The sequence below is a fragment of the Heloderma suspectum genome, chromosome 9 (genome assembly GCF_057233095.1).
Source record: "Heloderma suspectum isolate Gila_16-S chromosome 9, 16-S_ref, whole genome shotgun sequence".
In the NCBI taxonomy this organism is placed as follows: Eukaryota; Metazoa; Chordata; class Lepidosauria; order Squamata; family Helodermatidae; genus Heloderma; species Heloderma suspectum.
Window position 1 is genome coordinate 10859240 of NC_139466.1, and position 1153433 is coordinate 12012672.

Here is a 1153433-nt window from a genome sequence, read left to right on the forward strand (position 1 = left end):
CATTTAGGAATGGCACAATGACATACAGGAAACATGTGCACTTAGGGAAGGATGTGTCAATGTTTGGGATTTTAAAACTGGAAATAAATTTTCACCCTTAAGTCAGAAGCCACCAGTGTCAGGAGGTCGCCCCTGCTGCCTTCTGAAATCCTCAGGTAGCCAGAATCAACACGCAGACAATAGGGCTCTTTTCCAAGGCTTTATTCCCATTCAGACTAATGATGCTTACAGATGCTAATTGCTTGCTCCTACGAGTGAGACTTAAGAGAGCTGCCTACTCAGGGGTTCTAGCCTTAGGAATCAGTTGATCTCCATTTGGAGGGTAAGGTGGGAAACCTCTGAACTTATGGGCTAGGAGGAGAGAGTCCACCCCTTTCCCATGGGGCATTGGGGCACCACTGTTGCCATCATGCCAAGTGGGCTGAGCGCCTCCTCTCAGCGCCTGCCATCCCCCGCTTGACGCTGCACCGGTGCCTAGTGTCCAGAAACTGCTGTTGAGCCTCCCTCTCCCTGCCCGGGTCACTATCACTCTCAGGAATGTGTACCGGGAGGGGCTCTCCCCCCGGGTGCGCCTCTGAACAGCACGCGGGTTCCTCTCCCATGGTTTCTATCTCTTCCTCAGAATCAGAACTGCTTTGGGGCTCTCTGGGCTCCGATCCAACCCTGACAGCCAGTCACAACAGGGTTGTCTTTAGCACATGCATGTCACCTTTCAGAATAATGGTGGATACTACTAACTCACCTTGAAGAATAAGAATGTGCAGTTTTTGTCCCATACATGGACAATGATAATATGTCAGTATTGGGATTCAATTGCCACTCCTAATCATGGCCAAAACTCCATATTGCTCTGCCCTTAAAGACCTGTTGTGGATCTGGAAAAAGAGTCCTCAAATGAAGAAGCCTCAAGCATGAATAGCTCAGAGGAGATGGATCCACTCCTTGGGGCTCCTTGAGTTGATCCATCAGTACCAGATTCCACACCCTGTCCCCTGAATCCCAAAGTGGTACCTTTGCCATCAGACTCTGGTGAATGAACCTCAGACTCATTGGAGGTTCAGGAAAGTCCTTAACAACATCCCCCAAATGAATCCCTATAACTCAGAACCATGCTTCCTAGAAGAAGTTGCATAGAAATACATTGCTCCTTTAACTGGCCAGATGCAGCACTCGCAGGGTGTGGCTTCAGCAGAGAGTCTGTAGACCAGATTATAAATCTCTGCCAGTACTAAGGCAACACTTCTTCTAGCTCAGCTGTAGGATGTTGCTCATAGTCCTGACCTCTAGCTGCTTAACTTTGAAACCACACCTTCATTCTTGACCAGGGTCCTGACCCAGCCTGAGTACCAGGTTGACTCTGGGACCCCATCTCTGCTTTCCTCCATCTTGCTTGGGCCATTGCCTCCTCCTGGTGGGGAAACTGTGATAGATCAGGAAAAGATATTTTATGTCCACATTACACGTTTCTCCCTCCCTTCTTCCCTGTCTCCTCAAAAACAACTGAACACAAAATCCCAAATTCTGCACACAGGCAAAACCCTTTGTAAAACAAATTATGCAACTATGCAGATTGCTAAATGCTCCAATTAAGTATTTGCAAATTCACCCAGTTTGCATAATCCATTTCAGGGTTTTTGCTGTGGTAGAACCAGGCTTGCAAAAGAAAGATTTAGAGAACCACAAAAGGTACAGATTCCATGTACAGAAGTCATGTCCCTCTGAACACCAGATGCTAGGGTCAATCATCTTGATGTCTTGGTCTTCCCCTTGCTATGGTGATCTTCCTGGGAGAAAGTGGGTGCAACCTCCCTTTGGTCCTTGGTTCTCTGCCCATATGCCTATGTCCTTCCCCTTGCCCCTGAACTAACAAAGTTAGAGCAGTGTTCTTACTTGGAAGGAGGGAGGGATAATGCTCCTTCTGTGGCCCATAGCTTGGACCAGTCTTCGCCCCACTTTTGTCTGTCCATCTGTCTATTTTGTTATAATTGGGTGAGAGGAGAGAGAACAGAAAGGCATCATGTGACCAGGAGCAACATTTGACCAAATCACAGCAGACAAATATTGGGTCATCTTCACACTGACGCAGGAATCAGGTCCCAGTCTGTCAAGGTGGGGATTCAGATTTCCCAGCTCAGCCAAAGGAAAAAACTGCTTGTAAGCTTCCCCAAGGCATTTAGATGGCCCCTCTTGGATGCAGAATTCTGGAATAGAAGGACCCTTGAGTCTGCTCTAGCTGGGCTATTCATAATTTCATATATATCAGTGACCGTTATGAAAATCACACAATCCATCTCTGGCCATGCTGCTCACTGGATAGCTTTTCTCGCCCCCTCCTCCTGGTTTACATCTGCAAAACCAACATTTTTTTTCTTCTACTACTGCCTCTGAGCAAAGGGCAGCACCCTAATCCATAGTGACATATGCAGTGATCACAATTGACTGATTAGTCTCTCTCCAGCTCTTCATTTCTAGAGATGCTGCATTTAATTAGCTCAACGGTATTTAATGCTGCCAACTGGTCACCTTTCTGTCAGATCTCCAGAAGTCATCTTGTGTTGTCTTTCCCACTTTTCTTTTGGTGCTCCCCCCCCCCGCCCTTTTCAGCCTGCATTCTGCAAGTAAGGTTATTAGTGTCACCTCCCTCCTGTGCAGTACACAAGTGGAGAGCTGAACTCTGACAAAAAGAGGGGAAGCAAAACAAGATTGCCAAACACTATTTTATGCATTAGGGGAAAGTGAGAGTCCAATCAATTCATATTTAAAATTCAGATCATTAGTAAGAATATTCTAGGGAAAGAACAGTCTCGGGGATTGTAAGTGATGTCAGAGCAGCTGGTGTTAGAACTACTAGCAGGGCTGAAATAATAGTAGTAGTAGTAGTAGTAGTAATAATAATAATAATAATAATAATAATAAATGTATACTACCCAATAGCCAAAGCTCTCTGGGCAGCTCACAACAATTCACACACAGGAAAAAAACAAAATACGAAATACAACATTGAAACATTATACAACATTACAACACTATCATAAAACATAGTCTAAACTTGTTGAACATACAACATTGAAAAAACAGTTTAGAGCACAATCCTATGGCCACTAGTCAGTGGCTAGACAGTCATAGGATTGGTCGGTTCCCAGAGAACCAACCCCCACCCCTCCCACGCTGGATTGGCCCCACACTCAGAGCAGATTGGCCCCACACTCCACACTCATCAGAACAGTGATGAGTGGGGAAAACAGGATGTTCCCGGAGGTAGGCTGGGGTGGGTAGGTTGGAAGTTCTGGTACAGCTCCGAGGTCCTGCAGCTCGACAGCTGAAATTGGCTGTCTAGCCATGAAAGTAGGGCAGGGGGAGTGCGGAGGAGATCTGTTCCTCCCCACTCCTACCACCCTGCATTGGATAGGTGGTCGCCCCCGGGTTTGGAGACAACTGTTGATCCCAATAGGATTGCTTCCTTACATAGCTAAAAACCATTTCAGTACATTTCAATAACAGACCTCTTCAAGACAGCTGACATAAGTGCCCCAACATATGCCATTAAATGCCTGGGAGAAGAGGGCAGTCTTAACCAGGCACCAAAAAGATGACAGTGTTGGTGCCAGGCGGGCCTCAGTGGGGAGCTCATTCCATAGTTGGGGGCCACCACTGAGAAGGCCCTCTCCCTTGTTGCCACCTTCCAAGACTCCCTCAGAGGAGGCACTGGAGGAAGGCCCCTGATCTTGATCATAGTGACTGGGTAGGTTCATGTCACAGGAGACACATTCTGTCAGGTACTGTGGTCCCAAGCTGTGTAAAGGACCAGAAGTCATACTTCTTTGGATTTTGTACTTGCATCCATTTCATTTGTTTCTCCTCCCACATTCCTGTTAGATTCAAGAGCTAGTCACCATGTGAGATGGGATAGCAACTGAACAATAGTGAGTTCTGTTCCAGCAACTAATCTGGGATCAAACTATCATTTGGCTCTTTCCCTGCCAGCACTGCCTCCATGAGGAGCCATTCCATCTAGCTGCAGCAGAAGGAGAAATGAGACAGTGAGGACCACTCCATCAGCCTAGTCAGGACCAACTTCCATTTGGCTAGATAGCCTCTCTTATCTGTACCACCATCAAACCAGTTCCGGGAAATGCTAACAGGTTTCTTTGCATTAGAACTTTGTCATCCTTATATTATTATGACAGCCAGCATGGTGCGGTGGTTGGACTGTTGACCTGGGATGGGAGAGACCTGTGTTCAAGTCCCCACTTGGCCATCTTTCTCACTGGGTGATTTTGGGTCATTCTCTGACTCTCAGCCTATCCTACCTCTCAAGTTTGTTGTGAGGGGGAAATGGAAAGGATGAGGAGGACCATGTATATCACCTTGGTCTCCTTGGAAGAAAAGGCAGGATATCAATGTAATAAGCAAACAAATAAATAATTCCAAAAAGTTCTGTGCAAGACAATTAATTGGTGTTGTTTGAAAATGAACCATTGCTCAGAGTTTGAAGCTCTTCTCTTTTACTACTTTAAATATGACATTTGGGAGGTGTGTGAACATACACTTTCACTAACTAGAGCTCTTAAGTTTCATTAATGCTTTTGCTCACAAAAGGGGAGATGAAGCAATGCACTTATGATCCCCCCCTCACTCGAAAAGAAGAAGGGTCCGCCTCTTATGTCACCCTCTTATGCAGGTGAAAGGTTACCCAGCCAAGCATTGATGCTAGCCTATTAAAGCAGATTGCAGGTATTTTATTACCCATAAACTTGCAATTGTTATGGTCAAAAGAACCCAACTGTCTTTTGAGAATGTTAAGCACAGCATCGCCTCCAGAAACAAATCCTGAATGGCTGGCTTCTCCCCGCATTTTATGATCTAAAAATATCACAGGATAACATGTTGCCAACAGCAATCAACAAGGAGGCACTGATTCATAGCAGCTAGGGTCCTGGCAGGCATACACTCTCATTCAGAAACTCCAGGAAGTACAATAAGATATGCATGCAACCTATGTGCATGCAGGCTGTTAGAAAAGACACCATCTACGCATGGATAGGGATGCTCTCTCACACTGAGGAGAACTGGTGCGGTCCAGTTCACACGGCGCTCCATGGCTGCATCCAGAGCAGATTTTTGGACTGCTCCGTGTGTTTTGGGTCGCTGTGTCATTGTGAAAGAGAGAGATGTTGCCAGTGGAGGCTGGCACCATGGATAGCTCCTTTAGAGTTCTGACTGGTTCTGACTGAAACCCAAAGCAGATTTACTGCCCCATTGACATTGGAGCCACCAGCCTCCTGGCTGTTGAATCTCTTTCAGTCCATGCTCCGAGTTCAATTTTGGAGCAGCTGTTAGGGGCTGCATTTCAGCTGTAGGCAGGGCGAGGGGCCAAAGGGGTATGGTCAAAACACACAACCCCCCTCCCCCACCACACATATTTTAGGTTGAAGCTCTTACAGCCAGGCACTAAGCCTTAGAAGAGGCATTTCTACCTTTTAGAAGGGGGGGGGGCTCGCAAAACCTGTGAAACCACCGAACAACTGGTGATTAGGGAAAAGGGGGTGGGACTAACAGATAAACATGTAAAAGAGAAGGGGGGAACCCTCTTTCTCTACATGAAAATGGCTGCAAGTTTATTGTATGCACAAAAGTGGAAGAATGAAACAATATCAACGGTGAGTGAGTGGATCATGAAAATGATGGAGCTGGCAGAGATGGCAAAACTTACTATTATAATTAAAGACGGGTCAACAACTAAATTTATGTTAGATTGGAATAGGGATGTCAGAGAATTCTGCCACGGACTCCCCCTCCCTCGTGGAATCCCCCCGGGATGGAGCTTACCTGGCAGCGGATGCGGTTCCGGCAGCGGATGTGGTGGCGGTGGCGACTCCTCTGGCTGGTCTCTTGGCCACTGCTGGGCTGCTGAGGCTGCAATGGCAGCCATTGTAGCAGCCGCCATTTGCATGGCTGCTTTAGTGTGATAGGCTATGTAAATACTTACGTAGCCTATCATGGCAAAGAGCAGGGGCACAAATGGCGGCGTAGTAGGGGCCGCCATTTGCGTGGCTGCCTTTTTTGTGATAGGCTGCGTAATTACTTACGTAGCCTATCATGGCTGGCAGATTTGCTGCAAAGCAGAGCAGGCTGGGGAGGATTCCGGGGTGGGGGAACGGAGCGCCTCCCCCCCCCCACTGCGGATGGCCCCAGCGGAACCAGGTAAGTGTTTCGTACGCCCCTAGATTGGAAACCTTTTATAGAATTTGTACAAGAAATAGAGAAAAATGATATCTATGTATGTGGATTTTGAACTTTGAGATGGTTGATTCTCTTTTTTCTGTTGTTAAAACTAGAAGAACGGAGATAATGTCTGTGAACTCAATGTACAATATACCACTAAGACAAGAACTAGAGAATAATAATAATAAGCATTTCTTGTGTAAGGGGAGCCAAAGGTAGATATCTTACAATCTTAAGACATATTTTAGTATACTGAACAACAACAATTGTTGTTGTGTTTCTGTTATTGTTATGTTTTGTTTTTCTTTTTTAAAAAAAAATTTAAAAAGACTCATCGTGAAAAGGGGGTGAGGCCAGGGGAAAGGTGTGTGGCCAACTGGGGAATTCTTGGAGGCCACATTGGGACCCCAAGAAAGCCAGATTTGGCCCCTGGGCCTGAAATTCCCCATCCCTGGTGTATGAATATTCTGCAAACTGTAAAGTTCAGATGGTACAAGTAGTGCACCTTGAGTTTTCCTGAAATGTCAGGGTCAATTCTGGTGGTATTGTTTTTCCTGTCTCCAGTCCCCAAACCCAAGTTCAAGCTTCACACATCACTTATGAGGAGCAGATGTACATATATCTACGTTTATGTCTATATCTATATCTATCTAGATCTATTCTATTCTGTTCTGTTCTTTTCTCTCTTATATGAGCCACTTGAGGTTGTCGAGCAAGAAAATTGCAATGGCTGTATTATCTTAGAAACATATAGAGTTGCCTTAAACTGAGCCAGTCCATTGGTCCTTCTGTCCCAATAAATAATACACTGGCAGCAGCTCTCCACAGTTCCAGAGAGGAGTCTTTCCAGCCCTACCTGGAGATGCTGTGGATTGAATCTTCTCCCTGCAAAGTATACTCATTACCACTGAGCCAGTAGAGCTCCACCCACCATTAGTTCCCCCTGGCCTGGCCTGGCTATAAATGCTTCCAGGTCAAGAATCAGCCAGATTCTGTCCTTCCCCTTTTGCAAGCACCTGCATGTCATAGCTCCTAACTATCCCCCAGTCTCTCTATGACTGTAGCCTCCCCAGCCTGATTTAAGCTTCCTCCAAGTTCCACCAGCTCAGTTCTTTCTGAACTCCAGTCCCATTCTCCTGGGGATCATACCTCCAGTGCCCTGCATGCTTCTGATGCCCCAGTGCTGACACCTTGGAACAAAATCTGGAAAACTTATTTTTGGAGCAGCGTATGAACATCCCTTCCCATTAATCAGCTACAAGGTGAACTCTTAACTGGAAAAGACAGGTGGACAAGCCAAGCAGAAAAAAGAAACTGAGCAGCGATACACCAGGGGAAGGAAAAATAAACTATGAAATAAGGCAAATGTTCAGAACCGCCTAAAGAAATGGCTCTCCTGACAGAGATTTATATTTAAAAGATTGCTGATAAAGTGAGAGCTTCTGGATGAATGAGCAAATAATTGGACACACTCTGTGTGTGAGTAGATGTGTATCACGCTGGCTTCAGATCAGCTATACATCAAGTGGCGCTGTCTCTCTTTTGAGAGGGATACTGAAATTGATCTAAAAGTGAGGGGGGAAATGAATAAATCAATGGTCTCTGGAAACCAATAGGAAATGCTCACTTCTATTGCATTCTCAGAGTGTTGATGGAATTCACAGATGCTCCAAATGGCATTGTTAGGTTCATCAGAACAGAATCACAATGGATGTAGATGATTGCTTCCTCTTGGGGTCTTGCAAAAGAGGTACCAAGAGTTACCACCTCATATAAGCAACCAAACTACCTCAGGGTACCCCTCTTTATCCTGAGGTAGCTTAGGCATCTCTATCATCCTGTAGAGGGAACTACACTATATAACAAGTGGAAATGTTTAAGAACATAAGAAGAGTCCTGCTGGATCAGAACAAGGGTCCATCTAGTCCAGCATTCTGTCCATAAAGTGGCCAAAAAGCTGCCGATCTGGAACCCACAAGCAGGACATGAGCACAACAGCACACTCCCACCTATGTTCCCCAGCAACTGGTGTACATAAGCTCATACCTCTGGGTCTGGATGTAGCACATAGCCATCAGGACTAGTAGCCACTGATAGCCTTTTCCTCCAGGAATTTGTCCAACCACCTTTTAAAGCCATCCAAATTGGTGGCCATCACTACACCCTGTGGTAGCACATTCCATAGTTTAACTATGGGCTGTGTGAAGAAGTCCTTTCTTTTGTCTGTCCTGATCCCACCAGTTTAGTACAATACCGGGACTGTTCCCTTCTATCGTTGACCACACTTATGTAGGTAAACATGCATCTATACACATGTACTGAAATGATACAGATCTTGGACAGGGGTGTATAGGCAGATGGTATACTGGACTAGCCCCTTCGTGGATCACTGCCTTGTTGTGGCGAAGGGGCTTGCATAACTCAGTGAAGCCATAAGCTATGCCATGCAGGCCCACCCAAGATGGACAGGTCATGGCGGAGAGTTCTGACAAAATGTGGTCCACTGGAGAAGGAAATGGCAACCCACTCCAGTATTCTTGCCACGAAAACCCCATGGAACGTATCACAAGGCTAAAAGACGCCGGAAGATGAGCCCCTCAGGTCAGAAGGTGTCCAATATACTACTGGGGAAGAGCAGAGGGAATTTCCAAGTAGCACCAGAAAGCGTGAAGCGGCTGGGCCAAAGCCAAAAGGACACTCAGCTGTGGATGTGTCTGGTGGTGAAAAGAAAATGCGATGCTCTAAAGAACAATATTGTTTAGGAACCTGAAATGTAAGATCAATGAATCAAGGTAAGCTGGAGGTGGTCAGACATGAAATGGCAAGATTGAACATCGACATCTTGGGAATCAACTAACTAAAATGGACAAGCATGGGTGAATTTAATTCAGGTGACCATTATATCTACTACTGTGGACAAGAATCCCTTAGAAGAAATGGAGTAGCACTCATAGCCAATAAAAGGGTGGGAAAAGCAGTACTGGGGTACAATCACAAAAATGATAGAATGATCTCAGTATGAATCCAAGGCAAACCATTCAACATCACAGTAATTCAAGTCTATGCTCCAACCACTGATGCCAAAGAAGCTGAGGTTGATTGGTTCTATGAAGACCTACAACACCGTCAAGAACTAACACCAAAAAAAGATGTCCTTTTCATCATAGAGGTTTGGAATGCTAAAGTAGGAAGTCAGGAAATCACTGGGATAACAGGCAGGCATGGCCCTGGTGTATAAAATGAAGCAGGACAAAGGCTAATAGATTTTTGCCAAGAGAACACGCTGATCATAGCAAACACTCTTTTCCAACAGCACAAGAGGCAACTCTACACATGGACATCACCAGGTGGTCAATATTGAAATCAGATTGATTATGTACTTTGCAGCCAAAGATGGAGAAGCTCCATACAGTCAGTAAAAACAAGACGTGGAGCTGACTGTGGCTCAGATCATGAGCTGCTTCTTGCAAAATTTCGGCTGAAATTGAAGAACGTAGGGAAAACCACTAACCATTCAGGTATGACCTAAATCATATCCCTTATGAATTGAATATACAGTGGAGGTGAGGAATAGATTTAAGAGATTAGACCTGATAGACAGAGTGCCTGAGGAACTATGGACGGAGACTGTAACATTGTTCAGGAGGCAGCAACGAAATCCATATCAAAGAAAAAGAACTGCAAGAAAGCCAAGTGGCTGTCTGATGAGGCTTTACAAGTAGCTGAGGAAAGAAGGGAAGCAAAAAGCAAGGGAGAAAGGGGAAGATATACACAACTGAATGCAGAGTTCCAGAGAATAGCAAGGAGAGACAAGAAGGCCTTCTTAAATTAACAATGCAAAGAAATTGAGGAAAACAATAGAATGGGAAAGACTAGAGATCTCTTCAAGAAAATTGGAGATCTCAAGGGAACGTTTTGTGCAAAGACGGGCATGATAAAGGACAAAGAAGGCAGGGACCTAACAGAAGCAGATGAGATTAAGAAGAGGTGGCAAGAATACACAGAAGAACTATACAGGAAAGATCTGAATGTCCCTGATAGCCATGATAGTGCGGTCACTGAACTTGAGCCGGACATCCTCGAGAGTGAAGTCAAGTGGGCCTTAGGAAGCATTACTAACAACAAAGCTAGTGGAGATGACAGTCTTCCAGCTGAACTATTTAAAATCTTAAAAGATTATGCTGCTAAAGTGCTGCACTCAAGATGCCAACAAATTTGGAAAACTCAACAGTGGCCACAACACTGGAAAAGGTCAGTTTACATTCCAATTCCAAACAAAGGCAATGCCAAAGAATGTTCAAACTACCGTACAATTGTGCTCATTTCACATGCCTGCAAGGTTAGGCTCAAAATCCTACAAGCTAGGCTATAGCAGTATGTGAACCGAAAACTACCGGAAGTACAAGCTGGGTTTAGAAGAGGCAGAGGAACTAGAGATCAAATCGCCAACAAAATTGGGAAAGGAGTACGACAAGGCTGTATATTGTCACCCTGCTTATTTAACTTACATGCAGAGTACATCATGAGAAACGCCGGGTTGGATGAATCACAGGTCAGATTTAAGATTGCTAGGAGAATTATCAACAACCTCAGATACGCAGACGATACCACCCTAATGGCAGAAAGCGAAGAGGTTCTAAAGAGCCTCTTGTTGAGGGTGAAAGTGGAAAATAAAAAGCTGGTTTGAAACTCAACATTAAAAAAACTAAGATCATGGCATCTGGCCCCATCACTTCCTGGCATATAGAAGGGGAAGAAATAGAAGCAGTGACAGATTTTATTTTCTTGGGCTCCAAGATCACAGCAGACAGTGACTGTAGCCATGAAATTAAAAGATGCTTGCTCCTTGGGAGGAAAGCTCTGGCAAACCTAGACAGCATAGTAAGAAGCAGAGACATCACCTTGCTGACAAAGATTCATATAATCAAAGCTATGGTTTTTCCAGTAGTAACGTATGGCTGTGAGAGCTGGAATATAAGGAAGGCTGAGCGCCGAAGAATTGATGCTTTCAAACTGTGGTGCTGGAGAAGACTCTTATGAGTCCCCTGGACTGCAAGGAGGTCAAATCAGTCCACCCTAAAGGAAATCAACCCTGACTGCTCATTGGAAGGACAGATACTGAAGCTGTAGCTCAAATATTTTGGCCACCTAACGTGAAGAGAAAACTCTCTGGAAAGGACCCTGATGCTGGGAAAGATTGAAGGCAAAAGGAGAAGGGGACAGCAGAGGATGAGATGGCTAGATAGCATCACCGATGCAATGAATATGAACTTGAGCACACTCCGGGAGAGAGTGGAGGACAGGAAGGCCTGGCGTGCTATGGTCCATGGGGTCACAAAGAGTCGGACACAACTTATCGACTGAACAATAACAATACTGGACTACATAGAAATGGGGAAATAGTTGAAGAACACAGTTAATGCATAAGGCTAAAAAATATGTTTTGTTTTGTTTTCCAAAATAATTACAGAAAGATAGGATTAGTTTGATCGCCACCGTTAGCCTTGGAGTGGCAGCTTACTCCCTTAGGATTCCTAGCAGCAGCAGCGAGAGAGAAAGAGAATATGGAGCTGAGGAAATATGGTTTGCCAAACAGGAAGCAGCTAGGGTGCTATGGTGATGGTGGGACAGTATTTGGAGGCCTATTTGCAGTGGACAAGACTCAAGTTTCAATGATTCATAGTTGGCCAGAGGAGGGGCAGAATGGATAGATTCAGAATGACATCAGGAGAAAGAGTGAAGGTTTACGATTGCATGGATCACCCCAAATCCCCATTTATCCATAAAGCACAGGAAGAGAACTTCAGGTTTCACACAAGTCCACATACTCCAAAGGGAGAAATCTGTGCTGTGCAATAGGATTGTGTCCTGTGAGATGTACACTGAAGTAACATGTGCAGTGAGAACAGGACGAGGCTTCAAGTTTGCTTGGCAATGCTAGGAGAAGAGAGAATCACTCTGGGACTACCAACAGTCCCACACTAAGTGGACTTTTAAACTGACCAAAACAAAATTCTTCAAGTTAGAAAATGGTCAAAAATCTATAATAATAAGAGATGCTAAAATGTCATTTTGCAAATACCTTGTTATGGCACTAATTGGCTGGCTTTAAAACATGTGTGAACTTGTTCCTTCTCTTCTCCATACACTGTTTGGCCCTGTGTCATTGGGGAAATTTACACTATAAAATATGTGTTTTATTATAGATCAGCTCACTCACTCATCCTTTTATCTATGTTAACAATAACTTTCTTTCCTTTGCCACTATAAATTAAATTTGCAGCTCCATGTTTAGTTTTCTAAATGCTGTTTTAAGTGGCATTGTTTACTTAAGTTTGTTTTACCAGGAAACATTCCCTATCCACCCCCTCACACTTTTATGGTGGCAACCATTTTGAAACAGAAAATAACTGCCCCCACCCCGCCTCAAGTCAAATTGTGAGTCTGCTGGTAATCCTTCCTAAAATTATCAGGAGGTAGGAGAGAGTGAATTTTCAAGAATACTAAATATAGCCTTGGAAGTGAGGGTTTCTAAATCTGGAGAAAAATGTCCAGATTTATCCCTTCTCAACATTCCTCTTTCCCCTTTGGATAACTTCCAGTCTGAAGAAGAACCATGGGAAATGGGAAATGCCTGCTCCTTTGTGATGTTCTGTCCATTCCTAATAAAAAATATATATTACCCTACTGTGACTTCTGGATTTTCTTTTTCCTAATGGGCCATCTCAGCTACCAGTAATTTTTATATAGCTCCATTATATCGCTCCAATGGAAAACCAACTCATGAACCAAGATTAGCAGAGCTGGCCAAAAGATATTCTAACCATGACTATTTGCTCTTTGGAACATGGGTGGAATAAGCAAGATTTCTCTTCTGAAAATTATTACTCTCCAACTGAACTCAAGAGGAACACAGCAAAAGCAACCTCCGAATTGCCTGAGGGTTCTCAATAGGAGCTCTCCAAGGTCCTGCAAAATTGGATCTCTCCCCACTATCCGAATCTTGCACCTGAAATCTAGTGCATGATACCTGCTGACCAATGCTGGATGGCTCCTGTTCCAGGCAAGCCCCATTCACATTATGCTCAGTACCCCTGGGCTCTTAGCTTGGCTGGTGACAAACAGGCTCTCTGTTCTGTGCGCCTTTCAATACCTTTTAATTTGAGCATTTTGGCCCCCTACCAGCCATGTTGGAGAGATCCTTTATTTCTTTTCAGGTTCACTGTTCCTTCTTCACTTGGGTGCTTATCACAGAGTCTACAGCTGGTAGGCATCTGTCAGCTAAGGGTCTGAGTACACACTGTGTGTGCACTTGAAAAACACAATGCAATTTGAATCACCACACAGAACTTTTCCAGCTTTCAACATGATTGATGGGGACTGATGTCTGTGGGTCTATTTTCTTTTCTTTCTGTTTTACTTTGCACAAACAACTTTCTTAGAGGTGGTTAATATTTAACATACACTGTCTCCCTGGGGCATGACCTTGCTGCCCATGGGCACCAAGGTACCCATAGACACCTCTGTCAGTGTCCATCAGCTGCCTGTCCCTCCTGATTTTTCTAAATTTTAAACATAAAAAATAATAATAATAAACAGGGAGGCTGTCAGGCTTCAAAGCAAAATGCCAACCTACAGCACCATCTTTATTTCCAAGTCTGAATTCAAGCCTGTGTGCTTTGAAGCCCATGCTTATTGTATTAGATTTACAGGTGTACACTTTAGCAAAATGTTTGGGTGTACACCTAGATAACCATGTGGCAGACAAAATTAAGCACCTTTAAGTCCCATTGATCTCACTGAGGGAGTGAAGTACATATAAGATTTCTGGAGAGGCCTTTTGTTAGAGGTCTCTGCCTTCAGAGGCATCTTTGGTGGTGACCCGAGAGAGGACTTTTTTGGTGGCTACTCCCAGGCTGTGGAACTCCCTCCCCAGGGATGCTAGGTTTGCTCCCTCTCTGCTGTCCTTCCACTGGCAGGCAAAGACCACTTCATTTAAGAAGGTCTTTAGCCTGTAAGTGGGCATGTTGGGTTGGGTGCTGTTTTTAATACATTTTTCCCTGTAATTCTTACCAATTTTTTGTGTGTTTTAATGTATTGTTTTATTATTGTAATGAATGTTAATTGTTTATGTAAGCCACCTTGAATGTTTTTTGTTGTTTTTGTTTTGATAGAAAGATGGGGTATAAATAAAATAAATAAATACTTAAACTTTCTCCCACTGAAATCAGTGGGGCTAAAAAATGCTTAACTGTGGCTGGACTGAGCCCATGGTATGCAACATGGCCCCAGGCATTCTTGTGGTTTCACTTTTCAATTATTTAAAACTTTAACACAACTATGCCATTTAACCATTCCTCTTAATTGCCAAGTGTTTGAAACCATCATTAACAGTATTTCATATATATACACATGGGGCCGCACAAAGATTTTGTTGCCATTTTTATAAACATAATTCCAAAGGCAATTAAGAGTTTTGCTGTCATTGCTTAAAATGGTGTGGTTTTCATTAAAGATTCATGTAATGGGGCAAAAAATAGGAAGAAAAATCCTCCAGTTCCTGCCCAACAATACTGCTTTTATTCCTGCTGACAAGTTTTGAAACATATGACTTATTTTTTTTAGCCTGACAGATGACTTCCAAAAGCCACCCTTAATACAAAGCATTGTTGAAGTGGAGGGCTTCCACTCACAATTTTCTAGCAATAATAATAATAATAATAATAATAATAATAATAATAAAACATTAGGGTGAATTGGACCTTCAGATATTTTGAGTGATTGTTTCTTTGAAATATTTTCTCATAAAACAGACATTGGGTCCTTGGAGAATCCCTGGACTACAATATATACAGAGTTTGGGTTTTTTCAGATAATGTCTGTCTGTCTCACTTCTGCCTCAATGATTAAATTCTTAAGGTTGAGCTTGTCTATGTACTACAATAAGCTTCAAAGTCCCCTAAAAATCAGGTGTACTACTGGCAATTACTTAAAGGACCACCTTCTTCTGAGTGCACCTGCAAGAGAATTAAGATCTTAATTGACCAGGAAGAAGGTTGGCACCTTATTTGTGGAATACCCTTACCTGGAGAAGGGTAGACCTTTTCTGCCAAATGTTCAAACCAGGTTATGCACCTTTCATTTTAGCTTTTAGTGAAAAGAAGTCTGATAGGGATTTTGATACTGAATAGCTAAATTGCTGTTTTATCTGGTGTTTCATGCTGCTTTCATGCTTTTCTAATTGACTCCTATTAGTATTTTGGTGTATTTATAAACTGTGGTATTTAAATCGATTCTCTTTGGGGTTTTATGGTTTTATTGTCAGCCACTTTGAGAACTGGGTTACATTAAAAAGTGGATTACAATATTTCTGAAATGAGGAAATAGAACATCTCCCCACCAGGATCACCACCACCATCACCACCCTCTCTCTCTCTCTCTCTCTCTCTCTCTCACTCACACACACACACACATCATTTCTTCTAGGATACTGATTTTCAAAATATTCTCTCCTCAGGAAACACTTTCCCCATTCATCTGTCTCCTGGGGAACCCCAGTTAATGGCTAAGCCCAACAGATTGAGAATGTCCCCTGGAATTCAGCCAACTGAATTCCCTGTAACTGCACTTTGCAAAGAAAGATTGGTAAAGGGCATGTAAACCATCATTTGGATCTTCTTAATAAGGAATCCCTGAAAAGCTTTCAAGGAAAAGGGCAACCAAAATGATCAACAACAAAAGTTAACGTAGCCAGGTTGACTAAAACAAAAATGCCAAAATCCGTATCACCGTAATTCCTTTTATTGGGCTGACTCAAAGGTCACAAAATACTGCTCAGGCTTTTGAGTACTCTGTAGTCATTCAAATAACAAATGAGATCTAACAGCAGTAGGAAATAAAATCTTAGTTAAAGAGCACAGTGCAGTAAAATTAATCAAATGCAGTCTGGAATAAATCAGTCTTTAAAATCCTAAAATCCTAAAAAAAAGAAAAAAAAATCCTCCTGAAGGCCAGCAAAGAGGGGGCTATACACACTTTATGGGGGAGAGCATTCCAAAGGTGTGGGGACACCACAGAAAAAGCTCTGCCCTTTTTTAAACCGCTGCCTACTTCCCTGATTTTCTTACCAACTTGTTGAGTGCTAATGGGAGAGTGACTGCAAGGCAGGTGCCAACAAAGGCATAAAGCATCTTGACTGAAAATACATATGGACAAAGGTTCATAATAACTCTGCTCTGCAGATCATCTAGGACAGCCTTTCTAAACCTGAGCTCCTCCAGATGTTTTGGGCTATAACTTCCATCCTTCCTGACCAGGCTAGCTGGGGCTGATTGGAGTTGTAGTCCAAAGTTATGGAAGGCTGAGCTAGGAGGAGAAAGCTGAGATCACTCTTTTAAAACTTCACCAAGTGCCTCCAGGTGTCCCCCCACCTCCACCATCTGTTCAGAGAGGAATCACGCTTTTAGGCTTTACCCCCTGAGTCTCAGGGTCTACAATTCATGAGATCTGGCAACCCGGTTGCATAAATACCAAGATCCTGATCTTCCTTGGCGAAAGCTGTAACACATGACTTCTGCATCTCAGCCCTGAACTCATAAAAACATAAGAAGAGCCATGCTGGATCAGATCAAGGGTCCATCAAGTCCAGCATTCTGTTCACACAGTGGCCAACCAGCTGTCAACCAGGAACCCACAAGCAGGAAATGAGCACAACAGTGCCCCCCACCCATGTTCCCCAGCAACTGGCGTAGGTTCCAACATAGGTTCCAACTCCAATGATAGGTTCCAACAGGATCTTACTGCTGGTCGCCAGGACCGCGGGGTTCTGGTGTACACACGGCCAGCCCCACCAGCAGCAGAAATATAGCGCTTCTGGGGGCAAGCCCCCAAGCAGCTATAAATGCAAGTTTCTGGTATGTGTGACCTTCCCCTTCCAGGCAACTGCATTTCCGCTCATTTGGGGGCTTGCCCCCGGAAGCGCTATATTGCCGCCAGTGGTAAGCTCCTGTTGAATCCTACCCCAAATGGCCTCAGAGACTCCAGCGACTGACCTCAGAGAAACATACATGTCAGGCATGGATTCGTAAAACCTACGAACTATGCTGGACCACACCAAAGGTTTATTTAGCCCAGTATCTGTGTTCCCCACAGAGGCCTACTAGATGCCTCTGGAAACCGTAAGGACATGAAGGCAAGAGCTCTCTCCCACTGTTGCTTCCCAGCAACTGATTTTCAGTGCCATATTCCCTCTAAACCAGAGGCCGTCACATTCTGTGGCTGTGAATTCCATAAGGTAATCCTTTGCTCTGTGATATATTTTTGCATCTATTCTGCTTCCACTGCCAATCAACATCATTGAATCCAAGTTCCCACAGTCCCATTTTGGCATCTGGTACACTTTTGCCTATGGCCAATATCTGAAGCACTAACTAGGAAATAATGGGTAAGATCCAGACTTTTAGTCATACTTAGGAGCAGACTACAGCTGGTGTCAAGGATAAGCATGGTTGGATACCTGCCGAGAGCCCACACCCCAGAAGGGGCCCACTGACAAAAGCCCCTTGGAGCTTCTCTTTCTCTTCACCATTGTAACCAGTTTGTTCACCTGGCTCTCATCCTGGCCCTGACAACAGTGGTGGTGAGAAGGAGAAGCAGTAGGTGCTGATGCCTATTTACTCACTGGCTCTCTGCCTGTCAAGCAAGCAAGTGGCAGCAATGATGAGAAAGAAGATGAGATTTAAGAAGTAATAGCAGCTGGTGACAGTGATGGTGAGAAGATAGACTCACTGAGGGAGGGGGGCCACTGAGGCTGCCTTGCCCCAAAATCTGGAACCAGCACTGAGTGGACCCATTAAAATTAATGGAACTTAAGTTAGTTGTACTAACTTAAGCCCCATTGATTTTAATGGGTCTACTCTAAGTAAGACTAAAATCTGGATCCAATGCAGTGAGTCTTCCATCAAAGCAGGACTCCGATGGATACCTCTGATGGTATATAAAATCCATCTTTCAGATGTACCTGAGATGCAAAGTGTAGGTTTAAAAAAAAAAAACCCAAAGTTTTTGTAATGTTTTGTTCATCTCTTGTGGTATCTACTGCATTGCTGTGAATAAATCTTCACCAACTGCTCCATAAAAAACAAAGGAATGGGGATGAACTCTCTCTTCTGTCTGAGAACATTATGGTAAAAAAAAGGACATTCTTTACCCCATATTAAAACTGTCATTCTCTGAGAAGACAGAGCACTAGAAACTGGCTGTCCTTAGATCAGGTCTAGGCACTACATTTTGTAAAGGGTTATTGCAGACACCACCAAAAGAAAGAAAGAAAGAAAGAAAGAAAGAAAGAAAGAAAGAATAATAAATTAGAGACAAGAATAAAGAGAGACACTAAAGAGCCTATGGCACCATCTTAAAAAGAACATAATATTCAGAGATATTTCATTTTCTAGTCTCTATTTGCCATCGATAATCCAGAAAAAGCAATATAAAGGAAACAAATGAAATGTAATTTTCAAGCTAATTACGCCAGATGCATCCAGCCCTTTGTCATCTTTAGTTTTATATTCTGCCTTTAAAATATAAAGAGCCAATAGTATTAAAATGAACAATTTACATCGCCTTTATTTTTCCTCCCCACTTTGCACTTGGTACTGCATGGCATAGCAGTTCCCAGAAAGCATTTAAGCTTGAGTAATGATTCAAACATTGGCAAAGAAGACAAGCCAACGTCCTTGGAATCCAAGGATGGTGGAGCATGGAAAAAGATAGCTATAGTGATAATGGAGCTGAGCCTGCATGAAGAGACACATAGACCATGGAGTACCTCTGCGGGACATTACAGAGGTAATGGTAGGGATGCTGGAGAAATTTGAGACAGACTAAAATGAATCCAACTGTGGAATCCACTGTGGACCGGCCCCCTCAGGGTGCACGGAGGCTGTGGACTTTTGGATCTTTCTTTTTTTAGTTGCCTGAAATTTGCAAAAATTTATTTGTAGGAAACTACTCAAGTTTCTGCTGAGACATATGCCACCCTGGAAAATATACCCAGGGAAAAGTTGAATGGACAACATGCTAAATATTATGTATAATGTAAACAACGTAAATTGTTGTGAACCCTCTTATGGAATTACTTGCATATTTTTTCTGCTTAATGGAAAAAAAATGAATCCATCTGTGAACAGATGCTGGAAAGAAGGACACTGCACAATCCACAAAACACACACAGGATGGATTTAACAAAATCCCTAAGTAATGGGCTCTTCCTATTTAATTCAAATGGGCTTTGGCAGGAGAATTTTCTGGAGGATTGTGCCTATTGTCACTTGGCTACATGATCTGAAGGAGTGGTGAGGCAGTAAGGCCTGTCAATTGGCTCACCTGGGACTAACTCTTTTCCGGAATTGCTTTCATCAAAGGCCATCCCACCTAGTCATTATTGCCATGCCCCTGCTGTAGGAATCTTCTATCATGGAAGAACTAGAGTTCCTGGAGACAAACTGCACTGAGGACCAGCCCATGCCAGGAGACTAGGAGGCAGACCAGAGGAGCCTGGGCCTTCAGAGGAGATGACTGTGGCTGCATCCCCACAGATGGAGGGGAAGTCCATCTCCGAGATGGAGGCTGAGTGACCACCTAGCCCCCAAGCATGGTGGCATCTCCGTAGGCAGGCCAGAACAATTGCTGTGAGGTGTGCCCAGTTGCAGAGAAAGGCTCCTTGTGAATAAAGGGCTCCTTGTGAGCAGGGAGAACTTATTCTAGCTTCTTCCAACTTCTGCATCTAGCATCTAGCTTTGGAAGATCCAGCTTATAAACCTGACTTCTGAGCAGGGAAGGCTTCTGGAACCATGTCTTTGCACCAGTTCTGGTCTCTGATCTCCGTGCCTCTGACTACTGCCACTGGACTTCCCATGAGTAGATCTTGAATTGCCTAGTGACTTTACATTTGGAATCTCCATTACCTGGTGCTGTACTCTTCACTTGAACTTAGCTCACCTAGATCTTGGATTGTTCAGTGACTTTGCATATGTACTCATCCTTGTTTTGGTGCTGTGCTGTTGGCTTGAACCCTGCTGGCTTGACCCCAGACTGCCTCTAATTCTGTGTTAGAACATCCTCCAGCCATGATCCCCCACCCACCCTACCCCCATAAGCAGAACATTTATGTTAAAATGGCAACCACCAACAAGGGCAACATGTTTTCCCCAGAATGGTCCTCAGGATGGTGTAACATCATGGCATAGGCTGCAACCAGGGTACTGTGGTAAGTTAAACATAGTGGTTGGCAGAAGACAGGAGCTAAGAGAAAGGGTTTTGTGCCCCCTTCCCTCCAAGTCCCACCCCCAATTAAAAAGGGTAGAGGTTGTTTCATACACATACACATAGAGATAGACACTCTGTTTTACCTTACTCCCCTTACAAAATTTAGGCCAAAATTTTGAATATTTAAAAGTTTGGTCCAGGTCTAGTCGGCACCTGATTTTGCTTGTTCTCCTCTTCTTTCTCTATGTTGCCCTCCCCTTTTGGTCTCTAGATTATAAGAAATTATTTTCAACTGTACATTGCCTTGAATGCACAGGAACATAGGGAGCAGGACCAGTGTGTACAACTCTAAGCCCTATACCCATGCTTTGTTCAGGTGTAATGCCTGAACAGGACTTAAATTGCCTTAACAGGGGTGACTAAAACACTGCACAAAAGACATCACAGGGATGGGTGAGAATTTCATTTCAGTTCATTTTTGATAAGAATTGACTGTAATTCACGAATTCCTTCATATCTGAAATAGAAAAAAATAAAATTTGACGGCAAGAAAAAAATTAAGCTGACAGATTGTGTGTGTATATATGTGTGTGAGTGTGCGTGTGTGTATGTGTGTGTGTATTCTTTCTAGGATCTAGGAGGAGGGCAAGAAAGATGATCAGGAGACTGGAAATAAAGCTCTGTGAGGAGAGACTGAAAGAAATGGGCATGTTTAGCCTTGAGAAGAGAAGACTGAGGGGAGATAGGATAGCACTCTTCCAGTACTTGAAAAGTTGTCACAGCGAGGAAGGCCAGGATCACTTCTCAATAATCCCAGAGTGCAGGACACGGAATAATGGGCTCAAGTTCCAGGAAGCCAGATTCCGGCTGAACATCAGGAAAAACTTCCTGACTGTTAGAGCAATACGACAATGGAACCAATTACCTAAGGAGGTGGTGGGCTCTCCCACACTGGAGGCATTCAAGATGAAATGGGACTAGGGATGGGTGGATTCCCTACCTGTCGGTCCATGGGGAATCCGCCCGCAGGGGGGAGGCAATCCGTTCCTCCCCCTGGAATCCTCTTCGGCTGGCTCCACTCCACAGCAATTCTGTGGAGTTGCCAACCGGCTCTGAAGCACCAGTGATACAGTCGCCATGCCGTATCACTGGCTAAAGGCGATTGACTGTGGACGTAAATGGCTGCATTTAGCTTAAACTAAGACGTTTATGGCTGCAAATAGTGTCCTGGATGACATATGCATCCCTGCTTTTTTTTCACGCTATAGGCTACGCAAATATTTGCATAGCCTATCGTGTAAAAAAAAAGCAGGGATGCAAATGGCATCCAGGACACTATTTGCAGCCATAAACGTCTTAGTTTAAGCTAAATGCAGCCATTTATGGCTGCATTTACCTTAAACTAAGACCTTTACAGTCGTAAATGGCATCCTGGACACCATTTGCCTCTGCAGTCAATCCCTTTCAGCCAGCGATATGACATGGCGGCCATATCGCTGGTGCTCCGGAGCCGGAGGAGCCGGCCGAAGAGGATTTCACAGGGAGGTGGAGGTAAGTCTTCTGTTCTGCCATGGACTCTGGGGGGCCAGATTCTTTAGACCCCTCATTGGGGTCTGTGGCAGATTTCTCCGCCAACCCTAAATGGGACAGCCATCTGTCAGGGATGCTTTGACTTGGATTCCTGCATTGAGCAGGGGGGGTGGACTTGATGGTCTTATAGGCCCCTTCCAACCTTACTATTCTATGATTCCTGATCTACTTATGTTCATTCAGAATGTCAGACTCTGATCTTAAGATCTTTGTTGAGGGATATCATCATCTATACAGCATTTGCACGTATGTATCTGAGCCCGGGGTATATTTTCCTGGTGTCACAATATGTATTTTTGTTCAAATTTACTCATTAACAGTTCTGCTAGTTCAAAGCAATATCCCTTTGCTGTACCAGGACATTGGGAAGGGATCCCTGCTAAATTATTTAGGCACTATTTTTGCCAGGCAAAAATAGACAATTAGTATTAGAGGTCAAACCATCACCATCACGGTTCATCATTTACAACCTCTGCACATACATCCCTGTTTTGGTTTAGGGATGGACAAATCTGTCTGTTTCAATTTCTCACAGTTTCACATTTTTTCCAAAAATAAGTTTGGTTTGTCCGTTTGGTTTGTCCTGAGATGTAAGAATTTTTCCAATCTTAAGTTCTCAGCTTCCTGAATGCTGATTTGGTTTTGGTTTTTAAAGTTTGCATGAAAATCCATACACATTTTTGTGTGCATTTCTCCTGATACATGTATTTTTGTAAGCAATTTTGCCTAATATACACATTTTTGGCAAGTAATGTTACTTATATAATTTGTTTTGAATGCTATTTTCAGCAACGTATGCATTTTTGTGCACCTGTCCCTAATTCACATATTTTGGTATGCATTTTTGAATTATTATTGGAGAATTCTGTTGCAAAATTAGTAGAAGTGCAAATTTCTAAGGATATTGAGTCAAACGTGTGAAATTAGGTAAGTTCAATGGAACAAAATGAATTTTCCCCCATCCTGAATATTGAAGCAATGCCCAGAGCAGCTGCCAGTATGATTTCTTGCCCTGACCTTATTCATCATAACAACCTTCCTGCCATGTCTTTATTCAGAACTAAAGAGAAAATCTGAAATCCCAGAACAGTTCTGGAGCCAGAATACAGTTGCACTCATTTTTATCTTTAGTTTTACATGGGGACTTGATGAAGAAACAAACAAAAAACACCGGACGCTTTTCTTTATCAACTCTACTTAATAATTCAAGCAGTTCACAACCTCCCATTTTCTATTTCTCTTCGATGGATTTATTAAAAGTGTCCATCAAGCCTCTCAAGATGTATTTGCAAAAGATATGAAATCACATGCCAATGTAATTGAAAGCGACACACAACGTCAAACCTGAGAACTCCCCTGTGGGGAATCCACCATCCCAACCTGCTCCGGAAAATGAACAGATGTGCCTTCCAGCAAGAATAACATATTTAAAACAACAAAAAATAAGTCCAGGCATTTGGTGTGTTCTAGTGCTGTCTGAGCTTTAAGGCAAGCAAGCCAAGTGTGAACAGTTTCCAGTAAAATCTCAGGTAATACTGTAGCTACACTAGAGATCATCACTCTAGTTGTCTGAATTCCACGGCCATGACAAAGCCCCATAGATGGAAACCCTTCCAAAGTGAATGGGAGATGTATAGAGTTGGTTCCAAAATCCTCGGTAGTGTGATACCTTTCTTAGCCCCATGTAAAATGTTACGAAAGAGTGAGCAAGCCAGGAATCTTCATCAAGATGGATGTTAAACAAAACAAAACAAAAAAGGGAGAGTGGAGAGACAGAAATAGCTGTCATGATATGAGACATATGAGACCCATGCCCTTATCTGAGATTCATTCCCCATGTGATTAGAATTGGAGAAGGAGGAGAAGTGCAGGGCCATGTTCCCTGGTCCAAAATATACCCACACATAATTAATGGAGACTTTGTGTTTTGACCATATTATGCCTCTGCTTTGTCAGGTGCATTGGCTCCCAGTTCATTTCTGGGCCCCATTTAAAGTGCTGCTTTTAACCTTTAAAGCCTCAAATGGCTCAGGACCAGGTTACCGGAAAGCCCCCTCCCGCATGGGGCGGATATTCAGATTTTGTTAAATCCCTTCCGTCTCTGTTCCACAGATTGTCAGACGCCTTTTGTTCTGTCATCTGCTCATTGACGGAATTGGATTTTTTTGGCCATAATTTAGTTCCACTTGTGCTAATTTGCACTTTCACTAATACATATTAATTAATGCACATTAGCACTAATTCCTCCCTTCCCTGAACACTAATCTAAAATAAGTATTGGCTGCAGTGCTTCCAGGATCAGGGCCTTCAGTGTTGCACTTGGAAGAGTTGGGCTGCATAGCCTTAAGAAATCTCAGTAGCTGCCTGGATGAGTGCAACAGCTATTTTGACCTTCTCCATGCTTGAAAGTATCATGTTGGCATGCTCTTGCCCTAGACCTTGCCTCTAGAGTCAGTCTCCCTTTCTTGCCCTGACCGACAACTCCCGTTTCACCCAGAGGACCACAAATCAGAGCCACCCAGCACTGGCAAGAACAAAACACATGCTGAGTCTTGTCACTGGCAAAACATTTCTGAGGGCTACCCGAATTCAGCAGGTTACTTTCTCCCTGGGTTGTCCTGCACCTGATCAAGACCCTCTGAATCAGTGTTCTTCACTGCAAGACCCAAAAGCCACTGACAATTCCAAATCACTTCTCTGCCCCCCCCCCTCTCTCATTCATTCATCTCTCTTTGTGGACTAACTGCTCACTCTTAGCAAGGGCTCTCTAGCTGTGTCTTGTTTGAAGAGCAAGCATGAATGATAGAATTTGGTCACACTGAGTATGTTTGTTTATTCCTGAGACATGTTATCATTCAGTGAATGTTATGATGATGCATAGTTTGGAACATTGATCCTCTTTTCCATTATAACTTAAACAAAAAGATAACTAATTGTATTGTAGTAGTTGTTGTTGTTAGTAGTAGTAGTAGTAATTACATTTCTATACCACCCCATAGCCAAAGCTTTCTGGAAGGTTTACAAAAGTTAAAAAATTAAAATACAATATACAAAGTTTAAAAAGCATTTACATAAAACCATACAGACAATATATACAAACAATATATAACGAAAAAAACAACTTTGAACTAAAAACATTTTTTTTAAAAAATCCAATAATAAAATAACACAGCTTAAAACAACACAGCTTAAAAACAGTTAGGGATGTACGAAACTCCCCTTACCTGGCTCCGCTGAGTTCCGCTGGGGGGCGGGAGCTCCGTCCCTCCCCCTGGAATCCTGGCTGGCCGGCTCCATTCCGCAGGGATTCCGCAGAGCCGCCGGCCAGCTCTGCCAGCAGCCAGACATCCGGCCGCTGGCTAGCAGGGATGCAAACGGCGGCGGCTGTAGCCGCCGCTGTTTGCATCCCTGTAGTCAGCCGTGATAGGCTATGTAAAGACTTACGTAGCCTATCATGTCTGGCTTAAAAACACACACACGCGCGCGCATACGCAAATGGTGGCGGCTACAGCCGCCGCCATTTGTGTTCCTTATTTTTGGCCGCCTTAGTCTACGTAAATATTTACGTAGACTAAGACGGCGAAAATAAGGGGAACGCAAATAGCGTAGTGGACGCTATTTGCATTCCCCCTTATTTTCGCCATCTTAGTCTACGTAAATATTTATGTAGACTAAGGCGGCCAAAAACAAGGAACGCAAATGGTGGCGGCCGTAGCCGCCACCATTTGCGTATGCGCGCGCGTGTGTGTGTGTTTTTTAAGCCAGACATGATAGGCTACGTAAGTCTTTACGTAGCCTATCACGTCTTGTAAAAAAAAAAAAAAAACCCCGACAAGACTGCAAATTGGAAGACCAGCCGCCGCCGCCATCGCCGCTGCCGCCAAAGCAGCCGCCGCGGCCGCCGCGGCACGGAAGATCCGCCCCAGGTAAGTCTCGTCCCAGGGGGGATCCGCGGGGGGGCAGGGGGGTGGCATGCTGTTCCGCCACAGATTTCAGGCGGCCAAATGCACTGGCATTCGGCCTCACTGAGATCCGAGCCGGAATTCTCTGCCATCCCTAAAAACAGTACACAAAAGTCAGCAAAAGGAACAAGAGTTCTGAACAGGGAAGTCCTGCCAGAATGACAGAGTCTGTTGTTGTTGTACAGTCATTAAGTTGTCTCCGACTCTTTGTGACTCCATGGACCATAGCACGCCACGCCTTCCTGTCCTCTGCTCTCTCCCGGAATGTGCTCAAGTCCATATTCATTGCATCGGTGATGCTATCTAGCCATCTCATCCTCTACCATCCCCTTCTCCTTTTGCCTTCAATCTTTCCCAGCATCAGGGTCTTTTCCAGTGAGTTTTCTCTTCGCATTAGGTGGCCAAAATATTTGAGCTTCAGCTTCAGTATCTGTCCTTCCAATCAGCACTCAGGGTTGATTTCCTTTAGAATGGACTGATTTGACCTCCTTGCAGTCCAGGGGACTCGTAAGAGTCTTCTCCAGCACCACAGTTCGAACGCATCAATTCTTCGGCGCTCAGCCTTCCTTATAGTCCAGCTCTCACAGCCATACGTTGCTACTGGGAAAACCATAGCTCTGATTATACGAACCTTTGTTGGCAAGGTGATGTCTCTGCTTCTTACTATGCTGTCTAGGTTTGCCATAGCTTTCCTCCCAAGGAGCAAGCGTCTTTTAATTTCATGGCTACAGTCACCGTCTGCGGTGATCTTGGAGCCCAAGAAAATAAAATCTGTCACTGCTTCCATTTCTTCCCTTTCTATATGCCAGGACGTGATGGGGCCAGATGCCATGATCTTCGTTTTTTTAATGTTGAGTTTCAAACCAGCTTTTGCACTCTCCACTTTCACCCTCAACTAGGGATGTATGAAACTCACTTACCTTTCCTCCATCCCTCCGCACAGAATCCTCAACGGGGGAGAGGCGATCCGGTCCTCCCCCCAGAATCCTTGACGGCCAGCTCCACTCCGCAGCCAGGCCGTGGAGCAGCCGGCCAGGGCCATCTGCAGCTGGATTTCCAGCCGCAAACAGCCTGGTGTGGATGCAAATGGCGGCCGCCGTAGCGGCTGCCATTTGCATCCAGCTAGACAGCCATGATAGGCTACATAAGAATTTACGTAGCCTATCACGGCTAATGTCCAAAAAAAAAAAATGCAGCGTACGCAAATGGCAGCGGCTACGGTGGCCGCCATTTGTGTTCCCTATTTTTCGCCGACTTATCTTACATAAATATTTATGTAAGATAAAATGGCGAAAAAAAGGGGAACGCAAATAGCATAGTGGACGCTATTTGCATTCCCCTTTTTTTCGCCATTTTATCTTACGTAAATATTTATGTAAGATAAGTCAGCGAAAAATAGGGAACGCAAATGGTGGCCGCCGTAGCCGCCGCCATTTGCGTACGCTGCGTGTGTTGTTGTTTTTTTGGATGTTAGCCATGATAGGCTATGTAAATTCTTACATAGCCTATCACGGTCCAAGGATGGCAATGGTGGCGGCAGCCAGAGCCACCACCGCCACATCCACCCCAGGTAAGTGCCATCTCGGGGGGATTCCATGGGGGGGCAGGGGGCAGGACGCCATTCCACCACGGATTCCGGGGGGGCGGATTCTAAAGAATCCGGCCTCACTGGAATCCGTGGTGGAATTCTCCGCCATCCCTACCCTCAATAAGACGCTCTTTAGATCCTCTTCATTTTCTGCCATGAGGGTGGTATCGTCTGTGTATCTGAGGTTGTTGGTAATTCTCCCAGCAATCTTAATTCCAACCTGTGATTCCCTGGTGTTTCTCATGAGATAGAGTCTGTAATGTCTGCTTAAAAACCTTCAACGAGGTCAGCAGGTGCATTTCAACAGGTAAGTCATTCCACAACTGAGAAGTGGCAAAGGAGAAGGTCCTCTTGCGTGTGGCTGCCAGTGTCACATTAGGCAGCCACAGCAGAGAGCCTTCAGAGGACCTTAGGTGGCAGACTGAGATGTAGGAGAGAAGGCACTCCCTAAGGTCCCTTGGACCTAGACCATGTAAGGCCTTAAAGGTAAGAACCAACACTGTATATTTTGCTCGGACACAAATTGGCAGCCAGTGTAAAGATGTTAAAACCGGAGTAATATGGTCTCCACAGGATATCCCAGACACCAACCTGGCTGCCATAGTTCGTACCAGCTGAACTTTCTGAACTAAATACACAGGAAGCTTCAAGTACAGCACATGACATTACAGAAATCAAGCCTAGAGGTTATCAGCATGTGTAGCACCATTACCAGGTCCACATGTTCCAGGAATGGGCATAGCTGGCGTATCAGCCACAGTTGATAACAGGCACTTCTCATCATTGCCTCCACCTGGGGTGCCAGGAGCAGGGTTGGGTCAAGAAGCACCCCCAAGCTATGAACTTGCTTCTTCAGGGGGAGTGCAACCCCATCCAGAACTGGCTGACATTCCTCAATACCTGAATTAGGACCCTTCATGATTAGCACTTCTGTTTTGCCTGGGGATGTACGAATCCCACTCACCCGTCTGGTCCGGGGCATCCGCAGTGGGGGAGAGATGCTCCGTCCCTCCCCGCAGAATCCTCCCCGGCCGGCTCCACTCCATGGCAACTCCACAGAGCCTCCAGCCAGGGCCGGCCGCAGCCGGAATTCCAGCTGCTGTTGGGCTGCTGCAGCCACAAATGGCTGCCAAGCTGTGGTAGGCTACATAAGTATTATCCATCAGCCTTCAGGGGAGGACCATTTTAGATGCTCCACCACCCCTGTGGAGGCAGGTAGTAGCCATGCTACCAGCCCTGACTAGCTGTAGTAGTTATGTTGTATATACATATATTTTTTAAAAAAATACAGGGACATTTTTAAATTCTATAATATAAATTTATTACATGTTCTATAGATTTCCCTGAAGGACATACATGTGGACTGAAACACATTGGGATGACTCGTTTTTGTGGAATAAACATTTCTTTTGCTTACCCCATTGCTTTTTGGCATGCTTTAGCAGTGGGCCAGCTGCTGTGATCTGGACTACTGGAGGAGGCTTCAGGGCTGGGGAGTCAGGTAACCTATTGCTTGTCAGCTGTAAGGTAGCTGGGTGGTGGCATACAGGAGAACACAGGAGCAATCAGCCAATTAGCTATGGCCAGGGAAGAGCTCAGGAGGCAAAAAGTGACACAACTGGCTAGCCATACAGGCCCCGGAGAGGAAACTCAATGTGCACTGGGAGATTTTGCAGCATTGAGCAGAGCAGCCTCTCAGTGATGAGAAAAAGGTTCATCCCAATTCATGGACCAAGTAAGCCTGCTGGAATTTGCCTGCCTGGGGACTTGCTGACTGACTGACGGGTCTTGCTTGAACAACGTGAAGAGGAGTGGGGAGAAAAGGCCCCCAAAGGCCTCCAGCCAAGTCTGGTTCAGTTTCACCACTTGACCAGGGCGAGGGGAGGGAGAGAGCTGCTCCATGGCCCAGGAAAGGCTCCCAGGCGGCCTCAGTGGCAGTGCCTGGAGCCAAAAGGCTCCTGTTTGGAAAACAGTGGAGATCGCTGCTCTGAATTCACCTAAGATGTCACTCTCAGCAAAATTTGGTGGCAGCTCTGTCTCACAACAGTCCATATTGTTTCTAAATTATGTATCTGTCTTCCTACCCAGCTGTCTCAATATGCTGTTACTGTGGTTGGGTTTTGGCTTGCTCATCGAACTGGTGATCTACAAACAGATGTTCCAAATGAAACGGGAAACCCGCTGCCTTTGACAAGTATTATCCCCATGCCAGCTGGCAGGAAGAGAATGACATTACCTGCCGAAAGAAAGGAATTGTGTTTGACATGCCCTTCATTTCAATGAGCAACACGGCACTTCTGGCCAAACTTATCATCTGGTCCATCAAATGTTATTTGACAGGCCTAGACATCTGACTGCTATGATGGTGAGTGGCTGGCTATGTTTACATGTCATAATGAGCAGAAGTATGGTGACATGGAGTGAGCAAGGAAACAGAATCCGAGCACTGGAAACAGCCAGGAAACAAATTATTTCAATTATTCACCAAGTTCTACATACTACATTGGCCTTCTTACTGGCAAGAAATGCTTGTTCTATTACACCAGTTGCAATGGGGAATATGATCACAATTGCAATGGTGCAAATATTATTATTATTATTACTTAATAGCAAAAAGTCATACTGTTATGATTGGCAGGAAGCGTTTGCAAAGGTTTCTTAGATTTCAATGTCTCCTGGGATTGACATGACACATTTCTAGCCTGCCATCACCTAAACCAGGGGTGGGGGACATCATGTCCCCACCCCATCCCTAATGTGTCCCTCCCCCAACTCCACTGCCCCACTGAATTTGGATGTTTATAATGTGTCCATAGCATCTATGGAGCATCAAAATTGCCAAATGAAGCTTGCTTGCAAGCTAATTTTGACTCATTTGGTATGCCATAGCTGCAAGCAACAGACAATTAAATATTAAAATATTAATGTAGCCAAAGGGCAGATTTCCAACCACCTCCACACATGTTTTATGTAACCCAATAGTTCCACCTTTGCAAACTTTCATGATATAGTGAAAACAATGCTAAGTGCTGATTTATTCCAAATAGTTGTCTAGCCATGTGTAGCCATTTCCAGCATTAAGCACCTGTGTTGTGAATGAAGTAAGCATATGTGAGTTCATCGTGCATGTCTATCTTGGTTATGGGAGAGACCATAACTCAGTGCTTCACATATAGAAAAAAGAGTTGTCCATGGGGGGGGGGGATAGTGTGCAGAAGGGGTCTGGGGGTAAAAATGGTCCCTGCACCTCCTGCAGGTGCCCACCTCTGCTTTAAAGCAACTTCCAGAATGGCTGAAAACAAAAACAAATAATAAAAATAATCAATTTTGGTCACAATCCTATTGGGATAGTTGGCCGCCTCTGAACTCGAAGGCGGCCAACTATCCAGTGCAGGGTGAGCAGAGCACAGAGGGGATCTTTTCCTCCGTAGGGAGGGGGAGCTAGACGACACATCAGAAATGTCGTAACAACACTTCTGTGGTCTCCTCCCCTCCCTGCTCCTGGGAACTCCCCCTTTTCACCTGCTCCGCACTGCAGTTACAACTGTGGAGATGGGGAAGAACCGTTCTGCCTACAAGAGGGTGTGGGAGGGGGAGGGGAGCAAGGCTTCTGGGAACCAAGCTTCCCAGAAACCAAAAAACCCTATGGATGTCTGGACACTGTCTAGTGACCACAGGATTCCTCTCCCAAAGCAGCTATTAAAAAACAGCAGTAAGAGAAGGCCAACAATAAAGTCAGCACCAAGAAACCAGCAATAATAGGATAAAAACCACATTCAAATATTATCGATTTAAAATTTGGAAGAATGAAACAGCCTTTACCAGGTGCCTAAAGGTGAATAAAATTGGTGTCAGGCAAGAGTATGTAGGAAAAGTCATATACAATCAGGGTGCCATCTCTGTGAACAACAACTGAGGTTCAATAACTACAAAATAGCCTTTCACAATGACATGATGTTGTCTTTAAAAATGCAACCAATAGACCTACTTTGCTTCTCCAAGAAATGTCGATTTTTGAAAAGGTACGTTTGTGCCCACTGAGATACTTCAGCACACTACATACAAAAATTGATTTCCTTAAAAAGAAAGAAAGAACGAAAGAAGGAAAGAAAGAAAGAAAGAAAGAGGAAAAGAAAAGAAGAATATAATTTTGTGCAATTTGGAATTGGATTTTAAGAACACCTGAATCTCAAGCAGGTTTTGAGGATGTGGCATCAGTGCTTTTGTTCTTTCACATCTATATGCATCTCCACTGTCAATTCTCACATTTTTGAAGGATGACAGATGGAAGGAATGGGGGGGGGGATGGGTGACATTGCAATTCTTCGCTGTTAGATCTTGCAATGTTCTGTCCCATTTCAGCCGTTTTTATACGGTCCCTTATAGTGAGAGGGAAGTAAAAAGATGACATTATAACGACATACAAGGGCAATTAAAACATATGCCATGAGCTAACAATCACATCAGTGTTGCCATCTATCAAATAAGGGAGAAACCAGCCTTGATGATTTGATCAAAACCAGGATTTTCACAGATCAGATTTTCCCCAGCACCACAACAGATGTCCCCAGGAGAAGCTGTCTCAGGTGTGCAATGGGAGAATTCCTGCAACATTGCCCAAGTAACTAATGCACACCTGATGACATGTGTACAACATTTCAGGTTTCTATGTGCTGTAGAAGTACCTTAACAATTGTGATACTCAGCAGAGAAGCCCAGACATCGTTCTCTATTGTATATATACAGATGAAGAGAATGGCCATCATTTGGATTTTATTTATTTATAAAACCTCACTTTTCCACCTTTCACCCCCAACAAGGTACCCCACGGCAGTTCAATTCTTTCTTCTAAAAAAAAAAAAAAAATCACTTGTAATTAAGAACAACAACAACAAAAAATACAGAGGAACTAATTTCCAGGTTAGCTGAAATCTAGCCATACAGCAGAGCTCAACCCAAATCGAATGCTTGGCAAAATGAAAAGGTCTTGGCAACTCACCCAAACAGCAATCATGGGAGAGCCAAACAAAAACAAGGCTCTCTAGGGAGGGAGTTCCACAACCTGGGTGCTGTTACTGAAAAGACCCTGCCTCATGTCCCAATCAATCATCCTTTCAATGGCAATCTGCCATGGAGCAAGGCCTCATATGACTAACACAGTGAATGGATTGGCTTTTGTAGAGGGAAGGTTACACCCCACCCCACGGGGTCCTTGTAGAGGATGGAGGCCAGGCCATCCTCTGTCAGGGGTGAGCAGATCCTGCCCCTCTGCAATTTCATCTCAAAAAAGACCGGTGCTTCTCTGCTCCAAATGTGAGAGTGGCTTATATTGGAGAACTTAAATGGCTGCATGTGAGGACCACCACTCGAGCCGAAGCTAAACTGCCCCCTTGTGCCAGTGACTGGATTAAGGGCCAGGTTTCACCCTCTTTTAGCCATGTTCTGCAGACATCTACAGAACTCAATGGAAACGTCCAAGAACTGTCTGCATTCCACCACCACCAGCACCCCAGCCTCTGAGCTCATTTTCTCAGTGTGACACTAGTGTGTGAAACTAGAGAGAAGCATGGATGTTCCATCAACTCCCCTTCACAGTGACTTCCTTGTTCCTCTCTCATGCTAGAATGAGCCTAGTACTGCTAGAAACTGAGTGAGTGAGCGAGCAGGAAGTGCAGGGCAGCTATATGAAAAAGGCTATAAGGCTGCTTTCTGCAGGTACCTGTAGCTGTTGGTTCTGTTAGCAGCTGCTACAGTTACCTGGAGGCCTTTGAACTATGGCTGTTCCATTGCTGGGAAATCTGGTTCTTTTTGGGCTCAAGTTCTGCAGCATGTATGACTCGCTTTGTGTTCAGGGAGCTGCTGGCTGTTCTCTGAACTCTGGAGGCCTTTGCGCACTTTTAAGGTTCTGCAATCTGCCCAAATTCCTGTGCAATTTGCACAAATTATAGACAAATATGTGCAAAATGCTGCCAAACTTATGCAAATTATGCAAATTCAGCCGTAATTTGTGCAAATTGTTCGGATATTTGTGCAAATTGTTCGGATATTTGTGCAAATTGCAGAACCTCCCCCCACCCCCACATGCAAAATTCCTGGAAAATCCACAAACTGGCCTGAGATCGAGTCAGGTACCACAGTGGGAACCGAAACAAAATGGGGGGGGGGAGGGCTATCCTAGGAAAACTCATCAAACTTCACCCCCCAAGCAGATTTCTCTGACATCCCTACATACAGTGGCTGGTTCATGGGCTGCTTTGTGAGCCAGACTACAGATCTTCACCTTTTGCAAAAACTTGGGGAAGAAGAACCAAAAAATTAGTTATTTTTCAAAGTGAATTCTTTATTTTTGCTTGCATCGCTTCTTCTTAGGTGGTAAAATGCTGACCTAGGGCAGTAGCCATATGCTCAGCAAAAGCAAGTATAGAGTCAAAAATAACTCAGAGGAACTAGAGATTTGACTTACTATGTATATTTTTTCCCCAAACTGCAAACTCAAGCAGCTTCTCTTATCCTCCCAGATGTGATTGCCTCCTCTTGCTGCAAACGGTTCAAATGTCAAACACTTCCCAGCCAGCATAGGCCTTTCTAGTTTGAGGCCCTTAAACATAATCCTTGACTGAAATGCTCCAATCTTTTGGGAGGATGAAAAGTGGGGCCAAAACCTGGGAATCTAGATGCTTACTGGATGCCTGATAGTGCAGTTCTTCCCTGCTTACAATACTAAGGGACAGGCAAATGGCAAAAGACTGAGAATTTATTCTGGAGCAGAAGAAGGACAGGGAAGAAGAAGCCTTGGGCAACTAAATCAGTTTTGCTAACCAGATCACAACATTATGGGCACATCACACACGTGCTACGCTTTTCTCTGCATGGAGGAATTGTCAGGATTGACATCAGAAACATCTATACTTAATAATAAGCAAGCTGCAATAGGACTTACTTCTGAACAGACTTGCACAGGATTACACCAGCAATGTTCTTTTAGAGAAACGTTGGGAAATATTTCAAATGGATATAAGTTCCTGTTAGTGCAACTGTGTGATTTATTGTAAACAATGATAACATACCAAGAAGTAACAGAGAAGATGGGAGGAAAAGCCTGCATTGTTTGGGGTGGGGATATCGGTGTTCCAAGTAAGAAACATGCTAAACATTTTCATCCAAAACTAAAATAAAAATGGGGATTGGAAATCAGAAGCTGAGTGTTTGATGGCATCATTGAACACAAGAGGATTGTTAATTCAACAACGGTACTAACTTCTATGAAAGCAGGGAACTGTCACTGACCCGACCGCCAGTTAATTTCTGGACACCATTCCAAGTGCTGGTCATGACCTATAATCCCTAAATGGCTTAGGAACAGAGTACCTGCAGAGCCACCTTCTCCAGTATTCAAGGGTGTTCTGATCTTCAGGAGAGGCCAACCTCTGTCATGCCAACCTCTGAAGGATGTTTGGTGGGGACTCGAGAGGGGGGAAGCTTTCCAATGGCTGTGCCCAAGCTCTCGAACGCCCTCCCTAGGGCGGTCTCTCTAGCCTCCTCCTGATCTTCCACTAGAGGCAAAGACCTTCTTATTTAAACAGACCTTTAGTCTGTGAACTGAGTTGTTCTGTTTTCTGCTTCCATATGGGGATCAGGGCACACTACGCACCACATCTTTGGTCTTTGGAAGCCTCCGAACTCAGAGACTTGTAAGAATCCAAAGGGCAGGAAGAATGGTGGAGGCAACATTTGCCTGCCCATGCTATGATCCAGGATTTCTTTGTTAAATCAGCATTTGAGCCTGTCTAGCAAGGGCATTCCAGTGCGGGAGGGATGGAGGTTGGAGACACCTCAGGATATCTCATATCATGGCTGCTCTGGTCTCCTCCCTTCCCTTCCCCTCCCCCTCCCTCCCTCCTGAACACCCCCCCCCCAGTTGATTTTCTGACCTTGGAGAACAGCCAGCACAGTTCTTTCCACGCTGGCTGTGAGTGCGTGGGGGAGGGAGGTCGGATCTCTGACTCTGCCTTCCAAAGTCATAGCAATGTCTACGGCCATGGAAGGGGAAATCTGACCTGTCCTATGGTCCCTGAGACACTCTCCCAGGAACCATAAGATTGCTCTCTTAACTGTTTTTTACTAGATTGATTTTATCAGCTCTTCTTCCATTTTATGTATTATTATTATTATTATTATTATTATTATTATTATTATTATTTTATAACTATCTTCATTGTGTATATATTGCTGTAAGCCACCTTGGGTACTGAATGCAGAAAGGTGGGGCATAAATTGAAGTACAAAATAAGTTGTTTTGTCTAGACCTGATCTTCATGACTCATGAGAGCCTACAGTGGAGTTACACCATCAGCACTACCACCATTCTATTTTTATTGTTTTCTGACATACAAAAGGTTTCTTTTTATGAGACATGAGGAGGAGAAAGGCATGATGAAGGAGAGGAGGGAGGAAGTTTACAACAGGCAGGAGGAAACCAGAAAGAGGGAGGGAGGGAGCCAGATCATTCTATAGGCACGGATTCTTACCTAACCAAAACGGCACCACCCATGCAAAAGATGGAGGTATCAGAAGGTCAGGCAAACTCCAAGTTTCACAGAAGTACACAAATATATTTAGGGGGGAAACTTAAGGGGAGGGGGCCACTCAAATACAACGTGATGAGGACTGACCATGCTCAGTGGGCATGGAATATTGGCTAATGGTTGAGGTGAGGGAAGTGGAAAACTGCAGAAATTGAACAGAGTATCCTGGGCAATGCCATAGCTGGAATCTGAACAAGAGCATGCTACACTGAAACATTTTGTTGTGGGGTGTGTGTAAGAAGAAAAAGGAGCAGGAGAAGAAGCAACAGTCCACCATTACAGGTTGGAGTCTTAGGTAGATACTAGATCTGAAAAGGTTGGAAGCAACTAGTGTAAATGAAAGATTAATTGGGATATTTTAAAAGGATTTCAGGAAGAAAAAGAAGAAGAAGAAGAAGAAGAAGAAGAAGAAGAAGAAGAAGACCCCTCTCCATTGCTAAAACAGCTGCTTGCTGTTTCAGAACTCCACCTGGGACAATACAAGTCAGTGAGTAGTTCAATGTTTCCCAAATTCAGCACTGGATATGATAGTGATGTCACTCTTATGATGTCTGCCTAAAATACAGTTTCCGTGCATGGCAAGATAGGGTCTGCTGACAAACATGAAGTTAACAGACTATGCACTAAATTGATTTAGTGCATAGTCTGTTTACTATGTTTAATTTACTGAAAGAACTGGGCATGTTTAGCCTTGAGAAGAGAAGACTGAGGGGAGATATGATAGCGCTCTTCAAGTACTTGAAAGGTTGTCACAGAGAAGAAGGCCAGGATCTCTTCTCCCGTCATCCCAGAGTGCAGGACACGGAATAATGGGCTCAAGTTACAGGAAGCCAGATTCCGGCTGAACATCAGGAAAAACTTCCTGAGTGTCAGAGCAATACGGCAATGGAACCAATTACCTGGGGAGGTGGTGGGCTCTCCCACACTGGAGGCATTCAAGACGAGGCTGGACAGCCATTTGTCAGGGATGCTCTGACTTGGATTCCTGCATTGAGCAGGGGGTTGGACTCGATGGCCTTGTAGGCCCCTTCCAACCCTACTATTCTATGATTCTATGATTCTATGATTCTATGATTTACTTCAGAAAAAAGTGGTGTGTGTGTAGTAATGGAAACAGCAGATCCTGTAGGAAATCAAGCAACATAACCTAAGGGAAATGTTGGCAGAAAAAGGAAAGACACCACCCTCTGCCTTCCATTATATGCGCTTGAGTTTAGCAATAAAGGGAAATTTAATTTAAAAGGGTTATTTAAAGTGGGACAGCGCCCCCAAGTGGTTCACTGACGAACAGATATTGGATGAAAAACTCAGCTAGGAAAAAAATTGAATATATAATACATAATAGGATAATTATTTAGGTTTAGTGATCTTGAATTTCAGAGTATCTTCTTTTTGCAAAAGACAACACACTAAAAGCATCTAAGAACAATGAAGAAACATAATAACAGCCAAGTAAGGTTTTTATCCACCTTCATGGATCACTGCCTTGTTGTGGCGAAGGGGCTTGCATAACTCAGAGAAGCCATAAGCTATGCCATGCAGGGCCACCCAGGACAGACAGGTCATGGTGGAGAGTTCTGACAAAATGTGGTCCACTGGAGAGGGAAATGGCAACCCACTCCAGTATTCTTGCCAAGAAAACCCCATGGAACGAATCACAAGGCTAAAAGAGATGACGCCGGAGGATGAGCCCCTCAGGTCAGAAGGTGTCCAATATATTACTGGGGAAGAGCAGAGGGAATTTCCAAGTAGCGCCAGAAAGAGTGACGCGGCTGGGCCAAAGCCGAAAGGACACTCAGCTGTGGATGTGTCTTGTGGTGAAAAGAAAGTCCGATGCTGTAAAGAACAATATTGTTTAGGAACCTGGAATGTCAGATCAATTAATCAAGGTAAGCTGGAGGTGGTCAAACATGAGATGGCAAGATTGAACATCGACATCTTGGGAATCAGCGAACTCAAATGGACAAGCGTGGGCGAATTTAATTCAGGTGACCATTATATCTATTACTGCGGGCAAGAAACCCTTAGAAGAAATGGGAGTAGCATTCATAGTCAACAAAAGGGTGGAAAAAGCAGTACTGGGGTACAATCTCAAAAACGATAGAATGATCTCAGTACGAATCGAAGGCAAACCATTCAACATCACAGTAATTCAAGTCTACTCCCCAACCACTGAGGCCGAAGCAGCTGAGGTTGATCGATTCTATGAAGACCTACAACAGGGGGTTGGACTCGATGGCCTTCTGAGCCCGTTCCAACCCTACTATTCTATGATTCTATGATTCTATGACCTTCTAGAACTAACACACAAAAAAAGATGTCCTTTTCATTATAGGGGATTGGAATGCTAAAGTAGGAAGTCAAGAAATAACCAGGATAACAGGCAAGCATGGCATTGGTGTACAAAATGAAGCAGGACAAAGGCTAATAGAGTTTTGCCAAGAGAACACGCTGATCACAGCAAACACTCTTTTCCAACAGCACAAGAGGCGACTCTACACATGGACATCACCAGATGGTCAATATCAAAATCAGATTGATTATGTGCTTTGCAGCCAAAGATGGAGAAGTTCCATACAGTCAGTAAAAACAAGACCTGGAGCTGACTGTGGCTCAGATCATGAGCTTCTTCTTGCAAAATTTCAGCAAGAAGGGGAAAGTATCCAACAACCCCCCGCCCACCCCTGGGATGGGACTTACCTCGTACGAATGTCCCTCATGGCGGCGGGTCCCAGCGGCGGTGCGGCAGCGGTGCGGCGGCGGCCGGTCTTCCGACCAGCTGCCGCCGCCACCATTTCCAAGTTAAAAAAAAAAAAGCGTGATAGGCTACATAAAGATTTACGTAGCCTATCACAGCTAGATTTTCAAAGTGAGCCGTGATAGGCTACGTAAATCTTTATGTAGACTATCACGGCTGACTTTGGGGGGGGGAAAAAGCGCGTACGCAAATGGCGGCGCCCATGGGTGCCGCCTTTTGCGTTCCTTATTTGGGCACGGGTAGTCTACGTAAGGATTTATGTAGACTACGGCGAAAATAAGGGCAACGCTATTTTCACTGTAGTCTAGGTAAATCTTTACGTAGACTACCCGTGCCCAAATAAGGAACGCATTTGCGTATCTGCTTTTTTTTTTTTTAAGTCAGCCATGATAGGCTACGTAAAGATTTACGTAGCCTATCACAGCTGACTTTGGAAATCTAGCCATGATAGGCTACGTAAATCTTTACGTAGCCTATCACATTGTTGTTGTTGTTTTTTACTTTACTTTTTTCTTTCGTGGCCGGAGAGGTGGGGCGTTCCCCCCCGGCCAGAATTTCGGCGGCGAGGGACAGGGTGCCTCCCCACCCGCCAAGAATTTCGTGGGGAGAAATGGAGCACCTCCCCCCCCACCGAAAAAAGCTGCGGGTCCAGGTAAGGGACTTTCGTCCATCCCTACAAATCACCAACATTCGCTGGATCATGGAGAAAGCAAGAGAATTCCAGAAAAAGTCTATTTCTGCTTTATTGACTATGCTAAGGCCTTTGATTGTGTAGATCACAACAAACTGTGGCAAATTCTTAAAGAGATGGGGGTACCAGACCACCTTACCTGTCTCCTGAGAAACCTGTACGAGGGTCAAGAAGCAACAGTAAGAACCAGACATGGAACAACCGATTGGTTCAAAATTGGGAAAGGAGTATGACAAGGCTGTATATTGTCACCCTGTTATTTAACTTACATACAGAGTACATCATGAGAAACGCCAGGTTGGATGAATCACAGTTTGGAAGTTCAAGATTGCCGGGAGAATTATCAACAACCTCAGATACACAGACGATACCACCCTCATGGCAGAAAGCAAAGGGGATCTAAGCAGCCTCTTGTTGAGGGTGAAAGAGGAGAGTGCAAAAGCTGGTTTGAAACTCAACATTAAAAAAACTAAGATCATGGCATCTGGCCCCATCACTTCCTGGCATATAGAAGAGGAAGAAATGGAAGCAGTGACAGATTTTATTTTCTTGAGCTCCAAGATCACCGCAGACGGTGACTGTAGCCATGAAATTTAAAGATGCTTGCTCCTTGGGAGGAAAGCTATGGCAAACCTAGACAGCATAGTAAGAAGCAGAGACATCACCTTGCCGACAAAGGTTCGTATAATCAAAGCTATGGTTTTCTCAGTAGTAACGTAAGGCTGTGAGAGCTGGATTATAAGGAAGGCTGGGCACCGAAGAATTGATGCTTTCAAAGTGTGGTGCTGGAGAAGACTCTTACGAGAAGACTGAGGGGAGATATGATAGCGCTCTTCAAGTACTTGAAAGGTTGTCACAGAGAGGAAGGCCAGGATCTCTTCTTGATCATCCCAGAGTGCAGGACACGGAATAATTGCCTCAAGTTACAGGAAGCCAGATTCCAGCTGAACATCAGGAAAAACTTCCTGACTGTTAGAGCAATACGACAATGGAACCAATTACCTAAGGAGGTGGTGGGCTCTCCCACACTGGAGGTGTTCAAGACGAGGCTGGACAGCCATCTGTCAGGGATGCTCTGACTTGGATTCCTGCATTGAGCAGGGGGTTGGACTCGATGGCCTTGTAGGCCCCTTCCAACCCTACTATTCTATGATTCTATTATTCTATGAGTCCCCTGGACTGCAAGGAGGTCAAATCAGTCAATCCTAAAGAAATCAACGCTGACTGCTCATTGGAAGGACAGATACTGAAGCCGAAGCTCAAATATTTTGGCCACCTAATGCAAAGAGAAAACTCACTGGAAAGACTCTGATGCTGGGAAAGATTGAAGGCAAAAGGAGAAGGGGACAGCAGAGGATGAGATGGCTAGATAGCATCACTGATGCAATGAATATGGACTTGAGCACACTCTGGGAGAGAGCAGAGGACAGGAAGGCCTGGTGTGCTATGGTCCATGGAGTCACGAAGAGTCGGACATGACTTAACAACTGAACAACAAAAAGGTTTTTATCATGAGAGCATTCAGCAGGGGTGTTGAACACCTTCATTCTGAGAGCCAAATTCAATTTCAGAGATGCCCTCAGGAGTCGCATTGCAATGGTGGATGGGACAGAAGGCAAAAGTGGCAGGGCCAAAATTCCAGCATATTGTAGCTTAAAGCTCTTACTGTCAGAAACTAAGCCTTAGGAGAGGCATTTTAACTGGTGCTGACAGAAAAGAATTTGCTTTCAAAAAGAAATTCAGAGGAGGAGAAATTTTGGAGAAATTCTCATGGGTTGGGTTTGGGGTTCTTTTGCCTCCTTATTTGTGACGTGACTGAGGAGTGTGCATGAGTGTCCTCTCTGTCATTGTACAGTAATCTCTGAAGCAGCCTGTAGCCTCCTTGGCTTTCTGCACTTCAGTTAAAGCCATTGTGAGGAAGACATCATGAGGCAATTCCTCCCATGGGGCTTTTTCAGTTCAGAAAGTGCAGGTGGCCTGGGAGGCTGCAGAGCAATGGAAAGATGTGTAACAGAGAGAGAAAACACACTCATCCCCCTTGGGCCCCTCGCAGTGATTAGGGAGGCTCAAAAAGACCAGCAAAAGAAATGCAAAATTTGGCCTCAAAAAAGTGGAAGCCTCAACACAGTTGATGCTGCTGCCACCTACAGAAGCAGTGCAAAAAACCAAAAACCCAAAGGAAAAAAGAAAGAAGTTGTGCAACCCCTGCCAATAGTGAGCCCTGTGAAAAACTGTGGGAGAATTTCTCCTCCCCCAGGAGAAATTCAGTGAAATTGTCCCCCTAGTTTCTCTGCCAACAAATGAACTGGAGAATTTTGAGAGGCCATTTTCACACAGCTCTAATCTCAACCATTCAGAAGGATGTGTGTGTGTGGGAGAGAGAGAGAGAGAGAGAGAGAGATTGGTGGTTGGAAGGGAAGGGGTGAAGTCAGGGAAAGGGGGTGTGGTCATCTGGCAAATCTCAGGGGACCAGATCAGGACTGGGTTTGGATCATGAGCTTGAGGTTCAAACCCGCTGGCATAGATCTTAAGCATGTGTTTTTTTTTTATATTGACAATTAAATATTAAAATATTAATGTAGCGAAAGGGCAGATTTCCACCCACTTCCACACATTTTTTATGGAACCCAATAGTTTCACCTTTGCAAACTTTCATGACATAGTGAAAACAACGCTAAATGCTGATTTATTCCAAATAGTTGTCTAGCCATGTGTAGCCATTTTCAAATCCAGCATTAAGCACCTAAGACAGCATTCCAATGGCCCCTCAGACAGAGTCTGGGGGCCCATAGGAGAGTTCGGATTCCTGGATCTGAGTTCAGAGACAGCATTGCAACCTTGGAGCTCCGCTCCCCCTCGCAGCCAGTGCAGAGAGAACAGTACCGGCTGCCTCTCCGAGGTCACAAAGGTGACCTTGGAGAGGAAGGAAAGGGGGGTGCCAGTGGGCAGGGAGGGAAGGCCGGTATAGATGGCCTCCACAGACCTCCCCAGCCTCCTTTCCTCCTGCTTCACAGAGCCAAGCTAGATGGGCAAAAAAGCCCAGCTAGCTGAAATGCAGAGTGGCAGGAACATGGAGGCAAAGATCGCCTCTGCCACTCCTCCCATTCTGCATTGAAACCCAGAGGCTTATGGCCATCTGGATAGGACTGAGCCCTGAGGTGTGAATATAGCAGGCATTTGCGCAGTCATAGTCCATGTGAAGCAGGCATTTGTGAGTTCAAAGTGCATGTGAAGCAGGCATTTGTGAGTTCAAAGTGCATGTGCTATGAGGGAGAACATAACTCAATAATCTGCATGTAGAAAGTCCCCGTATTATGGTTTTAGTTTTAGAGGTGTACAAAACACCACTTACCTTGTTCCGCTGGGATCCGTGGGGGAGGGGAGGCGATCCGGTCCTCCCTCCGGAATCCTCAATGCGGGGGGAGGCGATCCGGTCCTCCCCCCTGGAATCCTTCCTGGCCGGCTCCACTCCACAGCAAGGCCGCAGAGCTGCCGGCCAGGGCCGTCCACAGCCGGTCTTCCAGCCACTGCCGGGCTGCTGCGGCCGCGAATGGCGGCCGTCGTAGCGGCCACCATTTGTGTCCTTGCATTAGGCCGTGATAGGCTATGTAAGTATTTACGTAGCCTATCACAGCAAAAGGCAGGGACGCAAATGGCGTAGCAGCCGCCATTTGCGTCCCTGCCTTTTGCTGTGATAGGCTACGTAGATACTTACATAGCCTATCATGGCTTGGCAGGGATGCAAATGGTGACCGGCATAGCGGCCGCCATTTGTGGCCACAGCCCGGCAGCGCCGGAAGACAACCCGGAGCCAGGTATGTCCATTCCAGGGGGGATTTCAGGGGGTGGCGGGGGGGGTAGTCCATTCCACCACAGACTCACTGGAGTCCATGGCGGAATTCTCCAACATCCCTACTTTGTTTGAGCTATCTGATTATCGTTCAACATGGTGTGAGCCTTTGGCTGCCCGTTCACTCCCTATAGCAAATAAAAACGCTTTAAGCAAAGTGTGCGCCTAGGATAGTTTGGTGAGTTGCAATCCAGGTCTAGTACTAACAGTAATTATAGGACAGGAATCTTTGAATCCATGTCTTACTTTTATTGATACAGATATACAGTCCCAGTTAAATACAAGTAGTAAAGTATTTAAAAGCAACTGAAGTTGTCTCTCCTAAGTATTTCTTGCTGATACAAAAGAGAGCATTGCTGAGTCCATTTTGCTTCCCAAGACTTCTCTATAGAGTTGTCTTGTCTGGTGGTATTACAGGCAAGGAGCTTCGATAGAGTGGCTGGGTGACCAGCCAGATGGGCGATTAATAAATTTAATAATAAATAAATAAATATCAAAGGAGCTCTCTGACTCCCAAATCAGACCGTAGTTATACAGTTTCTAAAATATTACCTCCCTGCCTCTATGAAAATACTAATGGCTACTTCATAAATCTAGGTTCACGATCTTGACTTCTAAAAGGATCCTTCACAATCAAAACACACATAGAAAACCTTAAACTCGACTTCCGGTAAGGAGCCATGTCGTTCTGGCAGTGACTTGCAGGGCTCTGCAGGTTGCTTCTTTCCAACAGCTGTGAAAAGGTTGAGAAACTTCCCCCCCCCCCCGGAAAATAAAGGGGAAGCCTGCAGTACCACCCGGATTAAATCTTAGAACAGCTGCCTTTGCAGAGGATGCAAAGGGGCTCAAAACTAAGGTCAGTCGCCGGAGATAAACACCTACTGAAACACTGTTTTGAAACTCTTAATTAAGAGAATATAAGGAGGGAGTGCTCCAGTCTTAGATAGTATTTGGAAACTTAAACTACCAGCAAGCACTACTTGCACAGCAAAAAGCGAAAGTATGGCAGTTGTATAAATCTAACCTGAATTGAAAGCAAGGAGTTGCAGACTTTTACAAAGTGAATTTAACTCAAGAGTTTCTTTCAAAAGAAAAAAGAAAGAATACTAAGAATCTTTGCATTTTGAATAAGTATTACAATCTAATTAACTTTCTATTTCTTTAAATCATTGTTTGACGATTTTAATGTTTGAATTTATATGGCTGAAAGCTATGTTTTTGCCCAGTTCCCTTTATCTTCTGCATGACCTTGAGAAAACCATGAAGCCAAAACAAATAAATCTTTGGCAGAAAGCTTCGAATAGGCTGGAACAATAACAACAACAAGGTTTACTAATTAAACCTAAGTGCATTTTTCCTAGACATCTATATATCGGGCTTTTTAATGTTTATACCTTACACAATATTTTTTGTTCATTAATTCATAAGTGAAAATTTTAAGTTCACTTTAACCCTGAATAACTTTGATGTTGTTGTTTTTTCCATCTCTCACAGAACGCTTTTCATCTTTAGTGATGAGTTATAATTCAGCATTTTCATTTCCAGTATTATCTAAACTGCTTTGCCAATTACATTTTGATAACAATTACCTAAAGTTCATTGCTAATTCACTTTATATCTTTTTTTTATTGGTAAGTTGCCTTATTATTTATTTAATTCTCTGGATTCCTAATGACCTTTTATGCAACATGCTTAATTGCCTGAGACTTGCAGTTCCAAGACAAGACAGCTTTGCGGGGTGGGGGGGGTATAGTTACTTTCTTCAGTAATCATTTTGAGCACATTAAAGACTGTGTCACGAACTTTTTGTAGCAGATCCATGTCACCAGGTTCAGTAGCATCTCCGTTATGTGTGTGTGTGTGTGTGTGTGTGTTTTATGAGAATTAGGTAGTAAGTAAGTGATGGGAAAGAGTTCTACTGGAGACCTTACAGAACCACTGTCAATGAAAATAGGTAATACTGAGCTAGATGGATAAATAGTCTGATCTGGTATAAGGCCACTTAACATAAGAACATAAGAGGAGCCCTGCTGGAACAGACCAAGGGTCCATCTAGTCCAACATTCTGTTCACACAGTGGCCAACCAGCTGTTCACGGGAAACCAATGAGTAGGACATGAGTGCAATAGCACCCTCCTGCCCATGTTCCCCAGAAACTGGTGTACATAGGCATACTGCCTCTGATACTGGAGGCAGCATAGAGGCATCAGGGCTACTAGCCATAGATAACCTCCTCCTCCAGGAATTTCTCAACCTCTTTTAAAGCCATCCAAATCGGTAGCATCACTATGCCTTGTGGTAGTGAACACAGCTTCCAGCGTTCCTAGTTTAATATGTAAATAGCGGGCATGCTCTATACAAACGTAAGGCACATTTACATCCTTTTGATTTCACTGTAAGAGATTTAAGCAAGGGCTTAAGTTTCCCACTGAAATAAATGGGACAAAAAGACTGCAATCTTATGCACACTTACTCGGGAGTGAGCCCTACTGAACAGAGGCTTAGCCTACACATGCATCGGAATGAAGAGGCAGAATCTTGGGTTGGTAGAATGGACTGCACCACTTTAAGTTACAGGTGTGTGTGCGGGGGGAGGGGTGCGCCAGTTTTGAATGCGCCTCCACAGTGCCAGCTCCAGGGTTTGGACGGCCCTTGGCCAAGACACCCACAGTGGGCCCCTTCCCTCAGTAAGTCTGCCTTCTCACTGTCATGGTCACCAGCTGCTACTGCTCTTCATCCACTTTCTGCCACTTGCTTGCTGGACAGGCAGACAGCCAGTGAGCAAGCAGGCAATGCATCTGCTGCCCCTCCTTCTCACCACCACCATTGCCTGGGCCAGAGCAAGAGGCAGGTGAACAAGCAGGTTGCAATGGTAGAGAGGAGGAGCAACTCCAGGGGTCTCTTGTCAGTGAGCCCCTGCTAAGGTGTGGCCCCTGGGATGGTGCCCAACCATGCCTACCCTTGATGCCAACTCTGCTCCCCCATGCAGAAATTTCCTGCAAGTAAAAAACAAACAAAAAAAGCAAACAAAAACCTCTACCACATCAGGAAGAATGCTGATCAGTCCATCTGTTCCCTGCTGTGCTAGCTTTTTCTTTGCAGGGAGATTTTACCTAGGGGAGCATTTAAAAATGTGATCTTCTGCCTCCTGACTGAAGTTATACAGCCTAGTCTAGACTACTACATTAAGTGTTTTATTGCCTTACTCTGATTGTGTAGACCTGGATTCAAGTGGGATTTATTCCTGAGCAATCGTGGTCAGGAATTGATCGCACACTACTCAGCTTGAGCTAGATCAAGCCCAGTACCTGAATACAAAACTCCCATGGTCAGAGGGGGGAATAGAGCTCATGGAACTTCTTCTTCCTTCTTTTTTTTAATGTTCAGTGAAAAGAGGAATTACAATTGACAGAGCAAGTAGGTAATAAAGCGGGTTGTCTCTCTGTTTTCTGACATGTCACCAAGGACCCAGATGTGAAAGAAGCTTTCATTGTTTTTGTGCTCTCCTTGGGTATTTGCACCTTCCTGGATGAAATAAATTAAGCATGAAATTAACTAATTACACTGCTTTCATGCTCCATATAAAAACAGCTTTGAAAAGCCACCACTGACCTTCAGCCCACTTCTGCACTTACCTTCAATTTCCTTTGTTGTTGTTGTTGTTGTTGTTCAAAAGAAGAGTGAAGGTTGGTGCCAGCAGTGGGATGAATATTGTACTGGCTTATTTCTGGTTGACCAATTCACCCTCCCTGGTATTCTTGCAGAAAATGCTGTAGAAGGTGAACCTTGATAAGAATATAGGAAGAGCCCTGCTGGATAGACCAAAGCCCTATATAATCCACCATGCTCTTCTCCCCACTGGCCAACCAGATGCCTATGGGAAGCCAATAAGGGCAGCACAGAAGCAATACCTCTCCTGCTGTTTTTCCCTGGCAAATGGTATACAGAGACATGCTATCTCTGATCCTGGCGGTAGCATATAGCTATCATAACTAGTAGCCATCAATAGCCTCATCATCCATAAATTTGCCTAATCTTCTTTTAAAGCAATTTAATTTGGTGGCTATCACCACATATAGGGCAGTCAATTCTCTAAGTTGCATTGTGTGAAGGACTGCCCTTCTTGTGCCCTGAACCTCTGGCAATTCAGCTTCATCAGATGCCACAGGGTTCCAGTGTTACGAGAGGGAGGGGAAACTTATTTCTATCCCATTTCTCACAGCATAGATAATTATATATATCTAAGGAAGTATGGATTTTGTAACAATCCATTTCGTAAATTGCCAGGTGCCTTTTGTTTCATTGTCTGCTCACTGATGGAATTAGATCCTTTCCCAATGTCTCGAATTTGTGCAAATTCGCACTTGTGTTAATGCGCAAATCCCTCCCCCCCGCCCATGTGCAACGCCCCCAGTATATTTTGATGGTTTAGCCTATGGGGGAAATCCACATTTTCAGCCAGTGTTTTGTTTTGAAATTATTTTTCTATGATTTGCATGAAATTCTGGGAAGTAAAAAAAAAAAAAGTCCACAAGTCAGTGTAGTTCAGTGTATGGATATATACTGCATATGATGCAGTGCTGGTCGAAGACATCTTTCTGTCTTGAGTCAAAGAACAAGATGGCCACCACTCTCTTCCATGGAGTTGATGGGACTGGTAACTGAATCTTACTTCAATCCTGATGAAAGGACAACATTCTCCACCTGAGGGTGGTAGGCCAGGTTAGGGGGCTCAGGAAGGATGGCGGGGGGGGGGGGTGCTGCCCCTGCCTCACCCCTCAGCGTCCACCTCACTCTGCCTAATGGTACGACCACCCTGGCATGGTGATCTTGTCCAGAGGTACTGGTAGCATGCCAATTTAAACAGCCCATTTTGTTGCAAGTGAAACAGCTTGGAAATGATTACCTTTATTTTAATAATATCTAAAAAGCCTGACCAAAATTCACCGAAGCCATTAGAACTGTCTGAGGAAATCTATGCTGGGAAGGAGGGGAGAAAAATTCTTAGCAAGATTTCTCCTGGGGATTTTCTACATCTCTAAAATTAATTTAAATTAAGTGCATTCAAGAAAATCAGTACAATGCCTAAATGTTTTCTTAAGGTCAAAATATAGGCTCTCGTAATAGAGAGTATTAAGTTATTTTGGCACACATTACTTCAAACCGAGCCAATGGTCCAATAAATATCTGTGCAGTAAGTGTAGGGGAGTGGAAAAACCAAACAAAACCCACCTGAGACTTATTGAGAAAAATTAACATGAGTTTGACTTCAGAAAGGAATTCATGCTAATTTTGTTTCCTTTTACAGGTTTCCACTTGGGCAATAGAGACAAATGTCTACCATAAAGTCATTAATGATATTGCCATCTTTATTAGTGTATTTTTACCAATGGAGACAAGATGTTATTCTTTCTAATCTCAAATATAAAGTTTAATAGGATCATTCCAGACACGTCTCCTCTGGTAGCTCTTTTATTACATTTGCTGCAGATGATGCAATACTCAATTATCTGCCATGTTATTGCTGCTACAGCCTCTGCTTTAGAAGCCAAAACCACCATTTACTGGAATAAGCTGATTTTATTATTCATATCATCTTTAACATGGCTTAAAAGATATTCATGACCATAGATGTTGCTGCCACGTTCATTGGTTCACCATGAAAAGCGGCAACATTGTATAAATAACTACAGAAATGCACAGGTGTCTTCCCATAGATGATTCTATAGATGATACCAACATACCTATCTACCAGCATAGTGTTATGTAGGTGATCTGCACTTCCGAGCACCACAGTCCAAATGTTCAGGATTCCAGTCTCCATGCTTACTGCCGCTAATCTGATCCAGAACAGTAGCTGCTGTTATGCTAGAAGAGCATGAGTAACTCTAAAACATGACCTAGGAAATGCCTTTAAAGTACATCCTTTTGTTCTCAAACTGCATCACCATTACTGCTTGGAACAACATCTGGCAAGTCCTTCAAGCTTCATTTGCATTGGGTCGTCTAGTGTCCATAAAGATCTGGGTCTTAGGGAAGGGCTTTAGATACAGCAAAAAAATGCAGTAGAACACTCCCCAGGAGTTATATAATGTCAGCCAATGTTGGTAGAATGCTAACAATTATGCTGGTAATGGCGCACAATACCAGCTTAGCAAAAAACTGTTTTCAGCATGGTATTTTCTACTGTTGCCTCTACCAGATGGAAGCATTCTGAGGATCAGACACACATTTTATTTTTTTTTATCTACAATATTTATATACTGCTTCCACATCAAAGGTTTTGGAGTGGTGAACAAGATAAAATAATAAAACCCCATAATTAAAGCAATTAAAACATTTTAAAAGAACAGATTCTGAACTTAATAAACCACAGCTGGTCACTCAGGGAAGGCCTCTCGAAATAGCAATGTCTTCAGGAGGCGCCAAAAACAACACAGCGTTGGCACCTGCCTGACCTCCAAAGGCAGGGAATTCCAAAGAAAGAGGCCCACCACGCTGAAGGCTCTTTTCCTGGTGGACTCCAACAGGAGCAAGCCCTCCAATGACCTCAGTGACCGGGCAGGTTGGTAAAAAAGAAGCCCTCTGCTGATGGTAAAATGTCGACCCAAGGTAGCCCTTGTACTTATAGAGATCCAGCTGGGGAACCAGTTTGCTTTCAAGCTATGATCTCTTCTGCAGGAGGCATTTAAGTAGAGGCTGGACAGCCATCTCACAGGCATGCTGCAGCTGCAACCTGCACTCCAGATCCTGCATTGAACTGTGGGTTGGACCAGTGGAGGCTGGTGGCTCCATTTTGGTGGGTCTGTGAATCCATTCTGGGTTTCAGTCAGAACCAGCCAGAACTCTAAAGGAGCTATCCAAGATGCCTAACTTACTTTGTGGCTAGGGTTCAGCACCTTGGATATCTATGCTGATATGAGCTTCTTTGGGCACTTAAGTAACCAGATAGAGCCATGGCTCCTGTTGGTTTCCTTGGTTGAGGCAAAGCTGCCGTTCACCAGGCACAGGGACTTCTCGGTAGTGGCACTATGTGGCATGCTCTACTTCTTGTGGAATGTTCTCCTTGAGACTCACACTATTGGCTCTGTTCTAGTCTTCAGAATACAGAATTCTTTGTTTCACCAGGCCTTTGGAGATGGTGGTTTTACTCATCTTCTGCCTTTTCATAGCTAATCAGATTTATTTATTGAGTGTATTTTATGTAGTTGTATATTATTGTTATGTCCTTTGCAGCCAAAGATGGAGAAGCTCCATACAGTCAGTAAAAACAAGACCTGGAGCTGACTGTGGCTCAGATCATGAGCTGCTTCTTGCAAAATTTCGTCTTAAATTGAAGAACGTTGGGAAAACCACTAAACCGTTCAGATATGACCTAAATCATATCCCTGATGAATATACAGTGGAGGTGAGGAATAGATTTCAGGGATTAGACCTGATAGACAGAGTGCCTGAGGAACTATGGACGGAGGTCCGTAACATTGTTCAGGAGGCAGCAACGAAATCCATCCCAAAGAAAAAGAAATGCAAGAAAGCAAAGTGGCTGTCTGATGAGGCTTTACAAGTAGCTCACGAAAGAAGGGAAGCGAAAAGCAAGGGAGAAAGGGGAAGATATACCCAACTGAATGCAGAGTTCCAGAGAATAGCAAGGAGAGACAAGAAGGCCTTCTTAAATGAACAATGCAAAGAAATCGAGGAAAACAACAGAATGGGAAAGACTAGAGATCTCTTCAAGAAAATTGGAGATCTCAAGGGAACGTTTTGTGCAAAGACGGGCATGATAAAGGACAAAGAAGGCAGGGACCTAACAGAAGCAGATGAGATTAAGAAGAGGTGGCAAGAATACACAGAAGAACTATACAGGAAAGATCTGAATGTCCCTGATAGCCATGATAGTGCGGTCACTGAACTTGAGCCGGACATCCTAGAGAGTGAAGTCAAGTGGGCCTTAGGAAGCATTATGGCTGTGAGAGCTGGACTATAAGGAAGGCTGAGCGCCGAAGAATTGATGCTTTCGAACTGTGGTGCTGGAGAAGACTCTTACGAGTCCCCTGGACTGCAAGGAGGTCAAATCAGTCCATCCTAAAGGAAATCAACCCTGAGTGCTCATTGGAAGGACAGATAATGAAGCTGAAGCTCCAATATTTTGGCCACCTAATGCGAAGAGAAAACTCCCTGGAAAAGACCCTGATGCTGGGAAAGACTGAAGGCAAAAGGAGAAGGGGACGGCAGAGGATGAGATGGCTAGATAGCATCACGGATGCAATGAATATGAACTTGAGCACGCTCCGGGAGAGAGCGCAGGACAGGAAGGCCTGGCGTGCTATGGTCCATGGGGTCACGAAGAGTCGGACACGACTGAACGACTGAACAACAACAACAATATTATTGTTGTTATTGTTATTATTTGTTATCTATCTTGTATACCTAAAAGTATACAAAGGTGGGTTATATAGTCGTTAGAATGAAAGAATAAAATAAATCAACCAACATTGTAATTTATGAACCTCTACGCAGGGAATATTTGGCTGCAGGAGTAAAAAAGCAGGCTTTGAGTTCAATGCAGGTCTATACAGAAGTCCCAGAATAGAAGAAAAGGAAGGGGGGGGGGGAACTGAAGATAAAGCCAGGGATATACATTAGGAATAAAAGTGACTTATGAAATTAGACTGACAGGCAAGGGAATTGTATTGATGTGTCTGTTTTCACATCTTGTCCTTCTTAGACAGTTGCATTAAACTCCCGTCCAAATTTTCAGCTTAAATCAGGCATATGCAGGTGGTGAAATAGCTCTTTTCTTGATCTGTCCTACAATAAAAGGAAGGCTTTCCCTACATCATAGAAAATCTCTTACTCATAAAATAGCTACTGAAAGGGGGGAGGATTATTATTATTTTTCCATATGATAATCTGTATGTATGAGTTCATATTGGTTGGTTTTTTGAGGAATATGTCTCTGGATGGCAGGCTTTGAATGCAGTCTGACTCTCTAATGAAGCACAAAAGTGGCTGGATGGCGCAACTTGGCTTCTTTAAGTACTAGGGCCCCAAGACGTAATTTGGTAGGTCAATCAACTAAAGCTTTAGTTGATTATTCAGCATGGGACCATTTTAATTGGCAAAGTTGATAGTTAAAGCATAGAGGAGGCAGCGGGTGTGTGTGTTTAGGTGTTTTGACTCTAGTGTTACTGTAATGCAGCAGGGGGAGGGGAGATCCAAAATCCTTTGGTTGGTGTTAATGAAGGTATTCCCTGACCATGGATTTTGGATTTTTTTTAGGGATATACGAATTGTGTACCTTCAGTGCCACTTGACTTCCACAGTTTGCGGCCAGTGCTCCGTTCTGCCGTTCACAAGCCCCCGGAATTCTCCTCTTTCTTTTCCGCTCTGAAAACTACGAAGATAAATCCGTACCGAAAACCGTAATTCCGGTGCCCAGCCGTCTCCATAACTTCCGTAAGAATCACTATTTTTCGTAAATATTTACATATTTTTTAAAAAATTGAAATCCTGGTCCTGGAGCGGCATGGTCATTTTAAAAGGTTTTTTCTTTCTTTAAAACAGCGTTGCTTTCAATAAAGAGTTCATCGCTCAGGCACACCTAAGACAGCCTTCTTTTGGGAAGCCCCTAGGAAGTGGAAGTGTTTTGGCTGAAAGTAAATGGAGACGGAGGATTTCGATGTAAAAAGAACACCCACAAACAAGGCGGTGAGCACAATTCATTTTCTAAAAAAACTTACGTATTTATTATTGGATTATACTATACTCTGTTTTTATTTACGAAAATTTCGCAACTCTTTGCAGACGACGAAAAAAAAGCCGCATGACTGCTGGCTCCGCAGGGCCTCATGGTGCCGTTCTGCAGAGGATTCCGTGGCACAGACTGAAGGGAATTCGATCCCATTTCAGTCCGTGGTGGAATTCTCTGACATCCCTATTTTTTTTTCTCTATGGACCACCATGGCTTACTTTGTTTGGGATGCAACCTTTTGGTCTCTGGGAGGGTGTAGGGTAGATTGGATCTCCCTATCTGAGTGTCAGACTCATGGCTTGGTGTCAGATTCATGGCACAGGGAAATCTGGCCCTTTTGGGGCTCACCGGATTTCCCCAGTGCCCCCAACTTAGCTTGCATTTGCTAGCCAAGCTGCAGGCTTCTCCCCAAAATCTTTTATCTCTTTTTTTTCTCCTTTCGTAAATCACAATTTGCACAAACTGCAGCAGCAATTTGCATAATTTGCACAAATTCCAGCTGTAACCTGAACTAATTGCAGCCATAATTTGCGCAAATCGCAATTTACAGGGGGAGGGGGGATAACCCTCGGAAAATCCACAAGCTGGCCCGACTTGATGTGATCCAGTGGAGCCAGCTCACGGGGAGATGAGCCGCTGTCTGGGGGGCGGGGGACTGCTAAAATCTCCGTGAACTCCACACACTACCCCCCCTCAGATGGATTCCTCTGACATCCCTACTCTTGGCTGACCACGGATTCCTCTGACATCCCTACTTTCGGCTGACCATTCCTCAGAAACCCCCACTCCCACAGAAGACACAAGGCAACCTGAGCAGTCCCATTGCAGGGATACCTCACCCGAGGTCCCAAAGAACCCCTTCAACTCCATCTTGAGCCTTACTGTGCTTCCTGACTCTTCTCCCTCATCCCACAACTCCCATAGCACTAGCAGTGATGGACCAGATGAGATGCTCAGAGTCGTTATTGGGGTGCCTGTTTGGTTACCAGAAGACCTTTTTGCCCAAGATTTACTTAGGGGGGCCTAATCAGGAGCAAGGGTCTACTCATGAGGAGGAAAACCCAGCTGCAGCCACTAAAGAAGCAGACCCACCTCCAACTACCGAATGGGGGACAGGCAGTATATTGTAAATCCTCAGTCTTTCCACAAATGTTTACTGGGCTCTCATTGAACTTCTTGCTCCAGTTGTGTGCTCAGGACACTGAGGTGGAGAAAGAGGAGGGGGCAGTCTTTGGATGTCCCCTCCTGACCCTGGCAGAACCCCGAGGCACTTGCCTCTCTGATGTTGGAGCTCAGGACGTGTGTTGTGGGCTGATCAAGGGAAGTTTTGGATCCCCGAGTTCAAAGATCTCTCAAATCCCCAGACCTACACCAAATTTGACATGGGTGATATGTACACCAGTCCTAGGTTTGGCATAGATAATTTCCTTCCCATTGGTTCCACTAGGAAAGAAATTGTCAAAACAACAACAACAACCCAAAAAGGTGAAGAAAGAAAGCACTCAAACACCTCCCCTTCCATACTGCTGGCACCAGCTCAGCAGGGCTTTGCATAATGTGGTTCCTCTGCTTTCTCATCTTCTTGGCTCTACCAGTAAGATTGTTCTGCCCATGAGTAATAAAAAGGTGACTGTAGAAGTGAGGGGAAAAACACTCTGATCTCTGCCAAAACAGAGTGGAACAAGGGTCTGAGTGATGTTGCACCCTATCACTCCCAGGAAAAAAAACAAAAACACCATGGCAAGAAAAAGACCAACTTGGCCTCAGCAGTGGCCATACAGCAAGAAACTACAGAGTGCTTGCTTCTTTCCCCCTTGCCTCCCTGAAAGAATTCTGGTGTCTGCCATTAGCCAGAGGGACTGTTTTGTTTTAATTTATTTTAAGCAGCCTTGGAGTTTTATTTAATTTGATTAAAATGTCTAAACCATTTCTTCATCCGCAAGGGATCATTGCAGATATATCCAACCTTTCTTCCTTTATGCAACTCAAGGGATCCCCAACTCCATGCGGATCCCAAGTAGTCTCCAATCTGGGCAATGACCAGACTCACACGCCTCACTGGCTTCAGCAAGGTTGCTGAATCATGTACCTTCAAGACCATGCCCTGGGACCAGAGATCTTCTGATAGAAATTCACAGTATAATCTTTAATAAATAAAATAAAACAAATTGAAAAATTAAAGTTGATCTTCCCTTGTCACAAGTAGCTAGCTTCTGCTCATTAGATTGACAGCTCATTTACATATGTCCAAAATACATCTGTATTCATAGTTTGATACGTAAATATTATTTACCAGACTTGATGTATTAATCCGCTAAAAGGCAGTAATTAATCAACTAAAACGTTCTTCAGGCAGTTGTCTGCCCTATTAAGAACAGCTTCTTCAAGGAAGCAAACGTTCCTCTATTCAGAAAGTCATAGGAGGATGGCATTAATGTATTTATTATTTATTTAAAGTGTTTTTATCCTGCTCCTCAGTCAAAAAGGCTCCTGGACCAGCTTACGTACAATCAATAAAACAAGACATTCCCTGCCCACAGGCTTTTAATCTAAAAAGACAACAACATGAAAGGGGAAAGAGACAGGGAGGGAAGAGGGGAAAAAAACAATATAGTATTCCACCACAGCTGGTGGAATGGCTCCGGTTTCCCTCTCACCTAGTTCTTCTCCAGTCTGCCAGAATGGCTAATGGTGGTGACATTTATTGATGCCAACATTTTATGATGAAATTGCCTATCCAGCCATTCCAACCAAGCTGATAGTAGATGATTTACTCCACATTTATTCAGTATGTTTAAGAGTTCAAAGGGCCTCATATGCATCACAACTCAGGAATCCTTGTAACAACTCTGTAATGTAGCTAGTTATTATCCATATATTGCAGATGAGAAGGTGAGAATAGTGGCCTGGCTTAGCTAATACCATCTAGCTAGTCCAAGGATCTTTCCAAACTGGACATTAAAATGGCAAATGCAGCTCAGTGCAAAATGATGCAAACTAGGGCCAAAAATCCTAACTTCACACATATGCTGATGGCATCTGAGCCAGTAGTGACTGACCAGGAACAGGGGTTCTGAGATTGTGACAGAGAGCCTGATGAAAATCCAGTGTGTGTCTGCTGTTAGAAAGGCAAATCCCATGTTGAGGATCATTAGGAAAGGACTCGGAAGAAAAACTAATATTGCAATACCTTCATACAAATCTATGGTTCGACCACAACTGGAATACTTTGTACAGTTCTGGTCACTGCATCTCAAAAAAGGATATGATAGAGCTGGGAAAGATGCAGAAAGGGGCAACCAAAATTATCGAGGGGCTGGGGGAAAGGTTATAATGTTTGGGAATTTTAGCTTAGAGAACAGGTGAGTAAGGAGGGACATGACAGAGGTGTATAAAATTAAGTGAAAGAAGTGGATAGAAAGAAGTTCTTTCTCCTTCTGTCATAATAGTAGAGCCAGGGATCATCCAAGGAAGCAGAATGGAGGTGGCGGGGGGGGGGGAATTCAGGACAGATAAAAGGAAGTACTTCTTCACCCAGCACAAAGATAAATTGTACAATTCACTACCACAAGATGTATTGATGGTTGCCAACTTGCAGAGCTTTAAAAGGGGATTAGACAAATTCATGGAGGATAAGGCTATCAGTGGCTACTAGTCATGATGGCTATACAATACTTCCAGAATCAGAGGCAGTACACCTCTTTATATCCATGTCCTGCTTCTGAGATTCCCGTAGGCATCTGGTTGGCCAATGTGTGGGAACAGAACGCTGGATTTGGTCTGATCAAATAGGGCTCTTCTTAAGATCTTATGGTTTGGACCCACGGCTTGCTGCCTATGCTACTGTTACTCAAGGCAGTTAAATAGAGCTATCTAGTTTTCTGGAAGACTTGGGGCTTCTTCACATGGTGCTTTTATCCTGCTGTTGAGATTGTTTACTCACAGAGGTTTGCAGGTCCTTTAGGGGATGTTGTTAACCTCCAGGGCATCTCCCGCACTAAATGACCTTTATTCCATTTTTTAAAAGATCGGAGATAATGAGTTATCAAATTACAGTGTTTGATTTCTGCTTGAGTTTCCTCATGAAAAAGGAAAAGCCGCAATAAGAGGAGCTAGACGACAGCGCAATCTAGCCGCTGTATAATGAAACATACGGAAGGCACAAATAAGGGGGGAAAGGAGGGGGAAATGGGGTGGGGAGGAAGTGTATGTAAAGGGAGTCCATTGTGATCCTGCATTTAAAATGGAAACAGAAAACCCCATTTTAAATGAAGGATTTTAGGCTGGTATAGAGATGCTCTTGCACTGCAGTTACATGCCTTCGCTGGTGAATGGTTTCATTTTTTCTTAAGTACTTCTTGCTCACTCTTCTGTGTTCCTCACCTGCCCTTTGTCAATACCTTCTAGTGTCTTTGATGTCAGCATCGCAGGACCTCCTGACCCTTCTAATCCTCTTTCTACTTCCAGGTGATGTGGTTCTTAATCGAATGATGTGCTGCAATTGATTCTCCAGCAGCTCCAACTCTGCCTGCATGCTACAGATTCAATAAAGAGGACGACAACGCTCTCCTACATTCTCTCTACTGCAGAAAGTTTCCTTTTAAGCTTAAATGAAAAATGATGACAAATAGAATTGCTTTTTGACCTGAAGATGCTCTCTGTGTAAGGGCTCTGAGTAAAACCAAAAGTAGCCAGGTGCTATCAAGCCAACTAAAATTTTCTTGCAAAATGCCACAAAGCTCCAACAGTGATGAGACTAAGATGGGCCCTTAAAGAGATGGTCTGAAGGACTTAGGTAGAGTCAAAAAGCTGCCACCACTAGGGATGTATGAAAGTGACTTACCTTTCACAGATTATGTTGATGGGGGAGGGAGGCGTTCCGTCCCTCCCCCCGGAATCCTCAACGGGGGGGCAGGCGATCCGTTCCTCCCCCCCGGAATCCTCGATGGCCGGCTGTGCTCTGCGTTAGTTCCGCGGAGCAGCCGGCCAGGCCCAGCCCAGCCCAGAGCCATCCGCAGCCGGATTTCCAGCCATGGAGGGCTCTGGGGAAAAAAAACAACAACCACGGCCACCGCCATTTGCGTTCCTTATTTTTGGCCGTCTGAATCTACGTAAATATTTACATAGACTATGACGGCGAAAATAAAGGGGAACGCAAATAGCGTAGCGGGCGCTATTTGCGTCCCTTTTTTATTCACCGTTTCAAAATCTTTTTTCTACGTAATTCTTTAAGTAGGCTAAAATGGTGAATAAAAAAGGGACGCAAATAGCGCCCGCTATGCTATTTGCGTTCCCCTTTATTTTCGCCGTCATAGTCTACGTAAAGATTTACGTAGCCTATCACGTCATGTTTTGTTGTTTTTTTAACCCAGCCATGATAGGCTACGTAAATCTTTACGTAGCCTATCACGTCTTTTTTTTTTTTTTAACAAGACTGGAAATGGCGGCGGCGGCAGCCGGTCGGAAGACCAGCCGCAGCCGCCGCAGCCGGAGCCGCCGCCACCTGGAAGATCCGCCCCAGGTAAGTCTCGTCCAGGGGGGATCTGTGGGGGGGCGGGGGGGGCAGGCCGTTCCGCCATGGAGTTCGGGGGGCCGAATGCACTGGCATTCAGCCTCACCGAGATCCGTGGCGGAATTCTCTGCCATCCCTAGCCACCACTGCAGACAGGAGTAAGCACCAATAAGCTATCTCTCCTAATACTAAACTCAGATAAGTACTGACAGCATTGTAGCCAAATCCAGCCACTGAGAAACAAGAGGGTATCAGCATTTGTGGGGGAACACAAAGGTTTGCAGGAAAACACAGCATCTTAAAAACAAAACAAAAAACTAGAAGAGCCCAGTACTACCCCAACCCACCTGCCATCCTGCCAAAAAAAAACCCCAACCCATTGAAGACTGAGCATGCTCAGTGCATACTGAATGTTAACTATTGGTTGGAAAAGAAAATGTAGACTGGGCAATGCGTGAGAATGCCCCACTTGAGCTTCTTAGAACATGACTATTCCTGTTAGGAGGTGAATACACTTTTCGTTGTAGATAAATGCAAAGAAAGCATGAAAGGTAATGTCTTCATCTTCACCCAGAAAGAAAGGAAGGTCTGCATGCTGCAGATCATAGAATTATAGGGTTGGAAGGGGCCTACAGGACCACTGAGTCCAACCCTCTGCTCAATGCAGGAAGCCTGATTCCCAGGCGGTCTCCTATCCAAGTATTAACCAGGGCTGACCCTGCTTAGCTTCCAAGATCATACAAGATCAGGCACATCCAGGAGGTGGTGGGATTCACAGAAATTTGGAAAGCATTTAGAAAATGTGGATACTCAAGCAACAAATGTTTAATAAGTATGGGGAGCATCTCAAAGTGCTCACGCTGGTGGGGCCTGCTTTTCAGCATGTATTGATTAGTAACAATAGATGCTTCAGTTAACAGAGTAGGTAATATAATCACACCCTTTAAGTGCAAACCTGGAAGCAAAGCATGGCCATCCATAAATAAAGCGGTAGGTTGTATACACTCGGAGGACTTCCTAGATACGCTGAAGCATGCACAGCATGTGAAGCATGTAAATTAAAATACACAAAACATGCATAGCATTGCGTCATTAATTGCTAGACTTACGCAGCCTGTCTGGTGGTGGTGGTGGTGGTGGTATTATTATTATTATTATTCTTTTAGTTTAACCTCACTTCTAAATTCCAAGGAAACAATAACTACCTTGCAGAACTATCATGAACCACTCTCTCTATCATGAACCACTCAACTATCGTGAACCACAACTGGCAATATATGGGGATAATGGCTTGTACTGACAATGGCAAGGCAATTTAAAAAAAAAAAAAAACAATGTGTGAAAACCTAAGGAAGGTGTTTGTTTTTTTAAAAAGCAACAACAAAAATGCATCAAATTGACCTGAATTAGGAAGAGCTGCTGTCTTTTGTTTTGTGTGTGTATGTGGGGGGGGGATGACACTCTTGGCCAGTCATAGATATGCTAAAACTCTGAATTTCTCTATTGCTTTCCATGGGTAGCTCTCACTTCCACCCTCAGGAGACCGCAAAATGGCAGTCAGTATGAATCCAGATGTTCCCCTTCCAGACAATGAGATGAGTTACTCTAGATTTGCTGATCTCTGTGCCCTCCACATTCACAGGGCTGGTTTGGGTTTTGGTCATTTTTGCTTGTTTTGTGCATTTTAATTTACAAACGCACATGCTTCAGCATATCTAGGAAGTCCTCTGAGTTTGTAAAAGTTACTACTTTATTTGTGGCTGGCTAGGGGATGCTGGGAGCTGTAGGACTTTTTTTCTCTCTCTAAACATGCATCGGATTGTGCCCTAAGTCTACGGTTGAGGTCAATTGAACCACGGAATGCTGGAAGTGTCCCTTTAGAAAAGCAAACATAGGAGAGGCAGGAGGGAACTGACGTGCTGGAGCCACTGAAAGCTTATCCTACACTGGAAGTGAGCATTAGCACTGGATGATGTGGACCATGAGATTTAAAAACTCTCACCTTCCCAGCTATATAGCAATAAAAGTATTCGGGTTAAAAGCTGGCAGGCAAGCCCTTTAGCACTATATAACACAGTAAGAAAAAGTTTCAGGTGTGGGCAGAGGAAGGTGTCCTTTCCTCATTTTGTCCTTCTAAATTTTAGGACCTAAAAGTTCCCTGCCACCTCTGAACCCCCAAACAGCACTACAAGGCTCCTTTCCTCCAAGGTGGGCTTGAGCCATGAACAGAATCACACTTATTGGGGCTAGGGGTGCACCGCCTTTATTTATTTATTTATTATTTTGTGGAGCCCCACCTCCCTAACGGAAGCTGAAATATGCAGTAGAAAGCCTTGAGATACAATAGTTTTCCATGAGTTAGTCAGCCAGGTCCCTGGCCTTATTATTAGGGGGCAGGGAGTGATGACAGATTAATCTCATTTTCCCTCAGCCATTGTCAGCAGCTATTTGTTTTAGTGAACCTTCTAAATTACTGTAAAACTTGTAATAGCTATTTTAGAAAATAATTGTGGGAAAAAAATATTAACATCCGAAAGCCAAGTGTATATTGACTCGCCTTCTCATATTTCATTTTAATAAAGTTAATACCATTATTAAGAAAGCAATTAAAGCAACAACTTATATTGGGGAGCCATCTTGTGGTAAAACCTAAAAACTGCATTGGAAGGTCTTCATGGATTTGCAATAGAGATAGGAGGGATGCATGGATAAATCCATGTTTCTGATTCCAGCTTGAAAGAGCATCTATACACCAGCCTAAAATCCTGCATTTAAAATGAGGCTTTCTGCTGCCATTTTAAATGCAAGATCACGTCTCCCTTTTTCACGTGCTTCCTTTTCCTCTTCCCCTTTCCCCCTCCTTCTCCCCACATCTGAGTCTTCCATATCTCTCACTGATCTTGTTCCTCTGCTTGCTGCTTTTTCTCTTTTCACGGAGGGAACTCAAGCAGAACACAACGGGCTAATTTGATAGCTGTGATCTATTTAAAAACGGAACAACGGGCATTTAGTGCAGGAAACGCCATGGAGGTTCAGGGTGTCATCTAAAGAGCTCGCAAACTTCTGTGACTGAGCCATCTCAATAGTAGGACTAAAGCTCTGTGTGAAGGAGCTCAAAGATTCTACCATATGTGAGGCAAGCACACAATGTGGACGTAGGACTATGTAGGGATGTCAGAGAATTCCACGACGGATCTCAGTGAGGCCGAATGCCAGTGCATTCAGCCCCGCGGAAGAGCCTGCCACCACCCCCCGCGGATCCCCCCCAGGATGAGACTTACCTGGGGCGGATGTTCCGGATGGCAGTGGCTCCAGCTGCAGCTTCGGCGGTGGCAGCGGCGGCTGCTGGTCTTCCGACCAGCTGCCACCACCGCCATTTGCAGTCTGGACTTTTTCTTTTTTTTGCCCCATAGACGTGATAGGCTACGTAAAGACTTACGTAGCTTATCACATCTGGGTTTTAAAAAAAAATGCGTACACAAATGGCAGTGGCTACGGCCGCTGCCATTTGCATTCCTTCTTTTTCGCCGTCTTAGTCTACGTCAATATTTACGTAAACTAAGACAAAGAAAAGAAAGGGGAACGCAAATAGCGCCCACTCTGCTATTTGCGTTCCCCTTTCTTTTCTTCGTCTTAGTCCATGTAAATATTGACGTAGACTAAGACGGCGAAAAAGAAGGAACGCAAATGGCCATAGCCACCGCCATTTGCATACGCATTTTTTTGTTTTTATTTTTACTCCGGGCCCTCCGCAGCCGGACGTCCGGCTGCGGACAGCCCTGGCCTGGGCCTGGCCAGCTGCTCCGCGGAGCTGCCGCTGAGCACAGCCGGCCGTTGAGGATTCCGGGGGGGAGGACCGGATCGCCTCCCCCCCCTTTGAGGATTCCGGGCGGAGGGACGGAACGCCTCCCCCACACACACCATGAACAGAATCCGCGAAAAGGTAAGTGACTTTCGTACATCCCTAGGACTATGCCACTCTGCCTGTATAGTGGATAGAGTAATAATCTGGGTAAACGTAGACCTGGTTTGCACGATTACAGTGTCTTTAATAAGCCACAGTGGCTTGTTAACCACCCTAAAATAGTCCATGGGTTCTGGGTTGCTTATTACCCACAGCAACAAGCCACCCTGGCCTGTTTCGCATGACATGACAAGCCACGCTGCCATGGGTAATTTTGCTAACCACCCGGCACGTGCGGCGGAAGAAATAAGCCACTGTGGCTTATTTCCCAAGTCGCAATTGTGCATAGTCTGTGTTCTTCTGCTATATAGATCGATCCATCAGGAATGCTTAGATATGGAGGCATCTTCTTTATACACCATGATCTTCAGATCCCTCTGTGCCACCGATGTGTGCGCAGTATACACGAAACATCTCCTGCACAACCATCATCAAGGCAAATGGTGCTGCATGAGAATGTATCTTTGCTCTTGGCAACTGCTGATCAAGTAAACTTTATTGATCAGCTTGGGAAAGCTGTTTGCTATTTAGGCTGCAATCCTATACACGTATCTATCCCTTCGAATTCAATGGCCTCGTGGCTGCTTAGACTTGCATAGGATTGCATTGTTAATCTTTTGATGCGGTGCCTGGACAGCCTTATTCTGAACGGATTTCAGTGATACCTGAACAACTACAGGCTTTAGGGGGCAATTCTAAGCATGTTTAGACAGAAAAAAAGGCCTGCAACTCCCAGCATGCCCCAGCCAGCCATGCTGAGAGTTGTAGGCCTTTTCTCTGTCTAAACATGCATAGGATTTTGCCTTTAATTATTTCAGTGGGGTTAATTTCCCAATTAATGAGGACTGTGTACTTTTGACTGAGAAATGAAAATTGTTCATTTACTCCTCCTAAACTGCTGTCCCCACTGCCACATGTCCCTGAAGGAAAATTCTGAGGTGAGAAGGCATAGCGTCCATGTGAGTGAATTAGAGAGAAGGGAAACATAATGTATTTTAACTAGAAAGTAGCCTTCACTCAGAATACACTACTGAGCCACTACATAAATCCTACAACCCACATTTTACACCAAAGATGGCTGCCACAAGCCATAGAAAAGCAGGTTTTAAAACCATTTGAAATAAGAAACAGTACATAAAATGCAGCTTTGTTGAGCCTGGAAAGAGTAAATTGTTAGCCTGATGATGTTTCCACAAGAAAGGAAGACAATTATTGCCTCTTCGCCTAATAAATAAGAGCTGCTGCTATTTGCAACAACGCAGCTTTTGTGTAGATTTTATTCAACCATTTTATTGAATATGGATTTAAACAAATGTATGAGTCACTTCAATCCACAGGGAGGACATAGATATGTATGTGTATTTATCAGCTATTTCTGAACCACCAAAAACTAGGTTGCTACTTTGCCGTTTCTGAGAAATTCCCCGTACTAAGCATCAAGTTTTCTTTCTTTTGATCAGATAAACCTAACTAACTAACACCACCTTTTCGGAGTATGTGTAAGCTACTTCATGCTACGTAAACCATGTACTACGTCTTTGAGAACTTTCTGTTGTTGAGAAGCAGCGTTGTAAACAAACGTCGCTATTTTATTTTGGGGGCTTTGAGCGCGAGTTTGTTGAACGTCTCGGAAGGTGCCTCGGGGCCGATGGGATTGTTCATTTCCCCATGAAACCCCTCATTTAAAGAAAAAAAATCTCCTCCCCAATATTTTAATTATGTATGCATTAACGCCTGCGTTCATCGACTAGGAAGATTCCTTCCCGGGACACCGCCCAGGCATCGCCTCACACGGCGCCCAGCGCTCCCTCAGCCGCTTTTTAAACCCGCGACCTCCACCCGCCCCCTAATCCTGCTCGCCCTCCCTTTCGATTGGGCGACCGCTCTCGACGTTTCATTGGGCGGAGCGGCCGCCAATTCACGAGAGCGCCGAAAGGAAGGATTATCATCGGCGGCGGCGGCGGCCCCAACCTAAGCGTCCCGTTGGCGGGACGGCGCGCGCCTGCGCGGACGAGTAAGCGGGCCGGCGCCGCCTCGCGAGCCAGGGGTGGCGGTTGGGGCGGCTCGGAAGGCGTCCGGCCCGCGCGGGTTGGGGCGCTCTCGCGAGAGCGCGAGGGGGGCGGGGGAACGGCCGGGGCGCGCGCGCCAGTGCGCAGGCGCGCCGTCCCCCTCCCCCCCTTTCTCCAACCCCTCCCACACCCATTCGTCGCCTTCCCGCCGCCGCCGCCGCCGCCTTGGGGCCCCGCCGCATCACGTGACGGCGCCAGGGCTTTAATGTTTACATTTGAAGCGGGCGGCCCGCGGCGGCGCCCCTCCCCCGCTCCCGGCCCCGCGCGCCGCCGCTGCTCCTCCGGCCGCCGCCTCCTCCGCCGCCCTCCCGGCCTCCGCGGCCTCCGCCTCCTGCTCCGCCGCCCGGCGACCGTTTCGCTTTCATTTCCGGGGGGCGACGACGGGCGCCGGCAGCGGCGACGACGACGACGGCGACCAGCCGTGAGGAGGAGGCGAAGAAGGAGCCGCCTCGCCCCGCGCTCGGCCTCGGCCGCCGCCGCCACGCGCCGCTGAGGGAAGCGGAGGGCGGCCCCAAGAAAGGCAGCGGGGCGGGCCGCCTGGGCCGCGGGCCCGCCGCCGCCGCTCCTGCCGCCGCCGCCGACATGGAGGAGCAGTTGGTGGTGGAGGTGCGCGGCTCCAACGGGGCCTTCTACAAGGTAACGGCAGCGCGGCCCGCCTCGCGCGCGCGCGGGGCCTGCAGCGCCAAGCGCGTGGAAGGCACCCCCCCGCCGCCGCCTCCATTCGCGCCCTCTGCCTCCCCCCCCCCCCGCCGCCCACATCAGCGGTGTGTAAAAGTAGGAGGAGGCCCCTGCTGGTCCCTCCAAATAACCGGGCACCTCAGGAATGCGGGGTTGGTCGGGGCTTGAGAAGAGTTCTCGCCGCCGCCATCCCCCCCCGGGGGGGCGAGTTTTTATGGGCTGCCTGATGAGGAGTGAGGTGGGGATGCAAGATAGGGTGGATGTATGTATACGCGCGCACACGCGCGTGTATTTAGTGGAGACACGCTGAAATCCGATTTGGATGGGGTTTGAGGGGAGTTCTTGCTCCCCCCCCGGGGGGGAGGGTCGGTTGTGGGGTGCCTCCTTAGGCGCGAGGTGTGGGCGCAAAATAGGTATGTGCCCATATATACACACATACACACGTATTTTAGAGTAGCCATGCTGAAATCAGATTTGGATGGGGTTTGAGGGGAGTTCTCGCCCCCCCCCCCGGTGGGGTCGGTTGTGGGGTGCCTCCTTAGGCGGGAGGTGTGGGCGCAAAATAGGTGTGTGCCCATATATACACACACACATACACACGTATTTAGAGTAGCCATGCTGAAATCAGATTTGGATGGGGTTTGAGGGGAGTTCTCTCCCCCCCGGGGTGAGGGTCGGTTGTGGGGTGCCTCCTTAGGCGGGAGGTGTGGGCGCAAAATAGGTGTGTGCCCATATACAGTCACACATGCACACATATTTAGAGTAGCCATGCTGAAATCCGATTTGGATGGGGTTTGAAAAGAGTCTTCACTCCTGGGCGAGAGGGCATTGTGGGGTGCCTGGTTAGGAGCAAGGTGGGGGTGCAAGATGGGGTGTATTTACATATCTACACACGCACGCGTGTATTACACTGAGGTCAGTGGGGTGACTCTACTCTTGATACCAATGGGCCTGCGCTAAACAGGACTAAGTCTGGATAAAATCCAATGTTTCCTCAATCCACAACCCCTTCCAAGAGCCTTTTCTGTTGTGTGTGTGAGTACATTGGTATACACGTGCAGACAGAGTTGTAGATGTTTAATAACTATAGATAACTATATATACCTTAAGACTAAAACATGCCCTGTAAATATAATGTTGATAATGATCATTGCTTTCTCTCTCATCTTTCATAATATGGACACTGGGAAAGGTTCTTGGAAGGGGTTGTGGATTGAGAAAATACTGAATTGGGGAATTGTTATTGGAATCTGGCTGTAGTGGGAGGAAGGTCTAGTTTTGAGGGAGAAGCTTTAAAGAAGAATGGGGTACATCGCAAAGGTGGGCAACAGTTTCATCCTTTTCACCACTAGCTATGGTGGTATGGCTAATGGGAGTTATAGGAACACACATCTGGAGGACCGCAAGTTGTCCACACCAGGATTAGGGCGGGTCTTTTCTTGGACTATCAAGATTCACATCCAGGGAGCCCTAAAAGGGATCTTGCTTTCTCTGAAAAATGGAATCTGGAGGGGAAACAGGAGGGATAGAGTAACTTCTTAAAAGACCTGAAGGAAAAGTTCAGGTTGAGGAAGGGCTGTCCTCCTGCATCAGCTGGAGAAACACAATCGGAGAATTGGATACTAGTAGAAAAATTGGAAAGAGTTTGGCTTTAAATGGTGAAGTGGTCTGTCTCCATTTTTCTCTGCAGCAAAATGCATCCAGATAATTTGCCAGACTTTTGCTCTTCTAAAGTAGGGTCACTGAGCACATGAACTGGATAGTGTAAAGTAACACTATCACTTGCATCTGTGGTTTAAGCTATAGACTTACACTGGGCCTAGCTTGTCTTCTGCTAAGGTACCTGGTAGTTAACTTCAAGCTATTAACTTTCTGCAACAGGGTTCTAGCTTGCAGTCCTCTTTTCTGGAGATTCTTTCATATTTGTTTCCACAAATTATTAACCAAATTATTTAGAGGACCCCCCTCCCCCCATTTGGGATATATTTTGAGATCTGTGTTGGTGGTTCTTGTGATGCGGCCATACTATCATATTGGAATACTAGGTTTGTTACATTTGATAGGGCAGGAATTGGGTTAATGTTGATGAAATGGGCACTGGTTATTGCGAATCCAATATAATTTGCAGATAAGTAAGTAATATAATTTTGATTTGTCTTTTGAACCTAAATTTTCAAAGAAACAAGACTTACATGGACTTAATTATATAGCTATTGTGGTGGAAATTGTACTAGTAATCCTAACTTTCAAGCTGGTAGGGCTACCTAGCTTTTCAGAAGACCAAATTGCAGTGCTTAAAATAGTTTGCCACTATTACTGTTCACATTGTTGTGATGCATAGAAGACATCCTTTAGGGCTATAATATATTCATTACTTGGGCATTGCATCACTCACTTGCTCTCTCCTTGTTCTTAAGTAGCGCCTGGGCAACTTCTTTCAAACCTTGACCAGAAAACTTAATACCTAGCCTCCAAAATGATCTCTTAAGGGTGCAATTCTATGCATGTTTAGACAGAGAAAAGGCCTACAACTCCCTAAGACTATAAACCCAATGCAGCTGGCCAGACTCAAGTTCAGATGGAAGCTGCCTGTCACAAATACCTGATGGAATTTTGCATCTAAAGGATGAAAAAAGAAACAAGAAAGAGAATTCAGTTAATTTCTACAGAAATTAGCCACTTGATGTTTCCAAACATGTCAGTTTCCAAACATCAAGATGGTTGTCATGTTAATTAGACAGTTGCCATTAGCGATCAGCAGAAGTTGCTGATATAACTTATTTCATCTTGTGAAATTAACACAAGCTAATGTTTGGTAGAAAAGGCAATGTGGTTCCATTTTGTATTTCTATCAGTTTTAACTACACCATTATTACTATTATGTGAAAGTTCATCCCATTGAGTTCAGTGAAACTTTCAAATTAGCATGTTTAACATTGGGGCTTGAAGAAGCTACTTGTTTGCTGCATACAGCATGGCCCATTCTCCAGTATGTTACACTCATTCAAGGGCTTGGAAAAGCTGATTAATTTGAAAGGTGTCTATTCTTAAGTAATAAAGACTGAAAATTATGACTACTAAAAGCAAAAAAAGTGTTATAGACAAGGGAATTAAGAATCAATAGTTTATTTTCTGGATATTTGAATATTTTCTGGGGTGCCTGGATAGAAAATCGACGAGAACAATAATGTACCATTTTTTTAAAAAAAAAATGTTTTGCTGTAAAACATATCAGCAATACCTTCTTCATTTCATGCCTATCTTTTGGTAGTACACTTGTGCATTTTTCCTGTTCTTCTCCCATACTTGTTTTATGCACACAACCCATCTTACTTAACATGCTTAAGGTGTGCATAAATCCTTGTCATGGCCATCACCTACAATGTTGTTGCCAGTTCAGTACATTTAGAATGAATGTTCAAGAGTTTCCACATTATGGTACCATTAAGGAAAAACTGTGTAGTTCTCTAATAATACACTGCCTGATGTTAAGTCTCATGTCTCTTTTGCAGGCATTTGTGAAGGATGTCCATGAAGATTCAATAACAGTTGCGTTTGAGAATAAGTACGTATGATCCTAATACTTATTTACAAAACTGTGGAAGATGTATTTATGAATTGCATGTAATCTAAGAATGTAGTGTGTGGGTCCAGGATGGACTTCAATAACCTTATATTTAAAACTTGATTTTGATCATCTTGTAGCCTTGTAGCTGCGTATGGTGAAGGTGGTTGCCTGACACTGCTGATTTCCTTTGTGACATGGAGGCACCCGGGTCATCGGCAGTGTGGGTTGCAAATGCATGGTGTAATTTCTCCCTTGCACACAGGAACTATCCTTGTTGTTAAAAGCATGGCAACACTGAGGTGCTGCATACACAGTGGACTTCTCTGCTTTGTAGCCATAGCCTAAAAGCATTGTGCATAAATGTGGCTTGCCTCTTGAATATACTTGTTCCAAGTGAGGGGCAAGGTGTCCTAATACTGTAGAATAATTTATATCCTGAAGAAAATCTTAGAGTTCCACATAGGATGATGAATTAAAACAAGCAGCAGGTCTGTTAAAGATTAATCCATTTCAGCGCTTACATTATTGCAAACTATTTTTTGCACCTTAAGTGGTTCAAACAGCAGTCCCATTGGATGGGTTACATTAATACACTTGTAAATTCAAATTGCAGCTTTAGTTCTTCCTTTAGAAAAGCTACCCAGCTGAACACTTGTTAATTTTCTTGAAGTTGCGTCTACATCTGTGCTGTCTATGGTGGACAATTCTTACTTGCCCAAGTGATTATTGAAATCTGAAATTTCCACGTGGTGCACTTAGTGGTATTCTGCTTCTAACTCATTATCTTAAGCCAGTTTATGTGTAATGCTAAACCACTACAGTAGTGGTTAAAATATTACTTTTGTCATTTTGTATGTCTTGAAACAGGGTTTGGGGGGAGGAGCTTCCACAGTTAAAGGCATTAAGCCAGAGGCGCAAAATGCAAATTAGTCCTTTATATTAAGTTGAGAGGACCACACCACTACTTGAAACATAAATCATTTTGTTAATTCAGTCATGCTTCAGGATTAGACAAAATCCAATAAGTGACCTGTGTCACAAACTTCACAACTCTTATCAGAGACTGGTGAGAAATAGACAAACTTGCTGATATTTCTCCTTTATTTCTTCCCAGATCTCTCTGCAACGCATCTGTTACCCTTACTCCTCCCTCCCATCACAAAGGACATTTCTTCTTTCTCCCTCTGGAATTCTACTTCTCATAATTCCCTTCTTTTCAGTTTCCTCACATTAATGGCTTTTCAGCACCCTGATTACCTCTTCTTTTTTTTGCTATATATCCCCAAAACTCAGGATCAAGGGGAAGGAGGAACAACTGACACAACCATTCTCCTGTCTCTAGTATAGCCAAGGTTAGGTGGATTATACATGTTCATGCAAAGCGAGTGGAATCAGTTGAAAACAATGAGTGCTTGAAATTCTTCTTGGGATCCGCAAATAGCTAGTGAATGGGCTACAGTTAGCCTGCAGGCCTTAAATTTACAGGTTTGCATTAAACATTGTCTCTGAAAAATGAAGATAATCTGGGCACATTTAATAAATTGGCATTCTCTTATTTAAAAAAATTAGTCCTGCTTTGTTGAGTATTCCAGAATTACATTGCTTGTCCTCATTTCCCACTCTTTCCAGCTTAGTTAGTACATAAAATAGGTTCATTTAAGGAAACCTTGTAAACAAGCCTACAGAAGTTACTAGCATACAAAAAGTTTGAGTAGTCTGCTGGGGTTTGGTAGAAGAAGGACAGAGAGAGCTCTGTCCCTCCCCTAGCAGCCTGATGTGCTTCTATGCTGGGTGCAGAAGAAGGGGCTCCCCCCCCCCACAGCACCCCACTTGGTCTCTTTGCTGAGTGCAGAGAATGAATGGAGTGTTCCATCTCTTCCCCACCATCCTACACACACAAACAAGCCATGGGCTGTTGGGGACAAGCGTGAGAGAGCAGACGTGCTGCCGCTTCTGTTATTATTTGGTAACCCATTACCACCTCCTTTGTAGGTTGCTGAGCACAACATGCAAACCCAGACTGTTGGGGTGGGGGGAGCTAAACAACCCAGTGGTTAACTAAAAAACAAACCATGAATTTAACCCATGGGCTGTTGTGTTGTGTGAAACAGATCAAAGTGTATGTTTGGCTTATCCCAGTTCATATGGTTAGGTTCCAGGTAACTAATCACTGGCCACCAGTCTTTCCTGAAGTTGCCTGCTTTTACCTCCCTTACCTCAGTTACTTTTTAATACCTTAGGCTTTTATTATGTATTTTAGCTGGCAGCCAGAGAGACAGATTCCGTTCCATGATGTCAGGTTTCCTCCACCTACGGGGTACAATAAAGATATAAATGAAAGTGATGAAGTCGAGGTAAGAACTGTTTTAATCCATGTTTTTAAGTGAAGGAGAAACAGTAATAAGGTTGGCTTTTTTAGAAAAATAGCAACAATAGTACTTTGGATGCTATCTTTCTGATTTTCCCGAAGATTCTTATACAACATAAAATCATAGTTTAAGAAGAAACATGAAGGCACTGAAACATATTAACATACTAACTTTAGAACACCGAAACCCTCTTCTCATATTCCTAGAGATGTAAAACGTCTGGAAATTATGAGGTGGGGGGTGGGTATTTTATTTTCAAAGGAAATGGAACTTGGGGAAATCGAAATATATGGAATCCTTAATTTTATTTATTTATTTATTTATTAAATTTATTAATCGCCCATCTGACTGGTCACCCAGCCACTCTGGGCGATGTACAACCCACCATAAACAATTTAAAACAATAAAATTTTACCATAAATTTTTTTTAAAAAAATACCCTAACCCACCCCAAATGCCTGCCTGAACAACCACGTTTTTAATGCACGACGGAAGCTCATTAAAGAGGGGGCATGACGGAGTTCCCTAGGGAGGGAGTTCCACAGAGTGGGGGCCACCACAGAGAAGGCCCTCTCCCTCGTCCCCACCAGTCTAGCTGTCCTGGCTGATGGGACAGAGAGAAGGCCATCCGAGGCTGATCTTGTTAAGCGGCCTGTCTGGTGTTGCTGGAGGCGCTCCTTAAGATAGGCTGGGCCGGAACCATATAGGGTTTTAAAGGTCAAAACCAACACCTTGAATTTGGCCCGGAAAACAACTGGTAACCAGTGCAACTCCTTCAGCACTGGAGTGATGTGATCTCGCCGGCGGCTGCCTTTAATCAGGCGAGCTGCCGCGTTCTGTACCAGCTGCAGTTTCCGAACCGTCTTCAAGGGTAACCCCACGTAGAGCGCATTACAGTAGTCTAAATGAGAGGAGACCAGGGCATGTACTACCGATGGGAGCAGATGGTCGGGAAGGTAGGGGCGCAGCCGCCGTATCAGATGGAGTTGATACAGCGCTGTCCGGCTCACAGCTGACACCTGAGCCTCCATGGACAGCTGGGAGTCCAAAATGACCCCCAGGCTGCGGACCTGGTCTTTCAAGGGTAGCTGTACCCCATTCAACACCAGGTCAACATCCCCCAGCCTCCTCTTGTCTCCCACCAAAAGTACCTCGGTCTTGTCAGGGTTGAGCTTCAGCTTATTCCTCCCCATCCAGCCACATTTGGACAGGGATTCTACGGCCAACCTTGGTGAAGATTTGAATGAGAGGTAGAGCTGAGTGTCATCCGCATATTGATGACACTGCACCCCAAACCTCCTGATGATAGCCCCCAGTGGCTTCACATAGATGTTAAATAGCATCGGGGAGAGGATGGAACCCTGTGGCACCCCACAAGTAAGTGGCCACGGGTCCGAAACCTCCTCTCCCAGTGCTACCCTCTGGTACCTGCCAGAGAGGAAGGACTGGAACCACCGCAATACAGTGTTTCCAATGCCCAACCCCTCCAGGCGGTCCAGGAGGATACCGTGGTCAACGGTATCAAAAGCCGCTGAGAGGTCGAGGAGAACAAGGAAGGAGCATTCACCCCTATCCAGAAGCATTCACCCCTATTTCTGATCATTTCTAAACGTACTCCTTTAAGGTTGCAATCCTATGGCTCCTAGTATTTGGATCTCCCTCTTGAAGGACAGAGAGCAAGGCCCACCCTCCAAAAGGGAGATTTGACCTTATAAGCCTCTTTGAGGTTGGCCAAAGGTCCACAGCTGGTGCTCCTCCAACATCGGAGAGGGCAAAAAGGAGGTGTGCTGGGAAAGTCTGTGGATCCACAGGATTCAAAGCCCTCCCATTCCCCCGACACACACCTGGGATAAGGGGGAACTGCACCAGCCCTGTAGCTGGCATGGTTGATTTCCTTCCCACTAGTAGGGAAGGAAACATGTTTTAAAGAGTTCCCTAGACAGGAAACCAAAAAAGGGCTGGGAGCAACCTTCCTTTCACCTGCCAGCATGAGCCAGCAAGATAAAGGAAAAGGCGGTCCCTCTGCTGCACCTAAGGTACTTAAACACACCTTGGTTTTTCCCAGTGCAGAAAATAAATTTTAAAACCATTTTGTTTGCAGTATACAAAAGGATGTTTTTATTAATTGGTCTTAGAAACAGTCTCCTCTCCATGGTTAGCATTATACAGAAACAGGTGAAACGATACAAACAGATCTGCAACTGGGTGACTAAGATGACTGCACACACAGTCAATGCTGGGGATGACTGTACACACCATGAGCAACAATACCCTTCTAAAACCATTTCCAGCTCTTTTAATGATAAATAATCTAACCTAAAATGTCATACTTTTAAGGGAGTATCAATCTGCAGTATATAGAGATTGTAATTACTTACCACTGGAAATTAGAGATCTGTAGTCAACTGGGAAAAGTTACTTATAACTTTGAAACATCCCAATTTAACTACTGATGTATTCATTGTTACTAATTTTACATGCATTTTGAGACATAGAAAACTTCCCATGGAAATAGAAAGCATTGAGAAAATGTCCATTTCACAAAATGGTCTGCCCCACATCACTGGTGTGGTTCCTCCCAGGTGAAGTGCAGGGTGGCCTCTGAACTGCCTGGCTGTGTTGGATGCAGCTATAACTTAGAGAAGCAGGTTAAAACAGATGGCTAAGAGAGGTGCTCCTAGGTATCCGTGCCTAGTGGTGTGCATTTTTTGTTATTCCTGTGCTGCTTTTGTAGTAGCTACTATGTAATTCTACATAAATTTCACAAAATAGTGCTTGAGGGTTCTGGGCAGATAGTAAACCACACAAGTTATTATACAAGAAACAAGGGTTTGGGAATAAATACTTGGAAGAGTGTAATGAAAATGTCAGGTTTAGAGTTTGGGGCAAGCCCTGGACATTTAATACATCAGAGTAAATATGGTACTAGGAGTCTGTAGTAGGATGGAGGCATGTGAATAATAAGATCTTTTAAACTCCTGAATTCCAATATAGTGGTGGCGTTATTATGGAGTAATTCCTCTTCACTAGATGACAATATCTTTATTGCATATCAGTGCAACATTCTACACTATTGTTTTGTTTAGGTTTATTCCAGGGCTAATGAAAAGGAACCATGTTGCTGGTGGCTGGCGAAAGTGAGAATGATAAAGGGTGAGGTAGGAATATATACATATATATATATATATATTAATATTCTGGTTTTGAAGTGATAAGCGTAGCTCCTGGATTTTAAGTTCTTCTGCGCTTCCCTTTTCAAGTACTGCTTACCTGTTGGATTTTTTTTTTTTACTAGAATCCAAATATATTACATTTTGAAGCAAAAAAAATGCAGTTTCTCCCAAAAGTGAGGAACAAGCCCCTTCATATGTAAGATAGAGTATAGTCTTAGCATATTATCACTTCTCAGTTAAACAGTGTCTTGGATGATTTTGTTCTTTTTTATTAGTTTTATGTAATAGAATACGCAGCTTGTGACGCTACCTACAATGAAATTGTCACAATTGAGCGTTTAAGATCTGTGAATCCCAACAAACCTGCAACAAAGGATACTTTTCATAAGATCAAACTTGATGTGCCAGAAGATTTAAGGCAAATGTGAGTACAGAGCTCTTTTATTTAAAAAAACAACAACTGATCTTTGTTTTTTAAACCTAAGACTAATGAAAATATTTGCCTCACTTCGTAGATTTGTTTTTAATATTTTCCAGTAGAACGTGCATGACCTGTACATGATTGCTTACAAATATGTTGCAATTTAAGTGGTTCATGAAAGTCGTAGAAAGCCATTGTGTATAGCAGCATGACATTTAATTAAAGCATTTCATTTTTGGCAAGGTAATCATGGATATGAACGGTTAAGGTGCTAAATTGTGTGTCTGCCACTGTTTAATTGCCTATACATGCACAAACCAGATAATGACCTAGTTAAAACCAGATGAAAATACATGAACATAAATATAACTGAACTGTTTCAGTGTTACTGTGAAAAAAATCACAATGCAGGTGGTCCTGACATGACTTTGAGCCCTTTTTGCTAAATGGTGTGGTATTTCATTCTTGTTTACTGTTGAGACTAGGTCAGCTGAGAAACAGCTGGGCAATACATGCACATCCAACAGGACTTGTTATGGCTGATTCGCATATGTCAGATATTTCATAAACACTAACATTTCAGGTGTGCTAAAGAATCTGCTCACAAGGACTTCAAAAAGGCAGTTGGGGCATTCTCTGTAACATATGATTCTGAAGCCCATCAGCTTATCATTTTGGTAAGTACGGTTGCATTGGAAAGTATTCAAAGGGTCTGTGCTGGATATGAAACTGATCAAAGATCTTTTTCCACCCACTTATCTAGTCAATCAACGAAGTAACAACAAAACGTGCAAATATGCTCATTGATATGCACTTTCGAAGTCTTCGCACCAAGTTATCATTGATAATGAGAAATGAAGAAGCAAGCAAACAACTAGAGGTACTTAACATTATAACAATTTCCACAGAGGTAGCTCTGTAGTCTACTGGGAGCAAAAAGAAGAAAAACCCACAATTTTGCAACATCTTAAAGGCCAACAAATCTATCATGGCATAACCTTTTGTGCACTGGAGTTTATTGGTCTTTAAGGTGCTGCAAGACTCTGTTTTAGTTAGTTTAGTTAGGACTATATATGTGAATTGTCCAAATCTGGAAAACTCCTTAAGTATAACTTATTCTCCAGATAATCTCTGTGGGGTCTCTTTTGGGGTAAGGATTTTGTTGAATGATTTCTCCATAGCTACAAAGAAATGACCTATGGCAAAGACAGCGGAGAGTGACTCTTAAGGCAGTACAAGCACGTTACTCACTTTAGCTTATTAGCCCACTTTCTCTCAAAGCAGTGGGTAACACTTTTATATCTAATTCACAGTTACAATAACCTTTAAATTGAGTCAGTAGTTTCCATTTTACTGATTGGAAATTGATATTGGCTGACTTGCCCAAGAATAACCATTGAGTCCATATAATATGAATTCAACTCAGTATTTGGAATAAACTGTGTCAGTAAGAAGCATTCACTAAGAGTGGTGACTATCCTAAATTGGCAACAGATGATATGCATATAATTGCTTTCCTAGGTTAATGGAAATTTTATTTGGTACTTCTAAGGGATGTCCAAGTGTGCAAGAGTGAGCAACTTGTCAGCTATCTACACTCTCCCCGTCACTGGTTATGTACTCATAATCAAGTTCTGTTTCTAACTAAGAATGATTTTTTTCAGAGTTCAAGGCAGCTTGCTTCACGATTTCATGAACAGTTTGTTGTACGCGAAGATCTAATGGGTCTGGCCATTGGTACTCATGGTGCTAATATTCAGCAAGCCAGGAAAGTACCAGGTGTGACAGCTATTGATCTTGATGAAGACACTTGTACATTCCATATTTATGGGGAGGTGAGTTGCATCTGCAGTGTCGCATTTTATAAAACTTCTCTTATTCTGCAACACTTTAGCCATTTTATTTTATTTTTTCTGAAGGATCAAGATGCAGTGAAAAAGGCAAGAAGTTACCTTGAATTTGCTGAAGATGTCATCCAAGTCCCAAGAAACTTAGTAGGTACGTCAGCGTGGGGTATGATTTTGAAGCTTGAATCACTTATGCTTATTCCCTTAGAAACAAATAGAAGTGGACACTTCTTCAGCATGGACAAGCTTTTTTGAAAATCCAGTTTTGGTGTATTTTTTTTTTCCATTTAACCTGGCTTAAAATGAGATCCTAGCTAAATACAAACATTTTAAAGTTTACACTTAGCTCTTAAAACTGATTACATTTGCCTTTTAAAACTTAAAATGAGCTACAGCTATTGGGCGATTTAGAAATGTAATAAATAAAGAACACTGAATCATGACTATATGTCAAACAGATTGGAGGTAAAGGCTGCTTTTCTAAGTTAAAAGAACCATGGGGGGAAATACCTGGCTTCTGAGATTAAGCATTATAAATGATAGAAGAAGTCATGTATTGTATTTATTAATTGTGAGCCTCTTATTGGATCCAGGATGTAACAGGTCATCAGAGGCACTAGATCCAAGAGATACCATTCTGTATATTGCCAGGAACATCTGTGAAGCACATATGGTTGATATTGTTGTAGTTCTATTTTATGTTCTCCAATTACCTGAGTTATGCAGCAGGTTCAGTTCTCAAATTATGAATACCTCACTGTATTTACTTTGATGGAGCCGTAGTGAATGGCGGTGCTTCACAATTATAATCTACTTAATTTATGTTTAAACATTGCTATAAGTATAAAACCTGCTGATTGTAGTTTCTGTTCTAATGTTAAAAATACCTATAAATCTTTTTGACAAGTCAGATGCCTAACACTAGTTCTGTGCAGATTACTCCTTACTATATTAGTGCCAGTCCTTACTCTCATTCTTGACAGGTTTGTTCACTTTTGTAGATTGCTAGGTAAAGAATTTTAAACCAAGTTTATGAAATACTTGCTTCCTACAAGTACAAATTTTGCCTCTAAATATAGGAATAGATACTTTAAAATTCTGGGCACCCTAAAAATCAATTCCAAATTTTCATTTAAAGGCCTATAAAGTGAGGGCAGGGATAAGAGTCCAGTGTATGGATGAAACTTTGAAGTGGTTGCAAACTGACTTGCTTCTTTTTTTCCTTAAGCTTCCACTTATCTGAGTGAAACCCTAAAGAGTGGATATTCTGTATGTTCTTTTTATAGGAAAAGTTATAGGAAAAAATGGAAAACTCATTCAGGAGATTGTGGATAAATCAGGTGTTGTGAGAGTGAGAATTGAGGCTGAAAATGATAAAAATATTCCACAAGAAGAGGTATGTGAAGTAAAAGACACTGGACTGTATGCTGATGTTTCATATTTAGCTGGAAAAAAATGTGCATTTTTCTTGGTCATTGTATATTTTTCTTATATACTCCTAGGTTTTCAGTGACTGTCTTGAGCTTATTGTAATCCTGTCTAAGTGTGTCCAGTGTAATTTAAATAAGGACAGTACTTCAAACAACCTTTATTTCTAGGGAGATTATAACAAACCACACATTTTAGTATAAAATATAATCATTTTTTTTTATAATCCAGTGAAGTAGACCACTATTTTCATTTTATAGTAGGAGAACTGAAACTGAGAAGGGTCTTTTCCCAAGGCTGCACAGCGAGTCCATGACAGAGGGAGAACTTAAACCCAGATGCATGTCTAACACTAGCCACTCGACTACATTGCATGATAAGAATTCAAAGCAGTTGGCATACTGTATTGCATTTGGGCAGTATATATACTAATGGTGAACTAATTCTCTGAGCATGGATCCCAACGTAGCCAGAAGGAGAGGGGGCAACCCCAGGGTTTGCAGAAATACAAATGAACCTTTAGAGAGCCCCCAAAGTAGCTTACGTATTCAGTGGGCAAGGAATGGGGTGTGGGGTATGGGGAGCGACTGCAACACTTTGTTGCAAGTCACACTTGTAGTATCTAATTTTAGGGGTTGCCTCGTTCAATGGGTCATAATGCAGAATGGCTTTTTCTAACTTTATGAAAGTAGGCAGCTAAAGCATAAATGTTGGAGTTGCATTTCCATTTGAAGAACCTAACATGTTTGTTCCACTGTTTCAATTTTGAAGTTAGTTTAGTTTGGTTGATTTATATCCTGCTTCATCACATGGGCTCAAAGCTTTTACCAGCATTTTTTTTCTAAAAGTCAGTAGTTCTATTTTAAAGGGGCTCACAGTCCTAAGGAAATAAAATGACAGTGAAAACCAGAGGTGTGGAACCTCAGGCCCAGGGGCCAAATCTGGCCCTCTGGAGTTCCTTAGAAGGCCACATTCCTCTCCCTGGCCCCACTCCCTTCTCTCCAGCCTCTGTTGGTTTGTTGGTTTCCCAGCTATTGTGCAGTTTTTTTCCCATTCTGAAAGGTTGTAATGCCTCTCCTAAGGCTTAGTTACTGGCAGGAAGAGCTTTAAGCTAAAATATGCTAGTATTTCTGGTATTTAGTTCGTTTTTTGCCCCTGCCCCTTTTGCTTTCAGCCCCACCCACCACGGATGCAGCCCCAAGAGCTTCTCCGAATTATAATTCAACCCTTGGGGTGAAAGAGGTTCTGCGCCCATGGTGTAAACAATCCACCAGAATACCGATACTTCACGATATACAAGTCCAGAGGACTGCCATTTGTAGGAAGCCATATGCTAAAAGCTTATTTCTTGAATATGTTCTGCATAGTGGAACGGGATGGGTGAAGAGCAGAGCTCAGTTCTGTGTATGGTGTTGGTATCTCTGGAACTCTGCCCTAAACTGAAAAAGTAGCATTCATCCTTAACGACAAGTTTCTTGCCAGTTACCCTTTGTCATCTCTTGGCAAGCATGTGAATTTGTTTTTAGTTACTGTGAAGCATCTGTTCTGTTGAAGTAAGCTAGACACATTAGACCAATATAGAACCTCTTTGGAGCTGTGACTGCTGAGTTGTGTGCAGTTTGTATGACAGCCTGTCAGGAGTTCAATAAACCACCTACTTTTGCTGTCTGGGACTATAAAAAGGTGATGGGGAGGATGTCAAGTGTGCGGGTCGTAGGCCGGGTCAGAAGTTGTGGAGGCCGTGTTGACTCCATTTGACACGGAAAATGTCTCACCTTTTATGTTGGCAGCATGGCTGTGACCCAGAATTCCATGGGTGCCTTCCTTTGCAATTACCTGCTTGTATAGTGCCTGGAAAACCAGAAAGGAACGGCTACAGAGAGGTACCCATGTACTCCAGGTTCAAAGCTGTGCCACCAATATTATCTGTAAATTTGGCCTATGCCTATTTGCAGTTTCCAAATGCAACTTTAAAAGGTGGATTGGGTGTTTTTGCCCTGTCAAGTCTTGAGTTGAAGGTTCTGTGTTAACTCCTGTGTCTATTTAATGACATCACTAACACGTGCATTCCTTACGCTGCAGGTGTTAGTTGTGTCATCAACTGTAGCAGGGAGAAAGCAAAAACCTGAACTCAAAACTTGGCAGGTAAGAAACGTTTACTTTCCTTCACTTTTCTTTTAAAGCTATATATGCCGTTGGGAGAACTTGATTGACTATAATCAACATATTTGTGATTAGGTGAACCAGGTAACGTCTGCCACTATCCATACTCAGGTGGCAGGCTGCTTATTTTATGTACTCTGCTCTAAAACCAGTCACAAATAGAAGAAGCAAGTATGCCAAGGAAGGTTTTAAGCTTAATCCTAAAACTGATATTGTCAGATGAGTTCTATTAGTTTACCCCTGCAAACATAATATCCTTACCACATGAAAGCCACTTAAGTAGCATCTGCATGGTGGCTACTATGATGGGAATCAGTCTCTGTGCAGAACTGTTTAAACCTTTCTATAGATAGATTTTGGACCTTACCAGCATGCAACAACATTGTGTTTCTAAGCTGCATAACAGCAATATTTCCACATTGCAAGATGATACCTGAAAGGTCACCCTACCATGGTTACAGGTACATGTAACAAAGATAGATCTTAAGAAAGGCCAGCTGTTCCTATTGGATGATCTGGAGGGGATCAGAAATTTGATTTATAGTACTTAAGAACATTTCTTTTAGTTGTTTGACTAATGGAATTACAATTGGTATCTATTATGTCATTGCATTAGTTGTATCACTGAAGACCTCTAATTCTAAAACTGCTTTCTAGGGGATGGTCCCGTTTGTCTTTGTGGGAACCAAGGACAGCATCACAAATGCAACTGTTCTTTTGGATTATCACCTCAATTATTTAAAGGTGAGAATCATACTAAATTGCCTTTTGGGAGACGGGCAATACAGACTGAAAGATAAATTTTATAACTGTTTTTTATAGTTTTCAACTTTATTTCAAATTCTGCAATTTAAATCTTTACATAGAGTATACAATTCTTAACTAAATACTGATTATTGGATATTTTATCACCAGCGTATTTCTTAAACCAGTTTTGGGGGAAATAATTAGTTTTGAGTCAACCTCTTCAAGATGCATACCTTACCAAGATGCTGAGCAGGATTAGTCAAAATAGCAGGAACACCTCGCTGTATCTCATTTCTCTTTCTATAGGAAGTGGATCAACTACGTTTGGAGAGATTGCAAATTGATGAACAGCTTCGACAGATTGGGGCCACTTCTAGACCACTACCAAACCGCACAGATAAAGAAAAAGGATATATGACTGATGATGGCCCAGGCCTTGGAAGAGGTAGCCGACCCTACAGAAACAGAGGGCACAGTAGGCGTGGTCCGGGCTATGCTTCAGGTAGGTAGCTTGGAATGTTCAAACTTCAGTTCTGATGTGCTGTGTAGCCACCTTTATTGAGAATGCTGACTTCTGCAGCTCTAGTAAAGCAAGCAGTAAATGAGATTCAATATGTCTGAAAATGTGAATGAGCTGCAGGTATGGGGAAAAATAAAGATACCTTAATTATCTGTTTTGCTTAGTTGATACATTTTTTAAAAAAAATCACCCTTTCTCCAAGGTGTTCAGGCTGGTTTATATGGTTCCTCTTCCCTCCCCAGTCCCCTCAAACAACCCTATGCGGTAGGTTAGGCTGGTGACTCAAGGTCACCTAGTAAGTGTCATGTCTCAGCCCAGTTTTGAACTCTGGTCTCCCGAGTTCGGCATTCCCGTTTGTTTGTTTATTTGTTTGTTTGTTTACTTAAAACATTTCTTGGCTGCCTTTCAGGGCAGAAGCCCTCCCAAGGCAGCTTACAGCAATAAAATACGTAAAAACTGTTAAAATATTAAAAGCGATAAAAACATTAAAACAATAAAAACAGCACTAAAAGACAACAATAAAACAGCAACAATGATAACAGCAGTAACAGCAACAATAGCAGTCAAATCAAGAGAAGGCCACAGTAAAATAATACATTTTTAAGGCCTTCTTAAAAGCCTGCAATGACGAGGCATGTCATACCTCGAATGGCAACTTGTTCCAAAGGTGTGGTGCCACTGCAGAGAAGGCCCTCTCACATGTGATCACCCATCTGGCTCATGGGTGGGCAAATGAGAAGGGCCTCTCTTTCTGATCTTAAAGTGCGGGCAGGCTGATACAAGTGAAGGCAGTCCTTCAAGTAGCTTGGTCCCAAACCATTTAAGGCTTTAAAGGTCAAAACCAGCACTTAGAATTGGGCTCAGAAACACACCGATAACCAGTGCAGCTGGAGCAGTATAGGCATGTGATTGAATCGCCTTGCCCCCACCAGTACTCAGGTGGCCACAATCTGCATGAGCTGGAGTTTCTGAACCATCTTCAAAGGCAGCCCCACATATAGCTTATTACAGTACTCCAGCCTGGATGTCAGTAGTGCGTGGATAACTGAGGCAAGGTCCATCCTCTCCAGATAGGGCCGCCTAAACTGGTAAAAAGCACTCCTGGACACAGCAGCCACCTGGGCTTCCCCAGGTAGCTCAGAGTCGAGGAGGACGCCCAGACTGCGAACTTGGTCTTTTAGGGGGAGTGCGACCCCATCTAAGACGAGTTGTAAACCACCATCTGAGGTTTATTACACTATTCTGGCTACACTGTCTGTTTGCCTGTCATCTTGTTCCTAGCCATTTATGTAAAACCAAACTGTTGTGAATATAGTTCAGTCTATATATTATACCATCACCTGAAAGTCACTTGGAAGTAGTCTCACATGGTAGGTGCTGTGATAGGATCAATCCACCTGGCAAAACATTCATTCCCTACAATACCATCATTGTGGAACAGCCACCATGCACTTACAATAAATGTCTTGATTACATATTATGTTTGAAGTTCCATGCAATCTTGAAAAACCAGATCACAGAATGATTTTTTTTCTGATTTGAGTCGAGCTGATAACTTTTCTGAAACAGATAAACTGCTCAAAATAATCCAAACAAAAATCCAATAAAACTTTACCCTCTTCACTAAGTTGTACTACGGCAAGAATCAGAAATTCAGTCTTTAGAAAGACTAAACTGGTAGTTCTTTCAGTTGGTTGGTTTTTCTAAAATATGAAAATAGACTGTGGTATGTCTTGGTTTTTTTAAACTCTTGATAGGAACTAATTCTGAAGCATCAAATGCTTCTGAAACAGAGTCCGATCACAGAGATGAGCTTAGCGATTGGTCGTTAGCCCCGGCAGAAGACGAACGTGACAGCTACCTTCGCAGAGGAGATGGGCGAAGGCGTGGCGGAGGTTCACGTGGTCAAGGAGGAAGAGGTCGGGGAGGTTTCAAAGGTAAGCTGTATGATAATATCAAAATGGCAAATAAGCTCTTAGGGCTCTTATGTATGCGCACTATACAGTTGGTGTATGTCTGAAATTGAGGTTTGGAGCCTGTTGGCTTGCCAAGAACATTGTGACAAAAAACCCCTAAGAGCTGAATTGGAGGCCAAAACCATATTTCATATGTAATGAGGAATGCAGATTTCTAAGTAACCATTGGTAGAGGCAAAGTGGCAACTGACATTTCCAGAAGCGGGGAGAATATAGAGGAGAAGGACAAACCAGTGAGGGGAGTTTCCTACTCACAAAGAAGCCACCAAAAGATAACAAAAGGCAAAACAATAAAATAACATTATATGCTGTTTAATGAAGAATGGCCATACTAGCTGGGGATGATGGAAGTTGTCAAACACATCTAGCAGGCACCAGGTTTGGATTGGTTGATCTGTTCTAAATCGTTTAGTGATAAATACCATGTATGCCATAACATAACATTCCCGTCCTTTATGGCAGCCTAGGTGAGAGTTGTTGATTTGAGCTATAAGGTATGAATGAAGGGCAACATTTATAAGTAACTAATACTGGGTTTTGAATTATTTTATTAATATGGATATACCACCCAATATTTTAGTTCTTGGGGCAACTTACAGTAACAATGAAAAATTTAAATACACAATTATAAACCATGAAAACAAGGTTATTATTATACGACTCTAGAAAATAACTCTTGCATTATCTTCCCTGCCTGCAAAAGTTGATCCAATAGGATATCGCTCATACAGCCCATAAAAAACACATTTGCCAGTATCCCAGAGAGTGACACATGCATATTTTTGTACATTATACGTGATTTTAAATTTTAACATGTGCAGGAAATGATGAACAATCGAGGACTGATAACCGTCAACGTAATTCAAGAGATACTAAAGGGAGAACAACGGATGGGTCACTTCAGGTAATTGTTGTTCGTATGGTATTGTTCTTTGTACCATGGTGCAGTGCAGCCATCTGTGCCATAGCTATGTGCACATAAATTAGATTTGTTTTTCCTGCAGCCACTTGTGCCCAAGTCAGCTTCATTAACTATTACTTAGAATTTTAAACTACCTCATTTCCCAAGGCTTTAGAACAGTTAACTTTAAAAAACCCTAAATTAACTGCTTTTGTAAATTACCCCCCCCTCCACAAACCTTACTTAACCACAACTACTATTATGCTTGCCCATATAATATTGGCTTGCATCCTTTTTGAAAGACAGTTTTCAGGCTTTGTTGAATTTATAAAGGAAGGGAGTTCTGCAAAATTACTAATACCTAGGATACATACATATATGCAGTTTTATGTTGAAGAAAATATTTACCTTTATACAAGTCTTCATGCCGGAATACTGTATTAAAAATAGCTGAGTTGATTTGTTCTTAAGTGTACCCTTCATTTAGAATGTATTTTATTTGGAAAAGGAAAGCATTTTTTTAGAAATGACCTGTCCAGCAGCTGTTTAAGTGTTCCCTCTTACACTGTCAAAGGCGTATGCTTTATATAACTGTAACTTGTTTCAGATCAGAATTGACTGCAATAATGAAAGGAGTGTCCACACTAAAACATTACAGAATACCTCCAGTGAAGGTAACCGGCTGCGCACGGGTAAAGATCGTAACCAGAAGAAAGAGAAGTCAGACAGTGGAGATGGTCAGCAACCGTTGGTGAATGGAGTACCCTAAACTGCATAGTTTGAGAAGTCATATTTCCTAAACTGTTTCAGTAAATCCTATTCCACGTTAGAGAAACTTGTTAGGCCAAAGACAAATAGTAGGCAAGATGGCGCAGGGCATGAAATGAATATAAAAAGTTCTGTTAGCCTTTTTTAACATCAGCAGTATGCAGTTTTTTTCAAAATAAGACGTTATACTTGCATTAAAATATCTTGAACTTCTGAAAAATTGCTTTCAAGTACATATTGCACTTCAAACAATGAGAGAGTCCTTTTGTTTGTTTTAAAAATACTGAACTGTGCATTGGTATTTCTGTTCAGTTGTACCATTTTAACGCATCTGGTCAAAATCACTGCTAAATTTCAATTTTCAGAATAAATAGTGTTTGCGGTAATCAAATTGGGCTTCTGTTTTCAATCTATTAAAAGTTCCTCATTTTAAAAATAAAAAAGCTACGTTTTATGTCCTGTGTCAGTTCACATTTTGGTTCACTTTTTCAGTATTTTAGTGAACCTGGATATATGTGTAATGTAACTAAATTGTCATTTTCATTAGCAAAAAGTTGTATGATCTGTGCCTTTTTTATATCTTGGCAGGTAGGAATACTATATTTGGATGCAGAAATCAGGGAAGATGAGTTGGAAACACTAAATGTACAATATATGTAGCAAACCTTCTCCAACAATTAGTACTTTATTAGAAGAATGCATGCTTTCCATAATTTTTTCCTTGCATAAACATCAAGTTAGGCAGTTTATAAAAATAGGAAACTTACTTTGCACTGAAGATAATGGCAGATCGTGTTACTGAGATGGTGTTTTTTGTTTGTTTTTCCTTTTTAGACAGGACAAAAGAAGTTTTTTAAATGCATATTTCCATTTGTGATAAACTAAAACAATTCATGGTTACCGAGGGAACAAATTGTAACTTGCTCATAAGCTAATAGTGTGTGCCTGCTGTTTGGCCAGAGGACCAATTTAAAAGAATAGCTTTCTTTTCAGTTCCCCTACAGTTTTTGGTATTTAAATTTGGAACTTATCTCAGATGAGATAGGAAAATGTATGCGACTCCTAGTAAAATTCAGGGATAGTGTAGTTTGACAGCATTGGAAATAGAACCGCCTTACAAGGTCTCATTCACCAGTAGATTCAAAACATGTAACTGAAGTTGGTGCAAAGTTTAGTTGCCCATAATAGGGGATGGTGGATGCTTTCTATTCCTGATCATGAATGAAATTTACTTGCAAAAAAAAGTGCAGTAGGACCTTCTTTTTAAGCTATTCTATTTTTTATTAAATTTACTCCAGTGGGAGTGTTGCTGATTATGTACAGAGTTGTACAAACCTGGCCCCTGTCTGTGTTGTGTGTTTTTTGTTTCTCTGCTTTTCTCATGTTATTTTTTCCTTGCATACAAGCAAGCATATAAAAATGGCAACAAGCTGCACACAACTTAACAAATATAAAAAAGTCTTAAATATTGCCAAACATTAAATGTTGATTTCTAGTTATTTATTTTTGGGGGAATGTATAGTATTTGAAAACTGAAATTGGTACCTTGCACACATCATCTGTAAGCTGTTTGGTTTAAAATACTGTAGATAATTAACCAAGGTAGAATGACCTTGTAATGTAACTGCTCTTGGGCAATATTCTCTGTACATATTAGCTACAACAGATTGGATTTTATGTTGACATTTGTTTGGTTATAGTGCAATATATTTTGTATGCAAGCAGTTTCAATAAAGATGGATCTTCCTCTGCTAATGGATGTTGATGCAATCTTTATAAATGATTGCTTTAAACAAATCAACTTAAAGAAGCAAGAACCTATTTTTTCTGTGTTAAATTGGAAAAATTGTTTACTCCAGATGTGTGAAAGCTGAAACATTTTCAGTTTCAAGAATTTGGCTGGTAATGTACCGTTACTGGTCGAAACGTACATGTTTAGCAATTATATGCACTAATTTTACACTCAAGGCTGACTTCAGTAAGGTGCTAACTAGATTGACTTAACTAAAACTGTAATAGGTTAATCACATTTTCAAATGACATTTTGCAGTATTTTTGTGCTTTAAATGTGTATCCCTTTCAATTCAAAAATCCACTGTTTTTAAGTATTCGTACATTTAAAAAAAATTGTAAATCAAAATGTAAGACTCATTTTGAGAATCATGCGTGTTACAAAGGTTGAAAGTGCAGCAAATGTCTGATGTCTGGGTTCACTTCCTTATTGGTAACTTCACATATGGTCTAATAAATTACAATTATTTTGAAAAAAATAAAGTTTTTTTAAAGAGTGAAAGGTATTTGTGAATGGCCACAAAGTTCACATACGATATGGTTAGACACCTCCCCCCGAACTTAAAAATGCAAGAATAACTAGGTTTGGTTGTTTAGGGTTTTTTTTCTCTCCCTAGCATTGTTTGAGAAGGAAGGGCAAGAATGAAGAGGAAAACTGGAGCTTAAATTTCCATGAGCAAGGCTGATTCTGAAACAAATAAAACCAAATACCGTAATGCCAATTTGTCCAAGGTGGGAGCATGAGCTCAGAATACCTACATTTATTTACTTGGTAAACATGCCCTTCACAAGTTTGTACCTTCCCCCTTATAAGGACTCCTTCCTGTTGGCTTTAACAAAAGATTAAAGGAATGCTTAGGAGAAAGTTCTCGGTTTGTACCATTGCTCCAAGAAAGAATTAATAACTAGACTAGCAATGGGAGAACCAGGGATGCTCAAGCTCACTGAAATTTTCCCAATTTTACTTCAAAGCTCAGTTCGGCTCACTCCCATTCTTGTTTGCAAGCTATTTTTTTTGGTTTGAACAGGAGAAGTTGTGTGTTCTTAAAGTCATACATTTCGCAAACAGAAGTTTGGGAAATTGCAACCACTTTCAGCGAACATGCACTCCTGTTCACATTTGGGGTTGTGAATGGGGCATATTTGAGTGATTTGTGAACTGAAACAAAATTCTCATACATCCCCGCTGTAGACTGACTAGTTTCTACCTGATATTACTTCTGCCGTGAGGATGCGGGAAACTGTATATCCCTGAAAACACTTGCTCTCCTTGTCAAACTAATCTTAAGTCCTGCATTGAGGGGCTGGAGAAGAGACTTAAGATGCAAAGTGCTCACACTCCTTATGAATCTGCTCCTAAGTGTTGGTGTGACAGATCATTGCAATTTATTATGGATGCACCCATGGGGGTTTTTTTGTTACACCCATGTTTCTTTGAAGGCAGATTTATTTTAGAATTGCCTTTTGTCCATAGAGTCATTGTGTAACACTTTCCCTGGACTGTTCTCTTTACTAAGCTCCATGTTTTCTTCAGATAATGCCTTGACCATGATTCTCTGGATTTTGTTCACCAGCTGAAGAGTAATTCTTATAAATAAACGTTTCCTGAAGAGCTGCTACTGCATATTCCCAATTCTCCAAAATAGGAATCATAGAGATCATTGTGAAAACTATACTGAATAAGAGTTAAGAGTTGGAGATGCAGGTTTCATCCTTCCTGCAGCTTTGAAATCCAGTGTTAAATCAAGAGCTATAATTTGGACCCCATTGACACTTTCTATAAATGTCTTCTGCATGTTTAGGCTCCAGTTTGCTTTTTAGTAGGGTATGTATTTTGCAAAGCACTAGAACAGAACCATAAGGTGGTATTTTTCCTGCAATGTTCTGGAGTCCTGTGTTAACCTGTCCAACAGCAGCCATTTGTTGGGACTCTGCAAAACAGGGGGTTTATGTATTAGCAAAAGGTCTGCAACCCAATAATGGCCAAATTGTTTTGATCTCTGGTTGTCAAGCTTGCTATTGCAGAAAATTGGTTCTCTTCCTGTGGAAGGAGACCCCCATCATGAGTTAACTCCTCCCATTGCCTAGGACAGGCAAGGAACATGTGGCCAGACTTTTTGCCTTGGTCCTGGCCTCTGGTTCCTTCCAGCCAGTTTATTCCTTGCCTCTGCCAAGACAGGTGGTTCTAGTTTCTCTTTTGACAAACTAATCAGGCCCCATCCTATGCTCTTGTCCTATTCTCTATGCCTACAATTTTAACTTCTCCCAGTTTTTCTGTTCTCCGCTTTTAAGAAATGAGAGAGAGCTTTTGTTTGTTTTTCCCTTCTCTTGGCTTTTTCTTATTTTGTGCCTAAGATGGGTCCAATAAACAAGAAAAGCTCCAAATCTGGAAAGGGAAAAAGAAAGGTCAGTAACTTAAGAGTTGTCCAGACTGAAACTGCTGCCCATAAAGCACCGCACCTGCTTGAATTAGAAGAGTTGTTGGTCACTGCTGCTTCAGATGGTGAGGGTTCTATCCCAGGAGGCCTGTAGTGTCCTGGCAAAGCTTTTCCCTGTGCCCCGCTGACACGCACCTTTACAGCAACCAACCCTTGTGCAGTGTAGCAAATGGAGGCCAATCATGGCAGATTCCCCCTGCAGTGGGAAGATAAGGGATTGCACGTCCTCAGTTTCCGGCTCACCTGAGACTGATCCAGATATCAACCCAGAGAACTTTGCCAGGCATATGAGCAATTCTGGGCATCCTCAGAGTAGGAAAAGGCTGTGTTTTGCCCATCAGTTTCCTCCAAAAATCACTTTCATTTTTCCAGGCCTGCCTGGGATGTGCCTGATCTCGTCTGATCTTGGAAGCTAAGCAGGGTCAGCCCTGGTTAGTACTTGGATGGGAGACCACCTGGGAATCGGGCTTCCTGCATTGAGCAGGGGGTTGGACTCGATGGCCTTGTAGGCCCCTTCCAACCCTATGATTCTATGGCACTGCTGGGGGGAAATCAGGATACAGCAGGCCCCTTGAGATGTCTGGACCTCTTCCTCAAGGCAAATGGCCAAGAAGTCCCCATCCAACCAAGATCAGGGGAAGGCCCATAGCTCAATGGTAGAGCACACACTTTGCATGCAAAAAGTCCTGGGTTCAATTTGTGTACCTCCAAATAGGGCTGGGAAAGACCTTCCCTGCCTGACTTCCTGGAAAGCCACTGCCAGTTAGTGTAGATAATCCTGAGCTGGATGGACGAATGGTCTGAACTGTTGTATTTTTAAGGCCTTTGGCTCACCACTAAAGGGAAATACTTGTAAGATGAAAGGTTTCACATGAGCATCTTTCAGATTCTGTTTGGTTAGATGCAGCAGCACAGAAGAGGAATGGTCTGATCTGGGTTCAGTGGAAGAACCTTCACCTCCAAAGCAGGAAGGACTGCAGCATGGTACAAAGGTATTCTTTACCACAGAGAGTTATGGAAGAACTTAAGATGCCCTTTATTGATGCTCCTGTTGCAAGCTTACTCTAGTGAGCCATGAGGTTGGGAATGCCCCTCTTAAAGAATCTGGAGGAAAGTGCATTGAAGCAGCATTAACACACATGAGGCTTGGTGCTTAGGGCTTCCTCCACGGCATCTTTTTTTCTTTCTGTAGGGCTTGTTTCAGCTAATTGTAAGGTCCCTTTTATGTTCTGGAAAACAAGTTAAAGCTAAATGGAATGCCCACCTTTGTTCTCTAGGGTTATCCTTCTTTGGATAGAGGATATTAACAATACGGAATTGGATAGTTTCACACTACAGAGTTTTGTTAAAACTATGTAAGACGTACACGTAAAACTTACGTAAGACGTTTATCTTTCATACCACATGGGATTCCACGATTTATATGGCATGTTCCATTGCTCTGGCTACAGCGACAAGATGTTCACTCTTGGTTAGAACACTGCAACATGGATGCTTATTCTGAAGGAAACCTAGATACTTCCCTTTGTAGGGCCCCCCACCTGTTTGGAGAAGAGGCTCCTAAGAATATCTTAGTGGAAACTAAAAACAAGAAGGCTATGCCCACTTCTTCAAAGAATGACAAAAGGAAACCTAATAGGGCGCCTTCTTCCTTTGTACCTTCAGGTCCCTGTTCAACCCTTTATTTTGGCTTTGTAGCTATAAGTTCTCAAAGCCTACCTAGTCCTGAACCAGATTCAATCCTCTACTCAGGGCAGAGCAAGACCCTCCCGGTTCTCCAAGACCTCTCTCCAACTGTTTTCTTCCAGTGTGTGTGGGAGGAAGGCTACATTTACTTCACACATGGAACTGGACAGCACCAGACACCTGGACTCTAAACACTATTCAACACTAATATTTTCTGGAGTTTCATTCCACCCCCAGAAGCAGGGTTCTTCCTCCCCCTTCTTCTCGATCTGTCCACAACCAGTGGCTAATGCCAACAGCAATTGCTTCAAGCGATAGGGGCCCTAGGACCTGTTTTCCCCCTGCCCCTCCAAACAACCATCAAGGAGGCTCTACACCAGAGGGATTTCCTATCTTCAATAGACTTCACATAGGCATACCTCCATGTGCCCATAGCTGTACAGCACAGGAAATGTCTTCACTTTGCTTACATGGGGTACCTCTACCAATACAGGGCAATGCCCTCCAGACTGGCATCAGGACCAAGAATCTTCTCCAAGCCCATGCTGGCAGTGGTGGCTCACCTCTGACTCAAGGTCATCCACATCTACCGTTATCGGGGCAGCCTTGTTCTTAGGTCCCAACTGCTGACAAAGGCCTGTTCAGATAGACAGATCACACTCCTAGCTCCAGGACCAGAGGTCTTAATAAAATTTAAAAAGAGCCACCTTGAACCCGCCCAAGTCAATCGGGAGCAGCTCTAGACAACTCCAGTGGCATAACACATTTAGCTCCAGACAGAACCTCCATTCTCAGTCAGGTAGCAAAGGCCCTCCTTCAAACCACTCAACAGACCTGATGCTTCTACCCCAAGCCATTGGGCCTCACAGTTTCCTCCCTAGGGATCCTGCCATAGGCCAAGTTGCACTCCAGACCCATTCAGTGGCTCCTCCCATTTCAAACAGAAATCATTCACAGGCACCACATCAGGATCACCATAACTGTCAGAATAACCCTGCTCTGGTGGAAAGCACCACGAAACATAAAAAGGCACACCCATTCAAGAGCAACGTCACATAATTGTGATGACAGATGCCGCCGCCACCACCCCCGGGGGTGGGGGGTCATTGCCAGAGCCAGGATCTACAGCCTCCTAAAGTCAAGCACCGCAGTATAAATTGCTTGGAGCTCTGAGCAATTCACCTCTCCATCAAACACTTCACTCAAGACATAAACCCACCCATTTTTAGTCAGAACAGACAACCCGATGTCCTTAAGCCTTAAATTGTCAGGGAGGAACAAAATCAAAATCCCTGGAAAAGGAGGCCTCCTCCTTCCTCCTCTGGGCAGAGCACAACATCCCATCCATTATTGCAGAGCACTTTCAGGGCCTAACCCTAACCTGAAGCTTAATCCTAACCCCCACATGAATCTCCCCATCCACGTGGTATACTCAAAGACAGTATGCAAGCTGTCCTGGGTGACCACCAGTCTGTCTAGCAAAGCTAGGTATTATCCAGGTCTCTGCTCCTTTACAGGGACCCAGGTCTTACCAGCCCTAACCTGAGGCTTAACCCTAACCCTCATGTAACACTGAAACATCTCCCCATTGGTACGGTATACTTAAACACAGTATGTGGGGTGTCGTGGTTGACCACTCAGTCTGTTTGCCAAAGCTAGGCTTTATCCAGGCCCCTGTTCCTGCAAAGGGACCCAGGTCTTACAAGCCCAAACCCTAACCTGAGGCTTAACCCTAGGCTTAACCCTTAGATAGCATGGTAAACAAAGAAAAGAGACTATGTGGCTACAAGAATTACAGTTAATAATTATTGTCGAGTTTTCTGTCTGTGTTCCTGCAGTTTCTGTTAGTTTTGTTGAAGTGTCTACACTTTTTAATTTAATTTTATTATTACTAAAAACAACAACAACAATAACCCTCTTCATAATTCCTTAAGCTGGTGTGGTGTGAAATGAAAAATTGCAAAAGAAGTCAGGGTGCAACCTTGCAGTCAAGATGTATTCTGACTGAGTCACAAGGTGTCACCTTCACCTACAAGTCCTATGTAAAAGCCGCACATTGTAAAACTGTCAGCTTGTTTTCCTGAGCTTGCCCTGCAGGAGGGGATGGGGGAAGCTGAGATTTCATGGCTTCCCTTTCAGCTTCTTAACAGTTTTGTGCTTCCTAACCTATTGGCATAAGGAGTTCTTCCATCTTTTCCTAATGGAGTTGCCTGTATTTTTGCAGGTGATAATACACTCTTCTTTTTTTCCAGCTGACTATCACCAATAGTGTTTTTACTGTTTTATGTCTCTTGCATATCCCTGGCTACTTCATTTTACGTGTGTGTGGCATTTCCATGATCTCTGGTCATGTTAATGTATAATGATGTCTTATTGCCAAATGAGAGTCCTTAAAGACATGTGCAATCAATAATAAATCTGTTTTGTCTATAAGGTGTCACAAGACTTATTGCTGAAACAGATCAACACTGGCACACCTCTGGAAGTCATTACCAAATCAGTAAGTCACAATGGAGATCCCCATAGTGATGAATACTGCACAGATTCCTTGAGTAACCTTATATACTGAGCACTTCACAATGACTACAAATACTGAGGTGTACTTACTTGAGTTGGGACAAGACTCTTGAGTGTGTCAAAGGCTAGAAACTGTGGACACAGGATTGGTTGAAGCAAGAAGGAGGGAAAGTGAATTTTATCTTACTGTAGTTTAAAAAAAAATATTCCCTTTTTCCTCAGAACCCTCCATTAAGGTAAGTTTTCCTTCTTCCCCATCCATGTCTCTGTAGATCATGTGAATTAGAATTTCCTTAACTCATTAATATCGAGATCCCCCAGCCCAATATAACATAAGCAGAAATTGTTCTGTTCCCCAGTTCTGCAGTAATGAGCTGAAATGCCACCTTTCTGGCTGCCTAAAAATCAACCAGGATTCACTGGTTAAATGCAGAGCTGCAGGGTTTTAGTCCACTTAATCAGATTAATCAATTAAACATTGATTAAAGTTGTGATCATAAACATCAGCTAAAAGCTGGCTGCAGGGGCCTCAGAAAACAATGTATGTGCAGCTCCCCCATGGAGATGGAAGTACAACAGCCTTCATCAACCTTTTGCTCACCAAACATTTTGGACTTCTACTTCCACCATTCCCAGCCATTGTGGCCAATGCTTTGTTTGTCTGGGAGTTGTAGTCCAAAACATTTGGAGGGTACCAGGTTGGAGACTACTGAGATACAACAACAGGATGACACACCACCAAAAGTCCCCTGGCAAAGTCCCCTGGCCTGCCCTGGGAAAGTAGTGGTGTTTTGCCGGCACAGGGAGAGGCAGGGCCTGTTGAGGGTGGGCATGGAGATGCTACATCCTAAGCTCTGTCATTTCTCTGAAAATCCCCAGGAACTGGTGTGACTATGCTATGCCAGCCCTGGGGGAACGGTATAGTGAATCCCACCCCCCACAATCAATGGTAAGAAAAAAAGAAAAGCCTGCCCAATTCTGCGTTGTCCACAACAGAATAGTTGCTGTTTGGAAGTTGGTCTGTTGGTGGAGCTGTTGCTGCTGTAAATGCAGGTAGGATTGCTCTTAAAAAGATGAAAATAAAGAATCATTTAAAAACCATCAACAGGGCAGCAGATATGTATTTTTAATGTTACTTTTAAAAGTTACAAGGATCGAGGAGAGACTGAAAGAACTGGGCATGTTTAGCCTTGAGAAGAGAAGACTGAGGGGAGATATGATAGGGCTCTTGAGGTACTTGAAAGGCTGTCCCAGAGAGGAAGGCCAGGATCTCTTCTCCATCATCCCAGAGTGCAGGACACAGAATCATGGGCTCAAGTGACAGGAAGCCAGATTCCGGCTGAATGTCAGGAAAAATGTCCTGACTGTTAGAGCAATATGACAATGGAACCAATGACCTAGGGAGGTGGTGGGCTCTCCCACACTGGAGGCATTCAAGATGAAGCTGGACAGCCACCTGTCAGGGATGCTTTGACTCGGAGTCCTGCATTGAGCAGGGCGTTTGACTCGATGGTCTTATTGGCCCCTTCCAACTCTACTATTCTATGCTTCTATGACTGTAAAGACTTGCAAGTGGTAGGCACCTTAAAAGATGGATCCCTTCCTCCCCTTCTCTCATGCACATGAGGAAATACCTCCTCTAAAGTGGTGGCGGCGGCAGCAACTTGTGTCTGTTACCTATAAACAAGGGACGTACTGTTTTTCCTTGAAGTTTGTTTACCTCTGTGCAAATTATGTAAATTTAATTGATCCATTCATACAAATGAATGGACTAAGACTTTTTTAAATAGTTACCAGCCATAGATAAAGTATGTCTTGATACTTGTTGGTTGCCCACATTTTTATCCCATCCTTCCTCCAATGAGTGTGGCTTACCCCACACCTTCATGATAAATGTATGAGGTAGGCTATGCTCAGACAGTGACTTGCCTATGGTCATTCAGTGAACTTCATGGCTGAGTGGGGATGTGAATTATGATATCCCCAGCAAAGTCTAGGCTATAGGCTTTAGGAAGTGTCACCAACTTCCTAAAGTTCAAACTAAACTTCCTTTCACATCATAAAATGGTATTTGGATGAAAATAGGTGCCCTTCAGATGTTTTGGATGTCAACTCCTATCATTCCTGCACATTGGCCATGCTGGTGGGGGCTGATAGGAGTTGTAGTCTAAACTCTGGAGAGCACCTGGTTGAGCTGAAGGGCCGCTCTAAACACTAGATCCATTCACCACCATCCATCCTTTATCCAAAGACCTTTCTATGATGTGAAAGGAAGTTTAGTTTGACCTTTAGGAAGTGGAGAAGGTTGCTAGGCTCAGAGAGCAGCAAGTTGAGGACTTGACAAGTGTGAATCCACAACATGCGTTGATCCATGGTGTGTGCGTCTTCTAATATTTGTGGAATTAGACTGTGCTTCTTTGTGTCAACCAGCCCCTGCCTGAATTCCATTCTTGTTGCAAGCAAAAGTCATCCAAAAACAACAGTTATTTAGTTGTTGTTATTTTCCTTCCCTAATGGACAGATATACAGGTTGTTGGTGTTTGTTTGTTGTTGCAGGAATGATACAGATGATATCTGTGATGCAGATTTTAACAAAATGCTTGTGTGTGTTGCATCATGCTATCAGCCCAAGTGAGTATTGCAAAGAATAGTTTTTAAACATAAGGTACTGAGCAATTTTGGCAGTGGAGAAGAAAATGAATAGAATTGTTCAGGAAAATCTGGCTGTGCTGTAATGCCACCTGCTTCCAAAACTGAAGTTGTTGTTCTTGTTTTTCTAATGGGATTGCCAGGAACTACTAGACAGTTTCAAAACTGCTCTAGCTGTGTGTGTGTACACATAGACACACATCCATCCACATCACAGGTGGACAAACTGCAATTCTGATCTCTAGATTACCACTCTCTATCACCATCCTCCACTCCTTCCCCCCATCTTCCCTCGCTACTGCTGCCACCACGGTTTTTAACAGACCATAGCTCAGTGGCAGAGCACACGTTTTGCATGCAGAAGGTCCCTGGTTCAATCCCGAGCATCTCCAAGTAGAACTGGGAAAGACCCAAGCTCTCAAAATCTGCTCTCCATACACCAGGGCTGCGGAACCTCTTTCAGCCTGATGGCCCAATTCAAATTTGGAGAACCTCTCATGTGCCGCAATTCTGTGGTGGGACCAAAACAACAACCACAACCCCCACACCATATTGTACCTTAAAGCTCTTACTGTCAGTAACTAAGCCATAAGAGAGGCATTTCAACTTTTTAGAATGGGGAAAAAGCTTAACAGAGGCCAGGAAACCATCAAATGATCAGGGGGTAGAGCCAGGAGAAGGAAGCCATCTGGGGATTCCCAGAGGTCCAGATTTGGCCCCCAGGCCAGAGGTTCCCCACCCCTACAAGACATAGTACTGACCTAGATGGGCCAATGGTTCCATTTAGCATAAGGTAGATTTCTATCAAAGTTGGTCTAGCCCACGCTGAGTGTTAAACTAGACCATACAGTAAATGTGTGAATGCATTTAACATCTCATTTCTGTTATTTCAATAGCAGCCATGGGATGGGAGATCGGGGCCATAGCACACAAGAGGGTGGGATTAACTCTTCTTTCCATCCCACAGTGTCCATGAAAATCATTCTCTTCTGGGAGGGAAGTTTCCTTGGGTGCCAGTCAAAGCTTCCCTCCTGGGTTTGAAGAGAGTGTGTGTGTGTGTGGGCGGGCGGGCTTGGGATTTCGGAAGGATCTGTGGCAGCGGGGGAGGGGGAAGCTCGATGAACTTCCCTTGATTCTGCTCCTAAGACTTCAGGCCACTTTCTACTGTGGAGCCTGACTCGATCTGCATTGAGTCAGACCAGTTTGCAGAATTTCTGTATGTTTTTAAGTTGTGCAAATTACTGCTGAAGTTTGCATACTTTTTGCAAAATAGGCAAATTGTGCAAATTTATTTATTTATTTAAAACATTTGTATCCTGCCCTATGTCATTAAGCTCTCAGGGCAGCGTACAGACTAAATCAATTTAAACAATGTAAAATAATAAACAATTTAAATAGCTAAAATATATATTAAATCATTAAGCTAGGTAATATCAGTTTAAAATCTAAAACAATAAAACAGTTAAAACGGTGTGAAAACTCAGGGAATCCAATTAGTGCTCAAAGGCTTTGGTAAAAAGCCATATTTTAACTTGATGCCAAAATGAAACCAGTGTCTGCACCAATCAGGCCTCCAAGGGGAGTGCAGTCCACAACTGGGGTACCACAGCAGAGAAGGCCCTCTCCCACATCCCACCGTAGTGTATGTCTCACACTGGTGAGATACAGAGGAGGGCGCCTCCAACAGATCTCAATCCTTGGGTGGGCATGTATAGGGGGAGGTGCTCCCTCAAATATTGAGATCCCAAGCCACTTAGGGCTTGAAATGTCTTCACTGGCACCTTGAATTCTGACCGGAACATGTAGGCAGCCAGTAGAATTCCTTTAAGATTAGTGCTATGTGATCTTTACATGATGCTCCAATCAACAGTCTAGCTGCTGCATTTTGCACTAGTGGCAATTTCCAAGTCATCTTCAAGGGCAGCCCCACGTAAAGTGTATTGCAGCAGTCTCATCGGGAAGTTACCAGAGCGTACACTACTGTGCCTAGGTTATCCTTGTCCAGGAAAGGCCATAGCTGGTGGATCAGCTGAAGCTGACCCCAAGTACTCCGGGCCATGGAGTCTACCTGGGGCTCCAGTGACAGGGATGGATATAGGAGTACTCCCAAGCTACGCACCTACTCCTTCATGGGGAGTGCAACCCCATCCAGGACAGGTCGCTTACTCAATTCCCAGACTTGGGAACCACCAGTCCACAGAGCTTCCATCTTGTCAGGATTCACCTTCAGCTTATTGGCCCTCATCCAACCCATCACAGCCTCCAGGCACTGGTCCAGCTCGTTCACCACCCGACTTGACTCCAACAACAAGGAGAAGTAGAGCTGAGCATCTTCAGTGTACTGGTGACACCCCACCCCAAAACTCCTAATGGCCTCACCCAATGGCTTCATATAGATGTTGAACAGCATGGGGGATAAAATAGAACCCTGTGGCACCCCACAGATTAATAGCCATGGGGTAGAACAGGAATCCCCCAATACCACTGTCTGGAATCAGCCCCACAGGTAGGAGCGGAACCACTGTAGCACAGTGCCGCTAACTCCCACCCCGCAGAGCTGATCCAGTAAGATACTGTGATCAATGGTATCAAAAGTCACTGAGAGATCCAGGAAGATCAACGAGGTAGCACTCCCCCCACCCCCATCTTTCACCCAGAGTAGGTCATCAGTCAGAGCAACCGAGGCTGTTCTAGTGCTGTACTGTGGCCTGAATCCAGACTGAAATCAGTCCAGATAATCAGTTTGCTCCAAAAATGTATGAAGCTGTCCAGCCACCACACGCTCAAACACCTTGACCCAAAAGAGGATATTAGCTATGGGGTGATAGTTCTCACACACCTCTGGGTCCAGGGAGGGCCTCTTCAGGAGTGGGCACACTACAGCCTCTTTCAAAGCAGCAGGAACCACCCCCTGACAACCACCCCCTGACAGAGTGAAGCATTTATCACTCCCTGGACCCACCCAGCCAATCCACCCCTGCTAGATCATATTAGCCAAGATGGGCAAAGGTCACGCCTACATGTGGTGGGACAGACTGATTCAGGCATCTTAGCCACATCATCAGGCTGCAACAACTGAAACTGATCCTAGGAAACACAACCAGATGGAGCACTGGACACCTCCCCAGACTCTGCGATAACTGTGGCGTCAAATTCTGAGTGAATACGAGCAACTTTCTCCTCTAAATGCCTAGCAAATTTATTACAGCAAATGACCGAGGGTTCCAGTCCCAGTTTCTTTGAGCCCAAGCCAGATCCCAACAGGCTCTTCACCACTTGGGACAATTCTGCTGGGCAACATTTCAAGGATAAAATAATAGAGGTGTAAAAAGGTTTTGTTGTTTTTTTGTTTGCCATCCTCACGGCCGCATAATAGGCACAATGAAGAGTCTTTGCTAATCTTCAATCATACTTGCTCTGAGACCTGTGTCACCTTCACACTAACCATTGTCCGGCCTGTCTCATTGCCTGTAGATCTTCTGTAAACCAAGGTGAATTATGGGCTCCACAGCACTGGAATGGGCGTGTAGGAGTGATTGTATCGATGGCCTTTCCCATCTCACCATTCCATAGTGAGTCCAAGGCCTCAACTGAATCTCCAGCCCTATCAGCCGGAACATCTGAGCTTCGGCCATTGGGTGGTATAGAAATGAAATGAAATGAAATACATACATACATACATACATACATACATCCCCCAGAGCATTCAGGAATCCATTAGATTCCATAGATCTCTGGTGGCAGACCATCTTAAACAGTCCTCCACCCCTGCGGGGAGGATCTGTTACCACCAAACCAAACTTCACAAGGAAATGATCTGACCATGACAACAGGTTGTTAACCGCCGCCCCCCGCCCCCGATGATCCCTCATCCACCCAACAACAAAAAACAGGTCCAAGGTATGTCCTGCCACATGTGTCGGGCAGTGATGTACTGAGACAGCCCATGGTTGTTATGGTTGCTATGAAGTCCCGAGCAGGCCCTGTCAGGATAGCCTCACCATGGATGTCGAAGTCCCCCAGAACAACAGTCCTAGGATTCTCCAGCGCCACCTCTGAGACCACCTCAGCCAGCTCAGGCAGGGAAACTCAGGCAGCGGGGTAGGTGGTACACCAGCAGCATACCTGTTCTGTCTCTTTGGCCCAACGCAAGGTACAGACCCTCAAAACTGGTGCTAGGATAGATGGGCTTCCTTGTGAGGAAGATGCAATCTTGATGGATGATGGTAACTCCTCCCTCTGCCCCCGACCCTCCGATTTAGATTGGTGCTGCACTGAGTACCCAGGTGGACAAAGCTGACACAGATCCACCTTGTCCAATTCATCCACCCAGGTCTCAGTAATACACACCAGGTCAGCCCCTTCATCCACAATCAAGTCATGGGTAGTAATTGTTTTGTTATGGACTGACCCGGCATTCAAAAGCAGCACCAATAGATCAGAGGGTGGGCTGATAGGACAACCTAGATTTTGAAGTATGGGGGAAGGACCAAAAGATGGGACAGATTTCAAATACCTGTCCCAACTTTCCCTTACCTGACATGTCCACCCCCATCCCAACACCATACCTCCCTCTGCCTGAGATTACTCCAATAGGGGCACCCCATACCTCCCCCCTTCCCTGGGATTCACCTGAGCACATGTACAACTTTAAACAAATATGTAAAAGTAATAACAAAAGGCCAGTACAGCCAGACAAACAAACCAGGCCAGTAAAACCAGCTGTAGCAACAACCTAAAATTAAAATAGGCCTACTCTACCTCCCCCCTCCAGCACTGCACATTTCTACACTCCCATAAGCCTGTCATCCAGGCTATGCCTAGCCTCTCACCCTAGCAAGTTACACAAAATCACACAAATTGCAGCTACAATTTGCACAAATCTCTATTTGCACAAATTATGGCCACGACAAAACACACATATGAAAAGTTCCCTGAGTTCAGAGAAAACTTGCAGCTCAGTCCCCAAATGCAAGCTGAGTTGGGCATGCCACGGAACTCTGTCGAGCAGAAAGAGAGACAGATTTCCTGGTGACAGATATCCCTAGTGTGGGGGTAATTTTCATCAGGACCATGACATAGGGTAAGAGAGTTAACCCCATACCCCACCCACCCCCCCCAGCGGCAGCTACTTAAATAACTATTTGAGTTGGGCATGCCACGGAACTCTGTCGAGCAGAAAGAGAGGTGGATTTCCTGGTGACAGACATCCCTAGTGTCGGGGTAATTTTCATCAGGACCATGACATAGGGTAAGAGAGTTAACCCCATACCCCACCCACCCAGCGGCAGCTACTTAAATAAAAATCAGATATTGTTAAATGCATAGATGCTATGATTCTAGGATTCCAGGATTTTACCACATTGTCTAGTCCAGTCCAGCTATAACTGGGGACGTTCTTTTGGAGAAAAGGACAGAAAAAGAGTCGTGCTGATGCAGACCACAGATCTATATGAACTATCCCTGGCTTAGAGGCTGAGCAGGGATTTTTAACCTGATCTCCATCCCTGTACGGCCAACTGCTATATCACACTGGCACTTGCATTTATTACATTTGTAACCCACCTTTCTTCCATGATAAGGTAGTGTACGGGAGCATGTCATCCACACCCTGACCACACCTGTCAGCAAGGCAGCTGCGTTATGACCATGCTCTGAGACTCCTCCTATGGAAGGAAGGCATGTACTGTAACTTCCATGGATTCCTGAAGGGGATAAGGTCCACCTGCGCTCTGCACGCAGGCATGCATTTTCCCACCACCCTGTAGCTGGAATTAGCATCGGGTGGCCAGGGAAGGATGTTTTTTCCTCCCGTCGCAACAGTGCCTCCCAAGTGAATGCAGGGCTTTCCTTTCCTTCCAAGGAATTAATTGGCAGCCATTGACTTAAGGGAGAATATAAAGCAGTGCAATTAAGGATGCCAGTTGTGGGTGGAGGGAGGTGACCTGCTCTCAGATCCAGATGACTGCAGCCACTAAAAAAACCAGCCTGTACCTGTCTGGGTTCTATCTCCACCACTGGATAGAATATTGGAAAATGACCATATGTATAATATCATTGGTTTATTGCGGGGGTAGAAACATGGTCCCCATGGCCAACAGTGTGCCCCTAGACACACTGGCCAAGATGCCCTACCCCTCTCACATATTTATTTTATTAACATATTTTCTTACCAGCAGCTGGGATTGCTTTGAAAAAGGCTTCTGTTGGTGCTGAAAACTGTGGATTCAAAGGAGCTGTTAAGTGTGTTGGCACTCAGACCCAACCTCCATCTTGTACTCAGACTTTTAGGCAGATTACATGTCCTTGGCCATGCCTCCCATGTCAGCCATTTTGTGGTGGTGCTCAGGGCAGTTTTTCAAATTGCCAAATGTGTCCACAGCCCCAGAAATATTGCCTATCCCTGTTTTATTGGTATGCCATCTTTCCACATCCAAAATGGCTTGCAGCAACATCAGGAGAGCCTTCAAAGAAGATAAGAATACACGATAAAATGCCACATTTCCAAACAAAGCTGTGCAGGTCTGAGGCCTACAGAGGCAAGGAAAAAGGTCAGGCCTAGAGGCCTGGAGGGGTTTTTTTTTTTGGGGGGGTATCCCTGAGAGGAGTATTCATTTCCCCAGCTAAGTTTCAGTTTCATTTCCCCAGTTAAGTTTCATTTCTTCGGGTTTGAAACAGTACTTTTGGTTTTGAGGGAGGAAGGTATATAAAGACAGCAAAAGATCCAGTAAGAGCAGAGTTGGGGAGACCAGAGCCTGAAGAGGGAGCAGGAAGAAACAGCCTGGAAATGTCTAAGGACAGCTAGAGTAAAGAAACTTGTGTTTTGCAACTTTTATTTTCTCTTAAGTCCTTTTGTATCACTCAGCTCTGTTGTGTAAATATCTTTAGTTGTGATTTGCTTCCTTTAATTTACCAGTGAACTGTTATATTAAATCCCAGGTGTCTGGAGTGTCAATCACCCCAGGCCTACAGCCTAAACCCCACATTATTGGGAAGGGGAAGTTTAGAAGAAGGAAGATGGGACTCTTAAGGAGGCAAAAGATCCTTGAGGGGATACAGGTCATAAGGGAAACCCTGTCAAAAGCATTAACAGATTCATTTTAAAAAATCACATCAGCAAAATGGCAGCAGACCTAAAATCAACATTACAGGTGGCCCATCAAAATATCTCATGATAGTATATTCAGTATTGCCCTAAGGTAGAACAGTCCTCTGAGCACTCATACTAAAGCCTAACAGTAACAATCCTAATACAGAATCCATCCCTTGGGTCTCAGCTATGAAGGTGGTTCAAGTGCAGCCACTCTTTCTTCCTCCCTCTTCCCATGAAGAGGGAGAGACCACTGGTCCGTGGGAGTGTACGTGCTTTCCATGCAGAAGGCGCTGGTCTCAATCTTGGCATTTCCCGTTAAAAGCAATCGGGTAGCAGGTGATGGGAAAAGCCCAGAGAGCCAGTGCTAATTAGTGTACTGGGTCAGAACAGGCTTGCAAGATCTACTCCATTGTTGGTTTGGGTTTTTTACTAGAACTCTGAGGTCCACCAACTGGAGCCAGGTGCAAAATAGTGGCTCAAGTAGGAAGACATATGCCAAGAATTAAGGAACAGGATGCCTCTGAAGAATTTGTGGTTGGTACTAGAACCAAGCTTACAAGTCTTTTCATGTGCATAAATCCATCCTAGTCTCTTCACCTGCCCCCCCCCCCCACACACACATACCTCCAAAGTGTTCTCTTTCAGCAAACTAATTTAGGGAGCAATCCTATGGCCCCTAGACTGTCGAGGCGGGGGGATAGAATATTTTGGATTCCTGGATCCAAGGCCAGAGACAGTGCTTTGACCTCAGAACAGGAGTCCAAGCTTCCTTCCCACTCCCCCTCACAACTGGCACAGAGAGAACCACGGTGGTTGCCTCTGCGAGCTCACAAGTGCAAGCTAAGATAGGAGGGAAATGGTAATGTGGGTGGGGAAGAGAGGAGACTGAGGTAGCTGACTTATGAAGACTCTTCTGGCCACCCCAGTCTCCTTCCTTCCCCTTCTGCAGGGCCCCAGCTAGATGGGCGAAATCACCCATCCAGTGTAAATGCAGGGCAAGAGGAGTGCAGAGGTGTCTGCACTCCTCCCGGCCTGCATAGGATGCCCATCAGCCTCCAAGTTTGGAGGCTGATGGGCATCTGGATAGGACTGCACTCTTCATGTAGGGAAAAGCTTTTTAATTGTTACACAACTGGGAGTCAGAATACAGGATGGCCATTTGTCCTGTTTTACAGTCTTCTGTTGGAAAGACTACCAGAGGACTGTCCTGTATTTGAAAGCATCCTGTGTTGGAGGGGCTGCCCAGTCCAATTCCAGTTTAAAGATAAAGAGCCAAAACTGTTGCCCATCAACATTTAGCACCTGAACACACAGCTCGCCTGGTCAGTCTTCCTGACAATGGTGAGATGTACTGCATTTCTATTTAAATTATAATTATTTATAAATATGCATCTGTACATATAAATTAGCATATGCAAATTTTATGCAAATCAGTGTCCTCTCTTTGTCCTCTTTTTTTCCACCCCATAAGCGGCCACCCTACAGAAACTCATGCCAATCCACCACTGCAAGGTAGATCACATTCTACATTCTGCCCACCCCCGGGCTAGAAGGACATGTCTAAACTGACATAAAGTACCTTCTTATGTAAGCCTCACCAAAGATCACAGCTGCTCCTTCCAAGCCCAATCTCTCAGCCAGGAGTGGTGAGCCTCATACGCTCCCTGACACATCTGTGGCCTTTTCATGAAGCAGCAGCATCCCAGTCTTCTAGGCAGCCAAGTTTCTTTGTCCCTCATGGTTCTTACTTTGCAGTGGCTCTGGTCTGGGTGGAATCCTTTGTCAGGTGGGGCAGAAGTGAGTGAGCGTGTGTCTTGGGTGGAGGGGGGAGTGTTGGCTGGAGTTATTGGGTATGTGCATTGCTCCTTCCGGACCAGTGCGTGCACAAGTGGACAGTTACACGTGAGCATAAAAGAGGTGGGCTCAGAAAGCAGATCAATGGGTGTCATGACCCAGAAGTGCAGCAGTGACATGGACTTTGAGACTGAAGACACTGTGGTGTTGAGAGGAAACTCCAGGTCTGAGCACCACTGCAGAGCTTCTAGAAACCCCTGAGTTTTCAGAGACCCCTCAGCACCAGTACCCTCTTCTACAATAGCCCCACATTTCAGGGAACCAATGCGGCAACTCCAGCAGCGGGCCAGGCATGAACTCTTGGAGAGATGGAGGAGTGCTAGGCTATAGGACAGAGGCCTGTACCTTTAAGGCTTCCATTATGTAGGAAAAAGTGGAGCCTGGGACTGTAGCATAAAAGGTGTCAGTTTGGTCTCCAAGTTCTCCTAGGTGCTGCAACTTCTGGCCTGCTTTGCCTTAACTCCATGCTGCCTGTGGATTGCTGTGTGGTCTGGAACAAGACAGTAGGGTTCCAATAATTTTAGCTGCTTCCTTGAATTGCCAGACTCCCCTTTTAATTGGTCTAAGCCTTTCAGGTTTCGGAAGGCCAACTCAAGATGTTTCAAACAAAACTGACATGGCTCCCGGTGAGTCAAGGACAAAGGTAGAAGCGATATCTGAAAAGGTGGTGAACTTCTTCAATCCAGTGAGTAAGTGTTACGGTGGCATTACCTTTTATCCCCCGCCCCATAGGCCAGTGGATTTGAAATGCTGAACTCATTACTGCAGAACTCCACTGAAAGATCAATTGGCTGGGCAACACTGGGGTTGCTATTTTAACTGGCCAAGGCAGGCCAGAAAAAGGAGCTTTGCTCTTCCTCCTGCAGTGTGGCCAACTGCTGACAGAGTCCAAGGATGTAGGCATTCAGGCAGGCAGGCCAATTGAAAGGGTTTTGCTCTCTCCTTCTGCTGAGCCGGAGTGGGCAATTTCTGGCTCTCCCAATGTTTTGGCCTACAACTCCCATCAGCCCTAACCAGTATAGCCAATAGTGAGGGAGAATTGGAGTTGAAGGCTAAAACATCTGGAAGGTCAAAAGTTGCCCACCACTGTTGCTGAGTTGTTGTCTGCTGAAGGAGTTCAAGCGGGGTGGACACTGCTTTATTTGTGAATGAATGATCTATTTATTACATGTATATATACTGCTCAATTGACAGATGCCCTCAGGGCAGTTTACAATCATCAACACTTCATCAAACAAAAATAAAATAACAAGCAACACAATAAATAGAGCAAAGAAAATATCAAAATATTTAAATGTTTAAATATTTTTTAAAAAGTAAAATAAAGAGCCAGCTTAACCATCAGACCATCAAATTGGAAATTAAATGCCTGATGGAGGGCGAAGGTCTTCACCTGGCATCTAAATGTATACAGTGAGGACCCAAGGTGGATTTCCCTTGGAAGGGCATTCCACAGACCAGGGGCAGGGAGTGCTACAAAATAGGCTGTTTCCCCAATAGCTGCCAATCACACCATTGTGGGCAGTGTGTCACCCAGAGAAGAAGCTTAGGTGCTCTCAATAGTTTGTGTATGCCCAGTGGTATTCATTCTCATTCATTCATTCTCTCTCTGTCTCTCTCTCTGTCTCTCTCTCTCTCTCTCTCTCTCTCACACACACACACACACACACACACGTACACGATAAAAGCAATTTGCGGTACATGGTGTAGGGCTGATCCTCAGGTGACAGTAGTTATTGCAAAGCCCCATTAATGGCACAGAGATTGCCACGTGATTCTTCTGCTCCCTGACCACAGGGCTGACAAGAAGAGCAAAGCAAGAAGTAGACCTCAATCTGGCAGTCATTTATTGTGTGAAGGCTGTCCAACATCTTTCAACTATGTGCCTTGCTCAGGGGCAAATGGCCTCCCTATCTATGTCTTATTCTGGTACTTCAGTTCCTACAGCTCAATCGAAAATGTATCTTCAAAATCATTAGCTTGAGGCCTGATCCTCCCGGTACTTTCCTGTTCTGCCCCCGCCCCCCATTTCCCCTGCGTACTGTTGATGCATAAGTGAAAAGGTGCTCTCAACAGATTTCTGGGGAAATAGGAGCACCAGAGAAGCAGCATTCATGGAGGACTTTGCATAGCATCCAAGGCCTCAAGTCTTTCCTTGAGCAAGTGTGTGTGTGTGTGTGTGTGATCCATGTTGGAATTGAGATCTTACTTGTTTGTGTTTGCTCCATTTCCCAAAGCATGTCGACCCAAAGAAAATCAAGCTGTGGTCCCTTGCCAAGCTGGAGAGTATATCAACAACAACACGTTGTGCCTAAAACATAAGTGCTGCATCTCTTCCAAAAAGCATGCTCAATTGGACTGCTACACTCCACTCAAAGACCGTAAGTGGCGTTCAGCCTCTTGGCACCTTGCATCATCTGCAGGGATACATATTCTTTCATATGCCTCATAGAATCATAGAATAGTGGGGTTGGAAGGGGTCTGCAAGACCATCGAGTCCTCAGCTTTGAGGCTACTACCTTCAGCCAAGACTTTGATCATGCTTTTATCAGGTAGTGCAATATAGTACAGTGAATGGCCTACATGCAGTTAAAATTTGATTGTTTTTCTGCCATTACACCAACTTGTATTTTTCAGTACATACTAGCAAGTTTCTTCTTTGGCCAGCATGATCAAACTATTTCAAATCAGGACCAGCTCAGGCAATCCTCTCACTGGGTAGAGGCTATGTGTTGCAGGGTGGCCAGTTATGCATTACCCAGAAAGAGGCCACCAATTTGCAGATGCCAATGTACATGTGTAAATGCAAGTTTAGAAATAATTACTAAAAGTTAAATCGAAATACACTATGTCTCACTGTATTGGGAAAGGCTGTGACCAGGTGACGTGTGTTCCTGCTGCTCAGTCTGTTGTCCAGGTGCTGTTAACTGTTACTGGGCAACTTCAAGACCCTCCTCTTCCTTCTTATGGTTCTTCAACTTTAAACCAGACTTGGACTGGGCAGCCCATGACTGGACACCATCCAATAGAGGGCTATCCTGTGTAAAGTACGACACAGCCATCATAGGGTTGTAGAATAGAAGATTATACCCTTTCTTCCATTGGCTGCACCTGTCTAGTCCATCTAGCCATCCACAGTTTAGCATGGTGTCTGTACTTGTACTATGTGAGTAGGCCTGAATTTCATGGTCTACCTCTGGACAGTACGTTTGGGACATCGGTCATGCCATTCAGGCCTACATGTGCTGGATTTTCTGTGCGTAGGCCCCATGGATGGTGTTACATTTCCAGTCTGAGCCTAGCAGCTGAAAGTTCCTGGGGCCAAGCATCCCAAGGTGGTCAGCACAAACAGGGATCAGGCAAAAGGTCTCAGCAGTCCAGGTCACAGGCAAACACATTCAAGGCAACACAGCAGACAAGGAGCAGGCAGAAGGGTATTCAGAGTTAAGTCCAGAAGCACTCACACCAGAAATCAGTCAAGACAGCATTCAGGAGTCAAGGGAAGGTGGATCCAGGAAGGTCTGATCAATGATATTTCCAGCAACTCTCCCAGATGTGCACTGCTGTTTTTATGCAAAGGCTGTCAGAAGCCCAAGCTTGAGCTGTTACTGACTGCAGCTGAAAAGGTTTTCTTTATGAGCAAGCCTTCTGTGTGTGTTTAGACCTTTTCTCACAAGGAGGCCTCTGACTTGGTCTAGCACTCCTCCTGAGTCCCTGTCTTTCCAGGCAGCGTCTCTCCAGAGGGCTTGGGAGTTTTTGTGTCTCCACTTCTGAGGCAGAATCCTCGTCCTCCACAGGTGATACCTTCATGGTGGTCACTCCTGGAGGCCCAGATCCCTCTTGGTCTGCTGGGAGATCCTGAGCACTGGTGGTGGCAGGTGGTTCCTGGTGCTCCAGCTACTCCTCCTCCGAGGAGTCTTCTAATGGGGGCATGGCCGGAGGAGTAGCATGGCCACTTACGCATCACCCCAAAGGAGGACACAAAAGAGCACACAGATTCACATTAATTAATTTTTACACATAGACACAAATGTAGAAATACTGTAATGTAAATATGAATACAGTCCAACTCATCATAGTTGGGAAGACTGACTAGGTGGCCTGCCTGCCTTTCAGTCTGCTGTTCAGGTGCTTAACTGTTGATGGACAGCATCAAGGCCCCAGCCAGCTCTCCCTTTTTGTTGTACTTAATCTTGAAACTGGACATAGGCTGAGCAGCTCTTCAAACAGAAGATGCTTTCAAATGAGGACCTCCTTCTGAGAGCTCTTCAGATAGAGGGCTGTCCTCTATAAAGGCCACCCTAGGCAGAAGAGGTGTTCTCAGGGCAGGGGGAAAGCATAATCTCATCTCCCCGCCATATGTATAGCCTCTACCCAGCAAGAACCATCCCTTAGATCATGAAGCTTTCCATATTCTCTTGAGGTACCAGATAGAATAGGGACCATGGTGGCTTAGTGGTTAAGATGCTGAACTGCAGACTGGAAGGTCGGCAGGTCAGCAGTTCGAGACCCGAGTGCTGCGTGATGGAGTGAGCTCCCGTCTTCAGTCCCAGCTCCTGCCAACCTAGCAGTTTGAAAGCAACAAATTGCAAGTAGATAAATAGGTACCGCCTCGGCGGGAAAGATAACAGCATTCTGTGCACCTCGGTGTTCAGTCATGCCGGCCACATGACCACGGAAGCGTCTTCAGACAGCGCTGGCTCTTCGGCTTAGAAACGGGGATGAGCACCGCACCCTAGAGTCGGACACGACTCGTTGGGGACACCTTTACCTTTTTTTACCAGATAGAATGCTGGTGTTCACACTTACTTGGAGCCTGAAGGAGCCATGGGTTAGGGGCCATATCCAGTGCTGGTTCCAGGCTTGTGAGGGCCCCTTAGGCAAGGCACCCCCAATGGGCCCATTCCCTCAGTGAGTCTACCTTCTCACTGCTATTGTCAGCAGGTGCTATTGCTTCTCCTCTTTCTTATCATTGCTACCACTTGCTTGCTTGACAGGCAGGGAAGCAATGAGCATGTAGGGAGTGGCATCTGCTGCTGCTCCTTCTCACCACCACTGTTGTGTGGGCCAGAGCAAGAGGCAGTTGAACAAGCAGGTTGTAATGGTGAAGAGGAGGAGGAGCTCCAGGGAGTTCTTGTCACTAGGACCCTGCTGGGGTGTGGGCTCTTGGCAATTGCCCAACCATGCTTGCACTTTATGCCGGCCCTTGCCATCGCTCAGTGACAGATCGTGTGCCTTGAATGTAGGAGGTCTATGTTCAATTCCCCACATATCCACCCCAAAGGATCTCAAGTAACAGGGCTTTGTCTGAAACCCTGGAGAGTTGACATTACTGGGCTAGATGGACCAATGATCATCTAACCCAGCATAAGGCACCACCCTATTTTCTTCCTATGGTCCTATCATCATCACCATCACTCACCCAAAGAGTGGCAGGCAGGTAAACATGAAGCCAGTGACTGTAGGGTAAGGTCCACATTTAAATATCCAACAGGGTAAAACGGGTGTCCTAAACATCTCAGTGGAGCAGGCCGTTCATGAGCTTCCTTGGAAGGAAGCTTCACTGTGAAAGGGCTGTCACTCAGTAGGTAGTGTGCATGTTTCGTGTGCAAAAGATTGCAGGTTGAATCCCCAGCATCTCCAGGTAGTGCGCTGTTGAAGAATTCGGCCCAGTTTCTTTGCAGGGGGCCGAGAGCATTTTGGCGAGGTGGAGCAAAAATCCTCCCTCCCGAAGATAGGACTACCAGATGGGGTGGGCTTACTTTTTAAATATTAGGTGCCTGATGGTTTTGTTTTTAACAGGAAAAAAAAGCTTTGCCACAACTTAAAGCAACGGCCCGGCTGCCTTTCAGCAGCATAGTGGTGCTCCCTTTGAAATTTGGAATTATTTCATGATGTAGCATCTTTATCATTTGGATACAATGGCCCATGAGAAACAGAATGATAAACCAAAAAGGCTTTGGGTATGTCATCGTTCACCCCTCTCCACCCCAAAGTTCTTCGAATTTGCCTGCCCCTAAACTTTGCCAGTTAAGAAGGATCTCAGCTAGCTGTATTGGGAAAGACGTCTGTCTGAGAGCTTGGAATGCTCTCGCCAGTCAGAATGAATAGTACTTGACTACTAATGGTCAGTTTTATTATATATCAATACAGATGAATACTATATCCCTCCTTGTCTTGGAATCCATCTTTAAATCACTGTTTAAAGTGATTTAAAGAGGCTCATTTTGTATTCTTCTCTATAGCTTCTTTTCCATCACGTTATCTGTCTGTAGAGCAATTAGATACTCAGATGCTTCACAACGGCACTCAAATTCTTCACCATGTGCAACATATGTTGATAGACAACGTGTGCTTATGGCGCACAGAGCGCCCACTGCGCGCATTCAGTTGACAAAATGCAAATGCTTTTCAGGCAGCTTAGACTCTGGGTTCTCGCATTTTCCTAGGACAGCCTCTGGTTACCTCCTGCAATGGGGTAACTGGCACTTTGCCTTGTTCAACTGGTAGGTTCTTAACTTCACCAAACAAAGCCTCCACCTCACTTCCTGCTCTGCCGGGAGAGAGAAAGCAGATGTAGCAGTTGCTCTGCCTATAGATGCGTCCCCCGCTATAACATGTACTGTAGAATTGCTCGGTCAGGATCCTGCCAGTTACCTTTTTCTGATATGTTTATAAAGCCAAACTCACTATTTAGGCTGTAGGTCAGATACTTATGCTGATCGAACTGTAACAGGCCCCCAACAGGTCCTGCGGATGTTTGGCGTTGGAATTGGAGGAGTGATGATCCTTGCAGCTCTTCCATTTTGCTGTTTTATAGTAGAGAGGAGGTAAGAAATGGGTTCTCCCGTGCAAAAACGTAGCTCAGAGGTAGGGCTGAAAATGGCCGCAGTGGGGATGTACAGATTTTGTTACATCTGCTACATCTGTGTTTTCGCGGATGGTCAGGCGTCTTTCATTCTATCATCAGCTCATTGATGGAAACAGATTTTTTTTTTTACACCTGTATGAGAATTTCCTTCTCCTTTGCAAATCATGCAGCCATGCCCTTTTCCAATCCCAAACACAAACGTGAGCAGGGACGCAAGTCTCGGAAAATATACGCAATTTTCTGAACTTGTGTTTGCATTTGAAAGTGTGCCTTTGGGCAAAGTCACTTGAGCGAATCCCTTCAAAAAGTTTTTAAAAAAAAAAAAACAAAAAAACTTGGTCCACAGGTCTTCAGAATCCTCACAACTCAGAAAAAGTGGGTCCTTTGCAGAACCCACAGGCTGGATTATAGACATCCAAACCAATTTGAATAGTTGCAGATTTCTCTGACGTCCCTAGTCTTCAGCACACATTTCACAAATTACAATTCCCAACTAAAATCTATTGCCGGAGAAGGCAGGGCTCAGAGCACCGGCTTTGCATGCAGAAGGTCCAAGGTTCAATTAGGGGCAGTCACCTCAGGCAGCAGATGCTGGGTGGCGGCAGAAAGGTGTTTGGGGAGATAGCTGTGAGAGATTGCACCAGCTGCACTTGTTGCTGATGTGTTTCCATGCCCAATTCAAAATGCTGTTTGTTTTTTTTCAACCTTTAAAGCTAGTGTGGGGTAGTGGTTAGAGTGTTGGACTGGGATTGGGGAGATCCAGGTTCTAGTCCCCACTTGGCCATGGAAGTTCACAGAGTGACTTTGGGCCAGTCACAGACTCTCAGCTCAACCTACCTCACAGGGTTGTTGTTGTGAGGTTAAATGGAGAAGAGGAGGATTATGTACACTGCCTTGGGTTCCTTCAGGAGGAAAAAATGTGGCATATAAATGCAATAAATACATAAATAAAGGTTTGGGACCAAGTTACTTGAAGGACCGCCTTCACCCATACCAGCTGCACGCACTTTAAGATCAGAAAGAGAGGCCCTTCTCGTTTGCCCACCCATGAGAGCAGTCAGGTAGGTGATCACACGGGTGAGAGCCTTCCCTGCCATGGCCCCACACCCTTGGAATAAGCTGCCATTGGAGGTCCACCATGATCCGTCACTGCAGGCTTTTAAGAAAGCCTTGAAAACAAATTATTTTACCATGGCCTTCTCTTCATATGACTGCTATTGTTGCTGTTACTGCTGTTAACACTGTTGCTGGTTTTATTGTTGGTTTTTATTGTTGTTTTTATTGTGTTTGTTTTTATCGCTTTTAATATTATAACTTCTTATGTATTTTATTGCTGTAAGCTGCCTTGGGAGGGCTTCTGCCCTGAAAGGCGGCCAAGAAATGTTTTAAATAAGCAAACAAATAAATAAATGTGCCACACAGCCTGCCCTGTCCCCTGTAAGGTGGCCTGCTGCCTTCAGGTGCAGTGGAGGAAGCTGCCTCATCGTTAGTGTCAAAGAACGATTCAACTGCTAGTAAAGTCAGCATTGGTACAGGAACTGGAGGAAGCGCCATGTTGTTCTTTGTCTCAGGCAGCAAAATGTCTTGAGCCATCCCTGGGTTCAATCCCCAGCCTCTCTAGTTTTAAAAAGCTCAGGTAGTACGTAGTAGGAAAGACTCCTGTCCACTTGAGAAGCAGCAGAAATGCTGGCAGTCAGAGTAGGCAACACTGGGTGGGTGGACAAATAGTCTGACCTAGTATAAGGTAGTTTCCAATGTTTGTATGTTCCTAGGTGGGGATAATGGAAATGGTTGGGGCTGCTGCACAGTTAAAAGTAAAATGTAAAGTAGAAAGCTATGCAAATATGCTTTATTCCAAAATAACAACAACAGCAGCAGCAGCAACAGGATTGAAATACCAAAACATCTCACATCCATTTCATTTCATTTCATTTCATTTCATTCCATTCCATTCCATTCCATTCCATTTATTATATTTCTATACCGCTGTCAGGACTGATTCTGAGCGCAGGGAGATAATTAGCAGCTCTGATTCAGAAGAGGAATAGCCAGAACAAAGGGATGCATTTTCCCAAGCCAGTTCAGATATGGGTAGGCATCCTTCTCAGGTTACTAACTCCCAGATGGCCAGGCCTGAAGCCCCCCCCCTTTGCCCCCTCTGTGAGAAGCTGGGAGGAGGATGAGGAGAGTGGGGTCTGTGACGTAAGAGATGCCAGACTGCGGCGCAGAGCTAAGAGGGAAACGTCAGGGGCGGAGCTCAGATGGTGGACCAGGTTAGCGATGTGTGAGAGGCGATGTAGGGAAGCATCACTGCAAAGGCGGGACATCCCTCCCTAAATCTAGCCAGCAAGCCTCACTTCCAACTGCAGGCAAATGTTCAAGTGTTCCCCTTTGAATCCCCTGGAGGCACTCCTTTGTAGCCTGAGAGTCTTTGAGGATTTGCATCTGTAATGAACCTGTGAATAATGAATTAAAGGTGTGAGACTGAAGCCTCTCCTTTTGTGTGTTTGTGAGTGCTTAAGGAAAGAGGGGGCCAAGGGAATCATGACAACCGCCCCATAGCCGAAGCTTTTTGGGCAGTTCACAAAAATTAAAAACCATTAAAATACATTATGTAAAATATAAGAACCATTCACATAATGGCATGAAACAAGTAACACACAACAACAACAACAACGTATATCTAAAACAATTTAAAATAACCAGTCAGAGACAATCACGAGACTCATTATACGCTGCCAAATAGAAGAGGGCAGTTTTAATCCCTAGCACCAAAAAGATGACAATGTTGGCTCCAGGCAGGCCTCATCAGGGACATTATTCCATAAATGGGGACCCACCACCAAAACGGCCCTCTTCCATCCGAACACCATAAATAACCCATTGCTTCAAAAAGTGGGCCAGACCAGAAGGGTCTTCTTGGTATATTTCAGGAAGATGCCGAAGTTTGTATTTTGAAGGAGAAAAGTTCCATATCTAGTGGGAAATGTCCTATGCTTTCTGTCGCATAGATCCCTAGGAGCAAGGGGCAGTCTGTGAGCCCTCAGGAAACAAAAGGCTGTGTTGAATCATGTACTACTATATCAAGAGCCCAGGGGATGGGGCATTATAGAGACCAGGGGTGTTGAACCTCTTTCAGCCTGAGGGCCAAATTCAATTTCAGAGAAGTTCTTGGGGGATGCATTCCTGTGGTGGGCGGAGTCAAAAGCAAACCGGGTAGGGGCCAAAATTTCAGCATATTTTAGCTTAAAGCTTTTGCTGCCAATAACTAAGCCTTAGGAGAGGCATTGAAGCCATGTAGAATTGGAAAAACCATGCAAATGCTGGGACACCACCAAACAATTGGCAGCCAGGAGATAGGGGGTAGGGTCAGGGGAAGGGGAAGTTACCATCTGAGGAACCCAAAAGGACTGGATTTGGCCCATGGATCTGTGGTTCAACACTCCTGATATAAAGTAAATATTTACATTATTTTAAGTGGCTTTTATACTGGCAAAGATCCAAGGAACTACTCTAGGCCTATTGAAGGGCTTGGGTCTGTCCAGTGCAAATTTTCTTTTATGACTTTTCTTTGAACTGTGATCTTTGTGCCATATCACAACAGTAGGGAGGGCAGAAGAATCTGCAATGGAATCAGATGAGTTTCGATTTCTATGAGTCCGACCTATGGATTCTGCAGCAGATGAGCTTTTCCCAAGTTGCACAAATTCTGTCAACTTGTACATTTTGTTTGTTTGTTTGGTTTGACTTCCCAGAATTTTACACAAATGTAGTCATACAAAAATATGTTAAAAAACCCCATCAGCCAAAAATGTGCATTTCCCTCATAGGCTAAAGCATGAAAATTAGGGATGGTACGGGTGCCCAATTCAGTCCGGAAATCCAACAGACCTGCTACTGCCCACACCCCCGAGCCCCGCTTGCCGAGTGCCTGCCCCTGCTCGCCCCATGCCCGTGCTCGGCGAATGGCCTGCACTCACCCCAGCAGCCTTGTCGAGCTTCGCGGTCACTATTTTCTGAGAAATAAAATGGCGGTCGCACAAATGCGCAAATTTGCGCACACGCGAAAATGCACATTTTTGTGAATGCACATATTTGCGTATGCACAAAAGTGCATATTTTATGAAAAATGCACATTTTCATACACACACTAATGTATGCCTTCACAAAAATGCGCATTTCACATGTGAGAATATGCACATTCGCAAAAATGCACCTTTGTGCACATACAAAAACATGCGCATTTTTGCAATCGCCATTTTATTTTACTTTTGAAATGGTGACCACAGAGCTTGACGAGGCTGCTGGGGTGAGTCCAGGCTGCTTGCCAAGAGCGGGAGGGGCTCGAGTGCAGTCTGGGGACTGGCAAGCAGGGGCAGGAGCTGGGCAGGAGTCTGGAGAATCCAGACGGGGGTGAGTTCTCACATCCCTAATGAAAATGTACATTTAGGGTGATTTGTGGATTTTCACAAGTGCAAATATACACAAATGTGAATTTGTGCAAATTTTGGAATTTGGGGAAAAATCTGATTCTGTCGATGAGCAGACAATGGAATGAGAGACACCTGACAACCCACAAAATGCAGACAAAGTGGATTTTACAAAAACTGTACATCCCTACACAAAAGTAATTTGCCATAAGGCCTGGGAAGAGAAGAGATCTGTGATTCGATCAACTTGAATCCTGGACTCCCGTAAGTGGGAGAAATTAGTCTGCATAGTTATTTGGATCCGAGGCCTTACATTTAAAAACTCAGTGGCCTGTGTGCTATTGTGCTATGGCAAGGACAACGGACTGTAGCTCGGTGTAGAGCAATGTTTTGTATGCTGAAGGCCCTAAATCCAGACCTTGGCAATCTCCAGTTTAAAAAAAAAAAAGGATCAGGCAGCAGGTAACTGGAAAGACATTTCTCTCCCTGAGACCCTTGGAGACCACCTTCCGGATACAGTAGGCAATAAAAGTTGGCCATGTGTCCTATTTACAGAAGATAGTCCTCTATTTGAAAGGCTGCCTGTAGACCATCCTGTTTGAGGGCCTGTCCTGTCCGCATTATCATTTAGTACCAGGACAGCAGACTGAACAGGCTCACAGGTCACCTGACCACAGTCTTCCACACAATGTTGAGATGTGCTGCATTTCTACTTAAATTAAAACAATTATTTCTAAAGTTGCATTGATGTGTGTAAATTAGCATATGTAAATTTTATGCAAATTGGGTGTCCTTTATTGTCCTCTTTTGGGGCAATTCATAAGTGGACACCCTAAGTGGGCTTAATTATATCAACGAGGGCTAAGGCAGCTTCTTACGTTCCAATACAAACTTTTAGCACAAAGTTCCTTGGCTATCAAATTGTTTACCACGAAAGGAAATTGCCCTGTTTGTACATATGGAACCACACCCCCGCTCATTCTTTAACTCGGCTTGCCAGATGGTTATTTCTTGAACGTTTCCCCACACGGACCTCCTGCTGCGTGAATCTTCGCATTTACAACTTTCTCTGCTCTCGGCACCCAATGTTTAAACTGTGTATAGTCAAGCAGAGCAGTTGGCAAGTCTCCAATCTGGAGCCAAGAATTAGTAAGGAATTGTCTGCTGAGTCCCAGAAAACAAATTTGTTTGGAGAGGATTCATATCAATGTCAAAGTGATTGGGTGGTGAGGAAAGGGTTTGGAGTGGTCAGACAGTTGCTATTACAAGAATACTGCTGGATTTTTCTTTTTTAAAAATGCCATAATTAACTAGATGAGAAATCATTTTAATTTCTAGTATATCCTATTTGAAATTTTTGAATGCATCAAAAGAAGTGAAAATGGTAAGATGGTGCTGTCTTTTCTAGTTTCAAGACAGTGCCTGTTTCGGTATAGGGTTCCAATATGTTCTTTCAGCACATCTGCAGGGGAATGTAATATATTTGGAAATTACAATGTCTGCATACAGATTTGTTTTGTTTTTTCCCACTTTCAGGTGTCTTGCACAAGTAAAGAATTCCACATCTGTCTTAGCATAAAGCACAAGGGCTTGACTACCAGAGTCCTGAGGATGGGCGGCTTGCACAGCTGGGGGGGGAGCAGGGAGGCTCACTGAGTGGGTCTGGGCAGCATGAGGAGGAGGGGCACAGCTCATCGAGCTCCCCTGTGCCCCGGACAGAGATGAGTCCATCCATCCCTAATTGGTGTGCAGCCTGTTCTGGCCCCCAGCAGGTGATGACATAGTCTAGGTTCCAGACTGTTCCCTACAGATAGAAGGGGGCTGGAAGAATGGCCTGCGCATTTGGGACTGGTTGGTGGTAAAGGTTTCAACCCACAGCAGTGGCTGCTTTCACTGATTTATGGTGTTCTCTGGCTCTGTGGAAGTTGTGAAACAGGCCCAGTTCTAAGCTCTTCCCTACAGAAGGAGGGGGCAGAAGGTGCTGAAGCTGATAAAGATGCTCACCCTGGGAAGCATCCCTTCCCATGATCTGCAGATAGGGATGCTGGAGAAATCCGCAACAGAACCAAATGACTTCGGATTTTGATGAATCTGACCAGTGGATTCCACAGTGGGCCAGCTCTTCCCCTGTTGGGCAGATTTCCTGGACTTGTGGACTGGTTTTCTAACTTTCCTGATTTTGTACAAATTTCAACATAGAAAAATATGCAAAAAATCAAAAAAGGAGCCCAAACTGTGCATTTCTCCCATAACCTAAAGCATGAAAATGCACGGGGGGGGGGGGAATTTGTGCATTTTGAGAGAATTTGCGCATTTTTGCACATGTGCATTTGTGCAACTTCAGAAACTAGAAAAAAAACAATTCTGTGGATGGGAGGGTGATGGAACAAAAGGTGCCTGACAATCCATGAAACGCAGATGGAGCAGATTTTTCACAGTCCATACATCCCTAGCTGCAGAGTCAACAATCAGTTTCCATTCCACTGTACCCATGAAGTGACTGTGGACTGATGTGTATCATGGCATCAGTAATTCATGGGGTTCTCATATTTTTTATTCAGTTAAAATACCCCTCCCCTGAAGGGCTTCAGCTTCACAAAGCAATGTACAAACGAGAGCAGCATTGCTAAGCATACAGAGTACAGCTGAGAAGCTGTTGAGAAATTCAGAGCTAATGATGAACCTCAGTTAAAGGTAGCATTGAAGAGAGAGGTCTTTAAAGCTTGCTTTGATGCATGGACAGAAGGGGCCAGGCACAAGTCAACAGGAAGGGAATCCCACAGTTTTGAAGCCACCATTGAGAAGGCCCTATTCCTTGCACCCACCAACCTAACTGAGCTTTTGGGCTGACTGTAAAATCCAATGTAATTCAGCAAGTCATTATTAGGAAGTAGGTTAAACTATCTGTCCCAATTATAATCAAGCCTGTGTAGGCTGCATACTGAAAATAGAACTCTCCAACCATGTATGCATTATGCAAGCTAAGGAAATACGCATCTGTTTATTGCATTGGAGTAGGCAACTTGTTTGTTCCTGTGGTGTGCATTTGGGGATGGGTGGTAGGTCAGGGGCCATATCTGTGAGGCTGCATGCAAACACTACAGGTACACATACAATCATGGACACACACGCACACACACATGGTCGGACACTGCCCCCATGTGTGCACGCACACCTTCACACATGCACACCCGCTCCCGCCCCCCAATGACAGCGTGCAAGGCTGGGGAGGTTTTGCCCCTCTTTGCACTGAGACTGTGCCTCCTCCTCTCCTGATTCTTCCAGTTCTGCAGCAAAAGAGGGCACAAAGGGGAGAACTCCTCACACAACTTCTTTCCCTGGAGAACTGAACTCCTGCCAGCCCACCAAACAGCAGCAGTCGCAGGGCAGGGAGGAGAGCAGGGAAAATTGTGGGCAGGACATCTGTGGTGAGCCACACAGGTGACCTCTAAGGACCACCTGCAACCCATGGGCCAAGGGTTGTCCACCCTTGTTCTGATCCATCATTCTGCCCACTACTTCACCTTTTGGTGCAGAGGGAACGTAGTCCCAGAGTGCAGCGCACGCTTTGCATGCAGAAGGCCCCAGGATTGAAACCTTAGTTAAAGTACATAATAATTAAATAGGTGATTTTATTATTAACATTGATATACCACCTTAGATTCTAAAAAGTCATCAAGGTGGTGTACAATAATTTAAAGCAAAAACTTAAAAGAATAAAAATGAGAACATTAAAAACAGTAAACAGCATCAAAACATTAAAGCTACATATTTCAGAAGGCTTATGTTGGGGTGATGGGAAGAAACTGTTTCTGGGATTGAGGAGAGCTGCTGCAAGTTAGAGTAGAAAATCTTCGCCTCAATGGACAAATAATCTGACCCATGATAGAAGGTAGCTTCTTGGCCCCCAACCCCCACAACCGCCATTTACTGCATCAGGAGTTTACCAGGGAAAACAACATGTTCTCTCTCTCTGTCTCTCTCTCTCTCTCTCTTTCTCTGTCTGTCTTTTTAATGGTGTTGCAGCCCCTGTGTCAATCCTTTGCGGAGAGCCCCCAAAGAAGAGGAGACAGAAGAAAAGAGTGATGAGAGCGATGAAAGTGGTGAAAGCAGCGATAGCTAGTCTGTGGATTTAGTTCAAGATGATGTTGAGAAATATAAGAGCAAGAAGAAAAGGGACAACTAACCCATTCATTACTACTTGCCTAATTCTTTTGGAGTTATTTAGTATGTGTATGTGTGTGTGCGTGTGTGTGTGTTACTAGTTTTAAACATTTATATTCTGCCTTTCCATTTTTCAGTGCTGAACATAAAACTGTAATGGATGTTTTTAATAGCAAAGATATAAAAACCAAGTTCAGCAACAGTCAATCATCAAAAGTAAAGGAGGGAGTAAAAATCCCATAGGGGAAATGTCCAGGAGAAAAGAGAGATTTAACCAAATTTATTGGTTTCAGCAGGCAGGGGGCGGGGTGTTCCTTGACTGAAAAGGCCCTGAAAAGGTGTGGGACATATGGAGCAGAGCCTCCATTGAGGGTCTCAGTGAATAGGTAGGTCACCTGAGGGATTACAGTCCTTTAGATCAGGGGGTGGCCAAAAAGTAGAGCTCCAGATGTTTTGGACTTCGGCTCCCAGCATTAGTGACCCTTGGCCATGCTGGCAGGGACTTCTGGGAGTTGAAGTCCAAACCACCTGTAGATCTACCTTCTTCCCATCTGCCCTGCTTTAAATAACTTGATCTCAAACCAGTTTGGGCCTTGAAAGTCATCACCAACACTTTCAACTGGGCCTAGAAACAGGTAACAAATATAAGGTTTCAGGATTGGTGTAATGTGCCCATTGTGGTGGGTTGTTGTTGTTGTTCGGTCGTTCAGTCATGTCCAGCTCTTTGTGACCCCATGGACCATAGCACACCAGGCCTTCCTGTCCTCCGCTCTCTCCCGGAGCGTGCTCAAGTCCATATTGTGGTGGGCACCTGTCAATAACTGTGCTGCCATATTTGGGATTGGTTGAAGTCCAAACATTTTTCAAAGGCAGCCCAGATAGATTTTTATACCTCACAGTGAGGGTCCTCCACCCATGTAACGGGGCCTCTGGTTCAGTTCTCCATCTGCTTTGGAAAACTGTATGCAAACCAATGACCCCAATCATCGCTCTGTCCACATCTGATTTAAAAACAAAAACAAAACCCACCCCTGAGTTACTGACTACTAGTGGGTTAATTGTTTAATTGCCCTCATTAATTCCTGCAGTACAGGTTGACAGCAAAGACATCTGAATTTTTCCAGCATTTTTTCCCCTTTTCCTTTCTTAATTTAGATCATATGCTCCAATTCCCCCTATTTTCCAGGGATTGTCCCAATTTTCTGGAACCTGCCCCTAATAAATCTCTGTTTGTGTCTCAGCCCTCTTGTGGTGATCCCTTCTTAACATCTTGATAGTAGGGTGGCCATGTTTATTTGACGACAGTCCTCTCTTTGAAGGGCTGCCCAGTCTATTTCCTGTATAAAGATAAAAACTGTCAGAAGGAAGAGTTGCCCATCCTTGAAGTTGCCCATCAACTAGGGATGTCAGAGAATTCTGCGATGGATCTCGGTGAGGCAGAATGCCAGTGCATTTGGCCCCCCAAAATCCATCGTGGAATGGCCTGCCACCCCCCCGCCCCCCGCGGATCCCCCACGGGACGAGACTTACCTGAGGTGGATGTTCCGGATGGCGGCGGCTCCAGTGGCGGCTTCAGCGGTGGCAGCGGTGGCGGCTGGTCTTCCGACCGGTTGCCGCTGGTGCCATTTGCAGTCTGGTCTTTTTCTTTTTTTTTCCTCCATAGACTTGATAGGCTATGTAAAGACTTACATAGCCTATCACGTCTGGGTTTAAAAAAAAAAAAAATGGTGGCTACGCTATTTGCGTTCCCCTTTCTTTTCTTTGTCTTAGTCTACGTAAATATTGACGTAGACTAAGACGAAGAAAAATAAGGAACGCAAATGGCGGCGGCCATAGCCGCTGCCATTTGCGTACATGGTTGTGTGTGTTTTACCCAGAGCCCTCCGCAGCTGGAAATCCGGCTGCTGACAGCCCTGGCCTGGGCCTGGCCGGCTGCTCCGCGGAGCCGCCGCGGAGCACAGCCGGCCGTCAAGGATTCCGAGGGGGAGGACCGGATCGCCTCCCCCCCGTCGATTCCGGGGGGAGGGACAGAACGCCTCCCCCCCCATGAACAGAATCCACGAAAAGGTAAGTGACTTTCGTACATCCCTACCATCAACAAACAGCACCTGGACAACCGACTGAGCAAAACAGATAGGTCACCTGGTCACAGTCTTCCACACTACAGAGAGATGCACCATATTTCTATTTAAATTATAATTATTTCTAAAGTTGTATGTATACTCTCTCTCTCTCTCTCTCTCTCTCTCTCTCACACACACACACACACACACACACACTTTATGCAAGTTGTTGTCCTCTTTTTTGATGATGGATGTCCTCTTTTCTGGTGATTCACCAGTCCCGTCCCCCCCTTGATAGTCTGAGCAACTCAAGTTGTCATTCTTCAGGGTCTGACTTGCTTCCCAGGGTCTCTAGAAATTAACTCCAAGATGCATCTAGTCTCCAATGCATTTACATATAAATGCAGGCTCACAAACATTATGGTGTCGTGTAGTGCACAGCCATCCATTTCAGAGGCTGGGGAGATTAATTTTGAACTGTCGATAGGATGCACATACATACACACGCGCACACAGATCCAGATGATCCTGATGAAGATCACTTTTTCCTCCGTGCATGCTCACTATAAGATTTGTCTGAAGATAGCTGCAGGAGGGAGCAAAAAGCCTCTCTCCACCCCTCCTCCAGTGATCCTGATAGAGATTGCTGTTCCCTTGCTGGCAGCAGGAAAAGAATGATCTGTCTGAAGATTGCTTGGGGTGGGGGGATGGAGAGAAGGCACGGTACAATCGGTGGGAAATCCGTGGCAAAGGGTGTCAGGGCACCTGTTGGGGTCTGCACTTAAGGCCTTGGAGGGCTGCCAGTTGTGCACCCCCTGATGTAAACCTTTTATTGTTTTTTTTACTTCTTAAATGCTCAGAGGGAATGTCAGATAAATAAGCAAGGGAGGGGCCATGGCAACTTTGAGTACACACTTCTCATGCAGAAGGTCCCAGATGCAATCCCTGTAATCTTCAGTTTAAAAGGATCTGAACAGAAGACTGTTACCTGACACTCTGGAGGGAATACTGCCAGTCAGAGTAGACAGCACTGGGCTGGATGGGACCAGCAGTCAGCCATGGCATAAGGCCGTTTCATATGGTCACAGGTAAGCATCTTCAAGGCGCTGTGCCACAAGACTCTATGTGGTGTATTAGCCAGAGGTAAGAACCTTTCTGTGAACTCTTTGGGGGAAAATCCTAGCTGTCTTTTAAATGAACAGCCACAAGATGGTGGTGTAAGCAAACCATCTTCATGGTTTTGCTTTTCCCCTGTAAGATGCCGTCTTGAGCAGTTGTGATCAGTGTGGCTCCATTGTGAAGCCTTTTTTAAAAAATCATTTTTGTTCTTTTATCTCATGGCTTATCAGTCCTTACGGAGGCAGATCCTGGACCGTAAAGCAGCTCAATAAGGAAGGGTGTGTATGATGGGTGGTGACAACAAAGCCTATGCAGTTCTGCAAGGGCATTCTGGGTAGCCTCTGTTTCTGACTCTGAGAAATGGGTCAGCACAATCCTCTGCTGCCTTGTCTCTTCAAAGCATCAAATAAAAGAGAGCAGGGCGTGGCCAGCTGCCTAACCATGATAGCAAAGTGAAACAAGCCCATTCTATCTTATAGCAGGGGCACTTGATTCTAAGCTTGGGCCCAGTGGATCAGTCTTGGGAGCACCTAATTCCACAACAGCCAGGAGGCTAAGGAGCCACTGACCCACAGCCTGGGTCAGTGGCTGTGAGGTTACAGTTCCACATAAGTGCCATCATTTATTTATGGCGCAATCCTATCCAGATAGGCGAACTCGGAGGCGACCGCCTATCCAATGCAGGGCAGGAGAAGCAGGGAGGGGATTGTTCCCTCAGCGCTTCTCCTGCCCTGCTTTTTCAGCTAGGCGGTGGATTGAGGCTGTCCAGCTGCAGGAGGGCTGAGAGGGGAAAGAGGCTGCTGTACGACACATTGGATGTGTCGTACAGGCATTTCTGCCCAGAACACCCCGGACCGCCCCCAGACACACCCCTTTTTGGCCGCTCTGCATTCCTCTTGCGAGCACAGAGGATGGGGCTGTTCCGTGCTTCCTCAGAGGCAGTGCAGAAGTGGGGGGAAGTCAGTTCTCCCGGAACCTACCTCAGAGCACGGGCTCCGAGGTCAGTTCCCGGAAAACAAGATATCCTATGGCTGTCTAGCGGCCTTAGGATTGCTCCTGTATTCTCATTTCTACATTGCCCTTCAGGTGAAATGATTTTGGGGGTGGTGAACGTGTGTGTATACCAGGGCTGGCATCAAGGCTTGGTGTGGTCGGGCACCTGCCAAGGGCCCATAACCTATCAGGGGGCCTACTAACAAGAGCCCCCTAGACCTGCTCCTCCTCTTCCTCATTGCAACCTCCTTCTTCACCCTCATTTCACCTTGGCCCAGACAACTGTGATGGTGAGAAGGAGGAGGAGTGGATGCCACTGTCTTCTTGCTTCCTGGCTCTCAGCCTGTCAGGAGCATTGATGAATAAGAGAATGAGGGGCAACAGAAGTTGGCCACAATGCTAGACCAACTGAGGGAGGCAGGGGCACTGAGGGTGTCTTCCTAAGGGCTCTTCAAAACCTGGAGGCAGCACTGGTGTACACACTCATCGTCATCATCATCACCATCACCATCATCAACAACAACAACAACAATGTACTAGAGAGCCCCTAATAATAAGGGAACACAACCCAACCAGCATTAAAAGCATAATGAACTCCTGTTGAATTCAGCATATGTGCAGCTTTCCAGTTAAATTAAGCTTGCCCAGCAAATGCTGATTTTACCGTTAAATTCTAACTGGGTGCTATTTATTTATTGTTGCGGGTTTTTTTTTCCCTCATTCCAGCTGTGGAATGAGCTCCCTAGAGAGGTTCCCCTGGCACCTGCATTGTACTCCTTCCGGCACCAGGTGAAGACCTTTTTATTCTCCCAGTATTTTAGCATTTTAGCTTCCTAGTCTTTTGGCTTTGGTATTTTAAATCTGTATTTTAAATCTTTGCATTGCTGCTAGGTTTTATTCTGGGTATACCATTATATGATGGTTTTAAGCTTTCATATTGTATATAGTTTTGTGCTGCGCTTTGTGGTTTTAATTTTTGTGAACCACCCAGAGAGCTTTGGCTATTGGGCAGTAGAGAAATGAAATGAAATAAAAATAAATAAATAAATTATACCGCGCTTCATCATTGTGTGCTGTCCCAGGCTGAGAATTGTGCCTACCACCAGTGGATCACCAGTTACAGGCAAGCCCAGCCCTTTTTTTCTCAGCTAAGTTGTCCAAGTGGCTCCCAAATTTAAGGCATCCTGCATCCTACAGCAATGAAGGGGCCACGGTGGCTTAGTGGTTAAGACGCTGAACTGCAGACCGGAAGGTTGGCAGGACAGCAGTTCGAGACCCGAGTGCTGCGTGACGGAGTGAGCTCCTGTCTTCAGTCCCAACTCCTGCCAACCTAGCAGTTTGAAAGCAACAAATTGCAAGTAGATAAATAGGTACCGCCTCGGTGGGAAAGGTAACAGTGTTCCGTGCACCTCGGTGTTCAGTCATGCTGGCCACATGACCACGGAAGCGTCTTCAGACAGCGCTGGCTCTTCGGCTTAGAAACGGGGATGAGCACCGCACCCTAGAGTCAGACACGACTGGTTGGGGACACCTTTACCTTTTTTTTTACAGCAATGAAACACAATGAACCATTTCTTCATGATGGATATTAACAGATGCGAGGCCATTTTGTTGCTGTCATAAATAAACGATCGACAGATAATTATTTGGGTTTTTTATATATACTTGAGATGTTTTAACCATGCAGGTAAAATCTGTGGTATGTTCTGAAGTATCGTATATTTATATTTTGAATGTTTACAGTATAACGGTTCAACCCTATTGGGTTTCTGAGGCTTCTGAGATTCCTATGCCCTGCCAAGCTTCTGCCAGCAGGCCAGGGTGGGAAGAGCAACAGAGGCGATTTTTGCCTCTCTGTCCCCCTTTTCAATTTTCCACTAGATGGGCCTCTCAGCCCATCTAATGGAGTTGTGCTGGTGGGGCAGGGCATGCCCAGGGCTGGAAAAGCCAAAGGATATAGTGAATCCTAGCCCCTCCTCCCCATTCCCCATGCACCATCACACCCTCTTCTTCCTCTCCCCATTGTTGTCCAAGGTCATGACACTGACCCCGGAAGAGGAGTGGCCACACAGCTTTCTGCAGCAGCTGGGAAGGGGGCAGGGGTGATGATCTGAGTGGCATCCCTAGTATCCTATGCCCTCTGTCTAGGAGCCATAGGATTGCACCCTAAAATAATAATGTAATTCCAAAGCACATTTAAGCAATTCAAAGTAGTATTTTAAAATATGGAAACATCAGCAATAGCATGGTGTGTATATAGTGTGTGTGTGCGCACACATGCGTATTGCACATGCATGTGTGTGTGTGAGTCCTCTATTTGAAGGTCTCCTCTGTCTGAGGACCTGTCCTGTCCATTTCCAGTTTAAAGATAAAGAACCATCAGAACTGTTGCCTATCACCAATTAGCACCTGGAGAGCAGACTGACCAGGTGGGCTCACAAGTCCCTTGGTCACTGTTTTCCACACGATGTGGTGGGGTGGTGGTGGTGTTACTGTATTTTTACTTAAATTAATCAATTCTAAATATGCGTATAAACTTACACCTCGGCATATGCACGTTTTATGCAAATTGATGTCCTCCCTTGTCCTCTTTTTTTGGTAGGCATAACTGGCCGCCCAAATTAATGCATGTATCCCCCCAAACACACACGCACACACACATTGGTTCGGATCCAAAGGTTCTATTTGTCCAATCTTTGGACCTAACCTTATAGATCTTTTTTTTTTTTTTTTACAGCACATTAATCTACATATCTACTCAGAGGTAAGTAGCACTGTGTTTAATGGCGCTTACTCCCAAAGAAGTACAGCGATATAGCAAAGGCTCTCTGGGCATATATAGGATTGCAGACTAAAGAGCATTCAAAGCAACTTTACATACATTGTTTCAATAATGTTTGATCTGAAACAGCTGCTCAGACGTGAACTTCACCTTGGCAGCTGTGGGTAAGTGGCTGTTTCGATCTAATCTACCTCATGGATTTATTGTGATGCTAAAAATGCTGTTCTGAGCTCCTTGGAGAGAAGAGGGGGGACACACATGTGGTCAAATTGTCCTATGTCAGTCCTGTTGTGACCTTGTGATTACGGCTGTCTTGTGACCTTGTGATTATGGCTGATTACGAAGCAAGAGAGCTTCATGCTGCTTAACCACATCACTCAGCCTGATAAATAGGTGACCCACAACCACAAGGAACATTGTTAACTGTAGCATGGGAGAACCACGACTATCAATTTGGCAGTCTCTTCAAGAATAACTCTTTGACTTGTAACTGTATAATATTCTTTTCTCATGTCTGGATTCTTGGAAAGGTCATCTGTGTCTCTCTGTGGTAGAGGTTTGGCAACCTAGGCTTTAGGTCAAGAGTTCATTTTGCCATGAACTGAGGATATGTTATACATGCATCTCAAGTTTCTTTTCTTTTAGTTTGCATTTAAAAAATACATGAACATAGGAAACTGCTTTTACAAGCCTGTTTCTCCATCAAACCCAGTATTGTCTACACAGCAGCTCTCCTAGGCCCAGGTCTTTCTCATTACCTATATTATTTATAGACCACTCTACATCTAAAAAATTCTGGAAGGGTGAATGATAATAATAGCAAAATTCAAAATATTTACAGTTCAGTGAATATATATATATACACACACACACACACACACACCACCCTTTGTTCTCAAATCATGTTGTTTTAAAATGCATTAAATGCATAGCTCTATTGGGTTGCTGCCCACTAGACAGAAACCCTGAGATCAGAAACTTCTGAGGTTCCTGTGTTCTGCCAGGCTGCTGCTGGCAGGGTGGAAGGAGTGACCAAGCTGATTTTCACCTCTCCATCTTCCTTTTTTAAAAAAATTATCATCTAGAAGGGTTAATGTTGCACTGGTGGGGATGGGCCTGTGGCTGGAGTGACCACAGGATACAGTGGATCCTGGCCTCTCCCCTCCCCTCCCCATCCACTGACTTGCCCCCTTTTTCCTCTCCCCATCCTCATCCAAGATCATGACTCCGACCTCAGAAGAGGAGCCACCACAGAGCTTTCTGCAGTGGCTAGGAGTGGGGCAGGGGTGAAGATCCAAGGGGGGATTTTCACCTCTGATTTGTAGTTCTGTCTGTGGCCTTGTGGGTGAAAACCCCCAATATCCTATGGCCCCTCAGGCCATGTCTAGGAGCCATAGGATTGCATGCTAAATAAATTAAATGTGCCTGATTTTGGAACCTAAGCAGGTTCAGCCCTGGTTAGTACTTGGATGGGAGACCGCCTGGGAATCAGGTTTCCTGCACTGAGCAGGGGGTTGGACTCGACGGTTTTGTAGGCCCCTTCCAACCCTGTGATTTTGTGTTTCTCAGAAAATACAAAGATACAAACAACAATTATACCAATGGAAGTGTGGCTGGGCTTTCAATCAGGTAAAGCTTGTTTAAATAAAAAGGTCTTTCGCAGTCACCAAAAACAGACCAACAGTGGTATATACCAAATGTCAGTTGGAAAGGAATTCCACAGAGTGGGAGCTAACACACCAAACCTCTTCTTCAAATCGTCTCTTACTGAATTCCAGGCCCATGCAGAACCACCCTGGAGTGCCTCATCCAATGACATCGGTGACTGGCATGATGTTAGGGGGGAAGGCACTCTCTCAGGTATCCTGATCCCAAGAGAACTTCGCTATTGGGTGGTACAGAAATAAATAAGTAAGTAAGTAAGTTTTGTAGGTCTTTATACACCATCAACAAAGCCTTAAACCTGGCTTGGATGCAAATAGGCCACCAGTGCTGACTGTATGTGTGTGTGAGAGACAGTGTGTGTAAAACCAGAAGTTCTACCACAGACATAAAGTCTCTCCTGACTATTCCTGCCTAGTTATATTTTCAAAATACATAATTATTTTGTTTTTTTGTTTTGTAGTTGTAATTAGAGATGCTGGAAAAATTTGAGATGGATTAAAAAGGATTAAAGCCCCACACTGCTGCAAGCAAGTATTAGTAGCAAAGTCTGTCTACATTAAGGCTTTGAGAGTTCATAGTTGTTGCCACTCTGGATAGACTGAGATGACCTTTGCCAGTACTCAGTCTTGTCGACCTGACACATACTTGTCAAATACGAAAGAACTGGACATTACTGTTTTCCTAACAAAACATTATCCATTCCCCAAACCACACTACAGCATTCACAAAATGTCAACCATAGTTTTGCTTCCCATGCTTCAGCCTGGTGAATGGGATTAAGTTCTGGTTCACACAGACGTGTCCATCTCTTGATTAAGAACATAAGAACATAAGACGATCCATGCTAGATCAGAACAAGGTTCCATCTAGTCCAGCATTCTGTTCACACAGTGGCCCACCATCTGTCGAATGGGAACCCAGAAGCAGGGGATGAGCACAACAGTACCCTTCCACCCGTGATTACTAGTAGGTATGCTGGAGAAATTTGAGACAGATTAAAATGAGCTCGGATTTCTAAGAATTTGACCTGGAGAATCTACTGCAGAGCGCACCCTTCAGGCCATGTGGAGTCCGTGGACTTCCCGGATGATTTTTTTACTTTCCCGAAATGTACACATATAAATCTGTAGAAAAATATGTAAGTTTCTGCTGAGGAAACGTTGAATGGAATGGGGGAGAATAGACTAAATGTCACGTACTGAGGTAAATTATGTAAATACTTAGGTAAATACGTAAATATTTATGTATATTTCCACATGATGGGGGAAAAAAAAATTTGCATCCGTCTGTGGGCAGATGACAGAATGAAAGGAGCCTGACAATCCGCGAAACACAGACCATCATCTTCATTTATTGTGTTGCCCAATTCTCATTTATGAGCGCTGCTGTTTGGGTATGGGAAGCAGTGGAGGCTGGTGGGTCTGTTTGTGGTGGGGCTGGGAATCCATGCTGGGTTTCAGTCAGAACCATCCAGAATTATCCAAAGGGCTGAACCTATTTGGGGGATAGGGTTCAGCACCTTGTATAGCCCCTTTAGAGTCCTGGCTGAAACTCACAATGGATTTACAGCCCCACCACAATCAGAGCCTCCAGCCTCCACTGATGGGAAGGGATCATAGAGAAGGCATGTCTTGCATGCAGAAGGTCCCAGCTTCAGTCCCTGGCATCTCCAGTTAAAACATGTTCAGATGGGTGGCAATAGGAATGACCTCTGCTTGAGACACTGGATAGCCACTGCCACTGTAGAGGAGATCGTCCCTGGGTTACATTGACAAATAGTCTGATCTGGTATAAGGCATATGGCTACATTACTATACTCCTGATACACATGTTGAAGAGCACACATGAAAAGCACACAGCTACGCACCTGGCAACTTCTTCAAAATTTGTGAGAGGGATTTGGGATTCAACCTGTTCTGGAAGGGATTGTGCTCGCTCTTGGGGATCAGGTCCATAGTTTGGGAGTGCTCCTTGGTGCTACGCTGCCCCTAGGTCTTCAGGTGGCAGCTGTGGCAAGGAGTGTGTTTGCACAATTACGCTTGGTGTGCCAACTGCGACCCTTCCTGAATGGGTCTGGCTTGGCAACAGTGATCCATGCCTTGGTTACATCACGTTTAGACTACTGCAATGTGTCGTATGTGGGGCTATCCTTGAAGAGTGTCCAGAAGCTTCCATTGGTGGAACATGCGGAAGCTAGGCCACTAATGGATGCATAGTATCAGGACCATATTGCATGTCCTGAAAGAACTGCACGGCTTGCCAAATGCTTTCCAGTCTCATTTCAATCTTAACCTTCAAGGCCCTAAATGGCTTAAGACCTGGCTATCTAAGCAACCACCTGGCTTGCTATGAACCTGCCCAAGTATTAAGATCTGCAGGAGAGACCCTTTTGAGGTCACCATGACCCACAGAGGCCTGTTTGTCAGGCAGACATGAAAGGGCTTTCTCCTGTGTTGCCCCCAAACTATGGAATGTGCTCCCTCAAGAACTGAGATTGCCCCCCCCCCCCCGGCCTTTAAAAATGTTGTAAAGACTAACCTTCTCAGTTTGGCCTTTCAAAATGTGTAGTTTTAATGTCTTTACTGTTTGAATGCTCTTGTTTTTATAGGTTTAAAGTTTAATTGATTAAATTGCTGTACACCGCCTTGATGGCTTTTTAGCAGATAAGGCAATCTATAAAGGTTAACGATAGACAGCCTGGCAACTTAGCCAGCAGCAAACAAACATTGCTCCCCCTTGACAGGAGAGAGGAGGAGAAGAGAAATATGGCTGAAGAAGTCCTCTCCGCTCTCTGTCTGAGGCCTTGGCAGGTAGTCTGGATGGCAACCAGAGGAGGACAGGCCCCTGACTGGCCACACAAGCAAAAACAATGACACACAGCTATTTTCTGGAAGTTTTATGTCTGAAGAGTAAACTCCAACCTACATGAAGTCTATATCTTCCATATTCGTGTCCTTCACCATGGCTGTTAGATTAATCATCACACACACACACCCTACAAAGTAAAAGGATACGAACCACATGGAAAAGCACCAAAGAAATATTGAAGTTAAAAGCGAGTTCTTTGTCTCTAACTAAAAAAATACTAATAAAATCGTAGCTCAGGAGGAGAGAGTTTTTGAAATGGCAGCTTGAGCTAGGCAGTGGTGTCATCCAGTTTCGATCCCGCTGCCTTGTCTGTTCTTTGCCAACAACTGCTAGCAACCATTTGCCCACCCTCCCTGCTGTTGAACTATATCAAGATTAGATGCAGGGAGATGAGCAGGCTTACAGCTTCATCTGTTGGCACCACAGGAATGTAGAAGCAAAACAGCATGGCAATCGGGTTGGAAGAAACTTCAGAAATCATCATCTGTGGGGGGGGGGGTTGGGTTGTGTGCATTTTTTAAAAAAGGCCCTACCTTGAAATAGCTAGCTTATAGAGAAAGGAAAATGGGAGGAAGAAGAGAAAAAGGATTTTCCCACTGAGAGTGAAGGGGGGGAATCTTCCTCCAGACAAAACACATGAGAGGAATGTACGTATCTCATTTCTCTAACCTTCCAAACAAGATAGGATGAAAATGAACCACCTTGTTTATGTTCTTACAAATTAACAACTATTTGCTGTGTGTGTGTGTGTGTGTGTGTGTGTGTTCATCTTGTATTAGTACTAGGGCTGCCATTTGTTGAAAGGAATTTTAATCTATTAATCATATTAGTTTTAGCCAATTAATAAATTAATCTCTCAATTACTTCTGCATATGAGTAAAACAATATTTCTGAAGCCAAAAGCCTATTTTCTTTGAGATGATGAGCACATGTGTCATAGTAGGCACCATCTTAGAAGAGGCATTCCCTTTTCTGTGACACGGAAGGAGGAATGGCTCTTCTAAGAAGGAGCATATGAAGCTGGCTTGTACTGATCCATGGGTCCATCTAGCTCAGTATTGTCTAGAATGATTGGTGGCAGTTCTCCAAAGATTCAAACAGGGTTCTTTTCCACTCCTATCTGGAGATGCCACGGATTGAATCTGGGACATTTTGCATGCAAAGTATAGGCTGTACCACTCAGCTAGAGTCCATCATCCATAGGAAGCTGCTTTGTACCTTGTCAGATCATTGTTCCATCTAGCTTAGTATTGGCTACACTGACTGGCAGCAGCTCTTCAGGGTTTCAGGCTGTAGTTTTCCCCAGCCCTACTTGGTGGTGCTAGGGATTGAACCTGGGACTTTTTGCATGAAAAGCATATGCTCTAACACTCAACTATGGCCCTTCCCCTTGCCACCTGTAGTGTGTGTGTGTGTGTGTGTGTGTGTGTATATATATATATATATATATATATATATATGCATGCACCTGAATTAAAATTGGTGCCCAGTATAATTTAACCGTTGAACTGAGTAAACATCACAACTTTAATTAATACAGGCACATGATGGCTGAAGCCAAGGTATTAAGAGGTGCTTCACTAGCAAAGAGATGTTTAAGGTAAGGCACAACAAGCTACTGTGCCAGGATAACAGTGTGCACTCATGCACATCTGTTCAATGGTAATCTGGAAGAATTCACCAATGTGGGTTAGGCAACAAAAACAGATGAGTTGTGGTGATGGATCAAAACACAGGAATAGGCAGAAATGAAGAATTATGTGGGCAGACAATGGTAGCCAATAGTCTTAAGCCAACAAAAACATCAGACTCAGTGAGGAATCTCAACACATTCCAGAATCCATTCCCGGCTTCCATTTTGGAGTCCTGAACTTTTTCTGTGCATACCTGGTGAGGCCCAAGATGACTCCCAAGAGGTGTTGAGATCACGTACCACTTAACAAGCAGTCCAGAATGCGCATAACAAACAATCATTATTTCTGTGACCAAACAGTTCCAGTGTAGCCATACTCATCCATATTGCCAATAACACTCATAAAGAACCCTCTAACCACATATTTACCCAAGAAGCCAAATAGCTTGAAAGGAGAGGTTATGGTCTGTTGGTTAAACAATACATGCTGTTAGGCCCTTCTGAAGAGAACCGCCTCAAAAGAGTTACTCTGCTGATCAGTAGTGACAAGTTCTTGGAGGCTGTTATGCCACTATGATCCTCAAGGGTCTCACATACCTACTTGCCTTGTACTGAGTCAAGCCACTGGTTCTCTGCCTTGGTACTATATACTTGGAGAGCCAGCAGCATCTTTCCAAGGTACCAAGAAAGAGTTTCCTGTCACCTGCTACCTGCTCCTTTTCAATCTGGAGATGCCAGGGATTGAACCTGGAACCTTCTGCAGACAGTATATTTGCTCTAGCTATGGCCCCTCCCCTCTGGTGGCCAAACTAGTGGTTATCTGGCCTGCAAACATGATAGGTATGGTTGGGTCAGGTGTGGTTAAGGCAACTGCATGGACAGTTCATTATACTCTGGGGGACTGGGAGGGAAACTGCAAGGAATTGGGTGGGGGGTCACACTGACCCCTATGTAGGAGAGAGGGACATGTAGTACCAGGTGTGCAAGCACTACACCTTCACAGGTCTTAAAACAGAACTGAGAAAGGAGGAGGAGGAGGAATACATTTCTGACAGAACAAGTTGAGCTTGGACATTCTTGTAAAAGATTGGCCCATGCGTAGAAGGTCCATCCCCGGTGGAGAAATAGGCATTACTCTTTTCTGTTATACCTTTCCATTGCTTCCCAGACCAAAGGTGGTGCATGACAACATTAACAAATCAATTATCAAAGAACCCTAAATTCCCCCCTAAAATCACAGCACTTAAAAAAAAAATTTCAAAATATCAAATCACAATTTAAAAACTTCCAGATCAAAAGTTTCTAAGCCACCATTGTTAGATCCTCGCTTGGGCAAATCTCCCAAGAAAGAAACTTGGCTCCTAAAGAACAGAGAGGTCTATTCTTTATTCTTATAGAATAGTTAGGTCTAATCATTGACCCAAAAGCAGGTGTGGGCAGACCTATGTTTGTGGAATCGACTTTGTTTTTTGCTAGAAGCCCAAGAACCACTAATCAGAGCCAAGTGCAGAAGGCATACAATTACAATGGAAGGACTTTGTTTTGAGTACAGCACCAGAACTGAATGGAGCTCACAGTCCTTCCAAACGAACATCCATTCCTGATTACCCCAAGCTTTCCCCATCTGAGCTGTATAATTTAGGGTGGGGCAGGGTGAGTCATTTTGCTGCTGCTATTGTTAAACAACTGAGAATCAGAAATCCTTCCTTATATACCACAGATACCCCCAAAAACTATCTGCTCACCCTCTCTAAAAAGGATAGAAATATTCATCTTGCTTGGAGGCCTGTAATGTCAGCCCCTTTTGAGGTTGTGCTAGTTGAGTCTTCTGCAACCTTGAGAAGAAACTGCCAGGGACTTTAGCTGTTCACTTGATTATTGGCTTGCTTCAAGAGGCAACATGGTTATTTGCTTCGAGTAGGGTTTGATCCAACTTTCAACCAACATGATGTTTTTTAAAAGGAAATTGTCCATGTGGATGTAACAGCTACAAAGCCCTACCCAGGCCAGAAAATACAGAGTTAAGTCTACAGCTTACATTCCGACCATGAAGTGCCAAAGCTTTTACAACACTGAGGATACAAAGGATTTCCCCCCCTACCATCTGCTGTAATTTAAAACTATAGTTAAGGGGTATACAGGTAGTTTCATCCATAACTCTTTGAATCTCCCTTATTTTATGGGCTTCTGCCAGGACTCTTACTGTTACTTTAATGGAGTCTTTTGTAGTTTAATTTTATCTCTATATGAAGCTAGGCACTCACTCACAGGTAGACTTGCTGGTAATATTGCTTCCTTGTGAGTCATTAGTTGTTTCATATGAGCTGGATATACGATTTACTCATTTTTACTCAACTATAAAAGACTCTGGAAAATTCCCAGCCAGACGGGTTATCTGGCCTCCTGAAGGCACGGCAGCGTGATTTCAGGAAATAAATAGAATGCATGGATCACACAAACTCTTTGCCCTTCATAGTTTCTAAAAGCTTCATAAACATCCCCTTAAAAATCAGCTTCTGCAGCATTTGGCGTTACTTTATTGTGACGGCTTTCTTCCCCCTCCCTAAATGATTTCAACCTGCCTTGTTATCAAATTCTGAGGATTTTTTTTTAAAAAAATAATTGTGGAAGGGTATTTTTTTGAGGGAAGATATTGTCTCAAGTTTCTAGCTTTCTTGATCAGAGGAGGGAGAAATGCACATATAAGGCCGAGGACATGTGTGAGTACCCATCACTCTTGACACCAGCCAGGTGTCAAGACCTCACCAATGTTAACGCCTGCTCTGCGCTTTGGATTTATATGGTGGCAGTAGGCCACCATTTTAACTTTGTATAATAATCGGGGAGGTCCAATGAATTGACGGACATGTTTAGGGATGCTCCCTCAATTCCTTTCCCCCAGATTTCTCCCTGGATTTGGGGTGTTTCAAATTTCCTGATCTTGTTTCTTAAGCAGCCCTGATGCATTCAGATGTCTCCATTGTTCTGGGTTTTGTCTCTCTTTTTTAAAAATGTTGCATGAGCAGTGTCCTGTAGCTTTTGATTCCTCCCAGTCCCAGTCATGACTCCCCAGCCCAGTGCCCTCCTCATTATCAATTTTCCTGTCATAGAATCATAGAATAGTAGGGTTGGAAGGGCCCTACAAGACCATTGAGTCCAATCGCCTGCTGTATGCAGGAATCCAAGTCAGAGCATCCCTGACAGATGGCTGTCCAGCCTCAGTCTTGAATGCCTCCAGTGTGGGAGAGCCCACCACCTCCCTAGGGAATTGGCTCCATTGTCGTATTGCTCAAACAGTCAGAAAGTTTTTCCTGATCCTCAGCTGGAATCTGGCTTCCTGTCACTTGAGCCTATTATTCCATGTCCTGCATTCTGGGATGATCGAGAAGAGATCCTGGGCTTCCTCTCTGTGACAACCTTTCAAGTACTGGAAGAGCGCTATCCTGTCTCCCCTCAGTCTGCTCTTCTCAAGGCTAAACATGCCCAGTTCTTTCAGTCCCTCCTCATAGGACTTTGTTTCCAGTCCCCTAATCATATTCGTTGCCCTTCTCTGAACCCTCTCCAGTTTGGGTTGCTTCTTTTTGGGGGGGAGGGATGTATGTAAGTTGCTTCCCCCTCCCCCATGTTTTATCAGTGCATATGAGTTCATTGGAAACAGGGGTCAGGGGCAGAACCATACAAATGAGCTGAAAGAAGAGAAACCTGGGGCAAACTTCCCATGATCCAATGTCCAAAATGACCATAGAAATTCTTGTAGTTAAACCAAAATCCAAGTGGAGTGGAATACAGCCCAGTGTGAACAAGAAAGGACTGCAATGGGGTGTGGGAGTATGTTACTCCTCTCATAGGAACATAAGAAGAGCCATGCTGGACCAGAACAAGGGTCCATCTAGTCCAGCATTCTATTCACACAGTGGCCCTCCCATCCATGTTCCCCAGCAACTGCTGTACATAGGCTCACGGCCTCTGATACTGGAGATAGCATATAGCCATCATGACTAGTAGCCCCAGATAACCTTATCCTCCATGAATTTGTATAATCCCATTTTGAAACCATCCCAGATGGTGGCCATCACTACATCTTGTGGTTGCAAATTCCATAGTTTAACTATGTGCTGCAGGAAGAAGTCCTCCCTTTTGTCTGTCCCGAAACACTCACCAATCAGCTTCAGGGGATCACCCTGCTGGGATCTAGCGTTATGAGAGAGGGAGAAAAACCTCTCCCTGTTCCTATTCCCAACACCATGCATAATGTTATACACCTCTACCATGTCTCCCCTTACTCACCATTTTTCTGTCCCTAGGCATATCACAGTTTTGTAAATTCATAGACTTCAAAATGAATGACCCTCCCAAAATAATAATAATAAAAAATAGGACTGTTTGAAGCTGCCTTATACTGTCATAGTATTTGCCCATCTAGCCCAATATAATTTACTCTAGTGGTTAGCAGCTTTCCAGGGGCCCTTTCAGAGAACTTTCACACCACCCACTACCATATTGTTTTAACTGGAGATACCAAAGATTGAACCTGGGACTCTCTGCATTCCAATAATGTTATTTTACCACTGAGCTTTGGCCCTCCAAAATGTGGAGGCTGGCTATTAGAATCAAGGTACTGCTGACTTTTATACAGGTATCTGGACACATTGTGGCCTCTTGATTAGCCAGGTGCAGGATTGCTTAGCATGCTTACCTTTAGGGTGAGTTACAAATGTCTGCAAAAAGACATTTGTTTTGCCAACTACACGCAACCGGCTCACCATGGTCAGGTAGCCAATGTGCACAAGAATCCCAAACGGGCACCATACACCCAACCATTATTGTCTGGGCCAACATTTGCAAGGCAGTCATCAAATATCATTCACATATGTGATTTATGTTCAATTTGATTCAATCATCAGTGTATACAATAAGCAGTAGTTGTTACAAATTATCATAGTAAAGCACCCAGATATCCAGTCCATAAAAGATGTTCTATAGCAGTATTATTTAAAACAAATGAACCTCCCCACATTTAACAACATTTCTTTTTCCAAGAAGAACACATCTTAAATAGGGATGTGTGAATTAGGGATGTCAGAGAATTCCGCCACGGATCTCGGTGAGGCCAAATTAGGGATGTCAGAGAATTCCCCCATGAATGCCAGTGCATTCGGCCCCCCGAAATCGGTGGCGGAACGGACTGCCCCCCCCCCCGGCCCCCCAGGACGAGACTTACCTGGGGCAGATCTTCCGGGCGGTGGCGGCTCCAGCGGTGGCTCCGGTGGTGGCTCCAGCGGCAGTTCAGCGGTAGCGGCAGCTGTGGCAGCCGGTCTTCTGACCGGCTGCCGCCACCGCCATTTCCAGTTAAAAGAAAAACGGCGGAAATAAGGGGAACGCAAATAGCGTAGTGTCCGCTACGCTATTTACGTTCCCCTTATTTTCACCGTCTTAGTCTATGTAAATTTTGACGTAGACTAAGACATGCCAAAATAACGAACGCAAATGGCGGTGGCCGTGGCCGCCGCCATTTGCGTATGCGCGTTGTTGTTGTTGTTTTTTAAGTCAGACATGATAGGCTATGTAAACATTTACGTAGCCTATCACGGCTGACTGCAGGGACGCAAACAGCGGCGGCTACGGTCGCCGCCATTTGCATCCCTGCTAGCCAGCAGCCGGATGTCTGGCTGCTAGCGGAGCCAGCTGGCGGCTCCGCAGAATCTCTGCGGAGTGGAGCCAGCCAGCCAGGATTCCGGGGGGAGGGACGGAATGCCTCCCCCCCACCATCAACATTATTCGCAAACAGGTAAGTGACTTTTGTACATCCCTAGCGAATGCCAGTGCATTCAGCCCCCCGAAATCTGTGGCGGAATGGCCCGCCACCCCCCCACCCCCCTGTGGATCCCCCCCGGGACAAGACTTACCTGGGGCGGATGTTCCGGGCAGTGGTGGCTCCGGCAGCAGCTCCGGCGGCGGTGGGTGGTCTTCAGACCGGCTGCCACCACTGCCATTTGCAGTCAGGAGGTTCGGGTTTGTTTGTTTTTACAGAGACATGATAGGCTACATAAAGACTTATGTAGCCTATCACAACCCGGTTAAAAAAAAAAAACGCGTACGCAAACGGCGGCGGCTATGGCCGCCACCATTTGCGTTCCTTATTTTTCACCGTCTTAGTCTACATAAATATTTACGTAGACTATTACTGCAAAAATAAAGGGGAACGCAAATAGCGTAGTGGGTGCTATTTGCATCCCTTTTTGATTCGCCGTTTTAGCCTATATAAATATTTACGTAGGCTAAAACGGCGAATCAAAAAGGGATGCAAATAGGGCCCCTACGCTATTTGCGTTCCCCTTTATTTTCACTGTTAATAGTCTACGTAAATATTTACGTAGACTAAGACGGTGAAAAATAAGGAACGCAAATGGCAGCGGCCGCAGCCACCGCCATTTGCGTATACGTTTGTGTTTTTTTTTACCCAGAGCCCTCCTCCGGAAATCCAGCTGTGGACGGCTCTAGCCTGGGCCTGGCCGGCTGCTCTGCGGAGCCACTGCGGAGCACAGCCGGCCGTTGAGGATTCCGGGGGGGAGGACCGGATCGCCTCCCCCCCCACACACCATGAACATAATCCGCGGAAAGGTAAGTGACTTTCGTACATCCCTAGTGCGAATCGGCAAAACTCGAGCTTGCTGAAGTTCTCCAAAATCCATCTTAAACTTCATTCTGCCTTAAACCGCATCAGATTGTAAGTTTTGTTTCTTCCTTTTTGCATGAGAATCTGTGCATATTTTTCCAAAAGTACGCATCAATTGTGTACATTTTCGAAATGTATACATTCTTCTCCCATTGACTAAGGTGTATTTGTGAACTTTAAAAAAAAAGTATGCATGCTGTTGAATGCATTTGTATTAGGTTTATGAATCACATTGCAAGCTAGGAAATATACAGACTTTGACCACAGGTGGCATCCGTGTCCATGTTCAGTCCGGAAGGTGTGAACTAGAGGTGTACAGACTGTGTAAAATTCTCTCTGTCTCTGTTTTGCAAATTATCAGGCGCCTTTTGTTCCATCGTCTGCTCACAGACAGATGCAAATTGTTTTCGTCATACAGGAAAATACACAAATAATTATGTAAGAAGTTTCGTAACAATTTACATAATTTATCTTAGTACGTAACATTTAGCATATTCTCCCCTATTCCATTCAACTTGTCCTCATCAGAAACCTGTGTACTTTCCTATGAATAAATATGCATATATTTTGGGAAAGTAAAACAAGCAAATAAAAAAATCCAAAGTCCACAGGCTCTGTGCAGCCTGTGGGGGTTGCTCTGCAGAGGATTCCACCAGTTGGATTCTTAGAAATCTGAGCTCTTTTTAGTGCATCTCGAATTTCTCCAGCATCCCTAGTATGAACTGGGTAAATCCTGCTCAAAATAAAACGGAAATGAATTTCTCATACATCCCTATTCTTAGCTTAGGGCTGCTACAGTGAAAGAGGCTACTATTATGCTACATACAGTATTTGCACGGTAGGATATTTTGTTGTTGTTGTAATCAGTCCCTATTGCCAGAGTCATACCATCATATGGAGCTGCTTCATATCAAGTCAGACCATAGGTCCATCTAGTCCAGCATTGTCTGCTCTGACTGGCAGCAGCTGTCAGACAGAGCTCTTTCCAATCACCTACCACCTGATCCTTTTCACCTGTGATGCTAGAGATTGAATCCAAGACTTTATACTTGCAAGGCATATGTGCTACCACAAAACGATTGCCCCTCCTCAAAATATCATATAAGAACTTTGTCCTACATAAAAGCATATATGGGGCAATACAATCATGGCCTTCCATGCTTTCCACCACACAGATACAAAATGTCCCACAGATATATTTTGGTAATGCCCCATCAAGTGCTCAGTTGGCACAGATGGAGAATGTGAAGCCATGAAGGTGCTTTGCAAACATCCAGAGGTTGAGCCATGGAAATAACCTTCAAAAATGTGCACCTCTTTAATGTGCCAAAGATAGGGAGAAAAGACTGGAGTCTGGATCTCTTCCATATCCTTCTGAATATAATAACCCCTTAATTTACTGTTAATGGTTTTCTGTGCACATCTTAAATCTATCTTTATTAGGTTTTGCAGATCCAGCCCCAAAAAGCTGTAGTTTACAGTTGCATTTGGATGGCTAGCTGTTAACATTACTGTCTTTTAGTTGCTCTAAGTAACATTTGTTGGGTAATCTACTAGTGTCCATCTGTTCTAATTTAACTCAATAGATGATGAAAGCCAGGTAGATATGCATTCCAAATGGCATTAATCCACGTTCTGCTCTAGCCTGAGCTGTCAGTAGACCTGATGGAACACACAAAAGAGACCTTAGCAATTAGTTGGGGAAGGAGATGGATCTCCATCTGTTTTATATCAGTTAACCCTCATATTTTAGGATGAGCCATCTCTGTATAGATGGGTGTGTGTGTGGGGGTCATATTCCCTCCTCCTATTGAGAATCCCCAAATAGTCTGAACATACCTCAAGACCCCCAGATATGCAACACAATAGGAATTTAGCAAACCAGTTTTGGCAGAACCCAGATATTTAAAAGTGTGTGTAGATGGACTCACTCAACTTTTCATGAACAACTCAGTTCCCCCAAGTAATTGTAGGACCAGCACCTTTAATTTTAGTTTATAAGTTTATGATGTATACAACACACTTAATTTGGATGGCATCTCATTTTATCTCTGGCAGAAAGAAACAAAGACTCAAACCCAAGGCCACAAATGACAAAAGATACTATTTAGGGCCCAGATGGCTACATAAAATAAATAGCCATTTCCTCCATAGAAGCACAAGCAATTTGGCTGTGTGGAACTGCATTTCCAGCCGAGATCCTTGAAACAGATGTCGAGATTGCTTGTGCCTGGAAACTTTTTTAGTGAAAAGCAAGATGTTCAGGTAGAAAGAATGTACAATAACAGACACCCTCTGATTTTTGGTATCCATGCAGGGGATGTGAGTATTTACAACAAAAATGCGACCTTCCTGATGCTCAGCACACAAACAATTCTCTTTGGGCATTGTAGGCAAGCTACAATTTTGAAAGCTTCTGTGGTGTTTCTCTTTGTATCTGTTTTCTGCCTGTTGGGGAAGAAAGATATTTTTTCTTCTTCTCTAAGACAAACCTAACCAAAATCTTTACAACGTCAAATATGGGGAAATATGGGTCACCATCAGTTTGGAGGCATGAATGGTCACCACCCTTTCTTTCTTTCTTTCTTTCTTTCTTTCTTTCTTTCTTTCTTGTTCTTTCTCTGCTTTACACCAAAATTGCCCCCAAAGCAGCATATAAAATATTAATACAAAGATATATTGGATGTTAAAGAAGCATGGGTAGGTGGTGATATGGCAAAGAGGTGAGGAAGGGGTTCTTGTTTTTGTTTTGCATTCAGTGTTGCTCTTGTAATCGCCTGCTTGTGCATTTTTAATCAAAGCCAATTGCTGAATGTTTGTAAAACATGCAGTTGCTGTTCTGTGAGATTGTGTTGCCCCGGCCATGGGCTTCAACCTCTTAATTTAGAGGTGCCAAGATAGTGATAAATCAGATCCATAGGTTTACTTACAAGGAGTACTTTATTGAGTAACTTGCAGCACACAAACGTACCCAATGGTTGGATCAGACAGCTTCTCTGAACCCAGAGCCATGGGGTACAATGGGTTTTATACCATATATGTTAGCAATGAGGCAGCATAACAGCAGCAAGCATCCCCTAGTGTTCATTCCCAGCATGGGACTAATAGCATTTGGTTCTCAACACAACCACTTGCAGCTCAGCATAAACAAACTTTGCTTCTCAGGCACATCTTGATAAGGCCTTCTGGCTCATTAGTGTGGAATGTATCGGCCTTTGACTCATCTTCACATGCTCAGAGGCTTACTAGCAAGGGAATTGCACCAATAATGGACTTAAGCGAGCATTATGGATCTCTAGTCCCCTCTAACACTGTAGGTGACTTGATTATGCTCCTGGGGCCAATACATTCCACCCCCAGATGATCAAAGGACGAGAGCAGTCTACGCGTTATCTCTTCCTACCCAGAGGGTCGGATCTTCTTTACCCTGCTGTTTGATCACTAGTGGGTTGACATCTACTTGAATATATACTTAAAAATGTGACAGCCATATGATCAAGCATACAAAGCTATAAAGCTGCTAATAACAGTCAGAATTATTGCAACCACTCGCTTCCACACACACCCCGATTCCTTGAAACCAATCTAAAATTGGGTCAAAGAGGGACTCCCCTTCTAGGTGATGTATTTTCTCACTTTGCACTTGTTGTTGTTCAGTTGTTCAGTCGTGTCCGACTCTTCGTGACCCCATGGACCATAGCACGCCAGGCCTTCCTGTCCTGCGCACTCTCCCGGAGTGTGCTCAGGTTCATATTCATTGCATCCGTGATGCTATCTAGCCATCTCATCCTCTGCCGTCCCCTTCTCCTTTTGCCTTCAGTCTTTCCCAGCATCAGGGTCTTTTCCAGAGAGTTTTCTCTTCGCATTAGGTGGCCAAAATATTTGAGCTTCAGTTTCAGTATCTGTCCTTCCAATGAGCACTCAGGGTTGATTTCCTTTAGGATGGACTGATTTGATCTCCTTGCAGTGCAGGGGACTCGTAAGAGTCTTCTCCAGCACCACAGTTCGAAAGCATCGATTCTTCGGCGCTCAGCCTTCCTTATAGTCCAGCTCTCACAGCCATACATTACTACTGGGAAAACCATAGCTTTGATTAGACGGACCTTTGTCGGCAAGGTGATGTCTCTGCTTCTTACTATGCTGTCTAGGTTTGCCATAGCTTTCCTCCCCAGGAGCAAGTGTCTTTTAATTTCATGGCTACAGTCACCGTCTGCGGTGATCTTGGAGCCCAAGAAAGTAAAATCTCTCACTGCTTCCATTTCTTCCCCTTCTATATGCCAGGAAGTGATGGGGCCAGATGCCATGATCTTCGTTTTTTTAATGTTGAGTTTCAAACCAGCTTTTGCACTCTCCTCTTTCACCCTCAACAAGAGGCTCTTGAGATCCTCTTTGCTTTCTGCCATTAGGGTGATATCATCTGCATATCAGAGGTTGTTGATAATTCTCCCAGCAATCTTAATTCCGACCTCTGATTCATCCAACCTGGCATTTCTCATGATGTACTCTGCATATAAGTTAAATAAGCAGGGTGACAATATGCAGCCTTGTCGTACTCCTTTCCCAATTTTGAACCACTCGGTTGTTCCATGTCCGGTTCTTACTGTTGCTTCTTGACAGGTTTCTCAGGAGACAGGTAAGGTGGTCTGGTACTCCCATCACTTTCAGAATTTGCCACAGTTTGTTGTGATCCACACAATCAAAGGCTTTAGCGTAGTCAATGAAGCAGAAATAGACGTTTTTCTGGAATTCTCTTGCTTTCTCCATGATGCAGCGAATGTTGGCGATTTGATCTCTAGTTCCTCTGCCTCTTCGAAACCCAGCTTGTACTTCTGGTAGTTCTTGGTTCGCATACTGCTGAAGCCTAGCTTGTAGGATTTTGAGCATCACCTTGCTGGCATGTGAAATGAGCACAATTGTGCGGTAGTTTGAACACTCTTTGGCATTGCCCTTCTTTGGAATTGAAATGTAAACTGACCTTTTCCAGTCTTGTGGCCATTGCTGAGTGTTCCAAATTTGTTGGCATATTGAATGCAGCACTTTAACAGCATCATCTTTTAGGATTTTAAATAGCTCAGCTGGAATACTGTCATCTCCACTAGCTTTGTTGTTACTAATGCTTCCTAAGGCCCACTTGACTTCACTCTCGAGGATGTCCGGCTCAAGTTCAGTGACCGCACTATCATGGCTATCAAGGACATTCAGATCTTTCCTGTATAGTTCTTCTGTGTATTCTTGCCACCTCTTCTTAATCTCATCTGCTTCTGTGAGGTCCCTGCCTTCTTTGTCCTTTATCATGCCTGTCTTTGCACAAAACGTTCCCTTGAGATCTCCAATTTTCTTGAAGAGATCTCTAGTCTTTCCCATTCTGTTGTTTTCCTCAATTTCCTTGCATTGTTCATTTAAGAAGGGCTTCTTGTCTCTCCTTGCTATTCTCTGGAACTCTGTATTCAGTTGGATATATCTTCCCCTTTCTCCCTTGCTTTTTGCTTCCCTTCTTTCCTCAGCTACTTGTAAAGCCTCATCAGACAGCCACTTGGCTTTCTTGCATTTCTTTTTCTTTGGGATGGATTTCGTTGCTGCCTCCTGAACAATGTTACGGACCTCCGTCCATAGTTCCTCAGGCACTCTGTCTATCAGGTCTAATCCCTGAAATCTATTCCTCACCTCCACTATATATTCATAAGGGATATGATTTAGATCATACCTGAATGGTTTAGTGGTTTTCCCTATGTTCTTCAATTTCAGCCAAAATTTTGCAAGAAGCAGCTCATGATCTGAGCCACAGTCAGCTCCAGTTCTTGTTTTTACTGACTGTATGGAGCTTCTCCATCTTTGGCTGCAAAGAACATAATCAATCTGATTTCGATATTGACCATCTGGTGATGTCTATATGTAGAGTCGTCTCTTGTGCTGTTGGAAAAGAGTGTTTGCTATGATCAGCGTGTTCTCTTGGCAAAACTCTATTAGCTTTTGTCCTGCTTCATTTTGTACACCAAGGCCATGCCTGCCTGTTATCCCGGTGATTTCTTGACTTCCTACTTTAGCATTCCAGTCCCCTATGATGAAGAGGACATCTTTTTTTGGTGTTAGTTCTAGAAGGTGTTGTAGGTCTTCATAGAACCGATCAACCTCAGCTTCTTCGGCATCAGTGGTTGGGGCATAGACTTGAATTACTGTGATGTTGAATGGTTTGCCTTGGATTCGTACTGAGATCATTCTGTCATTTTTGAGATTGTACCCCAGTACTGCTTTTCCCACCCTTTTGTTGACTATGAGTGCTACTCCATTTCTTCTAAGGGATTCTTGGCCACAATAGTAGATATGATGGTCACCTGAATTAAATTCGCCCATTCCTGTCCATTTTAGTTCGCTGATTCCCAAGATGTCGATGTTCAATCTTGCCATCTCATGTTTGACCACCTCCAGCTTACCTTGATTCATTGATCTAACATTCCAGGTTCCTACCTGTTTTGAAAACTCAATGAGAGAAGTTTCACCAAATACTGCCATTCCTGGCAAAGCCTGGGGAAACATGGTGGAACTAGCACTGCCAGGTGCTGAAGAAGATCTTAGTCAACCCCCCCCCCTGCTGCTGGATGGAGGGACCATAGCACAACTGCAGAGTACCTGCTCCGCGTGCAGAAGGTCTGTGGTTCAACACCTGGCATCTCCAGTTCAAGGGCCCAGGTAGCAGCGGATGTGAAAGATCATCTGCCTGAGACCCTGAAGAGCCAGTTAAAGTAGATTAGCCTTCCCCAACCTGGTGCCCTCCAGATACTGGCTGGTAATGATGGGAATTGTAGGTTGGGGAAGATGGGAGTAGATGATACTGAACTAAACAGACAAATAGTCTAACCTAACCTAGGGATGCTGGAGAAATTCTACATGGACTAAAATGAGCTTGGATTTCTAAAAATCTGACCTGCAGAATCTGCTGCAGACTGACCTGCTCAGGCCATGTGGAGTCCGTGGACCTCCAGATCTTTTTTTCTTTTTCTTTTTTACTTTCTCAAAATGTACACATTTTGTGTACATTGTAATAGGCCGCTTAACAAGATCAGCCTCGGATGGCCTTCTCTCTGTCCCATCAGCCAGGACAGCTAGACTGGTGGGGACGAGGGAGATGGTCTTTTCTGTGGTGGCCCCCACTCTGTGGAACTCCCTCCCTAGGGAACTCCACCATGCCCCCTCTTTAATGAGCTTCCGTCGTGCATTAAAAACATGGTTCTTCAGGCAGGTATTTGGGGTGGGTTAAGGTATTTTAGAAAATGTTTTTATTGTAGAATTTATTGTTTTAAACTGTTTTATTATAAGCTGTACATCGCCCAGAGTGGCTGGGTGACCAGCCAGATGGGCAATTAATAAATTTAATAATAAATAAATAATTTAATAATAAATACACATATTTATTTGTAGGAAAATCTGCAACTTTCTGCTGAGGAAAAGTTGAATGGAATGGGGGACATTACACTAAATATTATGTTGTTGTTGTTGTTCAGTCGTTAAGTCGTGTCCGGCTCTTCGTGACCCCATGGACCACAGCACGCCAGGCCTTCCTGTCCTCAAGTATTATGTACTAAGGGAAATTATGTACATGGCTGCGAACCCTCTTATGAAATTATTTGCATATTTTTCCGCATGATGAAACAAAGTTCACATCAGTCTGTGAGCGGATGATGGAACAAAAGGCACCTGACAATCCCTGAAACACAGAAGGAGTTGATTTTGAACAATCCAGACATCCCTAACCTAGGTAATTTCTTATGTTCTAAAGTTCTAGGCCGGGGTTGACAGCATGAGGCTTGCAGGCTGCCCCCGCTGCTGTTAGAACTATGAGCCCCCCCGCACTGTGCAGTCACCAGGCAGAGACCCGATCTTTAAGTCAATAGTCCTTTGATATGCTACCAGCTAGTCTTTCAGACAATACAGACTCAGTACTTGCCCAAAACTGTCTTGGGCCTAATTAACTTAATCCTGAGTTCTCTAATAGAGAAGGACTTCAGTGGAGTAAGAGAGTTGCTGCCAAATTTAACGGGAGGTGACTTACACAGAGCTTGAACGGCTTCCTCAGTCTCTCCCTCAGGGAGGGTCCTCCCTCCGTTGATTTCGGTGAGTGGTTAATCTGGCAGAGCATCTCAGTTCCCTCATATGCTCCGCCCTCTTTGAGCGAGGGTGGGCTCTTGTGCCTGCCAAGTCTCCCCCCCCCCCGGTGAGTTGCTGCTTTCCCACAAAAGAGAGAAGCAGTATCTGTGCCTGGCCCAACTGGTTATTATCATGACCTTGGGAAGATTCTTCCCTGACTCCTGGAGCTTCCTGGGGAATTTCCTCCTCAGCTCTCTGACCCAGCTCCTTTCCTCCTAACTCCACCTCTGAATCTGATTCAGAATCTTCAGATCCCACAGAGAGCCTGGGCCCAGTCCTGACATCTGGCACCCAATTTGCCTACCCCTGTTCTAGGCTTATGAGCTGGGCTCTATGGTGTCTCTGCCTAATGATGAGGATTTCTTCCCAGAGTCTCCCCACAGCAACAATCAACCAAGCAGTGCAAATTACAGGCACTGATGTATATAACTGTATCCATCACACACGTATCTATTTTGCTGGACGTATCCTTGGGAATTTTCATTTGGGAATCCACACTAGATTCCTGAGTGTACTCTTGACAAAACAGACACTTGCATAACCTTCACACATGATGATGCCTACTGGCAGTCGCCCTTATTCAGAAAACGTCACGTCTGTAACCCTCAGCATGGAACAAAATGGGTTGGATGAACCCCTTTCTTCCCTCCATAATTTTGACTGATGGCAGCTGCTCACTCAGCCAAATGTTACTTTCATGTGTCATGTCGTTTTCTTAGTGCAGTTGCTTTGCATGAATCAATTATTCCATCAAAGCCACTGTTACTACTGCAAACTAGCCTGTATTAACTTGGATGTCTTTTGTGTCTTCAGAAGAGCACCCTTTGTTTGATTTACAGCCAGGAAATCTAAAGGAACATCTGAGATGAGAGAGACAGAGAGAGAACGAGCCACAACCACACTAACACTGGTGCACTTGGGGATTCCATTCATCCTGGAAAGGGAAGGAAACTGGAATAGGCATGAAGCAAACATATTCAATAAAGGTAAGCTGATAAAAACACTAGCAAATAAAGTCAAGAAACAAGCAAATTCTCTCTGGTGCTTACAGCTGTTAGTCAATGGAATTGCCCTTCGAAACAGATGGCAAAAATAGGTGGTGGGGGGGAATGCTCCTTCTCCTCTAGGCATACCTTTGCAAATCACCACAGGGAAAGGTTGTGTGGGGCTGCCCTTGAGGCTGCTGTGGAAGCTGGAACTAGTGTAGAACACAGCAGCTTGGCTGTTGTCAGGAGCTGCCCCTTTCCCACGTGTAACTCCTTTGCTGAGGGAGCTGCGCTCACTGCCTATTCGCTACCAGGCCAGGTTTAAGGTATTAGTACTAGCACACAAAGCCCTAAACAACTTGGGACCAGGAGACCCGAGGGAGTGCCTTCTTTGTTTCCAACCTGCCCAGTCACTGAGGTCATCAGAGGGCATGTCCCTGGTGGTTCCACATGGACCCATGGCCTGTCTGGAGTCCACCAGGAAAAGAGCCTTCAGTGTGGTGGCCCCCTTCCTGTGGAACTCCCTGCCTTTGGAGGCCAGGCAGGCACCAATGTCGTGTTGCTTTTGGCACCTCCTAAAGACATTGCTATTTCAAGAGGCCTTTCCTGAGTGACCAGCCACTGTTTATTAAGTTCAGAATCTTTCTTTTAAAATGTTTTAATATGTTTTATTCTTTTATCTTTGTTGTTCACCACTCTGATTTCTTCTGATGTGGAGCAGTGCATAAATATTGTAAATAAGTAAGTAAACATGAGTCATTGCAGAATCTAACCCAGAGTAAAAAGAAAAAGAAAAAAAAGTTAAGTGACTTCCTAATGCTAGATCCAGGATTCTTTTCCTTCTCAAAAAAGGAAGCAGGTTAATATTAGTCATGTTTATAATGAGTTGCCCCTGGTATCACTGTGGTGTTGAAATGTGGACCAGCCCCATGGTTATCCATATTTGTCTGTTGTAACTGTCTTAGGGCACCTTCAAGACTATTGTATTAAGTGGACTAGTGCAAACTCAAAACTGTTTGCTTTTAAAAGGTGCTAGAGGACTCCGGTGTTCATGAAGCAATATACATTTGTGCAACAGAACTGACACCCACCAGATATCATAATGGGTCAGCCATGGGCATTTCATGTTCTCCATGACAAAGGTTAAGTTGCCACATGAAGGTAATCCATAATCTGTGCTCAGAATCCCCTCTGGCTCCTGCAGAATGACAATGTATACACACCTAGCACACACAGTATAGATCTATATGCTAGTGACTATGACATTCTGGAGCAAAGTTCACGAAGCCATCTTATTAGCACAACTGCTTCAGCAAACAGTGACACAGCTTTGGTAATGCAAGTATCTATTTTATTTTTAAAAAGTTACGAACAGGTGGACTATAGGGTTGTCTTACAAAATTAAGAATGAATGAAATCAGGTGGGGGAGAGGGAGGTAGTTTTTCAGTTTACAAAGCATTAGATCATTCAAGTTTTGCATTTACTAATTTTCCAGATTATGCTTTTCACCAGTAAAAGGTACAGTACATTGGTCACATGCAGGTTTAATTTTAGGGACTTTTCAGGCATATTAGGGCTGTTAGCAGTGTCCATGCATAAGATTACATTTGCACTCCTGGAAAGTATTTCTCTCTCAACAAACGGCTGTGTTCATGTACCCTGTGCAATTGCTCGGGGGGGGGGGGAGCAAGGCCTCCCACTGTGCAACAAGGAGAAAGGAGCATCTGAATAAGAGACTATTCTTTCAGAACCATATTTCTCTCCCCCACTTCCATTCAACAAAGGAATGAATACTCTGGGATGATTTGGAAGATACCTGAAAATGGTCATTGTTTGAAGAGCCCCATGCTACAGCACTTGAACCTTCAGTGTGGTGGCCTCCTTTCTGTGGAACTCTCTGCCCCTGGAGATCAGGCGGGCATCAACACTATGTCATTTCCGGCACCTCCTGAAAACAGCACTGTTCCAGGAGGCATTCCTTAATTGACCAGCCACAGTTTCTATTGGCATTCTGGGTTTTTTTTTTTTTTGTTTTTAAGCAAGATTTTAAAGTGATTTTTAATCTTTTTATTCATTTAGTTTTATCTTTTGTGTTCATTGCTCTGAAATCTGTTTTAGATATGGAGCAGTATACAAATATTGTAAATAAATAAATAAAATGGTTGTAGCATGGTCTGGCCTGCAGATCAGGTGAGCCATCCAACCAAAGCCCATCTGCTACTTGCTTTTGCAGTCTCAGCTGGGCAGTGACAAAGGTTTATTGAGCCCTTTGTGAAGGGCTGGCATTAGCAGGTCAGCACTGTTTGGAATCTGCCATGGTCTACACCTAAGCAAGGGGTGGGCACTGCCACCCCCACCGCTCCTTGACCCTGTTAGGGGGATGTATGAGAAATTTGTTGCAGTTTGGGGTTTTCTTATCAGGATTTACCTACTTTGCACCTTCCCGAATGAACATAGACTCAGACACAATCTGCAGTCAAAGTTCATACTTTTCTGAACTTGCAGTGTGATTTGTGGACACACACATTGTGTTCTCCCTCAAGCGTACACTTGGAAGATGTGCACCCTTTTTTTCAAATGTATGCATTTTTCCAGGCACAAGTATGCTGTAATCAATGGGAGAAGAGTGTGTATATGTCAAGTATGCAGACAATTGATGTGTACAGTTGGGAAAATACACACAAAAACATGCATGGATTTTCATGCGAAAAAAAACAAGCGCTCGCAATCTGATACAGGCTCAAGTTGGAACGAGCTTTGAGATGAAACCTGGAGAACTTTGGCAAGCTCAAGTTTGGCTGATATGCACATCCCAAGCCCTGCTACACCTATCAAGAAGCAGATTGGCGAGTACGAATCCATCAAGCAGTTGTCCAGGAACAGGCAGCCGAGTCAGACCGACAGCAGCATCTTAAGGAGGGATGGCAAGGGCACCCAGTTGGGGCTTAAAGCCCAGGGAGAAATCGCCAGCTCAGACCCCTGAATGCCAGTCCACAGACCCCAGTGCCTGCCCATGAATGCCTGTAACGTTGCAGACATTTGCATAAATGGGAGCGGATGCCTGTGCTGCTGAGCACCTTGCAAACTGCACAGCAGCTCACCCACGCTGCTTGCCTGGGTCAGGTGAGTGCTGGGGATTCAGCAAGTGCTGCAGGGGGCAGGCACAGGGTGGTCTGTCCATCACTAGTGGGGAAAATATTTGTTTGTTTATGACATTTGAATGCTGCCTCATAACAAAGTTATCTGGGTCGTGTTCAATAAACAAACAGAAAAATAATTCTAATACAAAATAAAACCATAGGATGAAAAACATTAGACCACAAAACAAGTCACACTACACACACACCCATTAAACACACCAATTTTAAAACAGAGGTTTTATTTAAAAGGCCTAGGTGAAAAGAAAAGTCTTCACCTGGTGCCAAAAAGACCACAGGGATGATACCAGGCAAAGATCTTTGGGAACCCTGTTCTACTAGTGGGGTGCCACTACCAAAAAGACCCTCTTCCCTTGGTAGTTGCCCATCTCACTTCTCTTTTCCAGCTGCAACTGGTTGTAGTCTTGTAGCCCACCTCTACTTAATTAACTCCACTTTTTAAAATAGGAAGCTGACTTATAGGAACCACTCAGACCATCTAACCCATGAGTGTTGAGCCTCTTTCAGACTGAAGGTGGAAATCTAATTCAGAGAAGCTCTCAGGAGCTGCATTCCAGTGGCATGGGGGGGGGACTGTACAGAAGCTGGGACACCAACAAATGATCAGAGTTCAGAGGGAAAAGGGTTGTCCTGCTCTAGATCATACCTTGGCTGTTTGCAAGCAAGGACAGGGATCGATGCGATAGAGTGGTCAAGTTGGCAAGCAAAGGGTCAAGCACACAGGTTTCAGTCCAAGGAGGTTTAAGCTAAGGCAGGAGTGGTCAAAATCCAGGCAGTAGTCAGAACACAGGCAGGCAGTTGGGCAACAAGGATCAGGCAGCAGCAGGAGTAGTCAGGATAACCAGCAAGAGATCAAACACAGTAAATCATTAGGTACATTACACCATCCAGAAGCAGGGTTGTTGAGCAGTCTGAAAGGTCACAAAACAGAGCATCAGTCACAGGGTATGGTTCAGGAGACAAGGTACACAGCAGAGGCTGGAAGGACCAAGTTGCTCCAACACTGGCTGGGTTTCCATTAGGGCTGTTCAGGGCCCCCCCAATCCGACTCGGAAGCCACTTTGTGGCTTCCGAGGCAGGCCTGATTTGGCTTGGGCAGATTCGGGGGGGGGGGTAACCCGACTCGGCCCCAAACCAGGATTCAGATGTCGAATCCCACTTCGGTGGGCCTTGACGTCCCCACACAAACCCCCTTACCTTGATGCTGCTGCCTCCTTCTCCGCTGTCATCCTCACTGCCTCTGCTGCCGCCGCCACCAACTGCTGAGGCCTGGAAGCACATGGCGACTCTCACTGCAAGGAGTCACGATTTTTAAAATGGCAACATCGTGGAACTTCCTGGAGGTTCGGGCCTCGGGCCAAAGCGGTGCCCAGCCCTATGTTCCAGTGAAGGCTTTAAGCCCAAAGCCAGCCAGACCCCACCCAGAGCTCAGCTGCAGAGCTGCAATCAGAGCTCCCTTTCCAGAGCCTACTCCCAAGGAGCCCCTTTCTCCTGAGGAGACCTCTTCTGGAGGCGAGCACTCCTTCACACAGGAGCCCTGCTGGCCTGTCGCTTGAGGCTATGATGCTCCTGGGGATGAGAGGATGGCTCAGCCCCTGCCTCAGAGGCGAAGTACCTCTCTCCTGACAGGGTGGCCCGGCAGCCACTTCCACCGAGGGTTCAGGCTCCTGTGGGTCTGGTGGCAGTCTCTGGTCTGGGGTACCCTGGGCTTCTGGGACCTCTAGCTCCTCTTCTGAGGAGGACTTCTCCATTCGGGGCATGACAAGGGTGGAGCCAGTGGCAACTGGTGGCTCCATTTTGGGTGGGGGGTGTATCCAGTCTGGGTTTCAGTCAGAACCACCCAGAACTCTAAGAGAACTATCCAAGGTGCTGAATTCTATCACCGGAATAGGTTCAGCACCTTGGATGTCTCCTTTAGAGTCCTGGCTGGTTCTGGCTGAAACCCAGAATAGATTCACAGCCCCAATGAAATCCACTGGGTGGGACCTGGGGAAGGGATATGACCTGCTCAGAAAACCACCTGCTACCTGATCCTTTTCAAATGACAGATGTTAAGGAGTGGACCCAGGACTTACAAGCAGGAAGTGTTTTATTTATTTATTTATTTATTTCTATACCGCCCAATAGCTGAAGCTCTCTGTCTCTGAGCTACTGTTCCACTCCTAGGGACTTGAGACAGCAATGCTTCTGATTTGATTTTAAAAATGGCCTTATTCCAGTTTAACACCAGGGAAAAAAAAGTTTGGGCTTGTTAGCAGGGTGTTTTGTTTGTCTTTAGGGGAAGGGCAATTTCCCATGGGAAAGGAAAATTCCTCCTGTAAGGACAGATAAAAGAGCTGAACATCTTGTTGATGCAGCAGAACAGATGGAAATGGTGCATCTTTTCTCTCCTCCTCAGGAGAAGCTGAATCCTCGTGTACAATATTGAATATGGGTATGAATAAATAACAGGCAAAAAGATATTTTGGTTGTGACAGAGGTTATGGAAATTATTTTTTTCCCATGACAACATGGGGGGTGGGGATAACGCAAGTTGCATTTATTCATCAACGCTAACAAATTCCTCCAGAGGCCTTTGCCTGTGCAGCAGCAGCTCCGGAAATTGTGAGCTGGTGCACATGTTGGCACAATTTAAGAACACAACAACAACAACAATAACAACAGGCTTCTCTGAGCCCAAAGGGTCCTTGATTTAAAACATAAAGAATAAAAAGGATTTAAAAAAAGGATGGACTTCATCCCTCAGGTGGAAAAAGGTTCCCTTGAAAGGTTCCCTACATCAAACACCCTTGATATAGACAGCCCCAGGTTCAAGCCCCAGCACCCCTGGTTAGTAGGTGATGGGGGTGACCCTTCTTTGCCTGGTGCCCTGGAGAGCTCCTGTAAATTAGAGTTGCCAAACTGGGCTCCATGGGCCAATAATCAGTCCTTTATCCTTTTGTGTGTCTGCGTGAATTGTTCCTGCTTCCAGTCAACAGATGGGGCAGTTTGGGGAGTCAGTGGACACATTTGGAATTTTGAAAGAGTGTCATGGGCACTCTCACAAAATGGCTGCCACTGGGGCTTGCTCATTCACAAAATAGCTACTGTAGTGTAGTTTTTGTAACTATGGTTACAAAGCATTCAGTACCAAGAAGGCAAAGTGAGGAGACTAAAAGTAAAGTAACTTGCCAAAGAACCTAAATACAAGGCAGAGGTGAGGTCTGAGCTCCAAAAAACAAAATCACTCTTTTGAACCCAAATAAAGATGGCATTGGAGGGGAGCACTTCCTTTTGTAGTATACCAGTTTTCTGTTATTCTTTATTAGCAGTAGTACTACTAGTAGTAGTATTCAAAAAGTCTTAAAGCAAAAATCAGATGGGATAGGGAACCTGACAGGTATCAAGAGAGGTGTCTGGGGACACATTGGTGCTCATATTGGAGAGCCCAGCCATAGATCCATCATGGCTAGTCAACCTATTGTCCATGAATTTGACCACTCCCCTTTTAATGCCACTAATCCTGCATCCAGTGTTAGGTGAAATGGCTCTGCTATATTAAGAATATAAGAAGAGCCGTGCTGGATCAGACCAAGGGTCCATCTAGTCCAGCATTCTGTTTGGACAATCAGGAACCCACAAGCAGGGCATGAATGCAACAGCACCCTCCCACCCATGTTCCCCAGCAACTGGTGTATTGGTGTACATTCTTTGTAGGTCTGCAAAGGCTTCTGTGTAGAATTCCTCCCCAGTCTACTCAGTGTTTCTTCTCCCAGCTTGTGAGACTTCATTGTGAAAAGTCAATGAGGAATTTATAACGAGCAAGCGGAGGGAACTTATCAAACTGGAATCACCACCACACACACACAGAGCCCTCCTATGTGAATGTATCCTATACTCTTACAAGCCCTTTCAATACTCAGTGTCCTTGTGTTCCACCGCTTCCCTGGCTGTTGCATTTATTATTTCTTCATTTATTATACACCAATGTGGGTAGCAAAATATATGGGGGGGAAACTAGGGGACAGGGAAGAGATGTGGGGGCTGCGACAGTTTTCACAGCAGTGTCTTGACAGCCTTCCAGCACACTCTGACTTATCGAGATCCAAACTCTTGCAGCTGGTGCATATTTTAATGCCAAGCGACTGGCACCATTGAAGTTGGAACACATTGTCTCTCAGTGCCCAGTGCTTGCACATTTATTTGCTATGTTGCTTTGTGTAACTACATTTGTTGTTGTTATTTTGCAATCTAAGTTATATTTCAATGTAGAGTTTTTTTCCCCCACAGGTTTTTTCTCTCTCTCTTGCCTGTTTCACACAGAGGAGAACGTGGCTCACCTTTTTTTTTTTGCCAAGCAGCAGTCCATCTGATAAAGTTAAGAAGAAAAACAACACAGAGGGAGAGGGGTGAAAAAAACACCATGCTAATTTACTGCCCTAAAATAGTCAATTAGAGACTTGCCAAACTGTCTGGCAGCAGTTCCAAGCCCTTTGAAATGCCAACCCTCGAATGAAAGACGGAGGAGAAAATATTGCTGGCTCTTTCCAAGAATTGGCCCAAATAGCAACTGGGATGTAAATTTGCCAGCCGGGGCTACTTCTGCCGATAGCGGAAATAAATGCCTCTTGTTTGTCAGAAATTGGGTTCAGTTTTCCCAACGATGCTATCATTTCCCATGCTGCACTAGTCTCATGAGAGAGTTCCAAAACTGTTGAACTTTAGTTCCATGTTACTGGCTTTCCTGTAAGCAGAAGCAAAAACAGTTTGCAAGGATATACCGCAAAGTAATAATGCATCAGCTGGGAAATTCAAAACACATGCCTCTGTCACATTTAAAATGAGTCCAAATCTCCCATTGAAAGGATGTGTTTACATCTAAGAAACTTTGAAAAAACTTACAGTCAGAATCCACAGCTAGAGTAAGATAGACTGATCCCACCAAAGTCTGTCAAGGTCAACAAATGTTATGTATTTGTGTGTGGTGTGTCAGGGTTGTTGGTCTTGGAGGCAAATGAATAGTTGGGCAGATGGTTCAGCAAGCAGAATGGAGAGGTGGACATTTTACCAGCAGCTGAGTCTGCAACTGAGCAACAATTTTGCTTAGATGGCGGGGTCAGACCAGAACCAGTAGTTTTGTAGGCCTGTTGGCTCTTGGGGTCACCTGTTCCCTGCTGGGCTGGTTACTGCAATAGCACCGCACGGTAATTTATAGTGGCGGCATTGCAGCACAGCGGAGATCTCAGGTGCTTCCTAACAAGGCTTTTATTGTGCAATCGCCCTGCCTTGAACATGGAATTTTATGGAGGGTTCATAGAATCCTAGAATACTAGGGTTGGAAGGGGCCTATAAGACCATTGAGTCCAACCCCCAGCTCAGTGCAGGAACCCAAGTCAAACCATCCCTGACAGATGGCTGTCCAGCCTCGTCTTGAATGCCTCCAGTGTGGGAGAGCCCACCACCTCCCTAGGGAATTGGTTCCATTGTCATATTGCTCTAACAGTCAGGATGTTTTTCCTGATGTTCAGCCGGAATCTGGCTTCCTGTCACTTGAGCCCATTATTCTGTGTCCTGCACTCTGGGATGATCGAGAAGAAGTCCTGGTTCAGATGATGTCTTCCATTCATAGCAATGCCTTTTGACTGACAGCACTAGGAGCTGTCCATCTGGAAGCACCCCAAAACAGTTACAAACAGCTCCTGAGGGGCAGGGAGCAAAATGCCTACCAAGATGCTAATCCCAGGTCAAGATTCTCAGTACTTTACAGGCAGGGATGTACAAGAATTTCATTACTGTTCAGAGATCATGAGAATGTGTCCCAAACATGGGCAGGAGCACTTTTTTCCCCCAATACATGTTGGCAAATTCCTAAATTTGCAATCACATTTCAAATAAATGCATAGTTTTTAAAAATGTGCACTTTGAAATGTGCATTAAAAGACACACACATTTTCACACTTTAGTCAATGTGGGTAGCGTATGTACTTTTCATGTTTGAAATGCCCAGTTTTCCCATTTGAAAGAGCCAAAAAGCAGGTCAGAAACGAGAATGGGTCAAAATGAAGTTCAAAGTGACTTTAGAACTCATGCAAGCTTGAAAATGGTTGGTTCTCCCATTCCTATTTACAGGTGGCCCATGAGTCATATAAACATATCTGGAGCCAGGCTGCTGTGCCCTCTGCCCTGTCTGCAGATGTATGGAGCACAAAGTCAGGATATTGGATAATCTGAAAAAAAAAAACATCTTCAAGCTTAGAGCTGTGCGCAAATGGCCTCTCAAAATTCTCCAGCCTATTTGTGGGCAGAGAAATTAGGAGGACCATTTCACTGAATTTCTCCTAGGGGAGGAGAAATTCTCCAACAGTTTCTCACAGATAGGGCAGACTATTGGCAGGGATTCTAGAACAGGTCCTTTCTTTTTTTCCTAAGGGTTTTTTGGTTTATTGCATTGTTTCTGTAGGTGGCAACAGCATCAACTGTGTTGAAGCTTCCACCTTTTCTGAAGCAGAAGTTTGAATTTCTTTTGGTGGTATTTCTGAGCTTCCCTAATCACTGTGAGGGGGCCGAGGGGGCTCTGTGTGTTTTCTCTCTCTGTTACACATCTTTCCATGCCTCTGCAGCCTCCCAGGCCACCTGCACTTTCTGAACTGAAAAAGCCTCATGGGAGGAGTTGCCTCATGATGTCTTCCTTAGGATGGCTTTAACTGAAGTGTGGGAATAGGGATGGACGAAAGGGACTTACCTCGTCCCGCAGCTTGCTTCGCGGTGGGGGGGAGGCGCTTCGGTTCTCCCCTGAAGTTCAGGCGAGGGGGGGGAGGCACCCTGCCTCACCCGGCCGAAATTCAGGCCAGGGGGGAGGCGCCCCATCCCTCGCCACCAAAATTCAGGCCGGGTAGGAGCGCCCCGTCTACCTGGCCGTGAAAAAAAAAAGTAAAACACACACACACACACACCCATGATAGGCTATGTAACAATTTACATAACCTATCACGGCTAGATTTCCAAAGTCAGCCATGATAGGCTATGTAAATTGTCATGTAGCCTATCACGGGTGACTTTGGGGAAAAAAAAAAAAAAGCGCGTACGCAAATGGCGGCTCCCATGGGGACCGCCATTTGCGTTCCTTATTTTGGCACGTCTAGTCTACGTAAAGATTTACGTAGACTACGGCGAAAGTAAGGGCAACGCAAATAGTGTTCCCTTATTTTCGCCGTAGTCTACGTAAACGCTTACGTAGACTAGATGTGCCAAACTAAGGAATGCAAATGGCGGCGCCCCATGGGTGCCGCCATTTGCGTACGTGCCTTTTTTTTTTCTTCAAAGTCACCCGTGATAGGCTACGTGACGATTTACGTAGCCTATCACGGCTGACTTTGGAAATCTAGCCATGATAGGCTACGTAAATCGTTACTTAGCCTATCACGGCTGTGTGTTGTTGTTTTTTACTTTACTTTTTTTTTTTTGCAATGGTGGCGGCGGCAGCCGGTCGGGAGACCGGCCGCTGCCCCTGCCCCCGACGAAATGCCGCCGAACCACCGCCGGGACCCGCCGCCGAGAGGGACATTCTCCAAAGGTAAGTCCCATCCCAGGGGGGCGGCGGAGAATTTCCCCAACACTTTTGGGGGGCCGAATGCGTTGGCACTCGGCCTCCCGAAGATTCGTGGAGAAATTCTCCGCCAACCCTATGTGGGAAGCTGAGGAGGCTACAGGCTTCCATAGAGACTATTGTACAATGAAAGACAGGACAATCTCACACACCCCGTGGCCACCTCATAAGTAAGAATAGATAAGCACAAGAAACCCAAACCCAGCTCATGAGAATTTCTCCAAAATTTCTCCTCCTTTGATTTTCTTTTCGAAAGCAATTTCCCTTCTGTCAAATTGAATGAGGATGGTTGAAAAAAATGAGGGAGAAATTTTCGGCACAGCACCATTCAAAATATGGTCATCCAAAAGAGTAAGATAATTTTATCCCAGGGCAAATGCCCATAGACCAGGGGTGGAGAACCTCAGAAGCAGGGTCCAAGTCTGGCCCACCTGGAGTCTCAAATTCGCTCCCTGAGGTTCCCCACATGACCACTGCCCCTTCCCCTGGCCCCACTCCTTTCCCCTGAGCACCGATCAGTTGGTGGTTTTCCTGGCTCTGATGTAGTTTCCCCCCACCCCATTCTAAATGGTTGAAACGCCTCTCCTAAGGCTTAGACACTAGCAGTAAGGGCTTTAAGCTACAATATGCCTGTATTTTTGGTCCTTCCCCTTTGCCTGTGGCCCCATTGGAATACACCCCTCCTCCCAAGAGCTTCTCTGAAATGGAATTTGGCCCTCGGACCGAAAGAGATTCAACACCCCTGCCATAGGCCAAGCAGAGAAGTCAACAGTCCTGCTAAACCATGACACAGTTTCAGACCCAACTCCTGCATCTGTAGAGTGCTGTGAATAATTAGTATGTTTTACTTGCTATTATACTTTTAGGAGAAATGTGATGGACAGTGATATCGAGAGCATTCTGTGCAAAAGAGGCAACAAGGGAGTGAAGATGAGAAGTTGCTGGAGACAAATCTGGCCATTCTAACTCATCACTTAGTTACATCCAAGCTGGATTATTGCAGTGTGCTCCGCATGGAGCTATCTTTGAAGGGTTGTTGGAAGGCTCAGATGGTCCAGAATGCAGCTACAAGGATATTGGTAGGCACTTGCCCATGGGATCATATTACACCAATCTTTCAACAGCTGCACTGTTACTAATCTTCTGGTCACAAGTCAAAAAGTTGGTGATTACTTTTAAAGCCCTAAATGGCTTAGGCCCAGGATACCTTTGGGACCACCTTCTACCCAATCAACTGGTCTGCTCCTCAAGATCAGACAGAGAGGCCCTTCTGTGTCCTGTCTAGGGTAGAAAAGCAGAGAAGGAAGCATGTTTGAGAGGGATGAATGAGAGTGCCTTCTTAGTGGCTGCACCCAGAGTCTGGAACACTTTGCTCCTCCCTTTGATTGCACCCCTCCCTTTGATTGCATCCCTTTTATTGAACCCAGATTCTGGAACATTTTGCCCCTCCCAATTATTACAAAAGACTTTTGTTGTATTGACCAGTAATGTTTTTTGTTCTGGTTTTAACTGCTGACCTTGTTTCCTTGGTTTATTGTTTAAACTGGAGTGGGGGGGGGGTATTTTTGCAAAACTGTATTTTTTAAATGGTGTAAACCATCTTGAGTGGTGATTTTGCATCAGAATGACAGGACAAAAATTGTGTAAGATAAACATTAAATACATAAAATAAAATTTAAAAAATGCAAGGTTTAGCAAGTGAGAGAGAATGAGATGAATGAGATATTTTGGCATGAGTGTGATGCAGTTGTGCATCTTGTAAGGCAGGGGTGAGCAGACAGTAGATCTCCAGATGTTTGGGACTTCAAATCCCAACATTCCTGACCATAGGTCATGCTGCAGGTGCTTCTGGGAGTAGAAGTCCAAAACATCTGCAGATTTACCTTCTGCCCAAGCCTGTTGTTAGATGACTTTCCTCAACTTGATGCCCTCCAGATGTGTTGGACTACAATCCTCAGCCACCATGGCTGTAATCCAACACATCTGGAGGGCACCAGGTTGGGGAAGAATGTTGAAGGGTCAAGTATAGCCCTCAGATACCCTTGCAAATAACCTTAGTTTGAGTATTTGAAAAGTGTAAGGATGCATGTATTCTTTTGACCACTTTCCTCCAACTTTGGTTCTCGTACTTTAAAAACATCAAATAGAGGGGCAGAGGGGGAGATTTGGGAAGTGTCCTGGAGTGATTGGAATATTTCTACAATGCTGTAGATATTCAATTACTTTAATACCAGCAGCAAACATTCTGAGATTAAAAGTAATAATGAGGCATTGCATAGGGGAACAGATGATGTCTGTGTTGCAGAATCCATTACACACTTGGGTTTCAATGTGATTGATTTTATGTAACCATGATATGCACTTGTAAAAGTAGATTATTTCTGTCCATTGATCCTATCAGGACCAAGCATTTAATGTCAACACTGCATTTTAACATAATAATTTAAGCCAAAACAAAATCAATATTATTAATTACGGGGGCAGGGTCTGGTAGAATGGCTTGCGATTCATAAGTTGCTCGCTTATGAGATTCCCATTCTGGTCCATGGGACTGCTCCAGAGTAAATAGTCTGTGAATTGCAGCTGTCATTTTTTAAAAGGGTTTGGATACATGTTTATTGTATTTTCCCCTTTTTTATGGTTTGCTTTAAGACATTTACTACCAATGATTTGGAGATTCATGTGGATTTTTTTAAAAGAATTAGTGAATGTTTATTAATGTTAGGAAAGAAGGCTATGTTAAACAGTCTGTAACATATGTTAATCATTAATATGTTCATAGTTAATAGTTATTATGTTCAGCCAGCCCTGTACATCTTGGATAACTGGCCAAGCTACCAGCCATGCAGTTGGGCTTGTAGGGTACTTGTCAACACCTCTGTTTATGCCATCCTAGGAAAGAAGCAAAACAGAAGGTTTATCAAGCCCCTGATGGACCACCATACATGGCTAGTGAGCTACATTCTGCTTGGTGGGTCAAAAGAAGTGATGGATTAACTCTCTTTGCATCAACTGGGAAATAACTCAGCAAACTGAGACTTTTTTTTTAAGGAGAAATTCTAAACCAAGAAAGTATTCTTGAGAATATTTCTTGAAAGAAATATTTACTTTATTCTAGCATTTATAGGTCACCCTATAACAAAATGTTATCCAAATGGCTTGGAGTGTAAGATAATTCAAGCTAAAAATTCATTGAAAGTAAAATAAAAAAGTAACAACAACAACAAAAAAACACAGCCTAAAACACAAGGAGCAAAGTCTAGAATAGATTTAAAAGTCCTGGAGGATATTTTTTTGTTAAAAAGGTCTTTATCCACCTCATGCTGAAAAGGTAATAGTGGGGAGCCTCTCTGGGGAAAGTGTTCCACAGGTGGGGCGCCACCACTGAAAAGACTCTTCCTTAATAATCACCTTCTGCACTTCACCTGGCAGGAGCTCCTAGAGAAGAGCCTTTGAAGAAGATATTACATGGGAAGAGCAGATCCCCTTTTGGCTACATTACTAGTCTCAAGTTGTATAGGCCTGTTCACTAAATAGCAATCTAGGGCTGTCTAGCGGTGAGGGTGGCTCAGTTATTTCATTTCGGTTTTGTGGATGGCAGTCCTCAGAGGTGGTGCCCATGTATTGGCTGCACAGAGGGCACCTGACCTGTCCTTTTGCTTACTACCTCCAGACAGGTTAGGGTTGGACACATGTCATCATAGGCCTATATTGTTTTTTATAAGAGTCACTGTCTCTTTAAGACAAAGAGGAAGGAAAAACAAGTCCTTACTTGTTTTAGCCTCTGCTGGGTTAGATTAAGCGTCCCCAATCTCTTTGGGTCAGTGGGCACATTTGGAATTGTGAGAGAGCATCATGGGTGCTCTCACAAAATGGTTGCCATGGAGTACTTAAAAAGGTAAAGGTGTCCCCAACGAGTCGTGTCCGACTCTAGGGTGCGGTGCTCATCCCCGTTTCTAAGCCAAAGAGCCAGCGCTGTCCGAAGACGCTTCCGTGGTCATGTGGCCGGCATGACTGAACACCGAGGTGCACAGAACGCTGTTACCTTTCCCGCCGAAGCGGTACCTATTTATCTACTTGCAATTTGTTGCTTTCAAACTGCTAGGTTGACAGGAGCTGGGACTGAAGACGGGAGCTCACTCCGTCACACAGCACTCGGGTCTTGAACTGCTGTCCTGCCGACTTTCTGGTCTGCAGTTCAGCATCTTAACCACTAAGGCACCGTGGCCACTGCCATGGGGTACTTACCCATACATAAAATGGTGGGCATGGCCAGTCATAGAATTGCCATTTTGTACTTATCAAATGAATCACTCCTCCTATTTAGGAGCAGACTTGAAATGCAGAGGATGCCCTGCTTGAGCGTTCCCGGCCGACATCTGGTTGGCCATCATGTGAACAAAATGCTGGACTAGATGGGCTCTTGGTCTGATCCAGCAGGGCTCTTCTTATGTTCTTAAAGAATCATAGAATAGTAGGGTTGGAAGGGGCCTATAAGACCATCAAGTCCAACCCCCCCCATCGAGTCACGCAACACTAATTTCCAAGAAGTCAATGGGCAACATTAAAAGAAAAGTATCTTGCCCAAGAACTGAAGCATAAGGCAGAGATAGGGTCTAAGCTCCAAACCCCAGAACTATTCTTTTGAACCCAAATAAAAGTGGTGCTGGAGGGAAGTACTTTCCTTTACAGTATGCCAGCCTCACAGTTATTTTTTTTAATAAAACATCTGAAGTAGTACAATAAAAATCAGAAGGGGGTGGGAGACTGGTGGGCACCAAGAGAGGGTGTCTGCAGCACATTGGTGTTCATGGGCACCACGTTGGAGATCCCAGACTTAGATCTAGACACATGTTCTGGCTGGCCCATTCACGGTTCAATTTTGATGACTGGGAGGCAAGTCCTGCTCCTTGTGATGGACTAGAATCTTGGGGAGGACATTCTCCCCATGCTCCTTGGGGTGCCTCAGCAAATCCACTTGCCTGCATCCTTCTGGACCTTTTGCTAGTTTAGGGCCCCCGCTGCTTTCTTTGTGGTGCTTAAATGAAGCTGACACCTATGCCAGGCCATTGCCACACTCATACCATCTGCACCACCACCCTTCCAGCTTGTCTACTTTTACTTCTGGCCATTGAAGTCAGAATATGGAGTTGCCACCACCATGGCATCACTCCTGACAATCTTATTCTACTTAAGGGCACAACTCTATGCCAGACAAATGTCCATCACCTCCAAGTATTCCCTAGCCAGCAGGGGATTGTGCCTTAAGTCACTTTCAGAATGGCACTCATCAAACCTAAAGGAAATGGTTCCAACTGAATCCAGCCAAAGTCACCAAGAAATGAAAAGACTGCCTTTTTGTACTCATACTCTTTATCGAATGAATCACTCCTCCTATTTAGGAGCAGACTTGAAATGCAGGAGATCTTACAATCACAGTCTTTTCCATTTGCTTTTCCTAATCTTCTTTCTCCTCCATGCCAATTAATCCTAACAAAGAACTGACAACCTCTTGTCATTCTTTTCTTCCCCCCACTTCCCCACCCAGCATCCTCTCTCAGCATTGCCAAAATGTTGAGCTTCGTCAGACTCAAATTGATCATTTTGAGTGACAGTAGGTTATAATCTTATAATAATCTCACTGCAGGATCCATCAGAGAAATGAGCCTAGTTGAGAGGTCGGGGGGAGGGGGAGGGACTTAATTATAAGATACATCTTTGCTATCAGAAAAGAATACTAGTGATTCTCTTTTTTATTTGCAGAAGAAGATGATTAATCATTTCCTTCCTGCTGTTGAGAAAAGCAGGAGAAGCTGTAGAAGCAGAGAACTCTGGCCTCTACATCCAGTGGTTTAGTCCAGCTTCCCCCAATCTGTTGCCCTCCAGATGTATTGGGTGATAACTCCCAGCATTCCTGAACACTGGCTGTAGTGGCTGGGGATGATGGGAATTGCAGCCTAAAACATATGGAGTGTACCAGTTTGGGATAGGCTGGTCTAGTCTGTGTTTTGTTTGAAGTAAAAACATTTCCCTTTAGTCATGGTGGGTCTTGCTGCATTTTTCAGCAGTAGTGTTTTTGTTCAAGCAGTTTCAGCATAGCGCTTGGATTCAAGCATATGCACTGCTTTCAGGCAGTATTTTATTTGGTACAGTATTAGCTGTTGAGTATTATTGTTGAGTATTAGCTCAAGCAGTCAGGGGTGATCTAGCTTGAAAGATAAGTTCAAATAAAGTCAGAGTTCGTTGATTTGTATTGCACAAGCCTTACGTTTTTCCCTGGTTTTTCCAGGTGACATATAATTAGTTGAAGCACCAGAGGAAAGGTCTCAGACAGTTTCTCATGTCCCCATAAGACAATAGGTGGACCTTAGGATCCTGCCTCATACTTAAACCAGTATTATCTTCTCTGACTGGCAGCTGCTGTCCTGGACCTCAGGTAGAGGTCACTCTCTATCCTACTATTGGAGATGCTTTTTAAACAAGAAATGCAGGGTATTGAATCTGGTGCCTGCTACCAATGGGAGGGAAATCAATCAATGAAAAGATCCACCAGGTCAAGGAAAAAGGAAAAAAGATACCCAAGTTCCTCTGCTCCTCCCACCCTGGCTGGAGTCAACCAGCAGGGCTTTGGAAGTGATGGATCATCTCCCATTACGCGCGCGTAACACACTTAGCATTGTTCTGTAAGTTTCAACCTGCACATTAGTTCAGGAGGTGCTGATCTGGTCAGTCCATTTCAGAATTTGCCAGGATCAAATTCCTAAGCATCCTTAGGCAAGGACACATGGAAGGCCCTCTTCAACCTCAGCAGATGGAGAGCTGGTCCTTTGGGTATCATGGTTCTAAGCTGCTTAGGGCCTTTGATTTGTTTTGCTATTTGAATAAGAAAGGCACACATTTCTGATGGAGTACATATTTGTTTGTTTTTTTATTTGATTTGTACCCCTCCTTTCTGCCAAGAAAAATTTGTGCTCCAGACAGCTTACAATCATAAATAAAACTTGATTAAAACAAGAATAAAACAAATGTCGTAAAACACAACTAAAAACACAACAATAACAGAATAAAAACAACATTCAGCCCAACAGACCCGCTTACATGCCAAAGGCCTACTTGAATTAAAAGGTCTTTTCCTGCTGGTGGGAGGACAGCAGAGATGTATATTTACATGTCTAAGAGTGTATATAAAATTGCAAGGGGCTAGAGAAAACGTTTTTTAAAGAATACTTCAGCTCAACCTGTGATAGTCAGAAGAAAATGTGAAGGCCCATGCTGCATGCATATTCTGTCAGCTGGAGCATATGCAAGTAAGTATCCCATGCAGGGTCAATTCAAAGTGCAATGAGGCAGATTGATAAAAACATGGAGGTCTTTTGAAATAAACTCCTGGACCCTGTGTCCACGACAATGGAAGGAGAAGCAAAGGGAGGCTTATCCAGATTTTTTCAAGGAATCAGCTGTGGTGCACTTTGGTCCACGCAGGGCTCCATGAGTGAGTGCAGTCCCGTATAAGTTGCTACACAGAACATACTTCTGGGTGGGGTGGGGGGATTGGAGTAAACCTCATCACTAAACATCAAGTGCTCTATCATGCTATTGCTCAATTATGCAATAGCACAAATGCATGATGGAGGCATAGACACATGAAAGAAATCACCCATCCAGAAAGGAAGAAGTAAAAAAAAAATATATCACACCTACAAAGGGTTTTTCAATGACATTAGGTCACGATCACGCATTTGTCCAGCAATAGCTATGCCCCTGAATAGTGGCATTGTGAGGTAGTGAGATAGGGGATATAGGTACTGATGGACAAATGTGAGATAGTGACATACTGAGATAGCGAGATAGGGGGGAGGTGTAGGTACTGCTGACAAAAGTGCTATTTTGGTTTAACACTTAAAATTTTTAAAAGAAGTTGCAGGCTGCCCAGAATACACTTATACTTTGCAGGGATGGCCACTAGAGTTTAGTGGTAGGCAAAGTGAAGTAAACTTAAACACTATGAGGTAGTGCAGAACTCTGATGGCCAGCCCCCAAATGGCGAAAACAGTGGGGAAACACAGGCAGGGAAAAAACTGAGGAAACACCCCTTGACTGGGGTCAGTGAGGTGAAAGACACACTCCTGGGCAGGGCTATCATGCTGAAGTAAATGCGGGGGGAGGCACACCATAGCAGAAGCACAGACAAGCCAAATTAAGGAAAACAATTGGACTAAAAGTAGTCTCAGAAGAACCAGTTTTTCGGCACAAAAACTCCAGAATGGCTGTGAGATGGTCACGACACCATGTATCCCTAATGACATCCAACGTAGCCAGCTCACAGTAAGTTGCTCATGGAGACACCCCCCATGTCATCTGTTTTCTCTGTATAAGTAAGGAAAAGAATATGGCATTTTCATGGGACTCTAAAAATGTAACCAGAAAATTACAGCGTCTTTCTTTAATAGGCTTATCTTACAATTTTACTGCGATAGGTACAAAGACATGTGTATAAATAATGGCCATATTCTGTGGGGTGCCCTTCTCTAAAGGAATTAGGCTTGGTGTGCCTGTGTGTTTTTCCCCTGGGAATCTGCTGATCAAACTGCATGGTTTGACTGTCAATCTCAGAGACTTCTTGTTATGGCATCCAGAGGCATGAATCCACATCTATGGGTGAAAGTAAATGAATGCACTCAAAGAGGCAGTTGGGGTGGGGGCAAAACAGGATACCTTCCTCTGACATGGCTGTGATCCTAGTGTCTGGCTCAGAGTTGCTCTCCAACTGGTTCATCTTTTCCTTGAAAAGTCAATGGAAGTCACTGACAAGTTAAGAAAGTCCATGTACCATGATTAGAAGACACAGTTGCTGTCAGGGGCAGGTCTTGTCCCTATTCAGCGTAAGGATGGAAGAATCTGAACATTTTGGTCTCTCTCAAGTTTCTCATTTTTCCAATCTTAAGTTTGGTCCATCCTGAACTTTGGAGGGGAAAAAAAGGCATTTGGATGAAGATATGTATGTGTTTTTGAGTTCATTGTTCCTAATACATACATTTTATAACAAGTTTGCCTAATATACATTTTTCACAAGCAATTTTCCTAACATAATGCATTTTGAACATTATTTTCACTAATATACACATTTTATATGCACTTCCCCCTATTATATGCATTTTCTACCCATTTTTTTGGAGAACTCCAATGCAACCTTTGGAGACGTGTGGATTTCAAAGGATTACTGAGTTTTGGTTCATGTATTGGTTCAAATGCATGACATAAGTTCTCATTAAAATGCAAACCAAACAAATTTCTACCCCATTGCTAATTTGCCATTGTCACTGAATGCATGCAGGGTCCAACTCTCACAAAGGGAAGCTGTCTGAGGCAGCTCTCTATACATTTTCAAGGTTCTCATATGGAACGGAGGTAACTTTACCTCCCCACTGCGTTCATGTCACCATGGAAAGCAACAAAGAAAAGTCACTTTGTGGTGAGTTTTCCATGGTGTTGTGGTGATATGACCTGTCCCAGCAAACAGTGAAGATAATGTGGAGAACATGACAGCTGTACCTGATGAGAAATTTGAAGAAGGATGGAAATGGTAACATTCTCCTCTCTGCTTGGTGGCATAGACAGACAACTTAAGAACATAGGGTAAAATCCAACACAAGTCCTACTTAGAGTAGGGAGTGAGGGCTCCTTCCCATTGTGAACATAGGAAATGGACTTATATTGACAGGCCATTCATCCACCCTGCTCAATATTGTCTACACCAGCCTTCCCCAGCTTGGTGCCTCCCCCCAGATGTGTGGCACTGCAATTCCCATCTTGACTATGCTGTCTGGGAATGATAGGACCTGCTGTCCAACACATCTGGAAAGCACCAGATATATACTGAGTTGTAGCAGCTCTCTAGGGCAGGGGTAAGCAATGCAGCACGCGCCAAGACCCCCAACAGCACCTGCCAAGTTCCCATTGCACTCCTCCCCACTCATCTTTCTCAGCCTCAAACTGTATTTCCCTCCCCATTACACACACACACACACACACACACACACATACACACACCCTGCCTATCTCACCTCTGCATTGCCAAAGCCCTAGGTTGGAAGCAGACAGTCAGCAGATCAGGTTCCAATTTGCCAACTTCCCGTTTCCTCCTTAGGGCTTCATCAGTTCCTAGCTGAGGTAGGCAGTGGGGGTGAGATCATGGTTTGAGGCTGGGGAAAGTGTGTGTGTGTGTGTGTGCATGTGTGTGTATGGGGGGGTAGTATGGGAGGTGAAAAAAGAGCTTGTAGGCGGGGGGGTGAAAAGGAAAGTGGTGATAGGTGTCAGAAACTGGGGAGAGAAAGAAGAAGGGGGTAAGAAAAGAGGGAATCCTGAAAGTAAATACATTCAGGCCAAAATGACAAATGTGCCCACAGGTCCAAACAAATAAATAAATTGCAAACATGCCCACAGGGCTGAAAAAGGTTACCACTCCTGCTCTAGGGCTTCAAAAAGGTTCTTTCCTAGCCCTACCTGGAGTTATCTGGGATTGAGACATGTGCTATATCTATTGATTTTAATGATATTTTCCCTATCTGATTTTATGTTTTGATCATTGTTTAGTATTTTATTTTGAATTTTACTGTTGTGCCACCCTGAGCACCATTTGGTACGAAGTCAGGACACAGATCTAAAATGATGATGATGAGGAGGAGGAGGAGTTATGGTCTACCTATCAAGAGGTGACATGCAAACTGTGATATGTTCCATTTATACATGCACACACACTTCTGAAATTCTGCTCTGAAATACCAACGGTTTGAAATTTGTGTCCATAGTAGTTTGATCTTTCTACCCATTCATAACGTTGTCATGATTAACACCTCGCTCTTTATTGGTGAAGCCTGGGGTCCCTGAAATGATTCCAGTGAAGCCGTTGTCAGCAGATTATCCCCACCTCCCTTCTCTGAAATTTGGTTCATCGTCTCCTCCCTCCTTGTCTTTTCTGCCCAGCACAGCACCTCTCTGGTTATGAAAGCACAGAGGGCAGTCAAGTTGTGATTCTCCTGCTGAACCCAGAAATGAAGTGGGCTGTCCCTGTCTCTGTTCTAAGTGAGAGAAGTTTATCTGAATCCGTTAAGTAGACTCCTTTTGAAATGTGAGGTGCCTTTATGTTGGCGATGAAGCAATTGCTTCTGTTCCCTCTTCAGAGGCATCCTGCTCACTGTCTGAGCGCTCTATGCAGAAACCTTTGGAGAACAATTATTTGCTATCTTAAGGTATCATAACATACCCTGGATACAATAACCAGGAAACTCATACAAAAAACTAAAATAAAAAACACATCCCAAGTGCCTCCTTTTTTTCCCCCCTTGGTGCATCTTGCACTCTCTTTTCTGCTCTCCTCATCTTAGCGCTGTATGCCTTGATTGCTTTGTTCATCGATGCCACACATGCAGGGCTCTAAACTTGAACTGCTCTCCTGTACCTCATGCCTTGCATTCAGGAAGGTGTCAGATTCAGTCCTTGGCCAGGAAAGGCTCCTCTCTGAAACCCTAGAGACCCACTGACAGTTAGTAAGGGTGGTCACTTCTGATTCTGAAGAGGAAATGCATCACCAAAAAGAGAGGACACGGAATCATGGGCTCAAGTGACAGGAAGCCAGATTCAGTCAGGAAAAACGTCCTGACTGTTTGAGCAATACGACAATGGAACCAACGACCTAGGGAGGCGGTGGGCTGTCCCACACTGGAGGCCTTCAAGACGAGGCTGGACAGCCACCTGTCAGGGATGCTCTGACTTGGATTCCTGCATTGAACAGGGGGCTGGATTCGATGGTCTTGTAGGCCCCTTCCAACCCTACTCTTCTATGATTCTATGACACACATTTGCATATAATTTGTAGGCAAAGCAGCAGCTTTATTCCTGGTGTGCCAATGTTCTATTCACAGAGCTTTTAAATTTTATTTTTAAATATTCAAAGGTGGTATTCCACACCTACATTAGGAAATGGTACAGCTGAGTGTACCACTACATTCTGCTGTTGAAAACACTCTCTGGAAAAAAACACTGAACCAGAGGGGATATGAAAATGCCACCTGTAGTTTGTGAACTGTGATGTCTTCCTGTAGTTTGTGATGGATGCGCCTGATCTTGGAAGCCAAGCAGGGTCGGCCCTGGGTAGTACTTGGATGGGAGACCACCTGGGAATCAGGCTTCCTGCATTGAGCAGGAGGTTGGACTTGATGGTCTTGTAGGCCCCTTCCAACCCTATGATGCTATGATGATTCTATGACTCCTTCGCATGTGCATGTAATTACTAGGGGTGTTTATGGAACCTGTCTCGACTGGATTCCTACCTCAGATTTCACAGTTCCATTTTTCTGGAATAGTTTCCTCATGGAGGAAAAGTCTATCAGTGACTACTAGTCATGACGGCTATATGCTAGGTTTCAGAGGCTCTGCGCCTCTCAGTTCAGTACCAGTTGCTGGGGGGTAACAATGGGAGAAGGCTACTACTTTCATATCCGACTTACACACTTCCCGAAGGCCTTGGGTTGGCCACTATGGGAAATGGGATGTTGGCCTGGATCCACCTTGGGTCCTGATCCTGCAGAGCTAATCTTATATCGTTATGTTTATGGGCCTCTGAGTACCAGATGCTAGGAATAAACTATGTGGCGTGGCCATAACCTGCTTGTGAGCTTCTGGATGCATCAAGAGATGTTGGACTAGATCAGGGATGGGCAACTTGTAGGCCAAAACAGGCTGGAAGGCCACAACTCCCATCATCCCTTACCATTGGCTATGCTAGCTGCGACTGATGAGATTGTAGGCCAAAATGTCTGGACAGCGCCACCAGTTGTCCACCCCTGGACTAGACAGACCTCAGTCTGATGCATGACGGGAATCCTTATGTTCTTAGTATTGGCTATGCTAGTGAGCCATCCTATGGTGAGAATGGCAAGTGTACCAGAAGTGTACTGAATCCCACACCACATCTGTTTAGTGCAAGGAGGATGAGTGATCTCACTGGGCATTTTAAACATAAAGCTACTTAGCTTTTTTCAGTAGTGATCTCTCATTTGGGTTGGATTTTGTGCTAATTGTTAGCAAAGTTTCACAGTTAAATACCACCGATTGATTGGACCTAACATAGCGGTTCTAAAAATCTTGGAAACTCACAGTAATTAAGAACATCCAGCTTCCCCCACATCTGTCAGAGCCCACTTTTAAATATGTTAGTCACACATTGCTGAGGAAACAGAGCAGTAGTTGCATGGCAAATTCTTAATTAAAACAAGAAGTCATTACTTCTGTCACACCTTTCAAGAGAGGCTCTCCCAGCAAATCCCATTAGATGTGCTAATGAATTTGCACTCCTTACAACTCTGTGGGACATGGGAGCAAAATGGCTTACTGTGACAGACATCAGGCATGAAATACAATGCTCAAGGCAGGAATCACTGATGTGGAATCAGGGGCAGCTGTCATGGCTCCATCAGAAGATCCCTCTGAGGAGGAAGAGTTAGAAACACCAATGGAAGATGATGGCCAAGCCCTACCCACTGAGGTCCAAGCCCCTGGGGAAGAGGGGGAGCCTGTCTCAGAGGAGGAGGCTGAGTGCCACCAAGTCCCAGAGAGTATCGGCACCAGAGGAGGTGGGCCTAAGTCAGAGAACATTGATGAAGGGCCAGGCTGCAGAAGAGATCTACTCAGGAGCAGAGGTGCTCCTCATGAGAAGAGGGCCCTCCTCATGGGGAGAGCTCTGTGCAATTAAAGTGAATGACTGCAGGTGAGACTCTGGCAGCTCCAGGATTAAAAAAAAAAGCCCAGTAGAAGCTTAGAGAAGCTGCTGGAAATAACATCTGTGTTTTACCCTAGCTCTGGTCTGCCCTTCTGTCTCTGGACCACGCTTTCCCTCTCTTGACGTGACCTTGGTCTGGATTTGACTACTCTCTTTGACAAAGCCTCTTTTATCTGTACTGCCTGGCTTGCTTGTTGCTATTCCGGATCTGACTTGGACTGTTTGTAGACTCTGGCTCCACTTGCCTTTCTGTTGTACCTCCACCCACTGATTTGCCAGCCCCCAGCCCCACCTGAGGACCAGGGAGAATAAAACCCCAGCGCTAGCATGAGGCAGAGTGAGACAGCCACTTCAGGGGGCAGGTGTTGGGTGGTGGTGAGCTGTTGAGGGAGAGTGCTGTGTGGGTCACACAGCCTGCCCTATGCCCCCTTAGTTAGCCCTGCTTCCCTCAGGGAGACATTGTCCCCTTGCTCATGTGGAAATAATATCCAGTTGCCTGTCTAGTAAGGTTATGTACATAAAAGGAGGAGGAGCCATCTTGTCCTTTGCTTCAGACAGCAACATGTCTTGGGCCAGCCCTGTGTGGCCTCACTGTAGTGCTAGGCAAACATTCCTGAGGCGGGTAACTGGGGGGTGGGGGGAGAGAGGGAGAGAGAGAGAGAAACCATTAAAGAGGTACTTCCCCCCTGTAGGTGTTTGTCTAACCTCCAAAAGCTTTCATCAACAGGTCTCTAAAAAAGGCCTCAGTATCCATGTAGCTTTCATACCAGGTAGTTTGCATCTCCCATTTTATCGAGCTGTTATTGGCAGTATTTGCATCCCTCTCTTGTGTACATGGAGGTGTGTGGGGTTTTTTAATTGATGCGGTCCAGCCCATGGCAGTTTGAACAGCCTTTCCCCAAACAGTCAATTTAATTCCTAACAAGAAAGCCTTTTATTTAAAACCCTATAAGTGATATAAATGGAGACTTTTTTTCCCCTATGTCTTTGCCTTGCAGCTGAGACTATGTAAAGCACACCTTGATTGGAAGCCTTAATCAAAGCTGAGTTGTGGAATTTTCTTTTCTTCCTAGACAGGGATCTCTCTGGTGTATTTAACCTTTCAAATGTCTCTTGAGGTTTGCCCTTCAGGATGCTCATTTGCTTGGCCCGAAATTCCCGGTGCCGAATAGCAGGTTCCAGTGACCTTATGCTAGGTGAACTTTAGGAAGGTAAAAGTCAGTCAAATAAAGCAAAAAGTTTTGAATGATGGTATTCAAATATATTTATTTTTCTTAACTGTCCAGCAAAAGTCAAGCTTCTTGTTTAATTATTCAACATTTAATGAGCTAAGAGGAGAAGATGTTTTGCCTACTTATAAGTCAGGGAAGTGAGGGCCAGGCCATTGTCAGGTACAATGGGGTTCAAACTGGGAGCTTTGTGCATCTCAGGCTGAGTCAAAAGTTTTTCATGGAATGTTTTCACTGGACCTCTGGGGTGTCAGCTTCTGGATCTATGTGTAGGGATGCTGGAGAAATTTGAGACAGATTAAAATGAGCTCGGATTTCTAAGAATCTGACCTGTGGAGTGCCCTCCTCAGGCTGTGTAGAGTCTGTGGACTTCCAGGGGATTTTTTTTACTTTCCCAAAATTACACATGGAAATCCATAGAAAAATACATAAGTTTCTGCTGAGGAAACATTGAATGGAATGGGGGACAATACACTAAATGTTACATACTGAGGTAAATTAAGTAAATACATACGTAAATATTTACGTAATTATTTCCGTATTTTTCCACATGACAAAAAATAAATATTCTCATCCGTCTGTGGGCGGATAATGGAGCGAAAGGTGCCTGACAGATGGAGCAGATTTTTTACACAGTCTGTACATCCCTGTCTCTGTGCAGCTGCCCCGTGTGGTGAACCACAGAACTGCAGGTGGCAGCCTTCTCACTGAAGGGCTTTCTGGACTGACTCCACCCATCCAGGTAGCCATTGGATGCTGTTCCACGTGGCCTTTGTGTGAGCAGTAACATTTTTCTGAGTGTGTTCTGGGATCCTTACTTATTCTTCACTACTGTGCTGTCTGGCTGGCCTTTTGGACTTTGCTTGTTCTTCAGTTTTGACAACTGGCTTAACCAATGGCAGGAATGTTGAACCTCTTTCCACCTGAGGGCCCAATTGTGCCTTGGAGAAACTCTCACTGGCCACATTCCAGAGGTGGGAGGAGCTGAAGGCAAAATGAGCAGGGCCAAAAATAACAGCATCTTTTAGTGTAAAGCCCTTACTGACAAAAACTAAACATTAAGAGAGGAATTTTGACTTTTTAGGATAGGGAAAAAACATACAAAAGCTGAGAAACCACCAAACAACCACTAGTTGTGGGACAGAGGGTGGGGTCATCTGAGAGGTGGTCATGATTTTGCCCCTGGTGTAGACAATATGGAGCTAGATGGTCTGACTCGATATAAGTCATAGCTCCCTATGTTCAGGAAAGTTTGGCAGCACCATTTTGGGCAGCGGGCAATCTATTTATATTGTTCCATAGGACTTAAAGGGAGTCAGAGGAACAGAGTTGCCTGCGGTTCTGCATTGCTAGAGTTCCAGGGTTCCATTTCCTTGTAACAAAGTGACACACGTGCGCGCGCGCACACACACTCACACGTAAAATCCAGCAACTCACTTTTATATGCCTTTGATGGTGCTCCCCGGCTTTTTGACTGTTTATAGCCATGCTTATTTTGTAAGAGTTAGAACTAGTAAAGTGATAGGCAGCGATGGGAGAAGGAAGGCAAGGGAGGGAGGAAAAAGCAGCTCACAAATGCTACAAGGATACTGTCAAAGGATACAAGCAAATCTGGAATAACAGGAAATAAATGCTCAATGACAAAAGTCTGAAAGCCAAAAGCTGAATCGTTCTTTGATTCCCTGGGTTGTCTTTTTTGGAGTGTGGGGTGGGGGAAAGTATTTATACAGCATAACGCCCCCCCCCCAAAAAAAAGTCTCCTGGGGAGAGGAAGGGATGGCCAAAGTATTTTAATGAGAACCCCACTGTTTCTATGGAGATCTGGAATCTGACAGCCATGTACTACAGCACGCTCTAAAAGGCAGAGTGTGTATGTTGGTGGAATCACAGCCTTGGAAAGAACATGCAGTCATTATGTATTTTCTCACCCATCGAGGCAATGTCCCTTTTCCTCCTTGGAAACCAAGCCATACTCTAACCCTTCCCACCCCCATCCCCAATTCTTCAGGTTATTAATTTGCAACTACATTAATATGCTCTTCAGGGAGTATATCATGGGTGTCAAACCCATTTTGGCCAGAGGGCCAAATAGCATCCCAGGGAAGCTCTCAGGGCTGCATTCCAGTCATGGGCAGAGCCAAAACAGTGGGGCCAAAATATCAAAAATGCCAGTTTATTTTAGTTTAAAGCTGTTACTGCCAGTAACTTAGCCTTAGGAAAGGCATTTCAACCTTTTAGAAGGGGGAACGAAGTGGGCAAAGCTGGGGAACCACTAAATGATTAGCAGTCATGGGAAAATGGGTGGAGCATGGAGAATGGGGCGTGGTCATCTGGGGATCCATGGAGGGCCAGATTTGACCCCCAAGTGGGCCAGATTTGACCCCCAAGTGGGCCAGATTTGACCTGTGGGCAGGAGATTCAATATCCCTGGTGTAGACATGTCAGAATCATCCCACCTTTCAGGGTCTCCACTGCTCCATTTCATTTGGTTTGTCCACTGTCAGAATGGCCTCCATCAGCAACTCTTCCACCTGGCTCCATCTGGAGGAAAAGTGATGTAGCAGCTCACTTGGGGCCAAGTGCCACGTCCACGTGGCTCTTTCGTTCCTTCCCAAAACGTCCCTTCCATCCATGGCCATTCCACTTGGCTGCATCAAAGGAAGAGGTGAGACAGTGAGACCCCTTCTATTGGCTCAGTTAAGAGGACCACTGCCCATTTGGCTCTTCATCTCCCAGAACTACCTGCATCGATGACCATTCCACCTGGTCATTATGTAACTGCACAAAAAAGTACCTGAATGTTGCTCTCCCCTCCCACTCCTCTTCTCTCTCTCTCTCCCTCTCTCTCTCTCTCTCTCTCTCTCTTAGATTCTAAGCCATTATTTTAAATTGTAAACTGCAGAAAGGTAGTATATACATGTCATCAATAAATCCAGAGCCTCCGGGTCTGCCTGCCAGCTGGAAATTCTCCAATGGTTTCTCACAGGTAGGGCTCACCATTGGCAGAGGATTTATTTATTTATTTATTACATTTATATCCTGCCTTTTTCCTCCTTAAGGAACCCAAGGCAGCATACGTAGTCTTCTTCCTCCTCATCCATTTTATCCTCACAACAACAACCCTGTGAGGTGGGTTGAGCTGAGAGTTTGTGACTGGCCCAAAGTCACCCAGTGAGCTTCCATGGCTGAGTGGGGACTAGAACCCAGATCTCCCGGCTCCCAGTCCAACGCTTTAGCTGCTACACCGCACTGAGGTTGTAGCACAGCTTCTTCCTTTTCCTCCCAGAGTTTTTGGGTTTTGTGGGTTGCCGCTGCAAGTGGCAATGCCATCAACTGTGTTGGTAGCCTGGCCTCCATTTTGCAACCTCCACAATGTCCCATACCTAGCATCATTCTGGGAAATTGTGTGGAGGAGCAGAAAAGATGGCTCCAACAAAAACAAGGAGGGTGAATAGAACTTGGAGAAAATTCTGGGCTTTTATTTCTAGCCTAGGTGGGTAAGGAAAGCAACGTTCCAGAACCCTTCTGAAAAGTTTTGGCTCAGCTCTAGGTGTCATTATGCAGAGTTTAGGACCTTCCCCGAGGTCTTTCACACATTACCTTTCCTAGCGGTGGATGTGGATACATTTTGTCTCTAATGCAGATGCTTAATACCAATACTTCCCTGAAAGCCCTGTAGCAAATGTGAGTGGGGCAGTATTGTGTCCAGCTCCAGGGACTGGGTAGAGCTAGTGCTGTGCCAAAATCCATCCTCCAGTTTCCTGAAAGTTGTCTTCCCCCATGCCATGAAGGAGGTTTCCATTTTTCAGCCTCATTCTCAGGATGTTTTATCATTTATTTTGAATGTATGTAGGTGATGTCTCCATCAGTGTGAGGTGGATGAAGCTGTTGCATTTGTTTATTATTTATTTATTTATTTATTTATTTATTTATTCTATTACACATCTCTCTCCATTGCTCTGCAGCCTCCCAAGCTGCCTGCACTTCCTGATTTGAAAAAAAAACCTATGGGAGAAATTACATCATGATGTCTTCCCTGGGCTTTCATTGGAGTGCAGGAAGCCAAGGGGGCTACAAACTGCGGGAAAGATGATGGTACAATGAAAGAAAGGACACTCACACACACTCCTTGGCCACCTCATAACTAAGGTTAGCACAAGAACCCCAAATCCAATCCATCAGAATTTCTCTGACATTTTCTTCTCCTTTGAATTTCTTTTCTAAAGCAATTTTGTTTTCTATCGAATTGAATGAAAATGGTTGGGGGGGAAATGTGAGAGAAATTTTGGGCACAGCATTACTTCAAGCAGAGGATTGTCCTTTGTAAAGTGGGACACAAGGCCATCTTATTGGGAAATACAGTTTGAGAGTATTTAGAGTCCTCTCCTAGCCCTCTTCTACCCTTCCAGAACTACAATTCCCAAGGTTCTCTGGAGAAAGAGAGAATGGCCATTAAACCAGGAGCACACGTGTACTGGGCCTTGCAGAGGAAGCCATCTCTCTTTTCACTTTTATTTACATTTGGGGCAGACTTGTGCTATAATGTCCTTGACTTAGGGAGGCTCAGCATTCCACAGTCTGAGAATCCCTTTGTCCTAAGACCATCTTCTGTAGCTTCCAGGTATCGTTAAGACCTCCATTTTTTCCCACATTGCCATATTAGTTTTGATAACCATGCAGAGACAGATGGCTGTGCATCGGCTTTCCAAAGTGAAGGAATAATTTCCCCAGCAATAGCTGGTGTAATGAGAGAGCCACATTAAGCCGAAGATGAGGGCGAAATCGGAGCATCTGTCAGTCCTTGCCTGCCAGCTTGGAGATGCTGCCGACGAACTGATATTTCACAAATAAAAGTTGAGACTATTATAGATTTGTGACACAAAAAAATGGATGGTGTTGGATAACAATGCTGCGGCAGATGTCACACAAAGTCCTCGCTTGAAGAGGGGGCATTTTTCTCTTTATTCCCCCCGCCTTTTCATTTAATTTCATTTTTTTATTTTTTTATTTTACTACTGCTCCATGCCTTCTTGGAAGCCATCCTTGCTCTGCACAGCTTGTGTGGAGTATGCTCATTATACCATTTTATCTTTGAGAGAAACAATGAGATGGGGGGGAAATTGTAGCTAATGATTGCCCTGTTATTATGTTTCTGAACTAATAGCAATGGTCAAGAGTTTGACTTTTATTTCATTCCTTTAGAGGCCCACTTCATGTCATAGCCTCAGGGATGTGGTGGCCACTGTCCTGTGTCTGTCTGCCTGACACCACTGCCACACTGCTCCTGGTAGCATTTGCAACTTCAGCCCTTACGGTTAAGGCAGATAACAAGACTGCATTCCCTAACATGGGGGTGCAGAACCTCAGGGCTCCAGGCCAAATCTGGCCATCTGAGATCCCAATCCAGCCCTTTGGGGTTCCCAGATGGCCAACAGTGGAGGCTGGTGGTTCCAATGTCAGTGGGGCAGTGAATCCAAATTCAGTCAGGTTTCAGTCTAGGGATGTACGGATCCCGTTACCTTGCATCCGTGGGGGGGTCCGCCGGGGGGGGGAGGCGATCCTTTCCTCCCCCCAGAATCCTCAACGGTGGGGGAGGCGATCCGTTCCACCCCCCCCCCCCGGAATCCGAGCTGGCTGGCTCAGTTCTGGCTCCTATCTGTGTGGAACATAGGGATGTCAGAGAATTTCTCCACGAATCTTGGGGAGGCCGAATGCCAGCGCATTCGGCCCCCCGAAATCGGTGATGAAACGGTGTGCCCCCCGCCCCCCCCAGGACGGGACTTACCTTGGGCCAATCTTCCTGGCGGCGGTGGCTCCGGCGGCGGTGCGGCGGCGGCCGGTCTTCTGACCAGCTGCCACTGCCGCCGTTACCAGTAAAAAAAACAAAAAAACAAAAAAAGTGATAGGCTACATAAAGATTTACGTAGCCTATCACGGCTAGATTTTAAAAAAATACCGTGATAGGCTACGTAAATGTTTATGTATCATATCATAGCTGATTTAAAAGGAAAAAAAAAAACGTGTGTACGCAAATGGCAGCACCCATGGGCGCCGCCATTTGCATTCCTTATTTTGACACGTCTTAGTCTACGTAAACATTTACTTAGACTAAGACGGCAAAAATAAGGGGAACGCAAATAGCGTAGACACTACGCTATTTGCGTTCCTCTTATTTTCGCCGTAGTCTACGTAAATGTTTACGTAGACCAAGACGTGTCAAAATAAGGAACGCAAATGGTGGCGCCCATGGGCGCCGCCATTTGCATATACGCATGTTTTTTTTTCGTTTTAAATCAGCCGTGATAGGCTACGTAAACATTTACGTAGCCTATCACGGCTGACTGCAGGGATGCAAACGGCGGCAGCTACGGCCGCCACCATTTGCACACCCAGCTGGCCAGGATTCGGGGGGGGGAGGGACGGGGACCTCCCCCCCTGGCCAGAAATTCAGGGGGAGGGAAGGAGCACCTCCCCCAACCGTGAATCAATTTTGTAAGAAGGTAAGTGACTTTCGTACATCCCTAGTGGAACAGTACTCTCCGGACGCAAATGGCGTCAACTACACCATTTGCATCCCCGTTTCTTCTCATGATAGGCTATGCCTCTCTATTTACATAGATACTTATGTAGCCTATCATGAAAAACCAGGGACACAAATGGTGTCCACTACGCCATTTGCGTCCCTGTTTTTTCACGTGATAGGCTACGTAAGTGTCTACGTAAATAGAGACGTGTAGCCTATTGCAAGGAAAAATGGAGACGTAAACGACATAGTGGATGTCATTTGCGTCCGATCACTTACTTCCGGGTTCCGCACAGATGATGGAATGGAACCGGCCAAGGGCGGATATTCAGTCCGGAGAGCACAGGTAAGTGCATTCGTTCTGCTGCAAACTTCAGGGGGCCGAATTCACTGGAATTCGGCCTCATTGGAGTCCGCAGCGGATTCTGTGGACATCCCTAGTCAGAACCAGCCAAAACACTAAAGGAACTATCCAAGGTGCTGAACCCTGTCCCTGTTTGGGTATGCCTGCAGCTATACAAGTGGCCTGTATGAGAAGCTTTGCCCTGCTCCTAAATTTGCCCCTGACTTCTGAAGAGCTTAGGGGCAAGCTGTCCTCTTGCCCTTGCTAATGCACCACCACATAATGAAAGCCATAAGCTATCATCTACACAAGGACATTTTTACCTTCATGGACTTTGGCCAGTCAATTGACTGGGATGCCGGCCTTAGTTAAGGCCAAACTAGACATGCTGGTAAAGGGTTAACAAGGGCAGGAGGCAGTGGAGGCTGGTGGCTCTGATTTTGGTGGGGCTATAAATCCATTCAGGGTTTTAGCCAGAACCAGCCAGAACTACAAAAGAGCAATCAAAGGTGCTGAACCTATTCTGGGGATAGGGCTCAGCACCTCAATCACTCCTTTAGTGTTCTGCCTGGTTCTGATCGAAACCCAGGATGGATTCAGAGCCCCACTGAAATCAGACCCAGCTGCCTCCATTGATGGTGACACCTCCTTCCCTGGTCCTGGCTCCTTTCATTTGGTGGTTTTCTGGCTTTTGTGCAGGTGTTTTCAACCATTTGAAAAGGATACAGTGCCTCTGCTAAGGCTTAGTTAATGGCAATAAGATGTTTAAGCTGAACTATGCTGGTGCTCTGGCCCTTGTTCTTTTGCCTTCAGCCACTCCCCTTTTGCTTTTAGCCACACCCACCACTGGAATGTGGCCCCTCGGAGCTTCTCTGAAATTGATTTAGGCTCTTGAGCTGAAAGAGGTTCAACACCCTAACCCAACTAGACACTGAACTCCCAATGTGTTGCTGGGCACAATTCGAAGGGCTGGTTTTGACGTGTAAAGCCCTATATGGCTTGGGACCAGGAGACTGAGTGGCCCACCTTCTCCCCTATGAACTTCAAATTATGCTTGGTCTACCCATACAGTTAAATGAGGTGGTATAGTCCTGAGGTTGCAGAATGGCTTGTACCACTTCAGACTGTGGGGGAATCACATATACTGTATGAATGCTTCTCCTGGGTTAAAAACATAATCCCTGTATTTTAGGATTAGGACAAAAGGCAGTGGTCTGCACTAACATTTCTAAATGGCTTGCAATTTATTTATTTCTTTACATGTAATGACAGTTCGTGAATGTTTTGAGAGATTAAAAATTAGGACTCCCACTTTCAGTCTGGAGTTTAGCTCTGAATACCAGTTTCTTAGGGTCCATAGCAAGAGATGGTTGTTGCCTGTATGCCCTGTTAGTGTACTTCCTGGGGCTTTTGACCATGGTAGGAAGCAGGGGGCTTTTGTACTTGTACTTTTGTACTTCCTGGGGCTTTTGACCATGGTAGGAAGCAGGGGGGGTTGTACTTGTACTTTTGTACTTCCTGGGGCTTTTGACCATGGTAGGAAGCAGGGAAGCTTGGCTTGGTGGACTCTTGATCTCATAATAATACTAGAACTAGAGCTGTGCACAAATGGCCTCTCAAAACTCTCCAGTTTATTTGTGGGCAGAGAAATTGCAGGGTCAATTTTACCAAATTTCTCCTAGGGGAGGAGAAATTCTCCAACAGTTTCCCACAGATAGGGTGCACTATCGGCAGGGGTTGTAGCACAGGTCCTTTCTTTTTTTCGTAAGGGTTTTTGGTTTACTGCACTGCTTCTGTAGGTGGCAACAGCATCAGCAGCGTTGGGGCTTCCACTTTTCTGAGGCAGAATTTTTGAATTTATTTTGGTGGTATTTTTGAGCTTACCTAATCACTGTGAGGGGGCCGGGGGGGGGGGCTGTGTGTGTTTTCACTCTCTAGAACACATCTTTCCATTGCACTGCAGCCTCCCAGGCCACCTGCACTTTCTGAACTGAAAAAGTTCCATGGGAGAAATTGCCTCATGATGTTTTCCTTATGATGGCTTTAACTGAAGTGCAGGAAGCCAAGAAGGCTGCAGGTTGTCACAGAGATTACTGTCAAATAACAGACAGGACTCATACTCACACTTTGGCCACCTCCCAAGTAAGGCAAACCCAAGAACCCCAAACCCAACCCATTAGAATTTTCTCTGGAATTTCTCCTCCTTTGAATTTCTTTTTGAAAGCAATTTCTTTTCTATCAAATTGAATGAGAATGGTCAAAAAAATGTGGGAGAACATTTTGGCACAGCACTAACTAGAATCCAGTGGCTCCATCCCATGAAGCCAATTGGTGGGAGATTCAGGACAGGTAAAAGGAAGGATGCCTTCACACAGCATGTAGTGAAACTATGGAATTCACTGCCACAGGATGTAGTGATGGCCATTTGGATGGCTTTAAAAGGGGGTTAGACAAATTCATGGATGATAAGGATATCCATGGCTACGTCTCCTGATGGCTATATGCTACCTCCAGTATCAGAGGTAGTATGCCTATGCACACCTGTTGCTAGGGAACATGGGCAGGAGGGTGCTATTGCACTCATGTCCTGCTTGTGAGTTTCCTGTGGAAACTATTTGCTATTTGCGTTGCCCTTATTTTCGCCGTAGTCTACGTAAACGTTTATGTAGACTACAGCGACCAAATAAGGAACGGGAATGGCGGCTCCCTATGGGGGCCGCCATTATCCGTACACACTTTTTTTTTTTTTTAAAGTCACCCGTGATAGGCTACGTGACGATTGACGTAGCCTATCATGGCTGACTTTGCAAATCTAGCCGTGATAGGCTACGTGAATCGTCACGTAGCCTATCAGGGGGCGTTTTTTGTTTTTTTTTCTTTTATTGCAATGGCGGCGGTGGCAGCCGGTCGAAAGACCGGCTGCCGCTCCCGCCCTGCTCAAACACCCGCCGAACCGCCAGCCGGACCCGCCGCCGGGAGGGACATTCGGCGAAGGTAAGTCCCGTCCCGGGGGGGGGTGCGGGGGCGGGGGGGTGCGGAGGATTTCTCCCCGAAACTTGTTCGGGGGGCCGAACACGTTGGCGCTCGGCCCCCCGAAGTTTCGGGGAGGAATTCTCCGCCAACCCTAAGCATGGCTCTTCTCATATTCAGACCTCAGGTACTCAAGAAAGTTCATTGGAGTGAGGCGTTATTGCAAGTAAATCTCTGAGTCTATGTGTGATATTGTACATTACCACAAACAGCAATTTTTCCCCTTTAACAACAAGCATAATATACAATTGCAGCATCTGTACCCTCTTGAGGGAATAACTTTATATTAATATAATGACGGGCCATTTGTACACTGGCAGCTTTAACTACACTGGCCCCTTCATGGATCACTGCCTTGTTGTGGTGAAGGGGCTTGCGTAACTCAGTGAAGCCATAAGCTATGCTGTGCAGGGCCACCCAAGATGGACAGGTCATGGCAGAGAGTTCTGACAAAATGTGGTCCACTGGAGAAGGAAATGGCAACCCACTCCAGTATTCTTGCCAAGAAAACCCCATGGAACATATCACAAGGCTAAAAGATATGACGCCGGAAGATGAGCCCCTCAGGTCAGAAGGTGTCCAATATACTACTGGGGAAGAGCAGAGGGAATTTCCAAGTAGTGCCAGAAAGAGTGAAGCGGCTGGGCCAAAGCCGAAAGGACACTCAGCTGTGGATGTATCTGGTGGTGAAAAGAAAGTCCGATGCTATAAAGAACAATATTGTTTAGGAACCTGGAATGTCAGATCAATGAATCAAGGTAAGCTGGAGGTGGTCAAACATGAGATGGCAAGATTGAACATCGACATCTTGGGAATCAGCGAACTCAAATGGACAGGCATGGGCGAACTTAATTCAGGTGACCATTATATCTACTACTGTGGGCAAGAATCCTTTAGAAGAAATGGAGTAGCACTCATAGACAACAAAAGGGTGGGAAAAGCACTACTGGGGTACAATCTCAAAAACGATAGAATGATCTCAGTACGAATCGAAGGCAAACCATTCAACATCACAGTAATTCAAGTCGATGCCCCAACCACTGATACTGAAGAAGCTGAGGTTGATCGGTTCTATGAAGACCTACAACACCTTCTAGAACTAACACCCAAAAAAGATGTCCTCTTCATCATAGGGGATTGGAATGCTAAAGTAGGAAGTCAAGAAATCACCAGGATAACAGGCAAGCATGGCCTTGGTGTACAAAATGAAGCAGGACAAAGGCTAATAGAGCTTTGCCTAGGAATGTCAGAGAATTCCGCCACGGATCTTGGGGAGGCCGAATGCCAGTGCATTCGGCCCCCTGAAATCGGTGGCGGAACAGCCTGCCCCCCCCGCCCCCCCGGGATGAGACTTACCTGGGGTGGATCTTCCGGGCGGCGGCGGCTCCGGCGGCAGCTCCGGCGGTGGTTCGGTGGCGGCGGCTGCGGCGACCGGTCTTCCGACCGGCTGCCGCCGCCGCCATTTAGAGTTAAAAAAAAAAAAAAGACATCATAGGCTACGTAAAGATTTACATAGCCTATCATGGCTAGATTTAAAAAAAAACCTGTGATAGGCTACATAAATGTTTAGGTAGCCTATCACGTCTGACATTTAAAAAAAAAAAAAAACGCGCATACGCAAATGGTGGTGGCCACAGCCGCCACCATTTGTGTTCCTTATTTTGGCACGTCTTAGTCTACGTCAAGATTTACATAGACTAAGACGGTGAAAATAAGAGGAACGCAAATAGTGTAGCATCCGCTACGCTATTTGCGTTCCCCTTATTTTCGCCGTCTTAGTCTACATAAATCTTGCGTACATTTGCGTACGCGCGTTGTTGTTGTTTTTTTTTTAAGTCAGACGTGATAGGCTACCTAAACATTTATGTAGCCTATCACGGCTGACCTTAGGGACGCAAACAGCGGCAGCTACGGCCGCCGCCATTTGCGTCCCTGCTAGCCAGCGGCCGGATGTCCGGCTGCTGGCGGAGCCGGCCGGCAGCTCCGCAGAATCCCTGCGGAGCGGAGCCGGCCGGCCAGGATTCCGGGGGGAGGGACGGAATGCCTCCCCCCCATCAATATAATCCGCGAACAGGTAAGTGACTTTCGTACATCCCTAGCCAAAAGATCACGCTGATCTAGGGATGGTGGAGAATTTCTCCCTGAAACTTCGGGGGGCCGAGCACCAACGTGTTCGGCCCCCCGAACACGTTTCGGGGAGAAATCCTCCGCCCCCCGCCCCCCGCCCCGCCCCGGGATGGGACTTACCTTCGCCGAATGTCCCTCCCGGCGGTGGGTCCGGCCGGCGGTTCGGCGGGTGTTCGAGCGGGGCGGGAGCGGCAGCTGGTCTTTTGACCAGCTGCCGCCGCCGCCATTGCAATAAAAGAAAAAGAAAAAAAATGCCCCCTGATAGGCTACGTGACGATTAACATAGCCTATCACGGCTAGATTTGCAAAGTCAGCTGTGATAGGCTACGTCAATCGTCACGTAGCCTATCACGGGTGACTTTAAAAAAAAAAAGCGCGTATGGATAATGGCGGCCCCCAAAGGGAGCCGCCATTCCCGTTCCTTATTTGGTCGCTGTAACCTATGTAAAGATTTACGTAGACTACAGCGACCAAATAAGGGACGCGAATGGCGGCTCCCTATGGGGGCCGCCATTCGCGTACGCGCTTTTTTTTTTTTTTTTAAAGTCACCCGTGATAGGCTACGTGACGATTGACGTAGCCTATCATGGCTGACTTTGCAGATCTAGCCGTGATAGGCTATGTTAATCATCACGTAGCCTATCAGGGGGCTTTTTTTTTTTTTTTTAACTTTCGCATTCGTGGCTGGGCGAGGCGGGAAGCCTCCTCCCTGGCCTGAATTTCGGCCGGGGCGAGGCGGGAAGCATCCCCCCCCGGCCTGAACTTAGCAGGGGGAGCAGTGAAGCGCCTCCCCCCCACCGCGAACATCCTTCGAGGACAGGTAAGGGACTTTCGTCCACCCCTATGCTGATCATAGCAAACAGTCTTTTCCAACAGCACAAGAGGCGACTCTACACATGGACATCACCAGGTGGTCAATATTGAAATCAGATTGATTATGTCCTTTGCAGCCAAAGATGGAGAAGCTCTATACAGTCAGTAAAAACAAGACCTGGAGCTGACTGTGGCTCAGATCATGAGCTGCTTCTTGCAAAATTTTGGCTTAAAATGAAGAATGTAGGGAGAACCACCAAACCATTCAGGTATGACCTAAATCATATCCCTGATGAATATACAGTGGAGGTGAGGAATAGATTTCAGGGATTAGACCTGATAGACAGAGTGCCTGAGGAACTATGGACGGAGGTCCGTAACATTGTTCAGGAGGCAGCAACGAAATCCATCCCAAAGAAAAAGAAATGCAAGAAAGCCAAGTGGCTGTCTGATGAGGCTTTACAAGTAGCTGAGGAAAGAAGGGAAGCGAAAAGCAAGGGAGAAGGTGGAAGATATACCCAACTGAATGCAGATTTCCAGAGCATAGCAAGGAAAGACAGAAGGCCTTCTTAAATGAACAATGCAAAGAAATCAAAGAAAATAATAGAATGGGAAAGACTAGAGATCTCTTCAAGAAAATTGGAGATCTCAAGGGAATGTTTTGTGCAAAGATGGGCATGATAAAGGACAAAGAAGGCAGGGACCTAACAGATGCAGATGAGATTAAGAAGAGGTGGAAAGAATACACAGAAGAACTATACAGGAAAGATCTGAATGTCCCTGATAGCCATGATAGTGCGGTCACTGAACTTGAGCCGGACATCCTCGAGAGTGAAGTCAAGTGGGCCTTAGGAAGCATTACTAACAACAAAGCTAGTGGAGATGACAGTATTCCAGCTGAGCTATTTAAGATCCTAAAAGATGATGCTGTTAAAGTGCTGCACTCAATATGCCAACAAATTTGGAACAATCAACAGTGGCCACAAGACTGGAAAAGGTCAGTTTATATTCCAGTTACAAAGAAGGGCAATGCCAAAGAGTGTTCAAACTACCGCACAATTGCACTCATTTCACATGCCAGCAAGGCTAGGCTCAAAATCCTACAAGCTAGGCTTCAGCAGCGTGTGAACCGAAAACTACCGGAAGTACAAGCTGGGTTTCGAAGAGGCAGAGGAACTAGAGATCAAATCGCCAACATTCGCTGCATCATGGAGAAAGCAAGAGAATTCCAGAAAAATGCCTACTTCTGCTTCATTGACTACGCTAAAGCCTTTGATTGTGTGGATCACAACAAACTGTGGCAAATTCTTAAAGAGATGGGAGTACCAGACCACCTTACCTGTCTCCTGAGAAACCTGTATGAGGGTCAAGAAGCAACAGTAAGAACCGGACACAGAACAACCGATTGGTTCAAAATTGGGAAAGGAGTACGACAAGGCTGTATATTGTCACCCTGCTTATTTAATTTATATGCAGAGTATATCATGAGAAACGCCGGGTTGGATGAATCACAGGTCGGAATTAAGATTGCCGGGGAATTATTGACAACCTCAGATATGCAGACAATACCACCCTAATGGCAGGAACCGACAAGGATCTAAAGAGCCTCTTGTTGAGGGTGAAAGTAGAGAGTGCAAATGCTGGTTTGAAACTCAACATTAAAAAAATCATGGCATCTGGCCCCATCACTTCCTGGCATATGGAAGGGGAAGAAATGGAAGCAGTGACAGATTTTATTTTCTTGGGCTCCAAGATCACCGCAGACGGTGACTGTAGCCATGAAATTAAAAGACGCTTGCTCCTTGGGAGGAAAGCTATGGCAAACCTAGACAGCATAGTAAGAAGCAGAGACATCACCTTGCCGACAAAGGTTCGTATAATCAAAGCTATGATTTTCCCAGTAGCAATGTATGGCTGTGAGAGCTGGACTATAAGGAAGGCTGAGCGCCGAAGAATTGATGCTTTCAAACTGTGGTGCTGGAGAAGACTCTTATGAGTCCCCTGCACTGCAAGGAGGTCAAATCAGTCCATCCTAAAGGAAATCAACCCTGAGTGCTCATTGGAAGGACAGATACTGAAGCTGAAGCTCAAATATTTTGGCCACCTAATGCGAAGAGAAAACTCCCTGGAAAAGACCCTGATGCTGGGAAAGATTGAAGGCAAAAGGAGACGGGGACAGCAGAGGATGAGATGGCTAGATAGCATCACCGATGCAATGAATATGGACTTGAGCACACTCCGGGAGAAAGCGGAGGACAGGAAGGCCTGGCGTGCTATGGTCCATGTTACAAAGTAGCTCTCTGTTGAGTGAACAGTATTTGTTCCGTTTTGAGACACAGCCAAGAAGCCAGGAGTCTTTATCCCGGCCTCAGCAAAGGTGGGAGAAAGGCACAGGACAGGAGTGACATCAAGAGCATCACACAAGACTAGAACAGGCAATTCAGTTTCTGATGGACTTCTTACAATGCATTCCCCAAAGGCAAAGGTGGGGGTCAAAATTCAGCAAAACAAGAATGTGCTGGATAGCAAGAGTGATATCTGGTAAATTACCTAGCCAACCACCTGCAATATGCTCCCATTGTTGAACTCCAGCCTTGACACCTGTCTTTAAGACAGCCATTAACATGTAAAGTCAACTTTTGTTAAAAGAGTAAGAGATAGTAAGTAGGAGTTTTGTTTCTGGCAAGTACAGCCATCATCCTCAAGCACCCTCTTTTGTTATACAGGATGGAAGGTCAACTCAGTCTTTAACCCATAGCAAGCAGCACCATTTCCAGTGCCTATGAGCAGTGTCTGGCTCATCAAGGTTGTGATGTCACTGCCTTTCTCTGAGCTGTATAAGAAGTCTCAGGTTGGGGCAGTCCCAAGACCCCCTCTTCCCGGGGGGCGGGGGGGGGCATGCTGCTGAAATCACTAGGTGCCTCAGCCCTCCAGGGACCAGGTTATGGAGTCACACTGCTTCTGAAATCACTCAGAGTCTCTCCTCCCAGAGGAAAGGCTCCATGCTGAAATTGCTGAAACCACTAAGCTCCTTCCTTGCCAGAGCAAGGTGCCACCAGTGGGTGCTTTGCCTCCCTTAGTCAAGGTTGTCTGCTTTCCTTTTTCGTCACCTGAGGCCAGGAATTGCAATGCACACTAGTTCCTGTCTGCAGGAAAGGGCTTCAGCCCAGGGAAAAGTATAATTGTTTTTAGAAGGCCTTACTACAAACTGTAACCTCCACCCCCTCTTTCCTTTCTCTCTCTCTCTCTCTCTCTCTCTCTCTCTCTCTCTCTATCTGTGTGTGTGTGCACATACACACACTTTGGGCCTCAGGAAGACTTCTTCTCACAGTCTTGAAAACTACTTCTAGGCCTGGAGCTCAGCTTCACCAAGAATGCAGTGAATTTCCCCACCAAAGCATAACTTGGCGATGGCTGGAGCATCCCCAATTGGTCTTAAGTGTTAAATCCATTTGTTCAGCTAATTCCCCCAAAACTAGCTTGCATATCTGAATCTTTGTAAACCTCAATAAATGTGCCATTGTGGCCTTATCCTCTCCAACAGTGTCTGAGTGTGAATTTCTTTGGGTGGAAATCACCTTCTTAGCCATAGACACTCTATTTCCAATGTCTGAAGATTCCTTATAAATGAGGGTGTGAATCTTGTTAGAATGTGTGAAAGTTTGTACATGGGTCTAACTAGAGTGCATCACATCACATTTGGCACGCTAGTCCTAAATTTTAAATGGTTGTTTCCTTCTTTAAGTATCTTATACTAAGCATACGTACAAGTTGCAGGTTTCGTTCTTCTTTCTTTTCTTTTTTGTAAAAACAACAACACAGCACACACACAAAACAAAAACCCAAACAACACAGTGACAGATTAATATGCTTTCTGTATATCACTTGCGAAAGCACATGTTTTAGAATCTACAGGTGAATGTAAGCTGGAGAATCAGTCAAATTCACATCGATAGATCTGGACTCTTCATTTTCCTTTTTGTTTGTTTTAGAGATCTGGCTTCCTTTGGCACATGTGTGTCTTGATTCGTTGGTATATCTACTCCAATGCCATCTGTTAGGGTGGCTGTATGCCCATTTGCAAGGTGTGATGCCAAATTCAGCAGGACATAGGTTCCAATGCAGCATAGATTTAGTGAGACGCTCCACAGACGGCTCTCCTGATGGAAAACAGCACCAAATTATGCCCATGTGCTTCATTATATGGGATAGCATCTGTTTATGCTATCAACAGCCACGTTTATCCTATTTTCTTTATCTTGTTGCAGGAATGGCAAGTTACAAACCCATCATAATCCCCTCCAAAGTTGGTGAGTCCTTTTGATGGATGCTTATGTTTGAAACTGGGAGTGTTTAGCTGCCTCTTTCGGATTAGCGTTTGGTGCCTGACTCTCATGAAAGAGACAGCACAAAATATTAAACAGCATCTCTTCAGTGGGCCTTAAGCAACCTTGCATCCATCTGATCACCTGATGTCCAAAACGATATTTGTTTCTCAGGTACATGGTACACATTGCACAGAATTCCATTCTTTAAAAAATTATACCTGAAATGATATTAGCAAAGTTGAAAGACAGAGTAAAGGAAGGGTGGCAGGGGGGAACCACTCAGCCTTTTCCCCCTCTAGAAAACTTCAGCTCAAAATCATACATCCCAATCTGATTTTTCATTTACCAAAGGGAGGATATTAGGACCGATGTAACTGAACAACTTTTCATCTAGATTCAGGCTACCCATGATAAAGTTGAACTGAAATTTGTGCAATCCAAACCACAGTGCCATCTAACAGTTTTTTGCTCTTTAAGATTAAAACAGTGAAAGCATGGCAGTAAAGCCCTCTTCCATTAACTTTGAAAACAAGGTGCTATCTCCAACATTTTTTTTTTTTTAAAAAGTGATCTCTTCTTTATTGTTAATCACTTGCTTTATATTCATTCATTCATTATACTCAAATACTTTGAGTTTAAACTCACAGACAGGAACAGTGAAAGCATGGCACTAAAGCCCTCTTCCATTAAATTTGAAAACAAGATGCTATCTCTAACTTTTTATATACGTGTGTGTGTGTGTGTGTGTGTGTATATATATATATATATATATATATATATATATAAATGTGATCTCCTTTTTGTTGTTAATTACTTACTTTTCATTCATTCATTCATTCATTCATTCTCCTCAAATACTTTGAGATTAAACTCCCATTCAGGAGAGCTTCAGACAACCCTTCGTTTTCGTTTTCTCTTTCTTGCTTCCTTTTCCCCCCTAAAACAAACAAACAAACAAACAAACAAACAAAAAAGCTCAAAGTTAGATTAAGCCTTGTTGTTGTTCAGTCGTTCAGTCATGTCTGACTCTTCGTGACCCCATGGACCATAGCACGCCAGGCCTTCCTGTCCTGCGCTCTCTCCCGGAGTGTGCTCAAGTTCATATTCATTGCATCAGTGATGCTATCTAGCCATCTCATCCTCTGTCATCCCCTTCTCCTTTTGCCTTCAGTCTTTCCCAGCATCAGGGTCTTTTCCAGAGAGTTTTCTCTTCGCATTAGGTGACCAAAATATTTCAGCTTCAGCTTCAGTATCTGTCCTTCCAATGAGCACTCAGGGTTGATTTCCTTTAGGATTGACTGATTTGACCTCCTTGCAGTGCAGGGGACTAGTAATAGTCTTCTCCAGCACCACAGTTCGAAAGCATCAATTCTTTGGCGCTCAGCCTTCCTTATAGTCCAGCTCTCACAGCCATACGTTGCTACTGGGAAAACCATAGCTTTGATTAGATGGACCTTTGTCGGCAAGGTGATGTCTCTGCTTCTTACTATGCTGTCTAGGTTGGCCATAGCTTTCCTCCCAAGGAGCAAGCGTCTTTTAATTTCATGGCTACAGTCACCGTCTGCGGTGATCTTGGAGCCCAAGAAAGTAAAATCTCTCACTGCTTCCATTTCTTCCCCTTCTATATGCCAGGAAGTGATGGGGCCAGATGCCATGATCTTAGTTTTTTTAATGTTGAGTTTCAAACCAGCTTTTGCACTCTCCTCTTTCACCCTCAACAAGAGGCTCTTGAGATCCTCTTTGCTTTCTGCCATTAGGGTGGTATCGTCTGCATATCGGAGGTTGTTGATAATTCTCCCGGCAATCTTAATTCCGACCTGTGATTCATCCAACCCGGCGTTTCTCATGATGTACTCTGCATTAAGCCTAGATCCTGCTTAACGAGCTACTCCATGCTAACTTTTTCATGCCAAAGAATTCTTCTTTCTCAGTGGTATGTACATACCATGTAAATTATAGAATATTTCAGATATTCTCCAGAGATAGTGAGACCCGTACTCTAGTCATTCCCATATCCTACAGAAAACAGTATTTTCTGAGACATAGGTAGCCAGATTCCCTTGATTTTATATATATATATATATATATATATATATGTATGTGTGTGTGTATATATACACATACACACACACATACACACACACACACACACTTAAATTCCATCCATTTGATGTTATTATGTGGAAGATTTAAGATGAGCTTCTCATAAAGGATCTTGTGTGATGTACTGTAATAATAGCTCCTTTAATACTGATAGGGAAATATGGAAACATTTTCTTTTGGAAGAAGGCCTCTTGGTTTTCCCACACAATCAGTATTCATAACACTGGCATGAGATGTAGTCCTATCCAAAGTTGCCTAATTGGTGGTTTCAGGTACCAGCCCTCCATTTATGTCCTGTAAGGTAAATAAATGCTAATATTTGTAGATTTGCTTCTAAAGAAGAGCAGTTTCTTAAATGAGTTTGAAAGCCAAAGTCCAGGGAATTTCCAGAATTGAAAAGGCACAAAAGCTATCTGTTGAAGCTCATCGATTGAAAAGAAGTCAACCTTCACAGGTCAAATCACAGTGAATAAGATGCTAGATGCAGAAATCCAGGCAAGGATGTGGTGTGAATGGAGAGGATCTGACAAATTCTATAATTCCTGAATAAGGAATTCTATAATTCCATACATATTCCTGAATAAGAGGAGTCATTTTACATGGAAAAGTCCACATGTTAAGCAAGTGCGTTAAAGGCACAGATCAGTTGCATCACAGAAAGGTATATGGATCATTCCGCGTCTTGAGCAAGTGAGCCAAACAATATACTTTAGTGGAAGGAACAGAAACCTCAAGCAACAAGTAGCAAAAGCAAAAACAAGAAATACGGTAGCTTGTGGATGGCAAAAATTGTTTCAATGATTCAGACTGAAAGCAAGATTAAATTACCCATTCATTACGTGTTCCCAAAGGGAAATCTTGGGACTCTATCTCCATGATTCAGCTTTCTCTATCTAGCCTTATCAGGTTTCTTGAAACCTGCCCCCAAGGAATAGAGAGACTCAAGATAAAATGGGTGGGGGACCTTTCTTGATACTAACTACTGGCGATCTCAGGCTTGAACCAGAAACCTGACATTGCCTACCCATGCAACAGACCAAAATGATAGGATTCTGAGGTGGGAGGCCTTTGCTCCATGGCTAGAGCATGTGCCTTGCATGTGAAAGGTCCCAGGTTCAATTCCTAGTATCTCCAGCTAAAAGGATCTGGTAGCAGTTGATCAGTGGAGGCTGGTGGCTCCAATGTCAGTGGGATGGTGAATCCACTCTGGGTTTCAATCAGAATCAGTCAGAACTCTAAAGGACCTATCCAAAGTGCTCCACACCTTCGATAGCTCCTTTAGGGCACAATCCTATGCATGTTTAGACAGAAAAAAGGCCTACAACTCCCAGCATTGCTGGCTGGGAAATGCTGGGAGTTGTAGGCCTTTTTTCTGTCTAAAGATGCGTAGGATTGCACCCGTAGAGTTCTGACTGAAACCTGGAGCAGGTTCACCACCCCACTGACATCGGAGCCACCAGTCTCCACTGAGCAGTCTATTCAAGTCAAGCTGTTGGGGGCTGGGTAGGATACATCAGCCAGAGAGGAGGAGCTGCAGGGAGCCGCTCCACCCCTCCCTGCTAGAAAGAACACGCAGCTCCAACTGACAGTTCCCTGGGACTCCAGACTCTGGCCAAATCCATTGGCTGAAGCACCAAGGGCCCCTGGGGGGTGCACCTCCTGCCTCCCAGGATGAACATCAGCGCAGGGGGGAGACCAACCTGGTCCTATACATCAGTCATTGGTGTATTTGCTCTCCTTCCCCTCCTTCCTCCCACTCCCTTTTCTTTTTGTGTCGTGTCTTTTAGGTTGTAAGCCCGAGGGCAGGGACTGTCTTAATATTCATCTTTGTAAGCCACTCTGGGAGCCTTTTTTGGCTGAAGAGTGGGGTGGAAAAAAAACCTAAATAAATAAAAATAAATAAATATCTCTCTTTGGTTCCCTGGGCCCTATTCACAAGTACATCGAGAATCAGAATGTCCACATTTTCTCCTGCCTTGTAACGAATGAGATCATTGGCTGGTCTAACCCAGAATTTTCTACTCTGTAGTGATGGCCACCAATTTGGATGGCTTTAAAAGGGGGTTAAACAAATTCTTGGAGGAGAAGGCCATAAGTGGCTACTAGTCCTGATGCCTCTATGCTACCTCCAGTAATCAGAGGCAGTATTCCTATGTACATCAATTGCTGGGGAACATGGGTGGGAGGGTGCTGTTGGACACATGTCCTGCTTGCGGGTTTCCCATGGGCAGCTGGTTGACCACTCTGTGAACAGAATGCTGGACTAGAGAGACCCTTGGTCTGATCCAGCATGACTCTTCTTATGTTCTTATGATAGGGTCTCCATCTTCTTCCTCATCACCTGCCAGGGACTGAACATGGGGCCCTTTTACATGCAAATCTGGTGTCCCACTACTGATCTATGGATGATCCTGATGAACATATGAAGCTGCCTTGTATTGCATCAGACTATTTGTCCATCTTGCCCAACACTGCCTACTCTGACTGGCAGCTGCCATCTAAGGTCTCCAGAGCAGGCCTTTATGATCAGGGGGTCTCCCCCCATGATGATGTTCATCCTGGGAGGCAGGAGGTGCAGCCCCCCAGTGGCCCTTGGTTCTCTATCCGGAAGGCCCACCTTCATCTTAGCACCTGGGGTACAGAGGGTGATGTGGCAAGAGTCTGGATCTGAGGTGTGGTATGGGAGCTCATCTGGGGCCCTAGACGAGTGACCAGGCAAGTTGGACTGTTTCATAGGATCTTCAGGCATGAAGGGTCTTCCTGCAGGGATCCCAAGCCCCTTCCTCTGATGAGTTTCTCCCAGGGTTCAGATTTGACCAGCTCCCGGCATATAACATGGTTGCTGATTACTGTCAGGAATTTCTTCACATTAGGCAACTGGTAACTCCTAAAGCAATCATCTTTTTTAACTTAATGATCCTGGATTCCTGCATAAAGACCTTCTTAAGCAATTGTATACAGTTGCAAAGTTATGTATAGCATGTAACTGGAAGTCTCCAAAGCAACCAACTAAAGAGCAGTGGGTTGACAGAATTTGGTAGACTGTGAGTATGTATAACCTTACTCAGCAAGTGCAATGAGCAAGGAATCCTAACTTGAAGAACAATATTATGGCATCATGGTTTCCATTTATTTCCTGTGCTGAAGCTCTTCAAACTTTTGATAACATTCCAGCCAGGTACAGTTGCTTATATATATATTCTTCTGATTAATACACGCATACACACAAAATGACACACACTCGCACACATTCCTTTCATATGTTGTATAACTTGTATTTTTACTTTCATTAGGTACTGAACTCCTACTTAGGCTGTTTTACCGTAGATGTTCCATAAGCATATCAGTTAAGAACATAAGAACATAAGAAGAGCCCTGCTGGATCAGACTAAGGGTGCATCTAGTCCAGCATTCTGTTCCCACAGTGGCCAACCAGCTGTGGATTGGGAACCCACAAGCAGGACACAAGTGCAACAGCACCCTCCCACCCATGTTCCCCAGCAACTGGGGTACATAGGCATACTGCCTCCAATACTAGTCAGTTATAGAAGACTCGGCTTTAGAAACTAAGTTTTATAATTAGTGAATTCCTTTGTTTCTTTAGTAATTTTGATTTATTGTTACGTACGCTCTTCTTTTTGTTGCTTTTATTTTATTAACTTTATTTCAAAATAAAATACAGTTTCATGATAAAAACAAAACAAATCACTAACACAGAGATACACACACACACATGCTCACTCAGGTCCCTGACAGATGGGAAGAAAGGCATAGGAAATAAAGAACAAATAGGAACAAGTGCAGTTACTTGCTTTGTTAGAACATATGCTTAGTATCAGTTAAAGACAACTCGATTCCGAAAAATTCAGCATCAAGCAGAGCCTAATTGTTTGGGCCCTAAAAATAATTGGCAAGTTGTATTTGCATCATTATCCACACTTTAAAGTTCAGTGTTCATGCCAATTCATTAAGCATTAAACCTCTCCTTTTATTATTTGTGATCGCATTTGCATATCATGAATAATTAGGAATAATATTTGAAGGAAAGGAGCAGTAGGCTTTATTAATCAAGGAGGGAGGGGGAAATAGCACTAAAAAAAAATCCCAATGAAATTTTATAGGAGGAACAGAACCATCATCAACAACAAAAAGATTATTTGCCCAATACACCACTAATTTTAATAGTATACTTAATCAGCACTGCTCTGTAAACTTTCTCTCAGTGTCACATGGCTTTTTTTAGGGGGAAAAAACCCAAACAGGGCTGGTCCTACTGTGGAGCAAAGTACAGCAGAGAGAAAGGAAAAGAAATAGAGCATTAGTGATTGTAGTTACTGGGCTGCAAAGTAAGGGGAACCCAAAGGACCACTTACTAGTTAGTCATTGGAAAAATAGGAACACAGGAAGTGGCCTTATACTGAGTCAAACCATTGGCCCATCTAGCCCAGTATTGTTGACGCTAAATTGCAGCTGCTCTCCAGGGTTCCAGGCATGAGATTTTTCCAACCCTACTTGGAGATGGCTGGGGATTGAACCTGGGACTTACTGTAAGCAAAGTATGTGCTGTACCACTGAGCTATGTCTCAGAAGATGTGCCCTAAATACTGTGGGCACAGGCTACCCTCAGGTCTCCCTGCCTTTGTTTGCAAATCCAAAATGGGGCAAAAGCCTGAAGTCACATAGGGTGCAATCCTATGCATGTTTAGATGGAAAGAAGTCCTAAAATTCCCAGCATTCCACAGCCAGCATGAGGGATGCTGGAGAAATCCTTGATGAACCTGAATGACATTGGATTCCTGAGAATCTGACCTGTGGAACTGCAGCAGACCGGATCTCCCTGCTGGTGTGGCTTGTGGATTTTGGTATAATTTGTTTTCTCTTTAAAAATGGCAAGGCATGCAAATTGCAGCTGCAATTTGCATGTCTTGGGAAAATTGCAGCCGTAATTAGCATATTTACACAATTTGCGGCCATAAAGTGCTGAGTAATGCATAAATTGTGGCCGTAATTTACTCATAGCTAAGCACTTTATGGCTGCAAATTGCATAGAATAGGGTAATTACAAATTGAGTCTGCAATTTGCATATCTTGCCATTTTTAGAGAGAGAAAAAATAAAGCTGACTTCCATAAGCTGAACTGGGGGCTCCAGGGAAATCCATCAAGCCCCAAGAGGGCTGGATTTTCCTGTGACGGACATCCCCCGGACTGGACATTGGAGGATTCACACATCACAGCCAGCTATGCTGGTGCTGTGGGACTCTTCTGGGTGGAAAATTCTGGGTGCTGTGGGACTTTTTTCTTCTAAACATGCATAGGATTGCACCCCTAGGCATTCTTGAGTATGAAGTTATCCAGGGACAGCCAATGGATGATACATCCAAATGTGGTCATGACAGAAGTGATACCCGCAGCAATGATTAGGGACCATGGAGCCACCACAGTGTGGTTCAAAGATAGAATCTGAATGGAGAGTCCAAGAAACAGGGCTTCTCCTTAGATTCTGACTATGCTGAAGAAAATAACAAACACAGAGAGAGGCAAGGACAGTAGGGAAAGGAGATGAGGGATGGAACTAGCTAACCCCCTCCCCAAAGGTTTTAAAAGGGATCTAAAGTGGTTGCACTTGACTCAAGACCTTTGGTAGCAGCTTTCCAACCAGTGGTTTAGTGCAACTGGGGCTCAGAAAGATGCAGCAACATCACTTTATGATTAGCTGGGATGCTGACATCACCTGTCACACACACCCTCAGAATTCCCTGTTCCCTCTGAGCTTAGCTGCAATCCTCACAGTAGCAGGGGGGATGAATTTTCCCAGCAACAGTGCTGTTGTACGCTATCCCATGCACACAGATATAGCTATGGCTCAACACAGCCACCTGCATTTTTCAACTCTCCTTGGGGGTGTGGCTATGGGGACTATGATGTCGGGTGCCTGCACTTCAACATAGAATCATACAATCATAGAACAGTAGGGTTGGAAGGGGCCTACAAGACCATGGAGTCCAACCCCCTGCTCAGTGCAGGAATCCAAGTCAGAGCATCCCTGACAGGTGGCTGTCCAGCCTCCTCTTGAATGCCTCCAGTGGGGGACAGCCCACCACCTCCCTAGGTCATTGGTTCCATTGTTGTATTGCTCAAACAGTCAGGAAGTTGCAGCACCATTCTACGCACTCTTAAGTTCCCTGCTTGACCACTACCATTGCAGTTCAACCTAGGGATGCACGGATTTTGTCAAATCTGTTCCATCTGTGTTTTGTGGATTGTCAGGTATCTTTTGTTCTGTCATCCACTCATGGATGGAATTGGATTTTTCTCAATTTCCCGAACTTGCATTCATGCTGCAAAGTGTACACTTGTGCAAAGGTGCACTTCTGAAAATGTGCAAATCCCCCCCTTGTGCATTTTCATCTTTTTTTAATGACTACGTTTGTGAACAATTCCAAACGTAAAACAAAAACAAAAACCAGTCTGCAAGTCCACATGACTCAGAAAAGCCAATCATAGAAACCCAAGCTCATCTGAATCCATTGCAGATTTCTCTGGCATCACTACTTCAAACTGACAATGCATGCACAGGTTGCAATCTCCCGCAAGACACCAAATATGGAAGTAGGGTGCTCACAGCTTGTACAGCATTGTGTACAGAACCCAACTTTAGATTCGACAGGCATTTTACCAGGATGTAAAGTTTTCTCTCTAGGCATAGAAGGCAAACAGATTTCTCTAGGCAAATGCGGCAGCAAAGTGGTTTGGAGCAATACATTGGGGACTTTGGCCCTGGGAACATAGGATAGCCCACTGCGCCCGTTCCTGGAGATGTCTGATCTGGCCATGGTGACACATGCCTTAGTTACATCCCGTTTGGATTACTGCAATGCACTCTGCATGGGGCTGCCTATGAAGAGTGTTCGGAAACTGCAGTTGGTCCAAAGAGCTGCTGCCAGACTGTTGACTGGGGCTGGCTACAGGGAGCATACAACTCCCTTGTTAAGCAGCTTCACTGGCTTCCAGTCTGTTTCAGGGCACAATTCAAAGTGCTGGCTATGACCTATAAAGCCCTATATTGCTCTGGTCCAGGTTATCTGAAAGACCGTATCCTCTCTTATGAACCTCCCCATGTCCTGAGATCCTCTGGGGAGGCCCTTCTCTCAGTCCTACCATTGTCACAGGCATGTTTGGTGGGAACTCAGGAGAGGGCCTTCTCAGTGGCTGCCCCACAGCTGTGGAATACCCTTCCCAGAGAGGCTAGGATGGCTCCCTCCTTGATGTGTTTCCAGAGGCAGGCTAAAGCATTCTTGTTCTAGCAGGCCTTTGGGACATAGTTGGAACCTGGGGGCAAGCTGCTAAAATTGCTGTTTAAAATGCTGTTTTAATGTTTTTAATATAATTTCAATTGTATTGTTGTTTAATTATATTTTAACTTTTGTATATTTTCATATGTTTTAATTGCATATGTTTTAATGTTTGTAAGCTGCCTTGTGTCCCAGTACTGGGGAAAAGGCAGGGTAATAATAATAATAATAATAATAATAATAATAATAATAGGCACCAGTCGAACAGGGGATCATGTAAGGAAAGGGTCATGGGAAACAATCTTGGAGGTCAAGTGAACCTCTAGTTAATCTTAGAGCTAAGCAAAGCCCCAGAAGCATGAGAGAGGGTTAATGAAATAGAAAGGAAAAATGGTGGCCAAACTCAAGGGCAGTTCTAGCTTTCAGAACAAAAAGTACAAGGGACTCAGTGACTCTGAGGCTGGACTCAGGATGGGGCAGAACAAAGGGAACAATAGTTTGACTGAGAGGAATGCAAAAAAATGTTCAGAGAGGCTCCTTGCTATTTGATTAAGTTAAAGCTTTCTATCTATACATTGCAAGAGCCATACAGTGGATGGGAACAAGCTACCAACATACACAACAAAAAAGTATCAAAAGGGGTGCCCAGGTGGTAACTAAACCTGTTGACCTGTCTGGTGGGTGCAGTGCTTCAAGATTATTTCTCACCAGGGCTTTGGATTGGGAAATTTAAGGTACTTTTCTGGGTTAACTAGCTGGGTAGTAACTTGGCAAACAGCTAGCTATTCACCATGAGAGCAACTCCCTTTAATCTAATAAATGGTGGAAGCACATATGTAATTATTCTGGCCGTGCTGCAGGCACCCAGGGCATTAATGTCATTCCTGGCAGCTTTCCATGCCTGCCTCTTTCAGAACAAAACAGATTGTTGAACTAAGATGTTAGGGTACTGTCGCTGAAAATGGAAGGCATAGCTACACATCTATGGAGAGTCAGCACACCTCAGCTCCTCTGTAACAGTACAATGGATGCTATTTGAGAGACCTAAGTCCAAAGCTCCTATGGCACTAGTCATTGAGTTCTTTGGATCCTGGTCCATTGGTTCCTATTTCTGCAAAGCAAGATACCTGTTGCAGATGTATTCATCCAAGGAGAGGGATCAAGTTGACAGATGAGAAAAGTCATATCTGACTCTTGGAGGGGCTAGAGTCAGGGGTCAGTATTGTCAGGCTCCTGTCAAGGCTGTGCATGAGCAATGGGCCCACTGCTGACCACCAGAACTCCCTGATTCACTTACCCTTGCCAGCCACTGTGTTCCTGTGGTCCAGGGAGAAGAACCCCAACAAACAATAGTAGTGAACAGAAGGAAGAGCAGCTCCAATTCCCTACTCACTCATTGTCTGCCCTTGCTCTCTGGACAGTGGTGGGGATTGGGTCCAGAGGCAGAGAGCAAGAGTGAGAGAGAGCAAGTGCACCATTGCATGGAGGAGAGGGGCCCTCTAAGGGCATCTTGCCCAAAGGCAACCCCCAAACCTGGAGCCAGTAACAATTCTTGCCAAAATTCAGGGATGAATTTAGTGCTTTGCATTCACGGCATTATTCCTTTTATCCCAAAGAAGGAAAATAATTATAATAATCCTCTGCACTTCGTGCAGGGCTGACATCAAAGCTAGGCATAGTTAGGCACCTGCCAAGGACCTATACCCAGCAGGGACCCATTGGAATTGCCCTTCCTTTTTACCATTGGAGTTGCCCATTGGAGGTGCCCCTCCTTTTTACCATTGGAGGTGCCCACTGCAGCAGATGCCACTGCCTACTTGCTCCCTGGCTCTCTGCTTCTCAAGCAAGCAAGTGGCAGCAGTGAGGAGGAAGAGGAGGAAGATCCAGAGCAGCTGGTGACAATGGTGGTGAGAAGGTTGACTCACTGAGGGAGCAGATCCATTGAGGGTGTCTTGCCCGAGGGCCCTCCAAAAACCTAGAGCCAACACCAAATTGGTGATCTGAAAATGAAAAACTGCTATGAAGCAATTTTATCCCAGTTCATTTTATGACTGACAACTTATGAACGATGGCTAATAATGATAAATGTATTGGTGATCAAACAATGCCTTCCCTCAGACATCCAGAATTACCTCTCTGTAATCAGCTTTGAGTGCCATCATTTTATTAAAATCAATTTCCATATCTTTATGAGCATGGATTTTGCTTTGCTCTTGTGTTTCCCTTTGGCCTAGAGTTCTGTAATTAAGGCCTGTAACTTTGCCTCATTTTCAAGAATTACTGTGCTGCAAAGGAGGAATGATCAAAAGTGCAATAATATTTATTTTGGGCAAGGAAAAGTGTCATTACCAGCATTTAAGTTCAAGACACTGCAAAAAAATAAAATCAAGTATAAGCATGCCATTCAAGGTTAATACAATAATTACAGTGATTCAGCAATAATTATTAAAGGGATCACTAGTTGCAGGCAGAAAGAAAGAGAGAGAGAGAGAGAGAGAGAGAGAGAAAGAAAGAAGAAAGAAAGAAAGAAAGAAAGAAAGAAAGAAAATACGTGGGATAATACAGAGAACATCAATGATTTTTAGGAACTGTGCTGCTGGATTTATTTATTTATTTATGTACAAATCTTCATCAACATGGCCAAGTGTTTTTTGCCTATGTTAATAGGAAACACAGGGTTGTATCCAACAGGTTACATCCAATGTTAGTCTAACATAGATCCCATTCATTTCAATGGGCCTACTTTAAGTGGGACTAACATTGGATCCAACCCACTGGTAGGATTAGTCCTTGCTTGGTCATTTTTTCTTGGGGGTCGGGAGGGGGCAGCACTGCCCCTAGCTACAGTTTCACCTGGACTGGAAAGTGTGGGAAGTTCCCAGTGTTAGTCCTACATAGAGTAGACCCATTTAAATGAATGGGACTTAAGTTAGACATGATTAACTTAAGTCCCTTTCAGATCAATTGGTCTAATCTAAGCAAGACTAATACTGGATGTTACGCTATGTATTTACCTTAAGTGCATCAATACACAAAAGGACAGCCATGAAACTAAAGGTCTGCTGTGTCCAGGATTCTGTTCCCCACAGTGGCCACTGGCCAGTCAGATGCTCCTCTGGGAAGTCCCCAAGCAGGTCTTGAAGGCAATAGCCCTCTTGCACAGTTACTCCCTATCAATGGCTGTTCAGAAGATAGAAGGCTGGTCACATCCACATCCTCAAAAGAGAGGACAGAAGATGACAGATTTGCATACATTCTGCATATGCTAATTTATATGTATAGATGCAAGCTTGGAAACAATTGCTATAATTTAAATAGAAATACAATTCATCTCACCATAGCAGGCAAGATGGTGACCAGGTGACCTGTGTGCCTCCTGCTCAATCTGCTGCAGGTGCTAAATCGTATTGATGGGCAACACGAAGGCCCCCAGTCTCCTGGCTTCTTATAGTTCCTTATCTTTAAACTGGACATAGGCTGAGCAGCTCTTCGAATAGAGGATGCCTTCAAATGAGGTCTGCCTCTGTAAAACAGGACATGTGGTGCAGGAGACAAGGTGCTTCTCTTCCTGGTTCTGTCACTCAGCTTCATCCCACACACGGGGCAGGGGCACGGTGGTTAGAGCAGCCTTCCCTAACATGGTGCCCTCCAGTTCTGTAGGACTACGACTCCCAGCATCCCTCATCCAGCTTGAGAGTCGCTATCTCTCAGCCCAGAACAAAAATAGCCTCAAAAATAAAGAAGTGTGCCCTTAACTTGCAGCCCCACTGATCAAGGGTTTCCCTTGCTGAGTAACAAGGGCACCAATTAACTCAAAAAAGCTTTACTTAATTAGTCTACTTATTTACATGAATTACAGATTGGCAGCCATAATTTTAAAAGGTATGTCTATTTCTCCAGGTTGTGACCTGGCAACATGAATTGTGACTGCTTGAGCAGAAAGCTGTGCAGTTGGGGCCGGGGGGCGGTAATGGTATTGCTCTTGGGGAGGAAAGCTGTGGCACACCTAGACAGCATAGTAAGAAGCAGAGACATCACCTTGCCGACAAAGGTCCGTCTAATCAAAGCTATGGTTTCCCCAGTAGTAATGTATGGCTGTGAGAGCTGGACTATAAGGAAGGCTGAGCGCCGAAGAATTGATGCTTTCGAACTGTGGTGCTGGAGAAGACTCTTACGAGTCCCCTGGACTGCAAGGAGGTCAAATCAGTCCATCCTAAAGGAAAGCAACCCTGAGTGCTCATTGGAAGGACAGATACTGAAGCTGAAGCTCAAATATTTTGGCCACCTAATGCGAAGAGAAAACTCTCTGGAAAAGACGCTGATGCTGGGAAAGATTGAAGGCAAAAGGAGAAGGGGACGGCAGAGGATGAGACGGCTAGATAGCATCACCGATGCAACGAATATGAACTTGAGCACACTCCAGGAGAGAGCGGAGGACAGGAAGGCCTGGCGTGCTATGGTCCGTGGGGTCACGAAATGGAAGAAGAAATGGAAGAAGAAATGGAAGAAGAAATGGAAGAAGAAATGGAAGCAGTGACAGATTATACTTTCTTGGGCTCCAAGATCACCGCAGACAGTGACTGTAGCCATGAAATTAAAAGACGCTTGCTCCTTGGGAGGAAAGCTATGGCAAACCTAGACAGCATAGTAAGAAGCAGAGACATCGCCTTGCCGACAAAGGTCCGTCTAATCAAAGCTATGGTTTCCCCAGTAGTAATGTATGGCTGTGAGAGCTGGACTATAAGGAAGGCTGAGCGCCGAAGAATTGATGCTTTCGAACTGTGGTGCTGGAGAAGACTCTTACGAGTCCCCTGGACTGCAAGGAGGTCAAATCAGTCCATCCTAAAGGAAATCAACCCTGAGTGCTCATTGGAATGACAGATACTGAAACTGAAGCTCAAATATTTTGGCCACCTAATGCGAAGAGAAAACTCTCTGGAAAAGACCCTGATGCTGGGAAAGACTGAAGGCAAAAGGAGAAGGGGATGGCAGAGGATGAGATGGCTAGATAGCATCACCGATGCAATGAATATGAACTTGAGCACGCTTCGGGAGAGAGCGCAGGACAGGAAGGCCTGGCGTGCTATGGTTCATGGGGTCACGAAGAGTTGGACACAACTGAATGACTGAACAACAACAAGCCCCTCCCTATCCATCAGCTCCTTTGTGATTACAGTGAAGAAAATGGCAGATTTGTACGAAAGTTTGAGAGATACAACGTAGGGACAACAGAGGAAGCTTCTTAGACTGAGTCAGACCATGGGTCCAAATAGCTCAGAATAGTCTATACTAGGAGTGGGGGACTTCAGGCCTGTGGGCCAAATCGGCTCCTCTTTGGGTCCAAGTCCTGCCCTCTGGAGTTCCACAGAAGGCCACGCCCCATTCCCCTGACCCCACCCCCTTTCCCCCAACCACCAATTGTTCAGTGGTTCCCCAACATTGGTGAAATATCCCCCATTCTAAAAGGTTGAAATGCCTTTCCTAAGATTTAGTTACTGGCAGAAAAAGCTTTTAGCTACACTATGCTGGTACATTTTTTTGCATTTTGACCACCTGTCTTCTGCCATTTGCTTTTGGTCCAACCCGCGCCCCCCCTCCCAGCGCTTCTCTGATTTGGCCCTTGAGCTTAAAGAGGTTCAGCATCCCTGAACTACACCAATTGGCAGCAGCTCTCTGGGGTTTTCCGTCAGGCATCTTTCCCAGCCCTACCAGGAGCTGCCAGGGATTAGGGGTGGGTGAAGTGGTCAGTTTCTGTTTCTCGCCCATTCAATTGTTTTTAAAGCTCATTTTCTTTCTCATCTGAATATTTTATTTGGGTATTTATTTATTATATTTATACCCCACCTTTTTTCCTCTTGCAAGGAACCCAAGGAGGCCTACATGGCCCTCCTCCTCTCCATTTTATCCTCACAACAACCCTGTGAGGTAGGTCAGGCTGAGAGTCAGCATCTGAGCTTCATGGCTGAATGGGGACTAGAACCCAGGCCTCCTAAGTCCCAGCCCAACCACTCTAACCACTACACCACATTGACTCTCAGTGAAGGACATTTGTGAATTTTGGTATATTCTAACCAAAAAATGAACTGAAACAAAAGCCTCAGCCATCTGCACTGGGGAAATTCAATAGGTATAACCTTTCCCAGCATGGAGAGGACCATGTTGTACCTGCTTGCTATATAGTTGTTAGAGATAAGGACCCTGTCAGAAAAAAAGAGACAACCCTGGTTCAGCGCTAACCCACGGTTTAAGCCTCTATGCATTCAAACCTCTGAGCCTGGATGGACAAATCTATCACTTTCACATTCTCCTATATCTGGATTGTTTAAATCTAAAGTTCTTTTCGTTCCAAGGTTGCAAATTTTGGAGAATTTTTATCAAAACTGAACTGAAACATAATTCCCACCCATCTCTCTACCAGGGATCAAGCCTTCCGCCTTTGGCATACAAGCCTGTGCTCTACCATTGAGCTATGGCTCAAACTGAAGGGCCAACTTTAGCATGAAGCAACATCCAGGCAACATGAAGTCATCCAGGGTCAGTCTCAATGCCTGGCATCCTTGGGCAACCACCAGGGCCCCAGCTGCCTGGCAAGGCCCACACATGAATTAGCATATGCAAATTCCATGGAAATAAGTGTCTTCTCTTCTTTTTTTGGTGTGCATATCCTCTGTTTTGGCAATTCACAAGCAGCCACAGTAAGCCCCAGGGCCCACTGAAAGCAGTGGGGACCCCCCAAAGGGGAACCACCAGCAGCAGTTCTCAAGGTAACTCTCTATTTTTCATTTAAACAGGTCATCAGACCTCCATGACAGACACACCAAACTAACACATAGTTTGGGCCTAGAGATGAGGATTTTGTTCACTTCACTCTTGATAAGAATTTACCAAAATCTACACATTTCTTCATGGAAAGAACTTGAGATTTAAGAATAATCAGATGTGAGAGAGCGAAACTGATAGATTCACCCATCCCTCTATTTAGGCCTGGCTTCCCATGACAAAGCAATCGCTTTCGAATAGAAAAGAAGATTCAAGGAGACCCACATGGTTCCTTCAGGTTAAATGCAGTGTGTGTTTCTTAGTCATTTGGGGGGGGGGAGCAGACTTGGGGATTACAAAGCATCTTTTAATTTCAGCATGGAAGCTCTTGCAGACTTCCAAGCAAAGATGATGAATTGCAAAAATTCCCAAACTTATTCCCAGCGGACTGTCAGTTTGCACTTTTAAAAGCAACCCTTGAATGATTTACTGGCGCTGGTAATAGCTCGCAGCTGCAGTGAAGGAAATCCCGTCGCTGTTTTGCAAATTTATTTTGCTTCATATGCCTTTCTTTCCTCAAAATATGTCCCTCATTTGGTCATTATTGCTGGGCCAGTTCCCAAACAAAACGACGTCTGTTCACTTGCCATCCACTGTGCTTAGTACATTATTTCCTCTAGGTCATCCATCCATTTTTCCCCTTCTTTCCCATGCACCCCATCGCTTTGCTTTTAAAATTAATGCCTTTGTAATTGCATAACCTTTTCTTCTTCCATGTGTAGAGGGACACTTCACCAAGAGTCGACGATATCAAGGGAACTGCAGTATAGATACAAAAGTGGTTATTTCTCTCTATAATGTATAAAACATGTGTCCAAACACATACGAAATCAATATTGGACGAAGCAAACTGCAGCCAAGATGTAATTTTTTATGTTTGTAGAGAGACCGAAGTGCCTGGGGATGTATTAACCCTGGAATGCAGTCAAGTGGTATATTTTGGAATTATAGAAGCTGTTGCCCCAAACATGGCCCAGCCAAAGTTCATTTAGCAATAATTGCAGGATCAGAGTAGTTAAGACCATGCAGAGTGGTAGCATTGAATTCTGAAACCCTGACATTCCATATTTGCATTGACAACAGCCTAAACAAGTCAGTGTGGTATAGTGGTTAGAATATTGGCCCGGGACTAATGAGGCTCGAGCTCTAGTCCCCACTTGGCCATGAAACTCGCTGGGTGACTTTGGTCTAACCTACCTCATAAGGTTGTTGTGAGGATAATATAGAAAGGAGGAGGGCTCCTTGGAGGAAAGGTGGGACAGAAATGTAACAAGTAAATATAAATAAATAAATAAGGTGGCAAAAAGCTAGAAACGTGGTGGTTGGACACACTATTATATTTTCATTCTAGGCTTCTTCTAGATCATGAAGACCCATCCCATCCTCCCACAGCAAGAATCCTGTGAGATAAGCTGAGAAGTGAGTGACCGATCCAAGATCAACTACTGAGTTTCATGATGGAGTGGGAATTGGAACCTGGGTCTACCTGGTTCAGATCTAGTGCCTAGTCCACCACACCCACACTGACTTTTGCAAAAGACAAGTGTTAAAACAAGCGGGATCTGCAGTAGAACATTGCAGTGGGGATGATTCCTGTTCAGGTTGCCAGCCAGCCATACCCTTCTTGAGGATATTCCATTTCATATCCCCAGTATCAGTGGCCACTGAGTATACTCAGTCCTCACTGGGCTGTTTTTTTGAGGGGGGGAATCCCCCTCCCCTTTGAGTTTCTTCTCCTAAAGACTTCCTTTACTTCCGCAAAACATGGGGTTTTCCCCAAGCCTGCTGATATCTTCCTCTTGTGTATGGATGATGCCATTTTGGCTACACAAAGATCAGCACTCATGGAACAAGTTTGCTCTTAATATATGGGATTTAATTTAAAAAACCCATTCTGCATATGAAAATTGGGCTTAGCTTTTATTTAGTGCTTAATAAATATTTAGAACTGGACACAGTCAAGTTTTGTCCAAGTTTTGTGTGTATGAATCGACAACAACTCTAACCACATCGCATGAAGCACAAAATTGAATAAATGTGAGCATAAATATTCTGTGGTTAAGCCACACTTGCCTATATGGATTCCTTTGTGATTCTAATAGTTCAGGATCTATATTTTTAATTGGATGTTGTAGGAAAATGAGATCCCCAGCCCCAATGAGGGGTCTAAGCTGAAATCATTTTAAAACCAGCAGTAATGAAGATACAACATGAACTTCTTTTTTTTCCTTCTATACAAACTCAACAATGCATGGGGTGAATTTAAGGTCAGCTTTTTGAGTGAGTCATCAGTACTTCTTCTTTTTCACACACACACACACACACACACACACACCAGCAAGTGTAAGATGGAGATACATGCAAGATTATGTGCTCATATCTTTGGTTGAACTTTAATGGAAAAACGGTACTCCTGTCAGCCAGCATCATACATAATAATGTTAATGCCACAACAAGCAGGTTGTGGTTTATTGCTTCAATTTCTTATATAGTGGCAAGAGAATTAAGAAGATCGATGCTTTAAGATGGTAGAGCTGAGTCAAATTAGGAATGAGAGGGTGAAGGGTGGCGGGGCTGGCAGGGGTGGGGGAGAAAAAGCACTTCTTGGAGGAAGCCAGAATCAGTCAGAAAGTTGTTGCATTTTAGCATCAGGCTATGGGTGCCTCAGTCCAGGTTAGGAGAACCATGCATGGACATGTGTCTACCATGTGCTGGATCAGCAACTACAGGCATAAAACATATGCAGATGTCTGTCTGAAATGCACCACTTCCCAATTCATGTTCTGATGCAACTAGTCTTGCATAGATGCCACTTTCATGTGCAATTGGGCATTCATGTGTTGCCAATTTAATGGCATAGTTATGCTAATGTGGCACCTACTTCATCTGTCTGTCTGTCTGTCTGTATATCTATCATCTGTCTGTCTGTCTGTCATCTATCTATCTATCTATCTATCTATGGATCACTGCCTTGTTGTGGCGAAGGGGCTTGCGTAACTCAGTGAAGCCATAAGCTATGCCGTGCAGGGCCACCCAAGACGGACAGGTCATGGCAGAGAGTTCTGACAAAATGTGGTCCACTGGAGAAGGAAATGGCAACCCACTCCAGTATTCTTGCCAAGAAAACCCCATGGAATGTATCACAAGGCTAAAAGACATGACGCCGGAAGATGAGACCCTCAGGTCAGAAGGTGTCCAATATACTACTGGGGAAGAGCAGAGGGTATTTCCAAGTAGCGCCAGAAAGAATGAAGCGTCTGGGCCAAAGCCGAAAGGACACTCAGCTGTGGATGTGTCTGGTGGTGAAAAGAAAATTCGATGCTGTAAAGAACAATATTGTTTAGGAACCTGGAATGTCAGATCAATGAATCAAGGTAAGCTGGAGGTGGTCAAACATGAGATGGCAAGATTGAACATCGACATCTTGGGAATCAGCGAACTCAAATGGACAGGCATGGGCAAATTTAATTCAAGTGACCATCATATCTACTGTTGTGGGCAAGAATCCCTTAGAAGAAATGGAGTAGCACTCATAGTCAACAAAAGGGTGGGAAAAGCAGTACTGGGGTACAATCTCAAAAACGATAGAATGATCTCAGTACGAATCCAAGGCAAACCATTCAACATCACAGTAATTCAAGTCTATGCGCCAACCACTGAGGCCGAAGAAGCTGAGGTTGATCGATTCTATGAAGACCTACAACACCTTCTAGAACTAACACCCAAAAAAGATGTCCTCTTCATCATAGGGGATTGGAATGCTAAAGTAGGAAGTCAAGAAATCACTGGGATAACAGGCAAGCATGGCCTTGGTGTACAAAATGAAGCAGGACAAAAGCTAATAGAGTTTTGCCAAGAGAACACGCTGATCATAGCAAACACTCTTTTCCAACAGCACAAGAGACGACTCTACACATGGACATCACCAGATGGTCAATATCGAAATCAGATTGATTATGTCCTTTGCAGCCAAAGATGGAGAAGCTCCATACAGTCAGTAAAAACAAGACCTGGAGCTGACTGTGGCTCAGATCAGGAGGTGCTTCTTGCAAAATTTCGGCTGAAATTGAAGAACATAGGGAAAACCACTAAACCATTCAGGTATGACCTAAATCATATCCCTGATGAATATACAGTGGAGGTGAGGAATAGATTTCAGGGATTAGACCTGATAGACAGAGTGCCTGAGGAACTATGGACGGAGGTCCGTAACATTGTTCAGGAGGCAGCAACGAAATCCATCCCAAAGAAAAATAAATGCAAGAAAGCCAAGTGGCTGTCTGATGAGGCTTTAGAAGTAGCTGAGGAAAGAAGGGAAGCGAAAAGCAAGGGAGAAAGGGGAAGATATACCCAACTGAATGCAGAGTTCCAGAGAATCGCAAGGAGAGACAAGAAGGCCTTCTTAAATGAACAATGCAAAGAAATCGAGGAAAACAACAGAATGGGAAAGACTAGAGATCTCTTCAAGAAAATCGGAGATCTCAAGGGAACGTTTTGTGCAAAGACGGGCATGATAAAGGACAAAGAAGGCAGGGACCTAACAGAAGCAGATGAGATTAAGAAGAGGTGGCAAGAATACACAGAAGAACTATACAGGAAAGATCTGAATGTCCCTGATAGCCATGATAGTGCGGTCACTGAACTTGAGCCGGACATCCTCGAGAGTGAAGTCAAGTGGGCCTTAGGAAGCATTAGTAACAGCAAAGCTAGCGGAGATGACAGTATTCCAGCTGAGCTATTTAAAATCCTAAAAGATGATGCTGTTAAAGTGCTGCATTCAATATGCCAACAAATTTGGAACACTCAACAATGGCCGCAAGACTGGAAAAGATCAGTTTACATTCCAATTCCGAAGAAGGGCAATGCCAAAGAGTGTTCAAACTACCGCACAATTGCACTCATGTCACATGCCAGCAAGGTGATGCTCAAAATCCTACAAGCTAGGCTTCAGCAGTATGCGAACCGAGAACTACCGGAAGTACAAGCTGGGTTTAGAAGAGGCAGAGGAACTAGAGAGCAAATCACCAACATTCGCTGCATCATGGAGAAAGCAAGGGAATTCCAGAAAAATGTCTATTTCTGCTTCATTGACTACGCTAAAGCCTTTGATTGTGTGGATCACAATAAACTGTGGCAAATTCTTAAAGTGATGGGAGTACCAGACCACCTTACCTGTCTCCTGAGAAACCTGTACGAGGGTCAAGAAGCAACAGTAAGAACCAGACATGGAACAACTGAGTGGTTCAAAATTGGGAAAGGAGTATGACAAGGCTGCATATTTGTCACCCTGCTTATTTAACTTATATGCAGAGTACATCATGAGAAATGCTGGGTTGGATGAATCAGAGGTCGGAATTAAGATTGCTGGGAGAATTATCAACAACCTCCGATATGCAGACGATACCACCCTAATGGCAGAAAGCGAAGAGAATCTCAAGAGCCTCTTGTTGAGGGTGAAAGAGGAGAGTGCAAAAGCTGGTTTGAAACTCAACATTAAGAAAACTAAGATCATGGCACCTGGCCCTATCACTTCCTGGCATATAGAAGGGGAAGAAATGGAAGCAGTGAGAGATTTTACTTTCTTGGGCTCCAAGATCACTGCAGACTGTGACTGTAGCCATGAAATTAAAAGACGCTTGCTCCTTGGGAGGAAAGCTATGGCCAACCTAGACAGCATAGTAAGAAGCAGAGACATCACCTTGCTGACAAAGGTCCATCGAATCAAAGCTATGGTTTTCCCAGTAGTAATGTATGGCTGTGAGAGCTGGACTATAAGGAAGGCTGAGCGCCAAAGAATCGATGCTTTCGAACTGTGGTGCTGGAGAAGACTCTTAGGAGTCCCCTGGACTGCAAGGAGGTCAAATCAGTCCATCCTAAAGGAAAGCAACCCTGAGTGCTCATTGGAAGGACAGATACTGAAGCTGAAGCTGAAATATTTTGGCCACCTAATGTGAAGAGAAAACTCTCTGGAAAAGACCCTGATGCTGGGAAAGACTGAAGGCAAAAGGAGAAGGGGACGGCAGAGGATGAGATGGCTAGATAGCATCACCGATGCAATGAATATGAACTTGCGCGCGCTCCGGGAGAGAGCGCAGGACAGGAAGGCCTGGCTTGCTATGGTCCATGGGGTCATGAAGAGTCGGACACAACTGAACGACTGAACAAAATCATTGTTAGGTACCTTGGAAGTTGTTTTACCGAAAGATGAGATACAATTGAAATAAATACATAAATAAACATACAATTGCAGAGTCCAAGACTGAAAATCAAAGCCCTTTACTGAGCAATCCTATGTATCTCTACTCAGACATTAGCCCTAATATGTTGAAAGGGCCTTACACCCTAGGAAGTATGTTTAGGATTGCTTCTTTCTTTCTTTCTTTCTTTCTTTCTTTCTTTCTTTCTTCCTTCCTTCCTTCCTTCCTTCCTTCCTTCCTTCCTTCCTTCCTTCTCTCTCTCTCTCTCTCTCTCTCTCTTTCTCTCTCTTGCACACACATGCAGGGCAAATACAGACGAAGAAAAACAGAGAGGTTCTGCAAAGTTCACAGCCACTTTTAATTCTACTGAGAAGATGAGAAAGGTAGGCAGAGTCATTTGGAGGGGCTCTTACTGAAGCTTCTTGGAAAATGACACTACCATTGACTAGAATATATCAAGTACAAAAGAGACATATAATGGGAGAAAAGCAGTTATGCGCCTCGGCCCTGAAATGTAGCATTACATCCATCCTGAGAGGTAATCAGTCTTGTTTTCGTTACTGTGGGGTGTGATCACTCCTCCTTAGCATGATAGAAATGTCGGAGACTGGCATCTTGGCTGGGCTTCTCTTCAGAATCTGCCTCCATGGTTCCATCAAAGCTCAGAAAGCATTTGATGATATTAGCTAAGCCTCTAGGTCAGCTTCCCCTCCAACCTGGGGCTCTCCAGATGTTTAGACTACAACTCCCAGCATCTCCCAGTGAGCCATGCTCCAGCCACATCTGGAGAGCCCCAGGGTGGGGAAGGCAGCTCTAAGTAATGACTGCAGGCCAGCTTAATTGGAATGAATTCATAGTTCTTTGCATGATAAGGAGTGAAAAAGGTTCCAGTCCCAGTTGCTACTGGCACCTAAAAATTGGTGTTGAGGCCTGAGTTGCTGTAAAGGCTGGGACACAGGTTGTGCTACTATCTGTGGGAGCTGGCTGATACCTCCTTCTTGTAATATTTCTGTCCCTAATTGCAGTATGGGGACGTAGGAGAAATTTGTTTCAGTTTTCAACTCATTCAGAAATACCCTGTTTGCAACCCTGAACGAGTATGTGAATGGGAGTATGTGTTCTCTGAAAATGTTCATGAATTCCTGAACTTGTGTTTGCATCCACAAAATGTGCACTTGAAAAATGCGCAACTTTCTCGAAGTGCACAACTTTCTCAAAGGGTGCAATTTCCTCAAAATGTGCAACTTTTCCTATTTGAACGAACAACAACAACAAAAAGTCAGAAATGATAACAGAAGTGAGCCAATCCAAGCTCTGAAGTAAAGTTTGGAGAATTTCAGCCTACTCAAGCATCCATGGTTCTCCTAGCCCCATTGCAGCCACCAGAAACCACTCACTGGAGGAAGGGGCCCATCAAAGGCAATGACGTCCCAGGATAGTTGACTCCTGACATCTTTCAGTGAAACAAGGATGTTTTGAGAGGAAGTGATCAAAACAGACCAGCAACAACTAGGGATGGATGGACTCACCCGTGCCCAGCTTCATAGGGTACTTGCTAAGCCACCACCACCACCTTGCCCTTGTTTGCTGTGCAACACGAGCTTCTGGACAGACCAGCAAGTGCCCGACAAAGCTGCGGGGCCATATGCCCTCCTAGCGAGCCACCATTTGGCGCAACAGCGGTGGCTTGGGTTCTTGCAGGAAGGTGATGTTGCATAATTGGCAGCCATAAAGGCGCCATTTCCATGACATTATAGGCACGAATGCTCCAATTATGTAACATTACCTTCCTGAAAGAGCCCATTTTGTTGTGCAAAATGACAGCTCACTATGAGGGCGGACGGCTACTGGATGCTTACCGAGGCACAGGGCGCTCGACTCGTGGGTCTGTGAGTGCCCCGCAGCTCGGCAAGCAGGGTCCGTGAGGGCGAGCGAGGCAGGGGGGGTGGGAGAGAACCAAGAAACAAAACAAAACTACCAGAGAACCTACTAGAGAACCTTAAGAAACAAAACAAAAGTGGAATTGCCAGGAAATGAACACAGGATCTTCTGCATGCAAGGTATGTGCTGTACCACTGTAGCACTGTAATTCAGAATTAAATGAGAATTTCCCCATAGGTGGCTTAGGTGACTATGAGAAGTTGTAATTTTCCTAATACTGCCAGCTCTATTTTTGCTCACTGCAAATGAGTTTTCTGAACTGTAGCCTTAGAAAGGCCTCTCCCAACCTGGTGTCCTGCAGATGTGTTGGACTGGAATTCCCATCATCTCCAGTGATGGAAATGATGATGGGAATTGCAGTCCAACCCATCTGGAGGGCACCAGTTTGGGAAGGTTGACTCAGACATTAGTCTGGGGCAATGTTGTGGCTAGAAATCTGCAAATGTTCTGTTGATTAAAGCAGGAGAAGGTTAATCCAAAGACCTGGAAAGAGCCTAGGACGTTAGCAGAATACTGTTCCCTGAGACTACATTTTCTTCTGGTGTGGTCCATTAGAGACAAGCAATCAAGTTGCCCAGTTCTGTTTAATTTGGTAACAATCATGAGTATATTTTTACACGTGATTAATGTTTGGTTAGAAATTACCACTAGAGCTTGAAAATTCACACAGGCTGTTTTCCTTTTTAGTGGAAGGGAGGTGCATTTTTATTTATACAGCTGTGTCTCTCCCCTTTATGCTTTCCCTATTTGATTCATTGGCTTTTTTTAAAAAAAGAAGTCCTGCAAAGGCCAAAATCCAGAAACTCACAAGTATTCTTTGATGAGTTCCAAGCATGCCCAGGAAACCACTACAGGATGGACTTGGAGTAACTGCTTTATGGCTTGCGGCTATATAGACTGTTCCTATGAATGTTTACTCAGAGGTAAGTTCCACTGAGTTCAGTTCTAAGTGTACATAAGATAGCAGAAAGCATTGAGTAGGGGTTTGGACTCGATGATCTTGTAGGCCCCTTCCAACCCTTCTATTCTATGATTCTATGATCTCTCTTTGGGGTGGTTAGACTGTTTGACAAGCACCAAGGAGACTGAGGTTCAAATCCCTGCTGAGCCTAAAATTCACTAGCAGACCTTGGGCCAGTCATCAACTCTCAGTCTAACCTACCTCACAGGGTTGTTGTGCAGATGAAATGAGGGTAGAGAGCAATGTAGGATTTGTCCTGGTTTCCTTGGACAAAGAGCTTTTCTACATGAGGCATTTATGCTGTGTTTGCCATTCCTTACTCGTGGTTGTTTATGGGTTCTTTAGACAATGTTGTGACCCTCCATTTTCCCTTCTGTTTTTTAAGAACACTTTCACAGGATATTTTAGAGTGGGGAAAATGAAAAAATTTGTGAAAATGAAACAAAGCAAATTTCCTCAATTGTGTAATTCCATTATACAGCTTCATCATAGTACCACCTAGATGTTATGAAGCTGAAAAGCAGGAAAGGCGAAGCTCTTTGTGTATGGCTAGGATCTAAATTCTGTGACAAAACCAAAAGTTTTGTCACAGATACAGTAATTAACAGTCTCATGGGGGAATGCTGGAGAAATCTGTTTGGGGGTGGAGTTCAATGAGTTTTCTTAGGCTCAGCCCCCCCCCCCCAGATTTCAGTTTGGTCCCACCGCAGCACCCAGCTCGATCTGCAACAAATCCGGCCGCTTCATGGATGTTCTGGGAGTTTTGCACATTTTGTTTTGGAAGGTTCTGCAATTTGTGCAGATTTATGAGCAATTTGTGCAAATTGTGGCAAATTATGCAAATTACAACTGAATTTGCACAAATTCAGCTGTAATTTGTGCTAATTGCTTAGAAATTTCACAAGTTGCAGAACCTTCCTCCCCCACCCCCACCCCCAAAATGTGCAAAAACTTTACTGGAGTTTAGGGAACTCTGCACCATGGCTGGCAGACATAAAGTGAGTTGTACATGCCACAAAACTTGGTCAAACCAAAAAAGAGCCGGATTTCCCAATGACAGACATCCCTAGTTGGAATGAGCTTCAAGGTGGAATCCGAAGACCCTGAATAAGCTCAGGTTTTGCTGATGTACACATCCCTACTGCACAGAGGTTAGGGGATGGGCCACAAGGCCTGATCCTGCTCTCTCCTCCATGCATTCACTCGACACAGGGAGGGAGCAAGTGAAAAAAAGATCACACTTGCTAAAACCAAAGTGCTTTTGCCATCCCCACATATCCGCTGGTTGTCTTGGCTAGAAAATAGGAACTCCTGGTTAGATTCATGTATTACCTTTGTTCTTGATCCCACCCACCCCTCAGCCCCACATGCTGCATAACATAACTTTGTCACGATGCATTGGCATGAGACAATAGCCAGACCCATGACCTGAATTGGCAGGCTTCCTTCCTGTCTCTGCCTGTTGGAAGTGCAGCTAAGCGGCCTTTTGTGAGCAATTTAATTACTTTGGAGGGGGGCAGATGCTGAAAATAAAATATGGCACACATACCTGGGCCAACGACACACTGGTACGATTCATTATTAAAATGTGTCATGCCAGCTCAGTTAATAGCAACTTCCCAATCACCTGAGTTGTGTGAGCAGGATCCAAACAATTTGTCTCCATTCTGTCTAGGTCAGTAGAATGGTTTTTGTACCTGTAAGCAAGCAAGTCAGCTCCTTGGTATTTTAATGAGGGAAGGAGAAGGGAAAGAAAAGAAAGAAAATGTTCAGAGCAGACATCTTCTGCGAGTACGGTGCATTATATAGATCTGGCTGTCTTGGGGCTGGCTTAATCACACAGAGGAAGTTGGAAATGGTCCAGGGAGCCAAATTTGTGGGGGGACCTGCTTCAGTACCTGATCCTACCTGTGCTTACTTAGAGGGAAGTCCCAGCAGATTCACCTGAACGTTTCTTTCAGGCAAGCGCGCATAGGATGGCAACCACAAAAAAGGAGCCACTATCTCTGCCAAGGGTGTTGAACCTCTTTCAGCATGAGGGCCAAATTCATTTTCAGAGAAGCTTTCTGCAGATGCATTCTAGTGGTGGGCGTGGCTGAAGGAAAAAGGGGTGTGGCCAGAAGACCAGCATATATTAGCTTAAAGCTCTTACTGACAGTAACTCAGCCATAGGAGAGGAGTTTTAACCTTTTAGAATGGGGGAAAACATGCAAAAGCTGGGAAATCAGTGGTCAGGGGAAAGGGGTGGGGCTTGGTGAAAGGCGTGGTCATCCAGGCAATCTTGAAGGATTTGGCCCCCAAGTGTGCTGGACTTGGCTGATGGACCTAAGGTAGTTTAGTCCACTAATTGTAGTTTGGCAAAGTTCTGAGAATCCTCCCTTAGAGATCCTTAACTCTGGTCATGGGATTACAATTCCCAGGACATCCTGGGGAGACCAGATCACTGTTAAGCTAGTTTAAATATCCAGTCTAGAAATGTCTTCAAAATGGTAGTTAAAATTGAGGTTAAGTGACTCCCAGTTGCTACATTTTATCGATCTTTCACAATGACTTATTTTTATTTGTAATCTATTGAACTTCCATTTGTGGGAAACAATTCTTTCTGAAGATACTCCTGATCATCAGTGGAAGTGTGATTAATCTATTTATTCATTGTCGAAAGAGACAGACAGCCATTAGTGTATAGTCTTTTTATTTATTTTAGATTTCAATAAAAATGGAAGGAGGCAATGTACATTGCTCCATTAGACAATCAGAGTCTTCTAACTATTCTTGGTTGTTGTTGCTGTTGTTGTTTTAATCTGTTTATTTTAAGTTGGCATTTATTTCTATAGCCTGAAAAACAGGCAAATGGAATTGGGAACAATGCATGAAATCCGTTGTTGTGCAGTTAGGGAAAATGTCAATTTTAGCCTCATCTGACAAAAGTGAGAAGACGACAATTGCGTTTTACAGGCAATTAGTGGAACTTCTGGAGTTCCCGCATCCATTCTGCTTTAGCAGTGTACTGTCAGAATCACAGAAGGTTTAATGCTATCACTAAAAGGCCATAAAATCAAATCTTGTGACGTCTGAAATGCAAACTCTTTGGAAAGCTGCTACACTAATGAGCTCATTCTGCTAAACTTCATTAAAGTGGCCCATGGTTGCAAACATAGTCTTCTTTGTAGTTATGTACATGTAGGGTAAAGATCCAAGCATTCATAAATTCAATAGGCAGTGGTCAGTTTTAATTATGCAACTCTGCATCTGGATGTATTGTGGTGGTGGTGGTTTTTAGATAACAACAATAATATGAAATGCCCATTACTTTATAGCCAAAGGTTCCCTTACTCTAGAGGAAGCTCTTTTCTTCCGAGGAAGGGAATCTTCAGTTCCAACCCATTATTATGGCAGGCAGGAGTCAGGACATATGTGAAGGAGTGTGTGTGTGTGTATGATTTATTTGAAACATTTAGGACACAATCCTATGGCCGCTAGTCAGGATTGGTTGGTTTCCAGGAACTGACCTTGGAGCCCATACTCTGAGGATGGTTCCCGGAGAACCACCTCTCCCCTGTCACCTCGTAGGAGGCACAGATTGTTCCCAGTCTCTGTGCTCAGAAGAGCAGCATGGAGTGGGGCAAAAGGGGAGTTCCCAGGGGCATGGAGTGCATAATCACCAGTATGGCACTTCCTATGCATTGTCTGGCCTTCCCGCCCCTCTCTCCAATGTCCCACAGCTAGACAGCCAAAATCGGCCATCTAGCTGTGAATGCAGGATGGCTGGAGTGTGGAGGAGATGATGCCCTCCACACTCCTCCTGCTGTGCATTGGATAGGTGGTCACCTCTGAGTTTGGTGGCAGCTGCCTCTCCACATAGGATTGCTCCCTTAAGAACTTAAGAACATAAGAAGAGCCCTGCTGGATCAGGCCAAGGCTCCATCTAATCCAGCATTCTGTTCACACAGTGGCCAAACAGCTGCCTATGGGAAATTTATATATTCCACAAGGTCTGCAAGGCAACTTACAATCTAAAATAAAATAAGCAAAGCCCAAACTATATGTGACAATGTTTACGTGGTTTGAACTTGGGTGGCTGATTATTATTTTTAACCAATAGCTAGTGCAGGGTGGGGGGACAGATTGGGAAGGTGGCATGGGGGGGGATTTCACTGTCTGCCCATTCCCAATTGAAATCTCTCTCTCTCTCTCTCTCTCTCTCTCACACACACACACACACACACACACCAACCTCCCCTTGAAAATGGGAAGAATTTTCCCATTGATGTGAATACTGGATCTCTGCTTAAAAGTTTTGTAGTGACTTTGATGTTACTTATTACATTTTTCTAGTTCCTTCTGTCTTCTAAGGACCTTGGGTAGCATACATGCCTGCTCCCTCTTTTCATCCTGATGACAACCTTGTGAGGTTGGTTAAACCAAGATATAGCCCGTGACCACAGTGAGCTTTAAGGTTCATTAGATATTTGAATTCAGGCCTCCCCAAAGTCCAACACTCCACCCACTCCATGAATCTGGTTCACTCTGCATGTAAAATAAAAGGAGGGCATATCTATGCTACAGAGGAGACTTAACCTTTCTCAACTCCCAGGATTCTTGAATGGTATAAAACTAATTCAAGTTTGTTGTGTCAATAGGCTCACAGAATGCTTGATGTTCTCAGATGTTACAAAGTCAATTGAATGGTGTAGTTAGCAGGGCAATGAACCATGTTACATCTGCATATGTTTAAAATAAATTAAGATACAGGGGGGAAAATGCAGTAGCCCTCTTGACCTGTGAGAGAGATGTCAAGCCAGTGCCAAGGGGGTGAGTTAATAATGCCACGCAAGAATTTATCCTTTCCATTTAAGTCTCCCTGTTAGTTTAAAGTGTCATTTTAATAACAAATCATAAAGTATGTTTTGCCAAGACTGGATGCAACTCATATGCCTGCTGTTGGGTTCATTATGTCAGCCTGTCCTTCTTGTGTCTTCCTCTAATTACATTTTACATTCTATAGAGCAGTGTTTTGTCTGGTGGGATGTTTGTTCACTCACTGTAACAATTAAGATAGGGGCATCGCAGCTGACTTTGCATTTAGTGAAGGAGGTAGAAACAATATAAATGACTGAAAGGGAAAAATGAAAGCTTCTCTCTTTTCCAGACCTGGAGAAAGAAAGAGAGAGAAAGAGAGGGTGGGGGATTCTCCTTTGATTATTTTAAAACAAAAAAATATAATGTGTTAATCAGACTTCAGCAATGAGAAAGTGGAGTTGTCACTAACATTTTGCTGAAAGGAAAATAAGAAATAAATGTAAGGATTCCTTCTTATGCAAACCATCTGAAAAATTTTGAGGGGAGCCCAAAGTTGCATTTCAAAGAAGGCTAGTGAAATCTCTCAAGGGGAGTTTTGCCCACCCCTAAGGCAAACACATTGCATCCACATTTGGGGAAGAAATCTGGCTCAGTGGTAGAGCACTTGCAGAAAGTCACAGGTTCAATCCCTGGTATTTCCAGTTAAGGGTACACTTCTATGCATGTTTAAACAGAAAACAAAGCCTGTAACTACCAGCATGCCCCAGCCAGCATCACTGCCACTTGGGTTCCTTGCAAGTAGAAAAAAAAAAAAAAAGGCTGGGTATAAATGTAATAAATAATAATAGTTAAGCTATGATCATAGAATCATAGAATAGTAGGGTTGGAAGGGGCCTATAAGGCCATCGAGTCCAACCCCCTGCTCAATGCAGGATGAAATCCGGTATCACAAGATGTGGCGATGGTCACCAACTTAGCTTTAAAACAAGATCAGATAAATTCATGGAGGATATCAGTGGCTTTTATCAGTGTAAAAGAGGACACATGACCATCCTAATCAAAGAAGTGCTGCCCTGGTTAAAGGAGACATCAGGACCAGAGGTCTACTGAGTGGAGGCTGGTGACTCTGATGCCAGTGGGGCTGTGAATCTGCTCTGGGTTTCAGTCAGAACCAGTCAGAACTCTAAAGGAGCTATCCAAGGTGCTGAATTCCAAAATAGGTTCAGCACCATGGATTTCTCCTTTAGCCTCCACTGCATGCCACCTTGGATTCCTTGGGACCAGGGGAAGACAGGATATAAAAGTAATAATTAATTAATGAGTGCTGGAGTGTATGACATTTTCTAAACAAGCAAGCAATCTCTTGGTGCTATGAGAGTGTGGCCTAGTAGTTCATGCACACAGTCGATGAGGTGGTAAAAGGGTTCCTGGACAGTATCACTTAAAAATGTTGGTCAGGGGGGATAAGGAAGAGTACATGGTTCCCTGCACTCAATAAAAAATAATTGCCTGCTCATGGAAAAACAGGTATATCAGTGAGTGGTCTAGGCTGCTTATTCCCCCCCCCCTTCTCTTTGACATCTACTTTCTTATGTATAAATTGTCCTACAAGTCTAGCACCACACCTTGCCAGCCAAAAGCAAGTTTGTAAGAAAACTCTAAAGAACACTTCACTCCTTATATGAAAGCTAGTTGTTGCTCATGGTGTGATTATTATGGAGTATCTGAAACTGAACGGTGAAGGTTGTTCCTTGAATGCAAATTCTGAGAACAGAGCCTCCAGCGGGGTCTCCCAGGTGCTCTCACCAAGCCTGGCTTCGCAGTTCTTAATGCAGTTTCTCCGAAGGAGGTTTCATTATTCTAAGGAAGGTCAAATTCCATCGAGGCTTGATTAAGTTAAAGTGGAATAACAATGAGGACTAGCATAATTCTGTACAAGTTTTCTGACTTTTCAAGCATAGTTACGTGATAGCCAGAAGGCCAAATGTAACAGACAGCATGGTAGGCTGGGTTCTTTATTACTTTGACCCGCAGTATTTGAGTCAACAGAGTGGAAGACCTTCTGAATGTGGTTCAGCTGGATACTTCAAGCCAGTCACAATACCAGGATATGGTCGTTGAAAACACAGCACAGTTAAGCAGTGGAAAACCCAGTGGTAGCAATACTAGGTTTCGCATCCATTGCATGAGAAACAGAGAACAGGAGAAACCTATAGCATATTTGTGATGCCTGTTTTTAGTTACTAATATACATGAAAAGCATTGTGGAAAGAAATGTTAGTAACATAGGAAGCTGCCTTATAGCAGGGCAGGCTATTTCTCCATCCAGCCCAGCACTGTATGCTGACTAGAAGTGGTTTTCCATCATCTCTAGCAGAGGTTCTTCTCCTCACCTATTAACCAATTCTTTTTACTTTGAGATGCTAGGTTTGAACCTGGGCCCATCAATTTGCAAAGCATGTGCTCCACCACTGTGCTATGGTCTCTCCTATAGCAGGCAGCAATACCACTGGTCCTGCCTCAGATTCCCAGAGAACAATTGCATGGGCCTCTGCAGGCCTTCACACCCCTTCCAGTTCAGGTAAACCTACAGCTCCATACCCTCTGCCTCTCCTTTTATCCACATGCAAACCATTCTGGCTTTCTCCTAGGGATGGATAGGCTCACCTCTATCTGCCTTTGCTGGGTGCTCGCCTAGCTGCCTTCAGCCCCTGCTCGCCACGCAGGCTGTGGGGCTGCCCATCCTTTTAGTGAGCCGCCATTTTATGTAAAATGGCAGCTTAGAGTTTTCTGGATATGTAATGGCAGCTGTAAAGGGGCCATTTACACAACATTACAAGCCAAACATTTGGGGTACAGTGTATCATGGTACTAAACCCTGTCCTTCCTTTCCCTCCAGTCATATGGAGGCACTGGAAGTTCAGAATGTGTCTTCAGCCAATGATGGATTGCATAAGGGTGTACAAGCTGAAACTGAAGCCAGACAGGATGGGAATATTGTGAGTTGGGAATATGGTCGGTCTTGAAGTTAGATAAAACTGTATTAGATAAAACTGTCAGGTCTCAGGTTTCTGGGTTAGATGTGCTTTTGAATTCAGTGTTACTCCTGGATGCCCAGTAGAGTGGCCACTTACGCATCACCAAAAAAGAGGACAAAAGAGGACACAGATTTGCATAACATGTACATGTGCTAATTTACACAAATAAATGCAAATTTAGAAACAATTATAATTTCAGTAGAAATAGAGTTTCATAGTAGGGAAGCCTGTGATCAGGTGACCTGGGTGCCTGCCTTTGCAATCTGATGTCCAGATCCTAACTGTAGATGGGCAACTTCAAGTCCTCTTCATGCCCTCCCTTCTTCTGGTTCTTTATTTTTAACCTGCACTTGGACAGGACAGCCCCTCAAAGAGAGGATGCCTTCAAATCAAGGAAAGTGCTCTGCCAGCACTTCAAATTGAGGACTGTCCTCTCTAAAAGAGGACACATGGCTTGTATTGCAGTTGTGCCCTTTCCTCCAGTGAGGAAAGTCATAGGAAGGTGGGGAGGATGAAGGCTCCATTAATATTTTGTTCTTAAAATTTTCAGTATTGGCTTCTGCTGTGCTTATGGGGTTGACTCTTATTTAAAGACATGGGTCTGCTACCATCACCTCTAGATTCAGCCTTGAGATTCAGTCATAAGATTTGTTAGGTGCTGCTTTGGCCAAGTTCACCAATAGGGATGTATGAGAAATTTGTTTCAGTTTGCTTTTGATCAGGATTTACCCTGTTTGCCTCTTCTGGACTGAACACAGACTCGGATGCAAGCTGTAGTCAACATCTATACATTTGAAGCTTGCAATGTGATTTGCAGATGGGGAAAAAAAGTGTTTCTGTGTACATTTGGAAAATGTACATGAAAAAATGTGCATGTTTGAAAAAAGCACACTTTAATACACTTTAATAAATGGGAGAAGAATGCATACATTTCAAAGATGCACACAATCGATGCATGCATTTGTGGGAGAAAGCACACAAAAAAACACATGGATTGGCCACATTTATTTACTACAACAGCACTGGATCAGTGCCATTGCACCATATATTATAATACTGCACTGTTGGACAGGGATGTGTGAATCAGCAAAACTTGTGCTTGCAGAGTTCTCCAAATTCCAGCTCAGAACTTGTTCCAATCGAGTCTGTATCAGAGTGCCAGCTTTGTTCATTTCTTTTCCCATGCAAATCCATGCATATTTCTGTGTGCATTTTTCCAAATGTATGCATCAATTGTGCACATCTTTGAAATGTATGCATTGTTCTCCCATTGATTAAAGTATATTTGTGCACATTTTTCAAAAGTACACATTTGTTCATGCACGTATTTCAAATGTATACATGATTCAGGGCCTGCAAATCACATTGCAAGCTTGGGAATGTACGGACCAACTGCAGCTTGCATTCCAGTCTGGGTTCAGTCCGGAAGGTGGGAATTGGGCAAATCCTGATCAAAACCAAACTGAAACAAATTTCTCATACATCCCTATCCACCCCCATCTCCCCCCTCCACCACCACCCACACATCTGGGTTCTGGCGCAGGGCCTGGGTCAGGGTGTTGGATATTATAAACCAAGGCAGAAACGTTAACTTATTGCACCTTGTAAAGTCTGTCTCAAGCTTCAGAAAGAAACAATGTTCCAATCTGAGGCTTTTAACGAAACATTTCCCACATCCCCACCCCAAGGCAACAGACTTTTAAAGGATGGGTCAGTTTTCAAGATGAGTCATATGGGGGTTAGAAAAGGCTAACCAAAGGACAATCAAATCACGCCTGCTGCTCTAGCTGCATGCATGGAGAGATAACAATTTTGCTTTGGAAATAAAGACTGAATTTTCCTCTGATCCAAAAGGCAGCACTAAAAATCAAATCAAATTATGGAGGCCTTCACAAATGCTTTATTCTATCCTAAATCCTCCTCACTCTCCTCATCCCCCCCCCAAAAAAAGTTCCACAAGCCACGAGCTGGTGTTTCGTTGCCTATAAATCTGCTTTTCCCCTATTCTGAATTCCTCCAGACCTTTCTCAGTAGCACTGTGCACCATTTTGAGCAAAAGCAGAATTTCTCCAGGTGCCACCATGGCAGTATAACTTACAGTGCACGCAATCTAGCTTTCAGCAATCCTAGAGTACTGTTTTGCCCTGTAGCAGTAACTGAATAGAGTGTTACACTCACTCCACTTCTCTGAGTGGAGAGACGTTTCAGGGTTTTAACACTTTCCTGGGTTCAGTTTCCTTTGGAAAGAGGTCACTGGAGGCTTACAGCATTTGGGAATATTTGTGTTTATTTTTTTAAAAATACAGGTTGAGCGTTGGTGGCGGCAGACAGCTTAAAACAGCTTTCCCCAACCTGGTGCCCTCCAGATGTGTTGGACTACAACTCCTATAATCCCCAGGCAGCATGGCCATTAGCTCTTTCTCTGTCTGTCTTTCAGTCTACCTTCCCTCAAAATGTTTCTATCACTTTCCACTCACAACTGAACTACCCCTTCCCTCTGGCAAGGGGTGTGCAGTAAGGCTGAGCCATCTTCTCCAGTTACCTCCTAGCCTTCTCGCACTATTCTACAGCTAGTTTCCCCTGACAAAACTATTAAGGGAGTCTCCTACAGAGAACTTCTGGTTCCATTAACCTTTCCTGTTCAAACCCACAATCTTACAACTCTGTACGGGAGAGGTTCACAGACACCCTCTGAACACATACACATATCTGTGGAAAGAAAGTGTGAGGAGCCATAGTATGGTCCATCAATGAGCAGACGACAGAATGAAATGTACCTGACAATCCACAAAACGCAGACAGAATGGATTTTACAAAATCCATACATCCCTAATTTTGAAGGCATCCTCTGTCTAAAAGGCTGTCCAGTCTATGTCTGGTTTAAAGATAAAGAACCATCAGAAGGGAGAGCTGGGCCTTGAAGCTGCCCATCTTACAAACACTGCTATTGGAGCTTTTTCTGTTGAAGAGCAGGGTAAAAATCCTCAAATAAATAAACAAACAAACAAACAATCCTGAGTTCAGGTTGCCCCTTGGCATGGCACAAAATGGGATTTGAACTCACAGCCCTACTAACCCTCTCCAGGCCAAAATGCCCTGCTTACCACAGAGAGCCAGACTTTCCCAAGCACAGAGCTGCCAAACTAGATACAAACAGTGTGAGATCCATATTCTTAAACCCGGGTCACTGCTACAACATGGAAAGTGGGGGTAGGGGCTGATTTAAGGAACAAATGAGGTACAAAGGTAAGAGGAGATGAACCCTCCTTCCATGCTGTCTTTCAGTATCAATTTCCCCACAAGCCAGTCTCCAATACCAGGTGGGGAGAACAGGAGGTAAGCCATGGAAGTTTACTTTTCACCTATGAACCCCGTTCCCCCCCTTAAATCAGACTTTCCCCCACCCTACCCTGTGCGCGCGCACACACAAACACACTTTCTATTTGATTGCTGCTAATCTGGATTGACTGCTGTTTCATCTAGCTTGACCCTTATTGTATTAAAGGTATATTTTTTAAAGAATAAAATAATCTTTCTTTCCATTTCAGTTTGAATGTATCCAAGAGAGCACCTTTGGACTTTGGTGAAGATTGCATTCATACCCAACACATACACACACACACACACACACACACACACCAACCACATGCACCGTGACATCTGAAATGGCACCCCGTCCAGTGGAAGCTGAAGCGTGCATTGATTTATATGTTTGTTTGAAACTTATATATCCTGCCTTTCACTGGATGACAACCTCAAGGTAGTTTACAATACAGAAGACCAAGACACAGCAAAAATATCAGCAACAACAAGAAACAGCTGATAAAATAGGGAATTAAAATTATGGAGCTACCTGTGGTGAAGTGGAGGGGTTGTGGGATTATAGTAAGCATCAACAAATGAGGAATATATGTGTGTGTGTGTGTGTGTGTGTGTGCGCGCGCGCATGCATGCATGCCCTATTCAGGCGTTCTGTACCCAAACAGAGTAAACATGTGAGGAGAGGGGCAGCTCCAGTCCTGTCCCTCTCCTTGTGCATTTCCGTCACCCTGTACTCATGGAGGGTGACAGTATGAAGAGGAGAGCCTCCTGTAACTATGGATTTTCCACCATCCTGGCTCATGTGGAGAGTCTCCAGGGATTCAGTAGGCTTCTCCTCTTCAGACTGTCACCCTCCATGAGTGCAGGGCAACAGGAAAATATGAGGAGGGGGGTGGGATAGGGCTGGAGCACTCCCATATGTGTTTGTTCTATTCAGGTACAGAATACCTGAATGGGGAGGGGGGAGAAAGAGGGGGAGGGGGGAGAGAGAGGGAAGGAGGGAGATGTAAGGCCTATAGAGTATAGGAAAAAATATATAAGAAGTTCTATTTTGAATATTAGGAAAAAGAAGGGAGATAAACATGCTGTTTCAACTGGCTATGGAAATGACAGTATGTCAGTATGCTTGGGTTTCTTTTCTGGGATAGGATTAGACACTGGTGTACTGAGAGGGAGTTGGAGATAGGGATGTGCGAAGAAGTGTTCTTCATGTTCAAACAGATTCTCCAAACATCGGCTTGCCACTTCTCTCCCCTCAATTTGTACTTGCAGTTGCAATCTTTGTTCGTCTTGCAGAAATATGAAAGTTGCGCATAGAAATCTCAAATTTGAGCAAATTTCCAAAGTTGCACACATTTCCTCCATACACTGAAGTGCAAAATGGCACATTTTTAAAGTTGCATAATTGCAAACATTGTTTTCATCAAAATGTGTGTGTGTTTTTCAAACGGAAGCTCATGTTTGAGAATTTGCAAACACATTCTCCTGCTTGCCCTTGCATTCGGGGTTGTGAACAGGGCATGCTCAGATGTTTTGTGAGCAGAAACTAAGTTCTCATACATCCCTAGTTGGAGGCAGTTGGAGGATAAGTTAGGGGTCAGTTGGAAGCTGAAGAACAGGGGAGAAGTCCTAGAAGAGTGAGGAGAGGAGTACTCTCTTAACCTTACTGTCATATCTATATATCAACATGCACGTGCACACTGTAAAGTTTCTGACTTGCTGTTTAGGGGAAAAAGTAACACAAGAGGATTAGCTACCATAATATAAGACAGTGTTTTGTCTCTTTTGTTTTGATTATGTACTTGGCTTGGTTGACTTTGTGCAGAAGGATATAAAGTTGTTACTGCTCATTAGAAAAAACACAGCACTTTAAATATATTGTTGCTTATCCAATGTGGCTTAGACAATTTTAATGCCCGCATTTAATTCTCATGGTTTTCCAGTGACAACCAAGTTATCTTTGTACACTTCAAGGCACAGGGTTATGCAAGGGGATTCTTCAAGTGGTGGGATTATGAGGCATCATTCCCATAGACATCCTGGCCTGCCCCTGGAAGCAAATATGGCCATGTTGAGAGGTTGCAGAATGCTTTGCATTTGTTCCAGGTGGCTGTGAGGCTTCTTTCAAAGTTTTAAAATGGTGAGTGGGGAACCTTTCCACTCATATAAATAATGCAAGCCAAGCCTTCCCACTGCAACAAGAACAACACCAAAACCTTCAGCAAAATTCACCCACCCCTCATCTTCCAGGACTTTCTATTTTCACTCCTCCCTCTGCAATTGACAAAACGTAACTCAGTGGAAATATCAGTTCAGCACCTATTAAAAGCTATGAGATGCACCGGAAGACAGACTTTGTCCAGCATATAGAAGTTAGTACACAAGGTACCACTGGAGAAGAAGCTCCATAATTTGGGTCCCACCACCAAAAAAGCCAGCTGTCTTTCATACCCACCTTCTTAGCAGCCACTGTGTCATAGTAATTAGGGAGCCAACCTGGCTAGGACTGGGGATACCCTGGTTCAAATGCTCACTTAGCCACGAAGCTCACTAAGAGACCTTGGGCTGAGTTGCTGCCCATCTAACCTGCCTTACAGGGTTGTTGTGTGAATAAAATCAGGGCAAGCCACCAATGTGTTGAGCTCCTTAGAGGAAAGGTGAGAAATAAATGTAATGGATAAAAATAAGAATAATTCAGTTGGTAGGCAAGTTCCTATGGGAGAAAGTGATCCTTTAGGTCAGTGGTCCAACACTCAGGCCCATGGGCCAAATCTGACCCACCTGAAGTCCAAATATGGCCCTTCAGGGTTCTCCAGATGGCCACACCCCTTCCCCTGGCCACACCACTTCCCTCCAACCATCAATCATTAGCATTTTCAAGCTTTTGTGTGGGTTTTCCTCCATTCTAAAAGGTTGAAATTATTGCTCTGTGCCATGGCAATTGTGCCATGGGGTTCCGCAGGGCTCTATTTTATCCCCCATGCTGTTTAACATCTACATGAAACCGCTGGGGGAGGTTATCCGGAGGTGTGGGCTGAGGTGCCATCAATATGCGGATGACACCCAGCTCTACCTCTCTTTCTCATCAAAACCAGGTGAGGCAGTGGCTGTTCTGAATCAGTGCCTGGGCACGGTAATGGACTGGATGAGGGCTAATAAACTGAAACTCAATCCAGACAAGACGGAGGTACTGGTAGTGGGTGGTTCGTCTGCTCGGCTAGGTGATATTCAACCTGTTCTGGAGGGGGTTGCACTCCCCCTAAAGGATCAGGTTCGTAGTTTGGGGGTGCTCTTGGATCCAGAATTGTCACTTGAGGCACAGGTGAACTCAGTGGCACGGAGCACCTTTTATCAGCTTAGGCTGGTATACCAACTATGCCCTTATCTGGACAGAGATAGCCTAGCTACAGTTATCCATGCTCTGATAACTTCTCGTCTGGATTACTGCAATGCGTTATACGTGGGGCTGCCTTTGAAAACGGTCCGGAAACTTCAGCTGGTCCAAAATAGGGCAGCAAGATTGTTAACAGGGACTGGCCTGCGAGCTCATATTACGCCAGTACTTTTCCAGCTGCACTGGCTGCCAGTCCATTTCCGGGCCCAATTCAAAGTGCTGGTGTTAACATTCAAAGCCCTTAATGGCTTGGGGCCAGGTTACCTGAAGGATCGCCTCCTCCCATATGTGCCTGCCCGGACCTTAAGGTCATCATCAGAGGCCCTTCTCCATGAGCCCCTGCCAAAGGAAGTGAGGCGGGTGGCTACTAGGAGGAGGGCTTTTTCTGTTGTGGCACCCCGGCTCTGGAATGAGCTCCCTCGTGAGGTTCGCCTGGTGCCTACGTTGTACTCCTTTCGGTGCCAGGTGAAGACCTTTTTATTTTCCCAGCCATTTTAGCTTTCTAAATTTTTATCTTTGCTGTTTTAAATCTGTGTTTTAAACTCCTGCACTGCTGCTAGGTTTTATTGTGGTTTTATTGTGGTTGTATTGTTATATTGTGTTTTAATGTTCCATATATTTTAAATTGTTTTATTGTGTGTTGTTTGGTTTTAGTTTTTGTGAACCGCCCAGAGAGCTTCGGCTATTGGGCAGTATAGAAATAAATAAATAAATAAATAAATAAATAAATAAATTGAAATGCCTCTCCTAAGGACCAGTTACTGATAATAAGAGAGCAATCCTATGTCCCCTAGACAGCATCTGGGGGAGACAGAATTTTCAGTTTCCCAGCTCTGAGCTCGTAGACAGTGCTACAAGCTCAGAGCAGGGAAACTGTGCTCCCCATCCCTCCCCTTGTAGCCAGTGTGGACAGAGCCGTGGTGGCTGCCCCTCATGCCTGTTCATGCTGGTAACATGGAACACAGAAAGGGTGAAAAACGGGCATTTCCGGGGGCAGGGAGGGGAGGAGACCACAGAAGCTGTTTTAGACAGCTTCCTATGGGGCCTCCAGCCCCATTCCTGCCCCCTCCCCAAAGCTGTGCTTAGACGCCCAAAATCGGGCATCTAAGGCAAACAGCAAAGCAGCCGGAGCATGGAGGGAATCCTCTCCCCCGTGCTTCAGTGTCCCTGCATTGGATAGATGGTTGCCTCCACTTTCAGAGGAGATTGGAGGCAACCGTCTATCTCGATAAGATTGCTCCCTAAGAGTTTTAAGCTACAATATGCTGGGATTCCTGCCCCTCCCACTTTTGCCTTTGGGCCAGCCCACTTTGCCTTTGCCCCTCCCACCACTGGAATGTGGCCCCTGACAATGTCTCTGAAATGGCATTCATCCCTCGGGCAGAAAGTGGTTCTGCATGTCTGCTTTCGTTACTACTTGTGCACACAGGAGCGATGACTGGGAGCCCTCCTCTATTTTCAAAATGTAACATCGGACCTAGACATTTACAAGTGCTATCGATGATTGGCCTAGTTATTCAGCATGTACCAAGAGGTGGCAGTTAATTAGGTCATTGATGAATGAGAGTGTGACTTAGCAATGAATTGATGCAAACAGCGATGTTAAAATGGCAATGAATTAAAAGCCAAGCTACATGAATAAAATTCAATCTGAGGGGGAAATCTAATGAATTAAAATGTCAGGATAAGGGGCCTTTCAGAATTAGAATTCAATGTGCAAGATCACTTAATCATTTTCATAATTATCATAAGGCGGGCGGGCAAGGCGGAGGTCAGCAAAGCCGATGGCAAGCCGTTTCTAGGCGTTGGCAGATAATGCAGAGGTCCAAATTAATATGTTGGTTAATCGTGGTTTGCCTGCACTAAATTGGCCATTGATAAAATTAATTATTGGGTTTAAGTGAAATTAAATAAGGCATAACTGCTATCAAATGGCAAGGTGGCTGTCCATCCCATGGCATGGGTAGTCATTTTTCAGCGATAGTCCTCGATAACATATTTCAAAGTAGAATGTCACCATCTGGTGCAATGTTTTGGAGAAGACAAAGAAATAGACATTTCTTGGGGTTGGTTTACCATTTTGTGCATGGCCATCTCACTGAGAGTTGACTTGCCGTAGCTTCTGGCCTCTGCATGATAGCCCATGGCTTGGACAGAGAATTCCCTAAGACCCCTCCAACTCCTATCCCAACCTCTGGGTGGGTGGTGATGTGTCAAAATGTAACGTCAGTTTACATTTCTTGGAATGCAAAGACTATAGTCCTCTTCTCACACTTCAGTCCACATGTTCCTGTAATATAGGTCCCATCCTTGATTTCTGCTCATGGTGGGGGGAGGGGAATATGAGTACAAGGTCTACCTGTGTTCAGCTGTATCCATGTAGGGTCTGTACTTGTGATGGGGGAACCCTGGCTGCACACAGAGTTGTATGTGTATAAGGCCGGTTCTCACATTCCATGTCAATGAGCAGTGAATCAGGACGGGATTAGCGGATGCACACAGGTAGGTTTGGGACCAGTGCTTGCTGTCCTGCTTTCATAAGAAGAAATAAGTGAAATACTCTCACATTGGGTTGGATCCAGCCTTAATCATGCTTGGAGCAGACCCGTTGTCATCAGCGGGACTTAAGTTAGCAAAAAGCAAAAACTTTTTTGTTCTGGCAGGCCTTTGGGGATAGATAGTCTGGACCTGTGAGAATATGATGGATTGACACTGTTGTTTATATTGTTGTTGGCTTTTTTAAATTCTAAAATTGTATACAATTTTAATACTATTGATTTAATTATATTTTTTTATTTTTGTATACTTCTATTTATATATTTTAACTGTAGAAGTTTTTAATGTAGTAAAACTGCCTTGAGTCCCAGTATTGGGGAAAAGGCAGGATATAAATACATATAATAATAATTAATAACAACAACAACAACAACAACAGTCATGAGTTAACCAAGTCTGGATCTAACACACTATTGTTGTTGTTGTCGTTGTTATCATCATCATTATTATTATGACTAAATAATGGATGTTATTTTTTTTCTCAGCACGTACTGCATATAGAGGAAGTAGGACAGATATAAAATTCTCAAACAATACAGATGTCATTTTATAATGTAATATATACCTTCACTCCAGGAAACTGCAGTGGTGTATATAGCTCAAATCATCCACTTTATCCTCACAACAGCCCTGTGAGGTTGGTTCTGCTGAGAGATAATAACTACCACCAGTGAACTTTGTGTATGGGTTTGAACCTCAGGTCGACTCAGCCCTCCATCCTTCTGAGGTCGGTAAAATGAGTACCTACCCAGCTTGCTGGGGGAAAGGTAGTCACGACTGGGGAAGGCAATGACAAACCACCCCACTATACAGTCTGCCAGGAAAACGCTGAGGAAAAACGGCGTCCCTCTCAGTAATGGGGTCAGTAATGACTCGGTGCTTTCACAAGAGGAACCTTTCCTTTCCTTTCTTTAGTCCTAATCCAACATTCTCACCACTATACTACATACACTGGCTCTCAAAAAACAAAACAAAAAGTCACATTTTCCTTAGTTTTGATTCGATATTCAGTGGCATTCATGAAATGTATCAGTAAAGCTAGGAATGTCTACTTCATTCAGGTAATGATTATTATATTTTATTATTTTTAAAAATTATTATTATTTTAAGGGAACAATTCTATGTATTTTTCGACAGAAAGACAAAAAAGAAAAAAAGAAAAACACCATACAACTCCCAGCATGTCCCAACCAGCCCTGCTGGCTGGAGTATGCTGGGAGTTGTACTTTTTTCCTGTCTGAACATGCATAGGATAGCACCCTAAATGCATTAATTTGTATAGCAGCTTGAAATATAGTCACCACTTTCCAAAAGGGAAAACACAGAAGCCCTGAACCAAGGCAGCTCAAAATCCATTGTGAAATTCCAGCTGAACTTAAAGTCTGGCCATTCAAACACTTTACAACTGCACAGATCTTTTCTTAACCCTTTTTGTAAATAAATAGTACAGGCCATGCCATACAGTAGCTTTTTTTTTCTAATCCACAAATTCAAAAGGACTTAACTAAAGTCATGGAGAATAAGGCTAGCAGTGGCTACTAGTCTTAATGGCTATGTTCTACCTCAAGTATCAGAGGCGGTGAGCCTATGTACACCAGTTGCTGGGGAACAGAGTGAAAGGGTGCTATCACACTCAGGTCCTGCTTATGGATTTCCCATAGGCAGCTGATTGGCCACCGTGGAAAGAGAATGGTGGACTAAATAGGATTTTGGTCTGAACCATCATGGTTATTCTTATTACATGTAAACTGATGTGTAAGTTTTATTGTAAGGTTTGTTGACTGGCTCAGTCAGTAAATAAACTGAGTGACTGATTTGTGTTTTTTAAGAGCTGGTAGTCCCATGGTCAAATATTTTGACCACCTAATGTGAAGAGAAAACTCTCTGGAAAAGACCCTGATGCTGGGAAAGACTGCAGGCAAAAGGAGAAGGGGACGGCAGAGGATGAGATGGCTAGATAGCATCACCGATGCAATGAATATGAATTTGAGCACACTCCGGGAGAGAGCGCAGGACAGGAAGGCCTGGGGTGCTATGGTCCATGGGGTCACGAAGAGTCGGACACGACTGAATGACTCAACAACAACAACAAGTCCCATGGTATCATGAGGCCTAACCCCAAAATGACACAAGGACCTAAGATGGCCATAATCCTCTTTTACAGAGTATAGTCCTCTGTTTGTAGGGTTGCCAGAGGACCGTCCTCTCTTATAAGTCTTTCTCTATTTGAAAGGTTGTCCTATCCAATTCTGGTTTAAAGATAAAGGACCATACAAATGATTGCCCATCAAAGGTTAGACAAGAGACCGAACTGTTAGGCACAGAGTTCTCCTGGTCACTGTCTTCCATGCTGTGGTGAGATAAACTATATTTCTCCTTAAATTATAGTAATTCTTTCTAAATTTGCATCTACACATTTCAATTAGCATATGGAATTCTATGCAAATTGGTGTCTTCTCTTGACCTCTTTTTTGGCGATTCATAAATGGCCACCCAACCCACAGCGTCACTTTCCCCAACCAATTGATTTCAGGCTTTCAAATTCTGGAGACCCAGCAGTTTTCAATACTGGCCTAGATGAGCCATTGTTCTCACTCAGGATAAGGCAGCTTCATACATGCATAGCCCTACTCTAAGACCAGTATAATAGTCCTGGACCCAGGCCCCTAGTGCCCAAAGCAGAGCTGAAGTGATCTTACTTTCTGAAATGTATTCCAGTGAAACATTTCTCAGTTCTCAGCCAAAGCACCCAGGGATTGTTTGTCAGTCCCATGGAGAAAAGCCAGATGGATAAGATATGGGAGGCAGAGATGCAGAGGACATGGCTAGAACAAACCAGGTGGAAAAAAGAAGAGCTTCTTAAGTATGGCAATAAATCTAAATAAATAAAAGAGGTCTGCCGTGAGGCATTGGGGGTAGCTGTTTTTGCTGAGCTAGGTTGGAAAGAAGCCCAGAGAGTCTGCCAAGGCAAGGGAACAGCTGTGAAATGCTAAGGTGTGGATATTTAGCTGTAATCTGCTCGAGCCCTGCATATAATATGATATAATGCACTGTCCACTGTGCACTCAGCAAGCGGTCAGGACACCCTGCATTGTCTTGATGCTCCCCTTTGTGATGAATCACTTTAAAATAATAATAATAATAATAATAACAACAACAACAACAACAACAACAACAACTCACTGAAGTAAACCCATGGGTGCCCATTGTGATTTTCGTGTGTCCTTATCAGAAACCACAAGAAAACGATTATTGCTTGGTAGAGTCGGCTTGCTAAAACAAAGACTTCTTGGCATCGTACATCTTGCTTGTTCAGTCTGGTTCAGTTTGGGTTCCCCTTGCTTGCTTATAGAAGGACATTTTGGTTACTGGTTGTCTTTTCCTTTCTAGATGCACCATATTAGAATTGCTGGATTGCCACAGAACATCCAAGTCATTAAGTCAGAAATGGCCCACCTACCATGGTTGATCATCAGGAGTTTGAGGAATATTTAGTATTTGCTTCCAGGCTGAACATGCAGACACACACCTATCTTTGTAAGGGAGTTGCTCCAGGACTACAAGGGGATCATGGCCTTCTCTGAACCTTTTCCAGCTGTACAATATGCTTTTTGAGATGCAGTGACCAGAATTGTACACAGTATTCCAGGATTGGTCACACTATAGATTTGTATAATGGCAATAAGAAATTGCAGTTTCACTTTTTATCCCTTTTCTAATGATCCCTAAAACAGAATTTGCCTTTCCTCCCGCACCCCCTTTCACAGCTGTCCTTGGTTAAGGACCTTGTCTGAGGCTTGGAAAAGATTACCACAATGGACACATTCCCTCTGTGCTACTGTTTCTGCTGTGGTGGTGGTGGTGGTGGTGGTGATGATGTCAGGACTCTGGAATCTTTTTGCATGCAAGCCTGTGCCTGAACTCTCTCCACTGTGAAACTGCACAGCAGACATTCTGGTGACAACAGTCCATTACAGCTAAGCAACTGTGTTACATCTAGCTGTAAAAAAAGGGAAAATCAATTTATCTCATGATCCAAAGCACAGCAATAAAGATTATAATAATTCCCTCTTAAAATGGAGGTCTGGCCTTAAAACTCGCTCTGTAACAGTGCCTCGGTGGGGTTTCCCCTCTGTCTCTTTTTCATCTGAGTCCAGATTGATTTTGTTCCATTTACAAGTGAAAGGTATTCTTTCTCAACTGCCAACCTTCCTCCCTTCCCCACCCCCTGCCCAAACCTGGCATCTGGCTGTCAAGCTAACTCCCCACTCCCTCCCTCCCTCCCTCTCTCTCTCTCTCTCTCTATATATATATATATATATATATACTCCCCCATCATCACCAGTTAAAAAGTGTGCACAAGCCAAATGATCCCCCCAAAATGCACAACTGAAAGCTCAGAAGGGTGCACTTGTTGGTTTGAGGATGTAATTTGGAGAAATGGGATTGCACAGGTGTAAGGCGAGGGCATAATTTGGGCCACAGGATCTTTATTGTTGGTTGTGGCTCATGTCATGAGTAATGAAGGAGCTCAGTTAGACCCATCAGAGAGGCACATTAAGGTGGGGAAAAATAACATCCTTGTCTTGTGTTCAGGGCCGGTTTTGTTCTGGGATCCCAGAGAGCCAATAAATAGAGAAGCCCACAGTGTGATTCTTTTTACAGAACACAACCACATCTCAACCAAATTGGCACCAGCAATAAATTTAATATTTTTGCTTGTTTAGGGGTATTTCCCCCTCAAAAAAAAAAAAAAAAAACACCCTTGCCCTTCAATTCTTTGGATCCCCTTGTCATAAAACCTGCAGGTTTTTCCTCTATATACATTTTTTTAGGTAAGAAATTGATTGTGTGTTTTTTTGATGCTACGTTTTGAAGCATTATAAGACAGCTAAGCAGAGGCTGACCAGAAAAGTCTAATTGGCTCCCTAAAGGTCTCCTTCTTCCAATACTGCTTTTGTAATAAATCCAAAATATCACTTCTTAAGATAACCCAAGACCTTTTGTGTAATCACGCAGGATTATTTTAGAACATTAAATCAGACATAATTGCACAGTTCCATTTGCACATCATTTTAAGGTGTATATATATATATATATATATATATTAGACAGTCATGTATAAGGAGAAATTTATGGCTGCTCTCAGAATATCCCCTCTTAATGGTGCAGGAGAATTAATGAGGTCATTTTAAGAGAGAGAGAAAGAGCATGAATATAGACGGAACTACTAGTCTATTTAATGTCCACCTTTAATTTTAAAACAAATTTAACCTATGTAGGCTCAGATGTATTGGCTTCACGATTAAAGGGGAATAAAATATCTGCTCCCTTCTCCGAATGAACATAAAAACAGACTTGCTGAGTCTGAATAATCCAGCCTATAAAATCCAGTGTAACAGTGCCCAGATGGGAACCTCAGTTGGATGTAAGGAGCCAAGAGAGTGTTGTTCTCCCAACCCTCACTCCAGCAGTTCAGTGTCTTGAGGAATTGTCAGGCTGTTTCAGGCTGACTGTTTAGTCTTTCCTTCTTGTTCTCACCTTTGCCATCATTCTTGCTACTTCTGGTGGCAGTGAATTTCATCTGTCAGCCAGTGTGTGTGTGTGTGTGTGTGTAAATACTTACCTTCCATTTTAGTCCTGCTGCTAGAGTTGCTGGCAGCCTGGAGTTAAAGCAAATTCTTGTGAATTCGGGGGTGGGGGGATTTTCCCACTCATTTTAGGTGCCCAGTGGAATAGGAGCTGGGAGATCACTGGGTGACTTTGGGCCAGTCACAGACTCTCAGCCCAACCCACCTCACAGGGTTGTTGTTGTGAGGATAAAATGGAGAGGAGGAGGGTCGTGTAAGCCACCTTGGGTTCCTTGCAATACAATATAAATGCAATAAATAAATGCAATAAATAAATAAATAAATATAAATGCAATACATACATACATACATACATACATAAATTGTAACAGGTCAAACCTTTGGTCCACCCAGCCTGGTATTGTGTCGGTTTCCTGTTAGTGGCTCGCCAGGGGTCTTGGGCAGAGAACGCTCTTCCCCAACTCTGCCACCTTTTCACCTACTAGGAATTGAACCTGGGATGTTGCTCATGCAAATCATCTGCTCCACCACCAGGATTCCTCTGTTACAGGAGAGAGGGGTAGTCCTGTATGGGACTTCTTCACACCCTACTTCTTGAGACATGTGCTGGTGGGGCTTCAACTTCAACCCAGTCCTTCTGGACTTGGAACAAGCTGGAAACTGCAGAAGCCATGCCAGTGATAGGGGAGGGCTTTCTTCTCAAGAGAGAGTTCTCTTGTACCTGGGGTCTTCCCAATCACTTGCTACCTGGTCCTTTTAAACTGGAGAGGCTGGAGGGTTGAACCTAGGGATGTAAGAAAGTCACTTACCTTTTTGAAGGGTGACATTCGTGGTGGGGGGGAGGCGCTCCATCCCTCCCCCCAAAATTCTGGCCGGGGGGGGAGGTGCTCCATCCCTCCCCCCCCGAATCCTGGCCGGCTGGCTCTGCTCTGCAGGGATTCTGCGGAGCCGCCAGCCAGCTCTGCCAGCAGCCAGACATCCGGCCGGCGGCTCTTACATAAACTATGTAAATGTTTACATAGCCTATCACGGCTGATTTAAAAGGGAAAAAAACGCGCGTACGCAAATGGTGGCGCCCATGGGCACCACCATTTGCGTTCCTTATTTTGGAATGTCTTAGTCTATGTAAACATTTACGTAGACTAAGACAGCGAAAAGACGGTGAAAATTTGCGGGGTGGTGGGGCAGTGGGGCTTCGTTCCGCCACGGATTTCGGTGGGCCGAATGCACTGGCATTCGGTCTCACTGAAATCCATGGCGGAATCCTCTGACATCCCTATGGATATCTCAAGATTTCTAGAAGGGTCTGGACCTTTCCTGAAACCACTAGACCAGGGATAGGACCATAGGAAGCTGCCTTATACTGAGCCAGACCATTGGTCCATCTAGCCCCGCATTGTTCACACTGAATGACAGCAGTGGCCCTCCAGGGTTTCAGGCAGGATTTTTTCCTTGCCCTACCTGGAGAAGCTGGGGATTGAACCTGGGACCTCCTGCATACAAAGTATGTGCTCTACTCCACTGAGCTATGTTGAACCTCAGGCCCATGGGCAAAATCTGGCCCACCTGGGGTCCCTATCCAGCCCTCTAAGGGTCTCCAGTTGGCCACAATCCCTTCACTTGGCCACACTTCTTCTCCCCCAACCCAGCTTTTGCACGCCCCACCCCCCCCAATAGTTTGAAATGGCTCTTCTAAGATTTACTTACAGGCAGTAAGAGCTAAGAATGTCAGGGAAATCTGCAATGGAATTTAATGAGTTCAGATTTCTATGGATCCAACCCACAGATTCTGCAACGGAGTGGCTTTTCCTGAGTTGGACAGAATCTGTGGACTTGCAGATCTTTTTTCTTTCTTTTTTTTACTTTCTGGAATTTTACACAAATTTAGTCATAAAACATATGTAAAATTAAAAAAAAATCACTGGCCGAAAATGCACCTTTCCTCCATAAGCTAAAGCATGAAAATGTGCATGGGGAGGGGGGAGATTTGCACATATTGGGTGGATTTGCATGCTTTTGCAAGTGCAAATTTGCACAAATGCGAATTTGTGGGAATTGGGGGGAAAGAAATTCCAACAATGAGCTGACAATGGAATGAAAGGCACCAGACAATCCATGAAACTCAGATGGAATGGGTTTTACAAAGTCCATATATCCCTAGTAAAAGCATTAAGCTAAAATGTGCTGATATTTTTGGTACTTTGACCCACCTCTTTACCTTTGGCTCCACCTCCCACTGGAGTGTGACCCACAAGAGCTTCTCCAAAACTGAATTTGGCTCTCAGGCTGAAAGGAGTTCACCCCTCACCCCTGGTCTAGTCCTTGGTAACCATCAGAAACATGTCAGGATCTCAAGATCTCTTGTATGACTCTGTTGTAGTATAGAAAAAGCCATGCAATTACCAACCATCGAGCATTCTAGCTCAGCTTTCTTTCCACACCTGAAAGATATTCTCCAAATATTTACCAAGGACAGACCCATTTTTCTGGGACTTATCCCTAATCAATCAATGTCCCTTATTCACATTTTGGCAGTCTAATTTGTTATTCTTCAGGGTTTGACTCACTTCCCAGGATCTCTAGAAATTAACATTTCTGCCTGGACTCTAAGATCATCTTCAGTGGTCCTTCTACAGGAGCTCCTGCCAAAGGAAGTGAGGCGGGTAGCTACCAGGAAGAGGGCCTTTTCTGCTGTGGCCCCCTCAGCTGTGGAATGAGCTCTGTAGAGAGTAGGGATGGCGGAGAAATCTGTCACTGACTCCAGTGAGGCTGGAGAATCCGGCCCCCTGGAGTCGGTGGTGGAACGGACTACCCCCGGCACCACCCTGCGGAATCTCCCTGGGACGGACTCTACCTGGTCATCAGCAGGTCTGGTCCGTCCAGCTGCCCTCCGCCATCCGCTGCTGCTTCTCTTCGGACACAAATGGCTTCCAGTGTAGCAGACGCCATTTGCGTCCCTGCCTTTTGCCATGATAGGCTATGTAAAACTCTGGCTGGGGAGCTGAGAATTTTGAATAATGTTCTCATTGGGAAGGAAGGATTTCTGCTTACCTTTTTAAGTGTAGACAGTGGCTGAGGAGTAGACAGACAGACACACACACACACACACACACTTTAAAAACACCCCCTGCATTTTGAGCAGCCCAGGACTCTATAGAGAAGCTTCTCCAGCCCAGCAGCTCTTTCTGAACTCCCATGAGACCACGTGACCTTGCCCTCTCCTATACACATTCAGGAAGTGCTCCCAGGCGTGAGAAGCTTGTTTGCAAAGCCAGAGTAAATGGGGATTTTAGAAGTTTAGAAAAGCTCTGTTCTTCCTTGCAACAGATAAGAGTATTTCTAAAGCTCAGAAAGTTCCATTTGTTCTTGTTTGCCCAGGACCCTTTGAAAAGAAGCTTCTGCAAGTTGGGAGTTCTTCCTGAATGCCTATTGGAGAGGGTATGGTCACATAAGTCTCATAGGAGTTCAAGAAGTGCTGCCAGGCTGGAGAAGTCTCATCCTGGGGGCATTTTTCAAGGACACCTCCCCCAACAAACTAAAATAGAAAGAAAATCCTTCAGCCACCTCCCAAACTGAAAAAAAAGTATGTAGAAAGCCAGTCCCCCTCCCCAAGGTGAAAATTATTTGAAATTATCCCCCTCCTGGTGAAAGAGGCAGGAAAAAAACCACAGTGTCTCTTTCGTAGGGAGAGAGAAAAATCCTGAAAATAGGCAGTAGGATTCAGCACAGCACTATTTTTAATAAGATGTACTGTCATGTTTTATCATACAGATGCAGATTGGAAACCGTTGTATGATTCCCTCCAGCTTTCTCTGCCTGTCTCAGGGAAAGCCTTCAGAAGTCTCAACATTCAGAACTTGGCTCCTTTTCATATGATGAGTGTAACATGTAGCCAGACTCTTGGGTGTGTGTCAGAGAGGAAAAGTACACATCTAATCCTCTAGCATGCAAAGAGAATCACTAGCCAAATGAATGCTTGAACCAGCACTCCAGGTTGAAGGCTTAACATTTTTCTGCATTAAAGCTTTGTCTGTCCAAAGAACGGTACATTTTTTGTGAGTGAGCATCTAAAATATGAGAGCTGCCATAGGGTAGCAAGCGGTTTCTCTCTAGGAGTATATCTTCATAGAGCTGGGTAAATCTAGTTATTATGGGAATCTAGCCCATAAGTCCACTTCAGAGGACAGAGCCTGAAAGTACATCAAAGAGTCTTCCCTTGTACTTATGACCACAGGATGCACTCCGATCAAGTATTCAATAAAAGTGAAGTCAAGCATTTGAAAGCTTCCGATCCACAGGGGCCAGAGATCCCAGGCGTAGCAACAGTGTCCAAGCAGAACCTGCAGTTGTGAAACCACTTAAAGAGCTCTGGGAAAGCTAACAATTAGATCCCGTAGGAACAGGAACAGAAGCTGTTTCATCGGCAGCGACAGGAGCTGAATCAGGATAGCAATGAGTGTTCCAGAGAAGAGAATCTTTCAAGACATCGTCGTGTTAATGCTCCAGTACCCAGTATCACAAAACCATTTCTGGAACTTCACCTCTCAATGAGGATGTGGTAGGATTACCTTAAGAGATTATGTCTTACTGTTTTTATTGATTACATTTATACCCTAGCTTTCCTCAATAGATCTCAAGGTGACGTATTTACAGTTCTCAGGAAGTCTACTGTACAGGCACCAATCTGTTTAGCACCTGTTTAGCACCAGCAACATTGCTACATCTTTCACCTTCAGTCAGGGATGTAGGGATTGTTTAAAATCCATTCCATCTGTGTTTTGTGGGTTGTCAGGTGCCTTTCGTTCTGTCATCCACCCATCGACAGAATTTGATTTTTTTAGTTCCCGAATTTGCACAAATCCACATGTGCGAAAATGCACAAATTCCTACAAAATTCGCAAATCTCCCCAAATGCACATTTTCACGCTTTAGCCTATGGGAAAAATGCACATTTTCAGCTTTGTGTGTGTGTGTGTTTTAAGAATGCATATTTTTCTATAACAAAATTTGTACAAAATTCCTGAAGGTTAGAAAACCAGTCCACAGCTGAGGAATCCTCCCCAGAGGGGGAAAGCCAGTCTGCTGCAGAATCCACAGGTTGGATTCATAAACATCTGAACACATTTGGTTCCTCTGTGGATTTCTCTGACATCCTTACTTTCAGTGCATAGCTGGGTCCATATCAGGTTTGCCACCATATATTTACTTTGGAGACTCTCTAAATCAGAGGTGCAGAACCTCAGCCCTTTGGGCCAAAACTGGCCCTCTGGGGATCCCAATCCAGCCCTCTGGAGTTCCCTAGATGGCCACACCCCTTCCCCTGGCCCCACCCCTTTTCCACCAACCACTGTTTTTTCAGCAGTTTCCTGGTTTTTGTGCAACATTTTCTCCATTCTAAAAGGTTGAAATGCCTCTCCTAAGGCTGAGTTCCTGGCAGTGAGAGCTTGATGCTAAAATATGCTGGTATTTTTATATTTTGGCCCTGGCCCTTTTTGCCTTTTGCTTCACCTCTTTTCCCTTAGGCCCTGTCCACAACTGAAATGTGGCCCCTGAGAGCATCTGCTAAATGCTATTCAGCCCTCAGGCTAGTAGAAATATATCAGCCTTGTTCTAAACAAACAGCTGATCACAGGGTGAAATGCCTCCTGGACTGCACCACGTCAGAGTGCAAGCAGGAGCAATTGTGTGACTGAATGCTGTCATCAGAGTGAAGGGAGGCTAATGCAAGTCACCCTTTAATCATGGTGCAACTGATTTCCATCTAAGAATCCCCTCCTCTCAGTTTGCTCTTTGCTGCAGTTTGTATTGCATTTTAATTGGATGGGATTTTAATTGCTGTGAGCTGATATGGCAATTTTTGGCAGAACAGTAGAATCCTATGTGCTAATGCTGAATCAGTCATTCAAGAGAGCTTCAGCTATTGGGTGATATATAAATGGAATACATAAAATAAATCAGTGCCTTTGCTTATGTAGCCAAACAGGACACACATACACACACACACACACACACACACACACAGAAATGGTATCAGCTAGGGCTGTGCACGGACCCCCCCCCCCTTCACTTTGGATGTGACTTCAGACCTTCCAGGTTGCCGGATCTCTCTCAAATTGATACATTTGGTGCCTCCTCCTCCTCCCCCCATCTCCATGTGATCTTTCATAAGTTGATACATTTTGGAGACGGCCTGTCTGGGCTGCTCAGAAGGCATAAGAAGAGCTATGAATCTCTGAGGCAGACGAGGTGCCTCGTCAACGAGCTGCTTTACCTCAGGGGTGCCTCATTGCTATTCTGATCTGCTTCTGATCTCAATGAGGCACCTCCGAATCAGCCTGCTTCACCTCAATTTTGAGCTTTGGACCAAAGCAGTGCACAGCCCTAGTATCAGCAGATTGGGGTAACCTCATAGTTTGAAGAAATATAAATCCTCCTGGGTGGGGGGAAACCCCTTAACAGCCATTAATAGTTCAGGTTTAGATTATTTGAAGGACCGCGTACATCCATATGGACTGACCTAAACCCTAATGTCAGCTTCAGAGGCCCTGTTTACTGGTCTGCCATGAATGTCAATCAGACTGGTGAGCACTAGGAATGCAGTCTTTTGCTAGCAGCTCCACAACTGTGGAATTCCCTCCCACAGAATAATTGTTTGGCCTCCTCTCTTATAATGGACCCCAAAGTCCTCTTTATAAAAATAACTCCACCAATACTTTTATTGGTTTTATTGTTGACCATCTATGCTTTTTACCTGATGTGATAAAAAATAATCAGCTGTTTCTCATAGTATTGGCAGGCTCTAGAAACAGCTGTCTTGGTACATAGTTTGTGCATACAAAAACACCCAGTTTTACCCCATGTTGAGCTATTTTTTTCTAGAATACTTCTCAGGCTCAATCTACATGTGTCAAGAATAGGGATGTTGATGGAATCCATCTGAGGGTAAAGTTTGCTGAGCTTTTTTGCAGCTCGGCCCCCCAGACTTCAAGTTGCTTACCTGTGAGCTGTCCCGACTCAATGCAGTTTTAGGATTGTGGGGTTGTTGTTGTTTTTCTTAAAGCGACATTTATACAAATTGCAGCTGAAATTTGCATAACCTGTGCAAATTGTGGCCACGGTATGCTTAATTTGCATGAATTGTGCAAATTACAGCCAAAATTTGGCCAAATTACACACATTGTGTCTGCAATTTGTGTAAATGTTGCTTTAAGAAGAAGAAAACTATTGTGCAAGTCACACAATTTGCGCAAGTTACACAATTTGCGCCAGTTACACAGGTTACAATTACACAATTTGTGGAAGTTACATAAGTTGCAATTTGCACAAGTTACAAAAATTGTGCATGTTACACAAATTGCACCTGCAATTTGTGTAAATGTTGCGTTAAGGAAAAAAATGTTGCGTTAAGGGGAAAAAAATGTTACATTAAGGGGAAAAAAAATCTGAGAAAAGTTCCCGGATTCTGGGAAAAAGCTTGCAGCTCGGCTCACAACTACAAACTGAACCAGGAGCACTGGGGCAATCCAGTGGGATTAAAAAGGGTAGATTTCCCCACAACAGCCATCCCTAAAGAAATCACATGGTACAGCCTTTGGTGGATTGTACCATTTCAGACTGCAGGTGATTATTCATATGCCTGACCTTGTGATGTTCCCCCAGAATTATGTGTGTTTAATCTCTGTATGTAGAAAAACTGCCATGTCAAGGTAAAGAATTCTATCCTAGACTTCTGATTTTGTACAAGTCCAACACACCACAATGCATCAGTGGAGGCTGGTGTCTCCGATATCAGTTGAGTGGTGAATCCGCTCTGGGTTTCAGTCAGAACCAGTCAGAACTCTAAAGAAGCAATTTGTATGCTCCTTTAGAGTTCTGACTGGTTCTGTCTGAAACCCAGAGCTAATTCACCACCCCACTGACATTGGCATCACCAACCTCCTCTACAATGCATCCAACACTCCCAACAGCTCTCTACTGTGGCAACATTACAGATAAATGTGGGAATCGGGCCTCAGTTTCTGTCTCAAACTCATTATACTAATTTCCACTCTATAAACACTGAATTAGTGTCCCCTCCTCCTCTCTCTTTGGTGCTTGAGACAGCTTATGATGTTATAAATGTAAAACTAAATAGAGATAAAAAAAATTCACAATAGCATGAATTAAAACCTAATTGCAAGTGCTCAATCTCATTTAAATTTTATTTCAAACATTCAAAGACAGAAGCAAAAGAACGTAACAAGATAGGACCAGTTTGGGTGCCAGAACAGAACTAATAAAAAGAGTTCATGGTTATGTAGAACTCTGATATTTTCCCAAATTGCACTGACACCTAGTTAGTTTCTGGGCTCAATTTAAAAGTCTGGTTCAGTCCTTTAAATCTCTAAATGGTCTGTGGCCAGGATATATTAAGGGTGATCTGCTCCTGTAGGGTTGTATCTAATGTTAGTTCTACTTAGAGGAGATCTATTGATATGAATGAGACTTAAGATAGACTAATATTGGATACAAGCCATAGGAACCTACCTGTACAACGAAGTCGTCTTTGCAGGTACTGCTTTGTATTCCACCACTATCTGAAATGTAGTGTGTGGTTACAGGGTACAGGACCTCCTCTGTGCTGGCACCTATATTGTGGAACTCCTTCCTTGTGTCCTCTTTGCTGATCTTCAAGTGCCAACAAGACAACACTCTTTCAGAATATGGGGGGGGGGGAGTTCAAACCTTTTCAGATCTGTATCATTATTGTGTCATTATTTTGTTACGGTTTCTGTTACTTTTTAAGGTCGCTTTTTATCTGAAATTGTATGCATTTTGGCTTTGTTTTGATTTGGCTGTTTGCTCTCAGCTGACTACCAACTTCACAGGACAAACAGGCAGGATATAAATATCTGTTTGTTTGTTTTCATTTGTACATTATATATTTAGCTTCTTTTTTAGATCCAGGGCATTCTGGCTTTTCTGGGGTGTTTTTGCAAGAAAATATGGAAGAAGAACAGCAGAGAAGGCTGCAAATTAGGGATGTACTAAAGTCACTTACCTTTAACGAAATTTGATTCGCGGTGGGGGGGAGGCGCTCCGTCCCTCCCCCTGAAATTCTGGCTGGGGGGGGAGGCGCTCCGTCCCTCCCCCCCAAAATTCTGGCCGGGGGGGAGGTGCTCTGTCCCTCCACCCCCGAATCCTGGCTGGCCGGGCCCGCAAATGGCGGCGGCCGAAGCCGCCGCCATTTGCGTCCCTGCAGTCAGCCGTGATAGGCTACGTAAATGTTTACGTAGCCTATCACGGCTGAGTAAAAAAAAAAAAAAAAGCGCCTATGCAAATGGCGGCACCCATGGGCGCCGCCATTTGCGTTCCTTATTTTGGCACGTCTTAGTCTACGTAAACATTTACGTAGACTACGGCGAAAATAACGGGAATGCAAATAGCGTAGCGTCTACGCTATTTGCGTTCCCCTTATTTTCGCCGTAGTCTACATAATGTTTACGTAGACTAAGACATGCCAAAATAAGGAACGCAAATGGCGGCGCCCATGGGCGCCGCCATTTGCGTACGCGCTTCTTTTTTTTTACTCAGCCGTGATAGGCTACGTAAACATTTACGTAGCCTATCACAGTGTTTTTTAAAATTTAGCCGTGATAGGCTACGTAAATCTTTATGTAGCCTATCACATTTTTTTGTTTGTTTGCTTTTTTGTTTTTTAAAAACTTGGAAATGGCAGTGGCGGCAGCCGGTCAGAAGACTGGCCACCGCCGCGCAGCTGCTGGAGCCGCCCCGGAGCCGCCGCCGCCAGGAAGATTGGCCGAAGTTAAGTCCCATCCGGGTTGGGGGGTGGCAGACTGTTTCGCCACCGATTTCGGGGGGTCGAATGCACTGGCATTCGGCCTCCCTGAGATTCGTGGCGAAATTCTCTGACATCCCTACTGCAAATAATAATTCACATACACACACACACACCTTACAGTGCAATCCTAACCACCTTGGATGGCTATCCAAGACAGGTTAGGATGGCACAATGGTTCCTCTCCTCTGACATTAGGGGCTCCACCACATGGGGAGGGACATCCACAGATGGAACCCGTAGCATGCCCATGGAAAGCTCCACAGCTATAGATCTACCACAGGTCGTGTTCCAGCAGTAGACCCCAAACCAGGGGCAGGGTGGAGGTGGCTTTGGATCCATTGGATTTAATGACTCTCAGTTCCTCTGAGACACCTCAGAATCAGCACCACACACATCTATGCCAGTCTGGAGCCGGTGTAGCTAGTTCCCCCAGTGGTTTCAGTGGGGGGGGGAAGTAAATTCCAAAAAAATATGATTTGCCACGTACAAGGACTTTGTAAAGCAGTCCCCAGCACCTGTCCTGGCTGTCACTACTTTATTTTCACACACACACACACCAGGGGTGGGCAACTTGCAGTCCTCCAGATGTTTTGGCCAACAACAACTCCCGTCATCTCTCACCACTGGCAGTGCTGGCTACGGTTGATGGAAGTTGCAGTCCAGCAACATTTGGAGGGACACACGTTGCCCACCTCTTACATACTGGAACAAACATGAAGGTTGGGTCAGTATGTTTTGTGGAATGCCTATAACTCCGTGAAAACACAGATGCTTTGCACATAGACAGCTCCAGGTTCAATATCCAGCAGCAGCTCCAAGTTGGATGGAGAAAGATCTCTGTAAAAACCCTGGAGAGCCAATGCCAATCACTAAAAACAATATTGAGCTGGGTAGATGAAAGGTCTGACACGGATTCAATATAAGGCAGTTTCTTGTGTTCCTATGTTGCGCCTTCACATGGAACGGGTCGTGTGGCTCAGTGGTAGAGCACATGCTTTGCCCACTGAAGGTCCCAGATTTGATCCCCAGCATTTCCCCTGGAAAAACTCCTACCTGAAACCCGCTGCTGCCAGTCAATGTTGACAGTACTGGGCTAGACAGATGCATGGTCTAACTCAGTATAAGGCAGCTTCCTACGTACCTATGTTAGTCCTGTTATTTCAACAGAACAAGACTGGTTTCAAATCTTTACACCCAAGGCTTATCATTGTTTGAATCTTCCCAAAACTCTGTCACTACACTGGATAACTCCATAGCTTTTTAGCAGATGCATAAGCTCCGTTAGATAGGAGTTGCCATCGAAATACATATGCTCAGGGGATTATCCGATAAATGCATTTCCTTTTCACTTCCTATATATGATTATGTGCCTGCATTACATTTTCTGACCACTGGCTCTTTGGATTTAAAACAAATCTGAACTAAAAAGAGAGCCTGATGTTTTCCTTGGTCTTGGTGTTGATTTAACAGCAAACTAAATGCTGTTTTATGTTGCTCTGTGTGGTACTCCTTTATATTATCCATCATGAAACTATACGACCATAAGTCAGAGAGGCACCAGCAAAACTTAGCATGTACTGCTCATAAGGAAATAATGTACCCTGGTGAGGGGGAAGTATCAAAGCATATGCAAACATTTCCACAGGTGGGGAGCGCCCATGAAAATAATGAAATGAGCAAAACTCCTACCAAAACATACAATAAAATCCTGGCGCAATTATGTGGCACTAAAAACAGTGTCTGTTTATTCTTTGTTGTCGGTGCTGCTGCTGCTGCTGTTGCCTTTACAAATGTATCTGTGCATGCAAAGTTTTCTCTTGGTAGAAAATATAATTGTCCTATAATTGATATGGTAATGAACCATGTTTGGGGCTTGTGTTTGGGGCAGAGGGGGGAAAGGAGATCACTGGACGTAGCAGAGTCAAATTGTGACAATGTGTTATGATTATGAACAGTTCAAAATATACCTCAGCAGCTGCATTGTATGTGATGCCGTGCTACACTCTGTGTAGTGCCTTAGCGTTCATGTGCAGACACTTCCGTGCATGTGCACCGGAGGCAAGGCAGATGATTGTGCTAAAATCTGTAATGGACAGTTCAAAATATTTCTCTGCAGCTGCAGTGCACAAAGTGGCAAACGGTGCACTGCATGGTACATTACTGTTCATGCACAGGTATGTGTGCTAGAAACAAAAGGCATCCATCTCCTTCCCCCTCCCCACTCAGACATTTCAATTTCTAGAGTAGGCATTGGGACCGTCTGGCTAACGGGCTGAATCCAGCTCATCTAGCCCATGAAGACTTCTGGAGAGGCCCCTCCCACTTCCCAAAGCCCCTCCCTGAATCACCACCCCCTTAGAGAATGGAGCAGGAGTGGGAGAGTGCCTCCTGGATAGCCTCAGACTCAACTCAAGGAGTTATGCTCGAGGCTGAAGATTAGTTGGCTTTGCTCACCCAATCAGGATGGGGGGGGGAGCAAAGCTGACTGCCAATTGAGCCAGTGCTGGCTCAGGGATTTACACACACACACACACACACACACACACACACCCCTACCTTCCAGGATCCAGAAACCTTCCCAAATTAACCTTCCTCACCCAGTGTGCCATGATAGGGATTAGAATGCTGCCCTCCTCATCTGATATGCCTGGATCAGCTGAGGAGGGGGTGTGGGAAGGGGGTGTGAGCTGGGGGAGTGTGCATGTGTGAACTGTGTGTGTGTGTGTGAAGGTGTATGCAAATGTGTGTGGAAGGGGGTACGCAGGCAGGCAGTGACTTCACCCACTTTCAGGGATGGCCTATGATGCCCTCGGCCAGGGTCAAATTTTCTGAGACATCTGTGGGGGAGAATAGGGAAGAAAAAAGGGATAGTGATTGATCAGGGACAGGTACCAGAAAACAGGACATCTTCCTGGTAAACTGGGACAGATGAAGTGTACGTTCTCATTCAACCCGTGCATATCCTCCTGGTAACAGGATGGACAACTGTGGTCTTACTGAAACAGCACCATTGGCATATTTCTGCCGCAATGTCAAACTCTTGACAAGGGAGAGAGATCCAATTTTTTCAAAGTACTTAACTTCCAGCAATACAGAGATAGAGAGAAACAGAGAAACAGAGACATAGAGAGACCCCACTGTTTATACTGTCTTTTCTTCCGCTGCTGCTTCTGGAGAACAATACTAGGATTGTACTTAACTGGAAGAAAAACAATATTATAGAAAAACATGACTGATAATAATTTGGTCAAGAAGGGCCCCATTGCTGTTTCTCCAACAAACAGTAATTATTTCATAGGTCTTGTTGTAAGCATCACCCTATCTCCGGTGAAGGCAAAAGGTGAGCATGAATATGAATGCAGCAGGAAATCAGTATATCAGCGGTAGGAGCAGGAATTGATTAATGAATACAATGAAATTTTTAATACTAGGAAATTGTCAGTGTATTGTCATAAATACAGCTCCATAACGGGATCAGATTTCAGAATTCCCTCCCCTGCTCCTATGTGGTAAGAAGTCAGAGAATTAAAAGTCAAGCAGCAAGATACTTTGAAAGTCAATCAAAATTAATTAAGAAATTATAAATTTGGTCAATAATGTAACAAGAAGTCTTGTAATGATCTCGGTTATTCTGTTTAAGCACAAAAAAGATCATCAGTTGTGTTTCCCATCCAGTGATAAGATCTTTGCCAATTAACTTAAGTCTTAATTAACTCTCTAAGGTGCTGAACTTTAGGTGTCTCATATAGCGTGCTTTAACATTCTAATTCCTTGTCGCAACAGTGTGTGTGATTACTTGATTTAGTGTTATTATTTCATTAGAGTTGCATTTATACTTACCATGCCATTTTTAATTTTAGAGGAAAAAAACGACACCCACAATATTACATTAAAACTAATGCTAGGTATTAAAAGGGAAGAAAATCTCAATGGGCTTAAATCTAGTTGAATAAAAAACAGTAATTCTAGATTAAAAATGTGCTGGGTTGGGCATGATCCATGACAGTTAAGCACATTTAGAGCATTTGCTGCACTATCTCCCACTGAAATCAACAAGGGCAAAAAGCACCAGTGGTTGGATCATGCTCCTCGTCTTAATCCCCACTGAAGCAACAAACAGAGCTTTGGCTTCGTTACTTAAATTTAAAAACCATCAACTTATCCTTTTTCTATCCTGTCATTCTCCACCTTCTCTCTCTGAGCTGCTTTGCTGCACTGGACAGGAAAGGTGCCTTCATAAACCAGAGAGGAAGAGGACAGAAGACTATTTCTCACACCCATTTTGGTTTGAGGCCTGTTTTTCTTTTCTGTCAAATGGGGAATGTGTGCATCTCAGATGAGGAAAGTGGAGTTCAGGAAACCTCAACAAGCTCCAGCAGCCCTGGTTCTCCCCTCCCTAGGACGGATAGCCCTTCAAACACAGGACTGTCCTCTGTCATGTAGGATACATGGCCACCCTAGGACAGAGGATCAGCAGAGGATCAGCAAGAAGGTGATAAATGGACGGGGGGGGGGCAGACATATTTGGAATGTGCTCCTGTAAGACACGACAGTGAAAGCAGTGGTTTAGTAAGGTGATAGTGAGGAGACAAACGTAAGGATAAGAAAGGGGGTTTGATACTCTTTCAGCTTAAAGCCCAAATTCCATTTAGAAGAAGCTCTCAGGGCTGCATTCCAGTGGTGGGCAGGGCCTAAGGCAAAAGGGGCAGGGGCAAAAAAACAAAACAAAAGTATACTAGCATATCGTAGCTTAAAGCTCTTACTGCCAAGTAACCAAGCCTTAGGAGAGATAGTTCAACCGTTTAGAATGGGGCGGGGAAACTGTGCAAACACTGGGAAACCACCAAACGATTGGCAGTCAGGGAAGAGGTGGCGAGGCCAGGGGAAGGGGACATGGCCATTGGTGGAACCCCAGGTGGGCCAGATTAGAACCCCAGGTGGGCCAGATTTGGCCTGGAGGCCTGGAGTCCAACACCCCTGGGCTAAAACCATAAGAAGAGACCAATTGTGATGTAGCAGAGTGCCAGACTAGGGAGTCTCAGGTTCAAACCCCTCCCTCCATGAAACTCACCCAGTGACCTTGACCCAGTACCTCTCTCTCTCTCTCTCTCTCTCTGTAGCTTATCTCACAGTGTTTTTGTTGGACATAGAGGATAATTTGAACCCATTTGAGGAAAGGTGGAATAGCAATGTAATAAATAGTGCTGTGCCGAAAATTTATCCCACATTTTTTGACCATTCTCATTCAATTTGATAGAAGAGAAATTGCTTTCGAAAAAGAATTCAATGGTGAAGAAATTTTGGAGAAATTCTCATGGGTTGGGCTTGGTTTTCTGGGGCTGACCTTACTTAGGAAGGGGCCAAGGAGCGAGCACAAGTCCTGCTTTTCGTTGTACAATCATCGCTCTGGCCGCTTGTAGCCTCCTCAACTTCCTATACTTCAATTAAAGCCCAATTTAAGGCACCACGAGGTAAGTCCTCCCATGGGCTTTTTTAGATCAGGACGTGCAGGCAGCCTGGGAGGCTAGCTGTCATTAGGTAAGCTCAAAAACAACACAAAAATAAATGATAAAATATCCTGAATGAGACAGAACAATGGAGGCTCCTTTTATGGGGGGAGAAAACTTTCAGGACATTGGAGGACAGATCTGGGCAGAGCACTAACACCACCTCATCCGTGCAGCTGGACACAACACCACCCCCACATGCATTGCGGTGGATGCAAACTGGGGGCCAGCCTGCCAAGACAGTTGGTGCTATTGCAGAACAACAACCCCCAAAAAAACCCTTACCAAAAAAGAAAGAAGCTGTGCTACAAGCCCTGCCAATAGGGAGCCTTACCTGGGAGAAACTGTTGAGAATTTCTCCTCCCACTGGAGAAATTCGGTGAACTTGTCTTTCAAATTTCTCTGCCCACATGTAAGGTGGAGAATTTCAACAGGCCATCTGCATGGCAGAAAGTGAAGAGGATCTAAACAGCCTCTTGTTGAGGGTGAAAGAGGAGAGTGCAAAAGCTGGTTTGAAACTTACTCAACATTAAAAAAAAAAACTAAGATCATGGCATCTGGCCCCATCACTTCCTGGCATATGGAAGGGGAAGAAATGGAAGCAGTGACAGATTTTATTTTCTTGGGCTCCAAGATCACCGCAGACGGTGACTGTAGCCATGAAATTAAAAGACGCTTGCTCCTTGGGAGGAAAGCTATGGCACACCTAGGCAGCATAGTAAGAAGCAGAGACATCACCTTGCCGACAAAGGTCCATCTAATCAAGCTATGGTTTTCCCAGTAGTAACGTATGGCTGTGAGAGCTGGACTATAAGGAAGGCTGAGCGCCGAAGAATTGATGCTTTCGAACTGTGGTGCTGGAGAAGACTCTTACGAGTCCCCTGGACTGCAAGGAGGTCAAATCAGTCACTCCTAAAGGAAATCAACCCTGAGTGCTCATTGGAAGGACAGATACTGAAGCTGAAGCTCAACTATTTTGGCCACCTAATGCGAAGAGAAAACTCTCTGGAAAAGACCCTGATGCTGGGAAAGACTGAAGGCAAATGGAGAAGGGGATGGCAGAGGATGAGATGGCTAGATAGCATCACTGATGCAATGAATATGGACTTCAGCACACTCCGGGAGAGAGCACAGGTCAGGAAGGCCTGGCGTGCTGTGGTCCATGGAGTCACAAAGAGTCGGACACGACTGAATGACTGAACAACAACAACAACTAGTAATAAATAAGTAATAATAAATAGTAATAGCCCTGCCCAGTCTTTGGGAATTACAAATACACAACTCCAGGAAATTCTGGGGTAGAAAAATGGAGTCTTCCACACTGTCGCAAACACAGCTTACCTGCTAAATGTATAAGCATTTAATGGAACTGTTCTGCTCCCTTTCTACATTTTTACAGTGGCATCAAAATATTATACAGTGGGAGCTGCAATTAAAGTCACCCGATCTCTTAGCATAATTTTCCCTTGCATTAATTCTTAGCAAACCAAGTTATGGGTGTAATATTCTTCTCGGTACCAGTTTTCATAAAGTGAACGATGGTGCCTCAGTATAGTAATAAAGAACATTTTTACTTAAGAGAGTGCAGCATTTTTATTTTTATTTTATAAAAAGCACATTATGTTGCTGGAGGTTTTAATTGTAGTGAGGAAAGGAAAAGAGAATGCGGCATTTGTCCCTTTAAATTATAGTTTGCATGTTTCTATGCCCCCTCACTTAATCTCTCTAAACAGGTAATTTACTGGCTTTCGGAAAAGCACCCATGTGCAAGGAAATGTTAGTGTACTCCAGGGATGAATTCAAGATTGATTGAAGTCTAACTCTATGCACTGTGCTAAGCTCTGTTTTACATGCACCTAAATCTACAATGATTTCCAGACAAATAGGAAGAAAGGAGAGCATTTCACCCTGCATAATCTTAGATCTGGGCCTATTCATGCAGTGGAAGAGAATAGGAAAGAGAGAATATTTAAAACTGTGATCACTATCTGCAATTTGAAGTGGAATGCTCCGTTCTTGCACCACGGAATTAACATCTCATTCTGCTTCTTGTATAGGTTGTTGTTGTTGTTCAGTCGTTCAGTCGTGTCCGACTCTTCGTGACCCCATGGACCATAGCACGCCAGGCCTTCCTGTCCTGCGCTCTCTCCCGGAGCATGCTCAAGTTCATATTCATTGCATCCGTGATGCTATCTAGCCATCTCATCCTCTGCCGTCCCCTTCTCCTTTTGCCTTCAGTCTTTCCCAGCATCAGGGTCTTTTCCAGGGAGTTTTCTCTTCGCATTAGGTGGCCAAAATATTGGAGCTTCAGCTTCATTATCTGTCCTTCCAATGAGCAGTCAGGGTTGATTTCCTTTAGGATGGACTGATTTGACCTCCTTGCAGTCCAGGGGACTCGTAAGAGTCTTCTCCAGCACCACAGTTCGAAAGCATCAATTCTTCGGCGCTCAGCCTTCCTTATAGTCCAGCTCTCACAGCCATACATTACTACTGGGAAAACCATAGCTTTGATTAGACGGACCTTTGTCGGCAAGGTGATGTCTCTGCTTCTTACTATGCTGTCTAGGTTGGCCATAGCTTTCCTCCCAAGGAGCAAGCGTCTTTTAATTTCATGGCTACAGTCACCGTCTGCGGTGATCTTGGAGCCCAAGAAAGTAAAATCTGTCACTGCTTCCATTTCTTCCCCTTCTATATGCCAGGAAGTGATAGGGCCAGATGACATGATCTTAGTTTTTTTAATGTTGAGTTTCAAACCAGCTTTTGCACTCTCCTCTTTCACCCTCAACAAGAGGCTCTTGAGATCCTCTTCGCTTTCTGCCATTAGGGTGGTATCGTCTGCATATCGGAGGTTGTTGATAATTCTCCCGGCAATCTTAATTCCGACCTCTGATTCATCCAACCCGGCATTTCTCATGACTTGTATAGGTTAGGGATGTGTGAATCAGCAAAACCCGAGCTTGTGAGGGTTCTCCAAATTCCACTTTGAAGCTTGTTCTGATTCTGAATTGAGTCCCTATCAGATCATGAGCTTTGTTTTGTGTGTGTGTGGGGGGGGGGATGCATGAAAATTCATGCATATTTGTGTGCATATTTCCCCAAATGTACGCATCAGTTGAGTATGCATTGTCTTCCATTATTTAACACATGTTTACATGCACTTTTCAAAACTACACATTTTTTCATGCACATTTTTCAAATGTACACATCTTTGAATGCAGTTTTTTGTTCCATAAATCACATAGTGAGCTCGGAAATGTACAGACTTTCATTGCAGAGTGCATTTGAGTCCACATTCAGTTCCATGAGGTGCAAACTGGGCAAATTCTAGTCAAAAGCAAAAGAAAGCTAATTTTGCATACATCCCTAGTCTAGGCAAGGACTCCACTTTACTTGGTCACTCTTATTCTGGTTTGTTTTTTTGTCTGGTTTGTCTGGTTTGGAGGTGTGGGAGGATTTTTTTCCTGGCTGAACACTCTCCCACAAGGGCAAAGACAAAAAAAAAAAAAAACACAACCCCCTCACACACGTAAGCCCCCAAGTGAACTATAAAAAGGCTCCATGTTTTGTACCAATCCCTCTAAGTTTCTGACTGGGTCTGCCTGCCAAAAAGCAAAATCACATACCATAAGGCTGTTCACAGTCTGCATTAACAGGGATGGGGATTCTATGGTTGAGTGTGTGTGTGCATAATACTTGTCACTGAGAAGCTAGTTGTCTATCTTTACATCCCCCCCACCGTTTAGAACTTGTGAGGGTGGAGAGGTTGGGAGCAAGGCTACTACTTATCCCCCCATACATTGTTCGAATGGAGACTACAGTTGTTTGCCATTCTGGCTTGGAGGGCAAGTGCAAACTATGGCTTGCCACTTCAGATGCAACAGTAAACTATGGTTTGCCCAAGAAGGAGACAAATGGGGAAGAGGGAGGAGAAGGAAGGAACATGTGAGCCAGAGGTTTGTTCATGTGATGTGAAACCATAATGTTAGCTATGAACCGAGATATAGTCTTCTGTCCTCTCCCTCTCTGGTTCATGAAGGCACCGTTTCCTGTCCAGTGCAGCAGAACAGTTCAGAGAGAGGGTGGGGGGAGAAACAGGCCAATGTGCCAACACATGGCATGGGGACATTTTAGAAGATGCAGAATGGAGAAAAGGCATGAAGAATCAGCAGAACTACATCTGAGGAAATATTATCAGCTTACAGTTTGAAAAAGGACTGCCATAAAAGTAAATGCAGAGCAAACCAATTTCTCTCATGACCTGTTTGCCTCATTCCCATTTTGGTTTGAGTCCTGTTTTTCTTTTCGGTCAAATGGGGAAAGTGTACATTTCAGATGGGGAAAATCTGTATTTCCCTACCCATTTTTCAATAGTGTGCACCTTCCCCCATTGACTGAAGCATGAAACTGCGTAATTTTTGGAAAATGCAGATTTTAAAGTATGCACTTTTAAACACACACACACACTTTTTTTGAATCTGATTGCAAGTTCTGATTGGTGAATTGAAACAAAATCTGCATACATCTTTAATGTGGTCCAAGTCCAGTCTAAAAATACAGAAGTGTAAGAAGGGAGACAAAGGGCCCACCATCTAGTCACAGTCTTCACCGGTTAGGGTGAAATGTATTGCATTTCTGTTTAAGCTATAGTAATTGTTTCTGAATTTGCATCTTTACATATCTATTGGCCTGTGAACATTGTATGCAACTTTGTGCCATCTTTTGTCTGCTTTTGTTGGTGACACATTTCCTCTTTTCTGGCAATCTGAAAGTGGCCACCCCTTTCTGTCACACAAGGGGATCCTCCACCCAAATCTTCTGGTGCCAGCCGCTTATCCTTCTCACTGGAAACCCTTCTGAGTCATTAAGTAATGATGAAAGACTCCAATAAAAATAACTGGGCTAATGATATAAGCATTTATCATTTTATGGAGGCCAAATATTTCCCAGATGAATTATATGCCCCTTATTACGATCAATATTTTAGTAATATCAATATTTTTAGTGAGATGTTACTTTTATCTATACCATTGCTGAGTAATGAGTTATCACATCCTGAACATGGCAAATGAGTGGTGCCAGGATTCATTGTAATTATGCCATCTTTTCTTTTCTTTCCCCCCTCCAAAGACATAACATTGGAATCACACCCACAGATGTAACAAGAATTGTGTGTGATTGTTCCCCTTGTAGGAGATGACTTATGCCTATGGGTGTCTGAGTTGCTATGCAGTTGGAGCATATTTATGCATTATTTAGATTTATACCCCACCCTTTGAATACATTATCAGGATGGTGTGCAATAAAATATTTAAAACACCATGAAAATAAAAATACATCAAATTAAGGTAAAAAGAGCAAATTTATGAAAGCAGCATTAAAACCATCCAAGGGAAACAGTTCAACAAAACACCTGGAAGGTAATTGCCTGACCCCAGAAAAACATCAGAGTGACCACTGGGTGAGCCTCTTTGAGGAGAGTATGCCAGGATGGCCACCACTGAAAAGGCCCTTTCCTTGGTACCCACCCAGAGGAGGACCTTTGATGGGGATCTCAAAGTATAGGCAAGCACATGTGGGGACAGATGCTTTTTCAAGTACCGTAGCCCCAAGCTGTGAAGGGCTTTAAAGGTCAAGACCAGCATTCTGAATTTGGCACAGAAATGGACTAGGTGCGTTTGGCCAAGTGCCATCATCATGTGCTCAGTCATATCTGCCTAATCATCCCCTCCACAACAGATGCCCCAATATAAAGAGTAGAATCAGGAAGCAAAAGTATGGATACAGAAGGAATGCTAAAGATGGGGCTGACAAAAGATACTTGGAGGGTCTGAGTAGAGATGGAGCAAGTTATCTACACCCCCCACCACCACCACCCAACCTGCTACCCTAAGAAAATTCCTATGGCAAAGTAAGGAATGGACCCAGCCTTTCAGGGGTTAGAATAGCCCTTAATTTGATACAGCAAAGCCTTCAAGCAAACTTACCAGCTGTCATTGTTGGACCCATCGTGCCCACCCTGTCTGAGTGTGGGACTCCTAGGCATGGCCCCTGCCATGGTGCACCTTCTAAGGGAGGGGTTTGTCCACTCCACTCCCCTAAGGGGGGGCTGCCTGCCCCACAGCAGGGGGGAAGGGGGCAGACATATAGCTCTGTCCTGTGGCCTCCTAATCTCCCCAGGCTTCAAACTGTATCAACTGCAAAGATACATGCTGGTTAGGGAAGCCTTATCCCTAGTAGCTGAAGATGTAACTGCAGGCTTCGAAGATATGGACACATTTAAATTAATTAATCCATCTAAAAAGAAAATAGTCCCAAGGTGCACACCCCCTAAGGTCCATATGGCACCAAATTAATATGGGCACCAAATTTCAGGTGCCTCAGTTTCACGGTCTTGGAACGGTGGTGCTGATGAACAGGCAGGCAGGCAGGCAGGCAAGTGGGCAGGCAGATGGATGGATGGACAGACAGATAGACACACCTTCTCTATTACTACTACTACTACTACTACTACTACAGATTTATCCTTCACTGCCTCCAGGGAGTTCACAATGGCTGGTCCTGACAAACCTCTGCATGCCTCTTTTGCAGTCTCAAAGCACCCACCAAAACTAGGTTTATAACCCACCCAGACCAGGTAGGCCACCCATCCATTGGTGATGGACTGTGTTAGGTGTGACGGGTCACACTCACAAATAGCATAGACCTCTTCTGACCTTGCAGCAGATTGGTAGGAGAGGGGGCGCTTTTAAGCATTCTGCCTCTACCACCGCCTCCTCTACCACCAAGCTAAATTATTTGCTTCTACAGTCCCTCTGCTCCAAGCCGGCCTTTGGCCAGAGGGAAAATCCCAGGTGTGCCTTCTTTGCTTGATTCTTTTAACAGGCCTCTAGTTAATGTGTGAAACAATTTCTCCAGACATGGCTATCAGCATTCTCAATCCTTTCAAAGGTCTCTGGCAGACTTCCCAGAAAAGCAAGACAGGGGTCATTGAAACCAGTTGCCAGGAAGGCGGATGGATAATGCTCATTCCAGCTATTTCTTCAGGATCCTACTTCTCCTTCTATGAACTAAAACACACCAGAAAGTTTACCTCTTTAAAGAAAAGGAGTCATCACTCTGTGTGTGTGTGTGTGTGTGTGTGTGTGTCTGTCAGAAAGGCTTTCGATGGCTCACAGACCATCTGAATGGTGACCTCAGAGTCAGGTTATGCTGAAAGTAATTCATCATACAGTATGCATCCATCTTTGCAACTGGTTTTGCCTTAGCAGCTATTCTGCTGCTGGTATGGCCTCCTCTTGGATTGGGTCCATACCCACCTTGCAATATGGATGTCTTTGACACTGGAGGACAAAAAACATATTGAAACCATTGTGAAGAATGAAACCCACATTCATTCCAATGTTGTCTCCAGTGGGCTATTGCCAACACAATGTATTTCCTGCCTGGTGCTTCAGAAGGTAGGTTGCAAGGACTTCAGAAGGCAGGTATGCAATGACAGACCTCCCCAACCTGTTGGCCTATAGATGGGTTTATGGGATGAATTATGAGATCTCAAGTCCAATACATCTGGAGTGCACCAGGTTGTGGAAGACTTACTTATTGTGATAAAGCTGAAGCCATTGAACAGCCATCTCAAAATATGTGATAGCCACCCCCATCCCCACCCCAAAAAGCAATAGGAGATGACCTCTGGCATTTCCATCTTCATATATCCAGCTCTCGTTCGACTATTACACACCACTGCCACGATCAGCCATGCACACAGTGTTTTGTTTGTTTTTTCTTGAGAGATATGTTAAGTGGGGGAAATGCCTAATGTAAGGCATATCTCCAGTAGAAATAAAGTCTGGCAAAACCTGCTGAACATTGTCAGTGGGCACTCTTACAATAAGGATAATGCCAAATCCTTCACTCCACCCCAGTCCTCTGATTCATCTGGATCAGTCAATTGCCTTGCTCCAAATACCATTGCTATTGGAGGTCCAGCTAGCTGGGACATGAGACAGAGCCTTCTCAGTGGCAGCCCCCAAGTTGTGGACTTTCCTTCCTCAGGAGGCCTGATTGGCCCCTCTTTCATGTCTTTCCTGCAAGTTGCAAAGCATTTATTTTTAAAAAATCACCAATGGTTTTATTTGATCTTTGGATTTATTTCTTTTTTATGCCCTGCTATTGTGAGAATCTTTTCATTGGCTCTTCTTTTTTAGCTTTCTGTTTTTTTACTGGTATGTTTATTCTGCTCTTATTTATGATTGTGAGCTACCTTGTGGGCCCAAAAGGCAGGTTAGATATAGATATAGATATAGATATAGATATAGATATAGAGAGTTGTTATACATCAATATTTTGTGTAAGGGCAGGCTGCTTCAAAGGGAGGCAACACAAGAACTGATCAGTCCTGGTGGATATGGATTGCCCGAGAACAACTTGGCCTTCAGGCACACAACAATTTGTCCAGACTGAAGGGCCAGGCCAGAATCTAAGGCTTTATAGAACTAGGCAGAATGTGACTGGACCCCTTGTGTCACCTGTGAAGCTACCTTATATTGAGCCAGCCCATTGGTCGATCCAACTCAGTATCATCTACAGCAGTGGTAGGGAATGTCTGGCCAGCATAGCTAATGGAGAAGGATGGTGGGAGTTGCAGTCCATCAACATCATGAGGGTCACATGTTCTCCATCCCTGATCTACATCAGGGGTGGGCAGAAGGTAGAGCTCCAGATGTTTTGGACTTCAACTCCCATAAGCCCCTGCCAGGATGCCCAATGGTCAGAAATGCTGGGAGTTAAAGTCCTAAACACTTCTACCTACATATCTAGAGGGCACCAGGTTGGAGGACACTGGTCTACACTGACTGGTAGCAGCTCTCCAGGGCTTCAGGCAGGATTTCCCCCCCAACTCTACCTGGAGGTGCCTGGATTGAACCAGGGACTTTCTGTGTGAAAAGTAGGTGTTCTATCACTAAACTACAACCCCTCAGGAGAAAATTGGAAGACAGACCTTCCTGGAGCAGCATCGGGAAACAGCTGGATGCTATATGGCCATGGGGGACCCAGTTAGGGGGTCCATCTAGCCCGGTATTGTCAGCACTGACTGGCAGTGGCTCTTCTGGGTTTCAGGCAGGATTTTTTTTTCCAGCCCTACCTGGAGATGCCAGGAATCGAACCTGGGCAACCTGCATGCAAAACATGTGTTCTACCACTGAGCTACACCCCACAACTTCACCTAAGCTGATTTCGAGGCTGCAGTACCACTCTTTCACCAGGAGTATCAGTGATGCCAAAGAGCAGAAGAGCAAGCTGGCTGGCAGTGGCAGCTTCCTGTGCTGACAAGTTTTGACAGTGGTACAAGGACCAAGGCACCTGGGTCAGTGTCCTGTAACTGTGACTGCTGCTGTGAGCTTTTCTACACGAGGCTGTTAATCCACCGTATCTACACGAGGAGCATTTCCTTTCCTGCTTTTCCACTACACACCTTCTAGGTGGCATTGTGCTGTAGTGGAATAAGACTATTACACAGGTTGAAAAATATGTTTCCCTTTGCTTTTGCAAATAATATTCCATTTTCCTTGCTCTAAAAAAAAGCCCATGTACATGCTCTTAAAAAGCAGAAGCAAACCTGGAGGGTCACAACATCATCTAAAGAACCTGTAAAAAACTGTGAGTAAGGAATTTCAAGTGCACAATAAGTACTTTTCTAGAAAAGCTTTGTGTGGCTCCAATTTCTTACTTGCAGGGCCAAGGAGCTGTCCAGCAGGTCAGAGATCAAGGTGTGCCAGACAGCAGAGGAGCTGTCCAGCAAAGGCACTGAAGTATAAGATGTTGCTTCAGCAATGGATAGCCCCAAACTAACCCAAGAAGGGATGGGACAAGCCTATGCCCCATCCCTTCTTGGCCCCTCAGACACCAGTCCGTGGACCACCAAGCTTGCCCGACTCAGCGTGTGCCAAGTCAGGCAAGCTCGCAGCATCCTGCCACACCACAAGCCCCCATTTTGTGGAGAATTGTGGGTAAGCTATATACTTGAACACAGTTTTCCACTGTGCTGTCAATGTCACTGTGTGACATTGCAGGTGTAAATGGCCTAATTAGACCATTTACACCTGCAGTGTTGTGTAAATGGCCCTATTTATGACTGCCATTATGTGCAAAATCGCACTTACGTATGTAGCTTTCCCACGATTTTCTTCAAAATGCCATTTTCTGGGTGCCTGCAGACTGTCCGGAGGCTTGCCCAGCATGCTGAACAGGGTTGGGTAGCCAGCAGGAATCCGGTGAGCAGGGAGCGAGGCAGTGGAGGATGAGTTCAGCCAATCCTAGTACCAGGGCCATTTCAGCATCAAACGGGGACGGAGTGGGGGGAACAGACTCTAACAACAACAGCTTGATCTTATTCATTTTCTTTTCTTTATAAATACATGCTAGACATAGAATATTCTTACCCATTCCTTCATTAAAAAAAATAAAGAATCGCAGAGGCTTGCATTTCTGCAAAAGGCATTAGTGAATATCATTACAGACTTCACTGGAGATGAGCTAGCACTGCAGCAACTGAGTGGTAATCACTGCAAAATGTATCTGAGTTGGCGTGTGTGTTTAATGTAGAAAATAAGGACCCCCACAAGAAAGAGGCCATATTGGGTTGTCTGGAGATGTTTTGTGATTAAAAGGGAACAAAGACAAGTAATGTTACGAAGCCCTTTTGCACCCTCCCAGGGTTTGTGTGCACTTGTGAATGGCTGGGACATAGCTTCATGGATGAAAGAGGATAAGGAGAGACTTCAGTGAATGGTGGATTTACATTTGCATTTAAACTGGGATGTCCTGTTTGTTTCTGCCCTTCTATCATGGTGTGTTCCAGCCAATGAAACATTTGAAGACAGGGATGTCAGAGGAAGCTGCAGTGCATTCAAATGGGTTCAGATTTCTATGAATCCGACGTTTGGATTCTGGTGCAGACTGGCCTTTTCCAAGTTGTGCAGATTCCAAGGGCTTACAGACTGCTATTTCTACCTTTGGGGGTGATTTGTATAAATGCGCACTTGCGCTAATGCGCACTTGCGCTAATGCGCACTTGCACAAGTGGAACAAAATTCTCTCACATCCCTCATACATCTTGATTCCATCAGTGAGCAGAAGATGGAATAAAAGATGCTGGACAATCTGCGAAATGCAGATGGAACAGATTTAACAAAGCGCACACATCCCTTCCTAGAAGAACCTGTCTGTTTCAATGGGAGAGCTAAGTAACTGCTGGTCAGGTCCTAAGCATGTCTACTCAGATTTAAGTCCCATTGGATTCAGTGAGATGGCCTTCCTAGCAGTTGTGTAATAGAGCCAGAGCTCTCGGGGTCCAAGTGCACAACGGTGACATCATCTGCCACCATCACCCCCCTCTGGCTTTCTTGTTCCCTCTTACCTTAGCTGCAGTCCTCATAGTAGCTGTGGGAAAGTGGATTTTCCCAGCAACAACATCTTGCTGTGAGTTATCCCTGTTGTAATCCCTGTTGTATTTTGGGGTGGCTCATTCCTGAATGGGCAATTAAGGCAATAATTGTTTGTTTGTTTATTTACAGACTGTACTTTTAAACTGCTCACTAACCAAAGTTGTCTGGGTGGTATACAATACATGAAAAACGTATGGTACAAATATTCAAACAAATTATAAAAACCGTGCAGAATTGCACAGAGATAAAACCAGCAGCAAAGAATAAAACCATGAAATTATCAAATCAGACTAAAGCCAGCAGAATAGAGTAGTAAAAGCACTAAAAGCAGTTGTTAAAATGCCTGAGAAAACAAAAAGATCTTCATCTACCACTGAAAAGACCATAACGTAGGGTACCACCACTGGAAAGACCCTCTCTCTTGTAGCCACCCACCTTGCCTCATTAGGTGGGGGAATTTCTGAGGAGGCCTCAGAAAATGATCTCAATGTCCAGGTAGATAAATATGGCAGGAGATGTTCCTTCAGGTAACCTGCCCCCAAGACATTTACGGCTTTAGAGGTTAAAACCAGCAAACATTCTGCTTCTGGTGGAGATGAAAATCTATCTATCTATCTATCTATCTATCTATCTATCATCATCATCATCATCATCATCATCATCTCTCTATCTACCATCTATCTATCTGCCTATCATATATGTATGCATCTATCTACATACATGAAATTATTTGTAGCCCTCCTTTAAGGATGGATCCCTCTCAAACTATAGAACTGGCTTGTTGATATGGATTGTTTTAGATATTTGTTGTTGTTGTTGTTGCTGTTGTTGATGCTTTCTGTTCTATGTCTTTACATGAGTAGTCTTTATAGTTTATATAATGTATTTTAATGGTTTTTAATTCTTTTGTGAACCGCCCAGAGAGTTTGGTTTATGGGACAGTATAGAAATATAATAAATGGAATGGAATGGATCAAGACAGTTACCTGCACTTTTGGACTCTCCTCAGGGGTGTGGCCATAGGAACTGTCATGATGAGACCCCACACTTCAGGCCTGACCATGACACCACTGTTCCCTAGGTGTGCTTAGGTATAGCCTGAATGTGGGAGTAAGCCATGGTGAACACTGCGGGACTCACCTCTGAGTAAACATGTGTAGGCTCAAGCTTGCAGTGGAAAGGCAAGTGGAGGAAGTGAGCACCAAAGGACACAGCTCTGACTCTATGGCCTTATCCCTGAGCTCTGCAAGTCCCAGTAGTAGTGAATAGGGGTATCTGGGCTGTAGGCATGGGAAGAACGGCACTCTAGACACAGGGTTTAACCACAACAGTTTACTGGTAAATTAAAGCAAACAAATCGCAACTAAAGGTATTTACACAATAGAGCTAAATGATACAAAAAGCATTTAAGAGAAAATAAAAGTTGCAAAATGCAAGTTGCTTTACCCTACCTGTACTTAGACTTCCCCAGGCTGCTTCTTCCTGCTTCCTCTTCATGCTCTGGTCTCCCTGACTCTGCTCTTACTGGCTCTGGTCTTGCTGACTCTCTCTTTTTATACCCTCCTCTCACCCAAACCCAAAAGTACTGCTTCAAACCTGAAGAAGTGAAACTTAACTGGGGAAATGAGACTACTCCTCTCAGCGATACCCCCTCCCAAAAGGAAAACCCAGGCATCTAACCCTGACCCTTTTTCCTTGCCTCTGTAGGCCTCAAACCTTCACAGCCTGTGTTGTGGGTGGTCCCTTCTGTGTCATTCTTCCTTTCCCACTTATCAGCTAGCAGGCTAGGAGAAGCAGGCAGATGGGTCAAATGCCCCCTACTTGCCTGTCCCATTCATTATCAAGCAGCTCCCCAGATCACCTTCATCCCGGTTGTCTTCTCTGTTCCTGCTTCTGAGGGATATGATTGTCCTTTTGGCCTTGTAGATGGAAGGAACCAGGCAGCCATTACGCAGGTTTCCACAGTGCTGAGGCCTTTCTGATCTGGCCATGAATATATTGGACCACTTTGCCACAGGAGAGTGGAACTCCTAAGGTGGCCATGCATCCTATTTTACACAGGGCCATCCTCTGTTTGAAGGACTGTCCTGTCAAATTTCAGTTTAAAGATAAAGAACTGTAAGAACTGTTGCCCATCAACAGTTAGCAGCACCAGGACAGTAGACTGAACAGGCAGACATGGAGGTGATCTGGATACAGTTTTCTGCACTATGGTGAGATTCAAGGTATTTCTGTTTAAATGATAATAATAATTTCTACATTTGTACCTACACATGTAAATTAGTGTGCATTTTTATGCAAATTTTCTTCCATTTCTGCCCTCTTTTTTGATGATGCATTTCCTCTTTGGGACAATTCATAAATGGACACCCTTCTCCTGACCACCCCCTTATTCTGGAGTGGGGGGAGTCATTTTGGTCACATGGAAAGGAAAGATTCCTCCTGTGCAAGCACCGAGTCATTGCTGACTCCTAGAGGGATGCTGCTTTTGCTGGCGTTTTCATGGCAGACTGTAGCGGGGTGGTTTGCCATTGCCTTCCCCAGTCATTACTACCTCTCCCCCAGCAAGCTGGGTACTCATTTTCCCGACCTCGGAAGGATGGAGTCGACCTGAGCCGGCTACCTGGGACCCGGCTTCTGCTGGGATCGAACTCAGGTCGTGGGGAGAGTTTTGGTTGCAATACTCTGTGCCACACATCACATAGTTCTGTATTTATTGTACAGCATTTGTCAAATGCAAACATAAAAACAAATAAAAAGTATCAAAAAAATCTGTCCAGTGTGGCGTGATTCATAAAATATCACGATGATGATATAAAAAAATCATGTCACATGATACTGGGCAACTATTTTATTTTATTTTATTTTATTTTAGGGATTTCTATTCTGGACGCGCTTGTCTTGCTGGAACTGCAACTCCATAATGTAAGCCTTCTTTCTTCGAGACCTTTCCCCCCTCTGTGTTTTTATAAAACAGCCAAGGGAATCCAAAAGAGCGAAACGCCAATAGTGAGTGTGTCCCACTTTGCAAGGAAATAGAAGTGTTGTTAGAGGAAATTATGAGACTTGGCAAGCCGCACCGAGACAGATAAAATGGCAGAAAGACTGTGCAGGAGTGTGTGTGGGTGTGTGTGTGTGTGTGTGTGAGAGAGAGAGAGAGTCTGTCTTAAACATACCATCTGCAAGTTGAAATGCCTGTTGGTTTCCCAGGAGGAGTCCCACCCATGAAGGGCTGACGCGATGGCACCTTTGTGGGATTAATGGCCCAGTTGTGTGCATTCTTTCCTAAACCACAGTTTAATTTTACATTGGCCTTACACTGAGCTCTTTCTTAGTCAGTAGGATTGAGTCAACTTGTGTTTAACATCAGGCTCATCTTAACATTTACATTACTAAACCGTGGATTAAATAATGTGCTACACATTACATAAGAAGATTTACTTTCTTGTTTATACAGTGGTGAATGGGGGGGGAAATCGACATGAAATTGGGGGGGGGCAGTCATTGGCTTACACAGAAGCATAGGCTACAGTAGTTTTAGGGATTTGGGTTGTTTGTTTTTTAGAATGAATTAGTGTCCCTTTCATAAGGGAGATTTTTTTTTATATATATATATATATGTGTGTGTGTGTGTGTGTGTGTGTGTGTGTATAGATATACACACACACACACACATGCACGTCAATGTTTTCAGTAAGTATCAGGAAGCTGCCTTATACCAAATTCAGCTCACTGGGTACAATCTAACATAAGTCTTACTTAAAGTAGACCCATTGAAATGAATGGGTTTTAAGTTAGTCATGATTAACTGAAATCCCATTCATTGCAATGGATCTACTCTATGTAGGACTTATGTTGGATATATCCATCGGCATATCTAAGTCAGTACTGCCTACATCATCCTTCCCATTCTGATGCCCTCCAGATATGCTGGACTACGATTCCTATCATTCTCAGTCACCATGGCCAGGTTGGGAAAGGCTGGTCTCTCTGAGGGTTTCAGGCAGGAGTCTTTCTGAGCCCTACTTGGAGATGCTGGGGATTGAACCTGGGAACTCCTGTATGCAAAGCATCTATTCTGTCACTGAGCTATGGTCCTATGTGATGGCATAGCAACTTCCCAGGACATTATATGGGGGGAAAGGGGACAGTCATCTTTTTTTTTTTTTCTGTACAGTGCCCCATGGACAATGCTACATTGTCAAGTAGTGTCTTCTAAGGGCATTGACACCGCCATTTTCAAAGTGAGTGGCAAATGTGTTGTTGGCAGGCACTCAGCCAATTAGCAGCGTTGTTTTTAATGTATACAAAAAAGGGCTGAAAGGAAACACACACATACCTCAGACCACCTCATAATAATATTTGCAACTACTGCTACCCCCCCTTGAATGTTCACCCCACCCTACACACAAATATTCACCATCACCCAATCTTCAGGAAGGCTTACACACACACACACCCCGTTCCATGATCCCTGAATGCAGTACACTTCAGCTGGGCCAGATGTTTGGCCCAGATTTAGGATCTACAGTGCAGATTATAACTTCAGCATCCCTGGCATGATGCTGTTTTTAAATACCTCTGTTTAAATACCTCCTAGGGCAGACTGTTCCACTGTTAAGCAGCTCTTACCATTAAAAAGTTTCTCTATATATTTAGCTGAAATTTGCTTCCCAGCGATTTTCACCTATTGGCTCTAGTCCCACCTTCTGGAGCAATAGAGGACAAGTTTGCTCCATTTTCTGCATGAAAGTTGTCCTGATATTTGAAGACCACTGTAATGTCTCCCTGCAACCTTCTCTTTTCAAAGCTAAATGTATCCATTTCCTTCCTTCCTTCCTTCCTTCCTTCCTTCCTTCCTTCTCTCTCTCTCTCTCTCTCTTTCTTATGATACCTCTCCCATCCTTGCCTCTGATAACATGGTGGAGACTTCCTTTCCTGTCCTCTTTGTGGTAAGTGTTGTATTTGATATTTTAAACCTATGGAAAACCTTGATGCTGACCCTTTAGTGATACCCAAAACTTTTAATCTGCATCAATAGTTTTCAATATAACACTTTTCTCCATAGAAGTTGTTTTTGGAACTCTTATACAGGAATACAAATCAGAGCCATTTACTCTGTAATTTCAAAATCCAAGTTGCCCCCCACACACACACACTTTCTGTTGATTCAGCTTAATTCCTTCTCCTGGCCTCACCTTCTCATACAGCTTTTATTGAGCTGGGGGCTCCAGTTGGATGCCCAAGCATTACTAGTTTAATTCCCAATAGCAGCATGACTCAGGCTCTTGTCAACCCACATGTTTTTTTTCAATTCCAATGTAACCATTCCCACACCTCTACCTCCCTTCCAAAAGTACATTGACAGAGGAAACGTTTGTGTGATGTAATGACTCCTGAAGATGACCTTCGCCACCAAAAGCTTCATGTTCTCCAGATTCTGGTCAATCTCAAATCTCGCCACATGGGGGCACATCCAGAAGAAATGCTCACCCATGGAAATTCAAATGACAGGTAAAAGTCACACCACGGAAGACTTAACTTGTCATGTATAGACATTGGAATCTGGCTTCAGACAGAACAGAATGGGAGTTAAAGGACATCACACAGCACCAGATTAATTCGTTTTGATGCCCCAATACAAACATTATAACCGTTCCCTCTCTGTAACATTACGTTGAGCTAATTATTGGGAGAACAGAACTCTGGCTTCATAGGAAGTGGTCCTATATCAAGTCAAACCAATGTATTGTTTAAATGTCCTGAAAGTGGATCTCCAGGGTTTCAGACAAGAGTTTTTCCCAGCCATATCTGAGGATAAAATGGAGAGGAGCAGGACCGTGTAAGCTGCTTTGGGTTCCTTGCAAGAGGCGGGGCGGGGGGGGGGGAGGTGGGATATAAAAGTAATAATATAAAAAAACCCACATTATTGATTGATTGATTGATTGATTGCATTTATACCCCACCTTTTTTCCCTTGCAAGGAACCCGAGGCGGCTTACGTTATCCTCCTCCTCTCCATTTTATCCTCACAACAACAACCCTGTGAGGTGGGTTGGGCTGAGAGTCTGTGACTGGCCCAAAGTCACCCAGTGAGCTTCCATGGCCGAGTGGGGACTAGAACCAGGATCTCCCAGTCTTGCCGCTACACCACACTGGCTCTCATATCTTGCCCTCTAGGAAGGACACTTTTGGCATTTCCGGGTTCAGCAATTTGAAACCAGAATTGCTGACCCAGAACGTATCACTTAGTTTGATTTCTCTTAGTTTAGGACTCAGCCGAGACCTAGGTTTTTCCTCTGTCAAGACAAGAGTGGCTGTCAAATTAGCATAGCCAAAGCATGTATTACTGTCAGTTACTGCTGTTGAGAAGTGTTGCTGTGATTATCTTGTATATACATTTCAACTTTGCATAGAAATGTCAGAGATCTTCTGCTACATTTTGCATTTCATGGTGTTCTTGCCCCACTAATTCCAACCCGCCCACCCCATCCATCCTTGCAAGCGTATTTCCCAAATTAACCTCTGTCCGTTGCTGCTTCATTATTATAATATTGATTTAATTATTTCTTAGATGCCTTTCTCAAAAAGGACTCAGGGGGACATACAACAAAATCATTATACATTTGATGAAGGGTTCTTCTGCCGCATTAAAGCTGCAATCCTGTACCCACTTAGGTGGAAATCAGCCCCATTGAACTCGATGGGACTCACTTTCAAGGAGATGTGCAATCCTATGTATGTTTAGACAGAAAAAAAATGTCCCACAAGACCTAGTATTCCCCAGCCAGTCATGCTGGGAGTTGTAGGACTTTTTCTGTCTCAACATGCATAGGACTGCATCCTAAACTTATGAGAGCGCAATCCAGTGCATGCTCACTCTGAAGTAAATCCCACCACGTTCAACAGAGCTTACTCAATAGTAAGTGTCCATAGGATTGCAGCCTTACAATGCCACCCTGCGCATGTTTAGTCAGGAGGAAGGCCCATGGCATCAGTGCGGCTTACTCCCTAGAAAGGATGCTTAAGACTGCAGCTTTGGAAATGTGCCCTGAGAACCCCTAGGGACCACTCTGGCGCAACCCGATCCTATGCGCGCCAACTGCTTATTGTGTCCAATGGGGCTTCCTTCAGGCATTTATAACGCTCACAGAGGTCTACTCAGAATCAAGCCCCGTTGAGTTCAATGAGACGTATTCCCAGGTAAAGATCGCGGGAGCAGAGGCTCGTATCCAGTGGCTTGCACCCAACAGCCGCCTCCCTTCTGCCCCATTCATTTCAATGGGTCTACTCTGAGGAGGACGAACCTCGGCTGCAGCCCAGAGCCTCTCCAAGGCTCCCCTCGCCCTTTGGTTGTTCGTTGCCGTCGTGGCGGCTGACCCGACTCGTTAAAGCGGAAGCCACGCGTGCGTGTGAACGGGGAACCCAGAGCGCGCCGCCCTCGGAGGCGGCCCCTCCCGGCCGCCCTTTGCTGGCCCTTCCGAGAGGAGGAGGAAAGCCCGGCAGCCTCAGCCAGAGCCCACCCGGGACGCGTGTCTGTGGTACGTGTGAGCGCGCCGCCGCGCGCTAGGGCTCGAGAGGCGCTCATCCTCTCGCTCCGAGTCTTGGCTTCTGCTCGCTCCTCCCACTGTGGGGGGTGTTGAAGCCGCCGCCGCCGCTTCTGCCTCTCCCAGGCAGGCAGGCAGGCAGGCGGGCGGGCGGGCAGGCAGGCAGGCGGGCGGGCTCCCGGAGGCAGCCGCGGCCGAAGCCAGCAGAAGCCAGCGGGAGGAGCAGCGAGCGGCGGCCGCCGCCTTCCCCTCCCCGCCTCCCCTCCCCGCCTCCCCAGCCGCGGCGTCTGGCGCACAAGCCCAGCAGCCGGCTGCGGAAGGGGGCGACAGCCCGGCTCGTTCTCCGGATGCGGCTCTAGCCTGCCCTGCCCCGGCGGCTTCTCCTAGCCGGGCTGGGGGGAGGCGGACCCGGGGAGGGCGGGCAAGCCAGCGGCGCTCGGGGCCCGCCGCCTCTCCTCGGGAGCGCAATGGATCTATTCGACTTCTTCAGGGACTGGGACTTGGAGCAGCAGTGGTAGGCGCGCTCGCCCCCCCCCCCCCGCGCTTGAATCTCATCACCCCGTCGCGACGGCTTCGTTGATTTCACGTTGATTGACGGACGGGCGGATGGATGGATGGATGGATGGATGGACTGTAAAAGGGAGGGATCTTTAGGAAGGCTTTTGTTGCATCTTTCTCCCCCCCCCCACTCCCCTTTCTCTTCTAAGGCTCTTGCCATCATTCTCTATTTATTTATTTATTTATTTTCAAATCCAGAATCAGGCGCCGCTGGCGGGGTTGTTCCGGCGGTGCGGTCGGGGCAAGCCCTTGCCGGAGGATGCTCGAACTTGGAAGTGGTCCACTGGCAGAGCAGGCAGTCAGTGTCGGCTTTGCCTCTCCTCCTTCGCCACCCCCCTCCCTGCCCCTTCCCAACCCAATCCGACTCCCCCCCCCCCGGCGCCCTGATGGGGGTTTGTTCAGGAACCTTTGAATCCCCCCCACACACACACACACACGCACACATCGACACTCATGCGTTCTTGAACCCATGGGTTAAGTTGCAAGGGGGAGCGTGTGTCTTGGCAACCAAAGCAATAACAACACAAAATTTGGGAGGGGGGTGAAAGAGAAATTATCCAAGAAAACCTCTCTCCCCTCCCTCGCCCCCTTTCCTTCACACGCACCTTCTTTTCATTTCGGCTTTCTTCAGTGAGCAGTTTCGTGGTGTCAGAGGGAAGAATTTTGTCTCCCCTTATTTCGAAAACTGTCTGCAATTGTCTCCCCTTTTCTCTCCACCCCACCCGCGCTTCGCAACTGAACGGTGCGTTTTTTCTTTCCTGTTGTCCTAGCCACGCTCTGAGATGTCGTTATTTTAACTTAAAAGTCTTGGACGTAACACGGAAGGGTTCCCACTGTTCTACTTTAATTTCAAATGCATTATTATCATTATTCTTATAAGCAAAGAAGCGTTATCTGTTTTGGGAAAAGAAGGTGCTTTCACAAATATTGTGAACTTGCTGCAACCCCCCTCCCTCCCCTGCACACAATCAAACTTGAGTTTGGGGGGGAAATTTTAAACGTTGGTGTTAGTGTTCGTACAGCATGAGTAGCACAGAAGTTGTGACTTGATTCTGTATTTAACTTGGAAAACAGGGATGCTTTGTTGCCCATAAATATTTGGAGTATGATTTGCCAGTGTCTGGACTGGGTTTACATTTTGCTTTGCCAAGCTAACAAGTGAGTTCTAATTTGTAGTTTGCTGTAGATTTGGCGCGCGGGGGGGGGGGGGATAAACAGTAACCGGATGAGGTCCATTTGTGGTAGGCTGCAGTTTGCTAACAAGGCAAGCAAAGTTAATATACATAAATCATATTTTGCAAGCTTGATCTCCAAACGCCTTGAAAATGTAGGCAAAATATGGCATGTTTTGCAGAGGGAGCCCAGTTTAGTTTGTTGGCATGTTAAGCAATGCAAGTTGAAATAATAATAATAATAATAATAATAATAATAGTATAATAGTATAAGTATATTAAGCTAGTCACTGTCAGTTTACCAAACATACCGTAGCTGCCTGGGTTGGAAGTCCCAAATACCTGTCACATTTTATTTATTTTATTTTACAACAATTGAGAATCAGTCCTTGGGACCATAAATTACCGAGTATCACTATTAATCTGCAAGCAGGCATTGCAGATCTTGTGAAGTGTTTTATCAGCTCTGTGTAAACCATCACATTATGTCGCTTAATAACCACGCTGTTGTTACTTAAAAGTAATAATCACAATAAAATTAGTGCTCAATTAAATATGCTGCTCCACAGTATCTTTACCCTGCCAAACTAATTTATTTTTGCAGACAGCTGATAACCGCTGTATTGCTACTCAAACAGTATTTGCATACAATTTGCCTAATTTATGGTGTGGGTAACAACATTAATTTAATAGAAGCTGTTACAACTGAGCGTGGAGGTGTCGTTTGAAAAACGAAGCATGTTGCGATGTTTACAGAGTCCAACATTGGTTATGATTATGTATTTTTAGCTGTTCAGGATAGCAATTGTTGAAATTATGTCTTCCAAGAAAAGGGAAACCATTGACATCTCTCTCTCCCTCTTTCTTCTCTCTCTCTCTCTCTCTCTCTCTCTCTCAGGCTGTGGGTTTTTTGTTTTTTTGGTGGGGTGGACAAATAGTAAAATATTTCCTCTTTTTCTGCAATCTCCATTAGCTTCTTTTCTTGAAGTGTTACTGTTTTTTAAAAAGGTGTCCAATGCTTTTGGGTTGCGGGGGGTGGGGGAATTTAGTCCCTTCCAACAATTGTATGTGTTTCTCAGCATGGAGTGTCTCCATAAATTCCTTGGTTTGCGTGCTGTTAAGAAGTGAACACACAGATTCAGTGGTTTGGGATCTGTAGCACTGAGTATACACACTCAGTGGGGTCTGTGTGAATTTGTGTTTTTATCCATAAAATCACTACTTCTATTGGCGAGAAGAATTTTCTGGCATGTGTACATACTGAAACACCGAGTGTGCGACTCAATCCCCAAGCAATCCACACTCTCATATAATTGATACTATTTATAATGTATACCATTAAACCTTTTTTAAAAAATACCCCTTATTTTTATATGCTGTGTACATGCTTCTGCCTGCTTCTTGTGAATTAGCTATCTGCAGAAAGAACATGTTTATATCCCAAAGTCAGAAGGAAATCATGCAATGGTAACCCTATTTTTTAACCTGATGGCTGTTGGTAATCCATTCAGAACCATGCAGCAATATGTCCCATAGACTACATTGGCCCTTAACTCCCAAGTACACATACACTGGGTTGCACCCAATTCTGTCGTGTGTCAAGTGCTAGCTGTTTTATTTGTATCTAGCCTAGGTAGCCTTAAGCTATGGTTAGCTGCTTCACCGTAACAGGCTTGTGCAAATCTCTGGTAAATGACCTCTTCCCATGTTTTAGAGCACTAAGTGTGACATGAAAAAAAGAGGTTTCTGGAATAAAAACAAAAGGCCCTGGGGTGAATGAATGTGTTCAGTTTAGGCAATGCATCCAACACACACACACAAATATTATTTTTATCATTATTTATTAGATTTCTATACTGCCCTGCTGTAGCCAAAGCTTTCTGGGTGGTTTACAAAGGTTAAAGATATAAAGAAGATGGGAAGGTAATATGGAGATGGACATGAAATTATAAATGTGTGCCTTAGTAGAAATGTAGATTGTAAGCTGCTTGGGGGCAGATCGCTAGTGGAGTTTGCTTCCTTGGTGCTATTTTACTCTGGAAAGTGGCATATTGAGACGCATAATAATAATAATAATAATAGCAGCAGCAGCATTTGGAGTGGAAGATCAACAGCTATACGATCAATGCCTTTGTATCACCTGCACAAGAGTAATTCATTTACATCCCTGTTATTTTTTCCTGATATCAGCAAATGAACCCCAAAGTAAAACTCTGTTTATGTATTTATTCATGACATCTTGTTTCATACCAAAGGAACTCAGGTTGGCATAGTCAGGTTTCTTCCTATGTTATCCTCACAATATCCTTATTAGTTGGTACATTAGGCTAAGAGATAGTGATGGGCTCAGGGCTATCTGGGTACATCATGGCCAAGATCCACACTCTGTCCATGATTGCACCACACTGGCGCTACTAGAAAATGACCAGCATGAATAGTAACAAGGCCCTTTATTCATTCAAGGTTTAATCACCTTATTTATTATTACTGCCTATTATTTATGCAATGTTGCAATGTAGGTGGTGTTTTACAGCATTAGCCAAATAGATCCCTGTCCCAAGATACTTACAAGGTGAAATTTTATTATGGTTGGGGGTGAAGATTTGGGGGCAGGGAGGGTTAACCCAAAACTTTACAAAAGAGGTGGATTTTGAGCTGGGGGTTGAAGGGAGAGAGCGAGAGAGAAAGAGGTGCCACCATGTAGGCATTCAGGAAGGGAGTTCCAGGTGTAAAGGGCAGCAAGGGAGAATGGGTCGAACCATTTAAGAGAGCAGAAGACCTTTGAGTAGTTATAGGTGATAGAGTTGGAGGAGAGACATTCCAAGGTAGAGATTAATAGAGGTATATTTATTAACATAATGTGTCACAGGCTATGTTTTTAGGCGTCTACCTAAAATGTATCATGTGACTGCAACAAAGTTATACGGGTAGACTTTGGGAGTCATCCTTCACTATTGAACGTACGATTGTGGCAAACCTAGGTTTGCCTCTGTGTGTAATGTGTGAAATGCCCTACATATCTATTGTAATAGCTAGATCTCAGGTTTAGATGAAAAGAGAGAGAAAATCAAATAGTTAAGTTACTTTGATACATAACTAATATGATACAACTGGAGAAGGGAAAACCCCATTGTATGCATGCATGTATCTATCTATTTGTTTATGTATTGCATTTTTATCCCACCCTTCCTCTAAGTAACTCAAGGAAACATGCATGGTCTCTCCCCTCCATTTTATCCTCACAACAACCTTCTGAGGTAGGCTAGGCTGAGAGATTGACTGGTCTATGGTCATCTAGTGAGCTTCATGGATCGGAGAGGATTTGAACCATAGTCCTAGTCTGGTACTATCATTTCACCACAAAAACCAATGAGCATTTTTAAAAACACAGTATCAAATTTCTTTTAATTTTGTCTTTCTCCACCCCCCCACCTCCTAACCCACCCTCCAAATTTCCTGGGAAAACTAAGTCAGTGAAAGATTGAGAAATGCAGGGGTATGTACTGAGGTGATAAAATCTAAGCCAAGGTGTAAATAGTAACAAACACTTTTTGTTAATACTTTTGGTTAACATTTTTGGTGGTGGCTCCCCATTTATGGAATAATCTCCCTGACAAGGCCTGCCTGGCACCAACATTGTCATCTTTTGGGTGCCAGGTTAAAACTGCCTTCTCTCAGGCATTTGGCAGCATAGAATGAGTCTCTTGATTGTCTCCGGCTGATTGTTTTAAATTGTTTCAGATATATGTTGTTGTAGTTGTGTGTTATTTGTTTTAAGTCATTATGCGAATGGTTTTTATATTTATATAATGTATTTTAATGGTTTTTAATTTTTGTGAATCGCCCAGAGAGCTTCAGCTATGGGGCGATATAGAAATATAATGAATGAATGAATGAATGAATGAATGAATGAATGAACAAACAGGCACGTTAAACATCATAGCCTTCCCTCCATTTGTTTATTCTCATGTTTAGAGTGGGGGGGAAAGTGTAGAAGGACAGATGGGGAGATTTGCTGCAGCATAGTGGTTAAGCATGAGCTGGGAGATTCCGGGTTCAAATTGCAATGTGTACATGGTTCACTGGATAGCTTTAGCCTAGGGATGTAAGAACTCACCCTAGTTCAGGTTCTCCAGGCACTCATCGAAGCAGAGTCCCTGCCCGCATCCCCCCGAACCTGCGCTCGAGCCACCCACGAGTTCGGTGAATTCCCCAGTGCTCACCGCAAACCCGTTCGGTGAGCGCCGCCACTTTTGCACCTTCAGTTTCTGCATAAAACAGGAAGTTAATAAGATGCGCATATTCAAATATGTGCAGTTTGGAGCTGGGAAAGCTAAATAAGTGCAATATGAGAGGGATTATACCTCTAATATTGCGCATATTTAGCTTTCCCAGCTCCAAACTGCGCATATTTGAATATGTGCATCTTTTTAACTTCCTGTTTTATGCAGAAATCAAAGGCGTGAAAATGGCGGTGCTCACCGAACGGGTTCGCAGTGGGTACTGGGGAGCGCAAGCGGGAATGAGCAGGGGGCAAACAAGGACAGTGTCTCGGTGGGCGCAGTTTGGGGGTCGCGGGTGGGGGTTGCTCGATGAATTCCCAAACCCTGAACTGTGCTTGCGACATCCCTACCTTAGCCAAGCCATTACCGTCCTGCCACAGCTCTGCATCTGCTGTATATTGTATTATTATAGGTATACAAATGCTGGCTGTCTTACAGCATTGTCATAAGGTTTGCCAAGCCCAACATCTGTTATCTAACTGATACAGCACAATCCTAGGCATGCTAACTTGGGAATAAGTCCAATGGTGTTTGATGGCTGTTACTCTCGGGTAGCAGTGTGCCTAGGATTCCAGCATAAGTATTATTGCTAGAGCATGGAGAGTTGTGCAGAGTAAATTCAGGGCCCAAAATTGGCAGGTGTGTTGTTAGGGCTGTGGCCCTCTTAGTGTTAAAATGAATCAAGTTCTATCTTGAAAGGACGCGAGCAACCAAGCTTCAGAGGCATTTAAAAGAGAGAGAGAGAGAGAGAGAGAGAGAGGTTGATTTACATTAGCCATCAACAGTAGCCCAATTACATCAAACCGAGAAAACGGCCTTTATACAAGAAGCTTAAACTCACTAAATGGTTACATAAATAGAAAGGTCAAAGGTCCCTTGTGGCTGATGGGGCTGAGAATGGGCCATCTGTAGGCCAGGTCTCTTTCGCTCTCCATCTCTCTGTGTGTGTGTCTCCTACATGAATGTAAACCACACTGCCTGCTCCCACCAGGGGGGTTTAGTCAAATATATTTCCTCATTTGGGCGTGGAGAACCCTGCTTCTTGCACCAGACAAAGGTGAAGTGTTTTGGTTGCAGCCTCTGCACACTTCTCTGGTGTTCCTCTGCTCTCTGTTTTCCCCTCATGTGCTGCTGTGGGACACTTTTCAGTTCCTCCGCTTTATTGTCCCAAGGTCTTAAATTGCTTGTTACATAACTGTCTGACCCTGAAAGCTGGAACAAGGTGATGATTGCGATGGGCACTTGTCAAATGGAGTAGATACACCCCCTTTTCTTGTGGTAAGAGTAGGAGGAAATTGAAATATTGAATGGAATATATGTTAACAACAGCAACAAAATCCTGTCTCCTTTCCCTTCAGTTGTCTTTTAGAAAGTTAAAGTGTGTTTATTTGGGGATTTGTATTATGGACATCCCCAAAGTAATTATTAGAAGGGTTTTCAGTTTCCTGCTGGATTTTTTTTTCAAAATAAAGAAATGACTTGCCAGGCTTCTGGTATGTGGTAGAGGGATTAGGGTCTGTCAAAATAAGTCTGAGTAAAAAAATACAGTCCGAGTTGAGGATTGGGAAGGAGTGGGTGGGATAAGCCCCACAATTGATTACACCATAACATATTAAATTCTTCCTGGTCTTACACAGGATTGCAAAGAATGTTAAACCAGAGTGGAACCTGGTGTTTTGTAAACAGACGGCCGTGCACACTGCTGATGAGTCAAAATGGCACAGTCAGTGCAATGAACACTGAGTTGTTTTGCTAATGAGTAATCCAAGAATGTTATGCCTTTTAAAAATAGAGAAATCCCAAAGGACAAAAAGCAAGCACTGGGCAAAAGATCGAGCTATCAAGAAGTGTTGTGCTATCGGGGAGGGATGGGCAGGCGGGGGAGAGAATCCAGAATTTTTTGACAGATTAATGTAGATATTGGCTGTGTTGTGCACATATAAATCCCCATGGAAATCAACCACATTTGAATGTATGGACATGAGTGTCGGATTGCAGGGGAGGGCTTCATATGCTCTCATGAACAAAGTACGTGCTCGGGAGCATCCCTGGTCTAGATGAACCAACGGTCTGACTCCGTATATAAGGCAGCTCCAGGTGTAATCTATATTGTGCTTGGCTGGGTTTTAATATTTTAGGTCAGGGCTTGCCAATAGGTGTATCCATGGTGGTCACTCTGTCTCCAGATAGAAGTCCGTGGGCTGGGGGTGTATTTTGTTAGGCAAGTTGCACTCCTCTGTAAGCGCGCATGCTCTGTAATGAAGTCAGGGCTGGCTATTTTGTCCCTGCTGTTTTTGTCTCCAGTCCCATCCACCAATGGAATGTAGCCCCCAAGAATAGCTCCGAAATTGAATTTGGCCCTTGCCAAATTCAACATCCCTGCATTAAAGGACCTCAGGCAGAAGGGACTGCCTCAGAGCCACTGTCACTCTCTCTCCCTTCCCTCCAAACCCACTTTTCATGGCCTATAACTTAGGGTGCAATCCTAGGCCTGTTTAGACAGAAAGACGTCCTATAACTTCCAGCATTCCCTAGCCAGCCATGCTGTAGGACTTCTTTCTGTCTAAACAGGCCTAGGATTGCACCCTTCATCTTCATTCCCAACTGTACCCAGTAATTCTAACCCACATTCTTCCCTTATCCCTCCCTCCCTCATTTTCATCTGAGATTGTAAGCTCCTTGGAGACAGACATCTGTCTTCCTTGCCTCTGCAATGGTGCCATGCATGATGGGGCTGCATAAATCCTAAATAATAATATCTGCAACAAAAAGTTCAGTGTGGAGTGCTGGGTTCTATCCAGCCAGCCTACTATCTCCTCTTCCAGATTACTCCATTCCACCCTCCTTCAACAGTCAGTAAACATCCCATGGCCACTGAGCATGCTCAGACCTCTCTAGGCAGTTTTGAGGTCTCCCCACCCCCCACTAAAGTTGTTGTCTTTTCTAAATATTTTTTGTACTTCTGCAAACTCTGGCATTCCTGCCAGCTTGCTGATACCTCCCTCTAATGCGTAGGTGATGTCTTTTTGACTAGAAAAGGATCTGCACTTAGAGAATGAATTATCATTAGTTGCGGTACTTCTCAGTAAATAGGACAATGATAAAAAGCACAAGATACATCAGCCTTTCTCTACCTGGTGCCATCCATATGCTTTGGACTACAACTCCTATCAGCCCCAACCAACATGACACATGGTCAGGAATTCTAGGAGTTGTCCAAAACATCTGGAGAGCACCAGGCTGAGGAAGGCTGAGTTAGCATGTACACACCCAGCTTTCATTCTTGCTTGTCTGGAGATGAGACTTACAACAGGTGACCAAACAAAGGGCTGCTTACTTACATGCCTGCTCCTCCAGCATTGTGAAGTGGTACAGTCCCAAGAAGTCTGTACCACTTTTTCATTTGCTACTTTCTGAATGTGTAGATGCTTGGCATGCTTCCAGATGAGACATTTGGAATGTCTCATTCATGGAATTTTGTGGGAAAGTCCAGACATGATCATCTTTCATTTGTAACCATTTGTGTTTTTCTACCACTTCTTCCATCTTTTATTCTTCCCACAAAAAAATTCCATTCAGGAAGATAAGATGGAATAGCAGCATCGTGTCTTTCGATGGGTAGTGCTAGGTGCCATCTCTGTGGAAGCACACAGGGATCCCAGTGAAGTGGGCAGCTTACCGAAGAAGTAAGTGTGCTCTCAGATGTTTGCTTGGCCAGGATCCAAAAACAGTTATTTCTAGAGCAAGACACCCACACTTACTAAGCATTCATAGTAGGGAATAAGCTATATTGATCTGAATGGCTTTACCTCTGCTTAAGATTGTAATGCGAGTTACTTTACTGGATTGGCCAGCTTGCTTTAAATGCATCTCTCAACTGAATGCTGGTTGTATCATTAGAAGTTGTCTGAAGTGGACTTCAAATCCCTGCTGACAAGGAATTTGTTTTTCTCTCCCCCCTCCCTTTTTTATGTCATCCTTTTATCTCTAGATATCTCCATTAGTCTGTAGATAATTAGGGTCAGAGAGTTCGTGGCCAAGAGACACTAGAACAATTTAAACAACTCTTTTGATTACTAAGCACCATTAGCCAGCCATCTTTGAAAAGTAAAAGCTTTCAAGTTGTACTTCTTAAAAAAAACAAAAACAAAACCCTTCTGGACAATGGAAATGGTAGCTATTTTTAAGGAAAAGTTTGCTTGTACTGAGTGAAGAGAACACAGCCCTTCCATCCCCTCTGTTGCTTTTGGAGGCAAAGGAGGCAAGCTATTGTCTCAGTCAGTGGAGGGGACCTTCCAGTCACAAGGCCAGGATTTTTTTTTTTTAAGGAAGGCTGTTGCCATGTCGGCCCGTGTCTGGCTGCAGCAAAACAGGAAGCTCAAAGAAAAAGAAGGAATCAGGTTCCAAATAAACAACAAGAAAAGGGAAAAGAGCAGCTCACCAATGAGGAAAGTTACAATAACCAAAGCTGATAGATGATACATTAAAACCGAGGATGTTCTATCAATAGCTGCTGCTGCAGTGGTTAGAAGCAGAGCTCTGTGCAAACGGCCTCTCAAAATTCTCTGCCTTATTTGTGGGCAGAGAAATTTTGGAGACAATTTGACTGATTTTCTCCAGGGGGAGGAGAAATTCTCAGCAGTTTCTCCCAGGTAGGCAGTGATGTAGTGCAGGCAGGGCTCACAGGGACGCAGCCCCGACACTTTTTCATTAGCAAGGTCTCTGATGTCATCTGCTACCCTCCTCAGAATTCTCTTTTCCCTCTGAGCTTAGCTGCGATCCCCACTGTAGCTATGGGGGGAATGAATTTTCCAAGCAAAAATATATTGTTCCATGTTGGAATGCAAAGTCTTTGGGATGACTTGGTCTGGAATGGGCAAGTGAGACCTATTCACTTTACCAAAGACATGCTTCTGGTGGAGCGGAAAACTCCTAGAACTGGTTTGTTGATATGGATCCACACAGCTGCCTGAAATTTTTGGACTGCCCAGGGAGACTGTCACAATGAGCTCCTGCATTTCCAAATCTACCACTACACCACTGTGTGTGTGTGTGTGTGTGTTTCAATCCAGCTGGGTGTGTGGATGTTTCTGTTGGAGGGGGAGGGGGGAGATATAATGAAGGAGCTTAGGGAAGGCTAATGGGTAATGTTGGGGTGCTAAGGGAGTGTGCAAGGGAGCTGTTTAAATTAGAAGGGATCTGACCATGAGGGCTGAGTTGAGAAGGTGAACCTTTCACAGAATATCATATTTTGAAAACCTAAAATGTTTGTGAGTGAGTGAAAAAGATTTTAACACCCCTGCATTTTTTTTCTCGGACGTCCAATGGAAATACCCCTGCCTTACTCTCAGCTGCACTGTTTTTGGATCCCAGTTGAAGGCTGTATATCTTACAAGGTTGTATAATCTTAGAAGGGGGCGTGGCTGTGAGGGGGTGTGGCTGTGGCTGTGGCTGTCATGACGGGACCCTGCACTTCTGAATTTGCCACTACACTACTGCAGGTAGGGCTCCCCATTGGCAGGCTGGTAGCACAGCTTCTTTCTTTTGGGAGTAAGGGTTTTGGGGTTTTTCATACTTCAACAGCATCAACTGTGTTGGCAGGCTGGCCCCCAATTTGCGTCCACCACAATGCAGGTGTGTGTGTGCGTGTGCGTGTGCGTGTGTGTGGGGGTGTCTCTAGCTCCATGGATGAGGTGGAGTTTATGCTCTGCCAAAATCTGTCTTCCAATTTCCTGAAAGTTTTCTTCCCCCATGAAAGGGACTTCCATTATTCTGCCTCATTCAGGATGCATTATAGTTTATTTCTGTCATGCTTTGGGCTTGCCTAATCACAGCCAGCCTCCCAGGCTGCCTGCACGTCCTGATCTGCAAAAACCCTATGGAAGAATTACCTCATGATGCCTTAAACTGGGCTTTAACTGAACTGTAGGAAGCTGAGGAGACTACAGACCACCAGAGAGATGATTGTACAATGAAAGACAGGACACTATTGCTCACTCCTCGGACACCTCCTAAGTAAGGTAAACCCAAGAAACCCAAACCCAGCCCATGAGAATTTCTCTGAAATTTCTTCACCATATAATTTCTTTTTGAAAGCAATTTGTCTTCTATCAAATTGAATGACAACGGTAGAAAAAATGTAGGAGAAAATTTTGGCACAACTCTAGTTAGAAGAGAACTGAGTCAAAACACATTGACCTCATCCATTCAGGATTCTCGTCCAGTGGAGCATGAGACTGAAGGCAAAGGGGATGGGGCTAAGAGCAAAAGGGGCAGTGGTAAAATTGCCAGCCCACTTTAGTGGAAAGCTCTTCTGGCTGGTAACTATGTTTTAGGAGAGGCATTTCAACCTTTAGGAATGGAGAAAAACAAACATGCAAAAGCCAGGAAATCACTGAATGATGATAGGTGGCTGGCAAAGAGGGTGTGACCATCTGGGGAATGGGGTGTGGCCAGGAAAGAGGGTGTGGCCATCTGAGGAACCAGATGGCTACACTGGATGGCCAGTGTTGGATTTGGACCCAGGTGGGCCAGGTTTAACACCCCTGCTTCAATGGAAGATGGCTTTAAAATGGGATTTGGCAAATTCATAGAAGATAGGTCTACCAAAAGCCTATTAGTCACGATGGTTATACAGAATCTCCAAGTTCAGAGTCAGTATGCCAATCAACAACAGTTGCTGAGAAGCAACAAGAAGAGTTGGCTATGGCATTCCTGCCCTGGTTATAGGCTTCCCAGAAGCATGTGGTTGGATAACTGTGGGAAACAGGATGCTGAACTAAATGGACTCATCTTGGTCTGATACAGCTAGGGTGCACTTAAGAGATACAAAGTAGGTGCTGTCGCTGAGCTCAGGGAATGTGTTACGTCCTACATAAGACCCTGCCTCTAATGGTCCCTGCCCACTTCCATGATAATGATGCACAGCTTGCCACTGTTCTGATATTATTTATTTATTTATTTATTATTTATTTATTGCATTTATATCCCGCCTTTTTCCTCTTGCAAGGAACCCAAGGCGGCTTACATTATCCTCCTCCTCTCCATTTTATCCTCACAACAACAACCCTGTGAGGTGGGTTGGGCTGAGAGTCTGTGACTGGCCCAGAGTCACTGAGTGAGTTTCCATGGCCAAGTGGGGACTAGAACCCGGCTCTCCTGGCTCCCAGTCCGTCACTCTCACCACTACACTACACTGGCTCTCAGTGTAGTATTCCATGCTCCTGGATCCCTAAGATACTTCAACAGTACTCAAAAGGGTATGAATGTTACAGATGGGTGAGGATTTAGTCTCAATTTGGTTTTGGTAAGAATTTTCCAACATACCCAAAGTTCTCCCCTTTGGGACAAAAATAACTTGAAATGGGGGGGGGGATCAAATGTGGGAAAAACCTAAACTGACAGATTCATCCATCCACACCCAAAACTTTGAGTGCTTGGGTCTTAAGGGTCTACATATTCAAGTACGATAATGCTGAATTTCGGATAGGCTCATTTTTCTGACAAGCTCCTCATCTTTAACAACCATATGGCAGACAGGTACATCGTGGTCCTTTCCACGCTTGGAATAGCTGTACCTATTGAATTTGGCCAGTACAGATGGGTGAGACTTTCACTAAGCTCATTTCTTTTTTTAAGAACAACTTGCCAAAATTTGCAAAGTTCTTCGTATTCAAGAGGAAAAGAACCTGAGATTTTAAAAATTCAAATGCAGGAGAAAGCGGAACTGAGAGATTTGCCCATCCCTCATTAGTGTCTTTAAAATGCAGTGTGACAACTGGTCTTGGGACCCTCTGGGCCTTTTGGTTAAGGCAGCATGATCTCAAGTGATTATAATATAGATCATCAATTGATGTGCTCATGGGTACAGAAGGGGGAAAAGGACAGGGGTGTGCTAAGGTTTCTGTAGGTGTTTAGCTGTTTGTTGTGAATCTTCTGCAAAGGAGGGGGTGATAAACTTATTCCAGGGGGTCTTAGGAAGCCAGAGTGAATTTTAAATGTAGATTAGGAGAAAACGTTGACAGCCGAACCAGCATTACCTCAGCTGATGAATTTATAAGGATACTGGTCAATGATTTTAACCAACAGCTATGTATGGCAGAATCCTAATGGGATCTGTCTGTTAAGATTATATAAAAGAGAGTGTTTGATTTATTTCATAGAGTATTCCCCCACCCCTTCTTCTCCTTCTTCTAAAGCTCCACTTTAACTTCATACAAATAATGCATTAGTCACACCGGATAAAATGGCATATTGAATAAAGTTGTGATTTTGTCTGCCTCTCATAATCTGATTTAGCAAAGGATTAAATCTGTTTGAGTAGTTTATTCATATCATAAAAAGAGATTGTTGGCTGAATGTAATCTTTTACATCTGCCACTTTCGATCTCATTAGGAAAGACAGTAATGCAAAGCCCTTCATTTCTTTATAATGTATTTCCCCCTCATCTCCTGACGTTTGTGAGGATATATTTTTGCTCCTCTGTATATTTGTGTGCTAGATTAAGGGCAGGATTAACCATCAAGTTAAAGGCTGAAGTTAAGAAACATCTGGCTATCGAGGTTTGGGGAGATGGAAGCCTCAACTATGAAAATGAAGGAAGGAATGTTTTGCCTTCACTCCCTACTTGTTGGCTTCCTGGGTACATCTGGCTAGTCACTGTGGCAGCAGTATCCTGGACTAGATGAGACTAGAAGGGCTTTTGGTCTGTTCTAGCAGGGCTGTTCTTATACTCTGCTTACATCCGTAATTTGTTCTTGTTTGCCAAAAGACATGGCAGAAGCTAAGATGGACACACCTATTCTTTGCTCTTTCCACAGTGTCTGCCTGCCTCCAACACCTTGATTGCTCAATTTCATATGTTATTTTTTTTCCTAGCATGAAATAAAGACTATTCATCATGAAAACTTGGCAACATATCCCATTATGGCCTGTCCCCGCCCCACCCCTTTCCCTTTTAAAAAAAAGCTTCCATACAAATCCTTCCTTCACTTAGCAATATAGGATAAACACAGGTGACATTTACCAATAACATACCCTGGGATGCATGTGACATGGGTTGCCTGGATTGTCCTGCCAAAGGTGCAAGGAAATCTAAGTGCATTTCTGCACCTCATCAGAAATTCAGGGAAGTAATAGGCTTTTCTCAGTGCGGGCTGGTGGCTTTGATGTCAGTGGAGCTGTGAATCCACTCTGGGTTTCAGTCAGAACTCTAAAGGAGCTAACCAAGGTGCTGAACCCAATCTCCAAAATGTGTTCAGCACCTTGGATAGCTCCTTTAGAGTTCTGACTAGTTCTGACTGTAACCGAAGGTGGATTCAGAGCCCCTTGGACATTGGAGCCACCAGCCTCCACTGATTTTTCCACTCCACTTGGTAGGCCTCCATACATGGAGGCTCCATTTGTACTGTCATGGCAAATAGTCGTCAACAGACCTATCCTCCATGGATTTGTCTAATCCCTTTAAAATACGAACTAAGTTAGTGGCCATCTCCTCACCTTGTGGCAGAGAAGTCCACAGGTTACTTATGATTAGGGCTGTGCAGGGACCCCCAGATCCGACTTGGAAACTGCTTCACAGCTTCCAAGTTGGGCCCAATCCAGCTCGGTCAGATCTGGGGGGGGGACCCACTTCAGCCCCGAACTCAAAGTGGGTTCCCCCCCCCGATGCCCCCACACAACCCCTCAGCTCCTTACCTGGGCCACCGCCACCTCTGCTGTTGCTGCTGCTGCCGCTGCCGCAGCACCCACCACCGCTGTGCTGCCGTCCACTGCTGCTGCCTCCGCCACTACCCACCACCACCTCCTGAGGCCTGGACGTGCAGCGACTGGTCTTTTTCCAGGGGGTCACCATTTTAAAAATGGCGACTCCCTGGAATAAGACCAGTGGCCATGTGTCCAGGCCTCAGGTGGCAGCGGGCGGCAGCAGCAGCAGCAGCAGAGGAGGAGGCAGCGGCCCAGGTAAGGAGCTGGAGTCACCGGGGGGGCTGGGCCGGGGGCTGAAGCTCATTGAGCCGCTGACCTGTTCTGGGCCACTTTGTGCCCCTTCCGCTTTGCCTTGGAAGGGGCACAAAGTGTCCCGAAGCCGCCTGCTTCGACTCAGGGTTCAGGCCTCGGGCTGAAGCGGTGCACAGCCCTACTCATAATTTGCTGTGCTTGTCTTACATCTGCTGTCAATTGGTTTCACTGGGTGACCTTATTCATTGGGTGAATTAGGCGAAGAGGGAAAATATCTCTGTGTGTCCATTCTATTCGTACAGATCATAGGGTTGGGTCCAGGATCTTCCATCTACTGAAGGCACTCAATTTATGGGACCCCCTTTCCCTCCCTAGAAGCCTCATGTGGCGCAGAGTGGTAGGCAGCAGTATTGCAACCGAAACTCTCCCCACGACCTGAGTTCAATCCCAGCAGAAGCTGGGTCTCGGGTAGCCGGCTCAGGTCGACTCAGCCTTCCATCCTTCCGAGGTCGGTAAAATGAGTACCCAGCTTGCTGGGGGAAAGGTAGTCACGACTGGGGAAGGCAATGGCAAACCACCCCGCTATAGTCTGCCATGAAAACGCCAGCGAAAGCGGCGTCCCTCTAGGAGCCAGCAATGACTCGGTGCTTGCACAGGAGGAATCTTTCTTTCCCTCCCTGCACCACAGCAGGGTGCTTGACCCCCTGTATGTATTTTCAGGGGGCTGGAAAAACTGTCATGGGGAGGAGGTGGTGAGGAAGTCTGCTTCTGCCAGTCCAAATGTACATGCCTAAATCTGGATCCTGTCCATAGTGATTTTAATTAGAACCTAGAAATCTATCCAGTTTGCGAAAGCATCAAGGACGTTAGTAACATTATACACACACACACACACATCATATCAATATTATTTGTATGCCCTCTTTTCTGTTGTCTGTTTTGTAAAAGTCCACACCAAGAGTCCACATTTACAATGGCTACTATGTATATGGCAGGGAGCTTTCCAAACACACACACACACACACACACACACACACCAAAGAGCATCCCTTTATTTTGGCCCAAGTAGCTCAACTGTGTGTGTGCGTGTGTGTGTGCGTGTCTGAATGCACAGGGACAAAGCATTCCTTGTTTGTGCCTTTAAGGAAAACTGTTTAGCAGAGGCTAAAAAACCACCCTGAACAGGCACGGCAAGAAGTTTATCAGTGCATGACCTATAAAGTCCTTAAAGTGATCTGTGGATGGAGGCTGCACAGTAAGTCTGCTTCTTGTCTCAGTAAATGGTCTGTCTAAAGTGGCTGCACACAGCAATCGGAGGATGAGTAGATCACTAAGAAAGATCAGGCTGAAGTCCCTGGGGATGATAAGTCCAGTGCAGCAAGCAGCCATGCTCCTTGGTGACATGGTTCTTGCCATCTCTCTTAATAAGAGAGCTTATTATGGAGAGCCTGATCAGGCTTATATTATTTGTCTGAGCAAAATGTAATTTCCAGTTAAACAAGGTGGAGTTCAGTTTAATAGTCTGGGAAAGGTATTGTGTTGGCCTCCGTAAGAGAGTCAACTTGTCCCATTAATAGCCATCTTCACTGGAGAGTGTGTCTGAATGAATACCAATAATATTTGGTTCTGAGTAGGGCAGATGTTAAACATATCTCATGCGCATGAGCTGCATGACCAATTGACTTGCAGACACGTTGATTACCGCATATAATGTGCATATATCCATCCACCTGTGCACAAAACCAAACGTTCTGAAGAAAAACAAAGAACACGCTTCCTTGGTCAGGCTAATCCCAAGGTAGTTGTGAAGGTTTGAGGCCTACAGAGGCAAGGGGGGTGGGGGTGGGGAAGGTCAGGCTTGGAGGCTTGGTTTCCTTGCTTTTCTGTTGGGAGGGGGTATTCCTGAGAGAAGTAGTTTCATTTCCCCAATTGAGTTTCATTTCTTCAGGTTTGAAGCAGTACTTTTGGTTTTGAGGGAGGAGGGTATAAAAAGAGATTGAGAGAGCCAGTAGGAGAGTCAGGGAGACCAGAGCCTGAAGAGGGAGCAGGAAGAGGAAGCAGGAAGAAGCAGCCTGGAGAAATCCAAGTACAGCTATTGTAGAGGAACTTGCATTTTGCAACTTTTATTTTCTCTTAAGGCCTTTTGTATCACTCAGCTCTATTGCGCAAATACCTATAGCTGTGATTGCTTGCTTTAAATTTACCAGTAAACTGTTGTGGCTAAAACCCCAGGTGTCTGGAGTGTCAATCACCCCACACCTACAGCCTAAACCCCACATTACTGGAAAGAGGAAGGTAAAAGAAGGAAGGTGGGACTCTTAAGGAGGCAAGAGATCCTTATGGAGTTCCTCAGGGGGCCCAGGCCATAAGGGGAACGCTGACAGTAGTCCAGCTGGCCTTCAAGGAACTATGCAGAACTGCAGCCTCTTCAGAAGTGGGGAGAAAGGCTAGTCATGCATTTTCTGGGTTAACTCCTATGAGAGATGAAGCAAAGGCTAGCAATGATTCTGTCCTCTGAGAGAGATCCACTCACTTTATAATTCTTCTTTCCTGTACTCTTCTCAAAGTGTGTGGGTGGAGGAAGGGAGAGTAACATCACGGGGATAGGTAAACGAGAGTTATTCGGGATTGGCACGATTCTCCAAACACTGGCTTGCCACTTGTCTTGTGCCTGATTCCTGTTTGCATTTGCGATTGCTGCTCATACTGTGCTAATGGTAAAATTGCACAAATTGAGCAGCGATTGAACATGGAATTTGAACAATTTTCTCCTGTTCAATTTGTGCAAATTTCTCAAATCTATGCAAATTTTCTAAATTCCCCCCATAGACTAAAGCGTGGTAAATTTGTGCAAATTACAGACTTTGAATAAATTTAGAAAATGTGCATACATTTGAGAAATTTAGGAAATTTAGAAAATTTGTGTAAATTTAGGAAATTTGCACAAATTGAATGCGAGCATAGGTTCAGCGATTTATGAACATATTCTACAGATGTGTGCTCACACTCACTTTTGAAGTCACGAACAGGGCATGCTCGCATGTCCTGCAAGGAAAAACAAAATGCTTATAGATCCCTAGTAGTGTAGGACAAGGCCTTCCACCAGGTTAGATTATTTGTCTACCTAGCCAGTAGCCTTCTCTGACTAGTAGCAGCTCAGAGATTTTTTTCCCATGCAAAGGACTAGCCAGACCTGTTGAGCTTCACCAACTGTAGCTCAATGGTAGAGCACAGACGTTGCATGCAGAAAGTCCCTAGTTTGCTCCTGGCCATCTCCAGTTAAAAGGTTCAGGTAGCAGGTGATCGGAAAGATTTTTCTCTGCCTGAGACCCTGGGGCAGTACTGAGTCAGTGCAAGGTAACATCATATGTGCAACATCTTGAATCATTTCTGTATCCACCTTCTTCAAGCATAGGAAGACAGGAAGCGGCCTTATACCAAATCAGACCAGTGGAGGCTGGTGGCCCCAATTTTCCTGGGGCTGGAAATACATTCTGGGTTTTAGTCAGAACCAGGCAGTACTATAAAGAAGCTATCCAAGGTTCTGAACCTATTTGGGAGATAGGATTCAGCACCTTGGATATCTCCTTTAGAGTTCTGGCCGGTTCTGGCTGAAACCCAGAATGGAATCACAGCCCCACTGAAATCGGAGCCACCAGCCTCCACTGGGTCAGGCTATTTGTCCATTTAGCCCAGTATCTCCATTCTGGCTGGCTGCAGCTCTCCAAACTTTCAGACAGGAGTCCAGGAGCAGGGATGGGTGAATGAGCGATATTCATGATCGCTAGGATTCTCCAAACATAATCTCACCTCTTGTCTCCTGCCTGATTCCCATTCGCATTTGCGATTGCTGCTTGCTCTGTGTGAATGGGAAAATTGCTCAAATCAAGCAGCGATTGGGAGGGAGATTTGCACAAATTTCCCCAAATGTGCACAACTCTCCTCCATAGACTAAAGCGAGGCTGATTCAGTCTACATGGAAATTTGTGCGAATTAGGACATTTGCACAAAATCCAACTGGGAAAGTTGCACACATCTCACGTGAGCACATGTTCGACAATTTGCAAACATTTTGTGGCAGAGGTGTACTCATGGTCACGATCGCGTTTGGGGCTTTGAACAGGGCATGTTCGCAAGAACATGCTCATACATCCCTGTCCAGGAAGGCTTCAGCTCCGTGGTAGAGCACAGACTCTACAGACAGAAGGACAGAAGGTTCAATCCCTGGCATCTTCTGTTAAAAGGAACTGGGAGCAGGTGATTGATGGGAAGGACCTCCCTCCGCCTGAAATCCTGGAGAGCTGCTGCCACTCAAAGTAGGCTATACTGGGTTAGATAGAGTCTAGTGCACATTGTTCCTTAAAGTACACACTGATTCCCCACCTCCCAAATATGGTCCATATTTATGGAACTTGCCAGTGCTTTTAAGCCTGATGGTATGTCCTCCAAAGAAACAGTGCTTCTCAAACCTACTGATTACACAACACTGAGCTCATTTATTTATAGTGATGCCAGTGAGCTATGATGCTTTACGAAATATATCAGGACAAGTACTTGCCCCACAGAGCTTACAATCTAGTATTCGAGAGATGGCAGACAACAGGGGAAGGGAAGGGAAGAAGAGGAAGGGATAAAGAGGAAAATAATCTTGCATGAGCACACTAATTATATCTAATGGGAATGAGCTCTGTAATTATAAATTCTATTTGTTTATGTTTATGTTAGCATAAGTCTGACTGTTAGCATACGTTTCAACTGCGTTAGAGTTATTGAAATTAAAAAATTAAGGCTGCAATCCTAAACACACTTACCAGCAAGCAGGCCCCAATGAATGCAGTAGGGTGTACTTCCAAAGAAATATGCATAAGATTGTACTGTGACTCTTGAACAACCCTCTAAAAAGTAGGCTGGTATTAATATCCCCATATTATAGCCTGGAATGGAAGTATGAGCCTTGCCAAAGGCCAAGGGCTTGATTTCAGGCTCATGCTCTTTGCCACTACACTGCACTGTCTCAGTTGTATCACAGTGTTGGACTAAACAGTGTCCTTATCTCAGTTTGTGAATTCAAGTTTTAATTGACTTGCAGCTGACTTTGTGCATATCTCATGTGTTCATCTCACTGATTGTGGAGAAGCTCTGGGGTTTTGATCGAGTTGCTTTGATCTTCGGGATGTGGCTGATGCAGCGTGTGCTGCCGCTCGTTCAGACCTTGCAAAAAATGAACACAGGACAAAAATAGCTTTGCCCTTGATGGCTCTCATGGCCCCCTGGCCACCTGTCCCAGAGAAAAGAGGAAGCTGGAGTGGTTTAAAACAGATGTGAAACCTTGCCGTTGTTCTCTTGCAAGTTCAACCCACAGGTGCAAAGTGCTTGGCTGAAGAAAGGCGTGATGTGAAAGGAGTGTTTGCAGTATGGCTGTCAGTTGTGGGATGAGCTGGGCTTCCTCCATGCAATGCAACTGAAAAAAGACAGCTGTGCACACTAGCAATTCGAATGAGTCCCCCCCCTCGCTTTTTAACATTGTAAAAGTACAGTATGAGCATTCATGTCGTGCTGCACCCAATCCTTGAATGCCAAAAAAGTTTGGCCCATATTTGGGGGACGGGAAGACAAATGAGGCAATGAAACAGCTTCCCTCTTTTGCATTTTTTGGAGATTGGGGTGCAGTTCCCTCCCACCCACCAAGGTCTCTCACAATGGGTCATTGTAAATGGCAACCATTCCCTCCCACTCCATTACCCCACAAAATAACTGAAATGCTCCTTATTTTGCAGCAGTCAGGGCTTTGAAAAGGGAGGTGGGATTTTCCCTAGCAATTAATAATTTGTCTTGTTGTTGTTGTTGTTGTTGTTTTATTAATTGTTTTTTAAAGGAAACATTTTTTTAAGGGCAAACATGCTCCAGAAATTGAGGGGGAGATAGGGATGTACGAAATCCCCCTTACCTGGCTCCGCCGGGTTCCGCTAAGGGGGGGGGGAGGCGCTCCATCCCTCTCCCCGGAATCCTGGCTGGCCAGCTCCACTCCACGGGGATTCCACGGAGCCACCAGCCGGCTCCGCCAGCAGCTGGACATCCGGCCGCTGGCTAGCAGGGACACAAATGGCGGCGGCTGGAGCCGCCGCTGTTTGCTTCCCTGTAGTCAGCCGTGATAGGCTACATAAATCTGTATGTAGCCTATCACGTCTGACTTAAAAAAAACAAACAACAACGTGCATACACAAATGGCGGTGGCTACGGCTGCTGCCATTTGCGTTCCTTATTTTTGGCCGTCTTGGTCTACGTAAATATTTACGTAGACTAAGACGGCGAAAATAAGGGCAACACAAATAGCGTAGTTGTGGGTTTTTTTAAGTCAGACGTGATAGGCTACATAAAGATTTACGTAGCCTATCACATCACTTTTTTTAAAAAAAAAAAACCTAGCCATGATAGGCTACGTAAAGATTTGCCATTTGTGTCACTGCTATCACATCTTTTTTTTCCTTTTTTGTTTACAACTCTGGAAATGGCGGCGGCAGCCGGTCGGAAGACCAGCCTCCGCCACCGCCACCAAAGCCGCCACCGGAGCCCCCAGCGCCCGGAAGATCCGCCCCAGGAAAGTCTCATCCCGGGGGGGATCTGCGGGGGGGGGCGGGGGGCAGGCTGTTCCGCCACGGAGTTCGGGGGGCTGAATGCACTGGCATTCAGCCTTACCGAGATCCGTGGTGGAATTCTCTGCCATCCCTAGGGGGAGGTAGGTTTTCTTGTTGACACTGTGGTGGCCAATAGGGCTAAAGATAAATGTGTGTTGTTTGCATTTTAATGTGAACTTACCCAATTTTGCACTTCCAAACCAACACATGAACTGAAACTCAGTTATCCTTCAAAATTTGCACTTCTCTGAATTTCACAATGGAGTTATCCACATATATACTTTAATGAGTACACAAATGTGTATCTTAGGAGAAACTGCACTCAAAAATAGGGTTGATAGTGAAAATAATAGTAAAATGCATTATATTCGGGCGGGGAGGGTGTATATTAGGCAAAATTGGGGAAAATGCAAGTATTCAGAAAAATGTGCACAAAAATGTGCATGAATTTTCATGGAAACTTAAAAAAAAAAACAACCCTCAAGGTTCAGGATGAACAGAATTTTAAATTGGAAAGATGAGAAACTGTGAGAAACCAGAGTTGACATTTTCATCCATCCCTGTTATAGGCTGTCCAATCACCACTGTGCACAGCTGGGCTTCTGCTTCACCCACTAGAGAAAAGGTACACTTGGATTAAATGTGTGTGTGAGGGAGCAGCTGACAGAGTGTTTGGATTTCTTTGCATCATTACCCTTTTCATTCTTATATTTCCTCTCTTTTTTTCCCTTTTGGGTGAATACAGGTTAGAATACAACATTCATTTTCAGAGGATTGCAAGATCATTTTCCATGCTTTTTTATGCTAGGCATATGCTTTCTGAAGATACAATCACATGTCAAACACACAAAGTTTCTCATATATAAGTTTCACGTATATATCCATCTCCCTCTCCCCCTCCCTCCCTCCCTCCCCCCCCCTCTCTCCCCCCACCCCCATATATAGTTTTGAGGGACATTATAAGAACTCCTGGCTCGGGAAAAAGATCTGTAGGGCTTTCCTCTTTTCTTCCCCCTTGTTTCTGTGTTTGCTAATGTACTGTTTGTTCTAGAGTCACAGCGAGTGGGAGTTAAAGCTTATAAACGCACCGCTTGGCTCTTTAAAAAGGCATTTAGTGTACAATTACGGCTGTTTACTTTCTTGTAATTGTATTTCAAGGTTTCTCAGGGCTCACCAAGATGGGTCTCTGCAACCTTGGAAGGCTGTATCACTTTAACCCCGCCCCCAAAGAACTAATTATAGTTTATTAGACAGATTTGAAGAAAATGCAGTGTTTTCTATGCTTTTTCACACATGGCTATGATAACGATTTGCATGGGATCTGACTCTTGCTGGATCAAGAGAGACTGAGGTGTCCTTTATATATTCAAGGTGTTATGTGGTAACTCGATTTTACTGACTTCATCCAGTTGCTCTGCTGTAATGTTGAAAGGTACAACACCTTCTGGGTGGTGCCAATCCAGCAAGACCATCTCCGGCAAATGGTGCCTGGCAAGGATCAGGAGTCAGAACTGAGAGGGAGGTGTTTACCTGGTTGACTTTCCCCACAAGATATACAGTCTTTAAAAGTTTTTATTTATTTATTTAAAATATTTATAAGCTGCCTTTTAGGGTAAACTCTCCCAAGGCAGCATTCAACAAAACTTAAAACTGTAAAACAATAATATGAAGAATAAAAAAAAATGATAAAATGAGATTAATCAGTAAATCCAGACAGTATCATATACACAATGGCCTTGGTAGAATCCTAACTCAATTATAGGCCAATGTACACAGGTGAATCTTTAGGGCCCAGTTGAAGGCCTGTCATGATGGGGCCTGGTGGACATCAGTTGGAACAGTGATCCACAAGTGGGACCCACTACTGAGAAGGCTCAATCCGTCATGCCCACCAGCCTAACTGCTCTTACAGCAAGGCACGTAAGTAAGGCCTCTGATGGTCGTCTCACAGTCCAGGCAAGTTGGTGTGCATAAAGGTGATCCTTCAAGTAACCTGCTGCACCCAAACCATTTAGGGCTTTAAAGGCTAATACCATTATGCTAATAAATTGTGCTTCCAGCCAGAGTGCTCCACAGCCAGGGCACCACCACAGAGAAGGCCCTGTCCTAGTGGCCACCCATACAGATGCAGTTAGGTGGTTTTAGACAGTGGATTTCATGGTGTTACGGTCATTCTTTAAATGGTAATGTCCACAAGTAACCTGTGTTATAGTGGAGGGGAAGGGAGTGAAAAATGAAGATTGGATACAGTAAATGATTTAGAACAGCATTTCCCAAACTGGTGTCCTCCAGTTTGGTTATGGACTTCAGAGGTTTTTGACTTCTGAAGTTTTGCACTTCAACTCCCATCAGCCCCATCCAGCATGGTCAATGGTCAGGGATTCTGGGAGTTATAGTCCAAACATCTGGAGGGCACCAGGTTGGGCAAGCATGCAACGTTTCAATTTGTTGAAATTCTCCAAATTCAGGATTCCTTGAAGCTCATTTTGCTGTGTTTGCTTTCCCAAACATGAATGTCTTTTTTTTCTTTTTCATTTGGGAAAAATGTGCATTTTCAATCAGGAAAAAAAGTGTATTTTAAAAGTGAGCATTTTTCCCAATGGAAAAAGATGCATTTTAAAAAAATGTGCATTTTTCTCAATTGAAGAAGTGCATTTCCCCCCATAGGCTAAAGAGTGGGGAGGAGGATTTGCGCTTGTGCACAATTGCACATTTTTGGAAGGGTGCACTTACACAAATGCACACTTGTGAATGTGAATGCAACAGCAAATTATGAAAATTTCCTTAGAATTGCATTCCTGCTCACCTTGGAATTCGGGCTTGTGAATGGGACATGTTCATGATTTGGGAACAGGAACAAAATTCTTGTTCATCCCTAGTTAGGAAGGCTGATTTAGAATACCTTGAGTGCAAAGATCGAAATGGCTGAGTGAAAAGGAAACATGTAAATGTACACACCAAATTTCTTTATTCTCGACTCAATTTATTAATGTTGTTTTTTAGCTGAATGGGCCCAAACAATTGTTTGAAATAACAAAGGAGCTTGAAGTATTCTAATTATTTGCTCAACGGCAGATAACACTGGGAATTGTTTCACATTCTGTACATGAATCTTTGATACAGACTGGGATAGGTTTCATTTGTTTAGAACAGATTAAGCCAATCTGTGGAGAGAACAGAAAATCTCTACCCATTTCCACTGAAGAGTGAAGTCTGAATGTACAGCCGGCAATGGGTGTGCTCTCTCCAAAGCCTCTGAGAGCTGTTTCTCAGTCTAGTGTAAACAATTTATTGTTAGGGTCCTGGAATATTTGCATTTTAATTAAAGACAATTTTAATTAAACACAAAACTTTAATAGGAAAAGTAGGATTTAAGCCTGTGGTTGCACTCACATACCGAGGGGGGCAATTCTGAGGGGAACCTACATTGTATGTAAATCTAGCTGGTGTGTAATTTAAGCCAAGAAGGAAAAGGATACGTGTCTTCCTGAAAGAAACAATCTGTCTACCAAAGAACAACATTTCCGTTCTGGAAACAGCTAGCTGGAAAAAGGGATGCGGTGTCTAGAAAGGAGGATTCACTTAGCAGACACATGCCACAGCAACACAATTTTCAGTGAAAAGTACTGATACGATCTTCTGTAAAAGCTTCAAAATATGGAAGTTCTAAGAATACTGGCCAACATCTGTTGGTAACAGATAATGTCCGAGAGCCAATGTGGTGTAGAGATAGAGATTAGCATATTAGACTAAGACCAAGGAGGTGTCACACGATATAGTGATGGCTGCCAACTGGATTGGCTTTAAAATGGGATCATACAAGTTTATGGAGGATAAGGCTATCAATGGCTACTAGTCATGATGGCTATGCATTGCCTCCCATATCAGTATGCCTCTGAATACCAGTTGTTGGGAAACATGAGCAGAAGGTGGCTTTCGACTCGTATCCTGCTTGTAGACTTCCCAGAGGCATCTGAACAAGGAGGTCTCTTATGTTCTTATGAGTAAGTGGGGGCAGGAGCCATGTACACTGCCCTAAATGCCTTGAAGAAAGAGGCTAGGCTGAAAATGTAGCAAATAACAGAATATGAAGGCAGTCTTGGTTGTACCACTGCATATGGCAGATTATGCAGGGCTGTCTTCTGTTACTCTTACCATGAGAATAGGAACTATTTTCACCATGAGAAGCCAGTGTGGTGTAGTGGTTAGAGTGTTGGACCAGGACTTAGGAGATCTGGGTTCTAGTCCCTACTTGTCCATGAAGCTCGTTGGGTGACTTTGGGCCAGTCACTGACTCTCAGCCTAACCTACCTCACAGGGTTGTTGTGAGGATAAAATTGAGAGGAGGAGGACCATGTGAGACACCTTGGGTTTCTTGCAAGAGGGAAAAAAGGGATATAAATGTAATAAATAAATTCAATAAATAGAGCTGGGCTGAAAGAGTGGCCCAAGGATACCAACTGAGCTTCATGGCTAAGTGGAACTGTATCTCTCTTAGTTCAACATTCTCTCACAGGCCTGAATAACACTGTGATCCACCAAGCCCAGTACAACCCACTAGCCATATCCTGCCTCTCTTTGGGTGCTTTCCAACCTTTCTGTTTTTCAGTTATTGTCCCGTCTAACTTGGCTTTAGCACCCAGGGGAACCGATCTGAAGCAGCTGCCCTTAAAGGAAGGGTGAGGCAGCGTCAGGTCCAATGAAGCAGAGTCAAATCCAGCTATGGAGGATGTCAGGGTCTTTCAGGACCCTGGACAGATCTATGCTGGCTGGAACTCACTCAGGAAGATCTGTGGTCTCAGCAGCACAGAGAGGCCTTCTGAAGACTAGCAGGTCTGGACCTGCTGTTACCTCTTCCCCTCTGAGAAGCTGTCTCCTTCTTAAAGGGCCATTGTCTAGTTCTGCAGCCACTGCTCCCTATAGCATGAAGGTGGTGAGAACTGCATTGGAGGGTGGCCGTCTGAGGAGTCTGGTAAAGCCATATTCTCTGGCCTGGAAGGTCCCAGAGTTGCAGATAATAGGTTACTTGATGAATCCTCCTCTCTGTCTAAGTCCTCCTCTGAGCCAGAGGGGGTGGAATTGAGGCCAGAGAAGATATCAGTCCTGGGCTGAGCAGACTTAATGGGTTGCAAGCCACTTATTTAATTAATTTCACCTGATCTGCTGAAATCTGTGGCTTCACACAGGGCCTAACACTGCCCCACCCCCACCTCATCACTGTACTACAGTCAGGACTTGCTTTTAGCCCATTTGACTGCAGGGATGGCCAAAGACATCTTGCAGCTGGGGGTGAAGGACATGCGGAAGCTGACTGCATGGACAGTGAAATCTTACTTCAGCACTGAAGATGAGGCAGCATCCTCTACTTCACCAGAGGTCAGCAGGCTGGCTTAGAGGGTGCAAGGCAGGCCATGTGGCACACACAGCTCTGTCCTCCAACAGAGGGAAACAGCCAAGGGGCTGCGGCTGCTTCCCCCACCATACCACCACCCATCATTTGCCATCTGAGGTGACCACCTCATTCTGCCTACTTGTAGGACCAGTCCTGCTTGAACATTGCATAAGCCCCATACCAGCTACTTGGTCAGGGCTTAACTCTATGGCAAGGATCAGTCCTGTGTCACATCTGAGCCAAAGCTGCACAATTCCAAAAGGATGTGACTCAAAGAGTGTAATTTTCCCCTTGTGGTCAACAACAAGTAGTTTCTTTTCTCTCCTACCACCGCTCTCCAGGTATGGCTTTTATGACTTGTATGTGCTTATGCATGCATTGCATATTGTAAGGGAATTACATGATGTTCCCTTTCCATCTTCCCCTGACATTAGCTTCATGCATTTCCAGCCAAGTGGCAGGTAGCTTGCCTTACCTTCTGCTCTGATAGTTCTGTTTGGGCACTGGTGGTGCTTTCCCTCTTCTTTCTGGCACACCAAGGTGACAAGATTGCCCCTTGCCCTGTCTCCCTGAAAGAGTCAGGAAAGAGAAGGAGCAGGCCCCACTTAAAAGTAGGGATGCTGGAGAAATTCAAAATGGATTAAAATGAGCTCGGATTTCTAAGAATCTGACCTGCAGAATCTGCTGTGGAGCGCCCCCCTCAGGCCATGCGGAGTCCGTGGACTTTCAGATTTATTTTTTACTTTCCCAAAAAGTACTCATATAAATCCATAGAAAAACACATTAGTTTCTGCTGAGGAAATATTGAATGGAATGGGGGACAATACGCTAAATGCTATGTACTGAGGTAAATTATGTAAATACTTACGTAAATACTTACGTAAATATTTACACAATTATTTCCGTATTTTTCCACATGACAGAAGAAAAATATTTGCATCCGTCTCTGGGTGGATGATGGAACAAAAGGCACCTGACAATCCACGGATTTTACACAGTCCATACATCCCTACTTAAAAGGCACCCAAAGGAGCAGCATCAGTGGGACAGTCTGACTGAAGAGATTACCTCCAGGCAGTTCTCTATCGCTCTCTTTCCCCTCCCTGCCCCCTCACACTATAAACCTGCAAGTTACTGGACCACGCACAAATAGAGGCTGACTCCTTATTACTGAATACTGTGTAAAACATTCAGCCTGCATTAAGATTTGTGTATCTTGGATTAAAACAAAGGAAACTCAGTCCTCCATGTAAGTCCTTGAGCGCCATGCTTCTTGTCAGTGAAGACTTTCTTATTAATGTTTTTTGGGTGGATGGTGGGTGGTAGTGGGGAAGTGGAGGAATCTTCATAGATTCAGCTGTATTGGGAAGCCTATAGAATCATGATAAAAAAAAAGCAAAGTGCTCTGATACAACTGCTAGGGGTAGGGGTAGCCATTGGACAGGTGAAAAATAGGTTTCGTCTGACCAATCAAATGTTGCTCAAAAATACTCCAAAGTAGCTATCCAAGGTGCTGAACCTATTTTGGGGATGGGGCTCATCACCTTGGATAGCTCCTTTAGCATTCTGGCTGGTTCTGGCTGAAACCCAGAATGGATTCACAGCCCACCGAAATCGGCTGGCAGCAGGTTAGGCATAAGGGGACTATTGGACCTTCTCTCTTGCTCTGTGCCTAGAACCAGTAAACATGTCTTGTATTGAGTCAGACCATTGGTTCATCTAGTCCAATATAGTCTACTCTGACTGGCAATGGTCCTCCACTGTCTCCAGATGGTCTTCCTCTTGCTAGCTGAGCCTTTAATTGCAGATGCCATGGATTGAACATGGGATTGTCTGCATGAAAAAACCTATGTTCCACCAGTGAATTATAGCCCTTTTCATCCTTTGAACACTAGTGATAGGAGAAGACTGGAGGACTGTGACATTGTGTTACCACAGCTAGCAGGGGGATTGTGCAAGAGCCAATGAACAGGGAGCAGTCTGGGTAGTGAGAACATTGAATTTCAGTCACAGTTCTCCTGTAAGGCCCTCCTTTCCAACTGGCACCATCAAACTTGGTAGGCCTTCTGCATATTTTGAAACCTCCTGGCCTACAGTTATTTAATCAACATGGAAACATCTGATATCTTTTTAGATATACACTCAATGTTCATTTTTTAATTTTGGAGGGAAAAGAATACACTCAAATTTATATTGATTGTGTTGCTAATTCTGCCTTCCAACATCGCCAGGGAGCCAGCAGGTAGCTGAATTGTATTTAACTGGTTTTATTGTGATGTGACTAAGATGGATGTGACATGGTCTTCCATTATTCGATGGAGAGTGTGGCTAATGAAGCCATTAGCTGAGCTAAGGCGAGTGGAGAAAAATAGGGAAATTACCATTATTCTGAAGCCATTAAGTTGTAATCTGCCACTTTCTCTCCTTACTCAAAAAGGCATCTTCTTTTGAAGGCCTCCCCGACTGTCCTTTAAAGATTCATTAATTCATTAACTTTCCAAAGGAGATGAGGGGAAACACAATTGAAATTTTAATCAGCGTGGCATGTCGTATTATTAACATTTTGAACGTATCTGCCTCCGCTGTTGGACGGCATCAGGTTAAGGTTAAATAAACTACATTACAGCCAATAATATTCTGTTTCATACCATAAAACATAAAACGCAGAGGACAGAAATTGGTTTCATGGATAAATTGAATTACAATTCAGGGCTAGCATTGTGAAGTCTGTTGTTCAAATTTACATTCTTTTCCAGCAAATGTGAATACCAACACAATGTGTTAATGCTCTCTTCTTCTTCTTCTTCTTCTTCTTCTTCTTCTTCTTCTTCTCCTTCTCCTTCTCCTTCTCCTTCTCCTTCTCTTTCTCCTTCTCCTTCTCCTTCTCCTTCTCCTTCTTCCATGCCTGATTTAGGGTTGGCATAAATGTGGTTGCTATGTGGAAGCAACTTTAAATTATTCCATGTGGTGTTGAAATTTTAACATCTCAACAACAACAACTTAGTCAATCGACCAGTCAAATATTAGTCAGCTTTGAATAGTGATAAAGAACAAAGAGAATTATGCTAAGTACTAAACCATTATATTTTTAAAAAAATTAAGAAGGTGAAGAAGAATAGAGGGAGGGGCTCAGCAATAGAGCACACATGAGGGATGTTTGAGGAACCCACTTGAGGGGGGGTCAAGCTCAATAGGTTTTCTGGGCTTGGCCCTCAAACTTTAGCCTGTCTTCCACTAATGGGCCTGACTCAGTTTGCAGCAAGACAGGCCAGTTAGTGGATTTTCCATAGGTTTTTAATTTGCACAAATTTGCATAATTTGCACAAGTTGCACAAGGCATGGCTGCCATTTGTGCAAATTACACAAATTTCAGCTGCAATGTGCTCAAATCTTTATTTGCATAAATTGCGGCCTGATGCCACCCATCTGCCGAAAAATGAAAAAGCCCTCAGAGTTCAAGGAAAACCTGCAGCTTGGCTTGCAAATACAACCCAAGCTGGGCAGGCAGTAGAAGGCTGTTGAGCCCCCAAAGGGCTAGATTTCCAAGCGATGGACATTCCTAGGTGCATGCAGAATGTTGTAAGTGCAATCCCTTGCATCTCCTGGTAGTGATGGGAGAAACTCCTATCTGAATTCCCAGAGCAGGGGGAAATGAAAAAGTACTGTGAGTCTTTTCATAGACCTCAACTCTCATTTGCTGTGGATTGTTTGTCTTTGTCATCAGCTCAGCATACTGGCAGGTTGGGTTTGAGCTATGACTTTTGGACTTCTTTCTGCTTGGACGCATGCACTATGGAGTTACCAGTGTGAGAGTGGTGGCACAGAACTCCCTGCATGTCTGGGTTTACTCTTCTGTTGATCTTGATAAGCCTCAACCATGTAGCCCAGAGTTATCAACAAAAGATTCAAAATTGGACTCTCTATGGGTGTGGTTTTGTTTAGGCCTTTCAAGAATTTATCCCTTGATTGCCTGATGGGGTCATTCCAGAAATCATTCCCATTTCTTGTCTGGGTTTTGAACCCCATGTATGGATTGCCTGGGTTAGGTACTCCAGGAATCCCAAGTCCCTTCCCTTGTGTTCAGAATCATGGAGATGGCAACGGGTTAACCATGTTGATGAGAATCTCAGTCACAGTGGTAGAGTTTAGCTTTGGACTGTTCTGTAATTACATAGAGCCTATAGCTACTGACCATCAGCTACATGATTTCTGAAGGGTGTAACCATTAAGCTTTTGCCGTGGGATTTCCTGCAATAAAGAAATGTCACTGATGTGGGTGTCTGGTGTCAGATATAAAGATGGGGGAGAATTCTGCCACAGACCCCAATGACGCCGGATTCCAAGAATCCGGTCCCACTGGGGCCAATGGCGGAACGGGACAATCACCTCCGCCTCCTCCCGGAATCCGTCCGGGTCGGATCTGTCTCTGCGTCGATCCTGCAGAGCCGGCCGCCTGCCCAGCATCGCTGGCGAATGTCGATACGGCCGGCAGCCATTGCGTAGCCTATCACATCAATATTTGTGTAGCCTATCATTTAGGCTAATCTACCAGCTTTATGGCCACAAATGGCACCCACTATGCCATTTTCATCGGAGACTGACTTAGCACAGCGATACGGCACGGCAACAGCTGCTGGCCATATCGACATTCGCCAGCGATGAGGAGCTGGTGGCCGGCTCCGCAGGATCAATGCGGAGCCAGCCTGGATGGATGGATTCCAGGTGGAGGGATGGATCGCCTCCCCCCGCGGGCGGATTCCCCTCTGGAATGACAGGGAATCTGCCCATCCCTAGTCAGATAGCCTGAGAGTGTATGCTGGGGGGGGGGGGGTCGGGAAACCTGACGCAGGAATGCAGAACCTCAGACCTGGGGGCCAAGTCTTGTCCTCCTGGTGTCTGAAGCCAGACCTCTGGGTTTCCCCAGATGTCCCTGCCCCCTTCTCTTGGCCCCACCCCATTTCCCCCAAACACCAATCATTTGCTGGTTTCCCAGCTTTTGTGCAGTCTCGCCCCCACGCCCCATTCTAAAAGGTTGAAATGCCTCTCCCAAGGGACAATAGGCTTGTGTTTTTCATATTTTGGCCCCACCCCTTTGCATTTGGCTCCACCCACTAATGGAAAGTGGTCCCCAAGAGCTTCTCCAAAATGGAATTTGGCCCTCAGGCTGGAAGAGGTTCAGCACCCTGTCTCAGAGAGTCACTGCTGCTTTGTGTAGAACATGGTGCGGAGAAGATAGATAGGGAGACATTTTTCTCCCTGTCTCAGAATACTAGAATCCAATGAGGTCATCCCATGAAGCTGATTGGTGGGAGATTCAGGACAGATAAAAGGAAGGACTTCTTCGCACAGTATAGATTTAAACTATGGAATTTGCTACCACAGGATGTAGTGAGGGCCACCAATTTGGATGGCTTTAAAGAGGGGGTTGGACAAATTCCTGGAGGAAAAGGTGATCAGTGGCTACTAGTCCTGATGGCTAAGTGCTACTGTTGCAGAACCCAGAGTCAGAGAGACCACGGAGTGAAGGAAAAAGAGATTCTTTATTTAACGCGCGGGCTTAAGGCTGGAATCGTTTCCAAAGAGCCAGAAGCCCCGATTTACATTAGCACATTGGTTTTATAGACATTGTGACACATATGAAACGGCTCCTCCTCCCCCTCCCGCATGGGGTTGCAATCCTCAACATTTCTTCTCTTAGCACTATTGTTTATAATACAAGAACTGGGTTATAGGGTAGCCATGATAAGGAGAGAACAGAAGAGAACAGCAGAGAACAAGATATACAATTGTATGACCTTTGACAAGATAAGGAATTCCTGTGTCTCATCAGCTTACAACAATATATTCAAGGGAGAAAGAGCTCAGCAAGAACATGAAGCATGAGACTGCATGAGGCTACTTAGTCTGATCCCCGATATGGCTGCTACATTCCCCCCTTAAATGCATAATTTCATTACAATTATAGCATTTCTGATAACTATACAAAGCTTTTTGTGACATACATATTACTTAGCCTCTTGTTGGGCTATTAGAGCATAGAGGGCAGCAGTTTTACTAGCTGAGACATAAAACAGATTGGTTAAACAGCGCATAAGACAAGGAACGCAGAGACATAACAGAACTTTTATGAACAATACTGGTAGAATTAGGATGAACAATGCTTTTAAGCCAGCTAAGATCTGGAAGCCAAAGGGTCAACTAATTGAGCTAAGTGTTTTGTCTTATTGTTTTGTTAGCTACTATATTGTGCAGCTTGTTGATCTGTTCATCTACAGCATTGCCATTATTAGTTAAGTTAAAACAACAGAGCTTTTGGTGTGTCTCACAACTTAAATGATGAAGAAGGAAGAGGTAATCTATACCAGCTCTATTTTCTAGAACTGCACCTCTTAGATCACGCAACTTTTTATTTAACAATGACAATGCTTGTGAGGTGGCATTTATGCTTTTGGCTAAGCTGCAAGCTAACCGGTTGATTTCTAGACCATCAGCCAAGGCTAAACCTGGAACCTTAACCAGTGACATTGCTAAGGCCAATTTTTCTGAGTCAGAATATAACTGCACATGACTATTACAATTTTTAGTTAGTTGGAGTGCTCGAGGCTGCCATTGACGGATTTTTTCAGGCTACAGGGGAAGAATTGGCACCAGTTCAATTGGCGGCTGAGGCAACATGGGTGGTTATCAGACAAGTTGGCAGGAATGAATGACCAAGTGCGGGAATTACATGTCTAAAACCATCCATGAGGCAAAAGTATGTGGGCATCATTAAAAGATATGTTTTGAATTTTATTACAGTGGAAGGGGGCCAGGGATAGCTTTGTATTTTCTGGAAAAAATTTTGACAATTAAGCATTTGTGCACACGTAGCATTTGTTTCAGCAACGATGGGGGTGCGTAGAGTGAACTCTGTAGGGGGTAGGATCTTTGCAACCACGCCCCAATTAGCATTTTGGGAATAAGTTAAACTTACACCATAAACTCTTAACATGGTATCTTTTTGAATTTTCTCAGGATGTCTACAGACAGGTATTAGGCAAGAGCCAATAAGCCTGTTTGCAGGTATACCTCTTGGCAAACAAAAATGTTTTACTCTCGTGATGTTAGCCAGGTGAAGCCAGTAATTATCAGCAAATCACTGGGACAAACTTCTTTTTCCAGGGGCAGACCCCCCTTTTTGCACCTTATTAAGGAGACACAATGCAACACTACTAACACTACAACACGCATGTTTGATCTTCTTTGGGATCTGACCGTACGCTGGGCAGCTATTCACCTGGCAAGCTGCAGTAGGGTCTAGTCCCCTTCTTCAATTCTCCAGTTGCAGGTCTGACCGTACGCAGGGGGACAGTTTCCCGGTGTGTCCACAGTAAGGTCTAGCCTGAGTCTTCTTACTGCTTTTTCAGAATGATTTTTAAAGGATTTTCAGGATTTCTGTTTATAGTCTACTCTCCCCCTCTCGCTCTCTTGACTCGTGTCCAGTGTATCCAGGGTTTAACTCCAGCTGCTTTCATAGCTGTGGGGGTGGAAAGTATGACAGTTCTGAGTTCTTTCCATCTGGGAGTCAAAGGGTTATTTTTTCCTCTTTAACTCATACTTTAACTCTTGGTTGGAAAGGATGAGCTTCTGTGATGGGAATGGCTTATTTTTTTTTAAGACAAAGCGGCGCTGGGCTTGAAGAACTTTGCTCAGTGTTTGGACTTCTTGTTTAAGGCTAACGTTTGCTTGCTTTTGATGCTGCTCCAGTGTCAATTATGAAGTCAATGTCATTGCCCCTCACAGTCAATGTCACGGCCCTTCTCAAGCTGTCTCCCTCTTCGCCTATTCTGGCCCCTTTGGTTTTCTCCTTTGTGTATTTGATTTATTTTATTTGGGCATTCATGCCACTAATGTCCATCTTGTCCACACTGGGCACACTGGTTCTTTTTTAAAGAATCTTCTGCCTCTGCCGGGTCTTCTTTTTTTTTTTTTTCGTTTACGTCTTCTTGGGCCTCTGGGTCAAGGGGGGTGTACTGGCGATAGGCATTTGAAAGATGCTCCAAGTACGCTCTGGGGCCTCGGTGGCACCTTGCAGCACTTTAGACACTTTGGTCATATTAATTGACTTTTTCATACCTGCTTTCATGGCTTCTAACAGCAGGGTTTGATACTGGGTGAGGCGCTCTAGCTGCACTTGTGTTTTGGGATTCCAGCGAGGGGGGGTTACTTACAAGGAGACTTTATTGGGTAACTTACAGCACACAGGCGTACTTAATGGCTGGATCAGACAGCTTCTCTGAACCACGAGCTATTGGGCTAAATGGGTTTTTATACCATACATGTTACCCATGAGGCAGCACAACACTAGCAAGCATTTTCAGCATAGGCTAGAAGTGTTTGGTTCTCAGGCACAGCTTCCTGTAAACAACTTCGCTTCCCAAAGTGCTTGATAACACTTTTTATTTATTAGTATGGGAAGACAAATTTTTTCTCTTTCTTTTGCTTTCTTTTTCTTTGCTGATCTGCCTGTATTGCAGATCATGTTTCAAACTTTTTATATAAAACTTTCTGCTCCATGCACCAGCCTTGTCTCTTTATTTGTCTTTTTCAAGTTAAACTTACTTAAACTTTTCTGCCTTACACTTGTCTCACTGACACACATTTGGGATAGGCTCTTCTTCTCCTTCTAGTTACATTTTCTTCATTTTAAAGAACTATTACATTATTGTGGCTACTTTACCCCAGGTAATAAGCTCCAGGCACAATCAGCTGCTTTTAATTTACCCTGGGGGCAACTATGGCCACGCTTCTTTTTTATAAATGTTTTTTCTTTGCCTTTTGCCTTTTCTTTTTCTCTTCTCTATCTGTCTTCTACTTTCTCTATTCTTTCTTTTCTACTTGCTTTTGTCTTTTCTCTTCGTTATCCATTGGGAACCACACTTAGTATCATTTGGAGTTGCAACTAACACTAATCTGCAAATATCACATATATTTTATGATATTTAAGAAATCATAAAATATACACAAACTTTTTCTGCAATTTAACACAATGAATGGAAAACACTTCTTTCATGGTAAGGCATGATGGAGCAGATCCAGCAATCATACTGGTCTTCTGGCTGAAAGCTCAGGGCTCATTAAAATCAAGGGACGGGCATACCCACACACGCAGAGTTCTAGGTCACCATTTTTGCATTGGCAACTCTATGCTGCATGAGTTCTGGCAGAAGGAAATCTAAAAGTTATAGATCAAACTCAGCCTGCTGTACACTGAGCTGACTACAAACACAGACACATGGTCCACAGCGATGAGAGTTCAAGTTTATCAAAAGCTTCACAGCACTGTCCATGGCAAGTCTTTGACAATTTAAAATTTTAGTTCATGTGCAGAGTGTCTCTAAAAAGCCTAGATGATGATGGAGGCAAACAGTGAAGGCTCTGGGCAATGAAGATGCGATGTTTTCAGCAAAGGCTCTCCACTTTTGCATGAGTTTAAAAAGGGAAAGTGTGGCCCTACACCCCTTTTGACAGACAAGGGCCTTTAACTTTTTAGCAAGGCCTCTGTCTAAACAGAGCGGCACAGCTCAGCTCTCTAGCCGTGACACTTTAACCTGGGCAACTCCTCTGTAAATTTTATTTTACTTCTGTCAGGTTCTCTCACAGACATTTTAAAAACTTACTCTTTTTTTTTTCTCTTCTAACCTGGTACACGAAAGCACTGAAACACTGAGTGCCGAAACTCAGGACGCTGGGGGGTGATGGGCATCGCTTTATACTTGCATTTTTCAGGCAGCCATTAATCTTTGGGAAGGCGGTGGGGTGATTTGCAGGACTTCAAAGGCAAGCTTCTCAGTTTGTTTGTATTTGTAAATCCCAAGCTCAAAACAGGACACGATGAGGTACAGGGCAGCTAAATTCTTGCTTTGGCACGGGCAACAAATAACTCAGGTCAGCTTTCTTCGCTGGGGTCTCAAACAGGAAAACAGTCTTAATTTAAAGTTGTAACATCACTGACAGCGTCAGCCAGCCAGCTACACAGATCTCATTGTTTTTTAAGACAGTTGCTCCAATATCTTCTTTTCTTCTCAATCAGGTTGGGTCTCCCAGCTTACACAGTTTATTGCAGCTTCCAGGAGCATGGCAGTAGCGTGATTTTGGCTTGGCCAGGAACATGCTGTCTGGTTTCTCGGTCTCTTTAGCACACACACTTAGGCAGTGTAACACTGGACACTCAAATCAGTGAGATTTCTTCATTGCAGGGAATCCCACGGCAAAAACTTAATGGTTACGCTCTTCAGAAATCATATCGCTGATGGTCAGTAGCTACAGGCTCTATGCAATTTTAACACAGTTCAAAGCTAAACACGGTTACCTTGACAGAGATCTTCAACGTGGTCTTTCCACTTTATTCTGCTTTGGGACAGTCTTATGGCACACTTTTCACTCGAAGAGGGGTCTAGCCTGTGCTCTGGGGGCTGATTCTTCACCTTTATTTTCTATTTTTCCTTCATCTTCTGGGTCTTCATTTTCAGTTTCCATTTCTTAGGGATTTCATCTCAATTAGGCGAGGTGATGATGTTGCACAACTCAGAACGTTGTGGGCAATTTTCCTGCCCCCCCCCTCTCGGCGCGCTAGGCTAACAGCTACGTCTTCGGCCTCACACTCTCACGCTCCCACGCTTTGTTAAAAGCCAGACTGTCCTGCAACATTTTTCTAATTAACAGCCTCAGATCTTTTTTTTTTTCCTCTCAGCTCGACCTTGAGCTTTTTGCTGTTTTCTCTCTCTATTCTGAATCTTTTTTTAAAAAAACCTTTTTCCTTCTTTGTTTGACATACATCTCAAGGGGGTGCAAGGTTTGCTTCCCCCACCACCCATAGCCTCCCTCCTAAATTGAAGACAGACACAATTAGGGAATGGGAATTGGTCAGTGAGTAAGGGGTCTCACTGGCCGACACAAGAGGATTTTTTACATCACGCACTTTGCTACTGGCCTGGGCACCCGGACGGTCAACGGTATGCTTCAGAAACCGCAGTAGCCACTCACACAATCATTAATCTCTCCACTACATCCATATGTCCCTGCCACCCACTTTTCCCACTTTTTACCAGAGCGGAAAACGGCTTCCCCAGCTTCCTCAGCTTCCTACTGAGTACTGGCGTGCTAGGTACTGGCGCCCACTCGGGGGTGTGATCAGGCCCCCCTTCTACCCGCAAGGAGTAGGTTCTTTTGTATACGTATACCACCAACACTGACCTTCTTCATAAGGCGGGGCCCTCTTTTTTTCTGCCCAGTGGCCTTTCTCCCTAAAGGCGGGGCCCTCTTTTTCCCATATACTTGCCTTTCTCCTGAAGGCTTCCAATGTGGGTTTCAACTCAATTGCAGCTGCGATACAGGCAGGGCTCAAGTTCCTTCCTCCGCTTCCCAAGGTTCTCTTGCTGCTCGCTGCCGTTTGGGCGATCCCGGTGCAGGCTTTCTCCCATTCACTCGACAAAAAGGTCGGTGGCGCCAAGAAAGGGAGGCATGCGCCGAGCTCGTCTTCCCGGTGCGGCGATCAAGAGCAGGCAACTGCCACCTGTCTGGCTCAGAGCCTGCCACATCCGAGTCACGGCACCATTTATGTTGCAGAACCCAGAGTCAGAGAGACCACGGAGTGAAGGAAAAAGAGATTCTTTATTTAACGCGCGGGCTTAAGGCTGGAATCGTTTCCAAAGAGCCAGAAGCCCCGATTTACATTAGCACATTGGTTTTATAGACATTGTGACACATATGAAACGGCTCCTCCTCCCCCTCCCGCATGGGGTTGCAATCCTCAACATTTCTTCTCTTAGCACTATTGTTTATAATACAAGAACTGGGTTATAGGGTAGCCATGATAAGGAGAGAACAGAAGAGAACAGCAGAGAACAAGATATACAATTGTATGACCTTTGACAAGATAAGGAATTCCTGTGTCTCATCAGCTTACAACAATATATTCAAGGGAGAAAGAGCTCAGCAAGAACATGAAGCATGAGACTGCATGAGGCTACTTAGTCTGATCCCCGATATGGCTGCTACACTACTAGGGATGGCAGAGAATTCCACCATGGATTCCAGTGAGGCTGGATTCTTCAGAATCTGGCGCCCCAGAATCCGTGGCAGAACGGCCTCCTGCCCCCCCACGGAATCCCCCTGGGATGGCACTTACCTGGGGCGGATGCGGCGGCTCCGGCGGTGGCGGCTCTGGCGGATGGTCTCCTGTCCGGCCGCGGCCGGGCTGCTGCCACCACCATTGCCATCCTTGCAGCCGTGATAGGCTACATAAGAATTTACATAGCCTATCACGGCTAACCCCCCCCCCCCAAATGCAGCGTACGCAAATGGTGGCAGCTATGGCGGCCGCCATTTGCGTTCCCTATTTTTCGGCGATGTATCTTACGTAAATATTTAAAATTAAAAATTTTGGGGGCGTAGCCATGATAGGCTACGTAAATTCTTATGTAGCCTATCACGGCTGCCTGGCTGGACGCAAATGGCGGCCACTATGGCGGCCGCCATTTGCATCCACAGCAGCCTGTCCGCGGCCGGAAATCCGGCTGTGGACGGCCCTGGCCGGCTGCTCCGCGGCCTGGCTGCGGAGCGGAGCTGGCCATCGAGGATTCCGGGGGGGAGGAGCAGATTGCCTCCCCCCCCATCGAGGATTCCGGGGGGAGGGACAGAGTGCCTCCCCCCACACTGAGAAAGTTTCCTCGAAAAGGTGAGTTTCGTACATCCCTAAGTGCTACCTCTAGTACCAGAGGCAGTGAGCCTATGTACATCAGTTGCTGGGGAACATGGGTGGGAGGGTGCTGTTGTGCTCATGCCCTGCTTGTGGGTTCCTGGTCAACAGCTGGTTGGCCACTGTGTGAACAGAATGCTGGACTAGATGGACCCTTGGTCTGATCCAGCACGGCTCTTCTTATGTTTTTATGTTCTTAACATACTGAGTTAGGTGGGCCAGTGGTTTGAGTTGGTATATGACAGCTTCATATGTTCAGCCCAGTCCCTCCTAGGAGCTTTGCAGGAGTGCAAGATCACAAATGAAACAGACTGTGTGGCGACTCCTGAGTTTTGAGCATTTGTGAATGGTATCCGTGCCCTAGTTCTCACTCAGGTGACAAGCCCGTGTCAGGCCTGTACTATGTCAGACAGCAGGTTGGGGCTCATATGGCTGAGAGCTGCTTCACACCACACACAAATCCCTGTGCATAGAAAGCTAGCATGTCAGGGAGAAGACAGTGCTCTTTCCCTTCTCCCTAGCGGGCTAGTTTTCTGTGGGGAAAGATTTGTTTTGTCTGGAGGAGCATTTAATTTTGTGAGCCCTCACCTGCACTGTAAACTGGTACAACCAAGACACAGGTGTACCACCTCAGCAAGAACTAGGTGTGTGTGTGTGTGTGTGTGTGTGTTGGCTTCCTGCTGAATAGCATGACTCCCTTCCTGTTCTGTGGAGCTTGCAGTGTAGTAGGATAAGATCTCATGGTCTCATGGATGAATTGGGAGGGGAGGGAGTAGAAGCATTTGGGAAACAGTTGTAGACTGTGCCATTCCTGCTACTCCCAGCAAGACTACTCCTTCTCTAAGGCCTTTCTCACCCCAAGTAGGAAACACCTTCCCCACACACAATCACACTGCCAGTGCCACCAGGACCTTTAAGACTCAGGTCCAACCCTCTACTCTGTCCTTGAGCTATGATGACATGCCTGTTTACATTTTCACCTGTATGGTTTCCTTTATTACCTTCTCCTTATGTAGCCAAGAGCAGAAGGTGCAGGATTTGGTTAAACAAAAAATGTTATTAATTACAGCAAATAAGTTGTTGAACCATAAATAAGCAATTCTTAATGGTACTATTAATGTATGTTCTCTCATACACCATACACCAAATCACACTCTCAAATCAAATACTTCAGTCACCACGGACCTCTGTCTCTCCATTCTGAAATCTTAACACATCAATTATCTATCTCTGATCCCTATCAAACCATATCCCTGTCTCTGCTCTAAACCCTGTCTGACTCAGACAAGCACAGCACCCAGCTTTTATATCTCTCTCACACACACACACTTCAAACACCCTTCACTCACTGAGCCAATAATCACACGTATGCAAATCTACCATTCCTGCCACATCCCAAGGGATGTGCGAACTCACCCCCATTCAGGTTCTCCAGGGGCCCGCCCAGCCAATCCCTGGGCTATGCTCAAGCCCCTCCTGTGCTTGGTGAGCGGCCCACACTGGCCCCGGCAGCCTCATCAAGCTCCATGGTCACCATTTTTTGAAAAATAAAATTGTGATTGCAAAAATGTGCATGTTTGCATATCTGTGAAAGTGAGCATTTTCATTTTATTTTTCAAAAAATGGTGACCACAGAGCTTGATGAGGCCACCGGGGTGAGTGTGGGTCACTTGCGGAATGTGGGCAAGGGGGCAAGCAGGGACAGGGGCTTGGAGAGCAGGGATCGGGGTGCGGGCGGGTGTGAGTGTTTCTGCCAGATTCCAGGATGGAATTGGGAGCCCACACCATCCCTACTCATCCTGTTAGCATTCTAGAGATATCCACCATAAACCAGAAGTATATCAGGAATACATAACTATAACCACAGGTTCACTATTTACATGTGTGTGACATTGCACAGGGCCTAGGGCAAGGGTTCAGGAACTCAAGCCTAGGGGTCATATCAGGCCCTTCTGTGGTCCAAATCTGGCCCTCTAAGGTTTCCCAGATGGTCACACCCCTTCCCCCAATCATTTGGTAGTTTCCTGGCTTTTGTGCAGTTTTTTCCCCCATTTTAAAAAAGGTTGAAATGTCTCTCCTAAGTTACTGGCAGTCAGAACTTTAAGGTACAATATGCTGGTTTTCTGGCCCTGAACTTTTTGCCATTGGCCACACCCACCACTGGAATGCAGCCCCAAAGAGCTGCTCTAAAATGGAATTCAGCTCTCAGGCTGTAGGAGGTTCAACACCCCTGGTCTTAGGGGTGTCTGCTCATAAATGAGGGGTGTACAGTGTAACCCTAATCCCTGCAAGACTAAGGAGCAATTAGCCCACTTCTTTCCCACTGACATTCAAAGTCACAACGATGCAGTGAAAAAACATTAGATTGCTGCTTACAAAAGGGCAGTCTTGACCTCATGGCGTATTTGAGTGCGGTCAGCTGGCCAAATCTGTCTGGTCAGCTGACCAATGTCCCAACACTTGGCCTCTATCTTCATGCTCTAGGCACCTACCAAGTTATTGTTTTTTTGCTGCAAAGTATCTGCCCAATAATGTCTGAGGTGGAATGGAATTTGCCCTCCTCCCCGAATCGGAGAGCGAATTCCAATCTTGGAATTCAACCTTGTGGATTTCTCTGCCGATTCTGGGTGGGTAATCAATCAGCGGCTCTAGACGAACACCATGGGTGACTGTAACGCTCACACTTTGAGCCTTTTCTTCCATTCTTCCATCTCTCATGTGCCTTTCACGGTGATACTGTCAGTTTGATATATTGCTTTCCATGTTGAGTTTGTTCCTTAGGTCAGGAAACCTCGGAGTTGCTTGTATCATCGGCGCTGAAAAAGCATGAGTAGCCTTTTGCATCTCAGCTTGGTGTCTTTCAGCAGATGGGGGGGCAGAGGGACTACAACAACAACAAAAACCACCTTCTTTTCTCCTCCTCCAGAGTAAATTATGTTTACCGTGATGCAATTAGAGCAACAAAGGAAGTATAGGAGTAATAGCATTACTAATTATATTGCTTTGCATAAAGAGTGACATCAATATTATCAAGTGCCATTAACAGTCCTTAATGGTGGCACATAGAATAACCTTTGATTTCGAATGGTGTCTGTAAATCTTGCAAAACCATCTCTGTTTCTAAGCCTCTGTGTAGCTTCCTACTTCTTGATAAGAAAGAGAAGGCTGCTGCACTCTGTAGTCTGGACTGTTGCTTATCCTGCAATACCTGCCAATGTTTGATGCCTCCATAGATGTTGCTTTAGTGATGCCACTGGTGTAAGGACCAGGAGCATGGAGCAGGGGAGTTCCTCACTCCATCTGACCAATGATGATCATGATATCGGCCTGCCTTACAGCATTGTTGTAAGGATTTCTCAGATAATTGATTTATGTATTCAGATTTGACTGGAAGCCTCCAAGGTTATGAACAGGAACCCAAAAAACTGCATTATTTGGGGCTCACCTATGGCCCTGTGGTCTGCCCTATGTAGCTACATGTGTCCCAGACTCACAGATATTACCTGACTAACCTTGCCCCCCAAATCAGTGACAAGCGCATGTGTGTAGTTGCCCAAAGCTCATCAGAATCTCTGACTGGCCAAGGCTAGTGGATATGTGAAGGCAGTGTTCATAGTGGTTAGAGTGTCAGGCTAGTACTGAGGAGACCCAGGTTCAAATCCCCACTCAGCCAAGAAGTTCAATGCATCGTCTTGGGCCAACCACTATTGCTTGGTCTAATCTACCTCACAGGATTGTTGTGAGGATAAAATGGTGGGATCAAACCATGTATGCCACCCTGAGCTCCTTGGAGGAAAAGTTTCAAAGATGTCACATGGTTTCATTATAAACAAGATAAGGTCTCTGTCCCTGAGGAGTCTCCAATTAAAGTTTTGATGATGGGGAAGACAACCAAGGAAAGAAGAGGGGCAGGGAAAAGAGACACAAAATAGTAAGGAAAAGAAATTGTAGTGGATGGAGAGGCAGAATACAGAATGTGCATGTCTCAAATACCACACCAATACACATAATCCTGATATGCAATCTGGAGAACTCAGGTGTATGGTCATAAAACGATTCTTCCGTGGAAGGATGCTCAGTGACTTAGTCATTTCTTCTTTGATACAAAAGTGTCCCTTTACTCCTAATTCAAACCTACTTTTATTTCTTTTCATTCAGGGAAAGTCTCATAGTAGGTTTCAAGATCAATTAAACAATAATTAGAAATTGATTGGAGGAATGCATACTCCCGGAGTTTTGCACACTTTTAGCTAATTAAGAGGCTGTGAGGCCAAGTCTCAAGTCTTTTTTTTTAATGAATCGTGTGTGTGTGTGTGTGTGTGTGTATAGAGATAGATAGATAGATAGATAGATAGATGATAGATAGATAGATAGATAGATAGATAGACAGACAGACAGACAGACAGACAGAAAGACAGATTCCTGAAGCAAAACCATACACTGAATGGCCAAATCTTGCCTTTTTGGTCATTCATGTTGGTTGGGAAGGGGCAACCAACATAAAGGGGCAACCAACATATACTTCATCCTGCTTTTCTTGCCAGAATGTAATCCAGATGATGATGGTGGCAAAATGGTTGTGTGGCTTTAATCCACTTTTACCAGGATGCACCCGCACTGCTGGGTCCAAGCTGGAGGGGAGAATGCTTTGAGCAAGTCCAACATCAAAGTGAGAATGGTGGCTTTGTTGGCATGGTGGTTCCTTTCCCCATCTTGGAAACCCAACATCATGCCCCAAAAGAAGACCAGCAGAGCCGACAACGAATAGGGTCTCTTCAATCTCCAAGGCCCTGAAATGCTCTCTGGAACAGCAAAGCCTCAACCTGGCATCAGAAGTGGAGCAACAACTCCCCACCACTAGGAGGGAGCTGACATATGTGAACAACCTTTTTTTTTTAAAAAAGTATAATCTTATGGTTTATTTCTTTGTGGTAGGGGTGCACGAAAGCCACTTACCTGGTCTCGCAGCTTTTCGCGGTGGGGGGGAGGCGCTTTGCTGCTCTCCCCCCAAAGTTCAGGCCGGGAGGGAGGCTTCCCGCCTCGCCCGGCCGAAATTCAGGCCGGGGAGGAGGCTTCCCGCCTTGCCCGGCCGCGAAATAAAAAGTTTTTAAAAAAACGCCCCCGTGATAGGCTACGTGACGATTAACGTAGCCTATCACGGCTAGATCTGCAAAGTCAGCCATGATAGGCTACGTAAATCGTCATGTAGTCTATCACGGGTGACTTAAAAAAAAAAAAGCGCGTACGCAAATGGCGGCCCCCATAGGGATCCGCCATTCGCGTTCCTTATTTGGTCGCTGTAGTCTACGTAAAGATTTACGTAGACTACAGCGAAAATAAGGGCAACGCAAATAGCGTTGAATTTCACCGCTGATTTCAGGGGGCTGAATGCGTTGGCGCTCGGCCCCCCGAAGATTCGGGGAGAAATTCTCTGCCATCCCTAAGCCTAGGTGGAACCTGTCCTGACACAACCCATGTTGCTTGAGGCTTCTCATACAGGGCTGGAACTACAGCACAGACAGTATCACTGAAGCTTTCCTCCTCATTGGCTACTGACTTTGGAAAGTGTATGTGTTTCTTTATTTCAATGTTATCCTTCTTTTCCACCATGGGCAGCTTACATGCTTCTCCCTCCATCCCATCATTTTATCTTCTCAACAACCCTGTGAGGTAGGTTAGGCTGAGAGATGGTGAGTGGTCACCCAAAGTCACCCAGTGCATGTAATGGCTAGAAAGGGCTGTGAACGTGGGTCTTTCTGGTATAAGTCTAACATTCTAGCCAGTGGTTCCCAACCTTGGGTCCCCAGATGTTGTTGGGCTATAACTGCCATCATCCTTGACTATTGGCCATGTCAGCACAGAATGATAGGAGTTCTAGTTCAACAACGTCTGGGAACCCAAGGTTTGGAACCACTGTTCTAGCCACTACAAGCCATGTGGAGAGGGAGCTTTACCCTTTCCCTTTCTTCACTGGAGTGGAGGCCAACCACACAAACTTGGAGGGTTTGCGCATTTCCACTTTTAGGCATGAGTAACATTATTTCTCATGTATGCTGCATGGAAACAATGTGCTGTTGCAATGAGACATCCCTTGCCATACTCCTAAACTCCTTTTGTTCTTTCCTTCACTTTCCGACTCTTCTCCCCACCATTCTTTTTCCTTGTAAAAGAGTTCTCTTCCCCAACACCTTTCTTGTTTAGTTGTTGTTGTTGTTGTTGTTGTTGTTGTTGTCTTTTGCGCCTGATCGCATAAATCCCAATAATGTCTTAATTGATGCTTGCTTGTTCTGGAGCTCTGTTTAAAATGAGTTGCATCCGAGACCAGGATTGGAACCTTCTGTTTCTGCAGAAATGAATAAGCTGCATGGGGTGAATCTTTTTTGCTGCCCCGTTTTCAGAGTATAATTTAGACATCACCTTGGTGGTTTATGGCCATATAATGTGTAGGTGTGTAGGTGGGAGGTTAGATAGATGCAGTTGCAGACGGCTGAAGGCAAGATGGTTGAGTGTGATCTCCAGCTGCGTGTTATTTTAGCTCACAGTTTCGTGCCTCTCTCCTAAGGCATTAGATACTACTAATTCTGCAAAAGCCCAAAGATTTGTTTTACGGAAGAAATTTGGATTTGATTAAGATATTGCTTCCAGACCTAATCCCCCTCTTAAGCAAACCCTGCTTTTGTGTGCATGGCCAGCAATAAATTGCATTTGAGTGGAGCTCTTTACAGAAAGAAGAAAAGAAAAACAAAAAGCGTCTTCGTTTGGGAATTATCCTACGAAAGCAATGTTCACCGTAATGGCACCATACTTAGATTAATTATAGGGAGGCTGGCAAGAACTATTTCATCGTTTGGCAAGGTCAGCACTTTATTTTTTCCTATTAACCCTCCAGTGGCGAAGTTTATAATTTGGTTATTGTTTTATGTCAGGAGTGACCAACTGGCGCCCTGCAACCCTAACCCGGTGGCCTTATCAGATTTCAGATCAAGGTGTGTTAACACTGTTTTGCTCAGAGTATTTCATGGATGTTTTATTGTATTGCTATCTCATGCTTGCTTGGAATTGTAAAGGACCAGTGAGAAATCCATCAGTCTCCTGGTTCCCGGCTCCCCTCTGACAGCTATCACACTCAGCTAGGGATGGCAGAGAATTCCACCATGGATCTCAGTGAGGCCGAATGCCAGTGCATTCGGCCCCCAGAAATCTGTGGCGGAACAGCCTGCCCCCCCGCCCTCCCCACGGATCCCCCCTGGGACGAGACTTACCTGGAGCGGATCTTCCAGGCGGCGGCGGCTCCGGCGGCGGCTTTGGCGGCAGCTGGTCTTCCGACTGGCTGCCGCCGCCGCCATTTGCAGTCTTGTCACTTTGTTGTTGTTTTTTTTACAAGACATGATAGGCTACGTAAAGACTTACGTAGCCTATCATGTCTGGTTTTAAAAAAAATGTGTACGCAAGTGGCGGCGGCTACGGCCGCCGCCATTTGTGTTCCTTATTTTTGGCCATCTTAGTCTACGTAAATATTTACATAGACTAAGACAACGAAAATAAGGGGAATGCAAATAGCATAGCGGATGCTATTTGCGTTCCCCCTTATTTTCGCCGTCTTAGTCTACGTAAATATTTACGTAGACTAAGACGGCCAAAAATAAGGAATGCAAATGGCGGCGTCCATAGCCGCCGCCATTTGCATACACGCATTTTGGTTTTGGTTGTTTTTAAGCCAGATGTGATAGGCTACGTAAGTCTTTACGTAGCCTATCATGGCTGACTACAGGGATGCAAACGGTGGCGGCTACAGCCGCCGCCATTTGCGTCCCTGCTAGCCAGCGGCCGGATGTGGCTCTGCGGAATCCCCGCGGAGCGGAGCCGGCCGGCCAGGATTCTGGGGGGAGGGATGGAGCGCCTCCCCCCCCTTAGCAGAACCCGGCGGAGCCAGGTAAGGGGACTTTCATACATCCCTACACTCAGCTGACAGAGAGGAGCTGTGCCTGGAGGTCAAAGCTGAAACCAAAATGCACCAGAACCAGGAAGACTGTTAATGGCTCAGGCAAAGTCCTGACCCAAACAGGAAGCCTTTTTTTAGCCCTTCCTGTCTAGCAGAGCCCAACAGCTGGCCTGGATGGGCCTGTGAATGGGTCTTCACTGCAGAGAAGACATTCCAAACTGCAGTCCTGATGGCTTGCCACAAAGGATAGCCATACATTGAGCTCTGGGATTCTAGTTCTATCCCAAGGGTGTTGAACCTTAGGTCTGTGGGCCACATCTGGCCCACCTTGGATCCAAATCTGGCCCTCTGGGGTTCCCAAGATGCCTACGTCCTTTCCCCTGGCACCACCCTTTCCCCCAACAACTGATTGTTTCACGGTTTCCTGGCTTTTACAGTCCCCACCGCCCCACCCTTGTAAAAGGTTGAGATGCCTTTCCCAAGGCTTAGGTACTGGCTGTAAGAGTGCTAAGCTAAAATATGAGCCACCTACCATTGGAACGTGCCCCCAAGAGCTTCTCCAAAGTAGAGTTTGGCCATCAGGCTGAAAGAGGTTCAACAATCCTGTTCTAGCCCCTGTGGCTCCTGACATAACCTGAACCTATGAAATCGCTTTATCCCAAATCATACAATTTGTCCATCTATCCCAGTACTATTGACTTATGTCTGATGGTGGCTCTCCAGGGTCTTGGAGAGAGGTTTTCCCCGTGACCAACTAACATTATTTTAACTGGAGATGCCAGGGATTGAACTGGTGATCTTCTGCGCACAAAGCACACTCGCTACCACAGAGCCATGACACCACTTCAAGGGATCTTTTAAGAAGCACGCTATTTCCTCAGCCTCCACCCACAGCACATCACTGACCTCACACCCTCTGAGCGCATGCACTCACTAGCAATGTCGACCTTACTGCCAGGTAATGCCGACATATAGAACTGGACCATCTGTGAAGAGGCCAGGTGATATGTCAAATATTCTTCTGCCCCAAGACTAGTTGCTGAAGAATGGAACGTCCCCCATCCAATAGAGAAGTTGGCTTTCCCTGTTTATATGTGGTTCAAATAAAATTTATCTTTCTAATACCAGTTTCTTTGGATCCAGACTTTTATTTTGAATTACTTGAGTCGTGTGTGTGTGTGTGTGTGTGTTAAACACAAGTTAATAAGGGGCACATGGACACACTTTTATCAAGCTGGCTTGTGGCAAGCAAAAGAGGACAAATGGAAGAACTTGATTTTCCTGCTCATTTTTATCCTCTCCTTTATCCCGCTTAAAAAAAAAAAAAGTTTGCACAGCTAGGCACTATTTTACTTTTTTTCTCCCTCGAGGAGCCTGGGTGAGTGGCTCTGACCAAGGACAAATGATGTCATAAATCAGGACCCAAATCAATGTTGTTATGGGGTTGTAAGACCGGGAAGGCATTATGAGGGCTCCCATGTCTTCCCTGCCTCCGACAGCAGGAGCTAGGGACCGTCCGGGGTACTGTTCCAAACCAAACCTTGTCTGCTCTTTTATGGTGCAATATACCACTGCCTTACCTTGATCATGAGTTATTGCTACCAAGCATCAGTTTTAATTTCCTTTTCACATATACTGTTATGTGACGGAAACAGTAAGAAGTAAGCAATATCAGCAATATCCAAGTTGTGATTCTTGAGAATTTTCTCTAGAAACTACTGGAATCATAACAACCACCCCCAAATCAATAAGGTCTGATTTCAAGAATGCAAATAACTATACAAGATGGTACCCCCTCTCAAATGTTAGTTATTGTGATTGACTTAGCAGAGAAGTCCATAAATGTTACTAGCTTACAAAAAAGGGGTGGAGAGAGAAATGAAAGAATTCCTAGACAGACTACCCTCACATACATGTGGTATGTATCCATTTTAAGTGGTAATCTTCTACTGCTTACCTGGGAGTAAGTCCCATTGAAGTCAGTGGGGTTTACTTTGGACATGTGTAGGATTTCACTGTTAGGCTGCAATCTTATACCCACTTATGTGGGAGTGAGACCATTTGAATTGAATGGGATTTACTTTTATAATAAACGTAGAACTCAATGTCCGCATGCGTAGACATGTATAGGACTGGGCTGCTAAGCATTTGTATGACACTTTTCCAACATGTCTTCAAGGTGGCTTGCAACTGTAGAAAAATATGAGCAATTATCATATAAAATAAAACATAAATATATTTATTTATTCAATTTATAATCCAGCTATATTCAAAATACTCTAGGAGGCGTACGAAGTTAAAAACAATTTAACAAAAAAATCCAGCAATAAAAAAGACACATCATAAAAACAGTATACAAGAGTCAATGAAAAGGAACAAGCATTCTAGAAAGGCAAGGCCGGCTGGCATATTAGAGTCTTTAATTCCTGCTTAAAAACCTTCAAGAGTTCAGCAGGCACATTTCAGCTGGCAGGTCATTCCACAACTGATATGCAACAGAACAATTTTAAAATGCAAATCTAATTCATGAATAATAAAACAACCAAAGAAAAACCCCACTTTGGGAGCGATGCTAAAAAAGACAAAAAGCAGGAAAGGTTGTACAACCGTTTGTCAATCAAATAGTCATCATTCCAGAGGGAAGTCGTTCTACAATCTCGGGGCCACAACTGTAAAAGACTCTGCTTCTAGCAGCTAATATCCATATAGCCTAGACTGATTGAAGCTGAAGTAGGGAGTGGCTTGGTGAATAAAGACGTTGGGGGAGGGGTTGATATACAAAGAGATGAACTGTTGGAGGAGATGGTGGAACGTCTGTAAGTTTTGTTCTCTCCACATTTGAATGTTGCCTGCTCTGAAATGCAAAAGAGGGGAAGCAGTTTTGCCCCCTCTTTTACCTTGCATCCCAACAAAATTTGAGATGAACTTTTCAATATTCAAATACCCAGCCAAAACATCTCCCTGCTGACTTCTAGTAAAAGGAAGGCGTGATGTCACATCACAACATCCAGCGTTTCCTCTCCCCTTTCAAGTAGCAGCCCAAGAACAGGAGTAGAAGCAGGGAAATGTTGCACAGGGTGACATCAGGTCATGTTTTTTGGGAGTCCATGGCAGCCATTTGCCTTTTGCCATGTCTCGTTAAGCCCAAAGCTAAAAAGATTCCACAGGAGGGATTTCTCTCATCCTTTGATTGCCATTGAGTTCCACCAAGAGCAACTTCTGAGGAGAATGGGTGTCACATACCCCTAACTAGAACCTAGTTCACTCATCAGTATCCCATCTCGCCAGCAGCACAAGGAATTCTTAATACCACCACTGGTCATTTTCACAGAGCAGTAATTTCTTCCTGCACAGTGATAGGCATTAGTGTGAACAAGGGATGATTTGTGTGGCTGGAATTGGAGCATAGACATCGCTCCAAACATAAAGCATAAGGGCTGAGGCAAGATGCCTCTTGGAAATATATTTCATTACCCTTTACACTCTTCTTTCTTAATAGAATCACAAGGTGCTGGGACCATCCGGTATGCAAGATTTTATGACAGTGTTTTGCTTCAGGCCCTTAACTTCTTTAGCCGGTCATTACCTGACCAGTAAGGACCTCTAAGCAGGTCATTAATGCCGAAATAATAAACTGCCTCACAAGGCCAGCTAGTACAGAACCCCTTTCATCATTTTTACAGTTACTGTTTTATAGATAAATCAATGGCCGACAATAGGATATTCTAGGTTTTGCTACATAATCTTGAACAACAAACACAACAAAAAGCGGGCAAAGCAAGTATGCAGCAACTTAGTTTCATTTGATGGCAGATCTGATGTTGGAGAAGAGTCGTAGTGATAGAAGAAGACTGAAATGAAGCAAAGTGGTATTTGTCAGGAGTTAATTGGTCTCCCTTCTAAAAGTTGTATCCCGTATTCTAGCTGCCTAGAATATCACTGTAGATAAATTGGCTAAGGAACATAGGAACCTGCCTTATATCTGGTCAGTCTCAGGCACACCACGTTTACCCGTCACCCATCACGTATCCATCAGTCTTACACATCACCTGCTTGGCAATAAAAGGCAATCCTTTGAACTGGAGATGCCGGGGATTACACCTGGGGCCTTCTGCATGCAAATCATGTGCTCTGCCACTGGCACACTAGAAGCTCCCAGCTGGATCAAGCCATGGGCCATTTTCTGTTTCCAGTAGAGGCTCTCCTGGACCCTCTGTTTTGCTCTTTGGGGCACAAGGTGAAGACCTTCTTATTTTTCCAAACAGTTTTTTAGGGTGCTATCCTATCGGGATGGGCGGCCACCTCCAGACTTGGAGGCGACCGCCTATCCAATGCAGGGCAGGAGCAGCACCGAGGAGATCTTCTCCTCCGCACTTCAGCTGCCCTGCATTAATCAGCTCTCTAGCTGTGGGAAGTCGGAATGGGGGGGCAGAGGCCAGACAACACATAGGAAGCATCGGAAAGGCACTTCAACCCTCCCCGCCCTGAGGAATGCCCCGTTTTCACTGCTCCATGCTGCTCTTACGAGCGCGGAGCACAGGGCCAATCCGTGCTGCCTATGAGGCAGCACGGGAGGGGGTGGAGGTTTGTTCTCAGGGAACCAACCTCGGAGCACGGGCTATGAGGTCAGTTCCCAGGAACCGACCTATCCTATGGCCGTCTAGCTGCTGACTAGTGGCCATGGGATTGCGCCCTCAGTTTCTGTTGTTTTACATCTGCTAGTGTATTTTAAACCTTTGCATCACTGCTAGGTTCCATTTACGTGGTTATTATTATTATTATTATGTAATTTTAAACTTTCATATTGTATTGCATCATGTTGTATTTTATAGTTTAAATTGTTGTGAATTGCCCAGAGTGCTTCAGCTATTGGGCAGTATAGAAATGTAATCAATCAATCAATCAACGATAAAATAAATACTCCCTGATGCTGCTTGCATTGATGCTGTCTTACGTTTTACATTGGTTTGTATTGTTTTGATGTTGTAAGCCACTTTATGAGTCTTTGGGGACTTTGCAAGGAACAATGAGATATTGATGATGACGAAGACGATGATGATGATGACAAGCCTCTACCACTCACAGAACACCTGTTTTTCCATCCACATGGAAGGGTCTTGTGTGAGAAAGGTAACCACAAATCCAAATAAGTTCTTCCATTTGTGCAAGGTCTCACACAGGTCTTTGTATGAACTTTTTTTCTAGACCTCTTAGTATTATTTTTGGTCCACTGAAGTTTATATGCTACAGCCTATAGCTATTTCTCAGGCTGATTTCTCAAGCTTTATTTCTCTTGATACATTATGGAGCCTCACTGCAAGAAGTCTTCTACCAGTGTTTGTGCAACAGTTAATGGAAGAATGCAAAGATATTTTCTTCTGCTCTTCATGGTTGTGCGGCTCTGGATCAGTAACCATGTTTACAAGAAAGGATGGCAGGAGGACACAAAAATGGCAACACTTGCCTGTTGTTTGTCCCCGACATCTGGTATTCACAGGAAGACTCTCCCTAGACTAGGGATGTCAGACGAATCTGGTTTGGGGGTAGAGCTTGGCAAGTTTTTGCCAGCTCAGCCCCCCAAACTCTGGCTCGCAGACCCCTGAGCTTGTCCAACTCATTGCCGAAGTTGGGCAAGCTTGCAGTGTTGTGCAAAATCACGGGTATAAATATTTACAAAAATCACAGCCATAAATAGTGCAAATTGCGCAATTCATGGCCATAATTTTGAGCAAATCATGATTTCCATAAATATTTACAACTGCAATTTTGCTCAAATTGCAGCTTGACTTAAAAAAAAGAAGTCGTGAGCTCTTGCAAGGTGCTCGCCCAGGGCAATTTTCCCTGCATGATCTCCAGGGTCGGGCAGCCACCAGGAGTCCATCGAGCAGAAGCAAACAGGACATCAGGGGGTTCACCCATCCCTACTCTAGATTCAGGTGCCAGAGCTAGAAGCTCGAAAGTCATCTTTGCCACACGTTGTCAATTCCCCCACCCCCATACTGAATGTCAAGTGTGCTGAATTTCCTGCATGGATAGCACTTTGTGTAAACCACATATTGATTGCAGTGTGCGATAATCATAGAAATGCAATATGTGCTGGCATTTGTTTTTGTTGTTTGAAGTGAGCCCCAGGGACTCTTCATGTACTACATAATTCCCGTACCCAAGGTAATTCTTACTTCGTGTAAGAATTGCCATGAAACCCATGTGTAGATTGTAATGTCTTGGAAAACCACAGCCGGAGTTAGTCTATGCATCTTCCCACAGGAGTCTTATTTTACAGTCTACTGGCAGGTTTCACAAGAATTCCTATAAGGAAGAGTTCTGGAGAGCTTAAGCAATTGCTCCCTATCGTTTGACATTTTGGCAGGGCATAACGAAGGTATTGCCATATTGTGGATTTTAGCATTTCTCTTTAAGACTGAGTGTGTCAGATAAATACTAAACGAGTGCTGATGTGCAGGTTGTAAATAAGTGAGGTATATGTGTCCAATTCTTCATCCAAAATATGTAAATCATATCCAGTTTTTGAAATCTCTCTTCTTTTTTTGCGATTATTGGAAATCACAGCTGTGTTCTTGTGAGAGCTAGAATATTTCATTATTTTTCATAACTATTATCATCACCATCATCATTATCAGCATCATAATTATTATTTTTTTCTTAATCTTGCAAATATGTCCACAAAAATGCACTAGCACACACACAGATGCACACCTATTAATCTGCATGCCCACTGATGTTAGGGTAAGTCATCTGTGTGACATGGATAACCTGGAAAGAAATACCCCATCATTCTCATTCAATTTATGCAAGCTACCTTTCCAGCATATTGGGACCCTGTTCCTTGTCATGAGGCAAGTGGCTATTTATTTACATTAGAGTTGGGCTATGCATAGCCCCGGAGGCCGCATGCAGTCCCTGTCACCTCCTGGTTCTGCCCCCAACTAAACGCCACTGCCCCTGCTGCTGCCGCACTGCCAAAATTCACAGTGCTGGCAAAAAACAAAAATGCCCTTCCATTTACTGCTACACAGCAGTCAGTAAGTCAAATTTAGCCTGAGAACAAGCTAAATTTGACCTACTTACTGTTCTGTAGCAGTTTGCTGCCGATTTTGGTGGCAAACTGCTGATTCTTTTTGCCACTGCCAGTGTCTCAAACTTGCCCACCCCGATTCACTGGCTTGCTTCTGCTATTGAAAATAATGTTCTTCTGACAATGGGCCAGATCAGATGATACTTTGTCACATATCTACTGCAGTATTCATGGTGGGGAGTGAAAGTATACTATCCATTCCTCTCCATCCAGTGCATTTTTGCCCTGATTCCAACACCATAAGCAATCTATGCTTGAGCATAATGTTCTTCACAGGGCTGGCTCCAGGTTTGAGAGAGCACTCGGCATGGACCCATTATTTATTTGTTTATTTAATAGATATACTGCTGAACATACTTAAAAATATATCTAAGTGGTTCACAGAATACATTATAATATACATTAAAATACATTAAAGATGCTAAACCTTAATAAAAACATTAAAATCAATAAAAACAACACTGTAAATATAAACAAATAGACTGGTCAGCACATTCACTCAGAGAAGGCCTGGGGAAAGACGTGGGTCTTTAATTGGCGCCTATGGTGTCCCCACCATGCTGGTGGGTCCCCCAGTGTTGGTAGGCTGGCAGTCCCGACTTTCCCCTCTGCTTCTTCCTCCTCATCCTCTGGATTTCTGCTGGACACAAGGGGCAGGTGGGGTCTACCAGAGGAGAATGACACACAGTGGTTGGTGGTAGTGGTAGCAACATTCCTTCAATGTATGCTGGGTATCTGCCATTGTAATTATCTATTATGCACTGGAGCAATGTCACATTACTCCAGGACATTGTGGACAATGATAATGGCAGCTGCCTGGCACTCATCAGATTGTTAGAAAAGTTCTCCCAGGGCTATGGGATCCGCAGCAGTGGGGTCAAGCTGCCTGAGGATGCTACTTGTCAATACCGGACCTAGTTCTTAAAGATTTATGTGCATAATATCCAATGTGTGAAGGCTCAGATCGCACAGTCCATTCCTAGATTTTATCTGGATTTCAATCAAGACGACCTGAGCTGACACATGTTGGATTTTATGTGTGTATCTCTTTAAGAAGATAACACCAGTGCATGGACATGGTGTTGGAGGCAGGACAAACACACTGGGTGGATGGGGAGGAGGAAAAGTGGTGGGCATAATCTAGGGATGTTGAAGGAATCTGTCCAGGGGGTGGAGCTTGCTAAGCGTTCATCAGCTTGGCCCCTCGGACTTTGGCTCGTTCCCCCGCAAGCTGGTGTGACTAATTTTTTAAAAAACGTATGTAAATAGAAATGTGTGCAAATTGTGGGATGCAATTATCACGATTTATGCAAAATACACAAAATAATTTGTTTAATTTCTGTAAATTGTGGCCGAAATTTGCGCGCGTCACACAAGTTGCGCAGCACAAATTGCACATGTTTTTATTTACAAAACATTTTTTAAAAGCAAAAAGTTCCTGGATTTCGGGAAAAACCCTGCAGCTTAGCCTGCAAATGCAAGCTGAGTCAGGTGCTCACCAGGAGTCCATCGAGCCTCAAAAGGGCTGGATTCCACAGCGACAGACATCCCTAGCACAATCTCACTATCCACCATGTAGGGCAGGAGTGGTGAAGATCTTTCAGCCTGAGGGCTGAATTCCATTTTGGAGAAGCTCTGCAGGGGGGGAGCATTCCAGCAGTGGAATGGAGTGGGTGGAGCAGTGGAGCAGTCCTCCATTCCAGCAGTGGGTGGAGCATTCCAGCAGTGGGTGGAGCATTCCAGCAGTGGGTGGAGCCAAAGTCAAAAAGGATGCAGGCAAACATACAAAAGAATGCCAGCATATTGTAGCTATTTGCGTTGCCCTTATTTTCGCCGTAGTCTACGTAAATCTTTACGTAGACTACAGCGACCAAATAAGGAACGCGAATGGCGGCTCCCTATGGGGGCCGCCATTAGCCGTACGTGCTTTTTTTTTTTTTTAAAGTCACCCGTGATAGGCTACGTGACGATTAACGTAGCCTATCACGGCTGACTTTGCAAATCTAGCCGTGACAGGCTACGTTAATCGTTACGTAGCCTATCACAGGGGCGTTTTGTTTGTTTTTTACTTTGCTTGTAACGGCAGCGGCGGCAGCCGGTCGAAAGACCAGCTGCCGCCCCCGCCCCTGACGAAGACCTGCCAAACCGCCGCCGGGACCCGCCGCCGGGAGGGACATTCGTGAAAGGTAAGTCCCATCCCAGGAGGGGGCGGGGGGCGGGGGGGCGGAGAAGTTCTCCCCGAATAACCTTCGGAGGACCGAATGCGTTGGCGCTCAGCCCCCCGAAGTTTCGGGGAGAAATTCTCTCCCATCCCTATAGAAAAGTATGTAAAATTAGAAAAACACCAGCTGAAAAGGTACATTTCCCCCATAACTAAAGCATGAAAATGCACATGGGGAGGAGGGTTTGTGCATTTGGGGGGGAATTTGCACACTTGTGCAAATGCAAATTTGTGCAAATATGGGAAATTGGGAAATAATTTTGGTAATGAGTGGATGAAGGTATGAGAGGGACCTGACAATGCATAGAATGGATTTTACAACATTTGTACATTCCTACCCCTGATGTAGGGATAAAGGTATTGCCTAATCTGGCTCAATGGCAAATAAAACCTCTCTCTCTCTCTCTCTCTCTCTCTCTCTCGTGTGTGTGTATATGTATGTATGTATGTATGTATGTGTATAGATATAGATATAGATATATAGATATATAGATAGTTGTGGAATCATTCTTCTTTTGATTCAACCAAGCATTCGCATGGGGGTGTTTTTTTTGGAAAAACCAGTCTTTGTTAGAAAACTCTTTTCTAACTCAACACTATGTTTGTCTAGTGATTATACAAAGGCAGATACAATATTTACAAGCCCTGATAATTCCTGTGCAAATCCTGTGTCTCAAGAAGAACCATAATAACAAAACAAGCAAACTTAATAGTTATCTAAGGGTGACGGAGGCAGCCATCTGGGCTCAGTGGCTCCTTATGTGATTAGGATCTCTGGTGTTTTTGAGAATAATTGCCGGTGACACTGATGAGACAGATTTTATTTACACACTGCCACCACAAAGGTGTTGCTAGCTTTCAAAGTTAACTGGTGGTTTGAGAAGAAGTATCCTCTTGACCCCTTTTAACTCGTACAATCCCGTATTGCGTGAAATATTTCACTTTCAAATGCCTGCGGCATCAACATGACCATTGGGAAGTAGGGGTAGAAATCAGGTGACCACCATTACATTAGTATGGAAACTGATGTGGCCTGCAAATGGAGTTCGCCTCCCTGTTTTATCCAGCCTCCTCTTCAGTTGTTGAAATAATGCTAAGAATGGAGTTATCCGCAGGCATGAAGAAATGGTTAGGTATGGCACTGTGAAAAACTCCCCAAATGCATTACCAGTGTGTGTGTGTGTGGGGGGGGGGGAATTAAGAGAAGAGCAGAGATTGCTTCTTGTTTCTATAGAAACAGGGTAGTGATGAGAAGGGAAGAGGGTTTCTTTCAAGTGTACAGTTTAGGAAGGCTAGCTCAGCAGAGGCCCAGAAACAAAACAAGACACCAGTAAGCTAAGAACTGGTGTTCATCTCCCTACCATAGATTCAGCTTCAGAGAAGGAAGTGGGAAGCAAATAAGCTGGGGAGGGAGACTGCAGGCAGCATGGAAATCCCCTGAGGGCCACACGTGGCCCAAGTCCTGTGGGCTGCCCATATGTGCTATAGAAGGAGGACAATACTACCCTGGTTTGGATTGCTTTGTATTATGTGCACAAGGCTCGGGCTCACGTGCTCCCCTTTCCCATCTCTTCCTCCAGTTCAGCCACAAGGAGGAGGGGATCAGAAGATTTTGCTTCAACTTTTGATTACTCACAGTTTAGTGTTACATCCAAATCCTATACTGTGGTTAATTTTAACTATGATATCCTAAAAGAACCCATCTTTATAAACCATATTTTGAAGTTGACTTGTTTTAGAAAAAACTTAGTGAAGACTAACCAAAGTTTGTTCAGGTTCAGACATAACTCTAAGCTGCAGTTTAAACACAGAAACAAAAGCTTCTAATCTCTGCCTTGTAGTCTCTCCAGAGGAGGAAAAGGGAGGGGGAAGTTGACAAGCCCAAAGCTTGCTCACATAGCACTATACCATAGTTTAGCATTATGTCTAAACACAGGCATTCTTTCAGTTTAGACATCACAACAAACCATGGTCAAGGAAGCTTAAATCTGATTTTGAATAATGTCTGAATTCACAAAACATAGTATGTGGTAGGTCAGCAAACAAGAATCAAAAACTGTGGTTTTGAAGTGGGTTTGCAAAACGTGGTTTGTGGTGACTATTGTTTGGTGTATTGTCTGAATCGACAAGGCACAGTTAACGCTCTTGCAGTGCCTCTAGAGACATCTACATCATGGAGATGAGAGTGAATGTACAAACCCAAGTGCTGAGAGAATGGACAACTAAAGCAGACAAGTATCTCTAAGTTATGGTTTGCCTGTTTGAACTTTTAGAATCTCAAACAATGGTTTGGATTCTAAACCAATGTTTTGCACAAGTGTATAGACTAAATCCACCATCTTGCTATGCATTTCTGATTTTCAGTGAGGGTATTTTTCTCTGAGTGGACCTGGGTTAGGCTCAGTAGACTGGAATCAGTTATCTTGTTGGGGTAGGGAGAGAAATAGCTCCATATCAAGTATATTCCATCCATGAAAGCCAAGGTAGAAGTGGGAGGATAAAAGAATGCCATGGACTATTCTAAATTAGAACCCCTTTCCTTGATATGCTAGATTTCTATGTGCAGGCAGGTGTTCTCTTTTTCTTTTCTTTTCCTTTTTTTACACTAGGAAACATTCAAAGAATCCCAAAATGTGCCCCATTTGGGAGGACTCTACCAGATGCCTCTTAATCAATTTTGAATCAGATCTGGAAGAGAACATGTGTGAAAAATTTGTATACAAAGTGCCTCAGGGGTATCATCCCTTCTTTCCTAGGAAGGGTGGTGGTGGTGATTGTAGTCTAGTCCTTGGTGTGGTATGTATGTGAGGGAGGGCTGTCATGGTGTCAAGGTGCAGTGGTAATCTATGTTTCTGCCATGCTGTGGAATTTTCTATAACATCTCCACACATATTTGCAAAGGCAATGACTTCTGTTTCTGCAGTATTGAAATAATATCACTGTCTCTGTCATCATCATCTAAACTCAAGTGCATGTAACTTCCCTAGTCTACCTCCCACCTCCATCATACTCCCATCTGTGTTTTTCTCCTATGTTGAGTTTAGACTGCAGGCTATACAGATGGGGAAACTGCCTTAACTGTGGTTTGCTCAGTCTAAGGCTCCATTTGTAATGCTAAGCCATTGTGTATGTTACCCATGGTTTGTTGCTTTATTCCTAAATTGTCTTGCAGATGAGCAAACAAACCACAGTTTGTTTTCCCTATTTCTGGTTTGTTTCTCTCCCAGCCTTCAGAACTCTTTCATTTTCCAGCTGCTTTTGCCAGGCACCTCTGTTTTAGGGCAGACAGAAGTGCACACAAGCCATGGATAAGCCATGATTCTGGGTTCAGATATCATGTTTTAATAAAGGCAAACTTTGCAAGCCAACAACAAACCTTGCATTTTATATGTGGTTTACAGCTGGCAACAAACCATTGTTTGTGGGGATGGCTTCGGATAAGCCAGATTTTAAGAAACCACACCACAGTTTAGTATTGGGGTGAACCAGATGTAAAACATAACCATGGTTATGTAGACCATTGTAAATGCAAACTACTTCAACACAAGTTGTCACACCCTGGTTTTGAGCCAATCCTTAATCATGGATTAGGTATTCAAGTTTGATACTTAACCATGGTTAAGAATGGTTGTGTGGTTTTCAGACCTGGCTACTTTCTGACTGGCTTTTTGTTGGAAACAGGATGCTGGAAAAGAGGAAGACTTGGTTTGATCTCACAAGGCTTTTCTGATGTCCCTAAAAAAACCATGGTTAAATCGGTATAAAGCCACTTAGAGTCAACCTTTGAAATCAAGGTTCATATAATGTTGTTAGCTAAAATAGATAGTCCTGCAGCTTGCAAAGCCTTGCCCTGTTTTTGTAATTATAGTTCAGGCTCCACATAAAGTCTAGCGTTAGCCAATGTCTGTAGCACAACAGGCTCAAATTTTCCCAAGGAATATCTAGAAAGTTGGACAGGAGCCACCTTGGTTTCACATTTATTTTGAATGGAAGCAGCAGAAGCCCCCTGTCTATTGGCACCAAAATGGATGAGCTGGCAACGGTCCAACTTGTAGTTTTGAATATTCGAAGGTCTCTTGCTTTCTGTTTTCATAAATACACCCTCTCAATGACAGGGAGACATTTGCCGCAATCTTACTCCACAGTTGTTCGAGCAGAAGGAATCAGTTTGCGAGACGTAAAAAGCCTCGTCAGATCTTGGAGACATCAAGACAAACATAAAAGAAAAGGATTAGAGGATTAGGCGATGCGACTTTTGAAATGTTCCTAACAGATTTAGTAACCTACAGGGTTGTAAACACTGCAACTTACAATGAATGGAACATGGTAACTAACAAAGCTTCAGGAGCAGACAGCAGCTCAGTTCTGCGAGCACTCTTTGGGCGCAATCCTATGCCTGTTTAGACAGAAAATTGTCCTACTTGGAGTTGTAGGTATTTTTTCTCTCTAAACATGCATAGGATTTCACCTTTACAGACTGAAAAACAGTTTGTCACCTCAAACACATTCCCCTGACACACACATACCTCAATGAAGGTTGCTGAAACAGTTCCAGTCAGAATTGTGGCACAGCATTACATTAAACCAGGAGTGCAGAACCTCAGTACCTGAGGCCAATTCCAGTAAACCTGAGTCCTTTCCTGGCCCTCCAGGGTTCGATTGCAAAGTGGCGATTGCAAAAATGCCCCTATTTGCATATGCACGAAAAGGCGCATTTTCACAAGAATGCGCATTTTGCGTATGCAAATATGCACACTCACAAAAATGTGCACTCTCACGCATACACAAATATGCACATTTTTGCAGTCGCCAATTTATTTATTTTTTAAAGGCGACCACGGAGCTCGACAAGGCCGCCAGGGTGAGTATGGGGCACTCGCCACACGCAGGCAGGGGGCAAGCAGGGACAGGGGCTCAGCAAGTGGGCTCGGGGCGCAGGCAGGGGGGTTCTGCCTGATTCCTAGACAGAATTGGGCACCCGCTCCATCCCTATAAACACATTTTTGTATCTCATACTTGGGCTTCTTGTCCTCTTTTTGAAAAGCGACTACAGCAGCTCCTGATCCACATTAGGACTGTTATACAAGGGATTTCAGCTTTGCAACCTATGATTTCCCTCCCAAGCTGCTTTTGCAGTAAGACATGGGCAGGGGGCAAATAGCAGCTCTGTGTGTGTGTGTGTGTGTGTGTGTGTGTGTGAATGAGTACAATTTTCCATAGGAAGATGGCAAGGTGGGAAAGGGTTAACCATCCCTCAAAGATGCTGTGGTGCAAATCTGGATCAGCCCCCCCCCCCCTTGGCTTCTGTTAGTTTTAAAAAAGAAGAGAATCCCAAGGGCAGGGCTACAAGATATGGTCAACGTCACAACCAATTTGACACTGAGACCTACCAAACAAGTTGCTTCACAAGACTAGGGCCAGATCTACACCTTGTGTCATATCATTATGATCCCATCATAGTAACGCTATATCCCTCTTGTGCATTTATACCTCATGGGACACACAGCGACGTTTGTCGCAGTATATTGGATAATGTCGAATAAGAAGCAGGAAATAACACTACAAAAGCAGTATATCGAATGTGTAATGTGCCCCAGCAGTTACCGGCGCACTTCAGTACCGCTATAAAGCAGCAGTGTAGATCTCGCCTAGAATTCCTTTTACTGAACTTATGACAGTGAAATCAGATTCGGCCTGTTGTGTAGACACCGCATACATAGAATTGCTTCCACCTTGTGCTGATATTAAGATGTCCATTTTAAAATCTGAAATTAAAATAGTTATTTCCCAGCCATTCTTCTCTTTCTTTCTTTCTTTCTTTCTGTCCTTCTTTTTTCCACTTGGAACGTCTGCGTGAGGGCAGATCGGCCCAGTGAGTCCTGTGTAATTACAAAGGGTTGAAGAAGGCCTTTGAAGTGACTTCCAGCTCTGTAGTTCTATGATTTACAGCCTATAGGCATCTGTAAACCATTCAAGCCAATGTATCTCCTTCTAAGCCTGCTTAGTCCAATTGATTTTTCTATTGCCTTAGCAAAAGTTGGCATAGGCCGACCAACTTCAGTGGGACTAAGCTCATTAATGTCATTTGTGGAATGAGCTGTGATCTCCCTTAGGAAACCCTGGTTGCTTTAGATGCTTTTGAATGTTTTACTCTATGAATTCTGAAATGGCTCATAGAGGGTGAAATCCAGCATGCGCACTTACTTGGGGAGTAAGCCTTGAGTTCAGTTGGATTTGTTTGTGAATTAAGGTGCGTCAGATTGGGACATTCTATATAAAATGAAAAGATAACTCCCCAGTGATGGAAATAAGAGTTGCCACTGTTGTTTGGGGTTTGTTTGTTTTTAAATGGTTTGATCTAATGATTCTTTTCTTCAGAAATTATGTAGGTGAAGATTTTCCTTGCATGGAGAAAAAGCAACGGGAAATGTTTCACCTTCTGTGCTTCTGCCTGCTAAAGCTGAAGCTAAAACAGGTCTAAACAATGTTGTAACCCGCCATGGCCCAAATGGCCCACAAACCATGCATGATGGGCTTCTGGGTGATTAAAAATCATACCTCTCCTCCCCTGTTTCACAGTCTCAGATGGGAAGCAAAGGAAGATAGAAGAAATAAAAGATTTCTCAAGCTTCTGCTGGTCTGTATTTGGTTTGGCAGGTTAGAAGCTGCCAAGGAAGGAAGAAAGGAGTTGTAGCTACAGTGATAGAGCACATTATAAGGTCCCAGGCTGAAACCTCAACACCTCTAGTTAAATGATTTCAGGTAATAGTAGTAATTAATTTTATATTGACCTTAATAGGTTGGCCAAGTGTCCTACTTTATAGAGGACAGTACTCTATCTGAAAAGATGTCAGAGAACAGTCCTCTCTGACCGTTGGAAGACATGCTCTATTTGAAGAGCTGTCCATTCTAAGTCCAGTTTAAAGATTAATGATCGTAAGACTGTAAGAAGGCCCACCTGGTGCCAACATTGTTATCTTTTCAGTGCCAGGTCAAGACTTCCTTGTTTTCCCAGGTATTTGGCAGCCTGTGGTGAGTTTTAATTGATCCTGGACTTGTTTTATGTTTTGGTTGATTGCTCAAAGTGATATATAGTGTCTGTGCATACTGTCTGTATGTTTTCTTTATGTTTTTAAATTTTGCATATTGTATTTTTAATGTTTTTAACCTTTGTAAACTGCCCAAAGAGCTTTGGCTATGGGCCAATATAGAAATGTAATAATAAATAAAATAAATAAAGGGAAAACAGGCAAGGGGCTTCATGTTGCCCATAGCACCTGGACAGCAGACTGAGCAGGCAGGGACACAGGTCACCTTGTCACGATTATGGTGAGATGTACTATATTTAAATTACAGCAATTATTTATAACTTTGCATCTCTACATGTACATTAGCTTATGTACAACGTATACAAATCTGTGCCATACTTTGACCTCTTTTTTTTTAGTGATGCATGTACTCTATTTTAGTGCTAAGTGGGCAGCCTAACCATAGCTAATACATAATGTTTTTGTTCCATTCCAGAGTTATAGATTTGAAGAATCAAATCTAAAAATTATAAGTTTAAAAGCATTTATTTCAATAAAACTAGGGCTGTGCACTGCTTCAGTCTGAAGCCCGAATAACGAGTCAAAGCAGCTGCTTCTGAGTGCTTCTTCATGATACAAGGCAGAGCAGAATAGCAACGAGGCGCCCCGAAGCGAAGCAGCTTGTATACGAAGCACCTTGTCCAACTCGATGATTCATTCTGAGCAACCCAGACAGCCTGGTGCCAAAAGTATCAACTTGAGAAAGTTCAGCCAGGGGTTGAGGAGGAGGGAGGGGGGAAGGGAGGAGGAAGAGGAGAGAGGGAACTTTGGTGAATGGAAATTCTTGTTGCCAAATCAGGGCTGAACATAACCCAGCAATCTCCAATCAGTGACAGTGGTGGTGGTGTGGACAAGACTGAATAACTGGAGAAAAATGGCTGTGTTTCAGAGACAAAGATCATTCTGGTATTTTTACTTAGGGATGTGAGAACCCACCCCCATCCAGGTTCTCAGGATGCCCCCCCCCCCCAGCCCCTGCTCTGCTTGCTGGACTCTCCACCTCCCGCCGTGATCACCATGTTTTTAAAAAACATGGAAGTCTATGTGCACATAGACTTACACACAAAAAGCACCATGAATCTTGAGTGTATGGGCAATTCACAACACGTTTTCGTAGAGGTCTATGGGTGCACATAGACTTATATGCAAAAAGCACCATGAATCTTGAGTATATGGGCGATTCACAGCATGTTTTGCAAAAAGTGCTGTGATTCACCCAGGCAGGAGGAGGAGGAGGAACCGTGCACACTTCCGCCGCTCACTAGCTGTCTCCTCCTCATGAGCAGGAGATGGCTAGCGGTCTCTGACAGCCGAGCAGACAGGAGGAGGAAGCAGCACAGAGCTGAGATGTATAGCTCTTTGTTTTGCGGGGAAAATATCAAATTTCAGCTGCACCTAGCACAAAAAGTACTGGGCCAAACTGGCAGGTGGGATCCCCTCCATGTTGGCAGAGAGGCCCTGAAGTTTCATGTATTGATCTTGAAAACTGAAAACATTATGGCCATGTGTGTTATGCAAGTCAACGGGAAAACACCTAACCCTGAATCTCACTTCAGATCCAAAACCGAGTCAAAGCAGAGGGGGTCCGAATTGGTCTGAGTTGAAGCGGGGCTGTTTCGGAGGGTCTGAAGTGGCATCCAGAGTGAAGCCAGGGGTCTGTGCACAGCCCTAAATAAAACATTAACTAGTAGGGATTCATGAATCAGCCAGGTTCCAATCTATATCACTCTGGCAGGTGTTCACATATATGCCCATTCATCCCCTTTCCACATTAATCTGTGCATATTTAAATACATACATACATACATATTTTGCTCCAAATCTGCATTTCTAAACATATTTTCCTCTCAAAATATGCATATTTAAATATATTATAATGCATTTATTTTGAGTCAAGAACTACATCAGAATATCAGGAAGTGCAAAAGCCAGTGAGTAAGTACAGGGATGGGTGAGAAATTCATACTGTTCGCATTTTGCTGCAAATTTAATAATTGTGTACTTCTTCAATCTAAACATGAACCAGAATCCAGTTAGACATAGAAATCTGTATTTTGCCAAACTTTGCAATGCAGTTTATTAAAAAAAAAAAGTACAACACATGCATACATTTGAAAAAGTGTGCACAAAAGGTGCACACTTAACCAGTGTGCACAAAAATCCTTGATTCAAGGGAAATGTCACTTGAAATATCATTGGAAAAATTGCTCACAAAAAGACATAACTTTGGAAAAATGTGTACTTTGGGCAACATCCAGCTGTATTGTTCTGCTAGTGCAAATGGTGTTGCATTAGTGGAGACTAGGTTCTGAACTATGCACAAGAGGAGAAACCAACTAAAGTCACATTTGTGCAAGTGGTTGTGCAACCACATGTGCACACATAATGTGCAAGTGATTGTGCAATAGAAAGATTAGTCAGAGCTCTGCTACTTCCATTTGAGTTTGCAGAATGACACCATTGTCAGCACTGGGGCCCACCAGGCAAGATTGCATTTAAATAATTCTGGGGGGAGCATACTTCCCCAGGTGCTTTGCTGGATACCAGGTTATGGAGTAAATGTTTGATCTGCAAGACTGAGACCAATGGCCAAGCAGGGAGTTCCATACAAGCAGGATTAATCTCTATAGGGGCGCATCCCTGGAAAAGGTTTTCAAAATGTTGTTGCCATAATGAACCAGGGATTTGAGATTCTAATTTGAGCATGGAAAATGTAGCTCTGAATTGATCAAATTCAAAAATGTTTCAAGATTTGAAAATAATCTTTTTGTCTCGCCACCAATCCCAGCTCCATCCATCTCAGGTGTATTTTGAGGATCCCCGCAATTCCCTAACTATCTTGGATAAGTGGAGTATCAGAGACAGAATCTCTGAAGCAGATTGCCATGAAACTATTCTGGCTAGCCAACGCCAGGCCTTCTCACCATGGTTTTGTTTTTTCAAAAGAGGACAATATTTACAACAGTATTTCCAGGATTTAACTTTTGTGGCTCACAGGAAGGCTTTTACAGCCCTTCGTTTTCAAACCATGCCAACTGCTTACTTGGTTGGGAAGTACAATGGGATCCCTCTAGCTCAGCAGACCTGTATTTGTGGTTCTGGGGAGGTTGAGGATATAGTACATTATCTTCTGCATTGCCCCTTGTATGAGGAACCCAGGACCCACTTTTTGGGGGGTCTCCTGAAAAGTAGAGCTGGCAGATCTCCTGTGGAAATTATCTGTGATCTATTGGCAGACTATAACAAATGTATTACAATGAGTTTTGCATCTTTTGCAGTAGCAGCTCAAAAAATCCAATGTAATTTTTAATGACATCTGCTGTGAATTGCCAAGGATATCATTTATTATAACATACACCAGTTTGAGCTTGGCCAGTTTGTTCATTTGGTTTTTGTTGTTGTTGTTATATAAACTGTTTTTATTCTCAGCATCAGTTTTTAATGGACTTATTTTAACGTTTGTATGGTTACTTTGTTTTACTGTGGCCTGATCTTAGTATTTTTTTAAAAAACTTTCTTATTTTCTATTTCTATTTTTTGTATAGCCCCCCCGGATTTTGCTTTTAGGTATTCATTATTTGATGCTTTCGCTTTGGGCTTATGTTATATATAACTGTATTGTAACTTATATTTGTAAAGGCCTTTGTGCTATGGACAAATAATAAACAAACAAACATATTGTGTAAGAATGACACCATTGGATACTTCCCCCAAATCCCTATATTTTGAAGAATGTGTACAAATTTTCATGCAGACTAAAGAATATATTGCAATCTGATGTGGAAATGGGAATGAACAAACTTAGCAATGGAAAAATGAGAACTTGCATGAAACCAAACTAGACAGATTCACCCATTCCTAGATAACTTGGTTCCAATCTACACATTCATAGAATAGTATAATAGGGTTCGAAGGGGCCTACAAGGCCATCGAGTCCAACCCCCATCTGGGAGGTGCAGATCAGGTCATTTCATATTGGATTTTGCGAAGACTGAATTCTATAAGCATTCCTATTAACAACAGGTTATCAGTATTCACACAATCTGGGAAAGGTACCAGTCTAGGAAAGACCTTTCTATACCTGAGAAGTTGAAGATCCACTGTTGTTTGGAAGAAAAGACAGTTCTGGGCTAGATGAGCTACCTGTCTGATGATAAGGCATCTGTGTGTGTTCAGGAGCAGAGCTTGAGGCAGTATGCCTATGTGCACCAGTTGCTGGGGAACATAGGTGGGAGGGTGCTGTTGCACTCATGCCCTGCTTGTGGGTTCCTGGTCGACAGCTGATTGGCCGCTGTGTGAACAGAATGCTGGACTAGATGGACCCTTGGTCTGATCCAGCAGGGCTCTTCTTATGTTTTTATGCTACTAAAAAGCTGGCAACCCTAGAACAGGGTCAATACTAAAATTCCTGTTACTTGATCAAGTGATGTTCAAGAAGGAGGATATTACACTTTTGAAATGTACAGGTAAAAGTACATAGTCCAGCAGGAATAAATACCATGGCAAATATTTATTATGGGGTTTGGTTCATCTCTAAAAACAATAACAACAGCAGGAGGAGTGATCAACTGCAATTAATCCCAAGAAAATAAAGCGGGAAGAAGCAATATATCCATGCAAAATGTTGCTCCTCTTTCCTCCGCCTTTAATTTGGTAAGGCAGAGTCATAAACCGTTGTTAAACAGTCAAAAAATTAAATGTTGGTATAATTTATGGCAGTTCCAGGATACATTAGAGTGCACTTTAATTAGCAAATAGCATGTTTATTTTATTTGCTGAGCATATAATTGAGATTGGGAAACTGCATTTTAACTTCCTCTATCACCTTGCTCTCCTCATGCAGTATAGTCTTTAATCACTTCTTTTTGCAGATTTCATTGCAACATCATACAGTTTATGAAATGGTGCAGAGTTAAATATGTTTAACTCGTGCTTTGCTGTCAAGAAAATTATGGTTTATCTTTGGTCTTGATCAGTGGAGCACTGTGTATGGGTAGCAAGTACATTGCCAACCTTTTTTTAAAAAAAAAAGTATTAGGAGATGGAGATGTGACCAGGGATGCTGGAGAAATTCGAGATGGACTAAAATGAGCTCGGATTTCTAAGAATCCGACCTGCAGCATCCGCTGTGGAGTGACATCTCCCTCCCCAGCCATGTGGAATCCATGGACTTCAGATTTATTTATTTTTAACTTTCCCAGAAATTTACGCATCTTTATTCGAAGGAAAATGCACACGTTTCTGCTGAGGAAAAGTGGAATGGAAGGGGGTAGAAGACGCTCAATGTTATGTACTAAGGTAAATGATGTAAATTGTTACGAAACCTCTTACGTCATTATTTGAGCATTTTTCCACATGATGAAAAAAAAAATGCATCTGTCTGTGAGCAGACAATGGGACCAAAGATGCCTAACAATCTGTGAAACACAGATGGAGTGGATTTTACACAGTCCGTACATCCCAAGCTGTGAAAAATGAACAAGTGACGCACTTTTTTATGGTGATAAAGTAGAGATGGGCGGATTCCCTACTTGCCGGTCCATGGGGAATCTGCCCGCAGAGGGAGGCAATCCGTTCCTCCCCCAAGAATCCTCGTGAGCCAGCTCCTCTCCACGGGGATTCCCTGGAGCCGCAGGCCGGCAGCTGGCTCCGTATCGCTGGCCTGGCGAATGGCTACAGCCGCAAGTGACGTGGTGGACGCCACTTGCGGCCGTAAAGCCCTTAGTTTAACCTAATTGCAGCTGTGGCTGCAATTAGGTTAAACGAAGGGCTTTATGGCCACAAATGGCATCCACTACGCCACTCGTGGCTGTAGTCATTCGCCAGGCCAGCGATACAGAGCCGGCCTGTGGCTCTGTGGAATTGCCGCAGAGAGAGGCTGGCTCCGTAGGATTCCGGAGGGAGGCGGAGGTGAGTGGTGCTGCTCATTGGGGTCCACAGCAGATTCCTCCACCATCCCTATGCTAAAGTGATGGGGAAATGTCACTTTCTTAATTTCTGCTACTGATCAAGGCGTGTGAATAGGGCCAGGGTTGGCACCATTGCCCATCAATCCTGGGCAGTTATTGTGACCCTAGAATAACTGTTCCCCAGCTTTTGAGGTCAGTGGACACATTTGGAACTGTGAAAGGGTGTCATGGGTGCTCTCACAAAATGCCTGCCATCGGGAGGGGTTGCCCATTCATAAATGGCTAGCACAGTCTACATGGACAGTCACAAAACACCCAGTTCCCAGGAGGTAAACTGCTGAGTCTAAAAGAAAACTAACTTGCCCAAGAACCTGATTACAAGATAGAGGTGGGGGGGGCATTATTACAGAGCTCCAGGGCCAACAACAACAACACAGGTGGGAGCACCATTAGGGAGGTCTACAAGAGGGGTATTTCAAGAACCTAGTTTCAATGTAGGCTGGAGTTCCAGCACCTTCTCGTATTTTGTATTTTATGTATGTATTGAATGCAAGCTGAATATGAGCCAACAATGTGATGTGGCTGCAAAAAAGGGAAATGCTATTTTGGGCTGCATTAATAGAAGCATAGCTTCCAAATCCCAGGAAGTCCTAGTTCCCCTCTACTCAGCACTTGTTAGGCCTCCTCTGGAGTACTGTGTCCAGTTCTGGGCACCGCACTTTAAGAAGGATGCAGAGAAGCTGGAGCGGGTTCAGAGGTGGGCAACAAGGATCATCAGGGGACTGCAAACAAAGCCCTATGAAGAGAGGCTGAAAGAACTGGGCATGTTTAGCCTTGAGAAGAGAAGACTGAGGGGAGATAAGATTGTGCTCTTCAAGGACTTGAAAGGTTGTCACAGAGAGGAAGGCCAGGATCTCTTCTCGATCATCCCAGTGGGCAGGACACGGAATAATGGGGCCAAGTTACAGGAAGCCAGATTCCAGCTGAACATCAGGAAAAAGTCCTGATGGTTAGAGCAAGACGACAATGGAACCAATTCCCTAGGGAGGTGGTGGGCTCTCCCACACTGGAGGCATTCAAGATGAGGCTGGACAGCCATCTGTCGGGGATGCTCTGACTTGGATTCCTGCATTGAGCAGGGGGTTGGACTCAATGGTCTTGTAGGCCCCTTCCAACCCTACTATTCTATGATTCTATGATTCATTTTTAGCTGTCTTTCATGAATACAGTCTTCCTCCCTTTGGAGGAAGGACAGTACATAAATTATATTAGAGTAGTCTCTAATATAATTAGAGCTTGTGCTGCCTCTTGTTTTCCTCACTTGGGCAAGACTTCTGTTTTCTGAAGGTATCTCTCTTTTCTCGAATAGCTCCCTTAACACTGCTCATTAACCATGCCAGCAACCTCTTGGACTTGGTGCTACCTTTCCTAACCTGTGGCATATATTTTAGCTGGGCTTCTATCATTGTGGGTTTGAGTAACCGCCAAGCATTTTGAAAGGATTTGATCCTCTTGATTCTCCCTTTTAACTTCCTTTTCAGCAGTTCCCTCAGTTAAGAGAAACTTCCTCTTTTGAAGTCAAATGTGACTGTGTTGGACTTCCTGGGCAATTTTCCACTCCAGTATATATTAAATCTGATAGCACTGTGATCACTGTTTCCAAGTGGTTCAACAACATTTACATCTCTAGGTCCTGGGCGACACCACTTAGGATTGAATCCAAGGTCGCCTCCCCTCTGGTCGGTTCCATAACCAACTGTTCTAGGGCACAGTCATTTAGGGCATCGAGAAATTTAACCTCTTTGTCATGGCTGGAACACGCATTTATCCATTCAATGTGGGAGTAATTAAAGTCACCCAGTATTACAACACTTCCTTGCTTGGACACACACACACACCCAATTTCATTTTCCATCTCAAGGTCAGTCTGAGTGTTCTGGTCTGGGGGATGATAGCATGTTCCTAGCACTAAATTAGTTTTGGAGCCTGGTATTGTCACCCACCATGCTTCTGTGGAAGAGCCTACCTCACTAAGGTGTACTAGTCTGCTCGACACTATGCCCTCTTTGATGTACAGGGCAACACCTCCCCCAATACACCCTTGCCTGTCCTTCCTATAGAGCTTATTTCCAGGTTCTCTCCGCTCCACCAGGTTTCTGTAATGCCCACTAAATCCAGGTTTTCCTTTAAAATCAAGCGCTCCAACTCTCCCATTTTGGCTTGGAGGCTTCTAGCATTTGCATAAAAATATGTATACATGGTATCCTTCCCCAGATGCCTCTGGCATGTGCATCTTTTGCTATGGGATGTTGGCCCCTTGGACTGGCTATGTTCTACCATGTACTCCTGGCCTATTTCCTCCCCTTCTACATTTGGGCAATCAAAAATGTTTTTGTCTTCATCCCTTTGGGATGATTTAACCCAGACCAAATGCTTCCCAGCTCCTGTCAGCTTTCCCCCAGGGTTTAGTTTAAAAGCTGCTCTGCCACCCTTTTTATGTTTAGTGTCAGCAGTCTGGTTCCATTTTGGTTCAAGTGCTCTTGTACAGGCCCGGCTTGTCCCAAAATTTTCCCCAGTGCCCAACAAATCTGAACCCCTCCTCCTGGCACCACAATCTCATCCACGCATTGAGAATCCTAAGCTTTGCCTGTCTAGCTGGCCCTGCACATGGAACAGGTAGCATTTCCGAGAAAGCTACCTTGGCGGTCCTCAATTTCAGCCTCCTACCTAGCAACCTAAATTTGGCTTCCAGGACCTCACAACTACATTTCCCCACATAGTTGGTACCGACATGGGCCACGACTCCACCCCAGCACTATCTACTAGGCTCTCCAGATGGCGCGTGATATCTGCAACCTTCGCACCAGGCAGGCATTTCTCCATGTGGTCTACAGTCCCATCACAAACCCAGCTGTCTATGTGTCTAATGACTGAATCTCCCACTACCATAAGCCCCCTCCCCCCAGAGGCACATCCTCAGTTTATTTGTTTGTCTTCTGAGGAATGGGTCCCTTCTAAGGGATCATTTCCCTCTTCCTCAGAATGATGCCCTCCTTTCCTGAGACCCACATTCTCCATGACAGCAGAGCCCCTGTCACGCTGGGAGTGGGACACAGCTAATTGGTCCCTGAAGGTCTCATATACCAACCTCTCTGCCTCTCTTAGCTTCTCCAGGTCAGCAACCTTGGCCTCAAGAGAACACACTTATTCCCTGAGAGCCAGGAGCTCATTACACTGAGCACACACCCACAACATAGCCACCACCACCCTGCTGGCTTTCTACCTTCATAACTGTTTTTTATTATTATTTAGGTGTGTTTTCCCTGTAAAATTTAGTTGTTTCCTGTGAGAAGGTGGGGTAATTATTTATAGTTATTTATTTACATTTACTTACTGTGAGTATGGAATAGGGAGGAAAGAGTCGACTGCCCTGGCTTTCTCGCACAGCTGCTAAACTCACACAGTTGCTTATTCACTATTTTGCTGTTGCTTTGTCACTGGGGCTGAGATACTTCATCACTGGGGCTCCTCACTCTTGGAGTCCAGTCTGGATGCAGCTTGTGCATGCGTAACTGAGTCCAACGAGTCTGCTTTCCCTGAATAGAGTCACACTAGGGATGTGTGAATCAGCAAAATTTGAGTTCACTGAAGTTCTCCAAATTCCATCTTGACATGCATCCCCACTCAAGTCTATATCAGATTGTGAGCATTGTTTTTTTCCTTTCACATGAAAATCCATGCGGACTTTCAGGTGTCTTTCTTTCCAAATGTACACATTAATCGTGCACACCTTTGAAATGTATGCATTCTTCTCCCACTGATTAAAGCATAGTTGTGTGCATTTTATGCACATTTTTCAAATGTACGCATGCTATCAAACCCATGGGGTGGGAGAGTGGCAAATCACACTGTATGCTCGGAAATGTATGGACTTCAACCACTAATTGTGTCTGAGTCTATGTTCAGCTTGGAAGACATGAACTGGTAAATCCTGATCAAAAATGAACTGAAACACATTTCTCATGCATCCCTAGTCACAGCTGATGTTCCGACTGAAGTTGCTAAAAGACACTCCTGGCTTCTGCCATCACCTTTGCTTCCACAGACAGTGACAAATCCAGTTAAGTGTCAGGCGATCCCCAGGTGAGTGGGCCAGGTGAGGCCACTGGGAAATACCATTTTAATTTCCAACAATGCTCCCAATATAGTGTCACTTTGGCACTGTATAGGAAATTAAAATGACATCCCCCATACACAGTGTGGGGTTGGGTGAGGGAGACCTCGTGCTCTTTGGGGTGCCCAGGGCAGGCATTAGCAAGGTCTGGGGAGAGCAATTCATACTAGATCCCTCAAGTTCTCTGCTGTACACATGCAGAGCAAGCAGGATCATGGCCATCATTTACCACAGTGTGCTAGAATGTTCTATAGATCCACTCCTTTATTGCATAAATAAACCAGCAGGATAATAGTCTCGCCCTGTAAAGAGAGAGGGCCTTCACTGAAAACTGCCCGTTGGTCTGAAAATATTTGACATGCTGCTGCTCCAAGTAAAAAGAAAAAGCAAAGATCACTGGAAAATATTGGTTTCCACTTGGCTTCCTGTTCTGTGTTTGTGACCAGACTGAGGGACAGTCAGTCGTGCCATTCCTCTAAGTGGGGGAATTTGTTAGGCAGGCAGTGAATCAAAGCCCATTAATTTAGTTCAATGGGCAATGAATCACACACCCCCTTTTCTGATTGCCTCTATTGTTTCTATAGCTTGTACCCATCAAGGTGGGGGTGGGGGAGAGCAGAAATACATTCCAAGTCATAGAAAAATGTCACAAAATGACAAACGTTGACAGCCTGAAGGCGGAAAGCGTGCTGTTTTGAAAGCACTGTTGACACTTTTCCACATGGCACATGCTGTTTATCTTATATTAGGAAAATGTCCACTGTTATGATGGGTAGAATCATGTCTGTATCTGCATCGGAGGCCTGTAAGAGAGCAAGGACTCCTGGGGTGGGCACCATGCATCTTTGAGTGCTTGCACATCACACACAGAGTCGTTGCACTCCATCCATGGGATCACAGCCAGTGGAGGCTTAGCCACTCACTGTCAAGTGCAATGGGTTGGTTCCCCCACTCCAGGATTGTAGGGTGCTTTATTTTTATGTGTCAATATAGTCATTCATTCATTCATTCATTGGATGTATATCCTACCCTAACGCAAGGCAGCTAACAACAACTTTGTCTTCATTTAAACACTTGTTTTCTGCTTTTCCATTAAAAAACAACAACAAAAACTTTCAACCCAGCTAAGAAGCATTACAATTTCATGCATAATATAACAACCCACAATATATCAAAATCAACAGCAGCTAAGCAGCAACAAACATTAGCAGCAATTAATATTATTCCACACCAGGTATGATCCAAATCCAAAAGCATGCCAGAACAACACATCCTTGGTCAGCACATGCCCCACAGTGCTGGTGCCACCACTGAAAAGGTCCTCTTGCATCTGAACATAGGAACATAAGAAATTGCCTTATAACTGAGTCAGACTATTGGTCCATCTAGGCAGGTATTGTTGACACTGACTGGCAGAGGTTCTCTGGGGTTTCTTACAGTAGGATATTCCCAAGTTGGGGTGTCACCACAGAGAAGGGCCTTTCTAAATGGAATACAAAGAGGATGTAGTGAATTTGGTAATATGTATTGGACCGTGTCCCCGATAAAGTTCACATTGGAGGGGAGGGTACAGATCACATACATGAACCCAGCATGAGAGAAGTGTAGTGGGGAGAAGAAGGAAACGTGGTGGAAAAACAGCATTTCTGTAGTTTGGAACTCTCCAATGCTCGTCCAGGCCACTTTTGATTTCCCAAAATGTCCCATTCTGAGGGAAATTTGTGGGGAGAGGAGGGAAATTGCAGTTGCAGTAAGTACAGCCTATAATATTTTTTTATGGCATATACCATCCCTCCACCTCAAAGTGCCTCTCAGAACACGGTGCTCTGGGAAATCTAAAATGTTATCTATCATTCTGAAGGAGTGTTGAAGAGCCCCAGGAAGTTTAAACTGCTGCCACCCCACAAAAAATCACACCACCCACCCTAATAATGACCTCATTTCACAGGAAATAGGTCCACAAGAATGAGAGGATGACATTTCGCACAGCTCTAGTAGACAAGAGTATCCCTATTTTTATCTGTGAAATGTTAAAATATGTGCTCCATAGCTCCACACCTTCATTTAACTCGGCCTCTCCCAGGTTCCATTTCTTGGTGCAACAGTACAAGATGGCGCTAGAGACAGAATCTTGAGTGTGTCTTCTGTGATTATATATACTTATGAACATATGTGTTGTATGTAGCATCGGCCACAATGCTGTATTTGATAATATTATCTAGGAAGATGGCTGTGTATATCGATACTGATTACAGTTATTAAAATATTCAGAGAGCAACAGATGAGCTTAGTCACAACTTTATGTGAGAAATCTGGCTTTTATGCAAGTTGTTGTTGTGTGTGTGTGTGTTTTAATATACAGTTTTGGAAAACATCCTTTGCAAAACGTGGGCGTCGGAAGCTCTCTCCCCTGCATACAAAGCAGCCAACTTTGTTTCTGTTAGGTTTACAGCTGGATGTTACACGTTTGCTGTAATTAAAGCATATTGTAGAGATAGTGGGGGGAAATGGTGAATCTAAAGATGGGGAGAAAGGCAATGAGTTGGGGGTGGGGAGAGAAGGAAGGAAATATTTTGCTTTACTCATGCACTGTGACATGTTTAAATAATATTTATGAGCCTTGTCTTAAAGATGCCAAAATGCTCTGAGGAATATCGGTGGTATTTAGAGACCAGGCCTGAAGTCCTTTAAATAACTGTTTTTCTGCTATAAAGGGAAGGAGCTTCTTGCGGCGTTCCATAAGGAACGCCGGGAGAATGGCATGAGCCTCTTGAATAATTAATCTGGTTTCTTGGAGCAGTAGCCATGGAAACCCAAGTCGTGCCACGGCTCTGGATTTCGGCCCACTGAAAATCTCAAAACTCACCCAAAAGGGAAGATTTTAAGTCCAGAGAGAGAGAGAGAGAGAGAGAGAGAGAGAGAATTTCTCTTGCTGTCTCTGAGACACCTCTAAGACACCAGACTAACCAAATAAAAGGTGAGTCATAAAATAAATAAAAGGTGATTTTGGGAAACTCACATCCTTGAAGCAAGATGACGCAGAGAGAGAGAGAGAGAGAGAGAGAGAGAATGAGAGAGCTATACATGATACAGTGTCTCAAATGTATTAGATTGGGAGCTGGGATTATAAAACTGCAAAGGTAACTAGCAGGCACTTAAAGGCACCTTTCAAAAAAATCCAGTTGCTATGTCCAGTCATTTTAGGCCTTGCTGAGTGGTGTGTGTTGTGTCTGTGTGTGTGTGCGCGTGCGTGCGTGTATGTGTGTATGCGTCCATCTGCCTCAAAAACATGTCTCTCCAGGATCAATATTGTCATTACCTTGTGTGTGTATGTGGAGGAACTCACCCGGGCTGCAGTGAAAAGCTATCATCCAGTCTCTGTAATACTGTACGTGTAAAGAATAAAAACTACATGGAAGTTATTTATAGACCATAAACCCTCTGGTTTCATAAACCATTTTATGCTATTATTTGTCCAAGTCTCCAGTATCTCCACAGAGTTCATCGAGTGCTCTAAAATCTCTCCTTTTGATTTCCCGGCTGTTTGAACGGGGAAATTAATCAGAGAGTAAAGTAGCAATTTATTAACATAAAAAGAGCCACTTGGCTCAATGAACCTAGTTCTTCCTTTAATTTTTTTCCCCTTATTCTCATTCTCTTTAGCCACTCTACCCTTCCATGTGTGCTCATCTAATTTCTTTTTCTAAAATAATAATAATACATTTTAACATGTACATCATTAATAGGTGTGTACTTAATAATAAGTATCCTCAAAACTTACCTATTTTGGCAATACCAGCGTTTTTGCTATTTCGCTATGTTTCGAGTGTTAAAAATCGGGGGGGGGGAGCATTGCATTTGGGAGCTCAGTTTGTAAAGTTCCGTCCGTCTTACTTAGGGTGCAATCCCTCCCCACCCTTCCCGTGCCTCCTCATAGGCAGTGCAGATCATCCCTGCGCTTCTCACTCAGAAGAGCAGCATGGAGAGGGGTGAAGGGGGCATTCCTAAGAGAGGGATGGGGAGTTTGGAAGTGCCAGGATGACACTTCCCATGTGTCCCCCAAGCTCCCCACCCCGCACTCTGATGCCCAACGGCTAGACAGCCAAAATTGGCCATCTCCCTGCAAATGCAGCGTGGCTGGAGCACAGAGGAGATGATCCCCTCCGTGCTTCTCTCCCCCTGTGTTGGATAGGTGGTAAACTCCACGTTCAGAGGTGGCTGTTTATCCCCATAGGCAAGTAGCACATATACATTCCTATACATTCCCTCCCCTGCCCAGCCAGAGGGCAAGGTGAGGAAGGAAGCATTACCGTCACTCTGAATTGGCTGCATCTGCCCTCAGTGACATTGTCACAGAGCCAAAACTGATGATCTGTTTCATGTGGTGATGTCATCACATTCACTACCTGATCCCTAATTGGCTGGGTGAAAGAGGCCTGATGGAAGATGAACCTGACACTGAAGCACCTGCCCAGAGGGAAAACTAATGTTAGGGGAACAGTAGGATGACCACTTACACTTCGCCAAAAAACAGGAAAAAAGAGAATGCAGATTTGCATAAAATTGGCATATGGCAATTTATACAGATAGATGCAAATTTAGCGGGGGGGGGGACCTTCTATAATTTAAACAGAATGACAACACCTCTCACCATAGCAGTGAAGACTGAAACCAGTTGAGCTGGGTCCTGCGCAGTCTGCTGCCCAGGTGCTGTTGATGGGCAAATTCAAGGTCCTTACTCTTGTCTTTTGGTTCATCTTCATACCAAACATGGACTGGGCAGTCTTTTAAATAGAGGACTGCCCTTTGTAAAGGACATGTGGTGCAACCTAGTGAAGAGGCATGAAAAAGACACATTTGGGGAAGTCTTTAAGGGAACATTCCTGTAAGCCCCGGTTTTCGCACCAAAAACGTTTGCCCGTGAATAGGGATGTACGAAAGTGACTTACCTTTCGCGGATTATGTTGATGGGGGGAGGCGTTCCGTCCCTCCCCCTGGAATCCTGGCTGGGGGGGGAGGTGCTCCGTTCCTCCCCCCAGAATCCTCGAATGGCTGGCTGTGCTCCACGGCAGCTCCACGGAGCAGCCAGCCAGACCCGGCCCGGCCAGGCCAGAGCCGTCCGCAGCCGGATTTCCGGCCGCGGAGGGCTCTGGGTAAAAAAAACAACAACCGCGTACAAAAATGGCGGCGGCTACGGCCACCGCCATTTGCGTTCCTTCTTTTTGGCCATCTTAATCTACATAAATATTTATGTAGACTATGACGGCAAAAATAAAGGGGAACGCAAATAGCGTAGCTGGCGCTACTTGCGTCCCTTTTTCATTCACCGTTTTAGCCTACGTAAATCTTTACGTAGGCTAAAATGGCGAATCAAAAGGGGACGCAAATAGCGCCCGCTACGCTATTTGCGTTCCCCTTGATTTTTGCCGTCATAGTCTACGTAAATATTTACGTACGTTAAGATGGTAAAAAGAAGGAATGCAAATGGCGGTGGCCATAGCCGCCACCATTTGCGTACGCGGTTGTTGTTGTTTTTAAACCCACCCAACCATGATAGGCTACGTAAAGATTTACGTAGCCTATCATGTCTTTTTTTTAAAACCTAGCCATGATAGGCTACGTAAATCTTTACGTAGCCTATCATGTCTGGTTTTTTTTACACAAGCCTGGTAATGGCGGCGGTGGCAGCCGGTCAGAAGATCGGCTGCCGCCGCCGCTGGAGCTGCCGCCGGAGCCGCCGCCGGAGCCGCCCGGAAGATCCGCCCCAGGTGAGTCTCGTCCCGGGGGGATCCGCAGGGGGGGTGGGGGGTGGCAGGCCGTTCCACCACGGAGTTCGGAGGGCCGAATGCACTGGCATTCGGCCTCACCAAGATCCGTGGCGGAATTCTCTGACATCCCTACCCATGAACGTTAATTTCAGACCCACTGAGTCCCACTTACCTTTAACAACGTAACAACAAAATGAGTTCTCAGACCATGTTTTTCACAGCATTCTCTAGCCATTTTCTGGATTAGAGCACACGTCCTTTTAGAAGGCATGGAATAGTTCATTCAATTTAGCATTAAGGCTGAAACCAAAACTCTGATGGCAAAAAGTACCAGTCCCCTGTGTGAAGTCAGGGTAGGCTCAGCAAAGATAGAATCCAGCCAATCAGGGGCAGAGATGGAATAGAATCTAACTGATTGAGTCAGACTGAGGCAATTCAAAAGCGGGACCAGAATCCGGTAGGTTTGAAATAGATGGAGCTTTGGAGAATCTGGTGGGTTGTGGTTTGAGCCTTGCAGAATTGTATGTTTCTTAGCTTGTCAGATTCTAATTCTGATTACCTGTGCAAGCATAGTTTTACTAGCCAGGACATTCTAGCTGGGTAGCAATCCTACTAGCACATAGGATTCATGGGAATTAGGAAAAAAGGAGAGGGCATTTTAGGAATGTCTGACTGAATGCCGCATTATCCTATACATTCACAGGGCAGCTAATAACAACTCTTGGGGTATTTGTAGCAAACAGAGAAAGCATGATTATAGCCCAGCCGTCTTTGTGGATAAACAGCAAGAAAGTGGGAGGAAGCTCATATTGATTGATTCAGGGAGGGGGAGGGATCAGGGAGCTCAATAAACATAATTTCTACAGGGACTGATAACATGAAAGGGAATAAATGTTAAAGACCACCTCTGATTTCATTCTCAGCAGCATACTGTCTGTGTTCTTCAGACGTCTTTTGAAATACCTCCTATGAGCCATTTCATTTTTATCTGCAATTTGCCATTTTTTACTCAAAAGATCAAATCAAAGTGGACATACATAGTTAAGGAAGGGTTTTTCCTTGGCCATTACAGGTCCTTGTTGCATTAATGCTGTTTACACACGCACACTAAACGTATGGATTTGAACAAGAATAGTTTAACGGACGTGGGCGACAGATAGATGGACAGATCGATAAAAGCCCTATGAGGTCATTCTTTTTTCCATGTCGCATCAACACACAAGAGGGAAAAGCAGGGATAACCATGCTGGCTCTGCTCTCTGTCATCATACCCATCCTCCTCCATGGATTGAAAGGGGATAACTTATGAAAGACGGAGCCTTTTCTACATGGGTAGGCTCCCTATGGCATGTAGAAACATGGACAATCAGCCAGGGAAAGCCTTCATGCACTGAAGCCACTCCAGCCAAGGTGCCAGGTGGAGGAATGATCCTCCACCACACACTGTCAGGAAGCTTTGCCTGCCCCACAACTTCCCCTATCGGGGTGGATGCAAACAGGCAAAGCACTTCATGTGCAAGAGGGAGCACTAAGTAAGGTGAATCCCTTGGTTATCACCTATTTGTGATTGGAGGATTACTCTCCTTGCCTCCTCCCCAATTTCCTGGTAACCTCCAGGGGGTGGGTTTGGGGAGGGCCTTGGGGAGGTGATGGAGAGGGGCCCCTCAGAGGAAATCCAACCTTCTGCAGACAAGGAGCTTCCCCGACTAGGCACACAAAGACCTCTGCTTTGATGGATGAATCTGTCCATTTTGCTTTCTCCCTCATCCGGATTTTTCCAGCTCAAGTTTTTTTCCATCCCATTTATGAAGAAATGTGCATCTTTTGGTAAGTTCTTATTTTTAAAAAAGTCAATTGAAATTCTCACCCATCCATAGGGTCAGGTAGTGTCAGCTGCCCAGATCTTTTCCAATGGGGCAAGGAAACCTCTTTGGCTTGTGTAGCTAGTCTCCCTTCAGGTCCTCCCTTTGGCCTGAGTAGGGTGGTGGTATTCACAGGCTATATTCCACACCCCCAGCCTCTGAGGTCCCCAGTTTGAAAGCTGCTACAGCCGTAACTCCTGACAGCTAGCAACTGCGTTGTACAGTTTCTTTTTCAAAAGCTTGCATTTTAGGTGACCGAAGAACTGAGAAAACGCAAACATATTTCTTCCCGGTTAACAGGAGGAAAGCTTGTTTTTGGCATCACGGCACTCACCGTCTGTTTTCATCATCCCTCCAAGATTGTTTAAATGGGGCTAGTGTGAAGCAAGATTAAAGTGGTTTGAGGGACAGCTGGTCTGCCTCTAAATGCATTGTCAGAAGGAAACTTGCAATATATTTTAGGTCTTGATTCCATCAGACTAGCAGAGTGATCAGGTGGACCATTGTAAAGGGCTGAGCAGTGTTTTTCAAACTTTTCAAGCGATGTCCCAAGCAGGTCCTTCTGGGGGACAGTTCTGGGAGCAACTGGCCTGGGTCTCATGGTTGGAGGGAGCCAGTGATGCACTCCGGTTACAGTGTACCATTTGTCAGTGTTGATGCATCTGTAGTACACCCAGTTCTTAATACTGAGGAGATACAGACTGCAAACATTAGGTTGGCCCATGTATACTAGTTTACAGAGGACAGTCCTCTGTGTGAAGGGATGTCAGGGGAGAGTCCTCTGTTGGAAGTCTTCTTGTATTTTATTTATTTATTTATTTATTTTCATTACTATACCACCCAATAGTCAAAGCTCTCTGGGCGGCTCACAGAAATTAAAACCACAAAGCACAGAATAAAGCAAAGTAAAATACAAAAGCATTAAAACCACAATATAACAACACAACCAGAATAAAACCTAGCAGCAATGCAGAGATTTAAAATACAGATTTAAAACCCCAAAGCTAAAAGACTAAGAAGCTAAAATGCTAAAATACTGGGAGAATAAATATTTATTTCTTTGAAGAGCTGTCCAGCCTGGTTTAAAGGGGACATATTGTATTTCTGTTTAAATAGTAGTCATTATTTCTAAATTTGCATAGGGGCATAAACATTAGCATATGCAAATTTTATGTAAACTGGTGTCAACTTTTGTCTGCCTTTTGGGTGAAACATGCTGTGTCTTGTGTGTGTGTGTGTGTGTGTGTGTGTATGTGTGTGTGCGCACACTAATTAACTGGCCACCCTAGCAAACATCCTGGAGTTCATTGAACAGGGGAAATATCTAATCAGTTTAAAATGGATAACAAAATCAATTCACAATAAATCACAATGAATAAACAATGATAACAAAACATAGATGTCCCAATCCCAAACCCCAATTGATTAGGTGCACACTGCCAGTAGACTGATGTTGGGTGGAAATTAGTTTTTTCTACACTGTTTACTGTATCTATTCCTGTTGCTTGTGTGGAAATGTATTGAACTCCAAAGAGCTTGCATTCAGCCTCTCATCATTCAGTGTAAAGTACCTTCTGCATTACAGCCACATATTTGTACACATTTTTCCTAATATGGTATGCCTTTTTGGCCAATATACACATTTTCCCAAGCCATTTTCCTAATATAATGCATATTTGAACAATATTTTCTCTAACATAGATATTTTTCTATGCATTTTTAATTGGAAAAATCCACTGCAAAATTCATAAAGTGTGAATTTTGAAGGATAACTGAGTTTTAGTTTGCATATTGGTTTGCAAGTGCAAATCTAAGTAATTTCTCGTTCAAATGTGAACTGAATGAATTTCTCCCCCATCCCTACTCATAATACTACAACTTGGCATTATCTGAAATTCCTGTGCCCTGCCAGGCTGAAACCAGTAGGCTGGGAGGAGCAGTGGCGGTGATCTTTGCCTCTCAGTCCTCCAGTCTTTGATTATTATTATTTTTCATTCGATCAATGAAAAATTTCAGACAAATTACTCAGAGAAATTAATGGAGGAGGAGAGATCTCCCGATGGCTATTAATCATGATGACTATGGAACCTCCAAGTTGAGAGGTGGTCTACAACTGAAGAACAGATGCTGGGGAGAAACAGCAGGAGAGGGCTATTGCCATCATACTTTGCCTCTGGGCTTCCAAGAAACATTTGTTGACCAGTGTGAGAAGAAGCAGAACACTGGACTAGATGGATGCTAGACTAGATGGACCTTTGGGCTGATTCAGCATGGATCTTCATATGTTCAGATGATGTAGAATTTCTATGGTTTGGGGTTTTCAAAGAACTTCACATGAAATACACGATCACAGTAATCCTTACAACAATGCTGTAAGGCCTTTCCAGTGGTTGCCCCCAATTATAGAATGCATTCTCCCGCAAGACCTGCCTGATGCCAATAAGGTCATCTTTTCGGCACCAGATTAAGACTTTCCTCTATTCCCAGGCACTTGATGGCATTTTATAGGCTCTTTGTTGCATCAGTTGAATTGTGTATGATTGTCACTGATATTTTAATTGTTTTATTTAAAGGGTAGTGGTATTTTAGTGGGTAATTTGTTTTTTAACTGTTTTGCATTTTGTATATTGTAATTTTATTGTAATCCGCCTTGAGTCTTTTTTTAAAAAAAGGCATCTAAGAAATCATCGCCACCATCAATATCACTGTTGGCAATAATGATATTAATTATATTTAATCACCATAATCAACAACAACATCATCAACGTTATTGTTGGACAAATCTGGCCAAGAGGTAGCAGCTTGCCTAAAGGCATGTAGCGAGAAGAAAGTTTTGAACTGTGGGCTTTTATAATGTCCTAGGCTGCCATCCTGACATTAAGCCCAATTTAAGTTAATGGTTACTTCTGAGTAAACATGTATTGGATCTATACATGCCTACTCAGAAGTAAGCCCCAGTGGGTTCAGTTGGAGTTACACCATGTCAGCATGCCTAGGATTGCAGCTTTAATCACTACAGTGCGGTAACCTTCAGAACTCCGAAAGTGGATAGGGAGAAGTTTTTCTCCCTCTCCCATAATACTACAACCCAGAGTCATCCCATGAAGGTGATTGGTGGGAAATTTGGGACAGGTAAAAGGAAGGACTTCTTCACTCAGTGCGTAGTTAGACTATGGAACTTACTACCCCAAGATGTAGCAATGGCCACCAGTTTGAATGGCTTTGAAGGGGGTTAGACAAATTCATCGAAGATAAGGATATCAGTGACTACTAGTCCTGATGGCTCTATGCTTCCTCCAGTATCAGAGGCAGTATACCTATGTACATGACTTGCTGGGGAACACAACTGGTAGGGTGCTATTGCATTTGTGTCTTACTTGGGGGTTTCCTATAGGTAGCTGTTTGGCTACTGTTTAGACAGCAAGCTGGAACCTTGGTCTGATCTAGCAGGACTCATAGAATCACAGAATAGTAGGGTTGGAAGGGGCCTACAAGACCATTGAGTCCAACCCCCTGCTCATTGCAGGAATCCAAGTCAGAGGGGAGGCGACCTTGGATTCAATCCTAAGTGGTGTCGCCCAGGACCTTGTATGAGATGTAAATGTTGTTGAACCAACTATATTCAGTGATCACAGTGCTATCAGATTTAATATATATTTGAGTGGAAAATTGCCCAGGAAATTCAACACAGTCACATTTGACTTCAAAAGAGGAAATTTCTCTAAACTCAGGGAACTGGTGAAAAGGAAGTTAATAGGGGGAGTCAAGAGGATCAAATCCTTTCAAAATGCTTGGCAGTTACTCAAACCCACAATAATAGAAGCCCAGCTAAAATGTATACCACAGGTTAGGAAAGGTAGCACCAAGTCCAGGAGGTCACTGGCATGGTTAATGAGCAGTGTCAAGGGAGCTATTCGAGAAAAGAGAGATACCTTCAGAAAACAGAAGTCTTGCCCAAGTGAGGAAAACAAGAGGCAGCACAAGCTACCTATGACTACTCTAATATAATTTATGTACTGTCCTTCCTCCAAAGGGAGGAAGACTGTATTCTTGAAAGATAGCTAAAAATGAATTATAGAATAGTAGGGTTGGAAGGGGCCTACAAGACCATCGAGTCCAACCCCCTGCTCCATGAAGGAATCCAAGTCAGAGCATCCCTGACAGATGGCTGTCCAGCCTCGTCTTGAATGCCTCCAGTGTGGGAGAGCCCACCACCTCCCTAGGGAATTGGTTCCATTGTCGTCTTGCTCTAACCATCAGGAAGTTTTTCCTGATGTTCAGCCGGAATCTGGCTTCCTGTAACTTGGCCCCATTATTCCGTGTCCTGCACTCTGGGATGATCAAGAAGAGATCCTGGCCTTCCTCTCTGTGACCACCTTTCAAGTCCTTGAAGAGCACTATCATATCTCCCCTCAGACTCATCTTATGTTCTTACATTAGTAGTGTACAAAAGAAGTGAATGCAATTTTCTTTCAATGTTGATGGAGGTGCTGATGTTATTTCTGGCAAGGTTCTTGTGCTAGTTGAAAAGTGGCTCTCTAACAGGAACTCACATTTCTCCAGCTAAGCAGGGAGCTTTGGCATAAGAAAAATGTCTCCATTAATATACGTACATCCTCCCACCCCCTCAAAGTGCTCCAGCATATATAGCTTTTGGAATATGAATCATAAACTCCCAGGGACCCTGTGGGAAGTGGTGTCTGTGTGGTCGGGAGCTTGTGCATTTGTGGGGATGATGTGTGTGTGTGTGTGAGTGTTTGGAAAGGAAAGAGATAAGATAAGATTGACTGTGTAACTTTTACTGCTTCAGGAAAATGATACTCGGGATGGCAGGAAATCACCCTGCTGTTGACATTTGGAGCGAAGAATTTAATTTGCATGTTGGCATGTTACAAAGCTTTGAAATATGGTGCTAAATACCTTCTCGTACAGGTAGCACTGTGTGAATGTACAGCGGGTCACTCCATAATGCATGCAGCTGTTAACATGTGGCCTAACGTAAGCACTGGGATTGTATAGCATTTAGTACTTTGCACAAAAGAAGAGGGGAAAAATAAAGTCAAGGCTCTGGGGCATGCATTTATTTTTCAAGGAAGTTTCCCCAGATTCTTCTTACAAGTGACAAACACAGAGGCACAGACTCAACCCGGTATGTTCTCCTAGCTACCAATCTTGTTAACACTACATAGAAGGCAGAAAGAAAACTGAGAAAAATACATTAACATAGCACAGCTGTGAGATATAAATGGGGCGGGGGCAGAGAGAATGCATCCCAATTCAACAATCCTTAACTTGTATTAGTGTATCATGACAAAACTCCGTTATGAAGCAAATCGAGGCACAACACACATAGTAATAACAGAAGGGAGGGGGTAAAGTTATTTGGTGGACCAATGGAAAAAAAGTCACGAAGAAGTGAGCAAGCTTCCGAGTTCATCAGAACCCTTCATCAGGCTGAATGTTAAGCAATAAAATAAAATTCAGAGGTTGGGAAAGAGAAGAGGAGATTGTAAAACAAGATCAGTCAATCAATTAGTCTTTATATGCTTCAAACCAAAGGTCATTGCAAAACAAGAGAGAATACAGGGGGGAAACCCAAAACAAATCCAGAATAAAGGCTCAGATCAGATAATCTCAACCAGTAATAAATATGCTTATATGCAACTCCATCTAATTTTAAAAGCAGCTGCTGCAAATAACAAAACTGTACATAAGATGTTTGCTCTGATCAGTCAAAAGAATACACATTTTCTCAAAATCTGACATCTTAGGATGAGAAAGAAAACAGGCTAAAAATATATCTCTAGGTGTTCTATACAATGGGTAGTACAACAAATTAAGAGAGATCCTCCAGCCCCACCATTTTTGCAAGATGAAAACGCTCAAGTAAGCCGATTCCATTAGCTTATTATTTAATTATTGCAAGGTGGGCAACCTGTGTCCCTCGAGATATTTTGGCTGACAATTCCCATCATTCCTCGCCACTGGGCATCCTGGGTAGGGCTGATTGGAGTTGTAGGCTGAAACATCTGGATAGCCACAAGCTGCCCAACCCTGTTTTATTGGAAACATCCTTGGGCAGCCCAGTGCTCTGGCAGGACCCACCTCTGATGTTGTCCATAAGGACATAAGAAGAGCCCTGCTGTATCAGACCAAGGGTCCATCTACTCCAACATTCTGTTCACACAGTGGCCAACCAGCTGTCAACCAGGAACCCACAAGCAGGATATGAGTGCAACAGCACCTGCCTGCCCATGTTCCCCAGCAACTGGTGTACATAGCCTCACTGCCTCTGGTACTGGAGGTAGCACATGGCCATCAGGACTAGTAGCCATTGATAGCGTTTTCCTCCAGGAATTTGTACAGCCCTCTCTTTAAAGCCATCCAAATTGGTAGCCATCACTACATCCTGTGGTAGCAAATTCCATAGTTTAAATCTGCACTGTGCAAAGAAGTCCTTCCTTTTTTCTGCCATTGATAGCCTTTTCCTCCAGGAATTTGTCTGTCCCCCTCTTTTATAGGCTCACTGCCTCTGGTTCTGGAGGTAGCACATAGCCCTCAAGCCTAATAGCCATCAATAGACTTCTCCTCCAGGAATTAACCCTAGCATCATATCCCACCTGGAGTTCTGGGAGCCACTGCCCATGTTAAATTTCCCACAATGCTCCAGAACACCCAAAGTGGCATCACTCTGGGCCATTGTGGGAAATTGAAACTGGACTGGAAACCTGCTGATGTAGGAGGGATCCACCTTGCTGATCAGCCCTCCAAATCCAGAACCAGCTGTGCTTCTGAGGAACCCCAACATCCCCCCCAGAAGACAGTTTGGAAGCCACTGAATTAATCAATTAGTCAGAACTCATTAAAAAGCAGAAGATAATCAGCTAAAAAAATTCCTGAGTCACTTAAAAGCCTTAGAGGTGTTGGGAAATTGCTCCCTTCCTCCCTCTCTCCTCCTCCTCCTCCTCCTCTTCCTCCTCCTCCTTCTTCTTTTCCAATCTCAGTTTTTTTTTCTGTCAGAAATGCAGCTCCCTTGCAACTTGTTACTGTCTAAAGAGACTGCTAACGCTGCCACATTTCCTCATTAGCTTCACACAGGATGGATTCCTCCGCATCGCAGCTGATGGAACCTTTATGAGCCTTTTAGCCAAATGACTGATGTTTCCCTCGTTATGTCAGATCTGAGGGCACTGCTGGCATCTCCCTTTATTTGCTGTCTAACACCATCAATAGAGCAGCTGCTGTACACCCATGATCAGCCTGATTATTAAAATGTGCTCAGGAGACTGCTGACACCAATTTCCTTTCATCCAGAGAGAACGACGTACCCTTGGCTCAAATCAGCGCTTGTGTATGAAGAATATTTAGTGCCAGAGTCAGCAGGTGAGATTGCTAAGGCTGGCTTCCTGGGATCTGGATGCGGGCCATTGGGATTAGCATTAAGCTGTTGCAGAGGAGCATGGAGAAAATTATTGTGAGATCCTCTCCATCTTCTATTATAATTCTTTTCTCTACCCCACTTAAAGTGAGAGAGAGAGAGAGAGAGATGAAACCCATCCCTTTATTTCCGTTGATATTTCTGTCTTCCTACACTGGCACTGCTTCTACAGGACATTTATCTGCCAAAGCAGAGATGTGATTTTTGCAGTACAGATTCCAATCGTGGTTGCACATGGTATGCAAATTATTATCAGCAGTTGGCTTAACTGTACATCAAGTTCCTCATTTGAAAAGTACCACGTTTGGTGTCATCTAGATCTCAATCATTGTTGTACATCATATAAACAACTGACTTCATTCTGCAACCATTGCTGCTTTTTTCTCCCATTGGTTTGATAATTTTATTTATTTATTTATTTAAAATATTTGTAGCCCACCCTGTATCATTGAGGTCTCAGGGTGGCATACAGATCAATCATTTTAAACAGTATAAAATAATGAATAATTTACACAGCTAAAAGCACATTAAACCATTAAAGAAGCTAATACCAATTAGAAAATCTAAAACAATAAAACAGTGAAAACAGTGTGCAACTTTAGGGAATTCAATTAGCCCTCAAAGGCTTTGGTGAAAAGCTACGTTTTAACTTGGCACTGAAACGAAACCAGCATCTGAGCCAATCGGGCCACCAAGGGGAGGGCATTCCACAACCGGGGTGCCACAGCAGAGAAGGCCCTCTCCCATATCCCTGCATAGTGTATGTCTCGCACTGGTGGGACGCAGAGGACGGCCCCTCTAAGAGATCCAAATCCTCAGGCAGGCATATATAGGGAGCGGTGCTCCCTCAAATATCAAGGTTCCAAGCTGCTTAGACAATAATATTTGCAAACCTGCTTGGGACACTTAACGACAAACAATGCAGGTTTTGCTCCTGGATGCTCCACTTCCCCCTGCTTGCTATATGCTTCTCTGATCTTCCCTAGTGCCATATGTTTTATTCTTTATAGAACATAAGGCACTGCAGGTCTCAAACTAGACACTCTGGCAACTAGACCCCAAGTGCTGTATTTGCTTTGCCAACATGTCTGATCTCAGACGCTAAGTAGGGTCAGCCCTGGTTAGTACTTGGATGGGAGACCACCCAGGAATCAGGATTCCTGCATTGAGCAGGGGGTTGGACTCGATGGGCTTGTAGGCCCCTTCCAAACCTATGATTCTATTAACATGGTAGCTCATCAGAAGAGGGAGCTGCTGTTTTTGTCTTTCCTGCACCTAAGTCTAGGAATGGGCGGACAGCTTACCTGCCATTCCCGGGGGGGGTTGTCTGCAGGAGGGGGGAGGTGATCTGTTCCTCCCCCTTGGAATCCTGGCCAGCCGATTCCATGGAGCCACCAGCCGGCTCCGAAGAGCCAGTGATACGGCCGCCATTGCCGTATCGCTGGCTGGGCTGATTGACTGCAGACGCAAATGGCATCCACTACACCATTTGCGGCCATAAAGGTCTTAGTTTAAGCTAAATGCAGCCATAAATGGCTGCATTTAGCTTAAACTAAGACCTTTATGGCCGCAAATGGTGTAGTGGATGCCATTTGCGTCTGCAGTCAATCAGCCCAGCCAGCGATACGGCAATGGTGGCCGTATCGCTGGTGCTTCGGAGCCGGCCGATGGGGCAGATCCGGACGGTGAGGATTCCTCCAGGAGGCAGAGGTAAGTCTTCCAATCCTCCACGGACTCCGGAGTTCTTTTGAATCTGGCCTCACTGGGGTCCGTGGAGGATTTCTCCCCCATCTCTACCTAAGTCACACCACTGCAGCTGGCCAGGCAGTGAAACTGCATCTTCAAGCAGGCCAATAAGTTTCCACCTGGAACCTAATCAAATCTCAGACCTCTGGCCTGTCTTCAGTCTGAGCAATTTACGGGTTGAGTGAAGTCCAAGCTGTTCTAAGTCTGTCCGTAGCAGCTTGTGGCTCAGTGATTTGTTGTCATGTTTTGCCTCCAGCCTTGACATAGAATAAGAACAGTATGAGATGGTATACAAAGAACAACCATTACATGCCAGTACGATAGGCAGATTAGCTACAGGCTGCACCTTCACGGTATAGACATCTAATGGAGAGGCTGCCCATTTTTGTTAGGAACCCCTTAATGGTTGCAGTGATGACAAGGGATTACCTAGTTTTTGCTTGCATGCACGCACGCATGCACGCGCGCACACACACACACACCCCGTATAGGGACATAGCAAACTGCCTTATACCAAATCTGACCATTAGCCCATCTAGTTTTGTCTATCCTGACTGGCAGCAGTTGTCCAGGGTTTCAGGAAAGGGTATTTTCCACCCCAGGAAAATACCCAGATGCCAGGGAATGAACCCAGGATCTTCTTCATGCAAAGCATGTGCTCTGCCTCTGAGCAATGCCTTCTCCCCCAAATAATACATGTCTGGTACTGTGAGCTCTATGATGAATGCATGTGAAATGCTTTGCTCTAAATCTAGAACAGTTTGTCTGGGATCTTATCCTTCCCCTTTTGGATGCTGGTTGTTTGTAAATGCTGAGCAAGGCTTATTCAGCTGGTAGCCTGTGGCGAGTAATGGATTACCACTGGGTGACCAAGCATGGAAAAATTAGACCCATTATAGATATGTATGGTACATGGGGCTAAAGTATATGTCTGTGGGTGAGAAAGCTATTATGGACTTACCTATAGAGCTCCTTCTAGTATATCAGTAAAGTTGATCCCTGCTGGAAATGGACCATTTGACTAGATCAGGTTAAAGTCCTTCTTCTTCCCCTGCCTCCATTCTTGCTAATATCTTGGCCATTTTTGACGGGGAAGGAGCTCTCTCTCACCTCCCTGCTTGCTCTAATAACTAGAAATCTTCTGCAAACAATGTAGTTCAGAACCTCAAGGTTGACCTGCCATGTCTCAAAATTGATCGCTAGCTCGGGCTCAGCAGGAAGCTCTTTACTGACAACAAACAGGAATGATTTTGCCATGTTTGCTTCTGGTGCATTTGACAGAACTGTGTGGGCAGATGTTTGCTTGTTTAACCTGGTGCTGAATGCTTTCTCTCACACCCTACATGCCTGTGGCACAACAGGTCACTGCAGTTCTGATGACTGGCTTGGCGCAAAGTGGGAAGAGCTGGAAGTCGATCTTGAGCAATGTAAGGGCTCCCTTGAGCATTTTTGTTCTTCTTCAATGGCATACAATGGTGGTGAGGAGCTCCAGGCCCAGGGGCCAAATCTGGCCCTCCTAGAGTCCAAATCTGGCCCACCAGGGTTCCCCTTCCCCAGGCTCCACAGCTTTTGTCCAAATTCCAATTGTTTTATGCTTTCTGCCTTTTGTACAGTTTTTCCCCCATTCTAAAAGGCTGAAATGCCTCTCCTAAGGCATAGTTAGTGCCAGTAAGAGCTTTAAGCTACAATAGGCTGGTATTTTTGGCCATTTGCCGTTTGTTCTTTGCCTTCTGCCCCACCCACCACTGGAATGGGCCCCATGACAGCTTCTCCAAAATTGAATTCAGTCCTTGGGCTAAAAGAGCTTCCCCAGCCCTGGCATAGAATGTGTGTGCGATCGTTCATGCTCTGCCAAAATGGGTGTGCATCTGTTTCATGAACAGTCCCACCCTCACTGCAAAATGAGACCCCTCCTTCCAGCAACTTGTCACATCCCTTGGTGAAACAGTGTGAACCAGTTTGCAATAGGAAGGTCTCAGGGAAAGAGGGAACACAAACAACTTTCTCAAGCAATAACATGGCCATCTGCCCTACTTTACAGAGGATGGTCCTCTATTTATAGATGACTATTTATTTATAGACTGTCTTTTAAAGAGGGTGGTCCTCAGGACAGATAGAATCATAGAATCATAGAATAGTGGGGTTGGAAGGGGCCTACAAGGCCATCAAGTCCAACCCCCTGCTCAATGCAGGAATCCAAGTCAGAGCATCCCTGATAGATGGCTGCCCAGCCTCATCTTGAACCCCTCCAGTGTGGGAGAGCACACCACCTCCCTAGGTAATTGGTTCCATTGTCATATTGCTCTGAGAGTCAGGAAGTTTTTCCTGATGTTCAGCCAGAATATGGCTTCCTGTAACTTGACCCCATTATTCTGTGTCCTGCACTCTGGGATGATCGAGAAGAGATCCTGGCCTTCCTCTCTGTGACAACCTTTCAAGTACTTGAAGAGTGCTACCATATCTCCCCTCAGTCTTCTCTTCTCAAGGCTAAACTTGCCCAGTTCTTTCAGTCTCTCCTCATAGGGCTTTGTTTCCAGTCCCCTGATCATCTTTGTTTAAAAGATAAAAGGAAGTACTTCTTCACACAGCACATAGTTAAACTATGGAATTCTCTACCACAGGATGTAGTGATGGCCACCAATTTGGATGGCTTTAAAAGGAGGTTGGACAAATTCCTGGAGGAGAAGGCTATCAATGGCTACTAGTCTCGATGGCTATGTGCCACCTCCATTACCAGGGGCTGTGAGGCTGTGTACACCAGTTGCTGGGGGACATGGGCAGGCAGGTGCTGTTGCACTCATGTCCTGCTTGTGGGTTCCTGATCAACAGCTGGTTGGCAACTGTGTGAACAGAATGTTGGACTATATGGACCCTTGGTTTGATCCAGCAGGGCTCTTCTTATGTTCTTATTTGAAGGTGTCTTCTGTTGGAAGTGTTTCCCATCCAAGTCCGGTTTAAAGAATAAACAAAAACAAAATGAAAACAAACAAACCCACCCTTAAGTAGTGAGAACAGGGGTTTGACTTCGTCCATCAACAGCACCTGGAAAATAGACTGTGCCGCAAAGACAGAGGTCACCTGATCACAGATTTCCTCACTATGAGGAGATTCATTGCATTATGTAAATTGCAGTAATTCTTTCTAAAGGTGTGTCTGCACATATAAATTGGCATATGCACATCTGTGTGCTCTTTTCTGGTGATTTATTTCTGCTTTTTTGGGCCATGTGTAAGCGGTGTGAGGCAGGTAGGCTGATGATCCTGAAGATGAGATACTCATCCGAATGCACCTCCCCTTGCAAGCCATGTCTGAACGTGAATGCCATTCTGCTGCATTGCATGACTTTCAATGGATTGTACATTTGGACAGTGCATCCCAATGTGAGGAATGTTGACCTGGTTGCCTTGGCAACAGGAATGAGTTTCCTCTTCCCTTCTGCCTCCCCTCGAAGCAGCAGCAAATTAGAGAAGCAGTAGCTGCAAACAGGTGTGCAAAAAATGTACAAAAGGGTGAAATGCAGGATTTTCCCCACAAAAAAAGATATTTCCCCCTGAAATATCTGAATGTAATGACATAGATAACCCCCTACAAGAGGCCTGACCAACCAAGCCAAAGGTCAGGTGGCCACGTACGCATCACCAAAGTAGAGAAAATGCATCACCAAAACAGAGGACTGAAGAGGATATATATGCAAGTTTGGAAAATGGTATATATACAAATTTGGAAATAATGGTAATAATTTAAATAGAAATGCAATTAATCTCACCGTGGTGGGAAATATGGTGACCTGGTGACTTATGTGCCTGCTCAGTATGCCGTCCAGATGCTAACTGTGGATGGGCAACTTCAAAGCCCTGCTCTCCCTTCTTAGGGTTCTTCAGTTTCATTTGTTTGTTTGTTTTGTTTACAAGATTTATATACCACTGCACATCCAATAAAATATCTGAGCATTGAAAAATAAAAAGACAAAATAATACTAACAACAACAACATTAACAAGAACAGCAATAATAATAATAATAATAATAATAATAATAATAATAATAATAATACAGAAATTATTACTACTGCTACTACTACTTACATGTCTATACTGCCCCATAGCTGAAGCTCTCTGGGTGGTTTACAGAAGTTAAAACATTAAATGCAATAGAAAAAAAGTTTAAAAGCCATTTACATAAAAGGACGCAGACAATATACACAAACAACATGAAACTAAAAATACTTTTGAAATGTCACCCATAACTACAGACACATCCAGGACCGATTAAAACTCACCATGTGCTGCCAAATGCCTGGGTGAGAGGGTGCACAAAAGATAAAGTTGGTGCCAGGTGGACCTCATCGGGGAGTTCATTCCACAGATGAGGGGCCACCACTGAGAAGGCCCTCTCCCTTGTTGCTGCCTTCTGAGTTTCCCTTGGAGGAGGCACTCGGAGGAGGACCTTAGATGTTGAATGTCTAATTAAAACCTTTAAAATCAGATTGCATTAATAAAACTGTGTCAGGGAAGTCTTGTTTAATTAAAATGTCTTCAGTAGGTGCCGAAAGTGAAAAAATGTTGGTGCCTTCCTGGCATCAACTGGCAGGGAGGTCCATAGAGAGGGAGCCAGTGCACTAAAGGCTCTACTCCAAGTGGATTTCAAATGGACTGCAGGTCCATGTGGAGCTACCAGGAGTGTCTCATCTGATGACCTCAGTAACCAGGCAGGTTGGTAAGGGAGAAGGCTCTCTCTCATATTTATACCAGACTTGGACTGGCAGACATGGTTCCCTTAGGGGATGGGGCTTGGCCCCCTAGACCAACCCCCAGATGAATCCCTGCTGTTATCTTCAATCAGAGATAACAGTGGGTATTCTCCTATATGCTCCTCCTCCTCCCAATTGGAGATAATATCTCCTCCTTCCAATTGGAAATATCAGCAGGAATTCATCCGACTGAATAGAACAGTGAGGATGTGGGCAGCATGGGACTCAGCATGGGAGGAGCAGCTTCTCCCTGTAATGAGAGATGCACACTTTGTATTTGCCATAAAGATGTTAGAGGAATCCATACAGGGGGTCAAGTTCACTGAGCTTTCTGCAGCTTGCCCCCCACCCCCGGACCCTGCTGTACTTTTCCATGAGCTAGCCTGACTTGATCTGCGTCATGTCAGGCCAGCTTGCAGATTTTTGCTTTTTTTTCATTAAAATGTCATTTATGCAAGTTGTGGCTGTAATCTGCATAAGTTATGCAAATTTTGGCCCTAATTTGCACAAATTGTGGCCACAAATATGCCCAACTTGCGCAAACTTCAGCTGAAAGTTGCGCAACTTGCAGCCACAGCTTGCACAAATTAGGCATATTTACAGCTGTGATTTGTACAAATGACAGACAAAATTTGCCTAACTTACACAAATTGAGGCCACAAATTGCGTAAATGACGTTTCTACAGGAGACAGAAAAAATGTGAAGGTTTCTGGATTTCAGGAACATGCACCTGGTTCAGGGAAATTCAGTGAGGCAAAAAAGGGCTAAATTTCTCCATGACAGCCATCCCTAATTTGCTAATTAGGCACTTTCAAAGCCCTGGGAAGCCAACAAACATTTACTGCTTGGTTGTATTTGGTATGGGTCCCCAACTGGACAGGCCTCAGCCCTGGGAATGCTGCTTAAAGCACAAGGACAGGGGTTTTGCCTTCATGTCCTGCTTGTGGGTTTACATCTGTTTGGCCATGGTCGGGGGGGAAAGGACACAGGACTAGATAGATCTTTGGTCTTATCCATCAAGGCTCTTCCTATGTCCTTATGCATGGGGCATCAGGAAGGTTATGCAGTCTGGAGTGGGTGAGAATGCTACAAGGGGGAGTCAAAGGAGACGATATGGGGCAGGATGTTGGAGAGCTTTTAAAATAAGGACCAGGAACTTGATGTGGATGCAAAATTAATTGGTACATATGCTTACCCCTCAAATGATTCTTAGACTTTTCTTCTTTGTCTTCCTGGGAATCCACACACACACACGCAAGATCTCACTCACCATGTATCCACCGTAGTCCCTTAGGGTAAGACGTCAACCCTGTGACATTGATAACCGCTATTAAATTCTCAGTGTTGCTAATTAGGTACACAACACCAGAAAGCAGTTAACACTTTTAGTGTCTATCTCAAGTTGGATCCCGAGGGGTGTTTTCTCTTCAAAAGCCTTTCTCCTGAGGGGCCAGGAAAACTAGAAAGGGCCAGCTGAGATTGGCTAAATTAACAAGATGTTGTTTGTGAAGCTTCCATTACTTAGGAATAACAGATCTTGTTTCCTGATCAAAGGTTTGAGTCTGAGAGCCAGGGCAGGGATTTTCCTTTAAAAGAAAAATAAAATTGGAATACTATTTTTCTTCTCCAAATAGTTGGCGTTAAATGTTTTCCTGTGCAAAAGAACACAGCCCAGAAGTAGCTGTGAAATGTTGCTGCTCTCTCGGCTTTGCAAAACCAAAAAAAGAAAGAAACCCAAACAAACTCTACATTGCATGTTATTCTATAGTATTTCCATAGCCCACCTGCTAGTGTAACTAATTAACAGTCGTTCCCATTAATTACATTGATCAGGATCATAAAATAATTTTAAAATTGCTGAACATGATCAGCAGGAATAAAATGGCTTTGCTTTAATCCCTTAATGACAGATTTTTTGTGTGATTAATCAAACAAAGTAGATGTATGTAGTCTTTTTTTTTTTTTCCCCCTAACTCACACATTTATATTTTCCCACTCTTTCTTTCATAGAAATGCAAGTCTGGGCAATTACGCTAAGTTGATGGAAATAGAATGAGTGTTTCATCCAGTGGCTAATTAAGCAATGAGATACAATGAGGTTCTGTGGCAGGCAGGTGCATGTGTGTGTGTGTGTGTGTGTGTGTGTGTGTGTGTTGGGGGGGGGTTGGCTATCATACCTCTGAGGAGACATCAAAGAAAGAAGGTACAATTTGGGGGTGGGGGGTTATTTATGTTTAACATGTTTATACCACCCTTCAATATAAATATTCATACACAATAATACAGCAACAAATATAATGAGATAAAAACATCATTAAAAGCATTAAAGAAAATTTTTAAAAAACAGCAGCAATAAAAATAATCAGTTTAATAATTACAATCCTGGAAAAAACTAATTTTAAAAGCTCTTTGCCAGGTGCTGAAAGGGTAGAAAAGTAGGTCCCACCCAGGTGAGCTTCCCTGGGGAGAGAATTCCATAAATGAGGGGCCATCACTGAGAAGGCCCTGTCCCCATCACTGCCCACCTCACTTGTAACAGTGGATTAGGGTAGCCACTTGTGAATCACCAAAAAGGGGACAAAAGAGGACATCAATTGCATAAGATTTGCATATGCTAATTGATATGCATAGATGCCAATTTAGAAATAATTATTATAATTTAAATAGAAAAGTAGTACTTATCACTATTGTGTGGAAGATGGGTGCCCAGGTGACCTGTGTGCCTTGCTCAGTCATGCTGTCCAAGTGTTGTTGCTCAGGAACTTCAAGGCCTGGCCTTTCTTTCCAGTGGACCTTTCTCCTTAAACCATACTTAGCCTGGAGAGCCCTTCAAATAGAGGATACCTTCAAACAAAGGACAGTCCTCTGAAGCCCTTCAAACAGAGGACTGTTCTCTGTGAAAGAGGACACCTGGCCACCCTACAAGTGGGGGCACAGGCCTCTCAGACTGCCCAGGCTGATGGCAGAGAGGGGAGTAGCCCACTAGCAGTGCAGTCCAGAGCATAGGTTCCACTGCAAGCATGGCCTTCGTGCCAGCACTGTGACCTCAGCTCCACCATGCTCCCCCCAGGGTGCACATCAGGAGTTGGGCTGGTGAAGCTTAATACCACAGTGCCAGGTTGGGTGGCCATGTGTCCTCTTTTGCAGAAGTCTGGCCTTAATTTGAAGGGCTGGCAGAGGACTCTCCTCAGTTTGAAGGCATCCTCTCTTCGAAGGCTGTCCAGTCCAAGCCTAGTTGAAAGAGAAAGAACATTGGGAATTGTTGCCCATACACAGTTAATACCTGGACAGCAGACTGAACCTTACAATCTAGCCAATTTATTATGGCATAGCTTTTTGTGGACTGCAGTCTACTCCGCTGATTCAGTTTCGAGATTAACAGTAAGTCTGACATACTTATATTCATCTTGTTTCATATTAAATAATTTATTCTTGAAGAGGAACTTCATATGTACATTTAAAAACATTAAAAGCACAACACAAATAAAAATAGCCAGTTTATATCAATGTTGATTTCTGTTAGCATGGTTGTTTAAATTGATTTGTATTCATCCTGAGAAAAACAGCATTGTATAGTGCAATCCTGTGCATGTTTACTCAGAAGTAATTCCTAATGTATTGAATGAGGCCTATTCCCAGGGAAGTAAGTGTGGCTTTAAAGTGAAGTTGTATACTGTCACCTCAGAAGTAAGTCCCACTGAATTCAGTGGGTCTTAATCCCATGTACGTGGTTATGAGATTGCAGCCTTAAATTACTGGGGGGGGGGGAACTAGTCTGATGCTGTCCTGCCTTTACCCACTAGGCTCTGTCCTCCAGATTTGATTAGGCTCCACCCCTTACCCTCAGGCTCTTCCCTGGCTTTGTCTTTACTTGCCACCGAAGGGAGAGGCAGAATTTAAAAAATCTAAAGGTGGTGAGTCAAATTAGGCTAGATCATCCTTCCCCAATCTGGTGCCCTGCAGTTGTTTGGGACTTCAATTCCCATCAACCCCAGCCATCATGACCAGTGGTCAGCAATGCTGGGACTTGTACTCCAAAACATTGGGGTAGTATCTAGCTATGTCATTCTATTAACGCAAATGATGATGCACTAGCAGAAACTAGGTTCTGAACTATGTGCAAGAGAAGAATCCAACTAAAGTTATGTTTGCTCAAGTGCAGTAGTGCTAGCAGTAGTGCATTAGGCTTGTGCAACCCCTTGTGCAACCCCTTGTGCAACCCCTTGTGCATAACTCCTGTGCAACCATTGTGCAATCTGTTGTGCAACCCCTTGTGCACACCTCTTGTACAACCCATTGTGCAGCACGTTTACCATTACTCTTGTGCAACCATTGTGCAACTTGTTGTGAAACATGTTGCACATAACTCTTGTGCAACCATTGTGCAACCTGTTGTGAAACATGTTGCAAATGACTTTATGCAAGCCATTGTGCAAGTGTAATGGGCAATTGCTTGCACAGCTGAAAGATTCAGAGGAACCTTGCTAGCACTATTTGAGATTGCGGAATGAAGCCATTGGACACTGTCACCGGAGGGCCCCAGGTAGGAGGCAGCTGGGTGATATAGCCTTCGGTTCATTGCTTTTTGCTTACCAGAAACACTTTCCGATTAATAGAGAGGTAAATCGGCTGTCTTCTGATCACAAAAAAACCAGTTCATGGGCTTCGGTGCTACAAATGCGGCTGTGGATTTTGCACCCTTACCATCACTGGGTTAAAGCCAGGCTCTTCGAAACATAAATAGAGTTTTCACTGACGTGAAGTAACGGATTTTTTTTGGATGTGGTTAGGCTTGGCCAGCAGCTTGCTAAAAACAAAACTAGCCCAGCAGTTAAAGAGATTTGCATGACGTACGAAAACTGTTGTTTCATGAGAACTGCTGGTCTTATCTCAGGTGTACAGCTGCTGTCAGGGTTGCAATGTTTACTGAAGACCTGTCCAGGTGGCAAGCCCTCCCGAGAATGTTTTAGTTAAAATACTGGAAAAGAAAAGGAGTGGCAAGAGACCAAAGTAAAGATGTCCCTGTTGGTGCAGGGATTTTCTTGTAGTAGGCTGCACCAAGCATGCTGATCCGGTTATCTGCTGGTGTGCCAATGTGCACCAGTGGGGGTTGGCAGGGGCCTTGTGTGGCTGAGGGGTAATATGTGTCCCCAAATCAGCAAAAGTGTCCCCCCCAAAAAGCCTTTGAATGAAAGCATCTGAAATATCTGCCTACACTGGAAATGTTTAACCGTCACAACAGTAAGAGATTCTGGGGAATTCAATTAGGAACAGAAGAAGCCCCCTTATACCAGGCAAGGCTTTTTGGCTGGCCTAATTGGGCCCTTGCTGAGGCTCACACCCCAGTGATAGGGGACCCTGCTACCCCTCTGGCCCTACTCCTTTTCTTCCTCACAGCGCATAGTTAAACTAAGAAATCAGCTTCCACAAGCTACAGTGATGGCCACCAGTTTGGATGGCTTTAAAAGGGGATTAAGCAAATTCATTGAGAATAAGGCCATCAATGGCTATTAGTTCTGATGGCTATATGGAACTTTCGGTGTGAGAGGGACTATGTCTATGTACGTCAGTTGCTGGGGAACATGGGCAGGAGGGTGCTGTTGCACTCCTGTCCTACTTGTTGGTTTCTCACAGGCAGCTGGCTGGCCACTATGTGAACAAAATGCTGGACTAGATTTTATTTATTTATTTATTTATTCATTCATTCATTTCATTTCTATACCTCCCAATAGCCGAAGCTCTCTGGGTGGTTCACAAAAATTAAAACCAAGGAGCACACCATAAAACAATATAAAATATATAAAACATTAAAACCACAGTATAACAATACAACCAGAATAAAACCAGAATAAAACCTAGCAGCAGTGCAGGGATTTAAAATACAGATTTAAAACAGCAAAGCGAAAAGTCTAGAAAGCTAAAATGCTAAAATGCCTGGGAAAATAAAAAGGTCTTCACCTGACACTGGAAAGAATACAATGTAGGTGCCAGGCGAACCTCACTAGGGAGCTCATTCCACAGCTGGGGTGCCACAGCAGAGAAAGCCCTCCTCCTAGTAGCCACCCGCCTCGCTTCCTTTGGCAGGGGCTCACAGGGAAGGGCCTTGATCCAGCAGGTCTCTTCTTATGTTCCTTGCTGTGTCTGCCTGTTTACCTGCTCTTCCCCAAGTAAGGATGTGCAAATCAGCAAAACTCAGTGTTGCAGAATTTCTCCAAATTCAGCCTTGAAACCCGTTCTGACTCAAGTCTGCATCAGATTGTGAGTTTTGTTTTTTGTTTTTGTTTTATTTTCACATGAAATTCCATGCATATTTTCCCAAATGTATACATCAGTTGGGCACATCTTTGAAATGTACACATTCTTCTGCCATTGATTAAGAAGTATTTGTGCACATTTTTCAAAAGTGCACATTTCAATGCACATTTTCCCAATGTATGCATGCTGTCAAATGCCCTTTTTGGGGGTGGCAGGGGGGTGTCTGTGAATCACACTGCAAGCTCAGAAATGTATGGACTTCGGCAGCAGATTGCATCCAAGTCCGTATTCAGTGTAGAAGGTGCAAACTGGGTAAAATGAACAAAAATGAACTCTACTCCCAACATGTTGAGCTCTGAAAAGGGCAAGGGAATGGAGTGGTAACTGCCCATCACCTTGCCCTCTCCTTCTGGGTATTGTTGTGGCCTGGGCCCAGAGTGAGAGGGCAAATGAATATGCCATGGCAGCAGTGGTGAGGAAGATGGTGCCAACTCATGGAGGGAAGTCCACCTGGGACATTCTGTATACAAGCCTTGTCCTCTACCAGCGATCTACATGGGCCTTCCCACCTGTGTGTGCTCAGACACTTGAACCTCCTTCAGGCACAGAAGGGGAAAGGGGGCCTGAAACATTGGCCCTCATGATTGGCAGGTAATATGAAGCCTCTTGATTGGCCCAGCCTGGAATAAATGCTAAAAGCCTGGCTTTCTGCCTTTGTCTTGTCAGCAGTAGGGTGGTCACATGCGCATCACCAACAAGGAAAGAGAAGAAAAGGCAAAAGAGGATATGTGTGTAGATGCACAATTAGAAATAATTGCCACTATCATTTGAATACAAATACAATACGTCTCAAACTATTGGGGAAGACTGTGACCAGTCAATCTGGGTGAGTGTGCTCAGTCTGCTGTCTGGGTGATGTCCAGTAGGAGGATGATACTGCACCCATGTGCTGTTTGGGGGCTTCCCATAGGCATCTGGTTGGCCACTGTGGGAACAGAATGATGGACTAGATAGGTGTTTGGTCTAATCCAGCACTGCTTCCCTTCGTAAGTGTTAATGGGCAGCTTCAGTGCCCCTGCTCTTCCTTCTTAGGGTTATTTATCTGCAGACATGGAGTGAGCAGTTCTCCAAATAGAAGACTGTCCTTTGTAAAGTGGGACACTTGGCCAACATGGCAAACAGAGTGGTGACTTCTGTACTTTATGTTCCAGTTACTGACCTCAAGGGATCCGGAGGAAACACATCTTTGGACTCAGGAAGGATAGCCCGTGGCCTCCTCCTCATAACCATAGCTCGGTGGTAGGCCATCTGCTTTGCATGCAGAAGGCCCCAGGTTCAATCCAAAGTATCTCCATCAAAAAGGACCAGGTAGCAGGTGGTGGGAAAGACCTTCTCCTGAGACCCTAGAATGCCACTGTCAGTCTGAGTAGAAGATGCTGTTCTAGATGGACACATAGTCTGACCTGGTATAAAGCAGGTTCCTGTGTTCCTATGACAATTGCCCTCTATCATGGAATGCAGGACTAGGAATCTCTTACAAATAATTCATTGCAGCTTTGCAAAGCTACAGTCCCCAGGGTTGTTTGTAGGAAGCCACAACACTTAAAACTGCTTTAAATCTGTAGTGTAGATGTGTACCACAGAGAGGGAAGTGTCAGTTATTAGCTAAATTACCATTAAGTGGTAGAGCTGTGAAAGCAAAAAGGACTCTAAAACCAAAAGCAGAAGGCAGGCATTGAAACTCAGATAAATTCCAAAATGTACTACAGAACTGCTGCTTAAGAGGATTTGGCATTTATACTGACATCCTTTCTTTTTGCATTTAAAGATGAGCCATTAATTAAAACAGCCAGACTCTTAATTATAATAATCCTTTGCTATCATGTTAATGCGGTGGTTGTTTGCACATGGTGCCCTTCGCTGTTTTGGAAGGGAGGACCAGTGAGGGAAATATCTGAAGAACTAGTTAAGAAGATGAAACTGAATTGTGGTGGTGGTGGGCCCATCTCCCCTGAGAGATGTGAACATTTGCCACAGGGAACAAGAACTTGACTTTACCTGTGGTGTTGACTGGGCCAAGAGGTATCAGAAAAGCTGGCACTGGCAAATTTGGGAGCCTGGACGATTGAGCCAAAGGGGCTGCAATCCTATAAACACTTACTTGGAAGTAAGTCCCATTGTACTCGATAGAATGTACTTATGAGTAAACCTTATAGGATTGCACTGTAATGAGTCAGGGGGTGCTATAGTAATACATACAGTCAGGGCCAGAAATATTGGAACAAGGATAACTGTTTTGGCAGTTGGCCTCTGTACACCACCACATTGAAGTTGAAAGGAAACACACCCAGATCGGAGCGAAGTCAGGACTTTCAGCTGTAATTCAAGGGGTTGGACAAAAGTGGGGCACTAACCATTCAGGAAGTACAGCCAGTGGCATACACACACACCCATTGTTGGGGGCTCATAAATAATGGAACAAACCAACATCATTTCAAACTTAAGGAAAGCCTTTAATACCTGGATGAAAATCCTTTGAACTCAATGACTGCCTGAAGTCTGGAACCCATGGACATGACCAAATGCTGAGTTTCCTCCCTTGAGATGCTTTGCCCGGCCTTTACTGCATCTGTCTTCAGCTGCTGCTTGTTTGTGGGTCTTTCTGCCTTCAGTCTTGTCTTCAGTAAGTGAAAAGCATGCTCTGTTGGGTTGAGATCAGGTCACTGACTTGGCCATTGAAGAACATCCCACTTCTTTGCCTTGAGAAACTCTTGGGTAGCTTTTGCTGTATGTTTTGGGTCATTATCCATCTGCAAGATGAAGCGACATCCTATCAGTTTGGCAGCATTTGGCAGAATCTGAGCAGAAAGTATAGCCCTATACACTTCAGAATTTGTCCTGCTGCTTTTATCAGCAGTCAGATCATCAATAAACACCAGTGACCTGGTTCCATTGGCAGCCATACATGCCCATGCCGTAACACTGCCTCCACCATGTTTGACAGATGTTGTGGTATGCTTTGGATCATGAGCTGTTCCTTTCCTTCTCCATACTTTTCTCTTCCCATCATTCTGGGACAAGTTAATCTTGGTTTCATCAGTCCAAAGAATCTTATTCCAGAACAGGGCAGGCTTTTTTAGGTGTTTGCTGGCAAAGGCTAATCTGGCCTTTCGGTTCTGGAGCGTTACCAGTGGTTTGCACCTTGTTATGAAGCCTCTGCATTTACATTCGTAAAGCCATCTCTGGACTGTAGATGTTGACAATGACATGCCTACCTCTGCAAGAGCATTTGTGACCTGGCTTGATGTGGTGAAAGGGTTCCTCTTCACCCTGAGCAGAATTCTGTGGTCATCCACTTTAGTTGTTTTCCATGGTCTTCCAGGCCTTTTGCTGTTGCTGAGCTTGCCAGTTAATTCCTTCTTTTTCAGGATGTTCCAGACTATTGTGTTGGCCACTCCCACTGTTTTTGCTATCTCTCTGATGGGTTTATGTTGTTTCCTCAGCCTAATGATGGCCTCCTTCACTTGCATGGACACCTCTTTGGACCTCATGTTGGGAGTTCCAGTGAACAGCTACCAAATGCAAATGCAACACTCAGAACCACCTCCAGGCCTTTTATCTGTGTGATTGGTCATGGGGTACCCAGGAAACAGACCACACCTGGCCATGCAGCTGCTTGTCAGCCATTTGTTCCATTACTTATGAGCCCCCAATGATGGGTGTGTGTGTATGCCACTGGCTGTACTTCCCGAATGGTTAGTGCCCCACTTTTGTCCAACCCCTTGAATTACAGCTGGAAGTCCTGACTTCGCTCCCATCTGGGTGTGTTTCCTTTCAACTTCAGTGGTGTACAGAGGCCAACTGCCAAAACAGTTATTCTTGTTCCACTATTTCTGGCCCTGAGTGTATGAGCTTGTTGAGATGCTGTAGGTGGCTTCTTCTTCAAGTGCCTCTTACCTGCAGAAGCTAGATGGCAGTTGGAGATTGTGGCAGTTCTGTAACTGGTAACCCCTCTCATAAATTTAAGGCAGGACTAGCCAGAAGGTAGATCTCCAGATGTTTGGGACCACCTCCCAGAAACCCCTGCCAGCATGGACAATGAGTTGTGATCCAAAACATCTGGAGATCTACTTTATTCCCACCCCTGGTTTCAGTCTACATATGTGTGTGTGTGTGTGTGTGTGTATATATATATATATATATATATATATATATATATATATATATATATTTGCCCGTGCATTTTAAGAACATTTAATGTGCAATCCTATGCATGTTTACATAGAAATAAGTCCTACAACTCCCAGAATTCCTCAGCCATCATGCTGGGAGTTGTAGGACTTTTTTCTGTCTAACCATGCATAGAATTGGACCCTATGTTACTGTTCTTTAAATTTCCATTGGCTGTTTTTTCTTCGACTACTTTATCCTTTTACGGCTTCATTGTCTTATTGCTGTGTATTCTATTTGCTTTTAAACTTTTGTAGTTTGCATGTGATTAAGCTGTGTGGATTTTATTATTGTTTTAGGTTGTACATTGCATTGACAATTGAAAGGCAAGATAATTTTTTTGAAAAAACAATATATAAAGGTTGACTATAGTACTGACAATGGGAGACCCATGGAGCAAACCTGAGCCCCACAAAGCAAAAAACAACCACCCAGACCTGTCTGGTGGTGGCTGACGCTGGGCTTGTTTAATACCCAGTTTTCATTAATGACCTCACTGCAAAAATGTGGATGTAGAAGGTGTGACACACATAGCTGGCTGCAGTGTGTGTGACTATTTGTGCAAAGTACACAATTGTAAAAAGGTGAAAGCCAAAGAAGGTATGGATTGTGGGATACTTCAACTACAGTTTTACAATTGTGAACAAGACCAATTTGAAGACTTTGGTTTTGACCTATATACTCTCCGTTTTTGCACCAGCTTCATTTAACGCAGGGAAATTTTGCCCCACATCAAGCCAATGCCAAATTCATTGTGGTACCACTACATCTTCATAGATGCCTGGATTTAACTTTTTCCATCAGAGCAAGTTAGATGCCAATGAAATGAACTTCAGTTTGTTGTCTAATCATGATAAAAACCTAGTCCTAAGTCCTAAAACTGGCTTAACTAAAATGACTCCATGTAATGGTTGTTGTTGTTATTAGAGGAGGGCAAAAAGTACCCAGGTATTTTGATCTTGGAGCAGAAGCAATAGGTCCTGATAAATGTTTTGCACTGTCTTAGTAACAATGAGCCTTTGTTGAGCTGTCCCACATGGTATCCACTGAAGCTCCATTTAATACCTAATTATCAGTCCATGCAAGAAGAGGACAAGCTGGCTAGACAGATGGAAAGGGCCATTTTAAGAAGGGCTCACAGGGGTAAAAAGACATTGCTGCTACTTGTCTGGTCTAAATCCACTAATCTGATGTTATTATTAGCAATAAGGAGCTGTGGCTGGGATAAAATCTCATTCTTTGTAAATGTCATTTAAATAGGACTCTGATATTTTTCCCCCCAGTCAAGTTGACAGGCTTTAGTCAAATAGCTGAGCACCTTATTTGTAAATGCAGAATGGGTAAGAAAAGAAACGCTTTAGTTCAGCAAGTTCTTAAGATGTCAGCTTACTGGTATTGATTAATCATTCAGCCAGTGGCAGCTGCTTCTTTATTAAAAGCACAACCTCTTCATACGGAAGATATCAGAAGGAGGAAAAATTTGCCGATGATTCACCTTTCCTTGCAGGATGGCAAGGAACTGAACTGGTGCAATATTCTCTAGGCCTTTGCCTTGGAATCAACATGTATCAAAATCCATTAGACGCTTACCATTATTTTTTATGTATTTAAAGCACGAAGAATTAAGCATTGGACACAAATGCCCTCAAGATGGCTTACAAGTAAACAGACAAACAGACCAAAAGACAGGAAAAACAATGATAAAAACCATCATATAGGAAGCACCAGAGGGAGCCAGGGCAGGCAAGGACCCCTGAATCAAATAGCTCCCTGCTCCCTGCAATTACCAAAGACGTTTTGTCTCATACCTTGGAGAGCTACTGCCTTTGATAGGAACTAATAGCCCTACCTTCCATGAATGTGTGTGTGTATATGTGTGTGTGTGTGTATATATGTGTGTGTGTGTGTGTGTGTGTGTGTATATATATATATATATATATATATATATATATATGCATGCCATAGAAGCTAGCAGTAATCTTCACATCTTCCATCAGTGAATACTAGGGATGGACAGACCACCCTGTGTCCACCCTGCATGGTGCTTGCTGAACCCCCAGCACTTACCTGAGGCGAGCAATGCAGGGTGAGCTGTTGGGCGGTTTGCAGGATGCTTGGCAGTGGCGTGCAGGCATCTGCTCCCTCATCGAGCACCATTTCCCCCTCAAATGTCAGCTCACTCTTTTCCCTAAATTTCCCACCTGTGCAAATGGGGGCCTTGAAGGGGCAATGTCCACAACACTGCCCTTTGAAGGCCTCCATTTGGAATCTTACAGAAAAGAATGAGCAGCCATTTGAGTGGGAAATGGTGCTCAATGAGGGAGCAGACGCCTGTGCACTTGTACAACTTGGCAAGGGCAGAGCTGGGCAAGTGCTGAGGTTCACAGAATGGTACTCAGGGCGTAGGGGGGTGAGCTGGTGATTTCTCACCAGGCTTCAAGCCCCAACTGGACGCCTCCACCATCCCTAGTGAATACCATAAATTAGATACGGATTGTATCTAGGACTTCCTTTGGCCTACCATGGACTAACTCCAGGTAATTAGTCAATGCCATTAGTGGAATACACCATGGAATTGTCTCTGTTCAGGAGTTCCCTGTAGCTGTTCTCCTACCTGTTTGATGAAGGACAGGTGTAGTCTGCACCATCTTCAGTTAAATGTATCTCTGGAAGCAGAACTAGAAGGAATATTGCCAGAGACAGACCAATGGTCAGACTGGTATAAATTTCCTGTGTTCCTAATCATATATTGTGCCAGTGTGGTGTAGTGGCTAGAGTGTTGGACTGGGAGCCGGGAGATCTGGGTTCTAGTCCCCACTCAGCCATGGAAGCTCACTGGGTGACTTTGGGCCAGTCACAGACTCTCAGCCCAACCTACCTCACAGGGTTATTGTTGTGAGGATAAAATGGAGAGGAGGAGGATAATGTAAGCCGCCTTGGGTTCCTTGCAAGAGGAAAAAAGGCGGGATATAAATGCAATAAATAATAATAATAATATTGTAGAGTCCTCTTTTGCAGAGGACAGTCCTCTACTTGAAAGTGTCCTCTATTTGAAGGTGTCCTCTGTCTGATGGTGTCCTGTGTTTGAAGGGCTGTCCTTTCCAAAAAAAATTTGCAACCAAAGTGATTTTTGATATTTTTCACCAAATCTGTGTGGTAAATATATTAAGTAAGTGTGTGTGTGTGTGTGTGTGTGTGTGTGTAACTTGGCTGTGTGGAACTCAAGATAGTGGTTGCTAAAGAAATTGCTTCATGTTTTAATATATATCACACAGTGAAAGATTTCCTAATGGAAGGGCCTAGTCTGAAGGCACAGGAGGCAGCCAACTTGCTGAAGCTAAGCAGGTCTGGGTCTGGTCAGTGCTTGGAGGGGAGACCATCTGGGAACCACATGGAGCCACCTTGAGTTCCACAGTGGTAGAAAGGTGGGATATAACTGAAATAAATAAATAAGTAAATGCACGAACATAATTCAAACGGCTAATTCAAGTTGTTGTTGTTCAGTCGTTGTGTCTGACTCTTCGTGACTCCATGGACCATAGCACGCCAGGCCTTCCTGTCCTCCGCTCTCTGCCGGAGTGTGCTCAAGTTCATATTCATTGCATCAGTGATGCTATCTAGCCATTTCATCCTCTGCCGTCCCCTTCTCCTTTTCCTTCAATCTTTCCCAGCATCAGGGTCTTTTCCAGGGAGTTTTCTCTTCACATTAGGTGGCCAAAATATTTGAGCTTCAGTATCTGTCCTTCCAGTGAGCACTCAGGGTTGATTTCCTTTAGGATGGACTGATTTGACCTCCTTGCAGTCCAGGGGACTCCTAAGAGTCTTCTCCAGCACCACAGTTCGAACGCATCAATTCTTCAGCACTCAGCTGAGTCCAGCTCTTACAGCTCTCACATTCTTCAGCGCTCAGCTGAGTCCAGCTCTCACAGCCATACGTTACTACTGGGAAAACCAAATATCAAATTTATCATTATTTATTTATCTTGAAACAACTTTGCCATTCCTCATCTTCAATTAGTAAATTATGTGGTTGAGTTGTTTCTTTAAAAGTATCATATGCTACCCCATTATATGTGCTGATATCTTTGGTGGCACCAACAATGTGTAGTAATAGTAATCTAAGAAAATGTATTTCTGTATCGGAAGGAGATACACCATGCATTCTCCCTAGAGAGGGACAGCCCAAGGCACTGGGGATTGCATACATCAGGGATGCAGAATCTCAGACCCAGGGGCCATATCCAGCCTGCTTGGGGTCCCAATCTGGCCCCTCAGGGTACTGTAGATGGCTACATAACCTTTCCCCTGACCACCAGTCTTATAGTGTCCTGGCTTTTGTGCCATTTTCTCCCATTCTAAAACATCAAAATGCTTCTCTGGTATTTTTGGTGCTTTGGGCCCTCCCCTTTGTCTTTGTCTCTACCCACTACTGGAATGTGGCCCCTGAGAGCTTCTCTGAAGATGAATTTGGCCCTTGGCTGAAAGAGGTTCAGCACCCTGGCATACGTACAATAATCTCTGAGGCAGCCTGTAGCCTCCTTGGCTTCCCATACTTCAATGAAAGCCATCACGAGGAAGACATCATGAGGGAATTCCTCCCATGGGGCTTTTGAAGTTCAGGAAGTGCAGGCGGCCTGGGAGGCTGCAGAGCCATGGGAAGATGTGGAATAGAGAGAGAAAACACACACAGCCCCCTTGCCCCCTTCGCAGTGATTAGGGAAGCTCAAAAATACCACCAAAAGACATTCAAAAATCTGCCTCAAAAAGTGGAAGCCTCAGCACAGCTGATGCTGTTGCCACCTACAGAAGCAGTGCAAGAAACCAAAACCCATAGGGAAAAATTAGGAACCTGTGCTACAAGCCCTGCCAATAGTGAGCCCTATCTGTGAGAAACTCTTGGAGAATTACTCCTCCCCTAGGAGAAATTGGGTGAAATCCCCCCCCCCGCAGTTTCTCTGCCCACAAACAGACTGGAGAATTTTGAGAGGCCCTTTGTGCACAGCTCTAACAATTATTGATTCCTTCCAACTATTGCTGGAACGTGGAGGGGGGGAAATCCCTGACAGGTTTTGTTTGAGGTAACGTCGACCTCAACAGGAAAAAGATCGCCTGAATTATTATAAACTTTAACGATTAATTGTGAAGCTGTCAATTTATTTTCGGGGGTGCCATTATTTTTCTGCAAATCTAGGTATCAGCAGCTTTAATTTGTTGTTGTTGTTGTTCAGTCGTTCAGTCGTGTCCGACTCTTCGTGACCCCATGGACCATAGCACGCCAGGCCTTCCTGTCCTGCGCTCTCTCCTGGAGCGTGCTCAAGTTCATATTCATTGCATCGGTGATGCTATCTAGCCATCTCATCCTCTGCCGTCCCCTTCTCCTTTTGCCTTCAGTCTTTCCCAGCATCAGGGTCTTTTCCAGGGAGTTTTCTCTTCGCATTAGGTGGCCAAAATATTGGAGCTTCAGCTTCATTATCTGTCCTTCCAATGAGCACTCAGGGTTGATTTCCTTTAGGATTGACTGATTTGACCTCCTTGCAGTCCAGGAGACTCGTAAGAGTCTTCTCCAGCACCACAGTTCGAAAGCATCAATTCTTCGGCGCTCAGCCTTCCTTATAGTCCAGCTCTCACAGCCATACATTACTACTGGGAAAACCATAGCTTTGATTAGACGGACCTTTGTCGGCAAGGTGATGTCTCTGCTTCTTACTATGCTGTCTAGGTTGGCCATAGCTTTCCTCCCAAGGAGCAAGCGTCTTTTAATTTCATGGCTACAGTCACCGTCTGCGGTGATCTTGGAGCCCAAGAAAGTAAAATCTGTCACTGCTTCCATTTCTTCCCCTTCTATATGCCAGGAAGTGATGGGGCCAGATGCCATGATCTTCGTTTTTTTAATGTTGAGTTTCAAACCAGCTTTTGCACTCTCCTCTTTCACCCTCAACAAGAGGCTCTTGAGATCCTCTTCGCTTTCTGCCATTAGGGTGGTATCGTCTGCATATCGGAGGTTGTTGATAATTCTCCCAGCAGTCTTAATTCCGACCTCTGATTCATTTCTCACGATGTACTCTGCATATAAGTTAAATAAGCAGGGTGACAATATGCAGCCTTGTCGTACTCCTTTCCCAATTTTGAACCAATCGGTTGTTCCATGTCTGGTTCTTACTGTTGCTTCTTGACCCTCGTACAGGTTTCTCAGGAGACAGGTAAGGTGGTCTGGTACTCCCATCACTTTAAGAATTTGCCACAGTTTGTTGTGATCCACACAATCAAAGGCTTTAGCGTAGTCAATGAAGCAGAAATAGACGTTTTTCTGGAATTCTCTTGCTTTCTCCATGATGCAGCGAATGTTGGCGATTTGATCTCTAGTTCCTCTGCCTCTTCTAAACCCAGCTTGTACTTCCGGTAGTTCTCGGTTCGCATACTGCTGAAGCCTAGCTTGTAGGATTTTGAGCATCACCTTGCTGGCATGTGAAATGAGCGCAATTGTGCGGTAGTTTGAACACTCTTTGGCGTTGCCCTTCTTTGGAATTGGAATGTAAACTGACCTTTTCCAGTCTTGTGGCCACTGTTGAGTGTTCCAGATTTGTTGGCATATTGAATGCAGCACTTTAACAGCATCATCTTTTAGGATTTTAAATAGCTCAGCTGGAATACTGTCATCTCCGCTAGCTTTGTTGTTACTAATGCTTCCTAAGGCCCACTTGACTTCACTCTCTAGGATGTCCGGCTCAAGTTCAGTGACCGCACTATTATGGCTATCAGGGACATTCAGATCTTTCCTGTATAGTTCTTCTGTGTATTCTTGCCACCTCTTCTTAATCTCATCTGCTTCTGTTAGGTCCCTGCCTTCTTTGTCCTTTATCATGCCCGTCTTTGCACAAAACGTTCCCTTGAGATCTCCAATTTTCTTGAAGAGATCTCTAGTCTTTCCCATTCTGTTGTTTTCCTCGATTTCTTTGCATTGTTCATTTAAGAAGGCCTTCTTGTCTCTCCTTGCTATTCTCTGGAACTCTGCATTCAGTTGGGTATATCTTCCCCTTTCTCCCTTGCTTTTCGCTTCCCTTCTTTCGTGAGCTACTTGTAAAGCCTCATCAGACAGCCACTTGGCTTTCTTGCATTTCTTTTTCTTTGGGATGGATTTCGTTGCTGCCTCCTGAACAATGTTATGGACCTCCGTCCATAGTTCCTCAGGCACTCTGTCTATCAGGTCTAATCCCTGAAATCTATTCCTCACCTCCACTGTATATTCATCAGGGATATGATTTAGGTCATACCTGAATGGTTTAGTGGTTTTCCCGACGTTCTTCAATTTAAGCCGAAATTTTTCAAGAAGCAGCTCATGATCTGAGCCACAGTCAGCTCCAGGTCTTGTTTTTACTGACTGTATGGAGCTCCTCCATCTTTGGCTGCAAAGGACATAATCAATCTGATTTCGATATTGACCATCTGGTGACGTCCATGTGTAGAGTCGCCTCTTGTGCTGTTGGAAAAGAGTGTTTGCTATGATCAGCATGTTCTCTTGGCAAAACTCTATTAGCTTTTGTCCTGCTTCATTTTGTACACCAAGGCCATGCCTGCCTGTTATCCCGGTGATTTCTTGACTTTCTACTTTAGCATTCCAATCCCCTATGATGAAGAGGACATCTTTTTTTGATGTTAGTTCTAGAAGGTGTTGTAGGTCTTCATAGAACCGATCAACCTCAGCTTCTTCAGCCTCAGTGGTTGGGGCATAGACTTGAATTACTGTGATGTTGAATGGTTTGCCTTGGATTCATACTGAGATCATTCTATCATTTTTAAGATTGTACCCCAGTACTGCTTTTCCCACCCTTTTGTTGACTATGAGTGCTACTCCATTTCTTCTAAGGGATTCTTGCCCACAACAGTAGATATGATGGTCACCTGAATTAAATTCGCCCATGCCTGTCCATTTTAGTTCGCTGATTCCCAAGATGTCGATGTTCAATCTTGCCATCTCATGTTTGACCACCTCCAGCTTACCTTGATTCATTGATCTGACATTCCAGGTTCCTAAACAATATTGTTCTTTACAGCATTGGATTTTCTTTTCACCACCAGGCACATCCACAGCTGAGTGTCCTTTCGGCTTTGGCCCAGCCACTTCACTCTTTCTGGCGCTACTTGGAAATACCCTCTGCTCTTCCCCAGTAGTATATTGGACAACTTCCGACCTGAGGGGCTCATCTTCCGGCGTCATCTCTTTTAGCCTTGTGATACGTTCCATGTGGTTTTCTTGGCAAGAATACTGGAGTGGGTTGCCATTTCCTTCTCCAGTGGACCACATTTTGTCAGAACTCTCTGCCATGACCTGTCCATCTTGGGTGGCCCTGCACGGCATAGCTTATGGCTTCACTGAGTTACGCAAGCCCCTTCGCCACAACAAGGCAGTGATCCATGAAGGGGACTTTAATTTGAGACTGTTACAAACTCAATCAGATAATAGTTAGGGGCAGAAATGGAGTGAATGAACATTTGTTCTCCATATTAATATATAGATAATTATTTCTAAATTTGCATCTTTAATATAAATTAGCATATGTAAATGTCATGTAGATTTGTGTCATCTTTCATCCTCTTTTGGGGTGATGCATTTACTCTTTTTTGGTGAACCATAGGTGGCCACCCTAAGTGCCAAACTAGAATTGTGAAAGCCCTTAATACTATAGTACATAATTCTAACCTGATTGTTCTATCGATGTGTAGTAATAATTACTTTCTCACTCTCCTGGCAGTGTTGGAATGATGAGCCAGTAATCTCATAACCTAGCTCTATCTGCCTTCCTCCCTGCAGTTGGTCTTCGCTGGTTTTCCTCCATTTGGCTAGTTCACTCTTTTGACTTTCCCTTTTGATCTGAAATACTCCTCCCAACATTTTTAAAATCTGAATTTCCACGACATGTTCCTAAGGAAGAAGGCTCTCCAATGTGTCAAGTGGCCATGTTATATCCCAGCATGCATATTGTAGCTAGTCACTTTCGTAATGTCAAAGGCCCAGGAAATTTAGTCAAAGGGGAAGAAAACCATTGCGGTATTCAAATTGCGCAATTTGCGCAATAAAGTATTGTGATGAAAGAGAAATAGAGATGGAAATGGGGCATTTTAGGCGGCCAGTCATGGAAGACTCGCAACACAGAACTTCCCCAAGGTTGATTTAGGTCAGGTGCAGCAGAACAAGGTGATAGAACCCTGAGGTCATACAGTGGATTGCACCACTTCAGACTGCATACCTGGAATGCCACATTTTGAATTCTCCCCCATGTGGGAAAATATATCCCTGCATGTAGAAACTACCTCAATATGGAGCAAGGTTGGGATAGTTGGATGCAGTGGAGCCTGGTGGCTCTGATGTCAGTGGGGCTGTAAATCCACTCTGGGTTTCAGTCAGAACCAGTCAGAACTCTAAAGGAGCTCTCCAAGGTGCTGAGCCTATTTGGGGGATTGGGTTGCAAACTAGAGAAAATTAATAGTAGCTACACTCAACATTTTCCTTCATGGATATCCACTTCAGTGCAAGACAAAGGATTGGTTCATGCATGCATGTTGACATAACATCAGGTGATGATTTGAATGTGTGACTGAGCCATTGCAGATAGAACACCACAGACAGAACTGCCCATAGTATCAGTTAACATCTTCAGGTACCAGTCATCAAGTGTAGAGAAATCAAGTGATGTATATACAAGTGTGAACCCAGCCACAATGTTGCCAGAATGCTGTCATTTATGAAGAACCCATAGTATTTTGGTGCATATACACCTGTTCAGAAGATACAGCAAGTCACAGCATCCTAGTGTGCTTATTCACAGCTGAATAAACACAAGTATAATGAATATGCTTAGTGTACCTGCAGGATATGCTCTTCTTCTTCTTCTTCTTCTTCTTCTTCTTCTTCTTCTTCTTCTTCTTTTAAATTATATGTATGGAAACTGTTGGAGTATAGGAGCATTTACTTGGGAGCACTTTAGTTCATTAGTTTAATGTACTCAGTTTCCACTGGATCACACCACCTGTCATACCGCATAGGGATTTCTGCATAGGACATATATGGTTGAATATAAAATCACTGTATTTCAACCCTGGTAGACATTTGTACACTGTGTTCAGCCAGAACATAGTTGTAGAATTTTCTTTTAGCAGGCTAACCCAAGGATATTACTGAATTTCAATCTTTAACAAACAATGGGAATTCAGATCAAAAGGACTTTAGGGAATCACTGTGAAGCAAGAGTTCTTGTTGCCCTATATGTTTGAAGAGAAACGGGAGAGCCAATTCTGGGGTCAGTATTAAATACTTTGCATGCTGTGCCAAAATTTGTGGTTTGTTGTGGCCATGCCTCTTCCTTGACATTGATGAAACTTGCCCCTGAGTAAGCAAAGGATGAAATTGGACTGTAGCGTTAGTGGGAGCTTGGTACAGGCCTCTCCAGAGAAGCTTAACCATCAGGAGTATCAACTCAATTCTGTCAAACAGTGTAAGGTATAGTGTAATCTGCAGTACTTGGAAACTCTTGTAAATTGTTGTCAAGTGGTTTCACTCAATGCTAAATATTTACTTTGTAAAGAAGCCTGCCAGCAAGATACCAAAAAGAGAATTTAAATCTCTGTCCATTGCTTATTTATTGCACACAGTTGTGCGATGGCTTATCTTGGCTTTCTATGGCAACACGAACATACAAGTCAGCACCTGCATTTGTGGTTGAGTTCTTAGAAGATCTGTATAATGATGAATGCTTTAAATGCCAAGGACCCAGAGGTAGACAGGCAGACAGACAGACAGACAGACAGCATCGTATAGTATAGTATAGTATAGTATAGTATAGTATAGATGTAGGTAGGGAGAGAGAGAGAGAGAGAGAGAGAGAGAGAGAGATAATATTCTGGTAAAATACTAGAAAACAAAATACATATATTCCACAGCAAATGTGAAAAGCGCACATGCGTGACATTTTAAAATGTGCATGCACAGCAGTTAGGTAAGGACTGCAGCTCACATGCTTAAGAAGGGGCCAAGCATCTCCCAAAATTAATGTACATACAATTCAAATCTGTTGTGGTGTCCATGTGTTGTAACACCCAAGAACAAAATAGATCCTTTGAAATTAGCATTGTGGAGCTATATGGCTATCCTTGAGCTATGAGATTTACAAAGCAGCCACATCATATTAATTGGTTTAATTTTCATATCATGAAAGTGTCTCTCCCCATCCCAGCAAATCTGTCACAACGCTGTAGCAATTTGGTGGGGCCAGGAATGTTAAGGCTTTAATATTATATGTACTTACCTGGGAGCAAATCCTGTTGAATTCAGTGTAGCATACAGCTGCTGACAGGCATGGAATTGTGCTGTAAAGCAGGGGAGGGGAACCCATGGCTCACGGGCCTAATCCAGCCCATGCTGGAGCCCACTCTGGCCTGCAGATCGTTAAGCACCTTCCATGACCCCCCCATGGAGTGCACCAAAGGGTGCCCAGCTTATCTCAGAGCTCGGATTCCCCTGCACCAGTTCCTGTGCCACTCACCCTCTGATCAGGGATGCATGCAGTGCATGAAAGAGCAGCCTGACTCAGCCAGGGCTTGCAGGAGTTGGCTGCAGGTGAGTCCCTTTCTCCATGCAGAGAAAGGCACAGAGCTCCACTCCTCCCTCTGCACAGAGAATACATGCGGTGCGCACGCGCGCGCACACACACACACATATACATATGTATATGTATATAAATAAAGTGGGTAGGTTGGATGATGTCATGGGAGGGGAGGGGCTTCAGGGATGAAGCTCCACCCCTTGATGTCATCTGGCCTGCTAGATTGAAAGTGGTGGTGGGGGGGTAATCTGCCCCCCACAAAAAATGCTTGTCCTTCCCTGCTGTAAAGCAAGTATGACAATTTGCATTTTGCAAAACAAATGCAACGACACAGGTTTTGTTTGGGGAGAGTCATATTTCCTAATTTTCTCTTTCACTCTGTATTACTTTAACACCCAGGAATAAAAACTCCTTCAAAAGGTGAAGAATTGTGTCACAGACCAAGAAATGTTGCTTCCTGAGGCAAAGGATAAGATCGGCTCACCCCCAGCATCCCTCTTCCTCATATTGAATCCATCTGGAGTGGCATTTAGCAGGATACTATTCACCACCACACCTAAGGTGGCATGCTAGTTCAGGAAGCCCAGGAGTGGCAAATGCAGTTCTATCCTGCAACAGATGGGAATGGCTGGAGGACTGAGGAGGAACAGCTAGGGGACTGCTGCTGCTGCCGCCCCTGAGTATTTGCTGCCTGAGGCGGTTGCCTCACTCTGCCTAATGGTAGGGCCAGCCATTGCTTCAAATTTGCCTCCATCAGCCTTAAACATGCTCCAACCCCCTCAGACCAATTCACTAAAGCTTTAGTGGATTGATCTGGTCAAATCTGTAGGGGTGTACAAAACCTCGCTTACCTGCCTCCACTGGGGTCCACAGGTGGGGGGAGGAGATCCATTCCTCCCCCCAGAGTCCTCAACGGAGGGGAGGTGATCTGTTCCTCCCCTCCGGAATCCTGCTCGGACGGCTCCGCTCCATGGCCAGTCCGCGGAGCTGCCGGCCAGGCCAACCCACAGTGGGGCCTCCAGCTGCTGCCAGGCTGCTGCAGACGCAAATGGCATCCTGCATAGGGGGCACCATTTGCATCCCTACACCAGCCCATGATAGGCTGCATATATAGTTACGTGGCCAATCATGGTTAAAGCAGGGACACAAATGGGATCCCCTGCACCATTTTCATTCCCGCTTTAGCCGTGATAGGCTAGGTAAATATATACATATCCTATCACGGGCCAGCATAGGGATGCAAATGGCAGCTGCTACGACGGCTGCCATTTGCAGCCGCAGCAGCTTGGCAACAGCCGGAGCCACCACCATCACTGCCGCCGCCGCTTCATCCACCGCCGGAGCCGCTGCCGCCGCCAGAGCCTCAGCCAGGTAGGCTCCTTTTCACGGGGCTTTCACGGGGTGGTGGGGTGAGTTTCTCTGTTCCGCCACAGATTCCGGGGGGGGGGGCGAATTCACTGGAATTTGGCCTCCCTGGGATTCGTGGTGGAATTCTCTAACATCCCTACAAATCTGAAAACTTATTTGTTAACACTGATAACAACTCACCTTTTCGCAGAATCTTTTGTGGTGGGGGGGGAGGCGCTCCGTCCCTCCCCCCGGAATCCTCGACGGCTGGCAGATTCAGCGGTGGCGGTTCCGGCGGCGGCAGCTCCAGCGGCTGGTCTCCTGGCCGGCCGCAGCCGGGCTGCTGCCGCCGCCATTGCCATCCTTGCAGCCATGATAGGCTATGTAAGAATTTACGTAGCCTATCACGGCTAAGCCCCCCCCCCAAAAAAAACCCCAGTGTACGCAAATGGCAGCGGCTATGGTGGCCGCCATTTGTGTTCCCTATTTTTCGCCGATTTATCTTACGTAAATATTTACGTAAGAAAAAGGGCAAAAAAAAGGGGAACGCAAATAGTGTAGTGGGCGCTATTTGTGTTCCTTTATTTTTCGCCGTTCTAGCCTACGTAAATATTTACATAGGCTAGAATGGCGAAAAATAAAGGAACGCAAATAGTGCCCACTACGTTATTTGCGTTCCCCTTTTTTTCCCCACCATAATTGCCTACGTAAATATTTACGTAGGCTAGAATGGTGAAAAATAGGGAACACAAATGGCGGCCGCAGTAGCTGCCGCCATTTGTGTATGCTGGGTTTGGGGGGGGGTTAGCTGTGATAGGGTACGTAAATTCTTACGTAGCCTATCATGGCTGCAAGGAGGGCAATGGTGGCGGCGGCAGCCCAGCCGGCCAGGAGACCAGCTGCCGGAGCCGCCGCCACCACCACCGCTGCTGGAACCACCGCCGCCGAATCCGCTGCATCCACCCCAGGTAAGTGCTGTCCTGGAGGGATCCCGCGGGGGGGGGGCAAGGGGCAGGAGGCCGTTCCACCACGGATTCCGAGGGGATTCTAAAGAATCCGGCCTCACTGGAATCCGTGGCGGAATTCTCTGCCATCCCTAGATTCTATAAATATTTCTGTGCAGAGATGTTGCCAGGATTAAAAATGTAGTCATCTGCCCTTTCTTCTAATGCTAAGCACATGTGTGGACAGACTGTGGCTACTGAGTGATGAGGGGAAAATACATTGGACATCTTCAAAATGCTCTCTTCTATTTCCATAAAACCAAGGGGCTGAGCCTCTTATTGAGAAACACTGACAATAGCAAGCCCTAGAGATAAAGTGGGATAGGAGCAGGGGCTGGTCGAGATTTCATTCATTCATTTCATATATTTGAGGGGTCCAGCAGATAGCACTTTGAGCAATTTGAGCAATTTTGGCTCTAATTCGTGCAAAATTGGCTGTGATTCATGCAAATTGCTCAGAAATGTGTGCAAATTGTGGAACTTGCCAAAAAAAAGTGTGAAAAACGTTCCCGTAGTTCAGGGAAAAGCCCATAGCTCAGCTCGCAAACACAAATCGAGCCATATATGCTGCAGAACTCCATTGAGTCAGAAAAGGACCTGATTTCCCAGCAATGGACATCCATAACCACCTCGTGAGTGCCAGTCGCATGCTGGGGGAAATGGTATAATTACTCTCGGAAGTGCAACTTCCCGTGCTGTGTGATCCTGGCCAGGGTGGCTTGTTGCTGTGGTTAAGAAGCCACCTAGATCCCATGGGCTGTTGTAGGGTTCTGTCATGGCTTGTTAACCACAGCAACAAGCCACCCTGGCAGGGTTTGCATGACATGGGAAGCCACACTGCCAAGGGTAATTAAGCTAATCCCCCAGCACACAACCGGCACACGTGGTGGGGGAAATAAGCCACTATGGCTTATTTGCCCCAGCATGATCATGTGAACAACGGGCACTTTTATTTATTTGCTCCATCAAGCTCAAGTTAATGTAAGGGACTGAATTTTCACTTGGGGGGTGATGTGTGTGGGGGATAATGCTTTGTTATTGTCATGTCCGCAACTGAACCTATGAGCCTGATTAATGGAAATGGGATTATCTGTGTTTTCCCTCTCCCCATACGTAATTTCACAGCCGGGCCCTGAAGTGGGCGAGAGCTTGAGTTAACTCTCAATGGCCAGTTTTGGGGGTGGGGGGGGGAGAGAGAGAGAGAGAGAGAGAGCGAGAGAGAAGCATTATAAAAAGGTAGGTGTGCGTCTCTGTGTATGTGTCTGTGTGTAACAAAAACAGAAAAATAAGAAAAACAGGAATGTATGCCAGCCTGGCGTAAGGCAGCCTGATGGAGCATAACTGAATTTTAAATTACAGATGCTCCAGGCTCTTACCTGACTTGCCATGGGCAAAGCAGACCCACAAACCATAGCGCTGCACACAGAACTGTCAGTAACAAAAGATTGCTTTGGGAATAACCGAACCCTGTTCACTTCATGAAGCTTTGCCTGTCTCTTGAAAGGAAAGGATATATTACCTGCTGATTTTTCGCTTCTCCCCCCGCCCCCACTGCTTCCTCCTCTCCTTTTTTTCCATCTTTCTTTCTCCATCAAGCTCAAGTTAATGCAAGGGAATGAACTTTCAGTGTGTGTGTGTGTGGGGGGGCAGTGTTCTGCTAATGTCACCTCTGAAGCTATGAGCCTGATGAATAGAAATGAGATGCTCTGTGTATATGTGTTCCCCCCACCACACACACACACAGAAATCAGCCCCATCTGCAGTGCCTTCTTTGGCAGGCAGAATGCCTAGAAGTCTAGCTTCTGCTAGTGTAAATTCACCAATCCAAGCAGACTGAATGGCCTTTGGGAGTCGGGGGCGGGGGGGAACGCTTCGGCAGAATCAACATTCCCAAGCACTCTGGCTTCTGCTCCTCATGTTTTTGTTGGGGAATTTCTGTTTTCATGGAGAAGGATGGATTAAGGGCTGTTTTATTTTCTCAAACAAATACATCTGAACAGATATTGGGGGGGGGGAGTCAGGTGTTTTTTGCCCAGTATTTTCAGTTTATATAGAGGCAATGGTGCATTCTTTTTTGTTGTAAGTTGCCTTGAGTCTATTTTGAAATAGGTGAGTATGCGCAGTCCTATGTATGTTTAGACAGAAAAAAAGTCCTACAACTCCCACCATGCTAGCTGGGAATGCTGGGAGTTGTAGGCTTTTTTCCGGTCCAAATATTAGGGGTGTCTGTTGCTGGGAAATCCAGTTCTTTTTTGGCTCAATGGAGTTCCCTGTCATGTACAACTCATTAAGCATCTATGAGCCAAGCTGCAGGCTGTTCCACAAAATCCAGGAATTTTTTTGCAGTTTTTGCGTGGGGTCGGGGAAGAAAGTGAAGAAATTATATATTATTATCATTATATGGCTATCATTTCTGGGCTGCTTCTCATACAAACAGGAAGCTGCCAAGAGCAAGTTAGACCATTGGTCCATCTTGTTCACACACCAGGAGTGAGAAGAAGGTAGTTCAGGATCTACTGGTAGGTCTATGGGTGGTTTGCTGTGAATCTGCAAGAGTTTAAGACTCCCAACTGTTTAACAATAGCAATGTCCAAATGACTTTTAGCACCTAAATTACGGTGCTGAAATGAAGGGGTGAACAGGCATGGACTTTTGTGTGAAAGGACTGTGAGCTCAGTTAACTTATGGTAATGAAAACAAATCAGGGCTCAGTCCTGGGCCCAGTGCTCTTCAACATTTTTATTAATGACTCGGAGGAGGAGGGGCAGGGAATGCTGATTAAATTTGCAGATGACGCAAAATTGGGCGGGATAGCTAATACTTTGGAAGACAGAAACAAAATTCAAAGTGATCTTGATAGACTGGAGCGCTGGGCAGAAAACAACAGAATGACATTTTAATAGGGATCAATGCCAAGTTCTGCACCTAGGAAAAAGAAACCAAATGCACAGTTACAAGATGGGGAATACGTGGCTCAGCAACACTACAAGTGAGAAGGATCTTGGAATTGTTATAGATCTCAAGCTGAATATGAGCCAACAATGTGATGTGGCTGCAAAAAAAGGCAAATGCTCTTTTGGGCTGCCTTAATAGAAGCATAGCTTCCAAATCCCGGGAAGTACCAGTTCCCCTCTACTCAGCCCTGGTTAGGCCTCATCTGGAGTACTGTGTCCAGTTTGGGCACCACATTTGAAGAAGGATGCAGACAAACTGGAGAGGGTTCAGAGGAGGGCAACAAAGGTGATCAGGGGACTGGAAACAAAGCCCTATGAAGAGAGACTGAAAGAACGGGGCATGTTTAGCCTTGAGAAGAGAAGACTGAGGGGAGATATGATAGCACTCTTCAAGTACTTGAAAGGTTGTCACAGAGAGGAAGGCCAGGATCTCTTCTCAATCATCCCAGAGTGCAGGACCCGGAATAATGGGCTCAAGTTACAGGATGCCAGATTCCGGCTGAACTTCAGGAAAAACTTCCTGACTGTTAGAGCAATATGACAATGGAACCAATTCTGTAGGGAGGTAGTGGACTCTCCCACACTGGAGGCATTCAAGACAAGACTGAACAGCCATCTGTCAGGGATGCTCTGACTTGGATTCCTGCATTGAGCAGGGGGTTGGACTTGATGGCCTTGTAGGCCTCTCCCAACCCTACTATTCTATGATTCTATGAAATCCCCAGGTGTAGTCTCAGAATACACTCAGAGGCACCCTCTTCTTTAATTCTAAGTGTATGTCTTTTGTGCCATGCTCTGCTTGGCTGATATTGGGCTTCTAACAAAAAAGCTAAAGAAGATCATACAAGCCTGAAGTCTTCTTTCCTGCATTGAGCAGGAGGTTGGACTCGATGGCCTTGTAGGCCCCTTCCAACCCTACTAGTCTATGATTCTATGATTCCCATCCTTGGTCTGCATTGACTGGCTATGGCTGTCTGGCATTTGATACAGGGAATCTTTCCCAGTCTGAGTTGGAGATGCCAAGAACTGAACCTGGAACCTTTTGCACGCAAAAGCTCTACCACTAAGCTACAGCCCTCCCCATCTCTTCATATGTTGCCTGAGTCAAAGATGACGTTTGTGCCAGGGGAACTGCTAGGGTGGCCATGTGTCCTCTTTTACAGAGGACAGTCTTCTATTTCAAGGGCTGCCAGAGGACTGCACCATAGTTTGAAGTCATCCTCTATTTGAAGGGCTGTCAATTCTGAGTCCCATTTAAAAATAAAGATTCACCAGAAGGAAGAGCTGAGCCTGGAAGGTGTCCATCAACAGCGCCTGAACAGCAGACTGAGCAAGGCACACAAGTCACCTGGTCGCAGTCTTCCATACTATGGTAAAATATACCATATTTCTATTTAAATTGTAATAGTTATTTCTAAATGTGCATCTATACATATTAATTGGCATATGCACATTTTAGGCAAAGTGGTGTCCTCTTATTGGTGATGCATGCCCTCTTTTTTCGGCAGTTCACAGATGGCCACCCTAGGAGCTCCTTCTGCGTGGCCCAGTTTGGTGCCACTTCAATGGTATATTAAGATCATTGAATGAAATGACACGGTTACTTTCACTCGTTGTTGGGGCCAGTGGTCTAGACATGAGGTGAGCACTAAGTAGGTAAGTAGCTAGAACTGGGTATTATTTTTCAATAAACCATTTAAAAAGAAACCCTGTGAGGAGAGACTGAACCCCAAAGCCCTATGAGGAGAGACTGAAAGAGCTGGGCATGTTTAGCCTTGAGAAGAGAAGTCTGAGGGGAGATAGGATTGCGCTCTTCAAGGACTTGAAAGGTGGTCCCAGGCAGGAAGGCCAGGATCTCTTCTTGATCCTCCCAGAGTGCAGGACACGGAATAATGGGCTCAAGTTACAGGAAGCCAGATTCTGGCTGAACATGTATAATTAATGTAGAATTTTATTGTTTTAAACTGTTTCTATTTTCGTACATCGCCCAGAGTGGCTGGCTGGGTGACCAGCCAGATGGGCGATTAATAAATAAAATAAATAAACAAACAAACAAACATACATCAGGAAAAACTTCCTGACTGTTCGAGCAATATAGCAATGGAACCAATTACCTAGGAAGGTGGTGGGCTCTCCCACATTGGAGGCATTCAAGACAAGGCTGGACAGCCATTTGTCAGGGATGCTCTGGCTTGGATTCCTGCATTGAGCAGGGGGTTGGACTTGATGGTCTTATAGGCCCCTTCCAACTCTACTATGCTATGATTCTATGAAACCCTCTTTATTTCCTGTTCTGCGAGTGGAAACTGATAACTACTTATAAGTAGACATGCTTGAGGAAGCCATTCTTTGCAAATCCCAATATAAATGGACCTGATCCATACTTCCAGGCCAAATGTTCATTTCAGAACTTAATTACCTGCCACCTGTTCCAAATGTTTCAGTGCAATTCATCACACACACAAAAAGCCTCCAAACGCATTTTAATATATATTCATGGAGACAAAATACCTTCAGAAATGTGTACTTTGAGCAAGAGAAAAGGTGTTTAAATTTGATGTGGATTTTTTTTTTTAAGTACAGATTAATGTGGAAACAGGATGGAATGAACTTATAGGTGAACACATGCAAAAGGGACACATACTCGAAACAGACCAATTCATCCATTTCTGCTTACACATTCAATAGGAGTGCACTAATAAGTATTTTGAGTGCAGAAAATACTCCCTTGACTCTCTATTTGTGAGCGAGAGTGAGCCTTGGGCCACTGTTTTGAGCAGGACGGGAAGTATTTAAGGTTATTTTGATAGTTGAAGGTTTACAACATTTGCCAAAACAACCATCTGGAAGGTTTGTGATTCGGAAGTCCCAGGGAAAAAAAAAAGATTTAAAAAGTAACCAAAAAGAAGGGGTGGAGAGGGAGGAGATGACTTATGTTGAGACGAAATGAAACATTTAGATTTTGCCTATCTCTTTTTTTTTTCTGCTTGTGCCTTTAGGGGGCTGTAGTAGGAATGGAATACATAATATATTGAAAAGGAGCAATATATATTCCACTCGTGACTCAATCCTCCTGGCTTCTCAGTTTCTGAATCATCATGTCTTTCCCTCACTGGAGAGATAAATGTGGCATTCTCTTCAACCCATTTAAGACCATTATTCCTTGGTACATAAAACGGGCCAATTAAGACATCCTTTTGTGTATTTGTTCATTTTACGTATGGAGGGAGAGTTAAAAATATCTACTCCTGAAAACATGTCGGAATGTTCCCTGAATACTGAATGTGCTATATTTGCTTCCCCATCTTCTCCCAAGCACTGGAAATGTTGCTGTATACAAAGAGTGGTTTTGTTGTTGTTTATTCCATGTCTGACTTATAAGATTCATGGAGGTGCCGGCACATTTACCAAACCACAATTTATTTCCTCTGGAAGGAGAGAAAGGAACAGCAATAAACAAAGTACCTTGTTGGCTGTGTTCATAACGCCATGCGGAGGCAGGTTCCTTTTTGTATATTGGATGCTGGATGATCTGGTCTCTAGATCTTGCCAAGACTAGGTTCTGGCAGCAGTAGAGAGCTAAGGTGAATGAGGGCTTGTGGACAGGCTTGGCATCAAGGATACGTATGGCCAGGCAGCTGTCAAGAACTCACACTCCAGCATGGGCCCTCTGACCTGAACCGCCTGCAGTTGCTCCTTTCCTTCACCATTGCAACCTGATTGTTCACTTGCCTCTTGCTCTGGCCCAGACAACAATGGTGGTCAGAAGGAGGAGCAGTAGATACCACTGCCTACTTGCTCACTGGCTCCCTGCCTGCCAAGCAAGTAAATGGTATCCATGCTGAGCAAGAGGATGATGAGCAATAGTAGCTGGGCACAATGGCCATGAGAAGGTAGGGGTGTACGAAAGTGACTTACCTTTTAACGACATTGATTTGAGGTGGGGGGGAGGCGCTCCATCCCTCCCCCCCCCGAATCCTGGCCGTCCAGGTCCACAAATGGCGGCGGCCATAGCCGCTGCCGTTTGCGTCCCTGCAGTCAGCCGTGATAGGCTATGTAAATGTTTACGTAGCCTAACACGGCTGATTTAAAAGAAAAAAAATGCGCGTACGCAAATGGTGGCGCCCATGGGCGCCGCCGTTTCTGTTCCTTATTTTGATACGTCTTAGTCTACGTAAACATTTACGTAGACTAAGACGGCAAAGAAAAGGGGAACGCAAATAGCGTAGATTGAAAAGGCAGGCTTGGGGGTACCCTGGCAAGCATGAAGTGGGAATTAAGCAGCTTCCCTTGATGATATGTTCCTCAGATTGGAGAGCAGCAGCAGGCAATGGAGATTACAAAGGGGAAAGCAGTAAGTGGAAACTTCTGACATGGGAACACGTAAAAGAGGGGCAGGCAGCCTTCAGGCTTGCTGGATCTACTTTGCTTTGAGGTGGTTGTTTTGTAATAGAACCCCCAAGATCCACCAAGCAGAGCAAGGTGTAAAAGACGCATGCTTGACATTAAAGAACAAGGTTGTCTTGGCATATTCTGAACCTATGCCTAGGAATCTGTTTTCAGTACCAGAGCTGAACTGAGCTCACAGTCCTTTCACACAGAAGTCCACTCCTGGTTTCTTCATTTCAGCACCCTAGTTTAGGGGCTGAAGGTCATTTTGTTGTTGCTATCGTTAAACAATTGGGAGTTTTAAATTCTTCTTGATCTACTGCAAATCACTCAGAGATTTACCAGTGGATCCCGAACTACCTTCTGCCCACCCCAGACCTAACATGGATATGGGTACCATTATTTGGATATGTTTGAGGGTGTATATTATAAATAACTGAGCATGCCCTATTTTATTTACTTAAGTATGAATTTCTTTATGTATTTGCAAATGCTCAGACTGCCCTTCGCCCAAAGACTTCAAAGCATTTACGATAAAGTAACTCAGAGACAACAATAAAACAAAACTGTCCATGTAAAACAAAAACACTCCAACAAAATAGTAAACTGCTGCCAAACCACAGTGACAACAAGTAGCAACTGAAAGCAGATAGAAACAAAATGGTCTTATAACCCATTTTAGGGAATGCCGAAAATGTATGTATCTATAAGCAGCATCTCCATGCTGCCCTTTATCACATAAGATTCCAGGGAAATGTACAATCAAAATCAGGGTAGGCAACTTGGCACCCTCCAGATGTTTTGGACTACAACTCCCATCAGCCCCAACTAGCATGGCAACCAGTCAGGGAGTTGTAGTACAAAACATCTGGAGGGCACCAAGTTCCTACCCCTGATCTAAATAGTAAATTATCTAAAGACCTCACAATACTATAAACTTAATATCCATCAGTCATAATAGAAGATAGCAATAAAAAATTCAGGTACAGCTCCACTTGCAAAGATGGACTGAGAGGTTATATAAATTAAAATGCCTGGGCAAAAAGATCGGTCTCACAGTGGTGCAAAACAGATGGTAAATTATGTGCCAGGGATATATCTTCAGGAGAAAAGAACAGAGTTTTGTGGCACCTTAAAGGCTAACAAATTTATTCTGGCATAAGCTTTCATGGACTGCATCCCCCTTGATCAGAGGAATGGAATATTATGGAGAGTTTCAGGTTTATATATAGTACATATGGTGGTGGGCAGGAGGTGGGAATTGTAAGCAGAAGAAAATTAAATGCAGGAAGTGCTGACAGTGGCAATCACATTATTAACAGTGGTCATTCACAGCGCAGTTGTTGCTGATAACACAAACATCCTGGCACGAGATAAGCCCATTAACACAAGTAGTGTGATAAAAACAAAAACGCTTTATCCTGATTCAAGCCTCTAGCAATAGAATTAAACCTGTTGATGAATTCTAACTCACAGTCTCTCACTCTACTCTCCCTTTGAAGTTCCTTTGCTCTGCAATGGCCACTTTATGGTCAGTGACAAAGTGTCCTGGGAGGCTGAAGTGTTCTACCACCAGTTTTTGAATATGTCAGATGTCAGATTTATGTCCACTTATACTTTTCCATAGAGAGTGGCCTGTTCGCCCTATGTAAAATGCAGAAGGTATTGCTAACAGAAGATGGTACATCTCACTGTGAAGGTTTGAGGCCTACAGAGGCAAAAGGGGGGGGAGGGTCAGGCTTACAGGCCTGGAGTTTTTTTGTTGGGATGGGGTATCCCTCAGAGGAATAATTTGATTTCCCCGGTTACGTTTCGGTTTCATTTCCCCAGTTGTTTCATTGCTTCAATTTCGAAGTAGTGCTTTTGGTTTTGAGGGAGGAGGGTATAAAAAGAGAGTGAGAGAGCCAGTAAGAACAGAGTTGGGGAGACCAGTGCCTGAAGAGGGAGCAGGAAGAAGCAGCCTGGAGAAGTCTTAAGTGGAGCTAGGATAAAGGAACTTGCATTTTGCAACTTTTATTATTTTTAAGGCCTTTCCACATTATTGGAAAGGGGAAGATAAAAGAAGGAATGTGGGACTGTGGGAGGCAAGAGATCCTTAAGGAGTTGCTCAGTGGGTCAAGGTCATAAGGGGAACCCTGACACTCACATTGGAAGATGAGGAAGTGAATGTGGTGGTTGAAATTGTTCAGTCCTGTAGTAGCATTTCCAGAATAGATGGGGGAAGACATTCCAAAGCTAGGGTACTACCACACAGTCAGCTCTCTCCTTTGTAATTACATAGTGCATTTCTGATGAGGAAGGAACTATGGAACAGGGTCTCAGCAGAAGATCTTAAGTCACTGGCAGGCTCGTAAAGGAAAGAAGCACTTTTTCAAGTTTCTGGATCCCAAGCCGTGTAAGCACCAGCACCTTGAATCAAGCCTGGAAACAGACAGGCAACCAGTGCATTTCTTTTAAGATTGGAATGATGTGAACCACCTAGCAGGACCAGCTGAAATTCTGGCTAGAGCTGGAAGAAAAGGTGTTTAATAGACAGTGGGTGTCAGGGTGTCCACATAGGGTGGCTGGGCATCCTACTTTACTATATGAAGAACTGTCAGAGGACAGTCTTATTTTTGAAAGCATCCTCTCTTTGTTGGGTTGTGCAAGTCCAGTTTAAAGTCGAAGAACCATAAGAAGGGAGAGCTAGTGTTGTGTAGTGGTTAGAGTGTTGGACTGGGACTTAGGAGATCCGAGTTCCAGTCTTCACTTGGCTTTGAAGCTCTCCCTAGATGACTTTGGTCCAATCACTGATTCTCAGCCTAACCTACCTCACAGGGTTGTTGTGAGGATGAATGGAGGAAGAGGACCATGTGAGCTGCTTTGGGTTCCTTTCAAGTAGAAGAAAAGGTGGGGTAGAAATATAATAATTAATTAATTAATTAATTAAAGAAATAAGGGAGAGCAGGAGCTTTGAAGTTGTCCATCAAGAGTTAGCACCTGGGCAGCAGTCTGAGCAGGCACACAGGTCACCTGTTCAGTCTTCCTCATTAGGGTGAGATGTATTGTATTTCTATTTAAATTCTAGTTATTACTTCTTAATATGCATTCATGCATCTACATTAGCACGTGCAAATGTTATGCAAATTGGTGTCCCCTTTTGCCCTCTTCTTTGGTGACGCATTTCCTCTTTTTGGGGGGCCAACCATAAGTGGGCCACCTTATTCATAGATCCAGAGTGGCAATTGAGAAGGGCCTGTTTGCTGAGGAGGCCAAGCTGGTCTTTACATTGATGGAAACTGAAGTATTACTGGAATCAGCCCTCCCTTCTACTTTGTACCTGCTTTAGATACATCATTGAACAGCCCTTTACAAATCACAAACATAATATGCCCAAGGTGGAGTGGGAAGATGTAACCCTATTTCAGTGTCTCAACAATATACCTTCAAAGATGCAGTATTGTGATGCTTTAGCTTCACTCATATGAATACAGAGCTTTTTGTTCATGTTCCTTCTCATGTCATTACGCATTTTTGTTTTGACTTTTCCTGAGTCTTTTTGACAATCAAAGGCAGGAGAAAGGAGCCATCTCATTTGTATTTTATTTTTATTTTTTTAGAAAAGCCTACATGCCATTGATGTAGTAAGATGAAGGGGGAGGGGGGATGAAATTCACATCAGCAATTTCAGCAATATCTCAGACTGATAGGAGCCATTGTTGGCTTAAGTGTTCCTTGGTATAAAATGCCAGTTGTCTATGCCTTGAAGAGAAAATCAGCATGTTCACACAGAATGTCAAACCCTAAAACACAATAACATGTAGTTGCTACTCAAGATTCACTATCAAGAGAGATAAGGGCTGTTGCACTGAATTATGATATGGGGTTTTAAAGTCTTGTTTTGTATTAGAAGGTATTAGGTGACATTCTGCAGTGATAAAACCGTGCACTGCATAATGCACTTTTTCAATGGGAATGGAACACGGTATGAGCCATGCTATATAGTTAATGATATTTCCCCTGCTGTACACTTATATTCAGTGGCTAATATTAAGATACTAGCAAAATGTTTGTCAATATGATGGGTGGGATTGGTATGGAAAGATTATATATTGCAGAAACCCCAGACAGGCAGCGGGGGGGGGGGATTATTTATTCCATTTTTATCCCACCTTTCTTCGAAGGAACTCAATGCGATGCACATGCCACTCCCATTTTGTCTCCACAACAACCCTGCAAGGTAGGTTAGGCTGAGAAATAGCAACTGGCTCAAAGTCATTGAACTGGGATCTCTCCCAGTTGATGACCACTACACCGCACTGCCTCTTCCCATGTTTCTTATCATTCCACACACAGAAGTGTGTTTCCCCTCCCACTTGTTCCATGTCAGTAGGAGTAGGTTTTGCTTCCACTCCAGCATAATCCCCAAGTGGAGCACTTTGGGAGAAAAAAAACATAGGAGTGAATGAAAGCCATCCATTTTCATATGGGAGAAAGCACTTTGGGACCCCTTTGTGGTAGGGATAAACTTAAGAACAAAAGAAGAGCCATGCTAGATCGGACCAAGGATCCACCTAGTCCAGCATTCTGTTCACACAGTGGCCAACCAGCTGCCCATGGGAAACCCACAAGCAGGACAGCAGTGCAACAACAACCTCCCACCCATGTTCCCCAGCAACTGCTGTACATAGGCAGACTGCCTCTGATACTGGAGATAGCACATAGCCATCAGGACTAGTAGCCATTGATAGCCTTCTCCTCCAGGAATTTGTCCAGTCCCCTTTTAAAGCCATCCAAATTGGTGGCCATCACTACGTCTTGTGGTAGCGAATTCCATAGTTTAACTATGTGCTATGTAGTGGCTGACAACTCTTCAGGGTCTCAGGCAGATATCTTAACTATGTGTTGAATGGGAAGTCCTTCCTTTTATCTCTCCTGAATCTCCCACTAATCAGTCTCATGCGATGACTCCACTGGGTTGTAGTATTATTGGAGAAGGAGGAAACTGTTTCTCTATCCACTTTCTGCATACCATGCATCATTTTGTGCACCTCTATCATGTCTCCCCTTACTCGCCTTTTTTCTAAGCTACACAATCCCAGCTGTTGTAACCTTCCCTCAGTAGGGATGGACGAAAGTCACTTACCTGGTCCCGCAGCTTGCTTCGCGGTGGGGGGGAGATGCTCCATCCCTACCCCCGAAATTCTGGGTGGGGGGGAGGCACCTCGTCCCTCCCTGCCAAAATTCTGGCCGGGGGGGAGCGCCCCGCCTCTCCGGCTGCGAAAGTTCTTCTCCTGCCGGGACGCAAATGGTGGCGGCCGTAGCTGCCGCCGTTTACGTCCCTGGCCTGCAGTCAGCCGTGATAGGCTACGTAAATCTTTATGTAGCCTATCACGGCTGACTTTGAAAAAAAAAAAAAAGCGCGTACGCAAATGGCGGCGCCCATGGGCGCCGCCATTTGCTTTCCTTATTTTGGCCTGGGTAGTCTACGTAAATATTTATGTAGACTACGGCGAAAAGAAGGGCAACGCAAATAGCACTGCCCTTATTTTTGCTGTAGTCTACGTAAATGTTTACGTAGACTAAGACGTGCCAAAATAAGGAACGCAAATGGCGGCGCCCATGGGCGCCGCCATTTGCGTATGCGCTTTTTTTTTTTTCAAAGTCAGCTGTGATAGGCTACGTAAAGATTCACGTAGCCTATCATGGTGTTTTTTGAAAATCTAGCCGTGATAGGCTATGTAAATCTTTACGTAGCCTATCACGTTTGTTGTTGTTGTTTTTTTACTTGGAAATGGTGGCGGTGGCAGCCAGTCGGAAGACCGGCCGCCACCGCTGCTGAACCACCGCCGAACCGCCGCCGGGAGCCGCCGCCACCAGGGACATTCGCTGAAGGTAAGTCCCATCCCGGGGGGGGCGGGGGGCGGACCGTTTTTCCACCAATTTCGGGGGGCCGAATGCGTTGGCATTCGGCCTCCCGGAGATTCGTGGAGAAATTCTCCGACATCCCTAGAGTTGCTCCAGCTCCTTGATCATTGTAGCTGCTGTTTCCTGCACTTGCCCCTAATGATACCACTTTCTGGAATGAGGTTTGTCTCATATCTTTATACCATAGAATTTAATGAGAGACATGGAGAATTGACTCAGCAGCTGTCTGCATACACCCCCTCCCCGGCTCCTGGTTGTTGATGCTTTTTTAATATAAGCTTAGAGTGAAACTAGCCCCCTTTGTGCAGAAGTCACATGAACAGGATTACACACAATGATCAAGACGTGGGGCTGCACTACTGACCCCCCCTCCCCGGCTTTGCATGCCTCCCTGATCCTTGATAATCCTTGGACTGAGTGTGGACATCTGTAGAGCGGTGTGTACATGCACGTAGTTCAACACACGTCAGCACTGCACATGATTTCTGGACTCTCATGCGATCAGAAGTTCTGATAACATGGAGGGCACACCCACACGTAGGCAAGCCTATACCAGGGATGCACAGGCACCCAATTCTGTTCAGGAATCTGGTGGAACCCCCCTGCCCACATCCCCAAGCCCCGCTCGCCAAGCCCCTACCCCCGCTTGCCCCCTGCCTGCACTCTTGCACTCACCCTGGCAACCTTGTCGAGCTCCGCAGCTGCCATTTTGTGAAAAATAAAGTGGTGGTCGCAAAAATGCGCATATTCGCATATGCAAAAATGCACATTTTCACTCATACGCAAATATGTGCATTCACAAAATGCTCATTTTTGCAATCACCATTTTATTTTTCAAAAAATGGCAACTGCAGTGCTCAACGAGGCTGCCAGGGTGAGCATGGACTGCTGCCAAGTGCAGGAGGGGCTTGAGCATGGTCCAGGGACCGGCAAGTGGGGGCAGGGTCTGAGTGGGTGCCCGCCCGGAGAACTCACACCAGGGTGAGTTTGCACATCCATACCCTATACAGACACAGCATGCAAAATACCGTTAAGCTACATCCTAAATGTGTTCCTTAAATCTTTTCCAAAGGACAAGATGTCCCACAGAGTTATATAAATAAAACTCCATAAATGTAATATTTAACGAGAGAGAGAAAATACTGGGAGCTGGCTTACAGAAGCTGAAGGGAGCTGCAGTTTGAGATCTTAACTGGTGTGGACTAGAGGAGATTTGAGATGTCAAATATGGTAAGCTCAAAAATGAAAACTGCGAATTCCCCGTTTTTCCTCTCTTAATTGCTGGCGAGGTCATGCAAGAATGTTGTTTCAGTTCGCAAATGACTAAAAAATGCCCCGTTCACAACCCCGAATGCATGTCCTCTGAAAATGTTCACAAATTCCCAAACTTGCATTCACATAAAAAAAGTGCACTTAAAAAAGTGTACTTTTTTAAAAAAATGATTTTTTTTTCACGTTAGTCAGTGGAGGAAAGGTGTACACTTTTGAAAAACGTTCACTTTTCCCATTTGAAATGCACACTCTTCGTGTTCAAACGAACTGGGGAAAAAACAGGTTGCAAATGAGAATGGGAGCAAGCCAGTGCAAGCTTTGAAGTGAGATTTGGAGAGTTTTTGTGAGCTCTATCGTCCCTGGTTCTCCCATCCTTACTACTGGCACTACTACTTGGAGACTGTTGTTCTGTCCAGGGTACAGGTCTCTTGTTTGTATAAATGAAGCACTGAGGTTCCCTCCCCCTGCTTCCCACAGCTCCCTAATATAGGTGACATCCTTGTAACGTCAAGGGCAGAATGGTGAAGGTGCAGAATATCCTACATTTGCTCACTTGTCTAAGTAAGATGAGCATTCCAGGTTCACAGAAATTAAGATGATAACCCACCTGCTCAGGCGGCTGACCGCTTTCCATCTTTTCTCTGGGAAGCCCTTCTTGCCGGGGAAGGCATCTTTTTGCATGCTTTCATTGGGTCCTGCTGGTTGCCAGCAGGGTCCTCTGTGTGCTTGCTGGGCTATTGGTGATAATGAGCTCTGCTGACATGTTTCATGTATCCACTGGGAGAGGCTGTACAAAAGAAGAGAGAGCTCTAACCTGGTGCCTCTGAAAGAAAAATACAGAAGCCAGCCGCTACCATTAGCTCTGAATTTTTTAGCCTTCCAGCATTGAACTGCATGAGTTTGAAGAACAGGGAATGAGATTGGAAGCTGGGTTGCTCATTTTTGCGAGCTTCACCTTGCCTCCAGACTGAGTTGTAAGTTGTAGTGCTCTTAGCCATCTGTGACAGATACGGGCAGGTAGAGTGATCTTTGACCTGCATAAAATAAATCTGAAGAACAAAGGAAAACTTCAGAGAATACAATCCATGCCAAACACAGCTGTAGGCCCATGGAAACAATATGGTGTTAGCAGCCATATATTTGAGTTTCTACTGTTCATTAACACATTGGAATGGCACCACACATCTGAAAAGGAATGTGTGCTCCACTTTACAGCTAGAAAGCTTTGGGTTACAAAGTTTAGGAGCCTTTGCCCTCTTGGAATTCTTTCCAGTTATTTTAGTCTTCTAAACTTTTAATCTTTTTTTAAACTCTTTCTAAGACTTTGGACACAATACATGAGATACGAAATGAATGAAATCAAGTTATCCAGCAGTTTGGTTGAGAGCAAAATGGATAATTCGTAATTTAAGTAAATTGATGCCTATAATATGATTTCAGAGGTAGCTAGGTAGGCACTAAATAATGGACATTTAATGCCACTGTGATTTATCTATATTTTTGACTGCCTCATCCACAAATATTCAGGTGAGTAACAATACAGTGCAACAGCAGAGCAAGCAGGCAAAGCATGAAAACACTCATCTACTTCTCTATTGCAGGGCTTTCCTAAGATATTTTACTGCCTGAGGTGGATCAATAAATGGTGTTTCCCTAATACCCACACACCCAAGTCAGTAGTATCCAAGCCAACCAAGTTATTCTGACACACATGGGAGACAATCCCACAAACACCTCTCCCCATCCCTCACAGTGAAAATATAACGATAATGGATAAAATAACTAACAATTTGCTGCCCTTTCCATGAAGCCCCAGATTTGCTACCTGAGGCTCTGCCTAACCTCACTCTGCCTAATGGTAGAAGGGCTCACATGTAAAAGAGGGGGTGAAAATGCCTCTCCTTGTCATGCCCCCCCTAGAGGAATCTTCCTCAGAGGAAGAGCTGGAGCTCCCAGATTAGTCACTGTCTCCAGACCATGAGAAGCCTGGGCCCTCAGGGGAAATGGCTGCAGGTCCTTCCTGGGGGAAGAGGGGAGGAGACTCTGCCTCTGAGGCAGAAGCTGAACAACCCCCTGGCCCCCAAGAAAATCATCACCTCAAGCAACAGGCCAGTAGGACTCCAGTGAGAAGGAGTGCTCACTTGCAAAGAAGGACTCCTCAGGAGAAAGCAACTCCTCAGGAGTAAGGATGTACAAAAGTCACTTACCTTTTCAACGGGTGACATTTGCGGTGGGGGAGAGGTGCTCCATCCCTCTCCCCGGACATCTGGCCACTGGGCAGCCCGCGCAGGGACGCAAATGGCAGCCAGCATAGCCGCCGCCCTTTGCGTCCCTGTATTTTGCCGTGATAGGCTACGTAAATATTTATGTAGCCTATCACGGCAAAAAAAAGGGAACAAAAATGGCAGTCGCCGTAGCCGCCGCCATTTGCGTTCCTTTTTTTTTTTTTTTGCCGTGATAGGCTACTTAAATACTTATGTAGCCTATCACGGCCTCCACAGGCGTCGGAGGCTGTGATAGGCTAAGTAAGTATTTACATAGCCTATCACGGCTATAACAAAAAAGCGAATGGTGGCTGCAGATGCAGACGCCATTCGCAAAGCAGCGCGAACGGCAGCAGGTAAGTGCTCCGTTTCGCACACCTTTCGTGGGGTGGGGGGGTGGGGGGCTTTGTTCCGCCATGGATTTCAGGGTCCATGGCGGAATTATCTGACATCCCTACTCAGGAGTAGGACTGTGAACAGGGAGCTTTGGTTACTGCAGGTGAGGTCTGGGTGGGGCTCAGCAGACTTTGGGGTTAAAAGTCCTTGCAAGCAGCCATGATAGGCTACGTAAGTATTTACGTAGCCTATCACGGTAAAGGTAGCCACGCAAATGGCAGCCGCTCCGCCATTTGCGTGGCTGCCTTTACCGTGATAGGCTACGTAAATACTTACATAGCCTATTATGGCTGCAAGAACACAAATGGCGGCCACAGCAGCCCGGCCGCAACCGGCTTGGAGATTAGCTGGAGCCGCCACATCCACTCCAGGTAAGTTCGTCCCGGGGGGATTCCATGGGGGGCGGGGGGCGGGAGGCTGTTCCGCCATGGATTCCGGGGGGATGGATTCTAAAGAATCTGGCCTCACTGAAATCCGTGGTGGAATTCTCTGACATCCCTACAGCCAACACAGGACACATGAGTGGTGTGTGTGTGTGTGTGTGTGTGTGTGTGTGTGTGTGTGTGTTTTAGGGGATGGAGTCACATTCCAAGTTTTGTGGGGGGGGGGGACAAAACTCACTGGTGCTCTCTTGGCACCTTGTCTGTGGCTTGCCACCATTTCATTGCTTCTGGAATGATGCTGTGGTAGGGGGTGGGCAACATTTGCTCCAGATTGCTCCTCAGAACCATGCTATATTTCCTGATATAGTGTTGATTTGGGGCATTCTGGGGGCAGCAAAATGGTGGCTAACAGTAACAAGAAGCCAGACACGGCAACAGTGAGTTTCATGTCCCCCTGCCCTCAAAATAGACACACACACCTCTTTGAGGCCTATGCATGTGACCACAAACTTGTGAGACATTTTCACTCCCCAGCAAATCAGCTTTCACATAACACTTCAGAAGAATTTTCAGCCATTGACAAGTTTCCAGGGGGAAGATTATTTGCCAGTCACGGGGCAGCAAATTGGAATGTATTTTTGTGTGTCCTTGAAATTTTATGTAGGCATGCGGTTTGGTTTGGTTTTTTTAAATCATCTCAAAATTGGCCTAAGCCACAGTGGTGGTGACTGGTGAAGGGGCATTTCCTTAGGGTATTTCCAGATCTACACTACAGCAATACGTTTGTTACGAGCTACCAAAAATATCACAAAATGGTGAGCAAGTTCTTGAGATCTCTAGAAATCTTAACCAGGCTGGATGTTGAGCAACTCAGGAGGTGGGGTGGGGTACCACCAGTGTCATCACAGCGGAGGGGTGATGTGTCTCTGATGTGCCTGAGAAGCAGAGTTTGTTTACCTTAAAGTTGCAGGTGGCTGTGCTGAGAACCAAGTGCTGTTAGCTTAGGCTGAGAGTGAACACTCGGGGCGCGTGCTGCTGTTATGCTGCTTATTGCTAACTGTATGGTATAAAACTCATTGTGCGCAATGGCTCATGGTTCAGAGAAGCTGTCTGATCCAACCATTGGGTACGCCTGTGTGCTGAAAATTACCCAGTAAAGTACTCCTTGTAAGTAAACCTTTGAGTCTGATTTATCACTATCTTGGCACTTCTAACCTAAGAGTTCAACATCCATGACTGGGGCGATACACTCCTCTTAGCGATGCTTGAGGAATTCAGTCTTGGCAAACTCCAATGCAAAGGATCTGCACCTCTGGAACTAATGTATGGATCAGAACATAGGTATCCACCAGGTTTCACACTTCTCTGAACGTTATGACACTGTTCTCAGCAGGTCAAATGTATCAAAATACGGTTTAAAATTCCTATTCTGAAAGAGGTCATGCATTTAAATATGCATTTTGAGAGAAAATGCATGCTTAAATACATAAATTGAAAGAAAATAATGCATTCAAATATTACTAAAATACATATTTTGAGACTTTAACACACACACACGAATGCAGAAATGGAATAGAGCAGAATGATGGGTAAAAAAAAAAGTGAAAATTACAGAGACCAGATATAGTTTTGTCCAACCTTACCTCATGCATGTTCACCAGTTGGATGATTTGCATGTGTGAACAGATGATTACAGACATAACTCAACAGACAGAGTTTTTTCCTTATCCTTGAATTGGCTCAAGTGTAATATTTTCCAGAAGAATCAGATTTAGCTCCTAGTGATCCAAATAATCAGCTGTATCAAATGCTGTTGAATGAACCCAGGTCCACTCTGACCAGTGTTAAGGATCACTGCATTATGAAGTCATCTAGTTCATCCTCAAGCCAGACCACTAAAATATAGAAGCACCTTTGGCAGATAGTGATCATCTAGTCTGTTCTCAGACTTCCATTGATGGGAACTTTAAACTAGATCTGTGTGCAAATGGCCTCTCAAAATTCTCCTATTTGTGGGCAGAGAAACGGGGAGGGGGGACAATTTCATCAAATTTCTCCAGAGGGAGGAGAAATTCACCAATAGTTTCTCACAGGTAGGGCTCACTGCTGGCAGGAACTGTAGCACAATTCCCCCCCCCCAAGGTGTGTTGTTGTTGTTTGGAATTGTATCCAGTTCCAGGGAAGGGGTGGAGCTAGTGCTGTGCCAAATTCTAACCTCCATTTTCCTGAAAGTTTTCTTCCCTTATTAAAGATGCTTCCATTTTTCTGCCTTATTCTCCAGGCATTGTATAGCTTATTTTGAATTTATTTTGGTGGTATCTTTTAAGCTTAATCATTGTGAGGTGGCTGGGAGTGCTGTGTGTTTCTTTTCTTTCTGTTACACATCTCTTCATTGCTCTGCAACCTCCTAGGCTTAGGGATGGCGGAGAATTTCTCCCCGAAACTTCGGGGGGCCGAGCGCCAACGTGTTCGGCCCCCCGAACAAGTTTCGGGGAGAAATCCTCCGAACCCCCCCCGCCCCCCGCACCCCCCCCGGGACGGGACTTACCTTCACCGAATGTCCCTCCCGGTGGCGGGTCCGGCCGGCAGTTCGGCGGGTGTTCGAGCGGGGCGGGAGCGGCAGCCGGTCTTTTGACCGGCTGCCGCTGCCGCCATTGCAATCAAAGAAAAAAAAAAAACGCCCCCTGATAGGCTACGTGACGATTCACGTAGCCTATCACGGCTAGATTTGCAAAGTCAGCCGTGATAGGCTACGTTAATCGTCACGTAGCCTATCACGGGTGACTTAAAAAAAAAAAAGCGCGTACGGATAATGGTGGCCCCCATAGGGAGCCGCCATTCCCGTTCCTTATTTGGTCGCCGTAGTCTACGTAAACATTTACGTAGACTACAGCGACTAAATAAGGAACGCGAATGGCGGCTCCCTATGGGGGCCGCCATTCGCGTACGCGCTTTTTTTTTTTTTTTTAAAGTCACCCGTGATAAGCTATGTGACGATTGATGTAGCCTATCACGGCTGACTTTGCAGATCTAGCCGTGATAGGCTACGTGAATCGTCACGTAGCCTATCAGGGGGCGTTTTTTTTAAAAAAAAAAACTTTCGCGTTCACGGCCGGGCGAGGCGGGAAGCCTCCCCCCAGCCTGAATTTCGGCCGGGGCGAGGCGGGAAGCCTCCCCCCCCCCTGGCCGGAACTTCACGGGGGGAGCAGCGAAGCGCCTCCCCCCCACCGTGAACATCCTTCGACGACAGGTAAAGGACTTTCGTCCACCCCTACCTAGGCTGCCTTTGCTTCTTGATCTGAAAAAAAAAAGCCCTGTGGAAGGAATTACTCCTGGGCTTTAACTGAAGTGTGGGAAGCCAAGGAGGCTACAGACTGTGTGAGAGATGAATGTACAGTGTAGGACAGGACACTGGTATACACTCCTCAGCCACCTTCTAAGTAAGGTAGGCACAAGAACCTCAAACCCAACCCATGAGAATTTCACCAAAGTTTTCTTCTCCTTTGAATTTATTTTAGAAAGCAATTTCTTTTCTATTTCAAATTGAATGAAAATGGTTGAGGGAAAAAGTGGGAGAAATTTTCAGCACAGCACTACTTTAAACTCCCCCTGTTAATATGTTCTTGGGAAGTGTGGAAGGGGGAGGGAAGGAAATCCCCTGCAGTCATCTAGTGCACTTTTACAGCTTCATCTCTTCTTCCTTCCTTCTTTATAGGTTAATTTGGCACAGTTCTATTTCCTTCTTTTGCTTTCATCATAATGCATTCAGCATCTGTTTTGCCACTGGAGAGATTCACCCGATATTGACCTTGTGACTTGACATGAACAGAAATCATGAATTAAAATGTTGGAATCATTAAAATAGGGAAATGGTGGATGCAAAACGTGACTCTGCAAGAGTGGAAGATAATGAAATGCAAATTGCTACAACAGCAGCAAGTTACTCCCAGCCAGTGACTCTTCCCCTTGCCTTAGATGTGATAGCAGCTACATTGTATGGAAAGCTAAATTCAGTCTGGGTAGATAATCCGAGGCAGTGGCATTATTGTACTCTCCTATACCCAAACACTTTACTCTCTGTGCCACCATGACAGCTTACAAGGTTTCAGAGTGGCTTCCTTGACTTCTGTTGCACTGAAGCACTGCCATTGCAGATGGCCAGAGAGTGGTACAGCAGCTTCCAGCCCAACAGCAGTCAGGTGACACCAGGAACCAATAGGGCCCTATCTAGCGTTATAAAGCTGATGAATGGCCTAGCTTTTCATTCTGAGCTGCTTTGTGGACACACACTTTCCCAGTGTGTCCTCTTGTCTCCAGGCCACCAGTCCTTTTGTTGTGTTTTATGGTCAGGTGTCTTCTTTGGGCTGGCCAAGGTGAGTGAGGAGACAAATGTCTGGGCAGTGACTAGCTGGTGAAGGAATTGTTCAGTTTGCACATTCAGAACAAAAGATGGCATTATTTATATACTTACTAAAGGGTGTTAATCTTTCCAACAATCAAATTATCTCCAAGTTGGTGCACAAAAGATTAATAGTGCAATCCTATGCATGTCTACTCAGAAGTAAGCCCCACTGTGTTCTGTGTGGCTTACTCTCTGGAAAATGTCCCCAAGACTGCAGCCTAAAAACACAAAACACTATTAAATGGTCATTGTTCCTCTGGCCAATGGCAGAGGCAAGAGGGACGTTCTTCTTGTTTCTGAAGTCCTTGGGCAACTGGCAATTTGAGCAGAGAGTTCTTTCTGGCAGAGAGAGGAGAGCAAACTCCCCACAGCTGCTTATTCTCTGGCCAGCAGTTGGGGCCAGGCTAGTCTTCCCTTGGTATGGACTTGTACGAGGGATAGAGGAGATGCAACCTTCCAGCTGCCCTTTTTCCTCTGGCTGGTAGCAAACTTGGCGATACGGCTCTGGTCCAGCAAACTTCCCCTCACTTTTGTAGACCCAGGGCAACTGCCATACAGCTGAGCTGAAGCTTGTTCCCTGAATTTACCACCCTATTGGAGGATTGGGGTGATAGAATTGGGGTGTGTGTGCATGAATTTTGGGGGTGGGTGGGAAAGAGAAATTTTAGAAATTTCTGGGGAGAGGTGGCCTACTGGGGAAACTTGTGATCATTTCCTCTCCTCCCTCCTTTTACTTGAAATGTAGTTATGTCACCACTGTAAGCTGAATATACTCCTGGCAATTAACAGCACTATGGAATGTACCCTTCGTTCTTGGGGCATCTGACAACTGAGATCTTTGGGGTGCCTCAGACTGTCCCTTGTTTTCCCCCTCCAGTGGAGAACCATCCACCTCCTTGATCCACTGGATTCCACTTGATCCACCGGATTCCCAACCACTATGCATACCTAGCAGCAGAAGGAACAGCTGAGCAAATTGCTTCCTAGATAGAAGCGGTGGAAGAACACACACAGCACCTCATCTCTGCCCTGCATTTCTATACAAATAAAAGCCAAAACATTCAATGGTTATAATAATTATTATAAATGGTAGCAGTTAACACTCTGGTTTTATCCTATTGAAGCATGATCCCTTTCAAAGCAGAAATTCAATAATAAACACATCTTCAGGCTGTGGGTGTTAGCACTTCAACACTTTCAAGTGGAAAAAAATGTTTAATTTACTATAATGAATTGAAACACATGTGTGTGGGGGGAGGGGACAAATATTTAGTTAATTGCCTGAAATCTGTCAGTTTGTATCAGCTGAATTAACTTGATAAACTCGTCTCAGAATTAATTTCCAGATGGTACTTTGTGGATTATTTTAAGAAGAGTCTCTGAATCTTTCAGCCCTATGTATTTATAAGGAAAAGAAAACATTAGGGGGGGGGATTCTCATACCACACTGTACATGATGAAACCTGCATTCCACACTTGTGGTGTTATGGAAACAATGTCACTGGAATACTAAAAGAAAACAGATCAAGCAAACATTCAGTCAACTGTGTAATCCACAATGATATATCACACCGCCCCCCAAAGTTCAAAGGGTAAATAGATGTTAACTATGTATAATTGCATTGCAGTATTGTTCCATTCATCCAGAAGGCCTGAAGGACATTCCCAAAATTGATTTGGATAATTCTATATCTGAATATATGGAAGTGTCATTTATAAAGGGTTATACTGAGACAGGGATGCATGGGGGAGAGTAAATTCAGGCAACAAAGACCAAGAACCCATTCGTACATAAGGAGGGACTATAGTTTAGGGCATAAAGAAAGCACCAGGTTCAATCTCTGCCATCTCCAGATTTAAAACAAAAATATATATTTAATTTTATTTATTATTACATTTATGTCTCACCTCTTTTCCTCTTGAAGAACCCAATGTGGCATGTATAGTCCTCCTCCATTTTATCCTCAGAACAACAACCCTGTGAGGTGGGTTGGTCTAAGAGTCTGTGACTGGCCCAAAGTCACCCAGTGAGCTTCTGTGGCTGAGTGGGGACTAGAACCCGGATCTTCCAACTCCCAGTCCAACTCTCTAACCACTACACCACGCTGGCTCTCAACCATCAGGTAGCAGGTGATATCAAAGACACCTGTGCTGTGCCTGAGACCCCGGAGAGATACTGGAGGCCAGAACAGATGATAGTGGGGTATTTATTTATTTGATTTGTATCCCACCTTTCTACCAAGACAAATGGCACTCAAGGCAGCTTACAATCATAAATGAAACTTGATTAAAACAATAAAAAAATAAATGCATTAAAACACAATTAAAAACAAATGGTCTGTTCTGGCATAAGGCCAGTTCTTATGTTTGTCTGTGTACTTTTTCCAGCAATGTTGCCATGGCCTTAATGGCTGCTTCTACATGGTTTGGACAATGACCATGAAGGCTGTGGCAACGATGCTGTGAAAAGTCGCAAGGCGTGGTCTGAAGGCATGTGAGGCAGCCCTCTTGAAGCTAAGCAGGTCTGGGTCTGGTCAGTACTTGGAGGGGAGACCACCTGGGAACCACATGCAACCACCTTGAGTTCCATGATGGAAGAAAGGTGGGATATAAATGTACTATTTAAAGAAAATAAATAGAAGTGCATACAGGCACATAAGATGACCATGAACATCAAACTCAAAGTCTTCTCATTGCGTTAACCAGAGAGCACCTTACTGAATAATCTCCTTTGGCCTGCTGCTGCACAGTAGCACTTGCATGATGATGATGATGCATTTATATGCTGCCTGATTTGCTAAAAAGCCATCCAAGCGGTGTACATCAATTTAAAACAACAAAACCTTAAAATGAATTTTTTTAAAAATAAGAACATTCAAAACAGCCAGGCATTAAAACTACACAGTTTAAAGGGCTAAATTAAAAAGATGTGTCTTCACACTGTTCCCAAAAGCCAAGGGAGCGGGGGCCAATCGTGGTTCTTGGGGGAGTGCATTCCATGGCTTGCAAACGGCACAGGAGAAAGGCCTTTCACGTGGCTGACAAAATCTCTGCATGCAAGGGTGCCCTCAAGAGGGCCTCTTTGCTCGTCACTCTGTAGTTCTTGCTTTGGCCACAGGTTGGTGGTGGTGTGTAGGTCGAACCCATGCCTGACATTCTTCAGGCACTAAGTTCAGGATGCCCAGTGACAACAGGAGATCCTCTTTCTAGGAAACAGGGAAATGCTTCTCTGGAGTATGTCAGTGTGTGTTGCGAGTGGTATTATGCTACCACTGCTTTTGGCTCCTGCAATAAAAGCACCAAGTGTTAGAGCAGGAGAGCCTGGCTGATGCTTTTCAATCTACCAAATTGCCGTTGGAATTGCAGCTGTCCAGTTCCAAGTAGGTTGATGGAAGAGGTGCGGCATTCTTTTGCAATTTGAAATGCAAGGCGTCTCACATTCCTACCAGCTTTTTTTTAAAAAAAATATTTTGTAGCAGATGCCACTATGCTAAGTGGAAGCAATTAAGGAAGGTTTCTACAGAGATAGAAATAATTTATTGGGAAGTAATTAATCTAGCCCAGAAGTTTCTTGTATAACCAATGAATTAATTTATATTGGAACTTCTAGTGTCTGTTTGTCTAGATATTGGGTCCGTGGATCAATGGGGATCCATCTGCAGCGTACAAAGGCAATATGTACATTTCTCCTTCAATCTATAATTGATGAGCAAAATGAGGAGTAATCCTATTAAACTGTTAACTTTACCTGCATTATTATCTTCGAAGAGTTGTATATTAACGACGCTTGGGCACAGAGCCATCACACTGTGTGAGTGCATCCTCTTGAGTGGAGAGAGTAACTTGTTAGTAAATAGACATGCTTCACAGAGCAATACAAGTGCTGTTCTGCAATAAAATGCCTCATCATTTGATATTGCCGATTCCTGGGGCAGCATCATTCAATTATGACGCGATCTGTATGCACTTGTAAAAGTCCCATGGATTTCAGCAGGAGAGATTTGAGCACATGCTGAACACTTACAGCAAAATTAGTGGGACCAGTAGCCCCATCCTAAGCATTTTGACTTAAAAGTAAATGGCATTGATTGCAGTCAAATTTGCTCTGAGATGCTCAGGTCTAAAGGTGAGCATGTTCCATGGACAACAGACAGGCTGAAAATCAGGAGTCCTAATGCATGCAGAGGGAAAACATGGTGCCATTAAAAGCCATATGGTGATTCACTGGAGGCAACTGCCAAGCAATGGGTGTGTGTGTTTTGGGGGTGTGATACAGATGAACAACTCTGTCAATTTTTGTTTCACTCTGCTTCTCATTTTTCTAATTTTGAGTTCAGTTTGTCCTGAACTTTGAGATTTTTTTTTAAGTTCACATGAAAACCTATACACATTTTTATTTATTTATTTATTTATTTATTGCATTTATACCCCGCCTTTCTCCCTCTCGCAAGGAACTCAAGGCGGCTTACATTATCCTCCTCCTCACCGTTGTATCCTCACAACAACAACCCTGTGAGGTAGGTTGGGCTGAGAGTCTGTGACTGGCCCAAAGTCACCCAGTGAGCTTCCATGGCCAAGTGGGGCCTAGAACCCGGATCTCCCGGCTCCCAGTCCATCACTCTCACCACTACACTACACTGGCTCATTTTTGTGCATGTTTCTTCCAATACATCCATTTTTGTATGCGATCTTGCCTAATATACACATTTTTGCAAGCAATTTTCCTAACATAAAGCATGTTTAACGTTCTTTTCACTGATGTATGCATTTCTGCATGCATTTTCCTGAATATATGCATTTAAAAATAGAGAACTCCACTGCAAAATTTGGAGAAGTGAGAATTTTGATGTGTGTGTGTTTTGCTGAGTTTTTTTTTTTTTTGTTTTTTGTTACAGCTTACCAGTTCAGTGTGATAAGCAATAACTAGAATGTGGGATTTCAACCTTCTTCCACCAGATATATGAAGGGCTCAACTAATGTTAGAATATTTATCAGAATATTTCAGATAAATAGAATATTTATCAATATTTAAACAAAAACATGACTGAGTTTTGCTTTACATATTGGTTTGAAAGTGTGAAATCAACAATGAATTAAAACAATTAAAAACAAAATACAAAACAAAACCCACAGAAACAACATTGCAGACAGTTGAAAATTATTCTGATACTCTGTTTTGATCGAGTTAAAACTTTTTGTCTATTGTTTTTAGATGTATTGTTAGACTTGACTTTTAATTGTGACTTTAAAAAAAATATTGTAAGTCACCTATTAATAGCAGCCTATTAATATAGTTAAAAATAGTCAGAAGCCAGCAATCCAAGCTGGAGAAGAATTCAAGGGCCTTGTAACGTCTGCCTCTTTGAGGTACCAATGCTCTGGACCCAAACCTAGGACGCTTCACCATGAGCATCCCTGTGTACAAGCACATGATCTCATATATTTGACAATAGAAGTCTAGTCATGGGAAAGTAAGAATATGCAGCAGAGCTGATGATAAGGATGCAATTGTTCCCCGTCTCACAGCATATTGTTTCTTGAAATGATTAGTTATCAGTCTGAGTTATCAAGAACTGGTACAAAATAAAGTGTTTATGTGGTTATGCTGCATTGATGTCAACCCTGGGAGCCAGAAAATTCTCCATGAAGCTGGGTAATTGATGTGTAAATCAGAGTCCAATAACTTTGTAATCAGAATGGTCCCACTGAACATATGATGGTTCAACAGCATTGTATGAGGGCAAGCAGGGAAATGAATGGAGTCACCATTAATGCTTATTTATTAAACAAGATAATGGCTGGTGTCAATAACCACAATTTTATTTGAAAGGGACACTGCTAGAAATACATTTCCACACACAACATAGGGCAAGGTGGTGATGCAAAAACGGATCCCTCTTCTTTCTCCAATTATCCATCTATCTCTTCCTTTCTCCCCCCCTCCCCTCCACCCAAAAAAAGCTTGGGAGACTCTTCTAGATGTGTTTTAAAAAGTTAAGAAGGTCTGTTCATCTCTCGAAAGATGACTCGTGTAAATAACCTCCATGGTAGAAATGTTGTTAATAATGTGTACTGGGGGTATCTTTCACCAGCTATTAAATCCCTCCTTGTCAATTTGTATTTCATGTTAGGTAAACTGAAGGATGAAATTGGTGGTGGTGGTGGTGAATTAAAAAGCTACGACAGCTACAATAAACAAACACCATTCCATCATTCATGGAATTCATCCCAACAACAACAACAAAATCCATTTCCCAAATTTCTATATTTAGCTGGATCTGAAATTTAACACATTTCTAAATTTCTAATGAAACTGCCACAGTTCCCTTTCCCTTCTCCTCCCCCAAGCTGATAAATATTCTAACATTTGTTGAGCCCTTCATATATCTGGTGGGGGAAGGTTGAAATCCCACATTCTGGTTATTGCTTATCACACTGAACTGGTAAGCTGTAACAAATTTAAGTACACATGTGTGAAATTCATTAGGGAGTCTTGGCACCAGATAAATTACATCCAGGATAAAGGATGTGGATTAGGAGGCTGTGTCAGATAGGTACCCTGCTGTGACTCTAAGGAGAATCTGAATGCCATGTGGGGGAGGAAGAAGGATGGAATTTCAGCTTCAGTTCTGAATCTCCCTGCTTTTAAAAGATGAACAAAACGGGTTGTTGTTTTGTTAATAATGATAGCTTTCCTCATACCTCTAGTTACCTTTCTCAACCTCTGTATCTTACTATGAAGGACTGAAATCTTCTAAGTGAAAGAAAAGCAGGGATGTTTGAAAAGCAGGGAACAATTTTGTATTGAACACACACACAGCAAAGCTTAATGGGGACTTATGGAGCAAAGCTTAATGGGGAGTTTTGGATCTCTGTGCGAGAGTATGGAACTTTGAAAGAACTGGGAATAGGTAGGAGTTATTATGTCTGCCCCATGTGATATTTTGGGATATCAGTTCTATGGATTAGGGTTACTGTAAAAGCTGAACTGCAGACTGGAAGGTCGGCAGATCAGCAGTTCGAGACCCGAGTGCCGCGTGATGGAGTGAGCTCCCGTCTTCAGTCCCAGCTTCTGCTAACCTAGCAGTTCGAAAGCAAAAAATTGCAAGTAGATAAATAGGTACCGCCTCGGCAGGAAAGGTAACAGCGTTCCGTGCACCTCAGTGTTCAATCATGCCGGCCACATGACCACGGAAGCGTCTTCAGACAGCGCTGGCTCTTCGGCTTAGAAACGGGGGTGAGCACTGCACCCTAGAGTCGGACACGACTGGTTGGGGACACCTTTACCTTTTTTAAAACAAGGCTCCCTGGCCAAATAACTGTGCATTCAAACAGCCTTGAGATGTCTGAAGGTGCCTAAAAACTGGCAAATAATTAGGAGGGAGCCCTTTTAAAGTGGGAGACAGTCAGCTTCTGCACTCCTGGGGTAACAGTTTCCAAGAGGGGTGACGGTGTTAGTTTGTTGCATAAAAAGGCAGAAAGAGCTTTATGGCACCTTAAAAGTGAACACTTCTATTATAGCACAAGTTTTCATGGATGAGTCCACTTCATTGCAGGTCTGGCCCTAACATTTGGCAGAACAAAGTCAGGCAGCTGATGTTGGGTGTCCTGAAAGGACAGCAAATTGTTTAATTTATTATTGTTGTGTTTTTACTGACAGGGAGAGGAAAAAGCATTTGTTGGATATTCTGCTTCAGGTCCCAAAATAACCTGACTAGCTTGTGTACTATGCAGCATGACTTGGGGGAGTGGGGTAGGGATGTTGGAGAAATCTGTTTTGGGGGTGCAGTTCAGTGAGTTTTCCCAGGCTCAACCCCCTCTGGACTTTGTTTCAATTACCACTGTAACACCCAATTCGATCTGCAGTGAGTTGGGCCAGTTCATGGCTTTTCTGGCAATTTTGCACTTTATTTTGGGGGAGGTTCTGCAATTTGTGCACATTCCTGAGCAATGTGCACAAATTATGGCCAAATTTGCCCAAATTACACAAATTGCTCAGGAAAAATGACCCCTCCCCCCAAAAAAAACAATGTGCAAAGAGGTTCCCAGAATTGGGGGAAAGTCCGCAGCTTAGCTCACAGATGAAAAGTAAGTCGTACACCCCATGGAACTCCATCGAGCCAAAAGAAAACCAGATTTCCCAGCAATGGACATTCTTATTGGGGGGTGCCGTTTGTTGTTCCACCTCAGGTGTCATGATTCCCTTAGCCCCCCACCTCACTTCAATGCTCAAACATACACAGATGAGAGACTTCAGTCTACAGCTTTTAATCTATTACTTCACAGGGTCATACAGATGCAAATTCTCAGAGAAATTCTCCATCTACAAAAGAAATGTCTTCAGGGGATCCAAGTGGAATTTACGAGAGTTGCCCGCCGTTTGAAGAGGGAGGTGGTCTCGCTAGCCTAACTTAAGGCAGGGAGGTCCCTCTCTTCTCGTGAGGCCTCTAAGCGCATGCAAGGCCAAACAGGTAGACCATCTAAGTTCCGCCCCTGCCTTCTCTCTCTTTGCTCTGCATCTGCACCTGGCATCTGTTAGATCAACCTCCTGTTCGCTGCCTCTCACGGGGGCGGGGGTGAGGAGGGACCCTCAAGCTCAGCCATCTGTACGTTTGTAGCCTGAGAAGCAGGCCTACTCATGTCTGGACTAGCCTGGGAAAACACCTCCCCCATTTCTGATGGTTCTCCCTCAGGATCTGAACTGCTCTCCTGCTCTCTGCACTCAGAAACACCCCTGGCATCAGGCAACAAAATGTCTTAGGCTGCCCCGATCATATGCAAGTGAACCTGATGTACTGGACCTAGAACCACAAGGCTACCAAGGTGCTGAGCTTTGTGATAAAAAGAAAAAGAAAAGGAAGAAAAGAAAAAGTCTGTTTCCCGCCTCCCAGCTGAGCAGAGCAGAGCAGAGCAAGCTGCTCCAGCTGGTCCAGGGACTACAGAAGCAGGCAAGCTCCCAGAGAGCGAGCGAACAGAGCGAGCGAACAGGGGGAGCAAACAGGAGTTGGCCAGGGGAGTTGCAGTGGTTGAAGAGACAAAGGAGACAAAGGAGACAGAGGCTAAGAGGTAAGTGGGTTGCAGGAAGCCCAGGGCGCTGCCCTTTATCCTTCTGACTGGCTGTGAGCTCACCAGGAGCTTCTGAGAGCTCCAACTGAATTGGAGGGGTGTGGCCTGAGTACTCCCAGCAGCTGACTGGGCGGGAAGCTTCAGTCTGTTTCCCGCCTCCCAGCTGAGCAGAGCAGAGCAGAGCAAGCTGCTCCAGCTCGTCCAGGGACTACAGAAGCAGGCAAGCTCCCAGAGAGCGAGCGAACAGAGCGAGCAAACAGGGGGAGCAAACAGGAGTTGGCCAGGGGAGTTCGGCAGGGGAGGTCAAGGGGGAGGCCCCTAACATTTTTTTTTTATTTTTTTTTACTAACTTTTTTTCATTTATTTGTCTTGTAACACACACTTCCACACCAGTGGGACTCTGCTTTTAACCTCTACTGAGTAGAGGAGCAGGCACAGGCTAGTCTAGAACAATCACAAAGCTAGACACAAAAAGGGAGAAGAGGCTATGGAAGGACAAGACTCTCCAGTGGTGGTGACCTGCAAGGTGTGTGCAATGTTTGTTTTCTTGCCTGAGAACAACATGGCCTACACCTGCAACAAGTGCAAGTTGATCACGCTGCTGGAGGAAAAAGTAAGTGGACTGGAGCGGCGACTGTCAACCCTCCGGGGAATAAGAGAACACGAAGAGTTCTTGGACAGAATGGGGGAACTACAGCAGCAAAGGGCAGACCAGAAGCTTGAAGAGCAACAGCAAGATGAGGCAGTGGGAAATGCTGAGGTGAAGAAAAATGGAGTAGAGGATACTCCTTGGAAAACGGTGACAGTTAGGAGAAGAAGAACTAGACGCCACTCTGCACCAGTGGAAGCGGTGGAGCTGTGGAACCGATTCCAGGTACTTGCAGATGAGACTGGAGGACAGCCTGCAGAGGAAGAATCACAGGGGAACCTGCATGAGAGTGAGCAAGAGGCTGAAGGTCAGTCAAACAGAGGCGATGAAACCCAGGCCTACAAGAAGAAGAAGAGAAGAGTGGTAGTAGTGGGAGACTCCTTGCTGCGTGGGATCGAGACCCAAGTATGTCGCGAAGACCCGTGGACTCGCCAGGTATGTTGTCTCCCGGGAGGACAGATTAGAGACGTGACTGAAAGGTTGCCTGCACTCATAAAGCCCACTGACAGGTATCCCTTTCTTCTCATCCATGTGGGAACAAATGATACCGCCAAGCGGAGCTACGAAGAGATCACGTCAGACTTTGAAGCTTTGGGAAGGAAACTCAAGAACTTTGGGGCCCAGATAGTTTTCTCATCCATCCTTCCAGTAGTTAGAAGAGGGATAGAAAGGGAACGAAAAATACTCCGGGTGAATGACTGGCTACGAAGGTGGTGCCGACGAGAGAGATTTGGATTCTGGGACCACGGGCTATACTTCCTGGAAGATGGGCTGTTGGCTAGGGATGGGTTGCACCTCACAAAGGCTGGGAAGAATGTGTTTGGCCACAGCATGAAGAACTTCATCAGGAGGGCTTTAAACTGAATCCTACGGGGAAGGGAGATGTAATGTTGGGGGTAACAATGGACGTAGGCGCATGCACTGCAATGGAGAGAACAGCGCTGATAGCGCCCAATAATAGTCTTCAGACACATGTAGGAAGAAAGCCAGACTATGAAGCACATGGTCTTCGATGTCTATATACTAATGCCCAGAGTATGGGAAACAAACAGAACGAACTTGAACTCTTAATACAGGAGGGAAATTATGACTTGATAGGTATAACTGAGACTTGGTGGGATGACTCTCATGACTGGAATACAGCAGTTGAAGGATATAACTTGTTCAAAAAGAACAGGAGGAACAGAAAGGGAGGCGGGGTTGCACTGTATGTGAAAAATACATATCTCTGCACAGAAATACAGGAGGAGGAGCTTGGTAGCCCCATCGAGAGCATCTGGGTTGAAATAAATGGAGCAAAGAATAAAAGGAACCTGGTGGTCGGAGTCTACTACCGGCCACCCAATCAAGGAGAAGCCAAGGATGAAACTTTTGAAAAGCAAATAGCCAATGTTTTAAGGAAGCATGATGTAGTAGTAATGGGGGACTTCAATTTCCCCGATATTTGTTGGGAGACAAATTCTGCAAAACATGGCCCCTCCAGGAAATTCCTGACTTGTGTGGCGGATAACTTCCTCCTACAGAAAGTAGAGGAAGGAACTAGAGGATCGGCTATCCTTGACTTGATCCTAACCAACAGAGATGACTTAGTGGATAAAGTAGCAGTTACAGGAACTCTGGGGGAAAGCGACCATGTTGTACTTGAGTTCTTGGTTCTAAGGGAAGCAAAAGCCGAGTGTACTCAAACGCGTACCCTGGATTTTAGGAAAGCTGATTTTAATAAACTCAGAACAATGATCAGTAAGGTCCCATGGCAAGCAATGCTAGCGAGAAAAGGAGTCCAAGATGGGTGGGAACTTTTAAAAAAGGAAATTCTCAAGGCACAATCACAAACAATTCCAACAAGAAGAAAAGGTGGAAGACAACAGAAGAAGCCAATGTGGCTTCACAAAAAGCTTAGGGATGACCTGAAAACAAAAAAGGACACATATAGGAAGTGGAAAGAAGGCCAAGTAACAAAGGAAGAGTACAGGCAGGTAGCACAGAATTGCAGGGATGGCGTCAGGAAGGCTAAAGCGGAGAACGAGGTGAGGTTAGCGAGGGATGCTAAAAACAACAAAAAGGCTTTCTTCAGCTACGTGCATAGTAAAAGGCAGAGGAAAGAAATGGTTGTTCAGCTATTAAATAAGGATGGCAAAATGATAACAGATGACAAAGAAAAGGCAGAGGTGCTCAATTCCTACTTTGGCTCAGTCTTCTCCCAAAAGAGGGTCTATGACCCCCCTGGCAAAGGCGAAGTACAGGCTGAAGGGGCAGGATTGCAGCTTGAGATCGACAGGCATATGGTCAAGGAACACCTCATTACTTTGAATGAGTTCAAATCTCCAGGGCCAGATGAACTGCATCCTAGAGTCATAAAGGAACTGGCAGAAGAGCTCTCAGAACCGCTGTCTATTCTCTTTGAGAAATCATGGAGGACCGGGGAAGTGCCAGATGACTGGAGGAGGGCTAACGTTGTCCCTATCTTCAAAAAGGGTAAAAAGGAGGAACCTGGGAACTACAGACCAGTCAGTCTGACATCAATCCCTGGGAAAATTCTGGAGCAGATCATAAAGCAATCCATCTGGAAGCACCTTGACAACAATGCAGTGATTACTCGAAGCCAACATGGATTTGTCAAAAACAAGTCCTGCCAGACAAATCTGATCTCATTTTTTGATCAAGTCACCTCCCTTGTAGACCGTGGGAATGCTGTAGACATCATATACCTCGACTTCAGCAAAGCTTTCGACAAAGTGCCCCATGATATCCTGATGAGCAAACTAGCTCGAAGTGGGCTAGATGAAACAACGATCATGTGGATCCACAGTTGGCTACAGAATCGGACTCAAAGAGTGCTTATCAATGGGACCTTCTCAAGCTGGGGAGAGGTAACGAGTGGGGTACCGCAGGGCTCAGTCCTGGGCCCAGTGCTCTTCAATATTTTTATTAATGACTTGGAGGAGGAGGTGCAGGGAATGCTGATCAAATTTGCAGATGACACAAAATTGGGAGGGATAGCTAATACTTTGGAAGACAGAAACAAAATTCAAAGTGATCTGGATAGACTGGAGTGCTGGGCAGAAAACAACAGAATGGCATTTAATAGGGACAAATGCCAAGTTCTGCACCTAGGAAAAAGAAACCAAATGCACAGTTACAAGATGGGGGATACGTGGCTCAACCACACTACGAGCGAGAAGGATCTTGGAATTGTCGTCGATCACAAGCTGAATATGAGCCAACAATGTGATGTGGCTGCAAAAAAGGCAAATGCCATTTTGGGCTGCATTCATAGAAGCATCGCTTCCAAATCCCGGGAAGTACTAGTTCCCCTCTACTCAGCACTGGTTAGGCCTCATCTGGAGTACTGTGTCCAGTTCTGGGCACCACACTTTAAGAAGGATGCAGACAAGCTGGAGAGGGTTCAAAGGAGGGCAACAAAGATGATCAGGGGACTGGAAACAAAGCCCTATGAAGAGAGACTGAAAGAACTGGGCATGTTTAGCCTTGAGAAGAGAAGACTGAGGGGAGATATGATAGCGCTCTTCAAGTACTTGAAAGGTTGTCACAGAGAAGAAGGCCAGGATCTCTTCTTGATTATCCCAGAGTGCAGGACACGGAATAATGGGCTCAAGTTACAGGAAGCCAGATTCCGACTGAACATCAGGAAAAACTTCCTGAGTGTCAGAGCAATACGGCAATGGAACCAATTACCTGGGGAGGTGGTGGGCTCTCCCACACTGGAGGCCTTCAAGACGAGGCTGGACAGCCATTTGTCAGGGATGCTCTGACTTGGATTCCTGCATTGAGCAGGGGGTTGGACTCGATGGCCTTGTAGGCCCCTTCCAACCCTACTATTCTATGATTCTATGATTCTATAAAAGAAAAGAAAAGAAGCTAAGGTTTTATCCAGTGTTGTTGCTGTTTATTCAGTCAGTCACTTCCGACTCTTCATGACTTCGTGGACCAGCCCACACCAGAGCTTCCTGTCGGCCGTCGCCACCCCCAGCTCCCCCAAGGTCAAGTCTGTCACCTCCAGAATATCCTCCATCCATCTCGCCCTTGGTCGACCCCTCTTCCTTTTGCCTTCCACTTTCCCTAGCATCAGCATCTTCTCCAGGGTATCCTGTCTTCTCATTATGTGGCCAAAGTACTTCAGTTTTGCCTTTAATATCATTCCCTCAAGTGAGCAGTCTGGCTTTATTTCCTGGAGTATGGACTGGTTTGATCTTCTTGCAGTCCAAGGCACTCTCAGAATCTTCCTCCAGCACCACAGTTCAGAAGCATCTATCTTCCTTCGCTCAGCCTTCCTTATGGTCCATTTCTCGCAGCCATAGGTTACTATGGGGAATACCATTGCTTTAACTATGCAGTGTTGCCCTACTTAAAGTAGACCCATTGAAATGAATGGGACTTTTAACTTAAGTCCCATTTATTTCAATGGGTCTACTCTCAGTAGGACTAACACTGGATACAACCCCTAACCCTTGTAGAATGAGAGATACAAAGCAGTATGTGCAACCAACATTGTTGTCAATTGTTTCATGAGAAATGAGCCCTATTCTGTCTTTCAGTGCTTTTAACCAATGACTGGAGCCACTGCTGTGATTGACATTTAGGGAACCCATGGTATAGAGAACAATGTTTAGTCACACATGTACCTGTTGTCTGGAGAAGGGACTTCCAGACACATTTTGAATCCTTTTATGGTCTTCCCTGGTAGACAAGTGATTATTGAGAAATCCTGGATGTTAGTGTAGCTATGACTGAGAAGTAATGTGTCCACCCAAAAGCAAAGGCGGGAGTTGATGCTATTTCTAATGCAGGTTTAATTTCAAGGGTGAAATGTTATTTTCTTCTGAATTTGTAAATGTTATAGAAATACCCTGGCACTGCAAATGAAAATAAAATCCATCATTAATATACCTGGAGTGGTGATGTCATGGTTGAGAGAGCATGGGTTATATCAGCCCTGCATAGTGGCCCTGAGTTGTTGTTGGAGATGATGTAGAAATCTGCAATGGAATCAAATTACTTCAGATTTTTATGAATCTGATCCATGGGTTCCACAGCGGACTGGCTTTTCCTGAGTTGCACAGATTCCATAGACCTCTGGACCAGTTTGTTTTTTGTTTTGTTTTTTTACTTTCCAGAATTTTATGCAAGTTTAGTTGTAGAAAAATACATAAAATTAAAGGCACTGGTGGAAAATGTGCATTTCCCCAACAGGCAAAAGCATGAAAATGTGTATGTGGGGGAGGATTTATGCGTGGGGGGGGGTGTGCACATTTGCACCACTGTGAACTTGTGTAAATGCAAATTTGAGCAAATGAGAATTTGCAAAAGTCAAGAAATTGGAAAAAAATCTGATTCAACCAGTGACCAGACAATGGGATGAAAGGCACCTGACAATCCACAAAACACAGACAGAATGGATTTCACAAAATATGTATATCCCTAGTTGTTATACCGATATTGCTGGGTGGGGGAACTGAGTAAGATAGAGTAATGCATGACAATCCTGCAATGTAGTCCAGCACTGTTATCTGGTCTCTTGATGTGTTAGGTTTTTTTAGGGAAACACAGTGTGTGGCAGGGGGCGGGGGGAGAGGAGCTGCTAAGTTGAGTATAGCAGCAACCTGTGGAGAGGGGGTGAAGGAGTGGGTAATTGCTTCCCCACTCATGGGAAAAAAATACTCCTATGGGTGGGTTGTTGCTGTTGGTAGAAACCAGGGGAGCACAACCTTTTCAGCCTCGAGGGCTACATCTGGTGAAACAGTGGTTTCAGATGCCGGGGAAATATGTCATCCCCCCCCCTGCAGCCCAGCTTGCCTTCTGATCAGCTGCTTGCTGATCAGCTGGCCTGCTAGGGGAAAGTGGGTGTGGACCTCCCAGCTTCAGGGAAACCCAGGGAGTGGCCAAGGGTTGCATGTGATCCTAGGTCTGCAGGTTGTGCACCCCTGGTATAAACCTTTAAATGGGATATTGGTGTCACAGGCTCAAATCCTTTTTGCTCAAAAAAAGAGTGGCCATTTGGCCTGCACTGGTAACCTTGCTGTAGTTATTATGAGGTATAAATAAGACCACGATGCTCCTCAGCATGTCCAGGAGTGTAATTTCCTACCAGGGTCCATGGGATTTGTTTCCTATGCCACCCAGCCCAATATATTGAACTAGGAGACATGGGAAACTGCAACTCCCATGCACCCTGGCAGGAAAAGAAATTCCCGAGGCTCTCCCCCAAGATAACCAGGTCTCTGATCGTTATGAAAGCTCTGTCTGTGATGATGCATCCACACATGAACGTGTTGTAGATCGACATGCATCTGTGAATTAGCCCTCAGAATGAGTTCCATGGAGCTCCCTGGCAAAGTGCTGCTTGCACAGTTAGAGCTAACAGCACCATGTGGCCATGGGCTGTTCTCTGGAACCCCACCACCACCACCACATTGGTGGAGATGGAGTCAGAATAGGGATGTACGAAAGGGACTTACCTTGTCCCACAGCTTTTTTCACGGTGGGTGGGAGGCGCTTCGCTTCTCCCCCTGAAGTTCAGGCAAGGAGGGGAGGCATCCCGCGTTGCCCGGCCAAAATTCAGGCGGGGGGGAGGCGCCCCGCCTCACCCGTTCGAAATTCAGGCCAGGGAGAAGCGCCCCGTCTCCCCGGCCGCGAAACAAACAAACAAAAAAAAACCCGTGATAGGCTACGTAACGATTAACGTAGCCTATCACGGCTAGATTTCCAAAGTCAGCTGTGATAGGCTACGTTAATCATCATGTAGCCTATCACGGGTGAATTTGGGGGGGGGGAAGCACGTACGCAAATGGCGGCGGCCCATGGGCGCCGCCATTTGCGTTCCTTATTTGGGCCCGGGTAGTCTACGTAAAGATTTATGTAGACTAGACATGCCAAAATAAAGAACGCAAATGGCAGCGCCCATGGTCCGCCGCCATTTGCGTACGCGCTTTTTTTTTTTTTTTCCAAAGTCACCCGTGATAGGCTACATGACGATTAACGTAGCCTATCACGGCTGACTTTGGAAATCTAGCCGTGATAGGCTACGTTAATCGTTACGTAGCCTATCATGGGGTTTTGTTTTGTTTTTACTTTATTTTTTAATGGCGGCGGCGGCAGCCAGTCGGAAGACCGGCCGCTGCCCCCGCCCTCGCCAAACCGCCGCCGAACCACCGCCGGGACCTGCTGCCGAGAGGGACATTCGCAGGAGGTAAGTCCCATCCCGGGGAGGGCAGGGGGAGTGGAGAATTTCACCGCCAAATTCTCAGAAATTCTCCGCCATCCCTAATCAGAGGTTGCTTGCCCAACATTGCAAGAGATCCTGGCAATATATCAGATCTTGAAATCCCTTCCTTCCTGTGATGTTACCAGAATTTTGTTCCAAACTGACAATGAGAAAAAAGGTTGACCTTGCACGTTTTTGACATACTAGAAAAAACAGATTTGAAAGGTTTGCACAAGAGAAAGGAAGATGGGAATAGCCATCCTGATTTTGACTCTCCAACTAAAACTTCCATAAACTGCCTGTGGGAGTTTTTCTACAAATACTTAAATCTCTATTTTGTATCTAGCATGCTGTTGTTTGTGGCATTGTGTTATGCAAATCTTCAGGGGATTTAGCCCTACAGCATAGATAAAAAAAGAAAGAAAGATCATCTTGAGGGGTCTGGTACATAACTTTGAACAATAAAGACAGAAGCATCTCTATTTTATAGACAAAACATAATTATTGATGTGCACTTACCTTGGGTGAGTTCGTTATGTACTTGGAAAATAATGAACTCACCTAGGTATGTAGGTTCAGATGAGAGTTCTTCCTCAGAGTGAACCCTTGTTCCATGTAAATGAGCTTTTGCACATGCAAAAATATCAAATATCAAAGTGCATCTTGGGGGCCGTAGTTGGAAATCATGTAGTGCCTCCTCAGAGCCAGCGCTGTGCTGGCAATGTCAGTGATGAGGGAAGCTGCGAAGGAGATGGTAGGATGACTACAAGGGGGGGGCGCTGCTAGTTCTCCTTCTCACAGAGCCAGAGCAGCAGCAGGGGGGGGGGAGCAGCACTGAATTAGGCAAGGAAAGGGTTAATCCAACCAATGTAGTGCATGTGCAGAAATGGCATTCTTTAGATACAGGCTAGGCATGCTCAGAAGCTTGCAATCACTTCCAAACATAGGAGTGAGTTCGTAAACTGCCGGTTTACGCCAGCAGTTGAATGAACTGCCAGGTTCATTCAAGACATGAGAGTTAAGAATGGCAAAGTTCAACCAGCGAGCAGACTAATTATGAAATTTGATGGCATCCCTAGACGTTGTTGATTTAGAAGCTCAGTGATAACGTATTTACTATTCCTGTCGGGCCGGCATTCGTTTTGGAAACATGGAAATGATGGGTAAATGTATACAGACAAAATATGTGCATTGCTTTCCATTTTCTTAATGAACATGCTTGACTGTGATTAATCTGAATCAACTGTCTGTTAAGTCTTGATGTTGCTCGACAATAGAATTAGAGGCAGTAGGAGCAATAGTTTCCTGAGGGATTTGTTATAACTTCTCTTAGTTATGCATCGTTGCCTTGGTCTGATCATGAGGATGAGAAGCTTGCTTTGATTTTAAAGGAAGTAGGTCCTGCAACAGTACATTGCAGTATTTCATAGAATCATAGAATAGTAGGGTTGGAAGGGGCCTATAAGACCATCAAGTCCAACCCCCTGCTCAGTGCAGGAATCCAAGTCAAAGCATCTCTGACAGATGGCTGTCCAGCCTCATCTTGAAGGCCTCCAGTGTGGGAGAGCCCACCACCTCCCTAGGGTATTGGTTCCATTGTCGTATTGCTCTGACAGTCAGGATGTTTTTCCTGATGTTCAGCCGGAATCTGGCATCCTGTAACATGAGCCTGTTATTCCGTGTCCTGCACTCTGGCATGATGGAGAAGAGATCCTGGCCTTCCTCACCATGACAACCTTTCAAGTACTTGAAGAGCGCTATCATATCTCCCCTCAGTCTTCTCTTCCCAAGGCTCAACATGCCCCGTTCTTTCAGTCTCTCTTTATAGGGCTCTGTTTCCAGTCCCCTGATCATCTTCGTTGCCCTCCTCTGAACCCTCTCCAGCTTGTCTGCATCCTTCTTCAAATGTGGTGCCCAGAACTGGACACAGTACTCCAGATGAGGCCTAACCAGTGCTGAGTAGAGGGGAACTAGTACTTCACACGATTTGGAAGCTATAACATAACGCACCATTTGGCTCTAACTTAGCGCAGCCCAAAATAGCATTTGTCTATTTATATATTTATTATTCATATCTGTGTACTGTCTTATCTGCCTAAAAGCCATCAGTATGGATTGCTCTTGTTCAGGGCTTTTGGGAGGGTCCATAACTTGGAGGGACCATAGCTCAGTGGTAGAGTCCCTGCTTTGCGTGCAGGAGGTCCCAGGTTCAATCCTTGGCATCTCCAGTTATGGTTAGCAAAGACTCCTGCCAGCAAACCCAGAGAGCCACTGTCAGTCAGTGCCAAAAATACTGGGCTAGAGGAACCAATAGTCTGACTCAGCTAGGGATGTAAGAGAAATCCACAACAGAATCAGATAAGTTTGGATTTCTATTTATCCGACCCATGAATTCTGCAGTGGACTGGCGTTTCCTGAGTTGTACACATTCCATGGACTTGCAGACATTTTTTTTTTTTTTAACTTTCCAGAATTTTACGCAAATTTAGTCATAGAAAAATATGTAAAAAAAAAAAAAAAAAACACTGGCCAAAAATGTGCATTCCCCCCATAGGCTAAAGCATGAAAATGCACATTTTAGGGGGATTTGCACATTTGGGGGGTTGCGTATTTTTGCAGGCGCAAATTTGCACAAGTGTGGATTTCTACAAATTAGGAAATTAGAAAAAAAATCAAATTCCGTCAATGAACAGATGACAGAATGAAAGGCACTTGGCAACCTTCAAAACACAGACGGAACGGATTTTTTAAAAAAATCCATTCATCCCCAGAGCAGGGGCAGTGCAGGCACCTGTCTCTGTCCACAAATCCATCAGACGGATGGCACATGCCATCGCACGAACTGCACCCGCCAAGCCCTCCCCCCCAGACTTGCCAGTCCATAGACCATGTTCAAATCCCTCCCGCACTTGGCAAGTGGCCTGCAACTTACCCTGGCCCATCTGCCTCTGCTGCAATAGCCATCTTTTAAAAAAAAAAAAAAAACCATGGTGCTCAGCAGTCTGTGTCCATAGACTTCTACACAGAACAGTGCCGTGAATCTTGAGTAGATGGGCGATTCACAGTGCTGTTTGCATATAAGTCAATGTGTGCACATAGCCTTATATGCAAAAAGCACTGTGAATTCCCCATACACACAAGATTCCCAGTGCTATGGACACAGACTGCCCATCCACACTGTGTTCTTCTCAAGGTGCCATCTCCTTCCTTATAGAGGTTAGCTATCATTACAGATATTTTTGTTTTTGATGCTGCTGCTCTGAATAAATGTATAGAACTACAACTGAACCATTCCTTCAGATTCTTTAACCATGATGTTCGTCTTCTTCCTATTGATCTTTTTCCTTCCATACTCCGATTTATAACGGTTTGGAGTATGGCGTATTTGTCACCTCAGATAATATGACCAAGGTATTGTAACTTTCTTCTTTTGATGGTCTTTACCAATTCTGTTTGTTTGTTTACTCTGTATAGTACGTTCTCATGTGTTACTCGATTAGTGTGCAAGGTTTTTATTTATTTTTTAAAGTTGCTGGTGCACAGCTCGGGGGCGGGGGGAGCGATCCTTTCTATTCTCCTCATCCCAGCTACATGAAGGCAGAAGCTTGACGGGAAGAGACAGGCAAGAGGGAAGCCCCTCTTGCTGCCCTCCTCTCATCAAGCTGCTGCCCCCGCAAAGCTGGCCTGGGATGGGAGAGGGAGAAAGCAGTGATCCTTTCTCTCCCCTTCATCCCAGCTACGTGAAGGCAGTGGCTTGATGGGAGAAGGAAGGCAAGAGGGAAGCCCCTCTCACCATCCTCCTCCTGTCAAGCCAGTGCCTCCACATAGCTGGCCTGGGATGGGAGAAGGAGGCAGGAGCGATCCTCACCCACCCCCACCCCAGTACAAATATAGAGCCCCTTTTATGCAACATGGGGCTCTATATTTTCATAGATTTATTGTTGTGCACAACAGTGGCTGGAAAGGGCCAGTTCTTCAACATTAGTGGCCTCTTCATGTTGTGGAAATGGCCCTTTCCGGCCACCATTGTGCGCCACAATAAATCTATGAAAAAATAGACCCCCATCTTGCGTAAAAGATGGCGGCTCACTTAGAGGAGTGGGCAGCTGCGGCACAGTCCTGGACAGCTTGCCGAGCTCCACAGGGGCTCACGTGGCCTGGCTTGCACGGGCAGGCGGCAGCAGCGGTTGCTCGAGCACCCAACTTGGACTGCAATGAGTTCGTCCATCCCTACCCTAGACTCAGCATAAGGCAGCCTCCTATGTTCCGGTGTTCCTAGGGTTCCAGCCAGTGATGCCCTCTGCCACCATACTCCTTTGCAGTAGTTTCTTTCAGAGAATATGCCCCTCCCCCTGATTTTCTCCCCCCCGCTCCATAATCCAACAGTATTCCTGAGTTGTCCCCACATTTGTTATTTTTTTCTAAATTCTTTTTTTGTACTTTTGCAAACCATGGGGTTCACTCAAGCCTGCCAATACCCCCCCTTTTTTTTTGCGTGGATGGTGTTGTTTTGGCTACATAAGGATTCACACTTGGAGAATGGGTGTACCCTTTTTACATAGGATGTAAACGAGCGGATGTCTGGCTTACATCCCTGATTGTCGGAGTTTTCTTCCTTCTTTCCACTACACTCTGGTAGTTGCTAGAAAGAGATTTGATCAAGTGTTGCCGGGGGTGGGGGCGGTTGTGACATAAATCAGTGCAATTCCAAACATTTATTTAAAATACGTTTAGCTTGCTTTTCAGGGTGCATTGCACTCACAAGGCAGCTTACAGTATCACAAGAACACGAACATACAAATTACAGCTAAACACATACGTGCAGCAGCAGCTAATCATTTTTCAGCACAAAATGCAGACTGGAATAAATGTTTTCGTTTGTTTGTTTGCTTTTAAGCCAGCAGCGATGAGGCCATATGGATCTCCTTGGGGAGGGAGTTTGAAAGATGTGGGGCCATCACTGAGAAAGCCCTATCACTAGTACCTTCCAGGCTAATAATTCTTGCTGTTGGTGTTGTTACTTGCCTAGGAATGACACCCTCTGAAGCCTTTTGCAGATGTATGATGCCAGTTGTGGTTACTGTGTAGCAGAAATGGTGAGGGAAAGGCACTCTGCACATGCTCTGAGCTCCTTCCTCCTTATTACGTCATGTGTTCCAAAGCACTGCAGCAGATTCAGGTTAAACCTTGGCAAACACTGGCCTCGTGAAAGCTTTGAGTCTATCTTGCTGGTTGGAGGCAGGAGAGCTACCACTTTAGAGACAGGGCTGCGGAGGTTTCCTCTGGTGTGCCCTCTCCTCTCTCAGAGGGCCATTTTAGGCTTCCCAGAGTCAGCACTTTGAGCAGCACTGGGAGGCTGGCCCTGCTACCCTTTAAAAGTTCCCACAATGTTCCAGCACAGTGCTAGGTCAGGGGTATTGTGGGAAATTTTAAAAACAAAACAAAAGCAGAACAAGCTGCCTGGTGTTGCTTAGAGAACCAGGCTAGAAAGAAAAAATGGAGGGGGGGGAGGTTTCAACAGAGGACTCTGTGGGGGCCCTGGGGCTCTGGCAGTGCCTCAGGATGCCAGTAGGGTGGCCATGTGTCCTCTTTTATAGGGGACAGTCCTCTATTTGAAGGACTGCCAGAAGAGTGTTCTCTATGTTGAAGGTGTCCACCATTTGAGGGGCTGTCCAGTTTAAAGATAAAGAACCATCAGAAGGAAGAGCTGGGCCTTGGAGTTGCCCATCAACAGCACCTGGACAATAGGCTCAGCAGGTAGGCACACAGGCCACCTGGTCACAGTCTTCTACACTACAGTGAGATGCACCATATTTCTATTTAAATTATAATAATTATTTCTAATTGTGCATATATCTATATAAGCACGTTCACAATTTATACGAGTCGGTGTCGTCTTCTTTCCTCTTTTTCAATTATGCATGTCCTCTTCGGGGGGCAATTCACAAGTGGCCATTCTAGATGCTATTTACTGATGCTGGCTCTGCTTGGAGACTTCTTTGGGAGGAGTGTGGGCTTTACATGAGTACAAATGCTTTGCCTGCAAAAGATCCCGGATCCTAACCCTGGCATCTCCAGGTTAAAAAGGATCTTGGTAGCAGTTGTTGGAAGGACCTCAGCCTGAGACCTTAAGAACACCCCTGTTGCATCTGTCTGTCTAATCCAGCATCAGAGGTAAATCCCACTGTGTAAAATGGACCTTATTCCTAGGTCATCCTGTGCACACCTTTGGGAGCAGATCCCCCTGAAATCAGTGGGACTTATTTCTGAGTACACGTGTAGAATTGGGATGTTAGCCACTTAATCCTCAAACAAAGAAACCACAAGAGAAGGCAGGAAAGTCTCACATTGTGCAGAAAGGAAAGGAAAAGAAAAGTACTTCATCTTGTTTTGCTAGGCTGGGGGAAAAAAAATCCTTGTGCCTGTGTACTCAGTCAGGACATAAAGCATTTGAAATATGATTCCATCTCTCTGCAGGGTTGGCATTGAAAAATTGCATGTTGGCTCCAAAAGATTCTATCCCGCCACCTAGAAATTTGAAGCATTTTTTTTCCAGCCCCGTGATGCCTATCATAGCAAAAAGACTTGTCTGGTGTTTTAGACATTCCACAAAAAAACTAGTTAGTGTTTTCGGAAAGGAGAAAACTCGTTTCAGAAGCAGCCATAACGCCACTGCCCTTGAAGTTAATAATACAGGCCAATTTCCCTGGCCTATACCATTCCAAAATACATGTAGGGGTAATCACTAGTTTGGAAGCACATAGCCATAGGAGATGTGTCACATAGGTTTCCATAGATGCCTGTCGTTTTCAGTCTGTTCTGTGCTGGTTTTTCTGTGGATTTTTTTTTCTTTTTTGGTGGACATAAACCTGTATGACATTTGTGTGTACTTCTTTTTAAAAGTGTGCCTTTGTGTGTATTTTTCAAATTGTATGCATTTTTGTATGTATCCACCCTCTGACAACAGTGTGTTTATGCACATTTTAAAATGTAAGCATTTTTCTTTGCGCACTTTTCAGAAGAGTGTGTTTCTGAAGTGGTTTTTTTGTTCCATGGAACACATTGCAAGTCCTGAAATGTACAGATTTTTTTTGGATGCAAAATGCATCTGGTCTGTGTTGGTTTCTGAGGGCTACAGATTCAGGAAATCTGTTAAAGACACACACAGACAATGCAGGACTGCTTCCCAGAAAACAGTCCCCAGTATTGATTTTGTGGGGTAATGGGCATATGAGAGGACTCTACGAGAGAGCTTCAGCTATTGGGGGGTATAGAAATGAAATGAAATGAATACATACATACATACATACCATCTGAGGAATGGCATATTTGAATTGGGGCCATATGAGAGCCAACGTGACGTGAGGACTATCAAGAACTTATTTCAATGGAAGTTATGTCTAGATTGCCATCTTGAAAGAAGGAGAGAAGGAATTCAGCCTCACCCAGTCCCAACTACCTCAGGCCACTGAAATGTCTCTATATGTCTTTTGGGAGCTCTGAATTTGGCACTTTGGCTGTGTCTGCATACCAGGATAATGCATCTAAGACATGAACAAGACATGAGCCAGGAGTATTGCAGTTTTATGAGGGTCGGTTGGTATTGTTTCTACCATCTTCAGACTCTGATTCAGCCTTGGAATATGTAAACAAGTCAGAGTTTATCTTAGGATAGCAGAGTGTATAAATGGGATAAAGTAAACTTAAATCTGGAACATCCAAACATGCCTAACCAAGGACATACTGAAACTATTCACCATTCTTCATGGAAGTTTTCTGCATTGCTAAAAAAGCTTCCCCTTTTCAGCACTTTTTTTTCCAGCCCTCATTGTGAAAATGCTTTCTTCTTATTAGCGATGTGTGAACACACACCCATCCGGGTTCTCCAGGCACCCGCTCAGCCCCTGCCCCTGCTCACCAGTTCCTGGACTGCATTTGAGCTCTTCCAGTGCTCGGCAAGCACCCTGCACTCACCCTGGCAGCCTCGTCGATCTCTGCATATTTGCAAATCAGATAGATAGATAGATAGATAGATAGATAGATAGATAGATAGATAGATAGATGATAGATAGATAGATGATAGATAGATGATAGATGATAGATAGATAGATAGATAGATAGATAGATAGATAGATAGATAGATGATATAGATAGATGATATAGATAGATAGATAGATGATAGATAGATAGATAGATAGATAGATAGATAGATAGATAGATGATAGATAGATTGATAGATGATAGATAGATGATAGATGATAGATAGATAGATAGATAGATAGATAGATGATTGATAGATAGATAGATAGATAGATAGATAGATAGATGATTGATAGATGATAGATAGATGATAGATAGATAGATGATAGATAGATAGATAGATGATAGATGATAGATAGATAGATGATAGATAGATAGATGATAGATAGATAGATGATAGATGATAGATAGATGATAGATAGATAGATAGATAGATAGATGATAGATAGATGATTGATAGATAGATAGATAGATAGATAGATACAAAAATGTGCATTTTTCCAAATGGGGGTGGGGAGTGAATGTTATGTACAATTCATTTTTCAGGAGAGGATGTCTACCCAACAGAAATAGCTAGTTTTGACCCCCAAAACTAAATCTACTAAACTAAATCTACAAATACCAAGCACTGCCCTAGCTTTAGCTTAAACTTTAATTGTTTCAAATACATTATCCCCAAACTGAGCATTCCTTGTGGTTTTGTTTGCTCTGTTTTGTTTCCATGTGAAAACAAGACTGCATATGTGGTCGCCTCTGGAGATGGATAGTCGCCTCCTGTCTCTGTGGGGCTGGTGGGTTCAAACACAACCTGTCTGCATCCAGAGAACTTTAATTGAGTAGATAAAGAGGTCTGTGTAATTATAACACTGCAGTAGGTATAACAAGAGGCTAAATACATAGCTGTGGTTTTAATTAGACAGCGCTTCAAATTAGTAATTGTGGCTTCGGTGAGAAATCAGTGACTTTATACACTGCAACAACCCCATCACAACGCAGCTCATACCTCATTATATCTCACTGTGTGAATCTTTCAGTACATTGGCATGCTGAGCTGAAAAGGCAAACGTTGTTGATATTTGGTTATCTTCCTGGTGCAGAAAGGCTGGATGGAGATTAAATTAATCTCCAGCAGAGATGTGAGAATATATTGCTCTTTGCTATATTGTTCTTCTAGATTGTGTCTAGAAGGTGAATTTTCTACACATCTGTGCGTGTGTGTGTGCATGTGCATGTGCGCGTGTGCATGCATGTATGTATGCATACAATCAAAGCAATTGTTTTGCACTGTTGCGGACATTGCCCCTTTAAGGCCCCCATTTGCATAGATGGGATACTTATGGAAAAGAACGAGCAGCCATTTGAGTGGCAAATGGTGCTCAACAAGGGAACGGATGCCTGCATACCACTGCCGAGCACCCCGTGAACTGCCCAGCAGCTAGCCCCACACCACTCACCTGGGTCGGGTAAGTGCTGGGGATTTGGCGAGCGCTGCATGGGGTAGGTGCAGGATGGTCCATCTGTCCCTAGTAAGACTTGGCAGGGTATGTCAGGACCTTGGAAAGATCATTATGGCAGGTATGGGCTGCAACTTACTCAAGGAAACCTGTTGTCTCAGCAATATGCAGAGGCCTTCAGAAGGCTGGCAGGTCTGAACATTCTGTTAGCTCTGCCCCCTCTGAGGAGCTGTCTACTTCTTAAAGGGCAATTGTCTGATTCTTCAACTGTGTGTTGAAGGTGTGTCCTCTGAGTCCGAGGAATCTGGTAACGCCATGCCCTCTGGCCTGGAAGGTCCCAGAGTAGTAGGTGATGGGTTACCGGATGAAGGCTCCCACCCACCCACCCCACACACACCAGAGTCCTCCTCTGAGCCAGAGTGGGTATCAAGGCTGGAGAACATGGCATAGGGGGTAGGGCAGTTCCCAAAAGTCCCTATGTGAGATAAATTAAGTGGGCTGCAGTTGGCACACACAGCTGGAAAAGGGGCAAAGTCTGTCTATTTAGCCATGGATATTTGGACTCCCCCCATGGTTCCCTCCAATCCTTGTCCATCATAACTTTGCTAGTATATGTAGAAATATCATATGTACTAGGAATCACATTCCACAGGGAGGTAAATTCCCATTCTGTGTTAAGAGTGTTATCAGTGGCAGAGTATGTGTTTTCTATCTTTGGGATCTGGAGTTTGGAACACACCATCTTCTAGCAAACATATTTTTGGTGACTGTGCATCAGTGACCTTTGCTTGAAAGCAGATATGTCCATTATGAATGGATGCTGACATGTGACTATCTGCTTATGCATGTTCTGTTGTCATGAGCAGCACAGTGTCAGAGAACATTACTACAATGTGATTAATCCTTCTCCATAATAGTTGGATTTGGAGACCAAAATCACTGACTGCAAAGCACATGGTGACCTTATGACACTATGATGTCACAACACATGTTGAGCTTCCCCCTATCTGATTTCACATCTGTAATGTGCTTTGTGACATCACAGTGAGCATATGGTTGGAATTTGATGCTCTGCATCAAATGCGGAGCATCAGATCTCAACAGTCTAAGGAGACACGTCAGGCAAAGTCCTAAAAGAGGCAGTTCATAATGGGAAGCTGGCTTCACAGTCCCTGCTTTCATCTACCCCAATGCATTTTGAAGCACCTCATTTTTGCAAGCTCACAAGATGAACTCTTTATTGGCTCCTTAGACTTGACTCAAAACAGGTAGGAGCAACATGGGTGGAAGACGCCTACTGTTTGTTAAAATGCAGAGGGGAAGAGCTTTACCTGGTAAATCCTACTAATGAACTTCAACTTATCCAAACAAAATATTAATAAATGAATGTGTTGGGTGTAAGACTGAAAGCATTATACCAGGGGCTAGCAACTTGAACCTCTGGACTAAATCCGCCTTATGAATGATACCATCTGCCCCCAAGCAGTTGCCAAACTTGGAGGTAAGAACATGAGATGCATGGTGAGCAGAAGCTATGGCAGTGGGACTTGGCAGCTGGTAAGTTGTGGCCAATGTGTGTGTGTGTGTGTGTGTGTGTGTGTGTGTGGCAGCTACCATTTTACCCCCACAATGCCCCAGGAATGATGTAAGATCTGGTCCATTGTAGAGTATATAAGTTGTCCACTCATGTAAACAGTGTAGCATCCTAGGAGGTCCTGGTGGATGATTGCACGTGGAAGAAAGGGCCATAATTCAGTGGTAGAGCTTAAGGTCCCAGATTAAATTCTTGGCTTCTGCAATTAAAAGAGGCCTCAGGTAGTAGGGAAAGAAAGACATCTTCTCGAAGTGTTAGATATCCACTGTGACTGAGAGTAGAAAATACAAGGGGAACCTACAACAGCATGTTGTTGTGTATCCTTCCTCCTACATTGACAGCTCCTGTTCAGGGTTCCAGCCAGCAGTTCTCCACTCATTCCATTTTTTTTTAATTCTCCAGCTATCATGCTTCATTCTGCAGCTATAGAGCATGCCCAGTCCTGGGGGGGGGGGGGGGGTTGGAGGGGTTGCCCCTGAAGGCTTTTGAAAAATTCAGTGTTCTCTTGAGCCTGCTAATACCGTCTTCTGGTTTCTCAGTAGCCTTCTTTTGACTGCATTCATGGTGGCACTGACCAGCTGAGTTTGCTATTAGAAGGCATGATCAGGCTAGATAACTTAGCGGTCAGTCTCTCCAGTGTGAGTGATTAGAATGTTGGACGAGGCCTGGGGAGGCCTGAGTTAAAATCCCTACTCAGCCGTCCATGAAGCTGTTCCATGAACTTGGGCCAGTCACTATCTCTCAGCCCAACCTACTTCACAGGGTTGTTGTGAGGATAAAATAAGGAGGGGAGCTTCCAGAAAGAAAGATGGGGTATAAATGTAATAAATAAGGCAGTTTATGTATTTGGAATGAAATTAGATAATCTCTAGGTTTAACACATCTTCAGTTTCCTATAAAACAAGATGTTACACTAGGATTGAAGACACATTTTGGTTTCACTCAAGCAAATTTTCTGGTGCAAATGTTTAGAGAGCAGATTTGCAATTTGAAGAGAATTCTGATATATCCTAATTTAACAATGAAGAAGGAAGCCTTGATGTGTAGAAATGAAATTTTAAAATCAAGTTTTCCATTAGTTTTCTCTTCTAAACAAAGGAGCACCAAGGCTTGTCGACACAACCATTAAAAAAAATGCTGATTTACAACTATAGCCTCTGTATCCCATTTATTACATCTCTGTGCTACCTAGAAGGCCAGACTATAATTATGCATATTGATTTGAGCAATTATAGAGTTTGATTTTTATTAATCCTTTTTTTTTACCTACTAGAAAATAGTAAATGCTATATTGCTTATTTACTATATAATTATGTTTTAGTAATGATTTATGTCAGACTGGATTAGGATGGTGTAATTTAATTAAACACGCAAAACAGCAATAAAAGTGTTTTGTTTTGTTTTTTATTAAAATAAAACTCCTGCTAAAATATTCTGGATGCATAAATTTCTCTTATTAAAATGTCTCCCACACATGCAGCCAACACCCCTGCTTCTGTAGATAGATATACTCGGTACAATTTAAACTACTGTAGCTTTGGTGGTGTGTTGTTTTGGAAAGGGGCCATCTTGGTCAATGGCGAAATACATCTTTTTCATTAAGAAGGTCCCAGGTTCAGTATAAGAAGTTGCCTTATAACATGTTGGACGTTTTGTCCATCTCTAGCCCGATGTTGTTTATTTTCATGGGCAGCAGCTCTCTGAGGTTTCAGACAGAGGTATTTTGCATCATCTGCTACCTGATCTTTTAAACTGAAGATTATTGGGATTGAACTGGAACTTTCAGCATGCAAAACGTCAGTGCCAGCTGCAGGATTTTGAGGGCCCTTCGGCAAAACACCCTCCATAGCCCCTCTCCCCCAGTGAGTCTGTCTTCTTACCATTATTGTCAACAGTTGCTTTTGCTCCTCATCCTCTTTCTCATCATGATGACCACTTGCTTGTTCGGCAGGCAGAAAGCCCAAGAGCAAGTAGGCAGTGGAATCTACTCCTCTTCCTTCTCACCACCTCCATTGTCTGGGCCAGAGTGAGTGCTGGGTGAACAAGCAGGTTGTGATGGTGAAGATGAGGAGCAACTCCAGAGGGCTCTTGTCTGTGGGCCCTTGCTGGGGTGTTGGGCTTTGGCAGATGCCGAACCATGCCTACCCTTGACACCAGCCATGCAAAGCACATGCTATAGCACAGAGTGGTGGTCCTGCCACAAACCCCAATATTTTCAGTTAGAAGAATTCTGGTAAAATGGCTGGAAAAGAGTCCTGCCTGAAAACCAGGAGAGCCACAACCGGAGTAGACAATATGAGGCTAGATAGATTCATGGTATGACTCCATATAAACTAGGACTGGGAAGAAATTAGTTCAGTTCTCATTTTAATGTGAACTTACCTAATTTTGCTCTCAATATATAAACTGAAAGTCAGTTATCGTTCAAAATTTACACTCCTCTGAATTTTGCAGTGGAGTTCTCCAGTAAACGGAGTGTACAAAATGCATATTATTAGGGAGAAATGCATATAATTACAGACACAAAAATGCACATATTTGTGAAAAGAACTTTCAAAAATGCATTATATTAGAAAGATTGCATGCAAACATGTGTATATTAGGTGAATTGCATGCATTAGGAGAAATGCCCCCAAAGTGGGGAGGCATACACATTTTCTTCCGAGCATTAAAAATAATCTCAAAGTTTGAAAAAAAAAAAATCTTAAGACTGGAAAAAATGAGACAATTCTGTCCATCCATAGTTTAAGCAGTTCATATGGGTCAATCTGCCATTCTACTCTGCCCATCACTGTAACCGCATCATGGAATATTGCTCCCACATATTAAGAGGATACTGTTGTACTAATTTCATTCCATAATTATTAAAATGCATTTCAGGGCTGATTCTCACTTTATTTTCTGTAATTGGGTCTGCCTGCTTATGTGTGCCAGGTGAGATGGCCCACTTTTGATCTGATAAATATTGGGAACCAATAGGATAGGTGGTGCCAAGACAGAGCCTGGCGAGCAGATTGGTGCATAGCTTGGAAGAACCTGGTGGGTCAGGACAGGGTCCCTTAGCATGGAAGTCACTTTGGAAATGGTTCCTTGCATGTACAGAATTTGAAATAGAAAGTAAGACTACATTAAACATCTGAGCCAGGAGCTGAGAAATATTCCCATGTGGAGGCACCCTTAATGTTATCATTGCCACGGTGCCATGTTGAGCATTATCCACTTAAAACTCAGTAGAAACAGTAGTAAAAAGAATAACAGTTTCTAGAGGGGTTTCCATGTTGCTCTCTGTTGTAGCAAAAACAACAAAGAGTCTTGTGGCACCTTAAAGACTAACAATTGCTTATGGCATAAACGTTTGTGGACAGTAGTCCACTTCAGAAGAATAATGGGCTGTCTCTTTTTTAAAAAATTCCAGTCACTATGAACAAGACCGGAATGCACTTAAGAGAAAAGAATGGGAACGGAGAAATCAAGAAGTCCAGCAGGATGATGATCTTTTTGCGTCTGGCTTTAATCTCTTTGGAGAACCCTACAAGGTAAATAAGCACCGGAAGCAATATTCGGCATTCATTTCATTTGAAACCACAGCCACCCTACAGCCCCAAGCATTAGCAAGACCTCAGGCCCGCAGAGAGGGCATCCTCTTAGTTTCACACACTGCAAAACAAGCTGGCACATAAGCGCATTGATTCACTTAATTGGCTTTGGCGATTGGCGGCCGTCTGGGCTAACATGGTGTCCTTCCATATTTGCATCCATCCAGCACCAGTCATAGTGGTACCACAGTGGAACAGTTCAGGAGCAATTCCCAGAACTGGGCCTTCCAATCAGATGCCATATCCATTTATTGAATATGAAGTTACTGCAAGAGAGACATGCCAGTCAGCCATTGAGGACTTACTCTCACTAAGGTAGCCAACCTGTATCTGGGCTGTACCACTTGAGTCTGCAAGTGTGGGCTCCCTTGACTAAATCCTGCCTCATAAAAAAAAATGTGTTTTTTTCTAAACATAGAATATTAGCATTTTGAGGAGAAAGCTGGGCAAGAACTCTACTCCCTGATATGCTATATTTTTTTTTATGTGCAAGACCTTTCTTTTCTTTTTCTTTTTTCTTTTCCTTTTTTTCTTTTTTTGAGCATTTTGGTGGAGCATTCAATTCTAAGAGCTCCCCCTGCCTGCAGTCTGAAGTGGTACAGCCCAGAAATAGATACTAGGGATGCTTACAGAATTCATTTTCATGCTTACAGAAATGCTTTACAGAAAGCATTTAAATAAAATACTGTAAATTTTATTTACAGAAATAGATACTAGGGATGCTTACAGAATTCATTCAAGAGGCCATTTGCACACAGCTCTATGCTTGAATGCTCGTCCATGTTGAAAACTCCCTGCGGTAAAGTAGAAAACTAAACTTTAGTCTGACACTGTGGTTTTCCATATGCAATTCTATGAGCAAGCATTCAAGCATGTTGTGATCCACTATCCTCATTCTGAAAGGTGTGTCTCTTTGAGGGTGGTACTATGTGTTCTTTATGAAAAACCACCTTGATGTATCATTGTGGAGGAAAACCTGGAAGCATGTGCTATGTCTGGGTAAACTCCAAAGCCAGCCATGCATGGCCTCCAGAGTGCAAATAGGCATTCCACATCTCTCTCTCTCTCATACAATTAAATCCCACATTCTCCTCTGCTCTGTTTCTGTATGTAGAATTCAAACCTTTACATACACAATTGCAATCCAAGAACCTTTGGAGGCTCCCTGTCTTCCCAGGCCTTTGGAAGCATGCTCCATGAACAAAAGATACTTAGGGAGCAATCCTATCGTTGCTAGTCAGCGGCTAGATGGCCATAGGATATGTCGGTTTCCGAGAACCGACTTTCCCCTGCTCTCATGCTGCCGTGCAGGCAGATCAGAACAGCCCCGCACTCTATGCTCAGAAGAGGAGTGTGGAGCAGTGAAAATGGGGCATTCCAGGGTGAGGAAGATGGCAATGCTGGTACGGAACATCCTATGTGTCGTCCAGCAGCTGCTTCCCCCGCTCTGCCTTCCTGCGGCCAGAGCCAAAATCAGCTGTCTAGCCACAAATGCAGGGTGGCTGAAGCACAGAGGGGATGATCCCCTCCATTCTTCTCCTGCCCTGCATTGGACAGGTGGTCTCCTTCGAGTTCGGAGGTGGCTGCCTATCCCCATAAGATTGCCCCCTTAATATCTTGTTATTTTACACTGTAAATGTTGTCAGAGCTAGATAGTTATATGAGCCTTTGCTTAATAATTTGTGGACATATGATGCTTCCTTACACCGAGCCAACCCACTGGTCCACCCTTGTCAGTTCTGGCTGTTTATGGCTCTCTGGAACTTCAGGCACCATTCTTTCCTAGCTCGGCTACCTGTGATCCTGTAATAGTTAATTATGTGGTGGTTTCCTGACTTTTGTGCAGGTTTTCTCCCCAATCTGAAAGGCTGAAATGCCTCTCCTAAGGCTTAGTTCCTGGCAGTAAGAGCTGGAAGCTAAAAGATGCTGGTCTTCTGGTCTCTCCCCTTTTGCCTTCAGCCATGCCCACCACTGGAATGCGGCTCCCGAGAGCTTCTCTGGAAAGGAATTTGGCCCTCAGGCTGAAAGAGGTCCAATACTAGTGCTGTGCCGAAAAATACTTTTTTTCTACCATTCTCATTCTGTTTGATAGAAGAGAAATTGCTTTTGAACAGAAATTCAATGATGAATACATTTCAGAGAAATTCTCATGGGTTGGCTTTGGGTTTCTTGGGCTTACCTTCCGTAGGAGGTGGCCAAGGAGTGAGTGCAAATGTCCTGTTTTTCATTGTACAGTCATCTCTCTGGCACCCTGTAGCCTCCTCAGCTTGCTACCCTTCAATTTAAGCCCAGTTTAGGGCATCATGAGATAATTCCTCCCATAGGGCTTTTTCAGATCAGGACATGCAATCAGCCTGGGAGGCTAGCTGTGATTAGGTAAGCTCAAAAACTAGGGATGGCAGAGAATTCCTCCATGGACTCCTGGAGTCCGTGGCAGAATGGACCAACCCCCATCTGCCACCCTGCGAAGTTCACCCAGACAGACCCTACATGCTGCCAGCCAGGTCTGGCTCCATCAGCCAAGTCCGCAGCCGTCCGCTGCTGGTCTGCGGACGCAAATGGCGTCCAGCATAGCAGATGCCATTTGCATCCCTGCTCTTTTCATGGTAGGCTACATAAAGATTTACATAGCCTATCACGAGAAGAGCAGGGACGCAAATGGCGTAGCGGATGCTATTTGCATCCCTGCTCTTTGCCGTGATAGGCTACATAAAGATTTACATAGCCTATCACGAAAAGAGCAGGGACGCAAATGGCATCCACTACGCTGGATGCCATTTGCACCCGCAGACCGGCAGTGGGCGGAAGTCCGGCTGTGGACGGACCTGGCTGGCAGCTCTGCGGACTCGCCACAGAGCGGAGCCAGCCGGGGAGGATTCCAAGGGGAGGAACGGATCACCTCCCCCCCCCACGGACCCCCAGGTGGACTGGTGAGTGGGGTTCATACACCCCTATCAAAAACACCACAAAAATAAATTATAAAGCATCCTGAATGAGGCAGAACAAGGGAAGCCTCTTTCACGGGGGGAGAAAAAATCAGGAAATTAGAGGACAGATTTTGGCAGAGCACTAACTGCACCTCATCCTTGGAGCTGGACACCACACACTCCCACCCACATTGAAGTGGATGCAAACTGGGGGCCAGCCTGCCAAGGCAGTTGATGCTGCTGCAGCACAAAAAAACCCCAAAACCTTACCAAGAAAGAAAGAAGCATGCTGCAACCACTGCCAGTGAGGAGCCATAACTGGGAGAAACAGTTGAGAATTTCTCCTCTCCTGGGAAATTCAGTGAAATTGTCTCCCAGATTTCTTCACTCACAAGTAAGGTGGAGAATTTCAAGAGGCCATTTGTGCAGAGCTCTATTCAACACCCCTGCTTTAACTGGAGATGGTGGGGTTTGAACCTGGGACTTTCTGGAAAGCATGTGCTCTACCATTGAGCTATGCCCATTTCCCCTAATTAATATCATTTCAGTGTCAGTCCTTAATGGATCATCACTTCAGGGATGTCCTTGCTCTCCCTTCTAACTTCCATGTTGGTCACTGAAGCTTTGCTAGCTTATGCATGACTATTTTTGTCATAGTTTGGCCATTAGAGCAGAAATCGTATGGCCTGATCCTGAGTTATTCCAATCATCCAATTACCCAAGTCCTCTGAGATTCCAACAGCTCTCCGTCATGGTTATCCTGAGTAAATACTCTCTTCTTCATGGGGACTTATGATTGTTGGAATGTCCTTCAGCTCAATTTAATACATTCAGTTAAGATGCTTTCATGTTGACACTGACATGGCTGTGGAATAGTTCAAACTGAGAAATTAAACCTGGTCACTTCACAATGCAGAGTACGCCTTATGGGCCACTGAGAGGATAAGAGAGAGGAAAGGAAGGAGCACCAAATAGAAAGAATAAAAACTACAAAGGGGAGAAAAGAGAAGAGGGAAAGATACCAAAAAGGGAAAAGGGAATATTTTAAAAATACTTCGTATACATATGAGTATGTTTCTGTAGAGGACCCATTATATAACTATAACCAAGTTGATTAGAATCACCTGTATCTCCAGCATGTTAATTGGCCAACTGGACTTTTTACATGGTTTTTTAAGCCAGTTGGCTTGAAAAGGGTGTCCCAGATGGTGTGGAATATAGCCAGTTTATGGTGGAAAGAATTATGCAGAAGTCTTTTTAAAAAGGCACATCTCCTTTTCCAGCACTTTCTTATGTGAAACAAGAAGTCATTTTCTCTTCTGCAGACATCCCTTGTCCTGAAAGACACAAAGAAACAAGTGAATGAAATCACCCGGATGTCACTTGTGAATTGGGTTTTGACATCTAATGGTGGAAACACAAATAATCACCTAGCAATTTAAATTTACCCAAGAAAAAGGATTCTGGTACTTGATTAAACTTCTTTCTTTCTTTTTGAAGGAACAGGGCCAAAAAGCAGGGAGGTGCACATTTTTCAAATGAGCTAGACCTCCGAATGAGTGTGAAATATGCAAGCAGTGAGTCAGAAAACAAACATGTAATTTCTGAAGAATTCCATGACTTAAATTACATTTTCTAATTCTTCAGAAAATAGCAGAGGTGAATCAGAGATTCAGCTAGTTGTTCAGAAGATAGGGAAAGAACAAAAGGAAGAGAGGAAGAGAGGGAGGGTTAAGTTTTTGGAGAAAAGGTACAGAACACTGAATGGTAGACCTCTGCTTTGCATGCAGGAGGTCCTAGGTTCAATACCTAGCATCACCAGACAGGGTTGGTTGGTTGGTGGGTTATTTATTTATTTATTTATTGCATTTATACCCCGCCTTTTTTCCTCTTGCAAGGAACCCAAGGTGGCTTACATTATCCTCCTCCTCCTCACCATTTTATCCTCACAACAACAACCCTGTGAGGTGGGTTGGGCTGTGAGTCTGTGACTGGCCCAAAGTCACCCAGTGAGCTTCCATGACTGAGTGGGGACTAGAACCTGGATCTCCCAGCTCCCAGTCCAACACTCTCACCAGTGTAGGCAGTATTGAACCAATGTTCTGACTCAGTAAATGTCTGCTTCACAGATTAAAATGCAAAATGCCAGGAATAATCTTTTTTAAAGATAAATTAAAACTCATGCCACCTCCTGATCCTAGTCATGTTTAGTGAAATCTGAACTCTCAGTAAGTGAAATTGGACTTTGTTGTGGTTCAGTCGTTAAGTCGTGTCCGACTCTTCGTGACCCCATGGACCATAGCACACCAGGCCTTCCTGTCCTCTGCTCTTTCCTGGAGTGTGCTCAAGTTCATGAAATTGGACTTACTCCCTAGTAAATACATTTTGGATTTCACCCTTGACAGTGTGGTTTAGTGTCAGAGTAGGATCCCAGTTCAAAACATGAAGCTCTTTGGATAACATTGGGCCATTCAACATCCCTCAGCCATCCTACCCCAGGAGGTTGTTGAGATGATTAATGACGGGACCATGCTGGGACCATATCTTGATCTGAGCTCCTTGGAGGAAGAGCAGGAGACAAATGTGACACAATAAATAAAACACTGATACCCACTGCTCTCCATAAATAAAATCAAAGTCTTCCCTGTTGTCCACTTTCTTTAGCCATGATATTGGAATGTCCCTGGACAATCGGTTGTGCCCATCTCCTCTCCTTTGCAGACACTCCGTTGAAGTGAAAAACTTTAAAGCATAACTAGACCCTTTAGATGAGCATTGTCTAAGTGTCTGCAATCTAGCTGGCTCCCTTTGCACAAGTGCGGTCTCAGCAATCCTGCAGGGAGGAATGGAGAGAAGAAGAACAAGTAAGCAAGTGTTTGGCATTTGAATCGTAATTCCTCCTGGTCCCTTACGCACAATGGAATCTCCTTGTTTAAAATTTGGGGGGCCGAGCTGAGGCTAGCTTTGGCTGCTGCCCAAATGGCTCATTGTACAGCTCGGGTTGAAGGAGGCGGGTCAGGCACAAAGAGCTTATTCTTACTTAAACGGAATGCACTTTGGGGCCACTACAAATTACCGACTTAAGCTTTCTTAAAACAAACAAACACATAACACTGTTTCTTGCATACAGAGTGATTCTTAAACTTACACAATTGATTAACTTTCTAAATATTTACTTCAGTACACAGCTCCTTGATTACAACCCTTCAAAGGAAACAAAAAGAAAGAAATGCCTGTATTTTATCCCCCCCTCGTCTTTTCCATAATTTTATGCTCCTTTGGAAGTATGGTAGTGGAAATACACTGGGGATGTTCTCCCTACCACTGGGTAGTATCCAGTGTGATTCCTACACAGAGCAGACCCATTGAAATGAATGGGAGTTACGTTATGACTAACATGAGTCTCATTCATTTCAGTGGGTCTGCTCTACATAGGAATAACATTAGATACTACTAATTGTCCCCCAAGCCAAGAACATTGGGGCTGTCATCCAATGAAACTGATTAACAGTAGATGCAGGACTGAGAAAAGTCCTTTTCACAAAGTGGATGCACTGGGTTAAGGTAGATCCCACAAGATCTGGAGATGAGAATGGGATTAGGTGGCTTTGAAAGGGGATTACCCAAATTCATGGAGGAGGATTCTATGAATGGCTATTGGCACTGGTGCCTATGTGGAAGCTTCAGCTTCAGGCACTGGTATGCAATACCAGTAGTTCGGAAGTAATGGGGCGGGGGGATGCTATTGCCTCCATGCCCTACTTGTTTGTGGGGCTTTCCAGAGAGACCTTGGGTAAAATCCCTACATAAGTTCTACTTAGAGTAGACCCATTGAAATGAGGGAGACTTGAGTTAATCATGACTAACTTAAGCCCTATTCATTTCAGTGGGTCTACTCTAAGGAGGACTTATGTAAGATTTTGCCCTTTGTTGGCTATTGTGGTAAACAGGATGCTGGACTCAATGGGTCTTTGGTCCACTAGGGCTCTTCTTACATTCTTAAAAGACCTGTTCCTATCTCAAAATGCAGTGACTCATCACACCTCTCTCAGCCCAAGGGCCAAATTCCATTTTGCATAAGCTCTTGGGGGCTGCACTTCAGCTGTGGGTAGAGCAGAAAAGGGGGGAGGCCAAAACACCAGCCTATTTTACTTTGAAGGTCTTACTGCTAGTAACTAGGCCTCAGGAGGGGCATTTCAGCCTCTGGAGTGAGGGGAAACTGCACAAAGGCCAGGAAGCCACCAAAGAATTGGTGGCCAGGGGAAAGAGGGTGGGGTCAGAGGAAGGGGTGTGGTCATCTGGAGAATTCCAGAGGGCTGGATTGGGACCCTAGGTGGGACAGATTTGGTCCCCAGGTCTGAGGTTCTGCATCCTTATTTGTGACTCTGGACCCAATGGTCTTACACACACGCACGCGCACACACACACACATACACACACACCTTAGATGGGACTGTGTGTTATTTTACTTCAAACTGTGGTAAACCTGCTGTCTTTGAGGGCCCTCCTGCAATGAATATAAACTTGAGCACACTCCGGGAGAGAGCGGAGGACAGGAAGGCCTTGGCGTTCTATGGTCCATGGGGTCTCGAAGAGTTGGACACGACTGAACGACCGAACAACAACAACAACTGCTCCTTCCATTGAGTGGGACCCCAGACGCCTGCCCTGGAGTCCTGTCCTTATGGCACTGCTGAGCTCAGAGGGTCGTGCCAAGGCCTTTGGAGGGCCAGGGGAGGGCCATAGCTCAGCAGGAATCAGTGGAGGCCAGGGGCTCCATTTTCAGTGGGGCTGTAAATCCATTCTGGGTTTTAGTCAGAACCAGGCAGAACTCTAAAGGAGCTGCCCAAGGTGCTGAACCCTATCCCCCAAATAGTTTCAGTACCTGGGATAGTTCCTTTAGAGTTCTGGCTGGTTCTGACTAAAACCCAGAATGGAATATCATCCCCATCAAGATCGGAACCGCCAGCTGCCACTGGTAGCAGAGGACATGTTTCTCATGCAGAGCAAATGCTCTCCTAGCCAGGCTGGGGAAGATCTCTCCATCTGAGACCTGGGCCTGGGAAAGCTGCTGCTGTTGAAATAACACCATACTGAGCTAGACGGACGAATGTCTGTCTCAGGGCCAAAAAAAAAAAAAGCCATTACTTTAAAGGCATACCTAGCAGTGGCATCTCCCCCCACCCCACCCTTTTTAAAAATTTAGAATGGGTGCAAGGGAGCTAATTTGGTTTGGGACATCAGCATGGTGGGTATAGGGGCTTTGACAATGCTGATTGACCTACTCTAGAGTAAAAAATGAAAAAAGCTGCTAGATACAGAGTTAAAGTAATGGCTGCTTCAGGCCTCAATAGAAGGCATTGCCATGTGTTCTGGCCATTGGTTCTTGGCTCTGGGCAGCAACTAAATTTGGCCAAAGGCCACTTGGAGAAGTCAGTCCAAGGTGATGAATCAACACCCCAATCCCATCCCCACCCCCATGTAGCTTGTCAAGAAGTCCAATTATTATTTTGTTACACTCGGAGCTGGCAGCTTGGGGTGGAAACAGGTCTTGGCCCTGGGGGCCCTCTTTGCTGATCTCTAGTTTATCACATTACCCTTAAATATCAACCCCCCTCTGTAACTCTCCATATGATCCATGAAAAGCCATGTGCTCTCCTGTACTCTGCAGGGTCTTCCTTCACCTCAGAATAGGAGGAGTGGTTTAGGCAGCCCAATCCGAGGTATTTCAAATATAGACACCCCAAGTGGTAACCTAAATTTTCGGAGGTCTAATTTACATGGTTCAAGGGAAATCACCCCCTAAAATTCCTGGTAGACTAGTGCTTCCTGATGAATTACTTAGCAGAGAAGGTTTTTGCAGAACTTACTGAGAGACTGCAACTATTGAATAAATTTAGCTCTGCCTTGTCAGTTACAGTTGCATTGATAGAAATGCTGACAACTGCTCCCCTCATCCCCTAATTTAAGCATCACTAATAATCATAAGAGGGAGGAAACGGAGATCAGATATAGCCCTTAAATATGCAAAGACTCTGCTGCAAAACTCCTTTTCCCCTCTAGATTAGAATCGGAGGTACACTTCACTCTCCCAAAGATTCAGATTTTCTTTATGCACTCCTGGCATTCTATCTGCAACTATGGAATGACACAGTTACTCTTATCTCCCCCTTTTACCCAGTCAGTCAGGAATGGGATCATACTTTGTGAGCAATGGTGATGATGGTTTGGGGATTCCTGTGCCCCATCAGCTGTAGTCCAGGCTCAGTCAAGGAATCACAGTGTGTCCTGAATCCATCCCTTGAGATGATGTCAGTGCACTTAGATGGACAACGAAAGCAGGGATCAGTGTGGCACAAGGCGTAAAAAGTTGGACCCATCCAACATAGTGGCTTAATTGTTCAGGCCACACTTTAGCACCTTCCTTGGTACACAGTGTCATAATAGATAAATGGAGCTTTCATGCTCAGAGGCAGTATGGCACCAAATATTCATTGCTGGAGGACAATAGCAAAGAAGGACTATTGCCTTCATGCCTTGCTGGTCGGCTTCCCAGAAGCATTGGGCTAGCCAATGTGAGAAACAGGATATTGAACTGGATGGACCCTTTAAAATGTCCCCTGGTTCTGAAGCTTCACATTACCCTGAGGATGACTGAGATTCAGATTGGTCACAGGTCACTTCAAAGTGAGCCCTCAACACCCCTTCTATACCTTCCCAACCTGAGAATGTAGTTCTCCCATTATCTGACTCTGAGGATGACTCCCCTGCAGTCTCTCCCTGCCCCTCAGTCATGAAGGAACAGGAGTCTGCAGAAACAGATGCCAGCCCTGTAAGAACTGCAGTCATTTTTCAGAAGGGCTGCAGCCAGTTGAAGACCAAGCTTTGCCAGCCTTCTTAAGTTCCCTGCAGTCTTTTGCTGGGACAACAGCTCCTTATGGGAGAGTACTCCAACCAACACTTCCCACAGGGTGCTATCCAAGGTCCTGATCTGAGTCTTGCCTAGCCTGACATGACGTAGGAGGGGCAGTGAGGTCCGTGTAACAGTCCACTTCCCCTGGGCCTCACACCTAGTCAGGACACCCTTGGCCTGATCCAGCAGGGTTGATCTTGAATAGTGAATAGTGGGATTATTATTTCATATCAGTGCTGATCGATGGGAGCAGAAACTGAAAGGTTGTTGGATTAATGCTTAATAATCTTTTTTATTAAAAAAAATGCAAAGTCAATGGCCCTCATAATCATCACAGCTGAAAAATGTATTTATTAGAGAGATTCTATCATCGTTAGGTGTCCCCAGGCTATTCCAACCTTCTCCAACTGTCCTTTACACATAGTCTAACATTTCCCCTGTGAATTCTCACCTCTCTTTAGGGAATTACTTCTAGATATTGCTCAGATGTAGGCTTGTCCATAAATTGAGCAATAATAACCTCATATTAAAAGGTTATCTGTGTACAAACTCTCAATTTGTCAAATGCACATTTGGAAAAGGGAGGGGAGAGAAGGAGCAGATAGTCTAAAATGTAGAGTAGAAAAACACAGAAGATGAAAACATAATGCCAACAATGAGTCAGAATTTGCTTAATAATTGCTGCACTTTACAGCAAATTACTGTGAATCATTGATTTGCAAAACACATGCTGTGCAGTTCCAGAAAGCAGAGTAGAACAGGCCTTACAAATATAGCTGACAACTGTATTTATATGTTTCTTTGATAAAAAAGATCTTCTAAATGCTCATTTAGAAGGAGGTTGTCAAACAACCAAGCTGGCCTAAGGCCGAAGACCCCCCCAAACCACATTATAAGAATCCATGGCAGTGAAAAAGAAAAGAAAAAAAAGATGCCCTTTATGGTTTTATTTCTGAAATGCAATGCAATAGTCAGCTATTAGATTTGTCTCCACCTTCTTACAGAATAGTCTGCTTGAGAGTCCTGTGGCCCCAGCAATAAGTCCTTCTACATCGGGGGTGCAGAACTTCTTTCATTTTGGAGAGGCATTCCATTGGTGGGTGTGGCCAAAGGCAAAATGGGCAGGGCCCAAAATACCAGCATAGTTTAGGTTAAAGCTCTTACCAATAAGTAAGCCTTGGGAGAGGCATTTCAACCTTTTAGAATGAGAGGGGGGGAAACGATGCAAAAGTCATGAGCCTACCAAATGATAGGTGGTTGGGGGAGCAGGGCATGACTACAGATGGGTGAACTGCCCCATGCCCACCCCACGCACTGCTCGCTGGACCCCCATCACTTACCTACCCCTGTTCAGCATGCTGGGTGAGCCACCAGATGGTCTTCAGGCATCCGGCAAGGAGCATCCACCCCTCGATCCTGCGAGCCACCATTTTGCATAAAAATGGTGGCTTGGCTGTTTATTTCAGTCATCATTGACATAAAATGGCAGCCATAAATAGCGATATTTATGCAAAATTATAGGTGTAAATGGTATGGAGGCAATACCTTTGTGATCAGAGATACCACTCGTATCTCTGAACACAAAGGTACTGCCCCCATACCCAGGCTAAACATGGTAAAGCACTCCTTTGGGGTGTACCTGACTTTTTCCAACTTGGAAATTGCCAGGCCATTTGGTTGCTTGGGACTTGAGCCAAGCTATTATTGTTCTGTAAATTACTTTTCCCATTTTTAAAAGTGCTAGTCAATAAACCTTGGTTTCATCCAGAGTGACGGGTTAAAGTAATCAACTTCTGAGCATTCACCAATAGAGGCTGCCAACTTGGAGTGCCTAGTATGACAAATGCAGACCATGTCGGTGCAAAATTGGCACATAATCTCATAAAATTCTCAATTTAAATTCAGAGCAGAGGCAAAAATTCAAGGCAATGGAGCCCTCCTCTGAATATATCTGGACATTATGAGTTGAGAAAACTCATATTCTAAGCATAATATTGTTTGTCTTCAGCTGCACTGCTACTTACATCTGCCATCACCTTTTAGATAGCCATGCTGAGCAGTGAGATATTTTCTCTCTTAACATTGCCATCTCTTTATATTTTAGACTAACAAAGGTGATGCCCTTGCCAACCGTGTCCAGAATACATTGGGGAATTACGATGAGATGAAGGACTTGCTGACCAACCATTCTAACCAGAGTCACCTTGTAGGCATCCCAAAGAATTCAGTGCCACAGACCCCAGTAGATAAAACTGAGCAGAGCTTTTTCCCAGAACAAAGAAACCGGATGATCCCACCCCATCAGATCACTGGGCACACTTCAGCATCAATGCCTCCCCCTGCTTCCATGTCGTCCAACTCGAGTTTGCTGCATGGTCACCAGAGCAGCAGGAAATCCAGGACTGACTGGTCCCGTGGCAGCCATGGCTCTAACAGTGGTCAGCCAAGTCAAACTGGTAGCCAGCAAAGTAGGACAAAACATAGCTCTTCTCATGAGCCGCCGCAAAGCAGATTTGATGACCTCTATGCCTGTCAGGGTGATCAGCATAAAACCGGAGGAGGTGAAGAAGCCAGCACAACACCATCATCTTCACACTCGAGAAGGCACAATCACTCAAAATCAACAGTTGCAGAACACTCTTATAAAGAAAGCAACCATTCAAAGTCTCCAGTGGATCTTGAGTTTCTGGGCCATGGGCCTGGATCTCCACTCCCTTCCACGTCCTTATTGTCAGCAAACAACAGTCTTTCAACTCCCAACTTCCCTCCAGGACTTCACTGTAAGAGCAGCATGACTCAACAAAAACCTACTGCTTACGTTCGGCCAATGGATGGCCAGGACCAAGTTCCAAATGACTCACCTGAACTGAAACCACCAATAGAAATCGAAGGTGTATATGGAAACCAAACCTTCGGAACTCTGCTGGAAGGAAAGACCACCGGACCTGGTTCAAAGAATAAATTGCCAAAGCTTACCATTCCTCAAGCCAGTGAAGTAAGTCTTATTTTTTCTCCCATTACAGCATTTCTGGATGTCATACTTCTTAAATTTCCTATTAGACTGCCAGTCTCTTAGTCTGACCATATTCTTACATTTTCCAACACTCACCAAAGAAATACAGATGTATGAGAAATTTGTTTCAGTTTGTGTATAGCCAGAATTTACTGTTTCCACCTCCCAAACCCAAATGCGAGCATAATCTTTGGCCAAAGCTATAGAAATTCCCAAGCTTGTGATGCTGTCTACGAGAGGGGGAGGGTGTACATTAGCAAAATATGCATAAAATGCATAAAAAGGTAAAGGTAAAGGTGTCCCCAACCAGTCGTGTCCGACTCTAGGGTGCGGTGCTCATCCCCGTTTCTAAGCCGAAGAGCCAGCGCTGTCCGAAGACGCTTCCGTGGTCATGTGGCCGGCATGACTGAACACCGAGGTGCACGGAATGCTGTTACCTTTCCCGCCGAGGTGGTGCCTATTTATCTACTTGCAAATTCTTGCTTTCGAACTGTTCGGTTGGCAGGAGCTGGGACTGAAGACGGGAGCTCACTCTGTCATGCGGCACTCGGGTCTCGAACTGCTGACCTGCTGACCTTCCAGTCTGCAGTTCAGCGTCTTACTCTTAACCACTAAGCCACCGTGGCCCCATAAAATAACCCATGCATAAAATGCATACTTCTTTTAAAAACATGCAGGGAGAAGACTGCATATTTTGCAATGTGCACCCAAGGACTTTGTGATTTTCACACAAAAAGGAAAGAAAAAAAGCTCACAACTTGATATGGGCATGAGTAGGACCAGGATTTGAGGTGGAACATAGAGAACCTCAGTGAGCTCAAGTTTTGCTCATCTCTACATCACTGAATGGGCACAGTGTAACACAGGAGTTAGGCATGCTTAAGATTCAGGCTACAAAAACAGAAGAGCCTGATATCTATGGGCACCTTACAAAAATTGGGTTTGGTGACTTGTACCTAGGGTCGTTGCAAGCGCCCAACCGGGTCTGGGAGTCCACCCCCCTGCCCGCAACCCCTGGACTGTGCCTGCTGAGCTGCCATCCTTGCTCACCCCCCACTCACACCTGCTTCCACCCTCCCGAACCCACCGTGATCCCATCCAGTGAGTGCCCACCATTTTCCCACCTTTGTTTTCTGCACACAAAAAAGGCAGTCTTGAAAATGTGCATATTTAAATATGCACGGTTTGGGGGCTGGGAAAGCTTAGTAGAGCCTCAGTAATACCTCTAATATTGCACCTACTAAGCTTTCCCGGCCCTCAAACTTCACGTATTTAAAGATGCACATTTTCAAAACCGCCTTTTTTGTGCAGAAAATAAAGGCAGGAAAATGGCTGGCGCTCACCAGATGGGATCGTGTTGAGACCAGGAGGGCGCGAGCAGGCACGAGTGGGGGGCAAGCAAGGACAGAGGCTTGACGGGCATCTGGAGAACCCAAACTGGGGTGTGCATGCACATCCCTACTGGCACCTGGGTTGTAGAAGAGAGCAGGAGGCAGGACCTTCCTTCTCCACATACTGTGACTGCTAGATGTACTGCTACTGGTAGGAGTTTGCTGCTGCCTCCTCTGACTTCCTTAGTCCATGGAGTATTCATAAATAGCAGCCACTCTTTGGAGGAAGGGTTCCCCAGGTAAGCTTGAGCCCAGGTGCCCTTATTAACTACAGTCTGAAAGTAAGGTGGCTTTGGGAAGGGGAGGGGAAAACCATACCAATGAGAACAGGAATTCTCTTCTTACTGGTATACTCAGGTCTCTCTCGTCCCCATGTCCCCCCACTAATCCAGCTTCTAACAAAATATCTCTAACTTCTGAGTTGGGACGTGTGAATCAGCAAAACTTGAGCTCTTTGAATTCTCTGAATTCCATCTCAAAGCTCATTCTGACTTGAGTCCATATCAGATTGCGAGCTTTGGATTTTTTTTTTCTTTTCGCAAGAAAATCTGTGCATATTTTTCCAAATGTACACATCCACTGGGCACATCTTTTAAATGTGTGCATTCTTTTCCCATTGATTAAAGCACATCTGGGCACATTTTTCAAAAGTCTGCATTGTAATGTGCATTGTTCAAAAGCACACATGGTATCGAGCACATTTTGGGGGTGGGTCTGCAAATTACATTGCAAGCTCAGAAATGTATGGACTTCGGCCGGAGATTGCGTCCGAGTCTGTGTTCAGCCCGTAAGTGAGAACCGGGTAAATCCAGATTTTAAAAAAACAAACTGAAACGAATTTCTCATACAGCCCCAACTTCTGAGTTTTGCCAGAACATTTCGCACCCTTGCTTGAAACTCATCGGGCTTAATTGCAATTAATTCTGTGTTGGCTTGTGACTACTGTGTGCATAGAGATCCTCTCCTTTTCCAGAGGTAGGAAATGGCAAATCTCCACTTTCATTTTTCATTGCTGTCAATGGGACCAAAAAAGCCCTGGCTGTGTGTACAAGTTCATTTTGCTGGGCTACAGTCATCAGTTGGAACCAGCCCTAGAAATGGCTAGTAGCAAGGGCCAACACAGTTGTGATTTGGGAGATATGTGAAGCCGCCTTAGTGGCTGGTTTGTTTGTTTGCTTGTTTGCTTGCTTGTTTTTGTTTTGTTTTTGCTAGAAAGTGACATTTAAATTTAAAGATAAACATTGTTATTTGTTTATAAGAACATAAGAAGAGTAGTGCTGGATCGGACAAAGACCTACCTGGTCCACTGTTCTGTTCCTACACTAACCAACCAGATGCTTAAGGGAAGCCCATGAACAGGACATGAATGCAATAGCGCTCCTCTGCTTGTATTCCCCAGCAACTGGTCTACAGAGGCATCCCAGCTACGATTAAGATTTATATTGTACCCTTCAAGCACATTATCGGGGCATCTTACAACAAACAAATGAACAAACAAATAAAACAAAACACTAGGTCCTTGTGGTTGTTTTAACTTTAATGCAGAGAGGTTGTGTGTGTTCCACATTTGACTGGAGCAGCAGCGCTGGGAAAGGGTATGCTTAAGCCTTTTTCCCTGCACTGTTTTCCTGATCTAAATTGCTCCTCAAGAAGCTGCTGAGGGTCATTGTCATCATGATGGTTTTATTATTAGAGCTGGAAACTGGCAGCCAAAATGATCAAGGGGCTGGAGGAACTCCCCATGGGGAAATGTTGCACCATTTTGGGATTTTTAGCTTGGAAAAAGAGTGAGTAATGGGGGACATGAAAGAGGTGTATAACATTATGCATGGTGTCGAGAAAGTGTATAGGGAGGGTTTCCCCCCGCCTCTCATAATACTAGAATCTGAGGTCATCCCATGAAGGTGATCGGTGGGAGATTCAGGACAGATACAAGGAAGGACACCTTTATGCAGCGCAGACCTAAACTATGGAATTTGCTACCACAAGACGTAGTGATGGCCACCGATGTGGATGGCTTTAAAAGGGAGTCAGACAAATTCCTGGAGCACGAGGAGGACAAGGAGGAGGACAAGGACAAGGAGGACGAGGAGGAGGACATCAAGGGCTACTAGTCCTGATGGTTATATGCTACCTCCAGTATCAGAGGCAGTCTGCTTGTGTACACCAGTTGTTGTGGAACATGGGTGGGAGGGTGCTGTTGCACTCATGTACTGCTTGTGGGCTTCCCATGAGACACTTCTGATGCTGGCTTTGGTTCCATCAGAGAAATTGCACTATGGCATGAAAGAGGTGTACATGATAAAGGTGTACAAAATTATGCATGGTATGGAGAAGGTGGATAGAGAGACATTTTTCTCCATCTCTCATAATACTAGAATCTGGGGTCATCCCATGAGGCTGATTAGCGGGAGATTCAGGACAGATAAAAGGAAGGACTTCTTCACATAGTGCATAGTTAAGCTGTGGAATTTGCTTCCACAAGATGTAGTGATGGCCATCAACTAAGACAGCTTTAAAAGTGGACTGGAGAAATTATTGGAAGATAAGGCCATCAATGGCTACTAATGATGGCTTGGTATGCTTCAAGTTTCAGAGGCAGTATCCTGAGAATGCCAGTTGCTGGGGAACATGAGTGGGAAGGCGCTATTGCACTCGTGTCCTGTTTGTCTTTCCCATAGGCACCTGGTTGGCCACTGTGGGAACAGAATGCTGGACTAAATGAGCCTTTGGTTGGTCTGATCCAAAAGGGCTCTTCTTATGTTCTTAATTGACCATAAAATGCAGGGAGAACACAGGTACTTGTCCTCTTCTTTTTTTCCCCATGACATGAAGCTAATAGCATCTTCAGTGGTGAGAGGTCTGTTTAGTCCAGGAAAACATCATGGGGACAAAAGGCTAAACAAACACCCAACTTCCAATGCTACTCCTCTAATCTACACCACATTTCTCTGCAGCTGCTTTAAGTATTTATTTGTTTTGTTTGTTGTATGGGGAGGGTTTTTTGTAAAGGGAGATCTCATCGTGGTTCTTCTGCATCATGTGATTTGGTCATAAGACTGCAATCCAATATGCTGGTAGTAAGTGCCATTGAACTCAATGGGTCTTGCTTCTGAATAGAAACATATAAGACTGCAGTGAAAGTTACTTCTTGTTGTTGTAACATCTGTGATGGTAAATCAGTTCTGATATCGTTGAATGAACTCATTTTTCTTATTTCCTGTTGCAAAAGCAAATGCTTTTTTTTTTTTTTGGTGTACAGCTGCATATCATTTTGGTTAGGAAGGGGAGAACCAGGGATGCTCAAGCTCACTGAAATTCTCTGAACTTTACTTCAAGGCTTGTCTTGCTCCCATTCTTGTTTGTGACTTGGGGGGGTTGTCAAAACAGGGAAAAGTTCACATTTTTAAAAAGTGTGCACTCCCCCCCCCATTGGCTAAAGTGCGAAAATGCAAGTTTTTACAAGTGTGCAGTTTTAAAAGTGTGCACTGAAACGGTGCTTAAATTATTGTTGCAGGGTAAATGAAAACACCATTCATCAGACAGCTGAAGAGCTTTTAGCAATGCGTTATAGCGGTGGGGATGGTGCTTGGAAAGTCATCCTCGCTCTTAGAATAGTGGTGTTACAAGCATGTCCCTGATTTAATCAGGAAAATACTTGGTGATGGGGGAGGTTATGGGACTTACTTCTGAGTAAACATGCATCAGCTCTGGCTGCTTGCATGCCATTGGGTTCCTCAGAGGTTCCCAACTGTGAGCCAGAGCACACTGGTGCGCCAAGAGGAAACGCATGGTGTGCCAAAAGGAATAAATATGTTACATCATTGAAGGCTCCAATGTGAGGCAAATGTACCCACCCATCCAGATGATGCTCCTCACTGTGTCTGCAGCATTGGACTGGGAGCCGGGAGATCCAGGTTCTAGTCTCCATTCGACCATGGAAGCTCACTGGGTGACTTTGGGCCAGTCACAGACTCTCAGCCCAACCTACCTCACAGAGTTGTTGTTGTGAGGATAAAATGGAGAGGAGGAGGATTATGTACGCCGCCTTGGGTTTCTTAAAGAGGAAAAATGGTGGGGTAATAAATAAATAAATAAATAAAATTCCTTCCATTTGACCTTTTGTAGGTATGGGTAGTTCTACTGCATGTCTTTATCAAGGGAGCACTGAACCCTTCAGTCACTCCATTGCAGAGGCCTAGCACAGTTACCTGCCCTCAGGGGAGGCATGCCTAGAACAGAGACTTGCTTGTACTAGGGTGGCCGCTGAAGCATCACCAAAAGAGAGGAAACACATCACCAGTTTGCATAACATTTGGGTGTGCGCGTTTATAAGTCAACGTTTAGAAGGAATAACTGTAAGCTAAATAGAAATACATCTCACCAGAGTGGAGAAGAATGAGTAGGTGACCTCTGTGCCTTGCTCAGACTAATGTCCAGGTGCTAACTGCTGATGGTCAGTTTCAAGGTCCCTGCTCTCCTTCTTTATGGTTCTTTGATGTTAAATCAGACTTGGACTGGATGCCCTTTCAGATAGAGGACACCTTCAAATAGAGGACTGTCTTCTGTAATGTAGGACACCTGGCCACCTTAACTTGTCCAGAAACACAGTGGGTGGGTTTCTCTGAAAGAAAGGAGCTCGTTCTCTTACACACTCCAAAAATCAATCTTTTAGAGATGTACTTAAAAGCTCATTGTAAGAGTGAAGTGTACTTCCTGCCTCAGTAGTTTGGAAAACACTGCATTTTTTTTTTCATGTTGTAAAAGCAAGCTTCTAGTTCTCATGGCTGTGGATGTACGCTTTAAAATATGTAGGGCAGATCTCAGAAGCTCAAGAATCCTCAATGATTAAGTGCTGGAGACAGCGCTCAGCCCTTTTCCCTCCCCAGGGCTCTCGGAAATGGAATATATTCCACAAAATAAACATAATATATTCAGGTCGCATAGTAGGGTTTTCCTGCAGAGGTTTGATTAGTGTCTAGCGTCAAATCTGGCTTTGTCTAGTGTTGTGGATGCTTGGTCTTGAATATGAGCAGCTTGCCAAAGTAAATCTGTATGGCATAAACCTGCTGCCATTATTTTGCTTATAAAAGGTTCTCAATGAGGTGGTGCGTACCTGACACGTACCGCGAAGCAGATTGAAATGCCAGGACTTTCCTATCAGAGTTCCCAAAGTATCTATTTCATAGGTAGTAATATCAAGTATGAGCAATGATACATTCTTAGGGTACTTTACTGCAAAAGGTCAGCTTCTTCTCCCCCACTTTTTTTTTTTGGGGGGGGAGATAATTGTTCTGAGCCAATAATTTGCTTGACTGCTTTAAAGAAGAAGAAAGGGGGGGGAATCCCTTGCCATTATTTATTAACATTCCAGAGGGCAACAAAGACTTATGTGTTTTGCAGGAGAGCTTGGAATAATTTTCTGGGAACAGCATCTGAAAACCGTAAAAAGGCCTATTTATATCAAGTGGAAGCTGAGGGTTACTTGCAGATGGTGTTTTATTAGAAAAATGTATTTGTTAATAAACGTAGCTTTGTACAAGATTGCTTTACAGATGTTTCTGTTTATTTTTACCTTGGGTTAAAAATCTGCTGGAGTAGTCTGTTGCAATTTGTCACCAGTATTGTTTGGCAAGGAAATAATTGCATGCAAAGAAAATAATGAGGCTGCAAAGGCAAATAAATGTGTTCGCGCTCTCTGTCTATTAAAAACTAAAACAAATCCATTAACAAATTTGAATGAGAAGATTTAAGTCAGAGTGCAGCAGAACTTTGAGTGGTGTTTACAGCATGGTGTAAGTGTGGGTTAGTTACAACTTCAGGGCTTGGACCTAAAGAAGTGTGAGCAGAAGGAGAAAATGGATTAGCGATGGTGCGTGAACTTCGTGCAAGCAGTAGAGGAGAGTTTCTTGCAGAACAGCACTATACTGTCTTAGTAAAAAGGTAAAGGTAAAGGTGTCCCCAACCAGTCGTGTCCGACTCTAGGGTGTGGTGCTCATCTCCATTTCTAAGCTGAAGAGCCAGCACTGTCTGAAGACGCTTCCGTGGTCATGTGGCTGGCATGACAGAACACCGAGGTGCACGGAACGCTGTTACCTTTCCCGCCAAAGCGGTACCTATTTATCTACTTGCAATTTCTTGCTTTCAAACTGCTAGGTTGGCAGGACTGGGACTGAAGACGGGAGCTCACTCCGTCATGCAGCACTTGGGTCTTGAACTGCTGTCCTGCCGACCTTCCGGTCTGCAGTTCAGCATCTTAACCACTATGCTTGTGCAAGCAGTAGAGCAGGGGTTGTGAACTTGAGGCCTGGGGGCTGAATCCGGCCATCTTGGGGTGTCAGGAATGAATCTGAGCATGCAGAGATGTCTGGCAGCTCAGAGTCAGAATCAGAATGGGAACAGCTAGGAGGCACCCTCCCCAGTGACCCCAGATACAGCAAGACTTTCTTCCCAAGACCTTGACACACAGGTGGCCCAGCCCCCCATTCCTCCACCATGAGAACCCAGGTTTTGGAGGGGGGGCATGACTTGAGGGATGCTAGGGTCCATCACAGAGCAAAGCCAGAGAGCCAACGTGGCGTAGTGGTGAGAATGTCGGACTGGGAGCCGGGAGATCCGGATTCTAGTCCCCACTCGGCCACGGAAGCTCACTGGGTGACTTTGGGCCAGTCACAGACTCTCAGCCCAACACATCTCACAGGGTTGCTGTTGTGAGGATGAAATGGAGAGGAGGAGGATTATGTACACCACCTTGGGTTCCTTGCAAGAGGAAAAAAGGTGGGGTATAAATGTAATAAATAAATAAAAGCCAGAAAAGTTAGGGGCAGGGCTCAGACACTCCACCAGGTTGGTCACTCGTGGAAGCCAACATAGGAGGGAGCCACCTAGGGGAGGGGCATCTCTGAAAAGTTAGTCTGGCCATGAAGTTCATGCCCAAACTGCTGGCAACTTCTCTAACTTCCACTTCATCTCCTCTATGATATTTGTAGATGGGTGGATTAGCTGGTTCATTGTAGTCTGAGAGTTTCCTAGAATCTGCATTTGAAAAAAAGCTAGTTGTTGACTAATGAAGTAGAGTTAGCCTGAAGCCTTGTTTCCTGGAGTATGTTGATTGAGAAAGGAACAAAGGAACATGACATGGGGTCTCAGACCAGCTCTCTGGGTTTCTCCAGATGGCCACACCACTTTCCCCTGGCTGCCAATCATTTGGTGTTCCCTAGCTTCTTCATGGTTTTTCCCCATTCTAAAAGATTGAAATGCCTCTCTTATGGCTCAGGGACTAGCAGTAATAGCTTCAAGCTACATTATACTGGTTTTTTTTGTTTTTTTAATGGAAATTTGGCCCTATCCATTATTGCCTTTGGCTGAGCCCCCTTTGTCTTCAGCCCCACCCACCACTGAAATGTGACCCCCAAGAGTTTCTCTGAAATAGAATTTGCCCCTCAGGCTGAAATGGAATCCGCCCACAGGGGAGGGGGAAGGCGATCCGTTCCTCCCCCCAGAGTCCTCTTTGGCCGGCTCTGCTCCACAGTGATTCTGCGGAGCCGCCAGCCAGCTCCGAAGCGCCAGCAATATGGCCGCCATGTTGTATCACTGGCTGAAGGGGATTGACTGTGGACACAAATGGCATCCAGCCAGGACGCCATTTGCGTTTTTTTTTCACGCGTGAAATATTTCACACAAATATTTGCATAGCCTATCACGTGAAAAAAGAGGGCCTCAAATGGCGTCCTGGATGCCATTTGCATCCGCAGTCAATCCTCTTCAGCCAGTGATATGGCATGGTGGCCGTATCACTGGCAATCCAGAGCTGGAGGATCTGGCAAAAGAGGATTCCCCGGGGAGGCGGAGGTAATGCCATGGACTCTGGGGGGCTGGATTCTTTAGATTCTGGCCTCATTGGAGTCCATGGAGGAATTCTCCACCATCCCTACAAATGGGTTCCTTACCACTGCACTAGAGGCAAAGTCTTCACATTTCAGTACTACGATACAGAGATGTACGGATTGTATAAAATGTTTTGTGGATTGTCCATGTTTTGTGGATTGTCAGGCGCCTTTCGTTTCACCATCCATCCATCGACAGAGTAGTATTAATTTTGGTTTCTGGATTTGCGCAAATTTGCACTTGGGGAATGCGCAAATCCCCCCCCCCCATGTGCATTTTCACTCTTTATGGAGGAAATGTGCGTTTTTGGCTGCTTTTTAATTTTTCTGTATTTTGCTATGATGAAATCTTTGCAACATTCAGGAAACTTAGAAAAATAGTCTGCCAGTCTGCAGAATCCCCCCAATGGGAAAAGCCAGGCCACTGCAGAATCCATGGGTCAGATTAATAAAAATCTGAAGTCATTTGGTTCCATTGCAGATTTTTCCAACACCCCTAACAATGTATCAGTGTTGGCACACAAACCTTATGCAAGCACTAGATGATGTTTTCTTGTGGTTCAGCACTACAGTATATTAGTGCTGGCTGGTCCATCAAAACTGCAGAAGCACTAGATGAAGACTTCTCCCAGGACAACACTATAATGCATTAGTATTAGGCCATGAACTTTGTCCAAGTGGCAGCAGAAGATTTCTCACAGTGCAGCATAACAGTGTGTCGGGAGTTGCATTACAACATGAGAAGTATGGTCAATAAGTAATATATGTTCACCAACTGTAGCACATAAGCTCTGGTGAGCCATAAAATGCTTTGCAAAGAGCCTTGTACAAATGGGAGAACTTATCTGGGGGACCATTTTTCTCATGTAACATTCTCCCACTAAGTCAAGGCTTTACATTAGCAGAAGGGCACCTTTGGATCAGAGCCACATATCCCAGAATATAGGTCAATTAATGATCTCATGGGGAAGTCTCTTGCATGGGAAAGTCTCTTGCATGGGAAGATGCATCAAAAGTTAGAGCCAAATGATGTGTTATGTTATAGCTTCCAAATCACGTGAAGTACTAGTTCCTCTCTACTCAGCACTGGTTAGGCTTGATCTGGAGTACTGTGTCCAGTTCTGGGCACCACACTTGAAGAAGGATGCAGACAAACTGGAGAGGGTTCAGAGGAGGGCAACGAAGATGATCACGGGACTGGAAACAAAGCCCTATGAGGAGAGACTGAAAGAACTGAGCAGGTTTAGCCTTGAGAAGAGAAGACTGAGGGGAGATATGATAGTGCTCTTCAAGTATGTGAAAGGCTGTCACATAGAGGAAGGCTATGAAGGCTATATAATCTCTTCTCCATTATCCCAGAGTGCAGGACACGGAATAAAGGGCTCAAGTGACAGGAAGCCAGATTCTAGCTGAACATCAGAAAAAATGTCCTGACTGTTAGAGCAATACGACAATGGAACCAATTACCTCGGGAGGTAGTGGGCTCTCCCACACTGGAGGCATTTAAGATGAAGTTGGACAGCCATCTGTCAGGGATGCTTTGATTTAGATTCGTGCATTGAGCAGGAGGTTGGACTCAATGGTCTTATAGGCCCCTTCCAACCATACTGTTCTATGATTCTATGATCCTTAGTTTGGACTTGCATCGCTGTTTTGACTTCAAACAGTTGTGGTGCTGGATCAGGATGGATATGGCAGCATAGGTGATGTGTGTGTGTGTTTTAAAAAAAATCCCTCCCCACACACGCACACATACTCTGTGGTCCTTATGAATGCACACACACACACACACACACACACCAAAAACACACACAAAACTTCTATTTTCATTGGGAAAAGTTTAGGTGTCCATGGAAAAGTTATGCTATTTACATGTCAGAATGTACTTGTTACTAAAATTGTTCTATCCATCTCTCAATCAGGGCTAAGAGCATTTTAAAACAGCAAGCCTGTTAAAATCACACCCCACAAAATTAAGACAAATAGAACTATATGACAGTAACAGTGCTGGCTCCAGGGTTTTGAAGGCCCTTGGACAGGAACCTTAATGGTTCCTCTCCCTCCATGAGCCTACCTTCTCCCCACCATTGTGACTAGTTGCTACTCTTCCTCTGTTTTCCATGTTTGCTACCACTTGCTTGCTTTGCAGACAGGCAAGCTGGGAGCCAGGGAGCAATGTGGCAGTGGCATCTACATATCCTCCTTCTCACCACCACCATTATCTGGGGCAGAGCAAAAGGTGGGTCAGCAAGTAGGTTGCAATGATGACGAGGAGGAGCGACTCCAGGGGGCTCTTGTCAGTGCGCCCCTGCTGGGGTGTGGGCCCTTGTGGCCAGCCCTGGCCACTGAAACTGTCTTGGTCATCAACAAAATGAGATACTGGTAAATGCTAGCGAGAATAAGAGCATCATTCTGGACTTGTCACCAGAACACAGTGAGGGTGGTGCCTGTTGAATTAAGCAGGGGAAGGGAGTTCCAAAGGCAAGGTACCATCATTGGAAATGCCCTACTTTGCATCACCACCCACTGAACTTCAGGTGATATAAATGCTCCGAAGAAGATCTTAATAATAAGACTCATGTGGGAACAGGCAGTCCTTCAAGTAACCTGGGACCAAGTCATTCCAGGCGCTGAAGACCAAAGCTAGTACTTTTAATTGTGCCTGGAAACAAATTGCTAGCCAGCGCAGCGGCCCTTTAAGCATAAGCAAGATGTGCAACTCAGTCTTCAGTCAGAGTTACCCCGCTACATCTAATGCATATCCTTGAACACACAAGAGGCTTAGAGACCACTCTAGCTCCTGATCCACCGGCTGCTGGGCTTAAATCCACAATTGTGATATGCTCTGGTGCATTTAAGGCTTTTGGGGATCAGATGCTTACAAATTATTTCAGATGCACTAACTCAGCAGGCCATCTCTTGCACATTCCACTTGGCTGCTGAGTGCAAATTATGAAGCACACCGATTAAAGAAAAAGATTTATCTGGTCTTTAGGAATTCTGGAGCAATTCAGCCATAAAACACACACACACACACACACACACACCCCTGGGAAATATTTCGATATTGAGTTCTTTAAAGGAGCACATGAGGATCAAACAAGTATTTTGACCACAAGGATGAAGGCCATTTCCCCCTTCTTAAGGCAGGATGTAAGATAGTTTATCTACGACAGAGGCTCTCACACTGTGCTCCAGGGATCTCTGGGATTCCCTTGAAGCTTCTTAGGGGAGTCTCATTTAGAAGATCAGTAATGGTAGACATGCTTCCTTGAAAGACAGTTTGCCCATGCAATACTAATCTTCCCCTGCAATGTGCAGGCCCAAAGGAATGCATTAGAATCAGTTGAACAACATTATAGTGCATCAAAGCACATGCAGTGGTTAATGTTTAAAACTGACAGCAGAAGGTGTTGTTGCTTTACTTACCTGGAAGAACCACTCTTGTTTAAAGAGCCAGCTGACAAGGTAAACAATGCTCTAGTTCTTTAAAATGGGTATCTTCTAGGTCACACTCTTGGGCCTGTCCACTGGGCTGTCTGAACTACGTACCTTAAAACATGTCCCAGAGTCCTATGCAATGTGCATTTATTTATCTCTTTATTACATTTCTGTACCACCCAGTCACTGAAGCTCTCTGGGTGGTTCACAACAGTTAAATCCATGTTCTGGATTCCTCAAGAGACATGTTGATGTTGGAAGGATTTCCTGAAAGCAGTACATTGAAAAACCACTGCTGTCCCATTGATTCCCATGGCCAAGATTGCTCTGTGCATAATGAGGTTAGCGGGGGGGGGGGGGGATAACTTGTCATCATCATACATTAACAGCATTCTGAGCAATCAGTGCACATTCTTATCACTAGAGGGCACCTGATGATGAAAGTCACCTTTGGGTCTTTTCAATCAGTTTTTCAGGTATCTCCAATTCTGTCACAAGGAGCATTCCTTAAATTAAGGGAAGAAATTGTTTAAGCAGTCCCCATTATAATTAGCCAGCCAGCCATAATGGGCTTGCTGCACCAGCCTATAACTGCTTCAGAGGAGCATCACCAAACGTAACAGTATGTCAGTGTAGAAGTGACGGTGATTCCAGGCAGATATCTTAGCACAAGGCAGCCACTTTAGCACAAGGTTTAGGAGATAAAGCAAGTTGAAAGAAAGATGGACAGCGATGTTTGTACTCACACTTAACCTAGACTTTAATTCAAAGAAATGGAAGAACCTCACAAGTAAGTTAAACACAAGAACCCTGAACTCCTCCCATGAGAATTTATTTGAAATGTTCTTCTCCATTGACCATTTTTTCAAAAGCAACTGCTTTTTCTATCAATTTGAATGAGAATGGATGAAAAACATGGCACCAACATGGTTAATTTTTCAGTGCCAGGTTAAAACTGGCCTCTTCTCTCAGGCATTTGGCAGCATAGAATGAGTTTTTAATCAGGTTCTGGATTGTCTTTGGCTGATGTTTTAAAAATTGTTTTTAGATAGATGATGTCTGTGTGTGTGCTATCTGTTCATATGTTTTTACATAAATGTTTTTTGGACTTTGTATAATGCATTTTAATGGTTTTTAATTTTTGTGAACCGCCCAGAGGGGTTTGGGTATGGGGTGATATAGAAATATAATAAACGAATGAATAAAAAAAAACGTGAAAGAATTTTCGGCACCACACTAGCTTACTTATCGCTTGAGGATGTGCTTATGTATGCCCTTGGAACTTTCCAACTCTCCTTAGTTAGGCCTGCCTCATTCTCTCTGGGAACTGTGTCAGTGAGTGTAGGTCATTATGCTTAGTAATATATAGGAAGCAATCAGACCCTCAACATCCACCCAAATGTGCAAAGCTAAAAGTCCCATAATGCTTCTGTCACCACCCACTTAAGCAATGAAAGATGGAGGCTTCTCTTGACATTCCATCTAAGAAAATATTTTGACAGGTTCGGTGTACAGTGAAATGATAAGCTTTTGTTATATGCGTTTCAAATCATCCCCTTATCACAGGATATATTGATTAGCTTAGTACTTCCTCAGCAAGCTATAAAAAAAAGGACCTGCACTCTTTCTGGATTAAAGAGCACAAAAAATTGACAGGTAGATAACCATATTGATTCAACCCGAGCAGTAAATGCAAGGAGCTTTGTATATGACTTATAACATTTTACAGGCACAGTCAGTTTAAGAGGTTTTTATTTTATTTTTTAATTGAATGGAAGGACAAACGGGGGGGGAGAGGCTGAGTTAACTAATTCCTCATTTTACGTCGATTTGCCAAATAACATTACATTATGTCCTCTGTTTGCGGGTGGATCTTTCATTCCATATTTAAGCCTCCCCTTTGCTTTTAAAAACTTCAGAGGATGAAGAATAATGGACTGGAACAAGCATTAGGCTGAAATCCCTTCTCTCGGTTCATATTTCAAATAAAATAAAATAACCGAAGCCAAAACCAAACCCAGAGCCTAGTTGTTCAAGCAGTGTTACAAGGCTTGAGCATGTGGTTCATATTTGTAAATACTGTGTGAAGTATTGCTTTTGCAAGACTTCTTAATGAAGGCCATATGATGGTGCTCATCAAGAGGCTTTTGCTGCAGATGCATCTCTCTTTGTGTAATGCTGCTTGGCTGAGTCCCACTTCGGGGCTCGGGGCTCCAGCTAGCACCACCTGCCACCCAGGCCTTGATGTACCCAGTTGTCAGGACTGAGCAACAGGCAGCATTCGAAGGGGAGTCCGGTGTTATGCCAGTGTTATGACTCCCAGCCTTTAGGCCTTCCAGTGTGCAGCTGAGGGTTCTGATGAGGACAAGGTGCAGGCCACTTCAGGGGTAGAGCAGCCAGTGACTTATTTAGAGCCCTGCTGCCAGAGGACCCAGTCCAGCCATCATTCTCTGGTTCAGAGGATGAGTCCCTGGCACAACCTCCATTAACACAGCCTCACAGAAGTCTCAGGCTACAAAATCTGGTGAGGGCCCTTCAACAGTCCAGTCAGCTCCTCTAGGAGGGGCAGAGCTGACCATATGACAGGTCTTCTCAACCTACATTAGGTTTGGCTTTTGCTCCCTGCTGAGACAACATCTTCCTATTGTTGTAATAGGAAAACGTTCTAGCCAGCAAGACCCACTTGCAGCAATCCACAGTCATATTTTCTTCTTGCCTTCTTCTCACTGCCATTGGATGCTACTAGCTTCCTTGGTAAGCCCCAAGTGACCACAGAATGGGAAAGCCAGGAGTATGGATGTGTGGCACTGGGAATTCCATTCCATTTAAGCCCGATGGGATTCTGCAGCATTTCCCTTCCAGTAAGTGGTGGCGGGCTGTAATGGATTTTTTTTTTTTTCTGATTCCGGAAATGTTTTGCACATTTTTTTTTTCAGGTTCCACCATTTGCAAATTACAATTTGTGCAAATGGTGTTGTAATGTTTTTTATTTTATTTTTTTAATTGGCAATCTTGCACAAGTCCACCTGTTTGCTATCTAGCCCCACAAAGGCATATTCCCCTCTTGTAAATATCCTTGTCAGTTTCATCCTCTTCACACACTACATCACTTAGCCCAGCAAAACCATATTCCCTACTTGTCAGAGAACTTGTCCACTTCATCCTTGGCTTCTGCACTTCCCCAGCAAGGGGGAGGGGAAGTTGACAAGTTCTTTGACAAGTATAGAATATGGCTCTGCTGGGCTAAATGAAGTAGCTGTGGAGAAGATGAAACTGACAAAGATATTTGCAAGAGAGGAATATGCCTCTTAGGGGCTACATAGAGGATAGGGGGACTTGCAATCATGCACACTTGTGCAAGATTGCCAAAAATGTATATTTAAAAAAAATATTACAACACTATTTGTGTAAATTTCAAGATCCCACTCCCCACCTGAAAAATTGTGCAAACTACTGCCCTTAAAAATAGGGGGGAATCCATGCTACAGATCGAGTCAACGCTAGCAGGGGGGAAATGGAACAAAATCCTCAGGGCAAACTGGAAAAATTTTCAGCCCCAAGCAGAATTCTCATACATCCCCAGGAGTCAGTGATGAAGAACACACCAGAGCTAGGAATTCTCTAGTTGCTTAGACAAAGTCTAAACCCAAATCCTTCCAGTCTGGAAGGGCCCAATGGCCAGTGCAGATGGGCAGAATATGAGCATATTTCACTGATGCAGAAGTATTCAAAGCCATGGTTCTGTGGCCTACTGCATGGAACATCAGAATACAGAGCCAAGAGCTTCTAGCTCCAGTCTGGAGTCTCCCAATACCAGTATTTATGAACATAAGAAGAACCATGATGGATCAGGCCAACGGTACATACAGTCCAGCATTCTGTGCACAGACTGGCCAACCAGATACTGATGGGAAGCCAACAAACAAATCATGAGTGCAATAATGTTCCCACGTGTATTGTCTCTGATACTGGAGGTAATATATAGCCATCATGACCATTAGCCATTTTATCCTTATCCTGCATTAATTTGTCTTATCCTCTTCTACAGCTATCCAAGTTGATGGCCAACACTACATCTTTTGGTAACAAATAGATTTTAACTGTCATGTGCTATCAATGGCAGTATTCCAAGATAACATAAGGAGAAGATATGTTCCCTCTCCAAGGAACCTACAGTCTAAATCAGACAGTGGAGGGTGAGAGGGAAGAAAACAGAGAGACAGAAGAGATGATGAGTTGTTGTTGTTCAGTCGTTAAGTCGTGTCCGACTCTTCATGACCCCATGGACCATAGCATGCCAGGCGTAGGCAAGCACATTTTGGTGCATTTAGATTTCTTTCAGTTAGGGCTGAGGACTAAACCCAAACTTTCACAGAAAAACTGGATTTTGACCTGAGGTTTTAAGAGAGAGAGAAAAGAGGTACAATGTAGGTATGGGAGGAGGGAATTCCAATCATTCTGTGGCTATGTACTGCCCTGTTTAGTTTAGCACTGATCTCTCATCAACAGCAAATACCTGAAGGACTGTTACATTCAAGAGGGCAAAAACGAGTGATGGGCAAAATTACCCCAGCTGAATTAATCATTTACTCAGTCGGAGCATAACAAATTCATCCATTTGAGCTTGGACGAGCATTCTCCTTTGATAAGTAATCTTTTTCCATGTATATGAGCTTTTGCATATGCTCAATATCAAGGTGCATCTTGGGAGCTGTAGTTTGAAATCACATCGTGCAATATGACATCATGCATCACCACATTATGTGTCCCCTTTCTGATGGGTTGTTTTCATGTGGCCTGCCTGCGTGATTATGTCATATGATGTTTACTTGCCATCACCAATTGCCAGTAGGAAGATGGACCTGCATAGCCATTGTCCTCCTCTCAGAGCCAGAGCTGCTATGGCAATGATGAGGGAAGCAGCTAATGAAACTGCTTAGAGTAGGTTCTTGAGAGGTCCAGCTGGTAGGATAAGTAGAAATTTAAGGGGGGGGGATGCACTACTTTAATGTGCATGCTCCAAAGCCCACAATAAATTCTGAACGTAATAGTGAATTTGTAATACATTGATCCAGGCTCACTACAAAGGTGAGCATGGCAAACGGACAAGTTTCGACCAACGAGCCTCCTAATTGCGACATCTGGCTGCATCTCTAGCAAAAACATGTGCTCTGCTGCCCCAGAGGGCAGAGCTAGACCTAATTGGCTTACATCAGAGGTAGGTGGGTAGATTTTGGTTAAATATTTAGAAAAACTTCTTGATTGCAAGAGCAGTTTGACAGTGGAAACAAGCACTTATGGGAGTAGTGGGTTCTCCCTCAGTGAAGGTCTTCAAACAGGGACTACAGAGACATCTGTTGTGGATGTTCTAACTCTGAATTTCCTATATCAAGCAGAGGCTGGTCTCTAATACCCATTCCAACTCTATCATTCTATGATATACTAGTTAATTTATGAAGGGGGCTTTGTTTCTGTTTAATCTGGGGGAGCAGTCCAAATACGTGAACCCTCACCCGTAGTCTGAAGAAGTACAGTCCAGAAATCCACCACCTTGCTCTTCCACCGTGCTCTGCATAATGTGGTGATTTACTATTACTTCCCTGGTTCAAATCCCTTAACACACACCACCATCACGTTCCCAAGGTCCTCGTCTGTACCATGATGGCCAGGAGCCTGTTTAGTAGAGATTTAGTATGAACGTTGCCTTGGAGGACTAGAGATATGGCTGCACAAATGGTTTACACTGCTTGCACTCTCATTGATGAGCTAATATTGTTGTTTCAAAAGTGCAAAAATTGGACAAAGACCTTGGGAGAGTATTTCTAGCTTTTTACAACAAGTACTTAAGCATTTCCCCTCTTCTTTTGTCCCTGAACCAAATATGGAAAAACACTTAAAGGCTGCAGGTGAATGCTTCATGTGGGAATATGTTAATAACACTAATAAAAAAGGCAGAAAGAAAGGGGGGAAAGCACACATGGGAAAAGAGAGTTGAATACATACACTGGCAGCTGTCCATGAATTGTAGATACAAGTTATTTAGCTGGCTGACCAATGTGTGAGTGTTAGTAATATTAGGGAAGGGGTTCTGGTTTCTGTAAACTTTAAAAAAAAAAAAACTTGCACTCCGAAACAGTCATTTTTGAAGTGTGTATCAGGCTTGAGCCAAAAGCCCTATGAAGATAACTTTGGGGTGAAAATTGGGTGGTTTGGTGGTGAAAGGGGAAGCCAAATCAGCCTGCCTCCACCTACGTTATTTTGCCACCACCACCCATCTTTTGCCACCGCTGGTTGCATGGGAGTGGTGGTAGTTCTCCTTCTGGTGGCTGCCAGAAACAATTTTCCCAAAAACCTGTATTCTGGGTAGTGATACATGTAGCATTGTTCCAAGGATTTTCTGGGTGGCCACCATTTCTTCTCAGAATTCCTCTTCGAGCAATGCTTTGTCACAACTGAGCATTGTACAATCTGCACAGAGATTAAAAGTGAAAATAGTCCCTGGATGGACATTTACAATCTACGGGACATGACACAAAAGGAAAGGGGGATGGGGAAGGAAGAGAAAAACAAGCAAGCTTAGTCACCAGCCCTTAAAGTTACATAACTGTTCTTATAGTGACCAGCTGGAATGGAGACACTTCAGTGAAGGGAGGAGCCAAGTGGAAGTTGACTTCCCAGGTGAGCCTCCTGTCCCAGCTCTCAGTCTGCTACTATGTCTTTCTTCAGCCTAAGACTGATACCCTGTAGCTACTGCCAGTCTACTCCAAGGGCTTTGGCATGCCATCAGTTAGCTTGTCGTGTGATAACGGAGGGCTGCTGTCCAAGAAATGTATGTCTTAGGCGTCATCGGGTAGTCAAAACTTAAGCCTCTTGGGCAGTCAAAACTGTTGGTTCTTTTTCATTCCTGTAGAGGAAATGCTGCTATTTAGTTTTTAGTTTTTGTTTTTAAACTGAAAAACAAAACTACACAGCATTTAAACAACTCACTCCATAACATTTTAAGAGGAAAACTCTTTGCAGTCAATTGTTAAAATGAACAGAAATTGTAGGGCAATAGCTTAAGGAAAAGACACCTACCTTGTTTCTGTTGATTCCTTGAAACAGGAAACTGCGAGGCAGGGAAAGGGTGGTTATTTCCTCTTTGTTTTAGTTTTTGGGAGGGAGGCCTCTGACTGAGTGGGGAGGCATTTTGGCTTTTCACCTTTCACAGTGAAAAAGCAAGGCCCAACCTTGGCTCCCAGCATGGTTGGGGAAGGAACGTGGCTCAGTTGTAGAACACATCCTTTTGCATGGAGGAAGTCCCAGTTTCAACCCCTGGCACACACCTCCAGTTAAAAGAGAATTGGGAAAGACATCTGCTGAGACCCTGAAGAGTTGTCAGCCACTACATAGCACTTAGTTAAACTATGGAATTTGCTACCACAAGATATAGTGATGGCCACCAATTTGGATGGCTTTAAAAGGGGGTTAGACACATTCCTGGAGGAGAAGGCTACCAATGGCTACTAGTCCTGATGGCTCTATGCTACCTCCAGTATCAGAGGCAGTATGCTTATGTACACCAGTTGCTGGGGCACATACATGGGAGGGTGCTGTTGCACTCCTGTCCTGCTTGTGGGTTTCCCATGGGCAGCTGGTTGGCCACTGTGGGAACAGAATGCTGGACTAGATGGACCCTTGGTCTGATCCAACATGGCTCTTCTTATGTTCTACTGGGCTAGATGGACCAGTGGTCTGATGGAGTATAAGGCAGCTTGTTCCTAGCTGGGTCCTTGGCCAGCTCCACCTGGCTATGGGCAAAATCTAGGGATGGGTGAGAAATTTGTTGGGTTCACATTTTAATGTGAATGTTCCGAATTCAGATTTCCTGCACATGCACACAAAGCAGGATGCGCTTATACGGTGCTATTCACACTTTTCAGAATGTTGTGATGCCCAAATTGACATTCTTTTAAAACATATGCACACAAAATTGTGTATACTAGGAAAAGGTGTGCACAAAAATGTGTTCTATTAAGGGGAATTGCTTGGGAGAAATGCATAGATTTGGGAAAGTGCATACAAACATGTGTATATTTTGAGAAATATGCACATAAATGTGTATGAATTTTCTTGCTTTTTTTTTAGGGGGAATTGCAAACTGCTACAAAAATAGGGCAGAATGAACATAAGGTTGGAAAATTGAGAAACCAACTGGAATCAAACTTGACAGATCCATCCATCCATAGCAAAATCTTGCCCTTTCTGTTTCTTACGTGCTGGTATTGCATGTCTTGGAACAATTGTCAGCAGAGGCAGACATACAATAACATCTGAGCCCAGTTTAATTGCACCATCAGGTTCACCATGTGCACATCTCTCCAAACAGACCTGGATCACTCTTGTGCACTGCATGTGCCAGTGGCTTGAGTATGCTAGTGATGTCACAGGAATCTGTCTCGGGGGTGGAGCTCACCAAGGTTTCATCAGCTCACCCCACCCCTGGACTTCAGCTCACTTCCCTGCAAGCTGGCCTGACTTGATCTGCGTCGAGTCAGGCCAACTCATAGATTTTTGGGTTTGTTTCTTTTTAATAAATAGAAAGTTATGCAAATCGCAGCCACAATCTGTGTGATTTCTGCAGACTCTGGCTGCAGTTTGCCTAAATTGTGGCTGTAATTTGCACAGATTAAGCATATTACAGCTGTAATTGTGACTGCAGTTTGCGCAACCTTTTTATTTTTATTTTTTTTTAAGTTCCCAGATTTGGGGGAAAAACCCACAGCTCAGCTCATGAATGCAAGCCAAGCCAAGCCAGGCGGGCAGAGGGAATCTGTCGTGCCCAAAAAGGGACAGATTTGCAAATGACAGCCATCCCTAAATGATGCAAGTGACTTAATTGCATGTGGTTTCTGTTTTTTGCTTTGTTTTGGTTTAATTGGACAATAGGAATATATAAAGCTGCTTTATCCTGAGTCAGGCTGTCTAGCTCAGAATTGTCTCCAGTGACTGGCAGTGGGTATCCAGGACTTTGACAGAGGCCTTTCCCATCACCTTTTAACCAGAGATGACAGATATTGAAGCTGGAACCTCCTGAATGCAAGACATGTGCAAGCATATGGGTCTTTCTCCCTAAACAATGCCAGAGGTGCAGTCAGGTAATTTTAGATTCTGGCCTTAATAGTCTGGGGTGGGGGGTATCTTTAGATGGCAATTGAATTTACTTCAAAATGTGATAAGCCAGCCCATCTTCGCATTCTGCTGAGTGGGACCCTCGACCTGTTCCTCAAAGTCCCACCTTGATGGCATCATTGATCATGGGCCATCTAGTCCAGAATTGTCTTCTCTGGTGGCTCCCTATCACCTGAGAGAGGGTGGTGGTGTTTTGTTTTGCTTTTCTGCAACCCTGCTACCTGAGATCTGTTTAACTGGAGGTGTAAGGGATTGAACCTGGGACCTGCTGTATAGAAATCATGTGCTCAGTTACTGAGCTCAGAGACCTCCGACTGCTATGACAACCACCACACCACCACTGATTATGTTTTCAAAACATATGCCTTCAGGATACATTGTTGTTGTTCAGTCATTCAGTCATGTCCAACTCTTCGTGACCCCATGGACCATAGCACGCCAGGCCTTCCTGTCCTGCGCTCTCTCCCGGAATGTGCTCAAGTTCATATTCATTGCATCGGTGATGATATCTAGCCATCTCATCCTCTGCCGTCCCTTTCTCCTTTTGCCTTCAGTCTTTCCCAGCATCAGGGTCTTTTCCAGAAAGTTTTCTCTTCGCATTAGGTGGCCAAAATATTTGAGCTTCAGCTTCAGCATCTGTCCTTCCAATGAGCAGTCAGGGTTGATTTCCTTTAGGATTGACTGATTTGACCTTGCAGTCCAGGGGACTCGTAAGAGTCTTCTCCAGCACCACAGTTCGAAAGCATTGATTCTTCGGCACTCAGCCTTCCTTATAGTCCACTTCTCACAGCCATACATTACTACTGGGAAAACCATAGCTTTGATTAGACGGAACTTTGTCGGCAAGGTGATGTCTCTGCTTCTTACTATGCTGTCTAGGTTTGCCATAGCTTTCCTCCCAAGGAGCAAGCGTCTTTTAATTTCATGGCTACAGTCACCGTCTGCAGTGATCTTGGAGCCCAAGAAAGTAAAATCTGTCACTGCTTCCATTTCTTCCCCTTCTATATGCCAGGAAGTGATAGGGCCAGATGCCATGATCTTCGTTTTTTTAATGTTGAGTTTCAAATCAGCTTTTTCACTCTCCTCTTTCACCCTCAACAAGAGGCTCTTTAGATCCTCTTCACTTTCTGCCATTAGGGTGGTATCGTCTGCATATTGGAGGTTGTTGATAATTCTCCCAGCAATCTTAATTCCGACCTGTGATTCATCCAACCCGGCGTTTCTCATGATGTACTCTGCATATAAGTTAAATAAGCAGGGTGACAATATGCAGCCTTGTCGTACTCTTTCCCAATTTTGAACCACTCGGTTGTTCCATGTCTGGTTCTTACTGTTGCTTCTTGACCCTTGTACAGGTTTCTCAGGAGACAGGTAAGGTGGTCTGGTACTCCCATCACTTTAAGAATTTGCCACAGTTTGTTGTGATCCACACAATCAAAGGCTTTAGCGTAGTCAATGAAGCAGAAAGAGACGTTTTTCTGGAATTCTCTTGCTTTCTCCATGATCCAGCGAATGTTGGCGATTTGATCTCTAGTTCCTCTGCCTCTTCAAAACCCAGCTTGTACTTCTGGTAGTTCTCGGTTCGCATACTGCTGAAGCCTAGCTTGTAGGTTTTTGAGCATCACCTTGCTGGCATGTGAAATGAGCACAATTGTGTGGTAGTTTGAATACTCTTTGGCGTTGCCCTTTTTTGGAATTGGAATGTAAACTGACCTTTTCCAGTCTTGCGGCCATTGTCGAGTGTTCCAAATGTGTTGGCATATTGAATGCAGCACTTTAACAGCATCATCTTTTAGGATTTTAAATAGCTCAGCTGGAATACTGTCATCTCCGCTAGCTTTGTTGTTACTAATGCTTCCTAAGGCCCACTTGACTTCACTCTCGAGGATGTCCGGCTCAAGTTCAGTGACCGCACTATCATGGCTATCAGGGACATTCAGATCTTTCCTGTATAGTTCTTCTGTGTATTCTTTCCACCTCTTCTTAATCTCATCTGCTTCTGTTAGGTCCCTGCCTTCTTTGTCCTTTATCATGCCTGTCTTTGCACAAAACGTTCCCTTGAGATCTCCGATTTTCTTGAAGAGATCTCTAGTCTTTCCCATTCTGTTGTTTTCCTCGATTTCTTTGCATTGTTCATTTAAGAAGGCCTTCTTGTCTCTCCTTGCTATTCTCTGGAACTCTGCATTCAGTTGGATATATTTTCCCCTTTCTCCCTTGCTTTTCGCTTCCCTTCTTTCCTCATCTACTTGTAAAGCCTCACCAGACAGCCACTTGGCTTTCTTGCATGTCTTTTTCTTTGGGATGGATTTCGTTGCTGCCTCCTGAACAATGTTACGGACCTCCGTCCATAGTTCCTCAGGCACTCTGTCTATCAGGTCTAATCCCTGAAATCTATTCCTCACCTCCACTGTATATTCATAAGGGATATGATTGCGGTCATACCTGAATGGTTTAGTGGTTTTCCCTACGTTCTTCAATTTCAGCCGAAATTTTGCAAGAAGCACCTCCTGATCTGAGCCACAGTCAGCTCCAGGTCTTGCTTTTACTGACTGTATAGAGCTTCTCCATCTTTGGCTGCAAAGGACATAATCAATCTGATTTCGATACTGACCATCTGGTGAGGTCCATGTGTAGAGTCGTCTCTTGTGCTGTTGGAAAAGAGTGTTTGCTATGATCAGCGTGTTCTCTTGGCAAAACTCTATTAGCTTTTGTCCTGCTTCATTTTGTACACCAAGGCCATGCCTGCCTGTTATCCTGGTGATTTCTTGACTTCCTACTTTAGCATTCCAATCCCCTATGATGAAGAGGACATCTTTTTTTGGTGTTAGTTCTAGAAGGTGTTGTAGATCTTCATAGAACCCATCAACCTCAGCTTCTTCGGCCTCAGTGGTTGGGGCATAGACTTGAATTACTGTGAGGTTGAATGGTTTGCCTTGGATTCGTACTGAGATCATTCTATCATTTTTAAGATTGTACCCCAGTACTGCTTTTCCCACCCTTTTGTTGACTATGAGTGCTACTCCATTTCTTCTAAGGGATTCTTGCCCACAATAGTAGATATGATGGTCACCTGAATTAAATTCGCCCATGCCTGTCCATTTTAGTTCACTGATTCCCAAGATGTCGATGTTCAATCTTGCCATCTCATGTTTGACCACCTCCAGCTTACCTTGATTCATTGATCTGACATTCCAGGTTCCTAAACAATATTGTTCTTTACAGCATCGGATTTTCTTTTCACCACCAGACACATCCACAGCTGAGTGTCCTTTCAGCTTTGGCCCAGCCACTTCACTCTTCTTCTTCTTCTTCTTCTTCTTCTTCTTATTATTATTATTATTATTATTATTTATTTCATTTCTATACCACCCAATAGCCGAAGCTCTCTGGGCGGTTCACAAAAACTAAAATCAAACAACACACAATAAAACAATTTAAAATATATAGAACATTAAAACCACAATATAACAATACAACCACAATAAAACCTAGCAGCAGTACAGGAGTTTAAAATACAGATTTAAAACAGCAAAGCTAAAAATTTAGAAAGCTAAAATGCTAAAATGCCTGGGAAAATAAAAAGGTCTTCACCTGGCGCCGAAAGGAGTACAATGTAGGTGCCAGGCGAACCTCACTAGGGAGCTCATTCCAGAGCCGGGGTGCCACAACAGAAAAAGCCCTCCTCCTATTAGCCACCCGCCTCACTTCCTTTGGCAGGGGCTCACGGAGAAGGGCTGCTGATGATGATCTTAAGGTCCGGGCAGGCACATATGGGAGGAGGCGATCCTTCAGGTAACCTGGCCCCAAGCCGTTAAGGGCTTTGAATGTTAACACCAGCACTTTGAATCGGGCCCGGAAATGGACTGGCAGCCAGTGCAGCTGGAAAAGTACTGGCGTAATATGAGCTCGCAGGCCAGTCCCTGTTAACAATCTTGCTGCCCTATTTTGGACCAGCTGAAGTTTCCGGACTGTTTTCAAAGGCAGCCCCACGTATAACGCATTGCAGTAATCCAGACGAGAAGTTATCAGAGCATGGATAACTGTAGCTAGGCTATCTCTGTCCAGATAAGGGCGTAGTTGGTATACCAGCCTAAGCTGATAAAAAGTGCTCTGTGCCACTGAGTTCACCTGTGCCTCAAGTGACAGTTCTGGATCCAAGAGCACCCCCAAACTACGAACCTGATCCTTTAGGGGGAGTGCAACCCCCTCCAGAACAGGTTGAATATCACCTAGCCGGGCAGACGAACCACCCACTAACAGTACCTCCGTCTTGTCTGGATTGAGTTTCAGTTTATTGGCCCTCATCCAGTCCATTACCGTGCCCAGGCACTGATTCAGAACAGCCACTGCCTCACCTGGTTTTGATGAGAAAGAGAGGTAGAGCTGGGTGTCATCCGCATATTGATGGCACCTCAGCCCACACCTCCGGATAACCTCCCCCAGCGGTTTCATGTAGATGTTAAACAGCATGGGGGATAGAATAGAGCCCTGTGGAACCCCATGGCACAATTGCCATGGCACAGAGCAATAATCCCCCAGCACCACCTTCTGGAATCGGCCATCCAAGTAGGAGCGGAACCACTGTAGTGCAGTGCCTCCAACTCCCAACCCAGACAACCTTTCCAGAAGGATACCATGGTCACTCTTTCCGGCACTACTTGGAAATACCCTCTGCTCCTCCCCAGTAGTATATTGGACAACTTCCAACCTGAGGGGCTCATCTTCCAGTGTCATCTCTTTTAGCCTTGTGATATGTTCCATGGGGTTTTCTTGGCAAGAATACTGGAGTGGGTTGCCATTTCCTTCTCCAGTGGACCACATTTTGTCAGAACTCTCTGCCATGACCTGTCCGTCTTGGGTGGCCCTGCACGGCATAGCTTATGGCTTCACTGAGTTACACAAGCCCCTTCGCCACAACAAGGCAGTGATCCATGAAGGGGTCAGGATACATATCTGCCATGGTAAATATTCCATTTCCCAGTGAATTAATTTGCAAAATACACCCAGGCCAGCCAACAGTTCATTGTGGGGCTTCAACCACCTCCATCTGGAAACTTGCAAAACTGGTTCTTTTTTTTTTCTGCCCTCCCACAGCCTGTTGTTGTATATTCAGAACACTTATCAGCAGAAACACAGCCATTGTCTGCCTCAGAGAGCTTCCATATTGGGAGGGGGAAATCGCATAACATCGCTCCAGTGTATTGTGAATAAAACAAAATGGTGGGCAGCTTCCCAAAGTTAGCCCTCCATGTCTCCAATTGCTGATTTTTCTTTCCACCCACCTCCTCTCCTAGGCTGCTGGCATGGTGACACCAAAGTTGCTTCCCCTTCTGTGGCTACTATGCAGCTCACAGTTCTTTACTATGCAACCCGTACTCCTGCCGACGCTCATAAATAAGGTCAGCCCAAATGTATTTTGGTTACGGCACCTCCTGCTGCTTTCCTTGCTCCAGTTCCTTGGAATAACTCCATGCAATTATGTTCTCCAGATGTGTAAACCCATCGGGTTATATTTCATACGTGCGCAAAGAGTGACACTCAAAGCCATTGGACAAGTAAGCAGTCATGTCTGCTGTTAGCGACTTTCCACCCTTCACTTCACACACGCCTGTGTTTTGAAATGTAAACACTGAGATTGTTATTTTCCTTAATATGCAAAGTAGGGTTTTCTTAATAAAACCAGCATGATGTCCTCTTAATGGAATTGGTGAATTTCCACAACTGTTTGCTTCTTTTAATTTAAAGTAGTGGCTGCACAGCTCTTCTTGATCCAGGACTTTTAAGCCCAGATGCAGCTGGTAGATGTCTAGCCATTTGCCTCGGTACACAAGCAGGGCTTGTTTCCTTGGAAGGAAGAAGGAGGGCATATCTTTGAAATATGAAGACTATGCTATACATTTTTGGCTGCTTACTCCCAGTTGCTGTTGTGATATAGTTTTGTCGCTGTACTTTATGAGTAGTCCACAGCTTTTTAAGAAGTGTTTCCTTCTAAATTAAGCCTCATGTGTATGTGCTTTCCTGCTCTCCCCCTGCCCACTCCTTCCCCCATCTATAGCCCATAATGCAAAGAAAGAGATTTCAAGCATAGGCAGCAATGCTACCCTGAATTCTCGTGAGGTACAATTTTTCACTCTGCAGGTTGCCATTCCGGCATGTGTGTAAAAGCTTTCCTTCCCCTCTCTCGCACACTTTTTTTGCTCCTGTTCATGACGTTGTTCCTTATCTGAGGCTGTTGGGTGCCATTTGTCTTTCCAAGAAAGGCCTTCTTCACTGTAATCCCCAGCCAATCAGGGATCATATAGTGAATATGATGATATCACAGTGCCATATCGCCAATAGAATTTGGCTGCATAACAATATCAGTAAGGGAAAATAAAGCCTTACATTGACAAACCCTGTCTACCCACAATTATATCTCTTGTGTCCTATCTACTGGTGCTCTAAATGTGTGGGGGATGTACTTGCTATCTTCCCCACTAAAATTCCACCTATATAGACTCCATCTATCAAAGAAAATCCACATCTTCATTTTACCTAAATTCATCTATCTATCTATCTATCTATCTATCTATCTATCTATCTATCTATCTATCATCTATCTATCTATCTTGGATAATGTTCTGAAGGTACTGTATCTAAACTGAACTGTGAAAATTAAGTGGGTTTTGGCCTGGTGGCTACCTAGACAGGAAAGTACCTAGCATGGTCTGTAGCTGGGAATGATGGGTATTGTAGTCCAAAACATCTGGAGAGTTCCAGGTTGGGGAAGGCTGCCCTAACAACTTGGTACCTGGGAACTTGATACCACCTTCTCCCATTTGAACATGTAATGTCTGAAGCTTTGGATGTCCTATTTAATGTGCCCTGTATTCAAGGATTAGGCGTGTGGTGATCAGGGAGAGGGCCCTTTCAGGGGTGGCACCCCAATAATGGAATACAGTCCCCAGATATGTTCAGCAGGCACAGCAATGCTTTTATTGTTCAGACAACAGGCGAAGATCTTTTTATTCTTCCAGTGCTTTTTGTAGGCAATCAGTGGCGGAACACTTATTGGTCTGTTCCTCAAATCCCCCACCCCACCATGCAACCTCAGACTTCTGCTCTTGTTGATGCTGTTGTGTAATCTATTTTTGTTGCATTTTTATTATTTTATGAGGATTTTTTTAACTGACAGCCATTCTGAATATGTGAATGGGAAACAGGCAAATATTGTAATTAAATAAATGCAATAGAGGGAGCAATCCTATGGCTGCTAGACAGCAGCTAGATGGCCATAGGATACCTGGTTTTCCAGGAACCAACCTCAGAGCTCATGCTCTGAGGTCGTTTCCCAAAGAACTGACCTCCCCCCAATTCCGTACTGCCTCGGAGGCAGCGCAGAACAGCCCTGTCCTCCGTGCTCACCAGAGGAGCACGGAGCAGCCAAAAAGGGGCGTTCCAGGGCAGGGAGGGTGGAAATGCCTGTACAACACATCCAATGTGTCATATGGCAGCCTCCTCCCCCTCTCAGGCCTCTCACGGCTAGACAGCTGCAATTGGCTGTCTAGCCGAAAATGCAGGGCAGGAGAAACGCGGAGGGAATGATCTCCTTGGTGCTTCTCCTGCCCTGCATTGTATAGGCGGTCACCTCCGAGTTCGGAGGCGGACGCCTATCTGAATAGGATTGCACCCTAACTATATTCTTTGGGTTGAACTAAGCAGCAAGGGATCCACTTTCGGCAAAGTTTTCAGAAACCAATCCATATGCAAATGACGTGGCTACGATGCATTGCAAAATTAACACTCAGGAGATTAAAATGGCATCCAGGCTAGATAGGAGTGAGCATTTATAATGTTCCTCTTGCACAGTTCTACAACTGTCCCAGAAAGCTGCTCTGGAAGGGAATGAATGGAGGGCTTAGCAAATATTGGAGCCACTTCCATCTTCATACATAATAAACATGGCTTCTGTAAATAACTCTTTTTATCTGTCAAACATTGTAGGCACATATGCCACGCTGATTGTCATGGGGATCATAAATAAACAATGGCTCTGTCTGCACGTTGCTTATGTTTGCTTTTAAAACATTCATGCAAGGGGGGTGGGAATAGGAGCAAGCCCATTTCGTTCACAAAATGAAAATTTTGACAATCTGTGTTAAAATATTAACAATACATAGAGGAGGAGGAGGAGGCAGCCTGAAAGCATCAGGTGTTACAGAAGAGGCAACGAAATGCTTTAACTTAAATCAGGGTTGCAGAACCTCAGGCCTCAGGGCAAAATCTGGCTCGCCAAGGGTCCCCCAGAAGCCACGCCCCCTTTCCCTGCCCCAGCCCCCTTTTCCCAACCACCAATTGTTTGATGGTTTCCCAGCATTTGTGCAGTTTATTTCCCATTCTAAAAGCTTGGAGTGTTTCTCCCAGAGGAGGCTGGTGGCTCCAATTTTGGTGGGGCTGTGAATCCATTCTGGGTTTCAGTCAGAACCAGCCAGAACTCTTCCATATTCCTGAAATAGGTTCAGCACTTTAGCAGCTCCTTTAAAGTTCCGGCTGGTTCTGACTGAAACTTGGAATGGATTCTCAGCACTACTGAAATCTGAGCCACCAGCCCCCACTGGCGTCTCTTAAGGCTTCCTTAAGAGCAGGAAGAACTTTAAGCTAAACCATGCTGGGGTGGGGAGGGTTGCATATTTGACTACACCCTTTTGCCTTCAGCTCCACCCACTATTGAAATGCAGCTCCCAACTCACCAAGACCTCCAAAATGGAATTTGGCCCTCTGACTTAAATGATGGTCTACTGTTTTCTGCTGTGTGCCATTTTCTGCTTCCCCCTCTCAGGCAGAACCACTTTGTAAAGCCAACGTAGTCTAGTGAAGCATTCCCCACCCTGAAGCCCTTTTGGACTACAGCTCCCAGCATTCATGCCCAGTGGCCATGCTGGCTGTGGCTGATGGGAGTTGAAGTCCACAACATCTAGAGTGAATAGAATGTTAAGGCTTGGATCAAAGAGTTCCATGTTCAGGTCACTCCTTAGCCATGAAGCTCGATGACCTTGGGCTGGTCACTGTAATTCTGCCAAAGCTGCCTCACAGGATCATTGTTAGGACTAAATAGAGGCAAATCCCTCATGAATGCTCCCCAGAACTCATTAGATGGAGAGTGGGATAGAAATGTATTACCCAGGGTCAACTAAATGTGTTGTGATGTTGTGATTCAGATTCTAGCCTTTTTAGTAAGTAAGTAAGTAAGTAAGTAAAAGCATCAACAAGGGAGAGGGCCTTTTCAATGGTGGCCTCCCTGACTATGTGGAATGAACTCCCCACTGAGGCCTGCCTGGTGTTGACACTGTCATCTTTTCAGTGCCAGGTTAAGATGTCCTCTTGCTCCCAGGCATTTAATGGCATATGGATGGGGCATTTATGCCAGGTGTCTGAACAGGTCTAGTATTTTATTGGAATTATTTTTAGCTGTTCAGATTGTTTTTACATTTTGTATTTTTAAATTCTTATGCTGCATTTTATCTTGTGAATTGTTGTGAACTGCCCAGAGAGCTTCGGCTGTTGGGGGTATAGAAATGAAATGAAGAAGAAGAAGAAGAAGAAGAAGAAGAAGAAGAAGAAGAAGATTCATGTGTGGGGTGGAGGATAGATCTGGATTGGTACTGTGCCAAAGGGATCGAGCCTTTCTTCCCTCCTGCACCTTTTCCCTGTTTGATATGCCCTCCTCCCCAGCTCCTTTTTTGCTGCTATCAGCACCCTGGGGAAAATTAGCTGCGGGGGGGGGGGGGAGATTTTCAATGGGGAAGGCAGTACAGGAGGAAAGGGTTAAAAACCCTTCCCCCTTCCCCATGTCACAGTCCTGATCTGAAGCTTCCCCTAGGGTGTCCTCTGTCCTTTACAGAGGACAGTCATCTATTTCAAGGGTGGTCCTGTCTAATTCCAATTTAAAAATAAAGAACTGTTGCCCATCGACAGTTAGCACCTGGGCAGCAGACTGAACAGGATGGCACAGAAGCCACCTGCTCGCAGTTTTCTGCACAATAGTGGGATATACTGTATTTCTGTTAAAATATTCATAATTGTTTCAAATTTGCATCTATGTTTTCATATGCAAAGTTTGTGCAAATGTGTGACCTATTTTGTCTTTTTTGGGGGGATGAGGCATTTCCTCTTTGGGGGCCATTCATAAGTGGTCACTCCTAGCTGCCTCCTTTTCTCGCTGCCTGATCTGGACCCTTAGACCACATCATTGCCTCTGACCCAGCTGGGCTCTGCCACAATTCAAATTAAGCAAACTGTCAGGTAGGGATGTATAGATTGTATAAAATCCATTCTCTCTGTGTTTCACAGATTGTCAGGTACCTTTCACTCCATCATCCACCCACCGACAAAATCAGATTTTTTTTGTTTCTGAATTTGCACAAATGCACATGCAAAAATGTGCACATTCTCCAAAATGTGCATTTTCACTATTGAGCCTATGGGGAAAATGTACATTTTTTGCTGCTGGTTTTTTTTTTTTTTTAATGTGTATTTTTCTATGGCAAAATTTGCACAAATTTTGGGAAAGTTAGAAAATCAGTCCGCAAGTCTGTGGAATCTGCCCAACAGGGGGAAAGCCAGTCCGCGGGTCAGATTCATGAAAAGCCAAACTGATTTGGTTCCGTTGTGGAGTTCTCCAACATCCCTACTGTCAGGTACATCCCATGGAATTAGACACCACCAAGCCCAATGCTCCATGTAGACATGCAGGCTTCGATATGGAAAGTCTGGACGACTCTTTGTAAACATATATGTTACAAGTGACATGGAAGTGATATGGAAAGCTGGTCATGCCCTGGCATCTGGAGTTTTATTTGCTGCTGGGCTTCCTTCTATTTTAAAAGTAGATCAGATTCAAAGAGGCATCCACTTTGCAAGTTGTCTCCTCAGCCAAGCTAATTGCTTCCAACTAGAAGAGAGCAACATTACTTCTGTTGATGTGGTTGCTTTTAAAAGTACAACAGCCCATGAGTATTTCCTTCTTGCCACCCACCCCCATCTATTCCGCTAAACAATTCTCTGATTTCAGTCTTGCTTCTTTGATGTGGGCCGTTTATGTCACAACCTGATATGGTTAACATTCCCGACATAAGATATGGTTAAATCCATGGCTTTCATCTCTCAAAGAGGAAAAGTGACATTCGGTCTTGTGTCTGTTTAAGAGATATGCTCATTTTTAATTCAGTGCGTTGTTTCCAACTGGCTCTCTCTGCCAACTAGCTGGGGCTTCAGAAACAAACTCAAAGCCACCCTTCTTACTGCCAGAGTCCAATTCAAGCCAGACATTTCCCTAATCATTTTGCATGTCCCTGTATCTGGAGACATTTTTGTTTCATGTAATAAGAAACTAAAAGCAAATACGTTAGAAGTTTTGGATTATAGTCTTGGTGGAGTTGGGGTGGATGGTCCACTATGGATATCCCAGCATTCAGTGCATCTCTTGGGTACTAAACCAGAAGTGTGGATGGTGGATTATCATGTTGTGTGAACCCAGCCATTGTGTATAGGCATTTGCTCTGCTTGCACACCATGGCTGGGTGCAGACAACACGACAACCCATACTCAAGCTTGAGAATGGGTTGAGTGTGGTTTGTCATCAAACTGTGCATTCTTGATGGACCTATTGTGTGAACCCAACTTCACTAACAAACCATGGTTTATTAATCACAAACAACTCACAGTTCACAACCCAACAACAAAACTTTGGTACTCTTCATGGCTTGTTTGTGGTTAACAACCCATGGTTTGTCAGGGTGGCTGGGTTCACACAATGCAACAACCTATGGTTCCACAACAACCCACAATTCAACAACAACCCACACTCAACTCATACTCAGTCTTAAGCATGGATTGTCATGTTGTGGGAACCCAGCTATTGACTTTTAATGGAAATGGATAATCTGGAGTCATTGAGGTGCTCTGTTAGGCAGCCAACCTATGCATCACTGAATCTTCCCAATCGCTAGGCCCAAAAGAGGCTCTGCAGGGTAACACAACGATGTCATCAGCCTTTTCCAAGGGGAAGTTGCCGTCACAGTCCATGCTAATAATCTGTGGTTAATGTGTTGATTAATCAGAGCTAATAATTGTTTGGTGCACCCAGCTTTATTTAACACAGACCCACACTCTCACAGGACTGGCCACCTTAAAATAATAATAATAAAGATTTCATCTTAGCTTTTCCATGGTATTTATGTTGCAGAAAGCTGTTGTGTGTGAGAAGACTGTTTTCTTTTGACATTGTCTGATAAATCCCTGATAAATGGTGCATTTGGAAGCATAAGGAACATACAGGAGCTATCATTGCTCAGCCAGTTTTAAACCGCACCACTAGAAAGAGGATCCCAACATAGACACCTCCTGATAATGACATTTCCATAGGTGCTTAAGTTCAAATTAACTGTTCTAAAAACCCAAATTAGAGTCAAAGATGATGTGAGCCAATTTACTCGGCACAACAATCATGGGCAATGAAAAGTGTTCTGCTAGATTGCTGCTTAAATCGTATCACCGTGGCTGCCTCAGTGGGAGAGCAGTACAGAATAATAATAGCCAGCGGCTAAATGTAATTTAATTATTAGGTTTTTGCATTGGTTAGCTCTTGCATTGTTTAAAAGGGAACGTTTATTTTCTCCTTCCACCAGGTGTATAATGCCTGGGCAGCCTTGGGAATCTTTGTGAAACTATGGCAGGGGGAATAATAAATGGTGGATGTAATGGTTGCACTTAAAATGAGCTGTGCTCTCATTGTTGAGTGTTAAACATGGCCAAAGGGTGGTGAGTCCATGTTCATGGGGGTTGGGAGTGTTTGACATTTTGTCCTCCATTTGTATATTGGAGGTGGGTAGCAGTTGTTGTTGTTCAGTCGTTAAGTCGTGTCCGACTCTTCGTGACCCAATGGACCACAGCACGCCAGGCCTTCCTGTCCTGCGCTGTCTCCCGGAATGTGCTCAAGTTCATATTCATTGCATCGGTGATGCTATCTAGCCATCTCATCCTCTGCTGTCCCCTTCTCCTTTTGCCTTCAATCTTTCCCAGCATCAGGGTCTTTTCCAGGGAGTTTTCTCTTCGCATTAGGTGGCCAAAATATTTGAGCTTCATCTTCAGTATCTGTCCTTCCAATGAGCACTCAGGGCTGATTTCCTTTAGGATTGACCGATTTGACCTCCTTGCAGTCCAGGGGACTTGTAAGAGTCTTCTCCAGCACCACAGTTTGAAAGCATCCATTCTTCAGCACTCAGCCTTCCTTATAGTCCAGCTGTAGCAGCACCAAAAATATAGTGACAAAAGAATAGAGTCTGAGTTGCTGTTGCAATGAATCATTTATGCAATATACTTTGTGTGCAAAGTGTTTTCCTGTGTTGTATCTTTTTGACCGTGCAAGAACCTTGTGGAAAAGGACACTGCAGCATCTACGTTGGGATGGTGCAAATGTGAGCCTGAGATCTGATGAGCACATCTGATGAACTCAGGGCCAGCCCTACCATTAGGCAGAGTGAAGCAGTTATCTCTGACAGCAGATGCTGGGAGAGGGCAGCAAGATGCTGGAGGAGAGAGCTGGGGGTCATGCAGCCTGGCCTGCCCCACCCCCTCAACTAACCTGCCTTCAGATATGGTGAAAGATGCTGTCCCATTGCCAGTGATGAAGCAAGGGTGAACTACCTCTCTAGTCAGCTTTTGTATATGGAACGGGAGGGGGCATTATCATCATCATCACCATCATCATCATTTTCATTTCTATACTGTCCAATAGTTGAAGCTCTCTGGGCAGCTTACAACAATTAAAACATAGTCTTAAAAAAAAGTGTACAAAATTTAAAACATTTAAAACAGCTAAAACCAATTTTAATAAACAATTCCATATTATTATCATACAGATTTCTGGAGTGACTTTAGCCTTTGTAAAGTATTCAGTGGGAGAAACTCCATGGCACTGTGGAACATCATCTTGAATGTGTGTAGATCAGATCACCCTGGATATGTCATGAGAACAGTCCGGAGGTATTCACACTCAGGTTCAGCACCAAACTTATATCACTAATAGGGATGTGCAAATCAGCCAAACTGGAGCTCACAGAAGTTCCCTAAATTCCATCTAAAAGCATGTTCCAACTCAAGTTCCTTTCAGATTGCAAGCTCTGGGTTGTTGTTGTTGTTTTTTCACATGAACATCTGTGCATTTTTCCAAATGCAGGCATCCATTTTGCACATTTTTTTTTAAAATACACACATTCTTCTCCCATTGATTAAAGTGTATTTGTGCCCATTTTTCAAAAGTATGCATTTTTTTATATGTATTTTTCAAATGTATGCATCTTGTTGAATGCATTTTAGGGGGTCTGTGAATCACATTGTAAGTTTGGAAATGTACGGACTTCAACGGCAGATTGCGTTCGAGTCCGTGTTTGACCTGGAAGGTGTGAACTGGATAAAATCATGATCAAAAATGAACTGAAACCAATTTCTCATACATCCCTAATCACTAATAACTTGAGAGGGCAACAACTGTCCTTATTTTGGATTAGGCAATGCAATTTAGCTACATATATCATTTCCTACTACATGGTCCATTTATTTCTCGGCCACATTCAACAACTACTTAGAACTGTTGTTAGGAACATAGGAAGGTGCCTTACATTGAGTTAGGCCATTCATCCCACTAGCCCAGCATGGACGACCCTGACTGGCAGTGCGTCTCCAGCATTTCAGGCAAGATATCAGGATCATCTGCATCCAACGCATGTGCTCTACCACTGAGCTATGATCCCTGCTTTCAACTAGAACATATTTTTCAAAGAAATAAAGCACCAAACTTTGTAATATATTCTCAAGGAAAATGTCAATTAACGATCACCATTTTAAAAAAAGCAATGATGCCATTAGATGTGGAGAAACTCCTCAAAATGTATTATTATGACAAGAGGACCACTCTATTAGTCTGTTGCAGCAGAAGTAACAAGGGCCCCCATCTCACCTTAAACACTAACTCATTTATTCTGACATCAGTTAGATTCCAATTTGTGTGTTGCAAGAGATACATAAAGGCTTTTGACCACCTAGTTATTAAAATGTGCAATTACAAAATCCAGTTTGTAGAGCAGAGAAAAGGCGACATTCCAAAATTCTCCATCTCATTTGAGGACAACAACTTTGGGCTTGAGGACATTTTGACAAACATGAATCTGGGGGCAAATAGTCTTCCAAAGAGAACATTCTCAGAAAGTATGAAAAAATTCAGCTCATACTAAATCAAACAATATTGCTAGTTCATAATGGTGGGTGAAGGAAGTGATGGGTTAAAAGAGGAGGAATGGAAGGAGTTGGGACTAAAGCTGATATGATATTAAAATAAGCTGGTTCCATCTGGTTTGCTGGTGGGAAAATTGGGGGGATGGGATTTCGCCAAATATTCTCCAGCCTGCCCACCCACCCCCTCCAAGTGATTATCCAACAGTTTGGTAGGAGCCAGAAAAGAAAATTATCAAAGCACTTCTCAGAATATTATTTTCTGAAAATATTTTACAGGCTGATCCATGTGTGTGTCTCTGTGTTATGGTGCTTGGATGTTGCATGGTATACACCAGAATTTTATAGGTGGACTGGAAGAATAGCAGTGCTGGCTGTCAACAGAAAAGCAACATGGAAGGAAAAGAAAAATAGGTCAGAGTGACTTGTTTGCTCTTTACACTGCCATGGTTGATTGGGCATTCTCATCAGCCTTTGTTTAAAATCATTTTGGAATTAATTGGCATTCATTAGCATGAGTCTTTGTAGCAGAATCACAGAAACAGTCATTAATGTAGCTAATAAACATAAAAAAGAAAGGGAAAAAGATCCTATTACCAGGTCCCTACAGGCTGTTAACTAACGTTTTGAATAAGAATATATAAACATAAATTAAACATTTTTACAAAGTGCTAAGAATGTGAGGATTTAGCATGGTGTCCTGCAGTAAAGTAACACTTTAAAATGTTCAACGTATGTGGGTGGGGTTGTTTATTTTCCCCAGGTAGGCATTGTCCACAGAGATGACACCTCTGATTGGGTGTGGGTTTCTTGGGAAATGGGTTTTAGATCATTTTTGGAATGCAAGCACGGTCCATTTGCTACAAGCTGAATATTGTGGGTTCTTACTCCTCATCAGCAGTGAGTTGATGACAAGGATTGATCCAGTGTCGCAACAACTCATTGCACATTCCAGACAACCATAATTACTGATTTGTTCTTTGTTTAATACATTGATCAGCTGCTTTTCAACTAAAAAAGCTCTCACTGACTTAGGAAACAGAATGAGAATGCCATATTAAACTTGGTTATTTTTAATCAGTGTAAAATGCAATATTAAAAAAAGATTAACACCCCCAACTAAGATTGAGATAAAAACAGCAGGACGCATCTAAATTGTTAGCGATAAATTAACTGTTGTCTCATGGTGGATGGTCTCAGAACCCAACCAAGGATAATAATCATCACTTCACTGTTACTTGTGGTAATAGGAGGAGGAGGAGTCAAGGTAATTCTGCCAAATATACAGAATGGCCATTTTATGCCAGAGACAACAATCTGCATGCATATTTCCTCCAACCCTGCACATCTTACAGGGGGCGGGTTGGGGTGAGCTAATGACAACCATTAAAGGAATAACACAAGTACAACTTCTGACATCCACACCCTAAGGATCCCTATGTACCCCAAGACTTGTGCTTTAGTCATTAATGTTGTTGTTGTTGTTGTTGTTGTTGTTGTTTTGATTTCCTGCCTTTTTCCCAATACTGGGACTCAAGGCAGCTTTACAACATTGAAAACATTTACAGTTAAAACATATAAATAGAAATATACAGAAGTTAAAATATAATTAAATCATCAATAATATTACAATTGTATAAAATATCAAAATTTTAAAAGCCAGCAACAATATACACAATAGTACCAATCCATCATATTCTCACAGGTCCCGACTATCTATCCCCAAAGGCCTGCTGGAACAAAAAAGTTTTTGCCTGCCTGCGGAAACATACCAAGGAGGGTGCCACTCTCGCCTCCCTGGGATGGGAGTTCCAGAGCCTTGGGGCAGCCACCGAGAAGGCCCTCTCCCGCATTCCCACCAGGAGAGCTTGTGATGGCAGTGGGACTGCAAGGAGAGCCTCCCCTGAAGATCTCAGGGCACATGTAGGCTCATAGAGGAGAATATGGTCTTTCAGATAACCTGGACCCAAGCTGTATAGTCATCATGTGTCCATGGACACAGCAGCAAGAACAGTGCCTTCCTGCTCCTGTTTTTCTCTGGTCAAGAGCTGTAGAATGGTTTACAAAACCATTCCAGAGCTCAGTCATAGAGCATTTGCTTATCAGGACCCCTATGGCTCAGTAGTAGAACTCAAGCAGTGTATGGAGAAGGTCCAGAGTTCATTCCCTGCTATCACCTACAAAAAGGATCTTGAGTAACCAGGCTGAAAAAGACCTCTGCTGGACAACCTAGAGAAACAGTGCCATTCATAATAGACAATACTGTGATAGATGGACCGATGGTCTGACCTTGGATACAGCATCTTCATATGTTCTTCTGTTCTACCACCACTGAAAAGCAGGGCCAGCCTTTCACAAGCCTACTACCAACCCAGACAAGCAGTACATGTTCCACTGGAAGATGCTCGCGAAGCGAACAGTCCCAAATGACTCTAGGACCTGAAGTTTCATGCCCATCTGTGATATGCTGGTGCTGTTCTGAAGTTTTCACTTTGAGCTCTTTTAGTAATGGGGGAACCTCATGACGAAGGTGAAAGAAGAAAGAGCAAAAGCTGGGTTGCAGTTAAACTTCAAAAAAGCCAAGATTATGGCAACCAGCTTGATTGAGAACTGGCAAATAGAGGGAGAAAACGTGGAGGCAGTGACAGACTTTGTCTTTCTAGGTGCAAAGATTACTGCAGACGCTAACTGCAGCCAGGAAATCAGAAGACGTTTACTTCTTGGGAGGACAGCAGTGACAAATCTTGATAAAATAGTGAAGAGCAGAGACATCACACTGACAACAAAGGTCCACATAGTTAAAGCAATGGTATTCCCCATAGTAACCTATGGCTGCGAGAGCTGGACCATAAGGAAGACTGAGCGAAGGAAGATCGATGCTTTTGAACTGTGGTGCTGGAGGAAAATTCTGAAAGTTCCTTGGACTGCAAGAAGATCAAAGCAGTCCATACTCCAGGAAATAAAGCCAGACTGCTCACTTGAGGGAATGATATTAAAGGCAAAACTGAAGTACTTTGGCCACATAATGAGAAGACAGGATACCCTGGAGAAGATGCTAATGCTAGGGAAAGTGGAAGGCAAAAGGAAGAGGGGCCGACCAAGGACAAGATGGATGGATGATATTCTGGAGGTGATGGACTCGACCTTGGGGGAGCTGGGGGTGGCGACGGCCGACAGGAAGCTCTGGCGTGGGCTGGTCCATGAAGTCACGAAGAGTCGGAAGTGACTGACCGAATAAACAACAACAAAAAGTGATGGGAGATGGGGAGAGATTGGAGGTGAGCAAAAGTGAAAGGAGAAGACTGATCTTGGAGAGCAGACAACAGTTTCTAAAGTTTCAGAGTCAGCTAACCACTAAAGGGAAGGAGTCGCAGCCTCTTTCCCTGCACATCACAACTTTTCCTCCTTTAACAGAAATTTTCCTGGACTTCAGGCACCACTGAGAGCTATAGCTGGCAGCCACCTAGGTCACCATGTTCTCCCATAATGCCCTTGCCTTTAATGGTAAGCCCTCCTGCTTCTCAGATCTTTGAAAACTTCAGCTGCTCCCCTAAGAATGTCACCAAAAATGCCTACCCACTTTTGCAACCTGTGGATGGAATTGCGAAAGAAGGAGGGCATTCTTTTCATCCAGCACTACAATATACAAGCCTACCTTTCAGGGTTAATGTAAAGAAGGGATTGGGCAACTTGTGATCTTCCAGATGTTTTGGCCTACAGGCCGTATCGTCCTTTACCACTAGCTAAGTTGAATAGGGCTAATGAGAGTTGTAGGCCAGAAAATCGGGTGGACCACAAATTGCCCACCCTTGGTCTAAGGGTTACTGAAATAATATAGGTGAAGCACTTTGCACATTCATAACTGCTATGTAAATGCTAAGCTGTGGAATGCATTACCAAGAGGGGCCTACTTGGCCCCATCCTTGTTCCTCTTCCAGCAGTTATGGATAACTGGCCATGTTGGAGAGCATTGGGTCTGCACGGCGATTGGATATAGTGTTTAGTGTTACTGCTGATGGGGTGATTATGGATTGACACTAGGGATGTACGGACTCTGTAAAATCTGCTCCAATTGTGTTTCATGGATTGTCAGGTGCCTTTTGTTCCATTGTCCACTCACAGACGGATATGGAAAAAAAGAAATCATCATGCAGAAAAATATGCTAATAATTACATAAGAGGTTTTATAAGAATTGACATAATTTACCTTAGTACGTAACATTTAGTGTATTGTCCCTCATTCCATTCCACTTTTCCTCAGCAGAAACTTATGTATTTTCCCATGAATAAATATGTGTAAATTTTGGGAAAGTTAAAAAAAAAAAATCAGAAAGTCCACGCGGCCTGAGGGAGTCGCTCCACAGTGGATTCTGCAGGTCAGATTCTTAGAAATCAGAGCTCATTTTAGTCTGTCTCGAATTTCTCCAGCATCCCTAATTGGCACACTGCAGATTGTTCTTTCTGCTGTGGTTTCTGTCAGATACCATTACACTCCTTATTTTACTTTTGTTTCCAGTGGTTTAAAATTGTTTTATTTTGGTTTTGTGTTGGTCACCATTTGGGGGATCTTTTTGATGGAAACATAGGGTACAATTATTTTAATAACTAATAAGTAAGGGTATTACATGAAGCAATCCCAGATACATGAGCTTCTCCCCTCTGAAAAATGGGGAAAAAACTATCCATCACATTTATATCCTGCCCTTACTCCCAAGAGCATAGGTGGCATGTATGAGGTCTCCCATACTTTATCAGCACAACAAACCTGTATGGTAGGTTAGGCTGAGATATAGTAACTGGTCCAGTGCTATCCAATGAGCTTCATGCCTGAGAGTGGGGATTTGAACTTGGGACTTCCCCCCAGATGAAAGCCAACGTGTTATCTGCACCAGAAATCAAGCAGATAAGTCTGCCATCATACATGCCTCAGTGTGTAATATACCTGTTCTAATTGTTACATACCATCTATCTGTTTACAACATCTGTCAATTAATGGAATACAAAACATCAGAATCAAAATGGGATACAACATTTGCTAAAAGGTTGGATGAGGATGAGGATGATTTTACCTCAAACAATTAACATCCAGCAAGAGACAAAGACACAGTGAAGGATGCTTTAGTCTCAACTCTTAGTTATGGACAGGCCCAAATATACTGTTTTAAACACCCCTAAACAATGAAAAGTGACCCAGTATTGAGTCTTTTATCCCTTTTAATTTATTTTTGATGCCGTGTATGCAGTTCCTGAATATCTTTTGTGAGTCGTAATAAAATAGCCGCAGTGCAATTTTGCATGTATGTCAAGCAGTGCGTGACCTGATATGCAAATTTAATACCAAGGTGCCAAAATAGAATTCATAATGTTTCGCATCTACTGAGCTGTTTAAAGCAGTTTAGAAATCAATGAATATGTAATATGGAGGTGATAAGACCTAAATAAAAACCCTATTTATCTACTATGAAAAAGTATTTATACACAGAATATTTAGCTCAAGCAGAAAAATGGACAGAGTTTCCAATTATACGGTTTGCATAAACAAATGCTAAATCGTGTGCTGGGAATAAATAGCTGTTCAGCGAGTTCCTTTGCATTATATACTCCCAGATGCTGGAAATATTTACCGGTGTATTGCCTTGTTTATATGTATATAAACCAAACTACTAAAATGAAAGCGCCTTTGAAGGGAAAACCTCTTTGAGGTCACTTATTTATTTTTAATTTGGAGTATATGGGGTGCTTCATTACAGGTTTGTGTTACAGGTTTCCAGGTTATTAAAGATCAGTGAAATAAGATACACTTTTATGAAGTCTTGCGGTTCATGATAAAATGAGAGGCATAAATTCAACTGACAGCAACAAATAAATAACAATCGTTCAAATGCATTCCATCTGTTTACCATAACATAAAATGTAATTTTTTAAAAAAAGAAAACATCCCCCGCCCCCCAATAAGGACTTGAGTTTTTGAAATCTTGACTGACTCAGTTAATTGGATATTTCGTACAGAATTTCTGCTTGTGCTGCTCCACCCCAGACCCACCCTTTCCATTCCTGGAGTCCACAGGTGCCTAGAAAGTCCCATAAATCTGCCACTACAGCAAAAGTGCTGATACTCTGAATAATGGAGGCTCTTGGTTATGGCTTGGATCCTGAGTCTGTTCACAATGGCGGGACCCTTCCTTGAGCAGAGTTTGGCTCACAGAGCACTCCACCCAGCAGAAGTAAGGTGGAGATGGTTTGCACTTCCCCTTCCTCCTGTGGCCCCTAGTACCCCCTGAAAATCTGCCACTGTGGGTGGGGGGACCCTCTGGAACAATGGAGGGTAGCAAGGGGAGGGGAAAATGTGTGAAATTTGCCCCCTTTCCTCTTCTACCAGTGGAATCGTCACTAGATCTTGGTCCAGTTTGTGAACTGAAGAAGTCTGAAGGTTCATGGAAGCCTAGTTATGGTGCAAGCCTATGTCTTGAACAGGAACATTTTGCTGAGGCAGAGGATAAGATTCCCCACTCCCACCCCCAGATTTCTTGTACACATGGATTTGGTACAGAAGCAAAAAAAAAAAAAATCATTTTGCACTTTCTGTGCCTGCCCCCATTTTTTTCCTGGTTCCACCACTGTTCCACCATTCAATACTAGCTCTCTATAATATTTATTTATCTAAAAGTTTATGTCGCCAAAATAAAATAAAAATAAAAACCCTGTCGAGGTATCTCGAGGTAGTCCCTGAAATACAAACCACAATAAAGAAAAATACAAACAATAAACTTCAACATCCTATGAGATTAATAAGAACCTGTGCCAAAAGAAACAAATTAAAAGACTTCCAACCCAGAAAAATACTAAAAACCAATAAATGCAGCTAAGGCCAACCAACAGCTGGCCAATGTCACCTCTCTTACAAGAAAGCCAATTGGGTCTTTAAGGACTTCCGAAAAATCTGTAACAGTGGGGCTTGACAGGCCACAACTGGAAGTGCATTTTGCAGAAGTACATTTCTGCTTTTCAATAGCACACATTTTAATATCACAATATCACAGATTTTGATACCACAATATTGCAAACTTCTGCATTCAGCAAACTTCTGCATTCAGTATTAGTCGGTGCACTTTTGCAGGAGAAGAAGCTGCATCTACTGAAACTATTTTTACTTTCATGTGGGTATGTGCATCGTGCGTATAGGGTAACATTTCCTGAAACAGCTAATTAACAGCACAATCCTATACATGTCTACTCAGAAGTAAGTCCCATTGAGTTCAGAGGAGCTTACTTCTGTACCTATCATCATCCACTAATAAATTGCTTAAAATGTACTAAGCACTAAACAAAGATTAAACATACATGATATATGATACATGTGTATAGACATTCTGCCTCTGATACCTCCAGTATCAAAGGCAGCATGCCTAAGTACACCAGTTGCTGGGGAATATGGGTGGGAGGGTGCCGTTGCACTCATGTCCTGCTTGTGGGTTTCCCGTGGGCAGCTGCTTGGCCACTGTGTGAATGGAATGCTGTACCAGATGGACCCTTGGTCTGATCCAGCAGGGCTCTTCTGAGGTTCTTATGAAAAAGGAATAGGGGGTGGAAGAAGAAAACAAGCCAATCCAGGTACTAATTCTTGATTCCATACTCAATAGCTTGTGGATTGCACAGTTCCCTCAAATATCAGCCGTACGGGGCTTTTCATGGTGCCTCCTAGGGTCTATGACTGCCCCCCAATGCAATTTCAAAGGAGCTCACAAAAAATAACTCTGCCTTTTTACAATAACAAAAGCAAACAGAAGCAAACTCACAATTAAATAGCTTACTTCACCTCACACCTCTGAGATTGTGGGAATATGATAGTGGCTTGACTAAGCTCACAGAATGGGTTTGTGGCTGATTAGAGATGTAAACTAGTTTTAATTTTTGTGAACTGCCCAGAGAGCTTCAGTTACTGGGTTGTATAGAAATAAATACAGTACAATACATAGGCACCCCCAGTTTGTGCATTGCAGCAGCTCTCAATATTTCTTCATTTAAATCTATTTATTTATTTATTTCATTTCTATACCACCCAATAGCCGAAGCTCTCTGAGCGGTTCACAAAAATTAAAACCAAGGAGCACACCATAAAACAATATAAAATATATAAAACATTAAAACCACAGTATAACAATACAACCAGAATAAAACCAGAATAAAACCTAGCAGCAGTGCCGGGATTTAAAATACAGATTTAAAACAGCAAAGCAAAAAGTTTAGAAAGCTAAAATGCTAAAATGCCTGGGAAAATAAAAAGGTCTTTACCTGGCGCTGGAAAGAATACAATGTAGGTGCCAGGCAAACCTTACTAGGGAGCTCATTCCACAACCGGGGTTCCATAGCAGAGAAAGCCCTCCTCCTAGTAGCCACACGCCTCACTTCAGCAGTGACATAGCAGGGGCTCATGGAGAAGGGCCTCTGAAGATGATCTTAAGGTCCGGGCAGGCACATATGGGTCTGGGAGGAGGCAATCCTTCAGATAACCTGGTCCCAAGCTGTTAAGGGCTTTGAATGTTAATACCAGCACTAAATATAGACAATCATGCAGCATCCCAAAAACCTCTTAGTTGGTGTCCTCCACAACTGCAAAGTCTGCAAACAGAGACATTCAGATTTGGCAGTACTCAAAAAGCAACTAAATTGGTGTTGTGTAAATGGTGCATAGCTTTATTTAGTTCTCTCTAAGCTTCTTTCCCATTAAATAGTACTCAGAGCTCTCTTGCCGGACATCATCACCATCATCCCTTCATTTGAAATCCATTCCTCTTAAATCATTACCAGAACTGCCAAATGGCCATTAATAAAGATCACATGGAAAGGGAGTTGTAGGATTTGAGTATCGTCCGTAACACTGTCCATGCACTGTTATCATTTGGAAGCATCAGTGGCACTTGGCTTACTGGCTGAGATCCATCATGACGGAAGCCCGATTGCTGGACTGAGAGCTGAAATAATTACATCCTGATTGACTTTTGCATTTGTTGCGAACACTACAGAACACTTACAAAAAATATATCTCAGGCATTTGCAGACAAATTCCAGTTGAGCCAAAGGGCAGCCTCCAGTCAATCCTGGCTGGTCATGAGCAACGGGTTTGGGCAGTGAGCTGTTGACCCTGATATCTTGAACCCTGTTGAGGTTGCAAAGATGGAATGAAATGGCATTGCAGCAACATTCTTTCTTAAAGATCTAGTATAGCCTCAATGGGAAGTGGATAACTGACAGCAGTGTTCTTTATTATGTTTCTCACCCTGTTAGTCCAACTTCTGCTAGAGTTGTACATGTTTTGTAAGGTATTCTTTTTGGCAACAATACTGGAAGAAGGTAGGTGGAAACTGTAGCTGTGTTTGCAACATAATCACATGGGTATGTTGCATTCTTGTTACTTAGGCCTGAGACCTGAAAATTAAGATTCAATGTTCTCAATAAAGGAGGAGCTATTTCTACACACCTTGCTGAATTCAAAGCTGTTGAACAGATTCCCCCCTTTGGGATTTATTTATTTATTATTTAAAGAATGTTTATCCTGCTCCTCTGACAAGAAGGCTCCTGCAGTGACGTATGTGCAGTTGTGCCACCTCCATGCATGCTGTTGTGTTGACAGTAACACAACATTAGGCCTTGTCCTGTACATGCTCTCACTTATCCTGCAATCCTATAGATGCCTACTCAGAAGTAAGACCTATTGAATTTAATGTGGCTTACTCCTGGGTAAGTGGGTATAGTATTGCAGCCTCAATTGTCTAAAAGGAAAGGTGCTTTAGGGTGCAATCCCATGCAAGTTTAGACAGAAAAAAAGTCCTAGAGAATCCTGGGAGTTGTAGGAATTTTTTCTGTATAAACATGCATAAAGTTATGCCATCAAAATGCTTTACATTTGGCAAGGGGTTGGACTAGATGCATTTAAAGTACCTTCCACCTCGATCATTCTATGTGGATTGCACTGGTTGTCATTTGGGTACTTGCAATGTGAAATGGTAGTTTCAGTTGCATGATTGATAGCTTCAAGTTGCATAAACTCCATGTGTCTATTCTAGTGAACAGACCATTCTGGGATTTAGATCCACTGCTCTGCCACTGACAGCCATCCAGCTCCAAGGTAGTGGTGAAGCTGGAACTAACCACAGCATAAGGATACCATGCCATATGCATATTACCTAAATAATACATCAGTTCAGGACGTGGCTCTGAACACCTGCGATTTCCCAGTGTTTTGGAGCTTGAGTAAACATGGTCATCCCTTAACACAACATGTTAATCTGAAAGGTTTTTGTTTATATATATCAGGAATAACCATTCCAAAAGCCATCCTAAAGACAGTTGTTTTTGTGGTTGCTTTGCTTTTGTAGGAAGTCTTCTGCTAAATGCAGATTTGTTGAACAGATGCTCCAAAGTGGCTGAGCTGGTAGGGAGTAGAGATGGGTCACAGCTTCAAGGCTGTTGCGACCTCCTAGGCAGGAAGAGCTATCAAAAGCTTCCTGTTCGGGCTTGAACTTTGCCTGGTTTGGCTGCAAAGTCTTCCTGACCCTGGTTTCTCCTGGCTCCGCTCTGATAGCTGCCTGTTTCCCAACATATATCCCACCACAACAAAAGACCTCAGAAACATACATAATTACAGAATAATCATCCTTTGACAAACATTCTTTATTGTGTTCATATGATGAATTCTAATGCCTTGGGGAAAACATATAAGTTTGTCTGATGTTCAGGTGGTCAGTATGACTTGATTCATTATTACCATGTGCAATATAATTGTATATTAAGTTGTCATGGCATTTTTGTTGTGGAGGCTGGAAGAGAGCATACGTACCGGCCTATGAGTGGGAGAAATTCAGTTTGATAACAGCACAACTGGATTGCAACAGAAAGGTTTTCCCCATGGAATTAGAATGAATCATATGAATTTGATCAAGACCATGTGTCAAAACAGATTTGTACTGGTATTCTGTAACTTTGTATGTAATCGGGGTCTTGTATTTATGTATCTAGAAGACCCACAATTTGTTTCATTTGTTTCCTAGGACTGACATACAGATGAGCACTGTAATACAGACTCACATCCAGTTGCACATCTGCATCCATGCTGGTTAGGCAGAAAGACGGCAGCTCGTGGATCTAGATCTCCCTTATTTGATCAAGAGTGAAGGCTCAGCAGATGAAACATCATTGTTTGTTACTGTGTGTGTGGGGGGGGTCTTGGTTATTTAATCTGTGTCTCACTGTGAAATCTCCCATTTTTGCCATGACTGACCCATGAAATTTGACATTTTGGTCTTCTCAGTTTGCATAGGCCTGCCATTGGTCAATAGCTTCTGCAAGTATATCTTCGTATAATCCTCCCATTTAGAACCAGCAGTGCTGATTCTTTTTGAACCAGCAAAAGGTGGTGTGAGTAGTTAAAAAAATAGTCTTCTGCTCCTTTCCCATTGGCATTCATGGGTTTCACTTTCTTTTAAGTGTCGGGGTCACCATGAATTCATTTGCTTTTACTGGAAAAGTACTTATGAAAATGGATTAATATGACATCCACGTGGTTGTCATATGTTCCCTATTAATACATGCTCCCCTACAATGCTGTTTCAATTCCAATTTAATTTAGCACTAGTTGATGGACCGAATATAAAGGTTATTTGAATATGAATATATATATATATATATATATATATATATAGTGTGGTTTTTTTCCAGTGAATGTTTCTCAGATATAATACTGCAACCATGCAGATAGGGCACTAAATAATCCCAAACATCACTTCAGGAAAATTAGGAGAAAAATTCTTATCCCTGTTGTACTGAAGATACACTGCGAATAAGGGGAACATATTATGATAATACAGTGCAATGTGATGCCTGTGAGCTTTTGTTTTGTTGGCCATAGTCAACTTGCTCTTTATTCTACATGCCAATAGGTCGAAGCCTGTGATAACATCTCCTAGAAAAGCCTGGAAACCAGTTTTCTCTATGAGGGTCTATTGTGGCCTGGAATGCAGATCAGCATAATGGGTAAGCCATCTTTACCCAGAGAATCCAACAGGGTGCTTATACCCCCACTGATTCTCCTGTGCCCCACAGACTCTGTTGTGCAAGTGGCGGGATTCCATTGTGTGAGTGGGACCCACTGCTTGCACAACAGAGATCTAGCGCTTCCCAGAGGAAGCCCCCCAAAAGAGCAGAAATGCTTGTTTCTTGATTGGGACAGGCTGGGGGAGTTCCCTTATGCGAGCTTCGCTGACCTGCCGTGTTCCAGAAACAAGCATTTTTGCTCATTTCTGGTTGCCCCTGGGAGCACTTAATCTTTCCACAAGCGATGGGTGCCACTTGCAGATGGGAACTGTCAAAGTGAAAGAGAATTGGCTGGGGCATAAGCACCCCATTAGTTTCTGCCCCAGGATATTGGAATGCAGGAGTCTGTGACCAACAGTGGCCCAGTGAGGATGTGACCGTGCATGTTATTATTTGGGGGAGAGACCTCCCAAGCCTGAGCAAAGCCAAAAGAACCAGCAGATAGCCTGAGGAAGGATCCAGACACGTTCTCTGACATCAGTTGGACAAGCTCAGCCAGGAAGATTACAGTACAATGCAGTGGTCAGAATGCTAAAGCACTGGCAAGTACATTTGCAGGCCATTATTAGCACTCTCCAGTTGCTTGGTGCCTGTGCAAATCAAACAAGGCTACTGGTAGGTATCAAGATTCACATACAGGATGCAATACACTGGGGATACAGCCTCCCAGAACTCCATTACAAATTCCAGAAGGCTTCATTATTTTTGCAAATGGGAAACTCTGTTGGTCTCTTGCAGCAAAAACAGCAAAGAGTTTTGTTGTACTGTAAAGACTGCCAGATTTATTGTGACAAAATGGTCATGGACTGCTGCCCACATCACCAGATGCATGAAGTGTTATCCTCAGTTGACAGTTTAGAGGGGAGGAATGTAAACACTGGGGCCAAAAGGGTGTGAGATGCAAGGTGGAGCAGCAGGTCTGTGATATTTCTATGCACAACCCAAATGTATTCTAGATAACAGCAGAGTTACCTGTTCACAACAACAGCAGTCACTGGTGATAAATTCCATTTTATTAGCTATGTCATGCTAATATAAAACCTGAGATGACAAAGAAACCCAGAGTTCCAATTAAGCCTAAGCTTAGTAGTATCAAAATTTTGGATGAATTCTAGTCCACTAATTTCACACTGGAGCCTCCCTTTTAATTGAAATATGCTGATGTTGAAGTCAACTGCAGAGTATCCCTGGCTCTGTTCAGACCTTATGCCTGAACAGTGAGCAACAATGCTTGTAAAGGACGTGGGGCTGCGTGTGCCAGCCCTCCCTTCAATGTCCCCATGTGCATCAGCCAAAAACCAAAAGTGTCACAAAATCACAAATGTGCCTGTTTATTCTGTGTCAGCCCACCCAACATTTCAGAGATGAACTCCTTCCTCAGGGGCTACCTGCACTGTTCAAAAACTCCTTGTCACTGCACATGACAAGGAGAAAACTATGAGCCGGTGAGTGGTGTGTTTGCTCGGCCTATTGACCAATTGCTCAACTGTTGATGGGCAACTTCAGACCCAACTCTTCTTTCTGATGGTTCTTCATCTTTAAACCAGACTTGGACTAGACAGCCCTTCAAATAGAGGACTGTCCTCTCTGAAGTAGGACATGTGACCAGCCCAGAGCAGGGGTAGGCCATTTGATGTCCTGCAGATGTTTTGGACTATAACTTCCATTTTCCTTTACCATCGGCCATGCTGATTGAGGCTGATTGGAGCTGTAGTCCAAGACATCTGGAGGGTACCAGAATGTTTCCCCCTGTCCTAGAGGATCAGGTTGGGTAGAGAACAACTCTCACTTTTGGTGTCTGTGATTGGTGTACAAGTGGTAGCAGTGACATTCTTAATTAAAATTTGGAATGATGATGTGGCTTGGAGAACAGGCCAGATTCTAATATACCTAGAATAAAATAAGATGGATGGATATACAGTGTGTGCAAAGTTAACTCTGTGAATGTACATTGCAATTCGCCAGTGGGTTCCTTTGTCAGACGATGCCTGTTGGTTTTACTTTGTCTGAATTTCTGTAGATTTTGTGCACGTCCAACATTGCTCCCTTGTGACCTCCCCCAAAGTTCACATTTGGCCAAATACATGCATCTCCCTTCTCCAACTCCTCCACCATCTTATGTCAGTTGCTTAAGATGTTTCACCTACATTTCATCTGAAATGTGGCTCTCAGGGTATTTTTCTACAGCAAGATTTTCTGTGCGTGTGTGTGTTTATAAATCCAATGACTGAGTTATAGCAACCTGACCTTTAGAAAATGCAAAGTGCCTGTCACATTTGGCTAGGACAGTTCTGGACTGAAATCCATTGAGATTTCACATCAAAACTGAAGAGCAACCTTGAAATCCGACTCTAATAAATTGGGACGGTAGTTCAGCTGTGGATACTTCCACTGACTTGAACTGGTTTGGGATCAGCACTCCAGCCTAATCCTTCAAAGCATTCAGGCACATGCTCAAGTCCTAGATAGCCACATGCTTACTGCCATATCAATCTTGCCATCTCAACAAAAGTAAAACCATCCTCCTCTCCAAACCAAAAGCTATCGCTGAACTGCATATTTGCCTTAATTTAAGGCAAAGATATGAAGGTCTGTCCACTATGGGGAGGACCCATGGCATGGTAAAAAAAAAAAAAAAAAGCATTTTTGTGCACATAGTGCAGGGGTGGAGGAATGTGTGGTCCTCTAGATGCTGTTAGACTGCAATTTCCATCATCCTTACTATTGGTTATGCTGGCTAGGGCTGATGAGAGTTGCACTTCAGCAACATCTGGAGGCCTACACAACCCCCTTCCCTGATGTTTAAAGTCCTGGTTTCAGTCCCTGGCATTTCTAATTGAAACAGTCGTCCTCACTCTCTTGGGACTGTAGCTCAGTGGTAGAGTACATGTTTGTTTGTTTGTTTGTTTTCGTGCAGAAGGTCCAAGGTTCAATCCCTGGCATCTCCAGGTAGGGCTAGGAAGGAATCCTGCCTGAAACCGTCGAGAGCAGTTGCAATGACAATACTGGTCACTTCAGAGGTTCTCTTCCAGGTAGGAATGGTGCAGGCATCTGATTCCATCCAGAAAATCTGGCGGAAATCCCCCCCCCCGCCTGCACCCCGAGCCCTGCTCGCCAAGCCCCTGCCCCCACTCGCCCCCTGCCTGCACTCAGCAATTGGTCTGCACTCACCCCAGCAGCCTCTTCGAGCTCCACAGTCACCATTTTTTGAAAAATAAAATGGCAACCGCAAAAATGAAAATATTTGCGTATGCGCGGAAATGTGCATTTTTGCAAATATACATATTTGTGTGTGTGAAAATGTGCATTTTTTTAAAAAATGCACATTTTTGTGCATATGCAAATATGGGCATTTCACAGTCACCATTTTATTTTTCAAAAAATGGCAACCATGGAGCTTGATGAAGCCTCTGGGGTGAGTGTGGGCTATTCACCGAGTGTGGGAGCAGCTCAAGCACAGTCTGGGGACTGGCAAGCAGGGGCCCGGAGAACCTGGACAGGAGTGGGTTCACACATCCCTACCTCCAGGTGCCCATACCAAAGGAAGCTAGGTGGGGGCTACAAGAGAGAGGGCCTACTCGGTGGTGACCCTCCACTTATGGAATAAACTCTCCAAAGAGATTCACCTGGCACCTATGTTGTTATCTTTTTTGTGCCAGGCAAAGACTGTTCTTTTGTCCCAGGCATTTTAAAGACCTAGTTCTAGGTTATTATGGCTGTTTTATCGATTCCTGTCCTGTTTATTGCTTTGCATTAAATCATATTTTATTCATTTTATTATTTGCACTGCATTTTATTTTTAACAGTTCTATGGGATTTTAGGTTTTTTTACTTTGTAATCTACTCAGAAAACATTAGTTATTAGGTGGAATAGAAATGCAGTAAATGAATACAATATATAAATAAATTTTGGACTAGATGAACCAAAGAATGGACTCGGTTCATGCTGAGTCATGGACCATGCTGGCTGGGGATCTTGGAGTTGTAATCCAACACAGCCGGAAGGAAACAGGAGGGAAAACTGACTTCAGGAATCACAAGTGTTGGGAAAGAATTGAGCTCCTTAGACCACCACCATTATTGGTAAGAACATAAAGAGAGTTCTGCTGGGTTGGATCAAAGTAGTCAATCAGATGCCTCTGGAAAACACACCAGCAAGGGATGGAGAGAATCACCCTATCTCACGGTTGCTCCCCAGCTCATTGTGTTCAGTGGCATACTGGTTTTGATCCATAGAACTGCGATGGCTAATAGTCATTGACAGTACTGGACTGGGTGGACCAACAGTCCCAGGGCATAGTCTGAAGGCACTTGAGACAGCCACCTTTCTGAAGCTAAGCAGGTTTGGGTCTGGTCAGTGCTTGGAAGGGAGACCACCTGGGAACCACATGCAGTCACCTTGAGTCCCATGATGGGAGAAAGGTGGGATATAAATGTAATAATAATAATAACAGTCTGACAGTGTAAAGACATTCCTTATATCTAAGAGTGCAATCCTATGGATGTTTAGACAGAAAAGAAGTCCTACGACTCCTAGCTTTCCCCCACCAGACATGCTGGGTGGGGAATGCTGGCAGTTGTAGGACTGTTTTTCTGTCTAAACACACATAGGACTGAACCCTAAATCACCCTTTTGGTTTAGACATGAAAAAAAGGAAAGGGGAAAAATGTTTGAATGTTTCTAACAATCTATGAATGCTTGTAACAGTCTCAGTAAGATATGGGGCTGAACAAAGAATGTTCAAATGGGTTCAGAAAATGGTTTATTAGCCACAACAATGGTTCCAGTACATTTCAAAAGGCTGACATTCTCAAGAGCAGTATTACTTCTTCATTTTTTTCATTTGTTCCCAAAGGAGCCACCAAGACTACCCAGGTCCCTTTAATAGCTTCACTCTCCTTAGGAAACAGATGGTATTAGGCTCTCCATTTTATGTCCCCATTTGAACATCTTTTTCGTTCATAGCATCATGGAATAGTAGGGTTGGAAGGGGCCTATAAGACCATCAAGTCCAACCCCCTGCTTAATGCAGGAATCTAAGTCTTTCTTGTTTTTTCTTTCTTTTCTTTTGGCCTTGGATTGGTGCTGCTGCTACTCTCTTTTGTGTGCCTGCGGACAAGGGGCAATTCTGAGCTGATGGTATATTTGTGTGCTTTGCAAGTATTGTGCAACAACAGTTGTGGCCTTAAATGGTCCAAGTGTGACTCTGGTACAGAAATGCGTGCCCTGTTGGTGTCCTTCAACCACCCAGGGACCCACCATGATCTTCCATGTCATTGCCTTTTCAATATCACATTTGGCCTTCTAAATCCAGAGGCAACAGAGAATAAATCAACATGTATGTTATTTATTATTCAGTGTCTATAATCCAGTGAAGCAGCCTTCTCCAGTTGAATCCAGTGATGAATTTTCATAGGGCATTTTAAACAAAAGTGGCAAGATGTCAAATCCGCACTGGAAAAGGGCAACAGGAGTTTACATCAGAAAGTCCGGAGCTGTTGAGAAATAATAACATAAGGTCGTAATTTCAGCTTTGTTTGAAGAGCTGCAGTGAGCTGTTTGCCAAAGATGCAATCTCTAAACAGGCCCCTCTAGGCTTGCTTGGAAGAGTTCTTCAACTCACTGCAGCTCTTTGCCCATTAGAGTTAAGATAAAAAACAAGCACTCGAACAGCCAATATTTATATACAGCATTTGATTCACTTTAGAAGTGTGTGTGGAGGGGTGGGGGCCAGGGGGAACTGAGCCAGAGGAAAGACAAAAGACCCTGTGAACCTTCTGCAGAAGACTAGCATGTCAAAGGAATTAAAGGGAAAATGTGGTGGCACTGTAGCACCACTGATGACCCTTCTTTACAGCTGCTGCACATGGGGTTTTGCAAGCTCTGATCTCAACTAGCAATCCTAAAAAGCACTTTCTTTAAACGTCATTGACAGATGGCGTGATAGATGGAGCAAACATTGTGTCCAGAAGATACCATGTGGACCCTGAGAGTCTGAGTTTAAATCCCCTCTCTATGTGGGGAGATCCTTGTTGAGGTACTGATGTGTGGATAGCTTGAAAGCTCCTGTTTGGGCTGCATTCAGAGCTACTTTACTATTCTATCTGTCTACCATTTGTATGATTACCGCAGTTTCTTGCCATCCTCAAAAGCAGTTATTTATAGTGGAGCCTTTGACCACCTTTCAATTTATTCCGTATCATAACATGAACACTCCTTTGCTGGTACATGTACCAGAGGGAGGATTGGCAAGACTAGTAAATTGGTCTAACAGTGCAGGGTCTTATGTTGGTACTTGTCTTGTATGTGTTACATACAATGTGTCTGTATGCATATGTCTGTTTATTTGGGGGCATACCTCTAATTAGGGATGTAAGGATTGTGTAAAAATCTGCTCCATCTGTGTTACGCAGTTTGTCAGGCGCCTTTTGTTCCATCATCCACTCACAGACGGATGTGAACTTTTTTTTTTCCATCGTGCAGAAAAATACGCAAATAACCACGTAAGAGGTTTAGTAACAATTTACATAATTTACCTTAGTACATAACATTTAGCATATTGTCCCCACCCCCATTCCATTTTTCCTCAGCAGAAACTTGCATATTTTCCTATGAATAAATACGTGTAAATTTCGGGAAAGTTATACAAACCTCCAGAAGTCCACGGACTCCACACAGCCTGAGGGGGTCACTCCGCAGTGGATTCTGCAAGTCGGATTCTTCAAAGTCCATGCTCATTTTAATCTGTCTCAAGTTTCTCCAGCATCCCTACCTCTAATATACTAAACCATAGCCCTTTTACTAGACCACTGAGGAAGACCATATATCAAAATGTGTTTTTAGTTTTATTTGGTATTGGTTATTTTTGGTATGCCTAGGCCTTAATAACACAACTACATTTTATTCTCCCTCATTGGTTTGATGTATGTTTCTTTACAGTACAATAACAGTGTATTCTTATTATTTTTATGTATATATATTTTAACTTTTAAAATTTAAAGATTTAAAAATTATTATAGATTTTGTTCTATTTATATTTATCATCACCAGTAAGTCCATCCCAGTTGATTTGCTGCTATATTTCTAAGGGTTGGGAGATATCTCCTGTTTTGATTTGGACTGAGGCGTGAAAGCCAGGAACTACAGTGGTGGTTTTCAGCTCTACGAGTTGGGACTGGTCCTAGAAAGCTGGAGAAGCCATCCATGATAGAAGCCATAAACAGAGCCATTGCAAAGTGGGCATGGTGGGGCAATCCCTTTGGACTGGATTAACAGGAGGAATAGAAACCCGCAGAACTCACAGACGATCAGCTTGCACCTCAAACCTCCCTTTGTTCTTACCATCAGCAGCTGGGCTTCAACAGCTTATACTGCTTAAAACAGGGGTGGACAACTTGCAGCCCTTCAGATGATCCAGCATTCTCTCTTCCACCCTGGGCACCAGGCAGGTGGCATGGGATGTGGCTGGAGCATGACTGCATTCTGACTGTACACATCTGGAAGTTGGTCCCTGGGGAGACATCGCTGACTGGCGTGTTTTCTAGAAGGGTTAAAGGTGTCAGTTTCTTACTGGAGGATTAAGAGGGCTCTACTCTGTTATTTGTTTCCCCTTCAGCATAGCATTCCTAATTAGCCTGAGCATTATGAAGCTGAGAAGCAGCATGGTGCTTACTTCTACAAACTGATAGAACCATATGATTGGTGAAACAAAGGCAAGTAAGAGGAACTCTGCTCCATCATTTGGGTGTTTGAAAAAACACCCAAATGATCAGAGTTCCTCCTTACTTGCCTTCATTTCACCAAATGTTAGGATCAACGGAGAGGAGAGAGAGAGAGAGGGAGAGAGAGAGAGAGAGAGAGAGAGAGAGAGAGAGTCTGTTGATGTGTTTTCAAGGGAATGTGGCCAACGTAACGGTTATTGTTTATAACCTTCTTTCCGAACACATTCCCCCACCCCCGACCTGACCCACCCCAGCACTGCATTGAGCCATTAGACTAATGTAGCTTTCATGCTTTTTCCCTACACATGGAAGCTATAATATCTCATTACTGCAAACGGAGACCAATGGTACGCAGACAAAATGAAATGAATTTCATACCATTCAGAGTTACAGGATGGGAGTTTTCTAAAAGAAAAAAGAAAAAGGGGGGAGGTCACCTAACAACAATAACTTTAGGCAAATTCCAGGCCAAGTAAAACTTTTCCTCTCTGTGTCTTTAAATTGCTTGCTGTATATATTTTGTTTCATAGGGTGGGATACTGGGTCCCGCAGCCAAATTGCTCATTCCATGACACACACACCCAAATATGAAATGACCCAATAATGAGAATAATTGGGGGTCAAATCGATGGTCTGGGGGTTGGACTCAATGGTCTTGTAGGCCCCTTCCAACCTTATTATTCTTTGATTCTATTCAGATCCGAGAAGTAACAGGCAGCCAAAGCAGAAACCAGGAAGCATTTCTTCTGTGGAAAAGTCCTAGCAAGGCACCAAGTCAACTCATTTGGTGAGGGATGCAAATTTGTGTGAGTGTCCTGGGTGTGAATTGGGACAGATAAGGGCAGTCACATGCAGAATTACTCAGGAACATGCACTGGGTGCATACCAATGTTTGAGACCACATGAGAGCATTTTGCAGGCATGCTTAGTTTTTTGATTCTGACGAAATATACAAATGGATGTACTATTGATTTCATTTATATCCTGCCTTTTCTCCGAGGAGCTCCAGGTGAGACACATGGTTCTCCCTCCTGCTTCTTATCCTCACAACAACCTTGCAAGGTCAGTGATGTAGTGGTAAATTCTGAAGTGCAGGTGCTCAGCTGCATGACAGCCCCAAAGCCATGCCCCAAGGAAAATGTGAAAATGCAGCCTGCTGTGTTGATCCATATCCACAGTTGTTCTAGTGGTTCTCATCTCCACCAGGAGCAGGTCTTCGTAAAGCTACTGGCTCTTCATTGCCCATTCAAGACCAAGACATCCTAAATACTTCCCATTACAACCAGGAACAATATATTGTTGTTCCGAAAATCCATTCTCCCCACCCCACCCCCCCAGTTACTGTGAGGATGCAGCTAAGCTCAGAGGGAACAAGGGATTCTGAGTGTGTGTGTGTGTGGGGGGGGTCAGATGACATCACTGCAGTGGAGACTGCTGGCTCCAATGTCAGTAGGGCAGTGTATCCACTTGGGTTTCAGTCAGAACCAGTCAGAACTCTGAAGGAGCTATCCAAGGTGTGAAGCTGCCCCACTGAATCCACTTCAGATTTCAGTCAGTACTCTAATGGACATTTCCAAATTTCTGACAGGTTCTGACTGAAACCCATAGCGGATTCACTGTCCCACTGACATTGGAGTCACCAGACTCCACTGCATCAGTGCCCTGCAAGTAAAGCAGTACCAGGACTGCGTCCCTGTGAGCCTTGCCTCCACAACACCACTGTGCATGGTTGGTTAGACTGAGAGATACCAACTGTCCCAAGGTTGCCCAGGGGGCTTTGTGGCTGAGGGGTGACTTGAATGCAAGATGTCCATGTCCTAGTCCAACACTCAAAGCACTACACCACACTGCCCCTCTGAAAACAAATGGAAGCTTAGCAAATGCTCTTTAAAGTATTGCTTTTTCAACACGAATACACTCAGAGCAGCTCTTTGACTTTTGCTGTCAATCTGCCCCGTACTGAAATCTCTTTCCCACACAAACCTGAAACGGCACCTCCAGTGAACCCCATCTTTTCTGCAGGCATAGCCTCAAATTCAATATGCGGTTGAAAACTACAATAATAAGGGTGTTGATGTTTAATTGATGGATTGGTACAATGAATTGATTAGAAAAACTTCTGACTGAATCAAAGCTCTGCTGCTCAATTCATTGATCCCAGTTATTTGGTTATCAGACTTAAAAACTACACATTATTTTGAATGCAAGTTATTTATCAAAACCCTCTCATATGGGGCATTTCCACCTTTTCTCTCTCACAGGAGGGAAATGTCTCTTCAGATATGTTGTTTGCATGACTGAACACCAAAGAAAGTATGTGTTTTGCTTCAGAACTACTGAGTTTGCTCTAGGGATGTGGGAAAAATATTTTCAGTTTGTATCTTAATGGGAACTTATGGAATTTGGAGTTCATGAGCCACAGTTACACATTAATATTCACAGTTTTCTGAATTTTTCAACAGAGCTCTCCAATACAAAAAATGCATACAAAAATGCATAAATTAGGGGGAAGTCCACATGAAAATCCATATATTACTGAAAATAATGTGCAACAATACATTATATTATGAAAAACTGCATTCAAATATGTGCATATTTGGAGAATATAAGTATATTTGTGTGTGTGTCTGTAGGAGAGGGGCCATGGCTCAGTTGCAGAGCATATGTTTTGCATGCAGAAAGTCCCAGGTTTGACCCCTGCCATCTCCAGATAGGGCAGGAAAAGCCTAGGCAGCCACAGCCAATCAGTGCCAACAATGCTAGGCTAGATGAACCAGCGGTCTGACCAAGTATGAGACAACTTCCTATGTTCCTACAAGAAACATATATGAAATTCTGGACTTAAAAAAAAATAGAATCACACACTGATGTGGAGACAGGACAGAATTAAGTAAAGGTTCATTATGGATGGTGTGGAGAATGTGGATACGGAGACATTTTTCTCCCTTTCTCAGAATACTAGGGGGTCATCCTATGTAGCTGACTGGTGTGAGATTCAGGACAGATAAAAGGAAGTACTTCTTCACACATGGAATTTGCTACCACAAGATGTAGCGATGGCCACCAATTTGGATGACTTTAGTAGGGAATAAGACAAATTCCTGGAGGAGAACGCTATCAATGGCTACTACTCCTGATGCCTCTATGCTACCTCCGGTAATCAGAGGCAGTCTGCCTATGTACACCAGTTGCTGGGGAACATGGGCGGGAGGGTGCTGTTGCACTCATGTCCTGCTTGTGGGCTTCCTGTGGGCAGCTGGCTGGCCACTGTGGGAACAGAATGCTGGAGAAGATGAACCCTTGGTCTGATCCAGCAGGGCTCTTCTGATGTTCTTAAGGATAGAGAATTAAACACTGAGAGAAACTGATAGTGACAGATTTGTCCATCCCTGTTTTAATTTGCAAATATAATTAATTAATTCATCAGTCTTTAAAAACTATATATTTTATCAACTAATATTTCCTTCATAGGATAACAGTCATTGTTGTTGTTGTTCATTTATATAGTACATTTCTGCCAGATTCTCTGTAGATATTATTTCAGCAATCCTTACATAACAACCCAGGTCAGGTCAGTCGGTATTATTATTCACATAGGCAAATTAGAGTGGCAAGTAAGGTTGGAAAAGATTTGAATCAGGAACTTCCAGTGGCTAAAAGCATGATTCTATCCCCCTTTACCTTGGAGTAGGCCCCTTTGAACTCAATGGGAGTTACTTCTAAGTAGAGATTATTGGTTTGCGCTGTAACAAGCTTAGCAACTACACTTGTTATTGTTCAGTCGTTAAGTCGTGTCTGACTCTTTGTGACCCCATAGACCATAGCACACCAGGCATTCCTATCCTCCGCTCTCTCCCGGAGTGTGCTCAAGTTCATATTAATTGCATCGGTGATGCTATGTAGCCATCTCATCCTCTGCCATCCCCTTCTCCTTTTGCCTTCAATCTTTCCCAGCATCAGGGTCTTTTCCAGGGAGTTTTCTCTTCGCATTAGGTGGCCAAAATATCTGAGCTTTAGCTTCAGTATCTGTCCTTCCAATGAGCACTCAGGGTTGATTTCCTTTAGGATTGACTGATTTGACTCATAAGAGTCTTCTCCAGCACCACAGTTCGAAAGCATCAATTCTTCGGCGCTCAGCCTTCCTTATAGTCCAGCTCTCACAGCCATACATTACTACTGGGAAAACCATAGCTTTGATTAGATGGACCTTGGTCGACAAGGTGATGTCTCTGCTTACTATGCTGTCCAGGTTTGCCATAGCTTCCCTTCCAAGGAGCAAGCATCTTTTAATTTCATGGCTACGGTCACCATCTGCGGTGATCTTGGAGCCCAAGAAAATAAAATCTGTCACAGCTTCCATTTTTTCCCCTTCTATATGCCAGGAAGTGATGGGGCCAGATGCCATGATCTTCGTTTTTTTAATGTTGAGTTTCAGACCAGCTTTTGCACTCTCCACTTTCACCTTCAACAAGAGGCTCTTTAGATCCTCTTCACTTCCTGCCATTAGGGTGGTATCGTCTGCGTATCTGAGGTTGTTGATAATTCTCCCAGCAATCTTAATTCTGACCTGTGATTCATCCAACCCGGCGTTTCTCATGATGTACTCTGCATATAAATTAAATAAGCAGGGTGACAATATGCAGCCTTGTTCCACTTCTTTCCCAATTTTGAACCAATCGCTTGTTCTATGTCTGGTTCTTACTGTTGCTTCTTGACCCTCATACAGGTTTCTCAGGAGACAGGTAAGGTGGTCTGGTACTCCCATCTCTTTCAGAATTTGCCACATTATGTTGTGATCCACACAATCAAAGGCTTTAGTGTAGTCAATGAAGCAGAAATAGACGTTTTTCTGGAATTCTCGTGCTTTCTCCGTGATCCAGCGAATGTTGGTGATTTGATCTCTAGTTCCTCTGCCTCTTCGAAACCCAGCTTGTACTTCCAGTAGTTCTCGGTTCACATACTGCTGAAGCCTAGCTTGTAGGATTTTGAGCATCACCTTGCTGGCATGTGAAATGAGCGCAATTGTGTGGTAGTTTGAACACTCTTTGGCGTTGCCCTTCTTTGGAATTGGAATGTAAACTGATCTTTTCCAGTCTTGTGGCCACTGTTGAGTGTTCCAAATTTGTTGGCATATTGAGTGAAGCACTTTAACAGCATCATCTTTTAGGATTTTAAATAGCTCAGCTGGAAGACTGTGATCTCCACTAGCTTTGTTTTTACTAATGCTTCCTAAGGCCCACTTGACTTCACTGCCTAGGATGTCCGGCTCAAGTTCAGTGACCGCACTATCATGGCTATCAGGGACATTCAGATCTTTCCTGTATAGTTCTTCTGTGTATTCTTTCCACCTCTTCTTAATCTCATCTGCTTCTGTTAGGTCCCTGCCTTCTTTGTCCTTTATCATGCCCATCTTTGCACAAAACGTTCCCTTGAGATCTCCAATTTTCTTGAAAAGATCTCTAGTCTTTCCCATTCTATTGTTTTCCTCGATTTCTTTGCATTGTTCATTTAAGAAGGCCTTCTTGTCTCTCCTTGCTATTCTCTGGAACTCTGCATTCAGTTGGATATATTTTCCCCTTTCTCCCTTGCTTTTTGCTTCCCTTCTTTCCTCAGCTACTTGTAAAACCTCATCAGACAGCCACTTTGCTTTCTTGCATTTCTTTTTCTTTGGGATGGATTGAGTTGCTGCCTCCTGAACAATGTTACGGACCTCCATCCATAGTTCCTCAGGCACTCCGTCTATCAGGTCTAATCCCTGAAATCTATTCCTCACCTCCACTGTATATTCATAAGGGATATGATTGAGGTCATACCTGAATGGTTTAGTGGTTTTCCCTACGTTCTTCAGTTTCAGCCGAAATTTTGCAAGAAGCAGCTCCTGATCTGAGCCACAGTCAGCTCCAGGTCTTGTTTTTACTGACTGTATAGAGCTTCTCCATCTTTGGCTGCAAAGGACATAATCAATCTGATTTCGATATTGACCATCTGGTGATGTCCATGTGTAGAGTCGCCTCTTGTGCTGTTGGAAAAGAGTGTTTGCTATGATCAGCGTGTTCTCTTGGCAAAACTCGATTAGCCTTTGTCCTGCTTCATTTTGTACACCAAGGCCATGCTTGCCTGTTATCCCGGTGATTTCTTGACTACACCAACATAAAATGAGATGCAAATTATTCATTCAATGCCTTCACTGAAGGACGGGTAAGCTGAATTATGTTTTTTAAATTAGCACATTTCACACTGAAAAGCAATAGTGTAATGGCTTAATTAATAATATACACTAACCAAATCCAATTATGCTTAAATTATTTTTTTTATTTTAAAAAAAACTACTACCAGCAACAACTTTATTTCTGAAATACAAACAATCTCAGTTTCTCACTTCCCCCCCAAGACATCCTAGGCTTCAAACAAGCAACAATACATTAGCACAAAGGAGGAAGTTCTCATGCAGTAACACCTTTTCCCCACCAATTTTGGAGCCCATTAAGGTTGTGCAACCATAGTACAACATTTTCTCACTTCAAATATGAGTGCAGAAGGGAAGTAAATGGCTCATTTTGTATTGGCCATAGGCCATAACAAATACACGTATACAGAGATACACATTTCAGTTTCTAAATTTTTTAAAAATGGCAATGGTGCACAAAGACCCCAACAAATCATCTTTAATAAAATGTTAGCAAGAATTTAAGAAAAATCCTATCTGTAATCAGTAACCTGAGCATCCCCCAAATGTTTTATGGTGGCTAATGCATAACCACCCACCGATCTGATAATGGTCCTATTTAATTTGCTGGTAAATGAACCATTATCACTTCAAATATTAATATTTATTACATTAAGGCTGAGCTGAAAATTCTCATAAGGCAACTTTTGGCTCAAACTTGGGAGCCTCCAAGGTAAATGCTTACTTTGAACTCCCCTCTCCCCCACCAGCTAACTTTTTTTACTGCTGCACCCACCACTTTCATCATTCTGGTCATGGCAGCAATGGAGCACCTCACATTCCTAGTATAACACTTTTCTTCAAGGTCTCTAAAGGGACTCACAGTAAAGGCCTTGTACGGGGACAATTAACATATATCATTTTAATTCCTTAATTTAAAAAATGCACATATAATAATTTTCCATGCATAACAATTCACTTATCACCAAAACAATAAAACATAGCACAGCCCTCCCAAAGTTCTGTCTTTCAGCTTGAGTCCACAGCAAAAATATAAATAAAACGTCTCTCTGAAGTTTGATTTTTCTGCTGGCTGAAGAAAGAAAACATTCTCTCTGCTCAGTTCACTCCAGCTCCGCAGCAATCTTCACAAAATGGACCGGGATCCAGCAATACAGGAACAACTTGTTAAACAGCCCTGTCTCAAGGGTTCAGGGTCTTACAGAGAGAGGAAAGGGTTCAGGGTCTTACAGAGAGAGGAAAGCAAGCTCCTTCCACACTGCAATTTTGGTAACTGCCTAAAATGGTGGCCACTCCTTGTCCCACTCCTTTACTGAGCACATGCAGGAATATTCCCCCTCCAAAATTCTTAAAGGGGAAAATATACCAGTGGGTACACTAGCATCACCCCACCCCCCACCCCCAGTCTTACCGTTGTTTTGTCCCCTCTGTCGCAGGAAATTGCACTCACTCTGATTGGCTGCAGGATCACATGGCATTGTCCTGAAGCCAATCCAGAGTGAGAGAAGTGTTGGCAAAGAAATGGTGGCCACCAGCCACCTAGATGTGAGGAGCACCACCATGGGAGGTTATGAGTTCAGCTGGCTTTTGCCCCCTTCTCCTTTGAAGGAAGGCCCAGATCAAAAGATAACCCATTCATTTATATGCAAAGCAAGGAGATCTCTAAAAACAATAATAATGCAGTAAATGTTTCTAAATACCCACACTACTTAACGACTAATTACAATAAACTGAAAGCACATATATTTCCTAACTTCTCTAGCACTTTTAATTACCCATTACACAAATGACTGTATTTTTGCATTGAGTATATGAAGGGTATTAGGCATATAGCAAATTAACTCCGATATTGCCACGTATGTCTGCACCCCGCTGTTGCCTGTGTTGACTTAGCTGGCGCGAAGTGACTGATGCTTATGTCTCTAGTGGGCCCTTCTGGTTTCCAGCTGCCTTGCTTTTTTTCTTTTCTTTTCTTTTCTGGAGGTACTTTTCTAATTTGGGGCACTCACAGGGTGTTCGCGTGAATTTCTATGCAAATTGACTTGCATTTCTATGTAACTTGACTGAGGATGTGAGGTAGTATTTGATTTGGAAAGAGGCTGGAAAAGCGAAGGGAGGAGAGAAAGGCTGGGTGGGAGAAGGTGACAGAAATATTGGCCTGGGGGGAAATTAAAGTCCCAATGTGAGGAGGGGTGGTAAAAATATGGGGACATTACAGGCATGAAAGGTGGAGTGTGAAGGATGGCTTAAGAACTATCTACAACCCTCCCGGGATGCAGACATGTGAAAGTACTCTTGGAACTCCATGTGTAAGTCTCTATACCGCATAATAATTCAATTCGTAACCTTTTCCAGACTCTTTAAATTTATTAAGCACTATGCATTTAGTTCAATTCCCTCTCGCTCTCCCTCCCTCTTACTGGAACCTCTTCTCCATTTTTTCCTTTTCCCTGATTTCTCATACAGAGTTTTCCCCATAAATATTTCTGATCTGGGTTAGGCACCTTCCCCATAATCTGATTGATAGGTCTGTGTTAGGGACCATTTAAAGGATTCATTTCAGATGCCTTAGTTTGGGAGACAATTTATCCACTGCACCCACGGGAAGGTGATCCACACAGGCTGATGGAGCATTTACTATGGTTGCAGTGCTGTTGCTGCTGAAAACTGATGAGAAGTCCCATCCTGGCAGTAACATTTGCAAGTTTTGGCCCCATCACTTTGGGAGTATCCGTGTCCATTCTGGGTACCTCCTGAGAACATAGCAGAGATGTGAATCCTCTCATCTTGGCTGGGACAAATCATGTCCAAAGACTTACAGCCTTTATTGCTGGGACATGGTTTGCTATAGACAGGACTGCAGACCCTCAGGCTCAGGGGCCAAATCCAGCCCTCCAGAGGTCCAAAGGTCATGTCCCTGTTCCCTGGCCCACTCCCTTTTCCACAAACCATCTATTGTTTGATGGTTTCCCAGCTTTTGTGCAGTTCCCCCCCCCCATTCTAAAAGGTTGATATTTTATTTATTTATTTATTTACAATATTTATATACCGCTCCACATCAAAGATTTCAGAGTGGTGAACAACAAGGTAAAAGAATAAAACCCCATAATTAAAACAATTAAAACATTTTAAAAGAAGAGATTCTGAACTTAATAAACCACAGCTGGTCACGCAAGGAAGGCCTTTCGAAATAAATATGTCTTCAGGAGGCACTGAAAGCAATACAACATTGGCACCTGTCTGTTTTGTAAAAGGCAGGGAGTTCCACAGGAAAGGGCTGCCATGCTAAGGCTCTTTTCCTGGTGGACTCCAGCCAGACCGTGCATCCATGTGGAACCACCAGGGACATGCCGTCCGATGACCTCAGTGACCAGGCAGGTTGGTAAGGAGAAGGCACTCTGTCGGATATCCTGGTCCTAAGTTGTTTAGGGCTTTGTACATGAGCACTAAAACCTTAAACCTGGCCTGGTAGCAAATAGGCAGCCAGTGCAGTTCCCTCAGCGAAGGAGTTACGTGCTGGAAAGGGGCAGCTCCTGACAACAGCCAAGCTGCCGCGTTCTGCACTAGCTCCAGCTTCTGGACCAGCATCAAGGGCAGCCCCACACAGAGCATGTTGCAGTAATCCAATCTTGAGGTTACTACACCTGCACCTCTGTGGCCAAGCTATCCCTGTCCAGGAGGGGCTGTAGCTGGCAAACCAGCCGAAGCTGGTAAAAGGCACTCTGAGCCGCAGAGGCCACTTGGGCTTCCAGCAACAATGATGGATCTAGGAGTACCCCCAGACTATGGACCTGATCTTTCAGAGGGAGTGCAACCCCATCCAGAACAGGCAATGAGCCTATCTCCCAGACTCGGGAACAACTCACCCACAGAGGCACAATTCAATGTGCTGGTCATAATCTATAAAGCCCTGTACGGCTCAGGTCTAGGTTATCTGAAAGACCGTATTCTCCCCTATGAGCCTGCTCATGCCCTGAGAACTTTAGGGGAGGCCCTTCTCGCAGTCCCACCAACATCACAGACTCTCCTGGTGGGAATGTGGGAGAGGGCCTTCGCGGTGGCTGCCCCAAGGCTCTGGAATTCCCTTCCCAGGGAGGGTAGAATGGCACCCTCCTTGGTATGTTTCCGCTGGCAGTCAAAAGCTTTTTTTCCAGCCTTTGGGGATAGTCTGGACCTGTGAGAATATGATGGAGTGGTACAGTTTATATTGTCGTTGTTTTTAAATTCAGATATTTTATACAATTTTAATATTATTGATGATTTAATTATATTTTTAACTTTGTCTGTTTCTATTTATATGTTTTAACTGTACACATTTTTAACATTGTAAAGCCATCTTGAGCCCCAGTACTGGGGAAAAGGTGGGATATAAATTGATGATGATGATGACGATGACTGGAAGATGCTTTAGCCCAATAGGTGTGGGTTTCCTTCAGGCAGCATTCTGTTCATTCCAATACTGGGATGTTGTCCTGATTCGATGTTGGTAGCACCCAAAGCAATTGGATGTGTATGTTAATTAAATATGTTGGGATATCATTTGTAGGGTAAAGAGCTATCATTTAGTCACGATCAATAAGGATCTTCCTGTTAACCCCGAAGGAGAATGTGTCTTTGCCTGCCCAGCTAACGTTCCAGGTCCCCCAGAACTCTGACTTAAATAGTTCCAGTTCCATTCTACACATAGCCTTTCAGAGTTATGCCAAAATGCTGGTGCATGTCATAACAATGGTATGTGGGACTATTCTGGGTTAAGGAGAATCATACTTAATATTACTAATTTTCACATTATTTTATCCATAAAAATCCTTCCAGCAGAGGGAAAAAAAGGGTTATTGCACTATATTCCAGAGTCCCTAATTTATTCATGGGATAAATGTTTCATATAATGAATTTTCTAGTAGATGTATTCTGAAACTCATGATGAAGAAGAAGGGCCACTCTAAAACTGCAGGCGGTTTTGTCTAAATGAGATGGATTTCCCTCAGCCTTTGATGGAAGGTTTTCTGGACAGTGAAAATCACTGCTGATGAACTTGATGTGGTGTGGACACAAGCCTGAGGAGCAATCTATTCAAATCTCTCCTTGCAGACAAGGGAGATGCAACTGAAATTCTGAAGCTGGAAGGCAATGGATAGGGAATGCTGGAAACTTTTTTTAAAAGCTGAACTCTCTGCACTGGTTCTTACTTATGGAAAATCCCCGAAGGTGGAGCTGACAACCAGGCAATGCTTATGTGGAGATGAGGGAGGGGGATATGCAACCATTGTAAAAGACCTAATTTGTTTGTAAAAATTACAGGCAATTTGTAAGTCATTTGTTTAAACACTATTTGTTTCATTTTCATGTGTTTGGGGGTTTTGTGCATTTCTGTTTCTTTCACTGTCACCTCTGGTGGCACTGGCACTAATGGCCAACTGACCCACTGCTCAGTTCTCCTGCCACAAAAAAAATGGCAGCACTAATGGCCAACTGACCCACTGCTCAGTTCTCCTGCCACAAAAGAAAATGGCAGCACTAATGGCCAGCTGACCCACTGCTCAGTTCTCCTGCCACAAAAAAAAAAATGGCAGCACTAATGGCCAGCTGACCCACTGCTCAGTTCACCTGCCACAAAAAAAAATGGCAGCACTAATGGCCAGCTGACCCACTGCTCAGTTCTCCTGCCACAAAAAAAATGGCAGCACTAATGGCCAGCTGACCCACTGCTCAGTTCTCCTGCCACAAAAGAAAATGGCAGCACTAATGGCCAGCTGACCCACTGCTCAGTTCTCCTGCCACAAAAAAAAATGGCAGCACTAATGGCCGGCTGACCCACTGCTCAATTCTCCTGCCACCAAAAGAAAATAAATGGTAGCACTAATGGTCAACTGACCGACTGCTCAATTCTCATGCCACAAAAAATGGCAGCACTAATGGCCAGCTGACTAAGGGCTGATCTACATTGCACCCGCCATTGCAACGAATTTGGTGTCCCGTCGGGTTAAACGCTCTCACATTAAAAAGTGATTATTCACACTCACCCATTTTCCCTGTTGCAGTGCTTCATTGAATGCGCAAGCTCGGTTCACACTCGAGCGCTGTGCTGTTTTCCTGTGCGCGCTTGTCTGATCTTGGATGCTAAGCGGGGTCGGCTCTGGTCAGTAGTTGGATGGGCGACCACCTGGGAATCAGGCTTCCTGCACTGAGCAGGGGGCTGTTGTATCCCTTCAAATGAGATTATGTTTTACCCCCTCCTATCCCCCACTCGGGATGTTTATTTCTTTTAAATTGAGGCAGTATCCTTGCAGAATCGGGGCTTCTCCGCGATGTTTTTTTTTTCTAACTGAGGCATGATCTTGGAAGCTTCGAAGTTATGAAGCTTCACAACTTCAAAGCTTCGAAGATCATGCCTCAATTAGAAAAAAAAAACATGGCAGAGAAGCCGCGATTCTGCGACGATACAGCCTTAAGTAAAAAAAACAAACATTCGAAGCTGGGGATAGGAGGGGATAAAACTTAATCTCATTTGAAGGGATACAACAGCCCCCTGCTCAGTGCAGGAAGTCTGATTCCCAGGTGGTCTCCCATCCAAGCATTGACCAGGACCGACCTCGCTTAGCTTCCGAGATCAGACAAGCACGTGCACATCCAGCCCTTTGCTTGTTGCTGAGGAAATGGGGGCTGCTGAGGAAGCTATGCGATTGGTAGCCGGAAGAAGACATGGGGCCATCGAGAGCTGTGATTGGACAGGAAGGAAATACAAACACCACCGCATATGGACAGGCAGGGGAGGGGACCACAACTGGATATGGTAGCAAAGGCGGAAAATCAGAGCACATTAAGGGGAAATACCGGGATATTAGGGTATTGAAAGTGGGAGCACGGAAGTGGGAAATTCCAGTTCCAATTCGAGGCAGCTACTGCGTAGTGTGAAAGGCGGGCGGTGAAACCTCATTGGAAGAGAAAAAAGGCGGTAAGTGCAGATCCAGCCTGACGGTTCAGTTTTCTTGCCACTATTGCTGTTTTAGATAGGTGGGCCTCCACACTACCTTAGGGCTGAATTAGATATGATTGAGGAAGATCTGGAATCTGCCAGCATTTTTTAAAAAAATGAGTAATAGCTGTGGGGGTGGGAGAATTTAGAATGGGACCTTGCTTTTGAGGGAGAAGATGAATCTTTTTTTTTCCTGCACACTTTTTCCTGATTAATATTGTCCTCCCCTCCATTGAAGACACATAAAGCTATCCATAGAGTACTGTATCAGTACCTGAACATTGTACAGTACTATGCGGGTACCAGTAAGTTGAAATAGTTAATCCCCTCTCCCCCAGCACTGAGAATTCTTATCTTCTATTTAACTTTTTAAGACTGTGGGAAAGTCACGATCGGATCTCCTGACATCCTGTGTAGTTGTTTTTCTCCCCCACCAAAAGGGATCTGACAATGGAAACATCAAATCGACCAAGGCTGCAATCCTACACAAGGCCGGCCCTAACATTAGGCAGTGTTAAGCAGTCAGCTCAGGTGGCAGATGCTGGGAGGTGGCAGCAAGGTGCTGGAGGAGAGACCTGTGTGCCATGCTTTAGTCTGTTGCTTTCAGGTACAGTGACGGGATGCAGTCCCCACTTTCAGTGTTGAAGGAAGATTTATCTGCCAGGCCAGTCAGCCATTCCACAAGAAATGGGAGGGGGCGCCATCTTGTTCTTCGCCTCAGGGAGCACAATGTATTGTGCCAGCCTTGTGCATAGACAGAAATAGACAGGTCCCTGCACCAACTAACTTACAGTTTAAAATATCCAATCGGAGTTGGGGGTCAGGGCGCCTTCTCTCTATGTGGATCAGGGACATCATGTTGTGAGCCTCTGTCCACACACACACATACTGTGTATTGCTGCCTTGTTATTGTATTGGTGGTTTGTTTGTTTTTAATTTCATGGATTTTAACATTGTAAGCTGCCTTGCAGAGCTTCTGCCCTGAAAGGTGGCTGAGATATATTTTAAATAAACAAACAAACAAATAAAATACTCACTCAGCATTAGTAGCAGGGTTGTGAAACTCAGAGCTTGTTTGTGTTATGACAAGAAGGGGGTGTTTTAGCGCCCCCCCCAAGCAATGGCAAGAAATGCTCCAGTCCCATTGTTTTCAGTCCCAAAATATTCATTCATTCATTCATTCATTTATGTATTACATTTCTATACCATTGGAGGCTGGTGGCTGTGATTTCGGTGGGCTGTAAATTCACTCTGGGTTTCAGTCAGAACAAGCAAGAGCTCTAAGGAACCTATCCAAGGTGCTGAACCCTATCTCTGGAATAGGTTCAGCATCTTGGATAGCTCCTTTAGAGTTCTGGCTGGTTCTGACTGAAACCCAGAATGGATTCACAGCCCCACTGAAATCGCAGCCACCAGCCTCCACTGTTCTATATGGACCAATAGCCAAAGGTCTCTGGGAGATTCACAACATATCTAAAGTTGCACCCATGCATCTCAGGACTGTACATATTTACTCAGGAGTCCCACTGTGTTAAGTGGACTTCCTCCCAAGCCAGTGTTGCATAGGATTGCAGCCTTGGTCAATGTGATGTTTCCATTTTCAGATCCCTTTTGGTGCGGGAAGAAAAAAAAAACTTAGGATGTGAATTTTGAAGTGTCCAGAAGCAGGTTTTTAAAATTGCTCCAATCTAATTGATATATGCTGCCATCCGTTTTGACCCTGGTAATAGCGTAGCTAAAACAATTTCAAGTGGGTCGAAATATCCCTGGAGTACTTACTGCAGTGATATAAAAATCTTGAAGCAATGTGTCTTATGTCCCGTAAATCATGTTAGACTTAATGAAAGCCCCTGCAAGAGCATTCTATATCCGTGATGCATTTAACTCCACTCTGCAGATGACTTCTATCTGCTTTTAAGAAATATGTAAACCTCTGATAAAGTGCAATGGCAGAAGGAATGGGGGGAAGCAAAAAAAAAAAAAATAGAAATAGGTGTGTGTGTTTTCCTCCCTAAGACACTATTTAGAGCCAGCCTGATGATTTCAAGGGAAAACCCGTAAAGCCTGGGTAGCCCTGGGGTTGCCAAATGACCAGGAAATAAAACAATTAGTTGGTCTGCTTCTGTACTTTTTAACAGCACCTTGATCCATTGAAATCAGCAGGCAATCACTTTCATGGCACAGAGATGTTACACTATCACCCACTAATTGCTGTAGATCAACCTGCTCTTAAACAGGAGCAGAGGCTGGTAAAGAAGTTGGCAACCATAGAGACCACATGCTTATACTTTGAGATTTCTGTTGTTATTATTGTTCATGAGAGAGGCAAACAATATAGAAACTACATTTGTTTCAGATGGTTTGCTACAGTGGATCACAACTGTCTTCACTGGCAAGTCTTTTCAGCACATAATATTTATCTAGCTTCCTGCTTCCATTTACCAGAAAGCTATGCAAGAGCTTTGCTTTTGCAAAAGAAGAGACCAGCTAATCATAAGACGAAATAATTGGGCAAGCTTCAAAACCACATAGGAGCAAATTGTTCTCCACAAAATTATGTCTGTGTAGAAGGTCAGACGTCCTTATAAATCTTACGCAAAATGAAAAACATCTTATTTTCCTACCTTTGGGGTCATTCTCCACCCCATCCCTATGTACAGTAGGTCTAGTAATCTACATGAATGCAATTGTGCCACTGAGTCTGGGATATGGCTACAGATGGTGAAAAACACTGAGAATGTTGCATTCATATATATATATATATATGTAGAGAGAGAGAGAGAGAGAGAGAGAGAGAGAGAGAGGGAGAGAAAAGAAGAAGAAGAGGAGGAGGAGGAGGAAGAAGAAGAGGAAGAAGAAGAAGAAGAAGAGGAGGAGGAGGAGGAAGAAGAAGAGGAAGAAGAAGCAGCAGCAGCTTCCAGACCTCATGGTTGTAGAGAAAAATATGTGGACACGTCTTTGCAAATGACTTAGAAACCAGAAGAAATCTGTATGAGGCTTCCAGAAGCCTAAAGAATGGTCTTAATATTTTTAGTACAGGTCCCTGTTAAGGTTGCCAACTTTACATAAGGCCTCCATATGTGTGCTTTTACCTGTAGCTGAAATGAGCAGCCAATAGAATTTACTTGCATGCTTCACATGGTAATCGCTGCAGATCAAGCCATACTTACAGGTACACCCACTTCCAGATTCTGGATGAATTCTGGCAACCCACTGCCTTCTGATGACCTCCAACCCCTAACCATCAAACACTAATATTGAACAGAAATTGTTGCATTAAAGTGAAAAGAAGACGAGCTGGTGATTCATAATCTCAGAGATAAAAAGCATCATTGTGCACGTGGTAGATGCAGTGGGGGAAACAGCATGAATGAAGAGTACATGCACAGAAGCACAAGCTTGCCAGCTTTTTTATTACTTTCTTCCTGGGCCTTTAACAATATCTGCCATACAAAGAAAACTTTTAAACAGCTGAAGCTTTCCCCATTGCATATCTCCATACCAGCAGAAAACAACAACAAAACAAAACTATAATTTCTGTGTGTCAGACTTTGATTACAGGCAGAGGAGCTGGACTGGTAAACAAGCTGGCAACCATAATGACTGGGAGAAAGGAATAAGGAAAGGCTTTCCCCTTCTACAAGAATAAATGTTCCCAGCTTTGGAGCCTAAACAGTTTCCTTCTCCATATATTACACTTGCAATAAGTACTTCACTGTCTCCCTGATCCCCTGCCATCCCCCCTGCATCCCCCCCCCCTTTCTGGAAATATTAAACCTGCTGCCCACATAACTCTGACTCATTGTCAAGGGAGCGCTTTGCTCTCAGGCATTTCAAAAAATATGAGCCACACAGCTTTATCTGCCTCGCTCCTGGGAGGGCTGGCTGGGAGATTTCCAGGTTGATAAAGCAAGGGCTTACAATGCTGCAGATGCCTTCTGACCTCACGTATAAGGTCTTGGTAGGACACGAGTGGCAGGCCAAGCCACTGTGTCCTTTCCAGAACAGCTGCTGGGATCTTCCTCAGCCTGGGTTCTATGCCGGGCTTCTCAGCATTAGTGGCCGAGCCTGTGAATGTGTGATGCCTGCCCTGGAGATGGCTTTGCTTCTGAGACTCACCTCCGTCTCGGGCAGCTATGCAGCAAAGAGCCTCGAAACCAGGAGCCCAGGATGACACTCCTTCCTAGCCTGGTTTATGACCAGCAACTAGAGTTCAACTTCCTCTCTGAGCCAAGAGAGCCAGTGGGGTGTAAAGTGGGGTGTAGAGGTTAGAATGGGGAGTAGAGGTTAAAATGTTGAACTGTGACTGAAGTGATTCAGGTTCTAGTGCCCACTCAGCCATGAAACTGACTGGGTGACTTCGGGCCAGTCACTAACTCTCCACCCAACCTACCTCACAGGGCTGTTGTGAGGATAAAACAGAGAGGAGGACGACCATGTAAGCCACCGTGGGTTTCTTGCAATGATGTAGTGGAGCCAGGGCTCACAGGGACTCAGCACTAGCATCATCACCATCATCACCATCACCATCGTCATCGTCATCATCATTATTAGCAGGGAAGCTAACATCATCTGCCACCCCACGCCAACCCTCAAAATTCCCTGTTCCTTTAGTTTAGCTGCAATCCTCGCAGTTGCTGGGGGAAAATGAATATTCCTAACAATTATATTTTGTCTCCTGTTGTAATGCAAAGTATTTGGGGGTGGCATGGTCTTGAACGGGCAATTAAGACTCATTAGCTTTACAAAAGAGCTGCTCATGGAGGAGATGAAAACTGGTGTGTTGATATCAATCATCATCGCTACCTTAATTTTTGGGCTCTTCTTGAGGGGATGGCTATGGAAGGACTTCTTCACACAGCACAGAGTTACACACAACTATGGAATTCGCTACCACAGGGTGTAGTGATGACCACCCATTTAGATGGCTTTAAAAGGGGGTTGGACAAATTCCTGGAGGAAAAGGCTATCAGTGGCTACTAGGCCTGATGGCTATGTGCTACCCCCAGTACCAGAGGTAGTGAGCCTATGTACATCAGTTGCTGGGGAACATAGGTGGGAGGGTGCCATTGTGCTCATGCCCTGCTTGTTGGTCCCTGGTTGACAGCTGGTTGGCCACTGTGTGAACAGAATGCTGGACTAGATGGACCCTTGGTCTGATCCAGTGGGGCTCTTCTTATGTTCTTATGGAGACTGTCATGATGAGTGCCTGCACTTCAAAATTTACCACTATACTACTGCTTGCAAGAGGAAAAAAGGCAGTTTATAAACATAATATCTAAAAAAAAAAAAACAGTTTCCCACCCCTTCCCACCCAGTCCCCTTCATTTTGCTATCAGCCTTACCCCTGAAGACATTCAAGCTGACACTCACAATTTTATTTATAATTTATTTACTACTGATGCTTCTGCCCCTCTTTCCTCTCATGATACTCAAGGTGTCTAACACAATAATGCAATCACTAGCAACACTAGAATGCAAAAAGGACATCATAAAAATCACCTTCTGTTGGGGCCATTCTTTGCAGCTCTTCGGGAAAGCTCCAAAGACTCACCGTTTTCATCGGCCTTCCCATGGTGTCTTGGGCTGTGGTTGTTTCATTGGTAATTTCTTTTTAAAATTGATTTTCAATTGGTGATATCTGTTTTTTATGGATTTTTTAATTGAATAGGTACTTATTGATTTTTAAGGGTAGCCACTTTGTATGGTTTTTATCTGGTTTGCCACCTTGGGAAGCTTCCACCCTTTAAGGCAGCCTAAAAGTAATTGTAAATACATACATACATACACACATGAAATGAATTGGGTTCATATTACTCAGTCATAGAGCATTTTGTTTGCAAAAGGGTCCCCAGTTTGATCCCTGCCATTTCCAGTTAAAATGATAAGTGGAAATGATAACTGATGGTAGGAAAGATTCTCTGCCCGACATCCTGGAACGACACCGGGCCAGTCAGCGTAGACTAGGGATGTATGGATTTTGCAAAATCTGTCTGTGTTCCACATATTGCCAGGTGCCGTTTGTTGCACCATCCACTCATGGATGAAATCAGATCTTTTCCAATGTCCGAAATTTGTGCAAATTTCCATTTACACTTATGAAAATACGCAAATCGCCCCAAATGTTCAAATCCTCCAAAAATGTGCATTTTCATGCCTTAGCCTATGGGGGTAATGCACATTTTCAGCTGGTGTTTTTTTAAAAAAAAATGTTAAGTATTTTTCTTTGACTAAATTTGTGTAAAATTCCAGAAGGTTTTTAAAAAATAAGTCCACAAGTCCACGGAATCCATGCAACTCAGGAAAAACTGGTCCGCTGTGGAATCTGTAGGTTGAATACATAGAAATCCGAACTGATTGGATTCTGTTGTGGATTTCTCTGACATCCCTAGCATAGACAATGCTGAGCATCACAGAGAAATTGCCTGAGCTGGTATAAGGCAAATTCTTATGTTCCAATCTGTGGTGATTGAGTGAGTGATTGATGATGGTTCATTCACACATGCCAGTCAAGTCAGCACTTGATGCTGTGACATAATGTGAGTACTGGAAAAAAATGTTCTATTCAGTGCAGTAAATATCTGTAGGCTGCTTCACACATTATATTGTTTTTAGGCATATACCAGTTGAGAGCGTTTACTTGGTGGCAAACCTGGGTTTATTTTATTTATATTGATTTATTTTATTTATAAATTTATGTGTCACTTTTCAGCCCAAATAGAACCCCTGAGATGGTTTACCTCTGATTTATTTATTTATTTATTTATTAGATTTATATTCTGCTTACCATATTTAAAAAACTAAGCGGTTAAGAAGAGAAGTTAAATACATTGAAATGCATTGTAATACACATTAAAATGCAATTAAAATACATAATTGCTAAAACATCTATATCAAACATTAACAAAACTTTAAAACCAATTAAAAACCAGATTATTTATTTTGTGTCCAGATCAAACTTTGCTCTGCCAAAATGTAGCCACCGCCACAGCTTTGTCATTAGCTTGCTGTAGATCGTCAACAGTACAAGACTCTGACAGTAATCATAAGAGTATTTTATTAGCAGATACATGCAAGAAGCACAAATGTGATATACTTTTAGTCCAGGAAACACATCGGGGAATGACTAGTCATAGACCCAGAATTGCTGGAATGGAGGTGATGATTGAGAGACCACATGACCAGTATGGGAGTGTAATTTTTACATGGCCTGGGCTTCATATAACATCAACAGCATTGACAGGAAGGAATAACATAGAAATCCTTACTATTCAAACTCCAAATTCTCAGTTATTTTGATATTAAGGCACCAGAAGCTACCTTTGTTTTTAATGAACCAGATAATTTTATGTATGATCAGATAAATTAAAAACCAGTAAAACATCATGATTACTTCTGGAGATCAGGCAGGCACAAACACCGGGTTGTTCTCGGCACCTCCTGAAAATGGCTCTTTTCCAAGAAGCCTTCCTTGGTTAACCAGCCTCAGTTTTATTGGCACTCTGTTTTTTAAAGAATAATTTTAAAATCATGTGTCATTCTTTTTATCTTTTGTTCATTTCATCTGTTGTTGTTCGCCGCTCCGGAATCTGTTTAGATGTGTAGTGATATGCAAAAGTTGTAAATAAATAAATTAATGATTACAAAGTAGGTAACTCACTGACTCAGGGAAGGCCTGGGCCAAGAAATGAGTCTTCAGTTGGTGCCTAAAGCATGCTACAGTTGGACCCTCTCAAATACCAGGTGGGAGAGCATTCCATAAGGTGGGTGTCACCACGGATGTGCATAATGCCCCTGTGCCATGTGGGAAATGGCCCCAACAGTGTAATACTGAGCTGGGGAGCGTCAGTCTTTGGTTTGACCAGTTTAAATTTGACAACATCATCCATTGCCCCATGGAATGAGTTTGCACACCTGCCTATAACGTTTGTTGCCTTCCCGCCATTCTGACTGGCATCCTGATCACTCTCACATTTCTTTCTCTCTGTGTCTCTTTTTTGATTCACTCCCTTCTAAATTATACTCATTGAGAACACATTAGGGGTGAGATGCAGCGGAGGGGGGCTGGAGAGCGAGATCAGAGCTAAAGCAGACAATTGCCTTGTAAACATCTGGGGGATCGGGGAAGGCTATTAAACAGGAATGCTCTGCATCAACCGAGGCGCCCGCGCACACAGGCGAGTTTATCCAAGCAAATCAATTCAAGTTAATCTTTCAGTGTCAGCTGGCTGGTTTTTTGGACTGGTGATGAATGCCTGGGCTGGGAAGATGAAATGCCGGAATGCCAGGCAGAGCTCTGACAGCTACAGATGGTACCAATTACTGCCAGTAGAGCCTGTCCTGCTGCGAGCCCAAGATGTCTGATTTGTGGCCGCAGAGAAATGAGAGAGAAGCTCTCCAGCTGGGCTTGTCACCTGCCCTATATTGCTACACTGCAAAGCGGGGGTGGGGGTGGGGACAAGAGAGGGGGAGGCAATAAGAGGGAGAAAAATTACAGCGGAAGTATTTTTAATCACATCTCTTTGCATATTGATGTTCATTGCACCATGAAGCGAAGGGATGGGCATGTGAGCTGCAAAGATGTTTTTGTCCTCTGTTGTGTTGGTTTAGTGTGTGTGTCTGTGTGTGCATTTTGCCAAAGAAGAAGGGAACTCAAATAAAGGATTAGTGGGAAAATAAGGCTAAAAATAAAGGGCAACGAGATCAGCATGAGAGATTCATCCTGTGTTTCACGGAAATCATTGGAATGGATTCCCCCTCCCCTGCTGGCCCTTAGATCCAGAACGCCTTCGCAGAGCAGGAGCCAATGCTTCTGCTGCACTAGTGGGAATGACCACAAGTGTGATGGGAAGCTCACGCTGGTTAGCATAACCAGAAACTAGCCCAAACTACCACTTTTAGAATGGAACACGTCAGTTGGGTGCATTTCCTGTTGCCTTAGCAGTCATTCCTGGTAGTCCAACATGTTTAGAGCTGGCAGCCTGCTGGCATTGGACCATGCCCCCAGCACTTGGTACTGCCCTACACAGCACCAACTCTCTCTCTGTCTCTCTGTCTGTCTGTCTCTCTCTCTCTCCCCCTGAAAATCCCTCTTCAAAATCTACCTATTCTGTGGAAGTGTAATGCCTGAGATCAGGGATAGGCAACTTGTGGCCTTCCAAATGTTTTGGCCTACAACTCCCATCATTCTTCACCATTGGCTATGCTGACTAGGGATAATGGGAGCTGTAGGCCAAAGCATCTGGAGGGCTACAAGTTGCCCACCCCTGTCTTAGAGCTTATCCCCAAACAATCTGAGACTTAAATGTATTTCCTCATATTTATTTTATTGTAAATAATTCATTCTGTTACCCTTAAATCTCATGACTGTTGTCTTCCAGTGTTATCCCTCCCCCCTCTCTCTCACACGCACACAGAGATGACTGAAATTTGAAATGTAAGCTCCTCAAAGGCAAAGACCTACCTTGTTTGCTTATGCTGCTCTATAAAGCTACCTGCACATTGAAGGTAGTATCTAATTGGTTTCACTCTACTGACAGAATGTTCTTTGATCCAGAGGAGGCTTCCATCAGCAGAACCAGGAGGGACATGATATTTGGCAATTTCCCCCACCCCTGCAGTCCCTCATACCATTTCCCACACTGTTCTGATGGCTTTTCAGAGCAGATTGAGGGGGAAGGGGCTTCAGGGGGGAGGGGAAAGAACCAAACATGGCCTCCCTCCTCATTCCATTGATGGAAGCCTCCACTCAGTCAAAGAGCATTCCATCAGTGGAGTGACACCAACTGGATACATTTCTGATTAATAATATCAGCAACAACCTGCAGGCGTTTAGATTGAGAATTGTCCATCTTGACGTTGTTAACTTGAGCCTTCTGTCTTCTTTCTGGCATTTGGGCCAATTCCTGATTGTTTTGCTGCCCTTATATTTTTCTTCCTTTTTTTTACCCTTCCTTGAGCAATTCAATCTATACCATTAAAAACACACTCACACCCCTTTTCACATAATTTCCCGCCTCTCTGATATTTAAAGGGATTAGTCTAGGCAACTGCGAGGACTAACTGGGATGTTGTTGTTGTTTCATGAAACAACATCTGTGCTAAGAAGTTAAGGGTACAATCCTATGCATGTTTAGACAGGAAAAAGTTCGGCAACTCCCAGCAGGGCTAGATGTGCCTGATCTTCACCGATCTCGAAGCTAAGCAGGGTCAGCCCTGGTTAGGACTTGGATGGGAGACTGCCTGGGAATCAGGCTTCCTGCACTGAGCAGGGGGTTGGACTTGATCTTGTAGGCCCCTTCCAACTCTACTATTCTATGATCTATGCCACAGCCTGATCCTTTTAACTGGGGATGCTGGGGATTGAACCTGGGACCTTCTGTGTGCAAAGCAGAGCCTCTAGCACCTAGCTATGGCAGCGGTATCTTTCAGGGAAGCTTGGCTGCCATTAGTGGTTATCTCTAGGGATGGATGAGAAATTTGTTTCAGTTCATTTTTGATCCGGATTACCCAGTTTGCACCTTCCGTACCCAGCTGTCAGAAATGGATCCTCCTTTCCCCTTGCAATCCATACCACAACAGACAACGCTTCAGGCTACTACGACTTTATTTTGCTAGAGACTGGCCTCTCTACAAATGCAGATTCAAGGAAACTCTCAGACTGCCCCCGGCCCCAAACAACTAATCAACAATCTCTAAGCAGAGGAGACAAACCAGAGGGTAGAGAAGTTGCTGGCAGTTTGGGTATGAACCTCATGGCCACGTTTGCTTCACAGTGATGCCCCTCCCTTAGGGTGGCTGCCTCCTACATTGGCTTTCAAGAGTGGCTGTCCAGGCACATTGTCTGAGCCCTGCCCCCAACTGTTCCCGCTTAGCTCTGCGATGCACCCTAGTGTTTCTCAAGACATGCCCCTCCTCCTCCTCCTCCTCGGAAACTTGAGTTCTCATGGTGGAGGGAGGGGGCAGGGACCTTGGCAAGCCTTTTGGGGGAATCTTTCCCAGCATCTAGGTGCTCTGGGGGGGGGGGTCCCTCCTCCATGCTTTGTTCTAGCGGTTCTAACTCTGAAGCTGTCAGACATCTGATAGGGCTGAGACTCATCCCTGACTCAATCTGCAGTCAAAGTCCATATGTTTCTAAGCTTACAATGTGATTCCTGGACCAAAAGAAAAGAAAGTACGTATTTGACAGCATGCATACATTTGATAATGTGCATGAAAAATGCATACTTTTGACAAATGTGCACAATGCGCACAATATGCTTTAATCAGTGGGGAAAGAATCCATACATTTCAAAGATGTGCACAGTTGATTTGTACAATTGGGAAAATATGCACAAAAATACATGGATTTTCATGCAAAAAGAAAAAGCCAGACCTCGCAATCTGATATCAGATTCGAGTTGGAACAAGCTTCTAAGTGGAATTCACTTTGGCAGCTCGAATTTAGCTGATTCTCACATCCCTAGTCATCTGATTGAGGAATCCCCTTGGAACACAATTTGGAAACCTCAGTTTTATGATGGACTGTGATTAAACATAACTTAGAAAAGGTGGGGGTTGTTTCTTGGATGTGAATCCTTCTATTGTCTGTTGGATTATTTTTAATTTCCTGGCCACTAGGAGATGAGAGGGTTGGGGAGAAACATGTGGGAAGCTGAATCCCTTATTCCCCAAATAGAGTGCTTTCTTTTGGATGGGGCAGGGGAGTTGTAGGTAACCTGGTTTGTGTAATGTTAAACCTGTGGATCAGCTTAATCACTTTGCCTCAGCACAGCATGCCTAAGACTTGGCACTGGCCAGTGGGTTCGTGTTTTGTTCGCCTTGGCTCACTGCCAGCGCAAGAGACTCTGTTTTAATTTTTCAATTTTACTTGGCAGATCCTTAAAAGTCACTGGAGAACTTTGCTTGGGTAATAAAAAAAAGCGAACTCATTTTATTGAAAACTAATTATTATTATTTTCAGTATCATATGCCAGCTATTTAAAAATGTTAGGGTCATGTTAGTGCATATTTTAATGACTGTAGTCCAGAAAAATGTATTTCCTGTTGTGAGATGCTCAGGCCTCCCAACAGCAGCTCATAACCAGGTCAACTTTCTCTTTCTCTGTCCTCCCAGTATGTATAAATATTGAGCTAGGATTATATATATTTACAGTTGGAAGGTAAAGCTCTCGTGCTTTCTAAGAAAATCATGTGGGATAGTACCTTGTGTTGTCTGCAATTGTATTTGTGTTTAGTAATGGTTGCACTTTCCCCTGCATCTGATTTAGAATTGACCTGATAGAAAAGGATTAATTATTTGTAGGGGGGTAAGATCATGGTGTCAGATCCTGCCCACATTCCAGACATGCAGTCAAAAATATGAATGAAATGTATAGACATAGAGCTACATCTGTGATTGGGAGCCCTGGAAAACAAGGCTTGCAATCACAGGGAGAGAGCCCTATGCATGAATAGTTGTATGAAATGTTGACCAAATGTGCATAGGTGCGTGCCCCCAACACACACACACACACATGCTCATTCACATTAGCTTTATTGTGTAAACAGGTGTTATAACCTGAGCAGTTCATGCTTCAAATCTAATCTCAGCTACAAATTCACTCAACAGCCACGATTCTCTCAATCGCTCCTCCCCATTTCCCCCTCCCCCCAAATGATGGGGATAATAACTCTGGCCTACCTCATAGGACTGTAATACTGTGGATAGCATCTTGGATTTAGTCTCAATAGGCCTGGGTTCAAATTCCACTAGGGTGGCCATTTGTGAATCGCCAGAAAAAGAGGGCATGCATCACCCAAAAACGCAGGGGAGTGGGGAGAGGACACCAATTTGCATGTGTGAATGTATATGTATAGTTGGAAATTTGGAAACAATTATTATATTTTCAATAGAAATACAGTGCATCTCACCATGGTGTAGAAGGTTGTGGCCAAGTGGCCTGGGTGCCTTACAGGGACGGAGAGATTCACCTCCGTCCATGGTTGCTGGGCTCTCACCAAGCCATCGCTGCCCAAATCCGCGCACTGTGCAAGCCGCTATAATGCTGCGTAAATGGCCCCTTTATGGCTGCCATTTATGCAACATTGCTTTTATGGAGAAACCCGAGCAGCCCTTTGTTCTCAAAATGGCAGCTTGCTAAGGGGATGGGCAGCTGCTGGGCATTTGCAGACTACACAAGCACCCAGCAAACAGGTCCGGTAAGCGGCAGCGGCTCTGCGAGCAGGGTCCAGGGGGCTGAGCGGGGAGGAGTCCACTGGAACCCGCCCCCCCCCTCAGATTCCCATGACATCCCTAGTGCCTTATTCAGTTTACTGTCCAGGTGTTGATGGGCCACTTCCAAAACTGGCATTTTAAAAAAGCATCAGGATTTACCTGCAGAGGCTCAATGAGAGGTTTTCTCATCACCTCTGGGAGCAAGAGCTGCAGAGAAAGCTCAAGGGAGTTTGAAAGCTGTAATCTCTCTGGTACAACAGTTCCTTCTTGCAGTCAGAGAAGTCCCCATGTGACCTGACCTCTTCCCTAGAGAAAGTGTTTGTTACACTACTCTGCCTCCCTGGAGATATCCCCCTCCTTAGTACCAAGGGCTGAGTGAAGTATTTAGCCAAACAGATGCTGTTTCATAATAAAATTATGGTTCCAACCAACTGAAATCAATGTCATTCTTGTCTTAAACCAGGGCAAATTATCAGTCCATCTAGCTTCTTGAGTCTTCAGGTCTCAGCTCCTTTTCTTGGGTCTCTAGCAGATAAATCTCTGATACACCTTGTCAGATGTGCACATCCATGTAAGTGCACATGCATGAACGTGAAGGCATCATGGCAGTGCATAGGCCGCTATGTCATGCACACACTACAGCTGCTAAGGTATGTTTTGAACTGTAGGACAATGATGGGGCCTGCCCTACCATATTCCACCCCACCCCATTACCATTAGGAACATTATTCAATACTACGGAATTCATGACCACAGAATGTGGTGATGGACACCAACACTGATGGCATTAAAAGTGAGTTAGGTAAATTCATGGAGGATAAAGGCTATCGGTGGCTATGACTCATGATGGCTATATTACCTCCAGCTGGAAGCATGTGTCTGGATAAGTTTTTGATGGGGAACACAAGTGGGAGTGTGCTATTGTGGTCTTGTTCTGTTTCTGAGCTTCCCATAGGCATCTGGATCATGGCCACTGTACAGAACACTGGCCTGGATAGGCCTCTGGTCTGATCCAGCAGAACTCTTCTTATATTTTGATGTTCTTGGATGATAGGAGACAAGGAGCAGCAATGAGGTGTGGAAGAGAGATCTCTGAGTGCTACACAGCCGGGCCTATGGTCCTCTAAGTGAGCCTGCTGCCCTCAGGTCTGGTGGAGCATGCTGTTCTGTTGTCAATGTTGATTCAACTGTCCGTCTAGTTGGCTTCTGTACATGGAATAGGGATGTCAGAGAAATCTGCCAAAGAATCAAATGAGTTTGCATTTCTGTGAATCCAGCCCATAGATTCCACAGCAGGCAGGCTTTTTCTGAGTCACATGGATTCCACGGACTTGTGGACCATGTTTTTCCTTTACTTTCTGGAACTGTATGCAAATTTAGTCATAGAAAAATATGTAAAATAAAATAAGAAACCAGCTGAAAATGCACATTTCCCCCATAGGCTTAAACATGAAAATGTGCAAGGGTGGAGTTTGCACATTTTAGGGGGTGCAAGTGCAAATTAAACGTGCATTTGCACAAATTTGGAAAATTGGAAAAAAGCAGATTCCGTCAATGAGCAGACAACAGAACAAAAGGCACCTGACAATCCACAAAATGCAGACAGAACATTTTTACAAAATGCATACAACCTAACATAGAATGGGGCATGGCACCATCTTGTCCTTCACCTCTGGCAGCAAAATGGTTTGGTCTGGCCCTCTGTGTTTTTAATAGTATACCAAAATGCCCTACTTGTTGTTTAAATCAGTGGAAGATGCACTGTAGGAGTGTTAATGAGTAGATCATTCAGGGACGTGTCACAGTGGGGGACGGGGCTTCCAAAGTGATATTTGCTATAACAACAATAGTGTTACAAGCATGTTCCTACCATCACCTGTGAAACATTGGAGGGTATTTGGGGAGGGGGGATGGATCCACGTGTGATGAGGCACTTAGAGTAGGAGAGACGTACAACCAGTTGGCTCACGCCATATTAAATTTATTATGAGTCATCTATAAGGAGGCTCATGTAACCAGAATTTATGTTCTGCATTCAGAAATGCATGTGACACAGCAACCCATTGTTTCTTGTTATTTGTAGATCAAGCTAATGCGTGTGTTATTAGTACCAGTGGTAGGACATACCTACGATAAGATGATAAAGAAGGAACTGGGAAAGACAGCTACAATTTCATATGTGGAGGTGATTTGATACATGAAGCAGATGTTTACATATTTTTAAAAAAGACTCAATGAGGTCTTTGGATTATGTATAGGTGCAGTCTGGGGTTGCAAATGGATCTTTATTAGTTTCACACAATTGGCTTCCTTTCCCATTATATGGTTCTGATTCCCATGCAGGGGTGACGACTGGAAGCATCTATGCATATGTATGTGAGTGTAAGTATCAGTTGTATGTGTCTGTGCATGAGGGTGTAGGTTGGGAAAGATAGGGGATTGGGTAAGTTATGATGAGCAGTCTTTCTGTTCCCTCCACCACCAAAGTATATAAAAGCTGCATGGAGGGCCAAAACAGACATGATTTTAAATCTGTCTCTAGCAGTTATGTCTTTTTCCCCTCCATTTTTACTCTAGAGTAGGTGCAGGGGGGCACAACTAGATCAGGACCCTAATGTTGGGGTGAGGCTTTGAAGTTCTGGATCAGGCCTCCTGAGCCTACTCTAGAGTAAAAATGAAAGAAAGACATAGGTGCTCGACACAGATTTAATGTGTGAGTAATGCCAGTTTGGCCCTGAGATTCCCTTCTCTCCCAGTCAAAGACAGTAAATTTGAGTGCATTTTGACAGTTTTTCAGAGGGGGCAAAAGTGGGAGAAATTGAAGCCTTTCTGGTAGTGGTGTTCCTCTGGGGAGTGGTTAGCCACCATGTTCCCTCCTAGAAGTCCTCTTGAGATGATGCTATTGCTACATGATCACAGAACAGTGTTCCCATGGAGCTCTGGGGAAAAATGATGCTCATCTGTAGGGGTGCTCTTGCCATCTGCAGGAGGGGCACCACCACCACAGAACTGGTGGTGAAAACAAAGGTGAGCTGGAGGGATAATTTGGGGGTACCATTAACCCCCCCTTTTCCCAAATTAGAAGTCAAAATTTCTCTGGGGAGAATATTTAGTGCAGCACATGTAGATATATATCATGAACTTTTAGTTGTTAAACTGTAAGCTTCTTATTTTTATTCTAAAAGATACCTATTATCCAAAGATACCAATTATCCGAACATTTTTTTTAAAGATATCTATTATCTAGATACGAATTTTCTTCTTACTGCAAGATAAATCAGGAAGAAGGCTGGGCAGAGGGAGAAAGAGAGAATTTTAAAGGTTATTTATATTGTCTGACAGCGGAATGTGACATTTTCTCCCTGGAAAACGAAAATAGCCAGGAAGCAGATGAGCCTGGTTTGAGGTGAAAAAGAAGAAAGGAACAAAAAGTACATTTTAATGAGACATTTACAAATTGTTCTGCACAGAGAGATCCACATTATAGCAGCAGTTTGTCAGGGAACATGATGCAGATGTCTCTCTTCAGAGTTTGTCCTGAAGCAGTGTTGGTTCAAAACATACAAATATGAAGCCAAATTTCAGAGGCAGCTTCCGTCGTCCATTCAGACATAGTCAGTGCTGCTAGGGATGGCGGAGAATTCCGCCACGGATTTCAGTGAGGCCGAATGCACTGATATTCGGCCCCCCGAAATCCATGGTGGAACAGCCTGCCACCCCCCGCCACCCCGCGGATTCCCCCTGGGACGAAGCTTACCTGGGGCGGATGTTCCGGATGGCGGCAGCTCCAGCGGTGGCTCCGACGGCGGCGGCTGGTCTTTCAACCAGCTGCCGCAGCCGCCATTTGCATCCTGGTCTTTGCCGTGATAGGCTACGTAAGTATTTACGTAGCCTATCACGGCAAGCCAAGCAAAACAACAACAACAACAACGGCGTACGCAAATGGCGGCAGCTACGGCGGCCGCCATTTGCGTTCCCTATTTTTCGCCATTTTAGCCTACGTAAATATTTACGTAGGCTATTACGGCGAAAAACAGGGGGAACGCAAATAGCGTAGTGGGCACTATTTGCGTTCCTTTCTTTTCTGCCGTTTTAGCCTACGTAAATATTTACATAAGCTATTACGGCGGGGGGAAAAGGAACGCAAATGGCGCCCACTATGCTATTTGTGTTCCCCTTTTTTTTGCCATTTTATCTTACGTAAATATTTATGTAAGATAAAATGGCGAAAAATAGGGAATGCAAATGGCGGCCGCCGTAGCCGCCACCATTTGCATACGCTGGTGTGGGGGTTTTTTGCCCAGCCGTGATAGGCTATGTAAATGCTTACATAGCCTATCACGGCCGCCTGGCTGGATGCAAATGGCGGCCACTACGGCGGCCGCCATTTGCGTCTGCAGCAGCCCATCTGCGGCCAGACCTCCTGCTGCGGACGGCCCTGGCCGGCTGTTCCGCGGAGCTGCCGCGGAGCAGAGCCAGCCGGGCAGGATTCTGGGGGGAAGGACCAGATTGCCTCCCCCCCTGTTGAGGATTCCGGGGGGAGAGACGGAGCGCCTCCCCCCCGCGAATCAATTCCATGAAAAGGTAAGTGACTTTCGTACATCCCTAAGTGCTGCCTTGCCTTTCATTCCACCAAAGAAAAAGCTTGGGTGGAAATGAGCTTTCCCCATGGGAAGAGTATACACCAGGGAAGAAGGATAACAGTATTTCTGGGTCTGCCACCAGAGTTTCCTCTGTGTGCAAAACAGTTTTGGTGCAGTAGTTGATGGTGATGGCAGGGCTTGAAAATACAACACAGGAGGTGGAGAAGTTATGATATCCCAGTGGAGGGGAAATCAACGTGGAATGTTGTTATTTCTTGTTCTTTGCCTCGGTGTGACAGTTCTTTAAGTGGCAGGGAAGCTCCAGTGAGCAAATACAGAGAGGCTCTCAGAGGAAATATTCATCAGGATCCAAGATTCTCTGCCTACCAGGCATGTAACTCCAGTGGGATTACTCCAGAGAAACATTTATGTGCGCCACGTGGGACCTACTACAATACCTTGCAGTGTGGAGTACTCCTCTTCAGGGTTCCAGCTAACCATGCCCTTTTCCAGCACACTCCCTTCCACTTCCCCAACCCACCCCAGTTTTCCATATTTTCCCCTCATTTCGACAGTCACTCATCATCAGTGGTGTAGTGGAGCCATGCTTGAGGGCAGGGCCAGCCCTCCCATTAGAAAGAGGGAAGCAGTTGCCTTAGGTGGCAGATGCTGGGAGGCAGCAGCAAGGGTTTGGAGGAAAGACCTGTGTGTCATGCAGCCTGCTGTATTCGGGTGTAGTTGAGGATGCTGTCCCATCACCAGTGTGGCAGTGTGAAGTTGGCTTTTGTACATGGAATGGGAGGGGCACCATCTTGTCCTTTGCTTCAGGCAGCAAAATGTCTTGGGCTGCCCCTGCTTCCAAAGACACAGCAACAGCACTTTTGGATTCACATGGACACTGACCTCATTTGCCACAGACCCACCTCTCAAAATGCCCTGTTCCCTATGAGCTTAGCTGCAATCCTCACAGTAGCATGGCAGGAGGAATGAATTTCCCCAGCAAGAGGATACTGTTCCCTGTTGTAATGCAAAGTAGGGTGTGGCTTGGTCTTGAATGGACAATTGCAACCTGTTAGCTTTACAAAATACCTCCTCCTGGTGGAGATAGAACTGGTAGAACTGGGTTGTTAACATGGATCAATGCAGCTGGCTGAATTTCTCCTTGGGGGTGTGACTATAGGGACTGCTATGATGAGCGCCTGCATGTCAACATTTACCACTGACACTGGTCAGCATTCTATGCCCACTGAGCATGCTCAGTCTTCATTGGGCTGTTTGGGGGGTTTCCCTCCTGGGGTTTTCCCTCCCTATAGATTTTTTGTTGTTGTTCTTCTGTAAACCTTGGGCAGAAGAACCCAGAGGAAGAGGAGGAGGGCAGAAGGCACAAGAGCCCCAAGCCTTGTACATACCTCCCTCTTGTGCATGGCTGGTGCTGTTTTGGCTACATGATAAAGGTGTACAAAATGATGCATAGTGTAGAGAAAGTAGATAGGGAGACATTTTTCTCCCTCTCTCATAATACTAGAACTCAGTGGGTTCATCCCATAAAGCTGATTGGTGGGAGACTCAGGACAGATAAAAGGGGCTTCTTCACAAAGTACATAGTTAAACTATGGGATTCACTTCCACCAGGTATAGTGATGGCCACCAGTCTGGATGGCTTTAAAAGGGGACTGGACAAATTCATGGAGGAGAAGGCTATCAATAGCTACAAGTCTTGATGGCTATATGCCACCTCCAGTACCAAAGGCAGTATGCCTACATACATCAGTTGCTGGGGGACACAGGCAGGAGGGTGCTGTCGCATTCCTGTCCTGCTTGTGGGTTTCCAGTCAACAGCAGGTTGGCCACTGTGAAGAGAATGCTGGACTAGATGGACTGTTGGTCTGAACCAGAATGGCTCTTCTTATGTTCTTATGCCTATAAGGATCCACAGTTGGAGAATGAGTTTGTTATTGGTATAAATGCACAATATAGTTGTATATCTGCTTTGACTTTGCTAATTGATAGTTAGAAGTAGCATTGTTTTTAGAAGTGTTCTTTACAACATCATGTGACAGCTTAGCCCAGGAAAATGTCTATCTCATGTTCTCTGTTTCTGTTCTGGTCTTTGCAATATATGCACCAACAACCCATCATCTGGTTGGAACATTTGCACTTCTCCCCACATGAATGAGCATTTAATGGGGCATCTGAATCCACCCTTAAACATCTATGACACACTTAACCCTTGAATCACTTTTGAACCATAAAACATGTAATCAGTTTGCTGGCAATACATTTCCTGTATATCCTCCATCATGCTCTCTACCACCATAAAATAATGTTGACTTGACCATAAAGGCAAATGCTGGAAAAATAAATTCAGACATGCAACCCCTCCTTGCATTTGGTTCTCAATTATTTTAAACACCTATTTAATTCCAGTTTCCCCAGTGCAGCCTTGTGTTAAACTTTATCTCATGGCTGTCAAACTCATAACCTCTGGCAATCAAAGCCATTCATTGAGACCCACCAAGTTGCCTGATAACTCTCTTATTTCTGGCCCAATTACTTGAGACCACAAAAAAGTGAGTGATGTTGTTTTTTAATTAAGTTACATATACAGTCTTCCCCCAATCTGCCATATTTATTCATTCGTTCATTTAAAACATTTGTATCCCGCCCCATATCATTAAGATCTCAGGGCAGCATACAGATACAATCAATTTAAACAGTATAAAAAAAATAAATAATTTAAACAGCTAAAAGCAATTAAACCATTAAACAAGCTAATACCAATTAAAAAATTGAGAACAAGAAAACTGTTAAAACAGTGCGCAGCTTTAGGGAATTCAATTAGCCCTCAAGGGCTTTGGTAAAAAGCCATGTTTTAACTTGGTGCCGAAATGAAACCAACGTCTGTGCCAATTGGGCCTTTAAGGGGAGGGCATTCCACAGCTGGGGTGCCACAGCAGAGCAGGCCCTCTCCCACATCCGACCATAGTGTATGTCTCACATTCTCCAGATATGTTGGCTGGGGGATCCTGGGAATTGTAGTCCAACAGATCTGGAGAGCACTAGGTTGGGGAATGTTGACATACATGGAGATGCCAATAATGCAATCTAATAAGTAAGCAATAAAGTCCTTAATCACACATTAGATAAAGCCAAACTTCCTCTAAAATTGCTACAGAGGTTTAGGGAGCAATCCTATCGATTGCACCCTCGGTGATCAGAAGTCACCAAATTCAGAGGCTTCCGATCATCTAGTACCGGGCGGGAGGATTGGCAGAGGTGATCTTCACCTCCCCATCCTCCCGCCCTGCAGATTTCACTAGACAGGCTTTTTTACCAATCTAGCAACAGCACTTCAGAGGGGAAGAGAAGGAGGCTGGAGGGCCTCAGGATAGCTCATATCCTGGCCTTTCTGGTCTCCTCCCCTCCCTGCCCACTAGAACGCCCCCTTTTCCCTCTCTATGAGGTCAATTTTCCAACCTCAGAGGCCAGCCAGCATGGTTCTTTCTGCACTGAATCTCCAAGTCCTCCTTCCAAAGTCAGAGCGCTGTCTCCATCATCGAAGAGGGGGAATTTCCCACTATCCTATGGCCCCTCAGAAAATGTCTAGGGTCCATAGGATTGTGCCCTTATATATTTAACCCAAATCTTCCAGTATTCAAGAACTCTAAGTCTGTTTTGAAAGAAACAAATACAGTGCTTCCAGACAGATGGCACCTAATGCTACCAGTCAAAAGACATTGTGTAGCTATTCCATCTTTTCTTCCTTATCAAATTCTTTTGTAGTAAGAAAAAAGACAAAAGAAGTGGTGGGAAAACTCTGGATGTTTTCAATTGGAAGATAAAGGGCTTCTCCATATGGGGCTTTTATCCTGCAATTGAGATTGGTTACTCATGGAAGTTTGTGGGTCCGTTACATGACATCATCACCCTCCAGGGCCTCTCCCATGCTTTCCAACCATTTCCGCAGCTTTATTTGAAACAGAAATAATGAGCTAATCAACAAATGTGATTTGAATTTGTCCATGTAAAGAGGGAGCTGCACTATAACAGCAGTGCCATCTAGTGGCTGTACAATGAAAAATATAGAACTTGCAGATAAAGGCAATCCCTGGGGTGGGGGGAGAGGAAGTATGTGTGAAGGAGCTGATCTTAATTCCACAAAGAATCTGGAAGCAGAAGCCTCAGTAAAGTTGCAGGATAAAAAGCATGGTGTGGAGAAGCCCAAAGTCACCTAGATTCTGTGTAAAGTTCCGTGAATGAAGCAGGACAGTTGTGCCATAAAAGCCTTGCCTGGAAGAACCCAGCACCTGATTACATATTCACATATTCCAGTGGCCAGTTTTTGCCAATGAATCATTTAGGTGGTGTCAGTAAATAGAATATCACCTCAATTTCTGGTTTTAATCCTAATTCTCAAATCCATCCAATCTCTAGTTCCATCAATGGAAACTAGAATCCCAATAATTTCTGGAACAATACTCAAAATTCTTATTAAGAGGAAAACCAGATGATTTCTTAAACACCTGGTTCCCATAGTTTTTGCGGTTTTCTAGAAGAATTTCTGCTTACGAATTAGCAATTAGTTTTTACTTATCTTCTTTCACAAGTCTCAAAAGAAGCATTCTTGATCTGAACATTGGATACTATTCTTCGCTACAATGCATTGTACCACACTACAGACCCTAAAACTGCACAAATTTACAGAAAGATCCTTAAACTTAATGGAGGAGGGTTTCCTGGTAATTGTAAAAAGGGAATACCTTTGGGGATGATTTTTGGGGGTGAGGGGAGGGATTACTGCCTTGTTATTAAGACACAGGTCTCTGTTTGTTTGTTTGTTTATTTATTTATTGCATTTATGTCCCGCCTTTTTTCCTCTTGCAAGGAACCCATGGTGGCTTACATTATCCTCCTCCTCTCCATTTTATCCTCACAACAACAACCCTGTGAGGTAGGTTGGGCTGAGAGTCTGTGACTGGCCCAAAGTCACCCAGTGAGCTTCCAGGCTGAGTGAGGACTAGAACCTGGATCTCCCGCCTCCCAGCCCAACACTCTAGCCACTACACCACACTGCCTATATGCCACCATCAGTATAATTAATGCTGGAAAACTGTGTCTGTTAGTCTTGCAAAGCTCACACAAAAGTGTAAATGCAAAAATATGTATGACAGAACACTAATTTCTGCTGGGCAGTGTCAGCTCCAGGTTTTTGAGGGCCCCTGGGCAAGACATCCTCAATGGGCCCCTTCTCTCAGGGAAGCTACCTTCTCACTGCCATTGTCACCAGCTGTGGTTTCTCCTCTTCCTCACTCTCATCATTGCTGCCACTTGCTTACTTGACAGGCAGAGGCCCTGGGAGCTAGCAGGCCGTGACATCTACCGCTTCTCCTTCTCACTATCACCATTGGCTAGAACAAGAGGCAGGTAAACAAGCAGGTTGCCATGGTGAAGAGGGGGAGCGAGTCCAGCGGGCTGTTGTCAGGGGGGCCCTGCCAGGCTGTGGGCCTTGGCCAAGTGCCCTACCATGCCTACTCTTGATGCCACCCCTGCTGCTGGGACCAGTGTAGGGATATTAGACTGTAGCAATGAGGAAAGGGAGCAAAAGAAATATTTTCAAATGTATTTACATTTGTACAGTCTTGGGGGCTGGTGCTTTTTTCCCCCCAAGGGGTGTACTAGAGAGGTGGATAGGACTATGCACACTGCTTTAGGAGTAGGGATGCACGTTCCAAGGAACTGCCCACAGATCCTTCAAAGTCACTCAGGAAGCACCTGCAGCCACTGCCTCCACATTCCCCTTCCCTTTACCTTTGGGCAAGCGAAGGAAGAGGCTGCAGGTGGAAACATAGGAAGTTGCTTTATACTGAGTCAGGCCCTTGGCCCATCTAGCCCAGTACTGTTGACACTGACTGGCAGAGGCTCTCCAGGGTTTCAGGCAGGGATTTTTCCAGCCCTACCTGGAGATGCCGGGGATCGAACCTGGGACCTTCTGCACGCAAAGCGGGGGCTCTCCCACTGAGCCATGGCCCCTGTAGACTCTGAATTAGGGATGGGGGAGGCATTCAGTTCTCATGTTAATGTGAATTTACACATTTTGAACCACCATGCAAACCAAAATTCAGTTATCTTTGAAATTTGAATGTCTCCCAATTTTATAATGTTGTTCTCCAATCAAAAATGTACATTTAAGGGGAAATACATATAAATATGTATAACTGTGGCAAATTCTTAAAGTGATGGGAGTACCAGACCACCTTACCTGTCTCCTGAGAAACCTGTATGAGGGTCAAGAAGCAACAGTAAGAACCAGACATGGAACAACCGATTGGTTCAAAATTGGGAAAGGAGTACGACAAGGCTGCATATTGTCACCCTGCTTATTTAACTTATATGCAGAGTACATCATGAGAAATGCCGGGTTGGATGAATCAGAGGTCAGAATTAAGATTGCTGGGAGAATTATCAACAACCTCTGATATGCAGACGATACCACCCTAATGGCAGAAAGTGAAGAGGATCTCAAGAGCCTCTTGTTGAGGGTGAAAGAGGAGAGTGCAAAAGCTGGTTTGAAACTCAACATTAAAAAAACAAAGATCATGGCATCTGGCCCCATCACTTCCTGGCATATAGAAGGGGAAGAAATGGAAGCAGTGACAGATTTTACTTTCTTGGGCTCCAAGATCACCGCAGATGGTGACTGTAGCCATGAAATTAAAAGACACTTGCTCCTTGGGAGGAAAGCTATGGCCAACCTAGACAGCATAGTAAGAAGCAGAGACATCACCTTGCCGACAAAGGTCCGTCTAATCAAAGCTATGGTTTTCCCGGTAGTAATGTATGGCTGTGAGAGCTGGACTATAAGGAAGGCTGAGTGCTGAAGAATTGATGCTTTCGAACTGTGGTGCTGGAGAAGACTCTTACGAGTCCCCTGGACTGCAAGGAGGTCAAATCAGTCCATCCTCAAGGAAATCAACCCTGAGTGCTCATTGGAAGGACAGATACTGAAGCTGAAGCTGAAATATTTTGGCCACCTAATGCGAAGAGAAAACTCTCTGAAAAAGACCCTGATGCTGGGAAAGACTGAAGGCAAAAGGAGAAGGGGACGGCAGAGGATGAGATGGCTAGATATCATCACCGATGCAATGAATATGAACCTGAGCACACTCCGGGAGAGAGCGGAGGACAGGAAGGCCTGGCGTGCTATGGTCCATGGGGTCACGAAGAGTCGGACACGACTGAACGACTGAACAACATATAAATATGCCTGTATTAGGGAAGAAGTGCACCAACATGCTTATAAATTTTCACACAAATTTTTGGGGCAAACCCAGCTTAACACAGTTGTCAGGATCAGGTTGAACACAGCCTTGTTGGATCTGTTCATAGCAGGCTGAATGCATAACTGTGTTCACCCAAAACCTGCATTCAAACATTCAATCATGGAAACTGTTGTTTGCCTTTGATTGAATGCCCAGTTCATCCCTGCTTAGGAGTAAACACAATTGAACATAGTAGGTCTTACTTTTGAGTAATCACACATAGTATCAGAATGTTGAACCCAGTTGTAGGACAGCTTTACTCTTCTTCTAAAAATCTTAATTTGGGACTGATGATGATAACATTGGCCAAAAGTAATTCTCGTGCACTTCATTTTGCTGTCACATGATGAGTTACTGTGAATTGATTTGTTCTTCTGTTTCAGCTTATCTACTATTTTAAAAACACAAAAATAAAAGATAATTTATGTTTCCTTTGATTCTGTTTCTAGCTCAATGGAAGAGGGGAGCTGCTTTGTAAAAAATCAAATATTATGAAGAGTTAGCGTCTCAGCTATATCAAGATCATTCACAATTTTTTTCACTCTTTGAAAACTGTCTGAATATGATCTTAGAGGAAATATTCTTTGTTAAAAAGTAAACCGTTTGGAGTCCAATGAAAGCAAGACTATTTCTTGTTTTTTAACCTGTGAGCACAATCCAGCCAAAGTCAAGCTCTTTTAGGTCAATGGGAGAGTTAATCATATGGTACCAATACACTTCTAGAAATAACATATATGCTTAGCTCCCCCCTGCTGAAATCAATGGATCTCAAATGGCTTAACTTTGGCTGGATCATGCTCTCTCTCTCACTTACTTTTCTGTTCTCAAAGAAACTGCATTTTATAGGCCAGCTAACAACTGGAATAAAATGTAACCAGAACTGCATTTATTAAACCATGCTGGCCCAACCTATTTGCCCTACCTAAGAGCAGCCTAACTGTAATGTGAATGCCAATTTTGAGCAGTTATTCTGAAATCACACACATATTCTCATCAGTGAAGGGTGTCCAACCTTTTTGCATTTCACTTTACAGAGTTGATTCATACTGTGGTTCAAGATGATAACACTTTGCTACTCTTTGTTCTTCCTTCCTTTTCAAGAGAAGCCTCAACATCCTATCTCTTCAGGTTTGTTCTATGCTTCTGACCTCATGTCCATCTGCTCTTTTCCCTTTTACTCTCCTACAGACCTCCCTATAACATTTCCTGGCCATTTTGGAGTAGAAATAGTTTATTCTTTCCCTACACTGCCCTACTAATCGACATCATCTTTCTTTTTACTTTCTCAGGCCATGGTGGGAGGAAAATAAAATCTCCCTCTCCAAACACATTTTTATTTTGCTTCTTTTCTTTAGCTGATGGCCCTGGCTCTCACCATAACATGTCTATGAACCTCATCGATGAAATATGAAAAAAATGTGTTGATTGGTAATGTCATAAAGGGAACAAGGTGTGTTCCAGCAAACAATGGCATTGTTTTGAATAATGGATGGCATTTGGGAGGCCTTCAAAATCACTGTGGGACAGTAGAGAGACATACATACACACACACAATTCTGCAGGGATGGAGCAACTGCAAACCCCACTTCCTGAAAAATGTAAGGAGTAGATGTAAGTAGTAAAGTTGCTGCAGATGTATTTGGCCAGGTGCTGTTCAGAAGAAAAGCTACAGAGCATTCTGCAGACTCCTGTGTCTGTGGATCTTCTGCACCCTGCTGAGGTATTCAACAGAAAAACTCAGATCATGAAGTTGCTGAAAAATAAGGTCAGTAGAGTGATTTGTGTAGAGCACATTAAAATCAAGACAGAAAGCACCATTGCCTCTGTTCCAAACAGGGAATTTTTATATTGAATGCTCAAATAATTTGTTATATACCCATGGCAACTTAAGACTGTATATATATGCCATTCACATCCCATTGAATATCAGATGATACGATCTTTTTCTTCTAGCATCAAACTGAAGATAATACAAACTTTTCATAGTATGTGGTTTAAAAAAAAACAAACCCAGCTCTCCTCCTCCATTAACCAAAACCAAAAGCATCAGAATTGCTCTTTTCTTATTTTACTGTTTTAAATCACAGATAAGTTGTAAGGAGAGAACAAAGAAATGTTTTATGCAGCAATTCACTGTGTGACAATGAAGTAAAAAACAAAATGCAGGAGATTAACTTTTGAACCAATCACATCATGCTTGTTTTAATATTAAGTTTCTCAGCCTTCCCCAACTTGATGCCCTCCAGATGTTTTGGACTATTTATTTATTAATTAAATTTATTAATCACCCATCTGGCCGATCACCCAGCCACTCTGGGCAATGTACAATAATACAACAGTTTAAAACAATAAAATTCCACATTAAAACATTATATTTCTAAAAATACCCTAACCCACCCCAAATACCTGCCTGAACAACCATGTTTTTAATGCATGGCAGAAGCTCATTAAAGAGGGGGCATTTCAGAGTTCCCTAGGGAGAGAGTTCCACAAAGTGGGGGCCACCACAGAGAAGGCCCTCTCCCTTGTCCTCACCAGCCTAGCTGTCTTGGCTGATGGGACAGAGAGAAGGCCATCCGAGGCTGATCTTGTTGAGCAGCCTGTCTAGAGTTGCTGGAGGTGCTCCTTGAGATAGGCTGGGCCAGAACCATATAGGGTTTTAAAGATCAAAACCAACACCTTGAATTTGGCCCAGAAAACAACTGGCAACCAGTGCAACTCCTTCAGCACTGGAGTGATGTGATCTTGCCGGTGGCTGCCTTTAATCAGGCGAGCCGCCGCGTTCTGCACCAGCTGCAGCTTCCAAACCATCTTCCAGGGTAACCCCATGTAGAGTGCATTACAGTAGTCTAGATGAGAGGAGACCAAGGCATTTACTACCAATGAGAGCAGATTGTCAGGAAGGTCAGGGTGCAGCCGCTGTATCAGATGGAGTTGGTACAGCGCTGTCCGGCGCACAGCTCACACCTGAGCCTCCATGGACAGCTGGGAGTCTAAAATGACCCCCAGGCTGTGGACCTGGTCTTTCAAGGGTAGCCGTACCCATTCAACCCCCATCATCCCTGATCACTGGCCATGCTAGCTTGGGCTGATGGGAGTTGTATTCCAAACATCTGGAGGGCACCAGGTTGAGGAAGGCTGAAGTAGCTTGTACATCATGGGCTACGTTCATCTGAATGCACTTAGAAGACCCTTCTTCCAGAAACTGGGTTAATGCTGGGTTATGGAGGAAATACAGCACAACCTCTGATCTACTCCTCACTGGAGGTAGGTTCAAATGAACAGTTTTTCCCCAACATACGTTGACCTTTTGAATAGGGTTGCTGTCCAGTGGTGTAGTGGAACCAGGGCTTGCCGTGCTGACACCTTTTTATCAGCGGGTACACTAACATCGTCTGCCACCACCATTCCTCAGACTTCCCTGTTCTCTCCGAGCGAGCGTCACTGCAGTTCTCACAGTGAAGCTTGAAGGGACAGGATGAATTTTTCCAGCAACAAGGTATTTTTCCCTGCTGCGGTGGCTTGGTCTTGAATCGGCAGTTCAGGCCCATTCGCTTTACGAAAAGGCCTGTTCCCGGTGGGGATGAATGCTACTAGAAATGGCTCGTCGCAACAGATCAACACGGCTCCCTGTGTTTCTAAACTCCTGAGGGAGTGTGGCCATGGGGACCATCATGATCAACACCTGCAATCCAAAACTTACCACCGGTACTGTTGGCCAACTGGAATCACTTCATTTCTCAGCAGCAATGCAACAAGGAGCGTCAGGATGGGAGGCCACTTTCCACACTTGCATTTCCCTCTAAAACCAGGCAGAGTTAAGAACGTAAGAGCTCTGCTGGAACAGACCAAGGGTCCATCTAGTCCAGCATTCTGTTCCCACAGTGGCCGACCAGCTGTCAACCGGAAACCCACAAGCAGGACATGAGTGCAACAGCACCCTCCCATGTATGTGCCCCAGCAACTGGTGTACATAAGCTCACTGCCTCTGATACTGGAGGTAGCATAGAGGCATCAGGACTAGTAGCCATTGGTAGCCTTCTCCTCCAGGAATTTGTCTAATCCCCTTGGTGTATTACTCCAGGAATTTGTCTAATCCCAGACATATGATCCCATAGAAGAGTGAACCGGACACTGCAGGCCCAAGAGAATCATTCTGCTTTGGGGGTTCCTTTTGGGACCCAGAGCATGAGGCATTAAGGAAATAAAATAAAACTCTGTTATCGCAATGGCTGGGAGACATTAGGAACATCAGAAGCTGACTTATACTCAGTCAGTTCATTGGTTAAGAACATCAGAACATCAGAAGAGCCCTGCTGGATCAGACCAAGGGTCCATCTACTCCAGCATTCTGTTCACACAGTGGCCAGCTGCCCATGGAAAACCCACAAGCAGGACAGGAGTGCAAGAACACCCTCCCGACCATGTTCCCCAGCAACTGGTGTACAAAGGCCTAATGCCTCTGATACAGGAGGTAGCATATATCTATCAGTAGGCATCCTCTAGGAATTTGTCCAACCCTCTTTTAAAGCCATCCAAATTAGCAGCCATCACTACATCTTGTGGAAGTGAATTCCATAGTTCAGCTATGTGCTGTGTGAAGAAGGACTTATTTTTATTTGTCCTGACTCTCCCACCAAGCAGTTTCATGGGATGACCCCTTTGGGTTCTAGTATTATCATATTGCTTATATAAGAACATAAGAAATGCCATGCTGATTGGACCAAGATCTAGTCCAGCATTCTGTTCACGCTGTGGCCCACCAGCTGCCCACCCTCCCATCCATGTCCCCCAGCAACAGTTGTATACAGGCATAGTGCTTCTGATACTGGAGGTAGCATATAGCCATCAGGAATAATAGCCATTGATAGCCTTATCCTCCTTGAAGTTTTCAGCCTGCAAAAGGTATTTACAGAGGAATTGCTCTTTCTTATACCCTGATTGAGTAGAAAATTATACCCAACCAGGGTGGTCACTTATGAATCACCCTGAAAGGGGAAACAATTTACCCCCCCCAAAAAAGAGGGCAAAAGGGGACACTGACTTGCATAAAATTTGCATATGCTAATTTATATTATAGATGCAAATTTAGAAATTACAACTATAATTTAAATAGAAATACAGTACATCTCACCATAGTGTGGAAGACTGTGATCAGGTGACTTCTCTGTGCCTTGCTCAGCCTGCTGTCCAGGTGCTGTTGAGAAGCAACTTCAAGGCCCCACTCTTCCTTCTGATTGGTCTTCATCTTTAAACCTGTCTTGGACTGGACAGTCCTCCAAACAGAGGATGCCTTCAAAATAGTGGACAGTGCTCTGCAAAAGAAGACACCTGGCCACCATATAAACCTGAGCCATGAAAGTATTCATAAAGGAATTGCCCACTTTGTAGCCCTAGTGGATAGATGGAATGAAATGCTTCTACCCTGCCTTTCATTCCAATGGCTGCAAACGGTTTACAAAATCATAAAAAACCAAATCAGCCTCAAATCAGAGACCAGCCCCACCCTCCCGAACCACATAGATGATCACAAGATTGCTACCAATTCAACAGCCAAAATATCACAGAAACAGCCTGAAGGCTTTCTGAAACAAGGAAGTCTTTGCCACTCACAGAAAAGAGAAGCATGAGCGAGCCAAGCAAGACTCTCAAGAAAGGGCGATCCAAAGTTTAGTCCCTATGACCGAAAAGGTGTCTTACCTCAGGTGGCAAACTGGGGAGCAGAGCTGTAGAGACAGGTGACCTTTCTGAAGCTCTCCTCAAATTGGCCTGAGTTCCCCTCCCCCCCTGGGGGGGGGCTCAGAAAAGATTGTCATTCCTCCCACACACACACTTTATGTTACCCACACTGCCCTCTTTTTCCTTTCCTTGAAGCTGTGCAACAGCAGCAGTAAATGTGCATAGGGAAAAGAGAGGATTCTGACCATTGGCCATGCTGTCTGGGACTGATGGGCATTGAAATCCAAGGTATCTGGAGGGCACCTAGTTGGGAAAGTGTGAGGTAGGGTTTGTTCCTCCCTCCTGCCTCTCTGTCATGCTGGCTCACAGCAAGCTGGAACACAAGGAACCATGGGAGATGTAGTCCTTACACAACCCTGCTCTCTGCCCCTCCCTCATAAACCTTCTCTAGGTTAGCTGCACCACCCAACCACCCCTGGTGCCAATGGTTTCCCAGTTGCCCGTTTGGCTGCATCCCAGTTTCGTGCGCTGCCTCGGTTCGTTTGTTGCGGGGCACAGTTCTAGTCTTAATACATGACAGCAAGGCAGGGATAGTAAAAGCTGAATTACCCAGCTTGTTTTAAAACAAACAGTCACCAAATCTAAAGTCTTAAGGGTGATTACTTGGCTTTGTGATTTGTTTATCCTCACTCGAGGGAAATTTCACTAATAATTCTGACAAAGGTTCCCTGCCTGTTTATAGCGCTTTGCTGTCATTTTCATTAACGGCAAATTGTTCAATATGACGCTAAACTGAACTATATTAGATCAGCTAGAAATCTTTGCAGGCTCTCAAAGGCTGGCCATTATATATTCAAAACAGGGACCTAATGTTTCAGAGTTTCATATTCTACTATAATTATATGGTTCAATGCAAGTGATTATATCTCTTCTTCAGTATCAGACTGAAAAGTTTTGGTTTGCTGGCTCCCTCGTAATTTACTGCCTGGGCATAATGGGCCAGGCTTGTGGAAAAAAAGATGATAAATGGCGCTGTTGAGGATTCATAGATTTATTAAATTTCTATCAAACTGTGCAACAAAAAAAAAATCTGCTTAAGTTAGAAATAGGCTCGAATTTTTTAATCAAAATTCATGAGTCCCGGCACTTGGTTCACTAGGTCCGAGGAAGGCTTGAATTGAAGACTGATTAAAGAAAATAAAAGGTTTATTTGAAGTAATTTTTCAATGACGGCTTTTAATTGGATGTTAAATCAAATTCTTATCTGCCTTTCTGCAGATAGCACATTATATAAAATACAGTTGGGGGCTTCACCACTGTAACTGATACACGGAATAACAATTGACTTCTCACTTTGCACCATGAGGGGAAAAGGGCGCCGACTGTCAACCTGTCAGAAATTAAGTATGTAAATTAGTGCCAAAGTTGAGGGATATGAATATGGTTTACAAGACAGTTCTGAGTACTTCTGCTGGGGGGTGGGGGGTGGGAGAGAGAATACTGGTTGGTTTTCTCCCTCAAGGTTAACAATTGCTCTGCTTACAAGATCAGACCTCTCATCTTTTTTTGCTGGTGGAAGTCCCCTTTGGGTCATCTTCTGTTTATTTTATTTTGTTAAGAGTTGCCTCTCCTTAAAAACACTGTAAAAAAAAGAGAGAGGGGGGAAATAAAGTGTTGAGCCCTAACATATACTTTCACATTGCATGCATACATTACATCGGGGGTAAGCAATGTGGTGCCCGCAGGCACTAATGGGCCCCTGGACACCTTTCCTGGTGCCCGCCAAGGTGCCCTATCCCTCCCAGTTTTTGTTTTCAAATAACACATTTTATTTCCCACAGCTAAGATTGCTGTGAAATAGGTTTCTCTTGGTGCTAAAACTATAGGCCCAAAGGAGTTGTTTAGTGAGCTGAAGCTCAGCCCCACGTACTCAATCTTTCAGGTAGGTTACTTGTCCTTCGCTATGCTTCCCATGACCGTAGAGATGGTGCGGGAGTCCAAACAGGGGGTGCAGTTTGGCGGACTCCCGCCCCCACCGAGCTACCTGGACCCCACTTGCCAGGCTTGGGGTGGGGGGTGCCTTGCTTGCCCACTTGGCAACCAGCAGGAAGCACTGCAAGGCCATCCATCCCCTTACCATGCTGTGATTGTGCACACAGTAGCAGCTGTCAGTTATTTTCACCTATCTAAAGTTGCATCTATGGCTGCCTTAAAGGGGCAATGGCTCGAGATTACAGGCATAAAGGGTCCATGTGGGCAGGCAGAGACAGTGGCTCGGTGATTGCCTGAAGGGACCAGATGGAGGTGAGTCCATCCATCCCTACATGACAGCTATTTTACAGTGGCACCCAGGACAGCTTCTCAAATTGCCAAACATGCCCACATCCCACAAAGGGTTGCCTACCCCTGAATTACACCAACAAGCCCACCCTCACCCATAAGGGAAAGGCTTTGAGTTGGATCCAGATGAACAGAGCAACCCCAAAGCGGGCCAAAGGCCAGCTGAGGAACCATTAGATGTAGCAGACATGCTGCTCTACTGATCAGATGACACTTACAGCCCAGAGGCCCCCTGCACTAAGATCTGTGAGTGTAGATGTACTGCTAGTAGAAGGGGCTGAAACAGAGTATTCTGTAGGTGTTCCACAGGGTGTGTATGTGGCAGGGGCATCCTTGTATCCAAAGGAGCCAAAGGTTCCCCCAACATTTCCACTGAGCAGGCCCCCCAAACTAGTCTACCAACCTACCTGGTGTAGTTATTTTCCATCTCATTCGTAGGTTGGCCACTAATACCTCGCCAAAAAAGAAGAGGAAATAAATCACCAGAAAAGAGAATAATAGAGGACACCAATTTACATATGCTAATATGCAAATGAATTGTATATTAGAATGAATTGCTATAATTTAAATAGAAATGCAATACATCTCACCATGGGCTGTGACTTGGTGACCTGTGTGTCTGCTGTCCAGGTGCTGTTGGCAGGTGAAGTCAAGGCTCCTGTTCTCCTTATGGTTTTTTGGTTTTAAAACAAACATGGAATGGACAACCTTTCAAATAGATGACACCTTCAAATAAAGGACCGTCTTCTTCAAAGTAGGGCACATGGCTTCTCTATCTTTGTGCCCCCATCATGCCTGCCAGATGGGTCCACAGACTAGTCCACCAGTCCAAACTAGTGGAGCTGCTGTAGTTATTTTCCCTCTTGTTGATGTCAAGGAGAAGGAACACAGCAGAAGAAAACCATGGGAGCTACACGGCCCTACATGTGCCTCCTCTCCTGGCCAAAGCAAAGCTTAGGAGGTGGTGGGTACTCTGCCACAGAATCTCACCACCACCTCCATCTTAGGATTGCTCTGTAAGTAAGTTGAACTTAGGGCACATAGGCATCAATGGGACAAGTTAGTCATGACTCAAGTCCCATTTCTTTCAATGGGAACTAAGCACAACTAGCTTAGCCTGCATCCAGCCCTATGTCCTTGAGTGTGATGTTTTTCAAACTTTGCACTGATTTGCCTGCAAAGGAATCGCCATCACAGAACTTCTCTGCAATTGCAAAGGATCCACAGTGATGTTCTGAAGTGCCAATCAGTTCACACAGGATATTGACCTGGTTCTGTTAGGCCTCACCATTGACACTTACGGACTTACATCGTGACCTCCAACCTGGTTCCTCCAGATGTGTTGCACTACAACTCCCATGATGGCTGGGGATTGTGGGAGTGGTTTGCCAAGAGGCCAAGGTTCTTCTAGGATTCAGAAGCAATGCACACACAAGTGGATAGAAGTCAAGGATTTTATTAAAGAGCAGGCAAAATGATACAGAGAAACATAAGACACTGATACTGAGCAAGATAACTCACTTCCTGTTCAGTTGTGGGGAGCTCCAGGTGAACGACAGCAGAGAGACCCCAGTCAGACAGCTGGCACGCAGCATCTCCGTGCTCCAGGTCTATGTTGAAGCTCACTGCGGGCAAGTCTCTGGTGACTTTTATCCCTGAGTTCTCCTGTTGCTACGTGAAGCTTTGAGGAGGACCCTAATTAATCACACCTGGGTGATTTTGAAGTCTCATGATGTTTATACAGTCTTATACCGCCCAGAAGATAAGCTAAAGTGGTGACTGTCCAGAAGATAAGCTAAAGTGGAATGGACAGTGACCCACCTAATTGATTAAAGGTTGTACACTCCCAAGCAGACAACTGACCACTCCCAAGCCTAGAGGCTTGAGAACTCTTAAGGGGGGCAGGTTTTTGAGGTTCTCCAGCAGGAGATTCAGGCATGCAAGGAACAATTGTGACATGCCACTCTCCTATCTCCTCAAAATACAATGGTCTTCCAGTGTATTTCCTCTACAGAGAGTTGTAGTCCAACACGTCTGGAAGGCACCAGGTTGGGAAAAGGTGGCCTACAACATGCCCAATACCGTCTTGTGGCTGTGCATTGCAGAAGAAGAACAGTAGCTGTGGGCAAGCCATCTTTCAGGGAAGCTTGTCCACCAGTCCTGATCTTCTCATTGAGAAGGAATTCCTGAAAAAAAATGTCCAAGTAAGCCAGCATTCCCTAAAACACAGTTTGAAAAGCAAGCTTCTTACAATCTCTCAGTGCTTCTATGTTGGTTATAAAACAGAGAAACATAATGCAGTCTGATCAGTGATCCAAAACTTGCAACTGCTTTTCCATACATTAAGCCCAATATTCCACTTTCAACATGAACACTTCCTAGACTCTGATGAGCCAAATGTGAGTAGGGTGGGTGGGTCTTGGATTCCCTTCAGACTGAGACATCAGGGTGTTTGTGAGTGATCAGGATAAAACAAAACTGGAGAACATCCAAAATGATGCAATGGAATAAGGAGATGAAGTCTCAGGATATATTGAAAAAATATATGTGATTTTATTCCAAGAAATAGCCCTACGTGTTTCAGCCCTGAATATAGGCCTTCTTCAGGGGTCAGCTGATAGATTAGATAGATGATGATGATGATGACGACGACGACGATGACAGATAGATGATGGATGGATGGATGGATAGATAGATGATAGACAGATAGACAGACAGACAGACAGATGCTTGCAGAGGTCTCTGAAAATATAGAGATCTCTACAGATGAATCCTGCAACTGGTCATCATTCATACGCTGCCTGAAGCCTCATGGGATCCTACTATGATGAAGCAGTTCCCATGATGCTGTAGCTACTTGTGAAGGGGGCTCCTCTAAAACGAATACCTGGAAATCAGAGGTTTAGATATCACTGGTAAACAATATAATTCTTCTGCTTACAGTCTGTTTTCCAACTCTTTCAAGCCCACCACTGTGTCCAGGAGTATCATAAGACCAAATGTTTTCTGGATCATCTCAAGGATTTCATACCAGATTGTTCTGCTTTGCTTTTAACTCAAGGGAAAGAAACAGCAAATAGAAAGCAAGTTGCCTTTAACGTTATCACACCTCCAGCACTTGAGCGGCCCCTTCAGTTCTTGTAACACAAACTGAAGTCTTCAGCCAAAATGACTAAGCGTCATCCCTATCCATGGGCAGCAGAATTGCTATTTCAGCTTGGATTAAGGGGTGCAGAGATCCTTCAAGGCAGGGGAGAGAGCCATGTTGTTCAAAGGCTTGGTTTTTAGATATAGTCAAGAAATTGCAAAAATGCATTGTATTTAGAGAGCATTTGTTGTGGTTATTTTATAACCAGAAGAATATGTATTTCTGAATAATAAGCAGATGTGGTCTGACACACAGAATTGAGGGGGGTGGGGGGAGAACTATGCCACCTCTGCCCTCCCCAGATGGTATTTGTGGTTCTTTTATGGATTAATAATATGTTCTGAAGCCCTTGGCAGATTTAGGACAGTGGTTTTCAAGCGAGCACTTTCCATACTGTCTCCTGTGAATCTGCCCCTCCTCTAAGACAGGGGTGTTGAATCACTTTCCACCTGAGGGCTGAATTCCATTTTGGAGAGCCTCTCAGGGACCATATACTAGTCAAAAGGGGGCAGGGACAAAATAGCACATCTAAGCCTTAGGAGAGGCATTTCAATGAGTTTTTCTACACAAGGCTGTTAATACGCTACATCTACCTTCAGTTTCACTGAAGAATTGAGATCTGAACACTAAACAAAGAGGGTTTTTTTTCCTGCTTTCCTGCTACATAACCTCTAGGTGGCACTGTGGTATTACAGAATAGCATAATTACAGAAATGGAAAAGGCATTTTATTTTGCTTTCACAAATAATACCACATTTTCCCTGCTCTAAAAACACTCACCAAAAGTGCTGTTTAAAAACAGAAGTGAAACTGAAGGGTCATGATGTCATCAAAATAACCTGTAAACAAACATGAGTAAAAAAAAACCTCAATGTTTTAGAATGGGAAAACAACTATGCAAAACCCAGGAAACCACCAAATGATTGGTGATCAGGGGAAAGGAGTGGGGCCAAGGGAAGGGGCGCAGCCATCTGCGGAATCTCAGAGGGCCATATTGGGATCCTAGGTGAGCCAGATTTTGCCCATGGGGCCGAGGTTCAACACCCCTGCTCTAAGACCTTCCAATGCATCCCTCATACTCATGCCACAGCCTTCTGAAGTATGGTTGATGGCAACTAGGGATGATGGACTCACTTTCATCCAGTCGTTTCAGGCAATCGATGAGCCATCGTCTGCCTGCCCATGCAAGCCATGCTGCAGGAGCTATAGGATGGCTCAGCAACCACCCGAGAAGTGCTGTGAGGCTCTCTGTTGCCTTACCGAGCTTCTGCTGTGTGCAGAAATTGTGGCTCAGTTACTTCCACAAATCTAATGTTGAATCTACGGCTGCCTTAAAAGGGTGATGGCTCAACATTACGGGCTTAAAGGGCCCTTTACCCCTGAAATGCTGAGCCACTGCCCCTTTAAGGCAGCCATAAACACAACAGTAAATATGCAGAAGAAACCGAGCCACAATTTCTGTGCACAATGGGAGCTCAGTAAGGCAATGGACGTCCTCTCAGTGCTTCCCGCCAGGCGCCAAGCACGCCAGTGAGCCCTCCGCAGCCTGGCAAGTGGGATCCCGGTGGCCAAGCAAGGGGGGGTCCTTCAGACTCCACCCCCTCCTCTGACACTTGCGCCATCAGTATTGGCAACGTACAAGAGGCAACACTTCTGGGTGCAATTCCCTAATATGGAACTCCCTGCCTGGAGAACTTATCTTCTTTGCTTGCATTTCACTGGCGTTTGAACCTTTTTTCCCCTTTGCAGCAAACCTTTAGACTCTGATGGTGTTAAAGTCACTATCTATTAGTTGAGGGCGGGGGGGGGGGGATGCTGTTTACAGTCTGGTGTTGTGATATTATTTATTCTGTTCATTTAATGATTATTGTTGTTTTGTACTTTCAGTGTAGTTTTTGTATCTTGTTAATGGCTTTGAGCACTACCCAGCTGGGGAAAAGGGTGACCAATTTTTTAGTAAAATTACATAAAAAATAAGGATCATATCATCTACTGAAGAACCCTCGAGAGTTTATCATGGAAGGCAGGCATGTTGCAAGAGATTCTGGGACAAGTTTTAGGATGTGCATTCCATTTGTGCAGGGCACTGGTCAGGCCATCTCACTGTTTTCCTGTGTGAATTGAGTGTGAGCCCTGGAACACACTCATTGCTCCCTGCAGCTGCGCTCTAGAGGGGAAAATTGATAGCTGTTAGTAGCCTGTCTTTCAGGGACTCTTATCTGCCTTTGCTGTTCTTCTCATTGAGGAACTCCTGATAAGGTACCAGGGAACCCCAGGGGTTCCCCAGAACACAGTTTGAAAAGCACTGACTTTGGAGAAGTGCTATATAAATATTAAGTATTATCATCCTTGGCCCTATGTCTTTTTCCCCAGCTTCTTCTCCTGTTCTGTTATGTTCCTCTTATGCCTTCACTTTCCCGCTCCCTCAAAGGTAATTTTTATAGTCATTTAATCATCTCTCATGTCTTTTTAACCAGCACATTGCCAATTAGCAGTGACATTTCTGCCATGCAACTATTACAACTTGCATGCTGTCCAATAAACTTATATAGTGTTGCAGGATTGCAGTGCTTATTTTGGAGATGTAATTTGGGGAGGCTGTTCATTAATTTCATACAGAGGCGTGGGATGGGGAAGGGGAGGGAGAAAAGAAATCCCGGCATGGCTAAGGCTGAAATGTTTCTCTCCCTCCTTCTCCTTTTCGCCAGCAGATGAATTTAGAAAGTAGAAGCTTTCACTGTTGGAGCCTAACTGAGTCATTTTATAATCACAATGCTGAATATTATGATTATTGGTACATTAGTGAATTTCTTTTAAAAAAAAAATCTCATGCTCCACTTATACCTGCAAATCTGGATATGGATCCCATGAAAATGGCAAATAAGGTTCTGTATTCTTGGATCACTAGCAAAGACTGGTGAAGTATCTAAATTTCAAAGCACAAATGAATCAGTGATGGATGCTCTTTTAACCACACACTCACTGAAGCCCTGGTATTCTGTTCTGCATCTGGTGTGATGTAGGCTTAGTATTGCTTTGGTGCTGATGAGGCCTGGATTGCAGAATTCGCCTATGAATTTTTCTTTCCAGGAAGGTCGACTTTCAGGAATGGTCAGTAAGGTCAGGTTTCAGGAACAGGGATAGAACAGCACCATGGAACGCTATGAATGGTGCTGGAGCTGCAAGTGAGGCAGGCTTGTCTGTATGTTGTTCCAACAAGGAGCAGAGCAAGGCCGAGGCTTAAATAGGAGTGTAATGGAATTTAGGGTGATTGGCCCTGCCTCCATATTGACTGAGGCTTGGTCTCTTAAAGGTGCCTGGCATGCTCCAGCAATTTCAAGCTGTGATGATGCAGGAATGGCTGTGGCATGGTAGTGTCCCCATGGCCCTAGTTTGAGGGTATTAATGCAATCTTCTCTGGACACTGGGGAGCTAACCCCTGCAGCCTTTCTGGAGAACTGGATCCTTAGGAGATGGAAGTCTCATGACACTTTTCTATGGCCTAGACCTCTCTGATTAACTCCGCAGCCTCTTTTTCTGAGGGCAAAGGGTTGGGATTAGGGATGGGCAGATTCCCTACCTGCTGGTCCATGAGGAATCCACCCATGGGGGGAGGCAATCCATTCCTCCCCCCAGAATCCTTGTGAGCCGGCTCCTCTCCATGGGGATTCCGTGGAGCCATAGGCCGGCAGCCGGCTCCGTATCATTGGCCTGGCGAATGGATACAGCTGCAAGTAGCGTAGTGGACACCACTTGCGGCCATAAAGCCCCTTAGGGACGGCAGAGGATGAGATGGCTAGATAGCATCACGGATGCAATGAATATGAACTTGAGCACGCTCCGGGAGAGAGCGCAGGACAGGAAGGCCTGGCGTGCTATGGTCCATGGGGTCACGAAGAGTCGGACACGACTGAACGACTGAACAACAACAACAACAAAGGGCTTTACGGCCATGAGTGGTGTCCACTACACCTTTTGCATCTGTGTTTTTCCCCGCGATAGGATGGCCTATTGCGGGGAAAACCACAGACGCAAATGGCGTAGTGGATGCCACTCATGGCCGTAAAGTCCTTAGTTTAACCTAATTGCAGCCATTTATGGCTGCATTTAGGTTAAACTAAGGGGCTTTACAGCTGCAAGTGGTGTCCACTACACCACTTGCGGTTGTATCCATTCGCTAGGCCAGTGATACGGAGCCGTCCTGTGGCTCTGCAGAATCGCCGCAGAGAGAGGCCGGCTCCGTAGGATTCCAGAGGGAGGCGGAGGTGAATGGCGCCGCTCCGCCACAGACTTCGGAGACTGGATTCCTTTGAATCCAGCCTCATTGGGGTCAGCGGCGGATTTCTCCGCCATCCCTAGTTGGGATCCTCTGAGGATGAGGGTTCAGAGACCTGGTCCATGACACATGGCCACCCATAACAGACCAGCCACTCAGCACATAAAGGTATGAGATGTTGCTCCTCAGCCAGTTGGTCCTTGTCAGTTTCTTGGAAAGGCAGTGGAGATTTGAGGCAAGAATCCATAAGAGCAAGGCAATGGCAGAAAGATCTGGTGGAGAGAGTTCCCAAAATGATGAAAAATTTAGGCTTATGAAGATCTGTTTTCTGGAGGAGTTCCTATTTCAGAGGTTATAGGAAGCTCCCTTACTTGTCCATCTAACCTAGAAGAGATGTCAGAGAGGGAACATAGCACTGTGGTGTATGCAGATGGTCCTAGATGCAATCCTTGGCATTTCCAGCTAAAAGGGTCAGGTAGCAGGTAATGGGAAAAAATCTCAGCCTGAGACACTGGACAGCCACCAGCATTCAGGGTGCATAATACAAGTCAAGGCTACATCAGTAGTCTAACCTAGTATAAGGCTAGGGGTGTAGTGGTGGTGGGTCTCACAGGGATGAAGACCTGAGAGCCAGGTCTCAGCCAGGTCCCTCCCACTCCCAGCCTACCACTATGGGCCAGGGTCTTCTAGCTGTCTCCTCCCCTTCCCTGCCACTGAGTGAGGGTGAAGCTTCCATAGAGTGTCGTATTTTGAAAACCTAAAATGTTTGTGTTTGAGTGAGTGAGTGAGTGAGTGAGTGAAAAAGATTTTAACACCCCTGCATTTTTTTCTCAGACATCCAGTTGAAATACCATTGCCTTACTCTCAGCTGCACTGTTTTTGGATCCCAGTTGAAGGTTGTATATCTTACAAGGTTGTGTAATCTTAGAAGGGGGTGTGGCTGCGAGGGGGCATGGTTGTGACTGTCATGAAGGGACCATGCACTTCTGAATTTGCCACTACACTACTGTATAAGGCATCTTCCCATGTTTCAGGGATTGAACCTGGGACCATCCACATGCAAAGCATGTGCTCTCCCATTAAGCTATATTTCCTCCAACTTTAGATTATTCATATGCAAGCTGTCTGTTGATCTTGGTTCTTCTTAGGTTTCGTATATCTGAGAACTTCAGAGACTTAAGCAGTGGGTGCAGAGCACAGAAGTAGACTGTGTTAAGAGGAAGCTCAAAGGATGTCTTCCTGCCTTTGATTCTGAGAAAGCTTGCTGTGAGATATGGAAACTGACACAACTTGATCACCCAAGCTACAAATAGGAGTTGGAGTTTTGCCCAAGAAGGCCAGTAATAAGATGACAGAAGTGGAAATCCTGTCAACAAACCTGTAAGATCCAAGTCTCAGTGATGTCTTCTAGTTTAGGCTTGTGTGGGATACCAAAGTACATCATTTCTGGAACATTTGTAACTGTTCTCAAACCTCTGCTACAGAAAATAATCACTTCCCCATTACCCAATACATTTTAGGGATGTCAGAGAATTCCGCGACGGATCTCAGTGAGGCCGAATGCCAGTGCATTCGGCCCCCCGAAATCCATCGTGGAATGAAGCCCCCACCCCCCCAACCCACGAAAGGCGCACAGGACAAAGTCCCCGTCGCCCCCAACCCACAAAAGGCGCACGAAACAGAGCACTTACCTGCTCCTGTCTGCACTGCTTTGCGAATGGCAGCCGTCCTGCACCCGCCATTCGCTTCCTCCTCTTCATAGCCAGAGTACGCAGAGTATGGTAGCCACTGCCATTTGCGTATGCTCAGTTTTTTCCCCCCTGCCGTGATAGGCTACGTAAGTATTTACGTAGCCTATCATGGCAAGGGGGGGGGAACCCAGCGTACGCAAATGGCAGCGGCTACCGCCATTTGCGTACGCTGGGGGTTTTCCCCCTGCCGTGATAGGCTACGTAAATATTTACATAGCCTATCACGGCTCAATACAGGGACGCAAATGGCGGCGGCTACGACAGCTGCCATTTGCTTCCCTGCAGGGCTGCCCAGCGGCCGGATGTCCGGCTGTGGGTGGCCGGGCAGGATTCCGGGGGGGAGGACCGGATTGCCTCCCCCCCATCGAGGATTCTGGGGGGAGAGACGGAGCGCCTCCCCCCCACCGCGGATTGCCTGGCACGGAGCCAGGTAGGTGCTTTGTACATCCCTAATACATTTATGGACACAATTCACAGGGGCCATCCCTTTTAACAGTTTGGAAGGAATGCATTTCAGCCCTTGACCAGATATGGTTCTAATTATAGTGCTCGCATTTTGTGTTTTAATTGTCTTCCTGAATGGACTTTTGACATCCTGCGAAGAGTGTGTCAGCAATTTCTTTTAACTGAATAAAGGACTTTTAGTCATCTCCACTGTATTGGACAAGACCATAATTTTCAGCAGCATTTAAATCCATTCTCCTTTCCTTGCTTGCATTGTACTGTAGTTGTTCTCACAACATAGTCCTTTCCCCTTTTGCATGGCTTTGACAGAACACCCAGGCTGGGTCTTAAAATGCAAACTTGCAGTAAGAACTCCTGGCTAATGGTTATTCCAATTTCCATGCCAGACTGATGCCTGGGACAAATGTTCCATTTGTCCTATAGATGATCAAGGCTTGTCTGTGAGATGATTCCCTGTACTTCAGCCTTCCCCAACCTGGTGCTTTCCAGATGTGCTGGTTCACAACATTTGGTTCACTTTTCCTACAAAGAAATGCTGAAGTGTTAGGGGCTTTTTGAGTTCATAAAAAGTAACTACTGGTTTATAAAATTCTAAATGGTTAAACTGGAACAAATATAGCTCTTTTTATATTTCTTTTTAAGATCATAATATTAAAGGAATTAATCTAAATGAATTTGTGGGGAGGAAGTGAGTAGAGAGACATTATTTGTGATCTCTTATAACATTAGAATTTGGGGTCACCAAATGAAAACTGTTGGCAGTAAATTCAAAATGGGGAAAATGAAGTGGTGCTTTACACAATGCTTTTAAGGACCTCAGTACCACAAGATGTGATGATGGCCTCTACCTTAAATGGCTTTTAAACAAGGCTAACACAAATCCATGAGCAATAGATTAGTGGGTGGCTATTAGTTGTGAACTTGTGATGGCTCAATGGATCCTCTTCATTCAGAGGTAAAATAGCTTTGAATACAAGATGCTGAAGGCAAACAAGGAACAAGCCGTCCTGTCCTACTTGTGGACTTCCCAGAAGCATCTAGCGGTCCACTCTTGGAATAGGGATGCTGGATTATGGAAAGTCTTATTCTGATCCAGCAGGGCTCTTCTTCTGTTCTAATGACTTGTGGCATCAATGTGTAGTGTGGCTCTTCCTCTTTGATGCATATCCTTGGTTGGCTGGTGAGCAGAGTGCACTGTTTATTGTTACAGGCACACAGATTAATTGAAAGGATCACTTCCCAGATTGACCGGTTAATCTGATCATGATGATGACTAAAGTTTATTAATTGCCATCTAATTTGCTGTTGTCAAAAGAATGCTGATCTCTATTCACGTTAGATGGAGTTCCGGTCAATTCCAACAGCAACATACTTAGCCAATTATCTCAGGTCATTACGACTGTATTACTACTTCTTCATCTTCTCCCCTCCAACCGTTTAATGCAGTTCTGTGCTCAGCCTATGGTTAATTATTATTTTAAACTTCAAGGGAACGTTTCCGGTTGCCGAAAGTGCCCCCATCTCAGCCTTTGGACTGACATAGTGGATTAGTTGAGATTTAAACCAGTGACCTCCAAGCTCTGGCTACTGTCATCCTGCTTCTTACAAAGCACGGCTGTCTCCGCTCAGGTTACTCTAAATCACAAGTTGATGAGAGGTGACAGGTTCTGCAACAGAGTTTGATTTCTGCCTCCCTGGGCCAAATTCCTCCAAATAAAGGCTACAGGAGGTCATGGTGTGTGTCCAGAACCAATGAACTGAGATCACAGTAATATTGGACAAGCTGTGTGTGTGTGCGTTTTCCTTTTATTGGCAAGTGGAACTGTCTGGAGATATATTTTTGTTCATATCTCTACATAGCAAGTCTAAACAAATCTACAGAGTTGACTCTTAGCTCTCAGATGGACTCTCTCAAAACTTGATAATATATGCTTAATGAATTCCTTTGGTTTGATTGTTATGTTTTGTAATCCATTACTTCATTAATTATACTATGAACCTGAACATGAAAACTAATAAAATATTTTTAAAACATAAAAAATTAAAAAATGATGCTATGTATGAAAGCATTAATTGTTTATCCAGTCCATTCAACTGATTGATTGGTTAAATGCAGATGTGCACATTTGGAATATCAGTCCCATTTAAATGGTTCCTGTCTCATGAAAAACAAGACTTGAGTGCTATATCACAATTGTATACTAGGTTCTGCCACCATGAGGGGAATCACCTGCAGGTTACACATTAACATGTGACTTCAGTTTCTCCCACACTGAGTAGAAAATGCATGTTCCAGTCATGACAAATAGGTTACATTTCTCTCTCCCCTAACTGACTGTGCCGTAGAACAGTTGGTCATGGATCTGACCAGAGAAGAGGTGACCTTGGATTTAATCCTAAGTGGTGTCGCCCAGGACCTAGTACGAGATGTAAATGTTGCTGAACCAATTGGAAATGGTGATTACAGTGCAATCAGATTTAATATATATTTAAGTGGAAAATTGCCCAGCAAGTCCAACACAATCACATTTGACTTCAAAAGAGAAAACTTCTCTAAAATGAAGGAAATGGTAAAAAGGAAGTTGAAAGAGGGAGCCAAGTGAGTAGGGATGTCAGAGAATTTCGCCACAAATCTTGGGGAGGCCAAATGCCAGAGCATTCGGCCCCCCGAAATCAGTGGCGGAACGGTCTACCACCACCCCGCCCCCCCGGGACAGGACTTACCTTGGGCGGATCTTCCTGGCGGCGGCGGCTCCGGTGGCGGTTCGGCGGCGGCCAGTCTTCCAACCAGCTGCTGCCGCCACCATTTCCAGTTAAAAAAAAAAAAAACGTGATAGGCTACGTAAAGATTTACGTAGCCTATCACGGCTAGATTTTTAAAAAACACCGTGATAGGCTACGTAAATCTTTACATAGCCTATCACGGCTGATTTAAAAGAGAGAGAAAAAACGCGCGTACACAAATGGCGGCGCCCATGGGCGCCGCCATTTGCGTTCTTTATTAGACGCTACGCTTTTTGCGTTCCCCTTATTTTCGCCGTCTTAGTCTATGTAAATGTTTACGTGGACGAAGACGTGCCAAAATAAGGAACACAAATGTTGCGTACACGCAGGGTTTTTTTTCTTTTAAATCAGCTGTGGCTATGTAAACATTTACGCAGCCTATCACGGCTGACTGCAGGGATGCAAGTGTACGCATTTGCGTCCCTGCTAGCCAGTGGCCGGATGTCTGGCCGCTGGCAGAGCCGGCCGGCGGCTCCACAGAATCCCTGTGGAGCGGAGCTGGCCAGCCAGAATTTCAGGGGGGAGGAACGGAGCGCCTCCCCCCTCACCTCGAATCAATTTCGCTAAAAGGTAAGTGACTTTCGTACATCCCTACAAGTGAGTTAAATCTCTACAAAATACTTGGAGGTTACTCAAAACCACAATAATAGAAGCTAAGCTAGAATGTATACCACAAGTTAGGAAAGATAGCACCAGGTCCAAGAAGTCACCAGCATGGTCAATGAGCAGAGAAGCTATTACACAATAGAAGGCTTCCTTCAGAAAATGGAAGTCATGCCCAGAAGAGGAGAACAAAAAGGATCACAAACATGCACAAAGGAAGTGCAAGCAGACAATAAGAGATGCAAAAAAGCATTTTGAGGAGCATATTGCTAACAACATCAAGGCCAACAATAAAGAATTCTTTAAATACATGAAAAGCAGGAAACCAGCTAGAAAGGCACTTGAATCACTGGATGACAAACAGAGTTAAAGGAGTACTAAAGGAGGGTAAGAAGATGGCAGAGAGGCTGAATTAATTCTTTTAATCTGTCTTCACTGAAGAAGATGTAGGACAGATACCTGTGCCTGAACTGATGTTTTCAGGGAGGGAGTCTGAGGAACTGAGACAAGTACTGATGACAAAAGGTGAAGTTCTCAAAACTTATCAACAAATTGAAAGCTAATAAATCATCAGGCAAAGATGGTATCAATCCTAAAGTTCTTAAATAATACAAGTGTGAAATTGCTGATCTTCTAACAGAATTACCAAAATTAACCAAATGTCCTTAAGATCAACCTTTGTACCAGAGGAACAGAGAATGGCCAATATAATACCAATGTTTAGAAAGGGAGACAGGGGAAATTACAGGCCAGTTACCTTAACATCTGTTCCGGGTAAATTGGTTGAACACATTATTAAAGATAAAATTAGTAAGCATACAGAAGGACAAACCCTGCTGGGGGGAAAAATATCAACATGGTTTCCACAAAGGTAAATCCTGTCTCACTAACTCACTCAATTTGATAGAAAAGAAATAACTTTCAAAAAGAAATTCAAAGGAGAAGAAACTTTGGAGAAATTCTCATGGGTTAGGTTCTGGGTTATTGTGCTTATCTTATGTATGAGGTGGCTGAGGAGTGTGTATGAGTGTCCTGTCTTTCATGTGCAGTCATCTCTCTGCATCTGCATTAGAGATAAGATGTATCCACAATCACCCCTCAGAAATGTTATTCATTTGAAAGATCCTGGGGAAGGTGCTGAACCCTAAAGAATGACAACTAGAGCTCAGCCTAAGTTTCTAGAAATAGATTTTTCTCAGAAATGTCCTGAGAATTTCCTTTTCTTACCCCACTAGAAATACAAGGCCACTTTGCAGAATTTCCCCAAATTTTCTTCCTCATGCTTTGGTGGGTTTCACCTTCCCTCTCCCTCCAACCACCACCACCACCCAATGCCCCTGAACAATGCCAGGCATGGGGAACTGTGGAGAATGCAAAATGGGGGCCAGGCTGCCAACAAAGCTGCTGCAGTTGACATCTGCAGTGGCAGTGCAAAATAAATAAATAAATTCCTTTCCAAAAGAGAAAGAAGCTGTGCTACAACCTTTGCCAAGTGTGATCCCTATCTGTGAGAAGTTGTTGGAGAATTTCTCCTCCCCTTGGAGAAATTTGATGAAATTGTCTCCCGAATTTGTCTGCCAACAAATAGGGTGGGAAATTTCAAGAGGCCATTTGCTCACAGCTCTAGTTGTGATATACAGGATCCTCCAGTTAGTATTTGTCAATTCTGTGTTGGAAAGTTTCACATTTCATCAGACATTTAGCTGCATGTTGTGAAGGTTTGAGGCCTACAGAGGCAAGGAAAAGAAAAAGGACAGGCCTAGAGGCCTGGAATTTTTTTGTTGGGAGGGGATATTCCTGAGAGGAGTAGTTTCATTTCCCCAGTTAAGTTTCAGTTTAATTTCCCCAGTTAAGTTTCATTTCTTCAGGTTTGCAACAGTACTTTCATTTTTGAGGGAGAAGGGTATAAAAAGAGAGAATCAGTCAGAGCAGCAGCAGAAAGAGCAGCAAGAGCAACAGTGAGAGCAGAGCCTGAAGAGAGAGCAGGAAGAAGTGAAAGTATACTTTATAGAAAAATATAAGGACAGCTAGGGTAAAGGAACTTGCATTTTGCAACTTTTATTTTCTTTTAATGCCTTTTGTATCACTCAGCTCTATTGTGTAAATACCTTTAGTTGTGATTGTTTACTTTAAATGTACTAGTAAACTGTTGTGGTTAAACCCCAAGTGTCTAGAGTGTCAATCAACCCACACCTACAGCCTAAACCCCATGTTACTGGGAAGGGGAAGTTTAAAAGTCAGGAGGTGGGACTCTTAAGGAGGCAAGAGATCCTTAAGGGTTGCTCTGGAGGTCCAGGTCATGAGGGGAAGCTTGACACATGTGTTAATTAATATACAGAGCAGCATTCTGGAAACAGGGAGCAGAGAGGGAGGACTGAGCAATGGCTGAGGCTGGCCCACCTTCCCGTTTAACTCGATAACTCTCTTCTAACATGAAGAATTTCAATTCATCCCTTCATCAGGTAACCAATAGATAATTAAAATGACTTCATCCTAATAGCTAGGCTTCTACACAGTCAGGGAAGATTTGAGCAAGAGAGATGGTTATTCCATTTCAGGTTTGTTCTGCACATAATTAGCTTCCCCTTCCTCGTTTCAGCTGCTCTTCTGCCTACAGGGTAATATTTTCAGTTTTCTCAGTTCTGAGGCATGCAAAGTTCACACTTCCTCAGGATCAAAGGGATCAATTAGAGCAAGAGGTTTGTCTGCTCACTCTGTTTTTCAGAAAGTTCACCAATCTCAATATTTGAGTGGCAGTTGCAAAACCTGTAGATTAGTAGACAAAAAATTCATTTGGAATATGCAATGCTGTCTTCTGATTACTCCAATGGAAACCCTATTTAAGCTACCTTTTTTTTCAAATGCTGCAAAACTTTTTCATTGTTATGATAAAATACAGATACAGATGTATTTTATTTAGATGTATTAAATACAGAAAACTTCCCCCACCAGCATCATTAGAACAAAGAGGATGTGAATCAAATTAATCTTGATCAGACAGGAACGTTTGCATTTACATCAGTTAGTGCAAAGTTGTGTCCAAAACTGAAATGAGAAGCAGGTAATGATGACGACGGGTGAGGACAGTGCTGGTGCCATCTCCCGTGTGTCAGTTGGGAAGCACGTGACCCTCAATAGCATTCTGGAGCCCAAATCAGTATGGCATTATCCTACATTTGACCAACACCACTTTTTATTTATTTTTTTATTTATTTATTAAATTTATTAATCGCCCATCTGACTGGTCACCCAGCCACTCTGGGCGATGTACAACCCACCATAAACAATTTAAAACAATAAAATTTTACCATAATTTTTTTTTAAAAAAAATACCCTAACCCACCCCAAATGCCTGCCTGAACAACCACGTTTTTAATGCACGACGGAAGCTCATTAAAGAGCTTTGCCATAGAGAGATGCAGAGAGATGTTACTTCGATTATTTCGTTTCATCTAAGTATTTAAAATTAGATAATAAATGCCACTTTTTTAATTTGAATTTCTAAAGCGGCTCACCACAAGCTTTATCCCAAAGAGACCTTGAGTTCAAGTCTTAAGTGAGAGATAGAAAAAGAGTAATTTTCTCTCGAGGGCCTTAAAAGGATGATGAAGAGCCCTTTCAAAAACTAAAAATGAGGCAGAAGTTCACAGTGCTCTATAGATACGGCTTAATTCACCTTCCATAGGAGCACAGGAAGCTGCCTTACTCTGAGTCAGACCCTGGGTCCATCTAGCCCTGTACTGTTGACACTGACTGGCAGCAACTCTCCAGGGTTTCGGGCAAGATTTTTTCCAGCCCTACCTGGAGATGACAGCAATCAAACTTGTGGCCTTCTGCATGCAAAGCAGGCACTCCACCACTGAACCATAGCCCCTTCCAGTCTTCCATGGAACCTGCTGCCTCCCTTCTCCTTTGATCTGCTTCCTGCTGTATGAGGATGTGAGTGACCACCACCAGCTGGGCCATCCGACCTCTCTCTCTCTCATTCTCTCTCTCCCTGTGTCTTCTGTGTGCTTCCCCAGTGCATCAGTTAATTGAGCAGAAGGGCTCCAGTTGACCCCTGTTGTGCACCAGGTCAGTCCAACGGTAACATCGTCATGATCAGGTTGCCTCCAGTGAATGGGAGGCACAGTGGGTGAGCTGCACTGTTTTCAGCTCAATTAACTGATGCACAGGGGGTGGGGTGGGGGTGGAGCACCCTCAGTCTGTTGCAACTTAGGTTGACTGAATCTGGGTCACACATTGCAGCATGACAATACCAGTAGGGATGCTCCTGGCATAATGTTCCTGTGTTTGAGGTTTAAGAATTTATATAAAGAAATGGTTAGGAGAGGGCCAGAATGGTAGAGCTTTACAGAGGGAAGGTTGCAGTCTGGAGAACCCTCTTGTTTTGCTTTGCTTTGCTGCATGCCTCCGTAACTCAGGCTGTGGGGAGGGGAGGGTTATTTCACTTGGGAGGCAGATATGAACACCTGCAACTCTTAAAAATGGAAACCTTAATTTGCAGGTGTAAAAGGACTCTGTAGCTTGGTCACTTAGATGTAATTCATTCTTTTATGATAAACATTGATAGAGGTGTACAAAATTATGCGTAGTGTGGAAAATGTGGAAAGGGAGACATTTTTTCCTCCCTCTCTCATAATACTAGACCCCAAAGGGGCCATCCCATGAAGTTGATTGGTGGGAGATAAAGACAGGTAAAAGGTAGTAGTTCTTCACACAGCACATAGTTAAACTATGGAATTTGCTAGCACAACATGTAGTGATGGCCACCAATTTAGATGACTTTAAAAGGGGGCTGGACAGATTCCTGGAGGAGGAGGCTATCAATGGCTACTAGTCTTGATGGCTATGTGCTACCTCCAGACCCAGAGGCAGTGAGCCCATGTACTCCAGTTGCTGTGGAACACGGATGGGAGGTTGCTGTTGCACTTGTGTCCTGCTTGTGGGTTCCCTGTTGACAGCTGGTTGGCCACTGTGTGAACAAAATGCCAGACTAGATGGACCCTTGGTCTGATCCAGCATGGCTCTTCTTATGTTCTTAGGTTAAATGTGAAAGCAAAAGCACTTGCTTTGACTATAATAATGGCATCTTTGTTCATTCTGTGCTTGATACCTCTGGAGTCTGGCTGTCCAAATTAACTCATCCTTTTCTTTAGTGGCCTATAAGCCTAGAATCAGTGTTTAATGTCTGCATAAGAACGGTGTCTGTCTTCATCATGCATGTGTATTTTAAGTGGCTTTTGCTTGCCTGACATTGGGAACCTAGAAAGTTCCGCACTATTGTAAATCACCGTTGCCCCAAATCTGGTGAATTTGTGGTTTATTCTGCTGCATCGATGGGCCTGGCAGTGTACAGTGTAACCTAAACAAAGAAAGACAGGTCCCTGCCCCCAGGAACTTACAGCCTAGTTCCATAAGTACATTATAAATTATTATTTTTTAAAAAACATACAGCTCAAAACTAGGGATGGGGTGAGTGTTGGGGGGGGGGGATCAACATGCAAACTGCCCCTTTCTCTCTCAAATAAGGGAGCCCAAATTCAAGTTGAGCCAAGCTTTGTGTCAGCTTGCCCTGACTCAAATTTCGCTTATGCCCCACTGTAATCATTTGCAGCCATAGACCATGGCTGAGAGCATAGAGCTAAAACCCAGTAACCTCCACCTTACAAGCCCAGTAAGCCCCATCTGCAGATGACAGCTCAACACTGCTGAGAGGCCCTCAACGGAGCTGTTAATAATGGTATCTCTGATTAGATCGGTCCACATGTTCATCGAACACACACACACAAAACATCAAGATATTTCAAATGTTCAGTTAGAACACTCAAATCAGCCTGATTTCTTCCCAGAGCAGTGGGTGTTGCATTACTCCATGAAACCCTCCTGAATATGCTCTTTTTGGAGCATACTGAAGTCAAGGAATTCCATATCGCCTCTCTTTGGAGCCAAGGTTTTCATAATGTGAAAGGTTAAAAGAAGAACTGAGATACGTTAGATTTTCCAGCACAGAGATGCTCACTTACTCTTGCTTCTACCTTGGTCCATTTTTATTTTTATTTTGTCCCCAACTTACAGTGTCTACAAAGGAAAAAAAGCAACTGACGTAAAGGGTCCTTGGGAATACACCAATATGATAGCTTAGCATGCTGTCAGAAGAGAGCTTGTCAGATGCTTCTATTGTACCGAGATGTGATTTTTACTACCAAGTACGATTAGGGAAATGATTCATGTATTGTGCACTGTTGAAAAGGAGAGTAATTTGAGGTAACAGAGAGGATTTTCAATGCCAAAACAATAATGATAATTCATCCGGTGGTAAGGAATTGTTATGACACGTTTTGTATTATTAATCTGGTTAGAGGGTCTAGGTTAAATGACTGCTGTCGATTAAAAGATATACAGATGGGGAAAGCATTCTTTATTTATTACCTGCTTAAAGAAAAGCAAATTTAGTCGAGACAAATCACATCATGGAAGAGTGCACCAAGTGTGATTTAAAGAGCGCCTTTCATGGGAACATCCCATTTTAATGAGAAAACGAAATACACCCTCTTTATGAATGCATATATGCAATTCCAGGTAAAACACCATGACATCAAGCAGGATTTGCAGCCAAGTTTAAGCTAAAATACTTGTAATGGCCCAGGCTTTTAGGCAGGTTTATGGTTAAGTTTACACATGTGGGCCATCAATCGTAGAGTTAAAGGAAGCAAACCTATCCAGATACATAAGTGTTCCCAAGGCTGAGCGTTTGGGGCCAGTATCTCACACATTCATGTATGAGGAAAGCAAAACTGCCGGAAGTCCTATGGAGGTCTGTAAAAAGCTACTTTCTGGCTGCTTGTGGCAAGTGAGAATCACCTTGAGGTGACTAGGCAGGAAAGCTGTTATATAGGGTTCAAACATCCCACCTTCCCACTTTTATCACATTCTTTACCAACTAAGGAACTCCTAATCATCTGGCACAGAAGCCCAGAGGGCACTGAATCACATTCTAGGGCAGGTGTGGACAGACTTCAAGCTTCCAAGATCGACTTTGTTGTTTTTTACAAGAACCCTGAGATCCACCAGCTGAGGCCAGATACAAAATAATGAGTGGGAGATTCATGGAGCCAGATGCAAAATGGCAGAGCCAGTTACCTGTTGCACCCCATGAGCCATACACTAGGATGACCTCCACACAGAAGTGCGAATGTACATCTGAGTTACGGATTGGGGATTCTAACAGCAGTAATCAGGACACTTTGGCAGCATTGTCATAACAGAGGCAAATTGCTCAGACTGAAAAGCAGCTCTGAAGTCTGAGCTTTATAGGGCCTGGTGGACAAGGATTGGCCCTTGGGGGTCAGCTGACAATACTCAGGCAGGCTGGTACTGCAGCCTAGATGGCACTCTAGAGTCATGAAGCTCAGCACCAGGCAGTGGCAAAGGAGATAAGTCACTGGAGCCGGGAGCTCCAGATCACAATGCCACCCCCACTGCATCTTACAAGATCTCCAAGACAAGAGCCATGACATAGTAGAATGCACTATCCCCCAACCTAGCTACATCAAACAAATACAGTGGTTCTTATTAAGGCAAGGGTTTGCTGAATGGAATGATGCCCCTTTGACACCCATAAAATTAGACTTTTAACACTGTCAGGACTTCAGAGTAAAGTTGCCAATGTCCTATATATAAGTTGTGAGGCTAAAAAATTATATAGTAAAAAAGGATGTAGTTTTCTAACCACTGGTTTCTTGGGAGCCCTCCTCCTCCTCCTCCTCCTTGGAAAGGTAACATTCCTGCTCAAATCCAGGGTACATTGCACTGGAATGAACACTGGGGTTAATGCACCAACATTTTCTTTCTTTCTTTCTTTCTTTCTTTCTTTCTTTCTTTCTTTGGCAACCTGCAATACAGGACAAATATCAGTTAGGTTAATTTAATCTCTGGCAGTGGCAACCCTGATTGTATCCCTTAAGGCAACATTAGATAGGGCTTCGTTACAGTATTTTGCAAATCAAATTAAAGACTCCTATGTTAATAGATTTTAGAATGAGCTGACACATCTTTTGCTTAGAGTCAGCCTCCCTATGGGCCATAGCATGGCCTTATGAAGGGGAAATGTAAAATTCCATCTGCCCTCTAAGAAGGAAACTTTAAAACAAAAATACACCAGGTCCTATCCTGGCATAACCTGGCATTGTTCTGTAGAAATCAGTGCATTATACCACTTGTAGATTCTCCATTAGAAGAGAAATGTTAAATGTTTCAGCACAATAAATATCTCTTGATCCTGCGATTGTAGCACTTCAGAATGCAGATGGAGGAAGGCATGACTGAATGCTCCCCAAAGTTTGTTAAAAATCCCCTGCCTGAAGAAAACTAATAATGTCCATTTTGTACAAAATGGCAGCCATGAATGGCACCATTTATGCAAAATTGCAGGCCTAAATGGTCGAATTAGACCATTTAGGCCTGCAATTTTGCATAAATGGTGCCATTCATGGCCACCATTTTGTGCAAAATGGACATTTACATAAAAAGCTTACCCATGGTTTTCCACAAAATGGTGGCTTGTGGGTAAGTGGGGATCCCCTAGCTTGCCTGACTCAGCACATGCCGAGTCAGGCAAGCACGGGGGTCCACGGACTGGCATCAGAGTCCAACTGGGAGGATTCCACTGGACTCCACCCCCTTCCCAGACTTCAGTGACATCCCTGGTTTTGCCCAAGGGTCTTCAAAAACTGGTAGCCGGCACTGATCCCTTGGGAAGGTATTCCACACATAGAAAGCTATATTTGGTAAAACGTTAAGAAGTGCATGCCACACTACATGTTTCAGCTAAAGGTGGACCCAAGGTCTGAAAAGGCAGAAGACAACTAACTTAGAGGACATTCTCTATCAGTCTTAAAGGTTACGATGGGAAAAGTTGAAGAAGGTGGAACCCTACGTACTCTGGACCTAAAACTGCTATTTGCGGCCAAAACAAGCATCATGAACAATGCCACAGGAGATCAGAGGTGGTATAAAGAGTTGCAGTGTTGAACTCCATTAGGTAGCAAGAGCCCTGAAACCAGAATGGAAAGGAGAGATTTCAAGTTTATCTGAAAAAGACGCCTGCAGAATTCATGGTAGATTGCCCAGAGCCATGAGGCTATTGGCCCCACAAATGAGTTTTTTGACCCATAATAGGCTTCAGCTTGATTTAATAGGTCACATTTCACTGCCTTTATGGACATCCTTACATCTTCTTTGCAGGGTAATTATCTCTACACACATCTGATGTGGCAATGTAATTGACTCCTGCTTTTGTACAGTTATAGGTTAATGAACCAAACTGATGCGATGGGGAGTTTTTTAGCTTTTTCAGGCAGCCAAAATAAAACTGCATCACTCATGGCTTGGCTTGGCTTGGCTTGGCTTGGCTTGGCTTACAAACTGAAGAGTGGATTCAGACTTCTCTCCTTGGGTCCTCTAAGTCCAGTCCGCTAATTAGTAACTTTCCTAAGATTTCAGCTTCAGCCGCTTCAGTGGCCTGCAATAAACAGCATTACGATGTAATATCAAAGCACTTGATTTTTAAAAACTGAGCCCATCTGTCAGTGGATGCCTGCCAACACACAGTAATTCATCAGTTCTAGGACTAAGGTAGAGGAGACACAGGAGATCCATGATTGGCTGAAATTGGATCAGTGCCATGGTGCTGGAAATGGTCATCCTTTCTTCCCTGAACCATTTTTCCTACTTGAACCTCTCCCCCAGCTGTTAATACACTAGGTGTAGTGGGGGGTGGGAGGGGGAAGACAGGTACGAAATCGGTACCTCTGTCCCCCCCCCCCAAGCAGGGATAAGGAAGGCATTAACACTGTATCCCTGAAAAACATGGTTTGGAGTAGGGATGCATGATAATTTCACTTTTGCTCAGAAAATATGCAAGCACACCCCATTCGAAGCTCTGAACGCAAGTGTGAACATGTGTCCACTGAAAATATGCGTAAATTGTCGAACATGTACTTGCATTTGTCTCATTCTCAGTTCCCAGTTCCATTTGTGAAAATCTCCTAATTTGCACAAATTTCCTCCGTGGACTGAATCAGCCCCGCTTTAGTTTATGGGGGAAAGTTGCACATATTGGGATATTTGCGCAAATTTGGAGAACCTTGCAAAAATCTCCAGTTCAGTCACTGCTCAATTAGCACAAGTTTCCTGTTTGTGCAAACGCAATGATTGCAAATGCAAAGGGGAATCAAGCACTAGACAAGCAGCAAGACAATGTCCAGAGCATCCTGATGATTTCCGACATCTTTCATTCACCCATCCCTAGTTTGGAGGAAATCACAAGCCAGCCTCAGGAACACATGCTACCTTTCCATCCCTCCTAGGGTACACATTCCATCCTTGCTTCCCTGGTTTGCCTTAACCATGGCTTAGCATTACATCTGCACCCAGTGCTAACCATGGTTAATGCTAAGCTGGTTCCATCTTAATTAATCAAGACTTGCAAACCTACTTCAAACTCTAGTTAAGATGGGAACCTTGGTTAATGTTATCTTTAGAATACAGTGGAGACACAGATACAGCACCATTCACCTTCAGATAAGGAGGTTCCCAGGTGTCCTGTTTTCAGTTCTCTTTCTCAGGAATAGAATCATAGGGTTGGAAGGGGCCTACAAGACCATCAAGCCCAACCTCCTGCTCAGTGCAGGAAGCCTGATTCCCAGGCGGTCTCCCATCCAAGTACTAACCAGGGCCGACCCTGCTTAGCTTTCGAGATCAGACACATCCAGCCCTTTGCTTGACGTCATAGAATCATAGGGTTGGAAGGGGCCTACAAGGCCATCGAGACCAACCCCCTGCTCAATGCAGGAAGCCTGATTCCCAGGTAGTCTCCCATCCAAGTACTAACTGGGGCTGATCCTGCTTAGCATCCAAGATCAGACGAGATCAGGTGCATCCTCTCTGCACACTGCAAATAATTCTTGGAAGTGTTCCAGATCAGAGGTGTAGAACCTCAGGCTCAGGGGCCAAATCTTGCCTTTCTGGGGCCCCAATCCAGCCCTCTAGGGCAGGTGACAGGAAAGATTCCTGCCCAAGACCATGGAGAGCCAGTCAGATTCAGGAGTATGCAGCTTGATTTGGCAAGATATGTACAGATCCAAGCAGGTCTTATCAGGACAACAGAAAGCTCTCAGTGAACTCTATTGGCTGTACCCCCTCCTGCACTGTGGTTGCCTCAGCAAAGAACTGTAGCTATCTGGAGTCTTATGAAGCCTGGCAAGACCTGTTGTGCTGTTGCCACACCTCCCCAGCTGGCTGGGCTTTAAAAGCCCTCAACCGATCCTCTACCGGCCGGTTCCTAGGAGGCTGAGGAGATGGACATCCTTCTGGAGACATCTCTAAAGTCCAAGAATGGTGGGAGAGACACCTTCTCAGGCTGGGGATACACTGGAGGAGGCTCTGAAAGTCATCCTCCTCCCCAAGTGGGGCAGCCTGTATTGCTTCCTCACCAGAGTCACCATCGGGGCAACACAGGGGCCCATACTTGGGGATCGATCGATCGATCATTCATTCCTTCATTCATTCATTGCATTTATATCCCGCCTTTTTTCCTCTTGCAAGGAACCCAAGGCGGCTTACGTGGTCCTCCTCCTCTCCATTTTATCCTCACAACAACAACCCTGTGAGGTAGGTTGGGCTGAGAGTCTGTGACTGGCCCAAAGTCACTCAGTGAGCTTCCGTGGCCGAGTGGGGACTAGAACCCAGATCTCCCGGCTCCCAGTCCAACACTCTCACCACTATACCACGCTGGTTCTCATGACAGACAGATACTCTGACCAGGTATAAGGCAGCTTTCTATGTACATTCCAGCAGAAGATCTGAAGTAGTGAGCAGTCTGATCTTCCAAATGAGGAATCTCTGATAAGCTTCTACAAAACCTCAGGATTGCCACACACAGAAACGCAAGCACAACATACTACTGCTATATAATCCATTTCTGCCAAGCCTGCAACTTGAGATCAGTTAATCTACATGGTTGTGGGCTCCCAGTGAAATATTTGCCTGGTTCCTTGTTCAACTGCAGGATATGGCCCATTACTTTAAACTCCACATTAATCACCATGTTATAATATTGCTGTGACGCAATCATGAAAAGGAGCTATGGAATTCACTTACTAGGTTTCATTATTTTTATACCTTCATATTTAGAACTTCAGCAGTGTTTAAAAGTGTCTTATTTCATTACGCTTTTTTTAGTGAGCTTATTATCAGGAATATGTTTAGCATAAAATTTATTAGTGACATGCCCTTTAATTTAGCCTGTCTAATTGATGCTAATTTAGTTAGATTGCATTAAATTATACCCTTTAATGTAGCAGTGCGTGGGTCAAGAAATCCATTCCAACAGGTTAGGTAATTTTTCAAGCAGCTCAACAGTAAAAAATGGTAGTGAGGTAGAGGGAAAAAATGCAATCATGTTCCAAAATAATAGTTTTCTCAGATATTACTATCAGGGAGAAAAGGTTTCTTCTGAGTGCTCTCGTTTCAAAGGCTTGCCGAGTTCATCTTTCATCTCATCTGTCTTGGAAATAAAGACAAAGGTGGGGAAATAATGTTTTTTGCCTTAAATAAAGTAGAATCATTCAGAATGATCCAGCCTTCACTCCATGTTTAGCACATTGGGAGAACTGATAAGAGTGAAAAAATACGTTCTCGTTCTCTCCCTCCCCCCCCCTCGCACTGCTCTCTCTCTTTATCTTAACTTCTGACCCATTAGAATTAGTTTGATTCAAATGGTTGGCCTGAAAAGTAATTGATTTGATCTCAGTGGTGTGCAAGACTAGCAAAATATTTAAAATTTGACCTCCAAGAACAGTCATATCAAACATTTTAAAATTTTGGTTATGGGCTAAACCTCATGATTTTAGGAGCAATCCTAACTAGATAGGTGGCTGCCTCCAACCTCAGAGGTTACTGCCTATCCAAAGCAAGGCCGGAGAGGCACGGGGGGGATGGTTCCCTCTGTGCCTCACCTGCCTTACTATTTTTCACTAGACAGCCATTTTCAGCTGTCTAGCAGTGGGGGGCGACCAGGAGAGGAAGCTGCCATAAGACACATTGGATGTGTCATACACACAGCTCTGCTCTCCCTGCCACAGAACACCCCCCAGCCCCGCCCCTTTTCAGTCGCTCCACGCTCGTCTCCAAGGTCAGTTCCCAGAAATGAGCATATCCTATGGCCCTCTAGACAGTGTCTACTGGCCACAGGATTGCTCCCTCTGTGACTTAAGAGAATTGTGTGTGTTTTCAGACCCAGAACTCTCCTTTTAGTCCCAGGACTGTGCCTGCATCATATAGTCTCCTATTTTGATTGTCAGATTGAAAACATCGCCTTTGTTGGAGTAGAAGTCATTCCTGGGAAAGAAAGAAAAAAACAGATTGTGCAAATATATACATCTTTAAAAAAAAAGAAAGAAAGAAAGAAAGAAAGAAACTGCTGGTTCCATTGCTTGTTTTGGTGGCAGCTGTGTCAGTGTCATTTTCCCCACTGGCTCAAACTTCTTCCTCTTAGCTGGAGATATGTATGATCACAGCCAATCAGGGATCATGTGGTGAATGGGATGATGTCACAACATCATGTGCTGGCTACAGATCATATTTAGGTATATAATGACATTACTGAGGTATTCTTGGAATTTTAAATGTCCCTGTAATATGTGTAAATAGATAGAAATCAAGTGTTTGCACTTTGTCAGAGTCGCAGTGGGTGGGTGGGTGGTCCAGCAGGGCTACAATGCTGCCAGAAACAGCCTGGTAAATGATAAATTGTGCTGTTGGTTCTTTCTGCCTGGGAAGCCAAAGACATTCCACTCATCCCCAAATGATAAGATTCAGGTAGAGATGCTGCCTGCCACCCTCCTAGGGATATATGGACTGTATAAAATGCACTCCATCTGTGTTTTGTAGATTGTCGGGCTCCTTTTCTTCCATCATCCAATCACAGATGGATTTGATTTTTTTTTCATTATGCAGAAAAATATGCAAATAATTCCATAAGAGGGTTCGCAACAATTTACATAATTTCCCTTAGGACGTAACATTTAGAGTATTGTCCCGCATTCCATTTGACTTTTCCCTGCGTATATTTACCAACCTCAGAAGAAGCTTGTGTATTTTCCTACAAATAAATATGCGTAAATTTCATGAAAGTGAAAACAAGATCCGGAAGTCCACAGACTCCACACAGCCTGAGGAGGTTGGTCCACAGTGGATTGTGCAGGTTGATTCTTAGAAATCTGTGCTCATTTTAGTCCTTCTCAAATTTCTCCAGCATCCCTACGCCCTCCCCACAAGCTCTTTCACTAACTAGATTAAAAAAAATGCTCCCCATGAAATTTCTACAGATATTTCCCCCAAGCAGAGCCTTCAAAATTTGCCCCCAGTGAATTGGCCAAAATTTGGTGTCAACTCTATAAATGCAGGATTGTGCAATGGTATTTTGTGAAATGCCCCAAATAGGAAGAAACATAGCTGAGGTTTTCAGCTCCCTACTTGCTCGGTTTTGTATATTTTGTCTACTGCCTCGGCTTTGAAGAATGGGTCAACTCACAGGAGCCTGCTTTTACACATGAAGAAGATTGAAAGGTTTTACAGCACCCTGGTGCTCTTGTTTCGATCAAGGGTCCCATTTTTTATTTTCCTGTAAACTCCGTGTCGGAGCAGTCTGGAATCAAAGCAAAAAGATATCAGAGATTTACAAGTTTAATCTCATTGAACGATAGGGATAAGCCTGGTAATGCCGAGTGCATATTCTCAGCGCTACTTAAAAAGGATGAGATCATCAAGCCTAGAAGTGTGATTCATCTTACTGCTTTAGCTTCACATGGCCCAAATCTAGAACTAACAGCTTCCAAGTGTTGCGGCTATGCTTTAAAACAACAACAACCAGCTGGGTAGTAATTAGCCTGATTGCTTGGAGAGGTCCTGCCATATTCTTCTTTAGCTACACACTCCAAGGGAATTAGTTGTGATACCTCCTGTGAGTTTTTCAGACCCCTTATTTTATTTGCACCCCTGCTGCTTAGATCCCTGAATATCCCCCTTTTACTTCAGAGGAGGAATAGCAGACTTCTGTATTCTCAGGGGGACACGCCATTCTGCAGACTGGGGCTGGAGAACCCTTAAGGGGTTGCTTGGGGGGTCTAGATCATAAGTGGAACCTTGACAACAGGCTACCTTGGTGAGACACCTGGAGGGTCAAGGATCACCATCCCAGCCTGCCTCTCATTGCTAGCCAATTCTCAATGGTGGGGGAGGGAATCACCCCTTGGGCCCAGGGAGTTTGCTGCCCACTGAATGCTGACCAGACAGGGTCTCTTTGGCTTTCCTTTAAGACAAGCAAGTGATGAAATGCACAGTTCAGGAATTTGGCTGATCCACCTGTGTTCCTGCTGTTGGCCATAGATGTTAGGTAACATGATGTTATGCTCGTGCTTGTTACAGATTCCTGTTAAATAATAGCATTGTTACTCTTTACCTCCAACTCTTGTCACATCTTCATTCCAGGGACAGGGGAAATGGCTCTATTAGTTGCTATGAGGGCTGAAAGAAATGCTTCAGAGGCAAAATTAGGAGGTGGCAGCCAAAAGCCATGCCCCATGCGTCATCCAGAAAGGAGCGGCTTTTGGCCACCTCCTCCCCAATTTCACCTCTGCACCTCTTAAAATTGACTCCTGTAGTGCAATGTGGCACATTCCAAGAGGCTTATGAGGGCTTTGGCAGCCAAACAAAAGTACCCACAATCCCTGGGTGTCAGGGCTTTGCTCGTGAAGTGCAAAAAGCATATCAGTCGAGGAAGCCAGCTATTTGTCTCCCACTCAGGTTTCAGTCTGAGCAGAAACTTGCCTCTTCTCCGAGATGAGCCCCCGAGCTTCTTTTACATGCCTTGCTCCAGTAACTTTGCTGGCACCCCTATAAAACACAGTTGAAGAACCTCAGGCCCAGGGGGTAAATGTGGCCCTTTGGGGGTCCCAATCTGGCTCTCCAGGGTCCCCCAGAAGGACACGGTCAGTGGTTTGGGTGAAAACACTGGGTCAGATGGTTACCTGGTTTTTGTGTGTTTCTCCCCTATTCTAAAAGGCTGAAGTGCCTCTCCTAAAACTTTGGTACTGGCAGTAAGAGCTTTAAGCGCTGATAGGATGATATAGTATCCTATATCCTATAGGTCAGCCTATATCATTCCCCATTTCCATTCAGCTTTGCCCACCACTGGAATGCAGACCCGAGAGCTTCTCCAAAATGGAATTCAGCCTTCGGCCTAAAAGAGGTTCTGCATCCCTGCTATAGGTCACCAGTTAACCAAACTTGAATCCTGACACCTCTATTCTCCCTCTGCCCCTCATTTCCTTTATCTTGTTCCCCAACACTTGTGAAATTATTTGAAAACCCACAGTACATTGGTGCCCCCAAAGTAGCAGGTGCAAGCTTCTTGTGTACTCTAAAAATGTTATGATTCCACCCTGCAAGCTACTACTACTACTACACACACACAGAGTGGATAAATATCCCCCCCCCAGAAAAAAGAGAGAGAAAGAGAGAGGCAGAGGCTAGTGATAAAGGAAACCCTGCTAGAGAAATACCTCAATAATGCTGTAATTAGGAGTAACGGTACCCTGCAATGACGACGCATTCTTTTGACTGCGATGACAATGTGCGTTTGTTGCTGGTGAGCACATAGAGAGGGGCTCCCTTGCACTGAGAAGGATGCGGAGCGCTGCAGAGCAGGTTCCCTGAATCTTTGCATGGAGGCACGATTGCCTCTTGACAACAGAGAATGCAGATGACAGGGAGGGAGGATGTAGGAATCCACCAGCAGCTTGCGGCCACCGGGTTTTGGAAGGTTATAAATAAAACCTCTCTCACTCTCTCTGGAAGCGATAGCAAACTGGAAAGCCTGCCCATAATGCAAAAGCACTTCAGTGGAGTCTGCCAGGTCATTGGGACTGGCACTACTGGACAACATTCATTCTGCCAATGAAAGTAAATAAGCTATGTGGTTAAGTGGTTTCCAGAAGTGGAAGTCATTCAGTACTAGCTCTGTTGTTTATTTCTCTCTTCAGATTCACAGTGATAAATTGTGTTCAATACACTGAGAACCTTGTCTCTTTTTTTAGTATGTCTCTTCTTTTAGTATTGCAAACCACATTCCATTCAAACATGGCTCATCTCTTCCAGCAAGCTGTGCTTGATAATTGGCTATCTCATGTCACCCACTTTTGTTCAGCTTGCCAGTTCTACCATGAGTTCTCCCCATAAGTCAGCAACTCTGGTATTGTTGTTCTGAAATAAACGCACACCTTCACTGAGGGATGTACCAATTTGGTTAAATCCACTCCATCTGCATTTCACAAATTGTCAGGCATCTTTTCTTCCATTGTCCGCTTATTGATGGAATCAGATTTTTTTTTTAATCAGAATTTCATTCTACTTGCACTGATTCGCATTAGTGCTAATGTAAATTTGCACAAAGCAAATTGCACAAAGCAAGATGAAAAATGAGTCTGCAGAAACTGTGTGACTCAGAAAAAGGTAGCCTGCTCTGGAATCTGCAGGTCAGATTCATAGAAATCCAAACTCATTTGAATCTGTTGCAGATTTCTCTGACATCCCTACCTTCACTCCCCAGGAAGGTGAAAAGGTGATTTAGTGGTTCTTGGGAGATTGTGGGGGCAACTGAAGAGAAACCTAGATGGAAAAGTGATGTGGCCTTTCCTCCTCTGCTGCAACACATCAGTAAGGTAGAAACCCAGGCCACTTGTTCCACTGGGACTTCCAAATAAATTACTTAGCATCCAACTGTGTCTAAGACCCATTCCCACAATCCCTGAATGAACACTTCCATACTAGTTTTACCAAACAAAAAAGCAACTTGAAAAATGAATCCAGTTAAATGTAGGGGAGTGAGCCCCTAAATAATCAGGGGCTCTTTTTTCCCCTTATTTGTCAATGTTGGGAAAACACACAGGAAGTAAGGCACAACACTCTTGCTATCTTCCCTGCTTCTTGTCCTCTATCCAGTATCCAAGAGCACCAGGCAGGTGAAAGTGATGACATCAGTAACTAGATAACCTCAAAATCTGTAAACAAACTGGAAGTGTGCTAATTCAGGAAAACAACCCCAAATTTAACAATTGATTTGATAATTCTGGAAGCTGCAAAATAATGAGGATTAATTAAAGCATGCAAAATGCCTGAGTACCATACAAAGATAAACTTAGACAGCATTTCCCACAGACTTCCTATCCAACAGGTTGTGTTATTATCAGTCTTCCAGCTGCTGCCATGGTGAATGAAATGCATTAGCCCGATCCAGAGGCAATCCCACACAACTTTGTGTTGTATCCAATTAGTAGTCTGTGAGAGCAGGTGGCGTGCACCATTGCATCTGCATATTCCTAACCATATCTGCAGTACAGATGTGGATTCCATTCACTACTTTGCATCTAGATGTGTATCCACCTCCGTTCTGTGGACACAGTTCCTAATCCAGCATGGGAATCTATGTGCAGAAATCTCCTTCCACTCCCTTACTGGACCATAGCCAAATGACTAGAATCTACCAAGTGCATGGCCTCCATTCATTTTTACACTGCAATCCTGTGCGCTATTAGTAGGCAGTTACTCCAGTTGAAATCAATGGGACTTACTTCTAAATGAACATGCACTTAGGTTTGGGCTGTTGATTAGGTTTGCTGAAGCAACCTTCACAAGTCCTATTGAAATGAACAGAAATTGCACTACGTAGCTTCCCAAATCACAGGAAAAATCCATATGCCCCCAATTCATGTTTTCCAGTCATATGAAGGAAACAATCTCAGGGTATGCGCTTTATATTTAATGACATAAGATTATTGGCAAAAAAATAATGGTGAATGATTGAGGCCAACTAAAACAATATGTTTTCCAGAAGGTTGTGTTAAGTTTTCATTTTCCCTCGAGCAGTCTTTGTAGGTTGCGCAGAGCCATACAAACCTATCAGCCTTCTTAGCATATACAAATATATTTTAAAACAAAGATTGGGAGAGAAAGTAAATCTATGGAGGTATTTGTTTAAATGAACTAAGGTAGAAATTGCTATCCTCTCTCGTTGCCGTTTGCTTAGTTTTCACCATTCTTCTCTGTTATGCTTGGGTGGTCATATTTTGAAATTTCCCCGGGACCAGTCACATTTCTCATCACATCTGAGAGATGCTGTGCTTTGCATGGCAATTAGGCCTTTCTTTGTTTCATCTCCAGAGCTGTTTGCCGAGGCTTCCTGCAGTATGTTCAGTACTAGAGGCTATTGCTGCAACACTGGCAAAGTGGGAGCTCTTCTCCAGGTCTAAACAATTCAGCGATTACTTAGAGAAACAGAAGGGAGGAAAATTGCTAGTTTGCATCTCCCATATTATTCTGTTTACCCTCTCTCTATCCAGAGGAGTTTGCCCATGTTGACAGGAGTATGTGGGCCAGTTCATACTAGTGCTGTGCCAAAAATTTCTCCCACATTTTTTTTTACTGTTCTCATTCAATTTGACAGAAGAGAAATTGCTTTCAAAAAGAAATTCAAGACTGAAGAAATTTCAGAGAAATTCTCAAGGGTTGGGTTTGGGTTTCTTGGGCTTGCCTTACTTAGAAGGTGGCCGAGGAATAAGCACCAGTGTCCTGTCTTTCGTTGTACAATCATCTCTTTGGCAGCCTGGAGCCTCTGCAGCTCCCTCACTTCCATTCAAGCCGAGTGGAAGGCAGCATGGGGTAACTCCTCCAATAGGGCTTTTTTCAGATCAGGAATTGCAGGAAGCCTGGGTGGCTAGCTAGGATTAGGTAAACTCAAAAACCAAAAGAAATTCAACATAAATTATAGACTGTCCTGAGAATGAGGCAGAACAATGGAAGCCCCTTTCATGGGGGAAGAAAACTTTATGGAAATTGGGGGACAGATTTTGGCAGAGGACTAACTCCACCTCATCCCTGGAACTTGACACAACACTGCCCCCCTCCCCTCACACCTGCATTGTGGTGGATGCAAAATGGGGGCCAAACTGCCAACACAGTTGATGCTGTTGCAGCATGAAAAAACCCCAAACCCTTCCCCAAAATGAAAGAAGCTGTGCTACAAGCCCTGCCGACGCAGAGCCCTACCTGGGAGAAACTGTTGAGAATTTCTCCTTCCCCTGGAGAAATTCGGCAAAATTATCTCCCAAATTTCTCTGCCCACAAATAAAGTGGAGAATTGAGAGGCCATCTGTGCACAGCTCTAGTTCATACATTACAATGTCCGTGATGTATATTAGGAGTAACAGATTTGTACCCACATGTTCTACACCTTTGTGTATTTGTACCTGTTTGGCATGCATTTACCTGGGGCAAGTTCTGAGGGAAACTGAGAGCAGGACATGAATTGAAAAATAGGGCTTCCAATAGAGCTAATATAAAACAGAACAGTGTATTTCACACATACAATATCTCTCTCACTCACGCATGCACGTGCGCGCGCACACACACACCATTTCCCGTTTTAGTTATTATGGGGGACATGCAAAAGGGGGCAAGATTGTTTAGCTGTTCAGTGTGGGGGCAGAAAGCACTGTCTTCATTTGGTTTGGTCTTTGTGCTGTTATTATTTAGCTAATTGGCTACATGTCATTGCCAGAACACCTATTCAGAAAGGGAGCATTGCTTCTTGCCTTCACTCTAACCTGGCTTCTTGACAGTATCACATAGCTAAATCTGATTGGCTTTGTGATGACATGATGTCATCACATTGCCTATGGGCTCCCTGATTGGTTGGGATCATCTCAGGAGTATCCCTTTTATACAAGTAATGTGTCAGAGCTGCATATTAGGGAAGGAAGCAGCTGTGAATAGCCAGTGACATGAAAAGGTTAAGTAAGGGGACAATCAAACGTCTTCCCCCCATCCCACTCCCCAAAATCACCTCTTTTGCCTTTAAAAAAATTTTGGTTAAAATTCAGCATAAACATAAGAACTTAGAAATATTTGAGAATGATTTGACAAATGTTTTCTAATAGTAAATTTAGGAGTACTATCAACCTGCAAATTTCACCAACAAGGTTTTGCTGTACAATGGGCAGGGTTGGGTTTTTTTTTCTTTCTGCTAGAATATCCAGCAAGAGTGCAAACCTAGCTATAAGTTGACTAACAGCTGACACATTACTTTCGTTTGCTCAAATATAAAGTTGTCATTATCAGTTAAAAACTGGTCTCCTGTTTGATTATCTGATCTCAGCAAACAGAAGTAACCTTATCATCCGGCCCCTGGTTTATTCTGTGGTAACTGACAAATAGTGCTGTTCCATAGTCAGGTCCATGCCACCTTGGTCATGAGGGATGGAAGGATCATGTGGCCTTAACTGAATCACATCATTACTTCCCATGCCACCTGAAGCAGCATGTTGTCCTGGAAAGTATGGTTAAGGTGACACCATGTGATACGATTCCATTCTCCTATATAGTTCCTCAATCTGCTGAGGTTAGCAAGGGGCGTTTTGAGTTCTATGGAGTTTAGGTGCCTGACTTTCCATGGTGCTGTAGAACAGGTACTAGTACCCTTCTGCCTACCAGATGGAAGAGAAAATTGCAGACAATTCCATTTGGGAGAATCACATGACTTCCCATAAGTCTCCCAGCCTGAGGTCAGGTGATACTAGGGGGGCCACTGACTGGTATAAAGACTCTCACACTTTAACTTACCTCAGGCTGGGCAAATTATTGTTGGGTGAGGTCAGTTTGTCCTCCTCCTATGAAGCCAAAATACCCATTGCTGTTCTCCCCCTTTCCAAATTACTCACCTGTCCTTGGGCCTGAGTGTCTGACACATATATTAGGCTAACACAGAAAAGTAGAGGGGTCCCCCCCTCATTAGCTATGTGAAATATAGCACACATTGTGTCATATAGAATGTCCCTGAATCCATACCTAAAATATATTCAAAACAACCATGTTTTCCCTGATATGTAATAACGATTGCTCTCACAGGGTAGTCAGAATCAAAAGAATTCAGGTAGTCTGATAGGGTCTATCTAGTCGGCAGCCAACAGGTTATGCAAGCAACATAAAATAAATCACTTGCTTAAAAAAAAAATTGGTTCAGTGTGCAATGAACTCCTAATGACCTACTTCCACTGAATCACACTCCATTATAAATTCATTCAAGAGTGTCTGCAAGATGGATAAATGTACAATTCTACCATTTAGTGATAAGTGTCTAAAACAGCCTTCCCCAATGTGGTGCCTTCGAGATGTTTTGGACTACAACTCCCAGGATTCCTGACCACTACCCATGCTGGCTGGGACTGATTGAAGCTGAAGTCCAAACCATCTGGAGAACACCAGGTTGGGGAAGGCAGGTCTAATGCATGTGCAGACCTGTCCTCAGCTCCAGATTTACTTAATGCCCCCAAGCAATTAATCAGCTCTTAATGAATTAATCAGCTCTTTGGTACCAATCAGCTGTTTAAAGCATGCAGCTGAATATTCTAGAGCCTTCTCCAATATGATCCCCATGTGTCTGTATAAATAACATTGAGCTGTGCTGATAACATGTAATAATACACATTTCACCAAATCATAGGACAGATTTGGCTTATTATTGTTATATGGCACTGTGATAAGCTGCTAACAGTAATGCCTCTCAGAGATGTTTAGTCTCTCTCAGTTCTTCAAGAAAGCTAAATATTTTTCCAATTAGGCAGTACATAAGAGATAGCTGGCACATCATAGAGGCTACAATTTTCTCAAAGGTATTTCCCATCTCAATTAACATCCCCAACAGAAAACATGCCTGTATGTTGTCTGGCTTCACAAACAGAACTCTTCAGTATCTCTTCCTTCCTCCTCCCCTCCTGGGTCTTTCCTCTATTCTTATATCTTGCCTGTTGTTGTTGCTTTGGCTCATTAGCCTGGCAGCCAGCTCCCGCCTCCTTTGGGAGTGCTGGAATTATTTTCAGGTAGGGTGAGGAGGCTAGCCAAATGTTCACCCCTACATGGCTTGTCACAGGCACCACTGTTAAAGGCAGTTGTAACAAGCAGATGTCTGTTTAACATTTGTGCTTGTGAATTTAGATTAATTTTGTTCAGTATGTTTGCAAACTTTGTAGAATAAATCTCCAAATGAATATAGGAAAATGCCTTGTCTCCACAAACACTGATGGAATCATATGCATACAACTGTGTGTTATCTTGCCATGACATGTGGAATTAAGTCTTGGAAACTCATCAGTTGGGAAGGAATCATTTATGCCAACATTTCTGCTCGTCAGGCATTCATGACAGGACAAATATTTTTTTCCCCTCTTTTGGCCTATTAAATATTTATTCACTCTCCTCTACCCTTCTTCATTTTCTGTGTATGTTTTTCTGTTGTTTTCAGCAGCCTGCTCTTCATTCCCTTTTAAGAAGTTTACCAATAATGCACAAACATTAATTTATTTATCCTGGAGACAGACCTCTGAGATGCAAAATTTAGAGTTGTCGAAGAAAGAGAAATTGAGCCTTTCTATCACAGAAAGGTCATAATAAAGAATGTCTGGGCTTTTCTTCCTCAGACTTCTCCCAACATTGCAGTCAGTGTGTGTATGTGTGTTTCTGTATGTGTGTATGCATCCACGTGCACACATGTGTGGGTGTGTACAATCATAAGGAAGTTACAATGAACCACACAGTGAATTTTAAACTTCTGAAATAAGAGTGGTAAATATGGAGTTGACTTTGAAACAGACAAAACACCGTGGGGATGGAAGGGCTGTATTTTTTTATGTACTCAAACACTAGTCAATTGCTCCTTACAGAGCAGCTTCAGATGTACCCATGTAGCAGAAATAACACCTGATTTGGTGCATCCATGCATACAGATGCAGCTTCCAGGTGATAGCGTGGTCTTCCACCACCAAACTGTCCTGCTTCATTCAATCAGTTCATCAGTTATTCAGTTTTTGGTGCTAACTGAATGTTTCAGGCTCTGCAGTGATATAGCACACTGGGGTTGTAGAGGTAGAAGCCAGCCATGCAGAGGGGGTGGGGTGGGGGGTGTCAGTCCAGGCTTAGGCATTTCTTAAAGGCAAGGATTGAAGAAGATTCAAGGTCAGAGCACACCAAGTCCAAAGAGGACTGAGGTAGCAAGGGAATGCTAGACAGAAGTTGGAGAGCTGGAAAACAGATGTTGTTCCAGCAAAGGTCTGCCGAGAACAGAGGGCTTTTAAGCTTGAGCACTTAGAACCCTACTTAGGGTTCTGCTGCAGATCTTGGAAAGCCTTACTCATGAGTAGCCCTTTACTGACACAGAGTTCTGATTCTTAGATGGGCATTTCTTCACCTGGCAGCCAGCTGAACATGCACCCTCAAACACCTGTGTTCCCTAGGACTAGGCAGGGTCTCAGCTTCCGTCTCTGAATCAGAAGAGGAGCTCCCCACATCCTGAGGAGATGGGTCTACTAATGTCTGTCCTGAGGGCATAGGTTCCCCCTGATCACCCCTGGAGTTTCCAGAAACAGTCTGCTCCTCTGGAATGTTCAGCTCAGGGAACTCCAACCCATCATCCAACAAGGACCCCTCCAGGGCAGGCATGGCATCACCACTTGGGTTCAATCATCAGCTGGCACCCAGGTCTAAAAAGTGGTAGGGGTGCTTTTGTGTGTGTGTGGGGGGGGAGGGGATAGCCAACCTAAATTGATCCTGATTCAATTTGAACACATTGCTGTTTGTCCTTTCCTCAGCTGCAGCTAAGAGCAGTTGCTCCCTGCTTTGCTTCCAAGGCAGCCTTTTCAGTATTAAAAACTGAGGCATGAACTCAAGACTCCCTGTTCATTTCAGCTGCATACTCCTGTTTCCATTTTAGGATGATCAATTCATAAAAAAAGAAAACCCCATCCACAACCGAACCTGTAGATTCTGAAGAGCTTTTGATAGTGTAGTACTGAGTTGAAAAGAGCCACTTGCCTGGTTACCTTTGTTGAGTAAGAATCCCCTTTGTGTGACTAGGCAGAGAAGCTTTACCACCACCACCCCACCCCAAAAATGGCCCTTCATCATTTGTAGCCTACAAGAAACGAGCATAAACATGCATGGTAGGCAGGTAGGCTAGCTAGCTACTAAAAATGTTTCTGGGCTAGTAACTTTTGTGAACGGATTTGTAAGGCTGGAGAAGTATATACACTGGTCGGTGTTTTTCTGCAGCTTAAACAGATTCCAATTCTGTGGTTTTCCTACAAATCTTACTTTATTCTGTTTATGGCATCAGTCAAAATGAATGGAAATAGAAAAGTCTGCCAAGACCGCTATTGGGAATTTCCCCGAAGTATTCCCAGCCGCCTAATATATCAGTGTCTCTTCTTGTCTGTTCTTGATGGGGTCCAGCAGCAGGTCAACATCCTGAGGTAAAAGAAAGGCTTCTCAAAGTGAGCAGCAGCCAGGGAAAGAAAATTAATGGGAGACTGCATCTGCTGATTGCTCTGACAATAAGGAATTTTCATGGCCAACGTTTATAGAAAGGGCTAGATACGGTCTCTGCAGGAAACCAGATTTCGACTTTCTGCCCTGGGATGCCAAAAATATTTCAGCAGGAAATGCTAAAGGAAGTTGAACTTTGAATTATAATTTCAGTGCCTGTCTAGCAGAATGGATTAATGCTTGGGTGGCACCTTTTGAGGCTTTGGGTTGAATCTTGCAGGATAAAAATCTGTCTGTTCTGACAGATGAAAAAGGTCACAAGTGAAGCAATGACAGGTGGTGTTAGCCCAATCTAAAAAAATCTGGATTAGGTGATAGATGGAGGAGGAGGAGAAAGAAAGGAAGAAAGAAAGGAAGAAAGAAAGGAAGGAAGGAAGGAAGGAAGGAAGGAAGGAAAGCTTAACCCCAAACATTCTGATACATCAGCTGGACTCTCCTTTAGGGCACAATCCTCTGCATCTTTAGGCATGGCTGGCTGGAGCATACTGGGAGTTGTAAGCCTTTTCTCTGTCTAAACATGCATAGGATTGCACCCTTAAGCACTTTGAAATAACTATTCTAATTTAGATGCTAGGGCTTAAATGGAATCCAGATTGTCTTGTCTACATTTGGACTTTGATTAAAGAGAAATTAAGGAGAATAAGTAACATACCAAATGAGCTTCCACACATGATTAGTTTGGTCTCCATGATCAACATAAGGGGCCATGATTCTGGCAGCGATGCAGATTTACTCATTTGGAATGCTAACAATCTGAATGACGTTATCACTGTGTATTCCCCTTGGTCCCTGCTTTCAAGAGACAGCTCTTTCTACCTAACAGTCACCTGACTCCAAAGATATATGAAGCAAAACCCTGGGCTAGTTTTCATGATGAAGAGCCAACCATTTTTTTATATACATTTTTTATATACTTCCCACAGATACTGCATGTACAGAATCTCTGACTCTCAAAGATGTGAAATGGCCCTCGATGACTAGGGATGGCACAGGCATCCAGTTGGGGCTCGAAGCTTGGCAATTTCACACTGGTTTGGTCCCCCAGACAGCAGTCCTTGGATCCCCGGGCTTGCCCGACTTGGCACGCACCAAGTCAGGCAAGGTTTCCACTGTCTGCCAACCCCTTGCACTCTCCTTCCTTGCAAGGAAAGAACCAGGGGTTGGCAGGTGGTGTTGAGGACTTTCGCTGCTTCCACCCCCTGCCAACCTCTCATGCTCTCCTTTCTTGCAAGGAGAGAACCAGGGATAGGTGGGCAGCAGAGACAGGAGTCCCGTACCACTCATGAAACCTTGGTTCTCTCCTTGCAAGAAAGGACAGAATGAGGGGTTGGTGGGTGGTGAGAGGGACTCTGGCAGCCACCATTTTGTGCAAAATAAGCTTTCCACAAATCTGCATTTTGCACAAATGGTGCCTGTAAATAGGGTCAGTTGTGCAAATTACTGGCATAAACAGTCTACTTAGACCATATACCTCAGTAATTTTGCATAAATGGCCCTATTTACAGCCACCATTTGCACAAAATGGTGGCTGCTGGAGCAGAAGAGCGTCACAGACCGCTTGCTGGATGCTGGAAGACTGTCGGGTGGCTCACCCCGCATGCTGAACAGGACCAGGCAGCCAGCGGGGGTTTGGAGAGCAGCACACAAGGCGGTGCCAGGTGAGTTCAGCCATCCCTGTTGATGACAACGCTCCAGCAGCCAAGCTAAGTGAGCCAAATGGGGAGAATCTGTCGTACAGCTGCAGACCCAGTAGAAACGGCATGTCCCACGACATTCCACAGATGAAATTTCAGACCTGCTGGTCCCAATTCGCATGCCAAAGATTGCTGTTCAAGCCCCCACTGCCTGTACCTTTTGCAGAAATATAGGGAATGTCTGATGCAATCTGGCCTCACCCCAGTTGCTGTACCTACCAAGGTATGGACATCCAGGTTTTGTTCCATGAAAATCAGTCCCTCAATAAAGAGGTACAAGCAATGTCCCCTTCAACCTTGCAACCTGAAGCAGCCAGTAAGTTTGCTCCTGGATAGGCATTCTTGCCGATGAGCAAGCCTCTTCAGAAATAGTTGTGTCAGCTTGCAATCTGGTGCCCCCCTTAGCTTTTTCCAAGTGAGGGGTGGGGGCGGGGGGGAGGCGCTACTAGAAAAGTAGAATCCCAAAGTTTCCCTGAGTACACAACTAGTTATAAATCCTGAACACTGCTTATAACACCCACCTGTTGGTAGAGATGTACGAAAGTCACTTACCTGGTCTCGCAGCTTGCTTCGCGGTGGGGAGGAGGCGCTTCGCTTCTCCCCCCGAAGTTCAGGCCGGGGGGGGAGGCTTCCCGCCTCGCCCAGCTAAAATTCAGGCCGGGGGGGAGGCTTCCCGCCTCGCCTGGCCGAAATTCAGGCTGGGGGGGAGGCTTCCCGCCTCGCCCGGCAGCGAACTTCAAAAGAAAAGTAAAAAAAAAAGCCCCGTGATAGGCTACGTAACAATTTACGTAGCCTATCACGGCTAGATCTGCAAAATCAGCCATGTTAGGCTACGTTAATCATCACGTAGCCTATCATGGGTGACTTTAAAAAAAAAAAAAAAGCGCATACGCAAATGGCGGCCCCCATAGGGAGCCGCCATTCGCGTTCCTTATTTGGTCCCTGTAGTCTACGTAAAGATTTACGTAGACTATGGCGAAAATAAGGGCAACGCAAATAGCTCCCTATGGGGGCCACCATTAGCGTACGCGTTTTTTTTTTTAAGTCACCCGTGATAGGCTACGTGATGATTAACGTAGCCTATCACAGCTGGCTTTGCAAATCTAGCCATGATAGGCTACGTAAATCGTTAAGTAGCCTATCACAGGGGCGTTTGTTTTTTTTTTACTTTTCTTGTAATGGCGGCGGCAGCAGCCGGTCGAAAGACCGGCTGCCGCCCCCGCCCCTGACGAAGACCTGCCGAACCGCCAGCGGGACCCTCCGCCGGGAGCGACATTCGTGAAAAGTAAGTCCCATCCCGGGGGGGGGGGCGGAGAATTTCTCCCCGAACAACCTTCGGAGGACCGAATGCGTTGGCACTCGGCCCCCCGAAGTTTCGGGGAGAAATTCTCCCCCATCCCTACCTGTTGGCAGGCAATGGCACCCTTGAACCAAGAATGTGTTACTTGGACAAAAGGGCCATCAAGATAAGAGGATTAGATCATAGAGTCGAAGGAGAGAGGCCCACAACATATCAGTAACAAAACAGCCATTTTGTCAAGGCAAGAAGAAAATGTCTGTTTTACTTTCTATATTGTTTATTTTTTTTCAAGCATGAGTTTATTCCATCCCATTTTTGCATCAGTTTGTGAATGTTTTTAAAGTGCTCATGAAAATACACATGCATTTGAGTATACCTAAAAAAATCATATCCATTTTTGTACATATTTTCTCTCATCAACACATTTTTTGCAAGCAGTTTCCCCTAATATATTACTTTACATTACATTTATTACATTTATATCCCACATTTTTTCCTCCTTCAGGAACCCAAGGCGGCATACATAATCCTCCTCCTCTCTGTTTTATCCTCACAACATCCCTGTGAGGTTGGTTGGGCTGAGAGTCTGTAAGTGGCCCAAACTCACCCAGTGGGCTTCCATGGCTGAGTGGGGACTAGAACCCAGATATCCTGACACCCAGTCCAACACTCTAGCCACTACACCACAGTGGCTGTCTAATATCTAGGTATATCTAATATATGCCTTGTTATACACTTGTTTTCTCTATCACATGTATTTTCATTGGAGTACTGCCTTAAGTGTGAAAACTGAAGGATAATTGCATTTCAGTTCACACATTAGTTCAGGCAGTGCAAATTGGGTCAGTTCATATTAAAATGTGAACCAAATCCCTCTCCTATCCCTAGTAAGGGAACTTATCAACCTCCCAGGAGGACTCTCTGATATCACTGATATTCTAGAACAAAAGGAACTTCAAAAACAGATTTCAGCACAAATCAGCTGAACTACAATTCATCAAGGTACAATTCATCAGTTCAACTCTATCTCCTATGGCTTGAATAGCAAACCAAAAGCATGTATTTAGTCCATAGACCTTTCCACATATTGTTATAGAAAAACAGTTCTTAAGGGTGCAACCCTATGCCTGTTTAGAGTTGTAGGATAAATTAAGCTATGTAGAATGGCTTGAATAGGAACAAAGGGGGGGAGGTTTATACACTACATGTATTAATCAGCTCTGCAATGAAAGGATGTGTGTGTTATCACCCAGCAACTTTTATGTGAATAGCCACTGCTAATAAGGTGATTATCATTGTCTGTACTTCCTGCATTTCATTCTGCTCTGACCTCACTGTTTGCACTGCCCCCTTCATGTTTGTATATATACTTGTAAGTCAACATATCATGCATCTGATGAAGTGGACTATATAGTCCATGACAGCTTATACCATGATAAATTTGTTAGTCTTTAGTGTGTCACAAGTCTCTTTGTTGATTTTGCTACAAAAGACTAACCTGACCACCCCTCTGGAAATGCATCAATGAGTTTTATAACTGATACATTTCCAGAAAGGCCATATCTTTGTATGTTTGTGTGTTTGTTTGTTTTAAAATCAGATCAGCCATCTAATTTATTCCCCCATCAGAAAGATTTCAACTGACAGTGACTAGACTGACTGTCAATTTAAGCTGCATTAAAGAACAGAAGTACATTCTCTGCCCTTTTTATCAGTCCTCAGTTGCACAGAGCCATTCTCTGTAGCAACTGGTTTGCATTTTGCAGCCTATTTTTCAAAGTTTTCCAGCAAAAAGAGAGATCTTGCCAGCTGAAGCCTCTTTTGATATAAATGGGGATTTCCACTTAAAAACCGATCTGTCTCTGGACAGCCCAACAGTTGGAAAGCGTTCTAATAGAGTTGCAAAGAGCTTTTACGATCTTAGATTTGTCACAGTCTCACGTCTGGTGAACACACATTGTCTGTGCAAAAAACACACACACACACACACACCCCACTACTTGGCACTCTTTCCTCAATAGATTTTGGAAAGAACTACTGGTCTTCTTTGGCGGGTCCAGCAACAATTATGCACAGGCAAAGGGATGCATTACTGAATAAATCCACCAGCTTCCTTTATGGATAGGTGGTAAAATGGCCATAGATATTTTCACACCAATATGAAATCTGTTGTTTCACTTAACAAATACCATTCTCCCTGCATTTTTAAGTAAACCAACATAATTCACACTTCTTAGACTTATATGAGAATCAGAACACAGTTATTCTTTGGGTTGTGCAGTTCTCAGAAGTTTTACATGCAGTTTTGGTCTCAAAATTGTGTTCAAAAAGGCATATATTAGGGATTTGGGTGCAAAACAGTAAGGGAAAACTGCATATGAAAATACATACTTCGTGTCTGTTGCTTTTAAACTCACAAACTGATGTGGAAATTGGGCGCAACAGTCATGACTATGGACGTATGGGTTTTGTAAAATCTGTTCTGTCTATGTTTTGTGGATTGTCAAGTGCCTTTTGTTCTATGGTCCATTCATTGGCAGAATTGGTTTCCTTCCAATTTCCTGAATTTGCACAAATTCACATTCACGCAAATTCACACTTGTGAAAATGCAGAAATCCCCCCTCAAATGCACAAATCCTCCCCAAAATGTGCAAATCCCCCCAAAATATGCATGTTCATGCTTTGGCCTGTGGGGAAAATGTGCATTTTCAGCTGTTTTTTTTTTTTTTCCCTATGACTAAACTTGTGTAAACTTCTGCAAAGGAAAAAAAAACTGGTCTGCAACTTCATGGAATCCATGCGACTTGGGAAAAGCCAGTCCACTGTGGAATCTTCTGGTTGGGTTCATAGAAATCCAGACTCATTTATTTCCATTGTGGATTTCTCCAATATCCCTAGCCATGACAGACGACACGTGAAACTGGCATGGACTGGAAACAGACTGCTTCATCCATTCCTAATTATGGCCTTACCCTAGGGCCTGTGATTTTTCAGTGCTGGCACAGTCTATTAGTCATTTTTTAGGGAAAAAATATGATTTTCTTAATATGACATTGGTTTCGATACTGATGATTGTGCTGAAAAAAAATGTTATTAAAATGTAAGTCGCATAAGAGCTTTGATTTGTACAGCAAAACAACAACAAAAGTGGCCTACCAAGACCCCCAACAATTTTCAAGTGGTCTGGGAAAAATAAAGTTTGAGAACTAATGCTTTTGTCTGTAATTGTATGCATAGTTTTGTGAGATTAAGCCCCATTAAACACAGTGGGGCTTACTTCAGAGTAATGATACATAGGATTGTGCTGTCGCTGTAATGTTGCTGGGATCTTTTCAAGACTCTTTACCTCTCTCCTTATCAACACCACAGGGGTGACTTAGTAAAACAGCTAAGATGTAGTTACTCCAGTTTTTATCTCTGGGACCAAATCCATCCTAAAACACTGCAGATAACCAAGTGCCACCATCTATTGAATGAGCACTAGAAAAAACTAATTAGTACTGATGAGTAGTTGCTTTGGTTGACGGATCTATCTAGGGGCAATGAGTTAAAGATCTGCCAGATTCCAAGCAACTAAAAGCACAATCCTAAGGCCTCTAGTCAGTGGCTAGATGGCAATAGGATAGGTCAGTTCCTGGGAACAGACCTCGGAGCCCATGCTCTAAGGTCAGTTCCCAGAGTACCCACTCCCACCCCCTCCTGAGCTGCCTTGTAGGCAGCACGGATCGGCCCTGCACTCCACACTCATAAGAGCAGCATGGAGTGGTGAAAACAGGGTGTTCCCAGGGGCAGGGCAGGGCAGGGTGGGGAAGTCAGAAATCCACTATGACACATCCTATGTGTCATCCAGCTGCTGCTTCCCACGCTCTGAGGTCCCACATCTAGACAGCCAAAACCAGCTGTCTAGCTGTGAAAGCAGGGCTGGGGGAGCAAGGAGGAGATCCACTCCTCCTGCCCTGCACTGGATAGGCAGTCGCCCCTGGGGTCGGAGGCAACCATTGATCTTGATACGATTGCTCCCTAGCTCTCCTAAAGGGCTAGCCAACTATTGCTTAATGTCTTGACTAAAGGTACAGACATTCATGTGGGATGAGATAAGCCTAGAATCCACAACAGTCATAATACAGAGGTTTGCTTAACCAAGATGTTAGGTGTATTATTTAACATGCTTAAATAACATAACATTGCAGTCAAAGAAATAAATAAAAAACGTAATCATTATTTCTAATTTAGAGAGCAAACCTATAGCTACCCAGAGAACATCTGGGGAGCTGTAAGATGTTGCAGATCTGTTCCTGTATGGCCATAGACAGTGCTATGACCATGGAGGAGGAGATCTGATTGCAGATGGAGATTGGATCCCTCCATCCATTGGGCATGAGTCCTGTTGGATTGCACTCTTAATTTCTTGCCCAAGAGTTCTTAATGGGTAGAAATCTCTAACTTATGGGAGATCCATAGCAAGATACTGTCATTCCTAATATAGGAAATCCAGGTCCCTCTCTGCCTTCTCCCTGAAAGAAAGGTGCCATATGGAACCCAACCTTGTCTCCATTCTTATAAGGAAATTTAACTGGGAAATTAGCCACTGTATGCAATGTGATCCAGGATAGTACAACAATAGACCAGGAACATTCTGGCTTCTTCTAACAGGCACCATGCATTTCGATATTTTGTCAGTATCTGGGGTTATCAGAAACAAACGGCAGGAAAAGACAGCTCACCCTACAGCTAAGCAATTGGATGGAGACTAGCTACATGCCATAGTTTTAACAAAGAATTATATTTAACTCAAACTACATAAAACAGTATATTCCTAATTCCATGTAATAATAACAGCTAACCAGTCTGTTTGCAATGCTCAGCACAACACTGTTTCACCCAAGACAAGCAGAAATTTGCCCTTTGGATAATGGGCTAGTGGAAAACAAGACAGTAGTCCTATTATGAGCCCCGCCCCCGAACACTGTGATTGTCATCTGAGGCCCTCCTCCAGGTTCCTCTTGCAAGGGACATTTGAGGATGGCAACAGCGAAGACCTTTTCAGTGGTGACCCCCCCACACACATTATGGAACACTCCCCCCAGTGCAGGCCACCTGGCATCAACATTGTCATCCTTTCAGTGCCAAGTTAAGATTTTCTTCCACTCCCAGACATTTGACAGTATATGATAAGGTTCTAACTAGTCCTGGGATGTTTATTTTCAATTGGTTTTTTTTTAAATAAAATGTATGTAAGTGGTTTTTATATTATGTTTTATATTGCATTTTTAAGGGTTTTATCTTTTGGAAACTACCCAGAGAGCTTCAGCTATTGGGTGATATAGAAATGTAATAACTAAATAAATAAATAAAATAAATCCTTACACACATATCATCCTGCCTTAAGCTGAGACAGCCCATTGGTCCATCTAGCCCAGTACTGATTGCTGTGACTGGCAGCAGCTCTCTGAGGTCTTAGGTACAGCTCTTTCCCCATCTTTCTACCCAAAGTCCTCCAACAGGAGATGCCAGGGAACCTGGGACATTCTCTGCACAGATTCAAGCACAGATTAAGGAGCTATGGTCCCTCTTGCCTATCTAAAGGGTCAGAAGACTCAACCATGATAGTATCATAATATCTTTTCTACCTTGGGGAAGGAGTATTGCAGTGCCTCGGAGAAAGAAAAGGGGCAGCCAGAGGGGGACAGTAAGGATGGGCAAATCTGTCAGTTTCTCTTTCTCCCACATTCAAGTTCTCAAGTTCTTTCTCTCCCAAATATGAAGAACTTTGTGAATTTTGGTAAATTCTTAACAAAACCCAACTGAAATGATGTTCTCACCCATCTGCACCATCCCGATTCAATATATTTTGTTCTTCCCAATATGGAGAGGAGAATGATGTGCCTGCCTGCCATATAGCTAATAAAGATGAGGAGCCTATCAGAAAAAAAAGTGGCAACACTAATTCAACACTACCAACATGGCTAAATACACAGGGATTCAAACCCAGATTTTAAAGAGCTCAGCACTCAAAGCCCTGGGCCTGGATGGATGAATATGTCAGCTTTGGTTTCTCCCACTTTTGAATCTTTTAAATCTCAAGTTCTTTTGGTCTCGCATATGGAGAACTTGGCGAATTAGGCAAATTCTTATTAAAACAGAACTGAAACGAAATCTTCACCCATCCCTAGATGGAAGGTACTACTTTAAAAACTAATTTGCAAGGATAAATGTTATGCCCCTGTGTTTCAGAGGGTGGGAAGTGGTTACCAAGGCTGTTAACAAAGCAGGGAAGGCTAAGCATTCAGTTGCTGGCCAGTGTTCAAAGAAAGAACCAAGTGGTAATTTTGCAGTGATCACATCTCAAACATTGGACTGTTTCACTAGCCATAAAATGATTATCCTAGAATTCTTTACTTCTCAGGATGACATTATATGACAGATGAACCTCCAAAAATTGGAGGTTATCTTACCATTCATTTGAAATGCAAACTAAACAGAAAATCTATAGCTTTTTGCACTGTGTTTTAAAGTGAAACTCGGCATTTCCACTGACCTCCTACATATATTTCCAGGGGGCGGTGGGGGGGAAGCCCACATAAAAGCTATCAAGAAACATTTCGCAGCAGGCAAATTAATTGGTTTTTACTGTATTTGAATGGAGTGACTGTCAAATAAAACATGCCATGACAGTTAATAGTGTCATTTAGAGGCATAAAATTATTGGCTTATTTGTTATTGGATAAAAAACAAAAGCAAACACTTTGTATTAGGAAGTTTTAATGTGTTTAAAATCCTCATTAGGGATTTATAGACATTCTTGCTTCGCAGAGCGCCTCATTAATTTGAGGCTAAACAGTTACTTCTGTGTTACAATTCCAGCGGTTTGTTTTGTGCCTGTGTGAGTGTGTGTGCATTGGGGAGGGGGGCAGAGTAGTTTTTTTAAAAGACTCTCCACTTTTCTTTAATTAGATCTTGCATTAGAACTTGGGCTGTACACTGCTAGAAATGTTGAATGTAATTAATGTGATTTATAAATCAAATGGAACTGAGTTATTTTAGGATCTCTGTCTCTCTTCTTTAGATTTTAGTGAGCAGTTAAGAAGTGTGACATATAAGCACATTCAGATCGAAGAGATTTCCAAATTTCAGGGAAGTCCAGAGACCCCAACAGTGAATAGATTTAGCAATGTCTCTCGGCATCAATAGATCAAAGTGGTTTAATTAGAAACGTAACTAAAGGGGGTTGTAAAAATCCAGTTGAAACCCAGACTTCTTCGGCTTTTTAAGTTATGCATTGTAGCAAAAAGGACTCACTCATTTTGCAGCCTCCACCTTGGACAATTAATATAATCTCACCACCGTCCCTATCCAACATAGTAATATGATTTTTTTTTTCTTTCACACTCCTTCCTTTTATTAAAAAATACATTTGGAAGTGGGAAATAAGTTTGTTCAAGATATTATTTCAATTTGCAGATCTTTTTTAATCATTCTTTATACAGGTTTTGCCTTATTTCAAACCCTCAGCTCAATGGACATATTTAAATTATGTAAATTAACATAGACAAATGGGCCAGGAACCTTTTTAAAGTTAGAAGAGAGTAGTAAACATAAGGCACTGGGGAACATTTTCTCTCCATTTATGAAGCGGGTTTGATTTTGATTGGAAACTATTTATTGATTATTTATTCATCATACTTTTAAACTGGGTGGTGTACCATGCATTAAAATCATAAAATATAAACAATAAAACAGTGAATGAAAACAGCAGATAATAAAACCAAGTTTAAATCAGCAGCAAAGAGTAAAAACACTACAACACATAAAACCAAAATAAAACCAGCAGCAATAAAAGTGCAGTAACCTAAAAGCACTAAAAATACTTCTTAAAATTCATAATGTTAGGACACTGATTTGCTACTTATGTAGGGATGTACGAAACACCTACCTGGCTCCGCGCCGGGCAATCCGCGGTGGGGGGGAGGTGCTCCGTCCCTCCCCCCGGAATCCTGCCCGGCCGGCTCCGCTTCGCAGCCAAGCTGCAGAGCCGCCGGCCAGCTCCGGCCGCCCACAGCCGGACATCTGGCCGCTGGGCAGCCCTGCAGGGACGCAAATGGCGTCTGTCATAGCCGCCGCCATTTGTGTCCCTGTATTGAGCTGTGATAGGCTATGTAAATATTTACATAGCCTATCACGTCAGGGGGAAAAACCCCAGCGTACGCAAATGGCGGTAGCTGCCGCCATTTGCGTATGCTGGGTTTTCCCCCCCCCTGCCATGATAGGCTATGTAAATACTTACGTAGCCTATCATGGCCTCTGCAGGGACACAAATGGCGTTAGCAGTGATAGGCTACGTAAGTATTTACATAGCCTATCATGGCTATGAAGAGGAAGCGAATGGCGGCCGCAGGTAAGTGCTCCATTTTGCGCGCCTTTTGTGGGTTGGGGGCAGCGGGGACTTCATCCCGTGCGCCTTTTGTGGGTTGGGGGGGCGGGGGCTTCATTCCGTGATGGATTTTGGGGGGCCGAATGCACTGGCATTCGGCCTCACCGAGATCTGTCGCGGAATTCTCTGACATCCCTATACTTATGTGACGTTCTTCATGGATATACTGAAAAGTGATGCTTTGTGTTGTGTACAATGCAAGTGTTTGTTGCTGATAGCATCTCTACCCCAGCCTAAAATCCCGCATTTAAAACGGGGCTTTCCACTTCCATTTTAAATGCAGGATCACCACATACTCCCTTTACGTGTGCTTCCTTTTCCCCCTCCTTCACGCCCTCATCTGAGTCTTCCATGTGTTTCATTATATAGCCGCTAGATGGTGCTGTGGTCTAGCTCCTCTTATTGCGGCTTGTCCTTTTTCATGGAGGGAACTCAAGTGGAACACAAGCAGCGTAATTTGATAGCTCATTACCTCTAACCCATTTGAAAATGGAATAAAGGTCATTTAGTGCAGGAAATGCCCTGGAGTTTTATGATGTCATCTAAAGGGCCTGCAAACTGCTATGAGTGAGCAGTCTCAATAGCAGGATAAAAGCTCTGTGTGAAGAAGCCCTATGACTTAATGATCCTATTTGCCTGGATTGTTGAACCTCAGATCTGTGGGCCAAATATGGCCCACTTGGGGTCCCAGTCTGGCCCTCCAGAGTTTCCCAAATAGCCCCACCCCATTTCCACTGACTGCCAATCATTTGCTGGCTTCCTGGCTTTTGTACAGGTTCCCCCCCCCCATTCTAAAAGGTTGAAATACTTCTCCTGAAGCTTAGTGACTGACAGTAAGAGCTTTAAGCTACAATCTGATGGTATTTGTGGTGTTTTTGCCACACACCCTTTACCTTCATCCCCAACCACCATGGATATGCGGCCCCCAAGAGCTCGTCCAAAATTGAATTCTGCCCTTGGGATGGAAGACAATGTTATCAGCGAAGGTTATTTACTGTTGGATTGACTACATATTTCATTTTCCCTCCTTCTAGGTTAGCCTTCCTAATGACTCCAATTGCGTGGAGGAAATATTACGGGTAAGTTGAAATGTTCCCATCTGATGACACTGGAGAGCCTACATGGTGCAGTGGATAGAGAAGTAAACCTAGGCCCAAGACGTGGGTTCAAATCCCTGTTCATCCATGAAGTTTGCTAGGTTATTTCAAGCCAATCCTTCTCCCACAGCCTAATATAACATGGGGAGAGGTGGAAATGTATCTCAGCCTGAGCTCTGTGGAGGAAGAGTGGCATTAAAATGGAATAAAGCCTATATACTAACAGCAAACCCACTCTCTGAATGTAGATCTTTAGGCAGTCAAAGATGTACCACCCATACACACAAGGGAATCCCAAAGGTTTGCAGTAGAACAAAGCATCTTTAGGGGGGAAACCTCTAAAGGGGGTGGTGAAAAAAAACAACCCAACTGAACATAGTCAGTGGCTATGAAACATTAGCTGACTGTTGCAAAGACAACTGAAAATCGGGGGGGGGGGGTAACCTATCTTTGAGGAGGGCATGACTGGCAGGCTGAAACCCTGAACAGGAGCACTCTATGCTGCAACTTTTTCTTACAGGTCCCACTTGTAGAATATATTTTGTTCTATAACAGTAGGATAATGGTTGTTCAGAAAATGTATTAATGGTGTTACGCTTATCAAGAGACAGCAGTGACATTTTCCTGAGCCAAGCCTGGAAAAAGAATGTTGGGGACACATTAAAGGCCACCCCAAAGAAGAGGTATGCTTTAAAAAACCCTGAATAGTTCTCAGTTTGAATTAAAAAAATCTGACCTGGCAAAGAATTGCCAGGTTTCCTGGTTTACACATGTTAGGTCTCTCCGAGCCAAGCAAGGTCTTGTTAGCCAGGAGTAAGCAACTCCAGCCCAGGAGTGAGCAACTTTGGAAGTCCAGGAGCCATTTTTGCCTCCACCCACCTAGTGGACTGCACCTCCCCCCCCCCAGTGGTGAGGGGGGGATTAAATATGGCATCCAGAGTGGCTACAGAGTGACAAAAGGGTTAAAATTAGTTTGTTCTCAAATGGTCAAAAAAGGCTTCAAAATGGCTGCTCTGGATGCCATTTTGTTTTGTTTTTTATGTTTGTTTTTTACAATTGGGGGGGCATGGGGGGCACGCAGACCACAGACCACCATTGCCCACTCCTGGTCCAACCCATCCCTGGACACTCCCTGCAGGGTCTCTGAAGCTGGGCTGGGCTACTTTGGTAGCCAGAGATGACACAGGATTGCAAAGTTTTGTCCCGTCTTGAGTGGCATGAGCAAAAGCTGAAGATTAAGCTTATCTCCTGTGGATATCACACAGGGAATGGGCTTCTTCACCCTACATTTTGTTTTTGCTCCTTCAGCCACTTACATTTCTCCCTGTTGAATGTAATGGAGTGATGTCAGTCAGTTACATTCACTAGGGGGAAATTAAGGGACTGAAGAGATGGCTCATTTTTCCAGGTCATTTTTCAATTGTCATTAAAGGTCAAGGTTATCCAGGTCATTCAAATGAGATAGCTCAATTTTCTACCCTCCAAATTATGGAAGGGAGGTCTCAGATCATTTCCAAGTTAATCTGAGGTCAGCTTGGGCAATCTCGCCCATTTCTACTCTCATCTTACTCTTACAGAACAAGTTGCATAGAGTTCATAATTACCCTGCAAAATAAGAATATAAAGGCACTTGGCAAGTGAAAAAGGCAGCGAGTAAGAAAACCCTTACAATTATGATGCATATTGATTTGAAAGGATGTTCAGTTGTCTCTTCACAATATGAATAGTCTCTATTCCTCGGCTAATTATCCCAGTTACTTAGGAGTGCATGTCAGAAATGGAAATAAAAAGTGGTATGGACAGATTTCTCTGGACAATAGCAACTTTCCCTGGACCATGTCCTAAACTTTAGGGTGTGGCCAAGATAAAGTTACTATTGGTCCTAAAGGAAAGTCCATCTTCTGCATCCTGTGAGCAGTGGTGCAGTTAGGTAATTCGAAACTCTGGACTTACTACTACTAGAGGGGGACCCTCTTTAGATGGTGCTGTCAGGGCAGGACCTGTGTCCCAAAGTCCTGCCCTGAAGATCTGAGACTTCAAAGGAAGACATCCATACATTTCCCCATTCGATTCTTTCCACAGAGTTAGTTCCAATAATTCTGCTACTTGAAGGGCCTCATGTTTGTTTGGGGCCTTACACTCTAGTGTAGTTACTAATCTATCCAGCCCAACCCAAGACATCATGCTTTTGACACATTTGACCTAGGAGAGAACCAAGGTATACTTTACAGCCCCTGCGTAGAGAGTTCTGAAAAATGCTTCTGTACAGTAACTCCTCCATACAGAGGCTGCCACATACTCCTGAGATCTGCTCCAAGGTTGCTTAGAGCATGTCCTTTAGCACAGTGGTGCCCACTATGCAGTAGGGCTGTGCAGGGATGCCCCGATCTGACTCGGAAGCCACTTTGCGGTTTCTGAGGTGGGCCTGATCCAACTCAGGCAGATTAGGAGGGGCCCAGACCCACCTTGACCCCGAACCTGAAGCAGGTTCCCCCCACGAAGCCCCCATGCAACCCCCCAGCTCCTTACCTGGACCGCCTCCTCCTCTGCCGCCACCGCCTTCTCTCTTGCACCGCCCTTGCCGCCATCAGCTTTGCCTCCGCTGCTGCCCGCTGCTGCTGTCTTCACCACCATCTTCACCACTGCCACCCGCAGCTGCCTTCTGAGGCCTGGATGCGTGAGGCAACTGTTCTTGGAGGGAGTTGCCATTTTAAAAATGGCAACTTCCTGGAACTTCCAGGAGGTTGCCATTTTAAAAATGCTGGCTCCCTGGAAGAAGAGTCGCTGCGCATCCAGGCCTCAGGAGGTGGCAGGGTGGCACAGCAGTAGAGAGAAGAAGGTGGCTCAGGTAAGGATCTGGAGGTGTGGAGGGGCTGGACCAGGGGCCGAAGCGCACCAAGCCCCCGACCTGCTCTGGGCCGCTTCGTACCCCCTCTGTTTTGCCTCGGAAGGGGCACAAAGTGGCCCAAAGCAGCCCTCTTCGACTCGGGGTTCAGGCCTCGGGCCGAAGTGGTGCACAGCCCTACTATGCAGTATAATCTGCTCCCTGAGATGTGCTAACAATTTTATTTTTAGCTGCATGTTGAAGACACATCTGTCAGCCTTCCCTGTGTCATTTAGCCTACCATCTTATGGATATGTCATAACGATATATTCTATATTCTATGCATTGGTGTTTATATTTTTATGTTTTTATGATGCTGCTTTGAAATTACCATATGTAAGTGGTTGTAAATACTCTAAATAAATAAGTAAATACATACATACATAAATCACAAACACTTAGGGCCACTGACTGGACATTACATGGAACGTCTGGGCAGAATCCAATGTGGCGCTTCTGCCCCACTGTTTTTCTTCCATTCCACTGATTTTGCATTGTGCAAGCAGCCACCACTGCTTGTGCAACAGCGCTTTAGTGCTTCCAGAGCAACCCAAAATGAGCTGAGATGCTTGTTTCTGGAAGGAGGAAGGTCAGTGGAGCTTGCATGAGGGAGTTCTGCCGACCTGCCTCCTTCCAGAAACTAGCATTTTTGCTCATTCCTGGGCTTCCCCTAGGACGTGCTAAATCTCCCTTGCAATAGCGGTGGGTCCCCCTTTCACAACACAGTCAATGGGACCCATCGTTTGCACAAGAGTATAAGCAGAGCAGAAGAGAAAGTGCCCCATTGGATATTCCAGTGTTTATATCAGTGCTGGAAACTCCTGGGGACAGACTTTCTATGCAGTGCAAAGTTCAACATGGTAAGCAATGTGTTTGCAACCCAGTGCAGAGAAGCAACCGGGGGGGGGGGGGGCTGTAATATGTAAGTCAACTCCGAGAGTCTCAATAGATATCCACTCCAAGAACAGAAGCATTCTAGTTAGGAACATGCATTCCATCATTCTGAACAAATAGCTGGACAGGTGTGATAGTAATTAAAAGCTTCATAGTCCTGAGCAAAACAAAACCTGCCTATAATTAGAATAAAATGACTAGAGTTAAATGAACAAAAGTCTGTAATTTATTCTCTCCTCTTTCCTTCTGATGACTAGCTTCAATCTAATGACATTGGAGAATATGTAAATTGATCAGCAGGTGAAAATGCCCTTGACTGAGTAAATTATATGCGGTATTACCTTTCTCGTACCATTTGAAAAAACACTAATCGACTTAATACAAAGCAGGCATAGCTGAGGTGACTTGTTCACAAAGCAAAATTAGCCTACTAATAGGTTTATCCCACCATGCCCACCCTCCATGCCACCCCACTAATTGCTTCCTCTTCTGATATATAAAGGGATGCTGAAGAACAGCAGAAGAACCTCAGGGCGAGACCTGCATTTTGAAAAATATTGGCGCAGCATCTAGTGTGGGTGCAAATATGTCTAAAAGCCCATGAGCGGTTTCAATATTTTCCTGTGGCATCTTGAGGCTTTGCTGTGAAGAGGTCATGAAGGTTTGGGTGGAGGGAAGAGGATATGATCTGAATTTCAAATGGCTTTTTCTAACGTCACTGGGCAAGCAAAGAGCAAGCTGCCCACTCTAGTAAATCATGCGAGTCTGTCAAATGTGGGAACACCTTGGGAAGGATATGATGTCAAATATCAGTAACTTAGCAACCTAGCCCTTTGCTGTCTGAAGAATGAGTAACAATGAGCCTTTTTCAACAGAAGAGTAAATAAATCAAACCTTCTGTCAGGAGCAGCCAGAGCAAGAGCTGAGAAGTTGAACCTTCAGATCTTTGTGCACTGCTGCCGAGCAAATCAGAGAGTTCCCTGGGCTGTGATATCCTATTGGCTCCACTAGGCCAGAAAGGACTGTAACGACTTGAAGGTCAGGCTGTGGCTTGGCCTGGGCAACAGCAGGCTTCACTGCTCCTCGTTCCTCACCCTGTGGCTACTCAAGGCCCAGAACTGCCATAAGAATCGCTCTCTGGCAAATTTCGTTATCTGACCTAGCTTAGAGATGGCGTCAGCACCCAGCATGCTTGGGCAGCTGCCGAGAGCCCGTTGTTGATGCCTGCCCTACGCCATGTGGCTGCCAAGTAAATTTCCCACAAGGCCCTGAAGCTGGGATAAGCAACTTGGTGCCCTTCAGATGTTTTGGACTGCCACTTCCATCAGCCCCAGCCAGCATAGCCAATGGCCAGGGATTCTTGGAGTTGTAGTCCCAAACATCTGGAGATCACCAGGTTGTCTCCCCCTGCCCCAAAGCAACACTGGGCCAGAGCACTCACAGGGCACTGTGAGGAATTTCCATGGCAACTCCAAGCCCTTGGAGCTCTAAGGAGCCCCATCCACTCCAGCACCGCTCACCACCTGGTAAGCACAGCTAGCCTAGTTTCACATATGGGGGTGGGGGGCACTGATGTAGGAGGAGGCTGGCCAGAAGATAGCACACCAAGGGCCCTGCAACCTGGAGGTGGCCCTGACCGAACTCCTGCCAAGTTAGGAGGTAAAGTCCCGGGAATGAGGAAAAGCAAGGCAGGGTAGAGACATGATGATGTAAAACAAAGGAGAATCAAGGCCGCTCCAGGCAAGGAGCAAGGACAACAGCTCTGTGTCCACATAGAATCTCACCGTTAGATGTACAGTGGTTAGGCATGAGAAATGGGGCATTTTCCATGATGGTACCCAAAATGTAAAATGCCTTCCTTGGCGAGATCCACCAGGCTCCCTCTCTTTCTGTATTTAGGTGGGCTCTTTAGACCCACCAGTTTCAGCAGACCATGACTGTGAGATGCTGCTGTGCTCCAGATTTAATTAAGTGGTTTATTCTAATTCTGCTATGTGTTTCTTTTAAATAGCGTACATCATTTTGTGTTTGTTCTCAATGCACTCTGAAGACTGTTTAGAAAAGTGGGATTGAAATCAGTTTAAATAAAGAATAAACTAAAACAGCTACAGGTAGTTCTTCATGCTGACCCAACTAGATAGAGTTGGGTCAACATCTAAGAGAGAGAGAGAGAGAGAAGGAGAAAGAGATCAAGGGTGTAGAACCTCAGCCCGGGGGTCACATCCGGCCCTCGTGGGGTCCCAGTTTGGCCCTCTGGGGTTCCCTAGATGGCCATGCCCCTTTTTCCTTGGCACCACCACCCCTTTCTGCTGAGCACTGATGGTTTGATGGTTTCTGCGCACTTCCCCCTCCTGTTTTCTAAAAAGCTGAAATGCCTCTCCTAAGGCTGAGTTGCCAGCAGTAAGAGCTTGAAGCTACAATCTGCTGGTCTGCTGGCCCTTTCCCTTTGCCCTTTTGATGGCCCTGCTGCCTTGGTCTTCATCCCCACCCACTACTGGAAGGTGTCCCTCAAAAGCTTCTCCAAAATGGAATTCAGCCCTCAGGCTGAAAGAGGTTCAAAACCCAATTGTAGATGTTCTGGCAGGGAGAATCAGGCTTAAGGGGCAATTTGTCCAGACAGTCATTCTCACCCTTATGGTGCAGTCCTATACATGACTACTCGCACGAGTGAGTCCCATTGAATGCAATGGAACATTCTCCCAGGGAAGCGTGCTTAGGGTTGCAGCCTAAGGAGGGGTCCTCTGTGGATTTCTTTGAACCATCTTCCCTCATGAGCTCTGAGATGCAGGGGCTGGATACAGCTGAGCTCCCTAGCTTTGCCATTTCTATGCTGTTAAAGGATTCCCTGACACAGGAAAATTGCCCTCTGGCCACGTTTCCCCGTCCTGCTTTACATATGCTGGGTGTGTTGCCAGCTGTGTACAAATTAGACATTGAAGGGGGATGGAATCTGTCCCAGTAAATTTATATTCTGCCTAAGAGCCTAATCATTGGTACAGGTGTGGAGATGATGATGATGCAGAGCATAAGACAATGAGGCATCAGGGTTGCATAAGTAGATCTCTGTGAGCAGCCATAAATCTGGCCCAACTTCATTCGCTCGGCAATATTTTTGATATCCCCAATATGTTAGACAAATCGGCAATGGAAATTGAGATATAAAGACTAGTGGAGTGCACAGAAAAGACTGTTTCAGCTTATCTGTCTGGGAGAGAGAGAGAGAGAGAGAGAGAGAGAGAGAGAGAGAGAAAGAAAGAAAGAAAGAAAGAAAGAAAGAAATTATTCAACTATATTTCATTACCATTGTGAATACACCACACATACACAAGTGTGCAAGTGTGCGCACACCTACACACATACACACACACACATATACATATGCATAAGCTCCAGATTAGATAGATAGATAGATAGATAGATAGATAGATAGATAGATAGACAGACACACAGGTATGCACACACACACACACACACACACACACGTACAGAGATCCAGTTCACATACCAACTGGCTTGTCATGGACGAAGAACAAGATTTGCAACTTGTGGCCCTCCAGATGTTTTTGGACTGCAACTGATGATAGTTGCAGCCTAACAACATCTGGAATGCCAAGAGTTGCCCATCCCTGACTTATCCATCATAGAGAATGAATAGCAACTGCCAAAAAATAGCAGCCCTGCATGTCCTTCTACTCCTCTCCCCAATACCGTATGAACACATCACATGATGTCATCAGAGCTCCAAGTTTCTCTGCTCCATTTAATTTGCTGCTGCTTATGGAGGCAGGACTTCGAGTGTGATGGCATCACGTCATGCATTTTGTAGTGTTGCTGGAGAAAGGTGGAGAAGACAACATAGGAGGCTACCTTATAGCAGGTCAGTCTATTTGTTTACCTACCCAGGTCAGAGTATTGTATTTTTGACTGGCAGCTCTTCTCCAGGGTCTCAAGCAAGAGGTCTTTCCCGCCACTTGCTACCTGATCCTTTTAACTGGAGACACCAAGGATTAAATGTGGGACCTTCTGCTCTATCACTGAGCCGTGCATTTCAGCAGAAGCTCTGCACTCTCCGTATCATGTACTTCCAGACTAAAGCATTGAACAGGGGAGCAGTACTACTCATCTGGAGCATTTGATTTTTAGTTGACAGTACCTCAGTGAGAAGAAATATAAATCAACTAGAGACCTCTGTTTTCTGTTCTTTATAGCTGCTCTGCCAAAGCCAGCTTTTGGCCAATGCTTCCTATATAAAGTCTAAGCCCAGGAGCAAAAGATATTTTACAAGGAGTGAAACATGTAAAAGATGGATGTTGAATGCAGAGGCATGTGTGGTCTCCACATCACACAGAGCAGATGTTTAAAGTTAAATGAAGTTGTGATTTTGTGTCTCTCATTGATGGGGATTGTACAAGAAATGGCTCTTAACCTCAAGAAAATTAGGGATCGGTCAGGGATACTTGGTTTTGTATAACTGAGTAGTTTGGGACACATTTGTTTTACACTTTTTAGTACTGGCAGTGCTTGCCAGTTTTAATAACAAACACAATTTGTGCATCATTGTAGATTGCATTCCATTCTTGCATTGGTTATTTACAGAGCACACCCTGCAGAACTTGGCAAAACTCAAGGCAAAATTGCTGTTAGTTTAAACAGCATAGAGTAAATAATGCCTCTGACACTATGTTTCCCCTAAAGGCATGTGTGTAGGAAATTGACTGGAGAGGACAAAATGCCCCCAAATAATTGTCCTTGTGTTCTCAAAAAGGACAGATGCAAACCTGAGACATATATTTATTTTATTTATTTTTTAAAATAGTTATATATTGCTTTTCCGGTTCACAACAATAGAGATAAAGCAAACAACATCAAAACAGTTCTATACTCAAGCTAAACAATCACACGGAATACTTCTACCAAAAGCCACCTTTAAAAAATAAGTTTTGGAGAAAACAAAGTGAAGGGACAGTTGCTCTTACCTCTGCTTAGAGGGGGATTCCAGATATTTGGAGCAGCCCCTCTGAGATCCTTACTCCAAGATGGTGTTTCTTGATGCAAAGATGGCACAGAACAAAGTCTGCTGACTAAACCTCCCCAGGCATTTGGGGTGAGACAGGCTTTGGGGGATGAGGCTTCCATGCTGTTTATGGCTTTTAACATTACTCACACACACACACACAATACCTTGACTTGGTAAAGGGTATGAAGAAAAGAGCAACTAAAATGATCAAGGGCTTGGAGCAATTCTCCTGTGAGGAAAAGTTATAACATCTGGGATTGTTTAGCTTAGAAAAGAGGCAAGTAAGGGGAGACATGATAGAGGTGCACAAAATTATGCCTGGTGTGGACAAAGTGGATAGGGAGACATTTTTCTCCCTCTCTTGTAATATAAGAACCTGGGGACATCCCATGAAGCTGATTGGTGGGAGATTCAGTACAGATAAAAGGAAGTCCTTTGTCACACAACACATAGTTAAACTATAGAATTTACTACCACGTGATGCAGTGATGGCCACTAACTCGGATGGCTTTAAAAGGGGATTGGACAAATTTATGGAAGAGAAGGCTATCAATGGCTACTCGTCCTGATGGCTCTATGCTATCTCCAGTATCAGAGGCAGTAAGCCTATGTACACAAGTTGCTAGGGAACATAGGCAGGAGAGTGCTGTTGCACTCATGATCTGCTTGTGGGTTTCCCATAGGCAGCTGGTTGGCCACAGCTGAACAGAATGCTCGACCCTTGGTGTGATCCAAAATGGCTCTTCTTATGTTCTTATGTAGAGGGAAGGTCTGGAGGTGCAAATCTAATATACATACCTGATATTTTCCAGACATTACACTTACATCTGTAATGTAATCAACATCTGCCACCTACATTGTTAAAACAATACTGTTTCGTACATTATACAAGGCATTCTCAGGTTTGCCACCTGATCTACACTCAAAAGGGACCCTCCTCGGCTAATTCTGGCCACTCAACAAGAGTAGCTGCTTGGAATGCCAGCTCTAGATCTTGTGGGGTCCTTGGGCAAGATGTCCTGAGTGCCCACTCCTTCTCCTCACCATTTCTGCCACCACCTGTTTCCTTGCTCTCTGCTTCTGGGCCCAATCCACCTCATTGGCCAGAAGGAGACAGCAAGGCTGCTGCTTTTCCTCCTAGGTCTTGTTGCTGCTTACACCTTTGAGAGCAGGTGAACAGGAAGAGATAACAAGGAGAAGGATCTAGACCAGGGGCTCTGGGGGTTGGCACTTCTTGTCAAGCGATGCACCCAACAATGCTAAGCTCTGATGCCCGGCCCTTCCCATGTAATACCCATGTCATCAACATGCATTTGCTGCATTCTCACTTCCTGTTTTAGGCATACACTTGAAGCATCTTAGGTGTACACCTTAAAAGGCAATATGCAAAGAGGCCCTAAGAGGTGAGAAATACAATACTGAAAGAAGCCCTGAGGGGAGAACTGTGCAGAGCCCTTGAAGCCCAGGTGTGCTGCTCAGATGTAGCCATGGAACTGTCTGCTACACTCCTTTCTTTTTCTCCAGCTTTAAAGGAATGAGAGAACAGAACCACAGTCTTGAGTTGCACACTGGAGGCCTCTTTCCAAGAAAAGTAGTGATCATTCTTTCTTATTTCTTTGCCTGAGCAATTCTGCCTTTGTTGCCTTCAGAAAGAAGAAGTTGTCACGATCCCCTCATTACCATTTTTTCTTAATGTGATATGTTAAAACTACAAGAAAGCTCTCATGTTTGAAAAGCAAGTGTGCCATCCTCAGAAGCGGTTCTACTGACTGCCACAGCATTGCTCTTTGAAAAGATTCGGGCCGGGGGGATTTCACTAAATGCATCAGTCTGTCTCCTTTTGCAAGCAGGGTTGTCATTTTGGGGCGTCTCTCACTTAGAACATGAGTTATCCTTGTAAAGAGAGAGAGGCAGGGAGGAAAGGGAGAGAATGCTGCATTACAAAGTCTCGCCTTTGTATCTCTCCAGCAAAGCGAGATCAGCAACTCCCTTTGGTAATTGCTGGAACATGATAATAAATTGCATGTTGTACTGGGGAGGGGGGGGAAGTGTTCTTTGGCAGGTTTACTCCAGTTCCGCTTTGTGTGATAACTGGTAATTGTCACTGCTTGACACTTGCTGGAGTTATGAATAACATTTGCTGCTTAGGGCTAACTAGCCTAGTAATCATGGTTGTCCTGGGTGGTCTCTACATGGGCTTCTATCCAGCTTTTCTGTGTGACCCCCTGATAAACTGTTGCTAATGAACAGCCTGCTAGTGTTTGATGACCAGCTGGAGGCAAGAAAGACAATGCCAGAGTAATAATTAAGATCGTTTTTTAAAAAAAGGAGTCAGGGTCCTCAAAAGCTTCTTGGGTTAATGTGCAGTAGTATTTTGCACCCTCTTGGCTTGTCCTGTCTGGAAAAACAAGACATGTCACTTGAGAGATGACAGTGAAAAATTTGTACTCGGGTGACTCATTTCTTTAAGGGCTGTTAGCTTTAAGACATACACATGGCAATAGTACAAGGAGAACCTTGAAAAATGTTCCCCTTCATTGGCTTTGTGGTTCACAACACCACTGAGAAGCAGTTGGGTGGCTTTGGAAAGCACAACGCAGTCGCCTTCTGCCTAGACATGTATAAGGTAGAGCCACATGATCATTATCTCCCACAATGCCATGTGTTTCGCCATTTCCCAGTTAGCAATATAATAACTGTGGGACATGACCAGGTGCTGCCGTTTTCAAACGTTCTGTCTTCAAGGCAGGGTGTGGGGTTTCTTGGCTTTGCCAAGAAAGGAGCAAAGCCACAAACTGGTGCTCAGAAATGGAGTCTACTTACAGTATGTGTTTATTATACTCATATGCCATCTTCCTTCTCTTAAGAAGCTCAGAGCAGAATATGGAGGGTGGCCATGTGCCCTACTTTACTGAGGTCAGTCCTCTATTTGAAGGCATCCTCTACTTGAAGGTCTGTCCAGACCAAGCCTAGTTTAAGGTGAAAGAACCATAAAGAGGCAGAGTAGCAGGGGCCTTGACTTTGCACATTGACAGCTAGAAGCACCTGGACAGCTGCCTGAGCAGGCACTCAGATCACTTGGTCACAGCTTTCCCCACCCACCATGGTGAGATCTGTTATATTTCTGTTTAAATTATAGCAATTATTTTTATACTTGCATGCAAACATACATAAATTAGCATATGCACCTTGTAGTTAAATCTGTGTCCTCTTTTGTCCTCTGTTTTGGCGATGAGTGTTTTTCTTTTTGTGCAATACAGGAGTGGTTGAAAATTAGGGGTGGGTGAATGAGTGATCTTTAAGATTGCTAGGATTTTCTGACCATCATCTTGCTGCTCATCTCATGCCCAATTCCCATTCAATCGTCCTTGCGTTAACTGTTCACTTTGTGCAAATGGGGGGTTGTGCAAATTGAGCAGCAATCAAATGGGAGATTTGTGCAAACTGAGCAGCAATCAAATGGGAGATTTGCACATGCTGAGCAGCAATCGAATGGTAGCAATCAAATTTGTGCAAATCTCCTGAAATTTGCACAAATTTCTTCCACAGACTAAAGCAGGGCTTATTCAGTCTAGTGAGGAATTTGCACAAATTAGGAAATCTGTGCAAATTGAACTGGGAATCGGGAATGAGATGAACGTGATCACATGTTCAATGATTTGCAAAAGCTTGTGGCAGACACATGCTTGCGTATGGGGCTGCAAATGGTGCATGCTCGCATATTTTGCGACCAAAAATAAAGTTCTCATACATCCCTATTGAAGAACATTGATCCAGCACATTTCCAGGGTCCAGCACATTTCAGATGCTGAACTTCCATGAAAATGACAGCTGTATGTTGTTGATTTCAATGCCATTCTGTGATAGCCCAGAACCCAATGCACACCAAACCCTTTCACAAGACTACAAACAGTTGAGGAGGTTAAGCTTATTGTTACATAAGGTTGCATCCTTATCAAAGTATGGACACAGTCTATCAATGGGCACAATATTCACATCATAAAAAAGTTGGTCTGTGGTAGCTTATGGTAAGCAGCTATTAAACATGGCTTATTAAAGAGTATTGCCATGCAGAATATCAGGAAAGAGCTCCCAGTTTGCAGTTTTTGTGTCAAGTAAGTTAGGTAAATTTGGCAGGATCTTCTGCCCAGGGAAGATATATTGCAAAAGACACCGCAAAAGCTTCCTTCACCACCACAAAAACCCGGACATCTGCTTAATGGCCTTGTTATAATTCAGTATCCCATTTTAATGAAATGGAGTCATGGCTTAGGTGAAGCAAGTTAGAAATAGACTAAGGAAATGGAGAGTTTCAGGTTCTGAATCCCCCTATATGCTAAATTGAGTGCTAATGTGCTACTGGCTGGGGCTGACACATTTAAATCCTTTAGGGTTTTTGGCTGGACTCAACTTGGGCCTTTTGCACAGATGCAAATTAGGGACAGGCTACAGTGGTTTGGAGGCTTAGTGCATAAAGTAGAACTAAATGGTTTCAGTAATAATTCCACAAACGGGCACTGTTACACCGTTTAGTTTTGTCCCTCAGTCAAACTGAAGAAGTTTCTTTCTGGTGCATCAGAAGAACTACTCCAGAAATGAAAGGCACCCTGTGAAAAGCTCACACCGCTGCATCTTGCAGTGTGACAGAATTGAATGCCTTATTCAGGCATTCCTGAAAGCATGTCATTTAAACATGCAAGGAAGGGGAGTGCTCCAGCCCCACCCATCCTCCGTTGTCACTCCCATTGCCCTCTACATGTGGAGGATAACTGTCTGAAGAGGAGAACCTCCTCCATCCATGGGGGATCCCCATGCTAGGGAAGTTGGAGGAATCTGTCTGCAGGATGAAGTTCACCGAGCTTTCAGCAGCTCAGCCCCCCAGACTCCAGCTCGTTTACCCACAAACTGGACTGACTCAATCTGTATCAAGTCAGGCCACCTCGTGGATATTCATTTCTTTTTTTCCTTAAAATTGCCAGTTACATAAATTGCGGCTGCAATTTGCATAACTTCAGAGATTTCAGCCACAATTTGCGTAATTTGCACAGGTTGTGGCCATAATATGCTTAATTTGTGGACACAATTTGTGCAAAATTAAGCATATTGTGGCCGCAATTTGTGCACATTACACAAATTATGGCTGCAATTTGCATCAAGTATGCGAATTGTGTCTGCAATTTGCATAAATGGTTGTTTTAATTTTTTTTAGAGAGAACGTTCCCAGATTTCAGGGAATGGCCCATGGTTCGGCTCACAAAGCTGAGCCAGGGTCTCCAGGGAAATCCAACAAGCTCAAAAAGGACTGGATTTCCCTTCGATGGCCATCCCTACTCCATCTGAGCCAGAATGCTGGATAATCTGTGTTCCAGGTCATGTGGAGAGCCCACATAGACAGAGGAGGCTCTTCTCTTCAGACACTTGCCCTCCACGTGTATGGGGCAATGTGTTTAAACAACACACTTCCAGGAATGCCTGAATAGGGCTACAGAGGTCATCACATTGCGGTGTCTGAAAAGTTTCAGCTTTAGTTACTAAGAAGAGCCTTGCTGGATGAGAACTAAGTTCCATCTAGTCCAGTATCCTTTTTCCAGCAGTAACCAACTTGCTACTTCTGGGAAGCACACAAGCAGGGTATGAAGGCAATAGCCCTTCTCATGCTCTCTGACCCTAATATCTGGTATTCAAAGGTATACTGCCCCTGAACCCAGAGATTCCATTTAGCTGTCATGGCTAATGTTTATTCGCTAGCAAATGGACCCAGCTTCACACAAGTTGGAAGAGCCCTTAGTCTGATACAGCCAAGTGCTGAAGCTAACTTACAGAGCTGACAGAATTGGATGCATTGTGCCTCTGCCCTCTGAGTGAAGCTGTGCCTACTGGCACCCTAGGCCAGCATAGGCACTCCTATAGCCCCCCTCCCCCGAAGGGAAGGGTCTGTCCACTCCATTCTCCTCAGGATGGAGTTCCCCATAGCAGGGAGAGCAGCAGATGCGTCACTGTGTCCCTCAGCCTACTAATCCCCCCGGCTTCAAACCCTATGGACTGCAAGCTCTCTGCTGGTTGAGGAAGCCTGCCCCTAGTGGCTGAAGATGTTACTGCAGGCTTCAACCACATGGACACATTTACCTTCATTAATGTGGGGTGGTTTTTTTAAAATAACTGCTAGATCCATATGCCTATGATACCTTAGCATGCATACCAAGTTTCAGGTATCTCATTTCATGGTCTTAGCACTGTGGTGTCAGGGTTGGATCAGAGCCCAAAGAGCCCCAAAGCAGTTCTGATTCTGAGGAAGAGATAGAAACTGTGGGAGAGGAACCCGTGCGCTGTTCAGAGGAGCAGCCAGGGGGAGAACCCCTCCTGGTACACATTCCTGAGAATGATAGTGACCCTGGCAGGGAGAGGGAGGAGCAACAGCAGTTTCTGGATGCTAGGCACCGGCGCACCCTCAAGCGTGAGATGGCGGGCACAGAGAGGAGGCGCTCAGCCTGCTTGGTGCGATGGCAACAGCAGCACCCCGATGCCCCACGGGAAAGGGGTGGACTCTCTCCTCCTAGCCCATAAGTACAGAGGTTTCCCGCATTTCCCTCCAAACGGAGATCAACTGATTCCTAAGGTTAGGACCCCCGAGTAGGCAGCTCCCATAAGTCTCACTTGTAGCATCAAGCAATTAGCATCTGTAAGCGTCATTAGTTTGAATGGGAATAAAGCCTTGGAAAAGAGCCCTATTTGATTCTGGCTACCTGAGGATTTCAGAAGGCAGCAGGGGCGACCTCCTTGACACATGGTGCTGATGGACAGAGAGACAGATTAACTTTCTCCTTTATTATAGATGCCAGTCTACTACATCAGGGCAAAAGATTCCAGGCCAGCCTGCTCCCTGTGATGCTAGTTTTCTACTTGCAGGGACATGGGGAGGCATTCAAAAATGTGCTTCCCTTACTTGCACTCTGAAGTGGGACAGTCCATTCTACTGCCTCAGGATGCCAGCTACCTCATTCTATTCCATGTACAGACCAGGCTTATATCAAAGAATGATCTCAATCAAGAACTTGAGGGCCAGTTTTCCTTCCCCTCCCCATAGGAAGTAAGGGTGCTGGAATTTGAAGGAGACAACACTTCTTCAGGAATTTCATTTTGAGTGTTTCTGCAACTGCACTTAGGGATGTCCATCGCTGGGAAATCCAGTTCTTTTCTCTCTTTTTTGGCTCGATGGAGTTCTGCAGTGTGTACAACTCACTTTGCTTTGGCAAGCCAAGTTGCAGGCTGTTCCCCAGACTCTGGGAACTTTTTTGCATATTTTCAGACGTTTTTGCAATTTGCACAAATTTCTGCACCATTTGCACACATTTCTGAGCAATTTGCACAAATCCTGGCTGAATTTGTGCAAATTACATGAATTGTAGGCAGAATCTGCATAGATTTGGCCATGATTTGCACAGCTTCCACTGTAATTTGTGCAAATTCAGGCCATAATTTCCACAGATTGCTCAGAAAATTGCACAATTGCAGAACGTCCCTGCCCCCCAAATGGATAAAGTTCCTTGAAAATCTGTAAAATGACCCAACTTGCTATATAGATTGAGTGGTGTGCTGCAGCAGGAACTGCAACGAAGTCTGGGGGGGTGAGCCTAAGAAAATTCATTGGACTGCAGCCCTCAAACATTTCTCTGACATTGCTAACCACAACACAATCTCAACTCAGGATAGGGGCATAGTGTAGGGTCAATTTTGGGAAGTAAATCCTGCTGGCGCCCCAAACTTTTGCATCAACATTGCTCCCATTGTTGTATACATCTCTTTTTGTAACTGTCAGCTGAATTTTATAAATGAAATTGGAATTGATTACATCTGGGACTGGAAATAGAGCAGGGAAATATCTGAACATACCTGCCTACATATATAAATACCAAGCCCTTTGGTTATTTACAGCCTCATCCTGTGATTGTAAATTGTAATTACATTCTTTTCTTGGGGCAAAGCCCAAATGCCAGCAGTTCTTAAGGAAAGCCTATGTGGTAGGACATTGTTTTGTTTTACTGTTTCTGTATTTGTTTGTTTGTTTGTACTTCTCTAGATGGATGGAACTAATTATCACACACCCCTTGAACAACCACCAGTGCTGAGCGTTTAAAAAAAACACACACCATACACATTGTTTTGTTTACTTGGAGAAACCCTGCCAAAGTTTTAGAATTGACAGAGATAAAATTGTATGTCACTTTCTATTAGTAAATCTTAAAAGGAGTTTCACCCTCTCTTTTTTTCAGTCTTTGTTGCAGTTTTGCATATGCTATGCTGCTCCATTGATGGGTAGGAATTATACATTTCGATACAAGGGTGACCAACTTGTAGCACAGGCAGTGGGTGTTTGTGGTACACCTGGATAGGGACAGGTACAACAAAACACATATCCAAAAGGAGATACGCTCAGCAAAGCCATGCAAGATACAAGCTTTGAGGGCTCCTCAAAGCCCATCTCAAATGAAAGGTGAACCATTGAAGCCCTCAGATTCATCTCCAGCTGAGATCAAAATCTGAGCCAGAGAAGAATTCTCAGCTCCCCCACCTCCATCTGTACCAGAGAGGGCAGCAACCCTAAGATGTAGAAAGGAAGGCTGAGATAATATCTGTGAAGCACTCTGGAAATTCTAAACCACTAGGTGTGCAATCCTATACAGGTTTAGACAGAAAAAAGTCCTACAACTCACAGCCATGGCTCTCTAAGGTCTCAGGCAGAGTCTTCCCACTCCAGCAATTAGAGAACCTTTTAACTGAAGATGCCTGGGATTAAACATGGAGCCTTCTGTGCATAAAGCATGCACTCTATTATTGACTATTGTACCATAGCCCCTCTGTAATCTAGCAGTAAAGGCCACCAAACAATAGAGGCTAAGGATGCAATCCTATGCATGTTTAGACAGAAAAAAAGTCCTACAACTCCTAGCATCCCCCAGCCAGCATGGCTAGCTGAGGCAAGCTGGGAGTTATAGGACATATTTCTATCTAAACCTGCATAGGATTACACCCTTAATAAATGTTTAGTAGTAGTATTAAGCTAGAATGGGACAGAGGTGTGGTGTAGTGGCAAGAGTGTTGGACTAGGAGCTGGGAGATCCGGGTTCTTGTCCCCACTCGGCCATGGAAGCTCACTGGGTGACTTTGGGCCAGTCACACACTCTCAGCCCAACCTACCACACAGGGTTGTTGTTGTGAGGATAAAATGGAGAGGAGGAGGATAATGTAAGCTGCCTTGGGTTCCTTGCAAGAGGAAAAAAGGCGGGGTATAAATGCAATAAATAATAATAATAATAATAATGGAACATAAGATGAGCCCAGCTGGATCAGTTCATCTACTCCACCAACTTCTTTCCCATGTTGGCCAACCAGATACCTCTGGTTAGCCCACGAGCAGGACAAGAAGGCAAAGGCAATAGTCCTCCACAGGCTGACATTGCCAGGAACTGGATTTGGAGGTATATTACCTCTAGACATGCAGGTTCCATTTAGGTATCACTGTTGCTCTTGGGAGATCTCATGGCATAGTTGCTCTTGGCAAATCTATCCTCCATGAATTTGTCTGGCCCTCTCTTCAAGGCAACCAAGCTATGAAAAGAGGAAAATCCATCTGACATTCCAGTTTCAGTCTGCATTTTTTTTAAGTGTTTGGCTTTTCTTACTCCTAGTTTCTAGTTCCTCCCCCACCTACCCACACTCCAGCAACAGCTTCACAGACCTGCCTTGCAGAATTATGTGAATCTTCTGCTATTCTCTCCATTCCCTCCGACTGCTGTGGGGGCCATTACCTCTCCAGTCCTACAGACAAACTGTGCTGCTTCTTCCTCTCTCTTTTTCCCCCCCTGGCTATTCATGAAGCATCTTCTGTATGTATTCTTCCCAGTTCCTTACCTGAGGGCATCTACAGCTAGTTTAGAAAACAACAAAAAGGAGGAGGGGGAGGGGAGGAGACTTGGCTTGAGAAGTGTGCATGTCTAGCCCTAATAAATAAAACACATGGAGTCAATTAAAACAATGTTTAAATATATTTTTTTCAGGAAGGAGGGATACTTGAAAGGCAGATACATCCGTTAGCTGAAGCAGTTTCGAAGCCAGCAAAACCATTCTCACTTAATCATGATGGGGTTATTTTTTCCCATTCCCCCCCCCCTGCAAATGCACACTTAGAAAAGGAACTCTAGGCCTCTTCATCAACCAGCATGATTGTGGAAGTCCTAAACATGTGTGAAGACAAAAAAAAGCTGACTTGATTTTGTAAACTTTCTTGCATTGCACTCCACTCCAAGATGATTCAGTCAGACACTCCTGTGTCCCCCTAAGCATTCTAAAAGCTTCCAAATTCAGGCATTAACAGTGCAATTCTATACATTTCTACTCAGAATTAAGCACCATTGAATTCAATGGGACTTACTTCTGAGTAGACATGTATTACTGCATTGTCAATTCTCATTCTTCCCCTAAATCAAGGATGGGGCATCTCCTGCTCATGGATGCTTGGGCTCCATCTTCAGGCCCCATCCCCTCCCCAAGCTCTGCCCCCTGGAGCCTGCCCTTTTCAAACACATCTCTATAACCATGAGGACTAGAAGTTCACAAAGGCTAAGATTCTGATGAGCAATGCCAAACCAGGGTTTTATGAAGCCCTCAAGCCATATTAAGATTCAGCCAAAGGTTCTCCTATGGGAAATTTCAGCCACATTTGTAGTGGGTCAGTAAAAATTTGAGCCTCCTCAAAGTAAGAGGGTAATTTTTTTAGTTTTTTCCAGTGTGTGTAAGAAATTCAACATTTCTTACACACACTGGGGAGCAACTCATCATTAGCAGTACTGTCTTTCTTTTTTCAGCGGCAGTAGTGTCTTTCTTTTTTCCTCCCTCCACCCCACCACCTTTCCTCGTCATTGGTCGCGGCTGTGGCACGAACATCAGAGCTCTCCTTTCAGTGGCTTGGCCACCATTTGCTTTTCCTCATAATGCCCTGGATGTAGTGTCACTCCTGGAGACTGTAGTGAAAATGGAATGGAGGCCATCACAAAAAATGACAGCCTGGCCATTCCACATCCCTGGCATTATTTGGGAAAGAAAACCAAAGGTGTTTCCAGGGTGCAGAAAGAAGAGTTCTGGTGTCGCTGCCACTATAGGAGTGGGGGGAAGGGAGGAGAGGAGAGAAAAAAAGGTGATCTCTTGCTCTGCTAATGGAGAGTGACTCATTTAATCCTGATGCCAAATTCCACACACACATAGAAAAATTGAAAAATGGTTCACTAGAAATCCCAAACACGAACAGGATCGTATGTTCTCCGAAAATGTTCACAAATTCCCGAACTTGCATTTATGATTGCAAAATGCACTTTTTAAACTGCACAACTTTAAATTTGCACAACTTTGGAAGAGGAAGAAATACTGACCCTGCCCAGATGAACAGAAATGCGTATGGATGCAAACACGCCTCTGTGTAGTCAGTAGCTCAGCCAATACTCCTTTAAACCTTTTGTCTGTCATCAGTTATAGGTCAATGATAATTGTAAAGATCTTTATTTTATTTTTTTGGATTTCTTAAAAGGAAGATGTATTTATATTTGGCTGTAACTGTCCCAATCAGGTCTTGGTGTTTGGATCTATATAACAAAAGTGTGTATAGATACAGACCATGTGTTCTGATGAAGGCACCATCTCACTAAGCTTCTGCTAATGTTCTCCTTTCAATTCTTTAGTTTTATTTTCTGTATTGGTTTCATTCATACTTTATTAAATATAGTTTATTCGAAACCATACTTCACACATTCAGGAGACATATTTTTATAAGTCCTGCCTTTTCATCAGACTCAGAGTCAAAATTATAACCATCCGTGTTGCTTTAACAATTTTCTAAACCTACATCGCAAAGCCCTCCTTATTTTATTTTGGTTTAGTTTGTTGCACAAATGCATCTTTGTTGTGTTTTGTCAAATGCTGAAGTAAAATAACATGCAGTACTAAAAGATATTATAACACATCACTGGAGACAATGTCTTTCTGAATACTCATCTAATAACAAGCAGAGATAAAATGGATAGGCATATAACTTAAAATATACACCTGTATTTGTTTGTTTTTCTTTCCTTGCTAGGAGATGACCCATTCCTGGCCTCCACCTCTCACTGCTATTCACACACCTGGGAAGGCTGAACAGAATAAATTTCCCATTCCAAGCAAAGTGCAGGTAAGCTCAGGGCAGACTTGCAAATGCATACCCAACTCGTGCATTTGTTCAGGGGAATGAAATGATGGGATTGAATCCATTGGCCCCAGTCCATCCCTAAACATATGCATCTAGTTCTGCACAGCAACTAACAGTGCAGAAAGGACACACACATCTAACACTTTTCTTTAGGGTCTGTAAAGGGACTCACAGCAAAGAACTTGTACAGGGACAATTAACATATATCATTTTAATTTCTTAAATAAAAACAATAATAATGCATATGTAATAATTTTACATGCATATCCATTCACTTATCAGCAAAACAATAAAACAGAGCACAGCCCTCCCAAAGTTCTTCCTTTAGCTTGAGTCCACAATGAAGAATTTAAATAAACCTTATCTCTGAAGTGTGGTTTTTCTGCTAGCCAAAGAAGGAAAACAGTCTCTGCTCAGTTCACTCCAGCTCCACAGCAATCTTCTCAAAATGGACCAGGATCCAGCAACACAGGAACAACTTTGTAAACAGCCCTTTATATAATATAAAAGAATATAAACAAACAAGGAACTCATAGTGTTTGTTAAAAAAAATCATGACTCTTTAAAAAAAATTCAAAAGGAAACCTCCATACCAACCTATCTCAAGGGTTCAGGGTCTTACAGAGAGGAGAAAGCAAGCTTCTTCCACACTGCATTTTGGTAACTGCCTAAAATGGTGGCCACTCCCAATCTCACTCCCTTATTGAGCATGCACAGGGTATTCCCACTCAGAATTCTTAAAGGAATATATACCAGTGGGTTACACGCACATCCCCATCGAATTCAAAAGCTGCATCATCCAGCTAATCTAGTGATTAGCTTCAATATCCACCTTGGATATGAATGCAGGAGCCTGTTTCTGCACATGAGGAATTCTCTGGGTGGACAGACATAGTTAGGGATGTACAAATCCCCTACCTGCCAGTCCGGGGGGGGGCCCGCAGGGGGGGGAGGTGATCTGTTCCTCCCTCCGGAATCCTCGGCAGCTGTCTCCACTCTACGGCGACTCTGGAGAGCCACCAGCCGGCTCCGTACAGCAAATTATACAGTCGCCATTGCCGTGCCATATCACTGAGCACTCACTGCAGGAAGGGATTCCGATGCAAATGGCATCTGCTACGCCATTTGCATCCCTGTTTTTTCACACGATAGGCTATGCATTTGTATTTACATTGATATTTGTGTAGCCTATTGCATGAAAAAACAGGGATGCAAATGGCATCCACTATGCGATTTGCATCCCTGTTTTTTCACATGATAGCCTATGCAAATATCTATGTAAATATAAATGCGTAGCCTATCATGTGAAAAAACAGGGACGCAAATGGCATAGATGCCATTTGCGGCCGTAAAGCTGTTAGATTGACCTAAATGCAGCCATTTATGGCTGCATTTAGCTTAATCTAAGACCTTTACGGCTGCAAATAGCATAGCGGACGCCATTTGCATCTGGATCCCTTCCTGCAGTGAGTGCTCAGCGATACAGCACGGCAATGGCGGCCATATCACTTGCTGTATGGAGCCAGCCAGCGAGGAGGATCCGGCTCCGTGCAGGTCCGGCGGGAGGTGGAGGCAGGTGGACCCATTCTGCCACAGACTTTGGAGGCCAGATTCAAAAGAATACAGCCTCAATGGAGTCCGTGGCAGAATTCTTGGATATCCCTAGAGATAGTTTCTTTTGAGCACAGTGACATGAGTGCCTCCACAAAACAGCATGGACATATCTTAAACAGGGACAGTATAATCCGCCCAAAGCAGAGGCAGCTTTTTAAGCTTCATATTTGCTGCTAGGTTTTATTCTGGTTGTATTCTGGTTGTATTTTTATATTGTGGTTTTAATGCTTTTATATTTTATATTGTTTTACTGTGTGCTTCTTGTTTTTAATTTTTGTGAACCGCCCAGAGAGCTTCGGCTATTGGGCAGTATAGAAATGAAATGAAATAAATCTTGCTCTATCTTCCATGGAAATTAATAGGGACTTAAAATTGCTTAACTTTGACAGGATCATGCTGTACGCCCCATGCCCCTACTCCCTGCCCCCAACTGAATGAAGCTATTTGAGAACAGTAGCAAGCTGACCGCAGCATGTCTCTTGTAAACGTGGAAACATTGATGAAAAACATGCATTGTTATAGACCCCTTTAAATTGAATATTCCCGAAGAAGTGTAATAATGCATTAGGAATGGAGAGCGTTCATTTTCGCAATTCATTTTCCCCTCCAACACTCAAACATAAAGTGCCATGTTTACCGTTATGGCATGATTTGCTTCACAAGGGATTGTCTGGCAGTGTGGCAGAATATTAGGAACTAATCATGCCCCAAGAGAAGGTGCAGAAAAGGCTGTAATGGTTTCAGCATCCTATAGATCTGATATTCTTAACAGAACAACATTGGGCTGAAGGACTGGGTTTCTTTCTTCTTCTTCTTCTTCTTCTTCTTCTTCTTCTTCTTCTTCTTCTTCTTCTTCTTCTTCTAAAAACTAGCATTGAATTCAACATAATCCGGCAGGTAGGCATGGATGTGCATCAACTGCAGTTGGCACTAAATGTCCTACACATCCCAGGACAATATGCATGAGACCAAGGTTTGGGTCCTGCCACACGTTTATCCTGCACACTAGAGATGTGCATGGATTTGTTCCCATGACTTATCAGGGCCACAGATAAAGCAATTAAGGGAGCAATCCTACGTGGATCGATGGTCGCCTCCAACCCCGGGGGTGACCATCTATCCAGTGCAGGGTGGGAGGAGTGATGAGGAACGGATCTCCTCCGTGCTCCCCCCACCCTGCTTTCACAGCTAGACAATTGATTTTGGCTGTCTAGCTGCAGGACCTCAGGGTGCAGGAAGAGGTGGCCAGATGACACACAGGATGTGTCGTACTGGCATTTCTGACCTCCCCGCCCTGGCCTGCCCCTCGGAACACCCCATTCTTGCTGCTGCACGCTGCTCTTATGTGCACGGAGCGCAGGGCCAATTCGCACTGCTTATGAGGTGATGCGGGGGGGGGGGTTGGTTCTCTGGGAACTGACCTTGGAGCACAGGCTCTGAGGTCGGTTCCCAAGAACCAACCTATCCTATGGCCATCTAGCCACCGACCAGCAGCCATAGGATTGCACCCTTGTTGTACATTCATTTTTTACAATATGTATACCCATCACTGGAATGCTCAAGGCAGTTTGCAATGAACATTACTTAAAATACTACAATTTAGAAAGAGGAAAGGAACAGCTAAACCTGCAGATAACACATATTTGAAAAACAGCACCAGCTTATGTAAGAGAGCACCTCCTCCCATAAAGGCTGCTCCGGTCTTTGTGTTTCCCTGGGGAGGCCTGGCTTACTGTACCATGGGCTACTAATGTTCACTCAGTCATGGTGTGGAAGAGGAATTTCTCTGCTGTGGCACCCATCATGTAAAATGCTCTCCGCATTGAGATCAGGTGGGCTCCTAATGTGGAATGTGTCTGCCAACCAAATAAGACACATATATTGGCCCAGGTGTTTTCCTAACCACTAACATTGCCAGCTATCCTTGGTTATTTTAATGAGATATTGTATCATTTTTATCACTGTTTTATTTGGCTTTATTATATTTGATTATGATTTTACTTTGTGAACTGCTTTGGGATGTATTTATCTTTAAAAATGAAAAGTGGTATGTGAAGAGCATCATCTATTGGGCAGTGTAGAAATATAATCAATGAATTAAATCAATACATAAGATTTTTTAAATTCTGAAAGAAATAAAAGCTAGGAGATGTATTTAAAAAAACCCTCAAGGGCTGGTCTCATCAGAGAGAGAAGATGAAATAATAATGCTTTTTTCTTGGTGTCTAATTGCCATCAAGGTGGAGTCTAGATAGATGGATCGCCCAGGGACAGGGAGTTCCATAGCTTGAGCAAAGCAGTAGAGAAAGCCATTTCCTATGTGCCCACTGTTTGTTGGCAGTGGGACACAGTGTGTGGCCTCTCCAAGGATAGGAATGGGTGAACAATATTGTGTGGCTGGAGTAGGGATGTTGGAGGGATCTGGTTGGGGGGGTGGAGCTTGACGAGCTTTTGTCAGCTTGGCCCCCCAGTCCCTGTTCTGTCTTCCTCCAGCTGGCTCAACTCAGTCTGCAGCAAGTTAGGCCAGCTGGTGGATTTTCCTTTTTTAAAAAAATGGAAATAGACATTTGCACAAATTCCAGGTGCACTTTGCAAAATGTGCGTAAATTTCCACCAAGTTTTGTGCAATTTCTGCAGATTACCCAAAATGCAGTTGAAATTTGCACTGATTGTGCAAATTGGGACTGAAATTTATGCAAATTGCAGCCACCATTTCTGAAGATGTCTATTTATAGAATTTTTAAAAAACTGGAAAAGTTCCCAGATTTCCAGAAAAACCCATGGCTTAGCTTGCAAATGCTATTTGACTCGGGAGTGCCATGGAAATCCATCCAGCCCAAAAAGGGCCAGATTTCCTGGCGATGGACATCCCCAGGCAGTAGATGGCCCATTCAGCTAGGGGTGTACGGATTCCCCACTGTCTGTTCCAGTGGGGAATCTGGGGGAGGAGGCGATCCATTCCTCCCCCCACCCCCAGAATCCTCCAGAGCGGCTCTGCTCCGCTCGGATTCTGGGGGGGGGTAAACTGGCTTGGGGGCACTTACCTTCCCTCCTGCCAGCCAGAGCTATTCACCTCCTCCCTGTCCCTGCCAATTGCCTTTAAAAAAATATCTTTAAAAAAAAAGGCGATCAGGAGGATGTGCCCATAGACGTTTACGCAAATAGAGTCATGAATCTTGCATATAAGTCTATGTGTCGATGGGCTTATATGCAAGATTCACCGCTCTATTTTGTGTATAAGTCTATGGGCACATCCTGCTGATTGCATGTGCTCATAGACTTATACGCAAAATAGAGCGGTGAATCTTGCATATAAGCCTATGGACACATAGACTTATATGCAAGATTCATGACTTGATTTGCATATAGGTCTATGGCACATCCTCCCGATCGCCTTTGTTTTTTAAAAAAAAAAGGCAATCGGCAGGGACAGGGAGGAGGTGAACTGCTCTGGCTGGAAGAAGCAGCCGAGTGCCATTCTGCCTCCAGTCCTCCTGGAGCATAGGTAAGTGGTCCTGATCCGCTGTGGATTCCTGAGGCCAGATTCCAAAGAATCCAGCCTCATTTGAATCTGCAGCGGATTTCTCTGACATTCCATCTCCTACATTCAGTTCCCTCCTTTTTTGTTTGCTTATTTGATGCATCACTCGTGGATGCTCACAACACAGGTAAAAACAATGGAATTAAATATCAATGTGCTTAAGAGAGCAATCCTACAGCCTCTAGTCCTTGTCTGAGGACCCATAGGATATTGGACATTTACCTCTCCCAGGCTGTAGTCAGAGATACAACCTTGGGGTGAGGGGCAATTCCCGCTTAGATTTCCCCCACCCACCACCACCCCTCCCAGGTCCCAGGGAAAGCTCTGCAGTGACTCCCTCTCCTGAGGTTGATGTCACAAACTCAGGAGAGGAGGAAATGGGTGTTTTGGGGATGGGACTGTGGGTGGGGAGGAGAGAGGGGCTGGATCCACTAGATCTACAAGCCTTTCAATTTCCACCCTGACCCCACTACAAACATGTAGGTGAGCTGGATGGGCTCAGAGGTCCATCTAGACCAAAAAAACAGAAGATGGAGAGGCTATAAAAGCCTCCCCTGCTACTCCTGCCCTGCCTGGGTCTTGCCAGCTCTGAGGTTGGAGCCCTCCCTCTAGCAGACATCAGTCCTGCAGAATTGTACCCTAAATACATTTAAATGGGTAGTATCCTGTGTTAGTCCAATGTAGAGTAGACCTATTGAAACAAATGGGACAATTTAGTTGTGACTGACTAACTTAAGTCTCATTCATTCATATAGGTCTACTTTATGTAGGACTAACATGGGGTACTACCCAATGTGTTTAGCACATCTGCCAGATGATACACATGCAGCAATCTGTGGTCTGGCAAGACAAGCTGCAGGCATGCTAATGCTACATGTGTATAGACTGGCGCATACCGCAAGTGCACTTGAACTTTTTGGGATCCATATAGACCTTTGAATGGACAAGGGCTTTGCTCATGGCCCACATCACATTTAAATTGAGCTTCAGTCTCTTAATAGCTATAGGGAAGGGGCGTAGCTCAGCGGTAGACATGTATTTTCTTACAGTTCCCAATATCTCAAGCTAAGGCTGGGAAAGACTACTCTGGAGATCCACTGCCAATTAGTATAGACCAGGAATGGGAAATTTCTGGCCCTCCAGATGTTGTTGGGCTGCAATTTCACCATTGGCCATGCTGGCTAGAGCTGCTGGGAGTTACAGTCCAACAACATCTGGAGGGCCACAACTCCCTCTCTCCTGGTGGGTCTGACTGCGTATAAGGCAGCTTCCCATGACGTAAACTCAACAGGTTCATTTTGGAACACATGAATGAATGTTTACCTCTAGAGCTATTCTTGTTGTGAAAGGGACATGCTCTAGCGCGCTTTCCTTCTTTGTTAATGGAGCCCTTGTGTTGTTAGTCTAATAAGTTAATACTTCTTGAGCTCCTAAGTGATGTTGCCATTTTCTTTGTTTCCGTTTTAGGATTCGCAGCATCTGACCTCAGGATACAATGTACAAAGTAGGTCTTCATTGCTCTTCCTCTAAACCCTCAGTTTTTCCCCCTCTATTGATGTCCTTAAGACAAAGGATGGAAAATTAATTTCCCCTTTTTCCTGAAATAGATCAGTGCTGAGTTGTTGTTATCTCATCTTAATGCTCTGTCGTGTTATGCATGGCAGCCTATCATGACATCATCTATCACTGAGAGATGGCATGTCACTTAAGATCACCATTAAATTCATGGCAATTATTTTTATATGGCTCCTTTCTTTTCAGAATGGAGCGAGCCCCCCGGCAAAGTTGCAACCAAATCAGTGCCACAGAAATCGTAAGTACTTTTTAAATTCCAGCTTGATACGTTTTCAATATGCCTAAAGGAGGAACTTATGTCTCTATGTCATGGAGTGGTGCAGCCTTCCCCAACCGGTTGTCCTCTTGATGTGTTAGACTGCAAATCTCATCATTCCCAGCTGTCATGGACATTGATCATATATGATCCACACAAAGGTTATAACTAGGGATGTATGAAAATTTGGTTTTTCATGCAAAAAACGCAAGCACGCCCCGTCAAAACTCTGAACGCAAGCATGTGTCCACTGAAAATTTTCACAAATTGTTGAACACGTGCTCTCGTTTGTCTCATTCCTGATTCCCAATTCAATTTGCACAGATTTCCTAATTTGCACAAATTCCCTCAGTAAACTAAATCAGCCCTGCTTTAGTCTATGGAGGAAATTTGTGCAAATTTCAGGAGATTTGTGCAAATCTCCCATTCAGTTGCTGCTCGATTTGCATAAATCTCCCATCTGGTTACTGCTCAATTTGTGCAAATCTCCCATTCATGCAAAGCAAGCCGTGATCACAAATACAAACAGGAATCAGGCATGAGACAAGTGGCGAGACAATGTTCAGAGAATCCTAGTGATCTCAAATACCATTCATTCACTCATCCTTAGTTATAACAGTGAAGTGTATGCAGAAATCCTTTTTGGAAAGCATGATAGAAGCTCTATATTTACTTTAAAGTCTGTGCCCCATTTTAATTCAAACACACACACCCGCCCCCAAGTATGCTTTAGCTATCAGATGGTTGGGAAAGACTGCTCTAATGTTTGTTTAAGGTCCTGTATCAGATATTGTTATTCCTGGCACCAAGTACACAAGTTAGATCTGAGAACTGATCCTAATGACCCCTTCTCATATCAAGATTAGGCCCAGTACCTCTGCAAAGACTGTAAGAACTGACTCTGAAGGGGAAGAGTACTGTAACATATGTGCGTTATATTAATGTATGTTTTTGCATTGTTAAATGTGACCCAGGTAAGATAGGATTAATGCAGTGTTAAAGAGTGAGCAAAAGGTGGGAGGGGCTTATGTGCATGTGAGGATTCTACGGTGATAAAAGGAATGAACTGACAGTTAGAAGTTAGATAGGGCCTTAGGGATTGAGGAAGCTACATCTAATGAGTGGGTTTGGGGAACAGCATTTGGAAGGGGTAGAGTAGGTAGGTAGGTTAGGGGCAAGCATAGATTGATCAATAGTAATATATAATTCTCCTTGTATTATATAAATTCTGTTTGTTTTTAACTACATAATCCCACATGTTGGTTTATCTTCTTGCATTACCATTAGAAAAAAAAAATCCTTGTTACTTCTCTTGTATTGAGTAGAGGGAACCAATTAGGCATATTGGTTGTCTCTAACACAGAGAGTAAAAGGTGCTGAAGCTTGGTGTGTCAGGGAGGACAACTGACCCAGTGGAGGCAGACATCCTGAGGGGGTTTTCTTCTCAGTTTCATCAGGTGGAAGCTAGAGAAAGTAGAACCCAAGACAGGAACATCACAAGTACGAAGAGCTGAGGGAGGAAATAGAGATTCAGAGAGACAGCGAGGGGCCTGTCCAGATGCAAAAGAATCCTTTAGAGGCAAGCCCAGCCACAACCTCACCAGTGGTGGGAACGCAGCAGCTCCTGGGGGTAGAGAAGGTAGGGCTGCAAGGACCTGACACAAGGCCAAGAGGGTGGAACAACTCCAAAAAGTGAGGCAGTCCTAAAAAGGCTTTAGGAAGCTTGTTTTCTACATCAGGATAGCCTGATCAGGCTCTCCAGTGTTAGGTTGCTAGTAAGATAAGGTGGTCTGGAACTTAAACCGCTATCGAACAAATCCATTTGAACAATAAAGGCCATTCATTTGCAGATCTGCTGTTTTGTTTGGCTGCAGACACGGGAAGACTCAGTCTTTGACATCTCAGATGCAACCAGCACACTGCACAGCTTGTGCAAAAATTCAGCAGTGCATACAAGCGTTGACCTCTTTCACCCATTAACTCAGCAGGAAGCATTTGGTTTCTTCCTCCTACAGCCCTGTTTTTGCTGTGTGATGGAGGCCACCTTTTTAATAATAGAGCCCCCACCAACAGAGTAAATGGAAGCACCATCTATTTGTCCCTGGTGTCTTATTGCTCTTCTTTGGCTCAGGAGCAACAACCAGCTCAGGCCCTACCTGCTGGGATAGTAGGATTCAACCGTACCTAAGGAAGTGATTTGACAGCAGGAACTGCCATCTGGCTGCAACTGCGGAGTCATCAAAGGGAGAGGGGAATTCCTGTCCCACAGAAGAAACTGATGGATGGTGAAAGTGCAGGAGAGGGAGGCTTGGTTGGCACTGTGCAGGCACATTGGGGTGGCCAGCTAAGTGTCACCACAAAGAGGCCATGCACCACCAAAAGCGGGGGGGGGGGGGGACATGGACACCAATTTGCACAACATGTGCAGATGCTAAGTTATATGTCTAGGCACAAATTTGGGTTTGTATCCAAAGTTACTCCTACTTAGAGTAAACCCTTTCAACTGAATGGGAGAGGTTAGTCATGAATAACTTAAGTCCCATTGATTTCAATGAGTCTATTCTACATAGGATTAACATGAGATGCAACCCCTGGAAATAATAGATCTCTCCATAGTGAAGGAAAAGCTGTGAGCAGGTGATGAGTGCCCAGCCCATTCCATCTGCTATCCAGGTGCTAACTGTGGACAGTCAACCTCAGGACCCCAGCTCTCCCTTCTGAGGGCTCTTTAAACCAGACTTGGACTGGACAGCCCTTCAAATAAAGGAGATCTTCCAACAGATGACTGTTCTCTGTAAAGTAGGACACATGGCCACCTTAAAGCACATGGTTGCTCACTGGCTTGCTAATACCCCTGCATGTGTGCCACCATTGGTCCTTGACATCAGCAGCTAGCCAGTCAGCAGCCACATGCTTGCATGGAAGTTCTCCCTTCCTCCACTGCTACCTCCTGTGGGTTTACGTTGAGAAGAGAAACTCCCTCTGCCTTCCATTGCCTTGAAAGAATGTCTAGGGAATGCTAGCTATAAACCACTTCACTGCCCAGTATTGGTATGTCCTGCTTTTTGCTGGATGACAAATGGAGGAAAGAGAGACTGGAGCTTTCCGGCTGGCAGCAAAGGGATAAATGTCCCCCCTTGCTATAATACAGCAGGATGTTGCCTGCGGAGCTGCTTTAATCTGCAAACCAGTGGTTACAGATCACAGTTTGGGGCTATGGTTTCTAAAAACCATAAATAACTTTTAGATGATTTACTCTTACTTAATTAATTAATTTAAGCACTACTGGAGAGAGAGGCATTATGAGAAACTCATTTGATTAACAGATGCAGTATGCTATTACTTATTCAGATCATGCAGAATAAATAACATTGTTTTTCTGTAAAGTACAGTGGTGAGTTGAGTAGAGAAGGGAGCAGCTGGAGGCTGACTGGTTGGGCTGAATGGAGCAACTGCTGGGAGAAGAAGGTAGTATATGGTTTGAAGACTTAAAACATGGCTGATTGGTTGAGCTGAATACAGCAGCTGCTGAGAGAAGAATGTGGTCCATGATTTGGAGGCTTAAAATGTGGCTCCAACCAGTTTGGAGACTGGCTGGGCTAAATGGAGCAGCTGCTGGGAGAAGGTGGTGGTCCATGATTTGGAGATTTACCAGTGGCAGGCAGTTAATAGACACGAGCAAGCCAGACATCTGTCCCAGCTAGGAATGTGTGGGGCTGGGTGGCCCTTCTCCAAGTCGGCATGGGTACTCTGCAAACATGCAAAGGCCTCTCTGGGAGAACCAGTGGGGTACAGGAGAACACTGGGCACAGCAGGATGCAGTGGATTAACCATGGAGGAACAGAATGCTGATGGAAGAGGCCAGCTTGAGAATCCTTTTGCAGAGACAAACTGTAGTCATCCCTCCTCTTCTCCATTTCTGAGGCTGTCAAGACATTTTGCCTGCTGGGACTGCCTGGGGGTCAGCATTCCTCCTCCCTCCCTCTCACAGTCATCTGTTAGCTTTTATTTAGTAAGAAAAACTTAAACCACATTGTACTTGAGAATTCTCCAGCTTGTCAGCAGGGAAAAACAGAAGCTTGGACTTACTGTGTCAATCATTTCTAGCTTCTGGCAATAGGATGTTTAGGGACTCTGGGCCTGAGCATATATGCTCAGCCCATCTTTGTTAATACCCTTTGAAAGGAGAGTAGCAAAATGGCTCCTGTCATTTTATTTTTGGTGAGTTTGCAGAACAGTGGTGATTTTCTGGTGAGGTTTTGTTGTTATTGTTGTTTTGTGTGTGGGGGGGTGCTCAATAGTTACTCAACCACCATCAAATCACATGCAGCTCTCTACTTCCTACGTTTGTGGGATGATGTCAGCACATCAAGAGCACAGGATGTTTGCCATATAAATGAGTCCAAGATATTTAAAGGTTACACCGGTGTGCAGAGTCTCTTCAATAAAGTGATTGTCATTTTAGCTTTTTAAAACAGTGATTTTTGCCCCTTTAAGCAGATGTGTCAGGACTCAAGTCTGAAAAATATTTTAGATGGGTTTATCACAAAAGGCAGCATTCCAGTAGTTTGTAACAAAGAGCAATAGACATGTCAATCATGCTGTATAGTTATACACCAGCTTTCGGAATGGGGAAAGGGGATGCTTCAGAGCTCAGTGGTATATAGTGCATTTAATGGGACCAAAAGCTCTCTCTAGGAAGCCTGATATAAAACCCAGAGATACAGAGTGTACATTTTATGAACCATCCTCTCTCTGTTCTGCTGCTTTGATCTAAGGTTCCAGCACTATCAATCAGAATCCTGGGAGGAATGAACTGCCGTCTTACGGAAGGTGATGGATTTTACACATGACAGATCAAAGCTGCAATAGAAAGTTACTTTTATTTTTCATTTCCAAATGAAGATCAGCTAAGCCTTTGCTATTGCTTTTCCTTTGCCCTACGGATAAATGGCTGAGGCAGCTTCCAAGAACTTCCGTGGAGGGTTAGGTGTGTTTCGTTTACAGTAGCTTAGGGCAGGGGGAGTCAAACTGGTGCTCTCCCGTGTTTTGGACTACAGGTCCTATAATCCTTGGCCATTGGCCATGCTGGCTGGAGCTAATGGGAGTTATAGTTCAAAATGGCACCAGGTTATCTACCCCTGGCTTAGGAGGCTATCTACATATCTAGTGAGCCAGATTCTATTTTTCTGTTCTGTGTAAATGGTTTGCTTGGGAAGGGTGATGGAGCCCAGTCTGTGGAAGGGACTTTCCTCTCACTTCATAAAATCTGGCATTATGACTGATTACTTTTTCCCCTCCTTGCCATCCCACCTTCATAAATCTCTCCCAGTTATTTCTCTGTTGTACATACATCCTACTCTTCTTCTTTTTCCCAGAAAATTCAGAAGTGCCTACATGGGGCTCTCAGTGGTCTCACCTCTGAGCCCTGACTCGTCTTCACACTCCATACACTTCAACAATGCTATACCATCACACACTCCCATACCATCCACTAGGTAGGCCCATTTACAACAATAAGATTTAACAGGGTTCAACCTTCAACCATGGTAGCTGGGGAAAGCTGTAGGAGTTTTTGTCTGTCGAAACAGGCAAAGCACTGCACTCTTAGAGAGCACTCCTATGGCCCCTAGACAGAGTCTGGGAGGTCATAGGACAGTTCAGATTCCTGGATCCAAGGTCAGAGACCCTGCTCTGGCTGCAGACCCAGGACTCCGAGCTCCGCACCCCCTCCCTGCCCCTCCCCATCCTTTCATAGACAGCATGGAGAGAACTATGCTAGCGTTCTTGGAGGAAAGGGAAAGGGGTGTGCTGATGGGCAGGGAGGGGAAGGCATGGCTTACACCATATCCCCAGGCCTCCCCAGCTTCCTTCCCTCCCCCTCCCCGATGCCTCACCTAGATGAGAGAAAACACCCGTCTAGTGAAAACACAGGGTGGGAGGAGCATGGAGGTGAAAATCGCCTCTGCCGCGCATCCCACTCTGCTTTGGCTGGCCAGAAGCTTCCAGTTTGGGAGGCTTAACAGCTATCCCCATAGGATTGCACCCTTAAAGCAGTAACTTTGGCTGAATGCACTTCATGTTGGCCATTCAGTGCTGGTCTTGGTGGTATTTGGAGTGGGGGAATCCTCACCCTTACCTTAAGCACTGTGAAGCAGACATGGAAGCAGAGGACACCTCCATCGGCACTGTGCAAGTGTGTGGTTGCTGACTAGACAGGTGTCCTTGTTGACATCAGTTGTTCCCACCCTGTTTTGGGTCTGGGCCTGCCTATCACTGGCTACAGCCCTACTCACCACCCAAATGCTCCCCCCAACAAATTACCCACGAGTAGGGATGTATGAATTGTGTACCTTTGGTGCCACTTGACTTCCGCAGTTTGCGGCCAGTGCTCCGTTCCGCCGTTCACAAGCCCCCAGAATTCTCCTCTTTTTTCTGTGCTCTGAAAATTATGAAGATAAATCCATACCGACAACCGTGATTCCGGTGCCCAGCCATCTCCGTGAGTCTGCATAACTTCCATAAGAATCTCTATTTTTTGTAAATATTTAGGTATGGTTTTTTTTTTAATTTGAAATCCTCCGTCTCTGTTTACTTTCAGCCAAAACACTTCCTCTTCCTAGGGGCTTCCCAAAAGAAGGCTGCCTTAGATGTGCCTGAGCGATGCACTCTCTGTTTAAAGCAACGCTGTTTTAAAGAAAGAAAAAACCTTTTAAAATGACCATGCCGCTCCTGGAGCGGTATGGTCATTTTAAAAGGTTTTTTCTTTCTTTAAAACAGCGTTGCTTTAAACAAATAGTTTATCGCTCAGGCACACCTAAGGCAGCCTTCTTTTGGGAAGCCCCTAGGAAGAGGAAGTGTTTTTGCTGAAAGTAAATGGAGACGGAGGATTTCAGTTTAAAAAGAACACCCACAACCAAGGCAGTGAGCACAATTCATTTTTTAAAAAAACTTATGTATTTATTATCGGAATATACTACACTGCATTTTTATTTACAAAAATCTCATGACGCTTTGCAGATGACGAATAAAAGCCGCATTGCTGGCTCCACAAGACCTCATGGTGCCTTTCCGCAGAGGATTCCGTAGCACAGACTGAAGGGAATTCAATCCCATTTCAGTCCATGGCAGAATTCTCTGACATCCCTACCCACAAGGCAATGTGGCCCTTGACAGAAAAAAAAGGTTCCCCTCCTGTCCCCTGTCCTTGATGTTCTCTAGGACTACAGACTCTGTCACTTCAAGCCTAGAATTATGAATGCCAAATCTTTAGAATCCCAAAGGTGAAACACACAAAGCAGGTTCCTGAAGGGGAGTTCTTGTTGCCGGGGGTGGGCGTTCTATTGGGTTGGGTGCTATTTATTATTCTTATGATGTTTTAGATTTCAACTCCCAGCATCCCTAATCATTGGCCATGTTGGCAGGGACTTCTGGGAGTTGAAGTCCAAACCATCTGGAGATCTACCTTCTGCTCACCCCTGGTGTAGACTATCCAGTATTCCATGGTGCTGACTGAGGTGCTCCTAGGCTTCCCTGCCCCATGATCACCACACAACAGCCACAGGCAGTTTTGAGTATTCATCTGAAAGGTGCTTGCAAAGTTCTTCACTTTTCCCTGCATGTACTGTTGAGAGAGATCATAGGCAGATTTCTATTGTCATAATGATTTTGAGCTACATGGTCAGCATAATCATGCAGTCAAACTATTGCTGGACTGCACTCCTTCATATTGCAGGTAGGGCATCACATTTAGGGTACTTCCCCAAAATTAAAAACAAGACAGAAACACCCTGCACATGGAAAACTAGCATGTCAGAGAAACCGGTTCCAGCCTCCTCCCTGACAAGCTAGCTTTCTACATTCAAAGAGGGGGGGTGAGAGAGAGAGAGAGAGAGAGAGAGAGAGAGAGAGAGATCTATACCACATTCTTCTTCAGATTTTGTAGCTTATCTCTCAGTGTCAGGGACTCCAGGCCCTGACACTGAGAGACAAGCTGAATGAGAAACTTCATCACATGAGACTGAGACCAAGCCAAGTGGATTGTGTGTGCTTCAGAATAAGGGTTTTGCCACATTGGCCGCTGTGATTGGCAAGTAGTACCTTTTGTCTGTTGATTAGCCTTGAGCCTTGACTCAGTTCTAGCAACAGAAATTGACCTCAGAAATCCTGTATTAGGAAGAAAAGAAAAACAAACATGCTCCAGGATGGTATTTAGATATAACTATTCACAGTGTTTCCAGGGAATGTTGTATCAAATGCACTAAAAGAAAGCATCCCATGGCACCCACTTATTTAGAAGATGATTAATACAGCATCATACATGAACATGGTGCCTTGTGAAGAATAAGAGATCAGGCCTGTGCCCTAGTCTGCTTCCAGTCCAGAAAATAACCCAAAGGAGGCAACAGAGTAGAGCAGAGAAACAGAGGAAGAATATGAGAATATCACAGTTACATGTGACTTAGGCTTTAATGGGAACTAAAGGGTTATGCCAAAGGCTTCTCAGAAAAGGTGGATTTTGAGAAGTGATTTGAAGAAAGAGAGGTGGGTTCACAGAGGCATTCTGGCAGGTAGTTCCAGGCCTAAAGAGCAATCAGGGAGAAGGGTGGAGTCTTTTGAAGGAGCAGGAAACCAGTTTTAGGTCTGACTCTTCAAACACTGCTGTTCCAAGTACTCAATAATTTCCAGTAGCTTCCTTAGCCCATGAGCATAACCTTTTAATAGTGTGTTAACAGAGCAAGCTTAGAAAGTTATTTGATGACAAGGAAAGAATCCCATTAGGACTTCTAACATCCTTCTTTTATTTCAGCTGGGCTTTTAAGGGAAGTCTTCAAGAGTACTCAGCAGTGTGACAAACAGCACAGGATGTACTTGCTTTAAAAGGGCCCTGGATGGCTTCCAGGCCAAGGGCTCTCAACCAAACAGAACAAAGCAAAAATTACTGGTTTCAAGCTCTCAGTAACAATTGCAAAATGCAAATGTAAATGTCAAGACCAAACAGAACAGTGGATGCGTGTCCTTACAATCACAGATAGGTTAACAGAGAAACTCATCCATTGGACTGAAAGCAGATGGTTCTCATGGAGCTCACCTGCTGTTCCTGTTTAAGACAGGTTCACACATTACAGACTAATGACATGACAACATCCCATGGTTCAATCATCAAAACTGGCATATTGGTCCATCCCTAAGTATGATACAAACAGGAAAAGAGAAGTTTGAGTTGTATTCAATGTTAGACTAACTTATATCTCAGTCATTTCAGTGGATCTACCCTAAGTAGGACTAACATTGGATACAACCCTTTGCAAGCAACTTTCAAATATATACACATAGACTCTTGAGACCCACATATGCAAAGATCTTTTAAAAACTGCTTATAGAATTATAGACAGACAGTGTATACTGAAATGCATAAAGCCAACTTGCATATTGCACCTGAATAGCTTCTTGGTCTCATTTCAAGAATCTTGAACAAAGCTCAGCTGTGTCAACACTTTAACAAATTCCAATCAGAAGGGCATCTTAAAAGATCTCAAAAATAAAAATAAGCAAAGAGCCATTACTGAGCTTGTTTAATGCCACAGGCTCTCTCATTATAAATGGAGTTTTCGATGATAATTGACACTAGATTCCTAGCCTGAAAGACATTGAGTATACTCACTGGAAGTCTCTTTGAAAATGGAAACACGCTTCATGACATCTAGCTGCTCTTGAAGAGTGTTTCATCTTATCTTTTTGGAACTCCTCTGCCATGTCAAAAGGAGCCACCTGGGAGAACAGAAAACAAAACAAAAATGGCAACCTCTTCATGCTTTGAATTAAAGGTAATTCATTCTTTGAGACAAATCAGCAGAAGCCCCTTATGAAGAGCAATCAGGCGTCAAGAGGGTTTTCACTGCAAGTTTTTCATGTTGGGTAATGTGACAACAATCAATATTGCCGCTCAGAACATTCAAATCAAAATGCAGTCATGTTATCTAAAAGCTGAGAAGGGACATTAAGCGATGCAATTTAGTCAGTTGCAGTATTTGAATTCCCTTTCAACACCCTCCCACACACACTCCACCCAAGCTCTAAACCTTTTACAAACTTCTTATACTTGTATGGTGCAAAAAAAGAGGAACATGCCTATCTTTTCTTTTACAAGTTATTTGACTGGAAGGCACCCTACTTCTAATATTTCTAGTGTTACGAAATGTATGGGGGAGGCACCATAGCTCAGTGGTGGAGCACATGCTTTACATGCAGAAGGTCCCAGTTTCAATCCATTTAAGGCAGCAGGTAAAAGAAATGTCTCCTCTCTGCTAGAGACCCTGGAGCAACCTTCCTCAACTTGGTGCCTTCAAGATGTTTTGGACTTCAACTCCCATCAACCCCAGCCAGCATTGCCTATACTCAGAAACACTGGGAGCTGTAGCCCAATAACATCTGGAGGATACCAAGTTGGGGAAGGCTACCCTACAGAGTGACTGGCTGTCAGAATATCCAACAATGAGCTAGAGGGACAAAGAGTCTGACAGGATATAAAGCAGTTTCCTGGGACCACCTGACTTGCAGCTGAAATTCTGCATCCACTGTGCAGCATTGTGACCCTAATATTATCATGAACACAGACTGAGGATTGGTTCACACACACTCCTATACATCTTTTGGTTTCCTGAGAGTTGATGATAGGCGGTTGAATGTGTGGGCTGGACTCAATGAAAAGTATTGTGTTTGCGGAAGTGTATCTGTGATATGTGTCATAGACACATAAACAATCTCCCAATTATGGAGGGTTTAAAAAACAACAACAACAACAACAACACCTGAGGCATTGGAGGCTGCATCAGAAGCAGAACAGTGAGAAGGAATTCTTAACCCATCCATTTCCTGACATTTTTTCTCTCTCAGCATTACTCCCCCACCCAAGCAGCTTTCCCACTTGTGAGGTGGAAATCGGGGGGCCTCTGTTTTTCCCCCTTGCAGGTAGAAAAGCAACTTGGGAAGGGCAATTTTAGAGTACAAAAATGTCTGGAGGAAAAGGGTTAAGCAGCTGCTCCTCCCGGCTGCCTCTCCATTGAAACTGGCAACATCCCGCTGAAGATGGACAGGTAATGCAAAACTCTGCAAAGTATCTGCAAGGGAAAGATGGATATTTTCTGCACGTTCTCCGAAGCCTCTCTCTCCCACCTCACCCAAACTGCTACCAAATATTGATATGACTTGCAATCAGGATCAAAAGGAAACCCATTTGTGGAACTGTAGGAAATATTTCGTATGGTTCACAGGTTTATACTATATAGGGCTGAGCCAAGAGGAGCAGGAATGCATTTCATAAACATGCTTGGCATTTACAACCCCCCCCCACACACACACACACACATAGTGATTTTTTTTTTCAAAGTGAAAGGTGGTGAAGTGCTCACCCAGGCAGACAACTTAGAGAAAGGGCAGATGGCTGAGACCACCCATGTAACCATCCCAGGAAGCATTGTCAGTTGCCTCCATTTTCCCTCCATGATATTGCCATGTGAGCGTATCTGGTTGGATATGTTGCACTGTGGTTTCATCATATCATATTCACTACATGATCCCTGATTGGCTGGGATCTCATGGTGGATGAGAAGGAAGATCTAACAGGAATGGGGGGATGATGCTGAAGCAGAAGATCAGGCTGTATGTGTGAAAAAAGATGAACATTCAGAAAGGTAGATGGAACTGGGAGGAATATTTTGGCTCTTCTGAATGCATACCTTTTGCACAGAAGATGTTCAGGCAAGCATTCAGCGCAGTGATGATGATGATGATAATAATAATAATAAACAATTTAGATGATATTTAATGCAGACAAATAATTAAGATCTGTGTGTCCCTGCAGATGAGGCCATTCTTCAAAATAATTTCCAAATGAGTCCTTTAATTTGTTTTCATTATTCAAATGGCTCACATGCATTTTAACCTCCCCATCAAAATAAAATATTTGCTAGCCTGGTCTAATAAATGCTTTGCTCTCGACATGTTTATAAATTACTTTAAAAGATTCGGTGACAAGAGGAATTTAATTTGGTTATATTTTAATGACCCAGTGCTGAATTATTTACATGCGTATCTCAGGACTAATTGGTACTTTAAATGGAGCAGGAACAGACAGCCTGACAGTGAGAACAAAGATATAGACATGGAGCCTACTACGTACTGTTGGAAAAGAGTCTACTAATGTAGCTGATCATTAGCTCCCCATTTTGAATGCTAGTGCTCAGATGAGCAAACAGAGATTTTGGCACTTAGTTGACACAGAAACTGGAGTATTGTAATGAGACTGCTTTGACCTGGACATTTCTTACAGTAAAGAAGCTAGTGTTCTGGCTTGGCTTGATGCTCAGAGGAAGAAGCCTATAGCATATACCCTCACTGCTCACAGATGCTTTTGTGTCAGGCAGATAGGGGCCAAGTCTAGTAAACCAAGGTAACATCCAGCAAGCAGGGCCACATCTGGTTAAGCAAGGTCAGGTCAAGGAGAACTGGGTCCCCAACAAGGTGAAGAACATCAGGTCCTTGGACAGTGCACTTCAGGGGATACTCACTGGAGTGTTTTGTCACAGGGAGAGTTGTTATCCCAGCAAGGGACTGCAGGCAACTGAGGCTTTGAGAAGGCTGGCAGGCCCAGAGGGCTAGGTGTGGCCCTTAAAAGGCCCACAACTATTTCCATAGCCATATGCTCCTGCATGGCTGATGGACAGGAGAAGCTGTGTGGGAGTCATCCTCAGAGTCTGAGGTGGAGGGGAGGGCAACATCTGGGAAAGTATAGGAGGCTGTGCTGAGCTTTCTCCCTGAGCAGGGCAGCCAGTGACTCATTGGATCCTGAGTCCTCCTTGGAAGTTGCTGAGCCACAGAGCCTGGGAACATGACATCTAGTGGATTTAGAATGCCAGGAATGAACTATTAAAATAATTCTTCAGCTTGATTCCAAACAATTGGGGCATAGGTGATCCCATTGTATAGCAGGTTCATGTGAAGCAGCAGTTAGGTTCTTGTGGGACTGAGCTGACTCTGGGGTGGGGGAGTTCTGGACAGGGGTGGGGGAGATGCCAATCGTGACTTGAGGGATAGTGATGGAAAGAGAGGAGTGTACTTCTCTGATATCACCATATTTGGCCAGTGAGGTGGAAGTGAGAGGAAAGGAAGTGTTGGGGAAGAGAGGCTTACATGCTAAATGCCAGCTCTCAAGTCTCCCCCCCCTTCGCGCCTACATACTGGCAACTCACCAGTGGCAGAGTGAGAAAATATTAAGAATCTTTAAAGGTGGATCAGGAAAGACAATATTATGAAGTTTTCATTTATATCACTAAGGACACAATCCTATGGCCACTAGTCAGCAGCTAGACAGCCATAGGATTGGTTGGTTCCTGGGAACCGACCTTGGAGTCCGCACTCTGAGGTCGGTTCTCGGAGAACCAATCTCAACCCCCTCCCACGCCACCTCATAGGCAGCATGGATTGGCCCTGCATTCCGCCCTCAGAAGAGGGAAATGGGGCATTCCTGGGAACAGGATAGGACAGGCCTGGGTCTTCCTATGTGTCATCCAACCTCCCCACCCCACACTCCGAGGTCCCACAGCTAGAAAGCCAAAATTGGTGGGAGGGTGGAGCATGGAGGAGATGCACTCCTCACCACTCCTCCCACCTTGCGGTGGATAGGCGGTCGCCCCTGGGTTCGGAGGCAATTGTCAATTCCCATAGGATTGCTTTCTCTAACAATAAAATTTGAGCTCACAATTGGACTTTAAGCGTTTGTTTCTTCAATGATGAACATATTAATTTAGGTGTGCGCTCTAGCTAATCTGTGTAAGCTGAGGTGTACATGTGTTTGACTTTTGCAGTATTTCCAAAAGGCTTCTCCAACCTCACTTTAAGAGAAATGTCTGTACAAGGAGGGAGGGGAAGATAGAGACAAAGACTGTGAACCAGTAGTCACCACATTTGATTTAGCTTTGATATCCATAGCACCTGACAAAGCTGAAGGTTTATACAAATAATATATATCTGAGAATCTTGTGGAGTTCCCTATGGATTCCTTTAAGGTTGAGGTTCTCTTGATTAGTGTGTGTGTGTGTGTGTGTGTGTGTGAGTGAGAGAGAGAGAGAGAGAGACTTTATTCTAATATTGAAGAGGAACTGAAACTGGTGACCTGTTTTGACCTTTAGTACTAGATTAAAATTCCAAGAGGCTACCATGGCAACAGTGCCTTGAAAATTAGATCCTGACAGAAATACCTAAAAGAAACTTAAAACTGCAAGTACTACTCTGAACTCTGAAGAAAGGTTGCTTACAATTGTCATAGACAGGTCCTTAATTGAAATAATCTGCTTTCCCCTCTTAAAAAAAAAAAAAACAGAAGAGAAAGAAAAAGAAAGAAAGAAAGAAAGAAAGAAAGAAATTGTATCTTGGGAAGGTTTATTTTTAAGTGAAAAAGCTGCTGTGATTCAAGAGAAAAAGCTCTCTGCAGCATGAAATTCAAATAATCCCGAGTCCAATTTATGGGATGCAAGAGGACTAGATGAGGTGGCAACCAGCCAAGCTTAAGCAGTAAAGATGAATTTAGGCTGAACATTTGTAAAGGACTAATACAGTGGTCTCCAACTGATGGGTCGTGACCTACAATTTGGTTGCATCTGGACCGAAGGTGGAGTCACAACCACCACAAGCAGTGCTGCAGATCATCTTTTCAGAGGGAAGAGAAAAGAAGAAGAAAAAGCAAGAAGAGTGGATCTAGATCAAGAATACAGATAGGGGAAAGGGCAAAGCTCAGTGGTAGAGCGCATGGTTTGCATGAAAATGGTCCCAGGTTCCTGGCATATCCAGGCAGACCTGGGAAACCCCCATGGCTGAACCGCTAGAGCAACCTTCCCCAACCTGGTGCCCTCCAGATGGGCTGGACTGCAACTCCCAGAATCCCCCAGTGGAGTTGTAGTCCATCCCACCTGGAGGGCACCAAGCTGGGGAAGGCTGCCCTAGAGAGCTTCTGAGTGTCAATCAAAGCAGACAATACTGAAGGAGATGGGTTAGTGGTCTGATCTGGTATAAGGCAGCTTCTTCCATTCCAGATCAGGGCTGGCCCTACCATTAGGCAGAGTGAGGTGGCCACCTCAGGCAGCTGATTTTGAGTATCTTGAAAGGGCAGCAAGTTGTTAGATATTTAATTTGTTATTATTACCATATTTCCATTGCCAGGTACAGGTGCTTCTGGGATCTTCTGCCTCATATGCTAAAATAACTTGACTGGCTTTGGGCACTATTTGGTATAAAGCAGCTCCTTTGGTATAAGGAAGCTAAATCCAGACAAGACAGAGGTACTGTTAGCAGTTGACTCATCTGCCTGGTTGAGTGGTGTTCAACCTGTCCTAGAGGGGGTTGCACTCCCCTTGAATGATCAGGTGCACAGCTTGGGGGTGCTCCTGGATCCATCATTGTCACTTGAGGCCAGGCAGTCTCTGTGGCCAGGAGTGCCTTTTATCAGCTTAGGTTGATATACCAGCTGTGACCCTATCTGGGCAGATACAGTTATCCACACTCTGGTAATCTCTCAGTTGGATTGCTGCAGTGTGTTGCAGGTAGGGACGTAGGGATTGTGCAAAATCCATTCCGTACGTGTTTCACGGATCATCAGGAACCCTTTGTTCTATCATCTGCCCATCAATGGAATCGGTGGGAGGGTGTTCGTTTCCGAATTTGTGCAAATTCACCTATGCAAAAATGCACAAATTCCTCCCAAATGTGCATCTTCATGCTTAAGCCTATGGGGGAAATGCACATTTTTGGCCAGTTTTTTTTTTTTTAAGTGTGTATTTTTCTAAGACAAAATTTGCATAAAATTCCAGAAAGTTTAAAAAAAAATGGTCTGCAAGTCCACGGAATCCACCCAATGGGGAAAAGCTGGTCCACAGCGGTATCCACGGGTCGGATTCATAAAAATCCAAACTCATTTTGTTTTTTTGCAGATTTCTCTGACATCCCTAGTTGTATGTGAAGGCAGTTTGGGAACTTCACTTAATTCAAAGTTGAAGACAGTTGGGGAACTTCAGTTAATTCAAAGCAGACTTCTAGATTACTAATTGGGACTGGCTGATATGATCATGTGACACCAGTGCTTCATCAGCTGCACTGGCTCCCAGTCCATTTCCAAGCCCAATTCAAAATGTTGGGGTTGATTTTTAAAGCCCTAAATGGCTTGGGATCAGAGTATCTTAAGGGGCAAGTCCTCCTGTATGTACCTGCTTGGACCCTTAGGTCATCTTCAGAGGCCCTCCTCCAGGTGGCCCCACTGAAGGAAGCTAGGCAGGTGGCTACAAAAGAGAGGGCCTTCTCAACTGTGGCACCCCACTTATGGAATGCCTTCTCCAAAGAGCTTTGCTTGGTGCCTACATTATCATCTTCAGCACCAGGCAGAAACCTTTCTTTTGTCCATGGCATTTTAGAGACGTAGTTCTAGATGTGCATGGCTGTTTTATCTATTCCTGTGCTGTTTGCTTTGTATTGTACTTTATTCTTTTAAATATATGTATTGCATTTTATGTTTTTAACTGTCTCTATGGCACTTTAGCCTTAGCTGTTTATAATCCACTCCAAGAACATTGGTTACTGGGTGGATTAAAAATGTAACAAATAATAAATGCTATGCATCATGACATCTTGACTTGGGAGGGTGGGGTATGCCAGTTGCTCCACCCCCTTTCCCCTGACCACCAAATACAAAAAAAAAAAAATACAAAATAGTATTTTGGTATTTTGGCCCTGTTCCTGTTGCCTTTACCCCCACCCATTCACCACTGGAATGTGGCCCGCAAGAGCGTCCCCAAAACTGAAACCAGCCCTTAGGCTGAAAGACATTGGATGCCCCTGTGCTGGTACATCAGGGAGGAAGCTTCCATATGGATGTTCTGTCCTCATGCAAATAGCAACTTCAGGAAGAGGGTGAACTTTGGGATCATGGCAGCAGGGAAGGGTTATATTCCAAAGTCAAAAAAGAAACAGCTGCACCAATTGAATTCCCAATGCATTTCAACACTTGGTCTTTATCAAGGGAAAAGCTCTTGGAGATTCTTTTGGAGGATTCCCTCTCCCTGGCTTCTTCCAAAGAAGACCAGTTCAATCCATCAATAAAGCTTCTACTGTCTCAACCAATGGTTACAACAAGCATACTTTGGAAGAAGCAAGGGAGAGGGAATCCTCCAAAAGAATCTTCAAGAGTTTTTCCCTTGATAAAGACCAAGTGTCAAAACACTTTGGGAATTCAATTGGTGTAGCTGTTTCTTTTTTGACAAAGGTTACATTTCCCCACCCCACTTCCTATGGTCTCAATGCAGCTGCACATTACTTGCATTCATTAATGGCATTCATGCAATTAATACGACATCTACTTTGATCCTTATAGACTTCATGTGGATATCATGGTACTTACAGCTTAGTCTCACCCATCTGTAGGGATGGGGACATTGAGGGTTGTGATGTATATACAGCCCTCCACAAATCACCAACCTACCTAGGGGCAGACAAACCTCTATAAAATGCCAGCTGTTGACATTATTATGATGTCATCAGCTGGAGGAGCAGTTGTCTCTGTAATTTAAAGAGGCAGTCTGTAAAATGCCCAGGAGAGAAGGCATCCTAAAAGTAAGTAATTCTAATGGAAAATGTTTCATTCAGTTTCTACCATATGTGTTGTGCGTGTGTATGCACATACATAGACTGTCCTTACTAGGGAGATTGATTTCAGATTATAACATGCACGTTTGTCATTATATCCTTCAATTGTTTGTGTCACCATTATAGCCTTCAATTGTTTGGAGCCTATATTGGACCCAAAGGTCACCATCATATCTCCATTACAGACTTCAGTTGTTCCTGCTCTGTATTGGGTACTCCCATGTTCATGGCCAAAAGTGCACTTTGAGACTCACCATTATCCACACCCAAGTTCAAAATGCAAGGATTGGAGAGGGCTGGGGGGGGGGAGAGGGGTGTCATTAGCAGCAACTCTGCAGACTCATGGCTACAGGGAGTATGACCTGTATCAATAATCAACAAACAATGTAGGAATTACCTCATTTATTTTTACTTATCAGCACCATTTAAGATAAAAATGTGCTCCAGTCCAGCAGAGTTGTTTCCATGATTGCAAAGACGTTCTGTGGTCAAGCAGAAAATTCTGGTGCAGACAACTTGGAAATCAAGTTCAAGTAACGTAGTGTCAGGCACTGGGGCCCAACAACAGGCAAGTACCATGGGCAAGCAGGCAAGAATGAGGCTTCTCTCAGGCAGGCAGCACAGTGAAAGAACCTGGAAGCCTCCCTCAATGATGAGGTGTGCAGACTGAGAGAAGGCAGAGTTCTCAAGCTCCACACGCTGCCACAGACTGGCCTTTTCAAGTCACATGACTCCCCAAGGCAGGAGGATTCTGGGTAGCATGTCTGCTTCAGCCAGAGCTGCATTTCCCTCTCCAGCCAGCATCCCTGGTGATAATCAGTGTCGCTTGCACAAAGCTTCCACTTCAGGCCTTTTCATGCCTAACATATAGCAGAATCGCCCTCTGCCCTATCTCCCAGTCCCAACTCACCCTTTTACATTAGCAAGTCTTCATTTGCCATATCCTACTTTATAGCCACTTCAGATAGACAGAGTTGTTGGTAATCATCCATCTGTGCATCAAGGAATTTTTAATCAATAGAAATTAAAAACAGGTGATGTAGAGTGTTGTAGCATCTCCTGAAGCCAAGATATATAGTATGTTTACTTCATTGTTTTGGAAGCCATTTATCAGGTTTCACTTGTAAAGATGTGATACGGAGTTCTTGGGAAGAAGAAAGACAGAGGGGAGAACTGAAAGAGTTTAAGAGAAGTGTTAACCCTCATGTGACTGAATGTTCTTATTCACAGTTGCTTTTCCTACCTTTTCTATACTGCATTGCTCTTAATTATTCTTGGTCATGATGGGGCAGGAAGAGTATGTGGTGGAGAAGAAAAAATGCTCCGGTACCCTCAATTTGGGGGGCAGGGCACAAACCTAGATCTTTCTGCTCCCCTGGAAAAATATAAACTTCCCCCACCGACACCTCCACTGCCTTCCATTCATGGACTACTCTAGAGTATTATGTAGTTTTTAAATTACTGTGTATTATTGTTGGGACCTACCTTAAGACTTGTTAGTGGCAGGATATAAATCTCATAGATTCAGTCCATACAGTAAATTGAACCACATATATACAGCTCATCTGTGTCATTCAAACAGTACACCTTCATTTTGCACCACCATATGTATTTATACAGGTATTGATAGGCTGCCATTGAGGACATAGTCCAGGGGTGTTGAACCTCTTTTGTACTGAGGGCCAAATTCAATTTCAGAGAAGCTCCCAAGTGCCACATTCCACTGGTGGGTGGTGCCAAAGGCAAAAAGGGTCGAAGCAAAATGCCAAAAATAACAGCCTATTTTAGCATAAAGATCAGCAGTTGGGGGGAAAGGTTGGGCCAGAGGAAGGGCGTGTGGCCATCTGAAGAACCTTGGAGGTTCCAGGGCATCATCTGAAGGTACACGAGGCAGCCACCTTGCTGAAGCTAAGCAGGTCTGGCTCTGGTCAGTGCTTGGAGGGGAGACTACTTTGGGAACCACATGTAGCCACCTTGAGTTCCATGATGGAAGAAAGGTGGGATGTAAATGTGATAGATAAATAAATAAACTCTGAAGGGCCAGTTTTGCCCCCTGAGCATGAGGTTCTGCATCCCTACAGTAGTGCTTATTGCACTCTGGAAAGCTTTTGTTTTCCTTCAGGAAGCTGGGACCTGAGTTTGCTCTTGCTTTTCTACTCTGGTCTGGGGAGGCATGGTAGCCCCTCCTCCTGGAAGGGATCAACTTGATTGGACATTGCATATAACCCAGGAGGAGGTGCTAACCTGGAGGGTCTGGAGGTATCCACCAGAAGTTACAAGAGACAGGGATTTGTGGTAAGAAACTTCCCTTTTCTGCTCAGGGAGATAGCTAGGACCTGCAGAGGAGAAGGAAGGGGATGTGATTGTCTCTCTTTGTCTCCTGCCTTAGCTTAACATAGGGCTCTCAGGGGAGACTGGGTCACAGCTGCAACACCTCTGGTACAGCAAGGTCATGTTTGATGAAACAAAGTCTCATCCAGTAAGAGAAGGTCACATTAGGCAATGCAGTTCCCAGCAGGAAAAGCAAGGTCTGTCAGGACCCTGGACGGATCATTGGCTGAAATTCACCCATAAATAGCAGTTGTCTCAGCAACATGAAGAGGCCTTCTGAAAACTGGTAGGTCTGGATCTGCTGTTAACTATGCCCCCTCTGAGGAGCTGTCTATTTCTTAAAGGGCAATTGTCCAATTTGGCAGCCACTGGCTCCTATAGTATGGAGGCAGTCAGGGCTGAATTGGAGAGGTGCCCTCTGACTCACATCCTCTGGCCTGGAAGGTCCCAGAGTAGTAGATGATTGGTTACTAGATGAAGCCCCCTCCCCTTCCAAGTCCTCTTCCGAGCCACAGGGGGTGTTAAGGCCAAAGAGCATGACACTTTGGTGGATGCCAAAGGTGATCCAGGGCTTACCCCACCCACCTTTCTAACCCACACGTACACACTCCTATGTGGAGGCTATTTAAATATGGATAGTCCATGTACACCCAGACAGAAATGCAGCAAAGAAACAGACAAAGATAATTGGACAGGAAGGACAGGACGAAGGCTGAGTAGGCCAAGTGACTGGACCATTCATTGGGGAACAAGATATTAACATTCCATGTAAAATCCAACATAAGCCCTACTTCAAGTAGACCCGTTGAAATGAATGGGATTTAAGTTAGTCATGACTAACTGAAGTTCCATTCATTTCAATGGGTCTACTTGAAGCAGGGTTTGTACTGGATTTTACCTTCTGTTACCGTTAACCGATTCTTGTATAGCCATGTGGAAATGTATTCATTTTAGGCAGGTGCTATCTCCAGGCAGCTTCAGCAAACAATGTGATAAGAACAAAAAGCACACATCAAGATTTAATAAGAAATAAAATTAGCTGCACATGGTACTTCGAACATGACCATTTCCCTCACCTAGCCTTTAATTCTGTAATAGTTGCCCACAGGCGACAAGAGTAGATGCCTTTGAGAGAGTTCTGTGCCCGGAAGGAAGCTAAATAACCATTCAAATGGGGCTTAAAAAAAAGTATGAAATCTCCAAAGGAACACTTCTGTGGCATGAGTTGTTTATCAAAAAATATAAGCATATAGCCGTAACAGTGACTTTGTAAACACATTATAGAGGGAACTATGAAAGATAAACCACCAAGGTACCATTTCCCTAACTCCATGAGCACCGAGTTAAGAAACTGGAATCATAAAGGAGATCTGTGTCATTAAAAATATTTGTTTTTGTCAGAGCTTATTGTGCTTTATGCCCATGGGACTAATCTTTTTTTTTATCCTCGGAAAATGGTGCCATTTAACGAAGAATTCACAGCTCACTAAAACAGGCCTGGCAAAACTGAGGAAGCATTGGCTAAACTCATGTGAAAATCCCAGCCTGTAGAAGAAATCTGGCAAGCTGATTCAGTGTTGTTGTTGTTGTTGTTGTTGTTGGGGTCCTGATGGCTAAGAGCACTTCCCATACCAGAGGCAGTGAGCCTATGTACACCAGTTGCTGGGGAACATGGGGGGGGGGGTGCTGCTGCACTCATGCCCTGCTTGTGGGTTCCTAGTCAACAGCTGGCTAGCCAATGGGTGAACAGAATGCTGGACTAGATGGACCCTTGGTCTGATCCAGCATGGCTCTTCTTATGTTCTTATGGGTTGTTGTCAACAGCGTCATTGTAAAAAGTGACCTCTCCTGGGGCTTTATATTGTCTAGATCAGGGGTGGGCAACTTGTGGTCCTCCAGGTGTTTTGGCCTTCAACCAGTATGTTGTAGTGGTTCAGAGCCGGTATGGTGTAGTGGTTACATTGTTGGGCTGGGAGCCAGAAGACCTGGATTCTAGTCCCCACTTGGCCATGGAAGCTCACTGGGGTGACTTTGGGCCAGTCACAGACTCTCAGCCCAACCAACCTCACAGGGTTGTTGTTGTGAGGATTATAAAATTGGCGAGGAAGAGGATTATGTTTACCACCTTGGGTTCCTTCAGGAGGAAAAAAGGCAGGATAGAAATGCAATCAACAAACAAACAAACTTCCTTCATCCCTCACAACATTGGCTATGCCAGCTAGGGCTGATGGGGAGTTGTAGGCCAAAACATCTGGATGGCCACAAATGGCTAACCCCTGGTCTAGATTGATATGGATTGGTTCATGGTCTCAGGGCTCATAGTGTAGGCTAGTTGGTGCCCTTGCAGAACAGAACTCAGGCCAGAAGTCCTGTTGTAGAGCACCCACTCATAGTGCAGGACAGAGCTCTCTCTCAATTTGCAGGGGCCTTTTACAAAGTAACCTGTGATAGGCCTCCATCAGTGTTGGATGTCTCTAGCAGGCAGTAGCACCTGTAGCACTCACAGCAGTGCCAGGCCACTGGGACTATTTACCATTTAAATTTCCCATGATACCTTGTGTGGAAATGTAAACAATGGCTAGTCTCAGCCACCTGGCGCTACTCAGAGTGTTGGGCCTGAGAACTTTTTTTTTTTTAAGGGGACCGAGGAAGCATAATCAGTGGGTTATGAAGGTGTGCTGAGGCCACTAGCTGCCCAAGAATGCTACGTGCTGATGCCACCCCTGGTGCAAGAAGTAAGGTGCTGGTGTCCTGGCTGCTGGGGATCCTGGTTTGAGACCACCCTTTTGGGTAAGACCACATCTTACATGCTGGCAATGTTTTAGGTCAAGATCGAAAGGAAGCTCTCATTGGTTCATCAGCCTGAGTCTCTTGGAAACCATTGATACTACTGTTAACCCAACCAGTCAAGGGATTTCTTAGCTGAATGGTCTTATGGAGGAAAAGCTGCATCTATGGGAGGATGGGGACTCTCAAGGAGACAGGCTGGACACTGTCAGCAACCTGACCAGGTCAGGAAGTCCCCAGACCAACTGAGCTGGTAGCAGTGGCTCCCACATGGGAGTTAATGCACTGCCAACACACACACACACACCCCTCAGTATAACTAGCATTGCTGTTTGGTTTGTTTGTTTGTTTCTCAATCCCTGGTTAAGCATATATTCTGCCTACATCTGAAGTTATTTATATAAATTAGATTCAGCTCAATGCCTCCCCCAAAATATGCTGTAATTATTTACATAGTGCCTTAATAATATGGAATTACATCTTTGCTGGTTTGAAAAATAATAATTGTAAAACACCAGAGACTGAGTTGTTTGCTTACCAACAGGAATTTTGCCTTATTCTCGGATTTTTATATCAGTAAAGATGACTAAACATGCCATGAACAAAGCAGAGTTCATGCATCATATTTAAAAAAAACCACAAAACAAACACAATAAATCCATTAAAGTATAATGGCTTCCAAATGTGACAAATTTGCAGATTAAAGCTCATTGAATATGCATTTAAATGATTGATGAATGGCTCGAAGAGCTATCACAATCTATTGGATCCATAATCCCGCCCCCTTTCCCCCCTTGCAACTGTGCTAAGGAGATACTGTCTGGTGAAAAAAGTTTTTAAAATTGTAAGACAATCCAAAGCAAAGGTGTTTAAAAAGATTAACAAGTGTAAATGGGAGCAGTTGACTGTTTATATTGCTTACACAACAGTTTTTTCTGGTCCTGCTACCAACACAGGTTTTTCTAAGCTCTGACATGCTTTGTTGAATGTTCTGCTGATCTCACTCTGAAGTCTTTAGGAAAGTCAGCACTGGAGGCTGAAAATGCATGTGTTGATTGGATCCACATTCATTTGTCAGTGTGACGTTGAATCTTTCCAGACCAATTCACGTGGTCCAAAATTGTCACCAGCCATAGCAGTGGGTTCAGCCCACACATCCATTGGGGCAATTAGCACTGGACCCTGAGACCAAAGACCAGGGCCCTGAAACTCTGCCCTCCTCTCCCACAAAGTGCAGCCACTGGTGGGGGCAGCAGGACACAGGTCAGCACCTTGGCAAGCAAATTCCTTACTGTTCTTGCAATCATGATGGTGACCAGGATCAGACACATGATGTTTTAAGTGAATTTAAAATACATTACACATGTTCAAGGTATTCCTTTTATCAGGGTTTGCAAACATTATTTTGTTCTAACATATCAGGCATGTAGAAACAGCTGTAAAGCATGGAAAGGCAGTGGGGGAGGGAGAAGAGAAATGTTAGTCATGTGCTTCACAACTGATGTAATCGTGGCTGTCTAAATGGGGGCTTCATAAGACCATGAAATTCAGAGTCTAAAATTACCCAGCTGCACCACTACATTCAGCACAGCTTGCTTGCAGAGAAGCAGTAGTCTGATTGCTCCATCAAGTGTCCAGAGCAGTTTTCAGCATGTTACCATGGGTGGAGAGATCCATGCCACCATTGTCACAAATCCCTTGGCCCCGCTCTTTCCTGATGCACTCACGCACACCCATAGAGAGGCTTCAGTCTCATGCCTTTGATTCGTTATTCACAGGTTCATTACAGGTGCAAATCCTCGAAGACTCTCTGGGTGCAACAGAATGCCTCCAGGGGATTCAAATGGGATCACCGAAACCTGCCCACAGTTTGAAAGAGATGCTTTCTGGCTAGGCTAACTTAGGGAGGGAGGTCCTGCCCCTCGTTGATGCTTCCCTGCATAGCCTCTCACGCACCCCTAACCAGGTTGACCGTCTGAGCTCTGCCCCTGACATTTCCCTCTTAGCTCTGGGCCACCACCTCGCTTCTCTTAGGTCTCAGTCCCCAATCCCCTCTTCCCCCTGCTTCTCACAGAGGGGGCAAGGAGGAAGCTTCATGCCCAGCCATCTGGGAGGTGATAACCTGAGAAGCATGCCTACCCATATCTGAACTGCCTTGTGAAAATGCCTCCCCCAGTTCTGGCTGCTCCTCTTCTGAATCTGAGCTGCTAACTATCTCCCTGCACTCAGAATCAATCCTGACAACCATCGACAGACCCTCAAACAGCTGCATTGTTGCATGCCTCACTCTTTGAGCTTGTCATGTGATCAGGGTCCATGATATGAAATGAAGGGGACCATTGCTTAGTGGCAGAATATACACACATTGTGGGCAGAAGGTCCCAGGTTTGATTCCTGGCATCTCCAGTTTTGTTTGTTTTTTAAAGGTGTTGTGAAAGATGCTTGCCTGAGACCCTGGAAAGCCACTGCCTATCAAAGTAGGCAATACAGAGCTACGTGGACAAGTAGGAATGAGTGAATCTGTCAGTTTCACTTCCTCCCACATTTGGATTTTTAAAATCTCAAATTCTTTCTCTCCAGAATATGAAGAACTTTGCAAAAACTGAAATGAAATGAAATTCTCACACACCTGCAGCAGCCAAATTCAATAGGCACAGCTATTCCCAGCATGAAGATGACTATAATGTACCTGCCTGCCATGCAGTTGTTAACGATGAGGAGCCTGCCCCCCAAAAAGAGGTGGCAGCCCTAATTCAGCATGAACATAGTTGAATACACAGGGATTCAAATCCAGACTTTTAAGAGCAAAGCACTCAAAGCCTTAAGCCTGGATGGATGAATCTGTCCATTTCAGTTTCTCCCACATTTGGGGGTTTGTTTTTTCATCTTCTGTTCTTTTCATCCCAAACATGAAGAACTTTGCGAATTTTGGCAAATTCTTATCAAAACCAAACTGAAACAAAATTGTCACCCATCGCTATGGACAATAGTCTGACCTCACTAGTGGAGGTGATGCCATAATCCATGAACCTAAACAGAACCTCAAAATACTCCACCTGAACAAGATCTGTGGAAAAGAAAGTTGTTTGCATGAGCAGAGCGCTTTTAAAGCTCTGTTATGACTGTCCTGACATTTGAGCCTTACTATTAGGGATGTACGGACACCCCACCGTCCATTCCAGTGGGGAATCCATGGGGGGGAGGTGATCCGTTCCTCGCCCCCCCCCCCGAATCCTCACGGAGCAGCTCCATTCCGTGAGGATTCTGCAGAGCTGAGGGCTGCTTACCTGAATCAACCAGAGCCCTTCGCCTCCGTGCCAATCTCCATTAAAAAAAAATGGCGATTGGTGTGGAGGCAAAGGGCTCCCGAGTGCAACAAGCAGCCATGCCATCCCGCACGGAATCCTCCAGGAGAGGAGATAAGTGGGGCCGATCCGCTGCAGATTCCTGAGGCCGGAGTCCACAGAATCCAGCCTCATTTGAATCCGAGGCAGATTTCTCTAACTTCCCTACTTACTATATCAATCATACCCCTGAGTGTCCCTGATCCCTTCTCAGCCATACTGAATCTCAGAAATCAATGTGAACTTGACGTGATACCACCTAACATCATAGTAGTGTCTGGTTTCACAGTGCTTCATAGGAATAAGTAGTACTGTATTCATTTTAAGGTCTAAGAGTACTATTCTGTTTATGATTCTCTGTGCTATGCTAAGAATTCCATTAAGTGCAAAGTTAAAGCAGCGTAAAATTTGGACATCAAGCAGTATCATCTGGGCAGGGGCAATTATGTACATTTTTGCAATGACCAATTTATTTTTCAAAAAATGGCAACCACAGAGCTCGACAAGGCCACCAGGGTAAGTGTGGGCCACTCACCGAGCAGGGCAGGGGGCTAGCGGCGGCAGGGGCTTGGCAAGCAGGGCTTGGGGGTGCAGGCAGGGGGGATTCCACTGGATTCCCAGATGCAATCGGTAGCCTGCACCACCCCTAACGGACATAACCTGTGATCAGTTGTGATGTTATATGATGTCAGAAATTGTGCTTGCTTACAACTTAAGCTCCATGCACCCACACTTTGGGGGGGGGGGTCTTTCAGGTCCAAATCCACATAGGGAGGACAGAGTCCATGGGACCAGAAAAGATGTCCCAGATTGCCCTGGTCCGGTATTGCCTTATGTAGCATCTGAGCCTTACTGTATTGCTAGAGGAATTCTTCTGTAAATTGAACATGCCAGTTAGTTGCGTACATCAGAAGCTGACAAGACAGGTTGAACAGTGAGTGGAAGCCATCTTCTAGCAGTTTGGTTAGATGCTTCCTAAGGCAATATAGGACCAGGACAGCGTGGGTAACTGCTGACCATTTCAACCTTTTAGAATGGAGAAAAATGCACAAAAGCTGGGAAACCGCCCAACGATCAGCAATTGGGAAAAGGGGGTGGGGCCAGGGGAAGAGTGTGTGTCCACTTGGGGAACTCTGGAGGAACGGATTTGTACAATACGTGGGCCAAGTTTGTCCCATGGACCTGTAGTTTAACACCTTGTTTGCTCCATGGCCTTGAAATACAGAATCACAGGATTGGGCTGTTAGTGCTATATTGATAGATGGACAGTGTTCTGAAATTCTGCAACCTCTGTGATATTCAGGCTTCCCACAGTCCAAATTTGGCTTCCCTTTGTCACTGTTCCTCCCACTGTAAGCTGTGTTTAATTGCACAGTCCATTAGAATAACTCTTTCTCCCACTGCAGTCAGGCTACAAGAGATACAGAATTTCTAATCCTGGCTCCATATTCTGGGTAGATAAGAACATACTGTACCTAGTTTGAATAATGCAGAAGGATGCAAAAAGTGTTTCTTTTATTAGACCCCACTGTAATTGTTAATAGCAAATTGCAATCCCCATTTGTGAGATGTCGGAAGGGGCAGGGGAGAGGAAATTGCTAGATGTGATAGTTTTGAAAGTCAGGCAGTGCAGCCTTTTTCCACAGAAAATGTCTCAGTTTGAAAATCACAAACCAATTTGTTAATCTTATGTACTGGTCCCCTCATCTTTCCAAGAATTAGTCTGTAAAATTAATGCTCACTATACCCTGGAGAATATTATGACAATTTCCATTATAACTTTCCAATAGCCCAGTTTAAACTACATTTTCTTGGAAACAGGGTGGATTGCTAAGTTTCTAGCAAGAAAAAAAGGCCAATTTAAATCATTACATCAATTTAAATCCTTTAAATCTTTGTTCTAAATTGTTTTTCAGTTATTCTTCATATATTTTCTAAACAATGGTGCAAATCTGACCACTAAGTTATATTAATGTAGAAATGAATAGCACTAATAATACTCTGTGTTGGAAAATGTATTTTTTTTAAAGATACCTTGACTTTTATTCATCTTAGAATGTGTTATAGGATACTTGGCTTAATGGATCACTTTGCCAGTTACACTGTTCAAATTGTTGAATATTAAGCTTGACCTCCTTGCCATTTGTAATGGCCCCTTAATATTGTGATGGCCCTCCAGCTACTGCTTTTAGAAGGCTTCAGAAGAGACATGGTTTGGCTAAAATATGTGTGTGTGTGTGTGTGTGCGCGTGTGTGTGTGCACGTGTGTGCACGTGTGTGTGTGCGTGCGCGCGCACGCGCATGCGTGTACAGGGAGAGAGTAAGGAATGGGACTTGTCGATTTACCTAAGAGGTCCAGTACTGTAACCCTCCATAATTTGAGCACTGCAATCAGATTTAAAATTAAAAAGCAATTTACATTTAAAAAAAAAAATCCAGTGTTTAAAACCCTTATTCTTTAACTGTTAATTTTTATTCACGTGGCATTTAGTTCTGTTCTTTTTCCTATCCTACCCATGGAAACCCCCTACGCTACCCAAACCCTCTGATCCTGGGTTTGAATCAGGGCAGTCTTGTGGATGGAGGTTACTGGAATGCCTCCTTGAAATGCAGTGAAACAGTAGATGCATTGGTGAGGCAGGGGTGGGGGTGGGGAGTTGGGAAGAATGGCTCAGAATGCTCACTGTGGTTATATTTTCAGTAGTGCTGTGCTGAAAATTTCTCCCACATCTTTTTCGACCACTCTCGTTCAATTTGAGAGAAAAGAAATGGCTTCCAAAAAGAAATTCAAAGGAGAAGAAATTTTGGGTAAATTCTCGTGGGTTGGGTTCAGGATTCCTGTGCTACCTTACTTATGAGGTAGCCGAGGAGTGTATACAAGTGTCCTGTCTTTCATGGTACAGCAAAAACATAAGAAGAGTCATGCTGGATCAGACCAAGGATCCATCTAGTCCAGCATTCTGTTCACATAGTGGCCAAACAGCTATCGACCGGAAACCCACAAGCAGGACATGAGTGCAAGAGCACCCTCCTACCCATATTCCCCAGGAACTAGAGTACATGGGCTCACTGCCTCTGAGTCTGGAGGTAGCACATAGCCATCAGGACTAGTAGCCATTGATAGCCTTCTCTTCCAGGAATTTTTCTAACCCCCTTTTAAAGCCATCAAAATTGGTGGCCATCACTACATCTTGTGGTAGCGAATTCCACAGATTAACTATGTGCTATGTGAAGGAGTTCTTCCTTCTATCTGTCTGGAACTTTTCACTAATGAGTTTCATTGGATGATCCCAGATTCCAGTATTATGTTTACTAGTAGTCTTATAACCATATCTCTGTACCTGCATTAGAGACAAGATGTATCCACAATCACCCCTCAGAAATGTTATTCATTTGGAAGGTCCTAGGGCAAGTGCTGAACCCTAAGGAATGACAACTAGAGCTGAAAGAAAATTTCTCAGAATACATTTTTTCTCAGAAATGTTGTGAGATTTTTCTTTTCTTACCCCACTAGAAATAAAAAGCCACTTTGCAGAATTTCCCCAAATTTTCTTCCTCATGTTTTGGTGGGTTTCACCTTCCCCCTGCCCCCATGCCCCAGAATAATGTTAGGAATGAGATATTGTGGAGAATGCAAAATGGGGGCCAGGCTGCCAACACACTTGCTGCTGTTGCGAGAAAACTAGGGATGTCAGAGAATTTCTCCACGAATCTCCGGGAGGCCGAATGCCAATGCATTCGGCCCCCCGAAATTGGTGGAGAAATGGTCCGCCACCCCCCCACCACCCCCCCAGGATGGGACTTACCTTGTGCAAATGTCCCTGGTGGCGGCGGCTCCTGGCAGCGGTTCGGCGGCGGCGGTGGCAGCCGATCTTCCGACCGGCTGCCGCCACCGCCATTTCCAAGTAAAAAACAAACAAACAAACGTGATAGGCTACGCAAAGATTTACATAGCCTATCACAGCTAGATTTTCAAAATAAACACCATGATAGGCTACGTAAATGTCTACATAGCCTATCACAGCTGACTTGGGGGGGGGGAAGCGCGTATGCAAATGGCGGCACCCATGGGCGCCACCATTTGCATTCCTTATTTTGGCACGGGTAGTCTACGTAAATATTTACATAGACTTAGGGGTGCACGAAAGTCACTTACCTGGTCTCGCAGCTTTTCGCGGTGGGGGGGAGGCGCTTCGCTGCTCTCCCCCCGAAGTTCAGGCCGGGGGGGGAGGCTTCCCACCTCGCCCGGCCGAAATTCAGGCCAGGGAGGAGGCGCCTCACCTCGCCCAGCCGCGAAATAAAAAGTTAAAAAAAAACACGCCCCCATGATAGGCTACATGACGCTTAACGTAGCCTATCACGGCTAGATCTGCAAAGTCAGCCATGATAGGCTACGTAAATCGTCATGTAGCCTATCACGGGTGACTTAAAAAAAAAAAAGCGCGTACGCAAATGGCGGCCCCCATAGGGAGCCGCCATTCGCGTTCCTTATTTGGTCGCTGTAGTCTACGTAAATCTTTACGTAGACTACGGCGAAAGTAAGGAACGTGAATGGCGGCTCCCTATGGGGGCCGCCATTTGCGTACGCGCTTTTTTTTTTTTTTAAAGTCACCCGTGATAGGCTACGTGACGATTTACGTAGCCTATCACGGCTGACTTTGCAAATCTAGCCATGATAGGCTACGTTAATCGTCACGTAGCCTATCACGGGGGCATTTTTTTTTTTTTAGTTTTATTGGAATGGCGGCGGCAGCAGCCAGTCAAAAGATCGGCTGCCGCCCCCGACCCTGACAAAGACCCGACGAACCGCCGCCGGGACCCGCTGCCGGAAGGGACATTCGGGAAAGGTAAGTCCCATCCCGGGGGGGCGTGGGGCGGAGAATTTCTCCCCAAAACTTGTTCGGGGGGCCGAACACGTTGGTGCTCGGCCCCCTGAAGTTTTGGGGAGAAATTCTCCTCCAACCCTACGTAGACTACGGCGAAAATAAGGGCAACACAAATAGCGTTGCCCTTATTTTCGCCGTAGTCTACGTAAATATTTACATAGACTACCCATGCCAAAATAAGGAACGCAAATGGCAGCACCCATGGGCGCTGCCATTTGCGTACGTGTGCTTTTTTTCTCAAAGTCAGCCGTGATAGGCTACGTAAACATTTACATAGCCTATCACGGCTGACTGCAAGCCAGGGATGCAAACGGTGGCGGCTATGGCCGCCGCCATTTGCGTCCCGGCAGGAGAAGAGCTTTCGCGGCTGGAGAGGCAGGGCGCTCCCCCCCGGGCAGAATTTTGGCGGGGAGGGATGGGGCGCCTCCCTCCCGGCCAGAATTTTGGCGGGGAGGGACGGAGCGACTCCCCCCCACCGCGAAGCAAGCTTCGGGATCAGGTAAGTGACTTTCGTCCATCCCTAGAGAAAACCCAAAAATGCTTACAAAAAGGGAAGGGAGGAAAGGGGGAAGGGGGGAAGAAAGAGACAGACAGAGAGGGAGGGAGGGAGAAAGAAAGAAAGAAAGAAAGAAAGAAAGAAAGAAAGAAAGAAAGAAAGAAAGAAAGAAAGAAGCTGTGCTACAACCCTCCTAAAGAGGGTGGTGGCTTAGTAGTTTCTATGAATAGGACAGTAGAGTGATGAAACTTTTCTCCTAGGCAGGGAGCTCCATAACTGGGATGGATTTTAAGTGGCATGAGTCTCCATCTGTAGCCATTCTACTTACCTCTGTCAAAAAGAGAACTCAGAGAACAATGTCCCCTCTGTTGGTCCAGCTAAGACCAACTGTAGTTTAGCTATTCCCTCCCTAGAACTGTCACTTTCTGCACCATTCCACCTGGCTGGAGAAGAGGGAGAGTATGAGACAGCAAGGCCTCCTCCATTGGCTTTTTGTTGTTCAGTCGTTCAGTCGTGTCCGACTCTTCATGACCCCCTGGACCACAGCACGCCAGGCCTTCCTGTCCTGCGCTCTCTCCCGGAGCGTGCTCAAGTTCATATTCGTTGCATCGGTGATGCTATCTAGCCATCTCATCCTCTGCCGTCCCCTTCTCCTTTTGCCTTCAATCTTTCCCAGTATCAGGGTCTTTTCCAGAGAGTTTTCTCTTCGCATTAGGTGGCCAAAATATTTGAGCTTCAGCTTCAGTATCTGCCCTTCCAATGAGCACTCAGGGTTGATTTCCTTTAGGATTGACTGATTTGACCTCCTTGCAGTCCAGGGCACTCGTAAGAGTCTTCTCCAGCACCACAGTTCGAAAGCATCAATTCTTCGGCGCTCAGCCTTCCTTATAGTCCAGCTCTCACAGCCATACATTACTACTGGGAAAACCATAGCTTTGATTAGACGGACCTTTGTCGGCAAGGTGATGTCTCTGCTTCTTACTATGCTGTGTAGGTTTGCCATAGCTTTCCTCCCCAGGAGCAAGCGTCTTTCAATTTCATGGCTACAGTCACCGTCTGCGGTGATCTTGGAGCCCAAGAAAGTAATATCTGTCACTGCTTCCATTTCTTCCCCTTCTATATGCCAGGAAGTGATGGGGCCAGATGCCATGATCTTAGTTTTTTTAATGTTGAGTTTCAAACCAGCTTTTGCACTCTCCTCTTTCACCCTCAACAAAAGGCTCTTTAGATCCTCTTCGCTTTCTGCCATTAGGGTGGTGTCGTCTGCATATCGGAGGTTGTTGATAATTCTCCCAGCAATCTTAATTCTGACCTCTGATTCATCCAACCCGGCATTTCTCATGATGTACTCTGCATATAAGTTAAATAAGCAGGGTGACAATATGCAGCCTTGTCGTACTCCTTTCCCAATTTTGAACCACTCGGTTGTTCCATGTCTGGTTCTTACTGTTGCTTCTTGACCCTCGTACATGTTTCTCAGGAGACAGGTAAGGTAGTCTGGTACTCCCATCACTTTAAGAATTTGCCACAGTTTGTTGTGATCCACACAATCAAAGGCTTTAGCGTAGTCAATGAAGCAGAAATAGACGTTTTTCTGGAATTCTCTTGCTTTCTCCATGATGCAGCGAATGTTGGCGATTTGATCTCTAGTTCCTCTGCCTCTTCGAAACCCAGCTTGTACTTCCGGTAGTTCTCGGTTCGCATACTGCTGAAGCTTAGCTTGTAGGATTTTGAGCATCACCTTGCTGGCATGTGAAATGAGCGCAATTGTGCGGTAGTTTGAACACTCTTTGGCGTTGCCCTTCTTTGGAACTGGAATGTAAACTGACCTTTTCCAGTCTTGCGGCCATTCTTGAGTGTTCCAAATTTGTTGGCACATTGAATGCAGCACTTTAACAGCATCATCTTTTAGGATGTTAAATAGCTCAGCTGGAATACTGTCATCTCCGCTAGCTTTGTTGTTCGTAATGCTTCCTAAGGCCCACTTGACTTCACTCTCGAGGATGTCCGGCTCAAGTTCAGTGACCGCACTATCATGGCTATCAGGGACATTCAGATCTCCTGTATAGTTCTTCTGTGTATTCTTGCCACCTCTTCTTAATCTCATCTGCATCTGTCAGGTCCCTGCCTTCTTTGTCCTTTATCATGCCCGTCTTTGCACAAAACGTTCCCTTGAGATCTCCGATTTTCTTGAAGAGATCTCTAGTCTTTCCCATTCTGTTGTTTTTCTCGATTTCTTTGCATTGTTCATTTAAGAAGGCCTTCTTGTCTCTCCTTGCTATTCTCTGGAACTCTGCATTCAGTTGGCTATATCTTCCCCTTTCTCCCTTGCTTTTCGCTTCCCTTCTTTCCTCAGCTACTTGTAAAACCTCATCAGACAGCCACTTGGCTTTCTTGCATTTCTTTTTCTTTGGGATGGATTTCATTGCTGCCTCCTGAACAATGTTATGGACCTCCGTCCATAGTTCCTCAGGCACTCTGTCTATCAGGTCTAATCCCTGAAATCTATTCCTCACCTCCACTGTATATTCATCAGGTCATACCTGAGTGGTTTAGTGGTTTTCCCGACATTCTTCAATTTAAGCCGAAATTTTGCAACAAGAAGCTCATGATCTGAGCCACAGTCAGCTCCAGGTCTTGTTTTTACTGACTGTATGGAGCTTCTCCATCTTTGGCTGCAAAGGACATCATCAATCTGATTTCGATATTGACCATCTGGTGATGTCCATGTGTAGAGTCGTCTCTTGTGCTGTTGGAAAAGAGTGTTTGCTATGATCAGCATGTTCTCTTGGCAAAACTCTATTAGCTTTTGTCCTGCTTCATTTTGTACACCAAGGCCATGCCTGCCTGTTATCCCACTGATTTCTTGACTTTCTACTTTAGCATTCCAATCCCCTATGATGAAGAGGACATCTTTTTTTGGTGTTAGTTCTAGAAGGTGTTGTAGGTCTTCATAGAACCGATCAACCTCAGCTTCTTCGGCATCAGTGGTTGGGGCATAGGCTTGAATTACTGTGAGGTTGAATGGTTTGCCTTGGATTCGTACTGAGATCATTCTATCATTTTTAAGATTGTACCCCAGTACTGCTTTTCCCACCCTTTTGTTGACTATGAGTGCTACTCCATTTCTTCTGAGGGATTCTTGCCCACAGTCGTAGATATGATGGTCACCTGAATTAAATTCGCCCATGCCTGTCCATTTTAGTTCACTGATTCCCAAGATGTCGATGTTCAATCTTGCCATCTCATGTTTGACCACCTCCAGCTTACCTTGATTCATTGATCTGACATTCCAGGTTCCTAAACAATATTGTTCTTTACAGCATCGGATGTTCTTTTCACCACCAGACACATCCACAGCTGAGTGTCCTTTCGGCTTTGGCCCAGCCACTTCACTCTTTCTGGCGCAACTTGGAAATACCCTCTGATCTTCCCCAGTAGTATATTGGACACCTTCCGACCTGAGGGGCTCATCTTCCGGCGTCATCTCTTTTAGCCTTGTGATACATTCCATGGGGTTTTCTTGGCAAGAATACTGGAGTGGGTTGCCATTTCCTTCTCCAGTGGACCACATTTTGTCAGAACTCTCTGCCATGACCGGTCCGTCTTGGGTGGCCCTGCACAGCATAGCTTATGGCTTCACTGAGTTACGCAAGCCCCTTCGCCACAACAAGGCAGTGATCCATGAAGGGGTCCATTGGCTTAGCTAAGAACAACTGCCCTTAGGCTCTTTCCCCTTTCCAGAAATGTCTCCCATGGTGGCCATGATTCCTGCTGAATCTACATTTTCCTCTTCCGTCTCTGTCTCTTTTCCCTTTCCTACTGTGTCTAGTACATCATAAGCCTTCAAGTTAAAGTAGGGACTGTCTTTAGTGCATTGGCAGAAAAGCAGTATACAAAAGTAATCAATAATTGAGTACATAGGTTTGGCTGCTGCAGAGGGATAGGGCTGCTCCTCCTTTGGCCTGGCTGGGATCAACTGACCTTTGGCTCTTCCACCTTTCCAGAACTGTTTCATCCTGTGCCCATGGTATTTGAATGTCCTTAGTTTCCATTTCCTTCACTGTACCTTGTCCCTTTTCTTTAATGTCTATTAAAGCACAAGCCATTATTTTAAACTACAAACTTCCCTGAGTGCACTGGTAGAAACTAAATAATAACACAAATTAAATGCAGCTAGAGCTAATGAAGAATTTCTCAGAAGGGGCTGGACACCCAACCAAGCTTTCTGTGAATAATGCTCTCCTTTCCTTTTTACTGGTTGCATTGAATAGGAAATGGCTACCAGGACTTCTTTACGTTCCTGGTACCCAGTTGATTAATTGACTGTTCTCTGAACCTTGGTGATCTGAGGTTGAAATATCACCCAGAAAATAATGACAGAGGCCTTTTTCAATGCAACAGCACTATAAAAAATGCCAGTAAGCCATCATAGAAGAGTCCACTTCCCTTCTTCTCCCCTGCCCCCAACCACCTTGAAATCCAAGGCAGGTAAGGAAAGGTTTCTGGGTTATTGCCTGTCATCATCACAGGTAATGATATGTATGGACATTTCTCACAGTAGACCAAGCCGGCTCCTGCTATCAGTGTATCTTTTATCCTTCCTCTGTGGGAAGAAAGCTTTAAAGGCATACAAGGAAAAGCAATCCATGTCAGTCATAAGCACTGGAGGCCATGAGGGAGAGAGGGAAAGTGGAAAGGATTTTTTTCACCTACATGTAAGGGTTGTGCCCTCATATCCTCCTTTGGGGCTTCTCAGAGCTCTGGTTGGCCACTGTGGGAAACAGAAGGCCTTTGGGGGGGGGGTGTCTCCACTAGTGATTTACTCCAAGCTGGCTGCGTTTGGAGGTTGTTAGGGATACATGACATCATGGCCATCCAGCAGCCACCCTGGAGCTTATCATGAAAAAAAAAAAGATTTATTGAGACTGCTTAAAGTCCAATTCTTGTCCTTAAGTCGGGTTCTCCATGGTATAGTTGTTGTGTGCCCTAACCCCCACATTAACCTTGAGTATGCTAGCCCTGCCCAGGGGTGTGTTTTTCATCATGACCCTGGTCAAGGGGTGTTTCCTGTCCCTGTGTTTCCCAGCACAAATCAATTAGTGTCTACTCAGAAATAACTCCCATTGTGGTCAATGAGGCTTGTCCCCTGAATGCACGCAACCAGCATTTACAGAGATCCTCCTCAATTGAAACAGGACATTTTAAAGCACTACTTCCCTAAAGGCTGTAAAGCACTTTCCCAAAGCTACAGTTCTCCATAGTTTGGTTTATTCCCTTCAGAAGTAACTAATTCACACCTTCATTCCTGCGCAGTATCGGGTTAGAAAGGGGACTCATTTCCCAAAATGCGCATTCCCGAAATTACTAGATTCCTATGAATCGAAATAACGCATTTAGAGAGCCTTAATGTCAAAGCTTCAAAGCTTTGATTGATCGCAGCTGGGCAGCGAGAACACTGTGTTCCTATAATGATTGTTTATTTAAGGAAGGAAGTAATGTGAGGGGAGAGAGAAGGAGATTGTTCACAGCTTCAAGGCAGTGGGAATGCTGTGTTCCTGTGATGATTGTTGGTTTAAGGAAGTATTTAATGTGGGTGGGGGGAGAAGGAGAGTGATTTTTGGCAAGACATGGGAGGAAACCTCCCACTATTGTATTGAAGGAGAAAGGGAAGGAGCCTCTCTTACTGGTTAAGGAGCCCCTGCCAGTCCGATGATGTTCACTCCAACCCCAGCCCCGCCCCACCCGGAAGTATCTTCTGTGAAGCAACTTCATGGAGCCCTGCACAGACACAAGCACACCAAAGCCGATCTCGTGAAAAAATTGGGGTAATCCTCCATTCACTCCTCCTTGCATTGTCATGGAGAAACCCCCTTAGTTTGATCCAGCAGGGCTCTTGTTATAATCTTCCATCCTTATGAAAGTTCCACAGTTTCCATGCCACCATGGAAAACACCCCTTCCACAGTAGCCACAAGTTTAACCTCAGAGGGTGGGGCCACACAGAGAATTGGCCTCCAAAGATTACCTCAGGGAGATTCATGCGAGAGAAGGCGGTTCTTTAAAAATGTATGAATTGGACCAGTTAGGGTTTTATAGATTTTTTTAAAGGACGATTAGATTCTAAACCTGAGGGCAGGGACTCTCTTGCTTTTTTATTATTTATTATTGACTTTTATATACCACCTTATTTGGTAAAAAGCCATCAAGGTGGTGTAACAATTTCATACAAGAAAACCTTGCAACAATAAAAACAAGAACACCAAAAACAGTAAAAACAATTAAAACATTAGAAGCTATGCCTTTTAAGGGCACAATCCTGTGGCCACTAGACAATAGCTAGACAGCCATAGGACTGGTCAGTTTCTGAGAACTGACCTCGTAGGCGGCACGGAACATCCCTGGGCTTCAGGCTCATAAGAGCAGTGCAGTGCTGGGTAAAAGGGGGTGTTCCCAGGGGTGGGGAGTGCAGAAGTGCTGGTACGATGCTTCCTATGCATCATCCGGCCTCCCCCACACACGCTTTGAGGTCCTGCGGCCAGACAGCCAAAATTGGCCAACTAGCTGAGAATGCAGGGCAGCCAGAGCGCAGAGGAGAGGATCCCCTCCTTGATCCTCCCACTGTGCATTGGATAGGATAGGCATTGGATAGGCAGCTGCCTATCCCAATAGGACTGCTCCCTAAAGGGCTAAATTGAAAAGATGCATCTTGACACCCTTTCTAAAGGCCAAGAAATTGGGGGCCGATTGTAGTTCTTGGGGGAGCACATTCTGTAGTTTGGGAGCAACACAGGGAAAGCCCTTTCATGCGTGCCTGACAAATGGGCCTCTCATGCAGATCTTAGTACTTCAATTGGTTCTTTGCAAGACAGGCAGTCCCCTAGAAAGCAATGCTTGTTATTTGTCTTATGTAAGGCAGTCTTGGAGCCTTTGTGGGTGAAGAGAACAACTAAAAATGCTTTAACTATCTAATGAAGTAAATACATACATACATACATACATACATAAATGTATTATGTAGATTTGCATAGTTTATTCCATTAATAGAAACAGGATTATGTGGTTACAGAATCTGAGCAAAGTTTTGGCACAGATTTCCATATGTAACAGTAAACCAAAAATGAATAATTCTTAAAAACAAAGCTTCAGCATCGACAGCTGGTCTCCTTCAGCTTTTCAAAGTGGAATTAACTTTTCTCCCATTTTTTTAATTTTTATTTTGGTTAATATGAGAGACTTAAGCTTTTGTAAGGGGCACAGTTTCTAAATTGTGTATTCTGTTCCAAATGATTTCCCGTTCCAAGTCTCTAACTTGAAAATCAATCATACAGAGGAAATACTAGTCGTAATATGCAATTTCTCGTTCTGAAATTGAAAACATAAAACCATGTTAATGATGATGCAGTTAATTTAAACATAACATTTTTTTAAGCTGAGAACATTTGTATTCCTGCCAATGGCTAAGGAAAAACCTTGACTTTCCTAGAAAACCCACAAGCAGAATTACTGTAATCTCTCTCCTTCTCTTTCTCTCTTTTCTGTGCTGTGAGGTTAGCCCGAAACAGGACCTGCAAACAGGTATAGATTTATGTAGATTAATGTGGTGTAGTATGCTGAATTGCTGATATGATGTATATTTTAGAATTACTTCCTAGCACAGGCTAATGGCTGGAATCAAATAAAACATAAAAGCAGATTTATATAGATTGCTGAATAAATCAGATAAAGCTTTGTGTTGGCTACTTCGAGAGTGAAACGTTCTCCCCCTTCATAAACAATATAGAAGCTTTTCATGTAATATCATCATTTCTAATGTAAACCATTGTAAGAAAAAAAAATGGGATGGAGGAGGGAGGGCAATTCAACAGAAAAAGAGAGAGAGAGAGTATATTCGGTTTTGCCATCATTAATTATAATATGGCTTGACCAGTTTCTTTCTCATTTAGTGGTGGACATGATGGCACTGATTTCTGGAATAAACCAGTCTGGAGTATCCATTCGAATAGTCCAGAATACACCAGACAATTTCTAAATCAGATGTCATGTAGATTGGACTCCACCAATTACCTGGCTTGATTTTTGGATGAATTCATTCAACACATTGCGCTTGTGTGCATTCACTGTTTTTTGCAAAGCCCTGAATGCTTGGGAAAGTGCATGCACCACATTAAACCCTTTACATAGGAAAGTGCTTTATACCAGGTCAAACTATTTCTCAATCTAACCCAGCATTGTCTGCTCTGACTGGCAGCAGGTGTCCAGGGTCTCAGGCACAGGTCTTTCTTATCACCTGCAACCTGACCAGTGGAGGCTGGTGGCTTCGATTCTGGTGGGGCTGTGAATCCATTCTACGTTTCAGTCAGAACCAGCCAGAACTGTAAAGGAGCTATCCAAGGTGCTGAACCTATTTTGGGGATAGGGGTCAGCACCTTGGACCCTTTTGAGTGGAGATGCCAGGGCCTGAAACTGGAACCTTTTGCATGCAAAGCTAAGATGTGGTCCCTCCCCAAAAGGTTGTGACTTACTCCTGATTAGAACAGTCTCTGGACATATGAAGCTGCCTTTTAAATCCTCACCATAGTTTCCATTCTGTTGAGGCACATCAAACTTTTGATAAAATTCCAACAAAGTACAGTTGCCTGTATTTTTTCTGATTAATATGCACGAACACACAAAATGACATAACTTACGCACACTCTTTTTATATGTTGTATAACTTGTATTTTTACTTTCATTAGATCTTGAGCTCCTATTTAGGTCATTTTGTTGTACATGTTCCATAAGCATATCTGTCAGAGACTAAGATGTATAATTAGTGGATTCCTTTGTTTCTTTAGTGATTTTGATTTATTATTATGTGTGTTCTTTTTGTTGCCTTAATTTTGTTAATCTTATTTCAAAATGAAATAAAATTTCATGAGGAAAAAAAAGCCTAAGATGCGGTCCCTCCCCCAAAGAGTTTGATTTACTTCTGCTTAGAACAGTCTCCAAAGATTTTGATTTACTTCTTCTTAGAACAGTCTCCAAACATATGCAGCTGTCTTTTACTGGGTCAAATCATTCGTCCATTTTGCCTAGTATTGTTAGTGGCACCAGCTCTCTTACTTCTGACCATTTAAATGTAGATTGAACCTGAGGTCTTCTGCAAGCAAAGCCTGTATTCCACCACTGAACTCGGGTCTTTCCTGGCCTTCCCCAACTAGGTGCCCTGCAGATGTTTCAGACATCAACTCCTACCAGTCCAAGCCAGCATGGCTAATGGTCAGAAATTCTGGGAGTTGTAGTCAAAAACATCTAGAGTAGAGGTTACCAAGCTGGGGAAGGTCAACCCTTCCCTTTACTGAATGAGGGCCCGTGTATGCAACCCCTAACAGAGATAATGGCAATATTTAGTTTTAATTCATTTAAAACTTCATTTTCTTTTCTTTTTCTTTTTTTCTCATGAAATGTTATTTTATTTCAAAATAAGATTAATACAATAAAAGCAACAAAAAGAAGAATGTACATAATAATAAATCAAAATCACTACAGAAACAAAGGAATTCACTAATTATAAATCTTTGTCTATAATAGATATAGACTAAGACATATAGAATAATATAACAACCTAACAACCATAGTACAAATAGCAAACAATAAAATTTCAGCAGCAAAATCTTTTTCACCGCCACCTTCTGGCAACCCCATTTAATTACCTGTAGCAAACATGACTAGTCCAGCTTCCAAAAGCTTGCCTCAGTAAACACATTACAAAGCTTCTGGAGCTTTTGAGCTCTTTATTGGACTGGGGGTACATAATCCACACTGACCATGTGAACCATATTCTTGATCCTGCACATGACATGTCTGAAGGATGTCTGTGGGTTCAGGAGATCTGAATGAGTGGCCACAATCCAGCACAGGTTTAACTTCACTGAAGCTCAATGAAATCAACATATTTCAACAGGCTTAGCCATTGGTTGGATTGTGGTTGTGACCAGGATCTAAAGTACATCTGCTTATAGATATGGCTTTTCATGGAGGATAAGTCTATGAGTGGCTACTAGTCCTGATGGCTATATGCTACCTCCAGTATGAAAGACCGCATGACTCTGTACACCAGTTGCTGGGGAACATGAGCGGAATGGAGCTATTGCACTCATGTCCTCCTCGTAGGCTTCCAATGGGTGTTTGGTTGGTCACTGTGGGAACAGAATGCTGGACTAAACAGGCCTTTGGTCCAATCCAGCATGGCTCTTGTTATGTTCATAGGTTCTTAATGTTCATTTCTAGCTGCAACCTCTTGAGCTGTGTCAGGTGGTGCACAAGTAGAGCCTCCAATTCTCAGGAGTGGCTTTTAGGGAGGTCTGAAAGCCTGCTGTGGGTCACAGGACACTGAAATGTTCCAGCACATATGTAGAAACAACTTTGTGTTGAAGCTAATTTAGTTCCATTGACTTCAGCAGAAGTAAGCTCATCAGCTGCAATCACAAGCTCATAAGATGGTCCGCCCTGGAGATTTATGGAATCCGATGGATTCCTGAATACTCTGGAGGATTTTCCGGCTGATATGGCTGGCGATTCGGTCGAGGCTCTGGTCTCACTATGGAATGGTGAGATGGGAAGGGCTGTCGATACAATTGCTCCCAAGTGCCCACTCCAGTGCTGTGGAGCCCATAATTCACCTTGGTTTACAGAAGGTGTATGGGCAATGAAACAGGCCGGATGACGGCTAGAGCGCAGGTGGCACAGGTCTCGGAGCGAGTATGATCGACGATTAGAAATGATGCTTCATTGTGCCCATTATATGGCAGTGAGGATGGCAAAAAAATCGCACCATACATCTATTATTTCATCCTCAAAATGTCGCCCAGCAGAATTGTTCCAAGTGGTGAAGGGCCTGTTGGGATCTTGCTCAGAGAAACAGAGAAAGTCGCTCATATTCACTCATAACTTGACACCACAGTTATCGCAGAGTCTGGGGAGGTGTCCAGTGTTCTGTCCGGTTGTGTTTCCTGGGATGAGTTTCAGTTGTTGCAGCTTGATGATGTGGACAAGACGCTTGAATCAGCCCAGCCCACCACATGTAAGCTTGACCCTTGCCCATCTTGGCTTATATGATCTAGCAGGGGTGGATTGGATGGGTGGGTCCAGGGAGTGGTAAATGCTTCGCTGTCAGGGGGTGGTTCCTGCTGCCTTGAAAGAAGCTGTAGTGCACCCTCTCCTGAAGAGGCCCTCCCTGGACCCAGAGGTGTGTGAGAACTATCACCCCATTGCCAATATCCCCTTTTGGGGCAAGGTGCTTGAGCGTGTGGTAGCTGGGCAGCTTCAGGTGTTCTTGGAGGGCACTGATTATCTGGACCCATTTCAGTCTGGATTCAGGCCAGGGTATGGCACTGAAACGGCCTTGGCTGCTCTGACTGACAACCTACTCCCAGTGAAAGACAGGGGGAGTGCTACCCTGTTGATCTTCCTGGATCTCTCAGCAGTTTTTGACACCATTGATCATGGTGTCTTACTGGATCAGCTCTGTGGGATGGGAGTTGGGGGCACTGTGCTACAGTGGTTCTGCTCCTACCTGCAGGGCTGATTCCAGAGAGTGGTATTGGGGGGATTCCTGTTCTACCCCATGGCTTTTAAGCTGTGGGGTGCCACAGGGTTCTATTCTATCCCCCATGCTGTTCAACATCTATATGAAGCCATTGGGAGAGGTCATTAGGAGTTTTGGGGTGGGGTGTCACCAGTATGATGATGATACTCAGCTCTATTTCTCCTTGTCATCGGAGTCGGCTGAGGCAGTGAAGGTGCTGGTCCAGTGCCTGGAGGCTATAGTGGGCTGGATGAGGGCCAATAAACTGAAGTTAAATCCTGACAAGATAGAAGTTCTATGGATTGGTGGTTCCCAAGTCCGGGATTTGTGTAAGCAACCTGTCCTGGATGAGGTTGTGCTCCCCTGAAGGAGCAGGTACTTGGGAGTACTCTTAGATCCATCCCTGTCACTGGAGCCCCAGGTGGACCCTGTGGCCTGGAGTATTTGGGGCCAGCTTCAACTGATTTGCCAGCTACGGCCTTTCTTGGACAGGGATAACCTAGCCCCAGTAGTACATGCGCTGGTAACTTCCCAATTAGACTGCTGCAATGCACTTTACGTGGGGCTGCCCTTGAAGATAGCTTGGAAGTTGCAGCTAATGCAAAATGCAGTAGCTAGACTGCTGACCAGAACACGCCCATAAAAACCATATAACACCGGTTCTAAAGGAATTTCGCTGGCTGCCAATACACTTCCAGTCGGAATTCAAGGTTTAGGTGATGACATTTAAAGCCCTAAGCAGCTTAGGGCCTCGATATTTGAGGGAGCACCTCTCCCTATATATGCCTACCTGAAAACTGGGATCTGTTGGAGGGGCCCTCCTCTGTGTCCCACCAGTACAGACATATGCTATGGTGGGATGTGGGAGAGGGCCTCCTATGCTGTGGCACCCCGGTTGTGGAATGCCCTCCCCTTAGAGGCCCGATTGGTGCAGATATTGGTCTCATTTCAGCGCCAAGTAAAAACATGGTTTTTTACCAAAGCCTTTGAGGGCTCAATGCATTCCCTAGCACATTGTTTTAACTGTTTTAGATTTTAACTGTTTTCAGCTTGTTTAATAGTTTAATACGTTTTTAGGTGTTTAAAGTATTTATTGTTTTATACTGTTTACATTGATTTTATCTGAATGCCGCCCTGAGATCTTAATGATACAGGGCAGGATAGAAATGTTTTCAATAAAATAAATAAATAAATAAATGAAATACAGAAATGTTGGTGAGGTTTCTGTCTAGGTAAATATAGGAACATAGGAAGCTGGCTGTCAAGGGCTCCTTGGCGGCCTCTTTCAGTCTAATCCAGTAGCCAAGTCCAGACACAGACAAAGGGATTCTTTTCAAAGCTTTATTCCTTTTTTACAACTTAACAACTCTACTATTAGCAACTAGCTATGAGCAGCAGAGTACCTATGCCCTCAGTTGGAACAGTTGGTCCCTGTTTGAAGGAGAATCACTGGCAGACCTTGAACTTATGGGCTAGGGAGAGTCCCTCCCCTTTTCCCTTGGATCCTCTGGGAGCAACCATTGCTTGCGCACCAACCGGGCACTATGACTCCTTTCCGCACCCTCCATTTGGCGCCGCTCCCTGCGTCAGCGTCGCTCGTCCAGCAAGCCCTCTTCCCACGCTCTCTCACTCCCGGGAGCACTATCTATGTCAGGAATGTCGGTGGGAGGAATCTCTGCCAGCTGCTGGCCCTGGGAAGGATGAGTGCGCTCCTCTCCCAGGAGTGGCTGCTCCACCTCAGAATCAGAACTACTCTGGGATTCTATGGACTCAGTGTCCACCCTGACACTGCCTTAGACTGAGTCAGACCACTGGTCCATCTAGCCCAGTATTGTCAACACTGACTGGCAGCAGCAGCTCTCCTGAGTTTCAGGCAGAAATATTTTCTACCCCTACCTGGAGATGTTGGAGATTGACACAGGGACCTTCTGCATGCAAACATGAACTCAACCACTGAGGTACGGTCCCTCCCATGTTTACAGTCAGGTCAGAATTTGGCTGAAATCAAAATGGTTTGGCCGCTACAGTATGGAAAGGGCATTACCTAGATTTCTCCCATTTAATGATACATTGAATATTCACAAGAAAACCCCCTTATTTTTATTTAAAAGGAAGTGTCCTTACTAAGCATTTAAATCCACACTGGTTTACCTACAGCACTCAGGAAGATTTGTAGTGAGATTGTATGCCTTCCAAATGTAATTTGGAAGCTTTTAATTGTCCACAAGGGAGGATAAACAGATTCTTAATTTATCAATATATTTTCATGTCAACACATATAGAAAATGAGGGAAGAGTATCACTCCGAAAGGTTTAATTTACTCGTGACTTACAGCTTCCACTCAGAGTTGTCATAGGTCAATTGTGAAACAATTAAAGGGTGAATAATTAAGAGGAATAAAACCTAATTATTTGCTTTGGAAAGATAAGCTTTTTTAAAAAACAATGGAAATACAAAAAGCCCATCAATATAATTTTTCCACATCAAAAAGTATTTACTGACATAAAAGGCCTGTGTTTTTCTTCACACGCGTTGCTTCAACTCACCTTCTTAGATTCTCCTGGCATATGCAACTATGCGTGTGTTAACGGCCATCTTGTTTTCATGTCGTATTTCATCCTTGCAGCTTTCTGGAGGAACTTAATGCCAGAGAACTCACAGGAGACTGAGTGACGGACGAGACTATTGTCCCACATTCCCATTTCTACTAAATCACAGTTTTCTATGGATGGAAGGTGGCTATTGTGAAGCTGTCAACCAGAGGGAAGTTAAATGGGCTGAAGTGAAGGCTCATGTTAACAATAGCAGCTATCTCTGTCAAATGAATGCTCTGGTGACAGTTACAAGGCAATTCAGCCCTGATAGGTGGTCGATTAAAAACAAAAAAAAACAAGAGAAATCGGGGGGGGGGGTATTTACTTTGCAATACCCACAATTGGATGGGGCAGATTCACCCTTTGAAACCAATGTGGTTTGAGCGTGCTTGTAGAAAGAGCAACCAGATATGCCCCAATCAATATGGCATGATTTATTTACTTCTGGAAATGGGACTGAGGTTTGTTTATTTGTTTTGTTTTTTGCCGTGGTGGGGAAACGATAAAGTGTAATAAAGTGCATGCAATGTTCAAGGCACACAGAGATTTCTTTGCTCCAGTAAGAGCGGAAACAAAAATGCAACTGAGGAAACTGCTTAATCACTTGGTTTGCTTTTAATTTATGTCTTTGACCACTTACAGACCACATCGTATCTAAGAATTTGAAGGTTAAGCCTGAAGATTAAGGAGGACTATAGGGAGGTAACTGCTGGTAACCAAGCAGCAAAGCTTAACAGCTTGAGACCGAAGGGTTGTGTGAAAGGGATGGAAATTAATCACCGGAGTCGCACGTTTCCCCAGGGATCCTCTCCATCATTTGGAGAGGATCGTCAGCTGGGTGATAGTGTGAAGTGGCCCAAAGGGGCAGCCTGAATGGATTTCAGGGGTTGAAGTAAGTTCTTGGCCATTTCTCACCTCAGACTCGACAGGGTTCATGAAGGGGCATGTCTGAACTGGATCTGCCCACTGAGTCCATTCTTTTTGGTGCCATTTAGGAGTCTACTGTGGGTTCTACAATGGGGTCAAAGAGGCCATTGCTCCCAATGACACAGGAGTGTAATGGAGTCCTCCCTGATGCCTTTGTCCCTCCTGGCTATAGTTCCTATGATCCCAAGATGACTTAGAGGTACCATTTATGTGCAGGAGCATCTGAGGCCTTCTGGAAGCCTGCCACCCTCTTGGCCTGGATGGTACTACTCCACTACCTCTGTGCCTCTGGTAAATAATACAGTGAGAAGTGTGATGGATTCTGTAGGGTGGCCACTTAGAGTGGCCACTTATGGATCACCAAGAAAGAGAATGCAAGGAGTCACAAATGTGCATATAGTTTGCATATGCTAGTTTATATGTATAAATGCAAAATTAGAAATTATTATTATTATTTAAATATAAATACTGCAAATCTCACCATAGCGTGGAAAATGGTGACCAGTTGATGACCTGTATGCCTGCCTGTTGAATCTGCTGCCCAGGTGGTAACTGTTGATGGACAACAGTTCTTGTGGTTCTTTATCTTTAAACCATAATTGGAGAGGACAGCCCTTCAAGGAAAGGACACGTTCAAACAGAGGACTGTTCCCTGGCAGACTTTCAAATATAAGACTGCTGTCTATAAAAGAGGACACATGGCTACCCTAGGGTCCATGCGTACAGGGGGAGGGGTTTCAGGGGAGGATTCAATCTTTCTTTCTTTTTTTAATTTGACACATGTATACACTACCTCTTATTAACCAAAAAGGTTCTAGGCTCTGTAATATTCCCAGTGATGTTGTCAAGGCCTAGAGGCCTCATGGAATCATAAATGATTTGTTCCAAAGGTGGGTTAATTCATACAATCATAGAATAGTAGGGTTGGAAGGGGCCTATAAGACCATCGAGTCCAATCCCCTGCTTAATGCAGGAATATTCTGTACCTCCAGATGGTACTCTCCTAATTAATCCATTTTAATCAAGAATTAAGAAGTATATGCTGGGGAAAAGTGCCCACCCATCATTTTCAGAAGCTGAGAACAGGGGCACAGCCAGTTTTGAGGGGGCATGTTGCTCTTTGGGGGTGGGGGGCTGGCTGCCAGCCCTCCTTCCTTCTTTTCTTCCTTAAAAAAAAAAAAAAACTTGGTGATAGCAGCACTAGCACCAGCTCCTCCTTGTAGACCCATGTGCCATTATAAAAGTAACCCTTCTATTTACTTATCTTTTGAGTAGCAGCAACCTCAACCAATCAGACACTGCCTTTGGGGGAGGGGGGAGACACAGCCAATGAGGGCACAGAAGCATTGAACTGGCAATCTTGATGTTGCTCCTGTGCCTTCATTGGCATGTTCCCCCAAAGGCAGCATCTAATTGGTTCAGATCGCTACTACTCAAAACCTACGCAAAAAAAAGTTTACTTTTAAAATGGTGTGACACAGGGTTTCAGACTCAGCTAGCTGCCATGACACTTCTGTTCGCTCTGGGGCTGAGTTGAAAGAGCCACTGCTACCAGTTTAGGAGGTCATTCAGGGGTATCCAGCCCTTGGACCTGTACCCCTAGCTGGGCCACTGGTTGGGAATCTGGCCCCAGCTCCACTTTTCACATAGGGCTTGAGCTGCCATTTTGTTTTGAGCTGTGAAGACATTTTAAGGGCACAGTCCTATGCATGTTTAGACAGAAAAAGCCCTACAATTCCCAGCATTCTCCAGCCTGCTGTTCTAAAGAAGAAGAAGAAGAAACTTCTGTGTAAAGAAAAGAAAAATCTAAATGAATACTGTATCTTTTCTATGCTGGCTGGGAAATGCTGGGAATTGTAGGACTTTTTTTCTGTCTAAACATGCATAGGATTGTGTCCTAAAGGAATAAAATGCAGGACTATTATATATGACCTTGCCCACAGTGGGAGGAGGTCCCCAAATAATCGTTAAAGAGAGCAGCAGCTCCAACCTGGCTAAGATAATGTTGGATAGATTTTTCTTTTCATGGTAGGAAAGAACCAATATTGGCAAGTCAAAAAACTAGCTGACACCAGCATAACAAATGGTTGGCCACCTGATCCATCAAAATCATTACTAAGTACTGCATGGCCAGCTTTTCTATGTATTGTCTCTTCCGATCAGCATGTGATTTCTTCCTTGAGAATTATATGTTATTTGAAGAAGAGATACAGTATCCATTTAGATTTGTGTCTCTTTATAGAGAAGTGTTTTCTTTCATTAGAATCCCTCTCTAATTAGCTATTGCTGTCTCCTCATCGTTGGTGTTCTCCAGGTAGCTAGACAACTAAACAGACTTCAGAGGTCTATGAAAACAGTCTTTGAAAAGACATAGGAAATAATTTGGCATTCTGAACCGCAAGCCAAAATGTGGTGGTATTTTTCTTTTTTAAAAAAAATCTCATGTGCTATAATTTTGCAGGGTAAACAAACTTTCTGCAAGTGCTAAATATATCATGAAACATGGCTAACTTACACAGAAGGAACTGTGAATTTATTTCAGAGCTATAATTCAACATGCGGAGGGAAATTTTCCGAGATTCCAGGCAGTGCAAGCTTGGGGCTTCAGCCAAATATATCAACAACCAAAAAGAAAAAAGAAAGTTTGAACTGCCTAGGGAAATACAAGCCTTGTACTGTTTCTTAGGGGCGAAATGTGCACAGACAGACTGGAGCCCCTTATAAAACAATAGGATCAAATTTTTCAATCACGTTATCAAGCAATATTACATTTACAGAGCCTGCCAAGGGAAACAAGCATCACAATCAAGCACAAAAACCTAGAAGTGAAACAAATATGTTTTCACTTATCTTTTTACATTTTCTTCTCCTTTTTCATCTTACATGGGGAGAGAGATGTGAAATTATTCCTTACTCTCTAGTTAACTATGCTGTGAACTCCACTTAGGCCCCCTTTCTTTAGCCACAACAATACTGCTACATTTCTGGGTTGCTGTTATCACTTATATGTAGGGTGGCCAGGTAAGTATCTCCCCAAAAGACAATATGCTTCACCAAAAAACTGGAATGAATGTAGGCACCAGCTTGCACAGCATGTACATATGCTAAAGGGGAGAGCAATCCTATGGCCCCTAGAAAGAGACCAGGGGGTGGGGGGATAGAATACTTTAGATTCCTGGATCCACGGCCAGAGACAGTGCTCCATCCTTAAACCCAGGAGTCCACGCTCCCCTCCCCCTTGCAGCCAGCACAGAGAGTACCGCACTGGCTGCCTGTATGAGCTCCCAAACATGAGCTTGAAGAAGAGGGAAAGGGGGCAGTTCTGTGGGCGGGAATGGGAGGAGACCAGGGCGGCCAGCTTACAAGTATTCCAATACAGGACTGTCCTCTGTAAAGTAGAACACACAAGGACCCTAATTACATGTGAAGCTGCCTTATACTGAGCCGGGCCATTGATGCATCTGGCTAGTGATGTCTGTCATTTGCAAATCTGGCCCTTCTGGGGCCTGACAAATTCATGCTGCCTGCCCAGCTCGGCTTATAGTTGTGCACTGAGCCACAGATTTTTTCCCAAACTCTGGGGAGTTTTTTCAGGGTTTTCTTTCTTTCTTTTTTTGGTGTGGGTTGGTGGGGGGGCTAAATAGCAATTTGCGAAAATTCTAGCCATAACTTGTGCAAACTGAGGCTGTGATTTGTGCAAATTATGCAAACTGAAGCTGCAAGTTGCACAACTTTCTATTTACAAAACAAAAACAAAATGGAAAATCTGCGAGCTGGCCCAACTCAATGCAGAATGAGTTGGGCCAGCTCACGGGGAAGCAAGCCAAAGTCTAGGGGGGGGCAAGCTGATGAAATCTCAGTGAGCTCCACCCCCTGGATGGATTCCTCTGACATCCCTACATCTGGCCCAGTAATCCCTACTCTAACTGGTCTAGCAGTGACTCTCCATGGTCTACCTGAGATCTTTTTTAATTAGAGATCATCATCATCAAATATATGTATATGCTCTGTTTCCAATGTATGCTCAGTGGCTCACAAGGACTGTAAATAAATCATAAACATATAGGTACAGAAGAAATATACACATATGTGTGCGCGCACACATACACACACACCCATATATGTGTGTGTGTATTTATGTATGTGAGTGTGTGTGTGTGTGTGTGTATATATATATATATATATATATATGTGTGTGTGTGATTTAACTCTTTGTAGTACAGCATGTATATCCACATTAGCAAGCTAACAGAAATTACTATTAAAATTTCCCTAAACATTTGAAAAAAAATCCCTTTCATAAATAAGAGGAATCATCACTAAAATAATATCCACATTTAGCCAACTAACCTTCCACTAACTTCCATATCATTGAGTGATCAGTAGCGGAAAATACTTCCATTGAAGTCAACAATTGACTTGTCACCTTTTATTTCATAGTAGCATCTTAAAAATACGTAACCCAAGGCTTTCTGCCCATCTCTTCCTTGACCCCTCCAAGACTCAGCAACCTCTAGGGTTATTCTGGAGGCAATCTGTGCATAGTCACTTCACACTGAAGGGAAGGATCAAGCCAATTGTGAGTGATATTCCATTGTGGAAACGAGTAACAAAGATGGAGAAAAGAAGCAATGGGGTAGATGAGATGAGATGAGATGAGATAGAGTGAGTTTGTTTCTGACTGTACTGGTCCTACATCAGGGAATTTCAGAAAGAACATTTCAGATTTGAGTGTGCTCTTGAATCTCCTAAATGTGTTCCAAAATGTGTGGATTACAATATACTGTATGTGTGTGAGAGTTCTCATTAACCCTGTTGTTTCTTCTTTTCTTCTTTTTCCATTTCTGGTTGTCTGTTTTGGAGTTCCCTATTTTTTTTTTTTTCTGAGCCTCTAGGAGCCTGAGAATAGAATGTGCTGCATCATTCTGCTGAAATGTTGCTTAGGTTTTAATATTGTGATAACCTAAGCCCTGTTCAGGCATTCTGAACCTGAAAAGTGCAAATAGGGATGTACAAAAGTCACTTACCTTTTTGCAGGGATGATTCATGGTCGGGGGGAGGTGCGGAGCCACCGGCCAGGTGCATTCGCAGGCGTCTGGAGCCTGTGGATGCAAATGGCAGCCACCGTAGCCGGCTGCAGTGGCCGCCATTTGCGTTCCCTTTTTTTGCCGTGATAGGCTACGTAAATATAGCCTATCCTTCACAGGGACACAAATGGCATCCCTGCATTAGCCATGATAGGCTACATATTTACATAGCTTATCATGGCCTAAATGGGGAAGTGAATGGCGGCCGCAAATGCGGCCGCCATTCGCAAAGCAGCGCGAACGGCACCAGGTAAGTGCTCTGTTTCGCGTGCCTTTTGCAGGGTGGTGGGGCGGGGGGCTTCATTCTGCCACAGATTCCGGGGGCCCAAATGCACTAGCATTTGGCTTCACTGAGATCCGTGGTGGAATTCTCTGACATCCCTAAGTGCAAATGCATGAGGAGAAGGAGCATGCAGCCCCGCTGTGGAGGCTCTCCATGTGAGCAAGAACACTGATTTTTCCAGCATTCTTGCTCACATGGAGAATCACCATGGATAGAGAAGGCTCTCCTTTTCAGATAGTCACCCTCCATGAGCTGAGGAAACAAACACAACAAAGGAGAGGGGAGAGCATAGAGCACTCCTTCTCCTCGTATGTTTGCCCTATTTAGGTTCAGAATGCCTAAATAGGGCTCTAGGCTTATAAAGAATTACTCTGAACTGAACTGCCTAGGTTTTATTTCATATTAAATTCATTCCCAAGGCATTTGATACTCAGTCCAGAAATTAAGACTTATCTCTCTAGAAGTAGTCAAGGTGGCACAATAACCAGATCTCTGCAGGTGCAATCAGAGTAGGTCATCCCATTCTCTTGAAACCAAGGAATTCCTACTTGGGCTCAGCGTCAGGAGTTCCAGACCTTCAATGCATTTAGAAGTATAAAATGGAGGAGTGTTTGTTGTCAACCTTAAGGGGGAGGAAACTTTCCAGTAAGTGTAGGAAGGCACTGAAACAAGATTTTGTCTGAGTTGACAGAATGTAGGGGACAGGGGTTTTAAAAGGAAGGTCTGCTTCTACCCTTGGGTCTAAGGGTCTGTGAAGACTACTGACAAGAGAGTTATAAATCAGATAATCTGGACAGTTCATCAAGTCTCTCTTTAAGGGCATTGTGTTTGTCAGATTCCATGTTTACTCAGGCCTCTGCCTGGGCTTTTTATACTCATTTGTGGTGAGTTCAATATCTCTGCTTAATATTTTAGGATACCTAGGGATGTACGTCTCGCAGCCTATACCTCCTGCTAGAGATAGTTCCTTACACTTAAGGAACTTTATTTCCTTTCACTTAACAACATTAAAGGATAGAAGTAAAAGCAACATACGGTGATCTTACAGTTACAGTTCCACTGCATGTTGTCCATCTTTGTTCACTATAGACCCAGTTTTATCCAGCCCCCAGGCAAAAACATGGTGTTCTTCCAATTTTATTTGATGGCTTGCATCAATAAAATGCCCAGTGGTGAAACTGAGAATTAAGACAATGCCATTAATTGCACATTACAGCTTTCCCACACAGATGATGATGATGATGATGATGATGATGATGATGACTTCTTCACACAGCGCATAGTTAAACTATGGAATCTGCTACCACAGGATGTAGTGATGGCCACCAATTTGGATGGCTTTAAAAGGGGGTTGGAGAAATTCCTGGAGGACAGGGCTATCAATGGCTACTAGTCCCGATAGCTACTGTATGTGCTACCTCCAGTACCAGAGGCAGTGAGCCTATGTACACCAGTTGCTGGGGAACATGGGTGGGAGGGTGCTCTTGCACTCATGCCCTGCTTGTGGGTTCCCAGTCAACAGCTGGTTGGCCACTGTGTGAACAGAATGCTGGACTAGATGGACCCTTGGTCTGATCCAGTGGGGCTCTTCTGATGTGGTGGTGGTGGTGTTGATGGTGATGATGATGATGATTTTATTACATTTCTATGCCACCCAATAGCCAAAGCTGTCTGGGTGGTTAACAAAATAGTTTTCTTCTGCTCCTCATTTTTTTATGTCATTACATACTATGATCCTTGCTAGTCAGAAATGGCAGGTTCCAGCTGTCATAGGAAGCAGTTACAAAGCAAGCAAATAATGCTGTTGCAACTTTCATCGCTGGTTTATGTAGCACAAAGAAAACTGTAAAGGTGGCAGTCCTATATTTGTTTACTGAGTAGTCTAGCTAAAATCAGTGGGATTTGCTTTGGGGTAAACTTAGTCTGAGCTCCAGGCAACTGCACAAATAGGTTCACCCAGCCAAGGATCTTTGGATATACCCATTTCTTGAACAGTATCTCCCAGCCCCCACTCTATGACATGGGAAAACCAGTTTGGAAACCACAAGGACTCTCAAGTGCACATTGTGAGATAACATGGGGGCAGGGAAGTATCTTTTATTTGTAACAAGCAGTATTGAAATAACGACTGAGCATGCCTTGCCTGTTGATTGTGCCTAAATCAAGGACACGGTTTAAGTTTGGCCGCTACAATTACATTGATAGGCCCATATATTGCATTGGTTTTATTAGTGATGTGTTGGCTACACTGTCAGTTAGACCTACCCCAAAGAGGTGGAGACACCATACCTAGAGCCTAACAAGGGCTCAGGTATCAATGAAGATAAGGCAGCTGTGGAAAATCCTTGTAGGCCCAGCTGAGCCCCCAACCCAGTTCTTCTCCTATCTCTTCAATGGAAATTGACAATAGCATCATGTTTTTGCTGGGGACTTGTAGTCCCAGTCCCCCTCCCTGGTGGGAATGGACACTCTGCCAACAAGCTGGAGTGCCTACTGCTGCCTCCCAATTCTCCAGCCCCAGGTAATTTTGGTGGACTCTTTGAGGAGCAAAGGAAAGGAGAGGTGACTGAAGTCTCAGCAGGCCCTTGAGCCATGAACAGGGCCCATCTTGGCTTGTACCTACTCATGAGGTTCTTTTGCAAGCACCCCTTTTCAATTTCTTGTGACATCCCAACTCAGAACCAGCAGCTAACCCACTTCCAAGCTTGCCTCACCAAATGAATACACACACACACACACACACACACACACAGAGTACTATTTCAGTCCATGGGTTCTGATGATGTTCTGCAATGTAGCTTTGGTTGCAGGGTTCTGTTACGGATCAGATCTTGAGCAGAAATCAGGTTGGGTCAAGTTTCTCAGGAAGCACAGCAGTAAGAGATCAGCACCATGGAAAGCTCCAAGTGGTGCTTGGGCTGGAAGCCAGATGTATTTGTCTATATTATCTATATAACAAGGAACAGAACAAGATTGAGATTTAAATAGAATGGATTTAGGCTGATTAACCTGGCCTCCATACTGACATGCTTTGTCTGTTAAAGGGCCTTGGCTTGTTTTAGCAGCTTCAAGCTGTGACAACATGAGAGTGGCTGTAGCATGAGAGTGTCCTAATGGCCAGAGTCATCAGAGTCTGAAGTTAGCAGGGCAACTTCTTTTCATCTCAGAGGAGCTGACCCCTGGGATCTTTCTTGGAAAATAGGTCCTGGAGAGATGGAAACCTCGTGATCTCTTTTTGTGACTGAGTCCTCTTCCTGAGCTCCTAACTCTGGAGTCTCCTCAAAGGGCAAAGGGTGAGGATCCTTTGAGGATGAGGATTCAGGGTCCGGTTATATCACACGCACACACACACACATGTGTACACACATCACAGTTTTAAAAATGTTTTAAAAATGAAAACTAAAATGTTTTCAAGCACTACTAATAAAATCCTAAAACTTTCAGCATCCACGTATTATTTATTATTTCATGGATTTTTAATAGATTCAGGATACATTATCCTCATAAACATCTTAACTGGCATGCATGCATAACACTCAGCTTCATGGGGTTTTCTTTAGAGAAAAGCTTTATTTTCTGTTGGGATGTTCCAACTGACCAATTGCTACAAAGGCCACAGTTACTCAGCCCCAGCTGCCTAGGATGGTGGTGGGATCACCAGAAGATCACATAGTGCAACTTTCCAAGACTTTCCTGATCCTGTGAAATCAGGGCCAGGCTAGGTCTTCAGGGCCTGCACAGGCATCTAAGGCAGGGGTGGACAACTTATAGCCCTCCAGATGTTTTGGCCTACAACTCCCATCAGCCCTAGCCATCATTGGCAATGGTGAGGGATGATGGGAGTTGTAGGGCCAAACATCTGGAGGGTGACAAGTTTCCCACCCCTTATCAAAGGTCACAATCTGGCTCTGACTGTTGTTGAAGCACATTGCCAACCTTGGAGCTATCCAAGGTCCTGCAGCCATTGCCCAACATAACTTAACCAGTTCCTGCCCTACAGACGGAATGCCTGCTACTGGCCTAGCAATTCCATGTGGCTTGGTTCTATCCCCTGAGAACTCCATCTTGGTCTGTGTGCTGCTGCTCATACTCACAACAGGGCAGGGTTAAACCAGGGTCATTATATGGAATGCATTATTGGCATGAGGGACCTTGGAGCAAAACTCACATGCTACAAGAGGAGAGAGATTTTGAACAGGGAATTCAAAATGGTTTGGAAACTTTATGGGATGGTGACTCAATACCTTTTTTGTTTGTTGGGAGTGCTGGAGAACATGCTTTGCCTGCTGAAGGTCTTAGATTCAATCTCCAGCATCTTCCAGTAAGGCTGGAAAAGACCCCTATCTGAAACTCTGGAGAGCAACTGCAATACTGTGCAATACTGTGTAGACAGTATTGAACTAGATGAACCAATGATCTTATGTGATATAAGAGGCCTCCTGTGTTCCTATGCTATGAAGTCAGGTTGTAATGGCATGTGACAATTTGGAGACCAAATCAAATCATATATTATGAATCACATGGTAGAGTTAAGCAATATGGAGAAATAGTTCCCCCTTGATGTTTTGGTGCAGGGTAGCTATTACTGGCAATATCCAACCACTAGAATGTGTCTTCCACACAGTTATTTCAAAGAGATTCCCATGAGATGGATCATATTTTTTGTTTCTTTAAATACATATTGTTGTTGTCGTTCAGTCGTGTCCGACTCTTCGTGACCCCATGGACCACAGCACGCCAGGCCTTCCTGTCCTCCGCTCTCTCCCGGAGTGTGCTCAAGTTCATATTCATTGCATTGGTGATGCTATCTAGCCATCTCATCCTCTGCCGTCCCCTTCTCCTTTTGCCTTCAGTCTTTCCCAGCATCAGGGTCTTTTCCAGAGAGTTTTCTCTTCACATTAGGTGGCCAAAATATTTCAGCTTCAGCTTCAGTATCTGTCCTTCCAATGAACAGTCAGGGTTGATTTCCTTTAGGATGGACTGATTTGACCTCCTTGCAGTCCAGGGGACTCGTAAGAGTCTTCTCCAGCACCACAGTTCGAAAGCATCAATTCTTCGGCGCTCAGCCTTCCTTATAGTCCAGCTCTCACAGCCATACATTACTACTGGGAAAAACATAGCTTTGATTAGACGGACCTTTGTCGGCAAGGTGATGTCTCTGCTTCTTACTATGCTGTCTAGGTTTGCCATAGCTTTCCTCCCCAGGAGCAAGTGTCTTTTAATTTCATGGCTACAGTCACCGTCTGCAGTGATCTTGGAGCCCAAGAAAGTAAAATCTGTCACAGCTTCCATTTCTTCCCCTTCTATATGCCAGGAAGTGATGGGGCCAGATGCCATGATCTTCATTTTTTTAATGTTGAGTTTCAAACCAGCTTTTGCACTCTCCTCTTTCACCCTCAACAAGAGGCTCTTGAGATCCTCTTCACTTTCTGCCATTAGGGTGGTATCGTCTGCATATCAGAGGTTGTTGATAATTCTCCCAGCAATCTTAATTCCGACCTGTGATTCATCCAACCCGGTTTTTCTCATGATGTACTCTGCATATAAGTTAAATAAGCAGGGTGACAATATGCAGCCTTGTCATACTCTTTCCCAATTTTGAACCACTCGGTTGTTCCATGTCTGGTTCTTACTGTTGCTTCTTGACCCTCATACAGGTTTCTCAGGAGACAGGTAAGGTGGTCTGGTACTCCCATCACTTGAAGAATTTGCCACATTTTGATGTGATCCACACAATCAAAGGCTTTAGCGTAGTCAATGAAGCAGAAATAGACATTTTTCTGGAATTCTCTTGCTTTCTCCAGGATCCAGCGAATGTTGGCGATTTGATATCTAGTTCCTCTGCCTCTTCAAAACCCAGCTTGTACTTCTGGTAGTTCTCGGTTCGCATACTGCTGAAGCCTAGCTTGTAGGATTTTGAGCATCACCTTGCTGGCATGTGAAATTAGCACAATTATGCGGTAGTTTGAACACTCTTTGGCGTTGCCCTTCTTTGGAATTGGAATGTAAACTGACCTTTTCCAGTCTTGCGGCCATTGTTGAGTTCCAAATTTGCTGGCATATTGAATGCAGCACTTTAACAGCATCATCTTTTAGGATTTTAAATAACTCAGCTGGAATACTGTCATCTCCTCTAGCTTTGTTGTTACTAATGCTTCCTAAGGCCCACTTGACTTCACTCTCGAGGATGTCCGGCTCAAGTTCAGTGACCGCACTATCATGGCTATCAGGGACATTAAGACCTTTCCTGTATAGTTCTTCTGTGTATTCTTGCCACCTCTTCTTAATCTCATCTGCTTCTGTTAGGTCCCTGCCTTCTTTATCCTTTATCATGCCTGTCTTTGCACAAAACATTCCCTTGAGATCTCCAATTTTCTTGAAGAGATCTCTAGTCTTTCCCATTCTGTTGTTTTCCTCAATTTCTTTGCATTGTTCATTTAAGAAGGCCTTCTTGTCTCTCCTTGCTATTCTCTGGAACTCTGCATTCAGTTGGCTATATCTTCCCCTTTCTCCCTTGCTTTTCGCTTCCCTTCTTTCCTCAGCTACTTGTAAAGCCTCATCAGACAGCCACTTGGCTTTCTTGCATTTCTTTTTCTTTGGGATGGATTTCGTTGCTGCCTCCTGAACAATGTTACGGACCTCCGTCCATAGTTCCTCAGGCACTCTGTCTGTCAGGTCTAATCCCTGAAATCTATTCCTCACCTCCACTGTATATTCATAAGGGATATGATTGAGGTCATACCTGAATGGTTTAGTGGTTTTCCCTATGTTCTTCAATTTAAGCCAAAATTTTGCAACAACAAGCTCATGATCTGAGCCACAGTCAGCTCCAGGTCTTTTTTTTACTGACTGTATAGAGTTTCTCCATTTTTGGCTGCAAAGGACATAATCAATCTGATTTCGATATTGACCATTTGGTGATGTCCATGTGTAGAGTCACCTCTTGTGCTGTTGGAAAAGAGTGTTTGCTATGATCAGTGTGTTCTCTTGGCAAAACTCTATTAGCTTTTGTCCTGCTTCATTTTGTACACCAATGCCATGCCTGCCTGTTATCCTGGTGATTTCTTGACTTCCTACTTTAGCATTCCAATCCCCTATGATGAAGAGGACATCTTTTTTTGGTGTTAGTTCTAGAAGGTGTTGTAGGTCTTCATAGAACCAATCAACCTCAGCTTCTTCGGCCTCAGTAGTTGGGGCATAGACTTGAATTAGTGTGATGTTGAATGGTTTGCCTTGGATTCATACTGAGATCATTCTATCATTTTTGAGATTGTACCCCAGTACTGCTTTTCCCACCCTTTTGTTGACTATGAGTGCTACTCCATTTCTTCTAAGGGATTCTTGCCCACAGTAGTAGATATGATGGTCACCTGAATTAAATTCACCCATGCCTGTCCATTTTAGTTTGCTGATTCCCAAGATGTTGATGTTCAATCTTGCCATCTCATGTTTGACCACCTCCAGCTTACCTTGATTCATTGATCTGGCATTCCAGGTCCCTAAACAATATTGTTCTTTACAGCATCAGATTTTCTTTTCACCACCAGACACATCCACAGCTGAGTGTCCTTTCGGCTTTGGCCCAGCCGCTTCACTCTTTCTGGCGCAACTTGGAAATTCCCTCTGCTCTTCCCCAGTAGTATATTGGACACCTTCCGACCTGAGGGGCTCATCTTCCGGCGTCATCTCTTTTAGCCTTGTGATACGTTCCATGGGGTTTTCTTGGCAAGAATACTGGAGTGGTTTGCCATTTCCTTCTCCGGTGGACCACATTTTGTCAGAACTCTCTGCCATGACCGGTCCGTCTTGGGTGGCCCTGCACGGCATAGCTTATGGCTTCACTGAGTTACGCAAGCCCCTTCGCCACAACAAGGCAGTGATCCATGAAGGGGTTAAATACATATATATTTAAATAATGTTCAAAAGTTGGTGAAAACTGGCATTCCCAGATGAATTTTGTGCATTCTGAAATTAGCTATATATGTCCCTCCTTTTGGGATGTGCAGCAGTAAGTGGTGACAATCACAATTAGGTGCCTATCAGCATTCACTGTCTGAAACTCACTGGGATTATTCACTGCAGTATTTCTTAGTTTTCAGACATTCATTAAATTTATCTGGGAACTCCAGCATTCAACCTGTGGATGCTGATATTTACCATATTAACTGGGATTTACTGTAACATCCATTTGCAGTAAAGTCATTCCAAAAGTCATCTTGTGGATAAAGCACAGATCACTGCAATTGATTAACCCTTCTTCTTTTTTTAATTATTTCAATGAAAGGAAGGGAAAAAAAGACACCTGTCAAAGTACAGATGGACGCGTATGTCTGTTATCACTTTCTATAATATTTTTTTAAAAGATCAGGTACAAGTTCAATCCATCCTGTTTCCACGTCAGCTTGCAAACGTTTTTGAAGTCCACATGAAAATGTCTATGCATTTTTGTGTTCACGAAAATTCATAAAGAGTTTTATGCAAGATTTTACCTAATATATGCATTTTTTGCAAGTACTTTCCCCTAAGATGTGCCTTTTTGGTATGCTATTTTCCTTAATATATGTATTGTAGTTTTAAATTTTCCCCCAGTGTATGGATTTTTTTAACAGAGAACTCTATCACAAAATCCAGAGAAGTGTGAAAATTGAAGAATAATGGCACACTGGTTCGCATATTCGTTCAGGAGCAGCTGATGAGTCTGGTTCTTATTAAATCATGAACCTAACTAATTTTGCCCCCCATCCCTGATCAGAAGAGCAGTGGTTTCCATTTGCTTAGTAGCAACATAATATTTGAGTTCCCTGGAAGAGCATTTTACACATGGAGATTAATGGCCATCTAGATAAAGACATTCTCCTGCTAAAAGAATTCATTTTGCTTAATCCTTTTGAAATTAGGAGATGATACGGAGAGATGAGTAATGAAGTGCATACTCTGATTGTGAGTTACCTAATAGATAACCACAGGGGTTACTTCCCTCTCACCAGCTGTAATTACACTAATTACTGATATGGTGCTAAGGCAGATTGAGTGTGACAACACAAAATGGAGTGTTTCTTAGCAACATGAGATCTTCTCTTCCTCCCCCCCCCCCGCACATCAATTTGCTGAGGAAAGAGAAATTTAAAAGACAGTGGATGAGTTTCCTGAGGCTAGAAGGTGTTGGAGCACCCTCCCCAGTCTAGAATATTTCTTGGCTACTTCTTAAAACTTCATTGGAGTCACTTTGCTCAGAATCCATCTTTCAGACTAAAGGCTTTGCTTGCACAAGTCGAGCAAATGGCTTTTCTTCCATGAGTGCCCCTACTTAATAGTTAAAGTCCATTCATAAGAGCAATGGCTAGTCTTAGCCCAGGAGGGGCCTTAGCTGAGTTGTAGAGCACAGGACCTGCATGCACAAGGCCCTGATCTGTTCCAATTAAAAGGATTGGTTAGTTGGTGGTGGGAAATATCCTTCTCTGTCTGTCAGAGTAGGCAATACTGGCACAGGTGGACCAATGTACCACTGGTTAGCAGTGTGTTTCTAGGCCAATTCAAAGAGCTGGTTTTGACCTTCAAAGCCCCTTTTTGGCCTCCTCTGTGGTTATGCTGGCACTGAGGAAGTCTTACTTGTTTGCCATCACTGTGTCTGCACAATGCTGACCAGCAGAGCTATTTCAAATGGTGAGGGACCTCCTTCACTGGCCACATCAGAGAACCCTCGAAAGCTCATGGTAACCAATTTGCATTGCACTGTGCCAATGCAATTACTAACATCTGCATCAACTTCAACTTCAATGCCACATTTTTATCAGTGATGGATGCAGCTAGGACATTCTCTGGTCTTACTGTTATGGATAGCTTTCAACTTGTGCAACCTGAGGACAATCTCCTTGGAGAACTGAAGCTTACCACCTGTTTCCTAGATCCTTGCCCATCCTTGCTTTAAATTTAGACTCCAGAATCTGTAATAACTATTGTCCTGTGTGTCTAGCCTTCTCTTTTTAGCAAGGTTCTGAATTCTTTCAAATCCAGGGATTCCTGGAGGATACTAATTGTCTGTATCAATTCTATTCCAGGTTCAGGCCTAATTTGGGGCCAGAAACAGCCTTGGTTGTCCTGGTTGATGATTTATGCCAGAGAATGGCCAGGAGGAATGCATCCCTATTCATTCTCCTGGACCTTTTAGTGGCTTTTGATACCATTGACCATGGGATCCTTCTGGATCACCCAGCTTGGTTGGATTTGGGGGGCATGGTGTTTTGTTGACTCTGATGCTACCTGGCTAGTCAGTTTCAGAAGATGGTGCTGGGGACTTCTACTTTGCCCTTGGCCTGTGGGGTACTGCAAAGTTCCATCTTGTCCCCCATGGTGTTTAACATCTACATGAAACCACTCGGGGAAGTCATCCAGAGGTTTTGGCTGCAGTGTCACCAATATGCATATGGCAGCCAACTCTGCTTCTAATCCCAGGGAGGCCATGGAGCTCCTGAATGGGTGCTTCGAGGTAGTTTTGTGATGGATGAGGGCAAGCAAGTGGAAGCTTAATCCAGGCAAGATGGAAATGTGTTGGGTGTTCTGATCTTCTGATCTAGATAGAAGATATTAGGCAGGGTTGCACTACATATGAAGGACCAGATTCATAGCATGAGAATCCTCCTGGACCTATCGCTGTCTGTGGGAGCACAGGTGGCAGCAGTAGCTCAGGGTGATTTTTATCAACTTCCATTGGGGTACATCTGCTGTGATGGAAACTAGGGAAAGTGGACCTGGGATCAGTTATGGGATCAACGACGTAGTTGCGCCTAAACTGGACTAGTGTGATGAGCTTGATGTGGGGCTGTTTTTCAAGATGGCTCAACATCTGCTGGTACAGAATGTGGCCACTCAAATCTTTGTTGGGGCTAGACAATCAGATCATATTACACCAATCCTATACCAGCTCCATTTGTCACTGGTGTATTTCTGGGCTCAGTTCAAAACTCTGTCATTCCTTCAAAGCCCTAAATGGTTTGGGTCTAGGCTATTTAAAGGACCACCTACATCTGTATGTACCTGCCCATGTTTTAAGGGATTATTTGGAGGCCTTACTTATTGGCCCGTATTAGGGTTCCCCTTATGACCTGGACCCCTGAGCAACTCCTTAAGGATCTCTTGCCTCCTTAAGAGTCCACCTTCCTTCTTTTGCCTTCCCCTTTCCAATAACATGGCACTTAGGCTGTAGGCATGGGGTGACTGATGCTCTAGACACAGGGTTTAGCCACAACACTTTACTGGTAAATTAAAGCAAGCAAATCACAATAGAGCTGAGTGATACAAAAGGCCTTAAGAGAAAATAAAAGTTGCAAAATGCAAGTTCCTTTACCCTAGCTGTGCTTAGACTTCTCCAGGCTGCTTCTTCCTGCTCCCTCATCAGGAACTGGTCTCCCTGACTCTGTTCCTACTGGCTCCCTCCTCCCTCAAAACCAAAAGTACTGCTTCAAACCTGAAGAAATTGAACTTAACTGGGGAAATGAAACTGAAACTTAACCAGGGAAATGAAACTACTCCTCTCAGGGATACTTCCTCCCAACAAAAAAACTCCAAGCCTCTGTAGGCCTCAGCCCTTCACAGCCCACTACAAAATTAGTAAGACTGGTGAGCACTAGAGATAGGGCCTTGTCTGTGGTGGCCTCTCCCTTAAGGAATCCCCTCCTGAGAGGTATACAGCTGGCCCCATCTGTGGCTGCTTTCAAGAGGGTTTTAAAAACTCATCTGTACTCCCTGGCTTCTAGTGGTATTTGCTACGAATGGGTATTTTAAATTTTCATTTTATTTTAACTGGCTTATTTAAATCTCTTCTTTATATTTAATGTGATTTTATGAGTAAGTTTGTTGAACTGTATTGTGTTTATGCTGCAAGCCACCTTAGGAAGACTACAGTCTTGAAAGGTGGCCAAGGAATAGATAAATTAAATAAATAAAGGCAAACTGCATGGGCAGCCCAGCATGCTGAATCCTGTAAGTGGAATCACATGCACAGGACACCTTTCCACACATGGAACTGATCTCTGTGTACAGATTGTCCTTGCTGGATCAAAGTGCACTGGGCTGGCCTCAAAATGGTAAGATAATTAAAACTGGGGGGAAATAATAACCAAGTGGGGCAAGGGGAGAGGGAGCATTAAGAAAAATGAAAGTGTAATCAAATGCAGTTGCATATGTATATATTCTCCAAATAAGTGATCCTGAATAGAAAGCTAAATTGATGCTTGTAAATTCCTTCTGTTCTCCTGAGATATTTTTTAAAAACTATAACACTTGGAAAATCTCAGAGGAAACGTTTAAAAAATGACTTGCACATTTTGCCCAATGAGTGCCTATCAAATTTCAAGATTTATAGAGGGAATGTTTTAAAACAAAGGCCCCTCTTTCTCCTCCAGATTGCTCTGCCATTTGTTTTGAGTTCCCAAGACCGGGGTTTGCCCTCCCCCACAACCCTATTATGAAATCCCTTAAGGAAATCAATTGTTGGAGGGTTTCCTACACAGAACATGCACACACATACAATCTTATCTGACAAATACTTTTAAAATGTGGCTTTAGCGTGTCTGACATTTTCGTGAAATGCATCTGTGTTCCATTTGCTACCCTTTTCATGATAACTTAAATTGCCGCTCAATGTTGTTTCATAATGCAAGGAAGTATGTTAGTAGTAGTATCTAGAGCTATTGCCCAGTTAAATCAATTTAAGTTAATTAGTCATATCAATTTTAGTTAAATCTGCATAGATTCGCATGTGGCTACAAGCAATTGTTCTAAAGCAAGAAGCATTCTTTCTTTGTTTTTACATGGTGCACGCATGTGTCATAGTAGGTACCATCTTAGAAGAGGCATATCCACTTCCCTCTTACACAGGACAGAGTGCTTCTTTTACGTTGATGCTGGACACCCACAGTTTCTATTAGTATTAAAAGCCACGCTTAAACAAAGATCTACTACCCAATTACTGGGTTCAATTTTTAGTAAGTGGAAAGTATTTTTTTAGGGTGCAATCCTATACTCAGTGACCTGGGAGTAAGCTCCTTTGAGCTCAATATGTCTTACTTCTGTGCAGACGCATATGAGACTGTACTGTGTATTGAATAATCTAACTCAGACTTCCTCAACCTGTTTGTTCCAAACATTTCGGACTTCAATTCCCATCAGCCACAGTCAGGTTGGCCAATAGTCAGGAATGCTGAGAGTTGTAGTCTAAAACATCTGGAGGGCACCAGGTTGGGGAAGGGTGATCTAACTGATTCAATGTTGCAGCTAGGGGTGGATGGAGGAATCTGTCTGTTTCTGGTCCAGGCCAATTTTGCATGTGGTCATTTGTTCCACCCTTTTCTGGGGATTTTTTTTTTTAAATCATAAAAAGTTGCATGATTTTTAATATATTTTTCCATAAAATACACTTTGTTGTGCATTTTATTATTTATGTATTAGGTTTATATCACACCATTTTTTTCCTCTATAAGGAACCCAAGGTGGCATACATAATCCTCCTCTCTATTTTATCCTCACAACAACATCCCTGTGAGGTGGGTTGGGCTGAGAGTCTATGACTGGCCCAAAGTCACCCAATGAGCTTCCATGGCCAAGTGGAACTAGAACCCAGATCTCCCAACTCCCAGTCCAACACTCTAGCCACTACACCACACAGGCTGTCTTTTACCCTACAGTATGCATTTTTGTACACATTCTACCCTAAAATATGCATTTCGGTATGGCTTTTGACTTTGAGCCAGGAACTGTATACATGTGCAGCATTGCACTGACAGCCATGCAGCATCTACAGAGTAAAAGAAGGTGTGGATCCAGTAGATGTCATTGGGTAAAAGAGGCAGCCTGGCTTAATGAATGGTCAGTTGGGCTTGGATCCGGGAGACCTGCATTCATTTCCTACCTCTTCTGTGGGCTTGTAGCGTGGTCTTTGGCAACACTCATATTCTCATCTGTAAAATAGGGGGGCCAGTGACTTGCCTTCCAATAAAGTCTGTAAATTATCATGGCAAGTTGAAAAAATAGTGCAAATTATATAAGCACTGACTGAATGCTTATTGTTATGCATTCTGTGAGAATGACTGGATCAAGTATGTCTGCAAGAGGCCAGGAGAAATGGCAAACTGCTATTTATTACCTACTAGTTAAGAACCCGTGAAGTCTCACAATTGAGTTGCGGTGATATTTTGAGGATGGGGAGGCTCAACCCATGACCTTCCATTACCTTCCTCCTGCCCTTAAATGCCACTCATCACTCCGCTATTTCATTCCCCCTCAACCCTGTCTCAGGACCAAAACAGACATTATTTTAAATGTGTGTCTAGCAACTATGACCTTTTTTTTTTTTTTTTACATTTTACATTTTTACTCTGGAGTAGCCACAGGGGCCCAATCTGGATGAGGGCCCTAGTATGGGGGGCAGGGAGGCTTTTAAGATCCAGATTGGGGGGGAGGGGTACTCTAGAGTAAAAATGAAAAGAATACATAGCTGCTAGACACACATTTAAAGTAATGTCCGTTTGGCCCCCAGCCACACCCACCACAGCCAGTCAGCTCCTAGTATCCTGTCTCTTTGTCATTGCTGTAAGTGAGTAAACTCAGAGTGGGACAAAAAGAATGTTAGGAACGGCCTCTTATATTGACATACTGCCCTCACTCGGAAAGGTGGGAGGGTGTGGGCTAAGAATATGCTGTCAGGTGCAAATGGCTTTGCTCTAATAATGAGATCAAAAATCCTCCTTGAGCTCATGTTTTTCCCTAAAGTGATCTGGTGTATTAGCCATGGATGAAAAGACAAACAAGTACATGTATTTTCAATAATAATGTCAACCGGGTCAGGGAAGAATAGAAAATGAAGTGAATTCCTAATATCCTTGGAGATCGCTTTGTGTGGCAGTCTGTTTTTCTTTTTGATTTAGCCTCACTGCCTGCATTCACTTTTGCTTTACTATATCTACTGATTGTCTTTTATTAAAGGCTGGGCTGATGCCATGACGAAAGCATTGCTTGCAAGACCATTTAGGACAGGGGTGGACAAGCTGCAGCCTTAGTGCCCCATGCATCCCTCAACCTAATTTCAATTCAGACCTCTGACAGGGACAATCTGTCCCTCCCCCAGCAGCCCATTAGACAGGGGGGGGGGAGAGAGAGAGAGAGAGAGAGAGAGAGGATAGCAGAAAGAATGAGAGAAAGAAGGGGTGTGGGAGAAAGAGAAAGAGAGAGAGAGAGAGAGAGAGGGTGGCAGAAAGAATGAGAGGGGGTGGCAGAAAGAATGAAAGAGAGAAAATGGTATGGCAGAAAAAGAGAGGGGGTGGCAGAAAGAATGAAAGAGAGAAATGGTATGGCAGAAAAAGAGAGGGGGTGGCAGAGAGAGAGAGAGAGAGGATGGCAGAAAGAAAGAGAGAGAAATGGTGTGGCAGAAAGAGAAAGACAGAGAGAGAAGGGATGGCAGAAAGAATGAGAGGGGTGACAGAAAGAATGAAAGAGTGAAAAGGGTGTGGCAGAAAGAAAGAGAGAAAGGGGTGGCAGAAAGAATGAAAGAGAGAAAATGGTGTGGCAGAAAGAGAAGGGGTGGCAGAAAGAGAGAGAGAGAAAGGGATGGCAGAAAGAAAGAGAGAATAGGGTGGCCCTGCCCACCTCGGGGTGTGGGCCCACCCTCTGACAGCATGTAGCTACTGACAGAGTACCCCAGAGGGGAAGGGACTACAACTCACTGGTAGAGCACCTGCTTTGCATGCAGAAGGTCCCAGGTTCAGTTCCCAGCATCTGCAGGTAGGACTGGAAAAAAACCCTTCCTGAAACCCTGGAAGGCTGCTGCCAGTCTGTGTTGACACTACTGGGCTACATAGGACCTATAGATGGACTCAGTATCAGGCAGCTTCCTGAGTTCCTATGAAGGTGGCCCTTGACAACAACAAAAAGTTCCCCACCCCTGATTTGGAAAATATTATCCAAAGCTTAACCATGATGTGGTGGCATATCTCTCACTAAGGAGCAACTTATTCAGAACTATCCAGGTATTTTTCACAAGGATTATTGATACAAAGTTCCTTTGGCTCCATGTTTTACAGTTGAAATTTAATGTGTTCTGATTGGCTGAAAATAAGAAGGGAGCAACTCTTTATTGAGTACCATGTGTCCATGTAGACAAGAACTGTCTACTCTCACCAGCAGAAGCACTCCGGTAGATTTCATGCTGAGATCTTTGCCAGATTTGCTGCTATAGCTCCTTGAGCTCAAGATACCAGCAAACAAAATTGGGACTAAGAGTATACATTCATTTTTAAATGGTTAAAAAAATAAAAGTTTGTTCCTCCATTTGTTTTGGGGTTTGGGGTTGGGTTTTTTTTTTCATGTTTTGTTCTGTTTCGTTTTTGCTTTGCCCAGTGTGCCTGTTAATGGGCAGATCTAATGCTCTAGAAAAGTAGTAGAATGTCTGCAGATTTGATGCCATTTGGATGGACAACACCAAAGTTACAGTCAGTGGAAGACAGGGTGGGTCTCTACTGAAATCAACGGAAAAATGAAAGTAAAATGAAAGCATGTGCCATTGAAGCGAAGGTGAAATGAAACAAATGGCACTTTAAAGACGAAAATGAGAGATGAAATGAAATGAAATGAAAGTGTTCCCATGGTGCATCTCAACATGGAAATGCATACATACATACATACATCATATCTTTTGCCTGATAGTGAGACATGGTCTCTCGCTCTAACAGGTTAGACTAATTTCTTACCAAAGGCCACTTAGTGAGACATAAGATTTGAATTCTTAGAAGGGCAATCTTAACTAACACACACACACACACACACACAGAGAGAGAGAGAGAGAGAGAGAGAGAGAGAGTTAATTCACTGGAGGTGTTAAGTTTGGGCAGAGGTACCCTTCCACTGGCCTCCTCCAGTGGAGAGGAGCACCATTGGCAGGGAAGATCCATTCACCCAGCCACCCCATTCAGTCCACAGAAAGCTCCATAGGGTAGAGCACCCACAGTGCTTTTGGATCCACTGGATCCAAAGCCCCAGGAATCCTCTGATGGGCCCAATCCTTAGTCCTCGGCTATGGTAGCATGGAATCACACACACCTTCTGCCTTGAATATGGTAGTGGACCTGCCACTTGTGTAGCATGTAGTTTGACCTTTATATGCTTTAAATTATAAGCAGCAAAAAAAAAAAAAAAAAAAACATTTTCTCTCACCCCTCCCTCATAAACATCTATTATGTCTGATGCCACAAAGCTATAAATCCTGCACATTTAGTTTGCTGGAAATATGCTTCCAACAGTTGTCCTTCTTGCTGATTTGTTTTATTTATTTGTGATCCTTTTTCATTGTCAGTAAACATGTCTTTTGCTTACTGGAGCCATTAGAATTGTGTCTGCAGAGCTTTAAGGGATGGTCTAAGAGCAGCTCTTCATCAGCTACTTTAGATGACTCTGCTTAGTTTAGCCCGTGTACTCAGTTTTATCATCCTTTACTCTTTTTTCTTTGTTCATTCCATTTGTCTGATCTCCAGCTTCCTGTATCCTCTCTGTTTATTTCTACCAGAGTGTGTCAAGTAAGGATGTTTAACATGTAAGAGAATAAAAATAAAATGTTTGCTGAATGAAGAAAGAAAATCCTTCAGGCTCAATTTAAAAAACAACAACAACAACATTTTCTTCCTTAGATCTTTATATTTTTTTAATAACAAAGAACAGATTGCTTAAAGGTTTCCTTTTAACAGGCAGAGGTTTTACATATTGAAAAGAGATGTAAGTTTTAAAGGAAAGATTCAGTATTCTTATGTTGATACATTGTGATGGAACCTGGTAGCTGTTTTTGTAACCATATCTTAAAGGCCCTTTGAGAAGAGTGTACCATGCTGATAAAAATCAAGGGTAAACAGAGGTTCCATGATCTGTTGTCATGAACATCACAGGCAACTAATACTATTGTAAAAACACAGATGGCAGTTAGATAAACAAGTAGCAAGCACCCATTCTTCACCCAAAATCCAAATGGTTAAAGATTAATATTTTCTGAAGGTTTCTTGTTTTAGAAGAAAAAAGATCTCCAATCTCAGTCACACGTTTATGGGTTTACACTTGACAGAGGCATCTGTCATTGATTAAGAGGTTAATGATCAGTAGTTTCAGGTCTAGATATTTTGTAACAGCTGAGCCGCCCGACAACAGAGGTCAGAGAAAGACAGATGATTTACAAACCCGTTAACGTGCTTTCTTGCAGTTTCTAAAAGTAAGCAGAGTGGTTTAAAGTAAAGGAGCTAGAATGTCCATTGTTGTTGTTGTTATTATTATTTTAAATGGCAACATTCAAAAGCAAATGAGGAATGTTTCAGACTGTTCATAGATCTATGGCTGGCCGTAGAGTCACCCTACTTAAATTCATTAACAAACCTGGTTCTTTTTCTTTTGAGTTGAATATTTATATATGGTTTTCTCAACACAGGAAAGCAATTGCCTACCATGTGGTGGTCAGACCTGGCTCCTGTGTGGTGAAACATAGAATGAGGCAAAGAAAGAAATTGAGGGAAGTGAAGGCAGGTCTGTGGACACCCAAAACAGAAACCTTTGTTATTCAGACCAGCAAGAAGGGAGGGATCGTAGCTCAGTGTAGTAGAGCATTTGCTTTGCATGCAAAAGGTCCCAGGTTCCATCCCTGCTGTTTTTAGGTAAGGCTAAGAAGGAATCTTGCCTGCAACCCTGGAGAGCTGCTGCCAGTCAGTGTTGACAATATTGGGCTAGATGGTCCAATGGTCTGACAAAATATAAGGCAGCTTCCTATGTTCCTAAGAAAGTCTGGCTCAGCAGACGTAGCAGTCATGGGATAAAAGGAGAGGCCCTCTTATGGATTAATAATTGGTTAAAGAACAGAAGCAAAGGGAACAACAGAAGCAATGGAGGAAACAGTGAAGGCCCTGAAGGATCTGTGTTGGGACTGGTGCTTTTTAACTAGTTCATAAATGATCTAGAGTTAGGGGTCAGCAGTGAAGTGACCATGTTTTGTGATGACACCAAATTAGGGTGGTTAAAAAGAAGCAGGGGGGGGGGATTGCGAAGAGCCTCAGAAGGTTATCTCCAAACTAGAGAGATGATGGACATTTAAATGACAAATGCAATTCAACATGAGCAAGTGTAAAGTGATGCAGATTGGGACAAAAAGCTTGACATATTTCCTGATGGGATCTGAGCTGACAATGACTGACAAAGAAAGGGATCTGGGGGTTGTGGTGGACAGACCAAAGAAAACATCAACCCAGTCCGTGGCTGCTGTGAAAAGGGCAGATTACTTGGGGACCATTAGGAACAGAATCAAAAATAAAGCTGCTAATGTGACTATCAGCCAAGCCACTCTGATCAATAGATGAAAGGTGGTTTCCTTGGCTGGTATATCGAGACTGTCTGCAGTTCCCTTCTTTGGCCAAAGCTGAGTGATGGTACACAAGCAAAATTCCCACCTGCCATCCCTCAATTCACCAGATCAAGACATGCCGTGGTCAAGCTTCCTGGTGCTCTTGTTTTTTTCTGTCTCTCTGGTCAGGGCTGGTGTCAAAGGTAGGCATGGTCAGGCATCTGCTGAGGGCCCACACCCTAGCATGGGCCCATTGACAAGAACCCCCTAGAGTTGCACCTTCTTTTCACCTTTGCAACTTGCTTCTTCATCTGCCTCTTGCTCTGGCCCAGACAGTTGTAGTGGAGAGAAAGAGGAGCAGTAGATGCCACTGCCTACTTGCTCACTGGCTCTCTATCTGCCAAGCAAGCAAGTGGTAGCAGTGATGAGAAAGAGGATGAACATCTGGTGACAATGGCAGTGAGAAGGTAGACTCACTGAGGGAGGGGGGCCATTGAGGATGTCTTGCCTGAGAGGGCCCTCAAAAACCTGGAGCCAGCTCTGTTTCCAGTTATACAACTTGAATACTCAGTCCTGAGTCATCCATTACTGGAAGGATGTGAGAGCTGCTTCTCCATGGTCCAGTGCCACAACTCCCTAGTAATGCCTGTAGAGAGACATGGTGCTGGCTCCAGGCTTTTGAGGCCCCCAAAGTTTTTGAGAAAGAAGCCTAAATGCCCTCTGGAACACCATGCTTTTGCTGCTTTTAAAGGGAAAGAGCCAGACAAACATCGTTAGGGAGGATGTTCTGAAGTTTTGGTTCCACCACCAAAAAGTCCCTGAATACCTATCATAATTCTTACAATCATGTGATTTTCTTTTGGCTTCTGAAGAAAAATTGAGTGTGTGGGTAGGATCCAAACCATTATCCTTGGATCCAGACCATTACCCTAAATAAAAACCAGCTTTGACAACCACTACTTGAAGTAGTTATCAGGTGATCAGATCCTGTGTTGAGATGATTTAAAAAAGAAAAAGCTCTGCCTTTGATAACTTATGCATGACAGGTGTTTCACAACACTCAACTATCATTTGATAGTTATAACTATCACATGAGGTCAAGGTCATGCAAAACTGCTTACCACTTCCTCTTTTAATATTTAACATTTGACTTGGATATGCATATTAAGCAAGGGCGTCCAAAAGTTATCCCTCCAAAAGAACCAATATATGCAGTAGGATATAAAATGAGAGATTTTAGTAGGATGCTGTAGAATGTACTCACTAGAATTCTCCTCTTAGAGGTCCTAATCCTGGTTTTGTTTGGGATACAGGGAGAACTTAGCCATTCACCCAAGAACTTAACCATTGACCAGAAGTTCTCACAAGGAGTTCATTTTACATAATTTTGCACTCTTTCTTTCTCTTTTTTCCCCCAAAGAATGCTTGAAGATGATCTGAAACTCAGCAGTGATGAAGATGATAATGAGCAGGTAACATTTCTGATATCCAGACATTGTGTTCTCAGCTGCCGAATGTAGCGATGTGGGCTTTTATTATATTTGCAATGCCTTGTCTGTGCCCATCTATTACTTTGGATGTCATTTCCATTATGGTAGCTAACAAGCCACAGCCTAATAAGCTTTGCAATTGCTTTTGCATCGTCCTTCATTCCAGGTGCTCCAAAGCCTATTTTATCCTGATGCAAGTATTCAGAGTTCCTTGGTTCTTCCTAGGGATTTACAAGAATTTCAATCCTGTTCTCAAGCCATGCGAACACATCGTGTTCACAACCCTGATGCGATCATGACATGAGAAGGACTGCATTTCTCAGGAAATGTTGGCAATTTCCTGAAACTGCATTCATGTTCAAAACTGTGTGCTTGTGTAAATGCGCACTTCTGAAAATGAAGATTTGCACATGTCTGCACTTGTGCAATGCCCCCAACACACACACACACACACACAATTAACATTTTCACACTTTAGCCTATGGGGGAAATGCACATTTTTGGTCAAGAAAATGCACATTTTTACAATTAGGGAACATTGTGCACTTTTTAAAATGGAAGAATTTGGAGAAACTCAATGAACTTGAACATTGCATGTTCACCCATTCCTAGTTCTTTCTGCCTTTCCTAATCCCAGACACCTCAGCCTTTCCTAGGTTACAAAAATCTTCCTCCCTTTCTATCTTACCAAAGGAACCACATTGGTTGCCATGTGGAGTCAGTTCCATTTATGGCTTCGGTTGAAAAGGTTGTCCATACTCTGCTCCGTTGATTGTTTCAGAATTCTTTGGACAAGATGGAGAGTGGAGTCTCAGTCAGAGAAACAGCTTGACATATATTGCATGGTTGGTGTGTGCTTTCTATTTGTTGTTGGTTCTTTGGCTCTTCCTTTGGGTGCAAAGGAAGATGGAAAATGAGGAGTTAGATCTGGAATCAATTTTCATTTATGGCTGTGGAGCTGTTATTGATGTTTTGCTCTCAGTTCACTAAAAGATCTAAAGATACAGACCTTGTGTTTCTTTTTCACTATGGGCTGAATAATCAGTATCAAATGCTTTTTTAAAAAAGTAAAGAAAATTCTATTGATGGCTTTCTAAAAGTGTTGTCAAATTGTTTGAAGTTATCTACCAATATGGTCTCATTCCTATGATACATATTTTTTTTAAAAAAAATGCATGCTGGCCAGCCTACGAGGCACAAATTCTTAACAGCAGGTAAACATCTGCTTAATGTTTTATTAAGTACTATCATTAAACTGAGCTTAAGTAATGTCTGCATTTTAAAATGTTACAGTTATCCGGCTGTGTGGAATCTGGGGGAATGTATCACTGAACTGTTTGTGGTGTAGAGACAGCATTTTCATGGCCAAATCACAAAGCTGACCTTCCTGTATATTATTAGAAAACTGTCACTCTGCCCCAGGCTTCAGTTAGGATGCTACTTTTGAGGATACTGTGCACATTCCAGTTCTAGTAATGTGTAACTACTTACAGGCAATGACTTACGGCTCTTGATGGGTATGTATATTCCCATCCACATCCAGACAGTTCAGTGAGGCCCATATGGGTGCATCCATTGTGCATGCGTCTGTATGAAGATCTCTCTCAGTGGGTCAGGGAATATATGTACAGTGGGATCAGTTTTAGTCAGCAAGAAACAGGCAGATACCAGTCTTGGATTATAAGTGCAAAGGAAGTGAGGCAGGTGACTATCAGGAAGAAGGCCTTTTCTGCTGTGGCACCCTGGCTGTGGAATGAACTCCCTAGAGAGGTTCACCTGGCACCTACGTTGTACTCCTTCTGGTGCCAGGTGAAGACCTTTTTATTCCCTCAGTATTTTAGCATTTTAGCTTTCTAGTCTTTTAGCTTTTGTGTTTTAAATCTGTATTTCAAATCTCTGCATTGCTGCTAGGTTTTATTTTGGTTGTACTGTTATACGTGGTTTTAAGCTTTCGTTATATATATATATATATATATATATATATATATATATATATAATTTATATCCTGCCTTTTTTCCTCCTTAAGGAACCCAAGGTGGCGTACATAGTCCTCCTCCTTCATTTTATCCTCAGAACAACAACCCTGTGAGGTGGGTTGGGCTGAGAGTCTGTGACTGGCCCGAAGTCATCCAGTGACATGGCCGAGTGGGGGCTAGAACCCAGATCTCCTGACTCCCAGCCCAACACTCTAGCCACTACACCACACTGGCTCTCATATTGTTTTATGCTGCATTTTGTGGTTTTAATTTTTGTGAACCACCCAGAGAGCTCTGGCGATTGGGCAGTGTGTGTGTGTGTGTGTGTGTGTGTGTATAGTTGGCCATAACTTTATTTGAGATTTCAGGTCCAGCCCTACCATTAGAAACAGAGATTGCCTCAAGTGACAGATGCTAGGGGACAGTGGTTGCAGCCTCCCAGCTGCTCCTCATGAACTCTCCAGCTATTCCCCTCTGTTAGAGGATAGAGCTACGAATGTCATACAACCTGTCCTGGGCTCCCTAAACTAGCCTGTGGCCTCCATTATGGTAGAGGGCATTTTCCCATTGCCAGTGCTGAAGTAAGTTTCAGTCCAGTCACCTGCTGTAGATGGCATTCCAGCATTCAACACAGACAGCAGAATGTCGGGCTGGCCCTGTAGGATTTACAGGCAATAAGGGTGCAATCCTATGCATGTTTAGACAGAAGAAGCCCTACAACTCTCAGCATCCCCCAAGCCAGTTGCAGGACTGTTATATCTATAAAGTTGTGATGATCGTGTACATCAGTTATTAGATATTTACACATCCTTAATGCAATACTCCAAGGAAGGCAAAATCAGGCCCATTGCCAACCAATATGGCCAGCATGGAAACAAAATCCTTCCTGGGCCTGGCTGTTGCCTGGAATTACTCACATAGAAAGATGGCTGGGTTGCATTCCCTGCCTGGCTGAACCGAGGCAAACCCATGTGGGATAATGCCTTATATAGGCCTCTCCCAAACCCTCCAAAATCTCATGAGACCAGGGATTCCTCTCTCAGAGCTCCTCCCTCCCTCCACTCATATAGAAATGACTGGAAGCTCCCAAGTCATTGTGAGACTATTCCCATATCCCATAACACCCAGGCACCGCATGCCCTCCAAACAAGGAAATGGCAGTGATGTCTCCTTCTGCCCCACATCTCTCTCCTTCTCCACAGGCATGGGTTGGGAGTCCTTTCTTTTTAGCTTACTTGTGTACTTTCTTTTTAAAAACCAAATAACTCAAAATCCATTTGAAAGCCTTAATTAGAGTTTAGATAAAGACAGCTCCGCATTTGGGTTCTCTTAAACAGTCTTGTCTAGTCCCAATTCGCTTTAAGCTCAAATGTATCCAAGTGAATTGTAGCAGGATTTAGTATTTTAAGTAGCTATCATTCACTGATTTTCTCCAGCCCCATCTTCTTTGTTCTGCATTCTGCCTAAGTCTAAGAAACAGTCCTCTTTAACCTTTGAAATGTGTGTCCGTAATTTAAAACACATTGCTGGAGTGTTGGGTGTTTGGGACAAAGTAATTTTGATACCACTTACTTGACTCAATTTAGGTACAATTCTATGCATGTTTAGACAGAAAAAGGCCTACAACTCTCAACAATTCCCCAGCCAGCAGGGTTGAAAGGGGGGGGGTACTTTCCTTCTCTCCTTCTCTTCCGCATTTTGCCCAAATGATTAACTTTTACATGTGTGGATCTCAGATCGCCCTATGCTGCAAAGCCACCTCCTACGTAATCCCTGTTCCTGATGTAGCTGTAATATTTTATTTATTGTTTCTTTCTTTGCTGTGTTTGGATTAAACAATTGCATACAGAATGAATTACTTGATCGCTCAGAGGCTCTTGAAGCCTGAGGCTGAGATTCCCCTTCCTTCAACAGATGATGAAAGTGTGGAACATTTATAACTGACAGTCTCTCTGTGTTTTAACTAAGGGATGTCGGAGGAATCCAGGTGGGGCAGGGGGGAGCTCGATGAGCTTTCGTCAGCTTGGCCCCCCAGATTCGGTTCCGTCTTCTACCAGCTGACCTGACTCAGTGTGCAACGAGTTGGGGCAGCTGGTGGAATTTCCTTTTCCTTTTCTTTTTTTTTGCATAAAAAGACATTTGCGCAAATGATGGCCACAAATTGCATAATTTATGCAAATTGTGGTTGTAAATTGCATAATGTGCTCAAATCTCAGCTGCAATTTGCACAAATTCCACCATTTACAGCTGTAATTTGCAGACATCTCTATTTGCACAAATTATGGCTATGGCCAAAAAATGCATAAAATGCCCCCAGAAGCCAGGGAAACCATGCAGCTTGGCTCGCAAAAGCAAAGTGAGTCAGGCATGTTGCAGAAGTCTGGCAATCCCAAATAGGGATGTCAGAGAATTCCTCCATAGACTCCAGTGAGGTCGGATAAGAATCCAGCCTCCCAGGATCCGTAGCAGACCAACCTACCCCCCGCCACCCCATGGAATCCCCCCGGGACAGAGCTTAGCTGGCAGCGGATGCAGCTCCGCCGGCGGCTCCAGCGCTGGCAGAGGATGTGGCAGCGGTGGCTCCTCCGGCTGGTCTCCCGGCCGCTGCCAGGCTGCTGCAGCCGCAAATGGTGGCTGTCATAGCAGCAGCCATTTGCGTGGCTGCTTTAGCGTGATAGGCTAAGTAAATACTTACGTAAATACCATTTGCGGTAAATACCATTTGCGGCTGCAGCAGCCTGGCAGTGGCCGGAATTCCAGCTGCAGCTGGCCCTGGCCGGCGGCTCCGCAGAGCCGCCGCGGAGTGGAGCCAGCCAGGGAAGATTCAGGGGGGGACAGAGCACTTCCCCCACCACCACGGATGGCCCCAGCGGAACCAGGTAAGTGTTTCGTACACCCGTAATCCCAAAGAGGGCTGGATTTCCCGGTGACAGGCATCCCTAGTTTTAACCCTGCTGAAAAGTTTGCTAATTTGGAAGATAGAACCAGTGTTGTTTCACAAAGAAATACAATATCTGTGCCTCTTGCGCTATCCTGCATATCCTCCCATTATTTTAGATAGGCCCTGAAAAAGTTGTTTACCTCCCAGAGGAAACCCCCACATTTCTATTTATTTTGTTATCAGCAGAAAAGCTGAGGAGTCATTTCTCAGTAATACTGAACACACATGTGGAGCAGGTCATCTTGTCAAAGGTATAGAAAAAAAATCAGACAGATTAGGATGAAACGCGCTACAAATGACTTTGATAGATTATTTTAATGTAAACAGTTTACCTGCCTTTGGGTTTCATTGAGGTCATAAGCAGAATGTTGTTTCCATAACAAATAAAAGAACGATTTCTTACAGTATCTTTAAAGCAAAATATGCATGGCTTTGCCCCCTTTAATAGAAAGCCTCTAACTGCATTCAGCCATCAGCAGGGGTTGTGTTGAACTCTCCTGAGAAATTTCACTGGTCTTACCAAAATTCTCCCTGCATCCCTCAAAATTCTTTGGGTGTTTTATCCAAGTAGGGACCAGCATATTTGTCTGGAAATGTGGGTATAGGAAAAATGTGGTGGTACTTCTGGTCACTACTGAAAACAAGGATTATTTTAGAGCAAATCTAAGTTCCTGTGATCTAGATTTGAACAAGTGATAGCCAGAAGGGGGGAAGTTGGCAGAAAAATATATATTTACGGGGAAAGGCCATCTTTAAATATTTTCTTTTTCATCCCCTGTTATGAGAAAAGACTAGAAGGAAAATGGCTAAAATAAATGTGAACTCTCAAAAATACCAGTTAAAGGTGGACTTTTATTTTTATTATTATTATTTTATTATTGCATTTATACCCCGCCTTTTTTCCTCTTGCAAGGAACCCAAGGCGGCTCACATTATCCTCCTCCTCTCCGTTGTATCCTCACAACACAACCCTGTGAGGTGGGTTGGGCTGAGAGTAAGACTGGTTTACTGAGTGAAACAATAAGCTTGTTGCAGCCTTATGATTAATAGTCTGGCAGTTGGCCTATCCCATGCACTTTTGCTCAGAAGAAAGACCCACTGAATTACTTACGATGAAGCACTTGTGCTTAGAATGGTATTCTGAGCCCATGCAAAACTTCTGTTTTACTTTGTACTGGGGTGAAGTAGATACGAAATCTGCTTTAACAGATCTGGGAGAAACATGGGTGTCCGGTATATCAACATCTCATCTCCCAGTGATTCCTTACAATGGATTATAAATATGTAATTGCTTTTTACACTCCTCAACTCCGCATATGAACTCAATAACTGAGCACTGCATGACAATGGCAGCAAGACCTGAAATCTCCCTCTCTCAGCGATGTCACTGCTGTTATCCTTTGCTTTTGCCCTTTCCTCGCTGGAGAGTTATTCATTGATTGAGGGAAGGAGAGAGATGGGGCTGCTATGGATTCCCTGAGGACAGTGATAAAGAAGACCTTCATCTTAAAGGAGAATCTAAGGGCAACAGCTGCAAGTAAAGAGAGGCCAGAAGCAGGTCTTTTCTGATATGTCTCTCACTGAAGCAAAAGGGATTTTAACCCATATGGGGCTCTCCCTCAACACAATCATAATGGAAATACAAACCAGAGCCCATACAGCAAGCAGGAGTGTGAAGATTCCCTCTGGGATGTCGCTTTGTATTTGAAGAGACTTGTTGAAGGCGGCACAGCTGATCTACTTATCTAGAAGGTTTCAGCATCAAACCTCCAGACAATTTCCAACATGGATGCTGCTTTAACTTGGGATGCCCCCCAAAAGCCAAAACCCCAGCAAATAAAAGATCTCAAAATGTCAATCTTTGAAAGCTGAACCAGAGAGCAAAATGGGGACTTGAGACAGCTTAAAGGGGTGCGGCTAATTACCGTACATGCCTGGCCCTTGGGATCTTTACCTGAAAATGAAACAGGATGTGCAAGAACAGTGCATCCCAATTCATCTTCAAGTGATATTCCCTTAACATCTTAAGCCAGATACTGCCATCTTTCCTCAGAAGAGCAATGTGGGGAGATCCCATGGTTCAGTGGCGTGGGTAGGGATGGGTGAACAAGCGATGTTCAAAGTTGCTAGGATTCTCCAGACATTATCTTGCCATTCATCTCATGCCAAATTACTGTCGATGTTTTCAGTCGCTGCTTGCTCTATGCAAATGCGAAAAGTCTGCAAATTTCTCGAATTTGGACAAGCTTCCTAATTTGCACAATGTTCCTCCATAGAATAAAGTGGGGTTGATTCAACCTTTAGGGAATTTTGTGCAAAATCAAGCTGGGAAATTTGCACAAATTGAACATGAGAACGTGTCCAGTGATTTGCGAAGATTTGGGGTGGACATGTGCTTGAGATCACCTTCGGGGCTTCGAACAGGGCATGCTCACATGTTTTGTGAGCAAAAACAAAATTCTCATACATCCCTAGACATGGGTGCTGCTTTGCATGCAGGAAGTCCCACATTTGATCTTTGACATCTCTAGTTAAAAGATCTCATGTAGCAAAGGTAATATGAGAAACTCCTTCTCTGAAACTCTGGAGAACTGTTAGAATAGACAGTCCTGGGCTAGGTGGACCATTAAGCTAACTTAGTATAAAGTCAGTTTTAAATCATGTAATGCAACCCTCTCACCCCCACCCCTCATCTCAGGTCAAAAAGATAAAATTGCCAAGTCAAAGGTAACAAAGGTAAATTACCGAAGTCAAACGGCTAACCATACATTGGTGAATGTCTCAAAGAATGCTGAAAACCTGTGTGAGGCGTTCCTGTTCAGAGCTCGAGCCAGCCATGCCCTTTTCCAGAATACTCCATTACACCACCACTGCCATCATAGCTAAATGGAATGGCCTTGCACATAGAGATGTATGAGAAATTTGTTTCAGTTAATTTTTTATCAGAATTTATGCTGTTCACACCTCCTGGAACCGAACGTGTGCCCAAACACAATCTGTGGTTGAGGTCCATACATTTCTGAGTTTGCCATGTAATTCACAGAACAAAAAAAGTGTTAAAAAATGCATACATTTGAAAAATGCATATGAACAAATGCAAAGTTTTGAAAAACACACCGTAACACACTTTAATCAATGGGACAAAAGGGTACATTTAAAAATGTGCACAATTGATACATACATTTGGAAAACTATGCACGAATTTTTTTGTGCAAAGGGGAAAAAAACAAGGATTGCAACCGGATATGGATCTGAGTCAGAATGAGCTTTGAAGTGGGATTCAGAGAACATTAACAAGCTCGGGTTTTGCTGAATCACATATCACAGCATTGTTCAGAGACCATATATAGTATGCAGTGGACAAACAACAGGAGAAGTCTGTCGTACCTTTCTAGAAGAACAGAGAGACTCCTTGTTGGCAAGAATGCTGGAATAAATGGACCTTGGCCAGATCCAGTAAGGCAATTCTTATATCCTAATTATGAATGGCAAGACAAGTGTTGAATAAATCAGATGATAGCTGCTCAGCCATAGATTCAAAACTTACCCTGTGTTCCCGGTTAAAGCTCCTGGAAGAAAAACATAGGGTTTGTATGAATGCAGAATATATGAGAGATGGTATGCCATCAAGAGAGGAGAGCCATCGGTACGAATGTGGCCTTTTGAGAAACAGCCTTTGCACCACCCTCTGGGTAAGGCTGACCTAAACAGTGACACTCAGGCTCCTGAATGCAAAACTGCCAGCTTTGTGTCATTAGGGGAAGCCTGAGATTCTCCTGGCAGAGCTCCCTGGGAGACAAGACAACACACAGAGCTGGAGGGGCCCATCTTGCAGGAACAACTAGCAGTCATAGCACTGGACCGGTTTCCCTGTACACCAAAGGGCACGAGGGTCAATTTATCTTTTTTCAACTGCAAAGAGCCTTGTGGAGTTCCTGTAAAGGTCAGCAAAGTCAGCAATGCTAGTGTGGCACAGTGGGAGGGGTGTTGGACTAGGCCCAGGGAGACCTGGGTTCAAGTTCTGCTCAGCTGTGAAGCTTACTGAGTCACTTCCATTGAGGATCAAATGAAGTACTGCCTGTGTACACCACCTTGAGCTTCACTGAGGAAGGGCAGGATGCAGATGTTGTGATCATCATAAGTAAGTGCTGAACTGTGATTTACATTTATCTTTTCATGAAAAATGAGTAGGAGTGGTGGGTTGAACTGGTGCAGCTGGGAGCCACAAACTGAAATCCTCCTACCCGGCACTTGCGCCAATGATGGATGCATCAGGAATGGCTATGGCATGAAAGGTTAAGACCAGCTTGAAACTTGGAAGGTTAAGACCAGCATTTTGAATTGGGCCCAGAAGCTCCCTGGAATACAGTGCCATTGGCACAAAATCAGAGTTGTGTTTTCAGAGTTCCTGGCCTTCATCAGTATTCTAGCCAAGATCATTTTAAGCCAGGTTTAGCTTCTAGGATATCTTCAGAGGCAGCCCTACATAAAGTACATCCCAGTACTCTGGTTTGGAGGTAACCAGTACATGGGTAACAGAGGCCAGGTCTGAACATTCCAGATATTCCTGGTGGTGTACAAGCCAGAACTTGTAGAAACCACACCAGGTCCCACAACTGTTACCTGTGACTCACCAGACAACACCAAGACCAGCATCCCCAAGCTGCTCACCTAGTCCTTTCTGGGGAGTGCAACCCCCATTAAGGACCAATTTCATAGGCCTATGCAAACATGCCAACTTCCCAACTCACAGAACTTCTGTCTTTCCTCAAGTAGGTTTTAGTTTGTTCTCTCTTACCCGTCCCAGTACTGCATCCAAACATTTATTCAGGAGTTCCACCATCTCCTTTGGATTCTTAGGTGGAAAACAGAAGTAGGGCTGCATGTCATCAGCATATTGGTGATGCTGAAGCCCAAAACACCAGATGATTTCTCCAAGAGGCTTCATATAGATGTTGAAAAGATGGGGAATAAAATGCAGTCCTGTGGCCCCCACACAAGCACAAGTCCATGGTGCAGAACAGAAATCACCTAACACCACATGCTGGTACTGACTATGGAGACAGGTCCAGAACCATCACAATGCTGCACCTCCGAGGGCCAGGCCACATGGCCAGGATGTAAGGCTATCATGACCAATGGTGTGAAATGCCACCAAGAGGGCCAGAAGAAGCAAGAGGGTTGCACTCCTACCAGTCAATCCTCAGCACAAGTAATCCCATAGAGTGACCAAGGCAATTTCTGTCCCAAACCCAGGCTGGAACCTTCAATAGATCAAATTAGTCAGTTTCCTCGAAAACAATGTGGACTTGCAAGGACACGTCTTTCTTGAACACCTCACCCTGAAAAGGAGGGTTTGAGATTGGTCGGTTGTTGTCTAATTTCAAAGGGTCTAATGCTCTTTGCTTTAGTAAGTGTTGCTCCACACACCCCTTCAAGGTTGGTAAGTAATCTGAAGACTGAGAGCCAGTGTGGTGAAATGATTAAAGTAGCAGGTTAGGATCAGGGAGACCAGGTTCATTCAAATCTTCATTCTGCTATGAAACTTACTGGGTGACTGGGGGCTAATCACCATCTCTCAGCTTAGCCTACCTCACAGGGTTGTTGTGAGGGTAAAGGGGGGGTGAGGGCAGAAGAGCCATGCTTGCTGCCCTGAGCTCCTTGTAGGAAGAGCAGGACTGTTAAAAAAAAAAGTAATTTTTAAAGACTACACACACACACACACACACACACATATATACATATACATATACATATACATATATATATATATATATATATATATATATATATATATATATTCCCAAGGAGAACATTCCACATAGCGAAAAGATCTCACAGTCACAGCCAGTTCTATCTAACATGCTGATACATGTGACATTTCAATCACACAGCCTATTCTAGAGATATAACCATAAAGATAAAATCATAAGGAAATTGTAAATTGGAGTGGCAAAACCATCTGCCTCAATCTGCTCTCCATTTTCCAATTACCTTTAATTATCTTAATGTACATTTCAGAGTCAAAATTAGCGGCAGCCACATGATGTAACCCTCTTAACACCCCAAGGGGCCACTTGCGGCTCTTTCAATTCCATTTCTGTCCTTCACGGGATGATCTCCCAGTCAGGCCTTGTTCTCATTCTGGGGTGGTTACGCGGTGTCTGAGCCATACCACTTCAGTCTAGAGGTGAGGGCTCCCATGACTGCACCAATCCATTCCCACCACATGGAAAAACAGATGTCACAGAGAGAAGGGTTTTACCCTAGCCTTCTCCTTAACAAGCCAGTTTTCTATGTCCATCGATTATGTATGTTTTCATTCATGTCATTCCCCAACTGCAGAGTGGAGTGGTGTAGCCAAGATACTGCTTTATTTTTTTATTATTTTTTTTGTACTTAAAACATTTCTTGGCTGCCTTTCAGGGCAGAAGCCCTCCTGGGGCGGTTTACAACAATAAAATACATAAAAACAGATAAAATATTAAAAGTGATAAAAGCGTAAAAACAATTTAAAAAAATAAAATCCAACAATAAAACCAGCAACAATGTGAACAGCAGTAACAGCAACAATAGCAGTCATATCATGAGAAGGCCAAGGTAAAATAATACGTTTTCAAGGTGTTCTTAAAAGTCCGCAATGACGGCGCATGGGGGACCTCTGATAGCAGCTTGTTCTAAAGGTGTGGGGCCACTGCAGGGAAGGCCCTCTCACGTGTGGTCACTCACCTGACTGCTCTCACTGGTGGGCAAATGAGAAGGGCCTCTCTTTCTGATCGTAATGTGCAGGCAGGCTTATATGGGTGAAGGCGGTCCTTCAGGTAACTTGGTCCCAGTGAGGAGCTTTATCACCTCAGTGGGAACTGGGCCTTTGATTAGGGATGTGGCAGAAATTTGTCCAGTTTGCATTTTACTGTGAACTCAACACATTTCTCACTTTAGAACCTATACGTCAACTGAAATTCAGTTATCCTTCAAAATTCACACTTCTCCAAATTTTGCAATGAAGTTCTCTAAGACCAAAAAAAAAAAAAATGCACAAGGAAATACATGTATTATGGGAAATTCTGCACAAACATTCATATAAGTGAAAATAACATTTTAAAATGCCATATAGTGGGGGGAAATGCTTGCAAAAATGTGTTTATTAGGCCAAATTGCATGCAAAAAATATATATATTTGGAGAATATATTTGTATATTTGGAGAAATGTGCACAAAAATTAGAATGTATTTCTGCATGAACTTTTTTTTAAAGAATAAATAAATCTCAAACTGATATGGAAAAAGGATAAAAACAAATTTAAAATTGGAAAAACTGGGAGAAGACAAATTCGATGGATTCACTCATCTCTACCTTTGAGTACACTCCAGTATTCAGGTAACCTTTTCCTGCATCATTTAAACTCCCTAATGAGGCATATATCATTATACATATCAAAAAATATCCTTGTAGAGCATACACTTGCCTAGGTTGCACAAATATCTCATTTTAAAAAGAGAGAAGAAGAGAGAGAGAGGAAGCCATGTGAAATCTCTTAAATTAATAATCAAAAGTTCACATCACGTCTCAAACAAATCAAACTTAGCCACAAAGATGAGAAACAGAAATTACTAATTCTGTAGTCAGGCTGATGGAGGTTCAGTGAGATCATTTTGTTCAAAGATTAAAGGTGATGAGTGCTAAAGTAATTGAGGAGGATGACTATGACAATATTAGACTAGAGCCATTAAAGTCAGTAATGATCAAAAGTTAATTATCAAAGCAGAGCAAGCTACTCAATGCAGACAATTTGTGTCAATAGCTAACCATCCCAAGGAAGAGAATGGGGAGGGGGGAGTAATTTGGAGATAGTATTTTCTTATAATGAAGTTATAGCAAAGATGTATATTTCAAAGAATCCCTAGCTACAAAAAGAGAAAGAGACTAAGAAATAATGCACTCTTCTTCATCTGAGAATAATAATTAGCTCTAATTGACAGAACTGCTGCATACAGCATGTTTTCATACAATGCATTTTTGCATCAAAGCATGCTCATTCTTATGTAGGGCTGCTTTGACTTTGTGGCAGCTGGATATTTATTTTATTTGTATTTTTTGTAAATAAAAATAATAATCCCCCCATTTAGCCCCCCCCCCAAAAAAAGCACCTTGAGGTGACTAACAACCAAGTTTATAAAATATACATAGCCTCCACTCCCCCATTTTAGCACTACCATTATTACCAGTGCTGTTATAGAATTTGTTTGAAATAGAACCAATGAGTAGATACTGATGGGATTATTTAGTAATGATGCCTCCTGGTATAAAGGCAATTTGCACAAAAGAAACAAATGGCAAAACAGAATGAGTGTTTACCAGTCCCACATGCACACAGGCTATCTTAGCACAACAAAGGAGAATGCACCTCTCTTTAGTGAAGATAACAGTTTTATTCACAAATAATCTTGCATACACAATGCAGGTACAGCATAGAGTTTCAAAAGAGTTTGTTCAGTCCATTTCGTGTCCCATTACACCAGCAGGAGTGAGAGAGCAAACACATGTGCTCCCAGCAATGGAGGAGGTCAGAAAGAAGGGGGGAGGGGAGGAACAAAAGGAAGAAATCACAAGAAGGCTTATTGTAGGCTACAGAGATCCTGCAGCTAGCTGTGGTCAAAATTCCCATGAATTTTGATACTGCATTTGACACAGTATTTGACACGATACTGCAAGGAAGTAGATTTTGACTAAACATTCAGAGAAATGTCCTAATGGTAAGAGCTACTTGACAGTCTGCCTTTGGAGGTGGTGGGTTCTCCTTCACTGGCTGCCATCTGTCAAGGATGCTCTGGAGGCATCTTGTATTGCCAATCCTGAATTGAGCAGGGGCTGGACTCGATGACCTCTGAAGTCCCTTCCAGCTGTATGATCCTATGATCCTATGCTTCTATGCTGTTTTCCCCTCAAAAATTGCACCCACAGTGGCTCACAATGCTCAGAAAGTAACCAACAGCAAAAACAAAAGCACAACACTGATCAAAATATAGCAGCATTTCAATAAATCTTTCAAGAAGCCTAATATCAACCTTTTAAGAAACGGTTCCATAATGTTTCATTTCAGTAAGAATAATACTACCTTTTCAATACACAATAAAAGCCCAAACTCTAAACCAACAGCAGAAAAAGTATATAGCTAGCTGTAGACACGCAATAGGGCCAAAATATATATTTAAATTATCTAGTTTCTTGAGGGTGAGATAAAGTGCATAAATATTAAATTACAGTGATGCAAATGTCTAGTGAGTCCTGTACTGATCAGTCCTGTAATGGGAATTTTCAGTACCCAACAGTCTGATCTCGCAAATCTACCACACATCCATATGGACCCAACCATCACTTGAGGACGTTTTCTGCTAAGGCCTTTCCTCTGAGTACCCCTGCCTTCAAATGCTGGGCAGGTGGCTGCTATGAAGAGGGTCTTTTCTGTGGTGGCACACTGGTTGAGGGCCTCCTGTCCCCAGCCATATTGTCCTGCAACTTCATTACAGTCTTGTAGATGCCAAGCAAAGTCCTTCCTTTTACCAGAACATTGAATAGTGATTAAGCTGGATTCGCTTTAACCACTGTCATTCTTATCCCTAGTGCTGTTTTTATGTATTATTTATTGTTTTTCTTTTAATTTCTTTTATGGTTATTAGAGGTGTGCAGTATTGGTTTTCTTAGCTGTACTCATAAGCCATCTTGACAGTTTTCACCATGGAAAAATGGGGTATAAATTTCTTAAATCAAATTTTCACTCAGAATGTTAACATTGGAGATAAAAATGGAGTGATAAATTCACTCGGGTTCAGGGAGTGGGGGGAAAGGAGGCTTACAGAGGCTCAGGGTAGCTCATATAGGAACACAGGGACATCGGAAGCTGCCTTATACTGAGTCAGACCCTGGGTCCATCTAGCCCACTATTGTCGACACTGACTGGCAGCAGCGGCTCTCCAGGGTTTCAGGCAGGATTCTTTCCTCGCCCTACCTGGAGAAGCCGGGGATCAAACCTGGGACCTTCTGCATGCAAAGCACATGGTCTTCTACCGACCTATGGCCCCTCCACTATTCTATTGCCCCTCAGGCATTGTCCAGAGGCCATAGGATAGCTCCCAAAGGCAGGTAACTTCACCAAGAAACTGAGTACAAGACAGAGGTGGGGGCTGACCCCAAATGCCAAATCATACATTTGCCCCATTAGATACCACAAAATACCTATTTCACAAAAGGCAGACTAGTGGTGCTCAGAAAAACACATACAGACACAGGCAAAATACCCACCCATGTCACATACCCACATGTAAACACACACACACACACCGAACACCACACACACACACACACAAAACACCACACACAAAATACCACACACAGACACACACAACACCACACATAAAACACCACACACACACACACAAAACACCACACACACAAAATACCACACACAGACACACACAACACCACACATAAAACACCACACACACACACACAAAACACCACACACACAAAATACCACACACGCCACACAGGGAGAGAGAGCAAAGCACCCATCCTCACTCCTGCCCTCTAGCCTCTCCCCCCGCCCCCCAGAACACTCTTTACCACCCTCAGCTTCCCTTTTGGTTTTTTCCTCAGGTGGTTGGGTATGCTGAGATGCAGGCACCCGCCATTTTTTTTTTATTTTCTAAGAATGCCCCTCAGGCCCATGTGGGGCACAGAGGCATTCTTGGAAAGAAAGGTGGAGCTGAAGAGCAGCACTTCATTTTGCAGCATGCCAGCCTCCCACCTAATTAAAAAACATTTTTATTAAGAGGGGCACAGATCCTCGTGGACATCAAGAGAGGTGTCTACAGACACATTGGTGTCCATGGGAACCACAATGGAGACTCCAAGATTGGGGCAACTGAAGAGAAGAGGTTCTTTATTTACTAGTAAAATGGTGAGTTCCAAGCTCAGCTTCCCTTACTAACATCCACTTCCTCCATCTCTCCTTCCCTCTTTGCATTGGCCTCCTAACCTATGCCTCTTGTGTCTTTGATGTCCTCCATTTGGTTTTTGTTCAGGTTTTGCTGGTCAGAAGTAAGGGGTTCTGTAATCATGCAGATATGCTCTGGCAGAGGGAAGGGATTTGTCGACTGGTTTCTGATGTCACAAAAGGACTTCGAGTGTGTGGTACAGCCTTGGTAGAGGGGGCAGTTTCTCTGCCAAAGGTCACAGGTTCCCACAAAAACACACCATTTCCTTCCTCCCACCCCTGCCAAGCCATCCTGCCAGCTTTCTTGATGGTCTGTCTGCCATCTGTGCTGACAAAGCAGTTGATACAGAGAAGGCACTGAGAAATCCGCAGACGTGTGGAACGTTATATAGGTAGAAAATTTAGAAGCAGCATGTGTTTGCTGCAGATTATGCCATCAAAGTATGTGTGTGTGTATATGTATATATATATATATATATATATATATATATATATGAAAGACATCACCACTAAAATCTACAGCAGCTTAAACAGCTTGATAGACTCTCGCCATTCTGCCATCCATGCCCCCAGAGGTGTTGCTTAGCAACATTTTAATTCAAGAAGAATGGAAGGAGATGAAATCCCCGTGGAGAGGGAAACAGAAATAAGAGGGCCGTTGACAGATGATCTGAGTTGTTTCTTCTAATATACTGTGAAGATCACCAGCTCTTTTCATGAATGATAAATGGACTGTATACAGATCAATGGATTCAGCAATAAACTGGAACCAGGTTCTGTATCTGAGGTGGTGCAGGGCCGTGAGGCCTGGATAGTTACTCATTTAGAAGATTTGGAATGTTTTTCTCAAAGGTTTAACAAGAGGAAATTGATCTGAACATTTGGTCATCCCTTGCCTTTTTCTGTTGTTGGCTAATAAAAATGGCTTCGGAGAAAGTCAGCTCCCAGTTGTGATACATATAATTTCCCCAATCTTGTTGTTTAAGGCTGACAATAGTTCAGTTAAAATTAATTTCTCTTTCTGGATGAATTTGTTTGCTTTGAGCTTACCCAAAAAATGTAAATAAAACATTTAAAAAAAAAAAAAAAATCCCATGCGTGTCTACTTGGAAGTAAGTCCTACTGAGTTTAATGAGGCTTTCTCCCAGGTAACTGTGTGCAGTATAACTTCAGAATCAAGCTACTAAAAATGATGCTCTTTACCTGAATTTCCAATGCATTAATCAATATTTTATTTTATTTTTTAAAAAGCAAGTGGAGTCCTGCTGATGGATTTCTCAAAAATATTTGTGTTTGGAGGTGGTCTTTAATACTTGACCCATTCACGCATTTTCTATTCACCACTGACCCACTCTCAAAATATGCACTACAATCTCACTCTTGAACACGCATGACATCAGTCACCACAATCTCTCACGCACATGGCATGCACATGCACACACAGAAATGCATATGCACAAATGCACACATGCATATAAGCCGCTCTGCAAAGGCAAATGGAGATGTGGGTCCATCATGCTTTGATTCTTGTCAGTGTAGAGTTTCAACCAGGTAGACAAACTGAAGGAAAGTCTGATAATTTGGGATGATTTATTTATTCACTTATTTATTTATTGACAATATTCATATATCACTTCTCATGTGAAATAAATCCTGAAACAGTTTACAAAAGAATAAAAACAATCAAAAACAAAACAAAAAGTACATGCACACACACTAGATAGATAGACACGCACACACACACACACACATATACACACCATGAGGCTGATACAAAGATAGCTCATGGCTAGGAAGAAGCCGAAGCAAAGAGAAATGTTTTCAATAAATGCCTAAAACTTGCCACTGTGCAGACCTGATGTACTTCAGAGGGGAGTTCATTCCATAGGGCAGGGCCACTGCAGAAAAGGCCCATCTCTGTGCAGTTGCTGAATAGAAATTGTAGGCTGACACACACTCCATAATCACCCTGATTTCTGAAGTTGTAAAAACAATAAGTGGGAAACTGAGAGGGAAGGGGCTATGCGCAAAAAACACCAGGAAGGCAAAGATCCCAGAGGCAAAGTCTCTTCTTAATCTCTTCGTCAAGCTTGCTTCTATTTCCAAAGGAACTAGTTGCTGCTGAAGAAGCGGCTTCATCTTGAAACGCGTAGAACAGAGTATTTTAGACATTTGCATAATGAATGAACAGTTATTATAGACCATACTCAGGAGTGCTTTGGGTAAAAACAATAAGTCCTCTGAAGTGTCATGACTATGAATTTCCCCCACTCTAGAGAGCTGTCCACAGTTATTCATCTACCCTCCACATGATGCAGGTCCTGTTAATGCACAGCAGGGCAACTGGATCTGGCCCACTTCTGTTCGGTGTATTTCATATAATGGCTAAACACATTCTCAGGCATAGGCACACAGGAATCTACCTATCTGCGCACCAGGCATTTAAGTATTCTATCTAACGTCTGACAGTGCTGGCACCAGGCAGAGCAGAATCATGCAGTCCTACCTACCACATGTTGATCTCTCCCATTTGGGGAATGGGTGAAAACAGGTCTCTGGAAACTCAGTTCCATGTGCTTTGCACCAGCTGTTGATTAAAGCATGCACATAACATGACTCAGACATTGGCCTATCAGATGCAAATTGGCTCAGTCCTTGGGAGAGACCCCCTTCACAAGCAGACCAAGCTGCATGGGAGTAGGGGTGTCCATTGCTGGGAAATCAAGTTCATTTTGGGGTCAACGGAGTTCCAGGGCATTTACAACTTGCTTCACTTCTGCGAGCCAAGCTGTGGGCCGTTCCCCAAACTATGGGAACATTTTGTGCACTTGGGGAGGGAAAGGTGATGTAATTTGCATAAATATCTGAGCAATTTGCACAAATTGTGACCAAATTAGTGCAGATTTCTGCCGGATTTGTACAAATTATGCAACTGCAGTTATAAATTGTCTAATCTGTGCAAATTCAGCTGTGATTTGTGCAAATTTGGTGATAATTTGCACAAATTGCTTGACATTTGTGTAACGTGTAGAACCTTCCAAAGGGGAAAAACTGTGCAAAATTCCACAAGCTAGTCCAACTCACTGCTAGAACTGAAATGAAGTCCAGGGGAGCTGAGCCTAGGAAAACTCATCAAACTTCACCCCCAACCAGATTTCTCTGATATACCTACATGGGAGCTGCGTTGCGTGGTTCCTTGGACTACCTTGAATAACGTGGCCACATGGCTGGGGACAACTACGAGGATCTCTTTCACTCAATTGGCAGCCTCCCCCCACCCAGGGCGCCAATTGAATGGGAAAAAGCCCCACAAACTGTCCCACCCATGTGGCAATGCCATTCAGGTGGACATCTATGCAGCATGAGATTGCACCACACAGAGAAGCGGCTCCCTGTTGCTGGGGGTGCCTATAAAAGAGGCCATAGCGGGCTTATGATATGCCCCCTATTTGATGGTGCTGTGTCTTTATCATCTGCATCTCTGAGGTTCTGTTGTATTGCAAATACATTTTTCACAAATGTCACCACTAACCCATTAAAACTAATAAAACAGTTGCTTCTCTACTATGCTTCCTGCTTAATTATGGAAACTTCCATGGTTATGTTCATTTTCAGTACTCAGAAATATGCTGCCTTTAAAAAAAAAAATCATTTGGCTTTGTTTTCACCTCTCTGAAAGGTCATGCTTGCTAAGGTTAGCTAACAGCTCTCTTGCTTTCCTTTTTTATTTATAGACTGCAGAGAAGACAAAGCCTCGAAACATTCCTGTAAAGTAAGTTTTTTTGTTGTTGTTTTTAATATCCATTGGAAAAAATCAAGTTTAATGAATTTCAAGCAAAGGGGCACAAATAAAAGCCCACACCAAAGCAATAAAAACAGGCATTGTGACTCAGGTTACTCTGTAGTCATATCCTTTTCTTTCTTTTTTTAAGTCCCTGATCAGCAAGGACAGGCATTCGATTTTTCATAGCTCCCTGATGACTGCATGCCCCAAGTTGTCCCTGGTTTACATAAATTAATATGTGCCATCTATGAATAGCTGCTAAATGATATTATAATCACATTCAGTGCAGCGATCTCCTAGCCTTGAGGGGGAGTGTGCCCATGCTAAAAAGATTACGTTTTTTAATTGCAATCTCTGGGAAGGTCTGACAGAGGGGAAATAACACAGGGTATGTTCAATGCATGGGAATAATATTTTGCACCTACGTGCCAGGGCCTTCCTAGCCTGTTGCTGAAATCTGCTTATGCATATAGAAAATATTGCCATGTGTTTTAAAAGAGCTCTACAGGAAGAGTTAAGCAATCTGCCAGACACCAGTTTCAAAGGCATTTGACATTGTACTCTATTATTCATTAACTGCTTTCTGTGGCCCCATAGATGGTTGCTGTTGTTGTTTGATGATGACGATGATAGAGGATAATGAAACCTAAAAGTGCCTATACTTCTCAGAATGAAATTAAATAGGTTATCTGAAAGACCGTATTCTCCCCTATGACCCTGCTCATGCCCTGAGATCTTCAGGGGAGGCCCTTTTCACGGTCCTGCCACCATCACAGGCCCACCTGTTGGGAACATGGGAGAGGGCCTTCTCGGTGGCTGCCCCAAGGCTCTGGAACTCCCTTCCCCGGGAGGCAAGAGTGGCACCCTCCTTGGTATGTTTCCACAGGCAGGTAAAAACTTTTTTGTTCTGCCAGGCCTTTGGGGATATTTAGTCTGGACCTGTGAGAATAAGATGGATTGATACTATGGTTTATATTGTTTGTTGTCTTTTAAAATTTTGGTATTGTATACAATTTACTATTATTGATGATTTGATTATATTTTTAACTTTTGTATATTTCTATGTATATGTTTTAACTGTGTACGTTTCTAATGTTGTAAAGCTGCGTTCAGTCCCAGTATTGAGAAAAAGGTGGGAAATAATAATAATAATAATGACGATGACGATGCAACCAAGGTAGATCTTTGCCCCAGCGTGCTTACAGGCTAACAGCCGAATTACATGTTATGTTAAATGTTGTCACACATTTAATGTATCTGTTGTTTTAAAATATTAGCTGCAGGGAGGCTTTATCAGGATCCGAACCATGGCATGCAGGGTAGGATAGCTAAACATTTCTCCATGTGCCGCCTTCCTGATGAAAATCCCCCAACCCCAAAAGCTGCCATTTGTCACAGGAGGAAAGCTGTTGTCGGCAGCCTCCATTTCCAGACTGGACCTAACACACTCCAAGTAGCACAATAGTCATGACTCCTGTGTAGAGATGGGTGAGAATTTCATTCAGTTCATTTATTCATAAGAATTTGCAAACATCTTCATTAGCAAGAGGGAAGGAAGTTAAGATCTTTAAAAATTGCCTGCGAGAGAAACCAAAACTGACATTCATCCAACCAAGCCCTGGGCTTTGAGTGCTTAGCTCTTTATTTATTATTGTATTTATTAAATTTTTTAATCGCCCAGTCTGGGCTTGAATTTCTGTCTATTCAGTGCGTTTATGGTGCTGAACTGTAGTTGTCACCTCTTTTTTCTGACAGGCTCTTCATCTTTAACAGCTGTATGGCAGGCAGGTACAACATGGTCCTCTCCGTGCTGGGAGTAGCTGTACCTATTGAATTTGGCGAGTGCAGATGGGTGTGAATTGGTTTTGTTTCATTTTGGATAAGAATTATCAAAATTATATGGGATGGAAAGAACTTGAGTATCGTTGTTTTTAAGTGAATGTGCAGGAAAGCAAAGCCGACAGATTCATCCATCCCTATTCCTGTGGGGCTTAAGAACATCAGAAGAGCCCTGCTGGATCAGACCAAAGGCCCATCTAGTCCAGCATTCTGTTCCCACAGTGGCCACCCAGCTGCCTGTGGAAAGCCCACAAGCAGGACATGAGTGCAAAAGCACCCTCCTGCCCATGTTCCCCAGCAACTGGTGAACATAGGCATATAGCCTCTGATACTGGAGATGGCATATAGCCATCAGGCCTAGTAGCCATTGGTAGCCTTATCCTCCATGAACATGCTTGAACATGCACCCAGCAGAAGTTACTGTTTCATCTACAGTTAGAAAATGACTACATCTATCAGACCTGAGGCAGACGAAAGGACGAAAGAAAGAATATTCTGACAGCTAGCCAACCAGCCAGACTACATCTGGCTACCAACCAGCCTGACTCCATGTATAATTTATACTCTGTTGCCTTTCTGTTTGAGTTCTTTTTGAATGTGCTCATGGATTTTGCGTCAAGTAGTTCCCATGGGAGTAAATTAGGCATATTAATTACATTCTGGTTGGTATTTTTGATAGATTTTATTAGTTTACCCACCTGTGCAAAGTTACAGTTTTCCCCTTAAAGCTACGGTTCTTAGAGTGGAAGCAAAGCCTCCTTATAATGAGGCCATTTCAAGCCAGAGGTACAAGCATCTCTCTCTCTCTCTCTCTCTCTCCCCTTAGCCTAGTTTCTGTGTAAACTCTTCACTGGGCTTCTCTGCTTCTTGAGACAATGGAACGGGTACTGGGACAGCCCTCAAGTTTTCAGGGGGCATATGCCACAGGGAAGTCCTCCTGTGCAAGGACTAGAGTCTATAGCACAGGGCTGGCCCATAACGTTTAGCTGCCTAAGGGAAGCCCCCATTCCATCCCACATATAGAAGCTGATAGGAATAGCAATTAAATCACACATCAACACTGGCAATGAGATAGTGTTGGCCGCCACACCTGGAGGCAGCAGACTAGTTTTAGGGGTGCTGGATAGCTTGGTCCTCCAAGGGAGCGGCTAGAAGAAATGGCCGTGCGGCTGTCACCGCTGCCTCCTAGCATCTTCTGCTTGAGGCAGTTGCCTCACTCTGACTCATGGGCTACTGCAGTACATTTACACTGTTCCCATTGGCTTCTACAGGACTTGTGTGGGAGAGCTTCCCAGTGGATTATGCCATGTGTGTAGGCATGTGTGTATGTTTGCTTTCTTCAATACTTAAAACTGGATCTAAAAAAGTTTGTGGGGCTGTATGGTTTTGCATGTCCCTGGAACTAAAAGAGTGCCATTTTTTTTAGTTGTCCATCCTTGCCTTGTTTTTTATTACACTTGAGTGGAATTTTGCTGATACTCTGTAGCTCATTAGAATAAGACTTGAGATCCTGCCACCCAATGCTCCTTGAAGCAAAGATGAGCAGAAGGCAGGTCAGGATCTGCTGGTAAATCTCTGGGGGATTTTCAGTAGCACTGCAAGGACTTGTGACTCCCAATTGTTTGATTTAAAGCATTGCCTTGGATAGCAAAAAGATGGATATCTGTAGAACTGCCTTCCTCATCCTGGACTGTAAACCCCATCATCCCCCCAACCAGCATGGCCATTTGCCAGGCTGCCTGGGGATGATGGCTCTTGTAGTCCAGCACATCTAGAGGGCATTGGTTGGGGAACGCTGCTGTAATTCTGGGAAACTTACCAAGAAATGCTTCAACCAGAAAATAGGTAAAGGTGGAGATGCCTTCCTGATGGGGTGGCCATTGCCCTACTTTACAGTCCTCTGTTCAAAGGGCTGTCAGAGGACAGTCCTTTGCTTGAAGGCATCCTCTGTTTGAAGGGGCTGTCCAGTCCAAGGTCATTCTAAAGATCATGAACCATAAGAAAGGAGAGCAAGGACCCGGAACAGCAGATGGAGCATCTAACAATCCTCCCCAATATGGTGAGATAAATTATGTGTCCACTTAAATTCTACACAGGGAGCCTCTGCAGGCTGGATGGAGAATCTCCACAGGGTGAATTAGGCCCCCAGACTGGAGGTTCCCCAAGACTGTTCTAAGTCACACTCATAGTTCACATTAAGGATATCAGAGGAATCCATCCGGGGGGTGGAGCTCGCTGAGCTCTCATCAGTTTGGCTCACCCAGACTTTGGCTCACTTCCCTGTGAGCTGGCCCAACTCAGTCTGCATGGGGTAGGGCCACCTTGTGGATTTTCAGGGGAGGGGTCATAAATAGAAAATTGTGCAAATTATGGCAACAATTTGCACAAATCATGGCCGCAATTTGTGCAGTTTACGCAAATTGTAGCTGCATTTGCATAAAGTTCTATTTGGGGGGATGGGGAAACAAAAAAGTTCCCAGATTTCAGGAAAAAGCCTGTGGCTCAGCTCGCAAATGGAAGCCAAGCCAGGCTGGCAGCGGGAATCCGTTGGGCCCCAAAAAGGCCAGATTTTCAAATGACTGACATCCCTAGTTCACCTGGGCAACAACGAGTCCCAACAGGCCTACACAGTGCCCCAAGAGAACTAGTACTACTATCTAGAACATGCCCCAGAATCCTCTGGGGTTCCATCCTAAATGAGAAGTTGTGAAATAGTTTTCCTAAAGGTAAAGCCTTCAGGGAGTTGGTAGAAAATTGTGGTGGTAGAAGAATTTTTCTGTGTACAAACTAAAAAGACCGTTTTACATGGTAAAGAAATGAAGGCTCGATTGGTTTTGCTTTCTTTTCTTTTTTTTTGCTAATGCTGTCACTTCTGTTGTGTTTTCGAATGTCATCAGGAATTCCTCTTGAATGTTAATGTTCTTCAGCTGCACTCAACAAAGTTTAGTGGCTTCCATTGTCACCACAAGTGAAAGATGCATGTATTCCTCGTAGCATATGTGACTTATCACATACATTTTTTAAAACTCGGTTCTCTTATTAAGACATATGTGATAGCATACTTCTGCAAATGTGAATGACTGTTGGCTAAAAGCCATGCACTAATAAGTTGAATTGAATCTAACTACAGTTGACATCTGCTACAATATGAAAAGAAAGGGAGAATGAAAGAAAGGTTCTCAGTTGTCACTAATGTAAAAATATTCTTTGCTCTTGCACTTTGCTGACATTGTGGCTCTCTGCTAGAATCAGATTGCACTCAGTGTTATGGAATTGTTTAACACTGAGTTTGAGTTTTAGATCTCACAACTAGGATACTTTCCAGTTATATAAAGGAAGTTTTTTTGAAGGAGTGGCATTAGAATTGACATGAAATCTATACACGTCTCTGACTTCCTCATGTGAGATTAATTTTTTACCTGCCCACAAACGTCAACCGTGTTGGCAGGGAGGAGACTGCTCTGTATCCCACCACCATTAAAAATGCCATTGGTGAGCAAAAGAGATGGGGACTTTTTAGAAGTGGCACCCAGATGGTGGAATGCGGTACTGCAAGAGATTCAGTTGGCCCTTCCTTGCTATGCCTTTGACTAAGAACAATTCTGTTTAGATTTGCTTTTCAGAATTGGTTTGGCAATGTATTGTTCTCATGGTGCTACTGTTGCTCTTTCTAGTTTAATTCTTTTTTAGAACTGAGCCAAAATTTCTCAGAAAATGTTTTAATGAGAATTGTCTTTTGTGAGCTGCCCCATAACTGTTCAAGAATCACTCCCCCAAGGAATATTTGGCAAAATGACCCTTCCAATCTCACTGTCTGTGAATAGGGTGGAGAATCTGAGGCACAACTATGGATCCAAGCCAAATTCCAATTTATTTCTATATTGTTGAAGGAGGCAATGGACTTGGGCCGTCCTTCTTCTAGTGCTCCTCTCTTAGCCAATCACTTGCTTCCTCCCCCAGTTTGAATTAGTAGCAACAGAGTTTCATTCAGGATTAACTGAACCAAAATTTCTCAGAAGACAGTTTTCTTTCTGCCCACCCCCCCAGCCAAACTGTTGGAGAATACCCCCCTCCCCAGAGAAGGTTTGGCAAAACACTCTCTCCATTACACCAACACACACAAGCAATTTCACCACCTATGAATAGGGTGGCGAAATTCAGGTGGCCATTTTTTTCTCAGCTCTGTAGTCTAAAGTTTCTGCTGCTTTTAAGTTTTGATTGATTGATTCTACCATTTGTTTTTGTATGTTTGCTATTTGTAATGAGTATTGCAAGCCATCTTGCAGGTTCCATTGCACAACTGAATTGCACTTTAACATTACAAGCAAAGAAAGAAATTTTGTCATTTTAACAACCGGGAAAGTACACACAGGTCTTGATAGAATAGCCAGCTGCCCTGGAATAACTCCTTAAATTGCCATTAACTTGCTTCAGTTGCTGAATATTGTATACAATAAACAGTCTGCATCAGCACAGATCTGGCAGTGAGATCCACTCACAAATCACCTGCTCAGGTAGAAGGAAAACAACGTGTGGCTCACCCTTCCTAGATCCTTCCATGGAAAGTGTGATGCCTTAGGGGACAATGAAAAGGTGCTAGTTTTTTTCCTGAATGATTCAGTGGCCCAAAAGCCAGGCAAGCAGAGTGATTCGTATAATACATGTTTCTATTTCAAATCTCCTGTTAAATATAAATAGGTCTTCATATCCCTGTGGAACCAGGAGAGGTGAACAGGGAACGTCTTGTATCTACTTCAGCCAGCCAGGGAGCACTCAGTGCACTCATGGATACCCTTTCTCCATTTCTTTGTGTAATGGTAATGAAGGTTAAAAGTAAAAATAATCTTCTCTTTTATGCTGGAAGTGGATGTTATGAGAAGAAGAAGAAGAAGAAGAAGAAGAAGAAGAAGAAGAAGAAGAAGAAGAAGAAGAGGCGGCGGCGGCGGCGGCGGCGGTGGCAGCTGTAACAGCAGCAGAAGCAGACAGCAGCTCTGTGTCTCTTCTTCCACATCTCCAAAGAAAGAAAGAAAGAAAGAAAGAAAGAAAGAAAGAAAGAAAGAAAGAAAGAACATTATCCTATATTTTCACAACTGTAGGCAGAAGAAGAAGTACAAGAATTAGGAACATAGGAAGCCGCCTTATACTGAGGTCCATCTAGCCCAGTATTGTCAACACTGACTGGCAGCAGTTCTCCAGGGTTTCAGGCAGGTGTTTTTCCAGTCCTACTTAAAGATGCCGGGGATTGAACCTGGAACCTTCTCCACACCAAGCATACATTCTATCATTAATGGCTTTTTGCACTGGAAATTGCAATTGTCAACAGAGTTCATCAATTGGGTATTCAGGTACAACATGGTCTTCTCCATGCTGGGAACAACACCTGTTGAATGTGTCCAGTACAAATGGGTGAGAATTTAAGTTCAGTTCAGTTTTTGATAAGAATTGATGAGAATTCACAAAACTCTTCAAGTTTGGGAGAGCAAGGACTTGAGATTTAAAAATATTGAAGCTGAGTGAAACTGAAAATGACAGATTCGTCCATCCTTACCTACAGCTGCGGTTCTGCACCTGAAATTAGAACTTTTCCATATGAGCGCATGGCAAGATCATCACAGAGATGTCTTTGCAGCATAATCACCAACATAATAGATTCATAACTGTCCCAGAAAATGGTCTGATGGCACACATTACAGCCACTTTGCTGGAGCAAAGCAGGTCTGAGTCTTGTCAGTGCCTGGAAGGGAGACCACATCACAGCCCCATATATGCCACCTTGAGTTCCATAATGGAAGAAAGGTGGAACAGAAATGAAATAAATAATGTATTGCACCATTCTTTCTGTTGGTTCTGGCAAATACTGAAAATCACTCTGACAAGTTAAAGGTTAGTGTTGGAAAGGAATTATCAGACACCAGTTTCTTAAACTGTTTGCCAAGAAACATATTAAATCCCTTTTGATTATATCATGCTAATCCCCCAATATGGGGGGGGGGGGAATGTAAACTCTGACTTTTGCAAAGCTCCTGCAATTCAGCTATCTACATGTGGCTTCATTTGAGCTTGATTGTCTCTTTAGATCTTTCTCCCTTCTCTGCAGTTCCTTTCTGATTTAGTCCAGAGTCATCACAGCTGCTTCAAGATGTACTAGGCATAAGATAATAACTCTATTTCTTTTCTTCTCCTTCTTTCCTCTTTTTCTTTCTTTGCCTTTATTTGGGGGATTTATTATCTTGGTGTATTTTGCTAGGTACATTTTTATCAGTCTGGAAGATAACCATGGTAAAGCTGTTTTCATACTTTAGGAAAGCACTCATTGTTCACAGAGTCCAAACTAGAGCTGTGCACGAATGGCCTCTCAAAATTCTCCACCCTATTTGAGAACAGAGAAATTTGGGGGCAGGGAGACACACAATTGGGTTTTTGGTGTTTTTGTGCGGCCTCTGCAAGTAGCAACAGTGTCAACTGTGTTGGCAGCCTGGCCCCCATTTTGCATCCACCACAATGTAGGTGTGAGGGGGGCAGTCTTGTGTCAACCTCCAGGGAATAGCTGGAGCTGGTGCTGTGCCTAAAACTGCCCTCCAATTCCCTGGAAGTTTTCTTCCACCATGAAAAAGGCTTCCATTGTTCTACCTCATTCTCAGAGTGTCTATGATTTACTGTTGTGGTGTTTTTGAGCTTCCCTGATTACTGCAAGGTGGCCGTGGGTACTGTGTGTGTGTGTGTGTGTGTGTGTGTGTGTGTTTTCTTTCTGTTACACATCTCTCCATTGTTCTGCCATCTTCCAGCTGCCTGCACTTCCTGATCTCAAAAAGCCCCCTGGGCATTAATTGAAGTGCAGGAAGCTGAGGAGGCTACAGGCAGCTGGAGAGATGATTGTACAGTGAAAAACAGGGCATGTGTGGACACATTCCTTGGCCTCCTCCTAAGTAAGGTATGAACAAGAAATCCAAACCCAGCCCATTACAATTTCTCTGAAACTTTGCATTTCTTTTCAAAAGCAATGTCTTTTCTATCAGATTGAATGACAATGGCTGAAAGAAATGCAGAAGGAAATTTCGGCACAGCGCTCATCCCAATGGATAAATTGGCCCTATGCTAATCCCCATGGGTATTAAAATTCTGTGCAGCCAGCAGCAGCAAAGTTCTCATTGAAATGGCAACCACTTTAGGTGGACAGTAAGCTGCCCAGGTATATACCATTGATGAGGAACTGAAACATGAAATAGTTCGCTCTATTTTCAGTTTCCCTCTCAACAGGTAGATAGAGTAGGGATGTACGAAAGTCACTTAACCGTTTCGCGGATCTGCTTCACGGTGGGGGGGAGGCGCTCCATCCCTCCCCCCGGAGTCCTGCCTGGCCAGCTCCGCTCCGCAGGGATTCCACAGAGCCGCCGGCTGGCTCCGCCCATGGCTGGACATCCGGCCGCTGGGCTGAGCAGGGACACAAATGGCGGCGGTCGTAGCTGCCGCCGTTTGCATCCCTGTACTTAACCGTGATAGGCTACATAAATATTTACATAGCCTATCACGGCAAAGAAAAAAAAATGCGTATGCAAATGGCGGCGGCCATTCTAGCCTACGTAAATATTTACGTAGGCTAGAACTGCGAAAAATAGCGAACGCAAATCGCGGCCGCCATAGCCGCCGCCGTTTGTGTACACTGCGCCCGGCCGTGCCCGGCCAGGAGACCAGCTGCCGCCGCACCTACCACCGCTGCACCCGCCACCACCGCGCCCGCCGCTGCCGAATCCACCGCCGCCGCCCCAGATAAGTGCTGTCCTGGGGGATTCCGCGGGGGGGCAGGGGGGCAGAAGGCCGTTCCGCCATGGATTCTGGGGGGCTGGATTCTACAGAATCCTGCCTCACTGGAATCCGTGGCGGAATTCTCCGCCATCCCTAAGATAGAGAAGACTACATCATCATCATCATTATTTGAACAAGCATGAATTCTTTTTATGGTTGGTGAGCACCGTATTGATGCCATGCAAGATCACAGCAGATCATTTGACTGGGAGGCACCATGGGTCTCAAACCAAATCTCCAGCAGGGCGTTTGTGACTAGGTGTCAGGGTTGGGACTGAGCCCATAGAGCCCCAAAGCAGCTCTGATTCTGAGGAAGAGCTACAACCCGTGGGAGAGGAGCCCGCTCGTCTCTCAGAGGCGCAGCTGCAGGGAGAGGGCCCCCCAGTTCGCATTCCTGAGAGAGATAGTGACCTTGGCAGCGAAAGAGCAGGAGAGTGGTTGTTGCTAGACGCAAAGCGCCAGCGCAAAGAGAGGCATGAGGTGGAGGGCGCAGAGAGGAGGCGCTCAGCCCACTTGGCGCTACAGGAATGGCTGTGTCCCGATGCCCCAAGGGTAAGGGCAGGAGCCTCCTCTCCTAGCCCATAAGTTTCAGAGCTTTTCCCGCCCTTCTCCAAAGGGGGACCAACTGCGTACATGGAGCTTAAGTTACTCTGCTATGATACACTATGCAGTTCCTTGCTTAGTCGCTGGGAATTAGCATCTGAAAGAGTCATTAGGTTGTAAAGGAATAAAGCCTTGGAAAAAAAATCCCTTTTGTCTGCATCTTGTTTTGGCAACTGGAGGGGACTTTAAGAGACAGCTAGGGCACTCCTGACAGCAGGGAGGGGTGAATTCCCCAATGTCCAGTCCAGGGGGGGGGTCTTCTGTGGCGCAGTTTGGGCCACTTGGGAGCCCTACCAAGGCTCCAGAGCCCTGCCACGTCCAGAGCCCTGCCACGTCCACCACAGTTGGCAGAGTGGCTCTCCAGCTTTCTAAAAGACGTGATAGGCCGGCTGCCATTAGCCTATCACAGGAAAATTACAGCTGTAAATGGAGTATTTTACACCATCTGTGTTAAGCACCTACTTTAACATAAATGTCAGATGTTTATGGCTATATTTATGTAAAAGTAAGTGCTTTACAGCCACAAATGGTTCCCCAGCACAGCACTACAGTGTGGGAACCTGTGGACCTTCAGATGTGGTTGAACCTCAACACCCATCAGCCCCAGCCAACATGGCCAATTGTCAGGGTTGATGGGAGCTGGAGGCAAACACCACACATTCCCCATCCCTGATATACTGGTTACGAGTAAGTCACACTAGGTGTCTTGGTGGTGAGGAGAACTAGACATGTGTCAGGAGACACATACTTAGCATAATGTCTCGTTTAGCTCTCAGTTGACACTGAAAACAACATTACACCATAGTTCAGTTCTGTCCTTTTTTATGAGCGCATTGAATCACATCTGAAATTCCAATATTGTTCTCATGCACACACAATAAGCCTTTATGTGACTTAAAAGATTAGCACGTTTCATTCCATCAGCCTTTCTTCTTTTCTGTATGTGCATCTAAATGTTAAAGAACTTTTGATTTTTTTATTTGTTTTTTTTAATAAAGAGAATTAGACATATATGTAGATTTCCCCCTCCCTTCCCCCCCTCCTCCATTTAGGGTCAATTAATGCCAAAGAAAGAGGAGAAACTGGCGAAATGTTTCATATAATAATAGCACGGCAAGGTTAATTCTGCTTCGTGCAGCATTTCCGGCGACTGAATTGCCTCTTATCCTCCCTCCAGGGTTGCTCCTGTGCTAGCAATAATTGAGGCTGATTTTATTGGAAAATCACCTCTGGATGAGAATCATACTCTAGAGGAAACGTTGTATGGGTACAAATAGGCTTTTTGATGCCAGGACCATGTTGGGCTGGCTAGCTTTCCTCTAGTTCCCAATCTGTCTGTGCATTCATGCAACAAATTCATTAGCAACCCTTCTGGCGGGATAGAAGAACAGCCATATTTGGAACATTTGCTTTTGAATTGTTTTTATTCCCCACCCCCAACTTGTCAGATAAGGGTTCAGTGATCAAACTCAGCTTCCTGACTACAGTGTTTACGTTCTGTGTAATATGAATACTGGAAGGAAAAGGGCAGGTTTTATTTTCACCAGGGAGTTTGTGCCAATCAGCAGTGTGGCATAATGGTTAGAGCATTGGAGTTAGCCCAAAGAGGGCTGTGTTCAAATCTTGGCTTGTCATGATGCTTTCTGGGGAAATTTCTGCCGCAGTCAAATTTCTCAGCCTAGCTCTTTCTTCTCAGGGTTTTTGTGAGGATCAAATAAACCTAGCTTCATGTCCCACTGCCCTGAGCTTCTTGGAGGAAGGGCAGATACAAATGCGAGGAACTGCTAAACATAAGTGTCATAATGCCTGGTTGAAGTCACACTAGAGAACTGGCTGAATGGGGTGCAGGAGGCTTGTGCCCCCAGGACCTGGACAAAAAAGAATCTGGATGGCAGGCAGGCAAGGGAAAAAGCACTCATGCAATCCTGCATGAAAAAGTCAAGACCAGTGGTATAGTGGAGCTGCGGCTTGCAGGGATGCTGGTGCCAGCTGCTGCTGCTCTCGGACTTCCCTGTTCCCTCTGAGCTTAGCAGCAATCCTCACAGTTGCTGGGGAAGAATGAATTTTCCCAGCAACAATATATTGTTGCCTGTTGTGATGCAAAGTATTTGGGGGTGGCTTGGTCTTGAATGGGCCATTAAGACGTATTAGCTTTACAAAACACCTGTTCCTGGTGGAGATGAAAACTGCTAGCACTGGTTTGTTGATATGGATCAACACAGCGGCCTGATATGGCTTGGGGGGGGGGGTGCTGTGGGGACTGTCATGATGTGCACCTGCGCTTCAAAATGTACCACTACACTACCGCTCAAGGCCATGTGCTGCCCAGGTAAAGCCATAACCTGGAAGCTTTTGTAACTGTCAGGTCAGGAAAACCAATGGAGTCCTTGGATGGGTGGAGTCATCCCGGTGCTTCAGAGGACCTCATTGCCTAAGGAAACTGGGAATCTTCATCAGCACACTGCAAAGGATGGAAAAGCACAGATCTGGAGATTCCCAGTCCTAGCCACAGCAGTCATTGGCAGTCAAGTTCAATGACTGGCCTGGATCAAGGCAGAAGAAGAAAAGGATTAGGAGCGGAGGAATTTGACATCTTTCTTCTTGTTGCTTTTTCGCTCTCCCTCCCCAAACTCCATCACACATCAAAGTCTTGTTGAGTCATGTAATTCTCACCTTACCGATGTAATGCTTATTCAGGTATTGGCTCATCCATCAGGTCTCATCCAGCTGGTGAAGTTTTTAATTATAGGAGTTGGCTACCTTGACAGCACTGTGCATTAACTAAGGGACCTACATTCAGAGACACATAAATAGATCTCCAGTCCATGTCAAGAGGAGAGTAAGCATATTGTAAACAGAGTTCCTTTTGCCTCTGGCTGGGTAGAAAATAGACATGGAGCGTGTGTCTCCTGCATCTCTGCCTTTGCTCACCATGTACAGGAATGTACGGGAATTTCAGTTCATTTTGCAAACGCTTTGAGGTTGGCCCTCTCACAATCCAAATGCAAATGAGTGTGTATTTTTTAAAAACAGAAAAGTTCAGAAAGTCCAGAATTTGCAATCACATTAAAAAAATACGTATTTTGAAAAGTGTGCACTTTAAAATGCACATTTTTCAAATGAATACGAATTTTTACGCTTTCGTCAATGGTGGAGAAATGCACACTTTTGGAAAACGTGCATGAAAATGCACACTTTTCCCATTCATACTAAAAGAAAAGCAGGTCACAAATGAGAATAGGAGCGAGATGAACTGAGATTCAAGGTGGAGTTTGGAGAACCTCGGCAAACTCAAACGTCTCTGGTTCTCCCATCTGTAACAATGGAGCAACAGGTGCTGATGAGATGTCTGATGGGGCTGATTCAGACAGGTGAACCTGGAGATGGGTGAAAATCAAAGCCTTTTCCCAGATGCACTAAGGGAAAGGAATGTTCAGAAACAGATCCATATGTTTTCTTACACTCTCAGGGCCAGCAGTGGGGCCTAAAAATAAAATAAGAAACGTCAGAAATATGGGCAAGGCATTTTTGAGTGCATGTTCAACTTGTTGATTGGTCGGTCGGTCGGTTGGTTTTCTTAGGAAAACTTTTAAAAGCTAATAGATACATTAAACTCCAAAATCTAAAATGTTAAAAATAATTCTTCTTCGACTACTAGGACTATTTCTCCCCTTGAATTCGAGGAGTGAAATGATTAGTTGGTGCAATTAATTTATTTGATCATTAATTGTAAATTAATAGATGTTCTATTTGAGGTGGAGCTGGGCCTCTGAGAAGTGTAATCACTCAGTGCTGGTGGTAATATCTATCTCTTGATTCAGGAATATATATGCAAAAAAAAACCACCCCTATTGGTGTGCGTTGTTCATTCCAGATAAACTGTGTCTATATTCCAAAGAATAGCCATGTTATGATCTAGCAGCCAGAAGGCAAAAATATACTGTGATTTTTTTTAAAGAGTAAGGCCCCAATCCAGCTCTAGTTGCACCTTGTCCCATGGGGCTTGATGCACATATGCATTCACTGGTGCACATCTGGATGTATTTGCATCAGCTCTGTCCTTAGATCTCCATCATCTCCAATGCTGAACCATGGCATAATTGGTTTCTTTTGGCATAAGCCTTCATAGCCATCAATCTACCTCATCATATAGTTGCTAACACATCTGATTATGACCAAAATTGTGTCTGTAATGAGAAGCTGTGATATTTCAGTTATCAATCTATCAGATTTCCCATCTCATTATATATTTTTGTTGGTTTGTTGAAAGCATGGGGGGGTGAACACTTTCCTCCTGTACCATTTTCCTGATTAAAATTCCATGCACACACACACTAAGCTACTTTGTGCCCCTTTGAGGAAAACTTATGGATACCTAGAACTGTAATACTCAGTGGCTGCTTTTTACAAAAATTGTAATGGAGAAGAGCACTGTTCATGGATCTCTAACCAATGTCTCTTCTAGATTGGTCCTCAGCCCAATGTAGTGGAGCCTGGTGGCTCTGATTTCAGTAGGGCTGTGAATCCATTCTGGGTTTTAGTCAGAGCCATCCAGAACTCTAAAGGAGCTATCCAAGGTGCTTAACCCTATCCCCAACATAGGTTCAGCACTTTGGATAGCTCCTTTGAAGTTCTGGCTGGTTCTGATCAAAACCCAGAATGGATATACAGCCCCTCCAGAATTGGAACCACCAGCCTCCACTTGTCCAAAGTATTCTTGTGGGTTAACTGGCAGCTTCTATCCAATTAATACAGGGGTGGATTAACCTTTTCAGCCCTGAGGGATGCATGTGATGCAGGCTCACGGGTCAGGGGCTGCACTGAGGAAATGAGTCCAAGATGGGTGGGAGTTTTTTAAAAAGGAAATTCTCAAGGCACAATTACAAACAATTCCAACAAGAAGAAAAGGTGAAAGACAATGGAAGAAGCCAATGTGGCTTCACAAAAAGCTGAGAGATGACCTGAAAACAAAAAAGGACACATATAGGAAGTGGAAGGAAGGCCAAGCTAAAAAGGAACAGTACAGGCACATAGCACAGAATTGCAGGGATGGCATCAGGAAGGCTACAGCTGAGAACAAGCTGAGGTTAGCGAGGGATGCTAAAAACAACAAAAAGGCTTTCTTCAGATATGTGCATACTAAAAGACAGAGAAAAGAAATGGTGGTTCAACTACTAAATAAGGATGGCAAAATGATAACAGATGACAAAGAAAAGGCAGAAGTGCTCAATTCCTACTTTGGCTCAGTCTTCTCCCAAAAGAGGCTCTATGACCCCCCTGGCAAAGGCGAAGTACAGGCTGAAGGGGCAGGATTGCAGCTTGAGATCGACAGGCATATGGTCAAGAACACCTCATTACTTTGAATGAGTTCAGATCTCCAGGGCCAGATGAACTGCATCCTAGAGTCATAAAGGAACTGGCAGAAGAACTCTCAGAACCGCTGTCTATTCTCTTTGAGAAATCATGGAGGACGGGTGAAGTGCCAGATGAGTGGAGGAGGGCTAATGTCATTCCTATCTTCAAAAAGGGCAAAAAGGAGGATCCTGGGAACTACAGACCAGTCAGTCTGACATTAATCCCTAGGAAAATTCTAGAGCAGATTATGAAGCAATATATCTGTAAGCACCTTGAAAACAATGCAGTGATTACTCGAAGCCAACATGGATTTGTCAAGAACAAATCCTGCCAGACGAATCTGATCTCATTTTTGATCAGATAACCTCCCTTGTGGACTGTGAGAATGCTGTGGACATAATATACCTCGACTTCAGCAAAGCTTTCGACAAAGTGCCCCATGATCTCCTGATAAGCAAACTAGCTCAAAGTGGGCTAGATGAAACAACGATCATGTGGATCCACAGTTGGCTACAGAATCGGACTCAAAGAGTGCTTATCAATGGGATCTTCTCAAGCTGGGGAGAGGTAACGAGCGGGGTACTGCAGGGCTCAGTCCTGGGCCCAGTGCTCTTCAACATTTTTATTAATGACTTGGAGGAGGAGGTGGAGGGAATGCTGATCTAATTTGCAGATGACACAAAATTGGGAGGGATAGCTAATACTTTGGAAGACAGAAACAAAATTCAAAGTGGTCTTGATAGACTGGAGCACTGGGCAGAAAACAACAGAATGACATTTAATAGGGATAAATGCCAAGTTCTGCACCTAGGAAAAGAAGCCAAATGCACAGTTACAAGATGGGGGATACTTGGCTCAACAATGCTACAAGCGAGAAGGATCTTGGAATTGTTGTCGATCACAAGCTGAATATGAGCCAACAATGTGATGTGGCTGCAAAAAAGGCCAATGCTATTTTGGCTGCATTAATAGAATTGCTTCCAAATCACATGAAGTACTAGTTCCCCTCTACTCAGTACTGGTTAGACCTCATCTGGAGTACTTGTCCAGTTCAGGGCACCACACTTGAAGAAGGATGCAGACAAGCTGGATAGGTTTCAGAGGAGGACAATGAAGATGATCAGGGGACTGGAAACAAAGCCCTTTGAGGAGAGACAGAAAGAACTGGGCATGTTTAGCCTGGAGAAGAGAAGACTGGGGGGAGATAGGATAGCGCTCTTCAAGTACTTGAAAGGTTGTAACAGAGAGGAAGGCCAGCATCTCTTCTCGATCATCCCAGAATGCAGGACACAGAATAATGGGCTCAAGTTACAGGAAGCCAGATTCCGGCTGAACATCAGGAAAAAATTCCTGACTGTTAGAGCAATGCGACAATGGAACCAATGACCTAGGGAGGTGGTGGGCTCTCTCACACTGGAGGCATTCAAGATGAAGCTGGACAGCCACTTGTCAGGGATGCTCTGACTTGGATTCCCGCATTGAGCAGGAGGTTGGACTCGATGGTCTTGTAGGTCCCTTCCAACCCTACTATTCTATGATTCTATGACACACACAGGCACACATAATCATGCATAGACACATACATCCGAGTAATCCCGATACAGATCGTTCTTTCCTCGCTGCTAACAAATGAGGATCCGGATGTGGATCTGGATGGAAGAGAGAGTGGTGAATACAGACAGTAGCAAGGAAATGAGCAGGGGGGAATTCAGTGGGCGATGGAGGTCAGACACCTGTGGGGGCTTGCAGTAAAGGTCCTGGGGTGCATGTGGGCCCCAGGTTGTACACCACTGTGTTAATGGGATAGAAGATGGCAGTTAATCAACAAGAATATGTTGGGCTGAGGGCCAACTGAGATGAGGTATTGGTTAGAGATCCATGATTGGTGAGGGGCTGCAGAAAGTCCCAGGGTCAATCCCCAGCATTTCCAGGTAGCTCTGGAAAAACCCTGGAGAGCTGCTGCCAGTCAGTGTCGACAATACTGGGCTAAGCGGACCAATGCTCTGACTCAGCATAAGGCAGCTTCCTCTTGGTGCTGTTTCCTCTTTAATTCTTGAGGGGAGGCAATGCAGTTCATCATCACAGCTCCAGGTCCAGTTTTCCTTAAAAGGGTATATAATAGCTTGTGGTGCTGGCTGCATGGAATTTTAATCAGGAAAACAGTGCAGGGGAGAAAGTGTTGACCCTATTCCCCTGACCATGATCCCAATCCACATCCTTGCCCATGCTTTTTACAAAAATAAATGTAATGAGATGGGAGATCTAATCATGGATTGTCATGGTCTTATCTAATTTGTCCTTGAGTGACTGACGATGCTTGCTATTTTCTGGTTCTCTATGATATACTGAGGACCTGTGCATATGTCCTCTGTAATTTGGTGGCTCTGGGGGATACAGGAGGACTGCACTTTCCTCCAAGAGTGCTGCTTCATTTTTTTCTATAATTTGGAAAGTGCAGTGTGTCTGTGCAAGAGTGGTTCCCTAATACATAAACTGGGTATTCCCTGATATAGAAGAGAAAATGGCTCTGGCTCTGGATGTTGCCTGTTAGGTTTACCCCTGGGGTTGCTCTGCCATGAGGCAACTCCTTCTCAAGCCTATAGGTGAGTTTATCTCTAAGAAGGAGCTATGGGTAAATGAGGATTAACAAGGGGTGAGCTACATCTTACCTCTCACATAATGAGCTTTTCTACATGAGGCTTTTATTGTGCATTCATTACTCCCTACTCACAGTTGCTTACAGGTTCTGTAGACAATGTTGTGACCCTCCAGTTTTGCTACTGCTTTTAAAGAGCACTTTGGGTGAGGTTTTTAGAGTAGGAAAAATGTGGTATTATTTAAAGAATGTGAAAGAAAATGCTTTTCCACTTGTGTAATTGCACTATTCCACTATACCAAAGTGCCACCTAGAGGTTATGTAGTGGAAAACAGGAAAGGAACTGTGATTCGTGTAGCACTCAGATCTCAATTCTGTGACGAAACTGAAAGTAGATACAGCGGATTAACAGCCTCATGTAGAAAAGCTCAACATTAGTGCAACTGGCAGTTGCTGGGAGGGTAAGAAAACACTAGCAAAGTAAATACCAAACACAGGGGCTGGGGGGGGGCATAACGCGTGCCTAAACCAGACAGCAACTCAGCTATCTGCCCTCGAAAAGCTCTTTTGGATGCACAAATAGTCAGGATCTGCCATAAAAGTCTTCTGGATCCAAACATCAGGTTGCTGCCTTCTGTAGTGCACTCACAGCTCAGTCCCCAGGGATGTTGGCAAAACTATTATATTTATTACACTCCCTGTGTCTGTCAAAGGCAGCAGAATCTCCTAAAGCAGCCTTCCTCCACCTGGCACCCTCCAAATGCATTGGACTACAATTCCCATCATCCCCTGCCAGTGTGGTCAAAGGCTGGGGTGATGAGAGTTGTAGTCCAACATGCCTGGAGGGTGCCAGAATGGGGAAGACTTAAACAGACACAATTACTTGTATGAGAAAACAGACCAGAATGGTATATGTACTTTTCCCTCTGAGCAAACTGCAGTAGCTACAATAATATTTTAAATATTGTTAATAAAAAAAAAGATGATGCGCTTTTCACAACCATTAACCGTCTGTAATCCTGCAATTACCCAAACTGGGAAAAAGAATGACAGCAATCTTGTACATGAGAGCTTTCAAAGCCTTATCTTAACCAAGCGTGGCATTTGATGCAGTTTCGTCGCATTGGCTGTCCATCCTACACTTTCATGTCTCGCCAGTTGGCTACAATTCTGTGATTTTTTTTTTCTTTTTAATGCAACTGAGTTCTCTCAATTATGCAGCCATCATAAGTTTTGCCAACATGGAGTACGGATCGATTTGTGTTCATTAGAGCACAAAATTAAAATTTCATTGCAGCAACTATAAACGTGTTGGCTCAAAGAAGTCAAAATACTTTTCAGTATAAAATCTTGGATTAACTGTCATTGGCAAGTTTTAACTTTGTTTTCTCTGCTTTTTTAAACAAAATTATTTCTGTGAGATTTCTTCTTCATCTGCCCCCCACTTTGGCCAAGAGAGACTGAATAAGGCTCAATTCTATTCATACTTACCTAGGAGTAAGCTCCAGTGAAATCAGGAAGACTTTCTATTGAGTAAACATGCATAGGATCAAGCTGTAAGTCATTCCAATCACAGATGCTGTTGCTATTCTTTCCTTCATTTGTTTTCTTTCTTTTTCTCTTGCAATCGCTCTCCTAGAGCTGATCTGGAAACTTTGTCAGTCAGCAGCATAGAATTGGCTTTCTGGTGTCACATGATTTGCTGGCCCATGAGAATTGTCCCAGCATGCTGTGCTTGCAGTCCCTCCTGTCGCCAGAAGTACTGATGGCTCAGAGAGTGGGGTGAAAGGGCTACCTATCTGAGTACTTGATGCTAAGACTGGAATGGACAACTAGGAGAAACCATATCCCTTCTGCCTAAATATTTGTTTTTCCATCTTCCTACTCCTTTTCGGCATTATTACCTTGTCTATATAATTCTGAAGTGCTCAGATGCATACATAGGAGGAAGTGGCAAAATCTGACTACTTACATTCAACATTTGTGCTGCAAGCATTATGTAAACATTTGCTTCTTCAGCTCCCTTTCAAAGCCTGTAATTTAAACGTCAGCTGGCATAAATTAGCAAGGTGAATAATCTAAATATGCACCTAAAGCTACTCTCCAAGGAAATAAGCAGATGAATACATGCCATGACGAATGACTGGGATGGATAAAATATCAACATGCATTTCCCCATGCAGGTTACATATAAATCAAGGGAGGTGCAGAAAAGCCCTTTAAGCTTTGAAGATTTATATAGGCTGTTTGCACTTTAGAATTCTCTCACTTAAGCAGAAAAAAAACAATTTCAAGGGCTTTTAGTATGAAGGAGAAAATTGCATATCCAGACAGTCCTTCTCCATCAAATGGGATCGCCACTGAACTCATTCCTGAATTAATGTGCTCACTTGTAAGGTGGAAATTTTAGGAATAGACTCAGAGGGAAAGGGGAGAGCTGGCTTTGCACATTTATTTATTCTGGAGGAAAGGTGTCCATTAATTTATGGTGAAAATGTGGAATTAGAAGGGAAAGAACCGCAGTTTGGAATTTGGCAGTTGCTTGAAGACGCAGATGGTCCAAAATCTTTTAAAGATATTCCAGGCTTTTGATATCGATACCAGCATTTAAAAAGTGGGCTTCATTCTGTGCCTCGGGTTTATCCAGAATAGCCACAGAAAAACAAGGGCTTATATATTTTGGAGCACCTGGTCTCCCATTACTATATTTGCCTCAACCAGAGGTAGGGAACCTTTCTCATTCTGGGGGCCGCTTTCCAAATTTTAAACTGGCAAGGAAGCTGCATTAATGAAAGGGGGAGGATGATCCCACTTGGGTGAGAAAATGGCCTGAATCCACATGATACAGTTCTACCATTGAAGTGAAAGGGCTCTTAGATCTTTTCTCCCACACACAGAAAAGTGAACGTGAGGGAGTGATTTGGGAAAATAGCCCAAAGGAAAAAGGGTTAAACATCTTCTTCCCCACCCACTAGTCTGCCACTCAAAATCTGCAGCTTCCTGTGGCTGTTTTTTCTTTTCCTTTTTAAAACAATTTTGTTTATTAGATGTGTCTTCTGCGCTTACTAGTGATGCTGCCGGAACATACTAGTGATGCTGCCATAGAGAAGGCAACACATACGCTCCCGTGATTTTTCAACAAAGCAAGGCATGCAGGGAGCACACGCCTTGCTTAGAAGCAGAATCAAGCTCCCTGCAGCAGCAGAGGGGCCAAGAGGGCTGCAAAATCAGCCGGGGGGGGGCATATGCGGTGCACGGGCTGCTTGTTATGCACCCTTGCTTTAAAGGTTATGACGAGCAAAGTGCACAAGGACTTGTTTTCTTTATTCTCATTCAGTTGCCTTGCACTAACAAAAAGCTAGCATGTGCTCACTGTCACACATACAAGCATGCATCCCACATGTGCCGATGTAGTAAACACCATGTCAGTAACATTACCAAATACATGATTATTTGATTTGTTCCTTTTCAACCACTAAACCCTGTTGAGTGAAATCCAAAATAACTATCCTGCTCTTTCTGAAAATATCAAGAGGGAGGCCGCTCCTGAAAAGCTAAAATTGACTAAAGGAATTTGCCAAAAGCAAGCATATTGAACAAAAAACAAACTGGTGACAATATTTTTGAAACAATGACTAGAGAAAATAAATGTATCCCTGGCCAGATGTGGCTTCATGTCTATCCCTAAGAACAGATATGGCCAGAGGAATTTCTTCGTTTATTTAATATGAACAAGTAATTTGTCTACACTTTACTCAACAGTCATATATAGTCACATCATCATCTTCACAAATGGTCCAAAACCCACCCACATGTAACTAAATTAAGCAACATATAAATATTAAAATCAGAGCAGCTTACTTGTTCCCTAAAGTATAAACTAACACTTTAAAAATGTTTAATAATTTGTAATTCACAGTTTTCCACTCATAAGCTCTCACCAAGTATCTTACGAGGGATTTCCCCTCCTTTGTGGTCCTAGGGCATAGTCTGAAGGCACATGACGTAGCCACTTTGCTGAAGCTAAGCAGGTTTGGGTCTGGTCAGTGCTTGGAGGGGAGACCACCTGGGAACCACATGTAGCCACCTTGAGTTCCATAATGGGAGAAAGGTGGGATATAAATGTAATTAATTAATTAATTAAATTTGTTGACCTGTAATAATTCTGTTTCAATGTCCAGTATGGTATACAATACATAGATAGGTAGATAGGTAGATGATGATGAGAGAGAGAGAAAGAGAGAGAGAGATCTATTGATCGATCGATCATTCCAGGGTCAGAACAACATGAAAACAGGATTTTTGAATGCTTGAAATATGTGTTAGAATCTTGCAATACTCACCTTTATTTATTTATTTGTTTGTTTATTTTACAGAGAATATCCTGAAAAACCTATTGGGCTCTGTGTTCTAAACTGCATGTGGTATGCAGGGATGAGGCAAGTAGAGTTATAGGACATGAAGGTAGTGGGCTAAGGATGGGACAGAGATTGGGAGCAACATAGATGCAAGATTCTAGCCCTATGCAAACATTAGAAATTGAAGTATGATGGAAGTGTATGATGGCGTGGGATCACAGCAACAACTCTAAGATTGGTTGTGCAGAGCCTACGTACAATCCAGGATCCTTCATTTTCCCAGGTCCAAAATTGTGCATCCAGGAGCCTATACTCATCTGGGTGCATACACAGGCTCTGCATGCAAAGTATCATGAATACATGCATGGAAGTCAACAATGGGACCTGCCACCATGCTTCCACCCATGTGTTCATCATACAGAGAATTGAAACATCTGCCCTCCACTTATAAGAGAGGTGTTATGTGGATTTTGGCAGGAGGTTGCCCCTGCTGCCTTCTGAGATCCTCAGGTAGCCAGAATCAACACACAGACAATAGGGCTCTTTTCCAAGGCTTTATTCCCATTTAGCCTAATGATGCTTGCAGATGCTAATTGCTTGATCCTACAAGTGAGACTTAAGAGAGCTGCCTACTCGGGGGTTCTAGCCTTAGGAATCAGTTGATCTCCATTTGGGGGGGGACACAGGAAACCTCTGAACTTATGGGCTAGGAGGAGAGAGTCCACCCCTTTCCCGTGGGGCATCGGGGCGCCGCTGTTGCAGTTGCGCCAAGCGGGCTGAGCGCCTCCTCTCAGTGCCCGCCATCTCGCGCTTGACACTGCACTGGCGCCTAGTATCCAGAAACTGCTGTTAATGCCTCCCTCTCCCTGCCCGGGTCACTATCACTCTCAGGAATGTGTACCGGGAGGGGCTCTCCCCCCGGCTGCGCCTCTGAACAGTGCGCAGGTTCCTCTCCCACCGTTTCTATCTCTTCCTCAGAATCAGACCTGCTTTGGGGCTCTCTGGGCTCCAATCCAACCCTGACAGGTTTCTTTAAAGCAGAGGTATTGAACCTCTTTCGGCCCAAGGGCTGAATTCAATTTTGGAGAAGCTTTCATGGGCCACACAGTCCAGTGGAGGGCATGGCTGAAGTTAAAAGGGGCAGGACCGAAAGCAAAGGCCAGACATAGCAGCATATTTTAGCTTAAAGCTGTTACTGCCAGTAACTAACCCTTTGGAGAGGCATTTGGAATTTAGAATGTTCAAGCCTGGGAAACCACCAAATGATTAGCAGCTAGGGGAAACCAGATGGGCTGGATTCAGCCTATGGGCATGAGTTGCTGCACCCTTGCTTTAAAGCATACTTAAAGAAAAGTGCTCTCTTGCTGTCTTTCTTGTTTTGCCACTAGTATTTGCAAACTGCATTGAGAAAACAAAAAATAATGCATTTGTCTTCGCAGAGTTGTGTACCTGCAACATGAGTTAATGAGATGTTCACTCAGCTATTCATAATTAACCTCCCCCTATGAGGGAAGGTTACAACAGCTGGGATTGCTTAGCTTGGAAAAAAGGAGGGTCAGGGGAGACGTGATGGAAGTCTACAAAATTATGCATGGTGTAGAGAATGTGGATAGGGGGACATTTTTCTCCCTCTCTCAAAATACTAGAACCCAAAGGGGTCATCCCATGAAGCTGACTGGTGGGAGATTCAGGACAGATAAAAGAAGGACTTCTTCACACAGCGCAGAGTTAAACTATGGAATCCGCTACCACAGGATGTAGTGATGGCCACCAATTTGGATGGCTTTAAAAGGGGGTTGGACAAATTCCTGGAGGAAAAGGCAATCAATGGCTACTAATCTTGATGGCTATGTGCTACCTCCAGACCCAGAGGCAGTGAGCCCATGTACACCAGTTGCTGGGGAACATGGGTGGGAAGGTGCTGTTGCGCTCGTGTCCCACTTGTGGGTTCCTGGTCAACAGCTGGTTGGACACTGTATGAGCAGAATGCTAGACTAGATGGACCTTTGGTCTGAGCCAGTGTGGCATGCATTCATTCATTCATTCATTCATTCATTTTACAATATTTATATACCACTCCACATCTAGAACCAATTTTGGAGCAGTGAACACAAGAAATAAAACAGTAAAAGAATAAAAAGATTAAAACTCTACATTAAAATTATACTCTTTAAAAACACAATGCCAATATGTTTTCTTATGTTCTTATGAGTGCCATGGCAGTTTTGTCTAGAGGATCTGTGCCTTGAAAAGTTTGGCTTAGGGAGCATAGAGCATACAGGCAATGTTTTTCTTTGGTGTGGGGGAGTATATCTGCACAAATCAAGATGAATAAATATACTCCAGCTTAAGAGGTGCTTTATCCCATCACATAGCCCTTTTGAGCCCAGGGCAAACACCTCCCAGTAAGAAGGGAAGGGTCCTTGCGGTGGTTGTCGCTTCGGTGACATGGAGCTTGAACTTGGAGTCGCTGTAATGGGAAGGACTGGAGGTGAAGTGACGTTATCAGATCAACAGCTGAGAGAGATGATCTTGGCATCTTGTCGGGATTAGAGAGAGGCAGCCGTCAGGCAGTTCAGAGGAAAGGGAAGCAATTTCACACTCCTTTTTGCATGGCTGAACGCAGAACTGCCATCGTTATGCATGCTGTGGGCCGTTTGCAGATTGCCATCTCATTCTCATTCACCGGGATAATGGAGATGAATATGGAGGCCTGCATCTTTTTTGAGCAGCCTGTTTGGTCTACTTTCTTTTACACATTTCAGTGGGAGGAAGGGAAATGAACTGCAGAAGTCTCTGCAATAGCCAGAGTCCTGCAGTCAAGGGGTCCTGATCAGAGCTGTGCGCAAATGGCCTCTTGAAATTCTCCACCTTATTTGTGGGCAGAGAAATTTGGGAGACAATTTCACCAGATTTCTCCAGGGGGAGGAGAAATTCTCAACAGTTTCTCCCAGCTAGGGCTCACCATTGGCAGGGCTTGTAGCACAGCTTCTTTCTCTTTTAGTAAGGGGGTTTGGGGGTGTTCGTGCTGCAGCAGCATCAACTGTCTTGGCAGGCTGGCCCCCAGTTTGCATCTACTGCAATGGAGGTGGGGGTAGTGTTGTGTCCAGCTCCATGGATGAGGTGGAGTTAGTGCTGTGCCAAAATCTGTCCTCCAATTTCCTGAACGTTTTCTCCCCCCATGAAAGAGGCTTCCCTTGTTCTGCCTCATTCAGGATGCTTTATAATTTATGTTTGTGGTGTTTTTGGGTGTACCTAATCACAGCCAGCCTCCCAAGCTGCCTGCACATCCTGATCTGAAAACGCCCCATGGGAGGAATTACCTCATGATGCCCTAAACTGGGCTTTAATTGAGGGGTAGGAAACTGAGAAGGCCAGAAAGATGATTGTACAATGAAAAACAGGACATTTGCACTCACTCCACGGCCACCTCCTAAGAAGGTCAGCCCCAGAAACCGAAACCTGACCCATGAGAATTTCTTTGAAATTTCTTCACCATTGAATTTCTTTTTGAAAGCAATTTCTCTTCTGTCAAATTGAATGAGAATGGTCAAAAAAAAAGTGGGAGAAATTTTCAGCTCAACACCAGTTCTGATACCCCTGTGGGCCTCAGAGGAGGAGTGATGTATGCTCCTTCTGCACCTTTACTATAGTGCTGTCGTTCCCCTTCCCCTTCAATCCCATGCAGTCCATAGGAAAGCTAAAGTTTTATATAGGACAGCCATTTACATATCACCAAATAAGAGGACAAAAGAGGGGACAGATTTTGCATGCAATTTGCATGGGCTAATTTATATGTATATATGCAGATTTATTAAAAATGGCTATCATTTACATAGAAATACCATCCGTCTCACAATAGTGGAGAAGACTGTGACCAGGTGCCCTGTGTGGTGTGCCTGCTCATTCTGCTTTCTGAGTGCTGCTAACCATTGATGGGCAACTTCAAGGCCCCTTTGTATGGTTCTTTATGTTTAAACTGGACCTGGACTGGACAGCCCTACGTGGGACATCCGGATTGTCCTCTGTAATGTAGGACACCAGGCCAATGGAAGCTGGTGGCTCCAATTTCCATGTGGTTGTGAATCCGTTCTGGGTTTTAATCCTTTAGAGTTCTGGCTGGTTCTGACTGAAACCCAGAACGGATTCACAGCCCCACTGAAATCAGAGCTGCCACCCCCCAATGTACCTGGCCATCCTAGTTTTAGACCTTACGTAAGAACAAAGGAAGCTCCCTTAGACCTGTCAGACCATTGGGGTTTGACAGGTCTAAGGGGGGAGGAATGGGGGAGCCGTTCAGGCCATCCGTGTGTCAAGGTCTTGGGAAGAACGTCTCGCCATATCTGGGCTCACTGGGGAGGGTGTCTCCCTCTGTTCTGGCTGTTCCCATTCTGATCCCAAGTCGGAGCTGCCAGACATCTCCACACTCTCAGATTCATTCCTGACAGGGTCTCGGACAGAGAAGTCTTTTGCATCACCTGCTCTTTGAACCTGAGACCTTCTGCATGCCAAACATGTGCTCCCCCACTGAGCTACGATGGCAGCATTGTGATGATGGGAGAGGATGAGAGGGTCTGGCTCTACTTGTTGAAGCTCCTTCTCGTTTCTTTACATTGGTATCAAGCCCAGCATTTCTGTCCTTGTGGTATTGGCCTATGGAAGCCAATAAAGAGAGGTTACTTGAAGTGACTCTCCAATTATGGAAGTCTCTTTCCCTGGGAGGTTCTTCAAAACCTGGACCTGAGCATCTTCTGGATCTTTCTATTGGTGTCAAAAACCAGGCTGGGGAAGTAGGGTTAGTTCAATCAACTACAATACGAGTCACAAACTGGCAGCCATCAGGCCAAATCTGATCCAAAGAGGGCCACAGGCTCCATCCAGTCCTTGCTCATTCCTGCTTGCCTACTTGCTATCTTGCTGACAGGGGGCAGAGGGGGGCCACCTCTTTTATGTTCAGAATAGCATTAAATTTATTCTAGGATTCAGGACAAGAGCAAGCAGCTCTGCAAAAGTATCATCTGCCTTTTTGCTATTTAGATATATGTGAAGCATTGGAGAGCCTTTTGCCATCAGTCTTTCGTGCTATGGTCCATGGGGTCACGGAGAGTCAGACATGACTGAATGACTGAACAACAAAATTGGAGAGCCAGTGTGGTGTAGTGGCTAGAGTGTTGGACTGGGAGTGGGGAGATCTGAGTTCTAGTCCCCACTCAGCCATGGAAGCTCACTGGGTGACTTTGGGCCAGTCACAGACTTTCAGCCCAACCTACCTCACAGGGTTGTTTGTTGTGAAGATAAAATGGAAAGGAGGATTATGTATGCCACCTTGGGTTCTTTAAGGAAGAAAAAAGTGCAATATAAATGCAATAAATAAATAAATAAATAAATAGCATTTAAAATCATTTGTCGTAGCATCATCATATCTCCCTGCTTTAGTAACCACCTCCAAAGGAAACAGCCACTAATGGGAAAATGGACTTCTGGGAAGTACTGGATCTGAGAGTGTTTAAAAAAAAAAACACTAAAATTCATCCTCTCCCTATAGCTAGTGTATATTAAGTAGACAGCTCTCACCAGATTTAGCAAATCAATTCTGTAAGCATGTGAAATAGTCCCCAGAAATCTTCAGAATTCTATTTCACAGCAAGAGCAATTGTGTGAAAAAAGAAGCTAGAATGGAATAACTTACGAGATAGCCATTTAGATCACAAAAGGATCATAAAAGTCAGAAGCAGTTTGTTTGAAGCAAGGTTCATCATGTAACCATCCAGGACTTGCTGCAAAGGGGGAGAGAGAGAGAGAGAGAGAGAGAGAGGAAAATTGCAAACCAATTTGTGGCTATCGCTGTTGCCGACAATTCTGCCGGGATTTAAAACTTGTTAAAGGCAGCAACTTCTGCCATCTCACATTCCTCAACAAGCAAGTGATCACTATTGTCAGAGCAGCGGAAGAAAATGGTGGATATTGGAAGTCAATAAAAGTATCTCTAAAACAATTAGTACTTCACAAGGTCATTTATTACCAAACAGAAAGGTGCGGTGCCAATGGTATTAGTGAGCGATAATCTGAAGACTGTTTATTGAACATTTAGAAATATTTGCCAGACTGTTTTTATGAGTGAAGATGCAAGACTCTAGTCCATTGGCGTTTTTTCTAATTCGTGTAAATTCTCATTTCTCTGCCTCCTCCAAGATACTCACAACGGGGGAGTGAATGGTAAATGGTCATCTCGTTTTAAGACGAGCCACTTTGATTGTGGGGACATGAGTGACACTCAGAGTATTGGATGGCTGCAATTTTAACAACTTTTAAAGGTGCTTTTGAACACTGCCTGGGGGTGTGTACCCACTTGGGTTATTGGCTTAAATTGTTTGCCTAAATTTATTTGATATATGCTTGGTTTTTATTGTATTAATTTTGCAATCAGGGGTTTTGGTCCAGGCTTCCACAACCTGGTGCATTTTTAATGCATTTTGAGCCTATTTGGGAAGGATAATCCCTGAAAGGCAACCTATAAATATTGAAATAAAAAAAAATAGATAAAATGAATGGAGTCACTGCATGATTGATCCCATAATACCCACTGAGCTTCATGTCTGATTAGGGATTTGAACTCAGATCTTCTGAGTCTAAAGTCCAAAACTACCCCTGCCCCCATGTAAAAACTCCCTGCCCTTAGATAGCTAGTATATCAAGGAGAAAAGTGCTAGCCTTCTCCCAATGTGTTAATTTTCTACACGCAGGGTTTTGTTGCTTTTTTAACACTGTAGAACATTCAAATATGTAATCCTCCATCTCCGCTTTGAAGTAGTACAGCCCCCAAAATGGACTGTTCCACATTCTGAATACATAGAACAGCTCTCCGTGAAGCTTCAGACAGGAACATCGGAAGCAGCCTTTTATCGAGTCAGACCCTTGGTCCATCTAGCCCAGACTTGTCAAGACTGACCGGCAGCAGCTCCCCGGGGTTTCAGGAAGGAGTTTTTCCAGCCCTTCCTGGAGACAGTGGGGATTGAACCTGGAACTTTCTGTATGCAAAGCATTTGCTCTACCACTGAGCTACACATATTATGGAGAAGAAGGAAAAGCTCACTTCTGGCGCAATATCTGAGTGGAGAATTTGCATTTCTCCCTGTTAAGAGATACCTGGGATGTGCCAGAACCTGAACTTCATGCACGGCACTCATACCATGGACAGGGAATCTTTGGCCTGCAGAGGCTTCCCATCTCACCGTGGGACCTTGGGCTCCCTCCACAGGCCTCACCCCCTCCCCTCCCCAAGCTGAATCCCTTCCCTTCCAGCCCCCCCATGCAATTTTGCTTCAGTACCCCTGCACTACTGGGTTGATATCTCAATATAAGAATTGTCTTGCTGGTATGAGCCAACTTCCATCTAGTCTAGCAGCATTGTGTCCAGTCAAATGCCTCTGGACACTCAGGGCATGATGGTACTGTCCTATCCCTGCTGTTTGCCCTACCAACTAGTATTCATCAAGGATATACTGCCTCTGCTCATGGAGGTTCCACTTACCTATCATGGCTGAGCCTTGCACATCTGCTTCTCTATAATATATCAAGCCACCATAAGGACTGGTTGCATTTTTCCAGCAGTTGCATCCAGTCTTTATGATACACAGTTGATCTGGCAATCTTCCAAACTCAATCTCCCTGGTGTGTGGGGGTTTTGTTTGTTTGTTAAGTTTGTTTTTTAAAATGTAGGTAATAAAGTTTCTGCTTTCTCTTCTCCTCCTATTTCTCTTCAAAGAACGGCATTACTTCCATAAAGATCTAGGCTATGAAATTCTGGCTATGTTACACTCAGTCAGTCGAATATGGGCAGATGAAAGGAATACAGCCTGCTTTAATAGCAGTAGGGGAACCAGTATCGTGGAACTCTTTTAAGGCTGTGGCTGCAGACTTGATGTGGCTTTGTCCCTTTGCAACACCAATGTACTTGCGCCATGGGAGAGACACTGCCACAATGTGTTATGGAAGGAGGTAGCAGAGAGCTAATGTGCTGTGATCCACCGGGGAGCATTGCTGTATGAATTCCTTCTTTTTGTTTGTTTTCCAAGTGCCAAGGATGTTAGAGAACAAGCTGATAGAAGCACGTTGTGATCTGGTGCTTTGCTTTCTAATTCACAAATAAAACGTGACTTTATGGAGAGAACAATACAGCGGGCAGGACGTTTTGGATTTGTGGAGCCACGTTTCCTCTGAATGGCTGTAAAGCGACAGTCTGGAAAGTGGCGGGGAGTGAATGATTTTCACAGCAGAAGCAGCAGATAGGAGGGTGCTAACCCTCTCCTACCCACTGCTATTTCCCCTGCTGTCCCCAGTGGTGTAGTGGTACATTTTGGACTGCAGGCACTCACCACGGCAGTCCCCATAGCTATGCCTGCAAGGAGACTCCAAAACTGCAGGCCGCTGTGTTGATCCATATCAACAAACCAGTTCTCACCATTTTCATCTCCACCAGGAGCACATCTTCTGTAAAGCAAATGGGTCTTAGTTTCCCATTCAAGACCAAGACACCTCCAAAAGACATTGCATTACAACCGGGAACAATATAAATGGTTTGGGGGAAAATTCATTCATAGAATCATAGAATGGTAGGGTTGGAAGGAGCCTACAAGGCCATTCCCCTCCCAAGCTACCGTAAGGATTGCAGCTAAGCTCAGAGAGAACAGGGACATCTGAAAAGGGGGTAGCAGATGACATCAGTGTCCCTCAGTGGAGGCTGGTGACTCTGAGTTTGGTGGGGCTGTAAATCCATTCTGGGTTTTAGTCAGAACCAGACAGCAGTCTAAAGGAGCTATCCAAGGTGCTGAACCATGCCCCCGAAATAGGTTCCACACCTCAGATAGCTCCTTTAGAATTCTGGCTGGTTCTGCCAGAAGCCCAGATTGGATTGACAGACCCAGTGAAATCAGAACACCAGCTTCCACTGGTGTTCCTGCTACTCAAAACGTGTTGGTGATGCATCCCTGAGAGCCCTGACTCCACTACACCACTGTGTATAAGCAAAAGCTTCTGGCTCCACCGCCCACCCCCACCCCCACCCCACCCACATCTGGAATATTTCTACCATTGGCATATCTTACTTGAATCATTTAGGGCTGAGTGGGAAGGTGGCAATACAAAAAGGCAAATATTAGGATCTCTGGCTGGCAAAATAAGACTAGTTCCAAGCATGAAAACATCAACTCACTTCAGAAATAAGCTGAGCACATTATATACTGCAGGCTGTTTTGTGTTATTTTTTCCCCATTAAATCATGACTTTCTAGCAAATGACATCCCAAAAGATATTTATCAAAGCAGGAAAGCACTAGAAAGGTGCACCCTGCATTCACTTTAATATTTCTCCTTTTCTTCTGACATTTTTCTAGCCTAGAGATCTAATTCCATTAAATATGTACATTTTTTGACTGGAAGACTTCTTCATGTATCTTTCAGATGAATCTTAAAAGTACATAAGGTCTGTAGGGCATCTTTTTTAAAGTGCAAATGAGGCTCACAGTAGAATATTGTCTATGAGCCTTTGCAATTTATTTATATTCCTGCAGTGTTTTACCTTTCCCTTACTGTGATAATGATGTGGAAAAACTAAAGTGAGAGTCCAATGCACCTTCCAAGGAGTCCTGTCAAACAACATTAGTTTTATTTAATGCATGACACACAGGAACTTAACTTTGGCCAATTGCCTCCCCCCACCCCACCCCGGCTTTATTAGCAGTTGTCATGTTGGGTAACTCTGTATGCTTTATATGGTGTAGAAGCACTCTTAATAATTAGGGTTACTATTGTTCAGTAGACTTCTCCATTAGAATGTGTCCAGATGGATTATATCTTCACATTGAAATAGCAATAATTAAACACTGTTCTTGGGCCCAATCCATCAAGAGAATTTCCAGCACAGGTCCCAGTGAAATTCAGCCACCACTGTGCCACAAAATGCACTCTGAAGAACATTAGCCCATAGATACACAGATGACAGACCATCATATTGACATTAACATGAATGGACATTTTGAACAGCTATATGTTTCCAAGCCCAATTCAGGGTGCTAAGTTTTGACCAATAAAGCTCAGGACCACAACACTGATGGAGCACCTCTCCCTGTGTTGTGCTCCATCAGGGAAGACATCATCTGTCCTGGGCAACAGCTCAGGCAAGGAGACTTGCTGTGGTCAAGATGGCTGGGTCACATCTGGAACTAAGGTTATGTTTCAGAACCTTGGTCAGCAATCCTGGAGTTACAGAACTGGCAAGTTACTACAGCAGAGTCTGAGAGCAACTGGCAGGCTTTTATAGTCAGGCCAGGGGAGTCTCTCTGGAAACTCCACCCCTTCAGGTGCTGCATCTGGCTTTTAAAGGGCCAGCAGCCTTTTCCTGCAGGCATTGGCTTATCCTAGGGAATGAAGGTTGGAGAGGGGGGAGCCAGTTGGGGACTGCTCCCAAGGGTCTCCCTAGAGAGACTAGAGCAGTCGAAAGTCCAGTCCTCAGTGTCAGAAGATAGTGGCACCTCCTGGGGGTTGCGTGGACAAGACATGGGGTCAGAGGCTGTGGGCTCCACTTCAGAAAGACCAGGAACTGGTTCCGATGCCTCCCCAGAGTCACTGTCACTGGAGGCTTCCGTCACTGAGGGATGACAGTTCTGGGCCATGACAGTATGAACCTATCTGTACATTAGGATCTGAGGCCATCCTCAGAGTGTATCTTCCAAGAGAGAATCAGAGGATTGCAACAAGGAGGAGGGCCTTGTCCATGGTGCCCCCAGCACCACCTCAACTGTGGAATGCACTCCCCAGTGAGGCCTGTCTGGCACCAGCATTGTATTCTTTTTGGCACCAGGTCAAGACTTCCCTGTACTCCCAGGCATTTGAAGGCATATGATGGCCTTGTAATGCATCACTTGTTTTACTTATGGCTGTTCTGATGTTTTGGTTGTCCTATCATGTTTTGGTATTTTAATGAAAATTGATTTTAGCTGTTTTATAGTCTGAATGTTTTTAATAATTTTGTTGTAAGATGCCTTGGGTCTTTTCTTTTTAAGAGAAAGGCATCTAATCAATTCAAATAATAATAATAATAATAATAATAATAATAATAATTGATGATGATGTACTTCTTAACACAAAGACATAACTTATGAAAATCACTCACACAAGATGTGATGATGGCTCTGTCGGTTTTCAAAGGAGATTAGCCAACCATATGGAGGAAACATATCTCAATAGCTATTGGCCATTATAGCTAAAGGGCGCTGTCAGGTTCAGAAGCAGAATGTCCCTGAGCACCAGCTGCAGGAATCAAACAGCAAGGGAGGCCTAGTCCCTTCGAGCCCTACTTATGAGCTTTCCTGGGGCATCTGATTTACTACCATGGGGAAAAGACTGTTGAAACAGGTGGACCATTACGTCTGATCTGGCAGTGGCTGCAGCCATGACCTGAAAAGATCTTTTAAAAGCCCAGGTAAAACCAGGATACAGTGGCTGTATCTGCATGTTTGTGAACTGCCCCAAGGCCAAGAGAGCATTGGCTATTGGGCAGTATAGAAAATAAGTAAATAAATAAATAAATATTAACACAAAGCCATGGTTTATGTTAATCGTTGTTTGTCGCCTTGCAGGTGAGCAAACAAACCACACCTTGTTCTTCCTATTTCTGGTTGTTTCTCTCCTGCCCATTTTGCCAGCCTTCAGAGCAGCTTCATTTACAGGCTGCCCTTGCCAGGCATCTCTGTTTCAGGCCAGACAGCAGCACAAACAAGCCAGGGATAAGCCATGGTTCTGGGTTCAGATATCACAGTAAGCCATGGTTTAAACAAGCCAAACTTCATAAGCTAACAACAAACCATGAGCCAATGAGTAAGTAAATTGCTCCTTCTCACCACCACTATTGTCTGGCCCAGAGTGAGAAGCAGGTGAACAAGCAGGTTGCAATGGTGAAGATGGGGAGCAAGTTCAGGGGGCTCTTGTCAGGGGTATGGGTCCTCAACAGGTCCCCAATCATGCTTACCCTTAATGCCAGCCCTGCCCCATGCTTGCTTGGGGCCGATTGCTTAGAATTGTTTCTCCTTCCCCTCCACCCCACCCAAGTAAGCCAAGACCATGCTGGGGTGGACCTGATCAGGTTGTGAACAAATTAAATGGAACCATTAGGAGGCTTTAAAATGTTCCGGTGAGATAGGACAAGACAACTGGAATTGTTCCATAGACAGGAATTCCTCCAAGCCTGGCTCACAGAGTCGAATATCCCTGCTGATATTTAGTGCGACAAGTGGGATTTAGTTCTGTATATGTGAGGCATCAATGCAAAGGTCAGGGAAAGTGGTGGGGAAAGAAATAAGCTCTTTTACACAATAGTCCTCCTCCAGAACTGATTCCAAGATAGAAATAACAACCCAAGTGAGAAGCAATTTTCGTACGTTGCTCATAAGACAGCCTGCGTTTCAATCCTCTCAAGCAAAAAGCACAGCTTTAAAGCTTTCAGAGCTTCCCGTTACATTGGATAATTGTTATATCCTTGTTTTTCTTTTTGTCAGTAGTTCTGCTGCTGATAACAGCCTGAGGGGAGGGAAGAAATGCAGGGTTCCTGCAAAATTATCATTGGGAAAAATAGACAGAGCATCAAGCGAGAGTGTTTTGGTTTCCAAAAGGGTAAGCAGGTGTCTTAGGAGCCCCAGATGAGCTGTGTCCGGGCTTGTACAAACAACCTCCAAATCATGCTTGTTTGTTATTCACACAGAGTTTTGAAAAACCATCTTAATTCTGCCGTTCCCAGAATTCAGATGGTACACAATGGCCCATAATGAACGGCACCTGTGCTTACCTCAATTACTATACAAATCCGAACACAGTGGCGAGAAAGGCGCTTTTTAAACCAATGATAGATTCCAGTGTGCCTTTCATAATTGGATTCAAAAGCTTCAGATTTCATTTTGCAACTTGTTCATAAAATGTGCGGGGCGGGAGGGAGAATCTGGCATGGATTCAAAATAAAGACTTTGCACTGGAGAAATGGTAGAACCAGCCAATGGCTGGTAACTAAGCAGCCAAAATTTTAATTGGAGGATTTTGGGCACAGCCAGTCCTTCCTTCCCTCCCTCCCTCTCTCTCTCTCTCTCTCTCTCTCTCTCTCTCTAGCCTTCACTGTAGTTAATATTATTTCACTAATTGAATTTCTGTTAAGGCACGGAGTATAATTTAACATCTGGAATTTATGATACAATAGTATTTTTTCTGGTAATAAATGCATTATTACTGTCACTTTTAATGGAGTCATGCGTATTCCCTCTGCAGTTGTCCCCGGTACAGCCATTGCATCAATGTTGTGTGTAGACAATTGAATTAATTGGAGACAGGGTCATTAACTCGACCTGAATACCTCTGATTGCTTCTGTAAATAAGGTTAGAGAGCAAATGGCTAATCTTTGTTGTCATTACAGATTCTTTTTCACATTTTCACACTGCCTAGTATATTAAAATCATTTTGCTAAGCAGCTTTCAGGCTGTTGGTGTATTTACCATATTTCCTTGCATATCATGAAGCAATATTTGTATCATCCTTCCATTTCATTTCCCATATCAGTATAAAATATGATACTGGAGGGAGACCTGTGCTGAATTAGAGCTTATAAAAACCATCGGACCAACAAATTAATAAGCCACAATGAATAAACCAGTTGTGTGGGGGGGTGTAAATAAATAAATAACCACCTTAATCAAATCACCAAACAAAAGTTTATGTGTAATGGTTATTTGCCGATGCCTTCACATTGCCTCGCCCATCTCAACGACTTCTTTCCAAGAAAGTTTGACGAAAATTTGAAAAGCACAGAGTTAAAATCTCTGTTGCAATCCGAATTGGCACTAGGGTGGCCATGTGTCCTACTTTACAGAAGGTGGTTGTTGGGAGGGGCCATAATGCAGAGTGATGGGAGTGCCTACTTTTCATGCAGAAGGTCCCAGGTTTGATCCCCAAGTAGGGCAAAGAAAGAATCCTGCCTGAAACCCTGGAAAGCTTCTGCCAGTCTGTATTGACAATACTGGGCTAGATGGACCAAGGTCCTGATTCAGTATAAGTTGGCTTCCTATGGTACAGGACTTACAGAGGAAAGTCCTCTGTTTGAAGTCTGGCCAGTTCAGCACCAGTTTGAAAATAAAGAACCATAGTAACGGAGAGCAGGGGCCTTGAAGTAGCCCATCAACAGTTAACAGGACCGGGACAGCAGAATGAACAGGCCAGCATACAGGTCACCTGGTCACAGTATTTCCCACTATGGCAAGCTGTATTTCTATTGAAATTATAGTCATTATTTCTAAGTCCTACTGACAATTCAGAAACCACAATTGTTTCAAAATATGGGCACCAGGATTGCTATCAGGGACAAAATGGTTTGCGCCTATAACATGAATCCTGCACCAGTTATGCTGGTACAATTTGGTTCTAGGCTCAACTCAATGTGCTGGGATTTAGGGATGTATGAGCATTTTGTTTCAGTTCACAAATGATCAGAACTTGCGCTGTTCACAACCCCGGACACAAACAGGAACACATTTTTCAGAAACTCTCAAGACATTCCTGAAATTGTGGTAGCTTTAGAAAAACTTGAGGTTTTTCACGTGCCTTTTAAAATGCACATTTTTAAAGCCTTTTCAAACATTAGTCAATGGGAGTGTCAGGGTTCCACCACTGACCTGGACCCCCTGAGCAACTCCTTAAGGATCTCTTGCCTCCTTAACAGTCCCACCTTCCTTCTTTTAACCTTCCCCTTCCCAGTAACATGGGATTTAGGCTGTAGGCATGGGCTGATAGACACTCTAGCCACAGGGTTTATCCACAGCTGTTTACTGGCAAATTAAAGCAAGCAAATCCCAACTAAAGGTATTTACACAATAGAGGTGAGTGATACAAAAGGCATTAAGAGAAAATAAAAGTTGCAAAATGCAAGTTCCTTTACTCTAGCTGTACTTAGACTTCTCCAGGCTGCTTCTTCCTGCTCCCTCTTCAGGCTCTGCTCTCCCCGATGCTCTCTTTTTATACCCTCCTCCCTCAAAACCAAAAGTACTGTTTCAGACCTAAAGAAATGAAATTTAACTGAGGAAGTGAAACTGAAACTTAACTGAGGAAATGAACCAACTCCTCTCAGAGATACCGCCTCCCAACAAAAAAAACTCCAGGCCTCTAAGCCTGACTTTTTTTTTTTTTTTCTTCGCCTCTGTAGGCCTCAAACCTTCACAAAGGGAAAGCGCACATTTTTGAAAATGTGCATGGAAATGTGCACATTTCCCATGCAAATGCAAAGAAAAACAGGTCACAAATTAAAATGGGAGCAGGGCAAACTCCACTTTCAAAGTGGAGTTTGGAAAATCTCAGCGAGCTCTTAGCATCCCTGGTTCTCCCATCCCAACCCATATGAATCTATCTAAGCATTAAGATTGACATTTTGATACCCTGCTTTCTTTTCCTCCATTAGTGAAGATCAGGTGGCAGGAACTGGGGACACGGTCTTCTCTGTGGTGGCTCACCAGATGTAGACTTCCCTCCCCAGGATGTTTCATCCTCTCTTCCAGTTTTTAGACATGGGTTGAAAACCCTTTTATTTCATAATGCCTTTGGTGACGGAGTTTATACTCTTTTAGCTCTCAGTCCTATGCACTTACCAGAGAGTAAGCCCCATTGAAGTCAATGGAGCTTACTTCCAAGTAGACATGCATATAATTGTGCTTTGAACGTCTTCATTTTAGGATTTTTTTACTTGTAGCTTTTTATCTTAATGGGTTTTTTAAATTATTTTATCTTGTAAGCTACCTTATGAGGTTTTTATTCTAAAAGGCAGGATATGCATTATTATTATAATAAAACATAAATATTGAGACCAGCAGGGCTCACTCCAAGTAAATATGAATAGGACTGTAGCCATACAGTCCTATCCAATGCACATTTACACAGAAGTAAGTCCTTCAGATTTCGGTGGGATTTACTTCCAAGTAAGTGTTCTCAAGATAAAGCCTTGAGGTTGCTTAGGGGTAAGCCTAATCGAACTCAGTGCGACTTCCATCCGAGTAAATATGCATTGAATTGAACTGCACAAAGGAACAGAGAGCTCTGTTTTCCTAACTTGCTAGAAAGCTCTTCTTCCAAATAACTACCTTCTTTCGTGCTGCTTATTCTCCTGATGGGGAACGGCTGGAATCCATAATGGGGAGGAAGTGAGTTCCATGGCAAAGGGTAGAGTCAATGTGCTATTCATCATTTGTAAACATAGTTATGCTGCAGCAAATGTGCTGAAAATCCCCTTGAATTTCCACTTTAATTCTATATGGCCGTGATAATTATTCGTGCCATTGGAAGAACTTATTATCCTGTAGAGCCAGTGTTTCATTTCCTTCTCTTTTTTTCTTCCTTTTCTTATTTAATGTTAAAGCTCCTCGGGGGCTCTGTCCCATATAATGAGTCATACGGAGGATTTAGATGAGTCACGCACTGTGCACTTTTGCAAAGAGTTCTTGACAGCAGGTTACAATACACCACGACAGCAGCTATAAAAATGGAAATAAAAGTACCCGTGCAAGTAAGGTTGTCTACCAACCATCCAGGTGGGAAAACTCCTAGCCTGGTTCCATTTTTTTTTGTTTTGGGGCCTGTTGACAGAAAATCAAAGAGGACATGGCTGTTTTCATGTTGGTTTAAAAGAAAGAAAGCTTTATGCCGTAACTGAATAGACAATATTTACTCTAGATTCTACCCCGCTGACCCATTAGAAACCCCTTTGGTTCCACCCCAGGACTTACCAAAAAAAAAACCCTGAGTAGGCTCAGTGCTTGCTCCAGGATTGGGGGGAGGGGGAGGTTTCATAAGAACACAAGAAGAGCCCTACTGGATCAGACCAAGGGTCCATCTAGTCCAGCATTCTGTTCGCACATTGCCAACCAGTTGCCCACAGGAAACCAGTAAGCAGGACATGAGTGCAACAGCACCCTCCTGCCCACATTTGCCAGTAACTGGTGTACATAGGCTCACTGCCTCTGATACTGGAAGTAGAATATAGCCATCAGCGCTAGTAGCCGTTGATAGCCTTCTCCTCCGTGAATGGTCCTTGGAGCCCAGCACATCAGTGGGCCCCCTGAACCTGGAAGAGGCAAGACATGAAGTACAAGGTTTCTTTGAGGCTGGTCTGATCTTCTTGGGTATTCTATATCTGTTGTCCCTACCCTGGCACCTTCCAGGTGTTTTGGACTATAACTCCCATCAGCCCCAGCCAGCATGGCCAGTTGTGAGGGATGGTGTAAGCTGTAGTCCAAACATCTGGAAAGCACCTGATTGGGGAAGGCTGCTTTACAACATAAGCAATAACCAGCTCCTGCCCTGAAAGATATCTGGGAGCTGTCCATCGTGGAACTAAAGGTGGCTACATGTAGTTCCCAGGCGGTCTCCCCTCCAAGCACTGACCAGACCCAGACCTACTTAGCTTCAGCAAGGTAGTTGTCTCAGGTGCCTTCAGACCATGCTTGGGACCAGCTGAGCTCTATTACACCACTGAAAACAAGAAACAAAGAGGTCTTGAAGAAGGGTTTGAACAGAAAGAGGGAGAGTTGTAGGAGTTCTGAAATGAAATTCCAGAATATGTGGTGTGGATTAATCTGTCAATTTTGGTTTCTCTCAGTCTCTCATGTTTCCAGTCTTAAGTCCAGTTTGTCCTGAGCTTTGAGAATTTTTCCAGTCTTATGTTCATTTCATCCCAGACTCTTAAGAATTTTCTTTTTTCAGCTTGGCATCAAAATTCATATGCCTTTTTGTATGCCCTTCTCCCAGTACATGCATCCCTGTATACACTTTTGCCAAATAAACACATCTTTGCCAGCAATTTTACTAACATTCTTCATTTTTAACATTATTTTCCCTAATGTGCGCATTTTGTATGCATTTTTTGACTGCAAAAACTCCCCTGCAAAATTTGGAGAAGTGCAAATTTCCAAGGATAACGGTTCTGGTCTGCGCATTCATTTGAAAGTGCAAAATAAAATGTGAACTGGGCAATTCCTCCCACATCCCTATTCCAGATGTACTGGTCAGCAAGAAAGGGTGAGCAGAGTCCATGAGAAGAGCAGGCGGCATCCTTGTGGAACTGAAGGGCACGTAGTCAGTTCAGTCCTGTCTTTATTATGGCAGATGGAAACCTTGAGAAGCTCACCTTTCCTCAGCAACTGCTGGGTTCAATGAAAATACATATATAATATTTACTTTCTTCTACCATAAGAGCCCAAGGTGAACCAAAAATAAAATGAAAAGGGCATTATTTTATCTATTTATTTATGTATTTCCATTTCTATACTTCCCAGTAGCCGAAGTTCTCTGGGCGTTTCACAAAAATTAAAACCACGAAGTGCAGCATGAAACAATATAAAATATGGAAGCTTGACACTTTCAGATTTTGAAGAAGTTTTTGCCTGCTTAAAAAGAGGGGAGGTTTATGGCTCTCATCCTGAGGGATGAAAACAGACACAGTGCTGTAGTATAAATTGGCCAACTGGGGCTTTTCCAGCACCTTTGAGTTGCAAAGCACTCCACACTTTTCCTAAATTGTGCTGTGGTGACAGTGGCAGTGATGGCACAGGAGGATATGGGCTGGAAGGCAAGGTTGTCAGTCAGATAGATGGAGGGAGCAGTCCTATGGCCGCTAGACAGTGGCTAGACAGCCATAGGATATTGTGTTATCTGGAAATGACCTCGGAGCCTGCACTTTGAGGTCAGTTTCCGGAGAACCAACCTTCCCCCACTTCTGTGCTGCCTCCAAGGCAGCACGGAACAACCCTGTCCTCTGCGCTCGCAAGAGGAGCACGGAGCAGCCGGAAAAGGGTGTGTCTGGGGGCATTCCGGGGTGGGGAGGGCGTAGCTGCCTGTATGATACATCCTACATGTCATACAGCAGCCTCCTTCCCCGCTCCGTGCTCCTGCAGTCCGCAATCGGCTGTCTAGCCAAAAAAGCAGGGCAGGAAGAGTGTGGAGGGAACGATCCCTTCCGTACTTCTCCTGCCCTGCTTTGGATCAGTGGTTGCCTCCAAGTTCGGAGGCAGCCGCCTGTCTTGACAGAATTGCACCCTTAGAGGATTTGTGCTATTTCTGTTGCTGTCATTCACAATAATGGGCATTGAAAGTTCTGTTTTAAAGAGAACAGAGGCTTTTGACTTCCAGGGTTTTCATGTTGAAGATTTAAGATGTCAGCTTTAAACATGACACTGATAACATTAGACAAAGCATGGCAACAGATTCTTGTAATAATAGCTCTCATTTCCTCTCCACCCCACCACAACTGTTTATTAGTAGTCGTTTTTTGATTTATAGTGAATGCTTAGAAGGATTTTCAAATCCATTTATCTTCAGCAGAAACACCCTCTTTTTTAATGCTTTATGAATGTCATAATTAACCAGATATTCAGAGTGGAGGGGCAGGGGAGAGAGAAAGAAAGAAAGAAAGAAAGAAAGAAAGAAAGAGGGAGGGAGGGAGGGAGGGAGGGAGGGAGAGATTTCACTCTGTCTTTAGCATCAAGTCCTTTATGACTGGGTTTAATCCAAAATAGATTAAATGCCATCTTTTGCTAATGAGATAGTTTCCTGCACCCTTGGAAAGTTAGCTGTTATCAAACTAGCCTGTGGTATCCCAAAGAAATCATGAACAGAAGCCAATATTCAAATGCAGAGGGAAAATAAAAGGCTTTTCCATTTGGAGATTTCTTTTTCCAACTTGCACTTAATGAAAAGGAAACATTTCCCTGTTCAACAAATATTTTATTTTGTAGCTTTGGGCATTGTTGTTACTTTATTTCTGTGATTGTTTGTTTAGCTTAACCTACCTCGCAGGATTGTTGTGAAGCAAAAATGGGTGGGACCATGCATGCCACATCACGTTCCTTCAAGGGAAGGGAGCATATACATGTAATATATAAAACAAAAGAGAGAGAGAAATCTGCTCTCTGTTTGATAGATCCTAGTCTTGAGTTTATTTTAATAATTGGTTTAAGTTATGCAGCTGAGAAAGCTGTATGCCTTTGCCTTTTTCAAGGAAGATTGATCACATTATTATCAAGCAGCAATTCAGAGTTTGATTGGTTTAGGGTGCAATCCTATGGCCACTAGGCAGCAGCTAGACAGCCATAGGATTTCTCATTTGTGGGGAACAGACCGTGGAGCCAGCACTCCGAGGTCAGTTGCCAGAAAACCTACCTGCCCTCGCCCACACTGCCTTGTAGGCGGCGCAGATCATCCCCAGTTCCGCACTTGGAAGAGCAGCACGGAGCGGGAGGAAAGGGGCATCCCTGGGGCTGAGGAGGGGCAGGGATTGCGGAAGCATCGTTATGACACTTCCTATGCGTCATCCGGCTGGGCCCCCACCACACACACACTCTGAACCACTCCAGCTAGACAGCTGAAATCAGCCATCTAGCTGCTAATGCAGGGCGGCCAGAGGAGAAGATCCCCTCCACGCTCCACCCACCCTGCATTGGATAGTTGGTCACCTCAGAGTTCAGAGGCAGCCAACTATCCTGATAGGATTGCTCCCTTAATTAGTAGATTGATCAACTAACAGCACAATCCTTAGTGTGTTTTACTTAGAAATAAGTCCTATTGTTTCAACAGGAGAAGGCAGTCCTACTCAGAAGTAAGCACCCCTGAGTTAATGGGGCTTACTCTCAGGTAAATTGATATTGGTTTGAAACTTTGCTCCTTAGAGAATGCACTGAAGATTGCAGCTTAAGTCTTTGACTCATTTGTGGAGGCTATTTTGTTGTTGTTCTGGTGTGTCAGAATAATAGAGAATGAAAATGAAATCATAATGAAGTTAGCCTTTTTTTAAGTTTAGCTTTTTATTATTAAATTGTAATTATCTTACCCTTCCTTCAGTATCTCAAAAAGGCACCCCATTACCAGGACTCTGGTAATATGCAAATATATTTACATTTAATACATTGATTATTTGATTAATTATCTGCCTTTTAGCCAATAAATCAACTAAAAACTCTTTACCCAGTTGGCAGTCCCGGTGTCGAGTGACTTTGAATACTGAATGTATTTACGATGCAACGATGGGACTATGTTCATTCTGGAGATTAATAATTGTCAGTGGTATACATGATATTTGTAACTACTCCATTTCACCTTTAAAGTGGTTTATTAAAATATTAAGAGTAAATGATGTGTTGAAAATAATGTAATAACAGCCTCAGCGGTGAGCGGGGAAAACAAGCAATGCATAAATTGCACATTCGTTCTTCATTTATGGTGCAGAAAAATAAGCCATGCACATGACAGCACTGTAATCATTTAAGAGACGTTTGGAAAATGAATCTCTAACTTATGGAAATGCTTGAAGCAAAAAGTCACAACTTGGACATGTAAGCAGATTGTTTTGGCTGCAATCCTATGCACACTTACCTGGGAGTAAGTCCCACCAAACTCAATGAGGCTTACTTCTGAGTAGACATGTATAGGATTGCACTGTTATTTCCTCAAATTATATGGGAGAAGATTGCCAGTGGTAGGTGTGAAGCATTTGCCAGGATCCTAGAATTATTTCTTGGCTGCCTTTAATGGTGAAACCCTCTTAATGGCAGAAAAGCAGAAATGCCTAGTGGTAAGTGTGAGCCTGGGGAGTGTGGAAGGTCAGTCTTCACCATCTCCAGTTAAAAGGATTTTAGTTGGACTAGGAAAGACCTCTGTGTGAAGCTTTGGGGTGCTAGTGCTAATCAGAGGAGACAATGCTGGGCTTTGTGGACCAGTTTTCTGAGTTGTATAAGGTAGTTTCATGTGTTTATATCTGATTAAAGTAAGATGCACCTGAGGTGAGGAGACAAGCAGGCCTCTTCAGGGGGATGGTGTTCAGGGCCCTATTCCCTCATGAATTAAAATCTACAGCATGAGTGGACAACTTCCAGGGGTCAGGAGACCACATTCATCTCACTGGAATGCACCATGGGCTGAACTCTGCCACATAATAACAAAAGACCAAGGGTCCATCTAGTCCAGCATTCTGTTCACACAGTGGCCAATCAGCTGCCCATGGGAAACCCACAAGCAGGATTTCATGAGTGCAACAACATCTGCCTGCCCATGTTCCCCAGCAACTGGTGTTCATAGACATACTGCCTCTGTTAGTGGAGGTAGCACAGAGCCATCAGGACTAGTAACCATTGATTGCCTTCTCTAGGAAGTTTGTCTAACTCCCTTTTAAAGCCATCCAAATTGGTGTCCATCACTACATCTTGTGGTAGTGAATCACATGGTTTAACTATGTGCTGTGTGAAGAAATCCTTCCTTTTATCTGTCCTGAATCTCCCACCAATCAGCTTCATGGGAGCCAATTTGGTGAAAATTGTGCCAATGTTACACTGCAACAAGGTGCATGAGGTGCACACGACTTAGGTACAAGCCAAGGTGTGCTCCCAGAAGCCTCCCAGAAGTGCAATTTCAGTTGTACACAAAGCATGCACACCTCACACACTTAGTTTCACTGCAAAATTGGCAGAATTTTCACCACTGCAGTTTCTGCAGCCACAGTGGTGGGGGGGATGGGGGAAGGCAGGGCTGTCCAGTCCATTGTTAAACCAATCTGTTGTTCCGTGGTCTGTTCTTACCGTTGCTACTTGGTCGTCATACAGATTCCTCAGGAGGCAGACAAGATGACTTGGTATCCCCATACCACCAAGAACTTGCAGCAGAAAGGGTCTGATGCATTTTCTGCTCACAACAGCCCCCATTGTGTAGGAAAGACTAAGGTAGTGATTTCCTTGTTACCTGCCACAGAGTTTCATTACTGACCCAGGATTTGGGCCATGTCTCTCAGGTTCAGGTCCACATCCAGTACACCACATGGAGCCCCCCCTATATACTTCTGCTTTTGAATTACTGGTGCTTTCAAATGACTGGTCCTTCCAGGACTCAGACAGTTTCAGTACCGTGATAATAGGCCATTCTGGTGATTTCTGGTCTTGATGGGGTTCCACCCTTAAACACAGCCTAGAAATAATTTTAGATAGAGATAGATATCTAGAGAAAGCAATCTAACTCTATCACTGCGAGGCAGGTTTCCAAACTGGCTAGCCCCTAACGCGTTTCAGTAAACCACACAGCCTTTTCCTAGCCCTGTATAGGAGTTATCCCTAGAAGGAACAAGACCATTGGTCCATCTAGTATTGTCTATTCTGAGTGGTGGTGGCTCTCTAGGGTCTCAGATAGGGGTCTTCCCCAGCTCCTGCCCCCCGGGATGCCAGGGATTGACCTTAAGACCATTTGCCTGAAAATTCAGGGTGCTCTACCACTGAGTTCAGCCCTTCAGAGGAGTGATGGTCAGTGATGATGGGACTTATAGTGCAAAACAATTGGAGGGCACCAAGTTGTGGAAAGCTAGTTTAACGCAACTTCACTCCATTTTGGCTTTAGTCACTGAGCTCTTCTTAACGCATGATCCTGAGTGTTCTAGATATGCATGGCCCCAGAGTCTCATATATAAACAAATGAATCTGGCTTATACCATCAGACTGTCAATAGAGCCCTGTACCCATACTGACCAGTTGGTTGGCAATAGTTCCCAATGGTCTCAGAGAAGGTCTTCCTCAGCCCTGCTACCTGAGACCTTTTAGTTGAAGAGACCAGTGGCTGAACTTTCTGCAGAGAATCATGGGAGGTGAGGAGGGGAAGTTTAACCTGCATGAACCCTGAGTTCTTTCACAGAGGCCATACTCGAGGGCCCGTCACTAAAGTCCATCAGGTTGGTGGGCACAAGAGACAGGGCCCTTTCTGTGGTGGCCCCACCATCTTAGAATTCTGTTCCCATGGAAACTGCATCAGGCTCTAACAACCTAGTTGTTTAGAGCTGCTTTAAACTGATTCATGTGAGGCTAACCTGTGCTTTTAAATTGTTGTTGCTACCTTAACTGCTGGCTTTTTGACTGAATTGTGAAGTTTGTTCTTATTGTGACTTTGTATTTCATCTTTATTTTTAATTTGTTTATGATTATTTTTTTAATTGCGTGAAGTGCCTTGAGAGGCTGTATAGCCATGATACTTAATACTTAAATAAAATAACTGAGCTACAATCCCTCTCCTTGTAACAGACCCTCCTAGTTACAGACCAGTCTCATACATATAAAAGATGGAACAGCATTTCCATCAGCCAATAGTCAAGCCCTTGACCTTCATAGGAAACCATTTGCAAGGATATGGTAGGGATATATGGATTTCGTTAAATCCGTTCCATCTGTGTTTCACAGATTGTCAGGCGTTGTTCGTTCTGTCATCTGGTCATTGATAGAATCAGATTTCTCTTAGGGATGTACAGGAATTTCATTCCTGTTTGTAAATCATGCAAGCATGCTCCATTCCAATCCCAAGTCTGAAAGCAAGTAGGAACACAAGTCTCATGAAATTTTTGCAATTTCACAAACTTGCTTTTGAGTTTGAAAGTGTGCATGTGCACAAATGCGCAATTGTTGAAATCCCACCCCCCAAAGTAAAAAAAAAACAACAGTCTGCACATCTGCAGAATACACCCAACTCATAAAAAGCTGGTCCACTGCAGAATTCGCAGGTCAGATTCATAGAAAACGGAACTCAATTGAATCCACTGCAGATTTCTCCCACATCCCTAGAATATGGCCAAAAATTAGCCCCCAAGGTTTAGCCCAAGGTTCACTTTGAATGGCATGGAGTTCCCTCACCAGCACCACACACACACACACACAAACCCCTGCAATCTCTCTCAATTAATCATCTCTTTGGAACTGGGGATCCCCCCTCCCCATTCCACCTCATTCTGCGTGTTTTCCCTTTCCTTCCGGAATCAGTCATACGCCTTTCTATATGCATGATGCCCTTTCCCTTTCCTTTTGCACAACTCTGAGAAAAGGTATTTCTCGTTGCGGCTGATTATACTGCAGGGCTATTTGTATGCGGCAGCTAAGAGACAGAAAGGGGGATACTTCTGCTTTAAAAGGATATTGTTTGGTGGCAGTGGGTCCTTCGCCATGGAATTGCAAGATGTAGCAAAAGTCATAATTTTGTTATCCAAGATGAAAGGCAAACATGACCTCATCATATTTCATACTGACAAAAAAAACGCTATTTTGAGCCAGCCGGCAATCTTTCAGAAGTAGATTTTTCATTGTGTTGTATGGCATATTATAGCTTTTGGAAATAGTCTTTGCATTGCTGTTTGCCAGGAAAGATTAAGGCCATGCTGGGTCTATTTCTATTATTTTGGTCTTGTCTTTGTCAAACAATTAAAGGCTTAGCCCTCTTTATATTCACTGTGGCTAGCAGGGTTGCTGCTGCCTTGGCAGTGGTTTCCACACTCGTCCAGGAATGGGTCAAGGCCAGAGTTGTACTGTAGCCAGAGCTCGCAGAGTCAAAGCACCAGGACATTTTGATTAGCGGAGATGATAACATCATCTGCCACCACCCCTCAGGATCCCTGTTCCCTCCGAATTGAGCTGCAATCCTCACAGTAGCTGGGGGAGAAATAGGTTTTCTCCCAGCAACAATATATAGTTGTGAACTGTTGTGATGCAAGGTATTTTGGGGTGGCTTGGTCTTGAATGGACAATAAAGACCCATTAGCTTTATGAATGACCTGCTCTCAGTGGAGGTGAGAGTGGCTATAGCATCAACACAGCAGGCTACATTTTTGGACTTTCCTTCACCATGTGGCTATGGGGACTGGCAGGGTGAATGCTTGTAGTTCAAAATGTTCTGCTACACGACTGTCCAAGGCTGCTGCCGTAAGGCTCCACTTTTTGTTCTTTTTACGTATCAGATGAGCAACAGACCTTAGGATCTCTTGTGTGGTTCGGAAACATGTATATACAAAAATGTTCCAAATATACAATATATTTTAATATATTACATACAAAACTTAAAACAGTAGATTAGCAGTCATATAGTTTCTCCTACATACAGTTTCATAACTGGTCTCTACAAACGGCAGTAATTAGAGTTCACGTTTTTCCCACTGATGAAGATCACCAAGGTCAAAACACATGTGGGAGAGGGGCATTGTGTATTTATGCAGTCCTTTGTAGAAACCAGTTATGAAACTGTAAGGGTTCCCCTTATAACCTGGATCCCTGAGCAACTCCTTAAGGATCTCTTGCCTCCTTAAGAGTCCAACCTTTTAATCTTCCCCTTCCCAATAATGTGGGGTTTAGGCTGTAGACGTGGGGTGATTGACACACCAGACACTTGGGATCTAACCACAACAGTTTACAGGTAAATTTAAAGCAAACCATCACAACTAAAGGTTTTTACACAATAGTGCTGAGTGATACAAAAGGCCTTAAAAGAAAATAAAAGCTACAAAATGCAAGTTCCCTTACCCTAGCTGTCCTTAGACTCCTCTAGGCTTCTCCTTCCTGCTCTGGTCTTCTGACTCTCCTCTTACGGGCTCTTTCACTCTCTTTATATACCCTCCTCCCTCAAAACTGAAAGTACTGTTTCAAACCTGAAGAAATGAAACTTGAGAAATGAAACTGAAACTTAACCAGGGAAATGAAACTACTCATCTCAGGGATACCCCCTTCCAACAAAACTCCAGGCCTCTAGGCCTGACCTTTTTCTTTTCCATGCCCCTGAAGGCCTCAAACCTTCACAGAAATTATGTATGTAAGAGAAACTATAGGACAGCTAATCTATTGTTTTAATTTTTATGTAATATTATATTTAAAATTTTGTATATTTGGAATCACAGAATCATAGGATAGTAGGGTTGGAAGGGGCCTATAAGACCAACCCCCTGCTCAATGCAGGAATCCAAGTCAGAGCATCCCTGACAGATGGCTATCCAGTTTCATCTTGAATGTCTCCAGTGTGGGAGAGCCCACCACCTCCCTAGGTAATTGGTTCCATTGTCATATTGCTCGAACAGTCAGGAAGTTTTTCCGGATGTTCAGCCAGAATCTGGCTTCCTGTCACTTGAGCCCATTATTCCGTGTCCTGCACTCTGGGATGATCGAGAAGAGATGCTGGCCTTCCTCTCTGTGACTACCTTTCAAGTACTTGAAGAGCGCTATCCTATCTCCCCTCAGTCTTCTCTTCTCAAGGCTAAACATGCCCAGTTCTTTCAGTCTCTCCTTATAGGGCTTTATTGCCATCCCATGATCATCTTCATTGAATATTTTTCTATATACAATTCTCCCAAAACCTATTTTGCTTTGTGGTTTATGGGTGGTTCAAGATAGAACAGGAACATTCCACATTGCAATGTTTGCTTTGCAGGCTCCACTTTTAAAAGAATACTCACAAATGATGTCACCTTTCTGACACCTTGCTATGTCAGCTTCACAAATTTAAAATCAATTAAAAATCAATAATCAGGCATTCTCCCTTTTTTCTCTCTCTCTCTCTCAGGTGAATGAATAGAGAAAGTGAATTATTATTTTTCTGACAAACATCTGAACACCTTTCTTTGCATACCATTATAAGGCTAAAGTCTGAGTGGTGGAATGCAGAGCAAGCAGAAGCTCATTGCATGCCCTGAACAGGTGTAATGCTAATCATGACAGTAGCAAGGGGTATGTCCCTCCAGACATACCTCTTCCATTTTAAGAATGAACATTTTGCTAGCACTTAATGAAACAAGGTTTTATTTATTTATCAATCTATTATGTACTTGGACTCTATCCCCTTCCCATACTAGGTAACAATATTCTAATCAGATACCAGGGTCAGGTAACAAATTTCTAATTGTTCAACTAATTCCCTTTCCATCTCTGGACACCAAAAGCTTGTGCGAATGAAAATGTTTTACACTGCTTTCGAAAGACACACAAGTTCCAGCTTTGGCAAGTCTCAAAGGAAGAAAATGCCCTATTCTGTGGTTCCTTGGGACTCACAAGGAGGGCTGGTAGTACAAGATCAACAGGGGGAAAAAATAGGGCCTTGGATAGTTCCAAGTGGGTCCTGCTGGCTGGAACCCTCTCCTACTAGAACAATAGGAGCATGTTGTCTTAGCAGTGAGGTTAAGCCAACTGAATTCTTATGTAGGCTGACAAGACCTGTATTGTGGTTAACTCTACTTCTCCCAGAGGAGATGACTGGAGTGTTAAAGTGCGTTCACCTTATTTTGTAGGCTAAGACTCCTGTAAGGCCTGGGAGGTGGAGCTTCGGCTGGGGACTCATCCACTAAGCCATAAGACTGTGTCCTCTGGCTCAGGGCTCTGTCCTCTGGCTCAGAGGGCTACACCCAAGGAAACAGCCTGTGCCTCATCCTCATCTGAATCCTCTGTTGCACACTGGGAGGTCTGAGGGCTCATGACAGAAAACTCCTCCTGACTTGGTATATGGATATTTTACTTAAGAGTCATCATCAGCACCTTGCCTGAAAGTCAGCGGGGTGACAGTGTGGAAAGCTTTATCTATTTCATTTAGACTTTGCCCTTAATCTATAACTTGTTTTGGAGTGGTGATGGGAGAAGGGCTGTGTTTTGATACTACAGAAATGTCCATTGTATTGGATGAGGGTTTTATTTTAGTATTGAGTCAGCAAAAGCAAGAGTGAAAAACTAGCTTCAAATAAAGAACCCGCAGGGCATCTCTAGAGAACCGTAATATGCCTATAGCTCTTTGTATACAGCCTTGGGGTGGGGAAGAGGAATAACCCACAGCATTCGTTAAAATTAATTTTTAAAGTGTTTACATCCAAATATTAGAGCTGCCTAATGTCCTTCTTTGGAGTATAAATTATAAATGTGTTGACCAAAAAACAAAAAGGAAAAGAAGACAGCACATTTCAATGGGTAAATTATTTAAACGATGGTTATTTGTTTTTGCAAGCCACATTCTAACAGGTTTGGATGTGTGACAATAAATTACATCTTATTGGGCTGTTTGATCATAATCCTTGTGTCCTGCTTAGTTTTAAAAACCTCAGAGACCTCTTCAAAAATGAGAGGTGCAAATCTTCATCCCCAGTGAATTGGGAGTAGTCTCTTTCTACTTGAATGGACCTTCTCAGGAGAAACTGATCGAAGATTGCTGGGAGTAGTCTCTTTCTACTTGAATGGACCTTCTCAGGAGAAACTGATCGAAGATTGCTGTCCAATATGCCAAGACTATAGAATAGACCAAGATGGGGATTTGCCCCTTTATTACATGAGCAGAGGGGCAGAGTTGTGTCTTCCCTATCATTGTGCTGTTTGTGGTCCAGTAAGAAGAAATTGGATGAGATGAGATGATCATGTGGTACTTCACCTACTAAAGCTGCCCAGTCACCTGCATTTCTCTAATCACCTTTTAAAGTTATCTAAAGGCCAAACTACATGTTATGCTAATCATGTAACATATAGCTACGCATGATAGTTTTCTTTACTTTTGTGTAAGGGTGTGTAGCCGCAATTTGGATCCAGAAGCAAAGGGTTAAACCTTCCCAAACACACACATGCACACCAGAGTCAATGGAGGCTTCTTCTTTTTTTCTTTTTTTAACCCCACATCTCTCCTGGTGGAACTTCAGGGGGGAATGGTGGGAAGGCTTCCTTCCCGGTGCACCAAATGATCCAAATCAGGGCCACATGCAAGCGAGAGGAAAGAAAACTATACGAGAGTTTTTAAAACTATAGCTATATGTTACATGATTGGCACACAGCGTCATTTGGCCCTGAGCTTGTCATGACTCCCACATCTTGCAGCGGTGAGTTTCATAACCGAATTAAATGTTCTGGGAAGAAAGACTTTCTCTTGTCCTTCTGCTGCCAATCAATTTTGTTGATGACCCCAAGTTTTACTGTCATGAGAGAGGGTAATTTTTATCTATCTACTTTCCCCATGCCAAACATAATCTGATAAACCTTTCTCATGTCTCCTGCTAGTTGTATTTTCCCCCTAAACTATAAAGCCTCAAATGCTTTAGTCTTTCCTCGTATGGAAGGCTCTCTAACTATGGATGGATGAATCTGTCTGTTTCACTTTCTCCCACATTCAGTTGTTTTAAAATCTCTTTCTCTCCCAAATATGAAGAACTTTGTGAATTCTGGTAAGTTTTATTCAAAAAATAAATGGAACAGAATTCTGATTGGTCAAATTCAATAGATTCCCAGCATGGAGAGTGCCATGTTGTACATGCTTGCCATATAGCTGTCAGGAAAAAACAAGGTGGCAACCCTAATTCAGTACCACAAACATGGCTGAACTCATAGGGATTTGAGCTCAGGCTTTTAACAGCTAAGCATTCAAAGCTTTCTCCTTGGATGAATGGATCTGTCAGGTTTGCTTTCTCCCATATTCCTTCTTTTTTAATCCTAAATTTTTTCTGTCTCATTTATGAAGACATTTGCAAATTTTAGTAAGTTCATATTTTCTACAAATGAACTGAACAAAATTCTGGCACTACCCTAGAACTGTTCCTGTTGAAGCCCTTTTGTTAAGAGAAGTTGGGGAAGACAAGATTATAAAGAGAAGTTGGGAGACACAGCCAATGAGAAATTCATGTTCAAGGTCCTAAGCCTAAATTTTGTTAAATCAACCAAAATGGTATGGATAAACTGATGGATCTTTGGAAATAAACACCCAGATACCTCTCCCTCTCCCTCTCTCCCACCAACCCACCCACCCCCTGCCCTTTGCAGCGGCCTTGCATTGCCAACAGCACACAACACAGTCTTAATAAATTCCAGTGGAGGCTCTGGGAGTTCCAGTGAATCTGAGAGCAGCTCTGAGTCCGATTCAGACAGTGAAACCAGCTCCAGTGACAGCGAATGCAACGAAGAGTCACGCAGTGGAACTCCAGAGGTAAAAGCCAAGGTCTCGCACCCTTCCTCTCCAGAATTCATTGTATGGTTAGAAATGGCATCTTCAAATAAATATTTCCATCCCTTTGTAAATGCAAAACCTCCATACTTTTGGAACAACAACAACACTTAGGGTTGCCCATCGACCAGAGAGGCCAGTTGCCAGAAAAGCTGGGACCACAGCTCTTTTCACTGCACCCCATGCATTTATTTTAGCTGTACATCTTAGGTAAAGAGACAAGTTTTGTGTTGTGTTCTGCCCTCATATCTGTCTAAAACAGCAGGGCTCCATCCCCCGATTCTACCCTTTTAACTCAGAGGACTCTGACCAGGTACCTCAATTTTTCCTCCAACAGAAAAAGTAAAGGGTGCCTGAAATCCACTTAAATGTTTTGATTAGCACAAGTATGTGCACCATTACAAAAAAAAATGTAACATCTCATGGTTAATTTTATAACTATAAGGGTAGACTCCATTAGGGATGGCGGAGAAATCCTTTGGAATCTGGCCTCCGGAGTCCATGGCAGAACAGGGCACTCACCTCCACCTCCCTCCAGATTCTGTGTCTGGCCGGCTCCTCTGTGTGGCAATCCTGTGGAGCTGGCCACCGGCTCTGCATCACTGGCAATACAGCCAGCCGCCATTGCCATGCCATATCGCTGGCTGAGTGAGGGCTAGCTAACTCTGGATGCAAATGGCATAGTGGATGCCATCTGCTGCCGTAAAGCTGTTAGATTAACCTAAATGCAGCCATTTACGGTGGCATTTAGGTTAATCTAATAGCTGTATGGCTGCAAATGGTATCCACTACGCCATTTGCGTCCCTGTTTTTTCACACGATAGGCTAGCCATTTGCGTCTGGAGTTCACTAGTTCAGACAATATATTTGGGTTGATCTGGCCCATTGTGTGGAACAGAATGAGGATGCATCTGTCTTCCCCACCCACCTAGTATATCATTCCCGCAAAGGCCACCCATGTGGAGATGGCACATTCAAAGCCTATGTTGATCATATTCAACGTGAAGTGGTGCCGTTGATGGGCCATGGCTCACAGGAATGCAGTGCCAGCATTTTTTTATTAGCAAGAAAGCTGATGTCATCTGCCACCCCCTCAGAATTCCCTGTTCTCTCTGAGATTAGCTGCCATGTTCCCAGTAGCTGGGGGGAAATGAATTATCCCAGCAATTCATTGTTCCCTGTTGTAATGCAAAGTGTTTTGGTGGCTGGATCTTGAATGGGCAATTCAGACCCATTTGCTTTACAAAAGACCCAGTCCCCCTGGAGATAAAACTGATAGAACTGGTTTGTTAATAGGGGTCAGCAGAGCTGCCTGAATTTTTAGACTCTCCTGGGGGGCGTGGCTATGGAGACTGTCATGATGAGCATCTGCACTTTGAAATGCACCACTGCATCACTGCTAATGTGTGCAGCCCATAGTTGATTTCCTGTATATTTGGGGGCGGATCAACCATGCCATTGAGGCCTATGCACATTAGATTTTACATGCATAGGCAAACCTGGGACATGCCATCCCTACAACTACAGCAAAGGCAGGGAAGACAAGCGCATCCTCACCCCACTCCATGTGAATGGCTGGCTCAGCCTGAAGACAGAACCTGAACCAGCCCAGTAGTATTCTTGCGTCAGTTAGGTGATGCTGATATTGGTTTCTTCAAGTGCCAAGCCACCCATTACATCAGTGGCTTGTTTCTTCTGCTGTGCTTTGTGCAGGGCACATTTTTCATAACCAAAAGCAGCTGCATGACAGTCCAGTCTGGATCAGGACTGCAGTGTGGGAGAGGGGGTTAACCCTTCCATTATTTTCCCACTGAAAATCCCACCCCCAGAAGCTGCTGTTTGCCCCCTGAAGGAGCTCTGTAGGGGAGAAGGCACATTCTCAGGTACCTAGGACCTAGGCTATATTGTTTTCTGGATGATGTTCATCCTTAACCGTTGCTCTCTTTATTGGAAAGTTGATTCTATTTTTGGTTCAGATTTCTTCTTTTCCTTTTGTACTGATATTTGAGGAAACAGATTGGCAAAAGAAATGGCATGCTATGCTTCTACAGTACATTGAACAGGTTAAAACAAATACTCTTAAAACCAAGCACTTGCCATTGTCCAAGTGTTATAGAAGATAGAGTTGCGAAGGTGATATTTGTTTAACTTTTATTTTAACTGTTTCTCCATAATTCGTCCTTTTGCAGCCTGAACCCCACTTGGCCAAGAAATGGCAGTTGGATAAATGGTTAAATATCAGGGTTTCAACCTGAATATGCTTTAAGAAATACATGTTACCTGCTGTCTGATCAAGATAGCCAAAGGGACCCAGCGGGTTGTGCTTTTTTGCCTTAGCTGCCTCAAAAATTTGTGTTAAAGCCCTAGCTGCCTTCACAGTACATATGATTCTTTTGTGTAAAGGCCTAGATGTACTTTAGTTCACTGGGCTCCATCTGTTTAATTTCTCCAGTGTTTTATTCCTGTTATACATCTTGTAATTTTGTATGGGTTTTGTTAATGGCCTTTGGCTTGCAATTAAATGACATCTGAACTTTTTTTTTTAACTGCTTCTCCATCATTTGTCCTTCCGCAGCCTGAACCCCCCTCAGCCAACAAATGGCAGTTGGATAAATGGTTAAATAAAGTCAATCCCCACAACAAGACCATCATCATCAACCAGCATGAGAATCACAGTGAGAATGGCTCTCAGTCTCAGAACAATTCACAGATTGAAGGACAAAACAAAGGGAAGCTTAACAACAGCTTGCCTCCAACTGATTCCAAAGACAGGGCACTCCGTAGCCCCATCCGAGAGAAAGCCAAACCCCGCCTCGCCCAGAAAGCCCCAGTGGAAGCAAAAAGTTCTAAGCAGAAATCACCGGCTCACAACGAACCTGCCCCACAAAGGACTACCGGAAAAAAGCAACCCAAAAAGGTAGAAAGGACTTCCAGTGCAGAAGACTACAATTGGCCCAAACCAAATATTACCAGCAGCACACCCAAAGAGAAGGAAACACAAGAAATCCCAGAGCAGCCCAAAGTTCGCACAAAGGTCCCCGCTGGGAAGACAGCTCCACGGAAAGAGCCGAGAATGACCACAGGCCCTGCGCTCGAGAAGAAAAAGTACCGAGGCCCCAGCAAAACCATCCCCAAGTCTCGGGAGTTTGTGGAAACAGATTCGTCCACCTCCGATTCAAACACTGACCAGGAAGAAAGCCTGCAGGCCAAGATGTTGCAGGCCTGCAGCGGCCCTGACAATGGCATCAAAGCCAAGGACTCCGGCAGCAACATCCTCAGCGTCAGCAGCCTAACAAGCAGCAGCAGCAGTGCATCTCTAGACCAAAACGGCAATGACTTAGAGGAGCCACTTTTCTCACCAATCCCGATGGTGCAGAACGAACCCCTTTCCCCGCTGAAAGAGTTTGAAGAGCTCAAATACCTTTGGGTGAAAATAGACCTGAGTTTGCTCTCTCGGGTCCCCGGGCAAGATGCTTTTGAGAGCATGCCTGGGAAAATAGAACCCCGAGAGGTCAACACGAAGCACAAGCGGCAGTCCCGAGAGTCTCCGACGCCAGCTGCTGAAAAAGTCTCCATGAAATCAAAAAGGAAGCACAAGGTAAAGCCATCTATTTAAGGTCCATGTTTTCCATTTATTTACCACTTTTCATAGTTTCCCAATACTTCATTGGGTGACCAAGGCTACTCAATGGCATAATGGGTCTATAACAAACATGGGGCCGACAATCCCTACATGGAGTAGTGCTGTGGAGGAAAATATCTCACATCTTCATGCACCCCCACACCCATACCTTTTCTTTCGTGGCTGAGACCATGTGGTCAGGGTGGCAGCCATTTAAGATCATGGTAGTGCCATCCTAGTGCCATTTGAGGGGCCGCGGTGGCTTAGTGGTTAAGACGCTGAACTGCAGACTGGAAGGTCGGCAGGACAGCAGTTCAAGACCCAAGTGCCGCGTGATGGAGTGAGCTCCTGTCTTCAGTCCCAGCTCCTGCCAACCTAGCAGTTCAAAAGCAAGAAATTGCAAGTAGATAAATAGGTACCGCTTCAGCGGGAAAGGTAACAGCGTTCCGTGCAGCTCGGTGTTCAGTCATGCCGGCCACATGACCACGGAAGTGTCTTCGGACAGCACTGGCTCTTCGGCTTAGAAATGGAGATGAGCACCACACCCTAGAGTCAGACACGACTGGTTGGGGACACCTTTACCTTTTTACCTTTTATTATAGTGCCATCCTAATGCTCCATGATTGGATGAAGAATTGTGCATTGGGAAAACAAGGTGGGACCTATGAAAATTTAATGGGCAATGAGGGGGTGGAATTGGGACAATGCATATCTTCCAAGTCCAATTCCACACCTGCTGTAATCTTTTAATCCATGAATGGAGGCCCCTTCACACTTGCAGCTTAAAGGATCCGTTGGGACAAACTGAGCTTGCAGGGAAGGGATGTTGACCCTCAGGCCTGTGGGCCAGATCTGGCCACCTGGGGCCCCAATCCAGCCCTCTAAGGTTTCCCAAATGACCATGCCCCATGCCCCTGATCCCCTTTCCCCTAACAGCCAGCCATGTGGTGGTTTCCCAGCTCTTGCACACTTTTTCCCTCCCATTCCAAAAGATTGAGAAGCCTACTGGGAGTATTCAGAGCATTCAGCTAAGATATGCTGGTGTTTGGGGCATTTTGGCCCTGCCATTTTTGCCTTTGGTCCTGCCCACCATCAGAATGCGGCCCCCGAGAGATTCCCCTAAGTTGAATCTGGCCATTGGGCTTCAAAGGCTTCAACGCCCATGTCGTAGGTTGTGCACTGGGGGGGGGGGTGCACTCTTCCAGGGCCAGTGTCCCACCTCCCTCCACACAAATCCTTTCAGCAGCTATGGGAAGTCCTCCTCATTACTGAAAGCATCCTTAGTGGGAATTGGACTCAGCACATCACAAGGAAGCACATCACAAGGAAGGCCTACATCTTTCAAGCCCAGTTTCCTTTACCCCTCTTCCACTTTAGTCCCCAGCCACTTGCTTCCTTTCAGCCTGTGCAATTTCCAGCACTGGCTGGATGAGGGCTTTCATGTACACACTGCTCTATGTGTACCAGGGCTTTCTGCAAGCATGAGAGCCGCATACATGCAAAGACCTCAAGTCCAGCCAGTTGGGGGAGTTTCCAACACTCCCAGGAAGGGGGGAGGGGCATTCCAACATACCAATATTTTTTCTGCAAGGGTAGGGTGTCTCTACCATTGCCAGAGATCCTCTCCTACCTCATCCTCCTCTAATTTAGGATCCCACGGTGCATGCAAGGGGCTACCCCCACCGGCTTCTACAGGGAATGATGACTCCAATGGGAAGCTTATTTCTCCATGTTAAGAGTGTTCTTCCTAGCAGTGCACAAAAGCATAATCTCTGTGGAACTCCCTCCCTAGGGAACTCCGCCATGCCCCCTCTTTAATGAGCTTCCGTCGTGCATTAAAAACGTGGTTGTTCAGGCAGGTTAGGGTATTTTAAAAAATGTTTTTACTGTAGAATTTTATTGTTTTAAACTGTTTTATTGTACGCTGTACATTGCCCAGAGTGGCTGGGTGACCAGCCAGATGGGCGATTAATAAATTTAATAATAAAAACATAAATAAGTCTAGAAAACCTGGGGGTATCCTCATTTGGAAAAGAGTTCAGGATGTCCTGCCAATGTGATGTGGCTGCAAAAAAGGCCAATGCTATTTGGGACTGTATTAATAGAAGTATAGCTTCCAAATCATGTGAAATACCAGTTCCCCTCTACTCAGCACTGGCTAGGCCTCATCTGGAATACTGTGTCCAGTTCTGGACGCCGCACTTGAAGAAGGATGCAGACAAGCTGGAGAGGGTTCAGAGGAGGGCAACGATCAGGGGACTGGAAACAGAGCCCTATAAAGAGAGACTGAAAGAATGGGGCATGTTTAGCCTTGAGAAGAGAAGACTGAGGGGAGATACGATAGTGCTCTGCAAGTACTTGAAAGGCAGTCACAGAGAGGAAGGCCAGGATCTCTTCTTGATCATCCCAGAGTGCAGGACACAGAATAATGGGCTCAAGTGACAGGAAGCCAGATTCTGGCTAAACATCAAGAAAAGCTTCCTGACTGTTAGAGCAATATGACAATGGAACCAATTCCCTAAGGAGGTGGTGGGCTCTCCCACACTGGAGGCTTTCAAGATGAGTCTGGACAGCCATCTGTCAGGGATGCTTTGACTTGGATTCCTACATTAAGCAGGGTTGGACTCAGTGGTCTTATAGGCCCCTTCCAATCCTGCTATTCTATGGTTCTATGATTCTATGTCTCAGAAGTGCCTAACATGAGGGAAGTGTGAGGAAGGAGGTAGCCTGATGCTATATTTGTGTCAGAGGTAGATGAGATAGATGATAGACAGACAGACTGGAGCATGAAGACCAGATTTACCTCCAACTTAAATAGGTATGCCTCCATTAAAATCAACTTTCTGTGGCAGTTGCTGAGTTCTGTCATTAATGTACATTGAGGAACATGGGTTTTGTTACATAAACATCTGTGATTTATCATAATGCCATTCACTTAAGTAGCCATCCTCTTTTTTTGCAACAACTACCAGTAAAGCAGAATCTATTGTGACTTGAGAGACAATGCTTTATCATGTGTTTTATGTTATTTATGCCCATGGGTATCCTATCGTGTGGGATATGACAGCATGCTTCAAACTGAAATGTGTTTCTTAGAAAGGAAATGGGGGGTTTATATCAAAAATGAATATTTGCAGCCATCTGAGTAGGGCTTTTTTTTTAACCTACCTGAAATGGCTCTACTTCTGGTCTCACAGAATAAGGATAGTTTCAGCACATTAAAAAAAGGGTATTGTAAATCTCAAGAAATGCAACATCAGCCATCAGAACCATGTGCTTTCTAAAAATGCCAGTTTCAGAGCTGTCTGAAAGAAAAGAATGAATCCAAACAAAAGACTTGCATTTATCCCTGTGCTAGAGAAGGAATGGGAGGTTTACAAATAACTGTCTCTGACCTGTTTCACAGCATCCAACTGGGGTGCTGACACTATTGGTTGAAACAATCTGTGCAGCTTGTAGTGCAAGCTGTGCAACTTGTAGTTCAAGATGTGGTCCTCGGCCTAATTTCATTTAGGTGTGGGGAGCCCCGAGAGAGAGAAAGACAGGAGGGGGGAAATGGGGGAAAACAGAGAGAGAAAGGGGGTGGCAGAGCAAAATAGAGAGAGAAGGGATTATAGCGAGACACAGAGAGAGGGAGGGAGGGAGAGAGAAAGAAAGAAAGAAAGAAAGAAAGAAAGAAAGAAAGAAGGGGCAGCAGAGAGAGAGAGAGAAAGAGAGAGGTAGCAGAAACAGAGAGAAAAGGGGATGGCAGAAAGAGAAAAGAGGTAGCAGAAACAGAGAGAAAAAGGGGTGGCAGAGAGAGAGAAGAGGTAGCAGAAACAGAGAGAAAAAGGGGTGGCAGAGAGAGAAATGAGGTAGCAGAAACAGAGAGAAAAAGGGGTGGCAGAGAGAGAAAAGAGGTAGCAGAAACAGAGAGAAAAAGGGGTGGCAGAGAGAGAAAAGAGGTAGCAGAAACAGAGAGACAAAGGGGTGGCAGAGAGAGAAAAGAGGTAGCAGAAACAGAGAGAAAAAGGGGTGGCCGCTCTCAGGCACTAGGATTTCAATTTCCAGTGCAAGTGCTGCCAACAGCCAGTTAGCCACAGTGTTTTTCTCGGTAAACCTCTTGTTGTTTAATATAAAACTGCCATTTGGTTATGCACAGGCTGTGTGACCACCTCTGTGGTCACAAAGATGAGTTGCATTTCATGTAGACCAGAGAAAGAAACAGAGATAGTACAGTTCTACTTGAGTTTGGACTGAACGGTTTATTGCCTTGAGCCTCATGGAAGTAACTAGAAATCAATTCAGGTCACTGTGCATATCATGCAGGGTGTTGCAAGCCAGGAGGGCCAAAACACTGCACAGATGCTAATTTGTGATCAAGTAATCATGTAATTAGTTTGTTGCAGTGCCAGATTGTGGTTTTCATGCCACACTCAATGTGCCATCACTCAGGACTCTTTCAGAGGTGCATTTAATGTGTGTTGAGTTTACAAGCCAAGTATAATAAGAATTCTCTTGGGAGGAGAAATTATTATCAAAACCAGAATTTTTTCAACCTAACCAAAACTATCTCAATGTTTTTGGCTCAACCCTACTTACAATTCCTTGGAAGGACACACGCTGTGATCTCCTGTGTTCTACAATGGTTGGTAAAAGTTAGTGTGATGAGATGCAGTGTTGGGCTGGAGCATCTCTTATGAGAGAAAGTTAGAACCGCTGGGATTGTTTAGCTTGGAAAAAAGGAGGGTCAGGACAGACATGATAGCAGGGTACAAAATTATGCATGGTGTGGAGAATGTGGATAGGGAGACATTTTTCTCCCTCTCTCATAATACTAGAAACCAATGGGGTCATCATCCCATTAAGCTGACCGGTGGGAGAGTCAGGACACTTAAAAAGAAGGACTTCACACAGCGTATAGTTAAACTATGGAATTTACTGCCAGACAATGTAGTGATGGCCACCAATTTTGGGTGGCTTTAAAAGGGGATTGGACATATTCCTGGAGAAGGCTATCAATGACTACTAGTCTTGATGGCTATGTGCTACCTCCAGTACTAGAGGCAGTATGCCTAGGTACACCAGTCACTGGGGAACATGGGTGGGAGGATGCTGTTGCACTCATGTCCTGCTTGTGATTTCTTGGTCAACAGCTGTTTGGCCACTGTGTGAACAGAATGCTGGACTAGATGGACCCTTGGTGTGATCCAGCAGGGCTCTTCTTAAGTCCTCATGTTCTTAGTGTTCATAATGCTATAACTCTTTGGTTTCTCTTTTTGTGATTGAAGCAGTCTGAAAATTTGGACACATTCAGTGAAAACAAGAAACAGCGCTTGGAGGAGCCTTCAGCTTCATGTTTGCTTCCACCCTGCATCTCTCCAATACCCAACCACAGAATAACTGGTACTAAAGAGTAAGTTTTTTCTTGATATTAAAATAATCCTTTACAATATAACCGCTCAGAACCAAATGTCATAAGAAAGCTGCTCCTTACAATCTCATAGATATTTTTTTTAGTGTCTCCCAGTGGGCTGAGTGGTAAAGCAGATTTGGGCTACCTCATAGATCTCATAGAATCATCGGGTTGGAAGGGGCCTACAAGACCATCGAGTCCAACCCCTGCTCAGTGCAGGAAGCCTGATTCCCAGGCGGCCTCCCATCCAAGTACTAACCAGGGCTGACCCTGCTTAGCTTATGAAATCAGACGAGATCAGGCACATCCAGCCCTGATTTCTAATAATCGATTGTTCCCTTTATGCAGAGGGACATTATGGTCCTTTTATGAATTACATCATCTCTTCTTGGCCACAATAGGCTTAAGTCTCTCTTGCATTAATGGAATGCAATTAGCATACTTTATTGGTAACAAGTACTTTCATTCATATAGGCAGATACCTGTCTTTCTACCTGGAATGCTAAGGAAAGGACCATATATATTTTAGGGCTGTGCATTGCTTTGGCCTGAATCCTGAAGCAGATCAGGGTGATTCGGGCCAAAGTGGTCCGGTTCTGGAGTGTGTTGGGTGCAGCCTGAAGTGGCCCAAAGTGGGTTGGACTGCTTCCAAAGTTCTTTGGGCCACTTTGGACCAATCCAGGCAGCTGCCCACCCAGCCGCACAAGCCCCCTGCTCTTTACCTAGACCTGTGGGAGTGCCCGCAACTGTCACCATCTTGGAAGGAGTTGCCATGGTGACTGTTCTTCTTCTGGTAAGTAAATGGTGCATAGATTGTGGCTGTAAAGGGGCCACATATGCCTGTAATATCGCATAGATGGCCCCTTCATGGTCGCCATCTATGCACCATTTACTTACCAAAAGAAGGAGAGTCACCATTTCAAAAGGAAATGGTGACTCCCTCCAAGGTGGCAGTGGTTGTCACTGCTCCCCAAATCCAAGTCAGGAGGAGCAGGGGACTCATGTGGCTGGGCAGGGGTAGGGGTGGAACTTGCACAGCTGGTCAGGGGGGCACTTTGGCTGTCCGGATCATGCTTCAGATCTGGAGCCGAAGCAGGTTGGCCTGGCTCTGAATTGGCCTGAGGTGGGTCAGGGCCAGTTTGGAAGCTCCAGATCAGCCTCTGCAGTGGGTCGGGCGCGGGAGGGCTGCACAGCCTAATATATTTCATAGAAACAATTTGGAAGTATCCTTGCTGATTGGGTTATAGTTTACAGCAGGGTTAGACAACTTCATGTAGCCCCTGGACTTCCCCAGGGCCCACACTTCTGCTGCTGCACTGCCCACAGCAGCAAAAAAAAAATATGGCGGTTTGCCACCAAAATTTGGCACAAACTCCTACAGAGAATCAGAAGGCCCACATTTAGCTTGAAAACAAGCTACTTTTGGCACCTTTGAGTCTCCATAGTGGTTCACTGCCAAATTTTGGCAGCAAACTGATGATTTTCAGTAGGATGCATGGGGCAGAACATCCTTTTAATGTTTTGCTTAATTCGCACTTCCCAAGCTAATGCAAAAGACGGACCACAATGATCTTTCAGGTTTCACACTTCTCCAGATTTTGAGATCCAGTTCTCTGATCAAACAGTGCATACAAAAATCATACATTATAGAAACCTATGTACAAAAATGCATACATTAGGGGAACTTGCCTAGAAAGAATGGATATATTAGCAGAACTGCATACAAAATGTATATGAATTTGCATGCGGATGTTTTACCAAAAATTAATAAACTGATGTGGAGGTGGGATGGAATGAACTTGTGCTTCAAAAAAGTAAAAGGTAGAAACTGAAACAGACATATTTGTCCATCCCTAGATAATAGGCAGTGACTTAACTAAAAGAAAAAGTGGTTTGGAAAACGATAGATTTCATTCCCTATTCTTTTCCCCCCTTATTTCCCATATTTTTGTTCATCTAGGAATTCCTTAATACTGCTAATAATTATTTCTACAGTCATCATACAGAAGGGACCAGGTTTTTGCCCCCAGGTCTAACTTCCTTGATTTTAAAGGATTTACTTTAATTTGCTGTTCTTCAGAGTCACTAAGTTGTAGCAGATCAGTGATATTTATGTTTATTAAGTAATCCTGCAATTAACATGTAATTCATGGCTTTTAAACCCATCATGAGCTAAAACCATCCAGTTCCTAATCTCTCTTATACCTGTGTAATTATTAACTCCAGTGAATACAAACACATTTATCTAGATTTACCCTCCATTTCTCAAGTCTAAAAAATGTATAGACAGTTTGCATGGGGTTAGATGCATTTAAAATGATGCAAATTGCCTTTGTGTTGTTCCTTCAAATACAGACATTTATCTTTTTCCCACAGTTACATTATCTATTTTTAAAAATCTTTTATTTCCTGCCTACATGAAGCCCTAGGGACCTACCCCCAACCTGATGTTTCTTAATTTGAGCTTGTTTTCTAGGTCATTAATTTGATTCCTTAGAGCTCTGCAACCATTGGTATCCTCTGTTAAAATATAATTGTGTTCATCAATAGTTATTTCCCCTATGCTAGCTCTCCATTCCCCTGGTCCCAGAAGCTTCTGGTTGCCAAGCAAAAAAATAAATAAAAAATGACTTTCTTATCTGTTATGTTTCGTTGAGACCATGATCACATTGCGGGGTGTTTTTTTTATTAATATCCCCCAAGTTCATACTTAACCCAATCCATTTTGATAACTTAGATAAAACCAGAGGAATGCACAAATGCAAGTTTCTTGGAAAGGGCAAAACAGGGAGTCAAGAACACTAGCCACACCATAACAGATCCAAGCACAGAAAGGATATAGGATATGGAAGCAAGTGACTGCAGTGAGGTTATTATAAATAGGGGTACACTGACTATTCTATTTTGGTTTTCGAGTTGAAAATAGCAATTTCAGAGCAGGAAGAACTGTTAATTTTAAAAAAATTAACAGAGACTACCTACTGGGGTGGAGGGGAGGAAGAAACTATGGCAGAAGAACTGCCAAATGCAAAGCCTTCCCAGGCTCATGCTGGCCAGGGCAGAAAGTAGGAGGAGCTTGCAATCTGGGCCCCCCACCCCAGCAGAACAGGACATTATGATGTGTTTGCCACTCAAATCTAAAAGGCTAAAGTCTGTTAAACATAGAACAAATTGTATGTAAGCTGCATTATACTCAAGTCAAGCCATTGGCCCATCTAGCTCAGTATTGGTGAGGACGAGGGAGAGGGCCTTCTCTGTTGTGGCCCCTACTCTGTGGAATTCCCTCCCTAGGGAACTCCGCCATGCCACCTCTTTAATGAGCTTCCACCATGCATTAAAAACATGGTTGTTCAGGCAGGCATTTGTGGTGGGTTAGGGTATTTTTAGAAAAATTATGTTTTTAATGTAGTATTTTATTCTTTTAAACTGTTCTTTTGTTGTACATCACCCAGAGTTGCTCGGTGACCAGCCAGATGGGCAAATGAATGAATGAATGAATGAATGAATGAATATTGTGAACCTTGACCGGGGATGCTCAAGGATTTTGTTCAGTCTGCATTTTTAGTGAACCAACTTGATTTTCACTTCCTAGTCTAATAGGCAAATCAGTTGTCCTTGAGTTTTTGCACCTCTCTGAATTTTGCAGTGCAGTCAAAAATGTATATAAAAATGTGTATTTTAAGTTAAAATGTGTACAAAATGTGTATTTTAGGTTAAAACACATAAAAATGCATATTTTGTAGGAAAATGCATTTCAAAATACTGCACATCTTTGTGCAATGTTGTTTTAAAAATGCATGTTGATGTGGAAATGGGATGGAATGGACTTATGAATTAACATGTGCAAAAATGACACAGCCTAGAAACAGACTAATCCATCCCTGGCATTATTGACTTAATTTGCTACTGAAAATGTGAGCCAATAATCATCCAGGGCTTCAGTCAGGGGTCTTCCCCAGCCCTACATGGAGATGCCTGGGTCATTCAGCATAGAAGCTACAAGCTATAGCCCCTCGAAAACCTGCATTTGGTGATCTTGAGTATGTATTTTTAGCTAAGTATTAGATATAGATATAACATTAGCGAGAATGGCAATGAAATTCCCATTTTGACAGCAATGGTTTTTATTTGCTAATGGACACAATTAGGAAATAACTGAAATAGATGCTGCTATCGTTAGAACTGGCGAAGTGATGCAACATACCGCCAGGTGAGGCTATTGAATTTCCCCCGATCGAGAAATCAAGCTGCTTTGCTTTGCTTGTTCCTCTTTGATTTGTTGCTTTGAGGTATTGTAAATCTATAAATGCCTGACACTGACTTAAATTGACTAAGAGGGAGACATAAATTCTTGTTGACTTAATTTGCTATTGAAAATTTGAGTCAATAATCATGAAAAGTAAATGGCTGTAGAATGCAATATGAGTTGTCTAAGGAAAGATTAAAATTCAAGTAATCTTCATTGACTGGACTAGGACAGTAACTTTTTTTTTTTTTAAATCCATGGTCAAATTAACATGTTAAGAAGTCAGCTGGGTCTATTTGATTTTTTTTTCTGACAGCCAAGGGTTTGCACTACATTCATTATTTCGGGGTGTGTGGGAATAAATTTTCCAAGACATCTGCCTTAGCACTAGGTTACACAAGGACAGCACTCTGAAGGAGAGACAATTTTTGGTGCAGTAACTATTTTCTTCTCAGAATCACTTTTACTACATCAGCCTTCTCCATCCTGGTACTCTCCAGATGTTTGGGGCTATAATCCCAGCATTCCTGGCTTGGGATGATGGGCACTGAGGTCCAAAACATCTGGTGGACACCAGGCTGGTGAAGGCTGTACTACCCATTTTTTTTCCTGCACAGAGCAAAGCGGGATCCAATGCTATATGGAAGCTACAGAGGCTCATGCGACAGATGGGGTCCCAGCAGCAGAAGGAATACTCAGGCAATGTAGCCAGGGACATATGAGAATTTTGGTTTTGCTTGCAAAGCATGCAGACATTGCACCAGATGCAATTGTGAGGGTGAGCGCATGTTTACCAAAAATAGTCGCAAATTGTCAAACATGTGCTCACATCCGTCTTGTTCCCAATTCCCAGTTCGATGTGCACAAATTTCCTAAATTGCGCAAATTTCCTCAGTAGATTAAATGAGCCAGCTTTAGTCTATGGAGGAAATCTGCGCAAGTTAGGACATTTGTGCAAATTTGGGGAGGCTTGCGCAAATCTCCCGTTCGCTTGCTGCTTGATTTGCATAAGTTTCCTGTTTGTGCAGAGTGAGCAGTGATCGCAAACGCAAACAAGAATTGGGCACAAGATGAGTAGCAAGATGTCTGAAGAATCAAAAAGAGCTGGGGCCAACACCTGGTACCCTCCAAATGTTTTTGACCTCAGCTCCCATCAGCCCCAGTCATCATGGCCAATTGTCAGGAAAGTTGGATTTGTAGTCCAAAACATCTGGAGGGCACCAAGTTGGGGAAAGCTGCTGGTGTGAAATCCAGAAAGCACTGACACCTGACCTTCAAGGGGCAGGTATACATGCACCTTCTGACTCACAGGGCAGAAATTTTGGGAAAACCCTGGTCCTGTCCTCAGTGGGCACAGGCACTTGTGACTTATCAGGAGGCCGGACGGTCTCCCTATATCTGGCCAGGTATTTCTTCATGTGGGTGTCGAGCCATCTCTGATTATAACAACTGATCCCTTCTGTCTTCCTTGGCAGCAACAACTCTGTTAAAAAGGTGACAAAGAAAAGAGAAGAGAAGCTGTTTCCACCACCGTTGTCTCCTCTGCTCGATGAGACGGCACCTCGGCGGAACAACAGCAATGAGAACAGCTCCTTTGGCCAAGAGAACACCCTGTCAAACCCCTTGCAGACCAACACCTGCTCCAAGCACCGGAAAAACGAGAACAAATCCTCTTCCAACTCCAAGGGGATCTGTGTAAGTCACTCAAAGGAGGTTGTTGAAAGTGAAGAAGATAAAACAAAAGAGAAAATTCTGGCAGCAGGATATAAGGAACTGCCTTGTGTTGAGGCAGGCCATTTATCTATCATGACTCATACTGTCTGCTCCAGACCTGCTAAACACTGACCAATGGCTAGGCATAGTTAAAGTCAAACTACACATAGGGATACACAGCTTTTGTTAAATCCATTCTGTTTGTGTTTCCCAGATTGTCAGGCATCTTTCATTCCATTGTCTGCTCAATGGCGGAATCTGGGGTATTTCTAGGGATGTACAAGAATTTCATTCCACTTGCACAGTAGTGTGTAACTGAAGGTTAGCTTTTTATTTACTCTAGTGGAAGCGCATGTCACACGGATTTGGATGGGGACCACTGCACACTAGGAGGGGAGGATTAAACCTTTCCCCCAGCACCATTTTTCCCCAAATCCCCCCCCCCGTGTTTTTTCAAGCCTCCATTGATGCCCCTGGAGACCATTTCCTTTTTTTAACACCCCCACCCCAAGGTAGGGATTTCAGGAAAAATGTTAAGGGGAAAGTTTGATCCTCCCCTCTCAGTGCATGGTGATCCCAATCTGAATTAGGGCCATATGTGCTTTTGTTGTTCAGTCGTTCAGTCGTGTCCGACTCTTCGTGACCCCATGGACCACAGCATGCCAGGCCTTCCTGTCCTGCACTCTCTCCCAGATTGTGCTCAAGTTCATATTCATTGCATCGGTGATGCTATCTAGCCATCTCATCCTCTGCCGTCCCCTTCTCCTTTTGCCTTCAGTTTTTCCCAGCATCAGGGTCTTTTCCAGAGAGTTTTCTCTTCGCATTAGGTGGCCAAAATATTTGAGCTTCAGCTTCAGTATCTGTCCTTCCAATGAGCACTCAGGGTTGATTTCCTTTAGGATTGACTGATACGACCTCCTTGCAGTCCAGGGGACTCGTAAGAGTCTTCTCCAGCACCACAGTTCGAAAGCATCAGTTCTTCGGCGCTCAGCCTTCCTTATAGTCCAGCTCTCACAGCCATACATTACTACTGTGAAAACCATAGCTTTGATTAGATGGACCTTTGTCGGCAAGGTGATGTCTCTGCTTCTTACTATGCTGTCTAGGTTTGCCATAGCTTTCCTCCTAAGGAGCAAGCGTCTTTTAATTTCATGGCTACAGTCACCGTCTGCGGTGATCTTGGAGCCCAAGAAAGTAAAATCTGTCACAGCTTCCATTTCTTCCCCTTCTATATGCCAGGAAGTGATGGGGCCAGATGCCATGATCTTCGTGTTTTTAATGTTGAGTTTCAAACCAGCTTTTGCACTCTCCTCTTTCACCCTCAACAAGAGGCTGTTTAGATCCTCTTCGCTTTCTGCCATTAGGGTGGTATCGTCTGCATATCGGAGGTTGTTGATAATTCTCCCCGCAATCTTAATTCTGACCTGTGATTCATCCAACCCGGCGTTTCTCATAATGTACTCTGCATATAAGTTAAATAAGCAGGGTGGCAATATGCAGCCTTGTTGTACTCCTTTCCCAATTTTGAACCAATCGGTTGTTCCATGTCTGGTTCTTACTGTTGCTTCTTGACCCTCGTACAGGTTTCTCAGGAGACAGGTAAGGTGGTCTGGTACTCCCATCACTTTAAGAATTTGCCACAGTTTGTTGTGATCCACACAATCAAAGGCTTTAGCGTAGTCAATGAAGCAGAAATAGACATTTTTCTGGAATTCTCTTGCTTTCTCCCTGATCCAGTGAATGTTGGCGATTTGATCTCTAGTTCCTCTGCCTCTTCGAAACCCAGCTTGTACTTCCAGTAGTTCTCAGTTCACATACTGCTGAAGCCTAGCTTGTAGGATTTTGAGCATCACCCTGCTGGCATGTGAAATGAGCGCAATTGTGCAGTAGTTTGAACACTCTTTGGCATTGCCTTTCTTTGGAATTGGAATGTAAACTGACCTTTTCCAGTCTTGCAGCCACTGTTGAGTGTTCCAAATGTGTTGGCATATTGAGTGCAGCACTTTAACAGCATCATCTTTTAGGATTTTAAATAACTCAGTTGGAATACTGTCATCTCCGCCAGCTTTGTTGTTACTAATGCTTCCTAAGGCCCACTTGACTTCACTCTCGAGGATGTCCGGCTCAAGTTCAGTGACCGCACTATCATGACTATCAGGGACATTCAAATCTTTCCTGTATAGTTCTTCTGTGTATTCTTTCCACCTCTTCTTAATCTCATCTGCTTCTGTTAGGTCCCTGCCTTCTTTGTCCTTTATCATGCCCGTCTTTGCACAAAACGTTCCCTTGAGATCTCTGATTTTCTTGAAGAGATCTCTAGTCTTTCCCATTCTGTTGTTTTCCTCCATTTCTTTGCATTGTTCATTTAAGAAGGCCTTCTTGTCTCTCCTTGCTATTCTCTGGAACTCTGCATTCAGTTGCATATATCTTCCCCTTTCTCCCTTGCTTTTCACTTCCCTTCTTTCCTCAGCTACTTGTACAGCCTCCTCAGACAGCCACTTGGCTTTCTTGCATTTCTTTTCTTTGGGATGGATTTCGTTGCTGCCTCCTGAACAATGTTACGGATCTCCATCCATAGTTCCTCAGGCATTCTGTCTATCAGGTCTAATCCCTTAAATCTATTCCTCACCTCCACTGTATATTCATAAGGGATATGATTTAGGTCATACCTGAATGGTTTAGTGGTTTCCCTACATTCTTCAATTTAAGCCAAAATTTTGCAACCAGAAGCTCATGATCTGAGCCACAGTCAGCTCCAGGTCTTGTTTTTACTGACTGTATAGAGCTTCTCCATCTTTGGCTGCAAAGGACATAATCAATCTGATTTCGATACTGACCATCTGGTGATGTCCATGTGTAGAGTCGTCTCTTGTGCTGTTGGAAAAGAGTGTTTGCTATGATCAGCGTGTTCTCTTGGCAAAACTCTATTAGCTTTTGTCCTGCTTCATTTTGTACACCAAGGCCATGCCTACCTGTTATCCCGGTGATTTCTTGACTTCCTACTTTAGCATTCCAATCCCCTATGATAAAGAGGACATCTTTTTGGGGTGTTAGTTCTAGAAGGTGTTGTAGGTCTTCATAGAACCGATCAACCTCAGCTTCTTCGGCATTAGTGGTTGGGGCATAGACTTGAATTACTGTGATGTCGAATGGTTTGCGTTGGATTTGTACTGAGGTCATTCTATCGTTTTTGAGATTGTACCCCAGTACTGCTTTTCCCTCCCTTTTGTTTACTATGAGTGCTACTCCATTTCTTCTAAGGGATTCTTGCCCACAGTCGTAGATATGATGGTCACCTGAATTAAATTCGCCCATGCCTGTCCATTTTAGTTCGCTGATTCCCAAGATGTCGATGTTCAATCTTGCCATCTCATGTTTGACCACCTCCAGCTTACCTTGATTCATTGATCTGACATTCCAGGTTCCTAAACAATATTGTTCTTTACAGCATCGGATTTTCTTTTCACCACCAGACACATCCACAGCTGAGTGCCCTTTTGGCTTTGGCCCAGCCACTTCACTCTTTCTGGCGCTACTTGGAAATTCCCTCTGCTCTTCCCCAGTAGTATATTGGACACCTTCCGACCTGAGGGGCTCATCTTCTGGCGTCATATCTTTTCGCCTTGTGATACGTTCCATGGGGTTTTCTTGGCAAGAATACTGGAGTGGGTTGCCATTTCCTTCTCCAGTGGACCACATTTTGTCAGAACTCTCTGCCATGACCTGTCCGTCTTGGGTGGCCCTGCACGGCATAGCTTATGGCTTCACTGAGTTATGCAAGCCCCTTCGCCACAACAAGGCAGTGATCCATGAAGGGGCATATGTGCTTACACTAGAGTAAATAAAAAGCAGACCTTTCATTACACGCTATGCGATTAGCACTTAGTTTTACTCTTAGTGGCTAAGGTTGGGCCAAATATAAAGATGGGAAAACCAGTGATTTTCAAGCTCACCTAACTTCTCCTAAATTAACTTCAAAGCTTGTTTCAGCTTGCTCCCATTTTTTACCTATTTTTTGTCTCATTCAAATGGGAAAGTGCACATTTAGAATGACAAAAGTGCCCAATTCTGTACATATTTTTCAAAAGCATACACCTTTCCCCCATTGACTGAAGTGTGAAAATCTGGGGGGGGGGTTAAAAAGTATATTTCAAAGTGCATATTCTTTAAAAAAAAATGAATGTTCAAGCACAATCACAAATTCAAGAATTTGCTAACATTCCTTTTAAAAGAGCACTCCTCACATTCACATTTGGGATTGCAAATGGGACAAGTTCATATGATTTACAAACAGAAACAAAATTCTCAGACATCCCTAGCCAAACGTTCTCCAGGGAGAACCCTTGGCCATACTTGAGGGTTGAGCGACAAAAGAGAAATGCAAAACTGTCCTATTTTTTTCCAGTACACCCAGTGTACACAGTGGTGCTCTTCCTGCACTTTCCATCTCACACCCCCACAATCCTCACTCCAAGTGATGATACATCATGATGTAACATCATTCCAATGGGAACTCTGGGAAAACACCGTGTTCCCCAATGAGCTGCCGCCATTTTTCCCCCAGAATCCTGCTTGGGGTAGTTCTACATCATGAATTAAGCCACCTTGAATATTCAATTCAGGACAGATAAAAGGAGGTGATTCTTCACACAGTGCATAGTTAAACTATGGAATTCACTTGCACAAGACTAGGGATGGCAGAGAATTCCGTCATGGATCTCGGTGAGGCCGAATGCCAGTGCATTCAGCCCCCCAAACTCTGTGGCGGAATGGCCTGCCATCCCCCTGCCCCCCCGCGGATCCCCCCCGGGACAAGACTTACCTGGGGCGGACCTTCTGGGCTGCAGCGGCTCCAGCGGCAGCTGCAACAGCTCCGGTGGCTGGTCTTCCGACCGGCTGCCGCCGCTGCCATTTGCAGTCTTGTGTAAAAAAAAAAAAAAACACGACGTGATAGGCTACGTAAAGATTTACGTAGCATATCATGGCTGGGTTTTTTAAAAAAAACCCGTGTATGCAAATGGCGGCTACGGCTGCCGCCATTTGCGTTCCTTATTTTTGGCCGTCTTAGTCTACATAAATATTTACATAGATTATGACGGTGAAAATAAAGGGGAACGCAAATAGCGTAGCGGGCGCTATTTGCGTTCCTTTTTGATTTGCCATTTTAGGCTACGTAAATATTTACGTAGGCTAAAACGGTGAATCAAAAAAGGACGCAAATAGCGCCTGCTACGCTATTTGTGTTCCCCTTTATTTTCACCGTCATAGTCTACGTAAATATTTATGTAGATTAAGACGGCCAAAAATAAGGAACGCAAATGGTGGCGGCCGTAGCCGCCGCCATTTGCATACGCGGGTTTTGTTTGTTTTCTCCCAGAGCCCTCCGCGGCCGGAAATCCGGCTGCGGATGGCTCTGGCCTCGCTGGGCCTGGCCAGCTGCTCCCAGAGCTGCTATGGAGCATAGCCGGCTGTGGAGGATTCCGGGGGGGAGGAACGGATCACCTCTCCCCTGTCGAGGATTCCGGGGGGAGGGACGGAATGCCTCCCCCCCCCACCATCAACATAATCCGTGGAAAGGTAGATGATTTTTGTACATCCCTACACAAGACATAGTGATTGCCGCCAATTTGGGTGGCTTTAAAAGTGGGTTAGACAAACTCCTGGAGGAGTGCACTGTCCATGGCTACTAGCCCTGATTAGGGATGGCACAGGCGCCCAATTCAGTCCAGGAATCTGGCAGACCTGCTCCTGCCCACAACCCCCACACACTGCTCTCCAAGCCCCTGCCCCTGCTTGCCCCCTGCCAGTGCTCGGCAAATGGTCTGCACTCACCCCAGCAACCTCATCAAGCTTCGTGGTCACCATTTTTTGAGAAAGAAAATGGCAATCGCAAAAATGCGCAAATTTGCGCACACATTTTCATAACACACTAATGTGTGCCTTCACAAAAATGTGCATTTTACACATGAGAATATGCAAATTTGCAAAATGCGCATTTCTGCGAATACAAAAACATGCGCATTTTTGCGATCGCCATTTTTTTTTTTTAGAAATGGCAACCGCAGACCTCGATGAGGCCACTGGGGTGAGTGTGGGCTGCTCACCAATCATGGGAGGGGCATAAGCGTGGTCCGGGGATCGGCAAGCGGGAGCAGGAGCTGGGCAGGAATCCAGAGAACCCAGACAGGAGTGAGTTTGCACATTCCTAGTCCTGATGGCTCTATGCTGCCTCCAGTATCAGAGGCAGTATGCTTATATACACTAGTTGCTGGGGAACATGGGCAAAAGGGGAACACAGGATTCTGCCTTATACCAAGTTGGACCATTGGTCCACCTAGCCCAGTATTATTGACACTGGCTGGTAGCAGTTCTCCAGGGTTTCAGGCAGGGGTTTTTCCAACCCAGCCTGGAGATGCCAGGGTTTGAAGCTGTGACCTTCTGAATGCAAAGCAGGTTCTCTACCACGGAGCTACAGCTCTTCCCCTGTTATTATGGTTTGCAGAAAAAAAAAAACATGGTAATTATCCCCTTTAATAGAATCAATCTATGATGTGACAGATATGATTTAAGGTGTGTGTGTTTGCAGGGGGGTCATGAATTATTTTTCAGCGGCAGCCCCACTGCTCATCCCCAGCCCAGCCCTCATACTCGGAAACTGGGGATTTTCACTTGCCATTCAGCTCCTTACATTTTTATTTTAATAAGCAAGCAATGCTACAAGGAACCCATGCTGACATTACACTTTGGGGAAGTGGGTGTTAATGATGCCGTGCATGTGAGTAATATGTAGCTGCTTGTGCTTAATTAATCTACTGAGCTTGACTTATGACATGAAGTCCACGAGATGCAAAATATGTGCCTGGATTTTAATTTCAAGATACACAGACTTGCCTTATGTGACATACAAAGGTATTATTAGTCTGAAAGCTGAAGCTTCTAATTAAAATCACTTTCTGCAGGAGGAAGACTCCCACAGCAGGCCCCCAAACACTCTGCTTGACACCAGCCATCTAGACAATGACATCTGGTCCACAACTCCTGCCTTCGCCAATGGGAATTCTGAGCCAAGAAGACCTAAAATAACATTTGATGACATGTAGGTAGTAAGACCAAACCCATGCGGTCATTTCTTGATCAGACTTTACACTGCCGAGGCCCTGTAATTGTCTAGACTTGATTGTAAGGCCTTGCAGCGCTGGTTTCAACGGTAGGCATGGTTGGATACCTGCCAACAGGGCCCCACTGACAAGAGTCTCCTGGAGTTGCTCCTCCTCTCTAACATTGCAACCTGCTTGTTTGCTGGTCTCTCACCCTTGCCCAGACAACTATGGCAGTGAGAAGGAGGACTAGATGCCACTGTCTACTTGCTCACTGGCTCTCTGCCAGCGAAACAAGCCAGAGGTAGCAATGAGGAGGAAGAGGAGGAGGAGAAGCTGCTGATGACAACGGTGGTGAGAAGGTAGACTCTTTGAAGGAGGGGGCATTGAGAGTGTCTTGCTTAAACAATCTCTTGTCCAATCCAGTGGTAATTAAATGATATCTCATGCAGAGTGGAATCCAAGGTGGCTCTACACTTTGTAGGGCAGATACCGTTGAAGCAGGAGTCCATCTTTAAACAGCCACACACACCCCATCAAGGAGTCACATCCAAGCAAGGTGTGCCTGCCTGTCTTAAAGTCACAGGGGGTTTTACTGCAGGAAACAGTGGTGTAACTGCCGCACTCGTGTCTGCTGTGTAATGTGCAGAGCCACCTCTGTTGGTCCATCTCAGCTAGTATTGTCTATTCTGCCTGGCAGCAGTTCCCTGGGGTCTCAAAGCCCAACTAGACACGATGCTAATTGCATGAATGCATGTAGGATGTCTAGTTTTAACTGAAGAACAGTCCTATATGCAAAATGTATGCTCTACCGCTGAGCTATGGCCCCTCTCCTCTGTCATGCATACATATGAGATGTTAGTTTGACCATAATCTTAGACAGCATATGCCTTTTTTCTCTCTTTAAACAAAAGCGCTCATCATTTATAATCAAGCAAGTTTATTTTGTTGATGATTGTGTTCAGATGAACATGGCTGGCTATTTCTCTTTTCTAGATACAGATATATAGATACCTAATTTTGCATTTAAGGTTTTCTAATGGAACCTTGTTCTGGTTAATCACTTTGAATTGTTTCTGTTTTCCTCTTGTTCAGCAAAGTTTAATAGGCTCCTTTGAGCTTCCAGTTTCCACTGTTAGCCATTTTGCAGCCAGCTCATCAATCACATCTTTGTATCCAGCAGCTTTGCACTGCTAAGAATGAAAGAAGCAAAAAATAAATGGGTGCCGTTTGTCTTGGAAGCCATTCAGCACGTTTAATCGGATTTTTAAAAACTGTGGTCCTCTGCAGACATAATGATTAGCCATGGCTTATCTTTCCTAACATTGGGTTACGCATTACACCCAGTTTCCTAACCCTTAATTAAGAATTGGCTGCAAACCACAAAGGGAAACCATCAACTAAACTATAGTTTGTGTTACTCATGGTTAAGCTTTACATCTGCACTGAGCAAGCCATGACAATGGGAGTTCATTCATGTGCTGAGTTTCTCTGATGTCTCCGGGTCTCACTGATGTCTCCCGATATGCTCCCTCTGGGAGACAGGCCCTGCTTCAGGACATTAAACCATGGTTCACTGTTCGTTTGGACTCAAGAGTCAATGTGGTGTAGTAGTCAGAGTATCATGCTTTTGATGAGGGAAAGCCAGGTTCAAATCCCTACTTAGCTATGAAGCTTACCAGGTGATCTTGGTCCAGTCACTCTTCCTCAGCCTAACCTACCTCACAGTACCGTTGGGCAGATAAAGTAGGAGAGGAAAGCCATATGCATGACCATGAGCTCCTTGGAAGAAGGTCTGGAAGTTTAAAAAATGGTTTAAGGAGCCAAGGTTAAGAAGGCAATGAGCCAAGGTAAGCATTATGAGGAAACTGAACCCTCATCTGTTGCTGCTCCTGCTTTCTTCTTATTGTTCTTGTTCTTCTTTCCTTAGGCTTCACAATGCAGATTACTACATGCAAGAGGCCAAAAAGCTAAAGCACAAAGCAGATGCCCTGGTAGGTGTCCAAACTGCACTTTTCTGTGCCTGGCTCGTCAGCTTATTCAGCACTGTGGTGCAGCTTGCAAAAAAAGTATCAGGATAAGCCAGAGGGCTGCTTCTAATTTGCATGCCTTATTAAAGTGTGCAATTAATTACACTAATTATTGGCACGCAGCGCCATTAATTAACAGGATCTGCACATCATCTGCAGTAATGCAGAGTGTTCCCAGATATGTCTTCTGGCCAAGTGACAACAGTCACAAAATTCCAAGTTGGATTTACCAATAAGCCAGCAAAATGTTGATCACTGGGACAGGCAGAGTGGAGAAAGAGCCTCTATGTGTAAGGATCCCTGTGGGATAGGTAAGGCAGGTTTCATCCCATTGATTGTAGCCTATTTAGCCTGACCATCAGCATTCAGTGCAGGTAACTGAGAACTGAGCCTGCTCCTGATGTCCATAGGGTTCCAGTTCTTTGTCATGCCAGAATGTGTCACTAAACTGTGACCAAAAGGAGTGGGGTAGACCTTGACACAGGACTGCTTGTTTTGGCAACATCCCCGTGGCTCTTATAAAATATAAATTGAGAGTAAGTATTGTATAGTGGTTAGAGCAGCCTTCCCTAACCTGGTCCCCTCCAGATGTGTTGGACTGCAACTCCCATCATTCTCAGCCACCATGACCAAACAGGCTGGCTGGGAATTATGGAAGTTGTGGTCCATCACATCTGGAGGGCACCAGATTGGGGAAGGCTGGGTTTGAGTGTTGTCCAGGGAGACCCAGGTTCAAATCCCCATTCAGCCATAAAGCTCACTGGATGGCCATGGGACGGTCATCATCTCTTAGGCTAACCTACACTGCAGGGCTGTTGGGAAGGTAAAACAGGGAAGGGGGAGATCCTGAGCTATCCTGAGCTTCTTGGAGGCAGGGGGAGGGAGGAAAAGCATGTCATGAATAAGTAGTCATCCTGCCCTTGGAGGAGGCCCACCTCATAAGAACGTAAGAGGAGCCATGCTGAATCAGACCAGGGGTCCATCTTTTCCAGCATTCAGTCCACACGGTGGCCAAACAGGTGCCTGTAAGAAGCCCACAAGTAGGACATGAATGCAATAACATTGTCCCTTGTTTGGGTTCCTGTATTCCACTTGCCAAAGATTTGTTTCATTTATTTCATTTATTATATTTCTATATCTTCCCATAGCCAAAGCTCTCTGGGCGGTTCACAAAAATTAAAAACCATTAAAATACATTTACAAAGTACAAAAACCATTTACATAAAAAAAGATAAACAGATAGCACACACAGAGAGACAAGCAGACAACATATATCTAAAAACAATTTTTGAACCATCAGCCCAAGACAATCCAGGACCTGATAAAAAACCTCATTCTATGCTGCCAAATGCCTGAGAGAAGAGGGCAGGTTTAACTTGGCACTGAAAAGATAACAATGTTGGTGCCAGGTAGGCCTCATCGGGCAGATCATTCCATAATTGCGGGGCCACCACTGAGAAGGCCCTCTCCCTTGTAGCTACCCTCTGAGCTTCCCCTGGAGGAGGGCCTTAGATGCTGAATGTAGTATACGGGTTGGTTCAAAGGGATGCTTTGACTTAGATTCCTGCATTGAACAAGGGGTTGGACTCAATGGTCATATAGGCCCCTTCCAACCCTACTATTCTATGATTCTGTAAGTTCTATCCTGTTACGAGTTATAGAGCACCGGCTTTGCATGCAGAAAGTTCCAAGTTCAATCCCTGGCATCACAAGTAGGGCTGGAAAAACTCCTGCCCCAAACCCTGGAGAGCTGTTGCCAGTCGGTGTTGACAATACTGGGCTAGATGGCCTGATCGTCTGACTCAGCATAAGGCAGCTTCCTATGTTCCTATGTTTATGGGTGAGGATGCTGCCTTATCCCAGGTCAGACTATTTGTCCTTCTAGCCCAATATTGTCAACACTGACCGGCAGATGCTCTCCAGGGTTTCAGGCAGGAGTCTTTCCCAGTCTTACCCAGAAGTGCCTGGGGCTGAACATGGGTCCATCTACAAGCAAAGCGAGTGCTCTGCTGCAGAGCCATGGCCCCTCCCTGACCATCAAGTCCCTCCCTGACCATCAAGCAGGCTCAGGTTGATGGCTGGCGCCTGACTCAGGAGAGCGCTTGCTGATTAAGGATGCTCCCTATTGAGACAGCTCGCAGAAGCATGCTCTCAACGCCTCCCATGGCTGGTTGACCATTAAAGGAATGCGCACATCATCAAGGTGCTAGTCCACTGCCCCCTCTCCACTAGCAAGTATTTACAGGCACAGGCCCATGGCTGCCGGCATATGCTGTGCCCCACCTCCCCACCCCCGGCCTTCTGCCACTGCCTGAGTCACTCGGCATGTCAACGAGTCTTCCATCCCATTACGTTTTTCTGCGCCTACAGAAAACCGTCCCAGCGGCGGTTCGGCAGCGGTTCGGCGGGGGCGGCAGCCGGTCTCCCGACCGGCTGCCGCTGCCGCCATTACAAAATAAAAAAGTAAAAAAAAAAAACACACACACCCATGATAGGCTACGTGACGATTTACGTAGCCTATCACGGCTAGATTTCCAAAGTCAGCCGTGATAGGCTACATAAATCGTCATGTAGCCTATCACGGGTGACTTTGGGGGGGGGGGAAAGCGCGTACGTATTTGCGTTCCTTATTTTGGCATATCTAGTCTACGTAAAGATTTACGTAGACTACGGCGAAAATAAGGGCAACGCAAATAGTGTTCCCTTATTTTCTCCGTAGTCTACGTAAATCTTTACGTAGACTAGACGTGCCAAAATAAGGAACGCAAATGGCGGCGCCCGTGGGCTGCCGCCATTTGCGTACGCGCTTTTTTTTTCCCCCAAAGTCACCCGTGATAGGCTACGTGACGATTAACGTAGCCTATCACGGCTGACTTTGGAAGTCTAGCCGTGATAGGCTACGTTAATCGTTACGTAGCCTATCACGGGGTTTTTTGTTTGTTTTTTTTCACTTTTTCTTTCGCGGCCGGGGAGACGGGGCGCTTCTCCCTGGCCTGAATTTCGGCCGGGCGAGGCGGGGTAGCCTCCCCCCCCTCGCATGAACTTCGGGGGGAGAAGTGAAGCGCCTTCCCCCCACCGCGAATCACCCCTGCGAAAAGGTAAGTGACTTTCGTACATCCCTACACCCAGCAGGACTCCTCTGGACCCAGAGATGAGTGCGGCTGCTCTGCCAGTCTCCAGAGTTTGGATTCTTTGGAATCCAGCCTCATTTGAGTCCTTGGCGGAATTCTCCAGCATCCCTAGTCAGGGGTATTAAACTTCTTTCAACCTGAGGGCCAAATTCCATTTCGGAGAAACCCTCGGGGGCCACATTCCAGTGGTGGGCAGGGCCAAAAGCAAAAGGGGTGGAGCTAAAGGCAAAGGGGGAAGGGCCAGAATACTAAAAATACCAGCCTTCTTTAACTTAATGCTCTTACTGCCAAGAATGAAGCCCTAGAAGAGGCATTTCAACCTTTTAGAGGGGGTGGGCTACACAAAAGCCTGGAAACCACAAAAGGATTGCTGGTCAGGGGAAACAGAGTGAGGCCAGGATAAGGAGGCACGGCAATCTAGGGAACCCAGCTGGGCCAAATTTGGCCCCCGGAACTGAAGTTCTTCACTGATGTTTTAAGTCATCCTTGGTATAGGGAAGATACAGGTGTTCATCCAGATGGATGGATGGATGGATGGCTAGATGGCTAGATAGATGACTAGATAGATGACTAGATAGATGGCTAGACAGATAGCTATCCCATCAGCTGCACATATGGATCTCCCTTGCTGGACTGGATTGTAAGACTCCAAGAGCTGGCAGTCCCTGAGTTTAGTACTTAAAAAAAAAAAAAATGGTCCAGCTTCAGTGGACCATCGTGCTTACCATTACCGTATAGCAATCTTGAAGTCAAAACTGGAGCATTATCTTGAATGGGTTCCTTCTTTATTTTTTCAGCTGGAAAAGTTTGGCAAAGCCGTGAATTATGCTGATGCTGCCCTTTCCTTCATCGAGTGTGGGAATGCTATGGAGCGCGATCCATTAGAAGCAAAATCTCCATACACCATGTACTCGGAGACTGTGGAACTCATCAGGTTAATGTCTTTTCTGTGATCGTTTTCGTAATCTCATTTCGCTCATAATTAGAACTTGCTACGTTTTTTAAAAGTATCATTTTGACCTCATTAATGATCAGTCCAAGGCATCTTCATCTCAGAAGTCATCATAATTAGTTCTTCTTGCCATTTTATTAATGTCACAGAAAATTTATAATTGATGGACACTGCTCTTATAAATTAGCCCCGTTAGAGGTTATAATGTGTGTGTTATATAATTTGCAATATTCATAAAATTAAAATTGAAATGTAGTGGGTGGAAGTAAAGCATAGTAATTTCACCATTTGGCAATGACACTTGTCTTTTAAAAGGGATAGTTTTATCTTTCCAAACGTTAAAGACAGTCCATCGGGATCTCTGTTACAAACCCTGTTTTCCAGAGCTTTATAATTTGGCTGTAAAAAATTGTTCCAGGATGAAATTTGGCAGATAAAGTTGCAGCTTGCAAGCACCCAATTTGCATATATATGCACAAAATACAAGTAAATTCAGCTTGCATTCTACAAGCATAGGCCCACATCTGTTTACTTACAACATTTATATGCCACCCCATAATATAATATTTTCTGGCTGATATGGGTTTCAATTTTTGACAGTTGCTGTTTCATGGCAGGCAAAACAGTTTGGTGGCGGGGGGGGGGACTACTTTCTACTCCTTCATACATTTTTTGTGCCTTTTCATGTTCATTGTTTCCCTGATTTGCTATTTCAGCACCATTTTTTCTTACTTGAAATGACTTCTTTACCATGTGATTCTAGGCAATCAGTGATGATGATTCTAGGCAATCAGGGATCACATAGTGAATAGGATGGTGTCACAGCATCATATAGCCAATCATATTTGACATAGTAGCAAACAAAGCAAAGGAGGTAAAATAAAAAATGTGCCCCTGTTGCCCAAAGAATCAGGTCAGTACTTCCTGTCCTGCCATGTTGCACTGGTAGTTTCATTGCCTGCCACCAGAGCAAGACTTTTGTGTATAGTTAGAGACATATTTGGGGGGTGGAGGGAGGAATATTTACAAAAGGAGCCCACCATTTTGACTCATCATTACTAGAAATCACCCAATGGTCATTCAAACGTATGGCTATTTAACGAAACTGCTTGAGCCTAGGAACCCATCTTATGCCTAGTTTTGATTGTGTCACAGTGATCGGATCCATTTTGAGCAAAACCTTCAAAATGTCCTATTTCCAGGATTTTCAAGGAAACGGTGTGTTAGCTGTGTGTGTGTGTGTGTGTGTGTGTGTGTGCGTGCGTGCACATATGTGTGCAGATGTGTGTGCCAAAATTCAGAATTCTAGACCATGTAGAGAAATGCCCTTGTTTTAAAAGGAGTTTGCAGACTGGATGTAAACTACAGCCTTTGGCTAAATTCAAACATGACAGATAAAAATAGTTACGTTGATCAGTATTTCCAGCTCTATTTATGGATTGGTAAATATGAGAGATTCATGACGTTGCTGGAGTCTGACCTGTCCTAGAGCCATTTTCAGTCTAATTTGCTTTTCTGGAATGGCAGTCCTGTAATATGGGCAACGTTTCTTAATAAAAGCTTAAACATGACAGGTATAAAGCTTTTGCCATTTATGTACTAATGTACCAATTTATTTCTTAAAAAATATTGCTAGCCCGCCTTTCCATAATGCTCAAGGCAGCTCACAACATAATTTTAAAAACAGTTATATATCATAATCTATATACAAAATAACCTGGAAACAATAGTAAGAGTAGCCAAGGAAAAGCTTCGGTGGCCAGTTCTCCAATTCCCCTCCCTTCACCTGTGCCAGGGGTACTTGTAGCTCTCCAAATGCTGCTGGCCTATGACTCTCATCTTCCCTTATCATTGGCCATGCTGGCTGGGGCAGATGAGAGTTGTAGTATAGTAACATCTGGAGGGCATACTAACATCTGGAGAACCATCATTTCCCCACCACTGACCTATTCAAAGGCCTTTAAGAACAGATGGACCTTACCAGTGGTGCCCTGGTAAACCATGGAGAGAGGAACATAACGACTGCTTCACTAGAAATCCATTATCCATTTATTTGGACCATCACATTCCAAGTGGACTCTTCACAAAGGACTCTGAGCTGAATTTCCAGTTCTGGTTTGGAGGCAAACTATGGTTTACAGTAACCATCGCTTCTTGTAACAACAAACCATGATTATCTCAAACCAGGGTAGTAGGGAATGTGTGAGCCCCTTGCATGGTTTAATCATGCAAACAGCTGAGGATTCAGAGTTGTTTCTTAACCCTCTGACTCATTTCTTAACCAGTTGGCTGGCATTTGAATACAGAAACTGTTCCCCTTGTGAAGTATTGTCTTTGAGGGCACAATCCTATGTATGTCTAGGCAGAAAAAAAGGTCCTACAATCCTATGCATGTTTAAACAGAAAAAGTTGTAGGACTTTTTTCTGTATAAACATGAATAGGATTGAGCCCTGAGTTGATAAGGAAGTTCCATCTATGGTGTTATACCGGTGATGGCCATTCACACATGCAAGCCATCACTTGATGTTGTAGCCATCAAATGCATGCATCAGCCCAAGTGTACAGAATCAAGCAATGAGCACACCTGTGTGAACCCACTGCTATAATGTTCAGGTTGTTACCTTAGTGACATAGATTTTTAACATGAAAGAATGCAGTGCAGGAGACTACCAAGAAGCATCAATAAAGAAATAGTACACGCTTTGCATTATGAATGAGTATTTGTTTACATAGCAGAAATGTACCGGATTTGAAAAGAAGCTGTTATCTTTGGGGAAATAATATGCCTTGTAAATATTTCAGAATGTGTATTTGCATGCAGCTCTGGTTTAAACAGAAAGGAGAGACTACAGAGGAGGTTTCAATGCCTCAGAATGATCATATATAACATTAAAGCAGAACTAAACCAGACCTACTGGCTGGATGGGGCCAAGATCTGAGGCTACCACAGAGTCTCCCCTTTACTCTGGTGGCCCTAAATTCTAACACTGTGGTTTATGCTGTGTTGCAATTAATCATTTTTATACCTCCATAAGTGTGCATCACCCTTTACAGAACAGCATAAGCAAAAGACAGGTCTGTGCTGCACAGAGCTTACAATCTAAATTTAGACCAGGTTGGAGGAGACCATAGGAAGAGGTGGGGAACTAAAGATAACAAGGGATAAAAGTAAGCAAAAGCTCTTGCATTTTGCTTAGGGTGATGAGGACCAAAGGAGTTAGATCAAACACTTCATGGAATAAGTGGGTTTGTGCTTGGGTCTTGAAGGGAGAGAGAGAACAATGTAGGTATTCTGGGAGGGAGTTCAGATATAAGGGACAGTTCAGCAGTGGTGATCTCTGAGTATATAAAACTTCCTCTCATTGGCCACGGTTCAGAGTGAGCAATAGAAAACAACAACACCCGGTCTCGTTCGGGCCTGTTATCATGAAATGGATACCATTTGAGATACATGGTTCCTGACCATATATATGTATATGCCCATACATTTGAAAGAATGAACGCAATCCAGGTAAAGGTAACCACTTTTGTCCCATTGATCCCAGATGGAGAAACTGAGCATATCTTTAAACTCTCCACTCTATGAGATTTAAAATCTGCTTAACAGTAAGCCAAGCTAGCCATGACAATGGCAGACACAATTCTTTAAATTAAGGTGGAACCAAAAGTTCTCTTAAGATTTCAAGAAATGGGGGGGGGTCTTTTTTTGCCACTGCCACCTATTTCAAGGTTCTGGCAGTGACAGCGATGGCTCTTCCTAAAATCTTACAGGTTGGTTGCCACCATTTTTCTCCTTCCCGTGATTCCTTAGAGAGAGGACAGGAAGCATTGGCTGCACTCTGGCTGGCTTCATGGCAATTTTTTATGTATGTATGTATGTATGTATGCATGCATGTATTTATTTATTTATTTATTACATTTACATCCCACCTTTCTTCCATCATGGAACTCAAGGTGGCTACACGTGGTTCCCAGGTGGTCTCCCCTCCAAGCACTGACCAGAGCCAGACCTGTTTAGCTTCAGCAAGGTGGCTGCCTCATGTGCCTTCAGACTATGCCCTGACATAGCATCACCATAAAGCCAATCAGTCAGTGCTTTCTGTCCTCACTCTAGGGAATCATGGGAATAGGGAAATGATGGCCACTAGCTGCCAAGACTTTGGGGAGTGCTGTCACCACTGGCAGTAAATGTGCCACCCCTGAAAATCACCAAAACGATTCCCCAACTTCAGAGTGTATAAATGGGAAGTTGGTGACACTGATGAGGCAGTTCCTTATGTGAGTCTCTGCCTCGGTCACATATACGGCAGTGAGTGGAGTCTGATTTTAAGAGCGAAAGAGGGGTGCAGGTGAAGGGTGCTGAATCTTCCTTCCCAGCCTGTGGCTTACCTCCTCACAGTCTGCCCCTTGACGTAATTTTTTCATCAGTTGAGCTCCAATACCAGAAGTGAGTCCAGCTCCTTAAAAGTATCTGAGGAAAGGGACTGCGAGAAGGTAAGCTGTAGGTGCAGAGAGGTTCACCACCCCTCCCCCATGTGTCTGTTTTGATCTTTAAATCAGTGTCCCTTTCCAGGTTTCATGCATGATTGGGGCAGGCCCACATTTTAAAGGGCCATTGGCACCAATGGAGGCTTCTTAAAATGGCGGAGGGGCACAGCACTGGGAAGAATTAGACCTTCCCTCCCCAGCAGGACACACACACACACACACACACACACACACACACACTGAAAATGCTCACCACGCTGCAATGGAGGCCTTTAACAGCCTTATTGCAGCACGGAAGGAAAGAAGGGAAGTCCTTCTAATCTCTGATTGGAGATAAGCCAGCAAAGAAGCTGGCAGGCTGGATGGGGACCTCAAGCAGCCTGAATCTGGCCCAGGGCCTGGAAGTTCCCATCCCCATCTTAGAGAGGGCGGGGTCAGTTGCCTTCACATCTAATTCGACCCTTTGTCTGGCTCATGCTCAATATGCCGTGTTATCCCAAAGCTGGAACAGGCAGCCCAAGTGAGTGGCATCTCCTTTCGTTGTGCGCACTTCCCAGCAGACCTTTGTTTTTATCCGTTTTGCTAATTATACCCATTCAGAAGCCCGGATGCAAATGACATTGATTTGTGAGAATGAGCAATGCATCGCAGTGACTCACAATGCCAGAACTAGGACTGCCAAGACTGTTTAGACTAATTGTACCTTTAAACCCCTTCCCTTGAAGATTGCACATCCTCCACGCATACGGATCTTTGTTGTTTGGTCTGACCCACCAAGTATGACGGGAGCAATCATCAAGTGCAGGAGAGAGAGAGGAAGACACTGAACTAAAACGGTCCTATATATAAAGTGCACAGTGATGATGATACCGGGGAGGCAGTGCCCCGATGTAGCGAGAGCAGTGCAGTTCTCCTGAACTTCATTATTCCCTTGTAAATGAGGCCGCCCAAATACCTTAAAACTTTCTTACGCAACACTGAACTCTATTACTTATTCTAACACAAGTACCTGTGAAATTGTATTAAGGCGCAGAACAATGGTTTTTATATGATGATTTGATTTTCAGAAGGCTAAATGCATGGAAGGGGGTGGGGGAGGTGCAGCTTTCCTCAAAGAAGTGAAAATGGAGGGGGAAAAGGAAGGGGATTTTCCTACTCTTTTGCCGTTCAGCAGGGACAGGAAGGCTTTTATTTTTTTATTATTTAAAATATTTCTTGGCCGCCTTTCAGGGCAGAAGCCCTCTCAAGATGGCTTGCAGCAATAAAATACATAAAAACAGTTAAAATATTAAAAGTGATAAAAATGATAAAAACAACAATAAAAGCCAACAATAAAACCAGCAACAATGTTAACAGCAGTAACAGCAACAATAGCGGCCATAGAAGGCCAAGGTAAAATAATATGTTTTCGGCCTTCTTAAAAGTCTGCAATGATGGAGCATGGTGGACCTCCAATGGCAGTTTGTTCCAAAAGGTTTGGGGCCGCTGCAGAGAAGGCCCTCTCCCGTGTCATCACCCACCTGACTGGTCTCAAAGGTTGGCAAATTAGAAGGGACTCTCTTTCTGATCTTAACGTGTGGACAGCCTGATATGGGTCAAGGCGGTCCTTCAAGTAACTTGGTCCCAAACCGTTTAAGGCTTTAAAGGTCAAAACTAGGACTTTGAATTGCAGAGAAAGGGTTTGTAGATCTGTTGGAGAGCTCCCACACTGCATGTACAAGCTTGAGAATACATGCATAGTGCCTAGAGGTTTTGGAGGTGCGGCCTCTGACACATCCCACTTAAAAGGTCTCAGGGAGAAAGACTGGGAAAGATCTTTGCCTGAGGCCCTGAAAAGCCACTGCAAGATTGACCAAAGTCCTGATGGCTCTATGCTACCTCCAGTATCAGAGGCAGTGAGCCTGTGTACACCAGTTGCTAGGGAACATGGGTGGGAGGGTGCTGTTGCACTTGTGTCCTGCTTGTGGGTTTCCCATGGGAAGCTGGTTGGCCACTGTGTGAATGAATGCTGGAGCAGATGGACCCCTGGTCTGATCCAGCATGGCTCTTCTTATGTTCTTATGTTCTTCGTATAAAGCAGGTTCAAGTATTCCTAATAGAAAATATACAAGCTTTGCAAATGAATAGATATGCATCAAAGGATGGTTACATAGGGTGGTCAGGTGTCCTCTCTTACAGAGGCCAGTCCTCTCTTTGAAGGGCTGCTAGAAGACCATCCTCTGTTTGAAGGTGTCCTCTATTTGAAGGGCTGTACTGTCCAATTTGCTTTATTTATTATTTTATGTATTACATTTCCAAACTGCCTGATAACTAATGTTCTCTGGGCAGATTATAAACAGTTAAAAATGAAAATGCCATAGAACAGTTCAAATATAAAATACAATACAAATATTTAAAAGAATAAAATATAATATAATGCAAAACAAGAAACAGCAAAGGCATCGATAAAACAGCCATAATAGCCAGGACTACATCTCTAAAATGCCTGGGAGAAAAGAAAGGTCTTTGCCTGGTGCAGAAAAGATAACAACATAATTGCCAGGTGAACCTCTTTGGGAAGTTTATCCCATAAGTGGGGTGTCATCACTGAGAAGGCCCTCTCAGAATTAAACCAATTCTGATATAAATATAAAGAACCATAAGAGCTGTGGCCCATCAACAGTTAGCAGCACCTGACAGCAAACTGAACAGGCAGGTGCACAGATCACCTGGCCACAGTCTTCTGTACTATAGTGGATATGTACTATATTTCTATTGCAATTATAACAATTATTTATAAATTTGCATATGTATTAACATATGGAAATGTTGGTTGTGTTGGGGAAGGTTCAGGGGAAGGTGTGGATTGATTCACAAGATCCAAAGCCTTCCCATTCCCCCAGCAAGCATCCAAACTGGTAACAAATCTACACCAACCCTGGAGCTAACATAGATTAATTTCCTCCCATTGCAAGCAAGGAGGAGGGGAGAAAAACATCCAGAAAATGAGGGAGGGAAAACAACAGATAAATGTCACTTCTTTCTCCCTTCCACCATGCTGGCATGAGCCAGGCCAGGGCTTTGGATATAGGAGAACCTCCAGCCTTGTTCCTCGCCCAACCCACTTCCCCTCGTTAGGACTGCTCTGCCCATGCAACTTTGGCAGTGCTCACTCACTCTGCAAGATCGTTTTCTCCAAGATGAACACACCCTCATTCAGATCTTCTTGTGAAGCCCTTCTTAGGTTGCCTCTGCCTTCAGAGATTAGGCATAGACTGTGAGAGCTGGACTATAAGGAAGGCTGAGCGCCGAAGAATTGATGCCTTCGAACTGTGGTGCTGGAGAAGACTCTTACGAGTCCCCTGGACTGCAAGGAGGTCCAGTCAGTCCATCCTAAAGGAAATCAACCCTGAGTGCTCATTGGAAGGACAGATACTGAAGCTGAAGCTCAAATATTTTGGCCATCTAATGCGAACAGAAAACTCCCTGGAAAAGACCCTGATGCTGGGAAAGACTGAAGGCAAAAGGAGAAGGGGACGGCAGAGGATGGGATGGCTAGATAACATCACCAATGCAATGAATATGGACTTGAGCATGCTCCGGGAGAGAGCGCAGGACAGGAAGGCCTGGCATGCTATGGTCCATGGGGTCACGAAGAGTCGGACACGACTGAACGACTGAACAACAACAAGCCACTTATGAATCGCCATAAAGAAGAAATGCATCATCCAAAAAGAGAACAAGAGAGGGCACCAATTTGCATAAAATCTGCATAAGTTGATCTATATGTATAAATGCAAATTTAGAAATAATTCCTATAATTTAAGTAGAAACACAGTACATCTCACCAGAGTGGGGAAGACTGTCACCAGGTAACCTGGGTGTCTGTCTGCCTCTTCAGTCTGCTGTCCAAGTGCTGATGATGGGCATCTTCAAGGCCTAGCTCTTCTTTCCTATGGTTCCTTTACCTCTAAACAGGACATGAACTGGAGAGCCTTTCAGAAAGAGGATGCCTTCAAATAGAGGACTGTTCTCTGTAAAAGAGGACACATGGCCACCCTGGTAGGCAGGTGGCAACCATGGAAAAGGTGGTGCCCCATTTGTGCTCCCCAGGTAGATTCACCAGCCTGGCACCATCACTTTTAGTTTATAGGCACCAGGTGAAAACAATCTTACTTGCCCAAGCATTTGAGGGATTATTTTATTTGTTGTTCTTATTCTTTCTCTGGCCCCTGCCATCTTTTTAAACATTTATCTTAACATTGCTGGCATTATTGTTATTTGTTTTATGTGATATTACATTTTATCAGTTATTTTGGTTTTCTTGTTATTTTGTTGGGAGCCAAGATCTGCAAGGCGGGATATGAATGCTGTAAATAAAATAAAACAAATAGTAAAATAAATATGTTTCACTTCATCTGGAGTAGAAAATGTGCTTATAATTTCCAGTTGCATTTCCTGGTTTATAATTGTTGACTGCAGCCCTAAGGAAACCATTTTTTTCCAAGGTTTGTCATTATTGTTAAATCATGGATTTATAAGCCACTCTTCTACTATTGTACCCAGAGTGCTTTACAACATAAGGATAAAAACAGTACAATGTAATAATAAAAATACAAATAACACAGATCGTTACATCATATATCTTTTAAGAGACAGTGATTTCTAAATGTCACCAATTTTCCTTGAAGAATCATTGTTAACACTCAGTATTTCCCTCTCCTCACTCCCCTTAAATCTCTCTCTGAAGATATGCAATGAGACTCAAGAACTTCACCGGCTCTTCGGCTACAGAAGGAGACAAGAAATTGGCAGTTTTATGGTGAGCTTCCTTCCACATTTCAAAATTGTGTAAGTTCAGGGTCATGATCCAAACAGGTCCAAACCCAGCAAGGTGCCCACTGCTAACCCCCTAGAGGAGAGGAGGGGAACTGAGTGGAGTTGGGGGGCTGAATTCCCCACACCCGGCTCTCCTTGGGCCAGATGATGTAACAGGCATGGCCACACCTCCGATGTCACCAGATGTGGCCACGTCCCCTGACATCATTGTTCCCCCACACAAGCACTGGCTGGAGTATGGCACTGGAGAAGCACTTAGCACGCCGAACACCCTCCCGATGGGGTGGCTAAGCAGCATGCTAAGGGGAACCCCGCTGTTATCTCCAATTCTTCATCAGACATAACAGCGGGGTTTCTCTTCCTACCCCCTCTCCAAGCCTCTGGTAGCCACCAGGGGACTTGGGAAGGGGAGCAGAGAGGGGAAGACCTCTGTTATCTCTGATCAATGATCAATGAACAGAGATAACAGGGGGAGTTCCTGCCCTCTTCCTAAGCCCCTTGTAGGCTCCTGTGGGTGGGCTTGGGCAGGAGGCGGAACCCACGGAGGGAGCCAAGGCCTCCATGGGCCAGGTTGGGAGTGTCATGGGCTAGATTAAGCCTGGAGCCAGAGGTTCCTCTCCCCTGCCCTAGAGCATCCTTCTGCAACCTAGTGCCCTCCAGATGTTTTAATTACAACTCCCATCATCACTGATCATGTGCCATGCTGCTTCCAGCTGATGGGAGTAGTCCAAAACTTCTGGCGGTCACCACATTGGGGAAGGCTGCTCTAGAGCCTCTTGCATTTCCTTTTTCTTGATGCTTCCTGCTTACCTGCCTTCTCCAAGCATATGAGCCGTGACAAGAGCAAGGAGATGGAGCAACAGCTTTCATCTGCCTTGCAGTCTCCTTTTGGGCAGTGTTGTGGATTTGGTCCAGAAGGCAAGCCCACAAGTGATGGAGTGGCCAGGGTGTTGGACCAAGACAAGGGCAACTCAGGTTTATGTAGTTCCTGGTTCAGCCATGAAGCTCCCTGGCTGACCCAGTTACTCTCTCTCTCAGCCTAACCTACCTAAGAAGGTGGTTGTGAAGATAAAAGACAGAGGACCGTGTGCACCACCCTGAACTCTTTGGAGGCTTTCGCTGTAACATTTTGCACGTTGTGTTTTAATTTATTGTGCACCACTCCAATATTTCTCAATGTGGAGCAGTTTATAAATTCTATAATAAATAATATATAAATAATAACCATGTAAGAAATAAAGAGAGCATGAGATTTAGCCAAAGTCATGTGCATTTAACTGCAATTGATTTAAACGAAAGAGTTAAGCATGTGCTTAGGTCTCTCCTACTGGAATCAATGGGACTTTAGGCTGGTGCACATAGGGCTTCTCAGGCTCTCTAAACCATGGTTTGAAACTGGTTGCAATTATTAAGCAAGAACCATGGTAATGTCTGTGCTGAGGTAATGCTTAACCATGGTAAAGAGAGCTGGCAGAATTCACTGCAGAAAGGGGAAAGGGAGCACACGATTCCACAGCCCAATCCTCATCTCTTTGGGGAGATAATCATGGCTTTAAAAAGAGCACTGAATATTAGATCTGTGCCAGCCCACCATGGTGCTTAACGCTGACTGGATTGTGCCCACAGTTTGCAATTTCATTAAGCAGAAGTAATGTAGTTTTTTTTCCCCAAATGACAGCTACCGATGTTTATCCCTTCTCTACCTGAGAATGTTTAAACTAAAGAAGGACCATGCTATGAAGTACTCCAGATCTCTGATGGAATACTTTAAGGTACCAGCATTTGAATGTTTATTCCTGTAGAATGATGTGCATTCTCCTCTTCCACCCAGACAACATGCCTGAATTATAAACCACCATTTCATCCTGGCTTGTTTCAACAAACTATAGTTTAAAATTGAGGCTAACAAGGATTCTACCCCAGTTTGGATGTAACAGTGAACTCAGATTAGTTTAGAGCAGGAAGCTGATGCTTCTCATTTCATCCTCATGGCTGTGCTAGAGGAAGAGAGGCTATGGGGGATGCAAGCTCGTGAGTCTCACTTGTGCTAATTCATGTAGTGCTAAACTATGGATTAGTGTTACGTCCAAAATGGGCCATTGTCATTGTCCAGTCATTGCATTCTAGTATTTTCCATGTTGTCCTTGCTTGTTTTTTCACACCTGAGTTGTAGTGCCCCCCGCCTTTGACTTAAAACTCCATTGCAGCACCAGCCTACCTAGTCTGGACTACCAAGGAAATATTGATACCTCTTTCTACAATTGACCCTTTAATTAGCAGGTTCCTCCAAGCTGTTCTCTTTTAAAATGTTTGGCTTCTGCCTCTTTAGTTAATTTTGAGACTGTTGCTAAATAGGACTTCCTTCTGATTAAACTTTACAGTAGGATCTTATCTAAGGGCACAGCACTGAGAGGTTTTTATGGGAAATATGGTCCTATATTGTGCCATGCAGAACTACCATTTTAATTCCACTTGCAGCCTGATTGCAGAAGAGCAATGCCTCAGGACAGTGGAGGCTGGTGGTTCCAATGTCAGTGGAGCAGTGAATCCTGCACCTCGGAGAGCTCCTTCAGAGTTCTGACTCGTTCTGACTGAAACCTGGAGTGGATTCACTGCCCTACTGACATCAGAGCCACCAGTCTCCAGTGACTCAGCAGCACTGAAGGATCCTTCTGCAGAAGAAACCACCATCGAAATCCATAGTGTATCTTGAAACTCCTGGACCATCACAGTTTCATCTAGATTTTTTTAAGATTAACTATGTTTTGGACATTCACTGTAACCTATACATACACAAGCACAGACATTTGCATCTCAGATCAGGGAAGCCAGGCTTACCAATATAAACAAAACCCACTACATGCTTCAATACAAATGTACAAGTATTTTCAATAATGAGGCGCAATTTCCCCTCATTTCAAGTTATCATCCTCCGGTTTTGTGTCCTGATGAAAAGTTTGCTGATTCTCCCGCAAGGTAAAAAGCACCTTTTGCAGAAGGAATTTTAGATAAGGATAATTAAACCACTTCTTCATGAAAGGTGCCTGATTTATTCTGGAGTTCTGGTATATTACGTCTTTCATTGACTTTTATACTCCTGGTTAGAGCCCACTAATTATCCAACCTGTGTTTCTTTTTTCTCCTTTTTCATTTAAAAGGAATTACTATGCTGGCATGGTTCTATATATAATGTTCTCCTTTGCCACTTAAATAGGAAATGCCTTGTCTTGCAGTGATCAATATTAATGCAATTTAAATCTTCCTTTGTGTCTGCTGTCGAGCAAACAAAGGCTGATTTCTTTATTTCCAATCCTGGTTCTTCTTACAGAATTCATCCAAAGTTTCACAGGCCCCATCGCCTTGGGGAGGCAATGGAAAGTAAGTATTCCTTGTTCATGGAAATGATAGTTAAATGGGATATGGGATGGGGAGACTTCTTTGTTGATGAAGATAAGTTGTTATATTATGGTTAAATGTTCCATGAGTTACAGTTTGACAAGCAGAACAAGAAAAGGCTTCATGTGGATTGATTGATCCCAAATTCTTCATCAGTTTGATTCTCAAAGCCAAATGAGGACCATAAAAATAGCTGTTAATTGGATAGGAAGTACTGGGTCGTTCCAGGATGCCAAAGTAAAGTTAATCTCCAGGGCAATGATTTTTTTTCCCCAATGATTTGTTCAGTAATGAAAGGCCAATGAATATTTCATTGATATATGGTAAGTGCTGTTTAATAAAACTGGAGGCGTAATAGCGGTGAACACATGAAGGCACTTAGTCAACCAATTATCTGAACCTTTATAATAATGCTAAAACAGCACCATCTCAAATCTAAAACCACAGTATAGTGTCAATCATGCATAGCTTTCTGTGTAACGTTTCCTGCCTGTTTCACACGTGCGTACTATGGACCAGCCCTGCACACCTTGGTGTCAGTTCTTGCCAACTGACTGCAGCTGGTGGCAATAACTCACTGGTTGACGCCAGGGTCATAAACCTGTCCAAGGCTGAGAGAGAGAAAAGGAGGTTGAAGCGGGAAACTTTACCAGTTCATTCACATCCAAGGCAATGTGGCAAAGAGAAGTGCATTTTCCAATCCAAAATCCAAAGCACAAGGGAACACGAGCAAGGCTGAGATTCAGGTTCAGGGTCGAGGCAAGGCTGATGAGACCCGACGTGTGAAGACGGCGTTCTCCAGCAGCTTTGCCCCTGCCTGCTTCCTGCTTTTAAAGGCAGCATCCTGAAACAGCTGCATGCAGTCAGTCCTCTTGCTTCTGAGAGCCTTTCTGTCTTAAATAGACAGAGGCCTGCCTACGTTGTTCTTTTACATGCAGCCACCTTCGCTCTGCTGGGGTCGGTGGCATTTCACCCTCTGAATCATCTGGGGAGGCTGCAGCTGGGCAAGGAGCGTCCACAGGAGGTGAGGGGGCACAGGCTCCTTCTGCGCTGGTCCCTTCCCCTGGGTCTGGAGCCTGCCATTCCCCTTCCTCCTCGGAGGAGTCCAAGGGAGGCATGACACTTGGAATCGAGCTGAACACAGCTTACCAGCCATGTGTAGTGCAGCCCACCAGGAACATAAATGATCTGCCAGTATGGAATTTGAAAACAGGAAGCAAGTAATGAGCAAGGCACAATGCATGGCTGGTGAGCTCCATTTGATTTGGTGAATTGCAAGTTGTACAGGGCAGGTGCTGGTTGTAGACAAAGAGGAGAACAAAGATACAGTGCAGGGGTGTTGAACCTCTTTCAGCCTGTGTGCTGAATTTCATTTTGAAGAAGCTCTTGGTGCCCACATTCCAGTGGTGAGCAGGGCTGAAGCCAAAAACAGCAGGGCCAAAATATCAAAAAAAATACCAGCATACTTTAGCTTAAAGTTCTTACTGTCAGTAACTAAACCACAAAAGCTAGTGAACTACCAAACGATCAGTGGCCATGGGAAAGGAGGGGGGCAATCTGGGGAACCCCAGAAGGCCAGATTGGGACCCTGGGAGAACCAGAGTTGGCCGCCGGCCCTGAGTTTCTACACCCCTAATATAGTGCGAATAGGGATTTGTTTTTAGTTCTGGGTGGCCTGGCCTTGGACTTTTGCAGAGTTGATTGTTTTTCTGGGCTCCTCGATAGCCACAGCTAGAGCATATGAGAAGTTATGGAGAGGGACCACAGCTCAGTTGTAGAGCACATGCTATGCATGCAGAAGGTCCCAGGTTCAATTCCTGGCATGTCCAGTAAAAAGGATTCAGTAGCCAGTGATGGGAAAGACATACACTATGGTGGGACATGGGAGAGGGCCTTCTCTGCTGTTGCACCCGGTTGTGGAATGCCCTCCCCTTGGAGGCCCGATTGGCACCGACACTGGTTTCATTTCAGCGCCAAGTTAAAACATGGCTTTTTACCAAAGCCTTTGAGGGCTAATTGTATTCCCTGAGTTTGCACACTGTTTTAACTGTTTTATCGTTTTAGATTTTAAATTGGTATTAGCTAGCTTAATGATTTAATATGTTTTTAGCTACTTAAATTATTTATTGCTTTACATTGTTTAAATTAATTTTATCTGTAACACCGCCCTGAGATCCGAATGATATAGGGTGGGATACAATGTTTTAAATAAAATAAATAAATAATAAAAGACCCCAGCCTGAGACTCTCTGCCAATCAGAATAACTGGGCTTGATGGACAAATGGTTTTCCCTGGTCTAAGACAGCTTCTTTTGTCCCTATTAGGGATGGGGGAGAATTTCTCCCCGAGTGCCAACGCATTCAGCCCCCCGAAATCAGCGGTGAAATTCTCCGCCACCCCCCCGCCACCCCCCCCCGAGATGGGACTTACCTTTCACGAATGTCCCTCCCGGCGGCGGTTCGTCGGGTCTTCGTCAGGGGCAGGGGCGGCAGCCGGTCTTTTGACCGGCTGCCGCCACCGCCATTACAAGGAAAGTTAAAAAAAAAAAAAACCACCCCCGTGATAGGCTATGTAACGATTAACGTGGCCTATCACGGCTAGATTTGCAAAGTCAGCCATGATAGGCTACGTTAATCATCACGTAGCCTATCACGGGTGACTTTGGGGGGGGGGAAGCGCGTACACAAATGGCGGCCCCCATAGGGAGCTGCCATTTGCGTTCCTTATTTGGTCCCTGTAGTCTACGTAAAGATTTACGTAGACTACGGCGAAAATAAGGGCAACGCAAATAGCGTTTCATACATCCCTAGCAAGAAGTCAGCGTTGCCCTTACAGGGACCAAATAGGGAACGCAAATGGCGGCTCCCTATGGGAGCCGCCATTTGCGTACGTGCTTTTTTTTTTTTCAAAGTCACCCGTGATAGGCTACATGACGATTAACGTAGCCTATCACGGCTGACTTTGCAAATCTAGCCGTGATAGGCTACGTTAATCGTTACGTAGCCTATCACAGGGGTGGGGGGTTTTTTGTTTTGTTTTTCACTTCTACCCGGCCTGACTTTCACGAGGGATGGGGCGCCTCCCGCCCTGCCTGAATTTCGGCCAGGCGAGGCGGGAAGCCTCCCCCCCTCGCATGAACTTCGAGGGGAGAAGCGAAGCGCCTCCCCCCCACCACGAAAAAAGCTGCGGGACAAGGTAAGTCCCTTTCGTACATCCCTAGTCCCTACGCTTCCTGCATAGTGGCTAAGGCATTGGCTTTGGATGTTGAAGCTCTTGTATAAGCTATCCAACATGCTGAGCCTATTTTGGGGGGTTGGGTTCAGCACCTTGGATAGATCCCTTGGAGTTCTGACTGGTTCTGACTGAAAGCCAGAGTGGATCCACTGCCCCACTGACATCGGAGCCACCAGCCTCCACTGCTCTCAACAAGGGCCTTACGCCCGTGTTTATCAGCCCTGGGGTACATCAGAGGAACTTCAAATGCGAAAGCCCTAGCATGTCTGGAGTTCCAGGGGCAGAATCCAATGGGCACTTATGCCCCCAACAATTCCCTTCCAGAAGCGGCAGGTCCCAGCAGTTCCAATGCGCAAGCGAGACCCACAGCTTACACGGGGAGATTTAGTACTTCCTAGGGGAAACTCCCAAAGTAACAGAAATGCTTGTTTCTGGAAGGAGGCAGGTCGGCGGAACTCCCTTATGTGACCTCCACTGACCTGCCACCTTCCAGAAACAAGCATTTTTGCTTCTGTTGGGTTGCCCAGGAAGTGCTAAATCGCCCTTGCACAAGTGGTGGGGCTCGGTTGTACAACAGAGTTGGTGAGGCATAAGAGTATCAGCAGGGGCAGCAGCGCCCCATTGGTTTCTGCCCCAGGGGCCAGAAATAATGCTTCTGATTTTCACTCAGTTCATGCAACCACTGTTCCCATATTGGAAATCATCTTATTCATTGTCCTTTCTCAACTGATTGCCAGCCTTGAACTATCCTGGAAGAATCGATCAGAACATGTCCAGATCCCAACTCACTATGCCCCAGTTCTCCCCAGATATTGGAGATTTTGCCAGATGCAGCAAGTTGCATATATAGAAACCCCAATTCTATATAGGCAGATTCGCAGTGAGTCACAGAGCTACATGAACCAGCCTGATGGCTGCAGGTGCAAGTAAGGGCTAAACGAGCTATTAGTTTTGCCAAGGGAATGTCACCCAAAATGGCCTCCCAGTGTAGATGGGTATCCCTTCATCCTAGATCAGAGTGGGCAGACTTCAGGATTGTCGCATCTACTGTGTTTTCCACTAGAACACCTTCAAACAGAGGACTGTCCTCTGTAAAATAAGGCACATGGCCACTGTAGCCCTGATTCCCTGCAGTTTAATAGTTCAGTGCCATTTCTAACAGTCATTGCTTCTTCCTGGGGAAACCTGGGATTTATAGTTCAGAGTGTTAGATCTCTAACCAAAGCATCTCAGTAACCTGACAGCAAATTTCAGTTCCCAGAATTCTTTGGTGGAAAACTGTGCCAGATAAAGTGCCAGATAAAGATAACAGGGTAGATAGGGCTGAAGTAATGTCAGCATTACACAGATGTTTGGGATTTTGTTACAACCCCCAGTATTGAAGCCAGGGGAGTTAATCATGTCACCAGAAACCGGAATTTGCCAAGCTCCCCTTCAAGGTGTGAGACAGCAACAGGCAACCCCACAGTGCCGCTCTCAGCCAGCAGATGTTTTCTAATTGCTAGTGTTAGAATTAAAAGAAAATCCATACAAGAGCATTAGCACAGCATTCAGTCGGTAACTTAAAGCACAGCTTCTTATCAAACACTGCCTGGACGAACTGGGGCCAAATAGAAACAAGTCTGGATGTCTGTTCTTAAAGAGTATTCATAATCCCATGTGTGCCCCAGCGCCTCACAGGGAGCTTTCCAGAATGGTGCACCATTTATTGGGGGCGGGGGAGGGAGCTGGATTTGGGAGCAAATTGCCATAGCTCTTTCCACCAAAGGCTTTGATGGTAAGCCAATAATGCACATTGAGTGTTTTCTAATGGCTGGTTGGAAAATCATTACAGCTATGAGACGGATTTATTTCTATTGTTCCCATGCAAAATGGCGGATAGAAGTAGATATACATAGATGCACACACACATAATATATGTATATGTATATGTGAAATACACCTCTCCCACTGTGGTTTGCAAGCAACTGCTATTCAAGAGGCCTCTGATCCTGCAGATATAGATGATATAGATACACACACGTGTAATATATGTATATGTATATGTATATGTGAAATACACCTCTCCCACTGTGGTTTGCAAGCAACTGCTATTCAAGAGTCCTGCTGCCTCTGATCCTGCAGATAGAGCCATCATGCTTAGTAACCTTATCCTTCCTGATAGCTTTATTGAGAGGTTTGTCTTCCATTAATGTGTCTAATTCCCCTTTTAAAGCTGCCTGAGTCTTGGTTGCCATCATGTCATCTTGTGGTTGCAAATTCCACCCTTTTACTAAAGCAATGCTCATTCCCTGTTTTGATTCAGCTAGTTACACTGAATATATAACTGGTTACATCCTTGCAGAAATGGAGCAATTAATATTTGCCATTGCGTATAACCACTGCAGAGCATGTCACTCTCACCATTGTTGTTCATTAAATATTTGGGCAGTGCAGTCAAATGCATATTTATCCTGAAGTAAGTCTGTTGTATTCAGTGGGGCTTACTCCCAGGAAGCTACGTGTTGCACTGCAGCCTTAAGGTCGAGCTGCATGTTATGATAAATACCATCGCATGCAGCTCCCTATGTATGTCTGGATTACTCAAAGGTCAGTAGGGGCCAATCCAGGGTGGGAGCACAGCATATGAGGAGTGGAGATTTAATCCTTCCCAACCCAGCCATGATACACACCCAGAACCCTCCATCCCCACCCCACACACACATACACACACACACAGTGCAGCAATTAGAGATAGTTTAAAAAAAAAACCTCCCATTGGCACCAATGGGAGGTTGTTATTCTTACTGCCTCTAACTGCTATGGATTTGGGAAGTCATGGCAGGGGAGGGAAGGATTAAACCAATGCACTGCAGTCCCAATCCAGATCAGAAATCCCATACGTACTTCTGCGTAAGCAAACAACACATAGGGAGCTGCGCATGGCATATTTAACATGACTTGTGGTTTGACCCTCTGTGTGTTGTTGTTGTTTTTGTTGTTATTGTAGTATAGCTTTAATTCTATTTAGTTTCACAACAACCTTGGGAGGTGGGCTGCCGCTTTGGGGAGGCTCATTATTTTTTAACACAAGGAGTAGACAAACGCTAACTACTCAACTTGGAGAGAAAGAGCTGATGGATTATACAGCAGATTAATTGTCAAACACTGGAATGATGTTAATAAAATATGCAAATTAGGGACAGCCTTAGGGGCTCATGATGTTTCTATTGGGAATCTTGGAAGCTGAAAACATATTGCATAGCTGGATTCTTTTTTTAATTTATCTGTCTGACAATAATGTTCACAGTGTGAAGGAAAAAAATTAAAATAGGTTTTTTTTCATTATTATTTTCAGTCACTCTCCATTACCAAAGTCCTCTCTTTGGAACTTTGCCTGAAACCCTAGAGCACCTCTGCCAGCCAACTAGACACCAATGCAGGCTGGTGGCTTTGATGTCGGTGGGGCTGGTGAATCCACTCTGCGCTTTAGTCAGAACCAGACAGAACTCTAAAGGAGCTATCCAAGGTGTTGAACCCCACCCCCACCCCAAAATAGGTTCAGCACCTTAGATAGCTCTTTCAGTGTTCTGGCTGAAACTCAGAGTGGATTCACAGCCCCACTGACGTCAGAGCCACCAGCCTCCGCTTAAAGATACAGTACTGGGCTAGATGGGCCTATTTAGTCTAAGGCAGATGCATATATTCATATATGTTCAACTGCCATCCATTCAGGTGTGAAAATGACTATTTTAGAAAGTGGAATACCAGGTAGACCTTGCTACACATTGAAAGAGGCCCTCAGGGAAAAAAAAAAAGACCATATCTACACTGCAAGTTTACAAGGATTTATATCCCAGTTTCACCATTATGGCTTCCCCCAAAGAATTCTGGGAATTGTAGTTTGGCAAGCGTGCTTAGAATGACCCATTCAGGATCCCTAGCCCCCACCCCCACCCCTTTACAGCGCACAGGACAGGGAATGAGTGTTCAAGCTGGTTGAATTACTGCTTGTTTGTGCTTCATTTATTATCCCACTTTTCCTCCAAGGAATTCAAAGCAAGGGACATAGTTCTCCCCCTCCCCAGTTTATCCTCACAGCAACCCCCTTGAGTTAGGTTAGGCTGAAAGAGACAGTAACTGACAAGGAAGCCAGTTACTCTCAGGGAGATTCATGGCTGAGTGGAGATTTGAACCTGGTTCTTCCCAGTCCTAGTCCAAGGGTGGGAACCTGCAGCCTATGGCCAAATTTCATGTGGCCCTCAGCCTCAGTTCAAAAGCCTTCTGCATGCAATCAGTTCAGACTTCTGACCAGAGTGATCTATCCCTTTCCTGGAAGCCTCCTATCTGGGAAGAGGAAGAGTGGGAAGCAAGGGTGGAAGAAAGAAAAAAAGGGGTGACCCACCCACTTTTGGCTTTGGCCTCCTGTGTGGGAAGAGGAAGAGTGGGAAGCAGGGGTGGCAGAAAGTAAAAACCCACCAACTTTTGGCTTTGGCCCTGACCACCACTAGCTTTGGCCCTGTTCACTGCCAACATGCTGCCCCCAACAAATTACCCACCAGGCAATGCAGCCCTTGGCCAAAAAAAAAAAAAAAAGTTGTCTGCACCTGCTCTAACCACTACACCACACTGGCCCTCCATCAGTGTAAGTCTGGTGTGGGGCTGTGTCGAAAGAGTTGGGATGTTTGTCTAGCCTGCAGGCTCTGCCGTAGGAAAGATTCTGTGTTTACATTCCATCTTCCCTCACAGTTAGTTTCATGCTATACTACTACGGTGGAAGTGGGGGAAGCCCCCACCTACCCACATCAGGGAGGGGGACATTCTTCCCTGAGGTTCCCATGGCAACAAGGCACATTCAGATTTGGTCACACAGACTGCACAGTCTGATAATACATATTCCTCAGTCTGTAATATGAATTGCTTAGGTCAACTGGTTCATGAGTACATTGCTATCCCTTTGGTAAGTGTGCACTTCAGGGGCTGGAGGCCCATTCACCTCCCACCCCTTTCGATGCCTCCAATGTTCTGGAGATGTTCTCCAATATATCTCTGTGGTGAAGTTCGACACCTCCCCACACACATCTTTCTTAAGGCACACCTGGATTGTTCCACCAAAGTCACAAGTGCTGGATAAGAGGAACAACTCCGCATGCTTCCAGGCACTAGGGGGCAATAGAGAATGCCCTGTAGCTTGATCAGTTCCTCTTTCCTGATCCCTCCCCTTCTTCTTCCTTCTCCTGTGCCTCTGCAACAAGCACCATGTGGTCTCTCCAGAGAGGAAGAAAATAACCGTATCTCATGCCTTCACTTACTTACACTCATGCATCCAGCTTTTAGGGGGTGCTTGAAGTTAAATAGTGTTCGGTTGCCTTCTCTGATGATGTGCATAAGAGCACAAATAAAGTAAGTTTATTTGAACTTCTTTTAAAGTGGCTCTAGCTTGCATTTATTGCCTTCAACACTACATGTTGTGTTGCTACACTTTCTCTGTATAAAGCAACTCTGCTGTAAGCCACACCAGACTTTCCAACAGCGAGCTGTGCCAATGTCTGAATGAACAACTAGCATGTTCTCCCAATATGGAAACTCATACTCTTCCCCTTTTCCCAGGAGCACAGAAACGCCGTCCCCCATGTCTCTAAGCCCATCACCCATCAGCTCTCTTGGGAACACCACAGGAACTGCAGGGTCCTCCTCAGCAGGGACCATAACCATTCCCCAACGCATCCACCACATGGCTGCCAGCCACGTCAACATCACCAACAATGTACTGCGAAGCTACGAGCACTGGGACATGGCTGACAAGCTGACAAAAGAGAACAAAGGTGCCCCCCTTTCCATGCTTTCTGTGCTCGAAAGACTGAGAAATCCAATTGTTTTCTGTCTGATTATGGCTAGACATGAAGTCTAAACCTTGCAAGCAAAGGGTAGATGCTGACTGACTGACAGACTGACTGAATGATTGATTGATTGACTGATTTACATCTTTGTTGGTTGTTGCTTAGTACATTCTTTCTCAAGGTGGGAGTCATGACCCCAAGGGACAGGAGTCACAGAAAGTCAGTTTCCTTTACTTTTGTTTAAAGAAAAGGATGTTTCTAATCCTCATCAGGGCCAGCTCCAGGTTTGAGGGGCCCTAGACAAAGTGCCCCCTGGTGGGCCCCTCCACTGGTGGGCAGCAATGCTCCAAGCATTCCTTCGTTTCATTTATTTCATTTCTATACAAAAATATGTGCCATCAAAAATCTAAGTGAAAAATAGTCATGAGTAACCTGAGTCCCACTGATTTCAGCAGGACTTGAAGTGCCATCAGTTCTGTAGCTATGAAGTTATAAAGTCAAATAGTCACACAGAACAAAAGCATAGTTTATTTTTAGATGAGAGCAGATATCATCTGAGAAGAGGCATTCCTGTTTCTGACCACACACAGGAAGGCATACCTCTTTTTATATGATGCTCTCCATCTGCAGATATTTTAAGTATTTCTCTCAAGTACTTCTAAAAGAAAATTTAAATCCACTTCCTAATGTTTTATTCCATTGATCTAACTGATTAATTGACCAAATGCTGCAACCCCAGAAGTCATAAACGGTGGAGTGATCTGTGTTTCATAGCAGGGAGAAAGTTGGAAAAAAACAATGTACAAAAGAGTCTTCTGAATAGGGTCTTAGAAACAAAATTTAGCTCAGTGTGAAAGCTGGGTTATAAGAACTGTAGAGTGGGAGTGGAACAAAAGAGGCCCACATTTTTAGCCTCCGAGTAACATCTTAGCTTTGGCCTTTTTCACCCAACAGCTGCAATAAAAGTTGACTTTTTTAAAAGCTAGCTGGAGGGGGGGGGAATACATCTACAGTGATCAAGGCATTCGCGCTGAGATGTGACTTATTACAACTCTATTGAAAATCCTGACCTTCTGTTTGCCACATGTAGAAGGCAAGCAAGCACTCATGTCTGTGACTCATCTCATGGATTCACTTCAAAGAAGGTTCTTCAGCACTGTTGACTTGATGCTGATACGTGTAGGTGAACAAAACATGGATGGCTCTTGCACTGATGTCCTGGCTGGTGGGTTTCCCATGGGCAACTGGTTGGCAACTGTGTGAACAGAATGCTGGACTAGATGGACCCTTGGTCTGATCCAGCAGGGCAACTCTCATGTTCTTATGATACTTCTTTGAAAGCAGATGCATAAGTAAAGTTTAGGACAGGCAAACCTCAAAGGACTGTAAAGGACTGGTAGAGAGCATGATCTGCACGTAGAAGGTCCCAGGATCAATCCTTGGCATCTCCAAGTGGAACTGGGGAAGAGCCCTGTCTGAGACCCTGGAAAGCTGCTGCCAGTCAGTGTGGGCAATACTGAGTTGGATGGACTAATGGTCTGATGACAGAAGTCAACTTCATATGTTCCTATTTAAATCAGCCCTTTATTTAAGACTGAAATCTTACTTTCTTTTGAGGGGAAGGATCATAGCTCAGTGGTAGAGCACATGCTTTACATGCAAATGGTCCCTGATCCAAGCCATGACATCCCATGGTAGGGCTGAGAAAGACCCCCGTCTTGACCTCAGAGAGCTGCTGCCAGTCAGTGAAGACAATACAGAGCTAGACAGACCAATAGTATAAGGATCTTCCTATATGGATTAAGAGTGTCCTTAGCTCAGTGGCAGAGCACATGTTTTTATGCAGATGGTCCCAGGTTCAGTCCCTGGCATCTCCAGCTACAGCTGGGAAAGACCGTTGTCTGAAATCCTGAAGGCCCCACTGCCAATCAGCATAGACCAGGGGTGGGAGGCCTCTTCTTCAGCCCAAGTGCCAAATGCAATTTCATGGAAGCTCTCAGGGGCCACTTTCCAGTGGTGGGCAGGAGAGAAGGCAAAGGGGGGTGGGCCAAAGGCAAAAGAGTGGGACCAAAATACAAATACATAGCAGCATATTGTAGCTCAAAGTTCTTACTGCCAGAAACTACACTTTAGCAGAGGCGTTTCAACCTTTTAGAGTGGGGACAAGAAACCATCAAATGATTGGCGGTTGGGGGAAAGGGGATGGAGCCAGAGGAAGGGGGCATGGCTATCTGGGGAACCCCTGAGGGCCAGACTGGAATCCCTGGAGGGCCAGATTTGCCCCCTGGGCCTAAGCTAGGCAATACTGAGTTAGATGGACCAGTGCATTGACTAGATATAAGGCAGCTTTCAATGTTTCTAATGTACCATCATCTTCATAAGAACATAAGAAGAGCCTGGCTGCATCAGAGCAAGGATGCATCTAGTCCAGCATTCTGTTCACACAATGGCTAACCAGCTGTCAACCAGGAACCCACAAGCAGGACACGAGCACAACAGCACCCACCCACCCGTGTTCCCCAGCAATTGGTGTACATAGGCTCACTGCCTCTGGTACTGGAGGTAGCACATAGCCATCAAGACTAGTAGCCATTGATAACCCTTTCCTCCAGGAATTTGTCCAACCCGCTTTTAAAGCCATCCAAATTGGTGGCCATCACTACATCCCATGGTAGCGAATTCCATAGTTTAACTCTGCGCTGTATGAAGAGGTACTTCCTTTTAACTGTCCTGAATCTCAGCTTCATAGGATGACCCCAGGTTCTAGTATTTTGAGAGAGGGAGAAAAATGTCTCCCTATCCACATTCTCCACACCTTCCATAATTTTGTACACCTCTATCATCATGTCTCCCCTTACCCTCTAAACAATCCCAGCTATTGTAACTTCTTATTCAAACCCACCAGTACATTTTTCCCCCTGAGGGAAACCTATGGAAACACCCAAGATTGTGTGAAAGCCACAAATGGATTCCATGCAGGTTCATGTTTTGATGAATCACTTTTCAAATGTTACACAGGTTACAAATGCCAAATAGAGATTGGTAGGACCAGCCACAGCTCCCGAGCATAGGTACCTACAATAGTAAACATACATTTGCTGTTTATAATGTATGGAATGTGCTTATCCCCCACCCATTAATGCATTCTTTTTTCAAATATTTGGAAGTAAATTATTTCCAAATCTTACCGCTGCCAGTCCAAATGGGTTCTCTGGTAATTATATGATATAGAGGTAATCTTCCTTAAACTTATGTTTATTTGATAAACAGTAAGAATAGGACTCCATCTCCCCCAAAAATAAGAGATGGCAGTAGTTCTAAATGCATAAGATTTCATATCACTTATGAACTAGGTTTTTTTTTTCATTCGAAACAATAAAGGAGAAAAAGAATAACATAAGAGAGCAATTAGGTAGACCAGTAAAATGCATGTTTTACAGGAGGTTACATGAGATGAGATCCATTCTTGATAAAACAAACAAAAGGATGCCATTTGGCTAAATACAGAGATAATCTTGTGATTAGTTCTGTGGATTGTGGATTTGTTAAATGTTCTGCCTGGAATTGAGTCAAAGTAGCTCAGGTGCTCAACCAGCAGAAAGAAAACATACCCAGCTATTATTATTCCTAAAGCTAAGTGCAGAGAGAATCAGCTGCTGAAATTCCCATTTGCATCTCTCTTTTTTTGCAAAACATTATATAGTCTCTTTTGTTGCTCAAATAAGCCCAGTCTCGTGAGTCCTTAAGGGTTCAACCCACCCAGTTCTGCAAATCATGACTGATATATTGAAATAGATGTGGATGTTTAGGGAGCAAGGTTGTGTTTCAAATGTTCTTTCAACCTTCATTAGTTGCCAGATACAGATGTACTTTTGTATTGCACATTTTAAATTTTAGTATGTTTCCTATTGACAGTTGTCTTTGTCAGTAACAAAGATGAACTCGAAATGGGAGGGTGCAGAAACCCCTTTGAAAAGCCTTGCCGCATTTAAGGCAGTTTGGGTCCACCTTCAAATGGGATTCACCCCCACGTACAAGCCCTACCACAGCTCAGCCATCCCCTATCAGTTCCCATTCCCAAACAAATCACTTGTACATTTGTAAAATTTGGGGGGTGGAGGGCTCAGTTGACAAAGGAAAAGCTTTGCAGATTCAGTCTATCATTTCGTGCTAGGGATCATAGGTTCAGATTTTTCTCTGCCTCCTGAATTGAATCAGGAGACAGATAAAATGAGAAATCCCATACTCCCTGGCATTCAATTACAAGTATTCAATTAGTAGCAGTACTAGCAGTAGTAATAGTAGTAGGATTTATTAGGCACCTACAAAACTAATTCCCTGGGCTTTAGAAAACAATTGCTATTAATACTCTTAATAATGATGGTGAATCTTATATCTGTTTTTACATTTCTAAAAAGCAACTCTACAGATACTTACTTGAGAGTAAGCCTTTTTAAACCCAGTGAGACTTACCTTTGAGTCAATATGCATAGGATTACGTTGCATCACTTTATTTCCGTATTCAAACCATACCCCATATTCTGTTGCTGCGCAGACATTTTAATAATGTTATTAGATTTTATTGCTGATTATTGTTATTATTTTCTGAAATGTTGTAAGCCAGTTAGAGCTATATATTGGCTGGGTTCACACAACATGCTAACCCATCCAGTGTGGGTAGTTGTTCAACCATGGGTTATCTTCTTGTCTGAATGCAACGCGTTTTCCGCAGGGTGAGTTATCATGTTGTCTGAATGTGGCGCGTTTTCTGCAGGGTGGCAGAAATCCATGTAATCCATGGATTGTCCACTGTAATCCATGCAGTGTGGCTTGTTAACCACCCTGAACAACCCAAGAACAAGCCATGGGTTCTCAAGATGGCTTGTTTGAGGGGAAAAAAACACACTACATGGATTACAAGCCACCCTCGGAAAACACACTGTGTTCAGACAATGCAATAACCCACCCTGCAGAAAACATGCTGTGTTCAGAGACCAGCCATTTTTTAAAAATTATAGTTAAGCAACTAATTAGAAAACTAATAAGCTAAAGTGAAGTAATATAGTGAATGCACTTGTACACAGCGGTCCTAGAAGAGGGCAGAAAATTATCCCGCTTCCTATTTTGCAGAGTTCTTCGTAGACCTGGACTTGGTGATGGGTCCATTAACGCAACACAGCAGTATGACCAATCTGGTCCGTTACGTTCGGCAAGGACTCCATTGGCTTCGCATTGAAGCACAGTTGTTGTAGTGACTGCCATCCTGTTTGTCACAACTCCATCCTGTTACCTCCGCCGGCGCACAGGTGATCACTGATGGAAAGCCACTCTTTTCCAGGACTGCATTCATAGAGTTTAATTTTATTGCCTTTTTTCCTCTTTAAAACAAAACGAGAAGAGCTCATCTGTTAGAAGTGGAACTTGCCATAAATGGGAAAAACATGGCTCCGGAGCAGGGTATGCATTCATACCATTGAATCAGTTTGGATTCTCTTCTTTGCCTTGCTTTCCCCGGATCCTGCCACTCTTGCCATCCATAACGTGCTTTATGGAACGGTAGATTCCCTGCAGTATTGCACTTTGTTGAAGATACCGATTCTTGGGAAAATGTCTTAAATCTTTGAGGACACATATCAAAAGCCCCCCTTCCGGAAACCAATGTGTCAAAGAACAATCCATGCAACTCAACATTGGATGCAAACCATCTTGTTCACAGCTTCGCCCTGGCTCCATTACTCAGCAGAGGTCATTGCTATGATATCAGAGATTTGGTCCCGTAAAAAACAGAACATCAAACACCTGTTATGCAGTTACAGGCAGACACTGTCACACCGTATGAGATCATTTGGGAAATTTGGGGAGATTTTTATATAGATGCCTAAACAACAATGTTTTGCCATTCTATTCTGTGTAGTGCATTTAAAACTTTAACCCAACTGCACACTGCTGTTTTTAAGCCCATTCCAGCTCCCTTCTAGTCTGTGCAATCGTATTTTTAGTAGAAGAGCATCCAGCTGCCTGTGGTTTTGGACTCATCCAGATACCTCTAATCCCAAGAGATGAGGGAGGAGCTGGTTGTATCACATCTGTTCTAGATTTGTGGGGCATTTCTGTCCAAATTGGTCTCCCATCAGTCTACACAGTGGACACGGATCAATGTAGGTACATAGACTAATAGGGCTGTTGGAAAACACTAATGTAGATACCACCATGCTACACCTACATGCTGGCCTTTTAAAGATGAGCATGAACCAAAGGCATTGTGGCTTCTGTCCCATGCTGGTCTCTAAGGCTAGTGTCCAGGCTCGTCGTGATGGTGTCCCACCATTGCCTAGCCTGTAACTTCTCCCCCACCATGGCCCAGCAGCATACACTGGTATGTATGTGGTAAACACTCCATCCCATTCTCAGTGCAGCCTGCACAGCTGCATTCCTGCACTCGCCACTGATGCGTTTCTGGGATTTGATGTTTCACTTCTTGCTTTGTGTGCTAGAGTGCATGGAATGCCACCACCTACAAAAGCTTTTAAAGGAATAATTTAGAGCACTAAGAGGGTGGTGTTTCCAGACAGACTTTGAGCTTTGAAATATCTTTTTCTAGAAAGTAAACACAGTTCATAGGTTTCATAATTTTGGACCAATGTATTTCATAACAGTTCAGAACCAAAGTGAATAACTTAGGATGCAGCCCGTCCTTCCAGCGTTTTCAGCTACAAGAGGTGCCTGCATGGATATCTTCCTGGTGGCCATGACAGATGGAGTGCTGTGATATTAGGGAACTTCTTAACATCACCTCTTTCTACCCACACAGCCCAGCTAACAGGCCTGCCTGGCTGGATGCCACAGTAATTAATATTTCTATCCATGGTTCATAAGCAGGACTTAATACGTGCCAGGATTCACCAGCTCTCTGCCCCGACATCTGTTTTTAATTTCAGAGCTGTACCCTGGAACACAGGAAGTAAGAAGCAATGAAAGTATCCCTGAGCAGGTACAGAGTGCATTTCTTTTACCACTAAAAAAATTACAGAAAGTCCCCACACATCAGAGTCCCCACATATTATGGCTAAGGGCTTGAAGATCAGAGGGTGATGTTTCCAGACAGACTTTGAGCACTGAAATGTCTTTTTCTAGAAAGTAAACACGCTCCAAAATTTAAACCAATGTATTCCATAACAGTTCAGAACAAAAATGAATAAGTAGGCTGCAATCCTATACACAGTAACCTGGGAGTAACTCCCATTGAACCCAGTGGGACTTACTTCTGAGTAGAAATGCATAGGATTGTGCTGTTAACCATCCCACATTAATTCGTTTGCCTTATTTTTAAAAATTTAAATGAATATAGGCTGTTTATTTATTTTTGGCAAATAGCACAGGTCCTCAAAATAAAATGAATTTGTTATACTAATAAACTTTATAGCATTCCACTGCAGTGTCCTCAGGACTTCACAATTTAACTGTAAATTTCACTTGAGGGGGAGGGGGAGGATGGGAAAAACACTGATCCCATGACGATGTAAATATCATTGTGTGTCACATTTCTCTGAAATAATATTCCATATGTATTAGATAATTAAGAGGAGAGTTAATTGTAGCTACATTCTGTTATATAATCCCGTATCCTCTTATGCTTGGTAACTAGCATATCAAAGGCTCGCTCTCCTAGGATTTGAAAAACAAGCCTTGCATCTGTGTGATAAGAACATTTTTTAATAATTGGTCCCAGATCCAGTTTTAAAAGTAAATGTCTTCTTGCATTTTTTTAAGTTATATTGACGTCTGTTAATAATAGGTGGTTTTAAAAAAAAACACATCCAAGAACATTTCATTCCACAAGGTTGTAGAACTGTAGCCAAAAATGGAAAATGTACTGTATAGACTGGTCTATAAAGGGTGTTGCCAGGACACCAGCATCCCAACCCAGAGAGGGGCATTCTGTGTACATACAGAGGTTTCCACAAGTAGATTCCCCACATCTGTATGCTCAGGCTGTAATGGGGAGGATAGGGGAATCTGCACTTCTGGCCCTGATCCAGAGATCTGCTGCTTTGCTTGTGCCTCCTACTCTCTATCCCCATATTGGAGGCTAAAGTTGGTATAAGAAACCCCATTCCCTTTCATGCTGATCATCTGGGGCTTTGCAAGAACTGCTGTGGATTTCTGGATTGGGACCAAGTCATCCCAGTATGGCATATACTAGCCAGCATATCCTTGTTTGTTCTTTATGATGGTCAGTAATCTTGACTTGGAATCACAGATTGAGCTGATCACAAGAACAATTTGTATCTATAAAGGAGGTTATTATTTTCTGAAGACACAGATGTCGTTGCTGTTGCTGTTGCTGTTGTTGTTATATATAAAGTAATATGAAGGGGTCAAAGGAACCAGAATTTTCTATCCACTTTGTTAGACCTTTGCCAATTGACTTTGGCTGGCCTATTTGGTCCAATTAAATGCATTGTTCTTCCTTGTTAGTTTAATATGAGCGGAAATCCTAGACCGCTGCGTACTTGACAAAGGATACTTACAACTTGAAATACTGTCATAAGAGAAGACATTTTTCAAAGGGTTATCTGTAAACACTCTGTGAGATAGGGGTGTTGGTTTTCTTCCTGGTACTGTGTAGTAAATAGATGCCTCTCTCAAAATTTAGCCTTTTTCACATATCTATTACCTAGGCAGATTAGCGGAGCCTATCTGATTTTTTGATAGTCTGTTTTCTTAGGGCTGGTTCAGACAAGCGTGTACGTCTCTGGATTTCTCTACACTGGATTACTCTACGCCTGAGGACATGTTACATAGAATGTGTTGGGATGGTGAGATCATACTTGCTTGCCCCCTGCGTCCATCAGTTGTGATCTATGAAAGCACCTAGGCATGTACAAAGTATACACGCAGAGGATTTGTACACACACTTGGTGACCATACCTATTCAAGAACCCTCCTTTGTGCATAGAGGGCCTACACATGTAACTTCAGAAAATGCATAACCTCTTTCACAGGTCATGATGAACAAGCGTGGAGGAGAGGCACAATCAGCAGCCTGCTCCCTTCCTACACACATTCAAAGTGAGGTGTGAAGAGCCTCCAGATAACAAGCAGCTGAATATGTGAGTGATTCAATGGAAAAACGTTGTCTCTGAGGTGATACGAACGTTCTGCCTATGGAGCATTCACAGAAACAGGTGACCACTTGATGTTGCAGTCATCGGCTCACATGCATGCATGTGAAAACCTGGTGCTCGGTTTGCGGCCCAGCACAAAGCAGGAAGGGGGTTTCATAGACCCTTTCCCACAGTCTAAGAAGCTGAAAACCACCCCAGGATCCTGCTCCCAAGCCCTCAACACCTTTACTTACTTCCAGATTTCAGTGTCATCTAAGAGAGGGAACTTAGACAGATGCTTGCTATTCCACCAGTTCCCATTGTACAATGTCCATGGTCTGCCAGGCACTAGCCTCACTTATTGGTGGGGGTGGGGGGTCTTCTTTATTAGTGCTTTATTTAGTGCTCACAGTTCCTTAATAATCTCTTTGCAAGGAGAGACAGTCAGGGGTTAGCAAGAAATGGTGGAGCTGTCCTGGGCTGGTTTGTCCTTATTCTTTTGAGTAAACCAACACTCCAAATGTTTCTGTACAATTCATTGATATACATGGGGGGGGCGGTGTCTGTCAGTGTGTGATTTGTTTAGATACCATGTTTAGAAGACAATCCTCTTCCTTCTGGATATAAGCCCCAGGTGACTTCAGGGAGGTCAGGGGCACTGTATGAGTAAATTAAAGAGTCAGGAGCAGAGATGGGGCAGAGCATTGGAGAAAGCAATGGTGAATGAGACTTCCTGACCATTCTAGCCTTGCTTCTGCTTCTTTGGAAAGGGGGATGCATTGTGTTGCTGATGGCTTCTAATGCTGGGCATATCAGCTGCCATACAGTGATGGGCAAAAGAATGGTGCCCAAAATGATGCCAGCTTGTGCATTATTGCAGCTCAAGCTTATAGGAGGGTGTTTCAACTAGGGATGTCATGGGCACCGTACTGAGTCCTGGAGTCCGTCAGGCCCCTCCCCCCCCACCCACAACCCCCAGACTGCGCTCGCCAAGACTCTGTCCTCACTCGCCCCCCACTTGCACCCTCCCATACTCGCTGCGAGCGGTGAGGTATAATGCCTCTAATATTGGGCATATTAAGCTTTCTTGCCCCCATATTGCACATATTTAAATGTGCACAATTTTTTAAACTTCCTTTTTGCACAGACATCAAAGGCAGGCACTCACCGGATGGGATTGTGGTGAGTCCGGGAAACTCACAGAGCTCATGGGTGGCCTGGCCATAGGTCCGGGGGGCGGTGAGCGGGGGCTACACTTCCACGGGTGCCCAGAAACCTGAGCTGGGGTGGGTTCTCACATCCCTAGTTTTAACACAATAGTTAAACCATCGAAACATTTTTCTGACAAAAGCCATTATATCCCACAAAGCATGATGGCCAGAGACTGGAACCTTTCTCTACTCCTTGGAACAGCTGTCACTGTGAGGCTATTACGAGGTTGCCTGGGGGCACTAGCTGCATGGGCGGATGCCTTGACTTAAACTAGTTGCTCATCTTGTTTGTCCCAAGAGAGTTGTATCGGAAATTATTGTCACCAAGTGAACCTCTGGCAGTTTGTGTTCACTGGGGTTGTCATCATTTTTTCACACACACACACAAGGGCAGGTGAGGCTTCCCCCATCTCTCCAGCTCTGTTCTGACCTCATACCAACCCATGGTTTAAGAAGCCTAACTGTGGTTTGGTGCAATGTCAGAACTGGCAAGCCCTGCTTTGCAGTTGCTTGGCAAACCACAATCAGAAAGCATGGCTGGAACTGGGTTTGCAAACTGTGGCTTGTATTAACTATGGTCTGGTGTGATGTCTGAATTAACAACCCAGAGTTACAGCTCTCACTCCACTTCCAGAGCTATAGATTGGAGTGCTTAGCAGAAGGGAAACAAAAGCCGCCCAGCAGCTCTAAACCACAGATTGCATTATTTGGGAGCCTGAACCATGGTTTCGGTTTTAAACCATGTTATGGTGTGATGTCTGAGCTGAGCCTTTGGCCTCATTCAGACATAATGGTAAAATTATGGTTTAGGGTTGCATACACAAGCCTCAGGTTCAGCCACTTCCCCCAGTATGGTTGTGAAGAGGAGATCAGAAGTGTTTGCTTCCCTTTTTAACTAATTGTACTTTATCATTATGAGCAAACCTGGAGAAACTTTGGTTAAACTATGGCTTATTGAAACTAGCCAATTTCAACCGAAAATTCATGAAATTAGCTTGTTTGTCTAAACCACAGTTAAGATTAACCACAGTTTAGGGTTCAAATGCAAGATAAACTGCAGTTAATTGAAAACAGAACCAAAAACTTCTGATTTCCTCTTCACGGCCACGCTGGAGAAAGAGCACATGAGCCCAAGGCTTGTGCATATAAAGCTAAACTACAGTTTAGTGTTACATCCAAGCCAGCCCTGTATCTCCATGACACAGGGAGGGAAAGTTTGATTTGCTAAATTTCTGCAGGGCATGATGCTGTTGAAAAATACACAACAGCAAGGACCATTTAAAAATGAAAGACAGTTGGCAACCTTGTAACCCAGCCTGACTCCAGTGAAAGTTCCCATTCACCTTACCGCAAACCTCACTGGGAATATTAACCAAGGTTACAACTTTGAATTATTGCCCCGTGAAACCAAGTGGATTTCACCCCCATACCTTTTTCTTTGAATGAATGGCAGTTTCTGTCAATTGTGGAAGTGTAAATCAGTCACGGTATATAGCCCTTGCTCTGAAGCTCTGCCAATATATGCCTCAGGGGGAGAAAAACAGCCCAGAATCACACAGTTTTCCTTTCTTGCCAGCTCTGTCTCACTGATGGTAAATGTCCAAAGCTTTATTAGTGTGCAAAATATTTACCTATAGACCATGTCAATGAAATTGGGGATGCCTCATAAGGAAATAATCTGTTTGGGCTGAAAAATGACATCAAAGTACTGGATAAAGTTACATTCAACCATACAGTTTTGGAAAGGAGCATTAGAAAAATTGGAATAGTACAAAGACGACTTCAAGATGTGAGCTGAGACTGAAGTGTAATATAATATCTTTTTAAGGCCAGCTTTTGTTGCTGCACTTATGTGCAAGCTTTGGAATTTGTACAGGCCTGTTCATCAGAACAGTTTAATCTGCTTTGCTTAATGAAGAGGTCTGTGTAATGCAAAAGTTTGCACATATTGCTACATGTAGAAACAGAAGCAGCTGGTATTCCGAGGGCTGATTCACACCTGTATTCATGTCACTCTATGTCTCATCACTTCACGATGGAGCCCACAACAATTCCCAGCTGAATGTAAGAGCTGCCTCCATAGAACAAAATCGGGAGATTGAAGAGATATAAAAGCTCTGTTTGTGGGTTCTTGTAATGTTCAGAGCTCCCAATGTCTTTTTCTTTCTCAAAAACAGCTGCTATGGGGGGGGGGGCTATTTGGAATGGAGCCATAGCATAGGTGCAGGGGTGTGAGCCTTTGTTTCTATACTACAGCCCCAATCCAAATCACTTCCGTCTGAAGCCAGTAGGTTTTTCCCTAAGAGCAACTTCAGGGGACGATTCAAGTTTGGGGAATTGGTGTGGGGGAAAGAGCTTTTTTAAAAAAAAAATCCATCCTTCCCCCATCCCACTCCCAGCAGCCCCAGCTGAAGTTGGGCCACCTTGCAGCTGGTTTGTTTTTGAAGAGGAAAAAAAAAAAGGCTATCAGGAGCTCCTTACATGGAACTCCCATACCATGTCTACTTTGAGTCTCACATGCAGGTAGATACTTGATGTTGTGGTCAACAAAACGCTGAACATGCATGTGCAAACTCACCATTATTTTCTGTTGATACCGTGCAGGCTAATTGAATGACAAAGACAGCTTTAAGCCTCCCCAGTGGTACAAACAGCCAGAGAGCTCAGTTTTAATATTTAGAAGTAAACCTCATTAATTTCAAGGATACTTACTTCCAAATATGCAACCTTAGCATTTCAGCCTTGCTGTCTCTGAAGTCCACCATGAATTCACCTCTCACCGCTTCCGCTGCTGCGCCAACGTCATTCATTTCCCTGGGGCTTGTGTGGGGATGATCCAGTTCTAGAGACAAAGGCTTCTTTGATTTGGTTTGCAAATGGATCTTCCAACAATTGAGTGAAGCAGGCAGTTATACTAGGCAAAGCAGATGACCAAACAGAATGTTAACACAACAGTACAAATTCCTGTCTCCAGGTGTAATCCCATGGTTAGGTCTCATGATATCACAGGACAACAAACATCTTATGAATTTGATGGTTCCAGTTACAAATCTACAGATTTTCAGAAGCTGTAAATAAACCAAAATAACCTGAGAAGAGCTATTTGTTTCTCTTTGAATTTAACCCCACTGATTTCTTGACCCATGGACTTGTACTAGATGAAATGGCCCAAGCTGTCTCTTAATGCTTCAGAGATTCACATGTGACCTCTGCTAAAAGGAACCACAGTGAAATATCTGTCTGTGTACCTGGCTTTCAGCTGGCTTATTTTTGAATTGCTAAAAAAGATTGCCGCCCTTTGATTGCCTTGTGTTTAAAACATCAGCCAGCCCTAAGCACTGGAACTGCATTGCATTGAAAAGTGGCAAAATTAATTCCTATCTGTTGTAAATGTTCTCCCATTACAAACCAAGTCCTTGCTCTGGTTTGGAAAGACCAGCAAGGTGGGAGTTGTATTCTCAAAACCCATACATTTGTAGAACCTTTGGAATAATCAAGCACACAGGCTCTGCTCTCCTGCATTTCCACATCTTATTTAGAGGCTCTGTAGGCAGACATGGCAATACAGGGCAAAATTGTTACGGGACAGTACCACTTAGACTGCAGGTGGGTGGATAAGATTCTGTGACTGAATGCTTTCCCATGGGGCAGGGGGGACAAATCCTGCATATAAAAAGCTAACAGGGCAGAAAAAAGGCAAGGTTGGAACCCTTCCTCCTGACATCAAATGTACACACGGACTTGAAACGCACGCAATCATGATTCTCTACCCTGTGACCAGAAGTGGTACAATCCAAGAACAGCTTCAACATGTGATGATCTATTTATGCAGAGAGCTTTGAGTTGATACTGATATTGATGGTATAGTCCTCTCTTGCTAGCATAGCTCTGCTCAACCATTCAGGTTCAAGTGAAGGGTGGGGAGGGAATAGGGTCATGTCTGCTGACCACACAGCCCAACTTCCATGTACAGGACCCCTGAACACATGTCGGCTAGGAGTTGGACCAGTGCGTGTGATCCTGATTTCCTCCACAAATTCACAAACTCCCCCTCTCTCTCCACAAATTCATACACACACCCTCTCCACAAATTTACAACCCCCCCTCCACAAATTCACAACCCCCCTCTCTCTCCACCCCCCTTCTCTCTCTCTCTCTCTCTCTCTCTCTCTCTCTCTCACACACACACACACACACACACTTGTACCTGAACAAACTCCCTAACAGAGCATGTATGATCTCAAAATACATGTCAAGGCCCAGGGTGGCTTGTCTGAAAACACAGCCATGCAAAATCATGGCCTACAAAATGGCAAGTTTTCTTCCTGTACGTTTGTAATCTCATGAATTCAGCGGAGATATAATCATGTGAGAGGGCTATACCACATGCATTTTATTTGGTTCACGTTGAAATCATCTGAATTTATGCAGGCCTGAAGTGAGGGGTATTTCACCTTTGGCTGACTTTAGGAGTTGGGGTCAGTTCAGTTTGAATCACACAGAGGTGTAAACCTCACTAGGCTTGAAATATAAAGATACAGGAAAAGCAATTAAGGCAAACAAAAGGGAAGTTTCCTCTTTCTGAGTTCTGTTTTTCCTCTAGAGGTGTTGGGATTTGTCTGGCTAAATGTCAGACTCTTGCACCTGTTTTCTATGACTGCCAAAAATCAAAAACAAGAAGGCTCAAATTTTGGATGAAGTGTTCTTTTGTTTTTGTGTGTGTGTATCTGTAGAAGTAACTTCAGCCATCAGGATCAATTGTACATGCTACGTTCTGGTTACTGGAAAGAAAAGTGACGCAATGACCTCATGGCCCTCCAACCAACCAAAGTCAGATTTGTTTTCCACATTTAATTATCTAACCAGTGAAATTAGATGATAACTGACTGTGGGGAGAGTCACTCCCCCCCCCCCCGCCTGCTGGTTTAGCTTGCATTCCACCCAAAATAGCCCTTTGTTGTGTGTGGAAACCATCATTTCCACCATCTCTAAAACTCCACAAGGTGTCTTTGTTCGGAACAAGCATGTTATTCCTGTAAAGTTTTAAGTATAAGTTAAGATGTTTTTTGTACAGATCAAGGTACAGTAACTGTTAACATGTCCAGCAATTACTGAAATGCTGTATAGTTCTAAAGTTATGGTTCCTTTTCTTCTTTTTTCTATGTAAAGAAAAAAATGTACCCTGCTTGTTTTCTTTGTATTTCCAATGTGTTTGCACAATTATGCATTTATGTTTACATTTTCTTTCCTTTTTTAAAAAAAAAATGTAATACTTTCTGTACAAACATTTTCAATGTTGTTTGTTGTTTTTAAACACAATCGTCTCTGTATAAAATAATATTGGTCGAACTGGTACATTTGTGTCTCTCATAGAGGGATTAATTATACTGCCAGCGCATTGAATTATTTAAAAAAAAAAAAAGGAAAATAAAATTTTTATGAAAATGTACTTTATTTCTTGGTCCTGAATTTATGCTAGAGTTAGCCACCTTTTGGAACAAATCCAGATTTCTTCTGGCTGCAGTCCCCTGGCCTTCTCTAACCTGGGGCCATGAAGATATGTTGAACTACAACTCCCATCAATCTCAGCCAGCATGATCCTTAGAGCAAGCTTCATTGTACTCAGTGATGTCTACATCTGAGTAGATATGCATCAGATTGCATTGTAAGCCTGCATTTCACTTGGTTCTCATGTTTGCCTGCTTGAACTGAGGTGGACAATTCATTCATTTGTTTCTTTACCACCTTTAAAACATGTTTTGGATGGCTTTCTGAAGGCAGGTCGCACATTAAATAGAGGACCGTCCACTGTAAAACAGGACACATGGCCAGCCTTGCTTCCTCCCAGCAGACCTCCTTCTTCGCAGGTGAAGTGGTACTTCCACTATATCCTATGACCAATCCATGGAATGGACTACATCCTATGACCAATCCATGGAATGGACTACATCCTATGACCAATCCAGTCCTTCCATGGAACATATGCATGCTCCCAACTCGTACTAGTTTTAGTCCATTCATTAATTGGTTAAGAGTGCAATCCTATGGTCCCTGGGACACCCTTCCAGGGACCAAAGGATACTATGACCTCTCCCCTTCACAGGCAGAAACAGAGCTCCATCCACAGAGGTCCTTTCTGAAGAATGGCAGACCATTCCACAGCCTTGGTTACCCCATCAGCCCCAAATGGGGCTGTCTGGGGGATTTCAGAGGTGGGCAAAGATTTGCAGAATCCTAGGCCCCCTCATTCCCTGAACATACTTCTGAGAAGAGCCAGAGCTGCCATAGTAAATTCCCTCAAATTGGAGGCAACAGGGTGGGCACCAGAAGCCCCAAACATGCCTTCTGCCCTGGCTGGCACACGTTGGCAGGGCATCAGTGCCCGGCTTGCGGTGGTGCAGGGACAGACCTCCAAGGAATTAGTTAGTTCCAAAGGCAAGGTCAATAGGCAACGTAAACACAGGGAGGTCCAAAGAAGAGCTATACTATCAGGGAGTCTTCCTGACAAGAAAGGAGCCTAGGAGCTTAGAGCACAGTTCCCACATTCCTAGAACTGAAGACTTTAAAAAGTCTGAGCCTTCAAAGACCCACCCAGAGCACAGCTGCAGGCCATCAGTGCCACCTGAGGAATGGTCTACTCTCAAGCAAAGCCTTGCTCACATGTATACCTTTACTCATGAGAAGTCCTTCTTCCTCAGACAGACAGTTCTGTGTCTTGACAGCTGGCCAAGCTCAAACCTTTAGACACCTGCCTCCCTGGGCTAGGTGGCCACTTGGCATTTGCCTCTGAGTCTGACATTAAGAAGGGGCAGTTCCTCCATCAGAGACCTCCCCTATCACCACCTTGGGATTGCTCTGCCCATTTGCCTACATCTGCATGTGAGTAAAACCAATAGTTCTGAAGCAAAAGGGCATATTTCCTTTGTTTTTAGATGCTGCATATAGTGTCTTTCTACTGCTGCCATCTTAAAAGAGCTATTCCTTCCTTTATGGGACTAAAGGGGGGTGTTTTATTTAGTTATTATATTTTTAATCCACCCAATAACCAACATTGTCTGGGCAGATTAAAATGGTGATGCTGTTGCCATCTGCAAATTTGTAGGTGTATTAAAATAACATTTCTAAAAAAAAAAAAATCTGATGCCTGCTTAACTATTTTAACTGTGTGATCCAATGCAAGTCTACTCAGAAGTGCGGCAGAGTGAGTTTAATGGGGCTTACTCCCAGGTGCATGGGTATAGGATTGCAAGCTTAGTCGAGTATTAAAAATAATATTAAAAAATAAGTAATAAACCTGCTGCCCAATTAACTGTTTTACCAGTTAAACCAAATATTTAATAGATTAACTTGGGTGACATTTTCTAACCAATGTTGTTTTGATGAGAAACATTCTTGGCTCACTTAGGGTGCAATCCTCTGCATGTTTAGACTGAGAAAAGGCCTACAACTCCCAGCATGCCCCAGCCAGTACATCCATAGGATTGCGCCCTTAAAGGACTAACGTCATCTCCACCATACCTTTGGTTCTGGTGGAAGCTATGCTGCTGCTGCTGCCCATATAGATTTCACCTTCCCCGGCATTTGTAACAGAGAGAAGATGTTGCACCCGCTCACTGGCAACGTTGCATTCTCTGCCTGTCAAGCAAGAACTCAATAAAAAGGCTCTTACTGAGCTTCAGCCCATTAATTTCACAGTAATCACCCCGTGTGTTCTTGATGGGCTGACAGGGAATTATCTGCAATGGGAAGTTGCTTGCCAACAAATGTTATAAAAGCTGAATGGGTTTAGCCAGGGATGCAAATCAGTGGAATGCGGGTGGAAAAACCAGGCTTACGATCCTCTGGATGTGCTGTGTGTCTGTTGCAAAGGGAGCCGAGGGCTTCCCTTGCCAATTGCACCTGTTATATTTAATGTCCAAGAGTAAGGAGAGGGCCACAGCCCATTTTTGCTCAGTGTAGTTGTGTGCGTTTTGCTACATCAAGACTTGCTTTGGATGCAACATCCATGTGATGATACAGCCAATGCTGTATCTCCAGGCTAGCAACTCTGCTGGTCCGTTGGTACTGAGTTGGGCCATCTGGGCCACGATCATTCTACTTGACTGGCTCTGGCAGTCCTTCCAGCAGGAAAGGGTGTTCCCAGGCCCTGCTACCTGAAATCCTATAACTTAGGGGTAGGCAACCTTTTGGGGCCTGGGGGCATGTTTGCCAAATTGAGAAGCTGTCCTGGGCACCACCACAAAATGGCTGCCATGCAGGGTGGGGCTAGTCACAAAGGACAAGTACCCTGTCCAAAAGACTAAATGCAAGGCAGCAGTGGAGTCTGAGCCCCAACACCCTAAACTAGTGTTGCTCCCAGATGTCTGCCCAGCTCACAATAGCTTCCCTGACCACCCTAACTGGCTCACCACTGCCCTTCCTAGCTGCCTCCTGCTTTTCCTAGCTCCCTACTACTCTTTTTAGCCACCCACCCACCCATGAGCTTACCATACAGAAGTGACAGGAGTCCCATTTTCTTTTTGTCCTTCTTTTTCTTGGTCGCTGGACACTTTGCAAAGGAAAACATTGGCCTGTAGCCACCCACCATCTTCATTTCCTAAGAATGTCTCCAAGCCCCATGTGTGGCCCAGAGGCATCATGGGAAATTAAGATGGCAGTGGCTGCAGGCCTTCACTTTGCTTTGGAGTGATCCCAGCTTGCTGGTAAGAAAATTTGTTGATTTTTTAAAAGTGGAAATGGTTGGGCACCTTGGTGGGTGCTAGGAAAGGTGTCCTTCTGTCCTTGATGGTTCAACAGGGGAGTATCTTCTGAAGTCAGACTCTTGCCTCAACCAGGGCCAGTCCAAGACATTTTGCTGCCTGAGGTGGACAAGATGGCACCCTCTTCTCATCCCACATACAGAAGCCAGCTGAACTGGCAGTTGAAACTTACTTTAACATTGGGGATGGGGTACTGTCCTCCAGTACACCTGAGGCAGCAGGTGGGGCCCAAGACAGGTTGTGTAGCCTACACAGCTCTGTTCTCCAACAGAAGGAAGCAACCAGGGAGTTCAGGAAAAACAGCCAGAAGGTTGCCACTGCTGCCCCAAAGCACCTGCCACCTCAGACAGTCGCCTCGCTCTGTCTAATGGGAGGTCTGGCCTGGATTCATCAGCTGATCTCACAGACACCCCCAGTCAAGATTCACGGCCTTGGCTAGTCCTGACCAGGATTCTCCTAATCGCCGATTCTGAAAGGGATATATTTGGGGCCTGTGAGGAACCTGACATTAATATCTTTGCTGCCTTCCGCACCATCTCACAAACCATTTCTGGAGTCTGGACCAACTGCTTTCTGCCCCCAGATCCCAAAGCAAGCAGAGAGCAGCCCATCAAAGTCCCTGTTATCCTGTGTTCATAGGTGAGTAATGTATCAGCTAGAAAAATTCCTGTGTTCCCCTGTTCTTTTTTTTAATGAGTTCCTCTGTGTTGGTTAACATAATCACTCCTCTGAAAGAATGTCAATAAATGCCTGAGACAGCACCAACTTGCTTTTTCTTTTCATTTTTTAAGGGAAAGGGGGGGTGCAAAAAGGAGGAAAAATAAAGATCAACAACTTAAGGACTCCACTGCTAAATAATTCCTGGAATGAGTTGTCAGAAACCTTTTATTTACCGATTCTGCGCATTTCATTTCTTCCTGGCATGGGGCCAGCCTCCCTGACAGTCAAGATTTATTGATTTAATTGGCTGGGGTAACCATGCAATAAAATCATCTCCAAGATAAATTTTCATGGCACTCTGCAGCATCGAAGTAATTTTTCAAGTGCTACGGCTATATTTCTCCAGGTTACAGGTGCAAAATTTGCTTAAAGCTGAAATGCTTCATTATTGTAGACCCAACACATCACTTTGGTCTCCATTGTGGAAACCTTTTTTTATTGTTATTGTTATTGTTTCCTTCTCCGTTAAGGAGGGCTGCCATAGGTCTCTGCATGAAGAAATAATCTTTTTCTTAATTGGTTCATATATTCAATGCCCAGGAGAAAAGGAAGCATCCGTTTAATTAGGAGGCGGCTTAGAGGTTATTTACAATGTTATCCAGAATCATTTGTCTCCAGCTGCGAGATGCGTTCGAACGCTGAGCCCCTCTCGCCCGAGATGATTGTCATTTTGTAGCGTGATAGTTTATTGAATCTTTAGATCTTTTTATTTACACTGCTAAAGAGCTCATTATGGTTCACAACAGCAACTACATGAAGTAAAAAAAAACACTCAGATTAATTCCCAAGCTAATGTTAACGTTTTGGAGACCGGAGATAGCACCAAGTTTGTAACAATGGGAAATCTTCCCTTATCTTAGATTATTTATCTTGTACCATTTCTTGCTTTTTCCTCTTCTCCCCCCTCAACTCCCTGACTGCAGCATTCAAGAGATTATTACTATGATGCGCCTATCAAATCCATTTGGCTCTCTATGGCTGCAATCCTAAACACACACTTACTAGGGATTGAGCTCCATGGGACAGAATAAGACTGGTTTCCAAGCAAGCGTGGATAGGATTTCACTTCATGGCTTCGTTACAAGCAAATGGCCCCCTCCCCAGATAGTTGGAGATGTGGGGAAGCAAAGGGATCCTTTACCTATCTAAAGTGGGTCTGTCAATACGTTGCCTCTTTTTGGACAGAGGTGTCAGGGAAACTGTAGGGGAAATGCAGAACGCTATTGTATATCAAGGAGCTAGTGGTGTGTCACAGCTGTTCTCTTCCCCATGTCTAGAGTGCCATTGGGCCTATTTGTTGAACTGAGGTGGGAGTAGTTATGCTGGTTCTCAGGGTGAAGACTGTTGACGCTGTGCTCAAGCTTTGTAGATAAGGCCTTTTGGGGTGCAATGTCACCAATATGCAGATGACACGCAACTCTACCTCTCATTTAAATCCTCGCCAAGGGTGGCTGTAGAAACCCTGTCCAAGTGTCTGGAGTCGGTGAGTGGCTGGATGAAAAGGAATAAGCTGAAGCTGAACCCCAACAGAACCAAAGTACTTTTGGTGGGAGACAAGGGGAGGTTGACCTGGTATTGAATGGGGTGCAGCTGCCCCTGAAGAACCAGGTCCGCAGCCTGGGGGTCATTTTAGACTCCCAGCTGTCCATAGAGGCTCAGGTGTCGGCTGTGAGCCGGGCGGCACTCTACCAACTCCATCTGATATGGCAGCTACACCTCTATCTCCCTAAGCATCTGCTCCCATCAGTAGTTTGTGCCCTGGTCTCTTCTTGCCTAGCCTACTGTAATATGCTGTATGTGGGATTACCCTTGAAGACAGTTCGGTAGTTGTAGCTGGTGCAGAACACAGCGGCCCACCTGATTAAAGGCAGCCGTCGGCGAGATCACATCAGTCCAGTGCTCAAGGAGTTGCACTGGTTACCAGTTGTTTTCCAGGCCCAATTCAAGGTGTTGGTATTGACCTTTAAAACCCTATACAGTTCTGGCCTGGAGCACGGGGATGATCCATGCTGCCTATGAGGGGGAGGGGGTGGGAAGGTGGTTCTCTGGGAACCAACCTCGGAGCATGGGCTCTGAGGTCGGGTCCCAGGAACTGACCGATCTTATGACCATCCAGCTGCTGTCTAGCAGCCATAGGATTGCACCCTTAGGAGGTTAAAGCCAACACCTTAAACTGGGTCCAAAAATGGAAGAGGGCAGATTGCAGCTGAAAAAGCACAAGTGTAATGTAATCCAAACGTTCCGTCCCCAGTAGGGTGGTGATATGTCCTATTTTATAGAGTTCAGGCCTCTCTATTTGAAGGGCTACCTAATCCATTCCCAGTTTAAACAGAAGGAACCATCAGAAGAAAGAGCAGGGCCCTGAAGGCACCCATCAGTAGTTAGCACCTGGACAGCAGACTAAGCAGGCACGCAGGTCACCTGGTCACAGTCTTCCCCACTGTGGTGAGATGTATTCTATTTGTACTGCTGTTGAAATGATAGTAATCATTTCTAAATGGGCATCTATCCTAGTTCTGGGCACTGCACTTTAAGAAGGATGCAGACAAGTTGGAGAGGGTTCAGAGGAGGGCAACGAAAATGATCAGGGGACTGGAAACAAAGCCCTATGAGGAGAGACTGAGAGAACTGGGTATGTTTAGCCTTGAGAAGAGAAGACTGAGGGGAGATGGGATAGTGCTCTGCAAGTACTTGAAAGGTGGTCCCAGAGAGGAAGGCCAGGATCTCTTCTCGATCATCCCAGAGTGCAGGACACGGAATAATGGGCTCAAGTGACAGGAAGCCAGATTCTGGCTGAACATCCGGAAAAATCTCCTGACTGTTAGAGCAATACAAAAATGGAACCAATTCCCTAGGGAGGTGGTGGGCTCTCCCACACTGGAGGCCTTCAAGACGAGGCTGGACAGCCATCTGTCAGGGATGCTCTGACCTGGATTCCTGCATTGAGCAGGAGGTTGGACTTGATGGTCTTATAGGCCCCTTCCACCCTTACTATTCTATGATTCTATGATTAGCATATGCACACTTTAGGCAACTACTGTATGTGTTCTCTTCTTGACAATGCCTTTTCTCTTTTTGGTTATGCTTAATCAGCCAGCCTAGTCCCAATTTTGCAGCCCTATTATGGACCATCAGCAGTTTCTGAACTGTTTTTAAAGACAGCCCCCCACACAATGCATTGTAGTAGTCTAAATGGAAAGTTACAAGAGAATGGGCAGTTGTGGCCAGGTGTGAAGGTTTGAGGCCTGCAGAGGAAAGGAAAGGTAAAAAGATCAGGTCTAGAGGCCTGGGGGTTTTTGCTGGGAGGGGTAGTTTCATTTCCCCAGTTAAGTTTCAGTTTCATTTCCCCAGGTAAGTTTCATTTCTTCAGGTTTGAAGCAGCACTTTCGGTTCTGAGGGAAGAGGGTATATAAAAAGAGCAAGAGAGTCGGGGAGACCAAGTCAGAGGATCAGAGCAGAAAGAAGCAGCCTGGAGAAGACTAAGTACAGCTAGGGTAAAGGAACTTGCATTTTGAAACTTTTATTTTCTCCTAAGGCCTTTTGTATCACTCACCTCTATTGTGTAAATACCTTTGGTTGTGATTTGCTTGCTTAGATTTACCAGTAAACTGTTGTGGTTACACCCTTTGTCTGAAATGCTAATCACCCCACGCCTACAGCCAAAATCCCACATAACTGGAAAGGAGAAGGTAAAGAAAGGAAGGTAGGACTCTTAAGGAGGCAAGAGATCCTTAAGGAGTTGCTCAGGGGTCTAGGTCATTAGGGGAACCCTGACACCAGGCTATATCTGTCCAGGTAAGGGTGTAGCCGTGCAGGGCCACCCAAGACGGACAGGTCATGGCAGAGAGTTCTGACAAAATGTGGTCCACTGGAGAAGGAAATGGCAACCCACTCCAGTATTCTTGCCAAGAAAACCCCATGGAACGTATCACAAGGCTAAAAGATATGACGCCGGAAGATGAGCCCCTCAGGTCGGAAGGTGTCCAATATGCTACTGGGGAAGAGCAGAGGGTATTTCCAAGTAGCGCCAGAAAGAGTGAAGCGGCTGGGCCAAAGCCGAAAGGACACTCAGCTGTGGATGTGTCTGGCGGTGAAAAGAAAATCCGATGCTGTAAAGAACAATATTGTTTAGGAACCTGGAATGTAAGATCAATGAATCAAGGTAAGCTGGAGGTGGTCAAACATGAGATGGCAAGATTGAACATCGACATCTTGGGAATCAGCGAACTAAAATGGACAGGCATGGGCGAATTTAATTCAGGTGACCATCATATCTACTATTGCGGGCAAGAATCCCTTAGAAGAAATGGAGTAGCACTCATAGTCAACAAAAGGGTGGGAAAAGCAGTACTGGGGTACAATCTTAAAAATGATAGAATGATCTCAGTACGAACTCAAGGCAAACCATTCAACATCACAGTAATTCAAGTCTATGCTCCAACCACTGAGGCCGAAGAAGCTGAGGTTGATCGATTCTATGAAGACCTACAACACCTTCTAGAACTAACACCAAAAAAAGATGTCCTCTTCATCATAGGGGATTGGAATGCTAAAGTAGGAAGTCAAGAAATCACCGGGATAACAGGCAGGCATGGCCTTGGTGTACAAAATGAAGCAGGACAAAAGCTAATAGAGTTTTGCCAAGAGAACATGCTGATCATAGCAAACACTCTTTTCCAACAGCACAAGAGGCGACTCTACACATGGACCTCACCAGATGGTCAGTATCGAAATCAGATTGATTATGTCCTTTGCAGCCAAAGATGGAGAAGCTCCATACAGTCAGTCAAAACAAGACCTGGAGCTGACTGTGGCTCAGATCATGAGCTGCTTCTTGCAAAATTTCGGCTTAAATTGAAGAATGTCGGGAAAACCACTAAACCGTTCAGGTATGACCTAAATCACCTCCTGGCATATAGAAGGGGAAGAAATGAAAGCAGTGACAGATTTTACTTTCTTGGGCTCCAAGATCACCGCAGACGGTGACTGTAGCCATGAAATTAAAAGACGCTTGCTCCTTGGGAGGAAAGCTATGGCCAACCTAGACAGCATAGTAAGAAGCAGAGACATCACCTTGCCGACAAAGGTCCGTCTAATCAAAGCTATGGTTTTCCCAGTAGTAATGTATGGCTGTGAGAGCTGGACTATAAGGAAGGCTGAGCGCCGAAGAATTGATGCTTTCGAACTGTGGTGCTGGAGAAGACTCTTACGAGTCCCCTGGACTGCAAGGAGGTCCAATCAGTCCATCCTAAAGGAAATCAACCCTGAGTGCTCATTGGAAGGACAGATAATGAAGCTGAAGCTCCAATATTTTGGCCACCTAATGCGAAGAGAAAACTCCCTGGAAAAGACCCTGATGCTGGGAAAGACTGAAGGCAAAAGGAGAAGGGGACGGCAGAGGATGAGATGGCTAGATAGTATCACGGATGCAATGAATATGAACTTGAGCACGCTCCGGGAGAGAGCGCAGGACAGGAAGGCCTGGCGTGCTATGGTCCATGGGGTCACGAAGAGCCGGACACGACTGAACGACTGAACAACAACAAGGGTGTAGCTGGTCTATCAACCAAAGCTGATAAAAGGCTTGGGACAAACCCAAAAGTGCAGGTTTGGGGCCAGGATATTTGAAAGACCACTTCCTCCCCTATGAATCTGTCCATAGCTTAAAATCTGCTTTAGAGGTCCTTCTGTATGTCCTACCACCAAGAGGGGCTAGGCTAGCAGGAACACAGGACAGGACCTTCTCTGTGGTGACACCCCAACTGTAGAACTCTCTCCTAAAGAGGTTAGACTAGCCCCTTCTTTGTTTAGTTTCAGGGGGTACTGCTCAGTGGAGGGTGGTGGCTCTAATGTTAGTGGGGCTATACATCCGCTCTGGGTTTCAGTCAGAACCAGTCAGATCTCTAAAGGAGCTAGGCGTGGTGCTGAACACTATCCCCAAAATGAGTTCAGCACCTTGGATAACTCCTTTAAAGTTCTGACTGGAACCCAGAGCAGTTTACAGCCCCACTGACATCAGAGCCACCAGCCTCCACTGGTGCTATTAAAACTTTTTTTCCCAGCATGGTTGTTTTGAGCGCTTTTAAATGCATTCACTCTGCTCTCTGTTTTAAGATTGATTTTCTTCTGCTCTTAATGTTTCTGTGTGTGGTGTTTTGAATTGTTTAATGGTTTTAAAGTTAAAAATTGTACAACTGCTTAGAGGCCTTATGGGGGAGCTGAAAGGCAACTGAGAAATCATTTTATAAATAAATAAATAATCGAGAACAAAACCTGCCTACTGAGAAATGGGTTTGTAAGGCCTATGTAGTCCCTGTTGAAGAAGGAAGATGGGGGAGAAGTCTTGGCTGTATGTTTGCTCCTTACATGTTTATCCTGCTCTTCAGCCCAGAAGGATTCCCAGAGAAGCTCACAAAGCCATCAAAACAACAATACCACCAATACGCTAACTGCTTATAAAATGGCAAAACAGGCAAACCAAATATTAACACAGAAACAGATTAAGGTCGCAACCATGTGTACCCACTTACCTGTGGGTAAGGCCCATTGAACACATTGCTTTTTAGTTCCAAGTAGACATGTTTAAGACTGCACTGTAAGAATCAACCCATGTGTTAAAACTGTACCTGAAAAAATATTTTTAAAAGTCTTGGCTCATAAGAAGGTCTGCACCTCGCACTAAAAAAATACCAAAGTCAGTAGTGGGTGAACCTCTCTTGGAAGGGCATACAAAGAGTGACACCAATGAAAAGGCCCTATCTTGGGCCACCACCCACTTCACCTCCGATGGCAGAGGGACCTGTAGAAGGGCCTCTGTTGTTAGCAAGTGATATGAGCATTTTGTCTTTCACAGCAGAAAATAGCAACTGTAGTGTCTGCTTTTGGTCCTGTGAGTGGGCATTGATTAGTTACAGAATTATGGAAAACACAACACCAGTGGGTAGCATTCAGTGATGGTATCAAGCAGTGAAGAGATAGGGATGTTCCATCAGTGCAAATACCTGCTCTGTGGGATGCAGATAAGTTTTTTTCGCGGTGCCGAGGGTGTTCTGTTAGGTCTCTATTTACTAGTAATGATTTGCTGAAAGAGGCTGACAAGCTATTGAAGGATATCTATAGATAGGAGGGTTCTCAGGTTAGCAAAACGATTTGCACAGTTTGGGGCAAACTACAAATTGCTTTTGGAGCAATTCAGAGCACAGGAAATGAATTTGGGAGCAATTCAGGGCACTGGAAACTCTGCTTTGATAAAGAGGGCGGTCATCAATTGATGAATTGCCAATCAAGTGAGCAGGCAAGGACTTCTGCTTTTAATCCTTAAGGGCTGGAGACAAATAATAGCTTCTTGTGTTGTTGGTGCTGTTGTCCACACTGGAAAACAGTTACAAAGAAGAATTGCTGCTCTTAGTGTGTATACTCATTAGCTGGAAAACCTGCCAAACCTCTTTGATCAGAGGTGACAGTGGGACAAAAAGGAATGTGTGTAGTATACCATAAAAAAGAAACAGTCACTTTCTCAACCTACCTAGGAACAATTGTCCATTTCCAACCTCATGTCCTATTGTGAACCACCCAGAGAGCTTCGACTGTTAGGCAGTAGAAAAAAATATATATTTTCCCACATAGTTCCAGTACATCAAAGAAATGAATCTCCAAAAAAAAATAGGACGAGGACATAGATCTCCATAAACTTTGTGTATGCTAACTTATACATATCGACACAAATTTAAAAATAATGACTATAATTTAAATAGAAATATAGTGGGGGAAGACTGACCAAGTGACCTGTGTGCCTACTGAGACTGCTGCCCAGGTGCTACAGAGGCTGCCTTCAAATAGCAAACTGTATTCTGCAAAGGAGGACATATGGCCACCCTACTCCAAAGCTCTGGAATGATCCTGCCCATCCAGGCTAGCCATTAGTTATCCCTGAACTGGAAAGACGATGAAGGTTTTGCAGCTAGTCAATGGCTTTTCCTGGGCAACCAGCTTCTATTCATGGTTCTTCTTTTCACTCCATGGATGTCTGTTGTCCATCACTGACAATACCAAAGAGAGTGGTGTGACAAGGAGGTATCAGCCTCCCATTAAGTAGTGAGGCAACAGAGACTTGCTGTGCAATCTACAAACTCTTTTATTGAGTTGATAGCACCTCTTCACACCTGTAGCATCTACAAAGGCTGGGAGCTGTCCTTTGGCACTAATTAGCTAAATAGGACTTTTGTTAAAGGAGCTGCTAAACGCAAGGCAGTTGCCTTTCAACTAATAGATGTGTTTCTCACAGTGCTTGACCGGCTTTTTCTGGGCTTCTCCCTTCAGGAAGGGTCCCCCCGCGACGCAACTTCTGCTGGGCAGCCAATCTGGTGGAGCAGCTTCCATCTCCTCTCACTCCACCCTCTTAACTTGGCAGCGGGCTCTGGTATCTGTCAATTCCAGTGCTTCCTTCCTCCCCCTCTGACAGAGGCTGGGTTCCCACAGGAATGGGAGAAGACTGCCTCTGAGCCTAGCCCTCCTGCTTGATAAACCCCTGGGAAGTTTCTTCACTGACTCATGGAGAGTCTTGGGGAATTCCCCCCCCCCCGTTCCCTGTCTCAGCTAGGCTTCTAGCTCTGCCTCCAAATCTGAATTTAAAATGTCAAATTGCAGATTATATGAAAAACAGTCAACCTGAGACCCTGGAGCTGCTGCTGCCTCTTAAGGAAGACAACACTAGGCTACATTAACTAATAGTCTGATTTGATATAAGGCAGCTTCCAAGTCCTGAGCTCAAATGAGTACTATACTATATACCTATCAGTCAGGACTGGAGATCCTCTTTCAGCCTGAGGACCAAATTTAATTTTGGAGGTGCTCTCAGGGCCAATGTTCCAGTGGTGGGCAGGGCCAAATGCAAAGGGGAGGAGCCAAAATACAGGAAAAAAACCACCAACAGCAGCATATTTATTTATTTATTTATTTATAAATTCTTGGCTGCCTTTAAGGGCAGAAGCCCTCCCAAGGTGGCTTACAGCAATAAAATACATTAAAACATTTTCAATATTAAAAGCAATAAAAACAAACAATAAAATAACAATAAAAACAACAATGAAAGCCCACAATAATAAAAGCAGGAACAACAATAGCAGTAACACCAACAGCAGTTATATCAAGAGAAGGCCATGGTAAAACAATATGTTTTCAAGGCCTTCTTTAAAGCCTGCAATGACAGACCATGGTGGACCTCCAATGGCAACCTGTTCCAAAGGTGTGGGACCACTGCAGAGAAGGCCTTCCCCCTCTCCTAACTGCTCTCACAGGTAGGCAAATGAAAAGGGCCTCTCTTCCTGATCTTAAAGTACAGGCAGGCTGATATGGGTAAAGGCGGTCCTTCCAGTAACTTGGTCCCAAACTGTTTAAGGCTTCAAAGGTCAAAACTAGCACTTTGAATTGGGCTTGGAAACACACTTGTAGCCAGTACAGCTGGTGCAGTATAGGCATTATGTGTCCAAATCTCCTTATCCCCACCAATACTCAGGCGGCCACATCCTGCACCAGCTGAAGTTTCTGAACTGTCTTCAAAGGCAGCCCCATATACAGAGCATTAGAGTAGTCCAGCCTGTACATGACTAGTGCATGGATAACTGAGGCAAGGTCCATCCTCCCCAAATAGGGCCGCAGCAGGCATACCAGCCTAAGCTGGTAAAATGCACTCCTGGACACCGCAGCCACCTGGAATTCCCCAGTTAGCTCAGGGTCCAGGAGGACTCCCAGACTGTGTACTTGGTCTTTTATGGAGAGTGCAACCATATCTAAGACCAGTTGTAAACCTCCATCCAAAGTAGTTAGTTTCCCAACTCACAGTACCTCTGTCTTGTCTGGATTAAGTTTCAGCTTGTTCACCCCCATCCATCCCAAAACAGCCTCCAGACACTGGTTCAAGAGTTCCACAGCCTGCTTGAGATGTGCAGATGGAAATGAGAGGTAGAGCTAAGTGTCATTTGCATTCTGATGACATTTCAGCCCAAACCTCCTGATGAGTTGCCCCAGCAGTTTCATGTAGATGTTAAAAAGCTTGATGCTCAGGTGGCTGCATTTTGCACCAGCTGAAGTTTCTGAACTATCTTCAAAGGCAGCCCCACATGCAGCACATTACAGTAGTCCAGCCTGGACATCACTAGTGCATGGATAACTGAGGCAAAGTCTATCCTCTCCAGATAGGGCTGCAGTTGGCGTACCAGCCTAAACTGGCAAAACACACTCAGCAGCTCCCTGGGCTACCCCAGTTAGTGCAGAATTCAGGAGGACTTCCAAACTATGCACTTGGTCTCTTAGGGGGAGTGCAAGCCTAAGACCAGTTGTAAACCTCCATCCAGAGTAGCTGGTTAAGTTTCAGCTTCTTTACCCGCATTCACCCTGAAACAGCCTCCAGACACTTGTTCATGAGTTCAACAGCCTCCCTGGGATGTGTGGTTGGAAATGAGAGGTAGAGCTGGGTATCATCTGCATATCAATACAAAGGAGTCCAGTGGGGCAAAGATGAGACAATCAAGGAGCATACAGACAAGGTCCAGAGCTAGACGACAAATGTTGTTCCAGCAGCTCTCCCTGCCCGAGACTGAGACGTATAAGCCTGAGCTTCCAGAGCCTCACCCAAGGCTCAGCTGCAGATCATTATAGGCCTCCTAGCAGAAGTTTTACTCATGTGAAGGGCCTTGCTCATGAGGAGGCCCTTACTCCTGAGAAGTCTTCCTCTGCAAGTGGGCACTCCTTTGCCTGGCCACAGTCCTGTATTTTTAGGTGCCAGGATTCTTGGGGGCTGGGCGTGGCTCAGCATCCCCCTCTGCCTCAGAAGCTCAACTCTCCACCTCTCAAGGAGGAAGATCTGAAGCCATCTTCCCCCAAGACCCAAGACTGACTTGGGAAGCCCCAGGGTCCTCTGAAGTGGTCTGTTCCCTGTGGACATCTGGCTCTGAGGTCTCAAGCACTTCCTCTGACCAGGAATCCCCAAGGAGAGAATGTGTGAACAGAATGCTGAACTAGATGGACCCTTTGTCTGATCCAGCATGGCTCTTCTTATGTTCTTATGACAGGCATACATGCGAAATACAAGCATGCCTTTAAAGCATGCCTGCTCAAGGTAACCACACATCCCTGACCAGTAGGTAGAGACCCTCTTTTGAATTCATCCATGGCCAAAGGCCAGCAGCACTGACTTTATCTAGTGTCACACTCCCATATAAACCAGTGCGTAGGCATAAGAAAAGGAGCTACTTCAGATCAAGCCAGCTGGGGAAGCTGGGCGGAGGGAGAGAGTTTGGGCTCTCATGCTGCCAGTTGTCTATCATTGCCTTATATTCTTTACAAACACTTAATAGAACACATCTCTGGATATAAACTCACACAGGAATGCTTCAGATGAATTAACACCGGGGAAAAGATTGCTGAGCAAAAAGGCACTGAGATGGAAGTAGTGCCATCAGTGAATGATAAAAGCAAACCATCATTCTGAGTATGACTGATAGTGATGTGGCTTGTCTAGAAGAACAAATCACCAAAAGGCACACCGCTTCTCCCTGAGACTGGGCTGAAATGTTTTTGAAATGACATCCCGGCTGCTCAGTGCGGGAGGAGATCAACAGCATGGGAATTCCTGCCAGCTGGAAGTGCAACAGCAAAGGTCTCTCAAAACCATAATGTGCATGGATGGTTGACTTGACACAAAAAGCTGAGGAGTGATATTAACAGCAACGTCTCCGCGCTTGCCCACCAGAGCTTGAAATATAAACCAAAGATGCCAAGTTAGAAGAAAGCTGAATCTAGAGTGGGGGGAAAAGCTACAAAATGTAAGCCACTAAACCCCCTGAAGCAGTACAAAAGAATGCAAGAAGAACCCTGCTGGATCAGACTATAGACCTATCTAATCCAGCATTCTGTTCCCACAGTAGTCAGCAAGATGCTTATGGGAAGCCCACAAGCGGGACATGAGTGCAACAGTACCCCACCACTCGTGTACCCCCAGTAGAGGCATATAGAGACATACTGCCTCCGATACTGGAGGTAATAGTTAGCCATCATGACTAGTAGCAGCCATTGATGGGAACTGTACAAATATGGAGTCTCTCAGAGATCTGATGATAGTATGATTAAGTCCTTGCACTGCTTCACACATCTTCCTGCAAGAGAAGGTGTCTGAGTTCAGGAAATGTCAGCTCTATGCCGCTACAAACCATGTGAACCTATCTTAAGCTTAGGTCAGAGAACTGGTCCAGGTATGTGAGGACTGTCTACTCGCAGTTGGCAGAGACTGGGTTGGCAGCAGTTCCCCAGGGTCAGGCGGGGGGGGGGGTCTTTGCCTGCTCAGCTGTCTAAGACCTTTTAACTGGAAATGCCAGGGATGTTTGGCCCTTCTGCATGTAAACCGTTTGCTCCAATGCTATGGACCTCCTGCCTGCTAAGGTGGCCATGTGTCCTACTTTACAGAGGACAGTTCCCTATTTGAAGGGCTGTCAGAGGACAGTCCTCTATTTGAAGGTGTCCTGTATTTGAAGGGCTTTCTAGTCCAAGTCAAGTTTAAAGAGAAAGAACCCTAAGAAAGGAGGCCTTCAAGTTGCCCATCATCAGCAGTTAGCACCTGGACAGCAAGCACACAGGTCACCTGGTCACAGTCTTTCCAATGACGGTGAGAGATATTGTCTTTTTATTTAAATGATTGTTGTTCAATCGTTCAGTCGTGTCTGACTCTTCTTGACCCCATGGACCATAGCACGCCAGGCCTTCCTGTCCTGCGCTCTCTCCCGGAGCGTGCTCAAGTTCATATTCATTGCATCAGTGATGCTATCTAGCCATCTCATCCTCTGCCATCCCCTTCTCCTTTTGCCTTCAGTCTTTCCCAGCATCAGGGTATTTTCCAGAGAGTTTTCTCTTCGCATTAGGTGGCCAAAATATTTGAGCTTCAGCTTCAGTATCTGTCCTTCCAATGAGCAGTCGGGGTTGATTTCCTTTAGGATGGACTGATTGGACCTCCTTGCAGTCCAGGGGACTCGTAAGAGTCTTCTCCAGCACCACAGTTCGAAAGCATCAATTCTTCGGCGCTCAGCCTTCCTTATAGTCCAGCTCTCACAGCCATACGTTACTACTGAGAAAACCATAGCTTTGATTAGATGGACCTTTGTCGGCAAGGTGATGTCTCTGCTTCTTACTATGCTGTCTAGGTTGGCCATAGCTTTCCTCCCAAGGAGCAAGCGTCTTTTAATTTCATGGCTACAATCACCCTCTGTGGTGATCTTGGAGCCCAAGAAAATAAAATCTGTCACAGCTTCCATTTCTTCCCCTTCTATATGCCAGGAAGTGATGGGGCCAGATGCCATGATCTTAGTTTTTTTAATGTTGAGTTTCAAACCAGCTTTTGCACTCTCCTCTTTCACCCTCAACAAGAGGCTCTTTAGATCCTCTTCGCTTTCTGCCATTAGGGTGGTATCGTCTGCGGAGGTTGTCGATAATTCTCCCAGTAATCTTAATTCCGACCTGTGATTCATCCAACCCGGCATTTCTCATGATGTACTCTGCATATAAGTTAAATAAGCAAGGTGACAATATGCAGCCTATTTAAATGATAGTCATTTAAATAAACTCCTTCAACTTGCACCTATACATATAAACTAACACATGCACATTTTATGCAAGTCTGTGTCCTCTTTTTGGTGATTCATTTCCTATTTGGGGCAATGCATAAGTGGCCACCCTAGAACTTCCCTGTGTAAATGAGCACAGAAGCGAAATGATAGCTCTTAGGCCCACAGTCAAATAAATGGATTAAAATTCCCACTTTATCCATAAGGAAGTGTTGAATGAGTGGGGAAATAGCCCGTTTCACTTAAGGCCATGTTGTAAGTGTGGCAGGGAGGAAAAAGAATGCTGAAGCATAACTAATCCACACTAAGTGATCTCAGTGTGAACAGGAGATGAAGGAACTTTGGTTTGGCTCATTTTATGTAGAGAGAAGATATTCCCTTAAAGGGAGTTATTTCAGTAGGAGTGTTAATCTTATGGTCTGAACATTTTGCACCATTGCTGTTCAACCCAGGCATATCTATCCTACAACCCTATATCACTTTTATACTGGTTTAACTATCATGGCATCCCCCAAAGAATCCTGGGAATTGTAGTCTGGTGAAGGTACTAAGAATGCTGCGTTTGAGATCCCCAGCCCTGTAATACAGAACTACATTTCCCAGAATTCTACAGGGAGAGAAATTGACTTTAACTGGGGAATGACTAATACAGTAGATCTCACCCTATCGCCATCTCTGTTTGTCTGTCTGTCTGTCTATCTGTCTTCCTTCCTTCCTTCCTTCCTTCTTTCTCTCAAAAGGAGATACGATAACTCAATCTTGGAGCATCTTTCAGCCAATAGATTCTTGATTAAAGTCATACTTCCTGAGAGTAAGACCAATTGATCTCAATGGGGCTTACCTCTGAGCAGACTCATACAGAAATGAAAATGATTCATTAAGCAAAGTGTCTAAGGAAAGCATGGCATACCTTGGATCGTGATAAACATCCTCCCAAATTTTGATCAAATCAATCACATCAAATCATATCTTGATCAAATATGAATGTGCTTTTCAAACATATGTTGTACTTTCCCAGCACTCACCCCCCACCCCCCAGCCAACCTGTCTTTTTGTTCCAAAAATAATTGAAAGCGACAACACAGAGGCAGATAATGTTTCAACTCTGTGTTTTAAAATAAATATAAGGCTGTCATCAGAGACAAGTTGTTGCAAAGTTTTCTTTGCTGGGGCCAACGAGCACCTCTGCTGATCGAGGACTGTGTTTCATTATTGATTAGTTTTTAAGTTCTTGTTACATATTAAATTAGTGTCACTGACTGCACCAGGAACAGCCAGTCCAATTACCATCTGAAATACCTCATTTCTCCAGAACGTGCTCTCTGCCGTGTTGTCACAAAGAGAATATAGAAATTGCAGATGCCGTTAAGGAAGATGTGGGCACACTTTCTGATATTTGGTAGAACTCCCTTGCCTGGGGAATGCCCCTTTTTCCTGTTTAGGGTTGCCAACTAACTAGAGAAAAACTAGGCTAGCATGCCTAGCTTGAAATGCTAGGCATGTGAAAAACGTTCAGATGACGTTTTTCACAGCACGGAGATAAAAACTCAAGGCTTCATGGGAAAAGATGGATTTTGAGGAGAGATTTGTAAGAAGTACAAGAAGTGGCAGCAACCAGGTGTGGCAGAACCTTCAGCAATGCATAAAAGTAGCAAGAGGGACAGGATTGTGAATTAAGAGGAAAATAGGTGTGTGCCAAGCCCATCTCTACTTTCGCCTGTTTAGGCCACGGGGATAGGCTGGAGGGGAGGTGCACATAGTTACCTCAGCACTGGTCAGAGAAATGGCTTGTCGTGGCACTGCTTGTAGACCACAAAAGATGCATTGTCATCCCAGAAGCATCTTGGCTTTCTGACACTTAACTTCAAGTGTTTAGATGAGAAAAGTTAAGTTAGTGCAATCCTTGGGTGCTATGGTAAAATGTGTATTCCACTCAGCCTTTGCAATCGGTTATGAATACATATGACAAAGGTGAAAGAAGAAAGTGCAAAAGCTGGGTTGCAGTTAAACCTCAAAAAACCCAAGATTATGGCAACCAGCTTGATTGATAACTGGCAAATAGAGGGAGAAAACGTGGAGGCAGTGAGTGACAGACTTTGTCTTTCTAGGCACAAAGATTACTGTAGACGCTGACTGCAGCTAGGAAATCAGAAGACATTTACTTCTTGGGAGGACAGCAATGACAAATCTTGATAAAATAGTTAAGAGCAGAGACTAGGGATGTACAAATCCCTTACCTTGCTCCACTGAGGGGCATCCGCGGTGTGGGGGAGGCACTCCGTCCCTCCCCCCAGAATCCTCCCCAGCCAGCTCTGCTCCGTGGCGACTCCATGGAGCCGCCGGCCAGGGCCGCCTACAGCCAGACTTCCATCCACTGCTGGGCTGCGCCAGCCGCAAATGGCAGCCGCAAATGGCAGCCACCATTTGCATCCTTGCAGAGGCCACGATAGGCTACATAAGTATCTACATAGCCTATCCCGGCAAATGGCAGGAATGCAAATGGTGGCCGCTACACCATTTGCGTCCCTGCCTTTTGCCATGTTAGGCTACGTAGATACTTACATAGCCTATCACGGCCTCTGCAAGGACGCAAATGGCATAGCAGCCGCCATTTGCATTCCTGCCTTTTGCCGTGATAGGCTACGTAGATACTTATGTAGCTTATCACGGCCTCTGCAAGAACGCAAATGGTGGCCGCTATGGCGGTTGCCATTTGTGGCCACAGCCCGGCAGTGGCCAGAAGACAACCCAGAGCTGCTGCCACCAGAGCTGCCACCAGAGCTGCTGCCAGGTAGACTCCATCCCAGGGGGATTCCACAGGGTGGCAGTGGGGATTGCCCCATTCCACCATGGACTCCGGGGGGCTGGATTCTAAAGAATCCAGCCTCACTGGAGTCTGTGGCGGAATTCTCCAACATCCCTAGCGGAGACATCACACTGACAACAAAGGTCTGCATAGTTACAGCAATGGTATTCCCCGTAGTAACCTATGTACTTTGGCCACATAATGAGAAGATAGGATACCCTGGAGAAGATGCTGATGCTAGGGAAAGTGGAAGGCAAAAGAAAGAGGGGCTGACCAAGGGCAAGGTGGATGGATGATATTCTGGAGGTCACTGACTTGACCTTGGGGGAGCTGGGGGTGGCGACGGCCGACAGGAAGCTCTGGCATGGGCTGGTCCATGAAGTCACGAAGAGTTGGAAGCGACTGAACGAATAAACAACAACAACATGAATATATAACACACCGGTGATTAATATTACTGGCAGCCTTCACAACAAGCCTTCCTTCTGAAAAGAATCAGGCATAATCCTAATTCTAACTTCTGGGAGGATGAAGAAACTTTAACTGATATCCCAGGTTGAGTATCTGTCAACAGTAGATCCTGTAGGAGGCAGAGACCACTGTCCCCTGTAATCATGGCAAGAGAAAGAGAGAGAAAGCTTATTCAATACAACATCAAAGATTAAGCATCAGAAAGGTAGCAATTATGATCTCTCTCTCTCTCTCTCTCTCTCTCTCTCTCTTTTCATTCTCTGCACCTGCATTTTTCACAATAATAGGCATCTTTTGAAAAAACCTGAATATGCAGTTCAATGATGTACCATTATCTGATGTCAAGAAATACAGGATGAAGCAAGAACAAGGAATTACTTTCCTAATTTTTCTTCTTCTTTCCCCCGCCCCCTTTACACTATCCATACTGAATGAACTTGGAGTGACAGTTGTTCCTTGGAAAGTTGGATCTTCAGGCGCTTGCCACCCAGGTGCTGGAAGCATCCCACTCTAAGCGCTGCAGAGGCTGCAGATTGCTGGAAGCAGAGAATAGGAGTCAGGATGGAGTCTGAAGCCCAATGAAGAGCCAGTGGCATCACCACAGACTGTGTGACCTAAGAGCACAGCAGGGTACAGTGGGATGGGAGACCAGAGAACTGCTTATGTAGAAGTGGAGATAGCAAATGGCAAACAGCCTAGAAACACAGGAGGGCACCCTACCATCTACCTTCCGCTTCCATTTGTGCAGCACGAAGGACAGTTGTGTTATATAGGAGGCACTGACACAGGATTGGCTCTCCTGGTTCACCTGTTTACAGGACCAGGAGGATTATGGTCTGTGGTGTCTGTGCCTTGGTGTTAATTGCCTGAAGCTACCAACATTAAAAAAACTAAGATCATGGCATCTGGCCCCATCACTTCCTGGCATATAGAAGGGGAAGAAATGGAAGCAGTGACAGATTTTATTTTTTGGGGCTCCAAGATCACCGCGGACGGTGACTGTAGCCATGCAATTAAAAGACGCTTGCTCCTTGGGAGGAAAGCTATGGCAAACCTAGACAGCATAGTAAGAAGCAGAGACATCACCTTGCCGACAAAGGTTTGTATAATCAAAGCTATGGTTTTCCCAGTAGTAACGTATGGCTGTGAGAGCTGGACTATAAGGAAGGCTGAGCGCCGAAGAATTGATGCTTTCGAACTGTGGTGCTGGAGAAGACTCTTACGAGTCCCCTGGACTGCAAGGAGGTCCAATCAGTCAATCCTAAAGGAAATCAACCCTGACTGCTCATTGGAAGGACAGATACTGAAGCTGAAGCTCAAATATTTTGGCCACCTAATGCGAAGAGAAAACTCTCTGGAAAAGACCCTGGTGCTGGGAAAGACTGAAGGCAAAAGGAGAAGGGGACGGCAGAGGATGAGATGGCTAGATAGCATCACTGATGCAATGAATATGAACTTGAGCACGCTCCGGGAGAAAGCGCAGGACAGGAAGGCCTGGCGTGCTGTGGTCCATGGGGTCACGAAGAGTCGGACACGACTGAACGACTGAACAACAACAACAACAATCACTGATGCTACAGAAGTACAATTGTAGGTACAAGACTAATCATCTGGCTTTTTTAATGGACCAAATTTTGTCAGACGGAAAGTCCAAAATATGCCACTTATTTGTAGGTGTATGGGTGCTTGGGGGAGTGGGGGTCTTGTGATCTCTATCAGGTTTTCAGGCTACCAGTTCCCATTAGTGCCTTGCAGTTGAATTCAGCTGATCTGCACAATGGCTCGTTGTTATTTTAATGTCTTTTATAATGAGAGCTGGAACACTGGGGTAGTTAATCAATTCAAAAAAAAGGCCAACCTTCAGTAGTTCCTAAGAAGGAATTTTCTACAATGACCTAGACTGTTCTCACACTTCCCTTTACAATAAGTGGAGGTAATTGCAATATAATTAAATTGGAATTATTGTGTGATTTCCAAATGAACCTTGGTAGCATTTTCATTAATTTCCAATACAGCCCTTCTTTTACCTCACTTAGGATTACTAGTAATAAATGGGAGTAATTGAATTGTAATTAAACAGGAATTAAAATATGATTTCCTAATGAGCTACAGCTAAGAGGAGTCATCATACCTACTATATGCATTGATTTCTGCACATTTGGCAATGCAGTGAAATATTCTTCATGAATTATTGCAAGGTACAAGGATGCTAAAGTCCAATTCTAGAAAACATCTAGGATGCAAGTTTGCAGTTGGTCGGTGCTATGGTTTAGTTGTTCCTAGGGCCCCTCCCATTGTCATCTTCAACGGCGTAGGTCAGGGGTGAGAAACTTTGGGCTTACAGCTCCCATTAGCCCTAACCAGCATAGCCAATGGTGAGGGGTGATGTGAGCGGTATTCCAAAACTTCTGGAAGTTGCCCATCCCTAGCGTAGACACTCCTTCCCAGACTGCCTGGTAATGTCAGAAATCCCCAGTCACATAGGAGGAGTCTGTGCTGCTGTCACCTCCCTATGCTTCGCCTATATAAGCACCTCTCCTTGAATGCTTGCAACATCCACACTGTAAACCACCCTGTGCTATATATTCTGAAGGTATCAGGAGCTACCATGATTCAAACTAGCAGCTTTCTGGTTTGCGTCTAGCTGCCCCATGTAGTAAGTTGCTGAACTGCATGTTGCCCCATCTGCCTAGGCCAAGCGTAAGCAAGCTGGTGCCTTCCAGATGTTTTGGACTATGATGCTCATAACCCCTGGCCACTGGCTATGAGGCTGGGGCTGATGGGAATAGTAGTCCAAAACATCTGGAGGGCATCAGGTTACCTAACCCTGGCCTAGGCAGTTGAGTATCCTCAGACGCTGGACTGAGTCTTCCAACCCAGGCTGGCCACTGGATTCTCCTGGACTGGAAGGAATATAAGAGAACTTCCTGTTCCAGAAGAACCTTGCTTGAGCAACAAGGTCTTCCTGAGCATTGCTGTGTTCCTGTATCCTTCAGCCCTGGCTCCTGACTTGCTTCTTGATCCTGCCGCCTGGTGTGTCCTTTGGTCCTGACTACTCTTAATCCTGACTACTGGCTAGTCCATGGCTCTTGGTTCTGGGCTCCTCAGGCTGCTGTCCATGGCCCAGACATGGCAGAAGGGTGGCACATAATCTCTAGGGCAGCCTTCCCCAACCTGATCTCTCCAGATGTTTTGGACTTCAAGTCCCATCAGCCCCAGCTAGCATGACCAATGGTCAGGAATACTTGGAATTGTAGTCTAAAACCTGTAGAGAGCACCAGGTTGGAAAAGGAGATTTAGCTTGTGCATAGGGCTGGCCCTAGACCAACTGGGACTTCAAGCAAGATGCATCTTCAGCACACACACCCCTTCCAATTGGACCCCCTATTTTTATTGCACTTGTAGGTTATCGAACAACTTTGATGCATGATTAGCATCCATGCTTTACCCAAGTCATATAAGACTATAACTTTATATGCACAGATCCAGTCACAATCACTGACATACATATGTCATTTGTTGAATGGGCACTGATGACGTACATTTTCCCCACAAGTGAAAATGAACAGTTTATACTATATATTTATTATGCTTTTAATCCATCCAATAGCAGATGTTCTCTGGGTGGATTACAAAAGCTACTATTTGTTTAAACTCTTGAGTAGATAGCCTGTAACAAACTCCCCCCCTCTCCCTCACAGCCTGGCACCACAGGCAGTTGCCTGGATCACTTGCCTCTAAATCCCACCCAGTCTGTGCATCTTGGCTCAGCTCTGCTCAACCTGCAGAACTGCAAGGAAGCTAGCTGCTTCAGCCAATGAAGTCTCCTGGTGCTGATAAGCTAGAACAGGCATCCCCAGCCTTTTCGGGCTGGTGGGCATATGTGGAATTTTAAGAGAGTGTTGTGGGCACTCTCACAAAATGGCTGCCATGTGGGGCTTTCCCATTCATAAAATGGGCTGCCATGGTGAGCATGGCCAGTCACACAACATTCATTTTCCAGAAGGCAAACTGGTGAGACTAAAAGAAAACTGTTAACATCATTGTTGGTTTTATTATTGGTTTTAATTGTTGGCTGTTATTGTTGTTTTTATGTTTTTATCATTTTTAATATTTTAACTGTTTTTATGTATTTTATTGTTGTAAGCTGCCTTGGGAGGGCTTCTGCCCTGAAAGGCGGCCAAGAAATATTTTAAATAAATAATAAAAATATATAAAAGCAACTTGTCCAAGAACCAAAGTACAAGGCAGAGGCATGGTCTGAGCTGCAAAACACAAAACCACTGTTTTGAACCCAAACAAAGATGGTGCTGGAGGGCAGCCCTTCACTTTGCAGCTTGCCAGCTTCCCGGTTCAATTTTTTTTTTTTTTAATCTTAAAATAAAAATCAGGAGAGGCAGGGAGCCTGGTGGTTGCTAGCCAAGAGAGGTTTCCTGGTCACAGTGTTGGAGACCCAGGGGCTGCAGCAAGCCAGCTGATATTCCTCAACCCATAGGCAAGCATCTGGGACAGGTTTGCTGGCTTGTCTGAAAAATCGACACACCTGTTCTTGTTGCCTACAGGCCACCGTCACCTGGCCATGCCCTCCTGGTATAGGAACCATGTCTGACAGCAACCGGGAGCCAGAGAAAACTGCTTTGGAGGCCAGATCTAACTCTTGGACTGCCAGTTGGCCTCCTGTGATGTAAAGTCATTAGGCTTGCTCGACATTTATTTAGAATTTAGATGTTCTTCCTAATTCCGGCAGAACAATGTTTAAGTCCCTGCCAGTGGCTCTTAGTCTCCAACTTGAAGTACTGCCATGGCACTCGAGGGTTAAGACTAGCCAGACAGAAGGAGACTTAATAAGAGGCAAAGAGGAAAATGAATTAGAGAAAGAGAGAGAAAAAAATCAACAGGCAGCAAAAGAACAAACTAAATTACATTTCATACAGGATCATGCATTCATTTGGCTGGAAGGAGCAGAAAATGGAGCCAGAACCTGGAATGTTTTTATTCTAAACAGTGCATCAATCCATTGATTAATTCTACACTTTGTTCCTCATGAACCTGGTCTGGAGCCATGAATGCTGCTATGAAAAGAAGAATATAGCCAAAAAGGAACTCTTAAAAAGTTGGCAGCCATTTCAAGGTGCTGCGTCTGGCCAGCAGGAAGGAGATGGCTCCTCCAGGGAAATTCAGAGGGCTATAAACCCATTTTGCAAAGTAGTCCTGCTCTCTTTTTATAAGGTGCGGGACTCTGCTAAAGCAAAGTTTTTTTGTACAAAAGTCCATGGCTTGTAAACCAAGCGATAAAGGTAGATGGAAATATCTTCTTTTTTCCATTGCAGGATCAGTTTGCAACAGCTGAATTTTCTTTGCAATGTAATGCAATTAAGTTTAGAAATGGATTCCACTTATTACTTAAGTGAAGCTTGTCAGCTGCTCAGATTTTCTTCAGGATGATCAGTAAAATCAAATGTCCTCAGTGGACACAGGCATTCCTTTTGGGAAGAGAAGGATTCCTGACAGACTGCTTAGGGTATATGGAGAAAAGGAAGAATACAGAGATTGAACCGTTAGTTCTAGATGGCTTGAGCCATGTGTATACTGCAAAAAAACTGCCTTTTCCCCACTCTGTCTTCACAGACCAGCAAGTAGCAGCCCCTGGGCTAAATCTGACCCATTGAGGGATACCAAACGCTCCCCCAGTTGCCAATTCAGATGAAACAGGGGTTTAGATTTTACATTTGAATATTATTGATTTTTAATAGAGAGCATTCTTTTATTTGTATTGTTGATGATGTTATGATGTTCTTATTTAAGTGTCTACGTCCTCATTGTAAGCCACTCTGAGGCCTAAATAAGCTATGGAGTGAGGTGGAAATCAATGAGACAAAAATAAGTATGGTGGTTGGAGTGGTAATTGAAGTTTTAGGAGTTGGAAGCAGCCCACTTTAGGAAATGGTTGTGAGAGCGACCCTCGTCCAGCAAACTTCCATACCATCCTCAGATAGGATGGCCATGCCTCCTACTTTACAAGGGACAGCCTTCTATTTGAAGGATGTCAGAGGAAGACATCCTTCAAAGGGAAGACATCCTTCAAAGAGCCAGTGTGGTGTAGTGGCAAGAGTGTTGGACTAGGAGCTGGGAGATCCGGGTTCTAGTTCCCACTCGGCCATGGAAGCTCATTGGGTGACTTTGGGCCAGTCACACACTCTCAGCCCAACCCACCTCACAGGGCTGTTGTTGTGAGGATAAAATGGAGAGGAGGAGGATAATGTAAGGTGCCTTGGGTTCCTTGCAAGAGGAAAAAACGGCGGGGTATAAATGCAATAAATAAATAAATAAATAAATTTAGTCAAAGTCTGGTTTACCCTTTGGTACCCAAGGCCAGTCAAGTTATTTTGGTATCTGACCCTGAAATTCCCACAAGTGCCTCTTCCTGCTTCCTGGCAGTAAAAATACAGCAAAACCAAATCAAATCATGAATCATTCACTGACCTTTCATGATGCCCCAAATCAGCTGCCTTGGTCTCCCTCTCTCATAATCCCATGAAGCTCATTGGTGGGAGATTCAGGACAGATAAAAGGACTTCTTCACACAGCACAGAGTTAAACTGTGGAGTTCATTACCACAAGATATAGTGATGGCAATCAATGTGGATGTCTTTAAAAGGGGGTTAGACAAATTCCTGGAGGAGAAGGCTATCAGTGTCTATTAGTCTTGATGGGACTAATAGTCTACGTAAACATTTACATAGACTACGGCGAAAATAAGGGCAACACTATTTGCGAAGCCCTTATTTTCGCTGTAGTCTACGTAAATGTCTACGTAGACTACACATGCCAAAATAAGGAACGGGAATGGCGGCGCCCATGGGCGCCGCCATTTGCGTACGCACTTTTTTTTTTCCAAAGTCAGCCGTGATAGGCTACGTAAACATTTACGTAGCCTATCACGGCTGACTGTAGGGACGCAAACGGCGGCAGCTATTGCCGCCGCCATTTGCGTCTTGGCAGGAGACGAGATTCGCAGCCGGAGGGATGGGGCGCCTCCCCCCCCGGCCAGAATTTTGGCCGGAGGGACGGGGCGCCTCCCCCCCGGCCAGAATTTCGGGGGGGAGGAACGGAGTGCCTCCCCCCCACCGCGAAGCAAGCTGCGGGACCAGGTAAGTGACTTTCGTCCATCCCTATTAAGTATAGGTCAGTTGCTGGGGAGCATGGGCAAGGGTGCTTTTGTACTCATTTCCTGCTTGTGGGTTTCTCATGGGCAGCTAATTGGGCACGGTGTGAACAGAATGCTGGACTGGATGGACTTTTGGTCAGATTCAGTGGGGCGCTTTTTATGTACTTATGTGAAGACAAATCAAGTAGTTTGCATGCATATGTGAACCAGCCCTGTGCCTATCTGTGTTACAGCAAGGCATATACAATTATTTTAATTCTGGTTTCTCTTGTGGCAGCAGATACATCAGGGCTTGCTATTATCTAATTGGGACACCTGTGTTCTGTGTTGAGGGAGATTTTCAGATATGCCACCAGAACATCAGTATGTGATAACCATTACATACAAATTTCATCATTTGCAGACGTTTATTGTTTTATTTTAGGGCAAAAACACTCCTATTTGACTCATCAGTGAAAGGGAAACATATTCTGAAATGGAAGTTTGCTTTTGAAATGTTTTGTGTACTCATTGCTTTCAAGTGCAGGTGACTGTGGCTTTTGGAGAGTTTTGAACAAATTAGGGCTTTCAAAACACTGCAGGACATTCAGATGCTCTGCAAATTGAGGCATTGGTAATACCACCAAAGTTGGGAGGAGTGTGCGTGGGGAATCTCCATACGGTTTGGCAGAGTTGATGATCTCACCTTGCTTTGCAGAATTATGAAGCATGGATTCAAATCCAGAGGATAGACTGGCACTGGTTGAACAACCTGTCTTCCAAATGTGCTTAATGTGATCTCATTTTCTAACCATAGAGAGTGTAATTGTTCTCTCCCCACCCCTCCAAACAAAATTCCACCTTCAGAAGAGGGACTTTCCTCAGGATATCAGTGGGAAATGAAAGGGTTAAATCCTCCCTCTATGCATGCTGTGACCCTGGTAATGATCACGCCCTGCCCCACAGCTAATCTTGGGGGGGGGGGAATCTGCATGTTAAATGCTGAGATACATTTAATGTCAGGTGTAGTTTGCCCATCAGTTGCTCATCCAGGTTTTCCAAATTCCATGCCGAAGCTCATTCCAATTCATGTCCGTATCAGATTGCAAGTTTTGTTTTTTTTCTCTTTACATGAGAATTTGTGCATATTTTCAGGGACATTTTTCCAAATGTATGCATCAATGGTGCGCATTTTGGAAATGTGTGCATTGTTCTCCCATTAATTAAAGCAAGTTTGTACACATTTTTCAGATGCATTTATTGTGTTCCATGAATTTATGGACTTTTATGACAGATTGATCTTCGTTCAGTTCCGGGAGATGCAAAGTGGGCACCTTCTGGTCAAAAATGAACTGAAATGAATTTCTCATACGTCCCTATTTCAAACTGTGCTTGAAGCTTCTCAAGGGTCCTTCGGTGATGGCAGACAAGTTTCCCTTAAAGATCATTTGCCCATCACTGTTGCTCTTCCCCTCCTGCAAGGCACAGCTGGAGGCAACTTCAGATATGTTCAAGGTTGGGATGGACAGATAAGCCTATTACCAGCCCATGTCAATTTTGCACGTGCTCAGTCTATTCCATCTCATTTCCACATTAATCTGCAATTGTCTAAAAGTAATTGTATCACGAAACGTTGTATTTAAATACTGAATTTTGAATGGATTGTCTCACCAAATACGCATTTCTAAATGTATTTTATCTCAAAGCACACATTTCTTAGGGAATAATCCTGTGGGGATAGTTGGCCGCCTCTGGACCCAGAGGTAGACAACTATCTAATGCAGGGCAGGCAGAGCATGGAGGGGATCCTCTCCTCCATGCTCTGGCTGCCCTGCATTTGTGGCTAGATGGCTGATTTTGGCTGCCTAGCCGGGGTGCTTCAGAGTGCGGGGGGAGATGGTGCATAGGAAGCATCATAATGGTGCTTCCGCTGTCTCTTCCCCTCCCCACCCCCAGGAACCGCCCTCCTTCATAGAATAATAGAATAGTAGGGTTGGAAGGGGCCTAAAAGACCATCGAGTCAGATACGCTTTCTCAATTTATGTAGGTCAATGGGGAAGTTTGGCCAGTGCCTAGCATGAGCTGAGCATGTGTGCGGCAACATGCCCCAGAATCCTTTGCAATGCATAAAGATTCCATGGCAGACACTGAGAGGTTTCTCAGCAAATAAGTCTGCAGATTGAAAGTTTGGAAACCAATGCTCTGACTTAGCAGAAGGCGGAAGCTTCATGATATATTGACCAGCATTTTGTTTCAAGTATTCCACCATTCATTCTTGAATCTCCTTGCCATAATGTTGCAGCATTGCTCTCTCTGCCGTGGAGAACAACCGTGGTTCATTAGACTCATAAATCCAGGAGGACGGAAGCCTCTGTGAGAGCCACAAAGCAGCTTATAGCAAACCCAGCAGTGGGAGCACCTGCAAATTAGCAAGCCTGTGCTTTCCTAAGCAGTTTTTGCATCTGTTGGGGGGAAATACTATAAAGAGCAATGAGTGCATATAAAGCATAACCCAAGCCAAAAATAAAAAATAAAAAATTTCCTGTCTAGGTTTCCTTTCAGGGAACCGTTTAAAGTAGCAAAACTGAAGTGAGAGTTCTTGGCAGCCTCCAGTGAGTTCTCCTTCAGCTAAGGCAGCCCCCCCCCTTTTGGGGGGGGCATGGTATTATTATTGTTGTTGTTGTTGTTGTTGTTGTTGTTATTGTTATTATTTTAAAGATGGTTGGGTGTATATCCAGTGCTCAGCTGACCTCAGCCACCCATATGGCAACCCTGATAACTGCAGCCTGCACAAAAGTTATGACTTTCGAGTTGTCTGCCAGGCACAGCCAGTGAACTGACTGTGTGTGCTGCATAATGGTTATGCAGTAGACAACTTGATGTGGAAAGTGTTTCCTGAAGGTAGACAATTTGGAAACTGAGGATTAGGCCATGGTCACCTTAATAAAAGTTCTACTGAATTAACATCAGGTGCAAATAGAAATCTTTCCATTTCTCATTTTCTGCTAAAGGCATCTGTGTATCTATCGATCATCTATCAATCATCTATCTATCTATTATCTATCTGTGTATCTGTTTATCTATCCATCTATTGATCCAGCCATCTGTTTATCTATCAGTCATGTATGTATGTGTCTGTCTGTCTAACCATCATCTATGGATCTGTTTATCTATCCATCTCTTTATTTATCTATCCATAATCTATGTATGCATACATGTATTCATGTACATATTTATCAATAAATCATCTATGTTTCAATTCATCTATCTGTCTATGTATCTATCTATGCATGTATGTATGTATCAATCACCTATGTATCTATCTGTCCATCCATCCAATCATCTATGTATGTATGTATGTATGTATGTATCTATGATCTATTTATCTATCCATCCATCTATCTACATATCTGTCTATCTATGTAGCTATTTATCTATCCCTCTATCTGTCAATCATCTATCTATCATCTATCATCTAACTATCTAAGTTGAAGAATAAGCTAGCCCATCAGATTGTTTTTGTTGTTAACTGGATACCTGTCCTTAACATTACTGAGAAACATTACTCTAAGAAAATATAACATTTCTTTGAATGAGATTGACTCTTGTATTCTATAGGTTTATGTAATTTTATCATGCTGTCCAGACTGCGATGGTTTGAGATGGAAAAAGATTGTTGGTGGGGGCATGTTGTTATATATAATTGTAATTTTCTTTCTTTTCCTATAAAAGTTTATTTACTAATGATGAGAGAGACTGAGACAGATAGAACAAGAGGCATCTATCAATGGATAGTGCAAGAGTCCTACCTAATTTGCAGCACTACCAATGGAGACCAGTGGGTTTTCCCATGGTGGAAATACACTTCTGTGCCTGGTAATCATTTTGTTGCTAGCATAGAGGATGATACGGATTAAAAAATGGTCCAGAGAAGTCATTGTGATACAGATAATCACTGTCAATTTCTTTTGTGGCTTTCTTTCTTTACAGACATCCCTGGGTTATTTTTGGTGTGTGTGTATTTTGTATAGAATTGTTTTAAAACTTGAAAAAAGGTTTTTTAAAAGGTGTAAAGAAAGACAGCTTTGTTATAAGAACACAAGCACATGCAATGCATAATCTCCTGTTTTTATTATATACCTTGACACTATGTAGCAGTGCTCCCAGAAATGTGTTTACATGCAAGCATGCGGTTTTGCCACTGTTGTGATTTATTGATGATGATGTTTAGATCCAACCCTGTAAATTTTTACAATGAGCATGTTTGAATTATGTGTTGAGTACTGGATCAAACACATACACTCACACTGAAAAACTCTCTCTACAAAGATTTAAGCATATACCATTTCCAAGCCCTGGAAATATTACTCTAATGTGCCTGTATGATGTTTTACAGATTGCAAGTTCAAATCCATTCATCAGCAGATGTCTAATGAATCTGACAGAAGCATACTACATTAAGGATATAGTTTGAGGAGAATTTAATGAACAAATAAGTGACCTTTGCATTGAAGCAGGATAAAGATTTCATGCCAGATTTGTCATAATATACACTTGAAATTAATAGGGTATTTATTAAGACTCCCCTCCCTTCGCTCCTCCTCTGAATGAGGGACCTATTTATATTAGAAGTCAAAAGATTAGCAAGGATATAGCTGGACATTGGGCTCTTACTGGCAATGGAGAGATGCAGTTTCAGAAGTGAAATTGGGGCTGCCTTTTTTCACTAAAGAAAAAATCTGCAGTCCTCCCGTTGTGGAGCCTTTCCAAATTTGCAGCAGGCTCCCAGACAGTGACCACGTGATTGCTGAGAAGGGAAGCTTTTAATTTTCAAGGTTCCATAGAGATCAATGAAACAGCACCATCTAGTGGCTGTTCTAATAGTGTAACAATCCAACTTAAATAGATAGTTCATTATTTCTGGATCTTTTTGAGATGGAATAACCAGGAAATACCTCTAGATGTGCCCTGGAGTTTGCTGGCATCATGAAAAGGACCCACAAACTTCTGTGAGTGATCAGTCTCAATAGCAAGATAAAAGCTTTGTGTGAAGAAGCCCTGGGATTCCAAGCAGCAACTTGGGTGATAATTAATGCAGTCGGGATAAAGAGAGAGGGGGAGAGGGATATGCTGCAGAAAGATGTCACTTCCCATCTATGATTCAGCTGCAGGCTACCCCCATGCTTCTTTCTATTGCTGAATGATAAACAGGGATAAGATGGTAAGCCATCCATCGCAGCTGTTGTTCAGACATGCATACTCTTAGTTTGAATGCGTGAGAAGATTAACATTTTTTCCTTTGATCTGGACCACAAGAGCTGACAATAACCTCTCTGAGCAATGCTTCAGAAGTGTGCCTAGTGAAATAATGGATGACACAAGCTCCAAATTTAAAGAATGTTTGGAGAGCATAGGATGCTGCCAGATTGTTAAAGCTAAGCAGGTCTAGGGAGTGCCTGGATAGAATATTGCCTTGGGACCTCCTGTAAACATAAGACAATAAGACACTGAGCCCAGCTGGATTGAACCAAATGTCTATCTGGTTAAGCATCCTTTTTTCCACTGTGGTCAGCCAGATGCTTCCAGAAAGTCCACGTGTAGGACATGAAGGCAATAGCCTTCTCCCACTCTTGTTCCCCAGTAACTGGTACCCAGAGGCATATTGCCCTGAATGTGGAGGTTCCAGATGGCCATAACAATTAGTTGCCACTGACAGGCTTTACCTCCATGAGTTTGCCTACTCCCCACCTAAAGCCATCTAAACTCATGGCCACCATCACATCTTGCAGCAGGGGATCCCAAGCTTTGCACAACGAACAGGGCCTGCCCAACCATGAGGAACATTTTCTCCCTCTCTAGTATTATGAGAGAGGGAGAAAAATGACTCCCTCTCCACTTTCTCCACACCTTGCATAATTTCATATACCTCCCTCAAGCTTTCCCTTACCTTTTTTCTAAGCTAAACAGTCCAAGCCTTGATTACCTAACCATTAGTCCACTATCCAATCAGATGTTTCTGGGAAGCCTGCAAGACAATATTCTCTCATTCTTGTTCACCACCAATTGGCACTGAGAAGCATATTGCCTAGCTTATTGGCGGGGAACCAGCTATGGGTGAAATTGCCAACAGCAGTATCCAGTGGTATTATTCCACAAACTCAAATAATGCCAGTTACAGCTCCACCGAATCTTTCCATTGCATGAGCACTTTTGCATTACACTTGCACACCTGGTTGTGCAAGCAGTTGCACAACTGGTTGCACAATTGCCTGCACAGCCACTTACATACCTGGTTGCACAACTGCTTGTGCAGTGGTACTTGTGCAGACATAACTTTAGTTGGATTCTGCTCTTGTGCATAGTTCAGAACCTAGTTTCTGCTAGAATAACATCATTTGTGCTAGCAGAATGAAACAACTGGATACTGCCCTAAGTCTGTGCTTTAAGAGTAACCAAAGTGTGTGATGTAATGTAGAGCGCCAACAATTCACCCAAATATGATATGTATGTTGAGGTGCTTTGGTGTATTTTTTTAACCACCACAGGTTAATGAGCAGTAAGGAACCCGGGGTCCTGAACCAGGGATTGTAGCAACCAGATGTGGGTGCCTTATTCTCTGTTCCCCTGTGGCAGCTTAGCTGAAATGGGAACTCCTAGCCTACTCTGTTCTGCACATAGGCACCACTGTGGTAGTGTAGTAGCAATGTAAAGGATCAGACTAAGTAGCCTCATGCCTTATGGTTTTTTTTAGCTTTCTCTTTTGAGTACATTTTGCAAGCTAAAGGGACGCAGGAATTTCTTATCTCGTCAACAAGGCTAAGGTCAGAGTTGTTTATCATGTTCTCTGCTTATCATGTCCTATAACCCATTTCCTGGGCTATAAACAATTGTGCTAGAAGAGGACATGCTGGATACTGCAAACCCACACAGAAAGGGGTGGGGGAGATTCTGCCTATGGGTCACAATATCTATAAAAGGAATTTGCTGATGTAATTCAGGGCTTTTTGGCACTTTGGAAGTTATTCCAGCCATAAAGCCCGCGCATTAAATAAAGAAAAACTCTTTTTCCTTCACCCCGTGGTCTCTCTGACTCTGATTTCTGCAACAGTAGCTGGCTGGAGGGTGGTTCTGCAACTTCTAGTTCTACTTTAATAATTACTTTTATTGAGCTTTAATCACATGCTTTCAATTTAATCAATGAGTATATAAAATATTACAACTTTTTCAGCTAACAAATATTACATAGGAAATCCAAATACAGTTCACAGGAATCACAGGAGTTTCAGGACAGTAATACCTTCATATCTATGCACAGAAGTTCATTGGGGTTTAAGACTGAGTTGTAATTATCCAGATGTATCTTTCCATATCTGTCCATGACATGCTTGATGGTTTTCTCAGGGAACATTGTTTGCCAATAAAGTCAATAAAGTCCTACCAGATTGTATGGAAGGTGTCAGATCTTTTTGTTGCCTTTGTGCCCTTATCTGTTCAGTTAGTTTTTCAGCCAACACAATATTCCAAAGGTAATTATACCACACAATTATTAATAGATCTGTAGATGCTTTCCAATTCTTTGCAATTAGTTGATGAGACTGACTTCTAGTTTGGCCATTGTCAGCTGACTCAAAGAGGCCAATAGACCTCTGTTACCTCTGAGCAACTTCTTGCTTGAGGCTAAGGCTGGTCTCTGGCTGTCCATACTTGCTCATATATCCACAGCTTCCCCACTCAGTGTTTGCTTTGTCTCGACGCTTCTGGCTCTGATTCAGGATGACTAAATCATTTTGCATGCTCCCTACTCAACCCACATTTCACATTTTTGTGGCAATACACCAAATTATGGGCACACCGCTACACATAGAATACTCAGGTAAACCAGCTTGAGTACCAGTGGTGTAGTGGAGTCTGGGCTCACAGGGATGCACCAGCACCTTTTGATTAGCAGGGATGCTGATGTCATCTGCCACCCTCGCCCCCTCAGACTTCCCTTTCCCTCTGAGCTTAACTGCAATCCTCACAGGTGATGGGGGAAACGAATTTTTCCAGAAAGAATATATTGTTCCCTGCTGTAATGCAAACTGTTTTGGGGTGGCTTGGTCCTGAATGTGCAGTTAAGACTCATTTGCTTTATGAAAGATTTGCTCCTAGTGGAGATGAAAACTACTAGAACTAGCTGGTTGATATGGATCGACAGAGCTGCCTGGATTTTTGGACTCTCCTTCAGTCATGATTATGGGGACAGTCGTGATGAACACCTGCGCTTCAGAATTTATCACTACACTACTGCTGAGTATGAATCCAAGGGAAGGAACTATGCTCCTGCTACTCAAATGTGCTTTGGCCAAAAGTTCAACCTTCCCTCCTACCGTCTCTAAAAGTAATACCCATTACTGCGTACTTCTGGAGTCTGTTATTTTATCTTTTGAGAGCACTGAAGTTCTTGTAACAGGTCTCATAAGATCACCCCCTTGACTGTTGCCCACTTGACTGTGTTATGGCCCGTACAGCTCATACTGAACTAGGTCACAGGGCATCCAGATGATGATATTCTCCGTAAGAGCTCTCCACAGGAAATGCTTTCAGCAACATTTCCAAGACATGATGTCAGCTGAGGCCAACTTTCGATAAGAGGGTCAGGAGAAAAGTTGAAGGGAGTTAATCTACATAGCTTGGCAAAACAGAGAAAAGGAATGGGAGGGACAGCAATTAATGCTCGAGTGGAAATCATGTATAGGGAAGACTTATTTGAGGTTGGCCTAGTTCAGTGCTCTACAAGAGGCAATGACTTCAGATTAAAGAAGGGCATTGTGGATGAGCTAGCAGGGCTTTCCTAGTGGTACTTTGAAAGTATTAAGACTCTGAGAAGGGAGACAGCAGAAGCCATTTTGATGGAGAAGACAGATAGATAGATAGATAGATAGATAGATAGATAGATAGATAGATAGATAGATAGATAGATATTCCACAACACTCCTGCACTGATAAGGGCTAAGCCATACTGAATACACATGGGGGTTTTGTACATCTTATGGAATGCCCTGTCCACTGGTTCAATGGTTCAATGATGATGAAACTGATGATTATTTTTTTTCATGAAAAGGTTCACCTCCTGCAAACAAACACACCCAAATTCAGTGATCATTGAGGGAGGGCTCCAAAATAGGATGAAAAATTCCTCCAGTTCAGAAAGAAGGCGAGAAGCATTGCCCTTTCTCTGAATTGGTTTGTATTGTCACCATAAAACCAAAGCTGATTGGCCATGTGGTGTGATGATACCTTCACAGTTGCTACATGATCCCTGATTGGCTTGATCACATAGCCAGTGAGAAGAAAAACTCTCTTTAGTTTAAAACAAAAAAGGGCCAAAGTAGCTGCCTGGAGGGGCAGTGAATAGTAGCAAAACATTGTGGGGAAATGCATGGGTTTTGTTGTCTTTATGAGAACATTTCAGCATCCCCTATCTTTTGCATCTTGTGCCAGTTCTAGATTTCTGGACCAGTCTGAGCCCTCTCCTGCAGTGAGTCTACCTTCACACTGTCATTTATCACCAGCTGCTATTGCTCCTCCTCCTCCTCTTTCTCATCATGGCTCCCACTTGCTTGCTTGGCAGGCACAGAACCAGTAAACAAGTAGGCAGTGGATTCTACTGCTCATCCTTTTCACCACCTCCATTGTCTGGGCCAGAGTGAGAGGCTGGTGAAAAAGCAAGTTGCAATGGTGAAGAGGAGGAGCAACTCCAAATGGTCTTGTCACTGGGGCCCTGCTGGGCTGTTGGTTCCTCCCAGGTATCCAACCATACCTACCCTTGATGCTGGCCCTGTTTGCACCAAATATTTTTACCCATGCAAGCATATTAGCCCTAAATATTGGGCATGATCTGGTAGTAGTTAAGCAGTTCTAAGTCTCATCAATACCAGTAGGAGATGGTTAAGAATGTTGACATGCCTCAGGAGAAGGACGTTCAGCTGGAAGCATCAGTCAGAGCTTCAGCAAGCAACCAGAGGAACGGGCAAGCTACAGTGTTGCTGGGGGCAACTGAGCCCAGTCTGCCAAAGCGGGACAACTCATGCCTCTCCAGGCTCCACCTCCAGGATCTGATATGCAGATCAGGAACCATGCCCCTGGAGTGAGAGGACAAGTCAAGCAGATGAGGGCCTCAGGAGGCAACAGAAGGAAGCTTGCATGCAGAGTGAGGGCAGAGCTCCATTCCCTTCCAGCATAAAACTAGTACCAAGCAGAGGAGGTCTACTACCTGAACACACTGCTCCAGTGCCTCTACATTTTGACTGTGACTGAAGGGAGTTACCACAGCAGGTCAATGCCTGAACTGCAATATGGAGAGGTAAGCTTTGCCATCAAGGGTTACCCCCACTGCTTATTGAAGGAGTTATCCCTCTGAGATCTGGACTGTAGCATCCTCTATCCTCATCTTGATCAAACCCATCCTCTGGTCTTTACCCAAGGGCGCACACTTCCTTCAAAGATAGACACAGATCCAGCAATTGCAATCAGTGTGACTTCAATGTCCTTAACAGGGTGGATCTTGCCCACTATTTTTTGATTAAGCAATATTATTAGGGCTGCATCAGTTAGTCGATTAACCATATGAGTTAGTGGAGTACTGGAATAATCTGCAAAAATTTCCATATGAGTTATAACAAATAGTTCTGAAGCAAAATGCATTGTTTTTAGATGATGTGTGTGTGTGTCATCTCATCATCTTAGATGAAGAGGCATTCTGTCCATTCTGATACTGTTCTCCTTTTAAAGAAAGAATGCCTCTTTTAAGATGTCCTTTGCCACTTGCAATTTTCACAAATACTTCTCTTTCATATATTCTTAAAACATTTAAATTGTGCTGGGCTGATTAAGTGGGAGCAACTTTCTGAACATTTTGAATTGATTAATCAGTTAATCAGCTTAGCTTTGCAGCCCTAAATAGCCCCAAATAATTCTTTTTTAAAAAATGTTCTTATTCGTATTTTTATAATATGCAACAATAAAAGTGTTTTGGAACTATGGCGTGCTGTTGAAATGACTGGACATTCTCCAAAAGCAGTGCCAACTTTCTTTTAAGGGTTTATTCACTGAAGCATTTATCATGAGTTATTTCCTTTCGCAAGTGTACATTTGTTTCTTTCTTTTCTTTTCCTTTCTTTTCTTTTCTTTCCTCTTCAACTCTCAGCATCATCTGTCAGTCCATTCATTCTCTGCAAGGGCAGTGGCTGAACTGAATTTCAAAAAGTTGTCATGTAGGAAAGAACAAAATGAAAGATAGTTCCTTGAAGAAGACTGCAATGGTGGGCAGGGGGGAGGAAAATCCAGGCTGAATTGGCACCTGTTATTATGGTTACCTAAAGCTTTCTGTAAAGATTCATTTTTGGTTGCTCACAACATCACCCAATGAAACATTCAGAGGGAACTGGCCATGAGTGTGTGTGCATGTTTGTGAATGTGCACATAGTAAAAGAAATAAAAGCATTCTGTTGTTATTAATGGCAGAGGTTTTGAAAATTATACATGGTGTGGATAGTTTTTCTCCCTCTCACATAATCTTAGAACCCTGTAGGGTCACCTAGTGAGGCTGGAGGGAGGGAGATTCAGAACAGACAAAAGGCTGGACTTCTTCACGCAGCACGGAGTCAAACTATGGAATTCACTAGCACACGATGTGATAAAGGCTATAAGTTCATGGAGGATGAGGCTATCAATGACTACTAGTTAGTGTGGCTATACACTGCCCCCAGGATCAGAGGCAGCATGCCTCTTGATTCCATTTGCTAGGAACCACCTCTCAGGAATGATGTGCCTAGTACAAAGGCAGCATCTGAAGTAATGATGATGCTTGTGGAAATAACCAACACAGATTAATCATCGTATCAGCTGATTCAGGGCTGGTTCACACATGTACGTCCATTCCTTGATTTCACATTGCTTGATTACTCCGTACGTGATGTTCAGCAGCTTCATGCGCAAATGGACTACATTGTGATGTGGGGTGATGCAGCAGTTCTGTTTTTGATGTTTGATCTTTGAGAACTCATTCGTGCATATAGATCACAGCTTGATGCTGCTGTCATGGGGCTTCTGCATGAATGAATCAGGCCTTGAGCACAATGCTTTTCTAACAAAGCCGGTTCACACACTCAGCTATAGAACCATCGCTTGCTGAGTGATGAGAGATCAAGTAGCATACATGCATGTGTGAACCGACCTTCCTTTCAAACTTGGCTTCATCTCTTATTGTGTCTTACTAGGCACACCGTGCCTTAATGCTGACATGTTCTGGGGTAAAGATGTACAGAATTTCAGAGAGCTAGTGTGGTGTAGTGGTAGTGGTTAGAGTGTTGGAGTGGGACTCAGGAGCTCTGAGTTCTAGTCCCCAATGGGCCATGAAGCTCACTGGGTGGCTTTGGGCCAGTCACTGACTCTCAGCCTAACTTACCTCACAGGGTTGTTGGGAGGATAAAATGGAGAGGAGGAGGACCGTGTAAGTCACCTTGGGTTCCTTGCAAGAGGGGAAAAGGCAAGATATAAATGCAATAATGAAATAAATACATTCCCTTGATAATTTTTGTTAGTCTTATTGAAGCTTTTTCCTACAGACACAGACACACATCTTCAGATGTTTCCCTGAAGGGGAACCTCCAAATTCACTCTGAATTTCATTCAAGGAGAGACCTAGAGAAAAACTTTGGTTCCTCATAGGACTTTTCTTTCCAGACCCCTCACCAGCTTGACTGGCAGGGGCATGCCGGGAGTTGTAGGACTTTTTTCTGTTTAAACATGCATAGGATTGCCCCTAAAACTCAGATGATTTAACTAAGATTTCTTTAATGGGGTAACAGCCCTAGTTAAATGTATCATCTAAAGAGGATCCATTTGCTTCAAACTTCACTTTACAGGAAATTTCAGTGGTGACCCTATCATGCGGTATATAAACCCAGATGAAGTGGCAACTGTATACATAATTGCAGTTTCAGAACACAGCCAATGGGGCTAAGATATATGGCATGCTGAACGTAGCTAATTGAAGATGCCAGATTCCAACCTTGTGAAGAAAATATAGTCTTCTGCAGCCTAATATCTGGGAGATCTTTCAGACAAGTTGTGATGGGAGATTGCGCCAGAGTTTAGCATTCCACATAGATTTGGTTTTCCGATGGCAGCTGAAGAATTCCTGCTTTATATTATTTATCTTTTTAAAAAGCAATGCAGGCAATAAAGGTGGTGGAAGGGGGTGGGGGGAATCAATTCTCTTGTTTCCCAGCAAAACCCAGTCCCCACTAAGCTGTTATAACTTTAAGAGCATGAAGGCAAATGTTGTAAAGAGGTCACTGTAAAGGTCATGCAGCAGGTTCGATGTGTCATTGGATAAGTGATGGGATCACATCTGGAACAGTTTGGCGAATAAATAAAATGGGAGCGCTCATATATCACTGCCCACCCTTCCAATCGGTAAGGGAAAGAGAAAATAAATTCTCTAATAACCTTGTAAAGCACATAAAAGATATTGAATACACTCGTGACATTCTGCAGCTATAACTGACTGTGTTAAATAATGATTTTAAGAGTGTCAAAGGGGGGTGGAGAAAAGAAAAGATTGCTACATGGTATGAATATTACTTGTTTTTATTTTTTAAAATATCATTTTATGGGTTATTTATTTGCTTTTTCTTGGATAGCTTTGAATCTTATGATTTGGAGTTTAGCTATGCACTACAGAACTTTTGCTTTGGACATTCCCTATCTTCTGCTCCAGAATTATTCTTACATTTACACTGTTGCTATACAATTCTGCATTATACCACAGCTGCATTCTGCCCTCCCGCAACTAGCATTAATATCTGATTTATTTATTTTTAAGTCTGTTGCATTCCAAAGAGCTTAGGAAACCCATGGGTCTGACATGGCTTTCTGTGGGCTGGTCCGTTACTGGCTATTGAATTAAGATAACTACAGGCTGTGTATTATTTTACTAGGCTATTAATAATAGGCCCTCGTGTATTGTAAAACATCAATGGAGGGGATTGAGTGACTTCAGTCACCCATGAAATGTGTAATGTTAATAACAGCCTTGTAAAAAGGCATTTGGCAATGAACAGCCCTAAACACCTTTGGGGAAATCCTGCCTTTTTGATGCCAAGGGAAGTCATTGGTAACTGATCATGTCGGCCTCATGGCCAAATTGGATACTTCGTGGAGTAAAAGGCTTTCATTCAAGAACAGTGAAGGGTAAAACAAAAAAAGAAAAAGGAAGAAAGAGTTGAGTTGCTCTTTTTACACAGATTACAATGTCCTGTATTTGTGTGTGTGTGCATATATATATATGCATGTGTATGTGAAAGATGTGTGTGTGTGTGTGTGTGTGTGTGTGAGAGAGAGAGAGAGACAGAGAGAGAGAGAGAGAGAGAGAGAGATCTGCTAACAGTGGTCTCCATCATGCATTCCAGTGCACATAGGTCAACTCTTTCAAGGGACTCTTTTAAAAAAAATCCACACATGTGCCCATATGGATCATATTGCAAGAGTAGTGAGATGTATAAAATCTTTTCATAAGCTGGTCAGGGAATTACTGGCAACCTCCAGATGTGTTGGTTCATCATCTCCCACAGCCAATGACTGCACTGGCTGTGGATGATGGGAGTTATAGTCCAACACATTCAGAGGGCACCAGCTTGGGGAAGGGTGACTTACACCGTTTGGAAAACTGCAAAGGTGGTAATAATGGATTTCCACCATTTCAGCTTGCAGTTAGGAGATGCTGGGTTGCATCCAGACTTAATCATCCTTAGAGTAGACATGTTGAAATCAACTGGACTTATGTTAGTCATGATTAACAACGGGACTACTCTAAGTATGACTATATCTGGTTCCAACCCATCATTTTTGACTGCTCCTCCATGTAAAAAAGAAGTCCCTGCAAGTAGAAAATTAGCACATCAGGCAGAACATTTCTAGCCTAGCCTCTTCCTGTGGCTGTTCTATACATATCTGGAGGGTTTGTTTGTTTGTTTGTTTGTTTGTTTGTTTGTTTGTTTAAACATAGGAAGCAACCCAAAGTGTACCTCTGGGTGTCCTCACCATCAGAAGTGAGGCAGGTGGCTATATTGGAGAGGGCCTTTTCAGCCATGGCACCTCACTTGAAGAACTCAGAATGTCTGTTAAGTGCCAGCTGAGCAAAGGCTGTTTTTTGTTTTCACTTAGGATGTATTTTTGGCTTTTCACTTTGGACGTATTTTCCTCTACTGCTGTAATTGTCTTTCCCTGTGTTGCCTGCAATTGCTTTTCCCTATGTTTTTATGGAGCTTTTATTAGTTATTATCAACCAGCCCAAGAAATGTTGAATTGAAGGGCAGTATAGAAATGTTTTAATTTTAAATAAATAAATACATGTATTTATCTATTATTTTCCTTCCATGGTTATTTCTTCCAAGGCAGGTCTTAGACTGGGGACTGTATTGTCCCCACAGTAGGCTTCAAACTCTTAATTTAGAGGTGCCAAGATAGTGATAAATCAGATACAGGTTTACTTACAAGGAGTACTTTACTGAGTAACTTGCAGCACACAGGCACACCCAATGGCTGGATCAGACAGCTTCTCTGAACCCAGAGCCGTGGGGTAGAATGGGTCTTATGCCATACATGTTAGCAGTGAGGCAGCATGACAACAGCAAGCTCCACCTAGCATTCATTCCCAGCATGCTTGGTTCCTAGCACAGCCACCTGCAGCTTTAAGGCAAACTAGGGATGGTGGAGAAATCCTCCATGGACCCCAATGAGGCCAAATTCTATTGAATCCGGCCCCCCGAAGTCCGTGGAGGATCGGTTCTCTTATCTCCACCTCCCCGCAAAGTCTTCGCTGGCTGGATCCTGCCTGCCGCCGGCTCCAAAGCCCCAACGATATGGCCGTCATTGCCATATCGTTGGCTGGACTGACGGACTGTGGACACAAATGGCCTGCTATGTCATTTCCGCCCCTGCTTTTTGATGTGATAGGGTACGTAAATCTTTACGTAGCCTATTGCGTGAAAAAACAAGGACACAAATGGCATATTTGCGTCCCTGCTCCTTCATGCCATAGGCTACATAAAGATTTACGTAGCCTATCACGTCAAAGAGCAGGGACGCAAATGGCGTCCACTACGCCAGACGCCATTTGCGTCCTCAGTACATCAGACCAGCCAGCGATACAGCAATGGTGGCCATATTGCTGGGGCTTCGGAGCCGGCTGGCAGCTCCACAGAATCACCGCGGAGCAGAGCCGGCCGGTGAGGATTCCAGGGGGAGGGACGGATGGATCGCCTCCCCCCCCCCGCAGACCCCCCCCATCAGAATGGCAGGTAAGTAATTTGTACATCCCTAAGGCAAACAAACTTTGCTTCCCAGGCACATCTTGATAGAACACTCCATTCATTAGCATGGCATGTGCTTGTCTATCACCCTTTGACTCATCCTGGTAAATCAAGAGGCCTGTTAGGGAAAACAGCAGCCAACTGACCAAAGCCAGAGAGCATCTAAGCTCCTCTAAAACTACTAATAGCTTGGTTCAGGCCTGGGGCCCTACAGGGACCACACATATAAAGATAAATAGGGCAAGATGATACAGCTCACAATCTGACAACATCATCATCATTATTTACATTTCTATACTGCCCCATAGCCAAATCTTTATGTAGCCTATGGCGCGAAGGAACAGGGATGCAAATACACCATTTGCATCCCTGTTTTTTCATGCAATAGGCTACGTAAAGATTTATGTAGCCTATCACATCAAAGAGGTTTACAAAGATTAAAAACATTAAAAATACAAGTTACAAAGTTTAAAACTATTTACATAAAAACACACAAAGACACACAAAGACAACATATACCTAAAAACAACTTTAAGCAATCAACCGTAACCATAAGACAAATCCATTGTCACTTCTGAAAATGTATGGTACCTTTGGCAATATCTAGGACTGAGCCATATAGTTGCAAACCACCCCAATCCCACCATGTAGTATCTGAAATATATTAACTAAAGTGGAGGTATAAACAGCTGAAAGTCTTGGATTCTTCAGCCAACTCAGCAAGAGCACTAAATGTCTGGGGTATGCCTTCCCCTCTCCTAGACCACACTGGAGGTCAGCCAGGGGTGGGGCATCAAGGGGCATTCAATCGTAGCCACAAAATCCAAGCCAAACCATTACATCTGTGAAATGTAGTACTGGTGTCATTCCTAATGTTGAACAAATGGGTCAAAAGCCAACCCATTGAATATTTTCACTAATACATTTACGCTTTCCATTACTTATTTCTTGCTGGAAGGCAAGGGGGGAATGCAACTTTTGGGGGAGATTTTTTAAAGAGCACCAGAAATGTGCATGTGAGAGAGGATGGGGTGTTGCTGGCAGGAGGAATGGGTGTCTAGATGTTGGTAATTGATAAGGACACAATGAAATGAAGTAATTTCCCTACCTCTATCCTGCATGTTTATCGGAGGCCTGTCTGCTGGGGAAGGAAGGGAACAGAGTAATCTGACACTCCTCAGAAAACCTGTTCTTTCTCCAAAGTTATTAAGATTTCCAGGAGTGCTGGCAGAATTTTGGAGGGAGTCCATGTGAAATGAGGGAACTTGGCCATTCCAAAACGTAGAGGGACTTTAAAAACTGAACTGATTTATACTTTGTAATGTTTTCAATACTCTGTAAATTAAGTCTGAGTTCCTGGGCAGACTTCAAGAAGTATTTTTTATACATTCCCAGCTATGAAAGGACCAGAAAGAAACTTTATTGCGTCATACAACTGCTGCTTGCATTAAGAAGTCCTTATATACTTTGCATACATAATATGTTTAAAGGGAGAATATAGGGGAAGGATCCTTGCTTGGGTGTATCAAAAGCTGTCGGAGAATACCTTGAGGTTTGAACAGCTCTCTAGAGTTCTTTTGGTATCCTTCTGCATTGTGAAATGTATTAGCAATTTAAAGTATTGATTTTAAAATTCTTCAGGGCTGAATTGACAATGGAGTGCGGAAATGCTCAGAACACTCATCAGAGGAGAAGGACCGATTCGCCCACTAACTTCTTGATGTTGGGTTCACTTGGTGAAATGTTTTACTGGCTTTGGTTTGCTATTTAGCTAACTGATAGATCTGAATATATTTTAATACCAAGCCCTCTAGAAGTCTCAAGCTGGTTTATGATAGATCAATATAGATAGATGATAGATAGATAGATAGATAGATAGATAGATAGATAGATAGATAAATAGATGATAGATGATATAGATAGATAGATAGATAGATAGATAGATAGATAGATAGATAGATAGATATAAAATAGTACAGCATCAAAAATCACCATAGCATAGAACAGATAGTTTCAAAGTATCTGTAAGGCCAGATAAAATAGGAAGCTGCCTTATTCTGAATCAGAGCCTTGATCCATCTTGCTCAGTGCTGACTGCACACTGACAGGCAGGATCACTTCAGCTTTGCAGACTGGATTCCTTCCCAGCCTTACCTGGGAATGGCAAGGATAGGACTTGGTTCTTCTACTTGGAAAGTGTGAGCTCTGCCACTGAGCTACGGCCCTGTCGGAACCTAGAAAGCTGCCATATACCAAATCTGACCAATCTATCTCAGTATTGTCTACTCTGAGTGTCAACGACTCTGAGAGCTCTTACCCAATACCTGCTATCTGATTGCTTCAACTGGAGATGCCGGGAATTGAACCTGGGAACTTTTTCATGCAACATGCACTCTACCACTGAGCTACACCTACGGATGTACAGATTTTGTAAAGTCCGTTCCATCTGCATTTCACAGATTGTCAGGTGCCATTTGTTCCATCATCCTCATTGACGGAACCAGATTTTCTCAATTTTCCTGAATTTGTGCAAATTCGCACTTGCAAAAATTTAGCCTATGGGGAAAATGTGCATTTTCAGCCAGTGTTTTTAATTTTATGTATTGTTCTACGACCAAATTTGCATAAAATTCTGGACAGTAAAAGAACAGTCCAGAAGTCTGCAGAATCCATGTGACTCAGGAAAAGCCAGTGCATTGTGGAATCCACAGGCTGGATTCATAGAAATCCAAACTCAGTTGATTCTGTTGTGAATTTCTCTGACATCCCTAGCTACAGTTCTTCCTCTGTTGTGAGTCTTCTACATTAGGGGGTCACCACTGTGATGCCTGCAGGCACCATGCTATAGTGCCCATGAAGGGGTCCCCAACATGATGCCCACAGGGACCCAGAAAACTCCCCCCCCATTTTTTAAATATACGTACATGGATTTGTATATATCCATAGGACTGAATACATATGAAATGCATACGACATTCTAGGAATTTTACATGGGCTTCAACAAAAGCAAACCAAATAACCAAGTAAGTATCCATTTGAAGGTGGTGTCTGTTTGCCACCCATTCAAATACTGAAAGCACTGTAAGGTCTTCAGCCCATTGCATCATAGGAGGTGAGTGTTTATCCATCCAATGGTGTAATATCAGTCTTTTAGCTGTCAGAAGGGCGCAGAGAATCCATTTATACTGACCATTTGTTAATTTCCATGAAGCAGGTGAATAAATTAAAAGAGGATGTACATCAGTGAATATTAAAGACTGTTCCAGTACAAAATTTATGTGTGCAATAATCACCTCCCCAAAAGAAGCAACTACTGGACATGGCCAAAACATACCTTTAAAAGAAGCATTAGCTGTATTGCACCACCAGCAATTAGCTGAATTAGACAATCCCTTATTAAAGAGACATTGTGGTATCCAATAAACATGAAACAAAAATTTTTGCTGAATAAGACACAGCCTAAGATCCATAGATGTGACAGGCAGACATCAAAGTGGCAATCCACTGATTAGGCATTTTGTGGTGGTGCCCATAGCAGCTCCTCAAATATCCAAATGTGCCTACAGGGTCAAAACAGTTCAGGTACCCTTTCCTATGTAGTCTTTGAATACAGCTCCAGCCTTATTAACCTGGGTGTGTAGTGAATCTTCCAACATCCCCCTGGAATGGGAATAGCCAATGCCAAAGCAGTGTCAATGAAAAGGTGCTGAAAAGACATTAAACACGGCACCAGGAAACCCTCCCCAGGAGAAGATTGGGTTCCAAAGAAAGAAAGCCACAACCACAAAGACCCTCTCCCTGGAGGCATGCAGGAAAGGGCTTCAAAAGGTTATCGTAATAATCAAGCAGGTTCATATGGGAAGAGGAAACCCATATGAAGAGGCAATACATGTACAAGTGGTTGTAAGAATGAGTGTTCACCCATTCATACTCAAGATGTACATGGGTGGGGGAACCCAACTGTGATTTGATTTGGTTTGTTTGTTTGTTTGTTTGTTTTATATATTTATACCCCATCTATCTATCAAAATGGCTTATGGCAACTTATATCCAGTGTGGTGATTCTCTATAAACTAGTACAAATGCTTTTGTTGGCTAGTGGCACCAGACTGGCCCTCTGGTGCCACGAGGATTGTGGGTATCATGGGTTTTAAGTCCCCTTTTTAAATGCTTGCAGTTTTCTCCTCTGGCCAGCATTTTGTCTGGTGCATGTTCTGTAGGGCTCTTGGTATGAGCCTCACTGCACACGAGATCATGTATTTTATTTTATTCTTTTAGTTACTGCATTTCTATACCACTCAATAGCCAATGCACTCTAGACAGTTCGCAGAATAAAGGTTAAAACCATATGATATATACATATAATAAAACAATGGAAAATCTAAAACAGATTAAAACCTCCTCAGAAGGAAACCAAAGTAGCACCAACAGCAGAGGAAAACAGCAGCCTTGGGATCTAAAAAGCACAAACATATTTCTAAAAGGGAAAGTTTAAAAAAGGGAGAAAAAAAGTTTTCAACTGGCACCAAAAGGACCACAGTGTAGACACCAGGTGGGCCTGTCTGGGGAGTAACAGGGGTGCCACTTCCAAAAAGACCCTCTCTACATTAACCATGCATCTTACCTCATCTGGCGAGGGCAACCAGAGGAGTACCTGAATAAATGGAGTCCTGCATCAACTGTGGAGTGAGGGGAGATATTATATACATGCCATATATTTGGAGAGGGATCTGTACTAGTCCAACAAATTTTCAGCTGTAGTTGACTTGATTAATTAGTATCATCCCCCCAGTGTGGCGGAATTGAGCCATCTATCTGGTCCAAGTTCAGTCTTGCATGAATACACCGCTACTGACATGTCTTCTTTGGCTGTTCCTGTGCTATCGATCATTGTCTCTTGGTCAAATGCAAAGCGTTTGCAAATGCAAATGCATTTTGCAAATGCAAATTTTTGCAAATGCAATGCATTTTGCAAATGCAAAATGTGAGGACACAAAAAAAAACACCCTCTGTATTTCAGTGGGTGCCTTAACTTGAGGCTACTTGATTCTGATGAGCACCATTGAGAGCTCAAAAAAATGTAATTACAGCAGGTGGGAAAAAAATATGAAAAATGGCATCTTAGGAGAAGATTAGTTTCTTCTCAAGCCAGGGAAGAATAATCAGGAAATTAGGAGAAACTGATGGAGGTTGTAAAGAGGCACTAGAGGGAAAGTGAGATGTTGAAATGAAAGATGAGCTAACTGCTGAATTTCCCTCTGAGATTTTTAAGAAAGTAATATGCAGAGGAAGAGTTTCTCAACAGCCAGCCAGGCTAAAGTATCTTTCCACAAAAGAATTCCAGAAGCAGTTTGAATTTCCATTTAGTGGTATTTGGCATGACTTTGATGGTTCAGATGCTGTTACTGCAGAACAGCTGGGAGCCAGAACAATCTGTAGTTCAACAGAAAGCCTGCTTCTGTGGGCTGGCATCTCCACCATCAGCCTACCTTGCATCCATCAGAAACTCCTTCTGCTCTTTCGTCTTTCCCTCTCATTGAAACTGCCTAGACCCTGGAGTATGTCACCAATTGCCGAGGGGCAGAAGAGACTTCCATCCCACATTCATGTTCCTTATAAAATGATCACAGGGCTGAAGCATCTCCCCTATAAGACAAAGTTACAACAGCTGGGTTTAGGTTGGAAAAAAGGACAGTAAAGGGAGACATGATAGAGGTCTACAAAATTATGCATGGTGTTGAGAATGTGGATAGGGAGACATTTTTCTCCCTCTCTCAAATACTAGAACCTGGGGTCATCCCATGAAGCTGACTGGTGGGAGATTCAGTACAGATAAAAGGAAGTACTTCTTCATACAGCACATATTTAAACTATGGAACTCGCTACCACAGGATGCAGTGATGGCCACCAATTTCGATGGCTTTAAAAGGGGGTTCCTGGAAGAGAAGGCTAGCAAAGACTATTGGTCATGGTAGCTGTATGCTACTTCCAGTGTCAGACACAGTCTGCCTACGTACACCAGTTGCTGGGGAATATGGGTGGGTGGGTGCTGTTGCATTGATACCCTGCTTGTGGGTTCCTGGTCGACAGCTGGTTGGCCACTATAAGAACAGAATGCTGGATTAGATGGACTCTTGGTCTGATCCAGGATGGATTTTCTTATGTTCTTATATCTTAAATTCATAAGAAGAGCTCTGCTGGATGAGACCAAAAATTCATCTAGTCCTGCATCCTGTTTCCCACTGGTGGCCAACCAGCTGCCTATGGGAAGCCCACAAACAGGACATGAAGGCAGTAGCCCTCTCTGACTCCTGTTCCTCAGTGACTGACATGCAGAACCATATTGCCTCTAATTCTAGTGGTAATATAGACATCATGACTATTAAAAGGACCTAAAAAGGGATATTACAGGACTAGAAAAAGTGAATAAAAGGGCAACTTAAATGATCATGGGGCTGGAGCAGCTCCCCTATGAGAAAAGGTTACAACAGCTGGGATTGTATTTGTTGAGCTTGGAAAAAAGGTGAGTAAGGGGAGACGTGATAGAGGTGTACAAAATTATGCATGGTGTGGAGAAAGTGGAGATGGAGACATTTTTCTCCCTCTCTCAAGGGGTCAACCCATGAAGCTCATTGGTTGGAGATTCAGGACAGATAAAAGGGAGGATTTCTTCACACACTGTATAGTTAAACAATGGAATTCACTTCCACAAGATTAGTGGGCACCAATTTGGATGTCTTTAAAAGGGGAATGATCAAATTCATGGAGGATAAGGCTATCAATGGCTAATAGTCCTCATAGCTATATGCTACCTCCAGTATCAGAGGCAGTATACCTGTGTATACCAGTTGCTGGGGAACATGGGCAGGAGGGTGCTGTTGCACTCATATCCTGCTTGTGGGTTTCCCATGGGCAGCCAGTTATTCAGCTGGGTGAGATGAACCTTTGGTCTGATCCAGCATGGTTCTTATGTTCTTATTAGGCATTGATTGACTTATCCTCCATGGATTTGTCCAATCCCCTTTAAGCTAATGTTTGCCACTACATCTTGAGGTAGCAGAACATTCCATAGTTTAACTATGTGCTGTTTGAAGAAGTACTTCTTTTTATCTGTCCTGAATCTCTAAGCATTCAGCTTCATTGGATGAACCCAAAGTCTAGCATTATGCAAGGAGGAGGAAAATGTCTCCCTATCCACTTTCTCCACACCGTGCATCATTACATAAACCTCAGTCATGACCCCACCACACACACACACACACACACCCCATTACGTGCCTTAATTCTAAACAAAACAACTGCAAACAACATTGTACTTTTTCCTTGTGGGAGAGTTGCTCCAGCCCTCTTTTCTGCACCTCTTCCAGCTACACAATATCCTTTTTGAGTTGTGGCAACCAGAACTGTACCAGCATTCTAAATGTGGTTCTTCTTCCTAAGGTGATGATGTCTCCTATCAGAGATTAACTATCACTGCAGATATTTTCATTTTTGACGCCACTGAACTACAGCTGAACCATTCCCTCAGATTCTTTAACCATGATGTTCATCTTCTCCCTATTGATCTTTCTCCTTCCATTTTCCCTTGTATAATGCGTTGGAGTATGGCATACTTTTCGCCTCCGATAATATGACCAAGGTATGTAACTTCCTTTTCTTGATGGTCTTTACTAATTCTGTTTGTTTGCTTACACTGCAAGTGTGGCTACACCATAGATTTGATTAAAGGCATTACAATGTTGTCAGTTTTATTTTTGATTCCCTTTCCGAATGATTCCCTAGGATGGAACTTACCTTTTTACAGCTGCTGCATTTTGGATTGCCTTTTCCACTGTATTATCCACCACAACCCCAAGATCTTTTTTTGGCCAGTCACCACCAGCTCAAAACCCATCCACATCTATATGAAATCATGGGGAGGTGGGTTGCTCCAATGTGCATTATTTTACACCGAACTCAATTTGCCATTTTGTTGCCTGTTCACCCACTGGAGATACTCACAATCTGTTTTTGTTTTTACCACTCTGAATTTTTTGGTGTAGTCCACAAACATAGCCACTTCACTGCTCGTTCTGTGATGGATTGTATATTTGTATGTTTGTTGGTGCCAATGTTGGCTTTAAGGGTGGGTATAAATATAAACAAATTCACTCATCAGTCCACCACAGACTGAAGCAGCCCCTGAATATACCAACCTATTTATTGTTTATTTTAAAGATGTATACCCTGCCTTTCAGTCAAATCATTCTCAAGGTGGCTTACAACAGGTTTCATTCATACAATCTCCTCCCAGCAAAAAAAAAAAAACCCTACAAGCTTTACAAGCTATCAGCCCTTAGTCATCTTAGTCAGCTGATGGAAGGGACCAGAGTACCCACCCCTTCAGTTCTGTGGCCCCAGGCCAACTAGAAGTTGGGACAAGGTGTTCTTTCTGGCACCCAAGACCCAGGATTGGGGGGGGTGATCTTCAGTGGACCCCCTTAATCTGAAAAAAGTGAGGTATGCTAACCAAATTTTATCTCACACAAACTCTGGCTATCTTGGGTGCTCCCTGTAAAGTTAGAAAAATGGCATTGGCAGGACAGTGCACAGTGGTGGAACTATGTAATTTTAGATCCTGGACTTAATGATCTTATGGGGCCCCTTTTCATAGAATCATAGAATCGTGGATTTGGAAGGGGCCTACAAACCATTGAGTCCAACCCCCTGCTCAATGCAGGAATCCAAGTCAGAGCATCCCTTTTAGATGGTCATGTGTATTCCTTCAGCTGTGAAGCACACAATTCTCTTCTCCCCACCACACCACGACAACGACCACCTTTCCATGCTTTACTATTGCTTCTACATTAGTTATGCATTTTATTTACAATATTTATACAGCGCTTCTCACTTGAAACAAATCCTGAAGCAATTTACAAAAGAATAAAAACAAACAAACCAAAAAGACCACGCGCGCGCACACAATAGTATCATGAGGCTGGTACAAAGATAGCTCACAGCTGGGGGAAAGGCAAAGCAAAGAGATTACATTTTCAGTAAATGCCTAAAACACACCAATGTTGAGACCTGTGACGTTCTTCAGAGGGAAGATCATTCCACAGGGTGGGTGTTACTGCAGAGGAGACCTGAACGGAAATCTTTAGGCTGTGGCACAGCCTCCCCTGAAGATCATAATGGCCTGGGAGGTTGGTATTGGGGAGATAGTCCTGATATGTTAGAATTGTTATCTTGGGTGCCAGAAAGAACATCTTGGGACCAGGAAACCTGAGGGAGTGCCTTCTTCCTTACCAACCTGCCCAATCACTGAGGTCATTAGAGGGCATGCTCCTGGTGATTCCACATGGACCCAGCTGGAGTCCATCAGAAGAAGGGCCTTCAGTGTGGTGGGCCCATTTCTTTGGAATTCCCTTCCTCTGGAGGTCAGGCAGGCGCCAACACTGGGTTGTTTTTGGCACCTCCTGAAAACAGTTATTTCCCAGGAAGCCTTCCTTGGTTAACCAGCCTCAGATTTATTGGCGCTCTGTTTTCTTTTAAAACATAATGTAATATCATGTTTCATTCTTCTTTTTATCTCTTGTTCATTTTATCTCTTGTTGTTCACCACCCCAGAATCTATTTAGATGCATACAAATGTTGTAAATAAATAAATAAACAACAACAGTTTGCCAACCCTGATTTAAAAATAATAATAATATTCTGAGCACATGCAGTTTTGCATTTTAAACTCACTTAAATTATGATTACAGGAATAAAATGGAGTTTCCTAAGACATCAGCTGCCGCTCTCTGGGAAATCATTTCAGGGCCCTCTGGGCTGCAGGGCCCTTGACTTTGTGGGTATCAGCTAATGTTGGACTACCATCAGACACCCAGGCTGCATCTATATGGAACTGCTTTGACCCCCCCACCCCATCGCAACTGCGCAGCAATGTGGCTTCAAGTCAGCATGCCCTGCAATACACTTGCGATGTACTGCGTGCTTCCCTAAGAGACTCACTGTGCCCCTCTTTTTTTTGCCATTTTACTAAAATGTGCAGCTGTGCAGTCCTATGAGTGTGTGGGGGGGGTGACACTTCAGTGGCAGTTTTGTATTTGAGGGACTCTGCTGTGTCTTTCTGTCCCTTTTCAGGTAGAAAGTGAGTGTTTTGTTCTCCTTCATTTCTGCACCATCAGTTTGTCAGTTCCCCAGCACGAGACCCTCGCGATGGTTTGCACTCACAAGCGTGAGCGCTACGTGCCTAGCCATCGCTTCAAAATGGGGGCTGGAGCAATGTTGTTCCTTCCCCAAGACCACCAGCACCCCTGGCCCTTGGGTACTGAGCCCACAACCGTTGCAAAGATACAAAGCTGCAAAACTGTGTGAAAGTGTGATTACATAGATGAAAACGCCCCTCTGTGCCTCTGTAACTGCACAGTTGTGAAGGGATGGGGGGAGTAAAGGGGCATCACAGAGTGACGCAGGCACTACGCATGCCTACAACACGCCCACTGTAAAATGTGACGTCGGTTCAGGGAAGGAACAGACAGCCCACAATGGCGGGGGAACCTGCAGGAAACCCAAAAAATTGCAGTAAAATTACTCCTCAGAACTCTACATTTTCCGAGCGAAAACTACAGATGGCTGCGAAGTTGCAACTGCATCATCTATCATGAGGGACCTCAACTCGGACCCCAGAGTAAAAGCCCAGTGTAGATGGGGACCCAGTCACACCACTTCTGGAGCTGGTGGCTGAAGATTTTCCACATCGAACATTTCCCATGCAAACTTCTTCTTTTCTTTTTTTGCCTTGGCAGATGGATGAGAGGTGATTTGAGGTCTAAACTATTTGATACACACATCTTCTCTTGCTTGAAAATATTAACTAGTGTGGGCGTTCAGTACATATTGGCCAAAATGAAATACAGCAAAGACGCTTGTATTTTTCACAAGGTTGATGAGGTGAATGATTTTTCAGGCAGGGGCGAGGGGGGGATGTGCCTTAAGGGTAACCACCGTGAGGGTGACTGATTTTTGTTTGTGCTGTGCTAGATAAGGGAAATTTGGCAAGTGTACTTAGCTGCTTAAAAAATGGTATTTCGTGACGCTTTGCGTCAGAGATTAATGCATAAGAAATAGATGGAGGAAAGAGATTTCAATGGGAGTTGCTGAAAAAGAAGCTGTATAAAGAGCAGGTTTCAAAAAAAGTACGTACAAATCAATACTTTTCATCCAAACTCAAATATCTCTCAGGGTCTTAGGACCTCAGTTTTATAAAACTTTTGGCTGAAGGCCGAACAAGATATTACACAGAGAGCCACATGATATTCCCCTGATGGTTTGTGGTATTGTGGAGGGAGGGTGTTAAGATCCAATTTGAGGAGGGGTTGCTCAAGAACAGAGAAGTGGGTACCTGTATCTTTTCTCCCCATGGGGAAAAGCAAAAGAAGGTAGTTTTGAGCAGAAAAATTGCTGGTGTGCAAAAGGTGATTAATCTCTTCTTCCCCCCCCCCACTGCACCCCTGAGCTCCAACCTTCAATACTGCAGCCTCTCAGTGCTTAATTCTGACTGCCCAAGACAGCCTTCCCAAACCAGGTGTCCTACAGATGTTTTGGACTACAACTCCCAGCATTGTGGACCATGCTGCCTGAGGCTGATGGGAGTTGAAGTCCAAAACATCTGGATGGCACCAGGTTGGGGAAAGCTCGCATAGGTACAACTTGTGAAACGCACTGGGCTTTTCCAAAAGTTTTCAGCCAGTCAAATTGCAACCTTTGACTTTTAATTAGAAATGCAAATCATCTCACAAGGAGCATCGCGATTTAAGCTGCTTGCGTGAAGTAGGAACCCCATCAAAGAAAAGCATTATCCAGCCTTAGCTTGGTTATTTTCCTCAATCCCTGACTTCCTCTACACTAATCTGCCACAGACAACAGTGTAGCCTGAAAACGTCATTACCACCCCATTCACAGTACAGTTTGAAAACATTACCACCTCATTCCCTTGCCAGAGCAAGGAGGATCGCTCAATGATCCTGGCGCTCTGACAGATGATGTCATCACTCCTGCTCTGAAAAAGTCTGAAGCATTCCCTTTCTACTGCACCACGGTTTGTGGCACAGTAAAAGAGGCTCAGATCTCCGAGATTGACTGTGGATGTCAGTGAAGCAAAGCAAAATTCCACCAGATTTACAAGTCTTGAACCTCTGCTGGACAGCAATATGGACAGATGTAGAATAATTAATGCAAGAGCAAGCTAGGAGGAGCCTAGGGAATATCCGTTGAACAGAGAAAGCATTCAGCAGGGAGATTAAGGGAATGATTTGGTAAGATGTTCTCGGAGGGGGGAAATCATTTTCGAACCGTCAAGGCTGGGTTGCAGCTGTTATCCGAAGGGCAAGCAAAATATTAGCAGTGGGATGGAGAATAAAACAAAAAGAGGTGAAGGGTCTGGTACTGCGAAAGGCATTAGATTCCCATCTGGAATGCTGCAAAGCAGAGTGAGCTACCACAGTTGTAAGGGCAATGTAGAGCGGCCAGTGGGAATCTGAGCACATGAAAAAGAAGTTATCGTTTGGGTTATGTTCACTGCACTCTGTCTATCCATCATAGAAATAAGAAATTAAGGCCGCAGTCCAATGTGTGCTGGCTGGGGAACGCTTGTTATTGTAAGACTTTTTCAGTCTAAACTTGCATAGGATTGCACCTTAAAAGATGTTTGTTTTCTCAGTGCAAAATTCAGGAACATTTATCCTAAGAGCATAACCTCATGCTCCCAACATATTCCTCCCTGTTCTATTGTCATGCATGTGATCTTTGGCAATGCAAAAGGATGTGCGCTGTCCTGGCAAGTGATGGCAGATGCAAGGAATGCATTAATGTCCCTTAATGGCCAAAGGTGACACATACTCCAAGCCATTGGAGTATGTGTCTCTTCCCCATGTGCCTGGCCGGCTGTGAAAAGAAGCCATGTTTTTTGTTCTTTGACTGTCAAGCTGAAGAGTCTGAGTTTGGGTTCTTATTTATTTACTAATCAAAACATTTATAAATCACATTTCTGCTCTATCAGAGCCCCCAGTGGAAAAGGTCGCTAAGGGTGCGATCCTAGGCATGTTTAGATAGAAAAAAGTCCTACACCTCCCAGCATGCTCGGAGTTGCAGGACTTTTTACTGTCAAACATGTATAGGATTGTGCCTTAAGAGGTTTTTGGCTGGCAGAAGTTTAGGGTGCTGGACTAATATTGCTTGACAGCTAGCACACTATTTTAGGCAGGCTTGGCTCCAGCTTTGAACAGGCCCTGAGCAAAGTGATCAGTGGTGGGAGTCCTCCTCTATCAATAAGAGAGCAATCCTGTGGGCCCTAGACAGAGTCTCCAGGGACCATAGGATAGTTTGGATTCCTGGATCTGAGGTCAGAAACAGCACTCTGACCTTGGAGACAAGAATCCAAGCTCCTCGCCACCCTCCCCGTCGCAGCCGGTGTGGAGAGAACCATGCTGGCTGCCTCTCCAAGGTCACAAAGGCAACCTCGGAGAAGAGGGAAAGGGGGCGTGCTGGTGGGCAGGGAAGGGAGGAGACTGGGGATGCCAGCTTAGGGATCCAGCCTGTCTTAGATGGGGTTGCATTCCCCCTGAAGACTCAGGTTCGCAGTTTGGGGATGCCCCTGGATTCAGCCCTAAGCCTAGATGCTCAGGTTTCAACAGTAGCCGGGAGTACCTTTGCACAGTTAAAACTAGTGCGCCAACTGCGCCCGTTCCTGGAGATGTCTGATCTGGCCATGGTGACACATGCCTTAGTTACATCCCATTTGGATTATTGCAACACACTCTGCCTGGGCCTGCCTATGAAGAGTGTTCGGAAACTGCACTTGGTCCAAAGAGCTGCTGCCAGACTGTTGACTGGGGCTGGCTACAGGGAGCATACAACTCCCTTGTTAAAACAGCTTCCCTGGCTTCCAGTCTGTTTCCAGGCACAATTCAAAGTGCTGGCTATGACCTATAAAGCCCTAAACTGCTCTGGCCCAGGTTATCAAAGACTGTATCCTCCATTATGAACCTGCCTGTGTCCTGAGATCCTCTAGAAAGGCCCTTTTCTCAGTCCCACCACTGTCACAGGCACGTTTGGTGAGAACCCGGGAGAGGGCCTTCGCAGTGGCTGCCCCACAGCTGTGAAACGCCCTTCCCAGGGAGGCTAGGATGGTGTCAGGAGCACCCTGGCGGCCTCTTTCAGTCTACTCCAATAGCTAACTCAAGACACAGACAAAAGGATTCTTTCTAAGGCTTTAATTCTTTTACAACTCAATGACTCTTTCAGGTGCTAATCATCAGCAACTAAGCAAGAAACAGCAGAGTAGCCTATGCTCCAGGTTAGGCAGTTGGTCCCCGTTTGAAGCAGTATCACAGGAAGACCCTGAACTTATGGGCTAGGGAGAGTTCCTCCCTCTTTCCCTTGGGTCCTCGGGACGTGACCGTTGTTTGCACACCAAGCGAGCGCTACGCCTCCTTTCTGCGCCCTCCAGCTGTCGTCGCTCCCAGCGTCGGCGTCGAGCGTCCAGCAAGCCCCCCTCCTGCACTCTCTCGCTGCCAGGGTCACTATCTATCCCAGGAATGCTGGCAGGAGGAATCTCTGCCAGCTGCTGTGCCTGTGAGAGAGGAGCGCGCTCCTCTCCTACGGATTGCTGTTCCTCCTCAGAATCAGAACTGCTCTGGGGTTCTATCGGCTCAGTTTCCACCTTGACATCTGGCTCCCTCCTTGACATGTTTCTGGAGGCAGGCTAAAACATTCTTGTTCCAGCAGGCCTTTGGGACATAGTTAGAATCTGGAGGTAAACTGCTAAAATGCTGTTTAAATATAATTTAAATTGTATTGTTGTTTAATTATATTTTAACATTTGTATATTTTCATATGTTTTAATTGTATATGTTTTAATGTTTGTAAGCTGCCTTGTGTCCCAGTACTGGGGAAAAGGTGGGGTATAGTAGTAGTAGTAGCCCCAGGCCTCCCCAGCCTCCTTCCTTCCTGCTCTAAGGAGCCCCAGCTATATGGGCGAAAAAGCCTGTGTAGCCCAAATGCAGAGCGGGAGGAGCACAAAGGAGAAGATCGCCTCCTCCACTCCTCTGCTCTGTACTGGTTGGCTGTAAGCCTCCACATTTGGAGCCTTATGGCCATCTTGATAGGATTGTACCTTAAGTGTCCTTACCTGGTGGCCTTACCTGTGCTCGAGCAGCGCTGGGCAGCTGGGTCCGCTGACCCTTCCAATTTCCCATAATGCCTCAGAGCAATACTAGTTTGGGGGCAGTGTGGGAAAATAAAGGGATAGCTAGACCCAGCCACCTAATGCTGCTCAAGGTGCCTGGCAGGGGGGAAATTAGGGGGGGCAGGCACCTTCTGTAGGCCTTGTCAGGCTGCTGGGGCCCTGGCAACTGCCCTGTTCTGTGGCTACTTGAAGCTCACAGGGGAAGCTGTTAGCGCTGATGGAGTGAGATCAAGGCAGCTAAAGTCCAGTCTAGAAAGCAGAGCCAAGTCACAGTAGGCCAGGTCAGGTCAAGCAGATATATTCCGGTCAAGGTAGACAAGTCAAACATAGGATAGCCAGGTGGCCTCTTTTACAGAGGGCTGTACTCTGTTTTGAAGGTAACCTCTATCTGAAGGGCTGTCCAGTCCAAGTCTGATTTAAAGATAGAGAACCAGCAGAAGGAAGAACTGGGCCTTGAAATTGCCCATCAGCAGCACCTGGAGAACAGACTGAGCCAGGTACACAGGTCACCCGGTCACAGTTTTCCATGCTATGGTAATAATAGGCTATCATCATTATTTCCAAGTTTGCATCTACACGTATAAACTGGATGTTTCATGCAAATCGGCATCCTCTTTTGTCCTCTTTTGGGGCGATTCATAAGTGGCCATTCTGCCAAGGCACGGCATCGCTCCCACAGCCGCAGCCTTTTTTCTTCTTCTTCTTCTTCTTTCCTTGCTCTTCACCAACAAAACTTCTTCCAAGGCTCAACAAAACTTAATCCTTTGTCCAGAACTGCTACATGGTGCCGTTGGATGTTTATCCAAAACATCTAACTATCTGAACATTTAGAATGTCCCTTGAAATCACTTGGATAACCAGGATCATGTTTTATCTCACTTGTCACTCTCAAAGTACACAGCAGAGAGTGACAGAAGAATTCCAGTTCGATCGAGGATTCCTCTCAGCCGATGACAGCATGTCAATCAAGACTTGGAGGCTGGCATCAAGCACAGCAGTGGCGAGGAAGACAAGATGTTGACAGATTGACACCATGTCGCTTTTGCTTATCCTCTCACTTGCTGTGTCTGCCTCTCAGTTCACAGTCCTCCAGGTGAATCCCAGGCAGACAGTGGTGTGGTGAAGCTAGGCTTGCAGGAACACAGCACCGGCTACTTTTTGATTAACAGGGACGCTGACGTCATCTGCCATCCCCCTGCCCTTCAGGATGCCCTTAGTTTAGTTGCAGTCCTCACAGTAGCTGGTGGGAAATGAATTTCCCCAACAATATATTGTTACCTGTTGCTATGCAAAATATTTTGCAGCAACTAGATCTTAAATGGGCAACTCAGACCCATTCACCTGACTGACGTCCTGCTCCTGGTAGAGACGAAAGTGCTAGAATTGGTTGGTTGATATGGATCCACACAGCTGCCTGCATTTTGGACCCTCCTTGGGGACATGGCTATGGGGACCATCATGATGAGTGCCTGCACTTCAAAGTTTATCATTACACAACTGCAGGCATGGGCCCCAAAAGAGTGGGACAAGAGGAGGCTAGAGACTCCTCTAAGATTGGCTGGTGGGGGCTGAGCCTTCCTAGCGATGATCAGAAAAAAAAAAATGACTGCTATTGTAGCCAAGGGTCAATTGATAAAGGAGAGGGAGCAGTGCAGCCCACATTCTAGGGCCTAGCAACCAACTGCACCATTTTGCTTTCTGTGTCTTGGGAGCAGAGTTTTGTTGTGCAAGGGAGTAGCTGAGCTGAGCTGAGCTGAGCTGAGCACTAATGTGTGGAAAGAGAGGTAAGGGGGAGACAGACTTAAAGTTGAGAACGAAGAGGCCAAACCCCAGACAGTGGCTTTCTAGTTGTTCTGCTGTTCTATAGTATTCATGATACTATACTATATAGTTGTATAGTATAGTATATTGTATATATATACTATATATATAGTATAGTATAGTATAGTATATTGAGTACTATAGTATTCAAGTAGTCTTTCCAAAAACAAAAACAAAGGCATCCGTGCTGGCCATAAAGAAAATTCCAAAATTTGCATCCCTACAAATTTTTACGTAGCCTATCACGGTAAAGAGCAGGGACGCCAATAGCATCGGCTACGCCATTTGCATCCCTGCTCTTTGCCGTGATAGGCTACGTAAAAATTTACGTAGCCTATCACAGCAAAAGGCAGGGATGCAAATGGCGTCTGCTATGCCGGACGGCATTTGCGTGGCAGCAGCCGGAAGTCTGTCTGTGGATAGGCCCGGCCAGCAGCTCCACAGACTCGCCACGGAATGGAGCCGGCCAGGGAGGATTCCAGGGGGAGGGACGGATCGCCTCCCCCCCCACGGACCCCCCCAGTGGACTGGTGGGTGTGTTTCATACACCCCTAGTTAGGAAAGAGGGGAAAGGCCAACTGGGTCTCATAGATGAGATGGCTGCATAGTCAGAGTCTTAAGATGATATGGAGGAGGAGAGTTTGCAGACATTCAAACTGAGCTCCATCAGATCACAGAATAGTCATAGAATAGTAGGGTTGGAAGGGGCCTATAAGACCATCGAGTCCAACCCCCATGTGATTTGATGGTTTCAGGTTTCAGTGCCTATAGGTAGGGATGTCCGTCTCTGGGAAATCCGGTTCCTTCTTGGCTCAATGGGTTCTGCTGCACATACAATTCACTTAGCATCTGAGAGCCAAGCTGCAGGCTGTTCCAAACAGCCTGTTCCCCAAACTCCAGGAACCTTTTTGTGCCTTTTGGGGGAGGGGGAGATTCTGCAATTTCTCTGAGCAAGTCATTCTCTGAGCACTTTGTGCAAATTATGCAAATTTGGCCTAATTTGCATGATTTGCACAAATTTGGCCATGATTTGTGCAAATTGCTCAGAAATTTGAGTAAATTGCAGAACCTTCCTAAAAATGTGCAAAATTCCTGAAAAATCCACAAACTGGCCTGAACACTCACTGCACATCATGTCTGGTGCCACAGCAGAAACCAAAATGAAGTCCAGGGGGCCAAGCTTAGGAAAACATATTGAACTCCACCCCGCAAATGGATTTCTCCAACATCGCTACCAGTAGGACACCAGACACAAGAAAGTAGCCTTTTCAGTACAATTGGGATGCCTTTTGAATTTAATATTGGACCCACTCCTAATAATACTTCTGGGATCCCTGACACCAGGCTGCCCTGGGCAACTTCAAATATACACACACCTGCCATTTGTGTCTAATAGGATGCTGGGCAACATAACAATGGAACAATAAATTATCAAGAGTTGACCAGGATAACTATTTTCTCATTTTCATCTTTTAATGTCTGTCACGTCTCTACTTCCTCCTTTTTCCAACCATGTTGGCTAGTGGAGATCAGAAGACACATTTTGATGGTGTTCCTCAGAATGTAGGTGGTATTACCTAGCCTGTAAAAGGCTAAGCTGCTTCTGTTTGGTTTGCCAAAAAGTGCAGGCAAAGGTTCTCTTTCTGAGATATTTACAAGGATGAGGTAGGTCAGGCGGCCCTGGATTTTTGGTTCCCCTGGCAGTTGCTTTGCTTGCTTAGTTGGCTGAACCAGTCCCTTGGACATGATCCGGTATGCATCTGCAGCCCAATAAAATCAATTCCCCTCTCTCCCAACCCAAATACTTGATGCTGACAGCTCAAGTCCACCCAACCCAGCATTATTTTCTCTGGCTGGCAGCAGAACTCAAACTTTTAATTAAGGCCCCAGCTCATGTCCATTACTATTTCAGCACGCTGAACTTGACATATAATGTTCCTTCAGGATTTCCAGCCCATTTCTAAATCCTATTTCCCTTCGCGTTGCAAACCTCATGAGTTTGCACTTGTTCTGTGGCTTGCTGTGTTTCCATTCACACTTTGCATCTTGCTGATTTCCTCATTTACATCATAATATTGAACACTGTTTACACAGAGTCACACAAAGATATGCTTTACGTGTGACTGTGGCACGATCATTAACATCGCACTGCTAGCCTCAGGGAGGTTCATGACTCTATTCAGAACAATCCATCTTGTCCTCTGTTTCCACCAGGGGTTTCTCCCTGTCAGCCTGAATAATGTGGCAGGACAATTCAAGAGGTGCAGAACGCCAGGCAACAAGCTAAAAGTGTTGTCTTAAATGGTAAGTTCTTATATGAAACGTTGATTGCTTATTATGTGATTGTTTTGCCCAAAGAGACTGTAGGCTTGGACCCAGAAGAACCTCGGGTTCCAAAGCTGGAATCTGGCCTAGCAAACAGTCTAGGACTGTGACTCACTAGGCTCCAGGCCTGGATTCCAGTATGGCTGCCTACAGACCTGTCCCAGCCACGATCATTCCATCGCAATGTGAAGAGACTATGTTTATTTTTATAGCACCGTCACCAGTCCATCAGCAAATAGGCACTTTTTGGAAAGGAGCAGTCTTCCTATGACAGCCTTTGCCAGTAGTAGAAGTAACATGAAGAAGGGGGTGGTTGCCTGTGGAACTCCCCAGCCCACTTGCATCTTCAGCTTTCCCAGAGTTTGTTTGCTTCTAAACCGCTCCACATTTAAACAGATTCCGGAGCGGTGAACAACAAGAGATAAAATGAACAAAAGATAAGAAGAATGAAACATGATATTAAAATTATTCTTTAAAAACAGAGTGGCGATAAAACTGTGGCTGTTGAAACCGTTAACCAAGGAAGGCTTCCTGGAAAAGAGCTGTTTTCAGGAGGTGCTGAAAACAACCCAGTGTTAGTGTCTGCCTGACCTCCAGAGGCAAGGAGTTCCATAGGAAGGGGGCCACCACACTGAAGGCTCTTCTCCAGGTGGACTCCAGTTGGGCAATAGGTCCATGTGGAATCACCAGGAGCATACTGGGCATGTTTCGCCTTGAGAGGAGAAGACTGAGGGGAGATATGATAGCGTTCTTCAAGTACTTGAAAGGTTGGCAGAGGAAGGCCAGGATCTCTTCTTGATCATCCCAGAATGCAGGACATGGAATAATGGGCTCAAGTTACAGGAAGCCACATTCCGGCTGAACATCAGGAAAAACTTCCTGACTGTTAGAGCAATACGACAATGGGACCAATTACCTAGGGAGGTAGTGGGCTCTCCCACACTGGAGGTGTTCAAGACAAGGCTGGACAGCCATCTGCTGGGGATGCTCTAACTTGGATTCCTCCATTGAGCAGGGGGTTGGACTAGATGGTCTTGTAGGCCCCTTCCAATCCTATTATTCTATGAGTCTATGCCCTCTGATGACCTCAGTGATTGGGCAACTTAGTAAGGGAGAAGGCGCTCTCTCAGGCATCCTGGTCTCAAGTTGTTTAGGGCTTTGTACACTAGTACCAAAACTTTAAACCTGGCCTGGTAGCGAATAGGCAGCCAGTTCAGTTCCCTCAGCAAAGGAGTTGCATGCTGAAAAGGGGCAGCTCCCAATAAGAGTTGAAGGAACAGACACCTTTCAGTAGCTTCTTTTAGTTTTACATCCGTGACCCATTGTCCTACATTGCCTTCTCATCATCATATCTATAACTGAAAGATAGATTTTGTCTTTGTTACCAACATCATCACCAACACCAGCGACCAAACTATGTTTCTAAAAGCACTTCAGAATCAGAGTCCAGAGAGTCAGATTTTCATGGCTGAGCCATAGGCATCATTCATAAGTGAGCAAGAAGCTAGGAACCAGGATGTAAGCCAGGGAGTCAGAGCCAAGAGTCAGACCCAAGAAGCGAAGCCAAGAGTCAAAGCCAAGAAAAGTCAGAACTGAGGAACAAAGCCAAGAGTCAGAAGCCATGAACACACTAAAGCACATCAGAGCCAGGAAGACTTTGTTGCTCAGGCAACATTTCAGCCCAAACAGGAAGCCTTTTATAGCCCTTCTGGTCCATGAAGGCCCAATGGCCAACCTGGGTGGGCAGGACCAGTCCAGAGCATGAGAAGACTTCACTGCCAGAAAGATGTTCCAAGCTGCATTTCTGATAATTCACCACAAGGGACAGCCACGCACAGAACCAAAGGTTCCCCGTTCTAACCCCAGCAGCTTGGAATACAGACATACAACTAATCAGTCAGAAGAAATGCTCCAGCAGAATTACACCAGTTACTGATTGCCCACTGGTGTTATCGGACTCAGCTCAGACAAAGGCATAGTTGAGCCATGCATATACATCATAATTGCTGTATTCTGGGAGCCCTATTCAAACAATGCCATGTTCCATGGAGGGAAAATGGATTTTGTACCTGCTGGTCCCACCCCACCCCTCATTTCCACACACTCAGCTGAATCTATGAACATAGACTGTGTGTTTGTGATCAATTACCTAGGGAGGTAGTGGCCCTGGAAAAATGCTAGGTGCAGATTGCAAAGAGAGAGCCAGCACACATAGTGTATGGGCACATGTAGGCTCTGTTCAGAAGTTCAGCTAAACATGGATACCTCAGGGACGATCCCACTCACCCTTCCACAGATTCAGTGTATGGGGATTCATGGTGTGAATAGGACATGGGTGACAAGCAGTGGAATGTGCGAATAGACACCAGGACAAAGGACTGTTATGTAAGTAACATGGGCAATGTGATCATTCATCAGTGGAGTTATATCTGTGGTGGCCCATTACTGTTGTGTTATTGATGGCATAATCAGAGTTATTGATAAGAATTTAAGAAGAGCCATGCTGGATCAGACCAAGGGTCTGTCTAGTCCAGCATTCTGTTCACACAGCGGCCAACTAGCTGTTGACCAGGAACCCACAAGCAGGACACGAGCGCAACAGCACCCTCCCACCCATGTTCCCCAGCAATTGGTGTACATAGGCCCACAGCCTCTGGTACTGGAGGTAGCATGTAGCCATCAAGACTAGTAGCCATGGATAGCCTTTTCCTCCAGCAATGTGTCTACCCCCCTTTTAAAGCCATCCAAATTGGTGGCTTTACACCATGCGAAATTGGTGGCTTTGCACACATGCAATAATAGCACTGGATGCTGCAGTCATTGAACAATGTGTCAAGCAGTCCCAGGACACAAACAACCAGTGACTCGTCTTGTGCATCCAGCACAGCTCTCAGGTTTGGTTTCTCAAACCATGGTCCTTCAAAAGCAGCATGTAGTGTGGCATGGTGACCTGCCGTTCAAAGGAAGCAGTGCAGCACCTTCATGGGTTACATGCAAGGCTCTAGGCATACACAGAGTAGCTCTTGGATTCCCACCTTCAGTTCCTCCTTTTTTCTCTGACAGAGGGACACCCAGAAAAACACTGCTGGAAAATTATGTCTTCATCTTTACCCATTGAGGAAGAGTAATTCTCCATCGCGTCTTGCATTTTGGGTTCAAAAGTTCAGCTTGAACTTGAAAGGAATGGAATTCTGCCAAGGAAGCTGTACTTAGAGGGAGAGGATGACATAATTTGGTTGCTAAGTCAAATGGGCTTGAATCTTCATGAATTTTAAAACCTGTTGACTTCTGCCAACCCTGCTGCCCATAATATGCCCCACTCCCTGAAATCTTAAGTAATGTTGGAATTATTTGTTGACATTCATGGCTCTCCTAATGGGAGGACATCTTTCAGCATATCATGTGCATAAAAACAGTTAGGCCTGCCTGACCCATGGGTAACAACACTGATAATGTACTGCAACATCGGATAGAAAGATCTCTGCTTTCCACACATTTCAGCAGTCCTCACATAGATTGGGAGAAAGTGTCATGCCCTTGCTGGAGAAATCTTCTTCTTCAGAGGAGCTAGAGCATTCAGAAACAAACAACATCAGGGAGCAGGCCATTGTAAGATTAATGACCCTGCAGAAGAACAGGAGGAGCCTGGACTGTTGGGGGAGATGGCCATGGATCCATCACCCCAAGAGGAGGGGAACTCCGCCTCTGAAACAGAGGCTGAGCAACCTCCTAGCTCCTGAGAGCAGCCGTGACTCAAGAGGCAGGCCAGAAAAACCCCTGTGAAAAGAAGTGCCAATTTGCAAAGAAAGCCTCCTCATGAGTAAAGGACTCCTTGTAGGGCCCTCCTCACAAGAAGGACTTCTTCCAGAAGCATGTGCTACAGCTGAGTCCTGGTTGGGGCTCTGGAAGCCCTAGGTTATAAGCTTTCTGTTAAGACCCGCCATTTGTTGGAACAACACCTTATTTCAGCTCCTAGTAGGGATGTACGAAAGTTCCGCCACGGATCTCGGGGAGGCCGAATGCCAGCGCATTCGGCCCCCCGAAATCGGTGGTGGAACGGCCCGCCACCACCCCCCACCACCACCCCCGGGACGGGACTTACCTGGGGCAGATCTTCCAGGCGGTGGCGGCTCCAGCGGCAGCTCTGGCGGTGGGGCGGCGGCGGCGGCAGCCGGTCTTCTGACCGGCTGCCGCCACCGCCATTTCCAGGTTTTAAAAAAAAAAAATGTGATAGATCACATTGTGATAAATCTTTACGTAGCCTATCACGGCTAGATTTTTTAAAAAACACTGTGATAGGCTATGGAAATCTTTATGTAGCCTATCACGGCTGACTTTTAAAAAGAAAAAAAACGCGCGTACGCCATTTGCGTTCCTTATTTTGGCACGTCTTAGTCTACGTAAACATTTACGTAGACTAAGACAGCGAAAATAAGGGGAACGCAAATAGCATAGACGCAGGGACGCAAACTGCAGGGACTGCAGGGACGCAAACGGCGGCGGGTACGGCCGCCTCCATTTGCGTCCCTGCTAGCCAGCGGCTGGATGTCCGGCTGCTGGCGGAGCACAGCCGGCCGGCCAGGATTCCAGGGGGGGAGGAACGGAGTGCCTCCCCCCCGGCGAGGATTCCAGGGGGAGGGACGCCTCCCCCCGCACCATCAGCATAATCCCTGAAAGGTAAGTACCTTTCGTACATCCCTAGCTCCTAGTACCTTGAAACCTTGCTTCTGCTTTGGACAGATCTCTCATGCTGTTGACACCTGGATTCCTGAAAAGACCCTACTTTTGCACCGCCCTTTTTTCCTGGATTGGTAATACATAGGGATGTACGAAAGTCACTTACCTTTCCACGGATTATGTTGATGGTGGGGGGGGAGGCGTTCCATCCCTCCCCCCGGAATCCTTGACAGGGGGGGAGGCAATCCGTTCCTCCCCCCCGGAATCCTCCACGGCCGGCTGTGCTCTGTGGCAGCTCTGCGGAGCAGCTGGCCAGGCTCAGGCCAGAGCCGTCCGCAGCCAGATTTCCGGCCGCGGAGGGCTCTGGGTAAAAAAAAACAAACTGCGTACGCAAATGGCGGTGGCTACGGCCACCGCCATTTGCGTTCCTTATTTTTGGCCGTCTTAGTCTACGTAAATATTTACATAGACTATGACAGCGAAAATAAAGGGAAACGCAAATAGCATAGCAGGTACTATTTGCGTCCCTTTTTGATTCACCATTTTAGCCTATGTAAATATTTACGTAGGCTAAAACAGCAAATCAAAAAGGGACACAAATAGCGCCCGCTACGCTATTTGTATTCCCCTTTATTTTCGCCGTCATAGTCTACGTAAATATTTACATAGACTAAAACGGCCAAAAATAAAGAACGCAAATGGCGGTGGCCGTAGCCGCCACCATTTGCATACGCGGGGTGTTTTTTTTTTTTACCCAGCCATGATAGGCTACGTAAATCTTGACGTAGCCTATCACGTCTTGTAAAAGAAAAAAAGACAAGACTGCAAATGGCTGCGGCGGCAGCCGGTTGGAAGACCAGGTGCCGAAGCCGCCACCGCCGAAGCCGCCTCCGGAGCTGCCGCTGCCCGGAAAATCCGCCCCAGGTAAGTCTCGTCCTGGGGGGGATCCATGGGGGGGCGGGGGGTAGCAGGCCGTTCCGCCATGGAGTTCAGGGGGGCCGAATGCACTGGCATTCGGCCTCACCGAGATCCCTGGCAGAATTCTCTGACATCCCTATAATACTGTGCTTCGACCTTTTACATGTCAGCACAAACACACACACACACACACCATCCCTGCACTTCCCACATTGAGTGAGAAGGTCTGAAGGGGGTTCCTATGGGCCTGCTCAGATGTCATGCTACGCCATGGTGGTTAGGGACTTTCCAGTAACCATGGTGGCTTAGTGTGTCATGTGGGAGGAGAAAACCACATTCCCTGTGGTTACTAAGCCACCCCCACTAACCACCTCCCACAAGGCTTAAGGGACCCTGGGGAAGCCTACAGTGTCATCTGGCAGGCTCCCCGGTGGTTAAAATGGGCTCCAGAGGACTTCCAGGCCACAACCATAGAGTCCACCAGCTAGAGCATCCACCCCTGCAGGCAACACTCTAGCCACCATGGACTTCCTCTATGGTTGCACGGCCATTTGGGACAATGGAGCGGCCACTAAGAACCCATTCGTGCGGCGGAGGATGTTGGGATGCACACAAACCACTCAGGTAAACTCGCCTGGTAACTTACGAGGGGGAGTAACAGAACCATGTAGCGCCACATAGTTCCCAGTCATGTGACAGGCCTACACATCATGGTTTCGCTACCACACACCCCTCCGTAGTTACCCTAACCATTGTCTCCCTCCATGCGTGTGAATAGGCCCTATGTGTGTTCAACTGAGCGTGCTTGGGGTAGAATCCATGTCATGACTAAGTCCCATTCATTTCAGTTGTTCTACTCTAAGTAGGTACTTAGTGTAGAAGTAGTTGGATTCTACCCATAGCATCCCCCTCTTTAGTTGGATTCTACCCATAGCATCTCCATCATCAGAGATGTTATTATATTAAGCAGTATGTAAGTATTATTAACAAATAAATAAATAATCAGGAGCCCTGCCTTATCAGCAAGGTTGGGAGTGGAGAGGGCCAGTCAAGCATGAGGGCAGGGTGGGGCAAGTTGGAGCAGGGTCAGCACCATTAGCCGTGCAGCCTCCGTGCAACTTGCAAGCTCTGTTTCGAGTATCATGTAATCTGCAGCAGCAATAGAAATTCAAGGAGGAAAATCATATGCATGAATTGGAAACAAATACACATTTTTATAATTGTATAAAATATAATTATATAATTTTTATAATTCTAATACAACATTATCACCAAAGTTATACATAAACAGCAATATATAAGCAGATAACACCAGGGACATAATAATGACATAATCAAAAGGGGGAAAGCATTTGAACAGAATAAGAAAAAGCAAAGAAGAAGAAAACAGAAACCTACATGGCGCATAACAGAAAAATACAACACAGTTGCACCTTATCTTGAAAACTGTTATAATAAAGATGCATGCATTATGATATTAGGTGTTTAATATAAATTATATATAAGTCTTAAATGAGTTTATAATTGTTGGTGCCATAGCATTTTAATAGTTTGTGAGATCTTACTGTTTTATATTTCATGTTAGGTATCATTCTTGTTAACTTTAATAGTTTTAATAATCCAATATTAATAATGGTAAGCCAAGATAGTTTTTCCTGTGTATTTTTATATTTACTACTTGAATAATACATTATTTATCCAAATATATTTATTATTCCAAAAATTTATTAACAAAGATAATCTTTCAACAAACTTCTAGACTTGATATTTAAAATCACTTCTCAAAAAAAGTTAGAGGGCATTCCTATGGCCACTAGACACTGTCTAGAGGGCCATGGGGTTTTTCAGTTTCTCGGAACCAAAGTCAGAGCCAGGGCTCCCCACCCCATCCCCCACATGTTTTTTTTCTGTGCCAGCTTCTTCTCCACCCTCAGAAATAGCAAAGAGGGTGGAAAGGGGGCAGTCCCAGGGCGGGGACGGGAGGAGACCAGCTGAAGCTGCTTTATGAGGCTTCCCATGCACCACGTGGCCTCCCCGCTCCTGTGCCGAAGCCCCCAGCTAGATGCACAACATTTCATGCCTAGCTGAAAATGCAGGATTTATCCTTGCATGGGATAAGCATCAGCCTCTGAGTTCAGAGGGTGACATCTATCTCCACAGGATTGCACCCTTACAGTTAGTAAGGCAGTAGCTTTTTACCTACTTTGGGCAGAATCCAATGGGGTGCTTATGTCCCCTCTGATTCCTCTCTGTCCTGCCAATTCCCTTCTGCAAAAGGTGGGTTCTGCCAATTCCGTTGCACAAGTGGGGCCCACTGCTTGCACCAGGGAGATTTAGCACTTCCTACGGGAAGCCCTAGAATAAGCTCTTGTTTCTGGAAGAAGGCGGGTTGGCGGAACTCCTGTATGCAAGCTCTGCCAACCTGCCTCCTTCCAGAAACCAGCATTTCCACTCATTTAGGGTTGCCCCGGAAGCGCTAAATTGCTATTGCATGAGTGGTGGGGGCCTCTTGGGTAATGGAATTGTTGGGGCCTAAGAGAACCAGCGGGGCCCTAAGCATCCCGTTGGATTCTGCCCTTACTGTGCAAAAGAATCCCAAACCCAGATCACACAGAAAGGCTAATTTGATGGGAATCAACCAGCTTCATTAATTGATAGATTCTCATCAAACTTGGTGAGTTAAGAGGTGAATTGATCAGAGTGCAGAAACATTCCTTAAAAAATGTATTGGACAATGCCTAAGGCTTTTAACAACTGACATAATTGATTCCAGTAGTTCTTAAACTGTGGGGTCACTACTTTCAGGTGATCCCTGATGCCATAATCAAAATAATGGTAGAAAAATGAAGCTTTTGTCACATGCCAAAGAGGCAAGAATTTTCAACGCAGATTTCCTGAAGCATCACATGTCTCTCCACAGCTCCCTGGCCTGAGTGTTAGGATCAGCTGAGCATGGCTGACGAAAGAGGCCCTGCATGCTGGGATGAGGTAGGTGGCTAGCAAGGCACAGGCCTTCTCTGGAGTGGTGCCCCAGTTGTAGGGTGGCCACTTATGAATCATAAAAAAGAGGAAATGCATTTCCCCAACAGATGACAAGAGAGGGCACCAATTTGCATAAATCTGCATATACTACTTTAAAAGTACCGGTGCAAAATTAGAAATAATTATTTTAATTTAAATAGATATATGATGCATCTCACCATAGCATGAAAGACTGTGACCAGATGACGTGTGTTCCTGCCTGTTCAGTCTGCTATCCAGGCACTGATGGGCAACAGATCTTATGGTCATTCATCTTTAAACTGGACTTGGGCTGGGCAGCCCTTCAAATACAGGATGCCTTCAAATAGAGGACTGCCCTCTGTAAAACGGACACATGGGCACCCTAAGTCCAGTTGTGGAATTCCCTCCCTCAAGAATTCCACCTGATGCCATCTTTATTCTCCTTTAGATGCCAGGTAAAGGCCTTTTTAATTCTCCAAGGCCTTTTAAAGCCAGTTTTATAGGTGTTTTTACTGCTGGGCGATGTGTGTTTTAATGTTGTTCTATGAACGTTTATTGTATGTATGTATGTTTTGATTTATAAGCCATTCTGGGAATCCTAATGAATTGAAGAGCAAGGCATAAAATCAAAGCATAGCCAAATAAATCGTCTGAAAGCATTTTCTATTAACCATTGCTACAACACTGTGCTGCAAACATGTGGGACATTTTCCTTTGGACACATTAAGGCTGCAACCCTATGGTCCCTCGCAGGTCAGAGGTGGAGGTCTGCCCTTCCCAGCCTCCCTGTTGCTAACGCAGAAACCTCCACAGCCCTTGTCCCTCTGACCTTGGTGCTCCAACCCCAGAGAGAGGGAAATGCACGTGTGTTAGAGGAAAGGTTTTATCCACAGTATCCAAAGCCCTCCCATTCCCCCAACACATCAGAAGCAAAACTATGCCAATGTGGGAGCTGGTTCAATTAATTTCCCTCCCACTGGAAACATTGGAGTGGGGGAGGAAGCTTGGCAAGGGAATCAAAGAAAAAAAGAAAAGTGTAAGAAAGGTGTCTGCCCTCATACATCTTCCACTCTGCCAATGCAAGCCCAGCAAGAGCAGACAAAAAGGTTGGATCCTCCCTCCTTTGCGCCGTCAGACTGCTCCGCCACAGTGCAATTCTATACATGTCTACTCAGAAGAAGGCCCTATTGAGTTCAGCGGGACTTATTCCCAGGTAATTATGTATAGCATTGTAGCCTCAAGCTTTCATATTACTCAGTGATGACTTAGAACTTGATGCCCAGTTTTATCAAGGCAGTTTTCCAAGGATTTCTTCTTTAAGAGGGCTATCATTCATACGTGTCAGTCTTCCAGTCCTATGATTAGTACTGTAGCTGTTATTGCAAAATCTTCCCCTACATGGAAGGAAAGGGTTTTAAGAATCAGCAAGGAACTCTTTCATTACTATTACATTTTTGACAGTGGATCTTGAAAGGACTTGTAGAACCTAAGGGACCTCAGAGTTCCAGGCAGATGTGTTGATCTTGCTTGGGGGCTCATTCAGAGTGCAGGCAGCTCCATCTGCTGATGAAAGTCTGAAAATGTCAGAGACATACACCATTTTCTGCACAAAGCTCTTCTGGGATCTTTGCCATTCCCAGCAGCTCCTGCAATTTGTTTCCAATGCAAACGCAGGGTGTGATGAACTATCTGTTACAGGGAGGTTATACTACAAATCTGTAAATGGCCTTTAAGGTTACTTTCAATATTTGCTACTTTAGAAGTATATTGTGGCAAATAGATAGTAACTGACAGCGGCTCCCCTTCTGCCACTCTTTTATGGCATAGTGGGGCACTGGCAAATTGTGCACGTGCATACACACATACACACACACACACATGACTACAACTGCCACATGACAGCAGTTCATACACATGACTGCCTCTGAAAAAGATACCATATGTTGTGGATCTGACAACAGCTCCCTATGTTTTTTCTTGCATCTGGTCAACCTTTTGGCTGGGGAACTCTCTCCTGGTTATCTTGGTCAGGTCTTTGGTCAACCATTGTATATACTGCCATAGAAGTCAAGGACCAATGAAATCTACCCTGGACTTGCTTCCCTCCTCCACTCCAGCTGTAATGTAGCACAGGGCTGGGCAGAACATGGTGTGGTGAGAAGGATGTCATAAGAACATGCGAAGAGCCATGCTGGAGCAGACCAAAGGTGTCTCAGATCCAGCATTCTGTTCACACAGTAGTCATCCAGCTGCCTGTGAGAAGCCCACAAGTAGGATATGAGTACAACAGCGCCATCCCACTCCTGTTTCCCAGCAACATACTGCCTCTGATACTGGAGGTAGCATATAGCCATCATGACTAGTAGCCATTGATAGAGACATCTGCATCTACTGATAGATCTCTGGGTGATTAGCAGTAGATGGGCAGGAATTCCTGACTCCCAATTATTTAAAGAGCAACAAGCAACTCTTCCCAACCTTCACCTTAAATTATACTGCTGAAATAAAGCAGTAAGCAGGAGTAAGCAGGACTGGGTGTAGAAGGTATGGAAGGACTGTGAGCTCAAACGAAATTCCTGAGCTCAGAATTCTTTAATTCTAAGTTGATGTCTTTTTCACCAGGCCCTGGTTGCTGGATTTCGGGATACCAGTAAAAAACAAAGTAGATCCCTCAAGCCTGAAGTCTGTCCACCCTCGTTTTAGAGGAATGTGACTCTCGAGTAATTAAGCTTATTTCTTTATTACATTTTAGATGCCAGATTAAGATTATTTGATTAGGCATTTTAGCAGTGGTTTGACTGAGCAGATGGTTTTAACAGCTCTTTTTACTTGCTGTTTTGTCTTATGCTACTTCTATTTTTTTAAAAAATAGCTGTGTAATTTGATGCTATTTCAACTGTGTTGTTCTAATATGTTCTTTTTAATGGATGGTCTACTATTTGTATGGCAAGCCGTTTAGGGCCATTTTTACACTAAATTGAAAAGTAGCCTATAAATATTTCAGACAAACACATAAATAGCTTTATTGTCAGTGAACCACATGCAAGAGCAGCTCTGGAGTAGCACCAATAAAGTGCCTAAGGAATACCCACTGTAACATGACTGTATATGTTAGGCACATCTCATTAATTAATTAATTGATTGATTGATCACCCAGTTCTCCAGACATAAATCTTTAAAACTCTGTCTCTTCCCAGGAAGAGGAAAACCAGTTTCTAATAGATCATTAGAATGAAATAGCTACATTTCTTATTATGGCTGTGATCCTGTACCCACTTACCTGAGAGTAAGCCTCACTAAACTCAGTGGAACTTACTTCTAAGCAGTCTTGCATAGGATTGAGGTTAACACTTCATCTATTTGCTGAACTGGACAGTGTCCATGAAAGCTTATGCCAGAATAAATTTGTTAGCCCTAAAGTAGCACAATATCTTTGCTTCCAGGTAAGTGTGCATAGGATTGCAGCTGCAGTCGCATGATATTTAACCCGTGCCTTATACTGAGTCAGATCGCTGGTCCCTCTAGTCTAGTATTATCAACATTGACTGGCAATGGCTCTCCAGGGTTTCAGGTTGTGATGCTGCCAAATTTTGTAATTAGTCAACTTGCTGGTCAAAACTCGTCCGTTCATAATGCTCACCTTTGCAGCGAGCCTGGGTTGTTGTTATTAAGTTCAGAATTTATTGGGAGATCTGGAGTATGTGCAGTAATGTGATACAGATTCCCCCCTAAATTTTCAGTCATCCTACCCTATAGACCCCCCCAAAAAACATACCTGAAGCAGTGTTCTGAGCTGCTTCCCTCGTCACCACAGCTCTGGCTTTGCAAAGAGGAAAACAATGATTCTGTGGGTCCATCTTGATACCAGCAAACAGTGATGTGAGTAAACATCTCATGACATCATCACACAGGCAGGCCACATGAAAACAACCCATCAGAACGGGGGTGCATAACGTGGCGATACATGGACATCATGCCACACTGCGCAATTCTGAACTAAAGCTCCCAAGATGCACCTTGATATTGCACATGTGCAAAAATGCATGCACACAGAATGAGATCTCATATTAAAGGGGAACTCTCATCTGAGCATACACAGACGACTGTGTTACTTTCCAACTAAATAATGAATTCACTCGGGGTAAGTTTAATTGTTGTGAATGCCCTATAGAGCTTTGACTGTTGGGTGGTATAGAAATGTAATAAATAAGTTTGCCTATCACTAATTTTAGGCAGGCATTTTCCCAGCCCTACTTGGAGATGCTGGGGATAGAACCTGGAGCCTTTTGCATGCAAAGGATGTGCTTCTACCACTGAGCCACAGTCTTTCCCTAGAACTGTGATGATCAGCAACTAGATATCCTAGTGCATCACTGAAAATGGAGGCAGAAATAGAAAGCCAAGGCAGCCCCCATCTCCTACTTTCAAAGAGGTTGCTAATAAGTCCTGTTAACACATATGCCCTCACCCGGCGCCAGCTTGTCTGGCTAAAAGGGGGGGGGCATTGCGGGTGGGTGGGGTGACATGACGCAGGGGCCTTTGATTGGTGCACCCCAGTGGCACCACCATGCAAGGAGGGGCAGGCTGAGTTGCCTTAAACTCAGCCCCCTTCTCAAACTCAGCTCTCTGGCTCAACGCAGCTAGAGAGAACTGCAGCTCCGCCAGAAACAACGAAGGACGCCGGCCTGCTGGAGACCGGTGTCGTCGCGCACGCTGAGGGCCCCGGCTCTTGAGGCTGCAGTGCGCCCGCCCCCTCCTTTCTCCTCGGTCACGCCGAGGGACTCTGGCCTGCTCTTCCTCCTCGCCTTGCCGGCCTCCCTGAGGTGTTGCTCCCGGCGGGAGGCGTCGGCGGGCGGGTGAGCGCGGCGCCGGTGTTTGCCGGCGGCAGCGCTCCAAGCGACGGTCTGACTGCCCCCCCCACTGGTCAGCCGAGCCTGCCTGTTGGAGGGGCGCCTGGCTGCTGAGCCGAGTCGGGGCGTGTATATCACAGCCCGATTGGTCGCCTCCCACGGGCTTGCGACGTCTCCCCCTCCCACCCAATAAATAAATAAATAAATAATTTAAAAAAAAAATAGGAGGAGCTGCGGCTAAGTGGTAGAGCACATGCTTGGCATGCGGAAGGCCCCAGGTTTAATCCCCAGCGTCTCCAGGTAGGGCTACGAAAGAATCCTGCCTGAAACTTTGGAGATCTGCTGCTGCCAGTCAGTGTCAACAATTCTGTGCTAGATGGGCCCAGGGTCTGACTCAGTATAAGGCAGCTTCCTATGTTTGCATGAAAAGAAAGCTTTAATTAAATAAAAAATAATATTAATAATAATAAAAATAATAAAAAATCATTAAATTACGATTATTAAATATTTCATTAATAAAATTGCATAACAGCGGCGACTGCCTGTTTGGCGCCTCCCGTGACAGGGTGCCCTCGGCTGTGGGCGCCCACGCTCAAACGCAGCTCCATCACCTTTGGCCCCTGGCTGCGCCTCTTGAAAATCTGATTTTCTATCTAAACGGTAGTGCAGCGCTCCCATCTTCATCCCCAGGCCTCTCTGTCTCGGTCTGGAACTCATACCCACAGATCGTAAGACTGTGGGGTGGCTGCCTATTGTCTGGGGTGCCCAGCGGCTTTATTAACTCTTTGATGGTGTCAAGAGCTCCTTAGAGGGCTCTCTCAGTCTAATCCAGTAGCCAAGTCCAGACATAGACAAAGGGATTCTTTTCAAAGATTTATTCTTCCTTTGCAACTTAACTCTACAGGTATCAACTAGATCTGAGCAGCAGCATCCCTATGCCCTAAGTTGGAACAGTTGGTCCCCGTTTGAAAAGCAATTACTGGCAGACCCCTGAATATAAGGACTAGGGAGAATCCCTCCCCTTTTCCCTTGGATCCTCGGGGCGCAGCCGTTGAGTGCGCGCCTTCACTAAGTCTGCTATCTGTGCTCGGTCACTCCCTTGACTGCTAACTAAAACTAGGAATGTGGGGGGGAGGAAACTCCATCAGCTGTTGGTCCTGGGAAAGAGGAGCGCGCTCCTCTCCCAGGAGCGACTGCTCTTCCTCAGCATTAGAACTACTCTGGGATCCTATGGGCTCAGTGTCCACCCTGACAGATAGCTTGCTTAATTCACCTCCTGCATCATGCCTCCTAAGAAGGGCCAGGGTGGTAAGAAAGGGAATGGCAGGGCCCCACCCCCCTCCCCAAAGTCCACTGCCAAGGCCCGATTCTGACTCTGATGTGGACGCAGACCCGGTACTGGCATCAATTTTTTCTCGTTTGGAAGCTGCTGAGCGTTCCTCGGGGATCCCTCCTCCTCCCCTGGCCAGGCACAAAAAATCCTCAGTGGTCCAGCACAAGCGAACACGACAGCAGACCCAATGCTCGTTGCTCCTTTCTATTTCAGATCGCTTGGACGCTATTGAGGCATCCACCTCCTCTTCATCGGCTCTTCCAGAAGGCTCACCGCCTTCAGCGGAGCTCCTCCCTTCTGCTGCCTCATCTTTCCTGGGCGCACAAGCAACAACCTCAGTTTTTTCCAGCTGGGGATCAGAGTGTGCCCATGATTGGTACAGCTCGTCTCTGGGTTCAGGGCACCTGGACGCCATTGAGGCCTCCATCTCGCCTTCGCAGATTCACCATGGCAGCACCCCACCACTGTAGGCAGTCCACCTTCCTGCGGCATCTCCGTCAGCAGTGATCCAAGCAACATCCTCCTCTTGGGGTTTCGCCCAGGCGACACAGCACACCTGAAGGCGGTCCGCCCTCATGAGGCATCTCTATCAGGAGCAATGCAAGTGGTATCGCCTCCCTTGCTCCCGGGGACCCAGACACGGCTGCCCTGGATATGGGTGAGATGACTGCACCTCACCCCAGTTGTTCAGACGGGTGACCCTTAGGGCTGTGGGGTTGCTGCCTTAGCTTACCTACCTGGGGGCGGCTGTCCCTCCCAATGTCATCTCCCTATATGACGCTCGGGCCACCTGCAGCTCTGTCAGTCACACCCCAGTAACCCCAGCTGCTTAATGCATCATCTTACAGGGTTTTTTCCTGGATTAATTAGGATCCCTCGCCTGCCCCCGCCCGTTTTGGACATCCATGTAAGGGGCATATCAGATCCCTATGCTAATCTGGTGAGTTGTATGGTCACCAGGGCTACTCCTTCTCATAATGTCTTTCGCCCGAGGAGGTGTGCGAATGGCTTGTTTAGGCCTCTCGCAGGAGAGCCGCCATTGCCCTTCTCTGCGTAAGGACCTGTTTGACCAGGACCTTTCACTCCAATTTTGACTCCTTCCCAGCTGGGGTCGCAACAGATCTGGCAGTGGCCACATTCACCAGGTGGTCTCCCGCACTGGCCCTCGGCCTATGGCAGGTCCGCTGCTTCCGCACTGCTATCTGTGCTGGGAGTAAAGCCCCAGTGGGCACATGCTCCCAGCACACGTGCAGTTTTCATCGTGAAGGCTCCCTTGTAGCAGTCAGCACTCTTGCACCTCTTGTCCAATGCTCGGGAGGGGAGGGTCCCCTTGGAAAAGCCGAGGCAGTAGGAAGCTCTGGATGGCCAATGCCTAGTAAGGTTGGCGCTGATACTCCGGCTTTAAGACACTACCCAACTGGGGGAACGCGTCTTAACTTGGAACACTGTTTATGCTAGGTTCTAGGGCCCCCCTAGCATTTTTTCTTTAGGTCAACATAGACCATCCCTACCTCGTAAGCAACATTTCTCCTCGCTAGGCGTCGACAGGTTCAGGAGAGGTTAACAATGCAGTACTGGCATAAGGGTTTTAGTCCCCCCCCTTTTTTCCACACCCCGTTAGCTATTCTAGGGATCTCCCTTCTCGAAATGGTGCCCAGGAAATCCTCTAGGGAGTTTATCATGATTCGTAACCTCTCTTTCCTGAGAGCCAGTCAATTATCACGAGATCCCTGATCATCTCTGCTCACTGTGTCACACCTCTTCGATGAGGCAGCTGTCGTTGTCTGGAATCCCGGCCACAGGTCCCTGATGGGCATGTGCTACATGGAGTCCAAAGATGGTGGTCATTGTTCTGACCTAACGCAAGTATTGCTTCCCCTTTTCTGTTACTTCGGTGCCCCTTAGCTCACAAAGGCTGAGGGCCTGTCTCCCACAGCAACATTCGGTGAAGCCAATCCGATACTCTTAGGTGTTATTCTCACCTCCCTCAGGACAATTTTCAGGTCTGTTAGGCACAGCTCCAATTAGTTATACATCAGGCATGGCTTCAACTTAGTAGGGCTTTAATGGCACCTCCTTTCGGAAGCGTGAGCCTCTCCTCAAAGCTGGACTGCAGACTCACATGGTTCCGCCCCTACCCCAAGGGGTTTCAGATTCTTAGGGCAGGTCCAATTGTGCAGTGGGTAAAGGCCTGTAGAGTGGAGGCTGCCGCCCCCGCCAAGCACATTGAGGGATAACCTTATAGCCAAGTCAGTAACCCCCCCCCTTCGCTATGACAACATGACCACATTATTCATTCTCCATCCTCCCGAAATTGGAGGGTCATGTCATGTGTCAGTGTGTTCGCGCTCCAGAGTCAGTATTACAACATCTGGTTCTGGGTACACCATGTGCTGGGTTAGGCAAACCCAATTGTCGATGCCTTGTCATGAAATTAGGTCAATATCTTCCGGGCCTTAGCCCCATGGGTGCTCCATTCCCAGATCCCATCCTTGCAGTACTATGGGAGATCAGGATACTGAAGCCAGGCATGCCAGCCTGCATTCCATGGCTCTCCGTACAGGAGCCGCCTGCGACAGAGCAGGGTGTGTGTGCCGCGCATTAGGCAAAACCTCAGCGATAGGATTCATGGCCCTTATCTATAGATCATTGGCCACAATTTCACGCCTCCGTAAGGAATAACAGACTATTTGGGACCATAAGTCGCAAGCTGGCCATTTAGCCTTCCAGCCCACAAAGGTGGGTTTCACTGACTCCATGTCAGAATTTAGGTTTTGGCATGCAAGATAGTGTTGGGCGCAGATGTTTGCCTGCATTAGTAAATTAACCACCCTCTCTCTCTGGATACCCCTTTCAGGCTCCGGGGGTAATGGCCCTCCATTTGAGCTTTCCAATAAGACGTTTCCCTGTTCCAAGTAGCAGCCCTAACGGAATGCAGGGTTGGTCTGGGCTCACAAGGCCGACTTGTCCCGGAGGGCCTTGATTTGCTGCAAGGTACAGGTCTGGCCCAAAGTAATCCATTTACATATTTGGTGATCAAATTGATCAGCATGGCAAGGGCACGGCAGTGGCCCACGGCCAAACGCAAGTCAATGGATTATGCTCTGGTGGCACCTTATGGGTTTTATGGCATGCCACGGGTCTGAGGAGGGGCCTCCATTTTTATCACTTCAACGGTTTGCTGTTGACTTAAGGGCAATTGTGTAGTTTCCCTTAATGTGCTTATTCCTGAGACCAGCAGACTCATTGTACGCCGGTACGGGTGCTCTTACATGGGCACGTTTTGATGTCTGGAGCTTCATGAAGAGCTTGTATGTCTTCTTCAGAATTCAGCTTCTGTCACCCTGTCACATTAAGATCCAGTGGCTCCATAGACATGGCATACAGTGGGAGTCCCCTCCTCACTCTGTCCCACCAAGTTTGTCAGTCTTCCTCCGCAGGTCCAGGTGCTGCACATTGGAGGGAATGCCTTTGGCTGTAAGCCAGGCGAGGACCTGATGGAACAGGCCTTGGTTGAGATACAGGTGGTCTGGCATACCTGGCCGGAAGTAGCCTATTGCAGCCCTCACTGCTCCCATGGATCAATGGGAAGGAATGGAATGACGTTGCCAGTGGCAGGGCACGTTGGAAAGTGCACATAGAAATGGCTTATTGCCAGGTGAGTGAGGTGATGGATGCACCACCCACCAGGGAATTCTGTGGACATGGAGGGAGCGTTACAGGTAGCACGGTGTCCACCTGTCTCATTTAGTGAATAACATCTGTCTGTCTGATCTGCAAAGGGGCCTGCGGGAAGTTCTTCTGCGCAGGTGGGGGGATTTCATAAGCTCTAGGCTTGTGACTCCTGTGACGGCTAGGACGGGAAAAACAGGAAAGTAGGGATGGTGTGCATGCAGAGGCACCTTATGGTGACAAGTGACGCCTGAGGGCCCCCCAAATGGGTTGTGCGGCTCGGCGGGGGGATAAGGGTTGCCTGGGAGACCAACCCTACTCACTCACCCAGGTGTTTCGCGGCACCGGGTTGGGGGTGGCACCGGAAGGTCTACCTCCCCCAGAAGGGGCAGTCCGGAGGGATGGCGAGATCACCGCCACCCCTCAGGCTGGGGATGTTTTCGCCCAAGAAGTGCCAGCTAGCCGCTGACACAGTTAGATGCCCGTCCTAGTTACCCCTTTGCAGCTATTTCAATAAATGTGGCCCAATTTTCAACCCAAGCTTGTTGTCTGCGTCTTCTTTAACCCATCTCCGCTCGCAAATGCCCTCACTTGGCGCCAGCTTGTCTGGCTAAAAGGGGGGGGGGCATTGCAGGCGGGTGGGGTGACATGACGCAGGGGCCTTTGATTGGTGCACCCCAGTGGCACCACCATGCAAGGAGGGGCAGGCTGAGTTGCCTTAAACTCAGCCCCCTTCTCAAACTCAGCTCTCTGGCTCAACGCAGCTCCCTCCCACCCTCCCCTAAGCAGTGTGGGTTTATTACCGGTTGCCCTTTGGGAATCATGTAGGAGTTTTTTGGCTCACAGTTCGATTGGCCTATTACTGTGCGTCTTTTTTGCCTACATCACACTGTTTTGCGGGTCGAGTGTGTCCTGTAAGGGAATATGGTCTTTATCATTGGTCACATTCCAGTTGTCGGCTAGGACGGGCAAAACAGGAAAGTAGGGATGGTGTGCATGCAGAGGCACCTTATGGTGACAGGTGACGCCTGAGGGCCCCCCAAATGGGTTGTGCGGCTCGGCAGGGGGATAAGGGTTGCCTGGGAGACCAACCCTACTCACTCACCCAGGTGTTTTGCGGCACCGGGTTGGGGGTGACACCGGAAGGTCTACCTCCCCCAGAAGGGGCAGTCCGGAGGGATGGCGAGATCACCGCCACCCCTCAGGCTGGGTATGTTTTCACCCAAGAAGTGCCAGCTAGCCGCTGACACAGTTAGATGCCCGTCCTAGTTACCCCTTTGCAGCTATTTCAATAAATGTGGCCCAATTTTCAACCCAAGCTTGTTGTCTGCGTCTTCTTTAACCCATCTCCGCTCGCAAATGTCAATCACTCCACACCTCTCTTTCTGTTTGGTTTCATAATTGGGGGGACAGGGGAGGCAGTGTCCACAGAGGGGTGGATTTGATGCTGGGGGCTCCAGTTGTTGATCCACATAGTAGAAAATATTTTGACAGATTTTCCCCTTCTTCCAAGGATGGGATTAATTTTGCCCCAAATAATGTCATATGGTATAATTAAGAGCACAAGAAGAGCCCTGTTGAATCAGACCTAGGGTCCATCTAGTCCAGCTTTCCATTCACACAGTGGCCAACCAGCTGTCGACCAGGAACCCACAAGCAGGACACCAGCGCAACAACACCCTCCCATCCATGTTCCCCAGCAACTGGTGTACATCAGCTCACTGCCTCTGGTACTGGAGGTAGCACATGGCCGTCAAGACTATAACAAGACTTGTTATAGAATTCTCTTTTCAAAAAGTGACATGAAATTCTTACTATATATATATAGTAAGGGGGGAATTTATATGTGGACTTGTAAGAAATTTTGAACATTGCAAATAAAGGTGTGTGTTTTTAAATTGTGAAAAAAATACTTTTTAAAAAATCCTATCCTTTGTAAACTTGCCTGTAGATCAGAGGTGGGCAACTTGTGGCCCTCCAGATTTGTTGGCCTACAACTCCAAGGATCCCTCGCTATTGGCTAAACTGGCTAGAGCTGATGAGAGTGGTAAGCCAAAACATCTGGAGGGCCACAATTGGCCCACCACTGCCTTAGATGTCACTCACAGTTAGCCACAGAGCCAGACACATAGAGCCTTAGGTCTGTTGATCCCTGGCCATTAAATAATAAAGCGCTTAATCATTGCTTTTCAGAAGATTTGCATTGCTTTACTACTCTCACACGGACAATTCAGATGTTCATCTCCTCCTTTCCAATATTTATCTGTGCAGTATAACAGTCATTGAGCCATTACTGAGAATCCCATAAACACAGCTTTTAAGTGTGACGTGGGGGCAGTTTCTTTTCGTTTAGCACAGGCAACCAGGAAAAAAAATAAAATTCACACGGCTTCCTTGCATGCCATTTTTATTTCAGTTGATTCCTTATTGTACTGTACTTCAGGCCGTGGCACAATCTTCAATAGGCATTGATTGTATTGTAGGAATGTAGCACAAACAGATATAGGCAAGAAATCCATCACAGGCTCTGTCATCAGAGGAGTCTCTTCCCATGAAGAGTCCCCCAAAAATCATTTCAACAATTGACTGCACAGTGCCTCTGGAGAAGGCACATTTTACACAAACATCTCTGCTTTCAATGATACCTGATTCACCCCAGTTCTGTTTGGCAGCAATTCTGTCTCAAGGACAAGATGGCACCTGCCCCTCATTCCGTGTACAGAAGCCAACCAGATGGGCGGTTGAATTTTACTTCAACACTGGCAATGGGACAACCCCACCCTACTGCACTTATGGGTAGCAAGCCAGTTTAGGGACTACAGAGCAGATACTGTGGCACAAATGGCTCTGTCGTCCCAACACCTCACTGATGCTTCCTGCTCTACAGCATCTGCCATCGGAAGAGGCACTAGGTTGGCTCCAGGACGGAGAAGACTCTTGGGAAGTGCCATCTGGTAGTGCCTGCCACAATGATAGCCTACCCCCTAGGGTTCATAGGGGTCCCTGGGAGGCTTTCATTGGTGGTGCCAGGAGCTTCACCAGGCAGCACCCTTTCCCCACATACACACACTCACCATTCATTCATTCAAAATATTTATAGACCTGAAGTCTGCCCTGGAAGTTTTCCATTGCAGGGCATAAGAGAAGGGAGGAGGGAAGGAGATGGGGGAACGCCTGGCCACAGTACTCATTCTTAGTCTAACGATCATGGTGTATTAGATCAAGGTTGTTACATCTGAGCCAGGCCTGTACAATAAATGAAGTAAAAAAAAAAAATGAAATGAAAATAACCCTCTTCTTCATCCTTGCCACTGTATTTTGTCTGAGTAAAGCTGCACCAGTACTACGAAAATAGGACCACTCAGTCAGCCCTTAGAATATGCCACAAATATGGCTTCGCTGATCCCTACACCACTTTGTCCACTGTGATAAGGTGACCATGTGTCCTCCTTTACAGAGGACAACAGTGGTGGCTGGTGGCCATTGTGGCTGGTGGGACAGAGGCTGGGCCAAAGGGTCATGAAAGGCAGGGCCACGGGATCACAAGAGGCAAATGACTGGGTGGTATGTACTGACCCATAGAACTCGACCAGAAAACATTCCTTTGAGCCCACATTGTCCTGCTCCACCAGCAGCAAGCCATTGGACAGCATCCAAAATCTACCTCTTTACACGAGCATCCTCACTACTTTAATATCATGAGTGCAAGGGGCGGAGATTCACATAGCCACACAAAAGCATTTATTTGGACCCATGTTCTCCTATTCCAGCAACAACCCCCATTGCACAGAGCGAAGTGCCTTTAAGATCATGAGTGCAAAACACTGAGAGAGAATCTACACAGCCACACAAAATGATGATATCCTCAGAGCCATGCAGAAAAGCACTCTTTGGAACCCAAGAGCAACCAACTGCAAAAGGGGACATTGAAATAATAATAATAATAATAATAATAATAATAATAATAATATCCATAGAGTCACACACAGGAGCATCTAAAGTGCTGGCAAGCATGGCAAGCAATCAAGCTCTGAGCTTCCAGGCGTACATCTCAGCCTGCCCCCACCCCAAGCAACAGCAGAAAGCAGTACACACAATATAAAAATAAATAAATCCATTTTATAAATGCCTGCTTTAAAGCCAAAAGGACTGGATTATTCAGTATTAAGCATGGTCGGAAAATTCTGAGCATCCAAACATACATCTCTTTATATGAATATCCTCACAGTTGCCCCTCTCCAAAACTCCTCAAAAGTAAGCAGCACAGGTTTAAAAAAAAAAAAAAAAAACTTAAGGGTTTCTCAAGTACAAAGGCCTGGATTACTCGGGAGCAAGCATTGCCAGCAAGTTCTAAACATCCGGTGCAGCCTGGGGTAGTTACTCCAGCTCAGTCCCTTAGATTCAAGCCAAAAATGCACAACTTTGCAGTTGCCAAGGCTTTAAATTAATGCAGCCATAGAGAACGAATTGCACTCATAAATTACCCCCTCTGCCAGGTCCCCCTATAGTCAAACCAGAACACACACACACACGTACCCAAGATGGATCATGGACACAGATGAATTAGAATGAAATTAATTCCCCACCACCAGCAGTGGCAACTGTTTTTAAAAACTAAATGAAATAACAGCAATCAGCTAGAGAAAAAATCATATAGAAATCCATCCTTAAATAAATAGCAAGGGAACCACAACAAAACCCACCCACTCAAGCAAGTTAATGGTTTAAAAAAATAAGGCTGCAATCCTATACACACTTACCTGGGAGTGAGACCCATTGCACTCAGTGGAACTTACTTCTGAGTAAACATGCATAGGATTGCATGGTATGCCAAGCAGCAATAACCAGAGAGAAATCATGATTTTCATTTAAAATCCATATTTAAATAAATAAGAGAAACATGAGAAACTCTTTCTCCATTCCAAGCAAAGAAAGAAGTTGTTACTGGTTGGACTGTTATGCTGGCTCCAGTCCTCGGAAAAGTAAACAACACAAAAAGCATACAAACACACACACTCTCTCTCTCTCTCTCTCTCTCTCTCTCCTCCTCCTCCTCCTTTTTTCCTCTTCAAATAAATGAAGAAATCATAGTTATTGCCTCAGTCATGCTGCATGCCCTCTCTCACTCACTGACCCTGGGTCAAACGAAACATTCTCCCTATTGTTTTCTCTCCTCCCCTGCAAGCTCACACAGCCCCAATTTGGATTGAGACTGTGGCACTTTAGGAGAGGAAGGTTTAAGGTTCCCCACCCATTTTTCCCCAAAATACCACCCTCTCACGGGAGTGTGGAGGTAAAAAAAAAAGAGAAAAAAGTCTCCATTGGAACCAGTGACACTTCCCCCCCCCTTTTTTTTAACACACCCACAGCCATACCCGATTGTGGGGGGGGGGGGGGAATTTCAGGTCAAAAATAGGATGAAACACTTTCTCTCCCAAAGTGCCACAGTCCCAATTCAAATTGGGGCTAGATGTGCTTGCAGGAAAGTAGGGGAAGCATATTACATATGTAATATGGAGAACCTTCAGCCCTCTCCTTTTCCACTCCAGCATACAATGGAGACAGCGACAGCTACACAGCAGTATGGTGAGGTATACGGGGGGGGGGGGCGCTGGAGTGGAGAGTGCAGCCTTGAGTTGGTGCGGAGACCGGATTAGACCATGCGCTCACACCATTACCCATTATGTTGCCAAGGGAGATGGGGTCCCATCCGGAAAGGCACAAACAGAAGTCCATTTATGATCATAAGCATCAGAGTGGGATCGTTCCCCCAGACTCCCTCCAGAAACGTTCTTCACTGAGAAAGGAAACGACCTGCGCATGTAAGTGCAGTTTGCAAAATGAACCCGCCTGCTGGAGAAAGCAAATGACAGGAGCGAAGGGAGCACAACAGCAACCAGCACAATTAGCACCACACTAATTCAATACATAATAACATAGAGTCAGTCTTTGCTCTCTTTTTTTTTCACTTGGCTCCTGGGTGTGGTCCACCCCTCCCATACTTCATGGCCCACCACTTCTGGAGTCCTCTAGCCTTCTATTTGAAGGGCTGCCAGAGGACAGCCTGTGTTGCCGATTGTTTTGTCAACGGGCAGTGATTCTTTTTGGATATTCAGAGACATAGGGATATACGAAATACTCACCTGGCTCTGCACCGGGGCATCTGCGGTAGGAGGGAGGCGCTCCGTTCCTCCCCCCGGAATCCTTCCCGGCCGGCTCCGCTCCGCGGCAGCTCCACTCTTTGCCATCATAGGCTATGTAAGTATTTATGTAGCCTATCACGGTAAAGGCAGCCATGCAAATGGCCATTTGCGTCCCTTCTCTATGCTGTGATAGGCTACGTAAATACTTACATAGCCTATCACGGCTGCTTGAACTCAAATGGCGGCTGCAGCAGCCCGGCCGGGAAACCAGCCGGAGCTGCTGCTGCCAGAGCCGCCGCCGGAGCCGCCACCGGAGCCACGGCCACCGCATCTGCCCCAGGTAAGTTCCATCCCGGGGGGATTCCACGGGGGGGGGGGAGGCTGTTCCACCATGAATTCCGGGGGTGGTGGATTCTAAAGGATCCAGCCTCACTGGAATCCGTGGCGGAATTCTCTGACATCCCTACAGAGACAATGAATACACCAATGGGTGAAGGAAAGAAGTTTATTTAGCTAAAATATGGTAACAAAGCAAGAAAAAGCAAGACAATACATTCAAAGCATAGAGCATACATTCCTGTAGTCACTGGGAGCCCTGTACTCTTATCTTGAGATCAGCAAATTAGATAACAGAAATGTCAAATGGCTCCAATTGCCTGGCCCGAAGGACCTGTCCAGCTCAGCCCAAGGTGACGTTCTGAATTGGGAGGGTCCTGGGGAACCATATACTGTCCCCTTGATCCCGCCCATTCTGGACACAGTCCCATGGCGTCCTGCATTCTACATTCTTGTAGACTGGAAAACAACCAGCCTCAACAATTACCAGGCAACTAGCTCAACACAGATAGCTCCCATCTCCACTCTTGCATGGCCTTCAGATTGTGCCAAAAGGCCTTATCTACCAAGCTTGAGCACAGAGTCAACAGCCATCACCCTGAGAACCAGTTCCACAGATCGGCCCAGTGGCACTCTAGACATGGGCAAGAGAACAATTGTGACACACCACTAGCTCCTCAATATACAATAGTCTTCCGCATTTCCACTGCACTGCCCTCTGTTTTGAAAAAGCCTCTGTTTGAAGGGCCATCCAATCCAAGTCCGGTATAAAGATAAAGAACCATTAGAAGGAAGCGCTGGGCCTTGAAGAGGCCCATCCACAGCCCCTGGACAGCAGACTGAAGTCACCTGGCCACAGTCTTCCACACTGTAGTATGGTCTTCCTATTTAAATTATAATAATAATTTCTAAATTTGTATCTATGCATAGAAATTAGCATATGCAGATTTTATGCACAGTGGCATCCTCTTTTGGGGGTGATGCATTTCTTCTCTGTTTTCTGATTCATAAAGCGGCCAGTCCATCTCTATGCCCTTCTCGCCTTCTCCTACAGTCAACTGATTTGCCTCTAAGTTCTGTGCAGCAAGGGTGGGTTGAGGTGATAAAATCCTGAGGTGGTAAAGTGAATCATTGAAAACTGCGAGTATGTGCAGGCAGCCATTTCGGAATTCTCCCTTTCAAAAACAAAACCCTCCATGTAATTTAAAAAACAAACACAACCTACCCTATAATTTTTTTTAAAAAACCATCGAGAAAGGTTGTAGTCTCTCCCATTCCATGTTGCAATCATTGTCTACTTGCATGAAGCTTTTCATATAGGAAAGTAGTCAAACATGTGGCAACCCACATACACCCACTCGCTTTCTGAAGAGATACAGGCTGCCTTTACATTAAAGAAAAAACCTGCAGTCCTCCCATTATGGAGCCTTTCCACGTTTGCAGCAGGCTCCCAGACGGCCACCATGTGATTGTTGAGAAGGGAAGTTTTTAATTATCAAGGTTCCATAGAGATCAATGAAACAGCACCATCTAGTGGCTGTTTTAATAGCATAACAGTCCAACTTAAATAGATAGTTCATTATTTCCGGATCTTTGGGAGATGGAATAACCAGGAAATACCTGGATGTACCCTGGAGGTTGATGACATCAAGAAAAGGACCTGCAAACTTCTGTGAGTGAGCAATCTCAATAGCAGGATAAAAGCTCCATGTGAAGAAGCCCATAGTCCGTTCTACCACCTCATTCTCACCGCACTGCTGCCTTGGTTAGAGACCAGACCAGATCCTTTAGGGGGTGAGACAATGGGGGAAATTGCCCCAGGCCTCTCACACAGCTGGAGCCACATCAAGTACACCCTAACTGGTAAGAGAAGGAATGTGGGCTCACATTGACATTCAGCCCTGTGACCTCCTAAAATCTTTAAAAGGTCCCTATGGTGCTACCAGTGTTTCTGTACTTTTTTTGCACATGGCATTAGTTAGCACTGCATGTTCTAAAGCTTGACTCAGTCTGGAGGCCAGTTACACAACTGGAGTTAGCTGGCAAGGTCTCATATGGGCCTGGGGTTGAGAGACAAATGTTTCGAGAAGGAACTCTCAGAGAAAGCACAGTGTCACTTTCCATACTCAGTGGGAGGAGGAAGAAAACAAGTAAATAAAACAGATCTTGCCACTCAGCAGGGGTCAGTGAGGGAAGGAAGAGAGAGGGTGTCTAGAGAAAAACAATTATAGCCATTTAGGGAGGTGGTTGGTAAGTTAAGTAGCCCTAACTTACTCCACAAGTTCTAAGTGGTGACATGCTCACCAGTGTAACTTTCTGCCACAATCACAGAAGTATGTCATTGGAACCTATGAATTTAGATAGCTCATTGGTTGTGGGAGACTAAGCATGTAGCCAACTCGAGTATGTTTTCAGGTCTTTCAAACATGAGAAGTCACACGTTATTGCCATCTGAATATTCCAACAGAATTCTGAATTTCTATTCCTGCATCTATACATAAATGTTCAAACTTCCATAATCCTAGTGGAGTTATGGCTTCTCCTTCCACTCCATCCTCTTTTTTTAAAGTTACATATCACACACACAAAATTGCTCTCCATTTGCATAGCTTGTTCTTAGATCCAATGTGAATGCCTAGTCAGTCATGCTGATGGGGTTAATTGGCATTTTAAAAACAAGTCACTGCAGCCAGATCATCTGTTGATGCCCACTGTACCTCCTTGTGCAAGATTTCTGCATTTCTTTATAATTATTCAAAGCTAAGTTCATGGTTTTTGAAGCTGACAACAGCAATCATAGGAAATGGTGTTTGATTTGTTGCCATGGAAACATATTGCTGTAGATGTGGTTTAATCCCATGACAACTCCGTAGCTTCAGAATCATTTCTTTTTCTCCTTTTTTTCTGACATAATAAAAATCTGATCAAGGTCAATTTTAATAACAGTCTCGATTTCCCTGGCTTTGTATTTCACGGTAGATTTAGAATTTTCCAAAGGGCGGAGGGAACACTGCATAATCTTTGTTTGCTTTCATAACTGAATTATAGAAAACATTTTAGAGTACATAAACCAAGTACCATATCATATTAATATACAGTGGCACCTTTCATTATTGCATAATCGCTTTGTTAAAGTTACTTATAACTGTTTATATTGCCTTGACAGATGCTAACATTTTGCAAATCTTTGTTCTTGCTAATACATACAAGAGGGATATCAGTATCGCTTGCCAACAAAATGGTGTTTACAATATTACTAAATGCCAATGTACTTTAATAATTTCCATTCTCTACCATAAATGCCTCACCGGAATTGTTTGTTACACTAACGCAGTCTCAGAGACCTTTATTCAAGCCAAAGCTCTCAGGGCTAAAGTAGACATTACAATAAACTTGCAGCTGCTACCAAAAATATTAGCCATGTGTTTAGTTCCCCCACCCTTTCCCCAATTTTGTTTTGAATATAGTCAAGGGTCATGTGGTTCTCCCCACACACCCCAGTCAATTAAAGCTAACATGGCGATCCCAGATATGAAATGCAGGCAGAGGAGAATAAGATGCTTCTTTTCTGCAACACGCTGTGCAGCAAACAAGAGCTGCCTTGTGGTCAACTTTGATTTGGACTTAAATTTGCAAGACAAACATTTCAGAAATGGGTCTCCTTTAGGCTTTCACAGAAAGTCCAGAGGAAGCAAAGCACTGGTGAACTTTAGGGAATAACTGGAAAAGATCTCGACCCAGTTGGTAAGGCAGCATTACTCCCTGCACTTATCTGTGTAAATACTTTGCACCTGCAAGTGGCAAGAACTGCTCATCTGAACCCAGGTGCACTGCAGTGCCACCATGGCTGGTGGCTGGGAGAGGTAATACGATTTCCAGCCCTGCAGGAAAATAAAAGTCCTGGGCAGATGACTACATATGAGGATGATCAACATGTGGAGGGGAAAACGGGATCTTGCCAGCTGGCCTCACTCCTGACCTCCAGGCACTGTTTATGATTGGGCTCTGTGCAGAAAAGCCAATTAGCACATGGAGGGTGGGGCCAGCACATGCCGATTATTCCCAGATTTAGTCTGCATAGAGCTTGTGAGCCAAATGAAACCCAATCTGAGCTCTGAACTGGCTACTTAGTTCAAGCAACTCATTGGTCAAGTGCAGAACAAGCTGCTCGCCCATTCAACCAACCAATCAACTCCAGGCCACCATTACCCATCAGCAACAAGGAGCGTTTATGTTCCTCCCAATTCAGAAACAAAACCAAAACTGAGCACCTGGTTTCAGCTCAGATTTTTTTACTTACTTACTTACTTACTTACAAGATTTATATGCCTCTCTATATCTAACAAGGTTCCCAAGCAGTGAACAATAAAAGAAAGAAAGTGAGATAGATTCAGTACAGATCATAGAATCATAGAATAGTAGGGTTGGAAGGGCCCTATAAGACCATCGAATCCAACCCCCTGCTCAGTGCAGGAATCCAAATCAAAGCATCCCTGACAGACAGCTGTCCAGCTTTGTCTTGAATGCCTCCAGTGTGGGAGAGCCCACCACCTCCCTAGGGAATTGGTTCCATTGTCGTATTGCTCTAACAGTCCGGAAGCTTTTCCTGATGTTCAGTCGGAATCTGGCTTCCTGTCACTTGAGCCCATTATTCCGTGGCAGATAAAAGGCAGGACTTCTTCACACAGCACAGAGTTAAACTGTGGAGTTCACTACCACAAGATGTATTGACGGCCACCAATTTGGATGGCTTTAAAAGGGGGTTAGGCAAATTCATGGAGGAGAAGGCTACCAATGGCTACTAGTCCTGATGGCTATGTGCTACTTCCAGTATCAGGGGCAGTAAGCCTAAGTACACCAGTTTCTGGGGAACATGGGTGGTATGGTGCTGTTGCACTGCTTGTGGGATTTCCATGGGCAGCTGGTTGGCCACTGTGTGAACAGAATGCTGGGCTAGATGGATCTTTTGTGCGATCCAGCATGGATCTTCTTATGTTCTTAAAAAATAATCAAAATACAAAACTAAAATATTTAAAATGGGATTGTAAAAACTTGGCCAGTCAGTCAGAGAAGGCTTGTTGAAATAAAAATATCTTGAGCAGGCAGCAATAACAAAACAACGTCGATGCCTTCCTAATTTCATTTTTGTCTGTTCTATGAGGATTTCTCTTGGTGCATTTCTAGAAGAGTCTGCCTAAGCCACAAACTTTTATACCACTTTTGTATCAGTTTAACTCTCATGCCTCACCTCCCTGCCCACAAATAATCCTGGAGACTGTTGTTTGATGAGGGGGTTGAGCATTCTCTATTAGGGATTCCCACTGCCTCCTTTGCAAACACTACACTTCCCATAGTTCCCTGGGGAGGGGAATGACTATTAAACCAGTTCAAGTCTGTAGTAAAGATATGCTCTGTGCTCCTAGAGTCTGCAAGGAAAGAGCCATCCATCAAAAGTGCCATCAGTGGAACTGCTGTGTCTTCAGAACAGACAAGATGACACTCAAGGCAGGAGAGAGTATCCGGCCTTGTTAAATAAATTTGAAATTTTAATTGATGTTCTGTAGGCCTTTTTAAAGGTCATCTTTTTAAACAGTTTCAGATTTGATTGATGGATATTAAACTTCAAAGCACCATTCTACTTCTTCACAAACCTCTCAGAATGTCATCAGAAACAGAGCTGACTAAAGGAACAGAGGAATCTTGGTCATCATTTTAATCTCTTTGTGCTCCAGGTTGCATTTTAATTGTTCTCATTTCGCAAATAGCCCCCTTTCTATGAAAAAGCTGCAGGATGTTGCAATGCAATGCTGAAATGCAGATTTTGCCAGGAAGTTATCACCACCATCAAGCATAATGGGTTCCCATATACTTTTGCCTGCTTTTGCAACAGTTATAGCACTATGGTGTGACAGAGGATAGAGGCAGGAAGTAGAAATGGGAGTAGTACCTTAAGACTGCAGTCCTGTATTCACTTTCCTGGGAGCCAGCTCCACTGAATTCAGTGTGACTCACTTCTGAGTAGACATTATAGGATTGTGCTGCAAAGGAATCAACAGAAAAATTATGAGTGAATATCAGCCTTGTTATTTTTAAAAAATCTTTTAAAATATGCAATTGCTTTAAAAATCATGACATAGGAGTCTCATAGAAACATGGCTTGAAAAGAGCAGAAGGTCATCCATTCCAATTCTTCCATGCACCCCTTCTCCAGGTAATCTCTGTCCATATGATCTTCCTAGAGATCTGCTGGTATAATAAACTGGATGAAACTATGAGCAGAAGCCAGCAAGCCTCACTTTAACAAAGGTATATACTGTATGGTCTGCTTGTTTATTGCTGGAATAGAGCTCGTTCACACATGCATTTGATTCTCTATAATATTTCATCACTTGTGCCTGGTTCACACACATGCATATGCCTAACACTTGATTACTGCAGATTTGATGACCGGCAACAGAATGTGTGAACTGACTTCCCTTTAAAAGCGCTGTGTTTGAGGTGATATCAGTTGCTATGAGAGTTAGATCTGTGGTGGCCCATTCACACATACAACTCATCACTTGGTGTTGCAGCTATCACAAGATAGGCGTGCATGTGGGAATTAGCCCAAAGCATATCCTAGATTAAGCTCCTCCGTGGCATTCATTCATTCATTCATTCATTCACTCATCCATGTATCTTCTGTCCTCCGAGGAGCTCAAGGTGGCATTCACAGATCCCCTTCTTTATATGAGGTAGGTTAGGCTGACAGGTAGTGATTAGCCAAAGATCATCCAGTGAGTTTAATTGCTACCTCTCATCATGCAGGAGGAAGTGTACATGAAAATGTTCTACATGTAGGGAGTGCTTATTTTAGATGGGTGAGTATTCACGGATGGGATCCCTCAGCTTGCATCCTAAGGGGTTCTTGCCCTAGGAGGGTTCTACCACTGGCTTTTTCTGAACACGTCAGTTGCAGAGAAAACTCAAGGCATCTTGAAGCCCAAGGCAGAAAAGACAAACAGCATTTCCTGTATGCTGGTAAAAACAACAACAACAGTGTGCTGCAATAAATAATTGACAGAGTGATGCTCCTAGAACAACTTGAAGCAGGGTCATCTCACCCTGTCTAATGGGTTCACAACTCTAGGAAGTAACCTCAGAGAGACTGGATTAGAGAACAGAACACAGATTCCAGGTCTGAACTCAGGTGTTCCTGTGGCTCCGGCACCATGTGGACATATTCATTCAGGGATAGTGTCAGGGGTAGGCATGGTTGAGAGTCTGCCAAGGGCCCTCACCCCAGCAGGGGCCCACTGACAAGAACCCCCTGGAGTCGTGCCTCCTCTTCACCGTTGCAACCTGCTTGCTCACCTCCCTCTCTCTCTTGCCTAGATAATGGGGGTGGTGAGAAGGAGGAGTGGTAGATGCCACTACCTGCTTGCTCACTGGCTCTCTGCCTGTCGAGAAAGCAAGTCATGGCAATTATGAGAAAGAGAATGAGGAACAATAGCAGCTGGTGACAATGGCAGTGAGAAGATACACTCCCTGAGAGAGGGAGCCCACTGAGAGTGACTTGCTTAAGGGCCCTCAAAAACCTGGAGCAGGCACACTATTATGTTCATCTAGTCAAATTAGTATTTGAGCGCATGGATATTGCTGTTGACAGTAAAGAGAACCTGGTTTCACAGGAAAAAAAATGCGGAGTTTTGCTTTGCCTTGACCCTTAGCTGAAAATAGTTTTCGGTTGTATCACCAATGGTATCTGTCTTCCTGGAATATTTATAAAATTTACAAAACAATAAGCAGAACATATTGGTTCTATAATAGTCCAAAAGTAGATGCGATGAGAATGCTTGAGAGCTTAAAAAAATGTCTGGATAAGCACATTAAAAACTGTGCTTGAAATGTTGCCCTAGTCTTTAGCAGTGGATGCAACTGCTTAGAGATACTTGTTTTAAATATGATCACTGGTATATAAGAGTATTTCTACACCAGGCTAAAATCCCGCAACTTTACTGGGGCTTTCTGCTTCCATTTTCTTTGCAGGATTATGATGGGCTCCTTTAGACAGCGAGCACGTGATGTGGAATTGAAAACTTCCTTTCTTGGCAACGCTCTATATGTTCAATGAAACACTGCCATCTAGTGGCTGAATTATAGCACTACGCCAACATTACACTCTGGCAATATCCAGCATTTTTTTTTAATTCTAGCTTATCTCCAATCTTTTTGAAAGCGGGATAAATGGGGGGAGGTGCAGGAGATGTCCTAGAGGTTGACAGTGTCGTGTAAAGGACCCACAGACTTCCGTGAGTGGCCAATCACAAGCATGCAACAAATCACTCATTTAAAGAAGCCCTAAATCTATTAAATAAATAAATACTGCCAGGATATATTTATTTAGGGAGCAATCCTATGGCCCAAGGCAGTGTCTGAGGGGCCATAGGATATTTTGCATTCCTGGGTCCTATGTCGGAGACAGCTCTCTGACCTCAGACCCAGGAATCTGCACTCCCTACCCCCTACCCCTCCCTCTTGCAGCAACTGTGAAGAGAAGGAGGAGCATTTCCATGGGCAGGGAGGGGACTGGAGAGGCCAGCTTATGCAGTATCCACAGATCTCTCCAGCCTCCTTCCCTCCCCCTCTGCAGCACTCCAGCTAGACAGGTGAAAAAGCCCATCTAGCTAAAATGCAGAGCAACAATTGCCTCCATCTCACCTCCGCTCTCCACTGGATGCTCATAAGCCTTTGAGTTTGGAGGCTTATGAGCATCACGGCTGGATCTCATAGGATAGCACCGTGATGAAATGGATATTCTGTCCTTCATCACAAAATGATCCCAGGGTGGATCACAATGCACAATCATTATAAAACCAATAAAAATGTAGAGCAACCACACAGTATCAAAAATGTCATATATATCACCAGTCAGTTATCTTGCTGTAATACACATGCCCACCCATCTAATCAAAAGGCCTGTTGAAAAAGGATTGTTTTCACCTGGTGCCAAAAGCAATCCACAGCTGGGGTGCCACCACTGAGAAGGCCCTATTATGGCTCTGGAAGTCCTTCATTAGGTGAAGATATGATATAGTCTTGTATTTCTTGATTAATGCTAGAGTGGTTTGGAGAAGAAATTAGAAAGGTGTTTGTTTCATTATTATGGGATTTTATACCCCAGCCTTCAATTCACCAGGATTCCCATAGAGACTTACAAATTAAAACAGACATTCAAGTAACAATGTTAAAAACAAACACAGAACAGCTTGCAGTAAGGACACCAATGAAACTGACTTATAGAGGCCTTGGAGAATAAAAACGGTCTTCACCAGGCATGGACACATTAGAAAAGATGGCACCAGGCAAACCTCTCTGTGGTGGGAATAACACAACTGGGGCACCACCCCCAAGAAAGCAAGCCCCATGGTAGCTACCAGCCCCATCTCAGCATGCAGTGCCATCTTTAGTAGGCCTCAGTTGATCTTCTTAACATTTGTTCCAGAGACCTATGGAGACGCGAGGTCCTTCAAGTCACGTGGGTCCAGAGCCTTCCAAGAAAGAGTTCTTGTTAAACACTGAGGAAGTAATGAAATGACTGACGACACAATCTTATGCATGTTTACTCAAAAGTAAGCCCCATTGTGTTCAATAGGCCTTACTCCCTCATAACCATGTTTAGGATTGCAACCTTAAGATGACTTTTTCATGAAGTCCTATTTGAGATTATATGGGATCAATCAGGTTTGGTGACACATAACTGATACATATTCGGGAATACAATCTACATGATAAGCATTTTTTTTAACTCTTTATTAGATAATTCCTTCATGATCTTTGTAACTATATAACACAGTCCTTCTTCTGTGGGGCCAAATTTAGAATAAGAGAGGGTTGTATCCAATTAGCCCCAACACTAGTGCTAATAACATTGCAGAGGTGTCAACCCACACCTGTACAATGTAACTAGTGCTTGCGAAGGCAATGGGGGAAAGCAGCAGGGTGCCACGGGTAGTTACACGGCATAGGTGTTGGCTTTCTCCAGCACCATGTCATTCGCACTAGTGCTGGGGCACAACTGGATGCTACCCAAGGTATACACATTAACAAACGAACATTAAGAAATCAGAATAACCAGGAATAGTAGAAGCTAAAACAACATGTACATCGTGTGGAGCATGTGGAGAGGGAGACATGTTTCTCCCTCTCTCAAAATACTAGAGCCCGGGCTCATCCCATGAAGCTGATTGCTGGGACATTCAGGACAGATGAAAGGAAGGGCTTCTTCACACAGCGCAGAGGTAAACTATGGAATCCGCTACCACAGGATGTAGAGATGGCCATGAGTTTGGATGGCTTTAAAAGGGGGTTAGGCAAATTCATGGAGGAGGAGGAGGCTATCAAGACTACTAGTCCTGATGGCAATATGCTACCTCCAGTATCAGAGGCAGTATCCCTATGTGCACCAGTTGCTGGGGAACATGGGTGGGAGGGTGCTGTTGCATCATGTCCTCCTTGTGGGTTTCCCGCAGGCAGCAGGTTGGCCACCATGTGACCAGACTATGGTGTGACTATATCTATATTGATTATATTGGACTTGATGGGCCCTTGGTCTGATCCAGCATGGCTGTCCTTATGCTCTTCATTTCTTATCTATAAAAAAAATTCAGAAACAAATATATTTGTAGCTGTATTTATTATATTGAAATGAACCTGAATAGTCTTTTGTATTTCCAGTTAGGCTAGTTGATTATGTTTAAAGCTAGCATGATTTTCAGCAGAGCAATTCAACAGCGATGGGGGCAGGGAGGAGAGAATCCATGGCAAAGGGACTGTGCCCTACCAGACTCACATCAAGGGTGTGGGGGATGCTTTTTCCAATTTTTAACATTTTCCTTTCCATTGATCCCATGTACACCAGTGGCTTACCTCCCCACCCCCTTCTAGATATGTGTCAGGGAACGGGCGGACTTTGGACCTGCAAGATCCAAAGCCTCCCCCAATAAGCCCTGACACACACACACACCAGAATGCCTCCTTTTTGTCTTGTCTGCAGTCAGAGGACCAACAGCAGAGGAACAATGGCGGTAGATCTTTCTCCCACTGAGGGTGATGTTCATGATGAATATTTTTAAAGGGAAGAATGTATCATTGAAGATACATTCTTTGCCCAAATGTGGAATAAAAAAAAATGAACAGAAGTTGTCTATTCCCGTGGATGTTTACATTTTGTTTATTAATGCAGTGTTTGACCCCCACTTGGAGGAATCTTCAGGAAATTAAGGGCATCTGATTGATATTGGTTATTTATTTTTCTGTGCAAAATGAATTAGGAATTTAGTCCCTGTGAATAATGTTAGCCATAATACTTAATTTACTCCTATTCATTGGCAGTAATAAAAAATGTACAAGGGAATGCAGAAACATTATTATTTCTTGCTTGAAGTGCAATTTCATGCAGGGCAGAAAAAAACATGCTAATATGCTGCAAAGTGCTACAGGAATGTAGTCCTCAAAGGAATGTCGGCCTTAAATGTATTCTGACAAGAAGGAGCTACGGAAGGGAAACATTTATCTTCATAAAGTCATTAAATTTACTGAGGAGCATTGCATCCTTACTGCACTCTCTTCACTCCATTAAAGGCACAACAGTGGAACCATCTCAGCCGTAGGGGAAGGGAGCTGTTCTGCCATTTGGGGAGGGGGGGCACAGTAATAACGGGGGAGATTTTGGATGGTGAGAAATAATGTACATCTGGAAACTAGAAAGGAGTGTAGGGTGTTGGTCAGAGGGGAAGAGAGGCATGGTATTACAGTGAGTTCCATTCCCCCTCCTCGAAACAGATCAGAAAAAATAATTTGTCCTGTTTAGGCTGCAATACTTTTTTAAGTATTATTTATTTAACTTGCGAGTCATCCTATAGCCGAAGCTCTCAGGGCAGCATACATAAATACAAAATAAAATGCAATAAAGTAACTAGAATCCAGTTAGATGCAATTTAAAACAAAAAACAAAAACCAGCCCCAAGCACAATTTTAAAATAGCAAATATTGTAAAGAACAAAGGTTGAACAATACCCGTGGGGATAAAAACAGGTCTAAGACACAACATTAAGATATAGCTGGGCAACAAAGCAGATAGCAAGGTAAAAGGCCTGAGAGAATAAAAAAGGAAGGCACCCAGCAGACCTCCCTGGGGAGGACATGCAACAGCTAAGGGCTACCATGGAAAAAGCCTGCTCAGGAACTGCCCACTGGAGCTCGGTATGCAGGAGCAAGGCATCTGACAAAGATCTCAGAGCATGGGTGGGAGTATATGGGAAGAGGTGGTCCATCAGATACTGTGGCCCTAATCTGTGAAGCTTATACTCACCAACCAGGGAGTAAGCTTGCTTGTCAGCAGACATGCACAAGGTTGTGCTACAAGGCATTCTTTTTAAATAATCTTTTTAAAAGGAGCCCATGTGAATATTGAAAGGTAGCACCTTGAAAAGCTCTACAATGGGAGCAGCTGACCAGCCATGGCACACATTCTCCTGCTGCTGCATCATGCTCCCTTCCTGCCACCACATCATGCCGCCCCGGCCCGCCCTTCCCCTTGCTGCCGCCACCACATCACACCCCTTTCCCCTTAACACCACCACGTCATGCCCCCAACCCTTTCCCTTCCCCTTACTGCTGCCATGTTCCAGTCCCTTACCATAACCACATCATGCCCTCCCTTTCACTTGCCACCACATTGTGCCCCACCAACACCACCCACTTACTACCACCCTATCATGCTGCTTTGCACAAGCTGCATTGGCTGGAGGAAGTGGTTGGCATGGCTCTTCAGTGAGCCAACCAAAATGCCTGGCTCGGGAGGGGGAGGCACTACTTCAGACATGAATGTCCCAGGAAATCCTGGGACACCCCTCCCACAATGCCTGGCTCTGAGGAAGGACCCCCTCAGAGCCAGGCACTTCAGCTGGGCTGGGTCTCTGGCCAAAGCAGCTTTCAAAAGAGCCCACCCTCTGGCTTATGCTGAGAGGATTCTCAGCTTGAGCCAGAGGGTGGGTGACTGAGAACAGCCACTGGTCCTCTGTCTCCCTCTAACGATCCCCTCAGAATGAAACAGAGGGTGGGTGGCTTCTTCAGAAAGCCCAGCCATCCATCCTCTCACTGTGGCATTTGCCACAGTGAGAGCCGGGGACCAATGAGGCTCCAGAGCTCCTGCTAGTGTCACTGAGCAGGCAACGGTTCCGGATAGCCCCACTGGCTCTCCCACTGTCCCACTACGGCAAATGCCATGGCAGGTGAGCAGCTGGCAGGACTCCCCGGAGCACCCACTTGAGGAAGCAGGCCTCCCTGGCTGGGCTGTGGGGAACGGCACAATTCGTCACTCATCCTATGCCAACGCCTGAGGCAGGAGCTTCACTTTGCCTCATAGGAGAGCCAGCCCTGCAAATGCCTTTGCACAGCATGTTGCTGACTCCCGAGAAGCATGTACCCTCATGAACATCCCTGCACATGGCACTGCTGTGGCATTTGTATGTAGAGGGGCCTGGGGGGCATGAACCTCATGTTCTAAAGTGGACGTAGGGCCTAACTAGATGAGACAAAGAATATCCACGATCAGATATCCTGTCTCTTTAACTTCTTGGCAGATAATAGCCACCAGGCAGGGGATCTGGGATCATGGCACTGTGGGAGGAGGGCTTAACCTTTCTGCCCACACCATTATCCTGATGAAAATCCAATCCTCACACCACAAGCTGCTATTTGCTCTGTGACATGTAACATTTCCCTAAAAGGCAAGTAGCAGCTGGGGGAATGCAATTTTCATCAGGAAAACACCATTAGGGAGAGGGTGTTGTTGTTTTTTAACCAAAGTAACTTCTTCAGTACCATGGTTCTGATCCAGATCGCCCATCACATAGCAGCTATTTGCCAAAATTTAAAGAGGTGGGAGATCTAGTCACAGATCTCCATTGTCTACTCTAGCTTGGCAGTTAGTCGGTGAGCTGCCTGCGAAATATATGTTCTCCTTAAGAGGTTGAATAGCATATTGGAGAAGGAGCCATTTTCACTGGGAAAATGGCATCTGTAAAGTGTTAAAAAAAAACCTCTACAATCTCACTCCAAATTCACACATGGGCACACACAGATGCTTTTTACCCAAATTTAAAGAGACAAGCAATCTGCTCATGGATGTCCATCATGTCTTTAGTTTGGCCCATGTTGGAAGCCTACATCTCTAAGACTAGGTACAGAGACATTCCCAGGGTATGGTTGGAGGCACATGATATCCCATCTGTTCTGAAGCCAGGCAGGTTTGGATCTGGTCAGTCCTTGAATGGGAAACTATTTGGGAACCCTCTGTACTCTGCCTTGAGTTCCATGATGAAATAAAGTTTGAAAATAAATATAATAAATGAATAGGTTGTGATCCTCATCCAGTCCCCATTTAACTTGAGGGAAGCATCTCATGATGGTGGGAAATGTGTGTTACTACAACAGAATGTGACTGGTGCATCTTGCATGCCTTTTGCCATTGAATTTTTCTTCTTTTGTCCCTGTGTTTTAATCATAAAGGACGAATTGGCTCTGTCTCTCTCTATTGCAAAATGGGTGAACGGGAAATGATATTAAGAAACCAGACATTCCCTAACGGGTAGAAGTACGTAATTGAGTATAAAGAATCGTTAGTGGCTGAACTATAGTTGAACTCAGCTTCCAAAGAAAATGGAAGCTGCTACTGTTAAAACTCAAATAGTGATTTCAAACTGTGCAGCGTTTTAAATGAAGAGGGAGAAAGCAGGAAACAATGTGATTCGGTTACTGCAGAGATAGCGGTATTCTTACCTGAGCCTTCCTAGCCGAAGCTGTGAGCTAATGAACCACTACAGCTCTAGCAGCATGCCCATTATTCAATTAAAGATGCAGTGCTCAGCAACCTGAGATGGTCACCCACCTTGCTAATGAACCACACTTTACACAACTTTAATTAAGTAAATATGGCTAGAGCCAAAACCACCTTATAACCAAAACTTAACAAAGCCAGTAAAAACCAGATACAAACAAGAGAATCCTTTTCCAGGATTCATCCCAGCTTAGTTTTTAAAAACCTGAACTGATGTGTGGGGAAAACACACAAAACGGCTGTTATATTTAGTTCTTTAACTGACTTCACTTCTTCCTGGACATATCTAATATATTCAGTGTTATACCAGTTCATCTCTCAAGGCTTCCCCCCACAGAATCCTGGGATTGTAGTTTGGGGAGGCTGCCGAGAATTCTCTGAGCTTCCTTAGCAACCTCACAAAACTACAATTCCCAGGGTTCCCTAGGATAAGAGATAATTTAAACATGTCTGTGGTACATATTTCTCTCTAGAATCAGAGTCTGAAAAGTTTCCTCTCAGAATTGCTCATTAATTCTATGGTTCTGTAAACTTCTCTCTCCCATCACATTCTGAGCCATTCTTTTGATTCCCTCGTGGATGCCGTTGTCCTATTATGCTCAGGGAAAGTACACATAATGGGCCAGTTCTCAGAATCACCACAGTCCACCATGAATTATTTAAGCCATAGTGGGTTGTGGTGCATGCTGGTGGCTATTTTGAATATTCAACTGCTGGCGGGGAGTTTCCATGGTTTGTTGTGCCATCTGAACCTGGGTGGCAGGGGTTGTTCGAGGGTTAAACAACCCACCAATAACTCATGGTCTGTTGAAGGGTTATTTGAGGATTATTTAACCTTCAAACAACCCCTGCTATCCAGGTTTGGATGACACAACAATCCATGGAAACCCACCACTGAAGAGTGAATTTTCACCGCTGCCATCACACACCACAACTGTCCAGGCTGTTGTGATTGTGTGAACCCAGTCACATACACAGTACACACCATGTGAGTTTGAGTCAAGAACATATCTCCAGGACTGGACCTAGACCAAATGGCAACTCCAGTTCCTCCCCGGTTTGCTCAGTTTTTGAATACCTTGTCTTTTAATTGCATTTGTAGCCCATTTCATGGCTTTGACGCATGATTTGCAGGCGTGATTTATCCCTGCCATATAGGATGATAAATGTCCATACATATCTCAGATCACAATCATGCAGACTATTCGTTGAACTGTTTGTTGTTTATATCCCATTTAGACACATGCGGTATCTCATCTGTTCATTTGCCACAAGCTCGTTTCCACTTGGGTTTTCATTTGCTTTCGTCTTCCCTTCCTTGCTTTATTTTTCCCCCCTTCTAACCTCAGCTATGATTTTTATTGATGCTGAGCAGTGAAAGAGCCCCCAGGCCAAAAATAATAGTATGTCCAGAATCAAGTGCCCTGCCTTTGTTTCCATTTTTAACAGTTGCGCTTCAGAAAAAAGGTCTATGTTTTCATCGTCTCCCTCACTGCCAAGGAGGCAGCCCATACAATAAATATTTAATAGGAATTCCCCTCTGGCTAAATTTGGGCCCCCGCAACATCTCATTACAATGTCTTGGAATGGCACCCTTATTTTTAGTTGCTTAATTATGCTAAGGAAGAGCTGAGCAGCAAGGCTATTGGGATCACAAAGTGATTAAATTCACTTGGCAAGTCTTTGGATATCTCATTATGATCCCCATTTAGAGTTTCTAATGGCCTTACTTTAAAAAAAAAAAAAAACCACTCATTTGGTAAAAGCTTCATTATACTCGGCAAATATTCTTCTAACTTTTTATACAACTTCTTTTCAGTCAACAGTAATATTGAGAGGACGAATGAAACGCCCTTATGACTGTATTTTAAGTAGAGCTGTAGCCCAATTAAAGAAATCTTATAGTGAAGTGATAGGGTTGGAAGGGGCCTACAAGACCATCAAGCCCAACCCCCTGCTCAGTGCAGGAAGCTTGATTCCCAGGTGGTCTCCCATCCAAGTACTAACCAGGCCTGACCTTGCTTAGCTTCCAAGATCAGATGAGATCCTCTGCATGTTTATTCGGAACTAAACCTCACTGTATTTAATGGAGCTTACTCCCAGGTAAGTGTGCATAGACTTGCAATCCTATAGACATTTACCTGGTAGTAAGCTCCTCCTCTCTCACCCACAGAGCATTTACCTTTGAGTAAATGTGTGTAGGATTCTGCTGTTAGTCCATTAATGTTATGAATTTTATGGGGCACTTCTAAACCACTTTGCTTAAAAGTAAGGCCCTCCGATTTTAATTGGACTTACTTCCTTGTAAGTGTGCATAGGATTTCAGCCAGGTTAGTTGATTAAGGGTGCAATCCTATCTATGTTTAGACAGGGGAAAAAAAGTCCTACAAGTGGGAGTTGTAGGACTTCTTTCTGTCTAAATATGCATAGGATTGTGCCTTAAGACTGCAGTCCTATACATACTTACCTGGGAGTACATCCCATTGAACACAATGGGACTTACTTCTGAGTAGGCATATATATAGGAATGCACTGCAAATCTGCATGAATGTGCATGTGATAAAAGCAATAGTTCTGAAAGAGAGAATGACACACATTAGATGATACACATATTTGTCACAGCAGACATCATCTTAGAATATCTGGCATAAAGGGAGGAATAGTTTTTCTAAGATCCCATTTGCCATCTACAGTTTTTATAAGTACCTCTATTAGAAAAATCTGCTTTCAGATCAAGACACTTTTAATCAATTGATCTATTATTATTTTTTACTAAATCACCCATTCCCAACCTACTGCCCTCCAGATGTGTTTGACTACAATTTCCATTATAAAAGGGAATCCCCCTGCTGGCTGGGGATGATGGAAATTGTAGTCCAACACACCAGAAGAGGATTGCTGGACTAAACGTTGCAGTTCCAATTTTGTGCCATTTCTCACGAGTGAAATAATGAAGATATGTGAAACATTTGCAAAGCACAGTTCGAATGCATAGAACAAAAGAGTTGGAAGGGACCGTAAAGGTCATGTAGTCCAACACCCTGTGCAATGCAGGATCTCCAATTCAGGATGGAAGCCATCCCTGACAGGTGGCCTTCTCCAGTAAAGGAGAGCCAGAATGATGCATTCTGAGTCAGTCTGTTTCACTGTTAAACTCTTACTGCTAGGATGTTTCACCTAACGTTTAGCTGAAATTTCCTTCCTTGCCATTCTCACCCTTGGGTTCCAATTTTGTGCTCTGGAGCAATACAGAACAGACATCATCAAACAGTTTGTCTCAGAAACAACACCAAAGTCCATGCAACTGTATTTGTTCACAGTTATTCCTTCCCTGTTCCTTCCATTGGCCATTCTGCCTGGAGCTGATGGGAGTTGTAGTCCTAAACATCAGGAGGGCACCAGGTTGGGGAAGGCTACTGTAGCTAATGGAATTGTGGCCAACTTTTAATCTAGCTACTGACCTCAGTGCTGTCCTTGCCACCCCACACCATGCTGAGAACACAAGATTGGGTTGGTTTTATACTGTTGTGTCTCTGGTCCAAGACAGGGTGCTACTGGGATGTTGCTTTGGAAAAGATCAACCATGGTAAAGTAGCTGAAGTTTAAACTGTTGTTAGGAGCTGCAAAGTAGACTGATCCCAAGTCATTTTCATTAGCTGTGACTTAGGAGCATGGTGCCACCATTGCACAATTAAAGTCAGTAGTATTATCATGGAGTAAGTGGATTTATCCTGCTATTATTTATTTATGTATTATATGTTAATCCACCCAATAACCAATGTACTCTGGGCAGATTGCAAGCAGTAGCCATGCAATGCAATCCTATCCATGTTTACTCACAAGCAACTCACACTGAGTACAGTGGGATTTACTCCCCACTAACTGTGCACAGCATTACAACTTTAGTTCCAATTATTTTCAAAGAGGCTGAAAATCTAATGGCTGAAATCCATTTTTGGAAACTTTGTAACTTAGCTTCCTCAATTATGTAGGTTCCTTTTCTTCATTTTTTTCCCAAAATTGCTCTATGGGTATAATCCTGAATCCATATCAATCTAAAGGCAATTTTGACCGTCACATCTACGAAGCCAGGATTACACTCCATATCTATAATCCCACACAGTCACGCTTGACTTTAAGAAGATTCATGATGAAATAATAATGCCAGAGTTTAAGGCAACTTTCAAAAGTTGGCACCTGCATAATGCCTTTTGACTAATTAGCATGGGATCCATTGATTAACAGCGGCGTGTGGTGCTTTGAAGATATTGCAAGTTTCTGAAAAAGGCAATGCTTCTCCATTAACCTGGGGATCTCACATGCCTTGACACCCCTTAGTTAATTCATGCCTCATATTTTCCCCTGTAAGGCAGGCAGGTATGATGGAAACAGTTTCTCAAATGGGAGCTCATTGTCAACAGCTGTAAGAGGTTGCTTGCAGCAAGGTTAAAGCCAACGTTATTAAGAGGACCATATCATTAAAGGAGAGCAGCTCTTAGAACTCTAGTACAGTGTTTTAAAACGGGAGCAGACTCTTCCCAGAGGTATGTTATTGGGTTGGATCCTTGAGCCTATTTCTTGAAACGAACAATGTGGCAGCAAAAAAGCAAAGAGGCTTCTGGCAACCTTAAAGATTAGCAAATTTAACAGGTTTCCAGATGCACAGTGCATAGCATGGGGACAAAAAACATTATCAGCTTGCACAGGCACAAGGCCCTGCTTCTGTCTCAGCTATGCACTGCTATTTTTATGTACTGAGTTTCTCATTTATTCATCCCCCACCTCCAAAAATGTGTATTCTACCTTACATCGCATTGGGTCTTCAGGGCAGCTAACAACTTCATTTGAAAGCAATATAAAATAACTAGGGCTGCAACGTTTAACTGATTAATTGATCAGATTAACCACTTAAAAATACCTTCAATCAGCTGAAAAGGTGCCCCCAGATGAATCAGGCAGTAGATATATAGATATAGTTACATTTTTATTTTTATTTTTAAAGGCAAGTGCCTTAAAAATCTTTAAAGAGGCATTCTCCATTCTCTAACACCCTGGAAGGAATGCCTCTTATGACACATATGCATGCATCATCATAAAGAAAACTTGCTTTTTCCTTCTTAACTATGATTTTACCAATATGCAAATGTCATCAATTGAATTTGTATATCAGTCTACCAAGATTCATATGATTAGGCAATTATAATTTCTGTAATCCTATTACTTAAACAAAAAACCAAAACAAAAAACCTACAGCTATAATTATCCAAGCAAAGAGCCAAAGCAGCAAAGATAAGCAGTGATTGAATACTGTGGTGCCATGATAGAGAAAGTGCTGTCTTTTCTAGCCACCCACTTGACTTACAAATGTGGGTTCATTCAGTGGAGGGTCTAAAATGATGAGCTCATAATCTGTTCCTTGGTAATAAAATTCTATCCCATTGGTCAAATTACAGGATGTGGTTTTCACCAAGGCTGCAGGTATGCTGTGGGTATAAAGTGCAGGAAAAGCACAGGGTGTCATATTGGCATAGAATTCAGCTTTCTGAGATCTCAGATTTTTTTCTTTATTAAGAGCATGTTTCTAACCCTTATAGCTGAGAAGATATACTTCAAAGTCTATAGGCAAAGCCTCCTGATATCTTAGGAAGGGGGGGAACAAATAGGTTTTCTATTGGCTGGAGGTGAAGCTTTGATGCTCTTGCACCTCCCAATGACAGGCAGAATCAGACTAAATTACATGAACTAGCAAACATTGCAGAATAAATTATTCAACACCAGAGAATTATTAATTACCCTCCCCATAACAATTCTCTGGTGGTATGATTGTCTGTCAACTATATACAAATAAAGAAATCTGGTCTATTAATTATTCCACACCAGAAAATGTATAGAAATTTATAATTCAGCTTTTTTGGAGCATTTTTAGCTTTCCTGGCACAAACTGTGCACATCAGCTAGAGAGATGGGCTGATGATAGCATCAGTAAGGTTGGTGAGCTAATAGTTCCGTGACTTGGGGCAGCTCTCCAGGCCAAGTCTTATTTTATGGAATGGAGCTGGTATAGTAGAATGACCAAAGATGCAATCCTATGCTTGTTTAGACTGAAAAAAGCCCTACAATTCCCAGCATGCCCCAAGCCAGCACGGCTAAGGGTTGAGCAAAGAAACTGCAGATCCAACTGCATGACCCAACTGTAGTCCACATTCTTCAGCTTCACTAAAGGGGTTAGTCGCTACCTCGGTCCAAACGTAGTAGGCAGATATGAATCTGGAAGGTGAAACATTTGGGGATGGCGAGATTCCCATACACACAGTGATTTGAGCAAAAGGTCTCTTAGGAATATACAACCTTGTAGAGCATTTATACTCACAAGGCTAAACGTTCTACCAACAGTAGTGCTCCAGGGCAGACTGTAGTGAAAAATCTACTAAAAAACAAATTGCATCCATGCAAACAGGAATCCTTGAAACTTTGACACATGTACTTTTATACTGTAATTCTTACTCTGATTTGAGATGCAGCATAATTTATCCTCTTCTGACCAACTTCCCAGGCCATCCAGATGAAAGATTGGTAATCAACTGTCTCTCAGATAAGATGCCACATGAACAGGTGGCTAATTTCTTTCTAATTGCCATGCGAACAAGAGTCAAGTTGTTTGACTGTATTAGTTAAGTTGAAGAAATTGTAGCCTAGGTCTTGATATTGGTATACTTGTCAATATTTTAACTTGAATGGGTCTAAACGACTGTAATAAAGAGTATTTGATTTGAGCAAAAGATGGAGTGATGGCCAGTAGCTTTCAAAAGGAGATTAGACAATTTCATGACAAACGAATCTATCAATGGCTAGTAGTCAGGATATATGCTTTCTCCAGATTACAAGGCACTCTGCCACTGAACACTGGCTGGTGGGAGCAACAGCAGCAGAGAGCTGTTGCCCTCGTGTCATGCTTGTGGGCTTCCCGGAAGCATCTAGTTGATCACTGTTGGAAGCAGGATCAAACCAAAGGTCTATCTTGCAGGGTTCTCACCAGATGCTATAGTTTGCACTAGACAGTCTAAATTTCTAAGGACGCAATCCTATGCATGTTTAGACAGAATGAAGTCCTACAATTCCCAGAATTCCTCAGCCAGCCATACTGGCTGGGGAATGCTGGGAGTTGTAGGACTTCTTTCTGTCTAACCATCCATAGGATTGCACCCTAAGATAAGTCCCAGTCCAGAGAAGATAGACAGGCTTTCACATGTATGTCTCCTTTTGTAACTGGAAATGCAGGCATATGTTGGATGTGAATGCATGACAAAACATTAATCATTTCTCTGCACTGCCTTGGTTCCCATGTGATGCACATTTTGGATGTGCATTGGAATGTGCCTCTGCACCCACAGTTGGATGTGGAATGGAGTATGAAACCAAATGCACATCCAGTCTCAGAAGCGGGTGTGGATTTGCAGACAGCCTCCCCTTGTGGTGAGTCACTGAACTGCAGATGGCAACATCTCAGTGAAGAACTCTCAGGCCCTGGACTGACCCACCTACCCACCCAGGCTGACCACTGGATCCTACTGGACAGGAAGGAGTATATAGGGCTCCCTCTTCCAGCTGAGCCTTGCCTTGGCAACAAGGTCTTCCTGAGGTCTGACATATTCCCATATTCTTTGGTCCTTTGTGTCCTCACCTGGCTTGCTCTTCAGTCCTACATCCTGGGTTGCCCTTTGGTCCTGACCTGCTCTTTGGTCATGACTACTGGCTTGGCCCAAAGCTCCTGCTTCCCAGCTCTTGGTACATTTCAAAACGTGCCTATGACCCAGCCCTGACAAGAAGACCTTGCATTCAGAGATACATCAAAGTGTGCCTGTGATTTACAACCACAGTTCATGCATCTGCCCTTAGATCTCATGCTGTCCTGCATTGGCTGCAGCAGACTCTGAGTTGGAGAAAATTATGAGGCAATCCAAAAGGCAAGGCAACAAAGCAGGCAAATGGTCAAGTTCCAGTCCGGTATGGGATCAGGCAAAGGCAGGAGTGGTCCAGATACAAGCAGAGGTCAAAGCACAGTTAAGCACTAAGCCACCATACACAGTCCAGAAGCAGAATCAAATGGGAGTCCAAGGGTCGGTAGCACAGGTCAATCACAAGGCAAGGTGCAAGGCACAGGAGCTGATGAAGGATGTTGTTCCAATGCTAGGTTTACAGTGAAGGCTTTTAACCCCAGTGTCTGGTGACCCCTGCCCAGAGCTCAGCTGCAGTAATCAGAGCCCCCTGTTCAGATCCCTACTCCTGAGGAGTCACTTTTTCCTGAGGAGTCCTTCTTTGCAAGCGAGCACTCTTCCCCACTGGAGCCCTACTCGCTTGAGGTGATGATGCTCCTGGGGGCCAGGGGGTTATTCAGCCAGATAGGGAGGGACTTGCAGCCATCTCCCTCTCAGGGTGGAAACTGAGCCAATAGAGCCCCAGAGCATTTCTGATTCTGAGGAGGAACAGCAATCCGTGGGAGGGGAGCTCATTCATCTCTCACAGGCACAGCAGCTGGCAGAGATTCCTCCTGCCAGCATTCCTGGGATAGATAGTGACCCTGGCAGTCAGAGAGTGCTGGAGGGGGGCTTGCTGGATGCTCAGCACAGACACAGGGAGCGACGACAGATGGAGGACGCAGAAAGGAGGCGTAGCACTCGTTTGGCACGCAAACAACGGTCGCGTCCCAAGGACCCAAGGGAAAGAGGGAGGATCGCTCCCTAGCCCATAAGTTCAGGGCCTTCCTGTGGTTCTCCTTCAAACGGGGACCAACTGCCTTACCTGGAGCTTAGGCTACTCTGCTATCTTTCCCCAGTGCTGTTCCTTGCTTTGTCGCTAGTGATTAGTATTCTGAAAGAGTCATAAAGGAATAAAGGAATAAAGTCTCAGAAATAATTCCTCGTCATCTGTGTCCTGAGTTGGCCATTGATGGGGACTGCAAGCTAGGGCACTCCTGACACTCCCCTGAGGGCCCAAGCTCCTCCTGGTCTGAAGACAGTGGCCTCGTTCAGATGCAAATGGGGAGAAGATGGTTAGGGTAACTATGGAGGGGGAGTTAGTGAAACAACGATTGTCACATGACCAGGAACCACACGGCACCGTCTGTGTTGTTCTCATAACCACCCTCCTCCATAATTATCATAACCATCCTCCCACCGAGGCCAGTGATCCCAGCAGCCCTCTCACCATGAAAATGTGCGCACCAGCCACTCCATCCCTTGCTATGCAATGGCAGCCACAGAGAAAGTCCATGCTGGCTAGAGCATCGCTGGAAGTGCAGGATGCTATAGGCTGCCCTCCCTATTATTGTGGCCTTGAAACCACCAGGAGCCCGTTTCAACAACCGGAGAGCCTGCCACACATAATGGTATGCCACCCCAGGTGTCAGGGTTGTATCTGAGCCCATAGAGTCCCAAAGCAGCTCTGATTCTGAGGAAGACAGGCAACTCATGGGAAAGGAAGTTTCCCAGACTTCAGCTGGAGGGGGACCCCACCTTCTCACATCCCTGGGAGTGACAGCAAACTAGGCGTGGAAAGGGAAGGACAACCTGAACTTTGAGATGCGAGGCACAGATGCAGGCACAAGCGAGAGATCGCAGGGGCAGAGCTTTGGCGCTCAGCCTGATTGGCTTGACATCAACAGCTGCACCCAGAAGCATCACGGGAGAGGGGGAGATCTTCCCCTCCCACCCCTTAAGTTCAGAGAATTGCTGCCCTTTTCCGAAACAGAGATCAACTGACATACTTTCCTTTTGAACCCCTAGATGGCTGTTCCATTGTAGTTCACTGAGTCTCTAGCAATTAGCATCTGTATACCTCATTAGGGTAAATGGAATTAAAGCCCTGGAAAGCAGCCCTTTTGTCTGAGTGTTGATATGGCTAATGGAGCATTAGTAGGCAATAGGGGAACACTGACATCTGACCAGAGGCCCCTAACCCTGCTGCAGGGGAGTGGTTAGCAGGGTGGTTTGGGAGCCATGCTTAGTGGGGGTTTCTGCCCACACATGACATGCTAAGCCACCGTGGTTAGCGCAAATGCCCTAACCATCATGACTTAGAGTTACATGTGAACAGGGCCAGTGACTGATCTGTTTCTGGGAGCTCCAGCTCTCCCTCTGAGGAGGATTCTTCCAGTGGGGGCATGACACATGCGTCATCTGATTGTCAAAATTATCTTCTGTTGAAGCATGGGAGTGAAACAGAAAACACCTCCATTTGTCATGTGGATGTTGTTGTTTCTCTCCCCCGCTCCCCGCCAAAAATGTTAGAAAGACAGACAATATATTATCTTTGAAGCAAAGGAAGGAAACCTCCCTCATTTTAGATCTTTCATAATCCCAGCAAAAACCATCAAGTCGACAGGATTGCATCTTCCTTCTGTTAATAATTAATGTTGTACCTGAAGCAGTCACTTGTGGAAGAGAAACATCTGAAAGGATTTCCACTCCCTTTGATAATTGAGGGTATTTAGTGTCCTTTTTAAACATAAAAGTTTAAATAGCAGGTGATCCGCAACCCGCCTCGACGTTAGTAGTTCAACAGAGCCTTTCTGCTGACAGCTAATAATTAATTAACAATGAATGGCGCTCTTCGGGCTGTCACAGTGATTGGCAGTATCATCTCCTCGAAAGTGAAAGATTTGTTAATGTGGCAGACGGCAGTCTGGGAGACATTAATGCTTCACAATTCCCACAGCTTTTCAGCTAAACACTTGACGTGACAGCTTGCATCACTTTGGATGGAGGAGAGGAGGGCAGCCACCTCTGTCATTATACAAGCGTTACTTCACAAGGCAGTCAGCCACCATACAAAAGAACCGTGAGAGGTGTGAGGTTCCTGAAAGGGATGAACACTGGGAGCAAATGACACAAAGTCTCCAGTATCAGCACTGGTTTCCTATTCACTTTCAGGCATTGCTCAAGATGCCACTTTTGATCCAGGAAACTCTTCAATAGCTTTGGTCTTGATTACATTGGAATCAGCTTCATGCCATATGTCCCAGCATCATGTGAGAAATCTAGAAATTGCACCTTTTTAGCAAGATAATTGGTGCACCAAATCAGGGCAGCTGAGGCACATCAAAAGTAGGTCTCAGTGACAACCACACAGCTATGGGCCATTGGGGAGTGCTGTAGCTCAGTGAGTAAAGTACATGCTTTGCATGTAGAAGGTCCCAGGTTCAACCCCCCATATTTCTACTCCAAAACAAAACAAATGACCACCAGTAGCACATCCAGTTAATACATTTCAGGAGCAATCCTCTGAACTTGGAGGTGACCACCTATCCAAAGCAGGGCAGGAGAAGCATGGAGGGGATCATTCCACGCTTCTCCTGCCCTGCTTTTTTGGCTAGACAGCCAATTGCAGCTGTCTAGCTGCAGGAGCATGGAGCGGTGAAGGAGGTTGTATGACACGTAGGATGTGTCATACTGGCAGTTACACCCTCCCCACCCCAGAATGCCCCAAGTTAATTTAATCACTTTCCAGCCACTCCACACTCCTCTTGTGAGCATGGAGGGCAGGGCTGTTCTACACTGCCTCCGAGGCAGCACAGAAGTGGGGGGAGGTCGGTTCTCCAGGAATCAACCTCAGAGCGCGGGCTCCGAGGTCAGTTCCCGGAAAACAACATATCCTATGGCCATCTAGCTGCTATCTAGCGGCCATAGGATTTCTCCCTTGTAGATTTAAAAATTAAATGAAATAAATAAATGACTCAATCAAAATCAAAATAATTAAAATGTATAGATGTAAAAATATCCAAAGTACATCATGAGAAACGCCAGATTGGATGAATCACAGGTCGGAATTAAGATTGCCGGCAGAATTATCAACAACCTCAGATACGCAGACAATACCACCCTAATGGCAGAAAGCGAAGAGGATCTCAAGAGCCTCTTGTTGAGGGTGAAAGTGGAGAGTGAAAAAGCTGGTTTGAAACTCAACATTAAAAAAAACGAAGAACATGGCATCTGGCCCCATCACTTCCTGGCATATAGAAGGGGAAGAAATGGAAGCAGTGACAGATTTTATTTTCTTGGGCTCCAAGATCACTGCAGACGATGACGGTAGCCATGAAATTAAAAGATGCTTGCTCCTTGGGAGGAAAGCTATGGCAAACCTAGACAGCATAGTAAGAAGCAGAGACATCACCTTGCCGACAAAGGTCCGTCTAATCAAAGCTATGGTTTTCCCAGTAGCAATGTATGGCTGTGAGAGCTGGACTATAAGGGTGAGCGCAGAAGAATTGATGCTTTCAAACTGTGGTGCTGGAGAAGACTCTTACGAGTCCCCTGGACTGCAAGGAGGTCCAATCAGTCCATCCTAAAGGAAATCAACCCTGAGTGCTCATTGGAAGGACAGATACTGAAGCTGAAGCTCAAATATTTTGGCCACCTAATGCGAAGAGAAAACTCTCTGGAAAAGACCCTGATGCTGGGAAAGATTGAAGGCAAAAGGAGAAGGGGACAGCAGAGAATGAGATGGCTAGATAGCATCACCGATGCAATGAACATGGACTTGAGCACACTCCGGGAGAGAGCGGAGGACAGGAAGCCTAGCATTGTATGGTCCATGGGGTGACCAAGAGTCGGACACGACTGAACGACTGAACAACAAATAGATTTTAAAATGTGTGTGTATATATATATTTCAAAATGTGAAATGTTTCGGTATAAAACACCAGCTTCAATCACAAATAAGAGTGTGCTACAATACCACTTATAAGCTGAGCCAGAACCTGCTCCTGTGTGTGTGTGTGTGTGTGTGGAGAGAGAGAGAGAGAGAGAGAGAGATTTTTAATTCTATGAATTCTAAATATTCTAATCTATAAATTTATAAATTGGATCCCCCACTGGTGGTCCTCTGTTTTGTTTTGTTTTGGAGTATTGTATCATGTGCATCGCCTCTCCCGCTTATCGGTTGATTAATTTCTCCACTTAAAAAGAAAGTAGCGAGGGTGCAAAGATCTCTGCCTGGATCCTTGGAGAGCTACTGCAAGTCAGTCAGTATAGACAATACTGGGCCAGATGGATCAATGAACTGACTCAGCAGGAAGCAAACCGCTGGTGGAATATGGGTGAAACTGCAAAAGCACAAGCAGTAGATTATTCCACCAGCCAAAGTAGCACAATGACAAGATTACAAGGAGTAATCCCTGTCTCCCTGTGTCATAAGGCAGGGCTGGGCAGAAAGGAGATCTCCAGATGTTTTAGACTACAACTCCCAGCATTCCTGGCCATCAGCCATGCTGGCAGGGGCTTCTGGGAGTTGAAGTCAAAAATGTCTGGAGATCTACTTTCAATCATAATGTGTTCCCAAGACTGGATTAGTCTGTTTTCAAGTCCCCTTTGTCAGAGACCACAATATTCAGGTCCATAAACTGAGCCATAGGCCAGGTGGACCAGCTACAACTACTACCCACTACTACTTTGCAACAGACCAACCTGAAGTACTTGAGTCTCTGGCAAGAAATCTAGCCTTTGCTTCTATGGTCGCTCCTAGAAATACAAACTCCTTTCAGCTGCTCTTGAAATACTATGTTTGTGTTTTTTCCTAAAGAAAGTTAGCCAAATAATAGAGCAAATTGGTATTATTTATGGCACACCTATAAAGTTAGCTAGAGCCAGATCAGCTTCCCTGAGTAATCCATTGCATGAATTAAGTATCCAGTAGTAGTTATTATAGGAACAAAAGAAGAGAAATTTAAATTAAGCAATCTAAAATAAACATAAAATGCTAGCTAGATTTATTACCCTAATATTTTGTGCAAGGAAAGGTTCCTCCTGTGCAAGCATCGAGTCATTACTGACTCCTAGAGGGACGCTGCTTGCGCTGGCATTTTCATGGCAGACTATAGCGGGGTGATTTGCCATTGCCTTCCCCAGTCATGACTACCTTTCCCCCAGCAAGCTGGGTACTCATTTTACTGACCTCGGAAGGATGGAGGGCTGAGTCGACCTGAGCCGGCTACCCGAGACCCGGCTTCCGCTGGGATCGAACTCAGGTCGTGGGGAGAGTTTCAGTTGCAATACTGCCGCCTACCACTCTGCACCACACGAGACTCGTCCCTAATACTTTAGCTAGCTCTTAATGGAACAAGCAAAAATCAGATCAGATTCAGTTCCAATAGATGTTGTTTTCCTCCATTCCCAGGATATTGTTCATTTCAGGACATTGGATAGCTCCCAGGTTCAGCTTTGTAGGGTTAAGTACCCCAACCCTTAAACTCACCTGCTCTTTGGGGAGCTGATATCTTCCTACAGACTAGCATTGTTATGAGTCTGGGGAACTTAATGTGGTTCTTCCTGGTTGCCCTCCATATGGCAGTACAGAGACACAGAAACGATCAGTTTAACAGTTATTCCGATTGCCTTGATCTCCATTTGTTGGTGGTTCTGCTGGATATTGATATCCTCCATCAAACCCTCATCTTTTTTTCTCAAACCCTTCATTTTCATTTCTTTCTTTTCAAACAAATGTTTGAGGATAGGTTTATTGAAAGATAGAGCATCTTTGTCATGTTTCAGAGTGATATATTTACAGATAATGTTCGTCCGTATTCATTGTTTTCCCTGGTCTGATTATTTTAAAGATATGTGCATTGGGTGATTGTTCAGTAACTTTTTAAATATATGATTAAATAAAGATTTACTCTCTCTCACACACACACACACACACCCTTCATTTTCTAATGGGCTGGTTTACTGACAGGAAGGGGCATTCCCCTGATCTAAGAGGTCGTACAACTGATACCAGCCTTCCCAAAATGTATATTTTTGATCCCAGCCAATCAGGTGACTCCCCTAGAAGTTGCCCACCTATGGGGCATTCTTAACAAGTACTAAAAAGATTCTGGGAGTGGAGCAAACCCCAATTTTAAGCTCTGATAGTGTCTTAAATAGGTTACATTAGATCAGGGGTCCCCATCCTTTTTGGTACTGTGGGAACATTTGAAATTTTGACAGAGTGTTGTGGGTGCTCTCACAAAATGGTTGCCATGGGGGCACCTTGCTCATTCATGGTGGGCATGGCTGGTCACAGAACACTCATTTCCCAGAAGTCAAACTGGTCAGACTAAAAGAAAAATAACTTGCTGATGGACCCAAGTACAAGGCAGATGTGGGATCTGAGCTCCAAAACACAAAACCACTCTTTTGAACCCAAATGAAAAAGGCACTGGAGGGCAGCACTTGAGTTCGCAGCATGCCAGCATGCCAGTTGTTTTTAATTAATCTTAAAAATCGTAAGAATTTTTTTAAAATTTAAGAAAGGCACAGATCCTGGCAGGTGCCAAGAGAGGTGTCTGTGGACACACTGGCATCTACAGGTGCCACATTAGAGAGCCCAGCAGTAAGTCTTCATAGCCAAATATGTCCTAGTCTCCTAAAGTTGTTTGTTCAGCTGGGCCAGAGGAAGACAGATCTAAAGAGCAGAGTATTTTTTCATTCAATGGAAGACACTAAAATAGGAATTAATCTCAATATTTGAATTGGCATAAAGACTGGCACTATTTTTGATGAAGTAGTTTCACCTCTTGGTTTCTATTTTGTTTTGAGAAACCCAGAGTAGTAGAAATTAATAATAATAATAATAATCATTCCCTCTGTTTCCAGTGTTCAGGTTGTGAGCGTTGTTGCTTAAGTAACCAAAATGGCACCATGTCTGGCTGGAGCATGCTGGGAGTTGAAGGCCTTTGGGGGGGGGGGGTCTAAACATGCATAGGGTTGGGCCCTGACTGAACTAATGTTTTAGTGGAATCACTGGTAGGGGGCAATTCTAACTGGTGAGATTGAGAATTAAGGGGCACTATTGTGGACAATTTTGGACCTGATCTGTTTCCATACTTGGCTGACTGCAAAGGAGTCTGTGCTTGATCCAAGGCTGAATGAGATCAGCTGACCTACTCATGCAAGTGAATGGAAAAGAAAATACTAGAGTCCCCCCCCCCCTCAAAAAATGGTGGACTGTTCTTCTAACAAGCTATGGCAGTTTTACAGTGTAATCCTATGCATATTTACTCAGAAGTAAATCTGACAGATTTATTATTTATTTATTAATTACACTTATATCCCACCTTTCTTCCCTCTGGGAACTCAAGGTGGCTACATTTGGTTCCCAGGTGGTCTCCCCCACAAGCACTGACGAGACCCAGACCAGCTTAGCTTCAGCAAGGTGGGCTGCCTCATGTGCATTCAGACCATGCCCAGGGCGTACAGTGGGAGTTAATCCCCAATAAGTGTCCGTAGGACTGCAGACTTAATTTGCTAAACTTTACAGCAATAACTGTGCAATCCCCTACATGACTTCTCAGAAGTAAGTCCCATAGAATGTAATAGTGTTTACTCCCCAGTAAGCAGATATAAGATGGCAGGATCCAAACCTATACCCACTTACCTGGGAGTGGGCCTCAAAGAAATCAACAGAGAAGTGCACAGTCTGAAAGATAACTGTATTCTGGTGCACGTATTAGTCCAGGAAGTGCAAATTAATTCAGTTTGTTTTAAAATGCAGCTGAACAAAATCCCCCAGGATCTTCATCCTGTATCTCTTGATGCGGTTGATAAATACAAACCCACAAGGCCATTCTGATTGAAGGTATGGGGGGGTTACCTATCTGACTGTGGAGCAGCAGGATGGGAATCTTGAACCAGGTCTCTCAGCAGTCAGACACGGGTGCTTTACCTCCTGTGCTACCAGCACCGTTTCCATGCAAGCTCTGGACTTCAGGGGCGCCATCTTGGTGCTGGCTTGCCTGAGCATTCCATCAACTGCCTCAGCATTCTGGGCAGTTTCCACCACGGCACTGGCGCCAACATAAATTGCATTGTGCTAATGTAAACGACCTCTAACGCAACACCAGTAGCGCTTGGGTTTCTGGCCCTTGCTCCAGCAAGTGCTATTATTGCTGCATCAGAGGGCGTTTACGCTAGCACAGCTTGATTTACATTAGTGGTACTACTGCCTCCTATGCCTGCTGATGGAACACAGGCCTTGACAGGTTTCTGTGCAGACCTTGGGCAGAATCCAATTGGGTGCTTAAGCCTCTACCACTTCCCTTCTGCCCCACCAATTCCCTTCCAGAAGCCATGAGTTTTGCCGATTCCATTCCACAAGTGGGACCCGCTGCTCACACAATGGAGGTTTAGTGCTTCCTAGAGGGTGCCCCAAAATGAGCAGAAACGCTTGTTTCTGGAAGGAGACTGGTTGGCTGAGCTCCCTTGTGTGAGCTCGGTTGACCTGCTTCCTTCCAGGAATGAGTCTTTCTGCTCTTCTCAGCTTGCCCTGGAAGAAGTAAATCACTGTTGTGCAAGCAGCGAGGGCTGCTTGTGCAACAGAATTGGTGGGGCGTACGGGAATTGGCAGAGGCATAAGCACTCTGTTGGATTGTGCCCCTTTTCAGAAAAATGGGTCCCCACCCCTGATCTAGACTCCAGCCCTTACAAACCCCTGACACTGACAGAAAGTGGCCCCCCAAAAACCCAGTTCAGTTACCAGTAAGCCAGAGTACCACATATGAACACACAGGCATTTGTCTTAGATTTGTGGTAATAACAGAAGCCTATTAGACATTGTGCAAATGGGATTTCATGCATAGCATCTTGGCTGCAGCAAATACCATGTGAGAGAAAGATGCATAAGTAAGGGCCATAATTAACAGTTTTACAAAGGACAGTGAGATAATAACAATTATTCACTGCAACAAGACTGTATGCCTGAAATCTCCCCCCCCCCCACATGCCCAGCCCAGTTTTTCAGCAGCCCTACAATCCTGATTAATATTTTATATAGAGTTGGCAGAATATTCGGTGTCTAAGTGACAAAAAAAGAATGCCTCAGCCACCATTGTAGGTGGCTAATAACATACCTGCTTAATGTGGTTATAACATGTCACTGCAAAATATCCTGTCAGTGCTTTACCATTTTAAAAAATAAAAGAAGAATAGCAATTGTTGATGTAAAAAAAAGAGGCTTTCCACGCAGGCCAAAAAGGGAAAAGAAAGAAAGCAGCCGTAACACATCAAAGGAGGTTTATCAGAGCCTGTGAGCTAAACCAGACATTATGCTAATCACGTCGCATATTGCTGGGGCTTATCTCTATTTTTTACTCTCATGTAAGTGTGTGCAACCCCAATTTGGATCAGAGCCACTGTGCTCCAGGAGGGTAGAATTAAACATTCTCCCCCACCCATTTCCCCCCTGAAATTCCACCCTCCCCCCATGTGGGGGGTGGGACAAAAGAAAAAATTCTCCCAACAGAGTCAATGGAGGCTTTTTTCCTTTTTTAAAAAACCCTCCCCCAACAGGAGGTAGAATTTCAGAGGGGAAATGGGGGAAGGTTTAATCCTACCCTCCTGAAGCATGGTGGTCCCAATCCAACTAGGGCCTGCACATGCTTACACAACAGTAAATGAAAATATCAGGCTCAGTTACACACCACAAGATTAGCGTAACATGTAGTTCAGCCCTTAGCAGCTGCAGATTGAGAAACACGGACCGAGGAAGATGAATGGCCAAACAGAATAAGAGCTTTTGCTTTAACTTGCTTGCTCAGCATCTGGGTTGTTTGTTGCCTGATATTTCCCTTCAGCATTCAGACAAGGCCATGAAACCTGGTGCTCACACTCAAGTCATCATTCTACATTTCAAGTTCAAAAACTACCTTGGCCTGGTTGCGCACTTCAGAATGGCCCTACTCAAAGAAAGATCAGAAGAGCTTCTCTCCCAAGGAAGGTTGGTTCCCCATCCCTAGCAGCAGTACCTTGCTGGATCTGGTGCAAAATATGGGGAGCCAGGATGCAGGTGTTTGGCAGCATGCACTGTGGTCCACAACTCAGCCGCAACACCCCATACAGTCTTCACCCAATGGCAAATTAGCTCAGCCCCCAGACACAGAGTCCATGAAGCAGACCAGTGGGGCAGAGGGAACATCTCCCCTCTGTTATAGTTCCTGGGCTAGAAACTGGGCCTCATCGGTCCCCGGTCAATATCCTCCGGTATCAGGCATTCAGGTTGGAATCCTATGCACACTTAACCTGAGAATAAGTTTTATTGAGTATAGTGTGGCTTACTTCTGCCTAAACACTGGATAGGCTTATTCTGCCGGAAGAGAAAACTACACAGAAAGGAGATGGTCTCTGCAAATGCTCTGCAATGAGGAATCAGCAAGGAATCCAACATGAAAGGCCAATATTGGGCCTAACTTAAATTTAAGTAATGGAGGGAGCAATCCTATGGAGACAGGCGGCCGCCTCCGAACCCAGAGGCGAGCGACCACCTATCCAATGCAGGGCGAGCAGAGCATAGAGGGGATCTTCACCTCTATGCTCCGGACGTCCTGCATTTGCGGCTCGATGGCCAATTTCAGCTGTCTAGCTGCAGTACTTCAGAGTGCGGGGGAGGAGGGGAGACTGGCCAGACAACACATAGGAAGCATCGTACTGGCCCTTCTGAGGCCCTCCCCGCCCCTGGGAACGCCCCCTTTCCTCATGCTTTGCACTGCTCTTATGAGTGCATAGCCCAGGATGATCTGCACTGCCTATGAGGGGGAGGGGGAGGGGTGGGGAGGCAGTTTTCTGGGCTCCAAGGTCAGTTCCCCAAAACCAAATTATCCTACGGCCATCCAGCCACTGTCTGGCTGCCCTAGGATTGCGCCCTCAAATTACTGCTATTTGTGGCCTTTCTCTACTGGAACTTTCCAACATGCAGCAAAAGGGTAACTTCTATGGGGACAAAGTGGCGTCTGTTTAATGCTCTGAAACACGTGCTGGTGATTTAAGTACAAGTCATGGAAAGGACTCTGGGCAAGCCTGTGTATTTAGCCATGACACGGCTAATTCCAATGTCAAACGCACACCTCTTTGCAGCTGTGAAGGTAACAGTGGCGATGGAACACTGGGAATCGATTGCTTTGCACTGTCCGGCCTAAATGCAGATTATGAGGTTCACGGTTAACATGCCACCCACTACCCTAAAACAGGTGGCTTGAGTTTTCAGAATACAAAACCGCAAGCCCCGAGGGGAAATCCACCCATGGTGGCTTGCCATTATGTGTGAACCAGATCGTTCTCTAATCCTCCTTTAAAGCCATCTAAGTTGGTGCCCTTGACCACAATTTGTAGCAGGTTTGGGGGGGCTCTTAGGCAAGATACCCTCACTGGGGGCCCTCCCTCAGTGAGTCTACTTCCTCACACCGTTGTCACCAGCTGCTGTTCCTCCTCATCCTCTTTCTCATCGTTGCTCCCACTGGCTTGCTTGACAGGCAGAGAGCAACGGGAGCAAGGAGGCCGTGGCATCTATCGCTCCTCCTACTCACCTCCACCATTGTCTGGGCCAGAGTGGGAGGCGGGTGAACAAGCAGGCTGCAGTGGTGAAGAGAAGCTACTTCAGGGAGCTGTTGTCAGTGGGTCCCTGCTGGGATGTGGGCCGGGCCCTCAGCATGTGCCTGGCTATGCCTACCTTTGATGCCAGCCATGCTTTGTGTTATTGAGTCCTTCTATCAGTTCGTTATGCAATGTGTGAAGAAGTACTTTCATCTATCCTGAATCTCCCACCATGCAGCCCATTTATTTTGAACAATATACTAAATCCACCAAACACTGAATGTCAGATTTGCTGGACTTAATAACTAATAATTAATCTGATGTACATGGGGAAGGGAAGAGATAGTTTAGACATTCCTGCCTTCCCATCCAGGACCCATTAAGTTTTACATGCACAGTGTTCTTCCAGTGTTATTCTCTAGTACAGGAAGCTGTATATCAGTTCATGCTATTAATGCTATTGCAGAATAATACACACACACACACACACACACAGAGAGAGAGAGAGAGAGAGAGAGAGAGAGAGAGAGAGCAATGAGAAGCAGGCCTCCAGGAGGGCTTCCTGATGCTTTACGCACATATTGATTAACTGTAGCAATATCCAAGTAGTGGTTACTTCCTGTCCCTGGTCTAGAACAGTTCCTGGTACATGTATACATTAAAGATTTTATTACACTGTTGATGGGAACTAGTCTGACGATTCTATGATTCTAGAATGAAAGCTGAGCAAAAGTTTCCTCAGTATACTGTTGAGATATAAAATGGTTTTGGACCTCTGAAGATGGGGAAAACAGGAAGTGCAAATGTCTCCCACTTCCCGTTCTTCCCTTCTACCTCCACACTGAAATAGACCGGCTCTTTCCATATCATGTGTTTGGCACATCTCACCATAAAGAGAGGCAAAAGTTCTCTATTGGATGTTATGGAGAAATGAAGGAACAGGGAGTGCCAGAAATGTGATCAGTGGAGGCTGGTACCTCTAATGCCATGGGGTGGGCAATCCGCTCTAGGTTCCAGTCAGAATCAGTCAGGACTCTAAAGCAGCTATCCAAGGTGCTGAACCCTGTGTCCAAAATAGGTTCAGAACCTTGGGTGGCTCCTGTAGAGTTCTGATTGAAACCCAGAGCAGATGCACTGCCCCACTGACATGAGAGCCACCAGCTTCTACTGAATGTAGTCTTCCTGCTTTCCTTGCATCTCCAAATATCTCATGGTATCCCTATTAGGACCATGACATTTGGAGGGGTCCAGCATATCATCTAGCCCAAGGGTGGGGAACCTGTGGCCCTCCAGATGTCATTGGACAAAAATAGCCATCAGCCCCAGACAGCATGGCTAACAGTTAGGGATGATGGGAGTTGTATTCCAGCAACATCTGGAGGTTCTCCACCCCTGCTCTAGTCCACCTCTAAGGGGATATTCCATTACTGAGGGCCAAGCTAGTCACGTCATCAATCAAATGCAATTAATGTGCGCATCTGGGGATATGTAAGTAACAGCTGCAGGTAAGCTTCAGCAGCTGGGGAGGAAAGGTTTGGCTTTTATTTTATGTATTTATTCATTTCATTTCTATACCACCCAATAGCCAAAGTTCTCTGGGCGGTTCACAAAAATTAAAACCACAAAGTGCAGCATAAAACAATATCAAATATGAAAGCTTAAAACTACAATATAACTGTATATATTACTGTTATAACAGAATAAAGCCTAGCAGCAATGCAGGGATTTAAAAAACAGATTTAAAACACCAAAGCTAAAAGACTAGGAAGCTAAAATGCTAAAATACTGGGAGAAAAAAAAGATCTTCACCTGGCACCAGAAGGAGTACAACGTAGGTGCCAGGCAAACCTCTCTAGGAAGCTCATTCCACAGCCGGGGGGCACAGCAGAAAAGGCCCTCTTCCTGGTAGCCACCCACCTTACTTCCTTTGGCAGGAACTCAAGGACAAGTCCACTGAGAATGATCTTAGGGTCTGGGCAGGCACATATGGGATGAGGTGGTCCTTTTTCTCTCCCTGCCACAATCCTGACAAAAAATGCCTGTTATTTGCATTTCAAGGGAAGACTCCATTGGCACTAGTGGGGGCTTCCCTTGAAAAGCAAACAGCAGCTTCAGAGAAGTGGTTTTTGTCAGGACCACAGCAGGGAGATAGATGAAAAGTTAAAGTGTCCCTCCCAGTGGTCCCTGGGACTCCTATTTATGTAAGAAAAAATGTGCACATTAATTACATTCATGCAACTGACCTCATATCTGCTTTGGCCCGTGTCTACTTTGGTCTACTTTGTCAGGCACAGAGCAACATTTACTCCAAGGACGTGATTTCTGGGCAATATAGTCACATGACACATGGTGGGAGGGGGCTAGTGTGCTGCTTGTGGGATTCCCATAGGCATCTGATTGACCACTGGGGTAACAGAGTGCTGGATTAGGTAGGCCTTTGGTCTGATCCAGCATGGCTTTTCTTATGCTCTTATATTCTATTCTTGAACTTCTCTTACAATTAAGACCTGTTGATACTACATGATACGATACGATACTATATGATACGATACAATACGATTGTTGTTGTTCAGTCGTTCAGTCGTGTCCGACTCTTCGTGACCCCATGGACCATAGCACGCCAGGCCTTCCTGTCCTCTGCTCTCTCCCGGAGTGTGCTCAGGTTCATATTCATTGCAGCGGTGATGCTATCTAGCCATCTCATCCTCTGCCGTCCCCTTCTCCTTTTGCCTTCAGTCTTTCCCAGCATCAGGGTCTTTTCCAGAGAGTTTTCTCTTCGCATTAGGTGGCCAAAATACTTGAGCTTCAGCTTCAGTATCTGTCCTTCCAATGAGCACTCAGGGTTGATTTCCTTTAGGATTGACTGATTTGACCTCCTTGCAGTCCAGGGCACTCGTAAGAGACTTCTCCAGCACCACAGTTCGAAAGCATCAATTCTTCGGCACTCAGCCTTCCTTAGAGTCCAGCTCTCACAGCCATACATTGCTACTGGGAAAACCATAGCTTTGATTAGACGGATCTTTGTTGGCAAGGTGATGTCTCTGCTTCTTACTATGCTGTCTAGGTTTGCCATAGCTTTCCTCCCAAGGAGCAAGCATCTTTTAATTTCATGGCTACAGTCACCGTCTGCGGTGATCTTGGAGCCCAAGAAAGTAAAATCTGTCACTGCTTCCATTTCTTCCCCTTCTATATGCCAGGAAGTGATAGGGCCAGATGCCATGATCTTCGTTTTTTTAATGTTGAGTTTCAAACCAGCTTTTGCACTCTCCTCTTTCACCCTCAACAAGAGGCTCTTGAGATCCTCTTCACTTTCTGCCATTAGGGTGGTATCGTCTGCATATCGGAGGTTGTTGATAATTCTCCCAGCAATCTTAATTCCAACCTCTGATTCATCCAACCCGGCATTTCTCATGATGTACTCTGCATATAAGTTAAATAAGCAGGGTGACAATATGCAGCCTTGTCGTACTCCTTTCCCAATTTTGAACCACTCGGTTGTTCCATGTCCGGTTCTTACTGTTGCTTCTTGACCCTCGTACAGGTTTCTCAGGAGACAGGTAAGGTGGTCTGGTACTCCCATCACTTTAAGAATTTGCCACAGTTTGTTGTGATCCACACAATCAAAGGCTTTAGCGTAGTCAATGAAGCAGAAATAGACGTTTTTCTGGAATTCTCTTGCTTTCTCCATGATGCAGCGAATGTTGGCGATTTGATCTCTAGTTCCTCTGCCTCTTCGAAACCCAGCTTGTACTTCCGGTAGTTCTCGTTCGCATACTGCTGAAGCCTAGCTTGTAGGATTTTGAGCATCACCTTGCTGGCATGTGAAATGAGCGCAATTGTGCGGTAGTTTGAACATTCTTTGGCGTTGCCCTTCTTTGGAATTGGAATGTAAACTGACCTTTTCCAGTCTTGCGGCCATTTCTGAGTGTTCCAAATTTGTTGGCATATTGAATGCAGCACTTTAACAGCATCATCTTTTAGGATTTTAAATAGCTCAGCTGGAATACTGTCATCTCCACTAGCTTTGTTGTTACTAATGCTTCCTAAGGCCCACTTGACTTCACTCTCGAGGATGTCCGGCTCAAGTTCAGTGACCGCACTATCATGGCTATCAAGGACATTACTATCATGGCTATCAAGGACAATAAGATCTTTCCTGTATAGTTCTTCTGTGTATTCTTTCCACCTCTTCTTAATCTCATCTGCTTCTGTGAGGTCCCTGCCTTCTTTGTCCTTCATCATGCCCATCTTTGCACAAAACGTTCCCTTGAGATCTCCAAATTTCTTGAAGAGATCTCTAGTCTTTCCCATTCTGTTGTTTTCCTCGATTTCCTTGCATTGTTCATTTAAGAAGGCCTTCTTGTCTCTCCTTACTATTCTCTGGAACTCTGCATTCAGTTGGATATACCTTCCCCTTTCTCCCCTGCTTTTTGCTTCCCTTCTTTCCTCAGCTACTTGTAAAGCCTCATCAGACAGCCACTTGGCTTTCTTGCATTTCTTTTTCTTTGGGATGGATTTCATTGCTGCCTCCTGAACAATGTTACGGACCTCCGTCCATAGTTCCTCAGGCACTCTGTCTATCAGGTCTAATCCCTGAAATCTATTCCTCACCTCCACTGTATATTCATAAGGGATATGATTGAGGTCATACCTGAATGGTTTAGTGGTTTTCCCTACATTCTTCAATTTCACCCGAAATTTTGCAAGAAGCAGCTCATGATCTGAGCCACAGTCAGCTCCAGGTCTTGTTTTTACTGACTGTATGGAGCTTCTCCATCTTTGGCTGCAAAGGACATAATCAATCTGATTTCGATATTGTCCATCTGGTGATGTCCATGTGTAGAGTCGTCTCTTGTGCTGTTGGAAAAGAGTGTTTGCTATGATCAGCGTGTTCTCTTGGCAAAACTCTATTAGCTTTTGTCCTGCTTCATTTTGTACACCAAGGCCATGCCTGCCTGTTATCCTGGTGATTTCTTGACTTCCTACTTTAGCATTCCAGTCCCCTATGATGAAGAGGACATCTTTTTTTGGTGTTAGTTCTAGAAGGTGTTGGAGGTCTTCATAGAACCGATCAACCTCAGCTTCTTCGGCATCAGTGGTTGGGGCATAGACTTGAATTACTGTGATGTTGAATGGTTTGCCTTGGATTCGTACTGAGATCATTCTATCATTTTTAAGATTGTACCCCAGTACTGCTTTTCCTACCCTTTTGTTGACTATGAGTGCTACTCCATTTCTTCTAAGGGATTCTTGCCCACAATAGTAGATATGACGGTCACCTGAATTAAATTCGCCCATTCCTGTCCATTTTAGTTCGCTGATTCCCAAGATGTCGATGTTCAATCTTGCCATCTCATGTTTGACCACCTCCAGCTTACCTTGATTCATTGATCTAACATTCCAGGTTCCTAAACAGTATTGTTCTTTACAGCATCGGATTTTCTTTTCACCACCAGACACATCCACAGCTGAGTGTCCTTTCGGCTTTGGCCCAGCCGCTTCACTCTTTCTGGCACTACTTGGAAATACCCTCTGCTCTTCCCCAGTAGTATATTGGACACCTTCCGACCTGAGGGGCTCATCTTCCGGCGTCATATCTTTTAGACTTGTGATACGTTCCATGGGGTTTTCTTGGCCAGAATACTGGAGTGGGTTGCCATTTCCTTCTCCAGTGGACCACATTTTGTCAGAACTCTCTGCCATGACCTGTCCGTCTTGGGTGGCCCTGCACGGCATAGCTTATGGCTTCACTGAGTTACGCAAGCCCCTTCGCCACAACAAGGCAGTGATCCATGAAGGGGTACAATACAATACTATACTATTTATTTAGTACATGAAGGGGTACAATACGATACTATACTATTTATTTAGTACATTTCTAATATACCGGCCAGATTGCAATCAGTTAAAAACTGAAATGCCATTTTAAAATGCAGTTAAAAATATAAAATTCAGTACAAATATTTAAAAGAATACAGTTGTGTTGTTCAGTCGTTCAGTCGTGTCTGACTCTTCGTGACCTGATGGACCATAGCACGCCAGGCCTTCCTGTCCTGCGCTCTCTCCCGGAGTGTGCTCAAGTTCATATTCATTGCAGCGATGATGCTATCTAGCCATCTCATCCTCTGCCGTCCCCTTCTCCTTTTGCCTTCAGTCTTTCCCAGCATCAGGGTCTTTTCCAGAGAGTTTTCTCTTCGCATTTGGTGGCCAAAATATTGGAGCTTCACCTTCAGTATCTGTCCTTCCAATGAGCAGTCAGGGTTGATTTCCTTTAGGATGGACTGATTGGACCTCCTTGCAGTCCAGGGGACTCGTAAGAGTCTTCTCCAGCACCACAGTTCGAAAGCATCAATTCTTCGGCGCTCAGCCTTCCTTATAGTCCAGCTCTCACAGCCATACATTACTACTGGGAAAACCATAGCTTTGATTAGACGGACCTTTGTCGGCAAGGTGATGTCTCTGCTTCTTACTATGCTGTCTAGGTTTGCCATAGCTTTCCTCCCAAGGAGCAAGCGTCTTTTAATTTCATGGCTACAGTCACCGTCTGCAGTGATCTTGGAGCCCAAGAAAATAAAATCTGTCACTGCTTCCATTTCTTCCCCTTCTATATGCCAGGAAGTGATGGGGCCAGATGCCATGATCTTCATTTTTTTAATGCTGAGTTTCAAACCAGCTTTTGCACTCTCCACTTTCACCCTCAACAAGAGGCTCTTGAGATCCTCTTTGCTTTCTGCCATTAGGGTGGTGTCATCTGCATATCTGAGGTTGTTGATAATTCCCCCGGCGATCTTAATTCCGACTGTGATTCATCCAACCCAGCGTTTCTCATGATGTACTCTGCATATAAGTTAAATAAGCAGGGTGCCAATATGCAGCCTTGTCATACTCCTTTCCCAATTTTGAACCAATCGGTTGTTCCATGTCTGTTTCTTACTGTTGCTTCTTGACCCTCGTACAGGTTTCTCAGGAGACAGGTAAGGTGGTCTGGTACCCCCATCTCTTTCAGAATTTGCCACAGTTTGTTGTGATCCACACAATCAAAGGCTTTAGCATAGTCAATGAAGCAGAAATAGACGTTTTTCTGGAATTCTCTTGCTTTCTCCATGATGCAGCGAATGTTGGCGATTTGATCGCTAGTTCCTCTGCCTCTTTGAAACCCAGCTTGTTCTTCTGGTAGTTCTTGTTTTGCATACTGCTGAAGCCTAGCTTGTAGGATTTTGAGTATCACCTTGCTGGCATGTGAAATGAGCGCAATTGTACGGTAGTTTGAACACTCTTTGGCGTTGCCCTTCTTTGGAATTGGAATGTAAACTGACCTTTTCCAGTCTTGTGGCCACTGTTGAGTGTTCCAAATTTGTTGGCATATTGAGCACAGCACTTTAACAGCATCATCTTTTAGGATTTTAAATAGCTCAGCTGGAAGACTGTCATCTCCGCTGGCTTTGTTGTTACTAATGCTTCCTAAGGCCCACTTGACTTCACTCTCTAGGATGTCCGGCTCAAGTTCAGTGACCACACTATCATGGCTATCAGGGATATTCAGATCTTTCCTGTATAGTTCTTCTGTGTATTCTTTCCACCTCTTCTTAATCTCATCTGCTTCTGTGAGGTCCCTGCCTTCTTTGTCCTTCATCATGCCCATCTTTGCACAAAACGTTCCCTTGAGATCTCCAAATTTCTTGAAGAGATCTCTAGTCTTTCCCATTCTGTTGTTTTCCTCGATTTCCTTGCATTGTTCATTTAAGAAGGCCTTCTTGTCTCTCCTTACTATTCTCTGGAACTCTGCATTCAGTTGGATATACCTTCCCCTTTCTCCCTTGCTTTTTGCTTCCCTTCTTTCCTCAGCTACTTGTAAAGCCTCATCAGACAGCCACTTGGCTTTCTTGCATTTCTTTTTCTTTGGGATGGATTTCATTGCTGCCTCCTGAACAATGTTACGGACCTCCGTCCATAGTTCCTCAGGCACTCTGTCTATCAGGTCTAATCCCTGAAATCTATTCCTCACCTCCACTGTATATTCATAAGGGATATGATTTAGGTCATACCTGAATGGTTTAGTGGTTTTCCCTACGTTCTTCAATTTAAGCCGAAATTTTGCAACCAGAAGCTCATAATCTGAGCCACAGTCAGCTCCAGGTCTTGTTTTGACTGACTGTATAGAGCTTCTCCATCTTTGGCTGCAAAGTACATAATCAATCTGATTTCGATATTGACCATCTGGTGATGTCCATGTGTAGAGTCGCCTCTTGTGCTGTTGGAAAAGAGTGTTTGCTATGATCAGCGTGTTCTCTTGGCAAAACTCTGTTAGCCTTTGTCCTGCTTCATTTTGTACACCAAGGCCATGCTTGCCTGTTATCCTGGTGATTTCTTGACTTCCTACTTTAGCATTCCAATCCCCTATGATGAAGAGGACATCTTTTTTTGGTGTTAGTTCTAGAAGGTGTTGTAGGTCTTCATAAAACCGATCAGTTTCAGCTTCTTCGGCATCAGTGGTTGGGACATAGACTTGAATTACTGTGATGTCGAATGGTTTGCCTTGGATTCGTACTGAGATCATTCTATCATTTTTAAGATTGTACCCCAGTACTGCTTTTCCCACCCTTTTATTGACTATGAGTGCTACTCCATTTCTTCTAAGGGATTCTTGCCCACAGTAGTAGATATGATGGTCACCTGAATTAAATTTGCTCATGCTTGTCCATTTTCGTTCGCTGATTCCCAAGATGTCGATGTTCAATCTTGCCATCTCATGTTTGACCACCTCCAGCTTACCTTGATTCATTGATCTGACATTCCAGGTTCCTAAACAATATTGTTCTTTACAGCATCAGATTTTCTTTTCACCACCAGACACATCCACAGCTGAGTGTCCTTTTGGCTTTGGCCCAGCCGCTTCACTCTTTCTGGCGCTACTTGGAAATTCCCTCTGCTCTTCCCCAGTAGTATATTGGACACCTTCCGACCTGAGGGGCTCATCTTCCGGCATCATATCTTTTAGACTTGTGATACGTTCCATGGGGTTTTCTTGGCAAGAATACTGGAGTGGGTTGCCATTTCCTTCTCCAGTGGACCACATTTTGTCAGAACTCTCTGCCATGACCTGTCCATCTTGGGTGGCCCTGCACGGCATAGCTTATGGCTTCACTGAGTTACGCAAGCCCCTTCGCCACAACAAGGCAGTGATTCATGAAGGGGAAAGAATACAGTACAATATAATAAATGATAAACAGCACAGGAATCAATCAAACAGCCATAATAACCTAAAACTAGGTCTCTAAAATTACAGCTGTAATTTGTGTATTTTACGCCATTTGCAGCTGTAAAGCACTTACTTCTACATAAATTGCAGCCGTAAAGCACTTTATGGCCACAAGTTATGTAGAGGTTAGCACTTTATGGCTTACCTCTACATAATTTACATAGAAGTGCTTTACAGCCACAAAGGGTATAAAATATGCAAATTACGGCCATATTTTCCCACAATAGGCTAATGGCAGCCCCCATTCGCATACCTTGCCTTTTTTAAAGCTGGAAAGATGCCCCACAAAATCCGGCAAATGCATCAGGGCTCTGGGGAAATCCAGTAAGTTCCAAGCAGCATGGATTTCCCCGAGGCGGACACCCCCAGACCAAATATCAGGGGGTTTCGCCCATCCCTACTACACACTGTGGTATTCAGATTCCTTTTGTGTGCTGTCTCTTACCGATGGGCAGGGACACATGTGTGCATCAATAAAACATGGCACAAAAGAATCTTGAGGTAACTGAGAGTGCTTTTTTGCAGTACAGTTCATGTGCACCAGTTATGTAGAGCACAGAAAGGTCAAATGAACTGTGCAAAATGCACAGATAATCCCAGGGATCCAGGAATTATGCACAGATAATTCCAGGAGTATTTTTTAGAAATTTTCCTAGTTAAACTGGAATTGAGGGGGTGGGCTGGAAAGTAGAGCTGAGCAAGCCAGAAACTAATGATGGAACAAAACAGGGGAAATCCTCTTGTCCCTGCCCCTTGGCTACTAAATTCAGTTGATGATGGTTCAGCTCCACCACAGCTTAGCTTGGTTCCACCTCCACCCCAGGTCTTAACCTTCCGTAACAATGAGTGCAATGAGGCTGTGCAAAAAGGCATCTGTAGGAACAATGATGCCATCCCATTCTGCATTCATTGCCCCTTTGAATAGGAATGAAACCACAGCTCATTAGCAGAGCACACGCTTTGCATGCAAAAGATTCCCGGTTCCATCCCCAGCGTCTCCAGGTAAAGTTCTCAGGGAGCAGGTGCTGAGAATGACCTTGGCAAGGTGGACCAAGGGTCTGGCTTCATGTAAGGCAGCTGCAGAGGTTGCTCTAACCGCAAAAAGGCTATGGTGAAATTTGCCCTTTCTATCCGTGCTAGGCTAAGTACATAGTTAGTGGCAATAAAATACTAGCCCATTCTTGTATTCATACCCAACCTCTTATAAGCCATTACAACTTTGTGGGCTTTTTAGATTTGCCACTTCACTGCTCTATAAAAAGCTTCCTGGGAAAGTATTAACAGATGGCCTTTTACTCTCAGAGACTGCAAGCAGCACAACCAGATGGCAACCTGAAAAAGAAAAATCAACTTGCATTTCTGAAATGTAGAGAAAAATGGGACAAATATCTTTGAAGCAAAAATACACATGCATGCAGCTCAGAGGTAGGAATTAAATCACCCTTGCATGGGAAACAGTGCATTTTGTTCCAATATAGAGCTCAGCCTTTGTTTTAGGCTATATGGCAGAGTGGTTTATATGGGAAGTCGAAACGGTTCAATCCAGGATGCATGATTATCTACTTCCTCCAGTATGCAGCTGTGTGTACTTTAAGGCATGTGAGGGAGGCACTATGTCCCATCAGTGACAGAGCTATGACTGGCTAGGATGCAGGACAGGGCCTTCTTGGTGGCTTTGCTTAGGCTGTGGAACTCCCTGCCTCAGGAAGTGTTCCACACCTCTTCCTTTCCCATGTGGTCAAAGCATTCCACTTTCATCAATAATTTGGGTTGCTGGGTAGAAAAGTTGTTGTTATATTATTATTGTTGCTGTTGTTGTTGTTATTGTTGTTATTATTAATTATTATCATCATCATCATCTTCATCACCATCATCATTACATGTATATCCCTTTTTTCCTCTTGCAAGGAACCCAAGGCGGCGTACATGATCCTCCTCCTTCTCCATTTTATCCTCACAACAACCCTGTAAGGTAGGGTGGGCTGGAAATTGTAGTTCAACACATCTGGAAGGCACCAGGTTGGGGAAAGCTGAAAATAATTTGGAGTCCATGAATAAAAAATTACCAGTTTATAAGAAAGGATTGATTAATGTCCCAAATAAGGGATATCTCTTAGGTCTCAGAGTCAATGCCTGACCTTCTATTATTCATTTTATTTGTTTATTATTACATTTATATCCCACCTTTTTTTCCTCCAAGGAACCCAAGGCAGCTTACAGGATCCTCCTCCTCTCCATTTTATCCTCACAACAACCCTGTGATGTAGGTTAGGCTGAGAGTCAGTGACTGGGCCAAAATCACCCAGTGAGCTTCATGGCCAAGTGGGGACTAGAACCCAGATCTCCTGAGTCCCAGTCCAACACTCTCACTACTACAACACACCAGTTTTTTTCTGACCTGACCCTTGATTTGCATGTAGGCAGGTCAAATAAGTTGGCGTTTCTCTGCACATAAATTTTCCCTCCAGCTGCCTTTATGCCAGGTCAGACTATTTGTCCACCTAGCCTAGTATGGGTTACTCTGCCTGGAATCTCCAAAATCCCAGAAGAAGGATGTGCAAACCCAGTCCATCATGGTTCTCCAGGTGCCTGCCCAGCCCCTGCCCCTGTCCCCACTCACTGGTCCCCGGACTGAGCTCAAACCCCTCCTGAGCTCGGTGCACAGCCCGCACTCACCCTGGTGGCCTCATTGAGCTCCACAGTCACCATTAAAAAAAATGACAACCTCAAAAATGTGCATATTTGCATATGCGTAAAAATTCGCATTTTTGCAGATGCATATATTTCTGCAGGTGCAAAAATGCACACTCCCAAAATGCACATTTTCGCACATGCGCAAATATGCACAATGGGGTTGTAGAAGGATAGAAGGGCACAATCCTATAGGGATAGGCCGCCGCCTCCAAACTTGGAGGCGACTGCCTATCCAGTGTAGGGCAGGAGAAGCATGGAGGGGATCATTCCCTCCCCACTTCTCCCACCCTGCATTTGTGGCTAGACAGCCAATTTCAGCTGTCTAGCCGCAGGAAGGTAGAGCGGGGGAGGAGGCTGCCAGACAACACATAGGATGTGTCGTACCAGCAAATATAGTAATATAGTACCGAAATATAATAAGTAACAAATGAATAAAACATTGACATAGATAATTGGCAATAATAATAATAATAATAATGGAAGTTACTTGTATTGGGATTTCATTAGACCCTGTAATACTGATAGTGGGATATTTGCAAGGATTGAGTTTGAGCTGATTTATTCATCATTTTTTTGTTTTCACCAGGATTTTGGAAAACAAAAGAAGTTCCATCAGTTAGACAGTAGCAGATGAAACTCTGGCCTTAAATAAATTGTTTCAAATGTACATATGTCTTAGGCTATAGAGAAGGCAGAATTAAATATATTGGATGCATGGAGATGATAATTTTTTTTTTTTCTTCAGTATTGGGACAGAAATAATGGATCTGTATTTTCTAGCTGGGTTGAGATGATAGCATATTGAGATGAGTTGTTTTATATAAACATTGGACTAGCAAGTTAGTGAGTTTATGTCATGACTGATGTTTGAATAAATGTTCTTCCTTTTTTGACTACAGAACTGCTTCACAACTGCAATGTTGAATATTGAACTCCTTTGCAAATAAAACATTTAATAATAAAAGCAACACTCATCAGAAAATGGGAGAATGCTTTCTGATCTGGTGTATAGATCACCCAGGCCCTTCTTCTACCTTAGAAGCTCTATTCATCAGTGCCTTAATTCCAGTTTTTCCATATCCAGCTCTCCAGTCAGAAAGATGGGTATGCAATTGTGCTCACCATTTTTTAAGAAGGAACCCATAAAAATGCAAAAGACAAGGCAGCTGTCTTGCAGCCAAAGGAGGGCGTGGGGAGATATTTCCATGAAGAGCTATTTGTTGTTTACCCCATCAAATATTTATAATGATGCCAGATGTATGAAAATTATTACAAGGAGAGTTTCCCTCTTTGCCTTCTTACTGGCCGGCTGCCAGTTTTCACAGGCTGTAAACAATAATAAAATAATTCTACAGAGATAGCATAATAGCAGGAGTAAGGCACAGTATCTCCAGCTATTCCACTTTATGTACAAGCATTCTTCTGTGTAATCAAAGGACCCTCACAGTTAAACTTGCAGTGCAATCCTTACTCAGAAGTAAGTCCCACAGAGTTTAATAGGACCTTCTAGTACAGCCTTTCCCAATCTGGTCCCCACCCCCCGGGGGATGTTTTGGACTTCAACTCCCATCAACCCCAGCTAGCATGGCCAATGGTCAGCAATGCTGGGAGTTGTAGTCCAAAACACCTGGAGGACATCAAGTTGGGGAAGTCTGCTCTAGTAAAATGAGTTTAGGACTGCAGTCTTGCTGGCTACACAAAGCATTAGAATTCTACCAGGAGCACAGTGTGTTTTATCTAGGGCTGAGATGAAGAGCGGGGTTATTTGATTGATTGATTGATTGATTGATTGATTGCATTTATATCCTGCCTTTTTTCCTCTTGCAAGGAACCCAAGGCGGCTTACATTATCCTCCTCCTCTCCATTTTATCCTCACAACAACAACCCTGTGAGGTAGGTTGGGCTGAGAGTCTGTGATTGGCCCAAAGTCACCCAGTGAGATTCCATGGCTGAGTGGGGACTAGAACCCGGATCTCCCAGCTCCCAGTCCAACACTGTTGCCACTACACCACACTGGCTCCCTGGGTTGCTGTTTGCAAAAGTTTTTGGCACCATTGAAAAATGACCCCTCTGTTGGACAGTTTTTCAGAGGTCGTTCTGAAAGGGGGCAAACATGTTCACCTTTTCAGAGGGAGGGAATTGCTAATTCAGGAATGATTTCTTAACTATATCTGACGATGCAACAAGCATTAACCTCACTCTCAGTGATGTCATTGCTATGTTGGGCGCCCTTGCTGCCTTGAGTGCCATTTTTGGTAGAAAGGCAGGGTACAAGTCAAATGAATACATAAATTAGTTAGCATGTCCATTGGATGATCTCTGTTTGTCTGGGACTGGCCATGCAACTACTATCTCAATGAAGAAGACTTTCTGGGGAGAGGGGAGGATTGTGCTGAGGCAGAGAGGGAAAATGGCAGAGAAGAGAAATGAAAAAACTTGACCATTCAGACCACCTAAAGTTTTTTAAGGAAGAATTTCACCTCCTCAGCAAAACCACTCCCTTGAGCCCCAAAAATGAACATTTGGCTCAGATCTGGTGTCAAAGGGAAATTATTTTAGCAGGAGGACCATCCCTTGTCATCCTTAGGCCTGCTTTGCAAACTGCCCCAAGGCATTTGCCAGTTGGACAGGACATAAATAACCAAACAAACCAACCCATGTATGAATCATACCACTTCAGCATTCAAGTCAAGGTTGATGTGACAGAATGTTCTTCCATACCACAAAGACCCTCCAAATAAGAAACTGGGTGTTAGGGAGACTAGTTCCAGCTTCTGCCAAAATACTTGTGTCCTCTGTGCAAGCAAGTTTATTGCACGATGGAACATTCAGTCAAGTGAGGCTCCTCTACACTTGCAGTCAGAAATGGTACAGCCCAGACACAATACCTCCACCTCTATGAGAACTAGGTTTTAGAGCTCTCGCAACTGAGTTGACTTGGATTGACCTGTGGGCCACCTACGGCTCCACGTCTCTCAGCTTTTCCAGTTTGGAAGATCTGGTAGCTGCAGCTGGGAAAGACGAAACACTGTGAAGGTTTGCATTTTGAGGTTCAGTCTTTTCCCTTGCACCATTTTCCCGATGAAAACACCCTCAAGGTGCTATTTGTCCTGTTAATGAAAACCTTTGGGCATACCGGGCTAATACCCAGTTGTAGGGGGGGGGATTGTCACTGAGGAAATGCATCGTTGGCCCTCCCATGAAGCAGGGTGAGGCACCTGCATCAAGCAGTGGAGTGTGAGGACCGGGGAATTGCACTGCTTCCCCACCCCAGCCAGGAGAACCCCCACCCCAGCAGATGCAGTATGAAACAATGAATAATTTAAGCAGCTAAAAGCATATTAAACCATTAAACAAGCTAATACCAATTAGAAAAATCTAAAACAATAAAACAGTTAAAACAGTGTGCAACTTTAGGGAATTCAGTTAGACCTCAAAGGCTTTGGTGGCAAGCCATGTTTTGACTTGGCACGGAAACAAAACTAACATCTGCGCCAATTGGGCCTCCAAGGGGAGGGCATTCCACAGTGGCGGTGCCACAACAGAGAAGGCCCTCTCCTACATCCCTCCATAGTGTATGTCTCACACTGGTGGAATGCAGAGGAGGGACCCTCTAACAGATCCCAATCCTCAGGCAGGCATATACAGGGAGAGGTGTTCCCTCAAATATCGAGGTCCCAAGCCACTTATTGCATTAAACGTCATCACCAGAACCTTGAATTCCAGCCAGAAGCATACTGACAGCCAGTGCAATTCCTTTAAAACTGGTGTTATATGATCTTAACGAGGTGTTTATTTTATTTTATTTATTACATTTACATCCCACCTTTCTTGCATCATGGAACTCAAGGTGGCTACACGTGGTTCCCAGGTGGTCTCCCCTCCAAGCACTGACCAGACCCAATCCTGCTTAGCTTCAGCAAGGTGGCTGCCTCACGTGCCTTCAGACCATGCCCTGGGATCACAAAGCTTTCACCTTGCGGCGAATGCCTCATTTCCGCAGGTGTCGTTTTGTTTTCCAGGATGCTGCAATGAAGATGCCTTCGTAATCATACAAATTCAGACTTCCTTCAGACCATATTGCTGGCAACTCAGGCAGTATGTTCCATGAATGCATGTGACAGTAGACAAGGCAAGTCTTCTTCCGACTGACTGTCAAATAAAACTGACGAGCATAAACGAGGCAAATCTCTCTAGTTTTGGAGCTGTGTGATTTTGATTTGGGACTGGGTAGGTTTTCTTCTTCATTGCCTTGGTGACCTCTAGTGGACAAGCCTATGTACTGCAACATATGCCAAGGCACGCAAAATACAAAACGTTGTTGTGCTCCGATGCAGGAATTTGCTGTTCTTCTCCTACCATATATGCAAGACTTTTCCTTTGTCCAGAGTTGGAAACGGATCTGGCATCTGCAGGGAATTGTGCCCTGGGATTGCCTCTCCTTCTGCACCCCCTGAATTCCCAATGCATTTTGACACAGGTCTTTATCAAGGGAAAAACTCTTAGGGATTCTTCTGGGGGATTCCCTTGCTTCCCTTGGTTTTGTCTCGGTGCCAAGGAGCAAGGGAGAGGGAATCTGCCAGGAGAATCTCTAAGAGTTTTTCCCTTGATAAAGACCAGTGTCGAAACATGTTGGGAATTCAACAGGTGCAGCTGTTCCTTCTATGATTTGGTTTCCAGCCTTACAGCTGTTTTTTCTGACCCCTGTTGGCACTGTTGTTGTCCCTGCAGCCCTTGTTCTCAAAGGGCCCAAATTGTCCCTGCATTCCGTTCCATCCCAGCCCTAGATTGACCTTAGGGTGGCTGCCAGAGCTGTTGCCACTGCTAATCTCTCAGCAAAACCACCACTTAGACGTTGAAGCGCAAAGGAAAAATGCACTTCAGACTCCAACTGTGCTGTTCCAAGCAGCAGTTTTATTGAGATTTTGGTGGTGGTCGTGGATGTCTGGACAGCTTCACCAGTTCCTTTGCTGCCCAGGGGGGCTTTCCCAGTTCCGCTGACCAGCTCCTCCCATGGCTTCTCCTCCGCCCACGTGGGCAGCTTTGCTGGCTCCACTGCCACTGCCAAGGGTCCCACCCCTTGATAGTGCACGGCACCGGCCCTGATCCATGCATGTAAAGCAGCCTTCTGCGTATGCAGTATTGATACTGATGCCCGTTTGGCCAGATGTTACTGCCCGCTTCATGAGGCTCATTTGTGCCCTGTGGCACTGGCTGGATGCGTCTTTTGATGCAAATGAAGGATGCCATTCACATCCAAGACCACTAGTCGTTGCACGTGATGTGCAGCCCATGACTGCAGCTGAACTGGGGACAGAAGAGCTACAGAGACAGAGACAGCAACAGAGAGAGGAGTTGGAGAAAGAGGCAGGAGGAAAAAACAAATAGGGAGGGAAGGAGAAAGTCAGAGAGAGAGACGATTTTAAAAATTAAAAGTAGGTCTCATTTTGCAACATGGGCCTAATGAGAAGTCTGAAAAGTCTGATGTCATGAGGAGAAGCCAATCTTAGCTTAATATTAGAGCTCCTGCTTTGCATGCAAAAGGTCCCAAGCAGTGGCAACTCCAAGTTTTTGAGGGCCCTGGGCAAGGCCCCCTCCATGGGCCCCCTCCCTCAGTCAGTCTAGCAGCTCCCCGCCATTGTCAGTAGCTGCTCTGGATCCTCTCCTCTTTCTCTTCTTTGCTGCCGCTTGCTTGCTGGACAGGCAGAGAGCCAGGGAGCAAGCAGGCCGTGGCATCTCCTGCCCCTCCTCACCACCACCACCGTTGTCTGGGCCAGAGTGAGAGGCAGGTGCACAAGCAGGTTGCAATGGTGAAGAGGAGCAAGTCCAGGGAGCTCTTGTCACTGGGCCCCTGTTGGGGAGTGGGCCTTTGTCAGGTGCCCAACTATGCCTACCCCTGACACCAGCCTTGGTTCCCCTGGCATCTCTTTCTAAAGAACACTCTCAAGTAGTAGCGTTTAGAAGGGGATCTAAGACTCTACTGACCCTTAAGAGTAGGCAGCACTGAGCTACATTGCCCAGTCATCTGACTCACGCATGATAAGGCAGCTTTGTATGTACATGCCTTTTGCTGCATCAGACCATTGGCCTAGATCTGGGCTGGAGAACCTGCAGCCCTTAGCCTACTTTCATGGCCCTCAGCAGCATCCAGCTCTGTGGACACTCTGGGCCTCCTCTTACTCTCCAGACCGACCCCTCTGGGAATTGTTTCCCCTTCCACTGTGTGTGTGTGTGTGTGCGCGCGCATGCGCACGCAAGACAGAGAGAGAGAGAGAGAGAGAGAGATGGAGGAGTAGAGAAGATATGGGATGGCACAGAGAGAAAAAGAGCTATGCAGTCCTTCAAACTCCACCCAGTTTTGGCTCTGGCTCCATTTTGCTCTGGTTCTGCCCACCATCAGCTACAGACAAGGCTGGCCCAAGGTATTTTGTTGCTTGAGGCAAAGAACAAGATGGCACCCCCTTCCATTCCATGTCAAAAACTGACTAGCAATTACAGGCAATTACAGCTGCCTTCAACACTAGTAATGGGGCAGCATCCTCTGCCACACCTGAAGGCAGAAGGGCTTCAGGGCAGGCTGTGTGGCACACAGCTTTCTCCTCCAACACTTTGCTGCTTCCTTTCAGCATCTGCCACCTGAGGCAACTGCCTCACTCTGCCTAGGGATAGGGCCGGCCCTGGCTACAGATCACAACCAACTTTTCCCATGAGCGAATGGCCCTTCATAGGAAAAAGATTCCCCATAGCTGCATTAGAGAATATGAGCTGGGGGTGAGGGGACTTGAGTCCAACACATCCAGAGGGCAGCAGGGTGGGGAAGACCTGTCTATTATGACAGGGCACAGCAAGAGGTCTTAGGCATGCTACATCAGATCCTTTTAACTAGAGATGCCAGGTTGAAAAGGGCCAGTTCAGACCATTCAGAAGACTGAAGCTGCAGCATATTCAAGAAAGCATTTCCAACAAAGCTGTCGCCGTCCTTCTTCTGTCCAAACTTCCACCATGATCAATAGCCCCAACACGCACTAATCCCATTACAGCACAGAGAAATGAAAGCCAGTGATGAGAAAATGATTAGACCATCCTGTTCAATCAGCTAATCTGTTTGTCTCTCTCATCTCGGTCGTTGATTATGTTTCTGAAACAAGGTTCCGGGGGAGCCGACAAAGACAAAGCCACCGATCTCCTTCGGCTCCTTGTAATGAAGACTCCCTCCATGTGCGGGATCACATCCGTCTTGCTGTGAAATGTTCGAGAGGACTCAAGCAAGGGGAAGCGATTCCCTTGGCAGAAGATCAAATGAATTTAGAGCACGGGGAATGAGATACATGGAAAGGATTTGGAGTGGGAAGGAAAGCTAATCCCTCGCAGTGGAGAACCACACTGAGGAATCAGTGACACCTTCTTCCCTGCTTATGCATGATCAGTCCAGCATATTCACAGCGTTGCTTTCATTTGATTTACTACTCATTTATTACATATCAGTGAAATGCCCAGTCTTATCATTATTATTATGGTAGAGCAAAGAAAGTCCTTCAAAGAGGATTTCGGTGTATTTATTTATCTATTTAAAAAAACGGATATTCTGTCTTTTGATCTGCTATACGAGGTGCAATAAGCATGAAACGTGAAACTATCAATTAAAAAATACAAAAATCAAAGATAAAAAGACCTAGGCTGGATCTGCACTTACCGCCTTTTTTCACTCCCAATGAGGTTTCACCGCCCGCCTTTCTCACTACGCAGTACCCACCTCGAATTGGAACCGGAATTTCCCACTTCTGTGCTCCCACTTTCAATACCCTAATATCCTGGTATTTCCTCTTAATGTGCTCTGATTTTCCGCCTTCACTACCATATCCGGTCGTAGTCCCCTCCCCTGCCTGTCCATATACGGCGGTGTTTGTATTTCCCTCCTGTCCAATCACAGCTCTTGACGGCCCCATGACTTCTTCCAGCTACTGATCACATAGCTTCCACAGCAGCCCCCGTTTCCTCAGCAACAAGCAAAGGGCTGGATGTGCGCGCACTTGTCTGAACTCGGATGCTAAGCGGGGTCGGCCCCGGTCAGTAGTTGGATGGGCGACCGCCTGGGAATCAGGCTTCCTGCCCTGAGCAGGGGGTTGTTCTATCCCTTCAAATGAATCTAAGTTTTACCCCCCCATCCCCCACTCCGATTTTTTTTTTTTAATGAAGGCGTTATCAAAGAATCGGGGCTTCTCCATGATTTTTTTTTTCCCTAATTCAGGCATGATCTTCGAAGATTTGAAATTGTGAAGCTTCACAACTTCAAAGCTTTGAAGATCATGCCTGAATTATTTAAAAAAAACATTGCGGAGAAGCCCCGATTCTGCAAGGATAACGTCTTAATTTAAAAAAAAACATCCAGAGCAGGGGATGGGGGGGTAAAACTTAGATTCATTTGAAGGGATAGAACAACCCCCTGCTCAGTGCAGGAAGCCTGATTCCCAGGCGGTCGCCCATCCAACTACTGACCGGGGCCGACCCCGCTTAGCATCCGAGTTCAGACAACCGCGCACAGGAAAACAGCAGGAAAACAGCACAGCGCTCGAGTGTGAACCGAGCTCGTGCATTCGATGAAGCACTGCAATGGGGAAAATGGGTGAGTGTGAATCATCATGTTTTAATGACAGAGCGTTTAACCTGATGGGACACCGAATTCATTGCAGTGGTGGGCGCAATGTAGATCAGGCCCAAGTGACTTGGTTCGTGTGATCACCACTACTTAAACAAGCCATGGTGACTTGTTGTATGGCTTGCCATGTCGTCCAAACCCAGGTGGCATGGCTTGTTGGAGGGGGAAACAACCCCAAATAACCCATGGGCTGTTTGGAGGTTATTTGAGGGTTTAGTCAACATGACAAGCCACCTAACTGCCCAGGTGGGTAATTAGGAAAATAGCACCCAGCACATGCCATGGATTGAACAAGCCACCATGGTTTCTTTAAGCTACAGTGATTGTTCAAACTGGACTAGTATCTCCCACAGACACAAAATGAGATGATACAAAACGTGGCCACCAGGATACTGGAAAGATCATATCACACCTATCCTATATCAATTACCAATTCATTTCCAGGCTCACTTTGAAGGGCTTTATGGGGCAATCCTATGCATATTCACTGAGAAGTAATCCCCACTGAGGTGTAAACAGTTTGGGACCAGATTATTTTAAGGACTATCTTTGTCCATTGAAACCTGTCCAAGCCTTAAGATTGGCATCAGAGTTGAGAACCTGCTCTCTAAACCATTGTTAGTTAAGATTGAATTCGTGTTTACAATGGGCCAGACCTTCTCATTGGTGGCACCACAGTTGTGGAATTATCTCCCTGGAGAAGCTCCCTGCCTTCCAATTTTTAGATGGCATTTGAAGGCAATTTTATTCCAGGAGGTGTTTTATGTCTGAGTTGACTTTATTGTTTGTTTTGGGGGGTTTCTAATTTTTAGCACTTCTGCATGCTTTTGATTTGTTGTGTGATTTTCAGATAGTGTTTTACTGTTGTTTGTAGTTTGTTTTTTAATGTAAACTGCTTTGGAGCAATGAGGCTAAAAAGTGGACCACCATGTACACAGCCCTTTAGGTTTCTTCACACAGAGGTTTATCCTGCTATTGAGATTGCTCAGTTACAGAAGTCTGTGGGTCCTTTTCCTGATGTCGTTAACCTCCAGGGCACATCCAGAGGTATTTCCTGGTTATTCCACAGTTTAAAAGATCCAGAAATAATGAAGTATTAAAATACATCGGATTGTTGCACTATTAAACAGGCACTAGATGGCGCCATTTCATTGAGTTCTACGGAACCTTGAAAATTAAAAGCTTCCCCTCTCGGCAATCATTTGGTCACTGTCTGGGAGCCCGCTGTATGCGCAGAAAGGCTTCACAATGGTCGGACTGCAGATTTTTCCTTTAATGTAAAGGCAGCCTTTGTGTCTTGGAGGAAGGACAATATTAAAGTGTAATAAATATATGTTGGGAAGGTGGCAAGGGGAATGTTGTTAATTGGTAATATAGTGGTCAAATAATGGAGACAATTATTGTGTTGTGTCATTATGATTATGTTCAAAATTGTACAACACCTAGAGAAATTTATTTTACGAGGTACTTACTAAATGAAATAGATGGATGTGCTTTTGTGCTGCTCCCATGCATTTCAATGGGATTTGTTACCGATGGATGGTGCCCACTGTCTTTCCCAGGTGTTGGGGTGCCTCTGAGCATAGGCAGTGGTAGAGTAGTTCAGATTCCAAAGAGGAACTGCAAAACGTGGGGGAGGAACTTTCCCAGACTCTTCCAGACAGGGAGAGACAGACTCCTCAGGTTTCAATAGTCCAGCTGGACAGAGAGGGCCTCTCTTCACACACCCCTGTGAGAGACAGCGAACAGGGAGAGGTGGGGCTTAGAGAGCCTGAATTCTTAGACACCAGGCACAGATGCTTAGCCAAGAGAGAGATGGTAGGGGCGGAGCTTAGGCAATCTGCCCGATTGGCCCGGCAGGAACAGCTACGCGTAGAAACCTCGTGAGATAGAGGGAGATCCCCATCCCCTCCCCTTAAGTTAGTAACGCGTGCCCACCTTTTCTCAAATGGTGGGCAACTTTCAACCTTCGTAGCTTCCCTTTTAACTCCCTGAAGGCATATCCTTTGTAGACTGTGAGTTACTGACAATTTGCATCTGTATGACCCATTGAAGTAAAAGGATTAAAGAGCCGTGGACAGAAGCCTCTTGTCTGTGTTTTGATTTGGCTATTTTAAAGTTCAGCAGGGACAAAAGGGAACCCTGACACCAGGACTGTATATTTATCTGCTTCATGTTGCTTTGGTGCTGGGGTCCTTTCCCATAAGGTGAAAACAGCCCTCAGAGATCAAAATAAAGCTTGTGGGTAGTGTGATTAATACTCCCATTTTAATTAGCCAATTTTCTGGGAGAATTAAGTGCTCTCTGGAATTTGCTGCTGCACCCGCCAGCTGACGTTGTCAAGAGGAAAAATGTCTTAGGCCCAGGAGGGGGATGCAGAGAGATAGCCTCGCTTGATAAAGGTTGATGGGAGAGCATCAGCATGATGTGGGAAGCATCACAGGCCCACCCAGGAGGCAGAGCAGCCAGATATGAAACGAGACGAAGAAGCAAGAAAGAGAGATTTGGGTGCTATTCCAGACAGGCTCTTGGAAAGGTTTGTTTCTCTCTCAAACTGGGAGTCACTCTCAGAAAAAACAACACAGCAGCATTTAAAAAAATAAAACTGAGACCTTATTGACAGCCAGAGCTCTCCTGGGACTTTCATCCCAAAGTAGCATTCACCCTGCAGGGAAGGAAGGGAAATCCCAGTGGGTAAATGTAGCTCAGCTTGTCTCATGAAGACTCTCCCATGCCAAGGCTGTGAGAATCAATCTTTAGGGTGCTAGGGTGGCCATGTGTCCTCTTTTAGGGAAGCCAGGCCCCTATTTGAAGCCATCCTCTATTTGAAAGACTGTCCTGTTCAATCCCAGTTTAAAGATAAAAGACCATAAGAACTGTTGCCCATCACCAGTTAGCACCTGGACCAAAGGGTGTATGTATGTATCTCTGTGTTTATATCCCGCCTTTTTTTTCCTCTTGCAAGGAACCCAAGGCAGCTTACACGCTTCTTCTCCTCTCTATTTTATCCTCACAACAACCCTTTGAGGTAGGTTAGGCTGAAGGCTTTTGGATGGCTTTAAAAGGGGGTTGGGCAAATTTTGGGAGAAGAAGGCTATCAGTGACTGGCCCAAAGTCACCCAGTGAGCTTCATGGCCGAGTGGGGACTAGAAGCCAGATCTCCTGAGTCCATCATCACTACACCACACTGGCTCTCTCTTTTTCTCTCTTTTGGTGATGCATTTCCTCCTTTTTGGCCATTTGTAAGTGGCCACCATATAGGGGGCATTTGTGCTTCCACTAACAGAAGGAAAGACTAGCAATAACTACTAGTAATGATAGCTGTATGTTACCTCCAATATCAGGAGCAGTATGCCTCTCAGGACCAACCACTGGGAAACACGAGCAGGAGGGTGCTGTTGCACTCATGTCCTCCTTGTAGGCTTCCCATGGGCGTCTGGTTGGCCACTGTGCAAACAGCATGCTGAGATAGATATGTCATGCCCCTACTGGAATCCTCTGAGGAGGAGGAAGAAGAATTAGAGGCCCCAACTTCTAATGGTTGGGAAGAATTAGAGGCCCCAACCTCTGGGCATCATCCTCTGTTGGGGTCTCTGTTAGAGGCCCCAACAGAGGATGACACCCGGTTCTTGCCAGGGTCTGCACCACAACAGGGGCCTGAGCCCATGCCTCCATGGAGCCTCCTGAGGTCCCAGCCACTCAGGAAGAGGGGGACTCTGCCTCAGAGGAAGAGGCTGAGCAGGTCCCAGGGCGGGACGGTGCCAGATGAGGCAGGCTCAACTCAGGGAACCTCGATGAAGTACCAGGTTGCAGCAGAGGTCTACTTGGGAGGAAAGGGGCTCCTTGTGAGTAGGGCTCTGACCAGAAAGCTATATTGTATTGTAGCTGCTATTAAAAGACTTCGGTGTATGAAGGCTTTTGGATGGCTTTAAAAGGGGGTTGGGCAAATTTTGGGAGAAGAAGTCTATCAATGGCTACTAGTCTTGATGGCTACGTGCTACCTCCAGCACCAGAGGCTGTGAGCCTATGTACACCAGTTCCTGGGGAACATGGGGGGAGGGGTGCTGTTGCGTTCATCCCCTGCTTGTGGGTTCCCGGTCAACAGCTGTTTGGCCACTGTATGCCTCTGTTTGGCCACTGTGTAAACAGAATGCTGGACTAGATGGGCCCTTGGTCTGATCCAGCAGGGCTCTTCTTATGCCTGGCCCATACCACTGCAGCAGCTCCAATGTCTTGGAGCTGGCCTCCCAGACCTTGTCCTATGATTGAAGCTCCATGATACTGACACTTGGACTCCTTCTTGACTCTGCTTCTGGGCAGTGTAATGTATCTGACTGTCTCACTATGTCTGGACCTCTGCCTGCTCTTTTGACCTCTGCTGCCTTCGCCTGACCCCACGTAACTGACTGCTTGCCTGTGTTTGACCCTTTGTCTGCTTAATTGACTGCTCTCTTATTTGTGTCCCTCTATTGACTAGCAAAGAGCCAGGACTCCATTTGGAGCAGTACAAGAGAGGCCTTTGTTCTGATTCAACATGACTCTTCTTATGTACTAGATTTCTGCTGGGCAAGCGCTTGGGGGAAGGTTGTAGGTGCAGTAATGAAGCAGTTGCTTTGCCTGCCAAAGAACCCAGGCCAATACCAGACATTTCCAGGTGGGGCTGGGAAGGACCCGGGTCTGAAACCCCAGAGAGCTACTGTCAGTCCATGTGGGCAACATTGACCTAGATAGCCCAATGGTCTGACTCGGGATGTACCAAGCCTCCTATGTACCATGACGAGGTTCACTTTTCATCAGCTGGAATTCAGTGTTAAGTTACTGATGGAAGAGCCAGCTGTTGTTTACCGCTGTTCCCCTTGGGAAGCCTGAAAGGAGTAGAACAAATGGTTCAGAAGCATAACCAGTTCAGATATGCCTTTTATCAAGACAGAATCATCTGATTCCCATTACATATTGCGAGGGATGATGGGATGGTCATGAATTTTCTTCTCAGCCTAAAGCAGTCTTCACCAACCTGGTAACCTTGATATGGACTACAATTCCCATTCTCACAAGCCAGCATGCCCATTGGATGATGGCAATTGTAGTCCAACATATCAGAAAGCTAGTCTAGATCCAGCTGGCCTGAAAGACCACTTTCTCCCATACTAGCCTGCCTGGTCCTTAAGATTTTCTGGAGAGGGCCTTCTTTTGAGATCATCACCTTCAGAAGCACATTTGGCGGCAACCCAATAGAGAGCCTTTTTGGTGGCCACTCCCAGGCTGTGAAACTGTTTTGCCAATATGCAATGGTTCTCTTTAGGATATTCAGTGGCAATAAGCACACCAATGGGTGAAGGAAAGATTTTATTTTACAGAAAGCAGATTAACAGAATCATTAAAGCACAAGAAAGCAAAGCACACTATTTTGAAGCAAGATCATAAAGCAGATGTCCTTCCTGCCTGCTGGGAACCCCAGCATCTGATCAGGTCAGCAAATCAAATAAGATCAGCGGTGAGCAAATGTGACCCAATAACAGGCTGGCCCTGCAGCACCTCTTCCGGATCAGCCTGCAGTGAGGTTCTGCCCCTTAGGAGGGTCCCAGGGAATCATACACTATCCCATTGTAAAATGTCCCAGAACTCCTAAAGCAGGCTTACAGTACCCAGTGTCCTCCAGATGTGTTTGACTGCAGTTCCCATCATTCCCAGCCAGCATGATGGGAGTTGCAGTCCAACACACCTGGAAGGCACCAAGTTGGGGGTGGCTGTCCTAAAGCCATCTGTTCTGCGTGTTCCAAAATCCCTGCATTAGAGAAACATTATTATTTTTTTAACCTGGGTTCAAAGGGGAGAATTTTGTCTTGGAGATGGCATTACATCTTTTATGCAGGAGAGAACAGAAGAGCTGCTGTGATTCCAGAGACCAGGGACTGGAGCTGACCTGGCTTGCACGCTGGTTTATTAACTGAAGCCTGTTTGTTGACTCTGCTTTTTTGCCTCCTACTTAACTTGAGAGTCTCCCACGCAGGTGTTCCTAACTTGCCAGACAGGTAGTAAATACTGCTGATGCAGGCGTAGGGCAGGTGCTCCAGCTGTTGCAGAGCCGTCATGAGGAAGAGGTCAACAGTGGCATCTCATTTATTTTATGATGCTTGCTTTGCATTCGCTCCCTCTCTCCCTCTCCTGCTCTCTCCAAGCCGCCTGTTTTTATTGGTCTAGGTGTGTTCTCTTGTTTGTTATTGCAGACCATCTTGACCTAAAGAAGAACAAATCCTGTTCCACCAGGAGGCAGCATGGGAACACTGCCATGCTAACTGCATTTTGTTATTTCTTGCTAGGGAGTTGGGGTGGGGGGAATCCACATTAAAAGAAATGCTATAGTTGTGATGTTCCCAAAACCAAGACCCCTATTGGGCTGGTAAAGGGGCAAGGGGCACATTTTGAAACATGAAGAAGACAAAACAAACCCCTATTCTGTGCATTTTCTTTTTCCACTCTGCAACTTCGGCACCCCGCTCTGACCCCGCAATCCCACCCATTCCATTCTGCTGTGTAAAATGCTGGCCCGGGGTGGGAGCAGTCAGCAGAGTTGCCTTAGGGCTTTTCTGCAATCACAGGAGACTTGAAATCAAGTCAGAACCAGCCTGGGAGTAGCTTGAGCATTTCCCCAAAAGTCCATCTTCATATCTTGATGCCAACTGCCACCAGCCTAACCCCCAAGCTCACCAGTGAATCCTACACCCTTTGGGAATAACTGGTGTCGTGCTGCAGCAGATCATCACATGCCAAAGGCTGTATTCACACTTACCTTAAGTCAGCCTTGCAAACATGTCCACAAAATTTTGAGTTACTAGACCTCAATAATTTTTTCCTCCACTGCCTCCCCTTTCCCTCATGTACTTATGTATGTCGGGCCTTTGCAATAGAGTAATGGCCTGAGAGAAAGAGCCAGCTCTCTTCCATTCTATAAATGCTTCCTATGATTGAGTGAGGAGTGGGAGGGGAATTATTTCCTTTAAGCAGCCAGGCAAGTGCTTAGTCACAAACCCATCTTAAGTACAGAGAGATTTGCTAACACATTACAGAAAGTGAAAAGGCTCATCTGAATTGTGTGCAGAGTCCTCTGGTGAAGAATCACATTCCTTTCTGAATCATGTTCACTCTGGGGAATATGAACGGTGCAAAGTTTCAATTAATATAAATCAATTAAGTTCTCAGATGATAACAGAGACATCAATGCAGTGGTGAGTCGATCAGCCTTTGTTGTTTTTGCTGCAACAGACTAACACAGCTGCGCTTCTGGAAACTGAACCTGCACATTCAGTTTAATCTTCATAGCTCATGGCTATCCATAGCCCTAATTTCCATTATTAAAGGAGAACTACAGTAAAACCAGTGCTGTCATTCTGTTGCACAATTGCTTGGGAAAGTCCCATTGAATTTAGTCAGACTGCTGGGTAAACATGCAAAATGGCCAAGCAGCAAGTGTATAGCAATAGAACACTAAATTGCCATTAATGCTACCATAACTGTTCCTTCTTTCTGTTCAGTGAACGATTGAACATCAGGCCTGGATCTGACAACACCAAACCAGCTCATTCAACCTTCAAGCATAAAACTTAAATTAATGGCATCACTTACGCAGTTAGTATTTCTTTATGGGCTGTTATACACAGAACATTAGTCATCACAGAACAAAGGTGCAGCCCTTGGAGAAACAAACACACAGCACATTCCTGATAACAGGGATACCGGAGAGCATTCTCTACAGAAATATAAAGGAGGCAACTGCTTTGGCATCCATTTTAGCCCTTGTCCAGAGGTTCTGCACATCCGTGTTTAAACTGTTACAGTCCTCTGCATTGTGGCCAACAGACTAGAATTAGAAACGTATATCAAACCAATCATCTTAATTACAGAACACAGCAAAAAACCTAGACATCCTCAACCCAAACATACAGTTTTATAAGAATATTGATAAAATATTTCCCCCACCCAAACAAGTCACCAATTGCTTCCTTGTTTGCATTGCCACCAACAAACATTTGGCCCCAACCAGCAACACTCATGGGATGCCATCTTATCAACTAATACTTCACATAAGATTAGGTTGGCCTGCCTGGTAGCGTGGTTCATAAGTGAGCAACTATTTGCTGCCAACCCCCATCAAAAAAATTACGAGACAAAAGAGCACGATCCACAGATTCCGCCTCCTAATTGTTACATGGACATGCCCTCTGAGGCAAAGGAATACCCCCAGAGTGAAGGCCTGACGATGCTTAACAAGGCTGGCATCAAGGGTAGGCATGGCTTGGCACCTGCCAAGGGCCCACTCTCCAACAGGGGCCCAACTGACAAACACCCCTTGGACCTGCTCCTCCTCTTCACCGCTGCAATCTGCTTGTTCAACTGCCTCTTGTTCTGGCCCAGACAATGGTGGTGGTGAGAAGGAGGAGGAGTAGATGTCACTGCCTACTTGCTCAAGCAAGCAAGTGGTAGCCATGATGAGATAAGAAGATGAGGAGCAATAGCAGCTCGAGACAACGGCAATGAGAAGGTAGACTCGCTGAGGGAAGGAGCACATGGAAGGTGTCTTGTCCAAAGGCTCTCAGAAACCTGGAGCAGGCACTGTTCCGATAGGCAGCTAACTGCAAAGCATTTTTGTAAGGAATGCCTAAAGAACAAGATGAAGAAATTGCACAGGCCTGAACAGAAATATCTTGAAAAGAAAGATCCCGGAGTCTCTGCTTTATTAGAGCTATTACTATAGCTAATCATCTCCCATTTGAAAAAGAAAAGTGGGGGGGGGGAGACGGAGTAATGCAGCCAGCTCTCCAGGTGACACACTTCATAAGCACTTCTGTAACTATCTTTGGTGAGATAAGAAAGTAACCCCACAGCCCTTTTAAAGATATAAATCTTAAGCCAAAGCTTTAAGGCAGCCATCCAAGCACCCACATCCAAAAAGGCACTGTCCTGTTTCCGTTCATATAGTTGCATTTAGGACTCATCTAGGGATGTGCAAGAGCTTGTAAAACATCTAAGCTGAACATCATTAAAATGTAAGGACATTCCTTTATATAGCAGCTCCATCAATGAGCTGAGAAACTATCTTAGCATTAAAAACTTTAATAGCTGCAGGAACAAGCTGTACCCCTTTTGCATAGAAAAAAATACAGTCTAACTTGAGCTTTATGTAGAGCAGAAGATCTTTGTAAAGGCCATGAGACAGAATGATGAAACACAACCTCAAATATTGGAAACTTTTAACCTGTTCCATAATTTGGCCCTCCAATGACCACATCAGCTGAATTAATGTCTGCTCAAAAACTACGATCTTCGATTTTCCATATTTTATCTTTAAACCACTACTCTTAGAATAAGAGTTGAATGTAATTAACAAATATCTAAGCCTGGGTCTCAAACAAGAAAGAATGACTGTATCATCAGGATAAAGAAAGATACAAATTTTCCCAGGTTTTGGCAGGTGTCTGTCAGAATTATTTAAAACATTTTTGAAAACATTTGAAAACAATTTAAACAAGGTAGGACCAAGGACACAACCTTGCCTGACACCTGTAAACAAAGGAATCTCTTTGGAGAGCTTGTTGTTGTTGTTCAGTCATTAAGTCGTGTCCGACTTTTCGTGACCCCATGGACCATAGCATGCCAGGCCTTCCTGTCCTCCGCTCTCTCCCGGAGTGTGCTCAGGTTCATATTCATTGCAGCGGTGATGCTATCCAGCCATCTCATCCTCTGCCATCCCCTTCTCCTTTTGCCTTCAATCTTTCCCAGCATCAGGGTCTTTTCCAGAGAGTTTTCTCTTTGCATTAGGTGGCCAAAATATTTGAGCTTCAGTTTCAGTATCTGTCCTTCCAATGAGCACTCAGGGTTGATTTCCTTTAGGATTGACTGATTTGACCTCCTTGCAGTCCAGGGGACTCATAAGAATCATCTCCAGCACCACAGTTCGAAAGCATCAATTCTTCGGCGCTCAGCCTTCCTTAGAGTCCAGCTCTCGCAGCCATAGATTACTACTGGGAAACCCATAGCTTTGATTATACGAACCTTTGTCGGCAAGGTGATGTCTCTGCTTCTTACTATGTTGTCTAGGTGTGCCATAGCTTTCCTCCCAAGGAGCAAGCCTCTTTTAATTTCATGGCTACAGTCACCGTCTGCAGTGATCTTGGAGCCCAAGAAAATAAAATCTGTCACTGCTTCCATTTCTTCCCCTTCTATATGCCAGGAAGTGATGGGGCCAGATGCCATGATCTTCGTTTTTTTAATGTTGAGTTTCAAACCAGCTTTTGCACTCTCCACTTTCACCCTCAACAAGAGGCTCTTGAGATCCTCTTCACTTTCTGCCATTAGGGTGGTATCGTCTGCGTATCTGAGGTTGTTGATAATTCTCCTGGCAATCTTAATTCCGACCTGTGATTCATCCAACCCGGCGTTTCTCATTATGTACTCTGTATATAAATTAAATAAGCTGGATGACAATATACAGCTTTGTTGTACTACTTTCCCAATTTTGAACCAATCGGTTGTTCTATGTCCGGTTCTTACTGTTGCTTCTTGACCCTCGTACAGGTTTCTCAGGAGACAGGTAAGGTGGCCTGGTACTCTTTGGAGAACTTCTGCATCTATTTTAGAGAAGGCTATTACTATTATAGGGACTTGATAAGACAGAACAGTCATTTATCAACTAGAATGTTTTCCCATTTCTGTCGCAATTTAACCTCAGGAATAGGATCAAAGTCAGCTTTCAAATCAATGAAGGCAGAATAGTTTCCCCTTCAAGGTCCCTGTATATTCCTTAGCCAAATGCCTCAGCACCAGACAGTGATCCAACACTGAGTGGTTCTCCCTCTATGCCATTTGAAAGTCAGTAAGTACACCTTCAGACACCCCAAAAGGCATTCAGTCTACGACTTGGATATCTAGCAGGGGTTTATATCTACTAATAATGGACTCATTTTCAGCGCTATTTCTTATGACTCAAAAGAGCACCATCCCACATGCAAGAAGGAGGTTCCCATGCCAAAAAGCATCTTTGAAATGCCAGTTTTACTAGGCCTGAGGCACAGGTTTACACCCCACTTTTCATGGTCTGATTGGTTACAATGAAAGTTTTACCATTTAAAAAAAGATGCACCCAACACCAAACTACACATTTAGGGTGCATTCCTGTGCACATTTAGATAGAAAGAAGTCTTACAACTCCCAGCATTCCCCTGGCAGCCCTGTTCACACAATCAAGCAGCTCACTATGGCTTATTTAAGTCATGGTGAGCTGCAGCACATCCCAGCAAGTGGCCATTTTGAGTATTTAAGCCACAGCCACTCACAACCATAAAACACCTCATGGGTTCTAGGCGGTTTGTTAACCACACCAACAACCCACCCTCACCGGGTTCGAATGACACGACAAGCTGCAGCTGCAGCTTGAGTATTCAAAAGCCACCCAGCTGGCTGATTGTTTAAAAGTTTCTTTTTAGATATATGTTGTCTGTGTGCTGTCTGTTTATATGATTTTATGTAAATGGTTTTTGCATTTCGCATAATGTAATCTTTGTGAACCACCCAAAGAGCTTCAGCTATGGGGCAGTATAGAAATATAATAAATGAAATGAAAGCCACCATGGCTTAAATACATTAATGGCTTAAATAAGCCATGGTGCATTGCAGTGATCATGTGAACCCAGTAATTGCCTGGGCCTGTCTCTCACCTTCCACGGTCATCTCTTAGCCCCTCTACCTTCCTTTTAGTCATGTGCCAGGGGTTGCATTCCCTCAGGGGAATCTGCCTGGGGCCACCTGTCAGAAAGGAGTGTTGTTTACAACAATACAAGAGGATATAGTGCTCTCTCATTCTCTCTCTGTCACCCTTTCCTCCCTTTCTGTGCTACTCCAGCCACATGAAACTAGGCAAAAGGCCACATGAAGTCCTGGGGTCCCAGGTTCCCCACCCCTGACTTAGATTGCAAACCTGTGGACAGGATTTAGCCATTCTTAATTTGAAGTTGTTTAGTGTACTGTGCCTTTTTTCCAGGCACTTAAGAAACCAATCATCACCATCATTATCTCCAGAAAAGATGGATACACCTGATGTAAGCGCAAAAAGACAAAAAAAGAGGGGGGACTTTATTAATTAAGAATTAAAGAATACCATTTTAGGAAAAAAACACACATAGCATGTTTGAGATTATTTCGTACAAAGACAACTACCATTTAAGAGATCTCCTTGTGTATAACACAAAGTTCTCCACGTATACAAATAATGTGCCTATAAATTCAGTCACAATTTTAGAGACAGGAAGTGAAGCCCCCCAGTTTAACACTCCAAGATCTCACAAAACTTTGGGATAGGGGCCCCCTGTAGGACACTTTTGTTATACATGTTATGATCTTGGTTGGGGTCAGTATCTGTAAAATATATTTCCCCTCCATGGACGTCATTCAGATTGACTGTAAAGTTGCTGGGATTGAACCCAAACCATAAAGTACACCTGTAAGCAGCAGTACGTATGGAGTATCCCATCACTCTTATATCTTTAAGTACTGGCAAATCAGAGTTCCACTCAGGAATGTCTCCAGGACGAGGATACTGGCTGAAAGCAACGGGTATATCAGAGTCTTTTACTTTGTCACTGTCATTCTCTTGTTCTCCATAGATGGATGGGAAATACCGAACCATGCTTTGCCCCTCAGTACACAGCGAGACTTGAAATGATGTCTGGGGACATGCAGGGGGAACTTCTAATCCAGCTAGTTCAGCAAGTGTTGGGAAGAGAGATACCAACTCAACAATTTCTTTGGGTTTCCCTGGATTAGAAAAAAGGAAATAAGAAAAAGCTCAACGGATCAAGTTATTCATTAAAAACTGCCCGATGGTGCTAAATTCTACTAAAAGAAAGAAAAAGAATCTCTATTATCTTGGGAGAAACCCTGCTGTTAAATTAGTATTAGCAAAATACATATTTGTATGACTATCTGAGCTGTAAAAATCAATCACCTGTATCTTGTGAGCCTTAAGCTAAGAAAAACCTAGACATCACAATTATGGAAGCTAGACTTTGCCTATGGACCATGGGATTGCTCTTTAAATACATTAATAAAAGATAAATAAATGTGCCCAAGTAAAAAATAATTGTTTTGAAGCTAAACACAAAACTTCCCATTTTGAGATGGTGCACTGATGTGTCATCCTCTGAGAAGAGGCATTCCTTCCCGTACAAGAAAGAAGGGGTGGAATGCCTCTTAAGACAGCAGTGACCATCTGCAGTGTTCTTGTTTTTATAGAAGTACATGTATTTTAAAATACTGTGTGTTGGGACGTGGGGGGAGAGGGTGCTGCCCAATTAAGAGAGGCAAATTTTAGCCAATCAAAAATTGCATGTTTTGAAAAATCCATTAATCTAACCAAATCATCAATTGGATGTTGTAATTGTTAGGCTATTCTACAAGCTGAAAACATACCTTGAGGCAGAAGGCTTGACATTTGGGTGAAAGTATCAATGAAAGGGAAGAGCTTCTGTCCCGGGTAGGAGATGGGAGTCGTCATTCCCGGCACGTAGAACATCAGCGGTACATGGGTCGCAATATCAAAGTTGCTGTATTTTGCCCATTCACCATGCTCGCCCAGTGACCAGCCTAGACAAAATCAAGGACCACTGAAGGAAGGAAAAGCATCATCTCTGTCTCAGGCATGAATGACCCTTGGTGAAGCAGCACAGCACGCACTGGTGGTTTTGAAGCAACCACCTCCAGTCCTTGCTAAAACAGGCTCGTAAAACAGTGACTCACCGGAATGCCTGTGGGAGGAACTGTCGAAAAACCCCAGTCGCTTCCCTTGCCCACCTTTAATGTTTAACATAGGCACTTGAAGGTAAGCAAAAACCCTTGGGGGCTTATTGCAAGGCTGTTACAGAAGAACATCAGAACAGCCCTGCTGGATCAGACCAAGGGTCCATGTAGTCCAGCATTCTGTTCACGCAATGGCCAACCAGCTGCACACGGGAAACCCACAGGGAGGACATGGGTGCAACAGCACCCTCCTGCCCATGTTCCCCAGCAATTGGTCTATATAGGCTCACTGCCTCTAGTACTGGAGGTAGCACATAGCCATCAAGACTAGTAGCCATGTTCTAATATATTTTATGAAGGACCAAAGGAAGTAGCCTGTACAGAGCAAAGGAGAGGAGGGAGAGGGGGCTCCTTGTCACCTCTGCAGCGATGCCACTGGTCACGGAAGTTGGGCCTCCATGCCTTGTCCGATCCACCCAGAAGGATGAGCTCAATCAAGGTGCTCCAAAGAGCGGAGCTGGGTCTGCCCTGGGATGGTTGGCAGATGCAAAAATATGGCTGGAATTCAATCCTTGGTGTCTCCAGTTAAAAAGAGCTCAGGCAGCAGGTGAGGTGAAAGATCACTGCTAGAGGAAAACCATGGGGGAAGAGAGAGACTAAGGAGCAACCTACACACGGTGTTAAATGTGTACTTTGGTGTTGAGTGCATCTGCCAGTGTTGAGCCAGACCAGGGGTGGTGAAACTCCTTCAGCCAAAGGCCAAATTCCATTTCAGAGAAGTTCTTGGGAGATGCATCCCAGCAGTTGGCGTGGCCAAAGGCGAAAGGGGCATGGCCAAAATACCAACATATTTTAGCCTAAAGTGTAGGGGAAATATTTTGGTCTAAAAATTCCTGGGGCTTTTTAAATTTAAATAACACTGCCCAGCTAAAACAAATCCCTGCATCCCTGCCTAATGGGAATAAATTGGATTTGTGGCAAATAGTCCATCCTCAGACTTAGAGAGCACAGCTACTTTTACAAATTGATGCTCACATATTACATTACATTATAATATTAATTAAATTTAGAGGACATATTCATACAAAGATGCTCATATCTTGAGAATGTGTTTGAATACGTGTGTTAGCAAAAAGCAAACATATTTAAGGACATTACAGGACGAAAATGGTGCCGTGATAGTACTTAGCAAAGTTTAAAACAGGAAAAGAAAGCAAGACAGACTTTACCCATTACAGCTTTCTACTACGGGGGTGAGGGGGTGGGGTGGGGGTGCTTAGTTATTGTTTTGAACCTTGGCAGCTCCTGTAGAGCTGGGAGTAGCAACGGTGGGTGGAACTTCTGCTAAGTGTTCAGTTCTGTGCGTGATAAATAAAGGACAGTTGTGTCTGAGGCCTGCTGATTATGCCGTCATTCCTTCTACCTACACAACATTTTGTGGCGATGACGGTGGAATCCTGAGAGCTATACAGGCAGCAAGGACTGTGAATCCATTTACACAGCTAACTGGTAAGCAGTCAGCTAGACCCGCTTAAGAACTTGATCACCTCCTGTGTTGTTGTTGTTGTTGTTTTAAAAAAAAGAATTAAAATAAAAATGGCTGCTCTTGGACATATTGAACAGTTTGATGTGAAGTCAACCTGCTTCCTGGGATTCTTACGCAGACCGGCTTTCATTCTATCTGCAAGCAAATAAGATAGCCAATGCTGAACAAAAGCGAGCTGTGCTCTCTTAACTCTTTGTGGGCCGCCGACATTTGCCATAATAAGATCCCTCATTGCTCCTGCCTCAGCCAAAACTAACCCACAGTACCCACCCTAGGAATCATAACACAGACGAAACTCCCTGCTAGGGCAGACCCCACCCAGAATCTTTTACAGTTTTACCCTTGAACATGACGTGACGGGTTACTGTACACTTTTACTCCCACCTCTTTACATCTATGCATTCGTCCACTTACCACACTTATTACTTATTATCTCCTACTGACTGTAGTCCACACGTAGAGAATTGAACCCTGGCTATGTTCATGTACTCCAGACTTAACTGCAAGATGATACATCCTTGTAACTATTTTCTAACTATCAAGTCAGCAAACGTCTCGTTCTTGTGCCTTCCTGAGTTCCTCTTTTCTGTGTCTCTTGTCCTCACAGTCATATCTTCCTCTTTTTAATTAGCCTGGTTTTGCTTGAGGCTTTTCATTTATAAAGGCCCCTAATTTTGGCCAAGCCAAACTTTGCTTGATTTCAATATGTAGATCCCTTAGAAAAGTTCAGTAAGCATTCAGAGAGACATTTCAAGATTTTAGAATGGAGGAAAAAAACTACACAAAAGCTGGGAAACAACCAAAGAACTGGTGGTTGTGGGAAAGGGGCATGGCCATCTGAGGAACCCATAAGAGCCAGATTAGAACCCCCTCACGAGCCAGATTTGGCCCCTGGGGCCTGAAGTTCTGCACCCCTGGCATTTGCTCATAGAAAAGGTGCTCCGGTCTGTTGATCATTTTTGTTGCTGTCACGTTCCCTTGGCCCCCTCCTTCCTCATGCACACACACAAGAAGAGAGGCCTCAATCTCACGCCTTTAATTCACTATCAACAGGTTCACTACAGATGCCAATCCTTAAAGGCTCTCAGGCTACAAAGGAATACAGCTGCTTCATACATTTATGAATGGCAACAGGGGATCCAAATCGGAGCTATGATGTTGCCAGCAGTTTGAAACAAGAACTTGCTGGCTAGAATAACTTAGGGAGAGAGGCCCCTCCCTTCCAGTGATGCTCCACTATGTCGACCCTCATGCATCGCCAACCGGGTGGAACGTCTGAGCTCCGCCTCTAACTTTTCCCTCTTCGCTCTGCACCGCAGTCCAGCATCCCTCAGGTCACACCCCGCACTCTTCTCCTCCTCCTCCTGGGTTCTCGGGGGCGGGGCTTCAGGCCCAGCCATCTGGGTGTTAGCATCCTGAGAAGCATGCCTACCTATATCTGAACTTGCTCGGGAAGATGTCTCCCCCGGTTCTGTCTGTTCCCCTTCTGAGTCTGAACTGCTAACTATCTCCGTATGCTCAGAATCAATCCTGACAGTTGCTCTCTTCTGCGTACTTTGCTGATTTACAATGTCATTTATGGAGGTGGGTTGATCAGAACTGTATGCAGTGACCCACATGTGGCTGTGCCCCAGATTTGGATAAGGGCCTTACTGTACTGGCAGCTTTGCTTCTAACGGTGGAGGCTGGTGGTTCTGATTTCGGTGGAGCTGTGATATCCCCATTTGGGGGATAATGTTCAGCACTTTGGATAGCTCCTTTAGAGTCCTGGCTGATTCTGACTGTAACCCAAAATGGATTCACAGCCCTACCAAAATCAGAGCCACCAGCCTCCACTTACTTCTAAGCCTTTTCTTAACAATCCCTAGCATGGAATTTACATTTTTCACAGCTGCCCGACAGCAAGCTGAAGTCTTCCACAAGTTGCCCACCATAACTAAGATCTTCTTCCTGGTTAAAGATCACCACAAGGAACTCTAAACATGTTTCCCACCCCGGTTAAAGCCATGGTTCTTTAGCTTTGGCACCAAACACCAGACTCGGGATAGAATTCTGCATGCAGGTGCAATAGGCAAACCATCCTGCTTAAGATGAAAAATGCACAGAAGCCAACTACTTGGATAGACCAACTAGTTGCAATACATAAAATGCATACATACAGGGAGATAATTGTTCATTATGGAGTTACGTTGAACAGTTCACAACAGAACCCAAGAAGCACAGAGGACTCACCATGGTCAGACATGAACGCTACCATCGTGTTATGAGAAAGCCCTGCATCATCCAGGCCATTCAACAGCTTCCCAACCAGCATATCCAAGTACGAGACAGATGCAAAGTAGCTTTGACGAATCTTCCGCTAGAAAATGCATGGGAAGACAATAAATGGATTTCCAACCAAACTGGTGTCCTCCAGATGTTTTGGACTCCAACTTCCATCAACCCCAGCTAGCATGGCCAACAGTCAGGGATGATGGGAGTTGTATTCCAAAGACATCTGGAGGTCGTCTACTCCTGTGCTAAGAGTTCTGTTAAAAAGCCGGCCACACTATTTTCATATAAAAGATTTGTCTGCCTGCTTTACTTACTTGCCTGTCATGTTAAAGAGAACATATATTTTTTATTGTTATTCAGAACACATTTTGACCATAGATCATGAACTTGTACTTAGCTGAAGTGTGGAGAAAGTGCATTGACCACTTACCTGGAAGTGGTCTGGAACTGGCCCATAAGGAAAACTGATGTTCAACGCTTCAACATCCTCCCTTTTCCTGATGTCCATCCAAGGATTGTAAGCCACAGAAGGGAGTCCTTTAGGAATGTTGGGATCTGGGGCCAATGTGATGTTTTCCAAGGGATACAATTTGAGAAATTCCTTTAGGAGAGAAAAAAACATTTCAGAAAAGCAATGGCAAGGCTGGATTCTGCAGAGTTTGAACAACAAGCTGCAGGCGTTAAGGTTTTCCACTGCATTTCTGAACTGCTTCAGAGCTGGGTTACATGTTGCATTCTGTCTTAAACCAGGGGCCTAGTCCACTCAGGACCCCCACCAAACAGATTCAATGGTACCAATATGACACAAGTCCGCTTGTGTGAAAGAATGATGTACAGTTTACTGATAGAAAATGGAAGCAGATAATCAAAGCAAAGAACAGCTTATTCTTGTTGTTCAGTCGTTCAGTCGTGTCTGACTCTTCGTGACCCGATGGACCATAGCACGCCAGGCCTTCCTGTCCTCCGCTCTCTCCCGGAGTGTGCTCAAGTCCATATTGATTGCATCGGTGATGCTATCTAGCCATCTCATCCTCTGCCGTCCCCTTCTCCTTTTGCCTTCAATCTTTCCCAGCATCAGGGTCTTTTCCAGGGAGTTTTCTCTTCGCATTAGGTGGCCAAAATATTGGAGCTTCACCTTCAGTATCTGTCCTTCCAATGAGCACTCAGGGTTGATTTCCTTTAGGATTTGACCTCCTTGCAGTCCAGGGGACTCGTAAGAGTCTTCTCCAGCACCACAGCTCGAAAGCATCGATTCTTCGACGCTCAGCCTTCCTTAGAGTCCAGCTCTCACAGCCATACGTTGCTATTGGGAAAACCATAGCTTTGATTATACGAACCTTTGTCGGCAAGGTGATGTCTCTGCTTCTTACTATGCTGTCTAGGTTTGCCATAGCTTTCCTCCCAAGGAGCAAGCGTCTTTTAATTTCATGGCTACAGTCACCATCTGCGGTGATCTTGGAGACCAAGTAAGTAAAATCTGTCACTGCTTCCATTTCTTCCTCTTCTATATGCCAGGAAGTGATGGGGCCAGATGCCATGATCTTCGTGTTTTTAATGTTGAGTTTCAAACCAGCTTTTGCACTCTCCATTTTCACCCTCAACAAGAGGCTCTTTAGATCTTCTTCGCTTTCTACCATTAGGGTGGTATCATCTGCGTATCTGAGGTTGTTGATAATTCTCCCGGCAATCTTAATTCCGACTGTGATTCATCCAACCCAGCGTTTCTCATGATGTACTCTGCATATAAGTTAAATAAGCGAGGCGACAATATACAGCCTTGTCATACTCCTTTCCCAATTTTGAACCAATCGGTTGTTCCATGTCCGGTTCTTACTGTTGCTTCTTGACCTTCATACAGGTTTCTCAGGAGACAGGTAAGGTGGTCTGGTACTCCCATCTCTTTAAGAATTTGCCAGCGTTTGTTGTGATCCACACAATCAAAGGCTTTAGTGTAGTCAATGATGCAGAAATAGACATTTTTCTGGAATTCTCTTGCTTTCTCCATGATCCAGCGAATGTTGGCGATTTGATCTCTAGTTCCTCTGCCTCTTCGAAACCCAGCTTATACTTCCAGTAGTTCTCGGTTCACATACTGCTGAAGCCTAGCTTGTAGGATTTTGTGCATAACCTTGCTGGCATGTGAAATGAGCACAATTGTATGGTAGTTCGAACACTCTTTGGCATTGTCCTTCTTTGGAATTGGAATGTAAACTGACCTTTTCCAGTCTTGTGGCCACTGTTGAGTGTTCCAAATTTGTTGGCATATTGAGCACAGCACTTTAACAGCATCATCACTTAGGATATTAAATAGCTCAGCTGGAAGACTGTCATCTCCGCTAGCTTTGTTGTTAGTAATGCTTCCTAAGGCTCACTTGACTTCACTCTCGAGGATGTCTGGCTCAAGTTCAGTGACCACACTACCATGGCTATCAGGGACATTCAGATCTTTCCTGTATAGTTCTTCTGTGTATTCTTTCCACCTCTTCTTAATCTCATCTGCTTCTGTTAAGTCCCTGCTTTCTTTGCCCTTTATCATGCCCGTCTTTGCACAAAACGTTCCCTTGAGATCTCCGATTTCCTTGAAGAGATCTCTAGTCTTTCCCATTCTACTGTTTTCTTCGATTTCTTTGCATTGTTCATTTAAGAAGGCCTTCTTGTCTCTCCTTGCTGTTCTCTGGAAATCTGCATTCAATTGGGTATATCTTCCCCTTTCTCCCTTGCTTTTCGCTTCCTTTCTTTCCTCAGCTACTTGTAAAGCCTCCTCAGACAGCCACTTTGCTTTCTTGCATTTCTTTTTCTTTGGGATGGATTTCGTTGCTGCCTCCTGAACAATGTTACGGACCTCCGTCCATAGTTCCTCAGGCACTCTGTCTATCAGGTCTAATCCCTGAAATCTATTCCTCACCTCCACTGTATATTCATAAGGGATATGATTTAGATCATACCTGAATGGTTTAGTGGTTTTCCCGACGTTCTTCAATTTAAGCCGAAATTTTGCAAGAAGCAGCTCATGATCTGAGCCACAGTCAGCTCCAGGTCTTGTTTTGACTGACTGTATAGAGCTTCTCCATCGTTGGCTGCAAAGGACATAATCATTCTGATGTCGATATTGACCATCTGGTGATGTCCATGTGTAGAGTCGTCTCTTGTGCTGTTGGAAAAGAGTGTTTGCTATGATCAGCGTGTTCTCTTGGCAAAACTCTATTAGCCTTTGTCCTGCTTCATTTTGTACACCAAGGCCATGCCTGCCTGTTATCCCGGTGATTTCTTGACTTCCTAATTTAGCATTCCAATCCCCTATGATGAAAAGGACATCTTTTTTTGGTGTTAGTTCTAGAAGGTGTTGTAGGTCTTCATAAAATCGATCAACCTCAGCTTCTTCAGCATCAGTGGTTGGGGCATAGACTTGAATTACTGTGATGTTGAATGGTTTGCCTTGGATTCGTACTGAGATCATTCTATCATTTTTAAGATTGTACCCCAGTACTGCTTTTCCCACCCTTTTATTGACTATAAGTGCTACTCCATTTCTTCTAAGGGATTCTTGCCCACAGTAGTAGATATGATGGTCACCTGAATTAAATTCGCCCATGCTTGTCCATTTTCATTCGCTGATTCCCAGGATGTCGATGTTCAATCTTGCCATCTCATGTTTGACCACCTCCAGCTTACCTTGATTCATTGATCTGACATTCCAGGTTCCTAAACAATATCGTTCTTTACAGCATCGGATTTTCTTTTCACCACCAGACACATCCACAGCTGAGTGTCCTTTCGGCTTTGGCCCAGCCGCTTCACTCTTTCTGGCGCTACTTGGAAATTCCCTCTGTTCTTCCCCAGTAGTATATTGGACACCTTCCGACCTGAGGGGCTCATCTTCCGGCGTCATCTCTTTTAGCCTTGTGATACGTTCCATGGGGTTTTCTTGGCAAGAATACTGGAGTGGGTTGCCATTTCCTTCTCCAGTGGACCACATTTTGTCAGAACTTTCCGCCATGACCTGTCCGTCTTGGGTGGCCCTGCACGGCATAGCTTATGGCTTCACTGAGTTACGCAAGCCCCTTCGCCACAACAAGGCAGTGATCCATGAAGGGGAAAGAACAGCTTACACACGCCCTTCAACTCACAGTTGCAGTTGCTCTGGTTCCCTAGAACCAATAGGCTTTGTCCCAGGGGACTGTTTATCTGACTAGGTGGTGCACCTTCCACCCCTCAGACGAGAAGAGGTTACAAGCCAATCTGCCCAGAATTTTATAGGGTTGTCTCACCGAGTTAAAGACTGTCAGAAGACACACACACATACACCTCCCTCCTTTCACCCATGAGGAGAAAGCAGGGGCTCAGCTCTTTGGCAGGACAGAACGTTTCTCACATAGAGAAAAGCACATTCTTATCAGAAAGAAGGTACGAACTATGCAAGACAGCTGCTGTGAATTATTTAACTCTTGTTAGTAGCAAAAAGCACTGACCTTCACTATACAGTGAGCCAAGTGTAACTTCATAATAATCACCAGCTACTTTACTAAATATGCATATGCTACTCATCAGTATTTGGCTCTGTGAAAAGTTCACACCTCACCGTTCTCTTCCGCAAAAATCCACTACACACTCAGCATGTGATGGCAGCCAGGTTCTGCCTATTGAGAATTCTGAAGAATGTCTGCTTACAGGCAGGATAGCAGCCCCACACACAGGGAAAAGGGAGCCATCGTGCTTCGTCTCTTTTCTCTCTGCCAAACTCTACACCAAAGGTGATGAACCTATTTCAGCCTGACGGCCAAATTCCACTTCGGAGAAGCAATCAGAGCCACACGCCAGCAGTGGGCAGGACTGAAGGCAAAAGGAGGTGGAGCTAAAAGACCAAAAACACCAGCATGTGGTAGCTTAAACCTCATACTGCCAGTAACTAAGCCCTGGGAGAGGCATTTCAACCTTTCAGAATGGGGGGAAAAATGCACAAAATCCAGAAAACCACCAAACAATCAGTGGCAGGGGGAAAGGGAGCGGAGCAAGAGGAAGGCAGCATGGCCCTCTAGGGAACACTGGAGGGCCAGATGTGGCCCTTGGCATGAGGTTCTGCACCCCTGCTGTACACAGTTCTCATTGAACTAGCATTGCTATCTAGAAGCACTCCTTTCAGATGGGCTCTTTCAGCCAAGCGTCCTCACCTGCGGGTACCTGAACGGGATATGAGGTTTGTGATATCCAACAGCCAGGAAGAATTTGCTCTTGCTTGCTTTCACAATGTTCAGTAAACGGATGGCTTCCTTGGTGCTCTGAATATCTGGCAAAGTCCCCTCAGGCATCTCTGAAACATCCACCGGGCAAATAAGGTTGGCATGAAGTTTTCCATCCTTCCCTTTGCAAACCTTTGAAGAAAGAAAGCTGCTGAAAACAGCACTATAATCATAAATAGATCATAAGGAAAGAAGTTCCTCTTCCTGTGTATCTTGCCTCTCCCCACTTCTTCAAATCCCTCCTCAAAACCCACTTCCTCATAGGAACACAGCTTTTGCATTTAGGAAAGCTTCGCTCAAACCTTGTTCGATTTTGAAGCCGGTGTGGCCTGACTCCTGTTCTATCCAAATTCCCAAAAGGAAGCCTGTAACCTTTTCATATGCTTAATTAGATATACACTGACAATCACTGGACATACACACAGCCGCAGGGAGTTAACTAGAGCCAGTGTAGTGTAGTGGTGAGAGTGACGGACTGGGAGCCGGGAGATCTGGGTTCTAGTCCCCACTCGGCCATGGAAGCTCACTGGGTGACTTTGGGCCAGTCACAGACTCTCAGCCCAACCCACCTCACAGGGTTGTTGTTGTGAGGATACAACAGAGAGGAGGAGGATAATGTAAGCCGCCTTGGGTTCCTTGCAAGAGGAAAAAAGGCGGGATATAAATGCAATAATAATAATAATAAATATTTAGGAACACTGGAAGCTGCCTTATACCAAGTCAGACGACTGGTCCATCTAGCCCAGTATTGACAACACGGACTGGCAGTGTCTCTCCAGGGTTTCAGGCAGGATTCTTTCCTAGCCCTACCTGGAGATGCCAGGGATTGAACCTGAGACCTTCTGCATGCAAAGCAGGCCCTCTACCACTGAGCTATGGCCCTTCCCCTGCCCTGTCTACACAGCCTTTAACTTATCTTCTTAACCCTCATTCCCAATGGTCACCAAACTTTCTGGAAGTACGCATACTCCCCTTCACCAGTATAGTCTCTCTTCCTGTTGTTTCTCTATTTTAAATTTAAATTATTCTTTAATTTGTATGCTGTTTTGAATACAATTTATTTTTTTTAAGGCAGCACACAAATTAAAGTCTAATCTAGTCTAAAACTAGGATCTCTACTGTAAGGTCCTTGGGAGCAGAGACCTGTCTTATTTTGCATGTAAATCTCTGTGAATCACCATGTACACCAACAGTATGATATAATTCATCATCAACATCTGCACACAGCTGCAGTGTCCGTTCACCTTTGTGCTTTCATATTTTTCTGAAGAGGGATGAAAAGCTGGGATGGACCAACTGTACGGATAGTCATCTTTATGGTTCGATGAAATCCCTGGGAAAAAAAGAAAATATGTAAGTGTTTTAAAAAAAAATGTTCACATTCCGGTATGAGAGAAGCCAGCCCCAAGAGATCTCATACATTTGTGACCCAATTCAGAGCTTACCTGGGTGAAACACTTTCCCTACAGACATGGTGATGTACCCATTTTCCTTGAAATACTGGGGCAAGGTGGTGTAATTTCCAGCATGCACCCTCCAGTAGGAACCAAAATCATAGAGTCTTGTGGTGTCAGGCCTGCGCCCAGTGAGGAATGAGACTCTACTTGGAGCGCACACAGCTTGCTGAAAAAGAGGACAGGAAAAGGGCCATAGGTCTATGACAGAGCACATCCTTTGCATGCAGAAGATCCCAGGTTCAGTTCCTGGCACCTCCAGGTAAGGGATCAGTTAGCAGGTGATGGAAAATCTCCATGCCTGAGACCCTGGGGAGTCAGAGTAGAAAACACTGGGATGGATAGATGACTCAATGGGCAAAGAATTTTACCTGCTACCTATACCAGCTTCTCCTATACAAGCCCGCCCGGGTTTAAAGATCTTTGGGGGAGACTTTCTCTTGGTCCCTCTGCCATTAGAGGCATGTTCAGTGAGGACACAAGACAGGGCCTTCTCAGTGGTTGCTCCCAGGCTCTGAAGCTCCCTGCTGAGGGGGGCTAAGTTGGCCCCTCTCTCTGTTGTCCTTCCGCCAGCAGGCAAATACTTTTTTTACAGGCAGACCTTTGGCATAGAAGCTGGTCTCTTGCTGAAGGGGGCTTTAATTGCTCAATGCTGTTTGTTTCTTTTATTGTTTTGTTTTAACTTATTTATTTTTATGTGATGTTGTAATTAATATTTTGTTTTAAACTGGATTTTCTTGTTAGCCAGCTTGAGCACCATCTTTTGGCAGAAAGACAGGATACAAATTAATTAATTGATTATATATGTTCCTAAGGGCTTCTGGTGACAACCCTAACGAACGGGCAAATACATGTGGGAAAAAGTGGCCCATTAGTAGGCATCTTTCAGCATCACTCAGCTTGCCATAAGAACATAAGAAGAGCCTCGCTGGATCAGTCCCAGGATTCAGTATCCTGCTTCCTACCAATCATGTGGGTTTTGCAGAAAATTTTCAACTGGAAATTTTTCCTATGCAAAGGAGGGTAATTTGCATTGGGGGGGGAAATCCATTTACATCAGAACATTTTCGGATGCCTAAGAGCAGCCTTTCCCAACCTGGTGCCCTGAGATGTTTTGGAATACAACTCCCAGCATTCCTGACAATTGGCTATGCCAGCTAGGACTGATGGGAGTTGTAGTCCACAACATCTGGAGGGTGCTCAGTTGAGGAAAGCTGCCCTAGAGAGTGATCTAATCTAGCATGTTTATTTGACCTGTATTTCGTAAACAACAACAATAAATAAATGTACCCCAGGTTAATGTTTTGTCCCAATATGCCACAAGTATTTGACCTGAAATATTGGGGGAGGGGAATTAAAGCACACTTACAACATATGTTATATTATTTCCTTTTTTATTAGAATACTTGTAGATGTTTAAAGACAATAGCATGTTGTTGCCTTACCTCCCTAACATGGGAGGTATGTCCCCAACATGGCACCCATGGGTGCCATTGCACCCACAGGGACCTCCCATGGTGCAACAGTGCCAATAGGGACCAGAAAAAACAGCTGTAAGGCTGGAAACCAAAGTAAAAAAAAAAAGGAACAGCTGCACCAATTGAACTCCCAATGCGTTTCGCACTTGGTCTTTATCTAAGGAAAAACTCTTGGAGATTCTTTTGGAGGATTCCCTCTCCCTGGCTTCTTCCTTTTCCAAAGAAGCCACATCCTCCATGGGAGGAGCAATTTTGTAGTGTCGCCCACAGCAGTTTCTCAAATTCCCAAATGTGCCCACAGGTCCAGAAAGGTTGTGGACCCCTGCCTTACATTGTTTAAATTTAAGGAGGGAAATCAAAGGTACTGAAAACTGTTGACATACCAATACATTTTAGCAACCCAAAGAACTCTGCATGATATGCTGGCAACTATTCATCTGCAACTTCAAAACTGCCAAGCTTGCCTCATATTGAATTTGCAATCGGCAATTGGCAATTCATTGTTACGAATACACTTATGACATGGAAAAATTTTCTGCAGAAAAATAAAGCGCTGGAAAATTTTCTGCCCCACATCACTGCTTTCCACAGATGCCTCTGGGAAGCCCAGGGCATGGCGTGAAAGCAACTGCTTTTCCCCACCCCCAGCAACTGGTAGTCCATGGCATGCAGCCTCCAAACATGTGTTCCATTTAGCTAGAATGGCTCAGAGCCTTTGACAACCTTCCATTAAGGTCTAATCCTTTCGTTTTTCCTTTGATAAGGGTTAGTCATAGCTTGCCAGATGCGAAAGGGAGATAACTGTGAACAGCCTCACAGCTTGTTTTCAGAAGGCAAACTAGATACGGTACTGTCAATGCACAAAGATGAAAGACCCGAGAGCACTTGGCACTGTTAGTGTGCTTTTCGGTAACAGACATTTAAAAACCTATATAAATATTCATGGGGTGGCTTACACAATTAAAAGCGACAAGTATAACAACAGGATAACAATTTAAAAAAGCATAAAACAGCAGACAAATACAGTCAGCAATAAAGGAATTGCAGCTAACAATCAAAAGCCAGGGAAAATTAAAAAGGTCTTTGGCGCCGAAAAGATAGCAAAGTAGGTGCCAGGCGAGGCACCCAGGGGACAGATTCCCATAAATGGGGTGCCACCACTGAGAAGGACCTCTTTGCAATCATCTTCTGCCTTGCTTTTAATGGCACGGCAACCACAGAGTGACCTCGGTTGACAAACCCAGAGCACAGGTGGGCTGATGTGGTACCAGCCATGTCGGGCTCTGAAAAATAAGCACCAACACCTTGAATTGTCCCTGGAAATGGACTGGTAGCTATTCATAATAAATATGGGGGTTGGGGGGAGCTCAGGAATCCCTAACGTAAGGTCACATTGCTTACTTGTGCAAAAGCATTTTGGAACACAACGCATTTCGACGCCAGTTGATCAATGTTTGGCGATCTCACGAGGGTGTCTCCGTAAGAGCCCAACGCAGGACGCAAGTCATCCACAACAACCAAGAGAACGTTCATGCCATCTTAAAAGCCAAGGAGTTAGAGGACATTTGTTTGAGCATCATTAGTCAGCGCTAATTGGGGAACAATGAGTATAGTGGAACTTCTCTGTAGCTAATTTTAGCTCCTTCACCCTATGATAAAAACCAGCAGCAGATCAACACCCCATGTGCAATAATACCATTTTAAAGGATTAACACCATAAAACTTACTTAAGAGATATTTAAGCACTATGACAAAAGGATTGTAGGAACAGATGGGGCACTATTCAGTCGTGATGGGTTATGCTTATAGGACGTGTTTTGGGCATTATAATAATTTTGTCCGATCACACTTTATACAGGCCAAGCATAGCCAGGCCTAGTTCACAGATTACTGCTGCGGAAAGACTGCTGGTTACATTAGCCATGGGAGCTCACATGAATCTATCTGGGTTCCCCTTTAGGAATCATGCAAGACAGTTTAATCCAGCAAGTTTTTAGTTGTTTAATTTCATTTCCTAGTTAAAAAAACATTTATACTGTATTTTTAACCACATTTTTCTAAGCTGCCTTATACATTTGGCAAGCACTGTTGCAGAAAGTGAGAGAAAGCATTTAATAAATGCACGTATTGACAGTTGATTATATTTACTGAGAGCAGTTTTCTAAAACTGTGGTTGTAAGATCAGGGAGGCGCAGGTTCAAATCCCCCACTCAGCCACAAAGCTCACTGAGTGGCCTTGGGCCAGTTGCTAGCCTCAGCCTAACCTACCTCACTCACAGAGTTGTTGTTAGGATAAAAGGCGGGGGGGAGAACCATGTACACCACGCTCGAGCTGTTTGGAGGAAAGGTGGAACATAAAGAATAAAATAAATACACTGGCTACGCAGCCGTGAAACTGAGTGAACCCCAAAACATCCTCCTCTCTCGGATCTGCACTCAGACCAAAGGCAAAAGTAGTACCACGCTTCTGCAGGTACCACATCCACAAAAACATTACAAGGAATCTAGGAGGTTAAAGTGGGTTCCTAGTTTACCCCAGTTCCTTATGTGTTGCAGAAAAACATTGCTTTTGATGGAGAGTTGGCTGGTGCATCTCAAAGGCAAAGCAGGCAGTCACCCAGTCTTGATGGTGTATGATATAGGGTAAAGTAATGCTTATTTTATGAACTTGAGCACACTCCGGGAGAGAGCGGAGGGCAGGAAGGCCTGGCGTGCTATGGTCCATGGGGTCCCAAAGAGTCGGACACGACTGAACGACTGAACAACAACAACAACTACTCTTATTTTGGCACGTGGGGGCCATCCACTCCTTGTGAAGGCTGCTCATACAACTCTGCATCGAATAAGGACTTGGGAACTAGCTTTAAGGAGCTGGGAACTATGAAGGAACTTCAGCCTAGTATGAGATCTTCAAGCCCAAGGCATTTTGTTGTCCAAGGTAGAACAGCAAATAGCACCTGCACCCTCCCCAAGGTGTATCATATACCCAGTTGCCCCCCTACCTGGAAATAACAACAAACCATTTGCAGCTCTTTCGTGACACCCAAGATCAGTCACCTGAGGTGATCACCTCACTCTGCCCAGTGGTCCGAGGGATCTACAGATACCTTCTGCGTGCAACAGGTCTTGAAGCTGATATTTAAAGGGACAATGGAGGCTGGTGGCTCTGGTTTCGGTGGGGCTGTGAATCCATTCTAGGTTTCAGCCAGAATTCTAAAGGAGCTAGCCGAGGTAGTGGACCTAGTTTGGGGATAGGGTTCAGAACCTTGGATAGCTCCTTTGGAGTTGTGTGTGGTTCCGACTGAAATTAGAATGGGGCACAGCCCCACCGAAATCGGAGCCACCAGCCTCCACTGTAAAGGCAGATTTGAACCCATCTGCCCAGGCGTCATATGTGAACCCCATTTCCTGCAGGCACCAACTCTTGACGCCTCCCGCAGCGCTGCCCCCAAGTCTCCGCTCCCTCTCCCCCTTGGGCCCCAAACACGCCCCAATTCCCAAAGCCCACCCACCAGCTCCCCAAACGCTCCGGGGCGCCCTCTCCATTACGCGCGCCGCCGCCCCGCTACATCTCCTCCTCTTCCTGCCCGCTTCCAGCATCACCTCGGGGCGACCCAGGGCCGGTTGCTGCCGTCCCGATAGGTCCAGCAGCCGCGGAGCCCGGCAAGGTCCCGGCTGCGCAAAGAAGCGCGGGGAGCAGGAGCGCAGCAGCGGGTCGCCTCCGCCGCTCCGGCCCCATCGTCGGGAAGCCCCCGCGACGCGCTCCGCCCGAGACGAGGACGGGGGCGCTGTGGGACTCCCGGGACCCTCCCACCTCGGAGGAGGAGGAAGAGGCGAGCGCGGGGCGGCGCGGGGCGGCGCTCCGGAGCTCCACGCCCAGGAGGCCGGGCGAGAGGTCGCCGCAGAGCTTCGGGGAGTTGCGGGCTAAGGGCGCACCTGGCACGGCCAGGCGCGCGGGTACAGGCGCGCGGGCCGGAGGGGTGAGCGGCACGCGTAGGCGCGCTTACCTGGGAGCAAGCCCCGTGCGCTTCAGCGGGGTCTCCTTTCGAGTAAGCACCGCCCGTGCACTTTGGATTCATTTCCGGTCTTGTGCCGGGCTGCTTTCATTCTAGTCGGGCGGACGCATCTCTTTCCGCGCTGGCGATCAAGTATTGCAGAACGAGGCGAGTCGAAACAGCGCTCCTGGGTGTGGTGTCAGTGGGTGTGCAGTTTCTAAAAGCGTTACGTTGGGCCGTGAGCCGCTAACGTAGTTCATAAAGTAACAGGCCTGTAGCGGGGGGGGGGGGTTGCCCTCCTAAATTTCTCCCCCCCCCCATTTTTTTTTTTACCAATAAATAATTGAAACACAGTTTACAATTTGCCTTTCAAAGGCCTGCAAACCAAATGAACTGCCCTGTACCGGCGGGGAGGGGGGGCAGAATTTTTAGGCTGGCTACCGGCCTGTCAAGTAAAGCAGACTTTTTAAAGGCCTGTTTAAGTTCTTCCTTTCTCTGTGTTGTCCTATTCTCACGCTTGCCCATTCTGGCAACTCTGTCACCTCTTCTCACCATCTTTATGGATTGGAGGGGGGCGGCGGGGGGCTGGACGCTGGCACCAGAAGTGTTCCTACTAGGTACTAAAACATTTCGGGACCCAGGCCTATGGGACACAACTCTGCATAAAATCTGCATATGCTGTATATACATGCGAATGCAGAGATAATGACTTGAATTTCACAGGAGGCAAAGCCAGCTGACAAATTTCTCATCCAAATCATCTCAAAAGAAATTCTTCAGCTAATATGCACCCTGCCCCCAGATCATGCCAAACCAATGGGATTTTTTTTTCTCAGCTTAATTGCCATGCATGGAGAGATTTGGGGGGGGGGTGCTACAGCATGTGAAAAGGGGAAAGTTAAGCCTTCCCTCCGCTGAAAGCCCCCTTGAAAATTGTCCCCTGCATGAGGATACAATGGATAAGAAAGAAGAAGAAGAAGAACCTTTCCACTGGACATGCAGGGCTCTGGGGAATAGATCCCAGGCCCTAGCAAATAGATTTGGGGCCGGAGCTCTGTGGGCCCCGGCTGGCACCTTCTACACTTTTAGAAGGTGCCCGCCTCCTGCACTGTTCACCAGCAGCAGTGCAACAGTCCTGCTGATTTGGGTGAGGACTCTGCAGTGACTATCTGGTCAGAGAGGGTCTTCCTACCACACGCTCCTTTCCAAGAGTATTCGCGCTGTCTAGATTTGGAGCTGTGGTTTTAGACTGCCCAAGGTCTTGTGTCATTTACCAACATCCATCACCAGGTGGCACTCATACCCCATTAACAGCCCTTCCTCGCATGGTTTGATCTGGCTTGCAGCCCTGGCATTTGACTGGCTTCCCAAACAGATACCATGCAGTAGGCCTGCTTTGTAGAACTGATGTCCTAGGAGAGGGAAGCAAGACCTCACAAGTTTGACCCATGCATCCATCAGTGGATGCGGACCCGATCATATTTATATTATTATTTATTACTTTTATATCCCTCCTTTTTTTCTTCCTGCAAGGAACCCAAGGCGGCTTACATGATCCTCCTTATCTCCTTTTTACCCTCACAACATTTGTATCATCCATGAGCCAGCTGAGGGCACTGGAGGTTTAGGAGATGCAGATTCAGCTTAGCCTTAATTCTCCTGCAATTCATGGAGTTCTCACAATTACATTCCTCCAGGAGAGGAAATATTTAATGCTATTCTGACAATTGCTTTCTCTTCATGTACTTGGCAGCCTGGGGAATCAGGAAATCAACCAAGTGAATGAGAATTATTTACAAAAACTGTCTAAGAGGAATCGTTCATTTAATACTGGAGCTGTTTTTCGTTTTCTTTCTTTCATCGCTGTGCAACAGCCAGTTAATATTTACATTATATGTTTTAAATGCAGATTTACATTTCTGGGGCACTTCTGGTTCACAGCAGGATAACACTTGCTGGACGTGTTTGGCCAGATGTTGTTCTAAACTTTGCAACAAGCCTGCCACACATGCAGTTATGTGTGCAGCCTCAAATCACTAGTTGTTGGTTGTTTGGGATTTTAAAAATTCCCTGTAAAAGTTCATTGCCCCCAGCATTCCTAGTTCTTAGGACCAGGTAACAGGTCATGGAAAAGACCAGTGTTGTTGTGGTACATTTTTAAGTACAGGAGCTAATCATGACAGTGTACAGTGCACACATCAAAGACTAACAGTTCATAGCATAATACTCAATATATCAGGATCAGCATGATTGCAATCCTATGGATAGTTACCTAGGAGTAAGCTCCATTTAACTCAGTGGTGTTTCCTTTGCATCAGTCCATCTTGTAAAACACACTGAGCATTAACAAAAGATCTTAGCCAGAATGTAAAAATGTAACCTTTGTAACCTAAAATGTAAACTTTATCTTTTAATTAGAAGTTTGAATGTTCAAAAACATGTTACAATTGAAATGGCTAGAGTGAAGGAGGAGCTCCATCAAAGAAAAAGAAAGAAGCATCCAGCCTCTACTTAATTATTTTCTCTGTGCTTAAGTTAGCAACCCATTCTCTTCCCGAACAAGGAGGGTCCATCAGTTACTTTGCCGTAGGCATGTCCAAGAAATCAGCAGTGGATTCAAATGAGCTGGGATTTCTGTGAATCAAACTTGCGGATTCCACAGAAGATCAGCTTATTCCAAGTTGCGTGGACTCACAGACCAGTGTTTTACTTTTTTTTGGGGGGGGGGGATTTGAGCAAATGAAGATTTGCAAAGAGGAATGAAATTCTCATATATAAAATCCAGTTTGGTCAATGAGCAGACAGCAGAATGAAGGATGCCTTTCAGAAATCCAGACAGATTTAACAAAATCCGTACATTCATATCCTGGTACTCTGGCAGGTGATATCACCAGGCCTGCTCCCCAAATAGCCCTGGAGCTATGTTCCTGTGCCTTCCCTGTTTGCCACACTGCTAAAAAAGACCTTTCCCTGAGACCCAGGAGAGCTGCTAACAGTCAGCTACAGTCAGGGTAGACTATACTGGGCTATCAGTTACTGGGACTGGGAAGCTATTGCACACATGCCTTGCTTGTGGAGAGGGCCGCTGCGTGCATGTCTTGCTTGTGGACTTCCCATAGGGGCATCTGGTTGGCCACTGTGAGAAACAGGGTGCTGGACTTGAAAGGCCTTTGATCTGATCCAGCAGGGCTCTTCTTATCTTCCTAATTGTGATACAAAAGGGATTTAAGTTTAAGGCCTGTGCTCATTATACATGCTGGTCAAACTTTGCCGTCTTTGTTATTTAAGACACATCTTTTAACGTACTCATGGAGAGGTTTTTTATGTTTCTGAAAGATTCATGAGTTTTGCTCTCAGAACTCATAAGAAGCATGCTGTGATGCTCCTAAACCTCCACACCCCAGGTTGAGCCAAAGGCGCAGCTTCAGTGGAGAGGCAGATTTGCATAAATTTGCCACATTTCATTAGCAGTCTAATAATTAAAAGATTATACACTCTTGCATCCGCCTTTCCCCTGCAATACAGATCTCTTTCCCAGGAGCAAAGCGCTGGAAGGTACAGGCAAAAGCATTCAATAATATATTCCTGGTTCAAAAGTACTCCTTGCAAGACGGCATCTCAAAAACGGCAGCAATTTTCTTGACTTAAGTGAGTATTGTGTGTTGACTTATTCATTAGCGAGCTTCTCTCAGTTCCTCCTAGGTTTATTAAATGATCTTCAGCAGTTACATTAATTACCTCCTGAAGGCTGCTTCTTCAGATTTTATGGGCACCAGGCAGAGGCCCCCTAGAAACACGTCTGCCTTAAAGCAGCTCCTTGGTAACATTTGAAAATTACTGCAGGTATTTGCTGGATGAGAAAGGATTGTCCACAACCTGGTCTGCCGGATGGGTCCAGTTTAGTTGGTCCAGAATGCTGCAGCCAGAGTGTTACTGAGAGCCTGTTATTGGGAGTGTGCGACTCTCTTATCAGTGGCTACTAGTCCTCACGGCTATATGCTACCTTCAGTACCAGAGGCAGTGTGCCTATGCACACCAGTTGCTGGGGAACATGGGTGGGAGGGTGCTGTTACACTCGTGTCCTGCTTGTGGGTTTCCTGTGGGCAGTTGGTTGGCCACTGTGTGAACAGAATGTTGGACTGGATGGACCTTGGTCTGATCCAGCCTGGCTCTTCTTATGTTCTTATGTTTTCTGTTACAACAGCTTCACTGGCTACCAGTTCATTTGTGGGCACAGTTCAAAGTCTGCTGGTGACCTTTAAAGCCGTTAGCAGCTTGGGCCAGGTTATCTGAAGGACCTCTTTCTTCTATCCAAACCTTGGCCAGGTTATAAAAGCTTCTGGGGTGGCCCTTCTCCGTAGACCAGGGCAGTGGAGGTTGGTGGCTCTGATTTCAGTGGGGCTGTGAATCCATTCTAGGTTTCAGTCAGAACTCTAAAGGAGCTAACTGAGGTGCTGGACCTAGTTTGGGGATAGGGGTCAGCTCCTTGGATAGCTTCTTTAGAGTTCTGGCTGTGTCACATTCCTGTCCTCTCCCTGTGCAATCAACACACTCTGGGACACAAGGCTTCGAGCTACACTTCTTTATTGGTTAACGACTAGCTTCCTTACAAATGCAAATTCTAGGAAACTCTCAGACTGCAATGAACCAGCTAATCCACACATCTACAAATATCAATAGAGGAGGCGAAGTGGAAGTTAGAGAAGTTGCCAGCAGTCTGGGCATGAAAGTCTCAGCTAGACTTGCTTTGCAGGGATGCCCCTCCCTTAGGGTGGCTCCCTCCTACGGTGGCTTCCCGGAGTGGCCAACCTGGTGGAGCATCTAAGCCCTGCCCCTAACTTGTCCCGCTTCACTCTGCAATGGACTCTGGAGTCCCTCAAGTCCAGTCCCTCGCCCTCCTCCTCCGAAACCTGCGTTCGCATGGTGGAAGAAAGGGTGGGGCGTTCAGGCTGGGCCATCTGTGTGTCACGGCCTTGGGAAGAAAGTCTCACTGTATCTGGGCTCGCTAGGGAGTGTTCCCCCCGCTGTTCTGGCTGTTCCCATTCTGAATCCGAATCTGAGCTGCCAGACATCTCCACATGCTCAGATCCATTCCTGACAGGCTGGTTCTGACTGAAACCCAGAATGGATGCACAGCCCCACCAAAATCAGAGCCACCAGCCTCTGCTGGAGCAGGGGTGCAGAACGTCTGATCTGGGGGTCAAATCCACAGATGGCCACGCCCCATGCCTTGACTCCACCCGTTTTCCCTTAACCCCCAGTTGTTTGGTGGTTTCCCAGCTTTTATGCAATTTTTCCCCTGATTCTAGAAGGTCGAAATGCCTCTCCTAGTTCCTGGCAGTAGGAGCTTTAAGGTGAAATATGCTGGGGGGGGGTGCATTTTTGCCCTGCCCTTTTGCCTTCGGCCCTGCCCACCACTGGAATGTGACCCCTGAAAGCTTCTCCAGAACGGAATTCAGCCTTCGGGCTGAAAGAGGTTCTGCACCCCTGACATAGACCTATGCCCTTGCAGACAACGTGTGGATATCAAGGGGTGAGGAGCCTTGTGAAGCGACGCAACATTGGGAATAAGGTGGCCACTTGTGCACTGTCCAAACAGAGAACAAAAGAGGACACAAATGGGAAGGGGCTGCAGCTCAGTGGTAGAGCACCTGCTTTGCATGCAGAAGGTCCTAGGTTCAGTTCCCAGCATCTCCAAGTACAGCTGGGAAAGTCTCCTTCCTGAAACCCTGGAGAGCTTTCTGTGCCCACACATTGGGTGTAGGGCAGCCTTCCTCAACCTGGTGCCCCCTCCAGATGTTTTGGACCCAGCTTCCAGCATTTCTGGCCATCAGCCATGCTGGCTGGAGTTAACAGGAGTGGAAATCCAAAACCTCTGGTGGGCACCAGCAGTGCTGGCTCTATGTTTCAGAGAGCCCTTGGGCAAGGCACCCTCCGTGACCCCCCTCCCGCAGTGAATCTGCCTTCTCGCTGCCATTGTCACCAGCCGCTGTTGCTCTTCATCCTGTTTCTACCACTCGCTGGCTTGGCAGGCACAGAGCCAGGGAGCAAGCAGGCCGTGGCGTCTACGGCTTCTTCTTCTCATCACCACTGTGGTCTGGGCCAGACCAAGAGGCAGGTGAAGAAGCAGGTTGTGAGGGTGAAGAGGAGCAACAAGCCCAGGGGACTCTTGCCAGTGGGCCCCTGCTGGCATGTGGGCCCTTGGCAGGTGCCTACCCTTGATGCTGACCCTGGGCACCCAGTTGGGGAAGGCTGATATAGGCTTATGAAGGAGTCATCCCATGACTAGCCCTAAGAGTGCTCCCATCAGCGCTGGCCCCGGTGGAGATCCTCTGTGTGTCTCCTACACTAGGATGCCAAAAGGACAGGACCGGAGATATTCACCCTGCTGGATCCGCCTGGAAGGCCAGATTTAAGAGCATACCCCAAGCTGCAGGCCTGGTCCTTCCAAGCCTGGCTGAAGCACTAGCATGCTGATTCAGGTACAAACCAGGGACTTCACCGTCCACGTTGTGTCCTTGGTTTGAAAGCTGTTCTCATTTAGCTCTTGTAAGTGAATTACAAGCAGGAGGGTGAGTGGTCTGTGTGACACTTCAGTTGGCTTGTGCTTAATATTTCGATGGGTGTTTGTTCTTTTTAGTCTGAGCGATTAAGGGCGTGATCCTGTGGACGTAGACATCAGCTTCCGAAGTCGGAGGCTGGTGTGGCGACTATCCGACACAGGTTGGCTGGAGCACAGAGGCGATCCTCTCTTCAGTGCTCCGGCCGCCCAGCATTTTCAGCTAGACGCACGATTGTGTGCATCTAGCCAGGGACTAGCAGGAGGAGGGGAGGCTGAGCAGTGCGTAGGAAGTTTCGTAAAGAGGCTTCTGTGGTCTCCTCGCCTCCCCACCCGCGGGACCACCCTTTTTTTGTTGTCCCCGTGCTCTGTTTCCAAGCATGGAGATGGGGAAGAATGACACTGGCTAGGAGGGGAATGAGGAGGGGAGCGCGGTTTTGGGGAACCGAGCTCAGAACCAGGGCTCCAACCTCCCTTCCCAGAAACTGAAAAATTCTGTGGCCCTCTAGACTGTGTCTAGTGGCCGCAGGATTGCTCCCTCCATAACTGAACCAACCCTGAATGGAAAGGATTATACGAAAATCAGCACCATTCTAATTCCGGCAGCCAGAGTTCAGTGGTGATTACAACAAAGGGACTGATAGGAATATCAGTGACCAAATTTCATAGTGGAGTTGTTGGAAGTATATGTTTCCATGCCAGCTGAAAAGCGAAGCAGAGCCTAGACGCCTTTGGTCTTAATGAGGAATTGAAGGGTTTTCTGGTTTGTAGTGTTCTACAGCTTAAAGCACATTCTGTCAAATGCCCCAAAGCCAGAAAATGGAAAGGCAAGGAACCACAATAAATCACCAGGCCTCCATCCACTGTTTATAATTTTAACAGCTAATGTTTGGAAGAAACATGAAAACCAGCCATTCTTTCAGGGTGCCACTTGATCATCAGGCCTGGCGCCAGCACCTGAAATCCTTGGGCAAGTGCCAGGTCCCACTGCTAACACCTGGAAAACTAAAATGGCAGCTAGACTTAGCCACCGCATGCTGCTTGCAGTACTGCTTAAAGTGCTCTCGTCAGCCACCACCAGATAAGCCCCAAAAGGCCTACCAGCAGAAGAGGGGGCTACACCAGCAGGGTTCACATTGCCCATGCACCCCTCAAACCTAGATTCACCTGGCCGCTGATTCCCTGTTGGCGTAGTGAGGGAGACAGACAGACACACACATACACACACACACACACAGCCTTAACCACTCGCACATCATCTTGGTTTGTTTATGCCCTGCTTTTCTTTTGCCTACATCCAAAGCAGCTTACAAAAACTACAAGTAATGCAATAAAAGTGCACAATAAAACAAGAACAAGATAATAAAACAGTAGTACTACAATAACATCTCCGTTTTAAAAGCAGTAGCTTGAGGCTGGGAAAGCATTGATTGATTGGAATATATCCCTCCTTTTTTCCTCCTTAAGGAACCCAAGACGACGTACATAATCCTTCTCCCCTCCACGTTGTCCTCACAACAACAACCCTGTGAGGTAGGTTGGGCTGAGAGTCTATGACTGGCCCAAAGTCACACAGTGAGCTTCCATGACCAAGTGGGGACTAGAACCCTGATCTCCCAACTCCCAGTCCAATTTTGTAGCCTCTGCACCACATTGGCATGTTAAAATAGACAAGTCTTCAGTGCTCCTCTAAAAGCAAAGAAATGGGAAGCCATTGGACCTCTACCAGAAGGGCATTCCAAACACTGGTGCAACCACCAAAAAGGCCCTAGTCTCTTGTACCATCCATCTATCTTCATGGGATGATGGGACAGAGAGTAGGGTCTCTGAAGCTGATTTTACAGCTTGGGCAGGTTCATATGGGAGAAGATGTTTCTTGAAATAACCTTGTCGGGTTATAACCCACTGATATATGATAATGTCATTTGAAGGTTAGGCGCACAGCAGATTGTGGCCCTAAATAATACACATGTAGCCATGAATAACACAATCTCTGCCAGCTACTTTTTCTCCTGGGGGATGACAAATGATACAGATCAGTCCTTTGTATTTACTGTGGTTTGGGCAACCCCTAGTGTTGCCTTGTATCTTATTGATGGCCAGGTGAATGTATAATGTGCCTTCTTGGGCCTATAAAAACGAGCTATGAATTTCTTCATCGAAAAACCTTTGAAAAGAAACATGCCAGGGAGAAGGTGAAGGTGAACTCTTCTGCCTGTCATGTTAGTTATCAACATGTAGTAGGTTTTGTTCTCCATGACTCCACCTGCAGCCTAAAGTGCTACATCCAGGAAAAGCTGTGACCCGTGATTGTGCCGAATGTACAAACAGGGTGTGCTTCCAGAGAGAAGGCTCCTCGCACTACCAATCAAAATATGTTGTGCAGCTATTCCATCTTTTCCTCAGTTTATTGTTCGTGAAAATAAAACAGATGTTAAAAGCTGTAGGAAAATACAAGTATGTTACAAGATGAAGACGAAGACATCTGGACCTCCTGTAAAATTCTGTGACTGAGGCAGGGCGATTGCCTGATGAAAGCCTCCTGTGGAAGCACTCTGAGCTTCTGCTTGCAGCTAAGCTGAAGAAATGAACGAAGACAAAATCTTGTGGATTAACAGTGCATCCTTATGCATGTCTACTCAGAGGTTAGTCCAGTTGGTATAGGATTGCAGTTTAGTAGAACTAGCAAAGTACATAGTAATAGGCATAACAGCAAGGAACAGTGATGAGCTTTCTACAAATTTGAAATTACAAAATGTTACATTGGAAGCAGCCCTGAGTTTCCAAAGTTCATCCTCCAAAGACACAATTTGTTTGCTCCAAAGGCCACTGATATCCTTAGACCCAAAGGCCTTGCAAAATGGAATTTGCAAACACAGATAATCTGCCTCTGCTATAAAGCACACAAATCTAGAAATTTGATATTTTAAGCCACTCGGTTAAAATCTAAAATGTTGTCATTTAAATGGGAATCAATTTAATACGCCAGAGAAAAAGAGAGCACCCAGCCAGGAGAACACCATTTAGGCTGTGCATTGCAGTGACGTAAGGCTCCCTTTAAGGGCTCAATGGCATGAACTTCCAAAGGCTAGTTAATATGATCAGACTGAAGCTGAAAGGATTCTACCAAGTGCAATTCTGGAATTACTGTCGTCTTATACTCTAAACCAGCCTTCCCCAACCTGGTGCCCTCCTGATGTTTTGGACTACAACTCCTAGAATCCCTGCCCTTTGGCCATACTGTCTGGGGCTGATGGGAGTTGAAGTCCAAAACATCTGGAGGACACCAGGTTGGAGAAGCATACTCTAAAGAACTTCCTAGACACGGGCATGGTGTTCCTTATGCTATACAACATCAGATAGTCTTGCATTTGAGTTCTGCCTTTTAAAAACTATTGCCATGGTTGCCTGTGGTATTGTGCCACGTACAGCCATTTATTCTGCCCTGCTTTTGAGTGGGGAGGAACAAGGAAGCAGCAGTGCTGTCTACATGCTAGTACCAAAGACCCATGGAGGGTGTATTTCAGGAGTGTCTAACCTCTTTCAGTCTGAGAGCTGTATTCAATTTCAGAGAAGTTCTCAGGGGCCGCGTTCCAGTGATGGGTGGGGCAAAAGGTAAAAGGAAGTGAGGTGGATGGCTACTAAGAAGAGGGCCTTTTCTGTTGTACCACCCCAGCTATGGAATGAGCTTCACAGAGAGGCTCACCTGGCACCTACATTGTGCTCTTTTCAGCTCCGGGTGAAGACCTTATTTTCCCAGGCATTTTAATCTTTCAGTTTCTGTTGTTTTAGATCTGTTACTGTATTTTAAATCTTTGCATTACTGCTAGGTTTTATTTTAGTTTTTAGTTGTATTTTATACTATTGTTTTAAACTTTTATATTGCATTTTGTCATGTTGTATTCTATGGTTGTGATGGCTGTTGTGAACCGCCCAGAGAAATTCAGCTATTGGGTGATATAGAAATGTAATAAAAGGGAGCAGGGCCAAAAATACCAGCATATTTTTGCCTTAAGCTCTTTTACTGCCAGTAATTCAGTGTTAGGAGAGGCATTAGGAGAAGTTGTAGTTGAACAATATCTGGGCAATTAAAATAATCAAGGAGCTGCAGCAACTCCCCTATGAGGAAAGGTTACAACATCTGGGACTGTTTAGCTTAGAGAAAAAAGGCAAATAAAGGGATATATGATAGAGGGGTACAAAATTATGCATGGTGTAGAGAGAGTGGATAGGAAGACATTTTTCTCATAATACTGGGACATTGTCATCTGATTATACTGATTGGTGGGAGATTCAGGACAGAGAAAAGGAAATAGTGGAAGTTCACACAACACAGTGTTAAAGTATGGAATTTGCTGCCACGGAATGTAGTGATGGCCACCCATTTGGATGGCTTTAAAAGGGGATTAGACAAATTCATAGAGGAGAAGGATATTAATGGCTACTGGCTATATGCTACCCAATGGAATGAAGAGTTAAAGTCTCAGGATGTTGATATAGATAGACAGATATATACACAGAGAGAGAGAGAGAGATTTATTTCTTGAAGTAGCCCAATGCATTTTCACCTTGATAATATATACAGAGTGGCCCAAAAGTAGGTATACAGTATAGTTTATTTTGCATTTTATTACATTGTTTATTACATTTAGATTTGTTTACTCTGTTTAATCTCGCAAGTGCTCGAAATGTATTCCATCAATGTTGCAACATTCCTCGAACCTGTCCAGAACACTGTGACACACAGTACGACACAAATTCCGGTCTGCTCAATGTCCATAAATGCTTCCGAGATGAACTCTTTTAATTCATCCACTGTCTGGGGATTCCTCTCAAAAACCTTATTCTTTACTACGCCCCCCAAAAGAAGTCCATTGGTGTTAAGTTGGGTGAACATGGCGGCCATTCAATGCTGCCACGTCGTCCGATCGAACGCTGTGGGAAGGTGTTGTCAAGATAGTCCCTTACTGCAAAAGCATAATGAGGAGGTGCCCCATCTTGTTGGAAGAGCAGTTCGGTGACGTTAGCCCTGGTTCTGAGTTGTGGCACTACCACATCGCGTAACATGTTTAGGTAATTGTTACTATCCACAGTTGTACTGAAGAAAACCGGTCCTACAACACCTTCGCTGGACAGTGCACCCCACACTGTGACACCTGGCTGGTTCAGTTGAAATATGACAGTCAAATGAGGATTTTCATCTGCCCAATACACACAGTTATGCCTGTTCACATGGCCTGACAACTTGAAAGACACCTCATCTGACCAGATGATCTTATCAAGAAGGTCTGGTTCATTAGAGATTTGGTTACGCATCATCTCACAGAATTGCAACCAGCTGTCTGGGTCGTCCTCCAGAAGACCATGTAACAGTCTTGGACGGTACGGCTTCAATTTCAATTTACGAATTAAGTATTGCAAGGACGTTCTAGGTATGGATAGCTGCTTAGATGCACGTTGTGTGGACTTTTTTGGACTGTTCACAAATGTCAGAGCTACTCTCATCTCATTTTCCTCTGTCATAGACATCCTAGGATGCCCAGATTTTGGTGCATTAGCCACTGCACCTGTTGCTTCAAATTTATCTCTAAGAAGATAAATTGGTGGAGGAGTGTCAGATGCTTCTTGCCACCCTGTGTGCACCTGCTCTGCATTTTCAGCCTTCTAGTACTGCTTTAGAATCCACTTTCTTTGTTCTTGACTCAAGTTCGCTGCCATCATTCACAATATCAGTAAAAAAAAAAAAAAACTAAACAACTAAACAACTGTATAACTACTTAAGGGCCTCACTCCCCTCACTCTCTACACTTAACTGATTTAACTGTCACTCCCTGTCAGTCACTCTTCCCAACTGTCATTCTGACTCCACCCACACATATTCTACTCACACATTCTCTCCCCCTCCCATCAACATTCTAAACAACTGTATACCTACTTTGGGGCCACCTGGTATGGGACCAGCTGCAAGATTCATCTTGGTGACACATGCTTTTTCAGAAATCTCTGCATTTTTAGAAATATTAACCCCAGAAGAAGGCCCATGTATATTACACAGGGCCAAAATGCACTGAGCTACTTCAAGAAATAAAACTACATATATTTTTCTTAGACTTTGGCTCTCCATTCCATTGGGTTATTTTGAATGTTCTCCAGTTTCATCTGACCTAGCTATATGCTATCTGCAGTGTCAGAGGCAGTATGCCTAGAATCATAGAATAGTAGGGTTGGAAGGGGCCTACAAGGCCATCGAGTCCAACCCCCAATGCACGCCTATGCACACCAGTTGCTGGAGTTAACCAGTTGCTTAACACTAATGGGAGGTGCTATTGCACTCGTGTCCTGCTTGTGGGCTTCCCACCGATAGCTGGTTGGCCACTGTGTGAACAGAATGCTGGATGAGATGGACCCTTGTTCTGATCCAGCATGGAGGGCCGGCCCTACCATTAGGCAGAGTGAGGCAATTGCCTCAGACAGCAGAACTTCGGAGGTGGCAGCAAGGTGTTGTAGGAAAAACCTGTGTGCCGTGTAGCCTGCTCTGTGCCCCCTAAGTTAACCCTGCTGCCTTCAGATGCAGTGGAGGATGCTGTACCATCATCAGTGCTGAAGACAGATTCATGGGAATGGGTCTTCCAGAATGGGAGGGGGCGCCATCTTGTTCTTTGCTTCAGGCAGCAAAATATCTTGGGCCAGCCCTGCCAGCATGGCTGTTCTGATGGAGGAGGGCCACAGGATCACTTGCATTAGGCAGAGAACTGGCAGGTGAGTTGTTGGGAAGAAAGAGCTGGGTGTGCCACATGGCCTGCCCTGCACACATTTTGCCAGTCTGCTGCCCTCAGGTAAGGTGGAACATGCTGTCACATTCACTGCCAGTGTCCCTCTGGTGGGCTTCTTTATGTGGAATTGGACCATCTTGTCCTATGTGTCAGACAACGAAATGACTTGCAAGGGCCTGCAAAGCGACATGCATGACAGTGAACGCTTTCCTTTTGTTACTTTATTTATATATCTTTTTTGCATCTATTTATTTATCTAATTTTTACTTCATTATCTTGTTCATTCACATGAAATCTTTGCTCTTTAAATACAGGACAAGAAGAAGATGGAGAGGGACAACTAAATGGGAGGGAACAGGAACAAGGAAGGTAAGATGGGGAAAATGTTTACTGTTTGTATTGTATTGAAAAATGAAAAAAAAATCCAATAAATCATTAATAACAGCAACAACAAAGGTCTTGGACTGGCCCTGTGTGTAGGCTTTGTTTAGTGGTGCCATGATGCTTGGACCTTGGGACCAAATTCCAAGACCCCACAGATTGGGGGTGGGACACAAATGACCATGCAGAGAGGAGGAGACAAAGAGGGCAGCAGAAACAAATTCCATTTTGTTCTTGTAGTCATGAATTGCTGTGATTTAAGTGAGTTTGTAATGCAAAACTGCACAGGCTCAGAGTACTTTTTAAATTTATTTTACATCAGGGTTGGCAAGCAGTTTTGTTTTTCTAGCATATCAGGATTGTAGATGCAGTTGTAAAACATGGCAATGGTGGTGGGGAGCAGTTGTGTGCTTCACAACTGAAATAATACACCTGGCCATCTAAAGTGAGGGCGGCATGAATTTTAGTTGTTGTTGTTCAGTCATTCAGTCGTGTCCGACTCTTTGTGACCCCATGGACCATAGCACGCCAGGCCTTCCTGTCCTCCGCTCTCTCCCGGAGCGTGCTCAAGTTCATATTCATTGCAGTGGTGATGCTATCTAGCCATCTCATCCTCTGCTGTCCCCTTCTCCTTTTGCCTTCAGTCTTTCCCAGCATCAGGGTCTTTTCCAGAGAGTTTTCTCTTCGTATTAGGTGGCCAAAATATTGGAGCTTCACCTTCAGTATCTGTCCTTCCAATGAGCACTCAGGGTTGATTTCCTTTAGGATGGACTGATTTGACCTCCTTGCAGTCCAGGGGACTCGTAAGAGTCTTCTCCAGCACCACAGTTCGAAAGCATCAATTCTTCGACGCTCAGCCTTCCTTATAGTCCAGCTTTCACAGCCATACATTACTACTGGGAAAACCATAGCTTTGATTAGACGGACCTTTGTTGGCAAGGCGATGTCTCTGCTTCTTACTATGCTGTCTAGGTTTGCCATAGCTTTCCTCCCAAGGAGCAAGCGTCTTTTAATTTCATGGCTACAGTCACCATCTGCGGTGATCTTGGAGCCCAAGAAAGTAAAATCTGTCACTGCTTCCATTTCTTCCTCTTCTATATGCCAGGAAGTGATGGGGCCAGATGCCATGATCTTCGTTTTTTTAATGTTGAGTTTCAAACCAGCTTTTGCACTCTCCTCTTTCACCCTCAACAAGAGGCTCTTGAGATCCTCTTCGCTTTCTGCCATTAGGGTGGTACCGTCTGCATATCAGAGGTTATTGATAATTCTCCCAGCAATCTTAATTCCGACCTCTGATTCATCCAACCCAGCATTTCTCATGATGTACTCTGCATATAAGTTAAATAAGCAGGGTGACAATATGCAGCCTTGTCGTACTCCTTTCCCAATTTTGAACCACTCGGTTGTTCCATGTCTGGTTCTTACTGTTGCTTCTTGACCCTGGTACAGGTTTCTCAGGAGACAGGTAAGGTGGTCTGGTACTCCCATCACTTTAAGAATTTGCCACAGTTTGTTGTGATCCACACAATCAAAGAATTTTTCTGGAATTCTCTTGCTTTCTCCATGATGCAGCGAATGTTGGCGATTTGATCTCTAGTTCCTCTGCCTCTTCGAAACCCAGCCTGTACTTCCGGTAGTTCTCTGTTCACATTCTGCTGAAGCCTAGCTTGTAGGATTTTGAGCATCACCTTGCTGGCATGTGAAATGAGCGCAATTGTGCAGTAGTTTGAACACTCTTTGGCATTGCCCTTCTTTGGAATTGGAATGTAAACTGACCTTTTCCAGTCTTGCGGCCATTGTTGAGTGTTCCAAATTTGTTGGCATATTGAATGCAGCACTTTAACAGCATCATCTTTTAGGATTTTAAATAGCTCAGCTGGAATACTGTCATCTCCACTAGCTTTGTTGTTAGGAATGCTTCCTAAGGCCCACTTGACTTCACTCTCTAGGATGTCCGGCTCAAGTTCAGTGACCGCACTATCATGGCTATCAGGGACATTCAGATCTTTCCTGTATAGTTCTTCTGTGTATTCTTTCCACCTCTTCTTAATCTCATCTGCATCTGTTAGGTCCCTGCCTTCTTTGTCCTTTATCATGCCCGTCTTTGCACAAAACGTTCCCTTGAGATCTCCGATTTTCTTGAAGAGATCTCTAGTCTTTCCCATTCTGTTGTTTTCCTCGATTTTTTTGCATTGTTCATTTAAGAAGGCCTTCTTGTCTCTCCTTGCTATTCTCTGGAACTCTGCATTCAGTTGCATATATCTTCCCCTTTCTCCCTTGCTTTTCACTTCCCTTCTTTCCTCAGCTACTTGTAAAGCCTCATCAGACAGCCACTTGGCTTTCTTGCATTTCTTTTTCTTTGGGATGAATTTTGTTGCTGCCTCCTGAACAATGTTACGGACCTCCGTCCATAGTTCCTCAGGCACTCTGTCTATCAGGTCTAATCCCTGAAATCTATTCCTCACCTCCACTGTATATTCATAAGGGATATGATTTAGGTCATACCGGAATGGTTTAGTGGTTTTCCCTACATTCTTCAATTTAAGCCGAAATTTTGCAACAACAAGCTCATGATCTGAGCCACAGTCAGCTCCAGGTCTTGTTTTGACTGACTGTATAGAGCTTCTCCATCGTTGGCTGCAAAGGACATAATCAATCTGATTTCGATATTGACCATCTGGTGATGTCCATGTGTAGAGTCGTCTCTTGTGCTGTTGGAAAAGAGTGTTTGCTATGATCAGCGTGTTCTCTTGGCAAAACTCTATTAGCCTTTGTCCTGCTTCATTTTGTACACCAAGGCCATGCTTGCCTGTTATCCTGGTGATTTCTTGACTTCCTACTTTAGCATTCCAATCCCCTATGATGAAGAGGACATCTTTTTTTGGTGTTAGTTCTAGAAGGTGTTGGAGGTCTTCATAGAACCGATCAACCTCAGCTTCTTCGGCCTCAGTGGTTGGGGCATAGACTTGAATTACTGTGATGTTGAATGGTTTGCCTTGGATTCATACTGAGATCATTCTATCATTTTTAAGATTGTACCCCAGTACTGCTTTTCCCACGCTTTTGTTGACCATGAGTGCTACTCCATTTCTTCTAAGGGATTCTTGCCCACAATAGTAGATATGATGGTCACCTGAATTAAATTCGCCCATGCCTGTCCATTTTAGTTCACTGATTCCCAAGATGTCGATGTTCAATCTTGCCATCTCATGTTTGACCACCTCCAGCTTACCTTGATTCATTGATCTGACATTCCAGGCTCCTAAACAAAATTGTTCTTTACAGCATCGGATTTTCTTTTCACCACCAGACACATCCACAGCTGAGTGTCCTTTCGGCTTTGGCCCAGCCGCTTCACTCTTTCTGGCACTACTTGGAAATACCCTCTGCTCTTCCCCAGTAGTATATTGGACACCTTCCGACCTGAGGGGCTCATATTCCGGCGTCATCTCTTTTAGCCTTGTGATACGTTCCATGGGGTTTTCTTGGCAAGAATACTGGAGTGGGTTGCCATTTCCTTCTCCAGTGGACCACATTTTGTCAGAACTCTCCGCCATGACCTGTCCATCTTGGGTGGCCCTGCATGGCATAGCTTATGGCTTCACTGAGTTACGCAAGCCCCTTCGCCACAACAAGGCAGTGATCCATGAAGGGGATAAATTTTAGACCAGGGTCTAAAATTACCTAACTATAGGCTCTATTATGCATACAGGAGTTCAGGCCACCCCAAAAGTCTGTTCCCCTATGTTCAGTCAACACAAACACATTATCTGAAGAGGACATACTGTGTATTAAAAAAACGAGCAAGCCTCAGACCTAAACTTTGCTTTGATATGCAGTCCGGTCAGAATTTCAGCAAAAAGTGCTTTTGAATGCAAACAAGGCAGGAAAAACAGAACTTCTGTTTATAAATGCTTAGATCATTTCTTTCCTTGCCAGAGATAACTTATTCATCATCCAGAGAAGCCAATTATTTTTTACGTTTTTGTATCCACCATAATTATTAGCGTCATCATATTATACACCTTTGAGATGTCATCAGCATCCATACCTTTGGATGAAATCTTCAAAGAGGCAAGAATTAGTTTTAAGGTGTGCCAGGAATGTATTAAAGCTTAACCATTCAATGTATTTGTTAGTATTCCTAAAATGCCACAGGACTTTTTGTAGTTTTTAAGTCAGCCAAGTTACTTCCCAGTCTCATAGGTAAATAAACCCTGCTTCATAGATGCAGTATAATATAGTAGCAGACTCAGAACTCAGTCCAGATCTCCACTCTGTCACAAAATTCACTGAAGTGACTACACACACACTCACACACACACACCTCTCCCCCCCCCCAGGGCCTCTTACAATCATCTTTAAGGTTGTATTTCTAAATACTAGGGAGTATGTCCCATTGAACATAGCGTGTCCTACTTCTGAGTGAACATGGATAGGCTTGTGCTGTCAAATACAACAATCATAAAAACAAAAAAATTAAATACATCAACAACCTAAAAACACTGAAGGAATAAAAGGGGATGGGGGAACTATAAGTGCCTGCCACCGTGAGATCGTTGAATGAAGAGTGGGGTAAAAATTAAATAAACAAATATAGCTCTCTCTTCCTTCCTAACTTTATATTTGGCGTTATCGTTCCCAATACACATGGAAATAAAATCTGAAAACCATCTTGTGGGTGGGAACAGATTTGGATAATTAACATTAATCTAATACATGCAAATCCTAAGAAATGGCAGAGAATTAGTGGTGCTTGACAGATAATAAACTCTGGTTTTACAAGTCACAAGTTGCCCAGAAAAAGGAGACGGATGCCAAGGATGAGACAAAAAAACCTCTTATGTCAAGTGGAACAAACAGCATGCGTAGAAGCATGCCAAGGGAGCTAATCCATTATCCAGACAAGTGACAGAAACTTTTTCCATTCTTCTAGACCAGCCTTCCCCATCTTGGTGCACTCCCGTTCTGGCTGGGGATGATAGGAATTGTAGTGCAACATTTCTGGAGGGCACAAGCATAAGTAACTCTGTCCTAGCCTTTTAAAGTTTGACTGTTTTAGCTGCAGATTTTACTGCTTTGGTTTTTACAGTTTATTTTGCTTGTGTTCTGGTATTTATGCAAACCACTTTGGAAATATGGCTGATGGATGGTATATCAGTGTTTAAAATAAATACTACTCTTATCAAAATAAAAAGTGTGTGTGTGTGTGTTTTCTGCATACAGAAAATTAGCATGTTAAGGAAAAGGCTAGGCTACCTGCCAGATGTCTGTGTACAGGGAATTGTTTTGACTGAAAAAGCATTCATGCATTCTAGTCAGATCTACAGTCTGAAGTGCTACATCCTGCCTCAGGTTTCACACTTCAGTGAGTGTAAAGCCAGAGTTATGCCCAACAGCCTTTCAAAACCCCTTGTAAAATATAGCCATTCAGCCTGATTTCCTGCTTAAATATTTTTTCCAAGCAGCTAAACTGGATTCTAGCAGTGCAATCCTATACATGTCTGCACAAACATAAGCCCCACTGAATTTAGTTGGACTTATTCCCAGGTGAGCATGTATAGGATTGCAACCTACATTTCATCTAGCACTCCCTTCAACTCAAATGCAGAATTTTCTGCCTCAGACATCACAGTGTCTCAGACTGTCTCTGTCAATAGACAGTCCAGTCAGATTTATTCTTTGTAGCCAATGGCCATTGCAATCCTCAATAGAATCCTTGCCCTGTTAAAATATATGAAATTCATCAAAAACTTACAAACCTCCTGGAAGTGGTTCATTCTCTTTAAGAGCCGAAGTAAGACTCTTCCTTTATTTGGTTTGAGGTGAATTGCCTTGTGTCTGTAATCACTGATGTTTGAGTCTGTGATTTATGAAGACTGCAGTCTTGTGCACACTTACCTGAGCATAAGCCCCATTGAACACAGTAGGATTTATTCCTGAGTAAACATTCAGAGGATTACGCCGCACATGAACGATGCTTGTGGCAAAAGTCACACACCCTTCCACTGAGGCGTATATGGAAGGACTGTGGCTATGCAATTTATACTAAAGGAAAGACATAACCTGTTGTTCAAAGGTTCTCTGTTTCATATTCTTACTGCTGTATCTCTGATCTGAATGAAGGCACTGAAAATAAGCTCGGGGGATCGAGAGTGAGGGTTTTCAGTGCTGAGCTATGGCTCAAATTAAGTCTTGAAGATTTAAAATCTCACTCCACCTGTAAGGAGAAGTCACTGCCTTCCATACAACAATAGATTCATGGTTTATACTCCCCGAAATATGTTGAGCACCTTGGATTGCTCCTTTAGAGTTCTGGCTGGTTCTGACTGAAACCTGGAATGGAAGCCTCACCAAAATCGGAACCACCAGCCTCCACTGGTATCAGCACACTTGGGGAAACACCAAGGTTTACAAAAGTGCAAAAGCAACTTAGGAGAAAAATACCTAAATGGTATCTTAAGCTGCACATTACACTGTAACATTTCGTTACAGTTCCCACTGGGAACCTCAAGCATAACCTCAGTCTTTTTCCAGTAGAAGAAAGGGGGGAGCCAATCCTGTGACACCGTAAAGACTAACAAATGTATTGTGACATTCATTTTTGTAGGCAATGCATCTGATGAAGCAGGCTCTTGCTTACAAAAACTCGTGGCACAATATATCATCTTGAAAGGGCTAGCTGGTCTAATTGCAGTGTTCTAATAATCATGTTTATTTTGCATTGTATGGTACAGCTGCAAAGTTCATTCTGGATCTGATCACATAGGGTGAAGGGGATCTCATTATTCTCCACCTCTCTGCTATTTCCTTCTTGTGGCTCGGATCCATCCAAGGCTGTAATCCTGCGTGTGCACTTGATTGGGAGTAAGCACCATTGACTTCCTTTTGAGTAAACCTGCACGGGATTGGGCTAAATGGTATGCTTGGAGAAAGGCCCACTGAATTCAGTGGAATTTCCTTCCAAGTAAGCAGGCATAGGATCTCACTGCAAATTCTCTAGGCAAGCCCAGTGTCCTTCACAAAACTCAGCCATATTATTTGTTCTACAAGGTTAGTAGGGGTGTGAATTAGCATGCGCCTAACCCATTCTGGACTGAAAGTTCTGTTTTCAAAAGAAACTCCACAGTGCAGTCCTATGCATCTCTACTCAAAAGTAAGATCCACTGAGTTCAACGGGCCTTACTCTCAGGTAATTGTGTATAGGATTGCAGCCTTAATTAAGGATCATCAATGCCTTTTTAAAAAATGGCTTCAAAGTTTGAAACCAAGAGAAGCACATGCATGCGCAAATAGAGTCCGATGCGGAACAAATAATAATACACAAGTTTTTTGTGGGATCCGGTGTGCTGCCTGACTGGCACCTGGCTGGTTGTCAGTTTCAAACACCGGGGCTTGTCAGTCAGTTCCCGTTCGGCCTCATTATGTGACAAGAACGCAGCGTGCAGTTTAATTACCTTGTCAGGAGATGCGTCGCTCCATCTTTGTCCGGCTGGAGCTTGATGGATCTGTAGATGTTTTCCAAAAATATTTTTTAGATGAAGTCGTTGTCTGGGTCCCTGCAAATATACCAAAGGATCACATAGAGAATGAGCAAGATGGCAAAGAGAAAGAGAGCCACAAAGATCGCCTTGGCCACCGGGGAGACGAAAGCCTGCATCTTCTTCTCCCCGAGCACAGAGATGCAGCGACGGCTGGACATCGCAACTGGGACGAGGCAGAAACAAGAGGGAGGGAATGAGGAGCAAAGTTCCTTCGAAGCCTCAAGAAGAAACCCCGGCCCCCTTGGCGCGCATGCGTAGCGCCCATCCTCTGCTTAGGAGTGGGGTTTGGGGGGGCTCTCGTGCAGTGGAGGCTGGTGGCTCCAATTTCGGTGGGGCTGAAAAGCCATTCTCGGTTTCAGTCAGAGCCAGCCAGAACTTTGAAGGAGCTATCCAAGGTGCTGAACCCTATCCCCAAAATAGGTTCAGCGCCTTGGATAGCTCCTTTAGACTTCTGACTCGTTCTGACTTAGACCCAGAATGGATTCACAGCCCCACCGAAATCGGAGCCACCAGGCTGTACTGGGTACACGAGGAGATTGGGACGGGGGGGAGGGGGAATCTAAAAGGGCATGCTCCCCCCACCCATCGGTTCCCCCCGCCCCAATCCACATCGTGCCCATAGATTGGAGAATCCTCTGCTGCGATCTACCTATTTTGCCAGTTCAAAAGCGATGCACGAGTCGGTCCTGGGGAGGTGCGAACATTTCCAGCTGAACTAAAGCAGGGGCGGATTTTTGCCCAGGCGTGTCCGATGCTTTTTCAGGCGGCTGAGACGGCTGCTTTTTCCCAGCCGTGCTCTGCAGCCTGTTGCCCCCGTCTCTTTCTTAGCTTTGGGGCAGAACCAGCCAATACATCTCATGTAACGTTTTTGCTTCTGGTTTTCCATTTCATTGCTGCAGAGAGGAGAGAAGTTGCCAAACCGATCGCTGATTCCTTTCTCCTCAAAAGGTGCGGTCAGTGTTTAATTTCTGTAAGACGGTAGGTGCAGGGATGCAAACCTGCCTATAAGTGACTTTAGGCGCAATCCTATGCATGCTAAGGCAGAACAAAAGTCCTTCAAGTTGGACGACATTTTTCTGTCTAAACATGCATAGGCTTGGTCTTTTCTTTCTTTCATCTAACTGGGGAGTGCTGGGAGTCGCAGAACTTTTTTTCCGCCTAAACATGCATACGATTGTGCTCTTTCTTTCTTTCTTTCTTCTTACTTTAAAAGCCCTGTGGTTGTTCACAGTCCAGTCCTATGCAAGTTTACTCAGGGGTAAGTCCTACTGAGTTCAGTTGGGCTTGCTTTCTACCAAATATTACAATATTGTTTTATAATATTGTTTCATGAGGGAAAAACCCCTGCAGTGGGAAAAACTGGTTAGGAAGTCATGATCTGCAACTATGAAGTAGCCCTTCATACAAGGGACAAATTAGGATCAACCCCAGTCAGAGTAAACACAGAACATGAGAAGAGATCCAAGAGGCCTGTTATGTATATGGACAGCTACTAAGCATTCTAATTTACAGCGCAATCCTACACACATCTACACAGAAGTAAGTTCCATTGAGTCCAATGGAGCTTCCTCCCACATAAGTTTTCATAGGATTGCAACTATCATCCCATGCCGACTTACCCAAGAGTAAGGCTCATTGAACTCAATGGGGATTAATTCTGGGTAGAGGTGTATAGAATTGTATTGCTAAAGGAGGTCAAATCAGTCAATCCTAAAGGAAATCAACCCTGACTGCTCATTGGAAGGACAGAGACTGAAGCTGAAGCTCAAATATTTTGGCCACCTAATGCGAAGAGAAAAGTCACTGGAAAAGACCCTGATGCTGGGAAAGATTGAAAGCAAAAGGAGAAGGGGACGGCAGAGGATGAGATGGCTAGATAGCATCACCGATGTGATGAATATGAACTTGAGCACACTCCGGGAGAGAGCGGAGGACAGGAAGGCCTGGCGTGCTATGGTCCATGGGGTCACGAAGAGTCAGACACGACTGAACGACTGAACAACAACAACAAATATCTGTCTATCTGTCTATTTTATTTATATCCCCCTTTCCCAACATGCGGTGATCTTGGAGCCCAAGAAAGTAAAATCTGTCACTGCTTCCATTTCTTCCCCTTCCATATGCCAGGAAGTGATGGGGCCAGATGCCATGATCTTTGTTTTTTTAATGTTGAGTTTCAAACCAGCTTTTGCACTCTCCACTTTCACCCTCAACAAGAGGCTCTTGAGATCCTCTTCGCTTTCTGCCATTAGGGTGGTATTGTCTGCGTATCTGAGATTGTTGATAATTCTCCGGCAATCTTAATTCCGACCTGTGATTCATCCAACCCAGCGTTTCTCATGATGTACTCTGCATATAAATTAAATAAGCAGGGCGACAATATACAGCCTTGTCATACTCCTTTCCCAATTTTGAACCAATTGATTGTTCCATGTCTGGTTCTTACTGTTGCTTCTTGACACTCATACAGGTTTCTCAGGTTTCTCCCATCTCTTTAAGAATTTGCCACAGTTTGTTGTGATCCACACAATCAAAGGCTTTAGCGTAGTCAATGAAGCAGAAATAGACATTTTTCTGGAATTCTCTTGCTTTCTCCATGATGCAGCGAATGTTGGCGATTTAATCTCTAGTTCCTCTGCCTCTTCGAAACCCAGCTTGTACTTCCGGTAGTTCTTGGTTCACATACTGCTGAAGCCTAGCTTGTAAGATTTTGAGCATAACCTTGCTGGCATGTGAAATGAGCACAATTGTGCGGTAGTTTGAACACTCTTTGGCATTGCCCTTCTTTGGAATTGGAATGTAAACTGACCTTTTCCAGTCTTGTGGCCACTGTTGAGTGTTCCAAATGTGTTGGCATATTGAGTGCAGCACTTTAGCAGCAGCATCTTTTAGGATTTTAAATAGCTCAGCTGGAATACTGTCATCTCCGCTATAGACAGATATACACACACACATACAAAATAACACACACCCCTTTTATATGCTGTATAAATTGTATTTTTATTCTTCCTTTAGATATTGAGCTCCTTCTTAGGCCATTTTACTGTAGATGTTCCACAAGTATATTAGTTATCAACTAAAAATTATAATTAGTTATTTTTTTTGTTTCTTTAGTGATATTGTTACGTTACTATGTATGTTGTTCTTTTTGTTGTCTTTATTTTGTTAACTTTATTTTTAAATAAAATAAAATTTATATTTCTTTTTAAAGAATGATAATGTAATCATGTACTGTAATGCAGCCTTCCTTAACCTGGTGCCCAGCAGATTTATTATTTTATTTACTTTATTACATTTATATCCTGCCTTGCGAGGAACCCAAGGCAGCTGATATGATCGTCCTCCTCTCCATTTTATCCTCACAACAACCCTGTGAGTAGGCTAGGCTGAGAGTCAGTGATGGACTACAACCCCCAACATGCCCGGGGGATGCTGGGAGTTGTAGTTCAACACAGCTGGAAGGTACCACGTTGGAGAAGGCTGAAAATAAGTTCGAGTCCATGAATTTTTAAAAAATCAACTGGTTTTTGTTTTTGTTTTTTTTGTCTCTGATGTCCATGGGGCTGTAAATCCTTTCTGGGTTTCAGTCAGAACCAGCCAGAAGTCTAAAGGAGCCATCCAAGGTGTTGAACACCAACCCCCGAATAGGTTCAGTACGGTGGATAGCTCCCGTAGAGTTCTGACTGCAACCCAGAATGGAATCGTGGCCCCGCCAAAGTCGGGGCCACCAGCCCCCACTGTCGTAAGCTCGCCTCGCTTTCTCAGGCAGAGCAGCGCGATAAGCCTTCCCTCCTCGCCCACAACAGGGCAAAGCTTCGCCGGTCCTTACAGAGCAGGCGCCGTCTTGGCGCGCATGCGCGCCGCTTCGCCGGCGTTGGTGGGCGTGGAAGAAAAAGAAGAAGCAGAAGAAGAAGCAGAAGCAGAAGGAGAAGCGGAGCCTGGAGGGGAGGATGGAGCCCGGCTCGCTCCCTCGGGCCCGCGCGTGCGCGGTGCGGGCGGGGCGCACGCGCAGTGCAGCCCGGCCGCTGTGAGGGGAGCGCGGCGGACGGGTGGCGGCGGCCGCGGGTTGTCGGCGGGGCAGGGCCGCGATGTGTCGCCTGTGAGAGAACGGCGGGAGCGGCGTGGCGGGGCGGAGCGCCATGAACCTGAGGGGCTTGTTTCAAGATTTCAACCCTAGGTGAGGGGAGGCCGAAAGGGGCCTGTGGGGGGGGGGCGGCTGTGGGGGGGGGCCGGGGGTGGATTAGAAGGCCTTGAAAGGAGCGGGGAAAGAGGCGTCTGGGGGCTGAAAGGAGGCATTGGGGAAGCCCCCTGCGTGGGGATGGCGACGACAGGATTAAACTAGGACAAGACTTCCCTGTATAGATATAATGTAGGAGCTCTTTGTAGGAATGCGGGATAGCGCAGCCTTCCCCAACCTGGTACCGTCCAGATGCCTTGTACTACAACTCCTATCAGCCCCAGCCACCATGGCCAGTGGTCAGGAATGCTGGGGGCTGTAGTTCAAAACATCAGGAGGGATGAGGCACGTAACCCTCTTACGGGCATTTGTACTAAAGTGCCATAGCTGAACCGTATGCAGTCCACCCAGTGGATCGATTATGGGGGGGGGGGGGCGTGTTTATAATGAAGGAATATGTTTTGTATCTGCATCAGAAGCAAATCAGTAAAAAATATGTTTTAAAAAAACATCTGGAGGGTGCCAGGTTGGGGGAAGCTGGCGTTGTATGTGTGGGCACTTGTTACTCCAAGGTAAACTGGCTCAGAAGCTGGAGGTTCCATGGAGCTCTTATGGATTAGCCGTGGGGTGCTCTGTGAAGTCTGTGTGTGTGTGTGTGTGTGTGTGTGTGTAGAGGTGAGGTCGTTGGAGGGTCGTCTTTAAAGGATGGAGTGGGGAAGTGGTGCCTTTAGGTTTGAAAGAAGCATTTGGGGAGATGGAGGGGAAGAAAGTGAGTTATCTAAGTGTGGATGGCATGACATAGAGTTGGGACAGGGCCCTTTCTATGGGTTTTATCCAATGGTGGTGTGTACACCAGCGGAAAACACTCCTACTTGTGCAAGGCAGGGTGCTTGATTTTTGCCAGATCTCCTCTACCCACTTCGCGCGTGCGTATCCTTGGAACGCTGCCCTCAAAGGCTGGAGGACTGTTTGGAGCAGTATGGGATATGGCACAGAAGTCTGCAGTGGGTGACAGGGATGGCTTGCCTTGCATAAGCAGAAGCACTTTCCCTGTATATGTTGGTATATGTTGATATATGTTGATATCTTCCTCCTAGGAAATCAGGTTAGTGTATGTGGACAAGTGTATATTGTCCCTGGCACTGGAAGTTGCACAGAACTCTTAGGGCTAGTAGCTGTTGAGCATTGTGTTCCTATGTTATCCACCCAAGCAACAAACTTTTGAGGGTGAGTGAGGCTGGGAGGTCACACCTGACCCGAAGTCACCCAGTGAGCTTTGTGGCTGAAGCAGGGACCCAAAACCTAGGTCAGCCTGGTCCAAGGCCAGCGTGTTGTCCACTATACTAGGACTTCAATTCCCAGAAGCTCCTTCCAGCATGGCCAGTGGTTAGGAGTACTAGGAGCTGAAGTCCACAAACATCTGAAGATCTACTTTCTGTCCACCTTTGCACTATACCATGCTGTATACAGGGTGAAAGAGGGGGAGTGACTCCTGCCTTTTAATGTGTGCTTTATATATCTCATTTCAAGTGTGTTTTATATGTTTCATTTTAAGTGTGTTTTATATATCTCATTTCAAGTGCCCAACATGGTGTGTGCATATATATTTTCCATGTTCACATTTACAACAGCCCTGTGAGGCAAGCCAGCATTATGATTCCCCCATATTGCAGATATAGGCTGAGGCTGTTGAGAGACAGAGAGAGACTACTATAAAACTACTTGATGAAATGTAATTTAAGTTAAGGGCTTTTCGGATCACACTCTTAAGGACATAAGAGCAGCAGTGCTGGATTCGATCAAAGGTCCTTCTAATTCAGCACCCGTTTCCTCCAGTGACTAGATAGAAAGATCTAGGAAGATCACAAGCAGGGCTTGTAAGAAGTAGTCCTTCCAGTTTGTCTCCAACAATTAGTTTTCGAAGATAAACTGCATCTGTACCTGGAGGTGCCATGTAACTATTATGGCTGACAACTGTAGATAGACCTGTCTGTCACTTAGCCTGCACATTACGCCATATCTATTCTTTCTGAACCACGTTCAGATCAAAAGCATTGTACAACAAATGAAAATCAGTGCTTGCCCTACTGTAGGGCTACAGTTTATAAAGATAAGAAATAGAATATGACACAGCAGGAAAGATTCTTGCATGGAATAGTAGGTGTGCCAGTAATGTCAGGGAAGTTTGAGTAAACATTTGTTTCATCTACACCAGAAATGGAGAACCTTTGTCTGCAACTCATCATTCCAGATCATGGAGTTGGAGTCAAATATCAGGGTGGGGGGAGAGGTTCCGCATCCCTGTTTTACAGAGTAAAATGGAGGTTTAAACAATTGTTAGTCACAGACCCCAATTTACATCTTTATCTGCCCCAAGTCCTTGGGATGTGGCAGGATATAGAGTAAATTAAAATCCCATTAGAGGGCAGTTTTCAAAAATGGGATATTATCCACTGGACATCCTTGCCTTCTGATAGGGAAGAGGATCCCTCCCTACCCCTGTAGGGGGAGAAAGTTCCTCCCAGTTGGCTATGTCTTTCAGTTTCTGAAGGGTGTTGTCTGTTTATTTTTAATAGGGTTTTTGTAGAAGTCAGGACTCTTACTACCTTACACTCACTGTAAATCTCACCCCTCCCTTTCATTTTTATTACTTAGACGGTTCTGTCTAGCTGGAATGGCTCTGCAGCATAATGGCATTGGGAACAATTGTCTTTATCATGTATCAAGGGTATTTTAACAGATCAACTAATTCACTGAGTGTAAGTTGACTTTTAAGAGCATGCCTAGGCCTTTTAAATGAAATCTAGGAAGCTTCCCAAGTGTGTCTTTATGGCACCAGGCATACACTGCCAGATAGCAGTGCTGTTAGAGCCAAACAGAGCAGTCATTGGCTTGTGTGTTTGCAAGCAGAGTAGATACCTCAGCTGTGGCTAAACAAATGCATTTTAACTGGGGATAACCTGTGTGGGACAGGAGTATCTTGCCGTAATTTAGGCCAGCACTGAACATATCTGACATGTTGGTTTGTACCAAGTATATCTGCCTCTGGTCATGGCCAGAATGCCTTTAGGGATGTTCCCTTGATGAGTGTCCTCATCATGGCCTTGCTAAAACTATTTTCCATCTGCTTTTGTGCCACTTCAGCAAGATGATGCATCTGATGTCGCCTGCTCCAATTTGTTGCCTGTCCACCCTGTTGCGCTAGTGTTGCATCCCAAGCTTGCTCATCATGACATTGGCATAAAGCTGAGGATGAGTTATGATGTTACGCTGGTGTATTTGGCCCTCATCTTAAAACACTTATTTGCAATTTCAGCTCCTCAGAAAACCAAGCTATAGCTGTTGGCATCAGCTTCCTAGCTCGTAATCCTCCTTTCTTTGATTGTGTTGACTGATGACAATTGGAAGGCAGCTGCTTTAGTGTTAGTCAGCTTCCTAGTGGGAGGCAGCTGGAGAAAGGCTGCTGAGCTTTTTGCTAATTAGCTTTTTTACTGAGAGAAGTGCAAATGCTGCATTAAAAGAGATGCAGAATTACCTCACACTTACATGTGCATGCTTTGCCACTTCAGTATTTTTTAGGAACGTGAAAAGAAGAAAAAATGTAGAACCAAAAGGTGTGCTCTAGTGTGTAATGGAACAATTGCTGTGCTTAATGTGCTGTATAATTTCACTGTGCATCAAGGGACTGGAAAGGACATAACTCTTCTACTATCCTGAATTCCACTAATACATAAGTAGTCCAGAAAGTTCAGTGTGACATAGATGTGACATGGAAAACCAGTTGTTTTTTTGGCCAAATTCAAGGTGTTGGTTTTGACCTTTAAAACCCTATAGGGTTCCAGCCCAGCCTATCTCACGGAGCGCCTCCAGCAACACCAGACAGGCCGCTCAACAAGAGCAGCCTTGGATGGCCTTCTCTCTGTCCCATCGGCCAGGACAGCTAGGCTGGTGAGGACAAGGGAGAGGGCCTTCTCTGTGGTGGCCCCCACCCTGTGGAACTCCCTCCCCAGGGAACTCCGCCATGCCCCCTCTTTAATGAGCTTCTGCCACGCGTTGAAAACTTGGTTATTCAGGCAGGCATTTGGGGTGGGTTAGAGTATTTTTAAATAATGTTTAATGTGTAATTTTACTGTTTTAAATTGTACTCTTGTACATTGCCCAGAGCAGCCGGGTGACCAGCCAGATGGGCGATTAAGATATTTAATAAAAAAATAAAAAAATAGATAAAACATGCATTTAATATTTAGAAGCAGTTCAGCAATTAAGCACCATTGTATTGTGGCAATTAAAGGAAAAACCAGGCATAGGCTGTGTTCAGGTGTCATGATAAACCATGGTTAATCTTGATGGAAAAGAGCCTAGCCTCCCCTGGGTTTGTGCTGTCCTGTGTTTCTTCTCCTCCAACATGACTATGAGGGGGAGTTTGGAAGCTTTTGCTTCCATTTTTTAATTAACCACAGCATGTACTGTCATCCATACCTGACAAGCTGTGGTTAATCTTAACTGTGGTTTATTTGAGGCAAGCCAGCTTCAAACTAAGTTAAATGTTGAGAGCGTATCTCAGGGTGGACCATGTTTCAGTGGTAAAACACATGTTTTGCATGTAGAAAGTTCATTACCTGGAATCTCCAATCGAAAGGATTTCAGGTAGGACTGGAGAATCTAGCTGAGATTTGAAAAGCTGCTGCCAGTTGGAGTGGAGTACATAGAACTAGGCTAGATAAACTAATGGCCTAAGAACATAAGAGGAACCCTGCTAGATCAGACCAAAGGTCCATTTCGTCAGCCAGATGCTTCTGGCTGACCCACAGCCAAGGCATGAAGGTAACAAAACTCACACACTGCTGCAGTGGTTTACTGCCACTGAATCTGGAGGTACCACATAGTTCTCATGACTAATAGTCATTGATAGAACTATTATCCATAACTCAGTATAAATTTGTGTGGCAACTTTTTTTGAAATGTGAATAATGTATGTTCCTGGATGTATGCTTCTGAAAATAATGTGTCTTTAAAGTTGTAATTTTCTTCTCTTTTTAAACAGCAAATTTCTTATCTACGCCTGTCTGCTGCTGTTCTCAGTTTTGCTTTCTCTCCGTTTGGATGACAAGATTCAGTGGAGCTATTGGGCAGTGTTTGCTCCAATATGGCTGTGGAAGTTAATGGTCATTGTGGGTGCCTCAGTAGGAACTGGAGTATGGGCACGAAACCCACAATATCGGTAAGGGCGGTATGCTTTTTTTGTAAATAATCTTTTGCATAATTCATGTAAGCTCTGTGATGAATCTACTGAGAATGCTTGTGTAAGCACCACTGTGATAGAGCTTAGTCCCCTTATAATACTGTGTTCCTGGTGGCTACATGAGCATGGTAATGCTTGGCTCAGTAAATGACTGTAGCCACAGGCCAGTTCTCTGTGCAGCTGTCCACAACCTGGTATCCAGTGAAGGCTGAGCTAGAGCCATTATGGGGAATAGCATTTGAGCAACTAGCCTATGGTAATTTTCTATATTCACTATAAATGCGACATAAAGTGTCCCTTTCCCTTGAGTATAGCATCTTCACTTTGGGTTTGGGTAACGTGTAGAGGCCAGGTTAAGTCAAATGTCTGTTCATGTTTGGATGAAGTTGTGTAAACTAACAATGAATCGTATGCTTTTCTGCCCCTCTTTAGAGCAGAAGGAGAAACGTGTGTGGAGTTCAAAGCCATGTTAATTGCAGTAGGCATCCACTTGTTACTGCTGATGTTTGAAGTGCTAGTCTGTGATGGGATTGAAAGAGGAACTCGCTTCTGGCTTTTAGTCTTCATGCCGTTGTTCTTTGTATCTCCAGTGTCAGTTGCAGCTTGTGTGTGGGGCTTTCGGCATGATAGATCTTTGGAGGTGAGACTCTCTCTTTGCATTGGATATTCACAGGTGTGAAAGTTGCTGCAGTGGAGCACAGATTGATTGCTTTAGTTTATCAATAGAAATAGAAAATTATGATCGACCTGTCTTAAAATACTTTAGAATAATTTTAAGTAAAGCTATTTTTGATAGATGTATGATATGTATGAGGCGCGTGCGTGTGTGTGTGTGTGTGTGTGTGAGAGAGAGAGAATGCCTGCATGCTAGAATGTCTTAACTGAATGTCCTTATTAACTTTACATTTATATTTTAATTTCTAGTATTCCACTGATTTATATTCCATGTCTAAGGATACATGAAGAGCAAAATATTTAGTTCAAATCTTGTATACTTTGTTCCAAGGTGATCTTTGGCTGTTGTAGCAAAATCCATTTGATTCTGATGTGCCTGCTTTTTTTCTTTTCCTAGCTGGAAATCCTGTGTTCTGTCAATATTCTCCAGTTTATATTTATTGCACTCCGACTGGATGAAATCATCAAGTGGCCATGGCTTGTACGTAAACTGTGCTTATTTTTTAATGCTGTTTTAAAAGGTTTAACGTCTTAATGCCAGTACCAACTGTAATGGCAATGTCAAGAAAATTGCTTTTTAAAATTGTGGCATATACAGAAAGCTGAGCAATAATCTACAAAGGAAATTGGTCATTTGGCTTTAATAAACCTTAAGGTGCATCATAAACGGTAGGTGACCCTTTATGTATTTATTATTTAGTCAATTTTATAAGTCGCTCTTCATTAATAGGATTCTCGGGGTGACATTCAACTTAAAAACAAATACAGTAAAATCATAAAAATAATTGCAGAAGCTGCAGCAAAACCTGGTAAAATCTAGCAAAGCTATAAAACATCCCTAAACTACCTAAAGAACATGCCAGGCAATAACTCTTTGCCTGCCCCCAGAAAGACATCAAAGTTAGCACCAGGCCAGCTTCTTTGGGGAGGACATAACTCCCCAAGATGTAGCAATGGCTGCCAAGTTAGATGGCTTTAAAAGGGGATTAGATAAATTAATGGAGGATAAGGCTTTCAATGGCTACTAGTCATGACGGCTATGTATTACCTCCAGTATCAGAGACGGTATGCCTCTTGATACCAGTTACTGATGAACATGAGCCCAGGGGTGAAAGTGCTACTGTGCTCATGCCCTGCTTGTGGACTTCCCATAAGTATCTGGTTGGCCACTGTTGGAACAGATTAGCAATACATTATAAGGATGTCCATGTTCCTAGAAGGACAAAGTAAAGTTCTACTCAGATATTCAGAAAATACGTGCCTGCACTTTAGATGGCAAGTTGGGAACTTCCAATGCATTGTTGAGGGGACGTGCTAGCTTAGTCTTCCGCCTGATATGCTTGTTTTCCACATGCAGGGAGTTATTGATATGGGGGAGCATTCAAACATGCAATGTTCTTCCTGCATTCAGAAGTCATACAGATCCCTGGTTATGTACTTCTTGAAAACCAGCTTTGAATTTGCTGTAATCTTCACGAAACTAATGGCTTGTTCTTTTCAGAACTAGTTTAGACCTGTTTTTCCATGATACTCTTTTCTCTCTTTACCACCCCCCACCCCAATGTGGAGAAACCCTTGTCTATGCTTTAACATTGGAAGGGAGCAAAGTACTGCTAAGGCTTCTTAAAAATGTGGTAATTTGAGGTGGTAGCTTTATAGTCCAAGTACTTTGTGGTCTTTGAAGCTTGTTTGTCTGACCATATGGCTATTGTTAAAGGCAAATAATCACTTTCCTTTTTAAAGATGTCCACAGATAGGATTTTAGAACGTAATGATGAATCCCTAATATGTAGCTGACTTATTGGGGGGGAAAGAAAATTGAGTAGTTTTTTTCTGAGTAATACATTAGTCTATTTTCCTTATTCCATTTTCAGGTTGTCTGTGTCCCTCTGTGGATCCTGATGTCCTTTCTGTGTTTGGTTGTACTTTATTACATCGTTTGGTCTGTCCTGTTCTTACGTTCGATGGATGTGATTGCTGAACAAAGGAGAACACACATAACAATGGCAATCAGTTGGATGACAATCGTGGTTCCGTTACTCACCTTTGAAGTAAGCAAAAGCGATCCATCTTATGTTGTGTGGGTGGGATATAGTTAGCAGTTCCCTTTTGTAGACTTGTGGGCTTTTTAGAGCTACTTACAAGTTTTCTGCTTTTGCAAATAAGATCTTAACAGCAAAACGGGAAGACTGAATGTGTACTGGGGGCGTGGGTATGCATAATGATTATTGAGTACCTGCCATTTCGATAGCTGCATTGATAACTTGCACAACAAGATTATAACCTAAATCCCGTGCCAAATACATAGAGGTGCTTGCTTTGCATGATTTCTCCCTTTTCTGCTAGTCACAGGGAGCTGTGCAGGGTGCTAATACCCTGTGTCTGATACCTGAAGAACTTGCCAAAAGTCCTTTTGGCTTTGGAGATCTCATCACACGTTGCTGATACGTTTTCCAATTGTCTTTGCAGTTGCAAGCTCTAGAAACTTTACTGAGACTGTCAGGATACTGAATCCTTGACACAGTACCAAATTGTGACATAGACATAGTCTTGATTATAACTTGTTTTCAAGGATACCTTTAAGATAATGGCATGACTAAAGAAGTCCTTGCCCAATGATCCCAGCTGATAATGTCAGATTATCTGCAAAATTGGTCTCCAAACAGGCTTGGAAAAATCCCAGGGTCACGGTCAGAAAATTTGATGCTGATGCCTAGGAATTTGTAAAATATATTCAGCCCTTCGTTAGCTTGGTGCCTAGGCAGTTTAAATAATATCTAACCTTGAATCCCCAGGCTAGATAAGGTTGTATAAAGCATGAAATTGAAGCTACCTAATTGTCTTGCTAGATCCTGCTTGTGCACAGATTGGATGGACACAACACGTTCTCGTACATACCCATATTTGTTCCTCTCTGGCTTTCACTGATAACTTTAATGGCAACTACATTCGGGCAGAAAGGGGGCAATCATTGTAAGTATACAGCAGAAGTCTGTCCCTGCTCCTCTTGTACTGAAATAAAGTTAGTTCTGTCATTCAAATGTGCAGTGGGAAAAAAGAGGGTACTCTGTTATTTGTCAATTTCGTTGCAGAGTGAAGCTTTTATCTTTAATAATGCCTTTAAATTGGTTGAAGACATTATTAAAGATAAAATTAGTAAGCATATAGAAGGACAAGCCCTGCTGAAAAAGAATCAACACAGCTTCCACAAAAATAAGTCCTGTCTCAGTAATCTTTTAGAGTTCTTTGAGAGTGTCAATAAACATGTACACAGGGGTGATCCAGTAGACGTTTTTTACTTGGACTTCCAAAAGGATTTGACAAAGTTCCTCACCAAAGACTCCTGAGCAAACTTAGCAGCCATGGAATCAGAGGACAGGTCCTCTTATGAATCAGTAACTGGTTAACAGAAAGCAGAGAGTAGGAATAAATGGTAAATTCTCCCAATGTAGGGAAGTAAATTGTGGGGTCCCACTGGGATCTGTATTAGGACCAATGCTTCTCAACCTGTTCATAAGTGATATGGAATTAGGAGTGAACAGTGAAGTGGCCAAGTTTGCAGATGACACCAAATTATTTAGGGTGGTTAAAACAAAAAGGGATTGTGAAGAGCTCCAAAAGGATCTCTCCAAACTGGGAGAATGGGCATCTAAATGGCAAATGCGGTTCAATGCAAGGAAGTGTAAAGGGATGCACACTGGGGCAAAAAATCCCAACTTCAAGTATAGCCTGATGGGATCTGAGCTAGTGGTGACCAGCCAGGAAAGAGGTCTTGGGGTTGTGGTGGACAGCTCGATTAAGATGTCAACCTGGTGTGCAACTGCTGTAAAAAAGGCAAATTCCATTTTAGGCATAATTAGGAAAGGAATTGAGAATAAAACTGCCAATATCATACTGCCCCTATACAAATCTACAGTGCAACCACACTTGGAATACCGTGTACAGTTCTGGTCACCACACCTAAAAAAAGATACTGTAGAGCTGGGAAAAGTGCAGAAAAGGGCAACTAAAATGAAAGGGGCTGGAGCAATTCCCCTGTGAGAGAAGGTTACAACAGCTGGGATTGTTAGCTTGGAAAAAAGGAGGATAAGGGGAGACATGATAGAGGTGTACAAAATTATGCATGGTGTGGAGAATGTGGATAGGGAGACATTTTTCTCCCTCTCTCAAAATACTAGAACCCGGAGTCATCCCATGAAGGTGACTGGTGGGAGATTCAGGACAGATAAAAGGAAGGACTTCTTTACACAGCACAGACTTAAACTATGGAATCTGCTACCACAGGATGTAGTGATGGCCACCAATTTGGATGGCTTTAAAAGGGGGTTGGACAAATTCCTGGAGGAAAAGGAATTTGTCTCCATGGACAAATTCCATGGAGTAGCTATCCATGGCTACTAGTCTTGATGGCTGTGTGCTACCTCCAGACCCAGAGGCAGTGAGCTTATGTACACCAGTTCCTGGGGAACATGGGTGGGAGGGTGCTGTTACACTCATGTCCTGCTTGTGGGTTCCTGGTTGACAGCTGGTTGGCCACTGTATGAACAGAATGCTGGACTAGATGGACCCTTGATCTGATCCAGCATGGCTCTTCTTATGTTCTTATCAATAACTCTTTGTTTGTGCAGGGTGGTTTGGAATTCGCAAAGACTTCTGTCAATTCCTACTTGAAATTTTCCCATTCCTAAGAGAGTATGGCAACATTTCTTATGACTTGCATCATGAAGATAATGAAGAAACAGAAGAAACCCCTGTCCCAGAACCTCCCAAAATAGCTCCAATGTTTCGAAAAAAGACTGGTGTTGTCATTACCCAGAGTCCTGGGAAATACGTTATACCACCTCCCAAACTAAACATTGATATGCCAGATTAAAAGCAAACTCGGAAACAATGTGGCACATAGCCAGGATTAGCTCCTTCCAACTAAACGACAACTGGGAATCTGTGGCCAATATGGTTTTTATCTCATGCCTTTTGTTTTAATTTGTTTGTGGATAGATTTGTGCCTCAGTGACTTGTAATGTAGATAATGAAGATTTGTGTTAATATAATTTCAGAGTTTCCATACATTTGCATATGAAATACCATGCCAGTAAAAATACATGACAATGAAATAGCTGTGGTAAGATTCATAAATGATAAACCTCTTCTCAAGTCTCTGTTTGCAGAGTGCAACTTACTACTTTTGTTCAGCTGTGAGCATCAAACCCATGTAGATTTCATTAGCAACACAATTTAAGTTTTTCCCAAGATCCGATTAAGCATTTGAATACTGTCTTAAGCTTCAAACTTATCCATGGTTATATATGGGTAAGGCCTGCTGAAAACAGTGGTCTTTGTATACATGTAACCGTAAACTGGATCGCAGCTACAAAGTGTCAGAAGAGGAAAGGATGGTTTATTTGTGAATCTTCCTGACTGGTTGAATTAAAGTGTGCCTGTATAGTATTTATATGACCTTTTGGCAATGTAATATATTTAAAAAATATCTGTACAGTATAAATATGTAAGTATTTTTAAAAGGCTGTATGAAGTGTATAATCTATTGTGAGTGACATATTTTGTGTTCAACTATACACACTGGGTTGCATCCACATTTAGTCACACTTAGTCATGGCTAAAGTCCCATCGATTTCAGTGGGTCTGCTGAATGACTAAATCTGGATGCAGTCCATGGCTTCCATTTGCATTGAACTACCACAGGCACTTGGTGTTATATCAGCATGCATCTTGCCTCTTCATTTCCCCATTGAACCATGAACACTATGTTTCAGGCATGTCCTCAGGTAGGAGTTGAAGGTTCTTCCTCTGTTAATGGATCAAATTTACCTTGATAAAGGTATATAAATTATTGTGTAAATAACCATAATCTTTGTACTGTCTAGATGGGAGGGAGGGGACTGTCTTTTTGAAAAGTTGCTTTTCCACTTTTGTTAAAATGTTACTGTTAGGTAATATCGATTTCTCTCTCTCCCCACTTTTTGGCTGTTCAATAAAGTCTCCCCCTGTACTGCTTACTGAACTCTTTTCTTTTCAACATAGTTCCACAAAGGTTCTGCATGGTGTCTGCAGAGTTTCATGGGTATACTTCCTTGCAAATGTTAAGATTTGCCTGGTTTATTTAAAATGTCTGAAACACATAATACAATAACATATTCTTGTATTCTTGCTAGAATTTCTGTCTTAAACTAGAGGGAAAATGTGACTTAAGATCCCTTGCTAATGTGGGAACTTCCTGGATTTATGATTGGTTTCAAAATGATGCTAACAGAACCCGATTGAAAAACCACTGTCATGCTTGGATCCAAAGAACTGTGAGTGAAAAGAGAAAATGTATTAGTGCTGTTCAGTGAACTCTTGTGCAAGCTGTAGCAGAAGGCTTTGTGTCATGCAGAGAGCCACAATCTATTGGGGGTGGGGGAGGTATTACAGTTCAAGAAACATCGAGAATAAGGAAGACAAGAGTGTAAGTGCAGCATATGAGTTCCAGCGGGCCATAAAAGAGCCTTTCAAAGGGCTTGTGCAAAGTTTTGAGCAAACATAACTTCTCTGCATTTGGGGGTCAAGTTGTCGCTTCATGAGTTGAAAGGTGCCTCTTTAGATACAAGCCTTTGTTTCTATAATTGTGTAACAGAGCTCCAGAGAAAGGCTAGAGAGGCTTATAATCAACATGCATCTTCTTGAAAACTAAAAAATGATAAATATAATAATTTGTGATGAGTGTAAGAAATCAATGTATGCTGCTGGTGCTGGATGTGAAAAGCTGCTTCCTCTATGTTCATATTTGACTCCCTGTCTACCAGCTCATGTAAATTGAACAAATATATCCATATTTTAAGATTTCATATAGTTACATATTTAATCTTAATTCATTACATACCTAGCAGTTAACTATAACATAAGCAGCAAGTGGTATTAGGTGTAGGCACTGGTTAATATGAGTGGGAACCTGAAGTATTATTTGGCCTTGTCATCCTGACTGTTAATCCAAAGTAAATGAGGATGTACAGGTATGTTAAACAGGGTAACAAATAGGCTAAATCAGTCCAAAAAGTACATCCTTTTCTCTTTGTAAGAGAGCCATGAAAAGGGTGGGGGTTTTGCACTAAGGAGATCATACTTCGAGAATCCCAGTTAATGAGGCAATTGCAGACAAATCTTGTTCTGAACTGAACTACATGCAAAGTAGGTGTTAATTAGCCCTGATTTGTTTTCAGCATTCATGGGCTACTAAAATAAGATCAACTTTATCCAAGAGTAGAAGAAGATTCTAAGTTTAAAAAGCAACACCAGTGTAAGTTTCCACTGTTGGAATTCAAGTGTAATTCATATGTGCTTTTACAAGGAATATTTTTAGACAGACATTTCATAGGGCTTTGCCCTAATTTCCTTTTGTTCAATGCAGATGTAATAAATGCTGCTTAGTTCAGTATCTTGTCCTGTCATTATGATCTCGTTTGCTAGGAAACCAGAGTTCATTTTGTGATGTCACACCTGCACAAGATGGTCTCACTGTGATGTTCTAGAACTCCTTATTGAAGGCTCCCTACAAGCTAGCATCATTTTTAATAGGCCTGCTGCTGCCTTATTGTCATGGTTTGACTAATTACATAAATGGCCACAACTGAAAAAAGCCATCTTAGTGAGAAGAGAGAATTGGACATGGACCTTCCTGCTGCACAGACTCAGCACCTTTCAGCCGAAGATGAAATGGTTCATTCTGCAATCTCAGTTTCATCTAATCCATTGCATGATAAAACAGCAGCTGGTGACTCAGCCTTGAGGTCTATGATAGAAGAAAATGCCTTTCAAGCTTTGAGTGACGGACCCTGGGCAAAAAGACCCCGGCTTGCTTTCTGTGATGATGGTTCTCTTGAAGACAATGATTTTCTGTCCCTCACCTTCCCGAAGAAACTATGGAAAATTGTTGAAAGTGATCAGTTTAAATCACTGTGGTGGGATGATGATGGGAATTGTGTAGTGATTGATGAAGAACTTTTTAAAAAGGAGGTCCTGGAAAGGAAAGGACCATTGCGCATCTTTGAGACTGACTGCATGAAAAGCTTCATTCGTCAGCTCAATCTCTATGGCTTTAGCAAGATGAGACAGAATTTCCAAAGGTCTGCCTCTCTTGTTGAATTTTTAGCAGAAGAAAAAGCTGCTTATGCATTTAGCAAGGTAAGATCTCACCATGGTTCTTATAAAAAGAAAAATGGCTTAAAGTGCACAGGCCCCTTGCCTTCAGAACTGCAAATTCAGCCATTCTCTCAATAAAGCAATGCAGAATGGAAACAGCTACTGAGGGAATGGCAAAAATAGGGGATGTTGTACTGCTTCGAGGCCAGGGGAGAAAATAGCCAGAGTTGTTTTTTTTTCCTGTACGGTCTGTAATTAGCAAGTACAATATGAACAGAACTAAATGTTTTATCCAGAAAAGACGTCACAAAAATGTTTTTTATACAGACTAGAATCATCAATGAGCAGCTGCCATAATGGATCAGCAGAGTGCCTCTGGCTGAGCATAATCTCCCGCACTTGAAGGAAGCTTGTGAGAATTAGGGGCAGATATAAAATGAACTGTATTTCATTATTCATTGGGAATGGAATGACTCACAGTGAAAATGCCTTATCTGAATATTGTAGGTTTTAGTGGATTTCACAATCCTTTTGTGTATGAAATGATCTAATTCACATTTCACTGAAATTCACATTTTGTTTGCAAATGCAAATCCAACCTTGTTGATATTGTCATGCAGGAGCTTTGAAACAGGCATTGACCTGATTCACCCATAAGGCTAACCTATGGTTTATTAAACCCATGGGTTGTTGAATTCTGGGTTGTCATAATGCACCCAGTTGCATTAACAAGCCATGGTTTATTAACCATGAACAACCCAGAAAAAGAATCCATCATTTGTTGCTAGATTGTGTACTCTGGGTTGCTTAAACCATGGGCTGTCATTACATGTAAACCCAGAATCATGGGTTGTTTCTCCAGGCTACAGAGACGGCCCGCAGCAGTAAAAAAAAAAGCTAGCCACTCTACATGCCAGTACTACAGCACTGCAAAGGTATTTGGGATACAGGGAAGGAGTGGGCAAAGGAGGGAAACGACTCAGGGATGGAGAAAACAAACCACAGTTTGTTCAGTTGTCTGGCAGACAAACCCAAGGTAGGGCAACAAACCATGGATTAAATAAACCACGGATTAGTGTTATATGTGAACCACTTCATTACGTTGCGGTATTTGAGTTAAGGAAAATATTTCCTTGATTAGCCTAATTAATGATTGAATATATAGTATCTTCTCAGTCATATCCACCCACAGCTGAAAAGTCCGTATTTTATATCGCAGTGATTGTGCCAGCATAATTCTGTTGTAATCCTTAATGTTATGTTTCCTAACTCATAGTTTCCTGTCCTAATGGCTTTCTGAAGCTTTGGCAGTTGTAACTTAACAGTGCATGCCTCATTTCAAGATGCATTCCTTTCGTTTTTGAGGTGGCTTTCATTTGACTGGTAGGGAGCAAATTTGCATATAGCCAGTCAAGCATCCTTGTAGATACCATTAAAAGTTGAGGTGTACTAAATATAAAAAGAGAAGGGATGAAAATAAAGACGGTTCTGGAAGGATTATTGGAATAGGCAGGTGTTTCAAAGTTACAACAGTAAGTTGCATGAATAGGTGAAATAAACAAATTAACAAAGCAAGATAATTAAAATACCTTGATTAAAAGGATGCAGGACAATATCCAGAAGGAAAAGTGATGTGAGTTATTTGTGCAAATGAGAATTGCTTAGGAATGTTCTAGTAAGATTTGTATTTATTTTAAGCATTTCTACCCTGCCCGTTAGCCAAAAAGGCTCCCAGAGTTACTTACAGAAATAAGTAGCATGACCATCCCTGCCTTCAGGCATACAACCTAATGTAAGGAATGACACACAAGGAATAAAGGATAGGGGAGGAAGGTTACCTTACTCTTTTCTGTGAATACTAAATTTAGCAGCAAAACACATATACTGTACTATGCAGCAGAACAGGCTGCATGAGACAGTAGGTTACTTAATATACCATCTCCCTCTTACACACTGGATACAGAGAAGGTGTACACCAGTGTATTTTAGAGGACTTAGCTTTTTGCAGGCTGAATAATTTTTTTAAAAAAACATTTAAATATTGTTATATGTCCTCTGAAAACAATGTTGTGCATGTTACAATCAGATGTAATTTCAAGCCAACATACTAAGATCTCCACCTGTCACTTAGAAGTGAATCCATGATCTTTTCAAACACATTGGGTAGGATCCAGACTTGGTCATACTTAAAGCAGACCCATTTCAATCAATGGGACAAGTTGGTCATAACTAACTTGTTCCATTAATTTAAATGGGACAACTGTAAGCTAAGTTTGGATCCAACCCATTGGTTATGATCCATCCAAATTTAAGCACTTCCAAATCCCATTGATTTTAATGGGAGAGAGATTTAAATACATATCAACCAGGGACAAAAATGTGACTGAGATCAAGAATTTAAAATACGTTTTTTATTCAAATTATGAATTTTTAGACTGTCAAACACCACGCACATTTATACCTACCATGTGCCAGAAAAACACTGTTCTGCTAAGTAACTACCAGCCCTTGTTTCTGAAATGTTCTCAGAATTTTGGCTTCAGATAAATGATGCAATCCTATACATGCCTACTCAAAGATAAGCCCTACCAACTGGTACAGTGTGTATAGGAATGCAGTCTAGATGTCCTTAGATGGGTATATAGAGAGGGGCACATAGATATCTTTTAAGTTTCATAACTGGTCCCCAAAGCAGATATCAATTCTGTAGTGCAAAAGACATGTGGGCTACATGACCAGAGGATTTTTTTTTATTATGCTTCTTTTTAGTATTAAGGCTCTAATTTTGTTGTAAACAAGTATCTTCAATTTGTTATAGCAGCCAATTAATGTGCATATTTATTCAGGAAATATGAACTCAATTTAAATAATTTCTTCAGATCAAGTTGTCCCTATTTCTTGTGGATTTAAATCAATCCACCCTGGGTTTTTGGAAGGTGTCATCAATTGGGTTACGAAACCTAGCTTGAGCAATGTTCTCCAACCTCTATAGTGCAATTTGGCTTACTTCTAGCATTCTGGGTCAGTGAACTGATACTACTTTCCCCTCTTCTGTCACTGAGTGCAAATTCTGTCTCTTAGCATTATTGACTCCATCTTTAAAACTAGATCTTGAGATAGTGCCACTGTTATCATATATGTTCATGTTGTTCTCTAGGCTGGGATGACTTTGGAACTCAGTATTTTACTTTTCAGAGACGACTAAGTCAGGATTTTTCATAACTATACATCAATTCACTTTGTCTCTTCTGAGCTCTTAGGACATTTAACAGGAGCAGAGTTCAAGTTGTATACCACTGAAAATACACCCTTTAGCTGATACCCATTTGTTTTTATGAAAGCCTTAAAAGCTGCAATGCTGACATGTGTGCCTCCGACTCTGTTCACCCTTTTGCTGTAAAGTCTATGTCAGTTTCAACAGATTCAGTTCATAAGTGTCAGAGTAGGGAGAGGATTACATTCATATGTTGGGTTTGATACAAGACCACATATTTCAGGGCTAATGGATAAAAATCAGGATAGAAATATATAGAAAAGAGAGAAAACCTTTAGCATTACATGTCTTTGTTATTGCATTTGTTCTTGGAAGGTTAACTACACTTTCCCCCTCTGTTTTTGTTCTAGTTACAGTTCTACCATAACCCCAATTTTAAGAGAGGTTGTCCTCACCTTCTTGCAAGATGCAAGAGAAGAGTTGGTATAAAAAATACACCACCTGTTGCTTTCTCATTAGATGAAGACTTCAGCGAAAGCTGCTTGAAGAGCAGGTCAAGAAGCCCAGAAGACCAAACTAACCTGGGTTCTGCTTCTTGGGAGAATTGCTTTCTTACAACTTCCCCAAAGGACAAAATGCACAAATCTGGACTCCGAAAACCTACCATGGCCAAGGGCCTTGCTGGAGCAGCAGCCCGGTTAAGAAGTGGATATGCTGCTTCCCCTCCAACCTCTCTGAGGGCTTCTGAACAGGTGGCCCCTGAGGACAATGACAACAAAATAAACCAGCTGGCTCCTTTCCATTTACCCCAGCACACCAACCATGCTCGAGTCAACACACACAAGATAGACTCGACCACCACCACATCTGCTACCTCTTTGTATCATGTCATACCTCCTGTACCCAACAGCCCCTTTGCACCAGTGATGGGGCTGCCAGCTTTCCCAACCATGTACCCAGACTTATCAGCCATGCAGGCTCATTGGGCCAGCTTACTCCCGTTTTGTAATCCATGGTTCTCTATGCCTATGATAGCAGCCGCTTCTGCCATTTCCATGTCAAGATCCTCCCATCATCATCGAACTCCTTCATATCACCATTGCCCTAACTGCAACTGTACTTCGAACACCACGTCAGCTTCCAAAGGAGTTGGACCCAAACCAACAGAATACACTGGGTACCATCGATGAAGCAAAGGGCAGACTGGAAAAATCCAGCCCTTTCTGAAAACAGGGAAATTAACCATGACATGGACTGAAGAATAAATGTCTTTCTTTCCCTTCTTCCTGTCTTGTTTACCTAGGTTAACTTTTGTATTTCTTTTATCATGGACAGATTAGAAGTAACTTGTTTTCTTATATGGTTTAGTTGTAAAAAGTATAGATTAAGGAGAAAAAACTGTAGGATAACAATTGGATTTGGGTTGTCCTTTTTTTTGCTGTTGTGGCAGATAAAAACTGCAATCCACAAATAACTTATCTTACAGTTCCTTCTGTCTGGCACCTAAGGAAATACTCTGGATTGCAACCAGAACTCCTTAATTAGTTGAACTGGACAGTCCGAGTAAAAAATGTACATCTCTTATGTGCTTTATGATGGCATGAGGAAAGAAAATGTGTGGCCAAGATGGCTTTGTAAACTAGCTTGAAGATCTAGGAATCTGAGAGTAGCACTATAACTTGGAAAGAAAAAGCTCTGTCAATGATACTTACACAGGCTTAACCTGGGAGAGGGCAGAATTTGAACCAGGTGCTTAAGTTACATCTATTTATTTGATGCTATCCTTATCATAGGCAAGATTTTTCTATGTTTTGTTAGAATTGCAATTTGTGTTATGTGACTAGTTGTATTCCAAGCCATTCAAGGTAACTATCCTACAAAATAAGATGACAAGTTCATAAGGTCACAGTGAGCATTTATTACACTACAGTCTGAGAGTCTAGCAGGGTTGAGGATAAACACTATGAAAAGCAACAGACCATAAGAGCAGGTATTGGCCTGATTTATTTTCAAGGGACAGTAGATAACTTGTTCAATAAAATGACAGTATAAGAAGACAGGGGGGCAGGGGAGAGAAGAAAGGAATTTTCTTTACCATGTGTTAGCACTTGTTCACAGTCTCCAAAGGGAGAAAACAATAGGGATAAGTCTGCATATTTAACCTTCTGAAGTACAAGACAATGTCACTGCATGTGGTGGGTGAAAAAAAACCCTTTGAGATCAATATCTCAAGTATTCTAAACATTTTTGAAATCTTTTATTAATACAGAATTTACTAATCCAGTACTGCATCATTGGCTTGGATCCAGAATTATTCATGCTTAGACTAGACCCATTGAAATCAATAGTTTTCTCCACCTGTAACTTACTTGTTTTGATGTGCAAAGACTTTAAATTTGAACTCTTTGAGTCAAAAGGCAAGCAAATAGTATACAGAGAACTGTAGGCCGTTAGCCATTCCACATTTCCTAATAATCTATCTTTTCTCATCCCTGACCTGGAAAATATTTAGTATGATTGAGAAGCCAGCTCTGACACTTTACAGAATGCAAACATGATACATTTTTTTAATTATAAGCTAAGATAGTTTCCAAATTATCTGATGTGCACTTGTCTTCACAAAGTGGCCTTAACTTGCCATCTGAGAAACTATTTTGGTAATTTTCAGCCAGTTTTTAGCAAAGTCACATTTTGCTTTACAGTGACAGCCTCAATACTTGTTACTTACCTACTTTATTTTTTTGTTTCACATAACTAATTGGTTATATTTGCTCTTATAGCTAGGATTGTGTGAAGATGCTCAGTGATAATGAATTTACCAAAAAGGTTCCCATCATAATGTAATAATATTGTGTGTTTACTGTGTGAGGTAAACATGTGTGTAAAATGCATTTACAAACTGCTGGACATTTCTGTCCAGGCACACTGCCTCTGTTGTGAGATCTAGATAATTTGACAAATGTATGAGTGGAGGAAGAACAACAAATGTTTAAAAATAAAAATCAGTGCTTCTAATTAACCTACTTCAGCCATATGCCGTCTATTGTGGAATAGTTCAAAAATACACTGGATATTGAATCCTAGCAAAATTACAGATGGGGAATAATTTGTAGTAATACTGACTGAACCACAGATACGTTTGCCATATTCTAAATAGAGAACAGTTGCTCAGCTAAATGTTAACAAAAATATGATAGCAAGTTTTTCAGCTGCTCAGAATTACTCAGCAAAAAGGAAAAGATTGAGAGCAGCATATTTGAAATGCTTTCTTTGCCAAGAGCCATTTCATGCAGTTCACTAATTTGAGAGCCATAGACTGCTGTTGTAGTTTATTCTGCACAGGAACAATTGCATTGGGAGAAAACGTTATTAAATGGCAATACTTATACAAACTTTAACTACTTGTCCAGGCTCCTAAAATTCCCTCAGCAGTGCCAACATTAATAGTTTTCATCCCCTATATTTTACATTGAGATTTTATATGTGCATATTAAAAACAATGTGCAATGACCCAAAGAAGTGTCAGCATAATCTAATCAAAGGCACCCGTTATCCTAATAGGCATGTTTAAACATTGATACTCTTTAAAAGCAGGGGTAGGCAGAAAGTAGATCCCCAGATGTTTTGGACTTCAACTCCCAGAAGCCCCTGACATCAAGGCCAATGGTCAGGAATGTTGGAAGTCGAAGTCCAAAACATCTGGGGATCTACTTTCTGCCCACCCATTTTAAGGAGCACTAGGAAAATAGATGTAGGTGTGTGGGGGGGGGGAATTACTCCCATGGATATGGAAGTGGGAGGCATGGGATGAGAAGCCAAGGGGTTACAAGGGACACTAACATCCAGTGATCAATAGTGCATGGAGTGGGACAGAACGTGAATATTTTGAATAGAGCACTGAAATGACTTTACCAAGTGGGATGGAGAAAACTCACTGAATAAGTCTTTTAAGGATGGGATAGACATGGGACTAGGTGCATTCAACACAGAGGCAGCATTGACTAGAGGACCTCCTGAAGTCACTCTGTATGAAAGGGTGTCCAGCACTAGAGATTAGGGTGCTTAGTCTTTGGCTATGAATGGCTTTGGGTAAACTTCCTGCTTCTGCTAGTAATTCTAATGGGATGAGCCTGTATAGCTGTCACTCTTTTTCCTAGCACAGACTCTTCCCTTAACAGCTGCATAAGTGGCAGGAATTGAACAAGTGCAGGTTTCCCACTGCTACATCACCATACCAGGGAAAGCACAATATGTGCCTAGGGTCTTGGCAACAAAATGTATCTGGCTGAAAGTAGCTGTTTGTCACTGCACCAAATACCCAATAGGAGCAGAGTTACTAGACTGAAGATTTGGGGACGGAAGTGGGGTTAACCAAATATCTTTTTACTCAGTTAAAAAAAAACATAACTGTTGATGTATTGCATAATGTGCATGTAGTTTATTCACCATTACCCAAACATGAGAAACTTCAATAAAGTTCACATTACTAGTGACTCCTTGTATACAAAAGTGATCCCTCCCAGATATCAACCACCTGCTCCCTGGTCTTTATAACAGTGGCCTCCATGTCCAGCTGTTAAGGTAAGGTATTCAAGTTCAGAACACAGCTCTGCTCAGAAACGAACCATAAAGACAACACCTTCAATAGTATTCCACAGAAGGAATCAGTTCCTCTGGGATATCCACCTGCCAGACATCTTTATGTCCTCGTACAGGGATGGGTTCCAGCAACCATCTGGGGTTTGAAATAACCGTCAAGTATTTCTGCTCCAGGCCTAAGAGTATAGCTTTATTTTCCAATACCAAAGCATCTTCAGGATGCAAGTGTTCTGGACACTGTGATGTCTCTCCGATGTCAATGAGCCCTATATTTAAAACAGAAACAACACTTTTAATTTTCTTTCTGAAAACAAAATGCTCATCAACCTATTTTTATTCAAAAGACTTGTATACTGCCCTTCAATTTGAAATGTTCAGGGTGGTTCATGATATGTAATAAAATAAAAATTAATGGTAGCATCAAACATTAAAGACAGCAAAACTAATAAAGAATTTTAGTAGAAATTTAAAATCCCAGGGAAAAAATATTTTCACCTGACCACAGCTGAAAAAGGCCACTGCTTCCTTTGACAAGGAGACAACCCAATCTTGTCTACTACAGAACAGATGAAAGGGGACACTTCTTCAGTACATACTTATACTATGGAATTTGCTACAAGATGTGGTGATAGTCATGAGTTTGGATGGCTGTGGGCTTCCCATAGGCAGCTGGTTGGCCACTGTGGGAACAGAATGCTAGACTAGATAGGCCCTTGGTCTGATTCAGCACAGTTCTTATGTTCTTACTAGGGTAAGGCTCATGAAATTTCAGATGGGACAAGATTGACTGGGGTAAAGGGTTGGCTCCAGCCCTTCCTCACATTTTCCCTTGATTTTTTGGCACTCCACCACTGCTTCCATTCCCCTCTTCAGCTGATCTCATGGTTTGCAGGCAAGAATGTAGGAAATATTGCTGTCCTTTGTATCCTCCAACAAAGTTAGGTCCCAGTGGAGGCAGGGTGTGTGGAAGAGGCCATGAAAATGCCTTCTCACAATCAGTTCTCAACATTCTGCATCTTGGTCACGCACAATGTGACATACAAAGAATGCTGGGAACAAATAAATATAATGCTAGTAATACCTGTCAGTGGTGATTAGAGAAGAATACACAAAATGAAGACTTGAGACATAGTTTGAATACTTAATATGCAAACTGGGATTTATATAAAAAAATCAAGCTATATCAAAACTTCAGTAGAAGTATGAACTGTATCTACTAAACTAGGAATAGTTTGACTATTAAAATTAATAGTCATTTCTCACTGCAATTATCTTTTTATAAGTCCTTTTCCTTTTACAGCTATATTTGCATCTGTTTCATAGTTTGTGATGTCATGCTGTTCTATAAGAGAGGCAAGTGAATTAAAATTGCATCCTTTTTTATGTCCCTTCTCTTAATGATGCAGTCCTGATCCTTGTACAGATGAGTGTGACAAAAATATGGAACTCTACTCTCCAGCTTCTGAAGATGCGCAATCCAGACCAGAATACAGTTCGGGGCTCCCCAGAAGAAATCATCTACCCAAGGGCAGGGCAGCTTCTATGGGCAGGTTTGCACATCACATTAAGCCACCCTGCGAATAAGACATGGTAGGCTGGTTGTTTGTGGAACAAGCCACAGTATGCCTGACATATGATCGGGTTTGCCATGGCTTGTTCTCCCCCTCTAGCTGGCTCTGGCACACATCCCAGGGGACTTTGTGGCAAAATCCATCTTCTCTCCCTCTCTCTGATCACTACCCTGTTTCATTCCCTGGCTTTTCCCCCCTTATTTTTTGGTGGCTTAAAAATGCACAATTGGGATTGTAATTTTTTTTTTTTTTTGGTCAGTCTTTCATAAGTGCGCAGTTATGGACTACTTATATGAGTAGTCTTGCCTGGTCAATTTCCTTGTAAGTTTCAGCTGTCAAACGCAGCTGCAAAGTGGCATAGGTAAGGTACAAGGAAATTGACAAGATGACAACACATATAGGCTAATTTGTGCACAATTGCAAAGGACCAGGGGAGAAATAACAGCAAGTGAGAGGAGGGATCCAGTAGTGCAATTCAGAAGCACCAAAAATGGAGAAAAGCCAAATGTGTAAGTGCACCAAAAGGAAGTGGGGACAATGTCTCCCACTTGGCAATGTGTTCATCTTGCCCTAAAGTGTTGAATTGACACTTCTGTATCCTCAGCCTTTTCAACACTAAGTCTCCTGAGTCCAGAAAGGGCTCCCTCCCCATTTTTGCGACTCCTTTTCAGAGCAGTTACTGCTGTTCTGACAGTTTTACATATTTGTGCAATTTTTTGGACTGGGAAGTAAATGGGAGGGAAATGTACGCAAATGTAATGGCTGGGAAGTAAATGGAGGGGGAACTGAGCAGTTCATGCAGGTGCACAAATTTCCCTTCTATTTACTTCCCAGCCCTTACATTTGTGCAAGTGTTGCCTCCATTTATTTCCCAGCCATTAAATTTGCATACATTTCCCTTCCAGTTACTTCCCAGTCTAACTACAAGCCATGGGTTCTCTGCGGGGCTTGTTTACAAAAAATAAGCCACCCTGCGGAAAACATTCCAGATTCGGATGATATGACAACTAACCATGGCTGGCTGACCATGGGTTGTCATGTCATGCAAACCCAGTCTATGTTTTTATCGAATTAGGTGTTGCATATTAATGACAGGCAACTTTCACAAGAAGCATAAGCATAGACTCTATGCCACAGAGCAGCCTTCCCCAACCTGTTGTCCTCCAGATGTTTTCGACTATAACTCTCTGAATTCCTGGCCATTGGCCATGCTGACTGGACTGTTGGCGACTGAACTCCAAAACATCTGGAGGGCACCAGGTTGGGGAAGGCTGCTGCAGAGGTTTACCAGCTCACAGTGCTTCTGCATAATGAATGTATAATTTGCTACTCAACAACTTTTTGCAGCAACGATGTGCTTCTGTTTGTGGGGATATTGAATTTTCTCCAAAAAAAAATTCTCGAAAAAAAGGGCGGAAATATTTTTTCAGTCTAGCCAGCATATCTGTTCTGATCAGCTAGAATATGGTTGTGGGAATATCATAGACAGCTCCGCTTGACACCACTGGGAGAAGCACCACAATTTTTCCTGCCATTTGGTGACCTTTAAAAAAAACTACAAGGATGTTTTTTCTTTCTTTTAGGGAATAAAAGAGGTGAACACTGGCAAGCCTATTCGGCCCATAACTAGAATTTCTGGAGTAAGAGACAAAGTGGCTGGGGAATAATCACAGGACAACCAGAACATAAATACAGGCTAGTCGTATTATTTATTCGTTTGTTTGTTTGTTTATTGCATTTATATCACACCTTTTTTTCCTCTTGCAAGGAATCCAAGGTAGCTTACATTATCCTTCTCTCCATTTTATCCTCACAACAGCCCTGTGAGGTAGGATGGGCTGAGAGTCTGTGACTGGCCCAAAGTCACCCAGTGAACTTCCATGGCCAAATGGGGACTAGAACCCGGATCTCCCTGCTCCCAGTCCAACACTTACACCACTACCCCACACTGGCTCTTATTCTTATATTCTTAGCGAGCCATTGGGTAGAATACAGGCTGTATGCTTTTCCTTGTATTTCCACCAGAAAAAGGGCTAGAAACTTACCTTAAAAAAAAAAAAGCATTGAACATTCAGGGAGGTAACCTGAATATCTATTAGGGGGCCAAGCTGGCATACCACCCTTGCTTCCCACCCTGCAACTATGACCCTGAAGGCTACTTGCTCAATCCTGCAGCAATATCTTGTTATTTTGTGGAACTCTCTCTCCCCACATCCCACAGTTCCTTTATTTTTTGTTCTGTGTAGAGTATAATAATTCCCAGATATATACTCCACTCTCTAGGGAGCACATCTCTATGGAATATGTCCAGGTGCTTTAGGCTGTGCGCAGGGGGATGAAAATACACACATACTATGAAGTCAGCATTTTGTGCCTCTTGGCCAAAGGCCCAAACTAGAAGATTGTTTAACAAAACAGTGTCACTGTCACTTACCGGCAATAACACCTCTGCCAAACTTTTCACCCTCATCTAATAACTCCTCAATTTGAGTCTGTGTCATGCCAAGTCTATTCATGAGGATGTCTTTCCAGGCTTCGTCCTCCCACTCTTTAAAAGCAATGTGGACAGCAAGGGTGGAAGCCTCATACTCAGCCAACACTGGTCGCCAACGGGTCTCTATTGTTTTGACTTTGTTTAAAACCAACCCAGCATAAGGTTGTCGAAAGGAAAGGCAGGCAAACTTCATTTTTCTTCAGCATCGTTCTCTGCTTTACCTTTTGCTCATATCACCTTTAATTTCCAAACAGAATAAAACCAGAAATAAGAACAGCACTCACTCTCTTGCTCTCAGCAAGTGTTCACAGCTTATTTAATCTGCCTGTCAGAAGCCATATCACAGCAATTCTCAACTGCCGTATGAAATTTTACAGAACACCTCAAATCACAGTCATTCTAGCACACCTTAACTTGTCAAATTGAGTTGTTGCTGCTTTAGCCACTGAGAGTGAGATTTCAGATAGGAAAGAAACTTACTAGGGAGTAAGTCCCACAGATTTCAATGGAATTTTCTTCAGAGTAAGTGCTAGGGTTATGCTGCAGCTGCACAGGTGTCATCTGTACATGCTCTGCTCCTGTACCTTTAACATTAGCCTGACACACAGACATTTAACAGGTGAAGCTCTTCCTTGTAACTTAATCTTCATGCCAGAAAAAGCTTCATCTGTGTGAAGGTAGGCCAATGAGAAAAGTGAGTTGTGCCTTCTCCCTTATCAGGCTACTTAGTCACTGAGGTCATCAGATGAGATGCTTCTGGTGGTTCCACATGGACCTGAGGTCCGTTTAGACTAGGAGTAGCGCTTTTAATGTATTGGCTTCCTCTCTGTGGAACTCCCTTCCAACTGATGTCAGGCAGGCACAAATGTTGCTTTGTTTTTTGCTTCTGCTAAAGACTTCATTTAAACAAGCTTTACGTGAATGACTAGCCGCAGTTTTATTGGCATAACTTAAGTATTTTTATTCTTTTGTATTTTGATTCTTCTTTGCTGTTGACCGCTTAGATATAGAACAGTTTATAAATTTTGCAAATAAATAAAAGTGCAAGCTTAGGGCCATTAAAAGCAAAATCCTATGCATGTTTAGACAGCTTGGCTGGCTGAGGAACACTGGGAGATGTCAAACATTTTTCTGCATAGGACTGTGCCCTAAATTGCTTCAAAAGGCAGCAACCTGAGCTTGAAGTCTCTTTCTCTTTATGACTGCTCCACCTCACCCCACCCCAGGAGCTTGTTTTTTTAAAAGCTTCATGATACCCAAGCACCTAAGACCTCTACCGTCAGCATAAAGATGCAATGGAACGGAACACCTCTCATAAACCGATCCAGACACTATGATCAACATCTGTGGCTTTCCAAGCCCCACCTCCAAGGGAGACTTGGAAGGTGGCAAAAAGGGAGAAATCATTCTCAGTGGTGGCCCCCTGACTGTGGATGAGATCCCCCTGGCATCAACACTGTCATCTTTCCAGCACCAGGTTAAGACTGCCCTCTACTCCCAGGCATTTAGGGTGCAATCCTATGGCCACTAGTCAGCAGCTAGACAGCCATAGGATAGGTAGGATCCCGGGAATTGATCTCCACCCCCTCCTGCACTGCCTCGTAGGCAGCGCGGATCAGCCCCATACTCCACCCCCCTCCCCGCTCTGACTTCCTATGGCTAGACAGCCAAAATCAGCTCTCTAGCCATAAATGTAGGGCGGCTGAAGCGCGGAGGGGAAGATCCCTTCCATGCTGCTCCTGCCCTGCATTGGATAGGCAGTTGCCTCCAAGTTTGGAGGTGGCCACCTATCCTGATAGGATTGCGCCCTTAAGGGCCAATGATGCAGCACTTATATCAACTGTCTTCAACAGGTCTATTATTGAAATTGTTTATAGAAATTATTTTTAGCTATTCAATCGTTTTACATTTTGTATATTTTTTTAGATTATGTTCTATCAGTGTTGTGTGATGTTGTTGTTTGTATTTTGGGGTTGCATTTGTTCTGAACTGCCCAGAGAGCCTTGGCTATTGGGCGGTATACAAATGAAATAGATAAATAGTGGTGAAAAGAGCTGTATGCCCTGGCTACATTTCTGCCAGTTGCACTGCTTTAAAAGCACAGGAGCGGAGCCAGGAAAAAAGTGTCAGCCTTCTTCAATCCACATGCACCTTTCCTAAGACATAACTCAAAATAAGAAAAGCCCTGCTGGCTTAGATGAAGCACCTTAGTCCAATATCCTGTTTCCAACAGTGTCAAACCAGATGCTGCTGGAAGGTCACAAACAGGGCATAATACCAGCAACCCCCTCCCCTTATCTCTCTGGCACCTTGTATTTGGAGCTGTACTGGTATTTCACACAAAGTTTAAAACAGCTGATCAGCAGCCCGGCAATATATTACATGTATATAGTTGCAACACTGATTTCCAAATCAAAACGGCTGTACAAATATACAATGCCTCTGTCCCAAACACATTTGGACCAAACTGGTCCTCATCAGTGGGAAAATATACATAGTAATTACAGCCCTTGCTAAAACAATGTTTTCATGATGGTAAACTTTCTACATGGAACCTGTAAAGCAAATAGACAAATTTAGATATACCTGGGATAATATTCCTTACTCAAATAATCACATAAATGTAAACTAAATTTACCAGTAAATATACAAAGCCTGTAATAATAAGAACATAAGAAGAGCCATGCTGGATCAGACCAAGGGTCCATCTAATCCAGCATTCTGTTTACACAGTGGCCAACCAGCTGTTAACCGGGAACCCACAAGCAGGGCATGGGCATAACAGCACCTTCCCATCCATGTTCCCCAGCAACTGGTGTACATAGGCATACTGCCTCTGATACTAGAAGTAGCACATAGCCATCAGGACTAGTAGCCATTGATAGGCTTTTCCTCCAGGAATTTCTCCAACTGCCTTTTAAAGCCATCCAAATTTGTGGCCATCACTACATCCTGTGGTAGCAGATTCCACAGTTAAGTCTGTGCTGTCTGAAGTACTTCCTTTTATCTGTCCTGAATCTCCCACCAGTCACCTTCATGGGATGACCCTGGGTTCTAGTATTTTGAGAGAGGGAGAAAAATGTCTCCCTATCCACATTCTCCACACCATGCATAATTTTGTACACCTCTATCATGTCTCCGCTTACCCTCCTTTTTTTCCAAGATAACAATCCCAGCTGTTGTAACCTTCTCTCACAGGGGAATTGCTCCTGCCCCTTGATCATTTTAGTTGCCCTTTTCTGCACTTTTTCCAGCTCTACGGTATCCGTTTTTGGTGTGGTGACCAGAACTGGACACAGTATTCCAAGTGTGGCCGCACCATAGATTTGTATAGGGGCAGTATGATGTTGGCAGTTTTATTCTCAATTCCTTTTCTAATTATGCCTGAAATGGAATTTGCCTTTTTTACAGCAGCTGCACACTGGGTTGACATCTTAATCGAGCTGTCCGCCACAACCCCAAGACCTCTTTCCTGGTCAGTCAGTGCTAGCTCAGATCCCATCAGGTTATACTTGAAGTTGGGATTTTTTGCCCCAACGTGCATCCCTTTGCACTTGCTTACGCTGAACCTCATTTGCCATCTAGATGCCCATTCTCCCAGTTTGAAGAGATCCTTTTGGAGCTCTTCACAATCCCTTTTTGTTTTAATTTATGGCTAGAGAGCGTCATATCTTTTAGCCTTGTGATACGTTCCATGGGGTTTTCTTGGCCAGAATACTGGAGTGGGTAGCCATTTCCTTCTCCAGTGGACCACATTTTGTCAGAACTCTCCGCCATGACCTGTCCGTCTTGGGTGGCCTTGCACGGCATAGCTTATGGCTTCACTGAGTTACGCAAGCCCCTTCGCCACAACAAGGCAGTCATCCATGAAGGGGTTGTTTTAACCACCCTAAGTAATTTGGTGTCATCTGCAAACCTGGCCACTTCGCTGCTCGCTCCTAACTCCAGATCGTTTATGAACAGGCTGAAAAGCAGTGGTCCTACTACAGATCCCTGCGGGACCTCACTATTTACTTCCCTCCATTGGGAGAATAGAATCATAGAATAGTAGGGTTGGAAGGGGCCTACAAGGCCATCGAGTCCAACCCCCTGCTCAATGCAGGAATCCAAGTCAGAGCATCCCTGACAGATGGCTGTCCAGCCTCGTCTTGAAGGCCTCCAGTGTGGGAGAGCCCACCACCTCCCTAGGTCATTGGTTCCATTGTCGTATTGCTCTAACAGGAAGTTTTTCCTGATGTTCAGCCGGAATCTGGCTTCCTGTAACGTGAGCCCATTATTCCGTGTCCTGCACTCTGGGATGACCGAGAAGAGATCCTGGCCTTCCTCTCTGTGACAACCTTTCAAGGACTTCAGGAGTGCTATCAAATATCTCCTCAGTCTTCTCTTCTCAAGGCTAAACATGCCCAGTTCTTTCAGTCTCTCTTCATAGGGCTTTGTTTCCAGTCCCCTGATCATCTTTGTTGCCCTCCTCTGAACCCTCTCCAGTTTGTCTGCATCCTTCTTGAAGTGTGGTGCCCAGGACTGGACACAGTGCTCCAGATGAGGCCTAACCAGTTTACCATTTAGCATTTAGTCCTACTCTTGGCTTTCTGTTCTTTAACCAGCTACTGATCCATAGCAGGACCTGTCTTCCTCATGCAGTTGGTAGCTGAATGCAAAAAAAGAAAAGAAAAAAAGAACATTCCCTCCCGCATGCTGCAACAAGTAGAGAAATAAAAACAACAACCTCGTATTCATTTACAGTCGTCTCCCAGGTATAGCCAACATGTAACCCTACCAGACATTTTAGACTACAACTCCCAGCATTCCTGACTATTGGCCATGCTGGATGGAGAATGCCGGGAGTTGTAGGGTTTTTCTTTTTCTGTCTAAACATGCCGAGGTTTGCGCCCGAAGACGGACCCCCGGCCAAAGACGCCCGCCCAAGCCTCGCCTCTTCCCCTTTTACCTCCGGTGCCGAGGCCAAGCATAGCGGCCGCTCCCCTCGCGTTGCGCCGCAAGCGCCAGGCCTCGCTAAGATGCAGGCGAGGCGGCGCCGGCGGCCTCTCCGGCGGCCTCTCGGCCTGCCTGCTCCACCTCTTCGGCTTCTTCTCCCCCGCTCCTGAGGGCCCTGGCCTGGGTGGGTGCTTCCCTGGCTCCGCCTTCGCCTGGGCCGCGTACGGGGAGTAGCCCTGCCCGGCTTTCATTTATTCATGGTTGGTCTCCTCCTGAGGTAAAATCAATCAATCAATATATGGCGGCGAATAATTTCGTGCTACGTCGCCTCAGTCATAAGGAAGGGCAAATGGCAGGCTAGGCTGAGAGATGGTGGCCGGCTCAAGGTGATTCAGAGAGCATTGGAACCATTCTGGCCTCACAACAGCCCTGTGAGGGAGGTTAGGCTGAGAGATGGTGCCCGGCTCAAGGTGATTCAGAGAGCATTGGAACCATTCTGGCCTCACAACAGCCCTGTGAGGCAGGCTAGGCTGAGAGATGGTGGCCGGCTCAAGGTGATTCAGAGAGCATTGGAACCATTCTAGCCTCACAACAGCCCTGTGAGGGAGGTTAGGCTGAGAGATGGTGGCCGGCTCAAGGTGATTCAGAGAGCATTGGAACCATTCTGGCCTCACAACAGCCCTGTGAGGGAGGTTAGGCTGAGAGATGGTGCCCGGCTCAAGGTGATTCAGAGAGCATTGGAACCATTCTGGCCTCACAACAGCCCTGTGAGGGAGGTTAGGCTGAGAGATGGTGGCCGGCTCAAGGTGATTCAGAGAGCATTGGAACCATTCTGGCCTCACAACAGCCCTGTGAGGGAGGTTAGGCTGAGAGATGGTGCCCGGCTCAAGGTGATTCAGAGAGCATTGGAACCATTCTAGCCTCACAACAGCCCTGTGAGGGAGGTTAGGCTGAGAGATGGTGGCCGGCTCAAGGTGATTCAGAGAGCATTGGAACCATTCTGGCCTCACAACAGCCCTGTGAGGGAGGTTAGGCTGAGAGATGGTGGCCGGCTCAAGGTGATTCAGAGAGCATTGGAACCATTCTGGCCTCACAACAGCCCTGTGAGGGAGGTTAGGCTCAGAGATGGTGGCCGGCTCAAGGTGATTCAGAGAGCATTGGAACCATTCTAGCCTCACAACAGCCCTGTGAGGCAGGCTAGGCTGGGAGATGGTGGCCGGCTCAAGGTGATTCAGAGAGCATTGGAACCATTCTAGCCTCACAACAGCCCTGTGAGGGAGGTTAGGCTGGGAGATGGTGCCCGGCTCAAGGTGATTCAGAGAGCATTGGAACCATTCTAGCCTCACAACAGCCCTGTGAGGGAGGCTAGGCTGAGAGATGGTGGCCAGCTGAAGGTGATTCAGAGAGCACTGGAACCATTCTAGCCTCACAACAGCCCTGTGAGGCAGGCTAGACTGAGAGATGGTGCCCGGCTCAAGGTGATTCAGAGAGCACTGGAACCATTCTAGCCTCACAACAGCCCTGTGAGGGAGGTTAGGCTGAGAGATGGTGCCCGGCTCAAGGTGATTCAGAGAGCACTGGAACCATTCTGGCCTCACAACAGCCCTGTGAGGGAGGTTAGGCTGGGAGATGGTGCCCGGCTCAAGGTGATTCAGAGAGCATTGGAACCATTCTGGCCTCACAACAGCCCTGTGAGGGAGGTTAAGCTGAGAGATGGTGCCCGGCTCAAGGTGATTCAGAGAGCATTGGAACCATTCTGGCCTCACAACAGCCCTGTGAGGGAGGTTAGGCTGAGAGATGGTGCCCGGCTCAAGGTGATTCAGAGAGCATTGGAACCATTCTGGCCTCACAACAGCCCTGTGAGGGAGGTTAAGCTGAGAGATGGTGCCCGGCTCAAGGTGATTCAGAGAGCATTGGAACCATTCTGGCCTCACAACAGCCCTGTGAGGGAGGTTAAGCTGAGAGATGGTGCCCGGCTCAAGGTGATTCAGAGAGCATTGGAACCATTCTAGCCTCACAACAGCCCTGTGAGGGAGGTTAGGCTGGGAGATGGTGCCCGGCTCAAGGTGATTCAGAGAGCATTGGAACCATTCTGGCCTCACAACAGCCCTGTGAGGGAGGTTAGGCTGGGAGATGGTGCCCGGCTCAAGGTGATTCAGAGAGCATTGGAACCATTCTGGCCTCACAACAGCCCTGTGAGGGAGGTTAGGCTGGGAGATGGTGGCCGGCTCAAGGTGATTCAGACAGCATTGGAACCATTCTGGCCTCACAACAGCCCTGTGAGGCAGGCTAGGCTGAGAGATGGTGCCCGGCTCAAGGTGATTCAGAGAGCATTGGAACCATTCTGGCCTCACAACAGCCCTGTGAGGCAGGCTAGGCTGAGAGATGGTGCCCGGCTCAAGGTGATTCAGAGAGCATTGGAACCATTCTAGCCTCACAACAGCCCTGTGAGGGAGGTTAGGCTGGGAGATGGTGCCCGGCTCAAGGTGATTCAGAGAGCATTGGAACCATTCTAGCCTCACAACAGCCCTGTGAGGCAGGCTAGACTGAGAGATGGTGCCCGGCTCAAGGTAATTCAGAGAGCATTGGAACCATTCTAGCCTCACAACAGCCCTGTGAGGGAGGTTAGGCTGAGAGATGGTGCCTGGCTCAAGGTAATTCAGAGAGCATTGGAACCATTCTGGCCTCACAACAGCCCTGTGAGGGAGGTTAGGCTGAGAGATGGTGCCTGGCTCAAGGTGATTCAGAGAGCATTGGAACCATTCTAGCCTCACAACAGCCCTGTGAGGGAGGTTAGGCTGGGAGATGGTGCCCGGCTCAAGGTGATTCAGAGAGCATTGGAACCATTCTAGCCTCACAACAGCCCTGTTAGGGAGGTTAGGCTGGGAGATGGTGCCCGGCTCAAGGTGATTCAGAGAGCATTGGAACCATTCTAGCCTCACAACAGCCCTGTGAGGCAGGCTAGGCTGAGAGATGGTGGCCGGCTCAAGGTGATTCAGAGAGCATTGGAACCATTCTGGCCTCACAACAGCCCTGTGAGGGAGGTTAGGCTGAGAGATGGTGGCCGGCTCAAGGTGATTCAGAGAGCATTGGAACCATTCTGGCCTCACAACAGCCCTGTGAGGGAGGTTAGGCTGAGAGATGGTGGCCGGCTCAAGGTGATTCAGAGAGCATTGGAACCATTCTGGCCTCACAACAGCCCTGTGAGGGAGGTTAGGCTGAGAGATGGTGGCCGGCTCAAGGTGATTCAGAGAGCATTGGAACCATTCTGGCCTCACAACAGCCCTGTGAGAGAGGTTAGGCTGGGAGATGGTGCCCGGCTCAAGGTGATTCAGAGAGCATTGGAACCATTCTAGCCTCACAACAGCCCTGTGAGGCAGGCTAGGCTGGGAGATGGTGCCCGGCTCAAGGTGATTCAGAGAGCATTGGAACCATTCTAGCCTCACAACAGCCCTGTGAGGGAGGCTAGGCTGGGAGATGGTGCCCGGCTCAAGGTGATTCAGAGAGCACTGGGACCATTCTAGCCTCACAACAGCCCTGTGAGGCAGGCTAGACTGAGAGATGGTGCCCAGCTCAAGGTGATTCAGAGAGCACTGGAACCATTCTAGCCTCACAACAGCCCTGTGAGGGAGGTTAGGCTGAGAGATGGTGCCCGGCTCAAGGTGATTCAGAGAGCACTGGAACCATTCTGGCCTCACAACAGCCCTGTGAGGGAGGTTAGGCTGAGAGATGGTGCCCGGCTCAAGGTGATTCAGAGAGCATTGGAACCATTCTGGCCTCACAACAGCCCTGTGAGGGAGGTTAGGCTGAGAGATGGTGCCCGGCTCAAGGTGATTCAGAGAGCACTGGAACCATTCTGGCCTCACAACAGCCCTGTGAGGGAGGTTAGGCTGAGAGATGGTGCCCGGCTCAAGGTGATTCAGAGAGCATTGGAACCATTCTGGCCTCACAACAGCCCTGTGACGGAGGTTAGGCTGGGAGATGGTGCCCGGCTCAAGGTGATTCAGAGAGCATTGGAACCATTCTAGCCTCACAACAGCCCTGTGAGGCAGGCTAGGCTGGGAGATGGTGCCCGGCTCAAGGTGATTCAGAGAGCATTGGAACCATTCTGGCCTCACAACAGCCCTGTGAGGGAGGTTAAGCTAAGAGATGGTGCCCGGCTCAAGGTGATTCAGAGAGCATTGGAACCATTCTGGCCTCACAACAGCCCTGTGAGGGAGGTTAGGCTGAGAGATGGTGCCCGGCTCAAGGTGATTCAGAGAGCATTGGAACCATTCTGGCCTCACAACAGCCCTGTGAGGGAGGTTAAGCTGAGAGATGGTGCCCGGCTCAAGGTGATTCAGAGAGCATTGGAACCATTCTGGCCTCACAACAGCCCTGTGAGGGAGGTTAAGCTGAGAGATGGTGCCCGGCTCAAGGTGATTCAGAGAGCATTGGAACCATTCTGGCCTCACAACAGCCCTGTGAGGGAGGTTAGGCTGGGAGATGGTGCCCGGCTCAAGGTGATTCAGAGAGCATTGGAACCATTCTAGCCTCACAACAGCCCTGTGAGGCAGGCTAGCCTGGGAGATGGTGCCCGGCTCAAGGTAATTCAGAGAGCATTGGAACCATTCTAGCCTCACAACAGCCCTGTTAGGGAGGTTAGGCTGGGAGATGGTGCCCGGCTCAAGGTGATTCAGAGAGCATTGGAACCATTCTAGCCTCACAACAGCCCTGTGAGGCAGGCTAGGCTGAGAGATGGTGCCCGGCTCAAGGTGATTCAGAGAGCATTGGAACCATTCTAGCCTCACAACAGCCCTGTGAGGGAGGTTAGGCTGGGAGATGGTGCCCGGCTCAAGGTGATTCAGAGAGCATTGGAACCATTCTGGCCTCACAACAGCCCTGTGAGGGAGGTTAGGCTGGGAGATGGTGGCCGGCTCAAGGTGATTCAGAGAGCATTGGAACCATTCTGGCCTCACAACAGCCCTGTGAGGGAGGTTAGGCTGGGAGATGGTGCCCGGCTCAAGGTGATTCCGAGAGCATTGGAACCATTCTGGCCTCACAACAGCCCTGTGAGGCAGGCTAGGCTGAGAGATGGTGCCCGGCTCAAGGTGATTCCGAGAGCATTGGAACCATTCTGGCCTCACAACAGCCCTGTGAGGCAGGCTAGACTGAGAGATGGTGCCCGGCTCAAGGTGATTCAGAGAGCACTGGAACCATTCTAGCCTCACAACAGCCCTGTGAGGGAGGTTAGGCTGAGAGATGGTGCCCGGCTCAAGGTGATTCAGAGAGCACTGGAACCATTCTGGCCTCACAACAGCCCTGTGAGGGAGGTTAGGCTGGGAGATGGTGCCCGGCTCAAGGTGATTCAGAGAGCATTGGAACCATTCTAGCCTCACAACAGCCCTGTGAGGCAGGCTAGGCTGGGAGATGGTGCCCGGCTCAAGGTGATTCAGAGAGCATTGGAACCATTCTGGCCTCACAACAGCCCTGTGAGGGAGGTTAGGCTGAGAGATGGTGCCCGGCTCAAGGTGATTCAGAGAGCATTGGAACCATTCTGGCCTCACAACAGCCCTGTGAGGGAGGTTAAGCTGAGAGATGGTGCCCGGCTCAAGGTGATTCAGAGAGCATTGGAACCATTCTGGCCTCACAACAGCCCTGTGAGGGAGGTTAGGCTGAGAGATGGTGCCCGGCTCAAGGTGATTCAGAGAGCATTGGAACCATTCTGGCCTCACAACAGCCCTGTGAGGGAGGTTAGGCTGGGAGATGGTGCCCGGCTCAAGGTGATTCAGAGAGCATTGGAACCATTCTGGCCTCACAACAGCCCTGTGAGGGAGGTTAAGCTGAGAGATGGTGCCCGGCTCAAGGTGATTCAGAGAGCATTGGAACCATTCTGGCCTCACAACAGCCCTGTGAGGGAGGTTAGGCTGAGAGATGGTGGCCGGCTCAAGGTGATTCAGAGAGCATTGGAACCATTCTAGCCTCACAACAGCCCTGTGAGGCAGGCTAGGCTGAGAGATGGTGGCCGGCTCAAGGTGATTCAGAGAGCATTGGAACCATTCTGGCCTCACAACAGCCCTGTGAGGGAGGTTAGGCTGAGAGATGGTGGCCGGCTCAAGGTGATTCAGAGAGCATTGGAACCATTCTGGCCTCACAACAGCCCTGTGAGGCAGGCTAGGCTGGGAGATGGTGCCCGGCTCAAGGTGATTCAGAGAGCATTGGAACCATTCTGGCCTCACAACAGCCCTGTGAGGCAGGCTAGACTGAGAGATGGTGCCTGGCTCAAGGTGATTCAGAGAGCATTGGAACCATTCTAGCCTCACAACAGCCCTGTGAGGCAGGCTAGGCTGGGAGATGGTGCCCGGCTCAAGGTGATTCAGAGAGCATTGGAACCATTCTAGCCTCACAATAGCCCTGTGAGGGAGCTTAGGCTGAGAGATGGTGCCCGGCTCAAGATAATTCAGAGAGCATTGGAACCATTCTAGCCTCACAACAGCCCTGTGAGGGAGGTTAGGCTGAGAGATGGTGCCCGGCTCAAGATGATTCAGAGAGCATTGGAACCATTCTAGCCTCACAACAGCCCTGTGAGGGAGGTTAGGCTGAGAGATGGTGCCCGGCTCAAGGTAATTCAGAGAGCATTGGAACCATTCTGGCCTCACAACAGCCCTGTGCGGGAGGTTAGGCTGAGAGATGGTGCCCGGCTCAAGGTGATTCAGAGAGCATTGGAACCATTCTAGCCTCACAACAGTCCTGTGAGGGAGGTTAGGCTGAGAGATGGTGCCCGGCTCAAGGTGATTCAGAGAGCATTGGAGCCATTCTAGCCTCACAACATCCCTGTGAGGGAGGTTAGGCTGAGAGATGGTGCCTGGCTCAAGGTTATTCAGAGAGCATTGGAACCATTCTAGCCTCACAACAGCCCTGTGAGGGAGGTTAGGCTGAGAGATGGTGCCCGGCTCAAGGTGATCCAGAGAGCATTGGAACCATTCTAGCGTCATAACAGCCCTGTGAGGGAGGTTAGGCTGAGAGATGGTGGCCGGCTCAAGGTGATTCAGAGAGCATTGGAACCATTCTAGCCTCACAACAGCCCTGTGAGGGAGGTTAGGCTGAGAGATGGTGGCCGGCTCAAGGTAATTCAGAGAGCACTGGAACCATTCTGGCCTCACAACAGCCCTGTGAGGGAGGTTAGGCTGAGAGATGGTGCCCGGCTCAAGGTGATTCAGAGAGCATTGGAACCATTCTAGCCTCACAACAGCCCTGTGAGGGAGGTTAGGCTGAGAGATGGTGCCTGGCTCAAGGTAATTCAGAGAGCATTTGAACCGTTCTAGCCTCACAACAGCCCTGTGAGGTAGGCTAAACTGAGAGATTACGGCTGACTCAAGGTCATCTAGGAAGCTTCATGCCTCAGTGAAGATTTGAACCACGCTATCATCACAATAGTCCAATGAGTCTTGATTGCCCAAAGCCACGCAGTTAGGAGGGATTTGGTGCTGGGCCTCTGTGGTCCTGGCCCAACAGGCTCAGCTAGGCTTTGTTTTTGGTGCCAGCAACGACTTGTACTTGATGGCTTTTTAGCAAATAAGGTGATATATAAACAATAATAAATATCTGAGAAATCCTGAATCAAAAATGCAAGTTGTTCAGCGGTGACCTAACTATAAACTTCTCTTTTTTAAGGGCTGCACATATCATTAATGATGATAATAGTATTTAGTATTTATATAATGGTGAGTATTCAGAGTTCACAGTAATCCTTACAGCAGTGGATCAATATGAAATTCTAGTAATTACAAAAACTGCATGTTAATTTTGCAGATCTGAACATACACATCTATAATATATATGATCCAGTCAGTATTTGTTTCATTCCCTTCCCATTTCTTACATACTACCTGATTCTGTCAACATGTGCTAAGTTTAAAAACAAAAAACAACAAAATCTGAATTCCTGCTTCGCTTTTGTGTGATTCTTAAACTATGCTTGTTTAATATTAATTGAGGCTCAGATCTGATCTGACTAGGATGAGCAAATATTGTATGTTTTTGTCAAACCTACTCAGTGCTTAATCTTCTCCTGATTGAGTTTCCCGCAGAATATGCCAAGTTAACCAGAATCAAAACTAGGTCAAGTTATTCAGTGCTATGTTATTACATATGTCTGATTTTGTAAGTGGTCCCAGTATATACTGGTATATGGTGTTCTGTCTGAAGTTGGAAACTTCAGTGAATTACGGAAAGAAAATAAGAGACAGCAGTTACTCATAACCTTCATCTAGTTTTATTGTGAATCTGCTCATTCTCTTCTTAACAGTATAAGGATCACTGGAAATTAATGTTAAGATCAGGGTTAAAGTTACATATGTTATACCTCACTAAAAGCTTCTGGGTAGATCAGCTGTACTGGATAAGGGAAAATGGAATGAGCTGGTGGTGACAGCTTCTTTAGTCTTCATCTCATCCTAAAACCCCACTGGACAGGAGTTTTAACTAAATCTTCTAAATTTTTAAACTAAAGGCAAGTTTCTGTCTGCCTTGCCTTGCCTAGGTTGGTAAGAGCCTCAGCTTGTGCTACTAAAGGTGTAGCTGGGAATGGAAGTGAGGACATGAAAGGAGTAAGGAAAGGAAAGGTTCCTCCTGTGCAAGCACCGGGTCATTGCTGACCCCTAGAGGGATGCCGCTTACGCTGGTGTTTATTCATGGCAGACTATAGCGGTGTGGTTTGCCATTGCCTTCCCCAATCGTGACTACCTTTCCCCCCAGCAAGCTGGGTACTCATTTTACCGACCTCGGAAGGATGGAAGGCTGAGTTGACCTGAGCCAGCTACCCGAGACCCAGCTTCTGCTGGGATCGAACTCAGGTTGTGGGGAGAGTTTCGGTTGCAATACTGCTGCCTACCACTCTGCACCACACGAGGCTCTGAAAGGAGTAAGATTGGGCCATTTATCTCTTAAATTGAATTAGTTTGGGAATCTTGCCTATTTCAGCAGTGTAGGATTCCAGACTACTGAAAGAAAGGGCTTAGTATCCCTCGCAGGTTGTTTTTAAAAGAGAGATAGCTCAGATATCCAGTGTTGTTCTTCTGCTTCCGGAAGGATGTAGGAAAGTCATAAGATTCTCCATATTTGGAAAGTTTATTGAGAAACAACTGTAGCCTCCCATGGCATTTTTCTTTTCCTTTTTTGATACATGGCTTCATGCTGAGGAAATCTGTACAGGAAGAAGAGCTCATTACCATGAGTTCTCCTTCCTCTACTGATTGTTATGTCCTCTTCCAGAAGCAACTAGGAATGGCTCTACAGCTACTAGCTAAAGGTATTTTTAAAGATAAAATAGGATAAGGATTAAGTCCTCTGTCTGGCTGTGGATCCACAGCTAAGGATGGTGACCTCTAATATACTGAACATGTCTTCTTTTTAAGGCTCTGTCTGAACACTTGCTGTGAAGGGAGTGTTCATATTGCATCTTAATTATTTTACTCTTGCATTGTAATTATCCCCACATTTTCCATAACTTTCATATAAAGCCAGAACTTCTCAGGTGGCTATATCTCTGATAACATTTTTTAAACTGAAACCCAGTGCTGTTTGGTGTTCTCCAATGTTGGCTTCAAGGCTTTAATCAGCACCTTCTGATTCAGACTCCAAAATGTGTAGCTAATGAAAAGGGAATCGTTAAATTCAAATTGGAAACTAGGTGCACAAAGACACTGGATGGAGAGACTGTCATAGGTTCAGGTTATATATTTTGTCACAATACATATTAGAAAAACGACCATGTAAGCATTTGGGTGCACTGAATGCCCCTAGGTCTGTTTCCTTGTGTGTCTCTGAGACTCTCTGTTAGGAATGCTTGCCTCATATTTTTGACTCCTCTGTGCAAAGCCAGAAAGTCCTCAAGGGTACAATCCCATGCATGTTTAGACAGAAAATGTCCTACAACTCCCAGCATTCCCCAGCCAGCATGGCTGGCTAGGGCATGCTGGAAGCTGTAGGACTTTTTTTCTGTCTAAACATGTGTTGGACTGTACCGTGAAGAACATTCTACGGAAGATAATCCAAGACCATGGCCTTTGAATTTGGATGGCTTTAAACCTATTTCAAAGTGGTTTACCATTTGTGATGTAGATCTACCCAGAGAGAAAGTGGCGAAGGAGGGAGGGAAAGAGTAGTGGTCTGGTGAGGGAGTGCTGTTGAAGGAGAATTAGCTTTGAGGAGGGAGATTTAGGGGGATCACAGAGAGACAGCAGGTGGTGATTGGGGTTTTGGGAAGGGAGCACTGTAAGGGTTACTGTGTTAGCTATGATAGCTAAAGTGAAACTTCCTTGTTCAGAGGCAGTGTATCTGAATAAAAGATGTTAGGGATAAATAGTAGGAGAGGGCTACCTCTCTAATTTGTGAATTTCCTAGGAACTCAGTGAGGCAATTTGTATGTGTTTCTTGACTAAATGAAGGCTTTGATTGTGGCTTTGGTCACTTGTTTCTCATCGACTCTTGGCAGTTGTTTCCCATTCTTCAGGGAGAAGCCTTTCTTACTACCAAGTAAGCAAGGAGAACTTTCCCTACTGGATCTTCAGCTGGAGGCTGAATAGTAGCAGGAAGCAAGAGATTTAAAGGAAAATGGAACAGCAAAATCCAGCAGGCCTTGAAGCAAGCACGAGTACAAGAAAAAGTCGTCGTGCCATCCAGACTGAGAGTGGCATGAAATTTTGTAAAATAATTGTGTGGACAATCCTGGATGAGGACACGTGCAGCTCAGATATATAGCACCAGCACTTTGGGGAGTTAGTCTACTAGGACGACAAAGGCCCCTTAGAGCTTTACCGCCAACTCTGAGATCTTTGCCTTCAGTGGCTGGAGGAGGAATGATATACCAAGAGCATCTCTACACCAGCCTAAAATCCTGCATTTAAAATGGGGCTTTCTGCTTCCGTTTTAAATGCAGGATCACAACGACTCCTTTTCCCCCTCCTTCTCCTCCATATCTAAGTCTTCCAAAGCTTTCATTGATCTTGCTCCTCTTCTTGCCACTTTTCCTCTTTTCACAGAGGGAACTCAAGCAGAACACAACCAGGTAATTTGATACCTCATGATCTTTTTAAAAACAGAACAAAGGGCATTTAGTGCAGGAGACACCCTGGAGGGGCACAGCATCATGTAAAGAGCCCGTAAACTTCCACGAGAGAGCCATCTCAATAGCAGGATAAAAGCTCTGTGTGAAGAAAGCCAAAGAAGCAGATCTGGGAACTGATGATTCTGGAACTGTTCCTGGCTGGCCCACCTTAGAAACAGCTGTATCACAAAATGTTTCTGGCTCAGAGCAGCTTCTTTCTTGATAGAGCTAAGTCAGAAAATGTGAGGCAGAGACCTGTCCACAGGTGGTTGCCCTGATGGAAGGTGTCCTACCAAATCTGTATGAGGACAAGAAATAGGATCAGCTATTGAGAAGGTTTCATCCAGATGGTTTGAAGAGGGTGAAGATGTGAACAAGGATTTTCCAGACACCAGATAGTCGTCCAAGCTTTCCTCTTTGGACCATTTGTTCCACTACTGAACTTCTGTTCTTCTCAGAACCTTTATCCTCAGATAATTTTCCAGGGTAGGGAGGAAATACAACTTTGAAAACCCCAATCAATATAAATTACTTTTTAAAGGCTTTGGGATGTTCTGCCTTTGTACATAGTGATTTGATGGGGAATGTTTGGTTAACGCTGATGTTAACCATATTAAGTAGTTTCTTCTTCCTGGCCTTCCCCTAGGTGGCCCCAGAACACACATAACAGAAAGAGACTCCAGTTTCTTCTGCATCCAATGATTAAAAACATGTTCTCATCACTTCCTGCCCATTGCATTCTTGTTCGTAACCACCAAGCCGCCCTTCTCATATTGTTTTGTTATGAAATCAAGGTTGAAAAAAAATAAAATTAGGTCAGTGATGCCACTAGTCAGAATATGATCATTGGAAAGCCAAACTAGACATGATAGTGGCAGGACCACATGCAAAATTGCATCTGCCACTCAGTCTTTACGAAGCAGTAGGTAGGGTGGGCTGTGTGGGATTTTAAAGTGCCAGGAAAAAGTGGGAAGGCACCAAAAGAGAAACTGTAGGAGAAATGACCTTTAAGGTGCACTGGATAATATGTTAGTTATTCATTAGGCCAGACGCGTTTTGAGAAAACACTTCCTTAGGGGCAGTATGCTCTTACATTCTAAATAGAAGAGTAAATGCTACTGTTTAGAATATAGAAATGCATTCAGCTTAATAAATAATCAACATATGTTCAATGTACCTTTTAGAGGTCATATCTCCAATTGTTTTAATTTTAAAGTGCAGCATAGCTAGGTGGAGGTAGCTGAACCCTCCTCCCCACCCCCCACACATCCCTCCCTCCTCCCATTTGTAAGTTCTAGCCATTCTTCTCCTTTTGGGATACTGAGACCAGAAATACTCCCTGCTGAGAGAAAAAATAACTTTAAAAAAGCAGTTTAGGATAGAAAAGCGTGGGCAGGATTTTCAGTTCCGCCTCTCACTCACCCAGCCCTGCTGTGCTTTACATCCCCCTCCCCATTACTTTATAGGGAATTGGTATGACCTGGGTCATATCCTGCCCCTGTCATGTCCTGCATCCATTGCTTATCCTTACTAGAAATAGCTTGTTACAAACTATAGCAAGCTAGGTGATTCTTTATTATAAAGACACAGAAGGTGTATATGTGGATGACGGAAAATACAACGTGAATTTTATAAAGACTGTGGCTTGTTCAGAATAAGAAAGGATCCCAGGTTAAAAGGGGCTGCTGTACCTTAAAAGCCACAGGACAGTCATTTTACAATTTACCAGAAATCGGAGAAATGGCTCATCCCCACCCCTGCCAAGTAGTTACAGTGTTCTCAGTGCAGTATGAGCTGAATAAATTCAGGGTTGCAGAGATTAGATATGCTACATGAGTTCATAAATGTTCCTTAGAAAAAGCTCTACGATGATGCTAAGCTCTGCTGAGTGCTTAGCAAGGAGAATCTTGCATTATTGTTGAGTTTGACAAATGGTCTGTCTAGCCTAGCCAACCCAACAAAGCAGAAATGCATATGATGCATGTTCTTCCATGTTATAATGGAACAGTGTTGCAACCCATACTATGTTTCATCTTACTAGGCTTATCCATCATTCCAGAACCAATCCAGCTGTACTTGTCTAAAATCTAGTATTAGTGCTGCCTGTTTAATGTGTTGCATGTACAGTTCTGACATTTTGCTGTTTCAAGTACCGCCCTATATGGGCCATCTTCTTGCTGAAATACTTGATATACAGCATCACTTTGTCTGCACTGCTTCCCACACGGGGATAATAACTGTTCTAGGAGAAGTACATAAAATTTAAGGTAGGAATAGCTGGAAACATATCTGTTTCTATCTTGATACTATTTCTCAACCCTATTGTACCCATGGCCACAGTGTATATTGGGAGGGCAGCACTCATTCAGCCAGTCTCACTTAATTGTTTACTAATTTCCTGGAATGGGTTTTAATAGAGATGGACAAATCTGTTTCTGGTCCATATCCCTTTCACAAGTTTCCCCCTGTTTGTTCCATTCCATTTCCACATTAATCTGTACGTTTTTCTTTAAAGTCTCCTAAAATGTGTATTTGAATATGTGTTTCAGTATGTATTTAAATGCTTGTTTTCTCTCAAAATACATATTTAAATGCACATTTTATATATTTAAACTGCCAAGAACTGTCACAACATTTGGAGAGGTGTGAAATTAGGTGGTGGATAGCTACGTTCTGATCTACTGATTAGTCTGAGAGGTTCAGATTAGGTCATTTCATGTACGAATTTGCAAAGATTGAATTCCTCAAGCACCCATAGATATTAATGTTCATACTGGAAAAAGTAACATGATATGTGTCCTTAAGTTTGTTTCCTGTTATGCATGTTGTATAGTGGTGTTGCCTTCCTGTTACAATTTGATATAAAATCAACAAATCATGTAAACAAGTGATTTTTTTTACCATTTGAACAGTTCTTGTCCTCCAAGCTGCCTATAAATCCAACAAGAATGTAGGATGGAAGAAGTCTCTGTATAAGTGGCTAAGGAAAGAAAGAAAAAACACACAGGAATGAGGTGCTTTGGTTGCAACTGACCTTTCCTTTTTCTCCTCTATTTTGTGCTTAGGTATGGTAACTTCATGAGCCTAAGGGGAAAAAAAACAACACAATTTCTTTCTGAAAGCAGTAAGTATAAATGCAATCATTCTACTACCAGTCCTTATGATGAAATATGTATCAATTTCCTGGAGAAAATTGAACTGAATGTGTATAGAATGTAGTCCACCACCTGTTATGTAGCTTTAAATGTTACTAGTGCTCTTTTATATAGCAAGAAACAATAGAGCAGCAGCAAAAAACCCCAACAACATACAACCCCCCCATTCATTTGCAATGCTGATCTTTGCAGCTTTCCCTGTCTGAATGGATTAGTTAAATTGCATGAAAAGTTATTAATGTCACTATTGAGCTACTATAAAATGGGAGGAGCATAGTATTGTGAGTTAATTTAGAGCAAATACCACAGTTTTTGTATCCCTGAGAGGTGGCATAGATGTTTTCAAGGGACTGGGACAGGAAATCTGTTTATCTGCAGCAGCTACCACACTTCTGTGATTCCTGAGGGGATAGCACAGAAACTCTTCAAATGCACAACCATACTTGTAAGTTTTCAAGAAACCTGTCATTTTAAATAACAGCAGATGTTTTGTGTATGGATAGAGGGGCTACATTACAAGGACATCAATCTTTTATGGCTGGGATTTGTATTGGCTGAAGGGCTTGTGCAGTAAAGGCCACATAACAGCCCTTCCACAGCAGCAGTGTTTTCTTGAAAAGTACTTTCATATCACACAACAGGTGAGAATTTTTCAGAAAGCAAATGAAATCTACTATAAAGCGAGATGTTTATGTTCCTTGCATGGGGTCCAGTTCTTATATCCTCTCTTCCCTCAACATTCAAAGAGAAAGAATGTTGGGAATGTGTTGACAGGATGCAATGTGTCAAAGATGCATTCCCTGCTTTGAGAGAGGGGAGAGGGAAAAGATGTGATACCTTTCCCAGGCTTCATTCCCCTCCTCCCCTTCCCTGCCCAGAAGCTGGATGCATTGGGGGTGGGGGGGATGTATCAGAGATGGAGTGTGGGAAAGCAGGTTACTTGAATGAGGGAATGGATACAAGCAAGAGCAAGGTAATGGGGAATACAGCCCCCACCCCACATTGCCAGTATCATTTCAAAAGCCTTTAACTAGTTGCACATAAAAGTTCACTGATTAGATGCTGGAACCTGTGTCATGTCATTCTATACACTTGTACGGAAACCAACAGCCCCCTTGTGCAATATGTTGATGTTACTGTGTCTATTCTATAGATACGGAAATTCAGCAGGATCACTTTCTAAACCTAAACCTCCCAGTTTCTCCCTGTTTGGGGTGAGGTTTTAGAGCAGGTAGCGGCATCACTACCCCAGATTTCTTGGATGAAATGTGGTTATCTGGATCCTTTTGAGTCTGGCTTCAAGCCTGGGTTTGGGATGAAAAAAGCAATGGTTGCCTTTGATGGATCACCTATGGATCACCTATGCTGAAAGCTAGACAGGGGGAGTGTGTCCTTGTTGGTTCTGCTGGATGTCTCAGTGATATTTGAGACGATTGATCATGATATCTTTCTGGGAGGCTTGGCTGGTATGGTTGCGGTGTTTCTGGTCTTTTTTATTTTATTTATTACATTTATATCCCACCTTTTCACTAAAATAGCTCTCAAGGCACTAACAATAAAATACTGGCTGGGAAAATGACAAATGACAATCAATGAAAAACATCCATTAAAGCACAAATAAAAGTTAAGGACAGATAGAAGCACTTCAGTAAGAAAGAAATAACAGCACGTATTTGGCTGATTATTTGGTGGTGATCTTGGGGGACCTTTTGTCCTACTCCTTGGCCTTTTGCCAGTGGGGTTCTTCAGAACTCTATTTTGTCCTCCATGCTTTTTAACATCTGTGGGAGAGGTCATCCGAGTTTGGGGGTTGAATCCATAAGTATGCTGATGATACTTTGCTCTGTCCCTGTCAACTGATATCAAGGAGGATGTAGAAGTCCTTTAATGTTGTCTGGGTGCAGGGAGGGACTGGATGCTGGTGAATAAACTGAGGCTTAATCCAAAGAAGATGGAAGTCCAGTTGACCCACCAAGGATTGGGAGTACAACCTACTCTGTGTACTCCCTCTGAAGGATCAGGTACACAGCTTGGGAGTGCTGTTGGATCCAGCAGTGCTCCTGGAGGATCAGTTGGCAGCAGTGGCCAGGAGTGCCTTTTCCCAGCTTCAGCTGGTATGCCACTTTTGTTCCTTCCTGGGGAAGGCAGATCTGGATGCAGTGGTCCATGCCTTAATCACCTTGCACAGTACCTCACTCTACATGGGGCTGCCCTTGAAAAGTGTTCAGAAACTACAGCTAGTGCAAAAACTGAGGATGGTGGGGACTTGAGACATGGCCTTCTGTGCCAGTGCTTTGCTTGTGGAACTTGCTGGCAGGCTGCTAGGTTTAGGAGCCTGAGTAACACTTCACCCCATTATTATTTGATATTGGCTCCATACAACCTTGAATTTCTGGTCATGTGCACAGGCAAGATTCAGCAAATATAACTGATTTAGTCACACTAACATTGAGTGCTTCATGATGGAATTGGGGCATATCACTTGGGAGTTAGATGTGAATATACCCAGTCAAGGAGTCATGTACCCCCATGGTGTTGCATAACTATTGGTAAGTAGGATGGTCAGGTAGAGATCCTCACCCCTTGGTGCAGCACTCTACGAAGACTCTGTTTTGATTTGATTTGGCATGGAAGTCCAACCTGTTATGGCTGGTATTCATCTTGGCAAGGGTATTTGACCCCTTTTTGCTTGGCTTTGTTTAAAAATACTGTATAAACTCTGGACTTCAAGTCCCCAGTGTTCCCGTGGGCTCTGTTCTGTCATTCCAGTGAATCTCACCAATCCTTTTGGCTCTCAGACCTTTGCTACGTTGCCGAAATCAGTTTTTAAAGCCATGGAACCCAAGGCTTGCCAGCAAGCTTCGCAAAACCTCCTCCCCAGGATACTTCGTTAGCCTGGGTCCTGGTTCTGCCACAGTGGAGACCCAGCATATGGCACCTAGGAGCCTTGTTCAAGGCTCTCCTTTGCACAGCAGACACAGAAACCCCTTCACATTCCAGTGCCCACGCTTCAGGATGATCCATCAGGATCCCTGGAAAAGTATCTTTAGACTCTACCTGGTCTTCTGGGGGTCATTTCCCTACAAATTGTAGCCTCTCCTCTTTTTACCCACTTTTCTGTTGTGTGCTTGTGTGAGTGCTGAGGGAGATTAGCTCTATCTTTAAATCAGGTTTGTGGTCTGAAGCCCAGACACTTAAGTGCAGCCCTTTCCTGGTGTACCAGTGGTAAGGATTATAGTCAGGCTCCCTTTTAAGCTTCCCTTCCCTTCTTCCAGCGTAATGGGCTTTTCAGTCTTACAAAAAGCCTCTAGAGGATTTTGATAAGATCAACATTGTTCATAGTAAAGATCTGGAAGAGGAATAAAGCAAGGAGGACTAGGACAGGTGCATGAGATGCCAAGACCTGTGTGTATGTGTTAGATTAGCTCCCCTTATAACTACCTTGTATCACGGTGATCCAGCGTGCTAGCTAGTCCCTAGACTGCGCACATATCTTAAAACGATCTAACCTTCAACAACAGAAATATTGGGAAAATTGTGAACATCCTTGCACATCGTCTTAAACAGCATCAACATCAAAATTTCATTTCAGCAATTAAAGATGGGCTTGCAAAGTATATACTTCTCTTATAGACATAAACTCACAATTTTTAAAGTTTTATTCTGATCTTTACAGTACCGGTAGCAAGATATCAGAACAAGATATGGATGCTTTTTTTTTCTCAGATCAATCTTCCATATTTAGATTCTTCACAACAGCTCCTTTTAGCTCATCTGTGTTTAGAGGAAATTATGAATGCAATAATGAAAATGAACACTGGGAAATCACCCGGTCCGGATGGATTTCCAGTTGAGTGGTATAAAGCATTCTCCAGTTTTTAGCCTCTATAACCATATTTTCAAGGCAGGCTGCCTTTCTTCATTGTTAAATGATGCTTATATTACCATGATTCCTAAGCCTGGCAAGGATCATACCTATTGTGCTAACTATCAACCTATATCATTAATTAACGTAGATATCAAAATACTAACAGCAATCTTGGTCGATAGATTGCAACAAGTTATGGCTGCATTGGTTAGACTGGCCATGGTAGGATTTATTAAAAATAGACAAGGGGCTGATAATCTTAGATCTAGTCGCTTTAAACTCTGAAAGAACTGACCAGGCGGCCATCATTTCCTTGGATGCAGAAAAGGCCTTTGACAAAATTCATTGGAAATTTATGCTTACCACATTGATTTTGGTTTTCCTATAGAATTTCTGAAATGGATTAAAATTTTATACCCTGCTCTAAGAGCGAGAGTAATGACTAATGGTTTATTTGGGGCCTTTTTTTTACTTGGGCAGGGCACCAGACAAGGTTGTCCACTTTCCCCATTGATATTCAACTTATGTTTGGAACCCCTCTGTTGTTGTTGTTCAGTCATTAAGTCGTGTCCGACTCTTCATGACCCTGGCTTGTGCTATTAGACAAGATAGTAATATTCATGCATTTGTCCATTTTGGCTTAGAATTTAAAATTAGCTTTTATGCTGATGATCTTTTGTTGTTTATCTCGAAACTCCAGTCATCGGTTCCAGCTTTGATGAAGTTGATTAATACTTTTGGTGAATTGTCTGGCTATTCAATTAATTGGTCAAAGTTGGAAATAATGCCGATTGAAGATAGGGTATACTCTGTCTAAGAGCCAATTGGCACTTTCGACGGTGCCCAGAGTGTATTACTTATTTGGGAATAATTATCCCTAGAGATATATCTCAAATGATTAGGTTAAATTTAAATAAGTTGATTAATGATATTTCACAAGATATAGATAGATGGGCATCTTTAAAGTTGAGTTTATGTTAATACATTTAAAATGAAAACTACAGCTCGAATTATATATGTTACATGTGGGAACCCCATACTTATACCTGGCAAATATTTCCAAAAACTTAATGCTTTATTTTGTAAATTCTTTTGGGGTTCCTTTCCACCAAGAATATCTTTGAAAAAGGATGCAACTTCCAATTAACGAAGGCGGGTTTGGTTTTCCGGATCTTGCTACATACCATCAGGCTTATTTGCTGACCTGTACTAAATTTTGGTCTTTTCCACCCAGATTTGATTTTCCACCTTGGTCAGTGTTGGAATCTTCTTGTCTGGAGCCTCTCTCTAAATGGATGGCATTATGTTCTCAGCATATTAAGGCAGATAGAGTTCCTCCAACAATCTTGGAAGTTAGAGAAATGTGGCATATAATGTCACACCAATTACAGTTTGACCCATTTACCCATGCCAAATTGACTTTATGGGAAAATCCAGATTTAAAAATTGGAAAGAAAATGATTTTGGGTGGACCTGGACAGATAAAATGATCTTTACCCTGGATAGATTATTGGATGTTGATAATGATTTTTTGCTATTTTCAACTCTGCGAGATACATTTGGTTTGCCTGCTACAGTAGAATGGCAGTATTTGCAACTGAAATATTTGTTAGTATCTACATTCAGACCTGCTGCTTTTACTGCTTCGGAGTCTCCTTCTCTATTGGAAATACTCATTGAAGCTGACCAGACATATCGACCCACAATTCATGTTTACAAATATTTATTATCAATGAATAAATATGATACAAGTGGTTTACAGTAGGAATGGAACAGGGAATTGGAATGTCCTTTTGTCTAATCAATGGACCGCCGTTTTTGGCATCTGCATCGGATATCTGTATGGATCCCCAGCTACGCCTTATTCAGCAAAAACTTTTGTTTCAGGTCTACTGGACGCCACAGCGTCTCTTTAATAAAGGCTTGTCAAACTGGGCTAATTGTTGGAGGTATAATGCAGTTAACACTTCTCTTATTCATATGTTTTGGAAATGCCCAATAGTTGCCTCCTTTGGGGAGGAAATTATATGGATAATTTTTGTATTGGAAAGCTCTTTCATATTTACCGATGTAAATATTCTCTTAAATTACTTACCTGCTTTTTGGAATGTAACACACGGTGAGCGTAAATGGATCCTTCGCACCCTTTTGGTTGCTAAAAGACTGATACTATGATACCGGAAAGATAAAAGCTCACCGCCTATAGTGCAGTGGATTGAAGACTTAACAACGCTAGCAACATTTGAAAGAGTGGTATTTAGACGTAACTTGCAAATGGACATATATGTGGATATCTGGTCTCCTTTTACTGAAGTGTACGTGTAACCTATTCTTTCTCTCTTTTTTCCTCCCTAAAATACTGTAATATTTGTAATATTTGAAACTGAGGATTTTAGAAAATGTTATTATATTTTAATTGTTTTGGTTTTGTTATGTTTTTTGTTTGTTAAAACTCACAGTAAAAAATTGATTTAAAAATGTCTTAAAACAATCTGCTGCAGAACCTTTCTTCTCTCTCAGTTTTGTAGTCTTCTTCCTTCTCCAATCCCACTCCATTTCCCAGCAGCCTAATAACTCCTATTTGCTTTGCTCCAGATAGTGCTCCCAGAACTGGAGTCTAGCCCATCCAGGACAGAACCAGGTACACACAGCTGTGACCTAGTTCCTAAATGCAACCACCATATTGAGCACTTCTTAAACTAATTTCCCCATAGTTGAGTTCTCTGTGTAGATTTCTGTGGGTGTTCATTTGCTTCTATGCCTTATATGTTTAATATGCCTGGGATTGTTTGTTGTACATGAGCTGATTAATTCCCTCTTGGAGAGTTCATGTACGGCCTATTACCAACAAGCAAATTCCTAACGTGATCATTGTGTCTATTTTTTATTCTTGTGTAATTGATAATTGAACCTCCCCTCCCTTTTTGTGTAATTGAACCCCCTTTTGGAATAGAACCTGTGTGTGCGTGTGTGTGTGTGTGCGCGCGCGTGCACGCAGACGTGTATGTATCATTATTGGAACAAATCTGCTCAGTTGCACTTCTGCCAAAGTTAAAGGATCGTGTATATGTCTGCATTTTGGAATGTATGTATGCTTACACATGTATCTGGAGAGGACACTCGTTAACAAATTCCCTCCTCAGGGAGGTTAGGTTGGTTCCCTCATTGTTGGCCTTTAGACAGCTGGTAAAAGTAACAGTGTTCTGCTGAGCTTTCAATGATTAATGCTGCTCCTTGGTTTTAGAGGGTTCCCCTGTTTTATTGTAATGTATGTATTCTATCTGTTTTGTTTTCCTTTTTTAAAAAAAATTGCTGTGATTTTTTCTTTTTATGGTTTTATTGTAAAGCACTCATTGGCTGTGTTCATATGATCATGGTAGGGGGAAATAAGCCCCAGTGGCTTATTTCCCCCATTTTGTGCGCCAGGGATATTAGCATAATTACCCTCACAGCGCAGCTTCCCATGTTTAACAAGCCACCCCAGAACTCTGCAACAGGCCATGGTTTCTGGGTGGCTTGTTAATCACAGCAACAAGCCCCCCTTGCCTGGTTCACACAACACAGGAAGCTAAGCTGCCAAGGTTAATTATGCTAATCCCCTGCCTGCTGGGCACGTGACTGGCACACGCAGGGTGGTTAAGAAGCCACAATAGCTTATTAACCACCCTGCAATCATGCGAACCAGCTCATTGAGTGGAGGGAGGATTAAATAATAATGAACTTGGCTAGATTAGTGCTCTTATTCTGAAAACCTGTTCTCTGTGAACAGGTGAATATACTGTAATTCACCCTCAGCCACAGCAGTAGGGTAGGGAAGAGACATAAATAACATTTAAAAAATAATCAAAGATATTGGTAGAAGAGCCAGTAGGAGGACCCTGGCTATGAAGCTCTCAGTCATTGTCTTTAGCCACAAAGAATGTAGCCCTCTTGTGTTTAGTGAGTGCATTATGTAGCCCCGCCTTCCCCAGCTGCATGCCCTCCAGATGTTTTGGACTTTGGCTCCTATCATCCCCAGCCTGAATGCCCAATGATCAGGAATGTTAGGAGTTGTAGTCCGCTACATCTGGAGGGCACTAGGTTTGGGAAGGCTGGTGTAGCCCATTGTTAAGCTACAGGGTAGAAGAGGAATGCTGCTCTGTGAATAAATAAATAATAGGAATCCCACAATGGAACTCGGACTTCTGGCTCACTTGGTTTTAGAGATGTGCATGTAAAAATTGCTGTGTTTTATTTTTGTTTTTTTAAACCCAGATTCAGTTACATCTATGTGAAACCAAACCTAAAGGACTAAAATATAAAAGTTTTAAAACACTTCAAAACCTGATTTTTATCTGCTTTGGCAGTATCAAGGCAGTATCGGACTATACTATAAAGTTGCAAAAATGGCAACAGGTCCACCTCCAAGATATTTATTTAGACTGAAGAGACCATCTTTAGTGTGTCTGCTCACTTTTATTAATAATTTTCTTTTGTGTATATAGAACTTGTCACTAGTGTGAAAAATGCATTCAGATTTTTTGTCTAGTTTGTTCTTAGAACAGTCTTATGAGGAAAGCTGCCATTAGTGCCATCTTATAGATGATGAGCTGAGGCTGAGAAGACCAGAGAGTAAGTCCCTGACTGTGGCAGAATTAAACATATGCCAAAGATATACAGGGAACCACTGGAATCTTTTGACAAACTATGCTGTCCATCACCTACTTTCCCTGGAGCCTTTTCCAGTTTTCATTTAATTTCTCCACATAACTAACATCCTTTTTAGCTCCTTGACCCTCAGGTTATCTCACAGTGCTCCTCTCCCTTCCTACTCTATTTCTCCTCAGATTCTGTTACTTGGCAACTATTGCTGGCCTTGCCAGTCTGATGAAACTGAAGAAAATCCTGTCAATGTCTATATAAAAAAATGGCTTCCTGACTCTGTTTTGCAGTTATGTACTTCTTTACAACCCAAAAGATACCTTAGAACTTAGCCTTAAATGTATACATTTTTGTGTTGTATCATGTCTGCAAAGTTTGAAATCTTTAGAACTTGAAAATGTAGCGCATTGGCAAAGTTGTGAAATCTCTGTTTCCCAAGCCAGTAGCAAAACTGCTGGCTTAATAGTTAAGACTGACAGGTAAGCCATAAATTTAGGGCATTTCAGCAGCTGATATTAACAGAGGGAAAGCAAATAGTGTACCTATTTACCACACTGTGTACCAGGCTCATAAACTCTATTATCACAGTGTTGTCCTGGTTAGAGTATTGGACTAGGACCAGGGAGACCCGGGTTCAAATTCCCATCCAGTCATGAAGCTTGCTGGGTGACCGTGGGCCAGTCATGCACACTCAGCCTAACTTACCCCACAGGCCTGTTGTAAGGATCCATGGGGGGAGATTAATGTACTCTGCCCCATACTCCTTGAAGGAATAGAGGAAGGAAAATATAATAACACCTATTAAATAGCTGCAGTTGGAGGATATGTTCAATTCAGATAAGAACATAAGAAGAGCCATGTGAGATCAGACCAAGGGTCCATCTAGTCCAGCATTCTGTACACACAGTGGCCAACCAGCTGCCCATGGAAAACCTACATGAAACAGCACCCCCTGCAGATGTTTCCCAGCAACTGGTGTACAAAGGCATAGTGTCTCTGATACTGGAGGTAGCATATAGCCATCAGGACTAGGAGCCATTGATAGCCTTCTCCTCCAAGAATTTGTCTAGCCCCCTTTTAAAGCCATCCAAATTGGTGGTCATCACTACATCTTGTAGCAAATTCCATAGTTCAGCTACATGCTGTGTGAAGAAGTGCTTCCTTTTATTTGTCCTGAGTCTCCCATCAATCAGCTTCATGAGATGACCCTGGGTTCTAGTATTACTAGAGAGGGAGAAAATGGTAAGTGTCGGGTTTAACCCTTTAATAAGCTTACCTCTATCAAGTACTGCATGCATCAGTTAAGCAAGTTTTATTCACCACGGAAGAGCTGTGATAGGGATTTTCCACAATCAAACTATCATTTCTATAGCTATCCTGTGTGTATCATTTATATTAAGATTTTAGCTTCTGATGCTAATGGGGACGTGAAAGACTCTTTCAAAAGTATTTTATATCTTGCTTGTTTCTACTCTAGTCCTGGACACAGTTCATTGATGCTACTTCAGACATTGCCAAGCTGGCTTGCTCAGTCCATTGCCAGCAGACAAAACTGGCCATGTGATACAAGTCTGCGTAAAACTGCAATTGAAATATGAAGACAGTTCCTTCCTGAGTGGTTGCAATTCTTTTCAGTTTTATTTGATAAAATAGGTATTTCGCCTTTGGTTGAATAATATATTTTATTTTTAATTTATTATGTCTGTAAATTTGTTGCCTGTAATTACCGGCTTCCACAAGCAGGCAGTAATCTTCTGTGCAATTTCAAGAACAAAGAAATAAAAAATAGTTGCTTTGTCGGGCTGTACCTTCGTTTGCATGCTTCCCCACATTCAGTCTTTTAATTCCACAAAACTACCATTTGCAGTCAAATTGCAAGCACAGCAAGCAATTGCTTAGTTAATTACCTTTCTAATTTCTAATCATAATATATACAGGAATGTATCTCTCCATTTTATTTTTTTTAAAATCACTCTTAAATGTACAGTGCTAGGAAATAATTTTGTGTGTGCTGTTAATGCAAAAAATTATTCTTCTCCCTTCCATAGAATAACATCCTTGGATTTCAGATGGAAGAGCTTTTCTGTTTTTGTAGTTAGGATAACTGGGGCAACATCTTAAGCCCAGAGGTCAAAACAGGACTGTTTCTTTCCCTTCCCTTTCAACAATTCACCTGCTGAATTGTCTACATTATGTTCTGGAGCCAGACCCATCTCTGTAGGCTGCCTTAGCTCTGGGAGGGGGGGTTGAAAGAGAGAGAGAGAGAGAGAGAGAGTTCATAGTATCATAGAATAGTAGGGTTGGAAGGGGCCTACAAGGCCATCAAGTCCAACCCCCTGCTCAATGCAGGAATCCAAGCCAGAGCATCCCTGACAGATGGCTGTCCAGCCTTGTCTTGAATGCCTTCAGTGTGGGAGAGCCTATTACCTCCCTAGGTCATTGGTTCCATTGTCATATTGCTCTAATAGTCAGGATGTTTTTCCTAATGTTCAGCCGGAATCTGACTTCCTGTAACTTGAGCCCATTATTCCGTGTCCTGCACTCCAGGATGATCGAGAAGAGATCCTGGCCTTCCTCTCTGTGACAACCTTTCAAATACTTGAAGAGCGCTATCATAACTCCCCCCAGTCTTCTCAAGGTTAAACATGTTCTTTCAGTCTCTCTTTATAGGGCTCTGTTTCCAGTCCCCTGGTCATCTTTGTTGCCCTCCTCTGAACCCTCTCCAGTTTGTCTGCATCCTTCTTAAAGTGTGGTGCCCAGTACTGGACACAGTACTCCAGATGAGGCCTAACCAGTGCTGAGTAGAGGGGAACTAGCACTTCCTGGGATTTGGAAGCTATGCTTCTGTTAATGCAGCCCAAAATAACATTGGCCTTTTTTACAGCCAAATCACATTGTTGGCTCATATTCAGCTTGTGATCAACAATTCCAAGATCCTTCTCGCTAGTAGTGTTGTTGAGCCATGTATCCCCCATCTTGGAACTGTGCATTTGGTATTTTCTTGGGGAAGAGGGAGGAGTTAAGCAACAAGGCAATGCAGGTAGGAAAAAATCTTGCTTCTCTTCTCCTAGGGTAGGATCCAATGGGGATCTACTGCTGGCAGCGAGCACCACCAGTTCCTGGTGCGCCCGCAGCCTACCGGTAGTGGTGGCACTGTAGTGCTTCCCAGGGCAACCCCCAAACGACGAGAAAGAAGTTTCTGGAAGGGTCAGATCACGTCCCTTCCAGGAATGAGCGTTTCCTCCTTTTCAGCACTTGCCTCTGGAAGTGCTACATCGCCACTGCTGGTGGTAGGGACCGGCCATATCCACACCAGGATCCAGCAGTGCTTGCTGCTAGTGGCAGGTCCTCACTGGATCCTACCCCTAGAAGCCAGGATGGATGGATTAAAACAGTTTAAAAAGTCTCATTTAAATCAAGCTTCCCACTGATACTACTTCATCTTTTTTTTGTAAATAATGGTGCAAACCTTACCATTAAACTGTGTTAATTTAAAATTAAATAGAGTATTATTTACATTGTTGTTTCATTCTTGGAAGCAGGTCTTGCATCTGTTTGACACACTGTATATTTGCATGTATATGCTTTGCACAAGGGAATTAAGATGTGCTAAAGGAGGAAAAGGAGATTACAGAGAAGCTGAATGAATTCTTTGCAGTTGTCTTCACTGTGGAAGATATAGGGCAGATACCGGTGCTGAACTGACATTTTCAGGAAGGAAGTCTAAAGAACTGAAGGAAATAGTAGTGATAAGAGTTTTAGATCCTATCAACAAATTAAAAATTAACAGATCTCTGGGTCCAGATGGTATCCACCTAAGAGTTATGAAATAACTCTAATGTGAAATTGAAGATCTTCGAACAAAAATACCTAACTTGTCCCTCAGATTGGCCCCCATACCTGAGGACTGGAGGGTGGCCAGTGTTACCGCTGTTTAAAATTTGTATTTTTTATATCATTTTTTCAGTACAATGAACATGGACTAAACATAGCCTGAGAAAGTTAAAGGAAACAGTCAAACAGAGTCCACTTCAGTTAGGATTCATAGAGTACACAATTGTAAAACCGTTCCGCTGAAATTATTTTCTCTTAGTAAATCATCAGAATCTTAGAATGATCTGGAGGGGGCCTAGGTTGTATGATTGACATACCACAAAAATGGGTACCATGTTTCATAATATGTTTCAGGTTTTGCCTGACCTTTAACAACCTTCATATGATGGGTAATCTTGTCTGTTAATAAGTGATCCCAAAGTCTCTGAAACCAAGCCTTAATAGAAATGTCCACTGAACTTTTCCACTGGGTTGCATTTGTTGCTCTTGCTACTGCTAAAGAGTGTAAAATAAAATATTTATGCAGGGTGGACAAGGGGTGAGCAGAAAGGAGATCTCCAGATCTTTTGGACTTCAACTCCCAGCATTCCTGACTGTTGGCCATGCTGTCAGGAGCATCTGGAAGTTGGTTCAAAACATATGCAGCTCAATCTTCAGCCCACTTCTGTGGTAGTGTAAATCCTTTGAAAAAATACCCAGAATTGCAAGTACTGGAGTCTTGGTGATGTTTTGTTAGATCATATTGTTAATATTTTTTAAGACTTTGTTCCACAATGCTTGAACCAGAGGACATGACCACCACACATACAAGCCCTGTGACGCCCCCTCCAACGTTTATTTGATGCTGTTTTGAAGATCTTCCTGCCTTGATAGGGGTTCAGTGCCACTGAGAAAGTGCTTTGAAAGTCAGTGCCCTTGCCTTTATTAAGCCTGAAATAAAACACTTGTCCCAAAGGGAATTATCTATTGGTGTCCTTAAATCCACTTCTCAGCATGCTTTAAATGCTTCAGATGGCCCACAGATTCAATCAACAATTTGTATAGCTTGGATACCATGCCCCTTAATTCTAGAGATTTGGAACTGATATTCCAACTTTGGACATTCAAAGTTAGTCAGTAGGTGTGTTACCTCTGGCAACACATGAGGAATAAGTACAAGATGGTGTGTTTGCATATGCTGGAACCAAGGTTTGTACTGTCCAATATCTCCATACCAGCCATAGATATACATTATGTATTGTTAATAATGTTCCAAAAACATTATTAGTCCCTTTTCGTTCCAGGTTTTGTATGTTATGTTAATGTGATTGTCTTTAAAAGCTGGATGAAACAAAGGGCATTAAAGGGAGTGCTGCAAGTGCTAATATTTTTGTCCATCTTTTCCATACTGCAAAAGTTGCACTGGTGATAGGATTTCTGCTCTCATGTAGATCCTTTAATGATGGAATTTCCATTAATAGGAAAACCCTGCACTTCTATTTATCCTATATCCATTGAAAATCTCTTTGATGATATAAAGTTATTAATTGGTGTTACTGAAATAGTTCATAATAGAATTTTAAATGTGGAGCCCCTAATCCCCCTTTTTCTTCTATAAATATTTTTAATTACATCTGGCTGTTTTGTTCTTCCATATAAAATCATTGATTACTTTTTTGCCATTTTAAATATATTTTCTGGGCTGTAAATGGAAATGATCTGAAACCAGAAGTTGTTTTTGGGGTAATGTCATTTAGACAGCAGCAATCTTCCCAAAGGTGGTGTAAGGGGAAAACTGGAGGCTAAAATTTCAGGGTTCATAAATGTTAGCCTCCAGTTTTCCTTTACAGATTAATGATCCTTCTGCAGGAAGATACCCATGATGGTGTTTCATGTTAAATTTGCTTCATCACTAAGAAATTATTATTTTTAACCAGGCCCCTATAGTTTTCCATGATATTGAGGCCTAAGTACTTCCATGCCCTAGTTACTCATGCAAATTGAAATATCTTGCTAAGATGATTTTAAGTCTGACCATCCATATTTATACCCAAGGTTTCTGATTTTTTCATAGTTAACTTTAAAGCTTGAAACTTTACCATAGCTGCTTATTTCTCTTTGAATTGCTTGAACTGACACTTCAGGATTACTAGGGACAATTGCCACATCACCTGCAAACTGATGTATTTTACGTTCTTCACTACTGATAGTATTGCCAGTAATTTTGCTATTATTCCTTATTGACATTGCCAGAGTCTCAATAAACAGGGCAAAAACAGGGGTGATAAAGGACATCCCTTTACCTTTTTACCTTGTTCCTCTCTGCAGAGTAATGGGGGATGAATCCAATTCATTTGTACTGATCACTGCCCTTGTTTTTCTTTGTAAAGCTGTTCAATTGTATGGAAAACACTCTTCCCCATACCCATTCTAGACAGCATTGATTTCATAAAGGGCCGCTCCAAATGATAAAAGGCTTTTTGTGCTTCTAAAGAAACAGTAAGTGCTGGTATCTTAAGGTCTGCAAAAATATGTAGTATTCAACACTCTTCTAATATTTGCCTATTGGGCATGAAGCCCATTTGATCTTTGTGGGCATATGCCCCCATGGGCTGATTCAGTCATTGGGCTGTAAATTAATTATATTTGGCATCTTGGTTCAGTACTGTTATCGGACTATAAGACTGTACTTGTGTTGCATCCTGATTACCTTTCTTGTACTATATTATCCTAGCAGATCTTCATGATTCTAAAAGTTAGCACATCTGTAAAATGGAATTGAACTGTGTAGCTAAATGTGGGATAAGTACATTCTTGAACTGTTTATAAAACTCCTGGTAGGCCATCCAGTCCCAGGGTCTTCCCATTTTTAAGCTTATCTGTCACAAATTTAATTTCTCTTTCTGATTTTAGACCCTCAAGGAAAGCTTGATGTTCCTCCAAAAGTACAGGGATGTCAACAGAATTTAGGTAAGTATCAATATCCTCTTGTTTGTGTTTATCTAAACTATATACACTTCTATAGAAATATTTAAGCTGGTTATTAATCTCCTGTGAAATTTGATACAAAATATTTTTGCTAACCATGATTTGAAATATTTTTTGTCCATATGTTTTTGTTTGTTTGCAGATGCATACACAGTAATATTGAATTTTTGTTGCCAAATTGATATTATTTTTGTTTTAAATAAATCAGATCCTTTTGAGTTTTGTGAGTTTCAGGATCAACAGTCTTCAGAGGGCAATTCAACATAACTTCCAGTATTGTATTCTTGGTGTGAGATATGCATGTGTGTGCCCACAGAAATGTCAGTGGTACTTATTTTGAGCCTGGCCTTTTCTGGGCTAAGCCTTGACACCAGGCTTCAGTGAAAGAATTCTGCTCCAGGATGTGTGGGGTGGTATATTAATATATCTGTGCTGGCATTTTCTGCTAAAGGAAGAAGGTCTTCTAGCTTCTCTGGGTACCACTTGATGACCCTGCTACACCTATTCTGTATAGATTAATATGTGGAATGGAAGTTATCTGTTTGCACAGTGGTTCCTAAACAGGAGGGAAGAACATATTTTCCCAGCTAGGTGTAGGTGGACAGGTGATACTCACAGGTAGAACAATAGAAGGAGCAAGCTAATTCCATCTAAGTCTTGTGCTGAAACTTTCCCATATCAAATGATAGCTTGTTGTTGTTGTTGTTCAGTCGTTCAGTCGTGTCCGACTCTTCGTGACCCCATGGACCATAGCACGCCAGGCCTTCCTGTCCTGCTCTCTCTCCCGGAGTGTGCTCAAGTTCATATTCATTGCATCGGTGATGCTATCTAGCCATCTCATCCTCTGTCCCCTTCTCCTTTTGCCTTCAGTCTTTCCCAGCATCAGGGTCTTTTCCAGAGAGTTTTCTCTTCGCATTAGGTGGCCAAAATATTTCAGCTTCAGCTTCAGTATCTGTCCTTCCAATGAGCACTCAGGGTTGATTTCCTCTAGGATTGACTGATTTGACCTCCTTGCAGTCCAGGGGACTCGTAAGAGTCTTCTCCAGCACCACAGTTCAAAAGAATCAATTCTTCAGCGCTCAGCCTTCCTTATAGTCCAGCTCTCACAGCCATACATTACTACTGGGAAAACCATAGCTTTGATTAGACGGACCTTTGTTGGCAAGGCGATGTCTCTGCTTCTTACTATGCTGTCTAGGTTTGCCATAGCTTTCCTCCCAAGGAGCAAGCGTCTTTTAATTTCATGGCTACAGTCACCATCTGCGGTGATCTTGGAGCCCAAGAAAGTAAAATCTGTCACGGCTTCCATTTCTTCCCCTTCTATATGCCAGGAAGTGATGGGGCCAGATGCCATGATCTTCGTTTTTTTAATGTTGAGTTTCAAACCAGCTTTTGCACTCTCCTCTTTCACCCTCAACAAGAGGCTCTTGAGATCCTCTTCGCTTTCTGCCATTAGGGTGGTATCGTCTGCGTATCTGAGGTTGTTGATAATTCTCCCAGCAATCTTAATTCCGACCTGTGATTCATCCAACCCGGCGTTTCTCATGATGTACTCTGCATATAAGTTAAATAAGCAGGGTGACAATATGCAGCCTTGTCGTACTCCTTTCCCAATTTTGAACCACTCGGTTGTTCCATGTCTGGTTCTTACTGTTGCTTCTTGACCCTGGTACAGGTTTCTCAGGAGACAGGTAAGGTGGTCTGGTACTCCCATCACTTTAAGAATTTGCCACATTTTGTTGTGATCCACACAATCAAAGGCTTTAGCGTAGTCAATGAAGCAGAAATAGACGTTTTTCTGGAATTTTCTTGCTTTCTCCATGATCCAGCGAACATTGGCGATTTGATCTCTAGTTCCTCTGCCTCTTCGAAACCCAGCTTGTACTTCCGGTAGTTCTCAGTTCGCATACTGCTGAAGCCTAGCTTGTAGGATTTTGAGCATCACCTTGCTGGCATGTGAAATGAGCGCAATTATGTGGTAGTTTGAACACTCTTTGGCATTGCCCTTCTTTGGAATTGGAATGTAAACTGACCTTTTCCAGTCTTGCGGCCATTGTTGAGTGTTCCAAATTTGTTGGCATATTGAATGCAGCACTTTAACAGCATCATCTTTTAGGATTTTAAATAGCTCAGCTGGAATACTGTCATCTCCGCTAGCTTTGTTGTTACTAATGCTTCCTAAGGCCCACTTGACTTCACTCTCTAGGATGTCCGGCTCAAGTTCAGTGACCACACTATCATGGCCATCAGGAACATTAAGATCTTTTCTGTATAGTTCTTCTGTGTATTCTTGCCACCTCTTCTTAATCTCATCTGCTTCTGTTAGGTCCCTGCCTTCTTTGTCCTTTATCATGCCCATCTTTGCACAAAACGTTCCCTTGAGATCTCCAATTTTCTTGAAGAGATCTCTAGTCTTTCCCATTCTGTTATTTTCCTCGATTTCTTTGCATTGTTCATTTAAGAAGGCCTTCTTGTCTCTCCTTGCTATTCTCTGGAACTCTGCATTCAGTTGGATATATCTTCCCCTTTCTCCCTTGCTTTTCGCTTCCCTTCTTTCGTCAGCTACTTGTGAAGCCTCATCAGACAGCCACTTGGCTTGCTTGCATTTCTTTTTCTTGGGGATGGATTTCGTTGCTGCCTCCTGAACAATGTTACGGACCTCCGCCCATAGTTCCTCAGGCACTCTGTCTATCAGGTCTAATCCCTGAAATCTATTCCTCACCTCCACTGTATATTCATAAGGGATATGATTGAGGTCATACCGGAATGGTTTAGTGGTTTTCCCTACGTTCTTCAATTTAAGCTGAAATTTTGCAACCAGAAGCTCATGATCTGAGCCGCAGTCAGCTCCAGGTCTTGTTTTTACTGACTGTATAGAGCTTCTCCCTCTTTGGCTGCAAAGGACATAATCAATCTGATTTCGATATTGTCCATCTGGTGATGTCCATGTGTAGAGTTGCCTCTTGTGCTGTTGGAAAAGAGTGTTTGCTATGATCAGCGTGTTCTCTTGGCAAAACTCTATTAGCTTTTGTCCTGCTTCATTTTGTACACCAAGGCCATGCCTGCCTGTTATCCTGGTGATTTCTTGACTTCCTACTTTAGCATTCCAATCCCCTATGATGAAGAGGACCTCTTTTTTTGGTGTTAGTTCTAGAAGGTGTTGTAGGTCTTCATAGAACCGATCAACCTCAGCTTCTTCGGCATCAGTGGTTGGGGCATAGACTTGAATTACTGTGATGTTGAATGGTTTGCCTTGGATTCGTACTGAGATCATTCTATCGTTTTTAAGATTGTACCCCAGTACTGCTTTTCCCACCCTTTTGTTGACTATGAGTGCTACTCGATTTCTTCTAAGGGATTCTTGCCCACAGTAGTAGATATGATGGTCACCTGAATTAAATTCGCCCATGCCTGTCCATTTTAGTTCGCTGATTCCCAAGATGTCAATGTTCAATCTTGCCATCTCATGTTTGACCACCTCTAGCTTACCTTGATTCATTGATCTGACATTCCAGGTTCCTAAACAATATTGTTCTTTACAGCATCGGATTTTCTTTTCACCACCAGACACATCCGCAGCTGAGTGTCCTTTCAGCTTTGGCCCAGCCGCTTCACTCTTTCTGGCGCTACTTGGAAATACCCTCTGCTCTTCCCCAGTAGTATATTGGACACCTTCCGACCTGAGGGGCTCATCTTCCGGCGTCATATCTTTTAGCCTTGTGATACGTTCCATGGGGTTTTCTTGGCAAGAATACTGGAGTGGGTTGCCATTTCCTTCTCCAGTGGACCACATTTTGTCAGAACTCTCTGCCATGACCTGCCCGTCTTGGGTGGCCCTGCATGGCATAGCTTATGGCTTCACTGAGTTACACAAGCCCCTTCGCCACAACAAGGCAGTGATCCATGAAGGGGCAAATGATAGCTGGTGCTGGCTTTTCTTACTACCCGCAGAGTGGAGATTAATGCCTCTGAACATAAGCAGAATGTTTTTCTCCCTCCACTAGGTAACTCCTGTGCACCTAGCATTAGTCATTTTGGCTTGCAAATGAGCTAGAATCCCAGCAGTTCCCATTTTACAAGTGAAGCATTGCACAGAAGCCTGTCTTGTTTTATAGGAGCTGGATTTTGTGTAGCATTTTAGCTAAAACAGAAAACAGCCATGTGTACACAGTGGTGGGAAGGAAAATAAACACTGGGCTATTCCTCTCACCCTTATAGAATTCACAGCCAAATTATTATAGCCTTCTATGCTGTCAGCACTATATTTAGCGTGAGGCCCCAGCCAGGGAACGACCACCAAAACAATGTTGTGTGTTTTAGTTACAAGTTAAACTAAGTGAGCCATTAAAAGTAAAACAGTGAAATAAATTGAGCTTGGCAACCAAACCCCCAAATATGCCTGAGGCAGCTAGAACAAAAGATTTTATTATTGGTCTCCCCCCCCCGCCCGCTTCCTCCATTTTGCTAGAGTGCATCTCTGAAGGATGATGTGATAATGAATCTTTCCAAATATTAGGATGGAATGAACTAAATTATTAATAGCAAATGTGTCAGTACCATCACCTGAATTGTGCCGTGTGCTGCTTCTTACTGGTGTGGCCCCTCTGCTTATCCACACAAACACTAGCTGAGGGAGTAAGCCAATACATAATGGTCTGAGGTTTCCACTCACCCACCCATCTACTTTCAGGGCTAAGGTATTTAAGCATATGTGTAATTATACCGTGCTTGTCCTTTCAAGGCTCAGAGCAGATTACATGAGATTCTGTAGTCTCTCACCTAAGCAATAATTAGGTCTACACATCCTTAGCTTTATTACAGCACCGTGTGCTTCCAGGCAAAGTGATCAGGACATCTCCAGACAGCAGCTTCCTAGCAGTGCTAGGTACCGAAAAGATCCAGAGCTCAGGCCCATAGGACAAAAAACTGTACAAATATGCATATGCTAATCTACGTATGCAAATATATGTGCATAATTAGACATAATAAGGAAAGCTCATTAACCTCTTGCTTGCTTTCAGCCAGAACTATGCAATGCCCCAAATTGTGCTTGCTTAAAACTTGCCATCTCTCCACCCACACTTTTCCTTAGTCTTTCAGGCCCAAATACAGGTGGGGAGAGTGGAGTGCCTGGGAAGAGGAAAGAGCTATATGACATCTTAAACATTTACCGATTGATTGCAAACTGAACATGACACACTGGCAAGGGAAAGTGTGGAATGTATCGTAGACTATAATCACCCATGCTCATAGGCTGCAAACTTACGCAATTACTAGGAAGTAACCCCCATTAAACATAGTGGGATTTACTTCAGAGTAACTCCACACACACCCCAATCACCAACAAGCCCAGCAGCACCAGACAGAGATCTCAGGACTGGAGGACACTGTTTTGCTGCTCCTGGTCCCCGGAGCAGGTGAAGAGGCAGAGAGAGCCGTTGCCAAAGGTGGCTCCTCATTTTATTTCAAATACTTTTTTTTTTGGTAGTTTCTGGGATTCTAGAAAACTTTTTTTTTTTTTTTTACCGTTCTTGGGTTCTAATTTCTGGAAATCCTAAAATCCACACCAAATGTTGCAATGTTAAGTTTCTAGCAACCTCATCATACAACCCTTAAAGTACCAAAATGTATAGTTGGATACCTGTATTAGGACCAGCCGAAATTCCTAATAAAGGTATTGCCCAAATGTGGATTTGTTTTTTTTTATTTCTCCTGGACCAGCACAGCTACTTTTGTTTTTGGTTGTCTGTTTTTTAAATTACCAAAGTTATCAATCCCCAGGTTTCTGTCTCGATCCAGATATTGGGACTATCTTCAGGCAAGTTGCAGCTCTGAGCGCATTTACTAAGGAGTAGGACTCCAATCCCACATACACTTACCTGGGAGTAAATCCCATTGAACACAGTATGACTTTCTTCTGACTATACATGTTTAGGATTACACAAGTTTGATGTAATCCTGAACACATTTCCCCATTCACAGATCTCTCTGTACCCCCGGTTGTTTTCCTACCCCACATAATTTCCTGTACCATCTCAGCTACCTTTTCCCACCTCACAGGTCTCTATAGCCATGTCCAGGGCTGACCCTAAGACACTTTGCTGCCTGAGGCAGAACAGCAAATGTCACCCCCCCCACACCCCCACCCCCAGTCAAGGTGCATAGTAGTACTCAAAGCCAGTCAAGTTGTTTCAGCCTCTGAGTCAGAAAATCCTAGGGATGTACGAAAGTCACTTACCTTTCCGTGGATTATGTTGATGGTGGGGGGGAGGCGTTCCGTCCCTCCCCCCGGAATCCTCATCAGGGGGGGGAAGTGATCTGTTCCTCCCCCCTGGAATCCTCCACGGCCGGCTGTGCTCTGCAGCAGCTCTGCAGAGCAGCCAGCCAGGCCCAGGCCAGAGCCGTCCGCAGCCGGATTTCCGGCCGCGGAGGGCTCTGGGGAACCCCCCCCCCAAAAAAAACTGCGTACACAAATGGCGGCGGCTATGGCCGCCGCCATTTGCATTCCTTATTTTGGACCGTCTTATTCTACATAAATAATTACATAGACTAAGACGGCCAAAAATAAGGAACGCAAATGGCGGCGGCTGTAGCCACCGCCATTTGCGTACGTGGGGTTTTTTGTTTTTACCCAGCCATGATAGGCTACGTAAATCTTTACGTAGCCTATCACGTCTTGTTAAAAAAAAAAAAATGACAAGACTGCAAACAGCAGCAGCAGCAGCCGGTCGGAAGACCAGCCGCTGCCGAAGCCGCCAGAGGAGCCACCGCCACCCGGAACATCCGCCCCAGGTAAGTCTTATCCCGGGGGGGATCTGCGGGGGGGCATGGGGGCAGGCCGTTCTGCCACGGAGTTCGGGGGCCGAATGCACTGGCATTCAGCCTCACCAAGATCCGTGGCGGAATTCTCTGACATCCCTAGAAAATCCTACAAGCAGCTCTCTCCCCTTCCATAGCAGTGAAAATACAACAACAACAACAAACTAATAATGCATACTGTGCTGCTTTGTCATGATGCCCCAATTCAACTGTGGCTCTAAAGTGTGTGTGTGCATGTGACTTTAAAGGACCCTGTCTTCTTAAGGACACCCCTATTTGTGCATTTATTTCAGCAAGTGCCATTTTTCTCCAATTACATGAAAATCAACATCTTTCAAAATAACTTCCTGTACAGTAGACTCCTGTCCTTGAAAGCTTATTATGCCATAGTAAATTTGTGAGTCTTTAAGATGCCACAAGGCATTGTGGGTTTTGCACACAAAAGAGCAAGAAGCCCCTATCCCACATCTATTCACCTTTCTCTAGCTTAGTGCAAAACCCTGATGCCATGGTGGACCATGCACCCACCAGAATCTGGCCACATGGATCATGCAAAATGCAGGTGCACTCCAGAAAGATGATTGCAGAGCCAAGGAGCTCCAGACACACTCCAGTATGAGCGGGGCAAGCCGTACACTCATACATTACCTTTCCCCAAATTCAGACATTGCTGCTCATTCAAACCCTTTTTGCAGCCAAAACCCACTTCCCCCAAGGTAAGGGGCCTGGGCCAGCTTGGAGGAAGCAACAGATGAGGAAGGCCTCTGGCACCCCATTTGCTATCTGAGCAGCTAATGTGCCTGCTCTTCCTCTTGCCAGGGCTTCTCTGCCTACAGTGGCCCAGGGAACATGTGCAATTGTCCAGTAGCAAGTGACTCAGCAGGTTTCTGCAGAGTCAGGCACACTCCGAGAAAGCCGTGTGACAGTTGTGCTGTTAGGCAATTTTGGGCCCTGGACTTAATGAGAATAGTGAGCGGACTGTGGAAGGAAAGGTGGCAGTCTCACCTCCAGTTTAAAAGGCTGGTGCCTTCATGCTGCACTCCCTATTAGTCTCCTAAGGGAGTGAATCCTAATGTCTCCTAGTAACTGCAAGGCTACTGAGTTCAGAAGGAAGGCTTGTATCAAGGCAGATCATGGCAGCTGAGGCAGCTCTAAAGATCTGGGGCACTACTAAAAAAAAAGATCCGGGGCCCATACCTAGGAGGCCCTGCCTCTAACACCACCCGTACTACTGGGCATTCTTGTACCCAGGGTTGAGTGCAAGAAGTGTTGGGGATAGAGTGGGGTGGGAGGAGTGAAGGCAGGTATTTTTTTAAACTGGAAATGCTCATACTGAGTAGATGGTACAACGTACACCTGTCCTTATCAATCAGGTAGATTGACAATATAACCGGGTTAAAGAACCTTGAAAAAAATGCTCCTGACCCCTAAAATTAGAACCATCTAGATGTGTATTTGGAAATACAGGTTTTTTCTGCATTTTCAGTGGGTGAGGGTGGATCATCAACTAAGGATCTAGCTAGCCTCAGGAGGGCAATTAATCATTGCCCAATTACTTCTTTTGCTCTTCCTAGAGAGAAAGTTACTGCCAAAATGGTAAACCATCAAGAGTAAGATCATAATTCTTCATCTCTGAAGGAATCAGAGGAATGGCCTACCACAGGGAAGTGTATTAGCTCCAACCCTCTTCAATATCTATACTAATGAATGATCAACCGCTTCCTGCAGGCACTAATAATTATATATATGCTGACAATCGGGCAATGGCCACACAAGGAAAAACATTCGAGGAGGTAGAACAGCGATTAACTGAAGCTCTGGAAGAGCTGGACCAATATTACTGTGAAAACCAGCTAAGGCCACATCCAGCAAAAACTCAGGCATGTGCCTTCCATCTACTCAATAAGCAGGCTGCTAGGAAGCTGCAAATTACATGGAAATGAGTGTTATTAGAGCGTTGCACTAACCCTAAATATTTAGGGGTTACTTTGGATAGGGCCTTAACATAAACAGCATTGCATCAACACTAAACTGAAGGTCAGCGGAAGAAATAACATCATTAGGAAATTAACGAGCACTACTTGGGGTGCTAAACCAAGGGTTCTTGAGTCTGCAGCATTAGCCCTCTGCCACTCGGCCGGTGAATATTCGTGCCCAGTTTGGTATAAATCAGCACATGCTGGGCAAGTTGATGTTGCTTTGAATGAAACAAGTAGAATCATTACCGGATGTCTAAAACCTACTTCTCTAGATAAGATCTACCATATAGCTGGCATTGCCCCGCCTGCTGTTCGTAGAGAAGCAGCAGCATACAAAGAGAGGCTTAAATCCTCATTATCCAAACAGCACCCTCTTTACGGCCTACAACCAGCTCCTCAGAGATTAAAATCCAGGAAAAGCTTCCTCAGATCGACAGAAGACTTTGATGAATTCAAAAGTAAAATGGACTTACGGAAAGCTACAAAGAATCAACACTGGAGGGAACCAGCAGAGCTGCTGGCACCCGGTTCCAATGAAAGCTGGGAAGTTTGGAAATCATTGAATAGACTGTGTATGGGTGTAACAAGATCTAGAGACACTCTGAATAAATGGGGTTATCCGGTGATCTCTGCCCTATGCAACTGCGGAGACTTGCAGATAGGGTGTACGAAACCCTGCTTACCTGGCTCTTCTGGGTTGCACAGGTCGAGGGAGGCGATCCGTTCCTCCCCCCGGAATCCTCGATGGGGGGGAGGCGATCCGTTCCTCCCCCCCGGAATCCTGCCCAGCTGGCTCCACTCCGCAGCCAGGCTGTGGAGCCGCCGGCCGGGCCAACCCGCAGCGGGGCCTCCAGCTGCTGCCGGGCTGCTGCGAACGCAAATGGCGTCCTGTGTAGGGGACGCCATTTGCGTCCCTACACCGGCCTGTGATAGGCTACATAAATATTTATGTAGCTTATCGCGGCTAAAGCAGGGACGCAAATGGTGTCCCCTACACCATTTGCATTCCTGCTTTAGCTGTGATAGGCTATGTAAATATTTACGTAGCCTATCACGGCAAAAAAAAAAGGGAACGCAAATGGTAGCGGCTATGGTGGCCACCATTTGTGTTCCGTTTTTTAGCTGCGATAGGCTACGTAAATATTTACATAGCCTATCACAGCCTCCACAGGGATGCAAATGGCGTTCCTGCGTTAGCCGTGATAGGCTACGTAAGTATTTACGTAGCCTATCACGGGCATTCGAAAGACGCGAATGGCGGCTGCAGACGCGGCCGCCATTCGAGGAGCACTGGAACGGCCGAGAAAGGTAGGCTCCGTTCCGGGCCCATTTCGCGGGGTGGGGGGGCTTCGTTCTGCCTCGGATTTTGGGGGGGCCGAATGCGCTGGCATTCGGCCTCACCAAGATCTGTGGCGGAATTCTCCACCATGGCTACTTGCAGACAACTACACATATACTTGCCCTTTGTGCCCTGACCAATGTACACATGAGGATCTTAAGACAGCGCAACAGAACGCAATTAATGTTGCTATTTGGGGGGCAAGATTTGTCTAATTTTTATATATTTTAACTTTTACATTTTATATTTTAAATGTTATGTGTTATAGTATGTTTTTTAATTGTGATGCTTCTGACACAAATAAATAATTAAATATCTGAAGTTTGAACTATGTCCAGCTTGATTTCCAGCAAGGTCATGAGCTCTACTTTTAGTTACATTTTTACTAGAATGGACAATTTGTCTGAAAAAGTTCAGTTCCTAATAACCAAACTGAATTACTTTGAATATCTACCTTGTGTGTGTGTGTGTGTCCGTGTCCTATTAAAGGTGATAGCAACATTTCTTATCTACATACTTTCATTTGCCTGTAGTGTACAAATATGATGACATCCATGTAACAATTCATTAGTGTAGATCACCTTCAAGCTACCATGCATTCCTGGAGTCATGATAAACTGCTGAATTGTCTACAAACAATCTGTTAAAAGTTATGCAGGCTGAAGCTGAATGGGGGATGGGGGGGAATGGATACACCGCTAGGAGCAATAAAAGCTCCCAGAATCACTTGCTTATGCTCAACATGCACATTCTTACCTCAGGTCTGAGAAAGATGTGGGAATGGATGAGAAGATGATGGAGCACGGAATCCATCGTTTAAGTTTAGGAGTTGGGTGGAGTAATTTGTTTTGTTATGCTTTTGTTAGAATTGTGCTAGTGTAATTTTGGGGGTGTTCTTGGATCCAGAACTGTCACTTGAGGCACAGGTGAACTCAGTGGCACGGAGCACCTTTTATCAGCTTAGGCTGATACACCAGCTGTGCTGTTATCTGGACAGAGATAGCCTAGCTTCAGTTATCCATGCTCTGATAACCTCTCATCTGGATTATTGCAGTGTGTTATATGTGGGGCTGCCTTTGAAAATGGTCCGTAAACTTCAGCTAGTCCAAAATAGAGCAGCAAAATTGTTAACAGGGACTGGCCAACGAGATTACATTATACCCATATTTTTTGGGTATAAAAATTTTTCCAGCTGCACTGGCTGCCAGTCCATTTCCAGGCCCGATTCAAAGTGCCGGTATTAACATTCAAAGCCCCAAATGGCTTGGGGCCAGGTTATCTGAAGGATTGCCTCCTCCCATATGTGCCTCCCTGGACCCTAAGATCATCCTCAGCTTTCCTTCTCTGGGAGCCCCCACCAAAGGAAGTGAGGCGGTTGGCTACCAGGAAGAGGGCCTTTTCTGCTGTGGAATGAGCTCCCTAGAGGTTTGCCTAGTGTCTACATTGTTCGCCTTCCGGTGCCAGGTCAAGACCTTTTTATTCTCCCAGTATTTTAGCATTTTAGCTTCCTAATCGTTTAGCTCTGCTGTTTTAAATATGTATTTCTTTACATTGCTGCTAGGTTTTATTCTGGTTGTACCATATTGTGGTTTTAAGGTTTTATATTATATATTGTTTCTATGCTGCACTCTATAGTTTTAATTTTTGTAAACCACCCAGAGAGCTTCAGCTATTGGGCAGTATAGAAATGAAATGAAATAAATATATAAATAACTTTGTCAAAGTAGAAATAAACAGCTTAAACAAACAAAACATCTCCCAGAATCAAAGGTAATTCTTCTATTTGTGTGATTTCCCCAATTTGCCCTACCAGCATTACACTGTAAAACTAATTTATACACAAAAATACAGCTGTAAGAACAATCAAAACTTTGTTGGCTCAATATGTGCATGCTATTGGTGTGGGCGTTGTTAAAGATGAGCAAATTATTGTTATGGCCCCAGTCGAAGCACATAAGCTTTGCGTATCAGCTTACCCAATAGGAGGAGATTAAGCAGTACATTTTATTACCAGTCGTTGTAGAATCAACACATGAACATATAATGTGACGTTGACTTGTGATTCCAAAGTTGTTTTGCTTCAGAGGAAGGCAGAGGAAAAGAAGAAAAAGGGCAGCTGGAATTTCTTCCATTATCATGTGCTCTGCAAAAACAATGTCTGCTGTTTTAATAGACCTCTGGATGAAATCACTAGAGAAGCAGCCTGCAGCTGCTGAACTCTGCCCTTACTAGAAACTATAACTATAGCAACAAGGAAATATTGCAGTGTTATGTAAACTACCGTGTGTGTGTGTGTTTTGTGTGTGTGTGTGTGTGTGTGTGTTCTCTAACGTTTCTGTGTGTAAGTAGTGGAGAATCCCTTGCAAATGCTGTGTGAAGTTCTTCAGCATCTTGGTAGGCCTAATTGTCCAATCCAGTCCTCAAATGCTTCCCAGAACAATCCATGCTGAAGTGAATGGTGTTTATGCCTTCACCATTTCAATCTATGGGAATACAAAAAATCTTGTTCTTGTTTTTCACATTAATGTTGCCTGATAAATTAAAACCAGATTCTCCCGCACATTTGCTTTGTTCCTATCCTTTCAGAAAAGCTGAAGCTCTCCTCAGCTGATGTTGAAATTGGATGCTGTTGCATCTCATAGCAGATCTAAATTATTTAAGTTTTGTCCTGCATATAGAATTTCTACCATTCCCCCTGGTTTTAAGTGCCTGGGCTAGCTGCTGTTTTGAAAGAGGCACAGTGATGATGTATTGCTGGGTGGGATGGGGTAACTGAACTAAGTCTGAGTGCTTCTTACCCATCTCTAGTACTATCCTGCAGAAAGGGGGCCAGGAAAGACAATATTCCCATTCAAGGTTTTCAGCTATATCACACCCACACCACATAACACAATAAGTTTAGGTGGTGGGTTGGGAAAAGGTACAGTCCTCCATGACGTTGCCCTAGCCTTACTCCTGTACAGTGCTGGCTCCAGGTTTTTGGAGCAACATTTTTCTCCCCGCTATCATTTTAGAACCTGAGTTCATCCAATGAAAGTGGAAGATTCTGATCGTACAAAAGGAAATACTTTCTCAGTGCATTGAAACTATGGAATTTGCTACTGCAAGATGTGGTGATAGCCACCGGCGTAGATGCCTTTAAAAGGGGATTAGGCAGTTCATGGTGAATAAGGCTATCAATGACTGCTGGTCATGATGGCTATATATTACCTTCAAGATCAGATGTAGCATGTCTCTGAATGCCAGTGACTGGGGAACAACAGCAGGAGAGGGCTATTAACGTTTGCTAGATCTACACTGCTGCTTAATAGCAGTACTGAAGTGCACTGATAACTGTTGGGGCACATTACATATTAGATATACCGCTTTTGTAGTGTCATTTCCTGCTTTTTATTCCACATTATCCAATATGCCGCAACAAATGTCATTGTGTCCTACGAGGTATAAATGCACAAGAGGAGTTGGACTGGGTGGTTTTATAGGCCCCTTCCAACCCTACTATTCTTTGATTCTATGATATCGTGTAACCATGATGGAATCATACTGACAGGACACAAGGTGTAGATCTGGCCCTTATGTCCTGCTTGTAAGCTTCTTTCTGCCAGTTAATAAAAAGAAAAGTGACCAAGTTCACTGTTGAACAAATCTGTTTTCAGCAGCCCCAAATGTTATAACCATTTCAAAACAAAAAATTGATTTTCAAAAGTATTTTCAGTAGCATATAAATATTTATATTTTTATTGTCTTCCCCATAACTTTGGGTGATACTGAAATGTCATCTTTTTTTAATGTCATATGACTTCTGCTTGTAAAATATGATGTACCATCATTATCAAGCTTAGATTCAAACATAGTTTACAGACATGAACAATCCTAACTCATTGTACATGTGGTATGGACAAAATAGTGCTAAAATATGTTATATGTTGCCATAGCAATGTGCTCCAATAGGAGCCAGCTACTTAAAACATACTAAATAGTATCCTTAGGTTTGTGATATAAATATGGGTATACAATATGTATTTATAGTGTATGGTTTTTACATAAGTAAGTTATCAGGGGCTGGGGCTATAGTAACTATAATGAACTTTTTGCTAGATTTTATATCTTCTAGATCAGTCTTCTCCACATGGTGCCCTCCAGTTGTGTTGGACTATGAGTCCATCATCTGCAGCCAGCATGTTATGATATTTAATCATCATTTGTTCTAGAATTAATTTTTCAATTTCGAAAGGAGGTCTGCGTTTATGACATTTTTATATAAACCAAAATTAGCAAATTACAATACTTTTATTTATTTGATTTATACCCCACCTTTCTACCAAAAAATGACATTCAAGGTGGCTTGAGTGTCTATGTCTTCATTTGCTTTTGTTTTGCCCAGGCCAATGTTTGCTTTGGAGGGTTCGCTATCTGAGATCCTGTTCTATGAAGACCCAAGCTGCTGGTACATATAGACAGGTTTAGTCGGTTTTGTTGTTATGTTTTGAAAGTGTTGTTTCCAAATGTTGCTGTACATCTCTTGTATGTTGTGAAGGATTGTTGGTCTTACCCCAACAACCCTGCAAGGTAGGCCAGGCCCAGCTTGGCCACTGGTCTTCCCCAGATTACCCAGTAGCTTCCTTCCCAGGCCAGTAGGCACTGTATTTAGCACTGAAGTTAGACAGGACATACCACACCAACTGGAAGTTGGATAAAAGTTTATTAGGGGAAAGGAACAAAGAGGAAAGGAAAGGGGAGAGGTGGTAGGTTGTTCAGGAAATTACAAGCAAGTTACAATACTCCAAAAACCAGAAACGCCAATCACCAAGGCACACATTCCCAAGAGCAAAACAATAAAGCTAGCTAGTCTATCCTATACATACCAAAGTATGGGCCTCTCAGGATAGCCATCAACCAGCAGCACACCTTAGTACCATCAGGGCAAAAGAAGGCCCCCTTTTTATTGCCCAGCCCTAGCAACTCAAGGCATATTTGAAACACCCAATCCTGACCCAGTCCCAGGACACCCCACCCCACCCTCCAAGGAGGCTGAATCTTCCCACCAGATACGGCTGTTATCACTTTCCCAATTAGCCGGAGCAGAGTTTGGTCTTGAGCTGCCGGGTTGAGAAACAGCCAGAAAACAAACAGCTTCCAGGTGGCTACTTGGTACGTGACAACCCAAGCAGTCCTCATGGCTTCAGCTTCTACTATCCTCATTCTTGACATATGTTATTCCCTTTCCCTTTTTGTAAATAAACTTACCACCTATCATATTTGAATGTGAACACTTTATTCCAGTCGGCTGTGGAACTAAATCCAGAGCCTTCCTCTTGGTTGTTGCTACTGTTTGAGGTTTCAGGCTTAGGGCTTTGAAATAGAGGGTGCTGGCCTGGGCCCATGAGGGGGTCCTGGAAGGTCTGATAGTCTCCTGGCTCAGGCTGTGTTGGACGAAAGGGGTGGTGGCAGCCTACCTTGCTGGGTTGGTTTTCAGTCCAAGCAACCTTTTGTCCCTGCCTACAGTTAGGATACCCGCCTTCCTCCCTTCACATTATTTAGGGTTTTTAAAAAAAAAAAACAACCCCCCCCCTAAATAATGCCCTTGGGTCAGAATGGTTGAAATTACTCCTGATTTTAAATGCAGAATAACAGTGCTTCCCGGCATGATTCCTCTACCTTTAATCTTTGCAAATGACCTGCAGTGAATTGCTGAGCACCCGGGTTCATATGAACATATGAGCATATGAACCCACCTGGGAACACATGTAGCCACCTTGGGCTCCACAATGGAAGAAAGGCAGGGTATAAATGTAATGAAGAAAATAATAATAAATACAAAATAAAATAAAATAATAAAATTAAAATAATAAAAATAAAATAAAATAAAGGAGCGAAAACTCAATGAACAATATGCTGATTTACATTCCCTTCTCTTCTAGTTCCATTTCAAAGTGGCTAGGGATATGTTTTATGATATTTGATGCAGTTAGCAGCTCTTTGTACTTCACTCCTTTTAAGAAAAATATCCAAGACTAATTGTGGCCGTTATTTGTGTTTAAGTATTTAAGCATAGGCAAGAGATGTTCAATTGACAACATTTCTGTTCGCAGGTGCTTAACAGCTGTTCTGTGCTATTTGAAAGTGTCTAAAACTTTAATTCTAAAAGGTTCTTGCTTGGTTTGATGGTGAAGTTATTGAGACAAAGTTATGGAAGGAAAAGCGTGATTCTTTAGTACTGCAATTTCTCCCTTTTCATTTTAGCCTTCTGAAAGTTAATTTGTCCAGGAAAATCAAATACCTAGTCAATTAAAATTCTGTTTTATGATATGGAGATTCATGTATGTGTTTCTTCCTTTGATTTTATGTATTCCATTTGTCAGTGCTAGTGGCCTTTTTAAGATCCTTGCTTCCTTGTGGTTTCAAGGATTTAGAGCACTTTTAGAATTCTAAAATGAATTCTATGATTGAGGGTCTGCACCTGCTGTGTTTTCCAGATCAAGTATTGATTCACTTGAAATTCTGTGGGGGAAAGTGTATATGGGATCGAGTATTTGAGATGCTACTTGTGGAAGGTTCCTGATCAACAAAGTGCAGTGACATCTGTTTTAGCTTTGCTTTCCAAAAGAAGTGGGTTGAATATACATTGCTATATGGTTCAGCATAACTGGGACACTAAACAATGTCTAGAAAACAGTGACTTGGTTTGCACAGCAGAGTTTGTCATGGGTTATTTAATCCACGATGAGCCATGGTGCCCGCAGGTGCCACTTTGCATATTCATGGGGTGTCTTGACATAAGGCTTTTATCGTGCACTCATGGTGGGTCACTCATGGAAGCTTGCGGGTCCTTTTCACAATGTCATCAACCCCCAGGGCACATCCAGCAGTACTTCCCGTTATTCCATGTTAAAAAGATGCAGAGATAATGAGGTATTTAAATCTATCCCGGATTTTCCCTACTGTGTACATTCATTGTTGCACTACTAAACAGCCACTAAGTGGCGCCATTTCATTGAGATCTATGGAACACTGAAAATTAAAAATGTCCCCTCTCAGCAATCACGTGGTCACTGTCTGGGAGCTCACGGTAAACATGGAAAGGCTCCACAGTGGTAGGACTGCAGGTTTTTTCTTTTATGTAGAGACACCCACCGTCTATTCTAGGGTCATGCGAGGCTTTTTTAACCCTTGCATAGCCCACACTGGTTTTGCATGACACAATAACCCCCCAGCAAGGGTTGGATATGCAAAATTGTTGCCTCACACACCCTGCACACCTTGTTCACTTGTTCAATCTCACCATGAGTTAAATATTCCCGTGGTGGGTGGTTGTGTCATGCGAACTGGCCTGCTGTGTTTGTTTCAGTAACTGTCTGGGCACCTGAACATTTGTAAATTTTATCACTGAAATACTAAATCATAGGTTGTTATTCCTGCCTTAACCTGAAATAATAATTTACTCATGTCAGATTGCTTAATCCCATTTAAAAAAACCAAAGAAAGAAACACATTAGCCAGCAAGCCAGAAGCTAGTAAATCTGCTTAGTGTAAGATTCCAGAGGGCACTTTTTCTCACTCCAAAGCATTTATTCTACTCTATTAGTAAATATTCTAAAAACAGGGATTTTTACAAAAGGGAACCGTGGCGATCTTACTTCTTCTCTAAATCGTTAATGCTTTTCCACACAGCTAATGAAAAATCTCTCCCTTCCACCTTGTTCACTGAGGCATTTATTTTTTCTATGCTGTGACTACATAATGAGGACCTGCTGAGACAGTATGTGTAATGCATACTTGTATGCATGATAACCATGGGAGCTCAGACTTTAATCATAGGGCTCTGTTTACCAAGGCGGGGAAGAGGGGGGAGAAAAGAGTTATGTGGGTGTTCTGATGTTGTGTTGTAAAGTATTCTTATAGGAGCAGGATGTGCCTTGATTTTTATATGATTATTGAATGTCCCACAGAAATGTGTGTGTGATTTAGTAGGAACAAATAGTCAAAACATACCATCTTTTTTTTAAAAAAAATGCAGCTCTCAATTTTAGTAGGAAAAGGCAGATTGCATTTTCAGAATGTATTTGCTTGTAACGTTGTTTCCCCCTGTATGAGCTGTGCATCTGTAAGCCTTGTGAGCCAAGAATTATTCAGTGCCATGTAGTTACTCCTATGGGATGAGAAGTTGAAGTTTTAAACTATCAGATATTTTATTCTAATTTGTCATCCATTTCGCAAGATATAGGTCAGGTAACAGCTTTTAAGGGAGAAAACCCTTTAAAAGAGAATGCCCATATTAAAAAAGGAAATTTATATTATAAAAAGGAAATTTATATTAAAATTTATATTACAAATTAACATTACCCCAGGCCTGCCTAACCACAGTCATGAAAAGCTAGCCCAAACAGGGAAATCTTAAAGTGCTTCAGGAAAGTATAGAGGCTCAGACATCAGTGACCTCAAAGGCAGGGATGGGGAATTTGTGGCCCTCCAGATGATGTTAGACAACAAATGGCATCAGCCGCAGCCAGCATGGCTAGTAGTCAGGGATGATGAGAGTTGTAGTCTCAACATCTGGAAAGCCACAAGTCCCCCACCTCTGCTCTAAGGGAAGGGTGGCCATCAAGAATTCCCATTCCCTCCTTGCTGTTTAAATATAGTTGATGTACAATCTCAGTGAGATTCACTTTTACAAGATCTGTCCCCTCCTCTACTCCGCTCATCGGGAGGGGTGAATGGTCTATTCTTGACTCCTTCATTTTCTTGTGTTGCAGGGATGCTTCATTCTGATCAAATCAAAACAGTTATAGCCATCTACCAGGCAGACCTAGCGGAAACCACTTGTTTCAACCACAGATGCTAGGCACACCTATATTTCAATGCTATGAAACTGAGAGGCTGGGGGAAGTCAGCTACCTGTTAGGTATTCCTCTCCCCACCCCCGGCCTGCCCCCCATCGCCCATTATTCTTTTCTTGTCTTAGTCTTGTCTAGGTTCAACTTTAACAACCAAAACAAGAGCAATGACTGTAAATCTAGACAATAGCATGAAACATTTAATACTGAACAATAGGAAACAAATGCTCAAAGTTGTTGAATATTAAAACATATTTGTCACATTGAGATATAAACATGCAAAGAACTATATATTATGAAGGACATCGTATAAGGCATAAGACGCTTCTATCACTATGATTAATACAAATTAGGTGAAAATTACCATGATAAAAAGAAACATCTCTGTGGAAAAATCTCTGTACCAGTATACAAAAACTTCAGATAGTCCAATGACAGCAAACCCAATGTAAACAAGGTCCTCAAAGATGTGAAGCATCAACAGAAACACTGATTACTGGCAATCACTCTGTATCTTAACAATTCTTCAGGTGCTACTTGATAGACAATGTTTGTATGACAGGCTCCAAATTCAAATTGCCTCTCCTGAGTTGTCCTAGCCTCTAAATTGTTTCAAAAAGCTGTACATATAGACTAGGAGCCCCATGGCTCCACTCAGATGAAAAGCAGCTATATTCAATTTTAGTCACTCATCTGCATCATAGTTTCTTATGACCATTGCAATGTAAGCACTGCAAACCCAAGGCCAGATGAAAAGGTAGAGCTGAATGTTGGCAGCATATCGATGACACCAAGCTCCATACTTGCCTAGTGACCTCCTGTTTTACTTTTTTTTTTAAACGGAACGATGACAAGATGGAAGCCTTTCATCTTGATTTTTCCATTTAATCTGGCTGGGATCAACCTAATAGTGAGTGTGGGGGGTTTGATATATACTTAGTATATATACTGTTATAAGTATTGCTTCCTGTACCATCTCAGGATGCGGTGGCTTAAAAAAAAATCCAAATAAATAGAATATGCCCAAGAGAGGACAGTGTTTTCTGCAAACATTTAAAACAAAAACATATAATTTGTCCTTAATAAAAATCCACAGCTAAAAACATTTTTTTCATTTTCATACTTGCTGTGTCACAGAGTTGCTGCAGCTTGTAATAGTCTATTAGTGTATGCAAATTCCAATACTGTTAAGCAACAGGACATTTTTTTAGGAATGTTTTCCCCCCTCAAAACATATGCAGTGGAATTGTATCAACAGATCCTTTTGAGCAAATTAAGCCTAATAAACCTTTTTAAAAAAATATCCTACAGCTCTTATTTCCCCATTCCAGTTGTCCTATATATTAAGACAGTTCTGATTATTTAGTAAGTCACTATCCCACTTTTGACTTCTGGGCAGACTTTATGGAAGTATTTTGGGGAGATGATGGGTTCATGTGTGCACGTGTGTTCTAGAATTGCCATTCTTTCCCAGGCAAAGTCCATAGAAGTTCCTCTTGAGTCTTGGTTGGATATAGCTTGATTCTGTTCTAGTGGACATGCATATAAATTCATATGCAAAAACACTGCAGCATCATGTACTGCACAGCCTGCCATTAAGATCAGGCAGTGATCCTTGCTGAGAGAACAAGGGTTGTTACAAGTACACTAGTGGTCCTACTTTTGTTTGTGAAAGGTTGGAGGTTATGGAATATATCATCAGTATAGGAGAGTGCCTATATGCAAAGTAGATAGGAAACAAGACAAATATTTTATAAAGCTTCTTTACGCTTGGTTATTATGACTGTGGCTAATACAAATTAGTGCCTCCAACAAAGACACTGATATAGCCAAGACTCTGTGAGCAACTCAGCATTAACTATAGCCTAAGAAGAAATTCATTCTTATCACATTATATTTTCAGACACAGGATGGAATGATATCAAAATGTGGTGTACGATGCAGCAGCTAATAGCTCCTTTTCTGCTTGAATTTTATTGAGCATTTTGATCTGAACATATTTTTAATTACTGCCATTTGGTGCGAAAGGATCCATTGAACAGAAACTTGTTTTTAAAAGTCCTCCTTCTTCCATTTTACCATCTCACTTTTTTCCCTGTTTAGTTTATAACTTTGTCTATCAACTGACTAAAAATGTAGTTGATTGATAATCTGGCTTTTTATTTAATTTGCATAGATGCCAATGTTAGACTAATTTGAGGTGGTTACTCTTAATTTGTGCAGAAGCTAAAGCTGTGCAATTCTAGCACACTTCATAGGAAAGAGCCCAATTTCTACCTAAATATGTTTAGGATTGGGCTGTATGTTTTAAAGAACTGAACACCACTTTGTTGCCTCCCTGAACTTGCAATAGAGTCTTTAATTTAAAAAAATGTGGAACTTTTTGAGTTTTCCCTAAACTATGAAGTAATGCCCATATATAAACAACAATGTCCTGTGGTACCAAAGTGATTGACATCTATGCCCACTTAATAGGTGTATTTTCAGTGCTCATTCTTGTGATTCCAGAAATATTTTATTAGTGCACTTCAAAAGTTTTTTTATTCCTCTTTGGAAATCCATTTGACCGTTTGTTGGCTCTTGGGCTTTTCTCCAGTAACAAATTCTTTTAACATTTTCTGGGTGGCGCAAAAGGTGAGAGAGAGAATGTAATATTCCACATACAAGCTTTTAAGTCAGCATTCTGCAGTTGTAGTTACTCCTGAAATAGGGGGGATGAAACTTAACTTGTTTCCGGCTTGCTCCATAGATGGAAGGTTTTCCTAATATCCAGCATCTGCCTCCTAAAGATTGCATGATGATTCAGTTATTCCTTGAGTAATATAATATGCATGCCCTACAACTTTACTCCAACTGATTAATGAGGATCAAACCTATAATGATTCACAGTGTAAAGCTGTCTACTTTGCCAAGGCATTTCAGCATACTGCATAAAAAATATTTAACATAATGAGCAGATGTTTCTAAATTACATTTAATTCATTGTTGTTGTTTTTTGAACCCTCCCCCACCCCCAACTGCAATTCTCTGTGGAAAGCTCCTGATTGTCAGTGGATATTATAGAATATAGAGAGGGATTGCAATTAATTTATGATCTTATTTGTTTATTACATTCTGGATTTCTTTATACTGACTTTGATCATGCCCTGCTTGGTTACACCTAAGATAAAGGAGAAATTTTCTCCTCCTTCTTTCTCTATGCTACACAATCTCTTGGGTAATTTTTACTACATGAATTAATTTGCCCGTGTAGGAATACAAGTGCATCAATCAATTTCTACAACATTCAGCATGGGGAAAAATGAAAAGAGGAAAAAAGGAAAAAATTAAAGCTCCAGTCCTATGCACATTTACTTGGGAGTAAGTCCCACTGAACGCAATAGTATTTGATTAAACGTACATAGGATCTTGCTACAAGATGCTTCATATTGCTGTGCTTTAAGACTGAATAATGTATTTAAATATTAATTCTTCTACTGTATTTGGGTTTCCTTGCTCATCTGGGTATCCTTGCTCACCATTGCTGACAGTGGGTCATTTAGCAGTGTAGGTCCATCAGAGTTGATATCAATGAACTTGTAGATGAACTTGCAGGAATCTCTTCTGCTTTAATTAGCTTGCAGTGAAGATCAGTGAAGACTGATTGAGCAAGCTCAGTTCTTGGAAAACTTTATTAAATGTCCATTAAACTTGTTTAGGGAACATAAGTATGGCCTTATTCCTATTATCTTCATGATGTCAGAGTAAAAAAACCCTCTATGTTAAGAATGCAACCCTAATGAGATTCATTTATAAAATATTTGTTCTACTTTTCCACCATGTGAAGTTTGGTTTGTGCTCCTAGCTTTGATTTTCACTCATTTTATTGAACTATTGGGAGAACTGAACGTTGTTGTTGTTGTTGTTGTTGTTGTTCAGTCATTAAGTCGTGTCCTACTCTTCGTGACCCCATGGACCATAGCACGCCAGCCTTCCTGTCCTCCGCTCTCTCCCAGAGTGTGCTCAAGTTCATATTCATTGCAGCAGTGATGCTATCTAGCCATCTCATCCTCTGCCGTCCCCTTCTCCTTTTGCCTTCAATCTTTCTCAGCATCAGGGTCTTTTCCAGTGACTTTTCTCTTCGCATTAGGTGGCCAAAATATTGGAGCTTCAGCTTCAGTATCTGTCCTTCCAATGAGCACTCAGGGTTGATTTCCTCTAGGATTGACTGATTTGACTTCCTTGCAGTCCAGGGGACTCGTAAGAGTCTTCTCCAGCACCACAGTTCGAAAGCATCAATTCTTCGGCGCTCAGCCTTCCTTATAGTCCAGCTCTCACAGCCATACATTACTATTGGGAAAACCATGGCTTTGATTATACGAACCTTTGTCGGCAAGGTGATGTCTCTGCTTCTTACTATGCTTTCCTCTGAAGGAGCAAGCGTCTTTTAATTTCATGGCTACAATCACCGTCTGTGATGATCTTGGAGCCCAAGAAAATAAAATCTGTCACTGCTTCCATCTCTTCCCCTTCTATATGCCAGGAAGTGATGGGGCCAGATGCCATGATCATCGTTTTTTTAATGTTGAGTTTCAAACCAGCTTTTGCACTCTCCACTTTCACCCTCAACAAGAGGCTCTTTAGGTCCTCTTCAATTTCTGCCATTAGGATGGTATCGTCTGCGTATCTGAGGTTGTCGATAATCCTCTGGGCAATCTTATTTCCGACCTCTGATTCATCCAACCCGGCATTTCTCATGATGTACTCTGCATATAAATTAAATAATCAGGGCAACAATATGCTACATTTTGTACACCAAGGCCATGCTTGCCTGTTATCCCGGTGATTTCTTGACTTCCTACTTTAGCATTCCAATCCCCTATGATGAAGAGGACATCTTTTTTTGGTGTTAGTTCTAGAAGGTGTTGTAGGTAGAACTGATCAACCTCAGCTTCTTCAGCCTCAGTGGTTGGGGCATAGACTTGAATTACTGTGATGTTGAATGGTTTGCCTTGAATTCATACTGAGATCATTCTGTCGTTTTTGAGATTGTACCCCAGTACTGCTTTTCCCACCCTTTTGTTGACTATGAGTGCTACTCCATTTCTTCTAAGGGATTCTTGTCCACAGTAGTAGATATAATGGCCACCTGAATTAAATTCGTCCATGCCTGTCCATTTTAGTTCGTTGATTCCCAATATGTTGATGTTCAATCTTGCCATCTCATGTTTGACCACCTCCTGCTTACCTTGATTCATTGATCTTACATTCCAGGTTCCTAAACAATATCGTTCTTTACAGCATCAGATGTTGTTTTCACCACCAGACACATCCACAGCTGAGTGTCCTTTTGGCTTTGGCCCAGCCGCTTCACTCTTTCTGGCACTACTTGGAAATGCCCTCTGCTCTTCCCCAGTAGTATATTGGACACCTTCCAACCTGAGGGGCTCATCTTCCGGCGTCATATCTTTTAGCCTTGTGATATGTTCCATGGGGTTTTCTTGGCAAGAATACTGGAGTGGGTTGCCATTTCCTTCTCCAGTGGACCGCATTTTGTCAGAACTCTCTGCCATGACCTGTCCGTCTTGGGTGGCCCTGCACGGCATAGCTTATGGCTTCACTGAGTTATGCAAGCCCCTTCACCACAACAAGGCAGTGATCCATGAAGGGGGAACTGAACATACAAGGTAAATATTTGAAAGAAGGAAAAAGACACATAGATTAGGTCCTATCCTTATGTATCCAAATGCTGTGTGATTAAAAGTGTGCTCTTAAAATTTCCATTTATCTGCTCCGCCTTTCCCATCAGAAACCCTTTCATAATCCTGTTGGCTCAGTGTCTCATACTTTGGAACTACACTGAAAGTGAACTGGTCAGTAATTAAAATGAATGGGGAACATACTTAAAATTCTCACAACTGCATGTCCCATTTTGAAAAGAGCAGGATGACTTGAGCCTATTAAGAACTGAAGTGTCAGGATGATCTGTGAGAATTTGCAGTGCACTGATACAAAGCATACCAATTTCTTCTGTCTGATTTTGAACCCTCCTGGTCAGACCTCCCTGTAACAACCTGAAAGTCTTTTCATGACCATCATGAGTTGCTATGAAAGGACAGCATATTTATGAAGGTTGATGTTATGTAAAATTTTGGGCTAGATGCAGATATAACACTACCAATTGGTTAACCATGGTTCAGTCATGAGCAGACCACAGAATCACTCACTCCCCATCCCCGCTTTTCTAGAGTATGAATTGAAACTGATGACCTTCATCATAGATCTTTTGGCAGAAACTGTAAAAGCTTTTGATGCTAACCAGAGTTTCTCTTAACCACAGGTCTGAAATTGAGCCCAGTCTTTGAAATGAATAGGAGCCCCTGGTTGGCCTTAATCATGATTAATGTTGCTGACTAAATGCTTAACTGTGGTTAAGGCCAGTGGTGGGAATTTGTACCTGCAGCTGCCTCTTGCATGTTTAACCATGATGAAACAATTGGCAATGTCCCATCTGTACTGGCCATTGAGCATAAGATTGCCATTTGAAAGAAGCCCAATTATTTTTGCCTCATGGGAGTTTCTTAAATAATCAGTAGACAATGTTAATTCATTTAAATGCTTGCAAATGTAACATATTAAAAAAAACATCCGAGTCTGGGTTCCTCCTATGCAATCCTGTATCCATCTACCTGGGCCTAAGCTCCGCTGAACTCAGTGGGACTTACTTCTGAATAGACAAGTATAGCATTACTCTAAGTTTGAATCCAATCCACCATGTATTGTATAGGAACATAGGAAGCTGCCTCTATACTGAGGCAGACCATCGGTCCATCTAAGAATTCCTTTCAGAGCCAAAGGAATGAAAACAATGAAGAGCCATGTACCACCTTACAGATTAATAGATGTACTGCCTGGCATGCCAAGGAGCTTCTCCCTTCCTCCTTCTCAAGAGGGTGTCACCCAACCACCACACTTTTCACTGTGCTCACCTAGCTGGGATCTGCTTCAGATCTACTGCTCAAATCCCTTCAAAGATGAAGTTATATGCTATTGTCCATCCCATGTTATCTGACATGATTTTCCTCCTAAGGTCAGCTAAATTCTGATCTTACTTGTTCCTTGTGACAGGCTCCACCCTCATCACCATCACTATTCTGTGATTAGGTGCCTCAGATGAGCTAATCTTGCCCTACTTGAATCTGCTTTGTTCCAAGACATTAGTTTTATATGCTGTCCAATGGGTTTTTGCTTGCCACACACACTGATCACTGTACAGTAGTAATTCTATGAGTTCTGCACTGGTCTAAGTTATTTTTGGAAAATGAGTGCTGGTTACTTTTAACTAGGTTTTTATTTGTGTGAGAAAGAGATGGTCAGTGGCCTCAGGCAGAAAATCCAAAACACACTCCGATTATGGCAGTAAGATATTGACTGATGCTAAAATCGATTTTTGCTGTTTGTAAATCCAAATTGTTTAAAAGCAGTGGAAACCTAACGCCCTGCACTTCTCACAAACAGCATTTTTTTCCTGCCAACTCTTATGTGGAAAAAGCTTCTGAGGCTTTTTGTTCTGGTAACTAACGATAACTAGATCATTTTATTTTCCTAATGTGAATCTATCTTTAGGAGAATTGACTCAATCGGTCTGAAAGTGAAATGAAAACTCTACATTTTCATTTTTATTTTAACAGTACCAAAGATGCCAACGCTGAGATTGTGCGTTCATTACAAATAGGCACTGAATACTGGAGGTTGATCATATTCCAGCATCTGCCAGTGAGAGCCTGAGGCCCGTTGTTTTGATAGATGCCATTGTCAATTGTCATTCAGTTAATATACTTCCAGCTCTCAGCTAACACATTCATTGAACACTGAGGCAGGTCTTTGGTTCTGCATGTATAGCTCTGGCAATTCTTGCCTTGTTACTTTTTAAATAAAAATACAGCTTTACATAATTGGTTTTTACAGGATTATTAATAACATTTAAACACTTCCCCGTAAAAAAAACATATGTGTATTGTCACAAGAGTAAAGACTCAATATAGAAATTTGAGAATGCTTAATTGCAAGAAAGAAAAGAACCCACTAACAACTGGTAAAGGCCACGGATACAGTGAGAATGGGGGATAAGGGGGTGGGTGCAGAAATTTAATTACACCTAAGCCTGTTTCCTTCCACTTCTATCCTGCTTGTGGGCTTTCCAGGGGCATATGATTGGCCACTGTGGAATCAGAATGCTGGAGAAGATAGATTTGGTCTGTTCCAGCATGGCACTTCTTATGTTCTTATCTAGATAGTTCCATTCTGTATTCTTCTTATTAATTGAGAGTAACACATACTGACATACTCCTCTGTCATTAATGGGTGGAGGTAATTACGCTTCCAAAATGGCAGTGGACACATCATACATACAGTTATCTTGGAATTGACACTATCCCTTGGGTGACAGAGGGAGCAGATAAGTGAGCTCCATGGGTTAGCAGTTGTGTTTGGACTATTATTTATTTATAATATTTATATACTGCCTTTCTGCAAATGTCACGAAGGTAGCATACAGCAATACAAATAACACATAGAAACATAAAAAAAAATTAAAACCGCTATTCAGAATTTAAAAGGCCAAATTAAAGAGATGTGTCTTCACTCCTTTCCAAAAAACCCAACAGAGTAGGGACCAATCTTAGCTCTGAAGGGAGAGCATTCCACAATTTGGGAGTGATGAAGGAAAAAGACCTTTCACACATGCTCAGAAGGCCATCTCCTGTAGATCTTAATAACCAAATAGGTTCATAGTGAGACAGTTGGTCCCTCATAGCCAGGCTCTAAGCCATTTAAAGCTTTAAAGGTTAAGACCAACACCTTGAATTGAGTCTGGAAAACATTTGCAACCACCACAGATCTTTCAATATACAAGTGATGTGATCACAGTATCACCCACTGGTTAGTAGTCTAGCTGCTGCATTTTTCATCAGTTGAAATTTCCAGATGATCTTCAGGGGTAATCCTCCATAGAATGCATTGCACTAGTCTAGTCATGATATAACCAAGGCATGGATAACTGTTGCCAAAGCAGATTGAGTCAGGAACAGTTGTACCTGGCACCCCACACACACTTGTGCAAATGCACTCCTTGCCACTGCTGCCGACTGAGAATCCAGGGATGGCGTAGAATCAAGGAGCACTCCCAAGCTATGACCCTAATGTTTCAGGGGGAGTGCAAGTGTAAATATATTAAATAACATAGGAGACAAGATGGAACCTTGTGGGACACTATAGAGCCTATGGAACAGGCCAATGGCCATGGTGCCGAACTGGAGTCCCCCAATACTACCTTCTGGACATAACCCAATGGAAAGGATCAGAACCATTGCAATACAGTGGCTCGAAGACCCAACCCCACAGGGCGGACCAGAAGGATACCATGGGCAATGGTATCAAAAGCTGCTGAGAAATCCAAGAAAATCAAAGGGGCTGTGCTCAACCCATCCAGTTCTCAGATTAGGTCATTCCCCAAGGCGACCAAAGTGACTATCTGAAAGCTCAATTGAAATGGATCTAGATAATCAGTATCATCCAGATGTGGCTGGTGGTGGTGGCTGTAGCTAGGTTTTCTCTTGGAAGGCTGAGGCTGGTCCTGCATATACAGTACAGATATCTTTATGAGGCCTCACTCCTTTTTATCCACTGTTCATACTCATACTATGTAAATGCTGCTCCTCTTTTCCCAGTTGAATTGAAAGTTGAACATAAGACATAAACATTAGGAGCACAGATGTGCACTAATCATAATCAACATGTGTTTTTCTCCTTCTGAATCTACTCATCATAAACCTTGGATTTCTTGAGATGCAAATGTGTTTGCTCATAAACACACTGCATCTTTCAGAGGCCTGCTGAATTTTTGACATTATAATCTTAACACCGGTCACAGAAGGCTTCAAAGGAATACACAAAACAGTAACCTTCCCTGCACACATGTACACACTCTCTCCTCTTTTTTTATTGAATACTTTTTCTCCACATGCTTTTTCTTGTCTATGGATAGATGTATTTAACACTACAAATACCAGTGTCAGTGATGAATTAGCCCTTCATCTAACCCAGATGAGAGGAATGGGGGTGGGGTAACCATAGTTTATCCTTCCTATGTTTCAGTTTTCATTCACAGGCTTACTTGCATGAACATGTATCAGAATAACATCTGGAATACAGAGACAGCAATGTGTATGGCAGCTGTTAAGGTATGAACATGGGGACTGATTCCTGTGTATTTTAAGTGCTTTTAGAAGGACTCTCCGCTGTGGTCAGTCATTTATCAGAATGTCTAAGGCTTTGTTTATGTGGAACAGAAAATCAATACTTATCTCTGCAAGGCGTGTGTGTATGGTTAGCTGATCACCAGGCTTTTTGTATTTGTTAGTGAAGAAAGTAATAGACGAACATGTGATAATAATCCCATTTTAGAAAGACTAGTAGCAGGAATCCTCTTGGAAGAAAATGACAGGCAAGGTGTTAAAGTTTCATGCCACTAAAACCAGAATTACTCCATTTGCTTCATTCTTTGAATTGTAGCCTCAGGCAATAAATCATGTGGTTATTTTTGTTAAGTACACAATCCATCTCTTATTCACCTTTGTAGCCTTGGGATAGCAGGCTGCTATTTACATCTTACACATTAAGAAATGTGAGGTTAAGAGAGTATATTTTACCCAAGGCCACATCATGAGCCCAGGACTGAGGAAGTAGCAGGTTCACCCTTGCTCCCAATAGCTGTCCACAGATTTTTCAGAGGAAATTATCTTTACCTAAACTTGATCCGGAGAAAAGAGTGCTACTCTTTCTCTCAAGAGAAAGCAGCTACTTGTTAAATAGTAGCAATGGCAGGCAACTAAAGGTCTGGATGCATGTACTTCCCCAATCCCCAGATCAGGCAACCAGGCAACTACTGCTGTTTTATGCTCTTTCCCAGCCCCTCCCAGTCTAAAATACAACGTGAACTCTTACCAGACAGCTACCCCTTAGCCCCACCTAACATGTAAACCTATCAAGTTGACAGTGCTTTGGTCATTTGTGTCTCTGTGCGTATGATGTAAAAACACCATGTGCTCACCCCAAATTCTGGATGAAGCCCTCCTTCCTAGTAGCCTTTGGGCACATGGGAATCACTTGCTGGTCACAAATAATTCTCGCTGGGGCAACGTCTGTATACATTGATCAATGTATCAATTTGTATACATTGATATAGAGGATGGCACGGAGAAAGAAAGGGAGGAAAGGCTGCTGAATAAGTCATTTGGTTGTGGAGGTAAATGGGTTGCTGACTGGAGTATTTATATTTTAGATTTTTACTCATCCTATCCCTGGAGTCTCCGGGCAGATGGCTGTGGCAGGAAAAAAGTGACCTATAAAAAGATCATTAAAAGAACATCCTGCTCATCCTCAACCAGTACATTGGGGGTACACAATCATTTTGTCCCTGAGAGTCACATCTGGGGTATTCTGGGGGGGAGGGGGTGGGCAGGGGCCAGACATGCATCACGCACACGCTAATGTAATTCACAATTTGGACACTTTCCCACCAAGCATACAAAGCATAGCTTAGTTCTTTGTAAATAAGTAACAGCTTTTAGGCATGGAAAGCACAGTCCAACTCCACCCATGTCTACTCCAAAGTAAGCCTGGTGCAACAGCTTTCAGGCATGCAAGGCATAGCTCGATTCTAAAATTTAAATACCCAGCAGGGTATTTAAATTTCAAATGCCTTTAAATCACTCTTATCTCCGATTGCTGATTCGATATAAGGTGTTCATCACACGGAGCTTTTATCCTGCTATTGAGATGGCTCTCGCTTGGAAGTTTGCGGGCTCTTTAGATGATGCCATGACCCTCCAGAGTGTCTCCTGCCATTTCCTCCAGCCTATCTTGTGTTTTCCCCAAACGTAAAAAATGTTGTATTTTTTCCAGCCCATGGAACAGGAGCGCCATGACCTCCCTGTGTGATTCTCCAATAGCTGAAGAAACTGCGGAGTCTACCTGCTGTGGGAGTTTGTTTTCAGTTGTTGGGGGCACGGTCAGGATGAGATTTGACAGGAGCGAGGGAAAGGATTGCCTGCAATTGCATCTCCTGCCTCTGCATTTCTTAACTGGAGGGAGAAGAGGGTAAAATGCCTCCCTGCAACAAAGGGAAACACATCTGATCCTCCAGCCCACCAAGCTCAGAAGCAACATCCTCTGTTGTTTCAGAGCACCCTATTGAGTTCATTGGGGCTTACGCCCAAGTAAGTGTGCTGAGGGTTGCAGACTTACAGGGTGATCTTATGTCTACTCAGAAGTAAGTCCCGCTGAGTTCAATGCGGCTTACTCCCACATAAGTACGATTACAACACAATCTTACATTTTATGTCTGTTGTTATTCAGTTGTTAAGTCGTGTCCGACTCTTCGTGACCCCATGGACCATAGCACACCAAGCCTTCCTGTCCTCCCGGCAATCTTAATTCCGACCTGTGATTCATCCGACCCGGCATGTCTCATGATGTACTCTGCATATAAGTTAAATAAGCAGGGCAACAACATGCAGCCTTGTCGTACTCCTTTCCCAATTTTGAACCAATCGGTTGTTCCATGTCTGGGTCTTACTGTTGCTTCTTGACCCTCATACAGGTTTCTCAGGAGACAGGTAAGGTGGTCTGGTACTCCCATCTCGTTCAGAATTTGCCACAGTTTGTTGTGATCCACACAATCAAAGGCTTTAGCGTAGTCAATGAAGCAGAAATAGACGTTTTTCTGGAATTCTCTTGCTTTCTCCATGATGCAGCAAATGTTGGCGATTTGATCTCTAGTTCCTCTGCCTCTTCGAAACCCAGCTTGTACTTCCGGTAGTTCTCGGTTCACATACTGCTGACGCCTAGCTTGTAGGATTTTGAGCATAAGCTTGCTGGCATGTGAAATGAGCGCAACTGTGCGGTAGTTTGAACACTCTTTGGCATTGCCCTTCTTTGGAATTGGAATGTAAACTGACCTTTTCCAGTCTTGTGGCCACTGTTGAGTGTTCCAAATTTGTTGGCATATTGAGTGCAGCACTTTAACAGCATCATCTTTTAGGATGTTAAATAGCTCAGTTGGAAGACTGTCATCTCTGCTAGCTTTGTTGTTAGTAATGCTTCCTAAGGCCCACTTGGCTTCACCCTCAAGGATGTCCGTCTCAAGTTCAGTGACCACACTATCATGGCTATCAGGGACATTCAGATCTTTCCTGTATAGTTCTTCTGTGTATTCTTTCCACCTCTTCTTAATCTCATCTGCTTCTGTTAGGTCCTTGCCTTCTTTGTCCTTTATCATGCCCGTCTTTGCACAAAACGTTCCCTTGAGATCTCCGATTGTCTTGAAAAGATCTCTAGTCTTTCCCATTCTATTGTTTTCCTCCATTTCTTTGCATTGTTCATTTAAGAAGGCCTTCTTGTCTCTCCTTGCTGTTCTCTGGAACTCTGCATTCAGTTGGATATATCTTCCCCTTTCTCCCTTGCTTTTCGCTTCCCTTCTTTCGTCAGCTACTTGTAAAGCCTCATCAGACAGCCACTTGGCTTTCTTGCATTTCTTTTTCTTGGGGGTGGATTGAGTTGCTGCCTCCTGAACAATGTTACAGACCTCCGTCCATAGTTCCTCAGGCACTCTGTCTATCAGGTCTAATCCCTGAAATCTATTCCTCACCTCCACTGTATATTCATAAGGGATATGATTTAGGTCATACCTGAATGGTTTAGTGGTGTTCCCTGCATTCTTCAATTTAAGCTGAAATTTTGCAACAAGAAGCTCATGATCTGAGCCACAGTCAGCTCCAGGTCTTGTTTTGACTGACTGTATAGAGTTTTTCCCTCTTTGGCTGCAAAGGACATAATCAATCTGATTTCGATATTGTCCATCTGGTGATGTCCATGTGTAGAGTTGCCTCTTGTGCTGTTGGAAAAGAGTGTTTGCTATGATCAGCGTGTTCTCTTGACAAAACTCTGTTAGCCTTTGTCCTGCTTCATTTTGTACACCAAGGCCATGCTTGCCTGTTATGCCGGTGATTTCTTGACTTCCTACTTAAGCATTCAAATCCCCTATGATGATAAGGACATCTCTTTTTTGGTGTTAGTTAGGGGTGCACGAAAGCCACTTACCTGGTCTCGCAGCTTTTCGCGGTGGGGGGGAGGCGCTTCGCTGCTCTCCCCCCGAAGTTCAGGCCGGGGGGGGGAGGCTTCCCGCCTCGCCCGGCCGAAATTCAAGCCGGGGAGGAGGCACCTCTCCTCGCCCGGCCGCAAAATTAAAAGTTTAAAAAAAAAAACACGCCCCCGTGATAGGCTATGTGACGATTAACATAGCCTATCACGGCTAGATCTGCAAAGTCAGCCGTGATAGGCTACGTAAATCGTCACATAGCCTATCACGGCTGACTTTAAAATAAATTTTTAAAAAGCGCGTACACAAATGGCGGCCCCCATAGGGAGCCGCCATTCGCGTTCCTTATTTGGCCGCTGTAGTCTACGTAAATCTTTACGTAGACTACAGCGACCAAATAAGGAACGTGAATGGCGGCTCCCTATGGGGGCCGCCATTAGCCGTACGCGCTTTTTTTTTTTTTTTTAAGTCAGCCGTGATAGGCTACGTGACGATTTACGTAGCCTATCACGGCTGACTTTGCAAATCTAGCCGTGATAGGCTACGTTAATCATCACATAGCCCATCACGGGGGCGTTGTTTTTTTTTTTAGTTTTATTGGAATGGTGGCGGCGGCAGCCGGTCGAAAGATCGGCTGCCGCCCCCGCCCCTGACGAAGACCTGACAAACCGCCGCCGGGACCCGCCGCCGGGAGGGACATTCGGGAAAGGTAAGTCCCGTCCCAGGGGGGGTGCGGGGGGGTGCGGAGAATTTCTCCCTGAAACTTCTTCGGGGGGCCGAACACGTTGGCGCTCGGCCCCCCAAAGTTTCGGGGAGAAATTCTCCGCCAACCCTAGTGTTAGTTCTAGAAGGTGTTGTAGGTCCTCATAGACCACATTTTGTCAGAACTCTTCACCATGACCTGTCCGTCTTGTGTGGCCCTGTACGGCATAGCTTATGGCTTCACTGAGTTATTCAAGCCCCTTCGCCACAACAAGGCGATCCATGAAGGGGCTGTTTTTTTATGTCTACTCAGAAGTCAGAGGTTTCCTGGGGGCTGCGAGAAAACAGTGCAGCGGAAGTTAAGCTACGAAAACAACACTCCCCCCCCCCTCCTTTGCACACATGCCAGGGAAGGAGGAAGGCACTCCCTCAGTTCAAACCATGTGGCTGCCATGTAAAGAAGCTCTTCCTAATCCTGCAAAGAAACCGAAAGCAGGACGCTCCGGAAAGGATGTGAGTTTTTGCAGGGGTTTTGCTTAATGTAGGAACACCTCAAGAAGGAGTTTCCCAGCTTACCACTGAAGAAAGCCTCCTTTCTTTGGCCTTCCTGAGATCCTCCTTTCTTCAGTCTTTCCTGCAACTTAGCTGATCAGATGGACTGTGGGAAAATGTCGGTGGGGGCAGCATAACCCACAGTTGAAGGCCACAGGTTGTGCACCCCTGCACTAAATGCTTCTCTGAAAAGAAAGGTCTTTGAGCACACTTAGAAGATACTGAAGCAAGGCATCTCTATACCAGGCTAAAATCCTGCATTTAAAATGGGGCTTTCTGCTTCTGTTTTAAATGCAGGATCACAATGACTCCCTTTTTCACGTGCTTCCTTTTCCCCTACACCTCCCCCCCTTCTCCCCATATCTGCGTCTTCCATTATTTTTCATTGATCTTGCTCTTCTTCTTGCCGCTTTTACTCTTTTCATAGAAGAAACTGAAGCAGAACACACCAGGATAAGTCGATAGCGCATTATCTGCAATCTATTTAAAAACGGAACAAAGGGCATTTAGTGCAGGAAACGCCTCGAATGATCACGGCGTCATGTAAAGAGCCCGCAAATTTCCCTGAAGGAGCAATCTCAATCACAGGATAAAAGCTCAGTGTGAAGGAGCCCTTTGTAAAACCTCTATTAGGAGTTCCATTTGAGGTCTGGCCACAGAACATTTCCCTGCTGACACAAAGACTGAATTCATATGCTACCAAGGTGACGCAGGAGCTCCTTCAGTGTGTTCCAGTCTTGCACCTCAACCATTATTTTTGTAAGGAGAAGCTATGAGGAGTGAACTGTGGCATTCTTGCCAATTTATCAGTGAGAATACCTTTTCAATAAAGACTTCCCCACAGCAGACAACACCTTCCACCATACACAATAATGCTGCCACCAGGACCTTTACTTCAGGTCCAAGACCTTTACTTCTTGAAATGTGAGGACAGACTGACTTTTATTCTGACCTGTGTTATTCTCTTCATTACTTTATCCTTTTGTAGCCATGAGCTGTAGGCGCAGGATTTTATACAACATAGAATTATTTATTATTTACAGCATTAAGATGCTAAACGGTAAATAAGTCATTTTAAAAGCTGATATATATGCTCTCCCACACACACACACTTAATTACCACTTTAATCCTATAAACACAAATCCTTGTCACTATCTGTCTCCTCAGCATCTATCTCTTCACAAGCCCCATCCAAACTCTTCCTATCTGTTCCCTATCTAAACTATGCAAGCACAGCTCCCTATTTATTTGTCACACCATTTCACCCCCACCCCACTCAGCCAATGTTCTCACATATGAAAATACATCATACTTCCTGTCTCTCATATACTCTCACTCTAGATCCACTTACCAGAAAACACAAAGTCATAACATTAATATACATATACAAAACCAGATTCTTAACATATATACATGTGACATCACATGGACAGATTATACGGTTCCCATATCAGCATTGCAACTCCCTGGGAGTGGGACTCTTAACAATAAATGTGACGTCTTTAAAAAAAAAAAAAGAAAGAAAGCGAATGTACGTCATGGGTGGGCCTGGACAACCCGTGAAATGAGTTAGTGCTTTTTATGTACTAGAGGTCAGGTTTGCTCTTGCTGAGTCAGGTAGGTGGTAAGGCTTTGTTTTCATCATCAGTAGTAATGACAACAACACAAGAAATGAAATGAAACAACAAGATTTTCTAAGTGCTGGTCGGATATTGAAAGATGAGAAAATCCCTGCCCACAGGCTCACAGACTACTATGCACAATACGAAAGGAAAATGGAATGGGGAGGGGAAAAGAACGTAAGAATTCTCTAGCTGAGATGGGGCCCGGTATTTTTCCTGGGAGGAAAGGGCACAGCAAGCTTCCTGCCACTGTTGCTTCTCTGGCCAATATATGGGGCCAGGTTGATCTCTCCCTTGCCATGATGTTCTTCCTGGTCCCCTGGCCAATGGATGAGGCCAGAATGTGCTGCCCTTCAGCTCTGCAGCTCTAGGGCACCTGTCAGTAGAAGCTGAGTGTTTAATCTGGTAGGGAGGGGCAAAGCAAGCATCCTGCAGCTGCTCTCTCTCTGGCTGATGTAAGTGGCCAGGTTAGTCTCCCCTTGGCTATGATGTTCTTCCTTAGCCTTGAGATATATGAGAAGCACTAGATGATAGATTGACACTTGTAGTTGCAATTTGCAACCTTTCAACAATGCATATCTGATGTTTTTCCAGATGTTCTGTTGAACCTTAAGACCAAGTTGCCAAAGCAGGAGTATTGTCGCTTTATTATTTGGAATATTTTGTTTATAGGGAATATA

The 1153433-nt window shown here is 44.3% G+C and overlaps 6 protein-coding genes across 24 annotated transcripts; 4 read left to right on the top strand and 2 right to left on the bottom strand.

Annotated features, from left to right (window-relative positions):
- The first annotated feature begins 65006 nt into the window (after positions 1–65006).
- Positions 65007–87662, top strand: FMR1 (fragile X messenger ribonucleoprotein 1). 13 transcript variants are annotated; one of them, XM_084813673.1, is made up of 17 exons: positions 65007–65446; positions 69001–69053; positions 71317–71410; positions 74512–74583; positions 74874–75022; positions 75603–75696; positions 75783–75899; positions 76684–76854; positions 76939–77017; positions 78153–78262; positions 80085–80177; positions 80377–80439; positions 81115–81201; positions 81511–81706; positions 83482–83661; positions 84522–84604; positions 85209–87662. In XM_084813673.1, the coding sequence occupies exons 1-17, from the start codon at positions 65393–65395 to the stop codon at positions 85368–85370; spliced, it is 1857 nt and encodes a 618-aa protein (XP_084669799.1). In that variant the 5' UTR covers positions 65007–65392; the 3' UTR covers positions 85371–87662. The 13 variants fall into 13 exon arrangements, with proteins under 13 accessions (XP_084669799.1, XP_084669807.1, XP_084669800.1 ...); XM_084813681.1 differs by having other exon boundaries at positions 85214–87662; XM_084813674.1 differs by having other exon boundaries at positions 83518–83661.
- Positions 87663–275187: 187525 nt separating this feature from the next.
- AFF2 (ALF transcription elongation factor 2) lies at positions 275188–849431 on the top strand. Its single transcript, XM_084813687.1, has 21 exons — positions 275188–275569; positions 449626–449746; positions 461751–462641; positions 616906–616950; positions 637888–637980; positions 644621–644657; positions 644915–644966; positions 717754–717805; positions 737472–737509; positions 790696–790858; positions 793452–794474; positions 799769–799893; positions 805615–805834; positions 812812–812948; positions 814880–814943; positions 818908–819044; positions 828281–828352; positions 830048–830141; positions 831698–831747; positions 840590–840804; positions 845950–849431. Exons 1-21 carry the CDS (start codon positions 275523–275525, stop codon positions 846069–846071), a joined length of 3798 nt encoding a protein of 1265 aa, XP_084669813.1. The 5' UTR covers positions 275188–275522; the 3' UTR covers positions 846072–849431.
- A 163807-nt stretch (positions 849432–1013238) lies between these two features.
- IDS (iduronate 2-sulfatase) lies at positions 1013239–1031112 on the bottom strand. 4 transcript variants are annotated; one of them, XM_084813690.1, is made up of 9 exons: positions 1030930–1031112; positions 1028324–1028460; positions 1025436–1025613; positions 1025235–1025323; positions 1023922–1024122; positions 1019184–1019354; positions 1018712–1018838; positions 1014607–1014780; positions 1013239–1013952 (listed from the first exon to the last, which is right to left on the bottom strand). In XM_084813690.1, the coding sequence occupies exons 2-9, from the start codon at positions 1028453–1028455 to the stop codon at positions 1013462–1013464; spliced, it is 1563 nt and encodes a 520-aa protein (XP_084669816.1). In that variant the 5' UTR covers positions 1028456–1028460; positions 1030930–1031112; the 3' UTR covers positions 1013239–1013461. The 4 variants fall into 4 exon arrangements, with proteins under 4 accessions (XP_084669816.1, XP_084669814.1, XP_084669815.1 ...); XM_084813688.1 differs by lacking the exon at positions 1030930–1031112 and adding an exon at positions 1030526–1030739; XM_084813689.1 differs by lacking the exon at positions 1030930–1031112 and adding an exon at positions 1030526–1030739 and having other exon boundaries at positions 1028324–1028571.
- A 25072-nt stretch (positions 1031113–1056184) lies between these two features.
- Positions 1056185–1069698, top strand: TMEM185A (transmembrane protein 185A). The gene is made up of 7 exons (XM_084813694.1): positions 1056185–1056351; positions 1061396–1061572; positions 1062026–1062233; positions 1062666–1062749; positions 1064143–1064319; positions 1065118–1065241; positions 1066897–1069698. The coding sequence occupies exons 1-7, from the start codon at positions 1056314–1056316 to the stop codon at positions 1067139–1067141; spliced, it is 1053 nt and encodes a 350-aa protein (XP_084669820.1). The 5' UTR covers positions 1056185–1056313; the 3' UTR covers positions 1067142–1069698.
- Positions 1067259–1076642, top strand: LOC146338406 (heat shock transcription factor, Y-linked-like). Its single transcript, XM_084813693.1, has 3 exons — positions 1067259–1068582; positions 1069733–1070446; positions 1074029–1076642. Exons 2-3 carry the CDS (start codon positions 1069883–1069885, stop codon positions 1074806–1074808), a joined length of 1344 nt encoding a protein of 447 aa, XP_084669819.1. The 5' UTR covers positions 1067259–1068582; positions 1069733–1069882; the 3' UTR covers positions 1074809–1076642.
- On the bottom strand, positions 1076291–1087574 carry LOC146338407 (protein EOLA1-like). Of its 4 annotated transcripts, XM_084813696.1 has the most exons (4): positions 1087231–1087385; positions 1086842–1086930; positions 1082223–1082519; positions 1076291–1078483 (listed from the first exon to the last, which is right to left on the bottom strand). In XM_084813696.1, the coding sequence occupies exons 3-4, from the start codon at positions 1082473–1082475 to the stop codon at positions 1078260–1078262; spliced, it is 477 nt and encodes a 158-aa protein (XP_084669822.1). In that variant the 5' UTR covers positions 1082476–1082519; positions 1086842–1086930; positions 1087231–1087385; the 3' UTR covers positions 1076291–1078259. The 4 variants fall into 4 exon arrangements, with proteins under 4 accessions (XP_084669822.1, XP_084669821.1, XP_084669823.1 ...); XM_084813695.1 differs by lacking the exon at positions 1086842–1086930; XM_084813697.1 differs by lacking the exons at positions 1086842–1086930; positions 1087231–1087385 and adding an exon at positions 1085429–1085486.
- Positions 1087575–1153433: the final 65859 nt, after the last annotated feature.

Coding starts and splice junctions, on each gene's coding strand:
- FMR1 (XM_084813673.1), top strand. CDS start 65,393: ATGGAGGAGCAGTTGGTGGTGGAGGTGCGCGGCTCCAACGGGGCCTTC. Junction 69,054..71,316: donor ACAGTTGCGTTTGAGAATAA/GTACGTATGATC, acceptor TATGTATTTTAG/CTGGCAGCCAGAGAGACAGA. Junction 75,697..75,782: donor CCCATCAGCTTATCATTTTG/GTAAGTACGGTT, acceptor CCACTTATCTAG/TCAATCAACGAAGTAACAAC.
- AFF2 (XM_084813687.1), top strand. CDS start 275,523: ATGGATCTATTCGACTTCTTCAGGGACTGGGACTTGGAGCAGCAGTG. Junction 794,475..799,768: donor AATCAAAAAGGAAGCACAAG/GTAAAGCCATCT, acceptor TTGTGATTGAAG/CAGTCTGAAAATTTGGACAC. Junction 830,142..831,697: donor CTCTGATGGAATACTTTAAG/GTACCAGCATTT, acceptor TTCTTCTTACAG/AATTCATCCAAAGTTTCACA.
- IDS (XM_084813688.1), bottom strand. CDS start 1,030,661: ATGGGGCCGGAGCGGCGGAGGCGACCCGCTGCTGCGCTCCTGCTCCCC. Junction 1,025,324..1,025,435: donor AGGGAAAGTGTTTCACCCAG/GTAAGCTCTGAA, acceptor TTTTTTTCCCAG/GGATTTCATCGAACCATAAA. Junction 1,013,953..1,014,606: donor GTCAAGCCTTCTGCCTCAAG/GTATGTTTTCAG, acceptor TTTCTAATCCAG/GGAAACCCAAAGAAATTGTT.
- TMEM185A (XM_084813694.1), top strand. CDS start 1,056,314: ATGAACCTGAGGGGCTTGTTTCAAGATTTCAACCCTAG. Junction 1,062,234..1,062,665: donor GGCATGATAGATCTTTGGAG/GTGAGACTCTCT, acceptor TTCTTTTCCTAG/CTGGAAATCCTGTGTTCTGT. Junction 1,065,242..1,066,896: donor GCAGAAAGGGGGCAATCATT/GTAAGTATACAG, acceptor TTGTTTGTGCAG/GGTGGTTTGGAATTCGCAAA.
- LOC146338406 (XM_084813693.1), top strand. CDS start 1,069,883: ATGGCCACAACTGAAAAAAGCCATCTTAGTGAGAAGAGAGAATTGGAC. Junction 1,070,447..1,074,028: donor CTGCTTATGCATTTAGCAAG/GTAAGATCTCAC, acceptor TTTTTGTTCTAG/TTACAGTTCTACCATAACCC.
- LOC146338407 (XM_084813695.1), bottom strand. CDS start 1,082,475: ATGAAGTTTGCCTGCCTTTCCTTTCGACAACCTTATGCTGGGTTGGTT. Junction 1,078,484..1,082,222: donor TGGCAGAGGTGTTATTGCCG/GTAAGTGACAGT, acceptor TTTTAAATATAG/GGCTCATTGACATCGGAGAG.